A 969,275-nucleotide genomic window follows, 5' to 3' on the forward strand; every position below is an offset into this window, starting at 1 on the left:
CTGGCTAAAATACTTCCTTTTTTACCACAATCCATTAAAAAATTTTTTTAATGTTTATTTTTCAGAGAGACACAGACAGAGAGACAGAACATGAGCAGCTGAGGGGCAGAGAGAGAGGGAGACACAGAATCCGAAGCAGGCTCCAGGCTCTGAGCTGTCAGCACAGAGCCCGACACGGGGCTCAAACCCAAGAACTGCAAGATCATGATCTGGGCCGAAGTTGGACATTCAACCGACTGAGCCACCCAGAAGCTCCCCCTCCCCCCAAAATTTTTTAATGTTTATTTGTTTTTGAAAGAGAGAGAGAGAGAGAGAGAGCAGGAGCGGGGGAGGGACAGAGAGAGAAAGAGACAGAGGATCCAAAGAAGGCTGTGTGCTGACTGCAAAGAGCCCAATGTGGGCTAGAACCCAGGAACATGAGATCATGCCCTGAGCTGAAGTTGGACATTTAACCAACTGAGCCACCTAGGCGCCCCCTATAGTCCATTCTTGATGAGCAGTCTCCAGACTTTCCCAGAACCCTGCAAATTCTTTCCAGGAGTCTCACTCTCACTATAACCAGAACCCCTCTCCATGCACGTGACATTCTGTAACAAGACTTTCACGTATGTAAGACTGTTACCGAAGTAGATGAAGCCCATAGGCTTTAGATGAAAAGCAGACCCATGCAAGGGCAAGTGCAAGATGGCGCATGCATTCAGGTGCCAGTGCTCTGTTTGAAGTACAGGGTGTATGGGTTGGAGTTTCTTCTTTTAGAAAGACATGGGTGGAAGGACACATAGATGGCTCAGTCAGTTAAGCATCTGAATTTTTTTTTTTTAATATTTATTAATTCATTTTGAGAGAGAGAGAGACAGAGCGCGCACACAAGTAGGGGAGGGGCAGAGAAAGAGGAAGAGAATCCCAAACAGGGTTCATGCTCACAGCACAGAGCCCAATTCAGGGTTTGATCTCACAAAGTGTGAGATCATGACCTGAGCCGAAATCAAGAGTTGGTTGCTTAACCGACTGAGCCATCCAGGCATCCCAAGCATCTGACGCTTGATTTCGGGTTTCAGGCCCATGTCGGGCTCTGCTCTGCCTCTCTCTACCCCTCCCCGACTTGTGCTCTTGCTCTCTCAAAAATAAATAAACTTACAAAAAAGAAAAGAAAAAGAAAGTGATTTGTGGAAGCCATACGTCTAGGGCAGTGATTCTCCATCAGTGTAATTTTGCCCCCAGATAACACATTTCACAGCATCTGGAAGCCTTTTTTGTTGTCACAAGTTGGGGTCTGATATTGGCATCTAGTAGGTAGAGACCAGAGAACTGCTGAACATCAGTCTCCCAAAACAGAGAATTATCTGACCCAAAATGTTAATAGTGGTGAAGTTGAGAAGCCCCATTCTAAATTTTTTTTTTAACGTTTATTCATTTTTGAGAGACAGAGACAGCGGGGGGAGGGGCAGAGAGAGAGACACACACACACAGAATTCAAAGGAGGGTCCTGGCTCTGAGCTGTCAGCAGCCCGAATCGGGGCTCAAACTCACGAATCGCGGCTCAAACTCACGAATCGCGAGATCATGACCTGAGCTGAAGTCAGACAGTTAATCGACTGAGCCACCCAGGTGCCCTGAGAAACTCCATTCTAGAGGAGATCGTCTAGGGCAATACTGTCCAACAGAACTTTCCCTGATGATGATGGAACCATTCTACACTGCTCTGTCCAATACAGCAGCCACTAGCCACATGTATATACTGAGTACTTAAAATGTGGCTAGTCCAAGTGAGGAACTGAATTTTTAATTTTGTTTGCTTTTAATTAATTTTAATGTAAATAGCTGTAAGTGGCTATGGGGCTGCCATATTTGCAGGGCAAGTCTAGAGAAGAATAAAGCCTAAAGGAAATTCCAATATTTAAAGCTTTGCTGATCACAGCACATCAAAGAGGATCAGACTGGGGGAGCCCATGAGACTCACTTGGGAGCTTGCTGGAGATGGATGCCTGTGGATCATTAGGTGGCCAACTAGTCCCAGTTTGCCCAGAGCTTTCTTTAAGAAATTTTATTTTTTAATGTTTATTCACCTTCGAGAGACAGAGACAGAACACGAGCACGGGAGGCAGAGACAGGGGGACACAGAATCTGAAACAGGCTCCAGGCTCTAGGCTCTGAGCTGTCAGCACAGAGCCCGACACGGGGCTCAAACTCACCAACTGTGAGATCATGACCTGAGAGGAAGTCGGATGCTCAACCGACTGAGCCACCCAGGCGCCCCGCCCAGAACTTTCTGGAAGTTCCATATCCTGGGAGACCTCCAGTCCTGGGAAAACTACTTTAGCTTGGGTCCCACTCCCAGAAGTTTTCATTCAGTGGGTCTGGGGTGGGACCTGGTAATTGGCCTCTTTATCAGATTTCCCAGGAGATTCTTCTGTGTAGCAAGGTTCAAGAATCAACGGCAGAGTGGCCAGTTAATGGAGGCTGCCAAGAGTAGGCAGGGGGAGGCGGGAGGGGAAGGGTGCTGGGTTGTTTGTGCCTTGGCAGCTCAGTGATTTCTTGCATGGCTGAACTACTCCAGCCTGTCCCAGAAGAACAAGGGCCCCTCCCTCGGAGAGCCAGAGACAATGCGAGACACATATAACAGCTCACGCACCCACTGACACCCGCTAGAAGGAGTAGCCTCCTCTGTGACCCAACGAAGATCTCACTTCCTGGAGACCTATAGGCTATGGAAGCCCCTCCTGATCCCCTTTGCCACCATATGTGTTGCTCAGAATCCTAGCAGGAGCAGTGGAACATGATAGACCTTAATGTCCCCTGTGGCTAGTACCCTCTAACGCCTTCTAGACCACTGAAGCTCAGAAAGGCAGGAGACAGTAAAGCCAGGTTAGGCTTTATCCATACCCTGTGATTCTAGGTCTGTGGCAAGCCTCTCTCTTTGAGAAGAAAATGAACCCCCTTCGGGTTCTGTCTCTGGGACTAGAAGTTTAGTTCTTTTTATTTTTTTTAAGTTTACATATATGTTCATTTAATGTTCATTTATTTTTTTTTAATTTAAAAATTTTATTTATTTATTTATTTTTTTACATTTATTTATTTTTGAGAGACAGAGCACAAGTGGGGGAGGGGCAGAGAGCAAAGGAGACACAGAGTCTGAAGCAGGCTCCAGGCTCTGAGCTGTCAACACAGAGCCCGATGCGGGGCTTGAACTCACGATCTATGAGATCATGACATGAGCCAAAGTCAGATGCTTAACCGACCGAGCCACCCAGGCGCCCCAATGTTCATTTATTTTTGAGAGAGAAAGAGAGAGAGCACGCGCGTGAGGCAGGGAGAGGCAGAGGGGGAGGGAGACAACAGAATCTGAAGCAGGCTCCAGGCTCTGAGCTGTCAGCACAGGGCTCGAACCCACTAACCACAAGATGATGACCTGAGCTGAAGTCAGACGCTTAACTGGCTGAGACACCTGGGTGCCCCTATATATTTATTTTGTACAGCGAGAGAGAGAGACACCAGGGGACAGACAGAGAGAGAGAGGGAGAGAGACGGAGAGAGACAATCACAAACAGGCTCCACGCTGTCAGGGCAGAGCCCTATGCGGAGCTCGAACTCATGAACTGTGAGATCATGACCTGAGCTGAAATCAAGAGTCAGATGCTTAACTAACGAGCCACCCAAGCACCCTAGAAGCTTAGTTCTTAACCAGACTAATTCAGATCCTTATAATAATCCTTATAATGCCTATTTAAACAAACATTATATAATAGAACATCATAAGCATTATGGTTCCAGATCTGCATAAAGAAAAACAGAAGCAGGGGCGCCTGGGTGGCGCAGTCGGTTAAGCGTCCGACTTCAGCCAGGTCACGATCTCACGGTCCGTGGGTTCGAGCCCCGCGTCGGGCTCTGGGCTGATGGCCTGTTTCCGATTCTGTGTCTCCCTCTCTCTCTGCCCCTCCCCCGTTCATGCTCTGTCTCGCTCTGTCCCAAAAATAAATAAAAAACGTTGGGAAAAAAAAAATTAAAAAAGAAAAACAGAAGCAGAAACCAATAACAAAACAATGAATATGTATGTGCCAGACACTGTTATGAGAACTTGACGGGTATTAACTCATTAGATTCTTACCACAGTCTTATTGATGGGTGCTGTTATTATCCTCATTTTACTTAGGGAGATACTGAGGCACAGAGAGGTTCAGTAACCTGGCCAGGGAACACAGCCAGGAAGGAGTGGAATACAGCATCATAAATGCCCTTTCCTTTCAAGGAAGCAAATTTTCCCTTTTTAAACTCATTTGCTTAACATTCACATCTTGAGATCAGCCATCTTTTTGCCCATGCTGGGTAGGCATGATGTTAAGCTTGGGAAGTTTCTAGATTCAGTGCTGTTTGTAGCATGGCCAAGAGCAGGGTGAAGTGAAGAGTTTGCCTGGACACAGATTTAAGGGAGAGTACCCAAAATCCCAGTAACCTAGATAAATAATAACTTAGTGTAATATTTTTAAAAAAGGAAATACATGGTGAACAAAAAATATCAACATTTTCAATAAAGACAGGCTCAGGATTACTGATTTGTATCTTTTGCTCCAATTTGACTTGGCTCCACAGAGACTGGCAGGCAGGACCCTGCAATGCAGGCATTTCATGAACCACCCCAGGAATGACAGTTCTGGGGGCAACTTAAACCATCTTCCTGGGATTTCCATCTACTTCCTCATGTTAAGGGCTTCCCTCTGATTGTACAATTTATAAGTCAAGTGTCTGCCACAGGAAAAGCATCCACCTCTCATTTGGAGAGCCATGATTTTTCATTTATTGGCGGGGGGGAGGGGGGTGCTAACAGATGAAAGATTAGGAACCGCAACTCTGGATCTCCAATTTTTGTTTCTCCTATTTTCAGAAATAGGGCTTTCTGCTCTCCTATTTAAATGATACCCACCCTGAATCAAATGCCATAGAATATGGAACTTGTTTGTCTGGCATTTGTAAAAATACAGAAATCTTACCCAGCCCTTACTCCTTTTCCTATGAATAAGGAGTGTTCTTTCTAGAAATGACCCTATTAATGACTAGCATTGCATCAGCCTGGGTTTATCTCTGGGGACATTGAACCTGAGGTGGCTAGAAATAACCTTAAGCAGCAATATAATCCAATCTCCTGACACTCCATTCTGGGAACTCTTGGCAAATACAAACCACAGAGTGATTCACAGAACTTCTAGAAAAAAGTCTGCACCTTCAACCTGACCCTTCCTCCTGGGAAAAGGACCCTTCCTGGAAAAGCATGATTATAAACCCCATTTCCTTGTCATCCAGATCCACGGAGCTCCTTTTTGCCTCTCCAGTGTAGAAGCAGCCTTGTCAGACAATAATATCGGCAAGCATGACGATAACACCATTTACTGAGCACCTACTTCAGCGCCAGGCACTATGCTACACCCCTCACTGCATCAGCAACTGTATCCTCCAACAACTTTATGGAGAGGTATTATTATCCCCACTTTATGATGATTACACTGAGGCCCAGAGAGAGTTAAGTAACTTGCCCAAGGTCACACAGCTGAACAGAGGCAGATGGGATTCTAAGCTGTGCCTCTCTGACTGAACTTGGATCACATTTATCATCGTTATCAGAGGAAGAAGAGAAGGGCAAAGAGGAAGAGAGGGAGTTGGAGATAATATTTATGGAGTGGCTTCCAGTGCACCATATTTTCTCTTTTTTTTTTAATTTTTAAAAAATGTTTGCTTATTTACTTTTGAGAGAGAGAGAGAGAGAGAGAGCGCACAAGTGGGAGAGGGACATAGAGATAGAGGGAGACACAGAATACAAAGCTGGCTCCAGGCTCTGAGCTGTCAGCACAGAGCCTGACATGGGGCTTGAACCTCAAAACCGTGAGATCTTGACCTGAGCCGAAACCTAACCGACTGAGCCACCCAGGCGCCCCACCATATTTTCTTATTAGCCCTGATATCCACTGGGGGAGGTGGGAGCTCTTAGCATACTACCCATTCTATAGACAAGCAAACTGAGCCTTGAAAGGTACAATAACTCACCCACAGTGGCACGGTAGGACCGAGAGAAGCCAGATTTTGATTCACGCAGACAGCTTTAGAGCTTCCTGAGCTGATATGCTCCCTGACTTCCCCATAGTCTTTCTTTCCTCTAACAAGTACTTATCGTGCACTTATTCTGTGCCTGGCATCTGGCAAGAAGCAACAGGACAGCCCGTTTCTACCTCCTCCCATGACACATTCTCCAGGGTTCCCTACCATTTATGTGACCCCCGCACCACCTTTAAAACACCCTTTCTTACCTGCCCTCCGTCCTGGCGTTTCCTCTCCACCCTGCGGAGACAGCAGGTCCTCTCTCTCGCTCTCTCTTCTTTTTTTTTAAACACTAACCCATAAGGCCCTTCGTCTTCTGCCTTAGACACAGCCCTGCTTGCTCTGTTAGTCACACTGCTGGGCCTGGCCACCCAGCTTCCAGACAGCAGCTATTTACCAGCCTATGGCAGAAGAAGCCCCAACTCGGAGCCCAAACTGTGTATTTCTTTCTTCCTGAACCCCAACCCTGCCCTCTCAACAATACTCTTGGCATCAGTGCACTAAAAAGACCAAAGTCCTTTCTAGAGGTTATTTTATCTCTTGGACACAATAAGGAAGTAACAAGGTTGATTTTTTTTTTTTTTTTTAATCCCAGAGAGGGAGGTGCAATGGAAAGAGACTATCTTTTCATTTATTCAACAAAGCATTCTCCCACACACCATGCTCCACTAGATACCCTCAGGCGCTGGCCACTTTGTTTTGCAGGTGTAGCCCCTGAAGCAACAGGCAGACATTACAAGTTAACTCCGTAATTACGATGGCATGTCCCTTCCAGAGATAAAGGACAGGACTCGTTTCATGGCCAGCTAACTTGAATCAAACCCTCGCTCCAGCGCTCTACCCCTCTGAGGCTCCATGACTCTATCCTTTTGAACCTCAACTTTCCTCGCCCTCATCTGCAAAATGGGGACAATATACTCTCCTCCAATGGGTTTCTTAGCCCTCAGAACTGTCATCTCTGGGGTGACTCATGGGACACCTGGATTGCAGGATCCTGCTTGCCAGTTAGTATGGAGCTGAGCCAAACTGGAATTGAAAGCAAAAGGACAAATTAGTAACTTTCTTGTAGGTGTAAGTCAGGGTTTCTCGACCTCAGCACTTCTGGCATCTGGAGTCAGATGTTCTCGGTCATGGGGGCTGTCTTAAGTATTAGAGGATGTTGAGCCACATCCCCAGCTTCCATCCATTAGATGCCAGTAGGACACTCCCCATCACCAACCCCACAAGCTGTGGACAACTGGAAATATCTCCAGGAAAGGACAAGTATCTTCTGGGAGGCAAAAGCACCCCCAGTCAAGAGCCACTGCCATGAATGACAGAATGTTCCACAAACTTGGGATAGTATCTCCCCATTCCCTTTGATAAGGCAAGGACATTAGCACCTCAGCATTTTCCTCTAGGAAAGTTTTTCTTCCCCCCCATTTCCCCACTTTTAGAAACTATACCATATTTTACATGTTGTGCCCATTCTGCAGATCAGGGAACTGAAGCTCAGAAAGCAACTTGTTGAAGTCCCAGAGCTGGAAATTACTCAAAGACAATATTTGAACCCAGGTCTAGCAGGAAAAACTACTATGTAACTGTCCTTGCCACCTGAAATCCTCCTCCCAAAGCCTCATCAGCTGCATTGGGTAATGCACCAAAGCAGAGGAACTCAGACCCTCTTTGCGATAACAAAAGGTTCCTGGTGACAGCCTCCTTGTACACTAGATGGGGAGACTAGGATACAATGGGGACACACCTCCCTCTGCACTGAAAATAGGGGGCTTCTTAGGAATGTTCCAGATAGCAAACAGTGGCCTGGCTCTGTGGACAGAAAGCAAGAAAGCTCCTCAGGCACCTCCTCCCCTCCCCTCCCATCTCCTGCCTCTCCTAAATAAACATTCTTTCTGTACCATCCTCTCCACTCTGTAGTAGAAACGCATAGCATTCACTGTAGCCAAAGTGTCGGCTAAGTGCCAGGCACAGTTCAGAGTGCTTTATGTTTATGTAAACCAGAAGAACACCATATGGGGTAGTTACCATCGTTGTCCCCATTTCACAGATAAAGAAACTGAGACCCAGAAGGGCGATAACCTGCCACATTCTCCTTACTAGGAGGATGTCAAGAACATGCAGACTTTATGACCAACAGACCTGGTTCAAATGTTGATTCCTCTACCAGCCACCTGTGTAACATCCGGCAAGTTAGCCAAACTCCCTGAACCTCAGTCTCATCAGTAGCATGGGACTAGCAGGGATTGTTGTAAGAATAAAAATTAACATTCTTATCCATTCAACAAGTGTTTACTGAGCATCTACAGGGTCCAAGCACTGGGGATGTATCTGCAAACAGAACAGCAAAAGGATCCTACCCTAGCGGCATGCACTCTCTAGTAGGGACGCGCTTTTATGTGTTAGGTCGGTTAATCCTTGCGATAACCCATAGACTATTTACTATTACATTATTGTACCCATTTCACAGATGGGGAGAAGGGGCCTCAGAAGCAGTTTTCCCCCATCTCCCTTCAACCTTCTAGGAAATAGTGGGACCTGGATTAGACATTAATGCCCAGTCTCCAGAGCTCGACTTCTTGGATTCAAATCCTGCTGTTTCCATCTAATTGCTATGGGCACGTTACTGAACCTGAGCCCAAATCTCTTCGTGGGGCAAAATGGAACGAGGAGGCCCTATCTCAAGAGAGTGTCAAACGTCTAACATTTAGGATGTGCTTCTTGGGTCCCCAGCATACACAAAGCTCACAGAAACCCTAGGAGAGATGTCTTATTTTGGGTCCCTTTTCACGGAGGTGGACACAGGAGCCCAGAGAGGGTAAGTAACTTGCCCAATGGCGCAGAGCGCTTAAACAGAGCAATTGCAAAGTCGGAGCTCTGAATCACAACAGCACGGAGGCACGCAGAGACAGACTCAGGGGGTCCAGTACCCCTGGAGAGAGTGCCAGCAACTGGGTGCGATTATTCTTTCGCTTCTGCAGCTGTGCAGTGGGCGAGTCAAGGTGGCCAGGCCGGCGGATTGTGCTCACTCTTCAGAGGCTTTCCTAACTCCAAGGCTCAGTGCGCTGCCACCACCTGGATCTTTCCCTTCCGCGACGTTTGCCCACCCGGGGTGCTTCTTTCCCTGTGTCTCGTACCCTGTCCCTGCTCGCTCCTCTCTCCCTCGCCAAAGCTCATCCCTGGCCATCCCGCAGCTGCCCCGCGTTGGGGACACGCCCCCGACAGGGCGCCCAGTTCTTCCCGTCGATCCCGTCTCGAAACCAGGGAGGGGGCTCCGCCAAAGCCGCTGAGTCTCGGAGGCTACCTGGGAAGACAGTCCCCGAGCTGGCCCCGAGACTGGAGTATCCGCCTCACCTCCCTTAGGCTTTTGCGTCTCCTGCGCCTGGCGCTCCGGCCGCTGCCGCGTCTGCTCGGCCGCGTGGCACACAGGCGACCCTGGTCCCGGGCAGCGGGTTGCGAGGCTGCGCGCGTCTTGGCACCGGAGCCGGACTTCCTGCCCGGAGGGATGATCGCTTTCTTGGAATCCAGCCAAGTTCCTGCAAGTGCTGGATTAGTACACCTGTTAGCGTCAGAGACCTCTATTCACTGTCCCGGGAGGGTCTGCATTCATTGTTTCTTTCCATCTGGCAAACCTTACCAAGTGCCCACCGGCTGCGGGGCGCCGGGACCCAGAGGAGCCAGAGGGTGCACAGGCTAGGGTTGTGATCTCCAAAACGTTGGCCACTAGCCACATGTCGTTATGCAGCATTTGAAATTGTGGCTCCAATGAACTGAGATGTTTCTAAGACAAAGGATTCACACACACACACACACACACACACACACCAAAAAACCCACACACATATTTTTTAAATGTTTATTTATTTTTGAGAGAGACAGAGCAGGAGCAGAAGAGGGACACAGAGAGGGAGATACAGAATCGGAGGCAGGCTCCAGGCTCTGAGCTGTCAGCACAGAGCCCCAGGTGGGGATCCAACTCACAAACTGTGAGATCATGACCTGAGACCAAGTCAGAGGCTTAACCGACAGAACCAACCAGGTGCCCTTACATACACATTTTTTAAACTCATTAAGAAGTTTTAGGGGCGCCTGGGTGGCGCAGTCGGTTAAGCGTCCGACTTCAGCCAGGTCACGATCTCGCAGTCCGTGAGTTCGAGCACCGCGTCAGGCTCTGGGCTGATGGCTCGGAGCCTGGAGCCTGTTTCCGATTCTGTGTCTCCCTCTCTCTCTGCCCCTCCCCCGTTCATGCTCTGTCTCTCTCTGTCCCAAAAATAAATAAACGTTGGGAAAAAAAAAAAAAAAGAAGTTTTAAATTGATTGCATGTTAAAATGATAACATTTAACAGACTGTTAAATAAAATATATCATTAAAATTATTTTCTCCTGTTTCTCCTTTTCTGAAATGCAGCTGTTAGACACTTTAAAATTATAGGTCTCCTATTATCCTTCTACTGGATAGTGCTTGTCTTGGGCAGGAACCCACAGGATGTTCCCCAAATACCTCTCCAGTTCTCCGTCCTACAATTTATTCAGCCCTTCCTTATTTCCTTTGGGAAACATTTGAGGAAGACCTGTTATGAACCAGGCATCAATCTGAGCGTCAGATGTAATCTGAAACTGGCCCTGTATGCAGAGGGCAAAGCAAGACACAAGAAAAAGGCAGATCACTCCAGACTGATAGGTGACAGGTTTAATAATCAAAGGAACTTACATACAAGACTTGTCTTGGGCAGCTGCAACACAAGTGGATCTCTGCACCCCTCTTCCAGAACCTTAAAAGGTTATACAGAGGACTTCACGGGGTGCAGTCATGTATCAAGTCCAAATATTTTCAACAGCACCTTACTCTTTCAAGTTTTCATTCTCGAAACCAGTTCCTACTGTGGGAAAGGTGGGCAGAATATTATACCAAGGACAGGGGAGGGGGTGAGGAGCCTGTGATTGCCCAGGGCCAGCTCCAGAGCCAAATAGTGGTCACATCTCCCCATGACATCCTCCAACAGCTAGACGCTGGGGGAACAGAGTGGTAAGCAAAACTCAGAGCTGGCAGTCAGGTCACGTGAGAGAGGTCTATTTTAAAAACGTGCAATGATGGGGTGCTTGGGTGGCTCAGTCGGTTGGGTGTCCAACTGGCTCAGGTCATGTTCTCACGGTTCATGGTTCGAGCCCTGCGTTGGGCTCTGTGCTGACAGCTCAGGGCCTGGAGCCTGCTTCCGATTCTGTGTCTCCCTCTCTCTGGCCCTCACCTGCTCATGCTCTGTCTCACTCTCTCTCTCAAAAATAAATAAAGATTAGGGGCACCTGGGTGGCGCAGTCAGTTAAGCGTCCGACTTCAGCCAGGTCACGATCTCACGGTCCGTGAGTTCGAGCCCCGCGTCAGGCTCTGGGCTGATGGCTCAGAGCCTGGAGCCTGTTTCTGATTCTGTGTCTCCCTCTCTCTCTGCCCCTCCCCCATTCATGCTCTGTCTCTCTCTGTCCCAAAAAATAAATAAACGTTGAAAAAAAAAATTTTTTTAAAAATAAATAAATAAAGATTAAACAATTTTTTTAAATGTGCAATAAGTAGAAAAGGCAACTTAAGGAATGGGGGAAATATGTGCAAACTATATATCTGATGAAGAGTTAATATCCACAATATATAAAGAATTTCTACAACTCAACAATAACAAACAACAAAAATAACTAGATTTATTTTTCACATACTAAGAATACCAAAATTTGGGGCGCCTGGGTGGCTCAGTTGGTGAAGCATCTGACTTCGGCTCAGGTCACAATCTCACGGCTTGAGAGTTTGAGCCCCATGAGTTCGAGCCCCATGTTGGGCTCTGTGCTGACAGCTCAGAGCCTCGGGCCTCCTTCAGATTCCATCTGTGTCTCTCTGCCCTTCCCCCCCGCTTGCTCACTGTCTCTCTCTCTCTCTCTCTCCCTCTCAAATATAAATAAACATTAAAATAATTTAAATATAAATAAATAAAAAATAAATAAAATGGGCAAAGGACTTGAATGTCCTTCTCCAAAGAAGACATACAGATAGATGACCAACAAGTACATGAAAGGCTGCTCAACATCATTAATCATACCAGAAATGCAAATCAAAACCACAATGAGATAACACCTCATATCCATTAAGATTGCTACAATTAGGGGCGCCTGGGTGGCGCAGTCGGTTGAGCGTCCGACTTCAGCCAGGTCACGATCTCGCGGTCCATGAGTTCGAGCCCCGCGTCAGGCTCTGGGCTGATGGCTCAGAGCCTGGAGCCGGTTTCTGATTCTGTGTCTCCCTCTCTCTCTGCCCCTCCCCCGTTCATGCTCTGTCTCTCTCTGTCCCAAAAATAAATAAAATGTTGAAAAAAAAAAATTAAAAAAAAAAAAAAAGATTGCTACAATGAAAACCACAGAAAATAGCAAGTGTTGATCAGGATTTAGAGGAACTGAAACCTTTGCGCACTGTTACTGGGGATGTAAATTGGTGTAACCATTATGGAAAACAGTGTGGAAGCTCCTTAAATAATTCAAAACAGTACTATCGGATCCAGCAAATCCACTTCTGGGTATACATTCAAAGGAACTCAAAGCATCTATCTCTATCTCAAAGAGATATTGCACACCCATGTTCATTGCACCATTATTCACTATAGCCAAGAGGTAGAAGCAACCCAAATGTCCATCAACAAATGAATGGATACAGTAAGGGTGATATATACATCCAGTGGAGTGCTATGCAACCTTAAGAAAGAAGGAAATTTGACACGCTACAACAAGCATGAACCTCGAGGACCCTACGCTAACTGAAATAAGCCAGTCACAAAAGGGCAAACACTGTATCATTCCACTCATATGAAATATCTAAAGTAGGCAAAATCATAGAAACAGAAAGCAGAAAAGGTAGGCAGAGGGAGAGCAGGAATTAATGTTTTATTGGTATAGAGTTTCAATTTTGCAAGATGAAAAAGTTTAGAGATCTGTTGCACAATGTGGATATACTTAATACTACTGAACTGTACACTTAAAAATCACTACGATGGGGGGCATCTGGGTGGCTCGGTTGGTTTGGGCGTCTGACTCTCGATTTCCGCTCAGATCTCACAGTACGTGAGTTCAAGCCCCATGTTGGGCTCTGCACCAGCTTGGAGCCTGCTTGGGATTCTGTCTCCTCTTTCTGCTCTTCCTCAACTAATGCACATGCACACGCGCTCACTGTCTCTTTCAAAATAAATAAATGGGGGCACCTGGGTGGCTCAGTTGGTTAAGCGTCCAACTGAGGCTCGGGTCATGATCTCACAGTCCAAGGGTTCGATCCCCACATCGGGTTCTGTGCTAATAGCTCAGAGCCTGGAGTCTGTTTCAGATTCTATGTCTCCCCCTCTCTCTCTGCCCCTTCCTCTCTTGTGTTCTCTCTCTCTCTCTCAAAAATATATAAATAAACTTAAAAAAATAAACTTAAAAAAAAGATTAAGGTGGTAAATTTAATGTTATGTTTTTTTTTACCACAATTCAAAAAACCATTCAGTAATGTAAATACAGTCGTGATTATTGCAACCAAGGGGGGTACAAGATGCTCTGAGAATTTATAACTAATTGGGGGGTTAACTGGGTGCGAGCCAAGGCTTCCATTAGGAAGTAATGCTTCAGCTAACTTCGGAATCACACAGGAGAGAAGCAAGGGCCGCAGATGCTGAGGCAGCGGCCCAGCACAGACCCCAGGACAACAGGTCACGTGACGAGTCTGAATTTATTTTATATACCACAGTTGTCTCCAACCTTCCTGCTTCAGGAGTAGAATCAATGACAATAATGACAGTAACAGCCAACATGGGCCGGAAATTAATTCGCTTAGTTAATTATGTACTTAATGTAAATATCAAGTGCAGGGATTCTGAACCAGGGTACTTGGGGTTACATTCCAGCTCCACCATATCTTTACTAGCTTCATAATCTTGGGCAAGTTACTGAATCTCTGTGCCTTGGTTTCCCTTATCTGGAAAATGAAGACAGTAACGGGGCCTACACACAGGATTGTTGTGAGGACAAATAAGGTAGCTTACACTGAGTTATATCACGTACACAGCGCCTGCCACATAGCAGGGGCTATTAGTACTTAGTAAATAAAATTTAATTACATGGAAGCCATTGTGCTAACCACTTCACATGCTGTGATATGTTGCACACTGGGCACAAATTCCTCCCATCCCTAGAAAGAAGCATCCCTAGAAAGAAATTCCTCCCATCCCTAGAAAATTCCTCCCATCCCTAGAAAGAAGGTCTAGCAAGAAGACCTTTCATGATGTGACCAGCAGAACCAGGATCCATCTTCCCACATAAAAGCAGGCTGCATCCCAAACCCAGCAAGGCTATGCTTGATCCCTGAGGGCCCTTCTTCCACCCCGTCTCTCCCACCGTCTCCGAACATGACAGCTCCGTTTTTGCAAATGGTTGTTCAGCAACCCCAGAAACTTTACAGCAACTATAGCTGGCTTTCCTATTTTTACTCCTCACATCCGCCAGCAGAACAGTGAGGTCCTGGTGCTCCGATCTCTATGTCCAGAATCCGACTACCTCTCACTGATTCCACGCTGCCACCTGCTGGTCCAGCCCATCATCTCTTGATGACTGCACGGGCCTCTTCACAGCCTCCCTGCTCCTGTCCTTGTGCCTCCGCAGTGTATCCTCAAGCCGGCAGTCAGAGCCATCCTGCAGAGGCACCTCGGATCCCCCGCCCAAATCCCTCTAGTGGCTCCTGCCTGACCCAGGGTAAAAGCCCAAATCCCTATGGTGGCCTGTGAGGCCCTCCGTGTTCCGTCCCATTACCCTGTGCTCTGACCTCATCCACCACAGATCCCCCACCTGGCTCACTCAGCTCCACCACTCTGGCCTTTCTAGTTCCAGAGCACTAGCACTCCAGCACCACCTGCTGCCCTAGGGCACTAGCACTGTTCCATCTGCCTGAACCAACATTCCCTTCGGAAATGCACGTAACACACTTCCTCATCCCTTTCACACAGACTCCTGTAGTGATCTTCCTCAACACTCCAGTTCCCTCTGCACCTTGTCCCCAGCCGGGGTTTTCTCCTTACCCTTTCCTGCATGTTTTTTTCCCAAAGCACTCACCCCGACACATTACAGGTGCGTGTGTGTCTTGTCTGTCTCCCTCCACTAGAATGGGAGCTTTCTGAGGGCAGAGACTTGTGCCTGCACTTTTGTCTGATTGTTGAATCCCCAGTGCCCACGACAGAGCATGGCATATAGCAGGCACTCGGTATTTGTTAAAGGAATACAGTAAGGGACTAAGTAAGACAGGAGAAGAAAGTAGGGGTACCTGGGTGGCTCAGTCGGTTAAGCGTCCGACTCTTGGTTTCGGCTCAGGTCATGATCTCACAGTTCATGAGTTTAAGCCCCGCATTGGGCTCTGTGCTGACAGCATGGAGTCTGCTCGGGATCCTCTGTTGCCCTCTCTCTCTGCCCCTCCCCCCCCCCACACACGCGCATGCACTCTCTCTCTCTCTCAAAATGAATAAACTTTTAAAAAAGTAAACCAGGGGCGCCTGGGTGGCGCAGTCGGTTAAGCGTCCGACTTCAGCCAGGTCACGATCTCGCGGTCCGTGAGTTCGAGCCCCGCGTCAGGCTCTGGGCTGATGGCTCGGAGCCTGGAGCCTGTTTCCGATTCTGTGTCTCCCTCTCTCTCTGCCCCTCCCCCGTTCATGCTCTGTCTCTCTCTGTCCCAAAAATAAATAAACGTTGAAAAAAAAAATTTAAAAAGTAAACCAATCCACAAATGCAATGAGGACCCTGCCGCCCTGATTGCTTCTTCCTATCATCAGCTAATCACTGTCTCTTCTGTGTGTACCTCGCTTTACAGTTTGCAAAGCACATTCACACCCGTGTCACATTTGACACCTACACAACCCCATGAGAGAGGGATGTTAGTGAAGTCATAACTCTTCCCAGACCCAAAGTTTTCATGGAGAAACAGAAAAAAAACTGTTGAGACTTGCCTATGACTCAGCAAATTGACTTGCAAATTGACTCAGCAGTGGAAGAACCGTGATTCACCCATGACTTCTGACCCTGAGTCCAGCAGTCTTCACTTCAAGCAAAAAGGCTGTGTGTGCAGTGGTTAGACCCACCAGCTGTGGAGTTTGAACAAACAAGACCATGAAACTTACCTCTACTACTCCCTAGCTGTGTGACATTGCGAAAGTTGCTAGCCCTCTCTGTGACTCCCATTTTCTCAATCATCAAGCAGGGATAATAATATCCTCCTCATACGTTGTCCTGAGGGTTGAACGAGGTAAGATTAGGTCTGTCATGATTAGCCAGTTAAAAAAAAAATACATTGAAAAAATAGGAGCATGTTATTTCGTGGTCATTCACTTTTTTCAGTGGCCCCGGCTCTGCCCAAGTTGCTCCAGCTAACCTGATGGGGAGAGACTGGAAAGTATGATGCCATCTATTTTAAAGGTGGTGAAACTAAGGCTTTTTGTCCCAAAAGGGATTTGACTCGGTGCTTTTGGGAAGAGAACGGCTGTGAAAATTCCATAGCAACCAGAAGGCAGGCTCCCCAGAGGCAGAGCAGAGCTGTTGCCACCCCCCGGGGCACTCATTATATTCACGACACAATCTCATTCAGCCACCTCCGGAGAGGACAGGACCGTGTTTACACACACTCCAGGGATGTTTGCAATGTTGTGGCCGCTGAACCGCCGTAGCCCCCACGGCGGCGCTCAAAGGGCTGCAAGGCACTCACGCCTGCTCACTTGCGCCCTCTTGTGGGCAGTTCCGCAGTCCGTCCAAAGGGTGCGGTGACAGGAAACACAGCTAACCTACACTGAGTAATTCAGGCTAGGAGTCCGCCTGACACTTGACATCACGGATGACCTCACTTAATATCTCCATGAGGTGGCTTTACAAATATGGAGGCTGAAGGTGAGAGACTGATACAAAGAGAAGCAAACCTTGCCCAGAGTCACCCTGCTAGTAAGCATCAGAGCCAACATTCAAATCCAGACTTGCCTTGACTCCAAAGCTCACAGACTTTCCCCAACATTTGCATTACAGATTTGAAATAGAATCAAGCCTACCGACCTATTTGGGGATCAAACTTTGTCATGACTCCATTATTCCATTCCACGTCGTGGAATGGTAAATTATGAAAATATGCCCCTACCCCCTAGGAAAAAAAATCTCTCAATGGTCAGTCCCTGGGGAATAGGGTGGGACTGGAGACTGTCACACAAATGCACAGACATAACATACATGATTCCCAAGATAAACCATTCAACCAGTTTCTAAGTCACCCACCCATACATACACTAGAATCCCATTTATTTAACACTAGTATATCTATAAATTAGGATAAAGTGGTCAGAAGAATATAATCTTAAAGGTAGTTACTCCCAGGGAGGGAAACAAGCATATATTATACATACTTCTGTAAGGCTGAACAAGCATTGTTATTTTCATAAATTTAAAAACCACTTAAAATTGTTTTTAAAAGTATATTTTTTTAAAGTTTATTTATTTACTTATTTATTTAGTGGGAGAGAGAGAGTGAGCACATGCTCATGTGAGCAGAAATGGAACAGAGAAGCAGAGAGGGAGAGAGAAAATCCCAAGCAGCCTCCATGCTCAACTCAGAGCTTGATCCCACGAACCCGTGAGTTCACAGCCGGAACTGAAATCAAGAGACCAATGCTTAACTGACTCAGCCACCCAGGCACCCATATTTATTCATTTTGAGAGATGGAGGGGGAGGGGCAAGGGGGGAATCCCAAGCAAGCTCCGAGCTGTCAGTGCAGAGCCCAACAGGGGCTCCACCTCAGGAACCATGAGTTCATAACCTGAGCCGAAATCAAGAGTCAGACTCCCAGGGCACCTGGGTGGCTCAGCCAGTTAAGCGACCGACTTCCACTCAGGTCATGATCTCATGATTTGTTAAGATCGAGCCCCATGTCAGGCTCTGTGCTGATAGCTCAGAGCCTGGAGCCTGCTTTAGATTCTGTGTCTCCCTCTCTCTGCCTCTCCCCCATTCACACTCTGTCTCTCTCTCTCAATATCAAAATTTAAAAAAATAATAATAATAAAGAAATAAAAGAGAGCCAGATTCCCAACCAACTGAGCTACCCAGGTACTCCTAAAAAGTAGTATTAAACTGAAAAATCCCACAGGTGATTTTGAGGAGTGTCCTAGGTTAAGCTAGGTTAAGACTGAAAGATTATTGCCTTAAAATTTGTGACAGTGATATATAGTTAAAGAAAAGCAAACTGCTACCCTGTGGGCCAATAATACCAAAAGCTAACATTGATAAGAACCTACTGTATGCAGAGCATTGGTCTGGAATCCTTTCCATTTATTAATGCATTTCATTCCTTCCACAACCCCATGAGGTAGGTACTTGTGGTAGGCAGCCTGTAATATGGCAGTCAGGGACCCTCATGCCATGGTGTTCACACCCCTGTGTACTCTTCCCGCACTAAATAGTACTGACCTGTGTAACCAATAGGATAATGTGGAAATGATAGTATGTGACTTCCAGGACCAGGTCATAAAAGATACTAGTGCTTCTGCCTTTCACTCTCTTGAATCACTGGCTCTGGGAGAAGACAGCTGCCATGTTGTGAGGATGCTCAAGCTAGCTGCCCTGGTAGAGGCCCGAAGGATCATGAATGGCATTTAGCTTCATGCCTCTTTATCCTTCTTTAATCTCCTTTTCCTTGAATTTTAATTTGTCTCATCTTTTTTTTTTTTTTCCTCGTAAGACATTGGCATTGCTGAAACACCCTGGCCAGTTGCTTCTCAGGAGCATCCCACAATTTGCATTTGCCTCTTTCTTCCTGAATAGCTCCAGTTAACAGGTGAGGTTGTGTCAGAGGAAGAGGTTCATCCCACCGGTGTGGTTGACCTGATATCTTCTTTAATCAGGTGCTTACAAGTTTCTCTAATGCACAGACATTGTTTGTTTCTTGCTGATGATCACAAATCACTCTGGTATTTGACTTTTTTAATTGCAAAGATGTGATTGACCCAAATCTTGACCCTGAGAAAGGACCCTAAAGAAAAATTATAAATGTTAACAAAAGGAATATAATTTACAGATATAACTATAAGCAGAAAGAGTTGGGGGGGGGATCCCTAGAAAAAGAAAGATGATATATAACTTTTGTGGCACAGCAGAAGTCATTTTAGACCCCCAGCTATCTTCTGTGATCTACAGTTCACCAGCACTGCTTGCCCTGGCAACACTTCTTACAGAACTCTTCCTAAGGGGTGTAAGAACTAAGAAATACAAAAACCTCAGTAGTTAAAGATCTTAAGGGAACAAAAGGGAATGCAAAACCCAATGGTCTCTACCAAGCCAGAAAATAGCCTAAACATATCAGACACAATAAATCAATTGTAAAACTCCCAGCACTGTTCAAAAATAAAGATTGACCTACTGCAGGATTGAAACTGTGCCCCACAGGATTAATGAGGTTAAAACTGTCACCAGCAAGTCCCCTACTCATCCCCCTTCTTGACAGAAACATTAACCTTATCTTTTTTTTTTTTAATTTTTTAACATTATTTTTGAGAGAAAGAGAGAAACAGAGCGTGAGCAGGGGAGAAGACAGAGAAGGAGACACAGAATCAGAAGAGCTATCAGCACAAAGCCAGATGCAAGGCTCAAACCCATGAACCACGAGATAATGACCTGAGCTGAAGTCTGATGCTTAACTGACTGAGCCACCCAGGCACCCCAACCTTGTCTTTTAGAGGCAAACAAGAGCTCCCGCCAGCCTAGACCAGTTTGAGCTCAAACACTGACTCACACCTGCTGACAGCGAGCTCTATCTCATTCTAATGTTAAAATCTCCATCCAAGGGGCACCTGGATGGCTTCCTTGGTTGAGCATCTGACTCTTGATTTCAGTTCAGGTCATGATCTCAGGTTCATGAGTTCCAGCCCCATATCAGGCTCTGTGATGACAGCACAGAGCCTGCTTGAGATGCTCTGTCTGCCCCTCCCCTGCTCACGTGTTCTCTCTCTCTTTCAAAATAAATAAATAAACATGAAAAAAATTAAATCCCCACCCACGGAGGAATACAGGTTTATTAACACAACATGGGATACATGCATAGGCATGTTTTCAAAGTATGCCTGGGCAACCTTACGCCCAACTTTACATGCAGTGACAAGATTCCCTTTTCTGAATATTCATTATAACCCTAAAGAACAGCAACCCACTCACCTCCACTTGAAGAGTTACCACTTTGCAAGTTATTCCTCCTGATCTCCTTATTTGCTACAAATAAAGTTTCCCGTGTGACACAACTCCGCCTAGAGTGGTCTCTGCCTGTAACTCACCAAAGAGCAAACGTGTCACCAGCTAGACCCCAGGAACTGACCTTTACCGCCCACCTGCTTGTACTCACTAGCCTTTGTCTTACGTTTTTCCTTTAGCGCTTTTTTCCGGCTTTCCTCTTAACTCTGGCAAATGAAACCCAAAACTACCTCAGGGGTGGGATGGCGACTGCCCTGACCACACCCACAAGCCAGACCATTTGGCCCTGCGCAGATGGACTGTGGAGTCACCCCTAGAATGACCCAACATAACCTTTACCTCATTATACTACTAAAATCCCCTCCCCAGGAGGAGCACAAGCCTCATTTACATAACATACAACGTTGTCTAGGCACGTTTCCTTATTGCGCATGCGCAATTTTATGCCCGCCTCTCGTCCAATGACAGAGATCCCCTATCTAAATATTCATCCTAATCCTAAAGATATCCATTCACCCTCTCTCGGGGAGTCTGGGCTTTGGAAGCCATTCCCGTGACCTCACTTATTTGCTGCAAATAAAGTTTTCCTTGTGCCACAACCTACCTGGTGCAGTTTCTGTGACTGGTCGATGATCGCACTCACGTTGGTTTGGTTACATACCTGGAATGTTTGCAAGTCAAAGTGGTCCAAACTTGGCGCTTTAAAATTCCCAAATGCGAGAACTTAAGAAAACAGTTCCATCTGCAATTGCCCCTAAAAGAATAAAATGCCGAGGAATAAACTTAACCAAGGAAGTAAAATCTCCAAACCTAGCATCTCAAAATCCAAGCCAACATCCATCATCAGTGTCAGTGGGACAATCTGACATCATATGCCTCCTGGTGTAGTGACTGAAATATACAAAACAGTAACATTTCTCGAATAAACTTTGGGAGCAAACCCAGGGTCACCAGTCTTTTTTTTCCACATGACCAACACCGGGCAAAATTATATAAAAAGAAGAGAAAACGAGGGGCACCTGGGTCGGTCAGTCGGTTAAGGGGCACCTGGGTCGGTCAGTCCGTTAAGCGTCGGACTTCAACTCAGGTCATGATCTCACGGTTTGTGGGTTTGAGCTCCCCGTGGTGCTCCCTGTGCTGAGGGCTCAGCGCCTGGAGCCTGCTTCAGATTCTCTGTCTCCCTCTCTCTCTGCCCCTCCCCGACTCACAATCTGTCTCTCAAAAATGAATAAACATTAAAAACAATTAAAAGAAGAAGAAAGGGGCGCCTGGGTGGCTCAGTCGGTTGAGTGTCCGACTTCGGCTCAGGTCATGATCTCAGTTTGTGAGTTCAAGCCCCGCGTGGGGCTCTGCACTGACAGCTCCGAACCTGGAGCCTGCTTCTGATTCTGTGTCTCCCTCTCTCTCTGCCCCTCCCCCACACTTGCTCTGTCTCTCTCTGTCTCTGTCTCTCAAAAATAAATAAATGTAAAAAAATGTTTTAATAAAAAATAAATTTAAAAAAGAAGAAAAGACATTAGCATTTAGTAATATAAACCTTTAATAAAAAATGTTTAGTGCATTTAACAAACATTTATATAGCAATTATTCTGGACCAGGCACTGTTCTAAATGCCTTGGAGAACTGATCTCCTTATGTCATTCTGATGTGGAGAACAAAGGCAAAAGAAACGTAGATAAATTAAATTTCCTTATAACCTGCAGCCCCTTGACAAATACTGGAGATAGGCAGAATATGACATTCCTCCAGCAACTTCTGTCTTAAAGTCAGTGCTTTGCTAGAGGGGAAAACAATGTTAGCTAGGCCTCCAGGATCCTGTAAATCTTCTTTAACATAAGAGAACCCTTTTTGAAGCTTCCGTTGCCTTTACCTCCCTCAACTCCAAAGTATATAACCAGTCACTCCTCACAACCTCAGTGCAGCTCTTTCTGCCCACAGGTCCTGTCCCTGTGCTTTATTTAATAAAGCCACCTTTTTGCACCAAAAACATCTAAGAATTCTTTCTTGGCCTTTGGCTCTCAGACTCTACTTTAAGCCACATCAATTCCAACAATCTTAAGAGCTCGGCTGGGACTAGGGTTGGGGGAAGAAGAAGAGGGTGGAGGAGGGAGATACTCTCAGGTGCTAACCCTGCACTTGCAAAACGCTGGGTGTCTCTATAAATGTTGCCCCCAGGACCCCTGCCTGCCTTACAGCCCTGTGTTGGTGGTAGATGATGTTGATGGGGTTTTGAGGTGGTGGGGGTCCGGAGCTGCCCAAGAAAGAATTCTTTAGATGTCTTTGGTGCAAAAAAGGTAATTTTATTGGAGAAAAAAAAAAAGGGGGTGATTTTATTAAAACACGGGGACAGGACCCGTGGGCAGAAGAGCTTCCTGGGGGGTTGTGGAGAATGACTGGTTATATACTATGGAGTTGAGGAGATAAAGGCCGAAGGGAGGCCTCTAGAAGGACTTTCATATGCTAAAGAGGACTCTTAAGATACTTGAGGCCTTGCTATTGTCAAGCTAAGGTGGTTTTCCCTCTAGTAAGGCATTACCATTAGGACAGTAGGGGGTTCTGGAGGAATATTATACTTTGTATTTGCCTCAAGTATTTGTCAATGGGCTGCAGGTTATAAAGAAATTTCATTTTACCAGCCATTTCCTTCTTGTCTTTGTTTCCCACATCACTATGGAGGGGAGGGTGATGTTGGGGCTCCAGGAAACTGAGTCTATAGGTTCCTGGAGATTAGGCTATTGATAAGATTGCCGTTTTCTTGTAATTTACCAAGACATATGTAAACTGATGGAGACCCCTGTCCTGCCTGACTGTGATCTGAGTTAACCATTTGCTTCCTTTCCTTTCCTTGGTTCTTGGGTAGCCATGAGTGCCTAAGGAATGTCACACACATCCCACCTGGGGGAGAGGTGTTTGCAGGGTGTCAGCTTGCCTTATGCTCCCTCATCACTGCCATTAGAATCCTTTGATGAGATATCAGGAGCACCGAGAGGCTTAGCAACTGGCCTCAGACCACACAGCTATTGAGTGGCAGAGCCGCCTGTGGAACCCAGGCTGTCTGGCTCCACAGCCCATGCTCTCAGCCACCTCTCTCTGCAAATAGGACATTTTCACATGAAAAAGGATAACAACAGAATAAAACAGTCCTTCTGAGAAAGAAGGCTTTGCAACCTGACACACTCAGAGGCACAGGTGAACCTAGGCGTTTACAATAAAAATTTAATGTGGCAATTGTCCTATGCCCCACATCTTGGAGGTGTGTGCAAAACAAGCTGAGGGGATGATTTTTTTCTCCCCTGTCACCCAAGTGGACACGATCAGCTCTAACAGCTGTGTTTTAGGCTTGTGAGCAGACTTTGGGAATACTCTCGGCTTTTGTTGGGATTCAGCTCTTGAAGGGAGGGGATTAAAACTGAATCCTCCTGGGAGGAGGGGGATGGTCTGTGCTTTGTGGGAAGGCAAGGGAGTGGTTTAAGGCTGCAGTCCAAGTGGGGACTGAGAGTCAGGAAGGAAGCGATTTCCAGATGGGCCCTTGGTCCATCTCTGAGCCCCCTGGGAAGGGACAGGCCAGTGTGGAAGTGCATGGAGGCCTGACTGTAAACACTTAGGTCTTTAAAATAGCAGCTGAGCTCTCTCCAGCAGGGAGGGGTCCTTTGCTAAGAGCCCTTTCTTTGCTGACAGCCAAGAGCCTGGAAAACTCAAAACGGGCTGAGCCTCTCCTGACCTCAGAGGTGTTTGACCATTTCTGAATGACCTTGCAATTTGCCTTAAGATTAGTTTTCATGACTACAAATAAAGAAGTTTTGTGTTTAAACATCCTGGGACAATTCATACCAGGAAGAGAGAGTCCCCCTCCCACACCCCATTATTTTTCCCATTTTCACAGAAAATTTCATCAGGAGCTGACTCAGAGTTTGGATCCCCTTTTATAATCCTAAATGAACAAACCCAATTTATGCAATCAGCTGGAATCGTTGAGCGCCTCCTGTGTGCTAGACAACTGAGACAAGGGGAATCTGTCAGTGACCACTGACACACCAGGATCCCTGCCCTTGTGGGACTTTCATTTTAGTGAGGGAGACACACAATACACATAAAAGAGTCAAATGTGTATGTGTATTTGTTATGTTCGTGTTTTGAGAGAGAGTGTGTGAGCAGGGGAGGGGCAGAGAGAGAGAGAAAGAGACAGACAGACAGACAGAATCTAAGGCAGGCTCCAGGTTCTGAGCTGTCAGCACAGAGCCCAAAGCGGAGCTCGAACTCACAAACTGTGAGGTCATGACCTGAGCCAAAGCGAAGTGGGACCCTTAACCCACTGAGCCACCCACGTGCCCCCAGTCAAATGTATATTTCGTTAGAATGTGATGACTGCCAGGAAAAAAAAAATCATACAGAGTACAATGAGGGAGCATGGGGCAAGCTGAGGGCAAAGTACAGGCTAGCAGCAACCCCCCTCCTCCAAGGTGAGGTATGTGTGATATTCCTGACACTCTTGGCTGCCCAAGGACAAGGGAAAGGAAAGAAAGCAGATGGTTGCCTGATAGAGATCACAGTCATACAGGAGTCTCCTTCAGACAACTCAGTAAACTGCAAGAAAAAAGGCAAGCTTATCTATAGCCTAATCTCCAGAAACCTATAGACCCCATGTCCTGGAGCCCTAATATCACCTTCATCAAGATGTAAGGGGGTTTAAGTGCTTGCCATGGTGATGTGGGAAACAAAGGCAAATGAAAAATTAAATTCCCTTACTGCCTTACTCTGCCATCTTTTTTACCCCACTTACTCCACCATCAACCCAAAACCCCATGAGTAGGTTACAGTGTTATAGACAGTTTGTGGAATTTATGTGGTTTGAAGTGTTGGGGTTCAGAGCCTATGGCTAAGAAAGAATTCTTGAGACATCTTTGGTGCAAAAAGGTGGTTTTATTAAAGCACAGGGACAGGACCCATGGGCAGGAAAAGCTGCACTGGGGTTGTGAGGAGTGACTGATGATATACTTGGGAGTTGGGGGAGGTAAAAGCAACGGGAAGTTTCCAAAAGGACTTTTAGGGCACCTGGGCGGCTCTGTCGGTTAAGCATCTGACTCTTCACTTCGGCTCAGGCCACGATCTCACGGTTCATGGGATTGAGCTGCACATCGGGCTCTGTGGTGACAGAACAGAGCCTGCTTGGGATCCTCCCTCTCCTTCTCTCTCTGCCACTCCCCTGCTCTCTCACTCTCTCTCTCAAAATAAATAATCTTTAAAAAAATTTTTTTAATTAAAAAAGAAGGACTTTCATATGCTAAAGAAGACTCACAGGATCCTGGAGTTCTTGCTATTGTCAAGTTAAGGTTGTTTTTCCCTCTAGTGAGGCATTAACATTAAGGCAGGAGTTCCTGGAGGAGGAATGTCATATTCTGCCAGCCTGAAGTATCTCTGAACGGGGCTGCAGGTTATAAGGAAATTTAATATTACCTATATGTCTTTCTACCTTTGTTTCCCACCTCACCAGGAAAACCTACACGAAGAACATGGGTGATGAGGCCAAGAACTTATTCTTGATTGAAGTCAAGGGTCAGAGTGGTGAGGATAGGGGAACAGAAGGGGCAGTATTAAACACGTGGTCTGGAGGAAGACTGGTGAACAAGGGGCATGTGAATCTACTTAAATGAAGGAGAAGCAAGGGAGGGAGCCTCTTGGCTCTCTACAGGTGTTCCCTGAACATGGTATAACCCTACCTGCGCAAATAATGTGGGAAACCAAACAATATACTGACCCAAGCCTAAGAGGAAAAAAGGATAAAACCAAAGTATTTGTAAGAGGATAATAGTCATGAAACAGTAGACGTCTTCTAGAAGAAACATCTCAAAGGCTTCAGCTACAACAGCAGAGCGATACAGGGGTGTAGTAGTGATGACCCAACTACCCTGAGCAGCTTTGATTTTCTGAAATAGCGAATAACTCTTGACAGAATTAGAAGCTAGGAGACATGCACTCTCCTCAATGTATACAGTGGCTGTGTTCCTGAGAAACTCAGTACAGGTTCAAATCATACAAAAACACTGGGTATTTATTTGTAAGATGGGGTTTGGTTTTGGCTCTGATCATTAGAATGGGTTTTCATCTGCTTGCGTGTCTGCTTGGATCTTGGGCACTTTGTGTCCCAGGAAACAGGATGTTTATTGTGTGGGATGGAACCCATCAGCTCATTGCTAGGGAGTAACCTGGCTTTCACTTTTGAATTAAGTCAGTAGCATCCCCTGTCCAAGGTAACTGCTAAATTCCTCCCCACATTCCCAAAGTGCCCCCTGGCAGAGTATCACCTTAGGTTAAGAACCACTCCTCTAATCTGTTGATTTTGCAAATGTGAAATCCGGGGACTCTATGGGTAAAATTGTTTATGAACACACAGCCAAACTAGCAGGCATACATTATTACCTGTTGTAGCAATGATAAAAATTACATGTTCAGCATCTTTGTGTTTTTCTATTAAGAGTGTGACTCAGGGGCATCTGGGTGGCTCAGTCGGTTAAGCATCCGATTCAGCCCAGGTTATGATCTTGCGGTTCGTGAGTTCGAGCCTCACATTGGGCTCTGTGCTGACAACTCAGAGCCTGGACCCTGCTTCGGACTCTGTGTCTTCCTCTCTCTCTGCCCTCCCCCACTCACTCTCTGTCTCTCTCTCCTCCAAAAAAAAAAAAAAAAAAAAAAAAGTTTGACCCAAGAGGAAGCACAGGGATAAAGAATAGGTGTCCTACAATATGTTTAAAAATAATAACTTTCATTTATCGGTTATGAGTGCAATTTTGTAGAGAAGCTGGTGAATACAGAAAGGCAATAAGAAAAAAAAAAAAATGTCTACCGTCATCACCTAGAAAAACTACTGCTAAAATCTTGGTGTGACTGTTTCTGTCTCCTTCTGAAGCCCAGTAGCATCTTGCCCACTACCCTTCGGACAAATTCCCATTATCCCTTAAGAGAATCACACTGGGTTATCAAATAAAAACGAATCAGCCTACACCAAGTTAAAAAATGAGTTAAAAAACCAACCAAATGAGTAAAAAAGGCAAACAAACCAACAATAAACTCAAATTATCCACGAAAATTTAAAGTTGCAAAAACAGGGGCACTTGGGTGACTCAGTCGGTTAAGCGTCTGTCTGACTCTCCACTTCGACTTGGGTTGTGATCTCACTTCATGAGATGGAGCCCCGTTAACAGGCTCTACACTGACAGTGCAGAGCCTGCTTGGTCTCTCTCTCCCTCTCTCCCTGCCCCTCCCCTGCGTGCTTTCTCAAAATAGATTTTGAAAAATGCAAAGTAGCAAAGACCTTGGCTAATTCTTTTTTCGTAAATTAACTGAAACAATATGCTTTATTTGCATGCATCTATTGGTGTGTAAAATTCTCTCTCCTTTGTCCAATTTTGCAAACCTATAGTTATAAGTCTATAGCACAGCCAAGCTACTGTATAAACATGTACTTAGAGATTTACAATTTACAGAGCATTTCTGTTGTAGGCAACGTGTGGAATGACAATTGGTGGGGGCAGGAGGATGAAGTTTCCAAGGCAGTCAATGCACAGGGAGTCCTGTTTGAATTTTTTTTTTTTTTCCAACGTTTATTTATTTTTGGGACAGAGAGAGACAGAGCATGAACGGGGGAGGGGCAGAGAGAGAGGGAGACACAGAATCGGAAACAGGCTCAGGGAGTCCTGTTTGTACCAGGACAACCTACATGAAGAACTTGGGTGATACGGCCAGAAATTTACTCTTGATTTAAGTCAAGTACATCAGTTTCAGTGTAAGTATATCAGACGCTCCCTCCCAGGACTTGGGAATTATGACTCAGATCTCTATTCAGTCCTCACAGAGGTTATATAAACTTGGAGCTGAGACACCACCATCTTTTGCCATGGGAAGAGAGAAATGGACAAAATCAGGGGCAAGTGTGATATGCAGGTTCCAAGCATAAAGAAACAGCAAACGTGAATTCTGCAGGCAAGAACATGCTAGATGCATCCAAGGAGCAGAAAAGAGGCCAGCCACAGTGGCGATGGTAGGAGATGGGGTTGGAAGGGTCCTGCAAAAGCCTGGTCCCCACACAATAAGCAGGGTGCATATGTATTCTAAGTGGCAAGAGGAAACCATTGGAGGAGGGTTGTTTAAGCAGGAAGATGACAAGATCCAACTTTCTTTTTGGAAATTGGCTTTGACTGCTGTGTAGACAACGTTTGGATAAGTCAGGGAGACAGTCAGGAGGCAGTCCCTGCCTTGGGGGAGGCAGTGGTGCTCTGAGTGGTGACCCAGAGGAGGATGGTGGGAAGGAGGAAACGGGAGTCATTCCACTGTGCCTCTCTCTCTTTTTTTTTTTTTTTTTAATTTTTTTTTTTTTAGCGTTTATTTATTTTTGAGACAGAGAGAGACAGAGCATGAACGGGGGAGGGTCAGAGAGAGGGAGGCACAGAATCTGAAACAGGCTCCAGGCTCTGAGCGGTCAGCACAGAGCCCGACGCGGGGCTCGAACTCACGGACCGCGAGATCATGACCTAGGCGGAAGTCGGCCGCTCAACCAACTGAGCCACCCAGGCGCCCCATGTGCCTCTCTCTTAAGGAAAACATGGCTCTTTTCTCTATAAATGGGGTTTAGAGACGCCCATTGTCTTAGTATTGATGAAAGTTAAGTGAGGTAATGTATGACAAAAGGTTGATGCAAAGTAATTTTTCAATAAGCAGTAATTATTATCATTATTCCCCTAACAATAAAAGAGAATCCTCACCAAGCCTCCTACATTGTCTTGTAGAAAATAGACAAGACAAAGCGCTAAACTGAGAAAGAAGATGGGGTGCTGTGGCAAGACGTGTGCCTCCCCTTGAAAATGAAAGTGATGTTCTGTTCTGTTTTCTGTCCTACTTGCCATCCTTCTGTCTGAATTTGTCCAGCTAACAGCCTTCTTCCTCTTCTACTTCAAACAGGAGATTTCTGTGACTTTTTCCTGAAGAACTACCCCATTTCTATTCCTGTAAAATTAGTCCTTGGACACATGGGTGGCTCATTCTGTCAGCTGACTGACTCTTGATTTCGACTCAGGTTATGATCTCACTGCAGGGCTCTGCACTGTCAGCATGGAGCCTGCTTGGGATTCTCTCTCTCTCTCTCTCTCTCTCTCTCTCTCTCTCTCTCTCTCCCTCTCTTTCTGCATCTCCCTGCTCTCTCTCTCTCTCAAAATAAATAAAATTTTAAAAAAATTAGTTCTTTCCTGGGAGAAAGGAGTCTTCTTCAGCAAGGTGGGCTCATTCCCTTGCTTTGGAGAGGATCTCAGGCCCCGCCTAGTCCAGGATGCAAACCCAAGCCAGGGCTAGGTGCCAGGTGAGACCAGCAGGAAGGAGCTTTGCACCTGGAGTTCTGAGCCTCTTCTCCAAGGTCATCACGCACCTGTACCCCATTGGGTTCCAGCCACGCCCTTCCAGGCCAGGACAGGGGACTGGGAGGTAACTAACCTCTAGTGAGGAAGGGAAGAGGGAGGCACTGTGTCATGATAGAAATTGCCACCATTTGTCAATATTTCTCTGCCTCAGACTTTTACTTTTTAAAAATACAAACGTGCATATAGGTAATATGTCTATGCAGTACAAAAAAAGAACACTTGCTAAATACCCCCACCCTACAACCTTGTTTGGAGATAAACTATGCATTTACAAACATATACTTTCTTTTTTTTTAAATAATGTTTATTTATTTTGAGAGAGAGAGAGAGAGCAAGCAGGGGAGGGGTAGAGAGAGAGGGAGACAGAGAATCCCAAGCAGGTTCCAACAGCTGTCAGCACAGAGCCTGACTCAGTGCTTGAACTCACAAACCATGAGATCATGACCTGAGTTGAAACCAAGAGTCGGTCACTTAATGGACTGAGCCACTCAGGCGGTGCAAGCATGTACTTTCTTTACCTAAATGGTAGCTTATCTAATACACTTCTTTTGTTCTTTGCTTTTGTCACTTAATTATATACTTCTACATGCAGAACTTTCTATATGTCTACATGTAGAGTTATATAATAGCTGGACACTTGTGTCAAAATGTATTTAACCAGCCTCCTACATATGGAGATTTAGGCTACTTCTGGTCTTTTGTTGTTATAAACAGCACTGCAAAGAATATCCTTGCACAAATGTCACTGTGTTGCAGAACTTTACATTTTTATATAGTTGGATTTATGCTTCTTTGGCTTCTGGGTTTCAGTCAAGCTCAATAAGGCCTATCCCCTTGATGATACTTTAAAAAAAAAAAACCCTTCTCTAAAAAAATTTTTTTGAGTACTTCCATGGTTTTACTTTCTCACTTATATCTTTGTTTGGATTTTCTTTTGTGGAGGTGTGATATTCACATCCAGATTAGGATTCCTCCTGCATCAGCAGATGCTCTCCCAGGCATTTCAGACAAGAGTATTGTCACTACAGCTCAGGACCTACTAATATATCTTCATTTTACATGTGAAAAACAGAAGCCCAGAGAGGTGGAGGCATGTGGCCCAGCTCACTCAGGGAATAATTGGAAACTGGGTTCCAACGGGAAACCCAGAGACCCCACCCTTAACTACAATAAAAATAGCCTTTATTTTGAGCCAAGCAATTACTTAAAAAAAATAAATACATTTTCTATTTTGGAACAGTTTAAAGTAACAGAAAATAGTCCAGAGAGAACAGAGTTTCCATACAGAGAACAGTAGGGAGAGAATAGTACAAAGAGTTTCTCTACCCCCCCCCCCAACTCCTTTGAATGATACGTTTCTCACAGTAGATGAACCAATACTGACACATTATTATCTAAAGTCCATACTTTATTCAGATTTGCTTAGATGCTTCTCCCCACCCCCTCCGGTTCCACATCCTGTATCCTCCTCATCCCACTACACTTGAACTTGATAGTCATGTCTCTTTAGGTTCCTCTTAGCTGTTGACAGTTTCTCAGACTCCCCCTGTTTTGGATGAACTTGACAATTGGGGAGTACTTATCAGGTATCCTGTAAAACGTCCCACGTTTGCGATTTGTCTGTTTTTATTTCTTTTAATTAAATTTTTTTTTAACGTGTATTTTGAGAGAGAGCACATGCGTGAGCAGGAGAAGGGCAGAGAGAGGGAGACAAGAGGATGGAATCAGCTCCACGCTGAAAGCAGAGAGCCTGATGAAGGGTTCAAACTCATGAAACCTTGAGATATGACCTGGGCTGGAGTTGGTCTCTTAACTGACTGAGCCACCCAGGCACTTCTGTTCTTTGTTTCTTTTTTTTTTAGAGAGAGAGAATGAGGGCAAGGGGCATAGGGAGAGAATCTTAAGCAGGCTCCACCACACTCAGCTTGAGGCCCCATGTGGGGGCTCAATCCCGAGACTCTGGGATCATGACCTGATCCAAAAACCCAAGAGTCTGAAGCTCCCAGGCACTGCTGTCTGATGTTTTCTTATGATTGATTAGGCTATAGTTACAGGTTTTGGGGAGAAAGACCCCACAGTTAGCGTGATTCTCATCACATCATACCAAGAGTGTATGCCATCAATGTGAACTTATCACCGTGGGGGGTTGATTTTGAATATCTGTCTGACAAAGTGTTTCCCAAGTATTATCCAGGTTAAGTTACTTGCCCTCCCACCCATAATGCACTCTTTAGAAGGAAATCACAGTGTGTAGGGTGTGTAGGCCACATTTAGGGTGGAGAATTAGGCTCCACCTCCTTGAAGTATCTAAATTATTTGGAATTCTGCACAGGAGTTTTTTTTTTTTTTTAACGTTTATTTATTTTTGAGACAGAGAGAGACAGAGCATGAACGGGGGAGGGTCAGAGAGAGGGAGACACAGAATCCGAGGCAGGTTCCAGGCTCCCAGGTGTCAGCACAGAGCCTGACGCGGGGCTCGAACTCACAGACCGCGAGATCGTGACCTGAGCTGAAGTCGGCCGCTTAACCGACTGAGCCACCCAGGCGCCCCTGCACAGGAGTTTTATCTACACTTCCTCATTTATTTCACTTGGCAATTACTTATATACAAATGCATATAGAATTACATTTAGTTAATCGTTCTACATTTATTTACATTTGGCAATTACTTTTAATTGCGTTTTAAACCGTACATGGATAGATGTAGAGCGATGAAACATGGATATGCCGCGAAATTTGTAACACACACTCATATGGTGAGATTCTCCCTTGCACTTTACTCAGCCAGCTCCCCAATCGCATTTACAAACGGTACAGGTATCTTTTTTTCCCCCTTTTTGTACCCAAATGGTAACTTACTAGATACACTTGTTCAGAGTCTCGGTTGTTTTTATTAATCAACCTTTTTAAGTTTAGTCAGACGTCGGGAAGCCTCCCCTTATCTCGGCCGCTGGGTGGAGCCTTCCGGGGCCGGGGGCGCCTCAGCGCGTCTCCGATCCCGGCTCCAGCCGCCGGCGACCGGCACTTCCACCGGCTCCCGGGCCCCCGAGGGGTCGGGCGGGCGGCGCACGTGCAAAGGGCCTCCTCCGCGCCCCGCCCCCCGCCCCGGCCTCTGTGACGTCCGCGCCGGAACCTGGAATTTCGGCTCCGGGAGCTGGCGGCGGCGGCGGCGGCGGCGCCAGAGCGGGGCCCCGACGGCCTCTCCGGGGCGCAGGGCGCAGCCATGAGCGAGTCCAGTGCCAGTGCGCTCCCGCCAGGCAGGCCCGGCAGGCAGCCCTTCAGCCACCCAGGTAGGGCGACGGGGACCGCGCTCCGGGCGGCCCGCGGGCGAGCTGCCGGGAGCTGGGCTGGGGCCCAGCCCCTCGCCACCTGCCCGCGCCGGGTGCTCCTGGCTTTGGGGGAAAGCGGATCTCTCATTCTCCTGGTCTCCTTCCTGCAAGCCATCCTCATCCAATTCAGAGGCCGCATGCCCTCCCCAAAGGAGCGCCGGAATGGGAGCCCTGACCGTGTGGTGCCTTCCCGTCACTGCTCTAGGGATCCCTAATCTGTTAACTGAAAAGACTGTGAGCGCCTCGCCAGCCCTAACATTGTGGCACGAGATGTCTGCCTCCGGTAACATTTCAGGCTTTACAGTTAGACAGACTTGGAGCTATATTCTGCTTTGGCTGTTTATTGCTGTGTGATGTTTGGTAGATGGCTTGCCTTCTCTGTGCCTCAGATTCTTCAGCAGTAAAATGGGACTAGGATGTTGGTGGGATTAGTTGAGAGAAAAATATGTGAAGTGCCAGGCACAGTGCCTGGTACACAGAAAGGCATAATAAATGGTAGCCAGCCAAGTGTTACAGTCTTTTTCCTTTAAAAAAAAAAAAAAGTTTATTTGTTTGTTTATTTATTTATTTATTTATTTATTTATTTATTTATTTAGAGTGCATGAGCAGAGGAGGGGCAGAGAGAGAGAGAGAGAGAGAGAGAGAGAGAGAGAGAGATTCCTAAGCAGGCACTACACTCAGTGCAGAGCCCCACACAGAACTTGTTCTCACAACTGTGAGATCATGACCTGAGTCAGACGCTTAACTGACTTAGGCACCCCTCTTTTTCATTTTTTATCAAGTAAAACTTACAGTGAAGTGTAAGCATAGTGAATTTTTACATAAATATGTACAACTGCTACCCATTCAAGATAAAAAGTTGCCAGCACCCGGGCGGGCTTCCCAATAGTGTTTGCATCTTACATGTGCCCCGAACCTGCTGTGAGTTTTACAAGCAGCGTTTCCTCTATTTCAATTTGAGAATAGAAGTTTTGTCACAAGAATTTACAGTAAGTAAACCGTGAGTGTAGATTGGGGCATTGGGCCCTTCTGATTGGATTGTTCTCTGCATCTTGAAGAAGAGGAAGGAAGATATCTAGAGAGACCCAAACCCTGGGAACTTGCTCAGGAATCAGAAAACAGAAGTCAGATTCATTTGGATGCTAATTATTTTTTAGCTCATTGTTAATAGTGTTGGCATCAGCTCAACTTCAGGCATTCAATCAGAGCCATTCAAGTGTTTTTCTAGTTGGTTTCCATTTACCTTGCTCTCAGTTTGGCACAATCCATCACATTTAAGATGCCAGGCGTGGTTTCCCAGAAAGAGGGCATGAGATTCATCTATTTTCGGTCTCTGCTGGGTGTTTAAGGAGACTTTGTAAGCCTCTTTTTATGAGTGTCATAACTGGCTTCTCTGACTAAAAGGTCTTCCCTGTCCTTAGGGCAAATGATGTTTTATCACCTTGTATCCACCAGCCTGACTGGGAGGCTCAGAAGGGATTGTGTTTGTAACTCTGTTGTGCTTTGTAAATGGTGGCCTGTTCTATGGGCATCATGAAAGCACAGTTGGAGTGGCAGGAGACAAAGGGGATCTGGTTTACAGATTGGGAAATATGCATCTTTCTAAATGATGAAAATTCCTCCAATATATTGTTGCTGCCTCGGGGCCTTTGCACCAGCTGTTCTCTTTGCCTGAACTACATTCAGGCAGCCTCTTCCTCCTCCTGTCAGATCTCTGCTCAGATGTCACCTCAGAGAGGCAGATCTCTGGAGACTTTGTCTGAAGAAGTGCTCCCATCTCTCTTCCCCTGATTGGTTCCCTTGTTTATTCCTTCAAAGCACTTACCACCTTCTGAAGTCATCTGGTTTGATTGTTTTCTTGTCTATTAGATGTCTCTTCTACAATGTGCGTGCCATGAAAAGCAAGTGCTTTCTCTTTTTCTGCCAACACCCAGAACAGTGTCCGGTACGTAGATGCTAAATATGTGTTGAAAGAATGAATGAATGAATGAATGAATGAATGAATGAAGTATACCCGAAGCCACACTGACAGCTATAGCGTAGTGGCTGAGAATCTAGACTCTGGATTCCCAGATGTAAATCCTCATTTTCCATGTACTGGTTTTGTCTTCAGGCAAGGCACTGAAGGGTTTGGTGCCTCAGTTTCCTTATGTATTAAATGGAGGTAGTGACAGTACCTACTTCGGGAGTCAGTATAAGGATTAAGAAAGTTAATTTACATTAAAAACTTCGTAAGGACTTGTATTAGTTATCTATACTGTTGACAAATTATCCCCAAACCTAGAGGCTTAGAACAGTAATAATCTCTTCTTATCTCACAGTTTCTGCAAGTCAGGAATTTGGGGATGACCTATCTATGTGGTTCTGGCTCAGGGTCTCTTAGGAAGTTGCAATCATGGTATCAGCCAGGGATGCAAATCTTAGGAAAGCTTGCCTGTGGCTAGAGGTTCCCTTCCAAAGATGGCTTGCTCAGATGGCGAACCGACACTGGCTGTTGGCCGGAAGCCTCTCCATATGGACCTCCCAGAAGGCTGCTTGAGTGCCCTGTTGACATGGCAGATGATCCAGGAGAGGGCAAAGAAGTCCTAATGTCTTTGATCATCCGCTCTTGGAGATCACACCTGTTATTTCTGCAATATCTTATTGGTCACATGGGGCAGCCCTGTTCCGTGTAGAAAGGACCTATGTAAGGATGTGAATGTCGGTATTTGGGGGAGAGGGTCACTGGCAGCCACCTTGGAGACTTTTGTGGCTGTCACAGGACCATGTAAGTATTAACTGTTGTTATTAATGTCTCTGTTCCCTACTAGATGATAAGCCCAGGGCTGGGCTCACCGTCATGTCCCCATGCTTAGTATAGTGCTTAGTACATAGTACACCTTCAGGAAATAGTTGAGTGCACACCTTTCATGATTTGGTACTGTGATGCTTCTAGAGCCTGCAAAGCCCCTTCTGTTCCCTCTGCCATAAGTGCCATTCATTACCTTATTCCTTTGTAAGACATACTCCTCTTCTTTCAGTCTGGTGTCACTTCCTCCTAGAAGCCTTCCCTGACTGCCTCCCCTTTCATAGGCTAGACTCTGTCCCTGCTTCATGCCCACATGGCCCATTGGCCTCATCCTGTCCAAGTATCCATTGGACTGTATTCTCACTTCTCTTGAGTTTTATCAGTTTTTAAAATGTTTACTTATTTTTGAGAGAGAGAGAGTGCATGCAAGTGGGGGAGGGGCAGAAAGAGAGGGAGACAGAGGCTCGGAAGCAGGCTCTGGTGCAAAGCCCGATGCAGGGCTCAAACCCATGAGCCATGAGATCATAACCTGAACCAAAGTTGGATGCTTAATCAACTGAGCCACCCAGGCACCCTGAGTTATATCATTTAAAATAGTTTTTTAAAAATGTTTGTTTATTTTTGAGAGAGAGAGGCCGAGCACAAATGGGGGAGGGGCAGAGAGAGAGGGAGACACAGAATCCCAAGCAGGCTCCAGGCTCTGAGCTGTCAGCACAGAACCCGACCCGGGGCTCGAATTCACGAACTGTGAGATTGTGACCTGAGTCAAGTCGGATGCTTAACCGACTGAGCCATCCAGGTGCCCCGGCAAGTTATATCATTTTTAAGAGCAGGGATTTTGGAATTGAACAGACCCAAGTTCAGACACTGATTTGCCTCGGTTTCCATGACTAGGAAGTGAAGGTTCTGATAGGAGTAAAGGCTGGAGGCCCACCTTCTCCCAGGATCTATAGACAGGATTGCCACTCTGAGCCAGCCCCTGGCTACCTCTCCTGACCCCTGCTCCTGTCCCACTCATGCCCCCAGGCCCCAGCCACCCATTGTTCCCTTCCAATGTTCTTCTCCTCAGGTCTGAAGGTCATTGTTCTGTTCTGCCTGATCTCAGCTGAAATGTCACCTCCGAGGAGCAAAGACCCCCCTCTATCTCAAGTGCCCCCAGGAGGCATTTGCCCACTCCATACCCCTCAGTCCCATGACTCCTGGCATGTGCTGTTTGTTGAATGGAATGACTTGGTGTTTCCCCTTTGCCAAACATTTGCCATATTCCAGTCAGTAAGCACTTCATACGACATCATCTTCAACCAGAATGCATTCAGTGATTTATTTATTTTTTAAATTTTTATGTATTTATTCTCATTATTATTATTTCAGTGTTTGTTTTTGAGAGAGAGAGAGAGAGAGAGAGAGAGAGAGAGAGAGAGGGAAAGGAGGAGAGGGACAGAGAGGAGAGAATCTTAAGCAGGCCCAGGTGCCCCATTCATTGACTTTTAAGTTGAGGCATAATTCACATAACGAAATCAACTATTTGAAAGGGTCCAATCCAGTGGCATTTAGTACATTCATCACCTCTATCTAGTTGCATTGTCATCACTCCCAAAGGAAGGCCTCTGTCCATTAAGCTATCACTCCCTGATTCCCCCTTCACCCAGCCCCTGGCTGCCACCAGTCTGCATTCTGTCTCAGTGGGTTTACCTAGTTTAGACATTTCATAGAAATGGGATCATACAGTAGTGTGACCTTTTGTGACTCCCTTCTTTGCTTAGCATAAACAATGTTTTCAAGGCTTATCCACATTATAGCCTGTATCCATTCTTCATTCCTTTTTATGGCTGAATATTATTCCATTGTATGGTTATACCACAGTTTGCTTATTCGTTCATCCGTTAATGCACATCTGGATTGTTTCCAGCTTTCAGCTCTTAGGAAAGGTGCTGCTGTGAGCACTTGTGTACAAGTGTTTGATTGAACATCTGTTTTCAGCTCTTTTGGGTAGGTACTTAAGAGTGGAATTGCTGGGTCTTGTGGTCATTCTGTGTTTAACGATTTGAGGGTTGGCCAACCTCTGGGACTCTTAACCCTCATGTGGGGGTTTGCTGTGACCATTACCCCTTTGTTCATCGGTGGTACCCAAGTGACTCAAGATGGCCTGATTGTCATTGTGTCATGGCCAGGCTTGTAACTTCTGTGATGGCTTCAGAGCCACTCACCCCTCCTCTGTCCTCCTCAAGAGGCACTACTCCGGGGAGGGGCCCTCGAGGGCCCCGATGTTGTGACTATTTGCATTGACCCCATTTTCCAGAGGGTGGGACTTAGTCTGGGCCTTTGGAGCAGGAACGCTTGGAAGGGTAAGGGGTAAAACTACACAGCCCCTTTAGACTCCTTTTGTGAGGGGGTGCTGGGACCCATTTTATTATTATTACTCTTATTGTCATTATTATTATTATTTTGTTTTTAAGATAAAGAGAGTAGTAGTTTGTACCTGGCCCAGATACAAATCCCAACTTGGCCAGTTATACGGTGTGTGACCTTGAGCGAGTCCTGTTACCTCTCTGACGTTCAGTTTTCTTACCCATAAAATGGGGATAATCAGACCCCTATTTGCTAGGGTCTCTGAGAGGATTTAATGAGATAAGCATGTTGAAGACTTGGGTGTTGAGCACTCAAATGGTAGCTGTTCCTATTATTATTATTATTATTATTAATTATTAGGGGCTTCTGTAGCCTTAATCTTATATGATTTGCTGATTTCCCGTGCTGTGTACTTCTACTCTCTGGAGTTACACTATTAGATAATTAAAGCAATTCTTTGGGTTGTTTCAGCCCAAGAGGTTGTATTAAGCTTGAAGACAAGTAACCATTCATCCTGCAGTGTTTGTTGTCCTTACCTGCTAAGCCCATTCATCAGGGTCACTCGGCACCCTTACTTACACATGTCCCAAGGGTCACTTGGGAGGGTGGTACCCTGAAAGGTACCCTGGGAGGGAGGGATCTTCTGCAGGACTGGACACAGCTGGAGACGGCACGCATCACTTCAGGCCACACTAGTTCTCTGGTGAGCCAGCCGTCTGACCTTGAATTGTTTTTTCCCCCTCTGTCTGAAAAGGCTGAGCTCTGCCCAGCAACTCAGGCCAGATGAGGCCCAAAGGCCCTCGGTGGCTTTTTTTTTGTTTGTTTTTGTTTTTTTCAGGAAGTGAAGAATTTAGAGGGATGAAAGGGGGAAATGACTTCTCAGTGTTGTAACCATTGTTGCAATCTGGTTGCTTTTTAAAGGAGCTTTGTTTGAGTGTGGGACCACCCAGACCTTCAGTGGGGCTCCCCCCTCCTACCAGCAGGGAGAGGAGGAAGGGAACTGACCCTGAGTCATGACCGTGTACCAGGCGTGGAACCTACTGCTGAAAGAGGCAGGCCAGGGACATGCTTTTAAGAAGCTTCTAGTCAAGCGGGGGAGACACTCACTGAACAGGTAAAGAGGGAAATAGGGTAGTTACAGCTAAGTGTAGTTGCTGAGAAGGAAGTAAACAGGTGATGAGCTAGAGAGGGGAAAGGCCTGCTTAGCTGAGGTGGTCAGAGAGGTCTCTCTGAGCCGTGGACTCGCGGACAGAGGCTGGAGGGTGTAACAGAACAGCCATAGGAAGTGCAGGTGGACAGAGCATCCAGAAGGGCATACAGTGGGAGCACAGGGTGGAGGTGGCAGTGATGTTGGTATCTTTGGGGAGGCCTCAGGCTGGAGCCGACGGGAGGAGGAGAGGGGAGGAGGTCAGGTGAGCAGGAACCCGTTCCTCATACGGTAGGCCCTGGTCAGCAGTGTGACTTTGGGCTCAAGTGGGTAACTTTCTCGAATTAGAGCAATTCCCAAGGTGTTATTTGCCCATTTGACCCCTGAGGAAACTGAGACTCTGGGAAGTTACTTGACAAAGTACTGAAACAGAAGGACATTAATGTTGTGACTGTAGAGCCAGCATGTCTGCGTGTTTATTAGACAAATGTTTGTTTGATTTGAGATGTGCTAGGCCCCATGTCAATCTCCAGGGATGTAAGAGTGAATAAGACCCGGGGAGGTCTTTGCCCTCAGGGTTCAGACTTCAGCTCAACCTTGGGCAGAGTTATCTGAGCTTTCCTTACTGCAGAATGAAGGCACATGTAAGAAGGACCCAGGGATGAAGTAATTGTAAGGATGACAGGAGATAGGTATATAAAGGGCTTGGCATAATCATGGTGCATGGTAAATGCTCGGTAAAGGCTAGTTTCTGTTGTTGCTTCCAGGAATGTTGGAAATCTCTGGAGAAATCTTGGCCAAGGAAGGTAAACACTCCACAGAAGGAGTAGCTCGGTCCATAGCGAGATCCCTCACGGCACGTATAAAATCTCCCTGTACATTGAGTTCATTACTAAATGACCGGATATAAAGCACAATGTGCTGGGCACTGCTCTAAGCCAAGGGTCTGCAAACTACAACCCACGGGCCAAATCCAGCCTGCCACCTATTTTTATAAATCAAGTTTTATTAGAACACAATCATGCCCATTCATTTATGGATTATGGCTGCTTTCGTACAGCAACGGCAGAGTTGAGGAGTTGTGACAGAGACTGGGTGGTAAATAGTAAGTAAAAAGTAAGGTTTGCTCACCTCTCTTCTAAGCATATAATAGCCATCCAATCCTCAGGATGGTCATGCCAGGTGGATCCCCGTTTTACAGGTGGAAAACTGAGGCATGGAATGGTCAACAAAGTAGCAAGTGGACCTTGTATTTGACTCCAGGCAGTGGGCTTTGGAGGCTGTGCTCTTAACCACTATGTCTGTGGTCCACTCAGGCAGACAGAATCCCAGTGATTGCCCACGTATAGCCCACCGGATGCTCCACCCACTTGAAAACCAGGAGACTTGGGTTCAGGGCCCAGCGTGGCTCTGATTGCCCAGTTAGTCACTCCTCTTGAAGGCTGTTTGCTCATCTGGTCGTAAAGCCTTGCACCCAGCCAGTCCCTAGGCCCCACCCAGGTGCCAGGCGGTGTGACTCATACAGGTCCTCCTAGCCTGGCAGTTGTGAAGTCTGGCAGATGGGGGAGGCTCCCAAGGCCCTGGATCCTCCCTTCTCAGACCAGGCTCTGGCCTCCTAAGAACGAGGCCCCTCTACATTATCCGGTACGTTGCTACTAGCCACGTGGGGCTATGCAAATATAAATTTAATAAAGTTTGCTAAAACTAAAAATTCATTTCCTGACTCTCACCAGCCCCATTTCAATTGGTCAGTAGCCACATGTACTGGGCAGTGCGGACATAGAACATGTCTGTCATTGCAGGACAGTGCATTTTGACATTTGATGCCTTGGGATAGGACATAGCCATGCCAACCTATGCAGCTCATGGACAGAAATAGCCACAGGGCTGGCCAGAGAGATCTTGTTAAATCGGAGTCAGAATATGTCATTCTGCTGCGCCAGACCCCTCATGGCTCCCACCTACTCGACTGAAAGCCAGAGTCCTCACCATGGCTCACAGACCCTGTCTGGTCTGGCCTGTCTCTCCCCTTGAACTCTTAACTCATCACTCTCCTCTCTGCTGACTCTCCTTCAGCCATAGTGGCCTCCCTCCTGTTCCTTGAACTGAGTGGGCACGGTCCTGCCTCTGGGCCTTTGCACTTGCCCTTCTCTCTGCCTTGGATGCTCTTCTCCCCAGTAACCATGTGGCTCTTACCCCCACCCTCCACCTTCCTGCTGGCTTTGCTCCAACCCATCCCTGCTTTACTTTTCTCCACACAGTCAGCCTCTGAAATATATTACTCTTTTTTTCATAACCTGAGCCGAAGTCAGACACTTAACCAACGGAGCCGCCCAGGTGCCCCTGAAATATATTGTTCTTAACTTGCTTACTGTTGGTCTCCTCTGGCTTGCCCATAAGGGCAAGAGAATTTGTATGTCATATGCAAGGCTATGTCCCAGTCTTAGAGCAGTGCTTGGCTGGCACATAGCAGTTGCTCAGTAAATGTTTTTGAGTGACTGAGGGAATGAGTGAGTGAATGATGGATGGATGGGCAGGTGGGTGGCCTTTCCAGGAGTAAGACAGTGATGAGACCCTGGCCTTGGAGCACTTGGGGGAGCTGTCATAGCATCTTCCACTAGATCCCCTGGGTTGTGAGCCCTTGGGTTAGGGTTAGGGTTAGGGTTAGGGTTAGCTGTGAGCATGTATTACTTTGGTACCCCACCTTCAGTTAGCATTCAAAATAAAAACAATGTCAAAGAATATGAGTGGAAAGAGGTCCCCAAAATTCTGAAATCAGTGTCTACATTGCCTCGTTGGAAATATGAGACCAGATGTGCCTGAGCCATTTGATCATTTCTTGAGAAATGACAGCAAAGCATGCTTCTAACAGGGCTCATTTGTGTGAAGTACCTAAATAGGAATAATAGAGTATTCAGTCAACATCTCAATCATTATTTTTTGATGGCTTATTTTTTCTCCTTAAAAAAATTTTTTTCAATTATGGAAAAAATATATTATCTGTATAGAGAAGAATAATGCTTATGTTCCTTAAACCCTTTTCTCACTTTTTAGTGTCCCTGTTTTGCTGGTGTGCTGAACACATGCTTTGGTCTGCCTGGTGGGTTAGCTAATGTTGCCTGTATCCCAAACACCAAATTCATTCATTCATTCATTCATTCAGTTAGTCAGTCAGTCAGCAGGTGTTTATTGAGCAGTCACCATGAGTCAGGTTCTGTGCTAGACCCTGGGGACTTGGCAGTGGAGGAGAGAGATGGGGCCCCTACCCTCATGGAGGTTACAGTCTTAATGGGGGAGGAAGGGGGTGAGACACTAGGTGCAAATAAACAGTGAGGAGGATAGAATTAGGGATGGGGGGTGCCTGGGTGGCCCAGTTGGTTAAGCATCTGACTCTTGATTTCAGCTCAGGTCATGAGCTCACAGTTCTTGAGTTCAAGCCCCACATTGGGCTCTGCTGACAGCTCAGAGCCTGGAACCTGCTTGGGACTCTCTCTCTCCCTCTCTCTATGTCCCTCCCCTGCTCATGTGCACTGTCTCTCTCTAAATAAGTAAACTTCAAAAATTTTAAAAGTGCAGTGGGGTTGAAAGAGTGAGTGAAAGCTCACTGAGGCAGGAAGCAAGTCTGCAAACCCTCCTCCCCTCCAGAGTCCCTGCCTCAGAGTCTCGTGCAGAGAGGGGCTCCATACAGTTTGTCAAACAGAACTCATTCCCCCGGCAGCTGGCGAGAGGCCTGGACCAGATGACCCAGAAGGTCCTTGCTTGCCTGGAGTTTCTACGATTCTATGAGTGGGAAGAAAAACCCTGAAGTGAACCCAGCACCAATTACGGCTGGGCTAGATTCTTGGCAAACATGAGAGGGACTCTGGTGGTGGTTTGAGTGCCATTTAGATCACAGTTGGCCTGTGCCCACGTCCTGACAGTGTTCATGCTTATGGGTAGGATTTCGTGGCCTGTGGAAAAAGCCGCTAAGGAAGTTGGACCTAAGGATGCTCTTCAGGTGTACCTGCCTCTCCGCATTCATTCATTCATTCATCCATCCTTCAGATGGAGGGCTGTCCCTCAGCAAGACACTGCTGTAAGTCTCAAAGAGAGTAACTTGGGCCTTAACCTGGAAGGATACCAGAAAACAGAAAAAGTACTTAATGGCCGCCCCGGCCCCCACATTCTCTGTAATTACCCAGTCATCCTCCCACCTAAATAATAATCTAAGTGCCCAAATCCAGCTCCAATGGCCAATGGGTTCTAGACATTCCTAGATGGAGGCACCCCAATGTCTTAAGTATGCTCCTGCCTCCCATGCAAATAAATGGCCAACAGGCAGCCCACACACCGCCCACAGGACTTAATTGGCCATGCTGACGATAACTTTCAGCTGGACCAATTCAGGAGCACATCTGACAATAACTATGATGAGACATTCTTACTCTCTAAGGATGAGAAAAGCAAGTCTCTGCGAGATGATACAACCTATCTTTCTAAGAAGGTAAAACCAGGAGTCTGTCTGGACAGCAAAGCCTTGGGCAAGCCGCCATTTCTCTGGGCCCCAGTTTCCTTGTTGAAAAGGCCAGGGCAGGGACGCCTCTGTCTACCGCTCCAGGTTGGCGTGAGAAATCCGGTGATGTCATGCTCTGACCAATGTGTGGTCGTATGAAAATGGAAGGAGGTGGATCGTAGTGTTAAAAACAATGATGCCTGTGTTCAAAGGGTTGCTTGTAATTATTTGTTTTCTTGATTTGAAGATGAAGCACTTCCCGAGAATGTCTGAAGAGGAAGAGTCGTTCCTCTTTGATAACGGCCATTTGAAAATAGTTTTCCACCAGGGACTGTTGTTATGAAATATGAATAGGAGTATGTGGAAGAACAATTAAATAATTTGTATTTTAGTGTTTATGAAGCACTTTCTTAAAATTTTTTTAATGCTTATTTTTGAGAGAGAGAGAGAGTGCAAGCGGCAGAGGGACAGAGAGAGAGGGAGACACAGAATCCAAAGCAGGCTCCAGGCACCAAGCTGTCAGCAGAGAGCCCTACGCTGGGCTTGAACTTGCAAACCTCAAGATCATGACCTGAGCCGAAGTCGGACACTTAACTGACTGAGCCACCTAGGTGCCCCACGAAGCACTTTCAAATCCATGGCCCATTGAGCCATTTCGTGGTGAAGACTACAGCTTTGGCATTTGGCAAACCTGTGATAGGTTCCTAAGTCCAGCACTTACTAGCTGTGTGAGTGGGCAAGGCACTTAACCTCTCCAAACCTCAGTTTCTTCATCTGTAAAAGGGGATGATTCTATTCAAAGAGTAGTTTAGAGTATTTAGTGTGGTGATGCATACAGAGCACCTCAAATAGCCTGGCACAAGGTAAGTGCTCAGTAATCCTAGCTAATATTATTTGCGTTGTTTGTAACGCCATCCTCATGATCTCGCTGATGAGGTCCATGGTATTATGTGCCCCATTCCTGAGAAGAGAAACATGTGACTCACAGACAGTCTTGCCTGGGGTGGCCTGGCTGGTGGGTAACAAAGCCAACCCAGGCTCTAGCTCCAGCCCGTGGTCCCTGACCTCACAGTTGCTGAATATTCGACTGGTTGATGCTGCTTCATATTCAAAGACCTTTGTTTGTGGTAATAAGAGCTCTTTGTTGGTGGCCAGAAGGAGTGGCCTCCAGCCAGGGCTCTGACCCTTTAGCCTCCAGGCACACTGCGCCCCCCCCCCCCCCACCGCACTCCCCACATTTGCTTTAGGAACTGCTGTTACTAATGGAAGTGTGTCATTTCCTCAGGGTGTGTTGGAGCAGGGAAATGCAAGGTTGAGTGAGATTCACAGGCTTGCACTTGGCAGCTGGCAGGGCTCCAGGTGCGTGTCTGTGTGTCATCTGCAGTGGGACAGCTGTTCCGTTGTGCCTGAACGTGCTTATCAGAGAGGCAAACATTACAGATCTGCACCGTCAGACTCCAACTCAGACAGCCCGGCCTTGGCTGGTCCCCCACTCCCCAGCACCCCCTCCTCATAATAGCTGTAAGTACACTTTATGGAGCCACTGTGTGCCAGGCGCTAAGTGTTTCTCCCTATGCGGTTGCCTTTAACGCGCATAAGCCGGCCCCTGTGGTGGGTCCCATCCTTAGCTCTGCAGCCCCCAGAGGGATCCTCTAAAATGTGGTCAGATCGGGACATGTTTCGCCTCTGAACCCTCAGTGGCTTCCTGTCTGCCACATCCAAGGGGCATTCCTGACCCATAGAGTCTCACTCGGTGTGGCCCCAGCCACCTCTCCGACCTCCACTTTTCCATGCTCCCTGTCCCAGTTACCTATTGTTGCTAACAGACTACTCCGAACGTGATGGCTTAGGCCATTTTATGGTTTCTGCTGATTCTGTGCATCAGGAAATCAGCAGGGCATGGAAGAGATGTTTTGCTCGGCCGCATGTCATGTCTGTTGGGTCTGGAGCGTCCAGTTAGTCCCTTCCTGCCCCTGGTGGTGCTAAAAGTGAGGGTGACCCAAGGGCTGGGGGCAGCTACAGCAGCTGCTGGGGTCAGAGCTGGGGTCTCTGGTTCTCACTGTCTGCTGGTTCCTCACTTCTCTTCCTTGGACACCCGGGGCTTCTTCCTCTCCACTTGCCAACTTTCTACACGACAGCCTCGGCGTCCCAAGAACACAAAAGCGGACGCCTCTAGGCCTTTCAAGGATTGGGGCTACAGATGGCAGAGAAACACTTCTGTTGCGACCTTTGGTTAAAGCAAGTCACAGATCCAGTTGATTCAAGGGGAGGGGACCGCAGAGGGGCTGGTGTGGTTCATCACAGGTCAGCAACTCCAGAACCTATCACTGCCTGTTCATTCACTCCTCTCCAGCCACACAGACCTCTGTGCCCTTCCTTAAGCATGCCGCACACACCCCAGCCTTGGGGCCTTTGCGTTTGCTGTTTCCCTCCCCTTGGATTCCCTTCCCCAAATATACACAGGGATCAGGTCCTCTATTCAACCTCGGCTTAAATGCTACTTTAGTACCAAGATCATACCCTACCTACCTTATCAGAAACAGTGCCTTCCTTCCACATGTCACCTGTCTCCTTACCCCCCTCTGGTTTTGTTTTTGTACTTTTCACCTCCTGGTGTATTTATCACCTACTTACTGTCTAATCTTCCCCTGTCCCCACCCCAGAATATAAGTGCCATGTGAGTAGGGCATTTGCTTTGTTTACCGCAGTGTTCCTAGCTCTAGATCTGACCCGTGGTAGCCACATTTGGTGAATGAATGAGTATTTGAGATGAGGAGAGTGAAGTTCAGAGAGGTTAAGTAACTTTCCCAAAGACACACACACTAATATTCGACAGAGCTAAGATTCAAATCCAGGGTTAATCCATGAAGCCTTAGAAGTTTCACTACCTGTAGGGGTAATTGCTGCTTAGGTAATTATGGCTGTTTCCTATTTCCTCTCCCTGTTTCCTGTCTCCACTCAAGGTGGTTTTCCCACAACTAAAATTGGATCAGGCATAAACCCATCTTGAAGGGGCATCCTCACCTTCCGCAGAAGGCCCTCCTTTCTTAGACTGCTGCACAAGGCACAGCAAAATTTGGCCTCCAGCTGTAGCCTGGTGTGGTAGAGCAAATAATAGATTTTTGAGTCAGGCAGACCTCATTCTGTTTCCAGCGCCCCCACTCATTAGGCTAAGCATGGGCAAATTAGGAATGTCATCCATCCACCCATCCATCCATCCATCCATCCATCCATCCATCCACCCACCCATCCATCCACCTAATGAGTCTTTATTGAATTCCTCTCTGAGTCAGGGACAGTGCTAGGTTCCAGGGTGCATTGGTGAAGACATCATCACCGCCCCAGCCTTCCGAGAACTTCTAGTCCACTGGAAGGGAAAGATGTGCTCACACAGTCACACAAATAAATTTATTTACAAATACTCTACTTATTTACTTATTGTGATAAGTACTGTAAAGGACTTAGTGTATGTGTAGGGGGGAATGGCACCTGTAATAGTGCAATGGGGCAGGGGCGGTTTCCCTGAGTAAGTGACGTTTGAGTGGGAGCTAATGGGATAAACAGATGTGGCAAGTTCATTCCAGGCAGAGGGAACAGCATATGCAAAGGTTCTGAGGAGGAGGGAGCAGGGCCCATCTTAGTGTCTGAAAGATCCTAAGAAATGTGTGGTCGGAGGGCAGAGAGCCTGAGGAACTGGAGACACAGATGGGAATCCAACCAGGCAGGGCTTTGAGGGGCCTGGGCATGGGGTTGGGGAACCCATCAGCTTTATTTTTTCATCTGTAAAATGGGAATGGCAACAGTACCTCCCTCAGTCTGAGTGAGCAGCTGTGGCCAGCTGGGTGACAGCAGGGTGTGGCGAATCTCAGCTGGGTTGATCATCCTCTGCTGCAATGGTCTCATCCTCCAGTGGGTTAGCATTGGGCTTGTTCACAAGGCAGCAGCTGGGAGCCAGAGAGCAGCAGAAGCCAGCGAGGCTTAGGAAGGGGCACAGCATCGCTTCTGCTGCATCCTGTTGGTCCGAGCAGATCACAAGGCCGACCCAGATCCATGAGTGCATGTGAAACTCTCCACACAGTGCCTGGTGCACAGGAAATGCTCTGTAAATGCGATTATTATTGTTGTTGCTATTGATGTTATCATCGTGCATTTGCATAGTGCTTTATGCTTTTCAAAGTTTTGTCCTATACATCATTATAGCCTACACTATGTGAAGAGAGTTGGGGCAAATGGTACCAGCCCCATTTGACAAATGTGGAAGAGTTCACATAACTGTCTCAGGTCACACATTTAGCTGGTGGCTGCAGCCAAACACTAGAACTCAGATATCATGTAACCTAACGCATATTTGCACACACATCTGCTGAAAGTGAACCCATTTGTGGATGATGTCGTCATCCCGAGCACCGTCCTGGTAAACAGAATAATTTAGATACAAATGTTTTAGGGGCGCCTGGGTGGTTCAGTCAGTTGGGCGTCCGACTTCAGCTCAGGTCATGATCTCACAGCCTGTGAGTTCGGGTTCCACGTCGGGCTCTGTGCTGACAGCTCGGAGTCTGGAGCCTGCTTCAGATTCTGTGTCTCCCTGTCTCTCTGCCCCTCCCCCACTCATGCTCTGTCTCACTCTGTCTCTCAAAAATAAATAAATGTTAAAAAATTTTTTTTTGAATACATTAAAAAAAAGATACAAATGTTTTTGTCTGTGGCACAGGCTAGTGACCATCTGCCAGGTTTGGGTATGGCCTCTGAGACTCAAGTTCTCCTATGCAAGTTTTGTGTTTTTGGCTCCCAGGCTCAGTGGGGTCACTGATGATTCTCTTTTTTCTTGCTCAGAGAACCTCTCGTTGGACTCCAGTTGCTTTTCCTCTCCACCTGTGAATTTCCTTCAAGAATTGCCAAGCTATCGGTCCATTGCACGCAAGAGGACGACCATTCCTACCCGAGAGAAGCAAAGTGGCACTTTGCTAAAGCCGACAGACTCTTACAGCTCCCAGTTGGAAGGAGGAATCACTGAAAACCTCAATAGCCAATCGATTCGGAAGTATGCACTGAACATCTCTGAGAAGCGGAGGCTAAGGTTTGTTCAGTAGCCATCTGGAAGGCATTTGATGTATGTTTTAGGCACGGGTGTGTTGTATGCATGGAATGCATTTCCTGAAGAGTTCATGTAATTAGAAATGTATTACTTAAGGTAATCCACACTGCAGTGACAAAGTTACCCGAACATGTAATAACTCAACATATTAGAAATTTCTTTCTTTCTTTTTTTTTTTTAATGTTTTATTTATTTTTGAGAGAGAGAGAGAGAGAGAGAGAGAGCACAAGAAGCAGGTCGGGGAGGGGTGCAGAGAACAGAGGATCAAAACAGGCTCTGTACTGACAGCACAGAGCCACATGCAGGGCTGGAACTCACAAATGGTGAGATCGTGACCTGAGCTGCTGACCTGATGTCAGACACTCAACCAGCTGAGTCACCCAGGTGCCTCTAGAAGTTTATTTCTTGTTCACATAAAAGTCCTGGGTTCAGATCAAGGGGGAACTTTGTAGTCATTCAGGGACCAAGGCTCCCTCCGTCTTGTAGCTCTGCAAACCCCCAAAGCCTCATCGTCTGTAGTTACTCCTCTCTGTTTCCCCTCCCCTCAGCTACTAATCTACTCTTTGTCTTTAGATTTGCCATTCTGGACATTTCATATAAATGGAATCTTACAACATGTGACCTTTTGTACCTGGCTTCTTTCACTTAGCATCATGTTTTCAAAGTTCATCCAAGTGGTGGTGTATATCAGTATGCAGTTCCCTTTTTTTTTGCCTTTAACAAGGAGTGGCTTTATTTATTTATTTTTTTCTGATTTGAATATTTTATTTTATTTTATTTTTTTAATGTATGAAATTTATTGTCAAATTGGTTTCCATACAACACCCAGTGCTCATCCCAAAAGATGCCCTCTTCAATACCCATCACCCACCCTCCCCTCCCTCCCACCCCCCATCAACCCTCAGTTTGTTCTCAGTTTTTAAGAGTCTCTTACGCTTTGGCTCTCTCCCTCTCTACCTTTTTTTTTTCTTCTTCCCCTCCCCCATAGACTTCTGTTAAGTTTCTCAGGATCCACATAAGAGTGAAAACATATGGTATCTGTCTTTGTATGACATATTTCACTTAACATAACACTCTCCAGTTCCATCCACGTTGCTACAAAGGGCCATATTTCATTCTTTCTCATTGCCACATAGTATTCCATTGTGTATATAAACCACAATTTCTTTTTCCATTTGTCAGTTGATGGACATTTAGGCTCTTTCCATAATTTGGCTGTTGTTGACAGGGCTGCTGTAAACATTGGGGTACAAGTGCCCCTATGCATCAGCACTCCTGTATCCCTTGGGTAAATTCCTAGCAGTGCTATTCCTGGGTCATAGGGTAGGTCTATTTTTAATTTTTTGAGGAACCTCCACACTGTTTTCCAGAGCGGCTGCACCAGTTTGCATTCCCACCAACAGTACAAGAGGGTTCCCGTTTCTCCCCATCCTCTCCAGCATCTATAGTCTCCTGATTTGTTGATTTTAGCCACTCTGACTGGCGTGAGGTGGTATCTGAGTGTGGTTTTGATTTGTATTTCCCTGATGAGGAGCGATGTTGAGCATCTTTTCATGTGCCTGTTGGCCATCTGGAGGTCTTCTTTAGAGAAGTGTCTATTCATGTTTCCTGCCCATTTCTTCACTGGATTATTTGTTTTCCCTTTTTTTTTTTTTTTTTTTTTTTTGTAAGTTTACTTATTTATCTTGAGAGAGAGAGGGAGAGTGTGCATGTGTGCTCATGAGCCTAGGAGAGGGGCAGAGAAAGAGGGAGAGAAAGAGAATCCCAAGTGGATTCTGCACTGTCATGCAGGGCTTAATCTCATGAACTGTGAGATCATGACCTGATCTGAAATCAAGAGGCAGATGCTAAGCTGATTGAGCCACCTAGGCACCGCCCCCCTTTTTAAAAAAATTTTTTAATGTTTATTTATTTTGAGAGAGGGAGAGATAGAGCACAAGCAGGGGAGGGGCAGAGATACGGGGGGGGGGGGGGAGAGAATCAGAGAGAGAGAGAGAGAGAGAGAGAGAGAGAGAGAGAGAGAGAGAGAGAATCCTAAGCAGTCCCCACAGTCAGTGCAGAGCCAGATGTAGGGTTCAAACTCAAGAACCAAAAGGTCATGACCTGTGCTGAAACCAAGAGTCAAATGCTTAACCAACCGAGCCACCCTGGTGCTCCAATATGCCATTCCTTTTTATGGTTGAATGATATTTCATTGTATGGATGTGCCTCATTTTGTTTGTCCATTCATCCATTGGTGGACATTGGGTTGTTTCTGCCTTTCAGTTCTTGTGAATAGTGCTGCTATGAAAATTTATGTACAAGTTTTTGTTTGAGACCCTGTTGTCAGTTCTTTTTGGGGGTATCTACCTGGGGGTAGAATTGCTGGGTCATATCAGAATTCTGTGTTTAACATTTTGAGGAATATCCAGACTGTTTTCCTTAGCGGCTGCAGCATTTTACACTTCCACCAGCAGTGTATGAGGGAGGGCTCCAGGTTTTCCACATCCTGTTGGCTGGGATTTTATTTGATGCTGAGGCTTGATGACCTTGTCATGATCATTGTCATGACTTTTATTTATTTATTTATTTTGAGAGAGAGAGCGAGTAGGCACATGGGGAGGGGCAGAGAGACAGAGGGAGGGAGGGAATCCCAAGCAGGCTCCATGCCTTCAGCACTGAACCTCAGGCAGTGCTCAATCCCACGAACTGTGGGATCATGACCTGAGCCGAAATGAAGAATCGGACGCTTAACTGACTGAGCCACCCAGGCACCCCTGTCATGACTGTTTTTTAACGCAGGAACATTCAGGAGACCCAGATGAAGTATTTATCTGAATGGGACCAGTGGAAACGGTATAGCAGCAAGTCTTGGAAGAGGTTCATAGGGAAGGCTCGCGAGATGACGACCCACCTGGAGCTGTGGCGGGACGACATTCGCAGCATAGAAGGTACCACGCCCCACACTCTGCGCACGGGCTCCGCGCTCCTTGGCAGGAGTCTCCCGTGCCCGGCGGAAAGTACAGCTTCGTTTTCTCTAACCTCTAGATGAAATTTAGCACTTCTTTCCATGATGGATGGGAGTAACAGCCCCAGTTAGGATTAGCAGAACTGTGTCTTTGTCAGCAGGAAAATCAGATATTTTCCTATCCCTTCCGGCTGTAATTGTCTTGGAACACCATTTATACTCATCACTACTTTGAAATTGTAGCAGTTAACCTGCAGGATCTGCCACTAGGTCTTGTTATTTAATGTGCTAATGAAGATGCTCCTATATTATTGTAGCACACGTTTGGTTTTTCATATTATAACCGGTTTTTTTTTTTTTTCAACGTTTATTTATTTTTGGGACAGAGAGAGACAGAGCATGAACGGGAGAGGGGCAGAGAGAGAGGGAGACTCAGAATCGGAAACAGGTTCCAGGCTCTGAGCCATCAGCCCAGAGCCTGACGCGGGGCTCGAACTCACGGACCGCGAGATCGTGACCTGGCTGAAGTCGGACGCTTAACCGACTGCGCCACCCAGGCGCCCCTATAACCGGTTTTTAATATTATAACCATAGGTCTATTTGTATTTGGGGCATTTAAAATATTATTCTGAAATAGGGTTCATTAGGCTTCACTGGACTGTCAAAGGTGCCCGTGGCCCTGAAAATACCAAGGATCCGTCCTTCCCCATATTGGGGGGAATTGGGCTGCAGGATTCCAACAGTCAGCTCTGGTTGCTCTAATCAGATACTATAGACAGGGTGGCCTCAACGACAGAAATTTATTTTTTTATAGTCTGGAGACTGGAAGTTCAAGACCAGGCTGCCTTCTCGCTGTGTCTTTACATGACCTCATCTTTGTGTGCTCTTGGGAAAAGAGGAGAGAGGGGGGTGGTGAGAGAGCTTCAGTTCTGACGCCTCTTCTCGTAACGTCACCAATCCCATCATGGGGCCCCACTCTTATAACTTCATCTAAACCTAAACACCTCCCAAAGACTCCACCTCGAAATACCATCAGATTAGGGCTTAGGGATTCAGCATATGAATTTCAGGGAGGGAGGAGACACAATTCATTCCATAGCAAGTATACAAAAAATTGCAAGTTGTGCCACAATATAAGATTAGGAAGAAACATTTCAACATTTGGGTGACATAGCAGGGCCAGGGAGAAAATACCTCTTAGGGTTACGTAGCCATAAAGCAAAAACAATTTACAAACAACTCCTCAAATCTGCTAAAGTGGGAATTTTGTAAAGTTTGTAGTGAATGTGGCAGGATGAATGGAAGAAATGCGGTCAATATTACTATTTTAAGACCTATAAAATACTCTTGGTAATTTATTCAATAAAATGCTTTTTAAAATTGTTCTATTGGGAGAATATAAACACAATCACAAGGGACTTCATAGGCTCACTTAAAACTTAACCATCTGGGGGGTGCCTGGGTGGCTCAGTGGGTTAAGCATCTGACTGCAGCTCAGGTCATTATCTCATGGTTCGTGTGTTCAAGACCCACATCGGGCTGGCTCTGTGCTGATAGAAATTCTGTGTCTCCCTCCCTCTCTGCCCCTCCCCTGCTCTCTCTCTCTCTCTCTCTTTTCCCCTCCTCCCCCCTTCAAAAATAAATAGACATTAAAAACAAACAAACTTAACCATTTAGCCGTACTTTTTTTGCGATCTAAGCACATCATGTTTGGAGCAAAATAATAAAAGCTGACCCCAGTTGAGCCTTTATTATCCAGTAGGTGTTGTGTTAAAGATTTCACTCATAACTAGCTGAGTTAATCCTCACAAGAACTTTTCATATAGGTATTTATCATTCGCATGGCTCTGATGGGTTAAAATACTTGGCCAGGTTCACTCAGCTAGGATGAGGCAGCCCCAGGATTTGAAGGGTTTGATCCTGGCAGTCAAGCTTCCATGCCCAGCTTCCTTTCTGGTTTAGTGATGGCCTTTCTGGAGGTTTTCATTCAGAAAGGGGCTTGTGAGAATTCAGAAACGGGTTCATACAGTCATGGTCAGTTACAAAAGCACCTATTGCAATTCACGGGGGAAAGGGTAGCCTTTTTAGTAAGTGGTGCTGAGTCAATTAGATATTCATATAAGAAAAGATACTGAGTCCTACCACACACCATTGTCAAATAGCTAATTCAAGATGGAGTGTAGATTTACAAGTGAAAGAAGGAGAGCCTTAAAGCCAACAGCAGATACACAAAATGTTTCTTCCTCCCTCCCCCACCAAGTCCCTCAGCTTTCTGGCTGATTGGATGTATCGCGGGTAGTAGGTGTGGGTCGATGCTCCTGGTTGGTGATGTCTGGATTTCTTTTTTCCAGGGAAGTTTGGCACTGGGATTCAGTCCTATTTCTCCTTCTTGCGGTTTCTGGTGTTGCTGAACTTGGTGATCTTTCTGATTATCTTTATGCTGGTTTTGCTCCCCGTCTTGCTCACCAAATACAACATCACCAACAGCACCTTTGTGCTCATTCCGTCCAAAGACACGGGTGAGTCTGAGGCCTGGTTTGCTGTGAGAATGTTCTTGTCACTGTGTGCGTATCTACCACTTGGGAGGAGCACTGTGGGCTAGGAAAGTGGAATATTTAGCAAGCATGATATAACCTACTCCAATAACTTTATTTCGAGACTTTTATCTCTGATAATGGTGACACTCAGTTCCCACCAGTTATGTGCCAGACATTATAGCAAGTGCCGGACATGTATTTCTTTACTGAATGCTCAACAGGAAGTCACATCTTTTGGGCATTCTGTTTATTCTAATGTGGAGGGTTTCTGTCATCCACAGACATTTATCGATTCCCTTCTTGATTCCTAGCTCTGTGCTAGGGGCCAGAAGTAGGGTGAGCTGAGTCAGTGCCAACTTATGTTAGAATTATAAAATGGGAGAACTGGAAATTAGCCTTGGAGGAACTGGTGCAACAACTTTTTTTTTTTAGTAGCATTCACACCCATTGTGGAGCCCAATGCAGGGCTTTAAGTCCCCACCATGAGTTCCAGACCTGAGCTGAGATCAAGAGTCAGATGCTTAACTGACCATTAACTTTCTTCTTTTAACAAAGGGGAACTGAGGTTCAGAGAAGGGTTCAGAGATTCAGGGTTCAGAGGTTCAGAGATTGGGTTATTTTCCTCAATTTGTCACTCCCCTATAATTGTGACTTTGTAGGGCATCCCACTGTGGCAGAGAATACTTTCTGCCCTGTTGGTATTCCAGTTGGCCATGTGACTTGTTTTGTCCAGAGGAATATTAGCTTGAAATGGTTTATGTGGTTGACGTGTCTATGAGAAGAGTCCTGGGGAGGGCCCATTGCCTCAGCCTGGGCCCCAGAATGAAGTGATATGGTGTAGACTTGAGCCCAGCTGGAAGACTGGAGTCCGTCCTAGCTCAGCCTAAATCAGCTACATGAACTCAAACTGTAGCTCCATGAATGAGAAAATATATATTTAGTATGTTTAGTAACTGAGGCTTTGAAGTTATTTGTTACATAGCAAAGGTAACTGATACAGAAAAAGTGAATTAGCTGTTCAAGGATAAGGTAGTTTCACTAAAATTAGTATTCAGATAATCTCTTGATCATTTGTACATATGTAAATATAGGTTGTTTTAATGAAGCTGCATGTTTATTTACACACCTGGAAAGATCTTTTAAAATTGGATGTGCTTACAATGGAATAACAATACATCAATCACATATTCCAAAACACGTGCAAACATGAACCCTAAAGCACAAAATACCAATATAAACAAAACACATGCTATAAGTAGACCCACATACATGTACAGAAACATGTACAGAAAAAGACACACATCCACAGATGTGTAGGAAGAATAGCGAGAGGGGAAAATGCTGCTGTACTTGGTGTATTGAGGTTTGGACTGCAGACAGAAAACCACAAGTTCATAAACACATCCACACATAATTATATGTGACATGTCTAAATATATATACATATGCATGCATATGTACACAAATTATGATAGACAAATTGTAGAGACTGTGAAACTATTTCCACTGACGTTCTTGTTTTTGTTTTTTCACAGATGTTCAATGCACAGTGTATCCAATAAGTAGTTCTGGACTCATTTACTTTTATAGTTATATCATAGACTTGCTCTCTGGCACTGTAAGTATTTCACATAATTCTGTATTTGGACCCTCGATATACTGCAAATAGGTTAATTTAAAATTTTTAAAAATGTTTATTTTTGAGAGAGAGACAGAGACAGAGTATGTGCAGGGGGGAAGCAGAGAGAGAAGGAGACACAGAATCGGAAGCAGGGTCCAGGCTCTGAGCTGTCGGCACAGAGCCCAGTGTGAGGCTCAAACCCACGAACCGTGAGATCATGACCTGAGCCGAAGTCAGACACGTAACTGACTGAGCCCCCGAGGTGTCCCAAAAAATAGGTTAACTTAAAGATCAGTTTCCTGAGTATCTGTGGTGAGCCAAACACAAGAGTTGACCACCATCGGCAAGGATAATGTTCACCCACCTGCTGCTAGATTATACAGGAAATGGGCTTTGTCACTTTCAGCCTTTGGCCTTTCCTTAGTCCCTGCCACCTTTGTATTGACCTATAGCAGAATACTGAGCTCTCCCACAGAAAGAAGTTTCAGTGAAAATAAACCCAAAGAGAATTTATTTAATTTCTCAGACATTGTAATACCTTACATTTTGGGGTCTTCAGCCACCCGGATGAAAGCCTGGACTCTTCCTCCCAGAAATTACACACAAAGACCTGAGTCACACACACACGTTTGTACACATCCATACACATTCCCTGAAATCCGGAGTTGATTAATCCCAGGTTAACCCCCTGCTCTAAAGTGGAACTAATCTCCTCCTTGCTATAGTAGTTCCAAAGGGTTTTTATCTTCTTTCTTCTAAAAAAAAAAAAAAAATGATTTTTTTGTGCGCTTCCATTTGTTTATCCCACTTTTTCCAGGAAATGAGATTGCAGCTATGGAAAATGGCCATCTCTGCCTTCTAGACCAGTTTTTCTCAACCTCAGCACGACTGATGTTTGAGAGCCATACTTCTTTGTTGTGGGGGCCGTCCTGTGCCCTGTAGGAAGTACAGCGGTGTCCCTGGCCTCTACCTACTGGACGCCCGTAGCAGCCACAGTTGTGACAATCAAAAATGTCTCCGGACATTGCCAGATGTTTCCTGGGGGACAAAATTGCCTCTGGTTAGGAACCACTCCTTTAGAGGGGTGCCTGGCTGGTTCAAAATAGAGCCTGTGACTCTTGATCTCACGGTTGTGAGTTCTAGCCCCATGTGGGGCATGGAGCCTACTTAAAAAAAAAAAAAGAACCACTCCTTTAGATGTTTAAAAAATACAAACATATAGGGGCCCCTGGGTGGCTCAGTCGGTTAAGCGTCCGACTTCGGCTCAGGTCATGATCTCACGGTTTGTGAGTTCGAGCCCTGCGTCGGGCTCTGTGCTGCCAGCTCAGAGCCTGGAGCCTGCTTCGGATTCTGTGTTTCCCTCTCTCTCTCCCCTCTGCCGCGTGCACTCTGCCTCTCGCATTATCTCAAAAATAAATAAACATTTAAAAAAAATAAAAAATACGGGGGCGCCTGGGTGGCGCAGTCGGTTAAGCGTCCGACTTCAGCCAGGTCACGATCTCGCGGTCCGTGAGTTCGAGCCCCGCGTCAGGCTCTGGGCTGATGGCTCGGAGCCTGGAGCCTGTTTCCGATTCTGTGTCTCCCTCTCTCTCTGCCCCTCCCCCGTTCATGCTCTGTCTCTCACTGTCCCAAAAATAAATAAAAAACGTTGAAAAAAAAAAAAAAATAAATAAATAAAAAATACAAATATATAAAAAGTCTTTCTGAAAGTTACTAGTTTTCATTTTATTTATTTATTTTTATTTTATTTTTTAAATAGACTCCATGCCCAGCATGGAACCCAGCCCAGGGCTTGAAATCACGACCGTGAGATCAACACTCAGGTCTGATCAAGAGTCAGACACTTAACCATCTAAGCCACCCAGGTGCCCCTGAAAGTTACTTCTGCTTTACCGAATGTGCAAAGCTTTGAATTTGTCCATTGCATTTGATTTCGAAAAAGTGGTTTTTACATCTCTGAGCTTATGTTTTTCTCACAGCAATTGAGAGGAATTATCAGACACATGTTAAAATGTCCCTATGCAAAAGAAGAAACAGAAGCTGTATAAAATATGCAAGGGGGAAAGAAATTCAGTGAGTAACTCAAGGTCGCTAATGATAGCAAAGTGGGACCAAATTCCCAGAACTGCTGTTAGGCCCCTTTCTGTAAATTACATTCCACAAGAAAAGTTTCTTTTTATAGATCTCCACACACCATAACCTTTTTCCTTATAGGAGAAATTATAGGAGGCTTAGATGCACTTGATCATAAATGTTTAGCATACCATGATAAAAGGAGAGATGGCCAGAGAGGTTAAACAATGGCTTGTCTTTGCTGAAAACAGTTGAGCTCATGATCAAATCAGATAAATCTTTTTCCAGGCCCACTGGATCTTGGCCCTATAATGTTACATTATTTTGAAGGGGAGATACTGATGACAGACAGCCCTGATACCGACCTGGGCCAATGAAAACAGGTTTCGTGTAGTTGGGCAAGTTTTTGTAGCCTGTGTACCCAGCCTTCAGAAGAATTAAAGATAGAATCTTCTGTTTCTACGTTTTTATTTCTAATAAAAATTGACTTAAAGGAAGCCATGATCTCGTGGTTCGTGAGTTCAAGCCCTGTATCAGACTAGAAGCAGAGCCTGCTTGGGATTCTCTCTCTCTGCCCTTCACTCGCTCTCAAAATAAATAAATACATGTAAACATGTATTTAAATACTCAATATAACAATATATGGTTATCATAAAAAATACAAAATTTATAGAGTAAAAAGTGAAAGTACCTCTCCCCAGAGGCCACCTAACCTTTAACACTGGTTCATAGCCTTCTTGACCTTTCTCGTGACCTTCTGGTTCACAGCTTTTTTGACTTTACTCCTAACCTTACTTTATATGGTCTTACTTCATATTTTATAATACGGATTTTTCATGGTCCAGACAGCCTTCTATTGCTTCCATATTCCTCCTTTATAAATGATACTATACTGAACATCTATGTACCTTGTATACTATTCCTGCTTTCTGTATATATTCCCTTTCCACTCTCCTACAGTTTTCCTGCTGTCAAAGGAGAAGAGTGAGGTGTTTGGTTATTCCCACCCTGAGTAGTCTGGGGGCTTTTCTACGCTATATTTTTACATAGGGCACCTTTGGGGTTTTTGTTTTGTTTTGGTTTGGTTTGGTTTTGGTCTTGTTTGGTTTTGGTGAGAGCTTTATTGAGATATAGTTCATGTATCATATAGTCCATTTAAAGTGCACAATTCCATGGTTTTTTTGTGTGCCATCATTGCCAATCTTAGAACACTTTCATCACCTCAAAAAGAAATGTTGTGCCCTTCAAGTATCACCTACCAATCCTAACCAGCCCTGAGCAACCATTAATCTACCTTTGTGTACAAAATGCTCATTCCTGACATTTCATATACATGGAATCATACAATAGGTGGTTGTTTTTGTTTTTGTTTTTTGTTTTTTTTTTGTCTCTGGCTTCTTTCATTTAGAGTGTTTTTAAAGGTTCACCCATGTTGTGGCATTTCTCAGTCTTGTTCCATTGGAACAAGATTCCAGTTGTGTAGATTCCATTAATAAGATTCCATTGTGTAGATACACCACATTTTGTTTATCCATTCACAGTGGACAGTTGGATTGTTTACAACTAGCGATTCCACACCTATACCTAGGAGTGAAATCACTGGGTCAAATGGTAACCCTGTGTTTAACTTGTTGAGGAACTGCCAGACTTTTCCAAAGCAGCTGCACCATTTTCCATTCTCACCTGTAATGTTTGAGGATTCTGATGTCTCCACATTCTTATCAACACTTGCTATTTACTGACTTTTTGATTATAGCCACCCCAGTTTGTGTGAAAGTGGAACCTCTTTGTGATCTTGATTTGCATTTCCCTAATGACTAATGGTGTTGAGCATCTTTTCATGTGCTTATTGACCATTGTGTATCTTCTTTGAATAAATGTGTATTTGGATCCTCCTTCCATTTTTAATTGGATTCTGTCTTTTTATTGTTGAGCTATAAGAGTTCTTTTTTTTTCTTTTAAGATTTTCTTTTTAAGTAATCTCTACACCTAACGTGGAACTCGAACTCACAACCCTGAGATCAAGAGTCTCATGCTTTATCAACTAACCAGCCGGGATCCCCAGGGATTCTTTATATATTCTAGATATAAGGTCCTTATCAGACACATGGTTTACAAGTATTTGCTTTTATTCTCTGGATTGTGTTTTCACTTTCTTGATAGTATCCTTTGAAGCATAAAAGTTTTTAATTTTGATGAAGTCCAATTTATTTTTTCTTTTATTGCTTGTGCTTTTGGTGTCATACTTAAGAATTCGTGGACAAATTCAAGGTCATGGAGACTTTAGTCCTCTATTTTCCTGTAAGAGTTTTCTAGTTTGGGCTCTTGCATTTAAGTTTTTGATCCATAAGTTAATTTTTATATATAGGGTAATGTAGGGGTTCAACTTCTTTTTCTTTTCTTTCTTTTGCATCTGCTACCCAGCTGTCTTAGTACCATTTCTTGAAAAAACCATTCTTTCCCTTTATCAAAAATCAATTCATCATAGATGTATTTGCCTCAATTCTATTCCATTCATCTATGTCTATTTTTATATTACTACCACAATGTATTGATGAGTGTTGTTTTATAGTAAGTGAAATTGGGATGTGTGAGTCTTCCAACTTTATTATTCTTTTTCAAGATTGTTTTGGCTATTCTGGGCCCCTTACAATTCAATGTGAATTTTAGGATTAGCTGGTAAATTACTGCAAAGAAGCCACCAGGGATTCTGATACAGATGTGCTGAATCTGTAGATCACTTTGGAGATTGCCATTATTCTCCTGATCCATGAACATGGGATGTTTTCCACTTATTTAGATGTTTAATTTTTCTTAACAATGTTTGATAGTGTTAAGAATGTAAGAAAGAAAGAAAGAAAGAAAGAAGAAAGAAAGAAAGAAAAGGAGGGGGGTGCCTGAGTGCCTCAGTCAGTTAAGCGTCCAACTTTGGCTCAGGTCATGATCTCACGACTCATGGGTTCGAGCCCCATGTTGGGCTCTGTGCTGACAGCTCAGAGCCTGGATCCTGCTTTGGATTCTGTGTCTGTCTCTCTCCATCCCTCCCACACTCATGTTCTGCTTTCTCTCTCTCTCTCTCTCTCAAAAATAAACATTAAAAAAAAAAAAAGACTGTGCGATTTACACTTCATGTTTTAAATCTATACCTAAGTATGTTATTCTTTTTGCACATGGAATTGTTTTCTTAATTTCATTCTTGGATCATACATCTCTGTATTTTTAATGCTCGGGTTTTATCCGTGCTTTGTTCCCCAAACACTAACCAAACATGCCTTATGATTCTGGCATTGTTCTGGTGTCTGGGAATTCAGGGATGAACAATGACACTGGAATGTGAGTTTCTTGAGGCAGAGACTGGTCTCCTGTTCCCTGAAGTGAATTCACCAGTCTGACCTCATGCCCTTGGTTTTGTTTCAGGGTTTTTTGGAGGAGACCTGCCTCTTTTATGGACATTACACCATTGATGGGGTGAAATTTCAGAACTTCACCTATGATCTGCCCCTGGCTTATTTGTTAAGCACAATTGCCTACCTGGCCCTGAGTCTTCTTTGGATAGTGAAAAGGTAAAATTTATCTCTTCATTGTGTTCTTTTTGCATTACCTTTGATGGCTGGGGTTTATTGGAGGTCTGTGGACTCTTGGAGCCATTGCCCAAAGGATGAGCAGAGGCCAGGAGTAGGATTTGGGAAGAAAGGTCCATGAGTCTTTTGCAGGCTGGGGAGGCCTGGAGGAAATGGAAGCAAAATTTGGGAGCTGGAGCAGAAGCCTGGGGTGCTTCAGTCAGTCATAATTACACACATTGGCCAGCACCATAATGTAACCTTACCTTGGATCTGGTGTGGATGCTAATCAGGTCTCTACTGGGTTGCAAGTGTTAGAGACCCTACTCTGATTAACTGCGGTAAAGGGGAACTGAGGGGCTCAGAGAACCAAGGTAGGGAGGAAGCTCCAAATTATAGGAAGGGTAAAGATATAGGTATGTCTTTTAAACAACCAAAAGCAAGGGCTCCTTCCTCTCTGATTCTCCTGGTGGCAGCTTCCTTACATAGACTCTCAGTCACAGGTTCAGAAATCCTTTTGAAGAGACTCATTGATTCTGCTTCATTCAGGTATCCAAACCCGACCCTTCAAGTAAGGTCAGCAGGTCAAGGTCATAGGAGAACGTCTCATTTTCCATGGTAGACCAATGGTTCAGTGGGAGATGCCAATTCCCAAGACATGAATAGCAAGGAATATTAATTACTTTAATTACTAACAAACGACTGTCCTAAAAAGTACCAACAGCCAAACAATAGGAGTTGTATATCTTTCTTACATGAAGTTCTGAATAGAGACACAGGTTACTGTGGTAGACTCCTTCTCAGTCATTCTGGGATTCAAGTTTACCAAACTTCAGCCATTTTCAGCATTGGCTAAAAAGGCAGGAAGGGAAAACAAATGTGGAGGAGTATCACATGGGAGGTGTTTATAGGCTAGGCCTGGAAGTGATGCACATCGTTCACATTCCATTAGTTATAGACCAAAGATAACTGTGGGGGAGGCTGGGAGATGTCCCTGGCTGGCAGCTGTTTTCTAGCACTAATATAATACTATAGGAGAACCGCAAGTTTTTAATGGACAGCTTGCTCGCTCTGCCCCAACGATGTTGGTCGGCAGGCAAGGTTATGGGTGGACACCTCTCTTACCCGCTTCACTGTCTACATGAGAGCATAGGTGCTATAAGCCATGGGGCTCTGAAGCTCCTTATCACAGGCATAGAAGGGACCAGGATGTTGAGGACTGAGTTGCCCTCCACAGAGACTAGGATTTATCACCACAGAAAAAGCCCCAGAGACTAGCTGGGCACTCATATCTTGTGTTGGCATCTATGAGATGAAAATTAAGTGCTGTGTGTCCATCGCCCACTCAAATGGGCAGCATACTGATGCAAAAAAGCAGTGGCTCGTTTTGAGAGCAGAGAGATGCATGGTAGAGAAATGTTAGTTGATTGGGGTCTGGCTTTGCTACTCTATGATTATGGCAGGAACAGATCCAAGTTTTATGGGCCTGCGGTTTAGACAGTTTGGAGGGGCCCTCTTTAAGATGAAGAATACAAAAAGGTCTTGTGTAAAGTCTGAAAAAATAAACACAACAGGGCCATATGAACACATTGCTGGAGGCTCTCCCAGGACCTTGGAAGGAGTCCTAGAGAAGATTTAAGCTTTATTAGCCGAATAGTGACTCCACCTTCAGACCTTGCCCAAGCTCCTCACCTCAGGGCTCTGATTGCTTCCTGAGGAAGACTGGAGGGAGGCCTGGGTGTGATGTCATGGGGAAAGTCTATCCCAGGAGGAGGAAGTGCTATTAACAGCAAAGAGCCTGGACTTCGGGGTCCAGAGACCAAGGTTCAAACACCCCTTCACCTCTGTGAGCCTCATTTTCTTCCCCTGTGAAATGGAAGATTAACTGAAACAAGGCAGGTAAAGGACTTAGTACTGGCACCTTCCAGACATTTATTGAATTAAAATTACCATCGTTGTCACCGTCAAATTAGCCCCAGTTCTTGCCCTCACTCTCTGGATCTAGGGAAATAATTTTTCCCATCTCTGTATCTCTGCTATCTCATCTGTAAAATGTAGTTTTGGTCTAAATCATAGGGTTTCAACTGGGATAGGACCTCAGAATCCCCATGGAGCTTGCTAAAATAACGTATTTCTGGACCCCACGTGGGATCTCCTGAATTAGGAATCTCAGAGTGTGAGGCCTCCTGGGCGTCTGCATTTTGGAAGAGCACCCCAGGTGGTTCTGATATACAATTTTTGCTGTGACCTTTTGGCAGAATGACTGATAACTGTAATTTCCTTATACTTCAGCTGTCTTTACAACTCACTAGCAAATCCTAAAAATATCCTGTTGTCTCTACACAGTCTGTGGCATTCGATGTTTTCGTATCATCAAAGGCTGGGGTGTATTTTTTCCAGGAAGGCATTTGAATGAATTAAAATTGTGAAATGTGCCACCGAGTGGCATCTGACCTAAATAGGTGCTCACTAAATATTTGGCTATTTTACCATTTAAGTCATTTATACATTGATTTATCCATCAATTATATTTGGTCATATTATGGTCCAGGCATTCCAGATATAAAAATGGCCAGATAGCCAGGGTACTTGCCCTCAAGGAATTTAAAATTTAGTCAGGTTGGGGTGCCTGTGTGGCTCAGTCAGTTAAGCGTCCGACTTTGGCTCAGGTCATGATCTCGCGGTTTGTGAGTTCAAGCTCCAGATTGGGCTGTCTGCTCTCAGCACAGAGCCCGCTTCAGATCCTGTCTCCCTCTCTCTCTGCCCCTCCCCTGCTCATGCTGTCTCTCTCAAAAAATAAGTAAACATTAAAAATTTTTTTAATTGAGTCAGGTTAAGGGGCTGCAAGATGATTGCAGATTAGGTTCATTGCCTTGAAGAAAATAGACTAATTTGAAGTGGGGGTCACAACTTTAGATGGGGCAGTGAGGAATCTTTGCAAGGGATATTTGAGCTGAAACCTGAATGATGCAAAAGGAGCAGCCTTGGGAAGAGGCAGGAGAAGAACTGTCCCAAGAGTGGGTAGAGGGTCCTGTAAGTACAAAGGCCCTGGGGCCGGAGAAATTTGTGTGTTTATAGAAAGGAAACAAAGCCATGGTAGTTACAGCAGAATGGCCGTATGGGAGGTAGGATGGCACAGTGCAGGATCTCGAGGCTGTGTTAAAGAGTTTAGATTTATTCCAGCTGTGAGAAAAGCCACTGGGCAGATGACATAATTGTCAACAAGCTACCTGTTTAACTGCCACTCATATTTAGAATGGTCCAGAACGTGTCCATGTCAAAATGAGTGGAAAATGCAGCCATGCATTTTTTTTTAAATTGTAAACAAAGGCAATCGGTGGGCCTGTATGCTGTTCTTAAAAGAAGGGGAATCATGTCTTGGGCTCAGGTCAGTGGAAGGGTTCAAAATCAACCTGATCCGGAGCGAGGAGCACTTTCAGAGTTACTGCAACAAGATCTTTGCTGGCTGGGACTTCTGCATCACCAACCGTAGCATGGCGGACCTGAAGCACAGCAGCCTGCGGTATGAGCTCCGGGTGAGTGCTGCTGGCTTTTCCCTCAGCGGGTTCCTTGCCAGCAAAGTTGCACCTTGGAAAGCGGGGATTGTAGCTTGCAGAGCAGCTGGGTCGGGGCCAGGCTGTCTTCAGTACTCAGCAGGTTTCCCCAGTGTTGGTTTCAAGAGCTTTCCACGGAGGGTGCCACTGGGTGGTTCAGTCGGGTAAGTGTTCGACTTCAGCTCAGGTCATAATTTCATAGTGTGTGAGTTCAAGCCCCACATAGGACTCTGCATTGGTGGTGCAGAGCCTGCTTGGGATTCTCTCTGTCTCTCTCTCTGTCTCTCTGCCCCTTCCCCACTTGTGCTCTGTCTCAAAATTAATAAATAAACTTAAAAAAAAAAAAAGAGCTTTCCACAGAGATCCCCTTACCCTACTCATGGAGCTGATGGACTGGGGATTGGAGGAGATGTGGGGACATGATGGTGGGTGGGAGGGGAGAGTATCTTCCCTCCTTCCCCACCACCTCATGCTGTTATTTTTCCACCTGTTGAGAATCTGTCATGCATCACTTATACCAGGAGAAGCAACTAAGGGGGGAGGCCACAACGATAAGGTGGAGTGGAGAATACAAAAAAGTACAAACGAATTTCCAGATTCATAAGGGGAGAAAGAGGAACAAATAGTATCTTGACCAAACCTACCAAAAAAAAGAGGAGGGGACAATTATATCAAAACCATAATAAAGTAAGATGGAAGGAATCAAATTAAATGTATTATCTGTTTAAAGGAATGGCACAGGGTACCTGGCTGGCTCAGTCAAGTAAGCGTCCAACTTCGGCTCAGGTCGTGATCTTGCAGTTCATGAGTTCAGCCCCACATTAAGCTTGTTGCTGTCAGTCTGTCAGCACAGAGCCTGCCTTGGATCCTTTGCCCTCCTCTCTTTCTGCCCCTCCCCCACTCACGCTCCCTCCCTCCCTCCCTCTCCCTCTCTCTCTGTCTTTCAAAAAATAAATAAAACATTAAAAAAAATTTAAAGGAATGGCACATACTGCATGTAAGTAATGTCATGAATAGGTTATGCTTCCGTTTTCACATTTATTGTGGAGTCTAACTGTTGCCTTAAATAGGAGGCTCTACCTTGACTTAGGTCTTTAGTAGACACGAAGACTAGTTGAGCTTGGTCTGGGAAGATACCTGGGGGGAGATGAATGCTTAAGGAAGGTCTTATAGATGGCTGGATAGGGCACGACGGTGAATCACATGTTCAACCCCTGAATATCGCTTCACCTAGTGCTCACAGATGAGTTTTCTTTGGCCCTCAGGCAGATCTGGAGGAAGAAAGAATACGGCAGAAGATAGCAGAGAGGACCTCGGAAGAAACAATACGGATTTACTCTTTGAGACTGTTTTTGAACTGCATTGTTCTGGCTGTTTTAGCTGCATGCTTTTATGCAATTTATAGAGCAACGATATTCTCACAAGAGCACATGAAAAAAGTGAGTACTCTGTGAAAGTCAGTTTAACTTTTGCTTTGGCTGGACATTTTGTAGGCCAAGTGCATTGTCTGAAGTGGATATAAATTTGGCTGATATGACAGAGAACTGGAAAATCAGAGGTGACCAATTTCCACTTTGATTTTGTTTTATTTATTTATGTATTGTTTTAAAAGTAGGCTTCACTCCCAGTGGGGAGCCCATCGTGGCGCTTGAACTCACAACCCTGAAATCAAGACCTGAGCCGAGATCAAAAGTTGGACACTAAACTGACTGAGCCGCCCAGGAGCCCACAATTTCCACTTTTAATAAAAATACAAAAGCATCCAAAAAGAGTGTTTGGAATTCCTCCTGGAATCCACAGGATTCAAAATTCAGGCTTGCCTGCCTAGATTTAATCGCCAACTCCACTACTTACTAGCTGGGGCCCCACTTTACCTAAAATAGCAGTTGTTTTAGGGGCGCCTGGATGACTCAGTCGGTTAAGCGTCCGACTTTGGCTCAGATCATGATGTCGCGGTCTGTGAGTTCGAGCCCCGCTTTGGGCTCTGTGCTCACAGCTCAGAGCCTGGAGCCTGCTTCGTTCGGATTCTGTGTCTCCTTCTCTCTCTGCCTCTCCCCCACGTGTACTCTGTCTCTCTCTCTCAAAAATAAATAAAACATTTAAAAAAGTTTAATAGCAGTGGTTTAAAAAAGCCAAGTTCGGGGGCGCCTGGGTGGCGCATTCGGTTAAGCGTCCGACTTCAGCCAGGTCATGATCTCGCGGTCCGTGAGTTCGAGCCCCGCGTCAGGCTCTGGGCTGATGGCTCGGAGCCTGGAGCCTGTTTCCGATTCTGTGTCTCCCTCTCTGTCTGCCCCTCCCCCGTTCATGCTGTGTCTCTCTCTGTCCCAAAATAAATAAAAAACGTTGAAAAAAAAATTAAAAAAAATAAAATAAAAAAGCCAAGTTCGTCTGGTGGCTCTACTTCATGAAATCAATCATCGGGGTCCCAGGTTCATTCCTGTTGTGACCCTGCCATTCTTAGGATGCGTTCTCTTCTATGTGGTACAAGACAGTGGAGCACATTCACGTTCTAGCCAATGGGAAGGGGTCGGGGAAGGCGCACCCTTTCCTTCAAGGGCAAGACCTAGTGCTTGTACTTAAAACTTCCAGTCACATCCCTGATGGCTGTACCTAGCTATAAGGGAGGCCAGGAAACATAGTTTTATCCCAGATAGCCACATATGTGACCAATTAGTCTATTACTCTGAAAGGAGGGACTGGCTAGTCCAAATCAATTTCTACTATGGCCTTAATAATACTTTAAATTGCCCATTAATACAGATTCCATGGATTTTTTCTTTCCTTTTTTTTAATGTTTATTTATTTATTTTGTGGGGGAGAGAGAGATATACCATGAGCAGGGGAGGAGCAGAGAGAGAGAGAGGGAGAGAGAGAATCCCAAGCAGGCTCTGCACTCAGCATAGAGCACGACTTGAGGCTCGATCTCACAACCATGAGATCGTGACCTGAGCCAAAATCAAGAGTCAGATGCTTAACCGACTGAGCCACCCAGGCACCCCATCCATGGATTTCTTTCAATACTTGACCTTAATCCAATAGAGCTAATTTTTCTTCCTGAGGTGCTAGAGCATAGTTCCTCTATTTGAACACCTGAGGAAGGAAATGGCTTATGTTTATGGGCCATGTTGAATGACATATATGTTTTCTTCTGTTTGTTTTCTAAATATGTACAGTTGAGCTCTTTTTTGTTTGTTTCTTCCAGTTTTATTGAAATATAATTGACATATAGCATATAAGGTGTTCAGCATAATGACTTGACTACGTCAGAGTTAAGTACTTTCAAGGTCGATTCATCTGGGTGCAAACTTCCCTTTGTTATCTTCACAGGAAATTGACAAGATGGTTTTTGGAGAGAACCTTTTGATATTGTACCTGCCTTCTATTGTGATCACGCTGGCCAATTTTATCACCCCAATGATCTTTGCCAAAATCATCCACTATGAGGATTATTCCCCAGGCTTTGAGATCCGGCTGACAATCCTTAGGTAATGCCTAGACATGCCAAGCAGATCACCACTTGCCCGCTTTCTTGCTCATGGCAGACATTGCTGATCAATTGTGGCACCTTTTCCTGCTGAGCCAAGAGGCCTGTACAGCCTTCAGACAGCCCCTGTGAATGGATCGGAGTGTGCCCATGCAGTGAAATCTCTTTGACTTAAGCATGTACTCAGTGGTACTATATTTTTTGTACATGTGTTAGCATATCAGCAGCCGAGGGCATGAGGTGGGGGCCCTGGGAGGCGGTGTTGCTCGGAAGATGTTAGAAATGACAAGTGTTTACCAGCAGGGGAGTGAGGGAATGAGAGAGAGAGAGAGAGAAGGAGTAAAATGTATCTTATTGGAGCTGTTGGCAGCTGGGGCTCAGTCCTACTGGACAACTGGGAGTTTGGGTAGGAAAGCTCTTAAGAGTGTTCCCACCCAACAAGGTACTCATCCTGGACTTCCTAAAGGTGGCTGGCTCCCGGAGGCATGAATTCCCTCACACTGTCACCTCACTATCCGGTGTAAGGGCCTTGGGAGGAGAGGGGAGGAGAGTCACAGGGGTTTATTGCACGAACCTGCCTGAGGCATCTACTGGTATAGTGAGTACCAAGAAAATGTGGCTAAGTCACTGACCAGATGTGTTTCAGCTGACTTCTTATAACTTGTAATATCTCTCTTCATTCTTAATAAATGTTCAGTTTCCTAGAAAAAAGAAAGAAAGGACAGCTGTAAAGCAGGGCCTGGGGAGCTAACACAAATGAGCTGAAGAGAACCAGGTGGGGACAGTGTGAAATAGAGCATTTCATACCTCAGAGGGCATTTGCTTCTTAAAAACAAATCTTTTTTTTTTTTTTAATGTTTATTCATTTTTGAGAGAGAGAGACAGAGCACAAGCAGGGGAGGGGCAGAGAGAGAGGGGGAGACAGAGAATCCCAAGCAGGCTCCAGACTCTGAGCTGTTAGCACTGAGACCGACGCGGGGCTCGAACTCACAAACTGTGAGATCATGACCTGGGCTGAAGTCGGATGCCCAACCGCCTGAGCCACCCAGGCGCCCCCAAAACTTTTACAGAACAAAAGGTATAATGAACCCCCCATATGCCCATCACTTAGTTTCAATCATTACCAACATTTGGCTAATCTTGTTTCACCTGTCCCGCTCCCCAACTTTTGCTGGATTATTCTGCCCAAATCTTATTTCACCTTTTTTTTTTTCTTCCTTAACATACTATCATCATACCTAATAAAATCAAGCCAGTTACCTGATGAAGTTGCAAATGGCTTTCTAGGATTGTTTTGTTCAAACCAGGATCCAAACAGGATCCACATGCTACGTTTGGTTGTTATGTCTCTTAAGCCCCCTTTATTCTTTTAAGAATTCCCCTTCCCCTTCTTTATGCCATTGATTTGGGTGGACACTGGGCAGTTGTCCCGTAGAACATCGCCTAGTGTGGATTTAGTTCATTGTTTCTTCGTGGTGTATTGTATCCTCCTGTTGCCTACAGTTGCTCTGAACTGTGTCAAATCTGACTTTTCATTAGATTCCATTTTTAGTGGTGGGCCCATCCCCAGTGGTGCTGGGTACTCACATTCTGCCAGGAGGGACACAACGTCAGGTGGCAGGCTATGTATCCAGAAGAGTGCTTTGCTCTCCCCTCCTAACTTTTTCATATTTCTGTTTTTTTTTACAAGCAAACAATAGAAAAGCATCTTTAAAAAAGGTTAGCCCACTCTGTCCTCCTGTCTTTGTTTATTTGTGAGAGAAAGAATGCATGAGAGGTGCAGAGAGAGAGGGAGGCAGAGAATCCCAAGCAGGCTCCACACTGTCAGTGCAGAGCTTGACATGGGGCTTGAACTCACAAACCTTGAGATCATGACCCGAGCCAAATTCAAGAGTTGGATGCTGAACCAGTTGAGCCACCCAGGCACCCCTGCCCTCCTGTCTTGAATCCTGCTTCCCCCAGGCAGCTCTCATCTGCATGGTTGCCATTGTCCATCTGCCTGTTTTTGTGTTCTTCCAGAAACAGGATCCTATCTAAGTGACACTCTGTAACATGCTTTTTCCATCCCCAATATACCAGACATCTCTCAAAGCTTCTACTTAGAAGACACAATTAGTTCCCTTCAGGAATGTGTAATGTTCTGTAGTGTGGCCGCATCGTCATGGATGCAGGAATTCCCAGCTTTTTGATCCCCCCCCCCCCCATTTAAAAAATTGTAGCAAATTACATATACAGCATGAAATTTCCCATTTTAGATATTTTTAAGTGTACAATTCAGTGGCATTAAGTACATTCCCAGTGTTGCTACCAGCACTACTATCCTTTTCCAGAACGTTCTCATAATCCCAAACAGAAACTCTCTAATATTTCTAGATTTGCTTTGAAGCTTTTCCACTCGTAGCTTCAGTTCCAAGGAGCCGGCCTGCCCTGAGGCCTCCTCGTCCTGTACCCTCCCCTCCCTCTTTTCCCTGCAGGTGTGTGTTCATGCGCCTGGCCACCATCTGTGTGCTGGTATTCACCCTGGGCTCCAAGATTACATCCTGTGATAACTACTCCTGTGAGCTCTGTGGCTACAACCAGAAACTCTACCCGGTGAGGCTGCAGGGATGGGGGTATCCTGCAGGGTGGGTCATCCTGGGGTGACAGGCTCAAGGTTAAGAGAACAGCCCTCAAACCTCTGGGTTTGAATCCCAGATTGGCCCACTTTCCTGCTGTATGGCACAGTGCGACACAGGAGACACTTCTCTAGGCTTTGAAAACCAAAGTCTGTGCTGGAGCTCAGAGGAGCATCTGCTGGTGGCCTCCAGAGGTAGCAGGATCTGTGGGCAAAAAGGGCTCTGGAAGGAATCTGAGAACCTGGCACTCTTTCTCTCTTTTTTTTTTTTACGATTTTATTTTTAAGTAACCACTCCACCCAGTATGCAGCTTGAACCCACAACCCCGAGATCCAGAGTGCATGCCCTACCAACCGAGCCAGCCAGGAGCCCCAAGGGCCTCATTTTCTCTTGATCTCTTTGGTTCCAGTGCTGGGAGACCCAAGTTGGACAGGAAATGTACAAGCTGATGATCTTCGACCTCATCATCATCTTGGCCGTGACGCTTTTTGTGGATTTTCCTAGAAAGTAAGCGTGAGGGATACCCCTCTTATTTCCCCTACCCCTCCGACCCCCTCCCGAGTCCTCGCTGGAGGCTCCCACCACAGCTGCTTCACAGAGTGCTGACAGAAATCACCAACAACCATCTGGTGACTTTTAACTTGCTCTGGGCCATTGACCTCATGGTCCATTAGGTGCCCCCTTGAAAGGCAGCATAAACAGAAATGGTGCTGCTTTCCATGGGGCTTCCGTGGAGGTGGCTTCCAGCCATTAGCACAGCCACTGTCAGGGGAGACCTGGGTTCATCCCCCAGGACTGCCACTTGCTGGTCATGTGACCTTGGGCAAATTATTTAAGCTCTGTGCCTCTTTTCCCACCTGCGAAATGGGGATGGTAGCATTAGCCACTTGACTGCACCGTCGTGAGGATCACATGAGAAAATGCAGAGATAAGTACTGAGCACTCAAGAAAATACTATCACCACATGATCGCCATTATTTAAAAAAATTAAAAAAAATTTTTTCTTAATGTTTATTTGAGAGAGAGAAAGAGAGCATGAGCAGGGGAGGGGCAGAGAGAGAGGGAGACACAGAATCCAAAGCAGGCTCCAGGCTCTGAGCTGTCAGCACAGAGCCCAATGTGAGTCGTGAACTCATGAGCCTTGAGGTCATGACCTGAGCTGAAGGTGGACACTCAACAGACTGAACCACCCAGGTGCCCCACATGATCACCATTATTTTGTCATCATACTATTATTGGCATCTCTTTGAGCCTTAAGTGAAACTGTTTACTTAACCACTTTTTTTTACCCAGGTGTACAAATTATTCAGGCATGTCAGAAGTCCAGTAAGCCCTTCAAAACCAACCTTAAAAAAGAAAGTGTTCTTTTAAAAACCTACACAAATATGACATGAATATGTGCTTATTTAAAAATGTTAAATATTTAGTATTTAAATAAATACAGAAGTCCAGAGAATAGTGAGACTTCTCTTTTGTTACTGTCCCCTTAACTCCCCAGTCCTACCTTATTTCTCAGACGTGGCCATTGGGGTAGATCCAGCAGTCCGGGGGCATCTGGGTGGCTCAGTCAGTTAAGCATCTAACTCTCGATTTTGGCTCAGGCCATGATCTCATGGTTCATGAGATCCAGCCCTGTGTCCAGCTCCATGCTAACAGCATGAAGCCTGCTTGGGATTCTCTCTCTCCCTCTCCCCCTCTCCCCTACCCATACATGTGCATTCCCTCTCCCTCTCCCTCTCTCAAAAAAATAAATAAATAAAAACAAAGACACATTTACATAACTACATGTATAAGTAAACACACAGTCTTGCTAGAAGTGTTCTTTTTCCGCCTTTAAATGGGATCACGGTACATCTGCATTGGTCTGCAGCTTACTTGTTTTCCTCCCTTGCACACACAAAATATCATGAATAACTTTCCAGTCAGGACACATGGATTTTCCTTGTTCATTTTAAGGACTGTATAATGTTCCACTGTGTCTGTGGCATATAGTTTGTCAATGTAGCCCCTACTGATGGTCATTTAGGATGTTTCTAGTATTAAAAAAAATTTTTTTTAATGCTTGTTGTATTTTTGAGAGAGAGAAAGAGAGAGGGAGAGAGAACATGAGCAGGGGAGGAGCAGAGAGAGAGAGAGGAAGACACAGAATCTGAAACAGGCTCCAGGCTCTGAGCTGTCAGCACAGAGCCTGATGCAGGGCTTGAACTCATGAATCATGAGATTGTGACCTGAGCCGAAGTCAGTGCTTAACTGACTGAGCCACACGGGTGCCCCTGTTTCCAGTATTTTTGCTAACACGTGGCAATCCGCAGTGAACAACTATGTGTGTTAGTCACAGGCCCCTGCTTCTGGAGTTTCCGTGGGAAGATTCTAGGATTCCAGGAAGCAGTTATGCTAGGTGGTAGGATTCTCATAAGCCATTTTCTGTGTGAATGCACATTACTTTTTGAGCCAAGTGGCAAGCCAGAACACAGAGACTGCCATTAATGGTCACCACAACCTGGTGCGGTAGGTTGTGTTATAATTCCCCTACGTTCCATATGAGGAAACGAATCTCATCTAACCTTATCTGTCTGGTAAACTGTAGATCTGAGATTCAGACTCTGGTCTCAATGATTCCAGAGTTCACGGTCTTCTGCATCTAAACATATGACTAACCAGTTTCCATGAGAAATGTATGTGGAAATAGCCGTGATTTGGGGGACGTGGTTCTGTGGCCTTGGCAGGGTACTGGCAATCCAGGTGAGGAATTGTCCTGTTTGTTTCCAGGCTCCTGGTGACCTACTGTTCCTCTTGGAAACTGGTTCAGTGCTGGGGACAGCAGGAATTTGCCATTCCTGATAACGTTCTGGGGATTGTTTATGGGCAAACCATTTGCTGGATTGGAGCCTTTTTCTCCCCTCTTCTCCCTGCAATTGCAACCTTGAAACTCATTATCATCTTTTATGTGAAAGAGGTAAGGAGAAGGTTGGGCAGGGGGCTGATATTCTGGACCATTCTTGACCTTTCAAGGCATTCGGCAGTCGTGTGACTGGAGCCTATCCACGTCCCATCAGATGTATCAAAACTACATTCCTTATTTGATACATATTTTTATTCTGGAAAAAAAGACTTTGAATGGATTTCCACATTTTTAGAATTTTGAGAGTCTTAAGATTTTTTTTTTTTTTTTTTTTTGCTCCTGTGATTTAAATGTTTTTTTTTAGGTAACCATCTAAAAGTTGAGCTGTAATTGATCCATCAGTTGGTAGTGGCACATCTGGTGATGTTTAACAAAGCATTTATTGGGGCGCCTGGGTGGCGCAGTCAGTTAAGCGTCCGACTTCAGCCAGGTTACGATCTCGCGGTCCGTGAGTTCGAGCCCCGCGTCGGGCTCTGGGCTGATGGCTCAGAGCCTGGAGCCTGCTTCCGATTCTGTGTCTCCCTCTCTCTCTGCCCCTCCCCCGTTCATGCTCTGTCTCTGTCTGTCCCAAAAATAAATAAACGTTGAAAAAAAAATTTAAAAAAACAAAAAAACAAAGCATTTATTAATTTAAGTTTTGTCATTTTCTGTTTAGATGTTGGAGGCATTGTATTTATTTTCAGGTGTCAGTTATTTGTGTAGCTCCTTGAAGGGCTCACGGGAAGTAAGTATTGTGTCTGAACTAAGTGCTGAATGGATAGAGTGGCCCTGCAGATGACTGACTGATCTGGGCTTCATTACTGAGCCTCTTTTATTATTATTGTTGTTATTATTATTATTGTTATTATTATTATCATTATTATTACAGAAGCAATAGATGCTCAATATCAAACATTTAAACAATGCAGATATGTATACAGTAACTTTCATCCCTTCTTCCAGAGGTGCCATCTACTAATAAGCCCCACACTTATTAATTACCTATTATGCCAAGCCCTGAGGATTCAGAAATGGAAATAATAATTATAATATTAATATTCATAATGACAGTAATCATAATGATAAGAATACCATGTACTCCCCTGCCCCGCTGAACACTTTCCATAGGCTATCATATAATGCTTATACACATCTTTTGAAGTAGGTACTGACGTTAATCATATTTTATAAATCAGGAAGCTGAAGTTCAGAGAGGTTAAGTAACTGGTCCGAGGTCACATAGCTTATAAGTGACTCCAGGTTTACTTCACTCAAGACCTAAGCTATTTAATCCTTAGGTAAGCAGAGCCTTGAATTGAGCCTACCCAGATGTTTTGGCCGTTGAAGAATGTTCTGATGCTTTCATTTGGAAACTTCAATTGGTTGAAGTAACCGAAGGAGAGGTGGATGTGAGAAAACATACAGGAACTTGTTCCCTTTCCAGAAAATATTGGTTACCCAGTGCTTTCCTGGTGTGTAGCCCAGTAAAGATATGTGGGAGTAACAGAATAGGTCAGGGGCGCATGGCTGAGTTCTGACACTACAGGCCTGACCAGCTAGCCACCCCCAAACAGGACACCGGGGGTCCCTAGTACTCTTTGCCGTCTGGCTCAGATGATTTTCTGGCTTCTGCTGAAGTCAGAACAGCTTGCTGCTCCCTCCTGGTAATGTATTTTTTAAAAATATTAAGGGGAAATCTTATGCCTATTGCTATACCTTTCACCCCCTTTCCACTTGATATTTCCACAAGTCTTTTTGGCCCTGATGGAAATATTTGTTTTTAATATACAGGAGAAATAAATGCTTATAAAAAATTCATGTAATGAATTGTATGTTCTCATGGATCCATTTAACGCATAAAGTCCTGTAAAGTTTTTTTAAAAACTTAAATGAGATCATACAGCACAGAGTTCTGAAATCTGCCCTTTCATTTCATAGTACTGTCAGGGCAGGACGCAAAGCCCATATCCTTTCTACCGGCTCAGGGTATTCCATTGTGTGGATGCACTTTAACCTTTAAGTGACCCCTGTCGATAGCTCTTTCATTGCTTCCAGTTACTCCCTGATATCAGTAACTATAGCAGTAAACATCCATATACGTGAACTTTGGCCCATTTATTCTATTTTCTCATCAAGATGAGTTTCCCAGCGTTGGGGTCTGGATTAAACATGTTTCATTTTCATCTGTATTGCTGACTACCCTCTAGAAAAGTGGCATCAGTTTACATTCCACTGGGATGCATGAATGTGCTCATTTACCTTCAAGGAAGCTATGCTCTTACTTTTTTCTCTTTCTTTCTCTCCCCTTAGATAAGTCTTCTTTACACCTGCCGGCCCTCCCCAAGGCAGTTCAGAGCATCCAATTCTAATTTCTTCTTCCTGTTGGTGTTGCTGATAGGGCTGTGTTTGGCAATAATACCTCTGACGATCAGCATGGCACGGTAAATATGATTTTGTTTTCGAGAACATTTCCTTGCTTCTTGACATGTTCCTCTTTTATATTAAAGGGCCCGTTGTGTTCTTTATTGGTTTTCCAAATTCATGGCGTTCCACCTGCAGAAGTCAGTAAGTCACTCCTGGTTTAGCCAGGCCCATCGTTGTTTTGGAATCTCTCTCTGGATGCTGGAATGTCTTGGTCCACTTCCAGAACTTTGGCTGGCTGTGTTGCCAGTGTTTTAGAGTACTGGTTGGGTCTGCCCTCCCCCACTCCCTTTTCCTAGGACCTCTCTGCTGGTATCCTTTTGGATTATTTCTTTGTTTCTGATTACAAAAATAATACATCTTCATTATAGAAGAATTTGGAGTATCTTCATTGTGACAGGCACTGGGCTCGGTGCTGGGAGTATGGAGACGATTCAGACATGGCACAAGGAATGTTGAGTCTAGTGTAGAATTTGGTAGGAGCAGAAATGCTTAAGACTAGGGATCAGAAGTTGAGTGTTCAGACCCCAGTGACCCTACTCCTTAAGAGTATAACCATTTATACCAAAGGCCAACAAACATTTTCTGTAAAGAGGAATCCTAAATATTTAGGCTTTGTGGCCATATGGTGTTGGTAGCAACTGTTCAACCCTCCTGTGGCATCACGAAAACAGCTGTAGACAGTATACAAACTAATGGGCATGACTTATTCCAATAAAACTTTACTTATAAAAAACAGATGGTGGGCCACATTTGACACTAGGGCTATAGTTTACCAGTCTCTCTGACTTATATTCTCATGGAATTCCATTTCTTCATCTTTCAGTTAAAATCCTTGAACTTTTCTGTCTCTCAGATTTTATTTTTTAACCAATTTGACTGTATATCTTTATTGTTTTTTATTATAGTAATAGATGTTATGTATAAAAAAACTGTACACAAGGGTGTAAATGAAAGAGAAACAAATTTCCCATTATCCTCCCTTAGTTGCACTCCACCAAGGTAACCACTACGAATATTTTAATATTAATATTTAATATATTAATTATTCAGTATATTAATATAAATATATTACTTCCAGAAATTCATATGAACACTATTTATTTTTTAAAATATTTTTAATTTAAAATCATTAACATTAAAAATTAATTAAAGTTAAATTAATTTAAAATTATTAAAATATTAATTATTTGATATATTAATAAATGTATTTATTTCAACCCAAAATTCATATGAACACCATTTATTTTAAAAAATATTTTTAATTTAGGGGCGCCTGGGTGGCTCAGTTGGTTGAGCATCCGACTTCAGGTCGGGTCATGATCTCACGGTTCGTGGGTTCCAGCCCCGCATCGGGCTCTGTGGTGACAGCTCAGAGCCTGGAGCCTGCTTCGTTCGGATTCTGTGTCTCCCTCTCTCTCTGCCCCTCCCCTGCTCACATACTGTGTCTCAAAAATAAATAAACGTTAAAAAAAAATTAACAAAATATTTTTAATTTAAAATCATTAAAGTTTTTTAATGATTTTAAATTTTAAAATTAATTTAAAAGTATTAAAATATTAAAATTTAATTGTTTAATGTATTAATAAATATTAATATAATTATTACTTCCAGAAAGTCATAATGCACACTATTTATTTTTATTTATTTTTTTTTCCTTTTTTATTTTATTTTATTTATTTTTACTTATTTATTTTTTTTTAATATGAAATTTATTGTCAAATTGGTTTCTATACAACACCCAGTGCTCATCCCAACAGGTACCCTCCTCAATACCCATAGCCCATCCTCCCTTCCCTCCCACCCCCACATCAACCCTCAGTTTGTTCTCAGTTTTTTTTTTTTTTTTTAAATTTTTTTTTTCAACGTTTATTTATTTTTGGGATAGAGAGAGACAGAGCATGAACGGGGGAGGGGCAGAGAGAGAGGGAGACACAGAATGGGAAACAGGCTCCAGGCTCTGAGCCATCAGCCCAGAGCCCGACGCGGGGCTCGAACTCACGGACCGCGAGATCGTGACCTGGCTGAAGTCGGACGCTTAACCGACTGCGCCACCCAGGCGCCCCTGTTCTCAGTTTTTAAGAGTCTCTTATGGTTTGGCTCCCTCCCTCTCTAACCTCTTTTTTTTTTTTTTTTCTTCCCCTCCCCCATGGTCTTCTGTTAAGTTTGTCAGGATCCACATACGAGTGAAAACATATGGTATCTGTCTTTCTCTGTATGACTTATTTCACTTAGCATAACACTCTCCAATTCCATCCACGTTGCTACAAAATGCCATATTTTATTCTTTCTCATTGCCACATAGTATTCCATTGTGTATATAAACCACAATTTCTTTATCCATTCATCAATTGATGGACATTTAGGCTCTTTCCATAATTTGGCTATTGTTGAAAGTGCTGCTATAAACATTGGGGTACAAGTGCCCTCTGCATCAGCACTCCTGTATCCCTTGGGTAAATTCCCAGCAGTGTTATTGCTGGATCATAGGGTGGATCTATTTTTAATTTTTTGAGGAACCTCCACACTGCTTTCCAGAGCAGCTGCACCTGTTTGCATTCCCACCACCAGTGCAAGAGGGTTCCCGTTTCTCCACATCCTCTCCAGCATCTATAGTCTCCTGATTTGTTCATTTTGGCCACTCTGACTGGCGTGAGGTGATATCTGAGTGTGGTTTTGATTTGTATTTCCCTGATGAGGAGTGACGTTGAGCATCTTTTCATGTGCCTGTTGGCCATCCGGATGTCTTCTTTAGGGAAGTGTCTATTCATGTTTTCTGCCCATTTCTTCACTGGATTATTTGTTTTTCGGGTGTGGAGTTTGGTGAGTTCTTTATAGATTTTGGATACTAGCCCTTTGTCCGATATGTCATTGCAAACATCTTTTCCCATTCCGTCAGTTGCCTTTTAGTTTTGTTGGTTGTTTCCTTTGCAGTGAAGAAGATTTTTATCTTCATGAGGTCCCAGTAGTTCATTTTTGCTTTTAATTCCCTTGCCTTTGGGGATGTGTCAAGTAAGAAATTGCTGCAGCTGAGGTCAGAGAGGTTTTTCCCTGCTTTCTCCTCTAAGGTTTTGATGGTTTCCTGTCTCACATTCAAGTCCTTTATCTATTTTGAGTTTATTTTTGTGAATGGTGTAAGGAGGTGGTCTAGTTTCATCCTTCTGCATGTTGCTGTCCAGTTCTACCAGCACCATTTGTTGAAGAGACTGTCTTTTTTTCCATTGGATATCCTTTCCTGCTTTGTCAAAGGTTAGTTGGCCATACTTTTGTGGGTCTAATTCTGGGGTTTCTATTCTATTCCATTGGTCTATGTGTCTGTTTTTGTGCCAGTACCATGCTGTTTTGATGATTACAGCTTTATAGTAGAGGCTAAAATCTGGGATTGTGATGCCTCCCGCTTCGGTCTTCTTCAAAATTACTTTGGCTATTGGGGGTCTTTTGTGGTTCCATACAAATTTGAGGATTGTTTGTTCTAGCTTCGAGAAGATTGCTGGTGCAATTTTGATTGGGGTTGCATTGAATGTGTAGATAGCTTTGGGTAGTATTGACATTTTAAAAATATTTATTCTTCCAATCCATGAGCACGGAATGTTTTTCTATTTCTTTATATCTTCAATTTCCTTCATAAGCTTTCTATAGTTTTCAGCATACAGATCTTTTATATCTTTGGTTAGGTTTATTCCTAGGTATTTTATGATTCTTGGTGCAATTGTGAATGGGTCCGTTTCTTTATTTGTCTTCCTGTTGCTTCATTATTAGCGTATAAGAATGCAACTGATTTCTGTACATTGATTTTGTATCCTGCGACTTTGCTGAATTCATGTGTCAGTTCTAGCAGACTTTTGGTGGAGTCTGTCGGGTTTTCCATGTATAATATCATATCATCTGCAAAAAGTGAAAGCTTGACTTCATCTTTGCCAATTTTGATGCCTTTGATTTCCTTTTGTTGTCTGATTGCTGATGCTAGAACTTCCGACACTATGTTAGACAACAGCGGTGAGAGTGGATGGTGGCTTATTTTTTTCGGTTAATTTTATGATGTGCCCTTTTCCATGCCAGCACATACAGAACTCTCTCATTCCTTTAAAATGTTTTTTAGCTTTGATTTTTTAATATAATAAATAAATATATATAATATATAATATAAAATATATAAAATATAAAGTTCTACAAAATATGTAATAAATATGTTTACATCCCACAGAATTTAAATAACATAAGAATATATGATGGAAAAAATTAATTTTCCAATCCTGTTTCCCAACTATTTTCTGTATGGGAGCCAGTCATTTTACATCTCAATGTCTCTTTCAGTGGTTTCTTTTAGTGTTCTCTTTTATGAATGGATCATAAATTGTTCATCCATTGCCTTAAACAATAGTTAGGTTGCTTCCAAGAATGTTTTTTTTATCCATAAAAATAGGGCTACAGTGGAAAAGCTCATACACAGAACTTAATTCTTTTAGGCCTTAATTACAGATTTTTTGCATTGAATTTTATTTAGTTTTTATTTAGTTTTTTATTTTGAAAAATTTAAATGTGTAGAAAAGTTAAAAAAAAATAGCAGTAATAGAGGTTCACATACCTATCAACTGGATGTCCCAGTTGTTAACATTTTGCTACATTTGTTTTATCTCTCTCTATGCCTATGCTTTTTATGGGTGTGGTGACCTATTTGAAATTGTTATAGGCACCATGACATATGTAAATAATAACCTCAGCCACCCCCATTTTGAGATCTGGGTGTGCACAGAAGATATGAGCTAAATACTTGATTGTGCAGCTCCTAAAAATAAGGGTATATTCTCCTCCTCATGCATCTGCAATAACATCACATCTCAGAAAATGAATACTGTCTTATTCTTGCCATTTTCAAATTTCTCCAATTGTCCCCAATAGTCTTTTAGAGCCTTATTTTTATATTTAAAAAAATTTTTGTGTGTATTTATTTTTGTATATGTGCTGCCTAAGCGAGCACTGTGTGCATTTATTTTTGAGAGAGACAGAGAGAGAGCAAGCATGAGTGGGGGAGGGGCAGAGAGAGAGGGAGACACAGAATCCCAAGCAGGCGCCAGGCTCTGAGCTGTCAGCACAGAGCCTGATGTGGGACTTGAACCCATGAACTGTAAGATCATGACCTGAGCCGACGTCAGACGCCCAACCGACTAAGCCACCCACGTGCCTCTATAGCCTTTTTTAAAAATGAGGATCTATCTATCTGGGGCGCCTGGGTGGCTCAGTTGGTTGCATGTCCAGCTCTTGATTTCAGCTCAGGTCATGAGATCAAGCTCCATGTGGGGCTCCACACTGAGCATGGAGCTTGCTTGGAATTCTCTCTCTCTTTCTATCTCTCTCTCTCCCCCTCTGCTCCTCTCCCCAACTCATACACTCTCTCTTTAAAATAAAGTTAAAAAAAATTTTTTTAATAAAATAACATGAGGATCTTTCGAGTTTTACCCATTGCTTTAATTGCCATGTCTCCTTACTCTCCTTTAATCTTTAATTCTTTGAAGAGTCCACAACTGTTTCCTCCCCTCCAAACTGAGAGATTGGTGCACAAAATCACTACCACCTTCTGGATCTATTTGATTGCTGTCTTACAGTGTCATTTAACTTGCTCTTCTGTGCTACATTTCCTGTACACTGGAAGTCAGTCTACAGATTAGATGGAATTTCAGGGTCAGCATTTTTGACCAGAATATACCAGAAGGCCCATAAGATCGGGCTGTTCCTCACAGGTCACTGGATGACAAAGCCTGTGGCCGGGTGGAGGAGTGGCACTCAGCCTGTGCCGCATGCCTCACCCTGAGCCCCTTGGTCTGTGTCCCGGCAGCGTCCCTTCCTCAAAAGCTTGTGGGCCGTTCACCAACTTCAACACCACCTGGGAGGTGGTCCCCAAGACAGTGAGCACCTTTCCCAGCTCACTGCAGTCCCTGGTCCATGGCGTCACCTCGGAAGCCTTTGCAGTGCCTTTCTTCATGATCATCTGGTGAGTAAGAACTGCTTAGACCCTTGCGAGGATTCTCCATTGAGACACGTGGACTCCTCTCCACTGGGAAATGGAAGCCCACCTGTTACGCTTGATAAGTCACTAAACCTCTGTGAGCCTCACTTTCCCATCTCTAAAATGGGCATAATAATAGTGATTTTTTTTTTAAATTTTTTTTTTCAACGTTTATTTATTTTTGGGACAGAGAGAGACAGAGCATGAACGGGGGAGGGGCAGAGAGAGAGGGAGACACAGAATCGGAAACAGGCTCCAGGCTCTGAGCCATCAGCCCAGAGCCTGATGCGGGGCTCGAACTCACAGACCGCGAGATCGTGACCCGGCTGAAGTTGGACGCTTAACCGACTGCGCCACCCAGGCGCCCCAATAATAGTGATTCTTTAAGAGCGTCGTTGAGCGGGTTCATTAAGATCCTGCAGGTGAAGCCCTGAGCCCAATGCCTGACATAAATCCAATGAACTTTGTCGATTAATATTACTGATTATTCACAAAATCACTGGCTCTTTGATAAAATAAATCATTACTGGGCAGAGAGAAGAGCACCAGGTTAGACACATGCACTTGAACCCTGGCTCTACTGCTTCTAAGTAGTCTGTGTCCTTTCTGCGCCTCCATTTCCTCACCTGGAAAATGGGGATAAGAATGGCACATACCTTATAGGGTTGTGACATGAAGGAAATGTGGTTAATGATGTAAAATGCTGGTGCGCCTGGGTGGCTCAGTCGGTTAAGTGTCCGACTTCAGCTCAGGTTGTGATCTCACAGTTCGTGAGTTTGAGGCCCGTGTCATCGGGCTCTGTGCTGACAGCTCAGAGCCCGGAGCCTGCTTCGGATTCTGTATCTCCCACTCTCTGTGCCTCCCTCCCTCCCTCCCTCCCTCCCTCTCTCTCTCTCTCTCAAAAATAAACATTAAAAAAATTTTTTTTAATGTAAAATGCATTTTTATTTTATTTTTATTTTATTTTTTAAAATTTTTTAATGTTTATTTATTTTTGAGAGACAGAGCAAGAGAACGAGAGAGAGCATGTGTGGGGGAGGGGCAGAGAGAGAGAGGGAGACACAGAATCCAAAGCAGGCTCCAGGCTCTGAGCTGTCAGCACAGAGCCCTACGTGGGGATCAAACTCGTGACCACAAGATCATGACCTGAGCCGAAGTCGGACGCTTAACTGACTGAGCCACCCAGGCACCCCTAAAATGCATTTTTAAATGTAAAACGCCAGCAGAGGACCTGACCCTTAGTAAAGGCTCAGTAAATGACAGGTGTTATATGTCAGGGTGACAAGAGTCATTGCTGCATAGTGATTGATTTTGCGTGTTAAAGTAATTCTAATCACAAATGTACATTGAGGGCTTACTGTGTGGTGGCCATTGTTCTAATTAGAGTCTTACAGTCTGTCTTCGTTATTCATAGATTTCAGGGTGTTTTTTTTCTGTATTGTGAATATGCCTACTTGCTAAAATATTTTACAACCCCCAAAATCAGTTTCAAACCATCAGTTTCATGGTCATTTGTGGACTTGCACAGAGTAGCAAAAAATTTGAGTCACCCAAAGGGCATTGTCTTAGTCTGTTTGGTCTGCTATAACAAAATATCATAGACTATGTGGCTTATAACAACAGAAATTTATTTCTTACAGTTCTGAAGACTGGGAGTCCAAGATCAGCATGATTAGGGGAGAGCCCTCTTCTGGCTTACAGACTTCTGGTGTCCTCACATAGCAGAAGGGCTGAGCTAGCTCTCTAGGGTCCCTTTTATCAGGGCACTAATGCCATTTGTGAGGGACCTAATCACCTCCCGGAGGCCCCACCTTCTCATGCCATCACCTTGGGATTAGGATTTCAGCGTACGGATTTTGCGGGCACACATTCAGACCATAGCATGCATGTAACCAGCTGAGGTCAAACAAGGCAATAAGCCTGCCATCTTCTTTCCGCTTTCATACTACAAATGTCTTTGGTGACCTATTTAGTGCCATGTTTCTTGCATTTTGTGCTTTTGGTGGCTAATTTCCCGGTATAAAACCGTCCCAAGCGTAGTGCTGAAGTGCTTCTCATGTTCCTAAGTGCAAAGAGGCTGAGATGTGCCTTACAAAGAAAATCTGTATGTTACATAAGCTTCATTCAGGCATGGGTTATGGTACTGTTGACACTGAGTTCAGAGTTAAGGAATCAACAATAATGGTAACTAAATTATCTTTAGACAGAAGCAAGATTATGTATTGATAGCTGATTTGCTCAATGAATAAGAAACATAAAACAAGGTATTGATCAGTTGACAAAAATGTTGTGACCAGTGACTCAAGGAACCTCCCCTTGTATTTCCCCTAGGGCCATTGGTTCAGAATTCACTAATCAGGTGTTCCTAGAAGCTTTATAGAATAGAACTACCACAAATAACTAGAATTGATTGTAGCTGGTATGTATTAACTGTAATGAATGAAATCATCGCAATTTACCCCATGATAGAGATATTCTTACAGTAAAGCCCCACCCAATGCAAGAAGTGAGCTTCAGAAATGTATTTGTTAAAGGCATGATACCTTTGATGAGATTAACAACATGGTTTGGGGGAGCTGTGCAGACAACCAGCCTGGAATTCTGAGGACCCCAGGATGCAGAGACTCCTGGCCCTGTGCATTTACTCCAGCTGTCATTTGGCTGACGCCATCTGGTGGCGGTTACCTGATCTGGCCATTCTTGTCCTGTGGCCATTGTATCTTCTAGAAGAGTTTCATTGATATCAGTGTTTCCAGTGGCCCTCATTTCCTCAGCCCTATCTGGGGAGATTGGACAGGAAACCACCTCCCCTTCATGGAATGGAATGAGTTGCCTACTCTTTTCCTGGGGGCTTGCTCTCCACTCCACTTGCTCCTCACCCCAAAGACAGTCATTTCAATCACCCCACTTTGAGATCTGGGACTACATGGAAGATAGGAGCCAATTGCCAGTTGCTTTTATTCAAAAATGTATTATCCTAGGCTTGTTGTCCCTGGGGTTTACTATATTATCCCCATTTTACAGATGAGGAAACTGAGACGAGGGGGGTTCCACAGTGATTATCCACAGCCAGTGCATTCTATGCTGAGCTGACTTTCTGGACCATTTCCTTGTCTCTCCCTATCATATTCTATGTGCCAAGGGAACAGCAACAACTTTTAATATTAGCTTAAAAAGCAAGGCATGAATCAGTCTCTGCTACCACTGCCAACTCACAACCCCTCTGGGGCCATTTCTGATTGCCCTCTGCTTAGGATGAATGAGTTTTGTCTTTCTTTTTCTTTTTCCTTTTCCTTTCCTTTTCTCTTCTTCCCTTTCCTTCCTTCCTTCCTTCCTTCCTTCCTTCCTTCCTTCCTTCCTTCCTTCCTTCCTTCCTTCCTTCCTTCCATTCCTTTCTCCCTCCCTCTCTTTTTTTCCTTCCTTCTTTTCCTAACAACAGTAAAACTGTCCTGGGCAAAATGGATCAGGTGGTTTTTCTAGTGGCCTTCAAATGGTGCAAACTCCCTACTGACCTCTCCACCTTGTGTTGCAGCCTCATTATGTTTTATTTCATCGCCCTTGCCGGAGCACACAAGCGGGTGGTGGTCCAGCTCCGAGAGCAGCTGTCCCTGGTAAGGAAGAGCAGGTCCAGAGGGTCATGGCTGGGGACCTTTACCCAGGACATCTAACAGAAAGTGGCACTTTTCCCAGGGAGAGGGTGGAATGCTGTGGCCCCGCTCACCACCACTTTCCTAAACTCTGCATTCAGGCCGGGCCTTCCCCAGCTTCATTCATCCAGTCTTTCAACATGTGTATTGATCACTCCCTGCTCTTCACACTGTGCTGGGATACGGTGGTGATAAAGGGAGACAAGATTGCTAAATAGTTACAGAAAAAGTGATAAATTTCAATAGCAGTAACTGCCATGAAGAGAACACAGACAAGATGAGTGGCCATCTACTGCTGTCGATGGTGGCCCCTGAAGCCCACTTTGAGGAGGTGACATTGGAGCTGAGACTTGAATGCTGTGGGAGGTCTTGGGGATGAGAGTAACAGGCAGAGGGGACAGTGAGGGCACCCCTGGGGCTGGAGGACGGTGGCTTATCAGCGGGGGTTACAGCACAGTCTGAAGGCTCTGTTGAGAAGATTGAGTTTAATTCTGAGTGTGATGGGAAACCAGTGAAATGTGTTCAGTAGCAGTCTGGTGTACATTTCTTTTTAATGTTTATTTATTTTTGAGAGAGAAAGAAAGAGAATATGAGCAGGGGTAGGGCAGAGAGAGAGGGAGACAGAATCCGAAGCAGGCTCCAGGCTCTGAGCTGTCAGCACAGAGCCTAACGCAGGGCTTGAACCCACAAACTGCAAGATCGTGACCTGAGCTGAAGTCGGATGCTTTACCAACTGAGCCACCCAGGCGCCTCCTGATGTACATTTTTACAAGACTGTTGGCCACTTTGTCGACAAGGGGCCATGGAGGGGCAAGAGTGCCAGAGGCAGACCAGTTTGGAGGCCATTACAACCATCCGGGGGTTAGGATCATTAACTGTGAGTCTGACAGGCAATTTATTAGGTTGAAATGATGATACATGTATCCAAAAATATTGAATGTGCTCTTGCACCCATCTCTGTCTTTAGGAAAGTCGTGACAAGCGTTATCTAATTCAGAAACTAACGGAAGCCCAGAGGGATATGAAGAACCGTCTAGACTGGCAGTGAGGATCCTACTGCGTGTTGCTCAGAAGCTGACCTGCTGAGCCTACAGAGTCCACCTGGGTTTGGAGCAGAGATTTTAAAATATATTTTTCTGGAGTTGAGACTTTTCCTGAAAGTAGCTCCATATTATGCAGCTGCGGTGGCTGTAACCCACCCCTAATATAACCCAGCCCCTCATTTTAGTGTCTTAGAAAGACCAGGTTCAAACCTGGTTTGCCTATAGACCAGCAGCTTGGTGACTCCCCCACAAAACTAACTTACGTAGCCGTTTAGGCTGATAGAACAAAATTTGAGGAGGAGAGCCCTTTTATATTTTTCAAAGTGCATTTGTGTTGTCTCTTACAGTTAATTGTGGGAGTCATCCGTTCATGAGACTGGGCTCGTTCTTTTGAACCAGGTTCTGGAGTTTTAGGCTGAGAAGTGTTCCTTAAGAAGTAGTAATCCTTTTTAAATGGTTCCAAGACCTGATTTTTTTTTTTTTTTCATGAAGAGAAATCCTTTAATTCAGATGTTTGAAACAGATGGTGGAAACATGGAGAGGGTGGCTATATAAGTCCAGTTACCTGGTAGTAATATGAGAGAGAAAAGCCATCCCTGCTGTGTGAATAAGGTTAAGTTTGGGGAGGAGGGGAATGCTGTGGATTGGGGGCCTTGATGTCTTAGTTCCTGGGTATTTTGCTGCCGCCTTATTACTCGGGGGTGGGGAGGTGCTCGGGGTTGGGGGGGAGCTGTCTCTAAGGTGCTGGGTATCCATAGGTCTTGAGTTCCCTTCTGGTCCTGAGTTCTGAGACTTAGCAGAGGGCCCTGGGTATCAAAATTAAGAGGCAAAGCTTGTCTTTCAAGTCTTCCAAATGCCATTTTCCTTCCTGCACTGAGGTCCCCATTTCTCATGGACACTTCACATTTCAGAGCCAGGCCGGAAAGGGCAGTTGAGTGTGTGCATGGAGCACAGGGGGCCATGGTTTATGTGCATAAGTGTTTGAGGATCATGGGTTGCAGCATCAGACCAGCCTGTGCAAGTGTCCCAGAGGACACTGAATGCTGGCATCTGCAATGCCATATGTTCAGGGCTATTGTTTCCTTGTGCCTAAAATTTTAAGTTTTATTTTACATGATAGGCAGAGTACCGCTTAAGATTTCCGTTACAGCAAAAACCACATGCAATAAATACCTCATCATAAACTTACATGGAATTGATAGCTCTGAACCTTTTAGTAAGCCTAAGTTATGGTTTCACGTAATCAGTTTGTGTCTTAATTATCTTCAGAATCTTTTTTAAAGTACTGAGTTTTGTAACAGACCATCGGAGCCTTTCTTCTGTTGTTTTCCTTCCTTTCACAGGCTCTAAACCTTTCCTCGGGAGTAACCTGGAGTTTAAAGCTGGGTACCTGTTTTGGAAAGCCGTGCTCTGCTAAGAGTATTCCCATCCCCACACCCAACCCGCCATTACTCAAAACGATGGACCCCTTGCTCTGAGGAGCAAAGAATGCTTTCCATAGTTTACACATTTCTATATATTTGTCCCTTTGCCAGATCATTTTCTTGCTGTTCCCCAAAGTTACCATTAACATGTGATACTTTTGTACCTGTGAGACAAATGAGCTTTTCTGGCTAATAACTAGTATCACAGAATTTTGAGTAACCAGAAGTTCACTCTAGCCTCACTTGAAAAAAATTCTAATTGTTGGTATTTTTACCTACTGCACTTATTTATATGTTTTTGCTTTCACCATGCTTCTGAGAACAGTCAAGTTTGTGTGTGTGTGTGTGTGTGTGTGTGTGTGTGCGCGCGCACATGTGTGTGTACATATGTAAGTGTGTGAGATGGAAACTCCCATTTTCTTTCCCTGTTATAAAATTGATACTGAAGTATGCTAATATATTCATTTTGGTTAAATGCTGCTGATTTGCATACCTCTTACTTGAATGTTTTTATATATTTTGATAACTTTAATAACTTCAAGTGATGTCTGTATAATTGTTGAAGTACAGGTCTAACAAATGTGCCTTAAAACTACTGATTAAACAGTGTCTTGAAGGTTTTAAAATGTGTTTGTGTATACTTGAATTCCTGGAGGTTTCTTGTCAGCAATGAAGTGATTGTGGAAAACTAATAGTTTATAAAGTTGTTCTTTGCCTTTTCCTAGATTCACAGAAGTTTTTTTTTTTTTTTTTTTAAGTTTATTTGTTTTGAGAGAGAGTGTGCACAGGGAAGGGGCAGAGAGAGAATCCCAATCAGGCTCCATGTTCAGCACAGAGCCCAGTGGGGCTCAGTTCCCCCAACCATGAGGTCATGATCTGAGCTGAAGTCAACTGACTGAGCCACCCAGGCACCCCAAATGACAGAGGGTTTAATGCAGTCATCAGGTGAGTGCTTTTAAGACTCCTTGGCTCTACCGAAGCCAGGAAGGAGTATAGGTATGTGGTTTTTTTTTATTATTAAAAAAATTTTTTTTTCAACGTTTATTTATTTTTGGGACAGAGAGAGACAGAGCATGAACGGGGGAGGGGCAGAGAGAGAGGGAGACACAGAATCGGAAACAGGCTCCAGGCTCTGAGCCATCAGCCCAGAGCCCGACGCGGGGCTCGAACTCACAGACCGCGAGATCGTGACCTGGCTGAAGTCCGACGCCCAACCGACTGCGCCACCCAGGCGCCCCTAGGTATGTGTTTTAAACTAAAAACACATAAAATTATTTCAAGCACTCCTCTCCCAATCCTCCACCCCCGAGAGGGAACCACTGCTAATGTTTATTTTCTTTTCCCAGAAAATTATAATACATATTCAAACAGATATATATGTGTGGTTGAATGCATGAAAAATGTATATTTTTGAGCTTCTCCCTTTTTCCTCCTTAATAACATCTTGAAGATCTTTCCATATAAATAGCCACCTGTTCTTTTTAATAGCTACATAGCATCCCATTGTATCAGTGTATACTTCCATAACGATTATGTTCCTTGCTAGGTACTTTATTTTCCACTCACCAACACTGCCCTCCACCCTCTCCCGTTGCAAACATGGGGAGTTTTAAAAGTCCCTCCAGGGGCGCCTGGGTGGCGCAGTCGGTTAAGCGTCCGACTTCAGCCAGGTCACGATCTCGCGTTCCGTGAGTTCGAGACCCGCGTCAGGCTCTGGGCTGATGGCTCGGAGCCTGGAGGCTGTTTCCGATTCTGTGTCTCCCTCTCTCTCTGCCCCTCCCCTGTTCATGCTCTGTCTCTGTCCCAAAAATAAATAAAAAACGTTGAAAAAAAAAAAAAGTCCCTCCAATCATGTCTCTATTGTCTCTATTTCCCTGTTCTGCTCCATTCTCCTAAAGAAGGTTCTTGTTACTATTATTTTTTTTGCCTACAAAACAGGGCTTTATTGGAATTTAAAATTCTTAATTAAAAAAATTTTTTTAACATTTATTTATTTTTGAGCGACAGAGAGAGACAGAGCACAAGCAGGGGAGGGGCAGAGAGAGAGGGAGACACAGAATCTGAACCAGGATCCAGGCTCTGAGCTGTTAGCAGATGCGGGGCTTGAACTCACAAACCCTGAGAATCATGATCTTGAGCTGAAGTCAGACGCTTAACCGACTGAGTCATCCAGATGCCCCTAAAATTCATAAATTTTTAAATCAAAGGAATAAAACTTAAAACAAAATAGATATATATTTTTAATTTTCTATTATTTTTTATTCTTAGGTTTTATTTCCAATTTTAATATAAATTCTAGTTAGTTAACATATAGTATAATACTGGTTTCAGGAGTAGAATTTAGTGATTCATCACTTATAATATGCAGTGCTCAACGCAGCAAGTGCCCTCCTTAATGCCCATCACCTATTTTAGCCCATCCCCCCCCCCCACTCTAGCAACCCTCAGTTTGTTCTTTATAGTTAAAAGTCTCTTATGGTTTGCTTCTCTCCCTTCTCCCCCTCACCTGTGTTCATCTGTTTTGTTTCTTAAATTCCACATATGAGTGAAATCATATGGTATTTGTCTTTCTCTGAATGACTTATTTTGCTTAGCATAATACACTCTGGCTCCATCCATATCGTTGCAAATGGCAAGATTTCATTCTTTTTGATGGCTGAGTAATATTCCATATATATATATATATCTCCATTATATATAATGTCCATTATATATACACATATATACATGTATACACATATACATATACACACACGATCTTTCTTTCAAAAAAAAGTTTCAGGTTTATTTATTTTTGGGAGAGAGCATGAAGAGGAGAGGGGCAGAGAGAGAGAGGGAGACACAGAATCCAAAGCAGGCTCCAGACCCTGAGCTGTCAGCACAGCCCGATGTGGAGCTCAAACTCATGAACCATGAGATCATCACCTGAGTTCAAGTCAGACGCTTAACTGACTGAGCCACCCAGGTGTCCCAACACATCACATCTTCTTTATCCATTCATCAGTTGATGGACATTTGGGCACTTTCCAGAATTTGCCTGTTGTTGATAATATTGCTATAAACATTGGGATGCATGTGCCCTTTCAAATCAGTCTTTTTGTAGACTGTGGATAAATACCAAAGGCTATAAATCTGCTTAAATTGCTGGGTCATAGGGTAGTCTGTTTTTTAACTTTTTGAGGAAACTCCACACTGTTTTCCAGAATGGCGGCACCAGTTTGCAATCCCACCAACAGTGCATCAGAGGGTTCCCCCAGAACACGTTCTTGTTCTTTATCAAGGCAGCCTTGCATGTTCTTGCAATCACAGAATATTCTCATCCCAGCAAAGAGAAGAATCCAGCTGGGCAAGTTTTTTGTTTGCATTAATTCTTAAGTTGGCAACATCTGATAGCAGCTACTCAGGAGTAAGTAATGATGAAGAAGACCATCCGTTTTGCCGGAGTGGAGCTGCAAGGTCTGATCCCTGGGAAGACAGGATTTCTGAATGTATCTTCTTTATATAGGGTACGGCTTTATTAGTAAATTCCATTTTCTGTATTTTCTCTCCAATGCATGGGATGCTTGGGACCTGGGATGGCTTTGCTACTTGCTTCGTGTCTTCACCTTTCTGAGATAAAATTCCCTTTAAAATGGAAAATAATACATATAGTTACTTTTATTTTTGAGAATGGAGTTAGGGACTAATATACTTTCTCTTTCTGAAATTTTGTTTTCTCCTTATACTTGTTTGTTATAGAAAATATTGAGAACACTGAAAGGTACAGAGAAAAAAATCACATATAAGCACCATTTATCGACATTCACTGCTAATCTTGCCAAATTCCTCTTAAGATAGAAAGCACGAAGGGAGGGAGGATGGGATGAAAAGAAAGAAAAAAAATGTTGGTATTCTTTTCACTTACTGTGTTATTTCATGTTATCAAAAGTTCTTTATAAACATTTCAAGGGGCTACATAACATCATAAAGATGGGTCATAATTTCTAACATTCCTTTGCTGCTTAACATTTTGTTTTCAATTTTTCCTGACAATAACTTCCATAAATTTTTGTCAATGTGGGATGGGATTACACTAAAGGTTTAGTAAGAACGTTTTAGGGCTTTTGAGAGACAAGTTTACACTCAGCTTTACATAAGAATGTCACATCATCCGCACACTAATTGCTTGGATTTAAAAAGCTATGGAATAGTTCGCCATAATTTATAATTATTGTACTGTGTTAGAAAAGTTTGAAACAACTGTATTAAATATTTTATTAAAATATAAATATTAAATGTTTTATAACTTGGAAAAAATATATAGTTGAAGGGTGTAAAGTAGAAAGTGAAAGCCCCTTAACAATCCCAACCCTCAGACGTTACTGAAATTAAATGTTTTGTTATATCTCCTTCCAGATACCCATCTTTGATTTTTTGCCTTCAAATATATATCCTACACATTTGGAAAATTTCTGTTGGTTAGATCCCTTGACGTAGTCAGCCGATATGCTTTATTTAAAAAATATTCCACAAAAATTTTTTGATAAAAATTTTTAAGTAGTTTCAGGATCACAGAAAATTTGACAGGAAGGTGGAAATGACCCTTTGCCCCTACATGCATAGCACCTCCGCATTCCCAACATCCCCCCACCGGAGTGGTACATTTGCCAAAATTGATGAGCCTGCACGCACACATTGGGCATTCACTTTCAAAAGCATGATATGCGTTGCTAAATCTCCTTCTCCCCACCCCACACCTCTCAAAACAATGCATCAATAGAGATACACACCAACCGTAAAGTGGAGACAAACAACGAAACAAAAACCATGTTCTCTATACAAAACCTAAAATAAGAGAAAAAACGTAAGAATTTAAGTCGGCCGTTAGAACCATCACCTAGAGACACTATTGACCATACGGTGAATTTCATTTCGTCACGCAACTTCTACAAGTGGATGCAGGATGTGGGATACACATAGGGAAAACTCTCCTTCCATGCTGGTAAAACAGAAAGTACAACAGCTGTGACAATAAAGAGTTCCCTCTTGGTCCTCTTTCCCAGGAATTTACCCAGGCGGCATCTTGGGAAAAGCAATTTAGCATCCTCAACTCCCTAGCAACCCAAGTCTCCTTTAGAAACGTCGGACTCCTGAGTGATTGATGCTGATCATACCCAATATCATCTTTTCCTTTACCCTTTCCAACCAATCGAATGGAAGCAGGGGCCTAGGGGCGTTCCCACCGCTGCCAGGGCGGGCAGTGTCTGTCTTACGTCTGCTATGCGTCATCAGTCTGCGCTGAGTGCACGTTTGGCCGTTGCGCTCAGGGCAGCGGTTACCTTGTCACAGGAATGAGCTGCGCGGGGGCGGCGGCGGTTCGCTCCCTGTGGCGGCTGCGCACGGGCGCCCTGCGGCCTCTCCCAGGTAAAGAACCAGCGCGGCCGCATAAGCGCGCTAAACCGCCGGACCAGGGAATTTTCGCCTGTTACTTGGGCCGGAGAGGTCACGGGGCAGACGTCGTAGACGTCATAGGGCTGCGACGGCGCGCGACTGCGAAATGGGAAACTCGGACCGCTGACAGGAAGGGCGGAGTTTGTGGTGCTCTGGGGGAATGTGGGGCGGGAGGGCGTGGTTTTCGGCTGGGGCGCTCTGGAGTGTCCGCTCGCAGTCGGCACGCGGGGGAATGACATAATAGTATACCTCTGACGGGCCGTCACTGCCGGTGTCGTCGGCATTTCAGGCTGAGGACAGGTGGAGGGAGACCTTGCAAGTTCAGTGTCTATGGGCGTCATCATAGCCTTCTTTAGGAGCCCTGCTAGGCAAAGTAGTCGCGCGACCTGCCGCGTGGGCTTGTTAGAAGTGCAGGTCCCACTCCTGACTTACAGGGTCGCATTGTCTGTAGTTTAGCTAGACCTTCGAATGTCTTGCATGTACTAGAAAGTTTGAGAAGCACCTGGGTAGTGGAAGGGGCATAGAGTTTGGAGTAGGGAGATGAGTTAGGATCCTGGGTCCTTCTCCTATCCTCTTTTCATCAGAGCTGCCTCAGAAAATTGTGAAGTCGTTTTCTGAAAGTTAAGTCGTTCGTATACCACCTGAAGATTTTTACCTTTTAGCAATACCACTTGTGCTTTTGATTACCGAATGTGTTTTTTCTATAACCGTGTTCCATCTTTTAAAAATATTTATTTTTATGGGGGGAGGAGAGCACAATCGGGGGAGGGACAGAGAGAAGAGGACAGAGGATCCGTAGCGGGCTCTGAGCTGACAGTCTCACAGCAGTGAGCCGAGTGGTGGGGCTCCAACTCACCAACCCGAGAGATCATAACCTGAGCCAGAGTCAGGATGCTCAACCGACTGAGCACGTCAGTGTGTTCCATTTTTAAATTAAATAATTTCACGGAAGCTAAGTTCTTATGGTGAAGACGGAAAACCAAGTATTGCCTGGCCCAAATAGAGTAATCAAAAAATGAATGGGTTAAAACCAAAAAGTACATTGTATTAGATACTATTGCCTACCAAGACTTGAACCCCGGAACCCCGAACAGTCTTTCTGGGTGGGGGGAAAAAAAAGATTAGCAAGTATTAGGAAGGTATTTGTAAACTGAGACATTCTCCTTGATGAAATCAAAGGGATTGCAAAAGAATTTAAAAGAGAGTAACTCTTAACTACGTGGGTGTTATTAAATGCATGTTCATAAGCCACTTAAGATCTTCCTGTATACTACTTTAAATCTCCTAGGTACCATCATTATTAGATTTTTCACACTGTGGGAAAGCACTAACTTAAAATGATACATTTGAGAGCTTCTAGCACAGGGCCTCAACTTTATTTTTTCGCAATTTTAAAGTGTGTGACAATGCAGGCAAAACTCAGGATTTTTAAACATGACTTTTAATGCTCCTTTGTTGAGCCAATGAGCATAACAATAAAAATCATTCTTTATCACTTATAAAGTTACTTTGCTTCCTGTATCTCATTTTATCTTCATGATAATTCAGTAAGCAAAGTGTTACTATTGTAGGTTTCCTTAAAAAGGAAAAAACCTGATTATTGCCAATTTTATATGTAAGAAATGGCAATTTTGATTTGTCCAAGGTTAGTGTTAGAGAATAGAACATGTATACGGTGCCTTGGTGGCTCAGTTGGTTAAGCGTCCAGCTATTGGTTTCAGTTCAGGTCATGATCTCACATGGTTCGTGGGTTCGAGCCCCATGTCAGGCTCAGCTCTGCTGGTGTGGAGCCTGCTTGCAATTCTCTCTGTGCCCCTCCCCTACTCGCTTGCTCTCCCTCAAAATAAATAAGTAAACTTAAAAAAAAAAAACAAAAAACAGGACACAGTTTCTGGCTCTAGCTCTGTGCTCCTTCTGTGGTTCATCCCATACTTTTTAAAGATACCTTACAGAGATTGTGAAAAGATAAAAATGGCAAATAATACAACCCAATCCTCCACACACCCGACAAAAAATCATTTATTAGGTGCCTGAGCCTGGAAAAGTGCAGTGCTGGGGAACTGTGAGGTATGTTTTTAGTACAAATACAGTCCTGCCCATCAGAAGTCAGCTGTGTGTTTACACTCATCCTGTGTACTCAGCCCCTTGCTATTTCTCGTGAAATGTGTTTTTAAAAAACGAGTCCTGGGCTGTAAGTTCTTTCCTATTAACATGTTTTGGGATGTGAGTAACAAATGAAAGAACAAGCAAACAAGATTATCTTGAGAGGTAGAGCCAGCTCATTGTTTTCTATTCCAATTCCTAGGAGTCCTATTTCTGTAAGGAGGTAAGATTCATGGGAGCATCAGTCCTTGGACCTGGAGGAGAAAACTTTGGACAGGCAACCCTGACTTTCTCAAATGTGTCAAATTGTTCTCCATACGAGAACATGGTCATGGGGGCACCTGGGTGTCTCAGTTAAGCATCTGATTCCTGATTTCAGCTCAGGTCATGATCTCACGGTTTGTGAGTTTGAGCCGCATGTTGGGCTCTGCAATGACAGTGCAAAGCTTGCTTGGGATTCGCTCTCTGCCCCTCCCCTGCTCTCTCTCTCTCTCTCTCTCTCTCTCTCTCAAAATAAATAAATTTTTAAAAATGATAATAAAATAATAAGAAATCACAAAAACTGGACCACAGTGACCCACTGTCTGATAGCACAGATCCGAGTGGTACATTACACTCAGCAGAACTTGCACTCCATCTAGTTTTTGGTGTCCAGTTCCTGGACTCCATCCAGTTTCTTGAGTCAAGCAGGCACAGTGAGATGGAGCAGGTCCTGCAGAAGAGTGGATGAGAGCTGGGTCACCAGGCCTCAGACCCCCATATCCTTGCTCCTTTGTTTAGTGAGGCATTTAAAACCCCAGAATACAGAATCACTCAGATTTCAGCAGACCTACCCCATCACCTGTGTCCAAAGCACTCAAACCTTTTTTAATAAAAAAAAGGTGAAGTTTTGCACACATTTTCAGGGTGTTGAAGTTAGCCTAAATGAATAGAAGTATGTGTTAAAGATATGGTAGTCATGCATAAGAGCCTTAAGACACATCTCAAGATGATACCAGTACAAGTCAAAGTTCACATGACAGCTGCGTCCATGGGGTCCGCATTTTCATATCTACAAAAAGAGCTGATAACATCTTATACACATAACAACACATTGGAAGGCTCTTAGGGGAAAAAACTTTGGGGATGCCTTAATGCAAGGCTCAGAGAGTACAATCAAGGCGTTAACGATTAGGAGATCTTTTTTAAGTTTATTTCATTTATTTTGAGAGAGAAAAAGAGAATGTGAGCGGCGGAGGGGCAGGGAGGGAGAGAAAGAATCCCAAAAATTCCAACGCATGAGATCCCACAAACCATGAGATCATGACCTGAGCCGAAACCAAGAGTCAGATGGTTAACTGACTGAGCCACCCAGGCACCCCTCTTAGGAGATTTTTTTAAAGACAAAATTTAATCTATCTTGAAGAATTTACATTTTGAAGACACGAGTTCAGTTGAACTGATGATGTACCATAAGGAGATGAAACTCAAGGTGTAAGGCTCTGCTCTCAAAATCCAATGCCCATGTGTGTTTTGAGAGAACTTAAATCTATAGTTCTCAACCTTGGCTGCACAGAACTTTTTAAAAATATTGCTGCTTCCTCTCCCCACCCCGGGGATTGACTGGGGAGGAACATCCATGGTTTTGACAGCTCCCTTGGAGTTCTTGTGCAGCCAGCATTGGGAACGAAGAGGCCTGAGGGGAGGTGAACTGGAGAAGCATGCTCATCTAGAGGTCACTGCCTGATGAAAAGACAGGCTCAGTATTTCCAGATCTTTATGTTTAACATGAAGCCAGAAGAATCAGATCTTTAGGTAAACTCTATGTTTTAAGTGTTGGTAATTAATTCACTTTTAAAAGGAGGTGGGGGCTGGCTGGCTCAGTCAGTAGAGCATGCAACTCTTGATCTGAGTTCAAGCCCCATGTTGGGCATGGAGCCTACTTTAAAAAGTAACAAAACTATGGGGCGCCTGGGTGGCTCAGTCAGTTAAGCATCCGACTTCGGCTCAGGTCATGATCTCGCAGTTTGTGAGTTCGAGCCCCGCGTTGGGCTCTGTGCTGACAGCTCGGAGCCTGGAGCCTGCTTCAGATTCTGTGTCTCTCCATTCTCGGCCCCTCCCCTGTTCATGCTCTGTGTCTCTGTGTCTCTCAATGATGAATGAACGTTAAAAAAAAAAATTAAAAAAATTTTTTTAAAGTAACAAAACTACAGGTTTAACAGAATACATTTATGGAGATATCCTTCCTACGAGGAAGTCATCTGTGACCTTAGTTCCAAGGTACCCCTTTCTTCTGTCTGTAAAAGGAAACATCTGTTTTACCCGAAAGTAATGAAGAATAAACATTTGCATTGCAGCTTATGGAAGAAGAATCAGTGTCAGATTTTACAGTTCAGGAATGACCTTAGACAATATCAATTGGGCAGCTGTGGATCGAATAATCCGGGTGGATCATGCAGGTGAATATGGAGCGAACCGAATCTACGCAGGGCAGATGGCCGTCCTGGGTCGGACAAGTGTGGGGCCAGTCATTCAGGTGGGTGCTCTGTTATCCCTCTCAGGCGGGCCTCACTGAATAGTGTGGGGATCCAAAGGCCTTCAAGTCATGAATCACATTACGTCATGCACTGTCAAGGGAGGTACTGTCCCCAAGAGAACAAAAATTGGTTACTAAGGTGGGGTCAGGGGAGGGAAAGTATATTATTATTTGTATGTATTAAGTAGAGACATATAGTACATAAACAGATATATGGTATATCTGAAGTATTAAAATTTCACTGTGGGGTGGGCAATTAAAAATGTTTGAGAATCATCACATGAGGTAAAAGCACCAGTTGCTGAGAGGTTGTGATCCTGTTCCCAGTGGAGATATTTTATATTTTATACTGAGAGGCAGAGGGAGGGGCCTGGGCTCTGTAGTCACAAAGACACAGATTCACATTCCAGCTTTCTTCCACCTCCTACTTCTGTGACCTTGGGGAAGTTATATGACCTCTCTGGGTCTCTATTTCTACATTTGCAAAATGAGCTGATAATACCTACCTCATTGGGTTTTCGTGAGGAATAAATGAGCTGGCATAGAGCAGCTAACACCATGTCTGGCATGTAATAGACACTCAGCACAAGTTAAATTGCCTGCTGTGAGCCCTTGGGCAAGTTACTTAACCTCTCTGTGCCTCACTTTATCTGTGTAATGGGGATAATGCCAATTAGTGCAAATTAAATGAATTGCCTTCATAAATCTGTTTGATAGCACCTGGCACTTAGGATGTGCCAGCTAAGTGTTAGCTCTTTTGTTTTTCCCACTTAATCCTTTGATGTAAATGATACTTCTAGTATTCTAGAAGGAAATTACACAATCGGTGATTCTCTGCTCTCCTAATTGCGGAGTGGGCTCAGCATCTCATTTCTCTTTAGTGTGGACCTTGTCCTTAAAGAGGCATGTGTTGGGGCACCTGGGTGGCTCAGTCAGTTAAGCAACTGACTTTGGCTCAGGTCATGATCTCGCAGTTTGTGAGTTCGAGTCCTGCATCGGGCTCTGTGCTGACAGCTCAGAGCCTGGAGTCTGCTTTAGATTCTGTGTCTCCCTCTCTCTCTGCCCCTCCCCTGCTCGCATTCTGTCTGTCTCTCTCAAAAAAAAAATAAACATTAAAACACAAAAGGCACATGCAGGTCTCAGAACTTCTGGAGCCATGGTTCATGGCCCGCTAACCTGGAATGGAGATAATGGCTCTTCTCCTGGTTTGCTGGCACTCTCTTCTCCATATCCAAGATGCTTTTTAGTCCGATGCTTCGCTTTTTCCTTGGGTGATTGAAGGGGAAGGGGAGAAATAGCGGTTCTCATTCTTCCTCCATCTCCCTTGTGCTTCCTGTCTCCCACAAGGACAGGGCATGGAGCTTCCTTGGCATGTAGCAGGTGGTCTCTGAGTAATGCTTGCATTTATTTTTATGTTTTTCTTACAGAAAATGTGGGATCAAGAAAAGGACCACTTGAAAAAGTTCAACGAGTTGATGGTTGCATTTAGGGTGCGGCCCACCATTCTGATGCCCTTCTGGAACGTGGTGGGGTTTGCACTGGGTATGTGTCCAGAAGAGCTTGCTTGAGCTTAGGGATCTGGGGCGATTACATCGTTAAAGTACTGAATCCACAGTTCTTTCTGTGTCCTCTTACAACCTTTTTGTTGACTTAATATTTCTTAAAGTTAAATTGACTTTTTTTTTTGGCTTAAATTTATTTAAATATTTATGGATTTAAATCAGTGGTTTTATAAATAGAAAGTACACTAAAAACAAACACATCGGAGGAGGAAAAAAGCTAGAGCAATTCAGTTGTAGCCCGATGATGTTCCCTGACAAAGGTTCTAAGACCTGCTCACTCTTAAAAAGGGAGAAGAGTAAATGTTGGGAAAGAAATAAAGATGTACTCACCCCAGATGAGGACTTTCTTCCTGCCATAATCAGAGGGTTAAAAAGAACATGGAAAAGAGAATAGCATTCTTACTCTGTGATTCAGGATTTGATAGTGTGACCTGGTACCACCTAAAACAGCAATTTTCACTGGGGGCAGGTTGCTCCTAAGAATGCTTGGCAGTGTCTGGAGACATTTTTGGTTGTCACAATCAGGGGTGTTTCTGGCCTCTAGTGGGTAGAGGCCAGGGACGCTGCTAAAGTATCCTCCAGTGTACAGGATGGCCCTCACAACAAGGAATTACTGAGCCCTAGAGCCTGTAGTGCTCCGGTTGATGAACCCTGACCTGACATGATCTCCCGCACCGGTGTAGTGTCTGTCCCATCCTTTTCTGTGCTGGATTTGACAATTCCAGGTGCGGGAACCGCCCTGCTTGGGAAGGAGGGAGCAATGGCCTGCACTGTGGCTGTGGAAGAGTCTATAGCACATCACTACAACAACCAGATCAGGACGTTGATGGAGGAGGATCCTGAAAAATATGAGGAACTTCTTCAGGTATTTGAATATACTCTGGAAGTAGGCCAATAAGGGTGAAAAGGGTCGGTAAGCAACTTGGTGGGAAGGAAAAAAAATAGCAAGTTGGGGAATGACATGGCCTTAGAAACCTAGGTGAGTGCCTCATTCTATAGGCAAGAGACACAGAAAGCTCAAGTCATGTGCCCTGGTCACATGCTCGGGCAGAACTGGGACCAGAATCCATGTCATGTCTCCTGAGCCCACAACTGTATTCTCTCCACTTCTGGATCATTGATAGATTCTGAGCCAATGCTGTGAGCACAAATACTTCAGCTTAAATAAATTAACCAATAGATATCTTCATGTAATTTTCTATTACAAATAAGGGAACTGTTTAATTTTTTTTCAAGTGTAAATTGGGGGTTAGTAAACCCTGGCCTGGGGCCAACCACCTGTTTCTGTAAATTAAGTTTTGTTGCAACACAGTCACGCCCATTTTTTAATGTGTCTGTGGCTGCTGTTCCCCGAACATTGGCGGAGTTGAGTAGTTGTGGAGAGGCCCATACAGCCAGCGGAGCTTGAAGAACTGACTTTTTCTCCCTTTATAGGAAAAACTTTGCCTACCCCTATCTTAGATGGTAGAATGAGGCTTTAGCCTCTAGAAGAAGATAGGACAACAGATTTCTTTTGATTTTCTTTGATTTCTTTGTATTTAACCAGGTGATAAGGAAATTTCGGGATGAAGAGCTCGAGCACCATGACATAGGCCTTGAACATGACGCACAGCTGGTAGGGAACCTCTCTTTACTATTTGCTTGTGCTGCCCTGGGCACCTTATTTGGAAGATTAAAGGGCGGGAAAATTTTTGTTTCCAGAAAAATAGATTTCATAGTGACCACCGAAGATAGCAAACCAATACTGTGCTTTGATAAAAAATCAGGCAAAAGCATTGCTCCCAATGGGAAGTCTTATTTCTTGCTTCCTTTCTCATCATTTCCCCCTAGCAGCTTCTTTCCTCTTCCCGATGAGAAACCAGATGATTCAGATTTTCTGGCAATAGTGGAAGCTTCCCAACCTTTTGAATTAAAAGAAATGTTTAGATCTTATGTCTTATCCAGAGAGCTGCAGCCCTGCCATTTCAGACCATATCTTACTGCCACAAGTGAACATAGAACATGTTTCTTTTGTTTGCTTACTGTCGTTTTCAACAGGCTCCAGCATATGCTGTTTTGAAGAGCGTTATCCAGGCCGGATGCCGTGTGGCAATATATTTATCAGAAAGGTTTTAAAGTATGTCCACTTTTCTGTCTATAAAAAAGGGTAGTAATTAAACAAGGGGCATTGGCAGAAAAGGAAATGTGCAATTGTCATTGTATGAATTTTGTTAATAAACTGCAAGAGGTTTTTTTTTTTTTTTCCATTAATAAAAGTCTCTAGTGATGGTTTTTTTTTTCTCCTGTGCCACCTTATGCCAGAAGGCTGACTGTTGGCCAGGTCTGTTCCAGTTAATAACAGACGAAGCTGCTGCTTGTTTGGGGCATAGTTAATTTTTTTTTTTAAACATCAAGAATGAATCATTAAGAAAATAACAGAAATCTTTAAGGGGAAAAAAATTTGAATTTACTTCTAACCAAAGGTAATTTAAAACGTGAGGGTGTTGAAGATTGACAAAGCAAGACTGTCAAATCCATCGTTAAATGGAAGACTGTCATTGTCTCCATTGTTTCCAGTGGCCTCCTTAGCTGTTGTTCCTCTTCTCTGGATTTTTCAGTGCCAGAGGGTCCCAGGCTGTGGTTCTTGGCCGTGTTCTGTCTGTCATCTTTTTCTTGGTATCTCATCCTGCCTTGTGGTTGATTCCTTCACATTCCTGTTTCAGCCCAGCTTTCTCATCTTCAAATATCCACCTGCCAGCCGGTCCCCTCCATTTGGAAGTCAGAGAGAATCTCAAGTTCCACGTGCCCCAAGCAGAACTCCTCGACCCCCACCCCACCATTCTGACGCCCCAGTGGCCTTCCTTATCACAGTTAATAGCCGCTCCATCCTTCTGGTCCTCAGGCCAAAAAATCTCTGGAGTCACCTTTGACACCTGCTTTTATCACACCCCCATCCAGTCAGTCAGGACATCCTGCAGACTCTACCAAATCCTTTTTGCTGCCTCAGCTGCTGCCACTCAGGGCCCAACCACCCTCATCTCAGCTGGGTTATTTCAGAAGCCTCCTAACTATTCTTCCTGCCCTGCCTGGCCTCCCACAATCCATTCTCAACCCAGCAGTCAGAGTGATCCTTTGAACCAGAAGCCAGACCTTGTTACTGTTGCTCAGCTCAGAACCTGCCCCCCCCCCCCAAGTGGTTTATCCCACTTTCCTCAGCACAAAAGTCAAAGTCCCTAAAATGGTCTCTAAGAACCCACATGATCTGGTCCTCTGGCCACTTCCTTCTTCCTCAGTCTGCTCCGGCCACACTGGCCTCCTTGCCATTTCTCAAAATACCAGGCACCGTCTTGTCCTAGGGATTTGCAGTGGCTTCTCTTTCTGCCTGCAGTGCTCCTTCCTGTATATCTGCATGGCCAGATCCCTCACCAGCTCTTGGATTTTTGCTTGATGTCACCTTTTAACCAGCTGAGCCACCCAGGTGCCCTATTGATGTCACCTTTTAAAGGAGGCCCTCCCTGACCACCTTTTCCAGAACTGCAAACCCCAGCCTACTGCTTGCCTCATCCCACTTGCTCAGCTCTTGCAGTTTTTCCCCACAACACTTACCACCTTCTGACATATTACATGATGTATTTAGTTATTTATTTTTGTCTGTTTCTCCCTGCAAGAGTGTAAGCTCTCTGTAGGGCAGGAATCTTTGTTTTAATCACTGACCCATAATAGGTGATCACTAGATAGTCTTCACTGGGATTGAATGAAGAAATAGCTCTCCCTTGTTAGAAGTCATTTTCACATAACCAGTAATGTAAGAATTCAAGACTATATGCTTCGCAGCAAAATTCAGTACAGATTTATTGAAAAGATGCTACTGGGCCAGGCTGGGCTCCTGGGTTCTGGGTCCATACCATATGATTTGCTATAAAACTCCAAATCTTCCAGCCAAAAGGGAAAAAAAAAAAAAAAAAAAAAGACGCTACCAAGAAACTCAAGGCCATTCTCTTTTTAAAAAATTTTTAATGTTTATTTTTGAGAGAGAGCACAAGTGGGGGAGGGGCAGAGAGAGAAGGAGACAGAGAATCCAAAACAGGCTCTGAGCTATCAGTGCAAAGCCCAGCATAGGGCTTGAGGTCATGAACTGTGAGATTATGACCTGAGCTGAAGTCGGATGCTCAACTGACTGAGCCACCCAGGCACCCCTTTTATCTATTTATTTATTTTAATGTTTTTTTTTTTTTTTTAATTTTTTTTTCAACGTTTATTTATTTTTGGGACAGAGAGAGACAGAGCATGAACAGGGGAGGGGCAGAGAGAGAGGGAGACACAGAATCGGAAACAGGCTCCAGGCTCTGAGCCATCAGCCCAGAGCCTGACGCGGGGCTCGAACTCACGGACCGCGAGATCGTGACCTGGCTGAAGTCGGACGCTCAACCGACTGCGCCACCCAGGCGCCCCAATGTTTTTTTTTTTTTAATTTTTTTTTCAACTTTTATTTATTTTTGGGACAGAGAGAGACAGAGCATGAACGGGGGAGGGACAGAGAGAGAGGGAGACACAGAATCGGAAACAGGCTCCAGGCTCTGAGCCATCAGCCCAGAGCCTGACGCGGGGCTCGAACCCACGGACCGCGAGATCGTGACCTGGCTGAAGTCGGACGCTTAACCGACTGCGCCACCCAGGCGCCCCTATTTTAATGTTTAAAAGGCCATTCTCTATGCTTCTTGCTGATGATTAAACAAACTAACAAACATGCAAAAGAATGAGTTTGGACCCCTGCTTCATAGTATATATATAAAAATGAACTCAAATGGATTAAAAATCTAAATGGTAATGCTAAAACACATAGAAGAAGACATAAGAGTAAATCTGTGTGACTGTGGATTAGATTAGTTTTCTGCATAGGATGCCAAAAGCATAAAGCAACAAAAGAAAAAAACAGATAGATTGGACTTAATCAAAATAAAAACTTTGGTGCTTTCAAAGAATACTATCACGAAGGTAAAAGACAACCCAAAGAATGAGCAAGAATGTTTGCAAATCATAGATCGGATAAGGGATTTGTATTTAGACTATATAAAGAACGCTTTAACAACTCAACGATAAGAGCCCAATTAAAAATAGGCAAAGGATTTGAATAGATGCATCTTTAAAGAAGACACAGGCCACTAGCATTTGAAAAGAGGTGTAAGATCATTAGTCATAGGGAAAATCACAATGAGATACCACTAGTGTGGCCAGTGGGTAGTGTGGCGCTGCTCAAATAGTGGAAAATAACATGTTGGCAAGGGTGTAGAGGAATTGGATCTGCACACACTGCAATGGACACGTGAAGTGGTGCAGCCCCCTTTGGAAAACAGTCTGGCAGTTCCTCAGACAGTTAAATACAGAGTTACCATGTGACACGGTGACGCCTCTCCTAGGTATAAACCCCAAAGCAATGACAGCATATATTCAAACAAATACATATTCACGAATGATTGTGGCAACGTTATTCATAATAGCCAAAAAGTGGAAACAATCCAAATGTTCACCAGCTGATGAGTAGATGAGCAACATGTAGCCTATCCATACTATAGAGTATAAACTGGTCATAAAAACCCTTCAAAACATGATGTTTGGGTACAAAGTTTCAGAATGGAAAGAGGAAAACAGTGAAGGCAGATGGTGGTATGAATGTACTTACTGACACTGACCTCTACACATAAAAATGGTTAAATGATAGGGATGCCTGGGTGGTTCAGTCACTTAAGTGTCCGACTCATGACTTTGGCTCAGGTCATGATCTCACAGTTGATGAGTTCAAGCCCCACATCGTGCTCTGTGCTGACACTGTGGATCCTGCTTGGGATTCTCTCTCTCTCTCTCTCTCTCACTCTCCCTCTCTCTGTGCCCCTCCCATTTGCACTGTCTCTCAAAATAAATAAATAAAAACTTAAAATGTTTAAATGATGTTATGTATAGCTTACCACAATTAAAAAAAAAAAATGCTAAGTGAAGGAAGCCAGACACAAAAGGCTAAGATTGTAGGATTCTGTGTATATGAAAATGTTCAGCAGAGGCAAATCCATAGTGACAGAAAATAACCTAGTGGTTGCCTAGGGTTGTAAAGAATGGCGGGACACGAGGACCAATTGCTTTTGGATACAGTTTCTTTTGGGGGTGATGAATGTTCTAGAATTAGCTGGTGGTGGTGGCTGTACAACCTTGTGAACAAATTTTTAAAAACTGCTGAATTGTACACTTTAAAATGGTGAATTTTCTGGAATGTGAATCATAGCAATAAAAAATAGACGATTTATATTTATAGTTTTATGCCGTATTTGAAAGCCAATTTCAATCTAGTCTGTTGAATGGGGGAACGATTTCCTTAACGTGCCACCCTTCTGTAGCCTGTAGAAGCCTCAATCTTCTGAGATGCTCTTGCTGTTTCTTGCCCTCCCATATCAAAGCTAATTCTGTAAGTATTGCAGTCAGGAGTCTTAGTCATATAAAGACATTTTGTACAATACTTATTAAAAGCCCAGATTTGCTGCCGTTTGTTTAGCACCTGCTTCAGAACTGATGGCTGATGTTTTATGCTTCTGAGAGCTTCCAGAACAAGACCAGAGAGATTTTCTGAATCCTCTGGGGATTGTTTATAATTCCATTACAGATTGTCCTCGTGTATTAACAAGGTAATCTTGTCTTTCCCTTACTTTACTGTTCTGACCTTTCAGGGAAAATGTGATTTCAAAATTGGACACCATCCAAAGATGATGCCAGGAGGACAAAGGATGTTATTCTTGCAAGCAGGATAGTTCCAAAGAGGCAACCTGAGCTATAGTTCTTTGCATGTCTTGGATTCCCTTGCTGTTCAAAGTGTGGTCCACAGACCAACAGCTAGTGGCATCACCTGGCAACACTTTAGCAATGCAGAATTTAGGGCTCCTCCCCAGACTTTCTGAATTAGAATCTGCATTTTGACAAGATGTGGTGGTTTTCTACTCTGGCCAGAAATTCCTGGATACTCCTCTGTTCAGTGGAGCCTTGTTCCCCTTGCCTTGAATGTGGGCTGTACTTTGTGACTTGTTTCTAACAAGTGGTAGAAATGATGGAGTGTGACTGCCAAGGCTGCCGGCTCATAAAAGACATTGCAGCTTTCACCTTTCTCTCTGAGATCACTCAATTTAGGAAAACATACATGCCAGTAGTCACGTATGTGTGCCATCTTGGGAGTGAATACTGCAGCCCCAGTCGTGCCTTCAGATGATGCAGCCCCTGCTGACATCCTGACTGCAACATCATGAGGGACCCGGATTCCGAATCAGCCAGCTAAGCCACTCCTCAGTTTCTGACTCTCAGCAACTATGTTAGATAATGTTTGTTGTTTTCAGCTGCTGAGTTTTGGGGTAATTGGTTAAGTACAGCAATAATTAACCAATACATGACACTTAAGCACATTAGATTTGAGAAGCTGAACTAGACGGTGAACTCCTGGATGGCAGAGACCACGTTAGTCGTTTTCATGCCTTCACAGCTTAGCACAGTGCCTGACACTCAGTAAATTTTTGCTGGACTAAATACAATTTTCAGTTGCCATTTTTAAAAAATGAAAACTTTCTGTAAAAAAAAAAAAATGCACACATCCACATGGTGAAATATTCCAACAGTGCTAAAGGTATTTGCAGTGACAAGTGAATCTTTCTGCAGACTACTGTTGCTTTTCAGGAAACTGACCCCGTGCCTTACTTTATGATTAGTTGTTAGCAATCTGTCACATAAGACAGTACATTTTTTTCTTTCTCCCCCCCCCCCCCCACTTCCCAAAGAAATCGCTCCTTCGAAATGAAACAATATAAACTACATATATGTTAAAAAACACAGACAAAAAACACTGTTTCCAAACCTATCTCTAGAAGTAACCACTATTAAGAATTCATTGTGTACCTTTCCAGACTCGTTTTAAAACATCTCTTATTCAGGGGCACCTGGGTGGCTCAGTCAGTTAAGCATCCTACTTTGGGTCAGGTCATGGTCTCCTGTTCATGAGTTTGAGCCCTGCGTCCAGCTCTGTGCTGACAGCTCAGAGCCTGGAGCCTGCTTCAGATTCTGTGTCTCCCTCTCTGCCCCTTCCCTGCTCACGCTCTCTCAAAAATAAATAAATGTTAAAAAAAAATAATAAGTCTTTCATTCATACATGTACACCTTTGGGTTTGTAGTGTTCCCTGTGCAGAGTGATACTGTGTGTCTTGATCTGCAGTTTGTGCTTTCCTTTTAGAGACCTATGCTGGCCATCCTTCTAAGACAGCATGTATAGATCCACCTCATCCCTCTGACCCGCTAAGCCACCACCACTACCTCGACACTGGCCTCCTGCCACCCTGCACAACTGCTCTAACTGCTTCACCCACCGCATTCCCACCACCGCCCCTCAGAACAGGCACTTTCCTCACCCCTTTTATGGAGGAGGAGGTGGAAACAGAGTCTGCAGGTGCTGGAGAGCCTCGAACTTAACCACCGGGTCCCTTGGCTTCTAATTTCCTCTCTTCCTCTGTCAGGTGGACGTTTGGGCTATTAATAGCACCAAAGTGGGGGACCTCTGATGCTTTAGGCGACCACCTTTGAACATAGTTCTATGGAATTTCAGGAGGAGAGACCTCTCAGGGTTCTTCCCCCTTTTTGGAGATTCCAAACTTTTTGAGAATGTGATAAAAAGTCTGAATCCTCACCCCAGGGCCTCCTTAAGGCCCTCCTTAAAACTTCTTGATCCAGTGATTTGAGGAGAAGAAAACTTGACCTTTCCCAACAGAGAGGAACAAAAGAAACCTTTCCACAAAACTGCTCTTTTCTGGCTCTGCCAGAGCACAAGGCGCTTTCCTGCTGAATGTATTTTCAAAGGTTTAAAAGGCTCCTCTTGCCTTCGGGGACGTGCTTCCTCCCACTCCTGTCTCCCGAAATGGCAGCCCTGCAGGGCTGTGACAGAACACGACAGGTCCTTTGATCTGGGATCGTGTAGGAAGATCAGCTCCCTGGCGCGCCAAGGGCAATGGAAGGTCCTGGGCCTCATTGCGCCCGCCTGCGGCCACCAGAGGGCGCCCTCGCCCCGAGTTCTGAGTCCGGGCGCGCAGCTTGCCCTGCTAGTCAGGCCAGAATGTCCCAGGGACAACGCCTGGTGAGCAAGGCGAGGTCATTGCTACGTGTGGTGATAATCGGGCCCCAGTAGTCCCACCTCCTGATCTCCGCTGTTGAACGGGAATGGATTGTCACATTTGCACACTGCAGGAGACGGAGGGCTGTTCCAGTCTGCTCTGGCCCACTGACTTGAGAGCATCCCTTATTCAGGGAGGATGATTCATTTTCTTCTTTAGGAAAGGGAGAGAGGAAAACAGGGCAGCACGATTAGTCTCTGTCTAGGAGTAAAACACGGAGAGACCAGCTTCAAGCATCAAGCAGTATCCAAGGGGCAGCGTTGAATATTTATTCTTCAGTTCACGCTGCTCCCTGGACACACCTTGGTCACACACACCTTCCTCCCATTTGTACGATCCACCCTTTTTCCGATGAAGGCCATTTGCCCTTCTAAACCGCTTATCTCTTAAGTGACATCACCCCACACCCTCTCTTATCTCTCCATACTTGAGCTTCTTGCCCTGGTACTTTACTCTACCATCGTGTGGTCACTACCTGCCTTCCTGACATCTGTCCAACATGTTGTGACCTTATTAAAGTCAAGGGCTGTTCGCACACCTCATTGGCCCTCCGCCAATGTGTGATAGATGAATCTTAGCTAAAAGAAAAAAAAGCCCATGTGAACGCATGAGGTGGAAGAAAGTGAATTGACACGAGTAATTACGAGTAATGACAAACAATCTTCCTGATCTCAGTATGAACAACCTAGACACTGTGGTGGGACCCGATGAGGTGGAGGCCTGAGGTGCAGGCGGTGAAAGAATTCTGCTCAAGGCAGAAAAAGGAGATACAAGAGCTAGAAGTTTGTTGAATACATTGCAAGGGAGCAAAGAGCAGACTGTCAGTCCAGAGGCAGTGGTGGGGGTTGTGGGGGAGGCTGGAGTTAAGGAGGAGAGGTGAGGAGGTATGGAATGTATGGAATTTTCCTTTTTTGGTACCTGTGCCTAGTTGGAAGTAGCCCATTGGTCAGCTAGGGCTCGTGCATGTTTTGAGGCGGTCGCCTCCTGAGCCTGTTAGCATTCAGCCCAGTGGTCACTGGGGGCACTTTTACCTTACTTAAGTTTCCATTGCTCAAGCCTCTTGCCTAAAAGAGGCTTCTACAGAAACTTCTGGATGAAAGGATGAAGTCAGGCAGGAGGGTCAACCTTTGAGTGTCCTCTTGTGCATCTGCATCCCAAACCCGGGATGAGCCTGGCCAACATTTAACCTGCGGCCGTGTCTCAAGTCTTCTTCCTCAAAATGCTTTTATTTTTTGCTGCTGTGTTTTGTTTCTTTAGAATTTCTCTTCATGTGACTTTCTTCCTTAAAAAAAAAATTATTCATTTATTTTTGAGAGAGAGAGTCCATGTGCATACATGTGCTCCTGTGAGCAGGGGAGGGACAGAGAGAGAGAGAGAGAGAGAGAGAGAGGGAGAGAGAGAATCCCCAGCAGGCTGGCTCTGTGCTGTCAGCACGGAGCCCAACTCAGGAACAGTGAGATCGTGACCTGAGCTGAAATCAAGAGTTAGACGCTTAACCGACTTTCTTCCGTTTTTAAAATGTCGATTACATTTCTAGGGCTATACAGAATTTTCTAACTCTTAATCCCGGAACACTTAACTGGGCATGCTCCATCAGAGTCAACCCTGAGATTAAAAACAAATGTGCATCTGTTCTACCCAGCCTTCCCGAAGCAGGAGCTCCACGGCTGGCCTGGGGGATAAATGTCTCTTAAAAACTCACATAGGGGCTCTGATGTGCAGGCCTGGTTAAGAATCAGTGGTTTCATTCCAAGGGCTTGATTTTAAATCTGCCCCCGAATAGACGCTTTTCCCCTGCTTTACATTTTATTTTTCCGGGCTGATTCGGGATTTCCATTCTGTTCCATTTCTTTCCTGCGCTGTTTTCTGCTGAGATGTGACTTGTAGTTCCAGTGTTCTCCGGCCCATTCAGTGCCATGACAGCTGGAAACACGGTCTTCATCAGGTGGAAACAATGGTGAAGAGCGATGCTCCCCGTTCTGCTGGGGGTGGGGGTGGGGAGCAGCCTTTGTGTGATGTTTTCCATGCCTAGCTTCCAACTGGCCTTATTGAAACAATGAAACACTGTGTGGAGATGCCACCTGTTGCCCTTGGTTGCTGATGCCCTGTGTAGTATACATGCTTAAATAAGACGTGGCCACTACATGAATAATTATCTCAATTATTTGGTTTTAAGGGAGCATATTATTGTAAGTACTGTGGAGCAAACAAAAACAAAACCTTTAGAACATGAACTTCAGTCCTGTTTTATAACATTTAGAAGAGACCCAAAACATCTCATCTCTGCTGTAAAAGGAACTATTAGTTCTGCTAAATGAAAAACCCAGAGGTTGTTCTCTTCAGCTATGGTTTGATCCAGGAGCGCAAACCAAATACTTGGCTTCTCTCTCGTCTCTCTGCTTTCCAGTGTCGATATCAGGCTCACAATGACCTGCCAGGGGCCCTCCCCACGTGTGGCGGCAGAATTACTGCAGCACTTCCATGCATTACCTCCTAACACTGCTCCAGCCACTAGAAAGAAGATCTCTTCCTCTAGCTTCTGCAGAAGAGAGAAAACTTTGCTTTCCCAGAGTCCACAGCACGCAACCGTCCCTCACCTCTAGGCTCATTTTTCTCCCATCAGGTCACATGCCTCACCATCAGCCAATCACTGTGGTCCAGGAGATTGTGGTGCTCTCATTGGCCATCCTTAGTCACATGGTTGCTTTTTTTTAAATGTTTATTTATTTTTGAGAGACCAGACAGAGCACGAGTGGGGGCGGGGCAGAGAGAGAGGGAGACACAGAATCTGAAGCAGCTCCAGGCTCCCAGCTGTCAGCACAGAGCCCAATGTGGGGCTTGAACTCGTGAACCATGAGATCACGACCAAGGCCAAAGTCGGATGTTTAACGGACTGAGCTGCCCAGGTGCCCCTCCAGTCACGTGGTTGCTCTTGAAACAAATGGAGTGGGGACACCTCCACCCAACCCACATGGGCCAAGAGTAGGGGAAGGGTGGTTTCCACAAAGGAAGTCAGAATTCCCTCACCAGGAGGAGGGAGAACGGATGTTGGGGAAGAAAAAGGCCTGTTGTTCCCTGAGCCCTGGGGGTCATGATGGAGACAAAACTTGAGTGAAGGTAAATGGGGCAGCGGGTTTAGGATGGACTACGTACAGCAGGGAGGACTGACACCAGTGGGAGGACATTCGGATAGTGCTCCCGTTTAGCATGGTGAGGACCTGGGTGAGAGCTCTGTGGTTGCAGGCAGAGTAGCATAGCAGTTCACAACACCTGGGTGTGGATTCTTGCTCTGCTACTTAGTGGGTGTTACCTAACCTCTCTGTGCCTTAATTTCCCCACTTGTAAAATGATTGCACCTGTGTTGTCACGGATGACCCTGAAAACAACATGCGAAGTGGAAGAAGTCAATCACAAAGGACCACAAATTATGGTTCCATTGACACGAAACATCCAAAGTAGGCAAATCAATAGATACAGAAAGTAGATTAATATTGCCTCCGTTTGGGGCAACAGAGATGTTGGGAGGTGATGGCTACGGGGTTCAGGGTTCTTTTGGGGGTAAGAAGTATGTTCTAAGACCGTGGGGATGGTTGCACAACTGTGTGAATGGATAGAAGACACTGAATTGCGACTTAAATTGGTGAATTGTAGGATATGTGAATTATATCTCAATAAATCTGTGGATTTTTTAAATTGTTTATTTATTTATTTTGAGAGAGACAGAAAGCACGGGCAGGGGAGGGGCAGAGAGAGAGGAGAGAGAGAGAGAATCCCAAGCAGGACACGGGGCTCAGTCCCATGAACCACAACCCAAGCCTAAGTCAAGAGTTGGACACCCAACTGAGTGAGCCACCCAGGTGCCCCCAAATTGTGGGTTTTTTTTAAAAGTCATAAGCGTCAAGTGCTTTTAATCGCACCTGGCACATCCTCTCTGCCTGCTCCATCAGGCCCAGAGGTCACGGTTGCTTCTGACTGATGTAGGCCCTAGGGGACTGTAGACCAGCCCTCAAGTCTATGTTTCCTTTATCCTACCCTTGCCTTTCTGAATAGTCCCATCATAAACTCCCTGTATTAGCCTCTTTTGAGTGTGCCTCTCTTTGCTGCCAGGACCCTGACCACATAGAGACCACCTCTCCAGAAGAAGAGTGGGACTTGTTGGCTAATCAGAAAGGACTTGTCAATTTTTGTGTTCAGTTGACTGGGCCACAGGGTGCCCAGACGTTTGGCTAAAGATGATTCTAGGTGTCTCTGTGAGGGTGTTTTTTTGTTGAGATTAACACTTGAATTGGTAGACTGAGTAGAGCGGTATGCTCTCCTTGACGTGGGTGGGCCTCATCTAATCAGTCGAAGGCCTAGATAGAACATAAAGCCTGTCTCTCCTGAAAGTAGGAGGGAACCCCTTCTCCCTGACTGCTGGATGGGGACATTGGTCTTTTCCTGACTCAGGACTTGCGTTGGAACATCAGCTCTTTGGTCTTTTGCAGATTCGAGCTAAACCACTGGCCCTCCCGGGTCTCCAGCTTACAGACGGCAGATCTTGGGACTTAACAGCGTCCCGAATCACGAGTCTCTTTTTTTCTGTATATGTAGATACTTTTGGTTCTGTTTCTCGGGAGAACCCTGACTAACACAGGACCTAAAGAAAAGATGAGTCAGTGATGAGTTTCAGGCGAAATGACTGGGAAAACAGTCAAAATATAGGACAGAAATAAGGAAATCAAATCAAGGGAAGTGGTTGCTTAGGGGAAAATTTTTTTTGTAAACATTTATTTAACATCTGCCCTGTACCAGATAGAGTGGCAGCCGCTGGGGATTGAAAGAGCCACCCAGTTGACTAAACTAGACACCAGATTCATCCTTGATTGTATCTCCAGCCTCACTCTCAATACTGAATTAATCTCAAGATCTGTGATTTTACCTCCTTGAATTGCTTTCAAACTCATTTCTTTGGCAGGTAGAGAGGGCTTCCGTTGGAATTACTATCCCCCAACCCTTTTATTTTTTTATTAATTAGTTAATTAATTAATTAATTAATTTTTAGGGAGGCTCCCTGCCTAGCATGGAGCCCAGTTTGGGGCTTGCACTCACGACCCTGAGATCAAGACCTGAGCTGAGATCAAGGGTCTGACACTTAACCGACTGAGCCACCCAGGATCTTCCCTCCCCCAATCCTTTTAGATCCATAACATTTTGTAATGACTTCACTCAGGGTTCAGCAGGACCGTGGACATATTTGAGGTATTTGGAGAGCCTTTGTACGTAGAATTAGAAAATAGAAAGTCACAGGTATCGATCAAAGCACGTGGAAATAAGGTTTATTTTGCAATTCCATATTAAGGGGATAAGGAAGGGTGTGGCTAACAATGTGAAGTGTTTGTTAGGTGATGAGATGGTGTCTGAAGAAAAATTATCTGCAATTTTTCTGCAAAATGCCATTAGTCAAAACAGGGCCCAGAGTAAGGGAAAGATGGGTGGAGGACAGGGGATACTTCCAGAGAGAGAGGAAAAAGTTGCCCTGGGTGACAGCCAAGACTGAGAGTCCCCTCACACTTCATACTTTTTTTTTTAAGTTTATTTATATTTATTTATTGTTGAGAGAGAGAGAGAGAGACAGATTGTGAGCAGGGGAGGGGCAGAGAGAGACGAAGACACAGAATTGGAAGCAGGCTCCAGGCTGAGCTGTCAGCACAGAGCCCAACGTGGGGCCTGAACCCACAAACTGCGAGATCATGACCCTAAGCCAAAGTTGGACGCTCAACCAAGTGAGCCACCCAGGCGCCCCTTTAAGTTTATTTTTATTTATTTTGAGAGAGAGAGAGAGGGAGAGAGAGCAAGTGGGGGAGGGGCAGAGAGAAGGGGAGACAGAATCCCAAGGCTCTGGCAGTGCAGAGCCTGAAGTGTGGCTTAAACTCATGAACTGCAAGACCGTGACCTGAGCCAAAGTCACCGAATGAGCCACCCGGGTGCCCCCACACTTCATACTTTGTCCCCCTCTGAGGGAAGGGTATCTTAAGAAGCCACAGCAAGGAGGGACAGCTTGGACCACTTCTGTCTCCTTGGAGTCCTGTAGGGTATCATGTTGTCCACCGATTTCCAAGGGAGCCCAGGGGAGGCGCTCAGACTGAGATCATCTCAGGTGAGGGAGGTGGGAGGTTGTCCATTCTCTGCTGAGTGAATCCAACAGCAGGAAGCCTTTTCTCCCTCCACCCCCTTTCCTTCTTTTTGTTCTAGATGACCGGAGATGAGAGAAAGAATAAATCACTTTACAAAAGAGATGCTGCTTTTGGTATTGATTTCTAGGCAGTGAAGCTAGAGAGTATTTGGAAGTTGTTATCATATTTAAAAAAATTCAAACCCCTGCCATTTTCTCTGCATTCCTATCACCTCTTCACAAGTATTGGCCGCTGTCATCTCTTACCTGATGCCTCAGTCTCCACGTTGGGCTCTGTGCAGCCTGCATTCTCTCCCTCCACATTGCAATAGGATGTGCCCACGTGACTATATTTGGGCCAGAAAAATACAAGCAGAAGTTCTTAGGTGGGGTTTTGGGAAAGCTTCTTAAGGAATGGGGCAAAGAGCTAAAACTGGCTTTTGTTTTTCCCCTTCCCCCAAATCTTGCTTCCACGAGGGATGTGGATATGATGGCTGGAACTCCAGCATCTGTTCTGAAGACACAGTTCCGCACGTGCAAAATGTACAGGGATTTTTGCTGCAGCGCTATTTGTAACAGCAAAAGATTGTAACCCATCTCAGTACCTGTTAGGAGGGGACCAGCCAAACAACTTAAGACTCGGCCATATCAGGGATGACCCTGCAACCATTAAAAAGAATGAGGTGGCTCTATCTGTTGTAATATGGAAAAATCTCTAAGACTTACTATACTGGGGCTACGCAAAGATGCAGAACAGTGAATTACAAGTATATATAAGTATAGTTCAAATCCCAGATGAACCACTTCACTAGCCTGATGAGGTTGTAGGTCAGGGGTCAGGGAACTACAGTCAGGGAGCTAAATCTAGCTGTTATTGTACATCAGTTTTTATTGAAACACAGCCCTGTCCTTCATTTACAGGTCTATGGTTGCTTTCCCTCCAGAAAGACAGACTTTGACACCTGCAACAGAATCCGTATGGCCCACCAAACATTAGTTTTTTATCTACTGGCCCTTTACAGAAAGCATTTGTAACCTCTGATCTAGACCTTGCTCTCATTATCTCTAAAATGGGTTGATAGAAACATGCCTTGGTTCACAGGGATTGTAAGGATTATGGAACACAACGAACATAAAAACTACTTAGTATTTATAGTAAATCCTCAATAAACATAGGTAATTATTAAGATTTTCTCATTGATCTTATTCTCATTTCTTCCAATAGAAATTTCCCTGTAGCTATTTAATGAATATAAGTTGTCTGTTTTTGCAGATCTAAGTAAATTGCTTAGCTATTAAAGAATAGTTTCCAAATCTAGGAAGTGTGTGTGTGTGTGTGTGTGTGTGTGTGTGTGTGTGTGTGTCGGGGGAGCTGGCCCTGAGTTAAGGGTAGGAAACCAATATTTGTTAAGCCCCTACTATGTGCCAGGTGTGGGTGAATGCTTCCCATGTGTTACGTCACTGAAGTTTTATTACCCAGGAAAGGACACATGACGCTCAGAAAGAAGGGATAAGTAGTCAATGACACCATTACCAAGTCCCTGAGCTGGGACTCAAATCCAATGCTGCTTCCCTCCAAAGCACATGCTCTCTCCATTATAGAAGCACCTAACTGTTGAGCTGTGTCCACTTCAAGGCAAGATCTTGAACCACTGCATGCCTCGCTGACAGCCCTGGCCAATGCCTCTTGTCCAACGTATTTATCCATGGTAACCGTTTTCCCTCTCAAGAGCGAGTTCGGACAATAAATTCTGTGGTCCCCACTGTAATGTACAAGGCTGAAAATATCAGCTCAGTGAGGGCTAAGGTCTTTGTTCTGTTTCCTGAGTGCACTTGGAACACCTAGGTGTTCTAAGCACCTAGGACAGAGGATGGCACATAGTAAGTAGGTGGTCAATAGGTGTGTGTTGAATTGATGGATGTTGAATGGATGATCAGTAACCCACACAGGTAGCTGCCACGTAAAGAAAAGCCGCACAGTGGGAAGAGGGTTGTTCTGTTAAAATAACTCCGAACATGCCTGGATACCTGGCTTTTGGTCCCTCTACGGGGTTACAGCAAACTGTGCCTAGTTTGGGTTTGGGGTTTTCAGTAATACATATTGAACACCCACTTTGTATGGGATATGGACCAGTTGGGCATCCCGGATAAACGAGGTGAGTATTGTTCAAGGCCTCGTAAAGAACGGGGATGTTGGGGAAGGGGCCTCTCATGCAGGGTCAGAAATTAAACACACGAAAGTGAGCTCCGGGTGGCCTTGCCAAAGAAAAGGGAGGTAGATTATGTGCTCAGCACAGCCATGACATGAAGGCAAGGCTTATAACCCGTCCCTTTTATGCACACAGTGTGTCATGGGCCACTTCCAGCTGCAGAAGAAAGCCTGACCTTTGCAGAGGGGCTATAAAAAGACAGCCGAGCTCGCTCCTTGTCTCCCCACAACGTACCTTTAACAAAGGAAGAGAAGTGAAGGATCTCTTGTGTTCAAGTGAAATGTATGTGAAGTGACTTGGCGTTTTGTCAAGCTAATGGCCAGAGCACAGAGCGACAAACAAGATGCTGCTTTGGCTGGGATGGCCTCACGTGGCCCGGCGAGAGTCGGACAGTGGGGCTGCCAGCCGAGAGGGGCATCTTTTACGCCAGCTTTCCAGCACCATCAGACTGGGGCAGGAGACGGTTCTAGAAGATGCTCGAGAATTCCAGAGCCAGGAGTCTGAGATCACTGACAAAGCTAATTCTCAAAGACTTAGAAATCACATCTACATCTGCGAGGGGCTCAGATGGATAGGTTGAAGGGCGCCGTACCCTCCAGTGAGAGCATTCCAAGCGGCCAAGGACTAAAACATCCCAGAGGATGACAGTTGCTGAAGGTTCAGAGAAAGTGAGCAACCTGTTCGTTCTCCCCATCCCTTGCAGCCTAGGGATGGGATGCGGGAGGCTCGAGTCCGCAAGGATGACGAAAAGGCACGTGTTGTCAGACACCCTTGAAATAATTTCTTAAATTCCTAGAATATGCAACATTGTACTATCTCCATACACCTGGTTTATTTTTTCCCAGGGCTGGAACGGGTTGCTGCATTTCTGTGGTCGAGCTCAATACGTTGTTTCCCGGGACCATACTGAAGGAAATAGCAGTCTTTGAATATTAGTCACACCCAGGAGGTGGAAATTAGATAGAGGGAGGTGACAAGCAGATTGTCAGCTTCCATCTCACATTTAATCATGAGCCATGTGCCCGATGGAGTCAAGGGCAGATGGATGGCTTTCCTGCAATAAATGTTAATATGTAATTCTCCTATCCCCCCTTTTCCTCCCCCCTCCCCGTCCCCTGCCCCCCTATCTTTCTGCCAAGCCGTAGCACAGTCACCTCTGTCTAGCATTCCGTGGGGTCGGAAAAGTTCTCGCATCCTGGTGCAGGCCCTTGTTTTCTCCAAGCCTTTAGATTTCGCAAGCTGGTAAAATAGATTCAACAAATATTTATTTATTGAGCGATTCTTGTCCCAGGCGCTGAGGAGATAACAGAGCACAACACAGATAAAAACCCTGCCCACATTCCAGTGCCAGAGGGAAGTGATTTGGGACTCTGACCTAGGATTGCCCGCTTTTCACTTTGCTAAGTTAGGACTTAAGGAGAGAGACAGACCTCCTGTGATCGTCATTATTATCAATTTCTCCTTAGGAGAAGATGGTTTTTTTAACCTCCATCAGAGTGAAAGGGCATACTCTTATTATTTTTTTAAAAGCTTTTGTTAAAAAAAATTTTTTTTTAATGTCCATTTATTTTTGAGAGACAGAGATACAGAGTGTGAGTGGGGGGAGGGGCAGAGAGAGAGGGAAAGAGAATCCCAAGCAGGCTTTGCACTGTCAGCACAGAGCCCAGTGTGAGGCTCGATCTCACGAACTGTGAGATCATGACCTGAGTGGAAACCAAGAGTCGGACTCTTAACTGACTAAGCCACCCAGGTACCCCTAAAAGCCCTTAAGCAATCTCTACACCCAGTGTGGGGTTCGAACTTACAACCCTGAGATCAAAAGTCACATACTCCACTAAATGAGCCAGCCAGGCTCCCCAGGCATACTCTTAAAGGACAAATTTTTTTTCAATGATTTTATTAGAACCTTATTATATGCAAGTATAAGTTGTTGGGATTCAGCTACATAAACAAAACCGCTTTGGGTGTGGGAGAGAGCACTTTAAATAGTGTGGACAATTTTGCTCACTCCTTTACTTAAAGAGCTGGCGTCCCCCGGTCTGCCATTTTCCATGTCTTACAATGGCTCCCTCACCATGCTGAATGCTTAAAGATATGTATTATTTATACAACTTGGTCGATAACTCAAACCAACTCCTTCATCAGGTGCTCAACCGATGGTTTCAAAGTTGGAGAAACATCAGACTGTGAGGGTCAGCGAGAGACAGAATATCAGTTTCCAAGACAGCAACTTTCTAATAGATTTTGAAATGTATTTTCTTCTTTCAACATTATATTGAAAACAGTTTTCAAGCATACAGAGGAACCAAATGAATTGTGCAGAGGACGCCCACTACCGCCACTTAGATTCTACCGTGAATGTTTAACTCGACTTGCTTTCTCATGTCTGTTCGTTTATCCAGCCCCCTCTCCACCCATCATCCCAGCTCGTCTTCTTGGTACATTTCAAAGGCAGCGGCTGAAATCAGTACACATCACCCCTAAACACTTCACCATGCATTTCACTCCCTAGAATCCAATTTGTGTTTATGATTTTTTTTTTTTTGAGGTAAAACTGAGATACAGTGAAATGCACAAGTCTGAAGTGGACTATTCAATGAGTTTTGACAAATGTGTAATCCAAATCCCTGTGCTGATCTATCAAGGGTAATTTAAACGAAATGCAATTTTTCTTCTGCTATGTGATGACTTTGAAATGCCCCTACCCAGTGAGACGAGACTCCACTGTAAATTGAACCTTATGAAAAATTCTCTTCACATTCTCTTCACATTTTGCTTTTTTGCCCCAGACCCTGGAAAACATCCTCAGATATCCGTTTGGAAGCAATTGAGGCAGTTTGTGGGGTGGTTCAAGTTATCAGCATAAGAAGCATGGGTCTGAAGCCCAGCTTTTCCAGTTTCTGGCTCTATGAACTAGGGCAAAGTATGTAGTGTGCCTATATGCCTCAGTTTCCCCATCTACAAAATAGAGGTAAAGATAGAACCTCCCTCATAAGGTTGTTCTGTGTGAATGAGTTAAATGATATAACGGCCTTAATTAGAACATTGCCCACCAAGCAGCAGACATTCAGGACAGGCTGACCTGTATCACCACATTGGTAGCAGGAGACAGGGAAGGAGCTCTCGTAGCTGACTCATTGACTTTGTAGACAGTGGCTTTTGGAACTCAGTGATTTTATGGTCCTCTCCGTTCTGAGTCTCTCTGGCTGAGTTGGCCTTCCAGCCAGAAATTTAATGACTGTCAAAATTCTCACCATGACATCACCAGACAATGTCAGTGGGAAGTCTGTGTCCATAAAATGACTCAAACTAGAAGAGCTGGAGCAGGTGGGGGATCGGGTTCTTACTCTTTAATTGTGTTGGGTTTTAGTGTAAATCTCATGGCCTTGAATTTGATATTGCGCCATTTTATTGGCACCAAATTGCATTACAGACTCATTAGCTCTCTCTTGGCCCTTCATCTCTGCCGGACCAAAGCTTTCCTTTGACTGATGTTGGTTTCATTATTCAGGACTCTGAAACAAAGAGTGTCTTTGAAAATGGAGATCAGGGAAGGACACTTTCTGGTGGACAAGCTCTTTATCGATGTGGGGATACTTTGCTAGACTTCTGAAGGAAGACTCATTCATTGTTTCTTTCATTCAGTCAGCCATTCAACAATTACTAATTGAGTATGTGCAAGACAGTTATGGTCCCGTTTGCAAAAACTCTCACAATATATTTAAAAATACAAGCACTTATTTAGTAATCACACAAATAATGAATCACAATCAGGATAGAACTCATCTCACAGCAGCCCTTGGAGCAGATCCTATTGGTTGCCTGCTATGGCAAAGGCTGATAATTGTCCCCTGATATTTATTTCCTTTCTTTTTTGTAGTCACAAAACACTTATTTTTAGCAGGATACATGCTATCTAGGGTAATGACTACATTTCCCAGCCTCCTTTGCTGTTCTATGTGAGAAGTAAGGGAGATGGTTCATTTTCAGAAATACCAAATAAAAGCTGTGCTGTCTAGTTAACAATAGGTTTACCACCTACCGGAAATATATGAGTCCTCCACCCACCCACAATGGAGTCCCAAACTCTTACACACTTCACTTCCTGGTTCTTTTTCCCCCTTTCCATTTCGCGGGCTTATTTTCATGGGCTTTGCGATGAGCTTGAGCCAAAGAACAAAGGAGGGACTGAAAGTCTCTGTGTGTTGTCAGGAAATATACATTTGTTTCAATCAGACTACTTTTTGCCTTACACGGGCATAGGCGACATTTGGGGTAAGGCTGTAACCTCTGTGGTACTCAGCCAATGAGGAATCAGGGGAGGGACTTGCACCCTAAGAGATAAATTGTCTGCTGTAACTGCCCTGAGTGCACCTGTCCATCTGACACCCGCTCTTGCAAGACCATTGATTAAAGCCTCACTTCACTGTGTTCCGAGGCCCCACGTCCCTCCTTTGATTGGGTCAGTGGCCTTATTTCTCACATTCTATAAGGCCGTGTATGATTCTAGGACCAATTCCAATGTATGGAAGGGGGTTCTCTCATATCACCAAGCAATTGTCCAAAACTAGCTCGGTGTCCAACAACTCAACTCAATTCTGACATTATGTACCTGGAGACAGTCAGATTCCAGTCCCAAAAGAGGTCCCATTACCACCTCACTTTGGGTGCCATTTGCAAGACTAGGTTGTCACCTGTGCTTCTGCTATGAACTGGAATGCCTCCCCACCTCATGCCATGACCAGCCCTGCATCAGGGTTACGAGGACGAGGCACACTCACGTGATCTGAGACCCCAGTGGGGATTATTCTAAGGACCAAAAGAAATGAGGCCAGAGCCTCTCACTCAAATAGGAATGAGGTCTGGAATGTCATCCAGGCACACGGTGGCTGTAGTGTCCCAACATCAATCATTCTTGGACACCCACCATTCTTGGATCAACTTCTTATTCTCCCTGCTTCTTCCTACCCTCCCCTGACCTGCCATGGTATCTATTTTCTCAAGGTCTTTGCATATTTTTTTTCTTTAAGTTTATTTATTTATTGAGAGAGAACAAGTGGGGAAAGGGCGGAGGGGTGGGGACAGAGGATCTGAAGCAGGTTCCGTGCCAACATCAGAGAGTTTGATGTGGGGCTCAAACTCACACCATGAGATCGTGAGATCATGACCTGAGTCGAAGTTGGACACTCAGCTGACTGAGACACCCAGGTGCCACAAGTTCTTTGCATATTCTGTGACTTCTGCTTAATTCTGAATCCCGGTTCATCATGACTTATGCGTCTCATTCAGAATCCCTATGGGAAAAGATAGGTTTGGGGCATTTGGTCACCACCTAGTACTGGGTGGCATTGTTGCAAAGCTGTGGGGCAGACTCCCTTGTTCCTGGCTGCCCTGGTCCAGTCACTTGAGAGTGAATATTTAGAAACAGACATTGCTGTGACATCCAAAGAAGTGTGATTGATGAATTTGTCTCTCTGAAGAGGATAGACCAGCATGGGTGTTCTGAGCTGTATATGACATGAGCTGTGTGATAGTCGTGCGTACGAGAACCAATAGGAAATTTTTAAAGAAATGGTAATAGATCATTTATCATATATGGTTTGAGAGGCCCTGAGAAAGCTGCAGGAAAGGACTGTGACCCCAACTTCCAGAAGATTCCTCAGCCACACAGCAGAACTGGGCCATCATGGGAGCTGCTGCCTCAGCCTCCACCGGAGAGCTGCCTATGGAATCAAGGCCCAGCTGTGGGTCGCAGAACCACCCCACCTTTGCCACCAGCCATATTACCAAAGCAGGTGTCTTGGGCGGATTCTGTCCCTGGGCCAGAGAATCCAAGAATGTGTCTGGGTTTCCAGTCCCAGATGCAGAAGAAGGGCTGCTGGAGAAGGCTGGAATGGATGGCCAATGAATGCCACCGTGTCCATTCACAAACTCCAGGCTCTTTTTTTTTTTTTTGAACATTTATTCATTTTTTGAGAGACAGAGAGACAGAGCACGACTGGGGCAGGGGCAGAGAGAGAGGGAAACACAGAATCCAAAGCAGGCTCCAGGGTCTGAGCTGCCAGCACAGAGCCTGATACAGGGCTTGAACTCATGGGGACTGTGAGATCTTGACCTGAGCCGAAGTCAGACGCCTAACTGACTGAGCCACCCACGTGCCCCCACAAACTCCAGACTCTCGTGACAACAAGCCTGATGTCCTGCTCCCCACAACTGTCACATGCCCCTCAACCTCCGTGCATTTGCACATTCTGTTGCCATTACCTGAAATGGACTCCCCGCATTCCTGCTACCCAAAATCTTCTTCATTCATTCAACCCTTGCTGGGGACACCAAGTTGAATATGGCCAAGTCCCTGCTTCCAAGAACCTCATCACCTGGTTAGGGAGATAGAAATGTAAATTAACCTGCCTTTCCAGAATGCTCCCTTTCTGTGCTGTAAAACACTTTACACTGTGAAAGGGAGTCAAGGACCAGGTTTAAGCACTCAGCTCTGGGGTCAGATTTGCCAGCTGTGTGACTTGGGAGAAGTTGCTTACCCTCTCTTAGCCTCACTTTCCCCATGTGTGGAATGGCCTTAATAACAGAGCCTGCCTCACTGGGCTCTTTCTGACTATTTCAGGAGATGTTGCATGGGCAGGACTGCGTCCAGGAGGCACATGACATCTATCAAACGCAATGTCCTTTCCCATCCTTCAAAGCCTCATCATATGTCTCATCCCAGTCCTCATGAGCCTTCCCCAAGCCTCCTGTGAGAAATGAGTCACCTCAACCCTCTCTCTTCCTGTTACTAGCATTTTCCTCCACGGGACACACCTCTGGGATATCAGAAATGCTGGGAGGACTGTGTGTATATATTTGCTGACCTCTTAAAAAAATTAAAAAAAAAAAAACAAAACAGGAGTGGCCTTAGTCAAATATTAAACAATAAAGCCTATTTTTAAATTTAATTTAATTAAAATTTTTTTTAAGGTTTATTTATTTTTGAGAGAGAGATAGAGTGCAAGCGGGGGAGGGGCAGAGAGAGAGGAAGACACAGAATCCAAAGCGGGCTCCAGGCTCCGAGCCGTCAGCACAGAGCCCCACACAGGGCTCGAACTCAGGAACAGTGAGATCATGAGCTGAGCCCAAGTTGGACACCTAAATGACTGAGCCACCCAGGCGTGCCCCCTTTTGTTTTTTTTTTTTTAATTTTTAAATGTTTATTTATTTTTGAGAGAGAGACAGGACTGTTTTTAATGAAATAAGAATCAAAAGTCAGTGAAAAAGTGGCAGTTTTCTGAACCCTCCCATGCAGTGCGTCTGGCGTTTCAGTCCCTGAGCTTGGAGCCCCAGGATGTTTTTCTTCACCTTCCCCTCTGCCTGGCACAAGGTGAGAACCCATGGAGGTGTGTAATAAATTAATAATAAATGAATTTGTGTTTGTTCTGACACATACAGCAGATTTTCCAAGGGCGAAGTTCTGAGGCTTGTACCTTGTACTCTTTGGAGGAAATGAGCTATGGAAACCGATTATCGGCTGGAAAAACAGTAAGAGCGAAGCATCATTTACTCCGTGTAGTGGGGTGAATCGTGGCCCACTGTGAGATCATCGAAAACAGGTATATATTGGTCTCTGAGCCTGGTTCTTGGCACAGAGCTCCTTAACCCTCGTAATTTCCTAGGTGATAAGAGCGCTAAGAGTATCTTTTGCTCTAATGAGATGACTGGGGCGGGGGCTCCTGGATGGCTCCAGGATTGGGGGCGGTCACCAGAGAGACCAAGCCATGATTAGAAGCTTGGAATTTTCAGCACCCCTGCCACTTCTTTTCTTTTTTAATTTTTTTTATGTTTGTTTATTTTTGAGAGAGAGAGACAAGGTATGGGTGGGGAGGGGCAGAGAGAGGGGGAGACACAGACTCTGAAGCAAGCTCCAGGCAACACAGAGCCTGATGCGGGGCTCGAACTCACAAACCGTGCGATCATGACCTGAGCTGAAGTCGGCCGCTTAACCGACTGAGCCACACAAACGCCACTCTGTTAATATTCCTCCCATTTCATAGATTAGAGGGGAGATAGAAGCAAAGTGAGATAAAGAGGTTTATACCAAAATGGTGGCCACTTTGCTGTCTCTGCATGCCTGAGCCTCCCCCTTCTTCCTGAGAAGTGCTGGGACTTTCCTTGAGGGGTACCCCTCCTACAGTCCCCGTGGGTTAGGCAGGGCTTACCCCACCTCCAACTGTAGTAGTCAGTGGGGGCCACATGTACCATAGACTGGATGGTTCAACCAACAGAAATGTATTTTCCCATAGTTCTGGAGGCTAGAGAGTCCAAGATCAAGGCACTCAGGGTTCGGTTTCTGGTGCAAGCTCTTCTCCTGGCCTGGCCTACAGGTGGTCACCGTCTTGCTGTGTCCTCACAAGGCCTTTCTTTGGTGTGCATGTGCATGGAGAGAGACCCCTATGTTTTCTTATCATGACACCAGCCCTATTGGATTAGGGCTCACCCTTACAACCTCATTTCATCTTAATTACCACTGAAAAGCCATTTCCAAATACACTCACATTAGGGGTTAGGGCTTCAGTATATGAATTTTGAGGGGACACAATTTAGTCTATAGAACCAGCCCAGACCAGGTTTATCAGTGCATTCTCTAACTTAGTCACTTTTATTTATTTATTTAAAAAAAATTTTTTTTTAATGTTTATTTATTTTTGAGACAGAGAGAGACAGAGCATGAACGGGGGAGGGGCAGAGAGAGAGGGAGACACAGAATCTGAAGCAGGCTCCAGGCTCTGAGAAATCAGCACAGAGCCCGACGCGGGGCTGGAACTCACGGACCGCGAGATCATAACCTGAGCTGAAGTCGGACGCTTAACCGACTGAGCCACCCAGGCGCCCCTTATTTATTTTTTTAAAATTGTTTTTGGGGAGGTGTCTGGGTGGCTCAGTCGGTTAAGCATCCGACTCTTGATTTCAGCTCAGGTCATGATCCCACGGTTTGGGAGTTCGAGCCCTGCATCTGGCTCTGAGCTGATGGTGTGGAGTCTGCTTGGGATTCTTTGTCTCCCTCTCTCTCTGCCCCTCCCCTGCTCACTCTCTCTCTCTCTCAAAATAAATAAATAAACATTTAAAAATAAATAGGCACCTGGGTGGCTCATTTGGTTAAGCATCAGACTTCAGCTCAGGTCATGATCTCACGGTTCCTGAGTTTGAGGCCCATATCCGGCTCTCTGCTGTCAGTGTGGAATCAGCTTTGAAAACTCTGTCCCCCTCTCTCTGCCTCTCCTCTGCATGTGTGCGTTTGTGCTGTCTCCATAAGCATTAAAATTCTTTTTAAATAAGAATAAAAATAAATAAAATTTTAAATGTTTTTTAAATTTATTTTTGAGAGAGAGAGAGAGAGCACACGAGTTGGGGAGGGGCATAGAGAGAGAAGGAGACATGGAATCCAAAGCAGGCTCCAGGCTCCCAGCTGTCAGCACAGAGCCCAATGCAGGGGCCCGAACTGAACCGCGAGATCATGACCTGATCCGAAGCCAGACACTTAATCGACTGAGCCACCCAGGCGTCCCATACATACATACATATATATATATATATATATATATATATTTTTTTTTTTTTAATAAATTCAACCCTCAATGTGGGGCTTGAACTCGGGATTCCAAGATCAAGAATCGCATGGTCTACCAACTGAGCCAGCCAGGCACTCCTAACATGGTCACTTTTAGCATATATCTCAAGTCTATCTCTAGGCATGGCCTTTGCTACAATTTCCAGGCAAGCACAGTTCTCTCTTCCTCTACGACGAGTTTAATGTGAAGATAATGTGAGGGGAGAGCCACTGCAGGAGATGGAGGAGGCCTGGCAGAGAGTGCCCCAGCTTAGAAAAAAGCAGAGTCAAGAATAGGATGGAGAGTGTCTGGATCGAACTGTACTGAAGCAGGATCTCCTGGGTATCTCACTTAACATGACACAATAAGTTATTTTTGTAATTTTATTTTTTTACTTTACATCCAAGTTAGTTAGCATATAGTGCAACAACGATTTCAGTAGATTCCTTAGTGCCCCTTACCCATTTAGCCCATCCCCCCTCCTACAGCCCCTCCCGTAACCCTCAGTTTGTTCTCCATATTTAAGAGTCTCTTCTGTTTTGTCCCCCTCCCTGTTTTTATATTACTTTTGCTTCCCTTCCCTTATGTTCATCTGTTTTGTCTCTTAAAGTCCTCATATGACTAAAATCATATATTTGTCTTTGGCTGACTAATTTCGTTTAGCATAATACCCTCCAGTTCCATCCACGTAGTTGCAAATGGCAAGATTTCATTCTTTTTTGATTGCTGAGTAATACTCCATTGTATATATATATACCACATCTTTATCCATTCATCCATCGATGGACATTTGGTCTCTTTCCATGCTTTGGCTATTGTGGATAGTGCTGCTATAAACACACAAGAAGTTATTTTTTAGCTATGTTTCTGTCACTCGCAGCCCAAAGAACCCAGACTAATAGACGAGGGTCCAGTGGCTAAGAGTAGTAGAGATGGGATCTGAAAGCAGGTCTCCTCAGCTCTAAGAGGCTCAATCCAGGATTTCCTGAGAAGCATCTTGGTGCTTAATTCAGGAGCCATCCTCTTTGTGCTGAGTCCCAGATGGCAGCTGAGTTCTGACATTTTTAAAGCATTCCACCTTTGCTCTCTTTAAATGGTGTTGGGAGCAGGGAAGGTGCAACTAACATAAGTAAATAAAGATAATGATTTAAATAAATCCAGGTTAGCCAAAGAAATCCCGATTATTTCAGGGAGTGCTCCCCGTTATGAAACAAAACAAAGCTTCTCAGGGACCGAGGCCCCAGTGTATGTCCCGACAACACAGACAACTCCCAGTAAGTAGGTGGAGAAGGGGCTTCTTGGTCAACCTCCTGGAGTCTTGCCCCCTGGCTTCTCTGGAGCTGGATGCTGGTGTTCAAGGCACAGCTCTGCTAAAGCTCTGTGACCCTGGGCAAGGGGCTGAACCTGCCTGTGTATCAATTTCCTCCTCTGAACAATGGGGAGAATCATAGCGGACGTTTCACAGCATTGACAGGAGGCGGGAGCGTGTGTAAAAGGATTAGCCCAATACCGGCCCACAGTAAGTCTTCTGTAAAAGCTGCTATTGTGATTCCCAAGGCTGGCTCCTCCTCGTTCAGATCTCAGACCAAATGTCAGCCGACGGCGAGAGCTTCCATCTTCTAGAGGGCAACCCCCCGCCCCCGCCCTTCTCACTCCGTCGCGCAGTGTTATTTCCTTCAGAGCATTTTCTGCTATGGAATCCTTTCTCTTTTGGTTTCCTTTTTTAAGAAAGGCTGTAGGCGTTACGAAGGGCAGGGACCTTGTCGATTGCTATTGCCCCAGCTCCTGGCCTACTGCCTGGCACGTAGTAGGTACTCAGTAAATATTGGTTGAATAAGGGACTGCAGCACAGTGGCAGCGGCCGCTTCCGTGCCCAAGCCTGCCACGCCACCAGCGCCACGACTTGCTTGGCTGGGGGGTGGGGAGGCACACCCTGGGTGTGAGTCCTTTTCTCCTCCTTTTCAACTTCCCAGTGTAACTTTATGTGAGCACAACTCCAGAAGCTCCCAGGACAAGGCCACCGCCCCGGAATCAGGGCCTTCCCAGTTCTGCCTTCGGGGAGGGTGGCCCGCGGGAAGCCAGTTACGAGCGCCTCCTGAAGTCCCTCCCGCCGCCCCGCGTCGCTCTAAGGCGGAGGCCGGGGAGGGGGCCGCGCCGCCCGCCCGCTCTGCGCTCGGCTCCAGACTTCGGCATTTCCTCCCCGCTAGCTGGCGCGGACTCGCCTCCCCTCGGAAGAGGAAACTCCTGGGGCCGAGTAACGGGAACAAGAGCGGAGGAGAGCGGGCACGAGCGCGGAGGGGGAGCCCGGGAGTGCCGCCCAGGGTAGGAGGCGAGCCGGGCCGGGTCGGAAGCTGGCCGCGGGCGGCGCGCCGGGCGGGGCGGGGAGGGCCGCCGGGCGGGACGGAGCTCGCAGCCGGCGCAGGGCGCGGCCCGGGGCCCGGGAGCGCAGGGCGGGCCGCAGCTGGAAGGAAAACTTGAGCTGGGAGAGGAGGCCGAGCTGGAGGGCGCCTTCCCCGGACCCTGCGAGGGGGGAGCCGCCGCGGAGGCGAAGGAGACCGGGACCGCGGGGCTGCCGGGGCGCTGCCCGCATGCTGGGCCGGGGGCGCCGCCGGGGCTCGCGCCCTGGGCTGCAGGGCCGCCGCTGTCCCGGGCGCCCGGTATGTCGGTGCACTACACCCTCAATCTGCGCGTCTTTTGGCCCCTGGTGACCGGCCTGTGCACTGCCCTCGTGTGCCTCTACCATGTCCTCCGGGGAAGAGGGGACGACCGGGCTGAGCCCCCCGACGGTGCGGACGGCGGCTTCCCGCTGCTCAAGGTGGCCGTCCTGCTCCTCCTTGGCTACATCCTCCTGCGCTGTCGCCACGCCGTCCGGCAGCGCTTCCTGCCAGGGTCTCCCCGCCTGGGGAGACACTCCACCTTCTCTCCTAGACACTTCCGAGAGCCGAGCCTTGGCATCTTGCTGGAGAGTTACTACGAGCACGAGGTGCGCCTCTCTCCGCACGTGCTGGGCCACAGCAAGGCGCACGTGAGCCGGATCGTGGGCGAGCTGGTGCGGGCTGGCCGCGCCCGGGGGTCCCCGGGCCCCATCGCCGGCGGGGCGCTGGCGTTGGCCTTCCGCGGAGACTTCATCCAGGTGGGCAGCGCCTACGAGCAGCATAAAATCCGGCGGCCCGACGGCTTCGACGTGCTGGTGCCACTGCGCCTCCCGCCGCTGGTGGCGCTGGAGCCTCGGAGCCTGGGCGCCGAGCCCGCGCTGGCCCCAGCCTTCCACGGCTGTTTCGTGTGCGCGCTCAGGGCGCCGCCGGGGGCCTCCGGGGGCCACTGGCTCCGGGACTGCAAACCCTTTGCCGACGGCTTCTGCGTGGACGTGCTCGGGCGGCGTCACCTCTCCGCCACTATGGTGCTTCGCTGGTTCCAGTCGCACCTGCAGCGTTCCCTGGCCACCGTGCGCTACAGCCTGGAGGGGCGTTGTCGGGTCAGCCTGACCCCCGGCGGCCTGGAGCAGCCTCCTACCCTGCACATCCTGCCGTGCCGCACGGATTACGGCTGCTGCCGCCTTTCCATGGCAGTGCGTCTCATCCCCGCTGTGCATTTGGGCGATGGCGTTTTCCTCGTGGCACCACCGCCGCCACCCTCACCTGTCGGGCCCCTGTCAGAGCTCCCGGGAGGCCTGCGCACGGATGCACTGTGGGGTGTGAATACAGCGCGTCAGGAGCAGAAGCTGCTGAGCTGGCTGCAGGAACGGGCCCCTCCAGGTGCCTGCTACCTCAAGTGTCTGCAGTTGCTTAAAGCTCTGCGAGACCTGGGCGCCCGCGGGCTGGACCCGGCGGCCGCCACCCAGTGGGGACGCATTCTGTCCTCGTACATGCTCAAGACAGTGCTGCTGGCGGTGCTGCTGCGTGAGGGGGCTCCGGTTCAAGGCTGGGACGAGGCACACCTGGGTGAGCGGTTGGAAGAATTAGTGCAGTTCCTTAGGGACTGCCTGCTGCGACGCCATACGCTCTTCCACTGCGTCCTGGGCCCTGGTGGGGCCGCTGCCGAGGTGGGCCCACTGCCCAAGGTTCTGCGTGAAGCTGCCCCGGTTGACCTCCTGGCCGCGTTCGACAGACATGCCCGGGAACTCGCGGCTGCGAGGTTGCTGTCCACGTGGCGAAGGCTGCCCCAGCTTCTCCGGGTCTATGGGGGTCCTCGCTACCTTGCCAGGTGCCCCCCACCCCGGAGTCAGCGCACCCAGGGCTTCCCTGAAGATGAACCATAAACCTTGACAGCGCCTCCACCTGGCCAAAAGCTCCTAAAGCCTCCCCCCCCCCCCCCCCATGGGGGTGGGGATGGCAACGAAGCCAGTTTATCGCAAGGAAATGAGCTGCCACAGGTGTTGGAAAATTCGGAAGGTGACATTTGGTGACTTATTATGTCACCCCTGGCTCCAAAGCCAGTATAGTTATGGCATCTTTTTCACACCCACCAGCGTGTCCGGAGCAAGCTACAGAAAGACATCCAACCCCAGCAGCTAAGAGTTGGTCCAAATGTTGATTTGTGTGAAATGATTCTGTAGAAGGATCCAGCTTTTAGGGAAGTCCAGTAAAGGAAGCAAGAAATAGCTGCAGAGAAAGTTTCCGCTGTCGTTTTTTGAGACACAGATCTCTGGCCCCCAGATTTAAAGAAGCTAATGTTTTTTTGATATAACTACTTGCTAGGTCCTGGATTCCTGATGGTCTTCCTAAAAATCGGAATCTTTACAACTGGAATTGAAGTTCTATTCTAGGGGCTAATGTTCTGAGGAACACAGGTTCCACCGCTCAAATTAATATTCATGTATTTTTTAAATGGTGCAATCACGGGTGTCTCACAGGATTGCAAAGAATGAAGTCACATATGTTGAGAGAGAGGTCGTCTAGAGTTGGTTAGAGAAACTCCCAGAGCAAACAGCACTGTATTTTGATCAGACCTTTCATTTTGTGCTAATGGCCAGTGCCAAGTTGTTGCATCTGAAAGGGAGACCAGTTCCATTTGTCATTAAGAAATGTGCAGTCTTAAAAAGCAGGCTTGCTTAACATCCCTGCAGGCATACAATGGGGTGAGTACCAGTCAACACCCATTCATGGAGAGCCTACCGCGAGCCAGGCACAGTGCAGAGTAGCAAAGGATCCATGTTTAGCACGACGCTGGTGAGGACGTAGAAACGTGTTGGGTTTTGAGGAAGATATAGTTCGATCTTCGCATATGAAGATGACTCACCATAGCTTGCTGCTGGCTAGAGACAGAAACATGTTGGTTGGTTTGTTTGTTTGTTTGTTTGTTTTCAGCCTTTTTAACACACTCCTCTGCCCGGTGATTTCTTTCCGAGTGTCATGAGATGACGAAGAGGCAATGCGGGCTGTAGTGCCTAGGATGTGGTCAGCTCTCTCAGTCAGTGCTCGGCGATGGTTAGGGTTAGAAAGTTCCTCTCCCATTGCCGCCCCCCCCCCCCCCCCCCCCCGCAGCCTTTAAGTAAGTGGTCCTAAGGCCAACTTGAGGAGTAGTTGATTCAGCCCAGGTCTTGCAGGGCCTTTCGTAAAGAATTCAGTATCCTGGGTTCTGGGCTCCCTGACTGATCAGCCGAGGAGAGTAAGTGAGGGGGAGGTGAGGGGAGTCCTTGTCAGGAGTCTGCTGTTGTTTCTCTTTGGACATAAATGTCCCCAACTCGGCTGAGGTGTCAGTAAGTCCACCATCCGCTCGCTTGCCGAATAGAAAATGTAACCAGTCCCACCCAGTGCTAGACTTGGGGACTTTTATTTATTATTTTTTTTGACAAAGACATGTACTTCCTTAGATTCTTAAAGGTAAAACTTGGAAGACAGAAGGAGCCATCTAAATGGGGCCATTGTTCAACTTCTGAGTTGTTTTGAGGGAATTCTTTAAACTTGCTTGAGGGGACCTACTTGGCCACTGCAGGAAGTCATTGTGAATAAATGGTTGGCAGGGTATCCTCGTGGGAGCTGAGGAGATGACTTCTGTCCTATGTCACTTTGGACTGTAAGAGAAATAGTTGCAAATGTTGCGCCTTCTCTTTGAGGTTGTTCTGGGGACAGTTCCTCTTGATGACACAAAGGTCATTCCCAGCTTTGGAGGTCAGTGTTAGGTCATAAGGTACTGCATTTAGTAAAGGGATCCGTCTACCAACTTCCTGCGAAGATATAAACTGCACAGTGTTTCTTAAACTTACTTTTTAAAATAGATGCCAAGAGTACGTAGATCTTTATAAATATATATATATATATTTATAATGTTTCCATATCAGCCCCAATTCCCCCCGTAGTCATTAAGTCTACTGAAGTGGGGAACAGCAAGGCTATTGGAGGGATTATAAAGCTTTAAAAACTGAATTTTTCAGATGTTTCTAGCTGAGTCAATAGGTTCCTTTTTTTATTTTTATTTTTTAAATCATACTAGTCTTTTGAAGTGTAAATCTGGTAACATTCTGTTCTTGTAGTGTTTGTGTTATTTTTTTTCTTCAGGTTAATTACCCAAAGCCTCATGCATCCTCAAGATTTTTAAATTTTATTCTTATTTTTTAATTAATGGGGCATTGTGTTTGTGAATTTTTAAAATATTAATGTTTTATTTAAGTGCCATGCTGAGCAGTTGTTCTCTGCACATGGTAACCAAAAGTTAGAGATGTCGATCAATTTTGATCAATGTTTAGTGATCCCAAACATGTACTGTGTACAAATGAAATAATATGGCATATTAGCCAGGTGTGATGGTTGCCTGAGGCACTTAAATTAAGCTCAATTCTGTATTTTATCAGGGCTCTGTCATGTCCTTGATCTGAAATGTACATACACATTTTTGGTGTATACTTGGTACTAGAGATTCATTTATGCAAATATTCTTATTCGAGAAGCCTCACAATTGCTCATGTTAAAGAAAAAAGATGAATTGTCCAGTCAGTGCCCAAAGAAAAAGTTTTAGGGAAGATGACTCAGCTGTTTTGCCCAAAGACACCCTTCAGTAACTCCCACTGACCAGTCTTGGGAGCCGTCCCGGAAGGCTCATGCGCTGAGAGAAGGAGATGTTTTTTGCAAAAAGGAAATGGAAGCTGAAAGAAGGGAGAATGGAAGCATGGAGGGGAGGGAGAAATCTGAAGAATTCAGGAAGGAGGCCTTAAGAGAGAAGTGAAGGAAGAGACGGGAGAAGGGCAGACGGTGTGGAAATCACATGGGGGTGCAAGAGGTTTGGGTAGGAAACACATTTTTAGGTATGTGCTATTTCAAACCAGGGGTCGCAAACTCAGCAGCCTGCAGAAGTAAGGCAGGGAGATGAATATGGGAAGGGGTGGGTGGGTGGTGGGGACTGTGCCCATCTTAAGTGGGGCAGCCAACGTTCAGCTCTGCTGGGAAAAGGGTAGGGAGAGGCCGGAAATCAGGATTTTTTTTCAAGTGGAACTTTCTCATTTTTAAACAAAATAATTTTAAAATGTTCCAAACACCATGTGGGCCGAACAGAACATTTGCTGGAGCCTGGGGGCCACCAGTTTGCGGCCCCTGCCTTACACAGTATGTATAAGGTTATATTTATTGTTATGGAGATAATGTTGTTATACATTGTTGGGGTTGTGATACTTCAAGTTCTTTTTATCTCTCAGAGCTAAGCTTTATTGTAGAAACAAACCAAAAAAAAAAAAAAAAAATTAACATGGCCACAGATAACACTTAACTCATAATTCCCAGGAGGACCCTCGATCCTGGAGTTGTTCATTCCCAGTCACATCCTCCAATCAAACCGCTGGGGGCCAGTTCTTGGCATTTCCTTCCTGGTGAGTTGGGGCTAAACTCCTTGGCTCAGTTGGAGTTCGCAGATGAGTAATCAGGAAGGATTGCAGAAGAACTTGTTTCCTTTTTATTTGTATTTTGTTCTTATTTTTAAGTGAGTTTTTAGTAGGATCCCATACTGTGCCTTAGCAAGGATGGTTGGTGGCCGTGGACAACAGAAATCCAGTGCTGGGTTTTCAAGCTCCTACTGCCAAAGAATACCGTTCTGATCAGATGTTTCTACCCCTTTCTGACTTGGGATGGGATGTCCCACCAAAACGGACATCCTAGGATTTGGAAGGAATTAACCTAACATGCTTCCAAAGTATCTCTTTTAACCTCATGGAGTAAGTCACTCTTTCTGTAAAATGTGGCTTTTGATCTTGGTGAAGACTTAACTTATCTCTACCTACAGGGAGGAAGGCTATGACTTCCTTCCCCAGTAGTGGGGAAGATGAACCTCATTAACATTTCCAGTGACCCTAGAGAGGGGGGAAAAATGTTCAGTGTTATCATCTTGGTGTTCGTTAATTTTTTTTTTTTAATCGTACATCTGTTACTTAGACACTACTGTTTGTTTCCATTTATACCTACATAGCACATGATTTGGTGGAAATTTAGCAAGTATAAGTTGGGAGAGGGTGAAGATAATATGCAATCATCTATACAGAGAGAATAGACTGAAAAAATTATATATAATCTGGTTTTTGAAGTATCAAAGATATTCAGGAATATTTTTAGCACCTTTTGCTTTAAAAAAAAATGTGCCTTGATTCAGTGACTTGACTTTAAAACATTCCTCTTATTTTATTGTTATTTTAAATGTGTATTCTGACCCCCAGCTATATATTATGATGTAGCCCATTGGCTGCAGTCATGGTGTATGGTTTGTTCCAGTAACAGAGACCAAAGAGTTAATCAAATATGATTCCGCTGCTACAGTTGTGTGATTCAAAGGAGTTTTCAATCACACCAAATTTCCATGGCCCAGGCAGTTGAGGCCAGCCATTTGTCTTCTATTTCAGGTTGGAGTAAATTTGCACTTTTAATCTTTTGGGTCATCTGGGGGGCCTTGTTCTTTTATACTTGGCTTTGTTAATAAAGGAACTTGTAGAAAACCCTGGACTGAGTGTCTGATTTGGGGAGGGCTCTCCTCTTCCCTTGGGAAGGGCATCCCATGGATGCACTGGCTTATGATTCCTTACACAAAGCTCACTTGACTTCCACCTCTGGGTGTCTGGGAGTCTTTTCCCACCCAGCAAAGCTAGAACAATTGTTCCTCTAGAACTGGCACCATACACAGGTGGGAAAAGATGTTAGTTCATAGCTCTGAAGGTGTGCAGCCTGGGGTCCTGCCTTCAAGTCTTCTTTCTCACCTAGAACCTTCTGCCCGGCTCCCCCACACACTCCCTAACACAGTTCAAGTCTTGGCCTGTGGCTAATTTATCGCTCAAGAATTTTGCTCAGAAATCTCTTAGGCCCCTGGGCCCTCTCCAAGTAGTAAACGTTTGCTAATAATGAAAAACCACCGGGCTTAGTGAAAGATGGAATCTTGGGGACGATGTAAGACTCCACAAAGCCTTGGAGCCAAGTGAAAGCTTAGAGAAACCTGCAGCCACAGGCTGATTAAACAGTAGTTGTGTAGGATACTTGCCCAGGGCAGAGGCGGTGGGTGTGTTTCATTCAGTTTTCAACAAGTAGTTATTGAGTCTTTACTGTCCCCAGTGTTGAGGACACGTGTAGAAATGACCGAGGCAGACGGGGTCTCTCTCTTAGGAACTCACACACTAATTGTGAGAAGTTGGCAACTCAGTCGTTTCCATGCAGTGTGGTGGTTGGCGATGAGGAAGGGCTATGGAAACACAGAAGAGGGGCACCTTGTGCAGTTCAGGAGGTTCGGGAGAGCTGCTCGGAAGAAGTGGAGTCTAATGTGAGATCTAGAGGTAGGCAGGAATTCGCTAAGTGGAGGGAATTGGGTAGCAGAGGAATGTATCAAGAACAGAGATGAGTGGGGAATTTCACTTTGGCTGGAAAGTGGGGGTGGGAGGGAAGAGGCTCCAGTAGCAAAGGATGGGGGCGGGGGGAGACAGGCAGGCGCCAGGAGACGGGGGTCCTAAAGACAGGGCTTCCCAAACCGGAGTGTGCAAATCACCAGGGAGACTGGTTAAATGCAGATTCTAACTCGGCAAGTCCGGGGTGGGACCTGAGACTTGCTTTCCCAACAAGCTCCCACATGATGGTGATGCCCCTGGCCCAGGGGCCACACTTTGATCACAAGGTCATACATACCGCGATAAAGGTTTGGACTGATCCTGGAGATATTGGTGAAACACTTCAGGTAAGGAATGACAGGGTCACATTTGAGTCTGGCCCACTCTGGCTGCAAGGTGGAGAATGGATTAAGCAGGGGGTGGCCATTTAATTTATTTTTGCCAATGAAGTTTTATAGACGGTGTATATACTGTCTATACTGGTAGAACAGAATACTTGCAACACAACCCTGAAAATACTTACTCAGTGGACCTTTACAGAAAAAAATCAGTTGGAAGTAATCAGGCTGGAAGTCTTCAGATCCTGCAACAGTCCAGGCCTGGCCAGGGGGCCTGAGGTGGGGATAGAGAAACAAGTTGGCCTAAAGATAGAACAATGTCCTGATTAGGGCCAGTGCTTTGACACCAAGAGATCTGTCTTCAAGTCTTGTGTCCTGCATTACTCATCCTGTGTGTCTTTCTGCAAATTACCTAATCCTCTCTGAACCTTGATTCCCTCATCTATAAAATGGGATTAATAATGGAACCTCCCTCACAGGAGTGATTGAGGATTCAGTGAGATGGTGTTTAACATAATAAGCACCTGGGAAGGGGCAGTGAGCATAGAAGTAATTATTGGAATGGAATTTTGATTTAATCTGTGTCTCCATCCTCTTCCTCTGTTTCCTTTGCTGCTCATTCTTTCTCCACTACGGGGCATGTTTCCCTTTTGTCGATGCAACCATCTCTCTACTCCGATTTGGTTTATCTCTTTCCTTGACGTCCATGGCCATCCACTCGATGGAAAGCCCTCACTCTGGGTACGACAGTGGACTGATGACAAAAATGGCCCCTGTCCTCTTTCTCTTCCTGTGCCAATGCCTCCACAGCCTGTCTCATCAAGAAGGCGAGCCTTTTTACCTACCCCTGAAACTGGAAGGCCTTTGGGACTGTCTTTAGTCAATAGCATGTGGCAGAAGGGATGCTGTGCTAGTTCCTGGCCTGAGACTCAAGAGGCCTCGTCTGCCTCTGATTGTTCTCTTGGAAACCTGCAGCCACCGTGTGAATAGCCTGCTGGAGGATGAGGGACTCTGTGGCCCAATCAACCCTGTCCCTGAAGCTGACAGCGAGCTTCCTGTGAGACTCGTGAATGAGGCCGTCCCAGACTGATGTGACCACGAACTGACCCAAGCACTTGAGCGAGCCTAGCCAAGACCAGTCACAGATTGGCCCAGATCAGCAGAAGCATTCAGCCGGCTCATAGCCTCTCAGAAATAATAGGTATTGTTTTAAGCCACTGAGTTAGTGGTCATTTGTAGCTCAGCAATAGAGAATTGATTTGGAATCTTAAAAAAACAATCTGGCAGGGATGCCTGGATGGCTCAGTTGGTTGAGCATCTGAGTCTTGGCTTCCGCTCAGGTCACGATCTCATGGTTTCATGGGTTTGAGCCCTGCGACAGGCTCCGTGCTGACGATGTGGAGCCTGTTTGGGATTCTCTGTCTCTCCTCTCTTTGCCCCTCCCCCACTTGCACTGTCTCTGCCCCTGTCAAAATAAATAAAGTTAAAAAATTAAAAAAAAAACAACCCACAATCTGGCATACTGGGCTGCCACTGGAGTGTGTACAGGCAGTCCTTAACTTTTGTATGTTTGACTTTCAAACAGCCTGACTTTGATACACGTGCTTGACTGACGCCCCAAAGCACCTTGCCCACAGTGATCCTGGTTTGCCTCATCAGCTGTGGCAGGAGGGTGTTGGCCCCCCCCTTCAGTGGATGAGTTGGGCCAGTGTCGCCATCTTTGTGCAGATTGTTTACACAGTTGTTTGACTGTGTTCCTACATTCGCCCTTATCTTGTAAAAACAAATGGAATCTGGGAAAACGAAAGTGCTGATTCGGGTGACAAAAATGCCACAGGTCCCAAAGGTAATACAATTAGGACACTGATTCAATGTGCCCCAAGTGGCTAAGCTTCAGCTGCAGTCAGATGCTGCCTGCTGTTGAGCTGGTGGGTGGGGTGCTCAACTGTAAAGGAAAAGACCCACCATAGTGATGAAGGGCATGCAGGAGACTGTGTCACTTAGACATACATTAGGTCACAACTTATAAAAACCTAACCCACGGTGACTTAAACAGAGGCTTGTTTTTCCTCAACAGCCAGAGCCTGGAGGTGCACAGCCAGCAGTTCAGGGATGAATCAGGGACCCAGGCATCTTTCTGCTGTCATTCTGGGTATTTTCACTCCCCCCCCCCCACCGAACATTTTTTAAAATGTGTATTTATTTATTTAAAAATATTTTTTTAATTCTTTAAATTTATTTTTGAGGCATAGAGACAGCGAGACAGAATCTGAAGCAGACTCCAGGCTCTGAGCTGTCCGCACAGAGCCCGTAGCAGGGACTGGAACTCACAAACCATGAGGTCATGACCTGAGCGAAGTCTGACGCTTGAACAACTGAGTCACCCAGGTGCCCCTGGGTATTTTCATTTTTATCATCATACTTGTCATCTCCAGATCCCACAGTTGCTACTACAGTTCCAGGCATTGTTTAAGGCAAGGAGAAGAGGGAATGGATGAGGGAACGTAGTATACGTCATCTTACATCTCATTGGCCAGGATTAGGGAACGTAGTAGCCGTCTTCTTACATCTCATTGGTCAGGATGGTGTCACGTGACCACACCTAGCCGTGAGGAAAGCTGGAGGAGAAAGCCTGCCGCATGGCATACAGCTGCCCAAGCCAAATATAATGCAAGAATGGATATTAGTGGGTAAATAAGATTCTGTCACAGAAATGCTAAGAACAAATAGCCGAAGGTGGTGTCAAAGATGTAATCAGGGAATATATAATTTCATAATTATATCATTTATACTTGTCCAAGTCCTTGCATATAGCAAATGCGCAGTAAATGTTAGAACTAAAGTCCCAGCTCCACCATTCAGTGGCTGTAATCTCTTGGGCAAGTCAGTTAACTTATCTGGACATTAATTTCCTCGTTTGCAAAATCGCCGGGGGGGGGGGGGGGCGATGAAGGAGGAGAATCCTGCCTTTTAGAGGTTGGTTGGGAGCATCAAAGAGCGATGCATGAGAACTTGAGAAGTGCCCTCCAAGTGTTAGCTGCTGTCTCAGGAGCAGCGCCCCAGCATCTGTGGAACAGGAAGAAGGTAAATCCATTTCTTAGGGGATGGTCACCATCTGGCTCTCTGCCCAGCACCTTCCCCCACCGCCAACCTTTTTCTTCAGGCCTGTGAGTGAGCTGCAGCTGTGAGCACTTGTTATACGTGTTCCCAGGAGGGAGGACGCCCAGAGAGAGGATCCAGCACCCCCGTATCTCTTTGTTCTGAACTATGTCATTTTCTTATAAGCTTTCTCTGTTTCATTTCTCAAACGAAATTTCATTTTCGTGGCTTGAGTCCGAGGCAGAAAGCTTAGTGAAAGCTCGTGGTTCTCAGTCCTGGCTCTCTAACAATCTATGAGGGGCTTTGTGAAATTATCCACGCTCGGGACTCCACCCTGGCCCGATGAGGTCAGAAGCGCGGGGAGTGCGGCCCAGGTGTGGGTACTTTTTGCCGCTCCCTTGATGATTCTAGAAGGCCGCCAGGGTGGTGAACCACTTCCTTTAGTGAGATGGCCCTTAGGTCCGAGAACCTGGAACCTCCAGCTGGTGTGTGTGAGGTTTGCTTTGCGGTAGAGACAGCGAAAAGAGGTGGTTGGCCGTAGTGGTGGTGGCGGGACGGAAATAGAAGCCCAGGATGGAATTCTTCAGCTGGGAGATACGGGGCAAAATAATACCAAGCAGGCATAGGATTTAATTCCTCTGGCACTTCCCCTTTTCTCCAACCCCAGGGAGATAGAAACAGTTAAAAAAAAATTAATTTATAAAAGGCATCAGAGTCATCCTGAAACTTCTCAGCAGAAAAAAAAAAAACAAAACAAAAAACCCCCCCAGCATCTCTATTCAGAGGCACACTGCCCTTCTTCTTTTGTCTTCTAGCCTGGTGAGAACACACATCATATACAGCCTGTCTTTACAAACTGCTGGCTCTTTTCATGAATATTCAGTGGTTTTGCCCACACTTTGTCTCAGTCTCTCCCCTCCCCCTCCCCCCACTACCATCTTAGATGCAGTGACTTTGAGCTACCACTTAAAAAAAAAAAAGTAAAGTCCATCAAGGCGCCTTCCAGTGAAGCCGGATGTCGTAGGGGGGTGGTGGTGGAAACTAGGAGTCCTACTGTGTACCAGACTCAAACTAAAAGGTTGTAATGACCTTATCTCGGCAAAAGATTTTTATCTTCACGGTTTATTTAATCACTGGTCCCCTCGAATTAGGAGCTAAGCCTCTGATGGGCGACTGTCGATCCTTATCAAAACTACTAAGACATATTTCAACCATGGAGGAAAATGGTGTGGCATCTGGAGATGGGGGGCCCTCAGGGTCTTGCATGGCAAGAAACTGCAGACTGGAAACACTGCTCCTCGTATCTTAAGTAAAGGCTTTGCGATGATTGATTATTTTTCCTCTGATAAATACCTGGTTTTCAAAAGCAGTCTAATTAGTAGGGATCTCCATTTTCCAAGTATTCGAAATGCATTTGGCTGTCCTATCATTAAACCCAGACCCAGGAGACCAGCCGAGATGTCTGAGCCCTTCCCACGTTCGAGGCAGAGACACTCCTGCTCACCGAATATCCTCGAGTAACCCTGTATTTCCCGCCCCACTGCCATTTGCCAGGGCCAGCCGACTGGTTCTGAGCAATGGGCAGGGAGCACAAGGGACTTGTACATGATCCTGCAGAAACCCTAAAGGTCACGCGTGAAAGCCATCACAAGATGGAACTGAGTCACCACAAAGAGCACAGCTGCCCTTGACGGTCACCTGATTCATCGTGGCCTTTGTATGAGCGAAAAACAAACTTCTGTGGTGTTAGCCTTCTGAAATGAAACACTGGGATTTTTTGTGACTGCAGAAAAGCCCAACTTAACCTATCAATACAACAGGACGCTGAAGAGGGCTCCTATAATCACCCCATTTTGGAAGACCCCACTGCAAGCCTCTTATCTTGATGTGTTTGTAGTAGATGGAGAGAAGATGCTCTCTCCTTGGACCCCAAGGACTCCCCAGTTACGAAATGCTCCATCGGCATTCACATGTGCAGTAAATAATCATTGAGTGCCAACCACGTGCCAGGGCCCTTATTGGCACTGGGGATTGCGTGGTTAGCAAAACGGACTCCATCTCATCTTTGCCTACAGCTTTCAGTCCGTCGGAGGAGACTGCTGCTCGACAAATAAGCATGCCGATGAGTGCAGAATAACTAGCAGAGGTGAGTGCTTTGAAGGAAAGAGGTTTCTAAATCAGAAGGGACTTTACGGCAGCCCAGGGGGTTAGAGAAGGCTTCCCCGAAATTCTGAAGCCCGGCGGGCACGCTAACCATGAGGGTCTGCCTCTGGACGTCACCCTGCAGAGCACCTGCTATGTGCAAAGCTCTCTGCCAAAATGCTAGACACACACCACCCTCACTTGACCGTTGCAAGAGTCCTGGGAGGTAGTAGTAATATCATTCCCATGTTACAGGTGAGGAAACTGAGGCTCAGCAAAAGGAGGCCACATGCCCTGTGTAAGTAAGTGCAAACAGGGATTTGAATCCACATCTGGCTACAACGCTAACACTCATTTCTGGCCCTTGCAAACCGAGCCAGGGAGGTTAGTCATGCAGGAAGTCACCCCTCGTGAGGCCCACAGTGGGAGATCAGAATGAAACCAGCAAGCAGATGTTGACAAGTTGCCTGGAAAAGCCACCCACTGTGGGGGGGGGGGGGGGGGTATAGCTTTCTCTCCAGTTCCCAAGCTCCTCCTTAAAAGTTCCAGTGTTCTTTTTTCATTTTTACAGCATCCCCTCCCCCTCTCCCCAGAGGACTGACTTCTCCTTTCAGCAGACAGGAAGGCGTGGGCTGCCTGCCCTACAGTAGCCCAGCCACTGACAGATGATGGCTTCCCTCCAAACTTAACCCAGATGAAAACGATAGGGACATACCAGCTCTTTCTTCCCTTGGCTTTGTACCATGCTTCCCTTTCTCCCCAGAATAGAAGCAGGAAGGCCTGAGGTAGCTGCGTTGAAATGTTAGCTGAGGGGTGCCTGGGTGGCTCAGTCGGTTAAGCATCTGACTTCGGCTCAGGTCATAATCTCACTGTTTGTGGGTTCAAGGCCCGAGCTAGGCTCTGTGCTGACAGCTCAGAGCCTGGAGCCTGCTTCAGATTCTGTGTCTCCCTCTCTCTCTGCCCCTCCCCTGCTCATGCTCTCGCTCTCTCTCAAAAATAAATAAAACATTACCAAAAAGTTAAAAAAAAAGTTAGCTGATATGAACCTATTGCTTTGTCTTACAGAAGGACTAAACTGATTCTGCATATAGACACATTTACACTCATTCTGGCACATGCTTCACATGCAGACATGCCCGTATGCACGTGGGTGCATAGACATACACTCTCTTTAACACGTACGCTCATAGCTAACACATTATAGTTATTTATTTTTATTTTTTAGAGAGAGAGAGCATGAGAGAGGGAGGGGCAGGGAGAGGGGGACAGAGGATCCAAAGCAGGTTCCTCACTGGCAGCAGAAAGCCTGATGGCAGGGCTCAAACTCACGAACCATGAGATCATGACCTGAGCTGAAGTCAGACGCTTAGCCGACTGAGCCACCCAGGCGCCTCGTAGCCAACACTTTAAAGCACTCACCGGATCCCAGGCAGCTTTCTAGCTCTGGGCAAACATTTGACTGCCAGGGGGCCAGATCCAGCCTGCCACCTGTTTGTGTAAATAAAGTTTTATTGGAACACAGCCATGCTTATTCATTAACACATTACCTCTGGCTGCTTTTGCACTACACATCAGAGTTGAGTAGTTGTGACAATGACTGCATCACCTGCAAAACCTGAGATATTTCCTACCTGGCCCTTTGCAGGAAAAGTTTGCCAACTTCAGTTCTAAGTGCTTAAAAATTTTACAAGGCATGCCTGCTGCGTAGCTAACCATCCTGAAACCTAATGGCTTAAAAACGTCCACTGCTATTATTGTCTCTTATGATTTCTGTGTGTTAACTGAGTTCTGCTGGCAGTTCTGCTCATGATGTCAGCTAGGACCATGGTCCTCTACAGCAGAGGGCAGTTGGTGCTACTGTGCGCTGTGAACTCAGCTGGCACTGACAACCCACATGCGCTGGTTTCCCTCCTCATGGCCTTACTTTTCGGTTCTAGCATCTCACAGCTCAGCCACTGGGTTCCAAGAGGCAGTGTCATGTTTGCAAATGCAGAAGAACGGCAGATCTCCTAAGGTCTGGATTCCATTGGTCAGAACAGATCACAAGTCCAGCCCAGGTTCAAGAGGAAGTGACTCCACCTCCTGGTGGCAGGACTAGCAAAGGATTTGCAGCCATCTTTAATCCACCAGAGTAAGTACTTATCCTCACTTTAGACATAGGGACACAGAGGCACAGAATGGTTGAATAACTTGCCCACAACAGCCGGGGAGTGACACACAACCTCATACACACTCATTCACACAAATATGTGGGTGCATACATATTCACACGTTATACATATATTCATCACACACACGTCCACAATTCACATACAGGCATACAGTGACAGTCACATGTTTACATCCTCATATTGACACCAAGTCCTCATGCACGTTCACATATACATGCATACATATTTGCACATAAGCACTCACATATACACACATACACACACGCACATACTCCAGGCATACACACCCTCACATACACCCCCTCCACTTCCATGTGTAGAATCACACGTATCCACATGCATGGGCACACATATACACACGTTTGATCCCTCTCCACTGAACATGGTAATTTCCTCCAATGACTCAGAGACCTTTTCCTCCTCTCTTTTGAACAAGGTGTTCCGATGCCAGAAAACCCTCCTGTCTTCCTTCCGTTGTGCAAAGTCTCTCTCCACATGAAGAGGCCCAGAGGCCCGGGACCTTGGATCCCTAGCCTTACTCGGAATGGCCATGGGGCTAGAGACCTACACATCTTTGTTGATATTAGACGTGAGGGACAGGGAAGTTAAGTGCGTTGCCCAGTGTCACACAACAGAAGCCATTAGGCTGGTGGTGATCACTGACAGCTGGGCTAGGTGCTGGGGCTCAGCGGTGCTTGATGAATGAATGAATTGGAAGTCCTTGTTCTGTACGGATTGTTTTTAGGAGAGTTTATTCTTTTAGAAGCGGTTTTAGGTTCACAACAAAATTGACCGAAAGACACAGAGATTCCATTTATACCCCCTGTCCCCACATGTGGATAGCCTTCCCCATATCCACATTCCCCACCAGAGTGGTACATTTGTTATAATTGATGAGCCTATATTAATGCATCGTTATTACCCAAAGTTCATGGTTTTAACCTCAGGGTTCATTCTTGGGTTGTGCATTCTATGAATTTGGACGAATGTACAATGACATATATCCACCATTAGAGTATCATACAGAGTATCTTCAGTGCCCTGAAAACCCTCTGTGTCTAGTCTATTCATCCCTTCTTTTTTCATAACATCTGGCAACTACTGATATTTTTTTTAATGCTTATTAATTTTTTTAAAGAGAGAATGAGTGGGGGAGGGGCAGAGAGGGAGAGAGAGAATCCCAAGCAGGCTCCACACTGTCAGTGCACAACCATACGCAATCCGTGAGATCATGACCTGAGCTGAAATCAAGAGTTGGACACTTGACTGACTGAGCCACCCAGGTAACCCGACCACTGATCTTTTCAATGTCTCCATAATTTTGGCTTTTCCAAAAGGTCATATAGTTGGAATCATACAGTCCTTTTCAGACTGGCTTCTTTCAGTTAGTAATATGCATTTAAGATTCCTCCATGTTTTTGCATGGCTTGAGAGTGCATTTCTTTTTAGCACTGAATAATATTCTCTCATCTGGATGTAACCATAGTTCATTTATCCATTCACCTACTGAAGGACATCTTCGTTGCTTCAGCATTCATTTTTGCTTGTGACTGTAGAAAGCAGGTAGAACAGAAATGCTCCCCAAACCTTATGAGTCAGACATCAAGGACATCAGAGAGACACTGAAGATGTAGAGAAGCCCATTTTTCCTCTTTCATTTGGTCATCATTTATCCCAGCCATCTTCAGCCCTAGCCAGACATTATAGTGACCTGGGGAGGGGGATTTTTAAAAATATTGATGCTTGGGTCCCACCCATAGGGACTATGATTCAATTGGTCTGGGCTGGAGCTGAGCATCATGGTTTTTTTTTTTTTTTGGAAGTTACCCAGGTGACCCCACCAGGGGCTTGAAAACCATTGGTCCACCAAGACCCCACTGTAGGTGGAAGATTCTCCTGGTGGCTCTAGAGTAGAAGGTGAAGTTCATCTGTTGGGTTTAAAACAAATGGGTCTGGCTTGCCGGTAGGCCCTGTTTGGTACGTTGATTTCACTGAAATGTAAAGGTTCTAGCAGGACACGCTCTCTTTGTCCGCTCTCAGATACCATCCTCTATCACCTTTCCACCAGCTACTTCACACATGTAGTTACTGGCCTGGCACCTGGAGCCACTGGGGTCTTGCTGACTGTGGGACCTGGCTTTGGCCAAGGTGACCAACATGTCTCAGTCTGCCCAGGGCTTTCCAAGTTTCAGCACTGAAAATCCTGTGTCCCAGGACACTTTCTCAGTCCGGAGCAAACTGGACATTAGTCACCCTATTTTGACCCTTCTTATAAGAAAGGGAAGACAGACCTACCAATCACTCTAAAACACCTGTTCTCAATGTTAGCTGCACATTAGAATCACGTGGGTAGCATTAATAACTCAGGTCCCAGTATCACTCCCCATCATGCTCCTAAGTGACTGTCACAACCCCAGAGATTCTGATGTCGTTGATCAGTGTGCAGCTCAAGAAAAAGATTTTTAAAAGCCTCCCAGATGATTCCCATGTGAAGGTAGGGACAAAGAGCTCTGAGCAAGGTAAGAGAGAATTAGCCACCAGGGGGACAGTGCTGGGAAGGAGCAGGGGAAGCAAGCCTCCCAAAGGAAGTGACATCGCAGACGACACAATGTAGTTTGACTTCAGAACTTTGAGTAAAGTCCCTTTATCTCTCTGAGCCTCAGTTTCCTTATCTGTAAAATGGGAACCCCCCTTTGAGGTCCTTGTGAGGATTATATAAAATCAAGCATGGAAGGTTTTGGGCACAGAACATGATTGACATTCATGAATAATAATAAAGGTGCCATTTATTCAGTGCTCATTATGTGCCAAATACTTTTATTTTTTTATTTTTATTTTTTTTAATATATGAAATTTATTGTCAAATTGGTTTCCATACAACACCCAGTGCTCATCCCAAAAGGTGCCCTCCTCAATACCCATCACCCACCCTCTCCTCCCTCCCACCCCCCATCAACCCTCAGTTTGTTCTCAGTTTTTAACAGTCTCTTATGCTTTGTGCCAAATACTTTTAAGTCTATGACTCGTTTGGGCCTAGGAGGTAGCTAGTGGTCTTATTTCCACTTTAGAGTCAGAGTGGTCTTCAGTGAAGGAACCCCTGAAGTATCCTGGTTCTGTTAAATTATTTTTGCAGAGAGCCAGGCCAAGGAGCAAGTGACCCAGATAAATCAGAACTGACCCTGGGAATCTAGAAGGGTCAAACTGGCCTTGGATTCATTTTTCAAAATGAAAATAGCTTTGGTGGGAACAGGGGAAAAATGAAAATAGCTTTCTTGTTTGTGATCATAGATGTAATAAAAATAAATAAAATAAGTTCATATAATGCAGAATCCTACGAGACAGAAGTGAAGATCTTCAGGGCCAAGTTTCCCCCCTGAGACCAGGATATAGATGTAATAAAAATAAATAAAATAAGTTCATATAATGCAGAATCCTATGAGACAGAAGTGAAGATCTTCAGGGCCAAGCTTCCCCCCTGAGACCAGGATATAGATGTAATAAAAATAAATAAAATAAGTTCATATAATGCAGAATCCTACGAGACAGAAGTGAAGATCTTCAGGGCCAAGCTTCCCCCCTGAGACCAGGAGCTGGAGAGAAGGGCTGCCTTAGCAAGGCCCCTCCCCACCCACCCTTGCCCATCCCTTTAGGAAAAAACCCATCAGTTCCCATGACATCATCTCCCGCCTTGGAGCTGGAGTGTTGGGGACAATGGCAGGATATGGAGTTTAAGGAATTCTGACATCAGCCTCATTGGAAAGGGCTTGGCCTGGAGCTGGGACTTGCCCCTGATGAAGGCCTCTCTGAGGGACCATTTCAGCTGGTGTCCAGAGCTGTCCCCAGAGTAACTAATAATAATGATATTGATCAAACACTCACAGTGTACCAGACATCACTCAGAAGGTGAATTAACTCACTGAATCCTCTTGACCACCCGAGCAGTTAGGTACCATTATGCCCTTCTTATAGAAGAGGAAGCAGGCTCAGAGAGGCAAATAACGTGCTCAAGGCCACACAGCTGGTAAGCAGCAGAGTCAGGATTGGCCCTGGTCCCCGAGCCACGTGCTGTGCCTCGTGCCTCAAGAGGCTGATGTGATGCTCCGAACAGCCACCTGGAGCAGGTCTGTTTGGCATCCTCATTAGATAAATGAGTAAACCAGGGCTCTGAACAGGCTGAGCGGCCTGCTCAGGGTCTTACAGCTAATGAGCACCAGTGCCAGGAAAGAAGCTCAGGGTCACCAGCCTGCAGAGCTGGCTCTCTTAGTATCAGGTTTCCTCAACTCTGGCCCTTGAGCTGCCACCTTGACTGTCTTTGCTACATCAGTGTGCCTTATTCATTTCATCTGTTTTTTCTTAGTGTTGACTTTTGTCTGTAGCCTTATTCCAAACAACCATCTGTAAAACCGTTGGTTCAGTGCTAGTTACAACGTAGTTTTCTAATACATTGAACACCTACTCCAATAAACCATATATGTCACATTCAACCAATTATACATGCACTCATCTATAAAAAACACAAGAGTTTCTGCGATGAAACCTGAATTCCACCTTTATTTAAGGAGCAGGTGAGTGGGGAGACGGGCAGTATTATGGACTGAATTGTGTCCCTCCCCCCCCCCAAAAATTCATATGTTGAAGCCCTAACTCCCAGTATTCAGAATGTAACTATATTTGAAGATAGTCTTAAAGAGGTGATTAAGTTAAAAACAGGCTATCAGGGTAGGTCTCTAATCCAATAGGACTGGTGTCTTTCTAAGAAGAGAGAGACACCAGCCATGCATATGAACAGAGAAAAGACCATGCGAGGACACAGTGAGAAGGTGGTCACCTCAAGCCAAGGAGAAACCAGCCATGCTGGCGCCCGATCTTGGACCTCCAGCCTCCAGAACTATTAGAAAATAAACTTCTGTTGTTTAAGCCACCCAGTCTATCTGGTGGCATTTTGTTATGGCAGCCCTATAAGACTAATACAGATAGGGGGGCACCTGGGTGGCTTAGTTGGTTAAGTGTGTGACTTTGGCTCAGGTCGTGATCTTGCGGTTCGTGGGTTCGAGCCCCACGTCGGGCTCTGTGCTGGCAGCTCGGAGCCTGGAGCCTGCTTCGGATTCTGTGTCTCCCTCGCTCTCTGCCCCTCCCCTGCTCGTACTCTGTCTCTCTCTCTCTCACAGTAAGTATTACAAAATTAAAAAAAAAAAACCTGATACAGATAGGTTCTCAAATCAGCAAATCATCTGAGATGATCAGAAAAGAGGGCCAGAAAAGAGGTGGGAGCTGGGAAGGGACCAGGTTCAAGTCTCCAAACTGGCATCAAGAGGGATGGTGGTACCCTAGGGGCGGAGTCAATGCTATAGACCCTGGTAAGGATCTGGGACAGGAAGGTAGACAGAGATGAAGAATGTATCCGCTAGATATTGCTGCTCAATAAAGCATCCCAAATTGTAGTAGTGGCTTCACAGAGTGACCATTTATTATTTGTCACAATTCCTATGGGTTGACCAGGCAGTTCTTTTCTTTTTTTGATGTGTATTTATTTTTGAGATAGAGACAGAATGCAAGCAGAGGAGGGGCAGAGAGAGAGAGAGGGAGACACAGAATCCCAAGCAGGTTCCAGGCTGTGAGCTGTCAGCATAGAGCCCGACACAGGGCTCGAACTCATGAGCCGTGAGATCATGACCTGAGCTGAAGTCGGACGCTTAACTGACTGAGCCACCCAGGCACCCCGACCAGGCAGTTCTTTTGATGGTCTTATCAGGGCTCACTCAGGCAGCCACATTCAGTTGGCAGATCCACTGGGGTCTGGGCTTGTCCGGGGCCACCAGATGGCCAGGCCTCTCTTCATGTTGCCTTCCATCCCAGGCTCCTTCACAGCATGGCAGTCTCCGGGTTCTAAGAGAGCAAAAGTGGAAGCTGTAGGGCCCAGGCCCAAGAACTCACACACCACCTCTGCTACATTCCACTGGTCAAAGAAAATATTGGGGCCAGCGCAGGGGCAGGAGATAGAGAAGTAGACTCCATCTCTTGATTAGAGATGCTGCAAAATACTGTGGCAAAGTTTTTCAATTGATGGCAAGGAGGTTGATCTTACATGCAATCCCAGCCTTTTAGCTAATGGGAGATTCATCCCAGGTTCTTGGATAATAATCAGATTAGTCCCTGTCAACCTTCTGTGAGTGAGATGGAGCCCCATTAAGAGAGGCTAACATGGAATTTGGTTTTGTTTTCCATCCTAGATTTGCCAAGGTGTAGAGATTCAAATGCCTACTAAGGCCAAGTGTAGCGTTGGGTGGGTGGGGAATCAAGTGATCTGCTTGGCGATTGCTCATTTGCCCCCTCTTGAGAGATGGCCAGAGCACCAGCAGCCATTTTGGTCCATGAGATGACCATGATGATGAAAGTCGTGAGCTGAGGATGCTGAGCAGGAATATAGTGTCTGGGTCCCTGCTGACGCTTGGAGTCTCCATCCCAGCTCTGAGCTGTTGATTCTCCAGATACTTTCTGATACTTTTATCTTAGCCTTCTTATTTTGAGGTTTTGTCATAAGGAGGAAATCCTAATCCTAAGTGATTTAGCTGCTAACAAAACTGGGAAGATGTCATATTCACATTCAAATACAAATTTATATTTTCACTTGAAAAATGAGATCTGGCTACACCTGGGCCACATTCCCAAGTGGCAGTCCTAAGGATGGGACTGAGGAGGGGCTGTCGCCTTTATTCTCAGTTCATACAGTCCTCACTAATCCAGACTGATATCTTATATCCTCCCATTGCCCCCATTTATATTGCCTGCGTGCTCCTGAAGGCATTTGAGTTTGTGACCCCTGACCTGTGTTCTTTCTCTGCACCTCAGTTTCCCCATTAGCAAAACTGGGCTAACAATAGAACCTCCTTCTCAGGCTTTTTGGGAAGTGGCAAGATGAGACACGTCACTAGATGTAAAGCACTTACCTGAGTAATGCCCACCAGTCTCAAAAGCGAGAGCCCTGTTATTATTGTTACTATTATCATTATCTTCTTTTTCTTTTTTTTTAAATTTTTTTTTAACGTTTATTTATTTTTGAGACAGAGAGAGACAGAGCATGAATGGGGGAGGGTCAGAGAGAGAGAGAGAGAGGGAGACATAGAATCTGAAACAGGCTCCAGGCTCTGAGCTGTCAGCACAGAGCCCGACGCGGGGCTCGAACTCACAAACCGTGAGATCATGACCTGAGCCGAAGTCGGAGGCTTAACCAACTGAGCCACCCAGGCGCCCTTATTATCATTATTTTCAATATGAGAAGGAATTTGAGTTTTTGGGTGGGTGATCCCAAACCGAAAGAAGAGAAAGCAGGGCACAGCTCAGGCTCCAGCAAGAGGTTCTCCGGTGTGATCATGCCGGTGGGTGACTTTTCTTGTCAATCCGGGGACAGTTGCCATGTTAATTTCATCTATCCCTTTTAGGTGTGAGTAGCTCACCACTTGCACAGAGGATGGAGCTGTCTTTGATCTTCTTCAGGCAGCTCACATCTTCTCCCTTCCCAAAGGCAAGAACCACTCTTGGCTCCCCCCCCCCCCCCCCACCTCCCCGCACAAGGCCTTGGGATCTGTCCTGCCCGGGCTGTCTGCCATCATCGATTCTCCGTTAGGCCAGGCTGTGGGCAGGGCGGCCAGCCCACTGAAGAGGGGGGATTCTGGGTGAGCCCACAGCATAGGGGAGAGTGGGTTTTTTTCCTTTGCCTGAGGCTGGTACCTCCCAAGGATAAGGCAATATAAAAGGGGGGATTTTGTGGAATAACTCAAGGCTGGGAAGGAGACAGACACATTGTGCATACTGGGGTCTGGGCAGGGGAGGGTATATGCTGGCAGAGGTCACCCTCAGCCTGTGTGGTGGATCTGTGCAGTGACTCCTGCTCTGAAGTCTGCCTCCTGCGGCTCAGGTGAGAGGGTGCTTAGCCAGCCAGGGTGGGATTTTCCATCCATGTACAGGCCCAGGAGAAAGTGCTAGAGCGTTAGAGCCCCCAGAGCAGCTCCCGGGCACCTGGGAGCAGATCCTGGCTTTCTTTTTTCTTAAAAAAAAAAAAAAAAATTTTTTTAATGTTTATTTTTTGAGAGACAGAGCACAAGCCTGGGAGGGGCAGAGAGAGAAGGAGACACAGAGTCTGAAGCAGGCTCCAGGCTCTGAGCTGTCAGCACAGAGCCAGATGTGGGGCTCGCACTCATGAGACGTGAGATCATGACCTGAGCCGAAGTCAGACTCTCAACTGACTGAGCTACCCAGGCGCCCCAAGGTCCTGGCTTTCTGATTCACAGGCTGTGTGATCTTCAGCAAGTCACTTAACCCCTCTGAGCTTCTGTTTACTATCTCAGAATCCCTGTGGTGAGTATTCCTGTCAGTGTCTCTCTGGGCAGTGGGCAGGAGCCTCTCTGGAACATGCCCTCGGGGTCCAGATGTTATGGGGTGTGGGTAACTCCAGTGTGATTAATGAGGGCCACTGCTCTGCAGTGATTCACAGTCGACACTTCCACGGGGAGCGTGTGGGCTCTCCCCATGTTGTTGGGGGATCCTTTACAAACAGAATCACGACATGTTCATTCTTCATCTTGCTTTGTTTCCACTTGCCATGTATGTTAGAGATCTTTCCATATCAACCCATCTAGATATGCCTCATGAAAAACATTTTTTTTTATTGGGGCAGCTCAGTCAGTTGAGCGGCAGACTTTGGCTCAGGTCTCGATCTTGTGGTTCGTGAGTTCAAGCCCCACATCGGGAGCTTGCTGCTGTCAGCCTGTCCCCCTTTGTCTGCCCCTCCCCCACTTGTGCTTTCCCCAAAATAAATAAATATTCTTGAATAAATAAATAAAATAAACATTTTATTGAGTTACATTGTAATTACAGGAAAGTGCACACACAGCACAGTGACTTTCAAAGTGAAAAACACCTAAGTAATCACTACTTAAATCCAGAAACAGAACGTTCCTCTCATCCTAGATGTCCTCTCCCAAACCAAATGGGTTTATAAATAATATGTACTCTTTTCGTGTATTTGTTTAGCTTTTTTAGCCAAACATTATGTTTGTGAGATACAGTCATGTTGTTGCAGGTAGCAGCACTCAGCAATGACTAGAGACCCTCTCCTCACACCTTGCAGAGGGGAGTCCCGTCGGCATCTGGTGGGTGGGGTCCAGACATGCCCTCTGCATCCTACAACTCACAAGACAGCCCCCTCCCTCACTGTCAGAGACTATCTGGCCCCAATTGTCAGTAGTGCTGATGTTGAGGAAGCCTGGTGTGGACCAGGCTAAGAACTTTCGATTTTATCCTGAGGGTAGCAGAGGATGAGAATCCCGGGTCAGGTGTATGTTGAGAGTAACTAGATACCGCCGAATATTTTTCATAGTTAATTGTGTCCTCATTCTTTAGTAACGCCTGCATCCTTTTCCATCATATTTTGCCAGTTCCCATCAATTATATTGTTTCCAATCTTTGGCCATTACACCAACTCCAGATGAGGACACCTGTCACAGCCTCTTTACAGAGAATATAGTATTTGGATGTAAACACATACACACTCTCTCACAGAAACCCACAGTTTCTCTTTCTGGAGATTCCAGACAATGGGAACTTGATCGAAGTTTCATTTAAATGTAAATTTTCTTCACTCCAGCATGGTTAACATCGAACTGACTTACAGAAATAGCTCCTGTCACCCTGGCCTCTGCTGCTGATTCACATCTTGTGCGAATGGACACAAGATCCGGAAAGATAAACAGGAAGTCCCTTGAGGCATGGGAACCTAGGGGCAGGCCTCTGCTCCTCTGAGAGCTGGGACTCAAATAGCTAAGTGCCAGCCAGGGTGGAGCCCAGAGGGACCAAAGCTGACCTTCCTCTGCCTGCAAACAGGACTGAGGAGGTCTGGGGTGATTTACAATTTTTCTCCCTAAATGCTTCTTCTGAACTAATTCCACTTTGAAATTCATCTCTGATTTCTCAGCGTCTTTTATCTTTGTCTAAAATTCAAGTAACGGGTAGTGCTTTGATTTCAAATGCACTGTTTTAAACTATAACTACATAATAGGTCTTGTTCATTTTTATCTCACCCATTGTTCAAGCAGTTGCATTAACAATTGTTTTACATTAATTCTGAATGTTACAGGAACAATAAAGTCAATAGAACAGAAAATTTTAAGTGCGCATGACAGAAAGGAAGACGGCCCAGGTTCATTCAGTTACTCTTAATAAGATTTAAAAATTAAATTTCTCTTTGAGCCTTCTGGCGGCCAAAGCAAAAAGGGAAACACAGTGCTACACACAATTTCTTGTTTTCTAATCAAAGGAAAACAACACATCTTTAGTTGAGATAATTATTTTCTTGATCCTAAGTTCTGAAAGGGGCTGAATGTGAAAAAATTTTAATTTATTCTTCTAATCTCTGGTTCTATCTCTGCTTTTCTTCCTTACCCTGGATGGGGTGTAGGTATAATATTGTAAAATAATAATGTTTGAAATGATAGCTGCCCAATGCTGGGCTATGTGCTTTATACACTGGATATGGTCTGTTATTATCCCCATTTTACAGTGGAGGGAACTGAGGGAACTGAGTTTAGGTAACAATCCCCAACTCCCGCTTGGGTGGTAGTGGAGTTGATAGATGATCAGGATGGTCCTCTGAGAAGGTAAGTAACTTGTCCAAGGTCCCACAGCTGGGCAATGTCAGAGCTGGGATTCAAACAGGAGGCTTTAGACATCTTAGATATCTTTAGCGCCTAAATGCCAGGTACACCTTAGGGCGTTTTGTATAATTGTGAGGGTGAGAGTAAGTTGAAGTTAAAAGAAGAGCTGATTTAGGCCCAATTCTGCCTCCTAAGAGCCATATGACTCTGGGCAGTTTGATTCCTCTGAGCCTCAGTTTCTTTATCAGAACAATGGATAGGTAATGGCTCCAACCTCAGAGGGTACTGCGAGGATTGAGCATATTGATGCCTGGAGGAGGTTTAGCATAGAATCTGGCAAGGACAGTACCCATTAAACAGCTCTTAATGCCAAGAATCCTTGATGATAAAGAAAATGTGTTATGTGTGTGTTATGTGTGTGTCTGTGTATATATATATATAATGGAATATTATTTGGCCCTAAAAAGAAGGAAATCCTGTCATTTGCAGCAACATGAATGGACATGGAAGGCATTATGCTAAGTGAAATAAGCCAGACACAGAAAGTCAAATACTGCATGATCTCACTTATATGTGAAACTGACACACTCAAACTCACAGAAGCAGAGAGTAAAAAGGTGGTTGTCAGGGGCTAGGAGGGAAGGAGAAGTGGGGAGATGTTGGTCAAAGGGTACAGAGCTTCAGTTATGCAAAATAAGTAAGTTCTGGAGAGCTATTGTACAGCACAAGGCCTATGCTAAACAATATTGTATTATATACTTAACTATTGGCTAAGAGGGTAGATCTTATGTCATGTGTTCTTTTTTTTTTTTTTTTTTTTATGTTATGTGTTCTTACCATAAGAGGGAAAAAACAAAAGGAACCGGAGGAAGCTTTTGGAGGCAATGGGTAAGTTTATGGCCCTTACAGTGTTGATTGTTTCACGGGTATACACTTATCTCCAAACACATCAAGTTGCATACATTAAACAGCTACAGCTTTTTGTATATATCTATATCTGTGTATCTATGTTATAAGGAATCCTTTTTTTAAAGGTTTATTTATTTTGAGAGAGAGAGAAAGCACAAGCAGGGGAGGGGCAGAGAAAGAGGGAGGAAGACAGAATCCCAGGTAGGCTCTGTGCTGTCAGCCAGAGCCCGATGTGGGGCTCAACCCCTGAACTGTGAGATAATGACCTGAGCTGAAATCAAGAGTCGGACGCTTAGCCAACTGAGCTACCCAGGTGCCCCTCTGTTATAAAGAATCCTTGATGAGGCAGGAATGGCCAGCTCTCCACCTTGGGTAGGATCACCCTCCCTGACCCTTTTTATAAGTTTTTTTTGTTCCCGGCCTTGTACTCTCTGATTGCCCTGGGGGGGGGGGGGGCAGGGTTGAGGGGAGAAACAACCAGGAAGGGGCTGGAATTTAATAACGAAGCACCCTTTGAAATGGCTGGAAGGTCCCAACTCTGAGCTGTCTGCAGTGGTTTTCACTGCAAGCTTCACAGTAATACTGTCTGTTTTTATTTATACTACATTTCCTGTTTACAAAGCCCTGTTGCCACATGTTCTCATCTGTTCGCTGCTTGCCTCGCTTCACTTCTTGGGGCAGTTCTCTGAAAGGGCGGGATTCTCATCTCCATTTTATAGATGAAGCAAATAAGGTGCAGAGTGGGGAGGTGACTTCCTTAAGGTCAACCAGCAGAGAGGCTAAAAGAACCCAGCTCTTCTGAGTCCATGTTCAGGGCTTTCCTCTAGCACATGCTGCTGCAGGCCAGCAGTTAATAGAATTGTTTCCAGAAGTAGTTAAGAGAGCCAGAAAAAAACACATTTTGAATTGGCCAAGAGGGATTTGAAAAACCAACACACAGGGGGCACCTGGGTGGCTCAGTCAGTTAAGTGTTCGACTTTAGGTTTCAGCTCAGGTCATGATCTCACCGCCTGTGGGATGGAACGCCTCATGTGGCTCCCGCTGACAGTGTGGAGCCTGCTTGGGATTCTCTCTCTCCCTCTCTGTCTCTGCTCCTTCCCTGCTCACTCTCCCTGTCTCTCTCAAAATAAATAAATAAACTTAAAAAAAAAAAACTAACACACGTCAAGTCCTGGCTTTTCTCCTAATGTGGCTGCTTGTCCTTTGTCCTCTGTTCCTTCAGTCTTCGTGTTTCTCTGACTGTCCTCACTCTCCTGTTCAGAAACCAAGCAGAGGACTGGTTTGTTCATTCATTCATTCATTCACTCGCTGTTAGGTACTGAATTGCCTTCACCTCCTCAAATTTGTATATTGAAGTCCTACCCCCAGTATGTCAGAATGTGACTGTATGTATGTATGTATTTAATGTTTATTTATTTATTTTGAGAGAGAGCGAGCAAGCATGAGTGGGGGAAAGGCAGAGAGAGAGAGAGAGAGGGAGAGAGAGAGAATCCCAAGCAGTCTCTACTTTGTCAGCACAGAGTCTGATGTAAGATTTAATCCCACAAACTGTGAGATCATGACCTGAACCAAAATTGAGAGTCGGATGCTTAACCGACTGAGCCACCCAGGAGACCCAGAATGTGACTGTGTTTTAGAGATAAGTCTTTTAAAGAGATAATTACGGGGCGCCTGGGTGGCTCAGTCAGTTGAGCGTCCGACTTCAGCTCAGGTCACGATCTCGCGGTCCGTGAGTTCGAGCCCCGCGTCGGGCTCTGGGCTGATGGCTCAGAGCCTGGAGCCTGCTTCCCATTCTGTGTCTCCCTCTCTCTCTCTGCCCCTCCCCCATTCATGCTCTGTCTCTCTCTGTCTCAAAAATAAATAAATGTTAAAAAAGAAAGAAAAAAAAAAGAGATAATTAAGGTAAAAGGAAATCTCATGGGTGGGCCCCAGTCCTAAGCGACTGGTGTCCTTACTGGAAGAGATTAGTACACAGACGACACAGGCAGAGTGGCAACCTTGTAAGGATGCGGTGAGAAGGAGGCCGTCTGCAAGCCAAGGAGAGAGGCCTCAGGAGAAATCAACCCTGCCAGCACCTTGGTGTTGGACTTCCAGAACTCTGAGAAAGAAATTTCTGTTGTTTAAGCCCCGTGGTCTGGTATTTTGTTGCAGTAGCCCCAGTAGAAGAAAACACTCGCTCCTTTATTCACACTTCCCTGTACATCCCCTCGTGTAGGTCATGCCTCGCTGTTGCTGAGCAAGGCTTCCTGGTTACTCTCTGTAAAACTGCAACCCGTTTCCACTATCTGGGAATCCACATATTTGCTTGTTAAGTGTTTATTGCCACCCACTCCCCACACCAAGATATGCATGCAACAGGGGCCAGGGGTTTTTTTTGTTGTTGTTCATTACTGCATCCACAGTGTCTACGTCACAGTAAGTGCTCAGTAAGTATGTGTGTGTGTGTGTGTGTGTGTGTGTGTGTGTGTGTGTGTGTGTGTGCGTATAATATATATATTATATATATATATATATTTTTTTTTTTTTTTTTTTTTTTTTTGAGGGAGAGAGAGACAGAGTACAAGCAGGGGAGGGGGAGAGGAAGAGGAAGACATAGAATCCAAAGCAGGCTCCAGGCTCCAAGTTGTCAGCACAGAGCCTGATGAGGGGCTTGAACTCATGGACTGTGAGATCATGCCTGAGCCAAAGTCAGACTGAAGCACCCAGGCGCCCTCAGTAAGTGTATCTTGAATGAATGAGGTCATGCCTGTACTCAACCCATCAGCAGTTTCTGAGCTATGACTTAACACCAGGCCCTGTGCCAGGAGCTGAGATATACCTGGGGACCCAAGTAGTCTGTCCCCATACTGGCCTGAGCATCCCTACCAGATGCTCGGGATCATTTCAGAATCACTCCTGCACCCTCCACGTTCATCCCAGGCTTGCTCTGGAATTGATGCTGGATCAATACTTGTCGAATGGCTCAGTGTTGGGAGCAAGGGCCTGACATATCCTTACATGCTGGATGCGAAGGTGAATGGTCTCACTGTGGGGCCATGATGTGGCAGGTAGTGTATTACGTATTTGTAACAAAGTCCCAAAGTCTGTAAACACAGGGATAGAGGAGGTAATTGCCCTCTCCATTACTTGATTCAAGTGTATCCTCCTGAGTATGAGAAAAAGGATGGATGGCAGGATGCTTTCAAGGCAGAGATTTGCATAGAACCCCCCGAACTTCTAGGACCCATGGTGACCCACACCCCGCACCCTCCTGGCTTGCCATCCACAGCTTGGGGGACTATGAGTTGTTATTTTAGAATTACATGCATTTGTCTTTGATTTTACCCATGGAGATATTTTTACTAAGGTAGAAGATCAGGAGAGGTGAGCACAGTATAAGCACGGGTACTTTCTGGGGTGCTGGTGATGTTCTGTATCTTGAGAGGGGTTTGAGTTGTGTGTTCCTTTGTCAAAGCCCATTGAACAGTGTACTTAAAATCTGTGCAAACTACTGCATGTAATTTCACCTATAAACAAATATTGAACTCTAGGGAATAATAATCTTGCTGAAGTATTTAGGAGGAAGAGAAATGAGATCTGCAACTTTGTTTGAAATGCGTCAGACTTCAAGGTAGATCAACAGGTGGAAATGGGATGGATAGACTGATGATAAAGCAGGTACAGTAAAATATTAACCGTAGAGCCTGTGTGATCACTGCAACATTCTTTAGACTTCTTGGTATGTTTGGAAATTTTTATATTAAATTTTGGAGGTAAAAACTTGAGCAGTTTCCATAGTGCTCCTGGGTTTCTTTACCCCCTCCTGCCTCCCTTCTCCCCTCCCTGATCCCTTCTCCTCTCCTCTCCTCCTCTCCCACCTCCTATCCTCCGCCTTCTTGCCTTCCCCCTCTTCCCCTCTCCTCCATCTCCTCCCCCCTCCTCCCCTCTCCTCCTTCTTCTAGGTTTATTTATGTATTGTTTTTAGTAATCTCTATACCCAACATGGGGCTCAAACTCAACCCTGAGATCAAGAGTCACATGCTTTACCTCCTGAGCCAGCTGGGCACCCCTCTTCTCCTTCTTTTTTTAAATTATTAAAAAAAATTTTTTTTAATGTTTATTTTTGAAAGAGAGACAGAGTGTGAGCAGGGGAGGAGCAGAAAGAGAAAGGGAGACACAGACTCCAAAGCAGGCTCCAGGCTCTGAGCTGTCAGCACAGAGCCCAACCCGGGGCTCGAACCCTCAAACCGAGAGATCATGACCTGAGCTGAAGTTGGATGCTTAACCGACTGAGCCACCCAGGCACCCCCCTCTTTTCCTTCTTGATTAAAGAGCTGCAACATTGATGCCGTTGCTAACAGACACAACTGTGACTCCCAGTTTATCCCAGTCTGTCTCAATTTATAAAGTGGATTATAGGTATTTTAGAGAGCCCTATCATATTTCTAATATTTATACATTTTTCTCTCTTGGATTTGGGGACATTTACCACTCATTCACTCACTCATTTATTTTTTATCCACTCATTCTTTCTTTCCTTCCTATTTTTTTCATTAACTCCTTTAATTACACATTCATATAGAATGCTTCCCCATTATAATTAATTAATATCAAATAAGTGAAATGTGCACTAATGTTTCACTTTAGTAATTACATGTTAAAACCTATACAGTCTATGTGGTGTCATTTTATATTGTGAAATAAGACTTATTATTTATTTATGTATTTAATTAGAGGGAGAAAGTGCACAGGGAGCTGGGGAGAGGGGGAGAGGGAGAGAATCTTTTTTTTTTACTTTTTTTTTTTAAAGTGTATTTATTTGTTTTGAGAGAGGCAGAGACAGCGCAAGTGGGGGAGGGGGGTAGAGAGAGAGAGAGAGAGAGAGAGAGAGAGAATCCCAGGCAGTCTCCATACTACCAGTACAGAGCCCAATGCGGGATTCAAACCCACCAAGCTGCCAGATCATGACCTGAGCTTAAACCAAGAGTTAGATGCTCAACTGACTGAGCCACCCAGGTGTCGGTAAGATAAGACATATTTATGTTTCTTTATCAATAGTACATCTGGAGAAGCTTGCCAGATTTAGTGAATAAAAATGCAGAACACCTAGGTAATTTCAAATTTCAGATGAACAATAAATGTTTTCAGTATAAACGTATCCCATGTAATATTTGGGATATGTTTACACTAAAAATAAGTTGTTTTTCTGAAACTCAGATTTAACTAGGCTTCTTGTATTTTATATGGTAACCCTGCACACAGACTTACCCTGCAGACTAGAAACCTGGAAAACATTAATACTGATTATTAAAAATCTTTTTATTTTGGAATATTTTATATTCACAGAAAAGTTGCAAATATAGCATTGAGAGTTCCAGTATACCCTTCACCCAGTTCCCCCAATGTTAACATTTTACAAAACCGTGGTGCATTCATCAAAACTTAAATATTCAGTTGGGTACAGTAATAGTCACTAACCTCCAGATGTTATTTGAATTTACCAAGTTTTCCACCCATGCCCTTTTTCTGCTCCAGGACCAATTAAACAGACTGCACTGCATCTAATAACTCTGATTTTCTTCTAACTTTTCGTATTTTTGGAGGTGAGGCTGGGTGTGTCTGTTTGCCTTTTCTTATGAAAGGGGAACTTTCTGAGATTCTGCAAATGACTATTTTAAGTTTTCACAGGCTGGCAAACCGTTCAGAGGAGAACCACAGCACAAAAGAAGAACACATCCTGAGACACTGGTTAGTGCCTAACAAGTTTTGGCTTGGTCACAAGCTGGGTGTGCCGAGAGGAGTGCGTTGCACGTGTGTGCAGCTCTGAATCTGAGCTGCATTGATAGCGGTGGTATTTACTGAGCAATTGCTACTTGCCAGGTATCATTATTGCCAGTGATGTTATTACTGCTATCAGATTGTGGGCCCCATGAGGGCAGAGACGATCTTTTACTCGTTTTTGTAACCCGGGCACAGTACTTGGAATACAGCAGGTGATCTGCAAATAATTACTAAAGAAATGAAGTATATATTTGTTCTCCCCAAATCCACCACAACCAGTTTAAATGGTTTAAAAGTCTAGATTTCAAACTAGTTAGATGAAGCTAAATTATGCTGTGGCAATAAATGAGTCCTTGAATCTCAGTGGCTTAAGAAAACTAAGGTATATTTCTTATCCCTGCTACCTAAGTTAGGTCAGTAGGGACTGGGCTGGGGCTCTGTTCCACACGGTCACTCAGAGACTCAGGCTGACGGATGTTCATACATCTCAACCTTGATCGTTCTTGGTCCCCAAAACAGGGTAAGAGAGAACTGAAGCTTGTACCCTGCTTCTTAAAGACATCGATCATTTCTTGGGGCACCTGGGTGTCTCAGTCGGTTGAGGATCTGACTCTTGGTCTCAGCTCAGGTCATGATCTCACGGCTCATGAATTCAAGCCCCTTATCAAGCTCTGCACTGACAGTGTGGAGCCTGCTTGGGATTCTGTCTCCTTCTCTCTCGGCCCCTCCCCCGTTTGCTCTCTGTGTCTTTCTCAAAATAAATAAAAATAAACTTAAGGGGCGCCTGGGTGGCACAGTCGGTTGGGCGTCCAACTTCAGCCAGGTCACGATCTCGCGGTCCGTGAGTTCGAGCCCCGCGTCGGGCTCTGGGCTGATGGCTCGGAGCCTGGAGCCTGTTTCCAATTCTGTGTCTCCCTCTCTCTCTGCCCCTCCCCCGTTCATGCTCTGTCTCTCTCTGTCCCAAAAATAATAAACGTTAAAAAAAAAAATTTTTTTTTAAATAAATTTAAAAAAAAGACATTGGTCACTTGTGCTACCACCCTTTGGTTAGATTTGGTTACATGGCCTCACCTAGAGCTGCAGAGGGGCTGTGGAGTGTAATCTTCTTTGATCCAAGAAAAGAGGGAAATGGAAGGGGACTTGGTGGACACCTGTGTCATGTGTTTAATTACTTTCCTTTAAATAGAGCATACATGTGGGGGCACCTGGCTGGCTTAGTCGGTTGAGTATCTGACTCTTGGTTTGGGCTCAGGTCATGATCCCAGGGTCATGGGATTGAGCCCGTGTAGGGCTCTGCGCTGAGTGTGGAGACTGCTTGGGATTCCCTCCCTCACTGCCTCCCTCTGCCCCTCCCCTCTGCTCATGCCCCCTCTCTCTCTTTCCCTCTCTCCCTCTCTAAAAAAAAAAAAATATATATATATATATATATACGTATATATATATGTATATACGTATATATATACATATATATATATATAAATGGAGCAAAGCTGTGATATGTAGCTAAACAACCCAAGGTGGAGAAAGATCGTCCATTTCTATCCACATGCCTAACTCCCAGCATAGGTTGGCCCACACACAAAAGGTGCACTGTCAGGGGCGCCTGGGTGGCTCAGTAGGTTAACTGTCCAACTCTTAGTTTCAGCTCAGGTTAAGACCTCACCATTGGTGAGATCAAGTCCCATGTCAGGCTCTGCACCAACAGCATGGAGCCTACTTGGGGTTCTCTCTGTCCCCTTTCTCTCTGACCTTCCCCGACTTGGGTGCATGCTCTCTTTCTCTTTCTCCCTCTCAAAATAAATAAATAAACATTTTTTAAAAAGGTGCACTGTCAGGCTTATAAGGTTTGTGGGCTGAATAATGTATGAATAAATCAGATGAATGATCATCTCACTTTCGCCTGGCTTTAGGAAGCACACACTCTGAGTCATATTTAATTCCCGCACTCTGAGGCTGAATCCTTTAAAAGATCCTAATTAGATTCTTGGAAGAAATAATACCCATCAGACAAACAAATGACAGGAGGTTGCCTGCGGAGCTAAACTCCAGGCTGGGAAAATGTAATAAGAGGGCCTATCCCTCTGGAGACTAAACAGGCAGAAAAAAGGTCATGCCAATTCCTAGCGGGCATAATACCCGTAAATAGTGTCCTTCAAGGATCAGGGCCCTGTTCTCTGTTAGCTGTTAGTCTGAGGAGGAGGAAGGGATACTTTCATGTGATTCTAAGTACATACTTTGTTTCTGATAAATTAAGCTCCAGAGAGTTCTGGATTGTTAACAAGGGTGTTTTACATTCATAAAGGCTGTATTATGGGCAATATGGGGATAAAGCAACAGCGAGGCTTCCTGGGAAGGCAAAAGACACCATTGTGTTTTTGCCTATTTATTATTCTCCTGTGTGAATACACATGGTCTGTTACCGTATCACAGGGTCTCACAAGGGACCTCGAAATCAGTCTAGAACAACCAGCTCAATTTGCCAGTGATGAAACTGGAGACCATGCAGGTTAAATTAAGCACAGCTTGATATCTGTGGTTGGGCAGGTTGTGCACTGCACAACTTGGTGCTGTTAATGCAGGCTCTGTATGAATGGTGTCTGCTGGGGTCATGCAGTTCGATCGTCCTATATGATTTTCTTGTGAAGAGAAAATGATCTCTTGCTGCTTTGATTGAAGAATGTATATAAATTTCAAGTATCTTTCAACTGAGAGTATTTAAAGAACATTAGCATAGCTTTGCAAAGCATGATTCTCAAATTTTTGAAGAGTCTCATATTTTTGTTTTCTTTCTGGAAGTCAGTATTCCATTGCAGCTAAGAGCTTGGACTCAGGAATCAAGGAAGAAATGTGATTTGATTGTTAATTAGCTGTGACTGTAGGCAAATCACTTCTGCGTTCTAATATCGGGCTCTTTATTTCTAATATGAACATAATATTACCACTGGCTTGTACAATGTTACCTACAAACCCCACTTCTTTGCATACTGTGAATTCGTTCCAGGTAGGAGTGGACTTAGACTATGGATCATGGTTGGTCACTATGCCAATCAATCGGCAATCCCATTCCCTGCTTTCCCAGACTCCTTTGCACCTAGGGATAGCCATGTGATCCTATTCTGGCCAGTGGGAGTGTTGCTTTCATTTGTACAATACTCGGTTACACTTGAGTCCCTTTCATTCTTTCATAGAGTTCGTAGTTCTTGAAGGCTGTGTCCAGCTGGAAAGAGCATCCACCTAAACTCTGAATTAGAAATCACAAACCCATTTTCCCCTCCAGCTGCACCAGTGGTCTAGTTGCATGACTGTAGGCTAGCCACTTCCCCCTCAGGGATCGAGTTTTGTCATGTAAAGTGGATGGGGTGCGGTTGATGGGGCCCAAGAGGTTATTTATTTATTCATTTACATAGGCAAAGAGGATTCTCCAGACCTCATGCCTACCCACCCATTGCCCAGCACCCTTCTAGCTCCTCTCCAAGGGAAAGGTGCTAGTTGGCTCCTTCAGAGTCCCGGACATTCTCTGGGCCATGCGTCACTCGTGGGAGGGGTCACTGCGTGGCAATGGCTGTTCTTTTGCTTTGCCTCCTCTCCCACTTCAGGGGGCTCAGCAGGACCCTGATCTAGGAGTGCCTGCCTGAACTCTTGTACTTTCCCATTGGGAAATTGGTGGCCATTGGGTTGGGCTCCATATTAAGTTTGGTAAGACCTCAAGATTTATATCCATGGACTGGAGGTTAGGAGTTAGGAAGCCTGTTGTAGTCTAGCACTCAAACTAAGTTTTCTGATCTAACTTTTTTATTTTTTTTAATTTTTTTTTTAACGTTTATTTATTTTTGAGACAGAGAGAGACAGAGCATGAACGGGGGAGGGGCAAAGAGAGAGGGAGACACAGAATCGGAAACAGGCTCCAGGTTCTGAGCCATCAGCCCAGAGCCCGACGCGGGGCTCGAACTCACGGACCGTGAGATCGTGACCTGAGCTGAAGTCGGACGCCCAACCGACTGAGCCACCTAGGCGCCCCTCTGATCTAACTTTTTTTAGGGAGTTCCACACTGGTGATTATTAAGTCCAAGTTCAACTATTAATACAGAAATGTCTTGGGGTGCCTGGGTGGCTCAGTCGGTTAAGTGTCCAACTCTTGATTCCAGATTTCAGTGCAGGTCGTGATCCTAGGGTCATGTCAGGCTCTGCAATGAGTGTCCTTAAGATTCTCTCTCTCTGTCTCCCTCTGCCCCTCCCCCTGTTCCCACCCACTCTCTAAAAGAAAGAAAAGAGAGAGAGAGAGGGAGGGAGGGAGGAAGGAAGGAACGAGGGAGGGAGGGATGGAAAAGAAAAAAAAAAAGAAATGTCTTGATTCCGGTCTAGTTTCTATTCCCTGTATGTGGCTCCCTAAGGAAATTTGAGAGTTGGATGGAGTGGGAGGGAAGGAGGTGTAAGGAGATTGACAGTGCTAAGTTTCAGGTGTCTCTGGATCTCCCGCTTCAATGGCATCAAAAAGATGAGCAAAATCCCAACCCAAGATAATTCTTACTAAACTTTTAACAACTACTTCTGAAACACTCATTTTGTGCCATGTCACAGCCAGCTCTGGTGTTCTAAAATTCTACTACGTTGGTTGAGATCGACACTGAACCCCAAATTCCCATCCTCCCAATGGCTTGTGCTTTGCTCTCCTGAGACCTGAACACCAGTGGGAATAGCATTGTGGAGCTTCAGCCTTTCCCATCCCGTTTTCATCAGCCCACTCTTTAATATGGGCTACTAACATTTTCTTAATTTCATGTGGTATTAAACATCTTCGTCTTCAAGTCCTCATTCCTTCCCGAGACCCAAACCATTCCTCGTATAAAAATTCTGGGGCTACTCCTGCTGATGAGACCCCAAAGATTTACACTTTCTTTTTGTTTTAATTTTTTTTAAGGTGTATTTATTTTTGAGAGAGAGAGAGAGAGAGAGAGAGAGAGAGAGACTGTGAGCGGGGAGAGGCAGAGAGAGAGACACAGAGTCCGAAGCAGCCTCCAGGCTCCGAGCTGTCAGCACAGAGCCCAGTGCGAGGCTTGAACTCACGAACCGTGAGATCATGACCTGAGCCAAAGTCAGATGCTTAACCGACTGAGCCACCCAGGCACCCCAAGATTTACACTTTCTAAAACAGAATGGGTTCCATTTGGAGAGAATACTTTCTTGAACAGCAACCATCAGAAAGGCACACTGAGTCCTGGCCCGGCGGGTTTGGGGCGTTAGCTCTGTTACACGGTGCCATTTATCTTAGGCACCAGGAGCTCCAGGACATTGCCATCCTCGCTCTTTGAAAATGGAACAGGCTATCGTGGAGGACGCGGACAGATGTTTTTAAACTGGCCATGCGCAGTGTATTCTTGCTCTTTTCCCCACGCAGGATTTAAAGCAAATTTTTAAAAATTAAAAGCGAACAAACAAACAAGAACACTCCAATGGGTAGGATCAGAAGAACTTGATTCAATAGCTGTTTCAGGCAGTTTTCTGTAGCAGGTGTTCAGGAAACGGGAGTGGAAAGGTACAGTCCTCGCCCTCAGGGGGCTGGTGGCCTGCGGGTGAAACAGACGCATAACATGTAACTAAGATAAAGGCTAGTCTCGGCCAGTGCCGGCCAGAGTTTAATATGCCCATGAACCACCCGAGCTTCTTAAAATGCAGATTCTGTGCAGATTTGGGATACAGCCTGAGAGTCCGTGTTTCTCACAAGCTCCAGGTGCTGCTGCTTTAAGGACCACATTTTGATTAGCAAGGGAACAGGCTTTGAAAGCATAGGCTCTGGAGCCTGACCTCTCTAGGTTCAAATCCTGGCTCATCCACTTACTAGCTGAGCGAGCTTAGAGAAGCTTCTCCACCTCTCTGAACTTCAGTTTTTTCATCTTTATAATGAGGATAATAATTCCTACCTCACAGTGTTGTGTCAGCATCATATGGTATAATTCAGGTTAAGCACTCACCCCATGGTAAATGCTCAACAAATGGTAGCTGTTGTCAGGATAGGCTATGAAGAGCTATTTTAGAAGTCTGAAGTTAGTGCTGTGGGCATTCCAGGAAGACTCCATGGAGGTGGTGACATTTGAGCCAAGTCAGGCAGAATGGGAAGACATATAGGGCAGGGGGACAGTGTGAGCAAATGTCTTACAACTGGCAGCATGCTGGGCGTAATTGTTCTTGAGTCAAGACTCGGTATGACATGGGGTTGGCAGAGGCTCAGCTTTTCCGGATCCTTCTGTTTCTTCCTCACTCCTGCTGTCATCCCTGCTCTGGAAGGGACAGGTGCAGTGATCTGCATGGAGTTTCTCCATCCAACATGGTCACCACTAGCCACATGCAGCTCGTCAACACCTGCAGTGTGCCTAGTACCACATGTTGAAATGACAGTATTTTGGAGATACTGGGTTAAAGAAAATATGCAAAATCTATAAAGGAAATATATAATAACACATCTAAGAAGACACAGTATAGTGTTAAAATTAATTTCACTATTTCTTCTTACCTTTTGAAAAATGTGGCCAGCTGAAAATTTTATAAATTTTTTAAAATGTTTTATTTATTTTTTTGAGACAGAGAGAGACAGAGCATGAATGGGGGAGGGGCAGAGAGCGAGGGAGACACAGAATCTGAATCAGGCTCCAGGCTCTGAGCTGTCAGCACAGAGCCCAGTGCGGGGCTCGAACCCATGAACCGTGAGATCATGAGCCAAAGTCGGACGCTTAACCAACTGAGCCACCCAGGTGCCCAGCCAGCTGAAAATTTTAAATTAAATATGTGGCTCACCTTGTATTTCTGTTGGCCGGAACTTGTTTAGAGGCTCCATTTGCTCCTGGTGGGTCCGCTTGCTGAGGCTCGGGCAGAGACATAGGGAGTATACCTATGCCAGGGTATGCTTGTGGTGTCTGGAAAGTGGGGAGAGCAGGCATAGAACAGAACTGAGGGCTGGGAATGAGGAAAGTAAGGTTATCAGGCACTGCCTCATCAGATGTTCTTACTGTGCTGTGTATCAGTTAGCTACTGCTGCATAATAAACTACCCCGAAACCTCATTGCCTAAAACGGCAATCATGCTTACGTGTCTGTGGGTCATCTGGGGAGGTTGCTGATCTAGAGGAGGCTGGGTAGATTTTGACTGTATCTCCTTTTTTTTCTTAAGTTTATTTGTTTTGAGAGAGAGAAAGCATGCACTCTTGGGTGTGAGTGGAGGAGGGGGAGGGAGAGAGAGAGAGAGAGAGAGAGAGAGAGAGAGAGAGAGAGAGAGAGAGAGAGAGAGAGAGAATCCCAGGCAGGCTCTGCACTGGTAGTATGGAGTCCAATGTGGGACTTGAACCCATGAACTGTGAGATCATGAGCTGAGCCAAAACCAGGAGTTGGACGCTTAACCAACTGAACCACCCAGGTGTCCCTTTGTGTATCTCTTCATGGGCCTCAAAGTTAATTGGTCTGTGATGGAGCTTAGCAATCAAGAAATTTTAAAAGCTCCCAGGTGATGCAGCTAGGGTGGCAAAACTATCGATTCAGACCCTAAAGCAGAGGCTCTCAAATTTGAACGTGCATCAGAACCCCCTGCAGAGCTCATCAAAATAGGAATTGCTGGGCCTCACCCCAATGCTTTCCAATTCAGAAGGTTTGAGTTAGGCCCTAAGATTTTGCAGTTTTTACAAGTTCCTGGGTGACGCTGATGTGCTGGTCTGGGGACCACTCTTTGGTAACTACTGAGCAGGAAGAAAACAGTCATGAGGTAATGCTGGAAGGGGATTCCTACCATATGTAATGGGGAAGTAGAACCACCATCTGGGCTGGGAGGGGGAGGGGAGAGAGAGGAAGTGAGGTAAGAGATTAGGTTTAAGAGTCCTCATTCTTACTTCCTGGAGGAAGTAGCTAACGCCAGTGAGCTGTAGGAGCCTCCACCAAGGTTCTGGGGACTCAGAGAGTTGGTATTCAGTTTACCATAACACAGCCTGGAGGGATTGCATGTCTCGTGGAGAAACCCACGTTGGCACCCAGTGCATCAGTATGGCATGGCAGTGGTAGATTAACCAAGACTGAGGGAAGATCTGGGGTGAGGGTGGCCTCAGGGGCAGCCTCCCAGAGTCCAGACTGCTGCAGAAAAGTCCCCTGGCATTTACAACAATCCACCCACCCCTACCCCCATCCCGGGGACCGTTAGAAGTCTGGGGCTGGGAAGAAACACAAGCAATCACAGGGACACAGGCAGGACCCACAGCCACTGGGAATGGGTTCCAGCGTGAGATCCAGGAGCCAGTACAGTCCAGACCAGCATAGACCTGCCACTCCTCAGCGAAAAGCAGCAAGAACAGAAGGCCACATGCAGAGCAGGGCCAGGACTAGGGTCAGGCAAAGGAGGCACCTAGGACACAAAATTTAAGGGTAGTGCAAATACAGGGTCAGCCCTCACCCTAGCCCCCATCCCCGTGCAAAGACAAGAGGGATGAGACCCCCCCCCCCCCCCCCCCCCGCTAAACGGAGGTCCCACAGACTCAATGGTCTCCCTACAATGCTGTTGGGACTCTGACATGTTCTCTGCATGTGTCATGGAAAAGGCTCAGAGCTGGGGACACCCCTGGAGCTGGTGGAAAGTGTTCTATTCACTCCGTCTCCTGGAAGAAGGCTGTTTTCAATCAGAAGAGACTGCGTTATCATTAACAGGTAAGTGTCCTGAACCAGAAAGGGAGTGTCAGGTCCAGAAAGAAGAATGGAAGGAAACAAAGACACGTGGGCGTTTTGCACAGCTGGACCATAGAGTCAAGTTTGCTAGCGGGTGTTTCACAGTTGACGTAAGTGGCATCAAAAAGTTTTTAACAAAGGAAGATTTGTCTGACACAAGAAAGGATTTGAGCCTTATAAGAACTTGGGTGAGGAGCTGGGTAGGAGGCTCAGATGTGTTACGGATGAGATCCGTCAGGAGTTGATGAGGCCGGGGGATACCTAGGTGGCTCAGTTGGTTAAGCGTCAACTTCCGCTCAGGTCACAATCTCACAGTTCCAGCCCCACATCAGGCTCTGTGTTGACAGCTCAGAGCCTGGAGCCTGCTTTGGATTCTGTGTTTCCTTTTCTCTCTCTCCACCCTTCCCCCGCTCATGCTCTCTCTCTCTCTCTGTCTCTCTCTCTCTCTCAAGAATAAATAAACATTAAAAAAAAAAAAAAAGATTTGATGAGGCTGGGCAATGGATGGGTAAATGCACCTCTCTCTGAGAAACTGGCTGAACCGACAGTGTGAGGGCAGGTCTGGAAGGGAGCCCCACCCGGTAATTACACTGTTATTAACTCAGCGTTTACTTTGGAGAGGGAGGGAGCCTGATGGGCAGGAATACTCTCTGGGTCATGACAGATCCAGGGAAAAGCCTAGGCTTGTCAGCTGAACTTATCCCCAAACAAGAGGCACAATTCTGGGTGTCAGATGCCATTCGTTCTGAGACTGTGGGGGGTGGGGGGGGTACCTGATCCTCTCCTCAGGGAGTTCTGTGGCTCTGGTGGTCAGGGAGGCACATGTGGTCCCCCAAGGAGTGAAGTCAGCCCAGACACAACTAACCCATTGTTAACCTGGGTGTGACCCTCGGGAGATACTTCCCTTCCTAATGTCTGACCTCACTTTTTAAATTGAGCTTTCCCTGTAGGAGCCCTTCCCCTTCTCCAGTTTTCCATGCACGGTGGGCCTTCCCTCTACAAGACAGGATGAAGGCAGCTTAGGGAAGGCCTGCCATGCCAGGCAAGGGTGGGTAGTTATCCTGCAGGCAGTGGGAGCCGTGGAAGACTTGAGCTGAGCGTTGGCATGCCTCGAACTTCCCATACCCTCACCCGGACAATGCTTGGCTTATAGAAATTTGCGCTCAATATACTTGATAGAATAAATGATCTATGCAGTGTTTTTGGAAGAACTGAGTAAGTTTCCACTTTTTTAGCTTAGCCTCTTCTCCACTGCTCTGAAGCAATCTCCCACCCACCCTTTCTCTGCAGAATGATTTACGCTTATTTCTACTGATCCCCCATTTGCTTTATTCAGGAAGATAGCAGCTCAGGCTTCCCAGATCTTATCTCTGAACCCACAAATATCTAAAACAATGGATAGTCTAGTGGGGTTTGACATTGGTCTTCACCCAAAGCTCTGTGGTTGGCCTTTGACTTTTTTTCCATGAAAACCTTCAACGTTGATCAATTTTCATGGAATTAGAGCACTATAAAAGGCATTGATATCACAAGATACTGATACCTTCATCTGTCCTATGTTTAGTCTCCAGAACTCTGTGGGGTCAGAAATGGAATGATCAGGCGTCGTTTGGTGTAACAGAAAGAGCGGGAATTTTGCTCACTGTCAGACATCATTCAGATCCCTGCTCTGCCAATTATTAGCTATCTGGCCTGGGACGGTTTGCTGACTATCTCTTGGCCTCAGTTTTTTTTCTTGAAAAGTGGGGGCTGCCTCTGTGTCTGGCTCACAGAGTTGAGAGGATGGTAAGGAAGACAGGTATTCAAGTGTTTAGGGCAGTGCTTGGCCACATAGTAAAGGCTCAAAAAACAGAATAGTAATTGAATACCATTGAGCAGCAAAAGCCCTAGTGATTGGGATTCCACTCAGCAAGCTACTTGACTTTTTTGACCCAAGACCCATGAAAGATACTGGGGCTGTTTCTGGGCAAGGATGAGAACAAATACCGTGGGACATGCTTGAATAATGTATATATTTTTTTAAGAATAAAACTCTTATTTTTATTATTTTTTAATGTTTTATTTGTTGGTGAGAGAGAGAAAGAGCGTGAGCAGGGGAGGGGCAGAGAGAGAGGGAGACACAGAATCCAAAGCAGTCTCCAGGCTCTGAGCTCCCAGCCCAGAGCCCGATGTGGGGCTTGAACTCATGAACCATGAGATCATGACCTGAGCTGAAGTCGGATGCTTAACTGACTGAGCCACCCAGGCACCCCAGAATAAAAATCTTACAGTAAGAATCTATTTCTCCTCACAGAACTCTCCAGCCCCAGAGATATTTGGATTTGAGTTTGCTGGGGAAGGTGTTTTTGTACGTGTTAGTTTTCAATACTGGGTAAGAGTGGGAGTGTGGGCAAAGGGGGAGAGGATGCAGGAGTGATTCAGAGAAGGAGAGGAGTTACGAGAGTCCTTCAAGCAGGACAAGGAAAAAGAGATTTGTATCACGAGGACAGGGCTGGCTTTAGTGACAGTGGTACGGCTCCTGTGCTCAAGAAGATCCTAAGCTTGGCTTGATACCCTGTTGTCCTTGTCGTCTCGAGAGTTTTAATAATTTTGAACAAGGGGCCCCACATTTTCATTTTTCACAGAGCCCTGAAAATGATGCACAGCCAGTCCTGTATAAGCAGAAGAGTGAGGAGCGGAGGGGGCTTGGCAGACCCTGAGTGCCCACCCCCGTGGGCCAGCCAGCGACCATCACCTTGGGATCCCGTGCTTTCCCAGAATCATTCAACACTTGTAATCCCTCTTGAATGAAGAGAGAGGACACGGATGTGTATGGCGCTGTCTTTAAGAAGGAAAAATCGGGGCGCCTGGGTGACTCAGTCATTAAGCATCTGACTTCGGCTCGGGGCACGATCTCACAGTTTGTGAGTTCGAGTCCCACATCGGATGAGCTCAAGCCCCACTTCAGGTGAGTCCTGCTTCTCTCTCTCCCTCTCATTCTGTGCCCCTTGTGGGATTCTCTCTATCTCTCTCTGCCCCTCACTCACTTGTGGCCCTGTCTCTCTCTCGGAAAAAAAAAAAAAAGAAAATCTTGCTGCCCCTGGATATATTCAGGGTGGATCTGAATATAACCAGGAGGGCATATCCCTATGAGCACCTGTTAGACCATCACCTACCTACTATGAAGTGCACTTTGGCTGTCCTTGGCCATGGGACATCAGGCCTGTTACGATTTTTCTGCACACGAGAGTAATATAATGGTCATGCGGTGTTTGTCTTTTTACCCTCCCTATTTTCTTTGTGGGCTCTGCCCTTCTGTTTTCCACGTGTTGCCTGTGGTGCTGCCAATCACAGTGTGTCGTCTCCCCCCTTAGACACGGGGACGTGAGCCAGGCTGGGCGGGTCAGAGTGCCCCATCCCCCTTCACGTCTGCGACTGACTCACAGTGGCAGTTTAGGGGCTACCAAAGCTGAAGTTGCATTGTGATGGACCTTACAGTCACCCAGAAACAGACTAATCAAGAGTACTTCGTGCTTCTAACAACCCCTGTAATGACAATGTAAGATGTTACTCCTACTGTTCCTACTCCCTGAGTAAATGTGGGAGCTCTGATGCGCACAGATCCCTAGAGCTGGTGCAGTTCACTCAGTGGTGAAGTCAGACAACCAAAGGTCTGCAAACACTTCAAAAATGTCAGAATGTGGGGCTCCCGGGTGGCTCAGTCAGTTGAGTGTCTAACATTGGCTCAGGTCACGATCTCACAGTTCATGATTGGAGCCCTGCGTCAGGCTCTGTGCTGACAGCTCGGAGCCTGGAGCCTGTTTCAGATTCTGCGTCTCCCTCTCTTTTTGCCCCTCCCCCACTCATGCTCCGTCTGTCTCTCTCTCTCTCTCAAAAATAAATAAGCATTAAAAAAACTGTTTTTTTAAGTGTCAGAATGTTATGACCCCTTTTACTGTCTTACTCAGGGCAGAAATAAGGCCTGTTTATAACCTTGATTTGTATTAATGGGAACACCAGTGGGGGCTATGCATTGATCTTTCATAGAAACATGTATCTAAAAAGTGAGGAAGTGTAATTCTTAAAGCGAATTTGAGAGAAGAGCCTGTAGACATAGAACAATAAGAAAAAGCCAAAAGGTTTTTTGAAAGCAAGAGCTTTCATTTTAATTTCTTTTTAAAAATAGCTTTGTTGACATGTAATTTACATACCATAAAACTCACCCATTTTGAGTGTACAATTCAATGATTTCCAGCAATTCACAGAGTCATGCCTCCATCACCACAAAAACAGTTTTCGAACATTTCCGTCACCCCCCAAAACTCTCTGCATCCATTCCCCACTCCCAGCCCCAGGCCCCCAGCCCCAGGCAACCACAAATCTCCTTTCTGTCTCTACAGATTTGCCCTCTCTGGACATCTCATCCGAATGGAGTCATACCACACGTGGTCTTTCTTGTCTGGCTCCTTTCACTGAGTAAAATGTTTTTGAGGTTACCCACGTTGTGGCATGTTCCTTTCTTTTTATTGCTGTAAAGTATTCCATTGTGTGGCTATACCACATTTTGTTTATCCATTCACCCATCGATGGGCACTTGGATGGTTTCCACTTTGAGGCAATTATGGATAATGCTGCTGTGAATGTTCACATACAAGCTGCCATTCAGGGCAATGGCTCTTTAGATGATGCTGAATGCCTCTTCACCTCGAACAAGCTCTTTCTTGGAAGAGTACTAGGCCTCCAAGAGACTTGCTCTGAAACATGGATAAAGAGTTAAACCTCACATGCTCCCCTGAGAAGGCAAAATTGCTCCCAGGGGGTGTCAGCAGGTCTCAGTTTCTATACAGGACATGTCCCCGTGTCTCTCTTAACGAGATGGGGCAAGACCCAGGTGGGGCCATTAGTTCCTCCCTGGCTTGATACATATGGATGTCTGGAAAAATCTCATTGGTCAGTGGGGTGGCTAGGCTGAGAAAATGTAAAGTTGTCTCCTCTCCGTGGAAGGCAGATATTGTTGGCAAAATCCATTCATTCATTCAGCAATACTACTGAGTGCCTTCTACATGCTAGGTACTGTTCTAGGTATTAAGGATACAAGTGTGGGAGAAACAGACCAAAAAAAAAAAAAAAACCCACAAAAAGCCCCCCTCAGCTCATACAGCTCACTTCTAGTTGGGGAGACAGACCATAAAAAATAGGAAAGATGTAAGGTATGTCGCATGGTGATATGTGTTATAGAGAAAATTAAGCATGGAAGGTGAACAGAGTTCCTGGGAGAGGCAAGAGGTTGCTATTTTGAAGAGGAAAGTTGAGGAAGAGCAGACTGAAAAGGTGACATTTGAGCAAAACCTAAAGGACGTTGTATTGTCTGAAGCTATCTAATAAATTACCACAGACTTAGCTGCTTAAAATAACCCATATTTATTATCTCACAGTTTCGATGGGCCAGGAGTCTGGGCATGACTGAGCTGGGTCCTCTGCTTCAGGGTCTCCCACAAGTCTGTAGTCAAGAGGTGAGCTGGGCTGGGGTCTCACCTGAAGGTTCAACCAGGGAAGTATCCATTTTATTTTATTTTTTATGTTTATTTGTTTTGAGAGAGAGTGAGTACGTGTGAGCAGGGGAGGGACAGAGGGAGAGGGGGAGAGAGAATCCCAAGTAGGCTCTGTGCTGTCAGTGAAGAGCCCTGTGTAGGGCTTGAACTCACAAACTGTGAGATCATGACCTGAGCCGAAATCAAGAGTCAGGCAATTAACCAATGGAGCCACCCATGTGCCCCTGTTGTCAGAATTTTAGCTCCTTTAGGACTATTGGACTGGAGTGGGGCGGGGGAGGGGGTGTCTCAGTTTCTAGCTGGGTATCCTTATCTCCTGGCCATGTGGGTCTCTCCAACATGGAAGCTTGCGTCATGCAGAAAGAGCCAGCTACCAAGACAAAAAGTACTGCCTTATGTAACCTAATCACAGAAGTGACATCTCATCACCTGTGATAAGTTCTGCCCATATTGAATGGGAGGATTTTATGCAAGGATGTCAATACCAGGGGCAGAATCATTATGGGCCATCTCGTAGGCTGCCTGCATAGAGGTGAACGAGTGAGCAAGCCAAGGGGGAACTCAGAGGGAGGAGTGTAACAGGAAGAACAAGTGCAAAGGCCCTGGGGCAGGAACTTGTCTGGGGTGTTCAAGAAACAGTGAGGAGGTCATTGTGTCTGGAGTGGAATGTGCAAGGGGTAGGGAAGCAGAGGTGAGGACAGCGGGGGAGCTAATGAGGGGCCAGGTTATGTGGGACCTTTTTAACTTTTACCTTAGATGAGAGTTGCTGGAGGGTTTCAGGTGGAGGAATGACATGAGCTGGCATTTGTTCTGGATCCTCGATCCTCCAAGTGTGGTCTGTGGACCACTCTTTTTTTTTTTTTTTTTTTTTTAATTTTTTTTTTCAACGTGTATTTATTTTTGGGACAGAGAGAGACAGAGCATGAACGGGGGAGGGGCAGAGAGAGAGGGGGAGACAGAATCAGAAACAGGCTCCAGGCTCTGAGCCATCAGCCCAGAGCCTGACGGGGCTCGAACCCACGGACCGCGAGATCGTGACCTGGCTGAAGTCGGACGCTTAGCCGACTGCGCCACCCAGGCGCCCCTGTGGACCACTCTTAAAGGCTGTTAGAAATGTGGAATCTTAGGATCTACTGCCCCAGACCTGATGAGTCAGAGACTGCATTTAACAAGATCCCCAGGTGATGGGGCACCTAGGTGGCTCAGTCGGTTGAGCATCCAACTTTGGCTCAGGTCATGATCTTGGGTTCTTGAGTTCCTGAGCTTGAACCCCATGTGGGGATCTCTGATGCCAGTGCAGAGCCCGCTTTGGATTCTCTGACCCCCTCTCTCTGCCCCTCCCCAACTTGCGCTCTCTCAAAAATAAAAACTAAAACATTAAAAAACAAAACAAGAACATAAGATCCCCAGGTGAGTGGAATGCACAGTGAAGTTGGAAACTTAGTGGTTCTCACCCTTCAGCCAGCATCAGAATTACCTGGATGGAGTGTTTGTTGAAACACAGCTTGCTGGTCCCCCTCCCCCAACCTGCAGAGTTTCTGATTCACTAGGTGCAGGGTGGGGACTGAGAGTCCGCATTTCTAGCAAGGTCCCAGAGCTGCTGATGTTGCTGGACCAGGGACCATGCTTTGAGAACCACTGGTCTACAGTGTGCCTGGCACCAGGGCGCAGGGCTGAGGAAGGACAGAATCTTTCCTTTGAAGCTGTCCAGAGCATCAGACCCTGCTGCTGGCCTCTGGGGGAAGATGACACATCAGATTCAAAGCTCTTTCCTTGTCATATGTCCTACGAAGGTGGATTTTATATGCTGCCCCTTAAAACCACATCTGTGCCATCACACTCGTGTCTCCCCTGGCTCTCTGTTCTGTTTGTGCAGTTAAATCCCATCTCTGTTTCTCCTGTATGTGGTGCAGAGAGGGAACAGGTGGTCACCAGTGCCCTGCTAATAGCTCTTCAGATGTTTGCAGCCCATTATTAAATCGCCCTCAGAGTTTCCTTCTTGAAGACTAAATAATTAGCTACCCTTTTCTGAATCATGGGGTGGAGAGGTGAATGTAGTCACCAGCCTCAGACGGGGGCATATGTGGTAGAAAATCTTGAACCAGTGTGGGGGCTGGAGGTAAGATGGGGTGAGCGTTGCAAAAGCTAGGCCATCAGACTCCTTCATTTCGGCAAGATCCTTGGAAGTGATGCCAGCAGGCAGCATACAAGATGACAGGTCTAGTGCCATGCAGAGATCAGCTGGAGGTGAAGTGTCACCGGTGAGCCAGACATCTTCAGGGGTTATGGGCACCATCAGGTGCACCTCTGCCCCGGTGCAGCCCCCCACCCTGACTCATTCCAGCCAACGGATTGGCACCGGTCCTCCTAGGCAGGAGGGTGTGTGAGCATCACAAAGATGATGTCCTGGCATGCCAAGGTCAAGGTCAAACTGTGGACCACCTGCATCAGCATCTCCTGGGAGGCTTGTTAGGAAATGCAGACCTGCAGACCGCGTCCTCTAACCAGTGCATCAGAACGTCTGGGTGAGGAGTCTGAGAATAGGGATGTTAACCAAACACCATCCCCCGCCCCCCACGTCCACGTACAGTCAAGTTTGGGAATGACTGCTAGTGTGTGATGTGGCTTTCTCTCCTCCGAGTGTTGGCCACCAACAAGAAAGAGAAAACCGTCTAGGGTAAGTAAAGCACCTAGTACAGTTATTAGTAATAAAAGCAACTTTGTGTGGTTGTTTCTATTTTGAAAACCAAAAATAGTGATAGCTAGAATTTCTGGAGCAGATCCTCAGTGGTGGGCACCATGCCAAGGGATGGATATAGACTGGCCTGTAGAGTCCTCACCTCCATGAAATAGTGGCTGCTAGTATCCCATTCAGTGAAGAGGGAGCTGAGATGCAGAATTATCTCAAGTCCCATGGCTGCTAAGTGGCAGGTGGCATGATTTAGTCCCAGTCCTGGCTGATCCTAGAGGCCAGGATTTTAACCTCCACTTTGTCCCTTCCTTCTCCCTCACCCACATTTCCTTCCAACTCTAAAATAGAATAAGAGGCACCACAGCCACAGATTCAATGTTATGGGAGAAAGAAACAGAGAACCACTTACTGTGAACCCACGCTAGTGTTTCACATACATTTTTCTCATTTGCTTGACTCCACACCAGCCCTCAGAGGGAAGTATTATACCCATTCTGCTGGTAAGGAAAACTGAGGCTTCCAGGGATTAAGGGGCTTGCCTAAGGCCACACAGCTATTATGTAGACAAGGCTGGACTGGACTCCAGATTCTTGTGATCATCAAACCACACTGCCCTTTGGTAAAGATGGAGAAGAAAGGGGTCCAACTCCTTACATGGGATTACTTGGTCATGTCAGCCCTGGAGCTCATACTTAACAGGTGGCTGCCCTTCCTATTGCCAGACCAGCGATTTAATTAGCCCAGAGCCTTCTTACTTCCCCAGAGTTCAGAAACACTGCCCAGGGTTACAGGCACAGCTAAAACAGGATCTGAATGGCATGTTCGGGAAGCCGTATAATTAAAACTGACTTAGGAGACAAGTACCGTCAGCCTGTTTGGCAGAAATAGAAAGTCACCTAACCAGAAGGTGTATTGCCTATATGGTTGCCAGAGACTGCTTTTTGCTGTTCTGGCACTTTTTAATTACAATAGATACCCTGAGGTCTGTGGTTTGCACTGCCATTTCTAACTACCTTCTGAAGGACCCTGAAGAGCAAACCATTATTATGCGTCTGCCATCTGGGGTTGGGTCTTGATGAGGCGCCAGGTTCCTCTAAGAGGCTGTAGACTGAGGTGAGCCCACTAGCGCCCCCAGGAGGTGGCTGAAGCCTTAACTCTTGCGCTAATCTCAGCCCCGTTCTCTGTTAGGAGGGTCTGAACTGTTTTAGGGAACCCGATCCTTTCCCTCTCCACGTGGTCTTTGTGAGATGGTGGCTCACGACCTCTGCGCACCTGGTCCAGGTGGACGCAAGCAGCGTGCTGGCTCCTTTGGACACAGTGCTTGGTCCAGAGGTAGGCACTTAACCCAAGCAGGACCACATAGAGTTTTTCCTTAAGATTTCATTAAAAGTCCCCCTTACTTTTGGAGCTTAAGCTATTAAAATCTAAACTCAAGTGCACTAATGGCCATCTTCCTGCCATGTGAAGCAAACCTATCCCAGGGAAAAAAAAAGTCCAATGTTCAGAGAAAAGCTGCGAAGAGGTGCGATATGGAGAGAGTGAGTCCTTATGACTTCTTTTGCATCTCTAATCCAGCCCTGACACTACGATTTGCCCTTGGACTTCCCAGTTAATGAGCCCATAAGTTCTTTCTTGTTGGATGGAATTGAGTTTCTTCCAGGAACCCTATATAATACGTATCTGAGATCAACATACCCAAATATAAAACCCCAACTACTCCCCCAGCAAACCTGCCTTCCTCCAGCCTCCCTTGCCTTCCAGAACCTCATCACTGCTTATTCAGTTACAGCCATCGGTTCATTGCCATGACCATTGTTCAGTCTCAAATCACCTCATACCTGGATTGCTACAACATCCTCCCTGCCTCCAGGCTTGTGTACCCCATGTCCACAGACACACACACACACACACACACACACACACACACACACACACCTGCCAAAATCTTTCTGGGCCTGACCCTTCCTGCTCTTCTACGGGGTAACTTACCAGGTTGCCAGGCATCTGGCCTCTCCTACATGTAAACCCCACCTGGCAACACTCTCCCATTGCTCCAGCCAGACAACTACCTGGCAGTTTTGACTCTCACCCCTAAGCTAATGAACCTGCCACTTGCGGGGGTTCCTAATCCCTTCTGTGCCATGGACCCCCTGCTAGTCTTTTGAAGTCTGTAGACCCCATCTCTGAATAATGTCTTTAAATCATAGAGTGGAAAACATAGGATTATAGGGAAATGATATAATTCTTTTTTTAATGTTTATTTGTTTATATATGTATTTATTTTCATTTACTTCATTTTGAGAGAGGACGACAGTGGGGAAGGGGCAGAAAGAAAGGGAGAGAGAGAATCCCAAGCAGGCTCCGCGCAGAGCCCGACGTGGATCTCATTCGCACCAACCATGAGACCATGACCTGAGCCCAAATCAAGGGTCAGACACTTAACTGACTGAGCCACCCAGGTGCCCCTGAAATGATTCTAATGAAACACACTTATCAAAAATTTTAAACCAATTTAAATATGGTAATGTATGTGATTCTTCATTAATGCATTCAATAGAAAGATCTACTGGTTGTGATTTTCAAGCAGTAAAGAATGTAAATAAAATGTCAAGTTATTCACAACAACTGTAATGTGAGGTGAATATATGATTAATATTGACTTCTATTTCTATCGGTGACAAACCCAGGTAAAAGTTAAGATTGTCGTGGTTTGCTGCCTGCATCCATAATGAAAGGAGATAATGGATCGCACGCAGAGGTTAGTAACAAGGGAGATGTAACTCTTTTCTTTCCTAAATTCAGGGACCCCACAGAATTCCGAACTGGGGGTTTTCCCACCGAGACCCGGGTGGGTGCCAGCTGCCTTGTCCTAACAGGCACAGCCTTGGTCTGAGTCCAGATTATACCTCAAAGCCCAGACTACAGGTCCCTGTGAAGAGCAGGGAGAGGCTCACAGAGCTGGGGACCCGGAAAGCCAGTCTTGGAGTGACATCTGACGAATGACTTCGAGCTGACTTCTTGTTCATGCTTTCTTTGGAGGCAGAATGGCACAGCTGTGAGGAGCTGGGCCTTGAGAGTTAAATTAAAATAACTGCCTGCATTGGAGGAGGGGTGCTTGGTTTTCTCAGACAGTTTTAAGTCTTTAGGGATTAAGGGATCAAACCAACCCCAAGGGTTTCCTCCCCCTTCCCCCAATACCCAGCACTGTGAGGCAGTATGGTGTGGCGGCTAGGGGAAGGATTCTGGTGTAGGCTGTCAGGGTTTGAGTCTCAGCTTCTCAATGCCAGTACCCCCGGGGCAAGTTACCTCACCGCTTTCAACCTCCTCCAGTCTCATCTAGAGAGAGTAATCTCATCTAGAGATAGTAACAGAGCTCACCTCATGGTTATCAGAATTGAAAGTTGTACTTGTGTAAAAGGTTTAAAGCAGAGCCTGGCACACGGTCTCAGAAAGGTTAGCTATTCTTCCTGGCAACACCTGGGAACACCTGGCAAACGCTGTCACCTCTCTCAAGTCCCCCAACCCCCCGCTCCCCCGCTCAAACGCCCACCCCGGTAGACAGCCCTCTCCCCCCAAGCACCGTTTCCATCCAGCGCTGAAGAAACATTATAGATAAATACCATTAAGTGGTCAGGAGCACACACTGTGCGGATTCAAAGGCCAGTGCGTGTAGCTACCAGCTGTAGCTAGAGGGGATCTACCTCACTGCACCCCGGTTTCCTCATCTGGGAACCGGGGGCAACTGCAGCATCCCCCTCAAACGGTTAAGAGGAGTCAACAGCAACAGCAGAAACTACCGAGCGCCAGGCGCTGTGCTTGACGCATAGCGAGCAAGGCAGAGGACGATGAAATGCAATCACGCCTGTGAAGTGTTGAGCACAGTGCCTGCCGGATTACAAACGCTGGGCACTTTGCATGCCACGTGCTTCGAATGAAATATTACATACTAAAAAATGTAAACCTGTTAGATTTTTACAAAGAATATATACACATGTGCACATTACACCTTTTGTTTATGACTTGCACGTTCATTCCCTCAGCTGGCCCTGGAGAAAAGGCAGGGCAGACAGAGATTTTAAGCCATTTTTAGTGATGAAAAGACAGAGGAGTTGATAAACGGGAGACGGCTGGGGATTTTAAAAAGAGAACCGGCGGAGGGCAATGTTCCACTTCAAATCCCTCTGTGCAGAGTGGGCCCAATTCTGTGGCCCCGGGGTGGGAGAACCGGCTCCGGGGAGGAATCCAGGCCCTGGGCGCCCCGGAGACGCGAGCAAGCGGGACAGGATGGACACGCCCGAGGGCGCACGCTCGCCGGCGCGGAGCTTCGAGCCGGCAGAGGCGCGCACGTCGCGGGCGCGACGCTGGGTGGCGCTGCCGGGCCGCCCCGCGCCAGACCTGTTGAGCCGAGGGCGCAACTCGGGCAGGTTTAGGGCAAAGGGGCGCTCCGCTGTCTTCACACGCCCCTGCGGCCCCGGCCGCAGCACCTCCCTCGGGGTGCCCCACGCCCCACTTTATCTTAAGGCTCCGGTTCATTTGGCCCCTGCGTTCCTCGCCGCAACAGTTCTAGGCTCGTCGGGTGGGGCGGGAATAAAGTTTGTCCGAGCTGGACTGGGAGAGGGGTGGTGGGGAGGACCCTCCCCGCTCCAGACTCCATGGCGGGCAGGACTGTGCCCCCTCGGCTTCAAGGCTGTCCCGGGGGCTCTGCTCTCGGTAGGTGCCAGCCCGCGTGCCGACCGGATGGGCTGACCCGCGCACCGCCCCCTCCCACCCGCTTCCCCATCCCTTCCCCCGCCTCTGGCGCGCACCGGCCCCAGCGTCTCCAGCCCCGCCTGCGCCGGGGTCGCTGCAGTCCCCGCGGCCGCCCCGGGCTCCCTCCCCAGGCGCCCCGGACTCATTCCAGCCAGGGGAGCGCCTCGGGGGGAGCGCCGGACAGCGAGGGTGGCCGAGGCGGGGGCTCCAGGCGCCCTTGCTCTCCCAACCTGGGAGGCGGCCCCGACTCCGAGAGCCTGAACGCAGGGAAAGGCAAGGACGGGGCGGCCGGCGGAGGGGCGGGCGCCGCTCATCAGCCACGCCAGTCACGTCTGGGGCCACCCGGCTGCCTTTTTCTTCCTTTCCCCCTTCGCCTTCTCCCCCCACTCCCCTGTTGGCGAGGGCAAAGTGGCCGTGGCGGCGCCATGCCCGGGCCGGAGTGAGCGCGAGGGCGAAAATGGCGTACATCCAGGTAGGGCTGAGGCTGGGGGGCAAGGTCCGCGGTGCGGGTGGGGGGTGCCGCGCCCCCTCCGGCTGTGAGCCCGCCAAGGGAGGGCACACGGCTGGGCTCCCACAAACTTGCCTCGAGAAAAAGGGTGCCCGAGGGCACGCAACCTGTGCAGCGGTGGGGTACGCCCCAGGAGAAGGGGCTGGGGACCCCCACACCCGGGGATGAACGGCCCCTGCGGACTCTGCACGGGCGCCCTCTCCTCCTAGGGAGGGAATGGGGTTGGGGCGGACTTTTCAGCCCCCCCACCCCACCCCCTCCCTTTGCACCCCACCCCTGGGGAGGGGCCGCCGGGAGGGCGGCCCGGGACGCGCCAGCCGCCCGGCCCGCCAGCTGCCGTTGCCGTGGCGACGGCTCTGGCTAATTGGCCGGCGGAGCGAGCCTGAGGCGGCTGTTCCGGCCAGGAGGGACAAGGACGTCGTCTCTCCCGGACCCTGGGTGCTGAGGGGTGGGGGACACACCGTAGGCGTGCTGTTGGTGGGGGGCGGGAGCAACCGATCACTTTCGGCCATTGCATTGTGGTCTGGGAGTTGTGGACCCCCATCACCTTGAGGAAACTCTCACAAGAATCCTTGAACTGAAATGATTTCCAAGCATCCTTCTTGAGGGGAGGCTGCTTGACTACCAGACCTTTCTCTTCTATACGAGGTGTGTGTGTGGGGGGGGGGGGGGGGGGCGGGGTGGGGGAGGCAGTGGCGACAGGTCAGCGCCAAGGTCATGCAGTCAGACCTGCAGTCAGACCCGTGGAGCCGCTTGCTTTCTGGGGTTGGCTCCTCAGAGCCCAGCAGAGAAGCCTACAGGTTCCCTCATTTAGGGTGCATCTGAGCTCACTTCTTCTACCCTTGGCTACAGCTGGGGGGGTGGGGGGGGGTGGCTGCTGGTCTCCCAGTTCCCCACTGGTCACATCTCTCTCGTCCTCGGACTTTTCAGCCTGCCAGGAACTCTGTGCTCTGTCACCTGCCTTGGTCTCCCCATCCCTCTCCTGGCTTAGATTTGCTCCATTGGCTTCCATGCAATCTTTAGGTCCTCTTTTCAAGTTCACTGAAGGTCACATTTACTGTGCACATACTGTGTGCTGAATGTTGTTGTGGGGTTTTTCAGCAGTCACCCAACAAACACCCGAGTGACCACCTACTGTATGTGGGCACTGGGGATACAGCTGTGAAAACAGCAGTCTCTGCCCTTCAGAATCCAGTGAGAAATAAACAATATTAGAACATGCTTCTGTGGTTTTTAATAACCACCTTCAGGACAGAGATTAGTGATTTGCCCAAGGTCACACAGCTGCTTAGGGGTCATGGTGGGATCTAGAAGGGAGGATGGGGAATCTGAGGAATTTGTTAAACAGCTAATATGAGAATGGCTTGGTGACACTGTCTTTGCTTCTAGAACAAGGTGTGAAACTTTTTCTATAAAGATCCAGAGAATAAACTTTTTTCTTGGAGACCTACGTGGCCTGTCACAAATATTCAACTCTGACCGTGGCGCTGGACAGCCACACATACATAGATGATAGTAAATGCATGGGCGTGGCTGAGTTCCAATAAAACTATTTGTACTAGTCAAGAAGTAGTCCTTTTGATTTTTTGCAACCATTTAAAAATGTACAAACCATCCTTAACTGGAGGACCATGCAAAAACAGGTTGCTGGCTGGATTTAGCCCTGCAAGTCATAGCTTGCCAACCTTTGTTCTAGAATGTCTGGGTTCTCCTTCCTGTTTCTTTCTGGCTTGAATCAGTGCTCCTCCATCCAGTCAAACACATGAACCCAGTGGACCCAATGCGTGGCAAGCGTGTCTTAGCTTCTTCCCTCTCCTCTTCCTTTGCCTTGGTTTCTCTCATCTTGCCGAACTTGGCGTTTGAGAAATCTGGATGATTGGGCCCCTGTAGTGGCATGGTCTCTACTCACATGGTTTTATAAATGGTGTCTTTTGATTGCCACACACCCAGGAATGCTTTCCTCTATGAAAAGAATGGGCATGGACCGTTGGAAAAAAGCACTTTATCCTTGCACTTGATTTGAAACATTTTCAAGCACTTTCATTTGTAAGTGCATGAGGGCATAGCTTTTTCCTGCTTTTACCTGCGTGGGCCGGCCTGGACAGTCTGTGGTGCCTAGTAGGTTCCAACTGGTCTTGACAAACCACCTCGTTCTCATAAAGCCACAGAAAGGGTGCAGATATTTTGTGGTGGGGCATGTGCATAGTCCGAGTCCTAGCTTAGCCATTCCATGAAAGAGAGGTAACTAAGGTTCAGAGTGGTCCCCTGACTTAACCCAAGTCACGTGATTGGCCGGTGGTGACAGCAGCACTAACACTTAACCACTCAACTCTGCGTGGCCCCCAAGCATCTTCAGGCCTTGCCATGTAGGGTTCCCAGTTTTGCTTTGGGAAGAGTTTGTGATTAGTGCCTGAGACTTCATTTCCCAAGCCGTAATCATTCCCTTATCACTTCAAGGATTTTTGAATTTTTTGTGAGCTATCACTTGTACCAGATTTATTTAATACTTTTTCCTATAAATGGGCTCGCTTATTATTATTATTTTTTTACTTAAAATCATTTGAAAAGGAAACTTTATGTCACTAGCATAATGGAAGACCAGAATCACTTGATATGAGCAGAAGGCAACCAGAAGAATAAACAGGATGATAGTAATGCCACATGATTAGTTAGGTCCCAGGCTCTGAGCTGAGGTTTGCTCTCTATTTAAAAAAGAAAGAGGGGGTGGGGGGATTTGCAAGTGTTAGAAACCCGTTAACACATGATGATACCAAAGGGAGACCTCCTGGAAAGGGAAATGAAAAAGAGGGTAACTTTCTCCCTCTTGATTTAAAGTTCTGAGTTTGAGTTCCTCTCTGGGATATATCCCAGGCTGGGATGTGGAGTTCCTAATCTACCTGGTTTACTTGGCCCATTCATTTGGAAGCCACTGTGACTCTTCCCTTGAAGAGGGGGAGGGAATCTGTGCCTTGGAAACCTGTGAGAAGAAGTGGGGGTGGGAGGTGGGGCTGAAAAGGGAGGTAGCCCCACCCCCTCCGCCCTCCCCAGGACCAGATTATGGCTTCCTTTTGGGCTCCCTGTGTTTGTGGGTGGTCATAGGAACTCCCCACCATCACCATTGGAGCAGAATTGTAAGGTAGGGCCTCTGGGAGGGTGCGGGAGCCAAGTGACATCCACTCTGTGCCTGCCTGCATGTTAGCTAGTCATGTCCTTTTGGGTTGGCTTTATGGCTATTTCTGTATAGGAAGGTTTGCTCTTCCCAAGCGTGGCTGCATTGGATAGCATGACTATCTATCCACCCGCTCTGATTCATAACAGCATACGGTGCAAATCAAATCGAAATGCTAAAGTTTCCCATTTATTCGGTGTTGGTTAGCCAGGAGGCTACCAGCAGCCCCGCAGATAGCAGCACCTTGTTAGGGAGTCAGCTCCCTTCCCAGGATGGTAAGTGGAAAGATGCAGGGCTTTTTTTTTTTTTTTTTTTTCCCTCTTTCTTTCTTTTTTCTTTTGTGAGTTGCTGGAATATTGCTAAACTGGTCTTGTCTCTCTTTTTGTAATCCTCTCACCCCCGACGCCCCTTGGCTTCTTCGTGGATCTCTAAAAGGGCAGTTGGAACCTTTAAACGAGGTGGGTTAATTCGATGATTCGTGTGGTCTGGTTTCTGATCACGAAGTGCTTGCCTTTCATTTTGGAGTCTTATGTGGGGCTGTGGGGACGTTGAATATTAAAGCAATAACTGGAGGTTAAGAGCGGCACAGTTTCGCTGCGTTTCTGTGGAAGGGAGATCCCGATGAAAACACACTAAGGGAGAAGAGGTGGATATCCCTCCCCACCCCCTCCTTACTCCGTTTGATTACCTCTGTTTACTTTCATGTCACGGAGATTATTTAAAAAAAAAAAATCTTTTTGCTTTGCTTTCAAGAAGACAGTAATATTCATTGTGTTTTCGAGAACATATTGTATAGCCCTCATGATGTTGTATAAACCACCCACATGTCAAGAATGACATTCACATAAACTACAAAAGGGAATACCTGTGAATGTTTTGCTCGCTATTAATGGCTCCAGCGAGTTGGTGTTTGCCATCTTTGTGCCTGCAGTTGGTAAATAGAAACGGAAAACATTTTGTTCTAAGTGTTCAGCAGCAGAGACAGACCTCCTGAATGTCATTATTTCTCATCAGGGATCAGCTGCTTGTAATTTCGGGTGTTTTTCCTTTTCCTCCTCTCCACCCCTCCCACACGCCCCCCCCACCCCCCACTCCCCCTCTCCCCCTCTCCACTGCCCACCTCCCCCCAATGGCCTCAGGGTTTTCTTTCTAGAATCTCCGATCTGCTGCTGTGCAGATGGACTTTCAGGCATTGCTGTCAGAAGTGTTATGAGTCCAGCTGTTGCCAGTCGAGTGAGGACGAAGTTGAAATTCTGGGACCTTTCCCTGCCCAGACTCCCCCCTGGCTGTAAGTAAAACCGCTCTGAACTTCCTTGAAGGCAACCTCAAGACCTTTCTTTTTTCGGTTTGCGAGAGAGGGCGCGGGCAGGAGGATAGGGGTAGGAAACAGGGGAAGGCTGGGTGTCTGTTGACGTCTTTGCTGCTGATGAGGACATACTCTCTGCCTCTCCTCTTGTTGGGCAGGCCGGGGGGCGGGGGGCAGCTGGTGGTGAGGCTGTCGTTGAACTGGTTTCCCGTTGGTCCTCCTGAGATATGAACCGTGCGGTGCCGAGCGTGTGGGCACTTTTAATCACGTTGAGTGTCACTCCAAGTGGAGGAAGAGCTCTGTGAACATCTGGATGCTTCAAGGGATGTCCAAGTTCTAAAGATTCCCATCCAAGTCAGTATGACAAACTGTCCCACCGCCTGACCTGGTGCTTGGCACATAGTTGATGCTCAGTAAAAACTGCTACATGGGTGGTAGATGGAATGAACAAACAAATGCCTTTTTGCTGGTCTGAACAAGAACTTCAGAAACAGGGAAGCAGAAGAGCACCCCCAGGCTCCATCCTGTCCTCCAACGCTGTTTATGTTCTCTCTGGCATCTCTCATTTTATTTCTAATTCGTGCTCCTCCCGCGCCTGCACACAACATCTCCATCTGCCAGTCGCTCAGATATTTTGGGAACACAGTTTTGAAGCTTCTCAGCCACGTGTCTGGTCCACCTCTCTGTGGCTGAGAGAGGAACGTGGCCAGAGAGTCTGGGTTGAGTCTGCCGGTCCAGCGCCGAGAAGGGGCCTGGCCGTCCTCGAGGACAGGTTCTCACGACACGGACGGGGAGGTCCAGAGAGGGCAAGAGACAGTGCAAGGGCCCACAGCCAGAGCCTCAGTGGGAACCCGGTGCTGTTTCAGCCGCGTTTCTGGAAGTCCATGATGCCCCCTCTTTCCGTTCATGTTGGCGGGTCATGGCTCACCCCTCTCACCTGCTCTCCTTAGAAGCAAGCATCAAATATTTCCATAGCAAAATGGCTCTGTGTCAGGCTCCATGCATTCATATCCAGTTTCTCCTACTTTTTTTTCTAGTTCTGTGACCTTGGGCAAGTCATTAGATCTCTTTGCCTTGATTTCCCATCTGTAAAATGGGGGTGATAAAAACAATAGTGTTTATCTCCTATGGTTGTTGTGGCGACTGCATGGATTAGTACACAGAAGAGCACTTAAGAATGATTGTCACCTGGTCGGCAGTCATAAATGTAGGTGACCCATCTCACCCTGTTTTGTCTCGGTTTTCTCATCTGTAAAGTGAGAACAGGAATAGAACTTATTTTCTAGGGTTGTGATTAAGCATAACCTGCTTCGCAGAGCAGTTAGTAACCACCTTTTATTATTATTATTATTATTATTGCTGTTTTATTGTTTATTTTTGAGAGAGGGAGAGAGTGTGTGTGAGCGGGGGAGGGACAGCGAGGTGGGCGGACAGAGGATCTGACAGCAGAGCCTGATGTGGGATGTGGGGCTCAAACCCATGACCGTGAGATCATGACCTTGGCCGAAGTTGATGCTTAACCACCTGAGACACCCAGGGGCCCCAGGAATCATTTCTGTTATTTGTAGATTCTTTTTTTTCTTTTAGGGACAGAAAGAGTGAGTTGGGGAGAGAGGGAGAGAGAGAATCTCAAGCAGGCTCCACACCCAATACAGAGCCCGATGCAGGGCTTAGTCTCACAACCCTGAGATCATGACCTGAGCCAAAATTAAGAGTCAGATGCTCTTTTTAAATTTTTTTAGGGGCGCCTGGGTGGCTCAGTCAGTTAAGCGTCTGACTGTTGGTTTTGACTCAGGTCATGATCTCACGGTTCATGAGTTTGAGCCCCGCATCAGGCTCCGTGCTGACAGTGCTGAGCCTGCTTGGGATTCTCTATCCCTCTCTCTCTCTGGCCCTCCCCTGCTTGTTCTCTCTCTCTCTCTCTCTCTCTCAAAATAAATAAATAAATTTCTTTTGATGTTTATTTATTTTTGAGAGAGAGAGTGCAAGTGGGAGAGGGGCAGAGAGAGACACATGCAGAATTCGAAGCAGGCTCCAGGTTCTGAGCTGTCAGCACAGAGCCCGACACGGGGCTTGAACTCACAGACTGGGAAATCATGACCTGAGCGAGGTCGGACACTTAGCCAACTGAGCCACCCAGGCGCCCCAAGAGTTGGATGCTCTTGACTGAGCCACCCAAGAGCCCCACTAGAGATTCTTTAAACTGGTGTAAAGATAGTGTTAAGAAATTATTTCATCAGTCATGGATTGTAGCCTGAATCCTGCAGGTGTGCATAGGGTTGAGGTGTTTGGTGGAACCAGTTCATTAATCAAGAGGTCATTCCCATTTTCTAGTGCCCTAGGTATAGAGGTTGGCTCAGCCCATTTGGTATCTTGAAAGCCGTACTCAGGCAGTGCCAGCTCTGTGAGGGCAGGGTTTTTATCTGTGTTGTTCACGCCAAAAAATAGTTACTGACTGACTAACCTACCGGCAAAAATTGAATCCTGGAAGTGCCAGTCATCTGGTTGAAACCTTACAGTTTCTTTGGTAATTATTTCTCGAGTATGCACTGTGTGCCAGGCACTGTGGGATGCAGAGGCTAGATAGAGTCCCATTCCTGTGCTCAGGAGATTTAAAATCTAGTACAGGAGATAAGGCAGGTACATACGTCCAGCTACCGCCTGGAGTTGTGCATTCACACCCTGCACACCAATATGACAGTTTTACATAGAGTCTCACTGTGGAAAAAGTCCAGGGATAATGGCTTCGGGCATCGGTGGATCCAGGGGTACAAATGTTGTCATGGGCATGCATTTGTGCCCTCTCCACCTCCCTGTCTCTTTCTGTTTCTTCTGTATTGCGTGATTCTTAAGCTTGTTTTCTTCTTTGCTTCATTCTCAATAGCAGCAAACAAACCAGGAGAGGCTCTTATTGTCCTGGTTTGGGTCATGTGCCAAACATTGAGCCAATCACTTTTGCTTGGAGGAAATGGTGCTAGGATCATGCCTGGATTGTCTGACCACCTGGAACCAGGGAAAGGATCATTCCCACCTGACACACATGAACTCAGCTCGTGGACCAGGGGTTGGCAAACTTGTCCTGTAAAGGGGCCAGACAGTAAATATTTTAGCCTCGTGGGCTTAGTCTCTGTCTCAGCCACTCACTCTGTCATTGTAATGCGAAAGCATCCATAGGTGAGGCATTAATGATTGGCCGTGCTATGTTCCAGTCTTACCTCATTTACAAAATCAGGCAGCAAAATCTGGCCCCATAGTTTGCTGATCTCTGTAATAGACAATTTGAGCACTGTAACCAGAGAGGAGAGAATGGACCCAGGGTAGGCAAATACCACAAATGGTCACAATATCTAGAAAGAGTAGGGGAATCATGGAAAATGAGCCTGCAAGCTCAGAGCATGTAGGGCTTTGAACGTCAGATTGCGGAGTTAGAATTTGAATTTGCTTCTGAACCACTGGAGAATCCTTTTTTTTTTTTTTTAAGTTTATTTATTTACTCTGAGAGAGAGAGAGAGAGAGAATGAGCTGAGAAGGGGCAGAGAGAGGGGAGAGGGAGAGAGAGAATCCCAAGCAGGTTCCACACTGCCAGCTTGGAGGCTGCTGTGGGGCTCAAATTCCTGAACCGTGAGATCATGACTTGAGCCAAAATCTAGAGGGATGCTTACCAACTGAGCCACCCAGCCGCCTGTTAGTGGAGAATCCTGATGGACATTGAAAATCAGTCAGGTACCTTTTTTCCCCAGATACCCAGATGTTAAGTATTACAGATGCATGGCCTGGGTTCTACCACTGAGCTGGTGAACAGTTGCACTTTACCTGGGCTGCTGACCCTTTGTGCAAGCGGGGGACTCTTTCAGGGGGTAGGGAGTTGGGACCCTCTGGGATGACACTTTGGTTTTGCCACAAGCAGAGAAGAGCATTGGAACCTTCCCAGCAGGGCCGACACATGACACAACTCCAGAAAGCCCCTTTCATATGGTCGTCATTATGAATGATAACACCTAGAACTCTGCAGTCTAGAGCCTGAACAGCGGTACATCACCTTCCATGCTTCCCAGGATGAATATCTTGCATCCTGGGTAGCAACTTAGTACCTTTGTGGCACGCAACATAATGCAAAATGTTAAGAGAAATCTGTAAAGGGGAGGCGGGTTAAATCATTCAGAAAGTGAATTTACAGCTTGTGCTTTCCCCAGATTTATTTACCAAGTGGGCAGTTGCATGTTATCAAACAGGCAGGGAGTAGAAATGTCAAGTGTACAGGCTTTGCAGTGCTGTTCCTACTGTGACATTTGAGCTCAGAACCACAGGACATGCCTCTCTGTGGGGTGGCAGGTACCAGATGAGCTGGTCCTTTGTGTGTGTGATTTGGGGGGACACACCATTAATTGCCACATATGCTCCTGTCATTTGGATCCCCCATTCTTTCCTTGGCTGGGCTGGGCTGGGGAAGGTCAGGAAAACTGTACAATCCCACTGGCTCCTTTTGGAGCAATGCCAGAAAGACCATCATTGAAGAGTGAACTACTCAGGTTATTTCCATGTCCATCAAGCATGTATTGAATACCTACTATATGCATAGCTCTTACAGGCCTCACAAGGGATGCCCAGCTCAGTAGTTTGGGGCGTGAAGCTTAGAAGCTGGTATTGCTGGACTTCATTGGGAGTTTAACAGTGGTGCAAAATAAATATCCATCCCAACCCCCACCCCACCAGGCTTCCATTCCCCAGTCTGTAAAGAGGATGAGGGTTGTTAGTAACAGAAGTAAACTCCGGATTGTTTTAAGGGTGAAATGAGATGGTTCAGACAGAGCATTTAGCACAGTGCCTGGCACATAGTTGGTGCTCAGCACCTGGTACCTTTGATCAAGATAAGTACACATCTCCCCCTGCCCCCCCCCCCCCCCCCCCCATTTAAGAAGTGTACCTGCTGTGGGAGGCGGGACAAGATAAGCACTCAGATCATCTTGAGACCAGATAAATCAGATAAGAATCCCAAGAAGGGTGTGTTCATTCATTCATTTACTGAGAAAATGAATGTGGAAGGCTCTGCACGTGCCAGACTCTGTGCCAGGGCAGGGTGGGCAGTGGTGAATGAGACACCACCCTCGTGGGGCAAGGATCTGGTGTCAGACGCAGAAGACAAGCCACAACTAGAGAGGAGTTATGTGCGTTGTTAAAGGGGGGAAAGAAGGTGCAGGGCCAAGGGCTGATAGGGTAGGAGGAGGTGACAGCGACAGGGTGGGGGCTCTCTGAGGAGGTGCTTTTGAAGCCGAGACCTGACTGATGAGAAGGAGCCGCACAGGAGATGGAGACAGGAAGAGCATCCCAAGCAGAGAGAACAGCGTGGCCCAGCTCGCTGTGTTGGAGGAAGGGCCGGGAAGCATGGTGGGTGCAGAGAGGGCAGGGGCTGCTCAGACAAGGGCTGAGAGGACTGGACCGGAGCTCCAGGGGGCGATCGCGCCCAAGCTGGGTGGGGCCTCACAGGTGCAGGTGGAGGTGCTGAGGTGGTTCTGCCTTCTTCGGAAGGTGCTGCTGCTTGCATCTAAGGGAGAGAGAGAAGAATGCGTGATAGAATATGATTGCATTTCTTTGCCTTTTCCTCCTCCCACCCCCCACATTTCATCTGCTATACTCACCTTTTACAGACCAGGAGGAGGAGGCAAGCAAGGACTGGGCATCCTCCCCTCCCCCTGCAACATGCCTGGTCTTGTCCTGGCTGTGACCCTGATCTTGCTTTGGAAGAACATGAGATGAGTCTCATTTCATGCACAGGATGCATCTGAAGACCTCCTAGAATTGGAAACTTGCATTTTTCAAGACCAGCTCCGCGCAGGCTTAAATGTCAAGTTGGGGGGGTGGGAGGTGCAGTCTCGGAAAGTATCAGTCTACAGCCACAATAGCTTAGGGGCATGTTATTAGCGGCATCCATCTCACAGGCCACACCGCCAGCTTTGCCCCCTCACTTCCCCTTCCCCAAGCACCCTTACTAGCTTTATGGGGATTGGGGGCTCTTACAGGTTGTACTAATACCAGCTGAAATGTATTGAGCACATACCTACTACATACCCAGAACTGTTCTAAGCATATTATATTATATGCGTTGACTCCTTCAGTGTTCACTGGAACCATACAAGGTGAGTATCATTAGTCCCACTTTACAGATGGGTAGATGGAGGCACAGAGGAAGGGCCTTGCCCAAGGTCACCCAGGCGGGGTTCAAATCTAGAGGTTGTGCTCTTAATTACCACCCTGTATCTCCCTACCCCCCGACATGGTGTTTTTTATTCTTTCAGTATTTTTCATCCTCATTGGGAGCACATGGAATCAGAGCTGCTGCTCATTTTTTAGCTGTTTCTTCACATCGAACTATTGTTCTCAAGTCATTCATTCTCAGCACCATTTTGTAGCTCTTGCCCTGCCGCTCCAAGAACTCTTGAGTGACACTGTTATAGGGTATTTTTTAGATATTTATTTATTTTGAGAGAGAGTGTGCACACACTTGTGTGTGAGTGGGGGAGGAGGAGCAGGGAGAAAGGAAGAGAGAATCCCAAGCAGGCTCCATGCTATCAGGGCAGAGCCCTAAGCGGGGCTCAAACTCACGAACCGTAAGATCGTGAGCTGAACCAAAATCAAGAGTTGGATGCTTAACCGCCTGAGCCACCCAGGCGCCCCTGTTATAGGATATTTTTTAAAGATATCAAAGTAGAGACACAGTGAAGGTTGAAATACCAGGGCATTCCTCACCAAAAGCCATCTGCAGAAGATCAGATGGGTAGAAACAACCTTCTGGTGTCTTCCAGACTGAAGACCAACAGGCCTGGTCTTGACTTAGCCTAAGTGGTGCCCCCATGTGGCAATACCCTGAGTAAGTTCCCTCCCCCCGGTCTGTGAATGTGAAATTATGCACATTCTTGACAGATTGTTCTAAATTGGAGGGTATTTATTCAATATCATTTCATATTTTGTGCAAAACGTAAGATGTTATTGGGGCACCTGGGTGGCTCAGTGGGTTAAAGCGTCTGACTTTAGCTCAGGTCATGATCTCACGGTTCTTGAGTTCAGGCCCCTTATCTGGTTCTCTGTTGTCAGCTCGGAGCCCACTTTGGATCCTCTGTACCAACCCCCCCCCCCCGCCTCTCTCTGCTCCTCCCCCACTCATGTACACGCTCTCATGCTCCCACGCACACTCTCTCTCTCAAAAATAAATAAACTTAAAAAAAAAAAGTGAGGTGTTTTTGAGAGCTTAGGGCTACCACACTGATTCGAGTTTCTATTATTGCAAGTAGTACAAATTGGATCCGCAACAGTTTCATCATGGGTCTGTCCTCTAAGGGAGAGAGAGATGCCAGCCCCTGGAGATTTTTTGACAACCGTTGAAACCTCTTCTTTTCCTGTAGGATGGCCAGCCGGAGCAGCGACAAGGATGGGGATTCCGTCCATACAGCCAGTGAAGTCCCTCTGACCCCAAGGACCAACTCCCCAGATCGAAGATGCTCGTCCTCAGACACATCTAAGTCTACCTACAGCCTGACCCGGAGGATTTCAAGTAAGCATCTTTGCTGTGACTGTCTAGGGCTCGTGGCTCAGCAATCCTGTGCTACTCAGCCTCTGCTCAGAGCCCATGATTCAAATCCAGTTAGCCGGGTCCCCAAGACAAAAGAAGAGAGCTGACAGCATCCCCGCATGGATCCACGTGAGGGAAGGGGTTGTCTCAGCCTCCGGAGTTACCAGGGCAGGGTGGGGACTGTGGCCATGGGAGCTGATGCCCCATTAGAAGGGGGCAGCTGCTACTCGGCCCTCACTGAAGGAGATGGTGGGCTCCGTATTACCTGACTTTTCCAAAGAAAAACTGGCAATCTGTGTTTCTGTATGAAGCCTCCTTTGTTTTAAACTCCAACAAAATGTATCTGTGGGTCAAATTTGGTCTCTAGGCCCCCCAGTTTGTCCACTCTGATGTGCAGAGTATGTGTTTGACCAAATGGCATGATGTGGATGGGGAGGAGAAAGGAGGATAAAGCCCAAAGACTCCCAGCCTCCTCTCACCTCCTGAAAGTGTCTCTGCTGTCTCATTCAGCTGCTGCAATTCACTTAACAGAGGGAAAAAGCTTAAAATTCATGAAATAAATCCACTCAGGTGGAAATATTGGTGTCTGATCTTTCCTGGGAGTAAATAGGGAAGAAAAAGGAAGCAGAGAAAAGTTCGAGGGCTTGAAAGAGTGGAAAAGAGGGGATGTGAGGCTTCTCTAGGCCTCAGTCTTTCCATCTGTAAAATGGGAGGGCTCTTCTTGACCTATGCAGTCCAACGCATGTTGCTGGTGACAATTTAAATGGGAGGTTAAGCCCAACTGAGACATGATGTATGCGTTATGTACCCATGATTTTGAAGACAGTACATGAAAGAGACTTTAAACTGTCTCACTAAAATGTTTTTATTTTGATTATATGTCAAAAACATTAAAGTTAATTTCACCTGTTTCTTTTTTTTATATAATCTTTTTTTCAATGTTCATTTATTTTTTGAGAGAGAGAGAGACAGAGTGCGAGAGGGGGAGGGAAAGAGAGAGAGAGGGAGGGATACACAGAATCCAAAGTAGGCTCCAGGTTCTGAGCTGCCAGCTCACAGCCCAACACGGGGCTCTAACTCACGGACTGTGAGATCATGACCTGAGCCAAAGTCGGACACTTAACCAACTGAGCCACCCAGGTGCCCTTTCACCCAATTCTTTGTACTTTTAAGAGAATTGTGGCTACTGGAAAATTTTATGTTCCCTGTGTGGTTTGTATTTCTGGTCCCCATTGTATTTCTCTTGAATAGCACTGGTCTAGATAGTTCCTAGGTCTCATGCCCAGCTCTATACACGGATGATTTCCATTTAGCACACAGCTGTCAGAATACCAACCATGCACGAGACACAAGTCTCACAATTTTCACAGGCAAGACCGGTGTTCAAGCAATTAACAAGAATGTCATGAAAGAACAAATACCGTATGACTCCATGTAGATGGGGAATCTAATGGTCAAACTCCTAGGAGCAGAGAGAAAAATGGGGGAGGGACTACTGGGAGGTGATGGTATATGTTTATGGCATAGATTGTGGTGGTGATGGTTTCAGGATGCCTGCCTACCTCCCAACTCATCAAATTGTGTACATTAAATATGCACAGCTTTTTGTATGTCAGTTGTGCCTCAATTAAATAGTTTAAAAAAAAATTCCATGTGATTATTGCTAGAATAGAGGGATGAGCAAAGATTCAAATGATGAACTTGGGAGCAATGAACTCTGCTGGCTGATAGGCAGGGAGGAGGCGCCCCACAAGCGGTGAAGTCCAAACATGGTTCTTGCAGAAGTGCATCAGTTACCATTGAGTGAGCTCGTACCCTGTGCACATTCTATGCCGAGCCCTTTCCATGCATTGGCTCTGTGAATCACCACAATCTTTGAAGTAGGTGCTATTATTGACTCCGTTTTACAAATGGGGAAACTGAGTCCCAGAAGCTCTGGCTCCAGAGTCCACTCTCTGAAAGTAGAGACAGTATAGGGTACCAGCTAGAGTCAAGACTCTGGGGCCGGACAGCCTGGGCTTGACTCCTGGCTTCTCCTCTTAGTACTTGTGTCCCTTTTGGAGAGTTACTATCTGTCAGATTAGTCATTCCCTAATACCTTGTGGCCATCAGGTGACTTGATATATCAAGGCGTTTAGAACAGTGCGTGGCAGTGATGGAGGTGATAATGCCGTCTTGTTGCCTCTCATAGAATAAATAAGAGGATCTCAAGGTGTGGAGAGCAGATGGGGAAGAGCATTGTGAAACAGAGTGAACAATATAGGAGTCTGGGAAATGTTGCCAATCTCAAGAAGCAGCCCAGGCTTGGCCCCATATGTGGTGGTGCTAATTGTTCTTTTTTGGCGGCTGTTTAGGTCTTGAATCCAGACGACCCAGCTCCCCACTCATTGATATTAAACCCATCGAGTTTGGCGTTCTCAGCGCCAAAAAGGAGCCCATCCAGCCCTCGGTGCTCAGACGGACCTATACCCCAGATGACTACTTCAGAAAGTTCGAGCCCCAGCTCTACTCCCTCGACTCCGACAGTGACGATGTGGACTTTCTGACAGACGAAGAGATCTTGTCCAAGTACCAGCTGGGCATGCTGCACTTCAGCACCCAGTACGACCTGCTGCACAACCATCTGACAGTGAGGGTGATCGAGGCCAGGGACCTGCCGCCCCCCATCTCCCACGACGGCTCGCGCCAGGACATGGCCCACTCCAACCCCTATGTCAAGATCTGTCTCCTGCCAGACCAGAAGAACTCTAAGCAGACGGGGGTCAAACGCAAGACCCAGAAGCCCGTGTTTGAGGAGCGTTACACCTTCGAGATCCCCTTCCTGGAAGCGCAGAGGAGGACCCTGCTGCTAACCGTGGTGGATTTTGATAAGTTCTCCCGCCACTGTGTCATTGGGAAGGTCTCCGTGCCTTTGTGCGAGGTTGACCTGGTGAAAGGCGGGCACTGGTGGAAGGCGCTGATCCCCAGTTCTCAGGTAAGGGGGTGACTTTGTGCTGTTTCTTGGCTGGGGACTTTAAAAAAGAAAAAAAAAAAAAGGTGATTTTTTTTTAAATTATTTAAATTGTCTTTGCGTTTTGAAACCTTTTTATTTGGACGTAGTTTTGGACTTATAAGAAGGTGCAAGCGCAACACAGATTCCTTGTGTTCTCTTTATCCAGCAACCCCAGTGATAAATCTTACACAACCAGAGTGCGTTAGCGATACCAGGAAATTGACGTTGTCAACTAAACTATGGACCTTATTCAATTTTCACCCATTTTTACATGCACCACTGCGTGTGTGTGTGTGTGTGTGTGTGTGTGTGTGTGTGTGTGTGTTCTATGAAATTTTATCACATGTATAGGTTCATGTAACCACTACCACCCTGGGAGCTTTTTTGTCATCAATGCTGGGGTATTTAATAAGGACAATGATTATCCAGGGTATGAAGCGATCAGTCATTTTGACTTTCAGAAATTGATTTGGGAAAAATAAAATGAAGGCCGAAGAACGGGTGATATATGGATATTTTTCAGGCAAATTGTGAGATTGGCTTCTTTCCTCCACCAGCCCACAGACATGTAATTGGCTGCTTGGGAAACCACCCACGGACCAGGCTCTGTCCCCAGTGGGCTGATAGAGTCCCTCCCTTGGGCATTCTGTGGACTGGAGGACGACAGCGCACGTACTGTGGGTGGAAGGATGAGGTAGACGTCCGAGGGAAGGAAAAGACCCAGCCGTTTGGAGGCCAGTCTGGTCCATTCATGCTGAGGTTGACAATTCTGTGTAATGCAGGCGGAATTATTTTGTGTCAGACACACCAAGGTGTTTTTCAGAGCTGAACCGTACTGGCCAGGGATTTGATGATCCAGCCTCACATTTGGGGTATGGTTTTTTTTTTTTTTTCCTTTTTTTTTTAAAAAAAAATTTTTTTTTCAACGTTTTTATTTATTTTTGGGACAGAGAGAGACAGAGCATGAACGGGGGAGGGGCAGAGAGAGGGAGACACAGAATCGGAAACAGGCTCCAGGCTCCGAGCCATCAGCCCAGAGCCCGACGCGGGGCTCGAACTCACGGACCGCGAGATCGTGACCTGGCTGAAGTGGGAGGCTTAACCGACTGCGCCACCCAGGCGCCCCTGGGGTATGGGTTTTAAACTTGGGGACTGGAGGGGTTGCTCTACTGTGTGTGTGTGTGTGTGTGTGTGTGTGTGTGTGTGTGTGTGTCCATCCATCGGTCCGTACAAAGAGAGATTTATCCTTCTCTTAGTTTGTATTTCCCCAGAAGAAGAAAATCCCAAGGCAAAGGAAGTCATTTTTTAGGGAGGTGACACCAGAGGAAATACCAGGAGGCAGTGGGAAGGTCACATAAAGTCTGCATTATCAGGCCCCCACCCCGTGGGTGACTGGAGCTGTAAAACAGGAAGCCAGCGTTTGACACATCCTAACAGTCTTTCCACCTGAGGGGTGGTGCAGCCGGGGGGGTTATACACTGACTCCTATCAGCCATTGAATGAGGGCAGTTGGGGGATGGGAACTTTCTTCCCCTGGCATTCCTGGCCTGTTACACTGGGCAATAAAGAGACCTTTGACATCCACAGGTGCAAAAAAAAAAAAAAAAAAAACCCAAAAAACAAAACTCTAGAGCTGGCAGCTGGATGCAAGTGTGTGTGCACTGAGGTGATCAGGACCAGGAGGTGGTGGTCAAGGTGTTAGCAGTGCTTGCTCTGATCCCGTATCCTCCTCCCATCACATGACCAGGATATATTGGATGCTTTCCGTGTATCCTCCTCAATATGTGATATCATTGGGTTTTCAACCATTGAGAAATTAGGGAAACCATTGAAAGAGGGAGACCCACTGGACAAAATAAACTCTGTGGCCAGCCTGATTCTGCACATCTATGGAACACCCTGGACATACAGAGAATGTGGACATCCACACACCTTGCCTCCGAATCTCCTGAAATCTGAGGCCAAGGCCAGGACGCGGGTGCAGGCAGTTAATTTAGGAGGTGATCCCAGGAAGCAGGAGTGAGGGCTGAGGAGACCCAGGGAAGGAGGGCACCTCTGGAGTGAGTGGTGACTCTTCAGGCTGCCGTCTGGCCCCTGCACACTGGTCAGGTGGGCTCCCATAGCCTCACGCAGGGGCGGGGACAGAAAAGAGAAAGAGACCACGTGTGCTGCTGATAATGTGCCCAAGTGGCGCTTTGAGACCGTCTGTAGCTGGCACCGGAGGCAGTGTCTGCTGCATCCCTCTGCTGCCATGGCAGCCCCCTCCCCCTCCCCCGAGGTACTCCTCCCCCTCCCCTGCTTTTACTTTTCCCCACGACACTTACCATCATCTTGCAGACCATATATTCTATGGTCTACCTCCCGTACTAGTATGTAAACCCCATGAGAACAGATTTTTGTCTCTTTCGTTCACTTCTCTGTGCCCTGCACCTACAACAGTGCCTGGCATTTGTTGAATGAATGAAGGATGGAAGGAAGGAAGGTTTCCCCCAAGTGAATTTCTTTCTCCCACCTGCCACCCTCCCCTCCTCTCCTTCGCCACCTTCCTTCTCCCTCAAAGAAAGTCTCGTGGAAACTGACAGAGAGAAGAGCAGACTCCCATCCCCCAACTGAGGGCGGCTCTGGACTTCACACTCTGGGGGTCTCTGGCTGGCTCAGTTGCAGTTTACCTCCGTGAGTAGACAGGCCAGTTGTCTGAGGTTGGGTTCCCTGGAAGCAGAGCTTGAGATAAGGATTTGGCTGTGGATTAGTTTGTAGGGCCGCTGTGACAAAACGTCACAAGTTAGAGGCTTAAAATGACAGAAATTTACTGTCTCACAGTCTGGATGTAAGAAGTCCGTGATCAAGGCCATGCTCCCTCTGAAACCTGTGGGGGAGAATCCTTCCTTGTCTCTTTCTGGCTTCTGGTGGTCACTCCAGTCTCTGCCTCCGTCATCACATGACCTTCTCTCTGTGTGTGTCTGTGTCTTCTCTTTTCATATAAGGACACCGGGGGCCCACCCTACTCCATTATGTTCCCATTTTAAATAATTACATCTGCAACAACCCTGTTTCCAAATAAGGTCACATTCTGAGGTAGTGGGGGGTTTAGATGATAACATATCTTCTGGAGACGGGGAGTGTCATTTAGCCCAAACCCGAATGTAGGAGAAAACCCTGCAGGGGAGGGAAGGAAGCAGTTTAGGGGAAGGGTGAGAGCCCAGTGAAGATATGGTGTTAACAAGGCCTGGCCTCAGCTGATCTGTGGCGGGGAGGGGACTCTGGATTGTGGGTTGGCATTGCATGCCTTCCTCCCTCAGGCCAGGAGCCAGCCTTTTGTACTCCCGTATCTGCCAGACGTTGGTTGGGACAAGCCTGGGAAATCTGATCTGCAGCTGGGCAGCCACAGGCCTGCTTAAAGCTTCTCTCCTGCAGAACAGTTGTTCTGAGCCAGGGACAGCTTTGCTCTCGGGACACTGGGCAGCCCTGGGAACCATTTTGGGTTTGGCAGGTGCAGATCAGGGGTGCTATAAACATGTGCAGTACACAGGACAGCCCCCACAATGAAGAATGGTCTAGCCCAAAATGTGTGCAGTGTCAGCGTGAGAAAGCCCACTATGGAAGAAGGGGAGAATGGAGGTTCAAGGACCACAGCAGGGTCTGCCATGCAGGCAGGGTGAGGGCAGGGCTGGTCCCCGCAAGGTGGGGAGCATTTTTCCAGGAGAAACAGTTGTTGGGAAGCGGGGAGAGACAGGGTCAGAGGGTGTTAGGAGCAGATATCCAGGTAACTCTGTTGTTTTTCATTCCATATGTAGAAAAGGAGATACTGGTTCTGAACAAAAATCCACATTGAGCAAAGTAGGCCTGTGTCGGAGACAGAAAACAAAATCCTCACGCAGTGTTACTGAGGCCATTGGATGTCAATGCTGATTTTCATTGCAGGCCAACATCTACCTTCACCAAAGCATCTGTTGGCCGGTTGAATGGGCGGGGAAGATGGGGTTGTGCAATAAGGTGAAGGCAGAACTCTCCAGTCTTGTTCCTAGCCTGCCTCTATGGTGTAGGATCTCAGTGTCTACTTCTACATTCTGTGCCTTGGAGAACCCATGGGAGCAGGTGACTGGTCGGGCCAGCGTGTAGGCATTCTCTGGCTAACAGCGGAATGTCCCAGCTGTTTTGTGGCTTTGAACATTGTGTCTTTGATCTCAACATTCAGGAAGCTAGTAGCTAATGGAGCTACTGTAAATTTGGGGGGCTTGTTGATAAGGCTTGGCTAGGAGATCATGAAAATGGGGACAGAAATAAGAAGCATATGGGGTGATCACATAGGTGTGAAGTTACTCTTGCTGCTAAGAGAAATTCTGCTCTAAGTGGTCCACAGTGAATCGACACTTTAGCCGTTAAAGGTGAAATCCATGTAAACCTTTCTTTTAAAAAATTATTAGTGATTATGACAAAACAGACATCCATTTTTTTCTATTCACATAATAATCAATTTATCTTTTATTTTATTTTTTAAATTTTATTTATTTATTTATTTATTTATTTTCAATATATGAAGTTTATTGTCAAATTGGTTTCCATACAACACCCAGTGCTCATCCCAAAAGGTGCCCTCCTCAATTCCCATCACCCACCCTCCCTTCCCTCCCACCCCCCATCAACCCTCAGTTTGTTCTCAGTTTTTAAGAGTCTCATGCTTTGGCTCTCTTCCACTCTAACCTCTTTTTTTCCTTCCCCTCCCCCACGGGTTTCTGTTAAGTTTCTCAGGATCCACATAAGAGTGAAACCATATGGTATCTGTCTTTCTCTGTATGGCTTATTTCACTTAGCATCACACTCTCCAGTTCCATCCACGTTGCTACAAAGGGCCATATTTCATTCTTTCTCATTGCCACGTAGTACTCCATTGTGTATATAAACCACAATTTCTTTATCCATTCATCAATTGATGGACATTTAGGCTCTTTCCATAATTTGGCTATTGTTGAGAGTGCTGCTCTAAACATTGGGGTACAAGTGCCCCTATGCATCAGTACTCCTGTAACCCTTGGGTCAATTCCTAGCAGTGCTATTGCTGGGTCATAGGGTAGGTCTATTTTTAATTTTTTGAGGAACCGCCACACTGTTTTCCAGAGTGGCTGCACCAATTTGCATTCCCACCAACAGTGCAAGAGGGTTTCCGTTTCTACACATCCTCTCCAGCATCTATAGTCTCCTGATTTGTTCATTTTGGCCACTCTGACTGGCGTGAGGTGATATCTCAGTAACACACATCCATTTTTAAGTGTACATTTCAGTCATATTAAGTACATTCATGATACAACCATCGCCACCATCTGTCTCCAGAACTCTTTCCGTCTTGCCAAACTGAAACTTTACACCCATTAAACAACAGCTCCCCAGGCCCCGTAGCCCCCAGCACCTGGCCATCACCATTCCTTGTGTCTCTATGAATCTGACTACTCTAGGTACCATGTAAGTGGAATCACGCAGTGTTTGTCTTTTCATGACCAGCCTATTTCACTCAGCACAGTGTCCTCAAGGTTCATCTATGTTGTAGCAGGTGTCTGAATGCCCTTCCTTTCGAAGGCTGAGTAATATCCCTTACTTTTTTTGTTTTTTAATTTTTTTAAATGTGTATTTATTTTTGAGAGTAGAGAGAGGGAGACAGAGCACGAGTGGGGGAGGGGGCAGAGAGAGAGAGAGAGAGAGAGAGAGAAAGAGGGAGATACAGAATCCGAAGCAGGCTTCAGGCTCTGAGCTGTCAGCACAGAGCCTGACCAGGGCTTGAACCCACGAACTGCAAGATCATGACCTGAGCCGAAGTCGGACGCTTAACCGACTGAGCCACTCAGGCGCCCCTGAATAATATCCCTTTATATGTATATACCCCATTTTGTTTGTCCATTCATTCATCTGTCAGTGGACATTTGGGTTGTTTCCATCCTTTTGGTTATTGAGATATATGTTACAGTATATAGTGTGATATTTTATAATATATTATGTGATATATATTATTATAATTTAAATATATAATGCTCTAATGTATGATAATATTGTGAATAATTTTGCTACAAACATGGGTGTATACATATTTCTTCAGGCCTTTTTGAAGCCAGAAAAATATCCAAGGATGAAGGCAGCTTATCTTCTCTTAAGATCACGTGGCTTTGGGAAGGGTGGGCAAGGTGGTGGGAGAGGAGGTGCCCCATGGACATAGCAGAAACTCGCAAAGTGTTAGGAAGGACCAGAGTTCCTGGGGTGCCTGGGCGGCTCAGTTGGTGGAGCATCTCACTCTTGAGTTCGGCTCAGGTCATGATCCCAGGGTGGTGGGATTGAGCCCCACATCAGGGTCCACGCTGAGCATGGAGCCTGCTTAAGATTCTCTCTCTCTCTCTCTCTCTCTCTCTCTCTCTCTCTCTGTCTCTCTAAGGAAAATAAATAAAATAAATACAGGGACCAGAGTTCTTACTCCAGCTTGTGGCTGGAATCCTGTAACCCATGGGTCGTGCTTTGGTTGTGCCCAAGTGGAGACACAGCACCTACGACCTTCCATCCCTTACAGCACGTCTGTATGGAGCTAAACTCTTCTCAGGAGAAAGTACTTTTTGGAAGTGAAAGTCCCTCGAACTGGGGGGAGATTATAATTATTTTGACCCAGTAAATACACAACACAAATATTGTACCTATATAAATTATTCATGTATTTGGTTCATATACATTTGTCAGGTGCTGATCAGGTTCTAGGGGTTGGGATTTCTCTTTCTTTCTTTCTTTCTTTCTTTCTTTCTTTCTTTCTTTCTTTTTGTTTAAGCTTGTTTATTTTGAGAGAGAGCGAGTTGAGCACAAGTTGGGGAGAGTCAGAGAGAAGGAGAGACTTGGGGTTTTTCCCAAGCAGGCTCTGTACCATCAGTGTGGTAGGGGCTGGGATTTCTAATGTAGCTATAAGTCAGTGTCTCCTGTGAGTCCAGCAGTGCTCTAAATGATTTACATGTGCTAACTCATTTATCCTAACAGGGGCCCATTTTACAAAGGAGAAAACTGGGCAGAGAGAAGTTAAGTAATTTGTGCAACTAATTTAGACTGAGGCTAAATTAGACTGTAGGACTGAGGCTGTTCGACTTAAAAAGTGAAGTGCCATAACCACAGCGTTATACTGGTTCTCCACAGCAAGCCAAACCAAGTCCCTGCCCTCGTGGAGTTGACATTCCGGTGGAGGGAGGTGTGTAGCAAATAAGTGAGTTAGCAAATAATGCCATGTTTCACTGTCTATGCCAAGAGAGAAAACAAGGTAGGATATGGGGCTGGAGAGGGAGGGCTGGGTGGTGAGGGTGGGGAAGCTACTTTAAATGGGTGAGCTAGATGGAGTGAGGGGGTCAGCCTGGAGGATGTCTGGGGGAAGAGCATTCAAACAGCGAGTTGAGGAAGTGCAAAGGCCCTGAGGCTGGTTTGGCACGTTGATGACTGGAGTAGAGTAAGTGAGAGGGAGAGCATGAGAGATGAGGTTGAATTGGTATAAAAGGTCACTTCACATCAGTCTTAGAGCTAAAAGTATAGGTAAAGGCTTGAATTCTATTCCTAAGTGTGATGGCAAGCCCTGGAGAGTTTTGAGAAGGAGAGGTGACCTGGTCAGGCTGCCCTGGAGAAAAATCACTGGGAGACAAGATACTTATATCCAAAATATAAAAAGAACTCCAATGACTCAAAAAAAAAAAAAATTCCAATTTTAAAATGGGCAACAGTTTTGAACAGACGCTCCACCAAAAAAGATACATACAGATGGTCTATAGGTACATGGAAGGGTGCTTGACATCATGAGTCATCAGAGACCTGCATGGCGAAATACCACTGCACACCTATCTAAAAGCTACACACACTGACAACACCAAATGTTGGTAAGGATGTGGAGCAACCAGAACTCTCAGACAGTGGGAGCGTATAAGGTGGTGTAACCCCTTAGGAAGAAGTTCTGGTAGTTTTTTGTGAAACTAAATATTTATCTGCCCCTATGATCTCGCTGTGACACTCCTAGGTATTTATCTAAGAGAGATGACGATGTCAATGTCTGCACAAAAAATTGCACACACATAGTCTCAGCAGCTTTACGTGTCACAGGCCCCAGATTGGACACAGCCAGGTGTCCCATCAACAGGATGAAGGATAACAAACTATAGAATATTCATATAATGCAACATTATTCAGCAATAAGAAGGAACAAAGTACCGATACGCACAACAGCATAGAGGAGTGTCACAAACAGTATGACAAGGAGAGCATTATTCTGAACAACATTACGCTAAATAGAAGCCAGACCCAGGAGAGCACGTCTGCATGACTGGTTTGAGAACCAACAAAACTAATCTGTGGTGAAAAGTCAGAACACTGGTTATGGGAAGTTAGCAGTAGGGGCGGGGATCGAACGGAAGGGAGCAAGAGGGACATTTCTGGACTAATAGTGAGGTTCTGCATCCCGATGGGACTTTGATGCCCAGGTGTGTGCATTTGTCCAACTCACATGGTACACTTGAGGTTCAGGCATCTGGTTGTACATAAGTGTCATTTGTACACACACACACACACACACACACGAACCCAAAGAGCCGTAAACACACAATGAACGCTGGCTACTGACCTGCCTCCTGAAGTGTTTCAGGGAGAAGCGTACCAATGTCTGTAACTTATTTTAAAATGCCTTCCAGGGGCTCCTAGGTGGCTCAGTTGGTTAGGCGGCCGACTTCGGCTCAGGTCATGATCTCGTGGTCCGGGAGTTCGAGCCCCGCGTCGGGCTCTGTGCTGCCAGCTCAGAGCCTGGAGCCTGTTTTGGATTCTGTGTCTCCCTCTCTCTGACCCTCCCCCATTCATGCTCTGTCTCTCTCTGTCTCAAAAATAAATAAACGTTAAAAAAAAAATTAAAAAAAATAAAAAGCCTTCCAAAAAGATCGTTAGGTACGCAATAAGGCAAGTCTAGCCTATCTCTAAATTATTAATGTAGAATTATTAATATTAATAGCTGCAGTGCAGAAGTGAGGTGATGTGTATAAAGGAGGTGAATGTGTAGGTCTTTCAGCTCTTCTGTATTTAGCTGTCTTTATAGTAAAGTGTTGGGATGCAAAGAGAGAAGAAAGCAGAGGCACACTTAGGAGTCATTTGCTACGTACAGTCTTGTAGATAGGAGGTGATGTCCCCAACCTGCGTGTGAGGTGCAGGGGCACGAGGGGCCAGCTGGAGAGACAACTTAAAGGCACAATCTTTGGGGCACCTGGGTGGCTCAGTCAGTTGGGCGTCTGACTTGAGCTCAGGTCATGATCTCACGGTCTGTGGGTTCAAGCCCCATGTCGGGCTCTGTGCTGACAGCTTGGAGGCTGGATCCTGCTTCAGGTTCTGTCTCCCTCTCTCTCTGCTCCTCCTCTGCTCGCACTCTGTCTCTCTCAAAAATAAACATTTAAAAACATTAAAAAATAAAGGCACGATCTTTATTGTCCAGGACCAACCCTTAGATGTTCAACTCTGGCTTCGGGGAGCTGTAGACGAGACTGTCTGACAGAGTGGGAATTTTGCCACCATGCTGGCTCTGCCCTTATTTTCACAAGCAGTGGCGGCTCCCAGACTTCAGCCTCACTGATTCCAAGGTGCTGAGTCTTGGATGAATCGCAGTTGGGCGAATGTGCTAGGAGATTCTAAATGTGGTCTCCTGCTGAGCAGCGCTGGGTGGCTGGGGGCAGGTTGAAAGGGCCAGCTATCCAAGCCGGGCATACGGGTCTAAAGCATGGCTCACTGGTTGGCTCTTGTGATGGTTGAAGGAGCCGAGTGGCCCACAGACTGCCATTAGGATTATGTTTTATGGAGCCATTTGGGAAGGAGCAGACTCAGGTTAGAGTGCTCTTAAAAGTTATTGGGGCATAATTCTGAGTCGTGTAGGGGTGTAGCATCTTTTATTACAAAGCCAGATTTCCTACTGAGGAGAAGTGTTTGATATGCGCTCAGAAGAAGAAAATGTGTTTAGTCAAAAGTGATATTTGCACACTGGGATGCTGGATATTTATGTTTCTGAAAATTGCTTTAGCCTGAGATTTACTCTGACCAAAGGAACGCCTTTTAGATCTTCGTTGCCTAGTATTCAGGGTCTCGTGGCTTAGGAAGTGAAGTCTGTGCATATTGTCTTTGCCAGATAAGATTCAGAGACCCACATTTAGCAATAAATGTATTCTGGGTACTCCTGCATCCCACCCCCCTGGGCTGGGTGCAATACTTACATTACCCTACCCGATGGATAGTAATGGGACCTGCATTTCATAGATGAGGAGCCTGAGGCTCAGAGAGTTCGAGGAACTTACCTATGGTTGCACAGCTGGAATGGGGAATTGAACCTGAGACTAACTCTAAGCCCACACCCATGACCGCATGATATAATCTATTTAGGAGACAGCCCTGGCCGATGACTTTGTAAACTGACCTACCCCCATGTAACTCGAGTATGTGATAAGACTGTATCTCTCATAAGTATAACTGCATTTTTATATGAATATGTACCTTGCTTCCTTCTACCTTTGGAGTTATCCCCTTAGAAGGAATTCTACGTTTGCTTGGAGCCTGTTTAGGAAAGGCTTTAGAGACCAGGGGGCATGCTCATGGCTTTCCTCAGGAGCACCAAACTGATTGGATTTTTGAAAATGTGCATAGAACAGTCTGATTTGGTGACCAAGATAGGTGTCGTTGTGGGAACTGCCTTTCTTTAAGTTGAGGAATAGAAAAAAAAAATCGCGTGACTCTGAGGTAGAGATTTACTTTCTTGGATGGCCCTCAAAACGTCTGTTTTCATCAGGAATCTTCATTAAAACTGAGAGAACCAGAGCAGCTGGATGGTTCAGTTGGTTAAGCGTCCAACTCTTTTTTTTTTTTTTTTTAAATGTGTATTTATTTTTGAGAGACAGAGCATGAGTCAGGGAGGGGCAGGGAGAGAGGGAGACAGAATCCAAAGCAGGCTCCAGGCTCTGGGCTGTCAGCATAGAGTCCGATGAGGGGCTCGAACTTATGAACCGTGAGATCATGAACTCAGGTGAAGTCGGACGCTTAACCGACTGAGCCACCCAGGTGCCCCCCACCTTTTTTTTTTTTTTTTTTTTTAATAAGCATCCAGCTCTTGATTTTGGCTCAGGTCATGATCTCTTTGTTCATGAGATCGAGTCCCACGTCAGGCTCTGCACTGACAGTGCGGACCCTGCTTAGTACTCTGACTCTGTCTCTCTCAATCTCTCTCTCTCTCTCTCTCTCTCCCCGCTCCCCCTGACCCCCTCTCAAAATGAATAAATAAAGCTTAAAAGAAAAAAAAGCTTACAGAACCCATCTCAAACTAGCTTTGGGCAGAGGAAGGTCTGTGGTAGTGTGGGCTCCCGGCACCCGTGGGTCTAGGAGGTAGGTTGTGTGCTGAGAATCTTTCTCAGCCGGAATGTTCCTCACCTGTGCCTTCCTCCATTACCTTTCTCCCAGGAAGACCTTTCCTGTGCAGAAGTAAAAGCAGCCACAAGATGCCCCAGGCTAAGCTCCCACCAGCCAGGTCACACACGTGGGAGGAGACATCCTGTCTTCTAAAAGTTCCAGAAGTCCCAGGGAGGATTCTCAGGGGCCTGTCCTTCCCTGAGTCCTGCCCCTGTCCACCTGGTAGAAGAAGGCTTGTCACCACATCCACATTCCAGCCTGTCACTGCCACTCAGCGGCCTCACAGTGGGGGGGAGCGTGGTTTAGGAGAAGGAAGAGTGAATGTCTCTTCTTTAGCTGCCACCGTTCCAGCTCTTTCTTTGGTATTGTTGCCGTTTCCCTGGCTAACACACCAAAGAACCTTGGCAGTCAGGAGTTTAAGACCTGGCCCTGGTAGCAGGCAGATGTCACCTCTTGGAAGTTCCCGGAGTGGAGGGGGGCTGCCCTGGCCCTGGGAGTGTAGCCTTTGGCCTTTTGCTGTTGGGCTACCTTCACTGGAGGACCAGCTCTCAAAGATGGGTCCTGATCAGATGGCCCAATCCCACTGCCTTCTATGGGGCTCACTGGCCATGGGAAAGTCATCTGTGACCTGGCCTGGGCTTTCCTAGAAGCAGACCCCGAGACCAAGATTTGAGTGCAAGTATTTTATTTGGGGGTGCTGCTGAGAAAAACCAGAAGGGAAGCAGGGGAGTGAGACCTGTACGGGACGTGTTATCAGGCAGGTTACCACCATGGGGCGCAATTTTCCCAGGCACTCGGTGCAGGGGCGAGGGCGCCAGGGCATTTATTCACCAGCTCCCTAAGGCAGTCATAGGTTGAGGGCTCCTTCAGGAACCCTTAATTCCCTGGGCTCCTCCAGCCTGCTTCGTGGACATGAAGAGAGAGGACTGTGGTGGCCAGCGAGACTCCTGGCTGGAGAGATACAGCGCTGGCAGCAGGGAGCTCAGCGGTCTGGGAGCTGGGGTGACACCTTCTGCATCCCCACGCTTACTCTTGCCACCTCGAGGGCTCTGAATGCAGGATCTTTCCTGCTCTCCCTTTCTCTGCTTGCCGCTTCTCTCCATTTCTCCTTTCCTCTCGTCAGGATGGTGACAAACAGACGAGCAAGACCCCTGGCTAACCAGATGCCCCTAGAGAAGAAGGCACCAGTGTCCCCTTCCTGTAGGGGCGTGAGTCACTTTGCACATGACTTGCTTGGCAGCCATCTCTCGCGGCTTTGGGGTGGATGGGCAGGGACAGCCCTCAGCTTTCCCCGCTTAGCCAGTGTCAACTTTTTTGCTTACAGAGGCAGGGAATGGGGGTGGTCTTGAGTACTGCGAGCAGTACTCCTCTGCCTCTTGAAGATCCCGGAGGGAGGTGCTGGGACCCACTGTTGCTGGCTCCCTAGTCCCTGTGTCTTGTCCCCAGCTTTGGGCCCAGGAGGCCAAAGGAAAGGTTCCCCTCTGCATCCTGTCAATGTACGGCTAAAGGCTTGGCCAGACTTTCCATAATATCAGCTTCTCCTATTACTTATTCTTGGTATTTGGGGCACATAGAAAGAACTTGGTAGATGTTTTTTGAACTGAATAAATATTGTTGTGTAAAGAGCATTAGCTTTAGAGTTAGACTGACCTGGTCAATGTCCCGGCTTCACCATTTACCAGCTGCATGAACGTGAGTCCAACTCCTCACCTGTAAATGAGGGATAATAATGCAGTGCTTACGGCATAGGGGACTTGGGGCAGATAATAAATACAGAGAGCTGACTGTGACATAGTACTCACTGTATGACACGCATGGTGCTAAGCGTTTCTATTGTATTAACTATTGTTATCATCCCATTTTATAGATGGGGAAAACTGAGGCATGCATTAAGTAACATGCCCAAGTCCACAGAACTGGGATTTGCACCCAGGCTGTCCAGCTCCAGAGGCTGTGCTGTTAGCCACTCTACTCCACTACATTACATCTTGATAAACCAAGATCAGGCAGGCAAAGCACCTGGCATATAATATACACTGAGTAAGTATTGACTGGGAGCTCGTGCACTGGGAAGGAGGAGGGAGGAAGCCAAAAAGAGAAAGAAGAGGTTGGGAAGCAAGTAAGATCCAGGCCATGAGGAATTGGCCATAGGGTCCAGTTTGTGTTTCAGCATATACTTTGGTCTTACCATGTGTCAGGCAGACAGAGATCAAAAGAATTTAGGACATCTTTTAAAAGGAAAAATAGTTGACGATTTGAGGTATCCAGAGTTGTGTTGCTTGGGCCAAGTTCCTGGAAACTGCCTGGAGTGATACACGGCCCCGGCCTCTCCCGACTGCATATTGTATTTTGAGATCACTCACCACCTGATACCATAACCGGCGAGGCCCTCGACAAGGCAAATGTCAGGTTTTTAATGAGCATCCCTCTTTAAGCTGCTGTCAGCCTTGACCCTCTCAGTCGGATCCTGGCCTCTGTGTGTGTTAAAAGGGTTTCCCGCCCAGGTTTTGGTGAACAGCAGTGTTTTGGCAACACTGTGCAGCCAGGGCCGGCCCGAGCAGAGCCTTAGAAGGGAACATTAACTAGAAGTTTCTTTTCATGTAGTCCTTCCTGTTTTTCTCCTCCTAGAAAAGAAGTAGAGTTTGCATTTCTGATCTCAACATGAGTTTTTGATTCCTAGTTATAATGTGAACTAGAAGGGGAACCGGTAATGACTTGCACCAAGCCTGTTTTCTAGATGAGAAGACTGTAGCACAGAGTGGTTGAGTGACTTGTCCAAGGTCACACAGCTTTCAGTGACAGCTTTCAGAGGCTAGTCAGTTGCCTGACTTTTAGGTGGGGGGTGCTGTGCCACACTCCTTCACCCCATAAGGGAAGGGGTCTGTGGTGACTAAGAGCATAGGCCCTGGAATATACAGACCTGGGTTCAAGTCCTGGTTTTTATATCCTCTAGAGGTGTGGTCGTGGGAGAGTTATCTTATCATGTCTAAGCCTCAGTTTCTTTGTCTATAAAATGGGGATGATATGGTGTGCTGGAACTAGCTTGCACTGGCTCACAGAGCTCATTTTAAATTGTCAGGAATTTTGCAAGCCGAAGGACTTCACATTGAGGTCAGCCCTTGTGTGTGAAATTGACAAATACTCCAAATCAGAGCCTTTTCCCCTCCTGGAGGGTTAAATATCCACATACCAGTGATCACAGTGGTACTTATTTCAGGGTGTGTTTGTGGGCCACAAGAGGGCCCCTTGAGGCTCAAAGCACAGGGCATGATGTATGTATACAGTGGTGCCATATAAAGAGTACAGCCCAGCCATCCCACAGATCCTCAGGCCAGAGTCAGCCCAGCCACTCCCAGTGAGGTGACCTGGGGCAGTTACTGATTGTCCTGAAAATAATGGTGATCTCTGACTCTTCCTGAGTCTTCCCATTGACCAGGGATTATATCGTTTTAGGGCTATCCATATAAATTTGAAAATCACCCAGGAACTATCATTATCCCTATTTTTCATGAAAAAAAAAAAAAAATGAGGCACAGGGGTGCCTGGCTGGCTCAGCTGGTGGAGCATGGGACTCTTGATGTCAGGGTTGTGAGTTTGAGCCCCATGTTGGGGGCAGACATTAAAAAAAAAATCTTAAAAATAGGTAAATAAAGAAAATAATGTTAAAAAATTAAAAAACTAAGGCACAGAAAGTCTGAAGTAACTTACTCAAGGCCATGCAGTTAGTGAATGGAGGAGTCTGCATTCGAAGTCTGGCATCTGCTCTTGGCCTCCACCCTCTCTCTCTCTCTGAAGGTCAGCTTCCTTCTATTTTCTATGGAAAATGGCAGGAAAAGCAAATGCGACCTCAAGAGTTGCAGTGAGGGTGGCATCTGATAATGCCTGTGGCGTTCGCACGGGCCCAGCCCATCACAAGGCTTCTGTTGATGTGCACTCACTGCTGGTAAGCCCCAAGTAAATGTTGCTGGCAATCACTACCATGGGATTGTGCTAAAGTCTTCTTAGCTAAGGAACGGTGACTCAGTTTGACCAAGGAAATTTTTTTTTTTTTCAACGTTTATTTATTTTTGGGACAGAGAGAGACAGAGCATGAACGGGGGAGGGGCAGAGAGAGGGAGACACAGAATCGGAAACAGGCTCCAGGCTCTGAGCCATCAGCCCAGAGCCCGACGCGGGGCTCGAACTCACGGACCGCGAGATCGTGACCTGGCTGAAGTCGGACGCTTAACCGACTGCGCCACCCAGGCGCCCCTGACCAAGGAAATTAAAGCAACATGAGCCAGCAAGTGATTTGTCAACCCCGGGAGGGGTCGAGGCAGTAAAGCTGGAGCTCTTAAGTGCCTGGCAGGTGGGTGGCCCCGGTGTCTCGTGGTAAGCTTCAGAGGCAATGCTGGGGCTCTGCTCAGAGAGGCAGAGGTTGAAGATTTCGGTGGACTGTCACCACTGACTGAGCCTGTACCAGTCGCAGGTTCTGGGGCTACAGGCGAGAGTGAGACCTGGTCCCTTCCCTCAAGACTTGTCACTCGAACAAATAGTGAGCATCTGTCAATACGTCCTATTTCCTGACACCGTCCAAAGGAAGCATTTTCCAACGTGACCCCGCCGAATCATACAAGCCTTGAGGGACAGCGATCATCCCCGTTTGACACCTGAGGAAACTGAGACTCCAGGCAATGAATGACTTTCCTCAGAAGTTCACGGAATAAATGGCGGAGCCAGGACTCGAACCTAGGTGACTCTGGAGCTCAGTACATCTTCATTTCCTGCAGCGGCCAAACAAGTCATGGCCATCAGTGACTAGGATGCAAAGTGAAAGAGTGGGACTGAGAGAAGGGCCTTCGGTTCAAGCAGCCGCAGAACTGACTCTGGCCAGCTTGAGGGAAATGATATGTAAAATGATAACGGATTCGCTTGCTAACTGCTGGGCTCTCAGTTCTTCCCATATATTAACCCACTCAATTCTTTCTTGAGCTCTACATGACAGGTGTTCCTTCTGTCCCGTTGTGCAGAGACAAACACGAAGGCTGAGGAGTTGGAGAACCCGGTAAATGGTGGAGCTGGCATTCACCAGCTCTGGGAGAAAACGAGGGTAGTACAGAAAGGGCACTGGGACAGGGCATAGAAGCAAAGGAGGACTTGAACCGCGAGGCACCTGGGAAGCTCTGGGACCTTCTTGAGCACAGCTCCACAGACTTCTCCCGTGGGGTCCAGTGCCCAAGGTCAGCCCCACCCAAACCACAGCCAGACTGCTTCTGATACCAGAATAAGCGGCGAAGGATGCCGAGTAGACAGAAACATTTGCTGCCTATAGCCACCCCCCCAAACTGAGGCTGAGAGAAAGTGCGATTTTTTTTAATAACAGGGCTTTTGAGGGCAGCTGACGTAAGAGAGCAAAGTAGCTACAGGAATGCCTGTGCTTTTCTTGTTTTTTTCTAAAATTGATCACTAGGTGTATTAGACTCTTGCCATGTGCCAGGCCCTGGACTAGGTAAGAGGGTGGGCTTTGAAGCCTGACAGACCCAAGTTCAAATCCTGACTTGACCACATATACCTTCGTCCATTCAGTAAATATTTACTGAGCTCTCAGCAGGGCACTCATGTTATGGGGATACCCAGGCAGGGGATACTCACTGTGCGACCTTGGGAAAATTACTTGCCTTCTCTGAGCCTCAGTTTTCAGTGGGGGACAGTGGGGGTAAAAGCCAAAGAGCACAGTTGTCAAGAATGTACAATCTGGGGCGCCTGGGTGGCTCAGTCGGTTAAGCGTCAGACTTCAGCTCAGGTCATGATCTTGCGGTCTGTGAGTTCAAACCCCGCATTGGGCCCTGTGCTGACAGCTCAGAGCTTGGAGCCTGCTTCAGATTCTGTGTCTCCCTCTCTCTCTACTCTCGCCTGCTCACACTCTGTCTCTCTCTCCCTCTCTCCAAAAAAAAAAAAAAAAAGGCACAATCTGGAATCAGCCGCCTTAGGCTCATACCCTATAAGCCGTTTTTACTCATAACACTTCTGACACTAAATGTATGGAGTGTTTTATTCACACCAACACATTCCCCGTTTGTCCAGACACCAACGGAGTATCCTACAACTTAGTTCAGTTCTGACACTCACTGCCTGGCGTTTGTTCAGATCCCACAGTTTAAGGGCTCAGTCTCACCAGACCGCCCCCATCACAGATGCCAATTGCAAGTCCCAGGTGTCCCCATACTTCTCACTGACCCAGCTATAAACTAGGGGTTCTTCTGACCTCTGCCTCGGCTTCCATAATTTGCTAGGATTGCTCGCAAAACTCAGGAAGACACTTTACTATTCGTTTATTTTAAAGGATATAAACTCAGGAGCAGCTAAACAAAAGTGATGCATAAGGCAAGGTATTGGGTGGAGAGGGGCACGGAGCTTCTGTTCCCTGTCGGGGCCCACCATCCTCCCAGCACCTCGATGTGCTAACTCTAAACCCTGTTATTTAGGAAAGTTTTTTTGTTTGTTTTTTGTTTGTTTGTTTTTTTTTTTAGTGGAAGTTTAATAACATAAGCATGACTGATTACATCACTGGCCATTGGCGATTGAACTCAGCCTCCACCCCCGCCCCTCCCCAGAGTTCCAACCCTCTCATTGTGCTTTGGTCTCTCTAGCAACCAGCCTTTTTCCTGAAACTATGTAGGGAACCCCAGCCCTTAGTCATCTCATTAGCATACACAAGCCCTTCTTATCTCCCCAGAGATTCCAAGGGTATTAGAAGCTGTATGCCAGAAACAGGGGACAAAAATCCAAATATGTATCTCTTATTAGATCACACACTGGCTCTGCCCCCTGCTCACTGCATGATGTCAGGCGCATGCCTTGACAATCCATTGTCTCCCTTTACTCATATGTACAGTGGGGATATTAGTAGTCCCTCTCCCAGAGGTCTGTAGTGACGATCAAATGGGAGACTAAAGGAAAGCATTCAGAATTCTGTGCCTGGCACAAAGTTGCCAAGAAACACTGTATAATGTAAGAAGAAAAGGTGACCAGGAGTTGAATTCTGGGGAAGACTGTACTTAAGGGCCAAGGAAAAGGAATGAGAACAGTGAAGACCAAAAAATGGAAGCTAGGAGTAAGAGGAAAACCAGGAGGGACCCCGGTGATGCCAGCAACAGAGGAATTTAAAAAAGAGCTATTCTCTACTAGAATGTCATGGGGTATATATTTTGTCCCCCGTTTTCCCAGGAGGATAGGAAATGGGGCCCAGAGAGGTTCAGCAGCATGTCCAAGGCCACACAGTCAGGACCTGCTAGAGCTGGCATTGGAAGGTAGCTCTGTGACCTGATTCCTTTGCTTAATCTATCACTGTGTTAGTTTCCTGGAGCCGCCATCAAAAGTTCCACAGATTCGGTGGCTTAACACCACAGGAATTTATTCCCTCTCAGTCCTGGAGTCTGGGAGTCCAAAATTAAGGTGTTGGCAGGGGTTCCTTTCTGGAGGGGCTGAGGGAGATTCTGTCCCATGCCTTTGTCCTAGCTTCTGGTGGCAGGCAGTCCTTGGCGTTCCTTGGCTTACAGATGTAGCACCTGGATCTCTTGTCTGTCATCACGTGGTGTTCTTCTCTGACCACGTCTGTCTTATAAGGACACCAATTATGTTTGATTTAGGGCCCACCCCACTCTCAGGAACTGCATTACAGGGACCTTGACTGTCTTGCTCACTTCTGGGTCCTTGGTGTCAGGATAGTCAGGATAATCATTGAGTGCCTCCTGTATGCTAGCCCTGTGCCCTACATGTGGTAGATAGTCTATAAGTAACTATTGACAGGATGCTCGGGCTGGATCTGAAGTTGGGTAGGTGTTGGGGAGACACAGAGAAGCAGAGGGGTACTTCCTACCCAAAAATGGAATGAGCAGATGGAAGAAGGGTCTGGGACTGGGCCCTCTTGGCTCAAAAGCTCTCCCTTAGCTGGTAGAACTTCTCCCGGCCAGTTGCCCCTTAGTGCCCTGGCCTTTCCTGGGTGCTGCTCCTTCTACTTGAGGGAGACTCTTCCTTAACATAATTGTGTCCACTGTTAGTCCTTTGTTATGGATACTGGGTAGCTGGAGACAAGGCTTCGTGCTGTCACTTTAGGTTTGGGTTGATAGTGCCGCATGTTGTGGAGTGATCTCTGTTAGACCAGCCATCTTTGCTATAAGATGTTCTCTGGGAGTTCAGTTTATGATAGAGTCAAGATCTCACTCTTTTTGAGATGCTTGAGTAGGTCTGAAGTATGTTGACTGAATTTAGATGGCCATTGAGTGCTGTACAGAAACTCTCCATATCCAAAGATTGAGCTTCTCTCCTATCTTCCCTGGAAAGTTTAGCTTCATTTGCAGGATATAAACAAATGTTTCTGTCCATCAGCATTTATCAAGAGTCTGTTCTGTACCTGGAGGGTTGGACAGAGTAATATAAAATTACAAAGTCATTGTCTCATGGGGCAGAAAGACAGGAGAAAAAAAGATGGTCACTACCTCAAAAATGAAAACAGCCTTACCTCACACCATATACCAAAATCAAGTCCAGATAATCCAAGGATTTATGTTTGAAAGGCCAAACTTTTAGAAGGCAAAACAAGCAAACAAACGAAAGAAAAAAAAAAAAAAAAAAAAGACAATATCTTTACAACCTTAGCATAACAAAGCATTTCTAAAAAAGTCATAAAGTGCAAACCATAGAAGAAAAAGATGGGTGTATTCTACCATGTTAAAATTATGCACTCTGCTCGTCAGAAAATACAGTAAAAAAATTTGTTTTTTAACGAAAGCCACAAACTGGGAAGATACGTTTGTTATACACGTATATTCGTTTACTGGGGCTGTTGTAACAAAGTACTAAAAACTGAGTGACTTAAACAACAGAAATTTACTGTTTTGGAGGCCAGTAGCATAAGATCCAGGTGTCTGCAGGGTCATGCTCCCTCTGAAGGTTTTAGGAAGGATCTTTTCTAAGCATTATAACTTAGTTCCACATGGTACTGTCTCTAATATGCATATCTGTGTCCAGATTTGTCCTTTTTATAAAAACAATGGTCATATTGGATTAGAGGTCCACCCTACTCCCATATGACTTCATCTTAACTAATTACATCTGTAAGGACCCTATTCCTAAATAATGTCACATTCTGAGATCCTAGGGGTTGGGACTTAAACATGAATCTGAGGGTGGGGGAGAGACACAATTCAATCCATAACAACACATAACAGGTGGATAGTTTAGTATCCATAATATTTAAAGGCCTTTTGTAAATTAATAAGAGAAAGACAAATACCCAATAGAAAATAGGCACAAAGAAATGAACAGAGTCTTTTAAAAGTATAAATAGCCAATGAACGTGAAAGCAGCCAGGGAAATACAAAGTAAATCCAAAATAAGATACCCAGTGGACAGGAATACTTAGAATGGCTGACAGGAACAGGTAGACACATTCCGGTGGGAAATGTATGTTGTCAGGCAGCCGTGGGCATATAGCAGGGCATTGAACTCACCCAGAAAGACTGTCAACATTTTCATGCAAAAGAGGAAATGCAGTTAAATCAATATATGATTAGATATTCAATCAAAGAAATACAAACAAAAAAATATTTCAGCAGCCCCACAGATCCCATACCCATGTGTTAAAATGTTAATGTTCGGTGCTGGTGACTTTGTGGGGAGATTTCTATCCTGCTGGTTGCCATGAAGTTATTTTAGCCCTTTGGGCTGGTCTGGCAGTTGATATTGAGCAGCATAAAAATATTTGGATGTTTTTTATATATCTTGATATATTCTTTGACCCAGTAATACCACTGATGGGTTTTATTGGAAGGATGTAATCTGAAAGAAGAAAAATACCAAAGTGCTCAATTTTAGGTCATTAAAAATAACCTAAGTGCGTAGCAGGGTGCCTGTGTGGCTCAGTGAGTTGAGTATCTGACTCTTGATTTTGGCTCTGCTCATGATCCCAGGGTCGTGGGATAGAACCCCACAATGGGCTCCATGCTGAGTGTAGAGCCTGCTTGAGATTCTCTCTCTCTCCTCCCCCTCTGCCCCTCTCCTCTGCTTGTGCTCTCTCAAATTAAAAAAAAAAAAAAAAATTGGGGCGCCTGGGTGGCTCAGTCCGTTAAGCATCCAACTTTAGCTCAGGTCATGATCTCGCAGTCTGTGAGTTTGGGTGCCATGTTCTATGCTTCAGATTCTATGTCTCCCTCTCTCTCTGCCCCTCCTCCACTCATGCTCTGTCTCTCTCACTCTCAAAAATGAATAAATGTTAAAAATAAATACAGGGGCGCCTGGGTGGCGCAGTCGGTTAAGCGTCCGACTTCAGCCAGGTCACGATCTCGCGGTCCGTGAGTTCGAGCCCCGCATCAGGCTCTGGGCTGATGGCTCAGAGCCTGGAGCCTGTTTCCGATTCTGTGTCTCCCTCTCTCTCTGCTCCTCCCCCGTTCATGCTCTGTCTCTCTCTGTCCCAAAAATAAATAAACGTTGAAAAAAAAAAATTAAAAAAAAAAAAAAAAAAAAAAAAAAAAAAAAAAAAATAAATACAAAAAAATAACCTAAGTACCTAGCAATAGGAAAATGGTTAAAATAAGTTATAGTATTTCAGCCTAATGGAATATTCTGCATAGACATTAAAAATGAAACTTAAGGGGCGCCTGGGTGGCGCAGTCGGTTAGGCGTCCGGCTTCAGCCAGGTCACGATCTCGCGGTCCGTGAGTTCGAGCCCCGCGTCGGGCTCTGGGCTGATGGCTCAGAGCCTGGAGCCTGTTTCCGATTCTGTGTCTCCCTCTCTCTCTGCCCCTCCCCCGTTCATGCTCTGTCTCTCTCTGTCCCAAAAATAAATAAACGTTGAAAAAAAAAAAATTAAAAAAAAAAAAAATGAAACTTAAGGGTCTCAGTCAGGTTAGCATCTGCCTTCAGCTCAGCTCATGGTCTCAGGGTTCATGAGTTCAAGCCCCACATCGGGTGAGCTCGAGCCCCGCTTCAGAATTCTCTCTCTCTCCCTCTCTCTCAAAAATAAATGAAAAGAAGTAAGTAAATAATAATAAATAACTAATTAAAAATGAAGCTTTGTGGGTGCCTGGCTGGCTTGGTCAGTAGAACATGTGACTCTTGATCTTGGGGTCATGAGTTCAAGCCACACACGTGGGATGGGGGTGGGGCAGCAGTGGAGAAAAGGAAGCATTTGATGAAACGTGTAAAGTGCTGGGATTATCGTTGGATTTCGCTTTTTAAAAAATCCGTTCCTATTTTAATTGTTTACACAGTGAATTAAGAGATAAAGGGTTTCTACCAACACATGAGAATAAAGTCAGGGAAACACAGAGCAGGCTTCTTTGGGCCTTGTTAAAAGTTGTGTGCATACCTCTGAAACCCTCTGCTCGGTGAGCAAGGGCCAGAGCCAGAGCACCATTTAGAAGCACTTAAAAGGACGAGTCTCAGGAGGAGAGCCAGGCTGTTGTTTTCCCCAGAAAGTGTCTTTTGTCCCAAATGGTTTTCTTTGATTTCCTTTTTATTGATTAGAATTTAGCTGTTTTCAAAGGCTGCAGGGAGAGCGAATTTTTGTCTGGGTAGAGAACGGAGCAGCATTTGTACAAGCCGGCTGCTGGGGGGTTGCGGAGTGGATGGCTTCTGGATTCTTTTGAGTAATTTACAGATGGTCTATTTCCATCCTCCCAAGCCCACCCCACGTGGCTCAACCAAATTCAGCTCATCGGACTCTTAAAAAAGGAAACCAGGCCTGTTTATTTGTGACATTGCGTTAAAATGAGAAAAGGTAGAAATGGCACCTGTCCCCTGGCTTTTGTCTGCCAACTCCACTTCACTTCTCTTGAGGTCGGGGGGCAGGCAACAGACACGGGGCCCCCTCTCTGGACCGTGATGTAGTGGTAGCAGGCCTCCACGTCAGGGCTGCATAGCTCGTTCTCATGGTCATCTGGATTGAAGTTCCACCGTGTGTTGTGAATGTAGTTGTGGATAATGGATGGATAATGCCCTTGCCTCCATGGAGAACCAGAAAATATCAGATAAAGACAAAGTGCCTTTATCAGAAATAAAGTAGGTGCTGAAAACAAGCAATTGAGAGGGAGGGAGGCTCGGGGACTATTTTCAGCTGGGTGGTCTTGGAAAGCGTGGTTGAGGCGGTGATGTTTGAGTTGACGTTCCCAAGCTGAGGCAATAGCAGGTGCAAAGACCCTGCGGCAGGAATGGTCTTGTTTTCAAGGAATAGAAAGAAGGCAGATGGGGCTGGCGGGTGAGGTCTGAGGTGTAGGCTGGGGTCAAATTATTTAGATCCTGGCAGAGCATTGGTTCCCATTTGGGGGGTTTTGCCCTCAGAGGATGTTTGGTGATGTAGAGAGACATTTGGGGTTGTCACACTTGGGGGTGGTATGCTACTGGCATGGAGTAGATGGAGACCAGGGATGCTGTTAAACATCCTACAGTGCACAGGACTGCCCCCACAAGACAGAATGATCTAGCCCCAGATAGTACCGAGGTTGACAAATCTTGTTGTAGATGAGGCGAAGGACTTGTTATTGTTGTTGTTTTAAAGTTTATTTATTTAAGTAATCTCTCTACCCAAGGTGGGGTTCAAACACATGACCCATGTGATCAAGAGTCACATGCTCTTCTGACTGAGCCAGCCAGGCACCCCTAGATTAGGCTAAGGACTTTGGATTTCATTCTAAGAGCGGTGGATGGAGGGTGTTAATTAGGGAAGCAAGAGAATGGCCCGGTTCTGTTTTCTTTTCTAAACCAGAGTGTTGGACCAAATTATCCAGCTCTGACATGCCAACCTTATCTGACTAAATTTGGGTGGGAGAAGGGAGACTTCATAGCGTTGGAGAATAAGCAATCTCCCAGAATAAGCAATCCGTTCTTCCTGGGGAGGCTGAGCCCACTTCCTGGGTTTTGTGTCGGGTGCTTGGGTTCCTGCTTACAGCAAAGAAGAAAGGCTCAAAGAGGAAGCAGAAGGATAGAAATTGTACTTGATATGTGGCTTCCAGCTGGTACTTTGGCCTCCTTCAATCTGGAGAAGAAGACTCAAGACAAGCTTAGCTGAGGTAGTGAATAGACTCTCATCATATCTATTGGAGAAAAATTCAGTCTTTGGTTGGTATTAACATTTGTCCAGGCTAGAATCATGGATATGAAGAGAATATTAGCTAATATTTCAGTACTGTTGATATTTTGGGCCAGATTATTCTTTTTTGGGGGGTTGGGGTGGAGGTATCCTGCACTTTTTAGGATTTTTAACAGCATCCCTGGCCTCAACCCCCCACACGTCAGTAGCAACCCCCTCCCAATTTGTGACAACAAAAAATCTCTCCAGACATTGCCAAATGTCCCTAGAGGTGTGAGGGAGGGAAAAATTGCCCCAGGTTGATGTAAGTTTCAGGGGCCAATACTTCATAGGTGTCCACAAAGATCACCATAAATTCCATGATTCTTCCAGGGAGGGTGGGGCAGGTTGGGGAGTTATTGAGCTAGATGGTCCTGCTTTTTCTGTTCTGTAATCTAAGTTCCTTACCATCTGGCCGCCGGTCAGCTTTCAAATTTAGCATCGGATATTTCTAGGGAGGAGGGACAAGGAAGATGCTGTCTTCAGGAATCCTCCAGGGACATTTTTGCCTTCAGATTGTTTAGAGCCGTAGTTTTTGATGTCTGAGTGGATGTTATTGTTCAGATGTGTCACACATTCTGGAACAAAGGCCCTGAGTTTAGTGAGAACCCTCCACTTTCTTGGGGGCTGGGCTGAGATACAACCTTGAGATCCCAAGCCCTGAAAATTATGGGACCTGTCATCATAAGTCACTCAAGAGAACAGCAATGGTTGACTTTCTCCACAGTGATTACTTCAGAATTATTTCTGAATATCAAATATTAAATTCTTGCCCCAAAATGTCTTTCTCTCTCTTTTTTAAATTTTTATATGTTTTTTTATTTATTTTTGAGAGAAAGACAGAGTGTGAGCAGGGGAGATCAGAGAGAGAGGGAGACACAGAATCTGAAGCAGGCTCCAGGCTCCGAGCTGTCAGCACAGAGCCCGGCGCGGGACTCGAACCCACAGACCGTGAGATCATGACCTCAGCCGACATCAGACGCTTACCCGACTGAGCCACCCAGGCGCCCCTCTCTTTTTTTTACTTGAAATGGAGGTTGGGGATATCCACAGCACATACCTGTTCCGCCTGAGGGTGAAGCCAGCATCATCTTCCCCATTTAAAAAGCAAAGGAAAATATAAAAACCAAGAGTGCAAATAAGTGGGGGTGATGTTATTTGTGAAGAGAATCCTCATTAATTTATTTAGAAATCCAAATTAGTAACCATCTTTGCCTGCTTTACTGTTAATAGCAAGTTACTTGGGACTTTATCTTTTGAAATCAAGAACTTCAGGACCAGAACAGCAAAGGGTAGTGGGACTGCAGTGCACGGTTCTGTTACTCAGGTCCATCTGCATGGAGTGTCCTTCCCTGAAATATTTCCTGGGCAAAATCCTACCTATCTTTTTTGTCCTAGTTTTATTGAGATATAGGTGACATATAACAATATGTAAGTTGAAGGTGTACAATGTCATGATTTGATACACATATATTTTGAAGTGATTACCATGATACAGTTAGTTAATACATCCTACATACCTTTTTAAGTTTATTTATTTTGAGACAGAGAGAGAGAGAGACAGCATGAGCAGGGGAGGGCAGAGAGAGAGAATCCCAGGCAGGCTCCCTGCTCAGTGCAGAGCCCAGCTCGGGGCTTGATCTCGTAAACTGTGAGAACATGACCTGAGCCAAAATCAGGAGTCCAACACTTAACCTACTGAGCCACCCGGGCGCCCCTCTTTTTTTTTTTAAGTAATCTCCACACCCAATGGCAGGCTTGAAACTCACAATCCCAAGATCAAGAGTCTCGTGCTCCACCGACTGGGCCAGCCAGGCGCCCCCATCCTACTTATCTTGAAAGACTTAACTCGTGGGGCGCCTGGGTGGCTTGGTCGGTTAAGCGTCCGACTTCGGCTCAGGTCATGATCTCACGGTCCGTGAATTCGAGCCCCGAGTCGGGCTCTGTGCTGACAGCTCAGAGCCTGGAGCCTGTTTCAGATTCTGTGTCTCCCTCTCTCTCTGCCCCTCCCCTGTTTATGCTCTGTCTCTCTCTGTCTCAAAAATAAATAAATGTTAAGAAAAAAAAAATTTTTTTAAAGAAAGACTTAACTCAAGGGGCACACCTGGGTGGCTCAGTCGGTCAAGCATCCGACTCTGGCTCAGGTTGTGATCTCACGGTTCGTGGGTTCGAGCCCCATGTCAGGCTCTGTGCCTGTGCTGACAGCCCAGAGCCTAGAGCCTGCTTCAGATTCTATGTCTCCCTCTCTCTCTGCCCCTCCCCCACTCATGCTCTGTCTCTCTCTCTCTCTCTCTCAAAAATAAATAATAAAACATTAAAAAAAATACTTAACTTGAATGCCTCCTCTGGGAAGCCTTCCCTGACTATGCCCCTCCCAAGAATGGGTTGTACTTTACTATGTCTTGTACTAGGTCAGGTTTATGTGGTTCATTAACGCTTAGGACCCATAATTTGTTTTCACTGAGGTAAAATTTACATAATATCAATCTAAACTTTTGTTTTCAAGATTATTTATTTATTTAGAGACAGCAGAGGGAGAGGGGGAATCCCAAGCAGGCTTCACTCAGCACAGAGCCCGATGCAGGGCTTGATCCCGTGACCACGAGATCACAACCTGAGCCGAAATCAAGAGATGGTCGCTTAACGAACTAAGCCACCCAGGTGCTGCTCAATCTAACCATTTTAAAGTGTATACAGCTCAGTGGCATTTAGTACGTTCTCGGTGTTGTGTAACCATCACCTCTCTCTAGTTCCAGAATATTTTCATCATTCCAGAGGAGACCCATGCCCACTAAGGAGTCATTCCCCATATCTGTCCCGCTAGCCCCCAGCCTGTCTCCTACAGATCCTAGCAACCACCAATTTGCTCTCTGTCAGTCTAGATTTACCTGTTCTGGATGTCTCAGAAATAGAATCATACCATAAGTGATTTTGTATCTGGCTTCTTTCAGCTACCATAATGTTTCCAGGGTTCAACTACAAAATATTGTAGCATGTACACTACTTCATTCCCTTTTATAACTTTCTGTCCAATGGTTATGCTACATTTTGTTCATCCATTCATCCATTGGTGGACATTTGGCCCACTTCCACCTTTTGGCTATTGTGAATAGTGCAACCATGAACATTCACGTGCAAGTTTTTCTGTTCTCTTGGGAGAATGGAAATACCAAGAAGAATTGCTGGGTCATGTGGTAACTCTAGGTTTATCCTTTTGAGGAAGAGCCAGGCAAGTAGCACAGTGGCGACACCATTTTGTATTCCCACCAGCAGCACCCAGGCTTCCAATTTCTCCACATCTGCATCAACACTTGTTATTTTCTGGTTGTTGTTGTTGTTTTTCTAGCCAACCCAGTGAGTGTGAGGCCACTGGAATTTTGATTTGTTTTTGTATTTTTCCTGCTCCCCACCCATAAGCCGAATTGTTAGTGGCATTGTACTTTTGTTACCAGACATTTTATAAGAGTTAATGAGTGGGCTGAGCTTGCCTCCTGTCCTAATTTATAATGTGATCTTGAGCACGTCACTCGGCTTCTCTGAGCCCAGATTCTTTCCTCTGTAACATGGGAACCTCCAGAGCTGTTGAGGGGCAGAAATGAGCCAGAGTCAGTGCCTGCCCCAGGGTGATTTCGCAATACAGGTTTGCCATAATTATCATGATCACGATGTCCCGGTGCCTAGGACTGAGTAACTGTAGAATAAGTGTTAATTAAATCAGTGAACCCTTGGATATTGCTCAGCTAGCCCTCTTTTTTATTTCTGCCAACTGTTCCCTGAATTTGAGACAACTGTCTTGCAAGTTGATCACTCCCAAGGTGAGGCAGAGAGGAGGAGTAGTGGATCAATGGGACCACTTCCCTTGGAAAAATACAGTGTGAAAACCTTGATAGGTGTGTGTTGGGGGGGGTGGGGGAGAGCTGGAGAGAGCAGCTGCTCATAACCTTCAAGGAGAAAGAGGAATAAAAGAGCTTTTTTTTTTTTTTTTGACATGAAAAACAATTTTCTTAGAAAGCGGAAGATAGAGGATGACACTAGCAGCTGCCTTGTTGAAGGTTGGTCAATGGCCCCCGGAGAGGAAAAGAGCGACTCTTCACTCTGGAAAGGGCTTGAGGGCCCCTTAGGCGCTGAGAGCCCTGTAGCTGGCCTTGCTTCTTTTTCCATTTCCTGTAAGGACCTCTGGGGTGGACGTACTCCCACAGGTCAGCCTCTGGGCAGCTTTCTTTAGCTTCCATGGATCTTTCTAGAATCCACCTCTTAGCTCACTCCAGCCACTCTGGCCTTCATTCTCTTCCTGCGTCTCTCCCTCTTCCCACCCCTCGGCCTGGTGTGTCCCCCTCTCCACCTCACTTCCATTAGGCCTTCCTCAAACCTCACTTCACAGAGGCCTTGCCTGAGCACCCTGGCTGACGTGACGGCCCCCACATGTGCCCCACCAGTCACCATTCTCTCACCCTGCCTAGGATTTCGTGCTTGCTTTTTAAATGTTTGTGTTATGTTTTTAAATGAAATATTTCTAACTTAAAAGAATAAAACAAATACCCAGGTAACCATGTCCGAGATCTGACAAATGCTAATAATATTCTTCCCTGTTTGGTTATTTCATATCTCCCCTTTTAATCAACTTTATTAAGGTATAATTTACATACGACAAATACATACATTTTAAATACGTAGCTTGTTGATTTTTGGCAAATGCATGCATGTAACTGCCACTATAATCAAGATACAGAGTATTTCCCGCGCCCCAGAAACGTCCCTCATCTCCCTAGCCTGCTGAATTTTTCTTTTTTTTTTAATTAAAAATTTTTTTCTTTAATTTTTTACTGTTTATTTTTGAGAGAGAAAGTCAGAGAGAGTGAGTGGGGAGGAGCACAGAGAGAGGGAGACACAGAATCCGAAGCAGTCTCCAGGCTCTGAGCTGTCAGCACAGAGCCCAATGCGGGGCTTGAACCCACGAATCATGAGATCATGACCTGAGCCGAAGTCGGATGCTTAACTGACTGAGCCACGCAGGCACCCCTCATATTCAGCATTATCTGAAATCACCTCATTTGTGACTTTTTTTTTCTTTTAAGTTTATTTATTTATTTTGAGAGAGTGTGCGAGTGGGGGAGGGACAGAGAGGGGGAGAGAATCCCAAGCAGGCTCTGCAATGACAGCGTGGGGCTCAAACTCATGATCATGACCTGAGCCAAAACCAAGAGTCAGATGCTTAACCAACCGAGGTGCCCCCATTTGTGTCTTTTTTAGTCTGTTTACTCTCTCTCTGTCCAACCACAGTGTATGTTCATGGAGGCAGGGACTATGTTGTTCCCCACTCCTTGCATGGCATGGCCCACAATCAGTCTATCAAGGTCATGATACTGTATTTATTATCCTTGTGTGCACATCTTTTTTTTTTTTTAATTTTTTTTTTTTAACGTTTATTTATTTTTGAGACAGAGAGAGACAGAGCATGAATGAGGGAGGGTCAGAGAGAGAGGGAGACACAGAATCTGAAACAGGCTCCAGGCTCTGAGCTGTCAGCACAGAGCCCGACGCGGGGCTGGGCTCGAACTCACGGACCGCGAGATCATGACCTGAGCCGAAGTTGGCCGCTTAACTGACTGAGCCACCCAGGCGCCCCATTTTTTTTTTTATTTAATTTTTTTTTTAACGTTTATTCATTTTTGAGACAGAGAGAGACAGAGCATGAATGGGGGAGGGTCAGAGACCTTGTGTGCACATCTTGACACACAGTGAGTACATTGATGGGGTAATTCCTGGAAATGGAACTATGGAGTCGACGGATATTTCCTTCTTTTGCTATCCTAAAAGAGACATTTGTCCCCCTTTCTCTCTTCTAACCCATGTCTCAGTCTGAGCACTGTTGCCATTTCGGGCTGGACCATTCTTTGTTTTGGGGGGCGGAGGGGGCGGTCTTGTACACTGCAGGATGTTGAGCAGCATCCCTGACCTCTACCCACTAGCTTCCCTAGCGTCCCCCACCTCAGTTGTGACAATCCAAAATGTCTTTAGACAGTGGAAAATGTCCCTGGGGGAGTTAGGGGCGGCAACATTGTCCCCATATGAGAACCACTGGTCTATCTCTGTAGGCTGATTTCCTGCCATACAGTTTTGTCCCTTGGTTGGGCCTATCTTTAAATGAATTACCCTCGATGACATTAGATGTGTTGAATTTATTTTTCACCAGCTCAGTGGACTGAAGTACATGTTATGATCCCTACCTGGAGAGCTGTATCATGAGTGGAGCAGCTGGTTAGTTGTAGAACCAGGGAAGTCTTTGCTGTAAGTCTACAAGGATATGAATGCTTCTCCCTGGAGAATTCTCTGCATTTCTCGCCTCAGGATAAATATGTCTGCAGAGTCAGGCTCTGAGGATACTGCGTCTTCCAGGCCTTAAAGAACAAGGGGGAAACCCCTTACAGCTGTGTATAGGGGCTGTCTGAACTTCCCTGATGAATCAGCACACTGAGTTGGCCATTCTTGTCTTTAAAAACCTGCAAGCTTGCCTGTAAAGCAGTGAAGGATAGATGGGGACATAGTGAAATGAAGCAGGCAGGTCCCATCCGGGGGTGGGGAGGGTGGGCTGCACTGTGGCCACATGTTACGAGGTGGGGATGTGGAGCCCAGCCTTGCCGGACCTTCATTGTTCAAGAAAGGCAAGAAATCCAGAACTTTTTTTGAAAGTGTGATGTCTTGATTCTTGATTTTTATAATAATTAGCAACTTATTATGTTTCAACTTGATGTGGGCCAAATGAAATGCATCTATCTATAGGCTGACAGTTTGTAACCTCTGAGGTAATGTGTGAGGTTACTTCTTGTTTGGGGACTAACTCACTCAGCCCAGAAATCTTTTGGCTTGACTGTGGATGCAGTCAGTGCATGTTTATTGAGTATCTACCATGTGCCAAACTATGTTCCAGAGCTGCTGCTTGACGTAAATTTGCTGGAATGACTGATAACCGAAAGCGATAGAGATTATGGGTGGGCAGATGGATGGACAGAGTGATAAAAGAAGGATAGATGGATGATGGATGGCTGAAAGATGGATGGATGAATAAATAGATGGAGGATGGCTAGCTCATGGATGGTTTTGTGGATGGATAAATAGATCAATCTGATCTTTTAGAGATATATACTAAAATATTATAGATAAGATAATATGATGTTTGGGAATTACTTCAGAATGATATGGGGAGTTGAATGAGAGTATAAGTCAATCAAGATAATTATTGAATCTGAGTGATGGTGGACATGAGGAGTTTCCTTATACTTTTTTGCTTTCTTTTGAATATGATTGGAAATTTCCCATACTAAAAATATTTGTTTTAATGTTCTTGTCATTTAGAGATACACTTTGAAGGATATACAGGTAAAATGACATCATGTCTGAGACATGGTTTAAAACTTTCAGCTAAAATTTTTTGCAAGTCGGTGTATAGATGTGCTATGCTCTGAATGCTTGTGTCCTCCCAAAATTTATATGCTGGAATCCTAACATCCAATGTGATGCTGTTGCAAGATAGGGCCCTTGGGAGGTAATTAGGTTATGAAGGTGGAGCCCCCTTGAATGGGATTAGGGGCCCACATTGCTCCCCAGTCCCTTCTACCATGTGATGGCACAACAAGAACCCTGTGACCCAGAAGATGGCCCTCACCCAACCATGCCGGCACCCTGATCTTGAACTCCCAGCTTTCAGGACTGTGAGAAGTTTTTGTGGTTTATAAGCCACCCAATCTATGGTATTTTGTTGTATGAACAAAGACAAGTACAGACTAAGACACGATGAAACATCCTTTAGCAAAATGTTGATCGTTGTTACCACTAGGTGGTGGGTATATAGAGATTCATTACACGGACCTGTGTAAATCTGTATATGGTTGCAAGTTTTTACAATAACATATATATATATATATATGTATATATATATATATATATATATATATATATATATATATATTTTTTTTTTTTTTTTTAATGGGACAGAGAAGTGGGGCCTCCTGTTTTCCAGGTACTTTTGGAAGTGTGGAATCAGGCTCTGGGTGAATTTCTCACAAGCATGGTAGTGTTGACATCAAAGGAGTGGGTATTTAAAAAAAATGTTTTTTTTAACATTTATTTATTTTTGAGACAGAGAGACACAGAGCATGAATGAGAGAGGGTCAGAGAGAGAGGGAGACACAGAATCTGAAACAGGCTCCAGGCTCTGAGCTGTCAGCACAGAGCCCGACGCGGGGCTTGAACTCACGGACTGTGAGATCATGACCTGAGCTGAAGTCGGTCGCCCAACTGACTGAGCCACCCAGGTGCCCCGGAATGGGTATTTTTTAACAAGGGATGTTACTGGCTGAGTGTTGCCATAGTGAGGCTAGAAGCCAGGGCTCTGTTGTGGACCCCAGGTTGAGAACAGATTTCTTGCCCACATAGGTGCTCCCACTTCTGTTGGGAGGAAGAAAAGCACAGTGGTCAGAGTGTCTGGAATCAGCCTCCCTGGGTCCAAACACCAGTGCTGCCATTTTCTAGCTGTGTGGCCTTGAACGTGGGATTTCACTATCCTGTTCCTCAGTTTCCTCATCTATTAAATGAGAGTTAATAGTAACATGTTACAGACTCGTTGTGAAGATTGAACTACTTATTTCACAGAAAATGCTTAGCACGGTACTTGATATGTAGCATGTATTTATTATCATTATCAGTGCTTTGTTGTTACTACTGCTAAGTATTTTAAGAAAAGAAAGAACTTTCTGAGATAGGTGGGATGATTGAGGGCAGAGGCTAAGAGAAGCCCAAGAAAGAGGCACCCAGTGTCAAACGATCCACCCACGGAAGCCCATTCATAAGCTGCTGGAATCACTTTCCTGCAAGCTAGGTACAAAAAGGAATACAAGAAAAAAGCAACTTCCCAACCATTTCTTTTCTCTGCAGAATGAGGTAGAGCTGGGGGAGCTGCTTCTGTCGCTGAATTATCTCCCAAGTGCTGGGAGACTGAACGTTGACGTCATTCGAGCCAAGCAACTTCTTCAGACAGATGTGAGCCAAGGTTCAGGTACAGTGCGACCCTTCCTTCCCCCTTTCCTTAACATAGCACCTTTGTTTGTTTGACATGGGGACTTGATTTTTTTTTCCTGCATTCCTGAGACTATTAAGAAGACCCTGTGAGGGTAAACAAATAGCTTTTAGAACTAGGATGTTAGACCAAGAGGAAGAATAAAGAATCAGATGTTTCTTAGGATGAGGCAGGTAAATGATGCCATCTCAGTAACCCATTTGAACTGGGGATTTGACTGAGACCACGTGTGATAACTACTGACCTCTGCATGCTCTTTGTATACACGCAGCCCCAAGGAAGTTACTTGCCTATCCAGATGCTATGCCTGCAATGCAGATGCTATGCTCCAGGTGGCAGTAGTGTGCACTGACCACACCTTCTGGTCTCTGGGCGTGTGGGGTACACCCTGAGGTTTTTTTCCCTAGCTCATTTCAAGTAGACCGTGAATCTTTTTATTTTTTTTTTTTTTTAATTTTTTTTTTTTTTTCAACATTTATTTATTTTTTTGGGACAGAGAGAGACAGAGCATGAACGGGGGAGGGGCAGAGAGAGAGAGAGACACAGAATCGGAAACAGGCTCCAGGCTCTGAGCCATCAGCCCAGAGCCCGACGCGGGGCTCGAACTCACGGACCGCGAGATCGTGACCTGGCTGAAGTCGGACGCTTAACCGACTGCGCCACCCAGGCGCCCCGACCGTGAATCTTTTTAAATCCGAGCTCTGGGGGCGCCTGGGTGGCGCAGTCGGTTAAGCGTCCGACTTCAGCCAGGTCACGATCTCGTGGTCCGTGAGTTCGAGCCCCGCGTCGGGCTCTGGGCTGATGGCTCAGAGCCTGGAGCCTGTTTCCGATTCTGTGTCTCCCTCTCTCTCTGCCCCTCCCCCGTTCATGCTCTGTCTCTCTCTGTCCCAAAAATAAATAAATGTTGAAAAAAAAATTAAAAAAAATAAATAAATCCAAGCTCTGAAAAGACTGTTGTATTTAAAGTGTCTGACTGTATAGCAAACCAATTCAAGCATGACTTTTAATGAAATGGAACAGATTCCATTCCATCTGTATGTAGCTTCTCCCTTGACAGCAAAGGATATTATCATGAAAGTAGCCAGGGTCTCTGGGACCTCTTCAGCTCAGTGGAGGAACTACTGTCTCCTCTAAGTACAGTAGCTAAAATAAATCACTTTTGCTATAAGGTGACAGCTGCATTTAGAAGACAACTTGCATTCTCAAAAACCACATTATAAAAATAGAGGTTTTGAAGGGGCCATTGGAGGGGATGGTATTAAGGCTGGAGAGTTTCAGACTCATCACCATGGGAAAGTCAGTATGATAAAATGATTAAGTGTTCCAAAGTCAAACTGCCTGAACCAAGTCCTAATTCTACTGCTTACAAATGATGTGACCTTGAAGAGGTTATTTAACCTCCATAAGCCTCAATTTCTCCATCTGAAAAATTGAGATAATAATAGTACCCATCTCACTGGATTGTTTCAACAAATATTAGATAAGGTACGCAAATCTCTTTGTAAACTAGAAAGTGATCTAAGAATGATAGTCACTATTCTGATACTCCTACGTATGTGTTATGGGCTCACTGACAAGGTAATGGGTTTCTTGGGGCAGAAAAATGAGGGCAGGCTCTGGGTCTGACTCTTCTCCCACTAGTCTGATCTTAAGTAGATCATTTCCTATCTTGAGTCTTCAGTTTCTTCATCTGTTAAATGCATACAATGCTTGACACATGGAAGGAGCTCAATAAATCTTGGATGGCTGGAGGAAGAGAGAAGAGGATGAGCAGATAAGCAGCTGGATGGGGAAGAGAGAGGAATGGATAATGGACGGATGGATGGGAAGATGGATGAACAAAAGGAGGGGTGGATACCTGGACTGATGGATGGAAAGATAAATGGATTGATGGGGATAAAGAGTGACAAAAGGATGGGTAGGTGGTTGGGTTATCAGATAGATGGCAAGTTGGATGGATGGATTGAGTTTCATGAGCTCCAACATTCTATAATGCTGTGTCCGATTCCCAGACCCGTTTGTGAAAATCCAGCTGGTGCATGGACTCAAGCTTGTGAAAACAAAGAAGACATCCTTCTTAAGAGGAACAATTGATCCTTTCTACAATGAATCCTTTAGCTTCAAAGTTCCCCAAGAAGAACTGGAAAATGCCAGCTTAGTGTTTACAGGTACGTTGTGTTCCAGATCCTGATGATCTCCAGGTGAGGCTATTCCACTTATTGTCCTAAAAACAGAAGGTATGTAGAGAGGACAGTCTTTAAGAACTTCATGTCTGGTATTCAGCTACCTGGGTTTGAATTCATTTACCACTTGCGAACTTGGGCAAGATCCATAAAACTGTACAGCATGATTATTACAAATGTAAACTTTGGAGCCAGGTTTCCTGGCGCTTCCACATAATTACTGAAGACTTGGGCAAGTAGCTTGGCCCCTCTGAGCCTCAGTTTCTTCACCTATGAAATGGGCAATAATAGTACTTGCTTGATAGGTTTGTCGTGAAGACTAAGGGACTTACAACCTGGAAATAGTAATGAGTGCTCACTATGTTAGTTTTGGTGGCATGATCATTCCAGTAGCTTATAGTCTAATAGGGAAACATGAGGAAATGGGGTCACCTAACTCAGGAGGATTTTGAAAGCCTTCCCAGAGGACATGGTGTTTAAGTAGAGGCTCCATGTGCCACTCTGGTTGAATTTAATTGGTTGTTTTCAGGGTGTATTAGTTATCTATTGCTGCAAAACAAATTTAGTGACTTAAAACAGTGAACATTTATTAAGCTCATAGTTCCTATGGCTCAGGAACCCAGGCATAGCGTTGCTCAGTGCTCCTGGCTGAGATTATCTCACAAGACTGCACTCAAGGTATTGGCTGGGGCTGCAGTCTCATCTTAATGCTCATCTGGGGGAGGATCTGTTTTTAAGCTTATGCACATAGTCAACGGTTGGCAGGATTCCGTTTCTTGCAGTGGAGATGCATGGGATTGGAGGCTTCAGTTCCTTCCTGGATGTCAGCCAGTGACCTTCTTGTGTTTCTCATCACGTGGGCTTCTCCATGGGGTAACTCACAGCATGACAGATGGCTTCCATCAGAGCAGGCACGTGAGGGAGCAAGATGGAAGCCAGAGTCTTATTGTTAACCTAACCTTAGAAATGATGTCCCGTCACTTTTGCCGTATTCTGTTCACTAAAAGCGACCCAGTGGGTCCAGCTCACCTTCTAGGGGAAGGGGATTACAGGAGGGTGTGAATACTGGGAGTTAGGGATCATTGGGAGCCATTTTGGAAGCTGGCTACCGCAGCATAGAACCAATAGAAGTAATGGTTTTTATCTCCTGTGTCCTCGTCATAGGAGGGGCTTCACTTATATTATCGCTAATACTCATCATGATTCCCCCTGTCAAGTCAGTATCATCCCTGTAGACTTACAGGGCTGGGGACCGAGACCAAGGCTTAAAACCTGAGCGAGCCACCCAGCGTCAGACTGGTAGAATCAAGATTCAGGCTCTAGTCTTCCTCGCTCCAAAGATGAAGGGGTCTGCCTTTCCCAAACGCGCAGGTAGTGCTGGCATTGGGGTTCTGGCATCACACTGAAGAGTCCTGCTCCAGAGTAGTCTGAAGCTTCATCTGTTTAGATCTAGTCTAAAACCCTTAGCTGCAGGTCTCCCAAGAAAGAAGGCTGTGGCTGAAAAGCCGTTGCATGTGAGGTTTCCTCTGCATGGGCTTATTGCTTCTCATCGCCAAGATTGCAAATGCGCTGTGCTCCAGGACTCCCCCAAGGCACGCTGGTTCTGGGTTTTCTAAGGGCCTGTCACCCAGAGAGTCTGCATCCATTCAGGGGATGCCTGCCCTAAGCAGACACGACAGTCCTATCTGTTGCAGCCTGCGATGGCTGCTGTCCAAGGGTCCCACTCTCCCCAAGGTTTCAGGTGAAGACAGAAGACAGTGATTCCCCTGAATCTTTAAATGGTAGAGGGCAGGCAGTGGGAGCTTTATTGAACCAAGATAAGATCCAAGCATGGAATATGGATTCCCAAGGCCCTACTGAAAATAAAGGACTTAATGTTGCACGTGGGGATCAGGAGGGGGCCCAGGGGGCATTGAGTGCCCATAAGGAAAGCCCTGACACTTGGGTATTTTACTTTACTTAAGATTTTATGACAAAAGTAGCACACGCCCATCACAACCAAAAGATGCGAATGGACAGAGAATCAGAAGAGCAGGGGGTTTAAATGCATGGGCTGTGGAGCCAGGGCCTGGGCCTTGGCTTTGTGGCCTTGAGCAAGATATGATGGCTATCAGTTGGACAACATAGCTCTAGGTTTTACCTGGATTTATTTTCAGTTCTCAGTCATCCATAGCTTTTTTTTTTTTTAAAGAACGTTCTTATTTTTTTTTGCGTCTTTAATCATCTCTTCTAAAATTTGAGCATTTATTGCTCTAACAGCTATATGCTTACTAGGGTGTAAAATGGGTGTAACTACACAAGGACGTCTTGAAAGATTGTTATGTGGGTTAAATGAGAACAAGACCTAATCTTTGCTAAACACTGTGTCTAGTGCACAGCAAGCACTTAGTAACCGTTAACTATTATTATTTTTTGTTTATTTATTTATTTTGAGAGAGAGTGCATGGGGGAGGGGAATAGAGAGAGAGAGAGAGAGAAAATCCCAAGCAGATGCCACCTTGTCCGCACAGAGCCCAACTTGGGGCTCAAACTCACGATTTCGAAATCATGACCTGAGCTGAAATCAAGAGTCAGATGCTAAACCAATTGAGCCGCCCAGGTGCTCCAGTAACTGTTAATTATTATTTAAAAAAAAATTTTTTTAAAAAAAAATTTTTTTTTTTTCAACGTTTATTTATTTTTGGGACAGAGAGAGACAGAGCATGTACGGGGGAGGGGCAGAGAGAGAGGGAGACACAGAATGTGAAACAGGCTCCAGGCTCTGAGCCATCAGCCCAGAGCCTGATGCGGGGCTCGAACTCATGGACCGCGAGATCGTGACCTGGCTGAAGTCGGACGCTTAACCGACTGCGCCACCCAGGCGCCCCATAAAAAAAATTTTTTTTAACATTTATTTATTTTTTGATAGAGACAGAGCGTGAGCGGGGGAGGGGCAGAGAGTGAGGGAGACACAGAATCCAAAGCAGGCTCCAGGATTCCAGCTGTCAGCACAGAGCCGGACGCGGGGCTCGAACTCACGGACCGTGAGATCATGACCTGAGCCGGTCGGACGCTTAAACCACTGAGCCACCCAGGTGCCCCTGTTAATTATTATTAAAAGGCAGTTTTACTCTCTTCTTCATCCCTCTTCTAGTCCCTTCTCCCTTAAGTCACCGGTCACCACCTTGAGCGTCCTGGTATGCATCATTTCACACTTTCTCCCTTCTTCACACAAACATCATCCACATACAGAAAATTCAGCTCCTTTAAGAAGTTATTCATTAGGTATATCTGGGTGGCTAGTCGGTTTAGTGTCAGATTCTTGATTACGGCTCAGGTCATGATCTCAGGGTTCATGAGTTTGAGCCCGGCGTCCAGCTCTGTGCTGACAGTGTAGAGCCTCCTTGGGGTTCTCTCTCTCCCTCTCTCTCTGCCCCTCCCCTCTGCCGAAATCAATAAATAAACATTTCTTTAAAAAAAAGAAGTTATTCATTAATTCAGGAAGTATGTATTGAGCACGTGTGCTGTCCCAGACACTGTTTCCGAGGGCTGGGAATATAGCAGTGAACAAAACAGCCCCTGCTCTTCCTGCTCTCATGGAGATTTTGGGACTGTTCTGTGGACACTACTCTGAAACTTGCTTTTGTTTCATTAACAAACGAATATGAGCAGTCCCTCCAGGTCAATGCAAATGTTAGTGGGCCCAGCTCCTTATTTTTTATAATCGCATTATATGCCGTCCCCTGGTGTAATACAGTAACAGCAGAGATTACACATAGTGGGGGGCGAGGGAGGGTGTGGGGAGGTCAGGGGCATGTGACAGAGCTTGAGATAATGTGGTAAGAACCTTGCAGCAGAAAAATACCCAGAAGGACAGAAAGTTTTGACATCCGTTCAGAGGTGTTTTGAAGCCTTGAGTCCCGTATGTGAACACTGTAGGGCAGAAGCCTCAAACTGGGGCAGCTCTCCCGCCCCCACCCCCATACATCTCTCAGTCACCCCCCTGCACTTATGGTGACAGTTATCAGACAAGGCCCGTGCTCTCCATTTGTGGAAGACCTGCTTCTCTTGTTTAAATGTTGGGGTTTTTGAGGGGTGCCTGGGTGGCTCAGTTGGTTGAGTATCTGACTTGGGCTCAGGTCATGATCTCACAGTTCATGAGTTCGAGGCCCCGTCAAGTTCTGTGCTGACAGCTCAGAGCCTGGAGCCTGCTTCTGATTCTGTGTCTCCCTCTCTTTCTGCCCATCCCCTGCTCGTTTTCTCTTTCTCTCTCAAATAAACATTTTTCAAAAATTTATAAATGTTGGGGTTTCAGGCTCCTAGCTCAAGGGCACCTCTTGCCAGCTTAAAGCCCATTGAAAATATTCTTTCTAGAGAAGGAAGAATCTCAGGTCTCCCTGCCTTCTTCACTAAGGGATTCTTAACTCTGGCTGTATGTACTTCAGAATCGACTGGGAGCTTTAAAGTGCTACCAATGGCCAGACCCCACTCCCAGAGACTCTGACCAACTGGACTGAGTCTGGGGTCTCAGCTCTCTCTCTGTATATGTGTATCTGTATTTTTAAAGCACCCCAGATGTTTAAAGCAATGCAGTCAGGGTTGAGAACCATAGCTATGAGTGGAAATCCCAGCTGGGATGGCATTTTTCATGAAGGGCCCTGGCTGCAATAATAAAAGAAATACAGACTGAACTAGTATCTATCTAGGCAATTGAGGAATTGTCCTGAATTCAAATCTAGAATGTTGTAACTTGCTTTATTTATCAGCTAGGGGAAAGAGCTGTCACCTCCAGGCTAAAGATCTGAAACCTACCTATTAGCTTGTTTCCAAACACTTCCCAACCAAAGTAAGGTTGATCTGCACTTTGAGCATTTGTGGAGAATCCTGGTAAAAGCCTGTAATTAGCTGGCGGGCGGGGCTTTCTTGGCAGTTACTTTCCTGTGTGGGATGAGGGTTCTTCTGCAGTTTTCAATCAGGTGACTTCTGCAGCTGAAGTTTAAAAAGGGGGTGTGGGGTGGCTTTTCAACTCATGGGGGAGAAACATGCAGCCCAAAGGTCTTCCAGGGAAAGTAAAGTGGATTTGGCCACTGTGGTTAGTGGGCTATTATTGGAAGTGGGGGAAGAAAAGAAGGAAAAATAGAAATGCAGATTGATGGTGCCTCTGCAAAAAATTAAAAATAGAATTACTATGTGATCCAGCAATTGCGCTCTGGGTATATCCCCAAAAGAATCGAAAACGGGACTCAAAACAGACATTGGCGTATCCACGCTCATAGCGATATGATTCCCAGTAGCTAGAAGGTGGAAGCAGCCCAGGTGTCCGTCAATAGATGGCTACATGGATAAACAAAATGTGACCTGTCCCTTCAGTGGACTGTTATCCAGCCTTCAAAGGAGGGCAATGGTGACGTGCTACAAAGCGGATGAACCTTGAACGCATCCTGCGACATGAAATAAGGCAGATATGAAAGGTCAAATGCTATATAATTCCATTTATATGAGATGCCTAGAGCAGACAAATCGATAGAGACAGAAAATAGAATAGAGGTTTAACCGGGGCTGGGTGGGGGAGGAGAATGGGGACTAATTTGTTGGCGGGTGTGGAATTCTAGTTTGGGAAGATAAAAGCTTCTGGAGACGGATAGTGCGGTGGTTCTGCCACAATCGGAATCATCTCAATGCCACTGCACTGAATACCTAAAAGTGTGTAAGTGTAAATTTTATGTTGCGCATATTTTATGACAATTTAAAAAACAAAAACAAGAAATGCAGCTGGAGCTCCACAGAACGCAGGCGGTTCAGAGTAGTACGTGGATGCTGAGGCTGGCCCCTTGCCGACTGTTTTCCTGAGAAAAGTCCCTGCCCTTTCATTGTCACTTGAAGGACCTAAATGTCATGGTTAGGGGCCACGCCCTGGAGCCAGATTCCCAGGGGTTCGTTCTATGATCTTGGCGCTTGCCTTGACCTCTTTTTTGCCTCACCTTCCTCATCTGTAAAATGGGGATAATGGTTCCTACATCAGATTATTGTCAAGTCCGAACTGGGTTAATAATGTACACAAAGGCATAGAATGGTGCTTGGCTCAGAGAAAGTGCCCCATCAGTATAGCTTTTATTATTATTACTCAGAAGACACCATATTTATATAGCTAGGTCCACCTTAAGGCTTTTCTGAAAGAAAGCAGGGCAGTACACACAAATAAATAATATTTTCTACCCACTTGATAAACTTAAAGTCAGAGTTTCTGTGGAAAACCCAAAAAGGGAAGGAAAACTTATTTTATAGGGACGCCTGGGTGGGTCAGTCGATTAAGTGTCCGACTTCGGCTCAAGTCATGATCTCCGGTTCATGGGTTCAAGCCCTGCGTTTGGCTCTGTGCTGACAGCTCAGAGCCTGGAGCCTGCCTCAGATTCTGTGTCTCCCTCTGTCTGCCCCTCCGCTGCTAGTGCTCTATCTCTCTCTCAAAAATAAAATAAACACTTAAAAAATACATATATTGGGGTGCCTGGGTGGCTCAGTCGGTTGAGCATCCGACTTTGGCTCAAGTCATGACCTCACGGTTCGTGGGTTCGAGCCCCACATCAGGCTCTGTGCTGACCGCTTGCTCAGAGCCTGGAGCCTGCTTCAGATTCTGTGTCTCCTTCTCTCTCTGCCCCTCCCCTGGTCACACTTTGTCTCACTCTGTTTCTCAAAAATAAATAAATGTAAAAAATTTTTTTGAAAAAAAAAAATTACATATATTATGTTGGGACTTTAAAAAATCCTGAGGCCCAGGCCCCAGGCCAGAGCAACTGAATGAGCCAGAGCATCTGTGTTTGGGGAAGGAGAAGGCGGTATGTGTTTCACGGCTCCCCAGGTGATTCTCTTGCACAGCCTGGGTTAGCAGCATTCGCCCACAGTGTTCTGCCTCCCTCCTCACCCCACTGTCTGCTTGGAGGCCTCCCAGGCCTCTCTTCGAGAGTGAGTTCCAAGGCACCTGGTCTGCTTCCATAATTGCTTGGCTTTCTGCAGCTCTAGCATCAAATTGGTTCATTGAATCTGCTGGTATGATGAGGTGGGCGGGGTCGCGTGGTGGAGGGTGAGATAGAAGGTCTGGAGCGATGCTGCTACCTTCGCGCCTGGGAAGACTTCAGGGCTGATCGGGCAGTGGAGGACCCACTGGAAAAAGTGTTGGGGTTTGGGAAGCAGGACATTGGAGAAGCCGAGGGCTTTCAGCCAAGGACAGGAGAGGAGGCCAGTCTGAGAGGGGCAGAGCCTTTCTGCGAGAGCCAGAAACTCCCTCGAGATGGAGAGATGCTGTGGGCTTGTTCGGGGCCACAGATGTTCCCCAGCATCTGGCCTCAGCCCACCTCTGCCACGCCTCCTCTCCAGCCTCCCCACAGCCTCTGTCTCCTCTCCCTGCCCAACTGACTGGGCACCAGGCGCAGCTCTGCCTCCTAGAGAAACGGGTGCACAGCCATTCAGAGTATGGATCGGGGTGACATACGGCTTGGTTCACATGACACCCTTACCATGTAGCAAGTGCATGTGACCTTGGGTCAGGGACGTCCCTTTCCCGAACCTCAGTTTCCTCCTCTTACACCCTTCCGACCTCAGTACATCATATAAAAAGCTTTACACGGTGCCTTGTACACAGTTCATGCTCCGTGAACACCAATGTGATGGTGACGGTGACGATGACGGATGTTGCCATAGAGGAGCGGATGGACTCTGGAGTTATACAGACTTGGACTTGAATCTTGGCCCCACTGTTAGCCAGCTGTGTGACTTCAAGCAGAGGACTCCACCCCTCTGAGTCTGGACTTTCTCTTGTGTAAAATGTAGCAAATTATTCCTATGATGGGAAGTAAAGGCAAATCAGCATGTGACCTTGTCCACCCCAGAAATAGCCCCTTGGAAAATCATGCCTGTCATTTGAATAATTCCAGTGTGTAAGAGTTGAAATGCTGGCGCTTTTGAGGTTAACGGCTCGGCCCGGCTGCCTGTGGCTGTCTCCCTAGCCTAGCTCCCTCACCTAATCATCGTCACCCCAAAGCTGCCAGCTGGTACAGTGTCCACGAGCCAGGGATTGACACGAAAGCTGTGCCAACTCAGCCATAGAACCAGACCGGCTTGTGCTCCCTGAAGTGCCCTGGGGTTGGCAGTGTGTGGGAGGACCCGGCGGTAGGCGCTTGGCTCCAGCCAAGACCCAGATCCGGTCATAGGAAGCGAGCGGCCGAGCATGGAGACCAAAGCCTCCGCTTTCTGGACGGAGGGTAATGAAAGTGGGCCCCTGTGGGCCAGAGTGTGGGGAAGATTGCAGAGAGGAAGGCAGCCCCAGAAGGAAGCCCATGAACTTACATATGAACTCCTGGGCTCACCCCGAGCTGCTCGTGAGTGGATATGACCCTAAGCAGTACATGGGAGACTTTGAGAACCGAACTACAAAGTGTAGACTACCACCCGGGTCTGGAGCTGGCCCCTTGGGGACAGATAGGAATAGCACTGAAAAGACCTTGAAAACTAACTGACATTGGAAAAACAGCATATAGAAGGCGGGTTAGAACATGTGGTCTGAACCTAACCTAGTCAGTTGCCTGATGGCAACTGAAAAACCAATATATTTAGAAGGATTTATTTATTTATTTATTTTAAAATAATTTTTTATTATTTTCATTTTTGAGAGAGAGAGTGGGAGCAGGGTAGGGGCAGAGAGAGAGGGAGACAGAAGATTGGACGCAGGCTGCAGAGCCTGACGCAGGGCTTAAACTCACAAACCACGAGATCATGACCTGAGCTGAAGTTGGACGTTTAATCAATTGAGCCACGCAGGCGCCCCTATTTAGAAGGATTTAAACAAGACCTAGAGTCTCATGATATAATATTCAAAATGTCCAGGATACGCTCCAGAATGACCTGGTTCACAAAGAACCAGCAAAGTCTGGCAAATTGTCAGAGGAAATATAATCAGCAGGCACCCACTGCAAGATGACCCAGATATTGGAATGATCACACAGAGACGTTAGAGAAGTTCTTACAACCATGCTCCAAGAAGTAGGCGTGAATCCTCTTGGAAAGAATGGTATGGAGAGAATGTTGCAGGTTAGTAGAGAAACAGAAAAAAGAACCAAGTGGAAATTTTCGCACGGCAAAGTAGAATGACAAATCAGATATTCACTGGATGGGCTCAAAGGCAGAATGGAGATGATGGAGGAAAGAGTGAACTTACAGACAGATCAAGAGAAATGATGTACTGTGATCAGCAGAGTAAAAAGATTAGAGGGAAAGAGGAACAGAAGGGGAAAAGAGAGAAGTATGGTGGGGACCATCAGGATGGGAGTGGGGGACTTACCCCCCAGACGTCCCATGAGTTCCTTACCAGGTTGCTGGACCACTAGCTCAGGGGCCCCACGACTGTCCTTCCCTTCCCAGAAAGCATTAGCAAGTCACGAGGAGGCAGTATCGCGCTGTGGTTGAATTCAGCCAGCCCTGGCCTCAGGCCGTGACTGTGGGCAAGTGGCTTTTCCTTGGTGAGGCTCAGTTTCCTTGACTGAACAGTGGGGGACATTATATTTATCGTGAAACCCCTGTGAGTTCATTATCTCATTTGGTCTTTCAATAAACTTATAAAGTGGCCATTATTCATTGGGGAAACTGAAGCTCAGAGAAAGGGATTGCAGTGAGTCGAGCCAACTGCAAAGTCTGCGAGAATGGTCCCCACAAGACTGCCCTGTTCTCACTTCAGACCAGCCGGCTAGAAAGTCAGGTCCCTGTGACCGTGCAGTTTCAATGATGCACAAGAATGACTTACAGGACTCCAGAAAGTGTTACTTATGACTACAGTCTCATGGTGGCAGAAGGACACAAATGAAAATCGGCCCAGGAAGGAGACACACAGGGCAGAGTCCAGAAGGGGTCCAGATGTGGAGCCTCCGGTCATTTTCTCCGCAAGGAGTCCTGGATGGCGCTGCCTCTTCCTGGTCACCAGGTGTGCACTGTGCATAGAATGTTACCAATTAGGGGAGTTCACCGAGCCTTTGGTGTCCAGAACTTGTACTGGGGCTCCATCTTGCACTCTCTGACAGCTGAACTTCAGCCTCCAGCACCTCCCAGAGGTCCAGCTAATACCTCTCATCATCAGTTCCTCCAGGAGACCCCAAAGCTCTCCCCATAAATCACATTGTCCAGTGGCCAGGGCCCTGAGGCAAACACAGCCCCTGCAGGATATTCCAGAAGCCCGGAGATCACCTCCCAGGAGCCAAGGGCATAGACCAGATCACTCTGTGGACACAGTGAATTCTTTACTACGTAGGAAATAACTGGTCACTTGGGCCACGAGGTCATCCAGCTGGTGAATGGTTGGGCCAGGCTTCCAACCCAAGTTGTTTGGTTCCCAAGTCTTCCTCGCTCTTAACCAAGTACACTTTGATAACTGTGTGAATCTCCTGGTGATCTTGTTAAAATGCAGATCCTGAGTCAGTAAGTCTGAGAGAGACCTGAGCCTCTGTGTTTCTAATAAGCTCCAGGTAACACCGATGCTGGCCTGAAGACCACGCTTTGAATAGTAGGAAGACACTTCACCTGTTCTCCCAGCTTACCCCATTATGTCCAGGGCACAGAAGGCAGTGTGAGTTTGGAAAAAGTACCACAGGGCAGGTCAAGTAGAGGCTGTAGGATGAGAAGCTCACTTTTTTTCCTAAGTGCCTTGAGAAGCCCTTGGAGGGTATTTGGCCAGGGAAGTGCTATGATCATGTTTTAAAGTATCAGTCCAGGGGTGCCTGGGTGGCCCAGTCAGTTAAGCGTCCGACTCTTGATTCCAGCTCAGGTCATGATCACAGTGGTTTGTGGGTTCAAGCCCCACATCTGTGTTGATGGCAGAGCCTGCTTGGTATTCTGTCTCCCTCTCTCTCTGCCCCTCCCTTGTGCGCCCTCTCTCTCCCACTGTCTCTCTAAGTAATAAGTGAACATTTAAAAGAATTAATAAACTATCACCCGAGCTGTTGAATGGAGGATGGTGTTGCCAGAAGGCAAGAGGGGGAGCGAAGAGACCTTGTGGAAGGCTACAATGCTGGTCAAAGGGACAGGTGATGGTGGCTTGGACCACAGAGGTGGCAAAAGGGGGTTCAAAAAAGTAACAGTGAGATCTAAGGTAGGAGGCAGAGTCAACAGAAAGTGCTCATGGTGTAGATGTAAAGGACACTCCTCTATCTTGGCAAGCTCCTTGACTCCTCTGAATGAACATTTCCTTGTCTGTAGATTTCAGTCTCCCAACTCTTAGAGTGCCATGGGGACAAAAGGAAATGATGTACGTAATGTTATTAGCACAGCAGTTGGCCCTTAGGGAGGGCTCGGTGGATGTGACATTGAGCCTGGATGTGGGCATAGGCAGTCAGCAGATGGAAGCAGACGCCTGGCTCTCCTGGCAGAGCGCTCCCACCTCACTTCTCCTCCGGAGAGCTCCTGGAGGCTGCCAGAGTCCATCCACCCAGGTGGTAAAACTTGGCTGGATCTTAAACATTCATTTTGGGTTCTGGTGGCAGCCTTTAAAGACCAGGCCAGCTGCCAGGGCTCCTGGGGATTTTTACTCCATTTGCATGGTTGTTTAATGTGTTTGGTGCCTTTGGAGGGAACCTCATTCCAGGCAGATCTCCATGGGGGAAAGCATCAGGGGGCTGGGGATTTATCCAACCACACGTGTCCCTGCAGAGCCTCAGCAAGGAGTGGGAAAGGGGAGCCGGCGAAGGCCAGATTCAGCCTTGCCTTGTGCTTCAGTGCTGGCGAGAAGCCGCCGGGCTCAGCAGCCAGGCCAGCACCTGGTGGCTGTTAAGACGAAGGCTTGCTGGTGGAATAAACCAGACATCATGAATATCCTTTCCGGAGAGTCCTTCTGTCCATTCTTTGTCTTGACTGCACCAACCCAGAGCTGCTCGTGCGGGAGAAGGCTTAACCTTTAAAACACTAGGGACTGTGGGGCACAGGCTGAGTGTCCCTTATCTGCCTGCATCTCGGGGAGACCTTGTGGATCAAGCTTTGGCTTAGAAGTCAGAGAATCAGATCCAAAGAGCGTGGTAACTGAATCATCTCAAGTAGGACCTTTTCATGTTGTTGAACCTCCATTTTCCACCTGTCAGATTTAAATAAGATCTACTTGGAGGGGGCATCTGGGTGGCTCAGTTAAGTGCCTGACTTCAGCTCAGGTCACGATATCACAGTTCGTGAGTTTGAGTCCCACACTGGGTGAGCTCGAGCCTCACTTTGGGTGAGCCCCACTTCTCTCTCCCCCTCTCTCTGCCCCTTGTTTGCTTGCGCCTAAAATAAAATAAAATAAAATAAAATAAAATAAAATAAAATAAAATAAATAAAATGAAAATACAAAAACATAGGTCTACCTCGAGGTAGCTCATTCCGTCTTTAGCAATGATAGCAAACACATACATGGCACTTCCTGCGTGCCCAGCACTGCTCTGAGTGCTTCACGTGAATTAACTCATTTAATCTTCATGGCACTGTGACATAGGAATTGCAATTATGTTGTGAAGGAGGAACTGAGGCACTGATTGGGGAAGTACTGTGCTCAAGGTCTTCTGGGTCCAGAATCCGGACTCTCGGTCACTGAGTTACACAGCCTCAAATATTTATCAAGCCCCTACTATGTTGAGGTGCTGTGCTAGTTGCTAGAGAAATAGCAGAGAGGCAGAAATAACTAATCCTTTCATGAGACTGGTATGCTAGCTGGAGTGAGACAAAGAAACACCTAAATAATTACAGAGTATGGTGACAGGGGCCAGAGCATCACTTTAAACTGGGTAATATAAGCTTAGAAAGGGCTGGCTATGCAAAGATCAGGGAGAACAGTCTAGGCAGAGGAAATGGCAAGTGCAAAGGCCCTGAGGCAAGAATGAGCAAGAAGGCGAAAGTGGCCAGAGCATAGTTAATGAGGGGAGTGAGTTACACGAGAGGTCAGAGCAAAAGTAGCTTAAGCTTACTTGTTAAGCTTAGATGACAAGTATTTCTTTCTCTTTTATTTAAGTTTATTTATTTTGAGAGAGCGAGAGCAGGGGAAGGACAGAGAGAGAAGGAGAGAGAGAATCCCAAGGAGGCTTTGTGCCGCCAGTACAGAGCCCAGTGCGGGGCCTGATCTCACAAACCGCCCCCCTGAGACTGTTAGGCACTGAGAAAACTGGCGAACGTGACAGATGTGGCTTCTGCCTTCCTGAAGGAGTGAGATGATGTGCGTGTAGGGATACTTAGCACATAACAGATGCTCAGTGGGTGTAATTTTCTCTTTCCATGTGTGTAAGCTGACATGAAAGCTGCTCCCCTAGGTTTCTGCCTAACCCCCAGCCCCCACAGGAAAGCAGGATGTAGTTGGCTTATAATGGCTATCGTTTCTGGAGACAGCCTTAGGCAAGGGCATTCTTCACCCGCCAACAGGTGGGTGAAGAATGAGCAGAGCGGGCACAAGGGGTAGGCCTTCCCTCTGTCTTTAGGCGCTGGTGCCCCACTCCGGCCGGGGGAGGGAGGGTCTTTGCGGCTTACCTCACGGCTGCTTTCTTTGTGATGCTGAGTTACACAGGCCCAGGAAGGTGTCCGCTGGCCGGGCACCAAACTTCTCATTACGTGTCTGCTTTTAGATTCTATTCTGCCTAATTTTATCAGGGCTGGAGAAGCAGAAGAGAGGCAGCCTATGGATGATTCGTGGGTGGGATCATCTTCCATCCTGGTTCAGGGTCATCTTGGCCCTCTCAGTGCTGTCTTCGGTCAGGAGGGGTCAGGACACTTCAGGGGGGCATGGACAACTCTGTGATCAAATGAGGGTCCCCAGCCTTACTACAAGAAGTTTCTGTAAAGCCCAGGGTGTTCCTGAGGCATTTGAGGACTGGGGCAAATCATTCTTTCCCGGGTTATTGAGGGTGCCTCACAAGAGAAGTCACAGAAGGGATAATGGGAAGGGCAGGAACTCAGTGGTAGCTCTCTTCCCACTTTAAAAAAAAAATTTTTTTTTAACATTTATTTATTTTTGAGACAGAGAGAGACAGAGCATGAACGGGGGAGGGTCAGAGAGAGGGAGACACAGAATCTGAAGCAGGCTCCAGGCTCTGAGCTGTCAGCACAGAGCCCGACGCAGGGCTCGAACTCACGGACCGCGAGATCATGACCTGAGCCAAAGTTGGCCGCTTAACCGACTGAGCCACCCAGGCGCCCCTCTTCCCACTCTTAATAACAGGCAACCTTCATTAAGGCTTAGTGGATTCCAGGCACCGCCCCAAGGACTATCTGAGTTGGCCCTCACAACAGCCAGACGAGGGAGGTACTACTGTTATCCCCATTTTACAGAGGAGGAAGAGCTCAGATGATTTGCTTAAAGTCACTGTATGAACTAAGGGAGGGGAAGGCTGCTGTAGTAGACCAGCCATGCTGTGTGGGGCTTAGCACGGTAGAAGCTTCTTTCTTGCTTGCACACTGGTGTTTGCGGGCTCCTTCACGAGTAGCCTTCCGTGCAAGGATTCAGCGACCCAGGCCCCTTCTGTTTTGTGCCTCTGCTGTCTTCTCAGGCCGTGGAGGGTTTCACCTCCAGCTGGTGGTTGGGAAAGAGAGAGAAAGTGTTGAGGATTGTGTGGGAAGTTTTATTTTTTTTTTTAATTTTTTTTTTTCAACGTTTATTTATTTTTGGGACAGAGAGAGACAGGGCATGAACGGGGGAGGGGCAGAGAGAGAGGGAGACACAGAATCGGAAACAGGCTCCAGGCTCTGAGCCATCAGCCCAGAGCCCGACGCGGGGCTCGAACCCACGGACCGCGAGATCATGACCTGGCTGAAGTCGGACGCTTAACCGACTGCGCCACCCAGGCGCCCCTGTGTGGGAAGTTTTAATAGGCCAAGCCTGGAAGTTACGAATATCACTTTCACTTCCATTCAGACTCCGTTGGCTCCAGCTCCCTGCGAGGGGGAGGCTGAGATAACAGTCCTGCTGCTCGTCCAGGAAAAGGCTTTGGTGACCTCATGGCTGTCTCTGCCAAAGGGGCCCAAGTGGGCAAATAAAAGCCAACCTGGGCCCTGAACAAGCTTGCTCCCCTGCCTCCCCTAGCACCTGCTGCCTCTGAGCTCCCCATGAGCGTCAGTGTTGGGGGGATCCCACCTCACCGAACCCCAAGCTCGGGGAATTCAGCCCAACGAGAGCAGTTCCTATAGTGAATTCGCCAGATACCTTTTGGCTGGCAAGCCCTGGGCACCTGCTGACGTACGAAAGGAGTTGACCACTGGTTCTCAGCTGGGCTGATGTTGTCTCCCAGCGGACATTTGGCAGGGTCTGGAGGTGTTTCTGGTTGTCGCAACTCCAGGGGTGCCACTGGCATCTGGTGGGTAGGGCTCAGGGATGCTGCTGGCATCCCACAATGCACTGACAGCCCCCCATGATGGTGCTGAGGTGGATCTGCTGGTCTTGGAGTTTGCGGGGTGAGGTGGTGACCTCTGTGAAGGGCAGGCGGGTGCCGGCTCAGAGCCAGTCTGCTCCAGTTAGGTGCCTGTTAGAGGCATGTTTCTTCTCCTTACAGCATTTTAAGCTCCCTTCATTCTTAGTGGTTTTTCTTTGGCTGCCTGAGTGTGAAGAATTCAGGGGTAGAAACTCTTGGGTGAATGTGTGCTCATCTGTGCAGATTTTTCAAATGGCTTCCTTCCACCCATAAAACTGTGGACAGACAGAAGCATGCTCTGCAAACAAGCCGCCTTCCCAGGTGGTATGACCTGGACAGATGGAGTGCAGCCTGGCTCTGCGGGCGAGGGGGTGGGGGGCCCTCTCAGGAAGAGGAGCAGGGTATTTTTAAATCCGGTCTCTGCTCCTCCCCACCTTGTGGTTTATGGGTACGTGTCACTTGCATGTGGTGATGTGCAGGGTTCACAAGAGAAGAGGAGTTCTGATGGCTTTTCGGTAATTATAAAGGATATATATTTATACACACATGTATGTGTATATAATACAACCATTAGGAGAGAGTAGAATAAAAAGTAAAAATTCTCCCTGCTTAAAGGTGGTTACTCCTAATAAGTCTTCTTTCTAGGAATATATGCATTTATGTGTATGTGCACATGTATGTGCCTATATATCTGGCAGGTGTACATGAGTGTGTGTGTGTGTGTGTGTGTGTGTGCATGTGTGTATCTCCACCTGCTTTTGTGAGTATCCAAAATATATATGCTTTTCTGCAACTTGCTCTTTTCACATAATGGTTCTTGGGCATTTTTTCATATTAGCATACTTATATATAGGAGAGCCAGGCACCGTGGATACATCAGTGAACAAATTAGACAAAAATCCTGGTTTTGGGGCACCTTGGGGGGGGGTGCTCAGTCGGTTAAGCGTCTGACTTTTGATTTCAGCTCAGGTCATGATCTCACAGTTTGTGAGTTCGAGCCCCACGTTGGGCTCTGCACTCACAGCATAAAACCTGCTTGAGATTCTCTCTCTCCCTCTCTCTCTGTGCCCCTCCCCTACTCTCTCTCTCTCTCTGTCTCTCAAAATAAATAAATATACGTTAAAAAAAAAGTCCCAGTTTCATTAGGTGGCTACTTGAACATGGGAAGACAAGTAGCAAACAAAACAAATCCGTATGATGCCATGTAGAGATGATGTTCGGTGCTAAGGAGGAAACAGAAGGAAGGAAAGAGAATAGTGAGTTTTGGAGTGAGGATTGCAAGTTTTTCCAAGGTGGCTGGGAAAGGCCTCATGGAGAAGGGGACATTTGAGCCAGGATGTGAAGGCAATCAGAGAGGAGATCGGAGATGTGCCACGTGGATGTGAGTGAGTGTGGGAAGAGCATTGCAGCCAAAAAGGATAGCAAGTGTAGAAGCCTTTACATGGGAGAGATAGCAGGCAGACCAGCGTGGCTGACACGGAGCACAGATTCCCCTAATTATTTGTAACAACCACGTGATATTTCATTAAGTCCAGGAGTTGAAGAAGTTATTTAATTAGTCCCCTGTTGGTACCATTGGGACTAATGCCAGGTTTTTTTTGCAGTTAGAAGAATCATTGGGGTTGGCATCCTCAACGCGTCTCTGCTGATGTGTCCAAATATACCATGAACTAAAACCCAGCCATGGGATTGCTTGGTTGAAGCATAGATGTTTGTCTGTTTTGATAGCTAGTGTCAAAATTTGCAAGCCCCCCCCCCCCAAAAAAAGTGGCACAGTTTTATTCTTTTCTGTCTTCTTGCAAACGAAACAGATGGTTTTGGCAAATATTTTTGCACCTTTGTGGCCCGGGGAGGCCCCAACTCCTGGCTGCCCAAAAAAGGATTCTTGTAAGGCTGAAATAAACAAGTTTTGAAGATTCTGAAGTGCTGAACAGCTACGAGGTGATTTTTTTTTTTTTTTACCTTTAAAAAGCATTTTGATTTTTAATATATATTATATGATAATTCAAATATATGGAAAAGTACAGAAAAATAATCACAGGCAATCAGCACCACCCTCCCCGCCCCCCCCACCCCGATCTGCCTCAGATTAATTTTTCATTTCTCAGTTGCCCTCGGCAAAGCAATTCTACACTGGTTGCTGGCTTCCAGAACCCAGGGTGTGCAATTATTTTATTTTGAAATCAACTGTGTGGAAAAGGGATACACGGACTTAATCAAGGTTTAAAACTTTTGCTCTTTGAAAGAGTTAAGAAAACAAAAGAGCAAGGCACACCTCGAGGAATTTTTTGGGGGCGCCTGGGTGGCTCAGTCCGTACAGCATCCGGCTTCAGCTCAGGTCATGATCTCGCGGTTTGTGGGTTCGAGCCCCGCATCGGGCTCTGTGCTGACAGTTCTGAGCCTGGAGCCTGCTTCGGATTTTGTGTCTGCCTCTCTCTCTGCCCCTTCCCCACTCCCTCTGTCTCCTCTCTCTCTCAAAAATAAATTTAAAAAAAGAGGAATTTTTTGCAAAACATAACCAATAAAGAACCTGTATCCAGAATACATAAAGAATCCTAGTAGCTCAGTAACAAGACAACAGTCCACAATTCAGTAAAAAGCGGGCCAAGGTTTGAACAGACACCCTTCGCAAGAAGACACAGGAATGGGAAAGCAGCACCAGAAAAGATGCTCTACCTCCTTAGTCATCAGAAATGCAAAGTGAAACCACCGTAAGATCCACTGCACATCCACTAGCACAGCTAACGCGGAAAATACTGGGGCGCCTGGGTGGCTCAGTTGGTTGAGTGTCCCTCCGTCTTCTGCTCAGGTCATGATCTCTCAGTTCGTGGGTTTGAGCCCCACATCGGGCTCACTGCTGTCAGCCTGTCAGCACAGAGCCTGCTTTGGATCCTCTGTCCTCCTCTCTTTCCCTCCCCCACTTACACTGTCCCAAAAATAAATAATTTTTTTTTTTAATTTAAAAATAAGGGCTGAAAATACCAAGGGTTGGCGAGGATGTGGGGCAACTAGAACTTTCCTGCATTTCCGGTGGGAATGCAAGATGCTGTAACCACTTTGGAAAACAGTATGCATGGCCTTCTAAAGTTAAATACACATTTACCATACAGACCAGCATTCCACTAGGAGTGGAAGAGAAACGAAAACATACGTCCACAAAAAGTCATGCACACAGATGTTCCTAATAGTATTATTTGTTAACAGCCAAAAACCTGGAAACAACCCAAATGTCCATCAACTTGTGGATGGATAAACCAATTATGATACATCATACATTAGACTACTACCCAGCAATAAAAAAGAAAAAGATACTAATACACATACACATGGATGAATCTCAAAAACATTACGGTATAATGCAAATGACTATATACTATGTGATTCCATTTTTATGAAATTCTGGCGTAAGCAAAACTTGGCCCACTTGGGTCAGGGAAAAGGATGGAAGGGAAAGGGAAAAGAAGAAACTTTGTTGGAGAGAGAGAACTATGTATCTTGATTATAGTGGTAGTTACGTGTTCGTATACAATAATCAGTATACATCCAACTGTGTACTTAAAATGGATGGATTTTATTCTGTGAAAATAATACTTTAGTAAATAAAACCGAAGAGAATTTTTTTTTAATTTTTAATTTTATCTTATTTATTTTTTTAGTTTTAGTGACTTCTTTATTTTTTAAGTTTATTTATTTATTTTGAGAGAGAGAGAGAGCATAATCGAGGGAGGGGCAGAGAGAGAGGGAGAGAGAGACAATCCCAAGCAGGCTGTCTACTGTCAGTGCAGAGCCAGACATGGGACTCAAACTCATGAACTGGGAGATCATGACCTGAGCCGAAACTAAGAGTCAGACGCTTAACTGACTGAGCCACCCAGGAGCCCCATAAGTGTTTTGTTTTTTTTTTTTTAATTTTTTTTTTTAACGTTTTATTTATTTTTGAGACAGGGAGAGACAGAGCATGAACAGGGGAGGGTCAGAGAGAGAGGGAGACACAGAATCTGAAGCAGGCTCCAGGCTCTGAGCTGTCAGCACAGAGCCCAATGTGGGGCTCGAACTCACGGACCGAGAGATCATGACCTAAGCTGAAGTGGGCCGCTTAACCGACTGAGCCACCCAGGCGCCCCAGTGTTTTTTTTTTTTTTAATAAAATATGTGGATGTGATTTTAATTTGCATTTCTTGGGAGTCTCGTGGCATGGAACATCTGTCATGAGCTTTTCCTGTGGAAGGAGAAAGGCATTTAAGGCAGGGGTGCGCCTTGAACAGGGTCCAGCGTGCTCATCTGTCAAAAGCAGACTTGAATCTTTCATTTGCTGTTGTGATTAGACAGCACATCAGGGTGCTGGACCCTTCTGTTCAGGCCCAGGATGGTGTTTCTGGCCATGTGTGGTCTGGTTGTTGTGGTCACTGGGATAACCTGGCGGGACCCACCGGGAGCTCCTCGGCCTCTCTCCGGGGACTGTGGCCTTTTTCCCTCCTGTGACCAGCCTGTGAACGGAGTAGCCGCACAGACCCGGAAACAGGTTTCTGGGGTAGAAAGAAGCAAGTTAACGGCTATGAAAGTAAAACGGTTGAGTTTGTGTGTTTGTCTTTTACTGTCTCAACATTTTATTAAGACCCTTTAAGAAAATATTGGAAGAATTATTCAGTCAACACCTGCATCCCCATCACCTAGATTTTACAATGACTATTTTGCTGTTTGCTTTGTCACACGTCTAACCATCTCTCTGCATATCTCTCAATTCATATTGTTTCCATGCCTTTCGAGACCAGTGGCAAACTTTAGTTCCCATTCATTTGTTGTTTAAAGTTGACTTTTTGCTGAAGCTTGACATACAGAAAATCGTTACACAGGCGTGACTTATGAAGAAATCACTGGCCATTGGTGATTAAGTGAGTCTCCTGCCCCTTTCCTCTCTCCAGAGGTTGGGCAGTTGGGATGGGCTGAAAGGTCCAACCTTCTAATCATGCCTTAGGCTTTCTGGCAGCTAGATCCCATCCTGAAACCATCTGGAGACATCAGCCATATCATTAGTATACAAGAAGACACTCACCAGTTGAAGACTCCATGGGTCTTAGAAGCTCTTGTGTCGTGAACCAGGGACTAAGACCAAATATTATAATAAAAGATGCTCCTATCATCCGTTTCACTTGGAAATTACAAGGGTTTTAGGAGCTCTGTGTCAGGAAGTGGCGGCAGAGACCAAATATGTATGTTTTATTATGTCACTTCATGTGCATTCATTTACATATTGTCTGTGACTCCTTTCTTTTAATGTTTGTTTACTGAGAGAGAGAGAGAGAGAGAGAGGGAAAGAGAGTAGGGGAGGGACAGAGTGAGGAAGAGAGAGAATCCTAAGCAGGCTCTGTGCTGGCAGCCCAGGGTCCAACGTGGGGCTCGATCTCATGAACTGTGAGACCGTGACCTGAGCCAAAATCAAGAGTTGGACACGTAACCAGCTGAGCCACCCAGGCGCCCCTGTGGCTGCTTTCTGCTGCAATGGCGGGGTAGTTGCAACAGGGACTACAGTTGGCCCTTGAAGCCTAAAATATTTACTGTCTGGCTCTTTATGGAAAAAGTCTGCCTACCCTTCCCCTGATGTAACACCTCTGGGCTCTCTTTCATTCATCTTATTATTTGATTTATTCTCTGTTATTTTCTATCCACTCCTCCCAGGGAAGAGTTGACTTACCTGACTGGGAACAGTTTTCCTCTGGAGGTCCACAGCCTTCTGCTGGATGGGATTAAGGTGGGTCCCAGCCCTCCTCTCGCTGGGACCTACCTGCCTACAATGGGCGGGGAGGGGTGGGATTCTCTGTAGCTCCTTCAGGGCACCTGCTGTTCAGGCTTGGCCCTGCAGGGACAAGGCCTCCACTGGTTTTGGTCAGAGAAGTTTAATTCCAGAACAACTAATAGGGCCAGGCCCCCTCCCACAGTCCAGCTGAACTACCAATCCAGCACCTAACACAGTGTATCTAACCCGGCCCCATGAGAATCGCCAGGGGAGCATTTGAAAAACTCTGGAATCTAGCCCCTGACCCCAAACCAATCAACAGAATCTCTTGGACTGAGTTTCTGGGCACTAGGCTTTTTCAAAGCCTTCCAAGTGACTCACATGTCTGCGATATTTCTCCTTTATTTTCTCAATTGTTTCTCAATTATTTCTGAAGACTGGGAGGGGAAGATTCGATTAATTACCCCCTTGGAGGTTCAGCAGGTGTTTTGCAAATAGCTCTGAAGCCAGTTTGTAGCGAACATTTCCCCCAGAGGGATGCCAGCAGCTCAGAAACAAGTGTACAAAGATGATCCTCTTTCAGATACATACATTGTGGTTGTTCGTGTAAAAACAAGCACATTATATTATAGTCACACCTTTAAATGCTTCCTCCTAGACGGTGTGATTCACACCCAGAACTGAAAGTGATTCTTCCACCCATATGCCATCTTTATAAACGCAGGCTCCACATGGCTCAGTTTCCGCACAGAGGAGTGAAAAAGTGGACCAGCCGTGGTCCAAAGGAATTTCAAAGGAAATCTCAATCTTGAGTCCTATGTCTTGAGGAAGGTGGAAAAGACCTAATTCCAAGGCCACAGTGACAGTTCTCAGAGCCTCTTCCTCCACTCCCAGGTTGTGGATTAATGAAGGGAAACCCCAGGCCACATGCTTTTCCCTTAAGGCAGGGTTGCTCATTCTCAGTGCTTGCGGGCGTTTGGGGCCAGATGATCCTTTGTTGTGAGGCTGTCCTGAGTACAGTAGGGTGTTGAGCTGTATTCCCCCTCTGGTTGTGACAGTCCAGATGTCTCCTAACTTTGCCAAATTTGGGGAACAGAACAGGCCCAGCTGAGAACCACTGCATGAAAGGAATTGAACAACTCGTTAAGCTCGTATATATCCTGTAGACCTGGCCAAAAGGGACTTCCACCCTGGGCCTTGTGCTTTCTTTCTTTTTTTTTTAAATTTTTTAATGTTTATTTCTTTTTGAGAGAGAGAAAAACAGAGCATGAGTGGGGGAGGGGCGGAGAAAGTGGGGGAGGGAGACACAGAATCCAAAGCTAGCTCCAGGCTCCAAGCTGTCAGCACAGAGCCCGACACGGGGCTCAAACTCACGAACTGCAAGACTCTGAGCCGAAGTCGGATGCTCAACCGACTGAGCCACCCAGGTGCTCCTGGGCCTCACGCTTTCAGTGGGGTGAGAGGTCTGAAGGTAAGTCTAAGGAGTCAAGGTAACATGCCCACCGCACGCTCGGGGCTCTCTCTAGCACATCCTCAGGAAAGCAGGCCATGACGGTAGTGTGTGGGCCCAAGGAGACAATAATAGTACTCACCTTGTAAATAGAGTTGCGGGGATGAAATCATTTAGTGTCATCACGAATCCATAGAACGGGGGCTGACACACCATATGCACTGTTTTTCGTATCGATAGTCGGTAGACATAAGACAACTTCCTTGTCTGCTGCCTACCTAAAGAAGTAGCCATTCAGATGCTGGAGGCAGACCTGCTGAAGCCCAGAGAGATGATGGGAAGGTCTCCAACATGGCGCCTCACACACCAGCTGGAGGGCCAAACTCCCCTACAAACACATTCACATGCAAAATATTTCTACTCCCAATCTTGTTGTCATATATCAGGGTCCGTGGAAGGGGGAATGGGTGAGACTTTTCCTTCTAAGAGAAGAAGTGATGCTGAGCTCTGAATGTCCGTCCTTTTTGCCACAGGCAGGCTCTGTGACCTTGGGCGCTCAACCTCCTAACCCCTCTGAGCCTCTAATTCTCTGTCTGCAAAATGGGGATATAAACAGTACCTTCTCTGATAGGATTGTGGTGGGGATTGAGTCAAAAAATGTATATAAACTACTTTTCTCATTGCCTAGCTACAGGACTCAGGATTTGGTATTGCTGATTTTTAATTACAATAACATTGTTATCTAAATTGTCCTTGTGACTGTCGGAAGGAAAAAACATGGAGAAGAACGCGCTGTTTGAATAGCTGCTATGAATCACAAAATGAAACCTCACCCTTAAGTCATGGATGAAACTTCTTAGAACCAAAGGAATGTTACAGTTGAAAAGGGCCTTAAAACCTAAATAGACATACCCGTTGTAAAAATGGGAAAACTGAGGCCCAGGGAAGGGATATGATTTACCTAGTTTTGAAGAAACATCTGAAACATTCAGAGAGAAAAAGAAACAAAAGGGAGTGCTATAGTTTGAGGAAGTTTTGCGAAGGTTGACAAGAGAATGGGTACCATCTTTGTTGGGGTGCGTCTGAGCCGGCCAGTGGGGAGGAGAGACAGGAGGAAACAGGGCAGGGTGTCTGCTTTGGGGCTTCTCTGAGGGTTGAGGTAACTCTTGAACATCTAGACAAAGTCTGGGGATCCTTCCGTGCTGAGGAATTAGGGAGGATTGGAAAACAGCCCAGGATGGGTTTTGCTGGCTTCATGCATTTTTTTTTTTTCCAGAAGTGGGGGAACAGCTCAACTCAGCACCCAACAGGTTGACTACAGGGTCTGTGACGAGGTGGGGCTCTGACCGTGACCTGAGAGCACCCCTGCACTGTGCTGTCAGCCTTGAGGCTGCACATGGGGTATCACCTTGGGAACCATACATGCAAAATGGGGAGCTGTTGAGATTTTTTTTTTCCTTTTAATTTGCAGTGTTTATGACACCCACACGCTAAGTCATCCAGCTTCCCTTCCAGACCGGCTGCCTTGGCAAACTCAGTTAACAACCCAAAGAGTTTAGCTCTTGGGGGGTAGAACAGCTTCATTTTCACAGCAAATATCAACATGTGAAAGCCTTAGCTTGCTCCTGACTCACTCAGGGCACCCAGATTTTGACTGGAGCAGTGGGCAATCTCCCTGTACCTCCCTGCACCTCAGTCTCCCCAGGTGTAAAGTGGGCCAGTGATAGCCACTGCCTCAGAGCCGTGGTTCTCAATGGAGAAGGGTTGGATGCTGCTGCTGGGGGATGTGTGACAGTGTCTGGAGATAACTTTGGGTTGTCACAACTGGGGAGGAGACTGCTTGCTAATGGCATCCGGTGCTCAGAGGTGCTTCTGAACATCCCGCAATGCTCAGAACAGCCCCACAACACAGAATGATCTGGTCCCAAATGTCACTAGTGCTAAGGGTGAGAAGCCTCACTCTAGAGGGTTGATAGGAGATTTCACAAGTTAATCCACATGATGTGCTTAGCCCTGGACCATGCATATGGTAGGTGCTTAATAAAGGGGCGTTACTCTCCATGCTCCTTCGAAGCCTGGTCCTTGAGCCCAGTGGGTGCCTCTCATCATGCTTTGGCTTTGCCAGAGTTCTTTCCCTCGCCTGAATTGCCATGGTGAGTGGTGCCACAGAGGCAGACAGATTTGTTGATAATTCTTTAGAGATAAGTTGAGCCTAAAATTCTAGGATGTGGAACGTGCCAGGTGTACCCAAGCCCTGTCTGAGGATGGAACTGGACTTTGGTGGCTCATCTGTCTGCACAGAGGACCGTCCCCAGAGACAGAAGCATCAGGGTGCTTGAGATTTGTCAAGGCTAGGGAGAGAACACAGTGTGACTGACAGGTGACAGCATGTTGCTGGGCAAGGTGGCAGCTCTGCTCTATAACCATGGGGGAAAAGGGCACTAAAGGGGTTTTGTGTGAGTAAATCTTCCACTGACTGGACGCTCTCCCCTTTGACTTTAAAAAAGGCTTTAAAATTTTAACTGTGCTTAATAGAAAACTTTTCATACTTTCTTTGACCCGCTAACTGGAAAACTGAACTTTCTGACTGATTCGGAGCCATAGCTGTAAAAATAAATGGTTACAAAGTGAATATCCCTTGGCTGGATGAAGGAGCACAGGGTTGTTTGCCCGTTTACCAAGTGGCCCCCTTCTCCTGTACCTTTTTTTTTATAACTTTTTTTTTAAGTTTATGTATTTATTTGAGAGACACAGTGCGAATGGGGAAGGGGCAGAGAGAGAGAGAAAAAGAATCCCAAGCAGAGCCCAGCGCAGAGCTCGAACTCACGAAACCGTGAGACCATGACCTGATCCGAAACCAAGAGCCACCCAGGCTCTTAACCAAGGCTGAGCCACCCAGGTGCCCCCTCCTGTACTTTTTTTTTTTAATGTTTATTTGTTTATTTTGAGAGAGAGTGTGTGTGTGAGCGAGTGGGGGAGGGGCAGAGAGCACAGAGAGAGAATCCCAAGCAAGTTCCACACTCAGTGCAGAGCCCAACGCCGGGCTCAATCTCACGACTGCGAGATCACAACCTGAGCCCGTGTCTAGGGGCAGTCGCTTAACCGACTGAGCCACCCAGGTGCCCCTCTGCTGTACTTTTTAAAGTTCTTGTATCTGTCTGCTAGTCACAATCCACTAAATTAATTTAAATTACTGCACATGGGGAAATCAGATGACCAAGCTTATTCGGAGTATGTCTAAATCCACGAAGAGGAAGTAGATTCTTAGAGAATATGTGAGGAGCCCTTTCTTTTTTATTTATTTATTTATTTATTTATTTATTTATTTATTCAACGTTTATTTATTTTTGGGACAGAGAGAGACAGAGCATGAACGGGGGAGGGGCAGAGAGAGAGGGAGGCACAGAATCGGAAACAGGCTCCAGGCTCCGAGCCATCAGCCCAGAGCCCGACGCGGGGCTCGAACTCACGGACCGCGAGATCGTGACCTGGCTGAAGTCGGACGCTTAACCGACTGCGCCACCCAGGCGCCCCAATGTGAGGAGCCCTTTCTATGGGTTTGACGCACGGGCTTGGAATCTGTTCTGACTATTGTGATGCCTTTGTGCTACCACCGTGCAGGTCATTGGAAAGTTGCTTTCAGATGACTAGGGTACATCGTCCACTAATACTAGTGACTGTAGTAGAATGAGTCCCCAGAACAACCAGTAGGAATATTTGGGGATGCCTTACAACAACAATGCCAATTGTGATTATTCCTAAAGAGGAAGAAAGTAGGGATGTAGTTACGAAGAACTGGCTCCCTTCACGGGGTATTTGCTGCAAATATTCAAGTTTTGTCACAACGAGCTCAGTGACTTGGTTTCCTTACCTGTAAAATGGAGGGGTTGGGGGTATCCAGCCCACTGTCTCTGGGCCCCTTTCTGGATTCTACGTGTATCTGGTCTTAAGTCCCTGTTTCTCCAACAACATGCTCCCTAGAATTCACAGTGGTGGCAAATCTTGACACTCTCCCAGGCCACTTTTTTATAATCGAAGTCATTAGTTTTATTCCACTCTGGCTTACTGTCATTTGCATTTTAAGTGTTCAATTTCTAAGAGACTGTTAAGATTGCCATAACTTTAGGGGCGCCTGGGTGGCGCAGTCGGTTGAGCGTCCGACTTCAGCCAGGTCACGATCTCGCGGTCCGTGAGTTCGAGCCCCGCGTCAGGCTCTGGGCTGATGGCTCGGAGCCTGGAGCCTGTTTCCGATTCTGTGTCTCCCTCTCTCTCTGCCCCTCCCCCGTTCATGCTCTGTCTCTCTCTGTCCCAAAAATAAATAAACGTTGGAAAAAAAAAAAAATTAAAAAAAAAAAAAAAGATTGCCATAACTTTACCCAACGGTGTGCGAGTGCTGAAGCCTGCCAGTTAACTCAGATGGTCACGGCAGCTACTGTTTCCCCGTCAGAAAGGCTGAATCACTGAGGAGCGCCTGCCTTTCGAGGGCCAAATGATTCACGGAGCCAAGTTACTTTGCAAAGGGGGATAAGGAGCGTGGGATATTAGACTTCCTTTTAGTCTTCTTCCCCTTCTGGCGATTTAGATGTGGATTCTCTAATGGCAACTTGTTTTTCTCTTGTTTTCTTTCCAAAGCAATATGTACTTGGAAGAAGTGCAAACTGTACATACTTATATAATACAGAAGGCAAAAAGTTCCCTGTTTTCCCTCTCTAGAGAGAGCCACTCTCAACAGTTTGGTGAAATTCCTCCAGACTGTTTTCTATTCTATATATTAACACTTTTTTAACAAAAAAAGAGAGTGTGTTTATGTATACTATTTTGCATCTTCTTTTGTCTCCTAGCAATATGCCTTGGAGATTTTTCCATCTCATATATATATAGGTCTATCTCATTTTTAACAGTGACATTGGTTTCCATGGCATTATTACATCAGGAATGATTTAATTAGTCTCCTCCAATCCTACTGTGGATGCTTCCCAAAGCTGATCTGAAGACAATGACTTGGGTTCAGGTAAACTACTAAGGAGGTGATCCCAGGAAGTATTGACAGGAAAGTGAGGAAGTGAGGCAGAAAAGGGAGGCAAGCCAATCGGGACATTTGGTAAGTGGATAACTGCAGCTTGGAAGGTCCCTAAGACCGTGAAGTGATTGGCTGGAAGCATTCACCAACTTAGAAAAGCTATTATTATTATTTTTTTATGTTTATTTATTTTTGAGAGAGAAAGAGTGTGAGCGGGGAAGGGGCAGAGAGGGAGGGAGACAAAAGATCTGAAGCGGGCTGTGCTGGCAGCAGTGAGCCCGATATGGGGCTCGAACTCATGAGATCATGACCTGAGCCAAAGTCGGATGCTCGGACTACTGAGCCACTGAGGTGGCCCTAGAAAAGCTATTATACTCACGGTTATGGTTTATTACAGAAAAAGGAAACAGACTCAAATCAGCAAAGGAAAGAGGCACACAGGGCAGAGTGCAGGAGAGACCAGACCAGAGTTTACAGTCGCCCTCTCCCAGTGGGGTTGTAAGGACAGCACTTAATTGTCCCAGTTAAGTGGAAACACACTTGGAGGGTTGTCAACCAGAGAATTTCACTCAAGCCTTGATGTCTGGGATACTGATTAGGGGATCAGTCACATAGGCATCCCAGTGGCTGGCTGACCCTAGTCTCCAGCCCCTGCTATTGAGTGGCCCAAGCATTACGCCAGAAATCATAGTTAGCAGACTGGCATGGCCCAGGCAGAGGGCTCTAGGTGCTTGAGGTAGGACACGACCCACAGAGGCTTTGGGTGGCCTCTAGGGTGGGCCGAGGGGGTGGACAGAGGACCACAGCCTCAGCTACGTTTCTTCATGGACATTTTGATTACTTCCATTTTTCATTCTTTTTAAAATGTATTTATTTATTTTATTTTAGAGAGAGTGTGGGAGCAGGGGATGGGGGGTGGGAGGGAGAGAGAATGAATGAATGAATGAATGAGTGAATGAATGAATGAATCCCAAGCAGGCTCCATGCTCAGCACAGAGCCCAACATGGGGCGTGATCCCACGACCCTAGGATCCCAACCTGGGCCGAAATCGAGAGTCTGATGCTCAACCGACTGAGCCACCCAGATGCCCCTCCATTTTCCATTCTTACAATGCTCTAGAGCAAGAGTCAGCAAACTTTTCCAGAAAGGGCATGAGACAAACTACTTTCAGCTTTCTGGGCCACACAATCTTTTTTGCAGGTCCTCAGCTCTGCTACTGTAGTGTAATGACAGCCACAGACATTATGTAAACAAACGGATTTGACTGGGTTCCGATAAAACTTTATTTACAGGGGCACCTGCTGACTCAGTCGGTTTAGTGTCTGACTCTTGATTTCATGCAGGTCAGGATCTCACAGTCATGAGATCAAGCCCTGCATCGGGTTCCTTGCAGGGTGTGGAGCCTGCCTAAGATTCTCTCTCTCCCTCTGCCCCTCCCCTGCTTGCATGCACTGGCACATGCTCGCTCTCTCAAAAAAATAAATAAAAATTTTATTTACAAAAACAGGTATTAGGCCAGATTTGGCTTAAAGGCTCTAATATCCAGATATTATCCAATATCTAATATCCAGAATATACCCTTGTATGTATATCTTTGTCTGTGCAGATAAATCTATGAGATAAATTCGTAAGAAATAGAATTGCTGGATCACAAGTTATAACATTTTTATTTTGAGTAGATACTGTGAACCTCTCCCAAAAGTTGAACCAACTTCCTCTTTCACCAACAGTGCATGGGAGTGTTTGAGATTTCCTTTCTTTATTAAAACCCCTTTCCCAAGGAAAACCTACATTCCATTTACTAGGATGTATTTCCTTTTTGCTTCTTGAGCTTTGGAGAGGCAGAGGAAGGTAGAACATTCTGCCCCCAAGGAATGCCTGGAGTGGCCTCATGGTAGTTATCTTGCTTTACCAAGGCCCACAGAGAAGGGCACTCTGGTAACTTGTTTTTGTTTGGTGAGATCAAACCTTACACTGCCCATGAAGCATGGTTCAAAACAATCCTGAGTGTTACCTTTTCAAAAAAAAACATCAATGCATCAGAGAGCTCCTTAGTAATGTCTTATTAAGCAAAGATTCCAGTCCTGATTTCTCCCTTCTGTAAGGGATCTTCACGTAAACGAGATTACCCACGCACACTGAACACTTTACCAAGTTACAAAAAATATACGTGGTCCAATTTTCGTCCACGTTACTGACAGGTGCTGGACACTTGAGTGGTGCTAGACCTGATTGGTACAGGCTAGCCTCGTTCATCCTGGGCCTTTTTGGTATTTAGACAATGGATGGGGTTTTGGGGTTTTGTTTTTCCACTTTTCTTTTTTTCTTCCCATTTCCCCCCTCCCCAATTTTCATCATTTAGAATTCTTGGTATGAACCTCACAGGGGAGAACAGAGGCTCATTAGCATTCAAGTTCTGTTTTTGGCTGCATATTTTAGCTGGTTTATTTGATAATCGGCATCCCTCCTGGGATCCAGCCCGCTTTTGCTCGGCTCATGCTGGGTGATATTTCCCATTCTGCAGTCCTTCATTTATAACACAGACACAGCCTGCTTTCCCGTTTGCGAGATGGCATGCCCGGACTACCCACACGCAGATAAAGAATTAGGCAGAACTTGGCCGAGAAGATAAATCAAGCTAACTATCTCATTAGGCTTGAAAGACACAAATTAAGCTTGCATTAGAATTAACAGGGAAGCCTTCCAAAGAGACACACATTACAACAAGGGGTAGAAGACATTGCCATGGCCGTTTCTCTCAGGAAACTTGCCTTCATGGCCTGGAACAGAGGAAACATAAAATCTCTTTTATAAAAGGTCCACAGACAGGGGCGCCTGGGTGGCTCAGTCAGTTGAGCGTGCGACTTTGACTCAGGTAGTGGTCTCGTGGTTGATGAGTTCAAGCCCTACATCTGGCTCTGTGCTGACAGCTCAGAGCCTGGAGCCTGCTTCGGATTCCCCCTCTCTCTGCCCCTCTCCCGCTCATGCTGTGTCTCTATCTCAAAAATAAATAAACATTAAAAAAAAATTTGTTTTAAAGGTCCACAGACAGAAATCTGGGATCAAAATAGCAGGATAACATTCATCAAGTGCTTATCTAGGTACTGTGTGCTGAGAGCATTCCACACAGTATCTCACTGAAACCTCACGGTGACTTGTGAGGTCAGGTTCTATCACGATTACTGTTGCGGGGTGCCTGGGCGGCCTAGGTGGTTAAGCGTCCGACTCGTGATTTTGGCTCAGGTCAAGATCTCACACTTCGTGAGTTTGAGCCCCAGGTCGGGCTCTGTGCTAAGAGCGTGGAGCCTGCTTGGGATTCTCTTTCTCCCTCTCTCTGCCCCTCCCTCCTGCTCACTCCCTTTCTCTCTTTTGAAATAAATAAATAAACATTAAAAAATTCTTTCCCCTCCCCCAAAAAAAGGTTCCTGTATCACCTAGGAGGAAACTGAGTCTCAGTCTGCATTTGTCCCAGGGTCCTAGAGCTGCCAAATGATCGCCCAGGATGTCTGGCCACGTGGCCTGCAGTGGTTCATCCAGCATGAACTGGCCCCCCAGGGGACATTGGCCCCACCTGGAGACACGTTGGGTTGTGACAGCTCCTGGCATGTAGTGTGTAGAGGCCGGAGGCGCTGCTAACCATCCTGCAGGGCACAGGACAGCCCCCATGACAAAGAATTACCCGACCCCAAATGTCAGCAATGCCACGAATGAGAAGCCCCGGGTTAAGTCCGCGGCCAGCCTCCAGTGACGGCTGACTGTCCCGCTAGAAGTCCCCAGCTGTGGTGCTCCACAGACGGTGGGGTGGGGCGACGGCCGTAAGTTTGAAGCTGCACGTTGGAGGGTATGCGGCTGTCTGGTGGAGCCACGACAAAGTCTGAGCAGCTGCAACACGCCTCGTGTGGTGAGGGCCACCTGGTGCCACGGGAGTGAAGGGACCACGAGAGGAGGGGATGAGGGACGGGGGGAGTTCTCACCGATAAGAGAAACAGATGGTGCCCAAAAGCAGGAGCCCGTGTCTGCAGCGGAGGACCGTGTAGACTAACGACCTCTGTCTTGTTCTTGCCCCCCTGTTCCGTTCTCCTCCTTCCTCGCGACCTCCCCCCTGCCACCCCCGCCCCCCTGGCTCCCCAGTGTTCGGCCACAACATGAAGAGCAGCAACGACTTCATCGGAAGAATTGTCATCGGCCAGTATTCTTCGGGCCCTTCCGAGTCCAACCACTGGCGACGGATGCTCAACACTCACCGCACTGCCGTGGAGCAGTGGCACAGCCTGAGGTCCCGGGCTGAGTGTGACCGTGTGTCCCCTGCCTCGCTGGAGGTGACCTGAGGGCTGCGGGAAAAGCAGGTTTCGTTTGTTTAAAAAAAAAAAAAAAAAAAAAAAAAAAAAGGGAAGAAAATTTAAGACAGAAAAAAATGTGTCACATGCCTGTTACATCCACACTTACACACTCACAACACACACACACACATACACACACACACACACCCTAAATCCTCTCAGAACAGAGAGGAAGCTGACTACTGAACACAAAATGGCTGCCCTCAATGAGCAAGGCCTGAGAACTTTCTGGAAACCCCATCTATATGTCACAAGCTGACTGGGCTCTGCTGTGAGACTCATTGGCAGTGTTTGTTCCTGTTGATACCCCTGCCTCAAAATGCACTTTCCACCCTCAGGCCAGAGAAAGGGCCTCCTCAAGGGCACCAGCCTCCTTTGAGACGAAATTCTGCAAGAGCGTGGCCACTGTGTGGGAGGCCCGACCCCCATGTACAAAATGCACACCCGCTGACTGGGTGACTTCTGAGCAGGCCGCTGATCCCTGGGGTTCTTCCAACCTGATACCTTTCCCCCAAAGTGTAAGTACTTTGCCTTCTCTTTAGTGGACGTGATAGATTAGACTATTTGGAGAAAACAAATGGCAACAAAAAATATTCCAGTGTAAGAAACTTCCCTGGCTTCACTGAATTTGTCCTTGTGTTAGCTTATTCCTGGGGACCCCCTGTGGGTACGTGTGTCGATGTTCTCACGTGGGTGCCCTCACAGGTGAACGTGTGTGTGTGTCCCCGTGTGTCCTCTTGGTGAGCGCCTCCGTCCTGAGCTCTCCCTTCTCTCTGCCTCTCCCTGTGAAATTTCACCCAGTGTCCTCCCGTCTGTCAAGACCCCACCTTCAGTAACAGCATGTGCGTATGTCAAGTAAATAGAATATGATAGAGCAAAAGTAACCTTCTTTGACGGAATCCTGGTAACAGTGACACACAGAAGACCTGCAAAGGACAGTTACGCGGATTAAAATGGCCACCACACCCCCCATCCAAGATGACTTCTTCCTTGTCATACTCCGAGGATCTCTCTGTGTTTGTGTGTGAACCAAAGTCATTTTCTCATGCTAAGGAATTAGTGTAGTTAGACTAGATCTCTCCCCGTTGGATGCTTCTGTATCTTTCCCACAGCCTATTGTCTGGCATAATGGGGAGCTATTTATTGAAATTAAAGATTATTTATTTGTGCCATGCATTTGAGTTCTCTTTTTCTTCATGAACACGGGGCATAAAGCGTGCGAGGGTGTTTTGGTTACTACTGCTGTGTAACAAACCATCCCAGCAATTCAGAGCACTGGTATCGCCTGGAGGTCAAGGACAAAAGGCAGGAGGGCTAGGTTAAGTTTCTTAGGAGGAAAAAAGAGCACTTTCCTTCTCTATTAAATGACTTCCTTGGGGCGCCTGGGTGGCTCAGTCGGTTAAATGTCTGACTCTTGGTTTCGGCTCAGGTCAGGATTTCACGGTTTATGGGTGTGAGCCCTGTGTCAGACTCCGTGCCCTCTCTCTTTCTCTCTCTCTCTCTCTCTCTGCCCCTCCCCTGCTCGCTGTCTACGTCTCTTTCTCAAAATAAATAAATAAACATTTTAAAAATGCATTGGAGAAATGAAGTGAAATGGCTTTCTTCCCATGGTTGTCCAGAAGAGGGTAAAAGCACGAGAGAAACAGGGAGTGAGAGAAGGTGGGTACACAGCAGGCGTTCGGCACTAGAGATGAGGTGATAACCGTGTTCGGGCCCCTGGGCTTTGGAGCCATAGAAGCCACGGTTCAAATCGTGGGCCCACCGCTCCCTAGCCACATGTCCTCCAAGCCTCACGACTTCTCTGGGCTTCGGTCCCCTCGTTGTCTTAGTTGAGATCACCTCAAAGGCAGACCTCGAAGCAAGGGCTTGGATGCAGCTTGGGTGCTGGGGTGGTGACCGCCCCGGAAGCCTAAGTGGAAGAGTAAGAGGAGAAAAGTTGATGAAGGCTGCATCGACCGGCACTGCGGGCAGCTGGGGCTCAGTCATGCTGGGGACCCCACAGAACACACTTGAGAACGATCGCGATAGGGAAACTGGAATATTTAACTGCTGACCCTCATCCCTCAGGGCCCGAGGGTTGTCGCTGGAGACCTTAAACATTTGGCACTTTAGGACGGTCCCGTGTGGGCTCAGAAAGCTTCAGTAGCACCAAGAAATCCCCAGGCAGAGAGAATGAGGGGCATGTGATCGGCCGTGTGTGTGGCCTACGGGCACCGCCAGCTGTCCTGTCTGAAATAGGGTGACAGTTCCCCCCCAGTACGGCTCATGCGAGGATCTGCCTGGACGATGCTCGCACAGCCTAAGCATGCGGTGCGTGCTGGCTCTTCCCAGGAGGCATGCGTCAGACGACATTTGCTGGTTGACCGGAGGGGACGGTTGTAGGACGGATGTCAGAGCCGTCCACGTCTCCGAGGAGAGAGTTTGTCAGGGACGAGGGAAATGTGTTGGAAGGTGAAGGAATGACTTGGTTTCTATAAAACTTGAGCCCCAGGTGCCCTGGCCGGGGCTCCCCATTTGTTTTCGTTAGCATCTTCCTCCTCCTCAGCGAGAAGGTGGGAAAGGAGATTCACCGGCCACCTACACACCCTCTTTGGGGCCTGGGGACCCAAGTTCAAGGGGAGGAGGTAGGGCAGGAGCAGTGCTGTGAAGTTTAGAAGGCGAGTCTGTTTTCCCACCCCCGGTCCTTGAGTCCTCTCGGCTCTTGGGACCCAGAGCCTCTTAGGATTTCAGCCCACCCCCTAGGACTTGACATGTGCTGTGACCTGTGCCAGCCCTGCTCAGACATGATGAGTCCCGGGGCGCCAGGAAGTTCTATTTGGAGCACTGATAGGGGATTTTTTTCCAGAAAGGTGGGATCACTGCAGGGGAATGAAGAAAAGGATTCCTTTCCTTTCTGGGTGACCTGTCTTCTACTGCCAGTGGGGTACCTGCCCTTTTTCATGTTCAAAAAGACCATTTAAAATAACTCAGGAATTGGGGTGCCTGGCTGGCTCAGTAGGTAGAGCATGCAACTCTTGATCTTGGAGTTGTAGGTTTGACCCCACCGTGGGTGTAGAGATTACCTAAAAATAAAATCTTTAAAAAAAAATAGGGGCACCTGGGTGGCTCTGTCGGTTAAGCATCCGACTTCAGCTCAGGTCATGATCTCACAGTTCACGGGTTTGAGCCCCACGTCAGACTCTGTGCTGACGGCTCAGAGCCTGGAGCCTGCTTCGGATTCTGTGTCTCCCTCTCTCTGCCCCTCCCCCATTTGTTCTCTCTCCCCTCTCTGTCTCTCTCTCTCTCTCTCAAAAATAAACACTAAAAAATATTTTTAAATAAATAAAAGCTAAGAAACTAAAGGAGATGGTTGATAGATGATAGGTAGGTAGGTAGATAGGAAGGAAAGAGGGAGGGAAGGAAGGAAGGAAGGAAGGGAAGGGAGGGGAAGGGAGGGGAGGGGACAATCTTCACTGAGTCCTCAGGTCACCATGAGCACAGTGTGTGTGAATGTGTGTATGAGTGGCTGGGGCGGGGGTGGGGCAGTAATGCCATCACACAATAAATACAGCTTTAGGAAGACAAAATATATATACTATGTTATGATGAGATCTCTATTACAACCTCCAAATCACAGCAAAGATCATATTTGTTAAGGAAATTACCTACCTTCTGGTCAGTATATTGAGGTCTAAAGCAGAGGTTGGCAAACTACTGTTTGGCAGACAAGCCCACTGCTCATTTTTGTAAATGAAGTTTTATTGGCACCCGACCAGGCCCGTTCCTAGTCTTTGGCACAGGTGAGTAGTTGTGACAGGGTCCCCGTGGCCTGCAAAGCCTGAAATACTTGCCCTGTGGCTCTTTACAGAAGTTGAAGTTATAGTAATGTAGGATGAGTAGGTCTAGAGAGCTAACATACAGCATGATGCATATAGGTAAATAACACTGGACCGAATACCGAAATTTGCTAAGAGAGTAGATTTCAGATGCTCTCATCACCAAAAAGAAGGTAACTATGTGAGGAGATGATAATTAGTTTGACTGTAGTATCATTTCACTGTGTATGTGTGTATCAGGTCATCACACTGCATACCTTAAATACATACAATTTAAAAAAAAATTTTTTTTAATGTTCATTTTTGACAGAGAGAGAGACAGAGCATGAGCAGGGGAGGGGCAGAGAGAGAGGGGAGACCCAGAATCTGAAGCAGGCTCCAGGCTCTGAGCTGTCAGCACAGAGCATGACGTGGGGCTTGAACTCACGGACTGTGAGATCATGACCTGAGCCGAAGTCGGATGCTTAACCGACTGAGCCACCCAGGAGCCCCAGTATCTTTCATGTTTCAAAAGAATTTCCAGTGGCCTGTGTCTGACCACCCTCCTCCCCACCTAGTGGGTTCACACTCTGAACGTGCTTGATTTCCGTGACAGCAGGGGCCCCGAAGTGCAGTGCACCTGATGACGGAGAGTAAGGAGAAATTATCCAAACTTTATGTTTTGTTATCAATCTTAAAAAAAAAAATTGTTGGAGCGCCTAGGTGACTCAGTATGTTAACCGTCTGACTTCAGCTCAGGTCATGATCTCACTGCTCTTGAGTTCGAGGCCCATGTCAAGCTCTGTGCTGACAGCTAGGAGCCTGGAACCTGCTTTGGATTCTCACTCTCCAGCTCTCTCTCCCCCTCCCCTGCTCATGCTCTATCTCTGTATCTCTCTGTCTCTGTCTCTCTTTCAAAAATAAAAAAACTTTTTTTAAAATTCTCAATTTGGGGGCAGAGTATTCTGTAAGACCTGATATATTAGCACAGTAAGTAATCCACACACATCACTTATATAATAAATGTATGTCATTCCTAAATAAATACACGTGCATGTGCTGGGATGTGCACCAGCACCCGGTTATGAGGCAACTGGTAGATATGAGGCATGCTGTAGGTTGAAACTGAGCCTAAGCTGTGCTTGGAGCCTGAGTCAGGCTTTGGCAGGCCCCCCGTGCCCCCCCCCCCCCCGCCCCGGCCCAGAGCCAGCAGGGCAATGCACGCTGTGTGGGCACAAGCTAAGTTAGAAGTTATGCCTCACAGGCACAGCCGCGGGTGTTCCAGAGCGAAAACCAGCGACTGGGACGGGTTTGACTCCCTCCTGTGAGTGCCAGCCACACAAAGTGTCAGAGTACCTGATGGAGCATCTCAGGAGTGGAAGCAGTGAGTGGGGAGTAGGGAGTATGCAGGGTCCCCTGCCAGGAAAGGGCTGGCACTGGCTCAGTGATAATCCTAGCAACATTTGCTATCATTTATTGAACATCTACTACTTGCCAGCATCTATGCTAAGTTTTAACGAACAAATTACTTCATTCAATCTTTGTGGGGTAGGTTCTGCTGGTGTCCCCTATTTTATTAAGGGGGAAGCTGAGGCCTCAGAAGGGCAAAGTGACTTCCTGACAATACACAAAGTGGAGGAGTGAAAGACTCCAGTTTTTAGAGGCATTAATTCCTAAATGCAATGACATTCGCAGTGAAAACACCAGTGGATGTGAAAACATTTATTTTAGGGGCACCTGGGTGACTCAGTCGGTTAAGCGCCTGACTTAGGCTCAGGTGATGATCTCACAGTTCGTGAGTTCAAGCCCCGCGTTAGGCTCTGTGCTGAGAGCTCAGAGCCTGGATGGAGGCTGCTTCAGATTCTGTGTCTCCCTCTCTTTCTGCCCCTTTCCCACTCACGCTCTGTCTCTATCACGAAAATAAATAAACGTTACGAAAATTTTTTTAACATGTATTTTTTTTAGGAAATAAATATTTATTAAATTCTTGGACCTATTTAGTGAACAAACATAATTGTTAGCCACTTTTTAAATTTGCATCCAAGTTAGTATAAAGTTCAATAATGATTTCAGGAGTAGAATCCAGTAATTCATCCCCTACCTATAACACCCAGTGCCCATCCCAAGTGTCCTCCTAAATGCCCCTTGCCTATTTAGCCCATCCCTCTACCCACAACCCCTCCAGGAGCCCTCAGTTTGTTCTCTGTAAGACTTTCTTATGTTTTGGCCCCCTCCTTGTTTTTATATTATTTTTGCTTCCCTTCCCTTATGCTCATCTGTTTTGTATCTTAAATTCCACATATGAGTGAAGTCATATGATACTTGTCTTTCTCTGACTAATTTCGCTTAACATAATACCTCTAGTTCCATCCATGTTGTTGCAAATGGCAAGATTTCATTCTTTTTGATTGCTGAGTAATACTCTGTTGTGTGTATATATATATATCACATCTTCTTTATCTATTCATCCATCAAAGGACTTTTGGGCTCTTTCCATACTTTGGCTATTGTGGATAGTGCTGCTATAAACACGGGGGTGCATGTGTCCCTTCGAAACATCACACCTGTATCCCTTGGATAAATGCCGAGTAGTGCCATTGCTGGGTTGTAGGGCAGTTCTATTTTTAGTTTTTTGAGGAACCTCCATACTGTTTTCCAGAGTGGCTGCACCAGCTTGCATTCCCACCAACAATGCAAAAGAGATCCTCTTTCTCCGCATCCTCGCCAACATCTGTTGTTGCCTGAGTTGTTACTGTTAGCCCTTCTGACAGGTGTGAGGTGGTATCTCATTGTGGTTTTGATTTGTAATTTCCCTGATGATGAGCGATGTTGAGCATTTTTTCATGTGTCTGTTAGCCATCTGGATGTCTTCTTTGGAGAAGTGTCTAGTCATGTCTTTTGCCCATTTCTTCACTGGAGTATTTATTTTCTGGTGTTGAGTTTGATACGCTTTTTATAGATATTGGATACTAACCCTTTATCTGATATTTCATTTGTAAGTATCGTCTCCCATTCTGTCGGTTGACTTTTAGTTTTGCTGATTGTTTCCTTCACTGTGCAGAAGCTTTTTATTTTGATGAGGTCCCAGTAGTTCATTTCTGCTTTTGTAAAAAAATACTGAAGTCCGGGCAAACCACACACTAGAACTAGGCATGAATGATAACTTTTGCTTCTCTTTGTTGAGCACTTATTCTGTGTCAAGAACCTTCTGCAGGCACCTCTTTTAACCCCTAAGAAACCCTGAAAGGTGGAGGGATGGGGAGGAGGTTAACTCACTTATGTCTTCCTAGGCAAGCAGCTAGTTCTTTTTTTTTTTTTTTTTTTAATGTTTATTTAGTTTTGAGAGAATGACTGCACGCAAGCAGGGGAGAGGTAAAGAGAGTGAGACAGAGGATCCAAAGTGGGTTCTCCACTGACAGTAACGAGCCCGAGCCTGGTGAAGGGCTCAAACTCGAGAGGCATGAGATCATGACCTGAGCGGAAGTCGGTTGCCCAGCCACCCAGGCCCCGCAAGCAGCTAGTTCTAATGCCTGCAGGGCCGGGGTGGAGGGACAGCTGAGCCGAAGCAAGCCTCCTGCCCGCTGTGGACTTCCGACTTCCAACTTCCTTCGCACTGCGCTCGGACTTGCATTTTTATCTTCTGGTATGTATGTATTTCCTCCATGGGATCCAAGATACTTTCTTTCCTGTGACAGGCCCAGATACAAACTCTGTTATTATCCCATCTTACAGAGGAGAAAACTGAGTCTCACAGAAGTGAGCACATGCCCAAGGCCACGCAGTGGCTCAGAAGCAGGGCTGCGGGTTTCTCTTAGTTCCCCGGAGGGGGCTGACCCCGGCAGCCTTCAAGCTGTCACTCGGAGCTGTCTCCAGCAGTGCCAGTGCCGGGAGGAGGGAGGAGAGAAGGGAGGGGAGGAGGAGGAGACTGGGGTCTACCCAGTGAGTCCCGAGCTCCCAGCAATTCTCGCCTGCGCCCAGAAGAGCTCCCAGAAAGGCTTCTCTCCTCCACTCAGGCCTGGAGGTGGCTTCCTCGGGGCTCAGGATGCAAAGGTGGGGGTTGTGGGCCGCGGCCTCACTGACCCTCCTTTCTGCACAGGCTTTTCCACAGACGGACATCAATATCAGCCCAGGTGAGCATAGGGGCCAGGGCCGGAGCAGGCGGAGAGGAGGACACCTCACAGATGCTTGAGGTTGTATCCGTGAGGCCTGGCTGCCTGGGCTGCAGGCCTGCCTGACCCCACGGTGTGGCGTGAGCTGAGCTGGCCCCCCCCTCCCCAGCTCTTCCATCTCCCCTCCCGGGCCCCAGGGGCATTGTGCTAGGGTCACGCCCCAAAAGTCCTGATTTTAAATCCCAGTTTTGCAACTTAAAAACTGTGTGACCTTGCCCAAGTTTCTCAACCTCTCTGAGCTCAGCTTCTTTGGACAATAGGGGTGAGAGTGGCACCCTCTGGGGCTACTCTGCAAGGGAAGTCGGATGAAGTGGGGGAGTACTTCATGCTTGGTGCCTGGCACCGTAGGAAGATCTGAAAAGGCTGTTTCTGTTAGGGATTTGGCACCTGGGCTCCCCACCCTGGCTGTGGCAGCTGCCCCCAGGGAGCTTTCGGACCTGCTGCTGCGCCACCACCGTTGGGCAGGCTGAGGGGACACAGTTGTCCCTCTCGTGACCTCCCTGGAGGTCACTGCTCTGTGGCCCACTTCTGAGGGTTTTCTGTGTCCCTGGGAATTGGGACCTACCAGCCTCTGGCGTGTGGCGTTCCAGTCTCCAGCTTGAAAGTCTCAGGGCTTCAAATGAGCTCAGTTTCTCCTCTTGGCAATGCGGAGGCTGGGGGCTCGTTCTGAGAGACCCGTCCGGGTGGGAAGTTTCCTGAATCCTGCAGCCTGCTCAGGGCTGAGGATCTTGCCTGTCACCTCTGCCGCGAAGGTTATTTCCAAATGTTGTTTAAAATATATGAAAATAATAATAATTATTATTATTAATGGGGTGCCTGGATGGCTCAGTCAGTTAAGTGTCCGACTTCAGCTCAGGTCATGATCTTGCTTTTTGTGAGTTCGAGCCCTGTGTCGGGCTCTATGCTGACAGCTTGGAGCCTGCTTTGGATTCTCTGTCTCCCTCTCTGCCCCTCCCCCACTCGCACTCTGTTTCTCTCTCAATAAATAAATAAATAAATTAATTAATTAATTAAATAATACCTATGACCAATTAAGATTTACACAGCCCTTACTATATGCCGGGCATTGTTTTAAGCACTTTTTTGTGTGTATAGATTTATTTAACCTTCACAATAACTTTATGGCAGAGATACCGTTTTGATCCCCATTAAAGTATGACTAATAATGAACTACTTGTAAGACTCCCATAAGACCACATTATTGGGCTGTTACAGTGTTGGGACCAACTTAAACAGTGGGGTGATAGGGTTACCAGAGAAAATGCCTGGTGCCCGTGTAAATTTGTATTTCAGGTAAATAGTCATCTTTCAGCATAAACATGTCTCAAATATTACGTGGGACAGGGGCCTGGAAGGCTCAATCGGTTGAGTGACTCTTGATCTTGGCTCAAATCATGATCTCACAGTCTGTGAGTTCGAACCCTGCTTCAGGCTCTCTGCTGTCAGCGCAGAGCCCACTTCGGATCCTCTGTGCAATTCTCTCTCTACCCCTCCCCTGATCGTGCTCTCTCTCTCTCAAAAATAAATAAAAACATTTTTTAAAAAAATTACGTGGGACGTAGGCTTAAAATTAGTTGTTTATCTGAAATTCAGATTTACCTGGGCCTCCTTCTTAATCTGGCCACCCTGATGGTGGGAGATGAGTTCATTTGGGCAAGTGTCGGGCTCCAGTTCTGTCATAAAATCTCTGAGCATCTGTCTCAGTCAGCTCTGGCTGCCATCACAAAGTAGGATGGACTGGGTGGCTTCAACAACAGGAATCTGTTTCTCGAAGTTCCAAGGCTGGGAGGTCAAGGTGCTGCCTGATTCAGTTCCCTGGTGAGGGCCCTCTTCCCGGTTTGCAGGTGACCACCCTCTTGTTATGTCTTCCCATGGCAAAGAGAGAAAGAGCATGTGCACACTCTGGTCCCTCTTCCTCTTCTTTTTTATTTTTATTTATTTGTATTAATTTGTTTAATGTTTATTTTTGAGACAGAGACAGAGTGCAAGCGGGGGAGGGGCAGAGAGAGAGGGAGACAGAATCAGAAGCAGGCTCAAGGCTCCAAGCTGTCAGCACAGAGCCTGATGCGGGGTTCGAACTCACAAGCAGGAAGATCATGACCTGAGCTGAAGTCGGATGCTCAACCGACTGAGCCTCCCACGCACCCCTCTCTTCCTTTTCTTATAAGGACACTAGTCCCATCATGGGGGTCCCACCCTCCTGACTTCATTGAACCCTCATTGCCCCCCCCAAAGACCCCACTTAACCATTATATTGGGGGTTAAGGCTCCAACATATGAATGGGGGAGGAACAGGGGGACACAAACATTCAGTCCATAATAATGTCTTTCATCCTTGCTCTTATGGCTCAGTTTCCGCATCCATGCAATGGGCAAGCAGGAGAGAAGATGGACAAAATATCCTTGAAGTCTGCCTTGTATATTGCAGTCTTTCCTTTGTATCCAGTGTGTGGAAAGGGCCTGAGGCTGAGTTTGCAAGTGGAAACAACTGGGGAGTCTCCTCTCTCTCTCTCTCTCTCTCTCTCTCTCTCTCTCTCTCTCTTACTGCTTATGTTCCTGGCATCTCTGAGCGTCAAGTTTCCTCCTCTAGAAAGTGGGGAGAATTAGCAGTGCCTACCAAACATTTGGGGGATCTTCAGTGAGGTCATGACGTGAAGTGCTTAACACACGGTAAGTGCTTAAAAACTGAGTTCTTACCGCTAGTACTTCTGTTACTGCAGTTGTTGATGAGATGATAGAAATGGCCAGAGACGGTTTTCTGCTGTGACAAAAACCTCCATTGGAGAAAGGAACTTCCAGACATCTCTCCCCCAGCTCACCCCCCGCTCAGCTGAGAGCGGCACTGAGATCACTTCAAACCCCGGCAACCTTGGAAAGCTCAGAACTGAAGTTGGCAGGAAGGGTTGGGGAATCCATGGAGCCCGACCCTTCGATATTACAGGTGTGGAAGTTGAGGCCTACAGAGGCCAGTGACCCTGCCATGGTCATCATCCGTCCAAGTGGTAGTTCTCCTTCTCTCCAGGTTCCCAGCCCAGCAGAAAGTCTAGTTGGGGCCTGGGCAGACAGATCTTCTCGAGGAAAGTGGCTTCGAGTCAGAAGAGAACGCGTGCGTGCAGGTGTGTGTGTATGAGTGTGCATGTTGATGTGTGACTAGGGCGGGCTCATCTTAGGGTGTCAGGGAGCCCCTGCAGACCATGAAGCTGAGGGCACAGTCAAAGCCCTCCTTATTGAGAATGGGCCTAGTTTATCCTCCCCTGGATACTCCCAACTCTTCCTTGCAGAAAAGAGCATTGGTCATATTATTACTGATCCCAGCGCTCCTAACCTTCCACGCACGTGAAGATATATGCACACAGTGCATCGGAGCCACACCTCTAGATTTGCTTGAGATTACTTTAGACACTTCTGGAAGGCTTGGGAGGCTTTAGCCAGACTACAGCCTTTCCGTAAAACCTTTTCTCCGAACCTGGCTTTGATCACATTGTTTAAGTGGATTAATGAGTGTAAAGTGCTTAGAAGGGAGCCTGGCACCTAGTAAAAGCTACATAAATATTTGCCATTATGATTCTTCAACCGTTACCAACAAGTTTCATTTCCTGGCTCCTGAGGCCAAGTACTCTTCACAGCAAAGGACATTCCAGCAAAGCGTTTGAAGTCTGAAGCTCACTGGCTGCTTCCGCAGGCCCCCGGGGGTGGGCAAGGGGGAATCGGGCTTCTCTTTCCTCCAGGAAGCTGGCACTGTACTCCCAGCTCCAGGCAGGTTTCGGGGCCCAAGCTGTCTCTGTAGTAGTAATATCTAATGCTTACTAGGATGCCAACCATGAGCCAGGCCATGGCTTCCCTGTGAAGTAGGCATTATCGTCATGTCCATTTTTAGATGAGAAAACAGAGGCACAAAGCACTGAGTGTCCAGCTGGGGCCGTTGGACTCCAGAGTCCACGCTGGAGCATGGAGGTCTGAGCAACTGGATGTCCCTACTTCCTCGAAGACATCTCAGAGCCTGGATCATAGAGTCAGATCCCAGAGTGCCGCATGGACGCTCTGACCCGTTCCCCACCCCTCCTCCACGGTCACGGAGCCCTCTGCATATTTCTGAAGTGCATCTCATTGCCATGTGTGTGTTCCTCTCTCCATACTGAGCGACTTGAGGTCACAGACCTCAAAGCCCGGTAGGCACCCAGGAAACATTGAATTATTTGCTTAATTAACTTTTGGTCTTAGCTCAGGCTGCTATAACCTATGGTGAAAACACCATACACTGGGAGGCTGAAATAATAGGAATTTATTTCTCCCAGTTTGGGAGCCTGGGAAGTTCAAAATCAAGATCTTGAGCAATTTGGTTCCTGGCGAGTACTCTCTTCCAGATGCTGTCTCCCCCCACAGTGGAGAGAGGGGGGTGAGGGTCGGGAGCTCTGTTCTCTCTTTCTCTTCCTATAAGGGCACTTATCATAGGTTCCCCCCCCCCCCCCCCATGAACTTATCTAACCCTGATCACCTCCCAAGTGCCCCATGTCCAAAGACATTGAGGAGTTAGGGCTTCAGCATATGAGCTGTTAAATTTGGTGTTTGATATATTTGTCTTACAAATGAGAAAACCAAGACCAGGAAAAAAAAAAAAAAGAGGTTTCCTGGAGGCACTTAGTGTTTAGGGATGTCTGAGCCCATCCTGATACCACCACCATTTGCTAGCTGTAGGGGCAAGTGACTTCAGCTCTCTGAGCCTCAGTTTGCTCAGCTGTAAAACGGGCATGATACCGATACCCCTCCTAGCCTGATCTGAGCAGTTATACACTCACCACCCAACGAATGGCTGCTGCTATTAAGAATGTAAGACATTTCCCAGTGCTCTTTCCTCTCTATCTTGTGGCCACGAGAGTGGCCCAGAGAAGGGAGAGCAAAACTCGGGCATGAGAAGCCCCAGGACCACCAGTGCGGATCCAGGACTCACTAGTGGAGGAGGACGGCCTGACAGCGGGCTGTGTGAACCAGGGAGGCAGCGGGAAGTGAGGCAGCCCTCCCAGAGGCCACCTTCCCGGTCTCCTGGGACATCTGGGGCCCAGGAGTGGGGGTGGGGCTGGGGGTTGGGACGTGGCCCCCAGAGCCTCCCTCACCGCCCCTCCTGGCTGGCTCCCAAGGCGGATCTGGGCGGGAGGCAGCGTGGTAGTGCACTGTGGGCGGCTGGATTGGTGCCAGGGGAGCGAGCAGCCAGATTGAGTGGGAAGGTGACAATTTCTTCTTTTAAAAAGAGAGAGAGAGAGAAAAAATGAGGCCTGAACTCCACTGGTGTGTTCTTTTTTCTTCACAAGCTCAGAGCTCCCAAAGACTTTGACTCCCACCCCAGCTGGGAGACCTTGGTGGCCTTTAGTGCTGCTAATTGAAGGAAAAGACCACTGCAGGCTCCCGGTTTCCAGAGCAACGAGCCCTTTTGTGCATCCCCTCCCCTTCCTTCCCCTCCACCCTCCCTCTGTCACCTCTGGCCTCATCTCTTACCTTCTCACCCTCTCCGATTCCCAGCTTGGCTGAAGCATTTGCAGTTCTCCAAATGTTCCATATTCTCTCATACCCCCAGGCCTTTGCACCTGCTGTGTCCTCACTGGAAACATGTTCCCTGACTCTTATCTTTGAGGTCTCAGTTGAGACATCATCCCCTCCCAGAAGCTTCCCAGATCTCCAAATCCTAGGTGCCACTTTTAGGTGCTCCTGTGGCAACACCCTGAAGTTTCCCCATCTGGGAAGGGGGCTCCTGTCCTAATCAACCCATGAGCTCCTTGAGGAGACAGTTGGAGCGGCCACCAGTTCAACTAGGGAGACAAAGCGAGTAAACAAATAACCAGCCTCCAAAAATAATTTCGGGGTGCTCCCTCAAGTTTTTGCCAGCGTGACCCACATCCACAAATGGCATAATAATTTATTTCTGTGCTTATTTTTCTTAAAAAGTTTTTAACATTTTGCTTATTTTTGAGAGACAGAGACTGAGTGCAAGCAGGGGAGGGGCAGAGAGAGAGGCAGACACAGAATCGGAAGCAGGCTCCAGGCTCTGAGCTGTCAGCCCAGAGCCAGACGCGGGAAGCCCACGAACCATGAGACCATGACCTGAGCCAAAGTTGGACGCTTAACTGAGCCACCCAGACGCCCCCATTCTTATTTTTCTTTATGTCAATCTTGTAAAACCCAAGCGATCAGAAGCCCCCTCTGTGTAGCTGGCCACAGTATCTCCAGCTAACTGCCTGAGCCCAAGTGGGTGCTCAAATAGAATTTGTTGAATGAAAAAAGAAATGAATGAATGTCCAGACCATCAAGACTGAGTCAAAAGGAAATGGGCTTAAATCCGACAGGAATCTCTAAATTAGGTCTGGAGCCATACAGCCTGGCTTTAAAAACCGCCTCCGCCACTCAGCTGCTGTGTGATATTGGGCATGTTACTCAACCTCTCTGTCCTTGGTTCCTTCCTCTGTAAAACGAGAGTGATTGTGGTATCTACCTTGTAGGATGTGTGAAGACTAACTGAGCTGATATGCGCAAAGAGCCTGACACCATGCCTGGTTCAGGTGACAGCCAGTGGGGTTGGTCCTGTTTGTTACCATCATTACCTGACTCATCAAGCTGTAAACCTATAGAAATCCCTTCGTGAGAGAGACACAGATTAGCGAAGGCTACTTTGGGGTTCAGGCTGATAAAAGGCCTCTAAGACCCTTCTAGTCTCAGTTTCTAGAAATCCCAGAGGGAAGGGGGGTGTGGGATACCAGGCAGGGTGGAGTTCATTATCCCATGTGCAAACACGTGGCTTTTTGCCTCCCAGATCCTTCCAATTAAAGGCCTTTGCCTGCCCAGGTGGAAAAGGGAATAATTGAGCAGTGACCTGTCACAGCCCCATTTTCTGGTATGTTTCACCCCAGGCATCCATAACCACCATTTGTTCAGTAGACAAAATCAAAGGAACCAGGAGGGTGAAGGAGAGAGCTTGTTTTCCACAGGGAGACCTGCTTTGGAAATATCCACCAGGCTTTAGGACCCAGGAGAAGCCTTTGGACCTTGGGGAGAGGGGAGTAGGAACCCTGGCCGCCTCCTTTCCCCTTCCAGCCCCTTTCATTTAATTATTAAAGTCTCTGTGCATCTTCAAAGGTAGTGCCACAAAGTTCCTACAAAGAGCTCAGCAACATCCACTGTTTCAAGAGGGGGAACAAAGCAGGACTGACCGTGTGGCTGTCTGGGGCCGGGGGAGGAAGGGCAGTTCTGGTCAAATGAGAAAGCCCAGTGGCTCTGGTCAGTGATGGGAGACATGGAACCTGTCTGCTTAGCGTGGCTCTCTGGATTAAGACATCTGACTCTTTCCCCCAGATAAATGCGCATGCACACGTACACACTCTTGATTTTGCACTTCATTTCAGGGGACACAATGGATCCCCGAAACCCCATCAACCCCGGCTATGAAACCCTGAGCTAATCATTAATAGTCATACTATTACAGAGCAATCCATGGACGCCAAGCATTTGGCGAACTTCTATGAAGTAAGGTGCTGAAAGACAGTGAACCATTCTCAGCCCCGTTGATGTCCCATGATGAGGCATCATGTGGACTTTCAGATCAAAGACTCTGGTGTCAGGAGGTTCGGTTCAAATCCCTACCTGCCACTTGCGAGCAGGATGACCTTGGGCAAGTCACTTAACCTGTCCAAGCCTCAGTTTCCCTGTAGGTGTGTGACACATTACAAATACTTCATAAATGTTGTCCACTACTTTATTATTCAAGAGCTCAGCCAGCTGTTACAGTGGCTTGAAAGGCAAAGATCCCACACCCTTGGGGGGGGGGCCACAAAAGGGGCCCCAGAGATCAACCAGTTTGACAGCTGAATGTGCCATTGTCACCTGGCATGTTAGGCACAGAGCTGGAGGCTGGGACCCGGACCTCCAGAGTCCCAGTCCAACAGATGTTAGCCCTGCCCCCCACTGTGGGTGAGCTACCTAACATAGCTCAAGGCAGGCTCTCAGTGCCCCTTCTTCCTCGAAACCAGTCATCTTGAGTTGTGGTTTCCAAAAAAAAGATATCTCCTAAGAGGCCTTCAAGGGGGTCGAGGCTTGGAGGAACTTTATTGTCTCAAAAGTGGATTTCCATCTGTGCTTTTTCAGAATTAAGGATGCTTCCTGAACCCCAGTAGTTCGCTGGGCTACAGATATAAATAGGCTTGGCTATAGTTTGTCAGTAGACACGTGGAGAAATATCTGCCCTCACCACAGAGCCCAGAGTTGCACATTGAAACAAGACACCTTTTTTTTGCTTATAAAATTTGCAAAGATTGCCATTAAAGTGACAACACCCGGCACTGGCGAGGGCACTGTGAGATGGGCACTCTCAGACATTACTGTGGGAGGATAAATTGCTTTCAGGAGGCAATTTAGCAAGTTGTATCAAAGCCTTAAAAATCTCTCCTTGGAAAATCTTCAGAAATGCTGAAAAAAGCTTGATGTATGAGGCTGTTCATCTCAGCATTATGTGTATTTGTTTTTAAAAAAAGGGAACCAGTCTAATTATCCACAAATAGGGGAATGATTAAATAAACTCTAGGGGGACCACTCCGTGGAGTATTCAAGAGCTATTTAAAACAATGTTTATGAGGGGTGCCTGGGTGGCGCAGTCGGTTAAGCGTCCGACTTCAGCCAGGTCACGATCTCGCACTCCGTGAGTTCGAGCCCCGCGTCAGGCTCTGGGCTGATGGCTCAGAGCCTGGAGCCTGTTTCCGATTCTGTGTCTCCCTCTCTCTCTGCCCCTCCCCCGTTCATGCTCTGTCTCTCTCTGTCCCAAAAATAAATAAGCGTTGAAAAAAAAAATTAAAAATAAAATAAAACAGTGTTTATGAAAATTTATAATAACAGGAGGGGAATATATTCTAATTTTTGGAACTCTGAATATTGACAGGTATGTATAGTACAATATAATAATTGAATTTAAAAAAAAAATTTTTTTTTTCAACGTTTTTTATTTTTATTTTTGGGACAGAGAGAGACAGAGCATGAACGGGGGAGGGGCAGAGAGAGAGGGAGACACAGAATGGGAAACAGGCTCCAGGCTCTGAGCCATCAGCCCAGAGCCCGACGCGGGGCTTGAACTCACGGAGCGCGAGATCGTGACCTGGCTGAAGTCGGACGCTTAACCGACTGCGCCACCCAGGCGCCCCAATAATTGAATTTTTACAAATCACTGCGTTCAAGCATGATACGAAGAAAAACACACCAAAGCAGTAACATTTTTCAAGTGTTCTATAATGAGCATATATTACTTTTGTCATTTGGTAAATTTTAGGTACGCATGTATTTTTTGGACCTCAGGCATAGAATGTTACTAATCACAATGGGACATGTTTTACTTTCACTCTTGAAAAGGTGTCATAAGCTGTAGGAACAATGTTTCCAGTCTATCAGCCCTCCCGCCAGCCTCTTTCTCTGCCCACAGCCATGCCCGAGCTGCCCCCGGCTTCTCTGTGCCCACTGTTCTGGATGGAGTTCCAAGGCCACTGCTACCGATTTTTCCCTCTCAATAAGACTTGGGCCGAGGCTGACTTCTACTGTTCTGAGTTCTCCATTGGCAGGAAGTCTGCGAAACTGGCCTCCATCCACAGGTGAGTGGACATCCGTCCCCCATAGCCCAACCAAGCACCCCCTTTGGAACGGAGAGTGAAAACTGGCATTTCTCACTGGTGTGTTTCTCTTTGGTAATTCAAGCTAACTTTGATCTAGCCCAATTTCTCATTGAAACGGATCCGGCCTGGGGGGGGCTCGGTCGGTTAGGCGTCCAACTTGGGCTCAGGTCATGATCTCGTAGTTCATGGGTTCAAGCCCTGCGTTGGGCTCAGTGCTGACGGCTCAGAGCCTGGGGCCTGCCTCAGATTCTGTCTCCCTCTCTCTCTGCCCCTCCCCCACTCCTGCTTTGTCTCTCTCTCTCTCTCTCTCTCTCAAAATTAAATAAACATTAAAAAAAGAAGAAAGTTGGGGCGCCTGGGTGGCGCAGTCGGTTGAGCGTCCGACTTCAGCCAGGTCACGATCTCGCGGTCCGTGAGTTCGAGCCCCGCGTCAGGCTCTGGGCTGATGGCTCGGAGCCTGGAGCCTGTTTCCGATTCTGTGTCTCCCTCTCTCTCTGCCCCTCCCCCGTTCATGCTCTGTCTCTCTCTGTCCCAAAAATGAATAAACGTTGGAAAAAAAAAAATTAAAAAAAAAAAAAAAAAAAAAAAGAAGAAAGAAACAAACCGATCCAGCCCAGTTTCTCATTGAAACAGTTGAAGGCGAAGCATGTAGCATGGGAAGCTAAGAGCTGCTACAGGATCCACCTTCACATGTGCTGATTTTGTGCTGTGCCCCGCATGACAACACGGGGCTTGACCCTGCGATACAATGTGCATAATGTATATACCAAGAATATAATACGAGGAATAATAAGTGACGTCTATTTGCTGAGTGTTTGTGTACAGCATCATTTTGAAGCTCTCTCAAACCATATTGGGTAGGTATCTTCCTTTGCACAGACACGGAACCCGATCCTCCAAGAAGGTAACTTGCTCAAAGTTACATAGCTTTAAAGCGGTGGAGCTGGGATTGGAACCTGAACGGTCGAATAACCACCCACCAAGGCCACCTTCAGCATTCCTCTGTGTCTCCTAAGCCCCAGCCACATTGACCGTCTCAAAGTTTTACGGTCTGGTGCAACCGTTTTACTCCTCCAGACCTTTGCACATTCTGTTCCCTCTGCTGGGAATTCCCATCCCCTTCTCCTCCATCTCTTCACGGAAGTCACGCTAACTCCGTGGCACCGAAATTGCACTCATTGCCCACCTTTCCTGGAGCCCATTTTTCATCACCTTTTATTTATTTGTTATATTTATTTTTTTTTTAATTTTTTTTTAACATTTATTTATTTTTGAGACAGCATGAACGGGGGAGGGGCAGAGAGAGAGGGAGACACAGAATCGAAAGCAGGCTCCAGGCTCTGGGCCTGACGCGGGGCTCGAAGTCACGGACCGCGAGATCGTGACCTGAGCTGAAGTCGGACGCTCAACCGACTAAGCCACCCAGGCGCCCCATATTTACTTATTTATTTTGAGAAAGAACAAGCACGAGCTGGGGAGGGGCAGAGAGGGAAAGGGAGAATCTCAAGCATGCTCTGACATTGGGCTCGATCTCACGAACTGTGAGATCGTGACCTGAGCCAAAATCAAGAGTGAGACGCTTAACCAACTGAGCCACCCGGGTGCCCCTTCATCACGTCTAACTGACTTGCTTTCACATCCGACGGCCTTGCCGATGTATGGCTTCTTTTCAAGGACCTCAGAGACTTGAAGTCAGAAAGACAGTTGGTTCTTTATGCTTTAGAGTCACTGACTTTTGTTAAGAACTGAGAAGGGGTCCTGTATCTTAGTTGTTTTTTTTTTTTTTTAATGTTTATTTTTTTTTCAACGTTTTTTTTTTTTTGTTTGTTTGTTTTTTTAATTTTTGGGACAGAGAGAGACAGAGCATGAACGGGGAAGGGGCAGAGAGAGAGGGAGACACAGAATCAGAAACAGGCTCCAGGCTCCGAGCCATCAGCCCAGAGCCTGACGCGGGGCTCGAACTCATGGACCGCGAGATCGTGACCTGGCTGAAGTCGGACGCTTAACCGACTGTGCCACCCAGGCGCCCCTTTTAATGTTTATTTTTGACAGAAAGAGATAGATAGCGTGAGTGGCGGAGGGGTAGGGAGAGGGAGACAGAGAAACAGGCTCTGCACTATAAGCCCGACATGGGGCTCGAACTCATGAACCATGAGATCATGACCTGAGCCGAAGTCGGACACTCAACACACTGAGCCACCCAGGCGCCCCCGTCTTAGTTTTTAAATGAATCCTCCATGTATTCAGCCAACAGATACATAGAGCTCCCACTGTATTCTCAGTGATGCTGAAGAAGATGGGAGGCTGTCATGGTCTATTAGGAGAACAGGAACCACTTCAGACATGCAGAACAGAACTTAATACGCACGAGTGATGGAATCTAAGATCGTAACGAGGCAGTCTAGAGATTCACAACAGCAGGAAGCCAATTCCACCCCTAATGGGAAGGCAAACCAGTCTCATAGAGCTGGAGCCACCAAGGCGAGGCAGCCCCGGCCAGCGACTCCCGAGGCAGGGAGAGAAATACCGGGCTTCTCTCGGCTTCTCTCTGCCCCCTTCCTCTTCTGGCCCTTCCCGCTGCTTGCGGGGAAGCTGACAAGAAAGCGTGGGAAAGGCAGTCTTCAGGGCAAATCCGCTGTGATACAGGCACAGCACAGGACTGGCCCGCACACCGGTGGATCAAAGAAGTTGTCAAAACTTTCAAGGCTGTAGAGGAAAATGAGATACTCGGAATAAAGAGTACATTTTTAAATGATTCCAAGTGAAAATTTCTCTTTAGCCAGCCCACAGGCAGGACAGTTCAGCCACTCGTGGTGCTTATAACCTCAACCTTAGCTAGGCATCAGCAAAGATTCTGGGCAAAGGTGGGGAGTTTCCAGGCAATTCTTGACCCAATTCTGGTCCTTTGCTGCCTCAGCCTACCTTCTTCCTGTCTTCTCAACTCCGAATGCCCCCTCTTTTTCCTTCTTGTACTACTAACATTCTCTCCCTTTCCTCTCTTTTACAGGTAGTTTTCCATTTTGGTATTAATACTTTTTTTTTTAAGTTTATTTACTTATTTTGAGAGAGAGAGAGCAAGTGGGTAAGGGGCAGAGAGAGGGAGAGAGGGAATCCCAAACTCTGTCAGTGCAGAGCCCAACGTGGGGCTCAAACTCATGAACCATGAGATCATGACCTGAGCAGAGATCATGAGTCAGAGACTTAGCCGACTGAGCCCCCCCGGGCATCCCGGTCTATGATACTTTTATGAAAACATTTTGGAAAGTTGGATCTGAACAACTCCTTAACCTGTTGTATGTGAAGTTCAGTTCACAGAAAGCTAGACGCTATTATAAAATCCCTAATTACATCTTGTCTTTGAGACACAATCCAATTCTCTATTTCTGGTGTTTTCTTCATGCTTTTATTTTTTTCTTTCATAATTAAACACACAATCAGCTTATGCCTGTCTGTGGAGCATCTGATTGAAATTTAAGATCCTCATACTTTCTGTTTACCTAATCATTTCCGCCTTTGTTTCAAGAGGCAGTTGAGTTGAATTAAGTTCAACTGCTCTATGCTCCTTATTACTTGCGGTAGCACCTTGGGCTTCTGTATGTTCCCATTATTTTGACCAGTTATGGGGAAAATGCAATGAAATATGGAAATTGTTTCCCAAGCAGGTGCTGTTGAACAAAGATGACAAAGTGCTAAAATGGCTAGGCGGCCACTCTACCCGATGACTGCTCAACGTGTATGCTCAGCAGTCAATGTAGGAGACCCCAAATTGTGCGTGAGAGAGGCGTGTGGGGATGCCAGTGCTTACGCAGCGGGGCAGGACCAAGCCCAAGGACCCACTAGGGTGAAGAACACCCTGTCCCCAGAAAGTGGATTCCCTCACACGGCGGAACACATACTCTTGGAACATCAATGTTGACGAGAGCCCTGCTGATGTCAAGTAGAAGTAAGGTTTGGTGTTGTTTATGTGGTCCTTGTGGCTCATTTGAGGACACCAGACCTTAAGAAATAGAGAAATAAACCAACCAGCCTGCCTCTGGGAAGTCAGAAATGTGTGCTCCAGGTGGTCCGGAGTGGATAGGGGGTATTCAGGGAAGGTTTCCTGGAAGGACCATCTTGGATCAGGATATTCAAGGATGAGGAAGCCTAAAGAATGGAAACAGCAGATGTTCCAAAGGAAGAAGCAAGGACACTAGACTCAGACAGTCCTGGACTAGTCCCAGCTCTGCCACTTCCTCCCTACACCGTCTGACCAAGGAGACCAAGCATCTGAAGTTCTTTCAAAGTTAGCTCGTCACTGAGTGCTCAAGAGAGGGAGCCATTAATAGTTTCATTCGTTATAATTCTAGGCATCTCAAGGGGGCCAGTTCTTACTTAGGGTTCCCATGTCAGATCGTCTTTCTGAGGGCCGGCAAGCCCTGCCCCACTCACCCTTTTTCCCTTCCGTTTCCTCCAACGGTATCTCGGTGCTTAGTCCGTTCAGGCTGCTGTTACAAAAACACGACAGACGGGGTGGCTTACAAACAACAGAAATGTATTTCTCCCAGTTTGGTGGCGAGAAGTCCAAGCTAGGGTGCCAGCTTGGTCAGGTTCATAGTGGGAGAGCCTGCTCCCTGGTCCACGATGGCCATCTTCGAGCTGCATCCTCACCGGGGAAGGGGTGAGAGCTCTCTGGCATCTTTTCAGGGCACTCATCCCATTCATGAGAGCTCCACCCCCATGACCTAATCACCTCCCAGAGTCCCCACCCTCTAATACCATCACACTGGTATTAACATAGGAATTTGGGTTCATATATTCCCAATATATGAATATGGGGTTTCAACAAATGAATTTGGGGGAGACCCAAAGATTGAGTTCCCAACTGTATCTGCAGCTCCCTGAATGGGATTGCCTGCAGCACGGTGTTGAGTAAGATTCTGAGTGCTTCTGGAACGGATTGGCAATGTCTTCCGCAAACACAGAACGAAGCAGAATAAATGTGGGTGCTCTGATTGGCTACCAGGGCCTCAGGACAAAGGGAATTTAATAGGGGGCATTTTAGACAAGGTGGCAGCCCGTGGAGAGTGGCCATCCGGTGAAGCCGATGACAGCAGATACGCTTTGTTGCAGCATAAAGGGCACCTCACCAGAGTCCCGTTTTAAAGTGAGTTATTTGCTAGTTATTCGGTCTGAGGCTGCTAACTATGACTTGATAAAGATTTCTTGAACATATTGAAGTCTACCTTAATGCCACGTGGAAGCCGAAAATGGGACCCCTGGTCTGGTGGGATCTGCCCCTCTGGGTCTGTGAGCTCCTTGAGCCGAGTCTATTGTGTGTCCGTTGCCCTCACCTCCCTTACCTGCCCTTCTGGCCTCTGCCGATGGCGTTCTCCAGGCTCCCTGGTAGCAGGGCGCTGGGTGAGCTGTTCCCTTCCCCAGGCTCTTCAGTGCAGCAGCTTCAAACATCAGGTCCACCCTCAACTATAAACCAAGAAGGAAAGGCCTCAATGGACCCTGCAGCCTTTTCCGCACACCTGTCTCCATTTATCAGGGAGGGCAGTATTTCCCAGACGCCCCTTACGGAAGTCCGCTTACATCCAGTTGGTCCACCTGGGGTTGATGGCCAGTGGTGGCTGAAGAGGAGGCTAGAAAGTAAAACCTAGCTTTCCTAACTTCTTTTTGGGTGGTGTTTTTTATTTGAGAGAGAGAGAGAGAGAGAGAGAAAACAGGTGGGCATGCTCAAGCAGGGCAGAGGGGCAGAGAATGGGGGGAGAGAGAGAGAGAGAGAGAGAGAGAGAGAGAGAGAGAGAGAGAATATCTCTAGCAGGCTCCCTGCTCAGCGCAGAGCCTGACTTGGGGCTCAATCCCCAAGGATCATGACCTGAGCCGAAATCAAGAGTCAGATGCTCAACTGACCAAGCCACCCAGGTGCCCTTCCTCTCCTAACTTCTTATGTAGGCAACAGGCAAAGAGACCAGAGATGGCTGTGGAGTAAGCAACCAGGGGTGTCCATCCCAGTGTCCCATTGATATGACAATGCAAAAAAAAAAAAAAAAAAAAAGGCAATGCGGTGACTTCACATATGCAAAACATGCAACATGGTACCTGTCATGAAGTCAGCGCTCAGGAAACATTTTAATGATCCAAGGAAAATCTCTATGTTTCTCTCTATCCATCCATCCATCTCCATTTCTTTGTTGCTCTGGGCAGCAGACTGCTTTCAGTGTCCTCCACCGATGTCTTTTGTTAGGTGAAGTATTTTCTGAGTTCTTTGAAATAGGAGGTGAGGGTCCCCCAAGAAGACACCAATGCCTTCTGCTATGGTTTGAATATTTGTGTCCCACCCCCCAAATTCATAGGTTGAAATCCTAATGCCCAACGTGACCATATTTGGAGGTTGGACATTTGGAGGTGATTAGGTCATGAGGTGAAGCCCTCATGAATGAGATTAGCACCCTTTTTCTTTTAATGTTTATTTACTTATTTTGAGGGTGAGAGAAAGAGAGAGAGAGAGAGAGAGAGAGTCCCAAGCAGGCTCAGCATGGAGCCTGACACGGGGCTCAATCCCATGACTCTGGGATCATGACCTGAGCCGAAATCAGGAGCCAGATGCTTAACCGACTGAGGCACCCAGGCGCCCCGGAATTAGTGCCCTTATACCAGACGCTCCACATTGCTGTCTTGCCCCTTCCTCTGTGTGAGGACACAGCGAGAAGTCTGTGACCCAGAAGGCCCTCACCTGACCATGCTGGCCTCCTGAACTTGGACTTCTAGCCTCTAGAACTGTGAAAAATAGATTTCTGTTGTTTGAAAGCCATCCAGTCTATGATATTTTGTTACTGCAGCCTGAAAAGGCTGACACTTTCTAAGCGGGGGTGGCCTGTTAACCAAAGGGCTTTGGTGTTGCTGAGTGGGCTATGCGAGCTCAAGCCCGGAGCCGAATTTTCCAGGGAGGCAAAAGATTTTGGAGGCGGTATGTGAACAAAAACCTGGTATGATATGTAAGGACTGGCAGCATAGGAGGGCTTCTGAGAGAAAACGAAAGTGTCTAGTGGAGATTTCCATCAAGTTATTTGATGTGCAGAGCGCATGAGAAACCCCTTTCTCTGTCTCTTCATGATATTGTCAATATAATCCACCTCATTTGCTGGGGTGTTTGAGACAGATGTAAATTTTTAGGATGAATAGTGGGGCTGAGATCTGCTTTGAACTGGCATGGATCTGATCCGGAGGTGGCCATGAAAAGACAGTCACATATGGGTGGTGTAATTTAAAAAAGAAAAAGAGGGGCGCCTGGGTGGCTCAGTCGGTTAAGCACCCGACTTTGGTCCAGGCCATGATCTCACAGTTTGTTGGTTCGAGCCCCATGTCCGGCTCTGTGCTGACAGCTCAGAGCCTGGAACCTGCTTCAAATCCTGTGCCTCCCTCTCTCTGTGCCCCTCACTCGCTTGTGCTCTGTCTCTCTCTATCTCTCAAAAATAAATGTTAAAAAAATATATTTTTTAAATAAATAAAAGAAAAAGAAAGAGGGGCACCTGGGTGGCTCAGTCAGTTAAGTGGCCGACTCTTGATTTCAGCCCAAGTCATGATCTCATGGTTCATGGGTTTGAGCCCCGCATGGGGCTCTGCACTCACAGCGTGGAGCCTGATTCAGAGTCTCTGTCTCCCCTCCCCTCTCTCTGCCCCTCCCCCACTAGAGTGAGCTCTCTCTCTCTCTCTCTCTCTCTCAAAAATAAATAAATGTTAAAAAAGAAAACGAAGGAAAAGACAGGATTGCTGTCAGGAAAAACGAAGGAAAAGACAAGGATTGCTTTCAGTTTTTGACTCTGTCCTATGAACAGAGACGAGTAACACTACTGCGTTTCTTACGTTTGCAGCTGGGAAGAGAATGTCTTTGTGTATGACCTTGTGAACAGCTGTGTGCCTGGGATTCCAGCCGACATCTGGACGGGGCTTCACGATCACAGACAGGTAAGGAAGCAGGGGCCATCGGGCTCTCTTGGCAGCTGCAGCCAGGATGCCAGTTTGACTTAGCCGACCTTTCACCTGGGGCCCATACGGCAGGTCACTGCGGCGTGCCCAGCACGTGGAGGGAAATCAGATACCGGGATGCCCCAGGTAGAAGGTAGTGTTGTGAAAGAGTATATGACGGGGACATAGCAGGATCAGGGAAGGCCTCTGTTTGGGTGTGAGTTCCCAAAACAGTGGACACAAAAATGTGACTAGATGTGTAAAATATTTCTGAGGGGGAAAGACCTGTGAAGGAAAAAAGAGGAGGGGACATAAGTGTGATGATAGCACAGTTCTGAGAAAGACTTGGCTAGGCCAGTGGGGAGTCCTCAGGCAAAGGATGGCCACTAGAGGAACCCCGCCTGGGGCAGGAATGGGCCGGCACCAGCACCCCTGAGTACCTGCTCAGTCACTGACTGACTGGGCACAGCCTGGAGGAAACCTGGTCTGGCTGTGAACGCAGCGGTGAATCCGAAGGGGCAGGGGAGCTGGGGCCGTGGGTCAGCCTTGCTCCCTGTAGCTGGTCCTCCTGAGGGAGTTCCAAGCAGTGCACTTCCGTGGTTGCCACAGCCTCTCTAAGTTAAAGACATTTAAGTTAGTATCTAATGGATAAATAGGAGTCAGCCACAGGAAGAGCATTCCAGGTAGAGGGAATAGCATGGGCAAAGGTCCTGAGGCGTGAGAGATCTTGACCTATTCGAGGACCTGAAAGACAAGTGGGTCTGGGATGCAAAATGGGGCAGGGGTCGATGGAATAATGGTGAAGAGCAAGGCCAGATCTCATACCTGGCGACATCGCAGCAGAGTCCCCCTGGGAATTCTGTCCCCAGACTTTCCCTGGGGGAGCTGAATACTGTCTCTGTTTTGCATGTATGCTACCAGGCCTGTCCTCAGAGTACTGCGGGGAATAGGGCTCCGGTTCCAGCCCCCGTCCTGCCTCTTACTGGCTGGTAGGCGACTTTGGGCAATTGTTTTTTGTTGACCTCTCTGAGCTTCAGTTTCCTCAGCTATAAAATGGGGGTTATGATAACAGTGCCTTGTTATGAAAAGTCAATGAGCTTAGCCTGGCACTTGGGACACTCTAAGAGCTCACTAGGGCTGGTAGAAGTCACTGTCAAATAGCAGAAGCAACAGTAGTAGCCAGACTCAACAGAAATGGATATATATTTTTTTTTTAATTTTTTTTTAACGTTTATTTATTTTTGAGACAGAGGGAGACAGAGCATGAACAGGGGAGGGGCAGAAAGAGAGGGAGACACAGAATCTGAAACAGGCTCCAGGCTCCGAGCTGTCAGCACAGAGCCTGACGCGGGGCTCAAACTCACGGACCGTGAGATCATGACCTGAGCCGAAGTCGGACGCCTAACCGACCAAGCCACCCAGGCACCCCGGATATATATATTTTTAAATCAATAGAATTCATCTTGCAAGAACCTACATAGAAGTTGTAATTGAAAAAAAAAAAAAAAACCCACAATGGGCACCTGGGTGGCCCAGTCAGTTAAGCGTCCTACTTCGGCTCAGGCTGTGATCTCATGGTTCATGAGTTCGAGCCCCTCATCGGGCTCACTGCCATCAGCACAGAGGCTCCTTGGATCCTCTGTCCCCCTCTCTCTCTCTGGACTTCCCCCGCTCATGCTCTCTCTCTCAAAAATAAATAGACATTAAAAAAAAAAAAGAACTGCAAAATTTCTATTCGTAATGGTAACTTTCAAATGGGATTATAGGAGCACCTGGGTGGTTCGGTCAATTAAACATCCCACTTGGGCTCAGGTCATGATCTCACGGTTCGTGAGTTCGAGCCCCACATCAGGCTTGCTGCTGTCAGTGCAGAGCCTGCTTGGGCTCCTCTCTCTCCCTCTCTCTCTCTCTGCCCCTCCCCCACTCACTCTCTCTCTCAAAAATAAATAAATAAATAAATAAATAAATAAATATTTTTTTTAATTTTTTTTTTAACGTTTATTTATTTTTGAGACAGAGAGAGACAGAGCATGAACAGGGGAGGGTCAGAGAGAGGGGGAGACACAGAATCTGAAACAGGCTCCAGGCTCCGAGCTGTCAGCACAGAGCCCGATGCAGGGCTCGAACTCACAGACCGCGAGATCATAACCTGAGCCGAAGTCAGCCGCTTAACTGACTGAGCCACCTAGGTGCCCCATAAATAAATTTTTAAAATGGGATTATAGGGGCGCCTGGCTGGCTCAGTCAGAAGAGCATGTGACTCTTGATCTCAAGGTCATGAGTGTGAGTCCCACGTTGGGTATAGAAATTACTTAAATAAATAAACTTAGAGAAAAAAAGGATTGTGAGTACACTTAGGGTTTAAGGAACTTGTATTACAATAATTAAGTGTAGTAATAACAAACAATACAGTAAAAGATCTTGTTTTTTAAAATCTTCCTTGCAGGGCACTGGCTAAGACCTTTGTGCCCTTTACTTCATTACTGCTCACAACAGCTTTCTGAGGGAGAGACTAGCTCCATTGTAAAGGTGTGGAAACTGAGGCTGGGGAGGTTAGATAACCTGTCCAGATGGCGCTGAGGAGGTGGGTAGCATCTAGCTCTAGCCTCTCTCTCAGAAGCAGCATGCTGTTTCCATTATCTGATGCCACCTCCGTAATCATCAGTCTTTCGGGGGAGACTTTTCTAAGGACTTGAATAAATGCAGAAATGGCTTGTGTTCCAGAACATGGCAAGGATATAGTTCTTTCCACAGTTAATTTGCACATTTATTTTAACACCAATCAAATTCCCAACAGGAGTTTTCTTGTAATTGGACAGAGAAGTCTCACATCAGGCAAGAAAAATACACAGTACAGGGACAAAAGGAAAGAAATGAAGGGTGACTCCGGTCTGCTGGTAAATTGAATTAAAAAAAAAAAAAAAGTGTAGTAGTTAAAATCTTGGGCACGGAGTCTCACAGACCTGGGTTTGAATGCCAGCACCAATGCTTTATTAGCTATGTGAATTTGGCTAGGCCAATCTGAGTCTGAGTTTTCTCATCTGTGCAATAGACATGACGATGCCTGCTTGGACAACGGTGGGGAGAAAATAAGTAGAGCACCTGATGGCAACTAATGAACCTTCAATAAACAGCAGCTAGTAGTGATGGTATAATAGCAGTATCTCGCATCAAACTGAGGACTTTTTAAAAATATTTTAATATTTATTGTTGAGAGAGAGAGAGAATGTGAGACACAGACTCCGAAGCAGGCTCCAGGCTCTGAGCTATCAGCACAGAGCCCCACGTGGGGCTCAAACCCATCAACCAGGAGATCATGACCTGAGCCGAAGTCGGAGGCTTAACTGACCGAGCTACCCAGGCACCCTTATATATTTATTTTGAGAGAGAGAGAGAGACTGGGTGAGATGGAGAGAGAGAGAGAGAGAGAGAGAGAGAGAGAATCCCAAACAGGCTCCATACTGTCAGCACACAGCTCAACTCAGGGCTCAAACTCAGGAACCTTGAGATCATAACCTGAGCCGAAGTGGGAAGCTCAGTTGAGTGAGCCCCCCAGTCGCCCCAGGACTTTTTAAAAAGTTTGTTTGTTTGTTTGTTTGTTAAGATTCTTTTTGAGAGAGAGAGAGAGCTCATGAGCATGCAGGCTCATGCGTGCGCCCACGAGTTGGGGCGGGGCAGAGAGAGAGAGAGGGAGAGAGAGAATCCCGAGAAGGCAGGGCTCGATCCCACAAGCTGTGAGCCCAAATCAGGAGTCCAAGGCTTAACGGACCGAGCCCCTAGGAGCCTCCAAAGTGAGGACTTCTGCACTGTTCCATATGGAGGCGTTAGAATGTCAGCCTTGAGCTGGGGCTGGCTCTGATGCCAGATCTTTCTCTCACGGACTGGCTTCCTCCACTCTGGATGGGACTGCCCAGGAAGGGCAGTTTGAATGGACCGACGGCTCCTCCTATGACTACAGCTACTGGGACGGAAGCCAGCCGGACGACGGCGTCCACAAGGACCCAGAAGAGGACTGCGTGCAGATATGGTACCGGCCCACCAGCGGTGAGTGCCCACGAGATCAGGGCTTTTGCAGGGGTGCTGGGGAGGAGCCGGGGATGGCAGAGAGACTGCCTACCCCCTCCTTTTCCTGGGCGTTAGGGGGCTGGTGGGGGCGGAGTGGGCGGGGTTGGGGGCCGGGCCCTTCTCCGCCCGTGGATACAGTTTAAACAGTAGGTAGCGGGGCATTGTTGACCTGCAGACCCTGCTTGGATTAAAAAGACATTAGAGGCAGAAGCATGGGGCAGGTTGGAGGGGCGGGGTCGCACAGACTGTAGTCAAAAGATGGTGCTTCTGTGTCAGCTCCCCAGTGCGCTGGAGTGCCAGCCCCGACCCCAGGCTCGTGCTCCTCACTATCAGAGCAGAGGTATGCCTGGAGAAGCACCGAGGTGGAAGTAGTGAAAAGGATATACACCTGGGTCCAAGCCCTTGCCTTGCTGCTTTCTAGCTCTGTAACCTTGCAGGGAATCACTTATTCACTCTGAGATTCCGCTTCCTCTTCTGTAAAATGGATTTAGTAACCGTTCTACCCACAGGGCAGACGTGAGGATTATAGGAGGCACAGCTGATCCAGCTGTTCTCAGAACCCCAGCTCCACCCCTTATTAATCGCGTGGTCCAAAGTGAATGCCTTAACCTCCTGGCTCAGAGTCTGCATCTGCAAAATGGGCTAATGATACTTAACGCACAAGGTTGCTGTGAAGAGGAAAGAAGCTAATGTATATAAAGTGGCCACAACGATTTGCATGTGGTATTAGCAATCACCGCCATCAGCATGAGCAACATCATCACTCCTCAACCCGATCTGGAGAAGTGAAAATGATTCATATTCTCATTTTGCAGATGAAGAAATGGAAGCTCAGAGATGTTAAACAATTTGTTCTTGGTCACACAGCAAGTAGTGAAATGGGTTTCAAACCTGGATCTACCAAAGTCCAGATTCAAGCACCCAACTCCTGCTCCTTCTGCGCCCCTTTTTCTTTTCCTGATTCGAATAGGGAGGTAGGGAACAGGGACTTGCTATCCTGGGAGCCAGTCTGGAGCCTGGGAGTCAGAGCTGGGCCAAGCCCCTGGGTAAAGGGTGTCCTGCCCCTCCACAGCAGCAAGTCAGGACCAGCCTTAGGAGAGAGAAGGGCCGGACAGCAGCCTCATCAAGCATCAGCCAGAAAGGGGTGCCAGTGCAGACGTGAGGCCACAGGAGAGGGCTTTTACTCCAGTGGGGCGGTGAGGTTACTTTTACTGTGGTAGGTGGACCCTCACCCGGATTCTATGCTTCTTCTCACTGCAGCTCTGAGGTCATGGAATGATAACACATGCAGCCGCAAGTTCCCCTTTGTCTGCAAGATCGCGTCTCTGACCATTCACTGAGCCGGTCTTGCCCCGTCAAAAGTGAGCCCAACTCCAGCACATCATGTAGGTATACCTAGTGTAAATCTGACACTCAATAAATATAAGTCACAGAAGAGATAAAGTTCCTGGGCAGAGATTTTTTTTTTAATTTTTTAATATGTATTTTTATTTATTTTGAGAGAGAAGAGGAGAGGCAGAGAGAGAGAGAGAGAGAGAGAGAGAGAATCCCAAGCAGACTCTACGTTGTCAGCATGGAGTCCAACATGGGGCTCAATCTCACGAACCATGAGATCATGACCTGAGCCTAAATCAAGAGTCAGATGCTTAACCGACTGAGCCACCCAGGTGCCGCCCCAGGCAGAGGTTTCAAACAAGCAAGTCTTAATGATACAGAGTGGTGACTTGGTCACACTGAAACTGGCTTAATTAAGAAACAAGGGTGGTGGATATATGTAAGCAATACAAATCCAAGGTTGTTTGAGACTCAGTGTTGAATTTCACGGGCCTGGCTCAGTCACACGCCTATTCCGCTTTGGCAAATTCTGGTTGTTTAGATGCCCATCTCTAGGGCAGAGAGTGGTGGGAGTTAGTATCATCTGAACCATGTGGGCCCAAAGAGGAGAGTCGTTCCCCCCAAAACCCAAAAATATCAACAAATTTATACATTGCTGGTGGCAATATATAATGGTGAAGCCATTCTGGAAAAGAGTATGGTGCTTCCCCAAAAAGTTAAATATAGAATTACCAAAGGACTCAGTGATTCCAATTCTGGGTATATACCCAGTAGTATTGAACACAGGTATTCAAACATGAGGGGTCATAGCAGCATTATTCATAATGGCCCCTCAAGTGGAAACATCTTTGGGGGGCACCACCCAGATGACCTCATCCCATGTGTCAGGGTCCCAGTCGGGGCCCTGACCATAGTGTAACACTGCTTTCCTTGGGAGCTTAACTGCCTTTGAAGTTCGGTCACTCTGAGTCTCGGGCTTGGTCTGCCCTCCTGCCAGCTTCCTTGTCTGCAACCCAAGAGGCTCTCTGGTTTTCACTCCTAGAGGAAGGGCCTGTTACTTGTCCTTGGCTGTTTAGTATCCTGCAAAGCCTTGTAGCAATAGCCATCCAACCTAGTTATGCTTAGGGCTACTGTTTTCTTTGTTCATCAACTACCTGATACATGGCTTCTGCCAGGACATTCCCTCCCCCTGGTACACCCTCCCAGCTCAGTCTATGGAGGTTTGGACCACCTTGTGCCAGAGGCTGTGTTCCACCCACCGCTATTGATTGCCAACCTAGAGGGGGGCAGGGGAGCAATCCAGGTCCTAAGCCCCATCCTGTGGCTTTTTCAGACTGCTCCCAGCATCACTGGTTCTAGACTGAGTTTTCTGGCAGCGGTTGCTGAGACAGAGTTTGGAGTAGAGATTGTTTATTAGGAACCAATACCTGGGAAGAGAAAGCAGAGGAAGGAGTGGAACTGGGGTGCAGTCTGGCAAATTATCAGCCAACCTGGCCAGGAGATCCGGGAGAAATCCTGACCGTTGGAGTGGACCACATAGGGCTGAAGTGGCCAGGACTTTAGACCCATACTTCACTCAGTCAGTGATGCAGGCTTCCCCAGAAAGGATGTGACCTCTCTGTGGCTGCAGCTGACCCTGAAGGAGCTGAAAGCTGAAAGCTCTCTGTCCTCATCCTTGAAGGAGGGTGGCACATCTCCATGATATCACAACTGGAATCAAAAAGACATAGATTCGGATCCCACCACTTCGGCTTACTGTGTGACCTCATCTAAGTGGCTTAACCTCCCTGAATTTCAGTTTTCTCTTGTATATAATGGAGATACACTCCCCTTCAGCTCTGACTGTGATTTATCAGGCAGCTTTGGGGAATGAGGAGCTCGGCCGAGGTGACTTTTCCAGAAAACAAGAACTCATTCCACAGGCGTCACAAATATCTCTGTTTTTTCTACTTTGGATGGGAATCTTTCTAAACCACGTTATACATTTTCTTGCTTCCTCAAACAGATGATATCCAACAAGATTAGCCTTTCCTTGACAATTCAGGGTCATATGCGCTTTGTCTAGTTCAGGTAATTTTTGTCACCTGTCATATCTGGGAGTCACTGTGCCAGTCTCTGACAGCCCACAGAATCTCCCGTCTTTTCTAGACTGTTGCTGCTGAGATGCTGTGGGCAGGGAAGCCAGGCAACCAAGCCTGAGAATAATCCGGGGCGGGGATAGGGGGGAGTGGAGAGGGGGAAATAGATCAATGAATGATGGATGGATGGATGGGTAAGTGGATGGATGGATGAGTGGATGGATGGATAGAGGGAGGGGTGGAAACAATCAAGAGAGATTTTTAGACACCTAGAGTATAGATAGATGGACAGACAGACAGGGATGCTGGAGCGCATGGCAATTAATATATATCACCCATAGGATCATTGCAAATGAAGCATACCATCCCAGCATGTGGATGTAGCAAAAAGTATTTAACACTCCTATTGTTAGCCTTTTAGGTACCATCTAATTTTCCACTCTTACAAATAACACAGTGATAAGCATCTCTGTATGCACGTTCAATTATTTTCTTGGGGATATATTCCTAGAAGTGGAATTACCTGTTCAAAGTGTGTGCCCATGTTAAAATAGGATTACTTTTTTTTTTTATAAAAATACAGACATGGACTGTAAAACCATATACAGAGAAAGGTGTCTTAGGTTGTGTGTGTCTCCCATAATTGCACCAGCCAGAGTTAACCACTGCTGACTTTTTTTTTTTTAATTTTTTTTTTTCAACGTTTATTTATTTTTGGGACAGAGAGAGACAGAGCATGAACAGGCGAGAGGCAAAGAGAGAGGGAGACACAGAATCGGAAACAGGCTCCAGGCTCTGAGCCATCAGCCCAGAGCCCGACGCGGGGCTCAAACTCACGGACCGCGAGATCGTGACCTGGCTGAAGTCGGACGCTCAACCGACTGCGCCACCCAGGCGCCCCAACCACTGCTGACTTTTAATAGTGGTTTCTGAGTATGTGTCCTGCGACCACCATGAGAACGCACCTCGGGGCCTCCTGTTGAAATCCATCATTTTGAAAAAAAAAAAAGAAATCCATCATTTTGTTTGCTTGGAGGCCTCACTTTCCATAGGCTGTTCCCAGGCAATGACTAAGTGAGGCAGGGTCCTGAGACAGCCCTGTTTCTGGGGGAGAGCATTCCCTGTTGGTGGACTTCGGCTCAGGGACACCTTGATGGCCTTGCTGAACTTGCCTTAGACTACAGGCCAGTTTAGGATGCCTCCACTGTCTGTCCTTCACTGGGGGGAGGGGGGGGCAGACTTGTGTCACAGACTGACACCTCTCCCAGCCCTCTCTGCCCCTCCCCCATATTTTCTTTCACAGAGGCAATTTTCTCTGATAAAATCCTTGCACACTTAATCCATCCTGGTGCTCGCTTCTCAGAGGAGCCAGATTAACACGTATACCTGTAGTATAATGAGACAGCCCCCACAAAAGGCTGTACTAATTTATACTCATACCTGCAGTGTATGAGAGCCCCTCTTCACCCGCACTCTTGCCAGCACATTGACCCCCACCTTCAGACTGAGCCTCCAAGCAGGCGGATACTCCTTCCGCTCCCTTGCCAGTCCTCAGAGGCAAGTGCACCATCGAGGCTGTTGTGATTGCTAGTGACAGAAAACGCAACCCAAACTGCCTTAAACACAAAAAGACTTTGGTTTACTGATTGAGCTGCAAAGTCCTGAGGTATCTAGCTTCAGGCTCAGCTTGATCCAGGGACTTAAATGATATTGCCAAAGATGTTTGCCTCCCTGCTCTGCCTCCATGGCATTGGCTTGATCCTGAAGCTCCAGTCTCCCCACTTAGGAAAGCAGAAATGGCCAGTGTAATTCTACAGTTACATCCTTCAAGAGCAGGAGGGGTGCCTCTTTCCCAGAAGCCCCAGCAACCATCTCCTTTCATATCATCGGTTGTACGTGGGTTATTTGGCCAACTCAACCAATCACTGTGGCCAGGAGGTAAAGGAACTTGATTGCTGCAGCCAATCATGGTCTGTGCAATCAAGCCTTTGAGAACTGCAGAGGCATGGCTTTCCAGCAGGAATTGGAGTTGTGTTTTATCAAAAAAGAGCTGGTGGAAGCACTAATGATACAACGAAAAATCTCTAGTACAAGAGGGTCATGAGGAACCAACTCCAAATTTCAAACTGGGAAGAAGGTTGAAAACAGAAAGCTAACTGCAGCCTCAGGGCAGTCTTCTCAGCGAAGAGCAAGACCACAGCTCACTCCCATGAAGAGCCTTTGGAGGGAGTAGTTTTTGTTTCCTATTCTCAGCTTATAAGAAATAGGATATTCCCTGGGAATGCAAGCTGGTGCAGCCACTCTGGAAAACAGTATGGAGGTTCCTCAAAAAACTAAAAACAGAACTACCCTACGACCCAGCAATGGCACACTACCAGGCATTTATCCAAGGGATACAGGAATGCTGATTCATAGGGACACGTGCACCCCCATGTTTATAGCAGCACTATTGACAATAGCCAAAGTATGGAAAGAGCCCAAATGTCCATCGATGGATGAATGGATAAAGAAGATGTGGTATATATATACAATGGAGAATCACTCGGCAATCAAAAAGAATGAAATCTTGCCATTTGCCACTACGTGGATGGAACTAGAGTGTGTTATGCTAAGTGAAATTAGTCAGAGAAAGACAAATATCATATGACATCACTCCTATGAGGACTTTAAGATACAAAACAGATGTGGGGTGCCTGGGTGGCTCAGTCGGTTGAGCGTCCGACTTCGGCTCAGGTCATGATCTCACAGCTGGTGAGTTCGAGCCCCGTGTCAGGCTCTGTGCTGGCAGCTCAGAGCCTGGAGCCTGCTTCAGATTCTGTGTCTCCCTCTCTCTCTGCCCCTAACACACTCACATTCTGTCTCTCTCAAAAATAAATAAACATTAAAATTTTAAAAAAGAAAAAAAAGATAAAAAACAGATGAACATAAGGGAAGGGAAGCAAAAATAAGATAAAAACAGGGAGGGGGACAAAACAGAAGAGACTCATAAATACAAAGAACAAACTGAGGGTTCCTGGAGGGGTTGTGGGAGGGGGGCTGGGCTAAATGGGTAGGGGGCATTAGGGAATCTACTCCTGAAATCATTGTTGCACTATATGCTAACTAACTTGGATGTAAATTTAAAAAAAATTTTTAATTAAATTAAAAAAATAATTTAAAAAGGAGACAACACAATACTTAAAAAAAATTGTTAAATGTTATTCCTTAAAAAAAAAGAAGAAGAAGTAGGATATTCCCTGTGGTGCTGCAAAAGAGAATCAGGAGGTGTATCAGCTGTCAAAATAAACACATGGGGCATAGTTAAGTGGTTTGCCCAATTTGAAGGATAATAGTAATAACATTAAAAAAAGAAAAAAACAGTGCTCGCTTCAGCAGCACATATACTAAAAAAAGAAAAAAACAGGGAAAATAGGCCCCTGTTGTTTTGAAGAAAATTTCGAAGCCAACAGCCCAGTGTCCATCTTTTTTAAGGCGACTCTGACCAGCTGGGGAATTCTCTTGAGGAAGCCAGTCCTCACAAACATGCCATGTTAGAAGATTCCACGGCTTTCTTTTCCAACCCAGGGCTGGCCACACAGCACTTCTTCCTAACATCCACCGACTGTCAGGGACCTCAGCCATGGAAGCCGATGCAGTCCTCCCAACAACCCCACAACAGGGGCTCTGCTGAGCCTCAAGGTGAGAGGATCGTGGGTTTGGGTCAGATGTGTGGCTCGATCCTCCACTGCAGCAACGTGTAACCTTGGCCAAGCTGCTTCGCCTCGCCAGGCTTCCATTTGGAAATGCAGATGGAAATGCCAACATTCCTGTGACGCTGTGAGGATGGAGTGAGACACTCCATGAAAAGTGCTCACACAGTGGCTGGCACATAGTAGACAGTTAATAAACATTCGCTGTCATTATGGTGATTGGCATTCCTGCTTCATCAGCTAGGACAAGGACAGGACACCGCCATTTAGTATTCAACCTGGGTGACTTTGCACCTATTGTGAGTACCTGAGACTGTCTTTGTTGCCACAGACCTTCCTTCTGTGACAATTTGTGATCCCTAGGGGATGTTCATTCCTGTTTATCTCCGCAAAGGAAGAAACCTTTCAAGGCACATGGGCAGCCCTCGGGTCCTGGTCCTTTTGGCTCGTGTTAATGTCACTGCTGCAACACTAGTGATCCTGAGCTGACCTCTTTCCCCATTGCCAGACCACTGGTGGGGACCCAGGCATACACCTCTGCTGGAACCTGGCACCAAGGCAGCTGTCTGCTTACCTGAGACAGAACCCCCTGGGCAGGTGCTTTCTGCAGTGAATGAGACTAAGCACTTGGCCCACGCAAGGCCTGCTCAGTCATGCTGTCTTCTCGGAACTCAGCCACACGTGGTGTGGACTCATTTCTGCATTTCGACTTGGGACACAGGCCAGAGTGGTTGAGTCCTGAGGTGTTCGTCAGTCTTGGCCACTTCCTGTGCCTGGAACACCCCCTGACCCCCCCCCCCTCTTTTTTTATTTGGCCTTCAGTGTCAAGTTTATTATTTGTCCCCCTGTCCTCTCTCTTAATTTGCAGACACCAAAAGCAGAATTACCCCTCACTCCCTCACTCCTAAGGCTCACCCTTATACTCTTCCATAAGCTAGGATGGGCCCCTGGAAAAGCTATTTTTTCTTCTATGCAAAGGGAGCCTAGGGTCCTATGTGAGAATAACACAGTGGCCTATTATGTAAGGAAGCACTCAATTTCATGGTGGACGGAGTGGGTTTTCTCTCTTTCCAGCTGGATGGGACTAAGGAAGCACACGGAGACCAGTTGTTAGATGTTCCAAGTTGTTTAATAGTAACAATAATTAAAATGGAAGGCCTGACAGTGATTTACTCATTTTTTAAGACCGAGTTCAAGATTACTCCAATTATAATGACACTAACTCTTGGCTTGCGTTCCTATATGCATTCTCAAAAGAGAAAGGAAGGGACAGAGTGAGGACAGAGGTTCCCAGACTATTACAAATTAATATGCATCTCTTGAGCAGTGTGTTATGAGTGTGAACATTTTTCATCATCTATGGAATAGGGAGATGGGCAGTACACAAGGGTGAGAACCATTGCCCTCAAAGAAACCGTCAGTTAAATAAACTATGCACGTGTCACTAGAACACTATGTAGCCTTTATGTACAGACACAAAACATGTCTAAGGCATATTGTTGAGTGATAAAGGCAAGTTGTAGAAAAATGGATAAAATATTATATCATTTATATATCCACAGTCTCCCCCATGGAATTATACCTCATATTTCTATAGACACGTGTATCTGTAAATATGGCAGAAAAAAGCTGGAAAGATGCACACAAAACTGATAAAATTGTGGACCTCAGAGATGAGAGCAATGGTCCCGTGGGAGAATGTCAGCTTTATCTGTAATGTTTGATTTCACACAGTGATCATATACACGCGCATCATTTGTGTAGTTAAAAATATGTAGATGCTTCTAAACTATGCTAAGTTCAGCCTGTTCTCTCTCATAACCCCTAGGGTTGGTTTGACTTGGCCACAGACCCAGGCCCAGCTGCAGTAATTGGGACAAAACTTTGATATGTTTAATATATTTATTGTCAAATACTTTCAAGAAGGTAATACCAATTTCCACCCCAATCTATGCAAAGATGACAAAAATAATAACACTCATGGCTGGTATTGACTTTACAAAATAAATAATCCTTTGATTACCACCCACTGAGGACGAGCATTTGATCATAGTGGTCTCGGCAATCTTGACTTGGGAGGAAGGTGCCAGATTTTCCAGTCCTCCTCAGCTGGGAAATGGCTCCCTCCCACCACCCAGGGACTGTGTAATTAACACCTGCCCCCCCTACCCCCCCCACCCCCCCACCCCCGCCCAACCAAACAACAACCAGGCACCCCGGGAACTTCCCCTGGGAAGAAGCCTATGATTCTCCCCACGCCCAGCTGGAGTCATTACTATTTGTCTTACAATAGAAAGTCCCCAGCGATAACGCTGGCCTGTCAGAGCCAGTCTTCTAGGGAGCCCTGGCTCATAGTAATGATACCACAGGGATGAGTCTCCAGCTGTGCTGCAAGCATGGATGCAGGGGGAGCTGGGGAGAAGCCCTGTTGGAGCCTTCAGAGGCTCCACACGCCCCGCTCTCCTCCACATGGGCCCTGGCAGCTTGAAGTTCACTGCCAACTCATTGCCAAGCCCCACTGCGCATCAGCCACTATCAGTGTCATTAACTCAGTATCTTTCATCCATGCAGGCCAGCCCATTGCCAGCCCTAGCAGTTGGCCTCACGAAGAAGGATACTGATGGGAAAAGGGCCTCATAGTAATAATAGAGGTGTGGAGGAAGTTGTAGGCATCAGAATTTCTCATAGACCTGACCTTATTTAGGGAAACATCTTGATAAGCACTTGGGGGAGAGGAGAGGAGCCCAGGTAAGAGAAGGGATAGCCGAATGACTCCACATTCAAAATGAACTGAAAATATATGGCGAACGTGTCAAAGATGTATTTAACTCATTAATGAAGGAACCAGCTAGATGGCAAAACTGGTTCAGAGGATAGAAGTAACTAATATATACATGCTGCCACCAATATACACCCACATCCACACTCACATACATTTCATAGGAAAAAAGAACGCTGGGGCACCTGGGTGGCTCAGTTGGGTAAGTGTCCCACTTCGGCTCAGGTCATGATCTCTTGGTTCGTGAGTTTGAGCCCCGTGTCGGGCTCTGTGCTGACAGCTCAGAGCCTGGAGCCTGCTTCGGATTCTGTGTTTCTCTTTTTCTCTGTTCCTCCCCTGCTTGCGCTGTCTCTCTCTTTCAAAAATAAATAAAGTTAAAAAAAAAAAAAAAAAAAAAGGATGCTGGGGCACCTGGCTGCCTCTTTCAGTGGAACGTTCTGCTCTTGATCTCGGGGTTGTGGGTTTGAGGCCCGTATTGGGTGTAGAGATTACTTTAAAAAATAAAATCTTTAAAAAAAAAAAAAAGAATGCTGGAATAAGTTTCCAAGTTAAATATGAAACTAGCTAAAGACCTGCGGGACAATAAAACCTTTAGGCCAAGAATTGGCAAACTATGACTTGATGATCAAACCAAACCCACCACCTATTTTTGTGGAGTTTTGTTTTTTTTTTTTTTACATTTTTTTACACAGCTGGAAAAAGAATGAACAGTATTTCATAATGTGAAAGTGACGTAAGATTCAAATTCAACGTCTATAAATAAAGTTTTATTGGAACGCAGCCCTGCTCATTCATAGCAGTCTGTGGCTGCTTTCACACTACTATGGCAGAGTGGAATAGTTGCAACAGAGAATGTATGGCCCACAAAGTCTATTTATTGTCTGGCCCTTTATGGAAGAAGTTTGCTGAGCCCTGCTCTAATACTATGTCAATGATCTTTGAGATTACCTTCTCCACAGGACAAAAATCATTTGCAACTTGTCAATTTTCTACAAGTTAACACCTACCTTTATAGAACTGGGGCCTAATCAATAACAAAGTCAAACAGTTACATCCCCTAGAAAATCAGATAGCCTTTAAGCAGATAGTGTTTTGATTTAAGTTTGAAAAGTTATACAGCCATCTTTTTACTCTTTTTCAAACTCGTGGATAATTGTTCTTAACACTTGGAACCAAAAGATAGTTAAGCAATAGAGACTCGGTGATCTATAATGATCTACAATTCATGGTCTAGAAAGCCACTTTCTTCTCAGGAGTTCTCAGAATTGAAGATCTGAAAGCTCTTTCACAAAGCTCAGGGAATGAGGAGGACTCTCACTCTAGCAGATAGAGGACAACCAAGACCTAGTGGTGGTAGAAGGGGCTGGGGGAAAGCTGGCCTGCTGGTCTACCTTGAAGGTTGATATATATTGGCCTAGACGGAATGGGGTGGAGAGGGGCAAAGCTCAATGTGACAGCCAAGAGGGCTTTGGAGTATGTTGGGAGTTGGGTGGCATTTTGGTTATTATTGGTATAAAGGACTTCCCAAGACCTAGTAGTCACTCTCCAATAGATTGGGGAGAGGCCGCTAACCACATACATTCAAGTGGCCCACACTGCACCCCAGCGCTGCTGTCATGACTGGAATATGCCGGAAAGAAATCTGGGAGGGCTTCTTTTTCAAAAAGCTTTCTGAAATATAATTCACTCACTTTCTTAGTCTACAATGCTATAACGGAGTACCATAGACTGGGTAGTTTATGAACAACAGAAGTTTCTTCCTCACAGTACTAGAGGTGAAATCTAAGATCAAGGCACCAAAAGATTTAGTGCCTGGTGAGAACCTGCTTCCTGGTTCACAGACAGCCAACTTTCCACTGTGTCTTCACATGGTAGAAAGGATGAAGGAACTCTCAAGGGTCTCTTTTATTATCTTCCCTAATTCCTTTCATGAGGGTTCCACCTCATGACCTAACCACCTCCCAAAGACCCCACCTCCAGATACCATCCCACCGGGGATAAGTTTCAATACACGAATGGGAGCCAGGGAAGGACGCAAGTGTTCAGTCTATAGCACACACCATAACAGTCATTCATTTAAAGTGTATAGTTTAATGGCTTTTAGATCATTCAGAGATTTGTGCACCCATTACCATAATCACTTTTAGAATATTTTAATTACCCCCCAAAGGAAACACACACCCCTTGGCCATCACCCCTAACTTCCCAGCCCTAGGTCAAGTGGGCTGTTTTTGTTTTTGTTTAACTATGGGTGAGTCAGGAGCTTAAACATATCAATATATCGGAGAAGCATTGCCTACCCAGGGATTTCACAATTTGCTGCCAGCATGCAGGACAAATCCCAAGTCCCAAAATCAGAATTCCGGTGCACTGGAATATTCATGCAAGTCCATGATGTTTCTCCTGCTTCCAACTCCCACCGCCTCCCCACCATGCTCTTGATACAATTCTAAGGTGACGGGTAGGGGTGACAAACTATAAGGTGCCATAACACCCCTCACTTTGTTTCCCTTGCCTTCCTATACCTTATAGTATAGAAACATCTAAGGGCCATGGAGACATTTGGGGTTTATGAAATAGACATGTTGGAATTTGGCTTGTGGGAAACATAAGCACCTATTCCTGAAGAGGTAGGTGAGAGCTGTTATCATCTCCAGTCTATTCAGGACCCCCAGACTGGCACTTAGGAGGTACACATTCGAGGCATCCAGAAATTCCTGTTCTCTTAGGTCACATTTTCTAGAAGCAGAACCTAAGACAAGGACATATGAACAAGTGACTTATTGAGGGAGTGTTCACAGGAGGAATTCATACAGGAAGATGAATAATTAATCCTTTCATCTGGTGATTCATACATTTCCAATTTGTTCTCTTTATTGTTTATTTTCAAATTTGGAAAGGATATCCATATGTTTTGTTATAGTTTTACATTCATCAAAACATATTTTCAAACAAATTCTATAAAATCTGACTCTTTTCCCTGGCCTAGGGTGATCAGTTGTTTGGAGAGCAAAGGACACAACTACACCAGAAGAAAGACAGCGAAAACATAGTAAAATCTCCATAGTGTGGACAGCAGCATGGCTCCAGTCCACTTCTGGCTTCCAAATCTTGCACAAATATTTCTGCAACCCGTGCCGACAGGGAACTCTATGAGGAAGGGAGTTCTGAGAAAGGCAGTTCCACCATAGCTAAGTTGATATAACGCAAATTCAACACAGTTTGTCAGCTCCCAGTTACCAGCCCAATGAAAGTGGGGACAAAACCCAAATAACTTCTTTCCAGCAAAGCCAATTTAACTGGAAGCATATTAGGGCCATAAAACAGCTTGGTTGGGGACAGTTCTTTGTACGGGGGAGGTGATGTCACCCTCATGAAAATTATACACAAGTGACTTTTATTTTTCCCCATTTGGTTATTGAAGCAGTTAAAAAAAAAAAAAAAAAACCCAGGACCTACTCCCTTTATTTCTTCTACTATAATTGAGAATATTATTCAGCCATAAAAAGGAATGAAGTTCTGACATGTTACAACATGGATGAACCTTGAAAACATTATGCTTGCTCTGCATCAGAAGTCATGAGGGAATCACAAAAAAATAACAGTAAGATATCACCACATTCCTATTAGAATTGCCAAAATCCAGAATGCTGACGGTAATGTATGCTGGCGAGGATGTGAAGCAACAGGAACTCTCATTAATTGCTGGTGGGAATGCAAAATATATTGTACAGACTCTTTGGAAGCCCGTTGGGTAGTTTCTTACAAAACTAAGCATATTTATGCCATTTGCAACTACATGGATGGAGCTAGACTGTATAATGCTAAGCGAAATAAGTCAGAGAAAGACAGATACCAGATGATTTCACTCGTATGTGGAATTTAAGAAACAACACAGACGAGCAAAGAGGAAAAAGAGAGAGGGACGGGCAAACCAAGAAACAGAATCTTAACTATAGAGAACATGCGGATGGTTACCAGAGGGGAGGTTGGTTGAGGGCGGTGGGGGCAGAAATAGGTGAAATAAGTGATAAGGATTAGGGAGGGCACTTGTGATGAGCACTGGGTGTTGTATGGAATTGTGGAATCAATATATTGTACACCTGAAACTAATATAACACTTGGACTTTAAATAAAAACTTAAAAAAAAAAAACCCTAAAACTAAGCATACTCTTACCATACAATCTAGCAATCACACTTGTTGGTATTTATCCAAAGGGTTTGAAAACTTATGTCCACACAAAACCCTGCACATGGATGTTTATAACAACCTTGTTCATAGTTAGAAGCCACTGAGAGGTTAAGTAACTTGCCCAAGGTCACACAGTCAATAAATAGGAGAAGTGGGATTTAGATCCACCGGCATCTGATTCCAGAAACTGCACACAGAATCACAAGTTTGGCCAAGTGTGACCAAGTTAGACTGTGACTCTCAGGAAGAAATACACTTTAAATGTTTATTTGTTTTTGAGAGAGAGAGCATGAGTGGGGAGGACCCAAAGGGGGCCCGATGTGGGGCTCGAACTCAAGAACTGTGAGATCATGACCTGAGCTGAAGTTGAGAGAGAGAGAGAGAGAGAGAGAGAGAGAGAGAGAATATCTCAAACAGGCTCCACACTGCCAGAGAGCCATGTGGGCCTTGAACCCACGAACTGTGAGATCATGACCTGAGCCAAAATCAAGAGTTGGATGCCCAACCGACTGAGCCACTCAGGTACCCCCAAAATGTATCCTTATCACATGTGATGCACTTTGACATTTTCTATTCTCTTCTATTTTACTTTTTATTTATTTATTTTTAAGTAATCCCCATGCCCAGTGTGGGGCTTGAACTCACATTCCGGAGATCAAGAGTCACGTGCTCCACTGCTTGAGCCAGCCAGGTGCCCCCTAATTATTTTTTTAAATTGTTATAACCCCAGGGCGCCTGGGCGGCTCAGTCGGTTGAGCGTCCAACTTCAGCTTAGGTCATGATCTCACCGTCTGTGAGTTCAGGCCCCACCTCGGGCTCTGTGCTGACAGCTCAGAGCCTGGAGCCTGTTTCGGATTCTGTGTGTCAGTCTCTCTGCCCCTCCCCTGCTCACGCTCTGTCTCTCTGTCTCTGAAAAATGAATAAACCTTTAAAATTTTTTTTTAAATAAATAAACGGTTACAACCCACTTAATTTATTTTCCCACCCACTAATGGATTGCAACCTGCAATTTGAAAAATCACTACAAAGCCATGCTAAGTCTTTAGCACTTAAAAACTTACTGAGAATGACTATAAGCCAGGTGCTAAACTTGACTAGAGATCTCAAGGGAAATGAGACATGGTCTCTAGCTTCAGAGATTTTGCACTTTAGGGCAGAAGGGACACAGAAAGAAATGACTCATGTTATTTGAACATCTGTAATATACCAAGCTCTTTGCTGGGCACGTACACACCTGACGTCACCGATTTTCAGGACAAGTCTATGAATTAGGCCAGTGCTTCTCAAATTCTCAGGTGCATATGAAGCACCTGGGGGTCTTTTACAGTACACATCCTGTTTCAGAGGGTCTGGAGCAGGGCCCCGAGATGCTGTATTGCTAACAAGCTCCCAGGCAATGCCTTTTGTACTGATCCAGGGACCATACTTTGAGTGGCAAGGAGCCATTTATTTTTAAGCTAATTATTGAGTTCTTCTTCTATACCGGGCATCACCCTCAGCACTCAGGATGTGATCATGAGACCACTACTTGACTGCAGAAGTCTCTGATCTCAAACTTTGTGCTCACAGCCAAGAAAGTGGGAACAATTGTACTCAAGATGCAGGGAATGGACAGAACAGTTGATGGGACCTGGGCTGGGGGTTTGGGGAGGGGGTGTGGCATGGGTAGCAGGCACCAAACCAGAGCCAGATCCCAGGTCCAGACTGAGGGACTCATGGGTAATTTTTATGGGCAGTTTGGCTGACAAGAGCATGACATGGAGGGCTGGTGGTCAGGGTAGGCTTGTCTTGGTCCCTCTGGATTCCCTGCAGCCAAGAAGCCTCTGACTCACGTAGCAGGTGACATCTAGCACATGTCCCGTGAGGCAGCACTTCCTGCAGTAGCCTTGGACTATTCACTCTGTACCTTCCAAATGAATCTTTGGGGGGCACACTTTCCAAATAGCACAGCGGGTCCAGCCCATCAAGGGCTCCACAGCCTGTGATCCGTCAATCTAGATATCTGCCCCTCAGCAAGACACTCAGCCTAACAATCAAGGCCACCATGGCTCTGAAATGCTCAAATACTTATTCCACTCACTCTCTGCAATTTGTTTTTGTATATGTCTAGAGCTGGAGGGTTTCCAACCCCAGGGAACAGCTTAGGTAGACCATTGCTGACTGCAAAAAGATTCAATGCCTTTCAACAGACACGAATGAACTCCAGCTTTGTCCCATGCCCCGTGGTAGGCCTTGAGGCAGAGACTTGAAAACATGAAAAAGAGGTCCCAATGTGGTCATCCGAGCTACATGCCCCCTCACTGCTGAAAGGTGTCTCCTAGAAAACCACATGGCCAGTAACCCTACGAAATAATGCTCAGACTCCATAGTAAGGTAAAGGGAACCAAAACATCAGCGAAATATCACGTGCTATCCTTCAGATAGGCAAAAAGTTTAAAAAAAAAAACAAAATGGAAAGATTTGATGTTGGAGATGTTCTAGTGAAATGGACATCCTCACACGCTGGTGGGTAGGTTAAGTTGTGAAGCTTTTGCGGAGGCAATGTGGCAGCTTCCGTTGAGAGTTGGGATGTGTTCAATGGCCTTGGTCCCAGCCACTTCCTCCCAAGAGCCCATCACTAAAGGAAGAGCAAATGGAAGAACTGGCCTTACAATTGAGAGGTCTGTGTTCTGAGCACCTGTGCCTTGGGACTCCCATTACAAGTCATGAAGGCATTGACCATCTGGACCTTCATAGCACAGGATGGGATGGATCTAAAGAAATATACGCTGTTTTATCACCGTATTCTTGTGCCTACCACGCTGGTGTGCCTCTAAAAACACTGGATTATATCCAGCCTGAACCTTTGAGGGGCTTATAATCCGGTATGGAAGAAACGTATTTACATAAAAATAATGGACTCAAAGCTGAGCGGGACGCATACTGTAATAGAGGGATGATACCGGGAGCCAGCGCTTTTTGTGAGCCCACTGTGTGCCAGGCACTGGATTGGTGTGGTCTTGGCTAAGCCTTCCAGTAACTCTGTGGGTTAAGCAATAGTATTCCCATTAAGTAGCTTGGCCAAAGTCTCATGACTAGTAATTGGCAGAGTCAAGATTCTGGCTCCAAGTTGGCTAACTCCAAAACCAGCACCCTCCCCATTGGAACATACCTGTCCTCCCGGGGTTTCTCACTAAGGTGCCCAAATTCTGATCACTTCCTTAGAGCGACCATGAGAAGCCACTGCCCTAGAGACAGGGCCATTTCTATTTTATACGTTTAGCCGGTACACTTAATTGGATTCGTGACTTAATTTGTACATCGTTCAAAATGCAAAGACACCCTAGGAGAGCGCAAGCGCAAAAGGGATCTCTATTTATTCCTTCCTTCAGAACGAGGGAAAGAGAAATGACATAGTGGCTGAGCATATTACAGGCTCTGGAGTTGCACTGACAGAGTGTGAATCTCAGCTCTCCCATTAATAGCTGGGCGGCCTTGGGCATTTTACTTAACCTCTCTGTGCCTCGGTTCCTTACAAATGGCAAATTTTGGCGAACTTAATGAGTTAATATTTGTGAAGCACTTCGAACGGTGTCCAGCATAGGGGGCGTGCTATTTGTTACAGTCTCAGTAGCTGGTAGGAAAATTCATCCTTATCTTTCTATATTTATATAAGAAATACATTAGTTTGCATAAAATCTGACTACATTTATTTAGGTAAAATACAGTGATATTTCGGGATGAGACCGCACTATGTCCCTCCGTCAAGGTCATGCTCCAATAACGAAACATGCCCCACTAAGGTACCTTTCAGAGTGAGGGGTCTTACCCACAAAGGAGCCTCTGTTTTATTTAGTATCATCACAGATGATTGGATGTGGACTGGGACAGAGAAGCCCCTCCACACACTATTGGATAACAAATTTGAATCGGAATCCGAGAGAGGGCAGACACCAAGGTTGGGAGCTAGATACGAAATGCAGTCAGCGGGCAGGCTCAGTGGCATCCCAGCTGAAGGACACGGGAAGACAGAAACACCCACCACGGGCCACTAGGGGAATGACGTGGCCGGCTCAATGTGCCCCTTCTGCCCTGTGGCCCCACGACTCCTTGGTGAAGTCTATCGTTTTCTCCACATTCTAATTGGAGAACAATTCTAACATTCTCCACATTCTCTAACATTCTAACATTCTCCACATTCTAATTCTAAGTGTGATTGCATCTACACACTTACTGGTGTAGGGCACGGGCTCTGACTCATAGCCTGGATGGCCGGGGTGCAGTGAGCCGGGGGTGGGGGGGGGGGGTGGGAGGGGTGCTGATGTCCAGGTCCGGCCACCAGGTAAGACGCTTCCTCTGTGACTGCCACGTGGGGAAGTTGGCACTCCCTGTGGCGACTGTTGTGAGAACATCACACTCTTGGCACAGGAGTGACCGTGACAAAGGCAGCTGTGCTCAAGGGCTGGGGCCGACATGGTAGCCTCTAGGCCAAAGGGATGGGTGCCCCCACTCTGCTCTGACGTCACTAGAGGAGCTCCTCAGGCTGGGTAAGTAACTGGCGTAAGCGAACTGGGCTGAAACCCAAAAGAGTGTTCCTTTTGCCTTGGGCTGAGTGGTGAAAGGGTGCGGGCAGTGGGAAGGAAAACAGGATTTGGAGGCAGGGACAAAGGAGCATATATTCTATATTTGTATACGAGCTAAGCTGTGTAGGGGCTCCTGGGTGGCTCAGCTGGTTAAGTGTCACTTCCGCTCTGCTCTGGTCCCTGGTTGGTGAGTTGGAGCCCCGCGTGGGGCTCTGTGCTGTCAGTGCACAGCCTGCTTTGGGTCCTCCACCCCCTCTCTCTGCACCCCTCCCAACTCTCTCTCTCTCTCTCTCTCTCTCTCTCAAAAATAAATAAACATTAAAAAAATCTTTTAGAAAGCTAAGCTGTGTAACAAAGAGATCCCAAAATACAGTCATTTCTAGGTTTGTTCGTTTTTATTATTTATTATTTATTACGTTTATTGATTTCTTGCTTTTGTAAGAGTTCAGAGGTGAGTGGTCCAGCCTGGTAGAGCAACTCTGATTCACGCAGTCGTTCAGGGATGAAACTCCTTTCCATTTTGTTCCATGTAATGGCATTGCCAGACCCCATCTACCATTCACCTAAGACAAAAGGAAAGACAAAAGGTACATGGCAAGAAATTTCCTTTAGAGCAAGTAATCCCGAGGTCCCCACAGCACCCCCCTCCCGGAGGGCCCCTGGTACCCTCCAACTACCACCAAGACCACTACCTCTGGGCGTTGTTCCCATGGTGCCTTTGCTCGGACCAAAGCCATCCAGCCTGTCACAGACTCCTCCAAGCATCCCAGACCATGCATCCAAGACGGTTCCCTATGACTGTCCACTCACGGAACCAGTGACCTACATCACGAATACCCCAGGACAGGGCTCCAGCCTAATTCCGAAGCCTCGAAATTCTCCAGCAGGTATTCTAAGAGTTCCAAATCCAAAAAGCCCAAGGTGAGTTCACGTAAGCGCCGGGATTCCTCCAGGAATCTGGCCACGCAGCCCCTTAAAGCACCAAGCCCAGAACTTTTGAACTTAGTACCTCCTACCTCCTTGACCACTGCCCCCTCCCACCACAGTGGCTACAGGATCCCAGAGCCCCAGATACCCTTACACATCCCCAAGGTCATAGACATCTATATCCCTGAGAACTGCCCAGCTGAGCTCAAGTTCATGGGTCAGTCGTGTGTACCCAGGAAGAGTCTGAACCTGACCGAGGGTCCTCCCGTACAGCCAGCCTCTCCAGTAGCCAAGAGCCAAAATGGCAAGACCCAGCATAGGAGTGAGAAACCAGCTTCTGCACTGACCTGTGTCTCTTCAACCCAGACCCAGCAGCTCCAGACATTCCCCCAACCATCTGCCTATTCCAGAGGCCACGTAAGTCACGGTCCCAGTGAATCCACGTTAGTGCCTGCCATTCAATAAACATCTGGCCACAGTTTCTGCCTCCTGTATTAACACCCAGAGCTGGGTGGTTTATGAATGACGCAAGGTCTAGCTCATCTAAAGGGGCATCATTCACGTCACAGAGGGGGCAGATTTGTATATCTGCAGTGACAATTTCCAGCAGATGACGGTAACACATCCTGAAGAAGGGGAGCATTTTTCTAATTTAATAAAGGCACCAAAAGGGCTAGTGGTGACCCTGCCAAATGTCTCCCTGCGTAGGAAGGTGAGGGAGGCCCCAAAGCGGATCTTCGGCAGAATGGGATAGTTCAGAGCTCAGCAGAATGGGGTTGAATCCCTACTCTGCCACTTAGACTGGCTGCCTAACCTAGATGAGTTTTTCTAACGTTCTCTGAGACTCAGTTTGCTCAAATATAAAATGGGGTAATAATGACATCTGCTTGTTGAGAGAGCAAAATGGGATATGCCATATAAAACACTTAACACAGTGCTTGGCTCATAGTAGGTGCTCAAAATGCCCTTGAAACAGTAACAGGAAGAAGAGAAAAGTGGATATTCGCTGCTTTATCTCTACAAGGCCCCACCACACTCCTCCTCCTGGGAAATGCTCTTTGCCCTGCTCTTGTGGTGTGCTTGCTTGCTTTTTTTTTTTTTTTTTCCAGCATTTTTGTTGCTGTTTTTAATGTTTATTTATTTTTGAGAGACAGACAGACAGTGTGGGCTGGGGAGGGACAGAGAGAGAAGGAGACACAGAATCTGAAGCTGGCTCCAGGCTGCAAGCTGTCAGCACAGAGCCGCAGTGGAACTCACGAACCATGAGGTCATGACCCCAGCTGAAGTCTGACCCTTAGCCAGCTGAGCCACCCAGGTGCCCCGCGGGGGGGCTTTTGATGGGAGAGGCTCTCTCCTTTCAGGTGGGCTTCCTTGGACCTGATTGGCTTGGGGGTGTCACCTGACCTGAGCTGAACCAATCAGGACCCCTCTCTAACTTCTTCCATTTGACACCTGAGGAGGCAAGGCTCAGGGCTCACACGGTTAAAGCTGAGTGTGAGTTGAGGGAGGTGATAGGTGCTGCGTGAAGTTCAACTACGTGAGGAAGATGGTCTGGAAAAATGAAGCCAACGAGAGAGAAGCGGTGAGAAGGAAAGGAGGGATGGAGGGAGGAAAAGAGGGGGAGAGCGATCTGGTGGCATTTGAGTCCCTCATCCAGTGTCCCTGAAACCCAGAGAGACTTTCCCCACATTTATGTGACGATTTAGATCAATCTGTATAGCATGGGTCACGCTTGATTGCTTTGCCCTGTTGTGCAAGAACACTTCTCACCCACCTGCTAAAAAATATACAGTTCTCAGGTTGGTTATCAAAGAACTCTAGGGTCTGGCTTCAACCTATCCCGCTAGCCTTGTCCCCCTCCCACCGTCTGCACCCCTGCTTGTTCACCCCTGGCCAACTGAATGTTCCTTGAACATGGCCCTTACTCTCCCACCCTTAATAAACTACAATAGTCTCTCTTCCCATCACTTCTGCTAGTGGATACTGGTCGTGCTGGCCCTCGGATCTCTAAATCCTTTTCTATCTGCTGCAACATCCCAATTTTTTCTAGGGGAGCCCTTTTCCCCCCACTACAGACAGACTCTGTAGTGTCCTCCTACAGTTCGCAGGTAAGGCGAACCGCAAGCTCTCTCCCAGGACTTAGCGTCTGAAGTCAAAGGACCTACCAACAATAGCAACATGGTTTGAACTGACAAGACTCTTGATTTGTTCCACCTGAGGATCCTTTTTGATTTTTTTTTTAATGATTCTTTAGGCTTCCTTATTTCTTTCTAACAAATGGCCTTTTTTCTGAAGTTAGCTAGAATCCCACAATGAAAGCACCTTGACATGATACCTGCTGACATCTTACTCCACTTGGAGAAGACCCAGCACAAAGAGCTCCTAGGAGCGATCCCTCCTTTCAGAATGTGACTCAGAGATGACTTCTCTCTCCTTTTTCTCTTTCCCTCCCTCTCTTTGGCTCATGCCCCCCTCCCCCCCCCCACCCCCCCGCCCCATCACTCTCTCCTTTGGTCACTCACAGATTCCCACCTTGGAAGGTGAGGCAGAAATTTCTTTAAAAAAAATTTTTTTTTTCAAACGTTTATTTATTTTTGGGACAGAGAGAGACAGAGCATGAACGGGGGAGGGACAGAGAGAGACAGAGCATGAACGGGGGAGGGGCAGAGAGAGAGGGAGACACAGAATCGGAAACAGGCTCCAGGCTCTGAGCCATCAGCCCAGAGCCCGACGCGGGGCTCGAACTCACGGACCGCGAGATCGTGACCTGGCTGAAGTCGGACGCTTAACCGACTGCGCCACCCAGGCGCCCCTGAGGCAGAAATTTCTAGTTGACTACACAACATCCATTCCACCCCTTATTCGTTTCCAGAAAGCTCTGGTGACACCTGGAGAGCCAATGTGCCTCGCTAAAAAACTACACTTCCCAGCGTCCCTTTCAGGGAGCATTCTGGCCAATGAGATGGAAGTAGAAGTTGCTGGCTAGGGTTTCTGGTAACACTGTCCAGCAAAAGGGGCTGGCTCAGATGATAGTCTTGCTTTTGCGCCTGTCCCTTCCTGCCTGCCACTTGGCACGTGGATGGGAGAGCAGCGGCTATGGCCGCCACTGGCAAGCATGAGATGACCTTGAGACTGAAAGGCACATGCTTATGATGGTGGGGCAGAAAGTGAGAGGAACCTGGGTCCCTGCTGAAAATGCCAAGCTGTCTTTCCAACTCTGGACAACCACCTCCAGACATTTTTTTTTCATGTGAGAGACCGCGCTTTATCTTTATAAAGTACCATCAACTGGGCTTGCCGTTTTATGCAGCTGGACCCAGTCCTGATTCAGAAGGTCAGTGAGGGCTGCACCTGGAAGAGGAATCAGCCTAGGATCAACGGCTGTGCCAATGTTAACCCAGTCACATTGTAGCGATAAAGAACAAAACACGAGCATGGAACTCAGGGACCTAGTCCCAGCTCTGCCTTTTTTTTTTTTTTTTTTAAGTTTATTAATTATTTATTTTGAGAGACAGAAGCAGAGAGGGCGAGGGAAAACCCCAGCAGGCTCTACACTGTCAGCCCAAAACCCAATGCGGGGCTCGAACCCATGAACCGTGAGGTCATGGCCTGAGCTGAAATCAAGAGTCTGAGCTTAACTGACCGAGCCCCCCAGGCGCCCCAGTTCTGTCTTCTATATAAGAAAGTGTTGATATCCTTGCTGCTCACCTTCTAACCATCACCTGGCTCTTTGTAATTCTTTTGTTCCCCCATCAAGTAATGGTCCATCAGTCTCCCTCCTCTTTTGCAAACTCCCACAACCCAAGCGTCCCTTCCGTCCAGAAAAGTTCACCAAGACTCCTCCCCCACCCCCACCAAAACCAAGCCAGCCTCCATGTAGATAGCTAGTATTCGCTGAGTGCTCGTTATGTGACTGGCCCGTGCTATGTACCGTCCGTGCATCATCTCCTGTCCGTACCCCCAGCAACCAGCCAGGTTTTCCTCAGGCGGAAACACGTTCGTACTCAGCAGAGGTGGCATCTGAATTCACGTCCCCTTGCCTCGTGTGGCTGTGCTCCTAACTGACCACTCTCTTCTGTTTGTGAGGAGGAAAGAAATGAAAACTCTTAGCGAGTAGGTGGCAGAGATGGCTAGCTCTCCCCCAATATCCACCCTCTCCTTCGTCTGCGGCAGTCTCAAGCAGGGACAATCTTGTTGTCTGGAGATGCGTTATTTGGGTTGTCACAGTGTGGAGGAGTGCTACTGGCATCTAGTGGGTGGAGGCCAGGGACACTGCTAATCACCCTGTAACACACAGGACAGCCTCCCCCCCCCCCCAACACAGAATTATCTGGCCCAAAATGCCAATGGCACCAAGCCTGAGGAACTCAACTCTGTAGGAGCAGGGTCACAATTTTTAGCTGAGCACAGGGCTGCCTAGAATAATGGCCGCCTGTGACCAAGTTCTGGCCAATGCGAGAGGAGCGACTTCTGTATCATGACTTCAAAGGAAGCAGTGTGCCCCTCCTCTTCCTCTTCTCCCCCTCCCTTATGTCTGGAATTTGGACAGGCTGGTGGCCATCTTGGAACTTACAGATGGGGCAGCACCCAGGGAAGGCAGGCCAACAAGATGGGGGGACCCTGCACCCCCAGCCACCACACGAGCTGGGGACTTTTGCCTGAGAAAGACAAATTTTCATCTTGTTAGAGCCACAGTTATTTTTGAGTCCTGGATACAGCTGTCAACCCCTTGTGCTAACCAACACAATATGCTATTTCCAATTCTTCTGCATTCAGAGAACTTCTGGTCTCTGGGTAAAACCCTCTGGAGAGGCAGAGTATCTGCTTTGTTTTGGTAGCAGACCCTGAAGGATGGGAAAGCACCCTTGAAAATTTTTTAAACATTTATTTATTTTTAATTGTTTTTAATGTTAGAGAGAGAGAGAGAGAGAGAGAGAGAGAGAGAGACAGAGTGGGGGAGGGGCGGAGAGACAGGGAGACACAGAATCCGAAGCAGGTTCCAGGCCCTGAGCTGTCAGCACAGAGCCCGACTCGGGGCCTGAACTTACAAACGGCAAGATCATGACCTGAGCCGAAGTCAGCCGCTCAACCGGCTGAGCCACCCCGGTGCCCCAGGAAGGCACCCTTTAACTGCAATGTCCTCACTACCTCATGGCATTTGCTTTGTTGGTAAATGCCCTCAAGTCACCTCCATCTGAGGACATTAGTTCCTCACGTTCCCAGACTGTGACTCAGCTCCATTACGTCTTCGCTCACAGGACCTCAAGTGGTCTCTTGATGCACAAAAAACAGTCTCCCGAATACAGAGCAGGTGCACATTTCTGGAATTGTAATCTGTCGTCCTGGGGAGACTGCGTGAAGGAGCCTCTGCTTATGGACTTACTGCCCCCACTGGACACCTCTGTTCCCTTGTTCTCCTGTCAACACGGAGACGGGGGCTGTGGCTGATCACCCAGATGTCATTATGATCTCCGCAGAGTCCTGTCACCCACACCGTTTGTTGAAATCCAGGGGTCACCTGGCATGTGTTTGGAACACATCAAGCACATTGAGAGGCACAGTGGAAAACAAGACTGGCCTTGTAGATACCTGGTTTCTTACTCCCAAACCTGCCTTCAGCTGTGTGATTCTATCTGTTGGCAAGTGACAACCTTCAACTGGCTTCTGCAAGAGAATAGGGAATTTACCGGCTCCTGTGACGAAGTCCAAAATTGAGACACGGCTGGGTGCAGGGACTGTGTTCACTATGTTTCTTTATCTTGCAAACTCATTGCCTCACCGTCTGCTCTGCATGCATAGCTGGACAGGACACACTTTGTTCTCCACAACCCAGTAACAGGCCTGTGTTCCCCGTCACCTCGCCTGGGCCTTCTGCCTCCTTTGTCCCCCTCACTCCTCAGATGAACCCCTCCAAATGCACTTTTTGGGTACAAACCACCCAATCCAGAGTCTATACCTCAGCATCCTCCCTGATCCATTTCTCACATCCGGGCCACCATATACCTGCTCACATCACCCCAGGGCCAGTGACAACCATCAGGGACAGCCCCAGTGCCCCAGAGTCCACTGAAGTTATCCAAACGTGCTTCCCCTGCCTCACCTGTTTTTCCTGCAGAAACCACAATAAAGGCTATTACCCACAGACCCTCCTCCCACCTCCACCTGGTGACCGACCCTGGTACTTCCCTGACTGTCCCCCCCATCCTGCGACATGTACTCTCTCTTGAGGTCTGGGAGCATAACAAGTTATGTTTTTAACGGCAATCACCTCTTCTGTTGGCCTTGCCACACCTAAATACTAATAAAACCGGGATGCAGACAGTGTCTTCAGGAAGTCTGTCTCTCTCAGCCCTGTTTTGCTTGGTGCCGGCTTCATTCACAGACAAGCTTTCCCTAAGAGGTGGCAGGGGTTTGCTAGCAGCCCCACTGCCCTTCTCCTTGGAGTTGGGTGGCCCCCATGGAAGGAGGGCTTCTCTTTCCACCAGCAGTCTTAGAGTTGATCGCTATTAGCGGGGCTTTGGGTGACATGCTAAGACTCTGTACCCAGTCCTAGTTGTGGTCGCCAGCTACACTTCTGGCCAGTTGTGACACTATCTACCTGGACATAGCATCAGATCCCCCAGGTTAAGGGCTCATTCCCTCAAGACTGATCCTCACTGCCCCCTCCCCCCCCCAATTTCAGATGCCAATTACAAATCGATGTTGTCACCTGTACTTCTGACCAGTCAGCTAGGTTCCCGTGACCCCCTCCTTGGGTTCAGTGAATTTGCTAGAGAGGCTCCCTGAACTCAGGAAAGCATGTATTTACTACATCACCGGTTTATGATAAAAGCATAGAATTCAGGAACAGCCAGATGGAAGAGATACCGAGGGCAAGACATGTGGGAAGGGGGTGGGGTTTCCATGCTCTCTCAGTGCCCCAGCTCCCCAAATCCAACCCCGAAGCTCTCTGAACCCTTCCTTTCGGGTTTGTATGGAGGCTTCATTACACAGGCTTGATTGATTAAATCACTGGCCACTGGCCGCTGAACTCAGTCTCCAGCCTCTCTCCCCTCCCCAGAGATGGGGGTGAGAGAGAGGCGTGGGACTGAAATTTCCAAGGCTCTATTCACAAGGTTGGCTCCCCTGGCAGCCTGCCCCCATCCTTAGATGCTTTCCAAGGTCCCTCTTTAGCATAACAAAAGACACCTTTATCCCTCTCATCACAGGAAAATCCAAGGGTTTTAGGAGCTGTGAGCCAGGAGGCTGTGGGTGAAAAACAAATATTTCTTCCTTATTATAAATCACAATATCACATATGTCCATCCTTGAACGAATCCCTGTGGTCAGACAGACAGGGTACTCTGATATAGGAGACTTCCAAGCCCTGGAGCTGGAGAGTGAGATCTATCCCCCCTGCCAAGAGTGGGAAGTCTACTTCTCAGAACAAAAGGGAGGTGCAGGGCAAGAGAAAACCCTGGGTGGTCCCTACCTTAGTCTGGGTTCCCTAGAAGCAGACCCCAGAGACAAGAATTTGATGCATGTCGTTTACTTGGAAGGTGATCCCGGGAAGCACCAGCAGACCCTGAGAAAGTGAGACAGGGAAGGGAAGGAAACCAACTCAGGGTGCATTCAGGAGGGAGTGCATTCACTTAGGGTACCTGGGACCCAGCCCAGCTGGGAGACTGTACATAACTCACCTAAAGGGTGAGGGAGTTGGGGGCATTAGTCCACCAGCCTCTATCTGTCACTGCTTGAGGCTGCCTCAAGGACACAAGTCCTCTAGCACTTGCAGCTTGGCTAGAGTGCTCAGTGAGCAGATTCTTGGAGCCACAGAGTGGCCCAGACAGAAAAATCACAGGTGCTTTGCAGTAAGAAGCTGTGTGTGGGTCCGTACAGAATGATGAGAGCCCAGGATCTGTTACAGTCAGAGGCAAGACATTTCCCCGTGCAGCACCTCCTAGAGTATTCTCACTGGTGAAATGAGATCATTGGACTACAGGCTCTCTCACTTCCCTCTCCGAGGGGAATCCTAAAGCTTTCGTCTCCAGGTCGGGTCGAGGCCATGTAAGGTGGCGGCTGAGTGTTCAGGCTCTGAGGTTGGATCGCCTGGTGTCTCAGCCAGGAAAACATGTGGCACACAGTACAAGGTTTATTTCAAAAGAGTCTCGTGATGACGTGTTGCATCACACGCAGGACTGGCATCAGCAGGGAGCCGCACCACCCCGACAGGTACCAGAAGAGAGGCTGTGTCACCAGAGCCAGGCCGGTGGAGGGAGGGCCACTCACCAGAGTCGTGGCTGTCCAGAACTGCAGCCAGGCGGGCAGGGGCGAGAAACGGCCTCGTCTCTTCCTGTCCTCCCAACCTCCCACCCGCTGAACCCAAAGGGAAACCAGAGAGCAAGGAAATAATAGGTCATGGAGGTCAGAGTCCCAGAGCACAGAACAGAGCAGAGGACAGCAATTGGATCTAAAGGGACAAAGGGAGAAAAATGTGCCCACCCGGATTCAACACTCAGCTCCTCTGTTTCCTAGCTGTGCAACTTTGGGCCAGTTGCCGAACCTGGCTGAGCCTCAGTTTCCTCCTCTAGAGAATGGTATCAGCGTTAATATCTACCTCTGAGGGTTGTTGGGAAGATTAACACCCATAAAAGCGCTTAAAACAGTGCTAGGTATTTTGTAAATGATCGATGGATATTAGCCATTATATTATCATATAATTATATGAGTTATTAATTGCCTCTGACTGCAGCTATTAGCATGTGATAGCCATGTGCCAAGTACATAAGTGCTGTGAAGTTAAAACATGACCAAATGTGGGGTGCCTGGGTGGCTCAGTTGGTTGAGCGTCTGACTTTGGCTCAGGTCATGATCTCGTGGTTCATGGGTTCGAGCCCTGTGTTGGGCTCTGTGCTGATTGCTCAGAGCCTGGAGCCTGCTTTGTGGATTCTGTCTCCCTCTCTCTCTGCGCCTCTCCCGCTCGTACTCTGTCTCTCAAAAATAAGTAAGACATTTTAAAAAATGTTTTTAAAAAACATAAAATGTGTTGAAGCAGGGTGCCTGGGTGGCTCAGTCGGTTAAGTGTCCGACTCTTGGTTTGAACTCAGGTCATGGTTCATGGGTTCGAGCCCCACGTCAGGCACTGCGCTGACAGCACAGAGCCTGCTTGGGAGTCTCTCTCTCTCTCTCTCTCTCTCTCTCAATCTCTCAAAACAAACTTTACAAAAGAAAAAAGAAAAACACGTGTTGAAGGGATTTGAAAATTTGAGTGTACTCCCAGATACTAAAGAGTATCCTTATTTGGCCTAAGAAGACTTAATGAAGAAAGAGACTGCAGACAGAGGGAAAAAAGGAAAGAAAAAGAAAGTGACCAGGGGCAGTGTGGGCAGCACTCTTGATTTTTCCTTTCTCTGGGACATTCCTTCCACCTCCTGCCGAAAACTATCTCTTGCCTGTACTGCACCAAGAGAAATGTTACAGGAGCATAATATGCTCCTCGTTGCAGTGAAGTCAAGATAGATCTTTCCAGACGAATAGATAGTTATCTCTGGGAAGTGGCTGGGAGGAGTCTGGCGCTCATGAAGTTCTGCCAAAAGCTGTCAAGACCATGGGATCCCTTCCCTGTTATTCCGGAGATCGCAAGGTGCATGGCAAGTACCCCAGACTTGCGGGGGGGGGTGGCGATCAGAGCCCCTTTCCTGAATGCTTGCCGAGGGCCAGGCACATAAAGTATTACCTCACTAACCCTTCCTGCAAAGCGTTACTGCGTCCCCCATTTTATAGATGAGGAAACTGAGGCTCAGAGGCTTCGAGGCGTTTTCCCAGGTCGCGTAGCTAGTGAGTGGCTGGAACCAATGTCCGTCTAAGTCCAAAGCTCTTGCTCTTTCTGGGGCACCTGGACCTAATGCCAGCTCCACCATCAACTTACGCTGTAATTTCTTTCCTCTGTCATTTCGGGGAGGTCACTTGTACTCTCTGCCATCCGTGGAGTGATGGAGCCAGTGGTAATCTCTCCTTCCAGCTCCACGTTCAAGGGCAGGGCCGCAGTGTAGGTGGCTTCAGCGGAAGTTCCTACCCAAGTATAACCAGACCATAATACGAACACCATGTGGCAGGATTTCTCACCGTCAGCCTGCTTTATATTATCCATGTTAAAAAAAGAAAAAGAAAAGAAAAGTTTGCAGGGCAAAGTAAAAGTGCCAACCAGAACTGAACACAATCTGAACAGCTATCAGCTGTAGAATGGGTGGATAGATTGATTCCAGGGGCGCCCTGGTGGCTCAGTCAGTTGAGTGTCCGACTTCGGCTCAGGTCAGGTCATGATCTCGCGGTTTGTGAGCTTAAGCCCCACCTTGGGCTCCCTGCTGTCAGCACAGAGCCTGTTTCAGATCCTCTGTCCCCCTCTCTTCCTGTCCCTCCCCTGCTCGCGTGTGCTCTCTCAAAACTAAACATTAAAAGAAGAAAAATTATTTAAAGAATAAATTGATTCCTTAATGGGTCTGGGTCTCACCTGGCCAAAGTCAAGGTGAGGCCGAGGTCTCCTCTGAAGCCGGGGTCCTCTTCCAGTGCTCACTGGTTGTTGACAGAGCTCACTTCATTACAGCTGTGGGACTGAGGCCTCAGCTCCTGGAGGCCTCTCACTGTTCCCTGCCACACAGTCCTCTCCGCACACGGCTGTTGGCTCCTTCAAGGCCAACTGGAGAGCATCGCTGAGGCTTTGAATATCTTGATCTCTTCTGTCTCTGACCTCTAGACCTACATTCTAAGGGTTCAGGTGACTAAATCAGGCTCACTCAGGATAATCTCTCCTTTGGTAAACTGAACCTGTTAGAGACCTTAATTACATCCACAGCACCCTTTTACTTTGCCATATAATGTAACCTAATCGGCAGAGTGATGCCTCGCCGTATTCCCGTGTCCCCCCTCCCGCACACTCCAGGGGAAGGGATTGGATAGGGAGGGCTCACCGTGGGCTCCATTTTGGAATCCTGCCTGCCACAATTCACTGAGCATTTACTACGTACCGGACTCTCTAACTGCTTTATGTGCAACCATTCACATCAACCCTATAAAGGAGTTGTAGGGTCCCTGTTGTACTGATGAGCAAGGTGAGGGGCCAAGAAGTTAGGTGACTGGTCGCACAGCTCATGAGTGGCAGAGCTAGGGTTTGGACCCTCCGTCTGCCTCTGCACCCCCCCTCTTTCTATGTGTGTCTGTGCATCTCTATGTGTACGTGCATGTCTATGTGTATGTGTGTGTGTTGCCTTGTGTGTGCCTTCCTCTGTTTCTTACACTTACACACTCATAGACATACACATACACATTCTCACAACACTTCCCCCCAGTCCTTTCCTTCTCCACCTTTTTGGTAAACGTTTGCCATCAGAGAGTCGTTTTGAAGGGTCCAAAGGGGATGGGGACGTTTGAGGAAAGGAAGAGACAGGGAGCATATAAAGCCCAACCTTAGGAACTGGTGTGATGACCGAGCATTTGCTGTGTCCTGTGCTAAGCTTTGCCCTTCACATCCGTCACCCCACTCCTCCTCCCCGCAACCCCACTTGACTGACAAGGAGAGGGCGCTCAGAGAGGTTAAGCTACTTGCCAAGGTCACACAGTAAGCGACCAGGATGGAGGCCCCCTCAGATTAGTCCAGCCAACGGCCAGCTTTCCCTGGCACCCCAGTGCCTCTCCTCAGAGCCCTCTGGCTTCTCTGCCATCATTGTGAGAGCTGCCAACGCAGCTCAAAACCTCAGCTCACCTCGAAAGAGAGCTGCAAGCAAGCAGAAGGCCCAGGCTCTCCCTGCCTCCCAGCCTCACGGCAAACTCAGCCTGCTTTGCATTCATGACAACATCGATCTTGTTCAAACCCCCGAGCCCATGAGCCCCACCACGTTGGTAGCCTCTGAGTCACTGCACACCGGCAGACGGTGCTAAACTAATTTCCCAGCATCTTTGGGAAGGATTTGGTTTCTGTCTCCCCAGCAAAGGGCCACGCAGACAGTGGCAGGAGACCAGCAGGACCCAGGGGCCCCCTTCCTGCTCTGGGGGAGGACTGACTGAGATGTGATAAGATCCTGATTAGCACAGTGGCTCGGACTTGGGTCCAAACTGAATTAAGGGATGGGACAGCCCAAGCCAAATTACAGGGATGGTGCTAAAAAACATCCCTGGAAATGCAACCAGATAGAGAAAATTGTCATTATCTTTTACAGTGACTTACAAGGCTCTCGCTATGCATACAGATAACTGACTCTTCATTACAACCCTGTAAGGTAGGTACTATTTATTTTACCATTTTACAGATGAGGAAACTGAGGCACAGAGCTCTAGGAACTTGTTCGAGGTCACAAACCTGGTAGGTGATGGAGCCAGACTTTTAACCTTGACCACCTGAGTCAACGGGACACCACATCATTTGCCCGTCCAGGTGCCCACACATCTTGGTCGGTCCCTCCCTGGTGATAGCTTCCGCAGAAGACAAGACAATAAGTCAGTTAACATCTGTCCCTCTCTGGAATTGGTTTTGAATCGGTCCCCAGATGTGTAGTGATGCTGGGTTTCAGACCAGGCCCAGCCATCTTCCTGGTTCCCAACTTCCTGCTCCCTGGCAAGGCTTGAGTTCCTACTTTGCACTTGCTAATTCCAACAACAGAGGCAACATGAAGTAATGCAAGAAGCCAGAGCAGAGGAGCCAAGTTCAAATCCTGGCTTTGTCAAGCCTATGACCTTGGACACGTCTCTCTCTCTCTCTCTCTCTCTCTCACTCTCTCACTCTCTCTCTCAGTCTACACATACACACACACACACACACACACACACACACGTATAAGGCACACAGTCAGCCCTCAATCAATGCCAGTACCAAAAGTGACACAGCAGTAATTATTGCCAATTTAACCTGTTGGTTAAGCACACGGACTCTAGAGCCTATCTGGGTTCAAAGCCGTATAGCCCTTCAGGTTTGTCAGTTAACCTCAGAGATCTCACCCCTGTAAAGGGGGATACTGATAATACCCACCTTGTAATTAGTTAAAATCGATAAAAGTTTAAGACACCAGTATACACTAAATACACATAATATTTAAAATCATAATAACAGAAAGTCTACATGTCCATTTCAACCTTGACTTTGGCTTTGGCAATGGAAATTAAGATGCTGCCGGATGAACTACTTTTAACTAAATTCTATGACGACAAGGCACTTGGGGCACCTGGGTGGCTCAGTTGGTTGAGCATCTGACTTCAGCTCAGGTCATGATCTCAGGGCCCATGGGTTTGAGCACCATGTCAGGGTTTGTGCTGACAGTGCAGAGCCTGCTTCAGATTGTCTGTCTCTGTCTCTTTTTCCTCTCTTTGCCCATCCCCTGCTTGTGCTCACTCTCTCTCCCTCGCTCTCAAAAATAAATAAACGTTAAAAATTTTTTTTTGATTTTTTTTAACATTTATTTATTTTTGAGAGCGAGAGAGAGACACAGAGCATGAGCAGGGGTGGAGCAGAGAGAGGGGGAGACACAGAATCTGAAGCAGGCTCCAGGCTCTGAGCTGTCAGCACGGAGCCCGACGCGGGGCTCGAACTCACGAACTGCGAGACCATGACCTGAGCTGAAGTTGGTCGCTCAACCAACTGAGCCACCCAGGCACCCCCAAAAAATGTTTTAAAAGAACAACAAAGCAATTAGTAATAGAGTGGATATTTTGAGTATAATTCAGTGACATTTAGTATAAAATGGCCAATTTTATGTTGTGTGATTTACCACAATATTCTACCTATTCATTTGTTCATCCTAACAGTGTCACAAAATCTGGAATTTTTTAAAGGTTATTTATTTTTAAGTAATCTCTAGGTATAGACCCAATGTGGGACTCAAAACCCCAAGATCAAGAGTTACATGCTCTTCTGACTGAGCCAGCCAGGTACCCCAGTCTGGACTATTTTGGACAGATGATAGGTGATCTGTGAGCTTCATATTATTTTTTTTATTTATTTATTTGTTTGTTTGTTTATTTATTTATTTATTTATTTATTTATTTATTTATTTATTTATTTATTTTGAGGCAGGCGGGGGGAGAGAGCAGGGGAGGGGCAGAGAGAGGGAGAGAGAATCCCAAGCAGGCTGTGTACCATCAGCATGGAGCCCGATGTGGGGCTCAGTCTCACAACTGTGAGATCATGACCTGAGCCGAAATCAAGATTTGGAGGCTCAAACGACTGAGCCACCCAGATGCCCCTGTGAGTTTCATATTATTGTCTTATACAAAGGATATTGCTATCCATACGGAGCTATTTGAACACGCAGGAGAGAACAGTTTTCCCAGCCTGCAGTCTTGTGAACGTGTCCTTTTGACTGACCGCAGAGCCGTAAGTAAATATGGCCAGAGAGAGCTCCGCTCTCGTCAGAACCAGGGCAAACCCAAAACGGCCTGACTGTTCATAACCCCCATCCATGCACCGTGGATGACCTGCGTCAGCAGCCGTGGGAGTGGCCCTTTAGAAGCTGCCTGAATACATCTTTGAAATGATTTCTCCATGGTTCATGCTGCGTCATAAATTTATAAAGTTAGACACGCCTTCTCCAAAATGTCAGGCTGGAAAGAACATGACAAGCACCGGCATTTTAAAACGCGGTTATCCAAAACGACCGAATAAAGGCTTTGGAAGAATGCCACTTGTCCCATGTGCCTTCTCTCCAGGTTAAGAGCTGCCGCATGGCTTTTGGCACTGAGAACCTCGGAGCCTCCGGTGTTAGAAAGCCGGCCGCTGCAGGGAAAGGCCAAGCGCCCTCTGTTCATCTTACTTGGCATCATTATATTTTGGCAAGGCTTCTCAGTGACTGCTCAGAAAGCCACTGGCAGTCTCTGGGTCTGGGCATTCGTGTGGTGGCAGGTGGGGATCAAACGTGCCCACTGCCACCACCTGACACCCCCGAAGCCCTTGCTGGAGCACATATGGCCTACAGGTACTTCGAACGTGATGCTGGGTTTCAGAGTAAACGCTGGAGTCTGAGATCCACATAGGAAAACCTTAACATTTGGTTAAACTTTCTTTTTTAAAAAAAGCTTATACATAGCAAAGAACTGTGTCTGCCATTGCCTGAGATTTTGTTTAGTTTTGTTTTCAGAGCCGATCAAAGATTTTATTCCTTCCTCTTGGAGAAGGCCAAATCCCAGCTGAGCCCTGTTGATCCTTATCGTGCTCCTGGATCACATCCTTTTTGGATAATTGGCAACAGTGAGCTCAAATTCCAACCTTCCTCCTGGGAAACTGGGAGCCTGTCACAGAAACATGTGGCTGTAAAAGTACTTTCTCGATTGTGTGGGGAATGCAGCCAGACTTCTCCATGAGACAGATCTTGGCCTTATCAGGTCACCCTATTGCAAATCCAGTTCTCGGCATCACTGGGAACAGCCTGGTTCCCCAGGAGTAAAGAAGCTATATTTTCAGGGGCGCCTGGGTGGCTCAGTTGGTTAAGCATTGGACTCTTGGTTTCCAATCATATTTTGTGGGTTAGTAGACCTGCATCAGGCTCCACGCTGACAGTGTGGAGCCTGCTTGGGATTCTTCTCTCTCCCTCTTTCTTTCTGCCCCCCCATCCCCCCACTCATGCTGTCTCTCTCAAAATAAATAAATAAACTTAAAAAAACCTTTCTTTTAAGAAGCTGTATTTTCAAATGGAACCCAACAGGTCTGCAGCTAGAGGTAACCTGAGATGTTACTATTTTGTCTGTATCACCATAATTCCAATCTGCATACAACCAAGTGTTCTAGGATCAATCTTTCCTTTAATAATAGCATCAGCTACAGTGCTTTCAGCTGGAAGCATTGAAGCTGGCAGAAAACCCAATTTAACTGGCTTAAGCAATGATAAAAGTACAGTCTCATCTAACAAGATGAAATCATAAACAAGGCAGCCTTGTACTGGCAGTTCTTGCCACTGCAATAAGGTAAGAAAAAGAAATAAAAGCATAAATATCAGAAAGGAAGAAGTAAAACAATCTCTATTTGCAGATAACATGATTTATATAGAAGAGCCTAAAGAACTACAAAATAACTACTAGAACAAATGAGTTTAACAAGGTTGCAGAATAGGATCCATATACAAAATAATCATATAACAAGATGCCTGAATGGAGGGGGGGAGTGCCCTTAATTGTTCAACAATATCACCAAATACCTAAGTTATCTAGAGCTTTCCACATTGCCAGACGTAGTGTTGTTTCTTATGGTTGCACAATGACTGACACAGGTCCAAAAATCACAGCTCCACAAAGCAACATCCAAAGGCCAGAGCAAGAAAAGAGGACATATTTCTTCCTTGTGTCCATATATAAGATATGAAAACTTTCATAGAAGCCTAACCCCCTAGGCTTTCCTTCATTAGCCAGGATGGTATCACATGCCCATTTGTGAACCAGTCACTGGCCAAGGAAGCAGAATTACTGTGATTGGCTCGAAATAGTTAGGATTTACACTCCGCATTCAGTGGGGCTGAGGAGATGGCCAGATTCCTTAAAGCTCATGACCACAGGATACCTGAACAAAACCAGAATTTGGCTGAAAAGTAAAGAAAGGGAAATGTCCACCAGGTAGCAACTAACAGTATCTTTCATGATATCCTGCACACAGTTTCCTATCATCAAGCCATTGGGGAGCTCAAAGCTGGTCATGAATAAGATCTTAGCTTCTGTCAACATGGATGTCTGCTGCCTCTGGGTGACCTCCAGACCCCTGGCTTTCAATGCAACCAGCAAAATCCCTTTGGCTTATGTATTCCCTTTATTTATGTATCCCTTTATTTATGTATTCTTGCACGATTTTTTAAAACCTTCTGTTTACAAATACATTTTGTAATTTTTAAAGGCAATTTCCCATCCTTTGTCTAATCTCTCCATACAACGAACTCCAGAAGCCCCAAGAGATTAAATGATGTCCCTAAAGTCACCAGGAGCAGAGATACTATGGGGTATTGATGGCCTGCTATGCACCAGAATCTGTACTAGGCATTTAGCATGCATTGTCTTGTGTAATTCTCACTACTACCCAACAAGGTAGATTTTCTTACTATTCCTATTTTGTAAAGGAAGACTAAGGCACAGAGAGGTTAAGTAACTTATCTCTGGTCACACAGCTAGGGAATAGAAGACCCGGGATAGACCTCAGGTCTATCTAAACCCCAAGCCCTATGCTCTTTAACTCCTAAATTAGATTTTTAGTTTTTTATTTTACAGAGAGCGTGCATGCATACATGCATGCAAGCAGGGGAGGGGCAGAGAGAGGGGGAAAGAGAATCCCAAGCAGGCCCCCCTTTGTGACACAGGACCCCAACACAGGGCTCAGTCCCACAAACTGTGAGATCATGACCTGAGCCAAAATCAAGAGTCAGTTAACCAACTGAGTCACCCAGGCGCCCCATAACTAGATTTTTTAAATCATCTTGTCCCAAATACCTGTGTTCAGCTTGACTTAATTAAAGATTAACTCATCTAATATTTCCCTTGATGTTTCTTTCCATGTCAACACAAATAAGAATAGTTTTAGAAGGCAGAAACAATGGAATGAGGAAAAGGGAGGCTATCTTTCGTTTCTTTAATCTGGCAAGCCCTCCTCTCACAAACTCTCCCTTCTTCCCAACCCCCCACCCCACCCTGCCACTAGCCCCAAAACCTGCAATTCACCACAGGCTTCCCATACCCACACGTACTATGCAGTCTTTGTCCCATACTAGTGGCTCCAATACAGATAAATTCTGTGCCTTCCTAAATTTTCTTTTTTCCAGCCATAGGTCATTCCTTGAACCCAATTCTTGGTACTCTTTTTCTGGTCCGACACTCTGGGAACCTGGTTGTGTTACCCTTCCCGGACCCTCAAGTCTGCCAAACCCCTGAGACCCCAATTCCAATAAGAATTCCTTTCCTGGGGGCACTTGGGTCGGCTGAGCATCTGACTTCGGCTCAGGTCATGATCTCACGGTTCGTGGGTTCGAGTCCCACATTGGGCTCTGTGCTGACAGCTCGGAGCTTGGAGTCTGCTTCAGATCCTCTGTCCCCTTCTTTCTCTGCCCCTCCCGCACTCGTGCTTGCTCACTCCCAAAAACAAATAAACATTAAAAAAAAAAAAAAAGAAAAGAATTCCCTCCCTGTCAGAGTGGAGAAACCAGCTGTGTTATAGCCCATTCTTTGACATTCTCTGCTTAAACCTTTAGTTTGGGACTTGGCACCTCTGGAAAGAAAGATGAAAAAATGGCAGAAGAGGGTGCAGTTTGGAGATAAGAAAAGGCTGCATACAGTCAATATGTCTCTCCTGCTCCCCAAGTGGAACCTCATTGCCTCCCTCCTCTTTTCTTAACTGCTCTCCCATCTCTGACTCACCCTTTAGCCAGCCCCACGTAATCTTCCCCACACCCCCAAGCAGACCAGAGGCCAGGCCCCTGTAGCACCCATTTTTTACAAAATACTTCCTACCCTCCATTTCATTAAAAAGGATAATATAGGGGCGCCTGGGTGGCGCAGTCGGTTAAGCGTCCGACTTCAGCCAGGTCACGATCTCGCGGTCCGTGAGTTCGAGCCCCGCGTCGGGCTCTGGGCTGATGGCTCAGAGCCTGGAGCCTGTTTCTGATTCTGTGTCTCCCTCTCTCTCTGCCCCTCCCCCGTTCATGCTCTGTCTCTCTCTGTCCCAAAAATAAATAAAAAACGTTGAAAAAAAAATTTAAAAAAAAAAATAAAAAGGATAATATAAAAATATTCCATGTGTACCATTTCCTAGCTCTCTAGCACAATTTGAATTTCATTTTTCTAGGAGATGAGGAAGAACTCTCAATATCCCTCTTTTATTCTGATTGCATTATAAATTGTAAGACTGAAAGCAACATAATTATATCATTTAGGGAAGGTTTTCAGGAAATTGACATGACAAGGAAATTGGAGAAAAAGAAAAAACCTGTTCATTTTTTATCTATTCAGTAAAAATTTGGAGAAAATAATACTCTGTCCCTACACCTGCCGGTTACCTCCAATAGATTCTTTTCAACACTATTTAGAAAGTAAATGACATTGGGGCACCTGGGTGGCTCAGTAGGTTAAATGTCCAACTCCTGGTTTCAGCTCAGGTCATGATCTCACGGTTCCATGAGTTTGATCCCTACATCGGGTTCCACAGGTGCGGAGCCTGCTTCAGATTCTCTCTCTCTCTCTCTCTCTCTCTCTCTCTCTCTCTCTCAAATAAGTAAATTAAAAAAAAAGTAAATGATATCAATATGAAAAGTGGAAATTTATATCATATATTCTTACTATTCTAATCAAAAGAGATAGTTCAGCAGGAAGTTTAAAGCAGTAAAGTCAGTGGGTGGCTCTCAGGCTGGACACAGTCCATAGACACTCTATATGGTGGGACTTTTTCAAAATTATTTGCTGTGTTTGGCTACCCTCATGGCTATTCCCAATTCCATTCTCTCTTGCCAGTCACCCACTCTGGAGATTGGAAAAAGCCAAATCTTTGTATTAATGTGTCATTTCCTGAATTTGATCATTCTACTGTGGTTACATGGAGGAAGAAACTTGTACTAGGGAAATACACTCTGGAATGTGTGGAGATGAAGGGCATTCTGTTTGCAACCTGTTTTTATTTGTTGTATATATACTTTTTTTAAGTAAGCTCTAGGCCCAGTGTGGTGCTCGAACTCACAACCCCGAGATCAGGAATCACACACACTACTGACTAAGCTAGCAAGGCATCCCTGTCCTTATGTTTTCAGTTGTTCATAGTAACTTGCAGCTGAAGGCATTCCTAATATGGTAATTGTGCTCAATTTTTTTTTCTAACCTCCCAGCATTTAAACTCTCAAAAAAGGAATTCCAGGACATGTGCCCCAGAGGCTGCAACTTACGTAGCACACCTGGCATTTCACATGGAGGTGGCAGTTGGAAGACATCAAGGGCAGTGGGACTGATAGGCTAGGAGAGCATTGCCCAAAGTCCCAAGGGCAGTGGTACCTACCAATGCTAGCCTTTCACTAGCTACCTCCTTGGGCACAACCTGTCTCTGTCCCTGGCTGCTGGGGCTCTCATGGTTCTTGCCTGGTCTCCTTAGCCCAGCTCCCCACCTTTAGGTCAATTTTCGGAGCTAACTGGTATACCTTTCCCATTAACCTTTTGTCTGCTTAAGCCAACCAGAGAGAATTCTGTTGGCAGTTGATAACCCTGAATGGTATAATTGTACACATCTGAAAATCCAAAAATTCACATCAAATCCCACATTTCTGACTTGTCTTGAAAAGTCAGAAGATGAGGCATTCGTGGGACTTAACTCCCAGGCAGGAACAATAGGCTGATGTTGATAGCAGCTACTACCCTCCTTTAAATGGCATATCTTGGTTACCTATCTGGCATTTGGGGGCTTGTGTCCTCCAATCATGAACACCCACATTAAAGGTTTTCTTTCCTTCATTTAAATCTTATCAGGAATATGCAGAACTATAATATCCAGTGAACCCATTTTAACTATGTCCAAATTTCGGGGACATAGGTCAAGTTCAGTGACTAGATGTAGTAGGTACCAATAAAAATAGACTAGGTGGGTGAATAAAAGGATGCACAAAGGGTGACTGTAGCATCTGGAAGTCTCCAGGCTGGAGAAAAGGACACTAAGTCAGTAAATAACCAAAGGGATATCAGGTGAAAGAATATGTGTTTTGGATTGACCCAAAAGTCAGAACTAGAATCATAGTGTGGAATTTATACAAAAGCGAATTTCTATTTAGACTAAGAAGCATTCAAATAATTTGAACTGCTTATCAGGTGGCTGGAGTGCAAAATAAGACCCGTGGCTGGAGGCAGTCACGCAAAGACTGAATGGGTCTTGGGCAAGGATGTAGAAATCTCTGTGCTCTGTGGAGGGCAAAGTAGGATTTCTCAAAGTTGAATGTTCAAAGAAACCACCTGGGGATCCTGCTAATATATAAACTGTAATTTGGTAGGTCTGGAATGCAGCCCGAGGATTTGCATTTTTTTAAATTCGAGAATAGCTGGGGGCGCCGGGGTGGCTCTTTCCGTTGATCATTATCAGACTTCTGCTCAGGTCATGATCTTGCGGTTTGTGAGTTCCAGTTTGGGCGCCCTCCTGTCAACATAGAGACTGCTTCTGATTCTCTGTCTCCATCTCTCTCTGCCCCTTCCGGTTCGCGCTGTCTCAAAAATAAACATAAAAAAAAAGAATAGTTGACATACAATGTTACTTTAGTTTCAGGTGTAAGAGGTTCTGCATTTTGCATTTTTCTTTAATGTTTTTATTTGTAAGAGAGAGTGAGAGAGTGCGCTTGAGAGGGACAGAGAGAGAGAGAGAGGGGGAGAGACAGGATCCAAAGTGGGCTCTGTGCTAACAGCAAAGAGCTCAATGCAGGGCTCGAACTCACAAACCGGGAGATCATGACCTGAGCCGAAGTGGGACGCTTAACTGCTGAGCTGCCCAGGCACCCCTAGAGGTTCTGCATTTTTAACACATTCTCAGGGAATGCTGATGTTCCTGGTCCAAGGCCACACTTTCAGTAGCTGAGAGATTATCTCTGGGCCCTCTCAGGACTCTGACGTTCTATGAACGTTCTATGAGGCTGTCTGTAAGCTCCCTACCAATAGGGACCATATCTGCCCTGTCTTTTGTTATATCCCCAATACCTAGCACAGAGCCTGACACATAGTAGGTGCTCAAGAAAAAGAGATATTAATGAGAAATAGTACTCAGCAATATAAAAAATAACCAAATGACAGGGGCACCTGGGTGGCTCAGTTGGTTGAGCGTCCAACTTCAGCTCGGGTCATGATCTCACAGCTCATGAGTTTAAGCACCGAATGGGGCTTGCTGCTTCAGCCAGAGCCTGCTTCAGATCCTCTGTCCCACTGTCTCTCTGACCCTCCTCAGCTTGTGTTCTCTCAAGATTAAAAAAAAACAAAAAACAAATGACACACGCCAATCTCAAAATATTATCTAATGTGTATGCTCACATGTATATGATATTCTTGAGAAGATAAAGCCATAGAGACACAGACCATATCATTGTTTGCCAGGAGTTAGGGATGGGGAGGGAGACAGAATGTAATTATAAAGGAAAAACACAGCGGAATTTTCTGGGATGATAGAATTCTGTTCTGTATTCTGATTGTGGTGGTAGCTACAGAAATCTATACATATGTTAAAATTCATTGATCTGTGGAGCGCGTGGGTGGCTCAGGAGGTTAAGTGTCATACTTCTGCTCGGGTCATGATCTCGCAACTCATGAGTTCGAGCCCCACATCAGGCTCTATGCTGACAGCTCAGAACCTGGATCCTGCTTCGGATTCTGTGTCTTCCTCTCTCTCTGCCCCTCCCCCACTTGCGCCCTCCTTCCAAAATAAATAAACACTGGGGCACCTGGATGGCTCAGTCAGTTGAGCATCTAACTTCAGTTCAGGTTATGATCTCATGGTCCATGGGTTTGAGCCCTGCATCAGGCTCTATGCTGATGGCTCAGAGCCTGGAACCTGCTTCAGATTCTGTGTCCCTCCTCTCTCTCTGCTCCTCCCTCACTCACATTCTGTCTCTCTCTCTCAAAACTAAACATTAAAAAAAAAAAATTAAAAATAAATAAATGAACATTTAAAACTTTTGTTAAAAATCATTGATCTGGGGCGCCTGGGTGGCGCAGTTGGTTAAGCGTCCGACTTCAGCCAGGTCACGATCTCGCGGTCCGTGAGTTCGAGCCCCGCGTCGGGCTCTGGGCTGATGGCTCAGAGCCTGGAGCCTGTTTCCGACTCTGTGTCTCCCTCTCTCTCTGCCCCTCACCCGTTCATGCTCTGTCTCTCTCTGTCCCAAAAAAAATAAAATAAACATTGAAAAAGAAAAAATTAAAAAAAAAAAAAAATCATTGATCTGCGTACCAAACAAGGTCAATTTTACTGCATGATAGTTTTTTAAATAAAATAGATGTTAAAAAAATAATTATTGAAAATGACATTTTCTGAATCACATTAATTGAATAACTATCCTGGGCCAAGCCAGAGCCAGGTACTGAGGCTTCAAAGATGAAAAAGACAAAACCCTCCACTCCCAACATGTCTCCTTATTGTTGATAAAACTCCTCTGGGAAAATAATTATCCAAGAGTCATAAGTGACAAATGGAGGTGGAGAAAGGATCTAAGCCTTCTTCAGTTTGTGATCATTATTGTTTATGCTGGGATTTAAGATGAGTGCTAATGACATTCCTTGCTTTTGATGGGCTTGGAAAAAGTTCCAGGAATTCTGCTCAAAGTGCCCTATTTAGTAGCCTGTCCCCACTTAACAAGTCCACATGTTTGCCTCCAGACTTAACCTTGTAGATTGTCAAATCCATCCAGGGGGAAAGCCAATTTGCATAATCCAGTCTGGCTGCCAACTGACAGATGAAACAGATCCAGCCCAGAGCAGAGGGAATCTTGACTCAGAATTTGTAAAAATTCAAGTACAGAAATCGAAAATGTAGAGACAGCCACTGCTACAGTTTGGTATTTATTCCTCCAGAGTTTTTTTCCTACGCACATGCTAACATCGGTCCATAAATTATTTGTTTTACAGCATGTGATCCTACTAAGTAAACTGGTCCACCACTTGCTTGTGTTTTCATTTAACAATGTGGACAGTTTTCCAATCCAATAATAGAGGCAGACATTTTTTGTGGTCAGAGCTGCACTGATAGACTGTTATTGAAATACACCCTGTTTATTAACTTAGTCCTCTATTGACGAATATTCACATCCCTCCCAGTTTTCACGGTTACAAACTCTATCGGATGGGCTAGGATGGGCTGCTAAGTTAGGCTGCTGTAATTAATATTTCAAATCTTAGTAACTGAACACAAGAAAGATTTATTTCTTGCTCATGATGCATTTCCATTATTTCCAGCCACAGCCCTGCCCTGTGTCAGCTCTGCTCCAGGAGCCAGACTGATGGAGCAGCCATTATCTGAAATTTGCAGGACAGCATAGCATAGAGAGAAAAAAAAAAAAGAGGTGACAAGACATACACTGGCTTGAAGCGACTGACAGGAAGTGACACATGTGACCTGCTTACATTTTTTTTGTGAGGGCAGGGGGGCCCAAACAAGTCCCATGACCAATCTTGGGTTCAAATGGCAGAGAAGTATAATCCTCCCACAGGGAAAAGAGTCAGATATTGGCAGGAAGTCAGTCTACCAATCAGCATCCTCCCACAAGCATCTGTATATTCTTGGGGGAGTTTTTCAGTAAGACAAATTCCTACACGTTGAATTGCTGGTCAAAACAAAGGCATACCACTATATGTGTTTGCTTGAATTGAACAATTAAGTAAATGGATAGTAATGGTGGAAGCCAAGCTTCTCATTATTGGAGTAGATTTTATTTTATTTTTTAATGTATATTTATTCATTTTGAGAGAGAGAGAGCAAGCGGTGAAGGGGCAGAGAAAAAGAGAGAGAGAGAATCCCAAGCAGATTCTGCACTGCCAGCACAGAGCCCATTGTGGGGCTCAAACCCATGAAACAAGAGGTTGTGACCTGAGCTGAAACCAAGAGTTGGACGCTTAACCGACTGAGCCACCCTTGTGTCCCTGGAGTAGGAGATTTTAAATAAACAAGCAGAGAAGTCTAGAATGATCCACGCGGCAATGGTTTACAATTGGAAAGATCATTGTGAACTCTCGTTGAGCTTAACATACGTTCAGATGGTGCCACATAGAAATAGTTACTGATACACTGTATACACAGGTTAGTGAACAGGTACTTTGCTTTGTACTGTCTACCGAGGGGACCAACAGCAGGAACCCCTCAGTAGCAACAAGCACATTTGGTTCTCAGATCTCAGTCTTTAATACCATTCTCCAACCAAAGGACAGGTGGCTGATGCTAGAACAGGGCCAAGAAACATATGAGCCGAGCCTGGAGCACCTTGTAGTGCCAGAAAGTAAAAGGAAATAGTCCCACAAAAAGTCACAAGGATGGGGTATGTCAAAGGGACACAGAGCCACCTGAAGGAGCCTCAGTGGCCAAAGCTGAAATAACCTGAGGCTCAAAATAAATAAAGTATGTTTACCCAAAGTAAAGAAAGAAAGAAAGAGAAAGAAGAAAAAGAAAAAAGACAAGTTCATACTGATATAAATAATTTCATAAATAAATAAATGGGGAGACTCGACAAGAGATTCTCCTGGGCAAGCGAATTCTGCATAATTTAGATATAGATACTTTGCCTGCAAGGAGGCAGAACAGAATGCTGCACTCTTCAAATGTGAATCACACATACTGACCTCCTTCCAGAGAACACAGTATGAAAAGGGGAGCAGCCACCCAGTAAGCCGTTCTTACTATCGTCTTTTACTAAATGAACCCCTTCCTGCATTCGGAACAGGTAAGAAGCTTCCTTCGGGGGGAGAAACAGTGTTGTGTTGTGCAGATCAGACATTTACTAGCTGTGGGATCCTGAGCAGACGTTTTATTTCTCTGAGCCTCACACAGTGCTGGGTGCGAAGTAGATGTTCAATTAATGCTCCATTCTATCGTGTGTAAGTAGACACATCGGAGAGCCTCGGAAGGGTGGCAGGCAGTGGAGTCAGCCATCAGTGCCACTGTCGTCTTGAGACAAACCATGACCAATGGGAAAACAAAGACTGAAACGTGTGAGTGGGTGAGTCAGTTGGGGGGCTTCTGTCGGCAAGTGAGAGAAAATCCAGCCGCCAGTGGCTGAAAAGTAAGAATTCCGGCAGCAGAAGCATCCAGGACCAGTTAGTTCAGTGGCTCAGCGAAGTCATCCAGTCCTTCTGTCTACCTGCTCGGCCACCCCCGAGTCTCCTCCTCTGATGAACCTGTGTTGTCACAACATGGCTGCCACAGTTCCAAGCATCGTGGGCTGGCAGGGACAGGTCCAGGGAGGAGGAACAGCAGCCTTTTCTTCTTTGTGTACCTCTTCTGAAAAGCAAAGAACCTTTCCCAGAAGCCCCCAGCAGACTCCCCTCATGTGCCCTTGGCCAGACCAGGATCGTTGCTAAACCCAGGTTTAGACCAATCAGGATTTACTCTGAAAGCGCATGGGGAGGGCTGGCACAGGGTAAAACCCAGGACTCAGGCTGCAGGAGAGTCTTCTCCAGCATGGCCTTCTGAATGCAAGCAAGAATTAAGAGGAAGCTTCCTGGGGTGTCTGGGTGGCTCAGTAGGTTAAATGTTTGACTTCAGCTCAGGTCCTGATCTCACGTTTCGTGAGTCGGAGGCCCACGTCAGGCTCTCTGCTGACAGCTCGGAGCCTGGAGCCTGCTTTGGATTCTGTCTCGCTCTCTCAGCCCCTCCCCCACTTGTGCTCCGTCTCTCTCCTTCTCTCTCTCTCTCTCTCTCAAAACTAAATAAACATTTTAAAAAAGAGAGACAGAGAGAATGCTTCCTTTCGTACATAATTAGAAAAACACGTTAATAACCACGTTCCCATCACCACCACATACAGCCCCAAAGCTAGATTTTCTCTGTAAGTCAGGCTGTATAAGGTCCTACCCAAAGGTAGACAGATGAAAAAGATTACCATTTCAAGACCCTCTAGTCTGAAGAGACTAAGATTCTAAAAGTTCCTCCGTCTCTGACCTTGAATAAGTACTCATTCTCCCTCTGAACTCCGGTGTCTTTGATTCTAAGGTAAATGTGGTGCTGTGTCTAATTCCCTACTTCTTGAACTCACTATTTATAGATATTCCTTTTAAATGTACAGGTATAATCTCCTAATTAATATTTTGTCATCGACATCATTACATTTATGAAACAAGCAGATAGCCGATTGATTAAGCATGCAGACTGTATGAATATAAATCCCAAATTTACGGTAAGTCCATCATCAGTGGCAGCGTGACATTAAATAGGTTAATTAATCACTTTAATCTTCCACTTCCTTGGCTATAAAATAATAACATTTACCCCCTAGAAGAATTATATGAGATGAGGCCTATGAGGTGTTGAAATGTGTCTGGCACATAATAAACCCTGGATAAATGTGAACCTTTGTATTTGTATTAGAATCCATACTGGCATCCATTCTCCTATTTGTATCTTCTCTTCTGCCATCATGTGGACACAAATCACAATGGTCAGGGGGCCCGTGGAGGACAGCATAAAGATGTCCACGTCCTAATTCTCTGGAACTTGTGAATATGTTACCTTATAGGATGAAAGGGCTTTTGCACAGTAGCCTGAATCATCCAGGTGGGCCCAATCTAATCCCATGAGACCTCAAAGATGGCGGAGGAGGGATTCAACATGAGAGATTCAACTCACCAACACTGGCTTTGAAGATGGAGGCAGGAAACCAAGGAACGGGACAACTTCTAGAAGCTGAGAAACAGCCCTCAGCTTACAACCAAGAAGAAAGCTGGGGCTTTGGCCCTATAATCACAAGGAACTGGCTTCTGCCAACTCAAATGAGCAGGAAGGTAACTCTCTCTTGGAACCTTCAGAAAGGAACACAGCCCTGCTGACATCTTGATTTTAGCTCAGTGAGACCCATTTTTGGACTTCTGACCTACAGACCGGTAAGATAATAAATTTGTGGGGACTTTTTTTTTAATGTGTAAAAAAACACATTCACAAAATTTACCATCTTAACCATTTTTAAGTGTGCAGTATAGTGGTGTTAACTATATATACATTGTCATGCAACAAATCTCTAGAACTTTTTCATTTTGCAAAACTGTAACTCTCCTCTTTGAACAGAAGCCTCCTCCCTCCTCATTTTCCCCTCCACCCAGCTCCTCCCCCCACCCCCACCATTCTACTTTCTGTTTCTAAAAAGCTGATTACTTTAGGGGCACCTGGCTGGCTCAGTCAGTGGAGCATGCGACTCTTGATCTCAGGGTTGTGGGTTCTAGCCCCACAACTGGGTGTAGAGATTTCTAAAAAATTTTTGAAATCTTAAAAAAAAAAAAAAGTGACCACCTTAGATACCTCATATAAGTGACATCATACACTCTTTATCCTTTTGTGACTGGCTTATTTCACTTAGCCTAATGTCCCCAAGGTTCATTCCTATTGTAGCGTATGTTGGGGTTGCTTCCTTTTTAAGACTGAATAATATTCCACTGCGTGTGTAGACCACATTTGGTTTATCCATTCATCACTTGACGGACATTTAGGTGGCCTCCACCCTTGGCTATTGTAAATAATGCTGCAATCAACATGGGTGTACAAATATCTCTTCAAGACCCTGTTTTTAATTATTTTGAACACATACCCACAATTGGGATTGCTGGATCATATGGTAATCCTATTTATAATTTTTTGAGGAATCTACATACTGTTTTCCATAGCAACTGTACCATAAATTTGTGTTATTTTAAGCCACTAAACTTGTGATAATCCATTATGGCGGTGATAGGAAATATTGAACCTTTATTGATTTTCCTTTTTTTAAAACCTTTTGATGTATAACATACACACAGAAAAGTGCACCTACCGTAAGTTTACAGCTTTATCAATTTTCACAATCGGAGCACACCTGTATAACCAGCACCCAGATCAAGAAATAGAATTCTTCTACCTTCCACCCCCACCCAGAACCTCCCTCATGCCCGAAAGGAGTCTGGAAACTGTCATTTCTGATTGCATTTTACAGAAGGGAGAATTGAGGCCCAGGAAGGTTGCAGGCAATACCATCACGTATCTATTTTTAAACTATGCACGTTTTGGGGCGCCTGGGTGTCTCCCTTGGTGGAGCATCTGACTTAGGCTCAGGTCATGATCTCGACTTGCAGGTTCAAGCCTTGTGTCTGGCTGTGTACTGACAGCTCAGAGCTTGGAGCTTTGGATTCTGTGTCTTCCTCTCTCTCTGCCCCTCCCCTGTTCTCTGTCTCTCAAAAAAATAAAATAAAACATTAAAACAATTTTTAATGAAGTATGCAGATTTCGTAGGGGGCTTGCTTGGCTGGCTCACTTGGTGGATCATGCGACTTCTGATCTCGGAGTTGTGAGAGCAAGCCCCATGATGGGTATAGAGATTCCTTAAAAATAAGATCTTTTAGGGGCGCCTGGGTGGCGCAGTCGGTTAAGCGTCCGACTTCAGCCAGGTCACGATCTCGCGGTCCGTGAGTTCGAGCCCAGCGTCAGGCTCTGGGCTAATGGCTCGGAGCCTGGAGCCTGTTTCCGATTCTGTGTCTCCCTCTCTCTCTGCCCCTCCCCCGTTCATGCTCTGTCTCTCTCTGTCCCAAAAAAAAAAAAAAAAGTTGAAAAAAAAAATAAGATCTTTTATTTATTTATTTATTTATTTATTTATTTATTTATTTATTTTGAGAGAGGGAGTGCGCGTGCAAGGGGGAGTGACAGAGACAGAGGCAGAGAGAGGCTCCAGTGCTGTCAATGCACAGCCCAACGCAGGGTTTGATCCCAAGAACCAGGAGATCATGACCTGAGACGAAATCAAGAGTTGGATGCTTAACGACTGAGCCACCTAGGCATCCCCGAAATGAAATATTGAAAAGAATAATAAAATAAATTAAGATAAAAATATGCACTTCAAATACTTGAGTACTTGAGTACTCTTCAAACATACTTAATAGAGGAGAGTGTTGGAGGAAAATCATTCCCCTTCCAGGGAAATTCATGAACATTCCCATTTTTAAAGGAGTTTTAAAAGGATCCCCAAGAGGGGTTTTAATGCGCCATAAACAGAAATCATCCCACAAATTTGTGGGACTGTTTGTAAAAAACCATTTTTACAAATACAAACCCACCCATGATCTCAATGAATGAGAACACAGGTTTTAGTTTTCAGCTATGGCCTAGCCTCTTGTGCCACCTGCCGGTGTATTGTGGGAACGTCGTCGCTGCGTCCTGCCGGCAGTCAGTGGTTCTTTTTCAAAATAAATACGTACTGAACACGCAAGCATCTTGCAGAGAAGGCAGACAGTCATACACGTATAACCAATGTAAAATTACAAGTGTAGTAAATTCAACGATGACAAGCGATTCTCTAACCTGGTTGTTCATCTTGTAAAAATCTTGTTAAACCTTCAGGGAAAAAAACAAACAAACAAAAAAACCCTCTCCCAGAGATTTGTGTCCATTGGCCTGGAATAGAATCCAAGAAATCTGTATTTTCTACCAGTATCCAGTAATACTTCTATAACTGTGGACACAGTAGATTGGTTTTGGAAGGGCTAGGCGTAAAAGGAACTTTTAAAGTGGAATTTGATTATAAATACACTGTGAATAAAAATCTGAGTAAAGCAAAGATGTTAGGTGGAAATCATCAGGGTAGAAGGGCAGTTATAATTGGAGAAAGTGTTTTGAGGGAGACAGAACTCAACAGAGAGTACAGGCTACAGGCAGAGAATGGAGTTTTAGGTGGGGAAGAGGAGGGAAAGAAAAAACAAGGGTGAGAAATAGATCTTCAAAAAGAGTCTCTCACTATCAGAAACCCACAACAGGCTATTCAGCCCCTACTACTGTAAATCACTGCATCATATATAAGGGCTCCAACAGATGGAAACATTAGCCACGCACCCCAGGAACATAGGGCCATGACAGGAAGTGAACCCCAGGATTACAGATTTTGGAAATGGTACAATATACCAAAGTCTGGCAACTTCCCCAAGACCACTATAAACCCCACCAGGGCAGGGACCCCACATGCCATTTTCACCACTGTCTGCACACTTAGGTACTGCTAGAAAAAGCCCACGAGCAGCTGTGGAGCACACGCGAAAGTGCACAGGTACTGCTGTCCTCGTTGTTGTAGGAACAGGCACGTGAGCAAACTTTCTGACGCACTGATTGGTCCAAGGTGTGGTCATGTGACTGCAGATGATCCAATCAGCATTCTTCTTTAGTCTTTTGGAAGCCAAAGCTGTCACATATTTATTGAGTGCCTCCTTAGCACTTACCCTTGAAGGCTTCCTTCCAGCTTCAGCAGTCCGGTGAGACTATAAAAACAAGTCCATTTTGAATTTCCCCACTTGAGAACAATTACGTTAAGCACTTCTTATATGGCAAGCAATATGCTGTATATATCATCTCTCAACAATCTTACAAGATAGGTAATTTCTTCTCCTCACTTTTCAAATGCAAAAAAACTAAGATTTTTTTTTTTTAAATTTTTAATATTTGTTTCTTACAGAGAGAGAGAGAGGGAGACACAGACTCCAAAGCAGGCTCCAGGCTCTGAGCTGTCAGGGGAGAGGCTGATGCAGGGCTCAAACCCACCAACCAAAAGATCATGACCTGAGCCGAAGCTGGATGCTTAACCAACTGAGCCACCCACATGCCCTGAAAAAAACCTAAGATTTACCAGAAATGAAGCAATTTGCCCAAACTCAAACAGCCAGGAAGCACCCAAGTTTGGAATCAGCTTAAGTTTCTTTGACTCCAGAGATCAAACTCTTAATTAAAGGCTAAACTGATCTCATCTCCATGATTATGCTCTAAACTGGATTATGCCCAGTTCATCATGATTTCTTTGAAAATACCATTTCGAATGGCTACATCAGTTTCACCTTATGGATGTAGCAGTCAATTCCCAATTGTTAACTATTTCAGATATTCTCAATAGATGCTGTTATAAATGGCATTTTGTTCTAAATCTAAATCAGCAAACTATAGCTTAGTGAGCCAAATCCAATCTGCCATCTATTTTTGTAAATAAGGTTTTACTGGAACACAGCCACATGCGTTCATTTACATATTGCCCATGGCTACTCTCTGCAGAATTGAGTGGTTGTGGCCGAGACTGTATGTCCTACAAACTTTTAAATGTGTGCGATCCGGCTTTTTACAGAAAAGGTTTGCCAATGCATATTCTGAATATTTGTGTCACTGATTAAATTTTTAGGATAAACTTAGAGAATAAGAATCAAGCTAAATTGTTTTCCAGAAGATGGGTTCTGAACAACATTGCCATTAGCAGTTTATTCCAAAGGGTTTATTTCCCATGTCTTATACTTTTGCCAGCACTGGAGGTTATGCAAATAGACGTCAAGGTATTTCACTGTTCTAGGTACCAGAGAGACAGCAGTGACCAGAATACACAAGTTTTTGCCCTCAAGGAGCTTGCAATCTACTCAAGGGGTGGGGAGACATGATAAACCACCTGAAGAGTAAACCTATTATTTGTCAGATGGTAATAAGGTACTGCGGTGAAAAGGACAGTGGCAGAAGGAAGGGTGATTCTGAGCAGAGTGGAGTGGAGTGGCTCCAAGGCTGCTTGCCACTTGTCCCTGATTAGATGATGTTGGGGCAGAGACCTGAAAGGAGGAGCATCCCAGGTGGAGGAAAAGGCAAATACAACGAACGTGGTGTTTTCAGAATTCAGAAGGGAAGTAGCTATTTTTAACTCCACAGTACCATTGTGCTGTGGGCATAACTTCATAGAGCCTGTAAGTCAGAAGCCTTTTCTCTTTGACTCTGAAGTCTTTCATATTTGTGCAATGGCAGCAGCAGCTGATTTGCTTAGAGATTAGGTTGTGCTAAAGCTAACACCAAAATTAGTTTTCATTTCCTAAGTAAACAGCAGCTGGCAGTACATTTGGGGGTGGAGAGCAGCCCAAATGAGCTGGGTAGAAGAGAAGAATCATCAGGGGTTTGGTATTTTCTGGAGAAGGAGAGGCATGTGTCAGTGGCTGAGGGGAAATACTCCCTGGGTGAGGTGTTGATTCTGAGCAGGGTGGAGTGGAGGGGCTTGTAAAGTATAACAAGCGAGAAGCGTCACTGTCATCTAAAATGCTTCCCTTGTTCTCGTCCCCTTTACTCATTCAGTCACCAAATCCTGTTATTTCTTCCTCAAAGACAGCACTTGATTTTGGAGCCTCATCTCTCGCTCTCGTCACCTCTGGACAGAGAGGGGTAGTTGTCTCTGAAAACTAATTTCACCTTCCTTCCTGAGTGCATGGCCATCCAAAATAAGGACTACATTTCCCAGCCTCCTTTGCAGCCAGGGTGGTCATGTGACTGCACTCTGACCTATCAAATGTGATCAAAAATAACGTGCGTGGTTTCCAGGTTGTGCCTGAAAGGAGAGGAGTGTGCCTTCCACTGTCACCTTTCCCTTTTCTCTCTGGCTGGAATGTACACAAGCTGGCAGGAGCTAGAGCAGCTGTTTGGATAAGGTTGGAGCTGTGTTTGAGGGCTCAATGCAAAACAGGGAGATAGGAGGAGACTAGGTCCCCAGATCTCTCATCCCAGAATTCCAGCCCTAGACTCCCAACGCAGACTGGCATATGAGAGAGAAACAAACATCTTACTCTAACACGGTCCCAGTGGCCACTTCAGCTTTATCATTTCAATAGCAACGTGCCCAGACGGATGGGCACAGGTACGCAAAGATACAAGGATATTTGCTGCTGCACTGTCATAATTAAAAAGAAGCAGTAGGGGCGCCTGGCTGGCTCAGTTGGCAGAACATGCAACTCTCGCTCTCCAGGTCGTGAGTTCAAGCTCCAATGTTGAACAGAGAGCTCACATAAAAAATTTAAAAATAAAAAAAGACGGGTTTGAGGAGGAAGCAAAGCGCCAAACGGTACATGTAATGTGAGCCCATTTGGGAGGTGGAGGGGGAATGGCGACAGGCTTGCATATGCATAGGAAAATTCTGGAATTTTATGAAATACACGAGTGATCCCAAGTGAGATGTGTGAGCTGGTGAGAGGTGGAAACTGTTCATATTATGATATTCAAAACTACTTGAAATTATAACCGTAATCATAATTATTTTATAATTATAATATGTCACGTTAGTTGACCTAGGCAGCCCTTCCTGCACCCCAAGTGGCACATGCTGAAATGGACTTTCCAGTTTAAGTGTGAATTAATTTGCGGATCCACCCGTAAATTAATTTGTGCAGTTCAAATGGAGCCTGTTCTTGGGACGGAGGACAAGTGCCGAACCTTCCACACATGGCCACGAGAGGGCGCGCCAAAGTAGCCAAACCCACCAAGGAACCGGGAGGGCCCGCGGGAACCATCCCGAACAAAAAGCCATCTTGTTTTCAAAAGGCTGATAGGGGTCCCCACAGGGTGTTCACACTCGGTGTCTTCATAAGTAAATGACATAATACAATTTAATTTCTTCCGAATTGCATCAACAATTAAAGAGAAATTACTTCCTTCGCCCTTTCTATTTTTTTTGCAATAGACTCCTGGTAATTTTAGAAATTTAATGAAGTCCATTGTGGGGAAGCAATTGGATTTCAATGGCTTTCTCCCTGGAGCTCAACCCCTGGGTAGAAACTGCCTTCTCCATCTATTTTTTATTTACTCTGAATCTCCCAACATCTTAATGCATCATTTTGCCTCTCTTGTCCAATAATAAATAACCTCCTTCCTCAGAACTAGGCATATAAATGTCTCTCTGTGGCCATCATGATTCATTTTTTCAAGTTCAAAAGGTAGAAAATAGAAAGCTTTTCTCTGGTTGGGCCCCTCCCTTCCTCCCTCCCAGTGCCTTCTACCATAATTGCTTCTTTGGTCATTTATTCTTTTGATCTCAGATCGACAAGCCTTTTAGCAATGCCCATTATGTACCAGGGAGGATAGAAATTTATAACACCTGGCCCACCTTTCATTCCTAATTCTAGGCCCTGGAAAAAAAAAAAAGAGTGGGCCAAAAAACCCCTACCCTGTTTCACAATCACCAAAAGATAGAAACATCCAAATGTTCATTAACGAATGAATAAATGAAAGGTGGTTTATCCATAGAATGGAATATTATTCAGCCATACAAAGAAATGAAGTGCTGACACATATAACATAGTAAGTCTCAAAAACATGTCAAGAGACCAGACACATATTGGATGACTTCATTTATATGAAATGTCCAGAAGAGGCAAACCCACTGAGACAGAAAATAGATTAGTGGTTGCCAGGTCCGGGTTAGAGGGGATCATGGGGATTGACTGTTTAATGTCTTAGAACTAGAGAGAGAGAGATGATGCTTGCAAAATGATGTGAATGTCCTTTATGCCACTGAATTGTATGCTTTACAATGGTTCACTTGTGTGAATTTCACATCAATTGAAAAAAAGCCCTGCCCTTATAAGAGTTTGCATCCTATTGGGAATACATTGAAAATAAACCAATAGGCAAGTAGATAATATGTCACATGAGCTTGAAGTCAGGTGGGAGAGACAGACAAGTCAAGAAATCATTCTATTCTAGTGTAGGCAGTGTCCTGGCAGACACATGCTAGGGGAAGGAAGAAATTCCAGATAACAATACTGAACTGCGGAAGTTTCCAGCAGCCTCAGCTGGCACCCTGTGGTTGAGTCCCAGACTTAGCTTATGTCTAGGTGGCCTTGGGCAAGTCTTGTATCTTCATTCATTCTCATGAGATACATTGAATCTACAGGGTTGCTGGATGCTTCTGAGTCACTCTGTTCTTTCTGCAAGTGTCTATCTGCCCTTTTTCTTTTCTTTCTTTTTTTTTTTTAAGTTTGTTTATTTATTTTGAGAGAGACAGAGTCAGCACAAGTGGGGAAGGGGCAGAGAGAGAGAGAGAAAGAGAGAATCCCAAGCAGGGATTTGCTTTGCACTGTCAGCGCAGAGCCCAATGCAGGGCTCGAACTCATGAAACCATGAAATCATGACCTGAGCTGAAACCAAGAGTTGGATGCTTAACCAACTGTGCAACCCAGGTGCCCCACCTCTGCCCATTTTCAAAGTTTTACACGTTGTTTTAACAAGTCATAATTTGACAACTGTGTTAAGTGATGTTACTTTGGGACCCAGAAGTGCAGTGGGGTTTCCAAGAAATAATAGTGAGTCCTTTTTATCTGCAGGATGTAGAAAGAGAAAATAGAAGTGGATTTATCTTGAAAGCCTCATCTTCCTGATTTCTGTTGCTTTATGAGACTTGGGGGCATTGGTTTGAGTGACCTGACTATGAATCTCAAGCCACAGTGGATGCTCAGAAGCTAATGAAGAATCTTGGTCACGACGCACTAAAATGCATTCTCCCAGTCTTTAGTGACTCTGATGATGTTCATGCCTGCCCCCTTGCAATGTTGACTTCTGGTTTATTCCAGGGGGTGGGGATGACATAGCAAACAGTGGCTGCTTCTGCAGAAATTTTGTGGCCCTTGGGGGCCTCGGGGTAGTTTATATATAAGTATATATAAACATATGTTATATATACATTTAATTAGGGCCTACCCTAATGACTTCATTTTACCTAATGACCTCTTTCAAGGTCCAGTCTTCAAACACTGTCACATTCTAAGTCATTAGGGGTTAGGACTTCAACATACGAATTTTGAGGGGTTACAATTCAGCCATTAGCACTCTCCGTCATACATAAGCATCTGGTATTCCTGAGTCCTCAAAATCCAACTCAAAAATATTTCAGACTCTCCCTCCTCACCTCTTTGTGGTCCAACCACCTTAGTCAGACAGTCTAGTCTCTGAATACAGCTGTCCCCAGATAGTGACCATCTCCTCCTCTTGGCCATGTCCCCAGTAATGATCAGAATGAAAGGAATACTGAAGTGACTTACTTTGAAAATTCAGAATCCCATCCTGACCATTTCCGGGCTTTTAGCAACTCTGGCTACCCCTTCCTGGAATGTATGAGTCTGGTTTCTCCAGAGAAACAGAAACAATGGGAAACAGAATAGTTTGTATTTATATAAAATATAAAATCATTGTATGTATATATGTGTGTATGTATATATATATATATATATATGTGTGTGTGTGTGTGTGTATATATATATATTTTTTTTTATTTCTTAGTCTCCATAATTATATATATAGAGAGACAGAGAACTCCCATGGTCCCCCTTTAGGCTGTTGTTGTAGGGGGACTCAGTGAGCAGGAGACTCAGTTCATTATCCTTGTGATCTAGGGCCATGTTAATCCAAAAAGAGAGTCCAAGTGGCTAAAGCACAATTATATATATATGTGTGTGTGTGTGTGTGTATGTGTGTATATATATATATATATATATATATATATATATATATTTAAATATATATATATATTTAAAATTATGGAAGCTAAGAAATCCAAGATCTGCTATAGGCAAGCTGGAGATCCAGAAGAGTTGATGGTATAAGTTCCATTCCGAGTCTCAGCCCAAAGAGAGAAGACTGTGTTCCAGCTTGAAGTCAGTCAGGCAGAGAGAAAGAATTCTTACTTAATCATTTATTCTATTAGGATATTCAGTGGATTGGATGAGGCCCTCCCATACTGGGGAGGGTGATCAGCTTTACTCAGTCTACTGCTTCAGATGTTCAGATAATGTGGAAATACCCAATATATACACAGAATAATGTGTGACCAAATGTCTGGGCACCTCATGGCCCAGTCAAGTTTTCACATAAAATTAACCATCACGGGGTAGAAACCTGGCCAAAGAGGGCCAAGGAGGATCCAACTTAATTCTGCTTTAGCCACCCCTGGACTCTCTTTTTGGATTAACATGGCCCTAGATCACAAGGATAATGAACTGAGTCCCCTGCTCACTGAGGCCCCTACAATAACAGCCTAAAGGGGGGCCATGGGAGTTCTCTGTAAGTTTTGTAAAAATGCCCTTGTCCCTTTGCCAGCCTTTCAGACAAGAGGGCTTTGTGCGAGCAGGAGATGATTGGAAAAGGTGAGGTCACCAGAATGGACACACGGATTTTGGGGCAGTTGAGGAAGGGCAAAAATCTAGGCTGCTGGGGAGGAGGCATCTTGGACTCCCGGAGGTATGGAAAAAGAAAGGACGTTAACAATCCATGGTCTTTCAGAGCTACTTCTAGGGCTTTCCTTAGGAAAATGCCCTCCTTCCCAAACTGCTGCAAACGCCTTAAAATCTGTCTACTGGGTCTGCCATCCCCGGTGAGAAGATTCTGATAATGATTTTATCACTGTTCTCCTTAACCTTACTGAGAAGTCTGTTGCAAACAGCCAGGCTTGGTACCAGCTCCTGTACCTCCCCCACAAAACACCTGTCAGCCTCTTGTCTGCCTCCATTCCCACGGCCATAGCTCAGTCACTGGGGGAATAGGGCAGAGAAATGTCCCAGCTGCTGGCATGAACAGAACAGGTTGGACTGAGTGCCCTCAGGCTGTGCCTCGACTCTTCAAATTGTACTGGTGCCTTTAGGTCTACCAACTGGCCAGGAGAAGATGTTGGAGACCCCGTCATCCTATGCCCTCCGACTGGTGTAGGTTCCATGTGGGATTGTTGTGGGAGACCCCAGTAGTAGTAAGCAACGCTCTTTCCGGGAGTGCCATGTGCACTTCTTATGTGGAAGCCAGGCGTTAATTTGTCTCTCTCCTGAAAACTCCAGGACTTACACCATAAGGATGGTCATAAGAGGTGTTCAAGTATTGAGGAAATGACACAAGTAGATCCTACAGCCTCCATAGATCTGCAGAGATCTGTCTAAAACCAGGCTGCCCTAAAATCCCCAGAGCAATGGCTGGCTCATTATTTTTCACACCCTGTGGGCAGTGATCCCTGCAGTGGAAGTCATCCAATTACAACAGGTGCTCTGAAACTTGTCCCTGCCTTTAGCTGGTGATCAAATGATACCACCTCATCCTTGGAAGACTTTCAGGTCCGTCTCAACTCACTGGCCAGAGTTGTTAGGGGTGATGTAAGCTCCCCAGGCTTCCTTTTTACAGGCCACAGGGGAATCTGTGCAATTGCTAATACATCCTGCTGTCTGGACCAATGCCTTCAGCCAAGAGGAAAGGTCAGTACAAAAATTTAAGGAGAAAGCCACCTGGCTATCTAAGGTGGATCCAGATGGGATTTGTTCATTTATGGGATTTGTTCAGCTGGCTGGGTCCAAGACCAATGGTGGGAGAATTGCCAAGGCCAATACTATTGCTTAGAGTCCTGTTGGCAGTAACCTTAAACAGTAACAGCATTTACATGCTGTTGGGGCAAGGTAAATGGATTTGGTTCCAGCTTCTTTGGGTCAGATTAATCAAAATGGCCAATGGAATGGCATACTCATGGGAGAATTTACCAAAAGCCAAGATAGTATGGAAATGATGGGTGGACATCATTAGGAAACAATTCTCCATGGGTCTCTAGAGGTTCTGCCTATTTTTTGAACAGAGCTTTTCCAGATTGTTTTTTTAAGAATGTATAGCATGGGGCACCTGGGTGGCTCAGTCGATTAAGTGTCCAACTCTTAATTTTGGCTCAGGTCATGATCTTGTGGTTTGTGAGGTTGAGGCCCAGGTCAGGCTCCACACTGAGTGAGGAGCCTGCACAGGATTCTCTCTCTCTCACTCTGCCCCTCTCCCCGACTTGTGTGCTCTCTTCCTATCTCTCTCTCAAATTAAAAAAAAAAAAAAAAAAAAAAAAGCACGTGCAACAAACAGCCTTGGAAGATAGAGGTAGTATCTCCTTCCAGAACAAAGGACAATTTTGTTTACTGTCCAATGTAGACGAGTAATGTCTCCCTCTGGGAAAAACCCAGGCAGGTTAATTGCCCATTATGAAAGATTTAGGGCCTAAGCTTAAGCTTCCTTTTCTGTAGTGCATCTCATTGTATACGCAGGCATCCCTTGTCCCTTTTGCACTGCCCTTTGGGACTGCGTCTTGGGGTACGGGCACAAATGCTAGCTGCTATTGAGTAATAGACTTTTGTCTCTGATCTAGCAGTCATGTGTGCCATCTGCTAGCATCCATGAAGACACGGCAGGCCATCATGTTAACTCGCAGGTAGAATAAGGTCTCAGACCCTTCACAGTTCTTGACAAGTCCATCTAGCACGTTTTTATTGAGAACCTATTTTCTAAGCACTTTTGTAAATGCTGTGTCTACAAAAATGAACAAAGCAAAGTATCTTCATGAAGCTTCTACTCCAATGGGACAGAATGTGGGAAGGTAAATGGGCGCATCCTTTATGCAGGGCAGTTTAGCAGCATACATATAAAACCTTAAAAATGTGCCTGCTTCCTGGGGCTGCTGGGTGGTTCACAGTTAAGCTTCTGAGTCTTGATGTGGGCTGAGGTCATGACCTCACAGTTCGTGAGATCAAGCCCCGCATCGGGCTCTGCACAGGCAGGGGGGAGCCTGCTTGGGATTCTTTCTCTCCCTTTCTCTCTACCCCTCCCTCACTCTCTCTCGCTCTCTCGAAATAAACATACATTTAAAAATAATGTGCTTACCACTTGAAAAATTATAAGAATTCATCCCAAGGAAAATATCAGACAAGTAATCAGAGATATATGCCCCAGGATATTTACCACAGCGCCATTTATGGAGGTGTTTTCTAAACTTCTCTTGTTCAAGAACTAAGTTTGTGGTCTTGTTCGATCCATGTGCCACCATACCATTTTGTTAGTCTTTTTAACTGACTCAAGATATTTAGTTAAATAAATTTTATCTTGAAATTAAACATTACATGACTATCAAAAAGGCTAGTTACATTGTTTCTGACTTTATATAATACACATGCAAATATACATACTATGTATGCAAATAAATATATAAATTTTTTTTAAATTAAGTAGGCTCCACAACCCAACTTGGGGCTTGAACTCATAACTCTGACATCAAGAGTCACATGCTCTACCAACTGAGCCAGCCGTGTACCCCTAAATATATAACTAAATATTTAATAAGTCATCAATATACTACTCAAAATCATATCGTATATCTCCAGTTATATGGATCCCATTATGAGAAGTTACGACTCTTTAACATTAAAAAAAATGGAAACAATGCCTACAGTTAAACAAATTTCAGTGTATTTGTATAAAATAAAAGAATGTTGGGGTGCCTAGGTGGCTCAGTCAGTTAAGCATCAGACTTTGGCTCAGGTCATGATCTCACACTTTTTGGGTTCAATCCCCACATTGGGGTTTCTGCTGTCAGCACAAAGCCTGCTTCAGATCCTCTGTCCCCCTCCTGTCTTCCCCTTCCCCACTCATGTTTTCTCTCTCTCAAAAATAAATAAACATTAAAAATATATATTGGGGCACCTGGATGGCTCAGTTGGCTAACTGTCCAACTTTGGCTCAGGTCAGGACCTCACCGTTTGTGAGTTCAAGCCCCGCATCAGGCTCTGTGCTGACAGCTCAGAGCCTGGAGCCTGCTTCGGATTCTGTGTCTCTCTCTTTTTCTCTACCACTCCCCTGCTCACACTCTGTCTCTCAAAAATGAATAAATGTTAAAAAGTATATATACATATATTAAAAAATAAAATAAAGGAATGTTAGCAGACATTCCAAGTGATGATATAATGTATATTTCTTGCCATGGATAAGATATAAATGGAAAATAAGGCAGATTCAAAATAATGTTATCCCACTCGAATATAGGGCTATATATTATACATATTACATATATTTATATACATGTATAGGAAATATTCTAAAAGGATTAATTGTCTTTGATGAGAACCGTGCATAAAATTTTTTTTTTTATTTCACTAAAAAGAAGTTTAGTTTTTTGTTGTTACTTTTAAGGCCAGAGAGAAGTAATTTATTACATTAAATGCTCTGGGAGAGAATATGATGGCTGTATTCATCTAAACATCAATTTTCCTATGATATTGGTTTTCCATAGATTGCCAAGTAATTGAATAGAGCTGGAAGAAATGCTTTTTTTTTTTTTTTAAGTTTTTCGTTTATTTTTGAGAGTGAGAGTGTGAGTGGGGGAGGGACGGAGAGAGAAGGGAAACAGGCTCTGTGCTGACAAGAGCAAGCCCAATATAGGGTTCAAACTCACCAGCTGAGATCATGACCTGAGCTGATGTTCAACATTCAACCAACTGAGCCACCCAGGTGCCCCCAGGAAATGCTCTGGAGAGATAACAAACTCAAACTCTGACATTAACAAGCCATGATGGATCAATGTTCTCTCCATCCTCAAGTGTATAATAAATGGCTGAAAAAACTGCCAGGAGGAAGGGTCTGTGTCTTCATAAGTGACATCAGAAACCGCTTATAAAGTCACACAACATTCACGCTTGAAAAAAAAACTGATAAAGTTACCTTACTCTCACCTGGACATTGGAAAGATGGAGACCCTGAGACTCACTCAGATCGGCTGAAATGTCCAAAGTCACACATTTGCGTTAGTGGTGGAGAGAAAGACCAGAATGCAGGTGTTTGGGGCCCCGTGAGTGATTTGTTATGAAATCATCATGATGGACATGGTCTTACGTTCAAATCTCCATCCTCTTATACCCTTGTACCCTGGCTGAGGCAACTTGGGTGAGTTAATTTAACTTTTCTGAGCCAAGATTTCCTCATCCTTTGACATGGGAATAATGCTTACTTCAGAGGATCTTTGTGAGATTTGAACAGTGTGGTTGCCTACCCTATGTCAGTTACCCCTTCTTCCTAAAAAGACTCTGATTTTGTTTGGAGCAGCAGTGGGCCTTTGAAGGGTATGTTCATTTCCATGATGCCCAAATGACATAGTTCCTGTCAATGACTGATAATCTGAAGAAAGCTTCTGGGAAAGCTTTTGCTTCATGGAATCAGGCCCAGTCCCTTCTTACTTCGTGTTTGTTCCTGCTGGCAATACAGAGAGAGGGCCGGAAATGGAGCAGCCATGTCACAATCCTGGAAACTTCTGCGTGAAGGCAGAATCCAGCATGCCGAAGAAGGCAGAGAGGAAAGAGGAAAGGCCTGGAGTGGCATTATGATTGAACATTTCACCAGCCACGGGCTGCCTGCTCTCAGACTCCCTGTTGGAGGAAAACATAAAGCGTATTTGGCCAAGTCACAGAGGTATACTGGAAGATTGGCGCCAAGTATTTCCTGCTCCGTAGTAAAACTATCCATCCACACTAGCCTCATGGAAGGTGTCCTTCCTCTTGTGTTGACTTTGGTCTTCATCACGTGATTCGCATTGTCTAATGGGATATTGGCTGGTAAAATGCTAAGCAAGGCCTTAAAATAAATATGCTTGTGCATCTGGGCTTGCCGTCTTATGCCCCTAACCATCTCCACAAAAGGAACACAACTCAAGAAACCTGCTGATCTCAGGAGAGATGTGGGAAGTAAGACTTAAACCCATGGCTTGGTGCTAAATCCAACCGACCCCAGTCACCTTCAGCCAATTCACTGATGTGAATGAGCAAGAAAAAACATAGCGGCTATCATATGCCAATGAGAGTCGATTGGGGGATTGGTCGTAATCTAGCAATATAGCTAAGGAATGCGTCCATTATGGTCGCATATTGTTACTGGTACTTGAGAGAATGCTTAACAAATGTAAACAAGTAACACAGGAAGAGTGCCTGGTACCTATTAGATACTCAATGTCAATCACTTTCTTTTTACACTTCCACACAGTGTCATTTCTGGAAAAGGAAGACATTTCTTTGAGTGTTAGTTGGCCTTTGGTTCTGGTCTGTGCCTCTTTCAATGGGTTTTCATCTGGGATTCAATCATTTCCACTGGGTCGATCACATTATTCCAGGCTTCAAGAAAGAAATTAAAATCAGCCCTCAGCAGCATGGGCTATGGACTTAAAATTTAAAGAGCTGAGGTTTCTGGCATGGGATTAATAATTATAACCCATAGATTTATGGAAATTATCAAAATACTGACTTTTTGCTCAGTCGTACAAAACAGTACCTCAAATCTGTCTGTGAACTTCCCCCTTTATTTTATTTGTACCTTTTATGTGTGTGCTGAGGCTATAATAAAAGGCGACTGCTGTATAATGGGCTCTTGCTGCTTGTAAACGCCCAGGCCACACCACAGACATTGTTTGCATAGCAGGAGACATTGATCTCATGACACTGCCCAATTACAGTGACTGTGTGTATTATACTGACTGACCGAAGGAGCTAAAATTCTCTGGACTTCAGGGTTCTGTTCTTGGGCAGCTACCCTTTCAGAAGCTCAGGGGGTAAGGCTGTTGTGTTAGCATAAGCTTACTTGCTAAATCAAGAGGGGGCTACAGCCTAGATTTGCCACTTAGTACGGACCAAGACCAGCGGTGTTGGCATGACCCAAGAACAAGTTAGAAATGCAGAGTCTCAGGCCTAGCCCCAGACCTAATGACTCAGAATCTAAATGTTAACAAGATCTCCAGGTGAGTCTTTTTTTCCTCGGTTTTGAAAATTGAGATCTAATTTGCATACTGTAAGTTTTCCTTTTTGAAATGTAAAATTCTGTGGTTTTTAGTATATTCAGAAAGATGTGCATCCATGACTACTATCTAGTTCCAGAACATTTTCATTAGCCCAAAACAAACATCATTCTCATTAACAGTCATACCCCTTTGCTCCCTCCCCCAGTTCCTGGCAACCACTAACCTACTTCCTGTCTCGATAGATTTGCCTATTCTGGACATGTCACATACATGGACTCAAATATTCTATGGGGCACTGGGTGTCAGTTGGTTGAGCATCTGACTCTTGATTTCAGCTCAGGTCATGATCCCAAGGTCATGGATCGAGCCCCATATCAGGCTCTGGACTGACAGTGTGGAGCCTGCTTGGGATTCTCTCTTTCCCTCTCTCTCCACTCCCCACCCCACATCTCGGTGCAGCCACTCTGGAAAACAGTACGGAGGTTCCTCAAAACTCTAAAAAGAGAACTACCCTACGACCCAGCAATTGCACTACTAGGCATTTATCCACGGGATACAGGTGTGCTGTTTCGAAGGGACACATGCACCCCCATGTTTATAGTAGCACTATCAACAATAGCCAAAGTATGGAAAGAGCCCAAGTGTCCATCGATGGATGAATGGATAAAGAAGATGTGGCATATACACACACATGCACACACACAGTGGAGTATTGCTCGGCAACCAAAAAGAATGAAATCTTGCCATTTGCAACTACGTGGATGGAACTAGAGGGTATTATGCTAAGTGAAAACAGTCAGAGAAAGACAAATATCATACGACTTCACTCATATGAGGAATTTAACATATAAAACAGATGAACATAAGGGAAGGGAAGCAAAAATAATATAAAAACAGGGAGGGGGACAAAACAGAAGAGACTCATAAATATGGAGAACAAACTGAGGGTTGCTGGAGGGGTTGTGGGAGGGGGGATGGGCTAAATGGATAAGGGGCACTAAGGAATCTACTCCTGAAATCATTGTTGCACTATATGCTAACTAATTTGGATGTAAATTTTTAAAAATGAAAAATAAAATTAAAAAAACAACCTATGGCTTTTTGTGTCTTGTTTCTATCACTTAGCCTAATCTTTTCAAAGTTCATCCATATTGTAGCATGTATTAATACTTCATTCTTTTTTATGGATGAGTATTATTTCATTGTATGGAGGTACCACATTTTGTTTATCCATTCATCACTTGAGAAACATTTGGATTGTTTTCATATTTTGCCTATTAACTGCAATGAACATGTAAGTACAAGTTTTTATGTGGACGTATGTTTCCATTTCTCTTGGGTATATACCTAGGAGTTTGCTAAGTCAAATGGTAACTTTATGTTTACTCTCTGTGAAACTGCCAGACTGTTCCTAAACTGGCTACACCATTTTGCACTCCCACCAGCAGTATTTGAGGGTTTCAATTTCTCCACATCCTCATCAACACCTGTTATTGTACTTTTTTGTTGTTGTTAACTGTGGGAAAATACATATCACTATAGAAGTTACCATTTTAATCATCAAAAAGAATTTTCTAATATTTATTTGTGGGAGAGAGAGAGAGAGAGAGAGCTCTAGCAGGGGAGGGGCACAGAGAGAGGGAGACAGAGAATCCAAAGCAGGCTTCAGGCTCTGAGCTGTCAACACAGAGCCACTCGCAGGGCTTGAATTCATGACCCTTGAGATCATGACCTGAGCTGAAGTCAGACACTTAACTGACTGAGCCACCCAGGCGCCCCTATTTGTTTCATTTAGCACACTGAATTCCAATTTCACCCATGTTGCAGAATGTGTCAGAATTTCCTTCCTTATTGGGTGCCTGGCTGGCTCAGTCGGTTAAGCGTCGGACTTCAGCTCAGGTCACGATCTCACGGTCTGTGAGTTCGAGCCCCGCGTCGGGCTCTGGGCTAACGGCTCAGAGCCTGGAGCCTGCTTCCGATTCTGTGTCTCCCTCTCTCTCTGCCCCTCCCCCGTTCATGCTCTGTCTCTCTCTGTCTCAAAAATAAATAAACGTTAAAAAAATTTTTTTTAAATAAATAAAATAAAAATAAAATAAAGTAAATAAAAAAGAATTTCCTTCCTTATTAAGGCTGAATAGCCTGCATACACCACATTGTGTTCATGCATTCATCTGTAGATGGACGCCTGGGCTGCATCCCTGGTTTAGCTATTGTGAATAATACTGCTTAGAACATGGGTGTAAAACTACCTTTTAGAGACCCTGCTCTCAATTCTTTGAAAGCATTGAAATTCAGAATTTCAGAAGTAGAATTTCTGGATCATATGATAAATTTATGTTTAATTTTTTTTTTTTTTGAGAAACCTCCAGACTGTGTTCCATAGCGACAAAACCAATTTATGTTCCCGCCATCAATACACGGTGTAATGTCCCTACGTCCTTGCCAACACTTGTTATTTTCTGTTTCCTTTGAGAATAGCCATTCTAATGTGTGGAAGGTGAGATCTCATTGTGGTTTTAATTTGCATTTCCCTAATGATATTGAGCATCTTTTTGTGTGCTTAATGGCCATTTGAACATCTTCTTTGAAGAAATGTCTATCCAAGTCCTATGTTCTTTTTTTTTTTTTTTTTTTTCATTTACTTATTTTTGAGAGAGACAGAGGCAGTGTGAGTGGGGAAAGTGCAGAGAGAGAGAGAGAGAGAGAGAGAGAGAGAGAGAGAGACAGAGAATCCCAAGCAGGTTCCGTGCTAACAGCGTGGGGCTGGAACTCACAAACTGTGAGATCATGACCTGACCCGAAACTAGGAGTCGGATGCTTAACCAACTGAGCAACCCAGGCATCCCCGGTTTGTTCAGTTTTTAATGAGGTTGTTTGTTTTGTTGCTGTTGAGTTTCAGGAGTTCTCTGTATGTTCTGGATATTAATCCCTTGTCAGATATACGGTTTGCAGGGGCGCCTAGATGGCTCAGTCGGTTCAGCGTATGACTCTTGATTTTGGCTCAGGTCATGATCTCACAGTTTGTGACATGTAGCCCCGCATCGGATCTGCACTGACAGTGCAGAGCCTGCTTGGGATTCTTCCTCTCCCTCTCTCTCTGCCCTTCCCTGGCGCTTTCTCTGTCTCTCTCAAAATAAATAAACTTAAAAAAAAAAAATCTACGGTTTGCACATATTGTGAATTGCCTTCTTGTTCTGTTGACAGTGCCTTTTGATGCACAAATATTTTTTAATTTTTATGAAAACAATCCATTTATGTTTTCTTTTGTTGCCTGCACCTTTGGTGTCCTAGCAAAAAAACATAGCCAGATTCAATGTGGTGAAGGTTTTGCCCTATCTTTTCTTCTAAGAGTTTTATTGTGTTAGCTCTTACATTTAAATCTTTCATTCTTTTTGTGCTAATTTTGCACATAGTGGTAAATGAGGATCCAGCTCCATTCTTTTACATGTGAATATTCCGTGTTCAGAGCCAGTGTAAAGTGCTCTGTTCTTATCCTTACCCCTGACCTTATCCTTACCCCTTCAGTGGTCTTCCATGTACTACCACTTTTTTTATACTTTATTCATCATAGTTTTTTTTTTTTTTTTTTTTTTTAAGTAAGCTCTAGGCCCAATGTGGGGCTTAAACTCATGACCCCAAGATCAAGAGTCACATGCTCTACCCACTGGACTAGCCAGGCACCCCTCTTCTTCATGCTCTTAAAAACCAAAAGTCAACCAAGCAAGTTGAAAGAGCAAACTGGCTTCATTCAATCAATCATGAATCAGGACGCCCCTCAAACAAAGAGAAAGAAGCTCCCATGAGCTGTACAAATGGAAGTCTTTCATAGGCAGAAAACGGAAATTTCCCAACCAAGAGTAGATGGTTTCAGGAAGGTCACCTTCTTTAGAGGGAAGGAGGCTTCTATCCTGCAGATTACCTCACTAACACTGACCCAGGTCATTCCATGTTGACTGGTTCAAGGTTACATTCCTGGGAGAGGCTGAAGCTGCAGTTAAGTTAGATATTAAGTCTTGCTTTGCTGACATGGGATTTAGCACAAGTGGCTCCGTTTTGGGTCTGATGTCTCTTTTTTTTCTTTAACAATACTGATGGGATTTTAGAGTGATGGGGGTCTGGAGCCAATGGTCAAGAAAGAATTCTTGAAAACATCTTTGGTGCAAAAAGTGATTTTATTAAAGCACGGGGTCAGGACCCGTGGGCAGAAAGAGCTTCACTGGGGTCGTGAAGAGTGACTGGTTATATATTATGGAGTCGGGGGAGATAAAGTCAAGAGGAAGTTTCTTAAAGGGATTTTCATATACTAAACAAGATTCACAGATTACTGGAGGCCTAGCTCTTGTCGAGGCAAGGCTACCCTTCCCTCCAGCAAAGCAGCAACATTAAGACAGTAGGGAGTTCCTGGATCTACCTTTCCCTCTTGTCTTTTCCCCCCACATCACTGTGGAGTGGAGGGTAATCTTGGGGCTATAGGTTTTTGGAGCTTAGTTTATTGATAAGATTGTCTTTTTCTTGTAATTTACCAAGATATTTGTAAACTGGTGGAGACTCAGTTCTTGTGAGTTCTAGCAGTTCAACCATTTAGTTTCTGTCCTTTCCTTTGTTCTTGGGCAGCCAGGAGTGCCTTGAGCGATGTCATCACACATCCTACCTGGGAGGTCGAGGGGGCTGTGTTGTTACCTTGTGCTTGGCCTTCAGCTTGAGTTATGCTCCCTCATCAATGTTATGCCCAGAATTCGTGATCCCCAAATACCGCCAGGGAGCCGAGTCCGATGTAAAAGCAAAAGAGCCTTTATTCGAGCTAGCTCGAGCTCAATCCCCTACCTGCACCGACGCAGCGGTGAGATACCAGGGAGAGAGAACGAGTTTCAAAAGGACAAAGGTTTTATTGGGGCCTAGGGGCATTTGGTGAGGTAATGGCTATGGCCTCAGCCAATTGGCTGGGGAAGGGTCCAAGTCCTGTTAGGCAGGTGGGGGGGGGGGTTACTCAAGGGGAGGAGGTGTGGTCAAGGTGAAGGACACAGAACAAGATGGAGTTGGCCTGCGTAGGCCTGCCCTTTCAATCAATACCACTAATTACATTGAATTGTAATTGCCTATTTACTTATCTGTCTCCCCCACTAAACTACAAGCTCAATGAAAGCAGGAACCATGCATTTCTTGTCTCCCCCCCCCCCCCCCACCACTGTATCTCCAGCACTTGACCCAGTCTCTGGAATAGAGTAGATAATCAGAAAATATGTATTAGTGTGATAGAATAAGAAATGTATTTGGGGCGTGCCTGGATGGCTTAATCGGTTAATCATCCGATTTCAGGCTCAGGTCATGATCTTGCAGTTCATGGGTTCAAGCCCTGTGTCAGGCTCTGTGCTGGCAGCTCAGAGCCTGGAGCCTGCTTCAGATTCTGTGTCTCCTTCTCTCTCTGGCCCTCCCCTGCTCACACTCTGTCTCTCGAAAGAAAGAGAAAAAAGAAAGGAGGAAAGGAAAGGAGAGGAAAGGAAAGAAAGGAAAGGAAGAAAGGAAAGGAGAAATGTATCTGATCTTTGTTCCAGGTTCCTTGCACAGGGCTCCAAATACTCTGGAATCTCCTGAGAGATAGGAGCATCCTTTGTTATTCATAACAAGCCCCTTTCATCAAATGTGAGTTTCTACTAATGAGGTGACAATGGATGGGGCCCTTTAATAACCTCAGGATGGGGCTAGTCATTCTAAAGACGGAGCATGTGATTAGAGGGTGGGAACCTCCCCTCCAGGGAGGGGAGAGAAGGGGGAGCTGGAGATCCAGCTGTATAAAAACTCTGGAACACAGAGTTCCAGAATTGGGTGAATTGCCAAGTTGGTGAACACATCAAGCTGCAGGGAGGGTGGTGCACCCAAGGAGGGCACGGACGCTGGCTCCATGCACCCTTCCTTCCATACGTTGCCTGTGCATCTCTTCACTGGTGTGTTCCTGATTTTTATCCTTTGTAATAAATTAATAAAAATAAGTGAAGTATATTCCTGAATTCTGTGAAACATTCTAGCAAATTATTAAACTTCAGGAGGAAGTTGTGAGAACCCCCAAATTTGTAGCCAGTTGGTCACAAGTTGTGGGTGACTCAGAGTTTGTGCCTCACATCCAAGTTGGGGGCAGTCCTCATGAGGGGGCATAAGGCAAGCTAAGAGCAAAGCACAAGCTAACAACACCCTGCCCCGTCCCCCTCTGCCAAATGGGATATGTGTGATATTCCTCAGGCGCTCCTGGCTGCCCCAGGACTAAGGAAAGAAAAATAAAACCAACAGTTAACTGATAGTCTCCATCAGTTTACAAATAGCTCAGTAAATTAAAGAAAAAGGCAATCTTATCAACAGCCTGGTCTCCAGGAACTCCCTACTTACTGTCTTAATGATAAAGCTTTGCTAGAGGGAAAAATAACCTTAGCTTGACAAGAGCTAGGCCTCCAGTATCCTGGGAGTCTTTAGCGTCTGAAAATCTCTTTAAGAAACTTCCTCTTGACTTTGCCTCCCCCTACTCTATCGTATATAACCAGTCCCTCTTCACAACCCCAGTGCAGCTCTTTCTGCCCTCGGGTCCTGTCCCTGTGTTCTAATAAAATCACCTTTTTGCACCAAAGACACCTCAAGAATTCTTTCTTGGCCATCAGCTCCTTGACCCCTATCACTCCAATCCCCCACCCCCATCAGTTCTGGGGCAACTGGCTGGCTCAGTCAGTAGAGCGTGCACCTCTTTTTTTTTAAATTTATTTTATTATTTTTTTTATTTTTGAGAGAAAGTGTGTGAGTGGGGGAGGTGCAGAGAGACAGAGGGACAGAGAATCTGAAGTGGGTGGGCTCTTTGCTGTCACCAGGGAGCCTGACTTGGGGGCTTGAACTCAGGAACTGCGAGATCATGACCTGAACTGAAATCAAGAGTCACACCAACTGAGCCATCCAGGCACCCTTAGAGCATGCAACTCTTGATCTTAGGGTTGTGGGTTCAAGCCCCACATTGGGTGTAAAGATTATTTAAAAATAAAATTTTAGGAGCATCTAGGTAGCTCAGTCTGTTTAGCATCTGAGTTTGCCTCAGGGTGTGATCTCCCAGTTTGTGAGTTTGAGCCCCACATCGGGCTCTCTACTGTCAGCACAGAGCCTGCTTCAGATCCTCTGTCCCCCTCTCTGCCTGCCCCTCCCCTGCTCACTCTCTCAAAAATAAACATTAAAAAAAAATAAAATCTTAAAAAACAAGTGGGGACAGTCTTGTGGGATACAGCCCTTTAATTTGTGGGATCGGACACTTACTCCAGGTAGCATTAGAATTGAATTGTTGGACAGCCAGTTGGTATTGGAGAATCAGAGACCTGGTGTTGGGAAAAAAAAAAAACTCCATGCAGCCAGCTATGTAGGGGGTAACCAGTAAATACTAAGTATTTTTATAATCATTATTACCAGCCCCTTACTCCAACCAACCTTTGCAAACTGGCACAGAGATATGTGAGTATTTTCCATGTGTGTTTCCTTGTGCACAGAATTTAAGCCAATTTAGACATCCATGTTTCTGATTAATGAGCTAGAGATAATGATTGAACCTGAGGCCAGATCTTAAGATGGCTCTTTGAACTTTTCTGAAATTATCTACTTTAACACCTTTGGAAGGAAAATGCACCAGGGTGAGAACATCAAGGCAAAGAACTTCCTACCCATTTAGTGATCAAAATGTAAAGGATAAAAACCCATCTTAAGATTAAAGCAGTCTTCTGAATATGGGAGAAGGAAACAGGAGATGGTTGGGGGGGTGGCATTTGCAGCTGATTTAATTGAATATCTCCTTTTCATCCTTGGCTGCTAAGATTAATGTTGATTTTGAAGGCAGGATACAGTGGCTGGGAGAAAATTCAGCATGAAGTTTGCTGGAAACAACTATAGAAACTGTAGAGAGATCAACTTAGATATCAACTGTAGAGAGATCAACTCAATTCAAGGCCAGACTAAGTCCTTCAGCCCCTTTAATCCCTTGAAAATATTGCTGCTATAATGTCGTGTATCTTCCTGATGGGATGCACTCTGAGGGACAGGTCACCTATGAAGTGCTCTTGCCCCAAAACAGCCTGAATCGAGTCAAGGCTCTAGAAGTAACTTTCCAGTTTGCCAGAAAGACAGGGGAGAGAGTCAACACCAGGAAGGGACCAGACACATTTGGAAGGTGGGACATCTTTCATGACAACTGACCTGATTCTTTTAAAGGTAAATGTCATTCATTTCAGAAAGTTCATTGTTAGTGTAAAGAAACACTACTGATTTTTGTATGTTGATTTTCTATCCTGCAACTTTACTGAATTTGTCTGTTAATTCTAATCAGTGTGTGTGTGTGTGTGTGTGTGTGTGTGTGTGTGTGTGTGTGTGTGTGTCTGTGGCGTGTTTAGGGCTTTTTTCCCATAGGATCATGTCATCTGGAAACAGATAGTTTTGTTTCTTCCTTTCCAGTTTAGATGCCTTTTATTTCTTTTTTCATGTCTAATTTCTGTGGCCAGGACTTGCAGTACTGTGTTGAACAGAAATAGTAAGAGTAGGGGCACCTGGGTTGCTCAGTCAGTTAAGTGTCTGCCTTCAGCTCAGGCCATGATCTCACCGTTCATGAGTTCGAGCCCCGCGTCAGGCTCTGTGCTGACAGCTTGGATCCTGGAGACTGCTTTGGATTCTGTGCCTCCCTCTCTCTCTGCCCTTCCCCTGCTCATGCTCTGTCTCTCTGTCTCTCAAAAACAAATACACATTGAAAAAAGAAAGAAATAGTAAGAGTGGGCATCGTCGTCTTGTTCTCAATCTTAGAAGAAAAGCTTCCAGTTTTCTAACATTAAGTACGATGTTACCTTTTCATACATGGTCTTTGTGGTGAGGTAAATTCCTTAAATACCTAATTTTTAAAAATTTTTTCCAATGTTTATTTATTTTTGAGAGACAGAGACAGAGTATGGGCAGGGGAGGGGCAGAGAGAGAGGGAGACACAGAATCTTCTCCAGGCCCTGAGCTGTCAGCACAGAGCCTGACCCGGGGCTTGAACCCATGAACCGTGAGATCATGACCTGTGCTGAAGTCGGACACTTAACCAGCTGAGCCACCCAGGCGCCCCATTAAATATCTAATTTGTTCATAGGTGTTTTATCATGAAAAGGTATATTGTATTTTATCAGATGCTTTTTCTGCATCAGTTGAGATACTCATGAGATTTTTATCTTCATTCTGTGAACGTGGTGTAGCTCATTGATTGATTTGGGTATGTTGAACTATCCTTGTATCCCAGGGATAAATCTGTCTTGTCAGGGTGTATGATTCTTATAATGTGTTGTTGAATTTGGTTTGCCAATACCAGATGAGGATTTTTGAATCTATACTCATCAGGGATATTGGCCTGAAGTTTTCTTGTAATGTCTTTGTCCAACTTTGGTATCAGTGATGCCAGCCTCATAAAATGAGTTTGGGAGCGTTCCTTTTTCTTCTATTTTTTGGGAAAGTTTAATTTTTTTTTTAATTTTTTTTTTCAACGTTTATTTATTTTTGGGACAGAGAGAGACAGAGCATGAAGGGGGGAGGGGCAGAGAGAGAGGGAGTCACAGAATCGGAAGCAGGCTCCAGGCTCTGAGCCATCAGCCCAGAGCCTGACACAGGGCTCGAACTCACGGACTGCGAGATCGTGACCTGGCTGAAGTCGGACGCTTAACCGACTGCGCCACCCAGGCGCCCCAATATTTTTTGGGAAAGTTTAAAAAGGATTGGTATTAATTGTATAACCTAGATGAACTTGGAGGACATTATGCTAAGTGAAATAAGCAGACACAGAAGAACAAATACTAGGTGTTTTCACTTCTATCAGAAATCCCAAACACTCAAACTCAGAAGCAGAGAGTAGAATGGTGGTTTCCAGGGGCTGGAAAAAAGGGGAATCCAGGAGGGTGTTGGTCTGAGGGAAGAGTTTCAGGTATGCAAGACAGAAAAGTCCCAGAGATCTATAATACAGCATGTAATGTATAGCACATACAGTTAATGATAGTGTATGATATCTGTATGATATTCTTTTTTTTAAGGGGATAGCCCTATTTTTTGAATGTTTTTGAAAAATGTTTAATGTTTATTTTTGGGAGAGAGAGAGAGAGAGAGAGACAGAGACAGAGCATAAGCTGGGGAGGGGCAGAGAGCAAGGGAGGCACAGAATCCAAAGCAGGCTGCAGGCTGTTAGCAGAGTCTGACATGGGGCTCAAATCCATGGACCGCGAAATCATGACCTGAACCAAAGTCATGTGCTTAACTGACTGAACCACCCAGGCACCCCTATTTATTTATTTTTGAGAGAGTGGAGGAGGGGCAGAGAGAGAAGGAATGAGAGAACCCCAAGGCAGGCTCCACGCTGTCAGCACAGAGCCCAATGTAGAGCTTGATCTCTGGAACCATGAGATCGTGACTCCAGCCGAAATCTAGTCGGAGGCTTAGCTGACTGAGCCACCCAGTTGCCCCTGTATTATATCATTAAAAATTTGTTAAGAGGGTAGATCTTATGTTAAATGTTCTTATCACTAAATGAAGGAAGGAGAGAGGAAGCTTCTGGAGGTGATGGTTACGTTTATGGCTCTAGTTTTTTACGGGGACAGTTTCACAGATGTAAACTTACCTTCAAACTCGTCGAAATATATATATTAAATAATTACAGCCTGTTTTGTGTCAAAAAAGAAAAGTCCATGTCATTGAGAAAGTAGATCAATGGTTGCCCGAGGCCAGGAGGAGAGAAACAGGAAGTTAATGTGTAACAGGTGCACGGTTTCAGTTCTGCAAGATGAAAAAGTTCTGGAGACAGAAGGTTGTGTTAGCTGCACAGTAAAGTAAATGGACTTGCTGCCGTTGAACTGCACAGTTTAAAATGATTAAGGTGGCAAAACTTGTGTGTGTTATACAATTTTTTTACATCAGTGTGAAAGAGGAGATGATGGAAAGAGATGAGAGGAGTTTTCTGGATAAAAAGAGAGTAAAGAGACAACAATACCTGCCACAGGTGAATTTCTCTCTCTCTCTCTCTCTCTTTTTTTTGTGTTTATTTATTTATTTTTTGAGAGAGAGAAAGTGCAAACGGTGGAGAGCCAGAGAGGAGAGACAGAATCCCAAGCAGGTTCCACGCTGTCAGCGCAGCCCGATGTGGGGCTCGAACCCACAAGCTATGAGATCATGACCTGAGCTGAGATCAAGAGTCAGATGCTTAACTGACTGAGCCACCCAGGTGCCCTTACCACAGGTGAATTAAAAAAAAAAAAAAATTATGTTTATTTATTTTTAAGACAGAGAGAGAGCATGAGCAGAGGAGAGTAGAGAGAGAGAGAGGGAGACACAGAATCCGAAGCAGGCTCCAGGCTCTGAGCTGTCAGCACAGAGCCCGACGCGGGGCCTGAACTCACAAGCTGTGAGATCATGACCTGAGCCGAAGTGGGACACCCAACCGACTGAACCACCCAGGTGCCCCCCACAGGTGACTTTTAATGGCATCCTGGTTTGAGGAAACGAAGCAGTCTTAAAGGCATTTTGAAGACACCCGGGGAGATTTGGAAGTGGATGGATACTGGAGACAGTAGAGAATTGTCGTTAATTCCCTTAAGTGGAATAATGCCCAGAGATAATGTAGGAGAATGTCTCTATTCCTACAACGTGAATGCTGAAGTATTTAGGGATCAAGTGTCCGTGATGCCTGCAACTTCCTTTCAAATGGTTCTGGGGAAAAAAAAAAAAAAACAAACAAGTTCAGTAAAAACAAAAATAAATAAATGACAGCAAAAATGACAAAACATTAGCAATTCAACCACTGCTACTCATTGTATCCTTTTTTGGAACTTCAGGGGTATCTGAAACTTTTCGTAGGAGGATGATAGGATAAGATGATTATAATTCCTCTTCATCCTTTTTCTTAAGTGGTTCATGATACCAATAAAACCAACAACAAGGTGGTGGGAGGAGGGACGAATAGCTGAAGCACAGGGGATTTTTTCAGGCAACGAAACTATTCTGTGCGTATGATACCGAAAGGGTGTATGCGTGCTGTTTTGCATTTGTTAAAACCCATAGGGCTGCACACTACAAGGAGTGAACCCTAATGTAAGTTTTGAACTTTTGTTAACAATAACACACTCACGTTGCGTTATCAGTTATGACAAAGGTCCCACACCAATGCAAATTGCTAATAAGAGAGGAAATGTAAGGGAAGAGAGAATATATGGGAACTCTGTACTTTCTGCTCATTTTTTTCTGTAAACCTGCTGTTTGTGTAAAGCTGATCTACAAAATAAAGTCTAGGGGGGCGCCTGCGTGGCTTAATCGGTTGAGTGTCCAACTTCAGCTCAGGTCATGATCTCACAGGGTTCATGAGTTCGAGCCCTGCGTCAGGCTCTGTGCTGACAGTTCAGAGCCTGGAGCCTGCCTTGGATTCTGTGTCTCCCTCTCTCTCTGCCCCTCCTCTTCTCGCCCTCTGCTTCTGTCTCAAAAATAATAAACATTAAAAAAAAATTTTTTTTTAAATAAAATCTAGGGGCACCTGGTTGGCTCAGTTGGAAGAGCATGAGACTCTTGATCTTGTGTTGTGGGTACAAGCCCCATGATGGGTACAGAGATTACTTAAATAAATAAACTTTTAAAAATTTTTTTAAAAATTAAAAGTAAATGGGGCGCCTAGGTGGCTCAGTCTGTTAAGCGTCCGAATTTGGCTCGGGTCATGATCTCGCGGTTTGTGGGTTTGAGCCCTGCGTCGGGCTCTGTGCTGACAGCTCGGAGCCTGGAGCCTACTTCAGATTCTGTGTCTCCTCCTCTCTCTGCCCCTCCCCAGCTTGTACTCTGTCTCTCTATGTCTCTCAAAAAATAAATAAATGCAAAAAAATTAAAAAAAATTAAAAGTAAAGTCTTAATTGAAACAAGAAGAAAAGTAAAGTTTTTTTAAAATTTTTTCCAATGTTTATTTATTTTTGAGACAGAGAGAGACAGAGCATGAATGGGGGAGGGTCAGAGAGAGAGGGAGACACAGAATCTGAAGCAGGCTCCAGGCTCTGAGCTGTCAGCACAGAGCCCGACGTGGGGCTCAGACTCACGAACTGTGAGATCATGACCGGAGCCAAAGTTGGACACTTAACCGACTGAGCCACCCAGGCGCCCCAAAAATAAAGTTTTAATAATAATCTGAGAAGTTAGCAGTCAGAAATGCATGCACTTGGATACTGTATAATTATAAAATATGGGCCACAAATTTGGCTCTGAGCTTCACAGAAGCTAGGCAAAGAGGGAAACACATGATAAAAACATATTTACTTAATAGAAGGTAAGATGTTTTTTGGAAGCAGGGGAAGAAATAGGAAAGAAATCTCTCCCATGGGTCCTTAAAAAAAAAAACAAAACAAATAAAAGGTTATGTACCTGCTCATCCTTGATATTTTGCTAAGATTGACTCAAAAGCAAGTTTCAGGGCACTGGTTGTTTCAGTCAGTAGAGCATGTGATTCTTGGTCTTGGGGTCATGAGTTCGAGCCCCATGTTGGGTGTAGAGATTACTTAAAACCTTTATATATTTTTTTAATTTTTAATTTTTTTTCAACGTTTTTTATTTATTTTTGGGACAGAGAGAGACAGAGCATGAACGGGGGAGGGGCAGAGAGAGAGGGAGACACAGAATCGGAAACAGGCTCCAGGCTCCGAGCCATCAGCCCAGAGCCTGACGCGGGGCTCGAACTCACGGACCGCGAGATCGTGACCTGGCTGAAGTCGGACGCTTAACCGACTGCGCCACCCAGGCGCCCCTATATTTTTTTAATTTTTAAAAAATGTTTGTTTTTCACACACACACACACACACACACACACACACACACACACACACACACACAGAAACTGAAGCAGGCTCCAGGCTCTGAGCTGTTGGCACAGAGCCTGATGTGAGGCTCGAACTCAGAAACCGTGAGATCACCACCTGAGCAGAAGTTGGATGCTCAACCAACTGAGCCACCCAGGTGCCCCAAAAATAAAATCTTAAAAAAAAGTCAGGGGCACTTGGCTGGCTCAGTTTGTAGAGCATGAGATTCTTGATCTCAGGGTTGTAGTTCAAGCCCCATGTTGGATGGTGGGGATCACTTAAAAAGAAAATCTTTAAAACTGGGAACATAATAATGGGGGGGAACCCCAGACAGCAAAAGGAATGTAAGAATGTATACAAAGTTCTCCTTTTTTCTATTTTCTCAGAATGACACGATCGTTGCTTTTATCCACGTATCAAATATCAAATTCTTGTAGGGTGGGGAGGGGGAGGGTATTCCCCTCTTTGGCTACTGGCCCTAAACTCTGTTGAGTAATCCAACCCTGATACAGCTCTTTTTTTTTTTTTTTTTTTTTTTTTTTTTTTTTTTTTTTTTTGCAAAAAGTCATTTGCTCAACAAATATTGACATTTTGGTATCTGTCAATGCCAGGCATCACGTTTGGTTCTGAGACCACAAAGGTCAAAAGCAAAAATTCCAGCCTTCAAGGAATTTACACACTTGAGGGGAAGGAAGGAGACTGACCGGCATGTCTCATCCTAGTGTAATGAGCCCAGAGTGACCGGGTGTCCGGAGGGGATCGTGGCAACAGCACCTCGGCGGCTTCACGACTGAGGCAGTGAGTCAGTGAAGCTTGAAAAAGAGGAGCCACCTGCCAAGGCAAGGGGAGGGGGAGAGAATGCCCAGCAGAGGCAAAAGCGGGGACGGCAGGGAGGGCAGAGCGTATACCTTGAGAACAGAAGCTGCCCTGGAGTTGAAGCTGGAAAGGTGGACCGGGACCAGGTCTGGGGGCTCCAGAAAGCCTCTTTCTAGAGTTTAGGCGCTAACGTGATGGTGTTGGGAGGCTGCTGGGCAGGGAAGCCTCCCGGTCAGAAATGGGTTGTTTGGGAAAATGTCCCCTGGCTGTTTCCGAGGAGGCCAAGCTGAAGGCAGCTAGACCAGTTCTGAGCTATTGCTGCAACGAAGGAATGAGCCAGGAACGGAGCCAGAGGAAGGGGCGGCTTCACTGGGCATTCTGGAGTAGAACCAGCAGGACTTACAGAGGGATTATAGGCTGGGGAGAACGAAAGGGAGGAGGTAGGTTGACACCTACGTGCCACGCAGGGCCCTGGGGTGATCCTGGGTGTGGAAAGCAGGTGAAGGGCTTCCAGAGGAGGGAGGCGGTAACCAGTAGGTCTGGGAACATTGAGGCCCAGGGCGTGCGGATGTCCGGGTAGAGGTGGTGGGCTGGCCACTGCAGGGGCAGGGCCGGAGTTCTAGAGAGAGCCTGTGGCTGTGCTGTGGGCCTGAGTGTCCAGCAGGGCACTGTGAAAGGGACACACTGGCCCTTCCTCAGCCCTGTGCATTCACACCATGGTCTGTGTGTCAGGCCCTGCCCGGGGCATGGAGGTTGTGCAAATGGACAAAGACTATCCAAAGGAGAGCAAACAGATGCTCCTTACTCAGAGCTGTCTATATAGGCTATAGCAAGCGAGTCAGCCCCCATTATTTGTGTTTTGGCACAGACTCAAAGGCAGACAGAGGAGGGGCGCCTGGGTGGCGCAGTCGGTTAAGCGTCCAGCTTCAGCCAGGTCACGATCTCGCGGTCCGTGAGTTCGAGCCCCGCGTCAGGCTCTGGGCTGATGGCTCGGAGCCTGGAGCCTGTTTCCGATTCTGTGTCTCCCTCTCTCTCTGCCCCTCCCCCGTTCATGCTCTGTCTGTCTCTGTCCCAAAAATAAATAAAAACGTTGGAAAAAAAAAAAATTAAAAAAAAAAAAAAAGGCAGACAGAGGAGAGGGAAAGCTTTATTGTTAAAAAAAAAAAAAAAGGTGGGGGCAGGGAGCGCTTTGCTGGCTCAGTGCATAGAGCATGTGACTCTTGATCTCAGGGTTGTCAGTCCAAGCCCCATATTGGGTGTCAAGCTTACTTAAAAAATAATAATTAAAAAAAAATTTCATAAGTAAATGAAGGAAGGAAGGATTCAGCTGTGCCCACAGTGGAGGCTGTTGGCATGGGGAAGTCAGAAGTGGGCTAACTAGAAGAAGGGCATGCCATGTGATTGGTTAGGGGTACCCATTTGGCTTTCTCTAGCTGGTCCTAAGCTAGAAGCAGAGATAGGAATTAGGGAAGCTGTCAGTTACTAATCAAGCCCTGGCCTTTGGGGGACGGTTGTTCCAGGGGCTGTTGTTTGGCTCCCAGGCTGGTTACTGTAGACAATGGGTTGGTTTCCTGGACTGCAGATTGAGGGTCAGAATTCTGTTTTTATATAAGGTCTGGCCAGTGTCCGTCTATTTAGTCTCTCAAGGTGCCGCAGTCCTTGAGCTACAGTCCTGGCCCTCATGGCCCTCATGAGTGCCTGGCCCTCATGGCACTTGCGTTCCCGGAGGTGAGACCTGCATGAAGCAAAAACAAGCAAATCTGTTATCAAGACCCTTCCACCCAGGGTTCAGTCCTTTTACTGTCCTTATCAACTGGTTCGTTTTTTTTTGAAGACACTCAGCAAGGTCTCAAAGGGTCTTGATACTAGAACTCTGACAGGTTTTCAAACCTGAAACACGTTTCAAAACATGTATGTAAATGTTCATCCCAGAGCTATATACAACAGTCCCAAGGGGAAACAGCCCGGATGTCTATCAATAGATGAAGGGATAAACAAAATGTGGGATATCAATACAATGAAATATTATTCAGGGGCACCTGGTGGCTCAGGCGGTTGGGTGTGTTAGACTTTTGGTTTTGGCCCAGGTCATGATCTCATGGTTCGTGGGGTCGAGCCCCGTGTCGGGTTCTGTGCTGACAGCACGGAGCCTGCTTGGGATTCTCTCTCCCCCTCTCTGCCCCTCCCCCCCCCCCCCCACACACACACACACACACTCTCTCTCTCTCCCTCTCTCTCTCTCTCTCTCTCTCTCTCTCTCTCAAGATAAATAACGTTAAAAAAAAAAGAACTATTATTCAGTCACAAAAAGGAACGAAATGCTGGTCCATGCTACAATATAACCATGGATGAACCTTGAAAACATTCTCCTGAGTGAAAGAAGGCAGACACAAAAAACTACACAATGTATGATTCCACTTAAATGAAATGTCCAGCATTGGCAAATTGATAGGTATAGAAAGTAGATTAGCTGTTGCCAGGGGCTGGGCTGAGGGGAAGCATGGGAAGTGACTGCTTAATGGGTACCAGGTTTCTTTAGGGTGATGAAAAGCTCTGGGACTAGGTAGTAGTTAGGGCTGCACAGCACTGTGAATGTCCTTCATGCCACACAATAGTACACTTTAAGGGTTTTTTTTTTTAATGTTTATTTATTCTTTGAGAGAGAGAGAGAGAGAGAGGGAGAGGGGCAGAGAGAGAGGGAGACACAGAATCGGAAGCAGGCTCCAGGCTCCAAGCTGTCAGCACAGAGCCTGATGCAGGGCTCGAACTCACAGATCATAATATCATGACCTGAGCCGAAGTTGGTCACTAAAGGAACTGAGACACCCAGGTGCCCCTGTTTTTTTGTTTTTTTGTTTTTTTAAGTTTACTTATTTTTGAGAGAGAGCGTGAGCAGGGAAGCAGCAGAGAGAGAGGGAGACAGACAGGTTCTGTGCTGTCACTGCAGAGCCCTATGCGGGGCTCAAACCCACAAACCGTGAGATCATGACCTGAGCCAAACTTGAATGCTCAACCGAGCCAACCAGGTGCCCCTAAAATGGCCAAAATGGTAAATGTAATATTACGTATATTTTATATACATGGTCAGTTCTGGAGATTTAATTAGATTAAAAATACTTATAGGCAAGGATTTTATTTGGTCAACTTTGCTCAAACAGAAGAAAATTCATTAAAAATGTTTTTAAATGTTTATTTATTTTTGAGACAGAGAGAGAGTGTGTGTGCGGCGGTGGGGGAGGGACAGAGAGAGAGGGAGACAAAGAATCTGAAGCAGGCTCCAGGCCTGAGCTGTCAGCATAGAGCCCCACGCAGCTTGAACCCACAAACCATGAGACCATGACCTGAGCCAAAGTCAGATGTTTAACTGACTGACTGAGCCCCCCAGGTGCCCAAAATGCATTGTTTTTAAAGTGAAAATATCAGGGGCGCCTGGGTGGCTCAGTTGGTTAAGCGTCCGACTTCAGCTCAGGTCACGATCTCGCGGTCTGTGAGTTCGAGCCCTGCGTCGGGCTCTGGGCTGATGGCTCAGAGACTGGGGCCTGCTTCTGATTCTGTCTCCCTCTCTCTCTGCCCCTCCCCCGTTCATGCTCTGTCTCTCTCTGTCTCAAAAATAAATAAATGTTAAAAAAAAAATTTAAAAAAAATTAAGTGAAAATATCAGCTCCTGGATATGGAATGAATTTCAAAAATGTAAAATATACAATATAGAAAAGACAGCTTTCACTCAGTATGGACAGTTCATTTTCTCAAGAAATCCTATTGTTATTTATGCTAACATAAATATTATTTCTAAGGTTATCTAGGGTTATTATTTCTAAGGCTTTTACATGATAACAAAGCCAATAGTTAGTGATTATGAGTATAAAGGTGATTTTGTATTTGGTCAATATCACAGTGTTCACATTTAAAAGATATCTAATGCAGAACAATGGCTCAGTTTGAATGATTGCAAATGACTTTGATGACATAATAGTGTAACCGCTTTAAGATAATAGCAATGAACTATTTTTTTTTGTTGTTGTTGTTTAGGCAAATGACTCTGGTTCTTTTTCTGTTACTCATTGAAAAACAGTATCAATCTCACAAGGTGATGCCCAGTCTCACTTTCCTATGGGCTACAATTTATTCTCCACTTTCTAGGCACTGGGCTGTGGGCTATGCGTAGTGATCTAATCTACATCCTCACAATCCCCTGCTGGGTAGGATTTCTTTTCTGCATTTTACAGAGAGGTAGTATCATTTGTCCAAATTCTCTCACATAGTTAACACTGGATCCTAGCTTTCTTTCATTCTAAATCCTATTCTCTTAATTAGCAGTCTTATTCTGTAAAGGGACAGATCGCACATATTTTAAAGCTTTTCAGACCATGCAATCTCTGCTGCAACTATGTACTTACTCTTCATGGTAACACAAAAGCAGCCACAGACACATAAACAAATGAGCACAGCCTTATTCTGTGCTACAATATGGGCGCCGAAATTGTATTGATTTCCTATGTGTCATGCAACATTATTCTTTCGCTTTTTTCCCCAGCAATTTAAAAATGTAAAAGCCATTCTTGGCTTGCAGGCCATACAAAAATAGACAGCAAGCCAGATCTAGCCTTATGGCTCTAGTTGGCTGACCTCCGCGTCTGATCTCTGCGGGGTCCCCAAATGCAGTGTGTACAGCAGAGGGCTAGATAATAAGGTGAATGGAACAGGCCGGGCAGTACGTCCGCAGTTAGTAGGGACTGTGACTAACAGAAGAGGCTCGGGCTTCCTAAAGGAAGCTCTCAGTCTGTTCTTAACTCTCATTGCCATGTGTGAACGCAGCCCAGTATTGCCAGTCCTTGCATGTTTTCAGAGGAAGGAAGCTGGAAATTCATGTTTGTCTTTGCAGTCTCTCTGTTTCAATATTAGCGGTGAATTTAAATTTCTGAAAGAAGATAGTGTCCATCAAAGCACATCTTGGATCAGACATGGCCCACAGGGTCCCTTGTTTGTGACCTCTTCACTCTGGTTGTGTGGGTTCTCAACCCTGGCTATTCCTGGAATCACTTTGGACTAAAAAAAGCTTCAGAGAAATCACTTTGGACTAAAACCAAAAACAAAAACAAAAACTTACCCCCAGAGATCGGATTTACATGGTCTACAGTGGAGCATCTGCATATTTTTAAAGCACACCCAACCCCCTACCTCCCCTCCCCCCCATTGATTCTGAAGTGTAGCCACTACTTTCTCCTTCAGCCAATCACACATGCAAATCCCTGGAGCCCTGTACATACACACCAAAGGAGGGCAGATTTCCAGCTGCTTTTGGTCCAAAAGCCAGTTCATTTATGGGGTTCCTGGGTGGCTCAGTCGGTCGAGCGTTCGACTTTGGCTTAGATCATGGTCTTGCGGTTCGTGGGTTCAAGCCCCTCATTGGGTTCGCTGCTATCAGCACAGAGCCCACTTTGGATCCTCAGTCTCCCGCTTTCTCTGCCCTTCCTCTGCTCTCTTTCTCTCTCTCAAAAATAAATAAAACATTAAAAAAAAAAAAGTCAAATCATTTAACATATTCCTGTGCCTGCCCCAAAGCTATTGCTTATGAACACTGGCCATAAGGGACTGGAGTCTTTCCCTGCTCATTAATCCTTGTACTTGTTAGAGAAAAATACCTCTTCTCGTCAGGGCTGAGGAGCAAAATCATAATGACCACTTGCCAGAATGCAGAGGGAACCGGTCATGGGGCAGATTTGGGAATAGTCTGATGGCAATTTTTTCTGCACACTGCCCTGCTCTGCTTAGAATCCTGGGGTACTTGAATCCTTGCTGTGGTCAAGGGAGCCCCACACACAGATGTAGGCCAGCTGCCTGACCCACTGGTCTCTGATAGCTTCTCCTGCTCTTTACGGTGGCCTACACGGTCTGGTCCATTGTATCAGTGAGGGTTCGACCCAGAATCACTATAGGTTATGGGATAAGAGATTCATTCTAGGAATTAGACCTCACAGAGCTGAAGGAGGAGTAAGGGAAAGAATGATTCAGGAGGGAAAGTAGGAGATCAAAGGAAGCACTGGCCAGTTGGTCTGAGCAGCCAAGCACATTTGGCCACCAAAATAGAACAGCCAAGGAAGGCTCTACGGCAGGCTGTGCCTCTGTGTTGCTGTTGCCACCAAGCATCTGGTGGTGGGACAGGGGCTGCTGTTGGTCAGGACAAGAGCTGGATGTAGAGCGGAGGAGAGCAAAGGCCAGTGGAACCTGCAGGCATCTCTGTATCTTACCATCTACCACTGCATCCGACCACGATGACTTTCAGGGACGGTGCTGCTGCACCTGCTCTTGCCTCTTTCGGCCAAAGCGAACAGGGAAGAGGATTCTAGGAGACCTCTTTCCAACGTAACCAAGTTGACCAGTACAAACCACTCATCCCTGCATTCCTCTCTTGCCTCTTCTGGCCATCACCCTCTGTGATGGTTAATTTTGACCTGGGCCATGGGTTCTCCAGGTGGACATCTAGTTAAACATTACTCGGCAAATCTGTGAGGGTGTTTTTGGAAGAGATTAGCATTTGAATCGGTAGACTGAGTGAGGCAGATTGCCCTCCTCCAGGTTGGCGTTAGCCCAATGGGTTGAAGTCCGGAGTGGAAAAAGCCTTAGGAAGAGAGAATTCTCTACCCCTACCTGAGTGTAGAGCTGGGACATCTGTCTCCTCTTGAGATGGGGACTTATACCATGAGCATTCCTGATTCACGGGTCTTGCCACTGGCCCCATTTCACACCACTGGCTCCTTTGGTTCTAAGGCCTTCACGTTTGGACTCGAACTACACCACCAGCTCTTCTGGGCTTCCAACAGATTGTGGGATTTAGCCTTCATTATCGTGTGAGCCAATGTCTTTCTCTCTGTCTCTCCTGTTGGTTTTCTTTCCCTGGACTAAGAACTCTGTTTCCTACACAGCCCTTCTTTAAGTCCCCACAAGTTACCAAGTTCCTTCCTACCTCAAGGACCTTTCATTTCCAGCTGTAATGTTCTTCCCCCACCAGAACTCCTCACCTAGCTCCTTTTTTCTCATCCCCTAGGGCCCAGCTAAAGTCACTTCCCCTGGACTTCCCATGCAAGTTATCTTCCTGTTATTCTCTCATATCTACAACTTGGGGCTGTATCCATACAACAAAGAGACAAGGCTCAACACTCAGCTTGGGGTTATATATTTACTTGTAGTATTTCTTTCTTTTGCCAGCTCTGAAGCTCTTTGAGGGCAAAGGTTGTGTCTACTTTGTTCACCATTATAAACCCAGTGCCTGGTATGGAGTAGTTCCCAAACAAACCTGTGAAATGGACACAGTGGTTTTGTTTTTTTTTTAAGTACTCTCTACACCAAACGTGGGGCTCAAACTCACCACCCCAAGATCAATAGTCGCATGCTCCACCTACCTAGCCATCCTGGTGCCCCTAAACGTAGTCATTTTCAAGGCCAGTGTTTGATAGTATTTTGGTGGAAAAAAATAAAAAATAAAAAAGATGGTCCCTTGCCTAATATGTGGTTTCATTCTGCTATATAATATATGGTCTATATATGTCAAAACAAGCCAAAACAAAAATTCTTAAAGTCTCTGCCAGAAGGCAAAAATTAACCTTACTGCCCATTAACCCTGTTGGGATCCCCCATTGGTCTGGTAAAAACCATTAGAGGGGATAGCTAAAACTTTGTGATGGAATTAACCAACTAGCTCTCAGCAGGAGTTTTAATGGCCACCAGGGGAGGTCTAGAAAATTTCTATGGCTTAATGGCCCACATACATTCACAGCTCTACATGTTTCTTCAGCGTCTACATTATTTTCTCTGTGAGAATGCTTTATCTGAACAGACTATTTTTCTTGAAAAAATATTTTTCCAAAAAAAATTCCAGATAGCTATAATCCCAGTGCAGAGTTTTCTACCGCAATCCATGAGCTAATGAAGGCAAATAAATTTGTGGAATCCCTGAGACATATAGGCACTTAATAAATGGTAGTTTCTTTCTCCAGGGTTATTTTTCTGTAAGGATTAAACAGACTTGCAACAGGTACTAAATAAGTCCTAAAAATCTAATGTATAGTATAGTGAATATAGACCACAATACTGTATCATAATCATCAAACTTGTGAAGAGACTAGATCTTAGTTATTCCCACCACTAAAAGGAAATAATTATAGGTCCTAATTGTCAGTATACAGTGCCAATCATATGACAATACAGGAATGTGTCAAATCAACATGTTATACACCTGAAATTTACACAATGTTATGTATAAAATTTATTTCAGTTTTAAAAAATGCTACTTAACTCAAACTACTGGTTATGAAAATGTCCCTGAAAGAAAAGAAAAAGGTAGGGGCGCCTGGGTGGCTCAGTCGGTTAAGTGTCAGACTCTCGATTTTGGCTCAAGTCATGATCTCATGGTTTGTGAGTTCAAGTCCTAAGTCAGGCTCGGTGCTGAAAGAGCAGAACCTCCTTTGGATTCTCTCTCTGTCCCTCCCCTGCTTGCCTGTGCACTCATGCTCTCTCTCTCTCTCTCTCTCAATAAATAAATAAAATAATAAAGTAATTTTAAAAAATAAAAAACAAATTTTTTTTTTTTTTTTAGAAAATGAATAGGTAAGTAAAGGAATGTATTTGGAGAAGATAAAAATGAATGTTTATTTTAAAGTTTATTTATTTATTTTGAGAGAGAGCGCACGGAGGGAGAGGGAGAGAGAGAATCCCAAGCAGGCTCAGTACCATCAGCACTGAGCGAGACTCAAAGTGACAACTGAGAGATCATGACCTGAGTGGAAATCAAGAGTCAGTTGCTCAACCGACTGAGCCACCCAGGTGCCCCCAAAATGGGTATTTTTTAAAAAGCTGCTAGGCCTTACCTCTGCTTTGTCTTGAAGCTTAGTTGTAAATCTCTAGCATGTAATTTAATGTAAAAAAAAAAAAGAATTAAAAACTGGAAAAAAAAATTAAAAGCTAGCAAAAACATTACATGGATTTGGAAAATAACTCTGGGGTAAGGAGCTCAACATTTTTAGGAACGGCCCTGGATGTGGAGCTGCCACCGCCTTCCTCTTCCTCCTCCTCCTCTTCCTCCTCCTCTTCCTTCTCCTCCTCCTTCTCCTCCTCCCTCTCCTCCTCCTCCTTCTTTCCTTCCTCCTTCTCCTCCTCCTTCTTCTTCCCCTCCTCCTTCTCTTCCTCTTCCTCCTCCTTCTCTCCTCCTCCTTCTCCTCCTCCTCCTCCTCCTCCTCTTCCTCCTCCTCATCCTTTTCCTCCTCCTCATCCTTCTCCTCCTCCTCATCCTTCTCCTCCTCCTTCTCTTCCTCCTCCTTCTTCTTCTCCTCCTCCTTCTTCTTCTCCTCCTCCTCCTCCTTCTCCTCCTCCTCCTTCTCCTCCTCCTTCTCCTCCTCCTCCTCCTTCTCTTCCTTCTCCTCCTCCTCTTCCTTCTCGTCCTCTTCCTCCTCCTCCTCTTCCTCCTCCTCCTCTTCTTCCTCCTCCTCCTCTTCTTCCTCCTCCCTTCCTCCTTCTCCTCCTCCTCCTCCCCCTCCTTCTCCTCCTCTTCCTTCTTCTTTTTTAGTTTTTTTATGTATTTTGAAGGGGGTGGGGGAGGACAGAGAGAGAATCCCACCCAGACTCCACGCTGGCAGCAAGGAGCCTGAGCCACCCAGGTGCCCTGGGCATACTTCCATCTTGTTCCCATGAGAGAATTCTTACTGCTCCCACCCCTTCTCAATGTTCCTATGGTCACAGCTGAGCTCTTCCACCCTTTGCCCGAGAAAAGAGCCACAAAAGCACCTCTGGAATAGAATCATGGGCTTTTACCAAAACAAGTGAGAATGTTCCACCACCATCCAGACTTGGTGGGAAATCTCCAGTTTGCCCAGGGCCAGGCATTCACCCTCACCATCAGCACCACCTCTCCGGGGACGAGGCCACCAGCGTCTATTCTACAGTGGCTACAACTGGCCTGAACTCTCCTAAAAGGAGCTGTCCACACAGAGTGAACCAGCTGGGGAACTGACAAGCCTTGGGACATAAAGGTGGATCCTAGGCTGGGTGTAACTGGTTGACAGTCCTCTCTGGGTGACAAGAGAAGGACAGCCAACATAGCTTCCAAGCACTGGTCATTCTTGCTTATTTAAGTACTTAAGTGAAGATCAGTTCCTCCCCACAGCACCCCTGTGTGTTCTCTCTTTCCCAGCCCACCAGCAGAATCAGCAGCACTTTGTTAGACGTGCATGTTCTCAGGCCCCACCCACCGCAACTGAAACCCTGCAGGGTGGAGTCCTGCAATCTGTGTGTCTTAACAAACCCTGGGGGTGACCCTGAGATATACTAAAGCTTGCTCTAGTCTGGGGCAGTGCTTCTCCAACTGGGCATTGTACTAGAATCTCCTGAAGTTTTGAAAACTCCGAATGGCCAGGCTCCACCCATACATTTTAAATCAGAATCTGCCAAGGAGACCGAGATATCAGTAGTTCTCCCGGATCCGCCGGGGTGACTTGAATGGGCAGGCATGTTTGAGAACCGGTGGTCAACTCTAGGGCCTGGAGGCCCAAGAGCGTGGTCTCCGGACCTGCAGCTTCAGCACCACCTGGGAGCTTATTAGAAATGCAGAGTCTCAGGCCCCAACCCAGAGCTGCTAAAGCTGTCTGCACTTTCACAAGATCCCGGGTGACTGGGAAGCACATAGAAATGTGACAAGCACTGACCTGGAGAACAAAAAACACATCTGAAGTGTTTCTGACTTATAGATCAATGATTTACCCAATTGGGTCCAAAGGTTGTTGCTTTTGTTTTTCTGGTTCTCTGGTGACCCTCCCTCTCCCCCATCAGCGGATGCCCTGGTTGGGGGAAGGGAGAACAACCCGGAGAGAGGAATTAAATTCAATGAGCACCTCAAGGGGGCCCTGCAGAATGAGTAAGGAAGGAAGAAACGTTTTAATTAACATTTGGATGTGTTCTGGAGGTATACAGTTCACTAGATTATTAAGCACCACATTATGTAATAACTGCTCCCAGGAGGCCTCCCCATGAGCCAGCTGGTTCTTACTCTCCCACCCTCCAGTTTCTTATTTCATTCATTTCTCACCGTCGCACCAGATCACTACTGAATGATGTAGAAAGTGAAACCATGGCTGGCTCAGAACTGGAATAAATATTAACCCAGATTTATTATTTCTCTTTTTTTTAAGTTTATTTATTTAAAAAAAAATTTTTTTTTTAACATTTATTTATTTTTGAGACACAGAGAGAGAGAGAGAGAGCATGAACAGGGAGGGTCAGAGAAAGAGGGAGACACAGAATCCGAAACAGGCTCCAGGCTCTGAGCTGTCCGCACAGAGTCCGACGCAGGGCTCGAACCCACAGACTGTGAGATCATGACCTGAGCCGAAGTCGGACGCTTAACTGACTGAGCCACCCAGGCGCCCCTTAAGTTTATTTATTTTGAGAGAGAGGAAAAGAATCCTGAGCAGGCTCTGAACTGCCAATGCAGAGCCCGATATGAAGCTTGAATCCACAAACCGTGAGATCATGACCCGAGCCAAAACCAAGAATTGGACGCTCAACCGACTGAGCCACCCAGGCGCCCCTATTATTTCTTTAAACAATGTGAAAAGAGAGTTTCAGATCAGAATGGGCCAGCTTTGGGGTGCCTGGCTGGCTCAGTCGGAAGAGCATGTGACTCTTGATCTTGGAGTCATGAATTCGAACCCCACAGTGGGTATAGAGATTACTTAAAAAAACATTGTTTTTTTCAGGAGCAAACTTTAAAAACATTTTTTTAAAAAAGGTTGACTTTGACCAAGTGCAATAGAAAGTTTACTGCAATTTTTTTAACTGACAAGATTTTTGAAATTAACCCAATTTACATTTTTAGTCTTTTTCCTCGTCTTGAGAATTAGCCTTGGCTGTACACTCATCTCTGTGTGTATGTGTTTATGCACAGTCAGGACAAACACAGATTTTTAGGCTGCCTGTGCTTCCTGGGCAGCAGGGTGTGGAAAGAGGCTGGGAGTGAGGATGCTTGGACCCCCTTCTAGCAAGTCTCTTTGCTGTGCAGAACCTGGCTTTCTCACTTCCATAAAGGAGTGTGACAGTTGAGGTTACAAATTCAAATGGCTTCAGAAGCCTAGGTGGAAATCTAAACAGAGTTTAGGGCATCAACTCCTCAGCCCTTTTCTCCTTGTTGACCTGTGGGAATGTGAGTTCAGTATTGTCAATTTCAAGAGAAGCAAAAAAAAAAAAAAAAAAAAAAAATCTGGATTTTTGTCTTCAATTTCCCAATTTTTGAATGTTGGAAGCTCATATAACTTGATTTTGTTTTGTTTTGTGTTTTGCAGAAATTGGAAACCACTCAAAACATTTCTGAGGTCATCGACCACCTGAGGCCAGCCAGGTAATGACCTGTAGACTAAGTGGTATCCCAGGACTCTTAGAATTCCATGTTACCCTTTTAATGAATCTGTTGTTTTTGTGTAGTCATATCCGTGTCTCTAGTTCATTCTGTCAATAAATATTTGAGCACCCATTATAAGCCCGAAACCATAGTTGATTAAAAAAAAAGAAGAATGACATAGGGTTTCTACCTTTAGGTAAGGAAATGGGAGAGCTCAGTGAGATGCACCGTATAGAGTAAGGCTTCCTGAATAATTACGCTTGTTGAAAAGTCTAAGGAAAGGCAGACCCAGTTCTCCAGCGAGACACACACTCTCTCTGAGGCTTGATATTTTCATTCTTTCTTTTATGTTTATTTATTTCTGAGACCGAGAGAGACAGAGCATGAGTGGGGGAGGGGCAGAGAGAGAGGGAGACACAGAATGAGAAGCAGACTCCAGGCTCTGAGCTGTCCTCACAGAGCCAGATGAGGGGCTCCAACCCACGAACTGTGAGATCGTGACCTGAGCTGAAGTCGGACGCTTACCCGACTGAGCCACCCAGGTCCCCCCAACAATTGCAATTTTTTTAAAAAAAAGCAGAAAACAGCACTGATGCTATGCAAATGCATCAGAGAAGCTCTTTCAGGTCTTTTCCACCAATGATGACACAAAGCCTTTTGCTCCTTGTGAGCGGTGCTTGAATTCTCAGGCAGGTTTAATTAGAATACCAAGAGCCAGAGTTGCATACTTGATGATTTTGAAGGGGGCTTATACGGATGTTTAAGAGTTTTTAACATAGATGATTCTTGGTTTTTTAAATTTGTCTAATTGCACTTGAACATGTATAACTTTCCTTTTTTCCTGAGACAATTATTTCTAGCACTGATTTCACACTTACCCTTAAAGCATCATCTTTAGGCTGATGACTCTCAAAATCGCATTTCAGGCCACATTCTTACATATCCAGCTCCCAGCTTGGCATTTCTCCCTGGAGATCTCATACACATCTTGGATTTAACAGGCTCACGACAGAACTTTTGACCCAAATTTGCCTCCTCCCAAACCTTTCCTATACCAATAAATCACACACTGGTTGCTCAGGTCAAACGTTGGGAAATATCTTAATTTTTTTATATCACCCCCTACATCCTATCCCTCATGGAGGCCTATGTGCTTTGGCTCCAATATCCCATAGCATTATATATATTTTAAAGTTTATTTATTTATTTTGTGAGAGAGAGAGAAAGAGAGAGAGAGAGAGAGAGAGAGAGAGTGCACGTGGGTACAAACAGCAGGAGGGGCAGAAGCGGAGAATCCCACGCAGCACGCAGGCTTTGTGCAGCAAGCACAGAGCCCCATGAGGGGCTCCATCCTTCAAACCATGAGATCAGGACCTGAGCCACAACCAAGAGTGGGATGCTTAATCGACTGAGCCATCCAGGCCCCCCAATATCCCACAGCATCGTAGGCAAAGTGTAATCACTTCTTACCATGTGCACACGATAGGTCAGTTCAAGTCACTATCACCTCTACTCCAACAGCCTGCAAACTGATCTTCCTACCTCTCCCACTTCTATCCTTACACAGCAGCCAGAGTGATCTGAAAGCACAAATAACCTTTCTCCCTTCCTCACAACCCTCCAAAGGCTTTCTGTCACCGGTGAATAGAACCCAGACGTATTACAATGCCCCACAAAGCTCTGTGGGATCTTGCGTCTGCCTGTTGTCCCTCAGACTGGCCTTACTTTTATCTGTCAAATATGCCAGGCTTGTAGCAACTGAGGGCCCTAGCCAGAAAGTTCTTCTCATGGCCTCTCTCTTCTCATCACTGTCTCCTCCTCAGAAAGGCCTTCCTTGACCATCTCTGGCAGACACTTCTCCACCCTTGTCCACAGAAATGGAACCACTTATTTTTAGCTGTACCCGTAATGGCCTGGCTTCCCTTGATGATTTATGACCATATGACTAAGTTCTGGCCAATGCAATCCAAGCAGAAATACAATGTGGCAGTTTCCAGGAGCCATCCTTAAAAAAAAATCATTGGCACATAGCCTTCCCCCACCCCCCCTTTTATTCATTCTACTGGCTGGAATGTGACATGATGGCTAGAGCTGGAGCAGCTGATGAGCTAACCCTAGAAATGGAGGCTGTATGCAGATCAATAAAATAGAAGAAGTCTGGATCCCTGAGGACTTGTTGGAGCAGGATTGCCTTCACAGAACTGGATAACTTGCTTCTGGACTCCTCCTTGAGAGAGATACAAACTTTTATCTTGTTTAATCCATTGTTATCTCCTTGAGAGAGAAACAGACTTTTATCTTGTTGAATCCGTTGTTATTTTTGGATCCTGTTACCAACTTACTTCCAATTGATGTTGGAGTCTCTGGCCAAGGCAGGCTTCTTTCATATTTATCCATATTCTTTTCTTTAAAGCGCTTAGCATCTGAAATTGCCCTATATTGTTACTTATGCCTCTATTTATGTTTTTATTATCTATCTTCCCCCTTCTGTATTGTAAACTTCTTGAAACCTGCTATATCCCTTCCCCCTTGGAAGAGTGTCACATAGGTTCTTAGTAAATACTTGTGGAATAAAATCAGTGAATGAACACCTACTATGTGCCAGGGAGGAAAGATACAAAGATGATTAACACATGTTTCCTGTGTCCCTTATCTGAGAAACTTCACCATCTAACAGGAAAATAACTCTCTAGTCAGTCATTCTCATTAGATTCATCTAAAACAGTGGTTCTTGGGGCGCCTGCGTGGCTCAGTTGGTTGAGTGTCTGACTTCGGCTCAGGTCATGATCTCACAGTTCATGAGTTCGTGCCCCGTGTCAGGCTCTGTGCTGACAGCTTAGAGCCTGGAACCCGCTTCTGATTCTGTGTCTCCCTCACTTTGCCCCTCCCCTGCTTACGCTCTGTCTCTCTCTCTCTCTCAAAAATAAATAAACATTAAAAAAGATTGATATAAGATGAAACGGTGGTTCTCAGCCAGAGGCAATTTTGTCCCCCAAAGGACATTTGTCAATATCTGGAAATATTTTGATTACAAAATATTTTATTTATTTGTTTACTTATTTTTGTAATGAAAATATTTTGATTACAAGCTGGGGGCTGCTCTGGCATCCAGTAGGTGGACGCACAGGACACTGCTAACCACCCTGTGAGGCACACGACAGCCCTCGCCTAGATAATTAGCTGGCCTCAAATGCCAATAGTGCTGACGTTGATGGACCATGACCTAGCAAAGGTCAATGCCAATTAGATTTTTCAGAAAACAAGTTGTTTGGGCTGCATGAGAGTAGAAGCCATGGGGTGTGGGAAACACATGCCATGTGGCCTCTTTGGTGTTATTAGTGACAGTGTGGAATTAAGCCCCAAGTAGAGGTTGGCTGAGTTGTCACATTCTGCAAATCTCTCCATGGAGAGGCCAACCCCAGCTGTCAACTTTTTTTTACTTGTCACAGGGCCCACATTGTGAGGACACTATAAACTCAGAGCAGGTAAAATTATGTCCAGAACTCTAGAGTTCCACGCCAGCGAAGCTATTTGAACAGTATCATCATTAACATAAAGAACTCCGGCATGAATTTTCACTTCGCCTGATTTTCTCTGGAAGGCTGAGAGACCTCTGGGGATCTAGTGCTCTTTGTTGTAATACATCTCTTCTCTCTAATGGGTGAAATAAGTGTATCCACATTCATGGTCTTTCTACAAAATGTTATTTTCTGATGCAAGGAAACAAATGATAGATGAGAGTAGACTAAAGGGCCGGAGATAATGGAAGTGATAGTTCTGGGCCACTTCATATCTTAACCATATATATATTTTTTTAAGCTTTCCAATTTGTTAGACATCGATGCATTCGGTGACTTTGCACAGTGGACTGAATCTCCCTGAGCCCCAGGTTCCTCGTCAGCAGACTCAGGGGTTGGATCAGACCATGACTTAGTTGTCTTCCACTCTAAGTAACCACAACGATATCTGTCACCTGTTACCGCCAGATAACTGATGGCTACCAATGCCTGGGTTTGAAGAAGTAAATTTTAAAATAAAGGAGAGATTATGGTGATTACTAGAATCAGTGTTTACCACCACCCTCACTGCCCCCCCTCACCGTGTTTTCAAAAATGAAACATCACTGAGGCACCTGGGTGGCTCAGTCAGATAAGCATCTGACTTTGGCTCAGGTCATGATCTCATGGTTCTTGGGTTCAAGCTCCACATCGGGCTCCACACTCTTACCCTCTGTCTCTCTCTCTGCCCCTACCCCACTCACGCTTTCTTTCTTTCAAAAATAAATAAACTTAAAAAAAAAAAAAAAAAACATCAGCAGAGTCCTTAGAACAGTACTTCCTAAAATAAATTTATCAGAACGTAGGTCCTGAAAACGGGAACTCTATGTCAAAAAAACTGGGAAGCATATACTAGAAGAGTAACAGTGAATCACTTTAATTTTTTTTTAATGTTTACTTACTTTTCTTTTTTTATTATTTTTTTTTAATTTTTTTTTCAACGTTTATTTATTTTTGGGACAGAGAGAGACAGAGCATGAACAGGGGAGGGGCAGAGAGAGAGGGAGACACAGAATCGGAAACAGGCTCCAGGCTCTGAGCCATCAGCCCAGAGCCTGACGCGGGGCTCGAACTCCCGGACCGCGAGATCGTGACCTGGCTGAAGTCGGACGCTTAACCGACTGCGCCACCCAGGCGCCCCTGTTTACTTACTTTTTGAGAGAATGAGAGACAGAGCGTGAGCAGGGGAGGGGCAGAGAGAGAGGGAGACATAGAACCCGAAGCAGGCTCCAGGCTCTGAGCTGTCAGCACAGAGCCCGACACGGGGCTCGAACTCATGAACTGTGAGATCATGACCTGAGCCGAAGTCGGCCGCTTAACCTAAGACTGAGCCACCCAGGCACCCCTCACTTTAATTTTTTTTTTAAGTTTATTTATTTATTTTGAGAGAGAGAGAGCACAAGCAACAAGCAAGGGAGGGGTAGAGAGAAGAAGAGACAGAATCCCAAGCAGGCTCCTCACCATCATCTCAGAGTCGGATGTGGGCCTCAAACTCATGAACTGTGAGATCATGACCTGATCCGAGATCAAGAGTCATAAGCTTGGGAAGCCTAGGTGGCTCTGTCGGTTAAGCGTCTGACTCTTTGTTTCCGCTCAGGTCACGATCGCTTGGTTTGTGCATTGGAGTCCCACGCTGTCAGTGTGGAGCCTGCTTAAGATTCTCTCTCTGCCCTTCCCCCCTCACTCTTTCTGTCTCTTTCTCAAAAATAAATAAACTTAAAAAAGATTATAAAAAGAGTCAGAAGCTTAACTGACCGAGCCACCCAGGCACCCCTTAATTTTTTATAAACTCAGTGTTTTCACTTATTAGACTGGAGAATTCACTTTTTCTTGAATATTTCTTAGCATCCTACAGCACTGGTGTTCCTTGAAACACTTTGGAGACCCTGCCTTTGTATATGATGATCTTACCCTTTGCTCTGTACCCACTTCAGGAGAGAATGATGGTAACCACTAGGAAAAAAATGTCAAGGAAGACAGACAACATGCTTCCCAACATCCCTGGCCTTGAATAAAAACATGAGAATTCCCATATACTTGATATCAGGCAACAATAACATACTCAGACACACTATTAATGAAATCCATGTATTGACCTCATTTTGTTGTTATATAGCCTGTGATACAGAGAGAGAGAAATTTAAACGTGTGCCTCTCTGCTTTATTTACTCAGTCAACCCTATTCCCTAAATGATTCTATTACAGAGGTGACAAATAGTTTTCTCATGACAACTTTGATCAGTGGGAAGTAGCTGCCTAGAGCTCTGTATTGAAAATGATAATAAGACCTTCAGTGGGTTTGGAGGGAGCATATGCTGTGATTGATTCTTAATGTCTGTCTTGGATATAGTCTTGTGATTGATTATTGATGTCTGTTGTGGGTTTAGACTATCAGAATGCGTTGGTTTCTTGTGTGTGTTTCCCCACCCCAAATCAGAAACTTCTATTTTTTTTTTTAATTTTTAACTTATGTTATTATTTTTTTAAATTAAAGATTTTATTTTAAGTAATCTCTACACCCAGTGTGGGTCTCCAACTCACAACCTTGAGATCAAGAGTCTCATGCCCTGCCAACTGAGCCAGCTAGATACCCCCAAAGTCAAAACTTTTACAAACTGCTCATGTTGGTTTGATTGGGAAATTAAGACTTGATGCACTTACATGACAAAATGAGTGGTATAATTCCATAGGGTCAGAAAACTGAGAAGTTCCTTAAGTTCTTAGGTAAAAATAAATTATATGTAAGAGTTAATATGGGCCTTGAAGGGTAGAAAGGTTAGGTCTTATGAGGATACCTTGGGAGATAATTCTTAGCAGAAACTATAATGAACTAACCAATGACCATGGGATAGCTTGTATCTCTAGAGCTGCCCAGATACCGTGTCATCCCTTAGACAGTGCTCAATAAAGGATACATTCTTATCCTTTATCTAGCACAGCAGTGTCGAACAGAAACATGATTTGATCTACATATATAATTTTAAGCTTTCTAGTAGCCACCTTTAAAAAAGGAAAGAGAAATGAAATTAATTTTAATAGTATATTTGATTTAACCCAATATAGGTAAAATAGTATCACTTCATATAATCAATATAAAAATTATTAAAAAGATATTTTACACTCTAGTTTTGGCAATAAGTCTTTGAAAGCTGGTAAATATTTTGCTTACAGTATATCTCAGTGGGAACCAGCCACATTTCAAGTGCTCGATAGCCACAAGTGGCCAGTGGCTACCATATTGGAAACTATCAATCTAAACTACCACCACCACCACCCCTTTTTTTTAAGTAAGCTCTAGGCCCAACATGGGCCTTGAACTCACAACTCAGAGATCAAGAGTCACATGCTCTATAAACTGAGCCAGGCAGGTACCTCTAAGCTACCACTCTTATTTACATGTTCTTTCTTCTGAAGAGTTTGAATATAGTTAATTAGGTTTCAAAAGTTTTCCCAAACTCTGTTCTGATGGATACAACTGGTGCCAGCAATATTTTTTAATCTAAAAATTATTTCTGAAAATAAAACGTAGGAAAAATCTGTAGAGGCACCTGGCTGGTTAAGTCAGAAGAACATGCAACTCTTGATCTTGGGGTCATGAGTTTGAGACCCATGTTGGGTGTAGAGGTTACTTAAAAATAAATAAATCCATACATACATAGGAGAAATGGGCAGGAGGATGCGTTAAATGGGTGATGGGGATTGAGGATGGCACATGTTTTGTTTGTTTTTTTTTAATTTTTTTTTTCTTAACATTTTATTTGTTTTTGAGACAGGGAGAGACAGAGCATGAACAGGGGAGGGTCAGAGAGAGGGAGACACAGAATCTGAAACAGGCTCCAGGCTCTGAGCTGTCAGCACAGAGCCTGATGCGGGGCTTGAACCCAAGGACTGTGAGATCATGACCTGAGTCGAAGTCGGATGCTCAACCGACTGAGCCATCCAGGTGCCCTAGTATATACAGCACATCTTTATCCATTCATCTATTGACAGCCACGTGGGTTGATTCCATAACATGGCTATTATAAATAATGCTGCAGGGGCACCTGGATGGCTCAGTCAGTTCAGCGTCCAACTTCGGCTCAGGTAATGATCTTGCGCCTCGTGAGTTCGAGTACCACATCAGGCTCTCTGCTGTCAGGGTGGAGCCTGCTTGTGGTCCTCTGTCCATCTCTCTCTGCACCTCCCTCGCTTGCACTCTCTCTCTCACTCTCAAAAATAAGTAAACATTTTTAAAAAAGATTTAATAATGCTGCAATAAACACGGGAGGGGGGCATATATCTTTTTGAATTAGTGTTTTCGTATTCCTTGGGTAAATGCTCAGTAGTGAAATTACTGGATCATATGGTAATTCTATTTTTCACTTTTTGAGGAACCTCCATACTGTTTTCCACAGTGGCTGCACCAGTTTGCATTCCCACCAGTAGTGTGTGAGGGTTATTTTTTCTCCACATCCTCTCTTTTGTTTTATTTTATTTTCATTTTTTAATTAAAAAAAATGTGTGTGTGTGAGAAAGAGAGAGGGCCATTTAAGTGCCATCAGGGACAAATAGCCTACAATTTCACTCATGTGGAATTTAAGAAACAAAACAAACAGATAAAATAAGACACAAACCAACCCCCCCCCAAAAAAAACCCCCCAAAAACAGACTCTTAACTGTAGAGAGCAAACTAATGGTTACCAGAGGGGAGGTGAGTAGGGGGATGGGTGAAACGGGTGAAGGAGGTTAAGAGTAACACTTGCCATGATGAGCACTGAGTCACGTATCAAGTTATTGAATCACTATATTGTACCCCTGAAACTAATATAACGCTGCATGTTAACTATAGAGTTAAAGTAAGGTAAAATAAAAGTTTCTATGATGCAAGATGAAAAAAAATCATAATCAAGAAAATCAAAAATAAAAGAGGTTGTTATTTTTGTTCCCTGTTGACATTAGGAAGGCAGAGCTATTAAATAGACAATAGTGCTAGTTCCCACGACTTGTTCTTTCTCTCTCTCTTTCATTTTTTAAATTGTGCTAAAATACACATAACATAAAATTTATCATTTATATGTGTAGTCATGGCATCAAGTTCATTCGTGTCGTGCTACCATCACCACCATGGAAACTTTTCATCCTCCTGTGACATAATCCACCCATTAAATAATAACTCCCCAACTCTCCTTCCTACCCTACCCACCCCTGACGACCACCATTCTACTTTTGGTCTCTATGAATTTGACTACTCTAGGTACCTCATATGAGTGGGGTCACACAGTATTCATCCTTCTGTGTATGGCTTCTTTCACTTGGCATAATGTCTTCAAGTTTCATCTATATTATGGCTCATGTCAGAATTTCCTTCCTTGTTGTTATTTTTTCTTTCTTTCCTTCCTTTTTGAGTCTGAATAATATTCCACTGCATGTATATACATATATACATACATATGTTATATATGTATGTAGAAACATATATAAACTAAATGGTAGTTTATCCATTCACCCATCAATGGACACTTGGGTGTCCATTTGGACCTTTTGCTATTGTGAATAATGCTGCTCTGAACACAGGTGTGCACATGATCTGTTTGACTCCCCACTTTCAATTCTTTCGGGTATATGCCCAGAAGTAGAATTGCCAAATCATATGATACTTCTGCTTTTTCATTGGTCAAGGCACTTCCACGCTGTTTTCCATGGCGCATGCTCTACTGTACCGTATTGCACACTCGCCCACAATGCCCAAGGGTTCTGATTTCTCCATATCCTCACCAACACTTGTTATTCTCTGCTTGTTTGTTATTTACTTATCATCGCCATCCTACTGGGCAGAAAGTGGTATCTTACTGTGTTTGTTTGTTTGTTTGTTTGTTTCAAGTAGGCTCCGAACCCAATGTGGGGCTTAAACTCATGACCTTGAGGTCAAGAGTCACATGCTCTACCAGCTGAGCCAGCCAGGAGCCCCTGGGGGTTCGTTTTGAACTTCTGTAATGATTAGAGATGATGACAATCTTTGCACGTGCATTTCTTCTTTGGAGAAATGTCTATTCAAGTCCTTTGCTCGTTTTTTAAATTGAGTTGCTTGTTCTTTTGTCATGGTTGAAATGTAGGAGTTCTTCATGTATTCTGGATATCGACCCATTTTTAGATATGTATGATTTGCAAATATTTTCTCCCATTCTATGGGTTTCACTTTCACTCTGTCGATAGTCTTTTTTTTTTTAATTAAAAAAAAATTTTTTAACATTTATGAGAGACAGAAATCAGGAGCAGGGGAGGGGCAGAGAGAGAGGGAGGGAGACACAGAATCTGAAACAGGCTCTAGGCTAGAGCTGTCAGCACAGAGCCTGGTGCGTGGCTCGAAGTCAAGAGCTGGGAGATCATGACCTGAGCCGAAGGTGGAGGCTTAACCGACTGAGCCACCCAGCCGCCCCTGTTGACAATGTCTTTTGATGCACAGAAGTTCTTAATTTTGTAGTAGGTCGTCCAACTTAATCTACTTTTCCTTTCATTGCCTCTACTTTTGGTATTAGATTAAATTGGGAACTTTTGATAAAGAGATCAGGGTCTTCCTAGTCAATGAACTCTGCCACATATTTGAAAAGTTAAACCAACAGAGGGATCCTTAATGTTTTAATCTACTGACCCCTTTCATAAAGTCTAAGTGTTTTTTTCTGGAAAAGACTGTGAAATCTTTTTTTCTGTTCATTTTTTAACATTTGTTTATTTTTGAGAGAGAGACAGAAAGAGAGAGACAGAGCATGAGCAGGGGAGGGGCAGAGAGAGAGGGAGACACTGAATCCGAAGCAGGCTCCAGGCTCTGAGCTGTCAGCACAGAGCCTGCTGCAGGGCTCAAACTCACGAAATGTGAGATCATGACCTGAGCCGAAGTCAGACTCTTAACTGACTGAGCCACCCAGGCGCCCCTATTTCTCTTTTTCAAGTAGATTTCATGCCCAGCATGGAGCCCAATGTAAGGCTTGAACTCGAACCCTGAGATCAAGACCTGAACTGAGATCAAGAGTCTGATGCTTAACTGACTGAGCCACCCAGGCGCCCTTATAAAATCTTTCTAACGCATGTTCTCATTACTGTTTCCAAATAGCTTTCTGAAAGTTTGCTTATTTATGAGGACAACCTCTCCTTCCTGTGCTGAGCCTGGGACTTCGTCCTCGGCCATTCCCCACTCCTCCCCTACTCTGCTCTGCCATGCAAGACACTGATCCCTGAAGGCTGCATTTCCCAGGCTTTCACGTGAGCTGACTCCTGGCGGGTTCAACCAATGACAGTCACTGGCACGAGACTGGAGGGCAGGAGGAGTAGAGAGGCCAGGGCATTTCTCCCCTTCTCTGCCTCTGCCCCTGAATCACCTTTGTGACTCCAGTGCCCAGCAGAAAGACCTGGCCCACATCTTCCATCAGGTGTGACCAGGGCTGTGGGCTCTGGCAGCACCTTTTGTTTTTTCAGCTCCAAGAGTGGTAGTGGCTTGTGCTGAAGTGATTGCCTCACTGTATCAGTCAGGTGCTTTCGGGAAACATATGGTAAAATCAGTCAAGGAAATAGGAAGAAAATTTAATAAAGGAACTATCTACAGAGGGGTGGGAAGAGTTCTGTTGAACTAACAAAGGAGATGCAGTAACCCAGGGCTAGTAACAGCCAGGAGCCTCTCTCATCATTAGGCCCTGGAAAAGACAGGTGGACGAAGACAGCGATGTGTAAGGAACTGTGGCCTTCAGTAGAGGGATGCAATCACCTCTAGGTGAACTGCAGGGACAAACCTGCAGGAATAAACACCCACACGTCACTCTCCTCCTGCTCTCCCATCTGGTGGCGGCTCCTATTGGCAGAAGACAAGGACAAGGATTCTGCCATTGCAGTCCATACAGGTCAACCTCTGGGGCCCAGAGCAGGGTGGAGAAGGATGGAGAGCAGATCTACACAGACAAATGGAAAGAGCAGGTACCCCATCCTCACACGTTGTCCCCTGTTTAAGCTTCCCAGCAGCCAAGGAACACATTCCTATCGTCTGTGTGTGGAAAATGGACTGTGCATGGGGCACCGGTGTGGCTCAGTCAGTTAAGTGTCTGCCTTTGGCTCAGGGCATGATCTCACAGTGTGTGAGTTTGAACCCCATGTTGGATGGGCTCTGTGCGGACAGCTCAGAGCCTGGAGCCTGCTTTGGATTCCGTGGCCTCCCTCTCTCTCTGCCCCTGCCCCACTTGTACTCTGTCTCTCACTCTCAAAAATAAACATTGAATATTTTTTAAAATAATATAAGAAGAGGGACTATGCTGTGATTATTATTGTTATTACTTTGCCATAATATGTCTTTAAGAAAGAGGGTGTTATACCAGGGATAGGCATGCTGTAGCCTGTGGACCAAATATAGCCAGCTGCCTGTCATTGTAATTAGATTTTTATTGAAGCACGGCTCACTCATTCGTTGACATTGTTTGTGGCTGCTTTTCCACTACTATGGCAATGTTGAGTAGTTTCAACAGAGATCACATGGCCTGCACAGCCTGAAATATTTACTCTCTGGCCTTTTATACAAAAAGTTTGCTGACCCCTGTGCCATGCCCATTGTACCAGGAAGAACTGGTTACATAATTTTTAGGTCTTACTGCAAAATGAAAACACAGAGCCCCTTCTTCAAAATCCTTGACGTATTTCAAGATGGCAGCAAACTTAAGGCTTCTTTAAGTGTGGGGTCACGTGGTACTGCACAGTACCACGCTTACATGTGTATACATACAGAATGGTTTCTAGCTGAATACGATGGCTATAGTAATCCATTTATCTCATTATTCATGGAGGTTTGAGGAGCAGGAGACATGGAATTTGGACTTTAACTACAGTAGGCACAGGAAGGCATCCTGTGTTCCAGGGATACAGAGATCTACCAGAGAGGAGAATTGTTTGAGAAAGAGTTTTTGCAATGTAACAGTTTTTCAAATAGAGAAAAGTTAAGAAACTAGAGAATATAACAAAGAGACATTACTTTAACATATAACTGAGGCATCTGGGTAGCTCAGTCAGTTGGGCATCTGACTTTAGCTTAGGTCATGATCTCATGGTTTGTGGGTTCAAGACCTGCATTGGGCTCCGTGCTGACAGCTCAGAGCCTGGAGCCTGCTTTGGAGTCTGTGTCTCCTTCTCAATCTGTCCCTCCCCCACTCATGCTGTGTCTCTCTTTCTCTCAAAAAAGAATAAACATTAAAAAAAAAAAAATTTGTTTTTAGCTGCTACTATCCTTCTGGGGTATCTGCCACTAGTTTTTCCAGATGAACATATATCAAGAAAAAAAAAAAATTAAAGCCTGGTTCTCCAAAACATACCTCACTGGTAAGAGTGACTAGGTGTTTAGAATTTTATGCATCATGAAATCATCATTTCATGATACATTATAATGTAGTCAGAAAAATGGTCCTCCTTATATGCCCCTTAGGTGGTTTTCAGGTAGGGGTGTTTTTGGCATCAGGTACCCCAGTTTCTGCCACTTATCAAACTGTGTGGCCTGAGGCAGGTAACTCACTGCATTTTTTGAGTGCAGTTTCTTCCTATGAAAAAAAGGATTTGATAATATTTACCTCCTAGCAGGGCATCTGGGTGGCTCAGTTGGTTGGGCACCCTTGATTTCAGCTCAGGTCACGATCCCAGGGTCGTGGGATCGAGCCCTGTGTCAGGCTTTATGTTGAGTGTGGAACCTGCTTAAGATTCTCTCTCTCTCCCTCTGCCCCTCTCCCACACTCACGTTCTCTCTCTCTAAAATAAAATAAAATAAAATAAAATAAAATAAAATAAAATAAAATAAAATAACCTCAAAGAGCTTGAGAAATAGTGGTGGTTAGAAATAAATATAGGGGCAGCTGGTGGCTCAGTCAGTTAAGTGTCCCACTTTGGCTCAGGTCATGATCTCACCGTTTGTGGGTTCATGCCCTGCATCAGACTCTCTGTTGTCAGCACAGAGCCCACTTCAGATCTTCTGTCCCCCTCTTTCTCTGCCCCTCCCCTGCTTGTTCTCTCTCTCAAAAATAAATATAAGGGGGGCCTGGGTGGCTCATTCCGTTAAGCATCCGACTCTTGGTTTCAGCTTAGGTCATGGTCTCACAGTTTTGTGGGTTCGAGCCCCATATTGGGCTCTGTGCTTGCAGTATGGAGCCTGTTTGGGATTCTCTCTCTCTCCCCCTCTCTCTCTCTGTCCTTCCCTCACTCACACTGGCTCTGTTTCTCTCAAAATAAATAAAAATTAAAAATATATATACATATAAAAAGAAATAAATATAATTAGGGTGAGTGTTCATTATTATTTTAACAGAATGGTGGAAAAAGTGGGTTCTGTTTTAAAATGGTAGCACAGGGCCAGGCTTTTTCGTTTGCTAGCTCTCTTCTCTCCCTGGTATTTGCTGAGAATAAACACTTCCCAAACACTCACTGATGATTTGGAGATTAAGCTATTATTTTTCTACATCCTATTATTTTTGAATTTGCTTCCTTTACCAAAGGTGATGTAATACTCGGCCATCTGCTTCCCCTTCATCCAAAAGCCACCTGAAATCATGCTTTTTCTGAGAAGCTTCTTCCAGGGCTCAGCAGGAAGGGTCCCCTAAGAGGTGGTATGCTTGGGGGACAGTCCAAACGCCATGCCAGCAGTGTGACCTTCAAATCATCCGAATCATTTTGTGGAAGCACAAAAGACCTTCCAGAACAAGCCTTCATTTGCTTCCTTGGCATAGGACGAAGGGATTGTTTCTGTTATGACACATACAGCTGTCCACTAGCGAGGATGAAAAATTCTATTTCAGAGGTGCTCTGGAAGGAAATATGTATCCCTGTCTTCCTTGGTAGGCAATTTAACTCTTACTTTTTTTTTTTAATTAGAGAGAGAGAGTGAAAGATGGTCAAAGGGAGAGAGAGCAAGAGCGAGAGCGAGAGAAGAGAGAGAATCCCAAGCAGGCTCCACATCCAGTATGGAGCCTGACTAGGGGTTCCATCTCACAATCCCGGGATCATGACTTGAGTCAAAATGAAGAGTTGGATGCCTAACCAATTGAGCACCCAGGTGCCCCTGCAATTTAACTCTTTAACTTAAATGAATTAAACTTATGAGACCTGGGGCACCTGGCTGGCACAGTCAGTGGAGAATGTGACTCTTGATGTCAAGGTTGTAAGTTCGAGCCCCAGTGGGTGTAGAGATTACTTAAAAATAAAATCTCAAAAAAAAAAAAAAAAAAAAAAGCAAAATGGGGCGCCTGGGTGGCTCCGTCGGTTGAGTATCTGACTTCAGCTCAGGTCATGATCTCACAATTGATGAATTCAAGCCTCGCGTCCAGCTCTGTGCTGACAGCTCGGACCCTGGAGCCTGCTTTGGATCCTGTGTCTCCCTCGCTCTCTGCCCCTCCCCCACTCGTGCTCTGTCTCTGTCTCAAAAAATAAATAAGTAAACATTAGAAAAAAAATTAAAAAAAAAAAAACGACTGTGATACCTGATTATTTTTAAGAAAATGGACTCTTCGTACAAGTTGACAGAATGAGTTGATTGTTGGCTGAAGTCAGTCAGAGGGGCAGCATGGAGACAGGCAACCACATGTGGGTTTAAATTTCAACCCTCTTCACCAGCAATGTCACCTTTGGCAACTCATGTCCTTTATAGGCCTCTGCTTATAACCAGAGCCCCGAGCTAGTTATGTAAAGCCCTCAGCACTGTGCCTGGCAAGTAGTTAGAGCCCAACAAATGTTAGTTACTGTTATTATGAATGGTATATCATGACCATCATCATCAGATTTGGGTAACTTCCAAGCAGTGACAACAAAATCTGCAGGAGCCACTTTCCTTTACCCTGACTTTAACCTCCATCTGCCCACCTCCTCTTCCTGTCCCCAGCCCACATTAATATCCTTTCTCTTTAACTTGATCTTGGTGGGCCCTGACTTTAGGCAAGATATTTAAAAAGGCTTTTGCCGGTGAGGAACTCAGGGAAAGACTCAGGGATCAAAACACAAGGAAGAAACCCAGGGCTAGACTGCTAGGAACGCCTACTAGAGGCCAGAGAGAGGGCCACCTGGGTGGCTCAGTCGCTTGGACGTCCAGTGTTTGATTTCTGCTCAGGTCGTGATCTCATGGGGGATTCTCCGTCTCCCGTTCTCGCTGCCCTGCCCTTGCTCTCTCATTCTCATTCTCTCTCTCTCTAAAATAAATAAACATTTGAAAAAATGCCAGAGAGAAAGGAAGATGCAGTATCTTTGGCCCAACTGCACTGTCAACGAACATTCAAAATAAAAAGTTTTGGGGGCGCCTGGGTGGCTCAGTTGGTTGAGCGTCCGACTTCGGCTCAGGTCACGATCTCGCGGTCTGTGAGTTCGAGTCCCACGTCGGGCTCTGGGCTGATGGCTCAGAGCCTGGAGCCTGCTTCCGATTCTGTGTCTCCCTCTCTCTCTGCCCCTCCCCTGTTCATGCTCTTTCTCTGTCTCAAAAATAAACATTAAAAAAAAAAATTAAAAAGTTTTGCACCCGTTCAACCCAATTCTTCAGAAAGAAAGACATTGACATACACAGGATAGCCTTTTAAAATGTTAAAGAAAGAAACACACACAGGATAGCCTTTTAAAATGTTAAATGATAACTGTACTGACAATAGATGGCAATGACTTAGAGTTGGAAATTTTTTTACATAATCTGCATTTTATTGACATATATCCCTGATATTGCTGTAATCTTCGGAAGCAAAGGAGCCGGTTCCTTTAGTAGTGGCCATGCAAATCCTTGGGCACCTGCCGGGCCACACTGGAAGATCTCACCCTGTGTTTTCTCCACTTTATAAGTCACAAATAGCTTTGGCTGGGCATCATCGTCCTCCCGTTTAATTGTTCGGAGAATGCATGAGCCACTGGGCAGCACGGCTTGTGCCCTGATTCATAGAAGCTTGGCCCTTGCCTCAAGCTGAGGCAGCCTGAGTGAAGATTTCAAATGTGTCATGAGTTTCCCAGCCAAATTCCTCCAAGCACCAACTTGAAAACTCAAAAATAGCCCTTAGTGAGGGAGCCTGACCTGTGACAAAGATTTCCTAGCTGGGAGCACGTATAAGAGGGCTGAGGGTTTTCTTTTTTTAAAATCTGCTTTAATGTCTCTATGCTGGGAATTTGCTTTTAAGAGTGTGTTTGAAAAATCACTCTTGTACTTGAGTCTACTGTTTGAGAATGGGGTTCCTCAATTCTTGTGCCTGATTGGGGTTAATCCTGTGCCAGATCTAAGGATCAAAGGAAACAAAAGAGAGAGAGCCTTGCCTTTTATTTACTCAGGATATAAATTGAAGTATCTATCTAGGAAATGTGGAAGATCTATCTAGAAAAATCCCAGTGGTTGAGGACTCTGGGTTTGGTCTGTGTTTAAATTCTGATGCCAGGGTCTTTTGGAAGTTAAAGGCTCAGGTCAACTCAGTTTTTGAGGTTCTGATTTAAGAAATATAAGAATGTATAAGAAATAGCAAATAGGGCACAAAACTTATGGTCTATTTTAAGAGTTCTGTTTTTACAACTGAACACTTTTAACACAAGGGGAAAAACAACAATGCAATATAATTACTTATTCACCAGGTAATAATTATCATTTATTAGGAAGGATTCTTGCATAAGCCCTACAGGGGTGTGGACTAGCAAGGTGCATTATTTTATTTTATGTATTTATTTTTTTCTAAAGGTGCACAATTTTATTTAAATTAAAAATTTTTTTAATGTTTATTTTTGAGAGAGAGAGAAAGACAGAGAGAGAGAGACAGAGCGCGACTGGAGGAGGGGCAGAGCTCGAGGGAGACACAGACTCCCAAGCAGGCTCCAGGCTCTGAGCTGTCAGCACAGAGCCCGTCGCAGGGCTCAAACCCACAAGCTGTGAGATCATGACCTGAGCCAAAGTCAGACCTGAGCCTCAACTGACTGAGCCACCCAGGTGCCCCATGGGTGCACAATTTTAAAATCCGGACTTCTTTCCCATCAGTGTTTCTCCAGGACTCTGTGTATAACCTCATTAGGCAATAACATTCAAGATCTAAATCTGAGGCCTATGATGAATGTGAGGTCAGGACCATATGTCTCTTCTGTCCCTGCCTGTCATAGTCCTTGCCTCTTACCAGCTGTGTGACCTTAGGCAGGCTGCTCAGTTCCTGCTGGCATCAGAGATACTGACATCCTAGGGTGGTTCTGGAGAATTCCATGAAGTAACCTACACAGAGCATTCAGCTCAGTGACTGGCATTAGTAAATGCTCAATAAACATTAACCAGAGTTGGTCACTATTATTAGTGCTAAGACCCTATACCTCGGCCAGAGTTTATTTAATTGGTTTGTGTGGGTCACTGCCACACCCTGAGAGTATCCATTCTTTGTCCATTTGTTCAACACATATTTACTGAATCCCTACTTTTAACTTTGTAAAGAATTTTGTTTTACAACTACCATGTCTGTATTCTAATTAGGAAGCTAGCAATAAGAAAAAAAATCACCCATGATCCCATGATCACAGGACATCGATATTAAGTACATTTCATACATTTTCTTCTTAGGTCTTTTCTCCTTCCTTTTTTCTCTGCATTGGGATCCTTGCTGACAGAGTGGAGACTGCTTGGATTCTCTCTCTCTCTTTCTCTCTCTCTGCCCCTCCCTCATGTGTGTGCTCTCTCTCTCAAAATAAATAACATAAATAATAAAAAAAAAAAAGAATTCTTGGGGTGCCTGGGCGGCTCAGTTGGTTGGGTGTCTGACTTCGGCTCAGGTTGTGACCTCACGGTTTGTGAGTTTGAGCCCCGCGTCGGGCTCTGTGCTGTCAGTTTGGAGCCTGGAGCCTGCTTCAGATTCTGTGTCTCCCTGTCTCTCTGCCCCTCCCCCACTCACGCTCTCTATCAAAAAATGAATAAACGTTTAAAAAAAATTAAAAAGAAAGAATTCTTCATATCTAGGGGCTCCTGGGTGACTCAATCAGTGGAGTGTCTAACTCTTAATTTGGAGGTCATGATCACAGGGTCATGGGATCGAGCCCTGTGTCCAGATCTGTGCTGAGTATGGAGCCTGCTTGGGTTTCTCTCTCTCCTCTCTCTCTGCCCCTCCTCTGCTCCTTTTAACTCTCTCTCTCTCTCTCAAAACAAATAAATAAAACATATAAAAAAAGACAAATGACAACAACCACAACTATTTTTTGAGTGTTTACTGGGCCAGGTGCTGTGCTATGTGCTGAGGATCGAGGGGGAAGAGACGGACAGGTGTGGACTCTGCTTTCACAGACAGAGCTCCTATTCTAAAAGTGAGACAGATAATAAATTGTACAAAGAAACCCAATACTGGCAGATGGTGATGGGTGCTACCAAGAAAAGAAATAGGGTGTGTGACAGAATGTTCCTAAATAGGACATTGGCTAGGTTTTTGGGCAGGGAGGTCAGGGAAAACCTCTCAAGAGAATGGAGATGGACCATGGAAAACAGTGCCAGGACTAAGATGAGGCAAATGAAGTGCCTAGACCCCCCAAATTTAGGGAGGCATTCACTTGCTGGTCTATGCCTGTGCAACGTTAGCGTTTGCATGACCTTAAGAGTGAATGCCTCCTGAAACTTGGTACCCCAGGTGCTTCCCTCACCTTACCCACATCTCAACTCTGATGGGAACAAGTGTAGGAATGGCATTACAGGCAGAGGGAACAGCAAGCACAAAAGCCCAGAGTCTGGAGAGGCTCAGTGTGCTTTGCGAACAGAGAATCAGTCCCGATGACCTGAGTGGAAGGGGAGAAGTGCTAATGGAACCATGAAGCTTAGCCACCGAAAGAAACAAGATGGCATTTTTTGAAAGTTTGAGAGTTGATCACATTTGATCTATTTTTTTTGAAATATCCAAGTAGTTGCCATGGGAAAAACTGGGCTTTCACTTCTTTTCCTCCAGTGGTTTAGAATTGTTTTTATAGCAGCACCTGGCTGGCTCAGGTGGTTAAGTGTCTGACTCTTGATCTCAGCTCAGGTCATGATCTCTCAGTTCATGGGATCGAGCCCAACATAAGGCTCTGTGCTGACAGTAGGGAGCCTGCTTGAAGTTCTCCCTCCCCCTCCCCCAAAATAAATAAATAAACTTAAAAAAAAAACTTGAAATGCTTAAAATTTCCCATAAAAAAAAGAAAATTGTTTTTTATAGCTCACATATGCTGGGAGGCAAGGTTGGGTGTAGGGGGACACCAATAACTTTGTCAGGGCTCGAAAGTGGTGTTTCTTAGTCTTGGTTGCACATTAGAATCCCCTGCGGTAGCCTCAAAAAAAGAAAAAATACTGAGTCCTGGGGACCCTCGGGTGGCTCAGTTGGTAGAGCATACAACTCTTGATCTGAAGGTTGTGAATTTGAGCCCCACATCGGGCACAGAGATTAATTTAAAAAAATACTGATGCCTGGGCTGACACTGAGAGATTCTAATTTAATTGGTCCAGGGTGCAGCCTAGGTGTGGGGAGTTTACTATGAAGACAAAATTGATACCCACCATTAGGATCTTGTTCCAGGTATGAGCTGCCGTAGGGTGTTTGCAGTGTAGGAGAAATCAGCTTTTACAGACTCTTATAGGCTCATAGTTTTTATCTTAAGAAGTATAGGAAGCCATTAATGGATTTTAAGTAGGATGGTGAAATGATCTGATTTTTATTTAAAAAGAAAATCACTGGAGGGGGCACCTGGATGGCTCAGTTGGTTAAGCATCTGACCCTTGATTTCGGTTCAGGTTGGGATCTCATAGTTCGTGAGATTGAGCCCAGAGTCCAAGCCTGCTTGGGATTCTCTCTTCCTCTGTCTTTGCCCCTCCCTTGCTCTCTCTCGCATGAGTGTGTTCTCTCTCTCTCTCAAAATAAATAAACCAAAAAAAAAAAAAAAAAAATCGCTGGAACACCTGGCTGGCTCAGTTGGTAGAGCATGCGACTCCTGATCTTGGGGTTGTAAGTTCAGGCCCCATGTCGTGTGTAGGGATTACTTAAAAATGAAATCTTAGGGGCGCCTGGGTGGCGCAGTCGGTTAAGCGTCTGACTTCAGCCAGGTCACGATCTCGCGGTCCATGAGTTCGAGCCCCGCGTCAGGCTCTGGGCTGATGGCTCAGAGCCTGGAGCCTGTTTCTGATTCTGTGTCTCCCTCTCTCTCTGCCCCTCCCCCGTTCATGCTCTGTCTCTCTCTGTCCCAAAAATAAATAAAAAACGTTGAAAAAAAATTAAAAAAAAAAAAAAAAGAAATCTTAAAGAAAGAAAGAAAGAAACCACTTTAGCTGCAGCATGGGAAATTTCCTGAAGATAGATTCCCAGAAGAGGAATTACTGGGGGAAAGGTATTAACAATTTTATTTATTTTTTTTTTTAATTTTTTTTCAACGTTTATTTATTTTTTGGGACAGAGAGAGACAGAGCATGAACGGGGGAGGGGCAGAGAGAGAGGGAGACATAGAATCAGAAACAGGCTCCAGGCTCTGAGCCATCAACCCAGAGCCTGACGCGGGGCTCGAACTCACGGACCGCGAGATCGTGACCTAGCTGAAGTCAGACGCTTAACCGACTGCGCCACCCAGGCGCCCCACAATTTTAAATCTTTGTATACATACTCTTAAATTGCTTTCCAGGAAGTTGCTGCCCAATGACACTTACCCCGACCGTCTGTGTCCTCACACCACCCCTTTGCCAACACTGAGTGCTTTTGAAGGTTAATTATTTCTATAGGAGAAGTACAAAAAAAAAATGACAAACAAGAAGCAGTTGATGGAGCGACTGGGGCAACCTAGGACAGCTACTTCCTTTTTTCTCCTTCTTCATTGATCAAATATTATCCACATAGCCATGTGCCTCAGAGAAGTTGTAGAAATCAGTAGATCTGATTTCTAGCTAACATTTATTGATTGTTAACTGTGCGGCAGGCACCGTGCCAAGCCCTTTACATGTGAGATTTCAATTAATTCTCTCAATAGTCTTAGGAAGTCAGTACTATTATCTCTATTTTAGAGATGAGACACTGGGGCACTGTGACAGTCAGGACCTTGTTGATACTCCCTCAGTTTCAAGCAGAGGAGTTGGAATCTGAACCCAGAGCCCATCCTCGAATTACTCTGCTGTTGTTCTGTAATTTGAAAAGTTTAAAGGGCCCTGACATTTTTCCTAGGGGTCTAAGGTTCTAGTTATTGTGCTGCAAATCATTTTGGAATCTAACATAATTTGGTTACTGTACCGTTGTTACAATAAACTATTTAAGGAAGTAAAAATGATTAATTGGCCCCATCAGCCATTTGCTCATGGATCGGAGGGGAGGAGAGCACTAACTCACCTGGAGCATAAAAAGTACAAGAACTGGGGGCACGTGGGTGGCTCAGTCGGTAAGCGTCCGACTTCAGCTCAGGTCAGGATCTCACCGTTCATGAGCTCGAGCCCCGCATCGGGCTCTGTACTGACAACTCAGAGCCTGCAGCCTGCTTCAGATTCTGTGTCTCCCTCTCTCTCTGCTCCTCCCCCACTCACACTTTGTCTCTCTCTCAAAAATAAATAAACATTAAAAAAAATTTAAAAAAAAGTACAAGAACTGAGGAAAGCAGGTCCAAGGAAACTCAGAACTTACAATTAAGAAAAGGCTTTGGGAGAGGGGCCTTTCTGGTCAGATTGATAGGTCTGGAGAGAGAGGAAATTGAGCAAAAATAACTATTTCAGTCATTTCTAAGAATAGATGTATCTTTCTGACTCCTACTCCTGGAGTTCCTTTAGGACAGAGATGGAGTCTTGATTACTGTCCTGACCCCAAATACCTAGTTAGTAGATGCTCAATAAATTTTGCTGAATGTTGAACGAAAGAATAAATCAGAATTAGGCTGTATACTATTCAAAAGTCATATGAGGACAATGTATTCATTATTGCTTATGTAATTAAACAGTAATTACAAACAAATAGAACCCAAATACCTTGTGGCAAGAATAATAGTCTCCCAGAGACGACCATACTGAGTGAGGGGACCATAATCTTGGGACCTTATTGAAGAGGGACTTTTTCTCTCAGGAGAATAGGAAAGAGGGAAGGATAAACAGGGAAGAAAGGACACCTCTCATAGGGCCTCTTATTCCAAACAGGTAGAACACTGCATCATATCCTCTTGTCAGCAAGAGGGAGGTAGGCTGGTATGGGCAAATTTTGGGATGGAGTGTGTATCTGAGCTATATCCCTCTTGATGTAGGTCTTGTTCATTTTTTTTTTTTTTTTTTAACACACTTCGTGACCTTGGCTTGGGTCTGACCTAGTGGGAATTTCTGTGTTGAGTCAAATATCAGCCCCAGTTCCGAGGTTCAGAGGTTTCTCCCTCCCTTCCTCCCTTCCTCCCCTCCTTCCTTCCTTCTTCCTCTCTCTCTCTCTCTCTCTCTCTCTCTGTCTTTCAAATTTAGTTATTTTGAGAGAGAGAGAGCACACATGCACGGGGTGGAGGGGGGAGTGGGGGGGCAGAGGCAGAAGGTAAGAGAGAATCCCAATGAATTTTCCATCTTTTAGAGCTGGCAGGATCATACCTTAGTGAGGGGTTGGTGGGCATAAGCAAGGAGCCCAAGGTTGAGGAGGTGTGGGTGTGGAAATACCTAAGTCTTATGACCTTCAAGAACTTTAGGTAACCATTTTTAATTACACAGGTAGTATGTAAAAACCGACTTCTTGCAACATAAAATAGGCTAAGACCCTCTGTGTAAATGTGAAGACCCTTTTGACTACCGTCCCCAAAGGTAATTCCCCTGTAACCTGTTTGATGTGCATCTTGTTCGGCTTTTTTCTATGCATCTGCACCCACAGCATGTGTCAGATGCTTTCGTGAAATCTCTCCGGGGGGACTGTGGGCAGGGGAAAGTGCTCAGGTGTGTAACCCTCTCCCTACCAGCCAGGTTTTTCTGGTGGGGAAGGTGGGCAAGTGTTACACAGTGAGAGGATTTGAAAGCACAGTTCACATTGCAGGGGACAGGCATTGCGGGGGGGGGGGGGGGGGGGGAAGGGGATTCCCTTTTCTCCCTCTACTTAGTTTAGTTTTTTACACCGGGAAGAGATGGTCAAGGTGAAAGGACTCCATGGGCACATTTCCGGAGGGGGCTGGGTAGGGGACTATCCACCCGCTCTTTATTTTTACTTTTTACCGAATAGGGTGGGGAAAGTGCGCCCACGTGAGCCTAAGGGCACGCCCGCCAGTGTGTGCGTGTGCGCGCGCGGAGACACCCCGGGTCCTTGATTGGATGCCTGTTTACACCTGACTGCCCAGCCCTCGGGGGGTCTAACGCTTTCTGGAGAGTGTTTGGGAGGGTGTGTGTTTGAGGGTGGTGGCGGAGATTCCCCTCTCCCATGATCCCCCGCGGCGGGGCTGGGACCTTGGCACGGTCCGCAGGGAGTGGAAGCTAGCCCGGAGCGCGGGAGGGCGATCCGCTCGCTGCGCCCGCCCGGCTCCGCCCCCTGTAGCCGGCCCCGCCCCTCTCTCCTGGCCCGGCGGGCGCCGACACCGCCCCTCGCTCCCAGCATGCCGTGCGGCAGCGGCGGCGCGGCGGGCGGAGCCGGGAGGCGGGGAAGCCGTGGCTGTGTGAGCGTGAGCAGCCGCCGCCACCGCCTCCTCCTCGTCGTCCTCTTCCTCCTGGGTCCCGGCGTCGCGGGCCGCGCTCGGCCCTGGAAGAAACGTCGCCTCCCCTTCCTCCGCCTCCCCCTCGCGGCGTTGCTCCCGCCTCCTCGTCCTGCGCTGCGGGCTCAGGCGGAACCCGGAACGGCCGTCCGCCTCCCCCGCCCTCCGCCGCCTCCTCCTCCTCCTCCTCCTCCTTCTTCTCTTCGGCTTCCTCCTCAACCCCAGGCGGGAGCGGAGTGTCGGCGGCGGTCGGTTCGGGCGGCGACTCGCGCTTCTTTGGGCGGCGGCGCTTGGCCATGTCGTGTCGGGGAAGGTAATGAGCCGCAGAGCCCCGGGGTCTCGGCTGAGCAGCAGCGGCGGCGGCGGCGGCACCAAGTACCCACGGAGCTGGAATGACTGGCAACCCAGGTGGGTGAGCCGGCGCCTAGCCCGCCGCCCCGACCCCGGGCCCCGCCTCGGGCGGGCCGAGGCCTAGGGCCATCCGGCTGGGAGGCGCGGCCTAGGCCCTCCACCCCCCAGGAACCGAGCGCGGCTTCCTGGGTCCCCTCCCGCCCCTGCTCGGGGAGGAAGGCCGCTGGGAGGCGAGGCCTAAATGTCTCCTTGCCACTGCATTTCAGCCCCAGGGCTGGAGCTGAGACCAGAGCGCCCAACGAAGGCACTGGCCTAGGAGTTGGGTCAAGGAGGGTGAAGAAAGGGGCATGGTGGTGGTGGGGGACTCTGGTTACCACCCACCAAGTTGGAATTGGAGTTGGGAATCCTGGGAGTCCAGGACCCTCTGTGTTACCCACTCACTCCCTTGGTCCCTTACACTCTCAGCACCCACGTAAAAGAGCTTCTTAACTGTGATTCTCTTCAGTGAGCCCCCCACGTGTTAATATTTCAAAAAACAAAACCCCCAAACACTCCAAGGCTTTATTGTGACTTTAGGCAGGGCAGTTGTGGGGCATGAAATGAGATTGTGACTTTGTTAATGAGGCTGACCCACCCCGGTCCTGGGAAATGAAGTTTTCCCCAAGTGCAGGGGCAGTTACCCTGGTGGAGAGCAATTCATACTTGGACTGTTGAGCAGGCACTAAGAGGAGTAGAGAATTTTATCTTGCATGGAGGGCATTTGATCTCAGACTGCTTTGGGGCCTTTTTGGAATTGAACATATTAGGAGCATCACCTTTTTACATATATATACAGTTTTTGTGTCTTTCTGATTAATCACGAGGCACTTGTGCCTAATTTAGGTGTGAGTGCCTAAAAGAACTCCCTCCATGTATATAAGGTTTTAGGGTTAGTTGATTCATGGAGTTTTCATACTTTGAAGTGCACTTGAATTATGATTGTCCTGAAACTGGCGAAATAAGTGTTAAGACACTTGGGATGACTTCCTTCCTACTGGTTATATGTAACTTCAGTAGTGCTGGATATAATAATTTGTTCAGATGTTAGAATGTAACATTTTAAGAGGATGGAAAAGTCTTTTGGATGAGGGGTGGTACACCTCTTACTCTGTTTAATATATCTTCCCAAACCCTGTGTCTGTTGAGAACATTTGTGTGTAAGAGTTAATGCCTGACTCTTGAATTGAGATGTTAAATAGTTTTAAAAAATTGAAAAGTACAGCTTTACTTGTCCTTTACCACTTAGGGTTTGTGAGTGCTTTAAGTACTATCAACTGACTAGTTTAAGTAAATTGATAGTAATTAAATTATCTGTAATTGACATTCTTAGTTTTGTACTTTCATTGAAATGTGTGAAGTAGTTTTTGTTTTCGAATCTAGTAAATTAGATGGTTAAATGAGCTTGAATTTGACATTTGACAGCCTTAGATGGTAGATTTCCCATTATTTTTCAGTATTGTGGTCAGTATATGTAAAGTATAAAAAAGCATCCCTTTAGAGGACTAAATAAAGTGCTCACAAATAGTCCTAGAGCTTTTGGAAAAGAATAACTTGTAACTTTTAATTCTAAATAAATGGAGAAGCAGAGTTGCAGCCACCTGCTGGGGTCACTTGACTGCATTTGACAGATATGAGGCAGAATGGGTTATATATTTATGGAATATGTATGTGGGTTATTAATATTGTCCATCTTCTTTTATGTGTTCTGTTTCATGGCTGTGGTGTGCTTGTTGGGGGGACGGTGTTAGCTTTCTGTGAAGCTAGGCTCTGTAACCAAGTCTCAGAACTTTATGCCTAGGTAGAGGATACTGTGAGATGTAGTTGGTTACACAGAGTAACAGTTGGTTAGGATGTTGGAAATACCTAACTTTTTTTGTAGAAGAGGGAACAGAGAAGGACAGACAGTACCCCATAGCAGAACTTGATTTATCTGTGGGGTTGCCATAGTTGTTTTGTTAAAAAGTAAAGAACCTTGTTTGCCAATCATAAATTTTCATAAGTTTGTGGTGGGTTATTCTGTCTCCTCTTCAGAAAGGTGACAGATTCCAGTTAACTGACAAATGGAACTTCATCTTCCTCTTTGTTTAAATGGAGATTTATTTTTCTAAACATCTTCAAATGTAGGCAGATTCCTTATGGTTCATGTGAATTATTTTGGTTTTTTAAAAAATTATTTGTCTTTCTATACCATTACTTGTCTGATTTTGTTTTTCTTAGATTTAGACTTTTGAACAAGTGGGATTTAAAACAATTCTTGGGGTGCCTGGGTGGCTCAGTCAGTTGAGCGTCTGACTTCGGTTCAGGTCAGGTTCAGGTCGTGATCTCGCGGTCGTGAGTTGGAACCCCGTGTGGGGCTCTGTGCTAACAGCTCAGAGCCTGGAGCCTGCTTCAGATTCTGTGTCTCCCTCTCTTTCTCCCCTTCCTTTTCACGCTCTTGTCTGTCTGTCTGTCTCTGTCTCTCAAAAATAAAGGGTAAAAAAAAAAAAAAAGCAATTCTTGTTGGTTTCTTTTCGTGTTAGTTTGTCAGTCTGGAAACTGACTGTTGAGTCAGTCATGGCCACACGTGATACTTCGCACATACTGACAGGAAGTGTTACAGGTGGCTGAATAGACTAGTGTCATATGGCAACAGAACAAGCCCATCTTTGCTAGAAGCATACCTTTAGCAGAAAGCATTCATATAGCACTGGTTGATAGTCTTCCTCTTCATTCACTCTAGTGTCAATTAAGATTTATGAATGATTAGGCAAATGAGTAGTTTTATCATTGCCACTAGCCAAAGTATGTCCTTTTCTTGACTTTGTTTTGGAATATGATCTTCCAGTTGTACCAATCAAGATAGAGATCAGAATGACTTGTTTTAAAAATTAAATGTATAATTATTATACACTTTAATACTCCAAAATGGCATGACTAATTTGACATTGGAGTCAAAGATCAGTTCAAACAAGAGGAAGCATTCAGGTAAAGAGAAAACAAGATTTTGCTTCTGTACTTTGGAATCTTAGGACTTTAACAGATTTACAATGGGTATCTTACAGTGCCCAAACTTGTCATCTTTCTACAATTCTCTAACGATGAAACTGTATCTTAAAAATAGCTTCCATTTTTGGTAGAATGTAGACAGATTAAAGTTCTCAAAAGTACAAACACTTTTATCCTCCATTGTCACAGACCAAAAAATAGGAAGAGTGCTGTGAAGATAGAAAAGTCAGAAACTGGTATGTCTGGCATTGTGAGAAGCTGGATTTTTGAAACCAGAGTTGTCTATTTGTTGTTGTTGTTGTTTTTAATGTTTATTTATTAAGAGGTGGCACAAGCAAGGGTCAGAGAGGGAAACAAGATCCAAAGCAGGTTCTGTGCTGATAGCACAGATCCCCGTGTGGGGCTTGAGCTCATCAACCAGGAGATCATGAGTTGAAGTCTGATGCTTAACTGACTGAGCCACCCAGGTGGTTCTGTCTGTTTAGCTTTTTATGAGTCTGTATACTATTTGATGTCCATAGGTACATGATATAGTGAAATACATAAAGGAAAAATTAAGTGGAGTTACGTATTTTATAACTAAAGATAGAGCTTTAGTTTAATAGAATGTAACGATTACCATTTCTGTACTGCAGATTTTCGAGTACGCTATGGAGGTTTATCAGATAACTGTGTATGGGTGTTTAATTTGTGGGGAGAGTTTGTTTTTTCCATTATAAAATAAACCATATGCTTTATGAAACATTGGCAGTTATGTCTTTAAATTGAACCTCTTTTACCTCTTCTGTTTTGGTTCCTTTCTAGTTGAGAGTATAACTGGAGCGCATGTTAGTAGCAGGAGATTATGTAATATTCGAATTCAATGAAAATATTTGCTTTTAGGAAATATTGATCCTTTAGGGATTTTTATGACTGATAGAGCCACTATCTTTAAGGAGGTTATAGGTTAATATGGGAGAAAAGACTTTGAAATGGTGAAGTATTATATGGTTATGAAGTGGTATATAATTTTTGATTTAATTATTTTTATGTGTAATTAATAGCGTTTAAAACCTGGAGAGTCAGGATGTAAAGCTATACAGATGAATAGGGGGCAGTGGGGCCGTGAAATTGATTTGTACTATTTTGACAGTAATTGGGGAGGGGTCTCAAAAAAGAAAGTAAAATAAGCAAGTGGTCCTTGGTAAAATATTTCCAGTTTGATGAGAAGGATGGGGTACTTTTGAGTGATACAGATGAGATATAGCTCAAGAGCTATATTGGAGCTGTATGGTGGGCCTTGAATCAGTACCTTACAGAGACTGCTAAGGACCTGAATATTTTGTTTATAAATCATTATTTAAATTCATACAGAAGTATTCAGCCCACTATGTGGGAATTTCCATAAGCAAAAGCCCCTCATGTGTTTTCTGGTGTTGATTGAGTATGATCACTACAGTGATACTTTTTATCTACTCACACTTCAGTTTAGGTTAGGACACTTACATGGAATGTTCATACACAGAAAATGGAGTGTGGTCTGTGGTGTCTTTTGTGAACAGTTAATTCTCACAATCTTTTTTTTTTTCTCCCCTGTATTCTTTACACTGTTCCTTTTATTCTGGTGACTTACTCATTCCAGAACTGCAAACCTGTATCTCCTACTCTCCTTCACCCATTTTGCCTATTTCCCCCACCCTGCTCCCCTTTGGCAACCATCAGTTTGTTACCTGTATTTATGGGTCTGTTTCTGCTTTTTGTTTGTTGGTTTATCTGAATTCTCACAACTTTTAGATTTGAGATTTCTTGCCTTCACTGCCTGGCATATAGTAGACACTTGCTTACTTGCCTTTCTTCTTCTAATCACCTAAAATAAATCCCTGGGGCTCTTTTCAGTGGCCCTTGCTTTATGGATTCACACAAGTAGTCATTTGTTTGGTGTCTCTTCTTATTTTGGTTACCTGTCTTTGGCTTTTGAAAGTTTTTTCAGAACCCATTTTATTTTGGGGACTACAAAATAAAACATCCCCTTTTGTGTAGAGGCGGAACAGTAAAGATTACAGACATTTTTTGGTTTAATTTCCATGTGAAATACTCAAACTTATTACATTTTATTTTTTTAATGTAGAGTGTAACCTATTCTTATTGAGACGTTTGTATTTTTATAGTGTTAGTTTTCCTCCACTTGTATTAGTTGATTGTACTTTTTTTGAATACTTTTTTATACTGGACTGTGTTACTTTTTTTAGATGAAATTTACTTATGTATAGATCTTATGTTCAGTGAATTTTGACAAAATGTATATACCTGGGTAACCATGACCCCACTTAGGATACAGATAAGCATTGACTTTTCAGATGGATTACACTCCTCCCTGCCCCTCAAAACAAAACACAACACATACACACAAACAAAAAACACCACACTGGCAGAGTGTATGGGTAGATCTTGCCTTAAAATTTGCTGTAGAAAGGAAATCTTTGAATATTCTTAGGACTTATTACCAATTTATAGTTTCTGTGGATTGGTAATCTTGTCATGTTCTTTTCTGTTCTTTTTCTTTTGCTATAAACATATTTTCTTGGGATATCTAAAGATCCTATGTAAAAACAGGTGGAGGCTCCCTTGTTAACTTTTTTAGGCATCTTAGGACACATGAGAGCTCTTCTTCTTGGTTGAGTTTAGTCCTATCAGCTACAGGTTCATGGACTTTTCTCTGCCATCTTGATACCTATTGTTGCTTTCTTTTTCATGCTTTTCCCCAGTCTAAACCTTGTACTTCCTTTAACCCCCCTACCTGGCTACCTCTGCCCTCTGTGATCCCTCTTCTGTTGCAACAGGTCTACAGTGAAAGCTAACTGCTTATCACTTCAGTGATTGATCTCTTAAGTCCTTGAGGGCTGAGCCTGTCTTTTTCTCCCCTTTCTGTGTCTTACTTGCCCTAAAGCACTCCTGAAGTTCATTTCTGCCTTAGGGCCTTTGCATGTACTGTTCTTCCTGTGTAGCTACTGCATAGATTGCTCTTCTCAGAGTACGGTGACCTGGATGCCCTTCTGTTGTCCCAGCCTAAATGTCACCCCCTCATTGAGAAGAAGCAGCTTTCTCTGACATTTCATCTGGGGTTTTCTTCATAGCACTTAACAACTATCTGAAAGTTTCATGTGTGTCTTCCTCCAAAAAACAGCCTTCATATGTGCATGCGTTTTGTATAATGGTTTGACCTCTGCATCCCTTCTTACCTGCTAGTGCATCAGTTAATAGTATACACTCTAGAGGCGCCTGGCTGGCTCAGTTGGTAGAGCATGCAACTCTTGATCTCAGCATCGTGAGTTCAAGCCCTACGTTGAGTGTAGAGCTTATTTAAAAAAAAAAAAAAAAAGTATACACTCTATATTTGAGTGTTCTTCCTCAAGTAAATACATGAAAATGAAATTCTGCAAGTTTGTTTTTGTGTTTAGTGTTAACTCTAGCTTACAACACAGAAGCTATGAGAGGCATTTTGAAGGGAACTGTTCCTGGTACAGCAGCCTGGTTAGCCTGAGGCAGCAGTAAATTAAGCTGATTGAACGGGTTTAAAGAGACAGTGTTCTAGTAGACTGAGATGGCCAGATTTTTTACAGAAGGAAGAATATGTTCATTTAAGAAAGAATATGAATATCCATCTTGAAAAAATACCTTGCTCACATATTTGAAGTTCTTTTACAGGGGCATCAGGGTGGCTCAGTCAGCTAAGTGTCTGACTTCGGCTCAAGGTTTGTGGGTTCGAGCCCGGTGTCGGGCTCTGTGCTGATGACTTCAGATTCTCTTTCCCTTTCTTTCTCTGCCCCCCCCCCCCCCCCCATAGTGGTCGCGTGTGTGTGCGTCTCTCTCTCTCTCTCTCTCTCTCTGTCTCTCAAAAATAAACATTAAAAAATATTAAAAAAAAAAGTTCTTTTACTCCTTGACATTTTATCCTGTATCTATTGTATCTATTTGGACATTATTTAAACAATCTGATCACTGAAAAGTTAAGCACTGGGTTCTGCCTTCTGGCATTCCAGTAGAATACCTGAGTCCTTGTGTGCCTGCTGATTGGGGAATGACTGAAATCAAAATTTTCCAGAATCGGGTACCTGGCTGGCTCAGTCAGTAGAGCATATGACTCTTGATCTCGGGGTCCTGAGTTCGACCCCCCACTTTGGTATAGAGCTTACGTAAAAAAAAATTTTTTTCCCCCAGAATCAACAGATTTCCCAACATGGTAAATTACTTCTTTCATATTAATTTTCACACCCTTTCAAAGAAGGGAATTGTATTCTTGTTGGAAATCATTTTTTTGGAGCTTAATTTGCTATTCATATTACATAGTATGTTTAGGATCTCATGTTTATTATTTAAAAACCTCTTAAAGGCTTTTTGTGTTCATTTAAAAGACGTTTTTTCAGAGAGGTTTCTGGTGTCAGAATTAATTATTTTTTTTCTTTTTTGGTATGGAACTACCTCAGTTATGTTATTTTTTGTTTACAAGAAGCACTACTTTAAACACATTTTTTTAAATGTTTATTTTGAGAGAGGGAGAGAGCGTTTGGGAACGCAAGCAGGGGAGGGGCAGAGAGAGGGAAAGATAGAATCTCAAGCAGGCTCTGTGCTGTCGGTCAGCACAGTTTGACTGGTCAGATGGAGCTTAACTGATGGAGCCACTCAGCGCCCCCCCCCCACTACATTTTTCCCTTATACGTTATTTTAGCATCTTAAGGAACCTCAGGAGTGCTCTTATGGTTCACAAGAAAATTGTTAATGGCTCTGCAGTGGCCTGCGATAATTATGTACTCATGTATTTGTCTGCAAGTTTTCAACAAATATTCTTTTGGGGCACCTGGGTGGCTCTGGTAAGTGTCCAACTCTTGATTGCGGCTTAGGTCGTAATATTGAAGTTTGTGAGTTCGAGGCCCTGTGTTGGGCTCTGTGCTGACAGTGCAGAACCTGCTTGGCATTCTCTCTCTCCCTTTTCCACCCCTCCCCTGTGCAAGCACGTGCTTTCTCACTCTCTCTCAAAATAAACTTAAAAAAAATTTTTTTAATTAAAAAATGTTGTTTAACTTAGTATTTATTAGATCTTTATTTTTGGTAGCATCCAAAATACTTAATACCTTTCCTGTTGAATAGGGAGAAGCCTCCACTAATATATATACTGACAAATATTCATTTTTTCCTCCATGTATAATAGCATTGGCACCATTTTTTTTTTTTTTTTTTTTTACTGAAGCTCTTTGAATTTAATTTTTCCTTTTTATTTGACTTTGTTCATTGAAAATTTGTTTTTACTACCTTCTCTTTAGCGTTTTAATCTTTATTTATTTATTGAGAGTGAGAGACCATGTGTGCCTGTGGGGGAGGGGCAAAGGGAGAGGGAGAGAGAATCCAGTGGGCTCAATGACCAGCTTGGAGCCCAAGCTCGATTTGGGAAACCTTGAGATCATGACCTGAACCCACATCAAGAGTTGGATACTTAACTGACTGAGCCACCCAGTTGCCCCTAATACCTGATTTGAAAAGATAGGTGTGTTTATGTGTGTGTGTGTGTGTGTGTTTGAACAAATTTTAAATGCGATCTTGGCATATTTAGTTCTTTGAAGCAACCCATGAACAACTCTTGGTGTTCAGCCTCTTGAAGGTTTCCCTAGTTTATATTCCTGATAATATGACCGCTGGAATTCCTCATCTGAAGTGTAATGCTTTATTTTCAGACTCCTTGTTTTGATTGGACATTCAGATTCATTCAGATTCATTGCCCTAATGACAAGATTCTATGCTGGCTTTCTGAGATTTGCCAGAATTCAGACAGAAGAACCTATTAATTTTAGGAAAGATGTCAAATTTTTGTCCTCTATAGAATGGGACTCTGATTAGGTTAGATTCTGATTAAAAAATCCCAAAGATGATAACCAGTATCACATTTGGTGCAGTTAAATTAATATATATATTCAATTGAAAACATCCTGGATTTTCTGTCCTCAAAAGATCGCTTTTCTTGCCTGTCCTATTCTTTGGGTACACATGAAGAAAAATGAAAATGTAGCAGGTTTCCCAACAACAGGATTATGAAACTTGAGATCCAGTGTTTCTTCTTCAGTCAGGTTTAAAGGACCCTACCTGGGCATCCAGCTGCCTCAGTCGGTAGAGCATGAGCCTCTTGATCTCAGGGTTGAGTTCGAGCCACACGTTAAGGGTAGAGTTTACTTTAAAAAAAAAAAAAAAAGGAATCTACTGTAAGATACATTTTGTATTGGGGTGCCTGGGTGGCTCAGTGGGTTGAGCATCCGACTTTGGCTCAGGTCATGATCTCACAGTTTGTGGGTTTCAAGCAGGCTCTGCGCGGGGCTTGAACTCACGAACTGTGAGATCATGACCTGAGCTGAAATCAAGAGTCAGGAGGCTTTAACCTACTGAGCCACCCAGGTGTCCCAGGAAGCTTTTGTTTAAGTGGCCTGTCTTGTGGAATTACTGTAATACTAGTATTCCGTTTTTACTGTTCTTATTAGGATATAAAAATTACACCAGTAGTGCTGTTTTCCCCACTTTGAGTTCATTTAAAAATCTGGTTTCTGTCTTAGTGTAATTGCATTGGAGAAGTTAGAAATAGAACTAGGGTGTTTTATGTTCCTCTCTCAGGTGTATTTATTTTTAAGAATATGTGCATTTTTAGTATTGATCCTTCACAAATATTTATCTTAGGAGAGGCTGGTGTCATGAAAATAACAGTGGACTAAAAATGGGTAGACAAAAGTCCTTTGTACTGACACTACCCAGCTGTTGCCCTGAAGAGGTAATTCTTGCCTTCCCTAAGATGTAGGGTTGTGAAGGTTAAAGTCTGGAAAATTACTTTCAAAATTATTGAAGTGCTACACAAATGCTGTTTATGTTGCCATGTCTGATTCAAATCTGGAATTTTAAAGATCCTCCTTTTTTACCTCTTCCTCAGAAAGTTTCAGGATTCACTACACACTTGCACACACGCACTAGTTCAGTTTTCTCTTCTAGTACTTTGTATGCATGTGTGTAGTCATTCTAAGAATTTCATAAGGAGTATTTTATGAAATAACACTTTATTTCATAAAATAAATATGGGATTTATTTTCTATTTACGTGGGAATGGGATATATGAATGGGAGCACATATCATTGTTAAATTTCTATTAGATGTGGCATATATGATGTTTGATATTATTTATATGAAATATTGTGATATATAACTGATATCTATTAAATTGGTGGTTATGCAGTTAATTGCTCTTCAGTATAATAGTGGTTCTCTTGCTACATTTTTTAGTATGCTGCCATAATCTAAGCCTATGTCAAGTTGGCTAATGAGGAATTTGACTATGAATCTGCATAATTGTCTGTTTTTTCTCTGTGTCTTACTATTCGCACTTTAAGAACTTGATACCTGTTAAAATTATGAGCCAGGGGAAAAAAATCTCCTCTTTGTAACTATTTGCATAAATTAGAGGGCAGGTGCCAATGGAATTAAATAAAGAAAGGTAGATTAAAAGGTAGTTTGTACCTTGCCTAACTTTTATTATACAGCTGGAATTTGAAGAACTAATTCTTTAAGAACACCAGTTGAATGCTGCATTGCTCTCCCTTTCTCCCACCATCTAGTATTAATTTTTTTTTTTTACGTTTATTTATTTATTTTGGGTGAGCGGTGGGCGGTGTCGGGGATAACAGAGAAAGAGGGAGAATCCCAAGCAGGGATTGAACTCATGAAAATGTGAGATTGTGACCTGAGCCAAAATCAAGAGATGCTTAACTGACTGAGCCACCCAGGCATTGCAGGTATTAATGCTTTGTTTATTTATTTATTAAAAACTTTTTTTGATTATTTTTGAGAGAGAAAGAGACATAGTACGAGCAGGGGAGTGGCAGAGAGAGAGAGAGAGAGAGAGAGAGAGAGACAGACAAACGGAATCTGAAACAGGCTCCAGGCTCTGAGCTGTCAGCATAGAGCCAATGCGAAGCTTGAACCCACTAACTGTGAGATAATGACCTGAGCCAAAGTCAGAAGCTTACCAAATGAGCCACCCAGGCCCCTGGTTAATGTTTTAAAGGGGGTAGGGAGGATGGATCGTGGAATCATGGCAAGGATATATTCTGCCAGTGTAACAGTTTGGAGTATATTAAAAAAATAAATAAACCACATGTACCTTCTAAACAAAGATAGGAATAAATTTTATATCATTGTGAGACATATACATTATTATGCTATCCTGAGTTTTTACTATTTTAAATTATGGTGCGATAAATTTACTTAAAATGAGTAAATGCATCTTCTACAGAACTTCATATTTAGAAACATTGATTTTTCTCCTTTGTTGTAAAAGGGAATTATGAAAGTTTCTTATTTTAAAAACACTTAAACCGATTAATGTGTGTCTAGTGTAAAATCTAATGAGAAAAAGTTGCTTAAGTGATCATTTTGAACTGTTTCATAGTTTTCTTAAACTTAAGACTAAATAGTTTTCTTTTTTAAGATCTTATATTTTTTTGAGTAATCTCTACACCCTGTGTGGGGCTCAAACCCACAACCCAGAGGTAGAGTGGCACATTCCACCAGCTGAGCCATCCAGGTGCCCCAAGGCTAAATACTTTTAAATACCTCAATATATTTCTTGCTACTACTGAGCACAGTGGGAGCATTGTTTCCTAGCACTTGATTGCTGCTTCTACTATGTTTCCGTAACTACCACAACTGTCTTCCTTTAATAAATTTTCCTATAGTTAGAAGAATAGTGTGATTATTCTGAAAAGTATCTTTCTTTCCCAGCTACTTGATTTAGGGGACTATATATTTTTTTTTTTTTTAATTTTTTTTTTCAACATTTATTTTTGGGACAGAGAGAGACAGAGCATGAACGGGGGAGGGGCAGAGAGAGAGGGAGACACAGAATCGGAAACAGGCTCCAGGCTCCGAGCCATCAGCCCAGAGCCCGACGCGGGGCTCGAACTCACGGACCGCAAGATCGTGACCTGGCTGAAGTCGGACGCTTAACCGACTGCGCCACCCAGGCGCCCCAGGGGACTATATTTTTTGAGATTTGTCTATCGAATCTTTTTATTTATATTCAAGGATAGGAAGTAGTTATTTCAAGATCGCCTCTAAAGCAGAAGTCCCAGTACTTAAGTAGAGAGTTTATCGTACATATTTACCCCTGATTACACGTAGTATGTTTCTTTACTGTTGCACCCCAGGATATCTCAGGAGATCGGTCTTGTAGGTGTTATTGGAGATGTTGAGAGGAATCAGAGTCCATTTAAAATTTGCTACTTGTATTGGGGTGCCTGACTGGCCCAGTCTGTAGAGCTTCCTACTCCTCATCTCAGGGGCATGGGTTCAAGCCCCCACATTGGGCATGGAGCCCTACTAAAAAAATCTACTTCTTGTCTTCGTATAATGTTGGTAAAGTTAGACATAGAACCAAGGTGTTTTAAATTCTCTTATAAGTTTTTTTTTTTTTTTTTTATGTACATTTATGTTTTAAGAGGGTTGGGGCAGGGGTCATGTGTATAATTTGAGAATGCTCTAAAAGTATTTCTGTTAATAACTTCCTCTTTGTTAAGAATCACGGGTGTGGAATATGAAACTCAGTAAGTGCCTTTTCCATATTTACCATCATATTTAAGATATGTTACTTACTAAGGGGTACATGGAATATTGCTCTTCTGATACTCTAAAACCTTGACTGTGCCCAAGATTTGTAGGGTGTATCATACCATTAGGCAGTAGTGCCTAACTTGGTAATAGTTTTTTTTAACTATGTCTAAATTGCATAACATTTTCTTAATGTGTTACAAGTAATTTTTGGCAACCACATCATTTTTCTTGACCAGTGTCACCTGTAAAAAAAAAAAAAGGTGGTAATGATGTTTATCTTTTACACAGTACATTTATTTTTAAAAGACACCACAGTGCTTTTTAGAATTATCTTTAAAGGGAAAATTTTAAATATGTAGTTGTTGGAGAATCTCACAAGCATGTCAATCCCTTGATGGGATGTGCTTGAATCTTTTAGCTAGAGGAATTTTATCTGAATAACTCTATAGTCAGTATTTGCCTATTTTCAGGACTTTTTAAAGATGGTCGCACACATTTTTATATTAATAAAACACTGCCTTTTTCTTGATTGTAGAGTCCCATTCTGGTTTCCAGACTCTTCCTTTTAGGATTTCTATAGTATTTAACACTTAGTGATTCTTCTCTAACCTTCTCTATCTTAATGGGCTATATGTTTGGCATTTAACTGGAGAGCCCTGGGGGTGTGGGTGAAGAGGTGGACATGTTTCTTTGTAGACTTTCAGTTTTTTTGTCCTTCCTCTGCTAGGGAGGTCATGGAGTGAGAGATTTCCTTTCAATGTTGGCAATTTCCCAGGCTGAATGGGATGTTTCTAAAGTACTTCCAGGACTTGCTGACAAAAGGGGAAGATAAGCGATACAAATGGGAGCTGAAGCAGGGTTTCTTCTTAAGGCAGTCAGCCAGCGTTGGTTAAAAATAAAGGCCAAGAGAAAGTGAGTTAAATTAACTTGGTGCGTTAGATTCATGAGCCTTTAGGTGAGCTATTATTTAGCATAAACAAAGTTATTTCTGTTAAATACTGAACCCTAAATTCACATTTGTATTGGAGGTTCAAAGCGTACCAGATTTTATAACTGCCACTATTCTTTAATACCTGGTTAGGTATGAATTTATGCCAGATGAGGTAAAGAACCTTAGAATACTTAAATTAGCAGTGGATTTCTCATGTTTTTGTCTCAGCCGATGATTTTCTGATTTTATCAGCCTTAGTGGTTTGACTCTTTAATTTTTTCCTGCTTTCTCAGTGGTCAGTTAATAAGAATTTAGCCACAATTCTGAATGGTATCAAAATGGGTAGACACTAAAATATTAAGAATTTATGGTGCATTTCCTTCCTTCCTTCCTTCCTTCCTTCCTTCCTTCCTTCCTTCCTTCCTTCCTTGTGCATTTCATTCTTAAAAAAATAGAGTGCTGTAGGGACTATCTCAGGTATTTCTCAGGCATTGATAAAGAATGAAATTGCTATTTTGTTAGAAATTTAGAAACTTTTTTTTTTAACTAATGTAGGTAACATTTGTCTTTTACTGATATAAATGCTATTGTTTCTTTCTGTACCTTGGCTAGGTTAATCCTTTCTGAGCTCTAAGTTCCTGTTCTTAGACCTGATTAATTAATTCAGACACTAACAGTCTTTGGTTTCTTTGGAAAGCACAGTGACTTAAAGCTGGTGCCATATTTTGCTTTTCCATTTAGATTGGCTAAATATGGGTAGGCAATATAAGACCTGAAATACTAAAGTATTAAGAATAAATCAACAGTCTTTTCCTTATCTTTTGTGCCTTCACTGTAAAGAACTGTTGCCTTTAAAGTCCGATTTATTGGGGTGATTGGGTGGCTCAGTCGGTTAAGCATCTGATTCTTGGTTTTCAGCTCAGGTCTTGATCTCATGGGTCATGGGTTGGAGCCTCACGTCTGGCTCTGGGCTGACAGTGTGGATCCTACTTGGGATTTATCTCTTTCTCTTCCGTGCCCTTCCCCCACTTGTGCACTCACTCTCTCTCAAACAACAAAAAATAATAATAAATCAATGTTAAAATAAAGGCAGATTTGGGGCACCTGGGTGGCTCAGTTGGTTAAGCATCCGACTTTGGCAGGTCCTGGTCTCACTGTTCGTGGGTTCGAGCCCTGTGTTGGGCTCTATGCTGACAGAGCCTGGAGACTGCTTTGGATTCTGTCTCCCTCTTTCTCTGTCCCTCCTTCCACTTGTGCTCTCTCTCTCTCTCCCTCTCAAAAATAGAATAACACATTAAAAAAATTTTTTTTTAAATAAAAAAATAAAGTCAGATTTATTGAGGTGCCTGGGTGGCTCAGTCGGTTGAACGTCCAACTCTTGATTTCAGCTCAAGTCATGATCATAGGGTCGTGATATTGAGCCCCACATTAGGCTCTGCGCTGAGTTTGGAGCCTGCATAAGATTTTCTCTCTCCCTCTGCCCCATCCCCTGCTTGTGTACTTTCTTTGTTTCAAAAAAAAAAAAAAAAAGATTTATTGAGGTACAATTTACAAGCTGTATAGTTCTTTGAGTTTTGATAAATACATGTAATATTGTAAACGTGTCCACCATAGTTAAGCTATAGAATCGTTCCATCATCCTGCAACATTTCCTTGTGCCCTTGTCAGGCCTGCTTTCTGTCCTTGCTAACTAACCTCTGGTCTGTTTCTTCTTATAATTTTATCTTTTCAGGAATGCCATATATTTTTTTAAAAGATTTTTTAAATTATTATTATTATTCTTAAGTCATCTCTACACACAACGTGGTGCTCAAATTCACAACCCTAAGATCAAGAGTTGCATGGTTCAGTGACTGAGCCAGCCAGGTACCCCAAGAATGTCATAAATTTAAAAAAAAATTGTGGTAAAATGGACATAAAGTTTACCATTTTACAGTCCAGTGTGCTGAGTACAGTTGACCTAACACCCCTACACACACACACACACACACACACACGCACACACATGAAAATCTGCATATAACTTCCCTGAAACTTAACTACTAATAGGCAGCTGTTGACTGAAAGCCTCATAATAACATAGTCAATTAACATATCTTGTGTGTTTTGTGTATTACTGTATTCTTACAATAAAATAAGCTAGGGAAAAGAAAATATTAAAATCATAAGGAAGGCATTTATAGTACTGTACTGTATGTATTGAAAAAAAATCCACATGTAAGTGGACTGGTGCAGTTCAAACCCGTGTTGTTCAAGAGCCAACTGTACATTCATGATACTGTGCAACGATCACTACTGTCTAGTTCCAGAACTTTTCATCACCCCAAACAGAACCCCGGTACCCTTTAAGCAGTCACTTCCCATTCTGCCCTCCTCTTAGCTCCTCGCAACCACATATCTACTTTGTGGATTTGCCTAGTCTGGATATTTTATATAAATGTAATCATACAACATGTAGCCTTTTGTTCTGGCCTCTTAGCATAATGTTTCAGGGTTCATCAGTGTTGTGGTAGGTGTCAGTACTTCATTCCTTTTTATGGAATCTTTCTTTTTTTGTAAGTTTATTTATTTTGAGAGAGAGTGAGCAGGGAAAGGGCAGAGAGAGAGGGAGGTAGAGAATCCCAAGCAGGTCAGCATGGAGCTGGATGAAGGCCTCAGTCCTGTGACCCGTGAGATCGTGACCTGAGCTGAAATCAAGAGTCAGATGCTTAACCCTCTGAGCCACCCAGTCGCTCCCTTTTTATGGAATCTTATGTGGAATTTATAATCCTCCACTGTCTGCATATACTGTGGGTTGGTTTTTTTTTTTTATGTTTATTTTTGAAAGAGAGGCAGAGCGCTACTGGGAGAGGGGCGCTTAACCACTGAGCCACCCAGGCACCCCTATACCATGTTTTTTAAATCCATTCATTGTTTGAAGGACTTTTGGGTTTCTACCTTCCTTTAGGTTATTGTGAATAGTGTTGTGGTGAACATTCATGTACAAGTTTTTGTGAGAAGATCTGTTTTCAGCTCTTAGGGTATATGTCTAAGAGTGGATTTGTTGGGTCAAAAGGTAATTTTTTGTTTAACTTCTTGAGGAATTGCCAAATTGTTTTCTAAAGTGGTTATACCATTTTACATTCCCATCATTTATGTATGAGGGCTCCATTTTTTCAGTATGTTTGCAACACGAGTTATTTATTTTTTTAAATTATGGTTAGCCTAGTGGGTGTGATTTCTTAATTGTGGTTTTGACTTACATTTTCTTAATCACTAATGATGTTGAGCAATTTTTCATGTGCTTTTTGGCTATCTTTATCTTTGGAAAAATACAGTTATTCAAAATTTTAGCCCATTTAAAAATTGGATTGTTTGTGTTGTTTAGTTATAAGAATTTTTTATATATTTTGTTATAGTATATATATTTTTAATGTTTATTCTTAAGAGAGAGACCACGAGCAGGGAAAGGCAGAGAGAGAGAGGGAGACACAGAATCTGAAGCAGGCTTCAGGCTTTGAGCTGTCAGCACAGAGCCCAACACAGGGCTCAAACCCACAAACTGTGATATCATGACCTGATCTGAAGTTGGACGCTCAACCAACTGAGCCACTGAACCACCCCAAGAATTTTTTATGTATTTTGGATATTAGACTTTGATGAGATACATGATGGCAAACAATTTTGCTAATTTTGTGAGTTGTCTTTTCACTCTCTTGATAGTGTCCTTTGATGTGACAAAAATAAATAAGGTGTTAAAAGTGCATATTAAGTAGGTAAAAAAATTCAGAATTCATTTACCTATATGGCTGAAGCAAGCCCGAATCTATTTTTGGTGGCTTTTTGTGTTTATAAGTTTCTCTTAAGATCATATGCATAGATCAGATTTTAGTTATGGAAGTTTAACTTAAGATATAAATTTTTACTTAATTTAAATAATTGTAATGGAGTTTGAACCAAGGTATTCATCTAGTCTGTACTCCTGTGCCGCAACCACTATATTTTTCTCTTTTCCCTATGAAAGTTTGTGGTATAAGTACCCTCTGCTCACATCTCAAACAAGTGAGCAAATTGAAGCTAGTATATAACTACTAAGTGCAAACTAATGTGGTGCACACTTTGAGAGTTTGAAGAGGGAGTTGAATATTGGGATTGTTTCTGAAATCACAGAGCATTTTATACTCCTAATGGGAACTTCTACTGACTTTACAGTTCTTTTCTTTCTAGATTATAAATTCTTACAGGGTTGGAACCATCTTAGTTTGCCTTTTAGAGTCATTAGCTCTTAGTTAATGCTCTTATACTAAATGATCAAGAAAATACTGATTTTAATAGAATGCTCTGGAGAGGAAGTATGGGTTGAAGAAAAGTTAGTGTTGGTTTAGGTTAGGGAACTGTATTCCACGGTTGAGAGAAGGGCCTCAGTTATGACAATAAGCAATTGTTTAGTCAACAGGTAATTTATATGCCATCTAGGCAGTGGGAGTATATGATAGGCAACACGGACAGTCCCCTGCCCTTCTGGTATTTTCAGTCTCCTGGCAGAATACATTTAAATACACTTCTCAAAAGGAACTATTAGGTTCTCTGGTAGCACTTATATAGCAGGGACTATTAGCCAGACTTAGGGGAATCAGAAACTTTTCAAAGTAAAGCTGAAGCTTGGAGGATAAAGATAAATTGGTTAGTGTCACCAAGGGGTGAGGACAAAGCTGTTCCAGGCAGACTGGCTGAGCAAGGTGATTTTTTTTTTTTTCCCTCTGGCTGTGAAAGATTAGGATGGATGGACATGGAGTATAAAAGGGGTGGTTGGTAGAGATATAGCTAAAAAGGGAAGTAAGGTACATAGGATAAGGGCAGTGAGAAGATATCAGATTTGTGTTTTATAACAATAATGTTGGAATGTGGAGGTGGGATGGAGATGAGCATTGGAAGTGGGAGACATACTGTCTGGCTGATCAAATAGTGCCATTTATTAGAAAATAGTGGTTAGATGATGGTACCATTTATTAAAATGGGGATTCCAGGAGGAAAGGAGACAGTTGTATTTGAGGCATTAGAACATTGAGATTTTTTTTTTTAATATATTTTTTAAAATGTTTATTTTATTTTTTGATAGCTCAAGCAAGGGAGGGGGAGAGAGAGAGACAGAGACAGAGGATATGAAGCAGGCTGTCTGCTGACAACAGTGAGCCTGATGCGAGGCATGAACTCACAAACCACAAGATCACAACCTCAGCCTAAGTCAGATGCTTAACCCACTGAGCCACCTAGGTGCCCCGAGATTGTTTTTTAAACAGTTGGGTACATGGGGCACCTGGATGGCTCAGTCACTTGAGCATCTGACTTCGGCTCAGGTCATGATCTCGAGGTCTGTGAGCTCGAGCCCCACATCTGGTTCTGTGCTGACAGCTCAGAGCCTGGAGCCTGCTTCGGATTCTCTGTCTCCCTCTCTCTCTGCCCCTCCCCTGTTCATGCTCTGTGTCTCTCTCTCTGTCAAAAATAAATAAACATTAAAAAAAAATTTTAAACAGTTGGGTACATAGATCTAGATCTCAGTGTGGACATCAGTGATGGAGGCCTAGATTTAAGAGTTCTTGTCAAACACTGGTAAATATTGCCATCGGTATGGATTGAGTGAGAGAACACAAAGTGAGATGAATAGAGGGCCTAAGGTCAGGCTTTGAGAAACCTTAAGATTTAGTGGCTTGGTAGAGAAGGCTGAACAAGCCCTCAGAGGTTCCTAAGAAAGTAGAACCAGGTAGGAAGAAATAGAGAGTATAATGTCCCATAAGCCAAAGGAAGAGAAGAATCTGGTTACTTTGAATTCTTGGGATCTGAGTGCCCAGGGTTATTGTAGGAATTTTAAAAAGAAGTTTTCATTCAGCCCACCTCTTCTCTGCAAGACACCTTTCTGGGGGCCACAACCTGCTTAACTCCACTTAGCAGCCCTGTGAAAGCCTCTGAGGAGTAAGATAAAGCCTGAGCTATCTTGGGTTTAGCATCCTGGAGGTCATAGTTGGTTTGGCCAAAAGTGATGGGGCAGAAGTTGAATCATTGTGGGTTGAGGTGCCAGTAGAGGTGAAGAAACAGGGCGGGAAATAGAGACAACTCTTAGTTTGCAGAAAGTGAAGGCAGATTTTTTGGTGGTGTCAGGTGGGATGGATGGAGCTTTTCTGTTTGTTTTGTATTATTTGTTAAACATATTTTTGTATTTTTAAGTGAGAGACATTAGAAAATTTTACATGTGTAGAGAGAAGATTCCATTGTTCAGTGGGAAAGGTAGATTCCACAGGATAAAGGGTATTTGCAGAGTTACGAGAAGGTGGAAGTAGATGGATCCTAATCAAGGCCTAGAATTGGGTGTCGATGTGTTATGGTATCTTTTTTTTCTTGGTGAAGTAAAGTGTGCGCGCGCGTGTGTCTTTGTGTGTGTGTAAGAGGTTTAGGAGAGCAATTTGGAATCCAAAGGGAATGGGGAGGTCTGGAAAGTGCACATAGAGAATGGGAGATGAACATCAGAGGACCTGGGAGTGTGGTGATGACTTAGGGATGATGGGTAATTGATAACTGGGTTATTCAGGGTTGGGGTTTCAACAGATCGGTGTGAGGAAAATATTAAGGGAGGTTAAGGTGACTGGCAAGAGTGTTGTTGAAATGATAGACCATGCTTCTCCAGTGCACTTGGAACGTTCTCCAGAATAGACCATATACTGGGACACAAATCAGCCCTAAGTAAGTACAAAAAGATCGAGATCATACCGTGCATATTTTCAGACCACAGCACTATGAAACTTGAAATCACAAGAAAAAATTTGGAAAGGTAACCAATACTTGGAGACTGAAGAACATCCTACTAAAGAATGAATGGACCAAGAAAGAAGTTAAAGAGGAAATTAAAAAGTATTTAGAAGTCAATGAAAATGGTAACGCCACAACCCAAAACCTCTGGGACACAGCAAAGGTGGTCATAAGAGGAAAGTATATAGCAATCCAGACCTTCCTAAAGAAGGAAGAAAGATCTCAGATATACAACCTAACCTTATGCCTTAAGGAGCTGGAAAAAGAACAGCAAATAAAACTCAAAACCAGCAGAAGACAGGAGATAATAAAGATTAGAGCAGAAATTAATGCTATTAAAACCAAAAAAACAGAACAGATTAATGAAACCAGAAGCTGGTTCTTTGAAAGAATTAACAAAATTGATGAACCACTGGCCAGTTTGATCAAAAAGAAAAAGGAAAGGACCCAAATAAATAAAATCAAGAATGAAAGAAGAGAGATCACAACCAACACAGCAGAAATAAAAACAATAATAAGTGAAATGATAGACCATGAAATCTAAGGTGAAAGAAGGAAGTGAAGGAGGAAGAAAGTACTTGGACTAGGAGAAAGTAGAAAGTCAGTGGAATTAAAGTTGCGTAAAAAAACTTGAGAGTGGTATTGAGAAAGAGTGTGAATAGACAATTGTCCAAAGTAAGTCATCAGGGGATGTTGAGCAAGATGATCTGAAAAGAGATTATGGGATTTTAGAGACAAATAGGCCACAGGTGGCAGCTCCTACTTTGGTAGGAACAGTTTCATTGGAGTGCTCAGGGGGGAACCCAGGTTACAGTGAATTGAAAAGTGAGTGAAGATAAGGAAGATAAATTTTTCTCAAGAGTTTTAGCTGTGAAGAGTCCAGACAATTAGAAGGAGAAAGGAAATTAAGATTTTTTTTTTTAATGTAGGCTCCCCGCCCCGATGTGGGACTTGAACATCCCACAAGATCTAGAGTTTAACATCCCTAAGATCTAGAGTTGCATGCTCTACTGAGGGAGCTAGCCAGATTCCCCAAGATTTTGATTTTTGTTGTTGTTAAAAGAAAGACTTGAGGATGCTCATGTGTTGGTGATATGATGAGCAGTAGGAAAGTGGGAGTCCACAGCATACCTCAGAAAATAGGGGGAATGTGTGGATCCAGAAGGTTATTGTAGATAGGATGTTTACTTGTTCATTATGTGAGGGTGATGGGAAGAAAGGCTGTGTGTGAAGGTATGGGTGAATTTGTGGATTTACTGAAAGGAAGTTGGCAAGAACTGATGGAGTGCTGAAGAACTGGAAAGTTTGTACAGAGTTTGAGGTCTTGGTCTGCCTTTTACCAGATGTGCAACTTTCGGTCAGTTATGGAACCTTAGTTACCTCATCTGTAAGAGGGGCACTTACTATCTTTAGTAATGAGTTAATCATAACAATAAGATTCTGTTAAAGATTAAATGAAATACTAGATACATGCAAACTGCTTATCTAAGTTGCCTACCAGATGTGGTAGGAGCTCAAAACTGTTAGCCCTTACTATTGAGAGTGCTGTAGAATGGCTTGTATTTTGCATGAAGCAGGAATCTGCAAAGTTGTGTATTGGAAGAGCTCTGGGGAAAGGAGGAAGGTGCAGGAAGCTTGAAAACTGTTTGGGGAAGGAGAGAACCCTGATTAGGGAAACATGGGCAGTGTTGAAGACCTAGTTGTAGTCTGGGAACTACCTGGGGGTGCTCTGTTGATCAGTCTTTACACTGAGGACAGTTGTGCCCATGAAGCAAAGGATAAAATCTGATGTGCCCTTTTAGAGTTGCTTTGTCCCTTCTGGTTAATTTGGTTAGAGGTCTGTCAATAGAGGGTGTTTGAGATGACTTGGAAGGGAAATTATGCTGAAGTCAAATCTTTATTATGTTTTCTTAAGATGGTATTAAAAAACAAAATTCACAATCTAGGATTTTGGGTTACAGTATATTCAGTGATTTTAAATACAGATGCAGAGTGAGAAGGAGCAATGTCCATAAGACCACTCTTACTTCTGATACCATTTCCAAGTTCATGGGTCCCAAAGGCTACTCTTAGGTTGGTTAAGTCACCAGAAGGACTACTGAACTCACTGAAAGCTGTTATACTCATGGTTACAGTTTATTACAGGTGAAAGATTCAGATTAAAATCAGCTACATCAGTCCAGGAAAGTTACGAATGTGGACCTTCCAATTGTCCTTTCCTTGTGGAGTTGTGAGCACAGTATTACTTTCTTGGTGTTGATGTGTGACAGATAGTATGCAGAGTATTACCAACCGTGGAAGCTCACGCCAGCATTGGTGTCTAGAGTTTTTTATTTGGACTCCATACATAATCAGTTGCTCACATGCAGAAACTTAGTTTCCAGACCTTCTGGAGGTTGAGTGATCCATGTGACTCAAAGCCCCCTCACCCTCATAAGTCACATTGTTATACTTTCTGGTGTGTCCCAAAGCCTTCAGGTGAACAAGGACACTTTTACTAGGCACGACATTCCGAGACTTTAGAGATTACCTTCTAGAGGCTGAGGGAAAAGGCCAGACCTATATTGGGCAAAGTGAAATTATTTATAATTTTACAAAAATAAATATATTTTTATATTTTGAGTCTTCAGTGGCTATTTAGTTGAGAGTTTGGTGATTAAAAATGAGTAACAAAGAATTCATTAATAGATAATTAAGATTTGGTGTTATAGATCATATAAGAAATTCTATTAACTGTTAATATTTCAGTGTTGCCAAACTGAAGTCAACTCATAATTTCGGCATGCTGGTTCAGTTCTGTTTTTACTAAGTTTGAATTATTTTATCTTGTGGGAAGAGTTTCAAAGAATGAAGTCGTGAGCCTCCCAAATGAATTTTGTAGCCATCGACATATTTTAGAGCATAGTTTCACCTTGTCTTGTATCCCTCATGAAAGCATGTCTGAATCCAGGTGAGTAACAGGCATCATAGGGATAACCTTGAATTTATTTGTAAAAGATAAATCATTTTCAAGTGTATTAACTTTTACTAACGATGAACTCCCAGCATATTCTACAGCTACTTTATGACAGTGACACTATCTTTGTGCACCATTGCTTTAGGGAATAAATGCATTCCCACCTCATTGGCTTAAGTGCAAATCTCATTTCCTGGTTGATACCCATTACAAATTAGATCTCACTGTGAGAGCAAAATCCCTCCATAAGCCTACTTAAAAACAACTTGAAGCAATATGATGCTTATTCCACTGGCACCACTAGGTGTGGTGTTTGCATCAAGTCATTTTGGGGTGCTTTTGGGAAATGCTTCATGATAGGGAATTCCCTGACTTCATACTTTGAGAGTGGTGCTTTTTCCCCCCTCCCTTTGGTTGCTTTTTAGTGCTTACAAGAACTGGATAAGACCACATGTAGCCAGGAGATACTATCCCCTAGCACATGCTGGATTGTTGATGTGAGGTCTGAGGATGTGCGTCATTCAAAATGAATGACCTCTCAGATTTATTACTTTTTCTGTATGTTGAGAATAGTTAACTAAATGAGCGGTAACGAGATTTGCATGTGATTTGTATGTTATAGTTAACATTTAAATTCTCTTATGTAACTACAAAGTTTTTGGTATCCACCTTAAGCTTCTCTGTCTTCTAAGGCATAGAGCGGCTTTCCATCTCAGTTTTTGCTTCAGCATATGAACCCTAGAGGGCCATAGCATAGTACAACTAAAAGCACCTAACCCATGAGTGATATTTGCTTCATGTTTGAACAACAAATGTTTTAACCCACTGTCTTCACTAATATTGTAACTACTGTCTTACAGATTGACTTGATGCAAAACATCACAAAGGCTCCATATTATACAGTATGCGATTTTTGAGGTATGAGCTTTAGAAACTTACCTCTCATGTGGCATGTACATCAGGCTTTAACTTCAGTTTAATGATTTGGGGGAAATTTATGCATTTTTTTTCTCTCTCTCTCTCTCTCTCTCTCTCCATAATATTTTTAGAGTATTAAAGGGGCTGTGGAGGTATTTTTGGATCCTTGCTAGTATGATTCTTAGTTTTAACAGATACATTTTCTCTTATCACTAAACTGAGACACTAATGCTGGCAGATGATAGCTTTTTCAGCTCTTATAACTGGCTTAACATTTATGCCTGCCTCTTTGAATTCAAATCTGTATTTTATGCCTTTGATTGCTTCATTTTAAGTGCTCATTTCCGTTCGTTAACAGTTTTCTATTTATTGGACTGGGTGGTCTTGTTGGTGCTAACAGCCGGATACTGACTTTTTTTTTGAGACCTAAGCAGCCTAGATATTAAAAAATAGAGATTTCATATAAATGCTGAGCCATTTTGTGCTTTGGGGTTCAAACTACCTATAACTTGAATTCTGGTTGGAAATGTTTTGATCAGTTTGTATTAAAAGAACTTGGCAACTAGTGAGTTTTTAGACAGTTCTGAGACAGTAGTTCCACCCCAGTGAATTTTTTTGTTCTATTCTGAAAACCCAGACTCCCAGTGGGGGATGGGGGTGGGATACTTGGTGTTCATAACTCATGGGATTTTAAAACCTGTATTTCTAATAAATTGGGAAGTTTTGTTGGTAGCAGATTGCTTAATTTGTTCCATGAAGAATTTAAAATCGGCTGCTATATATTGGATGTGAAAGCTTGTTTAATTGTATTCCTGTGCTCTTGAACTAATGTATGATTTGTTTGTTAGACTGGAAATCTTGAGTTTATTTAGTGTTATGGTCTTAATAACTTTGAGCATTCCCTGCAAGCTAAGCATGTCTTACGAATCCATTATCTTATTTAAGCCTCACAACAGCTTTACACATTAGATAGGTATTATCTCCATTTTATGCAAGAAACAGTTGAGGCTTAGAGACTAAGTACCTTGTGCACAGTCCCACTTACCTTTTCAGTGTGGAGCCAGGATTTGAGCCCAGATCTTTTTTTTAATTCATATTCTCTGCTGCCTTATGTTTACTGCTATGTCACCAGAAAAGTGATACACATACTTAACTCTTAATGGTAAAAGTAGTATATGTAATATATAAACATAATTTAAGCAGGAAATTCAGATATTTAAATATTGGTAGATTTTTGTTATCTTGCTAACATCTTACTTTTCCAGGTTGTGCTAGGTGCCATGTGTATAGACGAGTTCAAAATCTGTCCGAAAAGCTCTTAAGCTCTCTTTTATTTTTCAATTCCCTTTCAGAAATTTATGGTATGTAATGGTTTATTATAGGTACGCACTCAGTGTGCTATTTTTAGAAACACGGGGGATGCCATTACATTCGTTTTAAAAAGCTCTCATGCTCCATTTTGTGTTAATGGTATTTGAATGCTTACAGATTTAGTATGCTTAGAAAAAAAATCCTCACACATTTTTTTTCTTGAAATTCCATAGATTTTATTTTTCCACACCTTGGAAGTACTGAGCCTTGTCGACAAGTGAACCCTGAATGTTTGAAGAAGATACTCCATTATGGAGCCTTAGTTATTGTAGTAGGCTAAGGTTACGAAATTTTATCACGTTTCAGATTAACAGACTTTAGGAATAATTTAGATTTGTGTCACTTATCCAAGTTTCATTGGACCTATTGTTTGCATTCTGTATTAACAGTGGTTTAAATATAGATCAGGGTGTTTAAGCTTATTCAGAGTTGCATGATTAGTATTTTTATGGGTGGGGGTGGAGAAAAGATGATAAATTAAAATATATACACAAACACTGAAGTCACTTTTATATATGAGGGAAGAGCCATGGGGGTTGAGAAATAGGTTAGTTACTGCTCTTGGCCAGTATCCTTAAGTTTCCCAAATAATTGTGGGTTCAGAAGGTGTTTTTAGTACATATCATAAAAGTGATTATTTGTAAGAAAGTTATTCCTTTCAGAAGTAGTATCAATAGGACAGGAGCTTCTTTCTTGGTATTTTCATATGCTGTTGTAGAGTAGTGTGGTCTTATTTCTTGATGCTTTAGGATTGATGGCTGGAGGAATAAGGCTCATGAGAAGTCATGAAACACAGCTCCCTGCTTTACAGATGAGGACACTGAGGCATAGAGCTGATCCTTACGTAAGGATAAGGACTACTCTTACCCTGGCCTGCACTACTTGTTTATTAATGTCTAAGTATCAGCGATTATTCTAGACAGTACTTGACTTTTAAGTAGATTATGGACTGCAGCCTTCTAATTCAGCTTCATTGGATTACTGATACCTTATTTTTATTTTTCTCACTCTTTATAATTTTAATAGGTAGTCTCTAGAGTTTAGGAGTCTTCAGTGAAGTCTCCAGTATGTTAAAATAATCTTATTTTCTGGGTAATGTTTTCTTATATCCTATCGAGCTTGCCTTCAAATATCATTCTATAATTACTTTCCCACCAAATAATCAAGTTAGGAATTCAGGGGAGAGAGAGAGGGAATGTCACATTGCCCTTGCCTGATATATTGCCTGTGCTTTTTATTTTTACGACTGGGAAGATGGTAATTTTTCCACTGATTAACCATTCCTAGGAGGAGAGCTTAGGAAGAATTCCTTTTATCACATCATGTGAAGAGAATCGTGGACCAGGGTAACCAGCTGTCTCAGTTTGCCTTGAACTGAGGGGATTCCTCAGACACCAGATTTCACTGCTAAAATCGTTAACTCTCAAGCACAGCAGGATGAGTTGGTCACTCTAATCCTGGTAGTTAATGCGTGTGTCTGAATGGGTCTATAAAATAGAAGGGGCTGAAAGCTAGCATTTCATTCATTGATAATCCTTTCCCCGTTGAAAGAATCATTTGAAATTGGAGTGCTTATTTATAATAGTAATGAAAAAAATTAGAATGGTAAGAGAGTCTTGAATGAAAAGATGTATGATTTGGGCTATTAGAATATTTGTTTAAAGTTTAATCTCATGCTCTTCTCTCTTTACAGAACTGACAGTGCATCAGCCGACCCAGATACATTAAAATATTCTTCATCCAGAGATAGGGGTGGGCCTTCTTCTTATGGACTGCAACCTTCCAATTCAGCTGTCGTGTCTCGGCAAAGGCACGATGATACCAGAGTTCACACTGACATTCAGAATGACGAAAAGGGTATATATGCTTTCTTACTGTTAGAGGCATGTTTTTTTTTTGTTTGTTTGGTTTTTAACCTACCAGCCTTCCTCTTGCTCCCTCTTTCCCTCTTTCTTTCTCCCCTACTTTTTTCTTTTAATATGTTTAAAATAAAAATATTGGGGCACCTGAGTGGCTCAGTCAGTTTGGCATGCAACTTCAGCTCAGGTCATGATCTCACAGCTCGTGGGTTCAAGCCCCGTGTCAGGCTCTGTGCTGACAGCTCAGAGCCTGGAGCCTGCTTCTTGGATTCTGTGTCTCCCTCTCTCTGCCCCTCCCCCACTCACGCTCAGTCTCTCTCAAAAATAAATGAAACATCAAAAAAATTTTTTTTTAAATATAAATATTTTTACAGTGCTGTTTTTGAAACTTCATAATAAATTTACCCCCTTCATTTAGAAAAATTTAAATGTGGGGCACCTGGGTGGCTCAGTCGGTTAAGCGTCTGACTTTGGCTCAGGGCATGATCTCGTGGTTCATGGGTTTGAGCCCTGCATCAGGCTCTGTGCTGACAGCTCAGAGCCTTGAGCCTGCTTCAGATTCTGTGTCTCCTTCTCTCTCTGCCCCTCCTCCACTTGTGCTCTGTCTCTCTCTCTCAAAAATAAACAAACATTTAAAACAAAAAAAGAAAAAATTTAAATGTTCTTTCGTACATTAAAACAATTTTTTTAAATGGTTTATTTTTGAGAGAGAGAGAGAACAAAAAGAGGAAGGGCAGAAGGAGAGGGAGACACAGAATCCAAGAAGCAGGCTCCAGGCTCTGAGCTGTCAGCACAGAGCCTGACATGGGGCTTGAACTTGTGAACCAAAAGATCATGACCTGAGCTGAAGTCAGATGCTTCACTGACTGAGCCACCAGGGCCACCCCCCCTTTTTTAAATTTTTTAAATTCTTTTCATACATTAGAATACACATAACGTGGTTTCCTTGCTGCCCAAAATACAGTATTATCATAAAGGCTGAGGTTTCCTGACTAGTCTGTCCTCTAAACTTCTAAAAGGTTTTTTTGGTAATTTTTATAGAGAGAGCACATGTACATGAGTCAGGAGGGGCAAAGGGAGCGTGAGAGAGAATTTTAAGTAGACTCCATGCCCATTGCTGAGTCTGACACTGGGCTTGATCTCACTACCTGAGCCAATACCAAGAATCAGACGCTCAGCCGACTAACTCACCCACGCGCCCCTGAAAAGTTTTTTATTTTTTTTTTTAATTTTTAATGTTTATTTTTGGGAAAGAGACAGAATGTGAGCGGGGGAGGGGCAGAGAGAAAGGGAGACACAGAATCTGAAGCAGGCTCCAGGCTCTGAGCTATCAGTACAGAGCCTGATGTGGGGCTCAAACTCACAAACTGTGAGATCATGACCTGAGCTGAAGTCGGACGCTTAACCGACTGAGCCACCCGGGTGCCCCTAAAAAGTTTTAAAGTGCAAAATCTGACTTTGGTTTTCATTTCTCTTCTTCCTTGGGTGCACAAAATGAAACCAAAAGGACTTCAGGGCAGGCAGCACAGGGGGAGAGTAGGAGAAACAGAGGCTGGTTGAGCTGCTTGCAGAGGGGTTGTAAGATCCTGGACTATCGGGAATTGATTGAGTAAAACAAAGAGCCCTATTAAAATAATGTAAATATTGCTGGTTGTAGGTGGCTACAGTGTCAATGGAGGATCTGGGGAAAATACTTATGGTCGGAAGTCGCTGGGGCAAGAGCTGAGAGTTAACAATGTGACCAGCCCTGAGTTCACCAGTATTCAGCATGGCAGTCGTGCGTTAGCCATCAAAGACATGAGGAAATCACAGGGTAAGATTGGGCAAACTGGGGACCAGTCACAAATGCCTCCACAAATCTCCTCTTTTTCCTGGCCACCTTATTTCTTACTAATGTTTTGCACATACATGAGTTGGTTACTTTACTTCAAGTTGAAAAACATGTATAGGTGATAATTGTTGGCATTCTTTTGTGAACTGTTTCTTAGACTAAATTCTCATAGGAAAGGTTTTAATACTTTTTAGACTACACTTTCCAGAGAATTCTCTTAAGATTAGAATACTAGCTAAGATCTAAAGAAGGGATTTTCCTGATTATAGTAGATGATGAGTGTATGGTGTGTGATGGGCTCTTACAAGTGCTTTAACTCTAGGGTCTGTAGGCAATATGGTTATAAAAGGAGTGGGCACTTTTCTAAAGTTAAATAAATGGATCCCACCTTCTGCCTTGTAACACAGCCCCGCTGAATAGGTAAAGTGCCTTGAATGATGATTACAGGTAATGATCATTATTTTTCTAGAAGAAATTTATTTTGTTGGTAAAGCTAAGCATGAAATTTTGAAGTTTCTGATGTAAAAACTTTGTTGGATATAGTCACTCTTAGGTCCTTTAGTTATGACCATTTGTTTCCATGGGGTGTGTGTATGTGTGTGTGTTGTGTGTATCTTGGCAAGTATCTTTATGCATACAGCTTGTGTGTGTGTGTGTGTATGGCTTTTAAAAAATGATTTATTTTGGATAAATTTTCAGATGTGGACCCACTAGTCAAAGGGTGTGCTGATTTTTAAAAAGTGTTTGATGTCCTTGACCTTGGTATGCTAGAAGCTAGAAGGTGACCCCAAAGCTAATTTAATTTAGTCCAGTTCTTTCTCCTCGCAGGCTCAGAGTTAAGTAACTTGGCCAGTGGCAGAGTTGTAAATAGAGCTTAGTTTTCTTGGCTTTTAATCTAATGACATTTTCAGTGTCCAGTTTTACTGAACTACTCACTGGGCCAGGGGTCTTAAAAAAATCCTATCCTTCTCTCAGATAATTAGTTTTATTATCGAAAATTTTTCATGCCTTAGAAATGAAACTATCAGAGCCTTTAATTTAGTTTGACTGTACATTGGTTAATCAATAACCAATGCACAGCTGAAAATTTAAAAAGAAAAATTTAGTACTTAAATGTATTTTATTGGCAGTAACCAGCGTTGTTTGAGCTTCCTTATTTGTTCTTGTCATTAAAAAAGGGAAGAGAAGTTCTGGTTTGCCACTTCCCTAGTAGCAGCATGCCTTGCACATGGTAGCTGGTGATTAGACATTTGTTGAACTGAATGTGTGATTGCAGTTCACAAAAACTTTGTCTTAGGAAAATGATGATAATGTGACCAAGAGAATTCCCTCCACTGGTTACCAAGTGAGAAATGGAAGCATATAGCCTCCTTCTGCCCGGTCGAGACTTTATCCGTAATCTGTAGAAGTCTCTTACCTGTACTCATGCTGGATGTTGAAGAGTTTGGAATAGATCTGAAGAAAGTAATTTCTAATCCTCTTTTCTCTCTCAGCTGGTCCTCTGGAATGAGGTGTTTGCTTAGGTTTATCTTTTTTGAGGGTCTGCTTTGTGCCCAGCACTCTGATGGAATTTGGTTTATAGTGACAAATAAAAGTGTGATGGGACCTGCATTCAGTTGAACTTTTATTGTTCAGTGTACTGTGATTTTTGACGTACTTTGAAATATTTGGGCTGGAGGGTTTCTGTTTGTCTCTTGTTCACATTATCGTTTTTGTGAACCTCAATCACACGTTCAGTTCAACAAATGTCTGATCACCAGCTACCATGTATAAGGCATGCCGCTGCTAGGGAAGTGGCAAACCAGAACTTTTCTTCCCTTTTTTTTAAAAAAAAAAATTTTTTTTTAACGTTTATTTATTTTTGAGACAGAGAGAGACAGAGCATGAACAGGGGAGGGGCAGAGAGAGAGGGAGACACAGAATCTGAAACAGGCTCCAGGCTCTGAGCTGTCAGCACAGAGCCCGACGCGGGGCTCGAACTCACGGACCGTGAGATCATGACCTGAGCCGAAGTCGGATGCTTAACCGACTGCGCCACCCAGGCGCCCCTTCTCTTCCCTTTTTTATTTTTATTTTTTTAAAAAAAATTTTTTTTATTTTCAACGTTTATTTATTTTTGGGACAGAGAGAGACAGAGCATGAACGGGGAGGGGCAGAGAGAGAGGGAGACACAGAATCGGAAACAGGCTCCAGGCTCTGAGCCATCAGCCCAGAGCCTGACACGGGGCTCGAACTCACGGACCGCGAGATGGTGACCTGGCTGAAGTCGGACGCTTAACCGACTGCGCCACCCAGGCGCCCCTCTCTTCCCTTTTTTAATGACAAGGGATGCTCACTGAGAAACAAATGCTTATTTTCACAGAGCGATCGATGTCTTATTCTGATGAGTCTCGACTGTCGAATCTTCTTCGGAGGATCACCCGGGAAGATGACAGAGACCGAAGACTGGCTACTGTAAAGCAGTTGAAAGAATTTATTCAGCAACCAGAAAATAAGTTGGTGAGTACAGTATAGAAATGTTGATAACTTTGTGTTTCCATAATAAAGTAGATCATGCTACCTGGAGTGGTTTAAGAAGGGAAAAGATTTGGTTCTAAGGAGAAAATGGCAGGGATTCCTTATTCCTGGTTGACTTGGCCTGTATTATGGTGATCGAGAACTTAATGACCCTGCTGTGTAATTTACCTGCCATTGTTGGATCTACATTGGTATCTTCTGCAATAAAGTGCTTTTAACGTTTAGTCCATTTATTTTGTTGCCCTCAGAATTGTTTTTCTGTATGCTAGGACAGACTGTCTCTTTGTTTTTCATATGTGAAGTTGGGGTGGAGGTTACATATTATATTCATGGGTAGGTATGCCCTAGTGGCCAGGGCTAAATAAATGGAAAAACTCTTGAAAGAAAAAAGTTCAGGAGCAGTTACAAATACACTCTGAGTAATTCTCCTAATGTGAAATTAAGAACTTGATGTGGAGCAGGAAAAAATTAATGAGAACGGCATGGTGAGTCAAATAATATTTGGTTCAAATAAGTTTTCTGCCTCCCCCCCATTTTATTATGAGACATTTCAAATATATGGAAAATTGAAATTGAATATCATATGTCTGCCATCTAAATTCTGTCATTATGTGTGTCATATGTGACATGTTGCTTTGTCATTTATCTTTTCACCTCTCCATCCATCACTTTTTTTTTTTTTTTTTGAGCATAAGTAAAAAAAGCTTTTTGAGTTTATTTTTTTCATTGATGATCATGGTGGTACATAGGAACGGATACATTTCAGAATCTGAAAGGATATTTGTAACACTCCTGATAATTGGGGACTGGGAATAATAAGAAAAGGAAGGTGTGCTGTTTGATTAGAATTTGGAGGGGAACATGAGTAAAAAGTATACAGTGTTACTGAAAGTATAGGAATTCAAATTTTTTATAAATTTTTTTTTTTTAAAGGTACTAGTTAAACAATTGGATAATATCTTGGCTGCTGTACATGATGTGCTTAATGAAAGGTAAGTAACTATGGGTAATTTTAAGTTTTTAAAATGCATTTTTAGAAATTATTTAAAAATATACAAGAAGATAAACTCATTGGTGGCTTCATTTATGAATATTTAAATGTTTCATTGTGTTGCCATCTTTATCGGTGTTAAAGCATTTATATGTTAATTGCCATTGAGTATTAATGGAATCCACTTGAAAAGAAATGCCATTCTTTTTTTTTTTTTTTCCCTAATTTGTCAACTTGACTAATTGAGCATTGACTTGTGGAATGACGTAGACTCTTAATGCTGGCATGAATGAATGCAATTACCTTTTGTAAACTAGAGAATTTTGAAACTGCTTAGAGAATAGAGGTGAAAGGGAGCTTCCTTCTTTGGGCAACAGTGCATTCACACCATCTGTTCTACGAGGCTACTGGGGTTCTCCACAAAGGTGTGCAGTCTATTCTTCGTATGGTGATTCCCAAAGAATTGCAGTGTTGGAAAGCACCAAAAACTCATCTCAGCAGGTCACGAACCTTACTGCTTTTTGATGGTTTCATTTTATATAGTTATTAATATACTTAAATCAGTGCTGTTATCCTTTTAAGTTTGTTGCGTTTTTTAACTGTTACCATTTCCTATCTTATAGTCCTTACCTACTGAACACTACATTGTATATAGTTATTTGTAGTATGTTTTATCTGATCCTTTGTTGCTGCCCTTTTCTGTGAATCATTTAATGTAGTTTGAGATGGAATTTGAAGGCTGAATTTTAGTATCTCTGGCCCTTTCCTTACTGTTTGTAAATAATTGATCCTGCAAAAGAAAATCTAATGTCTAACAAAGATGCTTTTGGGTACTGGGATAGAATAGAGAACACATTTAAAGATAAAATTTCAACCTTTAGTTTGAATAGAAAAATTTGAAAAATCATTGAAGACATTCTTTTGTAAAATGTGTCATTCTTGTCATCTTTGAAATGTTAAGCCTTTTTGTGTGTTTTGTTTTGTTTGCATTGAAATAAACAGTAGCAAATTGCTTCAGGAGTTGAGACAGGAGGGAGCTTGCTGTCTTGGCCTTCTTTGTGCTTCTCTGAGCTATGAGGCTGAGAAGATCTTCAAATGGATTTTTAGCAAATTTAGCTCATCTACAAAAGATGAAGTTAAACTCCTCTACTTATGTGCCACCTACAAAGCATTAGAGACTGTAGGAGAAAAGAAAGCCTTTTCATCTGTAATGCAGGTAAGAATGAAGGGGAAAACCGATGTACTGGGGAAGAAAATTTTTTAACAACTTCCCAACAATGTTTTTGGAGGGAAGCTTGGAGAAGGGAAACTTAGAAAAGGGGTTATTTACTGGTAGTAAATATGATATGAGTAACATTTCTCTTTCTGAGTTTGAGTGAAGGATACACATTAAAGGTAGATTTAAAATAAGTTAGGGGCACCTGGCTGGCTTGTCGGAAGAGCATATGACTCTTGATCTCGGGGTTGTGAGTTTGAGCCCCATGTTGGGGGTAGAGATTACTGAAATAAAAAACTTAAAAAAAGTTTTTTGTTTTTTTTTTTAATCTTTTAGCATGTTTGAAGCTTTCCTTTGAATTTGCTTAGTAACAGAATTATTTGCTGATATGAAAATAGAGACTTGATGAGGAAGCTGGATAGGAGGATACTCAATGGTTTTTGAGGGAGACAAACTGAACAGCAGCACTCATTCTAGGACTTTTTAGGTTTGATAATGTGCCAAAAATTCTTACTCCAGGTGATATACAATAAATTTGTATAAACGAAAACCAAAACGACTTAGTTTTATTTCACTTTGGTGTATCTGAATATATTAAAAGATCACTCTCAATTTAATTTTGAGCAAAATTACAAGCAATTAAATTTTTGTTGACTAATCATGTTTTTAAAAATTAGAGTTTGGTATGGTTTTAGAATATCAGTTATCTTTTATTTATATGCGCTCTTTACAATTCATGATATGCTTTATTTTACTAAAGTCACTTTCAAAAATAGTTATATTCTGGGGCACCTGGGTGGCTCACTCGGTTAAGTGTCTGTCAGGTCATGATCTCACAGCAAAGAGCTTGACAGCATGGAGCCTGCTTGGGATTCTCTCCTTCTCTGCCCCTCCCCTATTAATGTGCTGTCTGTCTCTGTCTCTCTCAAAAATAAACTTAAAAAAAAAAAGATTATAACTATTTTTTTAAGTTTATTTATTTATTTTGAGAGAGAGTGTGAGGGTGCGCGGACGAGTGCGAGTGGGATGGACTGAGAGGGAGAGAGAGAATCAATCCCAAGCAGGCTCCAGGCTGTCAGCAAGGAGCCCAACTCAGGGCTTGATCCCACAAACATGAGATTGACCTGAGCCAAAACCAAGAGTTGGACACTCAACCAGCTGAGCTACCCAGGTGCCCCTGTTTTGAAAATTTTCAAATCCATGGGAAAACGTGGACCAGTATAATACCCATATGTCCTTTATCTAGATTTGTTACTTACTAACATTTTGCTACATTTGTTTTATTTCTGCACACACAGGAGTGCATCCTTTTTTGTTGAACCATTTGAAAATAAATTACACGCTTCACGATAGTTCACCCTCAACATGCATCTTATAAGAATAAGGCTATTCTCTTATGTAACAACAAAATTATTATTATACCTAAGAAAATTTTATTACATAATGCAGTCCAAATTTAAACTTCTGCCGTTAAGATACCTTTTACAGCTTTTGTCTTACCTGACCCAGGATTCCATCAGGACCCGTGTATTGTTTGGTAGCGTGCCTCTGTACTCCCTCTCAATTAGAATGGTTTACATCTTTTTGTTCTTATTTTTGGAATGTTCTACTTTGTGTGTTTGATTGCTCTTTCCTGACTTTAAACATTTTGGTCATGAGTCCTTCATGGGTTCATCCTTACTCTTGCAACCCACCACCAGCAGGCACATAACTGCAGATTGTCTTACTATCAGAGGGAAAGAGTGCTCACCTGGTTGAGGTGATGACCACCAGAGTCTTCCCATTGTGGAGGCTTGTTTTTCTCCCTTTGTAATTGGTCAGTAATCTGGGCATGATACCTTGACACCTTCTGAATATCCTTTTTTTAAGTATATTTCACTCAGTGATTTTGGCACCCATTCGTATTCTTTACCCATATAGATTCTAACTGCAAAATGTTAGGTGCTTTTCCAATTCTAGCATTTTTTCTATAGTTGCAACCTCATTTTTTTTTCTTTTTTTTTTTTTTTGGTAAAGAAGAGCTTTTCTTTTTAGGAAAAAAATGGTTTCTGACAGCTGCAAGATAATTGTATCAGTGGTCTGCCTTACATTTGTTTAAAAAATAGAACGGTATATAGTGGTGACATGAGCCTGTCATTCATGTGTTGGGGCCATGTTAATCTCTCTGTCTTTCAAATTTGAAGCAAGTGCTAATATCTTAAAGCATAAATTACATAAAATTTGCTATGGATTTTGAATTGGAGAGTAATTGTAGTGCTTTAAGGAAAAGTTTTCCAAGCACATCTTAGTTTTATACTTGAAATATAATCAAGTCCATGGTATTAAACAGAGCACTTAGGAATAATGTGAACAGACGTTACTTAGGAAATATTTTAAGAGACATTAAATACAATGAAACAGTACTTATTTTCAGCCTAATCTTAGTGGAATGAAATGCTTTCAACTTTATTTGGAGCTAAAACTGTGAACTTTGTTTTCTTTGGTACTATAGTCAATTTTAGATAAAGTTACTAATAATGAACCCAGTATGCTTGTTTTCTCTCTGTTTTGAATACTCATGATTTAAAACTTTTATTTTTCAGCTTGTAATGACCAGCCTACAGTCCATTCTTGAAAACGTGGATACACCAGAATTACTTTGCAAATGTGTCAAGTGCATTCTTTTGGTGGCTCGATGTTACCCTCATATTTTCAGCACTAATTTTAGGGTGAGTTCCCTGACCCTCTCTGTTTAGGTGATGATGTGAAGGGTTGGTTGTATGTATAGGGACCTTGGGAATCAGAGAAAACAAAGCTTCTGATTGTTAAAGTGTAATCAGTGATACTAGACGGTCTAGGATAGAATGGTCCAGTAATACTATTTTTGTAAATACCATCTGTACTTTCTGACATTAATGCCTTAAAATATTTAAAGAAAAAAAATACTTCCTCAAGGTCATAAACAAAGTTCCATTATTCTCTTGCCCTGCCACCCCCCCCCAAGTTTATATAATGTCAAATAGGTCGAACACAGACACTTTTGCTAGGATTGCTTACTCTGAAATTCTGAAATGGTCCACAGGAGGGATAGCAGTTAGACCTTAAAATGATTAGCCCTTTTCTCTGTGTCTCCACACAGGATACAGTTGATATATTAGTTGGATGGCATATAGATCATACTCAGAAACCTTCGCTTACACAGCAGGTGTCTGGTAAGTTATTCAGCATATACCAATTATTTAAGTATTGTGGGAAGGAGCTCTGGTTCCTCAGAGTCCAGCTGTTAATAGTATTTCTTTCCTAATGTAAGAAAAAGAATTGCTTCCCAGAAATATTTTGGTTATTATAAATGAACATTGCTTGTTAGCAAAATCTATCCTTTCAAAGCAAGATTGTGTACTTAGTAGTTTCTAGGGGAGGGTAGAGACAGGTTGTAATTGCACCTGTGAGAAATTGAAAGGACTTCGCCCTAGTCACTTGGGGTGGTGCTGGTAGGAGGTGGTGTTGCAGGGGCAGTACTCCTAAGTGTAGAATGAAATCCTGGATATTTGTGACCTGTTTTTCTGGATCCGTTTGGAGAACTCTAAATGATAAAGACAATTTTTTTCATTTGTTTTGAGTTAAATGAATGACTAGCACAATTCGTTTGGACGTTTTGGCTTGTTTCAGGTGCTAATTGTTTCTTTCTCTTAGCTTAATTGGTCTAATAACCTGCTGAACATAGGATATGACACTGAGAGTGGGTCTGACCCATTTCCACTGGGGAGATGAGTGGACACCTTTGGTGGGTGGTTGTGGCTCTGGAGTAGAAAGCCAGGCTGGTGGTAGATTGTGGCATTTTACTCTAAGCCACGTGTATAGTGACAATATGAAAAATAAGGACGCAGATACACATTTTAATTTCTGGAGACTGTTCATTTTTGCAGCATTAAAAGACATTGGTAATCATGATCAGCTTATTTAACAGGTAACAGTCCTAATTTTATGAAATAAGGTATGTTTTAAGGATATGCAACCTGAAAATCATAACTTTTAAAACAAGGCTTTTAAGATACTATTTTTAACTTGGATTTTTTGTTTTTCTTTACTCTTTTAAAATTTTTGTATGTTTCTTAGGATGGTTGCAGAGTTTAGAGCCGTTTTGGGTGGCTGATCTTGCATTTTCTACCACCCTTCTTGGTCAGTTTCTAGAGGATATGGAGGCATATGCTGAGGTGAGTATATAGAAACCTGAGTTATTTCCTAAGATTTCAGTTAAGAACAAGAACAAGACAGAAATCTTAAACAGTGCTAGATTGATTGATTTATTGATTGATTTTGAAGTTTATTTATTTATTTTGAGAGAGAGAGAGAGAGAGAGAGAGAGAGAGAGAGAGAATCCCAAGCACGCTCCACACTGTCAGTACAAAGACTGAGGGGCTCGAATCCACAAGCCGTGAGATCGTGACCTGAGCCAAAATCAGATGTCACATGCTCAACCGACTGACCCATTCAGACACACGTAGATTTATTTTTAAAATAATTCAGACCACTTGACATTTGAATAGAAATTACAAGACAGTTAAAATATTTTAATTTTTTTTTTTAGATGTGTGTTTTTGTTTTTTAATTTTTTTTTTTTTAATTTTTTTTTTTTTCAACTTTTATTTATTTTTGGGACAGAGAGAGACAGAGCATGAACGGGGGAGGGGCAGAGAGAGAGGGAGACACAGAATCGGAAACAGGCTCCAGGCTCTGAGCCATCAGCCCAGAGCCTGACACGGGGCTCAAACTCACGGACCACGAGATCGTGACCTGGCTGAAGTCGGACGCTTAACCGACTGCGCCACCCAGGCGCCCCTGTTTTTTAATTTTTAAAGAGTGCGAGCCAGGGAGAAAGGCAGAGGGGAGAGAGAGAGATAGGATCTCAAGCAGGCTTCATACTCAATGTGGAGCCCAAAGTGGGGCTTGATCCCATAACTCTGGGATCATGACCTGAACCAAAATCAAGAGTCAGATGCTCAGCCAACAGAGCCACCCACATGTCCCTTACATGTTGTTTTTAAGTTACCAGCTGCATTACCGGAAAGACTGAAAGAAAAATAGCAGGACTTATTTTGCAAAACTTGAAATAATTCTGGTTGCTAGTAGCTTTCTGAAGACATTTTCTGTAGTTCATTTTTATTTTCTGTTACTAAAAGTATTAAAAGTAAAGTGAATTGATATTGTATACAAGCCTCTAAAGACTTTTCTTTCACATACACTGAGGATCTTGGGTCATGCTTTGGAGGATAAGCCTTGGCTTCAGGAGACTCTGCAGTTGTATAAGTGCAGTGTGTCCACTTTAAGGGTCCTGCTCAAGTCTCTGTTATTGGGTCTTGGGTTTCCTGGCCCACTGCTCATGACTTAAATCGGCCATGTCCTGTGTGAACCTCTGTGTTTCTTCTCTACTCAGAACTGCCATGATTCTTGTGTGGTGTTTGAGGCTCCCATAATGATTCAGCTTTGTCTTTGCTATTTTGAGCCTTTCAGAGAAGAATGAAGGGAGTATTTTGCTTGTATGTGTTTCTTTGCCTCCACACTTAGAATATCTTTGTTCCTGGCCTGCCTTTAAAGCTGATCTGTATCAGTGAAGCTGCCCATTTTAGTTTGTAACAGTTCTCTCCCCCCCCAACCCCCTTCTGGTATTTATAAGATCTCATTCCCTTCAATTATTTTGGTGCCTAATTATATGTAGGTGTATGTGGGTTCTAGTATCCTATTTTTTGCCAATCTTTTTCTTTGAGTATATCTTATCTCCTTAACTAGATTTGTAAACCAGATTTTATAATTTTTTAACACTTCACTTCCCTTCGCTCTTTGTGTGCATGGTGTTCATGTAGGGATACTTACTGTTGAGTTGAGTGGCTCAAAGAATACCTGGAGTAAGATTTTGGAAGAAACCAATTCCGGAATGGCAAAAGTTTCTGGCTTCATTTATACCTGTATGTAACAGAGTATATGTATTAGAATTAATTTTTCCTCAATACCTATCTGAGTTGGTATGAGAAGTTATTTCCTTAATCTGTTGAGGTTATTTTGGCTTATTTAAATATTGGCTTGTTAATTCGAGAAGTCAGATTCATTTTTACATTTAGATTCATGTTTCTTTTTCTGATTTCTGATAGGCTAAAATTACTTTATTTGTAAAAATCTATTACAAAATTAATTGACTTAAAAATTGGGAGTTTTTTGGGGCACCTGGGCGGCTCAGTCAGTTGGGTGTCTGACTCTTGATTTTGGCTCACGTCATGATCTCATGGTTTGTGGGATTGAGCCCTACGTCAGGTTCTGAGCTGACAGTGCAGAGCCTGCTTGGAATTCTCTCTCTCTCTTTCTGTCTCAATGAATAAACCTTTAAAATAAACTTTTAAAAATGGGAGTTTTTTGGGTTTTTTTGAACAATGTCCTACTTTAAACATTGAAAAAAAATTTTTTTTTAATGTTTATTTTTGAGAGAGAGAGCCAGAGCATGAACAGGAGAGGGGCCGAGAGAGAGAGAGAGAGAGACAGAACCCAAAGCAGGCTCCAGGCTCTGAGCTGTCAACACAGAGCCCAACTCAGGGCTCAAACCCACGAACCGTGAGATCACGACCTGAGCCAAAGGTGGATGCTCAACTGACTGAGCCACCAAGGCGCCCTGAACAATGTCCTACTTAAATAAGAGTGCTGTGATTTCACATCTAGGACCTCAGCCATGTGGCCTCTGGGGAGTCGGTGGATGAAGATGTTCCTCCTCCGTCTGTGTCCTTACCAAAGCTGGCAGCTCTTCTCCGGGTGTTCAGTACTGTAGTGAGGAGCATTGGGGAACGCTTCAGCCCAATTAGAGGTCCTCCAATTACTGAGGCGTATGTAACAGATGTAAGTGTCTTTAGGACTTTTAAGTATCATTCAAAAATAAAATGGTTGTGTATTGTAAATGTTTCTCTTTACCTTGTGAACTATGTTATTAACTCTTCATTTGTTTAGTATGTAGGTACATATGTGGCTGCTTTCTTAAATCACCAGGAAAGTAGGGAATCCTGTTGTATCCCTCTTCTTTCCCCACCCCCATATGAGACAAAGGCTACACTGCATTTTAAAATGTGCAAAGTTTTATCTCATGAGATCCTTCATAAATGCATTATTCTTGTTCTTTTAATATTCTTTTAAAATCTTTCATAAAATTAATAATTTTGCTTTTCAACTACTGAGTTTAGTTTTTCAGCATAATAAGAATAGTACATTACAGAGAAATCCTCAAAAAGTAGTTTTTTCTGAGCATGGCAGGATGAAACAACTTGATAGCCTGACATCAAAGGTTATAAAGTTATAAGAACTTAAATACATGGTAGTGTGAGATCAGTTATAAGAGGCAGTGTGATTGCCCCTCTTCAGCAGCCCCAAACGTGAGCTGCACTGTATTAGTCTAGGGAGTGGCTCTGTCTGATAGAAATGAGAAGGGAACCTGTCACTGGCTGTGCTTGAATAAGAAGGGAGAAACATGCATGATGTAGTCATAAAAGGTTAAATGATTAAAATTTTACTGTTAGGATAAAACTCTCATGTTTATTTACTTCTGTTGAATATGTTGCTAGATAAAATAGGATATTAATTGTATATGTAATTTTTGGTAAGTTAATTGTGTATTTGAGCAGAAATGTCAGATCTTGAAGATAATTAAAACCAGCATTTTGATAGTTTAAACCTGAACAAGATGATTTAATATCTTCAGGGTTGATGATTGTTAGTGTTGAAATAAGGGCAATAAACTCAGATATAAAACAAAAGGAAAGAACAGTCCTTTCCCAGGGTAGTTATATATTTATTATATTCTTTTATGAAGGTCTTCTAGGCCTTTTTAACCTATAGGTTGAAGCCTGGATGTAGTGATTATTGAATATTACAGAAAAATATACTGTGTCAATTTGTTGGCTTTTTCTTAACTTACTTTTATTAGAAATTTAGTACATTAATAGTGATGCTTATTGTTTAGTGGGGTTTTTGGTTGGAAGTTACATGATTTTCATAATCCTCAAATAGGTATTGTATGTTATGAATGAGAGTTTTGTTTCCAAAGAGGCCATCAGTACATGAACTTTCATAAGCTAAGGTGACTAGGATATTTAGTTTTAAAAGATTGATTACCAAAAGCCCAAGTGCTTTAATGGAGAAAGATTATTTTCATGGCTGGTTTATTCCCATGTTAATACTGTTCTCAGTACTGGTGTATTTCATGAATATAAAAATTCTGAGCTTCAGCCATTTGGTCACTTTAGGTGGGGGAGGGAGGGTGATAGAAATTGGGTATGAAAGAAATAGAGGATGGCAAATTCCATTTTCTGTCACAGTAGTACTTTAGAATTTTTTAGGCAAGATCATTGTGTGTATTTTACTAAAGATACCCTTGTTATTCAGCCACTGAGAGCTAGAATATTAAGAGACTACTGACAAGGCAGGCAGTTAATTTTCAGTTGAAACTGCATTAAATAGAAACTATTTTTTTTACTCTGTGGAAGCATGTGAATTTTTTTAAAAAGCTGCTTGTTCTCCCCATTTGCAGGTTCTGTACAGAGTAATGAGATGTGTGACGGCTGCAAACCAAGTGTTTTTTTCTGAGGCTGTGTTGACAGCTGCTAATGAGTGTGTTGGTGTTTTGCTCGGCAGCTTGGATCCTAGCATGACTATACATTGTGACATGGTCATTACATATGGATTAGATCAACTGGAGAATTGCCAGACATGCGGTACAGATTATATCATCTCAGTCTTGAATTTACTCACATTGGTATGTGAATTCTTGTTTGTTGCTTTTTAATATGTTTGTTCATTCAGGCCCTTAAATTAGTGTAGAAGAAGTGAAGGCCTTGGTTGTTGTTCTTTTAAGAGTGCGTTAATTAGTCGTATTTACATAATCTAGTTTGCTTTTGCTCTGTTATCTGTTTACTTTTAGTGTTTGATCTTAATATAGCTTTTTTCCCTGTCTCTCTTTTTTTGGATGAAACATTGTCCTTCACATAAGACTATCGAGTACACATGATAAATACTGTATCGGTACTTGATAGCTATTTTGAAAGACCTTGTTCTGTTTTGTTTCCCAAATCAAACTTGTTTTATAGTGTTTATTCTTTCCTTAATCATAAATATTTCCCTTCCTCTCCGTCTTTTATTATGGGCATTTTGAAGGGTATTAAAAAAATAGAATAGCATAATGAATCTTTGTATTTATAATTAGAAACACATGGTCCCTCTGGTTTCTTCTAGGCCTCTGACTCTGTCTTCCTTGCTGTGCTTCCATCCCCAACTGAATTGTTTTAAAGCAAATTGTAGCTGATGTTCTGCTGAACATTTCTGCCAATTGCCATTGTAAAAAAATGCCCATATTTAGGTGTAGATACATGTATCCTATTTAAGTGTCTCAACATTTAAATGTTACAATGTTAAGGACTTAAAATATAGTTTAGATATATTACATTTTTAATTAATATTTTTCAGAACAGTTTTTAAGGTTTTAGAGAAAAATTGAGCCTGAAGTACAGAGTTCCCATACTCTCTACCACAGTAGTTCCCCTCATTATTAACTAATCTTGTTTAGTGATACATTTATTACAATTGATGAACCAAATTGACAGGTTATTAAGTGAGGTCCATAGTTTACCTTAGGGTTCACTCTTTGGATTATACATTCTAAGGTTTTGACAAATGAATAATGCCACCATTATAGTATCATACTAAATGGTTTTCCTGCCTACAGATCCCTTGTACTCTACCAATTCATCCCTCCCGAATCCTGGTAACCACTGATATTTTTACTGTATACATAGTTTAGCCTTTTCCACGAGGTCTTCTCATTGGAATCAGTGTGTCGCTGTTTCAGATTGGCTTCTTTCTGTTAGCCTTTTGCCTTTAAAAACGGTTTCTTGGGGCGCCTGGGTGGCGCAGTTGGTTGGGCGTCCGACTTCAGCCAGGTCACGATCTCGCGGTCCGTGGGTTCGAGCCCCGCGTCGGGCTCTGGGCTGATGGCTCAGAGCCTGGAGCCTGTTTCAGATTCTGTGTCTCCCTCTCTCTCTGCCCCTCCCCCGTTCATGCTCTGTCTCTCTCTGTCCCAAAAATAAATAAACGTTGAAAAAAAAACAAAAACAAAAACGGTTTCTTGTCCTTTTGTGTCTTGATAGCTCACTTCTTTTTGTTTTATTCTTTTAGATTGTTGAACAGATAAATACAAAACTGCCATCGTCATTTGTAGAAAAACTGTTTATACCATCATCTAAACTACTATTTTTGCGTTATCATAAAGAAAAGGAGGTAAGTGATGCCCTGATAAGAACTTCTGGTAACTTAGGTCATTGAAGAGTTGACCTAAGTTGCCTATTAGGCTACATAAATGAAATTGAGTAAAATGCTAAATACTGGGTTTAAAATACAATGATTACAGTGATCCCTTTAACTTAGTATTTGTTGATTGTCAGACTGATGGGCAGCTATTCTTTTCATATTTCCGTAATTTGTTTTTATCAAGTTTTATTAAAATTTCATAAAACAAGCAGCTATCTTTTTAAAGTTACAAGTTCAGAAGTACTGTGTATGTCACAAATTTAACTATTAGCTTTTCAACTGACTCCCAGTCAGAACCGCGACAGATTTTCCAAGTAGTTGTTGAAAAACCAATTTTAACAAATTGCTCTTTTTGTGTGTGTTTTGATACTTTTATGAACTCTTAATTTAGAGGACCCTTTCTCTCTAATCAGGTTTTGAAAATGTTTAAAATTTATTTACTTTGAGAGAGCATGCATGAGCGCATGCCATGCACGTACGTATGGGGAAGGGCAGAGAGAGAGAGAGAGAGAGAGAGAGAGAGAGAGAGAGAGAGAGAGAGAGAATCCCAAGCTGGCTCTGCACCATCAGCGTAGAGCCCGACACAGGGCGGGAGCCCACCCTCTGAGCCGAAGTCAAGAATTGGACGCTTAACTGAATAAACCACCCAGGCGCCTCTGAAAATTTTTATAAACTTTTTGATGCATATAGGTTCCTTAAGGTTGGATTTTTAAAGAAATTAAGGTCTCTGATGTTCTGGACAGTGAATTTCTTAGTCTTCAAATTGATTTGTATCATCACATTAGGCAGCTAGTAATTTTATTTTCCATTTAGTTATCACTCTCCTGCATTCTCTTTTGAAGGTTGTTGCAGTAGCCCATGCTGTTTATCAAGCAGTGCTTAGCCTGAAGAACATTCCTGTTTTGGAGACTGCCTATAAATTAATTCTGGGGGAAATGACTTGTGCCCTAAACAATCTGCTACATAGTCTACAACTTCCTGATGCCTGTTCTGAAATAAAACACGAGGCTTTTAAAAATCATGTATTCAATGTAGACAATGCCAAATTTGTAGTTATATTTGACCTCAGTGCCCTGACTACAATTGGAAATGCTAAAAACTCGCTAATTGGGGTGAGTCTTTGCTTGTAGTGGCTTTGTTTTAATCTCATTTAAGCCTCTTGTCATTGCATGTTTATTTCATTTACTGTTATCATGTCGGTGTGTCTCTGGAGTCACTGTAGAACAAAGTGCCATATTTAGGACATGCCTGGATAATTAAAATTGACAGGAATATTTTCTTGTTAGATTTCGTTTTCTTCTTCCTTTCCTTGACAGCCTTTGAAAAGATTCTTTTCACATTTGTTTTATTTTTAGGAAAATGTCTTCTATGAATTTCTGTTGACTCTAGCATACCTATTAAAAATTTGTCAACATTTTCTACAGCTCAAATTTGTGTAGTTCTTTTAATACACAGCTCCTTCTTCCCTGCTTTTCTCCTTCTTCCCTGCTTTTCTCCTTCTGTTCACTAAAGTTAGTGCTTACAGATGGTTTTACTTTTTGACTGCCTACTTTTCTCTAGGAATACTCATATATTCTTTCTTTTGGGGAAAAGAATAAAGATAACTTTCCTTTAAGAAATTTGAAGTGACCTTGCTTTTTTGATTTATAATTATTGCTGATATGTATATTTTCCCCTTCTGTTAGACCTTGAAGGATTGAAAAACATTGCTTCTAATAAAAAATAATAGGATTTAATTAAGAGATAAAGTTTCCTAAGAGGGAAGGGAGGGAAAAGCCAACATTTGATGTTTATACTTGCATGCTCTCGTGATCAGATTGCCTTGTGTCGCTCTGCGTATAGCTCCTCTTTTCACTGCTCCTTATGGCAGATGTTGGAAGGAGACAGTAAACTCTACTCGGACCCTAACCTTTCATTGTTGAGCACTTCTTACTGTATATAGATTTGAGGAGGTTTTTGTCTTGCACTCTGGAAACTGTATCGGGAAGGGACAGTCAGGTGGAATGGAGTATGTTGGCCGTGGAAGGAAAAGGAAAAGATGGAAAAGGCTTAGAGTGGCAGGAGGTACCTTTTTTCTCATTGGACAGGGCACCTTGCCATTTGCAGCAGATGGAAAATTGAGGAGAGGCAGTCTAGTCTAGTACACTAAAGGGTACCGAGTGCTTTGTTTAGATCAGGAATTAGTAGACTTTGGCCCGTGAGCCAAGTACAGCTCAATACCTATTTTTGTTTTTCTTTTTAAAAAACAATGTTTATTGACATTGAATTCACATACCATATAATTCCCATTTAAATTCAAGGATTTATAGTATGTATAAAGATAGTATAGTATTGTATGTATATATATACTATATTTACTGTAGTAAATATGGTTTGTAGTAAATATGGTATGTATAAAAAGTTTCTGTAAGGAAACTTTTCTGGAAACAGCCACTCTGATTTATGTTTTTGTCCATGGCTGTTTTCTCACCGCCCTGGCAGAGTTGAAGAGGTGACCATTGCAACAGAGATATCACCTGACCTGCAAAGTCTAAAATACTTACTTTCTTCACAAAAAGTGAATGCTGACCCCAGATTTAATGCACTAGATTGTTTCTGGATTTAAATCTGTGGTTTTAGACTTTAAAAATGTGTGCACATATTTTGAAGGACAAGCGTGTCTTGGAGAAAACAAACATTTACTCTCTTTTTACGTCATCAGATGTGGGCACTGTCTCCAACTGTCTTTGCCCTCCTGAGTAAGAATCTGATGATTGTGCACGGTGACTTGGCTGTTCACTTTCCTGCCATTCAGTATGCAGTGCTCTACACGTTGTATTCTCATTGTACCAGGTACTGTGCTGTACGGATACTTAAAATAATTTCTTTTTAATTTTTATGAGGGAAGATGGGCACTTGAAAGTGTTGACTTTGGAACTGCTTTTTTAAAAAAAATTAGAGATGAAAGATGATTTTTCTTTTGTCTTCCAGGCACGATCACTTTATATCTAGTAGTCTTAGTTCTTCGTCCCCGTCTTTGTTTGATGGAGCTGTGATTAGTACTGTAACTACAGCTACAAAAAAACATTTCTCAATTATATTAAATCTCCTGGGAATATTGCTTAAGAAAGATAATCTTAACCAGGACACAAGGTAACTAAGTGCTAATTTCATAATATGAGGTGTTCTTAACTTTCATTAACTTAGCTACATAATTTGAGGGTAAGAAATCCAGCCTTAAGGCAGTGGGGTAGAGCAGCCTTTTCGTTACGACACACTTGAAAATACAGCTTTATTATTTAATCCAGGATTTCTTGTTCTTTCCCGAAAGAATTGAATGAAACCTCCCTGCCTGCAGTTGTGTAGAAGAATGTACCTATACAGTTTTTTTTTATATTCTGTGCTACACCTTCTGGTTTGGGGAGATTTTCTTAAAAGGCATTCAACTTTTTGACAAAGGAATTTCTATAGTTTGAATTTTTGTTTTCTATTGCTTGAGATAGTTAAAAAGCCAAAAGCAAACCAACGTAAGAAGAATAGATTATTTTAAAGCTTTTCTTTCTCTCTTTCTCTCTTTCTTTCTCTCTTTCTTTCTCTTTAATGTAAAATCAGTTGTATATTTTGTGTTTCAGGAAACTGTTAATGACGTGGGCTTTGGAAGTGGCTGTTTTAATGAAGAAGTCTGAAACATACGCACCTTTATTCTCTCTTCCATCTTTCCATAAATTTTGTAAAGGCCTTTTAGCCAACAGTAAGATTCTGTGATTTTTAAAGATTTTGTTAATCTACACTTGAAAGGGGTCTTTAGTAAAATGAGAGAAAGATAGTCACTTGAACATTTTCATAACATGAAATGTATAATTCCCATCTCGGGGCAGATGCATAATCTGTCTTAGCTTTTGTTATTTTTTTTAATGTTTATTTTTGAGAGAGAGAGAGAGAGAGGGAGGCAGTGTGTGCATGCGCGCATGTGGGCAGGGAGGGACAGAGAGCGAGAGAGACATAGAATTGGAAGGAGACTCTCGGCCCCGAGCTGTCAGCACAGAGCCTGACGCAGGGCTTGAACACACAAACTGTGAGATCGTGACCTGAGCCAAAGTCGGAACCTTAACCGACTGAGCCAGCCAGGTGCCCCAAATTTTGGTATTCTTAATACATGAAAAATAAATTGTTTTTAAGTGGTTGTCACATTTTTAATCTTACAAAAATACTTATACATTCCATATACTTTTGAAATTTCCTTCGGAAAAAGGTTTGGGTGAAGACTAGTAACTTTAAGTGGGTTTTATTGAACGTATCGTTTTCCCAGCTGTTACTGCCAGTGATGGTTCTAGGCAGGAGCAATGCCTAGTCCGTAGTGTGGGCGCTCACTATTTGTTGAACGAGTGAGTGTGTTCAGGAAGTTATGGTGTACTGGCATGTGATTTCTTGTGGCAAACTGAAAGTATCTTTTAATTCCTGTTAATAGCTCTTGTTGAAGACGTGAATATCTGTCTGCAAGCCTGCAGCAGTCTACATGCTTTGTCGTCTTCCTTGCCAGATGATCTTCTACAGCGGTATGGACTAAAGCTTCTATCTTCTGACCCTGGTCCTAGTACCTTGGAACTGTTGCTGCACTTCTTTCTGTTACCTGTTTCGTTTTTTTTGTAGGTGTGTTGATGTTTGCCGTGTTCAGCTTGTCCACAGTGGAACTCGCATTCGACAAGCATTTGGAAAGCTGTTGAAGTCAATTCCTTTAGATGTTGTCTTGAGGTATAACAGTTGTGTTAGAACAAACACATCCCTCCCACTATGTTTTAACTGCCTAGTAGTCCTTCAGTTTAAGAAACGACAAATTGCCTATTAGTGAATCAGTGTCACATCTTGTGTGGCACTTCTCAGTGACTGAAGACATGTCAAAGGATCAAATTGTCCAGGTCTAGAAGAAAGTAACAAAGTTTAATATTTTTTATAAACTTAGAAGCTCATGGTAATAAGTACCGAATAATTTATATAATAGGGTGCCAAAATGTGTTTCTTAGTAGTTCAGTTATTTGAAAAACTCAACTGTAATCTTTATTTTTTACTAGGTTGATTTTGAAACTGTAATAATATTTCAGTGTCTGTTTTGAAGTCTGTTTTATTTTTTTACTTCTGCATTTAGTTGGCAAGGAAATAGCCCATTTACAGTATGAACTAGCCTGTTAACTAAAACATTTTGTGTAACAGTGACTTTATTTTCTGTCTACAGCAATAACAATCACACAGAAATTCAAGAAATTTCTTTAGCATTAAGAAGTCACATGAGTAAAGCACCGAGTAACACATTCCACCCACAAGATTTCTCTGATGTTATTAGTTTTATTTTATATGGGAATTCTCATAGAACAGGGTAAGATTTTCTTTGACTCTTTCATCTGGGAAAAGCAACCTAAATGTACTTGAATATCTTGACCCTACACCCATTTTTGGAGAGAATATGTCAGGAGTGGCAGAATAGACAGTGATATCTTCTCAAATGGGTTATTTTAGTTTCCAGCAGTAGGAAGAATTGCTTCGAAGATAGCATCTGAAGAAACAAAAATGGGCTTTAAAATTGAGTGATGAAATATGTTTGACAGTTAACTGTTCTGACTTAGTCATTAATGCTTGAGGAGAGGCCTGGGGACATAGTCATTCTGCAGGTGCTGAGTTGCAGTGAATGTTTTATCCTGATAGCCAAATTCTCATGGGCCATTTACCGTAATAATCCTTCCACATCGTACCCCATCCTGTTTTAACTGTAAAAGACCTCCTCAGCATGAAAGGTAGGGATATAATGCTTCTCAGTGTTAAGGGTTTTTCCTTTTGAACTAGGAAAAATTGTAGTCCCCTACTGTTCCCCTTGCAAATTTTTTTATTTTTTATTTTTTTTTATTTAATGAAGTTGTCATTGTCTGTTAAATATGAAACTCCTTTTCCCAGGAAGGACAATTGGTTAGAAAGATTGTTCTATAGCTGCCAGAGACTGGATAAGCGTGACCAATCAACAATTCCCCGAAATCTTCTAAAGACAGATGCTGTCCTTTGGCAGTGGGCTATTTGGGAAGCAGCACAGTTCACTGTGCTTTCTAAGTTGAGAACCCCACTGGGCAGAGCTCAGGATACGTTCCAGACAATTGAAGGTAAGTGGCTTTGTGCTTTTTCAAACTTGGTGATAGAAGTACCTTTAAACCCTATATTAAGAAATGATGGGGGCTCCTGGGTGGCTCAGTCAGTTAAGTGTCATAGGCTTGATAGCGGATCTGGTCATGATTTCATGGTTTGTGGGACCAGGCCCCTCTTTGCGCTCTGTACTTGTAGCGTGGAGCCTACTTTGGATTCTCTCTCTCCCTCTCTTTCTTCCCTTCCCACTTGCGTGTGCTCTCTCTCTCTCTCTCTCAAAATAAATAAATAGCCTTTAAAAACAAAAGGGTTTCTTATCTTTGTTCAGAGATTTGAGGTTATATGCTTTTTTTATTCCTCAATAATTGATCAGTCTTTCAGATAATATTTGCTAAAATAACCTTTCATTGAATAATTGTGTTGACAACAGCATGGATGTCTTTTTTTGTTAAAAAAAACTAGGGGATTTGTGTTAAAACATTTTTCCCCCTAAAGTAAAAGACCTTTCATGTTGTGAATTTTGTTTTTAAATGGTAGGTTAGAGAGGATGCTTGACAAATAGGAATTTGTGAAATTATCTCTAACTTCTAGAATCTTTAGAGATGTCTTTTAAATATGGAATTCTGTCTTTGCTTTAAGGTATCATTAGAAGTCTCGCGGCTCACACGTTAAACCCCGATCAAGATGTTAGTCAATGGACAACTGCAGACAATGATGAAGGCCACAGTAGCAACCAGCTTAGACTTGTTCTTCTTCTGCAGTATCTGGAAAATCTGGAGAAGTTAATGTATAACGCATATGAGGGGTGCGCTAATGCATTAACGTCACCTCCCAAGGTTGGTTCCAGTGGGTTGAGTGTTGCTTTGTAGCAATTTCATGGTCAAGCCTGGCAGTGTGTGCAGAGCTGAAATCCCAGTAGTCTTGTGTATTTGAGACATCTGTACCTAAAATTTTAACCAACCGTGAGCTCTTCTTTTTCTTTATTCTAAAGGTCATTAGGACTTTTTTCTATACCAATCGCCAAACTTGTCAAGACTGGCTGACGCGGATCCGACTCTCCATTATGAGGGTTGGGTTGTTGGCAGGCCAGCCTGCTGTGACAGTGAGGCATGGCTTTGACTTGCTTACAGAAATGAAGACAAATCTATCTCAGGTAAAGTGTATCTGGAGTTAATTTTAAATCTGTTGATTAGAAAAAGTTGAGTTTAATTCCTTGGTTGTGATTTAATCTATGAATGAAATAAGTTAAAATTTCTGTTCCAAGTCACTATTCATATTTTGTGCTTAGAACATGTCAAATGTTTAAGGGTTTGGAACTTTAAAGGTAGTTCTAAGAAACTTGTAGAAGAAATAGTTCTTGTAATCATTTTTAGTAACTATAATGTACAGGAGAGTGCAGGTAGTAGTCTTTTAACGTATGCGGAAGTGTATATAATGTTATAATGAATGGGAAGAGTGCTCGTTTATAAATGGGTTCAATAAACAATTGGAATCCAAAAATAACAAATGTTTCTTAATTCGATAATAGCAGTAGGCAATATTCAGACATAAAATTAATCATCCTTTAGTTCATGGTTATTTATATTTGACTTTTGCTTTATATTTACTGCGTATGTTACTCCTACAGATAGCACAGTTTAAATTTGGGTAACTTTTTTTTACTTTGTAAAGCCTGACACCATCTGCTGTTAAGCTTGTGTCAGTTACATTTTGTAGCCACAGTATATGTGAAATTTCAAGAATTCTAAGCTAATAATGTAATGTTGTAAAAATAATTGTTAAATACACGTGCTTTTAAATGGGCTTTGGTTGTGATCAATGGTTGTAAATTTAGTAGATGCTTGAATTTTAATGGTATTGAGGTCTGTGGTTAATTGTTGTGAATGAACTTCCAGGGGAATGAATTGGAAGTAACCATCATGATGGTGGTAGAAGCTCTGTGTGAGCTGCATTGTCCTGAAGCCATACAGGGAATTGCTGTCTGGTCATCCTCCATTGCTGGCAAGAATCTTCTCTGGATTAATTCAGTGGCCCAGCAGGCAGAAGGGAGGTAAGTTGGAAGGTAGGAAATAGGTAATGGGATATCTTTACATTTAAACCCTCTGTATTCCTGGATAACATTGTAGTTAAATGTTAAAACAGCTTTGTTCAATTTCAGCAATTGAAACTCGCTGTGAATCACTTTACTAGGAGTCATCTTTAGTCTGTTCTTTAACAGCAAAACTTAGATGCCTTTCTTACTTACAGATTAGTAAGAAATCCTCCTTAAAATAAGATCTGCCAATTACTTGCATCATAATTGATAACCTTTCTTGTCAGAGTCTGGTACAAACTGTCCTTCATGGCTAGAGGGCTTGCTCATTAGCCCTGTGCACTCATTCTCTAGGTAAATGAATATGTATTGCAATAGACTGTGTATATTTATGTCCGTTTTCCCAAGTCTGGAAAATGTGGGAAAAATAGAAGAACTCATAATTACATCTGCTAGTGATAACTGTTAGTTTTGGTGTACGTGCCTCTGTAGTTCTTTTTTCTTTTATATACAGTCTTCTCCCCATGTTTCTCAGAAATGGCTGTGTTTCTGCTACTCACATCATTTTGTTTATTCACTAACCTTTAAAAAAATATTTTGGCATGTTAAATATTCTACAATGTTATTTTTAATGACGCAGTTGTATTTTTTGTGAGTGCACCATAATTTAACTTTCCTTATTCTTGGACAGTAAGGTTGTTTCTGATGTTTTTTACTAATCTTAATGTACCATAGCACTTAATTCTTCATAGTAAGCTATAGCTTATAATTTTGTTTCTTTTCTTTGAATTCATTCCTGCAAGTTGATTTACTAGAAGAAAGGCTACAGACCTTAAGGCTTATGATACATACTGTTGCAAAGTTATTGTACAGAAAAGAGATTCCATTTTATATCCTTAATGATAGAGTAACCCCTTCCCTTTGCTGTTGTGAATAGTGAGGGTCACTGAGAAACAACCACCCTGCCACCGTCATCAGTGAAGATAATTTGTTTTAATTTATATGTTTTTAGTAATGATTAATATAACTTTCCCCTTAATTTCTATTGACCATATGTGATTTTTAAAAACAGAGATTTTTGTCTTCGTGGCCTCTCATATTTTCCTATACTGGTATGTCAAGTATAGGAAATCCTGCTATACTGATAGAGCAGGATTGTTGATGTGGTCTAATTTCTTGATTTATAATTTGTTTTTAATGTTTATGGTGTTTTTTCATACCTGGAAGTTTTAAATTACACCATTAGTATCTGTTACTTTATGAATTCTTTTTTAAAACTTGTTCTTCTACTTAGCCTTGGCATATAATGAGATCAGATACTTAATATTTTCTGTTATTTTATACTGCCTTTAAAAAAACTTTAATAGTGTGTACATTTATTTTCATTTGTTGTGAGGAAAAAATCTAATTTCGTGCACCCCACCCCACACAAAATAATTAATTCGTTATCTCTGCTCAGTTTATTTGAGTGATTAATTTTTTTTTTTTAGTTTTTTTGGAAATGAAGTCTGTGGCTAATTTAAAAGTAAGGACTATTTGAATTTGCATTGAAGGTTTGAGAAGGCCTCTGTGGAGTACCAGGAGCACCTGTGTGCCATGACAGGTGTCGATTGCTGCGTCTCCAGCTTTGACAAATCCGTTCTCACGTTGGCCAACGCTGGGCGAAACAGTGCCAGCCCCAAACATTCTCTGAATGGTGAGCGTCCCGGATTTAAATAAAAAGTCGTGGGGCGCCTGGGTGGCGCAGTCGGTTAAGGGTCCGACTTCAGCCAGGTCACGATCTCGCGGTCCGTGAGTTCGAGCCCCGTGTCGGGCTCTGGGCTGATGGCTCGGAGCCTGGAGCCTGTTTCCAATTCTGTGTCTCCCTCTCTCTCTGCCCCTCCCCTGTTCATGCTCTGTCTCTCTCTGTCCCAAAAATAAATAAACATTGAAAAAAAAAAAATTAAAAAAAAAAAAAAGTCGTATACGCTCAGATAGTTTGTATTAATGATCCTGTTGTATAGTTTAGATTTCTCTGCTCATTAAAATATTTATAACTTCCCTGGATCTCTCTGTTTTATAAAATACATTTACTCAGGTGAATCCAGGAAAACTGTGCTATCCAAATCAACGGACTCTTCCCCTGAGGTTATAAATTATTTGGGAAATAAAGCATGTGAGTGTTACATTTCCATTGCGGACTGGGCTGCCGTGCAGGACTGGCAGAATGCTATCCACGACCTGAAAAAGAGTACCAGCAGCACTTCTCTCAACCTAAAGGCTGATTTCAACTACATAAAGTAAGGACTGTTTTTCAGCTAAATAAATTTTCAGCAACCTTAAAGTCTGCCTCTATGGCAGAAAAATATTAAAATTGGTACCATCTACTACTGCAGCATGTTTGAAGTTCTAGTAATACTGCTGTTCAAAAAATGACTACAACGAGAAACCAGCGTTAGATGTGAGGAAGATACTCATACGGTGGAAAACAGACTTGTTAACTGTTGAAACGGTCATTTGATCTTCATTCTCAGAGCTTATGGTTTTAAAATCAAAAGGAGTGGAAGCAAATTTGTTACTGCTTTAGGAAGGGTCACATTTGATGACTTTTCATGGTTGGTGGGCTCACGCCCCACGTCAGGCTCTGTTCTGACAGCTTGGAGCCCGGAGCCTGCTTTGGATTCTGTGTCCCCCTCTCTGTCTACCCCTTCCCTGCTCATGCTCTGTCTCAAAAATAAGGAAACATTAGAAAAAAATGAACTTCTCAAAAATATCCTTGAGAGGACAGAGTTTATAAACATTTATAAAATCAGCTCCCTTTCTTTTCATCTCCATATTTCTCTGTGCATTTATTAATCCCTTAATTCAAAATGTGGGTACTGGGAGCCCCTGGCTGGCTGTGTCGGTAGAGCATGCAGTTCTTGATCTCAGGGTCATGAGTTCGAGTCCCATATTGGGTGTAGATATTATTTAAATAAATATTAAAATTAAAAAACAAAAACCCAAATATATGTACTGAATTTCTTAAATCAAAATTTGTGTACCCCCAAGAGGTTGGGACACAGGAGTCGTTAGCTGTCCTTCCCATTGTGGAGCTCAGCTTCTAGGGAGCAAATGGGTTAATGGGTAATTTTTCCATTGAGCATGTACTATGTGCCAGGCAGTGGGGTGTAGCACCTCATGAAACATGAATTCCGACTCTTGAGGAGTTCCCTTCTAGAGGGACACACAGGCAGATAGACAAGGTTGGGAATGCCATCAGCATGACATTTGGGCGAAGACTTAAGGAAACAGATCTGATGAAAGAATAATGTGCTTTGAGTGTTCTGGAAATGGCCCAGAAAGTGGCCCAGAGGCCACTATTATTGAAGCAGAGTCAATAATAGGAGATCAGGATAGAGGGTAGATGGGGAACTGGGAGAAGGACTTTGACTCCCAGTAATATGGAAAATCTTAGGTGAGATTTGAACAGGAGAGGCATGTCATGATTTGACTTAGTCATTCCCCCTGCTGTTGGGAAGAGACTGGAGGTGGATGACAGGGGTGGCAGCATGTAGACCATTTATCTGTGGGACAAAGGTGGAGGGAGGACAGACACTGTTAGTTGAAGCAGGAGCACACAGAACCAGGAGGTGTTTTTACGGTGCATATGAAACATGCGGAGGAGAGTAGTAAGCAATTAAGAATTGGATTTGGAACAAAGGAGAAAAGTCTAAGCTAGAGAGTGATTTGGGGGTTCATTAGCATATAGGTGACAGTAAAAGACATTTTTTTTCTCTTCACACTTTATACTCCAGAGCCTTTGTAAGCCATGAAATCACAGATTAAGCTCTGGAGAAGGGTGAGTGAAAAGGAAAGAAGGCCAAGGTCAGAATCCTTACTAGCATCTTTGTTCCAGGAAGGGAGAGGGAGCCACTGATAAAAACAGAAAGACACTGAGGAGAGAAAAGTCCAAGATGTAGGAGAAGCAGACTGGAATAGTCAGTCTTGTCAGAAGCTCCAGAGATGACAAGCAAGAAGAGCTTTGTAGAGAGAGATCACGAGAAGCGGCTGGGTTGAGTAGTACTATTGAGTGGTGGAGAAAGTTGAAAATCAAAAGCTTTAGTTAGGTTACTTGGGTGGTGAGTTTTTCCTGAAGTCAAGGAGAGGAGGAGGCTGTGGCTGGAGGAGAATGTTGTGTAGTTACCTGAAATATTGGAGAGTTTTAGTGTTCTTTCAAGTTCACGGGAAAGAGTGACAGGAAAGCAGAGGTTTAAGAAACAGGATAAATAACATTGAAGGATCAACTGGGCCCTACTTTTTTTGTGCCTCAAGGAAAGCAGCGGAAGTTGGATATAGACTGTTTTGGGAGTGGATAGATGGTGGATTAGAGGTAAGGGGAGAGGAAATGAAAGGGTAGAGGATAGATGGTTGGGCTTTTTGTTTGTTTTATGGTTTTTTTTTTTTTTTCAAGGAGTCCATCATTAGCTGACAGTGTGAGGGCATTGTAGAGAATAGTGGGGAGGGACACGGGAACCTGCCCCTGGAGAGGACTCAGATCCAGTAGTGGCCGGAATGATCAGGGTGCTGTCACCAAACCTTGACAGTTCTTCAGTTACAGCTTACGTGAGAAGCTGGCATTTACCTTAATCCAGGCTTGGAGCTTATACAGTAGAGGCAGGTGCAGTTATTGATGTCATATTTCCAGTGCTGGCTTCAAGCTGAGTTGTAAGGCAGGTGACACAGTGAGAGGGACAGGAAAAGATGAGAGATTAATAGAATAGAAAGAGATGAGAAACTAAGTCATCTTCTTGGTTGGAAATCACCTGTAGTAGGAATGGGAACAGAGTGAGTGATCTGAAAGTAGCAGGAAGGAGCTAGGAGAGGGCCTCTCCTCACATGGATGCTGCAGGACTAAAGGGGTTTCAGAGGTGCCACCATTTTCAGATAAGGTGAGGAGATGGAAAGGAAGAATTCTCTGAAAGAAGAGAAACGGGTTCCGTGAGACACGTTGGAGAAGGGAGAGAGGGAGGATGGCCAGCAGTGAAAGGAGGCAGGACGAGGATGGAGCCCTGAGATAGTAGGACAGGAGCCCTCCAGGGGCTTAGGCTTTAGGTCGGGAATGGGGTCGCGTAGGGAACTGAGAAGTAGCTTGGGGAGAATCACATGTTGCCATTGCCCTGCAGCGGTCTGTCAGTTTGTTGGATGGGCCTGGAGGATAACAGACTACAAAAAGAGGACAGGTGAGCGTACTAAACTGAATGTCTATAGTTGTGGCTTTCCGGTTTGCCACTCCAATTTTAGTGCTAATTAAGTTGGTAGTCCCATCTTCAAAATAGAAATAAAATGATGGCCTACGTAGAAGGAACTTCACCAAAAGAATGCTGTGTAACTGGGCTTTTTCCAGAATTTGTTCTGCCTTTCTTTTGAATGATTGCACAGGCTGGATAGGGTGTGATGTAAGCTAACTGATGTTTTAATTACAGATCACTAAGCAGTTTTGAATCTGGAGAATTTGTTGAATGTACTGAGCAGTTAGAATTGTTACCAGGAGAAAATGTCAATCTACTTGCTGGAGGATCAAAAGAGAAAATAGGTATTTGAGATAATAATCTTAAAATTAGGTATTTTATGGACAAGTTGCCCAAAATATTTGGCTTAGTATTTTACTGGAAAAACGGGAGGTTTTTGTACATTTATTTTGGGGCAGAGTCCCATGCGAAGGAACATTTGTAGGGCTGTTTTACTTACATTTGATTTGGCAAATGGAAACAGTTTAATTAAAGTTAATCTAACTTAAAAAGACTGTCATAAGACTTGGAGATTTATCTGGCCACGTTTGAAAAAGTTCAGTGTTTAAGCTAAATATTTTTCTTAGCGTCTTAATGTGGTTCGTTAATTTCTTTACCCCAACTGGCACATTCTGTAAAATACTACACTAAAATTAGTATTGTGAGTACTTTGTGTGTTAGCACCGCTTTGCCAAATTCAGTAAGGTTTGCAAAATAGGTGTAGATTTGCCCCTTTAAAATGTAGCATATGTTGGTTTATTGATTTTCGAACTTGGGAAATCAGCTGATTCGGGTGGGTGTGAGATATAATTTGAATGCAGACTGTGACTTTTATATAGCTCTCAGAAATGCTTCATCATAGTGTTCAGCTGGCTGAGCTTAAATATGAAAGAATGTATTCATCAGTGATAACTTTTTAATACTGTTAAAATGTCTTATCATTCTTAACACGTTAAAAACAATTTAACAGAATTTATTTAACTTCTCTGTAGATATGAAAAAACTGCTTCCTAACATGTTAAGCCCAGATCCAAAGGAACTTCAGAAATCGATTGAGGTTCAGTTGTTGCGAAGTTCTGTTTGTTTGGCAACTGCTCTAAACCATATAGAACAAGACCAGAAGTGGCAGTCCATAACTGAGTAAGTTTAATCCGAAGGAGGTTAATGTGCACTGTGTGTACCATATGGTGAATGTACGTACTTGGCGATGAATCACTTAACAGTTCACTACAATGCTAGTTAGTCATGATAGCTTCGTTTTCGTTGTAGAAGTCGCGTGAAACGTGAGTGCCCCTTGCCAGCATATATAGAGTTTGAAACTAAATAAACTGTAGAAATCCACAGAAGCATGTCTTGACTTGCTTGTGTCATTTTACTAAAGGGCAGACAGCTCTTCTTCCTTTCCCCTCTTTGGATGCCACTGTGGTAGCATCTTATCAAACTGCCTTATCTCTTTAGTGATTACCGGCTGGAAAATCTCATTTGTTAATTAACAGTATATATTTTGTTTCAGAAATGTGGTAAAGTACTTGAAGCAAACCTCCCGCATAGCTATTGGACCCCTGAGACTTTCTACTTTAACGGTTTCACAGTCTCTGCCAGTTCTAAGTACCTTACAGCTGTATTGCTCTTCTGCTCTGGAGAACACAGTTTCTAACAGACTTTCAACAGAGGTGTGTATGTGTGTATTTTTATCAGGATATTTTTGTGAACATTAATAGGCATTTGTGTAGAAAAAGATTTCTTTGAAAAAAAATTTTTTTTTTAATTTTTAAAATAGTATTTGTAGCATTTGTTGGACAAGGTAGTAAATACAGAAATCCAAAATGCCATTTTCAGGCACATTTTCATTTGAGAAGTGTATGAGGCAGATGGAGGAAGTAAAGATAGAGAGTTTTAAGGATGGCTAATTGCTTAATTTTTTCCTTTGTTTGTTTTTGGAAGAAGAGAGTGTATGTAAATATATTTCCGTTTGACAGGTGTTACAAATTTTAGATTTGATTAGTGAAGATACCCGCAAGGTGCCTGGCTGGCTAGGTGGTAGAGCATTTGATCTCGGGGTCTTGAGTTCAAGCTCCATGTTGGATGAAGAACATACTTTAAAAAAAAAAAAAGACACCCCATCCTTCCAGATAGGGGACAGTTTAACCAAAGATGGGCCCTTCCCAAGGGAATTAGAATCTTTGAGAATCTGCTAATAAAGTAGTAGTTTTATGTTTCTCTGTAATCTAACTTCTGTTTTATAGTTAATATGCTTGTGTTTATTTTTATAAAAATGTGCTTTATTGATAAATTGGACTTGATTTTTTCTTTCTTTTTAAGGCAAAGCAAAGATTTATCTTAGACCGTCTCTTTTCCTCTTGTGATTAGAAGATAAAATGAAGAAAGGGGGGAGTTGAATAGACAAGTAGAGCTGAGTAGCTGGTTTAAGGGGATGCAGGTTAACTCGGTCTACAAACATGCATGGAGTCTGTTTGCATTAAGTAGTTTTGGTTTTCCTCTGGCAGGATTGTCTTATTCCACTCTTCAGTGAAGCTCTGCGTTCATGTAAACAGCATGATGTGAGGCCGTGGATGCAGGCCTTAAGATATACCATGTACCAGAGTCAGTTGTTGGAGAAGATAAAAGGTAATTAGCTTGGATTTTTTTAATAGCTTTGATTGAGATATAATTTACACGTTTGGCATGTACAGATCCGTGAGTTTTGACAGATCTTTACCACCAGTTCGTTCAAGATCTAGAACATTTATATCACCGCAAAAAGTTTTTCTTATGCCTCTACCCAGTCGCCTCTCCCATGTGTCCTGTCTTGGGCAAGTGCTGATTTGTTTCCTGTCACTGTAGATTAGACCTGTCTTAACTAAAGTTTTGTATAAATGGGATCATACAACTCTGTTGTGTCTGGGTTCTTTTCGGCACTTTATTTTCAAGGTTCACCTGTGTTGTGTGTATCAGTAGTGTGATCCTTTGTGTTGTTGAGTAGTGTCCATTTGATGGATGCACCATAATTTATCTGGTTCTTTGGATAGATCCTGGAGTTGTTTTAAAATGTGGGCTATTATGTGTAGAGCCGCAGTGAAATTCGTGTACAGGTCTCTGGGTGGACATATATTTGTGTTTCTCTTGAGTAAATGCCTGTTAGTGAAATTGTTGGGTCGTAATGGTTCAACGTTAAAAATAAGTTGGCGAGTTCTTAGAACGTGTTTGTACATTTTACATTTCTTCTTGTGTCTCTATCTTTGGTGGTGTTGGTCTTTAATTTTAGTCACCTGGCACTAGTGTATAGTAGTATTTCATTGCGGTTTTGTTTGCATTTTCCTGATGATTAATGAGATTGAGCCTCTTCATTTGCATAGTGACCACTGTGTATCTTACTTTTTAAAGTGTTTAAATCTTGTCCGTTTTTAGTCAAGTCATAAACTTGTTTATTTGTTCTGGATATGAATTCTTTGTCAGATATAATGGACTGTGGATGTTAAGTTTTAAACACTCCAAATGAGTTGACAATTAGTATTTGTATAAATATTAGTAGATCTCATTTTTAAGAAAGAAACGTCTCTTATGTTAAAAGGGTGTTAGCAATTTATTGCTTGAAAATGGAAAAGTTGCCAGAATTCTGGCAAAGTTGTAGAATTGTAGTTGAAAATTGGGGTAGCTAAGACTACTGAATACATTTGAGTATTAAATTTCAGGGGGACCTGGGTGGCTCATTCAGTTAAGCTCCCAACTCTTGATTTTGGCTCAGGCCATGATCTCACGGTTTGTGAGATCAAGCCCTGTGTCAGGGCTCTACACTGACAGCACAAAGCTTGCTTGGGATTCTCTCTCTCCCCTTCTCTCTTTGCCTCCCCAACTGGCATGCCCACGTGCGCTTTCTTTCTCTCCCTCTCTCAAAATAAATAAACATTAAAAAAAAAAATAATTTCAAGTAAGGTAATGCTGGGGTGTGGACTCGCATTGCAGAGTGATTACTGGGAACTGCGACTCTCCTGGACTCTCAGTGCTGTATATATTTGGGTTGGATCATTAGCCCAACTTTTGCAAATGGAAGGACCTTAGGGCAAGTCATTAAACTTCTGAGTCACATTCCCTTTCAGTTCTGGGTATTGCCTTGCTGAGGAGATTCTTGTAAGGATTATGGGAGATGAGATAAGGCATATAAAAGCCCTGATGCAGAGCATGGCATATAGTAGGACTACAAATATCATCTTCTTTCTCATCCTTCCCATATTGAACAAGTTTTAAAATTGGGAATAAAAAGTCAGTAACTCAGCGATTATATTTGAGACAAAACTCGACTCCGCCTTGCCTTTTTTTCTTCGGCAAGTGTGCTTTGTGCCAGGTATTGTGCTCGAAGTTGGGATGTAATGGTGAACAAGACTGTTTTCTGCATTCCTAAGACCAAAGGGATTCTAGAGTCTAGCAGGGAAAACTGACGTCGTACAAGGAACAGCAGTGGTGTGCTGACTGGAAGTGCACGTACATGGTGCTGAAAGAACGTAAAACAAGAGCACCAATTTAATCCTAAGAATCAGTTGGAAAAGGATTTGGGGAAGAAGTAACATTTAATCTGATATCTGAGGGAGGTAGAGATGAGAAGGAAGGTGGTGGGCCATTTGGCTGGAAAAAACATGGGAAGGCCAGTGGCAATAATGAAAGATTCTTAGGTGACTCAGTTTGCCTAAGGGAGAATGGGAAGAGAGGAAGCTGAAGGAGACTGAGATTGGAATGAAATGTAAAGCATCAGTGCCTTTCAAGATAAATTCAGGAGTTGGGATTTTGTCTGGGCAGTGGGAAGCCTTCAGAGGGAAGTTAAGTGTTCACATTTATCTTTGTATAAGATGACTTCAGTTGCAGGTTGGAGAATGGACTAGAAGAGGAGAAGACTGGGGGCAGAGGGACCCATTAGGCTAAAGTCCCTGCTAAAGGTAACCAAGGTAGTGTGATAGGGATAGACAAAAAGTAGATGTGATAGGAGGGCTGAAAGTGAAGTCCTGTGACGGCTGCCAGGCATCTGCTCAGGTAGCCAGGTTGATTATGTTCCTCAAGAAAGGAAAAACAGGAGAAGGAAGTAGAGTGTTTGGAGGGTGGCAGAAAATGGATTTAACTTGACACAATTTGAAGTACCCTTGAAATGCCTGACTGTAGGTGAACTGGTAGGCAGGTGGGACTCAGATGTCAGGTCTGGGCTCAAGATGAAGACTCCACAGTCATCAGCATTTGCATGGTAATTGAAACTACAGAAGCAAATGATACTGTCCAGGGAGAATATGCAGAGTAAGAAGAGTAGAAAGCCTAGGATCGACCCCTAGGAACATCAGTTTTAATGGATGGGTAGTAGAGAGGAAGGAGACTGAGGGTTCATCAGAAAGGTAGGAGTAAACTCGGAGAGAATGGCGTGATAAAAGGGCAGAGGGTACTTCTACATGAAGGAGGATGGTCTAGCTTTACCCTCACTTCCCACTCTTTGGCCTGAGCCCTTTACTAAAAAGATCTAGAAACTGAAACGCCGATCTCTTAGAGTAAATCATTTTTACTTTTGTCAGCTTCATTGTATACATTTATTCCAATAAACATTTATTGTCTGTTGTATGCCAAGCACCATGCTAGCTGCTAGGGATTTAAAGATGGTGAAAAATGAGTTATCTTGATTTAAGGAGGTGGTAGGGAAGGGAAAATAAATAGCTGGGGAAGAATTTTTGGCCATGTTTCCGTGCAGTCTGCGACTAGACCCATCAAGGACTAATGAAACGTTTTCTTCTCTCCAGAACAAACAGTTCCAATTAGAAGCCATCTGATGGAATTAGGTCTAACAGCAGCAAAATTTGCTAGAAAACGAGGGAATGTGTCACTTGCAACAAGACTGCTGGCACAGTGTAGTGAGGTTCAGCTGGGAAAGACTACCACTGCTCAGGATTTAGTCCAGCATTTTAAAAAACTATCAACTCAAGGTCAAGTGGATGAAAAATGGGGGCCTGAACTTGACATTGAAAAAACCAAATTGCTGTATACAGCAGGTTAGTAAAATGAACTGTGGTTAGTATATGACAAAATAAAAATCATGTGTATGAATGTTAATGTGTATGATGTAAGGCAATAAAAGTTGGGTTTTTTTCAGCTGTGGCACAACATTTGTGTCCTGAATAATAAATTACCTGTAATTGACTTATCTCTATAATTTGGGGCTTTTAAAAGAGGTAATTTTGGTGTATTCAAGTAAGAAATGTTTCTGGAGATCATTGATTACCACTGAATTTACATTGTTACTTTACCCCGAAATACTGTTAATCGTTTGCATATAAAGCTAAGGTCTGATTTTTGGTTTTCTGTAGGCCAGTCAACACACGCAATGGAAATGTTGAGTTCTTGTGCCATATCTTTCTGCAAGTCTGCCAAAGCTGAATATGCGGTTGCCAAGTCCATTCTGACACTAGCTAAATGGATCCAGGCAGAATGGAAAGAAATTTCAGGGCAGCTGAAACAGGTTTATAGAGCTCAGCAACAGCAAAACTTCACAGGTCTTTCTACTTTGTCTAAAAACATACTAGCTTTAATAGAACTGCCATCTGTTAATACGATGGAAGAAGAATATCCTCGGATAGAGAGCGAATCTACAGGTAGGATATCTTTATTTTATTAGCTTTAAAATACTAATTTTAGGGGTGCCTGGTTGGCTCAGTCAGTTAAGCGTCCGACTTTGGCTCAGGTCATGATCTCGTGTTTCATGAGTTCAAGCCCCGCACCGGGCTCTGTGCTGACAGCTCAGAGCCTGGAGCCTGCTTTGGATTCTCCCCTGCTTGTGCTGTCTCTCTGTCCCTCAAAAAATGAATGAATGTTAAAAAAAAATTTTTTAAATATTAATTTTAGAAGTTATTTCTCCCTGTTTTAAAGTTTACAATGTTATACTGGCTGTAATTTGCCACAGAAATTGTTTCTATGGAAATTTAGCGTATTTTACTGCCTGGAAGTAAGTAAAACACATTTCTGTAGTATCTAATGCTACCGTGCAAGTCACTTAAAACTCTGCCCACCAGGCCTTCCCTAACCACGGTGCTTTTATGCACTTAGATGTTTTTGCTGGCAAGACGGCCCTGCCCCAGAAAGCTAAATGTCACCACACACTAGAAGGAGCAACAAAGACAGATAATAGTACCCTGTGGTCTCCTTGGGTGATAGAGCACAGAAACTACTGAAAGATGAAAGTTTCACATTTTGACACTAGTGCTAATAATAGGGTACTTGACAAATAGGGTAGTTAATTCAGTGTTGGAGAGCCTGTTATGGTAGGTACCGTTGTCCATGTTTTACAGAGTGGGAGATAATTAACCTCTTTGCCAAAGCATGAGAATATACTTTCATTATTGTTGTTATGAAGCGTAGGACTTTGATTTCTTACATTGGTCTTATGAAATCATTCTCATCTGTATATTATATAGTCTTGATATAAGGGATATGTCTGGTGACTATTATAAATCTTACATTGGTTGGGGCGCCTGGGTGGCACAGTCGGTTAAGCGTCCGACTTCAGCCAGGTCACGATCTCGCGGTCCGTGAGTTCGAGCCCCGCGTCAGGCTCTGGGCTGATGGCTCGGAGCCTGGAGCCTGTTTCCGATTCTGTGTCTCCCTCTCTCTCTGCCCCTCCCCCGTTCATGCTCTGTCTCTCTCTGTCCCAAAAATAAATAAACGTTGGGAAAAAAAAAAATCTTACATTGGCATATGACATTCTAGCAGGTGATTTCTTTACTTCTGAACTGTGGATAAAGACATTTACCTCATGAATTTCTGATTGAATGAGATTGTATACTTATCACCTATGTATTACTTTTCCCAGAATGCTTCAGCTTAATCTAATCATAAGGAAGTAACCAGTCATATCCATAATTCAAGACATTGCACAACACATCTGACACCTGAACTGTTTTTTTTTTTCCAATATATGAAGTTTATTGTCAAATTGGTTTCCATACAACACCCAGTGCTCATCCCAAAAGGTGCCCTCCTCAATACCCATCACCCACCCTCCCCTCCCTCCCACCCCCCATCAACCCTTAGTTTGTTCTCAGTTTTTAACAGTCTCTTATGCTTTGGCTCTCTTCCACTCTAACCTCTTTTTTTTTTTTTTTTTTTTTTTTCTTCCCCTTCCCCTCCCCCATGGGTTTCTGTTAAGTTTCTCAGGATCCACATAAGAGTGAAACCATATGGTATCTGTCTTTCTCTGTATGGGTTATTTCACTTAGCATAACAGTCTCTAGTTCCATCCATGTTGCTACAAAGGGCCATATTTCACTCTTTCTCATTGCCACGTAGTACTCCATTGTGTATATAAACCACAATTTTTTTATCCATTCGTCAGTTGATGGACATTTAGGCTCTTTGCATAATTTACACCTGAACTGTTTTTATGTAAAGTGTCGTGAAAGATATTTATGTGGTTTACAGGGTGATAATTTAAGCTGACTTGGGAAGCTGAGTGGTTGATTTCAATTTATTAGCCTTTTCAAAAAGCATAGTAGGAAATGTGTTCCTTTGTCAAATTTTGCACTGTAATATTCTGGAACTTACTGATAGCTTACAGATAATAAAACCCCAAAATGTTAATGGGAGTGCCGTTAGAAATTTATGAATGTAGGGTTGCTGAGTTCTTTCATTATTTTTATTTTTATTTTTTTGTCCATCATGGCAGTGCATATTGGAGTTGGAGAGCCTGACTTCATTTTGGGACAGTTGTATCACCTATCTTCAGTACAGGCACCTGAAGTAGCCAAATCCTGGGCAGCATTGGCTAGTTGGGCTTATAGGTGGGGCAGAAAGGTAGTTGACAATGCCAGGTACGTATGTCAAAATGTGTAACTTAGCTAATGCATTGCAAAATAGAGACAGAAAATGTCTGCTGACAGGTTTTGGTAACTTGACATGGCATGTTTTGATAGCTGCAACTAGTGACTTGTTTATTTTTATAGTCAGGGAGAAGGTGTTCGTCTGCTGCCTAGAGAAAAATCTGAAGTTCAGAATCTGCTTCCAGACACCATAACTGAGGAAGAAAAAGAGAGGATTTATGGTATTCTCGGACAGGCTGTCTGTCGGCCAGCGGGGATTCAGGCAAGGAAAATATGATGTAGTGTTGGGAGAAATGGTGTCAGGATCACTGTTTTAATTCATTGATTTCGAGGAGGTTGATCATATATATACTTGATTAAATATTGAATAGGGTTTAGGCAGTTTTTGTTACAAATCAGAACTTTGAGTTTTAAAATGAAAGTGAGTTATGATACTTTTCTAAGAAAAATGTAATTTCTTGACAAATCATTTCTTTAAGGTCCTGTTATTAAAATAGGTGAAGTTTGTTTTATGGGAATGAAATTTCTCTTTTAGGTGTTTTGATCAGAAATTAGGTTCTTAACACTAGCTTGGGACCTTTTTAAACTACACGAGTGCCTGCATACCACCCCAGATAGCTGAGTGGGACATGTGCGCACGTATTTAAGCTTACTAGGTGATTGTACTTCACAGCCAGAGTTGAAACCTAGTGAACTAAACGAGCTTTAGGATTTATTCCCTCTCTGCTCAGAGTTCTGTCAATTCTAGAATGTCACAACTACTGAGTAGATACAGACTTTAAAAGTTGGGATTTTATTCGCTAACCTAACCTCGTCTTGCTCTGGACTTCAGCATGTATCGCTGTCTGCCAGAGCTGGTGTTCTGTACATGCCCAGTACTATGAAGAGAGCAGGGTCTGTTGAGAGTGAATTCTGTGAACATTTAGCCTCAACCTTCTGAACAGATTATGTTTAATGTTCTGCCGGCAGAACATCACATTATAATTTGGAAGTGTTTAAGGTGCAAAACACCGGAGTCGTCTTCATTAGCTACGTTAGTAAAACATCATACAGAGGAGTGTATTGATACTGGTTTAGCATGTATAAAATTAAGTGTGAAGTAATTGAATTTTTCATCGATGAGAAAAATGCTTTTGTAGAATAGGAAAATCATATACCTTTTTTCCCCTTTTCAGTTTGTGTTCAATAGCATTTTATGCCCAAATTTTCTTCAGGATGAAGATATAACGCTTCAGATAACAGAAGGTGAAGATAACGAGGAAGACGACATGGTTGATGTTATCTGGCGTCAGTTAATATCAAGCTGCCCGTGGCTTTCAGAACTTGATGAAAGTGCAACAGAAGGAGTTATTAAAGTGTGGAGGAAAGTTGTAGATCGAATCTTCAGCCTGTACAAGCTGTCTTGCAGTGCATATTTTACCTTCCTTAAACTCAACGCTGGGCAGGTAGGTAGCACACTGTTCTGTTCTGAGAAAGTGTATTCGACGTCTCTCACTTAGCAGACGAAAACGGTATTCTTGTTTCTGCCTTTCATCTTAGATTCCCTTAGATGAAGACGACCCTAGGCTACACTTAAGTCACAGAGCAGAGCAGAGCACTGATGATGTGATTGTGATGGCCACCCTGCGCCTGCTCAGATTGCTCGTGAAACATGCCGGCGAGCTTAGGCAGTATCTGGAACGTGGCTTGGAAACAACACCTACTGCTCCATGGAGAGGTAAGGGTCTAAATAAAATGTTTCAGGAAAATTATTTCTGGGTAGGAGATAGAAGACAATTTAAAAAATGGTAGTTCCTTCATGTTTATTATTCGAATGTGTTACAGAGTAGCTACACTAGTGATAGAATATGTGACCTGTACGTTACATGTTCTTGTCTCCCACCTTTCAGAGAACTAGAAGGCTGAGAGGCAGGAGCTTTATGCATGCAAGATGAATTTTGGAGATCCTGGTGAAAATAACTTTTAAAAAAATTTTATATGCCGGGTGTTAAAAAATGATCTGTGTCTATCTTTTACAGGCATTCTTAGAAAATACATTTGGCCAGAACATTGTTGAATTGCTCTGTACCCTAACCAAATGTGCAAATCAGGAGCTCTTGTTAGGGTTCTTTGTTATTAATACAGAGAGGAATTTGAGGGTCTTAGAACTGATGCTGACATATGTCAGGTTTTACACGTTTGCATCTACTGTGTTGACAGTTTTTAATAACTTTAAAGTATCTTTCTTTCTTCTTATCCTGAAGGAATTATTCCACAGCTTTTCTCGCGCTTAAACCATCCTGAAGTATATGTTCGCCAGAGTATTTGTAACCTCCTCTGCCGAGTGGCTCAAGATTCCCCACATCTCATACTGTACCCTGCAATAGTGGGCACCATATCACTTAGTACTGAATCACAGGCTTCAGGTATGGAATATTAAAACACTGCTACTCTGCTCTAAATATAAAGTCTTTTGCAAGGAATGTCTGTTAGGTAAACTTTTTGAGCTTTATGTTACAGCGTTGGGGAGTTCGTACTTTGAGAATAAATAATACTAATAATAATTACGGTTTATTGAGATAGTAACTGCTGAGTCCCACAGTGGGGCATGTTCTTTACATGCGACCTTCAGCCTTACAGTAACCCATTCAGGCTTGGAGAAATCAGGTTCCCTGATGAGCTGAGTAAATGATGGATAAGGAGGAAACCAAGCTCAGAGGGCTCTGGCTGTGAGAAAGCTTTGTGTGCTGAGGCTCATTTATTTATTTTTTCATTTATCTTTTATTTGCTTATAATATTAATAAATACAAGGCAGAAGATCCATGATTTTTGGTCATTTTAATGCACAGAAGGCAAATTAAAGTGAGTGCCCTTGGAGTCAAATAGATTACTGATGCTTTTCTTAACATATGCGCATAGGAGAAACTTCCAAAGTGTACCTTATTCGTGCATTTTCTCATAGGAAATAAGTTTTCCTCTGCAATTCCAACTTTACTTGGCAATATTCAAGGAGAAGAATTGCTGGTTTCTGAATGTGAGGGAGGAAGTCCTCCTGCCTCTCAGGATAGCAACAAGGATGAACCTAAAAGTGGATTAAATGAAGACCAGGCCATGATGCAGGATTGCTACAGCAAAATTGTCGATAAACTGTCCTCTGCAAACCCAACCATGGTGTTACAGGTACAGAAAAGCACAATTCATATGTTTTAAAACAGCTTTTATTATATTCTCTCCCTCCCCATAAAACAACCTAGAACCCATCCATAAACACTGTCATGGAAACAGTATTTGAAGAACAAAAAAACCTTTATAGAGTTTTTACTCTAAATGAGCTTTTACAAGTCAGTACCAGTTTTATAAATCAGTATTGATAGAATCACTAATCAAGGTTCTCTGCTCGTAGAATGAATCAAAGATGCACACAGTGAACTTGTAATTCCTAGTGTTTGCAGAACTGTGCTGGGTGTGTGGACTTGTAGCTGAGCGTATTTGGATGTACCATGTGTCGCAGGTTCAGATGCTTGTGGCTGAGCTGCGCAGGGTCACTGTTCTCTGGGACGAGCTCTGGTTGGGAGTTCTGTTACAGCAACATATGTATGTCCTGAGACGAATCCAGCAGCTGGAAGATGAGGTGAAGAGAGTCCAGAACAACAACACCTTACGCAAGTACGTTTTCATACGCTTTTACTCTGAAAACAAATTCGCTCCCTGCCCCCCTCCCCGCTTGTAACGTAAAATACACAAGACATAAAGTTTGTTATTTTAACCAGTTTTAAGTGTAATTCAGTCACAGTAAGCGTGTGTCCAGTGTTGTGCAACTATCACTCCTGTTCATTTCCAGAACTTATTCATCCCAAACATAAGCTCTGTACTCATTAAACACTAACCTTCCATGGCTCCTTAACCCTAGCCCCTCTTTACCACTATTCTACTTTTTGTCTCTGAATTTGACTCCTCCGAGTACCTCATGTAAGTGGAATCAAAGGTATTTGTCCTTTTGTGCCTGGCGTGTTTCACTTCGCATGTTTGGAGGTTCATCCATGTTGTGGCATATGTGAGAATTTCCTTTTATCGCTGAATAATATTCCATTGTATGGATATACCTCATTTAGTTCATGCCATCATCTCTCAGTGGACATTTGGGTTGCTTTTTGGTGAACATCAGTATGCAAGTATCTGTTGGACTCCGTTTTCAGTTATTTTGTGTATGATCCAATGGATTTGCCTGGGTCATATTGTTACTCTATGTTTGAATTACAGAGGAACCACCAGAGGAACTGGTGCTGTTTTCCTGCATCACTTTACATTCCTGCCACAAGTGCTCAAGAGTTCCAGTTTCTCTGCATACTTGCCAATATTTGTCATTTCTTGTTTTTTTATATAGTAGCCATCCTGATGGGTGTGAAGTGGTATCTGCTTGTGGTTTTGACTTGCATCTCCCTAACGACTAGTGATGTTGAGCCTCTTTTCATGTGCCTTTTGATCATTTGAATAGCTTCTTTGGAGAAATGTCTATTTAAATCTTTTGCTCAGTTTTGAATTTGGGTTGTTGGGAATTTTTTTTGTCATTTTAGGAGTTCTCTCTGTAATTCTCAATATTAACCCCCTTTCACGTGTATGATTTGCAAATATTTTCTCCCCTTTTGCGCGTTCTTTTCAGTGTCTTAATAGTATCTTTTGATGCACGTAAGTGGAGTTTGATATAGTAGCCCGGTTTTTCTGTTTTGCCTTTTGTTGAGAAATTGTTGCCAAATCCAGCGGCCAGAAGCCTTTCCTCTACATTTTTTTTCCTAAGAGTTTTAAAGTCTTAGCTCTTAAGGTCTTTGATCCATTTTGAGTTATTTTTTTGCATGTCGTATAAGGAAGGTAAGGGTCTGGCTTCATTCTTTTGCAAGTGGATGTCCAGTTTTCCCAGTACCAGTTGTTGAAAAAAGCTTCCTCTTTCATGTGCTGGATATTTTACAGTGCTGTGTTAGTAAGTTATTTTGCCAGTATTTTATTTATTTAGCTTACTCTCTGATAGTATTTACTTGCACTTGATGCATTTAAACTGTTCCATGTTTGTAAAACTCTTTATGCCTCCCTGGCCAGAGAAGAGAAAATTGCTATCATGCGGGAAAAGCACACGGCTTTGATGAAGCCCATTGTGTTCGCTTTGGAGCATGTGAGGAGCATCACCGCGGCCCCTGCGGAGACACCTCATGAAAAGTGGTTTCAGGATAACTATGGTGAAGCAATTGAAAATGCTCTTGAAAAACTGAAGACACCCTCCAATCCCGCAAAGCCTGGAAGCAGCTGGATTCCCTTTAAAGAGGTACAGAAAAATCTCAAGAATGCTACTAGAATGGGAAATTCCGTATGAGATACAGAATTTAAATATGGGGACTCTCCTTACCTGCAATGTGAAAGAAGACTTTTGTAGGCCCCTAGAAGGCAACCTATGACCAGTTGCTTATAAGGAATATGGAGAAAGAAAGGTGTTCTCTTTATTTTGAGAATTTGGCGGTGAGTGGGCCTAGGGCAGCAAACTTTTATCTGTAGAGGGTTCACACTAAGGAAGAATATACTGTAAAAAATTAACCAAGGAAGAGGTCTGGCCTTGAACTAAATATTGATTGCTTGCTTTATTGTTTTCATAAAGATTATAAAATTTAACCTTGTACCTATATAGTTTTCTTTGGGGTGGGTATTGAATATTCCTCTTTTTTTGTTATTAAATATTTATAACAGACAAAATGTTCACATGGAACAACATCAATTTTTGTAAGTAACTGTTTTGAAATCGGTTCTGCATAGGCTACTTGGGGATGATTGGCGTTTTTAAATATTTGAGAATCCTGTCTTTTATGTTTTGGTCCCCTTAATTGTGTATTTTCTTTGACCTGGTACAGCAACAGCACCATTATTTTAGGAGAACATTTATCATGTTGTAGCTTTTTCTTTCTTTCATTCTCTCTTTCTCTATCCCTTACCTTACTCCTAATTTCCTTAACTTTAGCAATGAGAAAACTATTAAAAGATAGTGTAGAAAGAAAGTCCACCTGACTTTAATGAGTAAGTGCAATCTAGAGGAAACTAGAGTACATGCTAAATTCATAGGACGTAAGCTAGAAGCACAAGGCTAGAGGGCTAACATGAAGACTGAAGTTCATTGTGTGTGTGGCCCAGCCAAACTTGTTTGCTTGTGTTCCATTAGCAGTTCCTTGCTTCTGTGTCTCCTTGTCAATAAATTAACCAAGAAAACCAGAGGAAGAGATAGGAAGAATACTTTAAAAAATAGTTTTTATTTACTGATGCATTTCTAAAGGATGTTTTTAACTTAATATAAATGAGGTTATATACAGTATACCAGTATGTATGTATGTATATGTGTGTATGTGTGTGTGTGTATACATGGTGTATGTGTGTGTGTGTATACATGGTGTATGTGTGTGTGTATGCATGTATGTTTTTATTACTTCCATAATTGATAGATTAGCATTGGGTTTTTTTTTTCTTTTTTTTTAATGGTCCATCCATATTTTGTATGCAGGTGAACATTGATCTAATATGGGAAAATGCCACAGTGTATCCATTGTCCTGTCGTGGATACTTGGGGTGTTCCCAGTTGTATTTTTCCTTTATGGAACAAAGCTCGCTAAGGATTGATTACACATTTTTCACATGAAAGCAGAATCCAGAGTTCATTAATTCAGGTGCACATTATTGAGTTAGCTGCAAGCAGGGATACACCTACATATGCTATTCACTCCCTGCAAATTATTAGAGGGGGTTGTGGTGTTATTCTACATACTTTAAGTGGTCAGAGCTCTAACAGTGTATCTATTTGATAGCCAACAGCTGTCAGTTACATCTGCTCTATTGTGAGGACTTAATTGATTTGTTTTGGCACTGATCAAACATAGCTTAACAGTGGGGGGATTAGCTTGTTAGAAGCTCTGAATTTTGTTGCTGAATTAGTGCTTTCTTTCCATCTGCTGGGATTTCATTGCTTGTTTGGACAGAGAAGTTGGTCTGAACAAAGTAAAAATCACTTAGGTCACATCCGCACACCACTGTTTCCCTTCTCAGGATGCCCAAATACATAACGTCAAATAAGTATAGGCACTACAATAAGAAGTATCTGTGTTGGTATGTTAAGTTTACTTTTATGCCAGTTGAATGTGGAAGAAAATAAGTGCTATAATGATAACATGAACTTGTTTTTCCCCATCTCCTAAATATAGATAATGCTGAGTTTGCAACAGAGAGCACAGAAACGTGCAAGTTACATCTTGCGTCTTGAAGAAATCAGCCCCTGGCTGGCTGCCATGACTAACACTGAAATTGCTCTTCCTGGAGAGGTGTCAGCTAGAGACACTGTCACAATCCACAGTGTGGGCGGAACCATCACCATCTTACCTACCAAAACCAAGCCAAAGAAACTTCTCTTTCTGGGGTCAGATGGGAAAAGCTATCCTTACCTTTTCAAAGGTGGGATTTAAAAGAAGAGCATTAATCTGATTAATCTGATTTTGTGTGTGAAATGTGATGGGAGAGGATTGTTTCAGGTGAATAGCCTGGCCGTGATTTTGAATAGCAGTGGTTGGAGGCTGTGTAGTAAGATTTTTCCATTTCCTACTGTCTCTTTGCTTAAGAACTTATATAAGCAGAAATGAGGTGCAGCTAATAATGCTAGTGTCTTAATACCTTGTGACTAAATGGAATGTTCTCTAATGCTGTCATTGTGCTTCTTTGGCTCTCAGTTTTTGACTGCTTCTGTTAACTGAGAAGAAACACAAAAGTGTGTGTTTGTAAGCCCCCATGCCCCTCCACCCCATTGCACTTTACACCCATGTGGTCACCACTCTAGCTACTTTAACTTTTGTTTCCATAGGATTGGAAGATTTACATCTGGATGAGAGAATAATGCAATTCCTGTCTATTGTGAATACCATGTTTGCTACAATCAATCGCCAGGAAACGCCCCGTTTCCATGCCCGACACTATTCTGTAACACCGCTAGGAACACGATCAGGACTAATCCAGTGGGTGGATGGAGCCACACCTTTATTTGGTCTTTACAAACGATGGCAACAACGGGAGGCCGCCTTACAAGCACAGAAGGTTGATTAAAACTCAAATATGCATATACTTTTATTTGAATATACATAAAAAAGCATATTAGTCTCTTTCTTGTTCTGTGTGAAATGCTTACAGGCTACTGTTCTTGAGTGTTTTGGAAAATTTATATGTTACAGGATAGATTTAAGGTATCTGGGAAAGTGTTTCTGAGGCACATTTTATAAAAACTTAAGAGGAAGAAATGGTGACATTTGACAGTCTGGTTCTAGACAAATACAGGGGGGAGCAGGTAGGATGGTAGTATGGTCATTAATCACTCAGTAAGTTGATATTTAACATCTTGATGCTTTTTTATTGGGCTTACTAGAGTCTTTTAAGTTAAGCTTATAATAAGAAACAGCTTGGAAACCCAGGTTCTTTTAAATTAAGGATGTAAATAATAAACAACTTTATATTTAGGGTTAATTATGTGATTTTGTGACTGGGAAATTTATGATTTTGATTTAGACTAGGGATTCAATTTAGCATTAATTGTAGCTAAGTACCTGAGTGTTGAGTATATGCCAGGAACAGTACCAAGTGCTACAGACATACAAGGTAAGTTTTCTAGTCTGAACTTCAGGATTCCGTATCTAGCCAAAACAATCTAATTAGGTTAGGTATAGGAAGGAACAAGAGTTTGAAAGGAGTCGAGTTTAAAAAATAAGCATAGAAGACTACAGAACAATTATTGGGGGGTAGATTAGCGATGGGAATTAGGGACTACCTAAATATTTGTCTGAATGTTGTTAAATGACTTGATCAGTGAAGAATGAAATTTGTGCATTCATTAATGATAGATTTGAAGTTTATTTTGAGAGAGGGAGCAAGAGCGCACACGTGTGGGGGAGGGGCAGAGACAGGGAGAAAGAGAGAATACCAAGCAGGCTCCAGACGGTCAGCACAGCGTCTCACGTGGGGCTTGAACTCAAAAACCGCGAGATCATGACCTGAGCCAAAGAAATCAAAAGTAGGATGCTTAACCTACTGAGTCACCCAGGCATTCCAAATTAACGACTAATTTTAAATAGAATTGTATGTTACAAAGAAGAATGTAAATTGGATGTTGAGTTTGAATTGAACCTCGAGAAAATAGAACAGTAGACCAAGTTTCCAATAAAGTCATAGTAGTTAATTAAGAGAAAGATGTGTAGATTGTAAGAAAGATGGAACTTCCAGAAGAATTACCTGTTTGGTGTGTATAAGTTGGCTAGATAGATGGAGAATGCCACTCAAAAATCAGTTTTTAACATACTACTTTATATTCCAAGTAACCTTTGTTTAAATAAAGTTAATTTTTTTTCTTAAAAAAATTTTTTTTTTAAGGCCCAAGATTCCTACCAAACTCCTCAGAATCCGGGAATTGTACCTCGTCCTAGTGAACTTTATTATAGTAAAATTGGCCCTGCTTTAAAAGCAGTTGGACTTAGTTTGGATGTGTCCCGACGAGATTGGCCTCTTCATGTAATGAAGGCGGTATTAGAAGAGTTAATGGAGGCCACCCCCCCCAATCTTCTTGCTAAAGAGCTTTGGTCATCTTGTACCACCCCTGATGAATGGTGGAGAGTCACACAGGTATGTGTTTTGTTTGGGACTGTAATCAATATTGCTGTTTCTTTTGCCTGTTTCCTATCTTGTGTGTGTTGTTCACCGTCCTTCTCTTCCCCCTTGTCTCCCTCCAGACGTGGAAATTCGAGAACTGTATTTGAATCTTATGTGCACTTATTTTTATGAGGCGTGGCCATGACTGTGTGTGGGCAGAACAGAGGGGATTATGGATGGAACGAAAGAATAAAAATTTGAGAAAAGGAAAAACTAGGGAGACTGAAAATAGTTTGATTTTAAAATCCAGCATTCTGATACTGAGCACGACCAACAAGGACCACAGTGTTGTGTGCTGCTGCTCAGCGCAGAGCCTCCGTGACCGCTCATAGCAGCCCCGAGGAGTGCCAGCTAGTTAGAAATGAGGGAGCGGGGTTATGGTGTTGGGAATTTTGAAGCGTCCAGTCTGTTTTGGAAGGAGATTTGCTGATGGTGTTACAGCCTGCTCTCCCCACCCTTTACCCTCTTGTTTAGTCTTACGCCAGATCTACTGCAGTCATGTCTATGGTCGGATACATAATTGGCCTTGGAGACAGACATCTGGATAACGTTCTCATAGATATGACAACTGGAGAGGTGGTTCACATAGACTACAACGTTTGCTTTGAAAAAGGTAAAATCAAATTGGACTTTTTACATTTACGTGTGGGTCAGATGTTTTTGGTGAAAGGACAAAAATAGAACCATTTGTCTTTTCAAGGTAAAAGCCTTAGAGTTCCTGAGAAGGTCCCTTTCCGAATGACACAGAACATTGAAACGGCCCTGGGTGTAACTGGAGTAGAAGGTGTTTTTAGGCTTTCATGCGAGCAGGTACGCTGTTTCTCTCCACCTTTTCACGTACCTGTTAAATTAACAGATCTTGTGGAATGAAAGACTGCATTTCAGTGAGGAAACTGGGGGAAAGCCTGATTGAAACTTCTCTAAAAACAGGTTCTACACATTATGCGGCGTGGCAGAGAGACTCTGCTGACTTTGCTGGAGGCCTTTGTGTATGACCCTCTGGTGGACTGGACGGCGGGGGGCGAGGCCGGGTTTGCTGGCGCTGTGTACGGTGGAGGCGGCCAGCAGGCCGAGAGCAAGCAGAGCAAGAGAGAGATGGAGCGAGAGATCACCCGCAGCCTCTTTTCTTCCAGAGTAGCTGAAATTAAGGTGAGGGCAGTGACAGTCACCGTCTTCTTTAGTGTTAACATGTCCATCAAAAAGTGGGTGAAACTCTGTTGATTTAGTTATTTTCATAGGAATAGTATTTTTTTTTAATGTTTATTTTTTCAGCGGGGTGGGGGCAGAGAGCGAGGGAGACACAGACTCTGAAGCAGGCCCTAGGCTCCGAGCTGTTGGCACAGAGCCCGACTTGGGGCTCGAACCCATGAGCCGCGGGATCCTGACCTGAGCTAAAGTCAGACGTGTAACCAACTGAGCCACCCACATGCCTCTAAAGCTATCTTTAAAAAAAATTTTTTTGGAGGACTGTCATGTACAACATTGAAAGGGCAGCGGAATAGGGCGATTTGATGTCTTATTAGTAGGAAATGCTGCCAACACATTTGTGTTGTGCACAAAGGCCCACGATCACACTCCCGTTTGTTGGAGATGGGTTCATGAATTGAAAAAAATTAGACCTTTTTTAATACACTGCAGTGTGTTTACCAGTGATTGTTTTAGGTGTTCTTTAATTAGATAGCCTCCCGTCAGTCTTAATCTTAGTATTGTGGTAGCCAGTGATGCCAACACTGTTTTGTGTGCCTTGGTGGTAACTACATGCTATTGTGGGATTTGAGTCCCCGTTTACTACAGCTGTGTGAACTTGAACGCCCTGCTTATCTTTATTTGTAAAATGCAGGTGATACCATCACCCTGTCAGGGACAGGGTGTTCATCTAACACGTTCCTTCTGGCACGTGTCATGCTGTCTCACAGTTGACCCTATAAGAATCTTTCTAATCATAATTATCTTTCTACAGGTGAACTGGTTTAAGAACAGGGATGAGATGCTGGTTGTGCTTCCCAAGCTGGACAGCAGCTTAGATGAATACCTAAGCTTGCAAGAGCAACTGACAGATGTGGAAAAACTGCAGGGCAAACTGCTAGAAGAAATAGAGTTTCTAGAAGGAGCGGAAGGAGTGGACCATCCTTCTCACACTCTGCAACACAGGTTTAAAAGTGTTGAACTCTTGTTTCTTAAAAAAAAAAAAAAAAAAAAAAAAAGGTTTTTTTAATGTTTATGTATTTTAGAGAGCGAGAGGGAGGGAGGGAAGGAGGGAGAGGGAGAAACAGAGCATGAGAGAGGGAGGGACAAAGAGAGAGGGAGACAAAGCATATGAAGTGGGCTCCAGGCTCCAAGCTGTCAGCACAGAACCCGTGAACTGTGAGATCATGACTTGAGAGCCCAAGTCAGATGTTTAACTGACAGCCACCGAGGAGCCCCAAGCTCTTGTTTCTTAATATTTGCCATGAAGGAGAATTTTCACATTTGTGTAAACATTGTCAACCTGAATTAGAATTATTACAGCAGTTTGCATAAATTATAAAAATACTCCCAAGGACTGCAGTTTCAAAATGTTAATGCACAAAAATTCATTTAAATTTTCTGCTTTTTTATATTCACATGTTTGAGCATGTAACTATGGGAGATGGGTGGGTATAGTGGTTAGAATATGAACTTGGATTCAGGCAAACCTGGGTTTTCTCTCTACAGTCTGTGTCTGAGTCCTTATTCATTAGTACAGTGGCAGGTATGTTATCCACTTTGCCGAGTTAAGCATTAAACTAGAATGATCTAAGTGAATGAACCTCGTACAGAGTAGGTAGGTGCTCAGTAAGCGGTAAATATGCAGATGCAACACATTGCACGAGTCTGTGAGATTCAAAAGATCTGTCAACCTTCTTGTCTTTTATGCTGAAGAGAACTCAAAACCTGGAAGGTATGGTAGAATTTTATTTAGAATGTTGTGAGTATAGTTGAGAGAGTTACGGGAAAAAATCAGAGAAGTAAGGTATTACGTTTGAGCACTGCCCTCAAGATTGAAAAGGGAGCTTACTAGGCAGTCCCAAGTATGAGCAAAATCAAGGTTATGAAAGTACGTAGAAGAAAGAACCAATTAAAAAATGTTTTCCCTTCCTGTTAGGTATTCTGAACACACTCAACTACAGACTCAGCAAAGGGCTGTTCAGGAAGCAATCCAGGTGAAGCTCAATGAATTTGAACAGTGGATAACACATTATCAGGCTGCGTTCAATAATTTAGAAGCAACACAGCTTGCAAGTTTGCTTCAGGAGATCAGCACACAAATGGACCTTGGTATGGGTTTTGATTTATTTTAGATACACACGTGAGCCTGTGAATCGGGGGTTGTTTTGTTATGTGTGGGGTTCTGCTTTGTGCTCCTTGCAGTGACTGCTGGGTGGGAATAGTTGCACTGGTGTTAATAGTCCTCTTTCACCAAAAGGTCCTCCGAGCTATGTGCCAGCGACAGCCTTTCTACAGAATGCCGGCCAGGCCCACTTGATCAGCCAGTGCGAGCAGCTGGAGGGGGAGGTGGGCGCCCTTCTCCAGCAGCGGCGCTCCGTGCTCCGGGGCTGCCTGGAGCAGCTGCATCACTATGCGACCGTGGCTCTGCAGTACCCCAAGGCCATATTTCAGAAACATCGGATTGAACAGTGGAAGACCTGGATGGAAGAGCTCATCTGTAACATCACAGTAGAGCGCTGTCAAGAGCTCTACAGGAAGTGAGTTGGTCATGCTTCATTTGCTTAACTTCTCCTGCGATTGGAAGCAAAGCTGTGTTCAAATGATTATCATTATGTGTGCATGATATTTCATTTTTTCTGCGAGAATGGGTTGATGGATGGGGTTTTAAACGGAGTCACTTTTTTCTTGGTTTGAGGAGAATCTGAGCTCATGCTTTCCCTCCTAAGACAGTGTGGTTTTCCTCATTAAATAAAGTGGATCCCAGTGTCGGAGTCTTTTTAGCCACTGACGGGGATCTGGGTCAAGAGAGCTAAACTCAAACATTGATCTGTCCCTCATTAACGAGTCATCATGGAACGTTACTTCAGTTCCTAAGACTTGGCTGTAAAAATGGAAATCACGATTTCTCCTGTTTAAGGTTTGAGGATCATATGCGATACCCCATGTCGCCCTGGGTCCAGTGTGGTTGTGTTGTAAACAAGCGCCTCTCTCTGGTTTTATAGATACGAAATGCAGTATGCCCCCCAGCCCCCCCCAACAGTGTGTCAGTTCATCACTGCCACCGAAATGACTCTGCAGCGGTATGCAGCTGACATCAACAGCAGGCTTATTAGGCAAGTGGAACGCTTGAAACAAGAAGCTGTCACTGTGCCTGTCTGTGAAGATCAATTGAAAGAAATTGAACGTTGTATTAAAGTTTTTCTTCACGAGAATGGAGAAGAAGGATCTTTGAGTCTAGCGAGTGTTATTATTTCGGCCCTTTGTACCCTCACAAGGTGAGTCAGCCAGCCTCCTGTGGAGACCGTTTCGTTGTCTTGAAAACATTGATGTTTATTTGCGATTTCACTGGTCTTTTGTTTAATCCCCAACTTAAGGTATTCTGTGCTGTCCTGGGTCTTGCTTGACGTCACAACTGCTTTACTTCCTTTCCAGTGTTGAGGCATTCGCTTTTGTGAGTGAGGGTAGCTGGGTCGGTTTCACTGTACAAATATTTAATTGAGTTTAGGCGGAACCTGATGATGGAAGGTGCAGCTTCAAGCGCGGGAGAGCAACTGGTGGATCTGACCTCTCGGGACGGAGCCTGGTTCCTGGAGGAGCTCTGCAGCATGAGCGGGAACGTCACGTGTCTGGTGCAGTTACTGAAGCAGTGCCACCTGGTGCCGCAGGACTTAGACATCCCGAACCCCCTGGAAGCTTCTGAGGCGGTTCACCTGGCCAACGGAGTATACACCTCCCTTCAGGTGAGCACTTTTAAGTTAGCTTAAAGTTGATGAATTTGTTTTAGATCAGTTGAACACCGTACTTCTTACATCTTTGGTTCAGAAAGGCAATTTGACTTCTCCCCTTTTAATCCTGCTTCATTGGTCGCTTAAAGATCACTGAGAGGTTTGTGGCCATAAGTTGGTTATAGTTGCATAAGTTCTTAATATATGGCATTAAGCCTGTAAATATGTAACTTATCTAAACTCAGAAAACATTAAAATATATTTCTCACATATTTATAGGAATTAAATTCAAATTTCCGGCAAATCATATTTCCAGAAGCACTGAGATGTTTGATGAAAGGAGAGTACACATTAGAAAGTATGCTTCATGAGCTGGACAGTCTTATTGAGCAGACCACTGATGGCGTTCCCCTGCAGACTCTAGTTGAATCTCTTCAGGCCTACTTAAGAAATGCAGCTATGGGACTCGAGGAAGAAACACATGCTCATTACATCGATGTAGCCAGGCAAGTGAATGCTAACTGTGCAATTTTCTTGGGAAAGAGATGGGGAAGCCAGATAAAGGGGTTCTGAGCTCTTACTCTACTCTGAGTTCAGTTTTAATTTTACAGCAGATACAATTACTTGCAAATGCTTACTTATCTTTAAAAAACTTTTATTTGGGAATAACTACAGGTTCTCAGGAAGTCGTAAAAACTGTGTGCAGGGACATCTCGCTCACGCTTCATCCATCCTGCAGCGTTAGCATCTTGCCTACTGATGGGCTGTGGCAGCACCGCGAAAGGGATGTTGCCGCGGTCAGCAGGGCTTCCTGAGGTTTCACCAGTTACTCACGCGCTTGTTTGTGTGTGTGTAGCTCCGTGCCGTTCTAACACATACACGACGCGTGCGTGGGTGGTGTTTCACCATGTGAATACACACGGAGTGGAGTGTAGTATTTTTTAAGCCAGCCCTCAGAACTCCATGAAATCACATGCGCCAGTTTAGTTAGCTAATGGAGTATACAGCTCACTTCAGGTGAAGACTTTTAAATTTGCTTAAATTTTATTGTTTGTTTTAGATACTGAACGCTGTGTTTTTCATCTCATAAATCTAGAAAAACAGTTTGACCTTGGAACCTGTAAAGGTGGGGTGGTTCTTCCAGCCATGCACTATCCCCATGGTTTAAGTCCCTTTATCTCTGGTGACTCAAGACATCTTTCTTTGGCATTCTCGTGTGCAGTTGACCCCAGAAAGTATAATTGAGGGAGTTGAAATGGATTGACCTGCCGTGCTTCCTCCATGAGAAAATTCAAAGATTAAAGAAAGTAGAATAGTAGAATGAACTTTTGTTTTACCACCTTTGGGTATTATCTGCATCTGTTTAAGTTGTTTAAATTATTTGTTTATTGGATTTTATTTATTTTTTATTTTTTTTTTCAACATTTATTTATTTTTGGGACAGAGAGAGACAGAGCATGAACGGGGGAGGGGCAGAGAGAGAGGGAGACACAGAATCGGAAACAGGCTCCAGGCTCCGAGCCATCAGCCCAGAGCCTGACGCGGGGCTCGAACTCACGGACCGCGAGATCGTGACCTGGCTGAAGTCGGACGCTTAACCGACTGCGCCACCCAGGCGCCCCTAAATTATTTGTTTAAATTGTACCGCCCTGGGACGCCTGGGTGGCTCAGTCGGCTAAGGGTCCAATTTCGGCTCAGGTCATGATCTCGCAGTTCGTGGGTTCGAGCTCCGGGTGATGCTCTGTGCTGCTGGCTTGGAGCCCAGAGCCTGCTTTGGATTCTGTGTGTCCCTCTTTCTCTGCCCCTCCCCTGCTCTCTCTCTCTTTCTCAGAACTAAATAAACGTTAAGAAAAAAAAAATTTTTTTTTAATTGTACTACCCCAATTAGTTTGAAGCAGGTATCTTTTCATTCTTAAATACTGTAGGAAGTATATGTATCTAAAATATAAACTTATTTTTATTAAAAAAAAAATTTTTTTTTAATGTTTGTTTTTGAGAGAGAGGGAGACCCAGAATCTGAAGCAGGCTCCAGGCTCTGAGCTGCCAGCACAGAACCCCAATGCAAGGCTTGAACTCACAAACTGTGAGATCATGAACTGAGCTGAAGTTGGACGCTGAACCAACCGACCCACTCAGGAGCCCCTAAACTTATTTTTCTTAATCATGGTGCTGCTACTTGACCTAAAATGTTAACAATAATTTTTAGTGTTTTCTGCACTCACAGTTTTCCTATTTTATGTTTACTTGTAGTTACTTCACCATACAATAAAAAAAAGAGTGTAATTATTATAAATGTCAGTTAGACGATGGTTTAGATTATTTGCCTAACATCTTTATCATTTAATTTTTAGCATTATTTCAAATGTGAAATGTAGATCAGTACACCTTTCTTTCTCACTGTATTTCAGCCCTCATTTATCTCCCTTTAATATCTAATTCAGATTTCCCTTACCTCAAATGGATGATTGTCCACTGTTTTGTGTGAGTTGGGTGACTATCTTCATGCTTGGTTCTGTTACAGCTTATATTTGTACCTTGTTTTGGAGAAACTTTCATCATCTTAAGGAAAATTTTATAGCATGTTGTAGCTCTTTTTTCCATTAGAAATTGCTCTGGTTAGAGAAAGGCAGATACCATATGTTTTCACTCTTATGTGGATCCTGAGAAACTTAACAGAAACCCATGGGGGAGGGGAAGGAAAAAAAAAAGAGGTTAGAGTGGGAGAGAGCCAAAGCATAAGAGACTCTTGAAAACTGAGAACAAACTGAGGGTTGATGGGGGGTGGGAGGGAGGGGAGGGTGGGTGATGGGTATTGAGGAGGGCACCTTTTGGAATGAGCACTGGGTGTTGTATGGAAACCAATTTGACAATAAATTTCGTATATTAAAAAAAAAGAAGAAATTGCTCTGGTTAGCCTAGTTTTTAAATTCTCTTAATAGTTTTGTAGCAGTTTCTGTGTGATAAAGTTGACAATCTAGTTAACATTAGTGACATAAACTGATACTAGTTGTAGGTACTAGGAGTGCTGTTTTTGATTTTTTTTTATATAAAAATTTTGGAATAGTGTCTTGATCCATAAGCCACTTTGTAAGTCTTAAGTTAACAGTGATGAGCAGGGTGAATTTCTGAAAACCTATGCTCAGACTATGCATTATTCAAAACCAAGCTTGCCAAAGATGGCAGGCATCTGAGTTTACTGCCTGTAGTTGGCTCGGTCATGTGACAGTAGTGTGAACATCCTGGACAATTTTTGCTAAGTCCTCCAACTTCAGAATTGTGTGATTCTTGACAGTTATTGGGAGGCTATATTATTTTACATTCTTTGTATAAAATGAGACTGTAATATCTTATGTAGTTCTTTTAAAAATTGTTATAATTCAAGTTTGCATTAAATTTAATCACATGATCAATTACTAATACTGAATTGGAATCATTAACTTCACATTATGGTGGACACTACATGCCGTTTTACCGTTAACACTCTTCACGCAACAAGATTTGTTTTCTTTTTTTTTTTTTAATTTTTTTTTTTCAACGTTTATTTATTTTTGGGACAGAGAGAGACAGAGCATGAACGGGGGAGGGGCAGAGAGAGAGGGAGACACAGAATCGGAAACAGGCTCCAGGCTCTGAGCCATCAGCCCAGAGCCTGACGCGGGGCTCGAACTCACGGACCGCGAGATCGTGACCTGGCCGAAGTCGGACGCTTAACCGACTGCGCCACCCAGGCGCCCCAACAAGATTTGTTTTCTAGATTACATGTTAGCCGGCTCTGACACTTGTTGACCTTCTGTGTGTTCTCTCTCAAACGTACTACTCTTCAGGTAGGATTTTAATTCCCTTTTCTTTTTCTCTAGAATACTTCATGCTCAATATGGTGAATTAATCCAACCAAGAAATGGTTCAGTTGATGAAACACCAAAAATGTCAGCTGGCCAGATGCTGTTGGTAGCATTTGATGGCATGTTTGCCCAAGTGGAAACTGCTTTTGGTTTACTAATTGAAAAGGTAAATATTGACTTTATGAATAAATAACGCAAGTGTAGTAAAGTAGTTGTTCACAGTACAAAGAGTGGAGAAATGAACTTTTCTTCTTTTTTACATAGTTAAACAAGATGGAAATTCCCATAGCTTGGCGAAAGATTGACATTATAAGGGAAGCTAGGAGCACCCAAGTCAATTTTTTTGATGATGATAATCACCGGCAGGTGCTAGAAGAAATTTTCTTTCTAAAAAGACTACAGACAATTAAGGAGTTCTTCAGGCTCTGTGGTACCTTTTCTAAAACTTTGTCAGGTAATACTTCACATTTAAACGTGTCGGATTTAGTTGTGTAGAATTTAGTTGTGTAGGATGGGGTAGGCTTAATATAATTGTATGTTCATTAAGTCTTTTTTAATTTTTTTTATTTTTTTTATTTGTTTATGTTTATTTAGTTCTTAGGGAGACAGAGTGTGAGCTGGGGGAGGGGCAGAGAGAGAGGGAGACACAGAATCTGAAACACGCTCAGCTCAGAGTCTGACGGGGACTCGAACTTACGAGCTGTGAGATCACAACCTGAGCTGAAGTCAGACGCCCGATCGACTGAGCCACCCAGGCTCCCCAAGTCTTGTTGTTAAATAAGCAGTACTGTCACCTTATTTTGCTTTGCATGAAATACTTTAAAAAGCTTTTCTTTTTTTAGGATCAAGTTCGCTTGAAGATCAGAATACTGTAAATGGTCCTGTTCAGATGGTCAATGTGAAAACCCTTTTTAGAAACTCTTGTTTCAGTGAAGACCAGATGGCCAAACCTATAAAGGCATTCACGGCTGACTTCGTGAGGCAGCTCTTGATTGGACTTCCCAACCAAGCCCTAGGACTCACCCTCTGCAGTTTTATCAGTGCTCTAGGTGTAGACATTATTGCTCAAGTAGAGGCGAAGGATTTTGGTGCTGAAAGCAAAGTTTCTGTTGATGATCTTTGTAAGAAAGCAGTGGAGCACAACATCCAGATCGGAAAGTTCTCTCAATTGGTCATGAACAGGGCGACGGTGTTAGCGAGTTCTTACGACACTGCCTGGAAGAAGCATGATTTGGTGCGCAGGCTGGAAACCAGTATTTCTTCTTGTAAGACAAGCCTGCAGCGTGTTCAGCTGCATATTGCCATGTTTCAAGTAAGTATTTTTCGAGTGTGGTTTTCCCCAATGTAGGAATTTGAAAATCTGGGGAGATTAATATAAAACAATGTAAGGGGAAAAAAATATAAACATCCTGGATTGTGCCAGCTTGCAGCAAACCCAGCTTTTTGGAATTTTGGTGTTTCTTTCCTGTTATTCCTTGTCTGTGTTCCATGTAGTGGAGAGTGTTTTGTGTTTACACTTTGTGACCTTTGAATTCATCTCCATCAGCGTTGTATGTTTGGTATTGTCTGTGTCATTAAGTATTGCTTGTAAATATAATTTCTAATGGTTGAATTTATTTGTTATGTGAATGTGCCTCCTATATGATTTAACGTGTAATTAAGATGATTTCTAAGGTGACTTCTGTTCTGTTTCCCTGATGCTCTCTTGATGTGTTACCAACTTTGTGCATGAATCTTTCATCATTTGGAAATTGTTTTTTTGAGAAGCCGGTTTTTGTCCTTGATTAGTTAGGGGGCCAGTATGATAGCACAGGCTTTGGGGGTGAGATGGATTTGGATTCAGGTATATGAATCTGAGTTTAACTTCCCTAAGGTGGGGACAGTACCTCTCACAAAGGTTCAGGACCATGAGGGTTAAAAATGTTCTAGGGGCACCTGGGTGGCTCAGTTGATCAGGCATCTGACTCTTGGTGTCCGCTCAGGTCACGATCTCGTGTTTTGTGAGTTCAAGCCCCACATTGGGCTCTGCACTGGGGTGGGCTTGGGGAGGTGCGCGGAGCCTGCTTGCGATTCTCGCTCTCAAAAATAAATAAACTTTAAAAAATCCGCCGCTCCCCCCTCTCCCCCAAATGATGTTCTATATGGAATGTTGGGTGGCTCAGTCATTTGAGCCTGACTCTTCCTTTCAGTTCAGGTCATGATGTCACGGATCGTGAGATGGAGCCCTGAATAGGCTGTCAGTGCAGAACCTGCTTGGATTTTCTCTCCACCCCCCTCTCAAAATAGATAAATAAACTTCAAAAAAAAAAAAAAAAATGATGTTCGGGACAGTTGGGTGGCTCAGGCATCCGATTTGGTTCAGGTCCTGATCTCGTGATTCGTGGGGTTGAGCCCTGTGTTGGGCTCTGTGCTGACAGCTCAGAGCCTGGAGCCTGCTTCGAATTCCGTGTCTCCCTGCCCCTCTCTCTGCCCCTCCACCATTCATGCTCTCTGTTTTTTCTTTTCTTTTCTTTTCTTTTCTTTTCTTTTCTTTTCTTTTCTTTTCTTTTCTTTTCTTTTCTTTTCTTTTCTTTTCTTTTCTTTTCTTTTCTTTTCTTTTTTTTTCTTTTCTTTTCTTTTTTCTTTTCTTTTTCTTTTCTCTTTTCTTTTTTCTTTTCTTCTCTTTTTCTTTTTTCTTTCTCTCTTTCCTTTTTCTCTCTTTCCTTTTTCTTTCTCTCTTTCCTTTTTCTCTCTCTCTTTCCTTTTTCTTTCTCTCTCTCTTTCTCTCTCTTTCTCTTTCTCTCTCAAAAATAAACGTTAAAGGGGTACCTGGGTGGTTCAGTCGGTTAAGCATCCGACTTCTGCTTGAGTCATCATCTCACAGCTTGTGGGTTTGAGCCCCGCACTGTGCTCTTTTGGCTTCTGTCTTCCTCTCTCTCTGCCCCTTCCCTCTACTCTCATGCGTGCACTCGTGCGTGCTCTCTCTCAAAAAATAAACATTAAAAGTAAATGTTAAAAAAAAGTTATGTTCTGTTTAAGACACTAAGCACAGTATAAATTGTAGCTATTCCCCCACCCCCACCCCCACCCCCGCCAATACAGGCTTCAATATTATCAGTAGCTTCAAACAGGTTATATAACTCATAGAGTAATATTTGGGGACTGCCATTTTCTTGGGGTCTGTTTTGGTACAGACAGTGGTTTTTTGGTATCATTTATGTTGAAGCTGCTTTCCGGTGGTGGAATTCGTGGTTATAGCCCAGTGTGAGGAACCAGTGTATTTCCTTCTCTTTGCGGTTTTATCAATAGCTGTTTTTTTTAGCTCATGAATTAAGAAAACTAATTTATTCAGATTTTGAAGTTGTTTTCATTATGTATTAATAGTCTTTTTAACACGGAGTTTTTAAAATTTTTTCTTCTAAAAAGTGTGATGTTGAAAGTTTCATTATTTGATACGTTTTAGTTTATTTCCTTAAAAATTGACAGCCGTATGGAAAACATAAAAAAGCCTTTCAGTTTTGTTCATCTGAACAGCTGTCCATCATTTTAATAAAAGCGCAATGTATTACTTTTAAATTATAGCCCAGTTGGCCTTCTGGGGTCACCCTTGAAATGGAAGGCGCTTGACCCTCTGTCAGCAACTGCCTGCCCCTTTCTTCTCCGGAGAAGTCTTTGTTCTGTGACTCCTGCCATCATTTCTTTTAATCACTTCTGTAGCCTTATGCTGGACAACCCCTCCCCACCCCCCAGTACCCGTTCCGATCTCTTAACTGGAGATGTCTTTTGGGGGAGGTTGTATACTAAACTTTTTTACAGACTTGGAAATATCTTCAGAATTATTACTTAGATGTTGCATTTCACTGATTGAAGAAATTTATCAGCCATTCTCTACATTAGGAAACTTTCCACCTGGTTGTGATCATTTTGTAATTTTGCACTTACACTTCTCTGCCTGCCTCGCTTTGCTGCAGCTGTTTTTGTTTTTTTTTTTTTTCCTTTCCCCCAGTCCTAATTCATACCTCCCATCTCTTTATCTAAAGGTTTTTTTTCCTGCTGATTTTATTACATTGCTTTTTCTTTGAACAGTGGCAGCATGAAGACCTCCTTATCAATAGACCACAAGCCGTGTCAGTCACACCTCCCCCTCGGTCTGCCATCCTAACCAGCATGAAAAAGAAACTCCATACTCTGAGCCAAATTGAAACTTCAATTGCAACAGTTCAGGTGTGTTCGGTCAGACCTTACTTGCAGCACATTTACTTTGAGAGAGCACCTGCACCGTGGTGACGTGTCGGTGCTCCGTGGTTCAGTGTATCTGCCCGTCTGTCCTTGGCTTCTGAGCTACAGGGGCACACTACTTTTCACTTTTACGCGTGATTTATCTTTTTTCCTTACCCTCCAAGGTAACCACATCTACTCCTGCTACTAAGCTGTGTATTTTGAGCCAGGAAGAGAGACATACTAAATATTTCAGGTTTTTAATGGATTTGATGATCACTCTGCCTTTGTGCATTAAGGGAACTCTGGTGATTAGAAAAATGTGTCTTCTGAAATGTACGTAAGCCGTTCCATCTGGCTTACTGTTCAGACCTAAAAAACTTAGGCAGTTCTTATCCCTGTTGTATAATTAAAGGTATTTAAAGGCGATAGAATGTTTTCCTTTTATTATTGACTGTATTTCTTTGTCATTTCTGCTTAATATTTAGTCTCACCTCCCTTTTTTAAATAAGAGAAACAGTTCTTGATTATGGTTATATACGTATCTTTGTATTGTGTATTCTTATATCATGTACGTAGTAGTAACTGATGTCTTCCTGTTCATTTTATATAAATTAATGTGAGTACAAAATCAAGTGTAGTCACTTCTATAATTTTTACATATTTAATGAAACTTTCTGGAGCTCACTTCTTTGAAGATTGAAGTACCTTTTCTCTGTAGCATACTAGGCCTAGTTTTCAACTGTGGAGAGCCTTTCTCACTTGAGAGGTGTGTTTGTGTGAGAGAAAGAACGGGAGAGAAGTGCAGGAAAGACAAAGGATGGGAATCCTTTGCCTGAAGTGGTGAATAAATAGTGAAATAATTTTGTTACATAAAACCTTCTTTATCATGGTAATCTGGATACATTTTTACTATCTTCCATAAGCTTCTGAGTTTCTGAGAATTAGATTTTCATCTTTCACAACCAAAAGTATAAATGGATTTTTTGAATTAAGCTTTCTATTTTAATTCTAGGTGGTTACCGTACAGTGTTACATTAGTTTTAGGTGTACAATATAGTGATTCACTAATGCGCTACATTACTCAGCACCCATCATGATAAGGGTACTCTTCAGTCCCCATCACCCATTTCTCCCCTCTTCCCACTGACCTCCCCTCTCGTAGCCACCAGTTCTCTATAGTTGAGTCTGTTTCTTAGTTTGTCTCTCTCTCCCTCTCTCTTTTTCTTCACTTGTTTTGTTTCTCAAATTCCATATATGAGTGAAACCTTATATTTGTCTTTTTCTGACTATACTCTGTGGCTCCATCCATGTTGTTGCAAGCGATAAATGGATTTTCTTCCAGATAGCGCATAAAGTGCATTAGGAATTGGATGTAGCAGGTGTTTGATTTTAAAGACTACTTTATTGGGGCGCCTGGGTGGCGCAGTCGGTTAAGCGTCCGACTTCAGCCAGGTCACGATCTCGCGGTCCGTGAGTTCGAGCCCCGCGTCAGGCTCTGGGCTGATGGCTCGGAGCCTGGAGCCTGTTTCCGATTCTGTGTCTCCCTCTCTCTCTGCCCCTCCCCCGTTCATGCTCTGTCTCTCTCTGTCCCAAAAATAAATAAAAAACGTTGAAAAAAAAAATTAAAAAAAAAAAAAGACTACTTTATTTAAAAATGAAAAATTTTGGGGCGCCTGGGTGGCGCAGTCGGTTAAGCGTCCGACTTCAGCCAGGTCACGATCTCGCGGTCTGTGAGTTCGAGCCCCGCGTCGGGCTCTGGGCTGATGGCTCGGAGCCTGGAGCCTGTTTCCGATTCTGTGTCTCCCTCTCTCTCTGCCCCTCCCCCGTTCATGCTCTGTCTCTCTCTGTCCCAAATAAATAAATAAACGTTGAAAAAAAAATTTTTTTTTAAAAAAATAAAAATGAAAAATTTTAAGACAAACTGAAAGCCAGTTCTTCCCAGACATGTTGAACCTGTTCAAAGTGAAATCGAGATTAATTCCACAAGGTGTTTGTTAAAAATGTTTTCTGAATGATGCATGTGCTTCTTTTGAATCTCCCTGGTATTGATATAAAATGCCCAGTAGGAATTGGAGAGTGTCAGATATTCACTGAGATTCTGCTGGCTTTTACAGGAGAAACTAGCAGCACTTGAAGCAAGTATTGAACAGCGACTCAAGTGGGCAGGCGGTGCTAACCCTGCACTGGCACCTGTACTGCAGGATTTTGAAGCAACAATAGCCGAAAGAAGAAATCTTGTCCTTAAAGAGAGCCAAAGAGCAAGCCAGGTATTGTGACCCGTGCGTGCCATCTTTGTTTTCAGTTACATGATGATACAGCTGATTGGAAGTTACGTGTGGGATAACTAGGGGTAGCTTGAGAACCCACCCTCAAGTTGACAGTACTGGGAAGAGGGACCTGGTAGGCCTTGGTGGGAAGGGCATCCATCCTTTAGGCTGAGCTCACAGCCAGTTATTTTCCTGGACCTTTACTGCCTCCCAGCTAAATATAAAGTAGATTCAGCCTCTGTTGGAAAATATGGAGTTGAATTCCATATTTGTCTAAGGTTCTCTTTATGCAGCTTAGGTGACCCAAAGATTTGATACTATTCTTTCAGCATGGCAATAAAATGTCTTTATGATCTTGAATTCTGCCAGAGGTTGTGGATTAAGTTTGTTACTTTGGGGGGTGGAGAATGGAAACAAACTATTAGGTATGTCCAGTCAGGTAGAAAATTAGACTAAATCAATGACATGTTTCAGTACGTACTTAAAAGAACTATTTGCATAATCACAATAGTATTATCATACCTTAAAAGTTGTATATAATGTCATCAAATAGCCAGTTAGTATTCTGTGATCTTTATTGTGAAGTGAGGCAAGAGGAGAAGCAGAAGGGCAACATTCCAAATTGAAATTTGGACATAGCACAAATAAGCTGCCCCTGAATATGATGATAGTTCTATCACGGAATAAATTTTCTGTGTGAAAGCAGTTGTACAGCAGATACTTTTACCCAATTGTACTTAGGTGCTTTTAACCATCTCAGACCTAATAACATCAACCAAAAAAAAAGTGCATTTATTCATAGCCTTTCTCAGGCTTAGTTCTGTTTTGTCCCAGAAGAGTCAAACATTCATACCATTTTCAGGACCAGTTTGGTCCTGAATTCTGGAAATGAATAGGCAGTATTTTTTCATGTCAATTAAAATTGCATTCCCCCCTTATTGTGGTGGTTCCATTCCTCTTTTGCCTCTTCACAGGTCACTTTCCTCTGCAGCAATATCATTCATTTTGAAAGTTTACGAACTAGAACTGCAGAAGCCTTAAACCTGGATGCTGCGTTATTTGAACTAATCAAACGATGCCAGCAAATGTGTTCATTTGCATCACAGTTTAACAGTTCAGTCTCTGAGTTAGAGCTTCGTTTATTACAGAGAGTGGTGAGTCTTGAATCTTGGTGTGGGGGTGAAGAGACTTGTTGATGAAAATGATAAGGCCAGTGTCATGTGCTCAAACTCCATTTAATATATTCACTCGGTTTACATTTATGCAGTGTGTATACTATATTTATGATGTTGTTATGAGGGATATAACAATGGTTAAATCTTGCTCTTAGCGCCCAAGGAACCTATTAATTATAAATACAATGAATTAAAAAGTGAGCCTGGGTGGCTCAGTCTGTTAAGCGTCCAACTTCAGCTCAGGTCCTGATCTCACAGTTCGTGAGTTCAAGCCTTGTGTCAGGTTCTGTGCTGACAGCTCAGAGCCTGGAGCCCACTTCACATTCTGTGTCTCCCTGTTTCTCTTTGTCAAAAATAAATAAAATATTAAAAAATTATTTTAATGTATTTGTATTAAAAAAAGTGAAAAGGGTTCTCAGAGCCACAGTTGGAAGTTCTGTGGAGTTTCAGAGGGAGGAGAAATACAACGTATAGCAAATGACTTAAATGTACTGAAAATACGGTAGCAGACAGGGGGCTAGTGGAAGGTGAATGCTGGACAGGAGGGCTAAGTCCAAAAATAGCAAATTGATACATTTGATGTTTATATTTTATGAGAAGAGTTTAATTAGGAAGCTCTCGTGGCCTTTGAAAGCATGATTTACATTGGGTTTAGCATTCTAGATTCGGATCATCTTTGTTATTCTAGATGCATTTGTTACGTCTTAAACTATTTCTATTTCTTAAACTATTGTGTAGGTCATTAGTTCATGACTTGGCAAATGAGTTTGTTTGTGTCACTTTGAGTTACTAGTACCTTTTAATGGTGATGATGAAGGAAAGAATCTTCCATTATTTATTCCATCTAATGCTTAAAATCAAATGTTTATTCTGTTTAGGACACCAGTCTTGAACATCCTATTGGCAGCTCTGAATGGCTTTTGTCAGCACACAAACAACTGACTCAGGATATGTCTACTCAGAGGGCAGTTCAGACAGAGAAAGAGCAACAGATAGAAACAGTCTGTGAAACAATTCAGAATCTGGTTGATAATATAAAAACTGTGCTCACTGGTCATAACCGGCAACTTGGAGATGTCAAACACCTCCTAAAAGCAATGGCCAAGGTAAGACTGATATGAGTGACACCCAGTCAGATCTCTCTTTTCATAAAATTACAAGTAGTCGTATTTGGGAAAATAATGATATAAACAAAAACAACTTCTTGGTTCACATCTTCCAATTTGTAATGGAGTTAATTTGTGTTTTTATCAACTTTTTTTTTTTTCTAAAGCAGGTAGTCGTATTCTGATTTTGTACCCAGAGAAACTGGGGGTTAAAGAAATGGATTAACCCAGAGTCCTATAACTTAACAACAAAGCTGAAACTTGAATATAGTCTCCAGGTGTTTAGATCTCCAATGTCTCGTCCTCCTCCCCAGCCTTATCCCTAAGCTCGTTCACCTCCAAAATGAATGAAATGTTGTCTCTTCCTTTCAGTATCCTACATAATTTCCATAGTAAGGAAACTCAGCCCCACAAAAAAGCTAAATAACTTCATCATTACAAAACGATGAATCATTTAACTTGGGGATTTATTTTTACTTTGACTTTTTGTTTTGTACTGGAAACCAGATTCCTGTAGAAAAGGAGTTAATTATGGTAAACAAATTAAACACTTGCTGGAAAAACACTTATTACTTGTTATTCAAAATGTGACTGTCTTATGAGTTACTATTGAGACCAGTACCATTTCTGTCAGTCATTAACATGTGGATTCCAGGATGAAGAAGCTGCCCTGGCAGACGGCGAGGATGTCCCTTATGAGAGCAGTGTCAGGCAGTTCCTAGGTGAATACAAATCATGGCAAGACAACATTCAGACGGTGCTGTTCACATTAGTCCAAGCTATGGGTCAGGTTCGAAGTCAAGAACACGTTGAAATGCTCCAGGAAATAACTCCCACCTTGAAAGAACTGAAAACACAGAGTCAGAGGTAAGGATGCCTTCTGGCCTAGATTTCAAATGGAAGCAAAAATCTGGTAGAGTAAGTTTTGCTTATTTAATTCATTTAAATTTTTTCAGTTTTGTTCAGATTTATAAGTAGCTACCTGGTGAAGCATTTCATAAATAAGCCATTTTGTTTTGTATTTCAGTATCTATAATAATTTAGTGGGTTTTGCATCACCCTTAGTCACCGATGCAACAAATGAATGTTCGAGTCCAACGTCAGCTGCTACTTGCCAGCCATCCTTTGCTGCAGGTATGACTTTTCCACTTCAGAAAAGACCTGAAACTTCATCTGTTCCTAATCTTATTTTTTAAATTTATTTTTAAAGTTTATTTGTTTATTTTGAGAGAGAGAGCACGAGCGCAATTGAGCGGGGGAGGGACAGAGGGGAGGGAGAGAGAGAATCCCGAGCAGGTTCCCTGCTGTTAGCGCAGAGCCCGACATGGGGCTTGATCCCACAAACCATGAGATGATGACCTGAGCTGATTTCCAGAGTCAGATGCTTAACCAACTGAGCCACCCAGGTGCTCCCCTCCCCCTTTTAAGTTTTGGCTTAACTTTAAAAGTGCTTCTGTGAGAGAGTAAAAATACCTTGTGTTTAAATCTTCTTCAGATAATTTATGAATGGGGCGCCAGGGTGACTCAGTTAGTTCAACGTCCTGCTTCAGCTCAGGTCATGATCTTGCGGTTCGTGAGTTTGAGCCTTGTATTTGGCTCTCTGCTGTCAGCACAGAGCCTGCTTCAGATCTCTGCCTTCCTCTCTCTCTGCCCCTCCCCGCTCATGCTGTCTCTCTCACAAATAAATAAACTTAAAAAAAAAAATAACACATGAATATAAAATAAATACTTGTCAGGGAAATTATAAAAAGAAAAATTTGTAGTTTCATTCCAATTAGAGGTCAGTCCATTAATATATTTGTTGTTATACTTGTAGTTACGTATGCATAGTACATGCACAAATTGTGATCATTCTGTGAATGCAATTTTTGTTGTCTTTTCCCACTTAAATTGGTAATTTCCTCGCCACCAAATGATCTTTTAACAAGTGACTTCATGCCCAAATTTAATATGCCATTCTGTGTCTTTACCATATTAACCTTATATTGTTGGACAGTTCATACGTTTCTAGTATTTTGGTGCCACAACAAGCATCACTGTACAAATTCGTTTTTGAATGTCTAGCTCTTTAGGCTATATTTTTCAGAGGACAGTATCTATTTGAAGGGATAAGGATTTTAAGGTTCTAAAATCATACTCACCTTTGTGGCTATATATGTGTAGTTGATGGTTGAGAGAGCCCTGCCCTGCTCTTTGTCTCCCTCCATCTTCTGTTTACATGTGAATTGAGCTACCCACTCTTTCCCTGTAGCAGTCCGGAGCAACACTGGCCAGAAGACTCAGCCTGATGTGATGTCACAGAACGCTAGAAAGCTGATTCAGAAAAATCTTGCCACATCAGCCGATACTCCACCAAGCACCATTCCAGGAACTGGCAAGAGTGTTGCTTGTAGTCCTAAAAAGGCTGTCAGAGACCCTAAAACTGGGAAGGGTAAGTTAGTAGGAATAAGGGTGCCTTAGATACTTGTACAAAGTTGTGGTTTGACTTCTGTGTTTCCGTTGCTTTGTAGCTGTGCAAGAGAGAAACTCATATGCAGTGAGTGTGTGGAAGAGAGTGAAAGCCAAGCTAGAGGGCCGAGATGTTGATCCAAATAGGAGGATGTCAGTTGCTGAACAGGTGACCTTTTAAAAATTATTTATTTATTACTTTAATTGTTTTTATTATTTTTTTAAAAGTTTTATTTAAGTAATCTCTACACCCCATGTGGGGCTCGAACTTGTGACCTCAAGATCAGGAATCACATGCTCTTCTGACTGAGCCAGCCAGGTGCCCCCAGGTGACCATTTTTAAACTTGATCTACACATTTTCATGCTGCTGAAACAGTACAGGTTAAAAGATAAACTCACCCATATTCTTGGAGGTTCATCAAGAAATGAGGAACTGGAATTTATTTTCGGGATTCCGAAGATTTTGAGTAACATAACTCTGGAGTTGTCAAACATTCACCATTTTATTCTGACTACCCTGTTAGCATGTTCCTTTCTCCCCATTCCCTCTTTTAGCAGAAATTAGAAGTGTGACTTGACCCTCTCTCCTCCACGAGAACACAGTTAATCTGCATTTTAAAGAGGACTATCTGAAGGTTTCCAGTGAAATGAGGGTGATGTTTGGGTGCGGGAATAGTATCTATAAAGTGTTTGGGGGTGTCAGTTTGTCTGAAGTCATTACTCTGAAATTTTCTCATTAGTGTTATTAAAATTATATATTTGAGAATGAATTCCCCTCTAGCTGTTTATTTTGAAAAACTAATTTTCTTAATGTTTATTTTTGAGAGCATGTGTGCGCAAGAGAGAATGCGAGCAGGGGAGGGGCAGAGAGAGAGAGAGAGAGAGAGAGAGGGAGGGAGACACAGAATCTGAAGCAGGCTCCAGGCTCTGAGCTGTCAGCACAGAGCCCGATGCGGGCCTCAAACTCATGAACCGCAAGATCATGACCTGAGTCGAAAGCTTAACCAACTTGAGCCACCCAGTTGCCCCATATATTGAAGTATTTAGGCATGAAGTGTTACTAGGTATTATTATGTATTATTAAAAAATTAATAAATACTTCAATATATGTGTCCTAGACAAAACATTAACTCAGGAAACTTACCATTGATGTTAACATTGGTTGTTACCTAACATTCAGTCCATACTCGGATTTCTCCAATTATCCCCGGATGGCCTTTATTGTTTAGCCCTTCTCTCTTGAACTGCCTGCTCTGCCCCCAACAAGATCTAGTCAAGGCTCATCTTCATTTCATATACTTGTTCTATTTTTTAGTTGTCTTCAATGTCTAGAACAGTTCCTGATCGTTTTCTTTTCCTTTTTTTCTTTTATGACATTGACCTTTTTGATGTGTCCAGACCAGTCATTTTGTAGAATGTGCCTCACTTTTTATTTGTCTGATATTTTCCTCGTAATTAAATTCAGAATCAACATTTTTGTCAGGAATGCTGTGTCGCTGATGTGTCTTTCTCAGAATTTTACATTAAGGGATACCGGTCAGTGTGCCATCTTTTGTGTTACTAAGTTAGGTCATTTGGTCAATGGTAGTGTTCTCCTGAATTCTCCTTTACAAATGTACCTTTTCTTCTGTGGGTTGAAAATTTGAGACTATGATTACCCTGTTTTCAATGTTTTGACATCCACAATTCAGTTTTAACATCAGCACTAAAAGTTTTTTTTTTATTTTAAATGCTGCTGCACCATTGTGTAGAAACTTAAACTCTTCTTGGTCAAGAGGTACTTCCTTAGAAATTACCAAGTTTGTTAAAAAATCCATGGACAGGGGGTGCCTGGGTGGCTCAGTCTTAGGTTAAGTGTCCGATTCTTGGTTTTGGCTGAGGTCATGATCTCACCATTTGTGTTTTGAGCCCTGCGTAGGGCTGTGTGCCGACAGTGTGGAGCCTGCTTGGGATTGATTCATCCCCCCGCCCCCTACACATGTTCACTCTCTCTTTCAAAATAAATAAACTTAAAAAAACCATGGACGATATTGAGTCAGAGGGGTATCTTTGCTTCCGAAGCTTTCTGGCAGGTTAATAGCTTGTGTACTTTCGCGACTGCCTATCTTCGCTCTCTGTCCATTTGTTTGAAGGATCTTTGGCTATTGTGCTTTTTATTCTGATAGTTACTAAATTTTATATGAAAGAGAGTTAAGGGACTTAGAGGAGTGGGGTAAGTGTAGAGATCTTTGTGCACGGCTTTTGGTATAAGTCATCATTCAGCAGCCCTATATTGAGCATTTAATATACAATTGGATCCTCTGGATTCTCTGGATACAGAGATAATTATATCTCTTACTATAAAAGAAAATTTAGCTGAGTCAGAATCAAGGTATTTGTTGAGTACCCAACTGTATTGCAGAATGTGCCAGGCACTTTCTTATACGCTGCCTAAGCATTTACCTAGTGACTTCATGTGTTTAACCCAAGAGCACCTGTGGGGTCCGTGGGGGCTCTCTTCATCTAAGGATTGACAAGCCTCAAAGGGATTTTTGACTTTCCCAAGACACACCTCTTGTAAACTCTGGGATTATGAGGGAAGCTCAGGTTACTTCACCTCTCCACCATAGCAATGACATGTCCTATGGGCAATTAAGATGGGTGATTAGAAACTTACTTTTAAACAATTCTTAGAACTCATATATGTCCTTTGAAGTTTTAAATGGTTTAAAATATTATCCTGCCTACTTTTACAGGTTGACTATGTCATTAAGGAAGCAACTAATCTAGATAACTTGGCTCAGCTGTATGAAGGTTGGACAGCCTGGGTATGAATGGCAAGACAGTAGATGAGTCTGGTTAAGCGAGGTCAGACATCCACCAGAATCAACTCAGCCTCAGGCATCCAAAGCCACACCACAGTCGGTGGTGATGCAACTGGGGGCTTACTCTGAGGAAACCTAGGAAATCTCGGGGCGCTAGGAAGTGAATCCTGCAGGACAGCTGCACTCAGGGATACGCCCAACACCATGGCCTGCAACCCCAGGGTCAAGGGTGAAAGAAAGAAAGCTCACCGCCTGAACATGGAGATTGTCTTTCTGCCACAGAACAGCTGCAAACGTGTCAGGAGGTTAGCTGCAGAAAGAAATCGGGATGCCGCGGAGCACAGAGTGATTTGGAACTCCATTCCACCTGACCCTGTGTGTACAATCCAGGAAAAAACAAACCCCGCTCAGAAACAGAGAAGACTGGGGCCGCGAAGAAATCACAGCCAAGGAAGATTTGATGCATTCAGATTCTCGTGTAACACTTGTTGCTTGGCAACAGTACTGGTTGGGTTGACCAGTAAGCACAAAAAGGCTATGCGATAAGAATTTCAGAAATGGACTGGAAATGGAGAGCTATGTAACAGATACACTACATTGGAAGAACTTACTTCTGAAATGAAGGGAAAAAAAACTACCCATCGTCCTGTCCTCCTCCCCCAACCCCACACCATCTACCCATCCTCCTTTTACCTGACCTAGTAGATTAGCCATCTTTCAATTTTACTTTTATTTCAATCCTTACATTTCATATACTTCCGTCTTGATGCTGGTAACAACCTATTTGGAGTGATAAACAGGAATTTCTCCAAAACCACTGATAACATGGAAAATTCAAGGATTGTTTAAAGGTCTGATGATCACATACAAAATGTAATCCTGGTTATTTAAGTCATTTCTGTGATTCTATCATGTACAGTTTCCAGAATTGTCACTGTGCATTCAAAAGTAATGAATCTAACAGACATTTGATTTAATGTACACTCCCCTTTGCTTATAGTGTGCATTTTTGGGAGGTCATTCAAATTTTCCCTCTTCTGCGATTGCTGTAGTTTCTTTCATAGAAAGTAGCTAATCCAATGTAATCTTTTACCTTTTTAAAAACCAGGATAGAGTACCCATTAGAGTTTTACATTGTTGATGACAGATTAACAATAAAGTGATGTTCTGGTGGAGGTAGAGTGAAATGTTTTTTAATTCAGTTTTCTCATTTGATACTTTTAATTTACAAAGTGTAAATTAAAAGTGCTTTGGTTTACCTGGCATTTTAGGACATGTACATGAAACATCAGCAAATGAGAACTACCGCCATCGTTTATTAAGTTCAGTTACTAATCTGTGAAGTCCTTTACTTTTTGCACAATTTTAATAGTTTGCTGTGAATTCATGATCAAGGTTTCCTTAAATTTAGTGTTGCATTTCAGTACTGTAAGCTGAATTGTTGATCCACAATAAAACACAGACTAGGATAGGATTCTTAAAATCACGTATCAACACAAAATAGAACACAAAATCTTGACTGAATACATTTTTCCTGCATTTTAGAGATTAGGACTGTGATCATTTCTGGTCGCCGGTCTTCACAGACAAACTTGAAGGGTATTAAGGAAAAATTCCACATAGCTCTGGCCTTTTCTGTATTCTGATTGCCACCTTAATCTATAATCCTTAGGTACCCGTGAGAGAATGCATCTCAGGATCAGTGCTTTTTTTAATACTTAGGCAAGTATTGCAAGCAAGGTGGTATTTTCAAATACCCGTGTGTCCAATAGCCAGTTAAGGAACCTAGTGCATCAAATTTTATTTTCTTCATTCATTTGGACCTTATTTTCACAATCGAAACAACCTATCTGGAATAATGATGCCATATTGTGTTTTGCACGCTGCTTTATTTCCTCGAGGCTCTGTGGGAGCTGCCGCGTCCATCACCTGATTACCTCTGCTCTCTCAAAAGTAAAGTCTTTCCGGCGACATTCTTTGTTGTCACAAGGAAAAACTTTTATCACAGTGATAAAACAAGGTCACACTAGTTTGTCCCGACAGAAATTGCTTTTTTTTAGGTAAGGAAGGTAAAGGAAATCGGTGGGTTTTATTGCCTGAGAGTTTCAGGCTTCAGAGGTACCTGGCACCTTATCCGAGCAAAAACAAAACAGCTTTATATCAGAAACATGTGCCTCTGATAAATTATCCATCGCTTTTATTTTAAAATGGTCCCTCTGAGAAGAAATAGTGTGGCATCATACATGTTTGGTTGTGGGGCAGATGTGACCGATGACTTCAAAGCTTGCTCTTTACTGCACTCTGCACAATAAGACCCTGATCTGTACAGTTTGCCTTCGTCTGGGAAGTCTTTCTGTAAGCAGCCTTGGCTTTTTGAACCGTTGGAAGCAAACTCAGCAGATGTCATCCGTGGTGAAAGGCCCTAGTGATGGAGCAGACTGAGAAGCCAGCGCAATACTGGAGGGATTGTTTTGTAAGATAAAGTTGAGAGTGCGGTAGTTGTGAAGTCACCCGTCTTTGCTGATACAGAATACCTGTGGACAACCAGGGATCTGCTCCTCTCTTTTCCTTTCTCTCCAAGATTCAGGGGGTATACAATAACCTACAACCTCTTCTTCCATTCAAAGTACCCTTGGAAATTGAAGTCGTGTTTTGTTGTCTTTGATTTTCTAAAATTGCCTGAATTTTAGTTGATCTCTCTACAGAGCTGTGGAGGCTTAGTGGTTTACGGAGCTGTGTGTATTTCTCGTTTAGTCTTTCTTCGCTGTGTCTTGCAGGATCTCATTCTCTCTGGTCATGAGTTAACATAGTTTGCTAGGATTATTAAGATTCTTTTGCGTCTGGCACTTGTGGTGAGTGTTTTTGAGATATGTGAGATTTCTCTGTGTGAACTGATAATCAAGCTCTTGATCTGCTTCCCTAATTTTTTTTTTTTAAGAGCCCAAACCCCAAGTTCAGGGTGAGGGTTTGTAATACAAAGAAAAACTTTCGTAACTTCTGCCCTTAACACTTGCCACTATGAAGCTTAGTGTGTAGTTTTTAATACTGTCCGTGTTTGGTGTCTTCTGCATTGTTTTTGTTTTTTAATTGTGGTTGTTCTGACGTGTGAAATTTAAGGAAAGAGCCATTAAAAAATGCCGAGCAGGGCAATGCAAGTACAGCCAAAAATATTAGAGTTGATGTGCAATCTTAGGTCCTTTTAAATCTGGGGTATTATAGGCAGTACTTTAAATTGAAAAGTCTTCCTGGCCTATTATCCTCCACATATTTGTAATTATTCTGGGGGCTTACTTGTTTTGGCAGTACTAAAATCAAAGGGGCTGGTTCTTCTTTTACCTAATTCTTTTCATATGAAAGGAAGCACCTACAATTAGCCTGTTAGACCGATTCATATACATCAAAAATCAGCAAATGCTTTACTGTTAGCGCACATACCTTTGTTTTACATAAGATTAGATGAATGTGAAAAACAGTGACCTTCCATGCTCTGTCATCGTGGGCTTGTAAAATGTAATTTAGAGCTAGGACTTTCCCCCCTTAAATCAAGGAGGTAGACTATAGTAATGTAAGGGTCACTTAAAGAAGGTAGATTTTGTTTTCAGTGTATGGGTTGTATTAGAAATTTTCCTCCTGTGGGGAAAAGCTAGCTTAGGGTTACAAATTTTTCCAAACATTGCAGAAGGGGGAATCCCCTGTATTATGAACCCCTCAGGATTTGTTGCACTTTTCCTGCTTTTTAGGCCTGAGTAACATCACCACCATCCCTTATTTACAAAAAGGCAAATGGACTCCAATTGAGAAGCTTTACAGGTTAAGGGTTAGTTGTACAACATGAACCACTTAGAGTCCCTTGCTTTCTACGGGAAATTGGGCTTACTAGGGAAAAGCTGTTTGTTGTGCTAATGTAAAAATGTCATACAATTAGTTTGATTTTTGAAGATGGTAAACTTAAGGAATTGCATGTTCTCCTGAAATGCAGGCTTGTAGAATGTTTTTCTTTCAAAACAGGCTGATTTTTTTTTTCTTTTCTTTGCCTGACAGTCCAAGTTTCAGCTCCTGTTTAAAGTTGTTGTGTCAGTTATTTTCCTGTTTTAAATTTCTCTTATATTTCCACCTGTAATGTCAGTGGCAACATCATACTTCATTTGTTAATTTACTTTACCCTTATAAGAGCAAATTGAGTTTAAATGAATCTTCCTTGTCCTAGTAACATTGTATAAATAAAGTGGCTTCTCTGTACAAAAGGTTGTAATGCCTCCTGATGGATACAATTTTGTGATTGTATTTAAGATTAAAAGTTGAATAAATCACACCAGCTTCCTGAAAATGTTCATAATGCATCTTTTGGAAAACAAAAATACATGCCTACTTTGTGCATATTTGCATTAACACAGCAAAGATTGTATGAAATACCTGTTTTTCAGAAAATAAAGTCTTAAAGAAAGACATAGCATTTAAGCTCTGGATTTATTGGTTAAAGTAAGTTTCAGAAAGCTTACTTTTTCAGAATGGTTAGAGGTTTTGTTTTTGTTTTTTTTAAGATTGTTTTTAAGTAATCTCTATATCCAGCGTGGGGCTTGAATTTAACCCTGAGGTCAAGAGTCACATTCTCTACCTGAGCCAGGTGGGTGGACCTCAAAGTAATTTTTTAATTGTCAAAGTATATTTTTGAGCAGCAGCTAAAATTTTACTTCTGTGGGTAAGTTCTAGTATCAAGGTATAATCAGCTTGTCAGTATTTAAAAACAAAACTATAGCACATTTTTAATATGTATATTCCCTGGGGTATGAAAGCTCTGTAGGAAAATAGAATGAAAATGTCTGGCTTGTTTTAATATCTGGAAATGAGATTGCATTTTGTTCTTGCCAGTTCATTTTAAGAGGATTTATGTGAACCGTGTCATCATTGGGCACCTTTCAAAAGATCACATCCTGTTTTTGTTGTATAAAAACAAAGGGCAAAAGAAAGCCCTTGAGGGTAGGTGTTTTTTAATGATTAGGCCAATTGGAAGTTTACAGAAAGACCTTAACAGCAGGGCTTCCGTGCTGTGAAGTTGCAAATAGTTCTGGGACCTCATTCCTTGAGTAACAAAAGTAACTGGGGACTGGGGCAACCTGTGCTGTTGGAGTTGCTTCCGTTTTTTTCACCTACCTCAATTTCGCAAGCTGGTGTTGAAGTTGTACATAGGGAACTTGGCTGAATCAGACGCATTTTGTAGCAGAGGCTGATTTCCCAGAGTAGAAATGTCATTTTTAAAGCATAATAATTCTGTGGCTTCTCCTTTGGATGCGGATGTTACCATGTCTAGATCAAGATTTTGCACACAGTGCTAAATATATTCACTAATTATGTGGCTGCTGATAGGGACCTTTTAATGTCCTTTCGAAGAGGTAGGCAAGGGCCTGCTCCTCAAACTTCACAGCTTAAAATCTCCCCAAATGGGATCTCTATCAGCCGGCTTCATCTTAGCCACAAACCTATCCCCACTCCAACATTCCGCAAAGTGGCACTTATATTTAAGAGTCCCCCTTCCTTTGTAAAGGGTTACTTCCCCCCAAGTATTTATACCTCATCCAGATGCTTCCCCCCCGCCTCTCCCGCCCCAAAGATTTGTGGTAATTCACACCCTTCCACGAAATTCACAATGCTCCTTTCCCCACTGGCTTGTTCTCTCGCATCTCTTTATGCCTTCCCTGAACTCTTAGGAACCTGGTAGTTATTTAAGTAATACTTTTAAAATAAATTTAAACTTGTGGCATAATACAGGTGATTATAAAAGGATAAAAGGTTGTAACTTAAAAGCTACGCTAAAGTTTCCTGAAACCTATCTGACCAGGTCCACATCTGGCATGGTTTTGTTCCTATTAATAAAAAATCAAGCACTTAATGCACTTTGCAATCCTGCAGAGAAAAGAGGTGGAAGTTATTCATCTAGTAAGTAGTGTATCTATCTAGTAGTTCATCTAGTTCTTAAATTGTTTATGAATTCCACTGCTTAGCAGAGGGTTTATTTAACATCTTTCCTTGGCATGACCCTTGATGGAGAAGGAGTTCTTGGTTCCCTAAGTAACTGAAACGCCCTGCCCCACAAAGGATTTTCCTGAAGACCCAGTAAGCCAACTTCGCAAATTGGTGCATTTTTCACAAGTTTGAGAACTAAACCCAGAATCCGCCCCCTCCCCTCGTCCTTCCTCCATCAAGCTACAGGCCTTACTCTTAACTGATGGGAAAAACTGCTACAAATTTACATAAACAGCTCTTTTACTTGTGCTCAAAATCTCCTGGGGCGGGCACGAGTCTCCGAGACTCAGGGGCCTGGGTAGGGCGGCCAGAGCAGGGATTAGAAGACAGGGCCGCGCAGGGCCACAGCGAGGGCGACGGACACCGGGCCTCTAAATCACAGCGAGGTTAGTGTCACGCGCCCGCCTCCGCCCTCCGCCCTCCGCCCCCCGCCTGATAATGCAAGTCCAACTTCTTCAAGGACTAAAATTCCAGCAAGGCCCCTTAGCTGCTTTGAACTCCAGTAGGATGGGGTCCGAGAGCGACCACGGCGGCCACACCCGCTCCATCCGCTGACAGACCGGGCAGGTGGATGCGGCAGTTCAACCGCTACCCAAAGGCCTGGGCGGGGCGTTATGCGGCTCCTGGGCGCTGGTTGGTCATTCCTTGTCCCCGCCCCCTCGGCCCTGCGCCGCCTCGGTGTCCTTTGACCTCGATTTCAAGCCATGCGCTGAGCAGCGGTTGGTCCGGCTACCCTTAAACTTGAGTGGAATCCACCCAATGAGGAGCGGGCCTTGCGGGGACTGTCGGGAAAGGCGGCTGGCCTATATAAGTGGCCTGCGGGGCGTACCCTCGCGTTGGGGTCGCCGTGCAGGGCTCTGCGGAAGACTTGTTGGGAGGGTGGCCTGTGTTCGCTAAGGCAGCGCCTCGGGGACGATGGCGGAGGGAGACAATCGCAGCACCAACCTGCTGGTGAGTCGAGGAGGAGCCGAGCAGGGCCTCCGGACATCGGTTGGCTTCGCCAGGCGGTGCTGCGGCCTCGTTCCTATGCCCGGTAGCGGGCCCCGCCCTCCTCTCCCGGTTCCCGGGCGCAGAAGACGACGCCTGCCCCTTGGGCCTCTTAGGTAGCTCCAGCGTGGCGGTCGCTAGATGTATCGACCCCAAACATCCCGGGGAGGGTACGCGACGGGGTGAGGAGGGCGCGTGATCAGACACCGCGAGTGATCACCGCGAATAGGGGATGAAGAGGAAGTGGGAGTAGGAGGGCTTTGATAAGCCTGGGGTGCAGCCTGGGATAGAGGGCCGCGAGTGGCCTGTCGAGCGCTTCTCAGTCCCAGGTCCCCAGTCGTATCTGGGTTTCGTTCTTTTCTCCGCCCCCCACCCCCCCAATACTTGGTCAAGGGGCTGCTGGCGAGAATTTATTAGAGCTGGCACCGCTTAAACCGCAAGGAGGCTCTGAGCTCACCGCGGGGAACCGGGACTAGGAGACCAGCAAGGTGGATAGTGGGAGGACCTGGCTTTCGTCTGGAGTTTGTAAGGGGGGGTGTGTGTGTCACAGGACGACCTTAGAATAAGCAGGGGTCCGAAGGAACTGCAGTGACGTTATCACAGGCGGACAGAGTCGACCTCACTACAAGTTTCACGGCATGATCTGGCAAAAACAAACAAACAAAACACGGGAGAAATCCTTGCTTTGTCTCCGTTGCTTTTCCCCAAGGAAAGACCGGACACACACCACGACCACAATGAATAGAGGAACCAAAGAATTTAGTGTTTGACGATTGATTTTTCCAAGAGCCCAGATGCTAACTAATTAAATGACTTTGCAGAGCAGTTTTGATTGTGCACGATTTTCATCTTGCGTTGGTTTTTAGAAATGCATGACCTACTCCTTTAAACGCACACACTTCTCAATAGTTGGCATAGTTAGCCCCAGCCAGGTTCCATTTAAGAGGATTGATTGAAGCACAAAGAAATTGCCCAGATTCACACAGCTTACTGAAACGACAGATCCTGCTTGACCTGGAGCTTAACTGTTCTTTACAGCAGAGCAGCGTAACTGGAGAACAAGGCCTTTGGCTTTGCATTTCCTCAATTCAGATCTCTTAACCTCTGCGTATCTGATAGTGTAACAATACCATCCTTTTAGCTTGTTGGGAGGATGAATTAAAGCGTAAGTATATAAAATACTTTGAGTTTGTGGCACATAGTAATCCCGTGTTTTTTTTTGTTTTTGTTTTTGGTTTTTTTTTGTTTTTTTTTTTTTTGTTTTTTTTAGTAATCCCGTGTTTAACTGTGTTAAGCAGGATATATAAAGTCAGAAATGTGAAAATCACCTAAGTGGTGAGTGTGGCACAGATAGCATGTTTATTATGATTAGGCTGCATTTGCATCTTTCCCTGTGATAACATTTATAAGAACATGTGGGTTTCTTGTTTCATTTATTTTTCCTGTACCAAAACCAGTTTAAGGGCTTTTTACCACATTAGCTTATCCTAAAAGCCTACTTCGCAGAGAAATTTGAAGTCTCACCAGATGTCCTGGTAAGTGTAAGAAGCACTCCGTGTATTGAGATATATTGAGCTTAAGATGCCTCATGTAATTTGGTGAAAGTAGTTTGACTTAATTGTGCAAATGATGCCAGCATCGAAATGATTCCATTGCACAAAGCTATTTTAAAAATTGAATGCTGTTCAGGGAGAGGCTTTCCTAATGGCTTTAGAAGTAGGGGTATAAATCAGTGAAATGACAAAACAACAGATCTATTCTAACCACCCGAAAAATGAGTGAACTTAATGTGATTTAATTTTATATTTTGAGGGCTGCCACTTAGTAGTCCATGACTTTGAGAAAGCTAGTTACCATTCTGAGCCCACTTTCTTTAATTGTTAAATGGGTCTAATTATCCCCACCTTGAGGGGCTTTATAGGAATTATGTCACATTCTTTATGAAAAGAGTAGCCCAGTGCTTGGACTTGGAAGTTGACCGCTGAACGATAGGTGGGGTTTGTTTGTTTTTTTTACTCGTAATTAATTTCTGTCTTTGGTACCGAAATGGCAGAGTGTTTTAGAAACTGATTTAAGATAATGATTTGGTTAAGAGCTGTTTTACATTCTTGGTGCCTTAAAATAATTTACCTCTCTAGGAAGCACAGAGATGCTGAGAGCAGTAAAATGATCACTTTACACGTTGATCTTCTCTGCAGGCCGCAGAGACTGCAAGTCTGGAAGAGCAGCTTCAAGGATGGGGAGAAGTGATGCTGATGGCTGATAAAGTCCTCAGATGGGAAAGAGCCTGGTTTCCACCTGCCATCATGGGTGTGGTTTCTTTGGCGTTTCTGTAAGTGAGCTCTTAAATTAATATGGATTGTACTTGTTATTAATAAGGGCTCAGGTAATACCTGGCCTCCATTTTTGAAAGTGCCGTAAGTCTTTTGTATTGTGTAATCTGTAAAGAATGCCTTTTCTTAAAGCACTTCTCCTAGTTTTCAGAATTTATAGTACTCATGTAAGCTCGGTCACCTAATGCAGTTGAAAAAATCAGTGGCGCTCACCCTTTTTGGTCTTAGGATCCTTTACACTCCTAAAAGGTATTGAGGGCCCCAGGGAGCTTTTGTCTCTTGATATTCACATTAACCATTGCAGCTATGATGTCATGTATTCTGAAGCTTCTCGGAAAACCACTTGTGAGAAACTTAGAAGGAAAAGGGCAGATAACATCTTTAAGACTCAAAGGATTAAATGAATAAATGTCTTCAACTAGGAATAATAATGACTGTGTTTTTCTAACCTTCATTATTATTATTTTTTAAACAGGACTATCTACTATCTAGATCCATCTGTTCTGTCTGGTGTTTCCTGTTTTGTTATGTTTTTGTGCTTGGCTGACTACCTTGTTCCCATTCTGGCTCCTAGAATTTTTGGCTCCAATAAATGGTAGGTGGCGTAATGACTTGGCAGTCTAATTTCTGTGAAGTTACTGAACCTGGTGGCTGTGATTACTATGCAGCAAGAATTGTCTAATCATCAGATACCTCGAGGTTAGGATTGTTGCTTTTACGTGAAGAATTTCTTAGGTGATGCATATAAATCATGAATTTTCAGTATTTACAGTTCCATAGTTCCTTTATGGGCTAGCATTTATTAAAGTGATATTTTTTGAGGTAATGTTTTATCAAATACTGCAGAACTCAAAATGAACTTTCTGTAGAAATTGTTTACATTTTACATTCATTTTCTTTGATATTTAAGATAGTATATTTCGCAAGCTATTTTTGAAAGAATACGGAAATAGTAACATAGACTTTTTTGTCCATTTATGTAATGAATGTCTGCTGTTAGGCACTGTTCTAAGTGCTGTGAAATATTTTGACTTTTAAGATTGATCTTGTGTTTAAGGTTGATACTGAGGCAGTGTAGTGGTAGTTAGCTAAATGCATAGCAAGTGCTTCAGAACAGATTCATTCAAATATTCTAACTGCCTTCTGATCCAAAAAATAACAAAACTAGATGGAGTAGATTTTTTGTTTGTTTTTTTGGTCCCAGTTGCTGTTCTTCCTTGGTTGTTTATTTTAATTTGATTAGTAGTCTACATGTGCCTTTAGTTTTTTGTTCAATTATAATAACAAAGTATAATACCAAAGTATTTTATAATTTTATAAATTATATAATTTTTATATATAAATATAAATGAAAAATATTTTTTATAATTATATAATTTATAAATTATAATTCTGTAAAATTAAGACTTTTTAAATTAATATGCCTTATGGATCTTTAAGAATAAATTTGGACATTTTAGGGGAATATGCTTAAGTTATGGGATAATTAAGCATGTTTATTTAAAGATGTTTCCCCTATAGCAGAATGGATTAGTGGTAGAAAATGTCCTTTGAATTGTTTTTCACATGTAACAATGCATTGCTGCTGTGTTTTGGGCAAGTTTGTAACCATGTAATGTAACAACTTAACAAAGGACATCATCCTCTGACCTTGAGTTTATTAGTCAGATTACATTCTAATCTGCTAATTCATAACTCTGGGAGAAAATTTTTCAGAAGTAAACAGTGAACGTTTCATGGTAATCAGTATGTGGCTCAGTCCACAACAATTTTATTTTTTGATCTTAATGGAGAAGGAAGAACACTGTTTCATAGCCATAATTCAGCCTTGACCATGGGCAGCATGTAAGGTCCAGCTGCTGACAGGGAGTCTCAGGGCTCATCAGGAGCCCTTCTGCTGTATCTGTCACTGCAGTTTTACAGGGACAAGAACTAGAGGAGAGAAAGATACATATCTGTCCAGTGAAGGGTCTACTTCACCATAGCAGCCATCATATCTGTGTAGCAAAGACAATACAAGGGTGAACTTTTTTTTTTTTTAATCATAATTCAAAATAACAAAAAAGGGCTTTCTTGGAGGATCTTTTTGTATTTTTACTCTATTTTATTTCTATTTTCCCTCCCTGGGACTAAATTTATAAAGAATTTGGATTTGAGCTGTTGGTTGCTACCTTGGCATCAAGTGGGCATGAAGCCCAGTATTATGCTTGGAATGTAGTTGTTATCATCTTACTGGAATGCTCAGATACAGCTGTTGGGTAGAAACTTAACGTCCTCCTCAAAACAGTGAGACCCTGATGGGCTACAACCCAGGATTCATTAGAATCTGAAAAATAATACAGGAATAGAGAAATTAGTTTATACCGATTATAACATGGCCCATAGTAGCCTTGAGTCTTTTGTTACTATAATTAGTTAAATGTGGCTTTAGAACCAGGGATTACCATGGTTTTGTGCATACACGTGTCTTTTTTTTTCTTTTTTCTTTTTTCTTTTTTTTTTTTTAACATTTATCTATTTTCGAGAAAGAGAGAGGCCATGAGCAGGGGAGGAGCAGAGATAGAGAGGGAGACAGAGAATCTGAAGTAGGCTCTAGGCTCCAAGCTGTCAGCACAGAGCCCGACGCGGGGCTCGAACTCACAAACTGGGAGATCATGACCTGAGCTGAAGTCAGAGGCTCAACTGACTGAGCCACCCAGGCGCCCCTACATGTGCCTTTATGTAAAAACTCATTCCTGTGCTATACAAGGGGTCTTAATACTACAGAAACTTTTTCACGTTCATAAGAGAATGGTGAATTGTTTTTTATTTAGACTTTCTTTAGGGGATAGCTTTTTAAATTTGAGAGGATGATATTTTCTGTTTACTATAAAGATTTGCTTATAGTGAAGGGGAAAATTTTTTTGTAGGACCACTGAGCAACAGCAAAGATTCCATGAAATTTGTAGCAATCTAGTAAAAACTCGACGCAGAGCTGTGGGCTGGTGGAAACGCCTCTTTACACTAAAGGAAGAAAAGCCTAAAATGGTACTTTTTTTGTTTTGACTTATTTAAGTAGAGCAAAATTTTAAGATCGAGTCCATTTTTATTCATTGTAGCCTAATGATGGCCTTTTTGTTTTAATAGTTGTAGTTTGATATTTATTATTCATTGGTTTGACTGCTCCAACTACATTTGTAAATGTTTATCTGTATGAATTACATTGAATTATTGGAAGTTAAAATTATATTTTGCATTTAACTTTGTACTCTAGCAGAGCAAAATGTTTCTTCTATGCTTACTAATATAAAAGTAAAAGACAAATACTTAAAAAGCATTTATTCTCTCATCTCTTAGCTTCACATGAGGTTACTATGTGAATTATTAATTGTAAAAGTATAATTGATTTTAAACTAATTTATATATAGAATGACAGTAATTCTAGAAGGGAATGTGTATAAATTCTATAAAGTAGACCTAATGGAATTTCCTATGGGTTTTTATGTAATACATAAAACCTAATATGTAAGATATATATAATCCTTAGATACGAAGTCTTTTAAGAAAAGTTGTAACAAGTACTGGATTATTTTCTAACCTTTGAAACAGCGTCCTACAGTTAGGCTTCTGGGTCTGTTTCTAGGGGTTGATAACTTCTTGTTGTTTTCATTGTTAGTACTTCATGACTATGATCGTTTCTCTTGCTGCGGTTGCATGGGTGGGACAGCAAGTCCACAACCTGCTGCTCACCTACCTGATAGGTAAGTCTCTGAGGAGGGGCTGTAGACATATTCTGGCCGTAGAAGTCTGAGTGGGACTTTGTAAAGTAGTATCTGTGTGCTTGTCGAGTTGGAAGGTACAGATGGAGGAACTGCCAGTCTAGAAAGAGAATTAAAACCTACAGCCTTGCTTTCTGGGAGTTTGTGGTCTTCGAGTAAGTTAAGACATACTAACCAAGGTAGAAAGTGGTGTGGAACAGGTAAAAATAAGCAGTGTTCATTATCTGAGGTTGGGGGTGTGACAGAAGTTTCAGGGGATCAATACCAGTGAAAGTAATGGAGTGTCTGATAGTCTGGGAGACTAACTTCTATAAAATGTAATCACCTGTAGGAAGTTAATTAATGCCTCCTTAATTTTGTTTGTTTATTTTTAAGTGACTTTCTTACTGTTGCTTCCTGGATTGAACCAGCACGGAATCATTTTGAAGTACATTGGAATGGCCAAAAGGGAGATAAATAAGCTTCTCAAACAAAAAGAAAAGAAAAATGAATAATGCGTCTGCTTTACTGAGTGTAATGAATGGCATACACCTTGTCCTTGGGAACAGTTTCTCTTAATGCTGTCTGGATTCTGAAATGTTACAGAAGTAGCTCCTTGCTCTCCCTCTTTCTGCCCTTAGTTAGTAGAAATTCAGCCTTGCCAAGTAAGGCTTTATGCATAGTGTCTTCATGTGAAGTGTAGCTGAATGCATTCTCATCACTTGGCCTTATGTGGACAATTCATTCGTGAGTACGACTTGTTTTGATTTTTCTCACCCAGGTTCATTGAATTCTTTTAGGCAACTTCCTTTAAAAATACGTAGTGGTGAACTTCACCTTTTAGTATACTTAACTGTGACGTTGGATAATTGTTCCTGTTGATCTTCACTTTAGCTAGATACAAGGTAGTGGTCTGTGGCTACAGGAAGCTGGTTCTACTGTCTGCTTCCACAGTCTGCTTAAACTGTCTGGCTCCATGAATACAGAGACCAAGTTTCCCGCTTCTGATGAAGAGACCAATTAAGATTCATTCCTCTCACTGTTTCTGTACTGTGGGAGAAGATCCTTCTGGAATCAAATGAAACCAATTCCACGCCCTAGTAAGTGTTGGTTTCTGCCTTGTGCAAAACTTAGCAATTTGTAAGAAACACTGATCCTTCTTCCCAAATGGGGAGTATGACAGGCTTAGAGCTCTTCTCTCCTTGCTCTGAGACTTCGAGTTAGTAGATCCTTAAAGGCTTTTTAACAGCAGTCTTCTAAAAGTTTGTGTTAAGTATTTTTAGCATATTTTTAATTTCAGATTTTCCAGCTGACTGAAACTAAAGTATATAATGGGTTAAGACTCAGGTCTATGACCTTCACTCCGACACCAGCCAATAAATGACAGAAGTCTTCCTATATGTAGTCAAGATTTCATTTCAGTAGAAAATAAATCTTATCCCTACTAATTTTTCAAGACCAGACTAAGCCTTTTAAAGGTAAGCCTCTAGATTCTCATTTGAAGGTAATTGTGGGCTGCTTTGGTCCCCTTAGATTGGGCATACGAGGTGGTGACTATGCTGGCATCTGACTTTTTCCCTAGTTATTTCTGTGAAGAATGCAGGGGCTGTCGGGGAGAGCAGACTTTTGGCGATGATAGGTGGCCTCTGGTCTACAGAGATTTTGTAACTCCTTGGAAAGTGTAGAATCATCCTCCCTCTTGGTAGCTAGAAATTTAGAATAGTTGAAAACTGTAGGAATTGAAACTCTGAGGGCTGAAAATGTGACATTTGGGAACAGTTCTTAAACTCTGATTAAGTAGCTGTAATATAGTTTTGTGAATTTATTGCACTGATGCTGTAAAACCTGGACCTTGTGGTATATCTGTCCCTAAATAAGTGTTGTTTTCTCCCCTTCAATATTACTGTAAACAATGGCAACCATTGTAGCATAATGTTTGATTTTTTTTTTTTTTTTTTAATGTTCCATATGAAACCTACAAACTACCTTAATTTTTACATGTGTTTTCCATTGTAGATAAGCCTGTCTTGCTGTCTGGATTTTTTTGTGTATATGTGTTCTACCAATTAACTACTTTTGCAGTTTTAATCTTGTATTATTTCTTCTACTTGGTTTTGTGTAAAAGGGGAACAATAAAGCTGGAATCCCTCCTTGTGTCTTGCTTTCTTTATACCTTAGCCATTAAGGTGTTGACAGGATGTGTGAATCCAGTTACTGAACTACCCTGAGTGATCATTACATGCCTACTCTTGAAGAACAAAATGAAATAAAAGGTGTAAATTAATTGATTCAGCAAACTTCAGGCACCGTGCTAGATGGAAAAGGAGATACAACGGAAAGCCATGGCCAAAGATGAAGTATGAGAGGGCCATGCTGGAAGAACAGGCAGGGAGCAGTGCAGGCTGGAGAGAAAGTGCCTGTTATGGTTACTTCTGCAGGACCCAGCTCAGAGTTGCATGACGTACTCGCTTATTGGTGGATGACTTCTGTCTGTACTTTGAACTCTAATCATGAAAAGTTTTACTGGCACCTGGGTGGCTCGCTCAGTTAAGCATGTGACTCTTGATTTTGGCTGAGGTCACGATCTCGTGGTTGTGAGATCAAGTCCTGCTCCGTTCTGAGTGTGGAGCCTGCTTAGGATTTGCTCTCTCTCCTGCTTCTGCGCCTTCCCCTTCCCTGCGCTGGCTTTCTCTCTCTCTCAAAATATAGTAAAAAAAAAAAAATTTTTTTTAATTGAGGAAGGAGTGCCTGCCTGGCTCAGTACAGCATGCAACTCTCGATCTTGGGGTTGTGAGTTTGAGCCCATTGGGCATAGAGTTTACTTAAAAGGATTAAATTGTTTGATCAGTGAGCCTCATTGTCTATACTTAGTGGGTCTTAGGAACAGATTCGATATCAAATTCTGAGCCCTCTAACCATTGCTCCCCCAACCCCACCAAAAAGTTTGGCTCCTTCTTAGAGCCTTCTGTGGGTTTGGTGATCTCCAGAAAAGGAAAATCTTAGTCATGGTAGGTCTGCCCATGGTCACCTGAGTTTTGAAATGCTGGTGTTCTTCCATCCAGCTGTGATTCATTCTCAGGCCAGCTTGGCTTCCCCTGTGCCGGCTCGGGCTCCAGCAAAAGTCCTTTTTTGATGCTGGCCTTGGCACCATCTCCAGTGGAGTTCCCATCATCCTGGAGTTCACAGGACACCCGGAGGCTGTTTGGAGTTGGTCGGGTGAAGAAGAGTGAAGGGGGGTGCCTGGCTGGCTCAGTTGGTAGACATGTGACTTGACCTCTGGGTTGTGAGTTCAAGCCCCACATTGGGCATGGTGCCTGTCTAAAAAAAGGCACTTTTAAGTGCCCTGTTTACAGGACAAAAAAAGGGGGATTTGTGAGTGTTGAGGAGAGTTGATTTTTACCAGTATTTTATCTTCCACATGTTGACATTTTTTTTTTTTCCAAAAAGTTGGCCACTTAACCGACTGAGCCACCCAGGCGCCCCCACATGTTAACATTTTAACAACTCAGATCACAATCCTCTTCAAAGACCTCTCAGCAAGCAGGTTCCAGTTTGCCTACAGCATATATGACAAGCTTGTGAGGCAATTTACACATGGCCCTCGTCCTGTTGCCATATGCCTCCAACTTACTTCTCAGTTTCAGCCCAGGCATTCTGAGGCTTCTATCTGTCTTTATATGATTCCATTACTTCCTAGTTCTTGGAGCTGTTACAAGCCTAGAATATCTATTGCCCCACAGGTCTTCAAGTTTTGAGATCAGGTAGACCTAGGCTGAAACCACATCAAGTAATTTAATAGCTTAGACAAGTAACCACTTTTTTGTTTTGGCATTTATTTATCGGTTGGTGGATTGATTTGTTTGTGCAAGTGGGGGTGAGGGGGAGAACAGGGCAGAGGGAGAGACAGAGAATCTCAAGCAGGCTCCGCCCTCAGCAGGGAGCCCAATGCAGGGCTCAATCCCACAACCCTGGGAGCATGACCTGAGCCAAAATCAAGAGTTCTGTGCTCAACCAACTGAGCCACCCAGGCGCCCTGCTTTGACTTTTTAGATTAAGTCAATTTGGGGACGCCTGGGTAGCTCAGTCTGTTAAGCATCTGACTGTTGATTTCGGCCCAGGTCGTGATCTCACTGTGAGTTGGAGCCCCACATCAGGCTCTGTGCTGACAGTGCAGAGCCTGCTTCGGATGCTCTCTCTCCCCTCTCTGCCCTTCCTCTGCTCTCTCTCTCTCTTTCAAAATAAATAAATAAAAACGTTATTAAAAAAATAAAGTCAATTTCAGATTGAATTTCATTTTCTCATTTGTGAAATGAGGGTAAAAGTACAGATCTCATAGGGGCATTATACAACTGCATTTGTTTTGAGGATTCCATGAGTTAATTTACTGGAAGCACACAGTGGTCGTCACGAATTGGTAGTGTTGGTACCCTTCATGACACAGGTCAAATGGCACCTCTGTGAAATCTTCAACTTCCCAGGCCACCTCTGCATTCCCACAGCACTTCATCGGCATCCATTAAAGCACACTGCTCACTATTATATTGTTACTTAGAGGTTTGTTTTCCCTGCTGGGATCTGAACCTCTTAAGGTCAGAAACGTATTTTCGTCCTCTCTCCATCTCATACAAGTCCTGGCACACAGAAGACACTCATTAGATGTTTGCTGAATGAATGAGTGAAATGTATTAAGAGATAGTGGTCGTACTATTTTTCTGTTTATGGGAAGGTTCTTGAAGGAAAGTGTTTTTTTTTTTTTGTTTTTTTTTTTTTTTAACGTTTATTCATTTTTGAGAGACAGAGAGTCAGCGGGAAGGAGCAGAGAGAGGAGACACAGAATCCGAAGCAGGCTCTGGGGCTCAAACTCAGATTGTGAGATCATGACCTGAGCTGAAGTTGGACACCCAACCGACTGAGCCACCTAGGCGCCCCGAAAGTGGGTTTCTTAACTCCCCACTGTTGTTAGTGCCTCAATTAAGGTGAACTGCACATTTTTAGTAAACAAGACATGTAAGTGTACAGAGAACCAGTTCATCAAAGTAATTTTCATTAAGGGAAACCAGGGTGGTTCAGTCGGTTAAGCGTTCAACTCTTGATTTTAGCTCAGGTCGTGATCTCACGGTTGGTGGGTTTGGGGGGGGGGCCATCAGGGTGATTCTCTGCCTGGGATTCTCTCTCCCTCTCTCTGCCACTCCCACAGAGAGAGCACACTCTCTCTCAAACTAAAACAAAACAAAACAAAAAAACAGCTAATGGTCCTTTTGTTATGTAAATTATACCCAGAGAGTTCTGTATCCTGGAGCTGTGCAAACTGAGAGTTTTGCTTTCCTCAAGGTTCACTTAGGTCATGTCTACAGCCAGCAGGGGGCTCAAACTCCCAACCCTGAGATCAAGAGTCACATGCTCTACTGGCTGAGCCAGCCAGGAGCCCCTCAAGGTTCACTTAGGATTTGAGAAGAATTAGGAGCAAGGTGGGCTGAGAGACTACTGTTGATTGAGCGCTCACTCTGTCAGGTTTTGTGTTTATTCTTCTTACTGAAGTGTAGTTGATACACAATGTTGTTAGTTTGAGGTGTACAACATAGTGAACTGAAAATTCTGTACATGATGCAATGCTCACTACAGTAAGTATAGTTACCATCTGTCACCACGTGACATTCCTATAGTGTGTTAATCTCTTTTATATGGATTATTTCATCTATCCTCATAGCAACTTCAAGTGATTAGGAGCATCATTCCCATTTTACACATGGGCAGACTGATTTATTCACCAAATATGTATCAAGAGCCTACTGTGTGCCAGATAATTTTTCTAGGAGCTGTGAGTACAGCAGTGAACACAACTGACCAAATCCCTCCTTTCTTGGAACTTAATGGAGACAGTTAAATACACTTCCAATATTCCAAGTGCTATGGAGAAAATTTTAAGCCAGGCAATGGAGTTAGGAGGAACGGGGAGAAGGCTCCATGAGTGTGTGTGTGTGTGTGTGTGTGTGTGTGTGTGAATAGAGTCTGGGAAAGCCAGCGAGCCAGTTTCCTGGCAAACTGGAAAAATGTTCAAGTTAGAGGGAAAGGCAAATGCAAAGGCCCTGAGGTGGAGTACGCTTGGGGTGTTTCTTTGAAGAAACAAGCTAGGGAAGAATGGTGGGGAATGAGGTCTGTTGTGCCAGGGCCAGAAGGCAGGTGTGCACATCACGGAGGACCTTGTAAGCTTTTGTAAGGAATTTGCATTTTGCTGAGGGTGATGGGAGCCAGTGTGTGATCTGATTTAGGTTTTAAAGAGGTCATTCTGGCTACCTGTGGGAAAAACAGGGGTGAATAAAAGGGAGGTCAAGGGTGAAAGCAGCGACCTAAGGATGCTATTGCAAATACGTGGGACTGGGACGTTAAGTAACTAGCCTCAGGTCCCTCAGCTTCGGAGAATTCACTCCCTTACAGGGTATCAGATCCTGGCTTCAACCAATAGCTAAAGCTCCCTGTTGTTCCCATTGTCAAAATACACTGAGTGGGGCACCTGGGGGGCTCATTCTCCATTAAGCGGCTTGCTTCCGCCTAGGTCATGATCTCCCGTTCCCCAGTTCGAGCCCCACATCGGGCTCTGTGCTGATGGCTCCGAGCCTGGAGTCGCCTTCGGATTCTAATCTCCCTCTCTCTCTGCCCCTCCCCCACTAGTGCTCTGTTTCTCTCTCTCAAAAATAAATAAACATTTAAAAAAAAATACATTGAGCATTTACTACATGCCAGACACTGTGCAAGCCCTTTGCCCCATTATCTCATCCAACCTTTGCAATAACTTTCTAGAGTTAAGTATTATTATCCCTCCCCGCCCCGCCACCTATTTAGGGAAAGTTCAGAGAAAATACGAAGACTTATCAAAACTAGTTCTTGTCCGGGTGCAGAACTGTTGATAAAAACTACTGGTTCAGAATCCTGAGTACTTTTTTTTTTGTTTTTTTTTTTTGAAACGTTTGTGGCTTTCATCCAAACTGTGTATCCTGGAAGTTTTAGAAAGAAACGTTTGGAGCTCCAGTAAATAATTTCTAAGAATTAGGGAGCACTGACTTAAAAATGTATTTTTGACTTTGAAAAAATAATCTAGGGGCACCTGGATGGCTCAGTCGGTTGAGTGCCTGACTTCGGCTCAGGTCATGATGTCACGGTTTGTGGGTTCGGGCCTCGCGTCGGGCTCTGCGCTGAGAGCTCGGAGCCTGGAACCAGCTTCGGATTCTGTGTCTCCCTCTCTCTACGCCCCTCCCCCACTCTTACTCTGTCTCTCTGTCTCTGTCTCTCGAAAATAAATAAATGTTAAAAAATTTTTCCAAAAAAAAAAAAAAAAAGGAAAAATAATCTTACACAGGTGTGGAAAAACAAACCACAATTGTATATAGAGAAAAGCAAGTCTTTCATCCCAGTTCCTCAGGCCCTCGTCAGAGGCAATTATCGATTTGCGTGGGTCCTTTCAGAGATACTGTAAATACCCAAATGTAAAAATCTATTCTAAATGGTGAACAGTTATTACAACAAAAATTAGCAAATATCTCAGCCATTTCAATTCAGTTTTTTACAGAGTAAGGGCTAGAAAGGTGGCAACCTCGATCCTTCCCACCCCGGCCTCACCTGGAGAGGTCGATTCCATCGATTCTCTGCTTCTCACCCCTGAAGAGGCTCCGCCCCTTCACCCGCCTTCTTCCAGTAGGCAATACTTTTTTTTTTTGGCCTTCCTTTAAAAGTCTCGCGATAGGCCGCCCGCTTCCCATAACTCCGTGCGCTTGCCCCTCCCGTCCTCTTTCCGCCATCTTTCCGCGCCGGTGAGTACTTCTTTCTGAAGGATCCAACATCATCCGTTGGCTATCTCTGCCATCCTGCAGTCTCAGCCTCAGCTTCGGTGTTCCCTGATGGTGCCAGGGCCTTCTTGGGCGGAGGATGCTGCGCTTGCGAGGGTTTGGGCAGGAGTAGAGGAGAGTCATGCCCGTCCGCTCCACGCTCTGCATTTTGGGGATCCCGGTTTGAGAAACGCAGGCCGCAGCTCTGGCGGAAACGGAGCAATCGGCCGACGGGAGAGGCGGTAGACCCAGCGTGGTCGGCGGCTCCAGGACCTCCCCTTAGTGGCTGGGGTAGCGCCTTGGCTCCGGGCGGCGGGAAGCATCGGGGACGGTGGCCGACGTGGGCCGAGCTGGCGTCCCATTCCTTCAGCCGCGCTGTAAGCTTAGGAGGGTGAGGCCACTCAGCAGGGAAAAATTGCCTTCTGCCTGGGCTGGCAGTTTGCTGGGAGCTAGCCTAGATCTTCTGGGCTCCGGGATTTCCCTTGATACTTTGTGGAACTTGAGGAAGCAGGTTGGATTCCTACTGTTGGAGCTTGAAGCATGCTTTGGGCTTCATCCTCAGTTTTCACAGCGTTATAAGAGTATCGGTTAGTTCGTGCACATTAGGATAGAGTCGTGTCCGGTGCACGTAAAAAGTTCTACTTGTCACTGTGGTACGATTGCTGCCGGGGCACAACTTTGGGTGGCACACGTACCGACGTTTTTAGTTAGTGAAAGCTAGGTATCTTTTGGACAAGGCTGACATGGAATTTGTTGGTAAAAGGGCAGTGTTAATAGTCCAATTGCTGTTGGATTTCAAAAGTTTGGAAAACCTGCCTGGTGATTCGCAGGTCCCGGACGTTCTCAATAGCTGAGCGACGGTAGCTGATATTGCGTGGGGGAACTTGTCTGCTTAGAGATAGGACAGTTTAATGATAGAGGCAGAAGGAAAAGGATGTGTTTGCAGTGGAATGATTGGGAGCCTTTTGATGTTGAGAATGCCGGTAAAACCCCTGTTTTTCCTTCCCTGAACAGCCATAATGGTGCGCATGAATGTCCTGGCAGATGCTCTCAAGAGCATTAACAATGCTGAAAAGAGAGGCAAACGCCAGGTTCTTATTAGGCCATGCTCCAAAGTCATCGTGCGATTTCTGACTGTGATGATGAAGCATGGTAAGTGTATTTTATGTTTTCACGTAAGGATACTGAAGGAATCCGTTCTGTAGACATTAGTTGTGCAGGACAGGACTGGGAAGATGGGGGAGCTAGGTGTAGGTTATACTTGGAAACTCATGCAATGCAGTGGGGCTGTGGAAGGGGTAGTTGGGACAGATAAGCTATTCAGGAAGCGCTGAGTAAGTTAGGACTGTTGAAAAGAGGAGGAAGTTTGTGACTGTTGCTCTGTTAGTAGTTTGGGAGCTAAAATGGCCTTTTCTTGTGTAATAACTGCTGCTGCAACTGGTCGTTCAGCGTATCCTGAGCTCTTCCAAGAGTGTTGGGATGGAAAGGAAAATTGTTGCGGGTCTTGGGGCACAGAGTAGCTTAATGGGAAGCAAGGGGAAAATAATCCCCGTTAGAATTGCAGGGTGGGTTGTTTTGGGGTGTTGGCGGCTGGAAAAGTTTTGATTCAGAGCAATGGTCCTTTCCTAAACCATGTAGACAAGCAGTCACTTGAGGTGATGTGAGAGGAAAGTAGGCAAACAGTGGGAATCCTAGCGCATAAGCATTTAGGTCTGTTAAGTTGATAATTTCTTTTCTGTAGGTTACATTGGCGAATTTGAAATCATCGATGATCACAGAGCTGGGAAAATTGTTGTGAACCTCACAGGCAGGTTAAACAAGGTAAGAGTTGATTATCTTCCACATAGAAGAACTTTAAGAATTTCCAAACATGGTGTTAAACATGTTGTAATTGGCCTTATAAAACTGAATTAGTGGTGTGCTTGTTCCACCTAGTTAGGTTAAAAAAATTAAGAATTGATTGAAATCATTAATTTTTATGTCACATTTTGATTGATTTTTTTTTTTTTTTTTCTCTAGGGCTGTATTTGCTCTAGAATTGTTAGTTGACCTAATGTTTGTGGAGTATGGGGGCTGTCTGAAGGGAGATGCCACAGGGTGGGGGTGCATTGAACTCCTGATGGTACTGGTGTTTCAATATTGGATGGTGCGCGCTGCCCACCCAGTGGCTTGAACTTGTGCTGAAGGAAGGTCTAATCCTATCTGTAAATAACTTTGTTCTTCATCTCTCTTGGTGATAATGTTGTGTTTTTTGAACAGGATTGGGTTCTCTTAACAATATTAATACCTACATTTTTACTGATGTGGGCTGTGTGGGTGTCTTTGAGTTTCGTGCTCCATTTCAGTTTGCGTTGTCAGCATAACCTGTTGGATATATTTGATCTGATGTGGCTTAACTTATTGCATGTGTTAAGGGGCAGGTATCTTTAACAAGTTAGGGTCCCTGAATTGGTACCCTGTTTTTTGTGTTCAGGTTTCTAGCTTTCAGATTTGCAAGGAGCTTGACATCGTGTGGTCCAACACAGATGAGGGGAAAACAGGTCAAGAAATAAGTCGTTAGTGGCAGGGGCCAGATTGATTGGTAAGGTTATTCCCTGGTCCAACAATTTGTTTTATAAAGTTGCTTCCTTGTCTAGTGAACTTGCTTCACGTGTGGATACCTACCTAATGTTGGATGAAAACTACTGAATGTGAAGCCTTCATGAGAGATTAGAAGAGTTTTCAAGTTAATTTTAAGACTGTTCTAGTGGTTAGCCAGTAGACTCCAGCCAAAATAGAATTTGGATTCACTACTCATTGTCACTCAGACCCTCACAAAGTGTTTTTGAAGTAGAAGAGGGTGTGTTTTCCTACTCTTAGGAATTAGGAAGCTGATTTAGGCCCAAGGTACCCTCATCTCGCACTGCCCAACAGTGGCAGAGCTGGCTCCAGAATGTAGTTGACAGTGCATTATAAAACTGTCCCACAGAATGACTTGAAGTTTAAAAAACAAAGACAAAAACCTCTTAGAAGTGCTGTGCACCCAATTCCTCTCGAATATTCACTATACATAAAACTTGATAAGTAAGTTTGAACAGTATTTCCCAAGTGGAACTCCTTTGTGGCATTCTTGTTCTGTGGTAGCTTGAAAAATGGTGGCAGTTGAGCTTTCTGACCTTAGCTTTCTAACCTTGGTGGGGCAAAACAAGCGTCAGTTTTCAGTTTTTCTCAACTTCAGTTTTCCTCCCTTGTAGGACACCGTTGCCTCAGTTTCCTTCATGCAAGAGATGGATGTACCCTTACTGTGGAACTTTAATGGGGCTGAGAAGTAAGGTAGTGTTTAGAAATTAGATTGAAATTCCAGTTTTGGTCACATCCTAAGATCTGTCTGGCTTAGGAGAGGTTTAATTCTTTTAGCCGAAAGAGATTTTGCTGCTGGAATAAATAGAAGCCTGGGTGTGGTCGAGTGGAGGCCTCACAAGTCTACCGTTACAGCTTGCTTGGAGGAAGAACTGTTTTGCCCTTTTCCTGTGTCTGTATTCCTATTATCCATTGTGGGGTTGCTCTTGACAGTTGACACCGTAGCTGACAAGATCTTGATGAAAAGGAAAACCTGAGTGGGTCTCCTGGCTTAGGGCATTTGGGCCTCAGAGGCCCGTTTTCAGTTTCTTTGGGTTCGGATCTGCCTGTGGAAGTGTAACTGTTTTAAAAATTTGAGTAAGTTCTAACCTCATAGTGTCCTTTAGCTTCCTGTTAGGCATTTTGGAGTTGCAAGACTCCTGTGTGGATGTGCACACAGCTCTCTTAGCCCTCTGGAGTTCTCCTTGAATGGTACTAATCCTGAGTGTTCTCACATGATCATCTCTGGTGTATAAATATCAGGAACCTTTCTGCATTGATATTTACAAGTGTGTTAGTGATTTGTAGGGTAGAGATGTGAGGGGGGGGCATATGTAGCTCTAATCAAGGAGATTTTTTATCCCCTCATGTTTTACTTTCTAAACCCAGTTGATCTAGTCAGGGATCTTGAATGAGCCTACAGTAAGCACAAACAGTCTGCTAGTGGATGTTTGAACTTTTCTTGTGTTTTAGGATTTGCATGTAATTGAACGATTAAATGTTTAGTGCTCTTGGCGAGCTCTCACGCCGGAAGGTGATTGTTGCTGTGTCCCAGTAGCAAACAGGGCAGGTAACTGTAAGGACTCTGTTCTTTCTGGCTTCCACCCATTTTGCTAGATTAGTTGATTGTAAATGTATCCTGGTAGTTCATTGATGTGGAACAGCAGTTCTTAGATTTCAGTTTTGTGTCTGAAATTTTTTTAAGTTCTAATATTTTGCACTTTTAGCTCATAGGTGAAGAATTGGTGACCCTACATCTTCATTTCAGCCTTACTATGTGAAAAAAAATTTTTTTGAGTACAATTTTGTCTAAGTCTTAGTCTCTTATCTCTTTAAAATCTGGTTATTTGTTTTGGGACAACTAGCCAATAGGGATGTACGCAGTTGACCTGATCTTGCCATATATTGCCTTGTGTTCTGCCTCTTCTGTTTACTTTTTAAATAAGTTTTTCCAGGCATAGTTGTAATTCAGTGTATTTTTGAAATGACGTGGATGTTAAAGATTGCACAGAATAGTTACCCAATAAATGCTGAGTTGGTTGGTTTATATGACTATTTAGATACAAATTCCATTTGTGTTAATAATTTTTTTCTGGTATTGGTGAGATGTGAACGGTGTTTTCTGTTATGCTTTTACAGTGTGGAGTGATCAGCCCCAGGTTTGATGTACAACTCAAAGATCTAGAAAAATGGCAGAATAATCTGCTCCCATCCCGCCAGTTTGGGTGAGTTGACTTTCCTCATATGAAAGAAATTAATGCTAAGGATTGCTGTGGTGCACTTGGACCACTAGAGTGGAGGTTTTTTTGTTTTTGTTAGAGTAGTAATTGTCTCCATCCCCAGTCGTCCTGACTCAAGGATTAGCTCTCTTGCGTTGCCATATTTCATGTGCTAAGTGACAGTGTGTCCCCTTTAATATCTGCTCTTTTGACTCCATACATATAGTTCATTTATATTATGTTCACTGTGATCTTGTTCTATGGCTAGAATCACTTCTGAACCCTAGGCCTCTGGGGAAACTCAATTTCTTCATCCTTTTAAAGAGAAGGAGTTCAAATCCTTGCTTTCCTGCTTTAAAGCTGTGAGGCCTTGCATAACTCCTAGCCTTGGTTTTGTCATCTGTAAAAATGATAATTGTTCTCTTCATTTACATTATCAACTGATTTGATTCTGGCAAAATACTTTCAGGCTCTGACATGATCCAGTAAGCGCTTAGCTGTTTGTGGTTAAGAACGTAAGCACCCCCAGTCATATGTTTGGTGATGTGGTTGGATTTATTCCCACTTCATGGTTACTGCTTTCCATGTATAGTGTCATGAATTATTTCTGATTATAATTATGGTGCTAATTTTAATGCCTCACAGTTTACTTTCATTCCCATAGTAACCCTTGAGGTAGCCAGGCCAAGTAGGATTTCCATTGTCCAGATGACTGTCTCTACAATAGGTTGCCTGTGATCATATAGTAAGTGGCAGAAACAACTCAGTCAAGTTTATGTCAACGCTTTATTGCTTTAAACTGTCTCCTTCCCTGAGAACAGAAAGTGACAGTTTGAAATTAAGGGAGTTCAGTTTTTGTTTGCAGTTAGGTTTAATAGCATTGTGTCTTGGTGTTAGCTGAGGGCAAGGCTGTAGGAGTGTGTTGTGTAGCTAAGGTTTTTGGATTTGGGTCTTTGGTTCCAGGAGCCATGCTTGCACTTGCTGGCCCAAATAGGCAGCCTTAGTCTCTGCACCCTATTAAGGGAAGGCGTCTTAAGCACTGATGAATGTTGGTCTTTTTCTGTACCACAAAGCGGCTCTATGTTGAACTATTTTTAGGAAAAACTCACCAACATGTTTTTTTGTTTTTTGTTTTTTTTTTTTAACTTTCCATAGTTTCATTGTACTGACAACCTCAGCTGGCATCATGGACCATGAAGAAGCAAGACGAAAACACACAGGAGGGAAAATCCTGGGATTCTTTTTCTAGGGATGTAATACATTCATACAAATAAAATGCCTCACTGGACTCTAGTGCTTCCCTCGGTCGTTTTGAACTTTACAGCAGAGTAGCAAGAGCGTCACTGTGCAGCCTTTGTTAATTGGGGAGTGCTGTTTCCCTGAAGTGCATAAGAAAGTCTTGCCTTGTGATAACTCACACCATCATGCTCATGGCTCGTCAGAGGAGGTTGTATCTAGCCCTGGATCGCTGAATCTGGGTTGGGGTCCAGGTGGTGAAGCTTTCCCTTTCTGGAGTCTTATGTTAACCCTCGAAGGAGTGATGCCTTTCCTGATGTTAGCTTGACAACACACATTTCATGCACTGTTCTTAACTGTCCTAAAAATATGAGATGGCTACAATTAACTGTAAGTGCCTATGAGGAAGCAGGCAGGAAGCAGACCACTAGAGCCCGCAGCTCACTAAGATTTATCTCCGAGTAAATTTGGATGGCATGTCAGTAACATATTAGCAGTATGTGTTTGTAAAATGTCAGAAAAATGAAACCTTTTAAAAACTAGTTTTATGGTAAACCTGTTACAGATGTATTCCTGGAATTGAGAAAAATTAGTTTGCTGGACCATGTCACATGGGGAATGCTTATAAATAGCTCAACCATCAAAGAGTGTAGGGTGGCTTCTGTGAAGTACACCAGGGCTCCCCTCCCCATTTCTAAGCAGTGCTGTCCAGTAACGTAACAAGCCACATATGTAATTTAACCTTGCAGTAGCTGTATTAAGACAAGTGAAGAGAAACTGAATTTTTTTAATAACCTGTATGTTCAAACTTAAAATTTTAACATGCAATTGATATGAAATGGAGTTTTACTCTTTGTAATAAGTCTCTGAAATTATGTATACTGTACATTTATTTACACTCACAGCACATTTTAATTGGGACCAGCCCCCTAACATAGCCACATGTGACTGGTGTTCCCTGTTGGACAGCACAGGCTAGATCTTGATTCTTGGAAGTTCTGTGGGTCTGGCTAAGGAGAAAGGAAGCTTGGAAGAGAGCCCAGATGGATCATTGTGCACCTGGCTAGCTGCATTTGCCAGGCAGGGGAGTAGAATGAATGGGGCAGATCACAGCCTCAAGAATTAATTGTCTTCTAGTCCTGTGAGCCAAAGTTGAAAAAAAGTCTGATTGCCAGCCTGATTTCAAGAAGTCTACTAGGTCCGGTAGGATGTAGGGTGCTAAGAGCTTGTTGGAAGGGTGTGGGTTTGGGTTTGATTTTTTTTTTTTTTTTTTTCCCTTTTCAGAAAAGGGTGCTTTTGACTACTTTCTGACTTCCTGGTAGGTCAAGCAGTTTTCAACACTCAAGTAGTAGGGATGTTCACTTATCACTCCCCTGGTTGTAAGGTGATGTCTGGCAAATGACAACTTCTGTAGGTCTCCCTGTTAGGTAAAAAGAGAAACTACCTCAAGGGATGCTAACAGTGCACTTGAAACAGCTTGGGGCCAGGGCATGGCCAGCATTCAGTAATGTAACTTTCTTTTTTTTTTTAATTAAACATTTTTTTTAATGTTTATTTCTGAGAGAGAGAGAGACAGAGCATGAGTGGGGGAGGGGCAGAGAGAAAGGGAGACACAGGATCTGAAGCAGGCTCCAGGCTCTGAGCTGTCAGTACAGAGCCCGACACAGGGCTCGAACTCAGACTGTGAGATCATGACCTGAGCTGAAGTCCGACCTGAGACGCTCAACTGACCGAGCCACCCAGGCGCCCCAGTAATGTAACTTTCTGAAAGGAGGAGATCCTGTAAGAAGATGTGGGAACTAGCTAGGAATGCCAAGACTGGCCCTGATTAGTAGGCCCCACTTAATCTTAGAAGAAAGCAAGATGACAGGCATGTCTGGATTTCGGGCCTATGATGTGCTTAGGGGTTTAGCAAACCAGAATTGAAGTGTGCTTTTCCACTAAGCCATGATGTCCTCATCTGCATAATGGAAATAGTGGAAAACCTACTTGAAAGTTGGGGGAAAGATGACGTTATGTAAAACAGCTAATTAGCGCTTGGCAGTCCTATATGTAGTTGTATTTCTCAGGTGAAGTTGGTCCAGAAGAATCTTAAAAGAGCTGATTGATTATTTCTCTTAATGCCAAGATTGTGAGCTCTAGGAAGACCGGTCGTGTTTTGTTTACTGTTGTATCTCCCCCTAGACTGATGCTTTGGCACAGTGGATGCCTCTGAAAGTGCATCTTGATTGAATGAATCATCCTCTTGGGCACTGATTCTAAGTACTAAAATAGAACAAAATGGTTCCATTTGTTGTCAACATGTAGTGGGGATCTTCTGTCCTTTGAAGTGGTCATGGGTAGAAAGAAATAGGTGCTAAGGTAGGGAAAATTGAGTGGCCAGTTGATGGTTTTAATGGCAACAGTTCCCTTGTGTTGATGAGGAAGCAGATGGTTTTAGCTCATATTTCTGAGATCCAGTAAATAGAGTAATATGATCTGAGAGCTGGTTGGCCTGAACTAGACTCCGAGGTTTGAGGATCTGGAGACCACTTAGGTTCCTGCTGACAGGATAGCTTACCTCAGAGGTGTGGTGTGAACACAGCCTTTCCTCCCAACCTGCCGCTCCCACAGGCAGGCAGAGACCAGGAGGTGAGTGTGGGGCTGCCAGCATTTTGATCATCTGAGCCTACCAGATGCATTTTGAGTCTGTGTTTTTTAAAAGGGGCCTCAGCACCTATCCAGATCCTGGATTTTTAACCTAAAACCTATAGACAGATGACAGACGACCTTTATGAAAACAACATGCAAAATTGATACTCATGCATTTGTTTTTGGAGAGACATTCTATAGAGCCTTTGATCAGAGGCTGAAAGAAATTTAGGAAGGTTAAAGAATCACACTGCCAAAGACCTCATCTTAGGACATCTGTGTCCATGGTCAGTGTGTGCTGTGTTCTCATTTACAGGCTGTTTGACCTTACCTTTGGGTAATGTGGGTTCACTCTGGCAATGGTGCCAGATAGAGGAGCTCTAAGTTCTTAGGGTAAGAATGTCTTGGTCAAGTCAGCATCTGAGAGATGGCTTCACTGCAAGCTAAGAAGTTTGCTTCCCACTCCTGACCCCAAAGAAAGCAAGCTCTGGGAGATCCCAAATTTGGTTCTCACTTGATTCCTAATTCCTAAATTCCTAAACCACCCCAAATGGCCCTCACCTCTGAACCTTGGTTAAGGCTCACCCAACCTGGAATGTCTTTTTCCTGTTCTCTGGAGATGTTCCTAGGAGCCAGCTTAAATGTCTCTTCTGCCATAAGTCTTCCTCCAGAAGAATATGTGCTGTTACACTTTTCTCCTAAAGATAAGAATGCATTAATAAGTAGGTTTCTTTGCTCCTAAAAATAAGAATGCCTGTTGAATGTTTACTATGTGCCAGGCACAGAATTTAGCTTTACATATACCATCTCATTTAATTTCAGCAATTCTTCCAAATGACTACTATTACTGGCTCTCGTTTTTCAGCTGCAAAATGAAGCGCAAGAGTTGTGAAGCCATGTGTTCAAGATGCTATGAAATGGCAAAGTCAGGATTTAAATGTACAGACTTTCCTGGCCCTTAACCATGTTCTGTCATGCCTTCTTGTCTTCACCGTACCTAGGGCTTATGAGATACTTAACATGTCTAGGTGTTTGGGGTACAAGGGTACAAGCATCTGGTCCCCACCCTCATTGCTCATTGGATCCTTTTCATCTGTAATAGACCGACCTCTCCATAGGGGTGGGGCGGGGGGGGAAGCCTGTTACTCATCTCTATAACCAGCAGCTAGACTATCAAAGGGGATATTGACATGTTTAAAAAAAGTCCTTTCTGACTCTTCATGGCTGTGTGGGACAGCATGCTTTTTTTTTTTCTTTGAAGTTTGAGAGAGAGAGTGTGCAAGTGGGAAAGGGAGAGAGAATCCTAAGCAGGCTCTGTACTGTCAGTGCAGAGCTTGGTGTGAGCTCAGTCTCAGCCATGAGATCATGACCTGAGTGGATATTAAGAGTTGGGCGCTTAACCAACTGAGCCACCCAGGCACCCTGGAGAGCATGCTTTTTTTTTTTTTTTTCATTATATGAAATTTATTGTCAAATTGGTTTCCATACAACACCCAGTGCTCATCCCAAAAGGTGCCCTCCTCAATACCCATCACCCACCCTCCCCTCCCTCCCACCCCCCATCAACCCTCAGTTTGTTCTCAGTTTTTAAGAGTCTCTTGAAAGCATGCTTTTTAAAGTGGAATCCTGTCCAGCACTCGTGCTGTGCTGTGTTGAGTCCACAGATTTCCATTGACCCAAGAATTGGGAGTAGAGTGGGATGTGGGCGGGATTCAGTGTAGGGTTGTTGCCCTGGCGTTCAGGTCCCCCCTTTTATGTTTAAGTGATTTAACGGGCAATGGGATTGCTGAAGACCATACAGAAGATAAACCAAAGGAGGCAATTAAAACAAAAACCATGCTTACACAAATGGACTTTGGAATCAAATGCTGGCCTCAGTGTGTGACCTTGGGCTGTTTGCCTTGCCTATGTATCAGTTTCCACATCTTTAATATAGGGATAATAGTAATACTTCTGTGATGGTTGTGAAGATTAAATATAATGCTTGTGAAACGCTGGAGTGATGATTAGAGCTATTTGCAAAATACCCTGGTTCTTCCCCTGCCAGGCACGTGCACTTTCCATGTGACCATTTCTGGCCAGTGAGTTTGCTGTGAGTAGAAGTGCTGTCTGTACCTTTCAAACTGGAGCATTTAGTGGCTGGTGTGAGACCTTTGTGCCTGTTTTCTTTCTGCCATGGTGATGGGTGCTGTGCAAGAAGTAGCTGCTTCATTACTCCAGGCCTCAGTGATGGTGACCGTCCAGAAGCTCCAACCATCTACCAGTGGGAGTGTAGGAAGAACAAGAAATCATCTGATGATTTGGTTTGTTACATATCTACTGATTTAGACCAATCTCTGAGGTTTATTAAGGGTTTATGTACTAAATTACAAAAAGGAATAGGATGGAATGTAGAATAACAAAAGCGATTCTTTGGGTGGGTGTATGGAGACTATAGCACTCTCGGTTCTGAATGTCGTTTTTTTTTCATCAACTACCTCTGTCCCCCTCCAGGTGTCCATGTGGGTCTTAAATACCCCACCCCCCAGCCCTCTGACACAGATATTCAGTCCCTGGAGGGAGCACCTACTGCAAATCAGGTTGAAGATACCTTAAGATATTTTGAACTTGGGAGATGTGTAGTTTGTCTCTCTAAAATGGTGGAAATTATAAGGTGAAAACATTGAGTGCTCCTGGTTCTCATTTCTGCCACGTGAAAAAGGTTACTTTGGGCAAAAAGGATGGTCTATGAATGAGCAGCACAGATAAGCTAGATCAAGTCTTCGTGTGGTTGAGTCTGGGCTCTCCCTGAGATGCTGCTACATCCCTTCCCACGTTTGTATTTTGTGAGCACCGAATAACATTCTCCTCTTTTACTTAAAAAGAAGTACTTGTTTGAGCTGAAAGCTACTAGTTTGGGCTAAATTTTAGTCATTCATTTGCATACTAATACAGTCCTACTTCCAGCTCTTTCCCTGTTGTGTTCTGGGACTTTATGGGGTTCGATCTTGCCCTTCCTCAAATGAGGGATGGGAAATTGGTTCTCCCTCCTTTATCAGTTAGTGTTCCTCAGTTGCAAAAAACCTCTCAAGCTAGTCTAATTTATTGAAGGATATAAAATAACTCGTGGAATCTCTGGAAGGGCCAGAGAATTCGTTTGGCCTTTGCATCTAGGCATGGATTTTCCATTTTACCTCTGGCCCATTCTTTGGAGAACTGTAGCTGCTTCTGGACACACAGCTCCCTCTGTGACCCTGTGTTCCTAACATGCTCCTGAGTTCTTTGCTGTTTCTAGAAGCTTGAGGTTTCTCTGTTACCTTTACTAGAATACCCTTGGTACCATGGACACTTTGGGTTGGATAATTCTTTGTTGGGGTGGGGAAGTCCTGTCTTGTGCATTGTAGGATGTTTAGCAACATACTTGGCCTCTCCACATTGGATGCCACTTGAGACAACCAGAAATGTCTCCAGGCATTGTCACATCCCCCAGGTTGAGAAGCGGTGCTCTATAGGTCAAAAGTTAACAACCCAAATGCAAACAGACAGTGCCAGAGCAAAGTTCAGAAGTAGGCCTGTGTGCCATTCATCTATATAAAAGTTGTAGTTCAGGCTATCAAGCTGTTTAATAAAAAAGGTTCTGTCCTCCTACCTTGACAACTTCATAATACCAACCCCCCAAACAAATCTTTTTATGTGATAAAGTTGACAAAATATCAAAACAATTTGATTGTTGGATATATTTGAGTAAGTTGATGGGCCAGCAATATTTGGGTGAGAAATAAAATGAAGACCTTCGTGACTTACAAACTCTTATATATTTATTTCTTAAAGTTTATTTCTCGCCTTCATTTCCATAAAATCACTAAATAGGTTGTTATAATAAATTTTTTTGTGTAATTTGTGTTCTATTGGCAGTAATGACTCAAAGGACAAATATAATTTTCAAAATTTACAATTTCAGAATATAAAAAAAGTTTGAATTTATTTTCAGAGAAAATGTAAATGAAGGTTAATGTAAAAAAAATTAAAAATTTAAATGTTCAGAAAAATCAGTAAGGTTTTCTAAAATATTCAAAAGTATTTATTAAAATTATAGGGCAAGGGCACCTGGGTGGCTCAGTTGGTTAACCATCTGACTCTTGTTGTCGGCTCAGGTCATGATTTCATGGTTGTGTGAGATCGAACCCCGTTTCGGGCTCTGTACTGATGGTGTGGAGCCTACTTGTGTGATTCTCTCTCTCCCTCTATCCCTCCCCTGCTCGCGCTCTCTATCTCTCTCTGTGTCTGCCCCTCCCCTGCTTGTGCACTGTCTCCCAAAAGAAATAAACATTGAAAAAAATTTTTTATTACAGGGCAAAATACAAAGTATTATATAAGTAATAGGTATCAAAGTTTTAAAGCAAAGTTATATAAAGCTGAAATTTTTAAATAATATTTTCAAAACTTAATCTTATGTAATTTTGTTACACAAGTTTTTGTAGTTCTAGTATTCAGTGTCAGTGTAGTTGCTAATGTAAAGAACTGGTGTCACTTCACACATCTTGTGTCTAGATCTCATGCATACAAATTAGAGAGTGATATAAATTGTTTAAATTGCAGAATGTTCCTTGGCTACAGTAAGCTGAGGACAGCTGAGAACATGAAGAGAAACAGAAAAATGGATGCTCAGCGTTGCTGTTAGAATCTAATGCATGCATGCCACTCGAGAAGTTAATTAAGTTAATTAATCTGTCATTTCTCTTACCTAAGTGCATTTTTAGTACTTCCTTCTCATCCTCTGAAGCACTTTGTGTCTATGACATTGGCAGAGGCTGGAATCCACAAACCTTTGTGACCTTTAGATACAGTTGCCTTTTGTTGAGAGATTCTAGGGCAAGAGGTGAAGCGATCATTCCTTGGGGCCTGAACAGTGGTAGTTATGCAATGGGATGTTGAGGATTACAGATCATGCGGAGCCAGTGCCGAGCACATGATCCTGAGTGACAAGAGCACCCTCTGTTCCTTCATATGTTTATTTTTTTTTTTTATGTATTTCTGAGATACGGGGCCAATCTTGGTAGGATCTAAGTGCACTACTGTCTGGAAGGAACCTGGGGAAACAAGTCCCTGGCCTCTACCCTGGGGATCTTTAGACTCCATACAGGAATTTTCTCCAAACACAAAGTGCTCAAAAGGTGCTGGGGAACCAAAAATGTAGAATAGAGAAATCCAGGGCTGTGTCCCTCTCCCAGTACAACTAATGAACTGGCAAAAACTGTCAGAATCAGCTTTTTGAAGAACTCGGAAATCTAGTCAAAAACTGAAAACAAGGGAAAGCTTGAAGAGGGAAACTGCTGCTTTATGGTGAGAGTGCTGTGACATTTTAAAATGGCCATAGGAAGGGTGCCCAAATGTCTGGTGCTGGTTGCTAGTGCCAGAAGAAGCAGTATAGAACTTATTCTCAAGGAGTGTGGCTGTGGGTGTCCAGCTGTCTGGATGGTGCCTCTCTCAAGGACAGGTGGAAAGGCTTCCTATTGCTTCACTCAGGGCATCCCCAGGGCTGTCATGGCTTTCCAGGTGGCTTTTGCTGAAAGCATTTAAAGGCACAGGTACTGGCCTCAGTGGCCTGGAACAACACCTGGGACAAGTAATAGACCAAGAAGCCTGGGAAAGAAGAGATTGGGACAGACCTATGTGGGAATAGAGCTTTTGGAAGCTTCTGTGTATGCCTGGGAATCAAGAAAGCCATGTGCAGACTAAGAGTGAGACACACATACTTGGCAAAGGCCTAAGAAGACTCGAAGCTTTCATGTCTTGCTGGCCTTTGGGCTCTGTGCGAGGAGGGAGTGAAGCTAGGGCAGAGTTGTAAGCAGCAGAATAAACGTTCAAGGAGTTAGCCCTGACATGGTTCCATTTTGCAAAGATACAGGAGAGTATTTTTTCTTTCCTTAAAAAAATTCTTTCTTTTGTTTGCTGCAGGCATTTAAGGTAACTGTAAGATACTAGCTATCTTATCCGAATAAGCTAAAGGAATGCAGAGTTCAGTGGTAAAGAGCACAGACATCAATACAAATAGTTGAGAAAGTCTGTAAGCAAGCTAACACCAGCAACTCACAATAGGCAATGGTAAACCCTGGGAGGAAGGAAAATCTGACTTCTAGAGTTGCCACATAAAATAGAAACTGTCCATGAGGCAGCTTAGATATTGGACTTACTAGACAAAGACTTTAAACTGTCTTAAATATGCTCAAAGAGCTCAGGGAAACCAGGAGAACAATGTCTGAGCATATAGAGAATATCAGTAAAGAGGCAGGAATTTTAAAAAGGCACCAAATACGAATTTTGGAGTTGAAGAGTATAACTGAAGGGAAAAACTCATTCACTAGGGAGGCTTAGTAGCAGATTTGTGCAGGCAGGAGAAGGAATCCGTGAACTTAAAGGTAGGTCAATTGAGATTATTCAGTCTGAGAAGCAGAAGGAGAAAAGAATGAAGAAAAATGGCCAGAGCTTGAGACCTGTGGTACACCATCAAGAATACTAACATCTGTGTGAATGGGAGTCCCAGAAGGAGTAAAGACAATCAGATCAGTAGAATAGAATGAGAGTCTAGAGACACACACACAGATACCATACATCTATGGCCAATTAATTTTGACAAGGGTACTAAAGCCATTTAATGGAGAAAGAATAGTCTCTTCAAAAAGTTATGCCGGACAACTGGGTATTCATGTGCAAAGAAAGTCGGACCTTGAGGAACGCCTGGGTGGCTCAGTCAGTTAAGCGTCTGACTTCAGCTCAGGTCATGATCTCGCGGTTTGAGTTTGAGCCCCACATCGGGGCTTGGACCTTGAACTCACATCATATACAAAAATGAATTCAAAATGAATCAAAGATCTAAAGGTAAGAGCTAAAATGAAAGAAAACTCTTGGAAGAAAATATGGTAAGTTTTCATGACTTTGACTTTGGCAATGGATTTTTAGATATGACCCCAAAAGTACAGGCAGCATTAACAACAACAAAATAGATACATGGGACAATATCACAATTTAAAACTTTTATGCATCAAAGGACACTGTCAGGAAAGTGAAAAGACCTCTTACAGAATGGGAAAAAATACTGCAGACTCATGTATCTGATTAGCACGTAGTATCCAGAATATATAATGGACTCTTATAGCTCAACAACAAAAAGACTAGGTGATTAAAAAATGGGCAGAGGATTTGAATACACATTTCTGTGAAAGAGATATACAAATGGCCAACAAGCACATGAAACAAGATGCTCAGCATCGTTAACTGTGAGGGAAATGCCAGTCCAAACACGACAAGATACCACTTCACAATAGGATGGCTATAAAGAAAGAAAAAAAGCAACAGGTGTCGGTGAGAATCTGAGGAAATTGGAACCCTCAGACAATGCTGGTGGGAATATGCAATGGTGCAGCCACTGTGGGAAGCAGTTTGGTAATTGCTCAACAAGTTAAAACCCGAATTACTGTATGCCCCAGCAATCACTCTAATGTACATACTCTGAGGTATATTTTTTGTATATATACAAAGGAATGGAAACATGTATTTAAACAAATGCTTGTATAAAATGTTCATACACTGTTGACAATAGAGCCAGCTTGTGGGAACAACTCAAATGTCCATGGCATGATAAACAATCTGAAGTGATAGCGGACTATCACTTCTGCCATAAAAAGGAAGGAAGTGGTGATACATGCTGTAATGTGGATGAACCTCAAAAACATGCCAAGTGAAAGAAGCCAGACACAAAAGGTCATATATTGGTGCACGTATATGAATCATCCAGAATAGGTAAATCTGGGAAGGGGGGGGAACAGGATGCCTGCTTAATGGGTATGGTATTTCATTCGTGGATATGAATATGTTTTGGAACATGGAAGGGGTGATGGTTTTACAACTTTGTGAATGTGCTAAATGCCACTGAATTGTACACTTTAAAATGGTTAATTTTATGTTCTGTGAATTTTACCTCAATGAAAAAATAAAAAGAGGTGCTACACAGCCTGAAAATGTGATGGATGTCTACCAACCTGCCTCGGACAGCAGTGAGGTCTGTGCTGTTTTTGGAAGTGGCGTTTTTTACAGGTATATTTGGGGTTCCCTCTTAGTGGGATTTAAACGTGTCTTCATATGTCTGATAAGTGGGAGTGGGGCGGTGAGACCGTCAGAGGCCTAGGAAAGAACCACATGGCCCTGTTAATCCAAGAAAAGGGTTGTTTCTGAGTTTGGCCTTGTCATTCGGTGCAGTCCGTGTTGGGGACATTCCCAGATCTGTTCCTGGACAGAAGGGTTGAATGTAAACTTTGCAAGTCTGTTATTCTAAAATTCATAAGCCCCATTTGGGAACCGTCTCACAGAGTATAAGACACAGAAGAGGAGACAGTCATTCTCTCCCAGGTTGCTGTGGAACTTACCCATGAAGGTCCTCAGGACATTGGAGGCAGCCCCTCGTGGAACAGATGCTTCCTCATGGAGCAGGGCTCCTTTGTGACCCCACGTAAGGCAGCACCTGGGGACTCCCAGAAATACTTCAGAGCACTTTGCAGAAAGTGTAGACCCCCGGGAGCCAGTAGGGCACTGGGCCAGTGAAATGATAAGTTATTGTTATTTCAAGGTACATGGACAGTACATCCTGAGGTGACAAGAAGTGTTTGTTGTATTACAGGGATTATTTTAAATGGGGCAGAAACCGCTCCTGTCAGCACACATGGAATCTTGAACTTGGTACAGTGCCTTGCACAGTGAAGGCCCTCAAGAAACCTACTTTTTTGGCTGTCCTGAATTGTCTATTAGGTCATTATTTTACAAACATTACTTATATTAGCAGGGATGGTGGAGCTGGAGAGTACTGCGTCTTCTCCATGGCCTCTGCGAGAAACCAGTAGTGTGGTGGGACTTGTGACCCTTTCCAAGGCCACGGCTCTTGAGGCCTGCGGCTTGCTGTCAGTCCTCCCAGCTCCCTGTGCTTGTGGGCTGGTTTGGTGATCCACTGGGAGTCAGGATTTCCTCTGATCACTTTACGGAACGGATCAGTGAGGATAACAACTTCATGGAATCTTCGCCAACCCGGTAAAAGGACTCCGGACTCTCAGAGCCCCACATTGGCATCCGGCTTGTACCTCTGCAACAGAATGAAGGCTTCAGGCAAACTTGAGCTGGTTAACCCCATGATGGACGGGCTTGCCGTAGGTCACACTCTTAGGAACTGGGCCATCACGCTGCACAGAGATCCGATACATGACATGACCTTGCTTGGCCTTGTACCCCAGTCTGCGCGCTTTTACCGGGTTGTGTTGTGGTGGGGGGGGGGGGGGGAGGGCGGTGGGCAAGGAGAGCAGAGCTGGCAATACTGCCTGCAGCACAGCCTGAGAAGAAAGCACATTACGCCCGACTGCTTCTCCTCTGTATCTGCTGGATGTGCTTCTAAGCACCCATTTTGGGCTTATCCTGGAGCTGATGGCTTATCCTTCCGCCAGAAGGAAAGCAAGAAGTATTTTTTGAGGGGCACCTGGGTGGCTCAGTTGGTTAAGTGACTTCGGGTCAGGTCATGATCTCACGGTTCTTGGGTTCAAGCCCCGCATCGCTAGCAGCACGGAGACTGGGACTCTCACTCTAGCCTCTCTCTCTGCCCCTTACCCACTTGTGCTTTCTCTCTCTCAAAATAAATGAATTAACTTAAAATTTTTTAAATATATATTTTTTATCTTTTTAATTTTACTTTTTATTTATATTTTAAAGTATAATTTACTGTCAAGTTAGCTAACATGCAGTGTATACAGTGTGCTCTTGGTTTCGGGGGTGGAGTCCCGTGATTCATCGCTTACCTACTATACCCAGTGCTCATCCCAACAGGTGCCCTCAATGCCCGTCACCCATTTTCCCCTCTCCCCTGCACCTACCCCCCTTCAACCCTCAGTTTGTTCTCTGTATTTAAGAGTCTCTTATGAGTTTTCCTCCCTCTCTGTTTGAAACTATTTTTTCCCCTTCCCTTCCCCCATGGTCTTCTGTTAAGTTTCTCAGGTTCCACATGAGTGAAAACATGATGTCTGTCTTTCTCTGACTGACTTATTTCAGTGAGCATAATACCCTCCAGTTCCATCCAGGTTGTTGCAAATGGCAGGATTTCATTCTTTCTCATCGCCAAGTAATATTCTCTTGTATACATAAAACACATCTTTATCCATACATCCGTTGATGGACTTTTGGGCTCTTTCTGTGATTTGGCTGTTGTTGAAAGCACTGCTATAAACTTTGGGCTACATGTGCCCCTATGCATCAGCGCTCCTGTATCCCTTGGGTAAATTCCTAGCAGGGCTATTGCTGGGTCATAGGTAGTTCTATTTTTAATTTTTTGAGGAACCTCCACACTGTTTTCCAGAGTGGCGGCACCAGTTTGCATTCCCACCAACAGTGCAAAAGAGTTCCCCTTTCTCCACATCCTCACCAACATCTGTTGTTTCCTGAGTTGTTAATTTTAGCCACTCTGACCGGTGTGAGGTGGTATCTCAGTGTGGCCTAATGATGAGTGATGTTGATCATCTTTTCCTGTGTCTGTTGACCATCTGGATGTCTTCTTTGGAAAAATGTCTTCTCATGTCTTCTGCCCATTTCTTCACTGGTTATTTGCTTTTCGGGTGTTGAGTTTGGTGAGTTCTTTATAGATTTTGGATACTAACCCTTTATCTGATATGTCGTTTGCAAATATCTTCTCCATTCCACCAGTTGCCTTTTGGTTTTGTTGTTTCCTTTGCAGTACAGAAGGTTTTTATCTTGATGAGGTCTAAATAGTTGATTTTTGCTTTTATTTCCCTTGCCGTCAGAGACGTGTCAATTAAGAAGTTGCTGCGGTTGAGGTCAAAGAGGTTATTGCTTGTTTTCTCCTCTAGGGTTTTGATGGCTTCCTGTCTCACATTTAGGTCTTTCATCTATTTTGAGTTTATTTTTGTGTATGGTATAAGGAAGTGCTCCAGGTTCATTTTTCTGCCTGTCGTTGTCCAAGTCTCCCAGCACCGTTTGCTAAAAAGACTGTCTTTTTTTTCCATTAAATATTCTTTCCTGCTTTGTGAAAGATTAGTTGGCCGTATATTTGTGGGTCCAATTCTGGGTTCTCTGTTCTATTCCATTGACCTATGTGTCTGTTTTTGTGCCAATACCATACTGTCTTAATGATTACAGCTTTGTAGTAGAGGCTAACGTCTGGGATTGTGATCCCTCCCGCTTTGGTTTTCTTTTTCAACATTACTTTGGCTGTTCAGGGTCTTTTGTGGTTCCATATAAATTTTAGGATTGTTTGTTCCAGCTTGGAGAAGAATGCTGGTGCAATTTTGATTGGGATTGCATTGAATGTGTAGATAGCTTTGGGTAGTATTGACATTTTAACAATATTTGTTCTTCCAACCCATGAGCATGAAATGTTTTACCATATTTTTGTGTCTTCTTCAATTTCTTTCATAAGTTTTCAGCATACAGATCTTTTACATCTTTGGTTAGGTTTATTCCTAGGTATTTTATGGTTCTCCATGCAGTTGTAAATGGGATCTATTTCTTGATTTCTCTTTCCGTTGCTTCATTATTGGTGTATAGAAATGGAACTGATAAGGACTATTTTTTTGAATAAGCAAATTCTATTATATTGTGTAAGGTCTTTTTAACAGCCAGCATTTCTTTTTTTCTCCTTTGTGCAGGGGAACATGAGGAATGGCATAGAAGAAAAATGAACCCAAAGTCTTGAATCACCAGCCAACATTTTCTTCTTTCCTTCCTGCACTAAAGAGAAGGGCCTCTTTTGGGTCTGTGAGGATGGGAATGTGTTTAGAACAAGTGTATACATGTGTGGTGACACTGAGGAGTGGTGCCTGATGTGTTCTGTCTGGCTGTTAAAGTAACAACATGGGCCAGTTTGAATGGGGCTTCACGTCGGTATCCTGTTAGCAAAGAGTACAGTATGGCACAGGGAGAACTGCGGAGAGCCCCCGGGGGTGCGCAGCGTCAGCCAAGCAGGTGGTGGTGTGGGCAGGGGTGTGGGTGCCCAGGGAGAGGAAGTCTGTGCCCACCTGTGCTTCCAGCAGATTGCTCTCAAAGCAGAGAGAAGATGTAGTGTCCCCACTTCCTGAGGCATCCAAAGGGCAGGCTTGTAGAATGTAACTTAGCTGCTATGTGAGTGGGAATGTTGGGGAGGGCAGGACTTGACAGCCTGACAGTGAGACAGACCTGTGGGGGAACAGCTTAGCCTTTTTACCTTCAAGCTTTGGTTCTCTTGTCTTGTGAAAAGGCATGACGATGATGATAGCCATACTTGTACTCTACGTACTCTGTTCCAGACACTGTGTAGTAACTCATCTAATTTTCATGTCGTATTATGGGGTAGGTACTATTATTATACACAGTTTTTTTCTTTCAAGTTTAAAAAAAATGATTATTTATTTTGAGAGAGAGAGAGAAAGCGTGTGTGCATGTGAGCCGCGGAGGGGCAGAGAGGGAGAGAGAGAGAACCCCAAGCAGGCTCCAAGATGTCAGCGTAGAACCCAACAGGGGGCTCGATCCTGTAAACCTTGAGATCATGACCTGAGCCGAAATCCTGATGCTTAACCGACTGAGCCACTCAGGCATCCCTTGTTTCAAGTTTGTATTTAAATTCCAGTCCATTAACATATAGGATAATATTTGTTTCAGGTATTACACACATTTTATAGGTGGAGGCACAGAAAAGGCAAGACACTTGGTCATCCAGTTAGTATTTGGTGGAGGCAGATACAGAGCTTGGCCACTATCTTCACCACCACACTGGCTTCATGCGCTCATTGTAAGGGTTAAACGAGTGGACATAGGAAGTGCTTAGTATAGGGTCTGGAACAGATTAGTGTTCAGAAAATCCTAACAGTTGTTAGTATCAGAATCAGAACCCAAACATACACGTGAGGCTTTCTCCAGCTCTCATGCCCACCACTTCTAAAGGAGAGTGGGGAAAGCCATGTTTTGCAACTACCTGTTGAGCTGGAGGATCTTAGAACAAACACGAACATCTTTGTTCTTGTGAAGGGAGCATTTGCTCAAGCCTTTCCTCATTCCACCCCAGCCCCAATTGGGCGAGTTGACCTTACCCTCTGCCCCTCAGTCCCTGTGTTTCGTCCCCACTGGAGCACTGATTATACATTTGTGTAAGTGCCTGGTCAAGAGCCAGGCTCTTCTGTTAGCCCTTAAAGGATCTGAGAGGTTCACAGGAGAACACACAGAATATGTAGCTGGTTCTCTGCACATGATTCCAAGGGGCTCTCCAGTAGAGACTGGGAAATGTGGGCAGCCCCCTCCTCAACCCATTCTGGAAGTCTGCTTGTTAGAGCAAAATCCAGATGTCAGAGATTTTGATTTTCTTTGTTTATTTCCCATGAAATAGAATGTGGGTCTGCCGTTGGAGGGAAGAATCTAGTGATTCATATTTTCTGCTTATTTGGATCCTGGCTGAATGGGAATTTGCATTACTGAATGTCTGGCTTTTTCCCTGGGAATCAAAATAAGTTTCCTATTCCCTTATTAAGCAAATTTCACAGCTAAATAATCCTCTTATTTTTACAAGTGGGATTTTCCTTGGTGGAGGGTGTCTGGATTCTCTCAGTAGTTGATCCCTCTCACGTCTTCCCTTTCCACTGTCCTTGTTTGTCTGTGCAGGCCGTTAAGCTTTCATTCTTGGATTAGGAGCCTCTAAATGGCAGTTTGGGAGCCTTTGACCTTGCAAACCAGGGGTGAATTCTTGAATTCTATCCACCAACTGTGGGATGAGAGTTTAGGCCTCCTCTTTATTCTTCCATTTATCAGCTTTGGACAAGGTCAGATAAGCCACATCTTTAGCAGAGCTTAGTTGGGCCTGGAGTCAGTGAACAAAAAATATGAAGGGAACAGAGCGGTGTGTATAGTCCAGTGTGCTCTGCCTGGGCTAATCAGGAAAAACAAGCAAACAAACAAGAAACCTCTGCTGCCTTTGAGATGGCATTTAAACCAGGCTTGTTGAAAGGCCATGTCTGGGAAGCCCACAGATTAGGTTCATTTAGTTCTCTTTCCATTCTGTCCCATCAGAATGTAGGCTTCTTGAGGGCAACTCAGCCAGCTATCCTTCTTTTCCTTCATTTCTCCTCTTATGCCATCATCTATGCAACGTGATCATTTGATACATGTTCCTGAGGCCCTGACAGTCACTGTTCTCTTCTGCTCTTTGTTTCCATGAGTTTGACTTTTTTTTTTTTTTTTTTTTGGTTTCACATATAAGTGATACCATACAGAGTTTATCTTTCTCTGTCTGGCTTACCACAATGCTCTCCAGGTTCACGCGTACTCTTGCGTATGATAGCATTTTCTTCTTTTTAATGGCTAAATTGTATTCCATTATTTATACATACATATTGCATTTTAAAAATCCATTCATCCGTTGATGGATACTTATGTTGTTTCCGTATCTTGGCTATTGTGAATAATGGTGCAGTGAATGTGGGAGAGTAGATACCTTTTCCAGATAATGATTTCCTTTCCTTTGGATATATAGCCAGAAGTGGGATTGCTAGATCATATGAGTTCTACTTTTAATTTTTTGAGAAACCTCCATACCATTTTCCATAATGATTGTACTAGTTTAAGTCTTGCTAATAGTGTACAAGGTTACACTTTCCTCCATGTCCTCACCAACATTTGTCCTCTTTTCTGTTTTTTTTTAACTTGTTTTATTTTTTATTTTTTAAAATTTACATCCAAATTAGTTAGCATTAGTGCAACAATGATTTCAGGAGTAGATTCCTTAGTGCCCCTGACCCATTTAGCCCATTCCCCCTCCCAAAACCCCTCCCATAACCCTCAATTTTGTCTCCATATTTATGAGTTTCTTCTGTTTTGTCCCCCTCCCTGTTTTGATATTATTTTTGTTTCCCTTCCCTTATGTTCATCTCTTTTGTCTCTTAAAGTCCTCATATGAGTGAAGTCATATGATTTTTGTCTTTCTCTGACTAATTTCACTTAGCATAATACCCTCCAGTTCCATCCACATAGCTGCAAATGGCAAGATTTCATTCTTTTTGATTGCTGAATAATACTCCATTGTATATATATACCACATCTTCTTTATCCATTCATCCATCGATGGACATTTGGGCTCTTTCCATACTTTGGCTATTGTTGATAGTGCTGCTATAAACATTGGGGTGCATGTGTCCTTTCGAAACAGCACACCTGTATCCTGTGGATAAATCCCTAGTAGTGCCATTGCTGGGTCATAGGGTAGTTCTATTTTTAGTTTTTTGAGGAACCTCCATACTGTTTTCTAGAGTGGCTGCACCAGTTTGCATTCCCACCAACAATGCAAAAGAAATCCTCTCTCTCTGCATCATTGCCAACATCTGTTGTTGCCTGAGTTGTTCATTTTAGCCATTCTGACTGGTGTGAGGTGGTATCTCAGTGTGATTTTGATTTGCATTTCCCTGGTGATGAGTGAATGTGATGTTGAACACATTTTCACATACTTGTTGGCTATTTGCATGTCTCCTTTGAAAACTGTCTATGTAGAAAAAAATGTCTATATAGATCCTTTGCCCATTTTAAAATCAGATTGTTTTTTTTTTTTCTATTGAGTTTATGAGCTCCTTATATATTTTAGATGTTAACCACTTATCAGATAGAATAGTTTGCGAATATTTTCTCCCATTCTTTAGATTGCCTTTTCATTTGTTGATTGTTTCCTTTGCTGTGCAGAAGCTGTTTAGTTAGATGTAGTCCCGCTTGTTTGTTTTTGCTTTTTTTGCTTATGTCTTTGGTGTCATAGCCAAGAAAATCACTGCCAAGACTCATGTCAAGGAGATTTTTCGGTATGTTTTCATCAAGGAGTTTAACAGTTTTAGGGCTTACATTTAAGTCTTTAAATCATTTCAAGTTAATTTTTGTGAGTAAAGAGTCCAGTTTCATTCTTCTGCATGTAGCTACCCAGTTTTCCCCAAACCCTCTCCCATTGTGTGTTCTTGGGCACCATTGTCAAAGATTAGTTGACTGTATATGTGGACTTTTTATTCTTTTCCATTGATCTTGTGTTTGTTTTAATGCCAGTACCATTCTATTTTGATAGTTTTGCATTAGAGTTTGAAATTAGGAAGTGTGATGCCTCCAGCTTTGTTATTTTTCAAGATTGCTTTAGCTATTCAGGATCTTCTGTGGTTCTCTACACATTTTTGAATTATTTTTTTTTTCTGTGAAAAGCATCTTTGGAGTTTTGATAGAGATTTCATCAAATCTTTAGATTGCTTTGGGTAGTATGGACATTTTTTTTTTTATATTTTGACAATATTAAATCTTCCAATCCATGAGCATGGGATACCTTAATTTGTGACTTCTTCACTTTCTTTCATTATTGTCTTATAATTTTCCGTGTCACTGGTCTTTCACCTCCTTGGTGGAATATATTCCTGAGTATGTTATTATTTTGCTGCTATTGTAAATGAGATTGCTTTCTTAATTTCTCTTTCAAATAGTTTGTTGTTAGGGTATAGAATGCAATTGATTTTTGTATATTGATTTTGTATCCTGTAATTTTTACTGAATTCATTTATTCTAACAGGTTTTTGGTGAGTTTTTAGGGTTATCTATATATTATATCATGTTATCTGCAGACAGAGACAATTTTTTTTGTTTCTGATTTGGATGACTTTTATTTTTTCTTGTCTAATTGCTCTGGCTGCAACTTCCAGTACTATATTGAATAGGAGTCGTGAGAGTGGCATCCTTGTTTCATTCCTAACCTTAGAGGAAAAGCTTTTGAGTATGATATTAGCTGTAGACTTGTCATATATAGCCTTTATTATGTTGATGTACATTTCTTCTATACCCAATCTGTTGAGAGTTTTTATCATGAAAGAATGTTGAATGCTTTTAATACATCTGTTGAGGTGATCATATGATTTTTTTTCTTCATTCTGTTAATGTGGTGTATCTCATTTATTAACCTGTGTATGTTGAACCATCCTTGCAGGCTAGGGATGCATCCACTTGATCGTAGTGTATGATCCTTGTAATGTGCTGTTGAATTTGATTTGCTTATATTTCAATGAGGATTTTTGCATCTATTCTTATCAGGGATATTGGTGTGTGATTTTCTTTTCTTGTGGTGTCCTTGTCTGGTTTTGGTATCAGGGTCATGCTGGCCTTGAAAATAATTTTGAAAGTATTTCCTTCTCTTCAACTTTTTGGAAGAGTTTAAGGAGAATTGGTGTTAATTCTCTAAGTTCCTGGTAGAATTTGCTATTGAAGCCATCTGGTCCTGGACTTTTCTTTGGTGAGAGATTTTTGATTACTGGTCAGTCTCCTTACTACTGACAGATCTGTTCAGATTTTCTATTTCTTCATGGTTCAGCTGTGGTAGATTGTGTATTTCTAGGAATGTATCTATTTCTTCTAGTTTACCCAGTTTTTTGGCATATAAATGTTCATAGTAGTCTCTTTGATCCCTTCTATTTCTGTGTTACCGTCTCTTTCATTTATGACTTTATTTGATTTATCTCTTGCTTTTTATTAATCTTCTTTTTCTAGTTGTTTGAGTTGTAAACTTGTTTCAGGTTGTTCCTTTTTCTTAATGTAGGCGTTTAATCGGAACTGCTTTTGTTGAATCCCGTAAGTTTTGGTATGTTGCATTTCCATTTTTGTTTCACGATTTTTTTTCTTTTCTTTTTTTTAAGTTTGCTTGCTTGTTTGTTTGATTTATTTATTTATTTATTTATTTATTTATTTATTTATATAATCGCTACATCCAACTCACAACCCTAAGATCAGGATCAACATGCTCCTCTGGCTGAGACAGCCAGGCACCCCATAAGTTTAGTTTTTTTAATTTCTTTTTTTAATTTAAAAACTTTTAAAAAGTAATCTCTATATCCAATGTGGGACTTGAACTCATGACTGCATGAGTTACACTCATGATCAAGAGTCACCTACTTGGGGCACCTGGGTGGCTCAGTTGGTTAAGCATCCGACTTCAGCTCAGGTCATGATCTCACAGTCTGTGAGTTTGAGCCTCGCATCAGGCTCTGTGCTGACAGCTCAGGCCCTGGAGCCTGCTTCAGATTCTGTGTCTCTCTCTCTCTCTCTCTGCCCCTTCCCCACTCATGCTCTGTCACTCTCTGTCTCAAAAATGAATAAAAACATTAAAAAAAAAAAAAAAAAGCCACCTACTCTCCTGACTGAGCCAGCTAGGCATCCTATTTCAAGATGTTTCTTGACTTTCCTTTTAGTTTCTTTTTTGACCCATTGCTTGTTTAGGAGTGTTTTTTAATTCCACATATTTGCTAATTTTCCAGCTTTCCCACTTTTATTGATTTCTGTTTTCATACCATTACGGTTGGAAGAGATACTTGATTTGATTTCAGTCTTCTTAAATATGTTAAGACTTGTTTTGTGACCTAACATTTGATCTCTCCAGGAGAGATCTGCCCTTGAGAAGAATGTGTATTCTGTTGATGTTGGATGGAATGCTCCGTAGATGTCCGTTACATCCATTTGGCCTAAAATGTAGTTGAAGTCCAATATTTCTTTTTTGATTTTCTGTCTAGATGATCTATTCGTTGTTGCAAATAGAGAATTGATACCCTCTACTACTATTATTGCATTGCTGGCTATTTCTGTCTTCAGATATGTTGCTATTTGCTTAATGTATTTAGGTGCTGTGATGTTAAATGCATATCTGTTTATACTTGTTATATCTTCTTAATGAACTGACCCCTTTGTAATTATACAATGACCTATTTTTTACTTAAAAGTCTACTTTGGGGCGCCTGGGTGGCGCAGTCGGTTAAGCGTCCGACTTCAGCCAGGTTGCGATCTCGCGGTCCGTGAGTTCGAGCCCCGCGTCGGGCTCTGGGCTGATGGCTCAGAGCCTGGAGCCTGTTTCCGATTCTGTGTCTCCCTCTCTCTCTGCCCCTCGCCCGTTCATGCTCTGTCTCTCTCTGTCCCAAAAATAAATAAACGTTGAAAAAAAAAAAAAAAGTCTACTTTGTCTGATATAACTACCTTTGCTCTCTTTTAGTTTCCATTTGCATGGAATATCTTTTTCCATTTCTTCCATTTCAACTTACATGTGTCCTTGAGGCTAAAGTAAGTTCCTTGTAGGCAGCATATATTGGGTCTTTTTTTTTTTTTTTTTAATCCATTTAGCTACTCTATTCCTTTTGATTGGATAATCTAGCCCATTTACATTTAGTTTTTAAAAGTTTTTTTTAATGTTTGTTTATTTTTGAGAGAGAGCAGCACGAACAGGGGGTGGGGAGAGAGAGAGAGAGGGAGACACAGAATCTGAAGCAGTCTCCAGGCTCTGAGCTGTCAGCACAGAGCCTGATGTGGGGCTCAAACCCACAAGACACAAGATTATGACCTGAACAGAAGTTGTACACTTAACCCAGTGAGCCACCCAGACACCCCAATTTACATTTAAAGTAATTGTTGATATACAAGGACTTACTATTGCAATCTTATTTTCTTTTTCATTATTATTATTGTCATCATTATTTTTGTACTTCTGTTGTTCCTTTCTTCCTTTCCTGCTTGTCTTTCTTTGTGAATTGATGATTTTAGCATAGTGGTATGCTTTGATTCCTTTCTCTTTTTCTTTTTTGTACCTACTATAGGTTTTTTCCTTTGTGATTACCGTAAGGTTTATATGATACACTTGTAACTATCTTATACTTATAACTGCCTATTTTAAGCTAGTAACAACTTAAACTTTGATTGCATATGAAAACTATCCTTTCACTCTTCCACTTTTATTTTTTAATTTAATTTTTATTAACGTTTATTCATTTTCGAGAGACAGAGACAGAGCGCGAATGGGGGAGGGGCAGAGAGAGAGAGAGAGAGAGGGAGAGGGAGAGAGAGAGAGGGAGACACAGAATCTGAAGCAGGCTCCAGGCTCTAAGCTGTCAGCATAGAGCCAGACACAGGGCTCGAACTCACGGAGTAGACCGTGAGATCATGACCTGCACCAAAGTCAGATGTTTAACCGACTGAGCCCACCGCTTTTATTTTTTGATGTCACAAGTTACTTCTTTCTGTATTGTGTACGTATTAACCAATTATTATAACTGTAGTTATTTTTAACTGGATACCAAGGAATCTAGGCCACCCAGAAATTCAAGCTACTCACTCTTGGTGCTTCATGGGGAAATTGGTGCACATGAAGTAGAGAGCCTGACCACTTTTCTTAGGCAAATTATCTCAGAATGTATTTTGTTTGTTAGATAGCCAGTATTTTGTAATGGAAGGTTGCCCATTATTAACCACCTCAAGTGCCTCTGTTGCTCACATTGAGCTTGCAGAACTGAGTTATTGTTGGGTCCCTGAAATTGGGATTGTTGAGAGGCCCCCACCTGGTGGAAGCTGCCTCAGTACTTTGCTAGTCCTCTGTTAAGCTGGGAACCACCTAGCTTTGGTGGGCAGGGGGCTGAGGTCAGAGCCAGCAGGCAGGGCTGCTGTGGTGGAGCATTTATGTTGTCTGTGTATTTCAACATTTGTCAGAACCAGGGTGAGAGATCAGAGTCTGTGCTCTTCAGTAGAAATATAATGCCAGCCTTATGTGTAGATTAAAATCTTCTGATCACTCTGTTTAGAAAAGTAAAAAGACCAAGAGAAATGAAAACATGTCTCCACAAAATCTTGTGCATCACTGTTCATAGCAGCATTACTCAAAATAGCGAAAATATGGAGGGAACTCAAATGTTTATCAACTGATAAAGATGTGGTCTGTCCACACATTGGAACATTATTTGGCAATAAAAAGAAGCAAAGCAGTGACACCTGGTATAAATTGTGCAAACATGCTAAGTGAAAGGAGCCAGACACAAAAGACCATGTATTATATGATTCCATTTCTATGAAATATCTAGAACAGGCAAATCCATAGAGACAGGAAGTAGAATAGTTAAGGCCAAGGGCTGAGGGAAATAGGAAATGGGGGGTGACTGGTAATGGGTAACTGGTTTCTTTTTAAGGTGATGAAAATGTTCTAAGAGGGGCAGGTGGGTGGCTCAGTGGGTTAAGTGGTTAAGTATCTGACTCTTGGTTTCCACTCAGACCATGATCTCACCATTTGTGAGTTTGAGCCCCGCATCAGGCTCCTCACTGACAGTGTGGAACCTGCTTGGGATTCTCTCTCTCTCCCTCTCTCCCTCTCTCTCTCCCTCTCCCCCACTCATGCCCTGTCTCTCTCTCAAAATAAATAAATAAAACTTAAAAATAATTTTTAAAAATTAAAAAAAAAGAAAATGTTCTAAGATCGATTGTGGTGATTGTTGCACAACTTTGTGAATATACTAAAAATGAGTGAGTTACACACTTTAAATGGGTGAATTATATGGTATGTGAAGTATATATCAACAAAACTGTTTAAAAAGAAAAAAAACAGGTAAAGTTTACTGATATGTTTTCTGTAACTCAAAATGTTCAAAATAGTATCATTTGAATATGTAATCAATATAAAACATTAATGAGAGATTTCACATTCTATTTGGTAAAAAAAATCTTTGAAATCTGGTGTGTATTTTACAGTTATGGCCCACCACTTTGGATTAGCCACATATCAAGGGCTCAGTAGCCACATTCAGTCAGTGGCTTCCATGCTGGATGGACTTCTAGGTAGTTCTTAGCTTTCTACCTGCAAAAGTCTCTCTCCGTCTTCCTTCCCCTCCTCCTTTACAAACCCAAACAGGCCTGGGTTCACATCACTTTTTGGCACTTACTAGGAGTATAACTTTGAGGCTATTATTTAATCTTTCTGAATGAGTTTTCATTTGGTGAAAGGGGCATAATTAAAGAGGGGTTGTGTTCAGGGTTAATCGAGATACTCAGTATAAATTTAGAATGGTGGTTGGCATACAGTGCTCAATCTGTTAGTTGTTATTTTTTCCTTAACCTCACGAGGCAGGACAGCCTATATACTTAGGTGGGAAAGACTTGGAACCAGAGAACTTGGGCTGAAACCCTGGTCTTGTCACATATAAGCTGGCTCGTGGGGGAGCCTGTTACATCGCCAGACCTGTCACACCCACAGCTCCTTCATGGAGTTCTTTACTCTGAGTCACCACACTCTGCAGCTTAGGACCCAGGATACAGCTGATTGGACCGGAGTGGACACCCACCCTGAGGGCAGACAACATCTAGGCTGGTTGGAGGACTGGGAAATCCAACCCACAGGGATGCTAGGGACCAACTGAACGGTTCAGATTCTTTCTTTTGCAGAATTTGAATATGAGGCATAGAGGAAAGACCAGTGTCAATATTGGAGGCAGAAGCACAAGACGCGCAGAAGGACAGTTCTAAGTAGAAGCCTTAAGTCAACCTAAGCTATGGTGGGGAGAAGCCATGGATTAGCAGGAATTCTGAGTCAGCAGAAATTGCGACGGAGGGCACAGTGGGGACAGCAGAAGAATAGGCCAAGACCCCGAGGTGCTGAGTCACCATGATAGTGGGGCCCCAGAGTACTGGCCTAGGATGCCCCTGATGAGGGGCATCCAAACATTCTGCCATTGAGTTACAGAGCTGCCGTCAGGTGACTTGTGCTCCTGCTGTAACCCAAAGCTTTGCCAGCCTCTAGGAGCCCTGGTTGGGTGGCTAAGACTTTGGTCTTCCCAGTCTCCTAATGAAACCCAAGAATGTTTCTCTTCCTTGCAACCTACAAGAACCTGACATGACAACACCAGCAACATCACAACTCCTCTGAGACTCTTTCCTCACCTGTGAAGTGGGGACAGCTGTGGCCTTTGGGTTCAGCATTCCTTCCTTGGGGGCAGTGACTTCTATCTGACACTTTGCAGTTCTGGGCTTGCTAGTCATGGGACTCCACCTTCAAGGTGGCCACATAATCCAGGCTGATCCGGACAGACTCTGCATTGCAGGGATGTGTTCTTTCTTTCTTTCTTTCTTTCTTTCTTTCTTTCTTTCTTTCCTTCCTTCCTTCCTTCCTTCCTTCCTTCCTTCCTTCCTTCCTTCCTTCCTTTCAATATTTATTTATTTTTGCAAGAGAGAGAGAGAGAGAGAGAGACATATAGAGTGCAAGTGGTGGAGGAGTAGAGAGAGGGAGACCCAGAATCTGAAACAGGCTTCAGGCTCTGAGCTCTCAGCACACAGCCTGACGTAGGGCTCGAACCCATGAACCATGAGGTCATGACCAGAGCTGAAGTTGGATGCTTAACCGACTGAGCCACCCAGGCACCCCTCCACTTTTCTTTTTAAAGTAATAATGCTAACTGGACACCCATCTTTCCGGGTTATTTTTAAGTGAAATAAGTGACTCCTAGGGAGACAGGCCTTCCTGCCCCTGGTTGTTCATCTCTCCTGCCCTTTCCTGTTCTATCTGACCTGTCTGCACTCCCTACCTAACATCTCTGGGCCCAGTGTGCCTGAAATAGTCCAGTGTTTTTCTTCTTTGAAGGAGGATTCTAAGCCTAAGCCAGCCCCCAGTTTACCAGAGGCTTTACCAAGTCCTTGCCAAGTGCCTTTTCAGGCTTCAGTTTCTCTTCATAATTTAAGAATATGTGATGACTCCTTGAGATTTAAATCAAACGGGGCTCCTCTCTGCAGTACCACACAGTCCCCGTAGGTGGCAGCATGTCATCGCAGATGTCCCGGAACGTCGGTTCTGGCGCTGGAGAGGAGACTGGAGGGGGCGCGTTGAGATGCTGGCATGGAGCCCTTGCTCTCAGTAGGGGAGAGGAGGGTGCAGGAGACGGGAGGAAGGAAAGTGGACTTTTACTGGCCTCGAGGCAAAAGAGAGCTGGTTTGAGGTTTGGAGGGCCGGAGTAGTTGGTGCACCCAGTCCCTCCACCCATCTGCCCATCCATCCTCCAACACTTATTTTTGGGCACCTCTGCCAGGCTCTGGAGACGCTGCCATGAACAAGACAGACACAGGCAGTCCCTCTCCTCACTGCCTTGGAAACATCCTCCCCCCGCCCCTGCCTCCCCCAAAGCCTTTATGTAGCACGCCCCTTTGCCTTCTGGGCTTGTTTTCTCATCTGCAAAACGGGATAATAAACCACAGTACCTCACAGGGTGAGCCCCACCTCACCCTTCACAGGAACTGAAAAGACCGCCCACCTCTGCAGTCATGGGCTGAGGGCTCAGTGTTCTTCTGTATCGAGGGAAACACCTGCAAAGTCTCCACTACTTCTGCAAAGTCTCGTTAAGCCTTGAACTTGAAGGAATCAGCCAGGCCTGTGAGAAACCCCAGAAACTGCAGATTTGAATTTGATGGTTTGCGTCTATTTTAGGTTTCAGTGAAGAAATATTTCCTTTCTTTTTTTAAGCTTATTTATTTATTTTGAAAGACAGAGAGAGAGAGCCAGGGAGGGACAGAGGGAAAGGGGAGAAAGAATGCCAACGAGGTTCTGTGCTGTCAGCGCAGAGACTGATGTGGGGCTTAAACTCACGAACTGTGAGACCATGATCTGAGCCAAAATCAAGAGTTGGATGCTTAACTAACAGCCATGCAGGAGTCCTCAGTGAAGAAAAATTTCTAAGGAAAGAAGTTGGAAACAGTATTCTACTGATATAGATCATCTATGCATATACATATATACATACCCACATATATATATACACACTGATCTATACACACAATTTATCATATGTGCTGGTACACATATGTGTACATATCCATACACACACACACACACACTGATATATATCACACATGCTGACATACATGTATACATATACATACACACACATATGCTTTGTGTATACATGCTAATGTGCTGGTATTCATATACACATGTGTATACACACATTGATATATAATATACACACTATATACACATAGGTGCTGATCTGTATACACACATATATGCTGATATATACATACATATATGTGTATACACATGTATACATATTGATTTATATCATGCAGACATATATGCACCCTGGTATGTATCATATACACATATATACACACTGATATGTATCTTATATTCTGATATACATGTATATGCATACATACATAAACATACTGATATATGTATACTGATACACATGCACACACATATTCACGCTGATGTATAACATATATACACACACATCCACATGAGAACAATTGGTAGGACCTTTTACTGAGTGTCAAGGTTGCTTTTAGATGCTTGTAACCCTTTGGACCTGTCTGTAGTGTTCCTATTACTAGCATTTCCAATATTATTACCCTATTTCTGTTATTATATCTTGCTCTTTCACTTCTTAATGTAAACCAGATATCATCTGGGGACCTTTTTGTGCCTGTGATCTCAATAAGATTCCCCAGAATGTCCCTTCTTCTGCCCCCCTACCTCTGTCCCATTTCTGACAAGGTCTCCAGGGCCTTTCTGGGATTTCTGCTAACTCCTGGCTTTTTGTGTCCCTGAGACTTTGTTTCCTAGTGGGATGCCTCTGACTTGCAGCATATAACATTCTTTTTTATTTTTATTTTTTTTGAACAGCAATAACAACCACCAAAACTTTATTAACACAACTCATACTAGGCCTCTGTGAGTTTAGCAGACTCTCAGGAAGCTCATGGGAGACGTCCTGGGAGGGATCACATGTCAGCCACCTGACTCCCTCATACTTCTCATTGTTCGGAGCTTTGCCCACCATCTCGAACTTCCTCCCGTTTGCTGATTTGCCCCCAGCCACCACATCCTTCTCCATCCGGTATGCCAGCCCTAGCCCTGGAGGACTGGGGGTTCTTTGAAGCTGGGGTGTCATCCGGCAGCATGCCCCTTGGAAACTCATGTGGGTGATTAAATGTACATACTGTGTAGTCAGATGTTTGACCTGAGAAAGTAGGAAAATGGGGGAGAAAAACATTAAGAGTGGCTTTGATCGCTTTTGAGTTTGTGATACCAAGTCAAATGTCCACAGACCTAGGGCTGGCATTGAGGGGAGAGGACAGGCTGTGTGTGGGGTGCTGATTCAGGAGTCTGTCATCATAGTTAGCAGGCATCTGGAGACTTGAGAATAGATTCGTCTCTTAGAAAGCCAGTGCTCTCTGACACCCAGGCCCTGGCACATGGCTTGTCTGCCTGTCCCTTCCTCCCTATGGAGGGCTTTCTGCAGGCCCTTGGGCTGGATTAGATGATGATGCACAGGAGGTCCAAGACCTCAGGCAAATGTGCTTTCTTTTCTTAGACATGTCTGAGGCAGGATGGCTTGAGGACCAAGCATCTCAATGACAATATCATTTTGCTTCTCTTCTCAGTGAATTGACTTAGAGCTTGTGCTAAGAGACCCTGCCTGCAGGTGCTGGAGCCTGTTAGGAACAAGGCAGAGTAGGGCAGGTAAAGACTATTTCTCTTCACTTGGCCTGAAATCTAGGGAATCTAGGAATTGTGTGGTCTGACTTGGGGCACTCAAGGGGGTCTTTCATGGCCTGTTGGAGTATCGAGACCCAGCTGTGAATGCAGAGCAGTGGCTTGAAAGGACAGGCTCGGGGCGCCTGGGTAGCTCAGTCGTTAAGTGTCTGACTTTGGTGTGGGTCATGATCTCGTGGTTCATGAGTTCGAGCCCCACATCAGGTGAGCTCAAGTTCTGCTTTGGGTGAGCTCGAGATCTGCATTGGGTGAGCATGAGCCCCGCTTCGGGTGAGCCCTGCTCCTCTCTCTCTCTGTCTCTCTCTCTCTCTCTCTCATTCTCTGTCCCCCACTCACATATGCCCCTGTTCTCTCTCCTTAAAAAAAAGGAAAGGACAGACTTAGAGAGGTGAAGTGACTTGCCTGAGGCCATACATTTATTGGGTCAGAACTGAGATTTGATCCTCGGCATGTCTGACTTGGTGCTGGGCTCTTTTCAGTATAGGATTCATCCAGTCCCACACACCTATTCTAGAAGGAAGAAGGTGGTGAAGTGTGTGCCACGGGAGAGGGGCTTGTTGGCTAGGACTCCAAGCTGGTGCTGGATCCCATGGGGCCTTGGGGTGAGGAAGTGGCAGGGGACACCCTGAAATTGAAATGCAGGCTGCAGCCTCAAGGAGAGAGGAGCTGACAGTAAGAAGGCCCTGGCCAAGGGCACTCAGCTGCTGGCCTGTATGAAAGGGCTGAAGGGGTAGGTGGGAGAAGGGAGGGGCACTCAGCCAGGACCACAGGAAGTTCTAGATTTTGGTTTGAAGTTGGAAAATACCAGTGGTTCCTACTTGCACTAAAACCAGGAAGAGATAGGTTTTTCTTCATAAAATAGAGCTGAGTGGAGAGTTTGCAAAGGAAGCAGTGATCTGCAGACTGGGGCCAGAAGTCACCAAACTAATGTGGTAATCTGCAGAGCATCGTCTCAAAGCTCATTTGGAGTAGATCACAGCCCAAAGCTATTCCAAATGGGGACCCCCCCAGAGGAGCCACCAGGATGCAAGAGGAAGAGTTAGATGCTGGGCAAAACCTAAAAGAAAGAGAGAAAAGCAGAACTCCAGTGCGACAATAGGAAAGCCCATCATAGCCATCATCACTGTTGTCATCATTACCAACAGCAACAGCAGCCACTAGAGTGATTTTCTAAGCATCCAGTGACTTCGCACCTCCTTCAGGGTCAAAGCCATATCTTCTCACTGGCCTAAAAGGCCCCCTGCCCTTTGGCTTGGCATTGCTTCTCTGACCTCTCACAACCTATTATTCTCCCCTCCTTCCGTCTTCCTGGCCGCCAGTGTTGCTCCAACACACCAGGCTCCCTCCTGCCTCAGGACATTTGCCTGTGCTCTCTCCCCTCTGCCTGGAATGCTTTTCCCAGGCGTCCTCATGACATCCTCCCTCACTTTCTGCAGGCTTTCTCAAAGATCCCCCTCTCAACAAGACTGTCCTTGATGACATGGCTAAATTTGCAAAGCTCCTTCTCCCTCCTCCACGCCTCTCCATGAATGGGTAGGGAATCCCTATCCACTTCTGCATCTAAAAGTTTCCCCACAGGACTTCTTGCCGTATTCGTTCCATGTGTTTCTGTTTCTTGTGTATTTCTTTTTTTTTTTTTTTTTAACGTTTATTTGTTATTGAAAGAGAGAGTCGGAGCGTGATCAGTGGAGGGGCAGAGGGAGACCCAGAATCCGAAGCAGGCTCCAGACTCAGAGCTGTCAGCACAGAGCCCGACGTGGGGCTCGAACTCACAAACTGCGAGATCATGACCTGAGCCGAAGTCAGATGCTTAACTGACTGAGCCACCCAGGCGCCCCTGTGTTTTGTGTATTTCTATCCACATGAATGTAAGCTCTCTGAGGGCATGGGATTCTGGAACAGTGCCTGGCACAGAGCAGGCACTCAGTGTTTGTTCCTTTTTTTTTTTTATTAAAAAAAAATTTTTTTTAATGTTTAGTTATTTTTGAAAGAGAGAGAGAGAGAGAACACGATTGGAGGAGGGCAGAGAGAAGAGGGAGACACTGAATCCAAAGCAGAATCCAGGGTCTGAGCTGTCAGCACAGATCCCAACACGGGGCTTGAACCCATGAACTGTGAGGTCATGATCCTGAGCCAAAGTCAGATGCTCAACCAACGGAGCCATCCAGGCGCCCCACTCAGTATTTGTTCTTGAACGAGGGAGTCACAGATGAAGGTTCATGCTTTGGAGCTGTGGGCTAAAGCAACATGTCTAACATGGCTGAGGCTTGAGAGTTCTGTTCTGAGGGGTCTGGCTTTGAGGGTCCCCAGGACCCAGAGTGTGAAACTCTACTCCTTGGACAACATCTAGGACCAATACCTGATTGACAGGGGGTGGGGGAGGTTGGGACTCAGCTTCAAACTAATTCTAGCCCTGTGGAAATCACCTATGATTCACCACTAACAGGGTAAACAGAACTTCTTTTTTAAATTTTTTTAATTTCTAAATTTTATTGGAGAAAGATAGCATGTGAGCAGGGGAGAGGAACAGAGAGAGAGAGGCAGAGGGAGAGAGAGAGAATCTTAAGCAGCCTCCATGACACATGGCTCAGTCCCTCAGCCCTGGCATCATGACCTGAGCTGAAATCAGGAGTTATACACTCAACTCACTGAGCCACCCAGGACCCCCCAGAACTGCTGCTTTAATCACTAATGAGAATATTCTAGTCCCTACAAACAAACAGCTCACAATTTATTCACTGGGAAGAAAGAAAGGTATGTGGAAAGAAGGAGGCACTGTCAGAGGGAGGAGTGTCAAGATGTTAAAGTTGAGTTACTCAGAATAATTGATTTACAATGCTCCACGGCAAGGAAATTGCATCCAATCAGGAGCTGTCTATACAATTTCCCACTAATTGTCACCAGGTGCCATGGTCGGGTAATGAGTTTTGGGACACAGGGGACTCAGATGTGGTGAGCCAAGAAGATCATTTTGGTCTTTGATCTGAGATAGGCGGAACTTCAGGATCCTTCTTCTTCCTAGAAGGCTGCTTCTTTACTCAACACTTTATTGATCCAGAGGGTGCTGGACCAGGGGAAATGTGGAAGGATGCACACCTGGGATTAGGTCACTAAGCCTGGACCCCCAGGGGCTAGAAGCTGCCTAGTTGAGGGACATATTCTTGGACTTCTTACTCCTCAGATAGAATCTGTCACCAAGTTCATTCATCAATTTTGCCTCCAGACCATCTCTCCTCTCTGTCTACTTCTCTCCACCTCCACAGCCACTGTCACCTTTCACCTGCTGATCACTGACCTCTCTCCTTCCTCCTTTCTTCCCCTCCTTCATCCCCCAACCTGAGAGGATACACTGCTCTACACACTTTAGTGGCTCCCAATATCTAGAGGATAAAGACTAAAATCTTTAACCTCGTCCTCATCATCTGGCCCCTGCCCACTTCTGCTGTCTGCTTCACTTTTCACCATTTCCTCCAGCACAAATGAATGAATGACCCAGCTTCCATGCAGTTCATGCCCTCATTTTTTTACTGTAGAACTTTGACTTTGTTTGCTTTGCATAGAATGACCTTTCTTGTCCTTTGCCAGGCCAGCTGCTTATCTTTTAGGTCTCAGCTCAGGTGTCACTTTTCAGGAAGCCCTGTCTTTTAGCCCCCAGGAGGCGTTGGTGTGGCAGATTGCATTTTCCAAAGATGGGGCAACACTGTCTCTTGTCCCACATGCTTTTCTTACAAGGTGACCTTGAAATTCTTCCCACTGAGGCAGGGGGTGGGGTGGGGACTTACATCCTGTCCTCTTGAATTTGGGCACACCTTAGTGACTGCTTCCATCCAGAGAGTCCAGCAGAAGTGATACTATGTGACCCCTGAGCCTGGAGCATAAAATTACCACACAGTTCTGTCTCTCTTTGGGGCCCAATCCCAGAATGTGAGGAAGCCCAAACTAACTGCATGGAAAGACATCTTGGTGGGGCTCCTGTAGGTGTTCTGGACACTAGGCCATTGGAGGTCTTAGCCAACAGCTAGGCATCAACTAGCAAATGTGCCTGAGGATGCCTCCAGATGATTCCATATGGTTAGCCTAGCACCCCCAACCCTTTAGACTTCTCAGCTGAAACTCCAGACCTCATGTAACATCCTCACTGTGACCATGTCTGAGTTCCTGACCCAAAGTGTCCACAAGCATAATAACATGGCTATTTTATGCCATTAGTGTTGGGATGATTTATTATGCAGCAGTCACTAAACGGGACAGTGAGGAGCTTTTCACATCTTCCATAGATCTTCCCTGATCACAGGATGAAAACACAGTGTTCTAGTTGCTTGATCTTTTCTTCTGGACTGTATCTTCTGTGAAGCCTTCTATTTGGGTTCATTTCAACTGCATCTAGATCAGAGATGGCACTGGAATATTTTGTTTTATTTTTTTATTATTTTATTTTATTTTTAAAGATCAAAACAATTTTTTTTCAGTAATCTCTACACCCAACGTGGGGCTCGAACTTACAACCCTGAGATCAAGAGTTGCATGCTCCACCGACTGAGCCAACCACTTATTTTCAGAATCAGTTTTAATTGCTTGTGTAAAATATACATTCTCCTCCTCAAAGAAGAATACAAAACTAAAGTCCCTTTAGCTACCATCCCTCATTCCCACTCCTCACTATTATGAATGTCATTTGTATCCTTAAGGACTTTAACATACACTTTTATATACATCTGTACGCGCCTTTAGTATTGTTTTAAAAACCCAATGATACACCATGCTGTAATGCGTATTTTGCAATTTGATTTTTTTTTTTTTACCTGACAGCGTGTTTCTGAGACTAGTCCTTGCTGATACAGATGTAGTTAATTTCTCTTAGCTTCTGTATAGCATTTTATTATTGCTTATCTTTTTTTCAAACTATTCCTGTGTTGACAGACACTTAAGTTACATGTACATCTCTGCTTCTAGAAACAGCACTAGTGAGAGACCTACCTACACGGATTCTCGACCTGACTGCAGATAAAATCACTCAGAAGCTTTACCATCCCACCAATGTCTCACCCTCAAAGATTCTTAATTCATTTCTTAAGAGTTTAAGATTTTCTGAAATCTTGAAAGATTTCAATTGATTGGTCTGGAGGGAAGCACCAGTGGTTTTAGAAGCTTCCAAGTGGTTTGAATATGCATCCAGGAGTGAACAGTGGTGGTGAAGGTGATAGAATCACTCTGTCAAATGGGATGTACATCATTACTAGGCACCCCATTGCTTTTCACAGGGGGGTGGCCTGATTTGCATCCTCGCTGGCAGTGTGTGAGCAAATAGTGATTGTTTTTACACCGACAGATGTATACAAGTCACTGCAGCACAGTGAGCCAGAGCTCCTGACCACAGTACAGGTGGGTTTCTGAGTGGCCCCCAAACTTCTGGGCTGCAGCAGGTTTGAGATGCTTTGTGTCCTTAGGTGGCAGTGTGGTACAGCTGCCAGGGCATTGGGCTGGGGAAGAAAGCCTGGATTCTAGTTCAGACCCGACTCTGCCTCTCTGGCTGTGCTCTCTGGGTCACTTTCCCCAGCTGGCCCTCAGCGTCCCCTCCCTTGCAGGAGGAAAGCCACCACACCGCCATGCACGGGGTTGCTCCCTGCCCCCGGCTGTCCAGGCTGAGAGCTATTTCTAGCCAGCTGGTCAGAGCGTGGGCTCCAGAGCCTGCTTCTTTATTTTTTAAAAATTTTAAATGCTTATTTATTTTTGAAAGAGTGTGAGTGGGGGAGGGGCAGAGAAAGAGGGGAGCAGAGGATCTGAAGCAGGCTCTGTGCTAACAGCAGGGAGCCTGATGTGGCGCTCAAACTCACAAACTGTGAGATCATGACCTGAGACAAAATCAGACTTTCAACCGACTAAGCCACCCAGGCGCCCCCAGAGCCTGCTTCTTAATCTTCCCTGTACCTGGGCCCCTTCTCAGAGTAATGTTTTTAATATAGGATCCAGAGGATTACAAAGGCAATCAGGTGTGTGTGTGTGTGTGTGTGTGTGTGTGTGTGTGTAAATACACATAAATTGTACACACACGCACTTTTAAGTTTTATTGAAGTTTAATTGATAAAATTCTAAGATACTTAAAGTACACAATGTGATGATCTGATATTTGTATACCTTGTGGAAGGATTTCCACCATCAAGTAGTTAAGACATCCACTACCTCACATATTTACCCCCCTTTCTGGGGGGAGAACATTCAAGTTCTCTCTAAGCAAATTTCAGCGATATAATGCCATGTGTTACCATGTCATACATTAGATCGGCAGAACTTACTCATCTTATGACTGATTGTAAGTAAATCTGTACCTTCTCTCTCTTTTCCTCACCCTTCAGCCCCTGGAAACTACTTTTCTCCTCTCTGTTGCTATGAGTTCAACTTTTTTTCTTCCTTTCTTCCTTCTTCCCTCCTTTCCCCCTTCCTTCCTTCCTTCCTTCCTTCCTTCCTTCCTTCCTTCCTTCCTTCCTTCCTTCCTTCCTTCCTTCCTTCCTTCCTTCCTCTCTCTCTTTCTTTCTTTCTTTCTTTCTTTCTTTCTTTCTTTCTTTCTCTTTTGTTTTGTTTTGTTTCTTTTTAGATTCTGCATGTAAGTAGACCATACAGTATTTGTCTTTCTCCATCTGGCTTATTTCAGGCAACCAATTGTGTCGAAATACATTTATCAAAATATACTGCGATATAGCCATGCTGCGCCTATTTATTTATTTATTTATTTAGCATGTGCCTTTTTATTAACAGAGCACAAAGCAACACCTGCTGGTGGGTGGGCCACGTTATTATGATGGTAATTGCAAGGCAGGGATAAGTGTAAATGATCATTCAAGATGTATGCTACAAATGTAATCGGACATGAAAATATCTTTGGTTCCAACTGGGGACAGAGTCGTGGGGGCTGGGGACATTATTGCCGCTTGCTACCGATATCCATAATGGAAGGAAATGCAAGTTTTCAGTTCGATGTTAAGAAAATTAAGTGGCAATATATGTATTTTTTTCATCTAGGTTCACCCATCCCAGGTTAAGAGCCCTTGCTGGAGTTAAGTAGATGAGAGGTGTCAACACCTTGCCCTACAGCTCCTGGTGCGGGACATTTCTGTGAACTGTTCTTCCTCTCTGTGCCTCAGTTTCCTCATCTTTAAAATGGGTGTAAGACTGGTGAGCTCATAGAGCTGCCAGGAAGAGTAAGTGCGAGTAAGCCAAATTCAGCGCACACTTATTTCTTTAAAATTTTATTTTATTGTGGTAAGGACGTATAGCATCAGAACCACCCTCTTGACACACAAGAAGATGACAGATCTTGACCAAGGACGTGGAGGGATTGGAACCCTTGCACACCACCGGTGAGAATGCAAGACAGTGCAGCTGCTGTGGAAAACAGAATGGAATTCATTGAACAATGAAGAACAACTACTGTACAATCCGATGCTTCCATCTGTGGGTAGTTATCCAAAAGAATCAAAATCCAGATGTCGAGGCGATACTGGTGCTTTCGTGTTCACTGCAGCACCATCCACGGCAGCCAAGATGTGGAAACAACCCAAGTGTCGGCTGACAGATGAGTGGATGAAGGAATATCTACGACGGAATACTATTCAGCATTAAAGAAGAAGGAAATTCTGCACTATGTGACCACATGGATGCACGTGCTCAACCTTTACTGAGAACCGTTACGTGCTTGGGCTGGTTTTGGGGACTGGGGCTCAGTACTGAAGGAGAGAGGCCACACCGCCCTGCCCTCCTGGGACTCACATTGTAGGGGCAGAGACAGTGTACAAGCAGGCAGCTCCGTATGGCTTCAGATCATAATGAAGGCTGGGAAGAAAAGAGAAAACAGGTGATATGACAGAGAACAAATGCCCGGTGCAGGTAACATTAAATCACACAATCAGGGGACCATCATGCGCGGAGAAACTAATGATATTCACGCATCAGGGGAGAGACTGTATTTGGAGCGCTTGGCACAGTGCCTGGCAAGCACTGAATGCTCGATGCGTGTTGGCTGTGGTGATGCTGCTGCTGCTGCCCTCTCTCCTTCCCATGGTTCCCCGGGGACACTGACCTCCTTGGGACTTGGGGCTGGCGGAGCGTTGGGTGACGTGGGTGGGGAGAAGGCAACATCGCTGTCAAAACGGGATCCGAGGGAAGCAGGTCTGATTAAAGGAAGATAAAGTCTTCTCTCTGCTGTGTCTTGCAGGGAGAGCTAAGCAATCAATAGGTCTCGCAGATCAGTGGAGGGTGCTTGGAGTCTGGCAGCACGGGGCTTTTTAATTAAACCTATGACTGCAAGAAAAGGTAACTGCCTTATTTCTGCAGCTTGTGTTTCAGTCTGCCTGCCAGACATTGAACAAGTCAATGCACTTGCAGAGGCTCCAAGGATCTTGATGAGGTGGCTTCCGGTTTGGGGAGGCCAGGATGAACATCTGGATGGCCTGGGTGACAGGTACCCATTCTGCAGGCATAGGTGTTGTCTTTGGCATTTAGATACCCACAGCAGCTGTGATGAATCAGTTCCACTTCCTGGAAGGTGACAGCCCTTCCCAGCCAGCAGCGCTTTGTCTCCCAAATCACTGGGTCTTTCCAAAGATATCAATGTTACTTAAAATAAATAAATAAATAAATAAATTTTCCAGGGTCCCTGTGTGGCTTAGTCAGTTGAACATCCTGTTTCGGCTCAGGTCATTAATGTCTCGGTCTGTGAGACGGAGCCCACATCGGGCTCTGTGCTGACAGCTTAGAACCTGGATCCTGCTTTGGATTCTGTGTGTCCCTCTCTCTATGCCCCTCCCTCTCCCCCACCCCTCAAAAATAAACATTAAAAAAATTAAAAAAAATTTCCTTTTATTATGAAATAGAGCCTTGCTACTTAAGGTGTGGTCCATGGGCCAGCAGCAGCAGCAGCAGCTGCTGGAGTGATATCAAAAATGAGAATCTCAGACCCTGCCCGCAAACCTACCGTCATAATCTGCATTTTAGCAAGATCCTTAGGAAATTCAAGGCACGGTAAACGTGTGAGAAGCACTGAGGTATGAGACCTGAAGGCAGATCAGCTCCTCGCCAAGGTGCAGACCTTATTTACATCCTGAAAAGAAAGTGAAAAAAAAAAAAAAAGTATGACATTCATGAGACAATTTGAACACTTACTGGGTATTTGAGGACAATAAGGAATGATTAATTTGTCAGCTGTGATAATGGTAGGGTGGTTGTATTAAAAAACAGCTCTTATCTTTCAGAGTTACCCTTTGATGATTGGTTTTTTTGTTTTTTTGTTTTTTTTGTCTGGCGTTTGTCTCAGACTTCTGGTGGAAGTGGAGCCTGGGGTGCAGATGGGGTAGCACTGGCCATGGGTTGATGGTTCAGAGCCTTGGGTGTGGCATATGAAAGATGCATTATACCGATGTGTTTACTTAGCATATGTTCAAAACTCTCCATAAGAAAAGGTTAAGATGATGAAATACAACATTCTCATCAAAAGCGCATAAAGCATGAAGGTGTTGTGAATGAATCATTATTCAAGCCAACATCCAGGCACCTACTACCCGGTAATTTTCAGCCATGCCCCCCTCCCACAAGAACCCCTTCCCCACAGTAACCCCTTCCCTGCCACTCTCTTGGTGGGTGTCACCCCTCCCCACCAATGGAATCACGTGGGAAGACTTTAGAAAACGTAACAAAGCTGAGACCCTCCAGACCAGCGAAAACCAAATCCCTGTGCAGTGGAGCACAGGTGATTCTAAGACGCATCCCAGTTGAGAATTAATGAATTTTTCTCACTTTTCTTGTAAAAATCATGATGTCTTCGTGCTTGAGGTTTTCAATGAGCTTACTTCTCTGTTGTGCCAAACAGGCCATTTTGCAGATTGTCTCTCATGGAGGACTGAGGTGCCGGAGAGTTTTGAGGACATAGGTTGCATTTGGCGGTGGACATTGCACCCCAGCTTTGAAAATCATGGCAGTAATACAGAGAAAGACAGATACCATATGTTTTCACTCTTATGTGGATCCTGAGAAACTTAACAGAAACCCATGGGGGAGGGGAAGAAAAAAAAAAGAGGTTAGAGTGGAAGAGAGCCAAAGCATAAGAGACTCAAAAACTGAGAACAAACTGAGGGTTGATGGGGGGTGGGAGGGAGGGGAGGGTGGGTGATGGGTATTGAGGAGGGCACCTTTTGGGATGAGCACTGGGTGTTGTATGGAAACCAATTTGACAATAAACTTCATATATTGAAAAAAAAAATCATGGCCATAGTTACCACTTGCTAAGCACTTTCTACATGCCTGGCACTGTGCTAGGTACTTTGTACATATATTGATTTCTCTTAATCCCCACAACTGTGGGGTTGGCATCAACTGTCCCCATTGTATTGATGGAGAAACCGAGGCTTAGGGAGACCGTGTGGCTTTCCAAAGTCGCCCGGTTTGGAAAGTGCAGAGCGTCTGACTCACTGCTCTTCACCCTCACATCACACTGCTCATGACGGATCTGGAGGGAAGAATGTAGGGTCATTTGATAACCCGCCAAGAACTGACTCTATACACGGAGTGGCCTTTCCTGCGTAAGTTATGTGCCTTTGGTAAAAATCACTGTGACCTGAGTTTCTGTGTATGTCAAACAGGGACATTGCCGCTGTGTTCTCCAGCTGACAACCTCTTGCTCATCTGTCAAAGGTGCATCACTTCCTGCAGGACAGGGAGACAGGAAATGCCTCTGCGTATCAAGTGACCTCCTGGCTAAAACCGAATGAGTCATGCCCTCCTCCAGCCTCAGGGAGTGCTTGTTCAGGCCTCTAAGAACAGTTGGGATGAGCCCTGCACTCACCCTTGTAAGGACAGGCACTGTTCTGTCGTTATTTCAGCGTCTGCAGAGCCCAGCCCAGGGGTAGTGCAAGTCTGTGACTGGAATGACAGTCTGCTCAACCACCAAAGCTTTGGCCAGAGCGTATGATCTAATGATATAACACCCAGCGGGCAGAGCTGCGTCAGGGCGGCCACAGACAGGATAGTGCGCACCTGGGTCCCTCAATTCAGACTGCCTGGGTTCAAGTCCTGGCTTTGCCACTTCAGAGCTGAATGACCCGGGGCAGGCTAGTTAACTTCCCTGGGCCTCCTTTTCCTCCTCTGAAAATGGAGGGTGACAATAGTCCTCGCCTCTCAGGGTTATCATAAGGGTGGAATGTGTTCGTGTGGACAGTGTGTAGACCATGCCTGGCGGTGCCATTGTAGAAGTGGAGGCAAAAGGAAAACTGGGTAGGGGCGCCTGGGTGGCTCAGTTGGTTAGGTGTCCGATTTTGGCTCAGGTCATGATCTCGCATGGTCCATGGGTTTGAGCCCCGCATCAGGCTCTGTGCTGACAGCTCGGAGCCTGGAGCCTGCTTTGGATTCTGTGTCTCCTTCTCTCTCTCTCTGCCCCTCCCCCACTCGCACTGTCTCTCGGTCTCTCAAAAATGAATAAATGTTAAAAATTTTTTTAAATAATTAAAAATTTTTAAAAGAATAAAAAAAATAGGGGCGCCTGGGTGGCTCAGTCGGTTAAGCGCCTGACTTCAGCTCAGGTCATGATCTCGCGGTCCGTGGGTTCGAGCCCCGCGTCGGGCTCTGTGCTGACAGTTCAGAGCCTGGAGCCTGTTTCAGATTCTGTGTCTCCCTCTTTCTCTGACCCTCCCCTGTTCATGCTCTCTCTCTGTCTCAAAAATAAATAAATGTTAAAAAAAAATCAAAAAAAAAAAAGGAAAACTGGGTAATCGTGGCCCTGTCTTTATTTAAAACTTTGATTTTATTGTTCATCAGGGATAGTTTTGCATTCCTTTTGATTGCTTTTTTTTTTTTTTTTTTGGAATATTGCACCAAAATATTCTTTATCTTGATGACTGGGTTTTTTGGTGCCCTCTTAAATCTTGCACCCATAGGAGAGGGCCTTATTTGCCTCACCCTCATCCTGGCCCTGACCCTTAGGAAGCAACATGCAAGTTTTCATGGGTCTGAAGGGGGCTCAGTGTCATTACATTTAAAGAAATGTAGATACAGGGCGCCTGGGTGGCTCAGTCAGTTAAGCTCAGGTCACGATCGTGACTTCAGCTCAGGTCACGATCTCGTGGTCCATGAGTTTGAGCCCCGAATTGGGCTGTGTTGACAGCTCAGAGCCTGGAGTCTGCTTCAGATTCTGTGTGTGTGTGTGTGTGTGTCTCTCTCTCTCTCTCTCTGCCCCTCCCCAGCTTGCACTCTGTTTATCTCTCTCTGAAAAATAAATAAACATTAAAAAAAACTTTTAAAAATGTATATACATATACACTACTTGTGCAGCACCTACTATGGTGTTCTGGTATTGGGGACGGAGCTGTGAATAGATATACACAGTTTTGGTTCTTGCTCTCGAGTTGACAGCTGACTGATGGTAAGAGCAATATGATGAAAAATCTCTGAGGCTAGGCTTTGGTAGGGTCTAAATGGACTGGATAAACAGCTCCAGAGTCTTCTGGCAAAGGGGGAGAGGGAGGAAGGGAGGCAGAGCTGGATGAAGGGAGACGTGAGGGGCAGAGGGCAAAGGAGCGGGAAGGCCAGCAGACAGCCTCCCAGGCAGAGGGCTTTGAAGGTTAACTGAAATGCAGAGCCACGTTTCCCCAGAGGGTTTCTGTTAGACAGCCATCTTCCCACCCCCAGAGGGAGTCTGGCTCCTTCCATCAGCCTGGGAGAGGTGGGTCAGGGGTGTGGGCCTGGTGGAGGTGATGGCTCCCACCTCGAAGGCTTGTGAAGTTTGAGATGAACGGCTGAAGTTCAGGACAGGCACATAGTAGGTCAGCCTCTTTCTTTTTAAGCAGGGGCTCCTCCCTTGGAAAGATAAGACATTGCCCCAGAGTCAAAATAGCTAAGTTTATTAAGTGTTTACTGTGTACCAGGTACTTCCCACCCATAACTTCATTTAACCCTTAAAAATAACTACTGTTTTCGTCACCTGTTCTGTAGGTGAGCATCTAAATAAAAGGTGTACAAGGCCACATTGCCTGCATGTGTTTGTCCTGTGGGGCCATTGCTGTCCAAGATGGCAGCCACTGGTCACAGGTGGCCCTTGAGCACAGCAAATGTGTCTAGTGTGAAGATGGGAGGGAATTTAAAATTTTACTTAACCCTAACTAACATATCTAACCCTAACATTTCATTGAAAAAACTGAAGCAGTGTATTTTTCTGTGAAAACGACTTGATTGTTTTAGTGGGATTCCATTTCACTTCAATTGTTGGAAATTTAACATCCAAATTAAAACTGTTGTAAAATACACATGGGCATTAGAAGACTTAGCATATATAAAAAAAAAGAATGTAAAATATCTCATTAATAATTTTTTAAAAATTTATTTATTTTTGTTATAGTCGCTATACCCAACGTGGGGCTCAAACTTACAACCCTGAGATAAGGAGTTATATCCTTTTCTGACTGAGCCAGCCAGGCGCTCCTCATTAATAATTTTTTTAATGTTGATTACATGTTGAAATTATAATATGTTGGATCTATTAAGCCAAACAAAACAATTATTAAAAATTAATTTCACCTCTTAACAAACTTTTAAAATGTAGCTACTGGAACATTTAAAACAATGTAACTCGTTTGCAATACAATTGTATTGGACAGAACTGAGCTGGAATATGAACCCAGGAAGTCCTTGTCTGGAATTCAGGCTTTGTCCGTGTCCCGTGGCTCACATGTTTGGAAGGTGAAGGATGGAGTGACCCTGAGAGTTCTCTAAAATATCAGATTCATCTTCCTTCAGTGCCTGCTATCTCCTTCAAGACCTAGTTCTCCCCAGAGTGGCCTTTTGACTCTGATGACTTTCCAGCAACCTCAGCTAACCAAGACTTCTTATTAGACAGGGGGACAGAAGCTTTCTGCATCTGCTTTCCTGCTATTGAATTTCTGATGTGTGCCAGGCACTGTGAACAAAACAGACAACAACCCCTGTCCTCAAGGAATTTATATTCTGTTGGGGAAGGCAAAAGTAAAAAAGAGAAATATATAAAATTCTAGGAGCTTAGTGACAAATGCCAAGAAGAAATAAGGAAAGCAGGAAGTGGATGGGAGTTATTGGGGACTCTATTAGTTCGTTATGGCTGCTGTGATAACTTATTACAAATGTAACAGCTTAAAAGAACCCTTATGTTTTGTTTATTTATTTATTATTTTTAATGCTTATTTATTCTGAGAGAGAGAGAGAGAGGGAGAGAGAGAATCCCAAGCAGGCTCTAAGCTGTCAGCACAGGCCCCAAGCAGGGCTTGATCCCACAAATCCTTGAGATCATGAGCAAAAACCAAGAGTCAGAGGCTTAACTGACTGAACCACCCAGGAGCCCAACAGCCCATATTTATTATCTCACAGTTTTGGAGGTCTGAAGTCTACAGTGGGTCTGCAGGACTGAGTTCCTCCTGGAGGCTCCAGGGGAGAATCCATTTCCTTCCTTGCCCAGCTTCTAAAGGATACTCACATGCCTTGGTTCTTGGCCATGCATCACTCCAACCCCTGCTTCCTTGTCATATATCCTTCTCTGACGTTTGCTCTTCTGCCTGCCTCTTATAGGTACCCTTGTGATTCTATTTGGCTCACCCAGGCCATCTCCTTATCTCAGAATCCTTATTTAATCAAATCTGTAACATTTGCAATCTCTCCTTTTGCTATGGAAGGTAACATATTCACAGGTTCCTGGGAACAGGATGTGGACATCTTCTAAGGAAGGCATTATTCTGTCTACTACAGGGACTGAAATTTGAGATAAGGTGATCAGGAAAGGACTAATTGAGATGACAGTGGAGTAAAGACCTGAGGGAGTTAGGGAGTACGCAGATACCTGGTGAAAGAGTCTTCTGGGCAGGAGAAAGAGCATGTGCAAGGGTCCTGAGGTGGGAGTATGGCTGGTATGTTTGAAGTTGTCTGGAGCGGAGAGATCTAGGGGCAGAATGGTAGGAACTGAGGTCAGAGAGGTGATAGCGGCGAGGGCAAGGGAAAGGGAGAGGCAGGTCATGAAGGGCCTTGTAGATGATTTTAAGAAATGTATCTTATTCTCTGAGTGAGATGGGAAGACTTAAGAGACTTCCCCTAAGTAGATACTCAATAGTTAGCTATGAAAAATGCCTAAAACCAAGTGAAATGAGAAATGAAAACTGGGGTATGAACAGGTAAAAGGAGAGTAAAGAAATGTGAAGGGATATGACAGAGCACAGGGATCAGCAAATGCAAAGAAGTAGGCCTTCAGTGTATGAGGGGAAAGGGCTAATATCTTTATTTTTCAGAGAACTCAGGTCCATGAGACAAGTCCTTAAACCGGGTAGAAAGACAAGCAAAGGGGTGTGGACAGATAACTGGAAAAAGATGAAATGCACTTACCTGAGCACATGGGGGAAGGATCAGCCTAACCAGCAAACAAAGAAATGCAAACCACAAACAGCTACATTTGCCACGTAATGGTTTTAGCAATGATAATGCTGGCTCTGGCCAGCATGGAGCAAGGTAGACTCAGGAACGCTGGATGCAGGGGGTCTGACCCTTTTAGAAAACAGTTTGGCACTGGCTTTCAAAACCTTAAACATGGGCATTCTCATTGGCCCCATAAAACCATGGCTGGTAATCTAGCCCAAGGGCATAATTCTAAATCTGGAGAAAGCCTTGTTCATTGCAGCCAAACAGTAGAGACAGCTGAACTGTAAGCAATAGGTTAAATAGGCCAGGAGGATCATTCCTCTGATGTTTTTGTCAAGTAGTATTAATTAAATGCCAGTTGTGTGCCAGGCAACGTTCTAGGTGCCAGGAATACAGCCATGAACAAAATATCCCAAGCTCCCTGACCTCGTGGGCCTTATGGTCTAGTGAAGGAGAAAGACATGGACAGACTATATGATGAAGAACAAAGTGTGGTTAAGCGGCAGGGAGTGATGGATATTTGTAGGGTGAATAACTGTCTCAATTTGCTGGGGATGGAGGGAGGTTCCCAGCACATAGGATTTTCAGTTTTAATATTTTTTTTAATGTTTATTTGTGTGTGTGTGTGTGTGTGTGTGTGTGTGTGTGTGTGTGAGAGAGAGAGAGAGAGAGAGAGAGAGAGAGAGAGAGAGTAAATAGGGGAGGGACAGAGAGAGAGGGAGACACAGAATCTGAAGCAGGCTCCAGGCTCTGTGCTGACAGCTCAGATTCAACGTGGGGTTCAAATTCATGAAGTTGTGTGCTTAACCAACTGAGCCACCCAGGTGCCCCAGATTTTCAGTTTTAAAAAACTGGGACAGTCCTGGGCCAACTGGGATAAGTTGGTCACCAGATAAGTTATCCCAGTTGGTCACCCTAAGATGGGCAGCCTTTTAATGGGGTGGTCTGGGGCTTCCTGAGGAGGTAGCATTTGATTAAGGACTGAATGAAGCAAGGGAGTGAACCATGGGAATGCTAGCAAAGTGGCTTTCTAGGCAGAGAGAATAGTATGTGCAAAGGTCCTGAGCCAGGAGTGTTCTTGGGGACATTTGAAGGACTTAAAGAAGGTCAGGGTGTCTGAAGCATAGCACCAGGAAAGAGACTAGTAAGAGATAGGTTTTAGAGAGGGAAGTGGGGGTTAGCCTCTGACCCTTGCAGGAAAAGGAAGAACTTTGGGTTTTATTTTAAGCCCAGTGGAAATCTTTGGAGAGTTTAAGCAGGGAAATGAGATGGTATAATTTAGGATTTTAGAAAGATCACTTTGGTGGTTGTGCGGAGAAGGGAATGTTGGTGGGTGTGGGGTGGGGGACAGAGTGGACTCAGGTAGACCCAATGGGAGGTGTTTGTAATCTAGGGCAGTGGTCTCGAACTCAAGCCTGCATCGGAAGCACCTACCTGCAGGGCTTGTTAAACATGGCCTCTGGGCCTTGACCCTGGAGCCTGCATTTCTTCCATCCAAGTACTAACCAGGCCTGACCCTACTCAGCTTCCAAGATCAGAAGAGACGGAGTGCGTTCAAGGTGGTATGGCCGTAAAGTGGATTCTAACAAACTCCCAGGTGGTGCTGAGGCTGCTGGTCCTGGATCACTTTGAGTTAGGGGACAATGGTGGCTTGCACTAAGGCCGTACCAGTGCTCAAGTCAAGTCTCGTCTGGGACGCATCAGCCCCGTTTTGGTTCTCTTGTAACTTGGTTGCACCAAGGAGAATATCTCAATTTGATAGCAGTGTGGCTGTAACACTGTTCTACCCTTCTCCCTTTTATTTTAGTAAAGAGACAGCAGGCCTCTCAGAGCTCTCAGCAGAGAACTCTGCTTAAAATTTGAGTTTTTGGGGAGGTCTTCACTGTATTTATTTTTTATGGTTGCTTACAACTTATGACAAACAATATTGGTTTTCCTTTTACAAGAGTGTTACAAAGCTTCCATTTTTCAATAAACGTATTTAGTTTTTTTAGAAGTGAGAGTTGCTTTTTTATAAATCTGTGAAGTAAATAATGGTGTGGGTAAAACTCAGATATGACACATCTATAGATGGCGGTTCTTGAGTGACTGCAGTTGGGGAAATGGGACCCTGAGCCTTAGTTTGCTTGGGTCCTGGAAACCCAACACTTGATGTCATTGGGTACTTCATAAACGCAGCAATTCCTCACCGTCTCTAGGCCACAGTCTGGTAGCCCACTGTACCCCACTATCTCCCATTTTCTGCTGTTCATGCCTTTATTTATTCAACCCACATTTACTGAGCACTTACTAGCTTCTGGGTCCAAGTCTTAAAGTCCTTTTGCAGCATCCCCTTGGGAAGCATTTTATGGGTGATAATGGTTCTTGGAAAGAACCTTCTCAACAATTTACTAAGTGGAAACATAAAATGAATGTGGACATGTGTCCCTGATAATGTTTCTCTCCTGTCCTTCTGTGAAGAGAGAGAAAGAAAGAGATGGGGTTGGTAGGTATGCTGGGAATTACAATCCCGCCTCCTCCATTGTACACCCAAAGAGTGTAATGCTCACATGAATGTCACCTGTCATGTGTGTCCTACTGGGGAAAACAAAGGACTGGAACAGGCATAGGTTACGGGACATCATTGTCAGATTTTAAACAGAAGATTGTAAGCTCAGATTTGGGCGTTAGAATGTTTGTCTTGGCAGTTGAGAGAATGGAGGGAAGACTCTGGATGGCACATTAAGAGATCTCTTTGGGCAAGTTATATCAACTTTCTGGGCCTAAATATCTGTAGGTTCAAGAAGGTAGATCATGTTTTCTCTTGTAATATGCAAGAGTTCACAAAATAAAGTGACACCAAATCATGGGAACGTTGAAGGATGGATTCTCACCAAATGGGAAGCGTGTGTCTGAGAACAGTCTGAGCTAGGACCCAGACCCTGAGGCAGGTGTGGAGGACTGTGAGGGACACTCAAGGCTGGAGGCAGTCGCTCTCCCAAGCTGCTGGTCTGGAGGAGCAAGGAGAGGATGTGTGATTGCCGGGGAAGATTTACTCTGGGCAGAGCAGTCCAAGGATGGTGTTGAAGAGGACCGCACAAGTAAAGCTGTAAGGACACTCCCACCAGGCGGGTGTAACACCAAGCCGTGTGGGGTGGAGTAGCTGCAGGGGTTTATTTAGTGATGATTAATAAAGTGAATTTCGCCTCGGTTCGCAAGGGTGCAATTAAACATGCAAATGATTTAACAAAGTTAAAAGATTTTACACATATAATGATTACACCTAAGGATCAAATGTGATAATGGTAGACGCGAACATACTCCGTGGGCTCCAGAGCCCTGCGTCACAACTCCCGCCTGCTGCTGATGCATCTCTGTAGGGTAGGCTGGGTGCACTCCCAGAGTCTCAGTCCAGCGCTTGCTCTTGTATTGCGGGGCCATGTTTCCCACAGGGCCGTGGGAAAAGAGCAGCGTAGACCTATGTCCCTTTTCCAGTCGCCTGTGCCTCCTTCCTTGAGCTCTGAGTAGCCGACGCTCTTTCCTAGTACTCGACGGCAGCCCTGGGGTCTGAAACTCTCCCTCTTGCCCCTGGCCACTTTGGGGTCCGGACTGTGATTTCTGGCTACTTTGAACCAAGAAGTTTGAGAAAATAAGAGCCATGGCCAAGTTGGGTCTGAGATGATGGTTCAGAACTCTGGCTCATGGCGTTGGGTAGACCTGGTTGAAATCCCGGCTCTGTCACTTGCTAGTTGTGTGATCTTGGGAGAGCCCCGGTGTCACTCTGGGTCCTCTAAGAGGCTCTGGGAAGCAACGTGCAAGGACTTCATTAGGTGGAACATTTATGTGACAGAAGTCAGACTGCGATGAAAGTCTGACCCTGAGGGAAGGAGAGAGGGTTGTGTGGAAACGTCTGAATGGCATAGTATGAAAAAGGTCGAGGTGTCCCAAGTTGGCTGTCAGAGGAGTCCTGTGTTTTCTAGGACTGGGCCTGCCTTAGTTTCCCTGCTATGCTCTATCACTGATGAGGTGGGTAGATTTCAGGTCCAGCGGGTGCACTCTCGTGGTTACCATACCCATAACCTCTCACAAGACTGGTTATGATCAAATGAAGCAAGGCACTTCATATGAGATCCGGCATAGAGTAAGGACTCCACACATTTTAGCTATTATTATTATTACCCAAATACTCTTTTGAAGTCAACAAAAGAGTTTTCTTTTTGTTACCAAGCATTCCCTAGACCAGACGCTGCTAATTCAGATTCCCTCCCTGTAAGCGAGTGGACCAAGTCTAATACCTTAGGCAGTGGTGGGGACTGTGATAAACTCAAGAGTGTGTGCTTTATTTAAAACATTTTGAAAAATGGCTGGATCCAGCAAAAGCAAACACATCTGTGGGCTGAATTTGGTCTACTGCCCTCCAGTTTGAAATCTCTGCCTTATACGCGCAAGGTTGTCTATAACAGTTCCTGATATTCTGGGTTTGCAACAGCCAGGGAGTCAATTTAATTAAAAGAAAACAAAAATAGTTTGGGTGGGTTTTTTCCCCCTTCTTGCTGACAAATTTATGGTGTGTTTGACCAAACTGAGAGATCTGACTGGTTGATTTTGGTTTTGTACAGAGCTTCAGTGTTGACTTATCTGAGAGATTTAGAAGGTGGATGTGGGGTATGAATGGCATGGGTTGGAGTCTTGGCTCCCCCATTTTCCAGCTACGGGATCTTGGGAAAGTTGGGACATCTCTGTAGCTCAGTCTGCCTGTCTGTAAAATGGGGACAGTTCCCCTCATGGGGTTGCTATGAGGATTTAGTATACGGAAGGTGCTGAGAACACTGCCCAGACCAAGTAAGGCTGAATAAGTGTTGATGTTATTCTGGGGTTGGACAAAGGAGAGAGAACATGGCTTTTCTTCATCATTTTATTTCACATAAGCCTAAAACTTAATGGTGGGTATAACACCCAAATATGAATGAGTTTCTCCTACCCTGGTGATATAATCACATATAATAATGTCACTTACATAAGCTTTCCTACCTCCCTGTTAAAGCCACCCACACTCTGCTCCACTTCATGCCGTGACAGAATTTTTCTCCCACAGGGAAAGAGACACCCAACTTTATACTAATTATCACTGTAAAGCAGGGACCAACAGGGGATGCTGGAAAAGGTGGATTTTTCAGTAATTTGTTGGTTAGGGGGAAAGTGTTTAGAAGCAGTGAATCACGCCTGGAGACCTCAGAAGAGCCAGTGGGGGTCATGGGCCAGAAGCAAGCCATGGCCTCCTCCAAATTAGGTGGGCTTGGCCTATACCTTAGAGGAAAAGAGTCTGTGAGCGAACCCTCTGCAGATAAACACTGATGTGCTGTTTCTTTCCTTCCTTCCTTCCTTTCCTCCTCCTCCTCCTCCTCCTCCTCCTCCTCCTCCTTCCTCCTCTTCCTCCTCCTCCTCCTCCTCCCTCCTCCTCCTCCTCCTCTTCTTCAATTCTGAAACATGTTCTACATGTGATGCATGCTCATTGTGGAAATTGTAGAAAATAGAGGGGAACAAAATAGAAGTGTAAAAGTCAGAACATGTTCAGCTTCAAGTGTCAGAAATCAATCCCAACCTGGTGTATGTGATTCAAGAGAATGTATCAATACAAGGATGTTGTTCCAGGGATGAGTCAGGCAGGGCTACATCCAGGGCTCAAACAATCCTGGCAAGGTGCTGTCTTGCTCACTCTATTCATTTCTCCATTTCTTCTGCCTATTCCAGGCAGAAGAGGTCTAAAAGTAAACACGACTAACTCTAGACTAATTCCCATCATTTGAAGAACCCTACTGGAAAGAAGAGTCTCAGGGAGGGATATGATTGGCTGGGCATGTATCACATGTGCATCCTTGAGCCAATCAGCCAATCCCTGTGGCTACAAATGAAATGTTCTGATTGGACATGTTAGTGAGCCAGTGGCTGGGAAGGTGGAAACAAGTCCCCCTTGAAATACAAGGAATAGGTTTCCCATAAGAAGGAGGGTTTTTGTTCCAGAAGAAAGAAGAGAAAGGGATGAGTTGATGAAAACATGAGGAGTCACTTTAAGACACAAATACAAATTTCTAATACTCCCACCAGAAATAAGGGCTGCTGACTTCTTGATGTAGATCCTCCCAGAATTCCCTACTCACCATCTAATGTGTCTATACTTACAAGTATGTGTTAGACATATGAACATTGAAATGCCCAAGAAACTTTTGTAAATGATTTTGACTGCCCCCATCAAAAATATCAATTACATATCTCGAAATCCAAATGGTTTATTTCCTTGGTCAGAAAATCAAAGAATATAGACAAGCAAAAACGAAATCTAATTTATGACTGGTTGCAGCTGACAGTAAGACTTTCAAGAAGGCAAGTAAAAAGCAAGGTTGAAATAAAGGGATTTGTTATGTCTCCTCTGATGACAGCCTGTCTTCTCTTCATGGTGCTTTCCACATTTATAATTATTTATTAACTACTTGCAGTGGCTTATGTAAAATTATTCCATTATGAGCTATTCCAGGTACACACAAAAAAACTGTGGGCTGATTTAGTGAACAACCATTTATGCTTCACTCAGCTTAAGAAATGTAGCATAACAAATACAATCTCATCCCGCTGGACCCCATTTCAGTCCTGTGCCTTTTCTTCTGTCTCTCTCTTCCTTCCCAGTGATGATCTTTATCCTCAGAATGCATTTTTTATTCCATGTACATTAAAATTTTTTTTTAAGTTTATTTCTTATTTTTAGTAATCTCCACACCCAACCTAGGGCTCGAACTCATGACCCTAGGATCAAGAGTTATAGGCTCCATTGACTGAACGAGCCAGGTGCCCCTCCATGCATATTTTTATACTTTTCATTATGTATGAATGATCTGTTATCAACATGTAGTATTTTTTTTTATTAAAAAAATTTTTTTTCAACGTTTTTTATTTATTTTTGGGACAGAGAGAGACAGAGCATGAACGGGGGAGGGGCAGAGAGAGAGGGAGACACAGAATTGGAAACAGGCTCCAGGCTCTGAGCCATCAGCCCAGAGCCTGACGCGGGGCTCGAACTCACGGACTGCGAGATCGTGACCTGGCTGAAGTCGGACGCTTAACCGACTGCGCCACCCAGGCGCCCCTCAACATGTAGTATTGTGTTGCATGTTTTAAAACTTTGAGTAGAATCCTGCTGTACATATCATTTCATGATTTAGCTTTTCCCCCCGCTATTATGATTTTTTCAATTTATCAAAATTGTTTCACTTATTCCATTTATTCACTTATTTCACTACTGCTGTTACTACTACTGGTTACGATGGCATTCTACTGGACAACCGTATCACAATTTACTTACCCATTCTCCTGTAAGTGGGCATTCAGCTTTCTTCTGTCATAAACAGTGCTGCTATACACACTCCTGGACATCTCTCCTCGTGAAAAGTGACGGAGCTTCTCCAGTCCTACGGTATATACTCAGGAACGGAACTGGTAGGCTGTAGAGTTGGCACGTCTCCAGCTCAACTAGGTGTCACCAAACTGCTCTGCAGAGTGGATGTGCCAATGTACACTCTTACCAGCCACCCACGAGGCTTCCTGTTTCTCCATAATTTGGTTTTGTCACATTTTCCATCTTTGCCGGTGTGATGCATGTGAGCTTCTGGTCCTTCGCACCTGTTGTTTGATCCTGGATAGCTGGAATCATACATCTTGTTCACCATGGTTTTCCTGGCACTTAGCACAGCTCCTGGGACATAGTAGATGTTCAGGATTGGGGGTTGACTGAGAAAGAGTTTTCTGGTTCCTCCCCTTTGCTACAGAAGACACCTGTTCTCCAGCAAACCTGCTTCTGCCTACTCCTCTCCTTTGAAGATCAGAGACCTCCCACACATTAAATGGAGAGGACAGTTTGGGGCTCCCCTAATTGCCTTTCATTTGGGCAGCAGTTCTGAAAACCTATGCACGGGCATCAGGATCACCTGGAGGGCTTGTGGAAACACGGATGGCTGGGCGTCACCCTCAGAGCTTCCCGTTCAGGATGTCCAGGGTGCTCTAAGAATTCACATTTCTGATGAGTTCCTACCTGGTGTTGATGCTGCTGGTTTGAGAAGCATACATTGAGAACCAGTATATCAGAGAAACATCCAATCCAAACATTTTGGATATGTTCTGTGTGGCATGCCCGTAAAGAGACTCACACCGGTCAGAGTGGCTAAAATGAACAAATCAAGAAACTATAGATGCTGGTGAGATGTGGAGAAACGGGAACCCTCTTGTACTGTTGGTGGGAATACAAACGGATGCAGCTGCTCTGGAAAACAGTGTGGAGGTTCCTCAAAAAATTAAAAATAGATCTACCCTATGACCCAGCAATAGCACTACTAGGAATTTACCCAAGGGATACAGGAATGCTGATGCATAGGGGCACTTGTACCCCAATGTTTATAGCAGCACTTTCAACGATAGCCAAATTATGGAAAGAGCCTAAATGTCCATCAACTGATGAATGGATACAGAAGATGTGGTTTATATATACAATGGAATACTACCTGAATGAGAAAGAATGAAATCCTGCTATTTGCAGCAACATGGATGGAACTGAAGGGTATTATGCTAAGTGAAGTAAGTCAGTCAGAGAAAGACAGAGATCATGTTTTCACTCATATGTGGATCTTGAGAACCCTAACAGAAGACCAAGGGGGAAGGGAAAAACAGTTACAAACCGAGAGGGAAGGAGGCAAACCATAAGAGCCTCTTAAGTACAGAGAACAAACTGAGGATTGATGGGTGGGGCTGGGGGAGAGGGGAAAGTGGGTGACGGGCATTGAGGAGGGCACTTGGTGGGATGAGCACTGGGTGTTGTATGTAAGCCATTTGACAATAAATTACATTAAAAAATAAAATACAACAAAAAAAAAAAAAAAAAAGAGAGAGAGAGACCAAATGCAAACTTTCAAAAGTCATTCCCAACGTGGATAGAGGAAGGAATAAATGTTTCATCCAACTCCACTTGGCTGGAATAGGGAAAGGAGGAGCCAGAATTCTGAATTCTGGGTCCCTCGAAAGTTCAAGACAGGTGGCAGCCCTTACAGAGACTGATCTAATTCAAAAAGAATATATTGGGCGGCCGCTGGCAAGTTTTCACATCTACAAGATTTCAAGGCAGGATCTTTTTTTCCACTGATACTTCTGAGACCATCCCTATCTTCTCTTCTTTCCCCTCCTCCTCCTCCTCTTTCTTCTTCATCATCATCAAACATTAATTTAATTCAAGTGTAGATTTGATTGTCATGATACCACAATAAAGACAGCTACCATTTATAGAGGGCTTGATTACAAGTACTTTATAATCTCATCTAATCAGCATTATTGCATCTAATCCTGCCTTAGGCCTCTCCGACTCCAATGTTGTGTTCTTTATTATTCCTATACACTATATTTCCGTAAGTGTTGGTCTGTTCATTCATTCATTTATCCATTCATTCATTCCTTCACCAAATATCTACTGAGCACCTGCCATGCAATGGGCATCCTGCTGCTGATGTGGGCACAAAAGACAGACAAAATCCCTGCTGTTATAGTGCTTACAAACACTTATATTTCCAATCCTAAAAAAGGGGTGATACTATCCCTCACTTAGGGTTGCTATAGGGATTAGGGAAATGTGCCCTGGTACACAGTAAGGGCTCAATAAATGTTGGCTCCTGGCCTCCTTTAACCCCCAGAGCTGGTAGCTTTCTATTCACATATGTCAGGGAGAACTGTTGGAACCATTTCTGAGACTATGTTCTTCTAGAAAGCGACATTTCCCTGTCCTTAAAATTCATGCAACCCACATGTTATTAACCTATCTGAGCAAAAGCCCATTTTCCTGGGCTCTCTGGGCTAGACTCAGGCTCTTGCTCCCCGCTGCCTCCTCTCCTTCTCATCTTCCTCTCAATTCTAGCTAGGATCTCAGACTATACATGAGTTTCGACAAACCAATGCTTTGGGAAAGCTTTGTGCAATTTTGAGCGATGAAAAAAATGGAGAAATAAGGGCTCCAGGCAACTGGTGTGATAGAGAAGAGAGGAAAAAGATAAGAGAAATGTGCAGCTTAGGAGGATGTTTGCACAGGCAACGAGAGAAAAATAAGTAACAAATGTCTACTTAGAGGTATTTTCCTTCAAGCGTCTGGAGCTTTTGAAGAACTGGGATAGGAGAAATCTACATTTTAGGAATCTAGGCTGCTGTTTATGTAATTTCCACCTTTGAGGGCTTCAGCTCCATCCTCGCTGACTGCGTGCTAGTCATTTCTTTGTCAGGCTCAGTTTTAGTGATTTTCATCCCCCCCCACCCCCCAACAAGGGGGTTTAGCTGTGCAACATAGTCAATGCACTGAAGCCCAAATTGGAGATCTCTCTCACTACAGATGACATAGTTCAGAAGGGAAAAGTCACATGAAAACTGTACATTTCTTTCCACAGGCTTAGCAGAAGCTACACCTGGATTCCTGCTGCTGAACGGATGTAACCAGCATTTGGGCTTTTCTATTCAGTTACCTCCTTGTGGTGAGTGAAGAGCTTGGGTGTGTGTGGGGGGGTTTATTCCTCATCAACCTTGTGACCTTGGGCAAGGTCCCCGATCTATTAGAATCTCAGTTTTCTCATCTGTGGAAAGATAACCATGACAAAATATATCCTCGGAGGTAGTTTCAGTGGGAGGGTTAAATGAGATACAATTTAGGAGTTCTTGGCATAGTATCTGGAGCATATTTACATTCTATAAATAAGGGCAAAAATTTCTTACCATCTAGACTTTTCTCGTGAAAAGGTCTGAAGCTTATACAGCAATCAAGGTAGGCAAAGTGGAATTCTATGGGCCCCAGCTTCTCGTCCTGCCACCTCTGAGACTTTGGGAAAGTCATTTCCTCCTCTGAGGCTTTGTTTTCTCCCAGTTTGGTGGGGGAGAGAAATTAGGGGGAAGGTTGGAGGCTTTAAAGGCCTAAAGAGATAATAAATAATAACCTATACATAATGTACTATATGTATAATAAATTCTGTAATAGCTAGCATATTATATATATATAAAATATACCATAGCATACTGCATATTATATATTACAGTTTAAATTTTTTTTTTCAACGTTTATTTATATTTTTGGGACAGAGAGAGACAGAGCATGAACGGGGGAGGGGCAGAGAGAGAGGGAGACACAGAATCGGAAACAGGCTCCAGGCTCTGAGCCATCAGCCCAGAGCCTGACGCGGGGCTCGAACTCACGGACTGCGAGATCGTGACCTGGCTGAAGTCGGACGCTTAACCGACTGCGCCACCCAGGCGCCCCTATATTACAGTTTATATAATATACACTATAACATATAAGCACTAGTTTATATGATACGTGCTCTCTTTATCATATATACTATGTAACATGAATAGCACATATATCATACATGCTATATATTATTTATATGGTATAATATATACTATATATGCTATAATATATACTGTATATAATGTAATATATAATATATATGATATATTACACCATACAACACACACTATAATAGAGATACTATATGCTATATTGAGCATAATATATTATTAGTATAATAAATAATACACCATGTGTTACATAGATTTGTATAATATAGATACTATACTATTATAATATTATATACTATGTAATATATGCACTTTATTTAATAAGGTATGGTATGTAATGTATGCTGTATTTAAGCAACTTTTATCTGTATAATATACCATACCCACTATATATGCTATTTACTATGTAATATGTCATGTACAATATAGTAAAAATGAAAGTTTCTTGTAAACTGAAAAGCTCCAATTAATAGGAGATGTTATTAATTAGTTCCATCGAGGTGTAAATGACTGATATGGTTTATTTTATTTTTTATTTATAATTTTTTTTTTAATTTTTTTTTTCAAACGTTTATTTATTTTTGGGACAGAGAGAGACAGAGCATGAACGGGGGAGGGGCAGAGAGAGAGGGAGACACAGAATCGGAAACAGGCTCCAGGCTCTGAGCCATCAGCCCAGAGCCTGACGCGGGGCTCGAACTCACGGACCGCGAGATCGTGACCTGGCTGAAGTCGGACGCTTAACCGACTGCGCCACCCAGGCGCCCCTATTTATAATTTTTTAATGACTGACATGGCTTAAAGTGTGACCCAGACTCAGAACATTTCACATTTCACCACTGGCCCCCCACCCCCTCCAGCCCAAATATTTCTCTTGTGTCTTTACTGTTCAGTGAATGGCTCTATCCTCCTCCCAGGGTGCTCACCAAAGAGCCAGGAGTCACCGTTGCTCCCTTTCCCTTCCTCCCACTTGCACACCCTGCCACCCAGTCCTCCGACTGCCTCTGCTCGTTCTGTCTGCTCTACCTCCAAAGTGGGGCCCAGATCCACCCACCACTGCCCCAGTTCAGGGCCGCATTGTCACCAGCCTAGACAACTCCAGTAGCCTCTTAGCCATTCTTTCCTGCTCCCTCCCTTGCCTCTTCATGATCTACCCTTCACATGGTAGCCTCACTGGTCCTTCGAGGGAGTAAATCCAATCATGATACTCCTCAGTTGAAAATGCTTGATTGCCTTTTCCATCACGTTTAGGATAAAACCCAAACTCTTTGCCCTGTGGGCCCTAGCTCCTGCCATTTGGCTTTGTCTGGTATTACTCCCTTGACCTACTTTGCTCACTCTACTCCTGCACATCGATGACTGTCCAACTCTCAAACATATTGTGATAGATTCCACCTCAGGGCCTTTGCACTTGCTGCTCCCATTACCTAGAATGCCCTTTGCCCAGATATCCACATGGCCCACTCCATCACTTCACTCAGGACTCTACTCAAATGTCACTTTAACATTTCCTGACCACCCTCTAGCATATCATGCCTGTCCCCTCACTGTATACTATCTGGCTCTCTCTATATAGAATCTACATCTATATAATCTACATCTATATAGCAGCCACATCTACAAAGTGGATATAAAGTATCCCAAAGTGTGTGTGTGTGTGTGTGTGTGTGTGTGTGTGTGTGTGTGTGTATCTAGTACATCTTACATCCTCCACATGAGAGAAAGGCTCCATAACACTCCTGTGTGAGTTTTAAATCTTTTCATGGAAAAGTGTTTGGATAGTGAGAAATTCCACAGCTGCACGTTCTGGAGGATTGCTATGTGCCAGGCATGTGCTGAGAAGCTTATTTCTTTATTTATTTTTCATTCTATCTCATGTGGCCCTCACCATCACAACAATGACTTGATGTCCGTATTATTTCAGGAGGGGAAGTCAGCTCAGAATCAATTTTATTGACATCAGCAATAATAGTAATAAGGGTTATTATATGAGTGAATGGAAGTACAACAGGTGGCCTGTTCTGAAGCTATTCTGTGTTGTATGTGAACACAAAGCATTTGGTTTTCAAGAGCAGATTGAATGGACAGTCAGGCAGTCTGGGGAGGTGAGACATCCAGTTGTTCATTCCTAGAAGAATCCTTAAAGAGGGTCAAACTTGGAGGCACCAGGGTTTATTTTATTAGGGAAGGCGGCCTTTCCTCACCTCCCTATCCACAGATCCACGGCCCGAGGAATCTGAGAAATGGCTCCCTTAGTCCTTAGGCACAATCTGTTTCCATCGGGCGACAAGCATGCCTGGCATACGGGGTCTGTACCTTTCACTGCGTCGGTGATAAACCTTGAGCCAAATCAGAGTTACTGGCCTTGTGTTCTGTCGTCTGGGACCTCCCGACTTCATGTGGTGCACTCACACCCACATGCCCTTTTATTTATGACTTTTATTGAGTCTTCTGTGAAGTCATAAATTGACCAACCCTCCAGCTGGTTTGAGCCCTCATCAGGAAGCTGTCATCAAAGTGAATCACATTCTCAGTGGCTGTTCCTTCCCCAAAGGTTCATTGCAAAGGCTGGGATGTTTCCTGCCACTTGCTTGAATATCTGTCAGCTCCTGGCAGCCCAGACTTGCTAAGCCAAGGTTCTTCTTTTTTTTTTTCCATTAAACAAAAAAAAGTGAAATAAAAGGTGAAGAAGAGGTGTCTGTATTTGGTCAGGGGTTCTCTCATGTCAGTATAACATTCTGGAAAAGCTTCAATTTCTGGAGCAATGTAGTAGGTGAAGTTGACATACTTTTATTTCTGGCCCAGAAATATTCTGAATAATTCTTGTACCAGGGACTTGGGACAAGGCAGAGATCGACATATTCCTGGGGGGATCTGGGAACCAGCAACTTAAATAGAAAGTGAGATTGGGCCTTGGACTTCGGATGGATCTGAGTGGAAGTGATTTCCCTAAAAGCAAAAGGTGCTAGAGAGTCCATGACAGCTCCTCAGACACCTGTCAGGCCCTGTGTTGAGGGTACCACATGCATTATCTCATCGATCTCTCAACAATCCTCGGTTAAGCCCCCATTTTACAGAAATGGAGACTCACAGAGGTTATAGGACTATTCAACTCACTCTCGGTCACATGGATAGTAAGTGGTAGGGCCAGCATTTGAACCCAGGTCTTATCTTAACTTTATCAAAATTCATCCATTTCAATGTACAGCTCAGTGATTTTTAGTAAATTTTACAATGTGTGCAACCATCACTACAATCCAGTTTTAGAAATTTCCATTTGCCCTCCACAAGATCCCTTTGTGCTCATTTGAATGCAATCTGCATTTTCATCTGTAGCTCCAGGCAACCCACTAATCTTCAGTATGTCTCTGTGAATTGACTTTTTTCTGGACATTTTATACAAATGGAATCATATAATATGTGGTCTTTTCATCTGGCTTCTTTTATTTATCCAGCGGTACGTCCATGTGGTTCCAAGTATTAGTAGCTCATTCATTTTTAACACCGAATAGTATTCTACTGGATGGGTATACTGCATTTGTTTATCTACTTACCAACTGATAGACATTTGGATTATTCCCATTTCCTGGCTGTTATGAATGATTCTGCTATGACCATTCACATGCATGTTTTTGTGTGGCTGTATGCCTTCATTAAAAAAAAAACATTTTTTTTGATGGTTATTTGTGAGAAAGAGAGACAGAGCACAAGAGGGGGAGGGACAGAGAGAGAGGGAGACACAGATCTGAAGCAGGCTCCAGGCTCTGAGCTGTCAGCACAAAGCCCAATACGGGGCTGGAACCCATGAACTGCCAGATGGTGACCTGAGCTGAAATCAGATGCTTAACCGGCGGTGCCACCCAGGTGTCCCTGCCTTCATTTTTTTAAAAGTAGATTCCTAAGAGTAGCGTTGCTGGGTTTAATGGTTTATGTTTGACTTTACAGAAAAACTACCAAGTTGGTTGTTTTTTAATGTTTATTTATTTATTTTTGAGACAGAGAGAGAGAGAGAGAACTCACACACAAGCAGGGGAGGGGCAGAGAGAGGGAGACACAGAATCCGAAGCGAGCTCCAGGCTCTGAGCTGTCAGCACAGAGTCCAATGTGAGACTCAAACCCACAAACCGTGACATCATGACAAACCGTGACAGCTGAACTCAAACGCCCAACTGACTGAGCCACCCAGGCACCCCCAAGCTATTTTTATTTAAAGTTGTTTTTTTTTTTAAAGTTTGGTGTGCCTAGGTGACTCTTGGTTTTGGTTTCGGTTATGATCTTATGGTTTGTGGGATTAAGCCCCACATTGGGCTCTGTGCTGACAGCGTGGAGCCTGCTTTGGATTCTCTCCTCTCTCTTCCCTCTCCCCATTCATGCTCTCTCTCTCTCTCTCTTAAATAAATAAGCATTAAAAAAAAGGTCCAATAATTTTTTTTTTTTTAAACATAGGCTCCATGCCCAATGTGGGACTTGAACACACACTGGGTCAAGAGTCACACCCTTGTGCCTGGGTGGCTCAGTCATTTAAGGGTCTGACTTCAGCTCAGGTCATGGTTTCACGGGTTGGTGAGTTCAAGCCCAGCAGGGGGTTTGCAGCTGTCGCTTCAGATCCTCTGTCCACCCACCCCTCAGCCCCTCCCTCCCTCTCAAAAATAAATAAAAATATTTAAAAAAAGGAGAAAAGAATCACATGTTCCACAGACAGCCAGCCAGGTACCCCCAAACTGTTTTTGAAATCACTGTGTCATTTTACACTGAAATCAGGTCCTGTGATGTTGAAGTTCATGTTCCTAATCACGGTGTTAATACACGCCTCACATTACTCCATGCCATTTATAATCTATTAATTTCAACAACCACTGCTTGATGTCTGTTCTATGCTGGACCTTGTACTAGAAGGTAGGAATAGAGGGGTCAAAGACAGGACTTTTTCCTGCCTTCTGTGGTATATTGGATTATTAATCACAATTCTTTTATCATATGACCTTGCAGTACACTAGGTGAGTGGAGTGGATTTCCCTACTCAAGGACTTGAGCTGTTGGGAAAGGCAGTCTCCTGTGTGTGGTCATTTGGCCCCAGCTTGGCCTTATGAGTGGGTTTGAGGCTGGAACGTTTCCTTACTGCGAGAGTCAGGGTTCTCACAGTCTATGCTGGGCTTAGGGCCTTGTGAAGAAAGATCTTTCTCTGTTCCCAGATTGATATGTAGTCTTGTTCTCCTTAAGCACGTGAGCCAGTGGCTCTCATGCACGCCCACGGCTTTCTGTATTTCAGACCCCAGTGGGAAGGTTTGGGTTCCTTCTGCTGCAGCATGAAATGGAGGTAAGTGCTGTGTTGGTGTGGAATGGATCCACTGGCCATGGCGGACTGACACATTGCACAGGCCTGGCGCTTGTGCACTAGCTCTCCTTTCTTGCTGCAAGTAAATGCTGGACCATGCTGAGCCTTGTATGCATGCAGTCTGTTTTCAGCAAACCATGCACCGGCCTCTCCCTTGGGTGCACTTCTCAGCCTTTGAACTTTAGTTGCACTCATGTTTATATTCTATCCTGCAGCACAGTCTGACTACCCAGTGAAATGGTGAAATACTGGTTTTGGCTATGTGACCTGCTGTGGCCAATGGCACTTTAGCAGATAAGATGCAAACAGACACCTCAAATGTGCCTGTGTGTTTTGCTCACCTTCTTGCACTCTTATGACCCACCATAGAAAAGCATACCCTGGGTAGCTGCTGTTCCTTCGGCCTGAGGCTCTGAACAAACATATGTGGAGCTGACCTGATTCAGCTCACAGTTTAAAGTTACGTGCAGGTCACCTGTCTCTCCTTTTCCTTGAGAAGGAAAAAGGTATTGGGTCATGTCGATTCCAGGGCTGGCCATTGGGTGGCGCTGTCAACCTAGGACAGCTTGGTTGCTGTGCTGGTTATAAATACCAGCCCTTCCATAATCTACACATAATCTGTACTTCTGGGGCTGGAAATTTGCACGCTATGTGTCCTATGCTTCTCTGACAGCTGGCTTCCTTTTGGGGTGCACTGGCTGGAAATCAGAGGGTGGAAAAGGAGGGAAATTTCTGTAGTTGTAGCCACAGGAGAGGTGGATTAGTTCCAGACTCCAACATCCAAGGCAGAGACAGCACTTTTTGTGCAGTGCTAGCCCTGGAGAAGGTGGCCCCCCTTTGAAAACTCCAGAAGAGATTCCTCAGTATCTCCAACACTACACTGGGTGCAGGCTCACAGATCCAACCTGTTTTTATTTTTTCTTCCAAAAAAATTTTTTTTTCTTTTACAGTAGGCTCCACACTCAGCATGGAGACCAATGTGGGGCTTGAATGCATGAACCTGAGATCAAGACCTGAGCTGAGATCAAGGGTCAGACACTTAACCAACTGAGCCACCCAGGCACCCAGCATTAACAGCTTCTGATGTCTGATTATCATCCTTCTTCTTTCTGCTTATCAAACCCTCCCTTTCTAATTGTTTTCCCATCCACCCCCAAACCTTTGTAATCAATTCTTTTGTTTGGAACACCTAGAGTGGTTTCTGCTTTGCTGATATTGCTTTCTGAAGCACAAGCATAGGAAACCATTGATCTTGAGTTGGGTGGAAGGAGGGGAATGATGAGAAACTGTCCACTTCTGTGTATGAGAAAAACATTGGCCAACCTTAATTCTACAGGCCAAGGAGGGCTTCCAAATTATATTCGTGAATCCTTTTTCTTCTTACTGTTTTATATCATGATGCATTGAACAAAGATAGTCCATGATTGAATGCCGCTAATCGATACTATGCCCTCTCTTGTGACTTTTCTTTCTCGTTTGTCCTGAAGATAGGCTGAAATGAGCCAGTGATACACTGAGTTAGTTTAATTGAACATCATTCCTCGAACTTTGCTTCTTTCTCTTCTGCCTTGACCTCCCACAGGAATTGAGTGACTCCAAGAGGCAGGCCAGCTAAGTGCGAAGCTACTCTGCTCACAAAATGGTGATCTTCCTACCTTTAGTTCTCCAGCCTGCCCCAGCTTACCTCTTTCTCAGAATCCATGTGGTCCCTTTTATTGAAGCCCATCAGGGTCCAGTTTTACAGACGATGTCAGGAGGAGCGATTGGGACTGGAGGAAAAGGTACCCAGGCACAGTTGCGAAAACGTCTCCTGAGGTCTGCAACAGCCCCCAAGGTCTCTGTTGATTACTTTAAGCAAGGCTCTTCAGTTTCTCTATGGGGAACTTCTCTCTAAGTGACTACAATCAGGTTAGGCAGGTGACTGAGGAAACAAGGCTGAACAATGGGTTTTCCGTTCAAGTTAATTCATATCAGCAAGAAGCCCTAAATCTGGGTTTTTTTCAGCCTCACTTGGAGATGAAGGAAAGAGTTTAGTCACCCTGCTGTGGAAAAAATAGGCCACTATTGTCAAAAGAAGGGACCTGTCCTAGATTTGAGAGATGCATGTTGTCCTGGATGGTTTCTAGGTCTCAGTGGGATGGCCTGTTGATATCAGCTCCCCCCTGTACCTAAGAAGAATATGAACGTGAAGGTGAATTCTTTGTGGAGCCAGACACCCGGGATCTGATATCTGAAGCTGTCGGCATCATGTCAGCTTATCTACTTTTCCCAACTCCCCACTAGAGAAATCCTGTTTCCTTTCAAGCGTACGTCATGCTGATTTCATTTCAGTCACACAACCAGCCTGGTCCTTATCACACTGGTTCAGAAGCAACTGTAGAAGGACTCCTTCCTGGAACCAGGCAATCAGCGTTCAAGTGCCAGCTGGACCTCACCAGAGTCATGTGCCTTTGGGAAAGTTGTCCTACCTCTGAGAACCTCAGTTACTCCACCTGCAAGATGGGGGTGGTGCGAAAGTCTGTACTACTTACCTCGCAGAGTTGTGGTGACTGTCAGAGTGGATGATGTAATGTCAGTGTAGGGAAAAATGTAGTCCTCAGCTATCTGGGTTTGTGCCTGTTCTCTCACACATCAGAAATTGCTTCAGCACTCAAGATACAGGTGACATTTTATGTACCACTATTCATTTGTAGCTCCTGACCATATGGTTGATGCTTGGATATCAGCTGGCTTGTTAATATCCTGACCGAAGTCTCATCCGTTCGTATGACAAAGATCTTCCATGTTCTAAGCTACTGCTTCTCAAACTTTTCATGTACATGGGTCACCAGAGATATTGTTAAAATGCAGATTCTGATTCAGTGGGTCTGAGGGGGAGGGGCAGAGATATTGCATTTCCCACAGACTGCTGGGTGATACCCACACTGCTGGTGTAAAGATCACATTTGGAGTAGCAAGAGTCTGAGAAATGTCTCTCCTTTGCACTCGCTTGATGTGATGCCACACCTGTATTTACCTGTTTCAAGTTCAAATCCACCTTCTACAGTCTTGAATAAGCTAACACCTCAACAGAAATCATACAGAAATTACGGTAACCACAAGTACCCCAGCTGTAGGGAAGAAACAATAATGTCTGCTTAAGGACTGAAACTTGGTAGTGAAGGGTTTGTGGTGCACCATTGGCTGTAAGCTGCCCGGCACTAAGGGAAGCTCTTGTGTTGGTCAGAGCAGAGTTGGCCCTTGTCCCTTTATGAGCAAAAGCTTGAGTGCCTGCACATTTTTGCCTTCCTGGATGTTGCCGACCCCCAATACATGTCCGATGAGCTAAAAGGGTTTTGAGTGAGTAGGAAATTAAGCAGTCTTCCCCCTCCGCCAGTTGGAGGTCTGTCTATTGCTCCAAACCTCAGAAAAATCAATGATACCTTCATCAGAACCTCTTCTCCCCCACACTGTTTCATTTCTTTCCACATATAGCCAAACTGGCCACCCAACAGTGAACATCCACCCCTCTTGTCCTGTAAGTTCAGATTTATAAGGGCAGGGCAGAGAGATGCCTCAGGCTCTGGCAGTTGGTATTTCCGGTAGCCCTGAAATAACCACTTTTATGCTCATGGCCCATATTGAAATACAAATCTCCCACTATTCATTTAGAGGACACAAGTGGCACCCATCAATTTTGCACACTTGCACCTGTGCTTCCCCCATCCCCCAGAGCAATGGTCTTCCACAGTGACCGAGTCCTTTTGACATGAATAAGTCTAGTGTCAAAGCATGGTGTGGCTCAAAAAACCCATGCACCAAAAGATATAAAATATTTTATTGTGTTTTTACATTATGAAGCACTGGGGGGTGTAAGAATCTTTCTTCCTTTGATCTTTTTTTCGCTTTCCTCTCCTCTTTTCTCCCTCCCTCCCTTCCTTCTTTTCACCTATATCTACCTTTCTGTGTAACATCTATGTGTTGGAGATTAGAACAATAACCAGAAAGAGAGAAGGGGGAAAAAGGATTCAAATAAGGGAAAATGGAAGGTAAATAGATTTCATAATTTTTGAAGGTTATGAGTGTCAAGATTTCAGGCTTTTTTTTTTTCAAAAATTTTTTTAACGTTTTATTTATTTTTGAGACAGAGAGAGACAGAGCATGAACGGGGGAGGGGCAGAGAGAGGGGGAGACACAGAATGGAAGCAGGCTCCAGGCTCTGAGCCATCAGCCCAGAGCCCGACGCGGGGCTCGAACTCATGGACCGCGAGATTGTGACCTGAGCTGAAGTCGGACGCTCAACCGACTGAGCCACCCAGAGGCCCCATGATTTCAGGCTTTTCTTTTGCTCCCCACAAAACAAGGAAGCAGGCAAATAAAGAAACCCTGCAGGGACTGACACAAGATGAACAAAGTTTTAGAAGCTTTTCCTCAGAAAAAAAAAGCCATGCTGATTTACAAGCAGAGTATCTGTTGCGAGGATTTGGAAGGAGATGAAAATGTATCATTAGCCATCTAGACGTTTGTCAAAACAACTGAATTCTATGAAGTGGAAAGGAAGCACGAAAGAACCAATATTAGGGAAGGAAGTTTGAAATGGGCTCTATTGTGTCAGAATTTTTCTACAAAGACAGGGAAGCTTTCAACTGTGTGGGACAAAGGCTCTCACTAAATGAGAAACCAACAGACCTTGTAGAGGGGTGTTTAATTTCACGTTGAAGGTCACTTGGCTTTGTCAACTCCGGACGTGTGGTCAAACCTGCTTCTGCTCAAACATGTCAGTATTTTTCTTCAGCATCCTCCCTGGGTCCCGGGGCATATGTCTACTTTAGGGATTTAGTGCCCACCTCTTGGATATGGGGAGAGGTGCACGACACCTTGATCTACAGTCCTGCCGTGACTGTTTACAGATGGGAGAGGTAATTCCCCAAAAAGAGAAAGGGGTGCTGTTATCAGAAGAATGAGGAATGGATGCTCTCATCTGAAAACAACAAATACTTCCTGTACTTGGGAGGTGATACTTGATACCAATTTTGCATTCAGCCTCTGTTGATGGCACAGGTTCCCAGATGACTCTGGGCCTGACTTCCCATGCTGTGCCTTTGTCCTACTGAAGCATTACATCCCAGTAGCAATGAGTGCTTCTAATGCTCAGATCTTGGTTCCTAAATAGCATTGTCCACAAAAAGTTACCAGAGCTCCTTGGAGAAATGGATGATCGTAGGGTCATGGCAGGAAAGGTGCGAGGTATACCTGAAACATCTTTTGTTCATCAGAAAATATGGAGTGCTGGGGCGCCTGGGTGGCGCAGTCGGTTAAGCGTCTGACTTCAGCCAGGTCACGATCTCGCGGTCCGTGAGTTCGAGCCCCGCGTCGGGCTCTGGGCTGATGGCTCGGAGCCTGGAGCCTGTTTCCGATTCTGTGTCTCCCTCTCTCTCTGCCCCTCCCCCATTCATGCTCTGTCTCTCTCTGTCCCAAAAATAAAATAAAAAACGTTGAAAAAAAAAATTAAAAAAAAAAAAAAGAAAATATGGAGTGCTAAAAAAAATGATGGAGGCATGTCACAATAATCCAGGAGCCAGCCCAAAGCCAGATCCCACTGGCCAAATCTGGGATAATCTGAGCATCAAAATCACTAATGGTAGTTATGGAGTGTATATAACACATGGGATTAAAGAAGAATCCACGACTTCATGTTGATGTTAAGAAAGAAAAAGATGAGGGAGGGAGAGGGGAAAGTGCTGAAGGACATCAGGTAATGAATGTAGAAGAAATGACGAGTTTACCAACTCACATTTTGCAACCACCCTGGAAATACTCGATTCAGGCAGGAATCAGCAACCTAGGCAGAAACCATTAGGTGAATTATTCTGGAGAAGAGTGTAATACCAGTCTCAAGATATCTCCCCACGGATTACTGATTAATTCACAGTAAAGGCACCCTGGGAATGGAGAACTGTGCGGGCACCACCTTAGCTGAGTCATCAAACTTATCATTGTGTGCCTCCTGATATGAGCACTGAGCATGTCACAGAAATACCTATGCGGTATTCTTGCCCAAATTATCACCATGAGGAGACAATCCAGTAAATCCAAGTTGAGGGGCATTGTGCAAAACAACTGGCTTGGACTTCTCAAAAATATTAACGTCCTAAAAATAAGCAAGCAAACAAACAAACACATTTGAGAGCTGTTCTAGATGAAAGGAGAATAAAAGGGAAAGCACAATGAAATGTGATATGCAAACTTTGATTGGGTCCTGGCCTGCCCCCCACCCCCAAAAAAATCCCACTCTAAAGGGCATTACAGGGACAATTGGGAAAATTTGAATATGGACGGATTATTAGATAATAGTATTACATTGATAGTAGATCTCCAGAGTGTGGTGATTAAGCTATAATTTTATAGGTCAACGTCCTTACTCTTAGGAAATACATGACAAGCTCTGTAGGATTGAACTACCTGCAGTTTACATTCAAATGGTTCAGCACTATATATATATATATATATATATATATATATATATATATATATGGCAAAATGTTAACAACTCATCACATCTAAATTTTGGATGTATGTTTTCTTCTTGTTGGACCTTTCTTACAACTCTATCATAGATATGAAGCTTTTTTTTTAAAAAAGGTATTTTTAAAAATATTTATTTTGAGAGAGAGGGAGAGACAGAGCGTGAGCAGGGGAGGGGCAGAGAAAGAGGGAGACAGAGAATCCGAAGAAGGCTCCATGCTCTGAGCTGTTAGCACAGAGCCCAAAATGGGGCTCGGACCCACAAACGGTGAGATCATAACCTGAGTCCAAGTCAGACGCTTAACTGACTGAGCCACCCAGGTGCCCTCATAAATGTGAAGTTTTTAAATGTTAAAAGTTGGGTAAGAGTGCATCTGTGGGGTCCCAGTCTTGGCAAGGATGTTGGGTTCACTCTCAGTCTTCTGGGCCCTCCTCTTTGTCTGCACAGCACAGCACTGGTGACAGTTGCTTTTTCAGATTTTCACGGTAAAAGGTGTTGGCATCCTCGGCCATTGACCAAATCGTGTTCCAAGGATGTATTTCCAAGTCCAGCTGGAGAGAGAAATGGACATATCGGGAAGATGGGTCTTGAAATGGCTGGCAGTAAATTTATGGGCTTGTGCCCTAAGGGCTGTCTTCAGGGCTTGCCAAGTGAGCTCTCTGAATAGTGAAGATTAGTCCCAGAATTGCAAGTCAATTTATGTCAGTTAAGTGGGGACCCCAGAAACCTCAAAAGAAAAAACTGACAGATTTGACCATATACCAATTAAAATTTCTGAGGCATTAGGCAGGGTGAACTCTAAATAATGAGAACTCATGGCAGAGTTACTATCCCTAATACTCATAGTTACTGCCAGCTGATTTAAAACAAAAACACTCCAATAGGAAATTAGGCAAGAGGAGGTAAACAGGCAAGTCACAATGCAGGATGTGCAAATGACCAATAAAAATCTGAAGCTATATGCAACTTTCCTGTGTTTGAAGATTTTTCATTTGACTTTTAAATGAAATACAATTATATATTCATCAGATTGGAAAAAGTTATTAAAACAGTTGATGTTATCTACAGTGGGAAAGGAAATAATGTTTTATATACTGCTGGTGTGACAGTAAATCACAACATTTTTAGGAAAGGCATTTCCTGTTAAAATTTTAATTTTTTTTAATGTTTATTTATTTTGGAGACAGAGAGAGACAGAGCATGAACGGGGGAAGGTCAGAGAGAGGGACACACAGAATCTGAAACAGGCTCCAGGATCTGAGCTGTCAGCACAGAGCCCAACGCGGGGCTCGAACTCCTGGACCGCGAGATCATGACCCGAGCCGAAGTCAGATGCTTAACCGACTGAGCCACCCAGTCACCCCTCTGTTAAAATTTTAAAAAGAGCACATGCTTTGATACAGAAGTTACACTTTGAGGAATCCATACTATAAGGAACAAAGGCATTGGTAGCTAAGGATATGTGTTAGTAGCTAAGGATATGTTGTATATGAGTTCTCCTAATAGCTCTAGAAGGCAACAATAGGACCAACCTGAATTGGAGACCACCTGAATGTCTATTAACAGAGGAATGGTTGATGAATGAATGGCTCATTCATTTACTTGATGTATATATTTTAAGCATCTACTATATGCTAGGCATAATTCTAGATACTGGGGATAGGACAGTGAATAATACAGATTTTGTCCCTTTATCATGAAGCTTAGTGTGTGTGTGTGTGTGTGTGTGTGTGTGTGTGTGTAGCAAGGGAAAGACAATAAATAAGAGAAAAAATAAGGAAGATAATCTGAAATAGTGATACATGTTACAAACAAAATAAAAGGAGGATAATGAGTTAGAGAGTGCCTGGATGGGGGTCACATTTGAATAAGGTGGTCACGGATGCCTCTCTGAGGAGGTGATATTTGAACAGAGACCTGAATGATGGCAGGGAGCCAGGTCTGGGAACATCTTGATGAAAAGTGTGCCAGGCAGAAGGAATAGTAAATATAAATGGGCAGGAATAAGTGATCAAGGAGTAAAAAAGACCAGTGTGGCTGGAGCCTCGTGGGAGAGGAGGAGAGTGATATGATGTGAGATAAGAGAAGGTGGGGCGATCACATAGGGCTTTGAGGCCATGAAAGGAGTTTCATTTTCATTTTAGTACATGTAATAGGAGTTCAGATTTTAACACACAACACTCAAAATTATGTACCTGTATCTGTATAACTATTTTACCTTTATCTATCTATATCTCTATGTATCTGTATCCGTCTATACCTGTAGCCATGGCTATAGCTATATCCACTTTACTGTCTAATGCTATTTAAATTCACTTATTGGGAAACTTGTGTTTTTGCAACAACTTGGCTATATATGTTTACTTGTTTTATTTTATTTTTATTTTTTTTTTAAGTTTATTTATTTATTTTGAGAGAGAGACAGAGAGAGTGAGTGGGGGAGGTGCAGAGAGAGAGAGGGAGAGAGAAAATTCCAAGCAGGCTCCGCACTCTCAGTGCAGAGCCTGATGCGGGGCTCAAAGTCACAAACTGTGAGATCATGACCTGAGCCGAAACCAAGAGTTGAATGCTTAACCACCTGAGCCACCTAGGTGCCCCTACATTTACTTTTTAACTTGCAAGTTTTATGAAACCTGAAAATGCATCAAGTATTTCCAATGAAAATTTAACATCTGAATTGAGATGTGTTGCCTATGTAAAGTACACACTGGGTTAAGAAAAAAATGAATATAAAATATCTCAATAATAATTATAAAATATTGATTACATGTTAAAATGATAATTAAAATAATTAATAATAATAATTAAAAATATACTTAACTTCTTATGTATCTTTTTAGAATAACAGCTTAATTGATATATAATTCATATATAATTCACCATTTGGAGTGTACAATCTGATTTTTAGTATATTCACAGTTGTGTAACCATCACTACAATCAATTCTAGAACAGTTCCATCCCTAAAATGAAACCCCCAAGCCCATTAATAATCGCTCATCGTTGTCCTCAACCCTCCTGGCCCTAGGAGACCACTAACCCACTTTCTATCTTTATGGATTGGTCTTTTCTGGATATGTCATATAAATGGCATCATATAATATGTAGTCTTGTGTGTGATTTCTTTCACTTAACATAATGTTTTCAAGGTTCATCTGCATTGTAGCATGGATCAGTACTCCATTCCTTTTTGTTGTGGAATAATATTCTATTATGTACTACAGTTTGTTGATGGACATTTGGTTTGTTTTCACTTTTTGGCTCTAGTGAATTATGCTGATAGAACATTTGTATACATGTTTTGTGTGGATCATGATTTGATTTCTCCTGGGTATATATGGAGGAGCGGAATTGCTGAGTTGCTTTTTTTTTTTTTTTTTTTTTTACTTTATTGGTTGCAAGACAATTTAAAATTACAATTGTGGCTTGAATTATTTCTTTTGCACAGTGCTGGTCTAACCACATCAGATTTCTTCAGGAGACCCCATTCTGCTGAGTAAAGGGAAAATATTTAAATTTGCCAATTAGAAGTATCTGTCTCTTCCAGTTTCAAAAAGTTTTTTTTTTTTTTTTTCCTACATAAAACAATCTTTTTCAGGTAAATATTCAGCTGGTTTAAAAATCCATTTCCCTTTTGGGACCATTTCTCTTTCTTGTCCTACCTGCTTCCAAAGATGGTATTCCAGAGAGAGCTTGGGGAGAGGCCAGTGTTCCCACTTTCTCCTGGGGGTCTTCATTAGTGCTGGGAAGTATGGTTGATTTGGTCTTGGCCCTGGGGATCTGGCAGGCTTGTCCATGAGGAGTGGTGGAAGAAGCCTCCAGGAGGAGAAGTGTCCGGCCTCTGCTTAACTCAGTGTGTCTCTCGCCATTTACCCTTAGCTCTGGTGCCTCCATGTTGACTCAGGGTACAAGTCACGAGGTTTCTCCAGCCAACTCCCTGCCTACATGCCTCCCTTAGACCTTTCCAAACTCATGCAACTCTAGCACCATGCTAAAATGGAAAACTGTTCTAGGGGATGAGAATGTTCTCAAAATAATACACTTGAGAGGTCAGAAGCAAGTCTTCCTGTGCTGGTGATTCCCCAGAATTATCTGGACATTTCCATCTCTTCTTCCTTTCCATTCCAAGGAAGAAGCCAGGTGATTTCACTGGATTTGGCAAGATTCTTGGAGACCTGGATTTTAAAAATTATAAATAATGTGTTTTTAGTTATCCAGGTATATACATTGTTGCATATGTAATAAGCATAATCAGCAAACTGTACACTTAATATGGATGCATTTTATTCTATACAAATTGTATCTCACTAAAATTGAGTTAAGGAGAGAACAAGTCAGATTTATATACGTTACACTCAGAAGATATTTATGATACAGCATTGCGATATATTTTATTTATTTATTTTTAATGTTTATTTTTGAGTGAGAAAGAGACAGAGAGTGAGTGGGGGAGGAGCAGAGAGAGAAACACAGAATCCGAAGCAGGCTCCAGGCTCTAAGCCGTCAGCACAGAGCCTGATGCGGGACTTGAACCCATAAACCGTCAGATCATGAACTGAGCTGAAGTCTGATGCTTAACTGACTGAGCCACACAGGCACCCTGATTTTTGCATGAACAGAGCGAGTTGCAGAGCAGTGAGTAAAGATAACATTTTTGTGAGGCTCCTGGGTGGCTCAGTTGGTTCAGTTGGATCATGGCTCAGGTCATGATCTCACAGTTCGTGGCTTCAAGCCCCACATCAGGCTCTATGCTGACAGCTCAGAGCCTGGAGCCTGCTTAGGATTGTGTCTCCTTCTCTCTCTGCCCTTCCCCCACTCATGCTCTGTCTGTCTCTCTCTCAAAAACAATAAATAAACATTAAAAAATATTTAAAGTAAAAAAAGATAACATTTTTGTAGTTAAAAAAAAGGGGAAAGCCACATATACTTTTTGTATTTCTAATATAAACAGAGAAAGATTGTGGAAAATAACACAATCTGCTTCCTCAGGAAGGGATTGGCTGGAGGGCGGAGGTGGGAGAAGGATATTATGTTTTTCTTTGTGCTTTTCTCTACTGTTTGACTAGTCCTAATGAGCATACCGGATAAATGTTATTTTTTGATTAAAAAACACAATGGAGAGAAAATAATAACCATGATGATAGCAACAACAAGAAAAGACTCCAGTTAACCTTGATAATTGTTGCTTGGTTCTAGACAAAGTTACCACAGGGTGTTTCATTGAAAAAAATCCTGTCCAAATTTTTATTCTGTTTTGAAATCTTTGTGTTTTGACTAGTTACTTCTGGTGTGTCCTCTCATTGCACCTTGAACACTCATTTTTTAATAGCCTTTATCCAGCTGTCTGTTTTTAAAGGAAACTTCAGACTTTATCTGGATTTCCCGAGTTTTTCCACTAACGTCCAGGATCCCATGCAGGATGCCACATTGCATTTCTTTTATTTTTTTCCCCAGATTTATTGAGATAACATTGATATATAATATTATAAAAGTTTAAGGTGTACAACGAATGACTTGAAATGCATATATATTGTGAAATGTTTACCACAATAATGTTAGTTAATAGCTCCCTCACCTCACGTAATTACCAGGCAAGAACATTAAAACCCTACTCTGAAATTTCAATTACACAATACAGTATTGTCAACTATAGTAAGTTAGATCCCCAGAACTCATGCCTCTTATAACAGAAAGTTTAGGTCCATAGGGGCGCCTGGGTGGCTCAGTTGGTTAAGCGTCCAACTTCAGCCCGGGTCATGATCTCATGGTTTGTGGGATCGAGTCCCATATTGGGCTCTGTGCTGACAGCTCAGAGCCTGGAGCCTGCTTCAGATTCTGTGTCTCCCTCTCTCTCTGCCCCTCCCCTGCTTGCACTCTGTCTCTCTCTCTCTCAAAAATAAAACATTAAAAAAAAAAGTTTATTTATTTATTTATTTATTTATTTATTTATTTATTTTTAAATGTTTATCTTTATTTTTGAGACAGAGAGAAACAGAGCATGAGCAGGGGAGGGGCAGAGAGAGAGGGAGACACAGACTCCAAAGCAGGCTCCAGGCTCTGAGCTGTCAGCACAGAGCCCAATGTGGGGTTCAAACTTGTCAACTTCGAGATTATGACCTGAGCTGAAGTTGGATGCTTAACCGACTGAGCCACCCAGACACCCCCAATTTTTTTTTTAAAGAAAGTTTATGTCCTTTGACCAACATCTCCCCCTCTCCCTCCTTCCCCGGCTCCTGGCAACCACCATTCTCCTCTCTGTTTTTATTAGTTCAATGTTTTTATATCCCATGTGTGAGATCATACAGTATTTGTCTTTGTCTGACTTATTTTACCTAGCCACTCATGCTCAAGTTCCATCCATGCTGTCACAAATGGTAGGATTTCCTCCTTTTTAGTGGCTGAATAGTATTCCACACTATGTAGGTACCATATTTTCTATGTCCATTCATCCACTGATGGACACTGAGGTTATTCCCACCACATTGCATTTAGTCCTCATACATCCTTAGTTTCCTCCAGACTGTGACAGTTTCTCATTCTTTCCTTAGTTTTTAATGAACTTGATGGTTTTGAGGAGGACTGATTAGGTATTTTGTCAATGTGTCTCACTTTGGGTTTATCTGAACCTTACCTCACACATTTTAGACTAAGTAATGGATTTGTGGGAAGAACAGCCCAGAGGTATATGTCACCAATATGATTTATCAAGAGCGATCCTTCTCTTGATCATGTAGTTAAGGTGGAGCCTCCCAGGTTCTGCACTGCATGGTTACCACGCTCTCTGTTCATACTCAAGCTGTTCTCCATGATTGTTAGAAGCCAGTTACTAAGTCCAGCCACACTCCAGGGAGTGAAATTGGAGGTTGGGAGGGTGGGGATCTGTAGATATTAGTTGGAATTCTTCTGTACAGAAGATTTGAACCTTTTCCCTCCATGTGTTAATTTATTCAGCCATTTGTTTACACAAGCATGGACTCCTATATATTTATTTGGTACTTTGGGTTATAATCCAATCCTGCATTATTTATTTTGTCACTCACATTGTTCCAGCTTTGGCCACCGGGGGGCTCTTAAGGATGGGCTTCCCTTGAGCTGCCCCCTCCTTTTTGTGAGTACTTCCTTATTTTTTGTCGCTATTAAGATGCTCCAGGCTCATCTTGTATTTTCCCCACCCAGCCTCAGAATCAGCCATTTTTCTGAGGAGCCCTGGTTCCTTGTATAGGAAAATAGTATTAAGAAACAAAGACCTGCTGGGCGCCTGGGTGGCTCAGTAGGTTGAGCATCCATCTTTGGCTCAGTTCATGGTCTCATGGTTTGTGGGTTTGAGCCCCTTGTTGGGCTCTGTGCTGACAGCTCAGAGCCTGGAGCTTGCTTCAGATTCTCTCTCTCTCTCTCTCTCTCTCTCTCTCTCTCAAAAATAAATAAACATTAAAAAAATTAACAAAGAAAAAAACAGAATAAAGAAAATAATAAGACCGGTAGCTAGATGACAGACTTTATTTTTAGTGCTTTACTTGCCCATCCATTCTCCCCATTAGGCTCTAAGCCTCCCATTGGGTGGCAGTTTTGCTGACTTTCTCACCATATTATCTCCTATATCTAACGTCTGTTATTTGTTGAATGAATGAAGTTTATCAGAATACATCTTCACTTTCTCTTTCATTCTTTCTCTATTGTCACTAAACTTACTTCCCTGTAATGCTGTCATACAGCTAGATCAAGAAAACATGTAATGTCTTAACTTTCTGTCACCAATTGACTGATATCCCATAGAATAAAGACATGTGTATGTAATGCATTCATTGAGTATGGACCACCACGCCTGCATTTTGCCAGCAGTCACCCAAAGTCGATGCATATTTGCAATTCAAGGTCACTTCTTTTTATTCCTGGCCAGGGATTTGAAGAGGAAAGATACATTGTTTCTCTCTTTTGCAGCTCTTTTCTTTCCACTCATTTCCATATGTCAAAATTGGACTGGTGCCTCACATTGCCTTTCTGTCTCACTGTCTAAACCAAACTGTCTCTGAGTCCCCAGAGTGCCGCATTTATACTCACGCCGTGCTATTTGCATTTTATTAGTTGTACTTACTCATATATGTCATGATGCTCCTAGAAGACTGTAAGTTGATTGCAGGCAGGGTCCATATCAGATTCAACTTCTTGCCTACAAACAACAACAAGGAATCAGCTATTCAGAGGGAATTGGAAATTTTAAAAATCAATGCAATTTTTAACCTGTGTTATCTATCATACTGTCTAATTGCTAAACTCCAGGAGGAAAAAACAAAAGCAAATAAATTAGTTGATTAAAAGGAATGGGAAACTATAAAAATTAAATTCTAGCTATAAAATTACAAGTGATCTCTATGCGGAAGGTAGCTAAAAACAAATCTAACATTACAATGAAATTCCTTTCTCATTCTTAACCCCTCAGATTTTGTCAATAATAGTCAATAGCGTCTGGCACTGAAGAGGGTATGGTAAAAAAGTTTATATATATATATGTATATGTGTGTGTGTGTGTATGTGTGTGTGTGTGTGTGTATGTGTATACTTATACACATACACACACACACACACACATACACACACACACACACACACATACAGTCTGACCTAGAGTTAGAAAAGATAGACGTGTAAGAAAATTTATGACACTGTTGTTTGTAACAAGGAAAAATAAAACAAATTGGAAGTAACCTGAATGTCCATCAACGGCAAATGACTGGATAAAGTTTGGTATATCTATACTACGGAATGTTGTACAGCTGTTAAAAACAGATGAGATCTTAGCTGTTTTCCTGGAGAGATGTCCATGGTGTGCTGTAAAGTGAGAAAAGGAAGGCATAGAGTGATGAGGAGCAGAGCTCTTGCATGAACAGCACCCACTGTGGGCCAGGATGGACAAGGAGACAAGTGCAGGGAGGGACCAGCCAGCTGGCTGGGGGGCAGAGGTTCCAATTGTCCCACGGGGAGGCCAGGTAACCTCTCATGCAGGAAAGGACACACTCACCTTGTATCTCAGCTTATTCGAGCTGCTAAAAGAGAATGCCATAAACTGGGTAGCTTGTAAACAATAGAAATTTATTTCTCAAAGTTCTGGAGTCTGGGATGTGTAAGATCAAAGTGCCGGCAGATTTGGGGTCTGGTGAGCCTTCTTCCTGATTCATAGGTTGTAGTCCTCTTGTGTGTCCTCCCATGGTAGAATAGCGAAGGGAGCTCTCTGGGGTCTCTTTTATAAGGGCGCTAATCCTGTCTATGAGGGCTCCACCTTCATTTCATCATCACTTTCCAAAGGCCCCACTTCCAAATACCATCACCCTTGGAGGTTATGATTTCAACATATGAATTTGGGTGGGGACGTAATCATTCAGCCTAGTGCACCTTGCAGTGGCCATCCACGATCCGTTAGTCTCATCAGTTCCCATATGAAGGTAACATTTATATCTGGTGTTTCAGAGGTCTTGGGTGTCATTTGGGGATTTCCCGGTGGGTTGCTGATGTCATCATGACAGCTGGAATTTAGATGAGGGAGAACCAATTTGTGTTCATTAACTTTTTGTTTGTGGCATTTGAAAATTCTGAGCTTTATCTTTTAGAGAGGGGGGATTAAAAGGACGAGCATCGGCCTTCCCCTTTTTACTTAATGAGAAAGTGTTTTTAGAGCATTTAAATGCCATTTATATCCATTCAAATGGACAACACATGTCAGAAAAGGTGCTCACACCCACCAGTGTCATTATGTAAATGTAAATGTACATTAAAGTAACAAAGTTACTTTAATGTAAATTAAAGTAACAATAAGATGAATCTGGGGGGGGGAGAACATGGATAAGATTTCTTATATCTACTACCGATGGGGAAGCAGGGAAAGGATTCCTGTCTTATATCATTGGCAAAGACAAGAATTCCTTCAGCTGTCTTGGCCACGTTTGTTCCAATTAAAATATGCGATTATTTAAAATCATTATATAACATTTGATACACATAAAATAATATAGGTAATAACGCATGCAAATTATTTAAACAAAAAAGATAAAACAAGCATTTGTGAGCCCAAGAATTGGATCAGATCATCACCAATACCACCAAAGCTCCCTGCAAGTCCCCCCTCCCCCCCCACATAACCACAATCTTATCCTCTTGCTTTGTTCTATTAAAAGCAGTTAAAAAGAAATATAGATATTCTTTGATCCAGCAGTCTCTCTCTTGGGACTTCATCTCATAGAAATAAAAAGCCCTAGTCCATGAGGACATTTGTAGAGAGGATATTTATTGCAGCATTGTTTGTAGTTGGAAAAGAGGGGACACATGCGAATGCTCATTAATGATTGAATAAATTACAGGACATCCACACCATAGAATTTTGTGCAGCCATTAAAAAACGATGAATTAGAGTAATACCAGATGCCTTGGAGGGATTTCCATGGCACATTGTACAAAGAGAAAACAGGAACCAGGAAAGTGTGTATGAAATAACAAATGCCTGTGGATTATACAGAGTGTGTAAATACACATATTTGTGTGCGACTCTGAATATAGAGACAAATTTGGAAGAATGTGCCAGGTTGTCAAAAGGGATTACCAGAGAGAGGGAGAGTGGACTGGGGAGGTGAACAAAAGGGAAAGAAAAAAGAAAAACTTCTATGGGCCTCAGTTGCTTCATCAGAGAAAAGGGATAAAAATTCTCCTCTTCTTTTTGTTCCATGGTTTATGTGAGGGCTTTGTGGGGTGACACAAATATGGGATGAACATGGGAAAATGCTTAAGGCTCTACCTAAATGTGTGATGGTGGGATTTATTATAAGGTGCAGATGAGGGGCGCCTGGGTGGCTCAGTCGTTTGAGCATCTGACTCTTGATTTTGGCTCAGATCATGATCTCACAGTTTGTGAGATTGAGTCCTGTGGGGGGTTCTGTGCTGAAAGCATGAAGCCTGCTCAGGAGTCTCTCTCTACCTCTCTCTCTCTGCCCCTCCCCTGTTTCTCTCTTTCTCCAAATAAATAAATAAATAGGAACTTTAAAAAATGCAGATGATATTTACAATAGTGATGTGATTTTGAGCAAATAATTTTCTTGTTCGAGGCCTGATATGGTTTCATCTATCAGTCAGGGGTAATAACAACTAACCTAATTAATTGCTGGTGTCCTTCCAGGTGAACTATTAACATCATGCTGCCTGGATGCCTCTACCTGTGTATATTCGTGAATTCACAGTCATCAACCATGATCAAGTTCAGAGAATGTTTGCTAAATCATTCCCCTCTTTTGCATTTCACTCACACCACCTTTAATTTTTTTTTTTTACATTTATTTATTTTTGAGAGACAGAGAGACAGAGCACAAGTCGGTGGGGGGGGGGGGTGGGCAGAGAGAGAATGAGACACAGAATCCAAAGCAGGTTCCAGGCTCTGAGCTGTCAGTACAGAGCCTGATGTGGGGCTCGAACTCACAAACCGTGAGATCATGACCCAAGCCAAAGTCGGTTGCCCAACCAACTGAGCCATTTAGGCGCCCCACTCACACCATCTTTAAAACAATGCGCTGGGGTCTACCAACATTGGAGATGTATACTCTCTCAGGGCCACACCACCTTGGATTCTTTTATTTTTTATGTTTTTATTTATTTTTGAGACAGAGAGAGACAGAGCATGAGCAAGGGAGGAGCAGAGAGAGAGAGGGAGACACAGAATCCGAAACAGGCTCCAGGCTCTGAGCTGTCAGCACAGAGCCCGACACAGGGCTCAAACTCATGGACTGTGAGATCATGACCTGAGCTGAGGTCAAACGCTTACCCTACTGAGCCACCCAGGTGCCCCGGCTTTTTTTGATCATAATGAAATGGAGGTCCCCAGGCTGCATGGACTATATGCACTGTATTTGTTTGCTGGGGCTGCTATAACAAACTGCTACAAACTGGTGGCCTAAAAACAATAGAAACTCATTCTCTCCTAGCTCTGGAGGCCAGAAGTCCAAAGTCAAGGTGTTGGCAGGGCCATGCTCCCTCTGAAGGCTTTAGGTGAGGATCCTTTCTCTTCTTAGCTTGTGGTGGTTGCTGGCAGCCCTTGACTTGGATGCATCACTTCAGTCTCTACCTCCACTGTCACATGGCTTTGTTTTCCCTCTGTGTCTCTGTGTCCAAATCTCCTACAAGGACACCAGCCATTGGATTTAGGTCCCACCATCCTCCATAATGACTTCATCTTAATTTAACCAATTACATGTGCAAAGACCCTAGTTCCAAACAGGGTCATGTTGTCCATTTCTGGGAGGAGATGAATTTGGGGGGACACTATTCAACCCAGTACAGACACAAGATGGGGTTTTACTCTCTCTTTATCCCCTGCTTCCTGTCTTCTGCCTGAAGGTGAGGTTCTCATGGAGTCCTAGAGATGGCATTGCCCCCTCTGAGATAAATCTCAGTGGGTTTTACCGGAGATCTGTAGCTGAGTCCCTTGAGCATGACCAATTGTGTGGGGTGGGGTGGAATGTTCTGGAAACTTTTACTCTTGCCCTTGGTCAGAAATTATGGAACTTTGGCAACCTCCAGTCACCCTTTATGTTGACCTTATTTGGTACTCTTATGAGCAAGATTTTCCTTAATGTTTACAGAAATGTGAAAGACAAACAGGCATGAATTCCAAAACTATAAGAGACTTTGGGCGCAAAGAACCTTTAGGCACAGCACAGTTATTAAGCAAATTCAAATTTTCAGCCAGTGACCTGCAGACAGTGCACATTCTTCGCTCATGATTTGTTTCATGGAAGTGGCTTACATACCACAATGGTCTGGCCCAGAACCAGTGTCTGTTGGTCTCGTTTCCTTCCCACCAGATGGAGGACAGTTACCTGTTAAGACCTTTGGAGATACGCTCAAGGCTCTTCTCTAAGAAAGTGAGGCTTCACAATGAAAAACTCAAGGAAAGGTCTTCAAAATTGTGCCAAACATATCAATAATTATGACAGAACTATTTAAAAAAATTTTTTGTGGTAGAATGTACATAACATAAAATTTAACACTTGAACCATTCCAAAGTATATAATCCTATGACATTTAGTACATTCACGATGTCATGCAACAATCACCTCTATCTTGTTCCAGAATGTTCTCATCACCCCAAAGAAAACCTAGTGCCTATTAAACAGTCCTTCCCTATTTTCCTCTTCCCCAACTCTTGGCAACTACTAATATTCTCTGTGTATCTATGGATTTGTTTATTCTGGACATTTTGTATAAATGGAATTGAACATGTGACGTTTTGTGTCTGGCTTCTTTCTTCTTAGCATGTTTTCAAGGTTCATCACATTGTAGTATGTAACAGCATATCATTCCTTTTTATGGCTGAAAAACATTCCATTGTATGAGTATACTACATTTTATTTATCCATTCGTCAGTTGGACAAGCCTGTTTTTAAGCTTCTCTTATCCAATGGGTAAGCAGTATTTAACACATTTTTATTTTGGAATAATTTTTGATTTACAGAAATTTATAAAGTTAGTATAGTGAGTTCCCATATACTGTCCACCTCCCTACACTGACATCACCAAAATACATTTGTTAAATCTCAGAAACAGACACTGGCACATTGCTGTTAACTAAATTCCAAATTTGATTTGGATTTCACTAATTTTTTCTGTTAAAGCTCTCTGTCCAGGATCTGATCCAGGGTACCACATTGCATTTAACTGTCATGAATCCTGTCACCTATGGTCTGTGACAGTTTTTCACTCTTTCTTTTTTATGACAGTGACGGTCTTGAGTCTATAGGCCAGGTATCCTGTAGAAAGTTCCCCAGACTGACTTTACCAGATGATTTTTTTCATGATTACTTTGGGGGGTTTGTTTTTTGTGCACATTATGCAGACATCTCCCCTGGGAATAATTTTGCCTATAAAGATGTCATCCCATAGGACTTGAAAGAGGGCATTCACTTGTCTTTTTCTTCTTTATATAAATAATTGCAAGCGCTGTACAATCTACTCCCCATAGGCTCTGCAGGAATTAGGTCCCCATTTTATAGGTGAGGCAGCAGGAGTCTTGTGAGTGGCAGAGAGGAGATTCCAATCCAGATGCCAATGCCATGATCTGTCCAGAACTCCATGTTGCACGTTGCTGACGGGCTGCTAACTAATTGGTTTGTCCAAGGGCATGTTCAACTGTGCCCTCAGTTCCCCTTTGGAGGAATTTCAATATCACCTAATTAGGTAACATGGTAACTGGGCAACCATTACTTATAATAGACGTGGGGTTGTAAATTATTCTATTTAATTAAGAACTGCACGTTTCCTATTAAAGAAAAGCTTATCATAAGTTAGTAAATTTATTGGAAACACTTAACTTTAGCTAATTAAGCTGTTTGAACTCAAGGCAAGGGCATTCATTAATAATCAAGCCCAAGCAGTTAAGGGCAATTAGTGAAACAGCTGGTCTTTATCTCACTGATAAAGGACGGTTAATAGAGATCTTTACAGCTGTTATAAACTCCCCCAAAGCAATATCCTCTTCAAAAGTTTGCATTAGTAGAGAATACAGAAGAGGAAACTCAATTTAAAAGAACCGAATTGGTGGCAATCTTAATCTCTAGCCCCAAATTGAGGTCCAAAGGAAAGTGGAATCCACCAACCTTGGCCTCATTCCCAACCTCTCCATTTTCTGGGCAGAGTCTGACCCTTCAGTCAGCATCATTGTTCTAGTTCCCACTGAGAAATTGTGGCTGCTGAGGAGCAGATAACAAGGATTGGTCATCTAGAGATGCAGGGATTATCTTTTCTGACAGAAAATGGAGGAATGTGGTCTGAAGAAGTGTTTTTTTCTGATCTGTGGATGTCTTCATGTGGAAGGTCTCACAGAGTTCTCTCTTTAAAATGATATTGGCTTTTAGAGGCTATATTGTCTGGGTGGCCCAGTTGGTTGAGTGTCCAACTCTTGATTTTGGCTCAAGTCATGATCTCAAGGTTTGTGAGATTGAGCCCCACGTTGGGCTCAGCAGTGCTGGTAGTGCAGAGTTGGCTTGGGATTCTCTCTCTCTTCTCTCTGCCCCTCCCCCAAGTGTGCATTCATGTGGTCATTTTTCTCTCTCTCTCTCTCTCAAAATATTTTTAAAAAATGATATTGGCTTAAAATTCTTTTATTTTTATTATTTTTTAATGTTTATTTTTGAGAGAGACAGAGACAGAGAGAGAGAGAAAGACAGAGCATGAGTAAGGGAGGGACAGAGAAAGAGGGAGACATGGAATCCAAAGCAGGTTCCAGGTGCTGAGCTGTCAGCACAGAGTCCAATGCAAGGCTCGAACCCATGAACTGTGAGATCATGACCTGAGCTGAAGTCAGACACTTAACTGAGCCACCCAGGTGCTTGGCTTAAAATTCTTTTAAAATTGAAGTATAAAGCTTTGACTTTTTGAAAAATCTTGGCCAGGTGTCTTATAGAATGTTCCACATCAGGATTTCTCTGACATTTCTTCTTGGTGTTGTTTGACTTGTTCCTCTGTCCCTTGAATCTCCCTGTACACTGGAAGTTCACTTCAGAGCCTTGATTAGATTGAGGTGAAACATTTTGGCAAGAATCCTTCCAGGTGATGCCATGTGTTTCACATTGCGTTGTGCTAGGAGGTGCATAAACATCTTTGTCTCCCTCCTAGTGAGGCCAAGCTTGAGCCCTGGGTTAAAGAGTTAACACCAGTTCTTCCATAGTAAAGGCACATTTCCTGCTCTAGAATCGGTACATAATGTGTGGGCTGCTCCATTTACCTGCAGTGCAGCCTTCCTGTGCTTGGCTCTTCCCATCATTCTGGCCCATACTTAAGTGTCATCTTATTTCACTGGACATTAGGCACCTGCTCTAAGGTGGCCTGTAAGGTCCTGTGTGCTCTGGCCTTGACTGACTCCTGAAATCACCTTGAACAATGTCCCCTTCCCCATTGCAGGTCCACCATGCTAGCCATTTCAGTGCCTGAAGTGTACCATGCTCCCTTCTGTCACTACCATGCCTGGAACACGTCACTCTCCTCCTCACCCAGCTACTCCTTCTCAGACTTCTGGGGTGAACCAGGGTCAATTCCTGAGGGACGTCTTCCTGGACGAAAAACCCTACCCCAGTCTGGGTAAAATTAATGTTAAATATTCTCAAAGCACCATGGAAGTCTCCATTGTAGCACCCATCCCACTTGGGATTTTCCATTTTATTTATGTAATTATTGTACTAATTTCTATCTTCTCCCCAGCAGCTAAGCTCCAAAGGGGCAGAAAACCTGCCTAGTTTCATTTATCCTTGTAAACTCAAAACACCTAGCAAAGAGCCTGGCTCACAGTAGGTGCTCAATAAATATTCGTTGAATGAATGAATTAATGGTCACTGGTAGTTGAATGGCTCTAGGGGGACCCTATGTTAATACATCCTGAAGGATCCTGGTTCTGTTTGGTCCTGGGAAATTTCTAGCCTAAGGGTTAGCAAATTCTTTTCTGGAAAGGACAAGATAGTAAATATTTTCAGCTTTGTGGGCCAGTTAACTGGGTTGGAGGCTCGGGGTTTAATTTCCTCATCTGTAAAAAGGGATAATAATAGTTCCTAACTCCTACGATTATCATGAAGGTTCAATAAGCTAATATATGTGAAGTGCTTAACATGGCTGCTACATAATTCTCGCTTGGGTTTTAGGTATCATTGTTGGGCTTGTATATGGTGGGGACACGGGCAACATACGTGTACTTCGGTAAAGAAACACACATTAGCATCAGCTAGAAGGAAGCGTGGCAAATAAAAAGCCTACTGGATTTACACGTGCGTGTCAGTGACAGGCAGCCTGGATTAAAGAGCCGAGATATCACAGCAGGGAGAGCTGCCTTGTTCCCAGAGGGAAACAACAACGTGCAGAAAGAAGCAGCACAAAGCTTAGGGAGGGGGAGACAGTGGCTCGAGGAAAGAGAGGAGCAGCAAAGGAGGCTGCGAATCCCTGTAATATTTTCCCTTGGAAAGTCTCAGGGGTTCTGGCGGAGGCCTTAATCGCCCATTCTAGGCGTCTGGAAGCCTCGTTCCTTGCTCTTTGAGAGCTGTGCTCCCTCTTGCCTCTCTCTGTCTCCGTTAGAGCCTAATCATATTTGAAAGTAGTTTTTATCTGTGATTATTCATCCGTATGCAAGGAGCTTAAGGGTCTAAGCCGCCACTACCACCAGATCCAGGCACGTGGCCCCGTTAATACACACAGCCCTAGAGCTGGCTAGCAAAGCGAGCCCCACCCCCATCCATCCACGCACGGAGATTTTAGGGAATTAGAAGGGAACTGCTTTGAGGGTGGGGAGGGGGAGAGCAAAACAAACTTGCGACCTAATAGCAGGAAGTCCAGCCGGCCCGTAAATCGATAAGGTGGGCTCGTCCTAAAGGCACAGCTCCTCAAACTGTAATAAGATGGTGTCTATGAAGATTACTCATTAGCCTAGAGAACAATACTTCATCTTCGCTGGCTCTTTCTAATCTGCAGGAAATGATGTGCGGGGCTAGATTTAATGCCTACACACTTGGTTCAGATTAATCCTCTGTTAAACAGTGGTGAGGGTCAGAGGGGGATTTCAACTACTCTTTCTAGGGTGGCGGGGTGCGGACATGAAGGAAGGGAGCCAGCCAGGCCAAGGGCAAAGTCGGAGGGCACCAGGCAGGCTATAACAAAGACAAAGCCATTGAATTGCCCTTGTTTCTTGTACTGATGTTTTCTCTTTTTGTGTCATTTTATAGTGTTGTGATAGAATTCACATACCACGCGGTTTACCCACTTACAGTGTGCAATCCAGGGGTTTAGTCTATTCACAGCGTTGTGCAACCCTCACCACAATCAATTTTAGAACCATTTCTTCCCCCAAGAGAAACCCATACCTATTTACTCCCAGTTACTCCCCATTTCTCTAGGACCTCCCAGCCCTAGGCAACCAGTAATCTAATTCCCATCCCTGTAGATTCAACGGCTCTGCACATTACGTCTAATTGAAATCCTACAATATATGGTCTTTTGTTTCTTTCACTTAGCATAATATTTTCAAGATTCGTACGAGTTGGAGCATCCGTCAACACTTGATTCCTTTTTATTGCCAGATAGTATCCCATTGTATGGACATACCACATTTTATGCATCTATTCATCTGTTGATGGACATTTGAATTGTTTCCATATTTTGGCTATTGTGAACCTTCATGGACACATGTGTAGACATATGTTTTCATTTGTGTGGATGTATGTTTTCATTTCTCTTGGGTATGTGCCTAGGAGTGGAATTGCTGGGTCATATGGTATTCCTCTGTTTAAACTTTTGAAGAACTGACAGACTGTTTTTCAAGGTGAAACTGTATCACTCTACATTCTTACTAACATTGGTTATTATCTCTTTTTTTGATTATGACCGTCCTAGTAGGTGCAAAGTGGTATCTCACTGTGGTTTTGACCTGTATTCCCCTAATGGCTAATGATGTTGAGCATCTTTCCATGTGCTTATTGGCCATTTTATATCATTTACAGAGAAATGTTGATTCATATTCTTAGCTCATTTTGTTGTTGGGTTGTCTTTTTTTTTTAATTGAGTTATAAGAATTCTTTACATGTTCTGGACGTACGTCTCTTATAAGGTATATGGTTTGCAAATATTTTTTCCCATTCTGTGTGTTGTCTTCACTTTCTTCATGGTATCATGTGCAGCACAGAAGTTTTAAATTTTGTTGAAGTCCAATACATCTGTTTTTGTTTTTGTTTTATTGTCACTTGTGTTTTGGGGGTCATATCTAGTAAGACTTTGCCTAATAACAATGTACTTCTATACTTTTTTCTAAGAGTTTTAATAGTTTAGCTCATTTAGATCGATGGTACTTTTGAGTTGATTTTTTTAACGTTTATTTATTTTTTTTGGGACAGAGAGAGACAGAGCTTGAACGGGGGAGGGGCAGAGAGAGAGGGAGACACAGAATCGGAAACAGGCTCCAGGCTCTGAGCCATCAGCCCAGAGCCTGACGCGGGGCTCGAACTCACGGACTGCGAGATCGTGACCTGGCTGAAGTCGGCCGCTTAACCGACTGCGCCACCCAGGCGCCCCTTGAGTTGATTTTTATGGATAGTGTGAGAAAGGGGTCAAAGTTTATTCTGCTGCCTCTAGGGTTCGACTTGTTACCACACCATTTTTCCAAAATGGTGTGTCAGTCTTTTGTGACCATCTCAGTTAACGGTCAGTCCCTTGTCTACTTGTTTAAGACAAATCCATTCTTGATTCTTTCCTCTCCCACTCCAAGATGTTGTTAGAATCTATTTTCAAAAGACATGTCAAATCTGATTGGCTTTCTACCACCTCCACTGCTCTCACCCTGGTTTCAGTAACCATCAGCTTTGTCTGGATAATTGCAGAGATTTCCTAACTGGTCTGTCTGCTTCTGCCCTGATATCTCTGCAATCTGTTCTCTACACACATCAGCTATAGAGAGATGTGCTTACATTTTATTTTATTTTGGTTTAGTTTATTTATTTTTAGAGAGTGAAAGAGAAAGAGCGCACACACAAGCAGGGGAGGGACAGAAACAGGGAAAGAGAGAGAGAGAGAGAGAGAGAGAGAGAGAATGCCAAACAGGCTCTGCACTGTCAGTGTGGAGCCTGATGAGGGGCTTGAACTCACGAACCATGAGATCATGACCTGAGCAGAAATCAAGAGTCAGACACTTAACTGACTGAGCCACCCAGGCTCCCCAGATATGCCTACATTCTAAGCAGAGCATGCCATTACTGTACTCAAACCCTTTGGTGGCTTCCTCCCTCACTCAGAGCAAGTCCAAAGTCCTTTCTATGACCTGTAGACCTTGTGGAATACACCCTGTATCCCTGCCAATTTCCCTCTTCGTTCTCATCACCTACCATTCTTCCCTCATGCACTCTGCCACACTGGACTTGTTGGTGGTCCTCAAACATATCAAGCAAGCACACTCATGCCTGAGGGACTTTGCACTTGTTTTTCCCTTTGCCCTGGAATCTCATTCTCCCACAGATACCCTCATGACTCCCTTCCTCATTTCCTTCTAGTCTTTACTCCAAAGTCATCTTATCCATGTGGAAATCTTTGCACATCTTATCTACAATTTCACCTCACCAACTCTTCCTCTACCCTTTCCCTGCTTTATTTTTCTCCTAAGCCTTTTTCATTATCCAACGTAATATGTATTTTCCTTATTTATCTTTGTTTTTCACCTTCTCAACTCAAATGCCTTCCATGAGGGCATTTACGTCGCTGATGTATCCCCAGAATCGAAATCAGTGCCTAGCACATAGTAAATGGTCAATAAATAGATGTCAAACAAAATAAGCAGGTTGGTTCTTGCCTTCCCACTGCTTCCCATAATAGCTTTTTATCATAGTCTTAATAACCATTCCATCAACACTTTACCTAAAAGGAGCACTTTTGGCAAATGTGCCCAGAGATACAACTAGTGCTCTGTCTTTCCCAGATGTACTACAGATCCAGATAAGTGGGTCCTTACCTCCTATTTTCAGGGTCTGGGTTAAGAGTATAAATAGAAGCTCTACATAATGTATGTCTACATATTTAAATATAAATTAATATATGTTCTTTTTTCCTAGCTTGATAAATAAACCTTGATGATGACAAAATTTAAAAATTCAAATAAGACTAAGGTTTTTATATGAGCCAAAGTTGGCAAAATATCAAACTATCAAATGTTGGCAAAATATCAAAACATAATCAAATTCTTAGGTACTTTCTAGATATTCTGTTGGTGCCCTGGCTGGCAATGTTTAGATGGTAAAAAAAAAGATATATATAATTCATAAAATATGCGATCCATCAGTTTTCTTTTTCTTGCCTTAATTTTAGCAAAATCACTTGTTTTTATAAACGTGTTTAGATGATAAAAAAAGATATATACTATTCATAAAATACATAATCCATCACTTTTTTTCTTGCCTTAACTTCAGCAAAATCACTTGTTTTTATAACCAAGATTATCACTAATTTATATCTGTTGACAGTCATGATTTAGTATTAAAATTAAATATAATTGGACTCAAGATAGTCAACATTTGGATACAATTTCAACCACAAAGTATATTATAGTAAAGGTAAAAATTGAAAAATTAAAGTTATTTTTTATGTGTTTTCAAAAAAAGTTATTTTTTCCTAAGGTATTCAAAATTACTTACTAAAATTAAAAGGTAAAATACAAACTATGAGTAAATGTGAACACTTGAAATATTTAAATATTTAAAAAATTTAGGTAAAGTTGTAATCTAATTTTTGAAATTTTAATTACATTAAAAAATAATTTTTAAATTTATTTTTACAGGTTAGTTTATATCCAGTGTAATATTGGTTTCAGAAATAGAATTCAGTGATTCATCACATCGATACAACACCCAGTGCTTGTTACAACAAGCACCCTCCTTAGTATCTATCCCCCATCTAGCCCATCCTTCACCCACCTCTCTCCATCAACCTTCAGTTTGTTCTCTATTGTTAAGAGTGTCTTGTAGTCTGTTTCCCTTTCTTCTCTCCCCCTGCTCCCGTATGTTCATCTGTTTTGTTTCTTAACTTCTACATATGAGTGAAATCATATATTTATCTTTCTCTGATTGACTTATTTTGCTTAGCATATTACATTCTAGCTCCATCCATGTCATTGCAAATGGTAAGATTTCATTTTTGATGGCTGAATAATATTCCATTGTACTTATATACCACATCTTCTTTATCCATTCATCAGTTGATGGACATTTGGATTTCATTACATATTTTTATTTAAAAACTATTCATAATTCTGGGGTGCCTGGATGGTTCAGCTGGTTGAGCATCAGGCTCTTGGTTTCGGCTCAGGTCATGATCTCACAGTTCATGAGTTCGAGTCCTGCATCAGGCTCTGCGCTGACAGTGCAGAGCCTGCTTGGGATTCTCTGTAACCCTCTCTCTGCCTCTCTCCCATTCATACTCTATCTCTCTCTCAAGATAAATAAACATTTAAAAAATTTAAAAAACACTGTTTATAATTCTAAATTTTCTATGCCCCGTCTGTTGTCAATGAAAAGAGTCAGTGTTATGGGTCCTATGTTATGCACAGACTTCTGCGCATACAAAACCGAGAATAATATGAATTGTTTGACACCACATTTTCCTCAGCCACCATATGCTAGTATTGCAAATTCCGTCCTGATTCTCCCAAAGGTCCAGAGCCACAAGTTGGAACACAAAGAGAAGCAAAACTGGGCAGTCAGCACTACAGGGAAATGGTACTATGCTATTCAAGAAACTTTTGCATTCACTCCACCTGAGAGGGTGTCTTTGGCAAGTTAATTTGTCCTTTCTCTTACTTAAGTGCTCCTGCCACTCAGATCTTTTGGGCACGCTGCAACTGTGCCCATCCCTGTCTTTGGCCTCCATACCACACACAAGCCTTTAAGCCCTTTGGATACAGTTGCCTTCTGTTTTGGGGATAGAGGTGAAGATCTGGGAGAAGTGTCTCTCTGGGGCCTGAATGGTGTTACTCATGAAAGTGGATGTTTTGCGTGATGAGTCATGCTTTGGCAGTGCTAATGCAGAGCCCAAGTGACACGGGTGCCCAGCACAGGGCCCCTTGTTGCTCAGGTCTGAGGGTGGTCCTGCAGATGTGTGTGGGTGACGGGCTTTGAGGCTTTGAGGAAGGGCTTCAGGGCCTAACCACCAGGATGGCATCTTAGAGTGCAGAAACTATCTTTTGGTGCTTTTGGAAACTTCCCTCCATATTCCTTATCTGGGAGGTATTTTCTCACTTCTGATGTGACTGTTGTGTGAATAATCCTAAGAGCTGAGACTCTTATGGGTCAAGGAGTCTTAGGCTTTTCTGTTTTACTTAAGGATGCAAGTGTTATTTTCCTAGTAATGGTGGCTTTTGCTTTTGTAGACCAAAAGCATTGCCACAGATACATATTCTCAGATATTCTTAACTACAGATAAAGAACTAGGCAAATGCTGTAGTGTTTGGATAAAAAAAAGTCAACAACCACCCAACCTCACTTGATCAATTTTATTTGAGCTATTAACTTAGAATATTTTGCACTAGAGACTGCTTACATCAAGTAATAACTGAACGTTAAGCAAACAGATCATCAATTATTAACACGTAGCTGCTATTAATGTAATCCTTTACATATCAGTAACACTAACATTTGGAAGAGGATATAAGCTAGTTAAAAGCATCTGTTGTACAAAATAGGACTATAACCACATTCCCTTTGCTAAAAATTTTAAATGATCAATCTCTAAATTTTCCATTTGGGAATGGGTATCGTAATTGGGACAGAGAGATGTACAATCCAGTCTGATGTTGAAATACCTGATCAAGATGCCAGCAAAAGCAGTGTTTGGAAGGCTCAGACCTCTTGCAAATCCAAAATGTACCTTTAATATTGGATCCAGATACTTTATTAGCCAAACTTAGGACATCTTTTTGGGAATACATTTTCTTTTGCATATTTTTTTTTGGAATATAGATCATACATTTGCATGGTGAAAAAAACAAAAAAATAAAATTCTTCTTCCTACATTGCCCTCTACACCAATGAGAAATCAGCTTCTTTCGTATTTATGTATCTGTCATTTGCATATATCCGTAAAAACTAATTTTGAGTCTTACTTTACACAGCTCTGCATCTTGAGTTTTTTGTTTTTGTTGTTCCTTGTTCACTTAAATATCCTGAAGATCCTTCCATATCAACACATGGAGAGCTTTCTTCTTTTGATTTCCAACCACATAGTACCCTGGTAGAGGTCGCCTATACTTTATATAACCGGTCTATTCCAGATAGACACTGGGTTGTCCCAAACTATTACTTAGGCTAAACACACTGCAGTGGATGACCTTGTACGTGCATGATTTCACATGTATTTGGGATAAATTTCCAGAAGTGGAAATCTGCTGGGTCAGATTGTGCGTGCATTTGTGATTCTGCATAGATATGGCCACCTTGTCTTTCCATGAGGACACTAGCAATGAAGATGAGTGTCTGCCTCCCCAGGGCTCATTCGTGTTTTGAAGTACTGCTTGAGGGGAGACTATCCTGCTCAGCACAAACATCGTAGGAGAGAATAGCACCATTTTACTTATTTCCCTATCATTCTGCGACCTTTCCCTCTTTGCCACTTGCTTGCTGTGGGACCGTAGCCGAGTTATTTAAGTGCTTGTGCCTTAGTTTCTTCATCTGTAAAATGGGGCTGTAAGAGTCCCCACAGCCTATGGTAGTTGGGAGAGTTCCATGAGCTAATGCACACAAAGAACTAAGCACAGTGCAGACATGGTAAGTGCTTTAAAAAATGCCATCTAGGTCAAATAAATAACGCCACTTAGGGATTGTCCCATCTCTGCCTCTATTTAGCCACAGTGTGTTCACATCTGTGTCATAAAACTAGAAACGCACTGACCATTTTCTTGGAGGAAAAGGAATCTTGGTTCTAGGTAGACAAACGTGAACTCCCTCTTTGAGTATAAATGGAGAAGAGGACCCTGGAAGTTGCTAGTGGAGAAGGAGGTAATGAGGATTAGAGCAGGAGCAGAAATTCTGCAGTGAGCCTCAGAGAAGGAATGCCAACCTGTCCTTAAGAGTGCTTTGGTACCAAAACCCGTGTCTCCAGGAGGAGGTTCTGAACCATGTGTAGCAGATGCCGAGTGCCCCAGGGCTGTCTGGCCTGGGGTTCTGCCAGCACAGGCAAGGTTCTAGAATCCTGAGTACTGGGAAGGGGTTGGAGAAGGAGCTACTCCCTTGAGACAAGCAGAGTTGGAAGCTCTTGCTTTGGACTCAGACAGCCCTGGGTTCAAATCCTGACTCTACTACTTGCTAGCAGCATTCCTATTTCTGATTCTCTCTTTCCTCATCTGTCATTTGAGGATAAATGCCACAGGAGACGTATTCTCAGACTGCTTGTATATCCACAGGGAGGCTGTGAGGATTGCACGATATAATAGTTCTTAGGCATGGAGCACCTTGCGTGGCACATATTAAGCACTTGATAAATGTCAGCAACTATTAGGACATCAGATGAATTGGTCTTTACAAACTCCATGTCTCCGAAACACAAGAGGGACCTTCGGGGTGGGGCGGGGCAAGGTTTACATTAACAAATTCAAGTCATAAAATCAGAAAAGACCCGTTTGGATGGATGCACAGTTATAGAGGAAATGTGCCTGTTAGCATACATGTTATTTGCAACAAAACAAAACGAATTTGTAAGCATCTTATTGCAGATGCAGGGGAGGGAGATCCTGAAAATTTTCCTGCAGTCTTGAGGCAGCAAATGGAAAATGAGTTGTATAGTACTGATTGCTGCTAATTTAAGACATATAAAAACCACTGATAAATCTCTTTGGTGTTCTCGGCTTTTTTTTTTTTTTTTTTTTGATGTTATTTACTAAAGGTAAAATAGTCCTACTTTTCAATAGGTTATCTTTATCCCTTTATGTCATTTCGATGTTAAGGACATATGTTCCTAAACACTTCTACTGCTTCTACTTATTATCTTTTTTCAACCCATCACTCTCTGTAAGATCTGAATCCTTGTGCCTGGGAATCATCAAGGCACTGCTCTCCTTGCCTGGAATGCCCTGTAACCTGTCCGCTGTGCTTGGTAAGCTCCTGCTCCTGCACCAGCCATCACACTCTTTGTGAAGTATTTCCCAATACCACCATCAGCCATCAATGGCTCTTTCTTCTTTGGTTCCATGGGACTCTGTTTAATGTTTCTTTTCTAACATTTTACATATTGGGCTCTCATTCTTTGTGTACACGTCTATCTCTTCCTTTACACTGGGAAATCTTTGAGTCAAGGATTGCCTCCCTCTCCCTTTCTTTCTTCCAGGTTCATCAAACATGTATTAAGTGTCAGGTCCTATGATAGGGCTTGTGAATACAGGAATGAATTAGACACACTTCCTGATCTGGAGGGGAGATTTCTTTTTTTTTTTTCTCAATATATGACATTTATTGTCAAATTGGTTTCCATACAACACCCAGTGCTCATCCCAAAAGGTGCCCTCCTCAATACCCATCACCCACCCTCTCCTCCCTCCCACCCCCCATCAACCCTCAGTTTGTTCTCAGTTTTTAACAGTCTCTTATGCTTTGGCTCTCTCCCACTCTAACCTCTTTTTTTTTTTTTTCCTTCCCCTCCTCCATGGGTTTCTGTTAAGTTTCTCAGGATCCACATAAAAGTGAAACCATATGATATCTGTCTTTCTCTGTATGGCTTATTTCACTTAGCGTCACACTCTCCAGTTCCATCCACGTTGCTACAAAGGGCCATATTTCGTTCTTTCTCATTGCCATGTAGTACTCCATTGTGTATATAAACCACAATTTCTTTATCCATTCATCAGTTGATGGACATTTAGGCTCTTTCCATAATTTGGCTATTGTTGAGAGTGCTGCTATAAACATTGGGGTACAAGTGCCCCTATGCATCAGTACTCCTGTATCCCTTGGGTCAATTCCTAGCAGTGCTATTGCTGGGTCATAGGGTAGGTCTATTTTTGATTTTCTGAGGAAACTCCACACTGCTTTCCAGAGTGGCTGCATGGAGGGAAGATTTCAACATAATTTGGGAACAATTAAAGAATGAGGCCCTGAACTCATTGTCTTTTTTCATCCTCTCAGTAACCCTGCATGTGGCCATTGTTATTCCCATTTTATTGTTGAAAAGCCTGAGCCAGAGAGGAAATAAAACTTGCCAAAGAACATAGATAGGGCTTGCAAGAGGCTGCAAACTGGTGTCAGGGTAGGGTCAGGAGACCCCCTGGAGGAGGCTATGCCCAGCACCATCGTGACTATGAGAAGGATTTGGCCAGGTGACTAAGTGCAGGAAAGGTGGAGGAGGAAGGATCAGGCTGTGAGAAGCCTTGGAGGTAAGGGAGCATTGCTCTTTGGGGAGGTGCAAGAGTCTTAGCAATCTCCATTTGGCCAGTATTTGCACAGAGTGCAGCACATAGTAGGTGCTTGGTAAATATTTGCTGTAAGAATGAATTCCTACTGCTGAAATCCCCATGATTGGCCGTTTAATTCTGGGTTTGAGTTCATGGCATTCCTAAGGATCTTTTCAGTAATTTTTTTTCCTGAGGTCCTGGGGATCCAACCACTGTCCCATCTTGGATGAGTGTGTCGCCAAATTGTTTCCATTCAGCTCCCCAGAAATCTCTGCAGAGGCCTCCCCACTACCTCAACTCTTTATATGTCCAGGGAGTGTGTCCACATTTAGATTAGTCAGCCTAAGCAAAGCTTTGGGCGGAGATGGGCAATTGCTGGATGGACAGCTGGTGCGGTCCCTTGCCTGAGGCTGTCTATAGGCCACACAGCTCTGGAGTACTCAAAAACTGCCTCTTACAGGTGGGAGACCACACTCAGGAAACAAGGATCTCCGGGAGGCTGCTTATGTCCTGGCCACTCTGCCTAAGTCTCCGGTCTCTTTCCCATCGTCTCTCCTCCCCATATCTTCTAGTCTGAATGGGGGTGAGACGGATGGGGAATTTCTTCTCTTCCGGTTGCTTTCACTCAAGCCGCTCTATCAAGGACAGGAGTGTTCTTTCATTTGTTGCTTGGCAATTAATAAGAAAAGCTCTGGAGCCATACTGCTTGGGGCTTGCATCCTGGGTGTGCTACTTACCAGCTTTGTGACTTTGGGCAAGATGTTAGTGTCTGTACCTCATTTTCCCTACCTGTAAAATGCGCCTAATAATGATACCGATTTCATAGGATGTTTGGAAGAACTTAAAGGAATTAAAACATTTAAAGCACTTGGGACAGTACTTGGCACATTGTAGGTGCAAGGTATATGCTGCTGCTGCTGCTGCTGCTGCTGCTAACAGTGGTGATTAAAATTACTTCACACAAGGGGCGCCTGGGTGGCTCCATCAGTTAAGCATCCAGCTTCGGCTCAGGTAATGATCTCACGGTTTGTGGGTTCGAGCCCTGCATTGGGCTCTGTGCTGTGAGCCTGCAGCCCGCTTTAAATCCTCTGTCCCCCCTCTCTTGCCCCTCTCCCACTCATGCACACATGCTCTCTCTCTCTTTCTCAAAAGTAAATAAACATTAAAAAAATTACTCTACAAAACCTCCTCCTCTATTCTGATTCTTTTGTACTAAATGTTAGTGGCCTAAAGCCATAACCAAATGGAAAATAGTTCTTTTTTTCCTCAGAGACAAGACAAGCTTAGATTTAAGTTTATTATTTGTTTTGTAATGCAATAATAAACAAAGGCAAGAACAACAAAACCATTACATTTTACATTAAAATGGTAGGACTGTTCACATGCATGTTATACCCTAAGTTGTTTGAGTTGATATATTGCTCAAAACTGGAATAAACCTAACCCAGTCCAGTAACTGAAGTTATGCTGGATAAACTGAGGCTCAGAGAAAGGAGCTGACAAAGGCCTGGTCACACGAATACGAGGCTGGAACCAGAGCACATGTCTCCTGCTTCCTGTTAATGTTTCTTGTGGTGCCCTACAGCCAAGTGAAGAAATATAGCCATTCTCTATTCTATGACAGTGGTCAAACATATTGTGTGTGTGTGTGTGCGTGCGTGCGTGTGTGTGTGAAGAGCCTGATAGTAAGTATTTTAGGCTTTGGGGGCCATATGTCTCTGTCACAACAATTTAGCTCTGATATTGTAGTGCAGAAGCCGCTGTAGACAGTATGCAAATGGATGGATGTGGTTGTGTTTCAACAGAACTTTGTTTATAAAAAAGGTGGTGGGCCAGATTTGACCCATGGGCCATGGTTGCAGATCCTTGCTCTGTGGCATCCCCAGCTGGAGTGTTAGAGGTGAATACCAGAGCAATAAATGCTTTTCTAACATGAAACAGAAGCTGGCAGTCAAATGCTAAGCATGAAGAAATGGGAAGAGTGTGTGAATAAGGATAATTAGGCAAAAACCAATTTTACTTTTCCAACCCAGCGACCCCTGTTTCTTTCAATTTCTATTTTCTTTTTTCAGAGAGAGAAAAAGGAGATGGCAATTTTTCTACATTAACAAATGAGATTAAGGGAGAGATTTAGCAAAATGGTGTCAGTTACCATGGCATTCCTGGTACAACTTGCCAGAAACTCCAACTAAAAGGGCAAATTTTATCTTTGTGACTCAGGTAATTTTAATCTATAGCATGAGAATTATCCACTTAGTTCCCAGAGCTTAGCTTGCTTTATTAGGATATCAAAAAAATAAGTAGAAAGAAGAGAGAACGTGTTTAGAGATGATTTGCTTTCGTTTGCGAAATCAGTCCACAGTTAATTAGGGCGAACCTCAGAGGCCACAGGCAGGTTAGCAGAATGAGGTTGAATCAGTATAAGATAAGGGTACAATTAATAAAATACCACGGAGCATTCTTCCTGTGAGGTGCATAGTTATGTGTATCTTTTGAAATTGTTCATAATGGGGGAGTATATTAATTATCTATTGCTACATGGCAATTACACCCAGATTTAGCAGCTTAAAACAGCATACTCTTGTCATCTCACCGTTTCTATCATCAGGAACCTGGGGGCCACTTGGCCGCCTCCCCTGCTTCCACCCCCCCCCCACCCGGCATGCCACATCCAAAGTGTCAGCCAGGCTGGGGTTTCATCTCAAGGTTCAAGTGGGGGAAGGATCCACAGCTCTTGTAGTTGTTGGCAGGATTCAATTCCTCAAGGGTCATTGGACTGAGGGCTTCAGTTCTTTGCTGGCTTTTGACTAGAGGCCCACTTGCCATGTGGGCATCTCCACTGTGGCAACTCACTTCTTCAAAGCACAAAAAACCAAGAAGGCAATAGAGTCTGCTAGCAATGTGGCCGACACAGTCTCCTGTAACGAATTATGGAAGTGACATCCCATCACTGTTCTGCCATATTCTGTTGCTTAGAAATAAGTCACAGGTCTTGCCCATACCAAAAGAGAGGGGATTCCACAAAGACATGAAAACCAAGAGGTGGGGATGACTGGGGGACATTTCAGAGTCTGCCTGTTAGAAGGAGGGAGCAATAGTGATGACAGCCTGCAGCAAGAGCAAGACCTTTCATGTCAGGAAGTTCTCTGAAGCTGTATTTACTGTAACGGATGAGTGATGGTGAGAATATAGCAACTGGGAATCAGTAAATCTACCTGGGTGTTCTGGGTGGACTTTGCAGATTGGGTCTCTGAAAGGGGTTTTATTTTATTTATTTATTTTTTTTAATATATGAAGTTTATTGTCAAATTGGTTTCCATACAACACCCAGTGCTCATCCCAAAAGGTGCCCTCCTCAATACCCATCACCCACCCTCCCCTCCCTCCCACCCCCCATCAACCCTCAGTTTGTTCTCAGTTTTTAAGAGTCTCTTATGCTTTGGCTCTCTTCCACTCTAACCTCTCTTTTTTTTTTCCTTCCCCTCCCCCATGGGTTTCTGTTAAGTTTCTCAGGATCCACATAAGAGTGAAACCATATGGTATCTGTCTTTCTCTGTATGGCTTATTTCACTTAGCATCACACTCTCCAGTTCCATCCATGTTGCTACAAAGGGCCATATTTTGTTCTTTCTCATTGCTACGTAGTACTCCATTGTGTATATAAACCACAATTTCTTTATCCATTCATCAGTTGATGGACATTTAGGCTCTGAAAGGGGTTTTAAAAATGGATAAGGAAGATGTGAGGTATATTATATATATATATGATGGAATATTACTCAGCAATAAAAAAGAATGATATCTGGCCATTTGTAATGACATGGATGGAGCTAGAGAATATTATGCTAAGTGGAATAGGTCAGAGAAAGACAAATACCCTATGATTTCACTCGTATGTGGAATATAAAAAACAAAACAAACAAGGAAAGAGGGAAAAAGAGAACGGCAAACCAAGAAACAGACTCTTTCTTAGAAATTTTTAATGTTTATTTATTTTTGAGAGTGAGAGAAAGAGAGATAGAGATAGAGATAGAGAGAGAAAGAGAGAGATAGAGATAGAGAGAGAGAGAGAAAGAGAGAGAGAGAGAAAGACAGCATGAGCAGGAGAGGGGCAGAGAGAGAGACACACACACACACAGAATCCAAAGCAGGCTCCAGGCTCTGAGCTGTCAGCACAGAGCCTGATGTGAGGCTTGAACTCACAAGCTGTGAGATCATGACCTGAGAGGGCATCAGATGCTTAACTGACTGAGCCACCCAGGTGTCCTAAGAAATAGACTCTTACCTATAGAGACCAAACTGATAGTTATGAGAGGGGAGGTGGTTGGGGGGATGGGTGAAGTAGGTAATGGGGATTAAAAGTACACTTACCATGATTAATCGCTGAGCAATGTTTGGAAGTGTTGAATCACTGCACTGTACCCCTGAAACGAATATTCCACAGTCTGTTAACTAACTAGAATTTAAATAAACACTTAAAAAAGAAAATCCCTAGTCTCCATAAGCAAGTGCAAATAAAATGTTTTTTTATTTAACTTTATTTTTTATTTTTAAAAATTTACATCCAAATAGTTAGTATATAGTGAAGCAATGATTTCAGTAGATTCCTTAGTGCCCCTTACCCATTTAGCCCATCCCCCCTCCCACAACCCCTCCAGCAACCCTCAGTTTGTTCTCCATATTTATGAGTCTCTTTTGTTTTGTCCCCTTCCCTGTTTTTATATTATTTTTCTTTCCCTTCCCTTAGGTTCGTCTGTTTTGTCTCTTAAAGTCCTCATATGAAATATAACATATTGAAAGAAAAATACACGACCCATAAGTGTTTAGCTCAATATTTTCACAATGTGAACACACTTGAATAGCCAACACCCCCAAAGCACTGTTGTGTCCCCTTCTCTCCAAAAGTAATTTCCATACTGAGTTCTAATACCACAGATGAGTTTTTGCCACTTAAAAAGATATAAATGGGGGGCGCCTGGGTGGCGCAGTCGGTTAAGCGTCCGACTTCAGCCAGGTCACCATCTCGCGGTCCGTGAGTTCGAGCCCCGCGTCGGGCTCTGGGCTGATGACTCAGAGCCTGGAGCCTGTTTCCGATTCTGTGTCTCCCTCTCTCTCTGCCCCTCCCCCGTTCATGCTCTGTCTCTCTCTGTCCCAAAAATAAATAAACGTTGAAAAAAAAAAAAAGATATAAATGGAATCAAGCAATGTGAGATTCATTTAAGTAATTGCATGGAGCTATAGTTGGTTGATTTTTATTGCTGAATAGTATTCCATCATGAGAATATACCACCATTTCATTTATTCATTTTATTATTGTTGGGCATTTGTGGTTATTTCCAGGTTTTGACATTAAAAACAGTGTTGCCATGAACATCTTTGAGCTTGATTTTTGGTTTACATGTGTAGCCAGTTCTGTTGGGTATAATAGCTAGCAGGAAAATTGCTGGGTCATAAAATAAACATTGTTCAAATTTAGTAGATTCTGCTGAACAGTTTTCTTTTTTTTTTTTTTAATTTTTTTTTCAACGTTTATTTATTTTTGGGACAGAGAGAGACAGAGCATGAACGGGGGAGGGGCAGAGAGAGAGGGAGACACAGAATCGGAAACAGGCTCCAGGCTCTGAGCCATCAGCCCAGAGCCTGACGCGGGGCTCGAACTCGGGGACCGCGAGATCGTGACCTGGCTGAAGTCGGACGCTTAACCGACTGCGTCACCCAGGCGCCCCTGAACAGTTTTCTGAAGTGCTTCTATGAATGTAAACTTCCACTAGCAGTGGATGGGAATTCTAGTTGCTCTGAATTGTCAACAACACTTGATACTGTTTGTCTCTTTTCATGACCTCATTACTGTCTTAATTTCTACCATTACAATAAGTCTAATACCTAGTATAGTATGCCCTTCTACCTCATTGCTCTTTAAGATTGTCTTAGCTAGTCTTTTACATATACGTTTCAAAATTAGCTGCTCAATTTCCATAAAAACTTCAACTGGAGATTCGATGGAGATTGTGTTAAAGAACTATAGATCAGTTTGCAGAGAATTGACTTTATTACAGTATAGAGCCCTCCAATCCGTGACCATTGTTTATCCCTCCATGTAGCTGTTGTAGGTATTTTAAAATTATTATCAGTGATATTTTAGAGACTTCCATTATCAGTTTTACACATCTTTTGCTAGGTTTATTCCTAGGTTTTTGATATTTTAAAATTTTATTGTAAATAGACTTTTATTGTCTAAATGTGTGCTAGTATATAAAAACATATTAGATCATTTTCTATTTATCTTGATGGGCCAGGTTTTTAGAAAACTACTTTCTAAAATGTTTATTTATTTAGGGGCACCTGGATGGCTTAGTCTGTTAAACATCCGACTTTGGCTCAGATCATGATCTTGCAGTTCGTGAGTTCGAGCCCCACGTCAGTCTCTGTGTTGACAGCTCGGAGCCTGGATCCTGCTTCAGATTCTGTGTGTCTCTCTCTCTGCCCCTCCCCAACTTGTGCTCTGTTTCTCTTTCTGTCTCAAAAATAAATGAACATTTAAAAAATTGTAAATGTTTATTTATTTATTTTGAAAGAGAGAGAGAGAGAGAGAGAGAGAGAGAGAGAAAGGGAGAGAGGAGGGGCAGAGACAGAGGGGAGAGGGAATCCTAAGTAGGCTCCACATGTTAGTGCAGAGCCCAGTGTGGGACTCAAACCCACAAACCATGAGATCATGACCTGAGTTGAAGTCAAGAGTCAGATGCTTAACTGACTGAGCTGCCCAGACACCCCTTGATGTACGAGGTTTTGAAAGCTTGCTTTTCTCTCGGGAGGCAGGTCAAAGTATGTATGCCAGCGTGCTCCCTGAGCCTCCCAGATGCACTGCACGTGGGATGCAGGGTTGCTATATTGTACAACTCCAGGGGGCAGTATCCACACTGCAGTCCAGGGAGGCAACAGTTACATAAAGCAGCGTGTGATTTCTGCCCTATGCATTGTAGAACGCTGACTACCCTGTCTGAAGTATCTGAAAGGTGGCAGACATTGATAGAATTACCCTTCTCTGGACTGGAAAATGCCTGCCTTTAATGACTAGCCTATTTCTCACTAAAAGGAAAGACTTTCCCTCCTTTGAGAAATGAAACAGCATCACCATATGAGTGAGATCCCCCCTCCCCTTCTCCATAGTCTAACTCTTCACATTAAGTTTTATAGCCAATTACACTTCTCTCACCTCTGGGATCCAAAGCTAACAAGTTGATTCTTGACTTAGCGGGGAAGAATGGGAAACCAATATTATGAAGGATGAGGAAGTGGGACGTGATCTGGATAGGGCTGCTACATGCAGCTGTACAGTTTGTGCACTGCACAAAGGCCACTGGCTATAGGGATGAGTTTGGAGGAAGAGGGTTGAAATGCAGTTCTTCTCTGGTCATCAAGCTGTGTGCCCTGGTGTGGGGCTGCATCCATTCTCAGGGGATATTTTCTCCTGATTTACCTGCCCTCTTGAGGCATCTTTTTCTGTGTGTACAAAGCCATCTTCTAGGCTAATGGATACCCTAGTCTAGGCCTTGAAGGTTGGCCCATCTCTAAGTTGACCATCAGTGGCTACATTTATCAGCTTCTCTTGGCACAGATTAGCGGTGTTGGCCAGCATGCTGACAAAATGTTTCTGGAGAACTCCATGCCCTCTTCTACCCTTTCTGTTCGCCTTTTATTGATTCTTCTCTCCTGCCTTTCTAAGTCTGAGCCAGAAACCCTCCTGTTATTAAAAGCAGTCCCAGTTGCCCATACCTTTCATTTCCTTTGAATTACATTAATTGCCTGACAGCTAAAAAGTGAGCTGGTATTTTCAGATTTCAGCTGCTGGTCGGCAAGAAATATTTACCAGCTCCTGCAGATTTATAAAGATGCCACAGAGATGCCTGGAGACTAACAATCAGAAAATACAGCAGCAAAACAACACTATTTTTCAAGGTTAAACGCTCAGAATGCTAAAAAGAAATTGTCCATAAAGCAAAATAGGGATTCAGAAGCAGGCAGCCTGTACCCTGGACAAAAGAAAGGAGCCGGAGGTTTAAAATAAGATTTCACAGCTTCACAATAATTATGAATTTAATAAGGGGAGCTTTATTTTTAATTTAGTTCCAGTCTGGCAGCCCATCTCCTCCCTGCCGCCCCCTCTCCATGGCATTAATGCTCTTTAATGTGGCCCTAAGGCTGAGGTCACAGTGAGAGTGAGGAAAGGCCTCCAGCTGTAAGACTTTCTGACGAAGAAGTATTTAGACAGATGATGTTCCTGCCCCTCTGTAGGCAGATGGGACTAACTCCCACTGGCTTTATTCCCTCCTGGCAGTCAGAAATGTCTCTAGCTATGTAGGAACAGGAGGTTCTGAAAATTCCGACACAGGAAGATTTTTTTCCCCTGATAGGACCCCAGGCTTTGTCTCCTGTTCTCCATGAGCAGAGTAATAAAACTCAGCTCAGGCCACCAAAAATGGTCATGGACCCCCAGGGCAATACTGCTTCAATGCTTACTTACACCCCAAATGGGGTGATTTACATGTGGCTGGTGAAAGAGCCACAGACTTCCAAAAAATGCTTTTTGATAGACTACCTTTTAGTGTTATCTGTTTTCAGGGCCAGACATACTGATTTGTTTCCTGTTCATTCATTCATTCATTCGGCAAATATTTATTGAGGTCCTTTTTTTTGAGCTGCTCTTTTTTATACAGGTTAAATTGAATGAATTTAACACACAATGAATCAATCTAAAGTGAACGTATCAGTGGCATTTGGTGCATTCACAGTGTTGTGCAACCATCCCTTCTGTCTATTTCCAAGACATTTCATTATCCCCAATAAAAATCCATATCCATTAAATAATTACTACCTCCAGCCTCTGGTAACTACCAATTTGCTTCCTGTCTCTATGGATATATCTATTCTGGATATTTCATATAAATGAGATCATACGATATGAGACCTTTGTGTCTGGTTTCTCACACTTAGCATAAAATTTTCGAGGTTCATCTACTGTGAAACATGTATCAATTCTCCATTCTTTTTCATGGCCCAGTAGTATTCCATTTAATGTATTTCTGCAATTTGTTTATTCACTCATCTGTTGATGGACATTTGAGTTGTTTCCACCTTTGGGGCTATTTTGAATAGTGCTGCTATGAACATTCATGTACCTTTTGTTCGAGTGTCCATTTTCAGTTCTTTGGGGAATGGAATTGCTGGGTCATTGGGTCATTCTATGTTTAGTTTGTTAAGCGACTGCTAAAGAGCTTTCCACAGGGTCACACCATTTTACATTCTCGTTTCAAATGCTCTTTTACATGTTTGGATACATCAATGGATAGAATTGGCCCTTACATTCTAGTGAGGGGAGGTAGACAATAAAGCATAAACATAATAAATAAATATGTACAATGTAGAAGGTAATCTGTTCTAGGAATAAAATAAAAAGTAAAGCAGGGTAAGGGGGATTGGAAGTGTCATGGAGCAGTGGACAGTGGGTTATAATTTTATTTATTTATTTATTTATTTATTTATTTATTTATTTAATGTTTTGGATAGTGTTTATTTCTTCAAATTTATTTATCAGGAGTGACTGAAATAAAAAATATAATTGAGTCCCGTCATCGTGGAAATAGCTTTAAGAGAAAACTGGTCAGATGAACATTATTGCTTCCCATTTTCAACCAGTCAATAGTTGCCGTTGATAAATAGACAGTCAACAGTCTGTCAAGAATGCTCAAGATGTTGGGCGCCTGGGTGGCGCAGTCGGTTAAGCGTCGGACTTCAGCCAGGTCACGATCTCGCGGTCCGTGAGTTCGAGCCCCGTGTCAGGCTCTGGGCTGATGCCTGGAGCCTGTTTCCAATTCTGTGTCTCCCTCTCTCTCTCTCTGCCCCTCCCCCGTTCATGCTCTGTCTCTCTCCGTCCCAAAAATAAATAAACGTTGGAAAAAAAAAAAAAAAGAATGCTCAAGATGTGTTATATAATACAACATGCCTGTTCACAGGGGAAGAAACTAGGAAATAACTTATGTGAACTTCTTGATTTCATCATACAAGACAAGCACGAAGGCACCACCCATGCCTCAGGCACCACCCATGCCTCTGAGAACATTGGACCTCGCCCCCTTGAAAAAAAAGCTTTGGCCCCTTCGTCACGAGCAATCTTCCTCCAGCAGTCAAGCATGCGTGTGTACATGATGTCGGTTCCTTTGCGCCCCGACTGCGTCATCATTCGGCGACGAACAGTGTCAAAGGGATAGGAAGTCAACCCGGCAACCGCTGTGACGGACTGTGAGATCATCCAGCCGATGAAGATGTGAGTGTTCTTGGGATCCGGAAGCATGCCCTTTGCAGTATCATAGATACCAAAGTAGGCAACTTGGTAGATGATAATGCCCTGCACAGACACATTAAAGCCTTGGTACAGGCCCTTAATCCCATCAGATTTGTAGATCTTAACCAGGCAGTCACCAAGGCCTCGGAGTTCCCTTTCCGCTCCAGCCTTGCCCACATCGGCCGCTAGACCGGTACGGGCAAAATCCAGAGGATACACAAAACACAAGGATGTGGCCCCAGCGGCGCCACCCGATGCCAGATTCCCTGCAAGGTAGCGCCAAAACTGGGCTCTCTTGTCCACGCCACCCAGGAAGATCTTGTATTTATCTTTGAAAGCGAAGTTGAGGGCCTGGGTGGGCAAGTAACTGATGACATTGGCCAGGTTACTGCGCCAGAAGGACAGGACTCCCTGCTCCCTGGGGATACGAACCACGCAGTCTATAATGTCCTTTGATTGCTTATCTGCGGTGATTTGCTTGCTGGCATGCTGCACCTGCAGCAGCAGCTTGACCCGCTCGATGGGCGCTACCGTGGTCTTGGAGATGGCCACCACCACTCCACCCACCAGGGAGTCCTTGGTGAAGGGCACAGCAGCATCTGTCATTTTGAAAGGAAAGAGGAGCCAGGTGACTGCGGGACTGCGTTAGGAACCACCTGGGACTCCGGGACTGCCTATTTTATTTATTTTTTAAGTAGGCTTCACACCCAGCATGGAGACCAATGTAGGGTTTGAACTCACAACCTTGAGATCAAGGCCTGAGCTGAGATCAAGAGTTGGACACTTAACAGACTGAGACAACCAGGCACCCCATGGGTTATCATTTTAAATAGGATGCTCATGACAGCCTTCCCTGAGAAGGGGAGAATGGAACAAAGACTTGAAGGAAGTGAAAGAACAAGTCAAGTGGATATGTGAGGGAAGAATATCACAGGCAGAAGGAACAGTTAATACAGAGACCCTGGAGTACCTGGCTTGTTTGAGGAGGAACAAGGATGCCAGTGTGGCTGGAACAGAGTAGGCAGGGCCTGAGAAGAGGGGTAAGAGAAGAGGTCAGAAAGGTAATGGGTGACAAGATCGTGTGGAAGCTCACAGGCCATTTTAAGGACTTTGATTTTGAACTGAATGCAATAAGAAGCCATGGGAGGGTTTTAACCAGAGCACTAATGTTTGAAGAGGAGGCATTGAAATAGTCCAGGTGAGAGATGTTGGTGGATCATATACCAGAATGAGAACAGTGGGGGTGGAAAGAAGTGGTCCTGTTTGGGATATGGTTTTAAGATGGAGCCAATGACATTTCTTTATGAATTGGATGAGGGTTGTGTGTGGGAGTGACAAGAGTCATGGATAACTGAAATGTTTGGCATCAGCAACTGAAGGAAGGGATTGCTGTCATCTGGAATGGGACAGGCTATGGATGGAATAGGGTTTGGGGGAGAAGATCAGTTTTGGACATACTATGTTTGAGAGGCTTCATCAACAATAGATGTGTACTAAATTTTAGGATTTGGAGTTTGTATTGGAAGACAGAGCTGAAAGAGAAGGGTTGGAATGGCCGAAATTTAGCATGGAAGCACCTCTAGATAGAGGTAGTAGCTTGCTCCACTGTGATTTCAGGGAGAGACCTTTATAAGGGGTCCAGAGAAATTTCTGCAACAGCTAGTTATGCCTGATGAAAATAATGAGTGGTAGAGATGATGACAAAATGAACATAGGTCATATCTAAAGGGGATTCAGTTTCAGCTAATTTTTTCCATGTGAGAATCCAGGCTTAGTGTTTTTAGGGCTTATTTTTCAAGGAAAACTGAAAGTTTGGATTCTTTTTTTTTTTTAATTTTTAAAAATATTTATTTATTTTTGAGACAGAGAAAGACAGAGCATGAACAGGGGAGGGTCAGAGAAAAGGCGAGGCAGAATCTGAAGCAGGTTCTAGGCTCAGAGCTGTCAGCACAGAGCCCGATGCAGGGCTCGAACTCACGGACTGTGAGATCATGACCTGAGCCGAAGTCGGATGCTCAACCGACTGAGCCACCTAGGCACCCCCGAAAGTTTGGATTCTTATGTTAAATCGCCAAATTAAAAAAAAAAACACAACAACTAGGCAACAGCTACATAGGACATTGTTTTTGTCTGTTAAAGATACTTGAATATGAACTACATGTTATATGATATTATGGAATTATTATTTATTTTCTTGAGTGTGATAATGGTATCATGGATAAATTGGAGAATGTCCTTATTATTAAGAAATTCACACTGAAGTATTCCTGAATGAAGTATTCTGTTGTCTGCAATTTATTTCCAAGTAGTTCAGAAAAAAAATGTGTATGTATGTGTTAGGTATATCTGAATAGTAATTATACTATTATTTGAACTTTTCTTTAGACTTGAGAATTTTCAAAATAAGAAGTTAGGTGAGGTGGAATGGGGGAAAACATAGCCAAATAAGAATGTCTATAGGCAGGAACTGACCTATAGGTGTTGCCAGTTTTCAACCTATGTCCTAATAAAATATTGTTTTATTGTATTATTTCTGTTATGGAAATAACCTTATTATATATCTGCATTTTATACATCCACAGGACTGTTAGTGTCCCCAAGGTAGGGAAAGTATCTTCTTCCTTGAATAACCTTGGCCTCACTGAGGTAGGAGGTGTTCAAAAGCAAAATGGTTGTTCCTTGCAATATATGTACAAATTATGCCCAACCAGAAGAAGAGGAACTTAGTCACTGTGGATTCCTACAAAATGGTCGGAAAGAGATTCATAATGCTGGCTCACAGGAAAGACAGCATCTTGAAAGTTTGCTGGGAAGAATTTGTTAGATGACACAAAACAGAAATATAAGACACATGCCTTCCTCTGTCTCCTTTACCATCCTCTGTCTGCATAAATGACTCCTGAAGTCACTTGTAGATCTATGATTTAATTATTCTGAGTTTGGGATCCACCTAATGGGTAAATCCTCCTTGAGGTATTTCTTTTCAGGACCTGGGACAGCACTCAGCATACGGCTGTCACTCTGGAAATAACTTGAAAGAATGGACAACTTCACCTACTTACGTCCATTGCTAGACAAAGGAGTCTGCATTTTACGTCCCATCTATTATTTATTGGGGAGGGGCTTGTGTGAGATTTCCTGTATGAGTTTGGGAAATGCTGAGAGATTTTATTTTTGGTGTTCAACCTTAGGCGCTTATTCCCCCATGGCCACAGGACTGGTCCATCGTAAGGAATATAAAAAAGCAGTGTTCAGATTTCAAGTTGCTCATAAATCTGCTTTCTGCATTATCATTTTTTATCTGCCTACTTTTGTTTCCCCTGAGTTCAAAGGAAGTGCTTTACCTTAGAAATGATTCACTACTTCTGGGCCACCGAGGGCTTTGAAAGCCACACAATAGAAGTTCCATTTCAAATCCCCCCATTTATAATCATGGGGGAAAGCTGGGTGTTGTCTTGGGGGTTATCAATGATTTCACAAAACTCAACCTTTGTTCCTCAGGTGTCCATTTTTCAAAAACTTACTACTCAAATCTCTGAGAGTTGTTGCCCCTGAGGAAACATTTATCTTTGCTTTGACATCTTTTGCACTGTATCCCTTTTCAGTTCTCCTTTCTAACATGGGATAAATGGCTCTGTGGGTTTTGGAATGAAGAGTTACATCTTGCCGTATGTTTGGGAGTGTGTAGAAATCCTGTTTCCCTCCCCCATGCCCTGGGTCAGAAGATGGAGGAATAACCAGTTAAGATAGATGGGATTGAATAATATTACAGGTTGAATCGTGCCCCTCTCATTTATATGAACCCCTAACCCCCAGCACTTCAGAAGGTGGTCTTATTTGGAGGTAGGGTCTTTGTATGTGTAATTAGTTAAGATGAGGTCATACTGGAGTAGAGTGGAATAATCCAGCATAACTGATGTCCTTATAAAGAGGGGACATTTGGAGACAGGCATGCACACAGGGAGAATGCTGTGTAAAGATGAAGGTGGAGGTCCACTATCAAGGAATGCCAAAGATTTCCAGCAAACTATCAGAAGCTAGGAGAGAGTCATAGAACAGATTTCAGTGTCAAAGGGAATCTGGCTTGCCTTGCCGACACCTGGATCTCAGGCTTCCAGCCTCCAGAACTGTGAGACAACATATTTCTGTTGCTTAGGTCACCCAATTTGTGGTATTGTGTCTCAGCAACCACACAAAATTAAAGTGGGTGATATGCTTATGACATTTGTCTAAGGGTCTGTATTTGCTTGGAAGGTATAGCATAGCAGCTAAATACTTGGGTTTTTAGGACCAAACACCTTATGAATTCTTAGTTGGGTAACATGGGAGAATTACTTCACATTTCTGCACTTCCACTTTCCCAAAAATAAAATGCCAAATAATTTTAGATTTAGACCTGATAGAACTGTCATGTGGATTAAATGAGATCATGTATTTAGAGCTGTAGGCTAAATATCTGTCACTTAGTAAGCATTTTTATTTTTATGGTTATATTAGTAATAATTGGCAACATACACTCAGTCCAAAAGAGACCTGTACTACCTGGATTTTAAAAAGTTTTCCTTGGACCACACTTCGCCAATGGCTGCACCTTCCCCTCTTTGACCCCTGCTGTAAAGGCTACTGGTCTGGGGCCCTATGCTATCTCCATCCCCTTTCAGGGATGTAATCTCACTCCATCAAAGAGGGCTTGTTATAACCGACACACAAGACACACCTGCCATTTAAACAAGTGAAAGTAAGATGGTTCTAGAAACTGGGTGAAAATTTGGAGTGGCTGGTTACCAGCATCATGTATTCATTCACATTCAGGCAAGACATATATATTGAAAGTCAGTGGCCTTGGTGCAGAATCGGACTCACAATGGGTTGTTTTGTTGGTCTCCTGTGAGCGGGGGAAGGGATGCAGCATAATAATCGTTCCAGGGGCGCCTGGGTGGCGCAGTCGGTTAAGCGTCCGACTTCAGCCAGGTCACGATCTCGCGGTCCGTGAGTTCGAGCCCCGCGTCAGGCTCTGGGCTGATGGCTCAGAGCCTGGAGCCTGTTTCCGATTCTGTGTCTCCCTCTCTCTCTGCCCCTCCCCCGTTCATGCTCTGTCTCTCTCTGTCCCAAAAATAAATAAACGTTTGAAAAAAAAAAAAATTTAAAAAAAAAAAAAAAAAAAAATAATCGTTCCAGAACAACTGCCACTTATTGAAACATATGCCAGGTGCTAGACGTTGCCCTAGAACAATTACCCTTTAAACTTCCTTAAGGTTAGATAAAATTATTATCCCCATTTTACAGATAAGGATACTGAGGCAGAGAGATTAAGTAACTTGCTCAAGGCCACATGTAGTTCATGACAGAATCAGGATATGAACCCATAGCTCTCATACTACAAAGCCTGTGTTCTTATCAGCTGCTGCCTCACCAGTACCAGGAATCCAGTGCCCTCAGGTGTATATTTGAAATAGATTGTGAACGAGACATAGAGGAAACTCAATTTTTGAATCAAATGCTGGCACATTAAAAAAAAAAAAAAAAAAAAAAAAGACAAACCAAAACCAAAAACCTGCCATGAATTGATGCCTGGAGCAAAATCAGTATTTTCCCAATGTCTAAATTCAGTGACTGAACCTGAGACTTGTTTTAATTTTACAATTGTCTTGAAGCCATTAATCTTGCCAGGCATTATGGTGCAGTTTTGCCAAGTGGTTCCTCAGGAGCATTTTATTATGATAAAAATTGCAGGTGTGACCCTAGTCTTTTTATTTTGTGTATTCTCCATCATTTCCTATGATAAGCGACATTTCTGTAGTTCACCAACCTCCTCAATCTTTGTTTGTTTAGGGAGAGAATATTAATTAGTGGTGCTAAGGAGACCATGAGCCACAAGTGAAATTTTGATAATGGAATTCCTTAGACTGTCTTTGCTCCCCAAGGCATCCTCTGCTTAAGTAATCCAATTGAATGTAATTATTAACATAAGAATAATGATATTAGTGTTGTTTCCTACTTCAGTTGTTACTCATGGAAAACTGCAAGTTCCCATAAATTTATTGGCCTCTGTTCAAAGTGGAAAATAGTCTCATTTTATGTTTTGTTTCTCTATCATTTTTGCTTTGCTCAACTCATTCTAAACCTGGCAGCTGGATCCTTATGATGGTCCTTATTGGACTTGGGGGGAAAATTAAGAAGTTTCTTGTTCCTGTTTGAAAGAGAAGCCTGTCCCAGGTGGAAATCCTCAAATAGGCTGTCTTCCATTTTCCACAAGAATTTGTCTTGAAGTTCTACTTGGGCGCCGTAAACCATTCAAGCCTTTTGCAAAACCTCTCCTGGTTTCCAGTATCTCTCTCCCAGTCCATCATCTGGACACACTGAGCATCATGTTTTCCAAAAAACATATCTGGTTTTTCAACTTCTTTGCTGAAAACCCCTGATAGGCTTCCCCCTGCTCTTAGGATAAAATTCAGATTTCTTCTCATGCCATAATGTTGTGACTCTCGTCTGCCTGCCCGGCCGTCTCCATCTTCACTCCGTCTCCCTCTTTCATCCAGTCGTGTTAAGTGTCTTTGGTTTACAGAGAGAGTAAAGCATCTTTGGCCTTAGCATGTGCTGTGAACAGAGCACTCTTTCCTCCCTAATTCAGGACTTGATTTAGGCACCAGGTCCTCCTAGAAGGTTTCTTGTCTTCACAGGTCAAGTGTGGTGCCTGGTGTTAATTTTAAGGAAGTATAAGACTGAACACTTGCAGATAGACCTTGATGGGACATTGTCTAAGCCTCATGGAACCCCATGAGTTTTGTGGTTTTTTTTTTTTTTTTTTTTTTTTTTATTTTTTTGGGACAGAGAGAGACAGAGCATGAACGGGGGAGGGGCAGAGAGAGAGGGAGACACAGAATCAGAAACAGGCTCCAGGCTCTGAGCCATCAGCCCAGAGCCCGACGCGGGACTCGAACTCACAGACCGCGAGATCGTGACCTGGCTGAAGTCGGACGCTTAACCGACTGCGCCACCCAGGCGCCCCTGTGGTTTTTTTTAATTAAAAAAATTTTTTTTAATGTTTACTTATTTTTGAGAGAGAGAGAGAGAGACAGAGCATGAGCGGGGAAGGGGCAGAGACAGAGGGAGACATAGAATCGGAAACAGGCTCCAGGCTCCGAGCTGTCAGCACAGAGCCTGACGTGGGTCTCGAACTCACAAACTGTGAGATCATGACCTGAGCCAAAGTTGGTCGCTTAACCGACTGAGCCACCCAAGCACCCCGAACCCCGTGAATTTTGTAACATTGCCTAAGATTCTCCACACCAACCATCCTTTTTAGTTTCCATTATCCTAGAATCATACTGTCCACTAATATAAGGGGTGCTGTACCCTTTATAGAGGGCCCAACCCCTCTTGATGCACCCATTATAATGTTTCATGTTGTACTATCATGATTTCACATATGTGGCCCCTTGACTACACACAGCAAGACCAGGGTATGCTTTCTGCAGTGTTACATTCTCAGCACTAAGCCCAGTGTTTGGTGCACTACAGGCGCTTAAGATTTGTTTACTTGAGAGGCTCCTGGGTGGCTCAGTCGGTTGGGCATCCAACTTCGGCTCAGGTGATGATCTCGCGGTTCGTGAGTTCAAGCCCCACGTCGGGCTCTGTGCTGACACTTCAGAGCCTGGAGCCTGCTTCAGATTCTGTGTCTCCTTCTCTCTGCTCCTCCCACCCCCCTCCCCCTCTCTGTCTGTCTCAAAAATAAATAAAGCTTAAAAAATTTTTTTAAAAAGATGTGTTTACTTGAATGAGCCTATTTGTTAGAAAATTGGATAGAATGCAGTTTTATTTAATATTTATATAACACACAGTGGATGTCATAGCATATGGGGAAAAAAAACCATGTCAAGTAACTGTGTGGATAGTATACTTGAATTCAGAATCTTGATCTAGAGCTAAGGACTACAAACTACACTCCATGGGCCAAATCCAGGCCGCTGCCTGATTTTATAAATGAAGTGTTATTGGAATAATGCCACGCCCACTTAATTACATATTGTCATTGGCTCTTTTGTGCTGCAATGGCAGAATTGAATAGTTGTGACCAAGACCATATGGCCCACTAAGCCTCAAATATTTACTATCTGGATCTTTACAGAAAAAGTTTGCTGACTCTTGGTGTTGGATGCCACTCTCAACACGTTCATGCCTTGAAAAATACTTACTGAGCACCTACTATGTGTCAGGGACTATTCTAGGGATACACAGTGCAGGCAGAGTTCTTTCCTGCAGGGACTTATGGCCCAGGGTAGGGCAGGGAGAGGAGGAAGTATGCACAGAAACAAGCCAACATAAGTGCAGATTGCCCAGGTGCCCAAGTGCTACAGTGGTATTGAAACAGACTGAGGTGATGGGGGGGGTGGTGGTAGGCATTGGGGCTGCTTTAAAAGAGCACACCAGGGACAAAGATCTAGATAAGGAGGAACCTGTGCAGGCAGGAGAAGCAAAAGTACTAAGACCCTGGGGGACAACGCATTCCTCCTGTTGTAGGAACACAGACAGGCTGTGTGTGGCTGGAGTGGAGTGACTGAGGAGGAGGATGGCCCAGGATATGCTGGGGAGAGGATGGATGGGCCTGGATCATGCTGGACCTGGTGCAGCCCTGGGAGAGGAGTTTGGACTTCATTCCTAGCGTGATGGGGACCCAGGGGAGGGTTTTCAGTAGAGGAGTGACAAGATCAGCCGTTGGAAAGACAGTTCTGCTGTATGGCCATTGGCTTTGTAAAGTGGCATTCAAGACCCAGCCACTGCTTGTATTGTTATATTAAAGAAGATTTGATAGCGGCCAACCTGGTAACAGATGTTCTATTTCAGGTGCCATAAATGGCACCATACATCAAACCTGTTGACTTTCTACTTCTGAGACCCCAAAAGCAGCACAGCCCTAGCCCTCAGTGGCCCCACATTAGGTTGGCCAGACACTGTTTATTGGGGTTACAAGCAATGGAGCAGCTGTTGAAATTCTGCCTGAATTCTTGTCTACAAGCAGCAAGCTGCAGGCACTCCTCGCTTCTGTTAGGGTTTCAGAGCCAGGAGGGACTTCCTGGGGATGAGGGATGCACAGACTTCTTGGCACCTGCAGTCTGGTTTTTGTTTTGATGGTTAGAATGATGGCTGGTGGAGAAGGGGGAAGGAGGCAGGTCTGTTGGCATTCCCCTCTCAGTTCCTCCCCCAGTGCCCCAAGAGGATTTCTAGAGCTCTTCATTTTTCTGGCCTTGGAAGGAAGGAAGGAAACTAATATCCATTGAGTAGCAACTCAGGGCTGGGTAGTTATTGTTGGTAGTGACCATATTCCTTTCTTCCTCCCTTCCTCCTTCCTTCCCTCTCTCCTTACCTTTCTCCTTCTCTTCTCTTCTCTTCTCTTCTCTTCTCTTCTCTTCTCTTCTCTTCTCTTCCTTCCTTCTTCTCTTCTCTTTCTTTCTTTCTTTCTCTTTCTTTCTTTCTTTCTTTCTTTCTTTCTTTCTTTCTTTCTTTCTTTCTTTCTTATTCACTTATTCATTCTTCCATCCAACCATCCATCTGTCCATCCATCCATCCATCCATCCATCCATCCATCTTACAAGAAATGTATTGAGCATTTTGACATACCAGACACTCTTCTTGGCCCAGGGGAGAGGCAGTGAACACAATAGACAAAGTCCCTAACTCCCTTGGTACTGATCTCTTGTAGAGAAGACAGACACTAAACAAATGACTATAAATTGGGTGGATAGCTCCTAGGATGAAAAATAAAACATAATGGGATGGAGAGAGAGTGTGGGCTATTTTATATAGGAAGAGGACTGGCCGGGGAAGGCTTTTTTGAAAAGGGGATATTTGAACAGGAAACGAAAGGAAATAAAAGAGGGAGGCATCAAACTTTCCGTCGGTTATTGTTACTCCTTCTTAGAGAAGAGGCTCCTGAGGGTCGGAAGAATTCATTGGCTCTCCTGAGGTCAGAAGACAGTGGCCACTGTAGCAGCAGCAGTAACAGAGAAAATTTCCTAGGTGTTTGTTTCCTGTCAGGCACTGGATTAAACATTTTATTTCTATTATCTCATTTAATCCTCACAACAAACCTGCGAGGAGGTTATAATTATTTTTAATCCCATTTCAGAGATGATACTGAGGGTCAGAGAGGTTATGTAACTCAGCCAAGGCCACAAAACAAATAAGCGAGAAGCTGAGATTCAAATCTAGGTTCACTGGTCTCCAGGATCCTAAATCGCTTCCCAAACCACAGCTGATGAAGCTGGAATTTGGAGTAAAGTCTCTCTCCAAAAACCCCTCTTTTCCAATAGGTCAGTGCTACTGCAGACTTTCAGTGGAAAGCTCAGTCCTTTGATTAGCCTCCTGGAATGGGGCTGGTTGGATGGGTATTGAAATATTCCTAGGTGATGGGGGATCTGTGACCATAGGCATCACATGTCGTATCATCTCTGATTTGCACAGAGACCGCCCTGTGACCAAGTGTCATGAGCCAAGAGCTTGGGTGTCCAATGAAAGTTGACTGGGACCTAAATTTCTCTTTGAAAGGAATGGGCAATGCAGCTCCATTAGTTTGAAAAAAACATTTACTCAGTGCTTCAGTCAATCCTCTGATTTGGTGAGAAAGACTACAGACATGTGATACAGTTGTATGAATGTGTGTAACCCCTACACCACAAATGTTTTAAATGCAACCTGTTCAAAACTAAAATATTTGGGGCGCCTGGGTGGCTCAGTCTGTTAAGCGTCTGACTTTGGCTCAGGTCATGATCTTGCAGTCCGTGGGTTCGAGCCCTGCATCAGGCTCTGTGCTGACCAGGCAGAGCCTGGAGCCTGCTTCAGATTCTGTGTCTCCCTCTCTCTCTCTGTCCCTCCCCCGCTCATGCTCTGTCTCTCTCTCAAATAAATAAACATTAAAAATTTTTTTAAATAATAAAAAAATTAAAAAACTAAAATAATTAACTTCATCAAATTATTTCCTCTGCTGCATTTCTGATCTTTGATAATGACTCCATCTCTCTACCAGTTCACCCAAATGTAAAACTATGTAATGGTTGGTGTATCTTTTAATCTGTAGGTTTCCCCTTCAATTCTTTTGTTACTAGAAAAAATGGATTATATATCTTGCAGAGCCTGGAAACTCAAAATATGGTCCATGGGTCACGAGCATCAGCATCACGTGACAGCTTGTTAGAAATGTAATGTCAGGCCATACCCTATACCTACTGGCTTAGAATCTACATTTTACCAAGATCTGCAGGTGTTTTACATGCACTTTAAAGTTTGAGAAGCATTGCTGTAGACTTTCCTAGAGTCTAGATATTGCTGATTATGTCTCTGTGGTGTCATTTGACATGTTCTTCTATCTTTTGTGTTTCCTGTACATTGGTAGTTGAATCCATAAGTTTCATCAAGTTTCTGTCTGATTTTTTCCCCCCATTTTTGGCAAGACTGCTTCATTAGTGGCCATGTGTTTGTCCATCAGGAGGCACCAGTGTCTGTTTATGTCTTGTTTTGTGATGTTAGCTGCTGTATGATTAATGCCTGGATCCATGAGTTCATTATTAGTCCATGATTAAAAATTTTTTTTAATATTTTATTTTAATTTTTGAGAGAGAGAACAAACAGAGGAGAGGCAGAGAGAGAGGGAGACACAGAATCCAAAGCAGACTCCAGGCTCTGAGCTGTCAGCACAGAGCCCAGCGTGGGGCTCAAACTCAGGAATCGCGAGATCATGACCTGAGCCTAAGTTGGACTCTCGCCTGACTGAGCCACCCAGGTGCCCATATTAGTTCATGATTTTAAAACAGAGCAAGGGGCTGATTTGAACAGACCTGGTTTGTTTTGGAAGTGATTAATTTCTTTCACTTTTAGTTGTCATTTCGATAACACTAATAATATATAACACCAATTGTGTTTTAGGGACTGTTCTAAGGGCTTTATATAAATTAGCTGATTTGTTAATCCTCACAAGCCCCTTTGGCATAGTATGTTAGTTTCCTATTGATGCTGTAACAATTTGCCACAAGCTTCATGGCTTAAAACAACACAAATTTATTATCTTACAGTTCTGTAGGCCAGATGTCCAAACTGGGTCTCACTTGGCTAACATCAAGGTGTTGGCAAGGCTGCACTTTTTCTGGAGCCTCTAAAAGAGAATCTTGCCTTTTCCAAATTTTAGAGACCATTTGCCATTCCTCAGCTTGTGGCCCCTTCTTCTATCTTCACATCTGGCAGTGTCACATCTTCAAATCTCTGACTCTCTTCTTCCTCCTGCTTCCATATTTAAGGTTATATTGTGGTTATATTGGGTCCACCTGGATAATCCAGAATAATCTTTCTATTTTAAGGTTAGCTGACCTGAACTCCATCTGTGGCCTTAGTTCCTCTTTGCCATAGAAACTTACAGATTCACAGGGTCCAGGAATTAGAACCTGGACATCTTTAAAGGACCATTTCCTGCCGACCACAATCAGGCTCTGTGGTTCCTGCTTTACAAATGAGCAAAGTGAGATCCATCCAGGTGAAATAACTTACCCAAGCTCACACAGATCCTAACTGTTGGGACTGGGATACAAACATGGGAAGTCTAGCTCCAGAGTCCGTGTTTTGAATCCTACAGGTGTGAGGTCAGTTTGTTTTTGCTCAACACCAAATTTTCTGAGTCCTTGACCTTGCCAGCCAGGGACATTGAACCTGATGGTTATCAGGGGGTTCCTCTATACAACTGTTAACTGGTGAATTCACTGCCCTCTGGGATGGTGAGTTGGTGTTTGCCTCCCAAAAGGTGGCAGAAATGGGCTGCTTCCGTGTTCAGTTTGTTTCAGCTACACCGAAACCCAGTGCGTTGTCAGCTACACTGGGAAGATTGAGTCAATCCAACAGCAGGTCTTAATCTTCTGTGTGTGTGTGTGTGTGTGTGTGTGTGTGTGTGTGCGTGCACGCATGCTGCGGACACCTCTGGCATCTAGTGAGGTCTATAGAGTCCTTGAGAGAACAACACAGAAAGTAAACGCAGAAATAAAGGTGTGTAAAATTACAAAAGATTTCTTTTGTAATTATCCTAAAATGTGGTTATCAAAATTTCTAAAGAAACCACCAAATTTTTGTGATAGTAATATATGCCTCTCTACTAATGCATTAAATAACAAGATGTAGTGGTGGGTCTAATAACTATTTAATTTCAATTAGTGATGCATGTAGACAATATATTGAGATGTCTACAACAACTGTAATGAGATATGAAAATATCCGTGATTTATATTGGTGACAGATACTATGAATATTACTGTGATTTGTTGCCTACATTTATAATGGAAGCAAATACTGACAATCAGTTAGAGGTTACACAAAATGGGGGATTTTCCCATTCAAGTTCATGGACCCTCTGAAGTCCATCTACAAACCCCAGGTTAGCAACCCTGTCTAGTACCTCACTGATTTGTGCTACTTAGTCGCTGTTTATTGTAATTTAATAGAACCCAACAAGTATCAGTTGAGACTCCACTATGGGCAAGACATGTGCCAGCTACTTGGTATAGAACATTGAACAAAACAGATCTGGTCTTGCACTGGATTTTTTTTTTTTTTTGCACTGAATCTTTATTTTTTTTATGTTTATTTATTTTGAGAGAGAGAGAGAGAGCATGAGTGGGGAAGCGGCATATAGAGAGGGAGAGAGAGAATCTTGAGCTGACAGCACAGAGCCTGATGCAGGGCTCAATCTCACAAACTGTGAGATCATGACCTGAGCCGAAATCAAGAGTTGGACACTCAACCGAGTGATCCACACAGGTGCCCTTTGAAATGAATCCTTAGATGGCTTTGGGCAATATGGTCTTGGGCATTCTTTTAAGATTTCTTTTAAGCTCCACTGCCCTCCTTGGGTCATTTTAGCTGTTCAATCTGACCACAAGCTCTTGGAAAGCAGGAGTGGTCCTGAACGTTTCCTCTTGCTCAGCCTCAGATCGTAGGCATTGAAGCAATAGGAGGTTCAAAGATCAGTGTTTCCCAAAGTGTGGTATGTGCTCCATAGGTGGTATGCAAAATGATTTTCATTGGTACATGGAAAACACATTTTTACATTCTGTCAATAATGAATTTATTTTAAAATACTGTATATAAAAAGAAACATGTAAAACTAGCTACCATGGGGTGCTTGAGTGGCTCAGTCGGTTAAGCATTGGCCTCTTGATTTCGGCTCAAGTTGTGACCTTACAGTTTATGGGATGGAGCCCTGTGGCAGGCTCCGTGGAGCTTGCTTGGGATTCTGTCTCTCCCTCTCTCTCTGCCCCTCCCCTGCCCATGCTTTCTCTCTGTCTCAAAATAAATAAACTTAAAAAATTTTTTAAACGTTTATTTATTTTTGAGACAGAGAGAGACAGAGCATGAACAGGGGAGGGGCGGAGAGAGAGGGAGACACAGAATCTGAAGCAGGCTCCAGGCTCCGAGCTGTCAGCACAGAGCCCGACGTGGGGCTCGAACTCACAAGCTGTGAGATCATGACCTGAGCCAAAGTCGGACGCTTAACCGACCAAGCCATCCAGGCGCCCCAAAATAAATAAACTTTAAAAACAAAACAAAACAAAACAAAAAAACAAGCCATCCCAACACATGATAGGGGTTGCTATTGCTTGGGATGAAGAATTTTTTTTCTTTGCTTTAAAATTGTGGTGAAAAAGCACATAATGTTAAATTTACCATCTTCAATATTTTCAAGTGCACAGTTTAGTACTGTTAATTGTAGTCACATTGCTGTGCAACAGATTTCTAGAACTTTTTAATCTTGCAAAGTTGAAACTCTGAAATACCAAACATTAATTTCTCCTTCCCCCAGCCCTTGGAAACCACCTTTATTCTTTTCTATGATTTTCACTACTTTAGGGACTTCAAGTGAGTGGAATTATACAGTATTTGTCCTTTTGTGACTAGCTTATTTCATTTGGCATAAGGTTCTTAAGGCTCATCTACACTGTATCATGTGACAAGATTTCTTTCTTTTTTTAAGGCTGCATAACATTTGATTGCATGTATGTACCAAACTTTATCCATTCATCTGTTGATGGACATTAGGGTTGCTTCTACTTGGCTATTGTGAATAATGCTGCAGTGGACATGAGGGTGCAAATATCTTTTTGACATCCTGCTTTGTGTTCTTTGAGTAAATACCTAGAAGTTCGATTGCTGGATTGTATGATAACTCTATTAACTTCTCAAGATAACATTTATACTAAGCAGCTGCAGCATTTTATTTTCCTATGAACAGTGCACCTGGTTTCCAATTTTTGGAAACACTTTTGCCAACACTGTTTTGCTCTTTTGATAGTGGCTGTTCTAATAGGTGGGGGGTGATAAAGGAGGAGGATATTTAACGTGAAGTAAATAATACCGGAGGTGCTATCCAATCATGGCAAAACTGAAGGTGCACGAATGCATGTAGTTTGAGAAACCTTCCATCAAGACAACCTCTACAAAGGTGCTCAAAGCAGGCTCCGTAGACATGTACTGCTATGAGACCCATTTTATTTGTCTTTGGCCAGACAATACATAAATTGAGAGTACATGGTTAGAAACTCTTCTAGCAACTTGACTGTGATGCAACATCTAAATACGTGATCATTATTCTAACAATTCATGTATATTGTATGTTATGAAAACCTCGGCTCACAGTGGATTGGAAAACACGCAAACCAAAACCGAAACCAAACTGGCTCAAAACTACTGATAGTTTGAGAAGCTCTGCTCTAAAGTTTTTTCAACCATTACATTTTAACTACCTGACTTATTTTGGCCTCAATTTTTCCATCTGTCAAATGGGGATAAGAAAGGAAGACACGCCGTGATCGGCTGGTGGCTGGCCCGGTACCAGCAGCCAGACTGTGGTGTTCCCCGCTTGAGCGGTTTCACAGGACCACGTATGAGAAGACTTCGTGCTCAGGGTTATGACACGAGACAAAAATAAAAGTGCTCTGTCATCGCGTCTGAGCACGAAAGTGAGGGTGCCGTGCAAACCACGGAAGCAGCAAACATTCTGAGCAACGGGAGCAGTGCTGCTTCTTTCCCAGTGACAGCTGTAGCCCCAGTCTGTGTCTCCTGACTCCAGGCGTGGATCGACTGCTGCTTTCTGATGGCACGCAGCACAGAGCAAACCCGCATCCGGTAACACTCTGAGATGCACCACAGTTCCCCATGGTGTGTGGTCTTATTTGTTGCAACCCACCTTTCCAGACATGTTCCTGATAGGTGGAGTGCATGGACAGGGATAATAATAATAACAATAATAGGTAGCTGAAGGATTACATGAGTTAATGCATGCAAAGTGCTCAGAACGGTGCCTGGCTCCAAGTAGGGCTTATGTAAATGTTAGCTGCCATTATTATTATTATTATTATTAATTATTATTATTATTATTATTGTTATTATTATTACCATGACTACCTCTTGTAGTGATTGGTACTGCCTCTTGCCATAGAAGAACCCACACTGTATTAATGGTTTGGTCTGGTTTGAATGGTGTGTGCTGTGTAACAAATCAACCCCAGTGGAAAAGCTTAAAACAACAAACGTTGATGATCTCACAGCTTCTGGTGTCAGGAATCCAGGAGCAGGTTAGCTGGGTGCTTCTGGCTTATATGGTTGCAGCCAAGCTGCTGTCCCGGGCTGCAACCCAATCAAGGCTCCACTAGGGTAGAATCTGCCTCTAAGCTCATTCACATGGCCGCTGGCAGACCTTAGTCCCTGTTGATGCGGGTCTCCCCATCGGCTACCTCATTGTCCTCAAAACGCTGTGAGTGAGTGATGGCACCGAGGGAGTGACTAAGGAGTGAGAGCAGGTGCCCATATTGTACTTACTCTGTAGACCAACTCTGGTGCCATGGGGAAGGGTGAGACTATCAGGAGGTGGGGCTAATTGGGGGCCATCTTCAAGGCTGACCACCACAGATGGCCTCTCATTATCCCTCCAAATGCCCCCCAACTTGTGAAACCATCTTGGTTTCACATGTAATTCATTACTAGAAGACGTCCGCCTTCCCTCTGAATGGTGCTTGGGAGACAAACAAGAAATGGGCGTAAGTAAGGCTGTGGTGGGGAGGGGCCTACAGGTGTTTGAGAAACAGAGGGTTTCATCCTGTCAGTTGACATTTGTTACAGCCTCTCCAGGGACAGGATTCTGGGAGAGTCAGCAATCAGCCCTAGTTCCAGAGAGGGAGGAGGCTCTCTCCTTCAGTCTCCCCACCCTGCAGTCAGAGCCCTGCATCTCTGACTGACAGTGACAGATTATCTTATCAAAACATGGGCCCAGGACCACACTGTGATTGGCTGGGCAGAACCATCTCGGGTTGGAGAATTCTCTGAGAGAACCGTTTAGAAGGCATTTTAAGAACAGCGAGCTGATGCTACTCACAGCTGGCAGTTCTTGTTTATGACAAGTAATAATTGCCTCAGGTGCAGAGGAAAGGCGGGGAGGGCTCAGTGAGTTGATTCCGAGAGGACGCTCTGTGCACAGAGTTGGGCTCTGGGCAGAAACGGGTGAGTGTAAGCAACTGGGCTAGGAGGTCTCAGACTGCATTTGGGGCTGGGGGAGCATCACGGGGTGGCTCCGAGCCACAGTCTGTTTCCTTCTCTGCCCCGAGAATGCCTTCTGCCACCCAATGGGCAGAAGTGGGGTGACTTGAAATTGTGGGAAGGCCCAGGTGTTCTGAGCAGATTAACCGAAAGCAGCAGGTGTCCTGCATTCAGGCCGGCCCCTGTGAGGGGCAAGGGGGCTGCAATACGAGGTGTTCGTGCGACGGCCTGCAACACCCACAGCCTTCACTTCGGCTCTTGCTACCCAATGTGTAGTCCTTGAGCTGCAGCATCAGCATCACCTGGTAGCGTGTGAGAAATGCAGAGTCCCAGGCCCTGCCCAGGACCTACTGAACTAGAATCTACATTTTGACAAGATGACTCATGTGCTCATTAAAGTCCAAGAGCCCTTCTCTGAAGAGGTGAATACCAGCGGGGTGGCCCTCTGGCTCCCTCCTCTCAGATGGAGGTTTTCAACCCTGGCAGCACCTTTGCATCTCCTGGGGAGCTTTTAAAAATCCCTCTTCCGTGGACATCCTCCCAAACTAATGAAGTCAGAATCTCCGAGGCTGGATGCAGGTACCGGAATACCGTAGAGCCGCTTGGATGATTCCAGTGGGTCCCTGGGCTGGAAGCACTGCCCAAGACTCAGCATATTCTTCGGGAGCCCAGGCATATGACTGAACCAGTGTGCCTTCTGGTCCAGCAGAGGCTGGAGAGTGTCTCTCCTGTCCTTGTGGGAACCACAGTGTGTCTGGATCTCCCTCCTTTCCTCCTTCTTACTCCTTCTAACATCTGTGGAATCTTGTCTGTCTGGAGAAACCCACCTCCCCCCAGGATCTCATTCTTGCTTAGCTAATCACATTCTCTCTGCTCAAAGGAAAGACGCAGGGGTATCAATTGGGTGTTTCTGCTTCAGGTAGAAGAAACCTACTCTGGTAAATTTCAAGAGGGAATGAATTGGAAGAAACAAGAGGAATAACACTGACAACCACCCACTTTTATTGAGGGTTTACTATGCTCCTGGCAGTGTCCTGAACCCTGTAGGTCTACTAACCTCTTCAAGTCTCAAACAGCTGTATGGAATCCATAGTATTATTATTGTTATTATTATTCCCAGTTTATCAAGGAATGAGCTGAGCCCTGGTGAGGTTGTATGATTTGCCCATAGTTACATAAGTAGAGACAAACCCAGGAATGAAACTGTTCCTCTGGTTGCCCAGTGTTTACAGTGCCCCACCTCTGCTTTCATGCTTCTCTCGACAGTACGAAACATGCCTCTTCCAGATTAGGCACGTGTGAGATGTCTTTGCAACCCTAAGCCAATAGTCATTCCAACACCAGTTTGATTCTCTGACTCCAGCTGGCATCCAGTAATGCAATTCAATTATCATACTATCTACCCGTAGTTACCAAAGACCCTACAGGTTAATGCCCCCACTTCAATCACAAATGGGAGTCCCCAGGCTACCTTCACTTTTGCCTGGCCAGTTTTAAATTCAGGAGTTCCCAGGGCACCCAGGTGGCTCAGTTGGTTAAGCATCTGACTCTTGGTCTTGGCTCAGAGCATGATCTCACTGTTCATGAGTTCAAGCCCCACATCAGACTCTATGCTGAGAGCACAGAACCTGCTTGGGATTCTCTCTCTCTCTGCCCCTCCCCTGGTGTTTGCACTTGCTCTCTCTCAAAATAAATAAATAAACTTGGAAAAAATGCAGGGGTTCCCTCCCCCACTTTCAGTTCCAATAATGTGCTAGAAGGACTCAAAGAACTCAGCAAAGTGCTATCCTTACTCTTACAGTTTATCATAAAGGCAGATGAACAGCCAGATGAAGAGAGATAGGGCAAGGTCTGGGGGTCCTGAGTGCAGGGGCCTCTGTTTCTGTGAAAATGGAGTCTGCCACACTTCTGGCACCTGAGTGTGCTCCTCAACTGGGAAGTCCTCCAAACCCTCTTGTTTAGGGTTTTTTCAAATCAAGGTTCCAATACATAGGCATGATTGGCCATTTGTGATTGAACTCCATCTCCGGCCCCCTCCCCTCTCTGAAGGTCAGGGGTGGGGCTGAAAGTTCCAGCTCTCTAATCAGGTGCTATGGTCTCTATGGTGCTTTATACCCATAGAACTGTATACCACGAAGAATTTTACTGTATGCAAAGTAAAAAAAAAAAAATGTTTAAAGCCTCAAAATCGTAAATGAGCATCACTGTAAAAAGAGGATGTTGGGGGGCGCCTGGGTGGCGCAGTCGGTTAAGCGTCCGACTTCGGCCAGGTCACGATCTCGCTGTCCGTGAGTTCGAGCCCCGCGTCGGGCTCTGGGCTGATGGCTCAGAGCCTGGAGCCTGTTTCCGATTCTGTGTCTCCCTCTCTCTCTGCCCCTCCCCCGTTCATGCTGTGTCTCTCTCTGTCTCAAAAATAAATAAACGTTCAAAAAAAAAAAAAAAAAAGAGGATGTTGGAATGGATGCTCAAGCAGTCAAAAAGCCAGTGAACATTGGTTACACAGGGAGCTCCTTTATTTTACATGGGTTTGTGTGTCTTTGATGATTTTCAACAAAGGCTATTAGATTTTGCCTTGTACCCCTTCAATTTCTACTAGGTTGATGCTTGCTCTACTAGAGTACTTTGGCTCATGAGGGCAGACACATATCCTGGGAAGACTGTTGTCAGTGTGTGTGTGTGTGTTGGGGGGGGGGGCTTCTAGAACATTCTTGTGGCTCATTGGATCAAGGGCTCTGTGCCAGTCCTGGACTGGGCACATCAGAGTGTCATGATGTGATGGAGAGTCCATGGACTTTTGAGGCAGATGTAGCTGGGCATAAAACCAGGCTGTCATACTCACCAGCTGTGCGACGCTGGGCAAGACACTATTCCCCCTGAAAAGAGCAGCATCCGCTCAGCCTGCCCTATAGAGCTCTTGCTGTGGGGCAAGAGATTAAGACAGGTTATATGCTCAGCATGATACTTGCCACATCACAGTAAGTGCTGAACAAAGGCTAGCTATATTGTCATTATGTTGACCAATTATTTTATTTTATATGATTTTTAAAGCTATGCTATGTAATACAGGAGGGAGTGAGAATGGGAAATCCGATGACTTCAGGAGTTCAAGGAAGAAATTCATGGAAGAGATTGGTGATGATGTCAGCAAGATCTGCAGACCCATACAAGGTTTCCATGTGTTTCTTCACTCAGTTTCACTCTTCCCTGGTGGGCAATAAATCTGGAAGACAGTAATTCCCAGAGTTAAGATGAGGGTAACACAGGATGTTTGCAGAAGGGTTGAATATTTCAAAGGATAACTGCCAATACTTCCTTAAAAAACCAACCGACCGACCGACCAACCAACCAACCACATGAACTTAGGTAAATATTGTTTCTTCCATGGCTTCAGTTTACCCATGTCTAAAGTGAGGGCATGGGCTCTTTCCCCACATTGAGCCAAGAACTGATTGAAAAATAAGTATAGGCATTTGATAGTCATCAAAATAAGAGCTTTCTTCTGGCACATCTGCTTTAGAGAACACATTAAAAAAAACTGTAGTAACAAATTATAATGTGCTATGAATAAAAAGTATGGGGACAACCCAGAACAAATCTGGATTAGACACAGGAGCCAGGGAAATACCATTTAAGGTCTCATCTGAAAGAGTACCTGGAGGTGAGACCATTCCAGCTGAGGGATCAGCATATGCAAAGGTCCTGTGGCAAGATGGAGAACAGCATGTTTGAGAAACTGAAAGAATGTCAGTGTGGCTGGAGGGTAGTGAGTGAGGGAAAGCAGGTAAGGCCCACCTTACATCAGGCCTATGGAATTCAGTAAAGATTGCTCATTCTTAAAACCCAAGATCAAAGGGTTTTCAGCCTGAGAGTGACATCAGCAGTTTTGCAGATGCTTGGTCTGGCTGCAGTGTGGAGAGTGAATCAGATCTCTCCTTTTTGGAAAGGACTGCATCATAACCCTCCCTCTGCAAGTCTACCTTCCCACTTACAGCCACTTTTTGGGACAAAGAGGAACAGCCTGATGGCAGGAGGAGGCTGGGTAGAAGCTCCAACAAGGAAGACAGGGCATTTGTGAGCTGAGTGGAGAATGGGTGTAATTAAAAGGAAAAGGTACAAAGACCTGGCTCGGCTCCTTCTGCCAGTAATGGTTATACCACACATTCTTGCTTTAATATCGACTTCGTATGAAAGGTATATTGGTCCCCAGCTTGAGTTCTCAGCCCAGGGGCAGTACAAGAATGTGAGAAGCAAATACCGTCTCTGGGAGATAAAAATCCAAGGGAATTTTTATGTTATGTCTCTGGTCCCTTGACATGAATTGGCTTTATCTAGTTGTCAGATAAAACCCCGGTGCAACCATTAATTTGTAGTGGCCTTGGCTGATGGGTGAAGGTATTATTTTGCAGCTTAAAAACCTCAACAGCTATGTCCTTCCTCTTCCAAAGTGGTAATTAGACCCAGTTAGATGTGACCCTTGCCAGCTGAGTTGTGCTCAATACTGTTGAATTGTGCTGGGGAAGGCTCCTGAATTAGAGACAATGATTATGAAATTTTTGCAGGATGAAAGTCCTGTCTTGTATAAAAAGGGTACGTATAGGGAAAGCATATGGAGAGACTAGAATTCTGTTCTAGTTAGGAGTCATTCATCCAACAAGTATTTATTGAGCACTGTTCTGGACGTTATTGTTTTCCCACCCAGATCCCACTGGAGAGGTCAAGGCACCCACCCCCCAGCTGCTGTGGGCGTAGGGAATTGTGAGTGTAGGAATTCTCTTACAGGGAATTGAGCTCTGCCAATGGTGTTTGGAAATGCCTGGGAGGTTATGCTTGCACCCCCCCTCCCCCCCCCCCCCCCGCCTCGCTCAGGGCAGCCCACTGCCAGTAGAGAGTGTATCCAAAAGGCTGGCCCCATGACTCAAGTTGGATAATGCTGTGATGTCACTTATGTGCCCTGTGGGATCAGAACGAGCCTAGGCTTCTGATGAATCCATATCCACCCACCCTCTTCCTCTCGTCTGTCTTGTTTCTGTCACTCCCTTCCTCCATTATTCATGGCATAAGAATCCCCGTTTGAGGCTTTGCTTCTTGGGAGCCTGATCTAGGATGAGTACCCATTGTGTGCCATGCCCTGAGGTAGATATTAAACAAGATGGGCAGAGCCTGTACCCTACTGCAGCTCAGTGTCTTCTAGGGAGTCTGATTTCCCATCCCTTAATCTTGTAATTTTGAGAAGTCTCTTAAGCTCTGCCAGTTCCAAAGTTCCCGTCTGTCAGATAATGGTAACAGCACTTGCCTTGCCTAAAAGGACCAGGTGACGGCGTGCAAGGATGGTTTTAGTTCCCTCTGCAGTCCGTCAGCTTCCCTTACTCATAGCTGCTTCTGGACAAGAGTCCTGTCTTCTACTTCCAGCTAGGGTACTGCTCCTATATATAGATATTCTGGATTCTCCACTGGGTCTTTAGAATCACAGGTAGATGGAATACTGAATTTCATTTTGCTCTGTTCCACCTTGGTGCCCGTTGAATGAATGAATGATTGTATGATTAACAACACTATCATTAAAGCCCCACATATCTAGCCCTTAACCATGGACCAGATACTGAGATAAGCACTCCGTTGCCTCCTTTTATAGAGAAGGAAAGAGAGGCAATGAAATGCCAGAAGTACTGAATATGAGGGCATTTTGAAAACTATGTAAAACACATATACAGAGGTAAAATGTTAAATGAGTAGGCTTTGGGTGAACAGATTAAGTCACAGTATTGACTTTCCCCAAGAAAATTGCTGGAAGGAATTTTTGTTTAAATATTTTTCAATAACGTGTTCCTTTGTTCATTTTATCTGTAGAAAACTCCTTTAACCCATTGTTCAAAGTTGTGGATGTTGTTTTTGAACCTTTAAACCAAACACTTGCAGATGATTCCCCTCAGGATAGAAAAAAGGAAGCAAGAAAGAAAAAAGAAAATCATGACCACCTGCTGTTATAAAAGGAGACTTTTTTTTTTTTTTTTTTTTTTTTTTTTTTTTTTTTTTTTGAGAGAGAGAACCAGCAGGGGAGGGGCAGAGGATCCAAAGTGGGCTCTGTGCTGACAGCACAGAGCCCCACGCGGGGCTCAAATTCACGAACGGTGAGATCACAGCCTGAGCCTAAGATGGATGCTTAACCGACTGAGCCACCCAGGTGCCCCATAAAAAGAGACTTAATCATAGTTTTATTGTGGATCTGTCCTACTGCTTGGGTTTGAGTGAAGGGACAATACTGCCAATAGTTGATAATTTGTTTGGTCGTGAAACTTTTATAGAACTTTAGTATAAGGCATTGTATACATATAGATAGATCAGAGTCCCTGATTTTATGATCTACGGTTTTATTTATCATTATTACAAGACAGGAGAATGTTAGTTTGGTTTAGTGATTTTTCTTGCCGGTTCTGGAATCAGACCCTTGGTGGGATTCTTGACTCTACCATTTACTGTGTGAATTTGGACAAGTTATGAATCTTTTTGAGATCAGCACCCTCGTCTCTAAAATGGAGACGAGGGGCGCCTGGGTGGCGCAGTCGGTTAAGCGTCCGACTTCAGCCAGGTCACGATCTCGCGGTCCGGGAGTTCGAGCCCCGCGTCGGGCTCTGGGCTGATGGCTCAGAGCCTGGAGCCTGTTTCCAATTCTGTGTCTCCCTCTCTCTCTGCCCCTCCCCCATTCATGCTCTGTCTCTCTCTGTCCCAAAAATAAATAAACGTTGAAAAAATAAATAAATAAATAAAATGGAGACGATAACTACCTCTCACAATAGCTGTGAAGATTGAGGTAACACATTTAAAGCACTTATCATGGGGCGCCTGGGTGGCTCAGTCGGTTGAGCGTCCAACTTCAGCTCAGGTCATGATCTCGTGGTCCGTGAGTTCAAGCCCCGCATCGGGCTCTGTGCTGACAGCTCAGAGCCTGGAGCCTACTTCAGATTCTGTGTCTCCCTCTCTCTCCCCTCTCTCTCTACCCCTCCCCTGCTCACGCTCTGTCTCTCTCTCTCTCTCAAAAATAAATAAACATTAAAAAAAGTAAAAAAAGACTTGATAAAGCACTTATCACAATAGATCCAATATAGTAAGTGCTCAGTAAAATGTAGCTTCTAATATTCATATCATCTTCTGAAAAGGATTTGATGCTTGTCAAAACTGAATAGTTTTGGATGAAATGGGGCTCTACCATGACTCCAACACCTCTTTGTGGCTGGCTTATCAGTTTCTTAAGTAGTCATTTCCATCGCCCTGTCTTTGTTGCATGGTGACAGAGTTCCTCACTGTGAGCGCTTTGAATGGATGTGGAGGAAGGCTCACTTTTGGTGAAAAGATGAGTCTGATTTCTGAAAGAAGTGTAGTCCGGCTGTACTCCCAATCTCAGATGCCACCTGGCGGAGCTGGTAAATCTCATGCAGCTGGAAACCTAGAATAAGATGACATTTGTTTAAGTTAGAACGAGGTCAAAACAAAAGAAGTGCTTTCACACATGGGGTAGGACCTGCGTGGGATTTTTACTCACACCAATGGTACAGGCTGTAAAGGTGCATATAAGTAAAACTGTCGAGGTAAGCTCAAAAATGATAGATTTTAAAAAAGATTTTTTTACAAATTTGGATTTGAGTGGGAACACAATCCCGGTTGATTTGCTTTCCCCAATAAAACCATCCATTCTGTGACGATGGGAGTTTTTTATATATTCAATGTCCAGTTGGTGGCCACATGGCCACGTGTGACTACTGAGCACTTTCGAATGTGGCTCGTGCAACTGGGAATTTTGAGTTTTCTCTCATTTAAACTTCAGACCTGCATGTGGCCTGTGGCTCTTGTGTTAGCACAGTTCTAGATCTCTGGTCTACTCTTCTATGGCTTTTCCAGCATTTGAAGTTTGGACATTACAAGTACTCAGTGAATCTTGAGATATTTTTAAAAGAGTAGGATTAAGCATAACTAAAGTAATGACAGTAGCTGGATTTTTGTTGTTTGTTTGTTTGTTTGTTTGTTTGCGTAGTGCTTTACAGTTTATAGGACACTTCCAAATACATGTTCGTATTTGGTCGTCATCACGGCAATCCTGATGTGCAGGTGCAAATACATAACTATTCATACCGCTCTTGTGGTTGCAAGGAACAGAAACCCATCAAAGTAGCTTAAGAACAAAGGTGGATTTGTTGTTAGGAAGTGTGGATGTCTAATGGGACTCCCAGGCAGAAAGTGCCACTGGAGCTCAGATGGGTCGGCAGGGACCAAGGCAGTCTCTCCCCTGCCTTTCTCTTGCTTGGGGTGGGGTGGGGGGGACACATGTTTACCGCCTGGGTTTCTCTTTTGGCACTTCTACTTGATTCTCTCAGCAATGTTGTGGCTGTCTGTGGCTAAAGACGCTCACCTGAGTGGAGGCTCCAGATTGCTCTGATTTAAGGGCCAACAGAGATGCCTAGCGTTTCTGAGTTTCAGTTCCCAAATGGGGTGAACTGGCGCAGTTTAGATCAGGTATCTATATGTGGTCTGCCTGGTGGGGCGGCCTCACTTCAGTTCTAGAAAGCTTTCCTGAGAGCAGCGGCAAAGGGAACTGAGGCAGGGTGGCATCCCTTCTCCTCTGGGCTCCAGGCGGGCACAGCTCACCACGCCTGCTCGGCACCCGCCTGGATGTCTTCAGGCACCTCCCACTAAGGTGTTGGAAGAGAGCTCTTTTCTCTCCTTCAAACGCATTCATCTCTCGTTCCTTTCTGTCTCAGCAAGGGGCAGCCACACTTTCTGGAGGCAGAATTCTGGTGTTCATTACCAGTTCCTCACCATTCAGCTCATCTCTAAGACCTATCCTCTTGGCCTCCAAAATATACTTGAAATTTGCCCATTTCTCTTCATCCTTACCATCCCCATCCTGGTCTAAGTCACTGTATTTGTTTTCTATTACTGTCTAACTAATTACCCCCAAACTTAGCAGCTTCAAACGGCACAGAGTGCCCGTGGGTCGAGAGTCTGGGTGTAGGTCAGCTGGGGCCTGTGGCTCAGGGTCTCTCACAGGCTGCAGTAGAGGTGTCTCCTGGGAGTCCAGTCATCTCAGGGAAGGATGTGGGGAGGAACCCCATCCAAGCTCACGTGATTGTTGACAAGATTCAATTCCTTCAGAGTTGTTGGGCCGACGGCCCCTCGGTTCCTACCTGGCTGTTGGCCAGAGGCTGCCCTCAGCTCCTTGCTTTGATGGTCTCTCCACAGGACAGCTTGCTTCATCAGAGCAAGCATGTGAGGGGAGAGAGAGAGAGAATGAATAATGTTGAACCGTATCATCCCCGTCCACAGATTTAGAAGAGCCAATACTTTCTCAGTCTTGCTTGGGTTGATTTGAGTTGGGTTTATGTGGCTTACAGCCAAGTGCCCCCTGCACCACCCCCCCCAGCTCCCTATTTTTTTAGAGTAAAATCTAGAGTAAAATCACGTTGGCATACAAAACCTACATGAGCTGGCCTCTTTATTCAGTGACTGCATTGCCTGTCCTTCTCATCATGACTCACTGCTCCCCCCATGATGGTCTCCTTGTTGTCCCTCATACACATCAGTCCTTATTCCATACTGATCTTATCAGACTTTTTGGGTGCGGTCCTGGTATTTTTTTTTGAAATAGCCAATCGATTCTAATGTGCATCCAGGGCTGAGAATCATCCCTTCAGAGTAATAAAGAAGACCAATGAATATTATTAAGACAGGCACTATAAAGAATTTAGTCAAGTTTATATATAATTTGATCTCCTGTCAACAAAGAATTCACTTGCTTTCCAATTTTATTTTATTATTATTTTTTTATTTTTGAGAGAGAGAGAGAGAGAGAGAGAGAGAGAGAGAGAGAGAGAGAATCCCAAGCAGGTTCCATGCTCAGCATGGAGCCTGACACAGGGCCCATTCTCACAAACCATGAGATCATGACCTGAGCTGAAAGCAAGAGTTGGACGCTTAACTGAATGAGCCACCCAGGTGCCCCTCTTTCCAGTTTTATCTATAACATAGGAAATCACTTGCCTATACAATTTAAAATTTGTTTTAAGACTCCCTAGGACTCGGTTATTTATTATAATCCTGAGGTTCAAAAAATGTGTTCTAGGAAACTATATTTGTTCAAATGTTTGTTGTAGAAAAGACTATTTGTCCTCCTAAGGTCATAAACTGAATTTGTTACAGGAGGTTGATTTTGTGCTTTTAGCTTGTGATCATTAAACTACTTTTCAACTCTACCAGCTAGGGTACTATTTGATATTCAAATTAATTCTCCTTTACAAAAATGTTATTTGGCAAATAACGAAGTGACTCTAATGGATTACCTTTAAAATATGATGCAAAATCTTGATTTTCTATGCATCAATAATTTTAAACAATCCCCCCACCTCGCCGTTCATTACACGTATGCCAGGAAGAATCTGTCTTGATTTTTTTTTTAAAGAATTTATTTTAGAGGTGCCTGGGTGGCTCAACAGTTAAGTGTCTGACTCTTGATCTCAGCTCAGGTTTTGATCTCAGGGTCATGAGTTCAAGTCCTGCGTTGGGCTCCACACTGGATGTGAAGCCCAGTTAAAAAAAAAAAAAAGACTTTCTTTCTTCCTTTATTTTTTCTTTTCTTTTCTTTTTTCTTTTCTGTTCTTTTCTTTTCTTCCTTTCCTTTCTTTTTCTTTTTTTTCTTCCTTCCTTTCTTTTCTTTCTTTCTTTCTTTCTTTCTTTCTTTCTTTCTTTCTTTCTTTCTTTCTTTTTCTTTCTTTCTTTTTCAAATCTTAAGCAGGCTCCATGCTCAGTGTGAAGCTTGATGTGGGGCTTGGTCTCACAACACTGATATCATAACCTGAGCCGAAATCAGGAGTCAGATGCTTAATGGACTGAGCCACCCGGGTGCTCCTAAAGGTTTGCTTTTAAGTAAGGCTTGAAGTCACAACCCCAAGATCAAGAATCACGTGCTCTACCAACCAAGCCAGCCAGGTGCCTTCAGTCTTGATTTTTGATGGCTTCCTGGTTCAAGTTTCTTAGGAGACCAAGTTCTTCTTAGTGGCCTGTGAGGTTTCCCCAATTCCTTTTATAAAATCCTTAGTTTGGTTTATGCCACTTGAGTGCATTTTGCACCAAGGCAATTATTAATTCTGACAGCAGCCTCCATTGTGAGTATTCCTATTCCCATCTTACAGATGTGTAATCTGAGCCCCAAATCCTCACAATTAGGAGTTGGTAATCTCTGGGTGACCCCCCAGATCTTATGAATTTAAACTCTCACAGAAACAGCTAATATGGCACACTCCTCTTAAAAAAGATATTCACAAGACTTTTCAACTCTTACCACCAATTCCAGTGTATTTTCATCACCCCAAAAAGAAACCCTCTATCGATTAAGCAGTCATTCCTCATTTGCCTCTGCCCCCACCCTCCATCAACCATTAATCTACTTCCTATCTCTTTGGATTTTCCCACTCTGGATGTTTCATATAATTGGAATCATACAACGTGTGGCCTTTTGTGCCCATCTTCTTTCATTCGACGTAATATTTTCCAGGTTCATCTATGTTGTAACATGGGTCTGTCCTTTGTTCCATTTTATGGCTGAATATTATTCTACTGTATGACTACACCACATTTTGGTTTTCCATTCATCAGTTGATAGACATTTGGATTATTTCCACCTTTTGGCTATTGTGAAGCATGTCCTTTGATTAAAATCCTGTCACAGGAGTCTTGTTCTTCAAATTAGACAGAGGACACATCCCGTTTCACACACTTAAAAAATTATTCTGTGGGGTCTGTTCCAGGTACTATTTCTATGTAACAAATCACACCAATATTTACTGGCATAAACAACAACTTTACTGCTCTCATGGCTCTTATGGGTTAAGAATTCAGACTAGGTGCCGAGGCAATGGCTTACTTCTGCTCCATGCTGTCTGGGGACTCAGCTGGAAAAACTCAGGAATTAAGGGTGACTTGATGGCTAGTGGTTGGAGGCATTGGGAGGCATCTTTTGTCACATGTCTATTTCACGTTGACTGTTAGCTGGGACCTCAGCTATCCAGCTGTCTAAAACATCCTCATGTGACCTCTCCCCTTGGTCTCTCCACATGGGCAGGTTGGACTTCCTCACAACATGGTGGCTGGGGTCCAAGAGTGAGCATCCCAAGAAAGCAAGGAGCAAGTGCATATAGTTTTTATGCTCTATCCCTGGAAGTCAAATAGCATCTTTTCTGCTATAGTCTATTGATTGAGCCACTTGCTAAGATCCGAGGGAGTGGGATCATAGACTCCATCACTGAACATGGAGAATATCAAGATCATGTTATAAGAACATGTGGCGCGGGAGCTATTGTCATGGCCATCTTTGGAAAAAACAGTCTACAACAGGGACCTTGCACTGGGTTGGGCCCATGCCAGGTGTTGAGTAGATTCTTATTGAATTAAGTGGAATTTATGCCCATCAACAATTATACTTAGGTCTACTCTCTGATCTGTTCTTTAGTCTACTTTCTCCCTCAGAAGTGACTCTTTTCTGGGCACAGTTCTTAAGCTTTGTTTTTTCCTTTTAATTTTTTTTTAAACATTTATTCATTTTTTGGGAGACAGACAGAGCATGAGCAGGGAAGAGGCAGAGAGAGACACACACACACAGAATCCAAAGCAGGCTCCAGACTCTGAGCTATCAGCACAGAGCCTGATGTGGGGCTCAAACCCACGAACCGTGAGATCATGACCTGAGCCAAAGTCTGATGCTCAACCAACTGAGCCACCCAGGTTCCCCTAAAGATTTTTTTTTTTAACTCTAGCTTAGAACTGCTTTCTGCAGTTTCCTAGCTGTGTGGTCTTAGACAAGTCACTTTGCTTCTCTGAGCCTCAGTTGTCTTACTTATAAAACAGGGGAATGTGTTTATTCCCACTCCATAAAACTATTTTGGGAATTCAATGGGCTAAGGCATAAAGAGTGCTTATCACAGAGACTGGCTGGAGGTAAGGGTTCCATAAATGATAGATATTTTTTTTTTAATTTTTTTTTTCAACATTTATTTATTTTTGGGACAGAGAGAGACAGAGCATGAACGGGCGAGGGGCAGAGAGAGAGGGAGACACAGAACTGGAAACAGGCTCCAGGCTCTGAGCCATCAGCCCAGAGCCCGACGCGGGGCTCGAACTCACGGACCGCGAGATCGTGACCTGGCTGAAGTCGGATGCTTAACCGACTGCGCCACCCAGGCGCCCCAAATGATAGATATTTTTATTTCTCTTGTGATTATCCAAATATAATCCCCATTTTCTTATGCTTTCCAGGATCCAGTCCGAACCTGAAAGATTAGGGCCAAATCCTGTTTGAGAAGAGATGGCAGAAATCACAAGTCCTCTGCTTTTCTTATTTCCCATTTCTTTCTGTTTTTTTTTTTTTTTTTTTTTTTTTTTATTAAGATTGCCTGTCCTGCACATAACTTCCTGTTTACCAGCAGAGAGCTCAGGTCGTGGTGGACGCTACCAACCTAAAACGCTGAAAAATAATAAAGCTCCAATCCCAGGGAAGTTTCCATGGTCCTAAAGTCAAAACTTGCAATCTTCCCTGGCACTGGAATTATCCTCAGTTAGAATCCCCAGCCTCCCGGCTGCTGTTGCTTGTTGTTGTAATTATTCTGTCGTCATTAATTCAATGAAGCCTATTAACCCACATCAGATAGTGTATTTATCTACAATGCATGTTACCTGCTCCTCTAGACAAGGCAGCTGTCGTGCTTCAAGCCTGCTGTCTCTTTGTCCTCCTGTTGAGGTCCCACACTGTCAGCCTACAAGTGTTCCACACATATTATAGAATCTTCATGAATGTTCTTGTAACTTCCCAAAGACTGGCGGCTTGTTGGCCTGGTGAGGCCCCACCCTTCAGGATAAAGTGCTCCATCCTGCGGTTCTGGGGAAAATTGTCCGTCCCTCTGCTTTCCCTCTTTTTTCCCATCCTTCCTTCCTTCTTTCTAGAGGCTGAGAGCATGGGTTCTGGAAGCCGACCACCTGTGTTGGAATCCTGGCTCTGCCTGCTGACTGTGTGGAGGTGGCTTAGTCTCCCTGAGCCTGTGTTTCCTCATCTGTGAAATGCTGGTAATAATGGTAGGACTTTAAATGTGTCAACATGCACGAAGTACATTACGCCACTGCCTGGCTCACAGTCAGTGCACAGTAACGTTGCTGTTGTTGTTATTATTCCTTCCTTTTTTCTTCCTTCCTGTCTTAACTCAGGCTACTATTAAAAAATACCACAGACTGGGGGCCTTAAACAACAGATCTGTATTTCTCACAGCTCTGGAGGCTGGATGTCCAAGATCAGGGTGCCCACACGGTCAGTTTCTTGTGAGAGCCCTCTTTCAGGTTGCAGACTGCTGTTTTCTCCTTGTGTCCTCGCATGGTGGGAAAAGAGCTAGCTAGCTCTCCGGGGTCTCTTGTGTAAGGGCACGGCTCCCACTCCTGAGGGCTCCACCCTCATGACCCAATCACCCCAAAGACTCCCCAGCTCCTAAAACCATCACTTGGGAGTTAGGATTTCAACATAGGAATTTTTAAAAAAAAATTTAATGTTTATTTATTTTTGAGAGAGAGAGAAAGAGAGAGACAAAGTGTGAGCTGGGGAAGAGGCAGAGAGAGGGAGAACACAGAATCCAAAGCAGGCTCCAGGCTCTGAGCTGCCAGCACAGAGGCTGATGCGGGGCTTGAATCCACAAGCCGCAAGATCATGACCTGAGCTGAAGTCAGACGCTTAACCGACTGAGCCACCCAGGTGCCCCTTAATTTTTTAATGTTTATTTATTTTTGAGAGAGAGAGAGAGAGCCCAATAGGGGAGGGGCAGAGAGAGAGGGAGGAGCAGAGAGAGAGGGAGACACAGAATCTGAAGCAGGCTCCAGGCTCTGAGCTGTCAGCCCAGAGCCTGATGCAGGGCTCGAGCCCACTAACCGTGAGATCATGACTTGAGCCGAAGTCAGACACTTAACCGACTGAGCCACCCAGGCGCCCCTCAACATAGGAATTTTGAGGGGATACAAACATTCAGTTCTTAACACCTTCCTTCCAAAGGAAGAAAGCCTTTTGTAAGCATGTCTTATGTGGCAGGTGCTCAGCTCGATTCTGGGCTGAACTAGTCCCTTGTGGCACTTGCACTGAGGGAGACAGGCATTAAATAATTACTAACAGGCACAGCTTGTGATAAATGCCACAGGGTACTAGGAATGGGTATAACAGGCATAGCTCGCTTTCTATGGAGGAGGTGGGGCTGGCCAGGGAAGACTTCCTGGAGGAAGTGACATCTGAACACAGGTCTTAAAGAAAAATAAAATATTTCCAGGAGGAGGATTGTGTGTGTGTGTGTGTGTGTGTGTGTGTGTGTGTGTGTGTGTGTGTAAGTTAAAAACAGAGCACCTCTGACTGTGGGAACCCCATATAGAAAGCTCTGAAGGAGCCTTCATTAATTTTTTGAATAGGTAATACTTTCACATCGTTTGAACTTCAAAACATGCAAAAGGATAAACACTGAAAGACCTCTAGCTTTTCCATGGACTGTTCCCTGCCCTCAAGGCAACAAATGAACCATTCTAGACAATATGTATACATAAGCGAAATGTGCTTATTCTGTCCCTCCTTTTTTCTTTTTGAAACATAAAAGATGCCCGCTTTTTCTATTTGCTTTTTCCCCCTTTCTCTGTAATAATGGATCTTAGAGATTCTTCCACGGGAGCGCACGGAGAACTTTCTTATTCTTTTTTTCAGGAGCCCGCAGAGCATACTATGTAGTAGACTATATATAGTTCATCCCTGCAGTCTCCTATTGGTGGATGTTTTGGGTGCTTCCCACCTTTTATTATTATTATAAACAAGCCATGGCTGATAATCTGACACCTGTGTGCTATGCTCATGTGCAAATAAATCTATGGGATAAATCCCTAAAAGTGGAATAGTTAGGCCAAGTGATACATTTTTTAAAAATTGTTTTTCTTTAATGTTTATTTATTTTTAAAAGAGAGACACAGAATCCGCAGCAGGCTCCGGGTTCTGAGCTGTCAGCACAGAGCCTGATGTGGGGCTCAAACTCACAAGCAGTGAGATCATGACCTGAGCCCAAGTCAGACGCTCAACTGACTGACCCACGCAGGTGCCCCACAAATGATACATTTTTAAAATAGATGTTAAAATGTTCTCCATGGAGGCTGTGCCAATTTACACCCCATCTCCAGCAATGTCTCAGAGTGTCTATTTTGCTACATTTCATCGATAGCGGTGGCTTATCAGGTTCTTTTTAATTTTGCCCATCTGATAGGTGAAAATTACTACATCAGTAGAGTTTTAATTTTCATCTCTCATGAATAACGTAGACCACTTTTGCATTTGTTTGAGAATCACTTGTATTTATTTTCTTACAAATTGCCTTTATCTTTTGCCCACTTTTCTATTGGTCTGCTTTCTTATTGATTTTACATGTCAGAGAAATTAGCCCTCTTCTCTGCTAAGCTTCACCAACATCATTTCCTGGTTTGTCATTTATATTTTGAATTTGCTTGTGGTGGTTTTGAGTCTGCAGACTTTTTTTTTTTTTAAGTTTTATGTAATCAAATGTATACATATTTTTTACGGCTCCTGGATTTGTGACACACTTAAAGATAATCTTCCTCATTCCAGGATCATAAGATGACTCCCTTCTTTAAAAAATATCTTCAGGAAAGATGATTCCAGATGGTATTTTAATTATGTTTCCGAGTTTACCACCCACCATGGTGGAAATGTTTCCCTTATATCTGAATGAAACCCCTGATGCTCTAGCTTGCACACACTGGTAATATTTTTTTCACCTCGTCAGCAAATATTTCCTGAGCACTTACTATGTGTCACTATAGAACTGGGAGCTACAAGGATTGATAAAGAAGCCAATAAAAATAGCTGAAATCCTACCACCTGGAAATAATCACTGCAAACGTTTGGTATTTATCATTAAAGTTTTGTTTTTTGTTTTTTTTTTTTTAAGTCTACTGTGTTAGTCAGGGGTCTCCAGAGAAGCAGAACCAATAGGATTATATACGAAGAGATTTATTATTGCAGTTGGCCCACACATTTATGGAGGTTAAGGAGTCCTGGGATCTGCTGTCTGTAAGCTGGAGGATGAAGAAAGCCAGGGCTGTGATTCAGTTTGAATCTGAAGGCTTGATGATCAGGGGGCCTGTGGTAGAAATTCTGGTTTGAGTCTGAATGAAGCACTGATGTTCAAAGGCAGGAGAAGATAGGTGTCCCAGATCAAGCAGAGAGAGTGAATTTGTGTCTCCTCCATATTTTCTTTTTTTAAATTCGGATATTCAGACCTTCAAAAAATGGGGTGATGCCCACCTGTACCAGTGAGGGCATCTTCTCCTCAGTCTGCTGATTCAAATACTAATCTCTCCTGGAAACACCTTCACAGACATGCCCAGAAATGATGTTTTAACAGCTCTCTGGGCAACGCTTAGCCTGGTCAAGCTGATGCCTACAATTAACCATCACATCTAGATACACATATTTTTAAATAAAAATAAGATTATTTTACATATATATTATAAGATTATTACATATATAAGATAATGATATCATATATAATATATATAATATAATATTATAGATTATAAGATTATTATATATATTATGTATATATATATTTTATGACCTGATTTTCAAATACATCTTGGATTTCTTTCTTTGTCACTAACTGTAAATCTACATTGTAATGTTTAATGGCCATGGCTATGATTTGCCTGTAGCAGGGTTTGTTGACTCGCTCCTTACTGATGGACAGTTAGACTATCTTCCTTATTTCACCATTATAAACAATGCTGCAGAGAACAACCTGGTATCTACATCTTTGCCCTCTTGTCATGGACATAGAATTGCTGGGTCATTATTGCCGAACTGCTTTCCAGAAGGATTGTACTGATTTACACCCTCACCAGTGCTGTAAGGGTGTCGGGGGTAGGGACGCATAATATGGCTCCAGGTCCAAGTCTGGTCATTGCCCGTCTCTGTAAAGAATATCTTACAGACGGGGCACCTGGGTGGCTCAGTCAGTTAAGCGTCCGACTTCGGCTCAGGTCATGATCTTGTGGTCCGTGGGTCCGAGCCCCGGGTCGGGCTCTGTGCCGACCGCTCAGAGCCTGGAGCCTGTTTCAGATTCTGTGTCTCCCTTTCTCTCTGACCCTCCCCCGTTCATGCTCTGTCTCTCTCTGTCTCAAAAATAAATAAACGTTAAAAAAATTTTTTTTTTTAAATAAAAAAAAAAAAAGCATATCTTACTGGAGCACGGCTGCTCCTATTCACTTATGTATCGTTGTGGCTGCTTTTGCCCTCTGAGGGCAGAGTTGAGCAGTTGCAACAGAGACCACGTGGCCCACGGACCCTAAATTATTTACTGATTGACCCTTTGCAGACAAAGTTTGCCAACTCCTGTCTTATTTCAGCAGAGAAGTTATGTTACCTTTTGGGTTTTCTTGTTCACTTTACTAAGGTTTTACAAGCTGATTTTGATGTGGAATGTGGAAGCAACATCAAGCATCTTGTCCCAAAACCTATAGGCTTTAAGCAGTGCAGATCCACATTTCATTCCATCATTTAATGGCTTTATAACTCCAGTCAAATTTTTAAAAATTGTTTTAAATGTTTATTTATTTTTGAGAGAGACAGAGAGAGAGAGAGAGAGAGCAAATGGAGGAGGGGCAGAGAGAGAGGGAGACACAGAATCTGAAGGAGGCTCCAGGCTCTGAGATGTCAGCACAGAGCCCAACACGGGGCTCGAACCCACAAACTCTGAGATCATAATCTGAGCCAAAATCAGAGGTTCAACCGACTGAGTCACCCAGGTGCCCCAACTCCAGTCAAATTTTTAGTTTCTCAGAGACTCAGTTTGTTCGTGTTAAAATGGGAACAATGACAGCAACCCATGAAGGTTATAGTTGTAAGACACCTGGCCAGTGCTTGGCTTCTGGTGCATGTAGAACCAACATTAGTTTACCTCCCCTTCCCAAAGACGTCTGCTTCTAGCGAGTAGGAAAAAGAAATTAGCAGGGAAGAGGGTTGGTAATAGCTGCTTTCCGCTGTTGCTTCTCATTTTGGTCCCAAAGTTTGGAGAATTCTTTTTTTTTTTTTTTTTTTTGCCCCAAGTAACTTCCAAACATTTAAAGCCCAAACATATCTAAGTCATAGGAATAACAAGCATCAAGAGTAAGAAATGACTGGCTTTTTCTGTTGTTTTTAAACTTTTTGGAGAAACAGAACTTCTGCTACATACTTGGGCTGAACAACCTTCACAACTATTTTAAAATTTAGGGAGTGTCTTAGATTGATGGGATCAAGGAATAGTGTGTCTGCAGCTGTCATTCACATTAAGAAGTGGTTTTAGGTGAAATCATGTGGGGGACCCCACCCACGCTGGTATCAGAGCACGCAGGTTTTATAACTTCCACACATTTAAACCAGATGATTCTTTGCTGTAGGATGTCTAGCAGCATCCCTGGTGTGGGACACAGGCTAATGCTAGACCCACAAAGACGTCCGTGTCCTAATTCCTATCATCTGTGAATATATTACCTTACATGGAAAAAAAAAAAAAAAAAAAGAACACACAAAACCCTTCATTTAAATGAAAGATCTTGAGATTATCCCAGATGACGAGGTGGGCCCAATATTATCACAGGGGTCCTGATAAGAGAGAAGGTGATATGATGATAGAAACAGAGAAGGAAGAGAGAAGGTGCTATGGCTGCTGACTTTGAAGAAGGAGGAAGGGGCCATGAGCCAAGGAATGTAGGCGGCCTGTAGAATCTGGAAAACACAAGGAAACCAATTCTTCCCTGGAGGCCTCCAGAAGGAAAGCAGCCTTGCAAAGTCATGTTAGTCTTCTGACCCCTGGGGTTGTCAGAAATTTATTTCTGTTATTTGAAACCACTAAGGTTGTGATCATTTGTTACAGCAGGAACACGAAACAAATACTTCCGGTATCCACCCACCAGATACCAGTAAAACCCCACCGCAAGTTGTGATAGCCAAAAATGTCCACAGACATGACTTCCTCATGTCCCATGGGGAGCACAACTGTTCCCAGTTGAGAACTACTGTGTTAGGGAGATTCCAGCAGCAGCTGCAAGAATTCAGAGGCAAGAAGTCAATGCTGTGGGTATGGCTGGCACATGGTCAGCCAGGTGTGGCTTCAGGTGGGCACACAGATAGGTATGGGAAGCTAGGAGATGTAGACTACTCATAATGTCCATTTATGGACTCCTTTATGTTCCCTCACCCTGGGAGGTTTATGCCTGGATACTCAGAGAGCATGGCTGGACTGGCTGAGAATCCTTATTGAATGTGACAGCTTGCCCTGCTGGGTCCCTACTTCTTAGCACAAGGATGACAGCTGCTCTCTGTGGCAGCCTTTCCCTGTGGATCAGACTCCTTTGCTTGACTGACCAATTCCCTTCATGCTGGGCAGGAAGGACTTCCTTCTGTCAGAGCCACAGTAGCAAAGTCTGGGCTGGTTCTAAGTAACAAGAGGGACTCTGATTAATATAAGGAAAATCAATCATTGGTTTTTCAGGATAGTAGGGTATCATGGAATGAAGGAAGTTTGCTTATGAAGGAGAATACCAGCGTAGCTCTGGGAAGCTCAGAAACAGATGGAATTCATAGTCTCCCTTTCAAGTTCTGCTGTTAATCTTGTCTCATTTCCCAGTCTTGGTTTCCAAGTTGCAAATTCCTGGAAGAGAGAATCTTATTGTGTGGGTCCAATAGATCAACCAGCTGAGACCACAGGGAAGGACTTGCCCAAGGTCACTGTTAGCAGAGCTGGGCCACCTCTCTTGACTTTCAGAACTGTTTCTTTTGCATAACCAAGTACTAGAGTCTTTGCAGGAGGTCAGATTGTCCAATTAGAGAGCTAACCAAGAGCTGATACACTAAGGAAAGTTCTTTGGAAGCCTGCTGAGATGACACCTGAACTGGAAAATATTGGCCAACACTGGCTGTTTTGTCTACTGTGTATCAGGTGTCTAGGTGTTTGTAGGTATCTAGAAGTGACATGTGTTCTATGGACATATTTAAAATTAGTTATAACAGAGTTTTGGGGGAATTATTGTGAATCACAATAGAGTGAAGTTTTTAAAAACTACTCCACCATTTCATTTTTTTTCTTTTAAAATTTTTATTTAAATTCTACTTAGTTAACATAGACTACAATATTGGTTTCAGGAGTAGCATTCAGTGATTCATCACTTACATACAACACCTAGTGCTCATTATAACAAATGGCCTCCTTAATACCCATCACTTATCTAGCCCATCCCCCACCCACCTCCCTCCATCAACCCTATTTATTCTCTATCTTTAAGACTGTCTTATGGGGGCGCCTGGGTGGCTTCGTCAGTTAAGTGTCCAACTTCAGCTCAGGTCATGATCTCATGGTTCGTGAGTTCGAGCCCCGTATCGGGCCGTCTGCTGTCACACAAAGCCCCCTTCAGATCCTCTGTCTCTCCCCCTCCCCTGCACTCTCACTCTATCTTACTCTCTCTCTCTCTCTGTCTGTCTCTCTCTCTCTCTCTGTCTCTCAAAAATAAATAAACATTTCAAAAAGTCCCATGGCTTGTTTCCTTCTCTATCTTCCCCCCCTTGCCTTATGTTCATCTGTTTTGTTTCTTGTATTCCACATATGAGTGAAATCCTATGGTATTTGTCTTTCTTTGACTGACTTACTTCGCTTAGCATAACACACCCTAGTTCCATTGCAAATGGCAAGATTTCACTCTTTTTGATGGTCAAGTAGTATTCCACTATATATGTATACACACACACACACACACACACACACACCCCACATCTTCTTTATCCATCCATCAGTTGATGGGTATTTGGGTTCTCTCCATAGTTTGACTACTGTTTTTAATGCTGCTATAAACATCAGTGTGTGTGTACCTCTTCAAATCTGTATTTTTTTAATCTTTGGGTAAATACCTAGTAGTGCAATTGCTGGATCATAGGGTAGTCCTATTTTTAACTTTTTGAGGAACTTCTATATTGTTCTCCAGAGTGGCTGCACCAGTTTGCGTTCCCACCAACAGTGTTAACAGGGTTCCCCTTTCTCTGCATCCTCGCCAACACCTGTAGTTTCTTGTGTTCTTTTTTTAAAAAATTTTTTAATGTTTATTTACTTTTGAGAGAGAGACAGAGTGTGAGTGGGTAAGGGGCAGAGAGAGGGAGACACAGAATCCAAAGCAGGCTGAGCTGTCAGCACAGAGCCTGATGCAGGGCTCGAACTCACGAACCGTGAGACCATGACCTGAACTGAAGTCGGACACTTAACCGACTGAGCCACCCGGGTGCCCCTCTTGTGTTCTTAATTTTAGCTATTCTGACAGGTGTGAGGTGGTATCTCATTGTGGTTTTGATTTGCATTTCTCTGATGATGAGCGATGTTGAGCATCTTTTCATGTGTCTGTTAGCCATCTGGTTGTCTTCTTTGGAAAAGTCTCTATTTACATCTTCTGTCCATTTCTTAACTGGATTATTTGTGTTTGGGGTGTTGAGTTTGATAAGTTCTTTATAGATTTTGGATACTAACCCTTTATCAGATAACATCATTTGCAAATATCTTCTCCCATTCTGTCAGTTGCCTTTTAGTTTTGTTGATTGTTTCCTTCGCTGTGCAGAAGCTTTTTATCTTGATGAAGTCCCAGTTGTTCATGTTTGCCTTTGTCTCTCTTGCTTCTGGTGATGTGTCTAATAAGAAGTTGCTCCGGCTGAGGTCAAAGAGGTTGCTGCCTGTGTTCTCCTCTGGGATTTTGATGCTTTCCTTTCTCACATTTAGGTCTTTCATCCACTTTGAATTTATTTTTATGTCTGGTGTAAGAAAGTGGTCCAGGTTCTTTCTTCTGCATGTTGCCATCATGGTATTTCCAACACCATTTGCTGAAGAGACTGTCTTTATTCCATTGGATATTCTTTCCTGCTTTGTCAAAGATAGTTGGCCATACATTTGTGGGTCCATTTCTGGGTTCTCTATTCTGGGTTCCATTGATCTGAGTGTCTGTTTTTGTGCCGTACCATACTGTCTTGATGATTACAGCTTTGTAATACAGCTTGAAGTCTGGAATCATGAGGTCTCCAGCTTGGTTTTCTTTTTCAGGATTGTTTTGGGGTCCTTTGTGGTTCCACACAAATTTTAGGATTGTTTCTTCTGGTTCTATGAAAAATGCTGGTGGTATTTTGATGGGGATTGCATTAAATGCATAGATTACTCTGGGTAGTGTAGACATTTTAACAATGATTGTTCTTCCTATTGTGAGCATGGAATGCATTTCCATTTCTTTGTGCCCTCTTCAACTTCTTTCATAAGTGTTCTATAGTTTTCAGAGTACAGATCTTTTACCTTCTTGGTTAGGTTTATTCATAGATATCTCATTGTTTTAGGTTCGTCCAGCATTTTCAGCAATTTCTGGTCCCCAGTGAAGTTCTCTCAGATCCTTTGGCAATTGCCACAGCCTAATTGAATATTCCATTTCAGATGCCCTTTCTTGGTCTGCTTTGGGCTATGACTGAATTCTTCTCTCTAGGTCTCTATTTAAATAAACACCAGCACCGCAACAGGTTTAATTTTTTTTAAGCCTTTATTTAAATTCCAGTTAGTTAATATACAGTGTAATATTAGTTTCAGGTTTACGAAGTAGTGATTCAACACTTCCATACAACACTATGGGGGTCATCACCACAAATGCCCTCTTTATTTTTTTTTTTTTATTTTATTTTTTTAACTTTTTTTTTTTTCAACGTTTATTTATTTTTGGGACAGAGAGAGACAGAGCATGAACGGGGGAGGGGCAGAGAGAGAGGGAGACACAGAATCTGAAACAGGCTCCAGGCTCTGAGCCATCAGCCCAGAGCCCGATGCGGGGCTCGAACTCACGGACCGCGAGATCGTGACCTGGCTGAAGTCGGACGCTTAACCGACTGCGCCACCCAGGCGCCCCACAAATGCCCTCTTTAATCCCCATCACCTGTTTCACCCATCTCCCACTTGCCTCCCCTCTGGTAACCATCATTTCGTTCTCTAAAGTTAAGAGTCTGTTTCTTGGTTTGCCTCTCTCTCTCTCTCTCTTTCAAGCAGGCTTCACTCCTGGCACGGAGCCCGACATGGGACTCGAACTCACAAGCCTGAGATCAAGACCTGAGGTGAGAATGAGACAGATGCTCAACCAACTGAGCCACCCAGGTGCCCCTTGCTCTCTTTTTTCCCCCTTTGCTCCTTTGTTTTGTTCTTAAATTCCACATATGAGTGAAATCATGTGGTATTTGTCTTTCTCTGACTGACTTATTTTGCTTAGCATGATACTCTCTAGCTCCATCCGTGTTGTTGCCAATGGCAAGATTTCATTCTTTTTTTATGGCTGAGTAATATTCCATTGTATACATACCACATGTTCTTTATACATTCATCTATCCATGGACACTTGGGCTGCTTCCATATAATTTGGCTTTAATTCAACAACCAGTGCATACTTACTAGAGAAAAAAATTAAAAAACACAGATATGTGAGGTAAAACTTATAAAATTACCCATAAGCTTATTGTGCATAAAAACCTCTTCATAATTTGCTCTATTTGGTGTCCTTCCAGGCTCTTTTTTTAATTATTTGATATTTTGTGAAAAAAAAAATGGGATTATACTGCATCTTTTGTTTTATTGTTTATTTTGTTAATTTAATTATCATAATATTTTTCAACAGGCTTAAATATATGTTGATTATATTTTTTAATAGCTTCATAGTATTTCATGATTATGCCATGATTTACTTAACTTATTCGTCATTAAGAGAGAGAACTCTTTGTTTCTGAGTTGTTGAAAAGTCTGTGATGTTTATATGGCTGCAGAATAAATCAAACCATGACTAAGGTTTCAGAATTTCATGAATTATTATGTTTTTTAATTTATTCCATTTTGGATAGTTAACATTTTTTTGTCCTTTCTCGCTGGAGGATATTTTGTTGTGACATCCCTCTGTGATATTGGGGAAGGAGTGTGGAATATTCTTAGGCCCTCCCTATGCATTTGTGCTTCTGTCAGCCTTCTCTGAAAGGGTTGGCCTGGAAAGAAAAGCAGATGAGCTTATGCACACGTATATTTCCTCACCCTCACTCACCTCATGTGACCGCCTATGGAGAGGAAAACAAGTCAGCTTCTTCAACCAAATCACAGTGCTTTGTCCATGGGTCATTTTCTGTAACACACAGAAGAATTTATAAGGGTTCCCAGTTTTCTTCATTCACGTGACAAAATTTTATTGAGTACCTACTATGTGCTAAACAGTATGCTTGATCATCGGAACATACACAGATAGTCTTAGGGCATCTCGGTAGTGAAGTCTTTATATATCATTTTGTCCTCCTGGTGGTCAGGTCAATTTCATCTTACTCTAAGGCTGGGGCTTTGGAGCAGACGGACCCTTGCACACCCATGCTACCTTCATGACATTGGGCACCTAGTTTACGTTCTTTGTGCCTGCTTTCATATTATATTAATACAATTCAATGGAATCATCTGTGTAAAATATACAACGTAGAGTAAATGGTTGAATATGAGATGACCATTATTATTAGCATCATATTCTACAGAAAAGCTTACAATCAAGTAGAAGAAGATGTATTGCCTGGTCATTTATTTATCCTTAGCAGCTGATGAAGAAAGAACCAATTAGTCTAAACATTGAGCAAGATGAAAGGAGCAGGCCACTGGCTGCCTCTCTGGGGTTAATTTAGCCATCACTTCTGCATGGAGCTGGTACATTTAGAGTGTGAAAGGAACCTGCTGCTTGTTGATAATTAGTCTGGTTTCAATGAGTATCATCAGGTGTTAATAACAGCTCAAATGCACTGTATCTTTTCACAACTTTTAGAAGATGTTTAGGTTGTTTGCTGGGTTCTCACTTCTCGGGCTTCTGTGTGGATGTTGGGGGTTGATCTAGGGAGGGCCAGATAGGATGCTTCTACCTCCATGGATCCTAGCCATCTCCATGATGGCAACAATATGGCCCTGCCCAGAATGGGTAATATCGTGGATATTACATGAATTGGGTCAGATGCTGGCCTTTCCTGATGGAAAGTGGCATTTCTTTGCCAGTGCGGGACATTTCTTCTTGTCCCAAATAATCCTGACAATACAATAGTTTAAAAGAAAAAAAAACCCAACTGGAAGGAATGTAAATTTTTACCAATAGAGTACTACCTAAATGCATATTAGGATATCATACAACAGAACACAATGTAGCCATTAAAAAGAATAAGGTGTACCTGTATAGGTGTCCAAGAGGTACAAATTGGGAGAAAAGCTGCAGAACAGTAACTAGGGTCTGATTTGATATAAGAGAATGTGGGGGGGGGGATAAACAAAGAGAGGAAAACTGACAGAGAAAGAAAAAAAGGAAGAGAAAAAGAAAAGGAAAGAAGAAAAGTATTTCTTTATAAAACCAGGCTTTCCTTTGCCCATCATAGACTACTCCAGAATTTGAGGACTGAGGTAGATTTTTACTGCAGGTAAAGGGGTGTGTGTGTATAGGGGTTTTACACAGTACCACATTGAAAGACTACTCCAAATTTTCTCCATACTTTATTTGGAGAGTGAGTGCCCACAACAGGATTAATTCTATTCTGTGGATTGACACACCCTATCCTCACTGATCTATCCCAAGGCCTTTTATTTATTTATAATAGCATAGACACATATCCTTGTTGTGATTGGAGCAGTTCTCCTGAGATGTAATTTATGATCATTAAAATGCACCCATTTCAAGTGTATAGTTCATTGAGATTCAACAATCAGGATATAGAACATTTCTGTCACCCCAAAGATTCTCTTGCTTCTCTTCCCAGTTAATCATTAATTCCCAGCCCTGGTCCCAGGCAAATGCTGATCTACTTCTATTACAATATATTTTCTTTGCTAGAGTTTCCTATAAATGCAGTCATACAGGATGTACTTCTGTGGTAGGATTCTTCTCAGAATAACAAACTGAGGGTTGATGGGGGGTGGGAGGGAGGGGAGGGTGGGTGATGGGTATCGAGGAGGGCACCTTTTGGGATGAGCACTGGGTGTTGTATGGAAACCAATTTGACAATAAATTTCATATGTTGAAAAAAAAAAGGATTCTTCTCAGAATAATGGTTTGGCCGTTCATGTGTGTTGCGTGTATTAGTAGTTCTTTTCTGTTTTAAAATTTGGACTGACTAGTATTCTGTTTTATATAAACAGCATGTTATAATATACCATATACATTATAATATTAGTATGTTTATCCATCCACATATTGAGAAAGATTTTATTTGGGGAAAGGTTTATGTCACCAAAAAGGTTGAAAACCACTTTTCCACCTTAATTGCATATTCTTGGGAACGATGGAGAACTCAATCTACACCATGATTTCCAGTGAGAAAGCAGGTCTCATGTTGGGAGATTAGGTGATAGGATGACTGAAGGTTTCTGTGGCCTTATTGAATACACATGTGGCAGGCATCCCAGGCATTGGCCCCCAGTTATCCTCACCTCCTGGTACTCATGTTTTTGTATAATATCCTCTCTTTTGGGGTGGGCTAGACTTCTAATGAATTGAATATGGCAGAAGTAATGGGCTATCACTTCTGCGATTGGGTTATAAAAAAAAAAAACTACTTCTGTCTTAGGTGCTAGTTATAGGATGGCTTTCTAGGGAAGCCAGCTATCATATCATGAATCAGTCCTGTGGCGAGGTCCATGTGGTAAGGGGTCAAGGCCTGCCAATAACCACAGAGATAAGCTTGGGAAGGAGATTGCCCCCAGTTGAATCCTCAAATGAGACTGCGATGTTTGATGGCTTAATTGCAATCTCAGGAGAAATCTTGAGCCAGAGGCACCCAGATAAGCTAAACTGAGCAATATAAACTGTGAGATAATTACTAAGTTACTAAGTTTGGGGGTCATTTGTTACACAGCGGAGATAACTAATACTGACAAAATTAAGTTATTGTTGTTAATTATTCTTATTGCTGCCATAGACTTCACCCTTCCTGGTTTCAATCCCAGGTTTAGCAGAGCCCTGGAGATACGTTACGGTAATAATCACCAAGCAGTAGACATGGAGTCAGGTACTTGTCAGGCACTTACTTACTTTAGGGGAGAAAGGACTATAAGGTAACTAGAGCTAGTACAGAAAGGAGCTGGGTTTGAATCCAGGCAGTGACTCTAGTGTCCCTCACTGTGACCATGACACATCCTGCTGCCTTGGACACCAGCATCTCCCAGCCATCCACAAATGATCCTGGCCCCAACCTTCTCCTTATTCCACTCTTGCCCCTTCTTCCCTGGATTCTCCCCGACCAACCCTGTCCCAGCTCCCACCTCAACCACTGCCGGGTCAGCCATCCTCCAGCTGCTTTTCCCGATCAAGGATGTCAGGGCGGACTATGTATGTTGGGATCTTAGGAACTTTTCATCTTCCCCCTCCAGAGCACTGTCTGCCTTCCTTACTCCTTCTTCATCTCAGCGACTGTTCTTTTTTAGTCAGATGGAAACAGGAAGGTTTTCTTTCTAGGCTCCTTTCCCATATCAGGAATTAAAACAGTGTCTAAATGCAGTGAATATTAATGTATATTTGAAGGATAAAATGAAGCAGTGAAGGACTGAATTGCCCACTTGCTTGGGGAGACACCTTGGGGCTGGAAATGAGCTTGCTCTTTGGCCTCAGACTTGCCTTTGAATTGTAGCTCTGCTGGTCCTTGGCTGTGAGATCCTGGCCATATGACTTCTCTGTGCCTCTGTTTTCTCTTCCCTAAAATGGGAGCATCAATTTTTTTATGGCTAAAGATGAAGTGATACTGTCCATAAAATAGCACAGTGCCTGGTACAATATAATTAGTCCATTTATTACCACTGTTGTTGTTGCCTAATTCTTATTTGTGCATTTTCAGATGTCTTTTCTCAAAGTTGAGAGTTCTTCAATGAAAAAGACTGTCTCCAGCAGCATTTTCCTCCCCTGGGTCCCATCCTCTTTCACTCCGTCACAGTATAAAAGGGCAGGATGGTGCAGAGGTCCAAGAGTACGGCCTGTGCAGTCAGAGAGACTGGTATCGAACCGTGGCTCTTCCACTTCTTAAACAAATGACCTTGGGCAAATTATGAGCGTCACCAGGCCTGTGGATAAAACGGCAAGAATAGTAGCTCCAGCATGGTGGCATTGTGGCGGAGGTTGGTGGAGATAATTAATGCACGTAAGATACTCATTGTGGTGCCGGCACACAGTGATAACCCAGCAAATGCAAGTTCTTATTATCATTATTGTAGGAGTTGGTGGAGGATGCTGAGGCCTGAGGCCGCCCCTCCTCCAGCTTCTAAAGCCTAAGTATTTTACTCTAAAACATTCTGCAGGCACCTGCAGGGATTTCCACTGTGCTTTGGACAGCGGTGGCCCATTTGGATCGGTAGAAGGCTCTTTTCCTCTTGTCTGTCTTGCCTGGGGGGGGGGTTCTCTTTGTGTGTTAGACTTCTATTCATGGATCATCTGCCAGAGACTTGGACCAAGATTTCTTACTCTGCTTTTCAGATTTTCTTCTCCTAATGGTCCTGTTCTGTGCTGTCACCCTGGTGCCCTCCCCTCCTCTCCAGCCCTCAGCAGCTGGCAGGAAATGTTTATAGAAGAAGCTTTTCTTTCTCTTTTTAATAGCCTCCTAGGCTGCAACCTCCCAAATGAGAACCTTGTTAACCAGAAGGACTCTAGGCTACTGATTTATATTCCAGTCATCAAGAGAGGAAAGAGAATTAGAGAGGGAGAAAGAAAATGCTAACGTATCCATGGACTAGTTCCAACACCCTTTCTGATGAGGAGTGTGTATATCTATTTATGTTCTGGGTGCTAAGGGATTCCTTCTAGATTTTAGTATTTGACCTGTTATCCTTGGGTCACGTGGATTCTTTGTTCCTCTCGTGGGTGTGCTGAAAACAAGAGTAACAAATTTATTCTCCTGCCATTTAAACAAAAGGTTTGTTACTTTCAAATAATAAAGGTACTTGTTTCAACAGAAATGTTGGGATCTCAGCAAAGATGGTGTCCAAGCTCATGGTGGCTTCAGAGGACAGGTAAGGGCTTACCTCCTATCACTCTCTGCAGATACTCATGGGCCAATATCTCTCCATGGGTAGTTATGAGAGAGTCATAAAACTTACAGGTGATAGTCTTTCGTGGCCAGAATTCTAGCTCAGTGGTTCAAGGAAGGCTTCCAGGAGGAGGAAGTGCATTTAGAACTTGGCTTTGAAAGTTGGTGTCATAGAGAATGCAGGCTGTTCCCCAATATCCATTCCCCTCTACTTCCATAACAGAATACTTAATTTTTAGCTGGCTCATCCCCCTCACCCCCAAGAAAGACAATACTTCTTTGGAATCTTGCTTGCAACACTCGCCACGATTATTTCCCTTCCTGTACGCATATCTTTTGCAGGGTGACTTGGTAGCACCTCCTGTTTAGCGATGGAGTCTTTCCCCATTCTTGAATCCAAGCCAGACTTGTGATTTGTTTTGTTCAGTACAATGCAATGGAAGTGACATTGTGCTAATCCCAAGCCTAGGCCTCCAGAGGCCTTGCATACTTCCACTCACCCTTGTGGAATCCTTCCCGACCACCATGTGACCAAGCCAGAGTTAGCGTTCTGGACGATAGGAGCCTGTTTGGAGCAGGGACAAACTTTCCTAGCTGAGGTCATCCTAGACCAGCCAACCAGACAGCTAACTACAGGCACATGAGTATTCACCCAAGGCCACAAAAACCACCTAGCTGACCTGAGCCCAAATTACCAACACATAGAATCATGTGGTGGGTAAATGCTTATTGTTTTAAGCTACTGTGTTAGGACGTGGTGGTTTGTGATGTATCAAAGTAGTTAATACAATTTCCCATGCAGCTAGGTGTGTCTGCGTAACCAGGTTTTGTTGGGTGACATGTAAGTGACTGTGTTGTGTATGATTCCTGGGCTGGGGGAGCAGATTTCTTTATAGGGAGGAAGCATGCTTTTCTTCCATATTTCTTGTTCCCTAATGACGAGAATGAGAATGTAATAGCTGGAGCTCCAGCAGCCATTCTGGGTCAGGAAGGGAGTTTAGGAATGGAAGGAACCCAGTGCAGAACAATAACTTAGGAGGATCCTGTTCCTCTGAAGCCATAGATTGGCTTTCTAATCCTATTCTGACTACTTCTAAGTTTATTAAGCAAAAGGGATAAACTTTTGCCTTTTTTAGGCCACTGGTGTTTTGAGTTTTACAGTGAAATCATAGCTGAACCTAATCCCAAATAATACCAATGGTCGGGATTTAGATAAGCAGGAATGATAGGAAAGAGTACTCATACCAGAGGGAATTTGTAGAGGGAATATCTTGGATAATGTTTCAGAAAAAGAAAAAGTGTGGGTGGCGAAAAGACTGCATGGTATTTCTTAAGGGAATCACTGGGTGATAGGGCTGGGAACAGTTTGGGGCCAACTTTTGCAAGGCCTTGAAGGGTAGGCTAAGAAATTTGGAGAATGTGGCACAACAGATGTCTGAAGCCTTATAAAAATCAGAGTAAGGAATTCACTGATTCATTTCCTCCGGGGAGTTAATGTTCCAGTGAGAGAGACAAGATAACAAAATAATAGGATGATTACAGATTGTGATTAATGGTATGTGTGATATGATGCTGACTAACTGTTGGATGCAGGCAAGTACTTTAGAGAGGTTGGTCAGAGAAAGATTTTTTTTTTTTAATTTTTAGAATCCTGTGCCAGGCATTGTGCAGAAGTCTAGGGACACAGGGAGTGATAACACACAGTTTCTGTTGTGAAGGATCTGTCTGTGGCTGTGAAGAGATCACAGTCTTGTGTGGTGGTAGGGTTAATCGGGAACAATTTCCTAGAGGAGGTGGGAGAGCGCCACAGCAAGTAATTTAGTCTTCCCATCTGTATCAGTCAGATGTGGCTGTGATAAAACTGTGTAACATACACCCCGCCCCCCCCAAATCTTTGCTTACCATGAAAATGATTTTTCTCACAGGTCTGCATGTAGGCTGTGATTCTGCGGGGCTCTGCTGGATCAGCTTGCTTGATTCCAGGCCCAGGTCTGTTGTATGTATCTCCTCATCCTGGGACCATTGACTACGCAAGGTTTGATCTTCTCACGGTCGATGGCAGAAGTTCAAGAGATCAAGCAGAGTCACAGAGGCACATTTAAAGCCTCTGCTTCTATTGCATCTACTCACACTACTGGCCATAGCAAGTCACATGACCAAGACTGACAACCATGGGTCAGAAAGAACACTCTACCCACAGTGAGAAAACGTCAAAGGTACAAGGATGTTTAATTCTGTAATGCAGGGAGTGAAAGGTTGGAAACAGTAAGTCAGTCTTTCATAGTATTCAAGGAAGTGAGGTACTTCTCCATTTTTTCAGAAATCTCATGTATGTCTGAGTATTTTGGTAATTTTTTTCAAGAAATCTTTTCTATTTCCTGTTAGATTTATTGCAAAGCACCATTATCCTTTTTGTCTAAATTTAAAAATAATTTTTTTAAAGTTTATTTATATTTGAGAGAGAGAAAGAGAGACAGACAGACAGACCTTGAGCAGGGGAGGGCAGAGAGACAGAGACAGAATCCGAAGCAGGCTCCAGGCTCTGAGCTGCAAGCTGTCAGCACAGAACCCGATGCGGGCCTTGAACCCACGAGCAATGAGATCATGACCTGAGCCAAAGTCAGATGCTTAACCAACTGAATGCCCCTCGTCTAAATTTTTACTTAAAAAATTACATATGCATACATGGTAAAAACTTCAAAAAGGAGTACTGAAAGATATAACAGTGAACATAAGGGTGGCCCTTCCCAAGAGGCAAATCCTGGGTTTCTTTTCAGAGATATTCTGTGTGTGCACAAACAAATATTTTGGTTTTTTTAGTGTTAAGTTTTTATTTTAATTCTGGTTGAGTTAACATACAGAACAAAATATTTTCTTACATTAAAAAAAATACAAAATGCGGGCGCCTGGGTGGCTCAGTTGGTTAAATGTCCAACTTCGGCCCAAGTCATGATATCACCGTTCATGGGTTTGAGCCCCGCGTCGGGCTCTGTGCTGACAGCTCAGAGCCTGGAGCCTGCTTCCGATTCTGTGTCTGCCTGTCTCTCTCCATCTCTCAAAAATGAATAAACGTTAAAAAAAAATGTTTTTAATACCAAATGGCATTCCACTACACTTGTTCCTCTGTATCTCCCTTCTTCTCTTCTGTTTAACAATGTATCTTAGAGGCGGTGCCATTTCAGTTCAGCGAGGCCCATTTCATTGTGTTTAATGGCTACATTGTTTTCCGCTGTGAGGCTGTGCTGTAATTTGTTTAATCAGAGCCATATTGAAAGACATTTGGATTATGTCCAATCTTTTGCTACCATAACCAAGGCTGCATTAAGTACCCTGGAACATCTATCTTTATGCGCATGTGTGAGTATATCAGTAGGTTAAATCTGTAAGCAGAAATTGCTAGATCAAGGGATATGCAACTTAACATTTGATGGATATTGACTCTCTGTTTCTAAAAAGAAAGAATGATTTCTTCCAGCATGTCTACAGATCTCTGTCTGTCCCCCCTATCTTCCTCTGATTCTTGTCCCATGGTATTGTTCAGGGCTGAACCAATGGAATAAAGTAGTTCAAAACTTATTCCTCTAGGATCTCTGGGGAGAGTTTGAGTAGTATCCTTTGAATCTTGACCAAAAAAAAAAAAAAAAAAAAAAAATTGAAGATGGGGAAGAACCTGGTACTGCTGTTGTTACCCAGATCATCCATTTATTTATTTATTAAAAATTTTTTTTTAATGTTTTATTTTTGAGACAGAGAAAGACAGAGCGGGAGCAGGGGAAGGGCAGAGAGAGAGGGACACACAGAAACCAAAGCAGGCTCCAGGCTCTGAGCTGTCAGCACAGAGCCCTATGCGGGGCTCGAACTCACAAACCGTGAGATCTTGACCTGAGCCAAAGTTGACGCTTAACCGACTGAGCCACCCAGATGCCCCATTTATTTTTTATTTTTTATTGTTTTAATGTCCAGATCATCCTTTTAATGAGAGCACTGGAGGAGCATCGAATGTTGTTCTCACCAACATGTTTACCCAGGAACTCCAGACTGCAAGTGGAATGATTTATATTCCTGGGAGATCCCAGTAAAAAATGTGCACAATACCCTTTAATTTGATCTGCTTTCCCTGTTGCACCTAAATATTTAGGGCAAATAGAAAATAGTTCTGATTTACAGTCTCTATAAAAATTTTAAACAACCTAATAGGACATTTGATCATGAAATTGCCTGAAATAATGTTGGTGGTAGTCAGCCATATTTCTTTGAAATGGCCTGTAACTTCTGTGCAAACCCCCAAACATGGATTTTTTTCCCTTGCTAATAACAGCCTTATTAATAAAAGAATGATTTTCTTTACAGATCTTCACCAGCTGGGTTCCGATGCCTTTGTTCAATAAAGGTAGAGATAATAACTGTCTCTAAAAAGAAAATGTGCCGAGGTTCCCAGGAGAAGTGGTGGAAACAAATCTTTTATTAAATCATATTAAATTGTGTTTCTTGTTTACTTTTCTCATTTTGTAAGTCACAGTCATATCTGCTAGTTTTGGTAAACCTTGCCTCACAGTCGTAAAAAAAAAAAAAAAAACCAAAACCAGCAATTTGGAGGCTTGATGTTCTTAAAGCTAAATGCTGTGTGATCAATCTGGGTGATAAATTTCACACAATTAACTGCCGTGATGACATTTCTGAGTCTGTTCGTCTATTTTCCCCTGCTGACATCTTAGGAGATTGGTTAACTTCTGCCTATATTTGCAGATGTTCTATGGATGCCTAGAAAAAGAACAGCAGGAAAATGTAGTCAATATCTGGAGTTTTTACCTGTTCACAAATTTGTGACCCTTAGAGTAATAACATCTCTATTTTCCTTTGAGGGCAGGTGGCTCACGTAGGCTAGCTCTATTCCTACTGCAAGGAGAGGCGTATGACCCAGACCTGGCCAATCAAAACATCCTTGCTCAAGGTGGACCAATCAGAGCCAGTGAGAATCCTGGGACTTGTACTACGACTACTGGAAATGAGAACTGTCTTGATTGGAATTCGTTAAAGAACGAGATATAAACCTGCTTATGGTTATCTTCCCTCTCCATGGGAAGAGTACTCTCGAAGGAAGACAGGACAGAGAAAGACAGCCAAGAAGTGGAGGAAGACAGATTCCTGATGAGATCACTTGAATTCTTGAGTTTAATTATGCCTGAAGTTTTACTCATCAATTAGGCAAGCTAATCAATTTTAATTTTTTGCTTAAGTCCGTTTTGTTGGCTACTTGCCTCCAAAAGAGTCTTAAACACTTGTGTTTTATAACTTTCAGTAAAGTCTCATGTGTAGGAGAGCATGTGCAACAGCAGCATTACCCATGTCTACAATAATAGATCAGCCCTATTTTCTCTCGTGTTCTCAGTGGTCACCGTTGTATAATGGACTGTCTTCAGGTAGGTGCACCTGCTCCAGGCCACAGCTCATCAGAGGGCCTTGCCCTAGCATATCTCCTGTCTTTCCAAGAATTGTCATTGCTAGAATTACTCATGGTTGTCCCATATTCATACTCTGTGGATATGGGATTTGTGCTATGCCCTGTCCTCCCCCTGCTCTACCCCAGGGGCTCAGTAGTTCCTTGTGAATGCAGTTGTGCTTATCTGTGCCCTAGAGAATTCAGAATGAGATTTCCTGGCAGCTGGCCACTGGTATCTTCTCCCAGCCTTGCATCTCTAAGATCTTGGGTCCATTTCTAGTTCTTTCTTTGTCTTGCTCAAATTAAGCAATCACCGGGGTGCCTGGGTGGCTCAGTCGGTTAAGCGTCCGACTTCAGCTCAGGTCACGATCTCGCAGTCCGTGGGTTCAAGCCTCGCGTCGGGCTCTGGGCTGATGGCTTGGAGCCTGGAGCCTGCTTCCGATTCTGTGTGTCTCCCTCTCTCTCTGCCCCTCCCCCGTTCATGCTCTGTCTCTCTCTGTCTCCAAAATAAAAAAAAATAAAAAAATAAATTAAGCAATCACCTTATTTGAATGGGAGAGTTGATGTAGACAGCAATACAGGCTAACATTTGTAACGTGCTTTTTGCATATCATACACCGTGCTTGGCACATTCATGTGTGCTCAGTCCATCTTGTGAGTTTCCCATAACACTTAATGTATTCGTCTATTTAATACTGTTTATGGTCTTGACACTATGTTTTACCAGAATAGCTAATTTAATCCTTATAGAATCAGGACAGAGGTATCATTATCTCCATTGATAAGATGAGGTTGGGAAAGTTTAAGTAGTTTCCCAGTGTCATGCAATGAGGAAGTGGTGGAAACAGGATTTCAACCCAGGACAGAATGACTCCAAATCCAGTTTTCTTACTTCCTACACTAGCACTTACTACGTTGTAGTTATTGGCTTGTGTCTCTCTCTCACCTGTGAACTCCCTGACCTCTCAACACTCATGTGTTATCTTTGGACCCCAGTACTCCCTCACTCTAGAGTCTTGCTTAGAGGAGTAGGTTCTCAAAAACTACAGACTGACTGAAGAAATCTTCAGAACAACTCTGGAAGGCGAGTATTTTTCTTTCCATTTTACACATGAGCAAATTTAGGCTTAGGATGGTTAAGGGACTTACCCAACGCCAGGAACTAGCATTCACAAAATATAATCCTATAATCCTGAAATGTCCTGCTTCAACTGAGAATTGAGAAAGATATTCTATAAGCTGAAGAGAGGGGTCTTTGGGATGTTCATTCATCCAATATAGATAGGTTAATGAAGGCTCCATTAGGGTGGATTACCATGCAGAAAGTGGTGCAGACGTTTTATGAAAGGGAGCTGCATGTATGTTACTGAATCTGCTCTTGAGCTCCTTATAACTTGTGAGCAGGCAGAACACTGCTTAATGGTGCTGGACAAAGCTCAAGTGAAAATGGCTCCGGTGGGGAAATCTTTTATGGAAACTGAAATGATTGTTTTAGGAATCCGAATTGTAATTTTTCACTTCTTAGTCTCTGGTCTCTTGAGTCCCGGTCTATATCATGGGCGTATTTCATAATGGAATTCTGGTGACTTTGCCCAGTGTAAGGGGCACTGCAGTGGCAGGCAGGCAAGCTCATTGTGTGGAGGGAGGCAGCAAGTTAGATATTTAGAGGCAGAGACTAGGACTTTGTTAGATGGAACCGACAGCTCTAAAGGGCACCTCAAGGAAACACATTTCTCAGGGCATCTAAGAACATGAGAGCTGAGCCCAGGGTCTGATGTAGCTCTCTCTGTTTGAAAGCACTGACATTCTGTTAAGCTAATGATGAGTTTTCTTCTCTTTTCTCCCAACACCAAGACTAGGCAAAAAAAAAAAAAAAAAAAAAAATGCAGGGGAAGAAAGAACAAGAAACAATTTCCAAAGTCTTCAGGGTCCGTAGGCTGGCTTTTGAACTAAGTCACACTGCTGTCATCCTCCAGGCTGCTTGTACTTTTGCAGTAGTCATTGGCAGATTAATGAGTTTCATGAACGTTAAGAGAAAATAGCAGCTGGAAATAGCACTAAAAGTTTCAAGGACATTTTGGGGGAGGGGGCGAAATATGTCGTCACCCTCATGTACTCATGGAAGCATGTAGGTTATGTCATTAGCTAAAAATCCCAGCCATGAAGTCAAGAATGCGTGTAATTTACCCACTCACTTACCCACCAGCCATCCATCCATCCACCCACCCATCCATCCATCTATCCACTGATCCATCCATCCACCCACCAACCATCCATCCATCCATCCATCCACCCACCCACCCACACATCCATCCATCCACCCACCAACCACCCATCCATCTAGCCATTCATCCATCTACCCATCCATCCATCCATCCACCCACCCACACACACACACACATCCATCTACCCATTCATCCTCCACCCACCTAACCATCGATTTTACCCATCCACTTAACATTTAACAAACACAGACAAAGTGCCAGGCATTATCTAAGGCTACCAGTATTTGGTTCTCTGGAACTTTCAAGACTGCGTTTTTTTGCTATAATATAATTTCAGAAAGCAAATTTGCTGTTGGGAGCTTTCGTTACGGTGAAGCAAAATGGCATATTGAGTTTCTATAGATTTTGACTCTTATATAACTGTACACTTGGCACTGAAAATCTTATGCAACTTATTTGGGAAAAGATGGTCTACAGTACAAGTTGCTGCATCATGCAGAAAGACGGGCCGCAACAAACAGTTTTTGTTTAGGGTTTGTTTTTCAGGAGAAGCTGTGAAATTGTTGAGCTGAAATTGTTTTGCTTGGTCAGGTGTTACTAGTCCACTAAAAATAAGCCTGTATTAGTGGACATCTTAGAAACTAAGAAAGCTCAGCTGCAAGGGAATTAATAGACTCGTACTTTGTTACGCACTACCACATGGAACTTCACTGAAGTTCTCTGAACACGAGTGGTAGACAGTGATGCTAAGTGTGAGGAACTGGAGGCACACGGCCTGTTTCAGATCTCTGACCTTCCACTGATTTGCTCCATGGCCTGGGAAAAGCTGCCTACCCTCTCTGTTTTTAAAACAAAAATAGGACCGACATCAATACTTACATTCATGGTGTTTTTTCTGAGCATTAAATGTGACAGTGCTCATTTTTGGTGAGCAAGGTAGGTACTTCAGGGACACAGAGTAGATATATTCAGATTTGCTGGTTAGAGCGAGTTCACCACGATTTTCTTTCCTTTCGTTATGTTCTCCTCCTTCTCCCATTCTTTCTTTCGCTCCTCCCACACCACAAGTGTTTCTTCTAGCAAATGGAATGGAGATTTCTGTAGTTCTCCTTTCATATGTTAATTTACAATTATGTATATAATTGATAAAATATATAGAGTTGGCTTTGACTAATTTACATAAATGGTAAAACCCACTTATGGGTTTAAAGGTTACCTCAAACCTCACTTTTTCCCACTCAACACTGTATTTTTGACATCTCCTCATGTTGTATGTAAATCTAATTCAGTACATTCTGACTGTGGCCTGGGGGGTCAACATATGCATAGACTATGATTTGCTTATCCATTCCCTTAATGATGAAAGAACACTTTCAAAGTCTTTACTGTCACAAGGAAAACTATGGTGAACAGTCTCACGCATGCATCCTTGTGGTTTTGTGTAAGAGTTTCTCTGAGGCACATATCCACCCATGGGGATTGTTGGGTAGATGAACAGTTAATTGCCCTGAGTACTGAGAGATTGCTGCTTGGAATGGCTGCTTAGTTTACACTTCTCCCTAGCCCTTGATGTTCTCTGACTTTGTAATTTTTGCCAATACGATGGATGGATGTAAAGTGGTATCATTGTTGGTTTAATTTGCTTTTCTCTGATTACTAATGAAGTTGAGTATCTCTTCATATACTTGTTAGCCATTAGTGTTTCCTCTTCTATTAATTTTCTTTTCATAGACTTTACCCTTTTTTCTATTGGGTTTCCTGATTTTTTCCTGCTGTGCTGTAGAGGTTTCTGTAGATTTCAACACCAGCCAAGTTTTAGACATTGTACACATCTCGTGGTCCACAGAAGTGTTCAGTGTGTAGATTACGTCCTTTTCTGGGCAGAAATCGCAATGTTAATGCAGTTGAACACTTCACGTTTTCCCCTTATAGCTGGCTCTTTTTAGATCTTGCTTTAAAATCTGTACAGTTGTAAAGTCACAAAGATATTTCCTCCATTTTCTTCTTTTTTTATATGAAATTTATTGTCAAATTGGTTTCCATACCACACCCAGTGCTCATCCCAAAAAATGCCCTCTTCAATACCCATCACCTACCCTCCCCTCCCTCCCAACCCCCTTCACCCCTCAGTTTATTCTCAGTTTTTAAGAGTCTCTTATGCTCTCCCACTCTAACCTCTTTTTTTTTCCTTCCCCTCCCCCATGGGTTTCTGTTAAGTTTCTCAGGATCCACATAAGAGTGAAAACTATCTTTTGCATTCAGGTGTGAAGGAAGGAATCCAATTTTATTTTTCTCATACAGGGAATCAATTTTCCCAACAAAATCTACCACACAATTCAATCTTTCCCAATTGGGTATAATGCCAAGTCTCCTATACATGTAGGACTATTTCTGGAATCTCTGTGATGCTTCATTGATTTATTTATCTGTTCCTAAGACTACACCACACTTAAAAAAGAATTACTGTGACTTAGTAATAGGTTTTAGTATTCAGTAAAATGAATCCTACTACTATTCCTGTTTTTTTTTTTCAAAATTACCTTACATATTCATGCCTTTTATATTTCTGTATATGTTTTAGAATCAGTTTTTCAAATTCCTCAAAAAACTCTGCTGGACATTTGAATAGAACTGCATTAAGTCCATGGTTTAATGATGGGGGGAAATTAATATGCTTACAATGTTAAGTTATCCTATTTGTGAACTTGGTGTTTGTCTTAATCTATTCAGGTCTTTTAAAATGGTCTTTATAAGAGCTTTTCTCCATGAAGCTTCAGTGCATTCATTTTTGTGGGGAGGTGTATTTAAGTCCTACATACATTTTTGTTGTTGTTGCTATAATGTTTTAATATCCTGTACAATCCCTGGCACGTAGTGAGTGCTCAGTAAATGGTACTTATTACTGTTGTTGTAGCTATTATAAAAGGGAGAAAATCAGGAAAGTCTTCACCTGCCTTTAAGAGTCTGTCATGATGTTCTGCAAATAATATGGATGTGGAGCCAGACACACCTGTGTTCTGCTTCTGATTCCACCATTAGCTGTGTGACCTTGAACACTTTTTTGAATTTCTGGGCCTCTGCTTTGGCTTTAGGGGGAGTAATGTTCATCCTACCAGTGTTCTCGGTATGGTATGAGCATAAAAGGAGATCATGAACTAGTAACACACACAATGACTGGCATATAGGTGATCAGAAAGGAGTTTCTTTCTCCCCCTAGTGAAGAGGTGAAAAGTTTGTCATGTAGCTGCCTCATTTCCCCATGAAACCATCTCTTTATTTGAAATCCACTTCCAAACTTTGTCTTTTTTGGCCAGATGGACACAGAGAGTGGGCATACATGTTAAGAAAAATTGAAAAGAATAATCTACCTTCCTAGAATCCCCTTTTAGATGACACTTTAGCCTTTCTTTCTTTAGAATATAAACTTGAGGAAAGGAAGCACAGTTAACTCCACATAATCCATCTGACTTCAGGTGGTTTTATCCAAGCCAGTTGTGGTTAGTCCATTTCCCTCCTTAGTGATTGGCTCAGGGATGGGCTGGCCCATGCCAGTCTGGGCCAATGAAACGCCAGGAGGGCCTTGATGAGGGCTTCTGGGAAAAGAAATCCAGTTTTTCTCCTTCATTGTGCTGGGTTTAAAGAGGCTCACTGCCCTGGTTTCTGGTGGCAGGCACATCAGTGAGACGATGTGGGATGGGGATGAAGGATGGGGATGAAGCCCACACTGTGGGATAGGGCAGGGCTGTGGTGTGCAGAGAAATTCTGAATTCTGATGTCAATGTTGAGCTGCTGCCTTGGCAAAGTTGAAGGTCCCTTCCCCCTCAACTCCCTGTTCTGTCATAATACTTAATTTAGTCAATTTAAGTAGTGTCGAGAACTGAATTGTGTCCCCTCAAAATTCATAGGTTGAAACCCTAACCCCAAAGTAGTTGGAGATAAGGCCTTTGAAGAGGTAAAATTGAATGAGATCTTTAAGGGTGGAGCCCTAATCCAACAGGCTGCTTTCCTTGTAATAAAAGGAAGAGACACCAAGAGTTTGTGTGCACAGAGAAAAGACCATGTGAGGACACAGAAAGAAGGTGTCATCTGCAAGCCAAGGCGAGAGGTTCCACCAGAAACCAACCATGCCAGCACCTGGACTTCCAGCCCCCTGAGCTGTGGGAAAGCCAGCCAGTGTGTAGTGTGTTTTGTTATACAGTCCTATCTAACTAACAAAAATAGGAATAGATTTATTTGAAGGCTAAAGCACTACAGAGGATTCAAATCTCAAGTCTTTGGCATGAGTCTGCAAATAATTGATGCTCAAGAAATGTGTGGTAATGAACATGAATGTGAGAATCATTCTGAATTTATAGAGTGCAGAGAATCACACAATTTTGTGTGCTCTCCATTGTTGGAGCTTCTGAATGGCCTTTTGGTACAAGTATAGACTTACTATTAGTGGTATCTTTTAGATGAGGAAAGTGGGGATTAACAAAGGTAAGTGAGGGGCACCTGGGTGGCTCAGTTGGCTAAGCATCCAACTCTTTATATATATATATATATATATATATATATATATATATATATATAAAATTTATTGTCCAATTGGCTTACATACAACATCCAGTGCTCATCCCAAGTGCCCTCCTCAATGCCCATCACCCGCTTTCCACCCTTACTTTGTTCTCTGTATTTAAGAGTCTCTTATGTTTGCTTTCCCCCCTCGCTGTTTGTAACTATTTTATTCCCCCAACCCTTCCCTCATGGTCTTCTGTTAAGTTTCTCAAGATCCACATATGAGTGAAAACATATGATATCTGTCTTTCTCTGACTGACTTATTTAAGCATCCAACCCCTGATTAGATGATCTCATGATCTGTGTCATGTCATGATCTCATGATCCATGAGTTCAAGCCCCGTGTAAGGTTCTGTGCTGACAGTGCAGAGCCTGCTTGGGATTCTCTCTCTCTCCCTCTCTCTCCATCCCTCTCTCATTTGCTCTCTCTCTCTCACTCTCTCTCTATTTTTCTTTTTTTTTTTAATTTTTTTTAACATTTATTTATTTTTGAGACAGAGAGAGAGCATGAACAGGGGAGGGTCAGAGAGAGAGGGAGACACAGAATCTGAAACAGGCTCCAGGCTCTGAGCTGTCAGCACAGAGCCCGACGCGGGGCTCGAACTCACGGACCGCGAGATCGTGACCTGAGCCGAAGTCAGCTGCTTAACCGACTGAGCCACCCAGGCGTCCCACTCTCTCTCTCTTAAATTAAGTGAATAAACATTAAAAAAAAAAACCAAGGGTAAATGATATGCTTGAGTCTGAGTAGATAGATAAGTGGTGTGAATGGGATAAGAACCAAGGATTTTTCACTCCTATTTTGGTACATTTTGTAATAAGCTGGCTCTCCACTAGGCTATGAGAAACTTGAAGGTGCGAACTACATCTTACACATTTTTTGTAGTCATAATTCTCTAGCAAATGATCTGTTTGTTAATGGGTATTAATATGTATTAGAAGGATAAACATGAATAAATGTTATAATCTTGTATCATCAAAGCAGCTCTCACGAAATGGCAGGGGAAATGATACCTCCGTCCAGAGTGTTTTAACGATGTCCAACAGTGGCTGTGTCCCATCTCAAAGGCAATAGTCATGGGTGTGGTTTATTTGTACATCTCTATGTCCAGTTCCAGGCACAGATGTAACAGGCAGTGATGACATTGTAAAGGTCATGCTGCCTACTGAATCCTTTCAGACGGGGAGGAAGGAGTCAAGAAGCAAAGGCAGAAGAGGCAGTTTAGACCTGTCATATTGGGCACCCCTGGGAGCAGTTTGCACTCAACATGTAAATCACGCTCAGGGTCTGTCTGGTTAATACAAAGCCTTTAGTGCCATTTGCTTCTCCATCGGCATACTGATTATGACACATGGTCATTGGGTTTATCAATAACGTGCCCCATAAATCCAGTTAGCATTTTCTTCTGGGTGCCGCACCTTGGGAAGCTGCTTAAGTACCTTGAAGGTCCTTCGCCAGCTCTGGCCTTGAATCTCAAGGAGGGTCTGAGGCACTTCAGACTCTTGACGGAGTATAACAGGGCTGTGATTTGAGCCCTTTCTGGCTGTCTGGAAGCTCTTCCAATGATCTGAAATTTAGATGGGAACCTCTCCTCCCATGAAGTCCTGTCATTCTTAGAAGGAGTCTTGGTGTTACAGGAGTAGTTGTATTTTGTCATTGGCTATTTGGTTTGCTCTGTGTCACTTCCTTTGGGGAACTACCCTTTCCCTGTGTTGCATGGGCTCTGAACTCTGCCCCCTGGCTACAGGGCTGAGTCAGTGGCCCACGCTTTGCAATCTGAGCTCTCTCATGGCAATCTGAATCTTGAACCAAGACACGGGGTGGGAGGTGATTGAAGCAAAGTCATTTATGTTTGAGACTGTTGATGAATTTCTGCTTCTGTCCCTCTGATGAAATTATAAGATCTTTAAAGCATACATCATGAATATGGTAAACACATTGATAATATATATACATTATGAAAGGAGTTACCCCATCTTAATCCCATTTTTGATTAATATATCCATCCATGTCTATATATTAGCATATATATATTTAGCTCTCCCATTCATTTCTATGACCTTTCAAGTATCCTTTCAATAACTAATTCATTCTTTCTTGAATGTGTTAGGATAGGTTTCTATTGCTTGCTTTAAAATCCTCCAAGTGTTACCGATGTAGATAGCACATGATAGTTTGTTCTCTTATTTTTATTTTCCAAATTAAATACCTTTAGAATACCTTTGAATATAGCTTTGTTGAAACTTCTAATACTGATAATGTTGATGAAAAAATTTTCCTCTATTATTAACACCTTAATAGCCTAGAGAAATAGCATTAACAGTTTATGTTCCTGAGCATCCACTGTTTGATAAGTTCAGTGTTAGGAGGCAATATAGAAACCAAAAGCTTGGCCTTTATCTATGTTCAAATCTGGGCTCTCAGTTACTAGCCATGTGACCTTGGGCAAATTACTTAACCTCTCTGAACCTCAGTAATCTCATTCGTAAAATAGAAATAATACTACTTATAGGGATATTATAAAGCTTAAATTAGTTAATACATGTAAAAACATGCCCAGTATATAGTAAATACGTGTTAGCCCATTATTGTTGGGTATTTCAGCTAAAAAAAAGAAATGGCATCTCCTTGAGCTGCCGTAACTTGCCCAAGGCCACACAGGTAGGGCACAGGGGGAGCTGGGATTAAATAAAATCACACTCCTGAGTGCCTTGTCTAGAGTCTGGCACATAGGGTCTCTCTTCACTGAAGCTGCCATCATTCTTCTAAGTGTCTCACGAGCCCAGATTTGACAGGGAAATGTATGAAAACTTCCCCAGGAAAAATTAAAAGCAGAAATTAGGCACCCTTTTCTCTCTCTGCTATCACCTTATGTGCCTTCCTTTCCCTTCTCCCTCCAGAGTGTCTGTCAAGTCCTATTTCAAAGAATCCCTGCTGAGGGTGCTGAGTGATAACTGGTCTATCAGCTGACATTTAAGATGAAGCCTTTCCTTTGTCCGTTTACATTTCCGTGGGAAATTCCTGTGACCCTGGTGGCTTCCTCATCCAAAGCATTTAGGGGGCATTGGTCTCTCCCTCTTGAGAGACTCTGGAGGTGTCCCTTTTGGAAGAGTTGCTCATCTTTGCTGAGGTCTCATTAATTAACATCTTGCCTCAGGAAGGCCAGTATGCCTGAGTAATGCTTTCTACCGTGCGTTACAGAAGACGTACATTTGCTATGCTATGCTATGCTAAGGGGAAGCAAGTATGTCAAGGGCAGGTCCTTACGGAATGAGAACGTTGGAACACATGCACGTGTGTGCATGTGTGTGCACAATTAACAATCTATTTAGTCCCAGGTGGTGCTGTTGGTGCCATGTAGTATTTCATTAACAGCATTATTTAATTGCATTCTCATAGTGGCCTTGAAAGTTTGTTACCATTTTCCAATTTTATGGACTGAGAAATTGGGGCTCTGTAGTGGGCCTCTGCTGTCTCATTCAACATTTCCCCCCTTGTCATTGGCATGCAGCTCAAGTAGATTTGACTTGGGGCTTTTTGTGCCTGAGAACTGGCCAGTCTGAATATCCTATGCTTCTGCCTCTTTTATTGGTTCAGAGGTGGGCATAGGAGGCCAATAAGAACCAGGTATGGAACTTTTGTTGGAGATTTAGGGAATCTGCTCTCTTTTTTTCTTGGCTCAGGTGGCTCAGGCTATAGAATGCGAGCCTATAGGAGACGGGGACACCTTAGCCTATCTGAGAATAAAACCTACACCAAGGAAGGAAGTGAAAGACGAGAGAATAGTTCCAGGTGTTACCATTTGAGCCCCTGCATCCAGACGTGCCTCATGCTAAAATATCCCCGGACTTTTCAGGTGAATCAACAAAGTCATTTCTGCACTTAATCCAGTTTTGATCTGGGCTTTCTGTCACTTGCCGTGAAAAGAATCCTGATAAATATAGGCTCAGAGGGTGTTATGGACTGAGTGTTTGTGTCTCCCATCACAAAGTTCATACATATAATGAAGCCTTAACCCCCACGTGATAGTATTTGGAAGTGGGACCTTTGGCAGGTGATCAGGTTTGGATGAAATCTTGCGAATGGTGTGCCCGTGATGGGATTAGTGTCTTTACAAGAGCAGGAAGAAGCCATAGGTCTTTCTACCTCCACCATCTGAGGATAGAGAGACGACGGCTCTCTGCAAGCCAGGAGAGAGTTCTCACCAAGGAACCAAATTTTACTGCACCTTGATCTTGGACTTCCTGCCTCCAGGAAAAAAAAGGAATTTCTTTTGTTGAAGCCACACAGGTGGTTAGGGCCACTGGAGCTGGCTAATACAGAACCCAAGACTGCCTGGGTCCAAATCTTGTCTTTTTAACCCCCATGCCAACTGTCTGTGCCATTATACTTCCTACCCACCAAAGCACACAAATTTAACATATGGAAAAAGAACCTTTACAGAAAGTGGCCTGAGGGTGGGGCTGCCCCCTCAGTAGGGCTAGAATGAGTCTGGAGACATAAAGCTGAAAGGGTAGTGTGAGGTCATGTCTACTTGGCAGATGGGTCCAAACACTTACAGCAGGTGCAAGCTAATGTTTTCAACCCTGCCATTCTTTTTGTCCCACGGGCTAGAATCCAGCGTAGCTCAGGCTCATCAAGAGAATATAATAAAACACTTTTCTGAGAAAAGGACAGCTTTATTTCTGTCTAAAAGGCCACATTGAGAACCTCACTGGCAACTCTCCTTGCAGGAAAAGAGAAAAAGAATGGAGTGATGAATTAGTTCCTTACAACCCACTGACAGACTGATGGATAAACGCAGTGACAGACCCCAAATTGTATCTTCTGCAAGTCTCCCCCGAAGAAAAAGTCTTTGTCCTTTTAGACACTCCCTGAAAATGGCATGGAGATATGGCTGAAAGCCCCACTGTCTGGGGGACATACATTATTATTACTATAGCTATTTTATCAGAGCCAGGATTCAGGTGTTAAAACCCAAACATGGAGTGATTTGGTGCCACCAAGGCTCAGATAATATTCTTCCTGTGTCTCTCCGGTTTTGATAGCTGGCTGTACTGGCAACAGCTGTGCATCACTGGGGGCTTAATACAATTTAGGGTTACTGTTCTGACTACCTTTCTTTGTGGCCCAAATAAACAATACTTTAATATATATATTATATATACATTATATAATATATAATATATATATAATATATATATATAATACTGCACAGAAGTCCTATTTTTCTGCCTTCAAAATGTTTTTAACTGAAACCCCAGTTTAATTCTGGAAATTCCAATTTAATCCTGGATTCCAATTTAATTTGGTGGAGGATCAAGCACATCTCTACTCTCTGTTATACAGCAAGGAGGGGGATGCAGCGTTTTCCGTGATAAAGATAAATCCTAAACCTTAGAGGAGGGGGTTCTTGACCAGGGCCACACATGGGGAATCACCAGGGAGCTTGGGGAAAAAAAATACCGACACTTGGGACCCTAACCAGAAGACTTGCATTTGCTTGATCACGGGGTGTGGCCTGACTGATGGGATTGCTTTTAAAGTGTCACAGGTGGTTCTCTTGTGCAGCCACAGCCCAGAAGCACTGCCGTAAGCCGATTTCAAAGTTCCTAATTTTCCCCTTAAACAGTTTAAAGTATAGAAAATAAACGGTGTCTATGCCACAGGGATACTGGCTCCACCAAGGGTGCACATTGTGAGACCTTGACAAAGTGCTGGACCTCTGTGAGGTTCCGAAGTTCTCTCCTTTCTATCATTTGGGTTAAAGGAGTGCCTAACCCACAGGGTTGTGTGGTGAAGGTTGACTGAGGTAAGTGCGTAAAATGTGCCTGGCGGAGAGTAACATTTCGTAACTGTTGGCTCTTACGTTCACTATTAATGTTAGGACTGGTTTTCGCAATCTTAGCAGGTGATAGAAACTAGTTTTATTTAAAGGGAGGGAGGGGGAAACTAGCTGACTCAGGTAACCCCACCTAGGGAAGTCCAGGGGTGGGTGTGGCCCCGGGACAACTGGGTCCAAGGGGTCAACCCCGTAGATTCTTTTCCTCTTCTCTCTCATTTCTGCTTCTCCTCTTCTCGGCAGCCTCAGGCCACGGGCCCACTTCTCTGCCAGAAGGAGACGACTATTCAGGCTGACCCGGCACACATTCTGGGACCAGAAAGGAAAAAGGTACCTGTATCACTCATTTCAGGTGGGAAAAATCCTGAGGAAAGATGAAGGTGCATGGGTGTTCTCGTGATGGCTGGATTATCACTGTTACCAGAAGGAGCGTGGGGTGTGAGGAGCTGAGCAGACAAAAACAGTCACGTCTACGACGATGAGAAGTCAGTTCTTATAATAATGACTATGTCCACTGAACAAATATTTGTTAAGTATCTATTATGGGCCAGACGTGGTTCTAGATGCTACTTTGTACAATGAGAAATGGACGTCACATTAAAAAAAAATACTGAGATAGAGTTTATACATGGTAAAGTTCAGTCTTTTTTTTCTTTTGAGATAAAACTCATATACTGTAAAATTCAAACCTTTTTTTTTTTTTTTTTTTTTTAGAGAGAGAGCATGAGCAGGGGAGGCGCAGAGGGGGAGAGACAGACAGACAGAGACTCTTAAGCAGGCTCCACCATGCTAAGCTTGATCAGGTCTTGATCTCATGACCTGGGATCATGACCTGAGCTGAAATCTAGAGTGAGATACTCAACTGACTAAGCCACCTAAGCGCCTCTCAACCTTTTTAAGATATGTCATATTTTATGGCTTTTGGTAGTCTTTTTATGTCTTTTGAAGTCATACCTTATTTTATGTCTTTTGAAGTCAGGAAGTGTTGGTCCTCTGACGTTGTTTTTTTGGGTGAGTTTTGGCAACACATCCAGTGGCGATCAAGTAAGATATAGAACATTTCAGACATCCCTCCAGATTGTCTCTTGTGTCTTTGTAGTCAGTCCCTCTCTACCCCCTGCTTCTGGCAAACACTGATCTGCCTTCCGTCTGGGTAGTATTTCCTTTTCCAGACTATCACTTAAGTGGAATTATACAGCACATGGCATTCTTTCACTTAGTATTTGAGATTCGGAAAGTTGTTGCTTGTATAAATAGTTCTTTAATTTCATTGCTGAGACTTAGTGCATTGTATGGGCATAGCAATTTGTTCACCCATTCATCAGCCTAAAGATATTTAGGTTGTTTCCAAGTTCGGGTCTCTATGAAAAAGTTGCCAGAATATTCTCAGACAGCATTTTGTGTAAACATGCACTTTTACTTCATTTGGTAAATGTCTAGGAGCACAGTTGCTGAATCATATGATAAGTGTCTACTGGACTTTATAAGAAACTTCCAAAATGCTTTCCAAAGTGGCTGTACATATTGCATTCCACTTGAAATGTATAAGTGTTCCGGCTGCTTTACATCCTTGCCAACATCTAGTATTGTCAGTTAAAAAGAAGAAAAGCCTTTCTAATGGGTGGGTAACGGTGTCTTGTGGTTTTAGTTCGTGGCTAATGGCACTGAGCTTCTTTTTGGGTGCTAATTTGCCGTTCCCCTTTTTTTTTTTTTTTTTTTTTTTTTTTTTGGTGAAGTGCTTGTTCATATCTTAGGCCCATTTTTACTGAGTTGTTTCTTATTGAGTTATAAGTGTTCTCTATGTATTCTTGGTGTATGTTTAGATATCAGATATGGATTTTACATGTATTTTCTCCCATTCTGTGGCCTGCCTTTTTATTCTCTTAGCAATGTCTGTTGAAGAGAATCTTAAAATATTGGTCAAGTTAGGTCTGTTAATGTTTGTTACTCATGCATTATGCTTTTGGTATCATACCTAAAATATCTTTGCTTGGGGCACCGGAATGGCTCAGCCCTTTAAGTGTCTGACTCTTGATTTCAGCCCAGGTCCTGATCTCCCAGTTTGTGAGTTCAAGCCCCATGTCCGGCTCCGCGCTGATGGGTTCCACATTGACAAGTGGTACGGAGCCTGCTTGAGGTTCTCTCTCTCTCCGTCTCTGTCTGCCTCTTTCCTGCACATGCTCTCTCTCTTTCTCAAAATTAATTAATTTTAAAAAAAGGTCATTTAAAAATATCTTTGCTTAACCCAAGATTACAGAGATTTTTCTGCCATGTTTTCTTCTAGAAGTTTTATAATTTTAGGTTTTATATTTAGGTCTATGATCCCTTTTGAGATAATTATTGCACATGATGTAGCATATAGGTTGAGATTCATTATTTTGCATACGGGTGTCCAATAATTATTCTAGTACCATTGAATTGCTTTTGTGCCTTTGTGGAAAAGGAGTTGACCATATTTGTGTGGGTCTATTTCTGGATTCCCTATCCTGTTCTATTGATCTATGTGTTTATCTCTTCACCAATACCATTCTAGTTTTAATTACTGTGGCTTTATAGTAAGTCTTGAAATCAGGTACCTTGAGTCCTCCAACTTTGTCCACCTTTGTAAAAATTGCTTTTGCTATGCTAGTTCCTATGCCTTTCGATAAAAATTTTAGAACTAGGTTGTTGATTTCTGCAAAAAAAAAAAAAAAAAATCCTGTTGGGAGTTTGATTGAAGGTGCATTAAATTTACACTTGAGAAGAATCGGCAACTTAACAATGTTGAGTCTTTCAGTCCGTGAGCAGAGTAGATATGTTTCTGTTTACTCAGGTTATCTTTGATTTCTGTCCTTAGCATTTCTAATTTTCAGCATACAGCTCTTGCACTTATTCTGTGTTTTTTTTTTTTTTTTGCTAGGTGTTTCATGTCTTCTGGTGCTATCTCATAAATGCTCATAAGTTTTGAAATTGGGAAGTTCAAGTCTTTGATCTTTGTTCTTTTTTTTCACAAAGTTGTTTCGGCTCTACTGGACTTTTTGCTTTCTCATTTAAATTTTAGTATCAGCTTTCTGAAAAAAATAAAAGTCTCCTGGGATTTGATAGGAATGATGTTGAATCTGTAGACCAATTTGGAGAAAATGACCATAATATTGGGTCTTTCAATTCATGAACATGGAATTCCTCTCCATTTATTTAGATACTTTTAAATGTTTGTCATCAATGTATGGGGCCCAACTCAGTCAGTTGGGCGTCTGACTTCGGCTCTGGTCATTATCTCACTGTTTGTGAGTTTGAGTCCCACGTTGGGCTCTGTGCTGACAGCTCAGAGCCTGGAGCCTGCTTAGGATTCTGTGTCTCCCCCTCTCTCTCCCCCTCCCATGCTCATGCTCTGTTTCTCTCTGTCTCTCAATAATAAATAAATGTTAAAAAATTTTTAAAAATAAATAAATGTTTGTCAGCAATGTATTATAGTTCTCAGTGTATAAGTATTATACTTGGTGACATTTATTCCCAAGTATTTATTCTTTCTGATGCTACTGTGAATGGAACTATCTTAATTTCACTTTCAGATTGTTCATTACTGGCATATAGAATACAATTGATTTTTGTATAGTGAGCTTTGGAGCTTGTGTTGTTGAAGGAATTTGTCCAATTCATCTAAGTGGTTGAATATTTTGGCGTAAAGTTGTGTATAATATTCCCTTATAATCACCTTACTGTCTATAGTATCTGTAGTGCTGTCACCTCTTTGATTCCTGTTACTGAGAAGTTATGTCTTTTCTGTCATTTTTTTCCTCAGTAAGTCTGTCTAGGGTTTATTAGATTTATTGATCTTTTTAGAGAACTACATTTGGGTTTTATTGATTTTTTTTTTTTTCCCTCTTGCTTTTCTGTTTTCAATTTTATTGATCTGCATTTACCTTTAGTATTTCCTTCCTTCTGATTGTCTTGGACCTAATTTCTTTTTTTTTTCTAGTTTCTTAAGGTTTAAGCTTAGACCATGATTTGAGACCTTTCTTATTTTCTAACATAAATATTTAATGATGTAGGTTTCCCTCTAAACACTGTTTTATCTATGTCCCACAAATTTTGATGAGTCACCTTTTATTTTATTTTATTTATTTTTGTATTTTTAAAATATTTTTATTTATTTTTGAGAGAGAGAGAGAGAGAGAGCAAGCCGGGGAGAGGCAGAGAGAGAGGGAGGGAGACACAGAATCTGAAGCAGGCTCCAGGCTCTGAGCTGTCAGCACAGAGCCCGACACAGGGCCTGAACTCATGAACTGCGATATCATGACTTGAGCCGAAGTCAGATGCTTAACCAACTGAGCCACCCAATAATCTTTATTTATTATTATTACTTATTTATTATTATTATTTATATTTAATCTTTATTGTTTTAAATTCCAGTATAATAATTAATATACAGTGCTATATTAGTTTCAAGTATACAGTACAGTGATTGAACAATTCTATGCATTGTTCAGTGCTCATCACAGTAAGTGTACTCTTAATCCCCTACACCAGTTTCACTCATTCGCCCATCCCCCCTGGCAAACACCAGTTTGTTTTCTCTATTTAAGAGTCTGTGTTGTTTGTCTCTTTTTTTTCTTTGTTCATTTCTTTTGTTTCTTAAATTCTATATTTGATCCATTCTATATGTAGATCCATCCATGTTGTTGCAAATGGCAAGACTCATTCTGTTCTATGAATGAGTAATATTTCATTACATCTATATATTTACCACATCGTCTTTATCCATTCATCTATGTACAGACACTTGGATTGCTTCCATAGCTATCTGGCTATTGTGAATAATGCTGCAATAAACACAGGGGTGCATGTATCTTTTCAAATTAATGTTTTTAGTTTCTTTGGGTAAATAATAGTGGAATTTACTGGGTCATATGGTAATTCTATCTTTAATTTTTTGAGGAACCTCCTTACTGTTTTCACAGTGGATACACCAGTTTGCATTCCCACCAACAGTGCATGAGCGTTCCTTTTTCTCCACGTGTTTGCCAAACACTTGTTCTTTCTTGTTGACTCTAGCCATTATGAGAGATGTAAGGTGATATCTCACTGTGGTTTTGATTTGCATTTCCCTGGTGATTGGTGATGTTGAGTATATCTCTCCATGTGTCTGTTAGCCATCTGTATGTCTTCTTTGGAAAAATGTCCTGCTCATGGCTTCTGTCCATTTTTTAATTGTATTTTCTTTTTTGGTGTTGTTTGTGTAAGTTCTTTACATATTTTGGATATTAACCCCTTAACATACGTATCATTTACAAATACCTTTTCTCATTCAGTGGGCTTTTTGTTTTGTTGATGGTTTCTTTAACTGTGAAAAAGCTTTTTATTTTGATGTAATCCCAATAGCAAAACCCAAACTTTTAAAATAAGCAATTAGAGTATTACAATTTATTTGAAAAAAGAGAGACCAAGAGTGTATCTTTGAATATTCAGCCCCTCTAAAAAATTTTAAATAACTTAATATATTAAGAAACAACAGATTACTAGAGTAATCAAATTACTAGAGTAATCAGATTACTTAAGACAGAACAGATTACCAAATGATAATAACAAATAATAACAAATGATAATAACAAGTAAAAACTTGGCAAAATTACTAGCTAGAAATCAAACTGCCCATATTATTTCTTTTTTTAATTTTATTTTTTATTTTTTAAAATTTACATCCAAATTAGTTAGCATATAGTGCAACAATGATTTCAGGAGTAGATTCCTTAATGCCCCCTTTCCATTGAGCCCATCCCCCCTCCCTCAACCCTTCCAGTAACCCTCAGTTTGTTCCCCATATTTATGAGTCTCTTCTGTTTTGTCCCCCTCCCTGTTTTTATATTATTTTTGTTTCCCTTCCCTTAGGTTCATCTGTTCTGTCTCTTAAAGTCCTCATATGAGTGAAGTCATATGATATTTGTCTTTCTCTGACTAATTTCGCTTAGCATGATACCCTCTAGTTCCATCCACATGGTTGCAAATGGCAAGATTTTATTCTTTAAAAAAATTTTTTTTAATTTTTATTTATTTTTGAGACAGAGGGAGACAGAACACAAGTGGGGGAGGGGCAGAGAGAGAGGGAGACACAGAATCTGAAACAGGCTCCAGGCTCTGAGCTGTCAGCACAGAGCCTGATGTGGAGCTTGAACCCACAAACCATGAGATTGTGACCTGAGCCAAAGTCGGACGCTTAACTGACTGAGCCACCCAGGTGCCCCGGCAAGATTTCATTCTTTTTGATTGCTGAGTAATACTTCATTGTATATATATATACCACATTTTCTTTATCCATTCATCCATTGATGGACATTTGGGCTCTTTCCATACTTTGGATATTGTTGATAGTGCTGCTATAAACATGGGGGTGCAGCACACGTGTGTCCCTTGGATAAATACCTAGTAGTGCAATTGCTGGGTCCTAGGGTAGTTCTATTTTCAGTTTTTTGAGAAACCTCCATACTGTTTTCCAGAGTGGTTGCACCAGCTTGCATTCCCACAAAATAATTCCTGAGTTTTACGTGTACCTTCCTTTTTGATTCAAAGACTATTTAGAATGATGTTTAATTTCCAAGTATTTGGAAATTTTTCAGATGTCTTTATGTTACTGATTTCTAGTTCAATCCTGTCATGTTCACAGAACATAATTTGTATCATTTCAATTTGATAAAGTTTGTTGTATAACCCAGAATATCTTGTTGAATGGCCCATATGAACATGAAAAGAATGCATATTCTGTTGTGGAATGGAATATTCTATGTTAGTCACATTAACTTTGTTGATAGTTTTGTATATTCATACTGATTGTCTTTCTACTTGTTGTATCAATTGCGGAGAGAGAAACTGCAAAGTTTCCAAGTGCACTTGTAGATTTCTCTATTTCTCTTTTCGGTTCCTTCAGTTTTTGCCTCATGTGTTTTGAAGCTTTTCTGTTAAGTACACACACATGATTGACATACAGTTTTGAATAGTTCTGGCATTGTATATATTTTTTAAATTCTTTTACTTTTAACCTTTCTATGTCTTTATAGGTTCCTTATGGACAGCATATATTTGTGTCTTCCCTTTTAAAATCCTATCTGTCAATCCCTGTCTCTTCATGTGTATATTTTGACCATTTACATTTAATGTCATTATTGATGTGGTTGAATTACAATACAGCCTCTGACTAGTTGGGAGTTAGTCTTGGTGTTCTGCTTTCTTTTCATTACACCAAAGTTTGTAAATTCTCAAAGTGGTCTGTGCTGAGCTATGGCAAACAAAAGAAGGGCTTATCCCATTTTTGGAGAGTAATAGTGCTAGTGGGGTTTTCAGTGGAGGCCAGCAGTACCCAGTTCATTCCACTTTCATCTTGGTGTCAAGCAGCAGAAACAGCAATATGGCAGAATGACAAAGTGGCCAGTTAATCAACAAAGTCCCTGATGAGTATTATCTCATTAATGCAGTGAATATACTTATCACACTTTCAGTGTACAAATGAGAATATTGAAGCTCAGAATGACTTACGAGTGACCTGACCAAGATGATGCAGTGGCAGAGAGAAGATTTGAGCCCAGGTTTGTCAGAATCCAGTGTTTAAAATCTTAAACACTATGCGGGGTGCTTGGGTGTCTCAGTTGGTTGAGCATCCGACTTCAGCTCAGGTCACGATCTCGCAGTTCATGAGTTCAAGCCCCGCGTCAGGCTCTGTGCTGACAGCTCAGAGCCTGGGACCTGCTTTGGATTCTGTGTCTCCTTCTCTCTGCCCCTTCCCTGCTCATGCTCTGTCTCTCTCTGTCTCTCAAAATATGAATAGATGTTAAAAAATTTTTTTTAAATCTTAAACACTATGTGAAATGGTTATAAATAAATAATTTGAAGGCATCTGCTATTGATCTCAATCCAAATCATTATCAACATGTTGGATGAAGGATGTAATGAAAATTTCAACCTTGTGAGAGTCTGTCCCTTCAAGGGAAGACAGCAAGAATTTGATATTATTTGTTTGCCTTCGTTAGAAATCCAGTCATTGACAGGAGATGAGGAAATGCAACAGAGTTGAGACTGTCAACTTGTACTGACACTGAATTGGTCAAGGGACACACCTGCTAATTTGCCCATTTCTTGGGTTTGTAGAGAAGCAGGGTACAGATGAGTGCTTCGGCAGAGGAGGGAGTCCTTTAAATGAAGAAGCAGAGTGATTCTGACATCTGCTAAGTGGATAAGTACACTGGCTCCACCAGCTCATTGCTTGGTTCTCGTTCTACCCTGTGGAATCCCCTTTTAGCCAACCCTTGATCAAATCATTAACCCCTTGCAGAAATAAATTATGGGGAAGCATGTCCAGCGCTACCTCCCAAACTCAGAAAAATCAGGCTTTTTTTCTGTTCTATGCTGTTTCCTGTCATGCATAATATAGCAAATTAATTAGTGAATCTGGCGGCATTTTGCTAATCCAATTTCTTTCCCTTGCTTGAGGTGAATTATGTTCATGCTTCAGTCACTTGAATATTACTCTTCCATGTTTGACGGAATTATGTTATCAGGTGATGATTATATTGCACACTATCTGATTCTAATTAAACCAGAAAATAGCGACATTGTAAAAGAGGAGAATGTTCCATAGTCTACACTCCCCACCCCCTGGCCGCTACATCCCATTTTTAAAGCTTTCCGAGCTGTGCTTGGGCTGTTTTCTGACGCTTACATCGCCTTAGTCTTCTCCAGACACAATGCCTTCTTGGGCCTGCTTCATCTAATATGTAACTTGTGTAAATTGAGTCTTGGAAAGACATAATGTTTACACTTGCCTTTTTTTTTCTTATCAGAAGCATGATACACAGTAGTGACTGTGATTATTTCAGATGATATCAAAGAAGAAAATGTGTTACTTTGTCAAAACCGTCCATATAACTTGGGGGGGGGGGGAAGTCTGTCGTCTGAGAGAAGAGAAACTCAAATTTTAGAGAGGAAGGGAGAACCAGCTTGCCAAGATGAACACAGGAAGAGATGTAATGTAGCGGTTGAGATCACAGGATTTGGGGCCTCAAGAGCTGGGTTTGAATTCTGGCTCTGTCTTCAACTGATACCATTTCTCTCTCGTTACCGCAATAATACGCGTTTAGTTAAACCAGGGTCCAGAGAGGTTAGTTGACTTGCAAAGGTCTAATGATGAGATAAAAAGCCAGGGCTGGGAGGAATTCTTGCACATCATATTAAATGCCATGCCCTGATTCCACCAGGGCAGAGAGTGAAGGAGAGTCCATAGAAATTCCAATTAGAGTAGGTCATATAGAGTACGGATAAGAGTCCCTTTTCTCATGAGGGTAAAGATGTCTTTTTGTGGTAGACTACACTCAATATCCATGAACCCTTGGGATACTGATGGCGGAGAGAGGTTTCTAAAGCGTCAAGAGAACTATGAGGTGAAATTTGCATCATGCTGCAAATGAAAGACACTTTGATGGTTGGCTGAAAAAAAAATACAGCACACAACTTTTCAACTTTGAAAGCCCACGAGCAAGGTACATCCAGTGTGGTCTGCGGGCTTTGGTCTTTTGTCCTGTCCAACAGGTGGTTCAAAAGCTGGGAGAGCTCATTGCTGAGTGAATGGTATTTGCCCCTGTTGGGATAATACTCCTCAGTCCACGGGTCTGCTCATTTTCCAGACTGTTTTCCTTTTGGAGAAACAGACTCCCACTTTGCAATAACAAATTGTGTAATTCAGGATGAGCCCCGCTGGCTGTCCCACTGATTTTTATCTCATTCATTGAAGGCCAGTTGGCCTCAACTGCCTTGTTAGACGTCATTCCTGGCCTGTCTGCACAGTTGTAAGCCTGACTCTGCCTGCTGGGAAAGATGATCGTCTCAGTACTTTTTGGGCCCTGCTGGAACAAAAGGGCTTTTTTTTTTTTTTTTTTTTTTTTGTGCTGCTTGTAGGACCTAGAAAGTGGAAGAGAAAATTGTGTTTTTCTTTGCAGAATTTCTGCTGTGGGAGGAGACAAGGCCAAGCAGGAGACACAGATACTTACCATATGTTTATTGAACACCTATTGTATTCTAGGTCATATTCTGGGTGCAAGGGAGAGAGCAGTAAAGAAAATGGGCAAAGTCTCTGCCCTGGGAGAATCAGGAATAGGCATGGAACATGGTGTGGTGGGAAAAGCACCGGAACTGGGTGGCTGTTTGACTCATTTGTATTCTAGTGGGGAGATTTAGACATTAAGCAAAGTAAAAAAGGAAGGTATGTTGGAAGGTGATAAGTTCAAGGGAGATGATTAAGCAAGGGAGGGAGATAAGGAAAGCAGAGAGGGAGTGGAGGTGTTACGCTTTAATTTCTAAATTAAAAAAAATTATTTGTTTTTGGGGGAGGGAAAGAGTGAGAGCATGAGCAGAGAAGGGACAGAGAGAGGGGGAGAGAGAGAAGACTGTCAGTGCTCAGCCTGATGCAGGGCTCAAACTCAGGAACTGCACGATCATGACCTGTGCTGAAACCAAAAGTCAGAAGCTTTAACTGACTAGGCCACCCAGCAGCCCTTGAATTTCTAAATTGTTTAATTGAAGTGTAATTGACAAATAAAAGCGTAAAATATTTAAAGGGTACATTGTAATGGTTTTATATTTGTATACATCATGAAGAGAGTTGTTGTGGAGAGCATTCAAGTTCTACTTCCTCAAATATCAATTATATACTACCCTCTTGCCAACCATAGTCGCCATGTTTTACATAAATACTCAGACCTTATTCAGGTTATAGGTTATAGCTGCAACTTTTACCCCCTTCTCTCTGTTTCCCCCATATCTCAGCCCCCGGCAACCACTTTTTTTTTTTTTTTTTTTTGGTTTCCATATAGAAGTGATACTGTGTAGTTAGTTCTTGTCCTTGTCTGGCATATTTCACTCAGCATAATGCCCTCCAGATACTTCCATGTTGTTTCAATGGCAGGATTTCCTGATTTTTTTTTAAAGGCTGAATAATATTCTGTGGTATGTATATACCACATTTTCTTTATCCATTCTTCCATCAGCTGATGCGTAGGTGTTCAGGGAGGGTTCTGTTCGCACAGATATGTTCCCTTTTTGACAGTTCATTGGGCTGTACTCTTGAGATTCATGTACTTTTCTGAATGCATGTTACATACTTCAGTAACAGTCCAAGATGTACCTATGTACAATGGAATATTATTCAGCTGTGAGAAAGAAAATCTTGACATTTGCAACCAACATGGTTGAAACTTGAGGGCATTATGGTGAGATAAGTCAGATAGAGAAAGACAAGTGCTGTACGTGGAATGTGAAAAAGCCTAAAGAGAGTAGAATGGTGGTTACCAGGCACTGGGGGTTATGGGAATTGGGGATGTGTTTAAGGGTACAAACTTGGAACTAGTGAGCAAATAAGTGCTGGAAATCGAACGCATCACATAGCGATTAGAGTCAACAATACTGTATTATAGGGGCGCCTGGGTGGTTATGTCATTGAAGCGTCTGACTTTGGCTCAGGTCATGATCTCACGGTTCGTGGGTTCGAGCCCCGCATGGGGCTCTGTGCTGACAGCTCAGAGCTTGGAGCCTGCTTTGGTTTCTGTGTCTCCTTCTCTCTCTGCCCCTCCCCTGCTCTCTGTCTGTCTCTCTCAAAAACAAATAAACATTTTTAAAAAAAAATACTGTATTACAGACTTCAAAGTTGCTAACAGACTGGCTCTTAATAGTTCTCACCACAAAAAAGAAATAACTATGTGAGACGATGTAACAATATATATGTATCAGATTAACATGGTGTAAGCCTCAAACCTACATAGTATTATATGTCAATTACGTCTTGATTTATTATTATTTTTTTTAATGCTGGAAGGAATAAAAGTTGGAAAGAAACCAGTTAACTCATCGAGTTTAGGATAAAGCAGGGACAAAAGACCTCTTTGTCTTTAAAACAGTGGTTCTCAACCAACGGAGATTTTGTCCTCCTTCTTACCTCTTCCCTTCCCATTCTCCACCGGAACGTTGGGCAGTGCCTGGAGACACTGTGGCTTGTCACATCTTGGGGGATGCTGCTGGCCTCAAGTGGGTGAAGGCCAGGGGTGCTCCCAAGCATCCTACAGTGATCAGACAGCTCACACAATAAAACTATCCAGCCCTGAAGGCCAGTAGTTCTGAGGTTGACAAACCCTGCTTTAAAAGAACCCATCTGAGAAACTTCAGGATCATTTGAACATTAATTTCATCCACCACAGCCTTTGCTGACACAGAGGGCCTTATTTACTGGATTCGGACAATGTTTCCCCTCCCAGGAGGGGCGTCTGAGAGCAGGAGCGAATTTCATTTGCTCCCTTGTAAATCTCTGCAATGAAAAACAGGTCTCAATATTCCTCTCTCTCTCTCCCAGTCTTTGAAGCTCTCTGAAGAGGGCCACGGCAGTTAGCGCACAACAAATTCCCCAGACGTATTTAAATGTCATTTCAGGGCTGGGACTAGGGCATGAATATTTAAGATGTAAATTGTTTGGGTCGTGCCTAAATCTTTTATGGATTTTACTGGATGAGAAAAATGAGTCACTACTTTTTGATAAAGTTCGCTTTCCCTCCATATTATTAACAAACCCAGCCAAGTGAACCAGACTGCGTCTGCCAGAGAGAATAGGGATGCTTGTTTGGGGGACAATATTAGATTCTGTTCCGTTCCCAGCATGCCATATTTATGGTTCAAAAACCAAAGAACAGGTAGGAAATTTGTCCTAGGATAATGTGTCCTTGCTCACAAAAGCATTGTTGCATTACCAAATGCATCCAGGATGGGGGTGGTGGCGGGGGATAAGGTGGGAAGTGGGCTGGTGGGGGTGTTGGTGGATGTGTGGATGGGAGTGGAAGTGAAATTGAATAATCTACTCCTGGGTGGAGAATTAGTTGTTTATATAGCGATATTGAAATTATCAGACCCTAACTCGAGAGATGAATCCTTTCCCATTCACCAATTTGAATTCCAAGGGCTGGGTATATATCACAGGCGAAAGAAAAGGTATAAATGAGGGGGTGGGAAGACAGAGAGAGAGAGAGAGAGACAGAAAGAGAGAGAGGCAGGGAGAGAGAGGGGCAGGGAGAGAGAAAGGGAAGGATCCGGTGGGGGAGGGTGGGGGAGAGAGAGAAATATTGAATAATTTTAAATTCTATAGACTCCAGAAAGAATATCTATTTTAATCTTTCTGGAAGAAATTATGCCTCCTACATCTCACTCCCAACCCCTACCCAGAAATTAATTTTGAATGTTAATATGAAAGCAACCTCTCTCTTCTTTGAATGCCGCTTTTGATTTTGACAGGGTATCTAAAAGGCTGTTATTAGACAAATTTTCATTAACTAATAAGCTAGTTCTTGGGCAAAACATGAATTTTTTGTCATCTCATGTGAAAATTGAAAAAAGCCATAATTAGGAAGAAAATCACTAATTGTAAGGCACAAAATTTGTTTGCTAAGAATAGTCATTAAGGGGCAATGAAAGCATTAGCAACTTCAGTATCAGAAAACTATTAAAATGAAAGTACGATTGAGGTATTTACCCAGAGACATAATAATGGCTTTGCATTTACAGGTCTATAATTGTGGTTGATTTGAGGTGTTGTTGATACTTTGTGAGGAATAATATACAGGGGGCCTACCTACTTAAAAGTGCCATAGCTTTGGCCTTCCAAATTACAGACTCAAGTTTTAATTTCTAGAGAACATTACCATCGGGAGAGTTACTCAACTATACTGTCAATGATGTTATTGCTTTAGGATTGTGATGAATTGGGAAAAACCAGGACAAAGAGTAATGTTTCTGTGGCTCAGACAGTTCATGAAACCAGTTTTGCATGCAAAGTGCCCAGGGTCTGATATCAATGTGGAGTTGGCGCATCGCTGTGTGATATATTTACCTTCTTAAGAATAACTTATTATTTTTGCTTTCTGACAAATACACTTTTGGGGGGCAAGTTTAGAAAATGCAGAAACTTGTGATGAAGGGGTTTTAATTTCTTCTTAATTCTATCAGCCAAAGAGCCAGTGTGAACATTTTGGTGTATTTGCTTTCTCTCCTTTTTCTGGCATTTTATTTATGTATTTATTATTTGAGGGGTGGGGGAGAGACAATCCTAAGCAGGCTCCATGCTCACTGTGGAGCCCGTCACAGTGACCTGAGCCAAAATCAAAAATCAGACACTAGGGGTGCCTGGGTGGCTCAGTAGGTTAAGCATCCGACTTCTGCTCAGGTCAAGATCTCGTGGTTCCTGAGTTTGGGCCCACATCGGACTCTGTGCTGATAGCTTAGAACCTGGGGCCTGCTTCAGATTCTCTGTCTCCCTCTCTCTCTCTGCCCCTCCCTGGCTCACACTCGGTCTCTCAAAAATGAATAAACATTAAAGAAAAAATTTTAAATAAAAGAGTTGGACACTCAACAGACCGAACCACCTAGACACCCTCTTTTCTTGCATTTTTTTTTTTAATTTTTTTTTCAACGTTTTTTATTTATTTTTGGGACAGAGAGAGACAGAGCATGAACGGGGGAGGGGCAGAGAGAGAGGGAGACACAGAATCGGAAACAGCCTCCAGGCTCCGAGCCATCAGCCCAGAGCCCGATGCGGGGCTCGAACTCACGGACCACGAGATCGTGACCTGGCTGAGGTCGGACGCTTAACCGACTGCGCCACCCAGGCGCCCCAGCATTTTAAACTCTTTATTGAAACATAGCACTCATATGATAAAGTACATAAATATTTTTTAAAATTTACATCCAAGTTAGTTAGCTTATAGTGCAATAATGATTTCAGAAGTAGTTATCAGTGATTCATCCCCTATGTAGGACACCCAGTGCTCATCCCAGTAGGTGTCTTCCTTAATACCCCTTAGCCATTCGGCCCATCCCCCCTCCCACAACCCATCCAGCAACCCTCAGTTTGTTCTCTGTATTTAAGGGTCTCTTATGTTTTGTCCCCTTCCTTGTTTTTACCTTATTTTTACTTCCTTTCCCTTATGTTCATCTGTTTTGTGTCTTAAATTCCTCATATGAGTGAAGTCATAGATTATTTGTCTTTCTCTAATTGCGCTTAACATAATACCCTCTAGTTCCATCCACATAGCTGCAAAAAGCAAGATTTCATTCGTTTTGATTGTCAAGTAAATACTCCATTGTGTATATATACCACAACTTCTTTATCCATTCATCCATCGATGGACATTTGGGCTCTTTCCATACTTTGGCTATTGTTGATAGTGCTGCTATAAACATGGGGATGCATGTGCCCCTTTGAAACAGCATCCCTGTATCCCTTGGATAAATACCTAGTAGTGCAATTGCTGGGTCATAGGGTAGTTCTATTTTTAAAATTTTGAGGAACCTCCATACTGTTTTCCAGAGTGGCTGCACCAGTTTGCATTCCCACCAGCAGTGCCAAAAAGATCCTCTTTCTCTGCATCCTCGTCAACATCTGTTGTTTCCTGAGTTGTTAATGTTAGCCATTCTGACAGGTGTGAGGTGGTATCTCACTGTGGTTTTGATTTGTATTTCCTGGATGATGAGTGATGTTGAGCATTTTTCATTTGTCAGTTGGCCATCTGGATGTCTTCTTTGGAGAAATGTCTGTTCATGTCTTTTGCCCATTTCTTCACTGGATAATTCATTTTTTTGGGTGTTGAGTTAGATAAGTTCTTTGTAGATTTTGGATACTAACCCTTTATCTGATATGTCACTTGCAAATATCTTCGCCCGTTTCGTTGGTTGCCTTTTAGTTTTGCTGGTTGTTTCCTTTGCTGTGCAGAAGCTTTTGATTTTGATCAGGTCCCAATAGCTCATTTTTGCTTTTGTTTCCCTTGCCTCCAGAGATGTGTTGAGTAAGAAATTGCTGTGGTCAAGATCAAAGAGGTTTTTGCCTGCTTCCTCCTCGAGGATTTTGATGGCTTCCTGTCTTACATTTAGGTCTTTCATCCATGTTGAGATTATTTTTGTGTATGGTGTAAGAAAGTGTTCCAAGTTCATTTTTCTGCATGTTGCTGTCCAGTTTTCCCAGCACCACTTGCTGAAGAGACTGTCTTTATTCCATTGGATATTCTTTCCTCCTTTGTCAGAGATTAGTCGGCAATACATTGTGAGTCCATTTCTGGGTTCTCCATTCTGTTCCAATGAACTGAGGGTCTGTTTTTGTGCCAGTACCATACTGTCTTGATGATGACAGCTTTGTAATACATCTTGAGGTCCAGGATTGTGATGCCTCCAGCTTTGGTTTTCTTTTTCAAGATTGCTTTGGCTATTCGGGGTCTTTTCTAGTTCCATACAAATTTGAGGATTGTTTGTTCTAGCTCTGTGAAGAATGCTCATGTTATTTTGACAGGGATTGCATTGAATATGTAGATTGCTTTGGGTAGTATTGATATTTTAACAGTATTTGTTCTTCTAATCCAGGAGAATGGAATATTTTTCCTTTTTTTTTGTGTCTTCTTCAATTTCTTTCATAAGCTTTCTGTAGTTTTCAATGTATAGATTTTCACCTCTTTGGTTAAGTTCATTCCTAGGTATTTTATAGTTTTTGGTGCAGTTGTAAATGGGGTTGATGCCTCGATTTCTCTTTCTGTTGCTTCATTATTGGTGTATAGGAATGCAACCTATATCTGTGCATTGATTTTATATCCTGTGACTTTGCTGAATTCACGGATCAGTTCTAGCAGTTTTTTGGTGGAGTATTTTGGGTTTTCCATATAGAGTATCATGTTTTTTGCAAAGAATGAAAGTTTGACTTCCTCCTTGCCAGTTTGGATGCCTTTATACCTTTGTGTTGTCTGATTGCTTAGGCTAGGACTTCCAATACTATGTTGAATAATAGTGGCAAGAGTGGACATCCCTGTTGTGTTCCTGACGTTAGGGGGAGAGCTCTCAGTTTTTCCCCACTGAGGATAATATTAGTGGTGAGTCTTTCATATATGGCTTTTATGATCTTGAGATATGATCTTTCTATCCCTCCTTTCTTGAGGGTTCTTATCAAGAAGGGATGCTGTATTTTGTCTAATGCTTTCTCTGCATCTATTGAGAGGATCATGTGGTTCTTGTCCTTTCTTTATTGATGTGATGAATCACATTGATTATTTTGCTGATACTGAACCAGCCCTGCATCCCTGGTATAAATCTCACTTGGTCATGGTGATTAATTATTTTAATGTATTATTGGATCCAGTTGGCTAATAGCTTGTTGAGGATTTTTGCATCCATGTTAATCAGGGAAATTGGTCTATCATTCTCCTTTTTAATGGGGTCTTTGTCTGGTTTTGGAATCAAGGGAATGCTGACTTCATAGAAAGAGTTTGGAAGTTTTCCTTCCATTTCCATTTTTTTGGAACAGCTTCAAAAGAATAGGTGTTAACTTTTCTTTAAATAAAATGTTTGGTAGAATTCCCCTGGAAAGCTATCTGGCCCTGGACTCTTGTTTTTTGGGAGGTTTTTTTATTACTAATTCAATTTCTTTACTGGTTATGGGTCTGTTCAAATTTTCTATTTGTTCTTGTTTCAGTTTTGGTAGTTTATATGTTTTTAGGAAGTTGGCCATTTCTTCCAAATTGCCCACTTTATTGGCATATAATGCTCATAATATTCTCTTATTATTGTTTGTATTTCTGCAGTGTTGTGATCTCTCCTCTTTCCTTCTTAATTTTTTTATTTGGGTCCTTTTTTCTTTTTGATCAAACTGGCTAGGGGTTTATCAATGTTGTTGATTCTTTCAAAGAACCAGCTTCTGGTTTCATTGATCTGTTCTATTTTTTTGGTTTCAATGGCATTGATTTCTGCCCTAATCTTTATTATTTTCTGTCTTCTGCTGGTTTTGGGTTTTAGTTGCTGTTCTTTTTCCAGCTCTTTAAGGTGTAAGGTTAGGTTGTGTATCTGAGACCTTTCTTCCTTCTTTACGAAAGTCTGGATTCCTATATGCCTGCGTCTTATGACTGCCTTTGTTGCGTCCCAGAGGTTTTGGGCTGCGGTGTTATCATTTTCATTGTCTTCCATGTACTTTTTAATTTTCTCTTTAACTTCTTGGTTAGCCCATTCATTCTTGAGTAGGATGTTCTTTAGTTTCCAAGTGTTTGCTGTCTTTCCAGATTTTTTCTTGTGGTTGATTTCAAATTTCATAGCGTTGCTGTCTGAAAATATGTATGGTATGATCTTGATCTTTTTGTACTCATGAAGGGGTGATTCGTGACCCAGTATGTGATCTATTCTAGAGAATGTTCCATGTGCACTGGAGAAGAATGTATATTCTGCTGCTGTAGGATGAAATGTTCTGAATATATCTGTTAAGTCTATCTGGTCCAGTGTGTCCTTCAAAGCCATTGTTTCCTTGTTGATTTTCTATTTAGATGATCTGTCCATTGCTGTAAGTGGGGAAGTACATAAATTTTAAGCATCCAACATATAGTGAATTTTTACTTATTTCTCTGTGTAGTCACCACCTAGATAAAGATAAACCACATTTCCAGAAACTCTCTGCCCTTCTTGACCTTTTCCAGGCAATGCTCACCTCCCTGCCTCCTTGGTCCCATGGTTCCATTATTCTGGGTCCTCTCACCATAGATTCCATGATTTTGAACTTAATATAAATGACTCCTATGGAAAATCCCTAAAGGTCTATCTTCTTTTATTCAGAAAGAATAAATGTGAGATCCATTTATGTGAGATCCATCTATGGACCTCTAACTATATGTTATACTATATAGCTAGCTATATTCTTTGTTACTGCTGTGTAATATTCCATTTTAAGTGATACCACAGTTTATCCACTGATGAACTTCTGAGTTGTTTCCAGCTGTTAGCTATCATGAATGAATAAAGAACAAACATTCTTGAAGATGTCTTTTGGTGGATAGGTGCTCATTTCTCTTGGATTTCTGTCCTTTGAGTGTGTCTGTACATATTAAGTGTGGAATGTACTTTCTAGGAAATCGAGCTCACATCATACCTATTTCTCTATCTCCCTGTCTAGCACTACTCATTTCTATATCCTTATTGATCATAGGAATCCAAGGTCTTCTAGGAAATAAGCCTGATTTGGCAACCCTGACAAGCTCAGGCACTGGCTGGGGGCAGCCTGTGGGAAGCAACATGGCCGCATGTTCTGGATAATTCTTTAAATTCTTTAGGTATATAGTCTCTTTCCTCCTTCATCAAGCCCAGCATATATCCTGGGATTTAGCCCTGGTTATTAATGTCCTGGCATCCAGGACAGGAAGTGGGAGCAGCTCCTGAGCAGGAGTACGTGTTGCCTCATCAGGGAGAAGCTTCTGCAGTGTTCTCCAGCGTAGTGGAGCTCTTCCTAGGGAAGGGCGGGCCACCCTGCAAACCCACAGAGTCCAGGGGTGCTTGTAGAATCTATATCCTCCATAACCTCATGGGAATCTATCCAGCTGTCTCTGTCCCATGTTTCATGATCCTAGCTTTTCCCAACCAGGTCCCTAACTTCCACATGACAGACCTACCCTGGACCCAGCACTCAAACATCTCTGGAGGTCTGCAACTCTGTAACAGTCAGGTCATACTTCCACTGCTCAGCTGTGTCTTCTCTTCCCTTGTAGAAGACAAAATCCCCTTTCATCAGCTACCACAGAAGCTCCCTGGGTCTCACACTTTGCCATGAACTATTTGTTAACAGCCTCAGTCTCTCATTATTCTTCTGCAGGACATTAGTACAACTTCTTAGTAACCAGCCAACTCTGCTGACTTGTAAACATTGCTGGCCCCATTTATCAGCACTTCCTTCCCCTGGGACATTTTCCCAGGTCACCATCAGTGAAATGCTCAGCAGTTCAGCCACCACTTTGTGGCTCATCTACCAATAAGGAGGGCATCTTTATCACCTGCCAGGCAGCAGGTGAGACAGTCTCAAATCCCCATCTTACTGCTCAGGCTACTTCTGGCCTCTCTTGTGTTCATTCAAGTCCTCCAAGGAGCAGGCACCTAGACAGGATGAAAGATTTCATTAGTGGGCTTGCATGTAGAAGAAACAAGTGGAGTCAGAGAGAGGGGAGCCTTCAGGCCACAGCGCAAGTCTGACCCCCAGAGAAGGAGAGAGAGACGGAAGGTTGGATGGAAGCATCCTAGACTGTCATGCAGCCCAAGGAAGATTCATTCCCAAGGCCGTCAGGGAATTCTTGAGCCAATGTTGGCTCCCAGAGAAGCCTCATGTGCCCCAGGATGGGCCTGTCTCGGTATCCTGCTGCTCCCAGTCTTTGGTTAAATGCAGCCCTTGGGACCGGTGGCCTCCACACAACATAGTGCTAGCTTTCCAATGGCAGCACTCCAGCTCTTGGTCAATTAAGCTCCCTTTGGCTGGAGGTTTGTAAGGTGCATTTGCCTGGTCACCAAAAACGGGATCAGCATCATATCCAGAATAAAGCATCCATAAGACTTAGCTACAGTTACTAACCATTTCCTTATATCTCTCTAACATTTAGGCTGTTTTAAATTTTTAGTCTCATAAACAACTCTGTTCTGAACATTGAGTGATTCATGGTTTCCTGAGAATAGATTCCTGGAATGGTGGGGTGAGAGAGGGAGAGAGGCTAACACTCTCCACACAGGCTTGCCAACTGCCCTCTTGAAAGGCAGGGTCCATTCACACTCCCCAGTCTGGAGTATGAAGTGCCTGCTCCCTCTAACCCATTCAAGACGCTTCTGTGCTCTGGGCACGTAAAACGTCACGCTGCACGGTGGGAGAGGACTTGCTAGGATTAGTGACGTGAGCCGGTGGGGAAAGGAGAAAGGCAGAATGATTAGTTTAGCACAGGATGGTTTGGATGTGGGCTTCCTGGAGCCCAACATTTAGGTTGAGGGAGGCGTGGATTGTCTACTCTCCTCACACCAACCTTACATTAGGTTCTTAGTCCACCAAATCATTGTCCTGTATTTACACTTGATTTTTGGAGAAAGAGATCAACAGATCAAGAGCTACTGAGGGGCACACTGTGTGAATGTCAGTGTGGGACAGTGGGAAGAGCCCCGGATTTAGAACCCAATGGACATGGGGTTGGATTCTGGTCTGCAGGTAGATTGCTGAACTGCCCTGAGCCCCCATCTGTAAAAGTAGCAGCGACTGAAAGTAGGCCTTTTCCCTTTCTTTCTTTCTTTCTTTCTTTCTTTCTTTCTTTCTTTCTTTCTTTCTTTCTTTCTTTTCCTTCCTTCCTTCTTCCTTCCTTCCTTCCTTCCTTCCTTCCTTCCTTCCTTCCTTCCTTCCTCTTTCTCCCTTTTTCTTTCTCTCTCCCTTTCTCTCCCTCCCTTTCTCCCTTTCTCTCTTTTTCTCTCTCTCTCTTTCCTTCTTCCTTCTGTTTTCTATTACCCTTCCTTAACAAAACCCCATCTCCCTTTTGGGGAACTCTCATGTTTCTATTTTGATGCAGTCACTGTGGGGCAATAACCGCAAGCCCCGCCCTCCTACTTCAGAAGTTGAAAGGGTTCCTTTGGAACCCCTTCTGCAGATGCTTTCTTTCAATATTAGGGAACAGACAAGGAGAGGGCATGTGACCTAGGAGCAGAAAGACACAGTCACAAGATTCCATGGGTGCAGTTCAGTCTAGTTGGGGAAGGGCACTTAGGAAATAACAATGAATGATTTCTTCTACCAGGAACACTTCTTCTAGTAAATTCCTTGTCTGCTTATGTCATTTTCAGTTACTTGTAACTAAAGACTGCCACCCCCCCCAAAACTGGTAAATAGCTATGCTCTCAGTTTTTTTATTTTTGTGGGATATTGCCTCCTCCTACTCCCTCTCCTCCCCCTCTTTCTCCTCCTCCCCCCTCTTTCTCCTCCTCCTCCTTCTCTTCACCTTCCTCCTCCCCCTCTTTCTCCTCCTCCCCCTCTTCCTCCTCTTACCCCCTCCCTCTTCCTCCCCCTCCTCCTCTTCTTCCTTTTCTTCTCCCTCCCCCTCCCCTTCCCCCTCCTGTTTCCTTCACCCCTCCTCCCCTTCCCCTCCTCCTTCTCCTCCCCTTCTCCCTACTCCCCCTCCCCCTACTCCCCCTCCCCCTACTCCCCCTCCCCCTACTCCCCCTCCCCCTACTCCCCCTCCCCCCTCTCCTCCTCTCCCCTCTCCTCCTCTCCCCTCTCCTCCTCCCCCCTCTCCTCCTCCCCCCTCTCCTCCTCCTCCCTCTCCTCCTCCTCCCTCTCCTCCTCCTCCCTCTCCTCCTCCTCCCTCTCCTCCTCCTCCCTCTCCCCCTCCTCCCTCTCCCCCTCCTCCTCCCCTCCTCCCTCTCTCCCTCCTCCCTCTTTCCCTCCTCCCTCTTTCCCTCCTCCCTCTCTCCCTCCTCCCTCTCCCCCTCCCCCTCTACCTCCCCCTCCCCCTCTCCCCCTCTCCCCCTCTCCCCCCTCTCCCCCTCCCCCTCTCCCCCTTTCCCCCCTCCCCCTCTCCCCCTCTCCCCCCTCCCCCTCTCCCCCCTCCCCCTCTCCCCCTCTCCCTCCTCCCCCCTCCCCCTCCACCTCTCCCCCCTCCCCCTCTCCCCCCTCTTCCCCCTCCTCTTCCCCCCTCCTCCTCCCCCCTCCTCCTCCCTCTCCTTTTCCTCCCTCTCCACATACTCTTCCTCCCTCTCCACCTACTCTTCCCTCTCCCCCTCTTCCCTCTCTTCCTCCTCCCTCTCCTCCTCCTCTTCCCCTCCAACTCCTCCCTCTCCTCCTCCCTCTCCTCCTCCCTCTCCTCCTCCCTCTCCTCCTCCCTCTCCTCCTCTTCTTCCTCCCTCTCCTCCTCCCTCTCCTCCTCCCTCTCCTCCTCCCTCTCCTCCTCCTCCCTCTCCTCCTCCTCCCTCTCCTCCTCCTCCCTCTCCTCCTCCTCCCTCTCCTCCTCCTCCCTCTCCTCCTCCTCCCTCTCCTCCCCCTTCCTCTCCTCCCCCTTCCTCTCCTCCCCCTTCCTCTCATCCTCCTCTTCCCCTCCAACTCCTCCCTCTCCTCTTCCCTCTCCTCTTCTTCCTCCCTCTCCTCCTCCTCCCTCTCCTCCTCCTCCCTCTCCTCCTCCCTCTCCTCCTCCCTCTCCTCCTCCTCCTCCCCCTTCCTCTCCTCCCACTCCTCCTCCTCCCTCTCCTCCTCCTCCCTCTCCTCCTCCTCCCTCTCCTTCTCCTCCTCTTCCTCCTCCTCCCTCTCCTTCTCCTCCTCTTCCTCCTTCTCCTCCTCTTCCTCCTTCTCCTCCTCTTCCTCTTCCTCCTTTTCCTTCACATTTTTAAGTTAAAAAAATAATTTTAGAGAGTGTGAGTAGGGGAGAGGGACAAAGAGAGGGAGAGGGAGGGAGGGGGGGAGGGAGGGAGGGAGGGAGAGAGAGAGAAATGAATGAATGAATGAATCCCAAGCAGGCTCCACGCTCAATGTGGAGTCTGACACAGGGTTCAATTCCACACACTGGGATCGTGACCTGAGCCAGAATCAAGAGTTGGACACTCAACTGACTGAGCTGCCCAGGCCCTCCTCTCCTTTCCATTCTTTAATGAGAGTGCACATTACCTCAATCAGAGTCCAGAAAGCCTGAGGTTAGCGAGGCATGTGTGTTGGGGAGGAATCTTGATTTTCAGTTTTCTTCCTTTTCTTCCATCCTACAATTTCTGCCTCCTTATTTTTGCTAGCAACTGTCCTATTCCTCCAACAGCATTTTTTTTTTATGTACAAAATGCTTTATAAGCATGGTATAATTATCCATACTGATATGCTGTGCTGTAGAACTTTGGAGAACAGACAATATAAATTAAAAAGAGCTGGGAATTAACTTATCTGTTTTGAAGAGATGTGGAGGGTGTGTGTGTGTGGGGGGGGTGTTGATTGTGACTCAAAAATGGGTTCTAACTGCTATCTTTATTGTTGGCTTAACTGATTGTACCTTGAGTTCTTTACCCTTCATTTCTTTTCTGAGTGACTTGGTAAATGGTGTATTTGACTCCACCCCAAATATATTTTCTCAAACATTTAAAATACATCTACATACTCACGTAGCTGGGTGATTTGGGAAACACCAAAAACCCAAAAGAATTCCAGTTTTACTGAAAATATTGAGACTTATGTACCCTCTGGCAAGGAAGGTGGTTGAAAATCTGAGTAATTCTTGTATATACTGAACTACTCCTGTTAGACTGAATACAAAGTTACATCTATAGTATGGTGATTAAGGGAATTGGGAATTGGCTTTGGAGTTAGAACTTTTTTTTAAAAGTTGATTTATTTTTGAGAGAGTGTGTGAATGGGGTAGGGGCAGAGATGGGGGTGGGGGTAGGATCTGAAGTGGGCTCCACACTGATAGCAGCAAGCCCCATGCAGGGCTTGAACTCAGGAGCATTCAAATCATGACCTGAGCTGAAGCTGGACACTCAACTGACTGAGCCACCCAGGCGCCCCTAGAGCTTGGTTTAATATTGGTCCTGCCACTTACAAGCTATCACTGTAGGAAAATTAGTTTTCTCAACAGTAAAATGGAGCAGTAACGCTGTTAGCCTACACTTAGCTTACATCATTCTTCAGACTTCAGAAAATGTTTTGGGGAAGCTTTCCCCAACATGATGCTCCCACCCTGAGTTTGGGTTAGAGACCCTTGTGATACACATTCAGAGAAGGGTTTTCCTTTTCCCAGAGGTCCAATTGTGATTTACATGGGTACTTGTTTATTATTATTTGGTTAAACTCACCCCATTGCCCTACCCCGCAATAGATTAAGTTTCATGAGGTAAGAGCCATCTATGTCTCTGTCCTTCACCACTGGATTCTCCATGCTTGGCTTCTGGTTGGCACTCAATATGTATTTAATGAAGGAGAGAAGGAAGGAAGGGAGGAAGGAACGAAGGGAGGAATGAAGGGAGGAAGGGAGGAAGCAAGGGAGAGAGGGAAGGAGGAAGGATTTCCCATAGAAGATTCACTGAGTTCATGTATAGAAACCACAGTATCTGTTACATAGTAAGAACTGAATAAATGTAACCTCACACAAAGAAGAATGCCAAAAAAAAAAAAAAAAAAAAAAAATACCACCCAAACCATACCAAACTTCTGAACAACCAGAGCACATATCATGAAAGAAGTACAATGTTTATATGTTGTTGTCACCATTAAATGCTGATTTTTCAGGATGAGTCATGCTCCTGGAATAAGCAGCCATTGATTTCAGTTATTCCAAACAACAAAGGCTGAATTCTTGTTCCTGTGACATTGTCAGTGAAAGTCAAGCTCACGGCTGCTCCCCACTCCCACGACTGCCTTGAAGCAAGTAAGTACATAAACATAAATATGCTATACACGTCGTTTCTACTCAGAGCCCATGGGGTCAGAGTTAGACCGCTCTGTCTTAGCCAGCTCTGGCTGCTACAACAAACTACCAAGTATAGACTCCGCGCCTTAAGCTGCAGATAGTTTTTTTCTAACAACCTGGAAAGCACAGACAGCACCGGATCTGCATGAAAAGTGGGGGAGACCCCTGGCTGGGCCACATAGGAATACTTTGGTTTCTAATTTGGAGGGACTAGAAAGAGGAGGAGCAAGAGTGAAAGGGGGTGGTCTTGGGATCTCCGGAGAGCCCCTTCACCCGCTAAGGTACTTATCTCAATGTGTTAACAGCGCCCGTGGCTGTACAGAGGCATCCTGGTTCATTGTCAGCCGTTGGTAGAGCTGGGCCTCGGCTGGCTGTGATTCTCCCACAGCCGTGTTTCAGACATTTGCTGCGGAGCCTCAGCTTACAGATAAGAGTTCAAGAGAGGTCAGCAGACTTGCACCAGGTCACACAGTAGAACAGCGAGAGAACTCCAGACCCCTGACTCCTAGGTCTGCGTGTAAATCAAATTCTCTGTTTCCGTAGCTCTTAGTGCCTTTGGAGAAATGGCAGCCTAGGTCAGGGACAGAAGCCAGCTGGGAAGCCCCAGCAGGATCCCAAGGGGGCAGGGCTCTGGCTCTACCTTTTCCGTCCTGGCCAGGTGGACAGACCCAAGGCATTCAAGCATCAGAGGCCTCCGTGGACTATCTGATTCTCGCATTGCCATTCTGACAGTGAAGACAAAGGGAAGGTGGCCCTTTCTAGAACAGACTGGCCTGGGGGGGTTGAGCCCCTCAGAAGACCAGGTCCGGAAGTGGCCTTTGCCTTGCTCTCTGCACTTTCTAGCCCAGAAACCAGGTGGCTGAGTCGGCCCTGCATGTGATGCAAGGCCCTGAAGCACGAGGATTTGCCAGACCCCAGCACATACCTGTCATCTTTCCTGATCTGAGAGAGACAGAGACAGGTAAATAGAGAGAAAGAGCAAGAAATAAAGAGAAGGAGACCCAGCTACAGAGAGAACCGAGCCACTGAGCTAGAGGTGCAAGACAGAGAGGTACACGGCAAGGGGGCGGGAGACTGGTGACATAGAGACAGGGAGTGACAGGTGGGGAGAGGGAGAAACAGAAAAAGCGGAAGAGAGGAGAGAGAGTGGTGGATATGGACAGACTGGCTGGTTGGTGTTGTGGCGTCGCACGTGGTGACGTGGGATGGCAGGGGTGATATGCTGGTGACGTGATCATCCGTGTTTATGTATGAAGCCATGAAGGGCCAGGGAGGCAGAAAGATGAGAAGCCAGGTGAGGCAGCAGGTGTTGGAGGGCGAAAGACTGGACACGCAGGGCGCCTTCTGGCACATTTGATTCTGTTGGTTACAACAGGAAGCAGAGATGCGGGCTTGGACCCCCACTGCACCCCCTCCTGCTCTCCCCACTCTGCCAGACAGCTACCCCTACCAGGTCCTTGCCTCTGAGCCTTATTTATTGCTCCAAAATCTGGGGTTGGGAGGAATCCCTGCCAGGACGCTTGGGAGGAAGCTTCCGTGTAAATCCTGGACTTGGCCTCCAGCCATGGCCGCCGAACAGGATGATCAGTGGGAGAGCAGACCTTGATTTGTGCCACGGCAGCTTTTTAACACGTGGAGGGCGGTGTTTTATCTGAAATTCTTTGCTGCTACCTAGAGCTTTAAGTCTTGGCTTTATTCCTTCCCACTGGAGAAATGCTTTTAAAAACCCACACAAATTTCCTAATTCAACTCTGGCTATTTTAACCAGAGTTAAAAGAGCTCAGTAATAAAGCGGTTCCCGATTATTAAGAATTGCAGGGTTGGGAATGCAAGGATTACATCATCTGATCCTCACGCAATGTTATGAGGAAGGCACTGTAGTTTCCCCCTTTTACATTTGGGGGAACCGAGGCTCAGGAAGAGGAAGAAATTTGCCGGGTCCCATGCCTGTATGCGCCAGAGCCCGACCTGTGTGGCCAAGTCTCCCAGTCACCGTGTCATCGTGCAAACCCCAACCCCGCTGTACAGACGAAGCATGGAGACTCATCAGGTCTGATAAGTCGCCCAAAGTCCCACTGACAGAAAGTTGCAGAATAAGGATGTGTCCTTAGTCCTCTTTGTCTTCTGCTCTTACCTCTTGTGCATTGGGTTGGAGCCTTTCAGAGGCAGAGATTCCCTCCAGATGTTGTGCTTCATGAAGTCAGGAAACTCAAAACTCCATAGAATGGTCTGTACACTTAAAAATCGGCAAGGTGGGGGAGGGGCGCCTGGCTGGCTTACTCTGTAGAGCATGCAACTCTTGATCTCGGGGTGGTAAGTTCAAACCCCACGTTGGGTGTAGAGCTTACTTTTAAAAATCGGTAAGATGGGGCACCTGGGTGGCTCAGTCAGTTAAGTGTCCAACTTCAGCTCAGGTCATGATCTCACGGCCTGTGGGTTTGAGCCCCATGTCAGGCTCTGTGCTGACAGCTCAGAGCCTGGAACCTGCTTTGGATTCTGTCTCTCTCTCTCTCTCTCTGCCCCTCCCCCCACATGCTCTGTATCTCTCTCTCTCTCTCTCTCTCTCTCTCTCTCTCTCTCTCTCAAAAATAAATAAACATTAAAACATTTTTAAAGGGCAATATGGTAAATTTTATGTTATGTGTGCCTTACTCCATTTAAAAAATTTTTTTAAAGGAAGGAAAAGCTCCAGTAGTCACCTTTTAGGAATGGATAATGCACCCTCATGGAGTTGTGCTATTTTTATGATGGAGTTTCTCCTAATACCTCCACTAACCTTTCTTTTCCTCCCTCTTGTGGCTTCTGCATGTTCCCGGCTTTTATTACTTTGTGTCTTCTATGGCCATGTGGCCTTGTGTTTCCTGCCTTCTCTGTGTGCCTCGTTCCTTCTACCTCATCCCCTCTCTTTATCTATCTATCTATCTATCTATCTATCTATCTATCTATCATGTATCTATATCCCTATCTATCCATCTATCATCTATCTGTCTATGTATCTATCTACCATCTATCTAATTTCAAGTCAACCTTCCAAAGACAGAAGATAATATTGGGCAGCATCTAAAATCTGGTTCCCTGGAAACAGGTCTCAGATGAAGGCTTGCCTTGCAGAGATTTTTTCGGGAGAGTGTTTAGGGTTAGCACCATGGAGGAGTGAGGACGATAGGACTAGACAGAGAAGTTGAGCCATCATGCAGTCTCAACAAAGGCCTCAGCTGATCCGATGGCACACTCTGGAGCTGGGATAAGTGTTCACAGTTGTTCCCTTCAGGCAAGCAAGTTGAGTCTTTATACCTGAACACTGACCCATTGCTGGCTGTGGGGTAACCTTGGGGTGGGCGTGGTAGGGCATGACCTTGGGCGAGGTGGCTCCCTTCCACTGAGGGATATTGCCAGAGAGTGAGTCAGCTGGGATCCATTAGCTAGCATCCCTCCCAGCAGCTGAGGGAATGAGAGCCTCCATCTTGAAGGAGAGATCTGGGTGGTGCCCCACAGCAGCCTCTACCAATTAGCCACTCTCCAGAATACAGCAGAAGGGCCACCTTGGCTGCTCCTTGTCTCCCTTGTTCCATTTTACAAAGCGCTATATTTGCCCAGGTGCTAATTCCTGGTCCCATCAGGTGTGACTGAGGCTTCGTGTCATATGACATGGAGTGGCAATCACGTGCAGGACCAGCCTGAGGCTTTGCTCAGAAGGGGCACAGCAAGGTCTTGAGGGACCCTGGCTGTTCGGCGTAGCCATAAGACGTCTCCAGTTTCTTAGAGTCCAGGAGGATTCCTGTAGCCCAACTTATTCCCACTATTTAAGGCGTGTTGACTCAGCTGTTACAAACAGAAATCTAAAGAGACTCTGAAGGTGGTGTCCAAATAGCATGATCATTCCCTCTCCGCTCCACAGTCAATGTCCCTTGGTGTCATCTGACCCTAAAGTCTGGCATTTGGACACTGAGGAAATGTCATAAGAGTGTAGGTCAGTCCGTACAGAGCCACAGCCCTGCCTGAACAAGGACATGCCATTTGTTGCTGGCCAGACTGCCATTTAGAATTCCCTAATTCCTCTGAAGTTTTCTTATGGACAGTTATTTTTCCTTCTGCTTTGTCAAGGTCTCTCTTTCTTCTCTAGCACTGTCTCTCCATGAAGTTAAAACAGAGGTGGAGACACACATATGCTACATAGTACCAATATAGCACCGTCAGTCAAACCGCCCTCTCTCCCTGCTGCAGCTAAGATGTGGCAGGTCTCCATTCCTCTCCTTCCCCCCTAATTGATTTCCCAATTCAGCCTCCTGGGATGGTGCTTTGGCTGGCTTTCCAAGTTCAGCCTCTCAACCTTAATTTAATGCTTCTCGGGTGGTGAGAACTTATGCTTCCCACCTACTAGTTGGCATCTGGCTGATTTTCTCAGCCTGAGGAATTTAGTTTCCTTAATGTCGAACCTTTGTACATTGCCTTTGAGTTGTCAAAAGTGATGCCATCCCCAGTCCTGAAGAGAGACCTTTCGGACAGTGTTGGCATTTGGAGGGGTCCAGTCGTGGCTCGTACCACGATTATCAGGCACAAGATTTGCTCTGTCGAACCCAGGAGTCAAAGGGCCCTGGCTGGGAGTAGCTGGTGAATGCTAAAAGCAGGCTGGGTGATTCAGAGTCTGCTTAGCTCTGCCAGTCAGCCTGGTGTGAGGTCTTGGAGTAAAATTTTCCCACCTTCTTTTTCCAAGATTGAGCCAGAGTCTATTCTTGGAGCAGATAGCTTTTCAGCAGTGAGTTGGCAAATGTTTATGATTGATTTTTCACACATCCTTCCTGGACAAGAGACAATTTTTGTTATAATTAAAATTTAAATACAGGGTTATGATAACCCAAAGCACCTTAGGAGGGCTGCCCCAGCAGAAGAGGGACTGAGCGACATGGTGGAACAAGTCTTCTGTGCATTATTTCTTAAGCTCTACTCTCTTTAACTGACATGGTTGGTCACTATGAATAACCCATATTACCTTCAGTAAGCCACATGTCTCAGTCCTCACCAGCTTATTGGCACAGATAAGGTGATTTCAAGATAAACATCCAGGTGATACAGGCATGTTGCCTTTGCTTCCTCCTGCTGGGCCTCCCCCGAGTCCCCCAGGGATGTCTCATGTGTATGAGAAACAGTCCCACCCAGGTTCTTTCATCCAAGTCTTTTCTTGAAACGTACCTCCAGCAGGCCCACTGAGGGCACCAACTTTCTGCTGGGGTCTTCTGTGACAAGTCTGGGCCCTCACCATGCTGCTGGGTGCTGGGCCCCTGGGGTTCTTGCACAAATGTGCCATTGTCCCTGCAGTGCGCTGGAGTTGGGCCCCTCTGCTGCAATAAGGAGAACATCCCTCTGCCCAGACTTACACTGAACTTGGCCATCAGGCCCCCACAGCAGTTCTACTTATACCCAGAGCCTCTGAGACCAGCATCAGTTAATCTTCTCCCATCAAGGCTCAAGCCATCGAGATATAAACCAGGGTCACTTCTCATGTCTCCAAGCTCATGAGAACTTAACTAAAAGGATCATGGGACCTCTAGACTTTTCTTCCCTATGCTCAAGGCTTAGGGAAGGCCCTGCATTACTCTTGGAAAGGGGACAGCAACACAAGGAAAAGATGAACCAGCTGCTAAAAATCAGATTTCATGATTCATACTCAGGAACATCCATCAGTCAAGCTCTCCAAGCTGTTTTTCCAGTGATGTTGTATAAGCCACACGTGGTGGAGCGAATGGAGTTAGTTCATGCCAAATGAACCACAGCAAAAATGATGGCATCATGGACAATAATAAAATAATCAAGCAGCAACAGATGGAAAGGAAGAATTACAGTTATACTGGGGAACTGTTAGCTACATAAATTGTTTCGAGTCTTAGCTGGTCAAAACCAAACCCCATTCCGCTAGCTGAAGAGTAACGAGTACTATTCTTTTTTTTTTTTTTTTAAACCAGAAACACTAGCCATTCAATCCTGCTGTCCAGCAAAATGGTCCTTCTGGGAGCATGGGGGGCAGGGCAGCAATTTCGTAGTATCACCCTGCCCCCCACAGGCATCCAAGAGCCCTGTTGGTTCACTGACACCTAATAAATCAGAACCAGGGGGAATCAGATGAATTTTTCTTTTGCGTTTTAGTTTCTTTTATTAATGGAACCTTTTAGAAATCTGTTTATATTTTTTCCTTGCACAAAATCACAATTTTTCACACAAAGGGAGCAGATGGTACTGAAAGCTGGAGATTGGGCCGGAATGCATCTCCCATAACTGGCACTAACAGAGCCTTGTCTTGGATGTAAAAGAACTCAAATCTAATTGCGGGGTTGGCTTTTCCAATTCTGTATAACTATGTGTTTGTCTGTGTTTTTTTCCCCCCTCAAACTTAATGCTTCTCCTTGAGCTCCTGTCAAATAGAAATATGGGTAGAGTTACAGAGACTGAGTTTTAAGACTGTAGTTTTTTTCTGGAATGGTGTCTCTAAGACCCTAAATGTCTCTGTAGCCCCCCCTGAGTCCCTTGTTGAGGTGCCATATTTGGTGTCATGACCGCAGGTGACTGGGCAGAGGCTGGCACCTGAATTAAAGGCAGCCAACAAGGTGGCCTCATGTGAGCCTCCTGCCTCTATATAGGATTATGATTAATTAGCCCAATGAGAATCTCTTTCTGAAAGATTTGAATATGACACATGCTCAAAGGGAGTGGAATATAAGTTCATGTAACTTCTGTACTGATTTATGACCACTGCCTATCACAGTACATGATATGGCTACCCAATGAATATTTGATAACTAAATCAAATGCATGGACCCCTAACACAGAAGTGTTTTTTAAAAAATCAATCTGCACCCATCTCCCTATATTCTACTTTTTTCTCCTGCCTCCAAGGAGCTTGGTCCCCACCTCGCACTCCCAGCCTTTAATGATTTAGCAGAGACAAAGTGTGAGCAGGGCAGGGGCAGAGAGAAAAGGAAACACAGAATCTGAAGCAGGCTCCAGGCTCTGAGCTGTCAGCACAGAGCCCCACAGGGGGTTTGAACTCATGAACCGTGAGATCATGGCCTGAGCCGAAGTCGGACACTTAACTGACAGCCATCCAGACGCCCCAATGATTATTTGAAATAGATTTTTTTAGGCCAGTTTTAGGTTTGCAGAAGATACAGAGATTCCCCATATACACCCTGCCCCAAACACGCACAGACTTCTCTACCATCAAAATTCCGCACTAGAGTGGGACGTTTATTATAATTGATAAACCTATATCAACACCTCATTATCACCCAAAGTCCATAGTTTGCATCAGAGTTCACTCTCAGGTCTGTAAATTCTATGCATTTTGACAAACATGCAGTGACATGTATTGCCATTAGAGTGTCCTACACAATAGTTTCACCACCCTAAAAATCCTCTGTGCTTTACCGATTCATCCTTTCCTCCCCCAACTTCTGGCAACCACTTTTACTTGCCTTTTACTGTCTCCATAATTTTGCCTTTTCCAGAATGTCATATAGTTGGAATCCTAAAGAAGGTTGCCTTTTCAGATTGGCTTTTTTCATTTAGTAAAAGTGCATTTAAGATCCCTCCTTGTGTTTTCATGACTTGATAGCTCATTTCCTTTTAACATTGAATAATACTCCATTGTCTGGATGTACCACAGTTTATTTATCCATTCACCTACTAAAGGTCATGTTGGTTATTTCCAAGATTTGGCAATTATTTATAAAGCTACTGTAAACATTTATTGCAGGTTCTTGTGTGGACATAAGTTTTCAACTTCTTTGAGTAAATGCCAAAGAGTACGATTGCTGGATCATATGGTAAGAGTGTGTTTGGTTTTGAAAGAAAATGCCAGGCTGTATTGCAAAGTGACTGTACCATTGTGCGTTCTTGCCAGCGAAGAGTGGGAGTTACTATTGCATGACATCCTCGCCAGCATTTAGTGTTGGCATTGTTTTGAATTTTGGCCGTGTTAATAGGTTTGAAGTGGTATCTCATTATTTTTTTTCGTTTACAACATGATGTGGAATGGGTTTTCATGTGTATTTACTATCTATGTGTTTTCTTTGGTGAGATGTCTGTTCAGGTCTTCAGCCCATTTTTAAATCATTTTGTCTGATTCTTTTTGAGTCTTAGGAGTTCTTTGTATATTTTGGACAGTACCTTTTTATGAGATATTGTGTTACAAATATTTTTCCCCAACCTGTGGCTTGTCTTCTTATTCTCTTGACTTTTCTTCCTTTTTATGACGTTTTGCTTTGACAGGCAGTAGGGTGTAGTGTTTAATATCCTAGAGGCCCCTGCCTGAGTTTCAGTCTTGGTTTTGCCAGTTGGTTGGGCAATTAATCATTCTGTTCTGACTCTCACTTTCCTTACCTGTGAAGTGGAGTTAATAATGCCACTCTGTAGAGATCTTCTGAGAAGTTGGAACTGCCCCAGTGTGTAGTTGGTTAGCACTGCGTAAATGGTAGTCATTATTATTGAGAGTTTTTTGGTTTTGCATAATCTGGACTCAGTCACTAATTGGGTCTTGCCTTCCACTGTTCTCTCCTTCACTCACTCCATTAGAGTCACATGGTCTCCACACCCGCCTCAGGGTCTTTTTCTTTCTGTTTCCTCCCCCTCAGTGTTGCTTTCCCCAATATACTCTGTCATCTCATTATTCAAGGTTTTTGTCCATCATAAGCAGAAGCAGTCTAAAGGCACTGGGGTTTCTTCTTTTTATAGAAGTTGAGTCCATTGCTGCTGCATGTCCCAGAGCGAGAGGGGTATGTAGAGAAGCAGTGGGGTGGGAAGGAGAGACTCCTAGAGACTGGGAGGGGAGGGATCTCCAGGTTTAGTGAACAGCAGGCACTGAACCCCACCCTTCTAGAGTATTCCTGGGAGGTGACAAGACCTCAGGGAGACTGAGTGCCCTTAGACTTCTAAGAATCCTCACTCTCCGCATGGAATCTGTGAACCACAGAACCCCTAGAACTAAAGGTGCTGCGGAGACTGAAGCAGATGGGACCTGGGCAGCAGGCAAGTGGGTTGTTGTTTGGGGAGACACTTTAGTACCCCCTGCAACCTGAAATTAGTTTCTCAGTATCAGCCTTGAGTAGCAGAGGCTAAACTTCCTGCCAGCTGACAGGGATAGGGGCTCAGAACCTGAGGGACATCGACTAGTGTCAATGCATAGCTATAGAATATAGAAAGTGATTTTTTTTTTCTACTTCTGAGTCTGGATTTACCAACTATATGTAAAGTAAATCTATTCCCAAGTCCATCCCCGCCCATTGTAGTTTGAGAGAATCCAGTTACTGGTAAAGTTGCCTTTCAGAGACCTTTTAGCCCTCCTTTTTCCTGTGTCTTCCCTCTTTTCCTGCCTCACCTATTCCTGTAATTCTTCAGGTGTCGGATGTAAGTTCCTTTCTCAGATTACTATCTTTTTTCCCCCCTAAATGCAGGCTTAAAAATATGCAATATCAAGATGCAAATTTAAAAAATTCTATATTTTTCATCTTTCCCTAAAAATTGTTTTGCAAAAACAAGTTACGTGGGTTTTTTCCTTGTTAGGAAAGAGTGAAGAACAATACTATGCAATCTATTCTTGCACACGACCTGATTGTATAAAGTAGAATAGAATCTGTAATGTAAGTTGCAAATTATACCTCAAAGTACAGTGAAGTTACAAAATACGCTTTGGAAACAGCGTGGCTTGGGTTTTGTTTCGTCTTGCTTGTTTGTCTCAGACCACCCTTTTGAATTGTTCGCCTGCCTCGGACAAGGCTTGGTTGCTGTGGTGTTCAGGTCACATTGGTTCAGAAAGTGGTAGTCATTACTGCTGGTCAACAGAAATTTCTGTTTCTCTCCACTATCGCACACATGGTTGGAATACTTTTCCTGGCCTCTTGTGGCCGGGTGAGACCTGCTACGTCATCCTGACCAATGAGTGATGGGTGGAAGTAATGTTTGCCACTTCCAGCAGAAGTGTTTGGTCCAAGACCCTCCAGGGATCTTACCCCTTCCCTGGCATGGCAGCTGACAATGTTGAAGATGATGGCCGCTCTGCCAACCTACCCCAAATTTATTAAGATTAGCAGAGCCTCCCCAACCAAACCATGAGATGGATTTTGAGCAAGAAATTAAACTTTGGTTGTTTTAAGTGAGTGAGATCTGGGCATGTTTGTTATCATAGCCTCAACTAGCTTATCCTGACTGATATCCCCATCAGGCTCTCTAAAGACACTGTTGCCAAACTGTTGAAACCAAAAGAAACATTCAGAACATTGGAACTGGCATATCTTCACAGACAAAATATTTTGCCTTGGCAAACATGTCAAGAAGGAAGTGGATGCTGCTATTTTTAGAGCATGAAGCAAATGTACTGTTTTGGAGTGTTCAGACAGATAAACATGCTCCCAAAATCATGTTCAAAATGTTCTACACATTGCCTGATTGGAAACATTAACAAAATATAAAAGTTGACAATGTTTCCTCTTGTGTGTTGTGTGTGCACACACATGAGAACACACTCACACACACAAGTATACAATATAGCTAAGAATTGCTTTGCTGCAGGAAACAGAGCGTTTGATCAAATTCAGAAAGGTTAGAGTGACTGTTCAAGATCAAACTCTGGCATCATGGAGGCCACAAAAAGACCCAGTTCTTTGGGTTTTGTATCACCTGTTGTTGATCTGAGCCTTACAGAGTTTTGTAAAACCATGAAGAGCGTTTGCAGATTCTCTGTCATTATCACAGTTGATAGAATTTCCACAGAATTTGCTCTTCATTTCCTGTTGAATTTTCATTATCTTACCATCATCTGTTTTATCCCTTCATTTGTTTTTATTATATATTTTACCCTGCTGGGAAATGTTTGTCCAGTGTTAGGACATGCTTTTTAGCACTTGTATTTCTGCTATCTAATTTCAGGATTTCTATAAAGGATGATCTTAAGAGTTGAGTTGGAGGGAAGATTTGAACTAGAGTTACATTTCTACAAAGTAAGAAAATGCCAATTGTCCATATCAAGGGGCATCTGGGTGGCTCAGTCGGTTAAGTGTCTGACTTTGGCTCAGGTCACGATCTCATAGTTGGTGAGTTTAAGCCCCACGTCGGGTTCTGTGCTGACAGTTCAGAGCCTGGAGCCTGCTTTGGATTCTGTGTCTCCCTCTCTGTCTGTCCCTCTTCCACTCGCACTCTTTCTCTTACTGTCTCTTGAAAATAAATAAACATTAAAAAAAATTTTTTTAAAGGGATGGGGGTTGCAGATGGAGATTATGGGGACCAAAGTTCTCCCTGCTCCACAACCATGCCTGGGCACCATGACTTCATCCTGGAGAATCTTTATTCCAAAGACAGCAATTCCCCAGCTTTATTCTGTCTGTTCCTTTGAACAACACTGTCACAAGCTCGTTTTTATATTGTCACAATGAATGGAGAGAATAACAGATTTGGTATCAGATCAGTTAACTGTGAGACTTTGGATAAGTTACTTAGCTCCTTTGATGGAGAATAATGATAGATCTTTACTGAGTTATGATAAAAATTATGCAAGATCACATCTAGGAATGGCTCTTTTATGGTGAGGGCTCAAGAAACGCTTAATTCCATTCTTACAGTTAATGGGGGAGGTTAAATGGGCAAGTTCTGAAGTCACACAGCTGGGTTAAAATCCCCATTTCTTCTTTTTTCCAATTGTGTTGAAACTTTTGGCAAGTCCCTTCTCTGAGTCTCCATTACCATGTCTGCAAATGAAAGGTAAGATGGGACCTGATATATTGCGGAGATTAAATGAGATAGTGCATATCCAGCCTTTGGTATGTTGCAAACACTAAAGAAATGGTAGTTTTCATCAGCTTCGTTATCAGATACAAGTTTCTCTTTTCACATCCAGTCTTGTATTTTCCAGTATAAGCCCACAAACCCTGATCTGAAACCCTTGAGGCCATGTGTCTTTTGGAATTTGGAATGCTATGGAAATTAGACTCATAATGTGATGTATATACCATACACCCCCCCCCCCATAAAGCACACACACACACACACACACACACACACACACACACACACACACACGCCAGCAGTGTCTGCGATAACACTTCATGATCAGCTCATTACTGCAGTGAAATGTTTGCATGTTCATGCTAAGTGGGATGTGGGATAAATAAAGGATATAAATAACCCTATGTCAGCTCAAGTCCACTTTGGCTGCCAAATGAACTTGTGCCAAAGTGAATGAAAAAAATTTCTGGAACCTGAAACTTTTTTGGAATTCAGATACCTGTGTAGTCACTCTCGGTTTTTTTCCTCCCCTTCTGTGTTGTAAAGCTATTTCTATCACCTGTTTCTAGTCTAAGCTGTGCTTCTCTTACATTTCTGTGTTTTTATTTAATCCTTCAAGGCTTCCTTTGAACTCTCAGCCCTCCTGCCTTGGCATCCTGTGTTTTCTTTCTCCCTCTTATCGCCGTCTCTATTCTTTCCCTCCTCTTGGATCGCTCCTCCTTTTTCTGGGGTTTGCACACTACTGGCGTAAAGCCCATTTTCACTTTCTTTGTTTCTTTTTTCTTTCTGGTACATTCTCTCTCATTCCCCCTTCCTCTCCTCTGCTGGGGACTTCAGTCTTGCTTCTGCGATGCCAGCTCTTCGCCTCTTTTCTTGTGTATCCTCTTGTCTCTACCGTTTCCTCTCTGCCCCTTTCTTTGTTCATTGGTGGTTGCCCTTGGTTCCCACCCCAACTACCATACCATCATCCTTCTCCTTTAATTCCTTCGTCTCCTCTAGATATCATTCTTTGTCCACTCATTACTGTACAATGCCAATAATATCATTATGATAATTTATTGAGTTCTTACTGTGTACTAAGCACTTTACATGGATCATTAAATTTCATCCTTATTGCAAACCTTTAGGTGGGGACTCTCTTAATCCTCCTATTTCAGATGAGAAAATTCGGGCTAAGAGATAAAGCGACTTGTTCAAGTAGTCAAGGAACAGAAATGGAATTCAAACCCCACTGCATTAAATCTTTGCATTTAATACTTGTTGCATTAAACTAATTCCAAAGCTCATGATTTCAATCACTATGCCTATATTTTCTCTATTACGGTGGATATTACCATCCAAGTTTCTTCATTTATCTTTTCTTTCTAGGTGCTTATAGTTTTTTAATGTGACTTACCTCTGCCTGCCTACTTCAGTATGCCATTTAACTTAGATGGTGTGTCCAGATTGGCCCCTTCCTATGGTTGATATCTTGGCCCTTATCTTTCCCTGGTGACACATTGGGATTTCATAACCCCAATACTTACTGGGACTTTAGGAACAGTCCCAATTTCAAATATTCCCATTCCCACAAGCCACTGAAATGTTTGGGAAATAGATGTTGGGCAACAGCAACAGCATTTGCTTTCGCTGTTACCTTCTATGTGCCTCAGAAGACACCATTTAAAGTCACATCTTGGCAAAACGGTTTCATATCATAGGCTTTGCAGCTATGTGTGAATCACTGAATCAATGATTACTATGTTAGTCAGGCGAGGCTCCACTGTGCTGCAGTAAAATAAACCCCACATTTCTGGCTTAATACAACAAAGATGGGTGTCTCTTTCACATCACAGTCAGATGTGGTTCTGGTGGCTCTTCGTTACTTCTTGAACAGTGACTCAGAGGTCTGGGGAACTTGGGTCTTGCAACTCCACCATCTATCTCAACATTCTTTACTTCCAGCCACTTGGGTGGGGGAGCAGATAGGGCATATTCATGGACTATTACGCCCAAGACCAGTCATCGTCAACCTCATTTTTCAGATGAGGAGACATGTTCATTGCCAAGGTTTTCTACCCTAGTAAGTGGTAGATTCCAGACTAACATCACAGCTCTGACTATTGATTCCACTACATTTTTTTCTAACTAGAAATATTTCATCTATGCTTATGTTTCCTGTCTAGATTCACTTAGTCTCAGTAAGCTATTAGAGTTGCCCTTCTTTTTTCTTGGTAATTTCAACAGAGGTTCCAGGGAGATACCCCTCCCCCCCCGCCCCCGCCCATTGGTTGTGCTTGGGCCACATGTCCATCTTCAAACCAATTGCCGTAAGCCAGACAATGTGATCTTCTGATGGGTCAGATCTGTGTCCTGTATCTAACTCTAGCGTGGAGAAAATAGAAAAAGAGGGCATCTTCACCACTGCAGTATGTAGTGGGAACCATGGGGAACTATTTCCCTAAATAAATCCAGAATGCTATTACTGAAAGAAAAGGCAATAGATATCAGGCAGGCAAATCAAGGTAAGATCCAGCTAGCTGAACACCTGAATGGAGAAGGAAATATAAGACAGAATTAGTGACTAGAGAAATGAGTTAATGGGCACATGACACAGACCTGACCAGTCGGAACTCTGCATTGTCTGGGCCATTGTTACTGGTCTGAGGATTAGCAGGTGGTCCAGGCCCAACCAATGAGAGCCCTCCCTGGAGTAAATGAACAAATGATGCCTCTTTGGTGAAGGATGAGGGAATCGTTCCAAATGATGAAAAGTGAATTTAGGACAAGTTGACAGTCCAATGAAGATAAATTTTGCACATTGCATAGTTTTGCAACGGGGTTCATCTTGCTTGGGGTGTATTTTCAAGGACCCAGAACCTTTCTGGTGCAGAAATGATCCCTGTCTCCCTCTCCGCATTTGATTTCTGTCAATCCCATTGGAGTGGAACAGCCTTAGGCTGTAGCCATCTTACCCCCACTCAAGGAATTCCATGAAGAGAAGGTGGTCCCTTCTTCCCCCTTCCCCCTCAATGTTTACCCCTTTCCTTCAATTTCCATGGACCTCATTCTCCTCCTTAGAAAATGCTTTCCCATCAATGAGGCTGAAAAACAGCCAGGAGGCCCATCAGTACTCACTTCCGTGGGCAAAGTGACTTGTGCAGTGCTAGGCCTGAAGTTCGTTTATCTCTCCCTGAGTCAACGAGATTTTGACTATAGGCCTTTCTGCTATGTTCCTCCAGAGAGAGGTAAACTGCCTTTAAGTAATTGCTGAAGAAGGCATAAACCAGGGAAATTTGATTTGAGTATGCAATTTGAATCGGGAAATGCTCGTATAAATAACCGAAGCAGCTGAATGCGGCAGGTTTGTGCTCTATAGATTTTTTTTTTTTTTTTTTGACTCAGGGTCTTCAGAATAGAAGTTTTGCTGCAGCAGCTTAAACTATCCCAGGCCTTTTTGGTCTGATCTTGTGCTAGTTTGGCATCATTAACCGCCAGTCTGGAGTTTGGTAAGTTGATATTGCCTAATTAACCTATATGATTGGAAGGAGGGAGTGGAAATTCTTGAACCCACAAACAGTGCTATAATCGGGAGCAGTGACACAGTCTTAAAAACCAAAACAAAACAATTTTGAACTAGGAAAGAGTTTGGATTTATCTAGCACAACTTCACCAGTGAGGGAATTAGGAGCCAGAAACGGTAAATCACTTGCTAGTGGTCACTGAGACTTTGGAAATTTCATGGTCACCTTTTCCTGCAGCAACAAACAACCCCACATCCCAGAGGTGTGAGTGTTCAGCTTATATTATATCAGAGCTGCAGGTTACCCAGGATTCTCCTGAGCTGTCCTGACCTGGCCTTATTCCACATGTCTTCTCAGGGAACAGCCACCTTCTGGGGCATGTGATTCTCATGGTGGGCAAAGCTCAAGACCAAACCACAGGAGCGTGTTTATACCTCCCTTTGGAGATAGCTACTCCCTTTGGAGTGTCACATCTGCTCACATTCTATTGATCAAAACACAGGCCACCAAGCCCAAGGACAACAGGGTGGCAATGATACTCTACCTTGTGGGAAGCATGGCAAGAGAGAGCAGGATACAAATAATAGTGGATAGGGGCACCTGAATGACTCAGTCAGTTGCGCGTCCAACTTTGGCTCAGGTCATGGTCTCGCAGTTCGTGGGTTCAAGCCCCGCATCAGGCTTTGCACTGATGGTGCAGAGGCAGCTTTGAATTCTCTCTCTCCCTCGCTCTGCCGTTCCCCCACTTCCACTCTTTCTCTCTCTCAAAAACAAATATTAAAAAAATAATGATAAAATACCAGCAGATCATTGTGGATAAATAATGCAATCCACCACCAGAAATCCTTGTAGTGTAGGAAGTCCTTGCAGTGATGAAAGTCCAAGAAGAAATGTGAAAACTGAGGGGCACTTGGGTGTCTCAGTTGGTTAAGCGTCTGACTCTTGATCTCAGCTGGGGTCATGATCTCATGGTTTGTGGGACCAAACCCCGCACCAGGCTCTGCACTGACAGCACAGAACCTATGTCAGATTCTCTTGCTCCTTCTCTCTCTGCCCCTCCCCTGCTCACACTCTGTCTCAAAATTAAACATTTAAAAAAATGTGAAAACGAGAAAGTCTACTGAAAGTTTGCTGAATCCACATATTCTTTTGATGATGCTACCTATTTTGATTAATCTCTAGATTTGCCCTGTGACATAAACTTACTGAGTGTTACCCCCAGATTCCTTCTTCGTGTCTACTCATCTCATCTAATGATCACCCAAATTCTTATTTCTACTTCCTAAATATGCCTCAAAAGTCTAGTCTTTCTTCCCATGCTTCATTTCTCAGGTCACCTGCTTTTGTATTTCTTTGTTTGTTTGTTTTTCCAATCCGAGTGCTGCACTGTGGCCAGAGGAACCCTATTCGTATCATATCTAGGTCACCCCCTTGCCTAACGTCCTCCCACAGATATAAGGATAGAATGCTATATACTTCTTCTGGCGTACCAAATGTGCCAGAATGGTGCAGCCTCTGCACCATTGAGTTCTTGACACTACCCAGCCTTGTGTCCAACATTTATTTATCTAAGATTGACCAGCCAGTTTGCAGATTAACCAGATTAACAAGGAGGCAGGACTCAAGACCTGCTCATGCCTCCACTGGGACTTGCTATGTAGGCAAGAGCTAAGTAAGGACTAACGGCTGGTTCCCAGGGGGCAGGGGGGCAGAACCCAGCCTGGATCACAGATGCTCTGTTTACAGAACATCCTTCCATAAGGCTTATCCTTCCATAAGGCTCAGCAACATAATGGACTCCTTGCTTCCCAACACCATGGGACCAGTAAATAAGGCTCATCACTTGCCACTACGTAAGCCCCATTGGGCAGTCCCGGGACTCTGTCATGTTTTAAGTAAGGATCACCTACTCTCAGATATTGGAGAGTTGACTCTCGTTTTGTTTTGATTGTGATTTGGGGTTATTCCGACCATCTTGCCTCCATCACCCTATGAATGAGGTGGTGATTGTGCTTGGAATTAGCTGGAAATTTCACTCTCTGGAAGTGACTGCGCATTTGCTCCTGTTCAGTAGTTCTTTGTGGCTGTGATGCATTTTACCTCCCAATTTTTCAGTCCTCTACCCTTCAGCCTGCTCATGCTTTTCTGCCTTTGTTGATCTAGAAAACTCCTGTCAATATTTTGAACCTAGTTCACAGCACATCTCCGTTGAAAGCTCCATCCTCCCCGGAGAATTATTTGTGTCCTCCCCTAAGCTCTTATACTGCCTTGCACATGGCCACCTTCATTCATTGAGCCAACTAATAGTTGTTAAGAGTTTGGGGTGCCTGGGTGGCTTAGTCATTTGAGCCTCCCACTCGTGATTTTGGCTCAGGTCATGACCTCACAGTCATGAGATTGAGTCCTGTGTCAGGCTCCGCACTGGACATGGAACCTGTTTGAGATTCTCTCTCTCCATATCTCTATCTCGCTGCCCTTCCACTGCTCTCTCTCTCTCTCTCTCTCTCTCTCTCTCTAAAAAACCCAAATATATAGTTGTGAAGGGTGTACTATGTGCCAGGCACTGTGCCAGGCACTGGGAGTACAATTGTGCATGAGTAGACAAAGTCCCTGCTGTCAGGATACCCACTGACTAGTGGGAATACGATGTCCAACGAACCAGTAAATGCGCCAGATGGTTGTCAATGGAGAGAGTGCTGAGCAGCAAATAAATATGGTGATGAGCTGAAAAGAACCAGGGGAAGCCACTCAGTGAAGCCAGGAAAAACCTTTTTGAGGAAGTAATATTTCAACAGAGGCCTGAAAAGTGAGAAAGAACAAGGCTAGGAAATGGATGGAGGAAGAGCAGGTGCAGAAGGCAGTAGCAAGGACAAAAGGCCAGAGGCAAGAGAGGGCTTGATGGGCCTTGAGTGTTGACAGCAATCAGGAGATTGGGTGGGACAGACCACGTGGGAGCTTGTCAGCCCTAACAGGGATTCTGGGTTCCAGTCTAAAAGCAACAGGAAGACTTGGAAGGGTTTTACACAGAGGAATTGCATGATGTGATTCACCACTTTAAAGTGTTTTTTAAATTAATCAATTATTTAATTACATCCAAGTTAGTTAGCATATAGTGCAATAATGATTTCAGGAGTAGATTCCTTTGCCCCTTACCCATTTAGCCCATCCCCCCTCCCACAATCCCTCCAGCAACCTTCTGTTTGTTCTCCATATTTAAGAGTCTTTTATGTTTTGTCCTGCTCCTTGTTTTTATATTGTTTTTGCTTCCCTTCCCTTATGTTCATCTGTTTTGTCTCTTAAATTCCTCATATGAGTGAAGTCATACGATATTTGTCTTTTTCTGACTAATTTCACTTAGCATAATACCCTCTAGTTCCATCCCCGTAGTTGCAAATGGCAAGATTTCATTCTTTTTGATTGCCGAGTAATACTCCATTGTGTGTGTGTGTGTGTGTGTGTGTGTGTGTGTATGTATATGTATATATATACGTATGCATATATACGTAAATACATATACATGTACATATATATACACATATGCATACATACACATATATATGTACATATATACGTATGTATATATACGTATACATATATATATACGTATATATATATACATACATATACATATATATGAAGCACATTTGAATCTCAACTCAGTCCCCTGGTAACTGTGAGAGTTTAACTCTCTAGGAGATTTGTTTGGGTTACTCAAATGGAACACAGAATTTTTTAAATTGCTTTTCAGGATCATTATATAACACATAATGAATCTGCCTGCCATGTACATATATATATATATATATATATATATATATATATATATATATATACACACACACACACACACCACATCTTCTTTATCCATATTCATCCATCAATGGACATTTAGACTCTTTCCATACTTTGGTGATAAAGGTTTTTTTTAATGTTTATTTTTGAGAGAGAGAGAGACAGACAGAGTGTGAGTGGGGGAGGACAGAAAGAGAGGGAGACACAGTATCTGAAGCAGGCTCCAGGCTCTGAGCTGTCCGCACAGAACCCGATGTGGGGCTCGAACTCATGGACTGAAAGATACTGACCTGAGCCAAAGTCGGAGGCTTAACTGACTGAGCCACTCAGGTGCCCTCTGATTCACCATTTTAAAACATTACCTGGGTTGCAATGGGAAGCAGGCATAGACAAAAAATAAACACAAACACACACACACACACACACACACACACACACACACACACACACACTTTTTTTTTCCTTAAGAGTTGCTCTTACCGAGCTGGTGCCTTGCCCCAGGATAGTGACCATGTGCCTACAAAGGCGTGGAGAGCATCAAGAGCTATTCTGGTGACAGAACCAACAGAATGGGTCTAATAGAAGGAGACGACTCACAGATGACTCCCTAGTGTTTGTCATGAGCAATCAGACAGATGGAGAGGCTTTACTGAGGTATGGAAGATAGGAGAGAAGTATGGCATTGGATAAGACTAGAACTCCTTTGGAGACCTCTAATAAGTTGGAGACTCCTATTACTGGGCCAAGCTGTCTGTCTTCTGCCAGACCGTGGTGTCTCTCCAGTGTTGAGCACAGTGTTTGACACATAGCGGGTGCTCAAAAAGTATTTGTTGAATGGGGAGTCTAAATGATATGCTTAAAAGCTACAGATGACTAATGGCTTCTAGAACAACAGACGATCCAAAGTCTGTAGCAGTGGCTAATTAAACCATTCCCATCTGATGTCCAAAATATTGTATGCTAGAGACCCCCCCCTTCTCTCCCCATTAATTGAACAGGGCCTGTCTTTTTTGCTCTTGTAGTCCATTGTTCTTCAAATGTAATTAGCCCTTGTGTTTTGACAGTAAACGAGACTCCCCGTACTTTGATAAATGGCTTGTTTCTGGGAAAAGAGTATTTGTGAATACAAAACCCGGTCTCCCCACCCAACCCCCTTTTCTCCCACCTCTTTCTCTTCCTCCTACGTCAGGCTGCCCTTGGGCTACACCATCACCTTCAGGAGGGCCATGTTTCTTAGGAAAAGATAACACAGGAATAACAGTTATTTCTGAACACCGATTACATGGCAGGCAGATTCATTATGTGTTATATAATGATCCTGAAAAGCAATTTAAAAAAATTCTGTGTTCCATTTGAGTAAACCAAACAAATCTCCTAGAGAGTTAAAATCTCACAGTTACCAGGGAACTGAGTTGAGATTCAAATGTGCTCAGGTTTTCTCTGATCTCAAAGCCCGTGTCCTTTCTGTGATTCTGTGTCTCCTTTAGACCATAAGTAGCTGGACCTTTATTGAAGAGTTTCTTTATAGTTCACTTGGTTTTGTTTTGTTTTTTAAAACAGTTTAGGTAGATATAATTCATGGGCTATCCAATTAGCCCATTTGAAGTATATGCTTCAATGTACCTCACTTATTAATGGAACAAATAGTATCAGCTCTCACTCTTAGCAAGGGATAACACTCTTGAGATTGCTTCAAGTGTGTTATCTCCTATGATTTATTCTGGTCTTCTCATCAACCCTCTGGTGCAGGGTGGGGGGAGGGGCAGGAATTATCAGCTGTATCTTACAGGTGAAGAAACTAAAAATGCCACACACAGTATGTGGTCAGCAGATCTGATTGATGAATCTGACCACAAAGTGTACTCCCTTCGACTTTACACAATATGTTGTTGAACAGCTCCGTGGCTCTTCTCAATTGATAAAGATTATTTTTTCATGTCCATGATCTCATTTGGTCCCTACACCAAGACTGGCTAACTGAGATGTTTTAGAACAATCTGAAAGATCTTCTAAACCAATTCAAATGGTTTCCCTCATCCAGACCCAGGGAGGGGTACTGAATGTCTCAAAACTGTCTGTAGTGACCTCACATACATTAGGATTGTCACTATCAAAAGAAAAGAGAATAACAAGTGTTGAGGATACAGAAAAATTGGAACCCTTGAGCACTGTTGGTGGGAATGTAAAATAGTGCAGCCATTATCGAAAACAGTATGGAATATCCTCAGAAAATTAAAAATAGAATCACCACATGATCAAGCAATTCCATTTCTGAGTATATACCCAAAAGAATTCAAAGCAGAATCTTGACTTTTTTAGATTCCGCATGTAAGTTAGATCATACAGTATTTGCTTTCCTGTGTTTGGCTTATTTTTACTCAGCATAATATCCAGGAGGTTCATCTCTGTTGTTGCAAATGGCAAGATTTTCTTCTTTTTTCTTCCAGTATATACATTTACCACATTTTCTTGGAACCTAAAAGCGTCAAACTCATAGCACCAGAGAGTAGAATGGTGGTTTCCAGGGATTGAGGGTTAGGGAGATATTGCTCAAAGGGTACAGACTTTCAGTCAGAAGATGAATACGTTTTGGAGATATGATTTACAGCATGGTGATTATAATTATTAATATTGTATACTTTTAATTTGTTAAGAGAGTAGGTCTTAAATGTTCTCACCACACACACAAAAGCTAACTGTGTGAGGTGATGGATGTGTTAATTAATTTGATTATGATTGTAATTTTACAATGTATATGTATATTACATGATCACATTGTATGCCCTAAACAATTTTTTTTATTATTTTTTTAAATTTAATTTAATTAAAAAATTTTTACATCCAAAATAGTTAGCATATAGTGCAACAATAATTTCAGGAATAGATTCCTTAGTGCCACTTACCCATTTAGCCCATCCCACCTCCCACAACCCCTCCAGTAACCCTCAGTTTGTTCTCCATATTTGAGTCTCTTCTGTTTTGTCCCCCTCCCTGTTTTTATATTATTTTTGCTTCCCTTCCCTTATGTTCATCTGTTTTGTCTCTTAAAGTCCCCTATGAGTGAAGTCATATGTTTTTTGTCTTCCTCTGACTAATTTCACTTAGCATAATACCCTCTAGTTCCATCCCCGTAGTTGCAAATGGCAAGATTTCATTCTTTTTGATTGCCGAGTAATACTCCATTGTATATATATACCACATTTTCTTTATTCATTCATCCATTGAGGGACATTTGGGCTCTTTCCATACTTTGGCTATTGTTGATAGTGCTGCTATAAACATGCGGGTGCACGTGTCCCTTAGAAACAGCACGCCTGTATCCCTTGGATAAATGCCTAGTAGTGCAATTGCTGGGCCGTAGGGTAGTTCTATTGTTAGTTTTTTGAGGAGCCTCCATACTATTTTCCAGAGTGGCTGCACCAGCTTGCATTCCCAGAAACATATACAATTTTTATTTGTCAATTTTACCTTAATAAAGAATAATATAGCATGAAAAAAAACCAAACTCATAAAAAAGCACCAAGATCAAAAAAAAAAAAAGTGCGTCATCTTGAAGAGTTATTTGCACATCCATGTTCATTGCACTAATAGTGACAATAGTAAAGAAGTGGAACCAAGACAAATGTCCATCAACAAATGATGGATAAAGAAAATGTGGTAGGGGCACCTGGGTGGCTCAGTTGGTTAAGCCTCCATCTTCGCTCAGGTGATGATCTCATGGTTTGTGGATTCAAGCCCCATGTCGGGCTCTGTACTGACAGCTCATAGCCTGGAGACTTCTTCAGATTCTGTCTCCATCTCTCTCTGCCCCTCCCCTATTCATGTTCTCTCTCTCTCTCTCTCTCTCTCTCTCTCTCTCTCTCTCTCAAAAATTAAATGTTTAAAAAAATTTAAAGAAAATGTGTGTGTGTGGGTGTGTGTGGGTGTGTGTAGAGTGGAATATTGTTCTGCCATAAAAAAGAATCACATGCTATAACATGGATGAAGCTGGAGAACATTATGCCAAGTGAAATAAGCCATCCACAAAAGGGCAAACACAGCATCATTCCACTCATATGAAGTATCTAAAGTAGTCAGAATCATAGAAACAGGAAATAGAAAGGTGGTTGCCAAGACCTGGGGAGAAGAGGAATTCGTGTGAGTGGGTATAGCATTTCAGTTTTGCAAGATGAAAAGGTTTGAGAGATCTGTTGTGCAACAACATGAATACATAGGGAACTACTGAACTGTACCCTTAAAAATGGTTAAAAAGGTAAATTTAATGTTATGTGTCTTTTACCAGGGTGAAAAAAAAAAAAACAACACTGGCTAAGGTGGACTTAGAACTTGAACCTGTGTCTCTAGGATCCAACAAGGTCAAGTCTGAGAGAGAGTGTGTCTGCCTTCTTTTGGCCAGGGCTGTATCTTTCTCTCACACTGGGCATATTTTCTTTGCTGTAGCAACCTTAAGAAGTAAATGGATGCTTCTGACAGATCTCAGGGAGAATCAGACGAGCTGGGTGGACCCAGCAGAGAGTTGTCTATTCCAAATGCTTTAATCTCCCTTAGGATGGAGGTTCCAAATGGCACTATGGGGTAACCAGGGTGGCAATATTAGTCCTATAGGGAGAAACCAAGACTCAACATAATGAATGGAGAGTTGAAGATCACTTAGGCTATCAGTGATGGAGAGGAGACTAGATCCCAGGAATTCCACTGCTGGGTCCCATGTTAGTAAAGTGGGTACTATAGCACATTTTTAAGTTTAGAACCCAAGAAAGAGGTGGAAAACTTGGATGTTTTCTTATTTTTATTATTTACTCTAAAGAACTTTGTAGAACACTGAAGAGCATAGTTCCACTGAGTTGTCCAGCCCTGACCCCTGATTCCAGTGTTGATTAGTGACCTCAAACTTAGCCTCCCTTGCAGGCTGCTAAACCACCGGATGTATAAGACACACACTTCTTCTGGGCCTCAGGGCCCTTTGAGCCCACTCCTTCCAGCAGTAGATTTTCCCTTTTCATGCTTGAACTCCAGAGGCCCCCAAGGGCTTCTGCCTTAATTAAAATTTAAATTCACAAATCATTTCTTAAACCGTCTCGCAGGCAGCCAAATAATCACGATCATTAGCGGGTGGTCGGAGTTGCTTTTGCTTTAATGCTTTTTGAAACACTGGCTTAGTCCCGTTACTGATATTTTCTACCACCTCTCTTGCCACAAACCCGGCCCAGAGAACACTGCTCTACTACCTGTGCTTTCTGTTGTAATACAGAGGTCCACGTTCCCAGTTTGGAGTGCACCTGTGCATCCCTGGCCCATCCTACTTCCTGTCCCTATTCCTGTATCCCACAGCTTGCTTGTGCCCTGGAGGCATGGCTTGGGGTCATTCTTCATTTGGGAACCAGTGAATGAGCAGGGAAGGTCTTGAAGCACAGGCATAGTGAAGACCCATCACAAGGTTGGGCAGGTTTCCGCTGAGCCTCTCTGGGCCTTCCCATTGGGGTGGGTTCTTGAGCTGGGGCCACTGCTCCTGGAAACTCACAGGTGCCCTTCCCCACAGTCCTTCCCCTAGCCCATGGTTTCTCAACCTTGGTGTTACTGACATTTTGTACTGGATAGTTCTTTGTTGTGGGGGCCATCCTGTGCATCGTAGGATGTCTGGCAACATCTTTGTCTTCTACCTAGTAGAGGCCAGTAGCAAGCCCCAGTTTTGACGACACAAAGTATCTTGACACATGATCAAATGTCCCTTGGGGGCAAAGTTGTCCAGATGAGAACCACTGCCTATACATTGGCCTTCCTAGGGCCAATCCCCTAGATTGAGATTTCCTTTCTCCTTTTCTTTTCTCTGTAGTTCTTCCTCTGTATCTCTAGACATTGTTTAAGGCTATTCAATGCAAAAAAGCTCATTATACTGCTTTCCCCCTGCAACAGGGATTTAGATCCTAAAAGGAAGGGCTCAGACCTTGGAAACCCCAAAGAACCTGTTTATTCTTCATGTAGGGTGGGGCTGATGGTATATGAAATGTCAGATCCCTGTCTTCTCTTCTGGAAAATACCACTACTACACAGCAATGAGGATGGTCAGCTGGGAGCTCTGCCCAGGGCTATCGGTCTCTAGAGTCTATAACCACACTGCTTCCCTGCTTCCTACTTGGGTTCACTGCACCTTGGTGGTGATGTGGTGGAGGCTGTGGGCCTAGTTCATTAACTAGCTATGTCTCTTTGGGTTTGCCACTTCTCCTCGTGGCCTGGTAAAGCTAAAGGGATGAGTTAGATAATCTCTACCATTATTTTCAGCTCTAATGATTAGTATGCCTTGTCTTCCAGGCCCCAAAGCAGAGAGTCATTGCTGTGTGGAAGTAGTCATCCATCCAACAAACATGTCTTGAGCTGTTCATGGGCTCCAGGCCCAGTACTGGGTAATGGTCTCTAAAGATGAAGAGAGAGGTCTCTGTAGCTGAGGATCTCCTAGTCTGGAGATAGAAATAGACAGGTCCATTGGTACAATGAGTTACTGTTCCTAAAGTAAAGGGTACAAGCAAGGTTTGAAAAGCTAGCAATGATTCCAGTGGGTGAGACCTGGAGGCTTCTTTCCTCGTAGGTACCATTCAGGCTTAGCTGGGACTGTTTACTACAATGCCTACATGTAGTCTCTCCCAATGGCTTGGGCTTCCTTTAAACATGGCAGCCTCAGGGTGGTCAGACTTCTTTCATGGTGGCTTATGGCTCCAAGAGTGAGTGGAAGCTTCATGGCTCTTGATGACATAGCTTTGGAAGTCACATAGTGTCCCTTCTGCCATAATTTATAAGTTGAGACAGTTATGAGCCCATTCAGATTCAAGGAGAGGGCTCACAGACCCTACCTCATGATGACAGGGTGTCAAAATTTTCTCAGCCATATTTTAAAACCACCATACTATCCTTATTCCAATGTTCAGAGATCTGCATTCCTCCGACTGTTTAGCAGAGAATCCCACCTTGAAAAATCTCTCCAGGTGTATTTACACCAAAAGCCTACTTCAATTAATCAATTCTAATGCTCCAATTACTCAGCTTATATTTTCAGACACTCTAATAAGCACCACAAATGAATAGGAATTAAACTGACGGTACATCACCCTCCACTATTAGAAAGACCATACTTGATTTCCCAAGCAGCCTTCACCTTTGTGAAACAAACTTCCTTGCCTCACTTCTGTTTAGCAAAGGGAAATGTTTCCCTGGGGCTGAGGTGAGGTCAGAGCAGGTGGGAGCACTCTTAAGAACACTGTAGCAATCATAATAAAGGCAAGTTTTACCTGAAGACTGGAGCCTTTCTGATATGTGCCCTTTTCATGTTGGGAAAGACCTGGGTTCTTATTTAAGGTTTGGTGGTTAACAACCAGGCCTCAGTTGACTCATCTGTAGAGTAAGGGCTTGACACTTTCTAAGGACTCTTCCAGCTCTAAAAATGTCTGCAATTGTAGGAATATTTGCCCAGGGCAATTTTCTAACATCAATACTCAGAGGGAGCACCCATGTAATAATCACATTCATATGAATAAGTTGCCTTGAAGAAATACTGCCTCACCCCTGGTAATCAGAACTTTTCCTCTGCATTTACATAAATACGCACATACATTTTTATATAAGTGGTATATTACTATAGATTTTCTTCTACAATTTCCTTCCCCCCAACCAGTATTATATACACTGAAAAACTTCCACATTAGTACATAAAATTAAGCTTAATTCTTTTCTACTACTCCATAATAGTCCACTGTATGGATATGCCATCAGTCATTTATGTATGCTCTCTTTAATGTAAATGTAGATGCCTTCTATTATTTTGTCTTTATTAACAATGCTACAATGAACAACCATGGATATTACTTTCTCATTTGCAGGTATATCTATAGAATAATTTTCTCGAAGCAAATTTACCAGATCCAAGGTTATGCGCTTTTGTAAATTTGATCAACATTGACATATTTCTTGTCATGGAGATTATACCAATTAATTCTTCCATCAATAATATATGAAAGAGCTTTTCTCCTTCGCATAGAATATGATCAAACATTATAATTCTTGCCAATTCTGGTAAGGTGGAAACGGCATCAGATTGTCATTTAAAGTGGGTGTTCGTCTTTGGTGAGGAAGCGAACACCTTTTATAGGTAAGAGTCCTTCGTATTTCTTTTTCTCAGAAATGCACCTTATAGACTCTGGAAGGAGATTCACTTAAAACATATTTAACAGATATCATTAAATTTGTCTAATGGACCCACTAAATGGCATTGCTTTGGCCTGCTCTTTATACCAGGGTCCAAAGCCATCTATAAGCCCTTAGGCAGATGGTGACATCCCCACTCTAGCAATTCATTCCTTTATGGTTTTTGGGTTTTGGTTTTTTTTTTTTTTTTTTAGCTTTGCTGTTAGATGGGGTAGAGTGGAACAGCTGCCAGAGTGACCTCCACCAGCCACAGACTTGGTTCATATTTTCTAGAAAAACACCGAGTAGATAATATGAACCACCAAAGCTTCTGACTTCCCATGCAATCTTGTCCGTGAGTCTGAAATGAGTACACTTTATTTTTGCTGAAGCCTGTTCCTTTGCAGGACATTTTGTTATCATTATGAGTTTTGTCATTGAAAAAGAAAACCCCAGGGGCACCTGGGTGGCTCAGTTGGTTAAGCGCCCGACTTCAGCTCAGGTCACGATTTCACGGTCCGTGAGTTCGAGCCCTGCATCGGGCTCTGGGCTGATGGCTCAGAGCCTGGAACCTGCTTCCGATTCTGGGTCTCCCTCTCTCTCTGTCCCTCCCCCGTTCATGCTCTGTCTCAAAAAAAAAAAAAATAGATAAACGTTAAAAAAAAAACCAAATTCGTGGTTTTTCTAGAAAAAGTCAAACATTAGCCAGCTTTATCATTTATCAGCATCAGCTCTTTATACTGATGATGGCGGTGACAAAACCTCTTTCTTCTCAGCACCTCCTTAATCCTCGCTTTTTCAGGGCTGGATGCAGAGACAGGAGGAAGTCTAGGTTTGGCTCCAAGCCTAGGTAAGCCATGCCTGCCAACACAGTTAGCCAGAAACCTTGTGTTGTGAGGTTAATGGTCCTTGCCCAGCCAGGGATAAAGATGATAGTCTACTTAGATTGTCATGTGGCCTTAGTGTCTGGTACCAACTGGTTAAAATCCCAGAGGGAGGAAGTTTGGGCAATTAGCCAGATTCCAACATTTGTCAGGCACCAGGTTCTGTGTTAGGGATGCAAAAATGAATGAATAAGATGTAGCCCTTGGGCTCAAGTAACAAACATCAGAGCAGGTCAACCCACAAACAGCTATTTGTAATACAATGTGCTAAGTTCCATGATAGGAGGAAGCTTTCCAGTCTAACCCGAAGGAAGATTCCTGGAGGAGGTGCACCTTGGCAATAATATTCGTATCAGTTGGGTGTGCTGGGTCAATTTTTGTAGCTATACAGGGAGGCAAGACTGTCATTAACTAAGCGGAGAAGAGAAATAAAAAGGTGCGTGCATGTGTGTAATGAAAAGTGATTTGGTGTTTCCGGAGCAGAAAGTATATTATAGGTAATGGTTGAAGAGGTAGAGCATGATGAGGTCAGTTTGTGATTTATCCTGTAGGTTAACTTGTGTTTCCCCCATAGCTGGACAATACAAATAGCATTCTACTGAGTAATGTATTCTCTTGGGTATGTCTAGACTTATGCACAATTACCATCTCACTGGCAGTATCTGCACCCCTTTCTTTATCCAGCAAGTATGTTAAAAAGATGAAGTTTGGGGCGCCTGGGTGGCGCAGTCGGTTAAGCGTCCGACTTCAGCCAGGTCACGATCTTGCGGTCCGTGAGTTCGAGCCCCGCGTCAGGCTCTGGGCTGATGGCTCGGAGCCTGGAGCCTGTTTCCGATTCTGTATCTCCCTCTCTCTCTGCCCCTCCCCCGTTCATGCTCTGTCTCTCTCTGTCCCAAAAATAAATAAACGTTGGAAAAAAAAAAAAAAGATGAAGTTTTTCACTGTCCTTGTAAAGCCTGAACCCATCAGGTTTGGAACTTGAAGAGGAGTGGAGGTCAAGGAAATAAAGTCCAGCGGCAGATATAATGTCCAAATAGCTCAACCCCTTTACAGTGGATTCGAATCATCCGTATATTTTGACTTAATCTAATTAATCTCTTCATACTCAGCAAAGAACACGCAAAAGCAGGAGCTGGCGACATGCACAGGAAGGCGAACAAGATAAACTTCGTGAGCCAACGCCACCGTCCTCTGCGTGGTGCGCGCACACACACAAAGAGCATGAGATGGGAGGACGGATGTTCATGTTCTGTCATCAGAGTCGGTTTTCCATGTAATTTCCATAACATGAGCTCCTCTCTGTGCTGAGTGGGATTCTAGTACTTAAAGATATGTGTTCCCTACAACCTGGGTGCTAAATGCAAGATGAAGGACTCACTGGAAAACCAGTCCTTCACGGGCAGGGTTGATCATACACAAAATGCAGCATATATTGTTTTTAATGGGCTCCTTAGGAGACTCAGTGATTTTCATTATATCTCCCCTATTTCCCTTGCTGATTTTTTAATATGGCACCCACAAGGGAAGCAAAATGGTAATTTTCTCATTTCTCAAAAATATAAAGGAGATTCAAAAGCCTAGTTCACAGCAACCTCATGCTTTTACCATTCATGTATTACACTCCATAGCCTCCCTCTGCCAACACAGCTGTGTACACCTTTTCTCTCTCTTCCCCCCACTGTGTCTTCTTGTACTAGAAAGATGGAACCATCCCCATTTCTAAGGGACTAGGAGATGGGCAGACAGCAATTGCATATGTCATTATCATACCCTTCGTGTTAGGGGATGGATTGCGTCTGCCCTGCCTCCAATTCCTACGTTGAAGTCCGAATATCTACTACTTCAGAGTGTGACAATTTTTGCAGATTAAGAAGGTAATGAAGTTAAAATGAGGTCATTAAGGTAGACCCTAATCTAATACAACTGGTGTCCTTATCAGAAGTGGAAATTTGGACACAGACATGCACAGAGGGAAGACAACCACATACAAGCCAAAGAGAGGCCTCAGGAGAAACCAACCCTATCAACACCTCAATCTTAGATTTCTGGCCTCTAAAATGGCATGAAAATAAATTTCTCTTGTTTAAGCCATCCAGTCTCTTGCTGTAACAAGGTGCAGCAATCCTAAGAAACCAGTACATTTGGGGGGGTGTGGGGGAGACTGTGAACATTCACATGAATGATGCCTGTCCTGTCCCCCTCCAATCTGTTCAAATTTATACCCCAAAAAGGGAAACTACTTACAAACCTTGGTATTTGAGTTGCTTTTGGTCACAAATTACTTGTGATGCCCCTCACAGCCTTTTGGAAGAATGTGAAAACATTGTTTGGGGGTGGTAGGGGCCATGGGAGAATTGAGAGCAGAGAAGAAAATTGTGGATCTGAATCTGGGGTAGACCTCACCAGCATCAATATTGAAGACAGATTGAAAGAGGACAAGACTGGAAATAGAGAACCATTAAAAAGCTGTTTCATACATAGCAGCAGAGATGGAGACTTCAGGATGGTTCTGATAAATATCTGGGTATAAGAATAGTAATCATGGTGAACAGGATGGGGGATGAAGTGTGGTAGGAGAGATGGGTGGCTGCTATCTTTCTAGCTCGGGCATCTGAGTATATGTCGGCACCATGAATGGAAAAGGACTACAGGAGAATGTATTTGTTTATTTGCATGCCCATCTTCTTCTAGAAAGAGCTCAAGTTGGCTTGCACAATTATGGACTGTGCCATAATAAAGATAAGGAGATGAGGAAAGTGAAGCAAGGAACAACTGAAAGTGGAAAAGAGAAGTTGAAGCCAAGAGTGAGGTTGGCATGCAAGTCAAATCCTCATCCAAAGATTCTAAACACTTGCCAGATGGACTGTACATTTTGCTTTAGGCCAACAAATGACATTATTCACATTTGACAGTTTGGTCACTGTTGTTCACCTCTTCTGAGAACCCAGCGTCTGAAAATTTCAGTTTGGTGAAAACCTAGCTTTTGGGTTTTGGGTGTCAGAGGCACCAGGGAGCTGGGGAGAAGCATCGGTTGAATATGTGGAGAGTTCCTACACAGAGGGAGAGGTGCGGAGGAGGTTCAAAAAATGGGAGGCATCCCCTGACTCATCCTAAAGCAGAGTGGCATTTGGGCTGAGTTCAGAGACTGTCTGAGGAGTTGGAGTGTCTGTTCTTTGATGCAGCCAGGTAGAATCCTTTTATTTGGGGAAATGACAGGGTTATGTCTGTCATACACCTTCTGTGATGCCACTTGACTGATTTACATAGCATCTCTGTTTCTGCTACGTGAATGTATGAGTTATATAAGCAATCTGGCAGCTTAAGTCTTGTTACTGTCATTTCCAAGGTGGCAGATGGTTCAGAACAAGGCTACCTTTTCTGCCACACAATCAAGCATGAATGCATCCCCATCCAGGCACATTTCTATTATCCCTTCACGACTGCATCTTTGGAATATGCCCAAGCCACCAGTTTGATAGCTTTTGGGCGGGCAAGAGAATGGTTGTCCCCATGCTCTATTTCCTAGAGAGTCTGTCTTTTGCCAAATGTTAAGGGGGAAGTGAGCAAGGTGTTCAAGAGGTTTATCTTCCTGCTGCCTATGAGGGACCTTTCTCTACTGAAGAAAGGCAATAAGGAGGACTGTTGAGAGTGAGTTCTATCAAGTGGCTCTTGGCATTTATTCTACTTCACCTCACTAGGTCCAGAACTGGTTGGAGCCTGATTAGCTGATTTTTGGGATTCGCAAGTAGGTGAGTGTATGTATGAGTGTGTGCGCACATGTGTGCACCTGCACATGTACATTAGGGCTTACTTTGTCCTCTGCAGGGAGTATCTGTTGCTGCTGCCCACCCACATTCATTCCTGTTCTGCAGTAAAATCATCCCGATTTACCCTTGGAGAGTCACTTTCAGAGGTGGTGAAATGATTCAGATCGTTGTCTTCCATCTCCTTGCCTTCCGTGATTGGCTCACACATGGGCACATGACCGCCTCCAGGCCTGAGAACTATCTTGGCACTTAGAATGGAGCCCACTGGAGACAAGATGTTCTCATTTCTTCTGGGGCCACCGATCTAGTCCAAGATAAACCTGGCCTTGCTGGCTACCATCTTTTCACCACATGCAGATGGCACACCTATGAATGGAAACCATCTGTGGGAAGGAGACCTGGGATTTGGGAAGAGACCGCCTGGATCTAGCCATAAATGAAGCCAGATGCACTGCAGACTTCCGAGCTTTGTCAACCAACAGAGTTATTGTCGTCAGTGTTATTTTGCTTACACCGGCTTTATTTATGTCACTTGGAACTGCAGCTCTTGTTCAGGATAGTCATGCTACCTTTATGCTTGACTGTCTCTAGATAGGATCCGGGCTGGATACTGCCAGTATGGTGGAGTTGGTAACTTTTGCTTTTACAAGTTTATCTTTCCTTTTTTTGGTAATGTTTATTTATTTATTTTTGAGACAGAGATACAGAGCATGAATGGGGGGAGGGGCGGAGAGAGAGGGAGACACAGAATCTGAGGCAGGCTCCAGGCTCCGAGCTGTCAGCACAGAGCCCGACATGGGGCTTGAACTCATCATCCATGAGATCATGACCTGAGCCGAAGTCAGACACTTAGCTGACTGAGCCACCCAGGCACCCCTTATCTTTCCTTTGCCTTCAGTATGTGCCAGATCATTGGTATGGGCTTTGGGGTCAGAGATCTGGGTATGAGTCATGGCCCTGACAAACCATTTTTTGTGTGTGTATATAAATGATACACCTTCTCAGAACCTCAGTTTCCTCATCTGTGATGCAGGGAGCACAACACCGACCTAATATGATTGTTGCAACTGTGACGACAGTGTAAATGAGCAGCTATGAATTTGCTCTACAGTATTTGATGCAACAAATGCCAAAATATTTTGCTTTACATCAAATTAAATCTGGTTTCCTCTAGCTAGAGTGTTGAAACCTTCAATCACAGGCATGTTCAGGGGCATTCCCTGCCAATCCCCAGAGATAGACACAATTGAGGGATCTTATGTTGTGACTTAAAAATTAGGAGGGGCTTGGACCTCATTCCTTGGGCCCACCAGAGTTCCTGATGCGTCCTGTGTTTCATGATGTCCCTGAACTTACCCTACTTTGTCTCCCAGTCTTTGTCCTCTCTGAGGACACAGGGATGCTTCTCATTACTACTGTATTTTCTTCTAGTCAGAGGTTTGACCACAGATCTTTTTGCCAGTGCTGTCAAAGTCTTGGCATCTTGTCCAACCTCCCTGGTATCCCACAGGGCTCTGTGTTCAGACAGTATACAGGTTCTATCACTCGTGAAAACCTCACACCTCCATACCCCTTGCGTTATATGGAGAAGCCAATGCTTAATGCACCTCCTCACTATAGATCCCACCCCTTACCAGCCTATTTTCCCTTGCTGTCAATGAGGTTCTTACCTCCCAAGCAAAACTAGAGGGCTGCCTTTTGGATGTCTCATAATTTATGTTTTAGGCCCCTTTGGTTGAGATTCTAGTTGTCTGCACCATCAAGTCTCTCTATTTTTTAATGCAATGGCATTTTTAGCTGTATAACTAGATGCCCAGAGTAAGGCTGACATATATCAGGCTGATTTTCAACTGGGGGTAGCTATGTAGCTGAGTTCTGGCCAAAGGAATCAAAGTGGAAAGGGTGGATAGAAACTTCAGGGGACTTCGAAGAGACATTTCAGGCCTGCTGTTTGTCCCTTCTTCTTCTTCTCCTCCTTTTCCATCCTGCTGCCTAGAATGTAGATGGAGCCATCTTGGACCAAGAGCGTGGTGACGAGAGCTGTGAGTTGGGAGGGGATTGAGTCTTCAACTATAGAAAAGACACAGAAGAGGAAGCCCCCCTTCTTTGGCCCAGTGTCAGGATGATTAAAATGGCAGCTGCCATCTTGTGACCCTTAAGGGACAAGTTCAAGGATCAGGGCAACCACTGAGCATGACAGAGCTGAAGGAGGGGAAACCTGGGACCCTATGACATCACTCACCCTGGAGACTCCCACACCCAGACTTCCTGTTATGTGAGATGAGATAGTTTGTCCATTGTCTGAGCCACTTGTATTTGGATATTTTATTACATAAATGTCCCCTGACTGATTGGACATGAAGGAGCACAGTCCCAGAACACCAAGGCTTGGTTGCTTGTTCATAAGATGAGGCAAGGAAAATCCCTCTTGATCTTGTGAGCGTTCTTCAGCAATGAGAACAAAACACAAACAGATATCACAGTAAATTATCCCCCCATATGTAAAAAGCACAGCATGGAACCTGACACATTTAAGCAGTCAGTAAAAGGTAGCTATTTTTCTTTTTCTCATTAGCATAATGCCTCAATAAATGTTAGTTTCTGATCCTATCTCCTTGAGTGTCTCTCCCTTTGCTGCTAAGTTCCTCCATACCTGTATATTTATCTCCCTTCTCCCCTATTAAAACTGGCTCTTGAAAACACTGTCAACTCACTCTCATTGAGGTGTCAGTGATAGATAAGGCTTAATGTATGACCTCATTCCCCAAACACTATCGGCTTGCCAGTGAGATTTACATTTAATAGAGGTTTAAAGCCTTAAGCCAAAGGAATGAATCTTTAATGGTGAAATCTGAGGCACCAGAAAGCTTATGAAAAACTGATATTGAAGGGGAGGGGTCTTCCTGATGATGCCCAGTTTCTAAAGGGGTTCATATGACATTCTCCAAAGTCCCCCAGATTTGAAAACATGCCATACAGCAATTCACAATCAGTGGTTGGCAAACAGCAGATTCTTGATGGAGCTTTGTGGAACTGAACTGGGGTGTGTGTGTGGGGGGGTGGGTATTGTGAAATCAAAGGCATGAGAAGAGGGTGCCTCAGCTCTATAAGGGGCTGTCTATGAGTCATACCAACTGTGTGGATGGAACTTTCCTGGAGACTGGTGCCATGTTGAGCCACATTTGTTTTCTGACATTGCACTTTGTTGTTTTCTCTTGACATCAGTGCTTCAGGGGCTCTATCAAGTTTTCTTTCTTTCCCACCCACCCATACCCACCCTGCCCCATTTCTGCACTTGAGTCTTCTCTCCCAGCCTCATCCCCATCTTGATTCTTCTCTCTGCTTGCTCTGGCCTCCCCAAGTGCCTCTTTGGACAGGCCTCCTGAGTTCTGTGAGCATGACTTGGGGTCTCTCCACACTTGCCCTGGACCTCTGGGCATCTCCGTTGGGCCCCAGCAGTGCATATATGATAGGCTGCTTTGTGGTCTTTGGGATTTCCTGTCTGAGCCTCAGCCTGCACTCAGTTCCTTGCTCCACATCTCCTCTTGGATGTCTCACTGATACTTTAAACTCAACATGTGTCCCAAGTGTCTTCCCTGAGTTCCTCTAGATCCACACTCTACCTGTGTCCATCTTGTGCTCTCTCTGGGAGCTTGAGCCATTTGAACCTCATGAGTTCTGGCTGGGTTGGACCAGTTAGATGGAGAGAAGATGGAGGAGGGAGGAAGTAGTGGGAGGATGCAGTGTTTAGTGCCCAGTCCCCTTTCTGAAAAGTATTCTTAGCCTCCACCAAAAGCTTGCTCCTTTCAACATAGCCTTCTCTCCATGACCGCCTCCTTCCAAGTTCTGGCAACTTCCTGAACTTTCTGTCTCCTTGTCCCTGCTGGCTTGGGACAGTAACAGATCCTCTTCTGCTGCTGGTGCCAGGTTATTTCTCTCACCCTCTTGATGGTTCCCCTGCACCAGCTGTGTCAGCATCACCTGGAAGCTTGCCAGAAATGCAAATTTGGGGGCCATACCCCAGTCTTTATGAACTGGAAATTGGGGACAGGATCCAGCAGTCGGCATCTTAAACAACCCTCTAGGTGATTCTGATGCATGCTGGTTTGAGAATCACTGGACTTTATCTTTCTACACGTTTGAAATTAGTAGCAAGCTCTTTTCAAATTATGCTACACTGAGTGTTTCCTATTGAGGGTCTAATTGTTTAATAACAATAACAAAAGGGGCGCCTGGGGGGCTTAGTCATTTAAGCATCCAACTCTTTTTTTTTTTCATGTTTTTATTTATTTTTGAAGGAGAGAGAAAGAGCATGAGTGGGAGGGGGCAGAGAGAGAGGGAGACACAGAATTCAAAGCAGGCTCCAGGCTCTGAGCTATCAGCACAGAGCCTGATGCGGGGCTCGAACTCACGAACTGTGAGATCATGACCTGAGCCGAAGTCGGATGCTTAACCGACTGAGCCACCCAGGCGCCTCAAGCATCCAACTCTTGATCTCACCTCAGGTCATGATCTCACATTCCTGAGATCAAGCCACATGTCCTGCTCTACACTGACAGTGCAGAGCCCGCTAGGGATTCTCTCTCTCTCTCTCTCTCTCTCTCTCTCTCTCTCTCTCTCTCTCCCTCTCTCCCCCTTTCTCCCCCTTTCTCCCTCTCTCTCTCTTTCTCCCTCTCCCCCTCTCCCTCTCCTCCCTTCCTCTGTCCCTCCCTTGCCTGTGATGTCTCTCTCAAAATAAATACATAAGCTTAAAAAGGATAACGACGATGATGATGATGATAATAATAATAATGGAATTCTGATCCTCCTGACTCTCTTCTAGGATCACTATTCCAATGAACGGAATGACATGGAATTTGGTCTTACACATTGTTATACTCTCAGGAATTACAAGTCCATCAGACAAGCTGTAGGTGCTCATTAAAGGTTCATTTCAGTGCAATTTTTTCTTCCTAATTTGGTACTTTTCCTAACATGCCATCCATCTATCCATCCATTCACCCACCCAGGCACCACCATACAGGTACTGAGGATATGAAGCCATATAGTGTCTGGTGTCCAGGATCTCATGAGTTAGTGGGTGAGATGACCATATTCAATGAGGATCATCATACTATCTATATACCCCATGGGGTTGTCGTGAAGATTGAATGTGGTAACGCATATAGAGTTCTTGGCACAGTGGCTGACATCAACACGATGTTCAGTCAGTTTTAGTGTTATTTATTATGATCTCAGTAGATAAATTATAGTATAGCTTAGACAGGACTCAAACAGAGATAAGAACAGAGCTTTGTGGAGCTACTCCATGCTACGAAGCTGAGTGAGCATTTTGTGAGTTTAAGGATCATTAAAAGTACTTTGTAAATTGCTTGGAGTTACATAAGTATAAAGTGTTTATTTACTGGTGCGGCTATTATTCTTGCCCTTGTGTGTTATCTCCTCCCTGCTTTCCCTCTTCAAAGCTACCCTTTAGTTTCATTTTGGCCTGGTTTTATTCCCATTAAAGGTTAGCACACAGGAATAACTCAATGCTTTATTCTGGGCTGAGATACCCTCAGCCTCTCCACTGATTTTTTTCCCTCCAAAATGAATATAATTTTTATCATTTTCAGTGGTTAAAAAAAAGACTGATGTTCATTGTTTTTTAAAAAAAATCAAGAAAAGTACATAAAATAAAATACGTATCAGTCAAAACAAATCACTCAGAGATACTACTTTTAACGTTGTGGTGAACCTCCTTCTGAACGTATCACTTACACATTTATCTGAAGCCCTACCTAGCTTCTTGATTTTATATAAATGGGGTCATTTTATTCAGACAACCCACTTTTTAAACAGAAATCATCAGCAGAAACTCGGAAATTTTTGAGATGCTCTCGGTCTCTCTCGAATATGACCACCAGATGGCGCTAGTTCTGAATTTATCAGAATTTCGGGTCCCTGGTGCAGGCTGTGGAAATAAATGGTCAATGTCCCAGGTTCTGAGCCCTGGTCCTTTCCCATCACTGTGGCCTAGGTTTGAAGATGGATTGATTTTATCTTCAGCGACAACTGCAGAGGGCAAAATCCATGCCTTCATTCTGACATAGAGCAACTCTCTCTCCTCTGTGCCCCCACCACACCTCGGCCACTTTCTCAGACCAAAAAAGTTCTGACTAGTATGTTAATTATCTTTGTGCCTATCTTCTCCTCCTCCCCCACCCCCTTGTCCATAGTTAGATTGTGAGATTCCTGCAGGAAGGGACCGAGTCCCCGAAACCAGTTCTCTGTGCATATAAGGCATTCAGTAATTGTTGAATTTAAATTAAGTATAAGGTGGTTTGGCAAATAGAGGTTAGAAAGGCAAAACAGTATGTGGTTCAAAGCATAAAAAGAACATTGGACTAGGTATCAGAAAATCTGACTTAGGCTTGGATTTGGTATTAACTGGTTGGCTGACCTTGGACAACCCAGTTGACTTCTCTGTGGTCAAGCTGACTTGTGTATATGAGGAGGTTGGACAGAATGATCCCTAGGTCCCCTTCAGCCCTGATGTGTTTGGATACACAAGTCCCTCTGGGTTTTTCTTTTGTCCTTGGGTCAAACGGCGCTAGAAATGAATCACTGCAGGTGCTGTCAGGAACCCCAGAGATTCAGGTCCGGCAGCGTCTGGGACAGGACGTGGAGGGGACTCCTCTCTACAGTCCACCCTTCTTGCGGAGCCGCCAGCGTCAGCTGCACCAGCACAGCCCATACATCATTATTAGATTCCCTTCATCGTGCTAATTGACACAGGATGAAAAATACCCAGCGAAGGAAACAGCAAATGCTTTCGCATTCAGCTGGAGTGGCCGGCAAATGGGAGAAACTGCTGTAAAAGTTAACTGAGATTGAAAACGGGCATCCTCGCATCTTGTAGGGTGAATGTTTCCTCTTAGGAAACTGGGTCCAATTGGCAGTGTGAGTGGTGGCGCTGACGGGAAGGGTGGCCCAGTGGTTCCACGTCTGAAGCCTCTCAGGCGCCTGGGGTCCAGGTCCATGGAGAACCAGCAAAGAACAAATAAAGATCAAGAGGCTAGGGGCGCCTGGGTGGCTCAGTCGGTTAAGCACCTGACTCTTGATCTCAGCTTAGGTCTTGATCTCAGGGTCGTGAGTTCAGTCTCCACGTTGGGCTCCTCAGTGGGTGCAAAGCCTACTTAAAAAAGGAAGGAAAGAAGGAAGGAAGGTCAAAAGGAAAGAGAAGGATGCTGCTTTTGTCATCCCAAACTGCAGTGACAATCACAGCCCCTTCTGGATTTGAAGGTTGTTGGGTATTATTTTCTCATAAGAGTCTAGTGCTGAGCAGAGGTAGTGTGCAAGTCCTAGTCTTGGCTCTAAGGCAGTGCTTCCCTACTGGGAGAATGGGGATTTCAGCCCAGGAGACTCTGGACAAGGCCTGGGGATGTTTTTGTTTGTCACTAGCATCTCGTGAGTAGAGGCCAGGGGTCTTGCTAACCTCCAAACAATGCACCATACAGTGGCTCTCAACAGAGAATGAGCCTGTCGAAAATGTCAGTAGTGCCAAGGGTGAGAATACCAATACCTGTCATAAAATCATCTGTGACTTTGTACGAGCCACTGAACCTCTCCGGGCCACTCTCCCGTCAGGCTATCTTACTAAATTTACATGGTGTGGTAGACGGCCGGCAAAGATGGTCCCAATTCTCCCTCCCCCTGCCCACTGCAACATGACGCAGCTTGCAGCTTCAGAGCCTTTGTCTGCATCCCTTGCATCAGGACTGGCCTGGGGACTTGATTGCCCTATTCAAATGCTGCAGAAGCGATAGCCCCAAGCTTAGGCCTCAGAGGTTTTGTGTAATTCTCTTTCCTTTGGAATCTGCCCCTGCTGTGTGAACAAGCCCAGGCTAGTCAGCTGGAGGACAAGACACCTGGTGGAAAACAGCCCAGGTGCCCTATCTTATGGCCGGCAATCCCCCAAAATGTGAGAAAGAACCCAGCCGACAGCAAAACCATCCACCAGACCTACCGCTGACCACAGACCACAGCTGACCCAGAGTCTCATGGACAACAGTAGATTCTTACTGTTTTAACCCACTGAGTTTTGGGGTGATTCGCTGTGTAGCAATGGGCAGCTGGTTCAGGGGCAGCTGAAATTCAGATTCAACTCATGGTCAACTCTGAGCTGCACATGGAACTCCTCAAAATTTGCTTCGTTTCCTAATAGCTGACATTTTCTTAAGTCATAGTTTTGCATGGCTCAAGATGTGCATAACTGCACCTTTGATGCCCTATTAATGGAGCTGAGCAAGCCCTATCTGGAGACAGGTTTGCTTCAGGTCAGTTTTATTCACTTGTGTCACAGCAAGCCAGAGAAACCAACTCTGACATAAACAATAGCCAAAGGGCATTTACGAGAAGGACACTGGGAAGCTGATGAATAAACAGTCCTCAGGGACATCAGGACTCAGGGCCCCTCCAGGGATCTTGGCAGCAGGGATTTGTGATTCTCCTTCTAGAATGCTGTCAAGGGTGACCACGGTGTCCTAGCCACCTCCTCTCCCTCTGTGTAAGTGCTCAGGATTCAAATGACAGGACAGGAGAATCTGACTTCCTTGTGTCACCTGCCCTGTTGCTAGAGGCTGTGCCGTTTGATCGGCAGCTCTTCCAACCCCATGTGGAGTGGGAAAGGGGCATCAGATAGAAGCAAAAGATGCGCTCTGCCTCGGTGCTGCCCTCTTCTGTCCCTGTGTCCTCAGCGTTACAGATCCAGACAGGTGCAGGCAGTGTGTTTAGGATGTTTGGTGTATGTTCTGGACACTCTGGGTGTCTCATCATGGCTGTTTCATCAAGACCTATTTCATGCCATGGGGCGCCTGGGTGGCGCAGTCGGTTAAGCGTCCGACTTCAGCCAGGTCACGATCTCGCAGCCCGTGAGTTCAAGCCCCGCGTCGGGCTCTGGGCTGATGGCTCAGAGCCTGGAGCCTGTTTCCAATTCTGTGTCTCCCTCTCTCTCTGCCCCTCCCCCATTCATGCTCTCTGTCCCAAAAATGAATAAACGTTAAAAAAAAAAGATTAATAAAAAAAAAAAAACATTTAAAAAAAAATAAAAGACCTATTTCATGCCTAAGTTGGAAAATGGAAAAGCTTAGTCAGAAGTTAAAAATCAAACGTAGCACTGCTGTTGATGCCCATGTGACCTTCCAGGTCACTCTGGCCTTGACATACAGATGTCAGAATTCGGGGTGATGTGTTGGGAGTGGATGAGGAGTGAGGAGAGAGATGGTCTCCCTTTGAAGCACTTCAGTGAAGACCTCATTCTTTTTTTTTTTTAATGTTTATTTATTTTTGAGACAGTGTGAGAGAGTGCCAGCAGCGGAAGGGCAGACAGAGGGAGACACAGAATCTGAAGCAGGTTCCAGGCTCTGAGCTGTCAGCCCAGAGCCCAACGCGGGGCTTGAACTCACGAACTGCGAGATCATGACCTGAGTCGAAGTCGGACACTCAACCAACTGAGCCACTCAGGTGCCCCGAAGACTTCATTCTTTGAGTCACATTTGGACAAGGACATGTTCTGTCACTTGGACAATCGTAAATGCCACATTACCAAGAGGACCACCCAAGATTCTCTTGGTCAGACATTACATTCTGCTGTCTGTAAGCACCCCAAGATCCCAAAATGTCCCAACTATAGAAGCAAATGAGTTCCCTACTTCTCATCTGAAAATGAAGAAAGCTGGACAAAACCAGTGGTTTCTAATTTTTCTTTTGACCTTCTGGAACTTCTATACTGAAGCTAAGCATGTCCAACAGAGAAATATGGAGACTTTCTTGTAGAAGCAGTTGTGGGTGTGTTGGGGGTGGAGAAGAAGAACAAGAAGGGAGCAGACGGGAGCCCTTCCCACACGTGGCTTCCCCTTTGCTCCCTTGTGGCTCCAGAAACGTCTCTATGGACCCTCTTGGGTCTGGGGACCGCTGACCATGGAGGCCTCTGCAAGGTTTGAGTACAACCCTCCGTGAGCAGATGTGAGGGACTGGCCTTCTCCAGTGCCAAAGGGCAAAAGACAAATGTGACAAAAAAGCCACGGAGATGACAGATGCGGGACCAAATCCCCCGGGCACTGAAACTGGAGGTAATTCAGCATTTTCACCAAAGACGAGAGTGTGTTTGGGGGATAGCCTTCCGAGTCTGAGATGTGAAAGAGGAACAGTCTTGGGACCGAGCGCTCTCAGTTCTGCACCGTGGTGGCTGACAAGTCACGTCACGGCTCTGTCTCTGTGTCCTCCTCTGTGAGCATCTCCTTCCCAGAGTAGGAAGTAGATTCGAATGGAATACCGAGGTGCTCGGCAGAGCGTTCCAGAAGCGTTCGCTCTTAGCACTATTAATATTGTTGTCGGCGAGGCATTTGATAGCCGTGATCAGAGCGGTGAAGCCTTTGCTCTTTTCTTGTCACCACACTGCCTTGTGCAAACGAGGAAATGAAGAAGGGGGCTTGCCTTCTGAGCACACTAGGAGTTTGCCCTCTTGAGCGCTCTCGCTGCCGAGGCTGGGAACCCAGCCCCCTTTCTCTCTCTTCCAGAGGGCCATTTTCTTTGCCTTTTGTCCCCTGGCAAGAACACCAGGAGAGAAATTAAAGCCAAAAGGGCTAAACTGTCTGCGATAGAACAGAGCGTGTGATAATGATATATAAAGCTAAAAGCACTAAGTGGGCAAAACTGGTGCTCCAGAGTGAGTAAAACCAAGATAAATCTGTCCCTTGAGAGCTATAACACATAACTCAAATAACAGGAGCAGCAGGGGTCCACAGTCCCCTGGAAGACCAGTTTATAGTCGTGTGGAGCAGAGCCTCCGCTCGGCATCGGTAATTCCCTTGTGCTCAGGGCTGGCAGTGGTGGCCAGCGCCTGGGGTTACAGCTGTCGGGAGCAAGGCTTTTGTTGGAAACTGGGCACATACAGCTCACCCTGTCTGCAGCAGAAACCTGAGGTCCCACCCCAGCCCCACTGTGGAATGGTGGGGTAGGAGGAGAACTAGAGGGATGCCCAGGAGACCTGAAGTTTAGTGTTGGGCTGTGTGACCTTGACCAAGTTACCTTGCCTCTCTGAACCCGTTTTCTTACGCAGAAGTTGGAGATAGAAATGTCTGCTGTTGTGAGGATGTGCAGAAACCCATTCAGCAGCGTGGTTTCACAGGTGTGTTTTTTGACATTCTTTTAAAGGAGTGGTTCCCGGGGCGCCTGGGTGGCGCAGTCGGTTAAGTGTCCGACTTCAGCCAGGTCACGATCTCGCGGTCCGTGAGTTCGAGCCCCGCGTCAGGCTCTGGGCTGATGGCTCAGAGCTTGGAGCCTCTTTCCGATTCTGTGTGTCTCCCTCTCTCTCTGCCCCTCCCCCGTTCATGCTCTGTCTCTCTCTGTCCCAAAAATAAATAAATGTTGAAAAAAAAAAAATAAATAAATAAATAAAGGAGTGGTTCCCAAAGTGGAATCCCTTGAAGGAACAGTAGCAGCATCCCTTGGGATCGTGTTAGAAATTCACATTCTTGGGCCACATCCTAGACCTACTGAGTCAGCAATGCCCCACAATCTGTGTTTCTCCAAGCCTTCCAATGCATGCTAACACTTAATAGCCATTTCTTTTTTGAAAAGTGGCTCCAACTTGTATTCTTGTCCCCTCATTTCTTAGTTTGCTAACTAAACTCATTAGTAAGGATGGCAGAGGTTCAGTGTCCAGGGTGTCAGCTGGGCTTCGGGGCAGTTCCTGGAATTGGCCATGACAGTCCTTGTTCCAGGAGGCATTTGATGGGGAATTCTAGCGGTGGGCTTGGCACCTCTCACAGGGCTCTCTGCAGGTGTCTGTGGTCCCTTCATTCCAGAGTCAACTGCCTTTGCTCCTTTCGCTGCCTTTGCTCTTCTCCTTCTCCCCTCCCCCCAGACTCAAGAAATGCATTCAGTCAGGGAGGTGAGAACTTATGCCCCATTTCCTTTAAAGGGATGGGGAGGGTGCTTTTGTAGCGTAAGAGCCCAAATTTTACAGCTTACAACATGAGACGTTTGAAGTGGAAAGTCTTCTCTCTGCTATTCAGCAACCTCTTCCTTAAATAAATCATTGTCTTGGAACCTAGTTGCTGCTAGCGTGGGGGAAGAAAGAATAAGGAGTAACAAGAGCCACGTGAAAGGAACAGCATAGGCAGGGATTTCAAAGGCAATGTCTTGCCACATGTACTTGTAACACACAGGGGCCATCCATTCCACTGAGCCTCACAAGGGCTTAGGAAACTATTCACATCACTTTCTTGGGAGGCCGGGCACCCATATTCACAATGCCGCTCGTGTACAGTTTCCTATCCCACTGCCAATTGCCCTTATAATAACTTTCCATCCTATAGATAACTTGGGTCTCCCTCCCTTCTGACACCAGAGAACTTAGCTAGCTGGAGTGATCTGTTTCCATGTTTCCTCATGCCCATCTGGGTACGCCATTGGAAAGAGCTGGATGGAGAAACTGCTCTGTGTGTGTTTCAAAACCTCATTATGCTGGTTTCGATGTGACTTTTAGTAGTTAACATTCTGAGCAACGTGGATTTTGTGGTTCCACACTTTTCACTGTGATCTCACTGTTGTGTATCTAGTGGGGTGAGGATTTAAAGGCATCACAAGGAGACAGCTTCCATCTGGTTAGAGATGCAAAGAAGATTTGTGGCCGTTCTTGGAAGTGTAAAACTCCACATTCAGCTGGACTGAGAGAGGGGTCGGGTGGGCATTTCAATTTGATGTTTACATGATGCATTAGTATTTCTAAAATGTACTAATATACATTAAACATTAAAATGTAGTTTGGGCAGGTAACTACTATGAGCTGGGTCAGAATAAGAGGGATTAAGATATAAGAACCAGTCAGAAAGTTACCAAGGAGTGATAGAACGTATTTCTTTGAATCACGACTTCAGTTGCATAGGAAAGGCTGTGTCAGGGCAGAGCATTCTTCGTAATGGGAAGCCCTAACTGTTACCACTTTGTAACTGCTCTTCAAGAAGAATATTCTAGAGGGTTTCCTTGTAAAGATGCAGTAATCCTACTAGGCTAAAGCCAGAGTAATTGCATGAAGTATGAAGAGGTCACCAAGCTGGTTCTGAAGATGATCTTGGTTTCAGTTTTCCCATGGCCATTTGCCCAGTCTTGACCAATGAACAGATAGAGTAATTGTAGTTCTAGGTCTGGGCCCAAGTCTAGGTCTAATGTAGCTCCAGTTCTAGGTCCAGGTCGAGATCCAGGTCCAGGCCTAGATATAGTTTTAGGTCCAGGTCTACTTATAGGTCTAGCTCTAGGTATTGGGTGTAGGTGTAGGTCTAGGTCTAGCCCTAGTTATATATCTAGTTCTGGGTCTAGCTCTGGTCTAGGTCCTGCTTTACTTCCAGGTCCTTTCCTTGTCCAGATCTAGCTCTAGGTCTAATTCTAGGTCCAGATCTAGCTCCAGTTCTAGGTCTAGCTCTGGTCTATGTCCATGTTCTAGGTCCAGACCTAACTCTAGGTCTAGGTCTAGGTCTAGGTCTAGTCACCACACTGACTTGCCTTTCTTGCTCAGCAGAGAAATGGTAGTTACTCCCTTACCTGGGAGGTTGTGTTCTATCTAGAGGATCAGATGATAAAGACACAGAAGAGCTGACAACCTTGAGCCAACATGGCTTTGGCTGACCATCAGAATTGCCAAGGCAGGCCCATATGATTTCAGTTCTTCAGACCTGCATCCCCTCAGAGGCACACGTTCCTGAGTCCAGTGGACACCCAACTGACTTGTTCCAGAAAGGGAAAGTAGACCTGGGTTTTGGCTGTCCTTTCTGAGAGTGAAGTTTCACCCCTCGTCCTTCTTGCCTTGTTGTAACGCACCAGCCACAATGACCACTTGGAAGTTTGCAGCTGAATTCGGACATCAGACAGTCAGTTACATCCCTCCCGTCAGATGACGAAGAGCTCAGATGCCACTGAGGAGGGCGATTGGGATTCAGCTAGCATGGAACGATAACTGCTGCACGGGATGGCAGCAAGGAGGCCCACAGAGCTAGGTGCATCCCTGAATTCATTCTGTCCTGGCTTGGCAGGCATGTGGTTGGTTCTGGGTTCCGTCAGCCCCTCTCCCAGCACTTGCCAGGAAATCCAGATCAATATAGATTGATGAAGGTGAGGAAGATTATTGACTGGAAGAGGTTTAGTAATGGTGGAAATGGAGAAAGATATGCAGTGTGACTGCCTTGGAAACTTCCATGAGGAAAGTTTTCCCACCTTGGACCACTCCCCACTTTTATAGTGGGGAGTGGGGAAAAAATAATGGACTAGGAGCCAGGAGGTCTCTGTTCTGCCATCTATCTCCATCTAATTCTCTCTCTCTCTCTCTCTCTCTCTCTTTTTTTTTTACATTTATTTATTTATTTAGAGAGAGAGGGAGAGAGAGAGAGGGAGCACACATACACACAAGCAGGGGAGGGGCAGAGAGAGAGAGGGAGAGAGAGAGAATCCCAAGCAGGTTCCGTGCTGTCATGTCAGAGCCCAACATGGGGCTTGATCTCATGAACCACAAGATCATGACCTTAACCAAAATCAAGAGTCTAATGCTTAATGACTAAGCCACCCAGGTGCCCCTACATCCATCTGATTGTTGGACCCCAAACGCATCCCCTAAAACTATAATGCCCTAGTAAAGCACCACTATGTTGCTAGCACTAATTAGTAGATTAGTAAAGCACTAATCTATGTTGCCAGAGCATGTTCAAACTACCCCCTTTGATTGCTGGTTAACACCTTCTTTGCCCTTCTAACTCATGGATGTCAGAACTCATTAGTAGCAAGAAATGGAAAATCTATCTCAAACAGACTCAAGTAATGGAGGATACCGGTTGGCTATGTAACCGACTTAGTTTTAAGCACTGCTGGATCTAGGAATCCCAATGGTTTCATCAGGACTCAGGTTCTTGCCATCTTAGTTCTGCTTTCCTCTATGTTAACCCTGTTTTCAGCAGGCTCCCTTCTCCTGATGGCAAAATGGCTGCCAGAAATGCTCAGCTTATGTCCTCAAAGCTTCAAGTTCAGTGCAGCAGAGAGCCTGCCTCAGTCCCAGCATTCTTAGCAAAAGTTTCCCTGTGTATCACAGGCTTTGGAAGGGTCATATGATATTCTTGATTTGGGATGAGGCCAAGTGTTCTCCCATCCCCATCTCTGCATGAGGTGAAGCCCAGTTGAATCGCTTGGGCTAAAAGTAGGGAGAGGGTTGATGCCAAATGAAAAGTGGGGAGTGTTACAAGAAGAGGGACTGGATGAATGCAATGTATCCACACTATCTCACCTCCCAAAATGTGGCCTGAAGGTTGACAAAGACACTGCCCTTGACCAAACGTTAGGCTCCTCTGAACCATTTTCTCAACTGGGCCCTGATTTTTGGACTTCTGTGTTTATTTGTATTGCAAAAGTCCTGCTAAGTTGGTTTAGCCAGAAATCTCCCTTTACCTCTGATGTTTCCTCCTTGTAACTTTCTCTCTCTTTTTTTTTTAAATTTTTTAAAAATGTTTTTATTTATTTTTGAGAGAGAGACAGACACAGAGCATGAGCTGGGGAGGGGCAGAGAGAGAGACACACACACAGAATCTGAAGCAGGCTCCAGGCTCCTAGCTGTCAGCACAGAGCCCGACCTGGGGCTCCAAGGAGCAAACCGTGAGATCATGACCTGAGCTGAAGTCAGACGCTTAACCGACTGAGCCACCCAGGTGCCCCTCCTCCTTGTCACTTTCTATCTACTCACATCCCTGCCTACTCCTTGGCCATAAATCCTCACTTGTTAATGCCGGATTCCAAGATGAGCCCAGTTTCACACGGAGGTTTCTCTTCCTCCTCTTGCAGTAGTCCTGAATGAAATCTGTTTTCACTATTTTCATGACTGCCCAGCTCTGATTTTTCTTTGACAATGTTCTTCAGTAGCAGGGAAGGTGAGTTCTGGTATTAGTTCTAGCAAGTGGCATGTTACAAATTCCTAAAATTAGCTAGAATTTGTAAGAGGTTTTTGTTTTGTTTGCTTGTTTGTTTTTAATTTTTAAAATAAGTTAGAGTTGGGGCACCTGGGTGGCTCAGTTAGTTAAGCATCTGACTTGATTTCAGCTCATGACCTCACAATCATGAGATCGAGCCCTCAAGTGGGCTTCCTGCTGGATGTGGAGAATACTTAGTATTCTCTCTCTCTCTCTCTCTCTCCCTCCCTCCCTCCCTCCCTCCATCCCTCCCCCTCAAAAAATTAATTAAAAAAATTTAAGTAAGCTAGAATCCTTAGAGAGCGTCTCAGTGGTGGATCTGTAGATATTTCTTATACTATTGTTTCTTTTTCTGTAAAAATGTGAAACTTTTTATAACAAAAACGCATCCCCCAAATAATGTGGATTTCACTCACTTGTTTTCCAAAACACTTTCTTGTATGTTGGTGACGGGGTGATGTGCCACGTGAGGAGCCTGAGAGGTCAGCGAAGGTGTCCTGGAGAAGTGACAGCTAAATTGAGTCGAAAGATGAGGGAGGAGAGAACAGCTGTGTGAGTGTGCGTTTTGAATACAAGGTGGGAAGTCGTCTGCGTACCATACAGTGCCATGAAATCATTGGAATCATGTGGTAAAAGCATAGCTTTTAAATGTTAACCTGTTTTTCCCCTCACTCACTTTCCATCCTCATTGCCTTGGTTTCTCTCCAAGCCGTTCTATGTTCGCTCTGGCATATGACAGCAAAGAGAAAAAGGGAGTCTTTTCTGGGCTTTTTAATGCCAAAGCCAAGGCTGAAGGGGAACAGAAAAGAAACAGAGTTACCTACTCCTCTCCACCTCCAGACTAGCTGGAGGAAGGGAGAGATCCAGAAGTTCTGTGCCTGGCGCTTTCCAGTGGGAAAAAGCTGGGGAGAAAAGAGTACAGGCTGGTGCCCCATGCTGTGGACCATTATGCAGCCCTTTAAAATAAACACATCAAGCCTATATCAGTTCATTTGGAGGGGGTTCCACATGTGCTTTCTAGTTCATGACACAAGCAAGATGTAGAAAATGTATGTCATAAGACCCCTTTTCATAAAACACAGAATGACCCCGCCCCATTGTTAACAGACAAAATTACATGTTTCCCTCTATTTATATAAACATGAACAAAAGGAAGATATACCTTGCCTCCTAACATTGTTGACTTGGGGAGAGAAAAAAGATGGAAAGGAAGTAAAAAAAAAAAAAAATTCCTTCGTTCCTTGTAACCTTATATATAACCTTCACCGCTGGATGGCTAATTTGTCCTAATCATGGCGGTAAATCTATCCCGAAGCCAGGAACTGGTGATGGTTGCTTGGAGAGGTGGGGAGGGTTGCAGAACTTTCCTGTCCTGCTTACACATTTCTGTATTGCTCAGTGCTCTACAGACATTCAGGTACACATTGTGTCTCTGATTATAAAAAGCAATCCATATTATATATGGAAAAGAGAGAGGTGTGTACATATACAGGTTTTACAGTAAGAGTGCACAATAAAAAAGCATTTATGATAGTTCCATTTATGTGGCGGGAGGACATGGGAAAATATAACCATCAACTCAAACAGAACAGATACATATAAGGAAATTTAAGACAAATAACAGTAACATTTTGGGTTCAGATTGTTTTTACAAGGTTCATGGGCTTCCCCACGTTTAAGCAGGCAAAAACACGCATCTGAAAGATAACACAAGTATAAATTTACTGACACACACTAGACACCTGATAAAGGGTTTAAAGGGAAGTGATAGGACTCTCAAAATCCTTTAAAGCTGTTGTCATTGTGGAGAGAAAAAAGAACTTGGCTTGGAGAAGCCAAGGGTAGCCAAGGAAGAAGCTCACACTATCCTCTCATTAGAAAGAAAAGCAAGTGTGGATTTGATTCGGGAGGTCCAAAAATGATGGCGAGGAGAAGAGAGCTTTCCAACCTGCCACCTTACAGCCAGGACTTTGCAGCAAGGGCTGTGGACCTCATGCATCAGATGTGACAAGACTTCACCTTCTGACCATGAGCAGAGGCAGGGACACGAGAGGCGCCTTCAATTTCCTGTTACTGTTCTTTGAGTTTGCAGGGCTTGAAAACGGCACAAGTGAAGAGCCACTGGTGCTGCTTTCCTGACGCCCCGGCTAAGCTGGCAGCCGCTCTTCTGTCATTCCTCTGTCCATCTGAGCAGAGATGGGCTTGCATGCACCATTTTATACCCAAGGGCCAAGCAGAGCATCTGGCACAAGGCGGCTGCTCAGTAACTCTTGGGTAAATGCACGAATAGGTGAGGAAATGAGTGAATGAAATAAATTTGCACCTGAGAGGAAACCTTGCCACAGCTTTGAATTATTCCTGCAGGCAAGGGTGGCTTCGTGGAAAGCCATCCCTCATCCTCCCCAGCCCTTTCCTATACAAGGACCCACTCGAGGATAATGGCCCCTTGGCTCTCAGCTCGCAGATGGCAGCCATGGAATGAAGCAAAATTAACTGCCCTTCATCAGCCTCCTCATGAAACACTGCCAGACCCCTATCACATGCAAGACACTAACCAGGAATGTCAAGTGGGAGAGAGGAGGAATACTGGGAACTCTTGGCTCTCAAGGAATTTTCAGACTTGCAGGGAAGCTATTAGACAAAGACATAAAAACGTCCCCTCTTAAAATAGAAGACTATACCCAGACAGACACTGTAGGTAGTCAACCCTGTCAGAACTCTGGGGAGAACGGTGCTGGAGGAGTGACATCAGATGCCACAAGTGGTTCCTTAAAGGAAAGAGAAGACAGGAAAGCACAGTAGCTCAGAACACGGGCTCTGAAGCTAGATCACTTGGCTTGGATTCCAACTCTCACCACTGTCAGACCTCGGACACAACATTCAAATTTCCCCATCTGCAAAGTGTGGGGAGTGCTGGTAATAATCTCCCAATGGTGAGGATTAAGTGTGCAGATACATACGAAAGCTTACAACAGTGACTGGCACATCATAGATGGGCTATGTGTGAGCTCTTAACTTCATGCTCCTTCTAACCTGAAGAGATTAACTGGCTAGATAACGGAGGGGGGGGGTGTTGCTCACACAGAGGAGACTGTGGGAGCAGTGGGGCAGCCTAGAGAGATGGGAGGTACTTGGCTGGTAAATTAAGCTAACCTGCTTCTAAGCCTGATTCTACCACTTCCTACCTGTGTGACCTTGAGTTAAACTCTCTAAAGCTCAGATGCCTCACTTATAAAATGATAATAGCAACCGCACTTTCACTGAAAACAAATGTTAACCATGCCATGATAAATGGTAGTTATTATTAAAGAGAAGCACAGTAAAGAGGATCCCAGAGGGAGATGAATAAATTAAGCATGATGACACATTTTGCTTCTTACCCATCTTTCCCTTCTTCCCCCAGATTTGTTCAAGGCCTCATCATTACCGGTTTGCATTTCTATTTTAATCATGTTATAGGTTTACAGTATTTTTCCCTCTGCATCTTTATATGCTATAATTTGGGTACTATTTTTACACAACGAGGCCATTTTTAACCAAGAACAGATTCAATTGTCTTTCAGCATATATCATTGTTTATCTTAATTAATGCTAAAATATTCTTAGGGGGAAAAACACATCCCACAGAGTATTATGCAAGGAAACTTAGCATTCATTTTTGCCTCCCTCTTGTCTGGCATATCAATTTATAAAGGTTTTAGCATCCTGTTATTTCAATGACAACGCATGCTCTTAAACGCAGACACCCATCTGTGGGAATTAAGTCACAAGGTGTCAGCAGCAGGTTGGGAGATTAGCACCAGCAAGGTGTGCGTTGGGAGGTGGAACACTGACAGCTGAAAGAGGGTGACTCTGCTGGTGAGGAGAATAATACTAAGTGACGTCTGAAGTCATAGGCTTTGTCTCCGATTGATCCATGGGAGCATTCCTGGAGTAGAGCTGAACCAATCTACAGTCTGGGCTTGAAGTGCCCTAGTGAAGTTGTTCTAGCTCTCCACCAGTGATAGGCATCCTCCGCATCCATTCTCCTTCCTTCTTTTCTTTTTTCTTTTTTTTTTTAATGTTTATTTATTTTTGAGACAGAGAGAGACAGAGCATGAATGGGGCAGGGTCAGAGAGAGAGAAGGAGACACAGAATCTGAAGCAGGCTCCAGGCTCTTAGCTGTCAGCACAGACCCTGACATGGAGCTTGAACTCACAGAGGGTGAGATCATGACCTGAGCCAAAGTCGGACGCTTAACCTACTGAGCCACCCAGGTGTCCCCCCATTCTCCTTCTTTCTAATCAGATGCCCTGTTTATCCCTTGGGGAATAAGGGATTCCACACGCACCACACTCAGCCCAGGTGTTTTGAGAGAAGCTGTTTACCCCATCTCCCCCTAGCTCCAGGTGTGGATGTGTGATGGCGATGTAATCAATGGTTATGTACCATTTCCCTGACCACAGTGATTGGTTAAGGGATGACCATGTGACCCAGTCAGAGCCAATGGGATTCCATTTGGGGATTTGAGATGGAACCATTGGGAAAATGGGGTTCTCTGTCCATGGGGATGCCAACCTAGTAGTAGTATTACCCAGAACTGCCATCTATATTATGAAAAAGGGAGAGGTTGCCTAAGATTGTAGTCAACATGAAAGACAGCCGAGTTGAGAGATAGAAGCAGATTCTTGGTGCCATTTCCTCAAGTCTTCCTTAAAGCCAGGCTACCATCTGGACCTTTCATGGAAGCCACTTAAAGTCCTTGTTTTGCTTAAGCTACAGTGGGCTGAGTTTCTGTCACTTGCAACCCAATGAATTCTGAGGTTTCAGTCTCTCTGGAGAACCATGAGAAGCCACTTTACTCTGCTGATGGAAGGGGAACCTGGTCTGAGGACATCTTTCACCCCAGACCTATTGGTCTTCCTAATAATGGGCAACAGTTTTGTATGTGGACAGTTCCATGCAGTCCCTAAATCATACAGTTCCTAAATCATACAGTTAGCCTAGATGTATTCCGAGAGGCTGGGTGACACCGAGATGTAAAATGTGGAACTTTACCAGGCATGATGCTCTGGGGGTGGTTGAAAGAAAGCAAGTATGTCAGAAGTATGAAGGGCTTGGGCCAGGAAACTAGCCTGGTATGAAAGGGATATGCTGCAGATGACGTTCTAGGAGCCTGACCTAAATGCAGATGTGAGAGTGGAGCTATGACAAGTGTCCACAGAATGTCACTAACTTTTACTGATAGTTTACCATGAACCAGGCAGTGTCCTAAGTGCTTTACATGCAATGTATTTAATCCCCTCCACAATGCCATCATTTATGTGGTTTATTCTCTCCATTTTACAGGTAAGGAAACTGAGGCATGGAGAGGTAAAGTGATTTGGTCAACCAGAGCCAGGATTTAAACTCCTGTCTGTCTGACTAGTGGGTGGTGATGTTGGGTTCTGGACTTCATATAGGGCTTTGGTTAATGGCTAGGGGACATGGAAGAGGAGACAGTGTCCTCCCAAGGTCCCAGGGCTGCTAAAACTAAGCTTTTGGTCAGAGACTCAACTCTATAGGGGAACATCCTGATCCAGTGGGGAAGTGAGGATAATAGGGAAACTGAGCCAGGAGCCTGAGACCGAAGCCAACTCAATAGGGGTTGGTTGAGAGGACTGGCCTGGCGGGTCAACAGACATCTAGGGGCTTGTGGCCAAAGATGGACACAAGGCACCAAAATGAACTCCTGGCCTCCTACCAGACATTGTTTAGGGTTGGCTCAGGGCTGGGAGTCTGATGACAGAGATTGACAGAAAAAGGGAAAGAAAGTCTTCCAGAGTTCTGAGGTTTAAAAAAAAAATGCCTTTTACTCATTGAATATTGCTTGCAAATTAATCATTATTAATCCTGGCCACTACTGGACGAGGCTCTTCTTCACACACCATGATCTGAGATTCAGATAGTCTGAGTTGTCTAGGATCACACAGGAGCTGAGCTGGCATTAGCTTGATCTGCTTTAACATAAAGATCTTTCTATGGCGCCAGACTAAGTCTACATCTCCTCAAATTAAAAGCTCTGAATGGGTCATCAGCTCCAAAAATATGAATCATACAGATGGTGCACATGGTGATCCATGCAAGGCAGGGTTCTAAGCTCAGATTATTTCATTTCATGCCTAGAACAATGCTAGGATGTTTCTTTCACTAAGTATCATCACCACCACAGTGATCATTGCTATCTCTGTTTTACTATTGAGGAAACAGACTCAGAAAGATAACTTGGCCTTGATTTGGCCAAGATCACAAAGCTTGCAAATGCAGAATCAGAATCTGAACCAAGGCAGCCTGCACTTTCAGACGTGCCCCAGCTTTTAACCAGGACACCTGCACCTACACACTGTGCCTCAGTTTCTCCAGCTGTAAAAGTAAGTGGAGAGTTAAGAATGCCCCCCCCCCCTTCTAAAGTTATCGGGAGAACAACACAAACTAAAACATACAAAGGGCTCACAAGAGTGCTTTTACTATGGTTATTTCCATTTTTGCATTACCCTGTCCAAAAGGACACTTCACCCTTTCCCACGGCTAATCCTCGATGCTCAAGTATGCCGCGAGAAAGGCACGATGGTTGCATGCACTGGGGCCTCTGAGGGTAATCCGGAGGCAAGAGATAAAAAAAGCTCACTTGACATAACTTCATAAACCCATTTTAATCCAGACATTGATTTTCCTTTGGAATAATCCCCTTCCCGTTCACACGTGTGGTCCCTGCACATCTCTAATACAGACGTAAGTATCGATAACATTATTGAGATAAAACAGTTGCTTCTTTCTTGTTCCTTTTATTCATCGGTCACCCCGGGCCTGTCTTTGCCTTTTCATTCTGTTACCCAGCACCACTCACTAGAGAGCCTTCCTATTCCCTCACCAGCCTTAACTCAAGGTGAAGATTTCACATAACGACACCTGGTAAAATACGAGAGATTTAAGCAAATTCAACTGGAAATAATGTGAAAAAATATTATTTGCCCCAGACACGTGCCTCTCTTTTGATCTGCCTTGTCCAGGATACATTTTTTTAAAAATGCTCCTTTGATAGCAAGAAGCAAGCAGATGTTGAAAGGAAACCTCACGTCTTTGTTGGGAAATAATTAGTCTGATCCAGTTGCTTGCTTTCTGATGGACAAAGGAGTCTTTAAAGAAAATCATTTGTGTTTTCTGAGCCCCTTTTGACAACACAGCTTTCTTAGGTTTGGGCTTCTCATTGAGAGTTTGGGGAATGGAAAATTTTCCTGAATAAGAAATCAGAAAGCTTGACCTACACAGTTACCTCTCTCTTAACATGACAACAATTGGCAATTACTTTTTGATCCAAAGTATGAGGATGAATATGGAGAGGTAGGGGGAGTCATTCTCCTTACCAGACTCAGGCTCGCATCAGCCTGGCACCTGAAGCCAATTTTCTTTTTTTCAGTCCCCAAGATTCAACATAATCTATAGCTGGAAATACCTACATTAGCTGCAGCTGGGGGTGGGGGTGGGGGACCCCTTGGCAAATTCATGAATCAGGCTTTCTTTTATTCTCTCGTGGAAGGTATCTCTTCTGTTGGATCAAGGATGATTTGGAATCTTGGGTAAGCATGCCATGGAAGTTGCTTCAGCCAGCCCGTCTGTGATGAAGTGTGGGCATCTGCACACGGTTCCAGGGTCTCAGAGACACCAATGGCTCTCATGATGACAGAACATTATGTTTGATGCATGATCATGGTGGTCTGCTGGTCTGGGTTGGAGAGACAGACTCTGAAATCCATCAGACCTGTGTTCAGACCCTGCTTGCTCTGTGTCTTGGAACTGATTGCTTATGTTCTCTGATATTTAGTGTTCTTGCCTGTAAAACAGGAAAATAGGAATACCTATCTCGCAGAGCAGAGCAGACTTTCTCAACCTTGGCACTATTGATATTTTGGGCCAGGTAATTATTTCCCCTAGGGTGGGGGTGGGGGTAGGGGGGCTGTCCCATCCCTGGCCTCTACCCACTAGATGCCAGTGTCACAATCTCTTTACCCCCAACTCCAGTTTTGACAACGAAAAATGTCTCCAGACATTGTCAAATGTCTCCAGGGAGGACAGGCTCTTCTCCCTCTCCTCACTGAGAACTTATGTAGTGGAGCTATTCTCAAAGTGGAATGAAATGACCCCTATAAAGCTCCCACACACTGCTTAGTAGATACCACAAAGTAAGTGCTCAACAAACATTAGTTACTAATATATTAATAAAACTGCAAATAGAAACCTAACACAATGTTCTTTTTCCCCTTGAAGACTCTTAGGGAATCCCTGGCTCTCTAGGGTCCCCAAATTCTCCAGTATTAGATAGGAATTCCCCAGCTGCCTCACCCACCGCTGGAAACATATTTTGGTTCCTGGCAAAGCCACCAGCTGCTGGGAGCAGAGAAATAGATTCTCAGGTAGTTCTGTGAATGAGTGTTGTCATCTCAACTTGGTCCAAAGGAAGTAAAAAGAACTCTAGAAAAGGGTAGTGAAAGGAGAAAATAGATTCTCCATGAGTGGTGACAGCATCACTGAAGATCTGAGTTACTGGAAGCATCCATGCATTGGTGACAGAGCTACCCCTCAGTGGTTGGAGGGGAAATGGAGGCAGTGGTTTGGATTGCAGAGGGCAAAACAGGTAATCAGCTTTCCACTTCTGTATTTTAGTTTCAGCTTCCTTCCTCAGTTGGTGGACTGCTCAAAATAGTTAACATTGTTTGACTGCAGCTACGGGACTGAACTGTGTCCCACTAAAATCCGTGTGTAGAAGCTCTAACCCCCAGTAAGACAGTATTTGGAGATAGGGCCTTCAGATAGGTAATCAAGGTTAAATGAGATCCTAAGAGTAGGACCATAATCTGATTAATAGGACTTTTGTCTTATGAGAAGAGGAAGAGACACCCAGCTCCCACTCTGTGCGTGGAGGGAAGGCCAGGTGCACACATCGTGAGAAGGTGGTGGTCTGCAGGCCAGGAAGAGAGGTCTCACCAGAAACCGAATTCTCCAGCACTTTGATGAACTCCTAGGCTCTAAAACTGTGAGGAAATTAATGTCTGTTGATCTGCCACCCAGTCTGTGTGGTGTCTTGTTAGGGAGCCTGAGCTATAGTACAAATACTTACCACGTGCCTGGCATAATTGCTCATTTCATTCCCAGAACAAACTTTAGAGGTGGGTACTCCTCTCTGCAGGCCCCCCTCCCCCCTCCCCCCTTTTTATAGAAGAGGAAATAAATTCAGAGGGGTCAAAAACTTGCCTAGTGTCACACAGCTAGAAAATGAACTGCTAGGACTTGAATCCAGGCCCGTCCATCTTCAGAGTCCAGGTCCTTAACCACCAAGCTATCTGAACATGGGTTGTACAAGCCCCACACTACCACTTAGAAAATGTTTACATTGCACCAGCCCTGGTGTAAAGGCTTTAAACGCATTAGCTCTTTTAATCCGCAGCACAATCCTATGAGGAGGCCCCTTTACTATGCCCGTTTTACATATGAGGAAACCAAGGGAGGCTTGCAGGGCCACAGCTTAACCTAATGGCTCCCCAGCCTGGTTTGTGGTTGCTACAGGGAACTCTAGCTACATCCCTGCTTTGGAATTTCTGGGCAGGGGGAAATGGGCTGATTCTTGGTTTTTAGATGTCATAGGAACAGTTGGCTTTTACTGTCTCTATAGTTATAATCCTACCAAGGATTCTGAGGATGAGTGGCAGGGAGAACATTGAGGGTGAAGGACTCAGGAAGCCTTGAGCAGGGGTGAGTTCACTCCAGGGCAAGAGTCAGCAAATGCTATTAGTAGCTACAGGGTGGCTTCTCAGGAATCTGCATATATGCAAATTAAAGCAGAGGCCTTAGCCGAAGGAAGGGGAGTGAACTCTGTCACCCCCACCTCATTCCAAGTTATGTCTTTTTCCAGCTGGGGGCTTAGCAAAAAATTGCCTCTCCCTCCTTCACATCTCTCCAAGGACAATGGATAATAATAATTCAAAGCAGAGCAAAAGAGCCTATATTTGCATGGTGCAAATCTCTGTGTGTTCTGAAGTTGCTGGATTTTACCTTCAAATCACCATGGGTGGCAGATGCTTTCTGACAGATAAAGTCAAGACACAGAAGTCAGGACACTGGACCTCAGACTCACTGTATTTTCCCCAGGTGCTACCATTTGGCTGGTGGTAGTGCTGTGGCATTGTGGCATCTCATCATGGTTAAGGGCAGGAGTTTGGAGACAGGCAGACCTAGCCTTGAATCCTAAATTCATCTGTCTGACTTTGGATACGTTACCTGACTTCTTTGAAGGTGCTTTTTTTTTTTAAGAGGAAATGAAGATGGAGATAATAATGATCTCCCAGGGTCAATCACATACTATTTGAGGTTATATACGGAAAGCATAGTACTTGGCACATGATAGATGTTTAATGGTTGTTTTCTTTGTTCTCAGTGGTTGAGAACTTTCCAGAAGGTATGAAATTAGTTCTTTTTTTCAATACTTTTGATCTTTGGGCATTTCCAGATTGTAGGGTTTTCTGAGGGATCTTGGGAATCACTCTTAATTTGTCTGGGACTTCCCTTGGGTAGGGAAGATGACATAGTTCCCAACGAGGCAGTATTTGATGTTGGCCAACAATTTTGATGGCCCAGAGTCAACATAGCATATTGTTTATGAACCCTAGGCTTGAAGGAGACTCCAGTCCCCACTCAGTACCTGCTAGTTGTACAACTATGGGCATATGTGTTTTTGGGTTGTTGTGAGAAGTCAATGGGCTGAGGCATATGATACACTTAGCATGACTGGCACACAGTAACTGGGTGGGGCTGGCTCAGTCTTCCCACCAACCCCTCCATCCATTCTAATTTCCTCCCAGTGGAGGTGGTTATAAGTAGCCCCACACATGGGTTGGATTTCCTTTCTCTTCCTCGTTCTCTTCCCTATTGGGGAAGGACTAAAAACGTCCATTGGTTTTCCTGAAATGACCCACCATGGTTGCTGTGCTCACCTAGGTTGTATCAATATTCATCCTTCCTTTCATTCACCTTCCTCCTTTTCTTGGAAAGGAATTTTACATCAAAGAGTAAGGATTTCTCCTCCAAAGCCACAGCTCTGATGCATGGGAAAAATTTAGGATTTTTTTTTTTTTTTGCTTTTGAGCCACTTTATGATGGCTAAGACACTTAGACTTCCCCCAAGTTTAGTTACGCTCATGATATCAGCATGGGATCTGGTGTCAAGAAATTGGGCATTCTAGGGCTACATTTGCCTCTTGCAGTGGGTAAGTTGAGGAGGGCATCCCTTTCCACGCTGAGCCTCAGTTTTGACATTCCCATGGAGCTGAAAGACAAGACAATGTCTAAAATCCATGCTCCCTTGCGTATTCTGTGTTTCTGCCATTCCCTTGATAACCGGGGATAAAGTTGATCATTCTCTAGACCCAGGATGATGAAGCACTCACACCATATCCTGTGTATCATCCACTTCCCTGCCCTGCTTCTGATTAGAAAGATTTATGACAAATGATGGTATGTTCTTCCCAAAAACTCACTTTATTTACATCTGACCACATCCCTCACAGTGGATGATGGTGGTTAAGAGGAGGGGGTTTAGTGTTCAAATTCCATTCCTGCCACTTACTAGCTATGAGACTAAGACCTGTTACTTCTTCACTATTCATGCATTCATCCACTCATTCCATAAACAAATACTGAGAGATGCTGTTAGTGCTGTGGATACAATGACAAGAAGGGCAGACCCCATCCCTGTCTTCAAAGGGTACAACCCAGTGCCAAAGACAGCATTAACAAAGAGTGACCTGTGCCAGGATATGGGAAGACTTGATGCCAGAAGGTCACATAGCAGAAACCCCTAATGTAGTCTGAGCAGTGTGGAAGGTCTGGGAAAGCTTCCCAGTGGAAGGAAACAGAAGAGAGCCATATGCCAGGCAAAGAAACTTGCATATATGGCAGCCAGGGGCTAGAGAGAGTGGGGTGCCTTAGACTCCAAATTAAACTGAGGAAAGTTCATATGGAAGAAAGTGGATATGGAGTGTGTGGCAGAGAGGAGAACAGTGAGAGCTGGGTCTAAAGAGATCATGAGGGTCAGGTCATGAAAGAGATTTGTAAACCATTTTAGGGAGGATAACCCTTAATCCTTAGAGCAACAGGAACCACGCAGACAATTGTAAGAAGGGGGTGACATGATCATATTTTTATTTTGAAAAAGTCAGCTGCACTGTGGAGAATGGTTTCTGTGGACGGAGAGAAAAGGAAGAATGAACTGGAGGATGTACCAATAATCTAGGCAAGACACTGCTGGAACGAAGTCTCTCTTGGAGATCCAGACTTGACAAGTTTTGTTTCTCTATGTATCCCAGGTGCTCAGGGCACAGCCTAGTGCACACTGGGCAATCAGACATCATTTGCTAGACCAGAGCGTTGGCAGTGGGGATGGAGAGAGGTGTGTGGATTTGAGACCCAGTTTGTGGGCCAAAGGAGCAGAATTATTAATTGATTGTATGAGAGTTAAAAATGATTTCCGTTCTTCTGGCTTGGACAGCAGAGGAGGGGGGAGGAGAGAAGAGGCTAACATTCTTTGAGATGGAGAATCCTTAACCTCTCCAAGCCTCAGTTTTTCACCTGTGAAATGGGACCAATATCGCACGTTTTGCGAGTGTGTGCAGGGGGCGGCCTGGTGCCTGGTGCGTGCAAGGTGATCAGTGTGGCGGTCATGCATCCTCCATGCTTAGACCTCACCTCTCCAGAATGCAGGTCTCTTGAGGTTAAGAACGAAGAACTCACACATGTCCCCAGGGTCTCCAGGTTTGAAGTCCCCACAGAGATGGTGGCTGCAACAGCAGCAGCCGCAGCAGCAGTGGCAGCACACGTGAAATTTGAACAGCCAGGAAATGAAACAAGCAACTGAGATTGCTAATTGGAGTTTATTTTCTAAAAATGAGCTGTGATTCCCAGTACGGCTCAGTCACCTGCAAACCTGGTCCTTGATGAGCTATTCTGCTCTTTGCCGACTTGAAGGATTTCAGTGGACGCAGGAGTAGGTTTGTGGTGAGGCATTCTGCAGTGAAAGGGTATTTGGGGAGTGGGACACAGGGGGGAGCCTCAGAAAGGAAGTGAATTAGTTTTTCCTTCCAGGGAGGAGGAATCCTACCTGCTCTTGGGCAGGGTGGTGCCCTTGAGCTGGTTTCTTATGGAAAAGATGTAACTGCTGATGCCCGGAGAGGCTCAGAGGGTCCCACAGAGCCACCACCACCCTCTTTTCCTCCTGGCCACTCAGTGAATGGAGACCAAGCAACAACACCCCACCATGTAGCACACAGTCCTAGTACTGGGGTGACTGAGGTGAACAACACGCAGCCCCTGCCTTTCGCAGGGGAAACAGCCCAGTAGACAGGTTGTAATTACAACCTCATTTGATGGGTGTACATATTAGCTTCCTGGGGCTGCTTTAGCAGATGACCACACACCTGGATGGCTTAAAACAACAGAACTTTCTTCTCTCACAATCCTGGAGGCTAGACACTCAAAAGCAAAGGCGTCAGCCAGGCCATGCTCTCTCTTAATGCTCTAGAGGAAGGTCCTTCCTTGCCTCCTCCTAGCCTCTGATGTTACTAACAATTCTCAGCTCTTCTTGGTTTGTAGACGCATCCCTCCACTCGCTGCCTCTTTCCCCCTGCATGCCTGTGTCTCTTCCCCTCTTCTTATGAGGACACCAGTCATTGGATTTAGAGTTCACCCTCCTTGAAGATGACCTCACCTTAACTCAGTTGCATCTGCAAAGACCCTATTTCCAAATAAGGTCATACTGACAGGTACCAGGATTTAGGATTTGAGTGTATCTTTCTGTGGAGGCACAACTCAACCCATGACAGTATAAGTAAAGACCTGCTTGATATTGTCTATCAGAGTTCACCTTGTTACAAGTGCTATGGGGAAGAACTCCCACAATGTAATCTGCCCTTCCTTCCTTCCTTCCTTCCTTCCTTCCTTCCTTCCTTCCTTCCTTCCCTTGTTCCTTTCCTCCTCCCTCCTTCCCATCTGTTACGTTTTCACTTCTTTCTCCCCCTTCTGTGTTTTGGGCAACACATACCCGTTGGTCGTCCTCTGTGTATTAGGTAGTGTGCTGAACACTGACGATGGAGAGGGGGCCAGAACAGGCCAGGCTCTGACCTCTGAAGTTTGCAAGTCTGTGGGGGAAGAGACAGTAACAAAACATTCACACAAATACATGAAAATGACAACAGGGATGACTGGGATAAGAGCCCTTCTGAATACTCAAGCTGACATCTTGAACAGACTTCCTGGGGGAGGCTAAGGTCATGATGATCAGTCTCTAAGCTATAGACTGTTGCTGTAGTTCTGCCCCATAAACTTTATTGTCTCCTCTTCAAGATACAGGAAAGGTCACATATTTACTAGGGACCATCTGCATGGAACATTCTGGCTAGAGAATGGGTATGAGGAAGGGACCTTCCATTAGCAGACTAAACCCCGCTGTTACCCAAACCAAATCCCAAAAGCCGGGATTTGGAATGTGGATACAACCACAAGAGTGCCTCTGGAAGGAACTACTAGAACTTAATGATAAACTGACCATCACATTACAACCTGAGGCCAGGACATTATAAACGGTGTAGCAGCATCCTGGGTAGTGGAAGCACCCACAAACCTCAGATTTCCCAGGGCCTGGGATTTCTCCAAATTTCTGGATTTCCCAGATTTCTCCCTGACCCTTGGGCAGCTATGGAGAAACCAAAAGGTTTGTGGCAAGGAATACGGAGCTAGGGTACATGGGATGTGGGAACAAATGACAGGTTTGGCTTAGTCAGGGGAGGTGGAGGGCTTCCTAGGAAGTGATGATTGCTCTCCATTTCTCAGGCCCATGAAAACAGAGCTGGTGGGGCGCCTGGGTGGCGCAGTCGGTTAAGCGTCCGACTTCAGCCAGGTCACGATCTCGCGGTCCGTGAGTTCCAGCCCCGCGTCAGGCTCTGGGCTGATGGCTCAGAGCCTGGAGCCTGTTTCCGATTCTGTGTCTCCCTCTCTCTCTGCCCCTCCCCCGTTCATGCTCTGTCTCTCTCTGTCCCAAAAATAAATAAACGTTGAAAAAAAAAAGTTGAAAAAAAAATAAAAAAAAAAAAAGAAAAAACAGAGCTGGTAATAAAAGGGGAGACTTTACCCATGCACATCACAACATGGGTGGATCTCTAGGAATTACACATAAAGGAGTTCATGTTGAATTATTTCAGCATATGAAATTCTAGAAAAGACAAATACAATCTATAGTGATAGAAAACACTGAGGAGGGATTGTCTAGGAAGGAGCATGGGGAACTTTGGGGGGATATTGAAATGCTCTTTATCTTGATTATTGCGGTAGCGCCAAAGGTTGTATGTGTCAAAATCAGAGGTAAAATATACCTCAATCAAATGGATCTTGAAATATGCAGGTCATATCCTTTCTTGTTTTAATCCTGGGGGTCAAAACCATAGTAGAAACCATCCCAATATTTCCCAAAGGTCATTTGATCTTGTATGACATGATGTCAGAGGGGGGAAAGAATCCCTAGACAATCAGGATCAAACCCATCATTTTATACATGAAGAGATTGAACTCAGAGAGGGGTAGTGATGAGGCTAAAGGCACAGAGGTCAGAAGGATGTACTGTAGGTTGGGAAGATCTGGATGGCTGGAAGGGGACAGAATGGCATGTTCTTAGGTGACCCAACCCACCACTGAGATTAGAGGAGTTAAATCTGAGGTCATCCAGCTCATCAGATTTAGGACTGACATCCTACATGTGGCCAGTTGCACATCTGGAACACAAGCTAGCCATCCCCTTCTTTCTGTCCTTAGCCTTTCTGTGAAGCCTTCCATTGGCCCATTCAGACTGTCTGTCTCTCACGCCTCACCTACAATAGTCACACACTTAGTTTGCATTTATTTTTATCTCTCTTTACAGAGATTCTTCCACATCAGGTATGTCTTGATGTAAATCTGTGGTCTCAGCAGTCTGGGTCTATTTGGGATCAGTTTGCACTCAGAAATCGGTTGGGGCTCAGCATCATGCAATGGAGGAAGTTACAAGCCAAGAATCATTGTGTAGAGCACAGTCCTTCAACTTTGGTACATATCAGAATTAAAGTCTAGATTCCTGGGATGCATGTCCCATGATTTTGATTCACTGGGCTTGGATGGTGCCTGGGAATCTGCATTTGTATCCTGCACTCCAGGTGATTCTGATGGAGGCAGTTTGAAGACAAGGTCCTCCAGGTAACCTCTGGATTAAACCAGGGAAAGAGAAAAATAGATTTGGTTTGTTGACTGGCCAATGGACTCTCAATGTAACCCAAATTCAAAAGCAGATTTTTTTGTCCCTATGTCCAAAGTGAGGTTATGAGAAAGTAACAATTACAACAAGGGGCGTCTGGGTGGCTCTGTCGGTTGAGCATCTGACTTCAGCTCAGGTCATGATCTTGCAGTTCATAGGTTCAAGCCCTGCGTCAGGCTCTGTGCTCACAGCTCAGACCCTGGAGCTCGCTTTGGATTCTGTGTCTCCCTCTCTCTCTGCCCCTCCCCTGCTCATGCTCGCTCTCTCTCAAAAATAAATAAATATAGGGGCGCCTGGGTGGCGCAGTCGGTTAAGCGTCCGACTTCAGCCAGGTCACGATCTCGCGGTCTGTGAGTTCGAGCCCCGCGTCAGGCTCTGGGCTGATGGCTCAGAGCCTGGAGCCTGTTTCCGATTCTGTGTCTCCCTCTCTCTCTGACCCTCCCCCGTTCATGCTCTGTCTCTCTCTGTCCCAAAAATAAGTAAACGTTGAAAAAAAAATTTTTTTAAAATAAATAAATATTAAAAAAAATTAAAAAGCTTTATTGAGACATAATTCACATACCATATAAGTCATTCATTTAAAGTATACAATTCAGGGGCGCCTGGGTGGCGCAGTCGGTTAAGCGTCCGACTTCAGCCAGGTCACGATCTCGCGGTCCGTGAGTTCCAGCCCCGCGTCAGGCTCTGGGCTGATGGCTCAGAGCCTGGAGCCTGTTTCCGATTCTGTGTCTCCCTCTCTCTCTGCCCCTCCCCCGTTCATGCTCTGTCTCTCTCTGTCCCAAAAATAAATAAACGTTGAAAAAAAAAATAAAGTATACAATTCAATGTTTTTAGTATATTCACAGAATGTGCAACCATCACGACAATCAATACTAAAACATTTCCTTTATCTCCTCCCCCCAAACCCCCATATGCCCCAGAGTCACTTTCCATTTCCTCTCAACACCCACTACCCCTAGGCAACCGCGAATCTACTTTGTCTCAATAGACTTGCCTATTCTGGGCATTTTGTATAAATGGAATCAAACAGTATATGGCCTTTTCTGACTGGCTTCTTACACCTGGCATAATGTTTTCAAGATTCATCCATGTTGTAGCACATGTTGGTAATACTTCATGTCTTCCTATTGTCACATATTCCTAATAATGGATTTTAAAATGTTGGCATCTTATTTACTTACTTATCCATAAGTTTTCATTTTAATTCCAGTATAGTTAACATACAGTGTTATATTAGTTTCAGTAGCTAACATGTCTATGAGTGGAACATCTATCTTCCTTCTAGAAGAAGAGGCCTTATAGCCGCTTGAAAGTTCAGGTGCAGTCAAATAGGAATGTTATTCAAGGCTGGAGTGACTTTCCCACTGCCTTCCATGGTGTCCTAACCACACAAGAGGCCTCTACCTTCCCTCCTACTGGCCTCTGCTTGGGATGACGCACCCCCTGGTCGTGTGTAGTCCGTGCATCCTCTTATTCTAAACTCAAGTGTCTCTTTCCCTGGCTTTCTCCTCATTTTGACCTTCATTTTGACACGTTACACCTCTTTCCTTTTTGTGTTGTGACGGGGAATGGGCTTCCTGTCTATGCTAATGATTTCTCCAAGAGAGAGCCTGAATGTTACTAATTTTTGTATTCCAGGTGCCTAAGATGTTCTTGGTGAGTGTGAGGTGCTTGGTTGGTGTTTACTGAACGGATAAAGGAGTGACTGAACACACGAATGGAAGAAACATACCCACTGAAGCCAGCGAGTGTGGTGTGTAAGCCATTTCTCCTGGCAGGTTTGAACCTGGCAGTTTTAGCTCCTCCTGTTTGAAATGACTTGTTTGAAAGCGAGTGGGAATGACAATTGAAAGACTATTAAACTGCATAGGCATGAAGAACAGGCTTCTAAGAGTGGTTCCCTACGGGGGAGGGATCGGCAAGCCTGGCGGTGGCTCTCACTTACTTCTTCATTATAGACTTCGAGAGGAGAGAGTTGTGTGGTAACAGGTGATTTGTACTCATCATTTTGAGGGATTTTTTTTTTTTTATAAAGAAGTACAAGAAGGAGCAGATGAATAAATACAAAATGCTGTTTTAGAGTTGAATCTGAGTACCAAGCTGGCTCTGGGTGACTTGGGGCAAATCGCTTTCCCCTCTGAGCCGTCTCCTCACTTGTGAAAGGAGACTGAGAAAGCCTGCCTCCTGGGTCCACCGTGAGGATCGAAAAGCACAGGGTCTGGCACACGGGGGACCCTTGACAAATGACAGCTATCACTGCTATTATTAGCAATATTAGCAACACACAGAAAAATGATAAACCAGGGAGTACAGAGGTCTCTGCCAATCAGGGACAGTCTTTGAAATCTAATTTTATTTATAGCCTGTCTGCTTATGCTGGGTAGCTTAACATATTGATTCTTTGAAAACCATGTGGCTTAACCCTGGCACAGAGGCTTTTTTAATAAACTCTGCTTATTGGGTGGTTACGTGGAAGGCAGCTGCAGTGACCTCAGTGACCAAGTGAATCATTGTGATAACAGTAGCTGCCATTTATTGAGCTCTTACTATGAGCTACTTAGTCCTTAACACAGTTCCCACGAGATCTTATAATCCCCATTTTACAGATGGGAAAATGAGGTACAGACAGGTTAAATATTTAAGGCCATATATCTTGTAAGTGGCTTATCCAAGATTCAAACCCTGGTCTGCTGGGTCAAAGTTAGTGATCTTTTTGTTAGACCTGATGCCTCTCAAGTTGTAGATAATGTGGTATAAGAGAAAGAGAGTAGGGGAGAGGTGCCTCAGTGGCTCAGTAGGATAAGCGATAGACTCTGGGTTTCAGCTCAGGTATCGGCCTTACAGTGGTGAGATGGAACCCCTTGTCGGGCTCTGCACAGAGCGTGGAGCCTGCTTGGGGTTCTCTCTCCCTCTGTCTCTGCCCACTCAAAATAAATAAACTTTCAAAAAAGGAGAGAAAGGAAGGGGGGGAGAGATGATGCAAAGGGTCAGTGGGATCTGAAGAAAGATATATGGCTTCCCAGTTTTCCCATTGGATGGCTCATGTCACGTGTAGTGGGTCCTGGAAGACTTGGAATGAAGCGTGGTGGCTTTTTGCTGCTGTCACTCATGCCAGGCGGTTCTGTGAACTCTGACCCAGGGTGCAGGCTGTGTGGGTAGGAGAGGTTGCCATGGAGACCTGAGGATGCTGAGCAAAGGGCTACCAGCTGTCCCTCCGTATCCAGCCTTCCTTTCTTCCAGCATAAGATGATTGTTCATAGAGCATATGGTCACCTAGGAATAAAGACTGCATTTCCCAGTCTTCCTGGCAGCAATGTGTGGCCACATGTCTAAGTTTTGGATGATGGGATATGAGTGGTAAATAAGGAAGGGGAAATAATTATTCACTGGACCCAGAATTCTAGTTTCCCTGCTTGAAAGTTGGTTTAAGGTCAAACTCTGCTGGACTCAAAATCAAAGTGTATTTTTTTTTTTAACATTTCTCTTTCTGAGTCATACCCATGGAAATGCCCAAACATAAGAACAAGGATGGTTCCTTTTTCTCCTGCCCCAGATGTCCATATACCTAACTTCCATTCAAAATTCATTTAAACCAGTATACAGTGAGCATTTCCTGTGTGCCACATGCTGTGCTTAGCCCTGGGGATATATCAGAGAACAAGACACAGACATTATCACCAAGCTGATACTCCAGAGGGGAGACTGACAAGCCAACAGTATAATACAGTACAAGGAACAGGAAAGCTGGAATGCAGGGGAGGTCCACAGAGGGACATTGAAGCTAGTTTATGGGATTGGGGAGGGCTTCCTGGAAGATGTTTTACCTAAGATGAGACTGACCTATGGGAAAGAGTTGGCCAGGTGAATTGTGGAGAAAGGAGGTTTCCAGAGGAAAGGCCAGGGAGGAGAGGGAGGGAAGCTTGGCACCTTTGGAGGGATATGGAGCCTGAGTGGGGGGCCAGGGTCAGATATTTCAGAGGTTTCTTGGTTATGCTTGGCATTTCAAACTCGTCCTGAGAGCAATGGGGAGTCACTGGAAGGTTCTAATGTGGAAGTGATAATATCAGACATAATCTATAGAAACCTTCATTAGATGCAATGTGGAAGGGAGATTGGAGGTGGCCAAGCCTGGAAATGCAGACACAAGTTAGGTGGCTATTTCAACATATGCATTGCATGCACACATGCACACCCACCCCCCCCCCCCCCCACACACACACATAAACCCTTTACACCAAAAGTTTATGCGAGCACCAGACTATGCCTACCATCAGGGGCTGGAAAACAATGTCTTAAGCTATTCTATTGTCTGTGACTTTGCTTTCTCATCTGTAGGATGGGAACAACCACAAGTGGCCCCTCAGTGTCTCTTGGGATTTCCAAGAGAATGGAAATGTCACATGGTTGATGCCTTTCCAGCTCCGTGTGGATAAGTACAAAGAGCTGCTTCCAACCATCTCTTCATTTCCTCCAGTCCTTCAGTCCCCATCAGGTGAGGCATCTCTGGGACTTGTATATGGGGAAGGCATTCAGATGGGGATGCGGATCTGAAGAACAGACAAGTTTTAATTGGATTCCCATTTAGTGTCAAAGTTGAAACGAGGGGTGGGGAGCTATGACAGTAAAATTTAGAAATTACAGAATTGGCTAGAGACTTGCGGGGAAGAGTGGGAATCCATCTTGCCTGGGACTCCTTTGAATGGATAATGAGGATGAATGAGGATGTGCTCATGTTCTTTTTTGTGGGGTCCCTGTGTGAGTTTGCCAGGGCTCCCATAGCACAGTGCCACAGACTGAGTGGCTTAAACATGGGGGATTTATTCTCTCACAATTCTGGAGGATAGAAGTCCAAGATCAAAGTGTCAGCTGCATTGGTTTCTCCTGAGACGTCTCTCCTTGGCTAATAGATGGCCGTCTTCTCCCTGGGTCTTCACATGGTCCTCCCTGTGTGTGTGTCTGTGTCTTAATCTCCTCCTCCTAGAAGGACACTAGTCATACTGGATGAGGGCCCCGCCTAACGATCTCATTTTACCTTCATCACCTCTTTAAAAGCCCTGTCTCCGGGGCGCCTGGGTGGCTCAGTCGGTTGAGCGTCCGACTTCGGCTCAGGTCATGATCTCGCGGTCCGTGAGTTCGAGCCCCGCGTCGGGCTCTGTGCTGACAGCTCAGAGCCTGGAGCCGGTTTCGGATTCTGTGTCTCCCTCTCTCTGACCCTCCCCTGTTCATGCTCTGTCTCTCCCTGTCTCAAAAATAAATAAAAAAACGTTAAAAAAAAAAAAAAAAAAAAAAAAGCCCTGTCTCCAAATATATCACCTTCTGAGGTCTTGGGGCTTAAGACTCCAATATATGAATTTGGGGGTGGGGGGACACAATGCAACCCATAACAGTGCCCCGACGGCTTATTTATATAAGTGAGTATGAACAAACTGCCAGGAAACCCGAAGACTGAGAAATATCCTGCCGAAGTTTATCCCCAGACTGAGAGATCTTGACTGAAACAGATTTGCTACCACTTGGATTGTGGCAACAGCCACATTTTCCTGTTCTTTATCTTGGCTCTAATGCACTGCTGTACGAAAGGATCCGCACCCAGTTTTCTCTTTCTTTGCCCCTTTGCTGAACGAGTTTTGCTATGGCGACCCCTGGCCGGAAAGCGCTAGCCCAGGGAGTGGCAGGGCCAGCCCGTGGTCTTCTCTGCTCACTTCTTGGACAGGCCCTGCTGTATGCCAGCTGCTGCATTAATCTCCGGAGTGCAGTTTATTGCTAACATTTTCCTCTGTGGGGGGGGGCGGGGGGAAGGGGTGTGGCTGGGCAAAGTGGCACCTTCAAGAAAGCAGTCACATGGAAAATAGGATCCTCCCAAAGAGGGAAGCCACTCCTTCATCACTGAGGAGGTCACATTTGGATTTTCGGTCCCACGCCGACCTGCACTCTGGTTATCTTGCAGCCGCTGGCTTCAGTGACACTTCCTGAGAGTTTTCAGTGGGGCTCCTCCTGCCGTCCCTGAAGTTGCAAACAGCGATCTGCAGACTTCACAGCCTTTTTACTCCCCTCAAGTCCTTTGAAGGAAGTTTCGTCCTCTGCCTCTTGGGGTTTGGAGTCTGGATCATTCACAGCCAACCCCTCTGATGTGTCCGGTGCAGGAGTTTAGCAGTAGGCAGGGGGGAGGCAGCAATGAGATAGGATTCACCCTTCAAAGGGGCGTGTGACCCAATGAGTCATCTGCCTGAGAGCCATCTTCCATGTCCCTCAGGGCCCTGAGGATCTTTGGGAGGCAGCACCTGTGTGGAAGAGAGACGGGGCATGTAGAGCAGGGGGAGTTTGTTGAAGTCTCCTGGTGTAAGCCAGATCCTTGTTGTGTGGTCCCCAGCATCCTGATGTCTGTGGAATCTGCATCGAATGCCAGGATCTCCTTTGAGGGTCTTATGTTTGTCCATTGGTATGTTGGCGGCCAGCATTGTGCAAAGGTTGCCCAGCCAGCAGTCCCTCCGCCGAGGTTTAGTTAGCATGCACGGCCATAAGCAGTCCTGTGGCTTCCAGGGAGTGAATCAGAAGCAAACTGTGTGCTCAGAAGTGAACCGAAGCCTTGTTCCTTCTCCCTCTTATCCTTGGGAAACCAGGTGTGGAGGTTCCTTCTCCCCATGGAAGACAGTTTAGGTCCTGGGCTGATTTTCCACTTCCCAGCTGGCCCCATTTGGATATTTCTACCACGCCTTTTTGTTCATTAATTCATTCATTCATTCATTCATTCATTCCACAAATATTTATGTAAGCATCAGTGGTGTTCTAAGCACAGCTTAGTCGTACTGTGATGTGAGGCTTAACTTTATGCATCAACTTGACTGGGCCATGGCCTACCCAGATATTCAGCCAAACATTGTTCTGGTTATGTGTGTGAGAGTGTTTCCAGATGAGAATAACGTTTGACTCCATGGACAGAGTAAAACAGATTGCTCTCCTCAGTGTGGGTGGGCCTCCTCTAATCGGTTGAAAACCTAAACAGAGCAAAGAGGCTTGAGCTTCCTCTAAGTGAGAGAGAAACCCTCCTGCCTGGCTGCCTTCAAGCTGGGACATTAGCCTTCTGCCTTTGGTCTCAGACTCACCCTGGAACTCACTCCACAGGCTCTCCTGGGTGTACAGCTTGCCAACTGCAGATCCTGGGACTTCTACTGGTTCTGCTTCTCTAAAGAACCCAGACTAATACATCTGGGAACCCAGAAGTGAAATAAACCAAGCCTCCACCTTTGGGTGTGGGGATGGAGTAGGGGAGGTCTCTGCACCTGGTTTGTCGTGTATCAGGACAAATTTGCACAGCACTTTTAGTCACATAATAGTCTCTAACTGGAAAAACAATTCCCTGAACACACTACCTCCCTGCCCCGTCCTCCACCTCCCAGAACTCTGGGATGGGAAAGGGGGTCTGAGGTGTGGAGATATATCTTTATACTGTTTCTCTTCTTCTTAAAGAAGGGATTCTTGGGGCATCTGGGTGGCTCAGTTGGTTGAGCATCCAGCTTCGGCTCAGGTCACGATCAGGTTCTTGAGTTAGAACCCCACATCAGGCTGGCTGCTGTCAACCTGTCAGCACAGAGATTGCTTCAGATTCTCTATCCCTCTCTCTCTGCCCTTCCCCACTTGTGCTGTCCAAAAAAATAAATATAAAAACAGAAGGGATTCTTTTTTTTAATTATTTATTTTGAGAGACAGGGAGAGAGAGAGAGAGAGAGAGAGAGAGAGAGACCCAAGCAGGCTCCAAGCTCAGCACATGGAGCTTGACACAGGTCTAGATCCCACACTTGTGAGATCATGAACTGAGCCAAAGATAAGAGTCAGATGATTAACCAACTGAGCCATCCAGGTGCCCCAAAGAAGGGATTCTTTTTTTTTTTTTTTTAATTTTTTTTTTCAACGTTTATTTATTTTTGGGACAGAGAGAGACAGAGCATGAACGGGGGAGGGGCAGAGAGAGAGGGAGACACAGAATCGGAAACAGGCTCCAGGCTCTGAGGCATCAGCCCAGAGCCCGACGCGGGGCTTGAACTCACGGACCACGAGATCGTGACCTGGCTGAAGTCGGACGCTTAACCGACTGTGCCACCCAGGCGCCCCCCAAAGAAGGGATTCTTAATCTGTTTTGTGCCAGGGACCCCTTTGGCAATCTTATAAGCCCTTCTCAGAATAATGCATTAAAATACATAACATAAAATACATAGGGATATAAAGAAAACCAATAAACAGTTCTCAAAGAATTTTACAAATTGTGACATAATAACACATGCACTTCCTTTGTTAATGTGTTACATAACACGATTTAGCAGTGGGTTTAATAACAACTGATTTTATTTTATTTATTTTTTAAATTAAGTTTATTTATTTTGAGAGAGAGAGAGAGAGAGAACAGGGGAAGGGCAGAGAGGAAAGGAGAGAGAGGATCCCAAGCAGGCTCCGTGCTGTCAGCACAGAGCCAGATGTGGGGCTTCAACTCACAAACAGTGAAATCATGACCTGAGCTGAAATCCAGAGTCAGGGGCTTAAATGACTGAGCCACCCAGGCACTCCAATAACAACTGTGATATTAAAGTACTGATGAGCATAAGTTTTATTCTGAAGTAACTGTAACACCTGGGATGTGATAGGAAAATGGCCATGATCTGTTGATCACCAAGGTCCAAATACTACAAATAGTATAGCAGTTTATCGCCCACTGTCTTGGTTTGCCAGGGCTGCCTTAATAAAGTACCATAAATTGGACAACTGGGACAACAGAAATTTACTTTCTTTTTGCCCTGGAGGTTGGAAGTCTAAGACCAAGGTGTTGGCAAAGGCATGCTTCCATTGAGGATGCTAGAAAGTGTCCAAGATGGTGTGATAATCTACAGATACACCTTGCATACAGGAAAGAGAAGTGGAGTTGTACTTGTGAAAAAAAGTAGACAAAAAATAAACTCTTTAACCCATACTCTCTTACTTGGGTCTTACTTTTTCCTCGCTGGCCTATGGAGCATCTCTCCAACTCCTGCTTCTCCGACAAGCAGTAAGCAACTTCAATGACCCAATTTTCTAGCCCTGAAACCACCCTTCTTAGGAATATATGGTGAATAGGAACTACTTTTTTTTTTTTAATGTGAAAGTCAAATGTTATCATGTCACCCCCACCCCCACCCCCCCGCCACTACTCCTTTGATGACCTTTGCTTTGCTTTCAAAATGCTTAAAGTGGCATCTGAGGCCCCACACAACTGGCCCTGCCCACCTCCCTGGCAACATCTCACTCTCCGCTCACCCCTGCAACAGTCGGGCCACCCACTTTCTCTCAGGTCATTGAACACACCTATCTCCCTTCTGCCCCCAGCTTTAGCTCATGCTATTGTTCCACTGTTGATTCAGAAATGCCAAGGATTTCTGTTAAGATGTGGGGGGAATGTGCCTTTCTTGCTTCTGTGAATTCACAAGAAGCAAGATAGTGTGAAAACTCGGGTGTTTAGAGACCCATGGAAGACACATTTTCTGGGGGTAAGAATTCAGTTAAACTAAAACATTGTGTTTTTGAATGAAGATACCAGTTTCCTTTCTTTGCACCTTCAACTGGAGTTAAAACTTACATTATAGTGTGTGTGTATGTGTTGCATGTACTACTTGGTAAAAACTCTTTCTTACAGACTTGGAATAATTAATTTCCCACATGTGCAAACTGCTAGAATAATCATCTAACTGTGCTCTGTAAACCAGGGTCCGAAATGTTACCTGAGACATGAACATTCCCATGAGGTGGAATTTGACTTATTCTGTGTAAGCGGAGTGTATGTAACTGAGACAGGGACAGAGACAGAGACACTTTAACCTAAAGGAGCATTTCCTGTATTTTGTTCATGTGTTTACTGCCACTAAGATTTCTGCTACATTCTGGGCCCCTGGGTGGTTCAGTTGGTTAAGCATCCGACTTTGGCTGAGGTCATGATCTCACGAGCCCCATGTCAGGTTCTGTGCTGACAGCTCAGAGCCTGGAGCCTGCTTCAAATTCTGTGTCTCCTTCTCTCTCTGCCCCTCCCCCACTCGTGCTCTGTCTCTTTCTCTTTCAAAAATAAACGTTAAAAATTTTTTTTAAAAAAGATTTCTTCTATATTCAACTACCATCTGTACTTAGTTCCTTATAGGGATTCACTATATTTTCATAACATTTTTTCTTTAAATTAACCCACTTTTTATAAACTTAGCTTCTACCTAAAAGAATATCAAACAAGCCACAGACAAGGAGAAAATAATTTCAAAACATGTATTACATAACAGTCTAGCATCGAAAATATACAATGAACTCTTAAAGCTCAACAGTAAGAAAACAACCCAATTTTAAAAAAGGGCAAAACTCCTGAACAGGCACCTCAGATTACAAATTGAAAATAAACATTTGAAAAGATGCTCATTATCATCTGTCATTAGGGAAATCAAAATTAAAAATAACAATGAGACAATATCATATAGACTTGCTTGCTATAGACTGAATGTTTGTGTCCCCTTCCCCCACAACTTCATAGCAAGGCTCCCACAGTATTGTGAGATTTACCTCCAGGAACTTGACCAGTTTCTCACAATAAACATAGGAGAAAAATCCCCTGTGCTTTTAATGGGGGGGGGGCAAGGTCGGGGTGCAGGGCATGGAAGGGAACCATTTCAAAATATGCCAGAACACTCTATTCTTACAAAATTTGCCCTCTCAGGCGAAACTAGTTAGCCAGAATCTAACCTCTGGGGTTTTTTCAGAACATAACTAACCCCAGGAAAGGGAAATACCCAACTCCAAATACCCACTCCAATAGACTCCCATGGGAGAAAGGGCAATACCCCTTAGGTGGCAGGATTGTGGTAGAACCCCACCCTAATGAATGTTGTGAAAATCTCAAGACAAAGGAAGACAACCTGGCTGTGTGCACATGTGCGACGTTCCTCCCAATTCTGTAACCTAGACTGCCCATTCAGACTGTATGTTACCATATATGGGAGACAAAGGAGCAAAAAATGTACAAAAGGCAACCTCCCACTGCACTCGGGGCTCAGCCTTTTGGGTCTTAGCTCACTGAGCCCGTGCTGGTATGAATAAAGCTGCTTCATGGAAAGAAAAGCCTTGGTGTCCTGACTCTCTGTGTGACTCGCTGCTACAGGATTTCTTGATTGCTGTGGCTTTATAGCAAGTTTTGAAATAGGTCACTGTCAGTTCAATGTTGTTTTCCTTCAGTGTTGTGTTGGCTATCCTGGGTCTTTCATCTCTTCATAAAAACTTTAAAAATAGTTTGTCAATATCCACCAAATAACTTGCCAGAACTTTGGCATTGCATTGGATCTCTAGATCAAATTGGGAAGAACTGACACCTTGGCAATGTTGAGTCTATCCATGAACAGGGAATCTCTCTCCATTTATTTAGTTCATTGATTTCTTTCATCGGAGTTTTATCATTTTCCTCAAAGATCATGTGCATATTCTACTTGATTTATACCATAGTATTTCATTTGGGGGAGTGCTACTTGTAAATGGTGTGGTGTGGTGTGTGTGTGGTGTGGTGTGTGTGTGTTTAAGTACACTTCACACCCAGTACAGAGCCCAACATGGGGCTTGAACTTAGGACCCTGAGAGCAAGACCTGAGCTGAGATCAAGAGTCTGATGCTTAACTGACTGATCCACCCAGGGGCCCCGCTTTTCCTTTTTTTTTTTAAATAGTGTTGTGTTTTTTATTTCAAATTCCACTTGTTCCTTGTTGGTATGTAAGAAAATGATTAATTGTTGTATATTAATCTTGTATCCTGAAACACTGCCATAATCACTTATTGCAGGAGTTTTTGTTGTTTTGTTATAGATTCTTTCACATTTTCTATATACATGATCCTGTCATCTGAGGACAAAAACAGTTTTATTTCTTCCTTTTGAAGCTGTATACATTTTATTTCCTTTTCTTGCCTTATTACATTATCTAGACCTTCCAGTATAATATCGAAAAGCAATGGTAGGAGAAGATAAACTTGCCTAATTCCTTATCTTAGTGGGAAAGATTCAAGTTTCTCACCATTAAGTATGATGTTAGCATTAGGGTTTTTTGTGGGGGTGGGGGGTGGGGTGTTTAAATCAACCTGAAGGAATCCCTCTCTAAAACTAATTTAGTAAGAGTTTTTATCACGAATGGGTATTGGATTTTGCCAAATACTTTTTCTGTATCGATATGATCACACGATTTTTCTTAGTTGGTTGATGTAATGGATTACATTAATTTTATTGTATTACATAGTTGATTTTTGTCTGTTGAGCCAGTCTTACCTACCTGGGATAAATGGCACTTGGTCATGCTATATAATTTTTATGCATTTTTGGATTTAATTTGCTAATATTTTGTTAAGGATTTTTGTGTAAGAGATATTGGTATATGTTCATGACAGACATTGGTCTGTAGTTTCCTTATAATGTCTTTATCTGGTTTTGGTTTTAGGGTAATGCCTGCCTCATAGAATGAGTTAGGATGTACCTCTCAGATTCTATCTTCTGAAAAAGATTGCGGAGAGTTGGTATAATTTCTTTTTTAAGTAGTTGGTGCTTTCTGTTTTGGAAGATTATTAATTATTGATTCACATTCTTTAATAAATGTAGGCTTCCCCTCCCCTCTCTTTTTAAGCAGTGCACTCTTCTTTTTTCCCCAAATAAAGTCTTTCTAAGTGGGCAGACAGGCTAGGGCAGAACTACCTGGGCTGAGATTGGGGGAGGGCACCTAAAATTTTTTCTGGTCATCTTCCCTTTCCACCTTCTTTTTCATGACCCCCTCCCCTTCACTCGGATGACACCATAGAATCCTGTTGCTCTAAGGAACACAGCTGAGATACCACTGGTCTAAAGGTCAGCATAACTGAAAGGAGTGCACGATGCTCTGATTCCCACTCAAAGACCCTGACAGCTGTGGACGAGCCTGGAGACTCCCCCGCACCTCAGTTCTGTCCCCTAACTGGCACTCTCAAGCCCTGTCTCACAAGATGTGGTAAGGATAAGAGACTAAGACGGATGCAAAGGTCCATATATCTTTGGAAGAATTTTGGGACACAGTTATTTCAGGCTGAAAAGATCCAGGTTTTGTTTTGTTTTGTTTTGTTTTGTTTTTAGTGTAGTGACTGTAGTAATCAGTTTATTACACAGATTAATCATTCTTTTTAAAAATTTGTTAATATTTATTTTCAAAAGAGCGAGAGAGACAGAGCATGAGCAGAGGAGGGGTAGAGAGAGAGAGAGGCAGACACAGAATCTGCAGCAGGCTCCAGGCTCCAAGCTCTGTCAGCACAGAGCCCACGGAGGGCTCAAACCCATGAACCGGGAGATCATGACCTGAGCTGAAGACAGACGCTTAACTGACTGAGCCACCCAGCCGCCCCAAGATTAATCATCCTTGAGCATACAAGCTCCAGGGGAGCAATTGGGTCTTTAAATATACGCAAGTATTTCCATCAAATGAATTTTCACTCTTACATCCACATAGATCTAAGCAGTTAAAAACGCAAGAAAAGTAAGAGCTATTAGCTATGTATTAACTGAGAAACCACATGCAAACTAAAGAATGTGGAAGACAGGAAGGGGATAAAAGGACAAAGGTTTAAGGGTGGGGAAGTGCAAAAGATGTGGGAACAAAGGCCATGATACTTTAGATGCTAATAGCTCCAATCCATCTGAATGTTGGCCAGTTAAACTTAGACCTTAAAATGCAGGATGTGAATGGATTTTAATCTGTTTGGTCATTACTTTCACCTAAGATGGGGGTCCTTCGAAATAAAATGAATACAGAAACAGCTTCATGTTCTTCACCTTGCTTGAGAAGATCCAGGTTTAATGCTTTAATGCACACTGCTGGTGGGAGTGGAAACTTGTGCAACACTGTGGAGAGCACTTTGGTAGTATGGGGTCAAGCTGAATCTGCAACTGACCTTCTGACCTGACGATGACACTTTATTTTATATATTTATTTACTTTAAGAGAGAGAGACAGAGAAAGGGAAAGCACGAGTGGGGGAGGGGCAAAGAGGGAAAGAGTGAGTGAGTGAGAGAGAGAGAGAGAGAGAGAGAGAGAATCCCAAGCAGGCTCCATGCTGTCAGCACAGAGACCAATGCGGGGCTTGAACCTCTGAACAGGGAGATCATGACCTGAGCCAAAGCTGGATGCTTAACCGACTGAGCCACCCAGGCACCTAAGTTTATAAGTACATATAGGTAATAAATTATAAAAACATGGACTAGAAGGGACACGTACATACCAAGTTCATAATAATGGGCAGGGGAGGTGTCCTAGGTAAGAGAACGCAGGGATTAGGGTTGCCACACACACACACACACACACACACACACACACACTTATATGAATCTGATAACTTTTCTCAACTTTGGTGACTACATCGTTATATTTATATAGTTCTTTGTATTTTCTACATGTAAAGTTTTTTTTTTAAAAGTAAAATGCATTTATTTCCATCTTGCTAAAATCCACTTATCAAACAATTCTATAGACCTTACTATGTATGGCTTTGCAAATATTAATACTTCAAACCTCATAATAATCTGAAGAGGTGCTATTTTAAAAGGGAGGAAAGAGATGCACAGAGAGGGCAAGCTACTCACCTAGGATAAAACAGGGAGTGACAGAGCTGGGCTTCAGATCCAGGTAGCTGGGCACCACTGTGCATGCTCTCAAGGACCCTCCACCTGTTAAGCTGTGACCCGCAGTCCCTCATTAGGGTCCCCTGTGTCCTCCCCATACTGCCCATTGACTTGTCTTTCCTTACTTTGTTTTAAGCTGTGTATGAGATCTGGATTCACACCTCTCTCATTACTCCAGCCCAGTCCCTGGCCCTCACAAATAAACAGCAAATGTTGTTGATCAAATGAATGGATGAATGAGTTGCCTGAGGTTCCTGGAAGCATCTCCATGCAAATGCCATGCGCAGGGCCATTGTCTTTGAGTCCTCCACTGCGTTTGATGCCATCCAGGGTGCTGGCACTGGGCATTATAGGAAATGAGCCCATTAGTAGAAAAATTGAAAAAAAGAAATTAAAACAATATGGGATTTTTATTCTTAGGGGGTCACCTTACTCTCTCTGCCTGTGGGTGTTTTGTTCAGAGAAAATTGTAGAATTTTAGGAAACAGCTGGGTCTCCTCACAAATCCATCTTTTTTCTCCAAATATTCCCACTTACTTCTGGTTTCAGTTTAAATGTCTTTTCTTCTGAGAAGCCTTCTCTGGCTACCCTGTTCCCTCTTTGCTGGTGTTCTGTCTCATATTACCCTTCTCTGTATCAAACTTACTGCAACTTATATATATTTTTTGTGAATTCATTCTTTCCAGTGTCTCTGTGCCCCGGGAGACTGAAAACTCCGAGAGGTCAAAGATCACACTTGTTTTGTGCACACCTTGTCTCCAGTACCTGGCACAATGCTTTCTACACAGTAAGTGCTCATTTATCATCATTGAATGAACGCTGTTGCCAATTGCAGTGGCTTAACTGAAAGATGTGCTATAGGGGTTTCAAAATTTTTTTCAGAATGCTTTATACTAAGCGAAATTGTTCAGAATTTCTTCTATAAGCCAACTCATTACCCTGATTAAATTGAGGGGTGATGGGGAACATCGGCTTGTCCCACCTTCTCCTTGACGCCCCCAACAGGATCCCTGAGGGACCTCACAGACTGCCCCTTGGCCAGCTTTTCTGAGCTCCCCACTCCTTGCAACTGCCAGAAGGGTCTTGTCACCAAGGGAGCCCCTCTTTGAAGATTGAAACACAGATGATCCAGCCTCTTCTCCCAGCTCCTTCCTCAGCGTCGTGGGGTACTTTGCTAATAGAGCCATAAATTCCCCCTCTAAATGAGCATCCTGATTTGATTTGCTCTTCAGATGACCCCTTCCTGGGGAAAATATTATGCTTTCCCTGAGCTATGGCAGAGACTCCAGTGGGTAGCTGTGTTGTGTCCTGCCTCTGCCATCTGATAGTCTGATTCCTCTCCAATTTATGAGCTTGTTAGTTCCCCAGCCAGCTCCTACCTCATTGCGGCTGACCCAGTAATGCTGTTTGCCTGTGTCATCTTGCTCAGACAAACACAGGCGTCCCCACTGAGGAGACAGCCGCCCTAGCCCAGTCACCTCATTGACTGATGCTGGCTGACTCCATCGACCTGGAGCAGGAAGGACAGAGTATCAGGTTGTAGGACAGGCACAACTCCTACAGGCACTGAAGCTCTCGTTGTTGGCTTGAGCATGGCAGGGGTGCCCAATTTCCTTGTTTCTAAATGCTTCCTTGCAGGGAATCCTTGTGGTAACTTCTATTTTTCAAAGGCATGGGCCACTGCCTGCCCTTAGCCCCTTCTTCCTGCTGGGGTTCACGACTCCCTAAGTTCTCCTTCTGGAATGCATGCTCATACATTCCATCGCAGGTCTGGGGCAATTCCCGTGCTTTGACTCTGACTCTAGGAGTGGCAAGAAATAGAACTGGGCATCCTTTTATGCGCCTCCATTTCCTGGCCTTTGCAATGGGAACAATAGTAGATCTCAGACCATTTTTCATCTTGTTACCTTGGGCAGAAAAAGAAACACACACACACCCATACCACCCACATAGACATTTTGCATGTCATGTCAAGGAGTTGATGGTAGCTATGGAGTCTCCCCACTAGCCCCAAGTTAACATTTCACGGGCTAGACAAAAATTGGAAACCTAAATGTCCATTGGTTGGTAACTGGAAAGGCAAAATGTGATGTATCCATATGGTGGAATCCTAGTCAACAATAAAAAGAGACAATCTACAGATACATGGATGAACTGCAAAAATACTATGCTCAGGGGGTGCCTGGGTGGCTCAGCTGGTTATGTGCCAGACTCTTGATTTCAGATCAGGTCAAGAGCTGAGTTTATGAGTTCTATCCCTGCGTTGGGCTCTGGAGAGAGCGTGGAGACTGCTTGGGATTCTCTCTCCCTCTCTGCCCCTCCCCCACTTGCACACACATGCATATGTTCTCTCTCTCTCTCTAAATAAACATTAAAAAAGCACATGCTCAGGGAAAGAGGCTGGATACAAGAGACCACATATTGTATGGTCCATTTATATGAAATATTCAGAAAAGGCAAAGCTATATGAACAGAAGATAGATTAGAGGTTGCCTGGGGATGGGGATGGGGGATGGGGACGGGAAGTAACAGCAAATGTGCATGAGGGATCGTGTTGAGGGGATGAAATGTTTTAAAACTGATTTATGGCGATGGCTGCGTAAGTTGGTTTAAAAAAACGTGTATATGTCTCTCACGGGGCTCTGGGGGGGCTACACAAGATGCAGGCAGGGAAGGATTTAGCAGTGAAGGGTCCTGAGGTCTGTAAGTTCTTTCAAGTGGTTCAGCCTTTGTCCACAACACTGTCAGTATCTATGCCTGTATTTAAATCTGTATCCATTTCCCAGGGCTGCTACAGCAAATGGCCACCAACTGGGTGGCTTGAAACAACAGAAATCTATTCTCTCAGTTATGGAGGCCAGAAGTCCCAAATCAAGATGTGGCCAGGGCCACTCCTGGTCTGAGGCTCTCTAGGAGAGTCCTTCCTTGCCTCTTCCACTTCCCATATTCCCGGCTTTCCTCGGCTTATCACCCAGATCTCTGCTTCCATTTTCACACTGTCTCTCCTCTTCTGTCTGCATGTCTCTTATGAGGACACTTGTCATTGGACTTAGGGTCTGAATTACCCAGGTTGATCACCTTAGCTTGCGTTCCTGAATTAAGGGGCACCGGGGTGGCTCAGTCACTTAGGCATCCGACTTCAGATCAGGTCATGATCTCTCTGTGGGTTCGAGCCCGCATTGGGGTCTCTACTGTCAGTGCGGAGACTGCTTGGGATCTTCTGTCCTCCACCTCTCTCTACCCCTCCCCTCCTTGTGAGCCCTCTCTCTGTTTCTCTCAAAAATAAATATTAAAAAATAAAGATCCTGAATTTAATCTGCAAAGACTTCTTTTTTTTCTTACTTTTTTATTTATGTACTTATTTTTAATTTAATTTATTTTTAAATGCACATCCACGTTAGTTAGTATATAGTGCAACAATGAGTTCGGGAGTTGATTCCTTAATGCCCCTTACCCATTTAGCCCATCCCACCTCCCACACCCCCTCCAGTAACCCTCATTTGTTCTCCATATTTGTCTCTTCTGTTTTGTCCCCCTCCCTGTTTTTATGTTGTTTTTGCTTCCCTTCCCTTAAGTTCATCTGTTTTGTATCTTAAATTCGTCATATGAAGTCATAAGATATTTGTCTTTCTCTGACTGACTAATTTCGCTAGCATAATACCCTCCAGTTCTATCCATGTAGTTGCAAATGGCAAGATTTCATTCTTTTTGATTGCCAAGTAATACTCCATTGCACATATATACTACATCTTCTTTATCCATTCATCCATCGATGGACATTTGGGCTCTTTCCATACTTTGGCTATTGTTGATAGTGCCACTGTAAACATTGGGGTACATGTCCCCCTTCGATATACCACACCTGTGTCCCTTGGATAAATACCTAGTAGTGCCATTGCTGGGGTAGGGTAGTTCTAGTTTTAATTTTTCGAGGAACCTCCACACTGCTTTCCAGAGTGTCTACACCAGTTTGCATTCCCACCAGCAGTGCCAAAGAGATCCTCTTTCTCTGCATCCTTGCCAACATCTGTTGTTGCCTGAGATGTTAATGTTAGCCATTCTGACGGGTGTGAGGTGGTATCTCATTGTGGTTTTGATTTGTATTACCCTGATGCTGAGTAATGTTGAGCATTCTTTCATGTTTCTGTTAGCCATCTGGATGTCTTCTTTGGAGAAGTGTCTATTCATGTCTTTTGCCCATTTCTTCACTGGATAATTCATTTTTTGGGGTGTTGAGTTTGATAAGTTCTTTATAGATTTTGGATACTAACCCTTTATCTGATATGTCATTTGCAAATATCTTTTCCTTTTCTGTCGGTTGCCTTTTAGTTTTGCTGATTGTTTCCTTTGTTGTACAGAAGCTTTTTACTTTGACGAGGTCCCAGTAGTTCACTTTTGCTTTTATTTCCCTTGCCTCCAGAGACATGTTGAGTAAGAAGTTGCTGTGGCCAAGATCAAAGAGGTTTTTGTCTGCTTTCTCCTCGAGGATTTTGATGGCTTCCTGTCTTACATTTAGGTCTTTCATCCATGTTGAGTTTATTTTTGTGTCTGGTGTAAGAAGGTGGTCCAGGTTCATTCTTGTGCATGTCGCTGTCCAGTTTTCCCAGCACCACTTGCTGCAGAGACTGTCTTTATTCCATTGGATATTCTTTCCTGCTTTGTCAAAAATTAGTTGGCCAAGACTTCTTTTCTAGATGAGGTAACATTCACAGGTTGAAGGGATTTGATATGGATATATTTTTAGGAGGAGACCACCATCGTATCTATCTGCATCATCTATATCTGTACATGTATCATCAATATATCTGTATCATTAGATCTTTATACATCTCTATCTATATACAATCTATAAATTGACAAAAAAACAAGTATGTCAAAATGTGAGGAGTTGCTGATCTCTGTTGCAGGTACATAGGTGCTCCTTGTACAGGCATACAGCTCTAAAAATGCTGTGTTTTTTATTTCAAATGTTTCTAGATTTTGGAAAGGCATTCAAGTGCAACTGTATGTTTTTTTTTTTTTTTAATTTTTTTTAAATTTTTTTTTTTCAACGTTTATTTAGTTTTGGGACAGAGAGAGACAGAGCATGAACAGGGGAGGGTCAGAGAGAGAGGGAGACACAGAATCGGAAACAGGCTCCAGGCTCTGAGCCATCAGCCCAGAGCCTGACGCGGGGCTCGAACTCACAGACCGCGAGATCGTGACCTGGCTGAAGTCGGACGCTTAACCGACTGCGCCACCCAGGCGCCCCAAGTGCAACTGTATGTTGTATCACACCTTTAACCAAAGTCTGGAGAGTACGCCATAATATAACATATTAATATGCCTGCAACAATATGTTTGAATATTCACACTAAGTGGGTTAAATCGAGACACCATTTCATGCTTACTCAGGTCAGCTTTCTTACCAAATGAGTTTTAGCACCAGATGCATGATAAACTTCTGGACTTCAGAGATCTTTGAATTTGAAAATTATGGAGAAGAGAGTGGGTACCTGTGTTATTCTTTCTCCTTTTTTGTATGTTTGAACATTTTTGTAATGAAACATTTTGAAAAATAAGCCCGTGCATGTAACGTGCTTTGCTGAGTGCCTGGCACATAGTAAGAACTCCAAAAAATATGACAGTTACAATTAATTTCACAAGGATTATTCTATTAGACGTGTTACAAGTCAGGCAGTTAGGAACTATTCAAGGTTTTGATGTGAGGGAATGACATGGCCAGGGGACAGAGAATCTAGAAAGATCCCTGTGGCATGACATGACAGGGATGGGGCAGAGACCAGAGGGAGGCTGGTTAGGAGGCTGTTATACACGTCCAGGAAAGAGATGATGAGGTCCTGAAGCAGAAGAGAAGAAGAAAGCTGGAATTAACCTGACAGAGCCTGGTGAGCATTCTGGGAGAGCAGGATGGATTCTTGTCAGCCTCCCTGATATGCTGAGTGACAGCAGAAGAGACATACAGGGTGCTGCTCTGTGCATTTAGGAGAGAAAATACACATCAGTCAATCCTGGAATGAGCCAAGTGGGGATTTCTCGGCTGACTCAAGCCTCCCGATCTGGACAAGGCCTTAGCAGCAAGAGCAACATTTTTGATTGTCGGGGTTAATTTGAGGCAGAGGGCTTGCTGGTCGGATCCATTTGGGCACAGAGCACAGACCAGTGGGAGTCCTTGTGCAGAAGTAGGTTCCCTGGAGACTTTTCTCCTTTTAGACCGGCAGATGCCTAAGGGCAAAGGCAGGGCTTCTCACCATAGGCCATGAGTTAGAATCACTTGGGGGAAGACTTTAAAACAACTCCCCATCCTAGATCAAGTACATCAGAATCTCTGAGGGAGGGCCCTGGCATTGTATTTTTAAGAAGCTCTTCCAGGTGATTCTAAGATGCAGCAAGGGTGGAGACCACTGTGTTAGGTGATGCGGGAGCCCAACCCAGAAAATGCCACCAGCCTGAGTTGTCTCAGTCAGTGTGCAAAGGGTGGCAGGTTGGGCAAATATTTGAAAAGTGGCAGGGAGGGAGGGAGGGAGAGAAGAGTAACACAGACTGGGTGGTTAAAAAAAACAAGCAGGAAAGCAACACCATAAACGGTCTACACGGTGGGCATGACGAGAGCCATCCCCAAGCTGTTGTCAGAACCTCAGGCGCGATGGAGGACAGAGGACCAGGAAGAGGACACACCAAGAGTAAGGCAGTCCGCAGTGGGATCACAAGACTTCCTTAACACACGCCAAGTGTATTCCAGATGTGGGATTAAGACGATGGCGATATGACAAGGGGAGAAAAGTGCCAAGAATGACTCTCTGGGGAATCACAGCCTTCACAAAACCTCATGCATCCCCAGGGGCTCCCAGTGTAGACAGCTGTCAAAGAGCAGGGTCCGTGTCTTCGCACTTCCCATGAGGCCCTGGCAGCTTTGTATTATTTCCTTTAAGTTGGTTTGATTGTTTAGAAAGGCCATCTTTATTTTAGAAGAACTTGAAAAATACAGAGAGGCAGGTACAGAACAAGACCAAAGCTACATTCACTGATCCCTCATAAGCCCATCGCAGAATCCGTGTCTATGAATTTCTTCCCCATTGTCTGTCTTCTGCTTGGAATGTGTACTTTTTCTTTTTAGACACAAAGAGGAGCGTATTAGATCCAGTTTTATAATTTTATTCATTTAACAATGGATGTGGAACGTTTTTCCTCTGTCAAAAAAAAAAAAAAAATCCCATACAAACCTTTTTGACAGCTCCCTAACATTTCATTGTATGCGTGTTTCCACACTACTCAATTTGCCATTTAAGAAGCAATATAGGGGATTTCTGGGGTTTTACTTCTAATCGTCACTGCAGTAACATCGTGGGACACGCATCTTCCTGCAGTTAGCTGGTTTTTGCCTTGGGATAAATTGGTCCAAGTGGAATTCCTGTGATAGAGGGCAGGTGCACACGCAGGTCTTCTAGTATCCAGCACCAAATGACCGTGTGGTTGGTCCTCCCCTGAACCGACCAATTCAAACTACTTCAACCACTTTAAGCACTTCCTGCCCTCAAGGCACATACTCCAAGCAGCAAATTCGCAAAGGCGGCTCTTGCGTCAGCTCAAAGCATACAATTCCTTTGATGTGAATGTTCCGCTCTGCACTGTGCGGTCTAAATCATCACAGACAATTTGTTTTGTAATCAGCAGACCTAGTAAAGGGAACTTCCTAGAAATTAATCAACTGAGGAAGGACTGCAGAGGTCTGGTTTGGCTTAGGTTTCATTTGGTTTGGGGAGGTTGTTTTGGCTATGGACTACCTGGCTGAAAGTGAAATTTTAGGGGCGCCTGAGTGGGCTCAGTCGGTTAAGTGTCCGACTCTTGATCTCTGCTCGGGTCATGAGCTCGCAGTTTATGCGTTCGGGTCCTGCATCAAGCTCTCTGCTTTCAGCGCTGAGCCTGCTTTAGATCCTCTGTCCCCACCTCTGTGCCCTTCTCCCTCCTACCCACCATCTCTCTCTTTCTCTCTCTCTCAAAAATAGATTAAAACATTTATTTAAAAAATAATAAAATAAAAAGTGAAATTTCTAGAACTTTTTCCCAAGCCCCTCACTCCTCTGAACTTCACATCTTTTGGCCTCGGGTTTTCGCCATTTGAGGTCCAGCTCAGAGTCATAATCTTCCTAACAAAACTTTATTCTCCTGCCCTCAGAGAGAAACGTTAGTGCACTACGTGTTTTTCCCCACCTGGAGTTTCCTTCAGGTAGGATTGCCAGGCTTAGTAAATAAAAATACAGGATGCCCAGTTCGACTTGAGTTTCAGGGATTCTGCCCATTCCTGAACATGTCTATTCCAATTGTGCATTCTAGCCGTGGAGAAATGAAACCACTGGCTGGGTCCAGGGACCTGCAGGATTCACTGTGAAAAGGAGGTGAGCTCCTGACTGATTGCCTGACCTCCATAAGCCCCTACTCTGACTAGTGGATCATAGTGAGGTCTTGTTTCCCCTGGAATTAGTGTCAGTCACAGCCAGTCCCCAAAAGGTCTGATGCTTGCCTTTTCCCCCATGCACAGTCAGCCTGGTATCAGGTCATAGGTCCCTCTGGGGAAGACCGAGAGAAAGATCAACAGTACAAATTGGGGGCAGGGCAGTGTGCAAGCTTCCCTTGCCTTCAAAGGTTCCCGGGTTCTGTCAGCTGGATCAAGTCTGGGAATTGACTGAGGGGCCATCACACTCTGTTTTGGTGATTCAACTTAGACTTCTTTTCACTTGACCTAAACTCTTCTGTTTCTACAGATCAAGTAGGAATTTAGTAGACTGTGCCTGTATTTATTTTCCAGCGGCACTGTGATCAGCTGGCCAGCCCTGTAAGTCTGCGTGTCTGACTGTTCTGAGGACCGTTTTGACTCCACTGTCCCTTACTGTAACCACGCCCACCTTGCCTTTGCTGATGAAGAGCCGCCACTGGGCCCCGACACCCCAGGATCCCGTTGTCCCTGCTGCACTTAGAAATCCCCCACTTAGCTGCATTTCTCACCGTAATTTCTGACGTACAGAGAAGGACGACCACAAATCTCTGTAAGGATGCTGGGGCTCCCCTCACTGATTTATTTCTCACAGTTGTGGTGACCCTCCCGAGGCAGATGAGCAAGTCTTCCACGATAAATCCACTCTGGCATTCCAGTCTCCCTAAGCCCTGGGCCTTGGACACCTCCCTCTGCCTTCCTCTGCAGCACACCATCAGTGCGCTGGCGTCCCAGCTTTGTCTGCCGTGGGCCACCTCCTGCTCCAGCCAGCCGACCAAGCAAACCATTAGAGCTCGCTCTTTCTCTTCCTTCCTTCCTTCCTTCCATCCTTCCTTCCTTCCTTCCTTCCTTCCTTCCTTCCTTCCTCTCTCTCTCTTTCTTTCTCTTTCTTTCGAAGACTTGTATTTATTTTTTTAAGTGCTTATTTATTTTGAGAGAGAGAGAGAGAGAGAGAGCAAAGGAGGGACAGAGAGAGAGGGAAAGAGTGAGAATCCCAGGCAGGCTCTGCGCTGCCAGCTCAGAGCGCAATGCAGGTCTCGAACCCATGGACGCTGAGATTGTGACCTGAATGGAAAACCAAGAGTTGGATGCTCAACCAACTGAGCCACCTAGGTGCCCCTAGAGCCCTTTCTAACCCTCTAAGCTGCAGAATCTCTACTCAGTGGGCTCAAATCAATACATTTGGGGAAAAGAAAAGAAAATTTGGGGAATTTATACTCCTTCCACTATTATCCCACACCCTTAATATCTGTTCCCATGAAATCTGCCAGGTTTCTATGTATAAATTTTTAAAAGTCCTGTAGTTCTCTTGGAGTGTAGGGCTCCCTCATCCCCACCCCATGGGTCACAGTTTATAACTCTCCCCGTTTGGGACCTGCTCTGACCTGAGTGGTCATAGATCTAGAAGCCAACGGGGATGGTGAGGTCAGGTCTCGAAGAGAATCAGAAGTATATTGTAAAACAGCTACCTCGAGGGAGACTGTCACAGGTTCTTTAAGCAAAGCAGGGTTGACCTCCTCAGCCTAGTAGAGGTGGACGGGAACGGGAGAATGGACTGCTTGTCTGGCAAAGACTCTGCTCAATTTAGGGGCCCCAGTCCCAAGATTCACTGGGATCTGCTCATGTGCCCCCTTGCAATTCTCAGGATTCCAGTCCTGCCTAATCAGTGCCCCCACTTGAGCAGCAGACGCCCTGTGAGGTTATGAATTCAATTTGTATTAGAATTCATGGACTCTCGAGATGATTTCAACAATCTCAGCCCTACAAGAGATGCAGGAGGTAAGAGTTTCTCTCAAGTCATTTATGCAGAGTTTGAGCTGACTCTGAAGTCTAGAGCTCTTCTTTTCTTTTGCCACTTTGTCCAGCTCAGTTAGGAGCAAGCAGCCGATCTCACTTACACTCATCCGTGTGACTAAAGTGTTCTAAGGTATCAAATACGTGGGATCCCAGAAACTTGCCTTTTGTCAGCATTTGATGAGGAGTATCCAGTAGTTGCGACTTCTCCTAAGAAACAGTTAGTTGTTTATTTGAAATTCAAATTGAACTAGATGGCCTGTATTTGATCTGGCTACCCTACCTTAAGGAAATCTTGCCTTTCAAAAACCTACCTAAGTGCTATATTCTCTACAGATTGCCCCAGACAGAAATTACTTTGTATTATCGGTTGATTGATTTACATCATTTTTGGCCACTTATAATGTGCCAGGCACTGCTGTAAGTGCTTTACATGGACTGACTCATTTAGGCCTGATCAGAACTCAGAGGTGGATATTATCCAGATTTTACAGATGGAAAAATTGAGCCCCAGAGAGAAGTGACTTGCCCTGTAGCTCATAGCTAAAAGGCAGTGGAGTTGGGATTTTACTCCGGACAGTCAGGGAGGGACCTGAGCTCCTATGGATGACTATGGATAATGTGATGCAACTCTGTGGAAGAGTTACTGGAAACTTCTACTGGAAGCTTCCATGGAGCTCTGTGTGTGCATTTTCTAGGACCTTAATGCATTGCTGTCTGTCATACTACCAGTCTGTGAGATCGTTGACTGATACCAGAAATTATGTTTCATTGATCACCACAATGCCAGTGTCAGGAAATGTTTATTTAAAAAGTTATACTTATTATTGGGGCACCTGGGTGGCTCGTCGGTTAAGCGTCCGGCTTCGGCTCAGGTAATGATCTCACAGTCTGTGGGTTCGAGCCCCGCATCGGGCTCTGTGCTGACAGCTCAGAGCCTGGAGCCTGCTTCTGATTCTGTGTCTCCCTCTCTCTCTGGCCCTCCCCTGCTCATGTTCTGTCTCTCTCTGTCGCAAAAATAAATAAAAACATTAAAAAAAATAAAAAGTTATACTTATTATTCAGCCTTAAAAAAGGAATGAATTTCTGACACGTGCTACAACATTGATGAACCCTGGAGGTGATAGATCTTATCAGACAGTAAGGCACAAAATAAGGTACAAAAGGACAAATAATACTCCATTTCTAGAATAACCAAATTCATAGAGACAGAAAGCACAATGGTGGTTGCCAGGGGCTGGGGGGAGGCACGAATGGGGAGTTGATATTCAATGGATAACACTTTTAACTTGGGGTGATGAAAAGTCCTGGACATGATTGGTGGTGAGGGTTGCACAACATTGCGGATGTATTTAGTGCCACAGAATGGTACTCTGGAAAATGGTTGAAATGGTAAAATTTATGCTACGTATATTTAACCACAAAAAAGTTACAGCCATTATGAAAACCAGTATGGAATTTTCTCAAAAAACTGAAAATAGAACTGCCCTATGTTCCAGCAATCCCACTTCTGAGTACAGTTCCAAAGGAGTTGAAATCAGGATCTTCAAGAGATACCTGCCCTCCCATGTCCACTGTAGCATTATTCACAGTAGCCAAAATTTGGAAACAATTCAGGTGTTGGTGGATGGATGGATGGATGGATGGATGGATGGATGGATGCGTGGATGGTTAAAGGAAATGTGGTATTATACATACAACAATATTCTTCTGCCTAAAAAAGAAGGAAATCCTGCCATTTGCAACAACGTGGGTGAACCTGGTGGACCTTACACTAAGTGAAATAAGCCAGACACGGATAGACAAATACTGCGTGATCTCACTTACATATGGAATCTAAAAAAAGTCAAAAGGATGGATGCAGAGAGAAAAACAGTGGTTACCAGGGGCTGGGGGATGGGGAATATGGGGAGATGTTGGTCAAAGGGTGCAAAGTTTCAGTTACGCAGGGTGAGTAAGCCATAGACATCTAACATACAGCATGGGGACTGTCATTAATAATACTGTATTGTTAGCTTAAAATACGCCCTCAAGTAGATCTTAACTATTCTCATTAAAAAATTGTAACTATGTGAAGTGATAGATGTGTTCATTATTTTCGTTGTGGTAATTATTTCACAGTGTATGTATATATCAAAACATCACGTTGTACACCTTAAATGTGTACAGTTTTTGTCAATTATACTTCAATAAAGCTGAAAAAAAAATTAGACCGAATCTACATTTATTTTTTGAGAGACATAGAGACACAAAGCACAAGTTGGGGAGGGGCAGAGAGAGAAGGAGACACAGAATCCAAAGCAGGCTCCAGACTCCGAGCTGTCAGCACAGAGCCCGACATAGGGCTCAAACCCACAAACCATGAGATCATGACCTGAGCCGAAGTCAGATGTCCAACCGACTGAGCCACCTAGGCACCCCAAAATTAGACTGAATCTAGCACAGGAGGTTAGGGACCCAAGCTCAGAGCTCAGAGCTCTGGTTGATCTGATGGGGATGGTTGGTGGAGACTTGTCTGAGGCTGGTTGTGAAGAAAATCTAGCCTAAAGAGCACTTTGCCAGGTGATTTTCCTCCTGATTGCACAGTAAACAAAACAAAACAAAACAATAACCTGTGGGACGTTTTTAAGGCTACTTGATGCCCAGATTCTCACAGACCAATGAAATCAGAATATCTGGCATCATGTGTTTAAAACTTCCTATTGTGAAACATTTCAAACATACACAAGGGTAATATAACACAGTTCCCATCCACCCATCACCCAAATTCAACATTTGTCAAGGTTTTAGCATTGGAATGTATCTTTTTTAAAGGTTAAAGGATGATCGAGCAGGCACGATGCCTGGCAAGTAGAACCTGTTCACCAAATTGAGCTACGATGATTACTTTTATTTTCCTTCTCATTATGAAGTTGGTCGCATAAGCATCTTGATTTTGAAATCGGAGGCCCTGACTGGGAGGTGGTCCATCGATCTCGCTGGCAATGAATGGCCTCTACTTCATTACTGAGAGGGTTTTCTTCTTCTGTGAATCATCCTTGAAGCTTTCTTTTCTTCAAATCAAAAGAAATCAATTTTAACTAATAGTAACTTGATTTTTGAACTGCCATACTGCAGTGGAATCAGACAGTAAGGTAAAATGGAGAGAAGTAAGAAGCCTGGGGAATATGGAGAGGAGATGGAATCGTCTATCTGGAAAAAGTGCTTTTCAGCTAGAGATGTTCAGTTCTGGCACCTTACCTGCCCCCCACCTCCATTCCCCACCCAGGGCAGACATGACTAATCAATCAATGTGCTCTTTCCCACAGAAACCTAAAGCTGCACCAGAGTGCTTTTTAAGATGATACTTCAGACACCCACCAACAATCAATAAGAGACAGCATGAGAGGCAAGACCTATTTATTATTCCTTTTGTGCCCTTTTTTTGTGCCTTCCATAAGCAATACTGTATACCAAGAAAGAAGAACCTTCTCAGAGAGAGAGAGACAACAAACTTTTGAACTTCTTCAAAATCTGCCACAGAAGACAAAGTCATCCCCATGGGATTATCACAGGGCCACGAGCCACCGGCCATACTAAGACATGGATTCTTAGAATCCTTCCAAAAACAGCAAAAGGAAAATCACAAAACCCCAGGTCTGGCCTGCCTTGTGGCACCGTGTTGGCAGTTAGCATGATATTAAAAGTGTCCAGGGGCGCCTGGGTGGCGCAGTCGGTTAAGCGTCTGACTTCATCCAGGTCACGATCTCGCGGTCCGTGAGTTCGAGCCCCGCGTCGGGCTCTGGGCGGATGGCTCAGAGCCTGGAGCCTGTTTCCGATTCTGTGTCTCCCTCTCTCTCTGCCCCTCCCCCGTTCATGCTCTGTCTCTCTCTGTCCCAAAAATAAATAAACGTTGAAAAAAAAATTAAAAAAAAAAAAAAAAGTGTCCTGATGCTCTTCTGGGTACAAAAGCTCAGCTTTGCTTCATGGTACCAAGTAGTTCTGAGGCTCAGATATGTATTTTTCTGTCTTTAAGTTGAAGCAGTAAGAAAAAGAAAGCAAGCTGGTAGCAGAGATTAGGGCAGAAGCTAGGGTATGTGGAGCAAGTCCAGGGAGGGGCTGAGGACAGCAGTAATACTAACAATAAAAACGTACCCCTGTTTTCTATCTGCCACGCCTTCTGCTTAGGTGAACGTTGTGGGTTTTCTCATTGCCTCCATACAAGCAACCCTCTGTCACAGGTACTATTTTTCTGCCTCCTCCCGATGAAAAGCCTTGAAGCTCAGGGAAACGGGACATGACTTGCTTCTGGTCCCACAATTCACAAGCCAGGAAGCTATGGGATGTGAACCCAGATACGTCTGCTTCAAGATACCGTATTCTTGAAACTGCGATCCAGACCAGCAGAGCCACTCTTTCAGCGCGGAGAGACGGTGACCTGGAGTTTGAAACACCTCTTAGGGCAAAGGTTTCTTCATCTTTGTGTTTTCCTATTGCAGAGCACAATGGCCGGCACACAATCCATTCACATTTGGTTGAATTGATATTTGGTACAATTGAGGCTTTCAAATTTAGCAGTGAATTCTGTTAGCAGAACGTTGTTGCTTCTTCTAAATCTTCTGTTGCTTGCGTCCTGGAGCTGTGATGGGTATTGTCGCAGTGGCCCTGTCGTTTGTACGATTGGCTCATGTGTTCCACACGTATTTATTTGCACCTACTGTGTGTTAGGCACTATATAGCTGGACAGCAGTGAACAAGACAGACCCAATCTCTCTGTTACCATGATAATGGTAACAGAAGACGGAATTAAGAACAGGTGTTCCAGAAGTACTTAAGGAGGGGCTTCTCAGCCAGATCTGGGGCTCACTCTGTTGAAGGAGGCATAGGGATGTCTGACACATCAAGTGCTAGCCACGTACCAGGTACAGATCTTAGAATGTTACATGGGTCATCTTTTAAAAGCCTCTCATCCCTTGTCAATTCATGGAGCGAACCTTTCGCCACCAGTGTATGGGCAAGAGAATTCAAAGCCAGAACGTTAAGTAGCTTGCCCAAGGTCATTGCAGTTAAGTGGCAGAGCTGGAGGCAAAGCCAGGCTGTGACTTTATTTCAACCCTTGTCCTAATCTGCTGCTCCGATATGTGTCCTAGTGACACCTGGAAAATGAGTTAGGGGTAGCTTGGAAAAAATAGGCAGAGAAGTTGTTTCAGATGACAGGAGGCAGCAGCTGTGAAGCCCAGACTGGACAATGCATCAGGTTCCGGGAGCTGGGAGCTGTCAGAACTGTGGGCGGTAGGGGGGACGTGAGACCCGAGGGGTGTGCTGGGCAGGAGTCCCATCTGAAAGGCTCTGTAAAACGCTGCATGGGTGTTTATCTTCTAACCCGCAGGCACTGGGGAGCCATCAGAGGGTTTCATCAGGGGAGTGATGTGATCAGATTTATCCTCTAAAACAATCGATCTGGCTAGAGCGCCTGGATGGCTCAGGCAGTTAAGCATCCAAATCCTAATCTCGGCTCAGGTCATGATCTCCTGGTTGGTGAGATCAAGCCCGACATTGGGCTCTATGCTGATGGTGCTGAGCCTGCTGGGGATTCTCTTTCATTTTCTCAGAATAAATAAATAAACTTTAAATGTTCACTCTGGCTATTGAGGAGGCTATTGAACAGAGAAGTAGGGTGGGAGTGATGTGGGAAACAAAGGCAGAAGGAAACGGCAGCTAGAACTCAATTTCCTTACAGCCTGCAGCCCATTGACAGATACTTGAGGCCTACAGAGTAAAACTTTTCTCAGGGAACTCCCTGCTGTCTTAATGTTCATGTTTTGCTGGAGGGGCAACAACCCTAGCTTGACAAGAGCTAAGCCTCCAGTATCCTGGGAGGCTTCTTTAGCATATGAAAATCTCACTGGAAACTTCCCCTGGACTTTACTGCCCCCTAGCTCCAGAGTATACAACCAGTCTCTCCTCATGGTCGGGGCAGAACTTCCTGCCCACGGGATCCTGTCCCCATGCTTTAACAAAATCACCTTTTTGCACAAAAGACGTCTTCAAGAATACTTTCTTGGCCAACAGCTCTGGACCCTGTGAACCTCACTGTCACCCCAAACAACCTCATCAGGTGCTTGCCATGCAGGTAGGGACCATTAGGCAAGGCTGGGCTTAGAGCCTAGGGCACTTGCACAACCCTGAAAATATGTGTCTCCTTAAACTTTGTGCCCTAGGTACCCCCGGTGTCACCCTAGCCTGATATGCCCCGATTTGAGAGACCCCCCCGAAAACAAACCACCAGAGTCCAGAGCCAAAGCCAAGCGGCAAGGGTCGTTTATTGCAAGTTCGAACCTGGTCCTCTGCGCACTCGTCGCCGGTGACCAAAGTAGAGCAAACCGAACCCCCAAAAGACACAGGGAAGCTGGAAACTCACGGAGATGGAAAATCCCTTTGACCCCTTGGGTAATTATGCTTGTTGTTCACTGTTAGCTCTTATCATTACCCAGTTCTTTTTAGCCTTGACATCAGAAAGGATGGGAAATTTTATGAACTGGAAATCTTTTTAAGGCTAATAGTTTTTTTTTTGTTTTTAATTGGCAGTGGAGTGGGGGGAGGCAGGGGAGGGGGAGAAGAGTGGAGGGGGGTGAAGGATGGCATAGGATTAGATTTCAAAAAAACAAGTTTTTTTGGAGGAGCAGAGCCAAAGGATAAATAATGAAACAAATTCCAGCAGAGTGGAAAGAAGGCAAAAATGCTACCTTGAAATGAAAGATCCATTCTAAATGAGTTAACTGCGCGTTCTCAGCATTACTGCAGAGTATTTGAGGGCCTTTTGTGAAAGACACTGTTCACAAACTAGGCTTTAATCTGTAGCCACTTTTTATCCAAAAGGCCTTAGGAACCTGTGGGGTTTGCAGAGACTCAACCAACTTAAGCGCACTTTCAGGAGAAAGGACCATTGACGTGGCTCACTGTAAGCCCTGGGAAGTTCCTCAGAATTGTAAAGATTGAAGTGGTTTTGAAGCTGGTTTTAAATCTGCACATGACAAGAATAAGGAGCCCAGTACAACAGAATTTAAATAAACTACCTTCTGGAGGTGCTGACACTGAAGCACATGGGTCTGTAACTTGCAATTCTGAACTGGGGAAGCTTCCAGAATTTTTTTTTTTTTTTTTAAATATGGGATCTGGGGCGTCCAGGTGGCACAGTTGGTTAGGTGTCTGACTTCAGCTCAGGTCATGCTCTCACGGTCTATGGGTTCGAGCCCCGCGTAGGGCTCTGTGCTGAGAGCTCAGAGCCTGGAGCCTGCTTCGGATTCTGTGTCTCCCTCTCTCTCTGCCTCTCCCCAGTTGTGTTCTCTTTCTCTCAATAATAAATAAATACACTTAAAAAATTAAAGAAAAATACGGGACCTGATTTTACCTCTTCTGATTTGTTTTCATTCCTCTGGGCTGGGTACTGTGGCCGCCCCACCCACCCAATTGGACTAAACCTCAGTCAGGTACCCTCATGGCTGCACCACACACACATCTGTGTTTTCCAACTCTACTCCTTGCTGGCTCTAAAGTCCTATCAATCTGGGTTTGAATCCAGCTCCAACCATCACGTAGCATCTCTGTGAATTAGAACAAGTTTCTCAATCTCCCCAAGTGTGAAATGGGGGATAATTATGGTACTGGTTTCCTGGGTTGCTGTAAGCCTTAATTTAATCATGAGATAGTGCGTGTCAAATGCTTAGAACCATCCCTGGCACATGTTCAGGGCTCAGTAAATGTTAGCGCTTAGTGTCATTAACTATTGGCTTTAACAAAATTAAAACAAAAAACAAAAACACAACCCCGAGGCTTCACTTTTGTAAATTAAATGACTACATATTATGAGCAATAAAATACTACCTTTTATTAAGTAATTAGATATTAATAGATTCATGTCTATCAATGTACATTAAATGATTAGACTAATTACATTAGAAATATAGCTCTGATGAAGAATTATATACTAAACGATGAAATGGGTTGAAATGAAATGAAACAAGTTAACACACATAAAACAGCTCAATACACGGGAAATGCTCAGTATACTAATAGTTTTTAAACATGATCATTCTTTCTTAACTTTTAAAATTTTATTTATTTTTAAAATTCGAGTATGTATCTATGTATCTCTATATAGATGTATAAATATGTGTATATTCGATTGCCGTTAAAGTACAGTGTTGTATTAGTTTCAAGCACACAATATAGTGGTTCAACAACTGTATACACTTCTCACTGCCATCACATTAAGTGTACTCTTAATCCCCTTCACCTCTTTCACCATCTCCCCCCCCCCGCCCCCCATCCACCTCTCCTCTGGCAACCATCACTTCTCTCTATTTAAGAGTGTGTTATGGGGCACCTCGGTGGCTCAGTCGTGTGAGTGTCCAACTTCAGCTCAGGTCATGATCTCACGGTTTCTGGGTTCGAGCCCTGTGTCGGGCTCTGTGCTGACAGCTCAGAGCCTGGAGCCTGCTTCGGATTCTGTGTCTCCTTCTCTCTTTCTGCCCTTCCCAGCTGGTGCTGTGTCTCTGAATCTCTCAAAAATAAATAAACATTAAAAAAAAAGAGTCTGGTTTTTTTTTGTTTGTTTGTCTCTCTTTGTTCATTTTTTTTTTTTTTTTCTTAAATTCCACCTCGGGGTTAAACCATATGGTATTTGTCTTTCTCTGACTGACTTATGTCACTTAGCATTATACCTTCCAGATTCATCCATGTTGTTGCAAATGGCAGGATGTCATTCTTTTTTATGACTGAGTAATAGTCATTCTTCCTAATCCATTCTCTATTGGTGGACACTTGGGCTGCTTCCATATCTTGGCTATTGTAAACAATGCTGCAGTAAACATAGGAGTGCCTGTCTCTTTTCAAATTAGTGTTTTCATATTCTTTGGGCAAATAGCCAGTGGTGGAATTACTGGATCATATGGTAATTCTGTTTTGAATTTTTGAGGAACCTCCACACTGTTCTCCAGAGTGGCTGCACCAGTTTGCTTTTCCACCGACAGCGCGAGAGGTTCCCGTTTCTCCACATCCTCATCAACACCTGTTGTTTCTTGTGTTGTTGAATTTAGCCATTCTGACAGGTGATATCTCAGCGTGGTTTTGTTTTGCATTTCCCTGATGAGGAGTGATGTTGAGCATCTTTTCCCTTGTGTCTGTTGGCCATCTGGATGTCTTCTTTGGAGAAATGTCTTAAACATGATCATTCTTGATCTATCTGGGGTGATCCTTCAAAATCACATCATTTGTGGGGAGGGGGTTATTCATCAAAGAAAAAAGTTAGCATTTCTTCATTTTTAACAGTTTTACTTCAATTTATATTCTCTCTGTATCCTGAATCTAGTTATTCAGATTTTTTTCCTTAGCCGCTGATAGTCCCAGAGAGAGAGAAAAAGCAGAGGTAAGCTAAGGTTTCCCCCACCAGCACAGGTGCAAATATGTGCCTAATTTTTTGAATAACTTAAAAAAAATTTTTTTATTTCTATTTTTAAGTAATCTCTCTACCTAGTATGGTGCTTGAACTCACAACCTCGAGATCAAGAGCCACACGCTCCACCGACTGAGCCTCCCAGGTGCCCCTGGATAACTTTTTATTTTGCTCTAATTTTGAATTTAAAGAACTGTGGCAAGAATAACATAAAGAACTTTGATGATAACCTTTATCCAGGTTCATCTATTGTTTTTACATTTTGCTTCATTTGCTTATCATTCTCTGTGTGTGTGTGTGCACACGTGTGCACATTTCTTTTTTTTTTTTTTTTTAATTTTTTTTTTCAACGTTTATTTATTTTTGGGACAGAGAGAGACAGAGCATGAACGGGGGAGGGGCAGAGAGAGAGGGAGACACAGAATCAGAAACAGGCTCCAGGCTCTGAGCCATCAGCCCAGAGCCCGACGCGGGGCTCGAACTCACGGACCGCGAGATCGTGACCTGACTGAAGTCGGACGCTTAACCGACTGCGCCACCCAGGCGCCCCCGTGTGCACATTTCTGAAGACTTTGAGGGTGCCTTTTTACCTCTTGATCCTTCTGTGTGTATTTCCTAAGGATAAGGTCATTCTTTTACAAAACCAAATGTCATTTATCAAGGTCAGGTACACTGATACACCTACTATTTCCTATGCCATATTTATATTCAAATTTCAAACTCTTTTTCTCCCCCCGTCTCCATCCAGAACCCAATCTAAGACCACAAATTGTATTTATAGGTCTTGTCTCTTTAATCTCCATTAATCTGGAACTGTTCCTGGTTCTTTCTTTGTGTTTCTTCACCTTGACGTTTTTGCAGATCACAGCTGGTAATTTTGTAGAGTAATCCTCATTTCGGGTTTGTCTGATGTTTCCTCATGACTGGATACAGGGTATGTATGCATTTTTGGCAGACACACCCCTGAGGCATTGTCTCTTGCTTTTAGAAAGCATCTTGGAACTTGTATTAGCAGGGGTTGCATTTTGCTGCAAGTAACAGAAGAATCAACGAACAGTGGCTAAAGAACCAGAGGTCTGGTGATAAGCAGTCCCAGGGTGGACCTGAGTTCTTTCTGTTTTCTACCCTGCTACCCCCTGTGACTTATTGTGTAGGGTGACGTGCTAACTGAAAATGACAAGAGGCTTACAGAAGAATAGAGGGAAAGCTAAAAATTGTTCTCCGTGTTCAATTTAACAAGGCCAACTTGTTCATTAGAACGAGGACAGAACTGTAATTAACACATCAAGATATTATACTGCCACGCACGACTCATGGCGGATGGTTCTGAACTTGCTTCCCCAGAAGCAGAACCTGAGACAGGGATTTGGGTGCAAGCAGTTTATTTGGGAAGGGATCCGTGGAACACCAGTAAGGGAGAGGGAGTAGAGCAAGGAAGCTACAGAAACCAGCATGTGTTGCTGAGCCAGTTACCCCTGTGAGCAACTAAGGCTTCATCCCCCTGGGAGCCCCTGGGAGCCACTTGAAGACAGGCCTCACTGTCATGCCACCAAAGGTGTTCATGGTCCAGTGTTTGCCATCCGTCGGCCGAGGGCTGCTCAGGGGCCCGTGCTCAGGCGGAGCACAGCTGGAAGCCCTTGGATGCAGCCCGGATGCTGGCAGTCAGAAGCTGGCAGCCTGCATGGGAAGACAGAGTGGGGAAGGGCGAAGAGCGGAGCCCAGGCGATGCCCACTTGGCTCCAACCCAGATGGGTGCTGCGGACGTGCCCACGGAGCTCCCCTCTTCCTTCCTTGTACCTGCCCAGCCTTCCATGGGGTGAGCATCTGTCACTGTATGCATCGAATCCTTGTCTTTTTTTTTTGTTTTTCCTCTGCCTGCTTTCATTCAGACTCTGTGCCAACGCCAAAGGCATAGGCCATATAACCTTTCCTTTAAAAGATGTTTTTTGTCACATACACCTGCGTGTGTTTCTTCCACCGAGGCAGTTCCGCACAGTGGCCAGTGTGTGGGCTTTGGGGCCGCCAGACTTGACTCTGTTTCCCAGCTGGTGTGAGCTGGGCGGGTTCCTCTTACCTTTCTGAGCCTGAGTCCTCCTATGCTTCTTCATAAATGACTGTGAAAACCCCACACGTATTGATTTGGGGGTCCCAAACATACTTTAGCAAGGAGACAAATTCACAAACACCGAATTCACGAATAACGAGGATCAGTTGTGCTTCCTTAACTCAGATCAGTCACTCAAATATTTATGGAGTATTTGCCGAGGAATATGAAAACATAAGGCTCACTTCTTGTGGCTTTGCATAAAATATTACTCTTTATTTTCATTTCATCTTAGTTTTTTCCAGCTCTAACTTTTAATTAAAAATTTTTTATAAATTTTTTTTTTCAAAGTTTATTTATTTTTGGGACAGAGAGAGACAGAGCATGAACGGGGGAGGGTCAGAGAGAGAGGGAGACACAGAATCGGAAACAGGCTCCTGGCTCTGAGCCATCAGCCCAGAGCCTGACGCGGGGCTCGAACTCACGGACCGCGAGAGCGTGACCTGGCTGAAGTCGGACGCCTAACCGACTGCGCCACCCAGGTGCCCCATAATTAAAAATTTTTTAAATGTTTAGTTTTTGTTTTTGAAGAGAGAAACAGAGCATGAGCAGGGGAGGGGCAGAGAGAGAGGGAGACGCAGAATCGGAAGCAGGCTCCAGGCTCTGAGCTGACAGCACAGAGCCCGACGTGGGGCTCGAACCCATGAACCGCGAGATCATAACCTGAGCCGAAGTTGGATGCATAACCTACTAGGCCACTCAGGGGCCCCTTAACTTTGAATTTAACTCTTCAAGTGATTTCACAAATACATGTTCAATGAAAAAAACATTACACTGACACACAGCTATGAAGAATAAAAAAGTAAAACATATTCTTCACATTCCCTATGTACTATGTCCAGTTACTTCTCTGGAAGAAACCGCTGTTAATAGTTGGTGTGATACTTTTGAGATTTAAACACACACCCGTGCTTACACAGCACATACTATTTTAAGAGGTAAATGGGTCCCACAAAAACCTGCACACGGGCATTTACAGCGGCTTTATTCATGATTGCCAAAATTTGAAAGAAACCAAGATGTCCTTCAGTAGGTGAATGGAGACATAAACTGTGGTGCATCTAGACAATGGGATATTATTCAGTACTAAAAAGGAAAAAGCTAGCAAGCCATGAAAAGATACGGAGGAAACTGAAGTGCGTATTACTAAGTGGAAGAAACCCATCTGAAAAGGTTACATAGCGTATTCTGAAAAAAGGCAAAAATCGAGACAGTAAAAAGATTGGACAGAGAGAACAGTGGGATGGAATAGGGAGAGCACAGGGTTTTTAGGGCAGTGACAATACTCTTTATGACACCATCATTGTGGATACCTGTCGTTATACATTTGTCCAGACTCATAGAAGGTACAACATAGAGAGTGAATCCTTTTTTATTCTATTTTATTTTTTTATTAAAAATTTTTTTCTTAATGTTTATTAATTTTTGAGAGACAGAGAGACAGAGTGCGAGCAGGGGAGGAGCAGAGAGAGAGGCAGACACAGAATCGGAAGCAGGCTCCAGGTTCCGAGCTGTCAGCACAGAGCCCGACGTGGGTCTCGAACCCACAAACTGTGAGATTGTGACCGGAGCCAAAATCGGACGCTTAACCGACTGAACCACCCAGGCACCCCTACATTTAATATTTTAGTATCTCCTGCCAAGTCACAAACCCCTCGTCCCACCCTGCAAGACCCTCCAGAAGAAAGCTTCTACTGGTGGCTCAGTTGAGCATCCAACTCTTGATTTCAGCTCCAGACCATTTCTCTCTCTCTCTCTGCCCCTCCCCTACATGCTGTCTCTCACCCTCTCTCACTCTCCTCCCCCCTCTCCCAAATAAAATAAACCTTTAAAAAAAAAAAGGCTCTACCTATTTCCATTCCTTCCAACACACTGAGACTGCCAGTTTCCTTACACGCTGGCCAATACAGGTCTTACCAGTCATTTTAACTTTGTCATCTGATGGGCTCATTTTACTTTCCTGAGACTCTTACAATTGGGTCCCGTCATAAAATCTGGATATAGGGACCTTTGAGAAGGCCTCCAACAAATGCAAGGAACTGCTGCCCCATCCCTCTAATTTGCCACGTGCTCATTTGGGCTCTGGAAGACTGACAAATGGTTATCAGGATAATTCTGAAAAGAAGAGGGGGCGGAGATCCTCAGACAAAACCTAATGGCTTCCAGGGGGCCTTGATTTGACTGGCAGCAAGACCCCTTCTGCCGGAGGTCAGCAAATCATAGACATTCATCCAGCTGAAAGCCAACCCATTCAGCCTTTCTGGGCAACACATTCAGACAGAACCTGGCACGTGTGGCTCAGGGCAGTGAAATAAATAGGACTTAATTTGTATTTTAAAGTCTTTTATCTCTCTTTAAGCCCTTGTGCTTCACTGGAATAAAATCTGATCAAGATGGAGAGAGGGGAGAATGCAGCTTTAATAGTGCATGATCTGCAATCTTGGCCCTTTCTTGGCGTTAACATTTACTTGGAGGCTTGCCATTTCCCTGTGCTTCTCCTACATGATTCTGGAACGATGGTCTTGTCGCTCTTCTAAACCATATGGCCTCAGTGTTCAGATGGTTTCAGGTGGGACTGGCAGGTTTGATATCCACCTTGCCCGATGAGAGACTTTGGGAGCAAACTGGGGTCTTTACCCTTTTCTCCCTGAGCCAGTCAGCCGCCATATTGATAAGATTAGCTGGTAATTAACAGCCCGGCCCAGCCAAGCAGACGAGACGACTCAATTAGCAGAATGTCACTGCATCTAATTTACTTTGCTTATCAGAGATTTATTCTCTAATGACTATGAGAAGAAGATCAGGGCACCTTCAGTGGAAGGATCTGAGGGGTTTAAAAGCTGAAATGTGGTGTAACCTCTTTCGGTCTGCTGGTTTGCCTGCCAGTGAGGAGGTCTAATGCCATTTTGGGGAAGTGTTTGCACTGATGTATGTGCCTCAAGCTTCAGGAAAAAGAGATTGAATGATTCTCAGGGTGAGAGTTGATGCTTAGATCACAAAGTCTTTGTTCCTTGTTTATTTAAATCTCCCCTCCGTTTCTTAAAAGCAAAACTTGTTTCTCACATTTATTTTATGAGAAAACTCCTTCCATGGCTAGTTAGCTTTACTTGTAATAATAGTAGTAGGAGCAAAAACATCACCTACAATAATAATAAAAGATATTTATTGGATCCTTGGCTACGCCAGGCATTGTATTCAGCCTTTTACTTTGAACGGATTACCCTTAATCCTCTGAAACAGGGGTTGGCAAGCTTTTTCTTAAAGGGCCAGATAGTAAATATTTTAGCCCTGTAGATCGAAAAGTCTCTGCTGCCACTACTCAACTTTGCCATTGTACCCAGAAAGCAGTCCTAAAGCATACCTTCAAAACAGAACAGTCAGTTATTTTACCAGCAAAAATGGGTTTATTCGGGAATAGCAGAGAATTGAGATTCGGGACATGCAGGCTACAGCTAAACCAGCAGCAAAGTTCAACAAAGGAGAGGAATGTTATTTTATGGTGAAGGAGAAGTTGGGAGAGGATGTTCTGAATGAAAGTAGATTGGAGAGAAGTGAGAGTGTAGGGTGATGTCAGTTGTTCACTGGCCAAGTTGCAGGCGTGGTTGATTTCTTGTGGGGAGAGGCAATGTGCATCTTTTTCTGTTGGGGTCTGTAACTGATGGTTCTTTAATGTTCTTTTTTCTGTCGGGGTCTAATTGACAATTCTTCTTGTAATTGACATCGAGTGGTATAGCTCCCCCTTTTGGCCTCCCAGCTCCAGTTTGGGGGGTTTCCCTTTATTAATTTTCACGATATGTAAAGGAGTAGGTATGGCTGTGTTCCAGTAAAAGCTTAATTTACACAAATGGGCATTGGGCCCAATTTGGGCCATCGGCCAGAGTTTGACAAGACCTGCTCTACATCTGTGTTTCTCAAACTTCAGGTTACGATTCATTAGTTATAGAATCAATTTAGTGTGTTGCAAAAATAAATCTTTAAAAACATGGAATAAGCCAAAATAGAATAAAAACTACTGAAACCATTATTACACTATGTGTTAACTAAGTTGGATTTATTTTCTTAATGTTTATTTTTGAGAGAGAGAAAGAGACAGAATGCGAGCGGGGGAGTGGCAGAGGGGGGCGGTGCACAGAATCCAAAGCAGGCTTGAGGCCCTGAGCTATCAGCACAGAGCCCAACTTGGGGCTCAAACTCATGAACTGTGAGATCATGACCGGAGCCAAAGTTGGGCTTAACCAACTGAGTCACCAAGGTGCGCCCCCCACTTTTTAAATGCAAGTTAATTGGGGAGCCTGCTTTGGATTCTGTGTCTCTCTGTCTCTCTCTCTGCCCCTCCCCCTCTCGCACTCTGTTTCTTTCTCTCTCTCTCAAAAATGAATAAACATGAAAAAAAAAAAGAATAGAAACTATGTGAACTCATTACGTCTAATATGGATAACTCCCATTTTAATTTCAGATATGTGCATATATATGTACCCATGTATGCATATGTATGTGTATATGTGTGTACTTGTGTGCATGTGTGTTCAGGACTTTGATGTAAACTGTATTTATTATTATGGATCATGATCATAAAAGTTTGAAAAATACTGTTCTTAGTAAGTAAGAGTCAATATAATATGCATTGTTACAGCTGAGGAAACAGAGACCTAGAAAGACATAAAGTGACTTGCCCCAAATCAGACAGGCAGAAGGGCTGGGGTTCAAATGCTGGTGGAGGGCAGAGCCTGAGGGAAGGAGCTAATACACAGACTAGTCTAACAGGCATTTTATTCTAAGATAACAAGCCTCTGAGATAAGCTTTTTCCCTTGCCCACTTTGGAAATGCTAATGAGCAGTCAGATGGTTAAAATTCCTTCCACTGGAAAGAAAATAAAGGAAAACAAGGGCCAGGCATATTCCACAAATTGAATAGTTTCCTGCTGAAGCAAACTGAATGTCTTTTTTTCCTTCCTGGAATTTCCACTGGAATTGCTATTTATCACAATGTATTTTTCTTCCAACACATTTTAGAAAGTCAGTTGGAATTGATTTGAGACTCTAAACAGTCTTGTGAATGAAAAAGCCGAGTGTAACCTATTCAAACAGCCCCTCTTCCTTAATCTAGTAACACGTGAGATGCAATTTAAATGATAATGTTAACCAAAATGTGAGAAATGCAACGTTATGCTGGAAAAGTGTTGTTGTTGTTTTTTTAACCCCCACTGAAAAGACAAATGGCTGAGACATTTATATCTGCTGCACTTATTAGGAAGAAAATGCTCAACCCATTAATTTTATTGCTGTGGTGCTGAATTTGAAGGGAGGGTGAAGTTTCTGAATGCTATTACAGGACTCCAGCAGTTCGAACAAGATGGTGGCCAGCAGAGAGGAAAGCTATAGCAAAACCCAATGATTTTAAAGATTTCTCCCCTTTCATCCGGGTGTGGTGGAACAAGTCTTTCTCCAAGTGAGGCTCCTTGGAAATTTTTCTCTTAAATTGAGACTTTAGAATCACTTTGTAAGTTTGTGTTTTTAAGGCCAACCCCCCGTAAGTTGTTTGCTGCTCAATTTAAAGACAGGTCTCCCTGGCAATGGTGCTTGACCCCCTTGGGGGCGGGAGGGGGTGCCAGGGGCACAGGGGAAGGTGGTTTATGCAGGCAGAAAATAGAATTTAGTGTTACAGGAAATAATGTAGGTAAACATTAGTTTCAGTAAGGGAAAAAACTCAAAAACAAAGGAAAAAACTCAAAAACAAGGGAAAAAACTCAAAAACAAAGCATGTTAGGGTTTTTATCATTTTTATTTTATTTATTTATTTATTTATTTATTTATTTATATTTGTTTTTTTGGAGAGAGAGAGATATCGAGTGAGTGGGGGAGGGGCAGAGAGAGAGGGAGGCAGAATCCCAAGCAGGTTCTGTGCTGTTAGCACAGAACCCAACATGGGCCTGAACTCATAAACCGTGAGATCATGACCTGAGCCAAAATCAAGAGTCAGATGCTTAACCAATGGAGCCACCCAGGCGCCCCCGTCTCTGAATTTTCTCAATGAGTTTGGATAGTTCAATATTCAGTTTTTTCTATGTCATGATCATGCCAAATAGCTTCCACAGTTGAATGGTGTAATATATATTTTATGATCTTTTCCTTTTTACTGCACAACCAGTTCCCATGAAGTTAATATTTGCCTTTTAAAAATTGGCTCAATTTTCTATGTTCTTGTCACTAATTCAACCCCCAATTTTTCACTAGTAATGACATCCATTTTTATCACGTCAGCTATCAAGTTTTACCTTCTAGGAATTTGAAGCTTCTGGGGTCTTCAAATCTGCCCCTTTCTTCCTGAGGCCAGTGTTGGGAAGGAACAATTTTCCTTTACCCTTCAAGGTTCTTTTGGCTGGTCTAAGAATTAAATTGACGTGAGACAAATTAATAGAAGAAAATCAAATTTAATTGCATACCTATGGGATTCCCTTTAGACTAGGAGGCCCACAGACAGTCAGGCAATTGTGGCTTATATGCCTCCAGAGCTGAGGAGAAGGGGGTAGGGGTCTGGAACTTCCAAGGGAAGGAAGATAATTCACAGGAAGGTGAAGAAGAGTAAGGGTTTGGTGAACAAGTGTTTGTTGGGCCATACAGCAGCAAAGAGACACAGAAAGGAATTTTAACTATCAGATTTTGCTAGCTTTCTCCCTGCCTAGTTCATATAACACTGTAGTTACCTATAGTGATAGCTGCCTTCCTGGAGCAGGTCCTCTGTCTAAATTCTTTTAGGCATTTAGGGAGAAGATCAAAGTTTCTTTCTGAGCCTTCTATTTCTTAAAAATAATCAGCCTCAGGGTGCCTGGGTGGCTCAGTTTGTTAAGCGTCTGACTTCAGCTCAGGTCACAATTTCACAGTTTGTGAGTTCAAGCCCCACATCAGGCTCTCTGTGCTGACAGCTCAGAGCCTGGAGCCTGCTTCAGATTCTGTCTCCTTCTATCTCTGCCCCTCCCCCACTTGTGCTCTGTCTCTCTCTGTCTCTTGAAAATAAATAAATGTAAAATAAATAAATAAATCATCAGCTTAAAATTATCCACATGCCAAAGAGATACGTTTTTGGGTGGCAGATTTTGCTTCCCTACACAGGGAAACCAGCTCTTGTTCTGGATCTTCCTTCCTCACCCTCCTGGCCCATCCCCTTTGTCCTCCATGGAGGATACCCTATTTCTCCTAGCCCTCATTCAACGTTCTTGATTTATTCTTTCAATTTAGTTAGCCCTCCTTTCACTAGGTTTCTGAGAAAGGAGTTATTATTATTATTTTTGGAGATGTTATATGTAAATGTTGGATATGGAATCCTAGGTTAGACATCACTTTCCTCAAAATTTTAAAGACACTATGCTGCCATCCTCTAGTTTTTAGATTGCTGTTGAGAAGTCTGAAACCACTCTATTTTGACTCTGCATAGGACCTCCTTTTTCTCTGGGGAAACTTGTAAAATTTTGAGCCAGTTTCTGAAATTCCATGACCTTTCATGAAGTTCCATGACATTGGTCATTGTGCTAATCTTTTGAAGCCAGAAACACATGTTCTTAGGTTCTGGAGAACTTTATTAAATTATTTAATGGATAGTTTCTTCACCTCCATTTTTTTGTTTGTTTTCTTTCTAAAACTCTTCTTATTCAGATGTAGGTTCTCTGTGAGAAAAAAAAAATATTCTCTCCTATTTTGTGTTCCTTTGTCTTTTTTTCGGTTCTGGAAATTTTTTGTCAATCTAATCTTCAAACCCTTTCACCAAAGCATTTAGTGAAAATAAATTTCTTTTTCTTTCTTTCTTTCTTTCTTCCTTTCTTTCTTTCTTTCTTTCTTTCTTTCTTTCTTTCTTTCTTCCTCTTTTCTTTCTTTCTTCTTTTTTTAGAAATTTATGTGTGCTTTTTTTTAATGTTTATTTTTGAAAGATAAAGCATGAGTGGCATAGGGGCAGAGAGAGAGGGAGACAGAGGGTCTGAAGTGGGCTCTGTGCTGACAGCAGTGAGCCCAATGTGGGGCTTGAACTCAAGAACTGTGAGATCATGACATGGGCCAAAGCCAGATGCTTGATGGACTGAGCCACCCAGGCGCCCCGGTGTGCTATCGCATTGCTAACTTTCCAAGGGCTCTTTTTTCTCTCTGGATGATTATGTTTTTAATAGTAGGTAGAAAGGTCAGTGCAATGCCCTAAAATAAACATGGTAGTGTAATGTGTAGTCTGCAAGGAGGATGTCATGCCTGGAACAAGCTGAACAAGGTTAAGTGTGTGAGCAAAGCGGTCAGACACGTAATGGAGGGGAGGGGGCACACACCATGGAGGGTCCCATGGAGCCCTCACTTGAAGTCATGAAAGACAGTGTTTAAGCCTAACTTTGTCCCTTATTTGGAAAAACTCACTTAGCTTCTCTGAACCTCAGTTTTCCTATCTATAAAATGAACCATTAGAATCTCTGAGAAATCTTACAACTCTAATATTCTCATGGATCTTTATCTGCATCAACACTCTTCAAGAGAGAAAGACCACATTACTTAAATTTGTGGGTGCAATAAAACCTTGGATTGGGAGTAACTTGTTCTGCGAGTGTTCCGCAAGACAAGTAAACATTTCTAATAAGTGTTTTTTAATGTTTTTATTTATTTGAGAGAGAGAGAGAGAGATAGTGTGAGTGGGGGAGGGGCAGAGAGAGAGGCAAACACAGAATCTGAAGCAGGCTCCAGGCTCTGAGCTGTCAGCACCGAGTCTAACACAGTGCTTGACTTCACAAACCGTGGGATCGTGACCTGAACTCAAGTCGGACAGTTGACCGAGTGAACCACCCAGGTGCTCTCTAATAAATTTTAACGTGATAAACAAGCGATGTCTTGCAGTATGAGTAGTACATGATGCCGAATGTCCCATGATCACAACTGAGCCCATGGTTCTTCAAATTCTCTTTGATAAATGTGCTTTGGATTACAAACCTGCAAACCGAGGTTTTACTGTATATACTTTATGCTTTTCTAAATGCCTGTGTATATCTAACTTCTACTTCACCCAGCAGGGTAGAACTTTGACTCCTGAGGAAACTGCACATTTGTGGTTAAGTGACCTGCCCGAGGTCACCCAAAGAGTTAGTGGCAGGATCAAATTAGAATGAGGGTTTTGGGGTCCCAAACTGAACTTTGATGCAGAAGACATGAGTAAGTCAACCCTCTCAAGCCATGACCAAGAAGGACCTAACTCACTGGAAGGAAAATGCTGAGCCTGCCTTCAGAGTCCTTCAAAGTAAGCCTTCTGCACAGTTAGCTGAAGGAGAGGGCTGTGCTGAGAATTAGTACACCGTAAATATATCATCACTAAGCCAGAGAGGCTGATATTTGCATAAAGCCAGCTCCTTGTGCAGCTACCTGAATGGATCCCATGAAGGAGGGGTCTACTTAGCCAGCATGGGTTTTATAGCCACTGTGAATCTGGAGGACTGAACATTTGGGCCAGAGCCCTTCAGCTTTCTCTGTTGTTTGAGATAGTTGTTTTGTTTTGTTTTTTTTAAAGCTAGGGATTAGATTTGACGAGTCCCTTCTCCTTTAAAGGACCATCCTCTCTAAATTTACTTAATTGATAGTGAGAGTGAAGAGGTCCAAATTGACAGTAACCAAGTTCATTGAAGAGAGATCAGGAAGTGCCAGGAACTCCATAATTTGCATAATTAGAATGTATTGTTTAAGGGAACAAGGATCAGGTTTTCCCATTTCAGAGTTGAAAATGCCCCATGATTAATTTCATCCAGCATGTTCCTTAATGATATGAAAAGTAATCAAAATAAGTAATCAAGAAAAGCAAAGTGTCCTAAGATGATAATGACAGTAACAATCAATAACAACCATAACCAGAATTATATTTTACTTTTGCATTTTAAAATTGTGTGCCAGACCCTGGGCTTAGCATGCCAAAACATATTTCATACCTTTCTGGGTTTGAACAAATATTCTCGGCATTTTACCAGCGACTTTGGGTGAGTTGCTTAGAGCTCAGCTAGACGCCCAGAGTCACACAGCATGTAAGGGGCACAGGTAGAATTTGAACGTGGGTTATCAGAATGTAAATTCTACCCCTCTTAAACTGTTATGCTGTATTGCCCCTTAAAGAAAGTCTTCTTTACGATTGTCACCTCTGAATGTCATGTTGGGTATAGGAGAGAAAGTTTATTTTTTCTTTCTCAGTCAGTAGGAAAGTCATTTATTTTGCAATTTTTATTTTTATTCTTTATTTTTATTTAAAAATTGTTTTATGTTTATTTACTTTTGAGAGAGAAACAGAGCGTGAGCCAGGGAGGGTCAGAGAGAGAGACACACAGAATCTGAAGCAGGCTCTGGGCTCTGAGCTGTCAGCACAGAGTCCGATGCGGGGCAAGAGCTCACGGACCGCAAGATCATGACCTGAGCAAAAGGTGGACTTTTAACTGACTGAGCCACCCAGATACCCCAAAGTCTCTATCTGTTAAACACTAAATCTCCCATTCCCTCTTTTGCCCACGTCCCAGTAAACTCTATTCTACTTCCTGTCTCTGTAAATTTGCCTCTTCTAGGTACCTCACAGAAATGCAATCCTACAATATACATCCTTTTGTGTCGGGCTTGTTTCACTTAGCATAATATTTTCAAGGTTTGTGCATGTTACATGTGTCAGAATTCAATTCCTTCTTATGCTGAATAACATTGCATTGCATGGCTAGATCATATTTTGTTTATCCATTCATCTGTTGAGGGCTATTGTTCTGCCTTTGGCTACTGTGAATAATACTCCTGTGAACACTGGTGTACAAGGATCTGTTTGAGTCCCTGCTTTCAATTCTTTTGGATATATACCTAGAAGTAGAATTTACCAGATCATATGGTAATTCTACACTTAACTTTTTGAGGAACCACAAAGCCATCTTCCAGAGTGGCTGTACCATTTTACATTCCTATCAGCAGGGTTCCAGTTTTTCCACATCCTCTCCAACACTTGTTATTTTCATTTTTTGGTCACGCTTGTTCTAGTAGGTGTGAAGTGGTCTCTCATTGCATTTTGATTTGCATCTCCCTAAGGACTAATGGTGTAGAGCGTCTCTTCATGTGCTTATTGGTCCTTTGTTTATCTTCTTTGGAGGAATGTGTACTCAAGCCCTTTGTCCATCTTTGAATTGGGTTGCTTGTTTTTTGTTGTTGAGTTGTAGGAGGTTTTTCCTTTTTGGGGGGCATATTCTGAGTATTAATCCCTTTTCAGATATATGATTTGCAAACGTTTTCTCTCATTTTGTGGGTGCTCTTTTCACTCTCTTAATCATGTACTCCTGTGCACCAAAGTTTTTATCTTGATAAAGTCCGATTCATGAATTTGTTGTTGTTGCTGTACTTTTGGTGTCATATCCAAGAAATCATTACCAAATCCAATATTATAAGATTTTCCCCTACATTTTCTTCTAAGAGTTTTATAGTTTTAGTTCTCACAATTTAGGTCTTTGATCCATTTTCAGTTAATTTTTGTATATATTAAAAAATAAGGGTTCAGCTTTATTCCTTAGCCTGTGGATATCCCATTTGTCCCAGGACCATTTGTTGAAGGACAGTCTTTCCCCATTGAATGGACTCAGCACCCTTGTCAAAAATCATTTGACTCTATATGCGAGGGCTTATTTCTGGGCTAGCTGGTCTGTCCACTGGACACCATGTCTATCTTTATATCATTAACACTATTTTGATGACTGTAGTTTCACAGTAAGTTTTGAAATCAGAAGGCATGAGTCCTCCAGGAAAAGTCATTTTGATTCACATGAGATGAAAATTAAGATGTGGATTCATTTCAGATCACTTTGTGCAAAAGAGATGGCAATCAGCCAGTCTGAAGCCCAGAGTTTCTCTTAGCATTATCCAAACTGCAGACTTCTTTGGAGGCGTGTGCCTACCTCTCTTTAATTTAGTCTTTCAGATGGTGGAAGGAGGTAGGATGGAGACCAAAGCCAGTGCCGACAGAGGTGTGAATTGGTTCAATCTTTTTGGGGGACAGTTGTATATAAGAATCATAATCCTTGAAAATACACTACCATCTGACTCACAGTGTTTTGGGGTAGAGTCATAATAAGTGGACTCACACAGAAATTTGCTCGCAAAGACATTCAATCTAGCATTGTTACTGTAGCAATGATAAACAACACAAAAATTTGAGTGGCTCCTCATGGAATCATGGTACATGATCCTATGTGATAGGATACCATGTTAAAAACATGTTGTCGAAGTTTATTCATAAGATGGTGACATGATGGTAAAGATAATTATTTAAATTTAAGAAAATTCTATATATACTATGCCATTTCATAGTCAATCAGATTTGGAGATCATAAGATATCCAAACGCACGCACACACACACACACACACACAGGAAGGATAGATACCATTTTTAAAAAAATGTTTATTTATTTTTGAGAGCGAGACAGACAGAGCATGAGCTGGGGAGGGGCAGAGAGAGAGAGGGAGACACAGAATCTGAAGCAGTCTCTGGGGTCTGAGCTGTCAGCACAGAGCCCAACACAGGGCTGGAACTCATAAACTGGGAGATCATGACCTGAGCTGAAGTCGGATGCCTAACCGACTGAGCCACCCAGGCACCCTGGAGAGATACCCTTATTAACAGTGGTTATGTTAGGTTTGGCCCTGCAGAAGTTGATCCTGAGACAAGGATTTGTGTGCAATAGATTTATGAGGGAAGTGCTTCCGGGAGGAAGAGAAGGGATGGAGGAAGCAGGATAGAAAAGGGAAGAAGCAAAGCAATGATGTAATTTCAAGCCAAGTCATGTGGGGGACAACTCCAGCCTGATGCAGATTCTCCACACAGCAGGCACTGTCCGGGGACCACCCTGGGCAGGACACCCAGGCACTCTGGATAAATCTGCCCTGGGTAGCCTGATGGCAGTCCCCTGTGCAGGAGTCACAGGTGCAAACCATCAGGAGCAAAAGCTTACAAAACTGAGGAATAAACATGCAGAAATGGTAAAGGGGATCCTAAGGAATCTGGTGAACACCCCATTCATCAGACTGATAAATTTTTGTAATCAAGGAAAAGGTGTTATTTTTGTAATAGTCACCTATTATTTGAAAAATTATACACAGAAACAAAGATCTTTCAAAGTCTTCTACAGTCTCAGATTTATTTCACAGAATTATGCATAGAATTTTGTTACAAAGGCTCTTTCCTGTAGCCATGCCACACTGGCTGTTCAGGCAATATTCTTTTTTAAAAAAATTTTTTTAATGTTTATTTATTTTTGAGAGAGACAGAGACAGAATGCGAGTGGGTTGGGACAGAGAGAGAGGGAGACACAGAATCCGAAGCAGGCTCCAGGCTCCGAGCTGTCAGCACCAGAGCCCGACGTGGGGCTCAAACTCATGAGGTGTGAGATCATGACCTGAGCTGAAGTCGGACACTCAACCGACTGAGCCACCCAGGCGCCCCTGTTCAGGCAATATTCTTATAAAGCTTTGAGGCCCTAAATTCTTCGTTCCAGGGAGAAGGTATTTGCAAAGCATATCTGATAATGGGTTGATGTCCAAAGCGCATAAAGAATTCATACAACTTGATAGTAGACAAACAATAATCTGATTTAAAAATGGGCAAAAGACCTGAACTGCCATTTTTCCAAAGAAGACATACAAATGGCCAGAGAGTACATGAAAAGGTGCCCAACATGACTCGTCATCGAGGTAACGCAAATCAAAACCACAATGAGGTATCACCTCACACCTGTCTGAATGGCTAGTATCAAAGAGATAAGAGCTAACAAGTGTTGGCGAGGATGTGGAGAAAAGGGCATCCTTGAGCACTGTTGGTGGGAACGTAAATTGGTGCAGCCACTCTGGAAAACTGGATGGAGTTTCCTCAAAAAATCCATAATAGAATGACCATATGATTCAGCACTCCCACTTCCTGGCGTATAGCTGAAGAAAATGAAATCACCATCTTGAGATTTTTGTACTTCCATGTCCATTGAAGCATTACTCACAGTAACCAAGACATGGAAATAATCCAGTATCCGTTGACACATGGTGGATAAAGGAGATGTGGTACGTATGTACCATAGAACATTATTCGCCCGTTAAAAAAGAAGGAAATCCTGCCTTTTGGGACAATATGGATGGACCTTGAAGGCATTATACTAAGTGAAATAAGTCAGACAGAAAAAGACAAGTACTGTCTGATCTCACTTACATAGGGAATCTAAAAAAAAACCTGAACCCATAGAAATAGAGAGTCGTTTAGTGGTTGCCAGGGGCTGGGATGTGGAGGAAATGGTAAGATGTGGTTCAAATGGTACCACCTTCCAGTTATAAAATGAATAAATTCTGGGGATCCGGCATGTAGTGTGGTGATTATAGTCAGCAGTACTGTAGTGTATACTTGGAAGTTGCTATGAGAGTAGGTCTTAACTGTTCTCACCGTAACAATAACAACAATGGTAATTATGTGAGGTGCGGGATGTGTTAATTAAATTTATCATGGTAAAATTTTGCAATATATTTGTGTATCAAACTATCATGTTGTGCACCTTAAACTCGCAGTGTTGTATGCCCAATACATCTCAAAAAAAAAAACTGGAAAAAAATTCTCATTTCATGGACCACCGTATATCATTAATAGTAATAAATATGATGAAAACGACAACAGACATGACTTTTGGAACAGTCCCATACGTGGTAGTGAAAAAAGTAATATGTTCTGGGGTTCTTTATGGTCTGGGTCCTGGCTAAAACACTTTAGGCCTTATCTCATTGAATCCTTAGAATGATCCCATAGGTTAGATACAGTTATTATCCCTATTTCCAAGATGGGAAAACTAAGGCCAAGAGAAGCTAAGTAATCTGCTCCAACAAAATCAGTAAAGGCAGAGCTTGGACTCAACCCAGGCTTGCCTGGTTCCAGAACTCACGTTCAGAATTGTTGCAAATGCACTAGATCCCTATCCATGTGCTTTTCTCTTATATTTTAAGAAACATGAGTCTGGAATTCTCATTATGGGCCAGTTCTGCTGTTCTATTGTACTCCTCCTTTTTATATGTAACCCTGGGAATATTTCTCTGTTGGTTTTCCCAGACTCTTTGGGCAAGCCATGTGAGCTTCTTTCTGTTCATAATCTCTTGGGAGAAGGGCTGATGTATTTGTAAAATTAGGAGCAAAACCCATCATTGTCTATGGAGAATACCTGCCCCAGTGCATGCTGGGTTGAGCATTTTATAATATTCAAACTTCAGTCACTGCAGTGCCTAAATGATAGCTTCCTCTGACCTATGGGGAAACCTTGCCTTTTTTGCCTGCTGCAAATATACATGGTAAAAAAATGGACAGAGGCCAAGAGGCGTATTATAATGTGAGAAGAGCCTTTTCTAGGACAGTAGAACACGGGTGATAATTTTAGAAATCATCAAATAGGATAAATGGGCGCCTTCCTCCTTTTCCTTACCCGTTTTCTTTTCATCATGGGCTTAAGTCAGACTCCTGGCAAAGAACTCAACGTGACACAGGTTGAAAGAAACAGGTTGAAAGAAACAGAAACAAACACACAGTTCAAAAGAATTGGAGAGGATTTAGTTGACTTCACAGGTTAAATTTCTATCCAAAGATTAATTTGTTCGCACCACACTCAGATCTTTCCAGATTGCTGTTTACTTATGTATGAGGAAAAAACACACTCAGCGAGGCTGAGTCTTGCGATTAGTTAAATTACTCTGACATCCATTATTGAAAAACCTCGATTCCACCTGGAGTTGGGGTTTGTTTAGTGCGGTCTGATGATAACTTTCTGCTTGACTGATGGTTACTAATTCTGCTACTGGAATGTGAATGTCAGTCACAAATGAAAATAGACACACAAACTCCAGGACCTATTAAGCTGGTTGCCATGATCGCACTCCCTAATGGGTGTGGATTCAAAATATAGGCTAAAGGGATTTAACTGCATTCTGGATGGGAAACATTTATGCTTCGCGTTTGCTCTGTTTGGGGCATGTAAAAGAGAAAAGAGGAGGAAAGGAACCTGAGGGGCCTCAGGGGGATCAAGAGAGTATCATGCCCGCTGCCAGATGCAGAGAACAGACCTAACATCTGTGAAAGGGAAGTAGAGCACTTAGGAACAAGGTGGTAGGAAATTAAAGCACTCAGAGACAGTTAAGCTGCTCAAAGACAGTCTGGGGAAACTGATTGTGTTTGCTTCCATCAGGAGACAAAGATGGAATCCACCAGCCTTCCTTCTTTCTCCTGTCTTTCAGCCCCTTGGCATTGATTTGATCTTAAGGCATGGAAGGAGGCCTCAGGAAGCGCAGCAACATTGTCATGCAGTGAAAATGAGCACTTAACATGTAAACAGTTCTCCTAAATGCATGGGCTCCAGGCAAATGGGTTTGGAAGAATTTTACCCACTGTTGTCATGCGGTGGTTACCCGGTGGGGTATGTCTGGGACCAACAAGGCTAGGGGGTTGCTTTGTTTGTTTTTTATTTTATTTTTCAGATAAGCAAACGGAGGCTTATCAGCCACTTAGCAGATCCCTGGGGTGGGGGTTTCTGGGCAAGTTTCAACTCCCTAAGCCTCCCAAGTGCGGATGAAGGTAAGGATACTGATGACATAGCACTTCCTATTAGGATAAAGTGGGACTGTGTATGTAAAATGCACTGTTATTTAATGTTGATTTACTGAACCCGTTCTCTGTCACGGATAATGTTCTAGGTGCTCATGTTGCTTTTTGCACTGGGCTGACCAACGTAGCTGATAGTGACAGTGACTGACCTTTATCCAGGACCTACTGTGTGCCAAGGCCCTATGCTTATCTTTTACACACATGCCTCATTCTATTAGACAGTAAACCTAAGAGGCAGGTACTATTTTTTAAAAAAATTTTATTGTTTATTTATTTTTGAGAGAGAGAGAGCAACAGCGTGTGAGTTGGGGAAGGGCAGAGAGAGAGGGACACACAGAATCTGAAGCAGGCTCCAGGCTCCGAGCTGTCAGCACGGAGCCCGACACTTGGCTTGCACGCACGAGCCCTGAGATGTCAGCTGCTCAACTGACTGAGCCACCCAGGCGACCCGAGGCAGGTACTATTTTTATTCATCACGTCTGTAAGAGAACTGAGGTTTCAAGAGAGAAATCAAGTAACTTGCCAAGGTCACACATCTACTGGGTGGCTAAATTGGGATTCATTCACTTGTTTACTTCGACAGCTACTTCTTGAACACCTACTATTGTGCCAGAGGCATGGAATGCAACAGGAACAAACAGGACAGCCTCTCTGCCCTGGTGGTGCTTCTGTTCTAGACAGGGGCAGACAGGCACCAGCACAACAATGATTTAATGCTGACTGTGATAACGTTCAGGAAGGAGCTGTGTGAGGGCCGTGTGAAGGTGGGGTCAGACCTGATGTGAGGCTCCGGTTTAGATTGAGGTCTACAGGACAAGTAGGAATCGGAGCGAAAAGGCAGGCTGAAGATTCCAGGCTGGAGGCCACGTTCATGGTATCCTTGAGCCACACACTTGCCCCTCCAGCCTGTTCACAACCGCCGTGGTGCTGGCTACAAGTGCCACAGTCAGCGACTGCCTTTCTGAGCTTTGCCAGCTCGGCTGACAGCCGGGAGCCCTGACAGATGCCTTTTCTCTCTAAAAGGGATTTTGACATCAGTTCCTAGAATGAATCTTTTTTTCCTGACTGAAGGCTTGTGATTGGCCCTTGGCAAACTGCAAGACCTAAAGGCATTGTGTGGGTGTGTGGGTGTGTGTGTGTGTGTTGTAGCTGTAAAAATGCCATCTTCAATTATATCTCTTGACCACCCCAATTCTCAGCCCTTTTTCGACAGGCAGGAAGTGAGGATGGTTTCTTTGACTGATAGAAAGAGAAGCAGGTGAACTCCTGAATGACCCCCCTCCCGTCTTAACCACACACAGAGAAATCCACTCAGCATCAGGGCTGAGGAACCCCCACTTGTCAAACGTGCCCAGGAGAATAACGGTGCCATCTTCATGGTTTTCTTTTGGGGAGGAGAAAGACAAGCGGCATTCTCAGACCTGGAGGACTTTGAATAAAAAGTGGGCACCTGGGTGGCTCAGTCGATTAAGCGTCTGCCTCCGGCTCAGGTCCTGATCTCCCAGTTCATGGGTTTGAGCCCCAGTAGGGTTCTCTGCCATAGGCACAGGGCCCGCTTCGGATCCTCTGTCCCCACCATCCCTCCCCCGCTCACACTCTCTTTCTCAAAAATGAATAAATAAACCTTAAAAAAAAGGGCACCCAATAAAGTTGCGTTGAATGACTGCCTGCCTGAATGAAAAATCTATGAGAAAGCACCAACCTCCAGTGTTTCCCAGACATTGGAATCGCCCAGAAAGCGTGTTAAAACCCAGATTTTAGGGCCCCACTCGCAGTGACTCAGTGGCTCTCGGTTGGTGCCTGAGGACTTGCGTTTCTAGGTATTTCCCAGGTGATGGTGACAATCCCTCTAAACCAGAGGGGCTTAGAATAAGAGCTCTGGGTTCAAGCCACTTGAGTTTAGGGTTGCCTGATGAAAACAACAACAACAACAACAAACAGGACACTCAATTACATCTGAATTTCATACAAACACAAGTAACTTTAATCTATGACTATATCCCATGCAAGAGGCACCCTGTGTTTTCAGACGCATGCCTCCTGGGCTGAACTCCCAGCATTGCGACTGTGGAGCTGTTAACCATAGTCGGGTTCTTGGGCCTGACAACGATAGAAAAGAGGCCAGCGAGAGCCCAAAATCAAAAGTACAGGCACGGTATTACTGGGGCTACACCTCGACCTGGAAGAAGACGCCGCACCAACAAAACGGAACCGGGCGGAGGCCACGCTCAAACACAGAAACTTCCAGCTCCCACTCCCCCGCCAGTATGCTAATGAGGGAAAGGGAAAAAAAACAGTCTCCATCTGATTGGTTGGAAGAGCCTTGTCATGATTGGTTGGAAGGGGCTCATTCTGATTGGTCGGTATTAGCAGACAACTCAGGCAGCTCATTGGTGCCTTTTGGAGCCGAGGTCCTGTGTGTTACGTCCAGCTTGTCTCAGTGGTCATCTCCTGGCCGCAACCTCCTTCCGCTCTGTAAGGGAAGCGGTTTAACAACAACAACCAACAGAAATGTTCCAGGTGCACAGCACAATGTCTTTCACCTGGGGCTCGTTCCCATGGTCCCTCACTGTCTCAGAGCCATGTTATTTAAGGCAAGTCATTTAGGGGCGCCTGGGTGGCGCAGTCGGTTAAGCGTCCGACTTCAGCCAGGTCACGACCTCGCGGTCCGTGAGTTCGAGCCCCGTGTCAGGCTCTGGGCTGATGGCCCAGAGCCTGGAGCCTGTTTCCGATTCTGTGTCTCCCTCTCTCTCTGCCCCTCCCCCGTTCATGCTCTGTCTCTCTCTGTCCGAAAAATAAATAAACGTTGAAAAAAAAAATTAAAAAAAAAGGCAAGTCATTTAACCTCTTTGCGTGTCAGCTTCTCCATCTACAGAATGGGAATGGTAATAATGCCACCTGTCTCCTAAAATGCTTAAGACAATGAAGAGATCACGTGAAGGACCTACCACAGAGCCTTGCTTGTAGCAAGCCCTCAGTAAATGTCAGCGGTTATTACTCAGCATTAACTTAAGGTGAGTAACTTTTTGGAGAAAAAACACACTAAGCAATTTAGTTTAGGAAATAGTTCTCTTCTTAGAAAAGGTCCTTTTCGCTGCCTCCCTCCGATTTCTTTCGTAGTCGATTATAAAAAAAATAAATAGGCTGGTTACACCCAAAAGCTCTCCGTCCAACGACTCCTGTCCTGTCTCGGGGCCGGATTTGGCTGTCCTCTTCGATGTTGTGCCTGGGTGTTAAATTTCTGAGAGCCCGCACAGGCGGACCTCCAGGGTTGGGGCTAATGCCTGGCACGGGGAAGTAGACCAGCCCCGCTCAGCGTGCCACTTGCCATGTAGAGTGGAGAGAGACAGAAAGAATATGCTGTTTATGTTGAATCAGTTTGAATGTGTCTTGATCCCGTGGAATTCAACTTCTGTCCATCTGGTTAAAAACAACTTAGTATCACCAAATTGCAAATTTGGGAGGGGTCTTAGCTATTCCCTATTCTGGTGATTTCCAAATTCTTTTGACCATGTACCATGTGCCGCTGCACATGTAAATGTGTGTAGGTTGATAATCATATATATTGAAATTTAGGAAAAAGTTGGTGTCTCGATTTGCCCTGTACTGCATGGAATCTTGGTCCATTGGACGAGTGGTGAGGATCAGCCTGAAACACTGATTGCTACCCTGAGGGACATGGGGCTAAAAGGTCTGGACATTTCTTTGGCCCTTGGTAAAATGAAGTTGACTAGGTCAGTATTTTTCAACCTGTAGGTTGTGACCTCTAAGTGGATCACGACATCAGTTAAAGAGGCCTTTTACCAGTATTTTTTTTAAAAAAGAAATAGAATACAAAACAACAGAATTGATAATATCAGCATGTATTACATGGACACAGTAGGGGTAAGTATTGTTTTGTGATACTTTTGATACATATGTATATTGTCCAATGACAAAACTAGAATTAGTCATGAGTTTGGAGTCCTTTGAGGGAAAACATGCCATGGATTGGGGGAGTACAGTATCTCCCAGCAGTGGAGCCCTGTTCCTAGGCAAGAGCAAGTTATGTAGAGCATTAGAAGTGACAGAAACAGGGCCTAATTGGCCAGGAGGCCAGGGATTTTCTTGTAAGCCCAGCAGGTCGTTTCCAGGGTAAGGTGAGCTAGCTAAAGCTGAGATGGAAGGCTATGAGTGGTGTATGTTAGGGTTCCTAGACAGTGAGCTTGGGCTTAGGTTTAAGTTTGTGATGTGGGCCAGGCTGCTAGGGCAGCCTCTGTCTTGTGGTTCCAAAAGATAGAATCTCCTTTATCAGTAGGCATGATACGTTGAAATCTACATCCATTTACATGTGTAATGGGTCATGGAACGTGGTCAAAAGAATTTGGAAGTAGTCAGAATAGTTAGTATCTAAGATCTCGTCCAACTTTGCAGTTGGAGTTGCTAGGACAGTGGTTTTGAACCAGGGGCAGTTCTGTGCTCCCGGGGAGATTGGGCAATGTTGAGACATTTTTGATTGTCACAACTTTTGGAGGAAGAGTGTGTGCTATTGACATCTTGTACAGCAAGGCCAGGGATGCCGCTAAATATCCTACAATGCCCAGGGCAGCTCCCACAACAGGGAATTACCTGCCCCAAATGTTCTTGGTGTGGAGGTTGAGAAATCCTGTTCTGAGAGTATATGTGGATAGAACCAGTTACCAATAGTAGTGTTATTACTGTTTGCTAGCATTTATTGAGCACTGCCTGTATGCAGGCACTCTTCTAAGTGCTAACATTAGTGAGCTCTTTTATTATTTTTTAATTAAAAATTTCTTTCTTTCTTTTTTTTTTTTTTTTTTTTTTTGAGAGAGAAAGAGAGAGAATGCAAGCAGGGGAGGGGCAGAGAGAGGGAGACACAGAATCTGAAGCAGGCTCCAGGCGCTGAGCTGTCAGCACAGAGCCCAATGCAGGGATCCAACCCAGGAACCTTGAGATCATGACCTGAGCCAAAGTCGGATGCTTAACCGACTGAGCCACCCAGGTGCCCCTAGTTAGCTCTTTTAATACAGGTTAGCTCTTTTAATGAACCTCTTTTAACACAGGTGTTATAATATTATTATCATGAAGTAATGTTCTTGGGGCTCCTGGGTGGCTCATTTGGTTTGCATATGAGTCTTGATTTCTGCTCAGGTCATGATCTCACAGTTGTGAGATTGAACCCCACACAGGGCCTGCTTGAGATTCTCTCTCTCTCTCTCTCTCTCTCTCTCTCTCTCTTCTCACTCTCTCTATCTCTTTCTCTCAAATGTCCCCATTTACAGGTGTGGAAATGGAACAGCAAGATTAAGGGCTGCCTGAAGTTACACTTTTTGTAGAACTGGGATTCAAAACCAGGAATTCTGGTTTCAGATTCCTCTCTTTACTTAGACAAAATGCAAATTAAAATCAGAAATGAGTTACCACTGCATACCTATTAGAAATACTAAAATTAAAAAGACTGACCATACCAAGTGTTGGCAAGGATGAGGAACTAGAACATGCATAAACTATTGGTGGGTTGTAAAATGGTACAGCCCCTTTGGAAAACAATTGGCGGTTTCCTAAAAAGTTAAGTATATACCGTAGCAGGCAGCTTAATGGCCCCCCAGAGACATCCATGTGCTAATCCCTGGAACCTGTGAATATGTTACCTTACACAGGTAAAGGGACTTTGGAGATCTGATGAAATTCAGGGTCTTGAGATGGGGGAAGTTTTTCTGAATACTCTAGGTGGCCCAATGTAACTATAAGGGTCCCAACAAAAGGGAGACAGGAGGGTCAGAGAGAGAGATTTAAAGATGCCACACTGCTGGTTTTGAAGAGGGAGAAGGGACCATACCATGAATCAAGGAATGTATTTGACTTCTAGAAGCTGGAAAAAGATAAGAGAATGATTCTTTCCAGGGCCTCCAGAAGGAGTGCAAGCTTGCCAACATTTTCATTTGAGCCCAGTAAAACACATTTTAGACCTCTGCCCTCTAGAACTGTAAGATAATAACTTTTGGTTGTTCTAAGCCACTACATTTGTGGTAGTTACAGCAGCAATAGCAAACTGATTCATACTCCTACGTCAGATCCAGTCACTCTCTTTCCAGTTATTTACCCAAGAGAAGAGAAAACATGTATAGTGGTACATACAATGTCCTTAAGTCTTTTAAAATCTGTAAAAGTGGCCTCTCAATCTTTGATTTCTGCCATTTATAACAAACATCTATCCAGTCCCTACCATACTCTGGATCCCGTTCTTTACAGATAACAGTAAATAACACGCATCTTTCTTTGTGGGGGTATTTGAAAGGTGCTCCCGGGTCCCAGAGATTTGTCACTGGGTTTTAGTTTAAATGAGTTCTGTTCTTCCACCCAGTGTTCATTTGATGGCGTGAAAGTCCCTTATGTGGGTCTGTGGTACTGTGAACTGTGCTCAGAAACCCAGGGTCTGCTCAGGATAGTTCACAGTAGTATGTATAGTAAACATCTGTTTTGTTGGTTTTTTGCCTTCCTAGGATCCTTTGTCTTCTTTGGGCAAAGACACCCTGATTTTCATTTGGGACATCATTTCCCCTCACTTTCTGAATCACGTGGTTTTGCCATGGCTGTGACTGACCTCACTCCACAGGGAGTGGCCACAGGGCAACCACAGGTCCTAGGCTTGACTCATCAGAGAACTCCACTGTCCTGGGTTTCCAGGTGAACACAAAATCTAAGTAAAGGGAATTAGATTATCTTCAAGGATGTTAACTCATGCTGGGGGAACCAGTTGGGTGGGAGTTATTCTTAAGGGACGTGGATATTGCATTTCTCATTTGGGGCCAGTTTTGGAGACAGTTGGAAAAAGTCTGGCAATGTAATGACTCTGTTCATCCATTTGGTCCGTGCATAGCTACTGGGAATGAATTGGGATTGGTTTCCAGCTCTCCCTAGGTCTCCTGCTTAGTTATCCAAGCTCTTGGATCTGACCCTGCTTTACCTATCCAACTCCTTCTTTTATTTCTTATATTTCCTGTAAATGGAGATCTCTCTGCCTCACTAAAACCAGACTACTGTTCAAACAGGCTCAGATTTTCCTTCTCCACCAAGAGTTTGCTGACTCCTTCCACCTCCAGGGGCTTCTTCATCCTCTTAGATAGCACCTTAAGATGAAATCTCACAAACCCCGATTTCTGTTTCTTACATGCTACCCCGGTCTTTCTAACCACATTTCAGGAACTTTGAGGTCAAGTGTACCTCTTACTTATACAGAGATCCTGGCAGCCCTTTGATAAGTATTTTCTGTTTACTGAAGGGTCGAGATAGATGAGGTCCCTTTCTTCATGGAGGTTGCAATATAGTGTCTGGGAAGAGATAAGAAGCAAAGAAATAAGACGTTATGGAATGATGAAAATCAAACAAGATTATGGGCAAATGAGTGGGATATTGTGCTTTATGATGAGAAATGTGTGTTTGGTCTTGTCCTGTTTCTGGTGCAGAGTTCCTGAAACTCTGGGAGTTTCCTGAGGGCAGCAGAGATGTCTTCTGTTATGTTAATGAGGGGACCTGGGGAGTATGGCACACCCTGAGAAGAAGGGAAGCTCTGTGCCCCATACCTCACCCTTTGTATCTCTTCTTCTGGCTATTGATTCGTATCCTTTAATACTCTTTGTAATAAACCAGTAATGTGGGGAGTGTACAGGTTTCTTGAGTTCTATGAGCCAATCTAGCAAATTAATGGAACCCTGTGAAGGGGTCATGGGGACCTCTGATTTATAGACAGTAGGTTAGAAGAAGAGGTAACAACCTGGGTTTGTGACTGGCTTCTGATGTGTGGGGTGGGGGCAATCTTGTGTGACCGAATCCTTAACCTATGAGATCTAATGTTGTCTCCAGGTCGATAGTGTTAGAATTCAGTTGAATTCTAGAACACCAAGCTGGTGTCAGAGCATTGTTGGATGATGTCGTGGAAACCCCTATTCCTCTCCCCCCATGTTGGAATTGGGTTCAGAACCCCTAAGAATGACCAACAGGAGATGATACTGATTAGGTAGCAAAGGAGGCTTCTTTGGAAGGGGGGCATCTGACTGGACATTTGGCTAATGGATTGATTAGCTTCTTTCTTCCCCTTGCATGTTGGCTGGCCTTAACAACTTACTTCAATAAACAGAATATGGCAGAGATGGAGGGATGCTATAAAATGACTGTGGCTTCTCTCTCGGTTTCTCTGTTTCTTTCTCTTGGGTCACTTACTCCAGGTGAAGCCAGTTTCCATCTCATGAAACATCTCTGCATAGAGACCCACATGGTAAGGACTTAGAGCTGTGGCCTGCAGAAATCCACCTGAGTGACCTTGGTCAGGCATCCCCCCATAACTTGAGTCTTCAGGTGACATTGCAGCCCTAACAGCTTAGATGCTGTGGCATGAGCCACTTTGAGCCAGAGGCAACTAGCCAAGGTATATCTAAGTTCCTGAGCAATGGAAACTGTGAGGCAATAAATACTTGTCGTTTGAAGTACTATGTTTTAGGTAATTTCTTAGGCAGCAGCTGATAACAAAGTGGCATGATCATCTGTGGCTCAGTATGAATTTGCCTTCCTCTACTGATGAGTGGGGCAGATACCATTGTATCTAGGCAAATATTATTCATTAGACTAAAGAGGCATCCTAAGGTTTTCACGCTGGATAGTAATTGTCTTTTCAGGAGATTGTTTATATTACTAGAATGTAAGCTCTATAAGGAAATTCGAATGTTTTATTTCTTTTTTTAAGAATTTATTTTAGGGGCGCCTGGGTGGCGCAGTCGGTTAAGCGTCCGACTTCAGCCAGGTCACGATCTCGCGCTCCGTGAGTTCGAGCCCCGCGTCAGGCTCTGGGCTGATGGCTCAGAGCCTGGAGCCTGTTTCCGATTCTGTGTCTCCCTCTCTCTCTGCCCCTCCCCCGTTCATGCTCTGTCTCTCTCTGCCCCAAAAATAATAAACGTTAAAAAAAAAAAAAAAAAATTTAAAAAAAAAAAAAAAAAATTTAAAAAAAAAAAAAAAAAATTTAAAAAAAAAAAAAAAAAAAAAAAAAAAAAAAAGAATTTATTTTAGAGACAGGACAAGTGAGTGGGGGAGAGGGGCAGAGAGAGAGAGCGAGAGCGAGATAGCATCCTAAGCTGACTCTGCATTCAGCAGAATTCGATAAGGGGCTTGATCCCACGACCCTGGGATCACGACCTGAGCCAAACTCGAGAGTCAGACGCTTTACTGACTGAGCCACCCAGGCGCCCCCACATGTTTTATTTCTTTTCTTCCAGTACCTAGCATGCCATCAACCTAATTAACATGCACAGAGCACTTAGTACATGTTGAACATGGTAAGTACTCTATATTCACTAACTTTCTTTACCTTTATTACAATCTTATGAGAAAAGTATTATTTTGTAGGTGTAAAACTGAGACAGAAAAGAGAGAAGTTACCTAGTGATGCCACATAGAAGTGGAGGAACCAGGATCTGAATACAGGCAGTCTGGCTTCAGAGTTCTTAATAAACATTTGTGTTTAAGTAAGTGAGGCAATAAAACTATGTGACTTCTGATTGCTGTCCTTGGGAGCTGGGTACCTCTCTGTCACTCTGTTTTTTCACTGGTGTTTTTTATTACCCCTTGAATGGTATTTATTGTCAACATCTTACAATCTAATTTGGTTGGACCATTTATACATATTCTAGAAGCATCCTGTTCGTTTTTCCATCTCCCTCTTTACTTCGCTAAGGCCTTCACAAGGCTCAGAAGGCTAGGCTTTTTCTCTATCTTTTGAAGTTGTTTATATATGTGTCTGTGTGTGTATATATGTAATTTTTTTAATGTTTACTTATTTTTTAGAGAGAGACAGAACATGTGTGGGGGAGGGGCAGAGAGTGAGGGAGACACAGAATCCAAAGCAGGGTCCAGGCTCTGAGCTGTCAGCACAGAGCCTGATGTGAGGCTAGAACTCACAAACCTTGAGATTGTGACCTGAGCCGAAGTTGGATGCTTAACCAACTGAGCCAACCAGGTGCCCTGAGGAATCGTTTATATTTTAAGGTGCTCTCTCCACCAGGCATGTGCACATGTAAGTTGCAAGCAAAGGCAACTTTCTTCTGCAGAGGCAGAATTTTGAACAATTATCAGTTTAAGGAATCATGTAACAATAAACTTCTCTTTAAACAAATTGGGAAGTCCCATAGCAAAACCTTTAAGCTTGTCATTTTATCTGAGACTCTGAAGGGGCCTCTCTGACACTGGGTTACCATGCCAAGACATTTCAAACACAGTCTCTCATCACTTTGTTTCATTGCCGAGGCCCAGACTTCTTTGGAATAGATAATGTGCCTTCCTTCCAGTTCTGTGCAAATGTGCCTGGAAAAGGATGATTACATTTCTTTTAAAAAGTGTTGGCACTTTTTTTTTTTCCAGTGGCTTAATTTGGGTTGTGATGTAAAATAGAAGCACGGAACAAAACTTTCAATAAAAAAATTTGACTCACTCTTCATAATGTCATCCAGGCTTGGTTTGGCCTTGATGAATTCAGCACTTTAAAGGGTATGTCAACACAATAAATTTTATGCCCTCAATAAAACTCGTGAGTGAGCTCAGTGAGAAATTCCAAGGTCTGGGAAGGCAATTAACGTTTGAAATATATATTGAGTTGTTTACTGCGACATTTTATGTGGCCACAGAGCTGTACCCGGGATGTCACCATGTCACGAGGGAAGAGTTTCCCTAGGAAATGCAAGGTTGGCTTTTCAAATAACATTGATGTGTCAGATTGCTCCCTGAATACAGAGTAATGTAAGAAATGGCTACTAATGAAAATCTTGTTCCCTTACCACATCACGCCATTCTTGTTGCCCATTCCAGCTGGCCGTAATCTCCTGAAGGGTATTTGTTGTCAACGTCTTAGCAGCTTAATTTCATTGGACCATTTGTATCATTGTTTGTTGTGGTCCTGTATGTGAAGGGGATATTCTCTTAATTGAGTTGATTCACGTTCCAGCCCCAGGCCTACCTTTTAGTCAATGTGTCACTTTATAGGAGTCCTGTTACCTCTGTGGGCTTCATACTCTGCTGTGAGAGTTAAATGAAACAACGTGTTATAAAACACTCTCTTACTCATAACGTAGTTTATAATTTAGGAAAATCACCCTTAATTCTTCATGCAGTGTCATATTAACAAGCTCTTTCTGAGAATGGCACTAACTCAGAGAAGGTGGGAAGATCCCAGAAATGTAGGCTATGTGTATTAATCAGTTACTGTCGCGTCAATGCTGCATGACAAACAACTTCAGAATCTCATTGCTTTGCAACAGTGTTAACTAATTATATATTCTGCTGTCCTATACATTTACTTACTTATTGTTGTGCTTCTTGGTCTGTGGGTTGGCTAGGATATAGCCATGCTTCAGGATGCAAACTGAGCTTAGGTTTACTCTTTGTATACTACCTTGTACATACTCTGTCATGGATGGTGACAGCAGTGTAAGTAAGGGTGATCACAAACACGGTTAAGGATGCTCTAAACTCCTACCCAGTCACATTTGCCCACATTACGTTGACCAAAACTAGCACATTACTGGGCCCAACTTCATTGGGGCTGGAAACACTGACGGTGATCCATGGCAGAAAAGAAGGGAGACTGGTGGAAAAATAATACCACCTACCACACAATATTTTTCTAAGCAAAAAGCAAGTGGAGACTCTGAGGTCATTCTGTAAACAAAAGGCATCTAAGAAACACCCGGTTTTCTCTCTTTTATATTCAGACCTCATATAAGTAAACTTGACTTTCTATAATCCAAATCAGGATTGAGTTCTTTCTTTTCCTTGTATTTGATGAAACCAGAAATTCTGGTTCCATCAACAACTCATTTTTTTCTTTCAGAAAGTCGTTATTCAAGGTCTCCCAACAACTTTTTGGCTGCCTGAAATGTCTGTTGTATCAGTCCATCTTTAAATGTCAGTGACCAGGGGCGCCTGGGTGGCGCAGTCGGTTAAGCGTCCGACTTCAGCCAGGTCACGATCTCGCGGTCCGGGAGTTCGAGCCCCGCGTCGGGCTCTGGGCTGATGGCTCAGAGCCTGGAGCCTGTTTCCGATTCTGTGTCTCCCTCTCTCTCTGCCCCTCCCCCGTTCATGCTCTGTCTCTCTCTGTCCCAAAAATAAATAAATGTTGAAAAAAAAAAATTAAAAAAAAAAAAAAAATAAATGTCAGTGACCAGTCAAGATAGTAAGAGTTACGTGTTTACTTGCCTATTCAAATCAAGTGATGCTATGGGGTGCGTGAGACCAGGAGTCAGGAAGAAATCCAGGCTTCCAGTCCCAGCCCTGCCACTGAATTTGGAGAAGTCAGTGATGTTCTCTGGGGATAATCTATGGGAAAAGAAGCTGGGGAAGCTCCAGGGCAAATCATTTAATGTGCTAACTATTCTCCGTAATCGCTCAGTGCAGAAGTCATTGTCTAAGTAAGCATTCCTTTCCAACCGCAGTGTAGCCATTTTGCCTAAAAGTTGGCAGATGTGACTTGCCCCAGGGTGTGAACATCTCAAGGAAGATGTTTTAAATGTAGTGTTTAAAAAATCTATAACAATTATGCAGGGTTTTTTAAAGTTCATATAACAATTCCACTGCTTTTTGCTCATTAAATATTTGTTTTTCTCATTGTTGATCCAGTAATTTCACTTCTAAGGAAATAATCAGAAATGAGGAAAGAGGTTTATGTACAAAAATGTTCATTGTGGCACTTCAGAAAAATTAAAGTGAAAAATTGGACAGAACCTAAATGCCCAATAATAAGGGACTGATTGGGTAAATTATTATAAATCTACCTAATGGACTATAATGCAGATGTTAAAATAATGTTTTAAGCAATTTTAATGACTTGAGAACATTCCCCAGATATAATATTAGATGAAATAATGTAAAATAAGAGAACCATAATAGTGTGTACAAACATCAGTTCTTTAAATTGCTCATAATGAGATTATAAGGAAATCCAGAAAAACATGAATAGTGGTTATCTGAGGATTGTGAGATGGTGAGCACTTTGTGTTCCCTTCTTTTTTTTTTTTTTTTTTTATCTTTATTTATTTTTGAGAGATCGAGAGACAGAATCTGAAGCAGGCTCCAAGCTCCGAGCTGTCAGCACAGAGCCTGACATGGGGCTTAAACCCACAAACTGTGAGATCACGGCCTGAGCAGAAGGTGGATGCTTAACCAGCTGAGCCACCCAGGCGCCCGCGTGCCCTTCTTTATATTTTTCTAGATTTTCTGGTTTTAACAACAAACTTTTTTTGTTCAATATATTAACGTAATACATGTACATAGTTAAATATAAAAAAATGTTGCAAAGCCTATAGTGAAATAGATCAAGTCTGGTTCCCTGGAAATAACTTGTTCTTCTTTTCCAGCTATTTCTTTGGGCATATCCTTCCATATGCTTATGTAATATGCTTATACATCTATTACTAGAATCCTGAATTTCATAAATTCCGTATTGGCTTCTGGTTGTGATGGTTGAGGGCTTAGCTCTCTTGAATCAACTTCCCCACTTTATCTGCTCACCCATCAATGTCTCAGTTGACTATGTTTCAGTTTAATGATATCAAAACACTTGGTTAAATCAGTAATAGTACTTACATTACTTTGACTATGTAAATTATTCCACATGGCCAAATTATGTTTAGTTTCCTCTCTATGTATTTCTTTTCTTCTGAATCCCCCAACTACTCTGTCAATACTGGTCGATAATTTTCCAGATGTACAGACACATCCCCAAACATACTATAGGTTCTATTCTTTTTCTTTGACGGCCTCTCTCTGACCACTCTTACTGGATGGTTTACTTTTGAAGTCTGTAGCTCAGTATTGTTCTGAGACTTACTGTCGCTGGTCTGCCATGTTGGATTCCTGAGATCGTGCTTCTTTCTTCATTTATTCCTTTTTTTTTGGTGGAAAACATCCATTCAGTAGCTTCACAAGAAAGAGTGCATGAGAGAGAAATATTTTGCATCTTCCCATGTCTAAAAGTGTCTTTCTTGTAGACTCCCATTTGATCGATGGTTTAGCTGGGTGTCGAATTTTTAGCCATTTCAAGAACTTTCCTAGTAATCACTGTTGCTCTTCCGAAGTGATAAGCTTGTGGGTCCTGATCCTTCAGGGCACAGACTGAATGGGACAGAGATGAATAGAAAGAGCCTGGACCAACAGTCTAGCTGGAAGGAAGAAAATGAATAGATTTTCAGAAGAAACCTAAACTGTCAGTGAACCACAGAGGTCAAATTCCAGTTAATTGTTAAGGATGAAATAGTCAAGCAAGGACCACCGTGAAGTAGGCAAGAAATGGAGCTTGGAGAGTCTGCTCAGGTATGCCTTGCATTCTTGCAGCCTGGGTTCAGAGTTCAGGGTGTCAGAAAAGCATAAAGCTACAGTAAGCAGGACAGCCAAGGTGAGCTCTGATCTGAGGAAGGGTTCTGGACTCATATGTGCTTCTTGCCAGACACGGGTTTATCCTGTGCTCGCTGTTTCCAGAGGGATGTCAGAAGCCTTTGGTGAAACTACTTTTGATGGAGACAGAAAGGCAGAACTCCTGGGACCCAAGCAGAGGCTCAGAAGTTGCCTTGCTTAAGGTATTACAAAAGCACTCTACATTCACCCTCTTTCCAGCAACCTCTCCTTGAATGCCAGGTGGAAGGAAAAACAAAACAAAGGGGAAAAAGTAACCCTGGCTTTAGATACAAGGTTTCCTGCAGCCTCCAGATCCGCTCATGCTCTGCCACCCGTGTCTGTAGGGAATAAAGTCAGCTCCACAGGGTTGCTGGTGACCATGGGTTATACACAAGCAGAAATCACCATTGTGATCTCCTTTCAACAGTGGTGCCCCCAGAACCTGTCCGGCTGGCCTTATTCTCCCAGACACATTTGGGAGAGACGGATTTATAAATAGGTGTGGGTCTGAGGTCACATATGGTTTTCATACTGAAAGTGATTTTGGTGGAAAGGAAACAACTCAGAACCTCTCGATGTTCTTTATTGTCGTCAAACAGCCTGAACCAGACATGCAGGTGGTAACGAGCCCCCCTTTTAAAACACTGACCTTCTTTCAAATTAGTTTCCCTGGAAATTTGAACAAAGAATCAATGGGAAAAGAAAATGATTTGAGATCACAGTTGAACGGCGGGCAGTTTTTCAAAGTGTTTTATCGTCTTGCAAGAGTGGATACGCTTGACTAGAGTTAGCGGCTGTCTGCCAGGGAGGATTTCAAGCTCAAGAACTCAGCGCTTCTGTCTTTCTAGGGTTTGATCTGCTCTAACACATGTATTTTTGCCAAGGTCACTGCCACCCTTTAGAACTTGATGAGAGGATACAGTGCTTAAGGCAGATTTGCAAATAAGTTACCAGCCTCCGGAAGAGATGTTTTTTGGTAACCAGCCCCAGCTTCTTTTAAAGATAAACCCAGGTGCCAGGCTACAACGAAGCAGCATTTCTTCGTGTCCTTAGCGTGACGCTCAGTTGTAATGAGGGACTTTAGGAGCACACAGTGTAGTTCTGTTGAGTCCTCGTTAGGTGCTAAATTAGTAAGAAGGTCGTCTGGGATTTCTAAAATGGCGTCAAATGCTTGAAACTTACGAGTGACTATTACTGTTCCTCTTACACTCTTCCGTCTCTTCCTGCTGCTGCAGTTACTATGACCACTACTGCTCCTGTTTTAATGTTTCTTTAAAATTTATTTTGAGAGAGAAAGGAGAGAGAGAGAATCCCAAGCAGGCCCCACCCTGTCAGCCCAGAGTCTGATGCGGGGCTTGATCTTAGGAACTGTGAGATCGTGGCGTGAGCCAGAACCAAGAGTCAGACGTTTAACCGACTGAGCCACCCAGGTGTCCCCACCACTATGGCTACTGTTAATAACGTTTATAACTATCAATACTGGTACCACTACGTTGTTACCACACTGTTGCTATTATTGCCTCTACTACTGCTACCCCTAGCAGCTGCCTTTAAAAAAAAAAACTTTTTAACATTTTTTATTTATTTTTGAGAGATAGCACAAGTAGGGGAAGAGCAGAGGCAAAGAGGGAGATACAGAATCCGAAACAGGCTCCAGGCTCCCAGCTGTCAGCACAGAGCCCGACGCGGGGCTCGAACCCATGACCTGTGAGGTCATGATCTGAGCTGAAGTCGGATGCTTCACCGACTGAGACCCTCAGGCGCTCTGCCTTTTGATTTTAGCATCTTCTGTGTGCACGCCACTTTATGTATATGAGGTAACTTAATACTCACAAAGCCTACCAACGTGGGGCACATTGACTCCATGTCGTATAGGAAGATGTTGAGGCTCAAAGAGATCAAGGTAAATTGTCCAAGATCACCCAGAGTGAATGGCAGAATTGGGGTTTGAAGCTCGATCTCTTTGACTGTTTCATTAACCAGGAAGCCCTGCTGAAACAAACAAACACCAAAGTGGTGGCAGAAGATTGATCTGCCTGATGACTGAAATTCCCCCCTGAGAAGATGTGAATAGTACGAAATCCCACAAGGAGAGTCTTGTCGTAGGGACGCGGGTTCGGGGAAATCCTTCTCTTCAAAGCTGCCCAGCTGGGTCTCTCTCCCTCTTTCTTTCTCCCTGTCTCACACTCATACAGAGGATATCTTTGATGGAGCACACAATTTCACTTAGCTGACCTATTTTATTTTAAAAGGGAAATGAGCTAATGCCCTAGATTTCCAAGAAGACTGACACGTCTCCGTTTATCTCTGTGCTCGCTATTCTTCCAAACCCCAAACTCAAGTTGACAGTTTTTCTTCTTAATAGGCTTGGGTAAAAGAAACCTGCGGTCTTCCTGTGCCTTCCCCTTCCTCCTACCCCTTTCTCCTCCCCCTTCCCCATCCTGGGCTCAACATTCACACACATTTCCTGCCAAACGGAGCCCATAGAAGGGAAGGCTGTTAACTGTTCCATTTGATAAACACCCCGATTGAGTGTCTGATCATAATGGCCAGTACTCACTGTGCTGTCACTGTGACTCCTTCCCACACCTAATGTCAGCTCATCCTTCCCACACTTCTAGGAGATGGTACCTTTATCACCCACCTACAGAGGGCACATGGTGAAAGCACCAGCTAAGTCACTTGCCCCAGCTCACAGCTTTAAGTAGCAGAATTAAGACTGCCCTATGTTGTGCAAAATAATAATTATAATTTGGCATGAATAGTTTTGTGGATGTATGGGAGAGAACATGCAGTTAACTAGGACCCACACCCTTATTTCATAGTTGCTTAAAACCCAATGATGGTGAAAGATAGGCTGTAAGTAAAAGAAACTTGACCAGAGGAGAAGGGTGGGCGGGGAGGTGGGGTTATGAGTAGGAAGATGGGCTGCGTCTGGGCTGAATCCGAGTCTAGGCCTCGACTGGTGTAGTGTGCATCATGGTGTTGAGAGGCCCCTGGGCTGAGTCTGGTTCGGGGGCGGCAACAGGCAAGAGGGTCCACTGACCACGTAAATGCTGCTGCCGCCAATAGTTTTATGTTTATTTATTTGTTTTTTAGTGTTGATCTTTTCTGAGGGAGAAGGAGAGAGAGTGCAAGCAGGGGAGGGACAGAGAGAGGGAAGGAGAGAGAATCCCAAGCAGGCTCCATGCTCCGTGCAGAGCCCAGCACAGGGCTTGATCTCAAAAACCACGAGATCACAACCTGAGCTGAAGCCCAGAGTCAGAGGCTTAACTGACCAAGCCTCCTCCCCTCCTCCCCTGCTGCTGTCTCCCCCCCCCACCCCTGCTGCAGACAGTTTTAAAGATGCCGGCTCCTTGCCCCATTGTAGGAGCGGCTTTTCTTCTGTTTGAAAGAGGGTTTTCCTGTGCCCCTTAAGCAAAGAAGTTAAGGGCAGCAGTCTTTGTGCTAAGCCAGAGGCCTCTGGTTTCTGCCCCGGGAAGAGGCAGTCCTCGGGCACTCACAGAGGTCCCCTGAGCTGTTTCAAGTTACGAATGTCCTGTGCTTACTTTTTGTTTTTAAAGATTTTATTTATTTTTTACTTGCATTTTAAAAATTCTATTTAATTTATGTATTTACTTTACGTCCAAGTTAGCATATAGTGCAACAATGATTTTAGTAGATTCCTTAGTGCCCCTTAACCATTTAGCCCATCCCCCCTCCCACAACCCCTCCAGTAGCCCTGTTTGTTCTCCACATTTACAAGTCTCTCATGTTTTGTCCCCTCCCTGTTTTTATATTATTTGTTGCTTCCCTTCCCTTATGTTCATCTGTTTTGTATCTTAAATTCGTCGTATGAGTGAAGTCCTATGATATTTGTCTTTCTCTGACTAATTTGCTTAGCATAGTACCCTCCAGTTCCATCCACATAGTTGCAAATGTAAAGATTTTATTTTTATTTATTTATTTATTTATTTATTTTTTTAATTTTTTTTTTTCAACGTTTATTTATTTTTGGGACAGAGAGAGACAGAGCATGAACGGGGGAGGGGCAGAGAGAGAGGGAGACACAGAATGGGAAACAGGCTCCAGGCTCTGAGCCATCAGCCCAGAGCCTGACGCGGGGCTCGAACTCACGGACCGCGAGATCGTGACCTGGCTGAAGTCGGACGCTTAACCGACTGCGCCACCCAGGCGCCCCAAGATTTTATTTTTAAATCATCTCTACACCCACTTTGGGGCTCACACTCAACCCCAAAGTCAAGAGTCATGTGTTCTTCCAACTGAGCCAGCCAGGCACCCCCCTTTTTTTCCTTTAAACCCCTTTATTGAGGTCTGATAGTTCGAAGATCTGTACAACACAGGGTCTATATTGTACTGTACATTTAAAAATTGCTAGGAGGAAAAACATTTGCTTAGAGGGTAGAACTTTCCTGTTGAATGGTCTTGCCATAAAAGAAAAAAAATGTTTCAATAAATAAATAAATGAAAATAAAAAAGGTAGGAAACTTTTCAGAGGTGACTTTTAAGTCTCTGCTTACTTTCAAGGTTTGATTAAGAGGTCAAGAGGCAAACTGGTGCTCTGGTGGAAGAAACAGAAAGAACAACTCTGTCCCCCATGATCTTCCCCACGGAAGGCTCCGTACCTACCCTTTCCCCTCTCCCTACACCTACCCCTCTCTCCCTGCCTTAGCCCCTCTGCTTCAATCCTCTTTGAGGGAATGGAATGCTGATTGGATCCATCAGGGCTCGAGATCTTGTTTGCTGACACGGGGGTTACTGTCATAGAGGCTCAGACCCAAACTAGGTCAGACCCAACTGTTTCTTGCAGCCTGGGGGTGGGGGGTGGGGCATGGGGGCTCCAAGCCCCTGCTTTGAGCTCCAGCTCAGCTTTATCAGGACTTGGGTTGAGGTTACGAGTTCTGGCCATTGATAAAATGTTGCTTTTGCTCATCTGCCAACCTTCTATTTCTAGTCCCTCTGGAACATTCTGGAGGGTGAAGCTCCGTGCTCAGCTGGCCAAGATTAAAATCTCACATTAAAATCTCACTTTGATTTTTGTGTGCTCTGCATATTCTTACCACACTGCCTCCCTCTGCCTCCCACCCCCCCCCCCCCTTCCCTTCTCTTATTGTCCCTTCCTCCTTGGGGTTGTTATTCTCTCTTCTGGTTGGGTGCAAATCCAATCTAGCTTTCAAGGTTCAACCCATTTCTTCTTTTTTTGGTTCCCTCTATTAAAAAAAATTAGAAAGTCCCCCCCCCCACCTTTTTTTTAAGTAGGCTCCACGCTCAGCATGGAGCCCAGTGTAGGGCTTGAACTCACAACCCTGAGATCAAGACCTGAGCTGAGATCCAGAGTCAGGTGCGTAACCGACTGAGCCACCCAGGCGCCCCAGGAGGTCCTTTCTTATGTGTACGTTTTAATGGCACTCTTCTGTAGTTTTCTGTATTCCTTTCATCTCCTCTACTGGTCCATGGGTTTCTTGAGACTAGACTGTGTGTATGTGATTTACGTGTGTACAGTGTTTATCGAACTACTGGATAGTAAGTGATTAGATAAATAAAAATCTGGGGGATGCCTCTTGTGTTCAGATGCTGTCTTAGATTCTGGGACTACATTGACAAGATTCCTAACCTAAGAAACATAGAGTCTAGTGGGCGAGGCAGACATAAGTGAAAGAATCACACAAATAAATCTAAACCAACAATGGAGGTACAGAAGCTTTTAAGAGCATGTAAGGGGAGCTGATCTCCCTTGAAAGGTCAGTGAAGGTTCAGGATGGAGTGATGTTATAATGTTGAGGTCTGCAGGGAGAGTGGCCCTAATCAGGTGAACATTGCAAGGAGAGGGGCACTTAGTACATCCTGTTGGGGGGAGTGAAAAATAAAAGGTCACTGTTTCCAGAGCAGAGTTATTAGGGCCAGAGGGAGGCGGGGGAGGCTGACAGGTTGGTAGGGCATTGAATTTGTGGTCTCTCTAGCAGAGAGTTGGTCTTTATCTCATGATCATGTGCTAGACACAACCTGAGGGGCTCTCTGGGTAAACGTCCATAGATTCCTGAGCGAGGAGAGAATGGTCCTCCATGTAGGCAGACTGGTGCTTGTCGCCCTTACAGTGTGTGCGCTGGGGAAGAGGGCGGATTCCTTTTTGCACAAGTCAGGGGTCTCTCTGTGATGCTGAGGAAGATACGGTAAGGAGAGAAAGCTCAACAATGATGGTTTTTAAATTTTTTTTTTTTAGCCTGCTTTGAGGGAGATAAAGGAAATGCTGTCTAGAACTTGATTATCTTTTAATTTCCATAAACAAATGGAAAGGAACTTAATTGGGCCAGGACATCTTTGCTGTGGTGCCCAATTTTAGGATAACACAGACTTTCTTGGCCAACTGGGTGCCTGCCCATGAGCACAGGGTGTTCTGTCTGGCAGAGAAGGGAACTCACATATGGAGCCTTGTCTTGGGCCAAGCTCTGTAGCAAACTCTTCAAACTTCCCATCTGGATATCGTAGGAAGAACTCTGAATCTCAATTCCAATCTAATATCTGTGGGGGAGAATGGGGCAAGAGGAGGCTGAAGAAAGAAGAGTAGAATCAAGAATGACTTCTTTGATCAGTGCTGGGTGATTTAGGTGAATGTTAATGTCACAAACGCAGGAGAGGACATTTTGGGGGAGAAGCTGACTGACTCCAGTTTTGGGTTGTTTGGTTTGAGAATCTGAAGGACATTTGGTTAAACACCTAGCAAGTAGCAGGAGATACGGCCTTAGCTTAAGAAAGGTGAAGACTCAGAATACCGAGGCATCACATCACCTTCTGGGCAGCCTTCTTCCTCTTCTTCTTTCTTCTTTCTTCTTCATATATATGTTTATTTTATTTTATCTTTTAAAATTTACATCCAAGTTAGCATATAGTGCAACAATGCTAGTTGCAATAGTGCACTAAGGAGTAGATTCCTTAGTGTCCCTTACCCATTTAGCCCATCCCCCCTCCCACAACCCCTCCAGTAGCCCTGTTTGTTCTCCACATTTAAGAGTCTCTTATGTTTTGTCTCCCTCTATGTTTTTATATTATTTTTGCTTCCTTTCCCTTGTGTTCATCTGTTCTGTGTCTTTGAGTCTTCATATGAGTGAAGTCATATGATATTTGTCTTTCTCTGACTAATTTCGCTTAGCATAATACCTTCCAGTTCCATCCACGTAGTTGCCAATGACATGGGCAGCCTTCTTCTTTGGAAACTGTGCCCTTTCCCCCTCTCCTCCAGCCTCTCCCAACTCCACCTGTCCAATGGCTTCAAGTCACATTTTTAAGCATTGTTTCCCTATCATCCTAAAGAAAAAGTAGTCAAGCAGACCAGACAAAGGTAATCTTAGTTGTACCCACACAACCTCTTCTGCCTTTCCAGGCTGTGTCATCAAGCAAAGCATTGAATGATTTTTTTCCCCCTGAAAGAGTTCTGGTCACCAATCAGGTGTGTGTGTGTGTGTGTGTGTGTGTGTGAGAGAGAGAGAGAGAGAGAGAGAGAGAGAGAGATTGATCCACACCAACAAAGAATTTGCAACAAAGAATTCGCAGACACCAGCTGGTTGTCCTACAATTCAGCTTAATTCTGACACTGTCTATATCAGATCCCACAGGGTAAGGGCTCAGTCCTACAAGACTGTCCTCCTCCGCCCCTTCTGCCCACTTCAGATGCCGGTTGCAAACCCAGATTGTTACCTGTACTTCTAACCAACTGGCTGTAAGTCAGAGGTTCCATTGACCGTCTTCTGGGGTTTGTTAAATTTGCTAGAGCAGCTCACAGAACTCAGAGAAACATTTTGCTTAGTAGATCATAAGTTCATCAGAAAAGGATATGGCCAAATGGAAGAGATACATAGGGCAAGGTGTGGGGAAAGGGTGCAGAGCTTCCAAGTGTTCTCTGGGCACAAGTACACATGTTCACCAACCCAGCTCTGCACACCTGTCCTTTTGAAGTTTTGTGGAGGCTTCTTTACAGAGGCATGATTGATTAACTCTTTGATCTTTGGTGATTGAACTCAATCTTGAGCCCCTCTCCCTTTCCTGGATTGGGTTGGGGGGGCGTGGGAAGTGGGGACTGACAGTTTCAAACCTCTGATCACAGGGCTGGTCTATTGGCACCCAGCCCCCATCCTTAGACACACCCAACAACTACCTCGTTAACATAACAAAAGACACCCGATCACTCTTAACACTAAAAATTATAAAGGTATTAGGAGCTGTATGCCAGAAATGGGGACAAAGACCAAATATATATTTCTTATTATAAATCACAATATCACACTCCATGTATCATCATCCATTTCAATTTTCGTAACTTCTTAAAAGTTTCTAATTGTTCACGGTTCATGAGACCTCCAAATGTTTCATTTCCTCGTTCATTTAGTACTGTGTGCCAGTCACTGATAAACAGGGCACAGAGTCTCAACTGCCTTAGATCTTAGAGTTGAGTGGGAGAGAGGAACAGACATTAAACTCATAATAACCAAATAACCATTTTTTTTTTACTTAATTTTTTTTAAAGTTTATATATTTGAGAGACAGAGAGAGAAGGGGAGGATAGGAGGGAGGGAGGGGGAGGAGCAGAGAGAGAGGGAGACAAAGAACCTGAAGCAGGCTCCAGGCTCTGAGTTGTCAACACAGAGACTGACGCAGGGCTCAAAATCACAAACCATGAGATTCTGACCTGAGCTGAAGTCAGACACCTAACTGACTGAGTCCCCCAGGTGCCCCCCAAATAACCATTTAAAATTGGATTTGTCATAAATAATGTAAGAAAGAGAGCACTGTGGGATGTAGTCTAGTCTGGTGTTGGTGCCTGGATGGAGGGTGGTGCCATTTTCTGAGATGAATCCCAAAAGGAGATTCAAGTTTGGGTGTGGCTTTCAGGGGTTAAATAAGACGCAAATGCATATGGAGCTCACTGTCTACTAAGCGCCATTCTTGGACAGGTTACAATCATTCAGCAACCCAGGAGTGGAGCGAACATCATGATGCTCACTTTCCGAATGGAGGCCTAAGATACAGGGGTTAAGTGGCTTCCCAAGATCACACAGTTAGTAAGTGGCAGAGATGGGATTTCAAATCTAGACTGTCTGGTCCCAGAATCCACATGTTGCAGACTCTGTCATGAGGCCTGATTTAGATACATTCAGCTGAAGATTATGGTGGGGCATCTAAGTGACAATTTGATCAAATGATAATTTCTTATCATTCTTAGGGTATTCAAGAGTGATTTGCTTCTAATGGATCCTCAGTAAATGTTTGTGGAAAAAGAGACTGTGCCTCTTGACTTTTTTTTTTTTATCTAATAATTTATTTTTTTATAATTTGTATCCAAGTTAGCACATGGTGCAACGATTTCAGGAGTAGATTCCTTAAACCCCTTACCCATTTAGCCCATCACTCCTCCCACAATCCCTTCAGTAACACTCTTGGTTGTTCTCCATATTAAAGAGTCTCTTATGTTTTGTTCCCCCTCCCTGTTTTTATATTATTTTTTGTTTCCCATCCCTTATGTTCATCTGTTTTATCTCTTAAAGTCCTCATATGAGTGAAGTCATATGATATTTGTCTTTCTCTGACTGACTAATTTCACTTAGCATAATACCCTCCAGTTCCATCCACATAGTTGCAAATGGCAAGATTTCATTCTTTTTGATTGCTGAGTAATACTCCATTGTATATATATATATACCACATCTTTATCCACTTATCTATTAATGGACATTTGGGCTCTTTCCATACTTCGGCTATTATCAATAGCACTGCTATAAACATGGGGGTGCATGTGCCCCTTCAAAACAGCACACCTGTATCCCTTTGATAAATACCTAGTAGTGCTGGGTCATAGGGTAGTTCTATTTTTAATTTTTTGAGGAACCTCCATACTGTTTTCCAGAGTGGCTCCACCAGTTTGCATTCCCAGCCGCAGTGGAAAAGAGATCCTGTTTCTCTGCATCCTTGCCAACATCTGTTGTTGCCTGAGTTAATGTTAGCCATTCTGACAGGTGTAAGGTGGTATCTCATTGTTTTGATTTGTGTTTCCTGGATGATGAGTGATGTTGAGCATTTTTTCATGTGCCAGTTGGCCATCTGGATGTCTTCTTTGGAGAAATGTCTATTCATGTCTTTTGCCCATTTCTTCACTGGATTATTTGTTTTTTGGGTGTTGAGTTTGAAAAGTTCTCTATAGATTTTGGATACTAACCCATTCTGTTGGTTGCCTTTTAGTTTTTCTGAGTGTTTCCTTCACTGTGCAGAAGCTTTTTATTCTGATGAGGTCCCAATAGTTCATTTTTGCTTGTTGAGTAAGAAGTTCCTGTGGCCAAGGTCAAAGAGGTTTTTGCCTGCTTTCTCCTCGAGGATTTTGATGGCTTCCTGTCTTACATTGAGGTCTTTCATCCATGTTGAGATTATTTTTGTGTATGGTGTAAGAAAGTGGTCTGCATGTTGCTGCCCAGTTTTCCCAGCACCATTTGCTAAAGAGACTGTCTTTATTCCACTGGATATTCTTTTCTGCTTTGTCAAAGATTAGTTGGCCATACGTTTGTGGGTCCATTTCTGGGTTCTCTATTCTGTTCCATTGATCTGAATGTCTGTTTTTGTGCCAGTACCATACTGTCTTCATGATTACAGCTTTGTAATATATCTTGAAGTCCGAGATTGTGATCCCTCCTGCTTTTGGTTTTCTTTTTCAAGATTGCTTTGGCTCTTCGGGGTTGTGTCTCTTGATCTTTGGGAAAAGTTTTGGTCCCATGAAACTCGAAAGGAGCTCCAAGGAACTGTATAAAATGGAAGGCTTTCATAAGCAAAAGGGGAAAGAAAAAAGGAAGTTTCTGGCAAAGAGTAGATTGCTTGAGGCAGTGTCACCTTCCTTTGGGGAAAGGCAGGTGTCAGGCAGATTACCTCACTCGTGCTGACCAGATAATTTTAATTTGACTGGTTAAAGGTTATATTCCTGGAGGAGGCTGAAACTGCATGTGGGTCACATGTTAAATCTTAGTTTGCTGATGTGGGGCTTAGCACAAGTGACTCCATTTTGCGACTGTCCTTTTCTTTACAATGTCATTTAAACCAGTCTGAGTTGGGATGTGTGTCATTGCTGGCAAAAGCATTCTAACAGGTACAGATGTGAATGGGTGTCTGACATTGTAACATTCAGGAGAGAGAGCTGGGCTGGACAGTCGATCAGGGTGATACTTTAATGTTCCACTTTCTGCAATGCATCGCGGGCTCTCCCTCCACTCAGGGGTCTCTAATTCTTACAGAATTTTCATGGACTGTAGCATCGTTTGGGAGACCAAGACACGTAAGGGACGATTCTTCTTTTTACAGTTAAATCCAGAGAGAGTGTCTGCCTGCTGTGTGGGTAATACCACCTATTCCTGGTTTCTGCCTTCCTGTCCTTGCCTGTACACATACACACATGCCTCTAGACCCCCCGGAATGACTTTGTTATGTGTAAGCGGAGTTGCACATGGTGATGGATGTGAAAACTGGCAAGCTGGAACAGCAGAAAAATCAAGTGGAGCGGAAACCGCTCTCAGCAACGGATGCAGGACTCTCAGGCCGCCTGTCTCGGGCTCTCACATCTCAGTTGTCTCGTTGCAGAGGCTCTACCTCTACCTTGTTCGACATTGACTAAGACTGATGAAAATCCTTTAAATTGTTCTTGTTGACAAGATTTGCTATAGAGCATTTTAATGACTAAACAAAATTATGGTGCAGTTTCCCCTCATTAAAGACAAAACCAAGCCTGTGCGGTTTCCAGTGTGTATGTTAAGCAAGTGACTTAAGAACATCTTTAAGGAATTTGGTGCCTGGATTCTGCTGGAGAGAAGCAGGACAACGGGTGTGGTGGCGTTGTTCCTGGACTTCCTTCCCTTTTTACCAAGGCCTCCTGTCTGGCTTTTGTTTTCTTTGTTCCCCACTTTCTCTGTCTGCTCTTTCCCGATTGTTTAGGTGGCTTGGAGGTGGCTATGAAAAACCGGATGCCATTTACAAGTAGTGTTCCCTTTCTAGATGTTCTCTGGACTTCATTCTGTGTCAGACTTGTTACACCTGTTTGTCATTTCCCTGTTCACCTTCCCTCCATGGCTCGGGTCTGAAGCTCTCCCTTAATATCACAAACACAACCTGTTGATGAGAGAGAGAGGGGTGGACCGCCTGTGGCGGTAAGCAAAAGCACCCCCACCCTGCCAAATGGTGGCAGGGTCTCAGATGGAGCAGGGAAGGGAAGGTCAGAATTTAATGAGACTTGGAAGTTTAAGATGGGGTATTTCAAAGTGGGGGCTTGGTTAGGACTCGGTAAGGACAATAATGCAAGAGTTCAGGGTTGGTGCATATACTGAGGGGTGGATTTGAGGGAAGGGATTAAACGTGAGTATAAACTTGGTGTTTCCCACTGAAGAGTTGATGAGTCTTTCTCTAGTTCTTATAATGGATATCAGATCGTTTGCCCAGGCAGGAGCCTCCTGGCAAGGGCCGGAGGGGCGGGGGAGGGGGTCAGCCATGCTAACGAAGTCAGAGGAGTAGCACAAATTCATGTTCAGGTAGACGGTAAAACGTAGTTTTGGTTCTCAGTGTCCAGGCTGAGGGCAGATGGTTTCTTTTCTCAGACCCCATGGATAAAGTTCAGGATGCTTAACGTGCTCAAAGCATCCTGTAAGACTTACCCTTTGCCTACCTGTCTATCTCCATCACATCTCACTCAGACCTTTCCGTCTGCAATTCAGTGCCATTGGTCTGCTGTTAGCTCCTTCCCACCTCGGGGCCTTTGCACTTTATGCTCTGCCTGGATCGCCCCCTCTCCTTTCCATTTTTTTTTTTTTTTTTTTAGTCAGCTCATTTTTAGAGTACTCAAATGTTACGTCTTCAGGGAAGCTCCACCGATTCTCAGTTGGGGTTGGGTCCTAAATCTAAGTTGGGTTCCCCTTTCCAACTCTTTGGTATTCGTAGGGTTTGCAAGAGTGATTTGCTGCTAATGAATACTCAGCAAATCTTTGTGGAAAAAGAGACTGTGTCTCTTGATCTTTGGGAAGAACTTTGGTCCCATGAAACTAGAGTCTGTATGCAGTGCTGATGGAAACCTTCTGTGCTACGTCTACTCCCGCGGTTACGGGATGATGTGTGACCCAGCTCTTCCACATTCAAGTTCTACCCTCCTGCTTCTCTCTATCCTAGCATGCACTTCTCTAAAGTGTAATTGGCTCCCGTCCAGCCCTGAGCTGTAGGACAGGTGGAACTCACGCACCTCTTCCTTCCTGGGACCTAGCACAGTGCCTGGCACTTAGTGGGTGTCCTGTATGTGTTTGTAAAACGAATGAATGGCTGAATTTAGGAATAAAACTGGGATTCTGGATCTTAGCAGCAGTTAAGTATTGCCTGGCAGGAATTCGTTAATTCATTTGTTAGTTATGTATTGCACCCATATTGTATACCAGGCCCGAATCTAATGCGGTGCACAAAGTAGATTAAAAACAGCCTCATCCTCAGGGAGCGTACATTGTGCTGGAGGTGGACACACAATAAGCAAGATAAATAAGTCAATGTATGTAATAGTGCCAGGACTAGGGTGAGACAAATGAGGCACATGCTTTGCAAAATTTAGGAGAGGATGGCAAAAAACTCAGTGATCGTGATAAATAATATTGCATTGCAGTATTTTTTAAAAGATAAAATGAATGCAAAAACATCAAGATGTTGAGTAAAGACCGGTGCTTATATAACCTCTTAGAGAAATGCTAATGACAAAAAATAAAATTGGGAATGAGGATAGGGAATTTTGTGTGGGGAGAAGTGTTGAAATTGTAGGCAGAATGGCCACCAAGAAAGTGATGCTTGGATGAAGACGTGAAGGAAGCAAGGAGCAGGGCAAAAGCTCATATCTGGGGAAAAGCTGTCTAGGTAGTAGTAATAGCAAGTGCAAAGGCCCTGAGGCAGGAGCACATCTCTAAAGGAAATTGTGTGAGTGGAGGAGAGTGAGTAGAGAGGAGGAATTGGTGGGGGGCAGAAGGACAGGAGGTGGGGTTAGAGGGGTAACGGAGGCCAAGATGTAGAGGGAAAGGAAAGCGGCTGGATCCAGTGCTGCTAACTCATGTGAACGTCTCCTAGAGAGACCAGAAGTTAAAATTTAAAGTGGTAGTCCTTAATTTTGAAAGAGAGTCCACTCATTTGAAAAAATAAATGCTGCACAGGCTAAAACCAGTGGTTCATTACTAGGAGTGATTTTTGCCTCCCAGGGGACCTTGGTGGCAATGTCTGGAGGTATTTGTGGTTTCATATCTGGGCAGGGGGCTACTACCAGTAGACAGCACACAGGTGGAGACGGAGGCCAAGGGTGCAGCTACAGTTCCACAATGTGCAGGACACCCCCCAACGACAGAGCGTGATCCAGCCCCAAATGTCACTAATTGCTGTGGTTGGGAAGTCTGTGCTAAACAGAACATGCCCGTGGACGGAATCTGTTGGTGAGGTCAGCAAGTTTCTGAAAATGAGCAGATGGGCCAGAAGCTCAGGGATGGCCCTCTCCCATCCAGACATCGCAAAGCGCGACCTGTTTCCTTTATGCTTCCGCAGAAGTGATTTTCCACCGCATGCCCACCACTCTTCCTTATTAAGTAATCACCACCCACAGCCCCTCATTTCCATGTCTGTAACCACCCCAGGTACAAAGGATGCCCTGTTCACGAGAGGCAGATGGAGATCAGCCAATTACAAGCCTATTAGACTAGAGCGCGGGTGCCTGCCTTATCTCATCTCTGTGGGCTGCGCGTTTGAGATTGGTAGCTTTGTGCCTGTTCGTTCCTTCAGTCCCATGACTGCCCAGCCTGGTTCTCTAATTCTTGCTGGTGGAGCACAGCTTCCTGTTCCAAACCAGAATCACCCCCTTAGTATATCCTAAGCAGCAGCAGCCACATCCAGCCTTCTGCATACTGTATTCATAGCTGATTATATGACTCACGTTTCAGTAGTCTTCATTAAAATGAGGTGAAAGATCAACATTTTGGATAGACCTTTGTTGTTATGCAGGAGTATGTCTAGAGCATCTGTTTTTGGTCAAAAAAAACTAGAACAGCTGTTATAAAGTCAAAAATGCCTACACAGGCCAGGCAGGTAATTGGAAGGCAGACAGCAGGCCATTTGAAATACGGAGTCATGGGAACTGGGAGACACTGGGTGGGGGCTCACCCAGGCTGGAAATATCTGTCCCTCATGTCTAGCCAATGCTGCAGAATGGCATTTGGACCCAGTGTGAGTATGGCAAGACCTTTTGACATTTCAGTAGAAATTTGAAGTCTTAAATACATTCATTTATTTTAACATGCAGGATGTCTAAAACCATATATGTTCCCTCCATGTGTTCTGTGAGTCATCAGAGGGTGATCTCTACTTAGGTTCTTGGGAGCCATCTGCTCTCTGCATATGAAAGTAAACTGGGCCAGAAGGTTAGAAATGGACCAGGTTGAGGAGGGGGGATGAACTGAAGACCTGTCCAATTCAGGAGAAATGGCATTCCCACCCATCCCCAAAGCAAAGGCTCATCAACCCCATTGGCTCACAGGGGCCATTTGTGTGTTAGGCGTCCAACCAAGGTAAGGGCCTGAGCAAGGTTGCTTGCTTCCCACAGCACCCTGGGAAATGCTGCCTCCTTTTGTAGATGAGAAACTCAAGTGTCTCGGTAGTAGCTGCTCACTATCACGTGACAAATAATAATTGCTCATGATTCCATAGGAGGATTTGAGCCTGGAAGTGTACAAGCTTTTATCTGTACCTTTTTTTGACCAATAGATGTGGCTTGGAGCTGAGGATGAGTGTTTCTGAGCTTTAGAAAGGCTTTTTGTAGTTTTCGACCATATCCATGTACGTGACGTGGAACAAAGCCCATCGGATGGCCAAATGAGAATCCTAAATGCCTCAAGTGCATGAGGACAGCAGGGACAAAGTTAGCCCATGTGTCGTTTTCCTGAGCAGCTCGCATCCTGTGCCTGAGGGAAGTCGGTAATAAATAAAGCCACCCCCTACCGCTCCCCGCCACACCATTCCCTAGGGCTCCCCAGCGGGCCTGAACCTCAGTTGTCTGTAAGAGTATCTCACTCGATACCCTGAATTGGTGTCCTTCCCTCCATTCTCCCTGCATTCCCCTCTCACATCAACTATGCGTGTATGAATCCTTGTCTCGGGGGTCTGCTGCTGGGAGAACCCAAACCAAGACCCAAGGGAATCTCAGGTTCTTTGGTTATTGCCGAAACTGGATTATCTTTGCTTCTCTTGAAGCTAGTCAGGTCACCCAGCCTTAGCCATCTGCATTTATTATGCAAAGGCTTACGTTGTCCTAGGGGGTAGGTTATAACCGAATAGAACACCAGTCTTAACTCAGACTTACTAGGAGGACAGTTCAACAATCAGAAGAGGAGGATGATATAAATCAGAAGGATTTAGTTGGTCACAGAGGAGACACTTGATTGCTGTGACCCCTGCCACATTCCCATGGGTTAAAGCGCGACTGATTGTCCACAGTGCAGCCCTGCCAGGCGATAAGAGGTGACTTTCTTTCATCTTTTTGTTTAATTTCCTAACAACTCGAGAGAAGAACTCCCTGGCCCTGCAAATTACTTTGGATTGTAACAAAAAAGATCCAGAACCCTTTTTCTATTTCTTTTAATAGTCATTCAGGGACACGGTGTAATTGAATTAAGACACTTCCAAGAGGTGAATTATAGGATAATAATTCAGACCTTTCCATTTAATAGGAGCCAGCCTGTGGCCTTGGGTCCACTAGTTCTGAAGGGGTGAATTACTGCTCCATAACTCACAAGGTCCCATTTAAAGAGACCCTGGTTAAAGGGAATTAGCATCAACAACCAAGTCAGCAAAGGCGATCCAAGATCTAAGGGGGGACACGGAAATGAATTTGGAATCTTGGCTCCCCACTTCAAAGAAGTCCGATGTGAGAGACTAATGTGTCAGCTCCTCAGTGAAGAATGAAGGGCCTCTCAGCCAAGCAGGGCTCTGGGTGTTTTTCCCCAGCGCCCCGACACGTGTGTGTGAAAGTCTCGGGCACTCCATCCTTTCAGATCTGGCAAAATAACTAATTAGGCTTTCACTTAGCCAGGACACAGGTGAGGTGTTCAGCAGGTTCCTGCATCCTGGAGGAAGAATGGACAGTGACATCCTAGGACCCCTCAGTGTCCTTCTTCCTGTCCTCCCCATGCTCATTTTTCTCACGGATGCCTGAAATTGTAACATTTGCAATTCATTTAATTGGGTTCAACGTTGACATTCTTTCTATTTCTTCTTTTTAAAAAGCAGTCAGCGTTATACATAAGTAACTGTATTGCCCTTAACTCCTAGACAGATATGAGTTCAAATCTAAACTCCACAATTGACAGTCTATGAAATGGCTTACCTCCTTTGAGGTTCAAGTTTCTTGTCTGTAACGTGGGGATTATAATAATGCTAACTGCTTAGGGCTGTCATGAAGAGTAGAGAGAAGCATGGATTGAATACTTAGCAAAGTGCCAGGTAAGAGTAAGGCTTTGATAAAGAATAAATATTGTTGAAAACTGCCCTTCAGAGAGTGTTCCCTGTGCCAGGAATCCCATAACTATACTCTCTTTCAAATTCCAGAATGTGAATATCACTCCACGTAAGAAATAAAGGATGATTAATTCAATATAGTTCATAGATACCTTTCTCTAGTATGGCACCAATGGGTAGGTGGCCACCTCTGAGGTCAGTCTATTTGAAATTTCTAGAAACCTAGAGAAAACTACCTCAACTCCAAAGGTTCCCATGCAGTTTTAGGAGCTCGGTACCCAGCCTGTGGGACCTGCCCCATTTTCATTCCCTCTCAGAACTTGTGCCTGTCATCTGCCAACCTTCTGCTATCTGTCCCAAACTTTTACCCAGAGATAAAAGGAAAAAGCTTATAATTCATTACAGTTCATTAAAATGAAAATAAAATTTATTTTGCATCAAAATGAAGAAAATACATTTATTATTAGCATATAAATGGTATTTTTTAATGTCACTCTGCCTCAAAATCACTTACATTTTCAATGATCACAGCACACAAAATTAATTTTTGATAGCCTTTTGTGATTTGGCTGAAAATTCTTATTTCTTTTTGTGCTTTAAACAGCAAACTGTATCCAGTGCTATTCATAGCAAATTTTAGATAATGAAGCAATTAAAAATACATGGATTTAAGATCTTATCTCATTTTTCCTTTGGCCTATTTCTGCTTCATTATTCATGAAGGGATATGTTTAATTCAGAGTTAGTAATTGCAGATATATCTAGTATAAATTGTGCCTCATATTCTTTACCCATTTCAATTTATTTTAGCAAATAGATCTCTGTTTGAAAAAAGTAGTTGAGAGAAGGGAGAGTATGATAAAAATGCAGAAATCTGTGTGCATGTGTGTGTGTATGTGTGTGTGTGTATGCGTGTGTTGATTGGCATATCCAAACAAGATCTCACAGATGTGAATAATTACCAAAAATTTACCAAGAGCTGGGCACCATGTTGAACAATTACACATGGCATTTCATTCAGTCCTAACAGTAACAATCTTACACGGGAGGTACAATTACTACTATTTCTTTGCTATGAGACCGAAGCTCAGAGAGGTTACAAAACTACCTGGAAGTCACGCAGTTAGAAATGACAGAGAACTGAGATCAGAGCCTGGCTTGTCTGCCTCCAGGGCCTATATGTCCAGCCACCCATTACACTGTTCCTTGTGTCCTGGGGCTACGTGCATCTGAATCTTGAAGCGGTTGGTCAGAGGCCTTTGCGGTCACTCTGCTGCTTTGTCTCATAGAATCCCCGGTTCATAAAGTTGCTGGTCCAAGGAGCATGTCACTAAGTTGGTTTTCCCGTGAGCCCTAAATATATCTTAGAAGTTTATCCTAGGGAAATAACAGAACAAGTCCGTAAGTAATGCGACTTGTCACGGGGCATTATGTACCAATAAAAAAGAGAAAAAGAGAAGAGAAAAAAGGGAAGAGAAGAAAAGGAAAAAAACAAATAGCCTCGAAAATTTCTGTTATAGGTGAAATAAATTCTGGGGTGCTGGCTCAGTGTTATACTTTGGAGCTGTTAACACTAACGATGAGAATCTAATTTTCCTGGCGTGTGGAAATGTACCTGGTAAGTTGTTAAGTAACGACAGCAGGTGTGTAAAACAGTAGTGTAACGTGCTCTTATTTGAACAAACAACATATAGGCACACATATGTCTACGTAAGAGGAGCAAGAGAATCTAGAACAGTGCTGTCCAATAGAAACACAATACAAGTCACATACGTATTTAAAGTTTTCTAACAGTCGCATTAAACAGTAAACCGAACAGGTGAAATTAATTTAATAACACATTTTATTTATCCTCAGATAGCCAACATATGATCGTTTCAACCTCCAGCCGATCTAAAATTATTAGTATTTTTACTTTGTTTTTTTTTGGCAGAAGTCTTTGGATTCTAGCCCAGATCATGAGTTCTTCTCCAGTGTAACGTTGCCCATGGGTTGCTTTCTCTGTAATATCAAAATTTCACCCTAATTACTTAATTATACTTCGAGGTGATCATGTTGACACTGCTCCTGAAAAGAAAACTTTAATTAAATGGAAAGTGTCTTCACTGATTGCTTTACTCCATCGACACGTTGCATTGGCCCCCCACTATGTGCTTCTCTGTTCTAGGTGCTGGGGATCCAGGAGACGACACAATAGGCAAAATCACCACCCTTATGGCACATGAGTTCTGCCAAGGGAGGCAGATAGAAAAAATGCAAGCAAAAAAAAAAAAAAAAAATACACAGTATGGCAGGTGTTGATGAGAGCTACAGAGGAAACAAGACGAAGGTGTGCTTATGAAGAATGATCAGGAAGGTGTCTCTGATACAGTGACATTGTACACAGACATGATGGAAGTAACAGAGCAATCTTGAGGCTATTTGAGGGACCATCAACTGGCAAGTGCAAAGGCCCTGAGGCAGAAGTAAATTTGGCATGACTGAGGAACCATGAGGGGCCCCAGGGGCTGGAATAGAGCTTATTCTGCCAGTTCTGGAAATAGGAGGTAGAGCTTGAGTTAGGGGTCAAGTAGACTTGAGATATCTAAATGGCCAATTTTTAAGGTGTTGGCATTACTGTGATAGAAACTCTCTTGGTCATTTCAAAGTGTTGACAATGACAGACATATTAAGGAATGCCAGAAAAGGAAGCTGTGACTCTCTGGGTCCACACAGTGCAGAGAGAAGAGAACAGGCTTGAGAGATAAAATGTAAAAATGTTAAGTGACAAGGAGAGGAACAGGGGTGGCAGGGGGGCAGGGGAATCAGGAATTTATAGGCAGATGTAATCAAGAGGAATATAAACCCTGAGGATTCCACAGAAATCCTGGGATGTTAGACTCACAGGACTTGGGATGGCAGCTTAGGCCAAATCTATTTAAAACTCAAAGAAAGGGGTAACTCCAGCTTACGTCTGTCTGGGTCAAACTTACCTAGGACACCAAATATTTGGAGAGTCCTATCACTAAAAGAAAATCTTTTTTCTAAGTTTATCTCTTTATTTTTGAGAAAGAGACAGAGAGTGAGCAGCGGAGGGGCAGAGAGAGAGGAAGAGAGAGAATTCCAATCAGGCTTCTCACTGTCAACACAGAGCCTGGTGCAGACCTTGAAATCACGAACCGTAAGATCATGACCCAAGTCGAAACACAGGGTTGGACGCTTAACAGACTGAGCCATCCAGGTGCCCTGAGAGTCCTATCATTTTAATTTGGTTTATTCTTAGTGGATGTGGCCTGTGGTTTAAACCTGATTTTCCAGCTGTTTTTTTTTTTTAAGTTTATTTTATTTATTTATTTATTTATTTATTTATTTATTTATTTATTTTAAGAGAGACAGAGACAGCATGAGTGGGGGAGGGGCAGAGAGAGAGGGAGTCAGAGAATCCCAAGCAGGCCCTGTGCTGCCAGTACAGAGCCCGATGCAGGGATCAAACTCACGAAACCATGAGATCGTGATCTGAGCCAAAACCAAGAGTCGGATGCTTAACCGACTGAGCCACCCAGGCGTCCCTCAAACTGGTTTTTTAAAATCTACACTTAGTAACAGATTTGTGGGTGAAGAAGGTGAATAGGCAAATAGGCTTTTTCAAATAGTGCATCTCCTTGGCATACATAAAGTGTTATTTGGGATGGAAGAGAGCCTGATTTACGGAAATCCTCCCTGATCCCATAGAGACGCGGAATCAAGGGATGTGGGTTCTGCCGCCCCGGCATGCAAATGACCATGCCCGGCAATTGTTTGCAGCACACGTTTCTCGACTGCAGAGAAGATGGTGTTCCAAAAAATAGGTGGGATTCAGTGTGCATGCCAGTTGTTCATCCTGCCAGGAAGCCAAGCCATCTAGATGTCCTCCTAATAAGCGCTCACCTTCACCCCAAGTAAATCTCTGTCATCACATATAAGTGCTCTAACATAATGTCTGTGTTCTGTCTTGGCTGGTCACTGACGGTCTTGGGAAGGTTACCATAAATCTCCCGAGCCTCAGTTTCCCCTCCTGGAAAGAAAGAATAATTATTAAAATGAGGAGGATAAATGTGTTTGTCCTGAGAATCAAAAAGGGAAAAATCTTAGCTGAAACTCTGGCCAGTGGCAAACTCTTCATGAAAGCTAGTAACACATAAATGAAAACATCTAGACCATCGGCAGAGAGCTACCTGAATTTTGTTTTATTTCTTTTCCTTTTTTTTCCCCCCAGAGAAAAATGACAGGGACTCACTTTCCAAGAAATTACACTATGTTCAATGACTTCCCATCAAGAGTAAGCAGTGTTCCGTATCCTGCCATTGGTAAGTATCAAATGGGCCCATGTCAGACAAGGCATGGCTTTTAATCTCCCTTTATTTGCCGTGTCACCTGTCAGTGACCTTGACTGTTGCCGGCTGCCTCGTGTTCTGCAGTTTACTGATAAGTGTGTTTACGGCTTTTGAAGTCATGTCTGCCGAAAACCACATCTGGTTCACCACCGCCTCGACAGACACACAATGAAATACAAAGGCTAATTCTGTGGTGTGCACAATCCGTGTCTGTTTTCCCAGAGGATTCCAGATGGAGTGAGCTCAGCAGAGGCACTTCTGTGATGGCTGGCGATGCTGGGGGAGGAGTGAGCATCGGGTGTGTGACCTGAAGCCTTGGCCCCACCGATCGGGGTGCCGTGATCTCAGACAAGGGAGGGGAGGGCGAGCTCTCTTCCAGGGAGGGCTGCGGTGCTCTGCGGCACCCCCTCCCTCCCCGTTTAGTCCACCAGGAACTTCTGTGCAGAGCCATTGTGAGATTTCTCAAGTGGAATAACCTTTCCTGCCCTAGCCGTTTCACTCGGTGAACGTAACGTGGACGTCAAGGTCGGGTGGGAGTTCAGGGCTGTAGGAGTAGTGGGAGAGGCATGTTGTGCTTTATTGGGGCACGGACGATGGTGTCTATATTTAGGAGGCCAATGAAAATATCAGCTGTCATTTATGGAGTACGTCCTGCATGCCAGGTGCTAGTCTTGAGTGCTTTCCATGCCCGGACACGGGTCTGTGAGGCAACTCTAGGCATTGTCACGTCCACTTGACAGATGTGGAGAGTAGAGCTCACAGAGGTCGAGCGACTGGCCCAAGGTCGGACCGTCCTCAGAACTTGAATTAAAAAATTTTTTTTGACATTTTTATTTATTTTTGAGAGACAGAGCACAAGTGGGGGAGGGGCAGAGAGAGAATGAGACACAGAATCTGAAGCAGGCTCCAGGCTCTGAGCTGTCAGCACAGAGCCCGATGCAGGGCTTGAACTCACAAGCCGAGAGATCATGACCTGAGCTGAAGTCAGACGCTTAACGGACTGAGCCACCCAGGTGCCCCTCCCCCGCCTTAGAACTTGAGTTGTTGCAAATTTTTGACTGTTTGTGTAGCTCATTCATGTTGAGTGTATGTCTCGCAGGTTAACTGCAGGGTCCTGGGCTGTACCCACATCACTGCTAGAAACCTGCCAGTCCCTTTTCCAAAGTCATTTGATCAATTTAAGCAGCACGGACAGATTTGATGGGGAGTCTGGCTGATTCCTGCTCTGATGTTTTTTACTGCTGAAATACACCCCACCAAAGTGCCAGGTGTAAGTAGTGCAGACTTGCTGGGAAACCTTTGCTCCTGGCAAATAGAGGCTTTTGTTGTGGAGGTTGTTTTGTTTTGTAAACATTTTTTAGTGACATATAACACACATAAAGCAATGTGCATAAACCTCCAGCGAGCAGCTCATTGAAATTTATAAAGTGATTACTCCCACGAGACCACTGCCTGATCAAGGCATAGAACGTGACTAACACCCCTGACAGCTTTCCTCAGACTTTGTTCTTGTTCAAGATTATCTCTACTCTGTTGACCCTTTGCATTTGCATTTCCATATGTATTTTAGAATCATGTGGTCACTTTCTACACCGGAAAACCTGCTGGGATTTTGAATAAGATTGTTTTCAAGTGATACATTAATTTAAGAATTTTGTTAGATTGGTGTTTTTTTTCCTCCTTACTTCAAAAGAATTCACTAATGAAGTCATTTGCGCTGGGTGTGTGTGTGTGTGTGTGTGTGTGTGTGGGCAGGAAGGATGGATTATGATTACAACTGTAGGTACAATTTCTTTATTAGCTAAAGGAGCATTCAGATTTTCTGATATTTCTTCTGTCAGTTTTGCTAAGTTGTTTTTAAAGAAATATTTGCATTTTATCTCCATTTTTCAAATCTGTTGCCTTTAGACTGTTTCAGAGTGCATGAAGGAATTACTTTATGTGATGGAAATACTCTGTGTCTTGATTGTGGTGGTATTTATATGGGGATGTGCACTGGTTGAGACTTCTTTAACTGTACACTTAAAATGGGTAGACTTTATTATTTCACCTATAATTTTGGAAAAAATTAAAACGTCCAATAAAATGAAATGTTGGTAGTAAAGTGGGAGATACTGCAGGAGAGGGTATACATGGAGAACAATTTGGAAATATCTTTAAAAGTGGAAAATGTATATATGCTGGCACTTGGACATTCTTCCTGGAAGTGCACACTTTAGGGAAATTCTCCCATCCATGTTCCAGGAGATAGTATGACATTACTACAGCAAGGTTTGTAAGAGAAGAAACATGAAAAAAGCGTTACCGTATCTAGAATATTAGTGGTGGTAAATCAGCATGGTAGACTGGTATTTCGCTCTTAAATATAGTGATTTAGAACTCTGCATTTCAACCTGGATAAAGCTTTCAAACAAGTTTTTTTTTTTTTTTTTAAGTTGCAAAAGGAACACCATAGTTGATGCCATGGATGTAACTTTTTAGAAAAAACCGTTCTTCCATTTTTCCCCCCGTTGTAAGAACCATTTGAGTTGCGCACAGGGAATCCGGAAGGAAGATGTCCTTGCAGGGAGCTGTGATCATGTCTCGATACTTTCAGTGGGATATGAGCTCTACAATTTGGCAGCTTCCCAGAACCTTCCTTCAGGGTAGCTGGTCAGCTCTCAGCTCTCCTGCTCCCCTTCCTCTTCCTTGTCTTGGAATGGGCTTCCTGTATCTGGTTTCCTAGAGCCGCCATAACAAAGTAGCATAAACTGAGTGGCTTTAAACAACAGAAATGTATATTCCCTAATAGCTCTGGAGGCAGGAAGTCCTACCAGCACGGCCATGCTCTCTTGTTGGCTCCAGGGGAGAATCTGTCTCATGCTTTCCCCCTAGCTTTGGGTGTTGCTGGCAACACCTTGGCATTCCTTGGCTTCTAGACACATCATTCCAATATCTGCCTTTGTCTTCACATGACGTTCTTCCCTGTGTGTCTAAATCTGTGTCTCTTCTGTTCTCATGAGGACCCATGTTACTTCATCTTAACTCGATTACATTTAAACCCATTTCCAAATAAGGTCTCATTGATAGATACTGGGGGTTAGGATTTCAACACATCTTTTTGGTAGACGCCCACAACACCTTCCTCTCTTCCTTCTTCTATTTCTTCTCTACCCCTTCTATCCTTTCTGTTGACTGAAGTAAGGATGTGATAGCAGGGGCTGGAACAGCCATCTTGGACCAAGAAATAAATTTTAGAATGGAATCCATGCATGGAGGAGCTACAAGATAGGAAGGAGGCTGGGTTCTTGATATCATAAAGAAGCCACATCAGGTCTGGACTCTCTATCAAGACTTTAATATGACAGGGAAATAAATATTTCTCTTTAAAGACCCCTCTTCCCTTTACTTCTGGGTTTACTTCAGGTTTGTGGCCAAACCTAATCTTAACACACACACACACACACACACACACACACACACACACAAAGTCATCTGTATAACTTTACGTTTCCCTATGTTCCATATGTATGTTTATGGAACATAAGTGGTAGCATATCAAATATATGAACACAGGAAGAAAGAGTAGAATGGGAAATGATAATCCATAGGACCTTAACTTCTATCATGTTTTATTTCTTCTCTTAACAGAAGATAAAGCAAACATAGCAAATGTTTAAATAGTTATGAATTCTAGAAGGTGGGAACAAGTGTCACAACCCACGATAACGTTAATTCTTGAAGTCTGAAGAATTAAGACTTCTCAAAATTCCCTCAAAAATTGAGAGGACTCTCTCCACACCTTTTACTTGAATCGCATGGATTGACCTGAAATTTCCAGAACCAACTGGCTATTTTCTTACCTCTGACTACACTGCTTCCCCTCACTGTCATGTCCTTCTGGCCTTTTTCACCACGTCTTCCAGATCTCAGCTTGGAGTCAAATAACGGGTGTTGGGGCCTCTGAGGAGCCACAAAAAGTGAGATTCCTACCTATCAGATTCCAGAATAAAAGCCTAGGTGGTGATACATTTTTCATAATAATTCAAGTGACAGAAGTGCTTGCTCACTTTACAGCGTCCAGAGACCAGTGTTACAAAAGTATATAAAAGTAAAAATTGAAACCAGCCGTTTATCATCTCTACTGTATCCTAGAGGCAACTCATTTGAATAAAGATTTAAATATTTTAAAACCAAACTGTAAAGTGTTAGGTTAAATAACAAGAGAGTCTTTTTAAAATCGTGTGGTAAGGAAGGACTTTCTTACGTGGGACAAAGGCAGCAACTTTAAATAACCAGACTCATTTTTCTGTGAGAAAAATAGTTTTAAAACTGCTTTGTGAATGAAAAGCTGGGAAAATATTTGTAACATACACGAAGGACCAGAATGACAATATTCTTCATATGTAAAGAGATATTTCAAATTAATATAGAAAGAAAAGACACAGAAAGGAAACGTTTTTACATTGAAGCATTGTTGTGACATACGATATTAACAAATTGGCAATTTTGAAAGGCCAAACTAAGTGCAACTTATATATGTGACAATAAATCTGTAACAATACATGATAATACCTACTGATGGGGAGAATGTGGGAGAAATTGACATACTCGTGTGGCACTGATGGAATCGAAAATCAGCAAAACCTTTAGGAGAAAATCTGGCCCTGTGTATCAACGCCTTAAAAAGATATGTGATTTTAACTCCATGATTTCACTGCTAGGAATTCATTCTGACAAAATAAAGGAGGGTATGTGCAAGAAATCAGCTATGAACATTTACCACACGGTTGTGTATGGCGGTGAGGAAAATTGTACACAACCCCAATGTCCACATTTAGAGTCTTCATTAAACAAATTATGTTGCATTCATTTAACAGAATAGTGTGAGTAGGATTTTAAAATGTTTTAATTTCTAATTAAGATGAAAATGATTTAATTTCACATGAAGTGAAAAATGAATGGATTAAAAATAGTGTGGATTGCAGGGGCGCCTGGGTAGCTCAGTCAGTTGGGCGTCCAACTTCGGCTCGGGTCATGATCTCACCATCAGTGGGTTCGAGCCCTGCATCGGGCTCTGTGCTGATGGCTCATGTGCCTGGAGCCTGCTTCTGATTCTGTGTCTCCCTCTCTCTCTGCCCCTCCCCCACTCAAGCTCTGTCTCTGTCTCTCTGAAAAATAAATAAATAGCAGATACCATTTTGTGGTTGTTCCTCACAAGGAGGTAACATCTTGGAGCAAAAGAGGCATGTCTTGCTCTGTCACTGTCATCTTATTTTGTGACTTAAAAAATGGCGAATGGTGAATTAAGAATATCCTCACTCAGTTTTTTAAGTCATGGTTTCATTGGCCAGTTTCCTACTTCTTCGTTAACAATTTTTAAAAATTTTTATTTATTTTTGAGAGAGGGAGAGAGACAGAGCCTGAGAGGGGAAGGGGCAGAGAGAGAGGGAGACACAGAATGTGAAGCAGGCTCCAGGCTCCAAGCTGTCAGTAGAGTCCGACACGGGGCTCGAACTCATGAACCGTGACATCATGACCTGAGCCAAAGTCGGACACTCAACCGACTGAGCCACCCAGGCACCCCCCCATTAACAATTTTTTTAAATCGAAAATCGCAAATTACCTGAGCTGGAATGATTCATTTCTCCAAACCGGGGTTATGTAGCTAGACAGACTGTAGTCTAGAGAGATGAGGTGACTTGTGTCACATGGCAGGTTAGGGGCAGGCCAGGACCAGACCCAGGCTGACAACCGTCCTTCTGGGGCTTGCTCCCACACCAGTTTGCTTAGCAGCCCTTCAGATTTCCTTTTGTTGTCTGAAGAGATCTGACACAACAGTGAGTTTCCAAAGGGGATGAATGAAAGTTTCTGCATAGGCTGCCCTGGGGCAGTGAGAAAGGAAGAAATCTGGGTGTCCATGTGAAACAAGATTCAAAGCTAGATTTTTAGAATGTCCCATCCTTGTCTCCAAACGCTGACATTCAATGTGTGTGTGTGTGTGTGTGTGTGTGTGTGCGCGCGCACGTCTTTATTCTGTGGGAAAAAGATGGAAAAAAGCTTCACTGCAGGCAGCATGGCGGACTCAGCCTCTCCAACCACCGTCCTCAGAAACAGGCCCCAAGCCTGTTGATTTCTTTTCTCTAGTGTGCCTTGATGCTTTCCTTCCTGGCTCTAGAATTTGCTGGGTCATTGCGTCTCTATTTCCACCTCGCTTCATCTGAATAGCCACAGTGTCAATGAGTGAATTCAGGCTCCCAGCTGGGGGCCCCGGAGAGTTTATTTCTGAAAATGGACCTGTCTTCACCCTTAATGCAGTCTCTGTATACACAACCTCTGAGCAAACAGCTGGAAAGTGAGTTGAGTCAACCGGGCAGTTGGCCTGTATGTGGCTTTCTGTATTACACACTTTCTCATTTTAAATCCTCACAACTCTGTGAGGGCGTAGGAGCTACTATCCCCATTTTGCGGATGAGAACACTGAGTCTTGGGGAGGAAAAGTGACTTGCCTAGAACAGCAAGGGCTCAGACTGGCTGGGAAGCCAAGTGTTCCAGTTAGAAGAAAGTTAAATTTGCTTTCTCTTTTTTGGTGGGAAATTAAATCTGCTTTCCCCTTTCTGACAGCTACCATTCACTGTGAACTTCAGGGTGGCTGTCTGAAAAAAGTGACCTCAGTGTTTCCATAACACTTAGGAATGAGTTACTAAAACTGACTTGGCTCTCAGCCTTAGCCCACAAGATTTAAAATTTTTTTTCTAATGTTTATTTTTATAAATTTTTTTTTCAACGTTTATTTATTTTTGGGACAGAGAGAGACAGAGCATGAACGGGGGAGGGGCAGAGAGAGAGGGAGACACAGAATCGGAAACAGGCTCCAGGCTCTGAGCCATCAGCCCAGAGCCTGACGCGGGGCTCGAACTCCCGGACCGCGAGATCGTGACCTGGCTGAAGTCGGACGCCCAACCAACTGCGCCACCCAGGCACCCCTCTAATGTTTATTTTTGAGAGAGAGAGAGAGAGAGAGAGAACACTAGTATACAAGTGGGGGAGGGGCAGAGAGAGAGGGGCACAGAGGATCGAAAGCGAGCTCTTTGCTCACAGCAGAGAGCCTGATACTCTGTCATACTCTCAAACTCAGGAACCGCGAGATCATCCCTTGAGCCGAAGTCAGATGCTGAACCTACAAAGCCATCCATGTGCCCCAAAATGTGCAAATCTTATAAGTGTACTGCTTATGCATAGGTGTATGCCTTGTATAGCCACCATCCAGATCTAGTGATGAACATGTTCATCATCTCAGAAAAATTCCTCCTGACCTTTTCTGGTTGGTTAGTACCCCCACCCTTGGATGTAGCCACTGCCTGACTTCAAGCACTGTAGATTAGCATTGTCTGTGTTTGTTGTTGACATAAACTCAAATCCTACAGTGGATACTCTTCTGGGTCTGCCGCCTTTGTCTCAACATCATGTTTCTGAAAATCATCTGTGTGATGTTTTCCCATACTTCATTCTGTTTTATTGATGATTAGTATTACAGTGTATGAATATACCTCAGTTATCTGTTTTCCTATTCATAGACATATCTGCATTGTTTCTAGCTTGGGGTTAGGCTAGAGTGAATTAAGCTTCTGTGAACTTTCTTGTACAAATCTTTTTGTGGGCAAATGTCTTTGTTTCTCTTGAGTATCAGCCTAGGACTGGAACGGCAGGATCATCGGGGTAGGGTAGGGGTATATTTAATTGTATTACAAACTGCCAGATTCTTTTCCAGAGTGATTGAAGTGTTTTGCACTCCCACCGGCAGTGTGTGGGAGTTCCAGTGGCTCCACATTTTTGCCAAGACTTCTGTCATTCGTTTTTATCCGATCTCCATTTTATCCGATCTCCACTTACAGGAAAGCAGGACGCTTTTCATCTCTCCATGAGTTACCCTCAGTTTTAAAGTAATGATTTTTCATTTCTATTCTGGATTTCTTCCAACTGTCAGCTCTCCCTCCTTGTGCTCTATCCCAAACCTTACTTTAGGACTGCTTACAAAGGAATGTAAATCAAACAGCTATCTCCTGTGAAATTCAGAGTAAACTGTGTGGTTGAGAAGTAGGTACAAGAAGGGCTGAATTTGGGGGCAGTCCGGCTGCCTAGGATTCTGGACTCGGATGCTCCTGTCTTTTACTGACTATGTGGTCTGAGATCCTTTAATATCATAGCTTCGGATTCATTGACTATAATATACAGACAGTGAAGATTAAATTCATAAAGTATGTGAAAGGGAATTTCACAGACTGGAGACTTGTTGAATACGTTGCACATTTCTGTTTGCATCAGTCAGGATGGGCTGGGTTGTGCTGTGGTAACAGGCAGCCTCGAAATCTCTGTGGCTCAGCACAACAGACATTCCTTCTTATCCCTGCGGTCTGTCTGGCACTGCTTGTTGGAGTCCTCTCATCAGTCACTCAGGAACATGGGCCAGCGGGGCTTCTGCCTGGACGCCCGGTTCCAAATGATAGCAGTGTGTGCTCGCTGGGATAAATTTAGGATCTGAGTCATTTTGTCAACGTGTGAACGGAGGAGAGTATTCTGTGATAAACACTAGAGATACAGAAACCAAAGATACTGTGCCTGCTTCCAGGAGATGATAGCGTAATAATAATGACCCAACAACAATAAAAGTTAGCAGTAATAGTAAAAGCTACGGCCACTAAGAGTTATTAAGCCAGAGACGGTATTAACAGTTTATTTTATGCAGCAGGCATTTGCACGGTTAGAAAACTCAGATGGGTGAAAATGGAACTTTATTTTCCTGTAACTGAATTTAATTTCACTCTCAAGCATCCACTTCCATCACGCGCTGGAGATTGCATTAGAGGAAATGAAGTCACTGCAGGCTTCAGATTCAGTCTCTTGGAAATTACTCAGTTGACCCAAGCTTCTCTCCCCCTTGCGTTCCTTTCTTTCCTTCTCAGCAGGTGTGCCTGAAGTTCCTGGTGTGAAGTGAAGCCTCAGTATTGGGACATGCCAGCCGGTGGGGAGAAGGGTCACCATCTGTTGTCCCCACTCAGCGTGGCTTTGTGTCCCCTTTGCTTCCGCTGCTGCTGGCTGTGGGTCTGCAGGCACTTCAGTGCGTCCACATCCTCAGCCTCCAACCATGAGGACAGCTTCGGTCTCCTGGTTCTCGAGGATGCTTGTCTGCCCTTTACGGGAGCTGAGAGCTTCCAGCTGCTTTCTGCCACAGTCGGGAGCCAAAAGGTTCCCCTCACTCCCCACCACAGGCCCCTTAGCCTCTGCTACTCTATGGCCTGGGCACCATGTTGGACAGAGAGCTGTTCTATAAATCATATGGCCTCCTGGGACACAAAGCAGTGACTCTTTCGGTCTGGGATAAACACATCTGTGGTTTCTTTCATCATCTTAGGCCATATTTATTTGGTTTATGTAGAGTCAGCATGTATAATCCTAATGGTTTCAAATGACCTTCAAAAAACAAAATCTGTCCTCAAAAGATAGGCCAGTTGGTGTTCCAGATGAAGATGGAAAACAATCAATACTGCTTTGTAATATGGATAATAACTGTGCAAGTTCAGGCCTGAAATAGTAGCAGAGGCCCGAGGCTGGAATCAATATGAATTAGGATTCTGTGTCCATTCGTCATTAAGGCTAATCAGTTGTTGGCTTTGAACAGAAGACTCATACCTTGATTGGAGCTGTCAGTGGTAGGGAGAAAATTAAAATGTGTTTGTGTTCCACTAGTGTGTTTGAATTTTGAGGCACCTGAAATCCTGCTGTGGCCTACAGTGGAGATGTTCTCATGTATGTTAGGAGGGAGTTGGAATACATAGTTAAATGTTAAGTTCCCCTCTAGCTATGAAGTATTCTCTTTGATAATAGGAAAGTAAACAGAATCTTAATTCATTCCTTTATGACTTAATTTTTTCTGCATCAAGGAGGAACAGCAGCCAGTGTTTGGTATTTAAGGAAAACATACATTTAGAATTCATCTATATGCAGTCATATATGTTATGAATGTGAGTCCAAAAGATACCTCCCTTAATAAGCAAGTGAGAATTTATGAGCCTGTTCTCACCCACCTCACTGCCATTATTTATCTTATATTAATGGCCTCTCTACCCAGTAGACTGCTCTAGGTCTATTAAATTTTTTTTTAATGGCATCTTTTGGATTTGGGGCAAGCCATTGGGCTCTCAGCTCATTTGCAATTTCTCCATTGTTTATGAATCACCTGATTTATGTGAAAGGGATGTAGTGGCTCATTTTGAGCCTACTTTTGGCTCCCAATTGGATTCAAAGCATTTGAGCATGTCTTATGGGCCGTTTCATCAGGCCTCTATTTGAATGAGTTGATTTCCACGGTGGGGATAGAGTTGTAAGGGGCAGTCGAGATGGTGGTTAACACATAAGGTACCTCAGGAGAACAACATAATCATAAAGACTGCTGGCTTTGGGGGTAGACATTCTTGGTCTCACTTCTTATCTCTATGGTGTTGGGCCAGTTACTTAAATTGGGGGGCTTTGTTTGTACATCTAAAAAGTAAGGGGACACCTGCGTGGCTCAGTTGGTTATGCGTACGACTTGATTTCAGCTCAGATCATGATCTCATGGTTCGTGGGATTGAGCCCCGCACGGAACTTGTTGGGATTCTCTTTCTCTGTCTCTGTGTGTCCCTCCCCGACTCATGCTGTGCTCATGCGCTCAGTCTCTCTCTCTCCTTCAAAATAAATGCACTTAAAAAAATGAGAACAATTACTACCAACCTCCTGTGATTGTTTAGAGGGTTCAGTAGGGTTCAGCATGTGAGGGGCTCAGCATATAGCCCAGCACAGAGTAAGGGCTCAGTACACCTTGGCTGTGGTTGTCCTGTCTGCCCCTTACCTGCCCAATGGACTTGCTTCTGATCTTCCATTGTGGAGAGCTGTAGGAAGAAGGCAAAAGAGCTGTTCACACAACAGACCATGTGAAATGTTAAGGTGGGTCCTTTTACATTTTACATTTGAAATTTGAAATCAAGAGCCAGGGAAATATGAATTCTCATCGGTCATGACCTCATTTTTCCTTGGGCTGATGAGGCTTAGGGGAAATCAGGGGGCATTTATATTTGTCTTTCCATACCTATACTTCATCTTTTCAGTTTTTCATTTTAACAGAGCCAAAAACTGGGTGGAATGTTACTTCATGGAAAACTATTTCTCTACTCGCAGAACACTCCTGACACCACGTGTGTGGGCATTTTCCCCACACCAACAAATTCTCTAGCCCTCCAGATACCAACTGGGTACCCTATAATTAAGTTCTTTTGTTGTTGTTGTTTTGTTTTGAAAATAGGTCATACCTTTATTTATTTATTTATTTATTTATTTATTTATTTATTTATTTTTAAGTAAGTTCTATGCTCAACATGGGGCTTGAACTCATGACCCTGAGATCAAGATTCACATGCTCTACTGACTGAGCCAGGAAGGCACCCCTTCTACACTTCATTTCTTTAAAAAAAAATTTTTTTTTAACATTTATTCATTTTTGAGAGACAGAGAGAGAGAGAGTGTGAGTGGGGGAGGAGCAGAGAGAGAGGGAGACACAGAATGCGAAGCAGGCTCCAGGCTCTGAGCTGTCAGCACAGAGCCCGACGCGGGGCTCGAACTCACGAACCGTGAGATCATGACCTGAGCCAAAGTTGGACGCTCGACCGACTGAGCCACCCAGGCGCCCCTACACTTCATTTCTGACAGTAACCCAGAGTGAAAGCAGATTCCAAGGTTAAAGACTCAGTCCCACAGGCTGCCCACCCCCACCCTCGCTTGGATGCCAGTTGCTAGTCCCAGATTGTCATCTGTACTTCTGACCACTTGGCTATGGTTCAGAGGTTCCTCTAACCCTCTCCTTCATATAATAACTCACAGAGCTCAGGGGAATGCCAATGCTCTGCTTCTGTTTACTCGCTTATTCTCAGGGATATTCTCAAGGATACAGATGGACAGTCAGATGAAGAGTTACATAGGATGAGGTCTGAAAAAGTCCCGAGCATAAGAGCTTCTGTCTCTGTGGAGGAGATGTGCGTCCCCCTCCTGGCTCATGGATGTGTTCGCCACCCAGAAGCTCTCCAAACCCGATCGGTTAGGCATTTTTGTGGAGGTCTTACCACACAGGCATGATCGATTATGAATTCAGTCTCTCTGGATGAGTGGGGGATGGGGTTGAAAGGTCCAAGCTTCGACTTTCCAAGCCTTCATCTAGGAGCCTGCTGAGAGTTACCTGATTAGCATGAAAGACGCCCCTGTCACCCAGGAAATCCTAAGGGATTTAGGAGCTCTATGTCAGGAACTGAAGGCAGAGACCAAATATCTGTTTCTCATTATATCACACACCCCTGCACACTCTTTGGGGAGAATAATAGCTAATATTTGTGAGCATTTACTGTATGTGAGGCACAGTGCCATGTGCTTTCACATGAATCTCATTGAATCGTCAAATAATGTTCAGAGAGAGGTTATCATTTTATAGACAGGTTCAGGGAAGTGAACTCATTACCTAAGGTCACACACCAATAAATGAGATATCGCGACAACTCAAATCTTGCCTGCCCAGAGCACCCAAATGGAACCCCCCCTTTATCAACAGCCCTGGAAGCCTGTAACTCTTCACCCAACTAGCTCTGTTTCTTCTATGAATTGAATCCCTACATGTTTGTTGTCTCCACAGAGACTGGGGGCTGCTTAGATCATTTGCACAAACACATCCAGCTAGAAAGTGCCAGAGAAACCATGCCCTGCAGCTCTGTCCCTTCCCTTCCTTGACTCCACGTGAGCGAGGATTTGCAAATGATGTTCACGTACACCTGCTGACACCCCTCATTTTAAATCAAGACATCCTCTTCTGCCAACCAGCTTTGACGTTGCGTCTACACAGACGACAACCCTTTTCTCTGTTGGCCATTTATCCTTCACTGAAGGTTCCAGTATCCTCATAAAAGGTAGCTGGGGAAAGACACACTTCTCCCAGAGTGCAGACGGTGGTGGATTGCTGCCATGATGCTGTGTGCTCACCTACGCTGGGTGGATTTTCCTTTCCTGCTGGAAGAAGGGATCTCATTCTGCAAATGCACTAATGATGTGTAATTATCATCGCCACAAGCCTTCTACACATCTAGGCTAATGGCTCCAGCTTCCATGATGATTCTCATATTTTACCCAGTTCTGTCCTTGAATGGTTCTGTGCTGTAACAGTTGGCTTCTAGGTAAATTTAAATATCCTGGTTGATACACCTGGCTTATAACGTGGGATGATAATAGCAATCACCACATAGGCTTCAATCAAATCTTTACTCACAGGAGGGAGATACTCTTGGTTGAATATTTAATTCAGTTTTGTTAAAACTTGAAGTCCTCTTCAAACAGCTCTGCCTGACAGAAATACTAACGTCAAGAATTCATGAGCATTTAGGGGCGCCTGGGTGGCGCAGTCGGTTAAGCGTTCGACTTCAGCCAGGTCACGATCTCGCGGTCCGTGAGTTCGAGCCCCGCGTCAGGCTCTGGGCTGATGGCTCGGAGCCTGGAGACTGTTTCCGATTCTGTGTCTCCCTCTCTCTCTGCCCCTCCCCCGTTCATGCTCTGTCTCTCTCTGTCCCAAAAATAAATAAACGTTGAAAAAAAAAAATTAAAAAAAAAAAAAAAAAAAAAGAATTCATGAGCATTTGGACCCGGAGGTCAAGAAAAGGGAATGTGTGGTCCAAGCCAGCCTTGTTTGTCACAGCAGAGTGAGGCTTCAGGAATTATTCAGCAGGCACCTCGGAAAGCAAAGGAGATCATGTTCTTTCTATGCAAGAGATTTTTCTCAATGCACAATGCTCTTTGGAGTCCATATGGGTAGTTTCCACTCATTTCTTAGGTGGGAGATAGGGATCTAAATCCTCTAAATCCCCAGGCTTAAGTGTGAAAGAAATACCACTCTTTATTTTCCTTACTTCCATTCAACACCCCCCACCCCAAACCCTCAAACTGCTAGATTGGTGAACAAAACAAAACAAAACATCCTCTCCCCCCCGGCCCCCAAACTTTTCTGTCAATACTGAGTTTCCTCACCCCTTGAGTGTATTTACTATTTGTTGAGATGCATATGTGTAGGGGACTCAGAGCTGGGATTCATGTGGTCTGTGGACCTTCTCCTCCTTTTCAAGCTTTAGGGCCGAGGGCCTCTGAACCTGGGGCCCACCTTCCAGAGGTGTTTCTTATCCTTTGTCTTCCTGAGTTCGAATTTTCCTGCCTGCTTGTACTACGTAGGGGCCAACGTTCCCACTTGTCAAGGGACCCTCACCCTCCTTCCTGTGTCTGGAGGGACTTCCTCATTCTCTCTGCCAGTTTCTCCCTCCCCTGAATCTCGTGAATCCAGCCCTTTGCTTTCTCCAGGCGGAACTTGAACAGAATATGAAAAGATTCTGCAAAGCCTGCACCGTTCTACTTGGCAAAAAATCCTGAAATCTCTCCGGGATGGAAGTCCAAACATACAGCAAAGAAATCACACATTAATAATTGCAAAAATTATTGCCATAGGTAGAAGAAGACAGAATCAAACCATTATTTCTTTTCCCCCTACACTTTCTCTTGCTGCGGTGAATATATCACAGGGCTCGGAAACTGATAATTGGAGCAAGGATCACAGAGCTGCATTCCAGTTTTTAATTGGATCATTAGCACTTCTTCAACTATCTTATCTCATGGGTATGCACCCTGCCTTTTATGGTTGGGGTGGTTTTCTTCCCTCCTCTCCCCTCCTCCCCTCCCCCCTCCCCCCCCCCCCCCCCAGATCTTAATTTCGCAAATAAGGACTGAGAAGTGGCATTAAGATCAGCCTCCTTATCACATGTCAGTTTGGTACTCTCTTCTCTCAACTCTTTATTACCAGAGTCTCTGATTCTTTAAGCTCGTTTGCATAATTCCTAACATCCTGGGTTTATCCGGAGGCCTTTTGATGAAGGAATGAAGATCCTCTCTCTACTAGAGGGCTCTTCGGTAAGACAGTGTCACAGAGCACCTGGGAATGCAGACTCTGTAGCCCGCTGGACCACCTGGATTTGAGTTCTGATCAGCCACTTGCTGTGTGACCCTCAGAAAGTTGCTTAACTGCTCTGGGCCTTGCTTTCCCCACTTGTAAAAATGAAGGGTGTGTGGCAGGGGCAGCTACCTGATTGTGCGTATTTCCTGATTTGCCAACCTCATCTAATCCATGGAAAGCACTGAAAACAGCAGTGCCTGGAACATATGCTTTGATCATGTGAACGTTTTATTGAAAAGTGACACATACAGAAGAGTGCCTGAATCATTAAGGTAGAGCTCATTGAGTTTTCAAAATGTGATGCATATATGTAAGCACCACCCAGATCAGCAAAACCTTAGCAGGACTCCAGAAGCATTTTCGTGTTTACTTCTCACCACTAACCACTTTTCCCTTAAAGGCTAACCACTAACCTTCTAACAACCGTAGGTTCATTTTTGCTTGTTTTTGAACTTTATGTAAATAGATGCATACCAAATGCACTATCTTTGTCCGATTTATTTTGCTTAATATTTGTGAGATTCACTCTCTGTTTTAGTGGGTAGAAATAATTCATTTTTTCATTGCCCTGTAGTGTTCCATTTGGGGAATATGCCACATCATATCTGAGTTTCTATTTATGTATGTATGTATGTATGTTTATTTTTGAGAGAGACAGAGAGAGCATGAGCCAGGAAGGGGCAGAGAGAGAGAGAGAAACAGAACTTGAAGCAGGCTCCAGGCTCTGAGCTGTCAGCCCAGAGCTTGACGTGGGGCTCGAACCCATGAACCGCGAGATCATGACCTGAGCCAAAGTCGGATGCTTAACCGACTGAGCCATCCAGGCACCCAAGTTTCCATTTTTTGGCTAGGAAGTATAGCCACAGCTATAGTACATTCTAGTGCACGTTTTTTTAAAGATGGACTTTCCATATCTGTGAGGTCTATCATTTAGCATGAAATTGATCCTAGGGTAGGATCTGCTCAACTTTAGCAGATGCTGCCAAGTAGTTTTGTGAAGTGACTGTGTAACAGTTTACACCCCTCCAGTAGTGGGGGTAAGTTCCAGCTGCTCCACATCCTTAACCACCTCTAGTATTATCTAGCTGTTTCATTGTTGCCAGTCTGGTGGCAGGATAGTCCTATCACATTGTATTTTATCCACCAGATACCTGATACTTTATTTTATTTTCCCAGCTTTTCATTCCAAAACAATTTCAAACTTACAAGTTGCAAGACTAGTACAAATTTTGTATACTATTCAACCATATTCACAGCTGGTCCCCCCCCCACTGCCCCCCCCTCCCCCCAGTTACATTGAGAATTAATCGACATACAACACTGTAAAAGTTGAAGGCCTACAACATGATGTTTTGGTTTATATAGATTGTGAAGTGGTTACAACAGTAGGTCCCACTGACATCCATCTTCTCATACAGATACAACAAAAAGAAAAGACAGAATAAAAGAAAAAAAAGTGTTTGCCTTGTGATAAGAACTCTTACAATTTACTGTGAATGACTTTTCTATATATCCTATAGCATTATTAGCTCTACTCATCATGTTGGCCATCACAGCCCCGGTAGGTATTATAACTGGAAGTTGTACCTTTTGACCCCCCTTCCTGACCCCCTTCCCTTCCCCACCTTCGGTAACCACAAGTTTGATCTCTTAGGTTCTAAGAATTTGGTTTGTTTTTATTTTATTATTATTTATCTATTTTTTTAAAGTTTACTTATGTTTGAGAAAGAGAGTGTGAGCAGGGGGAAAGGGAGAGGGAGGGAGGGAGAGAGAGAGAGAGAGAGAGAGAGAGAGAGAGAGAATCCCGAGCAGGCTCCACACTGTCAGCACAGAGCCCAACGCAGGGCTGTAACTCACAAACCGTGAGATTGTGACCTGAGTCAAAACCAAGAGTTGGACACTTAAGTGACCAAGCCATCCAGGTGCCCCTATTTTTAATTTGAGAGAGAGAGAGAGAGAGAGAGAGAGCGCGCATGAACAAGGGAGAGGGGCAGAGGGAGAGAGAGAGAATCTTAAGCAGGCTCCATACTCTCCACGGAGCTGGATGCAGGGCTCGATCCCACGACCCTGGGATCATGACCTGAGCCAAAATGAAGAGTTGGATGCTCAACTGACTGAGCCACCCAGGCGCCCCTGTCTTTGTTTCTGTTTTAGATTCCACATATAAATGAGATCATCCAGTATTTGTCTCGCCAACTGTTCATACTTTCCCACATTTGCTTTAGTATTTTTTTAACAATAGGAGATAAATGTCACGATCATGCCCCATTTACCATGATGTGCTTCAGACTGTGTTTGCCAAGAGCCATCTCTTAAATAACCACAGTATAGTAAACAAAAATTCAACATTCATCAATATAATTATCTATAGATAATTTATTAAAAATTTTACAAATGTTGGGGTGCCTGGGTGGCTCAGTTGGTTGAGCATCCGACTTCGGCTCAGGTCATGATCTCGCGGTTTGTGAGTTCAAGCCCTGTGTCAGGCTCTGTGCTGACAGCTCAGAGCCTGGAGCCCGCTTCAGATTCTGTGTCTCCCTCTCCCTCTCTCTCTCTCTCTCTGCCCCTCCCCCACTCACACTCTGTCTCTCTCTCCTTCAAAAATAAACATTAAAAAAATTTTTTTTTAAATAAAAAAAAATTTTTACAAATGTTGCGCAGCCCCTTGGTGGCTCAGTCAGTGAAACATCTAACTCTTGGTTTCAGCTCAGGTCATGATCTCACGGCATGTGGGATCGAGCCCCGTTGTTGGGCTCTGTCTGCGTTGACAACACGGAGCCTGCCTGGGATTCCCTCTCTTCCTCTCTCTCTGCCTCTTGCCTGCTCATGCTCTCTCTCTCTCTCTCTCTCTCTCTCTCTCTCTCTCTCTCCCTCTCAAAATAGATAAATATACATTTAAAAAATTTACAAATGTTCTAAGAACACCCTTTGGAGCATATTTTTTAGGCTCAGGATCCAATACAGCATCATGCATTGGATTTGGTTTTCTTGGATCTACTCTTCTGGAGTGCTTCCTCAGTCTTTCAGGACATTGACATATTTGGAGAAGTGTAAGAAGGTCCATAAATTTTGGTTTATCGGATGCCTCCTGATTACATTCTGGTTTCATTACACTAGTGATGTTGTGTCCGTCTCCCTGATTATTCAGTACGTGTACCAGGTTGGTTTGTTCTATCACTTCGGGTGTTAACTTCGATCGCTTGATTAAAGTGATGTATGCCAGGGTTCTCCATTATAAAATTGCTTTCATGCCTTTGTAATTAATAAATAATTTTAGGGCGTACACTTATAGGCTGTGCAACAAGTCTCCTGTACCTCATCAAACTTTCACCCTCTCCTTTGAGCATCTATTGATGATTCGTGCCTGGGTCCATTATCCCTATGATGGTTGCAGATGGTAATTTCCTAGTTCCGTTATTCCTTCTTCATTAATTAGCTTGCATTCTACAGTAAATGCTTTCCTTTCCTCCCATTAATTAATGAATCATCACGATGGAGAAGTAAGGTCATTAGACTCGCAGGAGCAATACTGTGATATGTGCTGGAAGTATGGACTTGGCAAAGGGAGAGGCTTCCCCAAAGAAGCAATGTTTGAGACCTCAGAGTTGGCTGGACGAGGACCAGAGAGCAGGTGCAGAGGCCGGAGTTGAAAGAGAGCCTGAGAGGGCTTCAGTGTGGTTGGAGTGTGGCAGATGAGCAGGAGTGGGTTGAGAGGCTGGGAGATCGGCCTGGGGGAACCATTAGGATTGACTCCTTTATTCAGTTGCATTTCCCTGTTTGGAAGGCCTTTCTCACCTATGTTAGGCCTGCCTGTATTCGAATTACCACCTGTTGATCTTATCTACTGCTTTTAAACACATAATCTCCAACTTCAGCGGTTTAAGCCAATGATGATTTACTATTTTTCGTGCCTCTGTAGGTTCAGAAGTGGGCTGGGGCTCAGCACGGTGATTCTTTGGCCCCGTGTGGCATCGGCTGATGTCTCTCCCTCTGCTGCTTTCTCAAGTGCTGGGCGGGGATTGAAAGTTCAAGAAGCTTCCCTCACATTTCCAGGGCCTCAGTGCTCCTTTACATGACCCCTTTCCTTCCAGGTGATAGCTCGTTTTTCAGCAGTCTAGTCTGCGCATCTGTGCATCAGGGCGGCTGCTTCTAAGAGCAAAAGTACAAGCTGCTGGGCCTCCTAAGGGCTCGTTCCAGAAGTGACAAGGGATTGCTTCTGCTTTCATTCTCTTGGTGAGTCAGCAGGCCAGCCTAGATGTCCCTGGGAGAAGAAGTGGATTCCATCCCTTGATGGGTGGGGCAGCACTTACATACAAGGAGGGAAGGAATTGGTGGTGGCCATCTTTGGAGACCATCCTGCCACCTCTTCCAGGAAGTCTTTCCTGACTTCTTCAGACCGCTCGTCTACCAATAGACAACAACTATTGTTTTGGGCCTTACTGAGGCTCAGTTTACACAGTGCTTCATTCTATTTCCAAATTGTTCCAAGTGTCAATATTTGAGCTTCCCTCATCTCCAAAGTAGACCCCGGTTTTCTTGAGTATAGCAATTAATAAATTTGGGTAATCATAATGGCATACCAGTTATTGAGCGCTAATCACGTGCAGGCCTATGCTAGATACTTTACATCAGTCATCTCATTATATCCATTGAGGAAGATATAACCATCTCTATTTCTTTTTTTTCCTCTGTGATGTATTTTTCTTAGTTTTTATTTTCATTCCAATCAGCTTACGTACAGTGTTATGTTAGTTTCAGGTGTACAATGTGGATTGAACACTCGGATGCAGCACCTGGTGCTCCTCACAGGTGCTCTCCTTAGTCCCCATCACCTGTTTCCCCCATCCTCCCACCCCCACCCCTCTGGTAACAACCATCAGTGTGTTCTCTGTAGGTAACAATCTTTCCTTTGGCTTGTCTCCCTCTTTCTCTTTTTTCCCCTTTGCTCGTTTGTTTTGTTTCTTAGCTTCCACATATGAGTGAAATCATACGGTATTTGTCTTTCTCTGACCGACTTACTTCACTTCGCGTAATACTCTCCAGATCCATCCATATCAGTTCAAATGGGAAGATTTTATTCTTTTTTAATGGCTGAATAAGATTGAATTATATATGTGTGTGTGTGTGTGTGTGTGTGTGTGTGTGTGTGTGTGTATACACCACATCTTCTGTATCCATTCATCAGTCGTTGGACACTGGGGCTGCTTCCCTATCTTGGCTATTGTAAATAGTGCTCCTATAAGCGTAGGGGTACATGTATCCCTTTGAATGAATGCTCTTGTGTCCTTTGGGTAATACCTAGTACTGCGATTGCTGGATCGTAAGGCAACTGTATTTTTAACTTTTTGAGGAACTTCAATACTGTTTTCCACAATGGCTGCAGCATTTCGCATTCCTACCAACAGTACCGGAGGGCTCCTTTTTCTCCACATCCTCGCCAACACCTGTTGTTTCTTGTGTTGTTGTTGATTTTAGCCATTCTGACAGTTTATTGTGGTTTTAATTTGCATTTCCCTGATGGTGAGTGATGTTGAGCTTTTTTTCATGTATGTGTTGGCCATCTGGATGTCTTCTTTGGACAGATGTCTGTTCATGTCTTCTGCCCATTTTTAATTGGATTATTTGGTTTTGGGTGTTGAGTTTTATAAATTCTTTGTATATTTTGGTTACTCATCCTTTATCAGATGTATCGTTTGCAAATATCTTCTCCCATTCTGCAGGTTGCCTTTTAGTTTTGTTGACTGTTTCCTTCGCTGTGCAGAAGCTTTTAATTTTGATGAGGTCCCAGTAGTTTATTTTTGCTCTTGTTTCTCTGGCCTCAGGAGACATATCCAGAAAAATGTTTCTATTGCCGATGTCAAAGGGGTTACTGCTTGTGTTCTCTTCTAGGATTTTTATGGCTTCAGGTCTCATTTTAGGACTTTAATCCATTTTTACCTTATTTTTGTGCATGGTGTAAGCAAATGGTCTAGTTTCATTCTTTTGCATGTTGCTCTCCAGTTTTGCCAACACTATTTGTTGAAGAGACTTATTCTTATGGGATATTTTTTCCTGCTTTGTTGAGGATTAATTGACCATATAATTGTGGGTCCATGTCTGGGTTTTCTATTTTGTTTTGTTGATCTATGTGTCTGTTTTTGTGCCAGTACCATATTGTTTTGACCACTACAGCTTTGTAATATAACTTGAAGCCCAGAATTGTGATGCTTCAGCTTTGCTTTTCTCTTTCAAGGTTGCTTTGGCTATTTGGGGGTCTCTTGTGGTTACATACAAATTTTAGGACTGTTTGTTCTAGTTCTGTGGAAAATGCTATTGGTATTTTGATAGGAATTGCATTAAATGTGTAGATTGCTTTGGGTCGTATCGACATTCTAAAAATATTTGTTCTTCCTATCCAGGAGCATGGAACGTCTTTCCATTTCTTTGTGTCATCTGCAATTTCTTGTGTCAGTGTTTACAGTTTTCAGAGTACAGGTCTTTCATATCTTTGGTTGGGTTTATTCGTAGGTATCTTTTTTTGGTGCAATTGTAAATGGGATTGTTTTCTTAATTTTTGTTTCTGTTATTTCTGTATTGGTGTATAGAAATGCAATGGATTTCTGTACATTGATTTTGTATCCTGCAACTTTACTGAATTCATTCATCAGTTCTAGCAGTTATTTGGTGGAGTCTTTTGGGTTTTCTCCATATAGTATCATGTCATCTGCAAATAGTGAAAGTTTTCCTTCTGCCTTAATGATTTGGATGCCTTTTGTTTCTTTTTGTTGTCTGACTGCTGTGGCTAGGACTTCCAGCACTATGTTGAATACAAGTGGGGAGAGTAGACATTCTTGTTTTGTTCCTGACCATAAAGGATGATGTTTACTATGGGTTTTTCATATGTGGCCTTTATTGTGTTGAAGTATGTTCCCTCTAAACCTACTTTGTTGGGGGTTTTTATCACGAATGGATGTTGTGCTTTGTCACATGCTTTTTTCTGTGTCTATTGAAATGATCATGTGGTTTTTATCCTTTCTCTTATTGTTGTGATGTATCATATTGATTGATTTGCAAATATGGAACCACCCTTGCAAACAGGAAGAAATCCCAGTTGATCAAGGTGAATGAATTTTTTAATGTATTGTTGGATTCAGTTTGCTAGTATTTGTTAGTAGTTTTGCATCTATGTGCATCAGAGATATTGGCCTGTAGTTCTCTTTTTTAGTGTTGTCTTTATCTGCTTTTGGTGTCAGGTTGATGCTGGCCTCATATAATGAATTTGGAAGTTTTTCTTCCTTTTCTATTTTTTGGAATAGTTTTAGAAGAATAGGTATTAATTCTTCTTTAGATGTTTGATAAAATTTGCCTGGGAAGTCATCTGGCCTTGGACTTTTGCTTGTTGGGTGATATTTTATTACTTATTCAATTTCTTTGCTGGTTAACAGTCTATTCCAATTTTCTACTTCCTGTTTCCGTTTTGATAGTTTATATGTTTCTAGGAACTTACGTATTTCTTCCAGGTTGTTCAGTTTGGCATAGTGTTTTGCACAATATTCTCTTATGATTGTGTGTATTTCTGTTGTATTGGTTGTTATTTCCCCTCTTTCATTTGTGAGTTATCTTTTTCTTGATAAGTCTGGATAAAGGTTTATCAGTTTTGTTGATTTTTTTCAAAGAACCAGCTCCTGGCTTCATTAATCTGTTCTGGTGTGTGTGTGTGTGTGTGTGTGTGTGCGCGTGTGTGTGTGTGTGTGTTTTAGTTTCTATTTCATTTGTTTCTGCTTTAATCTTTATTATTTCTTTCTACTGGCTTGGGACTTTGTTCTTTTTCTGGCTCCTTTAGGTAGGTGTAAGACAAGGTTGTTTGAGATTTTTCTTCTTGAGGTAGTCCTGGATTGCTATAAACTTCCCTCTTAGTACCACTATTGCTGCATCCCAAAGATTTTAGGCCATCAAGTTTTCATTTTCTTTTGTTTCCATCTACTTTTGGCTCTCTTCTTTGATTTCTAGGTTGACCCATTCAATCTTCATTGGCATGTTATTTAACCTTCATGTGTTTGTGGTCTTTCCAGATTCTTGTGGTTGACTTTTAGTTTTATGGGGTTGTGACTGTGTCTGTTTCTTAAGAGAGAAAGAAAACCAAGGTCCAGAAAAGAAATACAAATTGTGCAGCAAATTTGGGGCAGAGTCACCATCGACGCCAGTTTTTTTGTGTGATTCTAGAATTGTGTTGCAATCTCCCTACTTCCAAAATAGTAATGTATTGAGCGCAAACTATGTGCTTATCCACTCATAGTACTAGCGATCCAGAAATATGTATATCCTTGCCCTTAGTCTAATGGAGGAGGATAGGTAAACAAATAATAACACAGTGTTGGAAGGCACGACATGTTAAATGCTGGAGTAGAGGTCTGAGAGCCCAGAGCAGGGGCCATCAACTCTGCCAGAGAAAGTAGGGGGAGACTGGACAGTGACAGAGGCATTTGAACTGCAATTTGAAGGATAATTAGGGGGTTCTCTAGGTAGAGGGAGGTGGTTTGGGACACTGATGGGAGATGACACTGAGGAAGCAGGTTGGGTTCAGATTGTGAAGAAAGGGCAGGAAAGGAAATCAACACTGTTGAGCATCCATTATAAGCTACCCATGCCTTTCCCCCATCGAATCCTAAAAACCTCTCTGAAAAGGTTATTTTCAGATATCTGTTGTTATAGACAGGGAACCAAAGCTCAGAGAGATGGAGTCACACACCCATGCACACATTAAATAGTTCGGACTTGATCTTGTCAGCACCAGGAAGTCAAGAGACAGTTTCAGAACCAGAGCGTGACCTGAGCTGATGGAGAAGTAAACACAGTGCCATATGGAAGTGGCAGAGAGGGCAGAGGCTGGCGGTGGAGAGACCAGATTTAGGAAGCTGTTCCTAGAGCCAGGTGTGAATTGAGGAGGCCCTTGAATCCAAAGGCAACAAGGTGGGGAGGAGAGGCTGAAATTAGGTAGCGTTTGTGAGGTCCAGTTAAGGGGATTTGAAGGACGGACTGATAGGGCCCGGAGGAAGGAGGAAGAAGAGCCTAGAACAATGAAGAGCTTATAGTTTGGAAGATTGTGTGGTTGGTGTTTTCATCTATGGTGATTTGGAGGCATTGTAGTCCAGCAGTGAAATAAACTCGAGGGTCGTATCCTGGCTCTGTCCTTTGCTTGCTTCCTGACTTCATCTCTCTGAATCTCACTTTTCCATCCGGGAAGATGGGGATAATAGCATTATCTACCTCATTAGCTGCATTAAATGAGCTGACACACGAACATTGCTTGGCACAGAGTCTGGCTCATGATCAGCATTTAATGGATATCAGCTCTTCCTCACTCATTCAATGAATATTTACTATTTATTGAACGTCTTCTGGGTTCTGGGGATAAAACTATGAGTAAGACAGTCACAATTCTTGCGCTCACAGAGATTACATTCTTGAGGGCAACATGACAACACGTAGCAACACGAAAATTAACTGCAGAGAATGCTAAGTGTGAGGGCTAAGAGATACAGCACAGCAGTTGGGAGAAATTTTGAATGGGAAATAGTTCTTAAGGGTAGGTGACTCACCCACTCCATCCCCTCCCCAGGGGACATTCAGCAGTGCCTTGAGACCCTGTTGGTGGTCACAACTTCAAGGGATGTGCTAAGGGCCTATGGTGGGCGGAGAGGCCAGGGATACTGGCAAACATCCTGCCGTGCACAGGACAGCTCCACCACAAAGAATGATCTGGCCTCAAATGTCAGTAGTCCTGAGGTTGAGAAACTCTGAGATACAATCACGAGTGAAAACTTTTTCGAAGAAGTGTGTGTATTCGAGCTGAGAGCTCAGGGACGAGAAGAAACCAGTCCCGAGCCTGCCTGACCCCAAAGCATTGTGGGCGGAGGGAACAGCATCTGCAAAGCCCAGAGGAGGGAAAGGGCTTCATGCGCTGAAGGATCAGAAAAGAGACCTGGTGGCGGGAAGGCTATGAGGAGGGGAGATAATCCCTGCAGAAGCAGAGATTAGAGAGAAGTTAGCAGCCGGGTCACACAGATTTTAAATTGCCTTTTATTCTCAGGATCCTGGGAAACCATTGAACACATTGAGAGAAGGGGACACCTGTTCAGGTTCACACTTCATGTTTTAAGCAGCTCAGACTGGCTGTCGGGTGGATGGGAGAGGGGCAAGGAAAAGCGGCTGTATGTAGTACCTCATGCATGAGGTGGGGACACCTAGACTTTAAAAAATTTAAAAAAATTTTTTTTTATATTTGAGAGAGAGGCAGAGTGTGAGCAGGGGAGGGACAGAGAGACAGAGACAGAATCGGAAGCAGGCTCCAGGTTCCAGGCTCTGAGCTGTCAGCACAGAGCCCAACGCGGGGCTCGAACTCACGAGCCGAGAGATCATGACCTGAGCTGAGGTCGGACTCTTAACTGGCTGAGCCACCCAGGCGCCCCGGGACAGACTTTTATCAGTAGGGGTGGGGCTAAAGGGATGATCAATGTTCCAGAAGCGGAGCAGGTGGCACTTCAGAGACTCTGGATCGGAGGGGCAAGGGAGAGACAGGAGTCAAGGATGACTGCTGGGTCTCTTGCTTGAGGTGCTGAGCAGGTGGTGGCTGTGCTCACTGAGTTGGAGAGACACCGGAAGGAACACGTTGGGGTGGTGGGATTTGGGGGCTTGTTTTGGACTTCGAGGTTTGAAATGCCGATTCTCTGTTCAAGTGGAGCTGCAGGTGCCCAGCTCCAGAGCTGAGCCCAGAGGTCCGGGCGGTGGTCAGGGCTGGATAAAATGTTTGCAACCATTATACGTTATGACCTATTTGCTGGTAAAATTCCTTCTTGCCCGTCTCCCTGTGTATCATCCTGCATGCAGATGCCTGACGTCTCGGGGAGGCATTTTCTCGGAATCATTGCCAAGCCCCACACTGTGGTATTTTAAAAGTGTCACATCCTCTCTGCCCCTCTTTGAGTCGAGTCACACTTTTAATTAAGTTTCCACTTACAACCTCAAGTAAAGGGGAAAAAATACCCTAAGGAATTGATCCCTGCCTGCACAGCACTGGAATTTTCAGTGGCTACCCTCACTCTGCTTCTCTCTCTGTCTCTCTCTCTGTGTCTTTCTTTTTTGGTCTCAGATCTGCCAGGAACATTTTCATTCTCAAGTCCTGATTGGCTTTGGAAATGGGGGTCTTGTGGTTAGAGTACATTTGGGAAGCCCTCTTCTCGAGAAGTGGAGCCTTCGCAGACAGTAGAACCTGTCAGTCGAAATGCAGCAGAAGGGTCATCAGATTAGGGAGCACATCCTAAGGAACTGATTCAGGATAGCCGTGTCCTCAGCTTGGTCTGACCACGGATTCACCGTGTGACCTTGGGCAGGCACTCAGCTTCCTGTTACTCTGTAAAAACGGGAGGTGATAATCCCTGCCTCAGGTGAGTGTCCGTGAAAAGTGGACAGGACGATGCACGTCAGGTCTGGAGAGTGCTGTGCACATTTCACACCTGCTACCTACATGAATACCACCCTGGCCGCAGCCCCCAGTGTATGTTACTCTCATTGTTGCGTGGCCTCCCGACTAAAATCCCTCCTTCTGCTCTTGCCCCCATGCAATCTGCTCTTTTTTTTTTTTAATAATTTTTTTTTTTAAATGTTGGTTTATTTTTGAGAGAGAGAGAGAGAGAGCACAAGCAGGGGAGGGGCAGAGAGAGAGGGGGACAGAGGATCCAAAGCAGGTTCAGTACTGACAGCAGCGAGCCCTATGTGGGGCTCAAACTCATAACTACGAGATCATGACCTGAGCTGGAGTCGGACGCTCAAGTAACTGAGCCACCCAGGTGGCCCACCCATGCAATCTGTTCTTAACAGCCAGAATGATGTTATAAAAATAAAAGTCACATCACATCACTTCTCTGCTCCAAACCCTCTTTACAGCTCCACATCCCACACATGGTGAAACCCAGAGCCTCCAATCTGCCACTTTCTGTCTTCCCTGTCTGATTTCATCTCCTGTTTACACCCTCTGCTCAATCCACTTCAGCCACACAGCCTTCCTGATATTCCTGGAACATGCCAGGCAGATTCCTGCCCCAGGCCCTTTGCACTTGCTGTTCTTGCTATCCGGAAAGCCCTTCTGTCAGATAGCCACATGTTTCCTCCCGCATCCCTGGTGGATCTTTATTCAAATGCCTCCTTTCAGGGAGGTCTTTCTTAATCACCCAGACATGGATTGCCCCCTGCCCCACATATTCCTTATCTCCCTTCCGTGCTTTCCTTTACAGGCTCCCACAGCAAACATTTTTCTTATTTTTTCTTATGTACTGTCTGTCTTCATCCAGTGGAACGTAAGGTCAGTGAGATTGGAGATATTTGGGGGAGGGGGTCTGTTTTGCTCACTGTTGTATTCCTAGTACCTAGGCTCAATAGGTATTTGTTGGTAAAAGAATGGGCGGGTGAGGAAATGGAAATGCAGCACATTTAAAAAAAATTTTTTTTTTCAACATTTATTTATTTTTGGGACAGAGAGAGACAGAGCATGAACGGGGGAGGGGCAGAGAGAGAGGGAGACACAGAATCGGAAACAGGCTCCAGGCTCCGAGCCATCAGCCCAGAGCCCGACGCGGGGCTCGAACTCCCGGACCGCGAGATCGTGACCTGGCTGAAGTCGGACGCTTAACTGACTGCGCCACCCAGGCGCCCCGGAAATGCAGCACATTAAGAGAATTTGCCCCCAGTTACGGTTCTGTTGGTGGCAGAACAGAATTAGAAATCAGGCTGTTTGTTCAACACAAGGGCGGACTGTGGCATCTAGACTCCTTTATTTTCCCAACTGAAAAATTTAGGTGATACTGTTGTCATCCAGGGGGTTGTGAGGAGGAAAAACCGTATGCACGCCTCTGAGTCCGCACAGGCTGTTGTAACAAAACACCAGGGACTGGAGGCTCATCAAGGACGGATGCTTCTTCCTCCCAGTTCTGGAGGCTGGAAGTTAAAACTGTACCCTAGGTCACACTGCTGGCAACGAGGCTGTCCAGTGATGACCCACTTGCTGGTTCCCAGATTGCCATCTTCGCAGTGTTGTCCTCACATGACAGAGGGGCGAGGGGGCTCTGTGGGGTCCCTGTCACCACGACACCAGTCCCGTTCACGAGAGCTCCTCGCTCGTGACCTTGCTTCCTCCCCAAAGCCTCACCTGCCACTGTCACATTGGGGGTGAGGTTTCAACATACGGCTTTTGAGGGCACGAGGATGCTCAATCTGTGGCGGCCCCTCCCCCTCGGAAAGTGCAGCCTCCCGGTAGAGACCGTGTCTCCAAGGATCCGAAGAGGCTGAGTGAGAAGGGGCTGGTCACAGACGCTCTCGGCCTAGGGCCACCCCGTGTTGGCTCGCCTGCTGTCGGGGGCGGACAGCTGCCTGCAGGCCCGAGGTGTCTCTCCGTGCTTCTAGACCTGGGCTCGTCTCTGACCAGGTGGCTGAGCGCCTGCAGGGAAGTGACCCGACTGTGTGGGGAGGTCGTGTCCGGCACCCGCCCTCAACCAGTGGGCGTCGGTGGAGAAGTTGCCCGGTCCCATCCTTCCCGGGATGAATCCGAGGCACCGGCCGCACGGTCCACGGAGGGGCTTCGCCGGGTTGCACGCTGCTTGCTCGTCCTGACGATGGCTCCGTGGCCCGCTCGTGCCGGCCGGCCCTTCTCCATCTCTCTCTCTCCTCGTTCTCTTACTCCTGGCTCCTGAGTCGCTGCCCAGACACATTCCCTGCGTGCGTGCCCATGTCTCAGGCTCCGCTCTCAGGGAAACCCGAACTGCAAGGCTGCCTGCACAGACGGCGGGTGTGAAAGCGGACAGAACCGGGTTCTGCTGTTTGCCCCTGTGCCGCTGGCCTGGTCCTCACCTTGCAGCTCCCCAGCCAGCGGAGGTACTCCTATGCGCCTGCCCCCTTGTCGGGCAGAGGAAGGCAGGGCTGTGTGCGGTTGCCGCAACATCCTAGTGCCCGGAGCGTCGTAGGCTGTTAAAAAGAGGAAGCTGATATTAAGATGTGGCCGAACATATTCTTATTACCCGTCTTTGGCATTCAAGGCAAGATAAGAGTGTGAGGAAGGGGCAGGGAGGAGGGGTGTCCTGGGGGAGGATGATGAGGGACCCCTGGACTCCTGCTCCTAAGCTGCCATGGTAGAGGGGAGTCCCCGTTTCTTGCTCTGGAGACTGCATTTCTCATGGATCCTTCAGTACCTCCACTTCTGATATGCTCCATCAACCCCGTGTGTCATATGTGTCCTGTTTATGACCAACACTCACACGGAGTTTCCAAGACGACAGAGACTGCTGTAGGTCCTTTACGCTGCTATAGGTTCTTGATCCCTGTTTCACAGATGACAAATGCGAAGCCCAGAGAGGTTGGCTAACCTTTCCAAGGTCACACAGCTGGGAAAGAACAAAGCTGGATTTGGACCTAGCTGGTTTGTTATATTGCCTCTTTGCACAAGCTCAGCAGAGCCTAAGACGCAATTGGCTGCTGTTCCAGCAGACTAGGGGAAAAGAGACATCACTGTTTCCTTAGGTGGTAACCTAATAAATGATGCATTTGTTGTAAAGCGGTGCCCCAGAACACCCCGTCTTCTCTTCCCTCTGCGAATTCCCACAGCCTGGGTTGCCATTCCCCACTCCAGATCACCACCTCGGCTCAGATCCCGTGACTTCCAGCTTCTCCCCTCCCCCCACCCCCCGCCAGCTGAATCTCCCTGGAAAGAATAAGACCAGGATGCTGCTGTTGAGGAGAAGGCTGTGGTTTTATGAAGCTGAATGGCAGGGAACCACAGAGCTTAAATTATGAGGCTGCGATGGCTCCTGCCTTCAGACAGGTGGAGGGAGGATGCCAGACGGAAGAGGCCCACTTACAAAAGCTGTTCCCATCTCTTCTCCTTGTCAACGTGGATGCACGTGGTGGGTTTGAAGTGGAAAATGGGAATTCGAAAATTGTAGACAAAGAATGGCAATTAGTTTAAAGTGAAAAGATGGGATTCGAAAAACCCAATGTTTTGCTAAGTAAGTCAGTGCTGGGGAACAATTTTACCAGGAAGTAAAAATAAACTCTAGCTTGTATGTGTTATAGAGTACATTATGTCTTTTTTCCTGTGTGTTCATGGCCGTGTTAGGGTGAGTGCTGTGCCGGGCCCACTGGAGGCCCCGCGTGGGGATTAGGGATGCAGGATGTGGGGTCCAGCGGCCTGAGTTCAAATCCTGGCTCTTCCCGGCTGTGCAGTCTGGAGCAGGGTTTGAATCCTCTCGATTTCTGCATCTGATGATTAGCCTTTCCCACAGGATGACACTGAGGATTGATTAGATGAGGCGATCCACATATACTTAGCACAGCACTGGGCACGCGGTAAACACTCAGTGACAACCGAGTGACAGCTGTTATGATGGTCAGTTAATAAAGCGGGCAAAATCTTATACCAGGTTTCAAAGATAGAGACACGCTGATGACACGAGGGGCACCTGGGTGGCTCAGTCGGTTAAGTGTCTAACTCTTGATTCAGCTCAGTTCATGGGTCTCACAGGTTTGTGAGATTGAGCCCCGTGGGGGGCTCTGTGCTGACAGCACAGAGCCTGCTCGGGATTCTCTCTCTCCTTCTCTCTCTGCCCCTCCCCTTCTCTCTTTCTCTCAAAATAAATACATGGACATGAAAAGAAAAGCTGATGACATAACTTGTTTTTCCTGCCGAAGATTTCTGTCCACCATAGCATAATTGTGAAGCACATCAGTCTTGAGGTCAGACAGACAAGGCTTTAAATTTTCATTCTGTTTACCGACCTAGGGCAGCCGCTTAATCTCTCTGCAACTTAGTTTTCTCATCTGCAAATTGGGGGTGGTAGTCCCAAACTCACGAGGTTGCTTGAGGATCATTTGAGGTGATGTAGTCAGAGCACTGCACACACCCATCACTAAACATTAGTCGTGGTATCAGCCTGCATCTGTGCATGTGTTCATGAATGCTTAAAGCCTGTAAAAATGTTGCTTTTACCCAACAGGATCGATGTTTTTGCTGCTTCTGAATGTCTGGACGGTAGAAATCAATAAGCTAACTCGAGGTGATTGGCAGCAGGGAGAGGTTCTGAGCTCACGCTCAGGCTCAGTGGGAAAGGAGTGTGCCGATTGATGAGTGACGTCTATTACTGGCACAGAAGTGGAGAATGGGGTTGTTTTAATCCCGTACTGGTTTTGTGGGCTCTAGACGGTGGCCCTTCTACTCATTTGCACTAAGGAAAATTGCACTGACTTTGAGGCTCTGATGCTGTTTTATTTCAACACCTCTCAGGAAGAATAAAACGATTCTTCCAACACCTACTGACTGCCAGCTCTGTGACAAAGCACATAGTAGGTGCCAGAGTTGCAGAATTGAGGAAGATACCACCCCTTGTCCTGAAGGAGCTCACGGTCTAATAATAGATATATAGGCAGGGAAGATCAGCGGACCCAGAGAGGAAGTGATAGGGGAATTGTAATGGTACATGCACCAGTTCAGTCTACGAGGAGCCAACCAGGACAGGTGCTGGGATTGGGACCAGAAATGGGGAGCCGCCCCGGGACAAGCAGGAAGGGCGGGCCGGGCTGTGGCATCATGCATGGAAGGCGTGGGGTGTGAGAGGGCAAGACGTGTTTGGGCAGGGCACCCGCTGGGTTGGGATAGTGGCCATGGCCAGAAATGAGGTGAAGACATCTTACAAAGTGAGCTAAGGTCCCAGCAAAGAGCCTTGTGTTCTGGACCAGTGAGGCTTCTCCCTGCGTCCTTAAGTGATTGGCTTCAGACAGCCCAAGTAAGCAGGGCTGGTCCAACAAGGTCTCTTGGTGGTTTCCTTCTTCCTCTCCTTCTCTGTTGTTTCCTTTCTGACTCTGGTCTGTCTATCTGCCGTCTGCCTCTGTCTCCATCTCCAGTCCTCCTCCCCTGTGACCACCTCTTCCTCCCTCCCCCAATGCCTGGCTCTCTCGTTCTCTCCTTCCGTCTCTTGGTCTCGCATGTGTGTGGTCTGGACCTCTTTCTCCCTTTGACAAGTTCTTCTTTGGCTCTGGGTTGTTTCCTGTCTCTTAGAAGGTAGGATTCTCTGGCATTTCTAAGTCTATTTTCATCACTTTGTAAGGCTTGATTTAAAGGAAAATCTGATTTTCACAGTTTGTGCTTTGGTGCCTCAGGGGACTCTTAGTTTGATTATGTCCTGGAAAGGTCATGACACAGCCCAGGCTCCGAGAGCCCTGAGAGGGTGGGCTGATGGGCTTTCAGCTGTTTCCTGCTGGATCACGGAGGGATCATAGGGGCCCGAGCATGTCTAGGCTCTTTATGTCATTGTAAAGTGCCATGCTTGTTATTTTTTCTTCTTCATATAACTCGGGGATCTTGTGCAAATGCAGAATCTGGTCCAGTAGCTCTGTGGTAGGACCTGATATTCTGCATTTCTGACAAGCTCCTAGGTGATGCCAGTGCTAGGGGTCCGGGGACCCTATGCTGAGTAGCCAGGATGCAGCACGTGTCACGTAAGGTACTCCTTCTGCCATAAAGTGCTCTCATTTCCACTTGGCAGATGGATGTGCTCCTCCTCTGTGCTCCCACAGAACGATAGAGTCTTCTGTAATATTTCTAATGGGCTTCTTCCCATCATAGAGCCTTGTCGTTCTTCTATTAGCCTGAGCACCATTCAGGGAGAGTGAAAACACAAAAAAGAACTTTCCGGGCCAGTTAAGTATAGTAAGCCTGTTGCGTGCCACCCACAATAACGGTCACCCTCCTCAGTTTAGCACCGCACGTTGATATAAAAAGCAGTGGCTGTTGCATCAACAGGCCCTACTCCTGGCCTTGCCTGGTAGGAATGTGCTGTCTGGGATCCTTTGAAGCCCTGGGCCAGCCCCCCACTGGCAGGAGATGTGGGATTTCCTCGCCAGACTTCAGATGCACACGGGATCTGTGTAACTTCCTCTGCTTTCTCCACTTTTTATAACCCATCTTGCTGTGCTCAAAGTCCCCACCCCCGGGATGGGCGTGGGCAGATACCTGGGACAGGAGTGCAAGAGATACTGGTTCTGCATCATTTTTTCAAGTGAACTCAGTCTTGGCAAAGAATCAGTCACCTGTCAAAGCCTTCTCTGTGTGGTTTATGTCCTCTGTCTGGAACCCTCTCCTCTACCTCCAGAAGGTGGTGTCTGTCTGGGCTCATAAAGAAGTTCAGATGTTTCAAAGCCAAGGAGAAGTGGTCTCTGTCCACGTGTTGTCCTCTGACCTTTTTGGCCTTCACCGTGGGAGCTCGGGTCTCATCTTGACCCTGAGTATTCTGTGCTGGTGTCCCTGCAGAGTGACCACTGTGCTGGTTAATTTTATGTGTCAACATGACTGGGCGAAGGGAAGCCCAGACAGCTAGTGGAACATTATGTCTGGGCGTGTCTGTGAGGGTGTTTCTGGAAGAGATTAGCATGTGAACTGGCACACACTGTGGAGAGGACCTTCCTCACCAGTGTGGTGGGACAGCATACAATCTGTAGAGGACCTGAATAGACAGACAGAAAACTAGACCTCTCTGGAGAAATGAAACCAGTAGGGAGCTGTGTCCACAGATACAGATATATTTCCTATTTAGGATGTATACATAGGTTTTGTTTCCTTGGAGGACACAAATACGTGTGTATCTGTCTTTATCTAATATCTCTGTATGTATCTATCTGTCTGTCTGTCTATCTGTCGAGAGGGGGACTATTGTCTCATGAAGGGTGCTGAGAGCTTATTCTTATGTGGGGAGTCAAAAGCTAGAAATGGCTCCCTTCTCTTTGTGCTTCTGCCGTAACTGCTCCAATCCTTCCCAAGGCAGGGGATGCCCTGGGTGAGGAGAGAGGGCACTCTTGTACTTCAAAACTGGTTATAGTCACACCTGGGGCAGGGACCAGGTCAGAGCAGCGGATCCCTTGCTATGACCTTTTCTGATCACTGCAGAGGATGCAAGAGAGGTTCAGCCTCTAGAAACTTTGATGGGATGTGAAACCCATCCAGATGGAGCAAGCTTTTCTGAAGAGCCATCCTCGGTGACAGGAAGTGAGTTCTGTTCCAGAGTCTGAAGCCTGGGTCCTGAGAAACGGACCCAAAGCCACACATTCCTGCAGGTGTGACAAAGCTGCTGTGGGGACTCCAGGGCAGTTCATTTCACCACGATGCATTGTAGGCTCCTGTTTCCAATTCTCGCTTCGTGGAAGCAGAGTCAGCAGGCTCCTCTCATGGCCTCTCAGTTCTCCAGCTGGAATTTCTGGAGGCCACTGGGAGGCCACTTCCATTTCCGCTGCCTTCCAACCGGTTGTCCACTCTGTTCACGGCTCATGAATGAACAAGCAGTGGCGTTTCCCTGCTGGCGTGGGCTCCCCGCTGCCACGGGGCACTCACCATGGGCAGAGGGGGGCAGGTGTTCTGAGAAGACTGGATGAGCTGTGGGTGGCAAGGTCGACGCTGGGCTTGGCTCTGGGAGCTCAGACTCCGAACACTGAGCTGAACCATCTGAGGCTCCTCCGGGAAACAGGTTGTGCAAATCTCCCTTCTCCCTCTCTGGGCTCATGCATATTCATCAGGAGAACAACTCCAGGCTGAAGATAATGATTCATGCAGGAAGCACCATTCTGAACATTATTATCTGGGAGTGACAAATGAATTTCTAATTTAACATGTGTATTGCACAAATAGATCACAAGAACTTTAAAGTCAAAAGCATCCTTTGGAGTCATGCAACTTCTGTTGTAATGTAGCATAAAATGATAGAGAAAGAACGTCTCCCCACTGGTGGCTGCGCATAGCTGTTCCCTTCAAAGCAGAGGAGAAATGAAAGGGGGTGTGCTTTCAAAAGCTGCTTGAGTCTACAATAGAAGCCAATAACAATGGCCAAGAATGGAACAACAATGACAACAACAAAGAGCCAGCCACTGGCATGAGCAACATCATTGTTTCCAGTTATTACTTGGGGATGAGCAGAATGCTGGCCCCCATGCCTCCCCCCCCCCCCCCCCACTGGCAGCAGGAATGAGTGACGGCCACTTGGGTTCATTGGCTGCTTGGTAAGAATCAGAGGGCAGCAACTTCAAGGCGAGACTGAGGAGGCAATGGTGGAATGGATTTGAGTTGCATTCCAATGCCAGTTTCGTGGTGAAATGTTAATTTATAGCATGATAATGTGATAGCTACACTGTCTGCCCTTCGGCAAAGATTGGCCGCTTCCAGCTTGTCAAAGCTGACAGTCGGGCATGAAATGGCTACTGTCAGGGAGTGGCAGCTCTTTGAAGACTAAGTCTTAAGCCATTTCTTAAGGTTCTGTATCCCTGTCATCGCTGCTGGCTCCTCGTCCCTTTTCCTTCTTAAACCGGCTTCCCATCCCTTCACCTACTGTAGCATTCCAGCAAAGCCCGAGGAAAACTTCTTCTTGGAACCTGGGTATCTGCTCTTGGGTTTTCTTTTCTGAGCTAATAATGACACATTAGGATGTTCACGAGGTACAAGGTAGTGTGATATGGCACATCACCTTTATGATTTCAGTAAACTCTCAAAACAATCACCGACAAAAATGCTAGTATTCCCAATGTACAGAGGAGGAAGCCGAGCTTCTGAGAGGTGAAGTCACATGCTCCAGTTCACATGAACAGCCTGTGACCGGCAGAGGCAGGAGTAGAGACTTGTCTGCTTGGCTTCAGACACCACCCTCTTTACTACTAAGCTCTAAGATCTGATGTCTTTTTAGGGATGATTGCACAAGTCTTGACCAGTGAAACCCTGGTGCAGGACCTCCCTTAGAGCTGGTCAGTCAGGTCCCCTGGCCTCCTGCATCTGCTTCCCACTCTGTGAGATGAAGTGCTGATGGGGTCAAGGACATGTGCCCATCTGGGACCCATGTTCTTTCTCCACCGTCTCTGGGAGGACCAGGCTTTAGAACCTCACAGCTCAAGCTCCGCAGAAAAGCTTTTGCTTTTCTCTTGGTAGTCTCAGCTCTGATTGGGTCTCCTGGCCCAAATTCAACCAGTCACTGAGGCCAGGGGGTCTGGTACTCTGATTGGCCAGGCTGAGTCACATGCTTACTGCTGGCGGTGTGGATGAAGCCCTTACCACCTGAATGGTGTAGTCTGAGAGGAAGAGAAAGGTGGTGGGGGTCCCTCTCCGCACGATCCAGGTGTTGTGGCTGGAAGAAGGGGAAAGAGGTGGCCACCAGACAAAACCAACAGGTATCCAGTCCTCTCGTCAGGCCTCTCTGCCTCCCAAATCCTCTGGGGTCTAAAGGTTCTAGGAGAGAGAGAGAGAGCAGTTTGAGGACAGACACTGGAGGGAACAGAAAATAGGGAAAGATGGAAGGATCCTTTCAGAGAGGCTTGCTCAGAAGTGGAGACACAGAATTCGCAAAGAACCAGAAAGATTTCCCTTCACCTCCTCAAGAGACACACAAGAGACAGAACACACAGGAGGAAATGCTTTGAGAGCCCAGCCTTGGCTGATTCCCGCTTCCCATACCGCATGGGCCAGTGATCTTTGGTTTTTGTTCTGCAGATACCTAAAGCTCTGGGACAGCTCCTCAGGCTCTTTTAGAGAGAATTGCGACGTGGGACTTGGAGGAAGCTCAGTGGGGGGAGCTCAGATACCCCCCACCCCCACCCGGCTTTGTTCTCATTTCTGTTGCTCTTTTCAGTGTGTTTCCACTTAAGACCTTGCTCGGGGCCAGCGGGGGGAGGCGGGGAAGGATTCCTCTGCTAGACACGGCTCTATACCAGGATAAGTTCAGGAAGAAGGTCCTTTTGCTTACCTCTGTCTCTCGGTGTTTAACCCAGTGCCCGGCACACAGTTCAGACTCACCAGCTGTCGAGCTGAGAGTGCTGAATTGACAACCGGCGGAAAGCAGTAGAGTGGAATTATGGCTGGAAAATCTTAAACCACGGAAAGGAAGCTGAGGGCTGTGGGGGCACCCGGAGAGCTGGCAATGCCCTTCATGATAGTGTGACCACAAAAGCTTGTGTACCAAGCCAGATGCCCATTTACTGCTCTCTTTTTGGCGATGACACAGCTCTAACTGAAGAGGTAAAATGTTTGCTTGCGATGGGCCACTGGTTAGCAATGACATCGCTCTTGGGGCGCCTGGGCGGCGCAGTCGGTTAAGCGTCCGACTTCAGCTCAGGTCACGATCTCGCGGTCCGTGAGTTCGAGCCCCGCGTCGGGCTCTGGGCTGATGGCTCAGACCCTGGAAACCTGCTTCCGATTCTGTCTGCCCTCTCTCTCTGCCCCTCCCCCGTTCATGCTCTGTCTCTCTCTGTCCCAAAAATAAATAAACGTTAAAAAAAAAAAATTAAAAAAAAAAAATGACATCGCTCTTTCCGCATTTATCAAGAGCCAGGTATTTGTGCATTATCTCATTTAATGCTCATAATGGCCACACGAGGTGGATGCTGTAATTATTTTGCTCCCTTCACGGGCTGGAGAGATTAAGTAAGGCAGCCAAGGTCACGCCTCTGAGAGGGCAAGGCCAGGGTATAAATCCACCTGTCTGATTGCGCGGTCGCAGTACTTAAGCGCTCTGGTATTTGCTCACCACCTGAGGGTGCGTTTATGTTGGGCCCACAAAAACACCTATGGTTTAGAGTTCAGGCAACTAGCAAGAGGAGCACTGATGAGCTGAGGTACCTCAGCCGGCTAGGATGCCGGTGATGGATGAGCTGTGTAGGAACTGTCTCTTTATTGAGGAAAAAAGACCTTGGGGAATGAGCCTTCAGGTCCCTTGAGGGCCACTGGGAGGAGGCATTAGCTTTGTTTGGGGTAGTTTCAGGGGGAGAAGTAGAAACACCACATCTTCTTCAAGTAGACAGACTTCTGTGCAGTATGAAGTACAAACTTTCTCGAATGGCTCTCCTTGGACGTTTGTGTGCACAAGAATCACTTTGAGAGCTTGGGAGAACACACATTCATGGGCCCCACGCCCAGAGCTTTGATTCAGCAGGTCTGGGGTCGGCCTGACCATTTGCATTTCTAATAAGCTCCCAGATGCTGCTCTTCCCCAGACCACATGTTGAGTAGTAATGCCCTCGACCAAGGGTCAGCAAACTTTCTCTGTAAAGGGCCAGAGAATATATATTCTAGGCTTTGTGGGCCAGTCAAGGTCACAGCTATTCACCTCTGCCATTGCAGTGCAAGAGCAGTTATAGGCAAAATGTAAATAGATGACCATGTGTTCCAGTAAAACTTTATTTACAAACACAGGCCAAGCCCTCGTGCATCAGTTAGCATCTGAGCTGACAGCAACAGAAATCGCTGTTTCGTTTAATGAGGCAAGGAGATTATTACCTTCCCTTTGCAGGCTCCCACTGAGCGTATTGGTACCATGGGCCATTGCCTTGTCCAGTGTTACTGATGCTTTAAGAACAGCCCAAGTCTCCTTTCTGCCAAGTCATCTCTGATGTCCGATCTGCATCTCTGATCTCAGCTGGAAGGAAACAAAAGGGATGTGTTCCATCTCTGCCTGTGTGGTGTCTGATGCACGTGAGCGGCCCTCCTCTGAAGCTGGAAGATGTCTACACACATGGAACTCCTAAGAGACCAAGAATGCTGGCAAGGCATTCACATCTGAGTGAGTGCCACCCTTCCGCATCACTCACATCAGCAATACCTGCCCTGTGCTAGGGTTGATAGATCCAGACAATACGCAGAGCACCCGGGAGAGGTTCAGGCTCAGCCAGCCAAGTCAGCAAGTCTAGAACAAGGACCATATGATTCAGCCCAACTCAGGGCCAAACTCATGTTCCCCAGATGCCAGAAAATCCAGATCTCCAAGAAGTGAGACTTTGCCAAATTTGATGTAACTATTAGTTTGAGAGAACAGCGGCTGAGTGTCAAAAGTAATCCAAAATGTGGTCTCTTGGATGAGAGCTGGGACATGTTTCATGAGGGAACTGATGCACAGTTCTTTCTCCAAAGAATTCCTTGGGCCAACCTCCTTCTACTTCTAACCCCCAGTAAGCTCTATCAGACACACACATGCATGCAGAAAGGTTTTGTTAAAGGATATTTCTCATGCACATTTCTGGAATCTCCAGAGAGCCTGACTGGAGGCCATGGAATCAGGAGCATCCCTGAAATTATACTGCAGCCTTGGGTGGGTGGAGTTGCCATGTTGGCTGCCCTGGGCCAGACACCGTGGTTTGACTGCAGGGCACGGGGCATGGGATGCTGTTGTTAAGAATCTCTGCCTTTCTTGCCTCTGGAAGCCGAGCATTCCTGTTGCCCCTCTCTTCAGAGTGGATTCCCGCAGCAACCAGCTCCCACTTCCAAGTCTTGCCCAGGCCCAGCTGATTGGTTGAGTTGACTTGTGTGCCATGTGCCTGTGCCCTTGCTGCAGAGGCTGCTGGGAAAGAGTCTGAAGGTTCTGTCCTAAAGTAGAGAAACCTCCCAACAAAGGAAGAATATGCAAAGGAGCAGAGTGGTCAAAAGGAATTTTAAAATGCCCACTGTACCTTCTAAGACAGCTTTTTGTGTGTCTAGGGCCCTGTCCACCATTCCTTCTACTTTTCCTCTCTTCGCAGATTAATTTCAAGTGTTCACCCGCATTCTCTACATTCTTTAGCCCTCAAGTGCCACTCCTACATCTGGCTTTTCAGGAGCTTAGTTTCTCCTAAGAACAGAATTCAGATTACTAGTAGTGCAAAATCCGCCTTCCTGTTTCCTGAGGAGAAGGGAGACTTCAATTTCTAAAAACTCATGGCAGGAAGCAAAAAAAAAAAAGAAAGCGAGAATGTGAGTTGAGCAATTCATATTGTAACACAGGTTAACTTCAGCTCATCTAAAAATCAAAATTGAAAGCAAATTGGTTTAGATTGCAGCAAGACCGCTTTCTGGTTTTCAGGCTTGTGGCAACATGGAATGTCTTTCCTGGAGGTCCTTCGGGAATTGGCTGGATCCACCAGGCTGGCCGGCATAATTATATGACCTAGTTGTGTGTGGAGATAAGAGGAGTAGATGAGATGGCTTTCGCATGTCCCTGCTAGCCTTGCTGACGTACTGTTGCTGTGCACTACCAGCCTATGTGTGATGACAGTGCAAAGTGAGACATTCCAGTGAGCACAGGCACACAAGTGCATGCATGTCCGGTGGGGGCGGCAGAGTCAGCTGGAGCCAGGAACAAAGGACCGATTCTCGGGATGGGTTAGCTACTGCCTGCTATCCCTTCTCCAACCCAAATAAGTTGGTTGATTGCTAAAGAAATGGAAATTGCCAAAGAGAAAAGTTGCAAGGGGCGGGGGGAGGGGGGGGAGTGCTCTTAATATTTTCTCTGACTCTTACTTAAACATTGGCAACTTTCCTGAGACTATAAATATGATTGGGGCTCAGCCATTTCTCTCTTTGTAGTCTGTGAAAATTAACTCAGTCCACAGGCATTGCAATCACTGCCAAAAACCTCAAGTGTGGGCTCTTCCTCCACACTGACAAAAATAACAGTTAATTAGGCTGCAACACCCAAAGGAAAGTGAACTTACACCACCAATCGCAGGGCGGCATGCAGAATGTCGCCATGACAACCGGCATTTACAGCTCTTCAATTTTAATATATCAAAGGCTAGGGATAATTTCCCAGTGAGAATACACGAGGGTGGATTCCCCCCCCCCCTCATTCTTTCTGCCATTCTTTTGCCAGCACGGGAGCTCTATTCCTGTGGCAACAGGTTTAAAAGGAAGAGAAGCCTTGTGAAAGCATCGAACACCTGGGGTGGTTCTGGAGATGCCATATGCCCCAGGAAGCCCAGGGAGGATGGGCACAGCATCCTTCCTAGAGTGTGGGCTGGGGGGAAAGAAGTCAGGCAAGTGAAGTGTGAGCTATGGACCTTCTCCCCCGATTCCAGGTGAACTTGCTGTTTTCATGAACTTCCTTCCCTCCTTCCCACACTGCCTGCCTGCCTGCCTTCCTTCCTTCCTTCCTTCCTTCCTCTCCCCTCCTTCCTTCCCACCCTTCTTGCTTTGTTGAGTGCTTACTCTGTTCCAGGCACCTGATGGGCATCACCTCAGTTATTCTAGACGACTACACTGTGACTTAAATATTCTTTTACACACAAGGGCACTGAGATTAAGAGAGGATGAATGCCCTAATCACACAGTCAGTTGCAGAACCTGAATTTGAACCAAGTCAGACCTCACAATTCAGAGCCCTTGTACTTTCAGTCTTCTCAGTATTATTAAAAGGAACTATCTATAAAAAGAAGTGAATAAATTTGTTATTATCACCATTGCCCTCACTCACCATGTGTTAGTCAGCTGTTGCTGCATAACAAACACCTACAGAGTCTCGATGGCATACAATAAGAAGTGTCAATTTCATTTTGGTATAGAGTGGCTCTGATCCCCGTGTGTTTATTCTGGGGCCCAGGCTAAAGGGGAAGCCACTACCCAGGGACAGCTCTTCTTACAGTGATGATAGAGTCGTACAAGGGTATGCCTAACCACACATGCACATTACACATTCCTCCTGTGTCATGTCTGCTGATAGTCCCATTGGCCAAAGCAGGTCACATGGTTGAGCCCAAAGTCAAAGAGTAGCAAAATACACCCTCCCTTTTGTGGGAGGAATTGCAGAGTTTCATAGCAAGAGTGTAGATACAGGGAAGGGAGAAGAACTGGGGCCCAAAAGATAGTTCTACACAGTTAGCCTCACCACTATCATCCTTCTCCTCATCAACTTCATTACCTTTGTGGGCCAGACTTATCTTTATCTTGATCTATGTTTAAGAAATAAGTGATTTCTTTACAAGCTCTTTAAGAATGTTAGTCATGACTGGAGCAACTAGTCATTCAATGAGATGAAGGCTTCCATAAACATTTTCTGAAGAACCTTATATACGGGTTTATCACAATTTTAAAAAGTATTGTGGTGATTGTGGTTCAATATACTGTTTCTTTTGAATACTATGTGTTTTGCTTTACGCATCTAAAAACCTGTGTTTTTATCTGAGATAGGGTCCACCAAACAGTTGAACATTTCCTTTGCACTAAACATTTAAGATCCCTTGGTCTTCATCATGTTTCCCCTGGCATGAGACCTCGACATGATTTGTGTTCACGGCCATGCACATTTATAGAAAGCTTTATAGTTTGCAAAGCTTCCCCTGACCCAGATCTTTACATATCGTCTTCATTGCCATGGGGACCCACAGGTGTCATACCTACAGCTGAAGGTCAGGTTTCTAAAACCACTCCTAGTATTGAAAAGCTGTTCTGGTAAATGAGGCATTTGTCAGAAATTGTGATAACTGAAGCATCTGAGCCTGATAAGTGAGGAGCAGTCAATTTTACCTTGAGAATAGTCTGAAAGTGTAAGAAAGTAGACTCTTCTCTTAAAGTTTATTTATTTATTTTGAGAGAGAATGAGCAGGGGAGGGGCAGAGAGAAGGGGAGAGAGAATCCCAAGCAGGCTCTGCACTGTCAGTGTGGAGCCCGATATGGGGCTCAGTCTCACAACCGTGAGATCATGAGCTGAGCCAATATCAAGAGTCAGATGCTTAACCAACTGAGCCACCCAGGCTCAGGTGCCCCATTAGACTCTTTTTTGTTGTTGTTGTTTTTTAAGAAATAAAAACTATTTAAATTTTGTATGCATCCTATAAATATCTACATTGTATTCTAAAAATACCTTACTTGTTCAGTAACAAATCTGAAATAAGGCAAATCTTGACCTGTGTATATTGATATCTACGGAAAATGCAGGATGATTTCTTTTAAGTTCAAGCCGGTACACTAAGCTAACAGAAGTCTGCCTGCTAGAGATCTTTAAAGCACCCACTTTAATGCACAGGTCAAGATGGAGGCACTGAAATGGGCATATCCATTTTGTTGACAAGTGAACAATTACAAAGTACTCTCAGAAAGTTTGCTTAAACATCCCCTTGCAATTTGTGTACATATACCATAACCCGGAGTAAAACATTTATTTGCCTTTTTTTTTTTTTTGTAGTGTCTTATTCCCCACTGTATTCTTGCATTTGGAGTGACACCTGCTACAGGTAGATGTTCAATAAATATTAGTTGCATGAATGAACGAGTGAATGGTTGGATGGATGGATGGATGGATGGATGGGAATGTTTGGAAGGGCACATCCCAGCTCTGGAATAGCCCAGATGGGTTCATTGGGTGTGAATCTGTGAGTCCCCCCCTGTGTGTAGGTGGCTGGGCAGAGAGAGGAGGGTGGACCTGGAGTGAACAGAAAAGCAGATGAAAAGACCAGTCTTGCTGCAGAGACACACTGGCACCAAGCGATTATTTGTTTTCTCTAATACAATGTGAAGAGGGCTAATGGGATTAGCCTTTTGTGATGAATACTAATATGATATGAAAACAAATGCTAATATACAATGTGAGATTGCCAACAAAAGGAGAAAATTGCTAATAAAATTCAGTAGACCTCAGTGACAAATGCCTCGTACATCCCTCTGGTCTGGCCGGGACTGTCTCAGAGCCCAGGAGTGACAGTAGGCTGGGGAGAAACCACAGCATGTGCTTTGCTCGGTGATGGGTGGGTTCCCGTGGCTTCCTCCGAGATTGCCTCTGCGTGGGTGGGGAGTTGAGAGAAGGCACACAGGATACACACCGGCATGTGCACACGGGCCCGTGGCACCTGGAGGACCCAGCTGGGAGGTCTCTGTAAGGAAGTTAGAATGTGCCCCCCTTGCACTTTTGTGACAGGTCTTTGAGCTTTTCCAGAGTTCTGTCCAGTCTGTTGTGCTGGTTGGCCTTACTCGTAACTGTATGCGCTTGGTCAGGTAGCCATGCAAATGGATATATAGACACCGAGAGAAGTGACTGCCTCTGGACATAGAAATAGCACCCTGAGGCAAGATTCTACTTCTAGATTCTGCCATTTCTTCACCTCCACCTTCTCTTCCTCACCTTTTCCTCCTCCGTCTCCTCCCTTTACCTCCTCTCCGTCTCTTTTCATTCTTCTGCAGAACTCATCTTCTATCCCTTTGCCTATGGCAGAAGATGGCTTAAATAGCTTAGCTTGGTTAACAAAAATTCGATCTGCACTATGCAGGAAGCAACTGGGTTCTAATCTCAGGTTCTGGGACCAACGATGGCCACACAGGGTGTTTTAACTCAGATGAACGATGCAGAGGACTCTTGCAAAGTGGAAACTAGATGCGGTTCTTCAAGTAAAGGAGCGATGGAGGGAACAGGAGGAAAAAGCGGAGAGAAGATGCTAAGATATACTGATGACCGTGATTCCAGCACAATTGCCTTGACATGAGGGGAGTGGAGGGACCCCCCCACACAGAAGTGGCCATGAGGAGCTCAGGACAGGAGAGGGGATCCACAGCAGGCAGAGGGGAGGATGGTGAGTCTTTGGCTGTCAAACCACCCCAGCAAATGTGTTCGAAAGATAAAGAGCATCACAGGAAAGAGGAAAAGGGAAATGCAGGGACTGCGGCCGTTTGGAAGGGGGAAGCATGCTGGAGTGAAAGGAGAACAGGGACACAGAAACGACATTGAGGACAGGATAAAGTTGGCTGGCAATGGGAAAGCCGAAACAGGAGGGAGACGGCAAGAGAACATTCCAGGAGAGAAAGGGACCGCCTTGAGCAGTTAGAAAGGAAGCAAGAGGAGGAGGCAGCAGAAGCAGTGGAAGGAGTGGAGCACAGTCAGTGCAGGACTTGGAGGGTTGTTCCTGCACATCTCTGAACCTGCCAGAGAGGAGCGTGGCCCCGGAGCCAGAGTCAATACAGCCGCTGAGCTGGGAGAAGAGACACCTGCTGTCCCACCCACAGGATATCAGTGACAGTGGAAGGAAGACAGTTCAGCTGAGTCCTTGTCAGTGGAATCTTCCACGTGGAGGAGGGGGAGGAGGATGAAGAGGGGGAGGAGGATGAAGAGGAGGAGGAGGGCCCTTCTGACACTCGTCTGAGCCGTGAGTGAAGAAGGAATGGGACGATGGACAGTGGCAGAATGGAAGCGTACCTCAGCTGTCCCGAGATGGGGGGGGGGGGGGGGGCGGCAGTGAAGAAGGGGAGGGGCGAGGGCACCCCTCAGACAGCGCCCTAACCCAAGAGGACTTGGTGCGGAGGCCTGAGCCTTGTCACCGCCGACGCACAGGAGCTGCTGGGGGGCCCCGGGTCACGCACCTGCCCCAGAGGGAAGCGGGCAGGTGCAGGGTGACCAGAACCCAGAGGGAACAGACTCTGAAAGGGCTGGACGGGGAGGAGGAGAAGCGCTTATCGGTCTGGGCGCTGAGGGAGGCGGCCGCCTCCCTCAGCGCCCGGCACCCAACCTGGGCTCCGTGGGAGAGCGTCTAGTGCAGCGGCCCCGCGTGGTGAGGAGGACCGCGGTGCACGACCTCAGCGCGGGGGTGGGGGTGGGAGTGGGGCCGTTCCCTTCCGCGGAGGCGCTCGCGGCCCAGCTGAGGCACCGGGAGCACCTACCGCCGCCGGATCAAGCGCCTGCAACCTGCGGGTGCCCAGCTTGCTGCCGAGCCAGCCAGCCGGAGTCCTCAAGGTGGGGGGCTCTGGGCCGGCGCGTGTGTACGGGCCCCCAGTGAAGCCGACACTCTGGTCGCCGCGGTCTTGGGGTTCTGCGCCCCCGGCTGCTGCTTGGAGGCCAGAGTGCTCCTCCCCCCTGGACAGGGCGTCGCGGGGAGAGTTGCTGCATCTCGGGCGGCTGCTGCCTCGGAAGCCATCCTTCCCTGGGAGGTTGGAAATATCTCAGGTCGACAAAGTGTTGAAGGAGCCGGGACCCCCAGGGAGAAAATCTGGCCCGGCTGTGATGACCTCCCCGCAGCCAAAAACCACGACGTTCATCAAGAGCCCCTGTACCAACCTCAGCGCTCAGACCCAGCCTTAACCTCATGAACGAGTTTGCCATCTAATGTCTCTGGCGGAGGACCCCGGCTTGCCCGTGAGCACCACGAACCAGGGGGCCTCGGCTGCGGGGCCCCTGGCTTCAGCCTCAAGCTCTGAGGTTCTGAGTGGACCCCGGAGTGACCCCGAGGAGCGATAGCTGTTGAGGCTCGGCCAGGACCAGGGGCAGCTGCTGCGTGTAGGAGCTGCCATGGATCATCAGGGTCAAGTCTTGGTCTGCTGGTCTCGTTTGTTTTTGTTTCCTTGTTTTATGTTGACTTGTAGAGTGAAATCACATTTTCCTTCCTGTAGAAAAGCAACATCTGCCTTATTCACTTGCTCCCTTCCTTCTCTTTCTCTCTGTCCTCCTGTCTTTATCCCAACCCCCCGTCCCCCAGTCATCACCTTCCCCTCCACAGTCTCCTCCACTTTCTACCCCTGTGCTCCACTTTCTACCCCGTACCTCCCCCTCCATCCTCCCCTCCTTCAAATGCTCATCCAAGGCTCATTTACATGAGTAAAAACTAACAGTTATTATGAGAACAGAATTTGGTGTGGGAACAGCCCATTTTGGAATCAAAATTAGAATGAAAACTTGGGTACTCAAATTCTTTGAAGATGGGTCACTTCTCTAAGCCTCAGTTTCCACCTCCATAAAATGGGTTTCCTTAATGGCAACTCTAACTACACGTATATATCTCTGTGAACTATAATTGCAGCTATTCAAAAGTGGGCATGTGTGGGAAAGAAGGCTGAGAAGGGATACTGAGAAACTGAAAATGGCTTACTAGAGTGATTTTTTTTTCTTTTTTCAAATAAAAATTTTTTTCATTGTATTTCTGTGTTTCTCAGCCCTATCGGACCCAATGCCCTCTTTTTATAACTATTATTTTGTGACATACCCTTTAGTACCCAGAAATAAAAATCATAGATTCCATAGCTCTGTTGCACACCTAATTTCATAAAAACTCAATATAATGACCTCGCTGTATTATAAAGGAGAATGGAAGGAAAGTAATTTACATAAAATAGTATGTATTTCAAAGTGTAGCTGCTTGACTGTGAATACAGAAGACATACCAAAGTAGGCGGGTGCCTGCACTGATCTCTAGAATCGCCTCGAATGGGATGCCTACTGAAGCCATCTGATACAGGTGTGCTTTGTTGAGGCCTCTGATACTTTGAGTGGCACTGCCACCAGTGCTGGGGGTTCCTGACACGGTGAACAATGGCTGGTAAACTTTTGGAATAAACAAAGTGAGATTTATCATTTAGTCCTGGATCTGGAAGCTTCAGTGTAAATTAAGACTGAAAAATACTTTTGTATTTATAGGGAAAATCGAGTTTATCAGTAAGTCTTTTCATCAGCTTGAGGGTCCACACAGAGAGACTTTGGGATGCCAGCTAGGATGTGGGGCAGTTCTGCGTGGGCTGAAGTCCTTTCTATGGCATGGACCTGACCTTCTCAGTATTCATAGTGCCCTTTCCCCACCATTGTGACAACCAAGAGTGATCCCACACGTTTCCAAAATAGCTTGAGACCACAGCTGTATTTTAATTAAAAAATAAAAAGCAAACACTATGCTTTGGGAGGACTTTGACGACATCTGGGCTGGCATCACTGTCTCACTGAGGCTAAAAGCAAGTGAGGACAGTAGCACTGATCCCACATCCAGGAAATTGAAAGTGAATCAATTTTGTATGATCTAACCTGACAGGTTCGGCACATCTCTCCTGTCACATTCCTGTCTGTCCTTGGAGTCGCTGTACAGAATCTGCACAGATCCGTGTTGTTGCTAATAGGATTTGTCTCACACTAAGCATTCAGTTTCCTGTTCTCTGAGACCAAGATGTATACTCTCCTCTCCTTCCTGAGCCCAACATTCATTGTATTTCAGCTAACAAAATAATTCCCTGCCAGATGGCGGGGGGGAGAAACATGGCCCCTGGGAGAGATGATGGTGCTGTCACCAAAGGCTGGACTGGTCAGTACCAGTTTGGATTAGAGCCAGGCATTGCTAAGGTGAGACTGTCAGTTGAGTTTGCAGCAGGTAGTCCCATGTGGGCAGAGCAGACTCTCCAGGACGCAGGAACTCCCCAGCAGCAAGCAGGCTTGAGTCCATGCATCGGGCCCACAGAAGCCTTTTGTGACATCAGTGTTCTGTCTGCTTCAGAGTTGGGGGAATTTTAGTAGGGCTTGGGATTTCAGAAGGAAAAAGTGCCACTCACATTGCAAATTTAAAGTTCCTGATAGAAAGCTCTCTCTTCAGCCTTCTGATCCCAGCACGATCCTGGAGGCTGACTCTTTCATTCCAGGCATCTTTCCTGAGCTGTATTACTATTAAAAACAAGACAACAGGCCCCCAAAGGAGTCACTAATGCTAACCAAGGCTTGATTACAATTTCAGCTCTCCCAGAAATGGAGTCTTAAGCTGGCCAATCAGAAATTGCCTGATCAGTACTAGCCAAGTCATCTGCCTGAGAGACCTGGCCATCCCCTAAAGGAAAGTGACCTTTCCACAACCAAACCACTTTTTTGGTCTAGTGTAACTTCTTTGTTCCCACTTCCTTCTGCCTACAAAAGTCTTTCATTTTCTATAGCTCCTCAGACTTCCTTTTTAGCCGCTAGATTGGATGCTGCCCAGTTCGTGAATCATTGAATAAAGCCAATAAGGTCTTTAAGATTTACTCGGTTGAGTTTTGTTTTCTAGCGTTATTTTTGGACTGTTGCCTGTTCTTTAGAATCTGAAAGAAAGGTACAGTCTTGGACACCCCCTTCCCTCAATTTCGTCCAAAGTATTGTCTTGTAACATTTTCCTATGATGAATTCCATCCGGTCACTTAAATGTTCGCTAAAGGTAATCCATCATTTCAAAGCAAAGATCCTAGATCTGGGCAAAGTGGGGTTGGCATGTGTTTATGTGTGCTGACACACGCACACACATGCACACACACACACTGGAAATTATGCCCTGTTTTCTCTAGGATTTGATGTTACATGAGCCCTGGTACATATCCTTGAACCTCAGCTTAGTCTCTTTAACAAATCATGTATCCTCTCTGAGGACTGCTCCCTTTACTTGTGAAATAGAGGCAATTAGTGTTGTAGGGGAGGAAAATAATGTTGTGACAAGGGGTCTACCTCTAGAGATTCTACCCTTCTAGATTCTTGGCTGAGACCCCAACTCCCTGAAATAAAAGACAGACTAACAGGAGAAAGACAAATAGAAGTTTAATGACATATATACCTCCTGTACACATTGAGAGATACCAACGAAAACTACCCAAACTACCACCTCAGACACCATCTTCAGCTAAAACCAGAAGATGTTGGGGTAGGTAGGGGGAGGCCAGTTATGGGAGTTTACCAGGAAAAGCAGGGTAAGGGTGTTGTGCAGATGCAGGTTGTTGCCTTGTCCACTGGCAAGAGCTTCTAGAAATCTAGTCACCCACTTCCTAGGACAGAGGGGGAGACCCCCTTACAAATGGAGATTTCCCTTATAAGTGTAAATATCTCTTAGGAAAGGGTAATGCCTCTATTTTCTGATATTTTCTCGTGTCTGCTGTCTCTCAAAAATAATCAGCCTAAAATAATCCTTGTGCCACAGATGCAGATCTGGGGTGGCATATTGTGCTGCCCCCTCAGTGTCTACCCTCTCAGGATTGTTGTGAGGATTCGGTGGGGTGCCGGTACGTAGTGCTTCCCGCGGTGCCTGGCACATAGCAGTCCCTCAGCAAATTGCCAGCGCTAGCTTTACATTTGGTCGGTGCTGGGAGTCTCCTCTCCACTCAGCACTTAGGCATCATGCTTCCCAGTCCAAAAGTCCCTCTCCTTAAAAAATTTGGGAGTCTCCTCTTTCTCTCATGTCCAGTATATGTAACACATTGGTAAGTCCTGTAAGCTTTACCTCGAAGACATGCCCGAGTCCATTCCCATTAATTTCTCTCTACTACCTCTCAGCCATGGCAATAACGTCCTCGTTGAGCCTTCTTTTTGACTTGTAGCCTTTTAAAATCCATTCTCTATGTGGAAGCTGGAGCCATCTTTCAAAATTTTGACCCGCATCACCCCTTTGCTTAAAACTTGCAGTGGCTCCCAATGCCACTTGGAATGAAAGTTGAGATCCACATGCAGGTGTTCATGGTTCCATGTGATCTGACCCCTGTCCATCTCTGTGGTCTCATCTTGTACTTTCCCTTCTGCTCATCATGGCCCTGCTGCACTGACCTTCCCTCTGTTCCAGTAAGATAAGCTCATGCTTGCCTACGGGCTTTGCACCTGTGGGTTTTTTCAGCCCGGGATGCCGTTGCTGGCATGACTTATTTTCACTGTTCGGGCCTTAGCAGAGTTGTCACCTCCTCAGAGAGGCCTTTCCTGACCACCTCGTCCAGTGTAGCCTATCACTGTATGGTCACTTATAAGGTGACCATATAATTTATTGCCCAGTCTAGACCACTTGCAGGGCTGAAAGGGGGATCTATACAAGGAAGCCAGGACAACAGGTTGAATCAAGACGGGTGATGAGCCCTCCCACTACTCACACCCTGTGTATATCATATACTGTGCTTTATTATCTTCACAGCCCTTGTCATTAACTGATGTCATTTGTTAACATATTGATTATCTCTCTGCTCTATTACAATGTGAACTCCGTGAGCGTGGAGATACCATCTTTCTGGTTCACTCTTAGAACCTCATCCCCTTGAATGCTGTCAAAAAAAACAAAATTCAAGTGAGTAGATGGTAACGATCTTACTGGCTTTATTAAATGATTCATGAATCAGGCAGCATCCAATTCAACGGATGGGAAGGAGCTCTAAGGAGGTGTACAAAATGATTTTTATAGCTATGTTAACCTTAACAATGAAAACTGCCAATTATTTTACCAGCGAAAATGGGTTTATTAGGGAATAGCAGAGAGTTGCAACCTGGGATAAGCAAGCTACCCCCAAATCAAAGGTAAGTCCTCAGAACAAGGGAGGAGGCTCTTTTGCACAAGAAAGGAGGAAGTGGGGAGGGGCGTTCTAAACAAGAAGCCCATTGGGCTAAACTGGGAACTTGAAGTATGGTGGCTTCTCACTGGCTGAGCCGTGACTGTCTCTTACTGGCTGGGCTGTTGCCGAGGCGGGAGGAAACCTTTCTTCCTGGGCTGGGAGAGTGAAGTAGTGTGTGCACCTGCAAGGTGGTCTCTTCCTCTTGGATGTGCAAATGAGGTTGATCGGTAGGGCATGAGAGCCTCTTCTGTTGATTCTCCCAACTCCATTTCGGTGAATTTCTCCCTTTATTTTCACAGGCCAGAGCGAGTGGGAACAGAAAGTTATACTTGGCCAAGAAGCAGGTTGGTTATTGCAAGGTCATTTTTCTTTAGGGGATGACGGGTCTGTCAGGCAGATTACCTGACTAGTGCTGATCAGACTATTTGATGGACCGGTTTAGGATTCCATTTCTGGGAATGCTAAAACTGTAATTAAGTCTCAGTTTGGTGATGTGGGCTTCAGCAGAAGTGAGGCATTTTGAGCCTGTTGCCTTGTTTGTAACAATACGGTTTAGCACATAGTAGGTGCTCTGTAAGTATGTGGGGATTAAAATACGTTGACTGTAAGGCACCTTACAATGTCCGTGGATTAGGTAGTTGGGTTACTTATGGGATTAGTTATGAGTTAGGTAGCTGGGATTATGGGTGAGTTATCCTGGCTCCATTTACCTTTTCATTTTGAACCGTGAATCAGAAAACCTGCCTTTCTGCGCTGATCAGGAACCATGCTCTTGTCCAAATCAGGAGCTCTAGCCAAAGCTGGCATGGATTGTACAGGGCTACCCAGAGGTTGCTTATTCTTAGTGGCCCCCTTTTTTGAATTAGGTTTGATAAGCACAGATCAGGACGTAGTTCCAGGAGTGAGAGGTTCTTAGTCAACCTGATGAGAGGGTGCCATGGTTCTGCAACATCTGGAGCCATAAAATAAATGCTCTCCCTGCTTATTGATTGGAAGTGCCAGAAAAGCAATGCTGGAAATAACACACTGGGATCATTGAATTAATTAGTGTGGATATCGATTGTGTAAAATCCGGTTATTGTGTGGTGGGGATTGGATTGCCTGTTAATTAATATTTAAGTCCTTTGGAAGTGGCACGGAAGGAAGAACCCTCTTGCCACCCTTTGGTTCCTCCACAGCCCATCCCCCATGAGATAGGATTTCTGGGGGCCCCACAGAAATCCCCTTATCACAGGCAGCACAGATTGCAGACAGGGCTTGGACTTGGATTATTTGCATTTCTATAAAGGAAGGGCCTGGTATTATGTAACGGCTCTGGGTTCCGAGGGCTTCTAATGGGCCTCCCTTTGTACAGTCTCTTAGCAACCAATTGAAGTTTGTAGCTGAAACAAAGAGACTCGAGACCACCATTCCTTGAGCACATTCCTCTGAGTCCCGCCTGCCTGGAAGAGAACTAACTTGGGGGCTAGGAACCTTTTCTTCTTTGCCAAAGCTCAGCGATCCTTGTTCAATCATTGTTTCACCTGGGAAGGCAAAGGAATTCGGAGGTGGGGGGAGACAGGTTAGAGACCAGCTGTGCTTTGTCTTTAGAACTTCCTAAGAAGCCAGGGAAAGTCTTGAAAGGAGTTAACTTGCATTCATTCTTTCTAAAGTGAGGTAATACTGAGTGATAGTCAAGAGTGTCCTTTAGGGCCTGTGGGAACCTGGGCTCTCTCACTTGTTAGTTGTATGTCCTTGGATGACTTACATTTTGGGGCTTCAATTGCTTCATCTGTCACACGAGAACAAAAATTGTACCTTCCTCACTGGTTTGCTGAGAACATTACGGGACATCATAAATTTAATACATTGTTATCCAGGGTTAGGGTACCCTGTGTGTCAGGCACTTTGCTTGGTGCTGAAGGCACCGATGTAAATAGAACAGACAAAAATCCTTGCCCTCATGGAGATTACATATAATAGCAAGTGCATGCACACGTGTGTGTGTGTGTGTGTGTGTGTGTGTGTGTGTGTAGTATACAGAGATCATAAATATACACATTAGCTGTTTGTTCATTAACTTGTTAATTCAAGTTAGTCATTCATGTGTTCATTTATGCAGTGATTAATTCTTAATCACCTATCCGTCTGTCCATCCATCTGCCCGTCCATCCACCTGACATTTGCTGAAGGAAGAGGACAAGAGTAACACGATCCTTATATTCAGTGTAGCAAAAGCTATGGTAAAAGATGATATAGACAAGGTTTATGATAAAGTATCTTAACTTGGGTGCTACTGCTATTTTGCGCCATATAATCCTTTGTCGTGTGTGTGTGTGTGTGTGTGTGTGTGTGTGTGGTGGGGGATGGGCTGTCATTTGAATTGTAGGCTATTGAACAACAACCCTGACTTCTACTCTCTAGATTTCTATAGCACCCTCATGTGACAACCACATGTCTCCAGGACATTGTCAAATGTCCCCGGGGGGGGGGGGGGGGACAGAATTGCTCTCAGTTGAGAAACCCTGGTTTATAGGAACATTTGTCCTCAGGAAGGGAAATTAATCCATCACATTTCACCAGAAAGGAAATGAACCCAGGACTTTAATTTCTGCAGCAACGGCAGCATTTCCAGACATTTTGTTTCCTAGAGATCTGTTTTCTTGTGCCGAAAAGCAGGAGGTACTTGGGGAGTTTTTGAAATTAGAAATAGAATCTTACCCCACAGGAACCCTTTCCATCACCTCTGAGAAGTGTGGCTTATTTAAAAAACATCTCCAAGGCTTACTGAGGAAGTCGTTCTGACAGAGAAGCCGTTGCTAACCTGGCATATGGGCTCAGGCTTAGTGCCTTTGGAATCTGTCCTGATTATATTGATGGCTCCATACTTACAAAGTTCAACCCGAGATTCCTCAGTGGGATAGGAGAGAGTGAGGCCTTCTCTCTAGGGAATTCTATTGAGTTCAGCCAAAGTGCTGGATCCCCCTGCTTGATGATAAGGAACATGCTTGATAGGGTATCAGGTTGAGACCAGAGCAAGCATTTTGGTCCACAGGCACCTTGCAAGGTCAGCTCCTGAATCCTAGCAAGGTGACTCACCTTGCCTCATTCCTCCCTGCCCTGGATGTGTCCATTCCCAGGGACATCTGAGTCACAGGAAGGTTGTCTGGGAAGCTTGTAGTGTCCTAAATAGCTCCTGAATCTTACGGTTTCTGTCCATTCCCCTGCCCTTTCTGCTCCCCCCTTCCTGTTGAGGCTATCATCATATCCCATCCGGACTGTCACAGTAGCTTAGTAACTGTTGACCTCCCACCCGCTCTTCCTCCCTTCCACCTCTCCTCTGCACAGCAGAGACCAGAGTCTTCCCGGTGAACGTAGACCAGAATTCACACTGGCCTGCAAAGCTGTGCATGATCTGCCCTCCTCCCCACCTTCATCACCAACCACTCTCCCTGTGCCCACTCTAGGCCCACTCCACCGGCCTTCCTAGCAGATCCACACCTCAATACACAAATATGATCATGTCACAGCCCCCCTTACAGGCCTCAGTTCCTACGGATCTTCTCCGGTGCCCATTGTTCTGAGGATAAGAATCCCAACAAGTCCCCTGAGTCTGCCATAGTTGGGCTTCTACCTGCCATTCTGACCTCTTGTCCCCTAAACCCCCATCTCTGTGGTCTGGCTGCCTCGTGCATGCCATGCATGTGGTCGTGCATGCAGAACTCCCTGTCACGGGCTTTGCTCCCCCTTGGCGGCTCTACCCTTCCCTTCCTTCGTGCCAGTTAAGCCTTCATTATACATCACATCTGAGCTCCAGCATCATCTTCTCACGCCCAGCTCCTGCCCTCTTGTTATACGTGCTTATTCCATTATACACTCTCGCTCACTGCTTCCTAGTGGCCAGTTTTCATTTCTGTGCACACTTATTATATTAACAGCTGTCCTCCACAGCAGACCCTGAGCTCCAATGTGGCCATGTCTGTCTTATTACTGTTTTCACCCAGTGTTTTTGAATTGTGCCTGACTCATAGCACTCATGGGCACTCAGTAAGTGTTAGCTGGAAGACTGAGTGAACAGTGCCTCAGTGACAAAGCCCCATGTTTGGGGGATTAGGGCCACATGAGCTTCTCTGCAGCCACGGGGGGTGGGCAGGTTGAGGTTGGGGCTGACTAGGGAATTTGCAATCGGTGAGGCATGAGGGCAGGTCAGAGCAGCAGGAGGTTGTATCTTCTGACATTGTGTGCACCTTCATCCTATATTATCCTGTATCACAAGGCCCTTGAAGGTAGGCGTAGAACTTGTTATTTTTGTACCGTGAGCACTTTGCCCAGGGCCTGGCATATAGGAGCTGCTCAAGAAAGCGGCCCTGAATGAGTAGATGTATGTGTTACTGATTCAGTGCAGATCTGATCATCTGAGCTGAGGTTTTCGTAGGGGTAACTGGGGGAAGGAAGGGAAAGCGTGGGGTGTGACAGTCCAAGGCTTTTAATCAGTAGAACAGGGTGTGTTGGAGTTTTTAACACATGGTAGAAAGGGCCCGAGTGATTTCTTTTTCAGCTAAAACATTGATTTATTATTTATTATTTAAACATACTTTTATTGGGGGCACCTGGGTGGCGCAGTCGGTTAAGCGTCCGACTTCAGCCAGGTCACGATCTCGCGGTCCGTGAGTTCAAGCCCCGCGTCAGGCTCTGGGCTGATGGCTCGGAGCCTGGAGCCTGTTTCCGATTCTGTGTCTCCCTCTCTCTCTGCCCCTCCCCCGTTCATGCTCTGTCTCTCTCTGTCTCAAAAATGAATAAACGTTGAAAAAAAAAATTAAAAAAAAATAAATAAATAAACATACTTTTATTTATTAAAAAACATAACTTTTTGCCAGGCCCTGTGATAAATGCTTTATATGCATTACCTGGTTTAACACGAAGACGTTAATTTGCAGATGCTGCTTAATTTGTAGATGGGTAAACTGAGGCTTGGAGACAGCTGATGAGCCTAAGATCAGAGAGTAATTGGCAAAAGGCCAAATGAGTACTCAGATTTGGGTCTGACTCCAAAATTCACACGGCCAGTTTACTGCAAGGACTCCTTCACTAACTCTGGGTCCTTAAGAGAGGCAGCCAACACCTTTGCCTTCTTGTCCTCACCCATCGGATGGGAGATTCCATTCCTGCCCAGATCTCAAGGTTGAACAGGGGGATATGTGGGTGCAGACAGGCATCAGGAGTCATCTGGCCAGAAGGGGTGCCGTGACTCATTCATTGAGTTCCGGCTCCACGTAAGCATGAAAGGGCCTGTTAGTCTTACACAACCTCCCATTTCTCAATCCTCTGATGATGGTAAGACAGCCGTCTGCATGCAAGGTGACCCTGAACAGCTACCTGCTTTCCAGTTCCCACTGGAGGGGCCCCTTAACATCTTAGCAGGCTAAGAAGCCAGAAGAGGTGTTTGAGTCTGGTTTCCAGTAATTCGCTCTGCTCTGTGAACTTCTGGGTTTGCTTGTCCAATTTCCTGAAAATTGGATTAATAAGTGTTAATTGGTGCTGACTCAACTGGTTTACAAGGGATGGGGTCAGATGGAAGAGGAGCACACTGGTGTGACGGAGGGATCCAAGGCCTCTGGGAATTCGGTTTCTGCATGGATGCCAATAGCATAGGCTACCTCTGGCACTTTCTTCCAAGCTGCTCTTACGGAAGACAGTAGCATCCCCACAGACCTTTAAAAAGCGGAGGGACACTTCTTGCATTAGAACAAGGAGAGGGTTTGCTTTGGATGCTGGCGAGGATTGGGTCAAGATGCTCATTCATTCATTCATTCATTTTATGTTATTATTTTATTTTTTTAATATCATTTATTGACAAATTGGTTTCCATACAACACCCAGTGCTCATCCCAACAAGTGCCCTCCTCATTGTCCATCACCCACTTTCCCCTTTCCCCCACCCTTCATCAACCGTCAGTTTGTTCTTAGTATCCAAGAGTCTTTTATGGTTTGCCTCCCTCCCTCTCTGTAACTTTTTTATTTTCCCCTGCCCCTCCCCCATGGTCTTCTGTTAAGTTTCTCAAGATCTACCTATCATTCATTTATTCATTGAATCTTTTTAAAGCACCTGCTATGTGTCAGGCCGTCCTGGGCTCTGGAGACCCAGTGATGAATAAAACAAAATTTCTGTCCTCACGAAGCTTACAGTCTATCTGAGGTAGGTAAACAATAACTGAATGAATACACGATAGGACTTCAGGTAGCATTTCTATCTCTCTTAAGTATGAGAAAAGATCATCTTAAAAAATTTTTTTAATGTTTATTTAATTTTGAGAGAGAGAGAGACAGACAGACACAAGTGGAAGAGAGGCAGAGAGATAGGGAGACAAAATCCATAGCAGGCTCCAGGCTCTGAGCTGTCAGCACAGAGCCCGCCGCAGGGCTCAAACTCATGGACCATGAGATAATGACCTGAGCCAAAGTCAGACGCTCAACTGACTGAGCCACCCGGTGCACCAAGAAAAGATCATCTTTTTAAAAACTAGCTTTATTGAGATATAAGTCACATACTATAGAAATTAACCCCTGGAAATATACAGTTTGATGGGTTTTCGTATGTTCACACATATGTGCAGCCACCACCACAGACAATTTTAGAACATTTCATCATCCCAGGGGTGCCTGAGCGGTGCAGTTGGTTGAGTGTCCGTCTTCAGTTCAGGCCATGATCTCATGGTTGGTGAGTTCGAGCCCCGCACTGGGCTCTCTGCTGTCAGCATGGAGCCCACTTTGGATCCTCTGTCCCCCTATCTCTCTGCCCCTCCCCTACTCGTGTGCATGTGCTCTGCTATCTCAAAAATAAATAAACATTAGGGGGGAAAAAAGAACATTTCATCACTCCAAAAAGAAACTATAAGCTTTAGCTAACACCATCCTATACCCCAACCTCCACCCCCAACCCTAGGCAAGCAGTAATCTACTTTCTGTATGGATTTGACTGTCGTGGACAGAGAAACAAACAGTCCACTTGTGAGAGTGAGGGGCAAGGCAGGAGCCTTTACCATCCTCACCTCCCAAATGAGGCCTCTTGGACTCCATTTTCCTTGGAGCTGCCTCCAGGATCCAAACACGCTCGGTTTCTGGGGGTGCTGGCCGGTGTCCCGATACATAATCACTCCTTCGTGACCTTACCTTCTGCCTCTAACTAAGCCCTACCTCAGCTGCCATGCTTCCAGCCAGCAAACCCTGAGCATAAATGTGCATATGTGTGCACACAGAAGAGGCTCTGGTCTCCTGCTCAGGTGCATCTCCAAGCAGTAATCAGCACGTCCTGGTCACAGGAGCCTCACCTTAGGCCGAGCTGCTGTAATTCCCCACCTGGATGACGGCAGCAGCCTGCTGTCTGGTTTCCCCACCTCCCACCTTGCTTCCCTCCCAACCTGTTCTTCCTGCAATGTCAGGATAAATGCTATAAAGCATGAATCTGACCGCGTCACTCTTGCACCGATGCGTGTCCCACATGGTCCTCAAGATAGCTGAGGCTCTGTCCATGGTGCACGAGGCCCTGCATAACCTGGCCCCTGCCGGCCACTCCAGCGTCCTCTAGCTCCGTCCCCCTCGGCCATATGAATCACCCGCAGTCCCTGCAGAGGTGCCGCCACTCCCTGGCAGGCCTTTGCACATGCTGCGGCCCTCTCTGGAACATTCTCCTGCCCATAGCACCTGACCAGCTCCTGCTCATCTTTCAGGCTTTGGCTTAGAGATTAATTAGAGATTATTTTGGGGGGCCTTCCCTGTCTCTTCAGAATGTGGTTAGGTGTCTATATTATTTCCCCATTGCTGCTTGACAAATTACCCCAATTTAGCATTCTCCAGGGGTGGCTAAGTTGGGTGGTTCTGGATCAAGGTGTCATGACATTGGCCTGGGCTTCAGTCATCTAGGGCTTGACCAGGGCTGGGTGATCTCTTTTATTTTTTATTTATTTTTTAATGTTTATTTATTTATTTTTGAGAGAGAGAGGGAGACACAGAATCCAAAGCAGGCTCCAGGCTCCGAGCTGTCAACACAGAGCCCAATGCGGGGCCCAAACCCACAGACCGTGAGATCACGACCTGAGTGGAAGTCAGATGCTTAATGACAGAGCCATGCCGGTGCCCCAGGTGATCCCTTTTAAAATAGCTCAGCCACATAGCTGTTGGCAGGAGGCCTCAGTCCCTCACCCCATACAATATGGCAGCCAGCTTCCCCCAGACTGATGGGCTGAGAGAGAGGAGGGAGGAAGCTACGATGCCTTTTGCATGTTGGCAGTAGACTGAATGTTTGTGTTCCCCTCCCCACTTTGTATGTTGAAATCCTATCCCCCAGTGTGACAGCATCAGGTGAGGCCTTCAGGAGGTGATTAGGTCCTAGAGGATGGAACCCTCATGAATGGGAACCATGCTTTAAAAAAAAGGGGGGGGGGCCGAGAGCTCTCTCTCCCTCATGTGGGGCTACAAGAGCATAATAGTCTACATTCTGGAAGAGGGTCCTCACCAGCCCCTGACTGTGCTGACACTCTGATCCTCAACTTTCAGGCTCTAGAACTGTAGGAGAAATAAGTTTTGTTGTTTATAGGCCCCCCCAGTGGTATTCTGTTATAGCAGCCTGATAGGCTAAGATGATGTCCCAGGCCCTGAAGTCACATACTGTGGCTTCTGTCATATTCTGTTGGTTACAAGTGACTCATTAAGTCCAGTACACCCTTAAGGGAAGGACAATTAAACTCTACCTCATGAAAGGAGTATCCAGGAATTTGTGGGAACATTTTCAACTACCATAGTGCCCCTCGTCCACACCCCCACAGCATCCTGCACTTACCCCTGACTGAGCATTTGGCAGACTGTGTCACTGTCCCCCACGGCTCCCCATGAGTGCCTTGAGGATCAGGGCTGCTTTCCGTTCCCAGTTAGATGCCTAGATTCTACCACAGTGCCTTGCACAGTGCTTGGTGACCAGTGAATGACTCAATGACCTGTTCTGGACACATAAACAGTCTAGTACTCGTTAAACTTTGCATGCCTGCAAATCACCTGGGTTTTTTTTTTTTAAATGAGGATTCTGATTGAGTAGGTCTGGGGTGGAAGCCGAGATGCTGTTTTTTTCCTAACAAGCTCCCAGGTGATGCTGATGCTGTGCTTCGTGGAGGCGGGTCTTAGAACACGTGATCCTATTCGCAGACAAGCCGAGTAACCTAGCTGGGAAGACACTGCAGCCGGTAGGACAGCCTGAGGCCTGCCACAGGCAACGTTGGCCTAGTCCTGGGTTTACCTACTGTTGTGCTGGGCTCCCTCTCCCTTCATTGGCCCAGTATGATGGAGGAGATGCCAGGAAAAGACAGTCAAGAAGGCATCTGTGGAGTACAGGAAGACTTCTAATCTCTTGTAAGTTCTCTTAGCTCTGGCTCTGGAATGTTGAGCCTGCGGTCCCTCATGTATAGGCAAAGGGGTTGTGTGGCATGAGGAATGGCCAGAGGGAAGCTGGCCAAGCTGCCTGGGGGGATCCAGAAGAAAGGTAGGGTTGGGTGGTTGTGGGTGATAGAGTCCCCATCCCCACCCCAGAGAACTCATGAAACCCAGCTGTGGCTGGAGGCCGGCCAGTAGACTAGATGGTGTGTTTATACTGTTTTTCCCAGTTCTTGGGAGGATACACAATTCTAAGGGTCACATTTTCGGGAAAATTGAGTTGACTTGGATCATTGAAATGTTTTCTCTTAATACCTTGGATCTTACTTTGATCCTGTGTCTCTGATTTTAGCAGCCTGGGGCACTGATGTATGTGTGTGACATCTCTGGTCTCAAGCCTGCTTTCTTCCTACCTCCTGGGGCTGATGAAAGTGCATAGGGCAATAATGAAAACCCCTCACATTTGGGGAAAGGTTTCACATCTACCTAATTCAGTGGTTCTCATCCTGGACCGCACATTAGAATCACCTGGGATCTTTAAAAACGATGCCTGGGTTTCGCCTCCAGAGATCGGACTTAATTGGTCTGGAGTGTGGTGTGTACACGAACACTTAAAAAACCTGCATTTAAGTGCATTGTGTGGCTGTGGTGGAGAGCCCCTGGTTTCATCTTGGGGGAACCCTTTACTAATAGGTAAGGTGGGTAAGATTCTCTCCTCCTTCTTGTGGTTTTAACACATGGAAACAGTGTATTACAAAGTTGAGTGGCTAGCTCAAAGTCACAAACCAATAAATCAAAGGGTAGAACTTAAGCCCATGTTCGCTGGTTAGTTTTTTTCCATTTGCATCAGGATTGCCTCCATGTAGCTAGTATTATGCCAAAGGAAAGGAAACTTGAGTCTGATGGTTAATTTTATTTGTACACTTGACTGGGCCCTGATAGTTGGTTTAGCAGTATTCTGGATATGTCTGTGAGGGTGTTTTGGAGTAAGCTTAATACTTGAATCCATAGACTGAGTAAAGCAGATTAACTTCCCTAATGTGGATGGGCCTGATCCAAACAGTTGAAGGTCTGAATAGACTAAAAATACTGACCCTCCTGCTGGCAAGGGGGAGTACCTCCTGCCTGACTGCCTTGACCTCGGTCTTTTCCTCTCTTCAGACACGAAGTTAGACATTAGCTCTTCTTTGGGACTGGAACCACATCATTGGCTTTCCTGGTTTTCAGGCCTTTGGGCTTAGGCTCCAACTTCAGTCAAGTCTCCTGGGTTTCCAACTGGCTGACTGAAGATTTTGAGCCTTGGCCTCCATGATCAGGGAAGCCATTCTTTATAACAATAAGTCTAATTTTTAATAACAACATGATAGTAACCTTATTTATGTTAATATATCTTATAAAGTTTATAATTTTCTGATTATGGATATATGTCTTGTATTGGTCTCTTTCTCCAGTAAATCCTGACTAATACACTGAGAGATGTAACAATTAGGTTTCTGTATAGAGGTCAGGCTTTTAAGTTAGGATGCAGTTAGGGAGGGTTCTATGTCCTTTATTTCCTGCGATGTTCGTTCCTCGTCCTGTTTCCAGTCTTGGAAGCTGAGTCTGGACCAGTACCTCTTTCAGATGAGCAAATCCTAGATGCCTCGTGTCGGCCGATGCTCATTGTGAATAGGCAAGGTTGGAAAACAAAAGTTGGCAGGAAGGACTGTCCTAGAGCATGAATGTTCTTTGTTTTGAGCGATTCTCCATTCTGGAGTTCATCCAAGTTCAAATTTGGACCCTTGTAACCTACCTGCCCACCATTCATCCCCAGTTAAATCAGCAGATGCCCATGATGGAGGTTGGAGATGCCGAGATAATTCTTGTGGTGGTGTGGGAGACCCCAAAGGTTGTACAAAAAAAAAAAAAAAGCATTATCCAAGGAATGAAGCCCAGTGCTTAGCCACACTTAGCCAGGGAGTGTGTTCAATCAGAATAATTGGGGGCGTGTGGAGGGAAGTATTTTGTGGTAATTGTTACCACAGCTGGCTCCAGAGCCCCTCTTAAGAGAGGATAGAACGTAGGAGAGAACTTGCCTTTATAGTTTTCATTAGGTATGGAATGTGGGACCTGGAGGGACTGGTCTGCTCCCTTCCTTGGAGTAAGGTTAATACTTGAATCCAGGGGCACCTGGGTGGCGCAGTCGGTTAAGCGTCCGACTTCAGCCAGGTCACGATCTCATGGTCCGTGAGTTCGAGCCCCGCGTCGGGCTCTGGGCTGATGGCTCAGAGCCTGGAGCCTGTTTCCGATTCTGTGTCTCCCTCTCTCTCTGCCCCTCCCCCGTTCATGCTCTGTCTCTCTCTGTCCCAAAAATAAATAAACGTTGAAAAAAAATTAAAAAAAAAAAAACTTGAATCCATAGACTGAGTAAAGCAGATTAACTTCCCTAATGTGGATGGGCCTGATCCAAACAGTTGAATGTCTGAATAGACTAAAAAGACTAACCCTCCTGTTGGCAAGGGAGAACTTGCAGCGGATGGCTGGACTGTGGAGGTGGAGGAGAGCAGGCAGAAGGAGAGAAAAGACTGGAAATGCAATGGGGAGTGCGAAGCATGCCTGGAATCTGGAGACTGCCTGAATGGTGGTGGAGGAAATATTTCTGGGGCTTTTGAGAATGGGGCTATCGAGTATTAAATTCCTGATTGTTGGAAATGCTGTCTTGCAGTCCCTTCTCTGAAAGCACTGGTCAGGTATTTGGTTTGTGTATCTTGGCAGTAGTATGTTGGGGAGCGGTGGGTTCGGGTGCTTCTGGTGGGGGAGGGGGGGTGTGGTGCAGAAAGGGGGAAGAACCCCTGAAGAATAGACAGGTGACCTGTAAGATGAACCAGTTCAGTGGATGTAGAACCCAGGGCTGTAGCTGACCTTGAGTGTCTCCAAGAATCTCCAAAGAGACTGGGGGCAGTACTTTTTTTCCATCAGTTCAGGGTGTTGGAGAAAATCTCCCCTGGACATCAGTTTAGGTGATAGTTGGCACCTTGTCATGAACAGGGGCTTAAGGAAGATACCAAGTTTCAAATAGAGAATGGTTGTGAAGACCAGATTAAATGGAGCACCCCTGAAGAAATGAGATTATGGACTCGTTCACTAAACACTGTCACACTGCCTTACGTGCCAAGCCTTTTAATCTGTGCTGAAAATTTAGACCTTAGCCCTGCCTTCCAGCTTTTTGCCTCTGGGTGTGAAGGTGGTGGGGCAGACCTTTACTGACCTCCTCCCAATTACAGACAGTGGGCTGTGTATTTCCTATGTGCTGTTCTTCTAAGATTCTCCCAGCACCTTTGTGAGGAACTATTATCCCCAACATACAGATGGGTAGGCTGAGGTCCTGAGAGGTTAAACTTGGCCCAAACCTGACTCAGCTGACCCATAATGAAACCAGTATTTGGCCACAGGATGATCTGACTCCGAAGTTGGGAGGAGGTGCTGGAAAATTCATAGCAAAGGGTTCAGTCTTGATAATTGTGATTTGAAAAAGTTCTTCCTATTCCTCTGGAGTCCCACCCAATCTGCAGTGACGGCTACCAGCCTATCTGCTGTCCATGCTTTCTAACCACGGGGCTCACCAGTGCTTTCCTCATCGGCTCTGTTTTTATTTATTTATTTATTTATTTATTTATTTATTTATTTTATTTAAAAAAAAATTTTTTTTAATGTTTATTTATTTTTGAGAGAGACAGAGAGTGAGCAGAAGAGGGGCAGAGAGAGAGAGAGACACAGAATCAGAAGCAGGCTCCAGGCTCTGAGCTGTCAGCACAGAGCCCGACGTGGGGCTCGAACTCACAAACCGTGAGATCATGACCTGAGCTAAGGCCAGACACTTAACCGACTGGGCCACCCAAGCGCCCCTATTTATTTATTTTATTACGTTTATTTATTTTTGAGAGACCGGGCATGAGTGGGGGTGGGGCAGAAAGAGAAGGAGACAGAGAATCTGAAGCAGGCTCCAGGCTCTGAGCTGTCAGCAAAGAGCCTGACTCGGGGCTCGAACCCACGAACCATGAGATCATGACCTGAAGAGCTCCATTTTTAGATGCAAACACACCAACTCAGCAAGGCAAGGCCACCTCCTCACAGAGGAGTTTGCTGGCCAGAGGGCTCTGGGTGGTGCTGAGGGCACAGAGCAGCAGGAAGCTCTGAGGAGACTGGGATCCCGGGAGGAAGGGTATCATGGAAATGTGGAAGATGCTGCTGCTGCAGGTGAGACTCATGCACCATAATTAGTGAAGGGCAGTTACAGGGACCTTTTTAATGAGCCCTGTGCCTAGTGACAAGGAGAAAAGGAGAAATCCATCGTGTTGTCCCATGAGCACAAATACTCCATGAGTGAGGAAGTGAGGGTGAAATCAGCTGTGTTATCCATATGATATTTATTTCAAGTGATTTGCTGAAGACAGGTCCGGAACCCTTCTCCTTAAGGAATTATCTAGGAGCTGGGGGGAGGCAATTTGGGCACTTGAGGAGCAGAAACGAATCGGACTGGCAAGCCGAGAAGCCCCCTGAGCCTGGAGTTGGTGGTGGCAAGTGTATAGACATCTGTTGTTTTTGTCTCTTTCACATTATCCTCTCCCTTTGGGGAGCTGCTCCTCTTCCATTGGATCGTATGATGGAGATGGGGCTGCCAATCACAGCTTCTCACCCAATCCCCTGGCCACAGAGGTGGGTATATGACCCAGACTCAGCCAAATACAGTCCGTTGTGTGCCTGGCTCCTGTGATAGGTGGAGGGGTAGGCATGTGCTCCTAGCTTGCCTGTGAGATCCATTTCCTTGGCAATGAGGACCACGGATGTTGATGTTTCTGTGTTAGAATTTGAAGGACAAAGCAGCTGGGACCTGTGGGGTCGTCTTTCTCTCACGTGGCATTTGCTGTCTGGTGGGGACCATAAAATCAAACTGGGGCCAGTGAAGTTGGAGAAAAAGGGGGCCATAAGTATGAGGTCTCCAGTTCTGGAGTCCCCGAGGGCACTGTTATTCTTGCCTCTTGTTTTTGTACTTGGTATCTAATGCACTTCTATGAACCAATAGATTGCTCTTCTGAATAAATGCCTTTGAGTTGGCCTACTATGGCTTTTCGGTGAGAACCCTGACTAAGCAGCTAGGGTCGGTAAAAATTTATTTTGAGAGCAGCTTTTTGTAAACAGCTGGCACCTTACATGTTCTGTGCTGGGTGTTGAGTTGGAACTTGGGACTCTGTACCTACATGTCTGAACTTGACCTCAGTGGTCAGTAAGGCTCTTTACCCATTCGGTGGGTGAGGAGACTGAGCTGCCCCATGGGAAAGAGGCTCTGTGATCACGCTGCAAATTGGTGGCAGACCCAGGGCTGGAGAGCACCTGGGTCTTTTGGTTCTCATGCGTTGGAGGTCAGGCAACACGCAGCTTCCAGGCACAACAGTGGGGCACCCAACTAAATAGGAACACTCAGGGTCAAGAGTCTCCAAGCCTTCACCTCCAGCCAGCCGTACCTCCTTTTAGTCTCTGTTCTGTTTCTGCCTTCCGACTTTCAAGACCAGGTGAGGTGTGAATTACACTTGCTTGGATCTCATTCTCAGAGAGAATGGCCTAGAACTGGCCTAGCTGGCCTAGAACTCAACTTTTGGCATCCTGGCAGCAAGGCCTTCAGCCAGCCATGCAAAAGGCCTCGATGCCTCCTCCAGAGGCATGGCTTTCAAAGGGACACATCCCCTGGAGCCACTGCAGGGGTCGCCTGGGGACTGGGAGTAGGGGCAGGGGCATTGCTAACACGGAGCTTCATTCCCATTTCAACTGGAGGAGCCTTCCCAACCCCAACCCCCCCTTTTTTTTGATAAAGGAGTTTGTATTTGTATTTTTAAAAATGTTTATTTATTTTCGAGAGTGATCTCGAATGGGAAAAGTACAGAGAAGGGGGGGGACAGAGGATCCGAAGCAGCTCCAAGCTGACAGCAGTGGGATGCAGGTCTCGAACTGATGAATTGTGAGATCATGATGGGAGCCAAAGTTGGCCGCTGAACTGACTGAGACACCCACATCCCCAGTTTTTAATTCTCTTTTATATATTGCTGCTTAATGTGCAGTTCTGTTTGAAAAACGGTTCTGTTTAAAAGACAGGACAAAACCTCCTGAAAACCATTAATCCAATGAACTTGAACCAACCACTACTGTTCTCTGAACAAAAGGTGACATGTGACAGGACAGATAAATCAAGAAAAACATTCCGGCCAACCTTTTCATGAAGAAGGCCCAGAAACGTCCTTAATGAAGGGAAAAAAGAATCAATGTTGACTTTACAGTGACCCATGTTTTGCAAAATTTTATTAAATATTGGCTCTCAAGACCACATCTTGGACAAATGACCTCATCATGTCCATATATTAATTAAGACATACGGCCTCATTCTCTTGTTCATTCACTAAATACTCTGAGTACCCATGGCGTGGGCTTACTGTGTGAAGTGCTGCGAACACCATAGTGAGTAAGACTTCCATGATCCTTCCTCCTGTGGAGAGTGTAGAAGGTTTTCCTCCCCCTTGCAGGCAGACTCTCTTTTTGAGAATGTCTCTTTGGGCAAATGCAGATGGAAAAAGGGTTTTAGCAAATGGATCTGGACCATCCATCTTTCCAAAATCACTTATCTTCTCTAGCTGATTTCTATTTTTATTGAATTCCAGTATAATTAACGTGCAGTGTTATATCAGTTTCAGGTGTACAATGTAGTGACTTAACAGTTCTATACCTTACTCCGTGCTCATCATGATAAGTGCACTCTTAACCCCCTTCACCCTCCTCCCCTCTGGTAACCATCTATTTGTTCTCTGTAGTTAAGAATCGGGTTTTTTGTTGTTGTTGTTGTTTTCTTTTTGTCTCTTTTTTTCTTTGTTTTGTTTCTAAAATTCCATATAGGATTGAAATCATATGGTATTAGTCTTTCTCTGACTTAATTTACTTTGCATTATACCCTCCGGATTCATCCATGTTGTTGCGAATGGCAAGATTTCCCTTTTAAAAAAATTAATTTTTAGTTTTTAATGTTTTTAAGTAGGCTTCATGCACAGTGTGGAGCCCAATGTGGGGCTTGAACTCATGACCCTGAGATCCAAGACCTGAGCTGAGATCAAGAGTTGAATGCTTAACCCATTAAACCACCCACGTGCCCCAACATTTCATTTTTAATGACTGAATAGTATTCCATTGTGTGTGTGTGTGTGTGTGTGTGTGTGTATGTACATATACATACACACACCACATTTTCTTTCTCCATTCATTTATCATTGGATACGTGGGCTCCTTCCATATCTAGGCTATTGTAAATACTGCCGCAATACACACAGAGGTGCATATATCCTTCTGAATTAATGCTTTTGTATTCTTTGGGTAAATACCCAATAGTATGATTACTGGATCATAGAGTAGTTCTATTTTTAATTTTCTGAGGAATCTCCTACTGTTTTTCACAGTGATGGTGCCAGCTTGTATTCCCAATAGTAGTGCATGAGGGTTCCTCTTTCTCCACATCCTCACCAACATCTGTTGTTTCTTGTGTTTTTGATTTTAGCCATTCTGACAAGTGTGAAGTGACCTCTCATTGTAGTTTTGATTTTTCATTTCCCTGATTATGAGTATCTTTTCATATGTCTGTTGGCTACCTGGATGTGTTCTCTGGAGAAATGTCTGTTCATGTCTTCCGTACATTTTGGATTGCATTATTTGGGTTTTTGGGTGTTGTATAAGTTGTTCATATATTTTGAATACTAACCCTTTATTGGATATGTCATTTACAAATATCTTTTCCATTTTCTTTGCTGTGTAGAACTTTTTTTAATTTGATGTATTCCCAATAATTTTGCTTTTGTTTCCCTTGCTTCAGGAGACCTATCTAGAAAAATGTTCTTACAGCTAATGTCAGAGAAATTATTGCCTGTGCTCTCTTCTAGTATTTCTATGGTCTGAGGTCTCACATTTGGATTCTTAATTCATTGTGAGTTTGTGTCTGGTGTAAGAAAGTGGTCCAGTTTCATTCTTTTGCATGTAGCTGTCCAGTTTTCCCAACATCATTTGTTGAAGAGACCATCTTTTTCCTGTTGCATATTCTAGGTTCTCTTGTCGAGGATAAATTGACCATAACACTGTGGATTTATTTCTGGGATTTGTACTCTGTTCCGTTGACCTATGTGTCTGTTTTTATGCCAGTACCATACTATTTTGATTACTACAGCATGATAGGGTATCTTGCAATCGAGGATTGTGTTACTTCCAGATTTGTTCTTCATTTTCAAGATTACTTGGGCTACTTGGGGTCCTGTGTGGTTCTGGACAAATTTTAAGATTGGTGGCTCTAGATCTGTAAAAAATGCTATTGGCATTTTGATAGAGATTGCATTAAATCTGTAGATTGCTTTGGGTAGTGTAGACTTTTTAACAACAATTGTTCTTCCAAGGTATGGAGTGTCTTTCCATTTCTTTGTGTCATTTTTTATTTTTTTCATTGGTGTTTTATAGCTTTCAGAGTACAGGTCTATCACCTCTTGGTTAAGTGTATTCCTAGGTATCTGACAGTTTGTTTTTTTTTCAAGAGAACTCACATGTGCATGAGGGGGGAAGGAACAAAGGGAGAGAGGGAGAGAGAATCTTAAGCAGGCTCCATGCGCAGTGCGCCAAGTGCTCTGAGGGGCTCGATCTCATGACTGTGAGATCATGGCCTGGGCCAAAATCAAAAGCTGTATGCTTAACCAACTGAACCACCCAGGTGCCCCGGTATCTTACTATTTTTGGTGCAACTGTAAATGGTAAAACTGTAATTTCTCTTTCTGCTGTTTCATTTTTAGTGTATAGAAATTCAGTGGATTTCTACACTTTGATTTTATATCTTGCGGCCTTCCTGAATTCATTTATCAGCTGAAGTAGTTTTTTTGGTGGAGTCTTCAGGGTTTTCTGTATATAGTATCATGTTATTTGCATGTAGTGAAAGTTTTACTTCTTCCTTACCAATTTGGATACCTTTTGTTAATTTTTTTTCTCTGATTTCTCTGGCTAGGACTTCCAGTACTGTGTTGAGTAAACGTGGTGAGAGTTGACATCCTTGTCTTATTTCTTACCTTAAGGGGTAGAGCTCTCAGTTTTCCCCATTATGGATGTTTGCTTGGGTTGTTTTGTATGTGGTCTTTTTTATGTTGAGATATATTCTCTCTAAACTTACTTTGTTGAGGGTTTTTAGCATGAATAGTTGTTGTACTTTGTCAGATGCCTTTTTTGCATTTATTGAAATGATTGTATGGTTTTTATACTTTGTTACTAATGTGATGTATCACATTGATTGATTTACAAATGTGGAACAACCCTTGAAAACCAGGAAGAAATCCCATCTGGTCAGGATGAATGATTTTTTTTTTTCTGGGCTAAAGTTAAGTTTATTTTTATTTATTTATTCTTAGTTTTTAATTTATATCCAACTTAGCATATAGTGCTATAATGATTTCAGGAGTAGATTCCAGTGATTCATCCCCTGTGTATAATATCCAGTGCTCATCCCAACTGGGTATTCACTGGAGAATACCCAGTGTTCTCCCTAATGCCCCTTACCCATTTAGCCCATTCCCCCAACCACAACCCCTCCAGTAATCCTCAATTTGTTCTCTGTATTTAAGAATCTCTTATATTTTGTCCCCCTCCTTGTTTTTATATTATTTTTGCTTCCCTTCCCTTATGTTCATCTGTTTTGCATCTTAAAGTCCTCATATGAGGGAAGTCATATTTGTAGTTCTCTAATTTTGCTTAGCATAATACTCTCTAGTTCCATCCACATAGTTACATATGGCAAGATTTCATTCTTTTTGATTGCTGAGTAATACTCCATTGTATATATATACCACATATTTATCCATTCATCTGTTGATGGACATTTGGGCTCTTTCCATACTTTGGTTATTGTCGAAAGTGCCGCTATAAACATTGGGGTGCATGTGCCCCTTCGAAACAGCACACCCCTATCCCTTGGATAAATACCTAGTAGTGCAGTTACTGGGTCATAGCGAAGTTCTATTTTTAGTTTTTTGAGGAACCTCCATACTGTTTTCCAGAGGGGCTGCACCAGCTTGCATTCCTACGAGCAATGCAAAAGAGATCCTCTTTCTCTGCTTCCTCGCCAACATCTGTTGTTGCCTGAGTTGTTAATGTTAGCCATGCTGACAGGTGTGAGGTGGTATCTCATTGTGGTTTTGATTTGTATTTCCCTGATGATGAGTGATGTTGAGCATTTTTCATGTGTCAGTTGGCCATCTGGATGTCGTCTTTGGAGAAATGTCTATTCATGTCTTTTGTCCATTTCTTCATTGGATAATTCATTTTTTTGGGTGTTGAGTTTGATAAGTTCTTTGTAGATTTTGGGTACTAACCCTTTATCTGATATGTCGTTTGCAAATATCTTCTCCCATTCTGTCGGTTGCCTTTTAGTTTTGCTGACCGTTTCCTTCACTGTGCAGAAGGCTTTTATCTTGATAAGTTCCCAATAGTTGATTTTTCACTTTTGTTTCCCTTGCCTCCAGAGACATATTGGGTGAAAAGTTGCCAAGGCCAAGATCAAACAGGTTTTTGCCTGCTTTCTCCTTGAGGATTTTGTAAGCTTCCTGTCTTATGTTTAGGTCTTTCATCCATTTTGAGTTTATTTTTGTGTCTGGTGTAAGCAAGTGGCCCAGGTTAATTTTTCTGCATGACGCTGTCCAGTTTTCCCAGCATCATTTGCTGAAGAGACTGTCTTTATTCCGTTGGATATTCTTTTTTCTTATGTCAAAGATAAGTTGGCCATACATTTGTGGGTCCATTTCCGGGTTCTCTATTCTGTTCCATTGGTCTGAGTGTCTGTTTTTATGCCCGTACCATACTGTCTTGATGATGACAGCTGTGTAATACATCCTGAAGTCCAGGATTGTGATGCTTCCAGCTTTGGCTATTCAGGGTCTTTTCTGGTTCCATACAAATTTTAGGATTGTTTGTTCTAGCTCTGGGAAGAATGCTGGTGTTATTTTGATAGGGATTGTATTGAATATGTAGATTGCTTTGGGTAGTATTGATATTTTAACAATATTTGTTCTTCCAATCCTGGAGTATGGAATATTTTTCCATTTTTTTTGTGTGTGTCTTCAATTTCTTTCATAAGCTTTCTATGGTTTTCCGTGTATAGATTCCTTACCTTTTTGTTAAGTTTATTCCTAGGTATTTTATAGTTTGTGGTACAATTGTAAATGGGGTTGATTCCTTGATTTCTCTTTCTGTGGCTTCATTATTGGTGTATAAGAATGCAACCTATTTCTGTGCATTGATTTTATATCCTGCGACTTTGCTGAATTCACGGATCAGTTCTAGCAGTTTTTTGGTAGAATCTTTTGGGTTTTCCACATAGAGTATCATGTCATCTGTGAAGAGGACAAGTTTGACTCCCTCCTTGCCAATTTGGATGCCTTTTTTTCCTTTGGCTGTCTGACTGATGAGGCTAGGACTTCCGACACTGTTGAATAACAGTGGCGAGAATGGACATCCCTGTTGTATTCCTGACCTTAGGGGGAAAGTTCTTAGTTTTTCCCCATTGAGGATGATATTAGCGGTGGGTCTTTTATATATGGCTTTTATGATCTCGCAGTATGGTTCTTGAGGGTTTTTATCAAGAAAGGATGCTGTATTTTGTCAAATGCTTTCTCTGAATCTATTGAGAGGATCATGTGGTTCTTGTCCTTTCTTTTATTGATTTGAAGTATCACATTGATTGTTTTGTGGATACTGAACCAGCCCTGCATCCCAGGTATAAATCCCACTTTGTTGGTGAATAATTCTTTTAGTGTTTTGTTGGATCCGGTTTGCTAGTAGTATCTTGTTGAGGGTTTTTGCATCCATGTTCATTAGGGACATTGGTCTGTAGTTCTCCTTTTTAGTGGGGTCTTTGTCTGGTTTTGGAATCGAGGTAATGCTGGCTTCATAGAATGAGTTTGGAAGTTTTATTTCCATTTCTATTTCTTGGAACAGCTTCAAAAGAGTAGGTGTTAATTCTTCTTTAAATGTTTGGTAGAATTCCCTTGGAAAGCCATCTGGCCCTGGACTCTTGTTTTCTGGGAGATTTTTGATTACTAATTCGATTTCTTTACTGGTTATGGATCTGTTCAAATTGTCTATTTCTTCATGTTTCAGTTTTGGTAGTTCATATTTTCTAGGAATTTGTCCATTTCTTCCAGATTGCCCATTTTATTGGCATATAATTGCTCATAATACTCTTGTTTTTATTTCTGCTGTGTTGGTTGTGATCTCTCCTCTTTCATTCTTGATTTTATTTATTTGGGTTCTTTACTTTTTCTTTTTATCAAACTGGCGAGGGGTTTATCAATTTTGTTAATTCTTTCAAAGGACCAGCTCCTGGTTTCATTGATCTGTTATATTGTGTGTGTGTGTGTGTGTGTGTGTGTGTGTGTTCCCCTGATAGCATTGATTTCTGCTTGAAACTTTATTATTTCCCATCTTCTGCTGTTTTGCGGTTTTATTGGATGTTCTTTTTCCAGCTCTTTAAGGTGTAAGGTTAAGTTGTGTATCTCAGACCTTTCTTCCTTCTTTAGGAAGGCCTGGATTGCTATATACTTCCCTCTTAGGACTGCTTTTGCTGTGTCTCAGAGGTTTTGGACTGTGCTGTTACCATTTTCATTGGTTTTCATGTACTTTTTAATTTCCTTTTTAACTTCTTGGTTAGCCCATTCATTCTTAGTAGGGTATTCTTTAGTTCCCAAGTATTTGTTGTCTTTCCAAAATTTTTCTTGTGGTTGATTTTGAGTTTCATAGCATTGTGGTGTGAAAATATGCATGGTATGATCTCGATTGTTTTGTACTTGTTGAGGCCTGATTTGTGTGCCAGTATGTGATCTGCTCTGGAGAATATTCCATGTGCACTTGAGAAGAATGTGTATTCTGCTTTAGGATGAAATACTCTGAATCTATCTGCTAAATCCATCCGATCCAGTGTGTCATTCAAAGTCATTGTTTCCTTGTTGATTTTCTGTTTAGATGATCTGTTCCTTGCTGTACGTAGGTCGTGGAAGTCATCTATTATGGTGTTATTATCAATGAGCTTCTGTATGTTTGTGATTAATTTATTTATATATTTGGGTTCTTCCACTTTTGGAGCATAAGTGTTTACAATTGTTAGATTATCCTGGTGGATAGACCTCTTAATAAAGATACAATGCCCTTCTTCATCTCTTGTTACAGTCTTTATTTTGAAATCTAGATTGTCTGATGTTAAGTATCACTACTGTGGCTTTCTCTTGGAGACTACTTGCATAATAGATGGTTCTCCATCCCCTTACTTTCGATCTGAAGGTGTCTTTAGGTCTAAAGTGGGTCTCTTGTAAACAGCATACAGATAGATCTTGTTCTGTTATCCATTCTGTTACCCTATGTCTTTTTATTGGAGTGTTTAGTCCATTGACATTTAGAGTGAGTACTGAAAGATACGAATTTGTTGCCATTATATTCCCTGTAGAGTTGGAGTTTCTGGTGGTGTTCTCTGGTTCTTTCTTTCTTTTTTTTTTTCCCCCTGTTTGTTTATTTTTGAAGGAGAGAGAGTATGAGTGGTGGAAGAGCAGAGAGGGAGACACAGAATCTGAAGCAGTCTCCAGGCTCTTGAGACAAAATTGGATGTTTAACTGACTCAGCCACCCAGGCTCCCCTGGTCCTTTCTAGTCTTTGTTGCTTTTGCTCTTTGTTTTTTGTTTTTGTCTTTTCTCCCCTCAGAGAGTCGCCCTTAAAATTTCTTGCAGGTTTGGTTTAGTGGTCATGAACTCCTTTAGTTTTAATTTATTTGGGAAAATTTTTCTCTCTCCTATTTTGAATGACCTCATTGCTGAATAAAGAATTCTTGGATGCATATTTTCCCATTTCACCACATTGAATATATCCTGCCACTCCTTTCTGGCATGCCAAGTTTCTGTGATTAGGTCTGCCTTGAACCTGATCTGTCTTCCCTTGTAGGTTAAGGATTTTTTTTCCCCTTGCTGCTTTAATGATTCTGTCCTTGCCTGAGTATTTTGTGAATTTGACTATGATATGCCTTGTCGATGGTTGGTTTTTGTTGAATCTAATGGGATTTTTTTGTGCTTCTTGGATTTTGATAGCTGTGTCTTTCCCCAGGTTAGGAAAGTTTTCCACTATGATTTGCTCACCTAAACTTTCTACCCATTTTTCTCTCTGTTCATCTTATGGGACCCCTATAATTCAGATGTTATTCCTTTTTAATTAGTCACTGAGCTCTTTATTTCTTAAAGCGTACTCTTTTGCCTTATTTTCCCTCTTTTTTTTTTTTCCTCCTTCATTATTCTCCATAAGTTTGTCCTCTGTATCACTGATTTGCTGCTCTGCTTCATCCATCCTTGCTGCGGTGGCATCCATTTGAGATTGCAGCTTAGGTATAGCATTTTTAATTTTGTCCTGACTGGATTTTACTTTTTTCGTATCTATAGAAAGGGATTCTCTGCTTTTTTCAACTCCAGCTAGCATTCTTATTATCATGATTCTAAATTCTGGTTCAGACATCTTGCTTCTATCTGTGTTAAGTCCCTGGTTGTCATTTCCTCCTGTTCTTTCTTTGGGGGTGAATTCCTTTGTTTTGTCATTTTGAGGGAAGAAAAAAAAATCAATAAAATAAATAAAATAGAAACTAAAAAGCTAAAAACAACACAAACTTAATAAAGGATGCTAGCACCTATGTGTGTTTTTTTCTGGTTGTTGAAAGAAGCTTGATAGAGAAAAAAGGGAAGGAAAAGATAAGAAAAAGGAAAAAGAAAATGTTTGAAAAAACCCGAATAAGGTAGAATAAAATGAAATGATGAAAGTAAAATAGAATTTAAAAAACTTACAAAAATGTAAGAAATATAACAGAAAAAAATTCGTTCTTATAAAAACGGAAAATAAAAATAGTTTCTTCATTTTTTGTATTCAAGAATAAGAAAAGAAAAAAATATTTAATAGATGGATCCGGGAACAGAATGAAATACGATTGAAATTCCATCCAGTTTCCCCTAGAAGTCAAGCCATGAAACATTTTATAGTCAGTAAACTAAGCAGGCGGAGAGATGTGTGGTGTTCCTCTAGAGCAAGTTGGCTCAGTTGGGTGGGGCTTGGTGTAGTGCCTTCATTCTCCACTATATGGTGTTATTTAGTTTACTGGGATGGATCATTGTGGTTCTAATGGCACGTGTGTGCATGTGTGGGAGGAAGAGGTGAGAATGGCATCACCCAGCTACCCTTTCTCTAGTATCAGAACTCTGTGCTCTTGCCTACCAGCAGTCAAACACCCCTCCTTTGTCTCCAGCTTCCATTCACTCCCCCATTCTACAATGTCCATGACCAAGCCATCGGCCTGCCAGGCAACACCTCCCTCCTGAATTTTATCTCAGATGGGTCTGTGTTTCCAAACACACCCACCTCCTGGTATGTTCATGTGACTCTGCTGCTGCTGATGCCCAGAGACTGTGGCCAGGTGCCAGCTCACCCCAGAAAAAGTTGGTGCAATCATGTAGCAGCAGTGTTTCAGGGATTTTGGTAAAATAGAACACCCATCTGCCACTAGGCTTCACCCTTAATGTCCTTGTTCCAACACCAGCAAATGTGTCTATTGTCTGGGGTCCCCTGGGACGTTTTTCTGTGTGGAGACCACACAGCCTCTCCCAAATGTCCTCTCAGGAGGGAACTGCCTCTCCCTGTGTGGCCTGAGGACCTTTTGGATCTTGCACTATGCTCCTAGGGATTCACCCTTCCTACCAGAGCTTCACCAGGTATCGAGCTGCAGTTTAACTCTGTGCTCCACTGTTTATAGCATCTTAATAGAATTTAAACCCTCTTCTTTCTCCTTTCTCCCCCCTTTTTTTGTTCAGTCTCTTGGAGTCCCTTTCTCCCTTTTTTTTGTTCAGTCCATTCTTTCTCTTTCTCTCCAGCTGCTTTCAGGCGGGTGGTGCTTTTCCCATACTCTCCCCCCTGTCTCTGTCCTCTCTTCATAAGCAGAAATAGCTCCCTACCCTCTGCAGCTTCTCTCTCCCCCACTTCACCTCTCTATGCTGTGTACCTGCTGAGTTCTGTGACTGAAGTTGTTTAGATTGTTGTGTTAATCATCAAATCAGTTTCCTAGGTGTGCAAGATGATTTGGTGTTGATCTAGCTGCATTTCAGTGATGAGAGAGAAAAAAAAATCCCATACTGCTCCACCATCTTGGACCCATCTCAAATGATTTTTTTAATGTATTGTTGGATTTGGTTTGCTTATATTTTGTTGAGGATTTTTTAAAAAATATATTTATTTTGGGCAGAGTGCAAATGGGGGAGGGGCAGAGAGAGATGGACAGAGGATCCTAAGTGGGCTCTACACTGACAGGCTGAGGCAGTAAGCCCAATGAGGGGCTCAAACTCATGAACTGCAAGATCATGACCTGAGCCTTGGTTGGATACTCAACCGACTGAGTCACCCAGTGCCCCAAGGATTTTTGCCTCTATGTTCATCAGAGAAATTGGCTTGTAGTTCTCTTTTTTAGTGGTATTGTTACTTGCTTTTGGTATCTGGATTATACTCACCTCATGGTATGAATTTGGCAGTTTTCCTTCTATATTTTTAGGAATTATTTGAGAAGGACTGGTATTAACTCTTCTTTAAATGTTTGATAGAATTCGCCTGTTGTGGACTTTTGTGTCTTGGCAGTTTTTGATCATTCATTCTCCTTGCTGGTAACAGTCTCTTCAAATAGTCTATTTATTCCTCTTTCAGTTTTGGTAGGTTACATGTTTCTAGGAACTTATCCATTTTTTTCTAGATTGTCCAGTTTGTTGGCATATACTTTTTCATAATACTCTCTTACAGTTGTTTGTATTCTATTGTGTTGGTTGTTATTTCTCCTCTTTCATTTGTGATTGTTTGAGTCCTTTCTCTTGCTCTTTTTTTTTCACTCCTTTTTTTTCTTTTTCTTTTTTTATCTGTCTGGTTAGTGCATTATCAATTACATTGATCTTTTCAGAGAAGTAGCTCCTGGTTACATTGATCTGTTGTTTTTTTTAAATTTCTGTATTATTTATTTCTGCTCTAATCTTTATTTCCTTTCTTATGGTGGTTTTGTATTTTGATTGTTCTTTTTTTTAGCTCCTGTAGGTGTAAGGATATATGGTTTGAGATTTTTCTTCTTGAGCTAGGCCTGTATTGCTATAAACTTCCTTGTTAGAACTGCTTTTGCTATATCACAAAGGCTTTGTGTTTTTATTTTTGTTTCCATATACTTGTTGATTTCATCTTTTGTTTCCTGGTTGACCCACTGATTGTTTAGTAATATGTTATTTGACCTCCATGTATATGTTGTCTTTCCAGATTTTTTTTTCTTGATTGATTTCTAGTTTCATAATGTTGTGGTCAGAAAATATGCATGGTGTGATTGTGATTTTTTTGAATTTGTTGAGCTTTGTTTTGTGGTCTAAGTGTGATCTAGCTGGAGAATGTTCTGTGTGCACTTGAAAAGAATTTGTATTCTGTTTTAGAATGGAATGTTCTGAATATATCTGTTAAATCCATCTGGTTCAATTGGTTATTTAAAGCCACTGTTTCCTTGATTTTTTTTTTTTTTTTGTTTGTTTGTTTGGATGATCTAGCCAGTGATATAAGTGGTGTGTTAAAATATGCTCTTATTATTATGTTACTATTGATTAGTTGCTTTATTAACTGTTTTATGTATTTTGGTGCTTCAGTGTTGGGGACATAAATATGTAGAATTATTACATCTTTTTGTCAAATTGTCCCCTTTATGATTATATGGTTTCTTTTGTCTCTTCTTAGCTGCCTTGATTTTAAAGTCTCTTTTGTCCCATATAAATATTGTTACTCCAGCTTTGTTTGACATCCATTTGCATGATAAATGTTTCTACATCCCTTCACTGTCAATCTGCAGTGTGTCTTTAGGTATGAAATGACTCTCTTCTAGGCTGCATGTAGATGAGTCTTGTTTATCTACTCTGACACTGTATGTCTTAATCAGTCACCACTATGTCTTTCAATTGGAGTGTTTAATCCATTTACATGCAAAGTAGTTATTGATGTATACTTCTTGCTATTTTGTTAATTATTCTATGGTTTCTGTAGTTTTTCTCTGATCCTTTCTTCTCGTGTACTCTCCCATGGTTTGCTGGTTTTCTTGAGTGATCCACTTGAATATTTTTCTCTTTATTATTTGGGTATGTATTATTGGCTTTTGATTTGTAGTTTCCGTTAGGTTTGTATATAACACCTGCATACAGCAGTCTGTATTAAGTTGATGGTCACTTAAGTTTGAACCCATTCTTTACTCCTCTCCCCCCATGTTTAAAGTATATTGTGTTATACTTGACACCCGTTTGCGAATCCCTCAACTGATTTTTTTCTGTAGAAATACTTATCCTTTAATGCTTTTGTGTGTTTGTTTTTCATACTGTCACTTACAGTCTTTCCATTTGAGATTCCCCATTAATATTTCTTGCATGGCTGGTTTAGTTGTCACGAACTCCTTCAGTTTTTGTTAGAGAAACTTTCTCTTTCCTTCTATTCTGGCTGACAGCCTTGTTTGATAGAGTATTCTTGGCTGTAGATTTTTCCCTTTTAGCACTTTTATTTATCATGTCACTCTTGTGGCCTGAAAGGTTTATGCTGAAAAATCTGCTGATAGCCTTATGGAGTTTCCCTTGTATGTAACTGTTTCTTTTCTCTTTCTGCTTTTAAAATGTTTCTGTATCATAATTTTTTGAGCCTTTTTCTTTTTTTTTCTTAATGTTTATTTTTGAGAGAGAGAGTGCACATGAGCATGCAAGTAGATGAGGGCAGAGAGAGAGGGAGACCAAGAATCTCAAGAATATGCAATGACAGTGCAGAGCCTGAAATGGGGCCCAAACTCACAAACCATGAGATTGTGACTTGAGCCAAATAGAGAGTCAGGCACTTTAATCAACTGAGCCACCCAGGCACCTCTTGCCATTTTCATTCTTGGTGTGGACCTCCTTTGGTTGATTTTGTTGGGGGAATCTCTGTGACTCTTGGACCTGAATCTGTTTCCTTTCCTAGATTTGGGGAGTTTTCAGCTATTATTTCTTCAAATAAATATTCTCCCATCTTTTCTCTCTCTCCTTCTGGGATCCCTATAATGTGAATGTTATGCTTCATGGAGTTGCTGTGTTTCCTAAGCCTATTCTTGTTTTGCATAATTCTTTTTTCTCTTATTCAGCTTGATTACTTTGCATTACTTTCTTCTAGTTCACTAATGCATTCCTCTGCTTCTTCCAGTCTGGTATTGATCCATCAAGTGTATTTTTATTTTTTTATTTTTTTTTTTTATTTTTTTTTCAACGTTTATTTATTTTTGGGACAGAGAGAGACAGAGCATGAACGGGGGAGGGGCAGAGAGAGAGGGAGATACAGAATCGGAAACAGGCTCCAGGCTCTGAGCCATCAGCCCAGAGCCTGACGCGGGGCTCGAACTCCCGGACCGCAAGATCGTGACCTGGCTGAAGTCGGACGCTTAACCAACTGCGCCACCCAGGCGCCCCCATCAAGTGTATTTTTAATTTTATTTATTGTGTTGTTCATCTCAGAGGAGTTCCTTTTTGAGTTTTTTCTTTGCTAAGGGTATCATTGATTTCCCCCTCTTAAGTCCAGTGAGTATCTTTATGATCATTACTTTAAATTCCCTATCAGGCATGTTACTTTGATCTTGTTCACTTAGGTCTCTTGCTGTGGTTTTGTTCTGTTCTTTCATTTGTGATGGATTTCTCTTTCTCCTCATTTTGCCTGACTCTCTGCTTCTCTGTGTTAGCAAAGTCAGCTACATCTCTTGCTGTTGAAAGTTGTGGGTGGAAGTGCATTTTTAAATAGGTGGTGCTTGTCCTCCTCTACAGGGGATGTGCAGCCACCCTGGAGACCAGGTGTCTCACTGGTTCCTGAAGGTGGTTGTGTTTAGGATGAGAAGCAGGGGAGGTAAATAGGGCCTGCCAGCTTCTCTGTTCCTGGAGAAGTCCCTCAGGGAACTCTGTGATTAGTTAACCAACTATGCCTCCTGTAAGCCCCACGTGCCTTTCATGTTGCTGCTTCACTGCAGAGATAGCAAGCTATTTGTTGTGCTATCTCTCTAAGCGTGGGGATTAAGGTGCCTGTTGCCCTCTGGGATCTCTCAGAGCAGAGCCAGCTGATTTTTGCTGTTTTTTTTAGGTTTGCCTGGAAGCTTTATGTCCAGCTGGTTGTAAGAATTAAAAAAAAAAATCGGCCCCTGTGATTTAAAGCCAAATGTTAGGGGATGTCTCTTTCCTTTGCAGGCTCCCTGTTGTGATAGACTGGTTCTCACCTGTGTCTGCTCCTATGGCTCCCTCTGGTAGTCAGATCCTTGGGGCTTAGGGTCCTGCTGAGTCTTCACCCTTCCTCTTTGATGTGGCCTCTTCTCCACATTAGTTGTGGAGTTTGTTCAGCAAGTCTTTGGGTCCTTTTCTGGGTATTGGCTCCTATGTGAGTGTTACCTAGTTGTACCCATGGGATGAGATGAGTTTAGGGTTCTCTTACTCTTTCATCTTCCCTGAGAAGTCTCCCATCAAGCATCAAGTGTATTTTTAATTTCACTTACTGTATTCTTCATCTCTGATTGGTTCTTTTTTTTTTTTTTTATCTTTGTTAAGGGTCTCACTGAGGTCCCCCACTCTTTTCTCTAGTCCAGTGAGTATCTTTTTTTTTCTTTCTTTTTAAAAAAAAAAATTTTTTTTAACGTTTATTTATTTTTGAGACAGGGAGAGACAGCATGAATGGGGGAGGGTCAGAGAGAGAGGGAGACAAGAATCTGAAACAGGCTCCAGGCTCTGAGCTGACAGCACAGAGCCTGATGCAGGGCTTGAACTCACAGACCGCGAGATCATGACCTGAGCCGAAGTTGGATGCTTAACCGACTGAGCCACCCAGGGGCCCCTCCAGTGAGTATCTTTATGACCACTACTTTAAATTCTTTATCAGGCAGATTACTTACCTCTGTTTCGTTTAGCTCTCTTGCTGTGATTTTGTTCTTTCATTTGGGACATAATCTTCTTTCTCTTCATTTTGCCTAACTTTCTGTGTCTTTCTCTCTGTGTTAGCAAAGTCAGCTATGGCCCTTGCTCTTGAAAGTGATGGCCTTAGGAAGAAGAGGTCCTGTCACGTGCTGCAGTGAGTCCAGTGTCCCCTGTTCATCAGAACCTGGTGTTTCAGGGGTGTCTCCTGTGTGTGTTGCGAGTGCCCTGTAGTTGTGGCTAAGCCACATTTATTTGCCTTCAGTCCAGTCAGCTGCAGTGGCTTTTTGCCTGTTGTGGGCAGGGTTTGGTCCCTGTGGTGGTAGTGGGCCTGTCTGGGGCTGCCTTGGGCTTGAGTTGAGTCTGACCAGGCATTTGCCAGAGACGAAGTAGCACCTGAGAAGCTTCTGTTGGTGGATGGGACTATAGATAAGATTTCTTCCTCCTGTCCCCTGTCTGGGTTAGTTGGATTGGTTTATGTGGTCATCTGTCCCTCTGCCTGGGGAAGGAGTCACCTTGGAGTGGTGGTGGTGGCCCGTGTTGGGGCTGCTTGCATACTGCCGGGCTTGTGGCCCCAGTTTGGATGGGCTGCGGCCAAGAGC

General features: G+C 44.0%; 7 protein-coding genes, 7 long non-coding RNA genes and 2 pseudogenes across 38 annotated transcripts; 9 read left to right on the plus strand and 7 right to left on the minus strand.

Annotated features, from left to right (window-relative positions):
• Nucleotides 1-16,239: 16,239 nt before the first annotated feature.
• On the minus strand, nt 16,240-21,083 carry LOC147573083 (uncharacterized). Its single transcript, XR_015245616.1, has 3 exons — nt 20,940-21,083; nt 18,563-19,124; nt 16,240-16,350 (listed from the first exon to the last, which is right to left on the minus strand). It is a non-coding gene; the product is annotated as an uncharacterized LOC147573083 (long non-coding RNA).
• An 11,721-nt stretch (nt 21,084-32,804) lies between these two features.
• On the plus strand, nt 32,805-87,429 carry TMC7 (transmembrane channel like 7). Of its 3 annotated transcripts, XM_086692950.1 has the most exons (16): nt 32,807-33,029; nt 48,678-48,921; nt 51,721-51,869; nt 54,238-54,405; nt 55,959-56,041; nt 61,535-61,680; nt 65,066-65,213; nt 66,497-66,670; nt 68,559-68,716; nt 71,190-71,307; nt 71,740-71,837; nt 74,100-74,286; nt 76,522-76,652; nt 82,466-82,621; nt 86,169-86,247; nt 87,251-87,429. In XM_086692950.1, the coding sequence occupies exons 1-16, from the start codon at nt 32,963-32,965 to the stop codon at nt 87,329-87,331; spliced, it is 2,187 nt and encodes a 728-aa protein (XP_086549076.1). In that variant the 5' UTR covers nt 32,807-32,962; the 3' UTR covers nt 87,332-87,429. The 3 variants fall into 3 exon arrangements, with proteins under 3 accessions (XP_086549078.1, XP_086549077.1, XP_086549076.1); XM_086692952.1 differs by lacking the exon at nt 76,522-76,652 and having other exon boundaries at nt 32,805-33,029; XM_086692951.1 differs by lacking the exon at nt 82,466-82,621 and having other exon boundaries at nt 32,806-33,029.
• Nucleotides 87,430-91,509: 4,080 nt separating this feature from the next.
• On the minus strand, nt 91,510-94,019 carry LOC147573084 (uncharacterized). Its single transcript, XR_015245703.1, has 2 exons — nt 93,904-94,019; nt 91,510-92,374 (listed from the first exon to the last, which is right to left on the minus strand). It is a non-coding gene; the product is annotated as an uncharacterized LOC147573084 (long non-coding RNA).
• COQ7 (coenzyme Q7, hydroxylase) lies at nt 94,020-116,862 on the plus strand. 4 transcript variants are annotated; one of them, XM_086692955.1, is made up of 7 exons: nt 94,020-94,153; nt 98,620-98,798; nt 100,226-100,340; nt 101,086-101,225; nt 101,907-101,975; nt 102,398-102,476; nt 116,597-116,862. In XM_086692955.1, the coding sequence occupies exons 1-6, from the start codon at nt 94,081-94,083 to the stop codon at nt 102,473-102,475; spliced, it is 654 nt and encodes a 217-aa protein (XP_086549081.1). In that variant the 5' UTR covers nt 94,020-94,080; the 3' UTR covers nt 102,476; nt 116,597-116,862. The 4 variants fall into 4 exon arrangements, with proteins under 4 accessions (XP_086549081.1, XP_086549080.1, XP_086549079.1 ...); XM_086692954.1 differs by lacking the exon at nt 116,597-116,862 and adding an exon at nt 108,594-108,768; XM_086692953.1 differs by lacking the exon at nt 116,597-116,862 and adding an exon at nt 103,063-104,557.
• Nucleotides 116,863-129,440: 12,578 nt separating this feature from the next.
• Nucleotides 129,441-136,392, plus strand: ITPRIPL2 (ITPRIP like 2). The gene has a single exon (XM_086692956.1). It carries the CDS (start codon nt 130,141-130,143, stop codon nt 131,737-131,739), a length of 1,599 nt encoding a protein of 532 aa, XP_086549082.1. The 5' UTR covers nt 129,441-130,140; the 3' UTR covers nt 131,740-136,392.
• Nucleotides 136,393-141,177: 4,785 nt separating this feature from the next.
• LOC147573086 (uncharacterized) lies at nt 141,178-156,665 on the plus strand. Its single transcript, XR_015245704.1, has 3 exons — nt 141,178-142,848; nt 144,782-144,975; nt 156,508-156,665. It is a non-coding gene; the product is annotated as an uncharacterized LOC147573086 (long non-coding RNA).
• A 27,394-nt stretch (nt 156,666-184,059) lies between these two features.
• Nucleotides 184,060-305,109, plus strand: SYT17 (synaptotagmin 17). 13 transcript variants are annotated; one of them, XM_086692964.1, is made up of 12 exons: nt 185,221-187,950; nt 188,111-188,133; nt 188,815-188,963; nt 196,379-196,527; nt 198,900-199,519; nt 232,992-233,112; nt 235,146-235,301; nt 284,644-284,809; nt 292,687-292,780; nt 296,695-296,824; nt 298,106-298,230; nt 303,730-305,109. In XM_086692964.1, exons 1-11 carry the CDS (start codon nt 187,848-187,850, stop codon nt 298,183-298,185), a joined length of 1,791 nt encoding a protein of 596 aa, XP_086549090.1. In that variant the 5' UTR covers nt 185,221-187,847; the 3' UTR covers nt 298,186-298,230; nt 303,730-305,109. The 13 variants fall into 13 exon arrangements, with proteins under 13 accessions (XP_086549092.1, XP_086549095.1, XP_086549097.1 ...); XM_086692965.1 differs by having other exon boundaries at nt 303,823-305,109; XM_086692966.1 differs by lacking the exons at nt 185,221-187,950; nt 303,730-305,109 and adding an exon at nt 184,060-184,470 and having other exon boundaries at nt 188,116-188,133; nt 298,106-298,291.
• LOC147573087 (uncharacterized) lies at nt 293,988-770,158 on the minus strand. The gene is made up of 2 exons (XR_015245712.1): nt 769,970-770,158; nt 293,988-294,122 (listed from the first exon to the last, which is right to left on the minus strand). It is a non-coding gene; the product is annotated as an uncharacterized LOC147573087 (long non-coding RNA).
• On the plus strand, nt 374,894-515,344 carry SMG1 (SMG1 nonsense mediated mRNA decay associated PI3K related kinase). 5 transcript variants are annotated; one of them, XM_086692960.1, is made up of 65 exons: nt 374,894-375,058; nt 387,362-387,417; nt 436,078-436,135; nt 439,200-439,363; nt 441,023-441,178; nt 443,559-443,695; nt 444,647-444,705; nt 445,707-445,920; nt 448,503-448,628; nt 449,039-449,111; nt 450,016-450,113; nt 452,605-452,778; nt 454,460-454,684; nt 456,100-456,201; nt 457,074-457,343; nt 458,933-459,063; nt 459,202-459,363; nt 459,843-459,961; nt 460,679-460,766; nt 460,861-460,962; nt 461,441-461,581; nt 462,154-462,353; nt 462,973-463,169; nt 463,325-463,486; nt 464,229-464,383; nt 465,919-466,061; nt 466,443-466,644; nt 469,810-469,919; nt 470,607-470,754; nt 471,128-471,287; nt 472,122-472,242; nt 475,383-475,631; nt 475,947-476,231; nt 478,298-478,442; nt 478,575-478,713; nt 479,666-479,896; nt 479,991-480,168; nt 480,695-480,856; nt 481,393-481,610; nt 481,942-482,096; nt 483,522-483,744; nt 485,657-485,903; nt 486,307-486,536; nt 487,860-488,108; nt 488,610-488,748; nt 488,836-488,945; nt 489,066-489,284; nt 490,096-490,286; nt 491,260-491,432; nt 491,581-491,860; nt 492,326-492,598; nt 492,829-493,063; nt 493,328-493,554; nt 496,906-497,056; nt 497,155-497,344; nt 497,733-498,202; nt 500,956-501,093; nt 503,205-503,357; nt 504,332-504,511; nt 505,411-505,638; nt 506,294-506,505; nt 506,666-506,772; nt 507,890-508,069; nt 508,149-508,255; nt 510,823-515,344. In XM_086692960.1, exons 3-65 carry the CDS (start codon nt 436,122-436,124, stop codon nt 510,898-510,900), a joined length of 10,905 nt encoding a protein of 3,634 aa, XP_086549086.1. In that variant the 5' UTR covers nt 374,894-375,058; nt 387,362-387,417; nt 436,078-436,121; the 3' UTR covers nt 510,901-515,344. The 5 variants fall into 5 exon arrangements, with proteins under 5 accessions (XP_086549086.1, XP_086549087.1, XP_086549085.1 ...); XM_086692959.1 differs by lacking the exons at nt 374,894-375,058; nt 387,362-387,417 and adding an exon at nt 411,829-411,971; XM_086692961.1 differs by lacking the exons at nt 374,894-375,058; nt 436,078-436,135 and having other exon boundaries at nt 387,400-387,417.
• LOC147573088 (uncharacterized) lies at nt 376,733-382,160 on the minus strand. Its single transcript, XR_015245706.1, has 3 exons — nt 381,284-382,160; nt 380,307-380,526; nt 376,733-376,770 (listed from the first exon to the last, which is right to left on the minus strand). It is a non-coding gene; the product is annotated as an uncharacterized LOC147573088 (long non-coding RNA).
• On the plus strand, nt 517,692-526,119 carry ARL6IP1 (ARL6 interacting reticulophagy regulator 1). Its single transcript, XM_025916851.2, has 6 exons — nt 517,692-517,863; nt 520,098-520,231; nt 520,708-520,827; nt 523,142-523,259; nt 523,888-523,972; nt 524,366-526,119. The coding sequence occupies exons 1-6, from the start codon at nt 517,828-517,830 to the stop codon at nt 524,482-524,484; spliced, it is 612 nt and encodes a 203-aa protein (XP_025772636.1). The 5' UTR covers nt 517,692-517,827; the 3' UTR covers nt 524,485-526,119.
• On the minus strand, nt 521,975-528,012 carry LOC147573089 (uncharacterized). The gene is made up of 2 exons (XR_015245705.1): nt 526,998-528,012; nt 521,975-522,558 (listed from the first exon to the last, which is right to left on the minus strand). It is a non-coding gene; the product is annotated as an uncharacterized LOC147573089 (long non-coding RNA).
• On the plus strand, nt 531,658-537,899 carry RPS15A (ribosomal protein S15a). The gene is made up of 5 exons (XM_025916852.2): nt 531,658-531,774; nt 532,804-532,941; nt 533,531-533,610; nt 536,527-536,612; nt 537,762-537,899. Exons 2-5 carry the CDS (start codon nt 532,809-532,811, stop codon nt 537,853-537,855), a joined length of 393 nt encoding a protein of 130 aa, XP_025772637.1. The 5' UTR covers nt 531,658-531,774; nt 532,804-532,808; the 3' UTR covers nt 537,856-537,899.
• Nucleotides 549,282-552,754, minus strand: LOC147573090 (large ribosomal subunit protein eL15-like; annotated as a pseudogene).
• LOC147573091 (uncharacterized) lies at nt 592,653-826,530 on the plus strand. 4 transcript variants are annotated; one of them, XR_015245710.1, is made up of 9 exons: nt 592,658-592,742; nt 663,265-663,579; nt 692,299-692,589; nt 694,724-694,763; nt 695,241-695,578; nt 708,683-708,769; nt 748,828-748,931; nt 813,247-813,347; nt 826,154-826,530. It is a non-coding gene; the product is annotated as an uncharacterized LOC147573091 (long non-coding RNA). The 4 variants fall into 4 exon arrangements; XR_015245708.1 differs by lacking the exon at nt 663,265-663,579 and having other exon boundaries at nt 592,653-592,742; XR_015245711.1 differs by lacking the exons at nt 663,265-663,579; nt 748,828-748,931 and having other exon boundaries at nt 592,653-592,742.
• On the minus strand, nt 642,281-643,326 carry LOC112853286 (ADP/ATP translocase 2 pseudogene; annotated as a pseudogene).
• Nucleotides 826,531-969,275: the final 142,745 nt, after the last annotated feature.

Source organism: Puma concolor, chromosome E3, assembly GCF_028749965.1.
Source record: "Puma concolor isolate L17-30 chromosome E3, mPumCon1.1.hap2, whole genome shotgun sequence".
Lineage (NCBI taxonomy): Eukaryota > Metazoa > Chordata > Mammalia > Carnivora > Felidae > Puma > Puma concolor.

Coding starts and splice junctions, on each gene's coding strand:
- SMG1 (XM_025916636.2), top strand. CDS start 411,880: ATGAGCCGCAGAGCCCCGGGGTCTCGGCTGAGCAGCAGCGGCGGCGGC. Junction 443,696..444,646: donor AGCAACCAGAAAATAAGTTG/GTGAGTACAGTA, acceptor TTTTTTTTAAAG/GTACTAGTTAAACAATTGGA. Junction 490,287..491,259: donor TCTCACACTCTGCAACACAG/GTTTAAAAGTGT, acceptor CCTTCCTGTTAG/GTATTCTGAACACACTCAAC.
- COQ7 (XM_086692955.1), top strand. CDS start 94,081: ATGAGCTGCGCGGGGGCGGCGGCGGTTCGCTCCCTGTGGCGGCTGCGC. Junction 94,154..98,619: donor CGCCCTGCGGCCTCTCCCAG/GTAAAGAACCAG, acceptor TTTGCATTGCAG/CTTATGGAAGAAGAATCAGT. Junction 98,799..100,225: donor GTGTGGGGCCAGTCATTCAG/GTGGGTGCTCTG, acceptor TTTTTCTTACAG/AAAATGTGGGATCAAGAAAA.
- TMC7 (XM_086692950.1), top strand. CDS start 32,963: ATGAGCGAGTCCAGTGCCAGTGCGCTCCCGCCAGGCAGGCCCGGCAGG. Junction 48,922..51,720: donor TCTGAGAAGCGGAGGCTAAG/GTTTGTTCAGTA, acceptor TTTTTAACGCAG/GAACATTCAGGAGACCCAGA. Junction 65,214..66,496: donor GCCTGCGGTATGAGCTCCGG/GTGAGTGCTGCT, acceptor TTTGGCCCTCAG/GCAGATCTGGAGGAAGAAAG.
- SYT17 (XM_086692964.1), top strand. CDS start 187,848: ATGCTAAAGTTTCCCATTTATTCGGTGTTGGTTAGCCAGGAGGCTACC. Junction 188,134..188,814: donor AGTTGGAACCTTTAAACGAG/GTGGGTTAATTC, acceptor CAATGGCCTCAG/GGTTTTCTTTCTAGAATCTC. Junction 296,825..298,105: donor ATGGTACCGGCCCACCAGCG/GTGAGTGCCCAC, acceptor TTCTCACTGCAG/CTCTGAGGTCATGGAATGAT.
- ARL6IP1 (XM_025916851.2), top strand. CDS start 517,828: ATGGCGGAGGGAGACAATCGCAGCACCAACCTGCTG. Junction 520,828..523,141: donor ATTTTTGGCTCCAATAAATG/GTAGGTGGCGTA, acceptor ATTTTTTTGTAG/GACCACTGAGCAACAGCAAA. Junction 523,260..523,887: donor AGGAAGAAAAGCCTAAAATG/GTACTTTTTTTG, acceptor TTTCATTGTTAG/TACTTCATGACTATGATCGT.
- RPS15A (XM_025916852.2), top strand. CDS start 532,809: ATGGTGCGCATGAATGTCCTGGCAGATGCTCTCAAGAGCATTAACAAT. Junction 533,611..536,526: donor TCACAGGCAGGTTAAACAAG/GTAAGAGTTGAT, acceptor ATGCTTTTACAG/TGTGGAGTGATCAGCCCCAG. Junction 536,613..537,761: donor CTCCCATCCCGCCAGTTTGG/GTGAGTTGACTT, acceptor AACTTTCCATAG/TTTCATTGTACTGACAACCT.
- ITPRIPL2 (XM_086692956.1), top strand. CDS start 130,141: ATGTCGGTGCACTACACCCTCAATCTGCGCGTCTTTTGGCCCCTGGTG.